General features: G+C 40.5%; 1 protein-coding gene across 1 annotated transcript; it reads right to left on the minus strand.

The window, feature by feature from the left end:
• Positions 1-164,358: 164,358 nt before the first annotated feature.
• LOC138794167 (protocadherin-9-like) lies at positions 164,359-708,412 on the minus strand. The gene is made up of 4 exons (XM_069972938.1): positions 708,380-708,412; positions 708,032-708,091; positions 530,551-530,752; positions 164,359-164,817 (listed from the first exon to the last, which is right to left on the minus strand). Exons 1-4 carry the CDS (start codon positions 708,410-708,412, stop codon positions 164,444-164,446), a joined length of 669 nt encoding a protein of 222 aa, XP_069829039.1. The 3' UTR covers positions 164,359-164,443.
• Between the last annotated feature and the right edge of the window lie 445,021 nt (positions 708,413-1,153,433).

The following is a 1,153,433-nucleotide window of genomic DNA, read 5'->3' on the forward strand; positions in this document are numbered from 1 at the left end:
TCTTCTGGCAGAGTAGGAGACAAAACCACTGCTTTCCTTGAGGTTACCTGATGTGAAACCACTGTTGTCACCCCCTGCTTCTCCCGTTTCCTCTCCCTAAGTCGCCTGTCAATGGAGATGGCTAATGTCATTAATTCACTCAGGGAGTCAGGAGAGGGGTGGCTGACCATAGCGTCCTTTATGTGGTCTGACAGTCCTTGTCGGTATAAGGTTTTAAGGGGTGCGTCTGTCCACCCTGTTACCGCGCTCCACTGCCCAAACTCAGCTGAATAATCCTCAGCGGTACGGCAACCTTGCTGGATGGATAACAGGTGAGATTCGGCCAGGGCAGCGCGGTTAGGGGCATCATAAATTTGGCCCAGGGACCCAAAGAACCTTTGCAGGGAACTCCATTCAGGGGCTTCAGGAGGTAGGGCCAGAGCCCAATCTTGGGGTGCCCCCTGAAGGAGAGACACTACCATAGCAACTCTTTCAGCATCTCCCGAGAAGGGGTTAAACTTAAAATATAAGTTACAGGACTCCCTGAATGTTCTGAACTTGTCCGGTTCCCCTCAAATCGGTCGGGCATAAGCATCTTAGGTCGGGGAGTCTGAGAGACCACAGGATCTGGCGTCATAGTCATCTGGAAAGTTAACGGGGTTAAGGCGTCTACTCGCTGCATCAGCTGTGCCTTATAACCCGCCATACCTTCCATACGTGTCGCAATGTCTTGTAAACTGTCAGCTATGGACGGATCAACAGACATGCTGAACCGTCGGAATCACAGACGTAGGTAGGGCCTGTGAAAATGTTAGAATCAGGACAGAGAGACACAAGGACAGGTGAACCCTGAAGCTAGCACCCGCCCCACTGCCCCTACCTGCTTGCCTCAGATGCTCTAATATAGCAAACGGACAACTGGACAGCAGTCCCTGATCTAACTACAGTAAATACACAAAACAAAACAAGACAATACACAACACAATAAAGGGAAGTCAGAAGTCCGAGTCAAAACCAGCCGAGCAACCAAGTACCAAATCGTGTCCAAAAGAATAGTCAAGTAGTCAAAGCTGAAGTCAGGTAACCAGGATATAATGCAGGGAATGCTAGATCAAGTAACACCAGGCAAGCCAGGGACTTTCACAGGCGAAGCATAGTAGACTGGGGAGGATACTTATAGGTTCCAGACTCAAGATTACTGACAGCTGATTGGTAGTGTCAGCTGTCAATCAACAATCAGCTAACACACACAACACCTATGCTGCTCAGCCAGGGAAGTGGAACCCTGGCCTCTGCTACAACACAGAATAGCAGAGCCGAGTAGGTAAAAAACACAAGAAGCAGTCCAGCTGCTATGAGCGCCGTAGTCGCGCCCCTAGCAACCGGCCTGAGCGGTCATGTATGCTTTGACTGCATGCATCGGCGGTGCCAGGAGCCGAATGAGTCCTAACAGTATATGTGTGGATTGCTTCTATGTTCTTTTGGCTACAATAAAGACTGAAGAGAAGCTACAGTGAGTGCCACAATTACTTTATCTGTATCGTTTGGACCTTACATACAAAAGTGCCTGGCATTTTCCAGTAACAGATACCTTTTAACCTCTTCCCTCCGCAGCCTGTTTTGGCCTTAATGACTAGGGCCTATTTTTCAAATCTGATAACTCTGCGATGCTTTTAACGATCGCGGTTATTCTGAGATTGTTTTTTCTTGACTAATTCCTCTTTTTTTAGTGATATACTTTGGTTGATACACTCAGTAGTTTTTTTTGTAAAAAAAAAACATTTGCGCAAAAAATAGAAAAATTTACAATCCTTTATATTCAAAATTCTCTTGTTCTAAGAAAAAAATATTCATGCCACATTAACTAATTATTACTGCAACATATCTACTTTATGGTGACGTCATTTTGTAAACGGTCTTTTACTTTTTAGGATGTTAGAGGGTTTCAAAATTTTGCAGCAATTTTTCAAAGTTTCACGAAAATTTCAAATTCAGAATTTTTTTAGGGACCAGTTTAGTTCTGAAGTGGATTTGTGGGCCCTGTATGTAAGCTACCCCAATAAATCCCTCCATTGTAAAAACTGCACCCCTCAAAGTATTCAAAGTAACATTTCATAAGTGTATTAACCCTTTAGGTGTTGCGCAGAAATTTAAGCACGTTGGCGGGCAAATTTATGATTTTCATTTGTTTGGAAGATATTCAATTTAAATCCATTTTTTTCCCTCTAACACAGCAAATACTAACTGAGAAATGGAACTCATTTTGATTCCCCTTATTCCAATTTTTCTAGAAATCCCCCATATGTGGCCTCAGTGCGTCATCTGACTCAACCACAGGCCACAGACATAACAGAGAACTGATGAATTTTGGGGCCTTATTATTTCAGTTTTTTTTAGCCATTATACCATGTCACAGAGGCCTTGCGGTGCCAAAATATTTGCGTAAGACAAGTTGACATTTCCATCGGTACCATTCTGGGGGACATGTGGCTCCCTGATCAATATTTATTTAATTTTTATGAGGTGGTACAAATAAAAAACACAATTTAGCAGCTGTTTTCACCATTTTTCTGTACGCCGTTCACCATATAATACATATGACATGTTATTATTATTCGTCAGGTCAGTATGATTACAGCTAAATCCATTTTATATAACTTTTTTTTTATAGTTTATGGCATTTATACTACAAAAACGGTTTGTGTCTTGCATATTGTAATGGCAGTAATATTTAAAATTTTTCAATAGAGTTATGTGAGGGATTTTTTTGCGGCATAAGCTGACTTTTTTAGTGGTACACCTTTTGGGTACATGTGATGTTTTGATAGCTTTTATCAATATTTTTAGGGTCCGGGATTAACTAAAAATTGTCTTTTTGGTTAGTTTTTTATTTATTTTTTAATGGCGTTAATCGGGTGATATAATTAATGTAACAGGTTAATAGACGGGTTCATTATGCAGGTGGTGATACCAAATATGTGTATCTCATTTATAGGGGATCATTTATAAAGGGGGGAAGGGGAATGTGTATATTTATTTTAATTATTTATTTTTATAATTAATTTGTTTTAATTAATTATTTATTTATGTATGTATGTATTTGTGTGTTTTTACTTTTGAAGGTAAATATATAATGCATTACTGCACATAATCTGTGCTGTAATGCATTATATAGTGAAAGAGTGTCATTGTTACACACTGATACTCTTTCAACGATCGGGGGGGGGAGGGAGAAGGATCGGAGGTAGCTGAATCTCGAGGGAGAGGGTGAGCAATGGGAGGAAGCCGGATAAGAGAAGGGAGGAGGGGGGATCTGTATCGGGGTGGGGGGAGCACTGGGGGGGGACTGGATTGGGGCGGGGGGAGCACGGCCGGACAGGGAGAAGGAAGGGGGGCTTGGGGGGAGCATAACGGCCTCTGCTGATCAGGCGGCGGGAGAAGGCTGTAGCACATTGCCTCCTACCACCGCCCGATCAGCAGATACAGAGTATCTCCCCATAGACGCTGTGGTCGCAATGACCAGGGCGACTATGGGGTTAACTCTGTGAAACAGCCTCCTCCCACTGCCAGATCTCAGCTAGGGACAGTAAGGGGATGCAAGAAAAGCATGACGTCCAGGGACGTCATGATGCAGAATGGCACTGCTTTTCATGACCTCCCTGAACACCATTTTGGGGGAAAGCGTTAACATTGCAACCTGGGGTATACTCTTCATCTTTGTTAAAAGAGATTTCTTCATGCTTAGCTTGTGTTTCTATTTAACATTTGCTATTATTAAAAAGGAAAAAAGATGGTAAAAAATAGATGCTGTTTTATACTGCAGAATCTGTTTCCCACTGGTATACATTATTAAAAAAAAAGAAACATATCTGTTTTTTTTGATGTACACAAAAATATGGTTGACCACTTTTTATAAATTAAAATTATACATTTTGGAACAGAAACAGAGAAAGGAACAGAAAAAGACAGTGTGGACCCAGCCTCCAGCATTCCCTATAGAAAAATCCACACCTCCTTGTCAGGGGCGTAGCTAATGTCTCTTGGGCCCTTGTGCAAGAGGTCAACTTGGGCCCCCCCTTCCTCGACCAAGCGATGCTATTGGTACCACCATCACCACCATATTGTTACTGACCAAATCCAGTATACTAAATCCAATGAAACACAGTACCAGTTAAAAGTAACAAATATTACCACCACAAACTAACACCGCCACATACTAACACCGCCACATACTGACTAACACCACTGCTGCTACTGACTAACACCACCACATACTGACTAACTCCACCACCGCTGCTACTAAATAACATCCACTGTCCACAGATCACCATCACCTCATCCAGTCATATAGAGGCTGACCCAGCCCTACACAGGTTCTGTACACCATATACATTACAGAGCAGTTATATCAGGTGACTCACAGGGGACGTCTTCTCTGATCAGAGTTCTACCCTTTTCAACTTCTTCTACATCTGTTCTGGGCAGTTATGAGAACTTCTGCCAGAGATTCTGCCAGACAAACATATTAGGCTCCTCCCTCCATTAGGCACCATCCTGATCATTATACACACTGCACATCTGTATTTTCCCCTTTGTGCCCATAGAGTGGGTAGGCTGACTCTATGTGACCCCCCTTATAGTATATGCCCCCGTCTGTGTGGTCCACTATAGTATATGCATCCCTCTGTGAATGCCCTATTGTATACACCCCCCAATGTATTACCCTTATAGATGGCTCCCAATGTTATCCCCCTTACACATGGCCCCCTTGTGCTATCCCCCTTATACAATGCCCCCTTGTAATATCCCCCTTATGGATGGCCCCCAAAGTTTCCCCTTTATAGATTGCCCCCTGTGTTGTCCCCCTTATAGATGGCCCCCATGTTACCCCCTTATAGATGGCCCCCATGTTACCCCCCTTATAGATGCCCCCCATGTATCCCCCTTATAGATGTCCCTCCTGTTATCCTTCTTATAGATGCCCCCATGTATCCCCCTTATAGATGACCCTCCTGTTATCCCCCTTATAGATACCCCCCTGTTATCCCCCTTATATATGCCCCCTGTTATCCTCCTTATAGTTGCCCCCCATGTATCCCTCTTATATATGCCCCTCCTGTTATCCCGCTTATCGATGCTCCCCATGTATCCCCCTTATAGATTCCCCTACTGTTATCCCCCTTATACACTCACTGGCCACTTTATTAGGTACACCATGCTAGTAACGGGTTGGACCCCCTTTTGCCTTCAGAACTGCTTCAATTCTTCGTGGCATAGATTCAACAAGGTACTGGAAGCATTCCTCAGAGATTTTGGTCCATATTGACATGATGGCATCACACAGTTGCCGCAGATTTGGCTGCACATCCATGATGCGAATCTCCCGTTCCACCACATCCCAAAGATGCTCTATTGGATTGAGATCTGGTGACTGTGGAGGCCATTTGAGTACAGTGAACTCATTGTCATGTTCAAGCAGAAATCGAGACTCATCATACCAGGCAACGTTTTTTCAATCTTCTACTGTCCAATTTCGATGAGCTTGTGCAAATTTTAGCCTCAGTTTCATGTTTTTAGCTGAAAGGAGTGGAACCCGGTGTGGTCTTCTGCTGCTGTAGCCCATCTGCCTCAAAGTTCGATGTACTGTGCGTTCAGAGATGCTCTTCTGCCTACCTTGGTTGTAACGGTTGGCTATTTGAGTCACTGTTGCCTTTCTTTCAGCTTGAACCAGTCTGCCCATTCTCCTCTGACCTCTGGCATCAACAAGGCATTTCCGCCCACAGAACTGCCACTCACTGGATGTTTTTTCTTTTTCGGACCATTCTCTGTTAGAGATGCTTGTGCGTGAAAATCCCAGTAGATCAGCAGTTTCTGAAATACTCAGACCAGCCCTTCTGGCACCAACAACCATGCCACGTTCAAAAGGCACTCAAGACTTCCAGTTCCAGCGCGCACAGGATGGCAGCACTGTGAAGGAATTCCCACAGTAACTCGCTATAGACTCGGCTCCCAGCTGTTACCCGCTACCACGGTAAATACCAGAACACCTGACATACTCCTCTACCGGTTAGGGACATGGAGAAACAACAGCAGCGCACTGGGAAGCAACACAGAGCCCCCTCTTCCTCTATACCTCTCTCACAGAGGGAGAAAACAAAATCCAAGATGGCTGTGTCTCCTCACACAGCAGCGCAGCACATCACCTCAGGAGACACAAATATAAATCATTCACCTCCTGCTTCTTCTGAAATGGCCACAAATGACCCCAACACTGAATCTTTTATTCCTGGACTGTCTATTTCCTGTAAATCACTAGCCATAGAAGTGGCCAAAATAATAATACCAGACATTACTGCTTCCTTGGAAGCCACTATAATGACCTCACTATCTGCTATACAGGGAGACATTTCTCATCATACCTCCCAAATACATGAATTAGAAGAGCGCCTAGGGTTAGTGGAGGATGAACTAGCCACGACTAAATCTAAGCTACAAACAACTATGAAACTTACAGCAACATTAAGGGACAAGACAGATGATCTAGAAAATAGATCAAGACGGAGTAACCTTCGCATAATAGGTCTGCCTGAAAGCATACCACTGTCACAATTATCCATCATCCGTACCTCAGAATTACCACAGACCCTAGGTTTACAAGGCTCTTGTCAAGTAGAAAGGGCACATCATATAGGCCCTCCAGCAAACACTTTAACCCCTTCCAAAAAGGCGACTACTAACAAACCGAGACAAGTGATAGTCAAATATCTTAATTATGCAGATAAAGCTGCTATTTTACAGGCGTTTAGGAAAATGAAAACTGAAGTTCTTATAAGAGGTCACAAAATTCTGATATTCAATGACTATTCTGCTACAGTAGTCCAAAAACGAAAAGCATTTGCTCCAATATGTACGGCTCTAGTACAGCAGCAAATAAGATTTGCACTCCTCTTCCCTGCTATTCTAAAAGTCTTTAAATCAGATGGATCTACCAGTGTATACCAGACCCCTGAAGAAGCTTCGTCTCTCCTAGAGAATTTGAGAGACCCAACTTCTGCTACTCCTCCTCTGCTACTCCTACGTCTTGATAGTCCTACATCTCCTTCAGCAGATATGGAGTGACGAACTATACTGACTAACATGTATAACAAGAGTCATCATCTTACTTCAGATATTTATTTATATCTCATATTCCTTTATATTCCATCATTTTCTCCCTTTACTTATGCTCCTCCTATTCTACTATGACTTCCTAAGGTTTCACCTTAAAGAAAGAGTTTTCCTTTACCAAATTAGTCATGGCATTTGTTTACTTGTACAAATCCTGCTTTAATAGGAAAATGTATAGGAAGAGATATTGCTATGTAGTATTATTGATATTAGCGAGTTACGTTTTCTCGCCATGTTTCTATTTGTTTTCTATTTCTTCTTTTTCTTGTATCTTTCTATTTTCTCACCAGGCTATATGCCCGCTCGGAGTCAGCGAATACTCCATATGTTTCTGTGTGAAAAAAGTGAAGTCTTACTTTCTTTCGCTTATTTAGTTGTAAGATTTAGATATATTGCAATATTATTGCTATACTGCTCTCTGTATATATTATGTAAGGTTTTTTTTCAGTTTTTATGCTCTTAGGTCTAATTGTAACATGAATCTCTCATCTATATTTTTCTTATCCCTACTACTGCTGTGTGCTCTTGGGGTGCCTGCCTCTTATCGCTTCATCCGCTCCTGGCTTTTATGAAAATCGTTTCTTGGAATGTAAAAGGTTTGCGCTCTCCTTCCAAAAGAGCGCTCATCCTTAAAAACCTTAGAAGACTGGGAGCGGATGTAGCGTTATTACAGAAATCTCATTTGTCTGAATCAGATTATGTTAGAATGAAAAGGTTTTGGGTAGGTGTAGTCTTTGGATCTCCTGCTCAAAATAGGAAGCGTGGTGTGGTAACTCTTATTCATAGAAATTTTGTCCACTCTATTGTTTCTCAAACCTCAGACTCAGAAGGGAGATTTCACCACATGGTTTTGGATACTCCATCTGGACATATAAGCTTATATAAGGTTTATGGCCCTAATAACAGACGAGCTCCATTTTTCCAACACTTAGAATCATCCCTTCTTCAAGATGGTGAATCCAAAATAATAGTAGGAGGTGACCTCAATACAGTTTTACACCCACATGAAGATAGGAAACGTTCCACTCCTCTGACAAGGAATTCTCCTCCTCCTGAATTATTTTTAACAAATTTGTTATCTAGTACTCATCTAGTGGATTCCTGGCGTCATCTTCATCCTGAAGAAAGAGAATTTTCTTTTTTCTCACATTCTCAGATGGCTTGGTCCAGACTTGACTATATGTTAGTCTCACAAGGAGCCTTGAGCCTACTAGATGACTCTGTCATAAATGATATGGTCATATCTGACCATTCTCCGATTACTTTTACCCTACGTGATTCGTACCCTAAAGGAACAGACATTATTTGGAGATTCCCAGCAGTTTTAGCTTCAGATGAAGTCTTCAAAAATCTTCTTAAAAAATGGTGGTCACAGTTTTGCGACACTAATTCGCAACATACCACAACTCCTATACTGTTCTGGGAAACTGCCAAAGCTGTACTAAGGGGCAATATAATCTCTTATCTCTCTGCACGTAAAAAAGAAGCGACCACCTCTTACAATACTCTTACTACTAAACTTCGTAATGCATACACTACCTTCTTATCTTTACCTTCTGAACAAAATAAATCCCTTTGGTGTATAGCAAAAAAGGAATTTGAATTAGCTCAAGAAAAACTTAATAATTTATATAAAGATCACTATTTTTCTCGTCTTTATAAATATGGTAATAAAACAGGAAAATTATTAGCTAACTTAGCAAAGAGTAAACGCCCTATTTCCCATATCAAAAATATGAAAGATCATAATGGTTTATTACATTCTGATCCAAAAACTATTTCTAATATTCTTCAAAAATTTTACCGATCCCTTTACTCTTCTGATCTTATAGATCCTTTAGCGGGTCAACAGTTTCTCCAGTCACTGAATCTTCCCAAATTGGATGAATCTTCTCTGGCATCATTAAATGTCCCCATCTCTCCTGAGGATATCTCTAAAACAATATCTTCCCTTCATAATAATAAAACACCAGGGCCAGATGGATTTAGTGAAGAATTTTATAAAGTTCTAAATACTTATCTGGTTCCAACTCTCCAAAAAGTATATCAACATATAATAGATAATAAATGCATGTTACATTCAGGGGAAATGGCCTATATTAGTTTACTCCATAAACAAGGGAAAGACCCACAACTTCCATCCTCATATCGGCCTATTTCTCTTATAAATCAAGATTTAAAATTCGTACGAAAATTATGACTGACCGGCTTGCTTTATTTCTCCCTAAGTTGATTAGTAGCCACCAAGTTGGCTTTATAAAGGACCGCTCAGCGATAACTCATATTAGGACAGTTCTAACCGTACAGGAAGTAATACAACAAAGGGAAAATCCAAACCATTCACCAGGACTGCTTGCATTAGACGCTGAAAAGGCATTTGATAATCTTAACTGGGAATGGATGGATATGACCCTCTTTCGTTATGGCATTACAGGACCCTTTAAAGATCTTATCTCTACCATATACAATAACCCAATAGCTCGCATTCATACACCTGGATTCTTATCTGACACTTTCCCAATCCTTAATGGAACCAGACAAGGTTGCCCAATGTCCCCCCTTCTTTTTGATTCAGCATTAGAGCCCTTATTTAGATTTCTTCTCCTCACACCTGAATTTAAAGGTATTCAAGTAGGCAATGAAGAAGTACGTATAGCTTGCTTCGCTGATGACACCTTATTATTCCTAGAAAATCCCACATCACACATCCCTGGTGTTTTAAAAATCTTGAAAAACTTTGGCTTATTTTCTGGTTTTAAAATTAATATTACTAAAAGCCAATTGTTACCCTTAATACCACACTTGGCTCCCCATATTTACCCTGAAGGTATAGGTATAGCAAAACAACACCTTTTATATTTAGGAATTAAAATTGGACATACCCCTTCTTCTCTCTACTCATTAAATTATATCCCAATGTTCCAAAAAATAGAACAAGAACTTGATAGGTGGAAAAATTTACCCCTTTCAATCTTAGGCCGTATTCATCTTATTAAGATGATGTCATTTGCTAAATTATTGTATCCCTTACAAATGATCCCCTTACTACTAAAACATAAGGATATTTCTCGACTCAGATCAGCCTTTACCAAATTTATTTGGAGGTCAGCATGATACTCTCAGCCTCCCCAAACATAAAGGTGGTATTCAATTACCTAATATCAGATTCTATAATTTGGCCTCCATTTTCAGACACATCAGAGACTGGATAAACGGTACTTCTTTCTTTTCTAATTATTCCTTGGAGTCTGCTCTTTCTTCTCCTTGGCCTTTGGCTTCGCTTCTTCACTTCTCTATTTCAGAACTACCCTCACATTTAAAACACAATGTTATTATCGCTGATACCGTTGCCACATGGAAAGCTTTAAGAAAATTGTATAAACTCCCATTTAGTCTTTCTAAGTTTTTCCCATTATGGGACAATCCCCTCTTTCTACATGGTAACATCAATCCTGACTATATGGTATGGAAACAAAAACAAATCACTCACTTAAGTAACTTACTGGACTCAGATAAGGGAGAGTTGTTATCTTGGGAAAAATTTAGAGACATGTATGATATCCCTCCCCATCACCAGGTTTTATTTGAACAACTTTTGCTATTAATAGAGTTAAATCTTGTGCGAAGGCAGAAAAAACTAATGATTTTGATTTTCTATGCTCCAATTCTTCTCCCACCTTATCTCTTTCACAAATATACCGTAGGATATGTGTTGATTCCTTACACAAATCTCCTCCCCCTTTTCTTAGGAAATGGGCTGCAGAAATACAAACAGATAATTTGGAACAAAAATTGCTAAATAGCATCCGATATGTTACTGCAGCCACTCCCAGTGTGAAATTGAGGGAAATCCACTTCCGGCTACTCCATAAGGCAATTCACGCTTTTAACTTTTCTTACTCCACCATGCCAGATGATTTCTTGACATATTGTCCAAAATGTAAAGAACCTAGCACAGATTTATTACACTGTGTTTGGTCTTGTTCTCAAATTCAGACATACTGGCAATTAGTACAAACCTTTATTCAGAATACATGGAATGAATTCATACCTCTAACTCTACTCAGTTATGTTTTTCATGTTGTGGTGGCCGGGGATGGAGATCCCTCTGAAAAACCTATAGCCTCAAAATGTATTCATCTTACTCTGTTATTAGCCTTAAAAGGCTTACTAAACCACTGGATCTCTGACACACTTCCCACTATTTCTGAGCTAACAACCTCGCTGCAACAAAGATGTTTCCACAAAAAATGTCATTAAAAAATGGAAGCTGTTATGAAACACTTTTGTAATACTGTTTGGTATCAAACTTACTATATTGTATCCTATTTATGTCTTCATTTGATATGTAACTGTATTGTTATAGATAAAATTTGAAAAATCTAATAAAAATATTTTGAAAAAAAAAAAAAAAAAGGCACTCAAATCACCTTTCTTCCCCATACTGATGTTCGGTTTGAACTGCAGGAGATTGTCTTGACCATGTCTACATGCCTAAATGCACTAAGTTGCCGCCATGAGATTGGCTGATTAGAAATTAAGTGGTAACGTGCAGTTGGACAGGTGTACCTAATAAAGTGGCCGGTGAGTGTATATGCCCCCCATGTATCCCCCTTATAGATGGCCCCCCATGTATCCCCCTCATAGATGCCCCCCCCATGTTATCCCCCTTATAGATACCCCTCCTGTTATCCCCCTTATAGATGCCTCCCTTGTATCCCCCTTATAGATGCGCCCCATGTTATCCCCCTTTTATATGCCTCCCATGTATCCCCTTATATATGCCCCTCCTGTTATCCCCCTTATAGATGTTCCCCATGCATCCCCCTTATAGATGCCCCTCCTGTTATCCCCTTTTATATGCCCCCATGTATCCCCCTTATAGATGCCCCCCCATTTATCCCCCTTATATATGCCCACCCATGTATCCCCCTTATAGATGGCCCCCCATGTATCCCCCTTATAGATGCCCCCATGTATCTCCCTTATGTATGCCCCCCATGTATCCCCCTTATAGATGCCCCCCACACACGTATACCCCTTATAGATGGTACCCCCCCCTCGTGCAAAGCAGATGAGAAAAACAAAAAAACTCACCTGCAACTCGCTCCACCGCCGTGTCTCTCTTCTGCAGGCTCGGTCCCCTCCCCATCTGACGCGCGGCTCCCGGCTCCCCAGGACGATTCCATCCCCGGCAGAACACACACCAGTGAGCTCTGTGTGCACTGGGGATGTTACTTCCAGCACAGAGGGTGCTTGTTATAGATGCTCCCTGCGCCAGAAGTACTTCACCGGCGCACACAGAGGTCACTAATGTATGCTGCCGGGACGGGGCTGAGCCAGGGAGCCGAGAGCTGCGCTTAAGCTGGGGAACATCCTCTTGTGACCTGAGGCAAAACACTGCTTGCGGTCACAAGCGGGAGGGGGGCAGTGTGGTGGCCTTGCACCCCCCCCCCCCCTTGGTAGCGGCTTGGTCACTACACCACTGCTCCTTGTGTTGGTTAAGGGTAAGGAACAGAAATCCTTTATACTATGTTCCTTGGTTTACTGTCAAATGTGTTATTGACCTGGCGGATCCACTTCTTATTGTTACAGTAATATAAAGCAGAGTGTCCCAATTTGTAGAGAGATAAGTAAAGTAAGTCCAATTAGGAAAACCTTGCTCTAGAAACTAGTAGTGATCTATGTGCTAGAGATATCCTGTCTCTAGTTGGGGCACAGTTTTCTTTAGGAAAAAATCTGGTCAAATGTATTCTTTTGCAAAATTTTGTAATGAATAAGTGTGAGTATAAGGAACAGGCTACACTGTACTTTTCTGTAGTTCTACAGATTCATTTTAAGTATTGAGGAGCAACTGTAGTCAATATGATTGCATACAACTCAATGGTCTACTTTGCTATGCAGCTATAGCTCAGTAGTTAAATATTTAACACTTTACAAAAAAACACAGTGTCACCCTAGCTTATAAGTCACATCAGGGTTTCCAATAAGTTGACATGACATGGGTTAGTCATATTAAAAAAATATGTGGTTTGAAACTTTGGAAGCAGTAGACAGCTGATCCCCTGCTGTAATTACATGGAGTGAAGAATCCTCTGCTCTGGGTAATATAACTTGTTACATGCCGAACTGACAATGTCAAATTTGACTGCAGCATGTAATGGGTCCTGGTGGTTTTAGGGTGTCATACCCAACAGTTTTGACACGACAAAAAAAGTGTCTAAAACAATAAATGTTGCACAAGCCATATAAGAGTATAACTTCATTTATGTAAATTATGTCATACTTCGGGTGCATTTGCAATCATACCATAACTCTGTCATTATTTTACTTTTATGAACCTTCCAAGTTCAGAGCCGATACATACACAAACATTCACCATTTTACATAACGTTTAGGAAGAATTGTACTTACACAAGTGGACTATACTTACCTTTCTTACTCCCGCACCATTAATGATATTAACCCCTTCAAGACAGAGCCCATTGATGCACAGATGTCTGGGTCAAATTAAATTTCCTCCCACCTTCTGAGAGCCATAGCGCTTTTATTTTTCCACCTACAGGGCTGGTTGAGTTGTCATTTTTTTGCACCATGATCTTTTATTAATATCATATTTTTGTAACAGATTTTAATAGCTTTTTATAAAAAAAATTCTGATATATAATTAAAAAAACCATCAATCTGTTCACCGTGCGGGAACAATATTTTAAAAGATCGGACAACTTTGCACGCTACTAAATACAATAAGCTTATTTATTTATTTTAATCATTTTTAGTTTTATAATGGGCAAGGGGGTATTTTAAATCTTTCTTGGGAGGGGGGTTTATAAGTTTTTTTTCTTTTAATACTTTTAAAAACTTTTTTTTTTAATTACACTTTTATGTTACAGTTAAACATACAATCATTAGATGTACTGATCATTGCATGTACTGATCTATGCTATGCCATAGCATAGCATAGATCAGTGTTATCGGCGATCTATGCATAGAGCCTGCCTGTGAGCAGACTCAATGCATGGATGTCAGATCAGAAAGGACAGAGGTAAGCATGGCTGCAGGGGTCCTGAACCTTCAGTGACAGTGTGCACTGTGCAGAACATCTAGGTATATATTTATTGAATTTGTCCCAATGTGAACTAAGATTATTTCAAATATCTACTTTATTTATAATGGAGCTATTTAATGAACACTTTATTCAAATTGTTTAACCCCTAGACGACCCTGGACGTAGGGTTACGTCATGGAAGTCTGTCCCCAGACGACCCATGACGTAACCTTACGTCCTGGGTGTTTTTCCCGCTATGAAGTGCGCTCCGGAGCGGAGCGCGCTTCATAACAGGTGGGGGCCGGCTGCAAACAGCAGCCGGGACCTCACCGGTAATGACACGCTGCAGCGATCGCGCTGCCGCGTGTCATTAACCCCTTAAACGCCGCGATTGCGGCGCGACCGCGGCGTTTAAGTGTAAGTGACAGGGGGAGTCCCCGGTCACTTACCGATCGGGACCCCCGCAGTGTGACTGTGGGGGTCCCGATCGGTAAAACGGACTGCCGGAGGTCTCTTACCTGCCTCCGTGCGGTCCGATCGGCGATCTGCTACACTAAGCCTGCACAGGCAGGCTCAATGAGCAGATCGCCGATAACACTGATCAATGCTGTGCCTATGGCATAGCATTCATCAGTGTAAAAATCAGAGTAGTGCATGTAAAAGTCCCCCAAAGGGACTTCAAAAGTGTAAAAAAAAAAAGTTCAAAACACACACACACTACCCCAAAACCCCTCCCCCAATAAAAGTCTAAATCACCCCCCTTTCCCATTATATAAATAAAACATATAAAAATAAATAAATAGATAAACATATAATATACCGTAGCGTGCATAATTGTCCGATCTATTAAAATATAACAAGCGTCATTGTGATCGGTAAACGGCGTACACGAAAAGAGGGGAAAAAGTGCGCAGATTACCGATTTTATGTTACATTATATATTACAAAAAATCTATAAAAAGTGATCAAAACGTCCGATCTTCACAAATATGGTATTAATAAAAACTAGAGATCATGGCGGAAAAAATGACACCCCATACAGCCCCGTAGGTGAAAAAATAAAACCGTTAAAAGCGTCACAATAGGCCCATTTTATTAATATTTAATTGCCAAAAAAAAGGATTTCATAAAAAAAATACATATATAACATTAGAGAATCTGTGTAACCTGCATATGGTTGTGTTCGGACTGACCTATAGAATAATAGTGTCATGTCGCTGTTACCATATAGTGCATTACGTAGACACAGGAACTCCCCAAACGTTACCATATTGCATTCTTATTTACGATTTCACCTATTTATATCTTCATAAATAATATATTTGGAATTCCATCATACATGTTATGGTAAAATGAATGACGCCATTACAAAGTACAACTATTCCTATAAAAAACAAGCACTTACATGGCTTGTAGATAGAAAACTGAGAGTGCTAGAGCTCTTAGAAGGGGAGGAGGGAAAAACGAAAGCACTAAGATCAAAATTTGCGCGGTCCACTGGGTCATTTTGGGCCTGGTCCTCAAAGGGTTAAGCCAACTTTCCACAATAATGCCACATCACATCTTTGATCCAGACATACAAATTAAACTCAGGGTAGGTGGGAATCAGCTATTTTCTCCTCTATTTAACAACCGACTTGGGTGGGCAGGGGGAATGCTTGACCACAATGGATGTAGTGACCACTCAGAAATGTACAATGCAAAAAAACAAGTTAGTCAGCACATGCTAACTGAAAAAAGTATTAGTCTTACTGGTAAGACTGTTTCTCCGATATCTTCACGACGGCACCAGAGGAGTTAACTCGTTCCCTAGGGACGGGAAAAGCACAAACACGGGAGGTTAAAAGCCCCTCCCCTTCCCACAAACACCAGTGTATTATAACCACTTCTGGCACCACGTGAGTACTATATATATATATATATATATATATATATATATATATATATATACACAGTATAGGGTGGGGTGTTGGTGCCGTCGTGAAGATATCGGAGAAACAGTCTTACCGGTAAGACTAATTTTATTTTCTCTCCTCATCTTCACGACGGCACCACAGGAGAATGCCAACCATTTACCTTAGGGTGGGACCACGGCCTGAAGAACCCTCCTTCCAAAGGTGAGGTCTTCATTCCTCTGAAGCTGTAGCCTGTAGTGCTTCGTGAAAGTATGCGGAGAGGACCAAGTGGCTGTCTGACATATTTGGTCTATTGAAGCGGAGGCTCTTTCTGCCCAAGTGGTAGAGATGGCTCTAGTAGAATGGACCTTAGTCTGGAGCAGTGAAGCCAGATTTAAAAAAAAAAGTATGATTGTTCGATTGCATTACGAATCCATCGTGCTAGGACGCTCTTGGACACCTTCTTGCCTTTATTTTTACCCTGGAACTGTATAAATAATGATTGATCCTTCCCCCAGGGACTGCAAACTGTTATGTATTGAAGAACAGCTCTTCTTACATCCAATGTATTAAACTTCCGTTCCACCTCGTTTTTTGGTGAGGAGCAGAATGATGGTAGAATTATCTCTTGCGATTGGTGAAATGGAAACACAACCTTAGGGAGGAAATTTGGGTCTGTTCTTAATATGATTCTATCTTCCTGTAAGATAAAGTATGGTTCCCGAATGGTGAGGGCCTGTAGTTCTCCTACTCTTCGAGCAGTGACTATGGCAACTAGAAATGCGGTTTTATAGGATAGTAATCTTATGTTCGTTTCCTCTAAAGGTTCAAAGGGTGAGGGTAAGATCCCAAGGTGGATGTAGATTTTTTATAGAGGGTGACTGACGTTGGGCACTTCTCATGAATTTCTTGATCCATCTATGATCTGCGATAGAACAGTCATAGATAGCTGAGAGGGCTGTCACCTGCACTTATAAAGTGGCCGGTTTTAGTCCTTTCGTAAGACCTGCTTGAAGAAAATCCAGTATCTGAGCAATATTTGGTTCTGCTGGAAGGATTGGTTTTGTTGTGCACCAGGTTGAAAATACCTTCCATACTTTCAGATAGATTTTATTTGTTACTGGTTTCCGACTTTTCTGTATGGTGGAAATCACTTCTTCAGATAGCCCTCTACTTCTGAGCATGCACCTCTCAGGATCCATGCTGACATTTTGAGAGTCCGTAGATCGGGATGGAAAAGAGGGCCCTGGAAAAGGAGATCTGGTTCCTCTGGAAGGAGGATTGGAGGTTCTGCTGCCAGGTTCTGTAGGAGGCCGAACCAAGATCTTCTTGGCCAGTAGGGGGCGATGAAGATCGTCAGAACTCCTTCCTTCTGAATTTTCTGAAGAGTTCTTGGTATTAGAGGAATTGGAGGAAAGGCATAAGCCAGACTGAAATTCACTGATGGGATAGGGCATCTATTCCCATCTCTCCATCCCTGGGATTCAGGGAGAAGAAGTTCAGAGCCTTCTTGTTCTGGGCGTTGGCAAATAAATCCACCAGTGGATGTCCCCATCGGTTGGTTAACTGCTGGTAGATCCTGCTGTTGAGGCACCATTCTCCCGGGTGAATTGCGTGTCTGCTTAGATAATCCGCACTTACATTCTCTGTGCCTTTGAGATGTGTCGCACTGAGGGATAAGATGTTTTCCTCTGCCCAAGCAAAAATCTTTGTTGAGATGTTTTGGAGCAAGTTCTTTTTTGCACTGCCCTGATGTCGCAGATGGGCCACTGTTGTAATGTTGTCCGATAACATCTGGACATGTACACCTCTTAGAGTATCTTCTGCTCGTTTCAAAGACATCCAGACCGCCATCAGTTCTCTGTAATTGGATGATCTTGTTTTTATGTTCTAAAACCATAGTCCCTGTAGAAGGAGTCCTTCCACCTGGGCTCCCCATCCTGTCTTGCTTGCATCCGTGGTCATTGTAATTCTGGGGGTTGGATTCCAATGAACACCCTTTGCAAGATTTTCCGGACACTGCCACCATCTGAGGGACTGTTGTACCTGTGGAGAGAGATAGACATTAGTTTGTCCAGACCTGTTTGTTGATGGTTCCAAACAGAGAGAATTTGTCCCTGCAGCATCCTGGAGTGGGCCTGTCTCCATTGAACGGCCGGAATACAGGCTGTTAAGGATCCCAGTAGAGACATAGCTTCTCGGATCCTGCAAGATCTCTTCCCCCTGAGGTTGTTTACTTTCCTGACTGATAATAACTTCTTGTCTAAGGGGAGAAAGGACATTTGCATGGAGGAATCCAAACGGATTCCCAAAAATACCTTCTGGGTACTTGGTAGAATATCTGATTTCTCTTTGTTTATCAGCCATCCCAGGTTCCTTAGTAGATCTGCTGTTACTTCCAGATCCTGTAGTAGTCTTTGTGGAGAATCTGCAATTAAGAAAAGATCATCCAGATAACATACAATGCTTACCCCTCTCAAGTGTAAGTAGGAGGCCACCTCTCCCATTACATTAGTAAATATTCTGGGAGCTGACGATATCCCGAATGGGAGAGCTTTAAATTGGAAGTGTTGAACTTTACCCTCCATCCGTAGTGCGAATCTTAGATATTGTTGCGACGTTGAATGGATAGGAATGTGGTAATACGCATCCGTCAGATCTATTGATGCCATCACCGCGTCTTTTGGTATAAGAGGAGTAGTGGATCTTATCGATTCCATCTTGAACCTTTTGTATTTCACTACTTTGTTCAAAGTTTTTAGATTTATAATTAGTCTGTATGACCCACTTGGTTTCCTCACCAAAGAACAGGTTGGAATAATGTCGCCTCCCTTGTTCTGTCACTGGGACGGGCGACACGACCTCTGACAGTATAAGTTTCTTTACACTGTTGACTAGTTCTTTTTGTAGAATTGGGGAAAATTGGCGGGAGATTAGGAATCTTTTGGGAGGAGACTCTATGTTGTAACCTTGTTGAATTATATCTAGGATCCAAGAGTTCTGTGTTATTTGATTCCAAGCTTCCCCATGCTTGGACAGTCTCCCCCCTACCGGGGTCTGGTCATTGTTTTTCCTGGGAGCCTTTGGGGGAGTAAAAAATATTCTTGCTTTTACCTCCCTTCTTGTAGCTCCAGCGACCTCCAGACTTCCCTTTGCCTCTGGTCAGTTTCTGGTATCTAGGTCTTTTATATGGCTCGGTCTTCCTTGGTGTTTTACCCTCTGGAAGGGCCTTCTTCTTATCGCGATAATTTTTCGCAGATCTTGTCTAAGCCTGTACCAAAGAACAAATTTCCCTCAAAGGGTATACCACATAATTTAGATTTTGAAATGTTATCTCCAGACCAATCTTTTAACCATAGAGCCCGTCGGGCTGCTGTAGTAAGAGCTCCATCTCTGCTCTAATTAATTCTGCCGAGGAGTCTGCCAGGAACGCTGCCGCATCTTTAAGTAATGCTATAGGTTCGGAAATATCCTCATCCGAGGATTTTTCCTTCAGACTATTTTCCAGCTTTTCCAACCAAATATGCATGGCCCTTGCTACACTAGTTGCAGTGATGTTATTATTAATTGAAAAGGAGTTAGAGTCCCACGATTTTTTTAATAAACTCTCCACTTTCATCACATGGGATCTTTTAATTGAGAGGAGTCTTCAAAGGAAAGAACCATTTTCTTGGAGACTTTAGCTAGCTAAGCGTCTATTTTAGGTGACTCATCCCATTTAGAAATATCCTCCTCCTTGAAGGGTAACCTTTTCCTAATCTCCCCCGGAATAATGAACCTTCTTTCGGGTTCTTTCCATTCATCCAGCACCAAACTCTGAAGTGCTTCATGAATGGGGAAGACAGTTTTCTCTTTAGATTTGAGACCGGCAAAAAGTCTATCCTTAGGAGCTATGTCCTCCTGGACTTCCTCCATACCCAGGGCCTGTCTTACAGCTTCGACAAAAGGTATCGTATGATCAGAGGGGAATAGATATCTCTTAACCCGCTCTATAGTCTCCACTTCCTCGTCACATATGATTACTGAATCTGATACATGACCCGACTCACAATCAGATTCTGGAGATGCTGATCTACGTCTTTTAGATCTAACTGATTCCCCTGATACGCTGGCTGCGGAGCGGTCAGGAGGAGCTATATTGAGAGGAGTAGGAGTAGGAGCCACCAGCGGAGGAACCGTAGGGACCACCTGGGGAATAGATGCTGGAGCTGTTACAGACTGAGAGGCCTTAATTTCATCTTTCATCATTTGTCTGATTTCGGCCAAAAATGAAGCTCTATCCTCCTTTACGATATCCCCAATACAAGATGAGCAGATATTTTTTTTATTTGAAGAAGAAAGGCGACTATTACAGGTCCCACACTTCCTTGTCAGAGGAGCCTTTGCTTTCTCCTTTTGAGCAGAATCCTTGTCCTTATCCTTATCCTAAAAAGGTATAAGGGAGATAGGATCAATAGGATACACCCAGTGCTCAAGGTAGGGAGAAGTGAATAGTTGAGAACCAGATCCCCCATAAGAGTAGTCATATCAGCAGAAATAAGTACTCACTGCGTGGGATGCATGGGGAGTCTTATCAGTCGCGGCAGCCACTGTCGAAGAAGAAGAGGAATCCATCCTGCCCAATTCAGACCTCATCAGACGGACGACCCGCTCTTCTTATATGCATCCCAGCATTTTTCTATCTGGCGCCCGGAAACTTTACTTCCGGCGTGTGACGTCAGTACATCCCCACGTAGCGTGAGGACATCACCGTGACCCCCGCCGCCTCACTTCTGGTGAACGCCGCGTGACCGGAAGAAGGTCAGACACCATGCGGCCGTACCGGAAGTAGGCCGCACCAATACCCGTGGATCCACGGCCTCTACTTACCTGGCGGCGGGTGACTTGGTCCGTGTGCGACCGGGGAGCCAACCGGATCAAGATTAGGACCCCGCGCGGACCGCTTTCACCGGGATGGAACGGACCAGACCATCCCGAACCCCCGGATCTCCTGATCCATAGCCGCTCCCAGGGAGGAAGGGGGACGAACCCCGATCGACCCGGCTAGGGGGGTAAGACTTGATCTTTTTCTTCGGGGATCTCTTCTCTTCACGGCGGATCCCCACCTCTCGTGCCTTCCCAAAGGGACAGGAAAAGCACTGGCGATTGTGGGAAGGGGAGGGGCTTTTACCCTCTCGTGTTTGTGCTTTTCCTGTCCCTAGGGAACGAGTTAACTCCTGTGGTGCCGTCGTGAAGATGAGGAGAGAAATTTATGTGCTGATGCACTGCTGTACTGCAGTTCAAATCAAACATACCAAAATGATAAAGGAACTCCCAACTAGCACTAAAATATATGCAAACACTGAATAGCTGGATTATGTCAAATTGCATTATGGTTATATTTACTATATTTAAAAGTGTGTGCAGTAATGCAACTTAAAATAATCTAGATATTCAATGTTTGCATATATCTTAGTGCTTGCTATAGCCAGTGTTTGCTTTTACCTTACAGGCAGTCCTTGCCGTAATCAAAATCTACAAGTAAATGTGTCCAAGCATACTTAATCAGTTTGCCCTTCTCAAGAACTGATTTTAAAATAGATGGGTGAATCTCATCATCATCATTTCTGATTCTTGGCAAATGGTTTATCACTGAATCAATTTTAAACTTTTACAATTTAACAACAAAAATGTATTTTAAATATTAGGGTTGCGGCAGTGCCCCATACTCCGGGCCAACATTCTACCAACTCTCTCGGCTCCTCTCCCCCCATAGACGCAAGAGACGATGTCTGGCGCTGCTTCCTTTTTAGCCCTTATCCCTCCATACTGCTGTACTGTTTCCTTCTGGCCGGCACACGTGTGCCTGCCTCCTAGGGGGGCGGGCACCAGCTTTCACAGATTTAAAGGGGCAGTACATCCCTAATTGATCATTGCACAGAAGCACTCCCCTATAAATTCCTGCGTCCACCCTGACCCCGCTTTTCTAGCGTGTGGTCTCAGCTTGCTCTTAATTCCTGCCTGTGATTCCTGCTGATGATTCCTACCTGTGGCTCCTGCCACCTGTCTACTCTCTGCGGTTCCAGCCCCAGCACTCCTACCCTGACTGGAAGACAAGGGAGATCTTACATTGAGGTCTGGATTGCTTTGACAGCTGTCTGGAGACCTCTCAGTTCCCGACTTCTGTGCCACCGCCACACTACTCCAAGCTGTTGCCTGGCCTTCCGGCTCCATACAAAGACATGGAAAACGTATTTTCAGAAAAGGAGGCTGACACACTACCACCTCAAGAGCAATACGATTGCCCCATAGATCTTCTTCCGGGTGCTATGCTCCCTAAGGCTATGTTCACACTACGTATATTTTAGTAAAACTATTGCCATTGTTGCTAATTGCTAATCCCTAGTTGCACCACAAGAAACTGACATGTCAGTTTTCTGCAACCGCTATTCATTAAATAACGGCCGCAGGAAACCCTGTCAGTGCACACTATGGAGCCAGCGTGTGCTGTGGGGAGTTCTGATGCAGGTGCGCATGGATGCGCCCGCATCAGAACTCTGCGGCGCTATAGATCATCTGGCTGCTACTACAGTACCAGCCAGGATGATCTTTTCAGAGACCGGCCAGGTCACGGAATGGCTGGTCTTATGCGTAATGTGAACATAGTCTTATGGTAGAGTGCACCAGCTCTCGGTCACGCAAACTGAAGCCATGTCTGCTTACAGTATATCAAGGAAAATCTGCAGAAGGGCTTCATCCGTAATCTAAATCTTCAGATGGCACCAGGTTTTTCTTCGCCCAGAAGAAAGACAGGTCATTGTCTGGAGATCTGGCACACTTGTTTTCAGAAAACGAGGCTGAAACACTACCACCTCATCAGCAATACGATTTCCCCATAGATCTTCTTCCGGGTGCTATGCCCCCTTATGGTACAGTGTACAAGCTCTCAGTCACGGAAAGTGAAGCCATGTCTGCTTACATCAAGGATAATCTGCAGAAGGGCTTCATCTGTAAGTCTACATCTCCAACCAGCGCAAGGTTTTTCTTCCCCCAGAACAGGTCTCTTCACCCCTGTATTGATTATCAAGGTCTCAACAAAGTGATGGGGAAGAACGGGTACCCCTTTCTTTTGATATTGGAGTTATTTGATTGTCTCTGTGGAGCCCAGATCTTCACAAAACCAGATTTCGGTGTGACTACAATTTGATCAGGATTTGCGAGGGCAATGAATGGAAGATCGCCTTGAACATCAGAGATGGGCATTTTGAATATCTGGCCATGCCCTTTGGCTAATGCAGCACCCCAGTGGTCTTCCAGGAGTTTATCAATGATATCTTTCAGGACCTCCTCTACACCTGTGTCATTGTCTATCTGGACAACATCCTAATCTACTCAAAATCTACCCAAAGGCTACCCAAATCAGGTGTTGCGATGGTTGGGAACCAATTGCCTGTATGCCAAGTACAGTGCAGATGGAAAGTGCATGTTCCATCAGTCCAGCTTTCTCTTTCTTGATTCATTTTTTCAGACCATGCTCTGAAGATGGATTCAGTGAAACTTTCAGTGGTTCTTCAGTGGCCACTCCCCGTTGAACTGCGAGCCATACAATGGCTCCTGGGGTTTGCAAAATATTATCGGCAACTCATTCCCCACTTTTCCACTCTAGTCACACTGATTATGGCCCTGACCAAGAAAGGCACTAACCCAAAGCAGTGGCTGGCCCAAAGCAGAGCAAGCTTTTGCCAAGTTGAAGTCCTGCTCATGATTCCTGCTCATGATTCCTGCCCAAGGTTCCTGCCACCTGTCTACTGTCCATGGTTCCAGCCCCAGCCCCAGCACTCCAACTCTGACTGGGATACAGGGAAGATCTTACATTGAGGTCTCAATTGCTTTGACCGCTGTCTGGAGACCTTTCAAGTCCCGACTTCTTTGCCACCGTCACATTCCTTCAAGCTGTTGCCTGGCATCCCGGCTCAATACCAAGATCTGGCAGACTTATTTTCAGAAAACGAGGCTGACACAATACCACATCATCAGCAATATGATTGCCCCATAGATCTTCTTCTGGGTGCCATGCTCCCTTATGGTAGAGTGTACCAGCTCTCGGTAACGGAAACTGAAGCCATGTCTGCTTACATCAAGGAAAATCTGCAGAAGGGCTTCCTCTGTAAGTCTACATCTCCAGCCAGTGCCAGGTTCTTCTTCACCCAGAACAGGTCTCCTCATCCCTGTATTGACTATCAGGGTCTCAACAAAGTGATGGTGAAGAACCGGTACCCTTTTTTTTATATATTGTAGTTATTTGATTGTCTCTCTGGAGCCCGGATCTTCACAAAACTAGATCTAGGTGTGACTACAATTTGATCAGGATTTGTGAGGGCAATGAATGGAAAACCGTCTTGAACACCAGAGATGGCCATGCCCTTCGGCCTATGCAGAACCCCAGCGATCTTTATGGTGCGTTCACACCTACAGGATCTGCAGCTGATTTTCTGCAGCAGATTTCATTTAAATAACTGAACACAGCATCAAATCTGCTGCAGATCTGCTGCAGATCCTGTAGGTGTGAACGAACCCTTAAGGAGTTTATCAATGATATCTTCCAGGACCTCCTCTACACCTGTGTCACCTGTACACCTCAGTTCTTCATAATCACCCTCCCAGCAAGATCTATTGTTGCCTAGCGTTTAGGAAAATAATTCTAAAATGAGGTCAATCCTCCTTGATCACTAGGCATACAGGAAACCATAAAACTGGACAAGTGATCTCTCGACACTACTGGTGGCCAAGTCTTTCCAAGGACGTTAAGGCCTTTATGGCCTCTTACTCCATTTGTGCCCAAAACAAGGCCTCCCATCTGAAGCCAGAGGGTCTTCTTCAGCCTTCCGTCAACATCCTCCCTCTTCATTGCACACACATTTATGCCACTGGTCGGATGAAGTCTTAGGCTAACAAGAAGAGGAGACCTGCCATAATCTTTCCAGCCAGTCTTGTTGTCTTGTTATTTATATTTGCAGTGTGTTTTTTGTTTCCCTATCGGTTTCTAACTAATTTTTGCCACCAAAACTTTTCAGGCAAAAAAAAAAATGCAGGTAAAAATTCCAGAAAAAAGTCATGCAGCATTTAAGGGTAAAATATAAATATAAAAATATAAAATGTCAGAAATACCCGTGACTTTTAAAAACATTGTTTTTATTATAGAACTGCAGACACTATATTGAATAAACTAAATTAATTTTGAGTAGCAACCGTTTTCAAAGATTCCTTTGAAGAATACTTAATAATACATAAAATAAAGATGACATGCATAGTCAAAATGAATACAATGCTAAATCTCTTTCTAGTAATACTTTTGACTTGTCTTGTTTGCCGGCTATTACAGGAGCACCTTTTCTTCATGCAGCAGAAAGCATAAGTGACATTTATATTCTAAACTTATCAGTGTTTTCATATTTACAATTCCATTTTTGAAAGTCACAAACCACATTATCAACTTCTATGATGCAACCAATAAACCAAACAACATAGAAAACTATGACATTTAAATTTTACAGTTTAAAATTAACATAATAGGATCAGTAAAAGTTTAATGTACTGTATTCATACTATATAATAATGAAAATTAAACCTAGGAATTGAGAATTGCAATTAAAGGAGTTTAGTCTGAATTTAGTTCCAGAGCAGAGCAAAACAAAGTAGAGTTAATTAGAGAGTTCTTTACAGGGCTGGGTCCTGAGGAACCAAAAGAGTGCAACCTGATTTTCTTTAAAAAGTTGCTGCTAGCCAGTCTATGGTCTGGTAGAGTAGAGAAGGGGTAAACTACTGCAGGCAAAATGTCCATCTGTAATATTACTTCCATAGCTTTACCTTATATTACATGACAAATGGCACTATACTCTTAATACTCCCACATCATGAGCGTCAAATAAATTGTATTACCATACTCTTACTGAATAAAAACCATTATGTGACAGACCAATATTACTCCTATAGCTTATGTTCACACTGTGTAAAACAAAAGAAAAGGTGTGTTTTGTGCATTGGGATATGTTTTGGTGGTTTATTTAAGTATTTAAGAATATTCGTATGTTCGTTCTTAAATCACCTGATGTAACTTCCATGTCACGGCTCAAGAGTGCAAAGTATTGGCACATTTGCCACAGAGCAAACAAATAAAGTAATGCGGCAAAAGAAATAAAAATGGCATCCCCCAATGCAAAAGATCAACTGAGCGCATTATAAGAGGAAATTTTATGTGATAAATTGAAAACACATTAAAAAATGGTGAATGTAATGAAGCTGTGTGTGTACAGTCTGCCACTAAGACACACAATAGTATCCTAAGGAATGTTTTGGATCAAGCGTTTAGCACTGATGAGGGTCCTGTTCCTCCACTGGCAGCACCAGGCCTAAAGTAGAAGGGTCGTAAGAAAAAAAAAAAAATCCCCACTCACCAGCAATTCTTCTCCTGGCAGTTTGCTTTCTCCTCTGTCATCTTCCGTGGCAGGCAGCATGGTAGAGAGACCCTGGCTGCACAGGATGTGCCTGCAGCCTCTATTATTCTTATTGAATGATAGAGGCTGTAGCCACATTCGGCGCAGGCAGTGTCTCTGTGTCACAGAAGTTGACAGAGGATAACGCAAGTTACGAGAGGAGTTGCTGGAGAGCGGAGGACAGGTTTTTTATTTTCCCGCCTACCATCAATGGTCACTGCGGGCCTGTTAATTTGTAATTATGCACAGCCCACAGAATGGTTATCTGCCCAGCCCAGCATGCATTTGCCAGGTTTGCAAGATTATCATTGGGGCCATTAGTAGAACCAGTCATTGATGCGACATTGATACTAAGCTAATTTAAGATTAAATCGGGATACAAATCATTTTTTTTTTTTCAGTTTACAGCAGGTATTTATGACTTGGCGTGAGGTTTCAGATGTCCACTATCCTTGGACTGGAGTGCAATTCTAAACACTTCTGCAAAAATAATATAATTCACAAATGGTAAATCACGGCACAGAAAACTCATAATAAAACTAGGCCCACTATATGCGAAAACAATAGTGCAAGCAGGCATATTCATATGCTGACCTACATTGTTTATTAAATTAGACGAATATCTGTGTGCAACAAACATACACCAAAAAGAGGTACGGCACACACAGTACGCTGCTTGAAACGTGTCCCCCATAGTGTATTAACAGGAGTTGTTTGTGCAGACATCAAATTAATGGTCAAGACAATTGTTCATGGACATTATTGCAAAGGAATAAGTTGTTGACACACAATTATTCTCCCACTGTCCTTCCACTGTCTTTACTTCTAAATTCAGTGGACCTTCAAAAAAGAACCACCCTCAAAAGGGCCGAAACTAGAATAATATACCAACAGCCGTCATTGTAATGATGGCTGCCCAAAATGTGAAATGACAGGCATCATTTGAGAAAACCTCAAGTGAAAATAACCATACAGTGACCACCTCACAATAAAAATACAAACCTAAGACAGGCATTAGAAATGAAAAAGAACCGGGAATCGGAATGTGAAAACTTAATTTTGGTCTCTTTCTTTTTTAGCCATATATGCCAAGATCAGATATAAACATTCATTTTTTCTAGGTATTACTGATCCCATTAATACTTTTGCTGTGTTTCCTCACATATGGGTGAACCAATGTAAGCAGACTTATGGTGTGTTTATACAGAAAGATTTATCTGAGAGATTTTTAAAGCCAAAGCCAGGAATGGATTTGAGAAAAGGAGAAATCTCAATCTTTCCTTTATGAGCTGTTCTCTGTTTCTGGCGTTGTAGTGTTTTTTACGTAGCGTGAACCTGGCCTTAGAGGGAATGTGTGATGATTTTTTTTCAGCAAAACTGGACAATGGGCATGAAAAAATAGTGCTCTTCTACAAGCAGGGTAGTTGTAAAAGAGACCATCCAATGTCCCACAGGTATGACATGTTCTAATTAGAGATGAGCGAACCGGGTTCGGGTTTTAATCGATCCGAACCCGAACGTTCGGCATTTGATTAGTGTCGGCTGCTTAACTTGGATAAAGCTCTAAGGTTGTCTGGAAAACATGGATACAGCCAATGACTATATCCATGTTTTCGACATAGCCTTAGGGCTTTATCCAACTTCAGCAGCCACCGCTAATCAAATGCCAAAAGTTCGGGTTCGGATCGACTCCAGCATGCACGAGGTTTGCTCATCTCTAGTTCTAATTGATTTATCCAGACATATGCTTGATGTCTGCCTGGAGGGCTTCAGAGGGTTTCCTCAGCAGTTGTGCTGCCAAGTGTGCAGGGGAAATATACCCCTGCTCAATGTCAGATCAGTGAGAGAGTCGCTATTAGAGATGAGCGAACCGGGTTCGGGTTCGAGTCGATTCGAACCCAAACGTTCGGCATTTGATTAGCTGGGGCTGCTGAACTTGGATAAAGCTCCAAGGTTGTCTGGAAAACATGGATACAGCCAATGACTATATCCATGTTTTACACATAGCCTTAGGGCTTTATCCAACTTCAGCAGCCACCGCTAATCAAATGCCGAATGTTCAGGTTCGGATCGACTCGAGCATGCTCCAGGTTCGCTCATCTCTAGTCGCTATATAACCACTATAACACCACATCACACATTTTTCAAAAGACGGATCAAAAGGCAAAATTCACCAATTTCTGTGCAATGAAGATTTGTTGCTTTTTCAGACAAAAACTTATAAAGCACCTGCAACCACACCTCTGCATACCACACCAGTTACCTGGTGGCAGGCAGGTAACTGGGAGCAACCACCCACTGATACACAGCTACGACTATATACTCTGTACACTATAGAGTAGTAGCGGCGGGACAGTGACTTTATTCCTTTATAAATATGAGAGAACTCACAGTAAGATTAGTACGACAATTGTTGTGCCAAAAAAAGATGGATATAGATAGATACACTGTGTTAGTGTATCTGTGTCAGTGGAATGTGTATCAGTGGAGTATGTGTCTGTGTCAGTGGAGTGTGTGTGTGTGTGTGTGTCTGTGTGTCTGTGTCAGTGGTATTTGTGTCTGTGGTGTCACTGGAGTATGTGTCTGTGTCAGTGGAGTGTGTTTGTGTGTGTGTGCCTGTGTCAGTGGAGTTTGTGCCTGTGCCAGTGGTATGTGTGTCCTGTCCCCTCTTTCTGTCCTTCTGCCACAAAAAGTCCACTTCCAAAGATGTTTTATTAATACTGCATTCATTGTTAATCAAAAGGGTCACCAACACATATTGAAGGCACTATAAATATTGTCCCTTCATTGGGTGATTGGCAGTTTTGCTTCTAAAGATGTTCTGCAACAGCTGCTATTAATAACAAGCTTTGAAGGGAACCTGTCAACCCTGGACAATCCCCTAAACCTACCCCACCCCTGGATATGCCCCCCCCCCCCCATACTTCCCATCCGGCTGGTCCTGCTCCCGATGTTGGTCCGGCCATGGAGAAATCTCCACCCTTTCATCTGTGCGTAAAATATGCAAATGAGAAGAGATAATGGACCCACGTCACAGAGGGGAGATCGTCTTACTGGGGGGGCAGCAGGCCCACCCTCAGTGCTTTATGCGGGGCCAGTCCCTGGAAATAGACTGATCCATTGATGTAAAAAAAAAAACTTAAAGCAATGTACCTGATGGTACGTTTGCTTTAAATAAGCACTCAAGATAAATCTATACACTATGTTACATCTGATGATAGGGTGCATGACAAAGGAATTAGAATAAGACATCTGCGACTGACAGAGGATTTTTGACATGTTGAAAGACAATGATCAGCCAATGAGTGAACACTTGCTCGTCCTGTCGGCTGAAAGCTGGCTCTATTACAGGGGGATACCTGCCTGGCAGATAATCTCTCCGTATAATAGGGCCTTAAGACTTCTTCAGGTTATAAGATCTGAGCTACAAAGAGTACAGGGGGATTCAAAAAGAAACAAGTGTCAGAGCATACTATGTGAAAACTGAATATAAATATAGGAGTTTTATACAGTATGTGGTATGTTCACACATGAATACGTAATCTTTATTTAGTCATTTCAGTCTTATGGTGTCATAAAATGTATACTTCTTCAATAAAAGTACACATATAATTTCAAAACCTTTTAAAGTAAGAGATGGAAATTTTACAGCAGCGGTAGCAGCATCAGCTTGTATCAAACATTGCTTCTGGGTAAAGTGGCATACAGTGGATACAAATTTTAAAAGACATCTTAAGCTCAGCTGCTCACATATTTCAGGACAATTCTCCTCTGACAAAAAATAACAGCCTTTACAAGTTATGCTATAATGAACAAATGTTGCAGAATACATTATGACATCCGCTAAGCCATCAGCAATAATAATTTAAATGTGTAAATAATTTAAATAAATACATAGGCATCTTTTTCTTATCTATCTAACTGTTTTGTGAGATTTTACTTGCAGAAGAAAGGATTGGCATTTCTTACTATTTTTTTTTGTTTGTTTTTGTTTCTATTGACATTGAATTACCAGAGCTGTGAACACTTTCTGATGACCTTACAAACATCAAGAGTTTCCTTTCAGAAATTGTTTTTGTAAGGATGTTCTGCCTAAAACTAAAAGGATGACCCTACTTTTAATAGTCACAAAGTGGCAAAGGACTATTCCAATTTCTGGGAAACACATTGTGCCATCAAAATGTTAAAGCGACTCTGTACCCACAATTAGGGATGGTCCGAACAGAGTAAGGTTTAGGCTTGTACAAACCCGAACCCTCGGTAATGATTCCCGCTGTCTGCCTGCTCCGTGGAGCGGGCGGATCCAGCAGGAGGACCGCATGGAAAACTGGGATACAGCCATAGGCTGTATCCCAGTTTTCCAGGTGTTACTCCCGCTGTATCCGCCCACTCCACAGAGGGGGCAGACAGCGGGAATCTGCTGCCGAGCATTCGGGTTCATACGAACCCGAACCTCGGCAGGTTCGGACCATCCCTACCCACAATCTGACCCCCCAAACCTCTTGTACCTTCTGATAGCTGTTTTTAATGCAAGATCTGTCCTGCGGTCCGTTTGGCAGGTGATGCAGTTATTGTCCTAAAAAAAAACAACTTTTAAACTTACAGCCCCGTGCCCTACGGGGGTGGCTTAGAATATCTGTGCCCTAACTTTGCTTCACCCCTCCATTCCTTCCTCCCCACCCTCTTCATCATTAGGAATACCACTGGAACATTTTCTCTATACTGAACATTTGCACAGGTGTCTTAACGATCCAGCCCATGTGCCAGGCTGACACAGCTGATGAATAGTAGGCAATCTGCATTCCTAATGAGGAATATGCCTCCCAAGAAGCTTAGAGAGTATTTTGAAAACTCCAAAGTGCACAATAGTGCTCCTCATAACATCAAAACTACGTCCCTACCACCACTATGCCACAAAACCCTCAAAAGTTCTGAACCATTAATTCCCTAAGACCTGTCTCCGGTAGTTTTTAGTACCCTATGGGCAACATATATTAAAAGTAAAATTAATATTGGACTCACTGACAAGAAAAAAAAAAAAAAAGAGTTCAAACTGAAATTTTCAAACCAAAAGATTAGTTCCGATCATTGAAAAAAAGTTGATTCAGAAATAAACCAAATTTTTCCTCCTAAAGTTTGTCCAAAATGTTGCCGCACCTTGTACATTACATTACAGCAAATGACTTATACTTAATCCCTTGCAGCCTTGCGATGGGCTGTAAGACACCCCCAACTGGTGATTTCACACTTTTTCCTTCACTATATATACTGTAGCATTTCAGCTAATGTGCAGTGAACTAAACACATACATTTACGCAAGATAGAGACAGGGTTAAGAAGGCAGTCGTAGTGCGGATTGCAGAAGGTTAATTAGGTATCAGGGACAGATGGTTTTATAGTGTGAGGGTACTAGTGCAAGCTTTCTAGCTGTGAAAAGTCTCCTGTTCCTTCAATTTGTGTGCCAATACGCCCTGTCCACAGTTTTCCCGTGTGAAGTTAATCCAGTGAGTCACCTGTCAGGTTATGCCAGGTGGCCGGACCTAAAACCGCGCTGGGCATCAGAATAACTGTTATTTACTATGCCACTTATTCTGTTCCCAGATGCCATTTTACAACAGGTCACCTGACCTAACTTGACAAGTGAACGACAGATTTAACTTCACAGAAGAGAGCTGTGGACATCGGTGGTTCTCTGACATACAATAAGTCATCATACACCTGTGATCCACCAATGTCCACAGCTCTCCTGGGTGTACTTAACCAAATGAGTCACTTGTCAGGTGGTCATGGTAGCAGCCCACCTGTGGCTCTTGAATAGGAGTATACCTCACCTCCTCAATGGGTCCAGGTTATGCATAAAGTACAGGGGGGTAGTACCCTTTGAAAGAGCCCATGACAACAACCAGGATACGGCCATGTACTAGGTCTTTCAAAAAGCCACAGCCTTTAAGTTTGTTGAACTGCATGGTGTCCTTTCTCCATCCAGCAAGATAAACGACCTCCTCTCCAAACCAGGGTAAGTACGGGCGCAGATCCAGATGGACATATGAAGTTAATTAAAATACATTTATTGTATAAAAACATTCATGGCGACACAATGTGTTTCCAAACCGAACTGGTTTCTTTCTCAAGTGTCATCAGTCTCCATCCAGGACACTCTTCACCTGGGTCCGGGTGCTCCAGACATTGCCTATCTCGCTCCTGCTCCTTCCTCTGTCCAACCCATCCACAAAGGTAAGGGGTAGAGTAGAAGGCAATAGTGCTGGTGCAGGAGAGAGTGATGGCCTAAATGGTATTGCTGCATGCGCACACTCACAGCTTGAAGGCCTCTCTGGGACTGCTTAGGCATGATAGGCAGCCTCTCTGGGACCTCTGTTTGCTGAGGCATGCTGGAAGTGCTGGACAGATTCTCTGACAGTGCTGCATGCTCAGGCGTCTCTCGAACTGCTGCACACTTACAGCTTGATTGGTTCTCTGGGTCGGCTTCACGCTCAGGCAACCATTTCTGGGATTTAAAAACTCCAGTTACTTCTTTGATTCTGTGCCCGATACAGCCTTCCAATAAGATAGTGGTGGACTGTGTCAAAGTGGCTCCTTGACAGCTAAATAATATCCCTGTGGCTGAGAAGTGGTGGGTAGGGACATGTTGGTATATCCTGCTCCTTTACAGGCCAACCCATAAAGACTTGTGAAAACCAGGGCTATTCATCCTCCTCAGGCCATCCCCAAAGCACTGGTGAAACAAAGCACAATACAACAACAGCTGTTATTTGAAATTAGTTTACATTGTGAAATATAGCCTCGGGGTAGATTCCCCCCCCCCTTCCCCCCGAGTAAGCACATCACTCATGACCACCTGCACCATGCTACCAACCTGGTACAAGTAAAATTACTTTATTTGCGGCCGTTATTATCAATAGACAAATGTTACTTTGTGCTAAAATACTGTGGGAAGATAGCCTAAAAAATCTGAAGTACTCAATTCTCTAAAAATTATAAACCCATTGTACCTATGCCACAGGGTACCTATTAAAGAATGAGTGAACCAGGTTCGGGTTCAAGTCCATCCGAACCCAAACGTTCGGCATTTGATTAGCTGGGGCTGCTGAACTTGGATAAAGCTCTAAGGTTGTCTGGAAAACATGGATACAGCCAATGACTATATCCATGTTTTCCACATAGCCTTAGGGCTTTATCCAACTTCAGCAGCCACCGCTAATCAAATGCAGAACGTTCGGGTTTGGATGTACTCGAGCATGCTCGAGGTTTGCTCGTCTCTAGTACCTATATATAAAACCTAAACTGAAAGTATCAACTAAAAACATATGCCACTCTGTCTGCAAATTCAAAAATCTGCAATTTAACCTATTAACTTTTAAGATGTATAATTTATTGAGATTTTGGGAAATGGATGACTATTAGAAGATTATAAGGCTAAGAATAGAAAATTATTATTTTATGTATAAATTCATCTGCAGTTAAAAGGATCATCAAATAAAAAGACTAAATCAAGACTTTTTGGTATAGTGACCTTTAGTTTCCTATTTGTAAGTGGAGGAAATTACTCTGCTATTATATACTTAAAATGTTAAAAGCCACTCTTGATTATTTGTAAAATGGAAACTAGCGACCTTAAGGTCAGAAAGATGAGGAGTATGAATGCACTTATAAAATTTTCGCTTCAATATGAACAAATGTTTATCAACTCAGTATTTATAATGAGTCCGGCTTTTAAATTATACAAGACAGAACAAAATAATGAATTCATGTTTGTATTTTGATGGTATTTCTGCACTGCTCTAAGCCAAGGCATAGATTTAATATTTCTATGTAATAAATAGCTGTGTCATTTCAGAGTCACACATTTTTGACATGTAAAAATTCCTTATTTTAACTTCTAGTTCTTCAACAATAGTTAATTATTAGAATTAAAGGGCTTACATGGGTTATTTGATTTAATAGATTTTTTCCAAATAAGTCATCTGGGGGGGGGGGGGCATTTCTAGCAGCATGAGGGGCACCAAAAGCTAGAGGACACTGACAGTGATACAACTCACCCTCTGCCCCCCCCCCATATGGATCTTTTTCGGCACCCCCCCCCCAGCATACCGCCCATACCGCTATCTCACTTAGCTCCCACCTGGCCTATATCACCCAGCTCACTGGCACCCCGAACCAACCACAACCTTAGCAGTGACTTTGATGCAGAGAATGGATCTCTCCAGCAAGTGTAGTAATTTTACATCATCCCACCTGCTGGAGGATCCTTCCTGGCGGCTCACAGCCAGAAGAGAGGAAGACCAGCTCCATGCTTGGATTAGGTGAGTATAAAGGTTTTTTTTGTGTGTTAGCGCAATGCAGAGGAACATTATTTCTATGTAGGCATATCAAGGCATTATTATTACGGGGACACAACACATGGGATATTATTACTATGGGGACACAGAACAGAGGAACATTATAACCATCGGGACATCGGGGGGGCATTTTTACTATATGAGGGCATTAGCGCTTACATTTTTCCACCAAGAAACGCATTTGAGCCCTTATTTTTTGCACCACTTATTATATTGTGCTATGACAGACGTAATTTTTGCCTAAAATATGCTGTGAAACAGAACAAAAAAAATATATGTCTGGTGAAACTGGAAAAAAAACCTTTTTTTTTTTTATTTGTGTGTGTTCGTTTTTTTACGCCGTTCGCCCTAGGGTAAAGCTGACTTGTTATACATGTTCCTCAAGTTGTTACGATTACAACAATATGTAACTTTTACAACTTTTATAAAAGGCTTTTAAAAAATTAAAACCTTTTTTAAAAAATATATATATGTTCCTTAAAAATGCTCTATTACCATGCTTATAACGGTTTTATCCTTTGGTCTATGGGGCTCTGTGAGGTGTTATTTTTTGCGCCTTGATGCATTCTTTCTATCGGTACCTTGATTGCGCATATACGACTTTTTGATTGCTTTTTATTACAATTTTTCGAGATTCAAAGCAACCAATTTTTTTACACTTACGCTGTTTACCGCGTGAGATCGGGAATGTGATAATTTAATAGCTCAGGCAGTTACACATGCGGGGATACCAAACATGTTTGTTTATTTATTTATTTATAAAATAGGAAAAGGGGGGGATTCTTACTTTAATTAGGGGAGGGGATTTTGTATAAAAAAATAAATAAACATTGTTTTTTTTAACTTTACACACATACTAGAAGTCCCCCTGGGGGACTTTTAGAATGACTGCTCTGATCTCTCATTGAGATCTGTGCAGTATAGATATACTGCATAGATCAATGAGATCTGTGCTCTATTGCTTTCGGCTGCTGCAGCTGGCAGATGTGGGGATCACAACTTCGACAGCTGCATCTAAATACCGTTCCAGCTAATAGCCGCGGTCCTGGGCTGCATATAGCACCCGGGATCACGGCAGTTCAGAGCAGGGTCGCCGCGCAATCTCCCTCTGAACTCCCCTAGCAGCACAAGGACGTTCAGTAACGTCCTGGTGCAGCTATGGGTTAATCTAAATGGTCCCCAATTATAAGTGATATATTCCAAAGTTCAGTACAACAACAGCTGTTATTTGCCATTATTTTAAAATTGTGGGAACATAGCCTCAGAGTAGATTCAATACTGCAATATTGATTTCTATTAAATTCTATGGATTTTTATTCCATAGAATTCCAAAGTTTAGGCAATCTTGGCTCTAAAACTATCCAGGCATGATGGGAGTTGTGGTTTTGCAACAGCTGGACAGCCAAGGTTCCTTACCCCTGCATTAGGTTAAAATTTTAAAATGCTAGGGCTTTTATTAGGCAAGAAGGAAAACAAATTGACCTGGTCATTAAGGCCAAAATAGGCTGCAAAGACAAGGGATTAAAGTGACACTGTCACCTCCTTTTTGCATTCTGACATCTCTACACAGGTGTAAAGGGTAGATTTAGCGGTTTTCATACCTTATTTTATCTCATACGTCATGGTGCTTGTTCAAGTAAAAAGTGATCTTTTATCAACTGCAGATTGTGTTAAGTGGGCGGGGACTCTCGGCATTAGCGCCACTTAGCACCGCCCACAATGCCACAGTTGGCCCCGCCCCCTCGCCGGCCATTGGAACAGGCTGGCCGAATGGTCTAGATCCCACCCCCTTTACTGCAGCCAACCAATGGGCGTCAAGGGGGCGGGACAAACGGTGCAGTTGTGGGTGGGGCTAAGTGGTGCTAATGCCGCGAGGTCACGCCCACTTAATACAATCTGCAGTTAATAAAAGGACACTTTTTACTTGAACAAACACCATGATGTAAGATATGAAATAAGGTATCAAAAACGCTAAATCTACTCTTTACACCTGTGTAGAGATGTCAGAATGCAAAAAGGAGGTGACAGTGTCACTTTAAACACACTCTGCAAAAAAGTCCACAGCACTTCAATGTTGCAAAGTAATTAAGCATTAATGGAACAACATTCATTTTAAATCCAAACAGTATAGACAAACATTCTCAAATATGATATGTGTCACTTCAGTTCACCTGGGACCCTTTTAAAGCCATAACTGTGTCAAAAGGAGTGAGGAGTACCCCTTACTTTTAGTCTGAAAGGAATATTTCAGAATGTGTGTTTTAACTCTTTACTAGAGATGAACAAACATACTTATCCGAGCCTGGTGCTCGTTCGAGTGTTAGGGTACTCGAAAGTGCTCGATACTCAGGCGAGCATCTTGTGATACTCGAGGAAATGGCACCTTCCTCTTCCTGCATGTTTGGCAGCTTTTGCTCAGCCAATCAACATGCAGGTGAGGCTTTGGGACCCATGCACGTCGATAGCAGTGGTTGGCTGGTCAGATCAGATGGCCTGGGCAGATAAGAATAAGTTTCCGCAATGCTCGCTTCAGACGATGGATGAGCTTAGGGACAGAGCTGTTGTCTGTTAAGGAGAGTGTTAGGGTGGGGAAAATAGTATCTGTGAGGCAGGAATCATCCACAAATAACCCAACAGTCCTTCTGAGGGCTACAACTACTTTTTTTTTTTGCCTCCTCTTGGCTGCTGGCTGGTACTTGTAGTGCTGCTACTGCCATCTTGGCTGCACCCTGTGCAGAGTGACTGGTGCCAGAAAGGGGACAGCATGTGGTCCACATAGACCCCAAAGAACTTGCCCAAAGTGCTCTCAGTACTCATTTTTGCTGCTGCTGTAACATGGCTTGCTGGGACCTGTAGATACATTTATTACAGTCTAGTGAACAAGTGTGTGCTCTGTGGTACACCATCCACAGTCTAGTGCAGTGATTTTCAACCTTTTTTGAGCCGCGGCACACTTTTTATACTTAAAAAATCCCAGGGCACACCACCAACCAAAATGGCACAAAATGACACTAAAACAGTACATATTATACATATAGTTCACGGAGTTCACTCTTGGGGGTTTTAAATCAGCTTCTTATCACCACAAGAGCTGCTTTTTAAGCCCTCAAGAGTGAAATATGCCTGGCAGAGGTCCTTTCAAAAAAATTATTTATTTTAAAAAAGTGAAATAAAAAAGGATAACCCCCTCATATATACAGTCCCATGTAAACTCATACATACAGTCCCACGTATATGAGCACATAATTATCAGCACCATATACTGTGGTGATGTGCACTGTATAGCGCCACAGTATATGGTGCTGATAATTATGTGGATCATATACTGCAATATAAAGGGGTACAATGAGAAGTACTATGGCCATAAGGCCAGAGAACAAGTGCTCCCTGCTTTGCCCTAATACAGTAATAATGCCACTTGCAGTATGCCCCCATATAATAATAATTCCCCCTGCAGTATGTCCCCATATAATAAAAATGCCCCCTGCAGTATGCCCATATATTAATAATGCCCCCTGCAGTATGCCCCCATATAATAATAATGCCCCCTGCAGTATGCCCTCATATATTAATAATGCCCCCTGCAGTATGCCCCCATATAATAATAATTCCCCCTGCAGTATGCCCTCATATATTAATAATGCCCCCTGCAGTATGCCCCCATATAATAATAATGCCCCCTGCAGTATGCCCTCATATATTAATAATGCCCCCTGCAGTATGCCCCCATATAATAATAATGCCCCCTGCAGTATGCCCCCATATAATAATAATGCCCCCTGCAGTATGCCCTCATATATTAATAATGCCCCCTGCAGTATGCCCCCATATAATAATAATGCCCCCTGCAGTATGCCCTCATATATTAATAATGCCCCCTGCAGTATGCCCCAAATAATAATAATGCCCCCTGCAGTATGCCCCCATATAATAATAATGCCCCCTGCAGTATGCCCCCATATATTAATAATGCCCCCTGTAGTATGCCCCCATATAATAATGCCCCCTGCAGTATGCCCCCATATAATAATAATGCCCCCCTGCAGTATGCCCCCATATAATAATAATGCCCCCATATATTAATAATGCCCCCTGCAGTATGCCCCCATATATTAATAATGCCCCCTGCAGTATGCCCCATATAATAATGATGCCCCCTGCGGTATGCCCCCATATAATAATAATGCCCCCTGCAGTATGCCCCCATATATTAATAATGCCCCCTGCAGTATACCAATATGCACCAATAGTTAAAAAAAAAAATAAATCATACTCACCTAATCCGCGCTGTGTGTCTGCAGGCAGCAGCTCTCCCTCCTCTTCAGGCTCCATCCTGTGAGCCGCGGGGACTGAACCTCCGGCAGACGTGATGACATCACTTCATCATGCCTGCCATAGAGGTCATGTCACGGCGTCCCATAGGCTGCTGGCATGAAGTGTTGCGGCCTATGGGAGTGAATGTCAGAGCAGGACGCTGACAGGTCCTGCTCTGACATTCTGCTCGATTGAATGTTTCGCCTGCTCACTGTGTGAGCGGGCGGAACATCAAACCGATCGGCATATCCCTAGAAGCTTTGCGGCCGCAGCTTCTAGGGATATTAAAGGGACAGTGTCGCATTTCCCACCGGGATTCCGCGGCACCCCTGGCGGGTTCTCACGGCACACCAGTGAGCCGCGGCACCCCGGTTGGGAAACGCTAGTCTAGTGAATACGTTTTTGCTATCTTTTTGGTTCACTGGACTGGAGTGAATGTGTTTGTCCTCTCAGTTACATTCACTACAGCCCAGTGGCCAAGTGTTTGCTCTGCGGCACACCAACTGCACTCTAGTGAATATGTTTTTGTTATCTGTTACATTCACTGCACTCCAGTGAACAAGTGTGTGATCTGTGGTACACTAACCACAGTCTATTGAAAACATTTTTTTCTATCTGTTTGATTCACAGGACTGGAGTTAATGTGTGTGTCCTCTCAGTTACATTCATTCCAGTCCAGTGAACAAGTGTGCTCTGCGGCACACCAACTGCAGTCTAGTGAGTATGTTTTTTCTATCTTTTTGATTTACTGGACTGGAGTGAATGTGTGTGTCCTTGAAAAAATGGTGAAGCCCAGGGGTAAGGGCATGGGCGTCCAAGTGATGTAGTGGGCAACGGCCGTGGTCCTGGGCAGGGTGACACAGTAACTGCTGATAAGGGAGCAGTGGAATGCTTTAGAGCCAGGGGGCCGCGGGATCCCGGTGAGAAATGTGTGCTGTCTCTTTAAGCATCCCGAGAAGCTGCGGCCGCAGCTTCTCGGGATGCACGGATCACTTTCATGTTCCGCCCGCACTATGAGCGGGCGGAACATTAAAGTAAGCAGAATATAGGAGCAGGAAGTGTCAGCGTCCTGCTCCTATATTCACTCCCATAGGCTGCCGGCACTTCAGGCCAGCAGCCTATGGGAGGCTGGGACGTGACCTCTCCAGCAGAAGTGATGATGTGACGTCAACACGCCTGCCGGAAGTCTTGTCCCCGCGGCTCGCAAGATGGAACCCGAAGAGGAGGAGAGCTGCTGCCTGCAGCTACACAGAGCGGATTAGGTGAGTAGGATTTTTTTTTTTTTAGGGGCAGAGCAGGGGGCATTATTAGCTCATGGGGGGCACCTTTGGGGGCATTATTAGTATATGGGGGCACCTCTGGGGGCATTATTAGTATATGGGGGCACATCTGGGGGCATTATTAGTTCATGGGGGCACATCTGGGGGCATTATTAGTTCATGGGGGCACCTCTGGGGGCATTATTAGTTCATAGGGGGCACCTCTGGGGGCATTATTAGTTCATAGGGGGCACCTCTGGGGGCATTATTAGTTCATGGGGGCACCTCTGGGGGCATTATTAGTTCATGGGGGCACCTCTGGGGGCATTATTAGTTCATGGGGGCACCTCTGGGGGCATTATTAGTTCATCACAGCAGGGGATCCTACATACAGGGGGCATCATGATCCCACATTCCTACTCGCTTTACTGCACATAACACCAAACAGCGCAGTTACTTTGGGAGCCTGCAGGAGGGGAAAGGGAAGGAAGTTGCTCGAAATGTGTGGAGCCTAAATTGTTTGTCTCGCAGGTTCTGAAAAGATGAAACGTATCTGGAAGGAATCATCATGGAGGACTGGGCTGGATGGAGAGGAAAAGGGAAAGTGACGCCTCAGATCAAAGAAGACGTCACCTGTGAGTCACTGTATGACGGTTTTCTTATTTTGTAGAACATTATTTAGTAGGGGTGCCCCGAGCTATTTTTTTTTTCCCAAGGGGTGCCCCGAGGTGGAAAAGGTTGGGAAGCACTGCTGTAGAGGTTCGCTCCCTAGCTTTATCACGCAACTTACAGGGTTACATAATACCACACCACTATTGAAACCACAAACAGGGGGGACAAGGAGTTTTGGTGCCCTAGGCAGAGAAGGCAAAAGGCAATGGTGTATGAATTGATCAAGCCACACTGCCCCATGTACCATTGTGCAGGTATCTGATACACATGAGTCCCTACACTAAGTCCACACCGTTCCAGTCAGTGGCCACCAACCCCGCAGGCGTGCACAGTCAGGGAACGGGGGCCATGGGACGGCCCTGCGACCCCCATGCCACAGGACCAGACCCAAAAACACCACACCAGAACCCGGCCAGCACCGCTGGCGGAGAAGGTCGCCCCCAAACAGCACAAGTCTGGATGAGGTATTGCGCTCACCATAGCTGCTGCAGACAGAATGGGAAAAGACAGGAGGGATTAAAACCATGTGCACTCAGGTGTCTCCTGCTAATTGCGGTCATGTGGGTTGCCAGGAGGAGTGCAAAAACACTGAGAAAAGAGAGAAACAAAATACGGTTCAGGGAAGAAAAAGAGCACTGCACCTCACACCTATGGCTGATACTAGTGCCCCTAGGGCACTAGTATCAGCCATAGGTGTGAGGTGCAGCGCTCTTTTTCTTCCCTGAACCGTATATTACCAATGATGCCATTACATAACACCGCCACAACATGACCACGATCACTACAAGCCTATAACAGAGCGCAGTTACATCCATTCTCTTCACTGCACTCTTGTGGCAGCTTTTTGCCTATGGTCACAAGAGGCCGATCTTCCCATCACACAACAGTGCGCTCACACACCCCTAACCCTGCAGAACATCACATAACAGCGCACACACACACCCTGACCCTGCAGAACATTGCATAACAGTGCACTCACACACCCCTGACCCCGCAGAACATTGCATAACAGTGCACCCACACACCCTGACCCTGCAGAACGTTGCATAACAGTGCACCCACACACCCTGACCCTGCAGAACATTGCATAACAGTGCACCCACACACCCTGACCCTGCAGAACATTGCATAACAGCGCACCTGCACACTTCTGACCTGCAGAACATCACACCCACACACCCTTGATCCTGCAGAACATTGCATAACATCACACCCACACACCCCTGACGTGCAGAACATCGCATACCAGTGCACTTACACACCCCTGACCTGCAGAACATCTCATTATCGCACCCATGCACCCCTGACTTGCAGAACATCACACCCACGCACCCCTGACCTGCAGAACATCGCACCCACGGACCCCTGACCTGCAGAACATCGCACCCACACACGCCTGACCTGCAGAACATCAAACCCACACACCCCTGACCTGCAGAACATCACACCCACGCACACCTGACCTGCAGAATATCGCACCCACACCTGACCTGCAGAACATCACACCCACACACCCCTGACCCTGCAGAACATTGCATAACATCACACCCACACACCCCTGACGTCCAGAACATCACATACCAGTGCACTTACACACCACTGACCTGCAGAACATCTCATAACAGTGCCCCCTCACACCCCTGACCTGCAGAACTTCTCATGACAGTGCACCCACACACTCTGACCTGCAGAACATCGCACCCACGCACACCTGACCTGTAAAACATCGCACCCCTGACCTGCAGAACATCACACCCACGGACCCCTGACCTGCAGAACATCGCACCAACGGACCCCTGACCTGCAGAACATCGCACCCACACACGCCTAACCTGCAGAACATCACACCCACGCACCCCTTACCTGCAGAACAGAGCTCTCAGTGTGGCATACCTCCTGCTGAACCTTGGAAACCAGCTGCCTCATAGAAAACATAGCAGAGAAAGATAGCTCCTCCCACACTGGTCACATGGCCATGACGTCATCAAAGGTCCTTTACACCTCCCTCCGGACACTCCATTCTAGTTTCTAGCATGATCCTGCTGTGGGTCAGGCGATTTCTACACTGTCTGTCCGGGAGGGGGAGAGAGTGGGAGGACATGACGGTGCTGAAGGTATGTGAGCAGGGAGGGACAGCGCTCTGAGGCCACCAGGATTACCGGAGCCTGTAGTAATATTTTTTTTTCTTTTGAAATTGTGCCCCCTGTAACTCACTACTAGATGGCGCCGTAGGCCTGACCACAACAGTGCAAACAGGTGATGACGTGGATAGCGGATTATACAGTACGTCCAGTAATTTATCCAGCACCCAGTCTTCCACACACCCCACGCTAGCGGAGGGAGTGGACCTCTGGCTCCTTCAGCTCAACCTTCCTTTCCCCTAGCTTGGCCCCTCCATGGAAATTAGGGATTCAGATCCAGCATACTCCCTGGAACTCTTTTCAGAACCCTTCCCAGAGTCACAAACCACTGCTCAGCAGTTACCTGAGCAGTTGCTCTGTCCTGATGCCCAAAATATCAAACTTCCACAGTCTGTGGGTGAGGAGAGTGGAGACTTGCAAGTAGTGTGTGAAGAGGTGTCGGATGATGATGATGAGACACGGTTGTCAGACAGTGACGTTGTTGTTGCAGTAAGACTGGGTTCACACTAGTTTTTTTCAATCCCTTTTTTCCATTGACTTCCATTGTAAAAAAAAAAAAAGACCCCCCCCCCCCCCCCCCAAAAAAAAAACAGATTTTTTTTTTTTTTTTTTATGGACACAAAAGTAAGGTCAGCTACGATTTTGTGGACGTTAAAAAAACGGATCCATTTTGATTTGTTCTTTTATGATGGAAGTCAATGGAAAAACTAATCAAAACGGATGCACACTGTTAGGGTGAGACCTAGGATTAAAGTCTCACTGAGCTATACCTGGGTGCTGCCCAATTGGTAAAGTAGTATGGCAGCTGCAGTCTGCCACGAGCATCAGTCAAACACATGAGACCGTGCCAGTGTTCAAGCTGATCTAATTTTATTTTGTGAAAATCCCTAAGTTATATCTTAACAAAGAAGCTTCAAAAGTAAGGAGAAGAGGGGAGGATAAGGGAGGAGAACTCAGATTCCAGGTGGTTAAATCTCCTGGTCTCCTGTTGGCCTTGCCCTTATGTATTGGCAAAGATTCTCAGACCTTGAATTAAAGCAAAGCTCATGAAATCACAAAATTTCCCACAAAAGAGAAGAACAATAACAGAGCGGGAGGGGCTTCTCCCTCGCAGCTGGCGGTATAGTGCAAACAAAGCAAATATATGTTTTAAGAATATAGCACATAGAATAGACTCTCAACTCCACATTTTCCCCCATTTGAACCCACATCCACCTCCCCTTCACCCTCATTGTCCATAGGTATCTCAGGGTAGAAAAGCCACTCCTGCCGGTCTTCTATCCGTTATATTTCTTCGCTGGATTCCCTAAGGCGCGAGGGCTAAGGGAGGTGCCAGGGTTCAAGCAGTCTTTTCTCTTGTTGAGAGAGTCCTTCCTCAGAGATTCCATAGTGTGCGATATTCTGGGTTTAGTTGAAATTTTCTTACATGCACATGAAATGAAACACATAATTAGTCTTATGATTACATATAATATCAGTATACATAAAGCAAATTGAAACACTGCCTGAAGCACACCTACGAGCCACCCTCCTATCCCCTCGAACCAGTTTACAGGATTCAAAAATGAGAAAGTGTCTCCCCACCAACTGTCCCTATTGACGTTATTATCAGCCTCGTATTTACTCCTCAATTTCTCAACTTCTTTGATTTTCAGCTTAGCCTGCAGAGTGCCTTGAGGGTCTATATAATGGCAACATGTAGGCCCTATAACCTGGCACATTCCCCCTGGGCTGCTGTCAGATAGTCAAGGACTAAGGTGTGTTGGTTTGTCACTACTATCAACTGATTCTGGACAGGGAAAGTGGTATTCAAAATCTCCAGAATCTCATATATTTGGTCATCCAAATAGTCTGTGGCTTCTACTAGTTTGTCCCATGTTTGCATAACCATGGGATAGAGGAATATAGTGCTAAATATTTTGTTAGTTGTCCCCATCTGCACCACGTGTGGTCTCCCATTCTTTCTGGGTACATTATCAGCTGATCTGCGGTACACCATGTGTTTGGGCACTTTTCTGGTGTCTAGATCCTTGTGAGGGACTATAAAAGTGGCCGTAGTTAGTCTTGCTAGTGTACATGTTCCTCCAACTCCTACTGGTAGCCACTTGTAAACATTGCCACCACACACCCAATACATGTTACCTGGGAGGTCCCATATAGCAGAGTGCTGTAACACTAAACGGTGTGCGAGATCTACAAAGCCGGAGACATTTCTCAGCATACACCAACTGGGGACCTGTCCTAGTGGGCTGCAATATCCTGCATCAGGATTACCACATGTAGGTGTCCCAGGGCTATAAAAAGAAGACTCATTACACCACAAATTCCCTGGAACAGTATAACAGGTCTTATTATTCCCTTTTACAAATAGACCAGCATAAGGCCATGTGGTGTTATGTATTCTCCTTTCTAGCATAGATGGTTTAAAGGCATCATTTGAAGATGAGGTAACATTGAAACTAATCTGCAACCCACCCGTTGGTATCTCTCCAAACTCAGTTAGCCCACTTTTGTTCCTAGGCACCCATATCCCTCCTTTCCACGCTAAATATTGCAGGGCCAAACTGAAGCTGGTCATGTTTCCCTGCCACCAGGGTAGATTTACCCACCCCACTATAGGAATTGGCACTGTAGTGTTCCACATCCTAATGTTCTTTGTTTCTACATTGGCTAATGTATCGGAGCAACTTTTCCAACCCAACAGCTCTTTAGGTGGTACAGGGACAGCCAGATATTGCATGCTAACAGCTGTTACAGGCAAGTGGGTACATATCCAACAATCAGTAAAGTTTGGGGTATTATCATCTAAGGCTGCTAACACTAAATGGTGGGTCAGAAACGTATTAGACACTGATTCCTTATTGTACAATCTGTCCCAAGGAGAACCCAAAGGCGAGAAAATCTGTATAAACAAAACCATACTCCCCATGAGTTTATGTAGGCGGGGCTGTTGCCCACTTGCAGTGGGAGGCATGTATCCAAGTGCTTTTTCCTTTGAGCTTTACTGAAGTTGGGGTGGTCAGCAGGACCTGGAAGGGACCCTCATATCTCTCTTCCAAGGATTTTCTGGAGTGCTTTCTCACCACGACCCAGTCTCCAGGCTTTAAAGGATGAGTTTCCTCAGTTTGGATAGGATCTGGAATGAAATCAAACACTTGTTTATGCACCTTATCTAGCCGTTTTTGTAGGGCCTGTACATAGCTGGTGAGGGTATCACACTGCAACTGGAGGGTCTGAGGGTAATATAACCCTAGCCTAGGGGGGGACCCGAACAGAATTTCATAAGGAGATAGGCCAGTCTTAGGGTTGGGCGTGTATCGGATAGAGAAAAGAGCCAAGGGTAGACAGTCTGGCCAAGGCTTCTTTATCTCCTCCATGGTTTTTTGGATTTTTAGCTTGAAGGTACCATTCAGTCTTTCCACTTTACCACTAGACTGAGGGTGGTAGGGGGTATGAAAGGCTTGACTTACCCACATCATCTGCATTACATTCTGCATTACTTCTCCAGTAAAATGGGTACCTCTGCCAGATTCTAAGACTTCACAGATCCCAAACCTGGAGAATAACTCAGTCACCATTTTTTTTTTGCGGAAGATCTAGCGGTGGCTCTGGCGAGGGGGTAGGCTTCTGGCCAACCTGAAAAGAGATCAACACAAACAAGCACATACTCAAAGTTCCCTGACTAAGGGAGCTGTATGTAGTCTATCTTCATTCTTTGGAACGGGTAGAGGGGTCTCGAGCTGTGTTTCTGGGGAGTTTTTACAACTTGCCCAGGATTATGTTTATTGCATGTCAAGCAGGCTTTACAGAACCCAGCAGCCGCCATACTAAAGCCAGGGGCAATCCATTGTTTCTCAACAAGTTGCACCATCCCATTTTTAGATAGGTGTGTAGGGAGGTGACTCAGGGTCATCATCATGGGGAACAGGGCTTGGGGAAGGCACAGCCGGTCACCTAGCCCCCATAGACCATCTGTCAGTATAGCACCCCTTCTTTCCCAAGAGTTCCTCTCCTCCTGTCCAGCCTGCTTTTGAAGGGTCTTTAGAATCCCAAGGTCCGGAAAGGGGGCCACAACACTGACCTGACTCTGGTCCATGTGCCCAAGATCCCTAGGTCTCCTGGCAGCTTTCTTGGCTGCCTTATCAGCTCTGTCATTTCCTTTGGCTTCAGGGGAATCTAATCTGGTGTGTGCGGCCACCTTGATTATGCCTACCCTCTTAGGGAGGAGTAGGGCCTCCATTAGTTCTTTAATTAGTGCAGCATGTTTTATGGGCTTTCCTGCTGCTGTTAGGAAGTCTCGGGCCTTCCAGATAGGGGCATAGTCGTGAGCTACACCCCAACCATACCTGGAGTCAGTATAGATGTTACCTGCTTTGCCCTCAGCCAGTCTAAGAGCTTCAATGCAGGGCCGTCTTATCCATTGGGCAGGGTAGGCGGCTGTCCGGGGGGCCCTTGCATCCTAGGGGGCCCCTGCCCTCTGTGACCTGTATTTTTAGCTTTATAAGACGCACTTATAAAACTAAGTGCGTCCTATAAAGCAAAGACGGCTCCCAAGCAGTGCTGAGCACCGCAAGGAAGCCGTCCCGCCCGCCTCCTCTATTGCCGCTCACTATGCATATGCATAGTGAGCGGCCCTGAGCCACCCCCTTCGCCCGCCCCTTCTATCGCTTCTCAGCTGACAGCCGATCAGAAGCCCAGGAAAGTGCAATGAGCAGCACTTTCCTGGGCTTCTGATCGACTCAGCTAAGCGGCGATAGAAGGGGCGGGCAGTCCAGGAACTCACCCGTCCGGCGGCCCCAGCAGCTCCTCTCCCGGCAGCGCACACTCCCGACATCCTCCGGCACAGGCAGCGGGGTACAGAGACGCTGCCTGTGTCCTGGATGTGTCATGCAGCAGGTCACTTCCGGCACAGGCAGTCTCTCTGTACCCCGCTGCCTGTGCCGGAGGATGTCGGGAGTGCGCGCTGACGGGAGACATCAGCTGCTGGGGCCGCCGGACGGGTGAGTAACTGGTTTGTTGTTTTGGGGGGCACTGGCTACTATGGGGGCACTGGCTACTATGGGGGGCACTGGCTACTATAAGGGGGCACTGGCTACTATGGGGGCACTGGCTACTACTGGCTACTATGGGGGGCACTGGCTACTATGGGGTGCACTGGCTACTATGGGGGGCACTGGCTACTATGGGGGCACTGGCTACTATGGGGGGCACTGGCTACTATGGGGGCACTGGCTACTATGGGGGGCACTGGCTACTATGGGGGCACTGGCTACTGTGGGGGTTACTGGCTACTATGGCGGCACTGGCTACTATGGGGGCACTGGCTACTATGGGGGGCACTGGCTACTATGAGGGGCACTGGCTACTATGGGGGGCATTGGCTACTATGGGGGGCACTGGCTACTATGTGGGCACTGGCTACTATGGGGGGCACTATATGGGGCGATTGGCTACTATGGGGGGCACTATATGGGGGGTATTGGCTACTATGGGGGGATTGGCTACTATGGGGGGCACTATATGCAAAGATGTGGGGGATTTGATGGTGGCGGTTGGGGGGGGGGGCAATTCGCACCTCTGCCCAGGGGCCCATAATACTGTTAAGACGGCCCTGCTTCAATGAGTGCCTTCAACTCTGCCTCCTGTGCGGACATGTGAGGCGGGAGTGGTTCAGCGACTACAGTTTCATGTTGTGTGACCACTGCATATCCAGTGTAGAACCGTCCATCCTCCCCAACGCTTCTGGAGCCATCTACAAAGTACTGGAATTCTGGGTTAGGTACAGGTTCATCTTGTACACTGCTAAAACCACAAGTTTCTTGAGACATTAGTTGGAAACAATCATGTGGACAATCAACATCAGGGGAGAATTTCAATCGAGGGTCATCCTGTGTTTGCATGTGACCCATATCACCCATATCTCCCCCATTTGAATCCATGTCATTGATGGGTAAGAGTGTGGCTGGATTCAAGGTGGTACACCTGACGAAGGTAATGTTGGGTGGCATGAGAAGAGCACACTGTAGTCTAGGTTGTCTGGCCATAGAAAGATGCTTGGGCCGTACCTGGGACAGAATGCCATGGAGATCATGGTTAGTGTAGACTGTCACAGGATAATCCAAGACAATTTCAGAAGCTTTGTCTACTAGCAGAGAGACTGAAGCGACCGCTCTGAGGCAGGAGGGGGCACCCTGGGCTACTGGGTCTAATTTAGCTAAGTAGTATGCCACTGGGCGCTGAGTAGGACCATGGATTTGAGTAAGTACTCCCGTGGCATGTCCCTGAAGTTCAGTGACATACAACCTGAAGGGTTTGTCATAGTCTGGGAGTCCCAGGGCAGGGGCAGAGGTGACAGCAGTTTTGAGGTTATAGAAACACTCTAGAGCCTCTGGAGTGAGAGAGAATGGCTGAGTCTTCAAACAGTCATAAAGTGGTTGGAGCTGCATAGACGCATGTTTCAACCATTGTCTGCAATAGGAAACAAGGCCCAAAAATGTACGCAGTTGTTTATGATTAGAGGGAGGGCTCATGCACTCAATGACCTGTTTCCTTTCACTGGTTAAGTGACGGGCTCCTTGTGCAGGCCCGCTCCTGCCATGAGGCAGACTGAGGCTTCAGCCTCAGGCGGCAGCTCCTGTGTTCCTGCAGGGGGCAGCACAATCTTCTCTGCCACTGTCATTTTAGTGAAGTTTAAAGGAGAAGTCCAGCCACATGACAAAAAAAAAAAAAATTGCTTTTGCATCTGGGATACTACTTCCCACACCCATGTGAAGCTATTCCACCAGAATTGGCCTTTTTGTCCACACAGATCAGTCATTTTCACAAGCCTGATGCTCCTCTTCACTTCCGGTTTAGTCAGAACACAGACTCAGCCCTTCTACTACAACTCCCAGAAGCCCCCTCGGCACGACTGCCTTCCCCCTGTAACGCCCCCTCTGTTTTCCCCTCCCCTCCAGCGTGCATACAGTCTACAAGCTGTATACAGGAGAGGAAGACAGCCTGGGGTGTAGAGCGGCTGGCTGAAACTTGTAGTGCGGGGCATACTTCGGCTGATTTCTGATTCCCAGCACTACAAGCTCCTGCCCGCCAGATACAGCAGCAGCCTGTGTCCCATCCTCCATCCAGCAGCCTGTGTACAGCCGTCCCCTGTGTCCAGCAAGAAGGGGTCACGGCTGGGTTATACAGCGCTGCGTTCTCTACTACTGCTACAGGGTGAGAGGAGGGAGGGGGAGAGAGCGGAGGGAGTGAGTGAGTTTCCGGAGATGAAGGAGATAGAGGCTACAGCCGAGTACTCGCTCCTGTCCACCCCCTCCCTTCTCCCTCCGCTCTCTCTGTAGCAGCAGCAATGAACGCATCGCTGTATAACCCAGCCGTGACCCCTTCTTGCTGGACGGGACAGGGGACGGCTGTACACAGGCTGCTGGAAGGAGGATGGGACACAGGCTGCTGCTGGGACCATAGCTGTATGTGGAGCAGAGCGGCTGGCTGAAACTTGTAGTGCGGTAGTTTCTGATTCCCAGCACTACAAGCTCCTGCCAGCCGCTCTGCTCCACATACAGCTATGGTCTGTGTCACATCCACTGTACAGTCCAGCGATCTCTGCTGCTACAGGGAGAGAGGAGGGAGGGGGTGGATACAGTGGCGGATTATAATATGGGCGGTTTGGGCGGCCGCCCGGGGCCCGAGGCTCCGGGGGGGCCCATACCGCCCGCCAGTGGCGTCGCTAGGCATGAATATTCAGGGCACAAGCCCCGAATATTCATGCCTAGCCCTGAAAGTTTCTTCCACCCGCCCCACGGCTCGCCAGCGCTAAAAAAACCGCATCCAATGAACAAGTGCGGGATGACATCATTGCAGGCGTACGCCGCGGCCGGCCGCAGCGGCGCCCAGCTCCCGCCCAGCCTCTCTCCTGCCTCTGGAGTCCGGGCGATTCTCTTCAGCTGAGGGGCCGGCGTGAGCTTCCAGCAGAGAGAGCCTGTATCCCAGGTCGGAAGCTCACAGCTGCAGCCCCGTGATGCCCGAACTCTAGTGATCGGCGATGACGTCACATGTGCGCGCCGCCGCCGAGAGAAGTTCGGGACCGCGGGGCTGCAGCTGTGAGCTTCCGACCTGGGATACAGGCTCTCTCTGCTGGAAGCTCACGCCGGCCCCGAAGCTGCGCCCCAGCGGGCCTGCCCAGCCTGCCTCTGCTCCCCCTGCCCTCCGGCTGCCCTCGTCCACTCCGTCTCCCCCACCGCCCCCCAGCCTCTCCCCCTGTTTCTCCCATGCCCCCCAGCTTCTCCCCTGCTGCTCCCCCTGCCCCCCAGTCTCTCCCCCTGCTTCTCCCATGCCCCCAAGCTTCTCCCCTGCTGCTCCCCCTGCCCCCCAGTCTCTCCCCCTGACCCCCAGCTTCTCCACCTGCCACCCTACTTCCCCTGCCCTCCAGCGTCTCCCCCTGCACCCCCAGCCTCTCCCCTTGCACCCCCTGCCCTCCAGCGTCTCCCCCTGCACCCCCAGCCTCTCCCCCTGCACCCCCAGCTTCTCCCCTACCCCCCTACTTCCCCTGCCCTCCAGCGTCTCCCCCTGCACCCCCAGCCTCTCCCCCTGCACCCCCAGCTTCTCCCCCTGCACCCCCAGCTTCTCCCCTACCCCCTACTTCCCCTGCCCTCCAGCGTCTCCCCCCTGCACCCCCAGCTTCTCCCCCTACCCCCCAGCCTCTCCCCCTGCACCCCCAGCTTCTCCCCCTGCACCCCCAGCTTCTCCCCTGCCCTCCAGCGTCTCCCCCTGCACCCCCAGCTTCTCCCCTGATGCTCCCCTGCCCCCCAACTTTTCCCCCTGCCCCCCTACTTCCTCTGCCCCCCAGCGTCTCCCCCTGCTATCCAGCCCCTCCCCCTGCACCCCCAGCTTCTCCCCCTGCCACCCTACTTCCCCTGCCCCCCAGCTTCGCCCCTGCTGCTCCCCCTGCCCCCCAGCTTCACCCCTGACCCCCTGCTGCTCCCCCTGCCCCCCAGCTTCACCCCTGACCCCCTGCTGCTCCCCTTGCTACCCTGCACCCCCCAGCCTCTCCCCCTGCACCCCCCATCCTCTCCCCCTGCACCCCCCAGCATCCCCCCCTGCACCCCCAGCTTCTCCCCCTGCACCCCCAGCTTCTCCCCCTGCCCCCCCAGCTTCTCCCCCTGCACCCCCAGCTTCTCCCCTGATGCTCCCCCTGCCCCCCAACTTCCCCTGCCCCCCAGCGTCTCCCCCTGCTGCTCCCCCTGCCATCCAGCCCCTCCCCCTGCACCCCTAGCTTCTCCCCCTGCCACCCTACTTCCCCTGCCCCCCAGCTTCTCCCCTGCTGCTCCCCCTGCCCCCCAGCTTCACCCCTGCCCCCCTGCTGCTCCCCCTGCCCCCCAGCTTCACCCCTGACCCCCTGCTGCTCCCCTTGCTACCCTGCACCCCCCAGCCTCTCCCCCTGCACCCCCCAGCCTCTCCCCCTGCACCCCCCATCCTCTCCCCCTGCACCCCCCAGCTTCTCCCCCTGCACGGAGAAGTCTTCATGATGCTGCGCCAGATGGAGATGAAAGCAAAAAGTGAGCAACGGCAATTTAAGAAGACAACACCTGTGAGTCATTAGTAACTGCACTGTAATCACTTGTATAGTGTGCAGAGCCTGTGTACCATTGGGGTCTCAATGGGTCAGTGTATTGTTTGCGGTAGTGTACTGACACAGCCCTGCGGTCACTACAGTACACTAGCACAAACTTTTAAACTAGAACCCAACTACAACAGCTGCAGGCACTACAACTCCCAGCATATCCTGAGGGCTGCAGTACATGCTGCAGTACATGCTGGGAGTTGTAGTGCCTGCAGCTGTTGTACTTGGGTCCTAGGTGCATCATACATACAATAAAAGTTAATAGTTTACTATAAAGAAATTAGTGTATTTTTTTTCTAGTTGGGGTCGGTTGTGTACGAAGCGGAAGGAGGGGGGCCCAGGTAGGGCGGACAGCCCGGGACCCAGGGTACATTTAATCCGCCACTGGGTGGATAGGAGCGGGTACTCGCCTGCAGCCGCTGTCTCCTTCATCTCCGGACACGGTGGATTATGCAGGGACGCCTCCAGAACGCCCCTGTCATGACAATATTGGCTGGGAGGCGTGCCAGAGAAGGAGGGGAGTTACTGGCCCACAGGGAGGAACGCCCTGGATCGTGACGTTGCCGGCTCCACGTCACGACCCAGGGAAGCACTCAGGGACCAGAGATCGTCGTGACATCAGTAATGAAGCAGGAACTACACAACTTCCGGCAGCGAAAGTGAAGGAGAAAAGTGGGGTAAGGCTGGGGAATCAGAAACCAGTGTACATTTAAAAGTTATATAACTTTACATGTGGGGAGGAACTATAGAAAAAAAAATTTCACCGGACTTCTCCTTTAACTTCACTAAAATGACAGCAGTCCCGACCCCTATCAGTGCTGAGTGCCTGGCCGCCCCCTGCCGCCCTCCTCAGGAACTGCCGGGCTACGTCTCTCTGATGTGTGACGTCACCTGGCAGTCTTCCTGAGGATTGGGTAGGAGCCTGCACAGCCGGCCACAGCGGCTCCACATGCTGATCCCTCCTCCTCCCCAGTACTAGTGAGTATAACAAAGAGGGAAAGGGGGGTTGCTGGTGGCTGAGGGTCATGATTGTTTGTAAGGGGGAAGGGGGAGGGTCTGGAGGGGGGGTCCCGACAATTGGGGGTGGGGGAGCAGGTCTCAGACCCAGGAGGGAGCCATGTGCCAGGTCTGTAGCTCTGGGATTACAACTGTGTGGTGCTCTGTGTGGATGTGTGAGCTACAGGCAGTGCAGTGTGCTTATAGGAGAGTGTGCACACTGAAGAAAGCACATAATCCGTCTTTGTGACAACAGACTGATAACAGCAGCAAACACAAGATTCGGCTCCTCCAGCAAGTTGTATCCTGTCAGTGTGTGCTCCCCCTCCTCCTGCCTGTGCTGGACTCCAGCCCCTTCATTACTATAGTGTACAGACTGGGGCATAGTGCTGGAGGTGGTGGTATATAGCAGCACATGTGATATATACTGTATATGTACACTGGGGCATAGTGCTGGAGGTGGTGGTATATAGCAGCACATGTGATATATACTGTATATGTACACTGGGGCATAGTGCTGGAGGTGGTGGTATATACTGTATATGTACACTGGGGCATAGTGCTGGAGGTGGTGGTATATAGCAGCACATGTGATATACTGTATATGTACAGACTGGGGCATAGTGCTGCTGGAGGTGGTATATAGCAGCACATGTGATATATTCTGTATATGTACACTGGGGCATAGTGCTGGAGGTGGTGGTATATAGCAGCACATGTGATATATACTGTATATGTACAGACTGGGGCATAGTGCTGGAGGTGGTGGTATATACTGTATATGTACACTGGGGCATAGTGCTGGAGGTGGTGGTATATAGCAGCATATGTGATATATACTATATATGTACAGACTGGGGCATAGTGCTGGAGGAGGTGGTATATAGCAGCACATGTGATATATACTGTATATGTACACTGGGGCATAGTGCTGGAGGTGGTGGTATATAGCAGCACATGTGATATATACTGTATATGTACTCTGGGGCATAGTGCTGGAGGTGGTGGTATATAGCAGCACATGTGATATATACTGTATATGTACAGACTGGGGCATAGTGTACATGTATATCCACTTGTGCTGCTATATATCACCTGAGAAGCTGAGGTGTGTATGATGAAGTCCTGCAGCAGCTGAGGTGTGTATGATGAGGTCCTGCAGCAGCTGAGGTGTGTATGATGAGGTCCTGCAGCAGCTGAGGTGTGTATGATGAGGTTCTGCAGCAGCTGAGGTGTAGTATGATGAGGTTCTGCAGCAGCTGAGGTGTAGTATGATGAGGTCCTGCAGAAGCTGAGGTGTATGATGAGGTTCTGCAGCAGCTGAGGTGTGTATGATGAGGTCCTGCAGCAGATTGGGTGTAGTATGAGGTCCTGCAGCAGATTGGGTGTAGTATGATGTTCTGTAGCAGCTGAGGTGTAGTATGAGGTCCTGCAGCAGATTGGGTGTAGTATGAGGTCCTGCAGCAGATTGGGTGTAGTATGAGGTCCTGCAGCAGATTGGGTGTAGTATGATGTTCTGCAGCAGCTGAGGTGTATTATGATGTTCTGCCGCAGATGGGGTGTATGATGAGGTTCTGCAGACCATCATAATACACAATGTGAAAATAATTAATTTACCAATTTGCGCCATTTATTTTTTTTGCCTCAGGCAGCAGAAAAGCTAGAAACGGCCCTGTCCTTGTGATATACAGTGACCAAGGAACACAATCTGTTGTTGACATAGCTGAAGCTTAGATTTGTTGGCCTTGCAGCCATTCTCTGCCAAAAATTGGAAGAGGCTAAGTGAGACTTGTTTACAGACATCCTCTGAAGGACAGCACAGGAGTAGGTCATCTACATACTGAAGCAAGACCACACCTTGGGGTGGCTGCCAATTCTGCAACACGCTCTGTAGCGCTGCAGAATACAGTGTGGGTGAGTGTGTCATACCCTGAGGCAACCTAGTCCAGGCATACTGTTTACTTTTGAAGAAAAAAGAAAACAAAAATTGGGAGGAGCTATGAATTTTTACAGAAAATCGATAACTGTAAAATGTGTAGCATCACTAGGTATTTGAGAAAGCAAGATATGAGGGTTGGGGACCACAGCTGTGAGAGGTTCTAGTATCTCATTAATTCTCCTGAGGTCATGGACCATTCTATAGGTTACAGGCTCACCAGGATTACTGGGTTTCTTTTTGACAGGGAACAGATGAGAATTCGCAGGGGACTTAGTCTCCACTAGGGCACCAGCATCAAGATATTGTTGGACTTGAGTAGCAATTGCTGCCTCCTGCTGGGCGCTAAGGGGATATTGTTTCTGCATAAGTATGGACTTTGAGAAGTATCGGGGGTACTGGGAGCATCCCTATATCTGTCTTCCCTGTGGCCCAAAAGGTAGGAGGCACATGCTGTAGCAAATGCTCCATAGTGACTGTACAAGTTACTAAAGGTTCCCTGTCCAATGCAGTCACAGCACGCAATACCTCTTCAGGTAGATAGTACCATCTGAGTGATATTTAATGGTGGCTTGTAATTTAGACAATACATCTGCCCCCAAAAGACAGGTGGGTGCAGTAGGGCTGACAATAAAACTAGAGAACAGCATTCGTTTTCCCACCTTGATAGGGATTTTTTTAGTAAGAGGGTATTGCTGTGGTAATCCCTCAAACCCTGAGGCTAGAATAGATTTGTGTGATATCTCTCTATCAGAGACTTGATCCTGGTTGATTACCGATCTGGCTGCCCCCGTGTCTACCAGAAAAGGGACTGTATGGCCGCTGGGTAAAGAGACCTGAACAAAACCAGACGGACCAGCCTGGGCAGGCACATTTACCAGAGCAGCCAGTACGGGGTTGCCGGACCTTCATTGGGGTTGCCCCTGTTCCACACTTTGTGGACCCTGGGGATTGGCGGCCATTAAATGGCGGCCATCCACTCAATTTCAACATTGTTTGAACAGATCCTTTCTGTGTTTTTAATCCACTCCTGGTTTTGGTTGCAATACTGACTGAAATATACTGACTGAAATATACATATACTGACTAAAATATACGTAGTGTGAACGCAGCCTCAAGCAGGGAGGCAGACTTGTTGCTCTGTCTCTCTTTGCACCACTTCTCCAGCCTTCTAGTATAGTATATGCCAGAGTCTAATGTACAATCCCAGTTGAGGTCTCTATGGAATGGTTTATCTTTATCCATTTGTGTCTTTAACATCTGAAAAGTACCATCAGATATTTTCATTCTACACAAATTCTCCATATCTATGTAAGTGGCATTGTAGGCTTGTTGCATTTGCATGGCCCATCGACAGAATGGTACTGGTCTTATTTCTGGGTTAGGGGCATTTTGGCACATAGTTACTAATTGAGCCGGTGTCCAAGGGCGATATTCTTCCACCGGATACTCTCTATGTGTCGTCTTTTGTTCTCCTTGGGGCTGGCCAGGATCTACGGGCTCTTTTATTTTAATTACTTGTGTCCTGGTGTATACGGGGGCCACAGACTCAGGGACTGTGGGAAAACCGGTAGGGGGTTACTATTCTGTCGGGGTTGGGGTCTCCCACAAGCACAACAGTAATGAGCCCAATCTGGATTCTGTTGACCACAAACACAGGTCCAACCAGCTGCACCTGGGGTCCTGGCGGCAGATAGTATATCAGCCGCTGGAGCCGAGGGTGCAGCAACTTTTGCTTGTTGCCCCTCTGGGCTGAAGCCTCTCACTGCCACCATCACTGCCTGTAAGAGATCAGTGGGGTACACAGATGAAGGGTTAGGCACAGGTGGGGTTTTCTTGTCATGATGTTCATCCTTCCTGACTGCATCTCCTTCTAAAAGTGATGCTGAAGTGGAGAAGGAGTGGACACCTGACAGACAGGCTCCACATAAGGTGGAGGTGATAAGTCACTGCAGGGACCTTCTCTCTGTATCCATCTACCAGTTTCAGGGTTGTATCCCCAATCATCTTCTTCTTCCATCTGTTTGGCTACAAGACCCCAAGCTGAAGCCATGGTATCCCATCCATTGTCCTCTATAACCCCACCTTGCTGGACTCTAACTTGATCCAAGATTTGGGGGTTGAGGGCATATTCTCCCGACATTCCCAGAGTTTCCAACATCTTTCTACATCCTTTGACATTATTCTTCCCCACACGCTGACATACCATCTGCTTGGAAGTCCATCCCAATGACTTCCTTTCTTCCCTCCCCAGTCTTCTCTGCACCTTACCCATCCTTCTCTGGTTCCTATATTTTTCCTCCCGTCCTAGTAGTCCTCTAGCTTCCTCTGCCTCTACGGGGGTCAGTGCTTTTGGGACTTTCTTCTAGGGATCAAGGATACTCAAGAAACCTTTACCCTCCTTATGGTTCTGATACACTTTATAACAGATCCAGAGGGCGAATACAAAAATGGCAGAAACTACAAGGGCGGTGCAGAGTTCTCCCGGTAGGGAGAAGGGGTCACTCTTTTGATCAGCTGGCCCAGGTATAACTATATTACAAGGTTCTTCCTAAACAAATGGCGTGGCATACACTTTTACTCAGTCTATAACATGCAGCCCATCAGACCTTGGCAAAAATCCAAGAGGAACGCACAAAGCAGAGTAAGAAGCTAAGGGTTCTTACCAGTGCCAGTGCTGATTTTGCACGAGGTCTGTGCGTTCCTTCTCGGGGTTGCCTTTGTGATCCAGATGTGCAGCATTCGGTTGAGGTGTAGAGGCCATGTCCCACGTTGAGGCGCCAGATAATGTTAGGGTGAGACCTAGGATTAAAGTCTTACTGAGCTATACCTGGGTGCTGCCCAATTGGTAAAGTAGTATGGCAGCTGCAGTCTGCCACGAGCTTCAGTCAAACACATGAGACCGTGCCAGTGTTCAAGCTGATCTAATTTTATTTTGTGAAAATCCCTAAGTTATATCTTAACAAAGAAGCTTCAAAAGTAAGGAGGAGAGGGGAGGATAAGGGAGGAGAACTCAGATTCCAGGTGGTTAAATCTCCTGGTCTCCTGTTGGCCTTGCCCTTATCTATTGGCAAAGATTCTCAGACCTTGAATTAAAGCAAAGCTCATGAAATCACACAATTTCCCACAAAAGAGAAGAACAATAACAGAGCGGGAGGGGCTTCTCCCTCGCAGCTGGCGGTATAGTGCAAACAAAGCAAATAGATGTTTTAAGAATATAGCACATATAGAATAGACTCTCAATTCCACAACACTAATGCATCCGTTTTTTCATCAGTTTTTTGCAAAAAACAAAAACAAACGGATTGCAAAAATGTGGTGTGAACTCGGTGGCTCTAGGCGCAGCAGCACTGGGGTAAGCGCCAACAGGTGGCACTGAAACTGCTGAGCTTAGGTGACATGCCCACACAATGTAATTTTGCGTAACACGTTAGCCAGATGACAACTTCCACAAGAACTAGTAGTCAGGTTAGTCATCTTTCTTAGGTCAACAATGAGGAGTGGACATGGATGTCGGATATAAGTCAGGTGTTAAGCCCCTTTGAGGAGTAAACACAGATGGTCAGTGGCGATGCCGCCATAATCAGCATCACCATCCCGCTGCTTTGTCTGCTAGAAAATTGACTGCTCAGCATGAAGTAAGAGGCTTTGCGCTTGTCCCAGGAGATGGGGGAAGAAGATATGTTGCTTGATAGCCAGACTACCCTCAGGTCTGTTTATCAGCGTGTATTGGAGGAGGGGGAGGATGAGGAGGAGACTGTTGGCAAGACTGAAGAGAGTACCTTTGCTCATTCCTTCTTATCTGTTGAGCGTTTATGGGATGAAGAGGAGGAGTTGGAGGAAATGGAGAGTCAGCCTTTTGAGGAGAGGGAATTCTTGTGTGTTGGGAATCTGGTGCACATAGCTGACTTCATGTTAGGCTGCCTTTCCCTTGATCCTCACGTTAGGAACATTTTTGCCAACGACAATTACTGGGTATTCACTCTCCTTGATGAGGGTCTCTTATTCTTAGATGAATGATTGGTATGTGTATGTCTATCTGTAAGATGGTATGACCTGTTGACTTTCTGCTATACTACGGGCCTTCGTAATGTGATGCATTTTATAACCCCTATTCAGTAATCTATGTTTAAGATTTAGTGCTGCCTGTGTATAAGACTGTTCGCATGTACAGTTTTGTCTCGTTTTTACAAATTCCCCAATGGGGAGGTTCCTAATGACATGTATATGGTGGCTACTAGCCGCATGTAATATTCCGTTACCTGCAGACTCCTTTCTGTAGAGAGTACTGGCAATTTTGCCACCATCAAAGGACAAAGTAACGTCCAAAAAAGAAATAGAGGATAGTTCATACTGGAAAGTAAATTTCAGAATGAGGGTGTTACCGTTAATGTACTGAAAGAAATCCTTTGCGTTCTCTCCGTCGCCAGCCCATATCAGTAGGAGGTCATTGATATACCTGCCATACCACAAGATGTACCCCCGGTAAGGGTTTTGGATGGTGTATAGGACGACCTCCTCCCAATATGACAATCTTACTAAAAGGGAAAGACAGGCCTTGCATGAACTAATGTCTAACCCCTATTTAATCATACGTCAATCAGACAAGGGGGGATCGGTGGTCATTCTGGACAGGGAATTATACATACGGGAGGTTCTAAAAATTCTGAATGATGCTTCCACTTACAGGTCTCTTGCATCTGACCCCACTTCCATAATCAGGAAAAAACTTTTGGACATTCTAGATACGGGTGTGGAAGAGGGTCACATTACACCTAAACAGAGGGAGCATATGGTACCGGAGTTTCTCAGGGTACCTATATTCCACGCACTACCCAAAATTCATAAGGGTTTTTTTCCCCCTCCCCTTTGCCTGATCGTCTCGGGCATTGGCTCCCTTTTAGAAACTTTGTGCACTTGGCTGCATAGACTCTTGCAGCCCCTAGCTAAGCATAGTATAGGATATATACGGGACAGCAAGAGCCTGCTTGCCAAATTGGATAAACTGCCACCCATACATGGCGCCTCTTGGTTGTCATGTGACGTTGTGGCACTTTACCCTTCTTTGCCCCATGATCTCTCAATAGCCACCCTATACATGTCATTAGGAACCTCCCCATCGGGGAATTCGTTAGAACGAGACGAAACTGTACATGTGAACAGTCTTATACACAGGCAGCACTAAACTACATTACTAGGGCCCGTAGTATAGCGGAAAGTCACGACAGGTCATACCATCTTACAGATAGACATACACATACCAATCATTCATCTACAAATAAGAAAACTCCTATCACATTTCCCACTCCATATAGTCCGCAGTTTGACGCTATCAAAACTATAATTAATAAGTATCTGCCTATGTTATTTCAGGATAAACAGTTCGAGCAGGTCCTCTCACAGGGAGTCAGGTGCGTAGCTAGGAGACTACAGACTTTGGGGAATATTCTTTCCCCCTCAGCACTTCGACAGTGTTCAGATATTGATAGTGGGTCTAAATGGTTAAAACTAAAAGGTTTCTTTAAATGTGCTGCCCCAAGATGTCCGATGTGCATTTATGTGGACAAAAAAAATCTCATTTTGTTTCGTATACTACAGGCCGTGAATTTAAAATACGGAGTTTCATTAACTGTGATACCCCATATTCTATATATCTGGCTCACTTTACCGCTTGTAAACTTCAATATGTAGGGTCATCAAAAAGAAAATTGAAAACTAGTTTTTCTGAACATCTCCTTGACATCCGTTCCACGGATCTATTTGAAAGCAATAGAGCCATGTCAGGTTTCTCTAGACATTTTCATCAATGCCACAATGGCAACACAGATACGCTTATGATATTGGCTATAGAAAAGGTAGAGAAACCTACAAGAGGTGGAGACTGGATCCAGTTGCTTCGTAAAAGAGAGGCATACTGGATCTTGCACCTGTCCACACGTTGCACCTGTCCACCTGTCGAAAGGCATGAATTTGAAAACAGATTTAATATATATATATATATATATATATATATATATATATATATATATATATATATATATATATAAAATTTTGACTACACTTGTGTTTATCTTATTTGTTGTATTGTTTTCTTTTAGATATACTACCATATGTAATGCATGTGGTTCCTACACCTGGTCTCCTGTCCACGCCTTAGGGGAGGACCCGTTGTGGGATGTACAACTAAGCAATATAAAAGTATGTAACGTTCAGACATACAGTATGTGTGCCATGATTAAGGAGGGTCACCTCCGCAACGCGTCGGCGTGGTTTTAGATTTTTTATTTTATGTTGTACCAATAAAGTTTTGAAACTCTATTCCTTTGTATGTTACCCATCACCAGTCTAGACAGAGTAGGGGGGAGCTGTTCAGAAAGATGGTGAGGGAGCACCTAGCTGACCTTACCAATGTCCTGTGTGATCACTCTGCACCATACAACTGCTGGGTTGCAAAGCTTGACACATGGCCCGAACTTGCGCTGTACGCCTTGGAGGTCCTGGCTAGAGATGAGCAAACTTTTTAAAAGTTCGGTCTGACCGGACTTATGGATTTTTTTTGGAAAGTTTGGTCCGACCGAATTTCGGATTTCTTCGGATTTTATAGTTTAAAGCATCTATATGTTACGGGGGGTAGTGTATTTGGTTGAGGTTAAGGCTCCACATGTCAATAACATCATTATCTTTTTGATATCTCAAAGTCAATTTTTTTTTTTTAGACTTCAATATTCACCATTACAGGGTCTCTGCAGGAAACTCACCATTACAGGGTATATGCAGGAAATTCACCATTACAGGGTCTATTCAGGAAACTCACCAATACAGGGTCTATGTAGGAAAAAGGTCACAAATGCAGTGAAGGAGCAGCAGTAGTCATTGGAGGCCAGTGGTGGTCCAGCAATAGTCATTTGAGGCCAGTACAGGAGCAGCAGTAGCCAACATGGAGGCCAGGCAGGAGCAACAGTAGCCAACATGGAGGACAGGCAGGAGCAACAGTAGCCAACAAGGAGGCAAGGGCAGGAACACCAGTAGTCAACCTAGATGCCAGTTAAAGCCCAGCAGTAGCCAACAAGGAGGCAAGGGCAGACACACCAGTAGTAAACCTAGATGCCAGTTAAGGCCCAGCAGTAGCCAACATTGAGGCAAGGGTAGGCACAGAAGTAGTCAATCTGGATGCCAATTAAGGCCCAGCGCCAGGAGGCAAGGGCAGGCACACCAGTAATCAACCTTTTTTTTAAAGATATAATGCTATACACCTGAACCAGGTATTTAAGTCTCTCAGGATAAGACGGATGTGATATACACACTTTCAATCAGTGGGGTCCAAGTATAGAAATTGGGTATATGTGTGTGTGTGTGTATATATATATATATATATATATATATATATATATATATATATATATATATATATAGCACTTTTTTTTAGATACAATGCTATACACCTTTCGCCCTCTCTATATTTCTCTCTCCATCACTAGATGTTTCTCCTCTCTGCTCTCCTAATCTTTCCTTTCCCACAATATCTTCTCAGTAGTCTGTAGTACACCACAACAACAGTAGCTTGCTTCCTCCCTCTCTCTCTCTCTCTCTCTCTCTCTCTCTCCCTTTACACACTGCATGGTGCGGTCATGTGACCGCTCCTTTTAAAGCAATACCAACGTCACACAGGGGGTGGGCTAGTGCAAGATTCCTGCTGATTGGATGTGTTCCGGGCATCATGGGAAAGCGCTTTTCCCACCCGGAACACTTCCTGCTTTCTAGAATGGCTGCTGCCATTTTAGAAAGCAAGAAAAAGAAAAAAAAAATCAGAGCGGATTTCCAAAAATCCGAATCTGGTGGGACTCGGATTTTGGGGAAAATCCGAACCGGATCCCATACCGGGCGAACCCGTTCGCTCATCTCTAGTGCTGGCCTGCCCTGCCGCTAACATGTTGTCAGGGCAGGTCTGCAGTGCAGCTGGTGGCATCATTACTGATAAGCGTACCCACCTGTCAATTGACATAGCTGACATCGCTGACAGGCTGACACTTAGAATGAATAAAGCCTGAATTACACAGTGATTCAACTCTTCACCTAGGGAAAGCAGCTCAACATGAAGATTCTTAATGTATCCTCTCCCCCTCCTCCTTCTCATCTTACACAAACTCTGAGCCAGCAAGCAATTTTTCAGAGGGCCAACTGGCTCTCTCCAATCAATGTTTACCGAGGGCCACCTACAGGCCCTCTAGCCAATCCATTTTTAGGAGGGTCAACTACAGCCTTTTGACTGCAATTTCATTGGTGACTCTGTTGTCACCCCCATGCTGTGTCAGGCTATATTCTTTGGTGGTTCAGTGTCTACCTCATGTAACTTGTCACTCTGTTGTCACCGCCATGCTGTGTCAAGCTGCATTTATGGGTTGTTCATCTTCTACCTCAGTCTAACTTTGTCACTCTTTTGTCCCCACCATGCTGTCAGGCTAAATTCTTTGGTGGTTCAATGTCTACCTCAGTCTAACTTGGTAACTTTGCTGTCATCGCCATGCTTTGTCAGGCAAAATTTTGGGGGGGTTCAGCTGCTGTCTCAGTCTAACCAAGCCACTGGGATTCACCCCTACGCTGTAAACTGCAATCTCAGGGGTTGCAGGGCCATTCCGTGGCCCCCCTTCTCTGCTTGCGCACGCTTTGCGGGGATTGTGGTCGCTGACCGGCACAGTAATGTTTTTTGGTTAGGGACTCGTGTATCAGAAGACCTGCTCGTGGTACATGAGGCAATATGGTTTGGCCAAATTATATACTAACTTCTGATGTTGGTTTTAAATGTAGCTGAATAAGCTTTCGTGTCAGCCATGGGTGCGATGTGCAGCCATTTCTGTCTTTTTGGCTTGTGTATATTTTATGTATTCTGTCCCTTTTTTCATTGTGGCTAGCACTCGTGCTTTGTAAGACCCATGTGATCCAAATTAGCAGGAAGCTCCTGTGTACATAAGGGGAGGATCTCCTAGTATTCTCCCATTGTACCTGCAGAGGAATGGAGAGAGGTAAGAGCTTTTTCACACTTGTGTTGCTTTACGTCCACTTTTTCCGCCGGTGGCGCCTGTGGGGTCTGGGGGGGCCTTTTAGGGTCTGGTCCTGTGACAATGGGGTTGCAGGGCCATTCCGTGGCCCCCCTTCTCTGCTTGCGCACGCTTTGCGGGCATTGTGGTCGCTGACCGGCACAGTGATGTTTTTTGGTTAGGGACTCATGTGTATCAGAAGACCTGCACGTGGTACATGAGGCAATATGGTTTGGCCAAATTATATACTAACTTCTGATGTTGGTTTTAAATGTAGCTGAATAAGCTTTCGTGTCAGCCATGGGTGCGATGTGCAGCCATTTCTGTCTTTTTAGCTTGTGCATCAGTCAAACTATATAATTTAGGGGTTTACCACAAAGGTTTACCAGGCTGCAATTTTAGGGGGTTCACCTGCAATCTCAGTCACAGACTGTCATTCAGGGTGCACCACCATGCCTTTTCTTACCAATTGTCTTTGAGGGACACCCCCAGGCTCTCACCACTACACAGTCGCCCAAAATTGTCTTGAGGGTCACCACCAGGCTGTTGCACTGTATTTGGTGTAATTGTGTGATTAGGCAGCCTTAGAGGCATCCATGCATGCTGCCCCTGCTGTTTCCTGTCCATTTCCATGGTGTTTCCATAATTTTTTAAGGTTTCCAGGTTTCCAGGCAACCTTCCATGTGCAGAACTTTGGTCCCCTGCAAAAATGCTCGAGTCTCCCATTGACTTTAATGGGGTTTGTTATTCAAAACTAACACCCGAGCATCGCGAAACATTTGACGAGCACCCGAGCATTTTAGTACTCGCTCATCTCTACTCTTTACACTAAATATGTATGCTAGTCAATAATTTTTAAATAAACTTGCAACATCGTAGTGCTGTGGATAACATTTTGTGTGGATTGGAAAATACTCCAAATACTGTCATGAGCTAACCCCCAGGAAGTAGTGTGGTACCACTGTCTTTGTTCAATGCGACATGAACACTTACAGAAGTCAGCATTAATATATTTTTGGATTTGGATTTTTGGATTTGTACAGCTCTTCTGTGTGCTCAGACACTGTCTATATACATCAAAGATCCTTGAATTCCCATGAAATTGTTTGCCCTTACTTGACCACTTTGGGTAGGAACTAGAGATGAGCGAATAGTGAAATATTCGAAAATTCGATTTGAATAGCCCCAAAAATTTAAATTGTTTGCTCAAGTTCGCATTTGTTCACTACTCGTTCAGTGTAATTGCACATTGCTCATTGTTTTGCTGGTATCAGATGGAGCAAACAATCATAGTAACATTCTCAATAACGATCGGAGCTATTCTGTTTAATATAGTGAACAATTTCAGGTTAGCGATAAACATTCTCGTTTGCAATTGTTTATCGGTAAATGTTAAAAATCGCTTTGTCTAATAGGATCCTGAATACACTGGGGGATAATTTAGTAACCAGTAACCCTAGTAACCAATCAGACTACACTTTTCATTTTCCAAAGAGTCTGTAAGGAATCAGGTGGAATCTGATTGGTTGCTAGGGGCAACTGAGCTAGTTTCACTTTACACCATGTTTGTTTGATAAATTTCCCCCACTGTCTCAAATCACTCTCTAAATCTCTGCTTTCTATAGTTTTAGCCCTAACAAGGGCTTTTGGGGGTTCATTCTTACCTAACCTCAGCTAAAAGCTTTCTCTCCCTGGTATACAGCCTGTCCCTCTCTAGCTTCAACCAGCAAGTGACACAAATCTGAAATTACCTATTCATATACTCAGAAGATGACATAGTTTAGCCAGCCAATCACAGTTAAAGTTTTTTAAGTCCTACCTATTCCTAGTGCCTGTCCCTTCCGCCTGCATGTTTATTGGCTTGAAAAAAAGCGCCAGAGGGGTGGGAGGGCGAATCGAATTTTTACTGCGTTTTTATTTGAATAATCGAACGAAAATGAATAGCTCGAATAGCGTAGTAGAGCCAGTGACCTAGCAGAGCAGATACCCGCATGACACAGCAGAGCTGAGTCAGTGATGTAGCAGAGCCAATACCGGCATGACACAGCAGAGCCAGTGATGTAGAAAAGCCGATAACTGCACAACCCAGCAGAGCTGTGGCAGAGCCAGTGATGTAGTAGAGCTGATACCCCCATGACACAGCAGAGCTGACCCAGTATTGTAGCAGGGCCGATACCTGCATGACACAGCATAGCTGAGCCAGTGATGTGGCAGAGCTGATACCCGTATGACAGAGAAAAACTGAACCAGTGACATGTCACTTCTTTCAGCGGATAGCAGAATAGCAGATAGGCCGCTCTTTTCAAGCACTATGGGGGAGATTTATCAAAGGGTGTAAAATTTAGACTGGTGCAAACTACCCACAGCAACCAATCACAGCTCAGCTTTAGGCAGTGCTGAAAGGAAAGCTGAGCTGTGATTAGTTGCTGTGGGAAGTTTGCACCAGTCTAAATTTTACACCCTTTGATAAATCTCCCCCTATGTATTTCCCTGGAAATGCAAATCTACTTACCAATGTTATTCAGTTATCTAAGTACAGTAAATGTCGGCAGCTTAAGACTATGCTCACACACAATTATGTAGTCAGTGTTTTGTCTGTGGTTTCTGTGGTTTAGCCAAATTTTGGATAAAACAATACTCACCAAAAAACTAGCTGAAATAGTATGTGTGAACATAGCCTTAATGTTATGGGTGATCAGTGAATAATAAGCTTTAAAAAAAATATTGCTTGCTTTAGAAAAAATATCATTCTGTCTAAAACTTCGAAAGAAAACTAGGTTTCCCTTGAGTTTTATCTAATAAAATATAGATTTTTCCCTATTCGCCCTATGACAGCACCCCTGGAGCGTGCCCTTCCCCTTCCCAAAAGACAGGAAACAGCCGCCAAGGATGAAAGCTTTAAAAGGGGCAGGACCGACCCCAAACTCCAGTTCTGTTTCCTGTCTTCTAGGAAGAGGGAGAGTGAGACAGCAGTCTCACTCTCCCAGGAAGGTACCGCCGAGGAATGAGAACTGAGGCGCCCGGTCCCTATGAATAGTCCTCAGGACAACGGGTTACCTGCGCCTGGCGTAACTCTTCTGGTGGAAGCCGCCGGCCAGTCTGGATTGTCCCGGTCCGTCGGGCCTCCTGTTCGCCCTCACCTCTCGCGCGGGAGTCAGCTAAGGAGGCGGGGTGAGTGCCAGTCTGTCCGGGCGTCCTTTCCTGTGTGTCCTCCCGGCAGCGGCAGCCTAGTGTCACGTGCGAGCGCTCCTATGGAAGCGCTTCCGGAGTCTGTCGGGCGTTCCAGCTGGCGTGTGACGTCACTTCCGCTGGACGTCTGACAGGTTCCGGTGCGGCCTGGCGCGGACGGCGGCCTTTCCTGTGGGGGAGGCAGGGAAGCGGCGGATTAGTCAGGTACGATTCTAAAACCTCCGGGCGGGCTCCGGTAGTGGGAGGGGTAGGCTAGGGGCCGTGCTCCGAACCACCACCGGAAATGGAGAGGGAGGGGGCAAAAAAGGCTCCCTTTAAAAAGAACAGGAGACTTAGACAGAGGTGTGTGCTCCTCGGACAGGACGCCAGCCAGTTCCAGGACCGGGCAGAGTGGAAGTTTTTCCCCGTGTATACTGCCCCTTCTGCTGATTCTGCAACATGGAAGAAGCAGAGCACACTGAATCCCAGGAGACCGGGTCGGAGGTGACTGTGATGGTCGGGTGAGAGGGGTTGTACCCCAACATGGTTTTTCCCCTCGATAATGGTTTCATGTATATATTTTAGGAAGGTTCCAAAAGGCCTAAGGCTAAAAAAGAATGCGCCATGTGTAGGAAGAAATTACAATCATCCTATTCCAAGAACCTCTGTAATACATGCATTACTAAAGTCATGCCGGAAGAAGCCCCATCTTTCATGGCTACTGTTAAGTAAGAATGTTTTTTCTAAGGGGTTCTCTTTCGGAGTTTTTTTCCCCGAATGGTGTTTCCTGACAAGTTCTTAATTCCTTGCAGAACCCTCATTAAGAATGAAATCAGATCCTCCATTTCATCTGACAAGCCTTCTACCTCTACCTCTCAGCTAGAGGTTTCTGCATTATCTCCCTCTGTTCCTATGTCTCCTCAAGAGCCTATCCAGATTGAGGATGAGGAGGAGGGGGAATACAGGGAGTCTTCTGATTCTGAGGAGGATTCTGCAGGAAAAGCGTTGTTCCCTATTGACAGTGTGGACGCTTTAGTCAAGGCTGTTAGAAATACTATGAAGGTGGAGGAATTCAAGGAGCAACTGTCTGTGCAGGACAAGATGTTTGAGGGCCTGGCTCCTAGGAAAAAGAAAGTGTTTCCATTACATAAAAATATTAAGGACTTAATCCAGAGGGAGTGGAAGAAACCAGACCGAAAGTTCTTTGTTCCCAGAACCCTCAAACGGAAGTATCCGTTCGATGAGATAGAAACGGAGTATTGGGACAGGCCCCCTATGGTGGATCCGGCAGTAGCGAAAATTTGTAAAGGGGCCTTTCTTCCATTTGAGGATACTGGAGTGTTAAGAGACCCGATGGATAAAAAGGCTGATGGGTTTCTTAGAAAGAGTTGGGAGGCGACAGCGGCTTTATTTAAGCCTGTTGCTGCTACTACTTCGGTTGCTAGGTCAGTAAAGATGTGGTTAACTGACCTTGAGTCTAGTATTAAAGATGGTACTCCCAGAGAAGAGTTAGTTAAGTCTCTCCCATCTCTTTCTAATGCCTTAGACTTTATGTCAGATGCATCTGATGACGCACACAGACTTATAGCTAAATCCACTGCTTTCTCTAATTCAGCCCGTAGGGCTTTATGGATTAAAGACTGGAAAGGGGACATGGCCTCCAAATCACGCCTCTGTGCTATGCCATGTCAGGGTCAATTTCTTTTTGGCCCCGCCCTGGACACTGTCTTAGAGAAAGCATCTGACAGGAAGAAGGGGTTCCCTTCAGTTGGTCCTCCTCCGGCTAAACGGCCCTTTCGTGGCAAGGGTAGGGGGGGAGCCCAATCCTCCTCATCTAGGGGAAAGAACTGGAAAGCGCAGGGCAAAAGCAAGAATTTTTTGTTTCCCAAAAGTGCGACCAGTAAAAAAGATGACAAGCAATGACGCCAGGCCACCTGTGGGGGGACGCTTGACCCTATTTCCCCCAGAATGGGAAAAGATAAGCAGAAGCAGATGGGTGTTAGATTCAATAAAAGTTGGTCTAAAACTAAAGATGTCGTCTCTCCCAGGTGGTCGTTTTGTCATTACAGATCTGAACAGGGATCCTCAAAAGCAGTCAGCTCTAGAATTAGAGATCCAGTCTCTTCTCCTAAAGAAGGTATTAATCCCAGTCCTTCAGTCAGAGATAGGGAAGGGTTTCTACTCAACCCTATTTCTAGTAAGAAAGCCCAATGGAACGTTCCGAACTATTATAAATCTGAGAGACCTAAATCAGCATTTATGCTACGAGAGGTTCAGGATGGAGACGATTCAATCGACCATCCTGAATCTCTCGAAGGACTGTTTTATGATGACACTGGACCTGAGAGATGCATATTATCATGTTCCAATTTTTCAGGGTCATCAGAAATACTTAAGGGCGGCAGTCCGAATCCAAAAGAAGATACATCACTATCAGTTCCAGGCTCTCCCATTCGGGCTTTGTCAGGCTCCCAGAGCCTTTACAAAGATTATTTCAGAGGTAATGGCACACATAAGGGAGAGAGATGTGCTGATAGTCCCGTATCTGGACGATTTTTTGATCATAGGCCCTTCAGTAGAGATACTTGCACAGCAGGGACTAGTGGTACAAGAGATTTTAGCCAAGCTAGGTCTAGAAGTAAATCTAGAGAAATCTTGTCTAGTGCCAAGTCAAATATGTTCCTTCCTAGGGATCAGCCTCAATTCAATAGTCCAGACGTCTTTTCTTCCCCCGCAGAAAGTCACAAACCTAATATCAAGGGTGATGGAATTAAAGAGAAGGGGGTCCTGCACCATCAGACAAGCAATGTCTATTCTAGGGTTAATGACCTCAGCCATTCCGGGGGTTTGTTGGGCCCAATACCACTCCAGGAGGCTTCAGGCTCAGATTCTGGAGGTTTGGGACAAACACAGGTCCTCCCTGGAGATGCAGTTCTCCCTATCTCCACAGGTTTTGAGGTCACTGGAGTGGTGGTTGGATCCCCAGAATCTATCCAGAGGTGTCCTCTGGGAAAAGGAGGAGATCTTCCAGATCACGACCGATGCCAGCCCAGGAGGGTGGGGAGCCCATGCAGAGGCCCTTCTGTTGCAGGGAAAATGGAATCCCGAGGAGGCAGAAGATCCACAAAATGTCAGAGAACTAAGAGCAGTGTTTTTTGCCCTGTTAGGCAGTTTAGAAAAGATAAAGGGAAAACATGTGAGAATACTGACGGACAACTCTACAGTAGTGGCTTACCTCAATCATCGGGGGGGGACGAGATCAGACAAACTCATGAAAGTGTCTCACTTCATTTTCAGGTTAGTAGAGCAGAAGATTCTTTCCCTATCAGCCCTCCAACTGAAGCGTTCAGAGAACGTGACCGCAGACTATCTGAGCAGAGTCTCTCTGAATCAGTCAGAATGGTGCCTCAGTCGGTCAGTGTTCAAACAGATCACGGAGTTATGGGGGAATCCAGTGATAGACTTGTTTGCCAACAGAGCCAATCGACAAGTTCAGAGGTTCTATTCACTGAATCCAGTAGAGATGCCGTCAGGAGTGGACGCATTTGCTCAGGATTGGAGCAGGGATCTACTATATGCCTTTCCCCCCATACGTATGCTCCCCAGAATGCTAAGAAAGGTGAGAACAGACAAGGCCCTTATAATAGTCATTGCTCCCTTTTGGCCCAGAAGGGTATGGTTTTCCTGGCTGAGGAAGCTCTCAATAGCCAGGCCATGGGTTCTTCCAGAGACCCAGGATCTCCTATTCCAGGGCCCAGTTCTGCATCCCACATCGCAGCATCTTCATCTGACGGCCTGGCTGTTGAGAGGCAACTGATGATGGATAGAGGTCTATCCCCATCAGTTATTGATACACTCTTAGCTAGTAGAAAGAGAGTTACTTCACAAATCTACCTAAGGACGTGGAAAGTATTTTGTAGGTTTATGGGATCTCCGGTTAATGTCCTCGATCCACCTGACATAACCAAGATTCTAGAGTTTCTACAAAAGGGTCTAGAGTTAGGGCTAAGCACCAGTACCCTCAAAGTCCAAATTTCAGCTTTAAGTGCTCTGTTTGATTTTCGTATTGCAGACCACCAATGGATAAAAAGATTTATAAAAGCATCAGACAGACTCAGACCCACAGTAAGATCAAACATCCCTCCATGGGATCTAAATATAGTGTTGTCTGCCCTGGCCCTCCCTCCTTTTGAACCTTTAGAGGAGCTTTCAGAGAAGACTCTATCCCTCAAACTTGCTTTTTTGTTAGCTATAACTACGGCTAGGAGGGTGGGGGAGATTTCAGCCCTGTCTATTATCCATCCTTATATGACTGTACTAGAGGATAGAATCATTTTATCTCCTGATCCACCTTTTTTGCCCAAAGTTGTTACAGATTTCCACCGATCCCAACAAGTAATTCTACCCTCCTTCTGTCCCGATCCAAAGAATGAGGGGGAACATAGGTTCCACAACCTGGATGTAAGACGTTGTCTCTTATTCTACCTGGAAAAGACTAAGGATTGGAGGAAATCTCAGAGGTTACTCCTTCTATTTCAGGGAAAGAATAGAGGTCAGGCTGCCTCCTCTAGATCGGTCGCTAGATGGATTAAGGAGGCCATTAGCTTAGCATACTCCTCATCAGGATTAGCCCCTCCAGGGAGTTTTGGGGCTCATTCAACCAGGGCAATCTCGACATCTTGGGCAGAAAGAGCAGCAGCATCAATATCTCAGATCTGTAGAGCAGCCACCTGGAGCTCACCACACACCTTCTTTAAGCATTATAGACTTCAGCTTCCAGGGTCAGAAGACCTTTCCTTTGGGAGGAAGGTGCTTCAGGCTGTAGTCCCTCCCTAATAAGAAAGCCTATTCTAGTCTCCAGGGGTGCTGTCATAGGGCGAATAGGGAAAACGTAAATTTCTCACCGGTAATTGTTTTTCTGTGAGCCCATGACAGCACCCCTCATAATACCCACCCAGAAAAAGAGATAGATAAATGTATTATAAATTGAAATTGTACAAATTGGAGAGAGGGAATAAGAGTTATAAGAAGTAAGGAGAAATGAAGATAAATTAAACCTTAGCTTCTTTTTTCTTTTTTTCAGCCCAAAGAAGGGCAGATAGAAAAAATTTTTTCTCCGTGGAGGGGAAAGTGTTTTCTCTGCTGGAGAGCAGAGCTCTGTTTTATTCTAGATTCCTGAAAACTTGTTGTGAACTGGAGTTTGGGGTCGGTCCTGCCCCTTTTAAAGCTTTCATCCTTGGCGGCTGTTTCCTGTCTTTTGGGAAGGGGAAGGACGCGCTCCAGGGGTGCTGTCATGGGCTCACAGAAAAACAATTACCGGTGAGTAATTTACGTTTTCTTACAGAAGATTTTTAACCCCTTTATGAACGAGATCATTGGTGCCCAGATGCCTGAATGTCCGGTTCAAATTTAATGCAACGTTCCTCCCTGCCTTCGTTAATTTTTCCACCTACAGGGTTGGTTGGGATGTCATTTTTTGCGTCATGATCTCTAGTTTTATTGGTATCATATTGGTGTAAGAAATACATTTTGATTGTTTATTTTTTTATTTTTTTGTAATATATTATTTTTAAACAGCAATTCAGTTTTTTTTTTCCACTTTTCATTTACTCTGTTCACTGTGTGGGAACAAAGTAAAATAGGTAATAAATCAGACAATTCTGCTTGCTACAATATGTAATATGTTTATTTTTAGGGGAGCTTCACATGTACCGGATCCGCAGTGGATTTCACGCTGCGGGTTTGCAGCGAAATCCACTGCAGATCGATGTAGAGTGAAGGTCTATGGGTTACATATCCGTAGCAGAATTTTCATTCCTCTGCGGATATGTAACCCAGCCCCGGCCCAGAGCATACATCACCTGGTCCAGGCTCCTGCTTGCTTCGGAGCCTCCCAGTGGTCAGCCAATCAGTGTGCTGCCCGCTGCAGCGCACTGATTGGCTAAACGCCGGGAGATGTCGGGAGGCTCAGAAGCAAGCAGGAGCCTGTACCATGTGATGTATGCTCCAGGGCTGTCCCCGGCCCGGAGCATACATTACCTGCTCGGCGCCATGGCTATGTAAAGCTCCCAGCTCCACTCACTCCTTATCAGCCAATCAGTGCACGATCACATTGAAATGTCACTGCACACATTAAAGCCCCTTCACTGTCGTTTATATATGTTACTGCTGCACAGAGTATGTGCAGCAGGAATGTATATAGCCATATGCCTGACATGAAGGGGCTAATAAATCTGAAAATATTCTATATTATTAATATCATGTCTAAAATTCAACTTTTTTGTTATTTTGTAATGGATATCAACTTGACAAATATATACTGTATATATATATATATATATATATATATATATATATATATATATATATTCAGTATACCAGTTAACTTAAAAAATAAAAAATCTTGACTTTGTTGTCCTTTTTTCAAGAAGTGTCATTCTTTCTATATAGACTTACATCTATGTTATTTTGTGTTGACAGCATCTAGTTATGAAACCATGCCCATGACCTTGTACTGAGGCACAAACCATTGATTTGTTTAGTGTATTAATGTCTACCCTTTAAATGACATGCAGACATGGCTTTGTGCTGTGTAGCAGTTGAATGAATGCCAGTGAACAATGCTGTTGTGTGATAGATAACAAACTAGGACCCAGAACACAACAGCAATGTCACTTTTCACCATAGAAAGCCAAATATGAGGAATTAGTTGATCCCAAATTATTTTTGCACTTGAAGTGCAGCTTTAAAATTTCCAGTTTCAATGACAGGATGACTTTTAAAGTTTTACCCTTTATGCAATTTTAAAGAAGCTGAATTATTTTACAGAAAAGTATTTGTATTTCAAATAAGTATGGTTGTTATCAAACAATGATTACATCTTGAGGCTGGGTTCACACTACGTATATTTCAGTCAGTATTGTGGTCCTCATATTGTAACCAAAACCAGGAGTGGATTTAAAACACAGAAAGGATCTGTTCACACAATGTAGAAATTGAGTGGATGGCCGCCATTTAATGGCAAATATTTGCTGTTATTTTAAAACAACGGCTGTTATATTGAAATAATGGCAGTTATTTACTCCTGGTTTTGGTTGCAATATGAGGACCACAATACTGACTGAAATATACGTAGTGTGAACCCAGCCTGAAACAGCCATTTTTTAAAAAAAAACTTTAAAAATATATATTTTTTATTTTTTTTAAATGGTTTCTTTTTCTTAGTTTTTTTTTTAAGATGCCATTTTTTTTTTTTTTTTTTTTTTTTTAAAGAATTAATGAATCTGTCGGACTTCTAACCAGAAAGGCATGCAGTGCTGTTGTGACCTTACTCTGTATAGAAAAGCATGAGAGGAGCTGTTCCCTTAATGGTGGCTGTCAACGTGTAAGCTGTCGTCCCAGGGGTCATAATCTCCTCCTGGGTAAAGTACCAGCTGAGTTATGTCCTATTCTCAGTTTCCATGGAATACAGCATCAAGGGGATTCTGACTGCTGTGCCCCCCAATGTGAAGAATTAGGACCCAGGAATCTGAACAGTGGGCAGCACATGTGCACTACAGCTCCGTTAAAACAAGATTAGAATGAAGCTTTAAACTTTTTGCATTTATTTGGTGGCTCCATAGAAAGTGAATAGAACAGCAGTAATTTCAGGGTCCCCATATTTGAGATTCCAGGGGGAAAGTAGTGGCAGCCCACTTGATTTCTTAGTTATGCCTAATACTGTGGATTTTGTGGATAGGGCATGAATTAGCCAGATGGGAATACCCCTTTGAAAGAGAACCCATCACCTAAACCTAACTTTCACTATTATTAATCTATCTAACTGCCTTTAGTCTAATTATAAAGATACAGACTGCTGTTGCAGGCCCCGGGCGACAATCTTGTTGGGGGCCCCTCATCCCCCCCCCCCAAAAAAAACGATACTGTGATCTATACAGATGCCCGCTTACTGTAGGCGAGTAGGTGACTTAGCACAGACCCCTCCTCGCTGCTGGCTGTGTGGCTCAGTATTCTCTGTTGTGCACATGATTGTCACAAGAGGCGGCAGTGCAGAGGAAGATGCCAAGCCCTAGAGACAGGGGAGGGCTCAGTGTTCTCACGTTGTGTTTGTGTGAATAACGCAATGTGAGAACCCCGCACTTTCACTGCGTTCTTACCTACTGTGTTAGAGCCATATTACATAGTGTGATATCCTGGGTAAGCAGCGCCGTTCTGCTAGATAGGCGCTCGCTTACAGAGCCTATTATAAGGCTTGATCAGCCATCGGTCGCACATCACTATTAAACGCAGCGATGCATGTCCGGTGACCAATGATTTTTAAACATGGGGGGATTTTGCTAGGGAGAAGCAGTGTGAATATTATGGCTAACCCTTTATTTTACCCTGGGGCACCCCTACTGATTAATGTTCTAAAAAATACAAAAGAAACATCATTCAGTAACTCACAGGTGACGTCTTCTTTGATTTGAGGAGTCACTTTCCCTTTTCCTCTCCATCCTGCCTGAACCACCATGATGATTTTGTTCAGCTACAATTCATCTCTTCAGAACCTGCCAGGCAAACATCTTAGACTCTGCACTTTTTCAGCAACTTCCTTCCCTTATTCCAACCCATAAAGTCCCAAACAGTAGAAATTCCAATTTTGTGTGTGATTTCCAGTAAAGTGAGTAGGAATGTGGGCTGCCCCCTGTAATTAGGATCCCCTGCTGTGCCACCACATAGTTATAAAGTCCCTATGTCCCCATATATAGTAATAATGTCCCCTACTGCTGTGCCCTACATATAGTTTATTGTCTCCCGATGTGCCCTCCGTATAGTAATAATGTCTTGTGCTTTGCCTCCATATAGTAATAATGCCTCTTGCTGTGCTCTCTATATAGTAATAATGTCCCCTACTGTGCCCCATATAGTTATAATGTCCCCTGCTATGCCCTCTATATAGTTATAAAGCCCCCATGCTGTGCCTCCATATAGAAATAATGCCCCCATGCTGTGCCTTCATATAGAAATAATGTCTCCTGCTGTGCCCTCCATATAGTAATAATGTCTCCTGCTGTGCCTCCATATAGTAATAATGCCCCCTGCTGGGCCCTCCATATAGTGAAAATGTCTCCTGCTAAGCCCTCCATATAGTAATAATGTCTCTTGCTGTGCCTCCATATAGTAATAATGTCTCCTGCTGTGCCCCCATATAGTAATAATGTCCCCTGCTGTGCCCCCATATAGTAATAATGTCTCCTGCTCTGCCCCATATAGTAATAATGTCAAGTGCTGTGCCCTCCATATAGTAATAATGTCCCCCTGCTGTGCCCACACTTAATGTTATACTGTGCGTAGAAGTGCTGTGTGTGGTTTACCAGAACCTGGGGCAAGAAAAAGTACTGTGCCCCTCAATGCCCCTAGCATTGTAGTCAACCCCCAGTGGTGTCCTGGTAGCTGTAGTTAAACCCCCTCCCCCAAATCCCTAGGGATGTCCTAGTAGCTGTAGTTAGCCCCCCTATTACCAGTGGTGTCCTGATAGCTGTAGCCCCCCACCCCCCATTCCCAGTGGTGTCCTGGTATGTGTAGTTCACCCCCCCCAGTTATGTCCTGTAGCTGTAGTTCTGTAGTAGTCCCCCTCCCCCATCCCCAGTGGTTTCCTGGTAGCTGTACTTCAACCCCACAGTTATGTCCTGGTAGCTGTAGTTCTGTAGTCCCCCCCAGTGGTGTCCTGATAGCTGTATTTCTCCTCCCCCCCAGCAGTGACCTGGCACCTGTAGTCCCCCCCAGTACTGTCCTGGTAGCTGTGGTTTTCCCCCCAGTTGTGTCCTGGTAGCTGTAGTTCTACCACCCCCCAGTGGTATCCTGGTAGCTGTAGTTCTTTAGTTCTCCCCCTCTCCCCAGTGGTGTCCTGGTAGCTGTAGTTCTCCCCCCCAGCGGTGACCTGGTACCTGTAGTCCCCCCATTCCCTTCCCCTAATGCTGTTCTGGTAGCTGTGGGTCCCCCCCAGTGGTGTCCTGGTGCCTGTAGTTCTTTCCCTCCTCCCCCCAGTGGTGTCCTGGTGCCTGTAGTTCTTCATCACCCCCCACCCCAGTGGTGTCCTGGTACCTGTAGTCCTCTTCCCCCCCCCCAGTGCTGTCCTAGTAGCTGTAGTCCCATCCCCAGTGGTGTCCTGTTGTCTATAGTTATTCCCCCCAGTGCTGTCATGGTACCTGTAGTTCTCCCCCCCCCCAGTGCTGTCCTGGTAGCTATAGTTCTCCCCCCCCCCCCCCAGTGCTGTCCTGGTAGCTGTTGTTCCCTCCCCCCTTCCTCCCGCAGGTCTTCTCTGGCAGGCAGCATGTGATGAAATGAAGTCATTGCGTGGCCTGCCAGAGAGGAGCTGACAGGCACAGCACTCTACTGTGTCTACTGGCGCTGGACACAGGAGAGTGCTGTGCACGCGGGCTGCATCAGGAGATTTTGGGGGCCTGATGCGGCTCGCGGAACAGAGTGCTGTACCATCGGGTGCCGCCATCTTTGTGATGTCAATGTGTGCCAGTGGTGCGTTCCAGTGCTAGTACGCAGTGACGTCACTAAGGTGGCAACACCTGATAGTACAGCCCCCAGAGAAACTGTTGCAGTTTCAAGAGAGATAAGCCGCAGTGAAAGCTGGAAGGGGCTTTCACTGCAGCTTATCTCTCCCAAAATGCTGGTGGGTTTGGACGGAAGACGCTCAGTGGAGATAACTGACAGACAGTTTTCATCAGAAAACAGGAATATTCTTATTCTTTTATATTTTATTCTCTTATATATTCTTATACTAAGGCTTACTCTAAACAGGAAAGGGTAAGGGTCAACCAACAGTTTTCCTAATAGGAAACATTAGCTTAAGAAGAGAACAGTGAAAGGTCCTAAGGAACTTGATGCCAAATGGCAAATCCAAAAAGAACTACTTTAACAACTTTTACAACCCCCCTCCTAATAACCTAGGATTGGAAGTACAAAAACCTACAGAACCGTTGGTTAAAGAATTTGCCGCAAGTACCAATAAGTTTTTCCAAAGGCAGACAATCTATACCAACTAGGAAACAATCAAAATAAAGAATGAAATACTCAATGATCAATCCTATCCACTCAATCCTAGAATTCTTCTTGAAAGAAAGGCAAAATGTACCCAGAATAGTGAATTACCCCTGCCCTGGGGTCTATTTAGCAGGGAATGCATTTATTGTCCTAAAAAACAGCTTTTAAACTTGCACCCCTGTGTCAAATTGGCTTGGCCCAGAGTGTCTGTGTATTATACTTTCACTGCCCCTCTGTCCCTCCTCCCCACCCTTCTCACCATTAGGAATGCCCCGGGCAGGATTTTTGGTATTCATCACCTGTCTGAACACTGCACAGGTGCTGTATCGTTAAAGCTCATGTGCAGTGTTCATACGGGAGATCGGTGCAGTGTTCATACGGGAGATCGGTGCAGTTCCCCAGGGGGACTAAAAGTTAAAGTAAAAAAAAAAGTGTTTTTATTAATACCCCCCCACACACACACAAAATAAAAGCTTGAATCATCCCCCTTTTCCCATTTTATAAATAAAAATAAATAGATAAACAAATAAATAAACATATTTGGTATCGCTGCGTGCGTAAATGCCCAAACTAATAAATTATTACATTCCTGATATTGCACGGTAAAGTGCACAAAAATGCCAAGGTGCACAATTTTTGTCACATGAAATCCAGACAAATTGTAATAAAAAGTGATCAAAAAGTTGCATATAAACAAACAAGTTACCGATAGAAAGAGCCAATCATGGTGCAAAAAATGACACCTCACACAGCCCAATAGAACATAAGATAAAAGCATTATAAGGCTGGGAAAAAAAGAAAATTTAAACACATAGGGGGACATTTATTAAGGAGTAGAGATGAGCGAATAGTGAAATATTCGATTGGATTCGATTCGAATAGCTCCCGATATTCGACTATTTGATCGAATATCGAATCCCATTATAGCCTATGAGAGAAAAATCCTTGGGACTTGGAAATCAAAATTCGACCACTAGGAGGTCACCAAGTGCCCAATAAAACCTCAGGAAATTATGCCAACTCCTCTGGAATGCATATGGGAAAGCAAGGGAAGCATGCCTGGGTACATGAACGTAAAGTACAAGTGTACCTTTTGGTCTAGCAGTACTTGCTTACATATTAGGTGGTTCGTATTATTAGCGTATGTCATTTTTTTTCCGGCGCAGCATGGGATCCCGGCTAGAGCGTATATGATATGGGTATGCTACGGCCGGGATCCCATTAAACATAAGGCTATGTTACACACCGCAAAACTACGGCCGTAGTTCTGCTGTGAGAATTATGGCCGTAGATTTACGTAGTGTGAACATTGCCTTATATATTGCCCAGCCAGTGATGTGAATTGCACACATGAATATATATATATATATATATACACTCACCGGCCCCTTTATTAGGTACACCATGCTAGTAATGGGTGGTCTTCTGCTGCTGTAGCCTATCTGCCTCAAAGTTCGACATACTGTGCGTTCAGAGATGCTCTTCTGCCTACCTTGGTTGTAACGGTTGGCTATTTGAGTCACTGTTGCCTTTCTATCAGCTCGAACCAGTCTGCCCATTCTCCTCTGACCTCTGGCATCAACAAGGCATTTCCACCCACAGAACTGCCGCTCACTGGATGTTTTTTCTTTTTTGGACCATTCTCTGTAAACCCTAGAGATGGTTGTGCGTGAAAATCCCAGTAGATCAGCAGTTTCTGAAATTCTCAGACCAGTCCTTCTGGCACCAACAACCATGCCACGTTCAAAGGCACTCAAATCACCTTTCTTCCCCATACTGATGCTCGGTTTGAACTGCAGGAGATTGTCTTGACCATTTCTACATGCCTAAATGCACTGAGTTGCTGCCATGTGATTGGCTGTTTAGAAATTAAGTGGTAACGTGCAGTTGGACAGGTGTACCTAATAAAGTGGCCGGTGAGTGTATATAGGTATATATATCCACTTTCAGTATTATGCCACTATCACAGATCAATTATAGACTCCGAACACAATGTAACCGCTTTGTATAATTGAAAAAATACTCAGACAACTATTTCCTCTAAATTAGCGTGGACAGAAAGCCAAATATTGAGCAAAAGAACATTTATCATGCAGCCAATTAAATCACAAAAAGCAAAGTTGGTATGGGGATTACTTTAAATGGCAATAGAGTCTCTCTCCCCATGCTGCTTAGCCAAACAGCAGTCCTTTTATTTTTTGAGGCAATGGAAAAGCCTTAATAACAAGAGTAGGATATGCTTAATTAGAGAGTATTTATTCAGGTGACACCTTCACCAATATATACAAATATTTACAGATAAGATCATTAATCAAAAATTACGCACATTGTCGTGCCGTTCTTTCCCTGTGTCGGGATATGTCTAGTACAGTCCAGTGCTTGTGATAGTCCATTAATTGTAACCAAAATTAGCAAGCAAATGGTTTTAAACAAACAAATCTACACCGTGATGATCACGCCAGGACAATAACTCTATCCCGTTTCGATATGAGTATGGCAGTCAATCACACCAATCACTGTCATGTAGTGTTAATCCAAATAGTCTATTAGTTGTGCCTCGCCCATGTCGGGATATGTCTAGTACAGTCCAGTGCTTGTGATAGTCCATTAATTGTAACCAAAATTAGCAAGCAAACGGTTTTAAATAAACAAATCTACACAGTGATGGTCATGCCAGGACAATAATTCTATCCCGTTTCTAGCCCGTCTATCTGCCACTGCAGGACCGCGGGAGGACAGTTCCCTACTGACACAGGACAGCTATAAATTCCAAGGAACATGGGGCACTCACTCAGAAACACAAGCATAGAGGGACAACCGGTCTATTGTAGCCACTGCTACCGAGGACCATCCCTCCCACTGCTTCTAAATACGGTATAGTGAGTAGCCACATCGCTGTGCCTGATATTACCTACAGTCCTCTAACTACATGTGTACTATGTATTATACCTAACTGTATTACATTGTCACAATCTAGTAATAGCCTCGGCGCCCCTGATGAGGTCACGTTTACTGGTGACTGAAACGCGTTGGACGAGGCACAACTAATTGACTATTTGGATTAACACTACATGACAGTGATTGGTGTGATTGACTGCTACACTCATATTGAAATGGGATAGAGTTAATGTCCTGGCGTGACCATCACGGTGTAGATTTGTTTATTTAAAACCGTTTGCTTGCTAATTTTGGTTACAATTAATGGACTATCACAAGCACTGGACTGTACTAGACATATCCCGACATGGGCGAGGCACAACTAATTGACTATTTGGATTAACAGTACATGACAGTTATTGGTGTGATTGACTGCCATACTCATATCGAAACGGGATAGAGTTATTGTCCTGGCGTGAACATCTTGGTGTAGATTTGTTTGTTTAAAACCGTTTGCTTGCTAATTTTGGTTACAATTAATGGACTATCACAAGCACTGGAGTGTACTAGACATATCCCGACATAGGAAAAGAACGGCACGACAGTGTGCGTAATTTTTGATTAATGAACTTATCTGTAAATATTTGTATATATTGGTGAAGGTGTCACCTGAATAAATACTCTCTAATTAAGCATATCCTACTCTTGTTATTATTGTTTATATTGCTAGGATTATTTGAACTATTTGGTACATGGTGTTACTTAACACACTTATTTATACAGGCAATGGAAAAGCCTGGAATACATGGGAACAGTCGTCGCACCCGTCACTTTGGCTGCTCCAGTAAAGCCGGACCCGGATCAGCTGTGGAAACAGCTGATGCATTTAATAAAAGTTACAATAACCTTCAGTTACTGTCTAAAGCTACCGGTTCACTTGACCAAGGCCAGGCACCTCGGTAACACGTATCTGTCCTCTAAAATGTACTTGTGGTTGCTGGTCCAGATTTTGTGCACTGCTACAGATAAAATCCTCAGGTAGTATTTCAATACTGTCTAATTTGGGAAAAGGACCCGAAAAGAGCTCCTTGGAGTGGGCAAGGGTTGGATGACTATGGGTTAATTTGCAGACTGTGCAAATCTCTAGAGTCGAGATAAAAGCTATACTATCACACACACTGCATACAGCTGTATACAGGATATAGAATTGTTTTTTAAAACAATAGAAATAAAGGGCTGGTCAGTGCCTTCCCTGGACGCAGACTGTGCAAATCTCTAGAGTCGAGATAACAGCTATATTTTCCCACACACTCTATACAGCCATATACTGGATATAGAATTGTTTTTACAACAATAGAAATAAAGGGCTGGTCAGCGCCCTCACTGGACGCACACTACACAAATCTCTAGAAGCGAGATAACAGCTATATTATCCCACACACTGTATACAGCCGTATATAGGATATAGAATTGTTTTTACAACAATAGAAATAAAGGACTGGTCAATGCCTTCCCTGGACACAGACTGCGCAAATCTCTAAAGTCGAGATAACAGCTATATTATCCCACACAATATATACAGCCGTATACTTGATATAGAATTGTTTTTACAACAATAGATATACACACTGCCTGTCTCACAACAGCTCATACAGTGTATACACACTGCCTGTCTCACAAATGCTTCTACAGTGTGTGTATACACTGCCTGTCTCACAACAGCTTATACAGTGTAGACACACTGCCTGTCTCACAACTGCTTATACAGTGTGTGTATACACTGCCTGTCTCACAACAGCTTGTACAGTGTATATACACTGCCTGTCTCACAACAGCTTATACAGTGTAGACTCACTGCCTGTGTCACAACAGCTTGTGAATGTCTGTTTTTATATAGTTTCAGCCCTTTTGGGGGTCCCTTTCTACCTAACTTCACCTAAAACCTTCCTCTCCCTGCTTTACAGACTGTCCCTCTCTAATTCCAACCAGCAAGTGACACAAATCTCAAATCACTATTATTTTATTCAGGAGGTCACATGGTTTAGCCAGCCAATCACAGTTAGAGTTTTTTTTTTTTAAGTCCTGCCTACTCCTAGTGCCTGTCCCTACCCCCTGCATGTTTATTGGCTGGAAAAAGTGCCAGGGGATGTGGGAGGGTGACTCCAATTTTTACTGCGTTTTACCACGAATATTCGACCACGGTCGAATATCTTGAATAGCTGTTCGATCGAATAGTATTTGCTCATCTTTATTAAGGAGTCTAATGTGTGCAACTATTCTAATGGGGATTGGTGTGTATTTTGTTCCAATATCTTGTGACTGATTCATTAAAATGTAGCACTGCCATAGTAAATGTATCTAATTAAAAAAAAGAAAAATTGTGCAGTTTTATTAACCTGGTACTGACCAGACGTAAGCCTGCGCCTGTCTATGTGACTTTTTAAAAAGTCGCAAATGATAAATTGGGTGTTAATCCGAAATTATGCGAACTTTTGGGTGAATACTTAAAACAGGCACATTTTTAAAAAAGTTGCATCTAAAAAATATTTACCTGTCGAAATAGAACTTAGACCAAAAATGGGTGAAAAGGGCAATTATTCACAGAAAAATAGGTGAAAAACCCTTGATAAATGTTCCCCATAGTTTTTTTTTAAAGGTTTTAAATTTTTTAAAAGCAGTCAGATAAAAGTTATATAAGTTACATATCGTTGTAATCATACAGACTTTAGAAAAATGTATAACCTGTCAGTTTTACCATAGGGTAAACACGAAACCCCCCAAAACAAAAACAAATTTCTATTTTTTTTTTTTCAATTTCACCACGCATATAATTTTTTTTTCTGGTTTTTCTGCATACTTTATGAAAATATTAAGTCTTTCATTGGAAAATTACAATTAGTGGCGCAAAAAATAAGGGCTAATGTGGGTCTGTAGGTGAAAAAATGCAAGTGCTATGGCCTTTTAAACATGAGGAGGAAAAAAACGAAATCGGAAAAATGAAAATTAGCCTGGTCCTGAAGGGCTGGAGAAAAGCGTGCTTCATAGCATGTGGAGGCTAGCTGCAATCAGAAGCCGGACTTTCACTGTTAATGACAGGCTGAACTAATCACACTGCAGCCTGTCATTAACCCCTTGATCGCAATGTTAAAAGTGTAAGTGACAAAAGCTGTGTCGGACTGCTTGAGATCTCTTACCTTCCTCCGTGATTGCATGTAAAAGTCCCCCAAGCGGACTTAAAATGTGTAAAAAAAATGTTTTTCAAAATACCCAATCCAATATTATAAGAAAAACATATTTAAAATAAACATATTATATACCGTGGTGTGCGGAATTTTCTGATCTATTGAAATATACAATTCTCATCCCTTAGCCCAGAGAAAAATCTATAGAGCCTAACTGATATCATGGGAAACAGAGTCCTCCCCTGCTTGTTCTCATGATCGGTACTGGACAGACTAGTACCAATCAAAATGTTTTTCAAAACGAAAGTGGCACTTAAATGTTAAAAAAATAATAATAATTATCTATATCATGGGAAAATTGAGATGTATAAGAAATATGATGTGCCTTTTATTTCAGGCTGCGCACATGTTGCAATTGTTGCTGCGGCACTACAGTTATATGTATGAGCAGCCATAGAATAGTGTCAAACTATTTACATAAATAATTCAAAAGGGAGTCCCTAATTAAAAGTACATGGAGAATTGTGGATGTTCTAATCAAAGTGAGCTTAATCCTATTGTAAGCTCACCAGCTTTGTTGGAAGAAATTCCGAACAACCTTGTTACTTTTGATAACTGTAAACCACTGACTCATGGCCCCTTGACAGCTTGCTGAGCATGTAATAACACTCCTCTGTATTTGGGGACTGGCTTAGCTGGCTTTACAATAGATTATTGTGGATGTTAAAGTGAAATGTTATTCTTTACTTAAAGCTCTTTGCTTCTCAGTAATTAAGATTGAATAAAAGGGCACTAAACACAATGCTGTCCCAAAAGAGGAATACATAATGCTTTCATTAATAAAGTGATTTTTTTTTGTGATATGCACATTTTTTTTTTTTCTGCTATTGTTATTTTTTTTTTATGAATTGAAATAAATACATCTGACATGCTGTAGAAGATGTTGTAATGTATTTTTTTTTATCTTTAATTTGCAGAATGTTGCCCATAGTATTTGGCACTTTTGATTACTTTAAGTATTTCTTTAGAAAATTTGAGGTCAGTTGCTATCTATATCATAAAAATCAAAGTCTGTCTTTCTGTCTGTCCTTCTGTCTGTCTGTCCTCTATAGACTTCCAAACGCCTGAACCGTTTGACCCCAAATTTGGCACACATTGGGTGCCCGGGAAGGTTATTGCGAAGGTCCCGTCCCCGCCAGATGTACAGGAGGGGAGGGGGAGGGGAAAGAGCTGCGCCCCATAGAGATGAATGGGAAAATCTCCACACTGCACACACAGGTGATATAATTAGCTGCAGCAGACACGGCAGTTGGAGCCTTAGCAACCAATAGAATTACTGCTTTCATTTTCACAGGGAGCAATGGTTGCTAGGGAAGCTGCCTCACAACATCCACAGTAATAACTGGTAGACCCCCTACTCATCTATACAGTACATGTATAGAGGGCCCCCTACTCCATCTATACAGTACATGTATATACAGGACCCCCTACTCCATCTATACAGTACATGTATATACAGGGCCCCCTACTCCATCTATACAGTACATGTATATACAGGACCTCCTACTCCATCTATACAGTACATGTATATACAGGACCCCCTACTCCATCTATACAGTACATGTATATACAGGACCCCCTACTCCATCTATACAGTACATGTATATACAGGAGCCCCTACTCCATCTATACAGTACATGTATATACAGGGCCCCCTACTCCATCTATACAGTACATGTATATACAGGACCCCCTACTCCATCTATACAGTACATGTATATACAGGGCCCCCTACTTCATCCATACAGTACATGTATATACAGGACCCCCTACTCCATCTATACAGTACATGTATATACAGGGCCCCCTACTCCATCTATACAGTACATGTATATACAGGGCCCCCTACTGCGTCTATACAGTACATGTATATACAGGACCCCCTACTCCATCTATACAGTACATATATATACAGGGCCCCCTACTTCATCCATACAGTACATGTATATACAGGACCCCCTACTCCATCTATACAGTACATGTATATACAGGACCCCCTACTCCATCTATACAGTATATGTATATACAGGACCCCCTACTCATCTATAAAGTACATGTATATACAGGACCCCCTACTCCATCTATACAGTACATGTATATACAGGGCACAACAGGTATACCAAACTGTGACTGGGTAACACTGCTACACCAGACCTGACCAATACCGCCATACTGTGCTGAATAACACTGTCATACCAGACCTGACCAATACTGCCATACTGTGACTGGATAACACTGCCACACCAGACCTGACCAATACCGCCATACTGTGACTGGATAACACTGTCATACCAGACCTGACCAATACCGCCATACTGTGACTAGATAACACTGCCACACCAGACCTGACCAATACCGCCATACTGTGACTGGATAACACTGCCACACCAGACCTGACCAATACCGCCATACTGTGACTGGATAACACTGCCACACCAGACCTGACCAATACCGCCATACTGTGACTGGAGAACACCTCCATACCAGACCTGACCAATACCGCCATACTGTGCTGGATAACACTGTCATACCAGACCTGACCAATACCGCCATACTGTGACTGGGTAACACCGCCACACCAGACCTGACCAATACCGCCATACTGTGACTGGGTAACACTGCCAAACCAGACTTGACCAATACCGCCATACTGTGACTGCATAACACTGTTATACCAGACCTGACCAATACCGCCATAGTGTGACTGGATAACACTGCCATATCAGACCTGACCAATACCGCCATACTGTGAATGGATAACACCGCCACACCAGACCTGACCAATACCGCTATACTGTGCAGGATAACACTGTCATACCAGACCTGACCAATACCGCCATACTGTGACTGGATAACACTGCCATACCAGACCTGACCAATACCAGCAAACTGTGACTGGGTAACACCGCCACACCAGTCCTGACCAATACCACCATACTGTGACTGGATAACACCATCATATCAGACCTGACCAATACTGCCATACGGTGACTGGATAACACCGCTATACCAGACCTGACCAATACCGCCATACTGTGACTGGATAACACCCCCATACCAGACATGACCAATACCGACACATTGTGACTGAATAACACTGCCATACAGGTAAATACAACCCTGCAGGTATACAGGACACTACAGGTATACAGGACCCCAAAACTATACACTACAAGTGCACGGGTTCTCCACAAAACTATATACTACAGGTATACAGGACCACAAAACTTTCTACTACAGGTATACAGGACCTCCACCAACTATATACTTCCGGTATACAGGACCTCCACCAACTATATACTACAGGTATACAGGACCCCAAACTATACACTACAGGTATACAGGACCTCCACCAACTATATACTTCAGGTATACAGGACCTCCACCAACTATATACTACAGGTATACAGGACCCCAAACTATACACTACAGGTATACAGGACCCCAAAACTATACACTACAGGTATACAGGAACTCCACCAACTAAATACTACAGGTATATAGGACCCCAAGCTATACACTACAGGTATACAGGACCTCAAAACCATACACTACAGGTATACAGGACCTACACCAACTCTATAATACAGGTATACAGCACCTTCACCAGCTCTATACTTCAAGTATACAGGACCCCAAATATACTACAGGTATACAGGAACTCCACCAGCTATATACTACAGGTATTTAGGACCCCAAACTATACACTACAGGTATACAGGACCTCCACCAACTCTATACTATAGTTACACAGTACCCTCAAACTATTTACTACAGGTATACAGGACCCCCGAACTATATACTACAGGTATACAAGACCTCCACCAATTATACACTACAGGTATCCAGGACCCTCAAACTATAAACTACAGGTATACAAGACCTCCACCAACTATACATTACAGGTATACAGCACCAACTATATACTACAGGTATACAGGACCCCCGAACTATACAGTACAGGTATACAGAACCTTCACCAACTGTACACTGCAGGTATACAGGACCTCCCTCAACTATACACTATAGGTATACAGCCCCCCCAACTATGCACTACAGATATGTGAGACCCATAAAAACTATACATTGTGGGTATACAGAACCCCTCCAACTATGCACTACAGGTATACACTAATTCCACTGATTAACTCAGATGAAACAATACCTTTAGCTTGGCCTCCTGGGCACCTTAGAACAAATCTAATTAACACACTGACACTTTATACCCGTGCAGCGCCGGGTACATTTTCTAGTGAAATATAAAAATGTAGCACTTAGTAATATCTCCATGTGATAGCTTGCCAATTACTGCATGAAAATATACAGAAATCTAAAGGATCATGAGCGTCAGTGACCCCTGTCATTAAATCTTAGCAAGGGCATGAAAATATACAGAGATCTAAAGGATCATAAGCTGACCCCCTGTCTGTAAAGCTAAGAGAGGTATAATCAATTAATGGTGCATGAATAGTGCAATTGTTCAGCTGTATACAACCAGTGTAAGATGTCCTGGAGCTGGATTCCCTGATACCGCGCGTGTTCCATCATCCCCAGTGTGACTTCATATAGTGTAATTGTATAAGTTTGTGTGGGTATAGACCTTTGTGTGTGTATTTGTGTGTATATACCTAGGTGTCTCTCTTTGTGTGTGTGTGTGTGTGTGTGTGTGTATGAATGTATAAATATGTGTGTAGGTATATATGCATGTGCACAAATGTGCATGCTGATATGGGTATATACCTGTTTGTGTCTGTGTATATGCAGGTATGTATGCGTGGGTAAATACCTGTGTGAATATATATCTTATGCATGAGTGTGTTTCTCTAGGGAGTGACATGTAGCTGATGCAGCTGTTACAGAGGTCTGCTCAGCCAGCATTAGGGACCAATAAAATCTGCAATTGATGCTGCAAAAATCAAGCAATTCACACATATCAGTATTGCCACGTTGTTACTGACTGAAAAATCAAGCTATTCATACATATCAGTATTGCCACGTTCTTAATGACTAACTAGAATTAAGGTAACATGCAGTTAAAAACCCAACCCGTCCTACAAAATAAAAAAGTCCTTAGATTTCCATGTACACAATTTTTGCACAGATTTTCTGGAGGGTGAAAAAAAAAATGTAGTTTTCTTGCTTTTTTTTTCCTATTAGTTTTTTTTGTAATTTTCTTAATTTAGGATGCTGTGGATTTAATTTAGTATTGCAGTGGATTTCCCACAGCGAGTTCTGTAGTGAAATCTTCTGCAATGCGCTTTAGTGTTACCCACCACCTACTTAACCTAGCGCTGCCATTACCTGTCTGCACTCCTGCCTGCTTCTCCGGCTCTTGACTCCCTGACATGCCGCTCAGCATATCAGTCAGGGAGCAATGCAGGTGGGAGCACAGGCAGGTAATGCAGCAGTGGGTAGGAGCTACATTCTCACAGTGAAATGAAAATCTTCTGCTAGAATGTAGAGCAGCAGGAAATGAGGATTGCTGTGGATTTAGTTGTGTAACTCGCAGCGTGAAAACTTCTGCAAAACTGTACGTGTGAAAGCACCCTTAGGGCCAGTTCACACGGAGTAAAAGAGGCGGAATTCCGCGACTGAACTCTCTGCCATGGAATCCACTGCAAAGAGTTCAGTTGTGGAATTCCGCCTTGTTTACTCATGTCAATTCTTTGAGTGGAGAGCAAATGTGTGCAAGCCCTCCCATAGATGGAGAGTTCCATTGTGGAATTCTGACAGCTTAAAGTGTCACTATCATTTAATTTTTTTTTCCAGAAATCAATAGTACAGGCGATTTTAAGAATCTGTGTAATTGGGTTTATTAGCCGAAAAATGCATTTTTATCATGAAAAAAAACAGTTTGAAGCTCTCAACCCTGTCTTTATGGCTTGCTTGTGGAGAGGGGAGGGGTGGAGAGAGATGAGGCACCAAAACAGGACAACAAAGAGTTAATCTACAGTTAATCACCCGGCTATCTTCTCTGACAGTCAGCACTGACCTCTCAGGCTTCTGAATAAAGCTGTCACCCACCTCCGTGTTGTGTAATCCTTTACTCTCTGCTGCTGACTAACTCCCTCCTCCCTCCTGCCCCTCCCCTCTCTATAGGGGATGTGGGTTGTGTCTGATGCAACAAGTCACAATTTCCTGATATTTTGCAGTGAATGGAAAAGAGGAGGAAGGGGGGGGGGCTGGGAAAAGGCTTTTTGAATGTAGATAATGGCATATTTGGATAATAAACACAATTACAAAGTTTCTTAAATTTGCCTGCACTATTGATTTCTGCAAGAAAAAGAAAACGACAGTGACTCTTTAACCTCTTAAGGACATAGGACGTATCCGTACGTCATATGTCCTCACTTGCACTTCAAAGCGGGGCCGCGCGGCGGCCCCGCTTTGAAGTGCCGCGATCCCGGGTGCCGCGAGTAGCCCGGGACCTCTGCTATTAGCGGGCACGGTCTGATCGCCGTGCCCGCTAATTAGCTAATCGGAGGCAGCTGTCAAAGTTGACAGCTGCCTCCGATTACCGGAGGCAACGTTTCCCTGGGGTCTAGTGGGGGAGATCGCTCCTCCGGGACCTTGTCCCGGAGGAGCGATCTCCGTTACTGATGCCGGCCGGGGACGCGTCCAAGATGGCGCCGTCCTCGGCTCGGCACTCGTTCGTTTTCGGCTGCAGCAGCCGAAAGCAAACGAGTGCCGATCTCATGGATCTCTGCAGCATATCTATGCTGCAGAGATCTCAATGAGAGATCCAAGTGTATATACTAGAAGTCCCCCAGGGGGGCTTCTAGTATATGTGTAAAAAAAAAAAAAAAAAAAAAAGTGTTGTTAATAGTAAAAAGCCCCCTCCCCTAATAAAAGTCTGAATCACCCCCCTTTTCCCAGGTTTTAAATAAAAGTAAACAAATAAATAAATAAATAAACATGTTTGCTATCGCCACGTGCGTAATCGCCCGAACTATTAATTAATCACATTCCTGATCTCGTACGGTAAACGGCGTCAGCGCAAAAAAATCCCAAAGTGCAAAATTGCGCATTTTTGGTCGCATCAAATCCAGAAAAAATGTAATATAAAGCGATCAAAAAGTCGTATATGCGCAATCAAGGTACCGATAGAAAGATCACATCATGGCGCAAAAAATTACACCTCGCACAGCCCCATAGACCAAAGGATAAAAGTGCTATAAGCCTGGGAATGGAGCGATTTTAAGGCATGTATATTGGTTAACAACGGTTTGAATTTTTTACAGGCCATCAGATACAATATAAGTTATACATGTTATATATCGTTTTAATCGTAACGACTTGAGGAACATGCATAAGTCAGTTTTACCACAGGGCGAATGGCGTAAAAACACATTTCCCCCAAATAAAAGAAATGCGTTTTTTTTTTCAATTTCACCACACTTTGAATTTTTTTCTGGTTTCGCAGTGTACTTTATGCAAAAATTCAGCCTGTAATTGCAAAGTACAATTAGTGAAGCAAAAAATAAGGGGTCATGTGGGTTTCTAGGTGGAAAAATGCAAGTGCTATGACCTTTTAAACACAAGGAGGAAAAACCGAAAACGTAAAAACGAAAATGGGCCATGTCCTTAAAGGGTTAAGGAGGTGGGCTGAGGCCTGAGGATATAGCAGCTGGGCAGGACTGTAGTAAGGCGTTAGAGTATGTTTACAGTACACAGGTAGATTTTCTGCAAGTGATCTGCAATTGCCTGTAAATACTCTAATTGATTTGATGCTGAATCTCTGCACATTTTCTGCAGCAGATCTGCAGCAAATCTCCACCTGTGTACATATCTTTATGAGGGAATCACACATAGCATATATTTTCATAGCACATATTTTCTTTCTTTCTCTCTCTCTCTCTCTTTTTTTTTTTTTTTTTTAGTGGATGCAAAAGGAATCACACATCTGTAATCTGTATAATTGCGGATCCGTGATATTGCAGATTTCACTTTGCACAGCCCCGTTAATTGAAAAGGCCCTAACTCAGGACTGCACATTTGCTCATTTAATTGTTTTTATTTATTTATTTTTTCCTGGCATGGATCATAGCCCAAGTACAGACCTGTAAGAGCTACACAAGTGTGTATGGGGCCATAATAATCAAAGGTTCTGTATTCTTGCCACATTTGCGGATCCATAATTGCATACAGAAAAAACTGATGAGTGAAAGGGGCCTTATACTTCTCTTTGCTCAATCTCTGGCTAGCCTGAGAAAACCCTAAGACATTTAGCAAAGCATTATGATATTATACATAAGCTTAGATAACTTAAATAAATGATACATTCTCACATATGGGATTAGATATGGTGATGTAGTGGCACGATAATAGTTACAGATAAGTTTGACATGTAACACTATCTGAATTATAATTGAGTTGTATGGGCAAAGCAGCAAAAAAAAAAAAAAAAAAAAAAAAAAAAGATAGTAAGCTCTGACCCTGCTCAGTGACTGCAGTGTGCACAAGCCTAAAACCTAGTGATGGCTGCTCTCATGAGCTTATTCCATGGTAACACAATCATACCAAATTGACTGAATTTACAACCAAAATACTTTCAAAGGTAACGTATATGGTAAACTATATTTACCTGCCCATTGCTGTATTATACCTTACAATGCTCAATTGGTGACACTTACAGTTTCCAGAATCACTTTTTGACCCCTTCTTAAAGTATCACAGTGGCTATGCACAACTCTTGTGGAATAATCTTTGTGTTTATACAATCTTTATTAGGAACTAGAAAATGTACCCGGCGCTGCCGGGGTATAAGGTGTCAGTGTGTTAATTAGATTTGTTCTAAGGTGCCCAAGAGGCCAAGCTAAAGGTATTATATCATCTGAGTTAATCAGTGGAATTAGTGTATACCTGTAGTGCATAGTTGGAGGGGTTCTGTATACCCACAATGTATAGTTTTTATGGGTCTCGCATATCTGTAGTGCATAGTAAGGGGGGCTGTATACCTATAGTGTATAGTTGGGTGGTTCCTGTATACCTGTAGTGTGTATTTGGGGGGGCTGTATACCTGTAGTGTATAGTTGAGGGAGGTCCTGTATACCTGCAGTGTACAGTTGGTGAAGGTCCTGTATACCTGTACTGTATAGTTCGGGGGTCCTGTATACCTGTAGTAAATAGTTGTTGCTGTATACCTCTAATGTATAGTTGGTGGAGGTCTTGTATAGCTGTAGTTTATAGTTTGAGGGTCCTGGATACCTGTAGTGTATAATTGGTGGAGGTCTTGTATACCTGTAGTATATAGTTCGGGGGTCCTGTATACCTGTAGTAAATAGTTTAAGGGTCCTGTATAACTATAGTACAGAGTTGGTGGAGGTCCTGTTTACCTGTAGTGTATAGTTCGGGGTCCTATATACCTGTAGTATATAGCTGGTGGAGTTCCTGTATACCTGTAGTATATTTGGGGTCCAGTATACTTGTAGTATAGAGTTGGTGAAGGTGCTGTATACCTATAATATAGAGTTGGTGTAGGTCCTGTATACCTGTAGTGTATAGTTTTGAGGTCCTGTATACCTGTAGTGTATAGTTTGGGGTCCTATATACCTGTAGTATATAGTTGGTGGAGTTCCTGTATACCTGAAGTATATAGTTGGTGGAGGTCTGGTATGACAGTGTTATCCAGTCACAGTATGGCGGTATTGGTCAGGTCTGGTGTGGCAGTGTTATCCAGTCACAGTATGGTGGTATTGGTCAGGTCTGGTGTGGCAGTGTTATACAGTCACAGTATGGTGGTATTGGTCAGGTCTGGTGTGGCGGTGTTACCCAGTCACAGTATGGTGGTATTGGTCAGGTCAGGTATGGAGGTGTTATCCAGTCACAGTATTGCGGTATTGGTCAGGTCTGGTATGGAGGTGTTATCCAGTGACAGTATTGCGGTATTGGTCAGGTCTGGTGTAGCAGTGTTACCCAGTCACAGTTTGGTATACCTGTTGTGCCCTGTATATACATGTACTGTATAGATGGAGTAGGGGGTCCTGTATATACATGTACTGTATAGATGGAGTAGGGGGTCCTGTATATACATATACTGTATAGATGGAGTAGGGGGCCCTGTATATACATGTAATGTATAGTTGGAGTAGGGGGTCTACCAGTTATTTCTGTGGATGTTGTGAGGCAGCTTCCCTAGCAACCATTGCTCCCTGTGAAAATGAAAGCAGTAATCCTATTGGTTGCTAAGGCCCCAACTGCCGTGTCTGCTGCAGCTAATTATATCACCTGTGTTTGCAGTGAGGAGATTTTCCCATTCATCTCTATGGGGCGCCTCTCTTCCCCCTCCCCCTCCCCTCCTGTTCATCTGGCGGGGACAGAACCTTCGCAATAACCTTCCCGGGCACCTAATGTATCTGTGGGCCAAATTTGGGGTCAAACGGTTCAGGCGTTTGGAAGTCTATAGAGGACAGACAGACAGAAGGACAGACAGACAGACTTTGGTTTTTATGATATAGATAAGGGTCTGTCTACCACAGTACTTAATTCCTGCAGAACTCTCCGGTGGATTGTTTTTAATAGTTATGCAGATGAGATTTAATAAAGAATTTACATTATCCCCACACATTATATCTCTCATATAATTTTCTTGTGTAAGTACAGTAGAGAAGAAGGTATTTAGTAGATTGACCCTTTTTTCATTCTCCTCCACCAATTATTATTATTATTTTTTTTTATTAGTATTATTATTTGACTTAAATTTTTTGGCGCACAACATTTTCAGTTTTAAGTTTCTTATTATGTAGGTAAACAACATTTTTTTGTGTGTTCATCTCTGAACAGACTATAACCCTGTATATTAAATGCACAGGTATTGTTATCATCCAGCCATGCCTCGCTTATCCCCACTTCATTATAACCTTTCTCCAATATAGTTAGTTGTAATAACTTAGGGTGCGTTTACACAGAAAGATTTATCTGACAGATTTTGGAAGCCAAAGTCAGGAATGGATTTGAAAAGAGGAGAAATCACAGTCTTTCCTTTATGACCTGATCGCTGTTTATAGTCTGTTCCTGGTTTTGGCTTCAAAGATCTGTCAGATAAATCTGTCTGTGTAAATGCACCATTAGGGTCCATTTACACAGAAAGATTATCTGAAAGATTATCTGCCAAAGATTTGAAGCCAAAGCCAGAAACATACTATAAACAGAGATCAGGTCCTAAAGGAAAGGCTGAGATTTCTTCTCTTTTCAAATCCATTCCTGGCTTTGGTTTCAAATCTTTGACAGATAATCTGTCAGATAATCTTTCTGTGTAAATGGACCCTAATGCTGGGTTTACACGGAATGATTATCGTGTGAATTTGCATGATAACAATCGAATTTGAACGATAATCGTACGTGTAAACGCAGCGAACGATCAAACGACGTGCGAGAAATTGTTCATTGTGATCTTTAAACTGGTTCTTAAATCATTGTTCGCAAAAAAATTGCTGATCGTTCCGTTAAAACAGTAGTCGCGCGATGTCCGCCAGATCCCCGCTCGCAGCCCTGCCCCCCGCTTATCCGCAGCCCCCTGCGCCGGCTCGATCGTCACCCCCGCCACCGCTCTGATACCACCCCCGCCGCCGCTCCGATCGCCACCCTCGCTCCTATTGCCCCCCCCCCGCCGCTCCGATCGCCCCCGCCGCGACCATACTTTACCTGCTCCGCGTAGCAGGTCTTCCACATCAGCGGTCTTCCACATCAGTGCACTGATTGGCTGAAGAGGGGAGCCGGGAATTTCAAACGGCTCCTCTTCAGCCAATCAGTGCTCCTCTTCAGCACTGATTGGCTGAAGAGAAGCCGTTTGGAATTCCCGGCTCCCCTCTTCAGCCAATCAATTCAAGGCAGCACTGACTGGCTGAAGAGGAGCCATTTGAAATTCCCGGCTCCCCTCTTTAGCCAATCAGTGCTGCCTTGCATTGATTGGCTGAAGAGGGGAGCTGGGAATTTCAAAGGGCTCCTCTTCAGCCAATCAGTGCTGCCTTGCATTGATTGGCTGAAGAGGGGAGCCGGAATTTCAAATGGCTTCTCTTCAGCCAATCAGTGCTGAAGAGGAGCACTGATTGGCTGAAGAGGAGCTGTTTGAAATTCCCGGCTCCCCTCTTCAGCCCATCAGTGCATTCAAGAGCGGAGTCGGGGATGTCAAAGACCTGCTACGCGGAGCAGGTAACGTACGCTCGCTGCCGGGCCGGCGGGGGTGGCAATCGGAGCTGCAGTGGGGGGGGGGGCGATCGGAGCGGTGGGAGTGGTGATCGGGGAGGCGCAGGGGGCTACAGTTGACCGTGGGGCCGGGCTGCGGATGAGCAGGAAGCCGGGCTGCGAGCGCGCGATCGCAAAACGATTTTTCAGTACTATATATCGTACCGTCTTAAACGCTGATCGTTATTAAAAAAAAATCTTTACTTAGAAATCGTTAATCGTACGATCAGGCCAATAATCGCCTCGTGTAAACTTAGCATTAGTCAGGCTTCTTGCAATATTATACAAGCATTTAACCCCTTAGTGACCGCCGCACGTATTTTAACGGCGGCCACTAATGGGCTTTATTCCGATGCGTACGCCTTTTAACGGCGGACGCATCGGAATCAATTACGGCCTGGCTGCGGCAGCAGTGCGGGGGATCAGCGGTCAGTGTGACCACTGTCCCCCCCCCCCCCCCTGTGACTGCCCGGAGCAGAGGATTCTCCGCTCCGGGCAGTTTAACCCATTAAATGCCGCTGTCAAAGTATGACAGCGGCATCTAACGGGTCCCGGTGGGTCCCGGACGGCGCCGCGGGTATACGATTGCGACGTCCCACGGTGAAGTCCGGTCCCCCGATGTTGTCATGGTGATCCCGGGGTCCTAGTGAAGGCCCCCGGGCTCACCATGCATATGCCATCCTGCTGACAGGGGTGGCTGTGGCTATTGTCTGTCAGCAGGATGGTCCCATTATACAATACACTGTACTGCAGAAGCAGTACAGTGTATTGTATAATGTAATCTAAGTGTTACACTAGTCTACAGTAATGTACACTATTGTAAAAGTAAAAAAAAGTGCACCAATCACAATCCCTGAGGGGTAGCTGAAGGGTTGGGGCAGAGTGTGGGCCGGTCCCCGCACCGACGATCGCCGTTATTACCAGTATAATGGCGGGCACCGGTAAGTGGTATTGCCAGCACAGCTTAACACTTTCATCTTCTCTCACCGTGAATCCACAGTGAGAGGAGATGAATACATGCTCCCCCCTGTGCCCCCCGGAATAACCTTTGTGTTCACAATGATTAATTCCTTAGGGTATAAAAACACTTGCCGTATCTGCAGCGAGTTTGTCCGCAGCCCGCCCCGTTACCCCCCCGGCCGCCGGAGACTATACGTCACCTGATCCCAACTCGGGCTTCCTTTGCTGATTCCCAGCACGTCCCGCTCGGCCAATCAGTATGCTGCCCCGCCGCAGCGCACTGATTGGCTGAGCGGGCCGTGAAGACATTGGGAGCCCTGAAGCAAGCCTGAGGAAGCCGGGATCAGGTGACGTATAGTCTCCGGTGGCCAGGGGGTTAACGGGGTGGGCAGCAGGCAAACTCGCAGCAGGGATGTACATCCCTGCTGAGAGTTTGTCTGCAATTGAGTACACAGGGCACGAGTCTCGCTGTGAATACAGCAAGTGTGTTTGTAGCCTTAAGAAAAGATCAAACTCTCATTCTTTCCACCACCAGAGGTGGCGGAGAGCATGGGGCAATGATCGGGGACTAGCCGATGTGGTCCTGGTACAAGTGATCAGTGGTATATACTATATACCACTGATCACTTGTTCCAAATGCTGCTGGCAATTTTTATCCCCGTCACCATAAATCATTGGTGACTGGATAAAAAGTCAACTTAAAAAAAGAACTGGTCCCTAAAAAAATCAGTTTTGGAAATTTCATAAAAACGTGATAATTTGCTGATAAATTTCTAAGCCCCGTAACACTCAAAAAAGTTAAATATGTTTACGAAATGAAGCCAGAATAAAGAGGACATATTGGTAATGTGACCTAGTAACTAATTTATGTCATATGACTTTCTTTTTTTAGAAGTAGAGAATTTCAAAGTTTGTAATGCGCAAATTTTTCAAATTTTTCATTATATTTTTATGTTTTTCACAAAAAACACACAAGATAGTGACCAAATTTTGCCACTTACTGTAACGCCTGGAGTAGTGGATCCACTGGACCGTCACCACGATGGCACTAACCTCACCAGGGAGCGGAGTCTAAGGGGCCGCTGGTTTTCACCAGAGCCCGCCGCAAGGCGCGATGGACTTGCTGCGGCAGGCGACCCCCAGGTCGCTACCCCTGGCTTGGTTGCTAGTGACGGCAGGCGAGGCGTGGCAGGAGCAGTAGGAAGAAGATAGTGCAGGCAGAGGACTGTAGACGTGATCGCAGGTGGCGGACAGGACTAAGGAAGAATGGGAAGGCAGCGGGCAAGGACTAGGGACAAGGACTGAAGACAGGAAACAGGGACAAGGACTAAGGTCAGGAACAAAAGGGAGCTGGGCCAAACGCTATTGGAAGCATGTAGAGGCTCCAATACCTGGGAGGGGGCAGGGCTGGAACTTATAGGGGAGTGATTGACATATGGACCAATTAGGAGTGCACTGCCCCTTTAAATCTGAGAAAGCTGGCGCGCGCGCGCCCTAGGAGGCGGGGACGCGCACGCCGGCCGGCACAGTGAGAGACAGGAGCAAGGAAGGTGAGGTGCCCCCAGGGGCCGAACTAGCAGCAGCGCCGGGTCCCTGCACAAGGACCCCGGCGGCTGCATGGGGCAGGAGGAGGTTGCGGCGGCGGCCCGGAACACGGGATGCCGCCGCGGCCGTGACACTTACACAAAGTGCCATATGTGTCGAAAAAACAATCTCAGAATCGCTAACATATGTTAAAGCATCACTGAGCTATAAGCGCATAAAGTGAGACAGGTCAGATTTTGAAAAATGAGCCTGGTCATTAAGGTCCAAATAGGATTGGTCCCTAAGGGGTTAATAGGTCTACCCATATGTCCTTTCCTTGTATGGCTATGTTCGCACATTTTTTTCCAGCTCCTTTTAAAATTACGTCTGTTATTTTGAGTCTAAAATAACTGACGTCATTTGGCTGCCTGGCCTTCCCTTAGTGCAATGATGGCTGTTGGCACATTAGTCTAGTTTGGGATTACTAATTGACATTTGGGTGTGGTTTAATTAAAAAGTCCAATAATTTAATAGTAAAAACGGAGAAAGAACGGTGAGAAAAGAAAAAAAAACTGTGTGTGAACAACTAATAAAAAAATGTCAGCTGTTTTCAAAAGACGTCTGAAAATAATGATCATGGTTATTATTTTGACTTCCGCAGTAAAAACATCTGTTATTCAATTTATTGTGTTTACGTTGTTGGAACATAGCCTATCACTAGTAACTGTTCTATTCCCATCTTTCGCTCCATCCCCATTATTTCAAGCTCTCTCTCTACCATCTTCATCTTCCATATTGTAGCTACATCCTCCATCCCTGATTAATCACGTCTCCAATGTTTTATCCATCTTCTTGTCCAGCACAGCTGCACCATTCTAAGGTGCATCCCATCCCTACCACTATAGAGTCTATAACCAACAGGAAAGTTGGCCTAGTTCTCCATAAACCCCAAACCCTACTTCCTAAATTAGCTCTTGAGCCTCTTATTTACCTCCAAAATCTTCTGGTGCCTCTCTGATGTGCAGTGTTGCATCTAAGAAGTGTATTTTCTTGATCACAAACTATATCATGACAGAGAGGAGAAGGACTTGTAAGTACTGCTGGCAAACAGCCCATCTCCGGTCTTACCCCCTGAAACTTCCAAAATGCCACCAAAGAACATAGTATTGCAGTGATAATCACAATGTCTTGTTACTGCTAGCATTAGGTGTGTGTGGTAGGTCTTGGAAATGAAGCTGAATCTGAGAGTGAGAAGGATATGTGTATGAATCTGCTATAAGATACAAAAACATTTTTTTTTCTGGTCTGAGGTCTAGACACTGTACATTATATTGTGTTTATGGTTTAATAGAAGAAAAAAAGGAAAGACAGAGATATGTGTTTTTTTTCTACAGTTGATACATAGAGTCATATAACATGAAGGTCAAATGTCCTAAAATATTGAAGCTTTGGGCAAAATCCCCTTTCACCCTCCCTACATTCTGCTTCTTTTTGTATGAGTGTAAGTGAACTTACTGGTTGCAGTGTTGCAGGACATTTTAAAAAGCTAGTCTGTAACTTCTTTTTCTGACCTCAAATGTGTTAAAGTCATTTGATTTATGATGCTGTGGTAAACCTAGGAACCTTGTTCTATATATTTGTCCTACAAATTGATATCTTATTCATATAAATGCATTGTATTACTTTATTAAGTGTAATTTAAAGTCAATTAACGTGCAATGAGTGATGTTAACTCAAAAGGAGACAACATAATCTAATAGCATACAATGCAATGTCTCCGGAATGAAAACATAATATGTTTTTAGTCTATTATCATCAGTCACTGTCAGAACACTGCTGGACAATAGACTTCTATTCTCTTTTTTCTTACTGTCATTTTGTTACAAAATATACAAAAATAGACAATGCAGATTTTTTATTTTATAAAGTTAATTAAGTTTACAATCAAATATAAAATTGATTTTCCATTGCTTCTGTGAAATGAAAGCGTATGCTGCACGATTATACTACTTTACATCAATAGAGTTAATAATTAGGACTTTTTTCTTTTTTTTTCTTTTTACCTGTACTTTGTCTTTTTTTTACATTCTTTAAACGTGATTTTACATGCTGTTTTCAAATGTGGATCATATATTTTATAAGATAATCACTTTTCCTTTCCCTATTTCCTTACCTCCATAATGTTTGCCTTTACTTATCTTTTGGTTCAAAATTATTTTATGTCTATGGACATTAACTTGTGATTCCCTCTCAGTGAGAAGTTTGCATAAAGATGTATACTGTACAGCACCTGACCAAGACGCACCCTGCAGCAGAAACAGAGCATTAGGCATCCCTAGCGTACTGTAAAAAGATTTCCTGGACTGGACATTGTGCACCATACCCAAGGAATCTATGCCTCCAGAGATGGTAAGCCAGTACTGGTTAGTCCAGTTTATTAAGCTATTATTTCTTAATGCCACTGGGTTTCTGAGGTAATAAATTGGGGACGTGGAAGGACATTTTTATTCATTTTAAATCCCCCCCCCCCCCTATGGGTACTGGGAAGATCCAGGTAATAGCAGGCACAATCAGTCAAAAATGATGGCCTGGCAGTAGGATGATAGCAGAATGGTATTATTAGGCTGAAAAGAAACAAAGTAAGTCTGAGCTACCCCTATTTTCTGTAACAAACCAAGCCAGGTACAAAATGAAACAAAAGCTAATCCTATTAGGAGGCATAGACAATTATTTTTGCCCTTTCCAGCTTAATAATACCAGCCTGCTACTTTACCAACCCTAAACGTACTGGTGTTAGTGGGTATTGGAATAATAATGGGGAACACGGGATAAATACTAATAATTTAATATGCTTATCAGTGTGGCTCCTACCCCTGGGACCCCCAATGGTGTGTAGAACAATATTTTCTCCAGTGTCAGAAAAGACAGTTTAATTTCTGCGGCGCTTCCGAATCTAGCCAAGTACAGCTATTTTATAGAAATGAATGGGGTACTAATCTCTATGGGACCTCTGCAACTTCTGGAAGCACATTGTGCTGCTATGACAATATTGTTGTCAATCTTGTTCATGTACAGCAGATCGATGGGTCATCAGCCCCTCCCCTACAGATCAGCAATGGATGAGTTGCTGAACTGTAAAGGTCTGATTGCCAGGTCCTTCACAGTGGAAAATATTGCCCCTGGTTTTCATGGAATGTCCTAAGAGCTCCTGTAGTGTAATATGTGTCCCAGTACTTCTCTCCCTCTCTATTATTATTATTATTATTATTATTATTATTATTATTATTATTATTCAAATCTCTCTTACAATGTTGTAATACACAAGTCACATCTGCGTACTTAGAGGATTTGACAGAAATTTATGTTGACTGTTTTATGTCTTCAACTTTTGTACCTTTCATGTACTGGTATAAGGGTAGGTCAAGTAAAATAAGAAGAAAGCCTGTTTTGTTTGACACTTATTAAGGCTGACTGTTTTTCTTCATAAACACATATTTATTTTCTTGCATGTATCTGTCAGGGTAGGTCAACTGAAAATATAGTGATGAAATACTTCTGCTCTTATAGATCATAAAATATATACCAAATAATCCTTTAAATAGGACTGTATAAGAACTTTATAAAAGGAAATAAATTGTATATGCTGATAAGTACAAATAAATGTCTCAATACAAATTGAAGTGTTAAGAGAAAATTAATAAAAATAGGTAAATGACAGGAAATTTATTTAAAGTATTTTGGCCGTTTCAGATTACTTCTCAGAATAAGCTTTCATGTTTTTTATGAGGACTTACAGTATTTTAGATCACTACTTTGCTTTATATGGCATTTTCCACCAGATTTCTGCTCTGCATGGTCAATCTCTGTGGTGTATACACAACACACACAGATGAGGAGATGATGATCCTGCCCTTCTATTTCTTGATAACACACTCTAAGAAGCAGCAGCATGGAGGATATTACAGGACAGTACTGATAAGGCTGTGAATCAAGCACTAGGGTGTAATCTAATACTTACAAAAAGCTATTTTAAAGTCTCTTTGCAGTCCCTGTTTGCTTCTGGTTCTCTCAATTCACTCTCTTTTCCACCTGACTTCTCATTTCCATAGGCTTGGTCGGGCAGATAGTAATCTGACCACTCAGTGAGCTGCTAATCAGACTTGTAAACACTAGACTGAAGTTTTTTCAGGAGCCATTTGAAAAGGAAAGACAAGTAGACTAAATATCCAACATCTAACACTGAGGAGGTAAATAAGAAAAAAGCTGTGTGACTCAATCAAACTGGTAACAAAAAAATTGTGTAAACTGCCCACAGCAACCAATCACAGTTCCACTTTTATTGAATCACAGCTGAAGTTGATTGGTTGCTGTGGGTAGTTTACATCAGTTTCTTTTTTAAACACTGAGAAATCTAGGTCTGGGACTTAGTTGGGAAGTTTCTCTTTCTAGTGAATCTATCAGTTGGACAAGTGCTGACAGTGTCATATAGGTCTTAGAGAAAAGAAACACATATAGGGAGAGATCTATCAAACTGGTGTTAAGTAGAATTTTCACAGTTGCCCCTAGCAACCAATCAGATTCCACCTTTCATTTTCCAAAGAATTTGTAAGGAAAGAAAAAGGGAATCTGATTGGTTGCCAGGGGCAACTGAGCCAGTTCTACTTTACACCAGTTTGATAAATCTCCCCTATTGTCAGACTCGGTAGGCAGAAACAGTAAGTATAAACATGAAACAAAGACAGACGAATGAACACAATAGAGCGAAGTCAACAACCCAAGTCAGCAACACACGGGCAGCGAGGTACAAAATCGGAAGGCAAGCGGGAAGTCGGTAACAGGCAGAAGGTCAGAAAACGCAGCAACAATAGAGGAAGGATAGGGCAGGGAAGGCAGAACAAGGATCAGGGGAGCTGGGACTAGAACAATCTAATAGCCAGCAAAGGAGTCTGATACTGGCTGTACTTTATACCGGATCAGGAGTCCAGAGCAGCCTCTCATTGGTCCGGCCTCCTGAATCCAAACCTTGTGCAGCTGAGATACTGCAGGCTGAATTGCAGAGCGATCTGCCCCTCAGCCTGAGTGTGACTGCACTCAGCTGTAAGAGCCGGGCGGAAGCCGGCTATGACACGGAGCCACGGCGTCCCTGGTTGTCAAGGACGCCATCGGGTCTCCGTGACATCACGCGGCTCCGGCGGCTGATGCGGCGCTGTGTCCTAGCGCCGTCAGACGGGGCTGAGGCCGGGGAGGACGCCGCTGGATCCACGGCAGGTGAGTTGCTTACATTACCCCCTCCCTTATGAGGGGCCTCAGGACCCTTACTAACAGGACCCGGTCTAGAAGGGTTGCGCAAATGATATTGCCGAATGAGGCGTGGTGCGTACATATCTCTACTTGCTACCCAAGTGCACTCCTCTGGACCAAATCCTCTCCAATGAACCAGATACTGTAAAGAATTCTGAACTCGGCGAGAATCCAGAATCCTCTCCACCTCATATTCAAGTTCACCCTGAATAATCAAAGGAGCAGGGGGAGCAGATGGTAACACGGGATTAACATATTTTTTCAACAGAGACTTATGGAAAACATCGTGAATTTTTAGGCTCTTAGGCAAAAGTAACTTAAACGAAACTGGATTAATGACCTTTACTATGGCATAAGGACCAATGTATTTAGGAGAAAGTTTACCAGATGGTGTTTTCAATCTCAAGTTTCTAGTAGAGAGCCATACCTTGTCACCTACCCCGTACTCAGGGCCAGATATGCGTCTTTTGTCTGATTGTTTCTTATAATTTTCTTGGGCTTTAACCAGGTTCTGAAGAGCCTGGGCCCAAACTGTGCACAGTTTTCTGTAGATTTTTTCAGCGGATGGATTAATGGACTCGGTCGCATGTACAGAAGAACATCGAGGATTAAACCCAAAATTGCAAAAATATGGTGACATTTTGAGAGACTGACTTTCACGATTATTTAGGGCAAACTCAGCCAAAGGTAAGTATTCCCTCCATTTCTCCTGTGACCCTGCAACAAAACATCTTGAGAACTGCTCCAGTGACTGGTTAACCTTCTCCGTCTGTCCATTGGACTGCGGATGAAAAGCTGAAGAAAAGGACAAGGATATGCCCAGGCGACCACAAAACTCTCTCCAGAATTTAGACACGAACTGTACTACCCTGTCAGAAACAATATTCTCTGGTACACCATGTAAACGTAAGATATGATTAATAAAAAGAGAAGCCAAGCTTGCTGAGGGGAATTAAATGGCACATCTTAGAGAACCTGTCGACCACCACCCAAATCACAGTTTTACCCTTAGAGGGTGGTAAATCAGTTATAAAATCCATTGAGATGTGGGTCCAAGGTCTAGCAGGTACCGGTAGGGGTTGGAGAAGTCCCTCGGGTAATCTGCGAGGAACCTTGGACCTGGCACAAATCTCACAAGCTTCTACAAACAGCTTAGTATCTCTGACCCAAGATGGCCACCAATAATGGCGAGATAACAAATACTTGGTACCAGCAATGCCTGGATGACCTGCCAATACTGAACAATGTGTTTCTTCCAGAACTCTCAGACGAAGATTTGGGGGAACAAACAGTTTATTCTCCGGGGTATTCCTAGGCGCCATAGATTGAGAGTGGACAACTTGAGCAGCCAGATTGGGCTGCAGTATAGCCACCACCACCCCTGGAGATAAGATGGTTTCAGACTCCTTTATGGGGACTTCGTTGACGTTGAAACTACGAGATAAAGCGTCTGCCCTTACATTTTTGGAACCCGGTCTGAAGGTGATTTCAAAGTTAAACCGTGTGAAAAAGAGTGCCCATCTGGCTTGCCGTGGAGTAAGATGCTTGGCTTTATCTAAATAAACAAGGTTTTTGTGGTCGGTTAGAACCTTAATTTTGTGTTTAGCCCCCTCTAGAAAGTGCCTCCATTCATCAAATGCCCACTTGATGGCAAGAAGTTCTCTATTGCCTATATCATAGTTGCATTCGGCTTTGGAGAACTTTCTGGAGAAATAGGCTATGGGTCGGAGATTGGTGAGTGTTTCAGGACCCTGTGAAAGAACAGCCCCCACCCCCACCTCTGAGGCATCCACCTCGACAATAAAAGGTTGTTCAAAGTCAGGTTGAATCAACCCCGGAGCTACAGAAAAACATCTTTTAAGTTTGTCAAATGCCAAAATGGCTTCAGGAGTCTAGTTATCCACATCAGCTCCCTTTCTGGTAAGATCTGTTAAAGGCTTTGCAATCACTGAGAACCCCTTAATACATTTTCTGTAATAGTTAGCGAATCCCAAAAATCTCTGTAAAGCTTTAAGATTCTTTGGGTGCTCCCACTTTTCAATGGCTGGCACCTTAAGGGGATCCATACCAAAAGAACTAGGGGTGATTTTATATCCCAAAAAAGAGACCTCCTGAACACCAAACTGGCACTTTGACAACTTAGCAAATAAATGGTTTTGTCTTAGGAGTTCCATAACCTTGCAGACATGACCAACATGTGAAGACCAATCTGGAGAGAAAATCAGAATATCGTCCAAGTATACCACTAAAAAACGTCCCAGGTAGTCGCGAAACACATCGTTAACAAAACGTTGGAAAACTGCAGGTGCATTACAGAACCCGAAGGGCATGACAAGGTATTCAAAGTGTCCCTCGGGGGTATTGAAGGCAGTTTTCCACTCATCACCCTCCTTTATTCCAATCAAATTATAGGCCTCTCAGAGGTCAATCTTGGAGAACCACAAATCAGGAATCAGAGGGAGAGGATGTTGATTTTTAATCGTGATTTTATTTAACTCCCGATAATCAATGCAAGGGCGTAGGCCACCATCCTTTTTACCCACAAAGAAAAACTCAGCCCCAAGGGGAGAACAGGAAGGACGGATGTGATCCTTATGTAAACTCTCTTTAACATAATCATGCATTGCCATCCCTCTCTGGTTTAGACAAATTAAAAATCCGTCCCTTTGGGTACTTAGATTCAGGAACTAAATCAATAGCACAATCGTATGGACGATGAAGGGGTAGCTCGTCCACAGATTTTTCATCAAAAACATCAAGAAAACCAGATAGAAACTCGGGGAGCTCCCCTTCTAACGAAGAACATTCTGTTAAATTCAAAGAAATACAATGGGCGGCACAACCTGGCCCCCATTGGACAAGTTCTCTGTTTACCCCATCAAACACAGGATTATGCCGGGTCAACCAGGGTAAACCTAAAATAACACAGAGGACAAATTGTCCATAACCAAAAAATCAAGACACTCGGAATGGATCGACCCCACTTTCACTTCAAGGGGAGGAGTGATATATTTAACTCTACCTTGGGCCAATGGAGTAAAGTCGGCCCCCGTGATACTCAGCGGGCATTTAAGCTGAAGTGGACATACCCCCAGATTGGACCAAAACCCGGAAATAATAAAATTAGCGGATGCCCCTGAATCAACATGGGCAAACCCCGAGATACATTTCTCGCCCAAACATAGCAAGATGGAAACCATCAACTTATTTTTATCGAGTGGTACCTGTGCCCCTCAGTGACCCCCTCGTCACTCAGGCGCTGGAGTTTTCCGGCGATGTTCCAGGCCTGGAGGTACATTCACGAACACGGTGTCCAGCTTTGCCGCAGTACAGACAAAGATTATGCTGCATACGATGGGCTCGTCTAGTTCTTGCATCGGTGGCACCAATTTGCATGGGTTCTTCTGGTGGTGGTAACAGGGAAGAAGGGGTTTTAGGGCAAGACAGAAGAGAGGAAGAGGTTTTACAGGGTTCAGGGGTACCTTTCTCCCTTCGTCTGTCTCGCATCCGGCGATCTACCCTAATGGCTAACGTCATGGTCTCGTCTAACGTTTCAGGGGGAGGATAAGCTATTAACAGGTCCTTCAACTGGTCAGAGAGACCCACCCGGAACTGGTAGCGCAGGGCAGAGTCGTTCCAACCAGATGGGATACACCACTGGCGAAACTCTGCGCAATAGTCCTCAACTGGCCTTTTCCCCTGTTTTAGGGACGTCAATTGTCGCTCGGCTACTGCAGTCCTGTCAGGGTCATCGTACAATAGTCCCAAGGCCGAAAAAAAAAAGTCAACGGAAGTTAATTCTATGGCATTGGGAGGGAGAGAGAATTCCCACTCCTGTGGTGGACCCTGCAGAAGGGACATGATAATTCCCACGTCTTTGGGACGTAGTCGAAAGAACAACCGTCACCCTTCTCTGAAGGTTCGGAAACTCTTTCTATCCCCCTTAAATTTTTCCGGGAGTTGTACAGGTGGTTCAGGAGGATAGGGGGTGGTCATAGTTACTTGTTGAGGAGCAGCCTCCTGCTCTTGAACCCGTTCGGCGAGATTCTGAACCAATGTGTTCAGATTCTGCATCTGTTCCACTAGCGCCTTCATAGGATCCATGATGAAAAATCCTTGGCACACGTCACTAAATATTTTTTAGGCTGGCTATTCTGTCAGACTCGGTACGAGACAGTGAGCCCTGAAGCTAGACCCACCTTCTGACCCTACCTGCTTGCTGCAACGACCCTAAACGGTCGCGGACATCCACGGTGCCGATCCCTATACTGATATAAGTGTAAACATGAAACAAAGACAGACATGAAACAAAGACAGACGGACGAACACAATAGAGCGAAGTCAACAAGCCAAGTCAGCAACACACAGGCAGCGAGGTTCAAAATCGGAAGGCAAGCGGGAAGTCGGTAACAGGCAGAAGGTCAGAAAACGCAGCAACAATAGAGGAAGGATAGGGCAGGGAAGGCAGAACAAGGATCAGGGGAGCTGGGACTAGAACAATCTAATAGCCAGCAAAGGAGTAATACTGGCTGTACTTTATACTGGATCAGGAGTCCAGACCAGCCTCTCATTGGTCCGGCCTCCTGAATCCAAACCTTGTGCAGCTGAGACACTGCAGGCTGAATGGCAGAGCGATCTGCCCCTCAGCTTGAGTGTGACTGCACTCAGCTGTGAGAGCTGGGCGGAAGCCGGCCGTGACACGGAGCCGCGGCGTCCCAAGTTGTCAAGGACGCCGTCGGGTCTCCGTGACATCACGCGGCTCCGGCGGCTGATGTGGCGCTGTGTCCTAGCGCCGTCAGACAGGGCTGAGGCCGAGGAGGTTGCCGCTGGATCCACGGCAGGTGAGTTGCTTACACCTATAATCTTTAATTTAGCTCTGTGGCTACAATCAATGTCAGAACATGGAAATAACACTGTGCTATGGGGAGTCAATCAGCACAGGCGAGTATACGAACAAGTGTAGCTTCATAAGGAAATTGGTAAGGTGATAGTTTTCATCCAGCAAACGTGTAGAAAGTATATAAGTTAAAACATAACTTTTAATAATTCATAAAACTTCTTAAAACCAACGCGTTTCACCCACCAGTGCTTAATCATGGTCACATAAGGAAAATGCTTACAGAGACCTCCTTAAAAGTTAATCATAGCCAATCCTAATCCTGCACGTAACCGTGCACGTATGTGGGCTGATTAATAAGGCTACACGTATGTAATGTAATGACGTACTGAATTCAAAGTCCATTGACTACAAAAAATAACTAAATATATATACATAGCTGAACAACAACACAAATAGAGATAAACAAAATTATTTGGAAAAAAGTTATTAATAGGAAAATTTCCACACATAATCATGTGTAATAGTATAGGAGATCGTTCTTATAGTTCATCCCCCATGGGGCTCGTGTATTTAATCGGAAGATATACTCAGCTTCCATCTGTAGGAGTTTTTTTCTCCAATCTCCACCCCAGTGTGGATATCTGACTTTTTTTTATGCCATAGCAGGAAAAACCTGTGATATCCCCAGCATGATGATCCAGAAAATGTTTGGAAGCTCCCGAGGTGTTCAGACTGCAGCCGCTTCTGATACTTTGTAAGTGTTCACTTATTCGTTTTTTCAGGGGTCGGATCGTACACCCCACATATTTCAGGTTACATATAGTGCACTCAATTATGTAGACAACATGATGGCTATTTCAATTAATGAATTCTTGGATATTATAGGTCTCCTTGTTGCGCAACATAGTGAGAAATAAAACAAGAGAAAATCTAAAAAAGAAAGACGCATCTTCTGAACAACAATCACAAAACAATAATGAACTGCTAACTTTTTCAACTCAATACAGTTTGGAATTTGGTGAAATAAAAAATATCCCAAGGAAAAACTTCCCTATCCTCAGACAGGATGATAAATTGGTGGAAATCCTGGAGGGAGGACATCGCTGTGTGGTGAGGAGGGGTCGATCACTCACGGACCTCCTGTCACCGAGTATGTTACCTGCCAAAAAAGAAAAAACAATTAACCAATATCTGTGTCTTCACCACAGACAAAAAATTCTCCACCCTTACGGTAGGTTAAATCAATATATTAGGGGTGCACACCTTTAAAACTCTAATTTTATTCGATTTCCTAAGAACACAAAAGAACCCCACAAAACAGATAACAAGTACAGTACAATCCGTATTTACACCAGTCCACAATTCAGCTTAAACTACACAGTCCCAGCCGGGATGTATGGAAAAAAAACCGGTTGTTTCTCACCAGTCTGTCGTCCCGTAGTCTCGCTGGTATCTCCTCAGTAGACAGTGCCAATAACAGGTTGTGACCAATCAGGAGTTAATTTTAACCCTAATACGCCCTTGTTGTGTGTGCGTGTTGGTCACTACCCCTTCTCGCACAGGGAACTGTCGGGGCACTCGCCCTAAAAAGGGCGACCCCTGCCCCGATCTAACCCTTTGTTCAGTCCCTGTTATACCCTGTATTCACTCCCAATGTGTCACGTTTCCTCTGGGTAACCAAATTCATCAGGGGAAAACACCAAATCGGGTATCAAACACTAATGTAAATTTAAATCAGAATACATGAAAAATAAAAAACTCTAAAGCAATTGAAAAATCTGGCAAGAGTACCTCTATACTTGCACAGTGGTGCTAAACTGTCTTATTGCCTACATTGCATGGCCTCACCTAAAGTGTTATAATACTCTGTGGCTATTTACATAAAGTGCAAATGCATCTACCAGCTATACAGATATACAACATCTATTAGTCTGACGCTGGTTCAATAAAGTGCAGTTGCAAACTAATGCCCCTCAGAGTCTCGGCCTCTCTGTGCAAATAGTCAGTTAAAGTGTCTGGTGCAGTGGCATCTACAGACCTCGGTACCTGCAATCTTGCTGTAGGGATCCTCCTATATACCTCCGTATCCCTGAACATGCTTGCCCCACTTCCGGACGCTAGCCCCACTTCCGGTCCCGCCGTGACGTCACTTCCGGCGGCCGTTCGCGTCATTACGGAGCGCTACAGGGTAACCATGGATACAGTCAACAACATTACAGACTATGTCCCTGGTTTGTTTAACCACTTGAAACGGCCGTTACCTGACTTATTTGGACGGACACAGCCTCTCTCAACACCTCCTGTTCCTTCCATGTGATGTGCCTCATTTTAACAGTATATACATGTTAACCCCTACATATCCAGGCAACTCTAACAGAAACGTACAGGCATATTCGTTTATATATTTCTTACTATTCTCTTTTAAAGCAATCTATAACCCTTTCTTTTCTCTCCTTCATTTCTTTCTTCTCTCCATCTTATTTTAAATCATGTGTGTCCACCAGACAATCAACAAGTCATTCACTATACAGATAGATACCTATATTGCAGCATAATATTATTACAATGGGAAAGCGGAGTTCACACTAAAATAAAGTCCAGTTAAAATATACAGAGAGAAAAGGTGGAGAAATGTAGTTCCTGCCTCAACCTTATTTTAAAGGAAGCAGGTATAGCTAAGTTTCTCATTTAACCCTTTCGGGGCAACAGTTTGTAGCCTAAAGATCCATTGGGTCTCTTTTTGCAGGACAGCTCTATCCCAGTCACCGCCCCTAGAATGGGGACGGACCAGCTGTATCCCTACAAACTTGAGACCTGTCACATCTCCTCCATGGGTGGCATTGATGTGTCTCGCCACTGGTTTTTCTGCTTTATTCGCTACATCTCTCAAATGTTCACCCACCCTCCGTCTGAACTCTCTTACTGTCTTTCCGACATACTCCATCCCGCAAATGCATGTGGCCTTATATACTACGCCCTTTGACCTGCAATTAATGAAGTCTCTGATCTCATAATTACGACCGGTAACATTGCTTTTAAAATTTTTACATTTCTCAATATGGGCGCACGCTACACAGCCACTGCATCGGAAGCATCCTGCTATTTGTCTATCAAGCCAAGTATTTGGTGGTCTTGGGGCTTCAAAGTGACTTTTCACTAGTCTATCTCGTAGGCTTCTCCCCTTTCTGTATGTGATCTGCGGGTAAGGGCCTAGGGTGTCCTGCAAATCGGGATCCATTAACAACACATCCCAATGTTTGGCTATGATTTGTTTAACCTGACTCGATGCACCATCAAAAGTTGCAATAATTATAGTTATTTTCGCATCTTCTTGCTTATCTTTTGGTATCAAGAGCTGTGTCCTATTGAGACCCTTCACATCCTGATAGGCTCTCCGTAAAATGTTATCCGGATAGCCTCTTCTGGTGAATCTCTCTCTGAGATCATCAGCTTGTTTTTTAAATTCCTCTGTCGTGGAGCAGTTCCGCTTCATCCTCAAATACTGGCCCTTCGGTATACCCGCCTTCAGGGCTCTAGGATGGTGACTGCTCCACGACAGCAGGGCATTGGTAGAGGTGGGTTTTCTGTACACAGTTGTGTCCAGACCACCCCTCCCGTTTTTTTCAATCAGGATGTCCAAAAATGGTAGCTTGGACTCATGTATCTCACATGTGAAATGTAGTCCAATCTCATTTACATTCAGGGCTTTCACAAAGTCCAGAAAAAGCCGTTTTGGCCCGCTCCATATGATGAATATATCATCAATGAAGCGGGCCCACAGCTGCACACTTGTGGTGTATTCCTGGAGATTGTCTCCGAACACCACCGACTCCTCCCACCAGCCCAGAAGGAGATTTGCATACGTGGGGGCACATGGGCTCCCCATAGCCGTCCCCCTGAGCTGGTGGAAGATTTTACGGTCGAATGTGAAATAATTACGGGTCAACGTAAAACTCAACAAGTCAAGTACTAGTTTGTTATGACCCCTGAACTGGCAACCTCTTGTCTGCAAAAAGAATTGCACTGCAGCCAGACCTGCCGAGTGGGGTATCGAGGAGTAGAGAGCCTCGACATCAATGCTGGCAAGATATGTACCCTCGTCCAGGCTCAATCCCTCGATCCTCCTCAGCAGGTCTGTGGTGTCCCGGGTATAGGACGGAAGACTCGCGACAAAAGGTTTCAATATTTTGTCTATGTAGATACCCACATTTTGTGACAGTGAGTCTACCCCCGACACAATAGGTCTCCCTTTCAAGGGATTAGTACCCTTGTGCACCTTAGGGAGTGAGTAGAAAGTGGCTAGGCGAGGGAACCTTGGCAGTAAAAATTCCATCTCTCCTTCATTAATAAGAAATTCATCTTTAGCTTTCGTCAATATACTCTTTAACTCCCCAAGGTACACACTAGTCGGGTCGGACTGCATGATTTCATAACAGTCCGGGGTCATCAATATCTTTAGGCACATCTCTCGATACCCTTCAGAGTCCATCAAAACGATGTTACCCCCTTTATCTGACGGTTTCACCGTAATGGACTTGTCCTGTTCTAAAGATGCCACGGCTTCCATCTCCACCTTTGAGAGATTGCTTGCACACCTCCCACGTGTTTTCTCCAAATCTCTCATCACCAAGTCAACAAACACATCTACGCAAGAGATTTCACCCACTGGCGGCACCTTTTTACTTTTATTCTTCAGGTCCGTAAAGGGACCCGACCCCTGAGGTCTCTCAGCCTCATCCAAGAGGTCCACCAGTATGTTTGCCCCCACTAGCACGTCCTGTGGAATACCCAGCTCCTGGCTTTTCTTACGTTCTTGTATACGAAAGAACTTATGCCAGTGTAGCTTACGAGCAAAATGATTTAAATCCTTTGCCCATTCAAATTTATTGAACGTGCTAGTGGGTACAAAACCAAGACCCTTACTCAATACACACATTTCTACGGTGTTAAGATTGCGTTTAGATAAATTTATTACCTGTAAGTCGTTTGTGTTGCTGGACTGTTGTAATCTATCCTGTTGCGTAGCGGGTACGGGAGAGGTTGACCACGCCCTAAAAAAGCTTGGTCACCTGAGTAGTTGGTGCCCTGATTCTGTGCACCACCTCTATTTCTTCCTCTATATCCTCTTCTTCCACTACCTCTCCCTCTACCCCTTCCCCTTCCTCTTGTGTCCCCTCTCCCAGCTCCCTCAGTCTCGTAATCTGAAGCTTCTGTTTCTGTTGAGGAGTAGTCAATATCAGATTCCCTCTGAGCGCTTTTTGAAAGAAAGGAATAGACACGATTCTCTTTGAAATCTAATGTGTCCCTTATAAATTGTTTATGTTGTCTTTCTTTCAAATGATATTGAAAGCGCTCAATGGTGGTTTTCAACTGACTCTCCTTTGCTAAATAATCTGATTCACTGGCAAATTGTTGTGTTATCTCAATCTGCTCCTTGAGGTTGGTTTCTATGGTCGTTAGATTGGCCTTCTCCTCATCTAGTAGCAATTGCATAAATCTTAACGCACTAGACGTCGCTTCTTTCTCCCATTTCTGCATTAAGTTGGAAGATCTCACTCGAGTAGCTGGGACCAGGGTGACTCTCAAACCTCTAGGGACTATTTGATTCTTTATATAATTTTCTAGACTCTTTACTTCCCACCACGAAGTGGTATGATCTTTATATAGCCTAGTTAGTTCCCTAAAGGCTGATTTATATGACGGGGTATATTTCTTTTGGATAAATTGCTTATCAGAAAACACATCTAACACTTCAGAAGTCCATTGGTCCGTATTGATACCAGCCGCCAAAAAGCCGGCCATGCCGTATATTTATTAGAAAAAACAATTAACCAATATCTGTGTCTTCACCACAGACAAAAAATTCTCCACCCTTACGGTAGGTTAAATCAATATATTAGGGGTGCACACCTTTAAAACTCTAATTTTATTCGATTTCCTAAGAACACAAAAGAACCCCACAAAACAGATAACAAGTACAGTACAATCCGTATTTACACCAGTCCACAATTCAGCTTAAACTACACAGTCCCAGCCGGGATGTATGGAAAAAAAACCGGTTGTTTCTCACCAGTCTGTCGTCCCGTAGTCTCGCTGGTATCTCCTCAGTAGACAGTGCCAATAACAGGTTGTGACCAATCAGGAGTTAATTTTAACCCTAATACGCCCTTGTTGTGTGTGCGTGTTGGTCACTACCCCTTCTCGCACAGGGAACTGTCGGGGCACTCGCCCTAAAAAGGGCGACCCCTGCCCCGATCTAACCCTTTGTTCAGTCCCTGTTATACCCTGTATTCACTCCCAACGTGTCACGTTTCCTCTGGGTAACCAAATTCATCAGGGGAAAACACCAAATCGGGTATCAAACACTAATGTAAATTTAAATCAGAATACATGAAAAATAAAAAACTCTAAAGCAATTGAAAAATCTGGCAAGAGTACCTCTATACTTGCACAGTGGTGCTAAACTGTCTTATTGCCTACATTGCATGGCCTCACCTAAAGTGTTATAATACTCTGTGGCTATTTACATAAAGTGCAAATGCATCTACCAGCTATACAGATATACAACATCTATTAGTCTGACGCTGGTTCAATAAAGTGCAGTTGCAAACTAATGCCCCTCAGAGTCTCGGCCTCTCTGTGCAAATAGTCAGTTAAAGTGTCTGGTGCAGTGGCATCTACAGACCTCGGTACCTGCAATCTTGCTGTAGGGATCCTCCTATATACCTCCGTATCCCTGAACATGCTTGCCCCACTTCCGGACGCTAGCCCCACTTCCGGTCCCGCCGTGACGTCACTTCCGGCGGCCGTTCGCGTCATTACGGAGCGCTACAGGGTAACCATGGATACAGTCAACAACATTACAGACTATGTCCCTGGTTTGTTTAACCACTTGAAACGGCCGTTACCTGACTTATTTGGACGGACACAGCCTCTCTCAACACCTCCTGTTCCTTCCATGTGATGTGCCTCATTTTAACAGTATATACATGTTAACCCCTACATATCCAGGCAACTCTAACAGAAACGTACAGGCATATTCGTTTATATATTTCTTACTATTCTCTTTTAAAGCAATCTATAACCCTTTCTTTTCTCTCCTTCATTTCTTTCTTCTCTCCATCTTATTTTAAATCATGTGTGTCCACCAGACAATCAACAAGTCATTCACTATACAGATAGATACCTATATTGCAGCATAATATTATTACAATGGGAAAGCGGAGTTCACACTAAAATAAAGTCCAGTTAAAATATACAGAGAGAAAAGGTGGAGAAATGTAGTTCCTGCCTCAACCTTATTTTAAAGGAAGCAGGTATAGCTAAGTTTCTCATTTAACCCTTTCGGGGCAACAGTTTGTAGCCTAAAGATCCATTGGGTCTCTTTTTGCAGGACAGCTCTATCCCAGTCACCGCCCCTAGAATGGGGACGGACCAGCTGTATCCCTACAAACTTGAGACCTGTCACATCTCCTCCATGGGTGGCATTGATGTGTCTCGCCACTGGTTTTTCTGCTTTATTCGCTACATCTCTCAAATGTTCACCCACCCTCCGTCTGAACTCTCTTACTGTCTTTCCGACATACTCCATCCCGCAAATGCATGTGGCCTTATATACTACGCCCTTTGACCTGCAATTAATGAAGTCTCTGATCTCATAATTACGACCGGTAACATTGCTTTTAAAATTTTTACATTTCTCAATATGGGCGCACGCTACACAGCCACTGCATCGGAAGCATCCTGCTATTTGTCTATCAAGCCAAGTATTTGGTGGTCTTGGGGCTTCAAAGTGACTTTTCACTAGTCTATCTCGTAGGCTTCTCCCCTTTCTGTATGTGATCTGCGGGTAAGGGCCTAGGGTGTCCTGCAAATCGGGATCCATTAACAACACATCCCAATGTTTGGCTATGATTTGTTTAACCTGACTCGATGCACCATCAAAAGTTGCAATAATTATAGTTATTTTCGCATCTTCTTGCTTATCTTTTGGTATCAAGAGCTGTGTCCTATTGAGACCCTTCACATCCTGATAGGCTCTCCGTAAAATGTTATCCGGATAGCCTCTTCTGGTGAATCTCTCTCTGAGATCATCAGCTTGTTTTTTAAATTCCTCTGTCGTGGAGCAGTTCCGCTTCATCCTCAAATACTGGCCCTTCGGTATACCCGCCTTCAGGGCTCTAGGATGGTGACTGCTCCACGACAGCAGGGCATTGGTAGAGGTGGGTTTTCTGTACACAGTTGTGTCCAGACCACCCCTCCCGTTTTTTTCAATCAGGATGTCCAAAAATGGTAGCTTGGACTCATGTATCTCACATGTGAAATGTAGTCCAATCTCATTTACATTCAGGGCTTTCACAAAGTCCAGAAAAAGCCGTTTTGGCCCGCTCCATATGATGAATATATCATCAATGAAGCGGGCCCACAGCTGCACACTTGTGGTGTATTCCTGGAGATTGTCTCCGAACACCACCGACTCCTCCCACCAGCCCAGAAGGAGATTTGCATACGTGGGGGCACATGGGCTCCCCATAGCCGTCCCCCTGAGCTGGTGGAAGATTTTACGGTCGAATGTGAAATAATTACGGGTCAACGTAAAACTCAACAAGTCAAGTACTAGTTTGTTATGACCCCTGAACTGGCAACCTCTTGTCTGCAAAAAGAATTGCACTGCAGCCAGACCTGCCGAGTGGGGTATCGAGGAGTAGAGAGCCTCGACATCAATGCTGGCAAGATATGTACCCTCGTCCAGGCTCAATCCCTCGATCCTCCTCAGCAGGTCTGTGGTGTCCCGGGTATAGGACGGAAGACTCGCGACAAAAGGTTTCAATATTTTGTCTATGTAGATACCCACATTTTGTGACAGTGAGTCTACCCCCGACACAATAGGTCTCCCTTTCAAGGGATTAGTACCCTTGTGCACCTTAGGGAGTGAGTAGAAAGTGGCTAGGCGAGGGAACCTTGGCAGTAAAAATTCCATCTCTCCTTCATTAATAAGAAATTCATCTTTAGCTTTCGTCAATATACTCTTTAACTCCCCAAGGTACACACTAGTCGGGTCGGACTGCATGATTTCATAACAGTCCGGGGTCATCAATATCTTTAGGCACATCTCTCGATACCCTTCAGAGTCCATCAAAACGATGTTACCCCCTTTATCTGACGGTTTCACCGTAATGGACTTGTCCTGTTCTAAAGATGCCACGGCTTCCATCTCCACCTTTGAGAGATTGCTTGCACACCTCCCACGTGTTTTCTCCAAATCTCTCATCACCAAGTCAACAAACACATCTACGCAAGAGATTTCACCCACTGGCGGCACCTTTTTACTTTTATTCTTCAGGTCCGTAAAGGGACCCGACCCCTGAGGTCTCTCAGCCTCATCCAAGAGGTCCACCAGTATGTTTGCCCCCACTAGCACGTCCTGTGGAATACCCAGCTCCTGGCTTTTCTTACGTTCTTGTATACGAAAGAACTTATGCCAGTGTAGCTTACGAGCAAAATGATTTAAATCCTTTGCCCATTCAAATTTATTGAACGTGCTAGTGGGTACAAAACCAAGACCCTTACTCAATACACACATTTCTACGGTGTTAAGATTGCGTTTAGATAAATTTATTACCTGTAAGTCGTTTGTGTTGCTGGACTGTTGTAATCTATCCTGTTGCATAGCGGGTACGGGAGAGGTTGACCACGCCCTAAAAAAGCTTGGTCACCTGAGTAGTTGGTGCCCTGATTCTGTGCACCACCTCTATTTCTTCCTCTATATCCTCTTCTTCCACTACCTCTCCCTCTACCCCTTCCCCTTCCTCTACCCCTTCCCCTTCCTCCAGGAATACACCACAAGTGTGCAGCTGTGGGCCCGCTTCATTGATGATATATTCATCATATGGAGCGGGCCAAAACGGCTTTTTCTGGACTTTGTGAAAGCCCTGAATGTAAATGAGATTGGACTACATTTCACATGTGAGATACATGAGTCCAAGCTACCATTTTTGGACATCCTGATTGAAAAAAACGGGAGGGGTGGTCTGGACACAACTGTGTACAGAAAACCCACCTCTACCAATGCCCTGCTGTCGTGGAGCAGTCACCATCCTAGAGCCCTGAAGGCGGGTATACCGAAGGGCCAGTATTTGAGGATGAAGCGGAACTGCTCCACGACAGAGGAATTTAAAAAACAAGCTGATGATCTCAGAGAGAGATTCACCAGAAGAGGCTATCCGGATAACATTTTACGGAGAGCCTATCAGGATGTGAAGGGTCTCAATAGGACACAGCTCTTGATACCAAAAGATAAGCAAGAAGATGCGAAAATAACTAGAATTATTGCAACTTTTGATGGTGCATCGAGTCAGGTTAAACAAATCATAGCCAAACATTGGGATGTGTTGTTAATGGATCCCGATTTGCAGGACACCCTAGGCCCTTACCCGCAGATCACATACAGAAAGGGGAGAAGCCTACGAGATAGACTAGTGAAAAGTCACTTTGAAGCCCCAAGACCACCAAATACTTGGCTTGATAGACAAATAGCAGGATGCTTCCGATGCAGTGGCTGTGTAGCGTGCGCCCATATTGAGAAATGTAAAAATTTTAAAAGCAATGTTACCGGTCGTAATTATGAGATCAGAGACTTCATTAATTGCAGGTCAAAGGGCGTAGTATATAAGGCCACATGCATTTGCGGGATGGAGTATGTCGGAAAGACAGTAAGAGAGTTCAGACGGAGGGTGGGTGAACATTTGAGAGATGTAGCGAATAAAGCAGAAAAACCAGTGGCGAGACACATCAATGCCACCCATGGAGGAGATGTGACAGGTCTCAAGTTTGTAGGGATACAGCTGGTCCGTCCCCATTCTAGGGGCGGTGACTGGGATAGAGCTGTCCTGCAAAAAGAGACCCAATGGATCTTTAGGCTACAAACTGTTGCCCCGAAAGGGTTAAATGAGAAACTTAGCTATACCTGCTTCCTTTAAAATAAGGTTGAGGCAGGAACTACATTTCTCCACCTTTTCTCTCTGTATATTTTAACTGGACTTTATTTTAGTGTGAACTCCGCTTTCCCATTGTAATAATATTATGCTGCAATATAGGTATCTATCTGTATAGTGAATGACTTGTTGATTGTCTGGTGGACACACATGATTTAAAATAAGATGGAGAGAAGAAAGAAATGAAGGAGAGAAAAGAAAGGGTTATAGATTGCTTTAAAAGAGAATAGTAAGAAATATATAAACGAATATGCCTGTACGTTTCTGTTAGAGTTGCCTGGATATGTAGGGGTTAACATGTATATACTGTTAAAATGAGGCACATCACATGGAAGGAACAGGAGGTGTTGAGAGAGGCTGTGTCCGTCCAAATAAGTCAGGTAACGGCCGTTTCAAGTGGTTAAACAAACCAGGGACATAGTCTGTAATGTTGTTGACTGTATCCATGGTTACCCTGTAGCGCTCCGTAATGACGCGAACGGCCGCCGGAAGTGACGTCACGGCGGGACCGGAAGTGGGGCTAGCGTCCGGAAGTGGGGCAAGCATGTTCAGGGATACGGAGGTATATAGGAGGATCCCTACAGCAAGATTGCAGGTACCGAGGTCTGTAGATGCCACTGCACCAGACACTTTAACTGACTATTTGCACAGAGAGGCCGAGACTCTGAGGGGCATTAGTTTGCAACTGCACTTTATTGAACCAGCGTCAGACTAATAGATGTTGTATATCTGTATAGCTGGTAGATGCATTTGCACTTTATGTAAATAGCCACAGAGTATTATAACACTTTAGGTGAGGCCATGCAATGTAGGCAATAAGACAGTTTAGCACCACTGTGCAAGTATAGAGGTACTCTTGCCAGATTTTTCAATTGCTTTAGAGTTTTTTATTTTTCATGTATTCTGATTTAAATTTACATTAGTGTTTGATACCCGATTTGGTGTTTTCCCCTGATGAATTTGGTTACCCAGAGGAAACGTGACACGTTGGGAGTGAATACAGGGTATAACAGGGACTGAACAAAGGGTTAGATCGGGGCAGGGGTCGCCCTTTTTAGGGCGAGTGCCCCGACAGTTCCCTGTGCGAGAAGGGGTAGTGACCAACACGCACACACAACAAGAGCGTATTAGGGTTAAAATTAACTCCTGATTGGTCACAACCTGTTATTGGCACTGTCTACTGAGGAGATACCAGCGAGACTACGGGACGACAGACTGGTGAGAAACAACCGGTTTTTTTTTCCATACATCCCGGCTGGGACTGTGTAGTTTAAGCTGAATTGTGGACTGGTGTAAATACGGATTGTACTGTACTTGTTTTCTGTTTTGTGGGGTTCTTTTGTGTTCTTAGGAAATCGAATAAAATTAGAGTTTTAAAGGTGTGCACCCCTAATATATTGATTTAACCTACCGTAAGGGTGGAGAATTTTTTGTCTGTGGTGAAGACACAGATATTGGTTAATTGTTTTTTCTAATAAATATACGGCATGGCCGGCTTTTTGGCGGCTGGTATCAATACGGACCAATGGACTTCTGAAGTGTTAGATGTGTTTTCTGATAAGCAATTTATCCAAAAGAAATATACCCCGTCATATAAATCAGCCTTTAGGGAACTAACTAGGCTATATAAAGATCATACCACTTCGTGGTGGGAAGTAAAGAGTCTAGAAAATTATATAAAGAATCAAATAGTCCCTAGAGGTTTGAGAGTCACCCTGGTCCCAGCTACTCGAGTGAGATCTTCCAACTTAATGCAGAAATGGGAGAAAGAAGCGACGTCTAGTGCGTTAAGATTTATGCAATTGCTACTAGATGAGGAGAAGGCCAATCTAACGACCATAGAAACCAACCTCAAGGAGCAGATTGAGATAACACAACAATTTGCCAGTGAATCAGATTATTTAGCAAAGGAGAGTCAGTTGAAAACCACCATTGAGCGCTTTCAATATCATTTGAAAGAAAGAAAACATAAACAATTTATAAGGGACACATTAGATTTCAAAGAGAATCGTGTCTATTCCTTTCTTTCAAAAAGCGCTCAGAGGGAATCTGATATTGACTACTCCTCAACAGAAACAGAAGCTTCAGATTACGAGACTGAGGGAGCTGGGAGAGGGGACACAAGAGGAAGGGGAAGGGGTAGAGGGAGAGGTAGTGGAAGAAGAGGATATAGAGGAAGAAATAGAGGTGGTGCACAGAATCAGGGCACCAACTACTCAGGTGACCAAGCTTTTTTAGGGCGTGGTCAACCTCTCCCGTACCCGCTACGCAACAGGATAGATTACAACAGTCCAGCAACACAAACGACTTACAGGTAATAAATTTATCTAAACGCAATCTTAACACCGTAGAAATGTGTGTATTGAGTAAGGGTCTTGGTTTTGTACCCACTAGCACGTTAAATAAATTTGAATGGGCAAAGGATTTAAATCATTTTGCTCGTAAGCTACACTGGCATAAGTTCTTTCGTATACAAGAACGTAAGAAAAGCCAGGAGCTGGGTATTCCACAGGACGTGCTAGTGGGGGCAAACATACTGGTGGACCTCTTGGATGAGGCTGAGAGACCTCAGGGGTCGGGTCCCTTTACGGACCTGAAGAATAAAAGTAAAAAGGTGCCGCCAGTGGGTGAAATCTCTTGCGTAGATGTGTTTGTTGACTTGGTGATGAGAGATTTGGAGAAAACACGTGGGAGGTGTGCAAGCAATCTCTCAAAGGTGGAGATGGAAGCCGTGGCATCTTTAGAACAGGACAAGTCCATTACGGTGAAACCGTCAGATAAAGGGGGTAACATCGTTTTGATGGACTCTGAAGGGTATCGAGAGATGTGCCTAAAGATATTGATGACCCCGGACTGTTATGAAATCATGCAGTCCGACCCGACTAGTGTGTACCTTGGGGAGTTAAAGAGTATATTGACGAAAGCTAAAGATGAATTTCTTATTAATGAAGGAGAGATGGAATTTTTACTGCCAAGGTTCCCTCGCCTAGCCACTTTCTACTCACTCCCTAAGGTGCACAAGGGTACTAATCCCTTGAAAGGGAGACCTATTGTGTCGGGGGTAGACTCACTGTCACAAAATGTGGGTATCTACATAGACAAAATATTGAAACCTTTTGTCGCGAGTCTTCCGTCCTATACCCGGGACACCACAGACCTGCTGAGGAGGATCGAGGGATTGAGCCTGGACGAGGGTACATATCTTGCCAGCATTGATGTCGAGGCTCTCTACTCCTCGATACCCCACTCGGCAGGTCTGGCTGCAGTGCAATTCTTTTTGCAGACAAGAGGTTGCCAGTTCAGGGGTCATAACAAACTAGTACTTGACTTGTTGAGTTTTACGTTGACCCGTAATTATTTCACATTCGACCGTAAAATCTTCCACCAGCTCAGGGGGACGGCTATGGGGAGCCCATGTGCCCCCACGTATGCAAATCTCCTTCTGGGCTGGTGGGAGGAGTCGGTGGTGTTCGGAGACAATCTCCAGGAATACACCACAAGTGTGCAGCTGTGGGCCCGCTTCATTGATGATATATTCATCATATGGAGCGGGCCAAAACGGCTTTTTCTGGACTTTGTGAAAGCCCTGAATGTAAATGAGATTGGACTACATTTCACATGTGAGATACATGAGTCCAAGCTACCATTTTTGGACATCCTGATTGAAAAAAACGGGAGGGGTGGTCTGGACACAACTGTGTACAGAAAACCCACCTCTACCAATGCCCTGCTGTCGTGGAGCAGTCACCATCCTAGAGCCCTGAAGGCGGGTATACCGAAGGGCCAGTATTTGAGGATGAAGCGGAACTGCTCCACGACAGAGGAATTTAAAAAACAAGCTGATGATCTCAGAGAGAGATTCACCAGAAGAGGCTATCCGGATAACATTTTACGGAGAGCCTATCAGGATGTGAAGGGTCTCAATAGGACACAGCTCTTGATACCAAAAGATAAGCAAGAAGATGCGAAAATAACTATAATTATTGCAACTTTTGATGGTGCATCGAGTCAGGTTAAACAAATCATAGCCAAACATTGGGATGTGTTGTTAATGGATCCCGATTTGCAGGACACCCTAGGCCCTTACCCGCAGATCACATACAGAAAGGGGAGAAGCCTACGAGATAGACTAGTGAAAAGTCACTTTGAAGCCCCAAGACCACCAAATACTTGGCTTGATAGACAAATAGCAGGATGCTTCCGATGCAGTGGCTGTGTAGCGTGCGCCCATATTGAGAAATGTAAAAATTTTAAAAGCAATGTTACCGGTCGTAATTATGAGATCAGAGACTTCATTAATTGCAGGTCAAAGGGCGTAGTATATAAGGCCACATGCATTTGCGGGATGGAGTATGTCGGAAAGACAGTAAGAGAGTTCAGACGGAGGGTGGGTGAACATTTGAGAGATGTAGCGAATAAAGCAGAAAAACCAGTGGCGAGACACATCAATGCCACCCATGGAGGAGATGTGACAGGTCTCAAGTTTGTAGGGATACAGCTGGTCCGTCCCCATTCTAGGGGCGGTGACTGGGATAGAGCTGTCCTGCAAAAAGAGACCCAATGGATCTTTAGGCTACAAACTGTTGCCCCGAAAGGGTTAAATGAGAAACTTAGCTATACCTGCTTCCTTTAAAATAAGGTTGAGGCAGGAACTACATTTCTCCACCTTTTCTCTCTGTATATTTTAACTGGACTTTATTTTAGTGTGAACTCCGCTTTCCCATTGTAATAATATTATGCTGCAATATAGGTATCTATCTGTATAGTGAATGACTTGTTGATTGTCTGGTGGACACACATGATTTAAAATAAGATGGAGAGAAGAAAGAAATGAAGGAGAGAAAAGAAAGGGTTATAGATTGCTTTAAAAGAGAATAGTAAGAAATATATAAACGAATATGCCTGTACGTTTCTGTTAGAGTTGCCTGGATATGTAGGGGTTAACATGTATATACTGTTAAAATGAGGCACATCACATGGAAGGAACAGGAGGTGTTGAGAGAGGCTGTGTCCGTCCAAATAAGTCAGGTAACGGCCGTTTCAAGTGGTTAAACAAACCAGGGACATAGTCTGTAATGTTGTTGACTGTATCCATGGTTACCCTGTAGCGCTCCGTAATGACGCGAACGGCCGCCGGAAGTGACGTCACGGCGGGACCGGAAGTGGGGCTAGCGTCCGGAAGTGGGGCAAGCATGTTCAGGGATACGGAGGTATATAGGAGGATCCCTACAGCAAGATTGCAGGTACCGAGGTCTGTAGATGCCACTGCACCAGACACTTTAACTGACTATTTGCACAGAGAGGCCGAGACTCTGAGGGGCATTAGTTTGCAACTGCACTTTATTGAACCAGCGTCAGACTAATAGATGTTGTATATCTGTATAGCTGGTAGATGCATTTGCACTTTATGTAAATAGCCACAGAGTATTATAACACTTTAGGTGAGGCCATGCAATGTAGGCAATAAGACAGTTTAGCACCACTGTGCAAGTATAGAGGTACTCTTGCCAGATTTTTCAATTGCTTTAGAGTTTTTTATTTTTCATGTATTCTGATTTAAATTTACATTAGTGTTTGATACCCGATTTGGTGTTTTCCCCTGATGAATTTGGTTACCCAGAGGAAACGTGACACGTTGGGAGTGAATACAGGGTATAACAGGGACTGAACAAAGGGTTAGATCGGGGCAGGGGTCGCCCTTTTTAGGGCGAGTGCCCCGACAGTTCCCTGTGCGAGAAGGGGTAGTGACCAACACGCACACACAACAAGGGCGTATTAGGGTTAAAATTAACTCCTGATTGGTCACAACCTGTTATTGGCACTGTCTACTGAGGAGATACCAGCGAGACTACGGGACGACAGACTGGTGAGAAACAACCGGTTTTTTTTCCATACATCCCGGCTGGGACTGTGTAGTTTAAGCTGAATTGTGGACTGGTGTAAATACGGATTGTACTGTACTTGTTATCTGTTTTGTGGGGTTCTTTTGTGTTCTTAGGAAATCGAATAAAATTAGAGTTTTAAAGGTGTGCACCCCTGCCAAAAAAGAAGAAGAAGAAGAGTTACAACATTATAAAGTAAAGGGTAACATTAAGTGCGGTCTGAATAGGTGCCAAATTTGTAAACACCAAAAAATACGTCAACGACAGTGTGAACCCATGTCCGGCTGCCGTTGGGAACCATGCACCCTCCGCAATCACTAAGAACGTTGCCAGGAACAAGGTGAGCTGATCCACCCTTTTATTTTCTCTTACATTTAGCTTCATAAGGCTTTGGATACCATATCATGATATTGCATTAAATTTGTATTTGGAGCAACTAGAATTTCAAGGAATGTCAAGGGTGGATACTTATGTAAATCCTGATGATGCTGTCATTTCATGTTGTTACAAAGTTTCACACAGTTTTGAGCCAACACCTGAAGTGTATGCATTGGGAAGGAGAAGTATAAGTATCTTCTTTAGTGATGAGCGAACATGCTCGTCCGCGCTTGGTGCTCGTTCGAGTATTAGGGTACTCGATTGTACGCGTTACTCAGACGAGTATCTTGCGATACTGGAGAAAGTCTCATCATCCGTTAACTGTAAATTTGGGCGCAATTTCTCAGCTAATAAAGATGCAGGAGACTCTTTGGTACATCCTGCGATCACGTAGGACCTATACATGTCAATAGCAGCGATTGGTTGGCCAGATCAGATGACCCTGCCATATAAAAATTGCGGCCGTTAGTGCTCACTTCCGACGTATGGTGGAAGAGTTTAGGGACAGAGCTGCTGCTGGTCAGGGAGAGCCTTAGGGAGGGAATTAGTGTCCCAGTAGGCAGGGAATACTAGCGAAACAACCAAATAGCCCTTGTTAGGGCTTCAAATAGTTTTTAAATAGTATTTCTACAGACTGCTGGCTGGGACTTGCGGTGCAGCTACCACGATTTCAGCAGCACACTGTGGTGATCGACTGCTGGCAGAAAGGGGACATTAGGTGTTCCATACAGACCCCTAAGAAGTGGGACCACTAGTATATTTCCAGATTTCTGTCTTTCTTACTCAAGCCATATTTAAGTTCACTACTTCTTGCAGAGTGTAAAGGGGGTGTCACAGAGTGTATTGGTGCAGCCACAACCAGATTTCATCTCACAGCCCCCTAAAAACTAGTGGGCCCTCTACTATATTTTCTGATTTATGTATTTCTTACACTACTTTTTTCTCACTACTGCTTTGCTTGCACAATGTAAAGGGGGTATCACAGAGTGTATTGGTGCAGCCACCACTAGATTGTATCCCAGAGCCTTCCAAAAACTAGTGGGACCACTAGTATATTTCCAGATTTCTGTCTTTCTTACTCAAGCCATATTAAAGTTCACTACTGCTTGCAGAGTGTAAAGGGGGTGTCACAGAGTTTGTATACTGTAGGTGCAGCCTCCAACAGATTGTATCCCACAGCCCCCCAAAAACTTGTGGGACCATTAGTATATTTTTTCATTTCTGTATTTCTTACTCAAGGCATATCTAAGCTCCATACTGTGCAGTGTCCATGGTGAGCCCCAGTGGTAAGCATCGAGAACGAAGACGAGGGCATGAGCATGGGGTTCCAAGCAATGCAGTTGGCAGAGTCCATGGTTCAGGGCAGCGTGACACAGCAGCACTCATTGAGGAGGGAGCAGTGGCACAATGCAGACGTTCACTCAGTAGCTTCTTCGGCCAACTTACGGGGTCTCATGGTAGACCGATATTGAAACTGCAGCAGTGTAAACAGGTAATCACGTGGATAGCAGATAATGTGTCCAGTAAGTTATTCACCACCCAGTCTTCCACGCAGTCCACCCACACTACCAAAGGGAGTGGAACCCTTGCTACAGCAGCTCAGCCTCCTTCCCCACAGCCTGGCCCCTCCAAGGAAAGAAGGGATTCAGATCCACCACCACCACCATGCTCCCAGGAACTCTTTTCTGGACCCTTCCCTGAGTCTGAGCAACTGGAGCAGTCAATCTGTCCCGATGCCCAAACTATGCAGCTCACACAGTCAGTGGGTGATGAGAGTGGGGACTTGCAAGCGGGGTTGGAAGAGATGTCTGATGATGACGATGAGACCCGGTTGTCAGACAGTGAGGTTGTTGTTATGAATGTAACTCAAAGTGGGGAGCAGAGTGAGGAATTGGAGGAAGAACTGGTGGATGAGGACGAGGGGACTGACCTGAGGTGGGTGGATAAGGCTAGTAAAGACAGTGCTTCTGAGGGGGAGGCAAGTTCACCCGCAGGACTGGTTGGAAGAGGAAGAGGGGTGGGCAGAGGGAGAAGCAGTGGCAGAGAGAGTAGATCAGCAACTGTTTCTAGGAGTCAAACTCTCGTGGCCAGGCCTAGAAGTCTGGAGGTTTTTTAAAGAAAGTGCTGATGACCGACAGACTGTAGTGTGCAATGTGTGCCACGCCAGGATCAGCAGGAGAGCCACCACTACCAGCCTAACCACTACCAGCATGTGCAAGCATGTGAGTGCTAAATACCTCACCAGGGAACCAAGGCTGTTCAGTGAGTGCAAGTCGCACCCCTGCTCCTTCCCATGTGTCATGTGCTAGCTCTGTCAGTCCCCCTGCCCAGGCCCTAGGCACGAGCGCCTCCCACCCTACATGCACACCTTCACCTCCACTATACTCCACACCCTCCAGCATTGTGTCCAAGTGCAGTGTTCAACTGTCGCTGCAGCAGACCTTTGAATGGAAGCACAAATACACTGCCACTCATCCGCATGCACAAGCCCTAAATGTGCACATAGGTAAACTGCTGAGTTTGGAGATGCTGCCCTATTGGCTGGTAGAGCCAGAGCCAGCTGCAACTACTTTTCACGGTGTGCCGCCCCAGCCCTACACCAGCACGTGTCGGATAACATCATCCGTGCTCTGACCAACGCAATCAGTGACAAGGTCCACCTAACCACGGACACGTGGACAAGTGGCAGGCAGGGACACTATATCTCACTGACGGCACATTGGGTCAACTTGATGGAGGCTGGGACAGAGTCTGACCCTGGTTCCGCTCATGTGCTGCCCACACCGAGGATTGCGGGGCCTACCTCGGTCGCGGTCTCTCATGATTTGTATACCCTTCTCCTCCTCTTCTTCCTCCTCCTCTCTATTACCCTCCACGAGCACGTCGCCTCCATTTTACAGCGCTAGCTGCATCAGCACTGCGGTAGGTAAGCACAAAAAGGTGGTGTTGAAACTGCTGAGCTTAGGCGACAAGAGGCACATGGCCCAGGAGCTGTTGCAGGGCATCACGGCGCAGACAGATCTTTGGCTCACACCACGGAGCCTTAAACCAGAAATGGTTGTGTGTGACAATGGGCAGAACCTGGTGGTGGCTCTGCAACTCGGCATCCTTACACATATACCATGGCTAGCCCACGTGTTCAACCTAGTGCAGCGGTTCCTTAAGACCTACCCCAATTTGGCGTACTTGCTCACCAAGGTGTGGCACATCTGTGCGCAATTCTGCAAGTGAACCACGGATGCTGCCACCCTTAGGGCAGTGCAAAGATGCTTGCAACTGCCGGCTCACAGACTGGAATTACACCTTTAAGATGGTAGCAGTATTCAGGTCAGTCAGCTACCTCAAATCTACAATGAGGAGTGGACGTGGATGTCTGATATCTGTCAGGTACTGGGCCCCTTTGAGGAGTCAACACAGATGGAAGTGGCAATGCTGCCATCATCAGCCTCACCATCCCGCTGCTGTGTCTGCTTCAAACCTCCCTGCTCAGCCTGAAGTCTGAGACTTTGCCTTTGTCTCAGAAAACAGGTGAAGAACATCATCCGCCTTTAGATAGCCAGACCACTCTGACATCAGTTTCTCCCCACGGAGTAGAGGATGATGAAGAAGAGGAGGAAGAGGAGCAGACTGCTGCCGTGACTGAAGGGGGTACCCATGCTCAATCCTTAGTTGTTGAGCGTGTATGGACTGAAGAGGAGGAATTGGTGGAGGAGGAGGAAATTGAGACTATTGAGGAGAGGGAGTTCTTGCGTTTCGGGACCCTGGCGCACATGACTGACTTTATGTCAGGCTGTCTTTCCCGTGACCCTCGGGTTAAAAATTTTTTTGACATCACCGATTACTAAGTGTTCACCCTCCTGGACCCTCGGTACAAACAGAACTTTGCCACTCTCATTTCTGCCGAGGAACACAGTATGAGAGTAAATCAATATCAACAGGCCATGGTGCAGAAGCTGAAAATGTACTTCCCATCTGACACCACTAGCGCCAGAGGACGTAGTTCTGTGGTCCAAAGAGCGGGGGAGAGGAGGGGTGGAGCAGGCAGCTTGTCAAGGAGCAGGGAAAAACTCTCCAAGGCCTTTGACAGTTTAATGGCACCCCAACAAGACAATGTCAACCGTCCCCAGTCTAGACAGAGTAGGGGGGAGGCCTTCAGAAAGATGACGAAGGAGTACCTTGCTGACCATACCAAGGTCCTTACCGATCACTCTGCTACATATAACTATATCTACTGGGTTGCAAAACTGGATACGTGGCCCGAACTGGAACTTTACGCCTTGGAGGTGCTGGGCTGCCCTGCCGCTAGCGTGTTGTCAGAGCGGGTCTTCAGGGCAGCTGGTGCCATCATCACTGATAAGCGCACCCACCTGTCAACTGACAGCACTGACAGGCTGATGTTTATAAAAATGAACAAAGCCTGGATTTCACCTGAATTCAACTGTCCACCCGAAGAAAGCAGCTCAACATGAAGATTTTTGGTATCTCCTCTCCTCCTCCTCCTTTAATTCTTAACCAACAGCCAAGTCTTCTTCCGCCATGCTGTAGCTGGCCTAATTTTTGGGAGGCTCACTTGCTACCTCACGCACTTTTAATGGTTCTCTGTGTCCTGACTGCCATGCTCTGACGTCACTATGTCTGTGGTGGAGCGGGACTGGTTGCTGGGGGCCCACCGATCACGTCCCTGGCAACCAGCCAGCTGTGTTATCTTTTTTTTGTGTAGCCGTGGCCAGGGCCTTACCACCCCCGGTCGATCGGCTTCAGGTGTATACTTGATGGTGACTGACAGCTAACCTAGCTTAACCTAGGTTCGTGTCTACTATATATCCCATACCCTGGCCTCACTCCAATTTTTTGGGAGGCTCACTTGCTTCCTCACTCACTTTAATGGTTCTGTGTGCTCACTGCCATGCTGTGTCTGGCCTAATTTTTGGGAGGCTCACTTGCTTCCTCACTCACTTTTAATGGTTCTCTGTTTGCTCACTGCCATGCTGTGTCTGGCCTAATCTTTGGCAAGCTCACTTGCTTCCTCACTCACTTTCAGTGATTCTCTGTGTGCTCAATGCCATGCTGTGTCTGGCCTAATTTTTGCGAGGCTCACTTGCTTCCTCACTCACTTTTAGTGGTTCTTTGTGTGCTCAATGCCATGCTGTGCCTGGCCTAATTTTTGCGAGGCTCACTGGCTACTGCTTCTACCTTGGTCACTCACTCTGTCCTTACCCCCATGCTGTGTCATGCTAAATTTTCGGTTTTTCATATGCTACCTCTGTTTTTAATGGTTCTCTGTGTCCTGACCACAATGCTGTGTCAGGAAAAGTTTTTGGGTGGTTCATGATATGCTACCTCTGTTGTAATGGTTCCCTGTGTTCTCATTGCCATGCTGTGTCAGGCTGAGTTTTTGGGTGGTTCATATGCCTACCTCTGTTTTAACCAGGCTGTTGCCCAGAATTTGGTATAATGTTGCGATTAGGCAGCCTCAGAGGCATCCATACATGCTGCCCCTGCTGTTTTTTGTGCATTTCCGTTGTGTTTCCATCATTTTCTGAGGTTCACAGGTTTTCACACGACCTTTCCTCTACCGAACTTGGGTCCCCTGTAAAAATGCTCGAGTTTCCCTTTTACTTCAATGGGGTTCGTTACCCGAAACGAGCACTTGAGTATCGGGAAATATTTGTCTCGAGTAACAAGCACCCGGGCATTTTAGCACTCGCTCATCACTAATTTTCTTCATATGTCTTATTCTTTCAATATATGTGACAATAGAAGAATCATAAATATACCCTGAGGTCCCATGCAAACTTAAAGGACAACTCCCGTCAAAAGCTTTTTCCCAGTAACTGAAGGCACTTCTCTCTCCCGAAGCTCAGGCAGTGAATGAGTCATTTGCTCTTTCCTCTGTCACTGCTGCCTGTCTCCCCCCTCCTCTCTCCCTCAGCCCTGCAGCCCCGAGCTAATAGCTGTCAGGTGTGTGTGTGTGTGTGTGTGTGTATTTGTTGGGAAAGGGGTGGTGTGGTTGGGCACAGACATTACAGTAGACAAAGTGCATCATGGGAAAGCCCAAACCAGGAAGTAAAGAAGAAATGAATACAGCAACTGGAGTTTCAGGGACCTGCAAGCAGTGGGAAATTTAAACGGAGACACACTGAGGAGGGATGGTATGTGTGAAAATTATGTTTATGATAGATTTTTTTTTTTTTTTTTAATTAGCGCGGGAGTTGTCCTTTTAGGAAAATGTATATAGATTTTTTCAGGAAATCCAGATAAATGTCTGGACCCTTAGGGTTCTATTAGTCACAAACACCGTTCAGGATTTTTGTTTGAATTTCAGCACAGAATTTCCTTTAAAAGTCTAGTGGAGCGTACTGATTTTTTTTTGTGATCATGATACTGAAAGCACTCTTGATGGTTTCCTGTCTGTAAATACTGATTAGTGTCAGGAAATACTGATGATTTCCTGAGCCCTCCTGAAAGCCTCTTGATCAGTATTTCATGACTGTAAAAACTGACACAGAAGTGTGCATAAGGCCTTTTTAAAATTGTAAACCTCAAAGTAAGTCCCTCTTCACACGCCCATGTCAGGTTTTTTTTTTTTTTTTTATGTTTACGTTTTTTATTTTTCAAATAGGACATACAATACAGGAGATACAGGACACGGACTTTGTGGAGTCCCGGGACACAACAATACAAACAGGGAACAAGACGTAAGGGGGATAAAACCATACATAATGGTCACAGAGCGTCCTCAACATGCTACAAACGCAGCGGAACCAAGCCGCCACAGGTAATGAAAAGGTGGCGAAGGCACAGCAGGGACCTCACAGGCCATAAAACAGGAATGAACTCTGCCTTAACCTAAGTAACAAAACACAACAATCACTGAACTCAGGGAGAACAGTGAAAAATTCCAATGGAGTACTCATTTACGAGTCTCCATTGATTGTCCAATACAAAATTTCAATATGCAAAAAAGGGGTCCGTGGAGCCTCAGTTACGAGTCTCAAAACACGGGAATAGCCAGATATCCCTCTCTCCAGAGAAGGAAGCCCATTGCCAAGGGGTGCCTCCTAGTGGGGAGAGCACCAAACCACCCTGATACGTAGTCCCTCAGGTCCTCACTCTGTTGCGAGCTTTGGGACCTAAATAGGGAAACACCAGGGTGGCCCCTGTGAGTCAAAGTCTAACTCTGTGGCAAGTATAACGACATAAGACAAGGGTTACCAAGGCTAGGCATCCATCCACAGACTGCAGTTTCGGGGTATTTGCCCCTCGTCAGTGCGGAGCAGGATTCTGGCTACTGGCGCAATGAAAAATAGACCAACAAAACACAACAATCACTGAACTCAGGGAGAACAGTGAAAAATTCCAATGGAGTACTCATTTAGGAGTCTCCATTGATTGTCCCATACAAAATTTGAATATGCAAAAAAGGGGTCCGTGGAGCCTCAGTTACGAGTCTCAAAACACGGGAATAGCCAGATATCCCTCTCTCCAGAGAAGGAAGCCTATTGCCAAGGGGCAATAATAAAAAAAAAAAAGGGAACTACTACTACAAGTAACCGGGAACCATCCCCGCGGGGGGGGGGGGGGGGGGGGGGGGGGTCGGACACACTGTAAAACATAAGAGCAAGGTAGAAGATACTGGGTTCCCCTGAGGGAGGGAAAAACCTACGAGAGGTTTGTGAGACATAGCAGAATATAAGTAACAAGTAGAGGAATTCAAACAAAGAAAAGCAATAGGGAGGACTAATGATGTAGCAGTGAAGAGGCGGAGGGTAGGCGGTGGCTAACAGTTCCTGCCATAAGGAACGATGGAGAACTCACATGGGAAATCACTGCAAAGCAAGGACAGGGAAGAAGGTATGGGGGGGAGGGGGAGGGGGAGGGGGGGGGGATCAAACAGACCTTAGCAGGTGGTGTTTTTGTAATCGTCAGTGGTCTGAAAAGACAACCAAGGACCCCAAGTCGCGGTGTATTTCTTGGTGGCCTGCGGAGTGAGAGCAATTAGGCTTTCCATGTGATGAGTTTGATTAACCTCGGCATACCACTCGTCTAACGAGGGGGGGGGGTCCGGGGACTTCCACCTTCTGGGTATTACTGTTTTTGCTGCTTGGAGAAGATGGCGAGCGAGCGATTTCTTGAAACGAGATTGTGTGGCTGGGAACATGAATAAAAGGGCAGCTTCAGGGGTGTGTGGGATAGAAACGCCCGTGAGTTTATGAATAATGCGGAGTATTGTAGTCCAAAAACTCTGCAATTTTGAACCAAATGTGCGTCATGGTTCCACCTGCGCACCCACAACGCCAGCACTCGTCCAGGACCGCCGGATACCACTTATGAAGTGCTGCCGGGACCCTGTACCAACGGAAGACAATTTTATAACTGGTTTCTTGAGCTTTACAGGCAAGCACAGCTTTATGGGAGAGGAAAAAGGCCTTCAGCCATTGTTTCTAAGAAAATTGATTCCCCAGCTCTGTTTCCCATGCAGAGCAAAAGGAAGGCAAATGTTGGGAGCGCAGAGAAAGGAGGATGTGGTAAACAAACGAGATGGCATGAGGGGGGCAGGTGGGAGCCACACATAATTGTTCAAAATCGGTCAGGGCATTATGTAGTCTATGAGTAGGGGAGAGAGAAGAATAAAAGTGTCGCAGCTGTATGTATTCGAATGAATGTTTGACAGTGGGAGGGGTGGAAGCGAGAATAGTGGACAGAGGCAGTAAGGCACCCTGTTGAGTCACTTGGTGGAAACGGAGGGGGGATTCTTTAGGCGTCCCTAAGAAGGGGGAGGAGAGGCCCGACGGGAAAGAATGGTGGTCCTTAACAGGGGTCATGGGTACCACTTTGTCCAGAAGGGCCAGGGGGGATCCTGACGCAGGTAGGGATGCGAGCGTATGGCGGATAGGGTAGGACAAAGGAGTGAGATCCCATAATACTGGGGACCATGTCCACGGGAGGGTCATCAGCAATCTGGGACAGAGATCCTGGGCAAGCCGTACCCAAAGTTTAGATGTAGAGTGGTGAAACAAGTCCAGGATTCTCGAATGGACACACGCGAGATAAAATAAACGCCCGTCAGGTAGACTGACTCCGCCCTCATCCTTAGTACGCGTTAGGGTCTCCCATTTGAGTCTCGGGTGGTGAGAGGACCATACGAAGGAAGTGAAAGTGCGTTGTAAGCGCTTCCAGAAGGAAGCTGGGATGTGGACAGGGATGGTTTGAAGCAAATAGAGCAATCTTGGGAGGAGAGTCATTTTAATAATGTTAACCCTGCCAAACCAAGAGAACTCTTTTTGAGTCCGGGTGTTTAAGTCTTTAGTGAATCGGGATAGCAGGGGGAGAAAGTTGACCTCAAAGATACATAACAGGTCAGGGGGGATTCGTATGCCTAAGTAAGTGATGCCTGCCGAGGGCCATAGAAACGGGAAATTGGACTTAAGGGAGGGTACAGAATGGGGGTCAAGGGACACATTTAGGGCTTCGGATTTGGAGAGGTTGATTTTGAAATTCGACCAAACGCCAAACTGCTCCAGTCTAAACATCAAGGAGGGAAGGGAGACATGTGGGTGGGTAAGATACACCAATAGATCGTCTGCGAAGGCAGAACATTTGTATTCATGATTCCCAATACAGATCCCCTTAATGTCAGGGTCGGAGCGGATGACAGTCATAAGATTTTCCATTATCAAAACATAAAGGAGGGGGGATAGGGTACACCCCTGTCTCGTGCCATTACGGATGGAAAACGGGGCTGATAGGGTACCATTGATTTTCAACTGCGCGGAAGGGGTCTGATAGAGGGCAAGAATTTTAGCAAAGAATAAGGGACCCAAACCAATACGTTGTAGGGTTTGTGCCAGGGAGGACCAAGAGATGCGGTCAAAAGCCTTCTCGGCATCAAGGGAGAGCACCATGAGAGGCTGTTTACAAGACTGTGCATGGTGTATAATGTCCAGAGTTTTGAGAGTATTAGCGCGGGCTTCTCTCCCTTGCACAAAGCCCACTTGATCGGGGTGGATGAGTGAAGGTAAGTGGGGGTTCAATCTATTAGCTAGAAGTTTGGCATAAATTTTGAGGTCCACATTTAAAAGGGAAATGGTCTGTAACTTCCACATATTTGGGGGTCCTTACCGGGTTTTGGTATGAGAGTAACGTGGGCGCCAGTGGCTTGGGGTCGAAAGGGGGCGTCTTGTGCAAAGGAGTTAAAAGCAGACAGCATGATGGGGGAAATAAAGGATTGGAGGGTTTTACAGAATGAAGCAGGCCGTCAGGACCGGGGCTCTTCCCCCCGGGAAGATGCGCGATCACGCACACCAATTCGTGTGGTGCAAAGGTTTCCTCTAGGTCCGCTACAGCTTCCCCAGAGACAAGTTGAAATAGGTGGCGGAGAGAAGGGCCCAGGTGTCGCAGCCGTGGACTGTGGAAGGTGGTAAAGAGAGGAATAATAAGAATGGAATGTAGAGGCGATTTGTGGGGTAACGTGAGTGAGTCTATCACCTGACATCCGAATACAGGGAATGTGGGATTGCTCGATTTTGCTCCGCAACGCTATGGCCAACATGCGTCCACATTTGTTGCCATACTCGTAGAATTTACTACGACCCCAGGAGACCTCCAAAAGACATCTGACCTCTGATCGAGCCGTCTGCAGTTCACGTAAAATGGGAAGAGACAGGGCACGCTTGTGGGCCAGTTCTAAGGCGAAAACCTTGGCAAGTGCCTTCGACAGGGAGGCGGCTTTCTCCTTCTTGAGCCTGGCGCCATGTTTAATAAGGACACCTCGTAGGACGCATTTAGGCAGCTCCCACTTCATGGCGGGGGAGGTAGAATCCGTCGCATGGTCAGATTGAAAATGTGAGATAGATTGCTGAAGGTCAGCCAGACACACAGTGTCCAGGAGCAAGGATTCGTTTAAGCCCCAGGTCCAAGAAGATTTGGATAAGAAAGGGAGAGTGAGGGAGCAAAATACTGGGGCGTGGTCCGACCATACTATGGTGCCAATGGAAACAGATGACAACCAGGGCAGGGCGTGATGTTGGACAAGGATGTGGTCAATGCGACTGTATGTTCCATGGGGATTCGAATAAAAACTATAGTCGCGATCGGCAGAATGAAGCAATCGCCAGGAATCATATAATTTTAACTGTAGAAATGCTCTCTTGACCCTTTTAATGGCAGCATAGGATAAAGAGGATCGTCCAGAGGAATTATGCAAGGACGGGTCCAGGGTCAAGTTAAGATCTCCACATAGGACCACAGTCCCCTTGACCACGGGAAGGGATTTGTCAATAAGGTCAACTAAATAAGGAACCTGGTCCTGATTGGGGGCATAAACATTGACTACGGTGAAGGCATGTCCACTGATAGACAAGGTTAGAATAATGTAACGCGCCTCCGCGTCTAACGTGCAATCAAGTATCTGACAGGGTAGGCTCTTGTGCAAAGCTATGGCTACCCCTTTAGTCCTATTGACGGGGTTATTGGCAAAGTGCCATCGAGTGTAGTATCTGTCGGAGATGTAAGGGGCATGGCCAGACTTGAAATGTGTCTCCTGTTAACACAAAACGTGTACCTTTTTACGGTGGAAATGGCGAAGGATTTGAGAGCGTTTATCGGGTGAGTTCATACCCTGTGTGTTGAACGAGGCTACGTGGAGATCCGCCATAGATATGCAGTGGCAGGCACCGCCGCACTATTGTCAGAGGACTCTGGAAGAGAAAACGCTAAAAACCCAAATGGATTAAGGCAGTCCAATAAGAGGAAGGATGGAAAAGAAAAGAGAGAGAAAGAAAAAAAAAAAAAAAGGAGAAAAAAAAGGGGGGGGAGGGGGGGAGAGACACTGATAGAGAAAAAGAGCAGGACAAAACCAAATAAGAAACCGGCAGTAAGAGTAAAACTGCAGCGTATACTAAACAGGAGAAAACACTAGAGTACTACCAGACCAGAGGCTTCCGGACTGGGTATCCCACCTATTGGGGGGCTAAGGCAACCAGGCATAGGAGAACCAGTTGCTCCTCACAGACCTAAAAATACCAAAAATAAACAGTTGTGCACAGCATCGGCATGTCACTAAACAAGAGTATGTGATTGGGGAGAGGGAGTGGGGGGGGAAATCAAGGGGGGTTATGAAACAACGTGGCAAGCACGACCGTCTAACAATGGAAGACTGCACCAGGGGAAGAAAAGAGCAGCGTAGGGCAGCAGTCAATGTCCACTATCACAGTGCACGGTCGTGGCTCTCAGAGGGCGCAGCCAGTGGGGCGGCTGCTTGGGAAGACCGACAGGGAATCCCTCGACGTGTAGATCTCTGAGGCAGTCCTTTTGAAGAGGAATGAGAAGATTCTGATGACAGCGGTCGTTTGGCATTCGTTGCAGACGAAAGAAGGGAGGGCCATTCCGGAAGGGAGACATCAGGAATGTTTAAATCTTTCAGGAAGCCCGGGACATCATCAGGACTATGGAGGGTGAGATTCCGACCATTCAGTCGCACATGTAGGGCGAAAGGGAAGCCCCACCGAAAGGGGATGTTTCGATCCTTGAGAGTGTCCAGCAGGGGTCGAAGGGCAGCCCGCTGAGCAAGTGTATGACGGGAGAGGTCTGGCAAGATGAGCAAATGGGCCCCCCTGAATGTAAGATTCTGGCATTTTCGGGCTTGCAGCAGAATTTCCTCCTTGGTAGGATAGAAATAAATGCGACAAATCACATCCCTAGGCCGCTGGTCGTCTCGGCTAGGAGGGCGCAGGGCCCTGTGCGCCCTGTCAATTTCAATATGTGTGTTTGGGGGCTGGTCTAGCAAGTCATTGAAGATATCGGACAAAATAACGAACAAATCAGAAGAGGCCACGGCTTCCGGAAGACCATGGATTCTCAGGTTGTTCCTCCTGTTATGGTTCTCGATATCATCCATACTGTATGTTGTTGGAGGACAAACAATTGATCAGAGTGTGATTGTACTGTAGCTTGCAAGGCCGACAAGGAGGAGGAGGTAGATTCATGAGAGTGTTCGAGAGTGTCCACTTTTGAGGAATCAGCAGCCAGTTCAGTGCGAAATTGAGCAAATTCCTGTTTGCACTCATCTACAAGTTGCTTCGCCAGAACTGAGATGTCACTTCTTGTAGACAATGACTGTGTGAGGACTCTGAGGTCAGCTAGAGACGCAGGCCTGTTCTCATCCATAGGTTGGGAATAAGCAGAGGGCAGGGGGAGGGTTAACCCTTGAGAGGGAAGAAGCACAGGCTGCGAATGTTGTTTAAAGATAGCTGGTGTATTGTCCAGTGAAGAAGAAATCGCTGCCAGACCTGCCGGGGTTAATGTCAGTCCTTTAGGAGAAGATGCAGGAGGCTGTGCATGAATGAGTGCAACTGTATGACCCACATTAGCTTGGGTATGCGGGGGGGAAGCACCCCAGGAGGATCCAGAGGACCATGAGGGACATGGGGGGTCCTGGTGGACCACTTGTGTAGCAGGGAGGAGGGGGTTTTCACAGGAATGCACCTGGGGGGTTGGGGGGCGAAACCAGGCACGATCAGGGGAGGAGGGAATCCAGGTGGCAGCCTGTGGGTTCAGTATGGAGGCCCCAAGACCGGACGTCGTTGTCCCCTGATGCTGTGGTGGCGGTGATGGTGTGCGGGCAGGAGCGGGGTCCGGGTTGTGGCCAGGGGGAGACAGTACCTGGAGAACATTGGTGGCAGTGGAGTTCATTTGCGCCTCCCCAGAGTCGCCGCGGGCCTCCAGCATGTCCATCCTGCAGTGTGCTCCCGATCCAAGATGGCCGCCGGGAGAAGTGACTGGCGGCGTGACCGTGAGCTGTGAGCCGGGCATCGGGGTCTCCTGTAGCAGGTGAGAGGGAGGACGGCGGGGCACGGTGGCGGCCGGCATGGTGGTGTGGTCCGGAGGTGCTGCAGTGCTGCCAGAACGTGTGTGGGAGGGGGGCTGCACCAGGCCCTCACGGCGGCGGCCATCTTTCTCCTCCTGCAGCCTAGTGGTGGGTCTGTCCATCGGCGCCTCCTGGCGCATGAAATATTGTTCAATTTCCCCCTGGGGGGATGAGTAGAGGGGCGCCCCTTGGTCCGATGCTGTGGATTGAGGTGCTGGGTCTGGAGGAGCTCAGGCAAACACGTTCTCACTCTTCCATGGCAGGACACGCCCCCCCCCCATGTCAGTTTTTACTGTCAGGAAATCCTAATCAGTAGGCTTCAGAAAACCGCAAGTATTTCCTGACAGTAATCAGTAATCAGTGGTTGACCACGTTTTTGTGTCCGTCACGTTTTTTTTTATTTTTTATAATGGAGGTCAATAGAAAAACGGATGCACACACTTGCATCCGTTTTTCCAATTTTTTTTTTTTTTTTTTTTTGCAAAAAAAAAAAACAGATTGCAAAAACGGATACAAATTGTGAACCCAGCCTTACTGCTGTTCAATTTTGTAGCAAAGCAGGTTACTGAGCAGCCCAGGAGTCTATCTATTGTTTCTTGGAGAAGTCTGACCGAAATGCAAGTCCCATTAAGAGTAGGTATGGGAATAAGCATAACATAGGTGGGGGGAATGTTGCCACCCATCCAACAAGAATGATAAGCAGAATGAAGAATAATCTGGACAGTTAAGGTAGTATAGACAACTCCAAGACAATGCAGAGTAGTCTAAGTTGGGCAAGAGCCTGTCTATTGTGAGCAGTTGTGTGACCTAGAGGGGGAGACAGTAGAATGAGCCCACTGAAAATAATGGAAGAGAGACTATGTTAAGTAAACTAAAGCAGATTAACGATGTAAACTGAATGCTGTACCCTGAACTAGAGCCTAAAATATACATAATCAACATCAGCCTTGTCTGCACGCCTAAAGATAACCATCTCTAAAAATGCTTGTACAGCTAAACCACCTTCTAGTCTCTTGACAATCACCTTTCAGTTTTGCCTCCAGCCCAAATACAGTATGTAGTTCTGGTGTAGCTGCACATAACACTTAAATAACCTTTTTATGACAACTGTAAAGATTATTGTGCCTTGTGACAAGTGCTGTAAACAGTAAGCTTGAGTGCCTTTTAGAAATAAAGTTTAGCTGATTCTGTACCTTTAGACTGCACCTTTAGGCTGGGTTCACACTATGTATATTTGAGGCTGTATTTGTGAGGCTGTATAGCAACCAAAACCAGGAGTGGATTGAAAACACAGAAAGGCTCTGTTCACATAATGTTGTAATTGAGTGGATGGCCATCATTTAATGGCAAATATTTGCTGTTATTTTAAAACAACGGCTGTGGTATTGAAATAATGGCCGTTATTTACTGTTATATGGCGGCCATCCACTCAATTTCAACATTGTGTGAACAGATCCTTTCTGTGTTTTCAATCCACTCCTGGTTTTGGTTGCTATGAGGACCTGACATGAGGACCAAATACAGCCTCAAATATACATAGTGTGAACCCAGCCTTAGACTGTTCAGCATAACTTATAACCATCTGAATTATTTGAAAAAGTAACTTGCCAGGTTACAGACCTTTATCCAATAAAAAGAGATATCAGCATTCACTGATTCACGGGTTGTGTAATGCTTTAGGTAGATAATCCATTTTACATCTGTTTATGTGTCAAAGGGCCATGTGCACTTGAACATAGTAATGGACTGCCAGCTCCAGAGGATGATCTCAAAAGGAAGTCTTAATCACAAAAGTTTTCTTATGATGGTATATTCTAGTTTTATAATGATTTTGCTAAAAAAAAAAAAAAACACAGCCCAATGAGAATTTCCTTTTCTGCATTTCTTATGACCTGTCTGTGGTTTAATATTCCACTTTATGTTAAGTTCAGTTTTGTCTTGTTACCTTTTTATTTAGTTTTTTTAATATGAACTACATACTGTGATATATTTTAAAAAAACTTGAGTCTTTTATGAATAGTAACAATGCACAAGGCATGATCAATTACTGTTTATCCATTCACGATCAAATATATAATGGTGCCAGGCAGGGGTATTTATGTCTCCACCTCAGTATATGCTATGAGATCAAATTAATTTATGTGATGTCTCAACCATTAAAGAACATACTTTTGATCTCTAAATTTATTATTATTATTATTATTATTATTATTATTATTATTATTATTAGAGTGTTTAAACATTTTGGGGTAGCTAAGGGGGACCTCCAGAACTGAATTGCATTACCTCTTCTTTTATGGTTTTAAAATGGATGTACTCCCTAAACAATTTTAGACAATACCTACCTACCAGGATGATTTAACTTAAGATTTAGGTTGAACATACCAGTATTTGTATTATCTTGTATTTTGGATCCATACTTTAATGGGAGGTCCTTATTATACATTACCCTAGTGTGAGAATTGGGAAGGTCCCTTCACACTTCAGAAAAGACAGGGAGGTTTTACTGATTCAGAACTATCCATCTCTGGTGTGCTCTAAGAGAATTGTTATACAAATTCATACTAATGGTATAAAACACAAATTTTGGTTAAAGTATATTTACAATACAGTCATATTGATGACAAGGGGACAATAGAGCAAAATTTGTAGAGCTTTTTTTTCTTTCTTCATAAAGGCTTCTATTTAGTTTTTATAACTTTAACTTTTTTTGTAGTACTTGTTTACTTTCCTTGGGTTTGTATGTTTTAATAATCTGGGGATTTGACTTGTTCACCCGGAATAGGGCTTATTAATGGGAACAACTACTTTTTTCTTGTCTTTATCTTTTTTGTTTCCATACTGTCTAAGGTAGAATCTTACTCCTGCCTCTGTCTTAATAGAAAACCAGTAAATAGACAACTTTTTGTACTGATAAATTAATTATAAATCGATGTGGTTATTTTACTACTATTTTACATTGTTTTAACATGTATAAGAAGCAGAGGAAATCATTTTGTGAAGTTACACATCACATTAACAATACAGAACTATTCCTCAAGGAGGAGATATAACACCACTAATGCATACATGCTAAATTTATTTTTGCAAAGTAGTTTGATTAATACAGTTAAAGGTTTTGGCTATAATGAAAATCTTTCTTAAAACATATAGAACTGCAATCACAAAGAATATTTTGCCATAATTATCCTTTATAAAATGTTGGCAGATTAGAAAGAAAACAATAACTGTATGGATTTTAAAGAACATGCAGACTGGTATATGAAAGATATTTCATATCATGTACAGATTTAAAGTAAAATTTTAAAAGGGAATGACATTTTCAAAGCAAATTTTTTACCACATCCATGCTGCATTTTATGAGGAAAACATTAGGTAACTGTGAATATAGCATAATAGGATAATATAATATATATGAGATATGCCGTGCGTTCATTGTGGATTTTTTCTCTGACTGCAATGGGGAAATAAAGGGCCACAGCCAAGCTTTACAACTGATATAGATATTGTGAGCAAAATTTGATTTTCTTTCTTCCTTTTTTTTTTTTACATTTAATGCTATTTAACATTATGCTTCCAAATCCACAGCAGCAATTTAGCAAATCCGCAGCAGATTTGATCTAAATAACTGAACAAAGCATCAAATAAGCACCATCAAATCTGCTGCAGATCCTGTACGTGTGAATGCACCCTATGAGTACATCAGACGCCTACAACACAGTGCTGGGATCATGCTGCACTTTTTATGGTATTGGTCAGGTCTGGTATGGCGGTGTTATTCAGTCACAGTGTGTCGGTATTGTTCAAGTACGGTGCGGTGGTGTTAAATGTGACGCCTGGAGCTATTACCCTTCAATCTACCAATCCTGTGGTGAGAATTCCTTCAGACAATATGCAGACAGCTCTAATCATTGATTCAATGTGGAAATTTGTTTATGTTTTAAGCAGTTAAAAACCATGAAAAATGTGATTCAGACAATTTTTCTACATATTGAGAAATACATGTGGCCGAAACCACTCTCCATTACTTCCCCAGTAGTCATGTCCTGTTACTAGGATTACCATAAATGAATAAAGAGTAATGTAACACTCAATGCACTTTCAACATCTTTGTCCTGGTTGAGGCCTCACCATCTTAATCTGCAGCCTTATATGATGTCCATAAAGGCTGCAATGCAGATAAAATGCTGGGGGCAATCATATACAAATTCTAATGTGTCTTGCAGAAATCTTTTACATTTTTTAATATTTTTTCGAACTTTGAGCAATGACGACTAGCCCGATGCTCGATTCAGCACTATAGTTTATAGTGTATGCTTGCTCAACACTCCTAACAATTCATTAGAATGAGCTTGGTTTTATAAATATAAAAAGTTTTTAATAACATATCAATGTTACATCCTATTTTCCTACACTAGCTCAGGGAGATCTGTGAAAAAATACAATGAAATACTGACTCAAAAGTAGAGATGAGCGAACCTCGAGCATGCATCCGAACCCGAACTTTCAGCATTTGATTAGCGGTGGCTGCTGAACTTGGATAAAGCCCTAAGGCTATGTGGAAATCATGGATTAATTCATTGGCTGTATCCATGTTTTCCAGACAACCTTAGAGCTTTATCCAAGTTCAGCAGCCCCAGCTAATCAAATACCGAACGTTCGGGTTCGGATCGACTCGAACCCGAACCCGGTTCGCTCGTCTCTACTCAAAAGTCTTCATTGCCCCCTATCAATTTAAATATGCAAAAAAGGGGTCCATGGAGCCTCAGTTGCGAGTCTCAAAACACAGGAATAGCCAGATATCCCTCTAGGGAAGGAAAACCTGTTGCCAAAGGGTGCCTCCCAGTGAGGAGATCACTAAACCACCCTGATATGTAGATTATTAAGTCCCACTCGTTGTGAGTATTGGAACATAAATAGGGAAATACCAGGTTGACTCCTTTTGCGTCAAAGTCTAACTCAGTTACTATTATTGCGACATGACAAGGGTTTACCAAAGTCAGACATCCATCCAAAGACAGCAGTTTGGGGTATTTTCCCCTTGTCAGTGTGGGGCAGGATTCTGGCTAATAGGGACAATGAAAAGTAGACCAATAAAACACAGCAATCACTGAGCTCAGGGAGATCAGTGAAAAAAATCCAATGGAGTACTCACTAAAGAGGCTCCATTGATACATTGCCTCCTATAAATTTAAATATGCAAAAAAAGGGGGTCCATGGAGCCTCAGTTGTGAGTCTCAAAACACGGTAATAGCTAGATATACTTCCAAGGAAGGGAAACCTGTTGCCAAGGGATGCCTTCCAGTGGCATATTTAAATTTATAGGGGGCAGTGTATCAATGGAGACTCTTGAGTGAGTACTTCATTGGATTTTGTTCACTGATCTCCCTGGCAGCAGGTTTTCCTTTCCTGGAGGGACATCTGGCTATTACCGTGTTTTGAGACTCACAACTGAGGCTCCACGGACCCCTTTTTCACAGTGATGTAATCATTAATTTGCTGCTTGAAGTAATAGTGACAATACCTCATATTGAAGCCATTGTATAATGCAACCTCAAGGTATTATGTTCCTAAGATCACAAGGTCTCTGAGCTTTCAGCTTTGTAAGACAATATGGCACAGCCTTTACTTCAAGAAAACAAAAAGTACCTGGTATCACAAATAAACACATGGGGGGAAATTTATCAAACATGGTGTAAAGTGAAACTGGCTCAGTTGCCTCTAGCAACCAATAAGATTCCACCTTTCATTCCTCATAGACTCTTTGAAAAATGAAAGGTGGAATGTGATTTGTTGCTAGGGGCAACTGAGCCAGTTTCACTTTACAACATGTTTGATAAATCTCCCCCATGGTTTTTGTGATTAATAATTGTACTACAGTGGTGCCTTGGATTACCTGCATAATTCGTTCCAGGACCATGCTTGTAATCCAAATCACTTTTTAAACTAAAGCAAATTTTCCTATAAAAAATCATTGAAATGCAGACAATTGGTTCCATACCCCAAAAATAATTATTTTTTAAATTCAGAATAACATGTAAAACAAATAAAACAAACATTTAGAAACAGCTAAATATGGGATATTATAAGATACTGCACAGTATAGCAATCAGCATGTGGTGTATAATGTATAGTAAGTTAATAAACCTTAAAAACAGCCGCAGTTTGTAGATACAGGATGGAACTTCAGATCCCCATAATGCAGTAGCATAGTACAACAGGCTAGAATAGAGAAGCAGGGCTGCTGTCCGAGGTCTGTGTGGTCACATGACAGTAATGGGAAAAGTGGTGTGTGTTCAGCAAGGACCAATCAGGAAGTGAGAATCACAGAGCTGTGCAAGAGGACAGTGACAGAAACTTTTCTATACAGCAATGTGAATGGCTGAGTGTGAGTGCAAGTACATTATTGCAGCAGTGTGTTTAGCTGAGTGTAAGTGCAGGTACATTATAGCAGCAGTGTGTATAGCTGAGTGTAAGTGCAAGCACATTATAGCAGGAATGGAGAGGATGGGAAACAAAAGGGATAACAGAGACTGCTGGGAGGAATGAGCTGGGCATATGTGGGCAAAGTATAGCAGCACTCTCTGTCCGGGGAGAAAGGGGTTACAGCTATGGCAATATTACCTCTACAGTCCTGTCCCCTGATGCAATCCCCAGCCTAAAGTGGATCTGCTATGATTTGGAAGGTGACAGAAACTTCCTGGGTAAGAGTACAGTGCTGTAGACCCTGCTATGCAGACAATATCATTCCCCCACTCCCCCTCCCACCCAGTACAGGAAGCTCCTAAACCAATGCAAAACACTCTCAATCCAAGTTACTCTTAAACCAAGGTACCACTGTATATTCATAGTACTAGATTGTACAAATAGACCCTAGTTAATGGAGGGTTAAAGAGGTAATCTTGGTCAACAAAGCAAAAAAAAAAAAAAAAACAGGAAGAGCAGGGGTGGTAGGAACATAATCAAATTATGGTTAATATCAACATTCTTTTTTGTGACAGGTCCAAGGAGAATTGCCAGATTGCAGAGGTCAGACTAATGGGATGCCCTGCAATCTTGAGAGTGGTTATTTTGACCTGAGCAGTGAGTAGCAAATGTACTTCACCGCTCTATTCATTGTCGGGCTGCCTAGAATAGCTATGGATTTTGAATTATTGTGAATGCACAGAAAACCAAAAAATACAATGTGTGTGGAAATGGGGAGTTAATTTAATCCCACAATAAAGAAAACACATACAATGCATCAAAAGGGAGATTCACTAAATTATCTAGTAATTTTAAATAATAGTAAAGAGCTAGGTGAATATTTTTCTTTCTGTTGGAGTATGTTTGATTATCATTTAAAAAACACAAACTGAAAAATATATAAAAACAAAATTCTAAAGAATTTCTAAGAATTTACAATGACATTGACCTTTGGGTTCATACAAATTGTAAGAGTTGATGGGAAAGGTTTCCAAGAGAGGACATTAAAGACAGCCTTTATTGATATTCATGCTGAAAAAAGCTTTGGACAAATGTTTGGATCTGTTCCATTCATTACAAATTTGGAAAAGTTTCCAGAAAATGGTATTTCATGCATGAATCAACAAAGTGAATTGATATGCTTGATCAGCTAGTGCTGCTAATTTTCCGACTGTTTAGCATAACAATAATCTTGTGGGCCCACACAATACTTTAATATGCAAGAAAAATAATGGAATAACACATAATAACTATAATATGTTATAACAATGATGTCAACAACTTGAGTTAATTATGGGAGTTTTGCATCATGCGTAAAACAAAAATACAATAGTAAGGTGGTAGAACATTTATGACCACACTGACATAGTTTTAAAAACTGTACATTACATTTTTTTTACACTATGACAAATTAAGTGCAAATGTTATTTCAAGTAATATTTCAAAAATAAATGACTTTTTTAATGTTTCAAAAGTAAAGTACTGGAACTGTAATTATACTGGTGGTGCACTGAAGGTTAACGCAAGGTTCTCCATTTTCATTTTTTGGGGGGGGGATACAGCATTGTTGACTACATAACTATATGCCAGAGACAATAACACTGTACTGCAATATACAATTCGGTGACACTGTCTTTTTTTTTTTTTTCAGAAACACTACACTTTTCCTGCGCTTGGCGCTGTTCTTTTGCTGTACACCGGCCTGGCTCTGTGCACTGGGGGTGGGCACTGGAGCGCGGCAAAATAACATCAATGAGCACGGGAATCGGGCAATATTCCAAAAAAAAGTATTGCTTAAGAAAGGGGAGGACCCCAAAACATATCAGTGTCTTGTGCCACTGTCCTGTTCTTCCTGGAGAGTGAGAGTCTCCCATGGACTGCGGGAACTGAGGAGCACTATGGTTGTGGCATGATGACCAGATCCTATTTGTCCAGGACACTATGGTGATGTGTTTGTTTGAATTTGTGATTCAGTTAAAATCTTTTCAACAAAGAGACATTTAGAAAAATTTCTTATTACAACCTAATAATGATGATCTATAATATAAGATCAACAGAATCCTGCAACCACAGTTTACCTCAGAGTAATGCAGCAAGTAGTGACAGGTCTCAGGTCTACCCTGTGCGCTGTTGCTGTACCTTATAGTCTACAATGTCCCTGTTGCTGTACTTGAAAGTCTCCCCCCCCCCCCCCCCCCACATTACTGTACCTATAGTCAACCCTGTTACTGGAAATGATTGTCGTCCCTGTCTCCTGTTGCTGTACCTGTTCTTCTCTCCTGTTAGCTTATCTAATTGTTACTCTTGTTAGTGTATTTGATTGTGGCCAATGTTAGTGTACATGATCTTTGCTCCTGTTACTATACCATTCTATAGGTCCCATACCATCAGTAAAAGCACCTTTAGTAAATAATGCTAAGAGTAGGTGTATTTCAAATGTGAATTGTTATGAGTACATTTTATAAGTAAATTATGAGGAAATTGCATTAGCTCTACTTATAGTCAGTACTTTTTCATTTGAATTTGTAGATTTTTTTTTTTTACAATTTATAAGATTTTCTGTCATATTGTTTCAAAATGATCGTTATTGCTGACAGACACTCTTTTCTCTGTATTCATGTTATTTATAACAGTTTGCCATACACAATTGGTAATAAATCCCTATTTATTTAATAGGGTTGCAGGTAAGTATAATATTTGTTCTGTATACACCTTTAGGCTATGTTCACACAACGTACAAGACCGGCCGGGTCACGGAACGCCCTGTCTCTGAATAGATCATCCTGGTCAGTACTGCAGTACTAGCTGGATAATCTTTAGGGCCACGGACTTCTGATGCGGGCGCATTCGTGCATGCCCTCATCAGAACTCTCTACTGCACACTATGGAGCTGTAGAGATGAAGCAGGATTCCTTAAAACACAAAGTATGTTTTTGTTTAATTTTTTAATGAAGAATAGCAAAATTAGCATAAAAATATGCTGTATTAAGTAAATATAAATTAAAAGGACTTTCTGATTTTAATATAAGGAGATAATGTGAGAGGATCCTGTTTACATTTGGTTGGCATTTGCATACCAGTGGCTGAAAAAGTTAGATGCAGCCCAAGAGAGTTCTATTTTCTAGACAGCCTTAAGGGTTCACCAAAAGTCAAGAGAGTTCAAGTTTGGACAAACCCTACCTTACTCGAAGTTTGCCCATCTCTACTGTTAACCATGCAGGAACAATATCAATAAGTTTGGACAATTTTTTTTAACATTATTTTATTGGTATAATAGAGGTGATTTCAACTTTTATTGGTGGAATAGCTTTGCAATGTTTTTTTAAAAAAAAAAACTTTTTATTGTATTTGTTTATTTTTTACATAGATAAGTATTGCTATGTCTCAGGCAGACTCTAGGAGCATATTGCCGATAGGACAGCCCGGAAGTAAATATGAGACCTCCAACTTTCAGGGAAACCAATAAGGACCCCCGAAAGTTAAAATTATTCAGTGACAGGGTACATATCCTCTCCCTGACATCCTATAGCGATTGCAGTGCTTAAGTAGGTAATGGTGAACACCTGCATGATTGCTGGTGTCTGTCATTTTATCACTGTTGGCACTTTTTTTTATGTGCACTGCTATTCAAACTGAAGCAGTGCTACACAAATTAAAGTCTACTCAAGGTCAGCAAAGTATGAATGCATTTCAATTGTATGGGCCAGTTGGAACATATCTACCCAAATGGCTGTCATGAAGAAGTTAGGTATTAGGCTATGCTCACACAACATCAAAAATAGAGAAAAGGCGTCTGTTATTGCTGCAATTAAACTGACTGCAACGACAATGCATTGCAGTCAATGGAAAAACAGACGTCCAATGCACACAATGTATTGGATAACAGACATTATCGCTGCGGACGTCAAAATAATGATCATGACAATTATTTTCGGACGTCTTTTTCAAATAACGTTTTTACTAGTTGTTCGCACAGTTTTTCTTTTGTCAACGTCCTTTCTTCGTTTTTACTATTAAATTTAATGGACTTTTCAATTAGGTCACTCCCAAAGGCCAATTAGTAAACCTAAACTAGAATAATGTCCCAACAACCTTCATTGCACCAAGGGAAGGCCAAACAGCTAAATGACGTTGTGTGAACATAGCCTTACCCAGTGCTTATTCAAGTCCTATGAAAAACAGGACAGGCACTCCAAAGTAAAAGAGACCATATTTTACCATTTTTCATTCTGGCCAGTAAATGAAGGTCTTGATTATATAGATCAATTGTTATACAACCCATTTCAAGTGTACCTGTCACAAGAGCCGCTGCTGGATTAGCTATAAAGTCCACTCTGCAGGCAGAAGTTCAGGTCTCCATAGCAATGAACACTAAGAGACTATATTGCACCCAACCCCCATTCTGACCCGATCCCTGCTGATCCAACAGTGCTCCTCATGACAGGTATAGGCAAAGTTTTTTTCATTATTCATTTTAATTAGTTAAATCGAGTTGCCTCATAAATAAACAATTGTTGCCTCATAAATAAACAAAATGTCCTTTTGAAATGATGGGAAGTTATAATGTACTTAGTAGTTGTGTTGATATTGCTTTGACTTTGACGCAAAAAAGTATTGGAAAACTTGTCACAATACATTGTCCTTAAATCAATTATATAAACAAGATTCTTCCTTTTGTGTTTTTTGTTACTTGTGTAGCATGCCAAGGTCTCAAAGAACAATGTCACTTTCAAAACCAAGCAGAGCAAAGCTTAAATAAATATGTGCATCCTGTTTTTGGATGTGTAAAATTTGACATGTAAAATTGTGTTATATGCAATGAAGCAAAAACATTCAAAGAAATAAAAATGTAAATTGTTGAAAATCTGCAACCATGAAATGTTATGAAATATATTTCATACCTAGTGACTTTTAAAATGTTAAATGGGTTAAATTCTGCTGACCTCATAAGGTGGAACACAAAGAAAATGGCCAAACAATTACCTCTGACTCAACTGTTATCACAAATATTTCAATGATAGCATTACAAGGCTTAGTATTAATTAGAGATGAGCGGACCGGGTTCAGGTTCGAGTCGATCCAAACCCGAACGTTCGTTATTTGATTAGCTGGGGCTGCTGAACTTGGATAAAGCTCTAAGGTTGTCTGGAAAACATGGATACAGCCAATGACTATATCCATGTTTTCCACATAGCCTTAGGGCTTTATCCAAGTTCAGCAGCCACCGCTAATCAAATGCCGAAAGTTCGGATTCGGATCGACTCGAGCATGCTCGAGGTTCGCTCATCTCTAGTATAAATCCTTTATTGCTGACTGTGTGAAAACAACATTTATCATAAATAGTGCAATGAAACACCACCACTTCCATAAGAGGGGAAGTTCCAAAATAAGTTCACTAGAGATGAGTGAACCTCGAGCATGCTCGAGTCGATCCGAACCTGAACTTTCAGCATTTGATTAGCGGTGGTTGCTAAATTTGGATAAAGCCCTAAGGCTATGTGGAAAACATGGATATAGTCATTGGCTGTATCCATGTTGTCCAGACAACCCTAGAGCTTTATCCAAGTTCAGCAGCCCCAGCTAATCAAATACTGAACTTTCGGGTTCAGATCGACTCGAACCTGAACCCTGTTCGCTCATCTCTAAAGTTCACAATTAAAGTTAGAAATACAGTGAACCAAAGAGAAATAACTACAGATTTTTTTTATTTTATTTTTAATGAATAGGTTGAGTGGGCAACCAAGCTTAAAATCTTACTAATTTTCTAAGAATTCACTTTGTAAATATTTCTCTTCAATACCATTAAGCCTCATTCACACATCAGTATATTTTTGAGGACCATATTAAGTCCACAATTTTATGCCCGCTATCTGCAAAAATTTGCCCATACTGCATCCATAGTATCATCCATATTGTCATATTTTTATTATTATTTTTTTTCCCAAATCTGTAAAGTGGAAAGTAAAAAAGAGGGAATGGTCAAAAATTACAGATCTTACCTTCCTGAGACAGTTAACATTCTGGGACAGTAACGTGAACATCCTAAGGCCAGATGCACATGTAACGGATCCGCAGCAGATTTCAGGCTGCCAATTTGCAGCAAAATCCATGGCGGATCCCTTGCCTGTCATTTGCAATCAGATTACATACTCGCAGCGTTATTAACATCCCGCTGAGAGCATGTAAGTGACAGCCAACTTAACTCCACTACAGGCTGGAGTATACTGTACCTGTTCCACGTTCCGGCTTGCTTCAGGAGCTCCCGGCGTCTGGACATTCCGCTCAGCCAAGCAGTGTGCTGCCCTGTCCCATCCACTGATTGGCTGAGTGGGACATCCAGACGCCAGGAGTCCCTGAAGCAAGCCGGAGTGCAGAGCAGGTAATGTATGCTCCAGCCGGCAGGGGGGGTTAAGGGGGCTATCACTAACATACTCACAGTGGGATATTAATCCCTTTGCGAGTATGTAATCTGATTGAAAATGACAGGCAAGGAATGTGCAGCGGATTTCGCTCTGAATTCACAGCATGAAATCCGATAAGGATCTGTTACGCGTGACTCTGGCCTAATGCATTCCTGTCACATGTCCTTGGTGTCTTCATCAGGTTTCACTATATCAAGTCTAATATAATCCATTTGAGAAAAGAAAATATGGGTGCCATAAATTTAAGAGGGAATAAAGCTGCTAATAGCAGCTAGCACCCACCAGGTATACAGTATATGGAACATTCTCCTTACTATTCTATGTCAATTATTGAGTAAGGGTTAAAGTAGAGTTGAGAAAAGAAATTAAGGTTCCACAGCAACATTTCTTCACATGAAGTTCAGTCAGATATATCTTTTATGGGATTAGTCTATTTTAGGTTTAAAAAATGATACATTTTTCATTAAAGGACTAATCCGCTCAAATCAAACTGTTTATAAGATGCTGCCTTTGGGGAGAACACAACAAACAGCCTATTATTACCTTTATGCGCTCCGCCTGTGGTGTACTACGTCATCTTCGAGTCCTCGGCTAAACAACCCCACCTACACTTGCAAAACAGACTGCTCTTAGCAATCAAAACCAATCAGCCAATCACGGAGGGGACACTGGGCCCCCCATTCTTAGGCTATGTTCACACACTGTACAAACAACGGCTGTTCCAAGTGAATGGCCATTGTTTAACGCTACCTATGGCCAGAATTAAAGGTCATTAGGTCTCGTTAAATAATGGCTGTTGAAGTGGAACAGCCATTGTTTGAACAACCAGAGAACAGCCACAACAACCAGAGAAGTAGCCTTATGACTACTTTTTTTTTTTAAGGAAAATGTACATTTAATGCAGGTCTAAACTCATTATTAATAATATTCATGCACAAAAATCTTATGAAAACTTAAAGTGTCACTGTCTCCTCTGACGTCAGCACTGACCTCTGAATAGGGGCTTTCAGTGGCTCCCTGCTGTGTAATCCTTTGTTCTCTGCTCTCTGCTGCCAACTAATCTCCCTCCTTCCTCCTCCCCTGTTCATAGAACAGACAGGGTCCGACTGATGTAAACCAGTCGAGATTTCCTGATAATGAACAGTGGATGAGAGAGAGGAGGAAAGGGGGGGAGGGGACCTGGGGGAAGGCTTATTGCATATTTGCCTAATAAACCAAATCACAAAGTTTCTTAAAATCGCCTGGACTATTGATTTCTGAAAAAAATTTAAAAAATTAACAACAGTGACATTTTAAGATTTATATTGTTATCACTTTTCTTTATTCTTCTTTCAGTTTCTCCCTATTTCCTTCAATTAATACAACACAAACCACTATGTTTCAAAGCTCTCAGCAGAGACAGATGTACTACATATTTTTTGTTTCGAACAGGCACATTTATTTTTTTTTTTTTAAGAAATTTACATTTAGGTTATGTTTACACAGTGTTATGTTATGCGTTATGTTATGTTATGTTTACACAGCCTTTGTTGCCATCGCTTCGGACGGGATGTTGCAGTACCGGCCGGGATGATCTTTGCAGGGACTGGTCAATCCGTGACCCGGCTGGGTCACGGAACTGCTGGTCTCTTACGTAATGTGAACATGGCCTAAAAGACCAAAAATTCCTTATAGAAATGAATAGCGGAATATACAGAAATTCAAATATCACACAGCACAGCACTAACCAGCCAATTACAGCACATATGCAAATAGCTAAAATGGAGCAGCCAATAGAAACTCCCAAGTCCTTCTTTTAATGTCTGACAACATTTGAAAATGTTCCCTATTGGCGAATAGAAAATGGCAGCTCCTTATGATTTTGCTTCACTGACATAAAAACAGATTTCCACAATTTGAGAAATTTTGTTTACCATTGTAAGCCCTCTGTGGATGTCATTGTTCTGGGGTCAGTACCATATTTGTTCCTTAAACAACTGTGCCAAATTCACTCTTGAAGGGACGGTACCAAAGTAGCTCTCAAAGGTATAGTAGCAAAGTTGCTCTTAAAGGGACAGTACCAAAGTTGCTCTCAAAGGGACGGTAGCAAATTAGCTCTTAAAGGGACGGTACCAAATATTTCCAATAGAAATGAATGGCTGAATGTTCCGAAAATTAAATCTCACACAGCACAGTGCTAACCAGCCAATCACAACACACATGCAAATAGATGTAACGGCCAACAGAAACTTGCAGGTTCTTCACTCCTGCCTGACAACATCCATGCAGTTACATATCCCCTATTGGACAATAGAGGATGGCAGGTCCTCACAGACACATACAGATCTTCACAAGATTGTCTTGGTAACAGCAATTTTCTTTACCATTATAAGGCCAATGTGGACATCACTGTTAAGGGGCTTGTATCAAAGTTGCGGCAGGTGGCGGGGTGGACAGGACCAGAGGCGGATGGGTAGCAGAGCGGCACACCTCCCCTCAGGCATACTACATTAGGGCGAACAGGGGAGCAGAGCAGACAGGCTGGGGGGAGAGGAGACATGTCGCAGGGCAGGTGGGGCGGACAGGGAGCAGAGCGGACGTCCAGGGGGAGCAAGGAGGCATGTAGCAGGGGAAATGAGTGGAACAGGGGGCAGAGAGGCGGCAGAGGCGGATAGGGAGCAGAGCAGACATGCTGAGGGGAGCAGAGAGGTGATATGGTAAGCAAATTTGCAGGGGGAAATTATAGAGTTCATTCTATCATTTCCCGGAAAGGGGTCAGTGAATTGATCAATTTCTTAGTGAAATGATGGAATGGCGTGGTAATTTCATCATTTCCCGTGATTTGCTCAAATCCCTTAGTGATTTGCTCAAATCCCTTAGTGATTTGCTCAAATCCCTGATTCTATCATTTCACTGCAATATATATATATATATATATATATATATATATATATATATATATATATATATTCAAAAAGATACTTCAGCAGCACTCAATAGATGAAGTGGTGCCCGCGGATCTTGCCTTGACCAAAGGTTGGAGTAAATTTATAGGAGATAATCCACAGCACTCAATGGTTAACGTAAAAAAAATTTGGATTTAATCCATGTGAAAAATATTCATTCCAAACAAAGCAATATCAAAGCAGGGTGCAGCATACAAAAATCCCGGAGCAGCGTTTCAGCGAAAAATCTTCGCCATTTTCAAGTACGGTAAGTGAACATGTGAATCAGCTTTATATACAAGTGCAACAAAAGGACAGCCATTCTATTGGTTTATAGCAGTGTCAATCAAGTGTCCAATAACTAGTGGATATTAACTCCATTATGTCCCTCTAAGTCCATATAAATCCATAATAAGGAGTAAATATACATTTCATAAAATCTACTCTTCTCCCTTTACGTGAGTGAAGCATGATATTGGAAGCTTTCAAATGATGAAGTCCATTCATGAAAACATTGTAATTAGAAACTTTACACAGTGGAATCTTTCACATTTGGGGAACTTCCTCATAGCGTGTAAGACTGGACCCGTAGCTCAGATCATCAGCTGAGTGAGATGATGTTAAACACGTAAAAAAAAAATAATTCCTTTACAGACCGCTGGTAACACACAATTGCATAATGTGTATGAGTGCAGACTTGTGGCCATGCTTCGCTGTACCTAGTCGGGCTCCAATGGAAAAGGCTCCATCACTGAAGTCACTGAAGTCCCTGAAGTCAAACCGCATGGGGAAAAACGCCTGCAGTGTGCACAGCGTCATCCCTCTTACCCAAACTCTGTAGCCCCTCCGGGCGTTACCGCAGCTTCGCTCTTGCCACTCTGTCTGAACGAGATCTAGGCTATAACATCCAGCGGTCGTTATTAAAGAAACTTGTTGCAAGGTCCGTCTTACATGTCGAGGAATATCCATCCGTGTTGAATTCCCTTCTGAAATAAAGGATACAAAAGGTAAGTACATAACATCATTTAAGTATATCGTACAAATCGCATGATTACACAAATAAATAATTAATAATCACCATGTTCACAAAAAACACATATGCCACATCAATACCGGATATCCAGTAAGAAAGGGGGCAAACTGCATACTGATTATTTAAACATATTCGGATGCACTTTATACTCAATATTGAGTCCAGCCGGACCCAATGCTTGAAGTTCATGTATCCATGACAATTCCCTTTTTTTTAATATAAGTTGTCTGTTACTCCCCTCTTAGGTTGAGCAACATGATCAATAAGGATGCACTTGAGGTCTCTCTCACTATGACCCGCTTGTACGAAGTGACATGAAACAGGTAAGTCCAACCTACCTTTCCGTATGGAATGTCTGTGCTGATTCATGCACGTTCTAAATTCTAATGTGGTTTCATCCGCATAGAATTTTTTGTAAGGGCATATCAATATGTAGATTACCCAGTCAGAAATGCATGATGGTGCCCGACTAGGTACAGCGAAGCATGGCCACAAGTCTGCACTCATATACATTATGCGATTGTGTGTTACCAGCGGTCTGTAAAGGAATGATTCTTTCTTACGTGTTTAACATCATCTCGCTCAGCTGATGATCTAAGTTACGGGTCCAGTCTTACACACTATGAGGAAGTTCCCTATCCGTGAAAGATTCCACTGTGTAAAGTTTCTAATTACAATGTTTTCATGAATGGACTTCATCATTTGAAAGCTTCCTATATCACGTTTCACTCATGTAAAGGGAGAAGAGTAGATTTCATGAAATGTATATCTTATCTACTCCTTACTATGGATTTATATATTGATTTATATGGACTTAGAGGGACACGGTGGAGTTAATATCCACTAGTTAATGGACACTTGATTGACACTGCTATAAACCAATAGAATGTCCTTTGTTGCACTTGTATATAAAGCTAATTAACATGTTCACTTACCGTGCTTGAAAATGGCGAAGGTTTTTCACTGAAACGTTACTTCGGTATTTTTGTATGCTGCACACTGCTTTGATATTGCTTTGTTTGGAATCAATATTTTTCACATGGAATAAATTCACATTTTTTTCACGTTAACCATCGAATGCTGTGGATTGTCATATATATATATATATATATATATATATATATATATATATATATATATATTATTATTATTATTATTATTATTACTGTAGGATAAGGGAGTATAGAGATCATTGACTAAACTTCCCCTATTGCCTAATATATTAGTAGCTCTTCTCTGAAAGCTCAGGATTGTTTTGTTTTCTCTTTTGTTTACTGTCAGCTGTTCTGGAATAATGTAAAAATGCTTAAAATGTTGAGTCATGATATGTATTTTTTTTATTTTTTTTATTTTGAAATAGTGGGGTGGAAGACTGTGGAAGGCTGTAATAGAACATTTTTCTACTGATTGCAACGATCCACTGTTAAAAGCAGCCAACAGCCAGCAGATGTGCAGAGGTACGAGCTCCCAAGCCCACTATATACATTGGTAATGCCACCATAGTAAACATATATATCACAGGACATTAACCCCTTAACAACACAGTGCTGTCAAAGCTGCATTTAACCCCATTAAAGACCGGCCAATTTAGTTTTTTGCGTTTTTCTTTTTTCTTCCTTGTGCTTAAAAGGCCATAGCACTTGCAATTTTTCACCTAGAATCCCACATGAGCCCTTATTTTTTGTGCCACTAATTGTACTTCGCAATGACTGGCTGAATTTTTTCATAAAGTACACTGTAAAACCAGAAAAAAAAAGTGTGGTGAAATTGAAGAAAAACAAAAACAAAAAAAAACCGCATTATGTTTATTTATTTATTTATTTTTTTAATGCCATTCCCCCTGGGGTAAAACTGACTTGTTATCTATGTCTGTTAAGTTGTTACGATTACAAAAATATGTAACATGTATAACTTTTATATTATCTGATTATCTTGTAAAAAATTCAAACCATTGTTAACAAAAATATGTTCCTTAAAATCGCTCCATTCCCAGGCTTATAACGCTTTTATCCTTTGGTCTATGGGGATGTGTGAGGTGTCATTTTTTGCGCCATGATGTTTACTTTCTATCAGTACCTTGATTGTGCATAAGCGACTTTTTGATAGCTGTTTATTACAATTTTTCTGGATTTGATGTGACCGAAAATGCACAATTTTGCACTTTGGGATTTTTTTGCGCTTACGCCGTTTACCGTGCAAGATCAGGAATGTGATAAATTAATAGTTTGGGCGATTACGCATGCGGCGATAACAAACATGTTTATTTATTTTTATTCATAAAATGGGAAAAGGGGGAGATTCACACTTTTATTAAGAACACTTTTTTTTTTTTTTACACTGTGGGACTTCTAGTATAAGTACACTGCTGTCTCATTGAGATCTATGCTGCATAGATTTACAGCATAGATCAATGAGATCTGCTGCAGCCGGAAGCAACCAAGTGGCGAGCCGGGATCAGCGCAATTACGGCCCGAGCGATCCACCCCACTAGACACCAGGGAACGGCTGCAGAAGGTAATCGGATGCAGCTGTCAACTTTCACAGCTGCATCTGATTAACTGATTAGCTCGCATGGCGATTGGTCCGTGCCCGCTAATAGCCACGGTCCCGGGCTACATGCGGCACTTGGGAGCGTGGCGGTTCATAGCGGGTTCGCCACGCGGCCCCACTCTGAACTCCCTTAATGACCGCAGGGCGTGAATTTACACCTGTGGTCCTTAAGGGGTTAAAGGGCTGCTTTTACCTGTAACTGGTTGTCTAGTGGGGGGGGATCGCCCCCTCCCCCCTTACGATGCGAACGCAGGCTCGGCGATCTATTGTTCCTGGCTGCAGCAGGCCAGAGCAATAGTTTGCTGATCTCATTGATCTATGCAGTATATATGTACTGCATAGATCTTGATAAGTGATCAATGTAGTAAAACAATGTAGTCAGTGTGTAAAAAAATATAATTTTTTTTTTTATAAAAAAAAAACCTCCCCTAATAAAAGCCTGAATCACCCCCCTTTTCCAATTTCATAAATATGAATAAATAATCCTGATCTCGCAGGGTAAACAGCGCAAATACAAAAAAATTCCAAAGTGCAAAATTGTGCATTTTGGTCACATCAAATGTAGAAAAAAAATGTATAAAAAGTGATCAAAAAGTCGCATACTGTATGTGCAAACAAGGTACCGATAGAAAGTACAAAACCTGGGGCAAAAAAAATGACACCTCACACAGCCCCATAGATCAAAGGATTAAAGTGTTAATAGAGTCATAGAGAAATTTTAGCAAACATTTTTTTTTAAAGGAACAATAATAACATGTCAGTTTTACCTTTGGGTGAACATGTTAGCACCCCCCCGCCCAATTAAAAAAAAAAAAAAAAAAATCTTTTATTTTCAATTTCACCACACATATAATTTTTTTTCTGGTTTCACAGCATACTTTATAGAAAAGGGGTCATGTAGGTCTTTTTATAAAGAAGGGGTCATGTGGGTCTCTATGTGAAATAATAAAAGCGCTATGGCCCTTTAAGTACGAGGAGGAAAAGAAAAACTAAAGTGCAAAAATGAAAATTGGCCCTGTCTTTCAAGGGTTAAAGGGAATGTCATCAGAAAATGACCTATTGTTAACATTAAAAAAAATATATATTTAAAAATTGTTGGTGATTTTTACCCCTAATGTCCATTTTATTGTTTGATCTGTACAGCATTAGGCTATGTTCACACATAGTAAGACACCAGCCGTTCCGTGAGCCAGCTGGGTCACAGAACAGCCGTTGTCAGAGAAGATCATCCTAGCCGGTACTGATCTTCACTGCTGTTGAATCTGAATTAGCCGCTGCTCACAATGGAGCGTGAAAACGAAGCTGCTCGCTCCATTGTGTGAACTGACAGGTTTTCTGCAGCCGCTATTCAATGAAAAGCGGCTGCAGAAAACTGACATGTCAGATACTTGTGGCGCCACTAGGAATCCCGGCCAGAGTGTATACTATGGGCTTAATTTATTAAAAGGCCAAAATGCCTTTTTTAGGCTCAGATGGGCCCGAGCGGCATAGAAATATTCCCAAATGCGAATATGCAAATATTTTATTTGCATCAGGCTGATCCGCGCCTCCTGCACCACTGTGGCACAGAGAAGGCGTTATGGGGGGTGCAGCAGGATGCTGAGGGGGCGTGGCCGCTGGGTGCGCCACATTTATCATTTTTCCGGGGGGAAAATGATAGTGAAACCTACACCAGCTCTGAGCTGGCCTAGGTTTCATTTTATTCGCAATGACGGGTTTCGTGTGCTTGGGATTTATGTAGAGGCAATGCACCTTTACATAAATCCTCTGAGCTCCGGAGCTGCAGGGACATCTTTAAGCCCGGCGTAATAAATGTCCCCCTATGTGTATACGTTTCAGCCGGGATTCCCTCAGATGCAGCACTACGTAATCACCATAGTAATCACGACCGTAGTTGCACATCGGCAACAATGGCCGTGATTACTTCGATACTTACATAGTGTGAACATAGCCTTACAGTGAAAGGTGACACCAGTAAATAATATATAGCATCAGTGTAAAACAATAGCAGCTCCCGGTGGTATGGCCTCTTCAAAGGTCACAAAGTAATGTTTCACATTTATCTTTTGTCGTAATTAGCACATTCTATTATACTCATAGTACTCATAGTACAATTTCTGAATTGTATGCAAGCTTTCACTCTTTTATTCTGCCATAATAACATATTACAATTTGTAGTATTCCTGGTTCACTGTGTGTTCAAGGTGTTTAGAGAATATAGTATCATTATTGAATAAGTCACGGAAAAACTGAGCACAGACTTTGGTTTTAAAACATTTATTGCAAGAGCTAAATAACTGTAAATAACGTTGAACTGGCAAAGCAGTAACAAGGATAACTGGTTAGATACGTATTCTGTCATAATCATCAAACACCCCTCACAAACTGACAAATTACTGCAAAAAAAGCAATGCACCCTTTCCCCTTTTCACGCCTAAATTGTGGATAAAATTGTGAGTTGCTATACACAAAATATATTTCTTAAAAAAAGAAAACAAAAAGAACCATCCAGTTAACAAACTTGTCATAGACGTTTAATTGTGGCATAAGATATTTTGTTCAGTAAGGAATTTTGCATGCTATTTATTGGTTTAAATTGTCTGTCATGCCTTAACTAAAACTTTGATAAAATGTTCCAATTTATGTCTACGTGCAACTGAGATTCTATGAACATCAGAATTCACTTTTGGCTAAACAGTGATATGATATTTTGTCCTGCCAGGCACTGGCCAATGATGTTAACAAACATTATTTAACAACATAAATTGATAGCTAACCTTTTGTGCCAATTGGCCTACTAGGAAAATGCCCTGTTATACTATGGAATCACAACACATTTAATATTTTGTGGCTAATGATCTAAGAAAAAACACTTGTGTTATTACAGCACACTAACAACAAAGGGTGCCATATTAGCAATAAAACTGTTTTCGCAACTAGATCAACAACATTAGGACTATAAGACCATTTTATTGCAGGGTATTTTGTCTTATTTCCAATTCTATATAATAAAACATATTTCCCTTTCTTTTAGATTTGACTTTATGTATAAATGTATAATGTTAAGGATAGAATAATATATTGCCAAGATATCACCTTTAGAGAACAATTTAATTGCTAAATGGCCTTCATATATCCCTACCACACTAAAACAGGATCATCTATATTGTAACACAAGTGTTTTAAGTTATTATATGTTAGACATAAAACACTGAAACACTCAACACTTGAATAAAAACTTAAAAAAAAGAAAAGAAAATACTGTAGAATGCAACCTTGACACAAAATTATGCTACAGTATATAAGTGAACTTTATAAGTACACAAAGTTGTTAGTAGTAACTTGCTTCTATTTACAGGTATTTGAACACTGAATGACATACAAGTGTCCACTAACATTATTAATAGCACAATAGGTTTCATCTTTAAAGATTTAGCTGGTTTGTTTTGAAGTATGATGTCAAGTATAACTGTTCCAGCACATATCGACAACAACAAGAGTACAATTCAATTAATCTAATTTGATATGCTTCTCAACTACAACAATCCACACTGAGTTCTGTCTTTTCCCTGTTCCTATATCTTTACAGCAAGATGTCTCCTGCGGTCTGTAGCAGCAGTCCAGGGTAAAAATAAATCTTGAAAAAAAAAAAGGAAAGGAAAAAAAAAGAAAGAAAGAAAGAAAATATATCAGAGTTTTGAACTCTATTCACCAAAATAATCACATATCTAGAAATATATTTATTCACATATAGTAGAACACCATGTTACCAATGGTGCTAACATAAAAGTATGCATATTTTTGTTATATGTCGCATAGTTCTAGAGGTCTACTCAGTACGTGAAGCTCGGAACACACAATTATAGCAAACCTAGTTTACCAAAGTCATTGGTCCAAAAAACACGCTTATAGTTGCTGCTCCTTTGGGCTATCCAGAGCACCTGAGACTTGCTTGTAGGACTTTAAATTAGCCAAAGGAATGTCACTCATATGATTTCCGCTCGTGAATTGTCCATCAGTACTGCCATATTGGTTTCGGTCATTGAACTGGTTTTTGTTGCTATCTTCTTTCCATGTTTTTGTCAATGTATGTCCATTAACCAATTTGTCCTTTTTAAGCCAATCCTTTGGAGGTGCAAACGTAGATAGAGGCGATTTTGGTTGCTGGTAAGGGCCCAGGCTTGGGGGCATCCAGCAATTATCAGAGTGACCCAAAACCAGACATTCTTGGGTACACATTTCAGTAGCTTCTCCTAATCCTCTAGGTCCAAGAGGCCCGTCTGTGTGAAAGACAAAAAAAAAAAAGTGTTAATGAGTTTGGAAAGCAAATAAAATACAAATTAAAAGAAAAAAATAAAATGTTATTTTTTATCACACTAAGCTAAATATTTCTGTACATTCTAAAGTGCATGAGTAAGAAATGTTTTTTGACTCATATTGAAAAAAAACAACAAACAAACAGCATTAAATAACACCGGATGTCTTTTATGTCGGTATGATAGTGTGTGCTGCGGAAATTCTTTCATGTTTTGTAAAATCCATACATCTCTTATATGAAAAGCCTATGCCTGTCTAAAGAAACATGATTTCTTTATTTTTTACAGATTGAAAAGGGAAGCAGGTTAAGTTTATAAAATTTCTCAATAAAAACGCATTGAATTCTTCTTTTACTCTTATAAAGCAAATAAAAAAGATAAACTCCTGTTGCAATACAGTTTTTAGAGCTTTCCCTTCTCACAAACTTAACAGAAAAAAAATCCCCCATACATATAACATCAAGAGCAAAACCGATTTTTATTAAACTTCATCAAGGGCACCAGTTAAAAGCAACTCTGTACCCACAATCTGTGCCCCCTAAACCGTTTGTATCTTCGGATATTGGCTTTTAATCCATGTTCTGTCCTGGGGTCCATTTGGCAGGTGATGCAGTTATTCTCCTAAAAAAAGAACTTTTAAACTTGCAGCCCTGTGTCAAACTGGCATGGCCTAGAGTGTCTGTGCATTTGGCTGGCACAACCTCTCTGTCCCTCCTTCCCATCCTCTTCATCATTAGGAATGCTCTAGCCAGGTTTTCTCCTATTCCTCACTTGTCTGAACACTGCACAGGTGCCTTAACAATCCAGCCCATGTGCCGTGCTCACACAGGTGATGAATAGTAGAAAATCTGCCTGGAGCATTACTAATGATTAAGAGGGTGGGGAGGAGGGACAGAGAGGTTGTGCCAGCCTAATGCACAGACACTCTAGGCCACGGCAGTTTGACACAGGGCTGCAAGTTTAAAAGTTGTTTTTCAGGACAATAACTGCATCACCTGCTGAATGTACCCCATGACAGATCTTAGATTAAAAGCAGCTATCCGAAGGTAAAGCGGTTTTGGGTGGGCATATTGTGGGTACAGAGTCACTTTAAGACTCTCATTAGTCAGAGAGAAGAGTAAAACTCTGTTAATAATTCCCCTGATTAAAAGTTCACTTGTGGTAAAGCTACAGGCAATTAAAAAACCTACTGCAAGAGTCCCTATATACATTCACAAGCACTGTTTTTGATGCAGACAACATGCAGAATTTCAGTGTTCAAAACAACATATCACTGAGTATCCAATGCCAAAAAACCTTCTCCCATAAACTCCAATGGTAAACAGTGAAAAGCACTGAAAAAACGTGACATGTTACTTCTTTTCAATAAACTTCAGCCCTGAAGAACACAGCACTGAGACCTCAACTGATCTAACTTATGACATGTGAAAAGTTTTTAAGACAATACAACTTATTGCACACATCTGTGTATGCAATACACAGTCCTTGATTGAGGGCGGCCCACAGATGACACTCCGCATGCTGCCAATAATCGCAAGCTGGACAAATCTATGGAGCCCAGACATAAATCTGGACCATATAATGGAAGTCCTCTGTTTGTTTGTTTTTTTTTTTTTGTGGTCTGTGCTCTAGGCGAATGCCATGGCATGCACGGTTGTGTGCATAGGCCAACAGACTTGAATAGGCTCCTATACTATCCACAATTGCAGTAATCACATATGTGTAAGGGGCCTAATGCTTTAAAGTGTACTTGTTATTGGAAATACATTTTGACATGTAACAGAAATTGTTGCACTATAAAATAAATATTGTTGTTGTTGTTGTTAGTTTTCTTAACCCTAATAAAGCTAAAATCTTTTTTCTGAATGCCAGCATGAACATTTCTAAATACATAAGCAAATCAAAACCCTTTCAGGCTCAAGACACTATTCAACTGAGAGTGCTCTTTTTTGTTGCATTTTTTTGTATTCACAAATTCTTTAAAGTACTATTTAGAGACACAAGTTTACTTTTGTACTGATTATTCCACTCTTGCTACTTAGTGTTCCTTTTGAAGTAATACTTTTGCTTGTGTAAAAAGCACATAAGCATTTTTCCATCCTTGTTATCAATTAGAATTGTGTAATCCTGATTTCTGCATCACATGTATAATTCATTTCATACATTTTTAGCAATTCCATTCTTCTAGTTATTTAATATTTTAAGTTTTTGATAATAAAAACAGTCAGTTACTAACATGGACTTAATTCAATTGTTAAACTTAAGTTAAAATCAAACTATTTATTTTTCCATGTGTACCTAAGCACAGTGACACAGTGATAAAAATAATATAGTGGAGAAGATCAAGCCAAAACACTGGTACCATCAACGCAAGGACAAGATGACTTTGGGTCTACATTACTTGCTGACAGGATAATAAGGATTACAGTGAGAAGCAGTAAATTTAAATATCAAGCACCACGAAAGGGAAAGATATGTGGAATTAATTGCTAGCTAAGCTGTAAAAGAAGGTTTAGCTAAGTCAAATGGAGTCTAATAATAAGAAAATTGAAATTACCTGTTGCATTATACATAATGAGTAAAGTCTTAAAGAGTCTTTTAAAAGAGTTATTTGAAAAAAAAAAAGTAAGAATCACCATAGAGACTATGCTAATAGAAGTGTCCACTATTGTGAGCTTATAAGGCTATATATCACTGTCAAGTGAATTCTTGAATATATGCTGTATGTTATTTTCTATGCTGATTTATGAATATACAGTATATATTGTCCACATTGTAAGTTCTCTTCCACATGTAATATTCAAGAATACATAGTAAAACCTGTCATAGCCATTCTCTAATTGATGTCTTATAGATTTTTTTTGTTAATACTAAGATGGTTAAAGCATCACATAACACGAATGTTAATTCTATGGTGGTGGAAGTATATGAAGGATTGTAATTTTTCTTTTGCACATATTATTTTAGTTTAAATGATAGAATCCTATAGGAACAATTCAATTAGAAGCATTCCTTCAGATGTCATCAACAAACAATATTTTTCCACAACCTCTTAGCATGATATTTAACAACCATGGGCACCTTGAAGCCAACATCATGCACTAGAAGTAGCTTACACCTGTGTTGGTTGTAGTTTTTTTTTTTTTTTTTTTTTAACTTTGAACTGTTGGCTTTTACCACAGACAAATTAATAATGACAAGTTCTTAAGAAAAACAAAATTGATGAAGACCTATGTACATTGATACACTGTGGCATCACTTATATCAGCTACACAAAAACAAAGGTGGGGAGTGATCAAGCTCAGCAGGTCTGTTTTCTGGCATGCAAAAGTTGCATATTTTTACGCTTGCTAAATAAAGGCTGGGCCCTTCAAGGTAATAAAGTAATACAATTTTTATGTTATCAGCATAAATCTAGTGCCATGAACAAGGACTAAAAGGAATGAAACATTGGCCTGCAACAATGTTTGTACATTGTTTTAAATGTTCTAATTCCTATTGGATTACTAACATATTTTAGTGGAATTCACATATGGATTTGATAACTAATAGAGATGAGCGAACATGCTTGTCCGAGCTTGGTACTCCTTCGAGTTTTAGGGTACTCGATGGTGCTTGCGATATTTGAGACAATGGCATCTTCCTGTTCCTGCATGTTTTGCGTCTTTTTTTTCAGCCAATCATCATGCAGGAGATTCTTTGGGAGCTCATAGCATCACGTGGGAATCCTACATGTCAATAGCAGCGATTGGCTGGCCAGATCAGATGACCTGGGCATATAAGAATCAGGTACCGTGATGCTCGCTTCAGACGCAGGGTGGATGAGCATAGGGAGAGAGCTGCTGTCTGTCAGGGAGAGTGTAAAGCAGTGAATTAGTGTGCGGTTAGGCAGGAATCCGACACGAAAAACCAAACAGTCCTTGTAAGGGCTTAAAATTTTCAAAACATATTTTTTTATACTCTTGGCTGCTGGCTTGGACTTGTAGTGCAGCTGTCAGCAGTCAATTTGTCCTGTTGCTGACATTACTTAAAAAAAACACCAGTTACACACATACTCTATACAAATACCCACAAATCTGCTGTCAGTAGTCAATTTGTCCTGTTGCTAACATTCTTTTTGCTGGCTGGGATCTGTAGTTCAGCTATACCTATCCTCACTGTGCTGATAGACATCGATCAACTCAGGAGATTACTGGCCCGACAATGAACAGTAGTTGGAGTGAGGGAGGAGGTACAGGAACATGGGGGAGAGATCCGGGAACCCATAATTTGGCGTAATGTTGTGATTAGCCACCCCCAGAGGAAACCATGCATGCTGCCCCTGCTGTTTCCTGTCCATTTACGTGTTGTTTTCATCATCTTCTGAGGTTTCCGGGTTTTCACGCAACCTTCCCTGTGCAGAGCTTTGGTCCCCTGCAAAAATGCTCGAGTTTCCCATTGACTTCAATGGGGTTCGTTACTCGAAACGAGCACCCGAGCATCGGGAAATATTCATCTCGAGTATCAAGCACCAGAGCATTTTAGTACTCTCTCATCTCTAATAACTAATTGATACTGTTTTGAGTATGTATGGAGTACTGACCCTATCATTGTGGCTTATGGTGTGGTTGAAGTTTATTGTTACTCACTAGAGATGAACGAACAGTACTCTATCGAAAAGCTATTTGATCAAAGATTGCACTGCTCAAAAGATTCGAGTTTGATCGAATATGAGATCGAATATTCAAATCTAAATTAACTTTACTAAAACAGCGAAACAATTGTTTAGCTGTTTTAATAAAGTTTACATAGTCCACTCACCGCATCCGCACTCCCGCAGCGTCATATTCAGCCTCTTCCGGCCTCCTCTGCAGTCCTGTCTTAGCACCTGGAAAAATGAGCCAGGTGCTGAAAACTTCAGACAGTGATTAGAAAGCTCTGCCCTTCTTCCCACCTTCACTGCACCCATCCCAGCAAGGAAGGTGGTCACTTAATACCTTCCTTGCTGGTATGGGTGCAGGATGATATCAGTCTGGCCCCCAAGGGGTTAAGCGGGGACCCTTACTTAACCCCTTCGGGGTAAGATTGTTCAGTATGGCACCCAAAGGGTTAAGGATGATGCAATGCATCCTCCTTTAACCCCGTGGGTGCGACACTGTAAGCAACAATCTGGAAAGATGCTGCCTTCTGTAAGGTGCAGAATACCAATCACAATGATAAGTGTTGTGCTCCTGTTTGTGTGTTTTTTGTGTGTTTCTCCCTGTTTGTTTTTCAGATATCGGCATCCTATGGATTACGCCGGATTCAGAGGACTTCGTCGATGACCAGCATTTTTTTTTTTTTTTTTTATAAAATGGTCAACAAGGGGATATGGGGGTGTGCCGCCTCCGGCTTCTTTTTGTCCACATAGCCAATCAATTGGGCGGACATATAAAATAGAAAATGTGTGTTCTAATGTTGCTATTGTAAATGAAAAATAGCTTTATTAGAAAGAATATTTGTAATACATGGAGCGGCATATTCCTGGGGACCTCTAATATCGCTCCCTGTAATAGTGGTTCAATACTGCTTCCCTGCTTTCCCAGTTGCATTCCAGAGGTATTTGCATCATTTTCTAAAGAAGTCTTTATTGAATTGGTGACCTCTAATTCGTCTAATTTAGATGTCCAATAAACAAGCATTTTTCTCCCATAGACTTTAATGGGGTTCAATATTCGATTGAATAGTCGAACATCCCGATCTATTCTAATCAAATTTTGAACCTTTAAATATTTAACTATTCGCTTATGTCTATTACTCACCTTTTGCATGTGAATGGGACCTTCCTTGTTGACTTGAAAGGGAGAGTGGATATTTTTTCTCACATAGTGTTTTTTTTTTTAAGCAAACATTCCATCCTTTTTCAGACCCTTTTTGCAGTTCAAATAATTATTCTGCTTTTAGGGAATTTATGCATTTAGGGAAAGGATTATAATAGAACTTTACTGGATATGATTACATAATGTGTTTTCAAAAAGACTCATGAAGGATGGGAAAGGATGTGATAGAGATCCTTTCCTTTTTCATACTGTACACATTAATTTTTATTTGCTTGAAAAATGTATCTAAGTCTGTTTTAAAGCCCTCCACAGTTTCTGTCGCTACCACCTTCTAAGGTACATTGGGGTAGATATATCAAAGGGTGTAAAATTTAGACTGGTGCAAACTGCCCACAGCAACCAATCACAGCTTAGCTTTCAGCTCTAGTGAAAGGAAAGAGGAGTTGTATTTGGTTATTGTGGGCAGTTTACACCACTCAAATTTTTACACCCTTTGATAAATCTCTCCCCATTGTTTCACAGATTGACTGTTCTCATGGTAAAGGAGGTTTGTCACTGGAGATTAAACTTTTTTTCTCCAGGCGGAGTTTTATCCAGGACAGTTTTCCACCATATTTTTTGTAGGAGCCATTTTTATACTCAAATAAATTGATCATATCTCCCCTCAAACACCTCTTTTCAAGACTGAACAAATTAGATGTTTTTACTCTTTTCTCATAATAAAGATGCTCCATACTCCTTATTAGTTTAGTAGTATCTTCATACCCTTTCTAATTTCAGGACATCATCTCTATGAACTGGTGCCTAATGTTCACGCTGTTCATGTTCATGCCGTTCACCCTATGGTAAAACTGGCATCTTTTCTATGTTTCTCAAATCTGTGCAATTATGGTGATAGGAAACTTACATTAATTTTTATTTCATTTGACTGCTTAAAAAAAATTAAACCTAAAAAAAAACTATGTTTAACATTGCTCCATTACTGTCCTTATAATGCTTTTATTTTTGGTGTATGGGGCTGTGTAAGGTGTCATTTTTTGCGCCATGATCTAAACTTTCTATCAGTACTTTGCCTGCATAAATTCAACATTTTTTATTCAAACACCTTTTATTTATAAAATGGGAAAAGGGGGTGATTTTAAATTTTATTATGGGATGGCATTTTATATTTTTTACACAGTAACTTGATGCTAACTACATATATACACATGTGTACACATATGTACTGCATTGATCCATAAGATCAGTGCTCGATTACCATGGGCTGCTGGAGTCCATAGTAATTGATTGCCGAGTCAGGATCTGCGTCATTGCAGTGCCGACCCGTCCAGAAGGATGGATTTCCGTGGGAGGGTGATCTGGCCACTAGACCACCACAGATGGTGCTTTAATAGGATTTAAATAGAGCTGTAGGTTTTGACAGCTACATTTAAACCGTTAAGTAACTGGACACAGTAGTCAGCCCACGCCCACTATTAGCCATGATGCCTTGATGTGACCCCTCTCTGAAACCCCCTAACAGTGCAAGGACATAAGCTTACATCCAGGGTTGTCAATGGTTTATTCAGCATTAGAAAAAAAGCATTACAAACAGCATTAGAAAAACATGCAGCACATACAGCAGCTGATAAGTACTGAAAGACTTGAGATTTTTTAATAGAAGTAAACTACAAATCTCTGGCACTTTCTGTCACCAGTTTATTTGAAAGATTTTTTTTTTTTTTTTTTTTGCTAAACTACACCTTTAATTTGCCATCACAATTGTAAAGGATCTGCAGTGTCAGCACTGCTGTTTATTTGATTTAACACAACATATAAAACTTGTTACATTGTTGATGGACAGAGATAGTAAATACTTACAAATTTTATCACTATGTGATGTCCTTATGCAAAGCAAGTGACTATAGGCTAATATGTCTACCTACTTATTGTTATATTCATATTAATTTGCAGTAAAGAGCAATTTTGTTAATGACAATTCAAACAAATGTGATATAGTTTATGAATAAGTACAACAATAAATCCACGGTAGTAGATGAGAAAAATCATTGCTAAGGAAAGCAATAAAAAAAAAAAAAATAGGATTATTGAAAATGGAACAGTTTAGGGCATGAAGTCTGATTCCAAAAAGTATTTATGGTATGTTGCCAACAGTGACTTCATCCAATAGGTAAAAATACTTTCTGCTTGTTGCGAGTCTTGAACATATTGGAGCACAATAAAATGAGATCATTCTGTTCTTTAGGACTATGATCACATACTTCACAAATGTTTGCACAATGTTTTACTGCAGAAGAATTAACTGAGTAAACTGTATATGATAATATTTGCTGCATTGTGCATATACAGTACCTTACAATAGACCGCAGTATGTATATATATATCTATATATCTATATATATATATATATATATATATATATATATATATATATATATATATATATAGATAGATATATATATATAGATATATATATATATATATATACTGTAGGGATCTTCCCGGGGGATGGTGTGTTAGGACACAGTTCAGGCAGCAAACTTGGACTTAAAAACAGCTTTGGTGTTTATTTGTAGCATAAACGGTCCAGCAACGTAAATACAGCAACACCGTGCAGTGAGAATAAACAAAACAAAAAGTCCTGCCCGTCTGGGCGCTTACTAATACAACAGGTTACCTCTCTGTCACTTCACTTGGCAGGTAATATTGCAGGGTGTGCATAAGCCCCAGCTCCCAGCGAACACACCATGCAGGCTGTTCACTCCTGTCTGAGAGACTCCCCTGCACACTGAGCTCACCTTTTGCCTTCTCAGGCTGATTGGGATCAGAGCTCACCTGATCCCAAAACCCATACTGGATCGAGGGGGAGGGAATGGCAGATCCCACTACCAACCTATCCACCATTCCAGTAAATCCAGGCCCGGTAAAAATAAATAATAACTCAGCAGCATAGCACTGCTGAGCAACAGATCCCTCCTGGACTTACCACCTCACACTACGCATCAGCCTAGGTGAGATGTACACCCCCTCAAACACATCTCCAGTGACATGTCCACATATCCCCCCCCTCTTCTTCAGACCGGAGGGCTGAGCGTTTTGTCCCCACAGGCAGTGTACCCTTGATAGGGCGTCAGCATTCGCCTGTAATTTCCCTGGCCGGTGTTCTACAGTGAAATTGAAGTTTTGTAGGGACAGAAACCATCTAGTCACCCTTGCGTTTTTTTCTTTGTTAAGCTTCATCCATGTTAGGGGGGCATGGTCTGTCACTAACTTGAATCTCCTGCCTAGCAAGTAGTACTTCAGGGATTCGAGGGCCCACTTCACTGCCAGACATTCTCGCTCAACTATGGCATAGTTTTTCTCGGCCGGGGATAGCTTCCTACTTAAGTACATCACCGGGTGCTCCTCGCCATTCACGACCTGTGAGAGGACGGCACCTAACCCTGTGTTGGAGGCATCTGTCTGTACTAGAAACTCTCGCCTAAAGTCAGGGGTAACTAGCACCGGTTGTCGGCACAAGGCAGACTTAAGGCTTTGAAAAGCCTCCTCGGCCTCTGGAGTCCATGTCACCATTGCGGACTTCGCACCCTTTGTCAGGTCAGTTAGTGAGGCTGCAACTGAAGCAAAATTCGGCACAAACCTACGGTAATAGCCCGTAATACCCAGGAAAGCTCTGACCTGTTTCTTTGTGAGGGGTTGAGGCCAATTCTGTATTGCCTCAATTTTATTTAGTTGTGGTTTCACTAACCCCCTCCCAATAATGTAGCCCAAGTATTTGGCCTCCTCTAAGGCTAGTGCACACTTCTCTGCATTGATGGTTAACCCCGCATCACTTATGGCATCTAACACCGCCTGGACCTTACAGAGGTGACTTTCCCAATCCGGGCTAAAAATGACCACATCATCGAGGTAGGCAGCGGAGTAATCACGATGTGGTCGCAGAATCAAGTCCATCAACCTCTGAAAAGTGGCAGGGGCTCCATGTAACCCGAATGGCATCACTACGTATTGGAAGAGCCCATCAGGGGTGGAGAATGCAGTCTTCTCTCTAGCCTTAGGAGTGAGTGGGATCTGCCAGTAGCCCTTAGTGAGATCGAGGGTAGTTATGTACCTGGCATTACCCATCCTTTCTATCAACTCATCTACCCTGGGCATGGGGTAGGCATCGAACTTGGAGATCTCATTTAACTTTCTAAAATCATTACAGAACCTCCAAGTTCCATTGGGCTTTGGGATTAACACAATCGGGCTGGACCACTCGCTCTGGGACACCTCAATGACTCCTAGGTCAAGCATACGTTTTACCTCGGATGATACCGCCTCCCTCCGTGCTTCTGGTATCCTATAGGGCTTAAGGTTTACTCTGCTTCTAGGCTCAGTTTCAATATGATGACTAATGAGATGCGTACGCCCTGGGAGGTCAGAAAACTTGTCTTTATTTCTCTGCAGGAACTCCTTAGCTTCCTGCTTCTGGGACACTGATAGAGTATCACCAATCCTGACCGGAGGGATTGGTGGTGACAGATGACCAACAGGATTTGTCGCCACCAAGGATTCCCTGTCTTTCCAGGGCTTGATCAAGTTTATGTGATAAACTTGAAAAGGCTTCCTTCTACCTGGTTGGTGTACCTTGTAGTTGACCTCACTGATCTTCTCTACAATTTCATAGGGACCCTGCCACTTTGCTAAGAATTTGCTTTCTACCGTGGGAACAAGTATGAGTACCCGGTCACCTGGGCTAAATGTCCTGATTCTTGCAGAACGATTGTAAATTCTGCTTTGGCCCTCTTGCGCCCTCTGGAGGTGTTCCCTTACTAGGGGCATTACAGTGGCTATACGGTCCTGCATTTGTGCTACATGCTCTATAACACTCTTGTATGGGGTGGACTCACTTTCCCATGTCTCTTTCGCTATATCCAACAAACCCCTAGGGTGACGACCATAGACTAATTCGAAGGGAGAGAACCCTGTGGACGCTTGGGGTACTTCCCTAATAGAAAACATCAGGTAAGGTAGTAAGTGATCCCAATCCCGACCATCTTTTTCCACTACTTTCTTTAACATATGTTTCAGGGTTTTATTAAACCTCTCCACTAACCCGTCTGTCTGTGGGTGATATACAGAGGTTCGTAGGTGTGAGATTTTAAACAGTTTGCATAGCTCTTTCATTACCTTTGACACAAATGGGGTACCTTGGTCGGTCAAGATTTCCTTGGGGATCCCCACCCTGGAAAACATATAAAACAATTCCCGTGCAATTGTTGTAGAGGCAGTGTTTCTTAGGGGTACAGCCTCAGGATAGCGGGTCGCGTAGTCCAACACAACTAGAATGTACTGGTGTCCCCTAGCCGACTTTACAATGGGGCCCACCAAGTCCATTGCGATCCGGTCAAAAGGTACCTCTATGATGGGGAGTGGGACCAAAGGACTGCGAAAATGCGACACTGGAGCGCTAAGCTGACATGTGGGGCACGACTCACAGTATTTTTTTATGTCAGCATAAATCGCAGGCCAATAAAACCTCTGGAGGACTCTCTCCTGTGTTTTATCTGTCCCCAAGTGGCCCCCAAGGACATGATTATGGGCCATGTCGAGTACCTGACGCCGGTACGACTTAGGCACCAGAAGCTGTTCCACCACCTCATCATTAATCCTAGTGACTCTATAGTAGAGATCATTAGTCATAGAAAAATGTGGAAATTTTTTCTCAGCTTCTGGCTCCTGAGGTACCCCATTCATAACAGTGACCTGCTCTCTCGCATTTTTGAGAGTGGGGTCCTGTAATTGTGCAGTACCAAAATTATCCCTAGACACCTCTAAGTCTGGAACATTCTGCGCAGTGGGAGGAGCCTCTTCCTCACCAGCCAGGACCTGCAAAGGAAAAGCATCATTTTCATCCTGTACATTTTTATCATTTACCGTGGGTAATGCAATAGACTTAGGGGTCTCCTCACTCCTTTCAGGGGATTGTTGTTTTCCCCATAGAGCCCAGAACAAAGGAAAATCACGCCCCAATATCACATTATGCATAAGGTTTTTAACCACACCCACTTCATATTGTACAGCGCCTAGTTCAGTCCCGACATTAGCCAGTACTATAGGGTAAACCTTTGTATCGCCATGTATGCACACCACACTCATATGTCTTTTTGGCACAAAGTCCCCGGCCACCAAGCTGGCATGCACCAAGGTGACAAGGCTTCCTGAGTCCAACAACGCCTTAACAGGGAAGTCATTTACAGTAATGTTGCAGACTTGTGGTTCAGTCTCTAGTCCAGTGACTGCAACAAAAGACGGCTCCGCAAATAGCGACTGACGCCGGCTAGCGTCACACTCCATGGGCTCAGTGGTAAGAGGGCAATGGGCAGACATATGTCCCGTCTCATGGCATCTCCAGCACTGGATAGGGCCTGGTCTCCTTGGCAGGGAGTCCTTTTTAGGGCCACTTAGCCACCGGGGACCACCACCAGTCTTTTGCCCCTGAGACACCTCCTGAGCGCTCTTCCCTCTATCAGCACCCCTCCACACTCCCCCAATAGATGGAAGTCTCTTACCAGCTGAAGGCACAGGTCTGGCACTCCGGGGAGGTGACGGTGCTGCAGGAACATCACAGAGGTAGTCCTCGGTCGCCTGGAACCTCTCCACAAGGCTGACGAGTTCGTCGGCACTCCTAGGGTCGCCTTGTCCCACCCAGCGTTGTAGATCAGCAGGAAGGGCACGGAGGTAGCGATCCATCACGACCCTCTCTAGGATCTGGGCAGGAGTAGAGGTGTCTGGCTCCAACCACTTTCTTGCCAAATGGATCAGGTCGTACATCTGGGACCTCGCTGACTTGTCCAGACTGTAGCTCCAGTTGCGGACCCTCCGGGCACGGACAGCAGCAGTAACTCCTAGTCGGGCGAGTACCTCTGCTTTTAGCCGAGGATAGTCCTTGACCTCTTGCTCACTGAGGTCATAATAGGCCTTTTGAGGTTCGCCTGTTAAATAAGGCGCAATCACTTCTGCCCACTCAGTGGAGGGTAGCTTTTCTCGCTCAGCCACACGCTCAAAGACAGTTAAATAGGCCTCAACATCGTCATCAGCAGTCATCTTTTGCAGCGCACGCTGCACGGCTCTTCTCACAGACAAAGTCTCTGGCGCGGCTGCTGCGACCAGCTGGGGATTAGCACCTGCAGACGCCTCTTGCTTTGCTATCAGGTGCTCAATAAGTCTCTGTTGTTGGGCCATCGCTTGTTCGTGGCGCTTATTAGCATCTGTCAGAGCCTGTTCGTGGCGCAGGTTAGCGTCTGTTAGAGCCTGTTGTTGCAGCCTATTAGCCTGCTGGTGTGCAGCCAATGCCTGTTCATGGCGCAGGTTAGCGGCCTCCTGATCCTGTTTAGCGGCTGCCTGAGCCTGTTGTTGTTGCAGACTCACTTGCATTAACTGCTTCATCATCTCCTCCATGTTGCTTGTCTGTTTTTGGAGTGAAGCCGCAGCCTTCACCCAGGACATAAGCAGCTGTAGCCAAGTCGATGCACACCGTTGCCCCTAGCAACCGTTTTGCCCGCTCCGCAGCACCAATTGTAGGGATCTTCCCGGGGGATGGTGTGTTAGGACACAGTTCAGGCAGCAAACTTGGACTTAAAAACAGCTTTGGTGTTTATTTGTAGCATAAACGGTCCAGCAACGTAAATACAGCAACACCGTGCAGTGAGAATAAACAAAACAAAAAGTCCTGCCCGTCTGGGCGCTTACTAATACAACAGGTTACCTCTCTGTCACTTCACTTGGCAGGTAATATTGCAGGGTGTGCATAAGCCCCAGCTCCCAGCGAACACACCATGCAGGCTGTTCACTCCTGTCTGAGAGACTCCCCTGCACACTGAGCTCACCTTTTGCCTTCTCAGGCTGATTGGGATCAGAGCTCACCTGATCCCAAAACCCATACTGGATCGAGGGGGAGGGAATGGCAGATCCCACTACCAACCTATCCACCATTCCAGTAAATCCAGGCCCGGTAAAAATAAATAATAACTCAGCAGCATAGCACTGCTGAGCAACAGATCCCTCCTGGACTTACCACCTCACACTACGCATCAGCCTAGGTGAGATGTACACCCCCTCAAACACATCTCCAGTGACATGTCCACAATACATACAATGTTGTTATACCTCTATACAATCAGACCAACATTCTGCTCCTGTTACAACAATGGAGATCAGCAAAGCATCTCCCCAGAGTTGCTAAATGAGACTCAGATATTGATATTGAGATAGCCACACCAGATCCTTAATTTTGTTCTGATATCCAAGGAATTGATAAAGCCAGTCAGTAATGTTCAAACTGTGATTAACAAATGGAAAATCAGGGGATCTGTAAAAACCAAACCACGCTCAGGTAGACCAACAAGAAATTCAGCCACAAATGTCAGGAAAATTGTTTGCGATGCAAAGAAAAACCCACAAATAACATCAGCTGAAATACAGGACTCTCTGAAAACTTGTGGTGTGGCTGTTTCAAGATGCACAGTAAGGCCACGTTCACACAGCGTATATAATCAATAAACAACGGTCATTGCTGCAGTTTTCGGCAACGGCCGTTATTTATTGACAGACCATCTGCATTGTTTTCTATTGAACCCCAGCAGCGCTGTATACACTCTGTGTACATTGCAGCCGTGGTTCTGCGTGGCCGCACAGAAAACTGGCATGTCTATTTTGTGTGTCCGTAATTCAGTAAATAGCGACCGCACAGAATAGACTGTGCACATGCTATGCTTGATTAGAGCGCGGGCACACTCGAATGTTCCTTCATTCTAATTACGATACAGTGATGTTTACCGAGCCTTGAACATCAGAGACAGTGGCCGGTGTTTGACACGGCCTAAGAAGGCTTTTAAAGAAAAATAGGCTGCATGGTAAAGTCACCAGAGTAAAGCCATTACTGAGCACATGCCACAAAGTATCTCACCTACAATATGTCAAACAGCACAGAGACAAGCCTTAAAACCTCTGAAACAAGCTCATTTGCAGTGCCAAGGCCAGACTCAAAATTTTTGGCCACAACGATAAACGTTACATTTGGAGAGGTGTCAACAAGGTCTATGATGAAAGAAACACCATTCCTACATAAAGCACAGGGGTGAATCACTGATGTTTTGGGGAACTTGGGCAAAGTTAAAGGAGAAATGAGTGAAGCAAGTTATCAGCAAATACTGGAGGCAAATTTGCACTTATCAGCCCAGAAGCTGCACATGGAATGTACTTAGACGGTTCAACATTACAACAATCCAAAACACAAGGCCAAGTCAGCCTCTCATTGGCTACAGCAGAACAAAGTGAAACCTCGGAAGTGGCCATTTCAGTCTCCTGGCCTCAATATCATTGAGCCACTCTGGGGAGATCTCAAGCATACAGTTCATGCAAAGCAGCCCCGGAATTTATAGAAACTGGAGGCTTTTTGGCAAAAAAGAATAGGCAGCCTTATCATCTGAGAAAATAAAAAACCTAATCCACAACTACCACAAAAGACTTCAAGCTGCCATTTATGTTAAAGGGGGTAATACATGGTATTACTGGGGTATGTAAACTTTTGATCTGGGTCATTTGAATGTTTTTGGTTGTCATTAGAGATGAGCGAACCGGGTTCGGGTTCGAGTCCATCCGAACCCAAACAATCGGCATTTAATTAGCTGGGGATGCTGAACTTGGATAAAGCTCTAAGGTTGTCTGGAAAACATGGATACAGCCAATGACTATATCCATATTTTCCACATAGCCTTAGGGCTTTATCCAACTTCAGCAGCCACCGCTAATCAAATGCCGAAAGTTCAGGTTCGGATGGGCTCGAGCATGCTCGAGGTTCGCTCATCTCTAGTTGTCATTATGATTTAAAAAAGAAAAAACACAGTAGTTTGACAATAAATGGCTTCACCCAACTACTAACCATGAGGGGGAGAAAAAAGTTTTTTGTGTTATCATTCATATTCTCTGAAAAAAAGAACAAGAAGGAAAAAATTCTGCCGGGGTATGTAAACTTATGAGCACAGCTGTATAATACAATAGAAACTGGTAAGACTTTTCATAACACATTGTTTAAAAAAAATGGAATAGCCTAGCAGCTAAGGACAAAGACAGCAAGGGTAATAGAGAAAGGGTGGTATTTGCCAGATAGGTATTTTCAGAGAATTGAATTGTTCCCATTATGCTACTTTACAATGAAGGGAGGACACAGGGTCTTCATAATTGTTCTTGTTTTATAAAGAATTCATTTTTCTTCATTTCTGTGTGTAAGCTTGGGAGCAATTTCCAAGATGGAAAAATGCTAACATTACACAACTGCAAATGACGATCAATACAAGTAAATTGGATATTGAAGTTTCACAATGAAAATGGCTTTAATAACACAGAATGGGCAAACTAACTAGTGATTAGTACAAAAAAAAGTGTTGTATAACAGAGTTGTTTCATTGATACATCAAGTGAATACCAGTCTGTTCCTACATGGATATTAGATGAATCTGGCTAAATACCATATGGTGTTTCCAAACAGGAAACATCTAAATTGTGTGTCAGTGTAGTTTAAGAATTTCTAAATGACTTAGCTGTAGATGTTGGACTAAGAAAATCACCTAAAGGCTTATGATAACATTTCCTGTTGAACTAACCACTTTATTTTGTTCGGTGTTTTGGACATTTCAACCTGTGAAACAGTTTTACAATTTATGACACACGTAAGAACTAATAAAAGCCATTGTTGTCTATGTAAATTCTCACCTAGACGATGTCTGGAGCCACTGCTGTCTCTGAATAAGGAAAAAAGGCTGATAGCACCTGATAGAACTGCTAATGCTAATGAAGAATCTGTACAGAGATTGTAGCAATAGTGTGGATAGATCCTAACTTTATAACTTGCTTTATAAATGTATTTGTAGAAATGTATACAATTTCAAAAGTGAATGACCGTTTAGAATACCCAGATTTCTGCAGATAATAAATATACAAGCTAAGGCTATGTTCACACTACGTAAAAGTACGGCCGTTGTCATTGGCAACAACGGCCGTACTTTGTACGCCTGTGAACACTGCCTACATTTCTATGGGATCCCGTCCGGAGTGTATACGCATGGTATAGGCTCTGGCCGGGATCCCATGCGGACCCGCAAATAACTGACATTCCAAACCCATGTCAGTTCACACAATGAAGTGAGCGTCTCCGTCTGCTTGCTTCATTGTGTGCTATGGGAAGTTCTGATGCGGGCTCGTGCTGATGCGCCCTCATCAGAACACTTCGGCCGGAAAGATCATCCGGCCAGTACTGCAGTACCGGCCGGGTCACGGAACGGTCGGTCGTTCACGTAGTGTGAACATAGCCTCATAGTCACAAGATAGATAAACAATCTAAAGTAATAATACAAATAAGTTGTGTCCATGTCTTTTAGTCAGTAGATTGAGTAAACATAATTAAAAAAAAAAAAAAATCACAGCCACTAAAACATTTTCTGCGGCCGCAAAGAAGATATGTACAAAAGTGAAGGTGTGTCTCAGTTGAATTCTTAGACACTTTGCATGCAAAGCCCTGAGTGGCAAATTAAAAGTCTCCTGGACCCCGGGCTGTCCACCCAACCTGGGACCCACCAGTGCACAAGTACACTAATGCAGGACCCTAGAGTTATGAGCTCTCTTACATCAGTGTGCCCTCTGTGCACTCTCTACATAGTAGATGATACCTATTAAGTTCCCCTATAGTAGATGGTGGGCTCTGTGCATCCTCCATATAGTAGATGGCCCCCTGTGTAGGTGATGCTATAGTAGATGGCTCCCTTTGTGTACCCCTCCTATAATAGATGGCTCCCTGTATAGTCCGCCTTTAGTCCATTGTCCCCTAGTGTAGTTCCCCCATCAGTACATGTGTACCAGTGTAGTCCTCCTTTAGCAAATGGCCCCTAGTAAGTATATGACCCCCAGTGTAGTTTCCCTTTATCAGACTGTCCCCAGCGTATGCCCCTTTAGTACATGGCCCCCAGCTCAAGGAGGACTATAAAGGGGGCCATCTACTAAAGGGGAAATACATAGGGGGCCATATACTATAGAGGAAACTATACAGGGGCAATCAACTATAGGGGAACTACACAGTGGGACCTACACAGCGGACCATCTATGATAGGGGGACCTACACAGGGTGACATCTATTATAGGGGAATGCACAGGACACACTGATGAAAGCCAGCTTGTCACTCTAGCGTCCAGGATCAGTGTCCCTGTACACTGGGTTTGGTAGACATCCCGGAGCCCAGAGTACATTTTGTCCACCCCTGCATTATATACATATATATATATATATATATTTTTTTTTTTCTCCTCTGACTGTACTCCTCTATGTGATAATAAGGAGGGCACTGCGGGTAAATAATCTATACAGAACAGGAAGTCTCAGCATAGTTTTAAGCCTAGTGGCCAGAATTAAACTACAAGATTTTTATATTATATAAAAAGTAAAATAGATAGATGTAACAATAGATTGTTTTCTGATTACAAATTCCCTTTAGGTTCAGAACCCTTACTGGCATGTAAAATAGAAATATTTGTCAACCATTATTTGGTTTATTTACTAGTAAGCTTTTGATATTGCTTCACCCATGGACATGGAGTCATGGGTTATGTTCCCACTCATTAAATAGATGGCCACTAATAATGATCATTGATCATTATTAGCAGTCATCTATGTTATAAGATGGACACCTTGCCCAATATTATTACACAGTGAGAACATAACCTTTGACTGTTGTGACTAAATTTCCCTGTAAAATGTTTAAATACATCTTTGACTTCACTGTTCCCTGAGTGATCACAGGGCTTCCACTGCAGAGATCGGTTGTCTAACCATGGTATCAATTAAGCAGCTATTTATGTGTTACAAATTTAGTTGGGTGAAGGAACTTGTAGGAGTCGGCACTTGCTTGTAAAAGAATACCAAGTCCGTAGTTTTATTAACTGCAACACCACCTGGATTGTATACTTTATTAAATGCCAGATATGTAACATTGGATATGTGGGCTGTACTAAACGAAAAATGAAAGACAGATTAAGAGAACACATTTATGGAGCAACCCACAATAATGTCTAATGTTTCAAAACATTTTTCTTCCATTCACGCAGGTGATGTGTCTGCACTAAGTATCACTGGCATAGAAAGAGTGTCCTGCCCCGACCGTGGAGGAGATAGAAGACAAAAATTACTCAATTGGGAGGGGTATTGGATACTTATGCTAGCTACATCTTTTCCAAATGGCTTAAATCATAGAATGGATCTTTTACTAAACTATTAGATACTTGTATTTATGTGTATTTTATACAAGTTTTGTATCAGTGTTTATCTATGTGAAGCATAAATTAGCCTGCAGGTGAGAGTGGGATTGGAGGTTCCCTTTCTCACATAAATTCCCTGCTTGGCCTCATACACACTATCCTCATACACACTGTGTCCTATATGCATTTCCATGGACTTTTATGGACTTTTGTGATGACTTTTTTCAAGATCAATAAACGAAAATATTTTTACCAGCAAGTGCCGACTCCTACTGTACAAGTTCCTTCATTTTCGTTTACTCTGGATCCAAAGGTCCATTGGTCGTGCACTACCCAGGTGAGCCAGTTACCACTATCTAATTTAGCTGGGTGTCTTGGTGGTAATTGTCTGTAATTTTGACTTACATAGGCATTGGATCACATATTATTAGAAAATCATTTTTAAAAAATGCGTAAATCCAGGCAATTTCAAAAGGGTTTACATATTTTTTTGTGCTGTAGAAGAACATGCAGAAGTGCTTTATTATAGGATACTTTTCTCATATACACTCACCGGCCACTTTATTAGGTACACCTGTCCAACTGCATGTTACCACTTAATTTCTAATCAGCCAATCACATGGCGGCAACTCAGTGCATTTAGGCATGTAGACATGGTCAAGACAATCTCCTGCGGTTCAGACCGAGCATCAGTATGGGGAAGAAAGGTGATTTGAGTGCCTTTGAATGTGGCATGGTTGTTGGTGCCAGAAGGGCTTGGTGCCAGAGTATTTCAGAAACTGCTGATCTACTGGGATTTTCAAGCACAACCATCTCTAGGGTTTACAGAGAATGGTCTGAAAAAGAAAAAACATCCAGTGAGCGGCAGTTCTGTGGGCGGAAATGCCTTGTTGATGCCAGAGGTCAGAGGAGAATGGGCAGACTGGTTCGAGCTGATAGAAAGGCAACAGTGACTCAAATAGCCAACCGTTACAACCAAAGTAGGGAGAAGAGCATCTCTGAACGCACGAACTTTGAGGCATATGGGCTACCACACCGGGTGCCACTCCTTTCAGCTAAGAACAGGAAACTGAGGCTACAATTTGCACAAGCTCATCGAAATTGGACAGTAGAAGATTGGAAAAACGTTACCTGGTCTGATGAGTCTCGATTTCTGCTGCGACATTCGGATGGTAGGGTCAGAATTTGGCGTCAACAACATGAAAGCATGGATCCATCCTGCCTTGTATCAACGGTTCAGGCTGGTGGTGGTGGTGTCATGGTGTGGGGAATATTTTCTTGGCACTCTTTGGGCCCCTTGGTACCAATTGAGCATCGTTGCAACGCCACAGCCTACCTGAGTATTGTTGCTGACCATGTCCATCCCTTTATGACCACAATGTACCCAACATCTGATAGCAACTACCAGCAGGATAATGCGCCATGTTATAAAGCTAGAATCATCTCAAACTGGTTTCTTGAACATGACAATGAGTTCACTGTACTCAAATGGCTTCCACAGTCACCAGATCTCAATCCAATAGAGCATCTTTGGGATGTGGTGGAACGGGAGATTCGCATCATGGATGTGCAGCCGACAAATCTGCGGCAACTGTGTGATGCCATCATGTCAATATGGACCAAAATCTCTGAGGAATGCTTCCAGCACCTTGTTGAATCTGTGCCACGAAGAATTGAGGCAGTTCTGAAAGCAAAAGGGGGTCCAACCCGTTACTAGCATGGTGTACCTAATAAAGTGGCCGGTGAGTGTATATTACCATGATAGAACTTATCACATACTGTAATTTTTTTTAAGTTGTATTAAACCTGTCATTATATTATTTTCCCGCTTTCTTTATATCTCAATTAAATATCCGTGTCTCTCTGAAAGGATTTCTGCTGAACATTTGCCTTTGTTCACCTTTAATAATAATGTTCTGGCATGTTTTACAATATTTAGCTTCTATAACACAATTTTCCTCATTTTGCATGCCCCTTATTTGTTACTCTAAAATTCTATTAATTGTGCTATCACAAGCAGTACATGTCACATTTGTATTCAAGTTCAGCAATTTTAATTGACTAGATGGCTGTGTTGATGTTTCGAATGCTAATAAAAACCCATTCAACAGTTTTCTTTGTAAGGATAACTGTATGAATGTTAACCATCAATACGTGAGTTAAAACTCGTCACAAAAAAATGTCTATTTAATACTTTATTATTATAATGAAAAAATATTTTTTGTTTGCTTTTTAAAATTCATAACATTTTGAGTAAATATCTTCGAATCAGTATATTCTCAAAAAAATTAAGTAAAGTTTCATCCGTAAAGAAGTTTTATTGAAGATGTTTTCCATGATTGTCAAGGTTGGTACAAAATCTGCTTCCTTTATTAATAAAATTGAATTGATGTATCATGACCCTCTGACTAAAATGTTATTTTATCTTCCCAACAATACATGATGACAGTAAATGCCTGCCATGCTCTCTCACTCTTTTACCAAGTGCTCCATTATTGATAAGATGCTGCCTTTGGTGCCCACTGCAGTGCCGATTTACTCAGTTTATGGAATGGGAGTAGGTTTCTTAATAAGACATTCAATGATTGTCATAGACTTACATTAAGAAAAGGACCTATGGTCCATTTACAAACCACAATGAGAATTAGCCGATCCCAATTAGGAGCAGTGGGGACAAGAATTGGCATGGTATCAGGGAAATGGCCCTACAGGAACTGAAGTAGAGCAACTGTTTAGCCTCACAATACTTATGCTGGAGGGTAAAATAATAAGAAGGCATAATTTTATACAGGGGATATGAATGTTAATAACATAGCTACTTGACAAGAAAGAATACTCCAAGAAAACTCTATATAAGAGAAGTATTTAAAAAAAAAAAGTAATAATAACCACTATGAGGCTATGTTCACACAATGTTTTTCATCCCCATTAAAAATGATGTCCGTCATTTTGAGTCTAAAATAACGGACGTTATTTAGCAGCCTGACCTCCCCTTAGTGCAATGACGGCTGTTGGTACATTATTCTAGTTTGGGGTTACTAATTGGCCTTTGGGTGCGGCTTGATTAAAAAGTCCATTAAATTTAATAGTAAAAACTGAGACAGAACTGTGACAAAAGGAAAACAGTGTGTGAACTACAAATAAAAAACGTCCGCTCTTTGCAAATAACGTCCGAAAATAAGGATCATGTTCATTATTTTGACGCCCGCGGCAAAAACGTCCGTTATTCAATACGCTGTGTGCATTGGACGTCTGTCTTCCCATTGACTTCAGTGCATTGCATTGCAGTCAGTTAAATCTCGGCAAAAACGGACGTTATTTTAAATATGAAAATCCAGCTGTCTGTGGATGGATACCTTGCTGAGGTGGTTTCCTTGACTGGAGAACACCTTTGGCTTGGTTATTCCTTCCCGGAGGGAAGGTCTGGCTAGTTCACTGATGTCGAGACATGTGATGGTGTCTATGCAGTGTTCTTTTGCATTTTTAATATTTTTGACGTTGTGTGAACATAGCCTGACTGTTACATTATGTGTGACTGTCCTTCAAGTTTACATTCAAGCTAACGGCTAATAAAAATCTGACTTTTGTTTGAAATGGCCTGCTTCTTTTATAGACTAGCATATATATCACAGTCTTCTCCTGCTGCCACTGCCCCGAGGGGAGCCGCGCTCCACCCGGGCAGTTAACCCCATAGACGCTGCAGTTGATGCGACCGCAGAGTTAATCCTTCCCCCTAAAAAATATAGAAAAAAGCTATCAATATGACACATTTACCCAAAAGGTGTACCACTAAAAATGTCAGCTTATGCCGCAATAAAAAAAAAATAAAAAAAAACCTCTCATAACTCCATTGCTATAAACTATAACAAAAGCTATATAAAATCCATATCACTGTAATCGTACCAACCTGACAAATAACGATAACATTACATATGTGATGTATAGTAAACGGGGTACAAAAAAAATATGGAAAAACGGCTGCTAAATTGTGGTTTTTTTTATTTGTACCACCTCATAAAAAATAAATAAAAATTGATCAGGGTGTCACATGTCCCCCAGAATGGTACCAATGGAAATGTCAACTTGTCTTACACTAATATTTTTGCCCCACAAGGCCTCTGTGACATGATATAATTGCTATAAAAAAACTGAAATAAGAAAAGACCTCAAAAATACACAGGGCTTCTGTCAGGTCTGAGGCCTGTGGTTGAGTCAGGGGAGGAACTGCTGCCATATATGGGGGATTTCTAGAAACATTGAAACATGTGAAATAAATATTGAGTTCCATTTCTCATTTGGTATTTGCTGTGTTAGAGGAATAAAATGGATTAAAATAGAACATCTGCCAAAAAATAAATTTTAAATTTCCCCTCAAACTTCCTTAAATTTCAGTTCAACAGCTAAAGGGTAAATACACTTATGAAATGCTACTTTGAATACTTTGAGGGGTGTAGTTTTTACAATGGAGGGATTTATGGGGGTAACTAACATACAGGCTCCACAAATCCACTTCAGAACTGGACTGGTCCCTAATAAAATCAGAATTTGAAATTTTCCTGAAAAATTTAAAAAAATTGCTGCAAAATTTTGAAGCCCTCTAACATCCTAAAAAGTAAAAGGACATTCACCAAATGACGTCAACATAAAGTAGACATGTTGTAGATGTTGCAGTAATAATTAATTCATGTAACATAGCTATTTTTCTCAGCTGAATGTTTTTGTGTTCCCTATAAAGGAAAAAGGGGTAGGCCACAGCTAGATCGACTTATTCCTCCCTTTCTCCTGTGCACAACATCAGCAAAGCCCAAGCATGAGTTCCTATATTCCCTTCTGACCGATTTATTTATTTTTTGTGCAAAGAATCTTTTTTTGGTAAATTAAGTAATATAAAATATTTTAGAAAACGTGCTATCAAATGGATAAAGTACAGTTTGAAACAATGGGGCCATATTATTAGACAGGCATAAAAAGGCAATCTGGTAACACAATTTTTTCTTTAGCAAAGCTTTCATGTGGGAATCATCACCTAAAATAGCAAGTAATAGCAAGAATAATTAGCTTCACAATTCCAACTAAGCAATATGTGTCAAAAATATCCTGGCAATAGATCCAAAATGTAACAATGTAACTCCAAATGTGAAGGAAATCGGCCCTGCCCTTCCCACATCTAGAGCAATTGCTATCCCTTCCATTGTTTAATGTTAAATACAAAATTTTGTAAATAAAGTCTGTGTATAATATAATACTGAATCAAAAGATGGTTAACATAAATGCCCCATTACATGAAGCGATTATCGACCATATTCGGCATTACAACACTTCATTTGTGATTACCATGACTCAGGACTGGGATTCAATGTCTCTATATCTATTGTTGAGACTATAGCATACCCGAATCGAAGATAATCAAATAATTCACAATTTTCTAGATTACATTTTTGTTTCAAATTGAACCCTGTTATAAAGGTATTATTATTCAACATATCAGGTATCATTATCCAACACATCAGAAATTAGATTATACTCAGCCTTTTGTAGCTCTTTTAGACAACCTAAGTTACAGTTTATATCACTGTCAAATTTTTTGTTGAACCATAATGGTGCCAATTTCAAAGGGGTCTCCTGGTAAAACTCTGGGACAACACAACCACACAAGTAAGTTTGAGGGGTTTTCCTTGGTGCTGTACTCCTCTATCTTGTGACGAACCTACCTGCGCCTCCATTAAAAGCAGCGGAGCAAGGGCGCCGCTCTATGGATTACAAGGGAGCCCAGAGGTTGGACCCACACAATCATGTACTTGTCTCCTAGACTTTGGATACCAAGTCAGCCTATTGATTAACAAACAAGTTATGATTCTCATGCACTCATTATAGATGCTTTTGGCAGTAAGCTGGGATTAAAATGGGCGCTTTGACTGGTCAATGGCTATGTAGCCCCATATGCAGCAATGTATCCTGCCAGTTGTCTATCATATTGTAACTAGCATTACATTTTCCTGTGAGATTTGACCAACCAGGAAGCTGGTATAACCACTGCATACTAGGAACACCAAACAAGACATGTTGTTGCCATGTTGTTGATTCTCTGACATCTACCATGAGAAAATGATGAGGGATGCACCATGAAATGGCAACACAACTCCTATATGATGAAAAAAGGCTATTGAATGACATACTAAAATGACAAATGCTGTTGTACAACATATGACATTAATTGTTAATTTAATTCACCTAAAAAAATGATTGTATTTCAGACTGAAACTTTGCATGGTACATTCTGCATTCTGAAAATTGCATTTTAAAAGAAATTATTTTCAATCCATTGTGTAATTGTGGTTGCTGCAGGCATGTTCTGTAGTTTGAAGTCTATTGGAGGATTTTATAAAGAACATCCCATAATGAGGAATGACAAATGCTATAGTGAATTATAAATATGAGATTCTGTCAAAATCTACTTACATCACTGATATTCCTGCAGTTTAGTGTTCTGCTTTGGGATAGAACTTATCAAAATAATAGAGTACTCAAGAACATCATACCCATTTAGTGTCAAACGTAACACTCTTTCCAACTGTTTTGTGCTAACAATCTGTCCAATGGGATGGCAAGTTGCCAACAAATTCAAGCTCGGGGAAAGAAACAACTATTAAAAAATGTAGTTCTAAGAAAATTAAAACCCATATTTAAGGAGATTATCACTGTTGGAATGAACATATTCATTTATTAAAAAGCAACTTCACAGACAGTGAGTCCCATACTATAGAAAGGAAAAGTGACATTTACACCTTACATGATGAATTCAGCATAATTAAGTGAAACTTCAAAATATATTTTGTAGCTTTTTGTATGAGAGAGACAACATAGCAGTGAGAGTTCTCTCTTCTTATCTCAGCTTGTTTTTGCTGCATCCAAATCGGAATATTAAAGTAAAAGCCGTTTGACTGCTAAACACATGTCCGTTGTTGGCTGCATAATTTAATGTGCAATTGCTTGTGGGGTCTCGTCTTTGAGTCTGAAAAATGAAGGTATTGAGATCTTGCTGTTTCACACTGATCAAGTGACATATTTGATTAAGTGAGCTAGGAAGCACTCATCTATACAAGTGTCTGCCTCAGCATGTCCTGCAGAGAAGCACAGCACCTAGGCAAAGTATATGCACATATTGCATATTTAACAGGTTACATCTGGGACTCATTTTTCCTCCTTTACAATTTCAAAACTACTTTTTGTATTATAATTGTTCCCCCCTGAGTATGAATTTACTTATGAATTCTTAAAAACTCATTGGTACTTAAGGGAAAAAAAATCTCTCAACCATGGTCTACTTCCCATATTGTGATTTTTCGGTCATAATAGTCATTAACATAATTCCGTTCTATATTGTTGTTGTTTTTTTGCTAAGAAATAGGAATTTTACACTTTTTTAGTAGATTTATTTCTGAATACATAATGTTCTACATTCATCATAACGAGACTGGTTGATATAATAAGGTCATGTCGACTGCATTTTTAAAATAACTTTACATATTGTACCATTCCCTTCTAAAGAGGGCAAACAAAAACTGTAGTGCATTGATTGTCTAATGGGTAAAAGTTTTATCCCACCAGACATGATGTAACCCTTCACTGTTTCTCCTATCTCTCCTCTGATCTCCTCCTATATAACATGGACAATACGTCCATTTTGTGTGTTGAGCTCATTAGTCGTGGATATTCATGTAGTCCCACCCCCCAGTGCACCAAAACTCTTAATTAGCATAAGGACTAAACTCCTAAAAGTATGGAAGCACAGCTGTCACAATCATGGATATCGGTAAGTGCTAAATCAGCAACGTGCACCCAGCTCAAATAGGAATTGGATCGATGAAACTAAATGGAACTGTAAAAAAAAACAAAAAAACCCTTCATCCTCAGCACCTTATGCGTAATAGAGACATATTAGCAGGTTAGAATCTTCTACCTTGCTCATAGTTTCCTTTTGAAGGAGGTATATGATTAAATTACCATATTTTCCGGCGTATACAACGACTTGGTGTATAAGACGACGAGTTTGGGATATATTCGACGTATAAGACTACCCCTCTTCCAATAAACACCAAATAAAAATGAATAAACAACATCTGACAAAAGTAAGATTTGAGAGGCAGAGAAGGAGGTACAGTAATACTGGTAGGATAAAAGGATGGGCCAGACAGGTGAAAGAGGTGAGTTTTTCTGGGCACAGCGCCACTCTACCAAATATCTATTTTCCATACCCCGGATACCTGCAGCTTGCTCTGCTCTTCATACAGTCCCCGCATCCGGTGTGGATGCGGCCTACTTGAGCTCCCCCCAACGTATGCACCGACCGCAGATTTTCCAGTCCGGTTCCAAAGTTTTTCAGCACCCATCCTATAAGATGACACTGGTGTATAAGATGACCCTGACTTTTGAGAACATTTTCCTTGGTTAAAAAGTAGTTTTATACGCAGGAAAATACTGTCCTATTATAGGGGAAAACTTACATAAATATGGCTTCTTTGGCAATAAAAAACAAATAAAATAGCTATGACTATGTAAGTTATCCCAATATTATATTTCTTTTACATTTTTTTTTTTTACTAGAAAACCCAATGTCAAAGTTGTTTTGGCAGAATGAGAGAGACTTTTAAGCTTTGGTTTCAATATTATGGCTGATCAGCATAAGTAAATTTTAACTGAAATATGGCAGCATTTCCTTTCTCTTACATACAAAAGGACAAAAACATTTTTCTCTGATATATCCATTCATTGCTATCTGGTTTAATTTTTGTTTCTTAAGTTAATTACAAGAATATAAGATTATTGAATTCTCCTTGACTATACACATTTGCATGCACCAGGACATTCTGTGTCTTCCTGAAAATAAAATCATCTTGCTATTTTTTTTTGCGAGGATGATATATGTTGGGATTTGGTCATGTTCCAGATTGTGAATTTTATCAAGAGGAGAACCAGAGAAAGGTTTTCTCTCATTTTACTCCAAAGGGCAACAGCATTCAGCTGTAATGAGGTAATTTTTTTTCCAGTCGTGCACATTTGCCGTTCTGTCAGACTTAGTTGTTTAAAGCTGGCACTATCCTTTTTCCAAAGCAAGATAGACTCAATCACAAAACTATCAAAGACATTTCCCAACAACATCCTTCTAACACAGGAACAATCTTCTAAACATTAAAAATGTCTAGGCAGTCGGGACTTTTTAAGATGAAAACTGCATGCTGATGAGTTTGCTATATATGCAGTCTTGGCAAATGTCCTCTGTTTGTACATTTAATTTATTTCTACAGCACCCATTAACAAAGGGCAATCATTCTGATTTTGGCCGCATCTGCAAGGTTATCCAGAGGGAATCCTACTGTATATCTTAATCAGGCTCACATTTTTGTAAGTCAGGCTGCTGCAGTTTGATCCATTATTTGGCAGTACAAAAAGCAAGTGTTCATTTGTCGACAAACCATCACTGTGGTGTTGCACAGAGTATCTACTATTCCAAGAACTGTCTGAACAGAATCCCTTCACTGAAAGATACAAAATTATATAGCAACATTGACAAAATTGAAGAAACTCTCTATTATAATACCAAGGTCAATTTATCATCACTAAACATTGTTCAGGAATTTTTTTTTAAATAACATATAATTCTAACAAAATCATAAAGAAATAATTAAGTAATTTGCTTAAAAATGTACATATCTTCAAAGAAAATTATATATTGTATTTTAAATCTCTACCTTATCCTTAAACCATTTTTCTTGGATGCTCTACAAATAGTAACTAGTCAGATCTTGTAATGGAGCACTATGCCCTGGGCTTTACAGCTTTTTCCAATACATTATGGCCCCATTTTGCAATTCACTCAATGTACCGTACCTGAGTTGCTTTGAAGGGAGTCCCTGCTTCTGGACACACTTTGGACAATCACAATATTACAGGGCTACAGTAGAACTTCTGAATGTAAACCGGGATCTAAATCCAAAACCAATGTGACTGGACCCAAAACTAATCTTGGGAGACTCCATCCCTGGGAGATTCATTCATCTCTACCAAGAACCCAGTTTCCCAATTAAGCCTTTATGAAGATCTTTGGAGGTTCTACAGTGATTTATGTTCAGTTTAGTAGGACTGTGTAGGTGGGCTGAGTCTTCAATCAATGAGTACTAAAATAAACTCATTTTAGGTATTAAGTTGCCCTGTTGCATTATTAAAATTCAGCTGTACTTCACTAAAACGTAGCCATGCAAGGATGAAGCAATAATAATAATAATAATAATAATAATAATAATAATAATAATAGGTTTAACCATAAGTAATATACATGCAGTTTTTTTTTTTTTTTTTTGCAATTCCATGCTTAACATTTACTGTTTTACCTACATTTGCCGGAATCATATTCACTTTTACATACAGTATGTGTTGCACTGTACTGTTGATAAAGTATACTTAGTAAAGGCATATGAAATATGTGTGGTCCTTTTTTCTTTATGTATTATTTTCATCACTTTTTTTCTTTTTTACTGTATCATTTACTTGTCCAGGAACAAACAAACATTGTTCATGTGATCTTTGCCTAGCTGTGAGAATACAGCATATTTGCAGTTCTGTATATTCTTCATCACTGTTCATTGTTTCATAAATCTTTTAGAGAGTTGATTGCAAATTTAGAGGAAATACCATTAAATGCTGTGTTATTACTTAAAATATTGTGAGTAGGTGCTAGGGATGGTCCGAACCCTCTGAGGTTTAGGTTCGTATGAACCCGAACGCTCGGCATCAGATTCTCGCTATCTGCCCGCTCCGTGGAGTGGGCGGATACAGCGGGAGGACCACCTGAAAAACTGGGATACAGCCTATGGCTATGGCTGTATCCCAGTTTTCCAGGCGGTCCTCCCTCAGCGGGGATCATCCAGGCGGTCCTTCCCTCAGCGGGAATCATTACCGATAGTTCGGGTTCGTACGAACCCGAATCGAACTCGGTTCGGACCATCCCTAGTAGGTGCAAACAGGGGTCAACAACATAGATGTTTCAATACCTTAGCACCATCTCTCTATAGCGGGTGAAACAGCAAAACAATTTGCAATGCTTCACCTACAAGATTGTATTTGTGACTTGTGTGCTGGCAGTGTCCTCTTTCAGCAGGATAATGCATCCTAAAACTTGTTCATAAATGGATTGGTGAATATGAGAAATAGTTCACAGTGTCAACCTGGCCTACAATATCTTTACTCTTCATCTGATTAAAATCTTGACAATTATTTCTGTGAAAAAAGACCGATGCTTAGGATAGTTCGTCAGTTACTAATTGACGGGTTGCTAACATTTAGCATCCTACCGATCAACTGTTGGTGAACTTTTACTGTATCTCAGCTCCTATTCACATGAACAGGAGCTGAGCTGCAGTAGCATATCATTACTGTTACATAGAAAAGGAGACAAACTCTTTTCATTGTGTGCAATGGGCTCAGAATACTTGATCGGCATGGGTGCCGGGTGTTGACACCCAGACGATCAGTGACTGATAAGCTATCCTGTGATTGATGATCTATCGTTTTACAAAAAAATAACGCTAATAATCAGAAGATCTACTACGCTGAAGGGTACCCAGCGATCATATGATCATTAGTTCCATACAAGACAGTGGAATTGCCACTTGCTCTATTCACTTAAAAACATTGATTGAGCGCTATGTAGACAGCATAGGAGAAGCCAGAAGTGCTTACAATCCCCTTTCATCTTCTCCTCTAGGTCGCAGACAACAAAAGACTCATTCTGCTTCTGATAGATTACAGAGGCTTTAAGTTCTCGTTGCACTTTTATAATGGTGTAGGTTTAACCCCTTAAAGATAGAGCCAATTTCGATTTTTGCGTTTTCGTTTTTTCCTCCTTGTGCTTAAAAGGCCATAGCACTTGCATTTTTCCACCTAGAGACCCACATGAGTCCTTATTTTTTGCGTCACTAATTGTACTTTGCAATGACAGGCTGAATTTTTGCATAAAGTACACTGCGAAACCAGAAAAAAATTCAAAGTGTGGTGAAATTGAAAAAAAAAACGCATTTTGTTTATTTGGGGGAAATGTGTTTTTACGCCATTCACCCTGGGGTAAAACTGACTTGTTATATATGTTCCTCAAGTCATTATGATTAAAACAATATATAACATGTATAACTTATATTGTATCTGATGGCTTGTAAAAAATTCAAACCATTGTCAACAAATATACGTCACTTAAAATCGCTCCATTCCCAGGCTTATAGCGCTTTTATCCTTTGGTCTATGGGGGCTGTGTGAGGTGTCATTTTTTTGCCCCATAATGTGTTCTTTCTATCAGCACCTTCATTGCGCATATACGACTTTTTGATCGCTTTTTATTACAATTTTTCTGGATTTGATGTGACCAAAAATGCGCAATTTTGCACTTTGGGATTTTTTTGCGCTTACGCCGTTTACTGTGCGAGATCAGGAATGTGATTATTTAATAGTTTGGCTGATTACGCACGCGGCGATAGCAAACATGTTTATTTATTTATTTATTTACTTTTATTTATAACCTGGGAAAAGGGGGGTGATTCAGACTTTTATTAGAGGAGGGGGATTTTTATTAATAATGACATTTTTTTTTTTACTTTTACACTTATACTAGAAGCCCCCCTGGGGGACTTCTAGTATAAGTGCTTTGATCTCTCATAGAGATCTCTGCAGCATGGATATGCTGCAGAGATCCATAAGATAGGCTGCAGCCGGAAGTAAACGAGTGCCGAGTTGGGGACGGCGCGATCTTGGAGCAGTCCCCGTCCGGCTTCAGAAACGGAGATCGCTCCTCCGGGATAACATCCCGGAGGAGCGATCTCCTCCACTAGACACCAGGGAACGTCTGAATCCGGTAATCGGATGCAGCTGTCATGTTTGACAGCTGCATCTGATTACTGTATTAGCGGGCACGGCGATTGGACCATGCCCGCTAATACCTGCGGTCCCGGGCTACAAGCGGCACCCGGGACCGCTGCGGTTCAGAGTGGGGTCGCCGCACGGCTCCGCTCTGAACTCCCTTACCGGCAATAGGGCGTAAATATGCGCCCTTTGTCATTAAGGGGTTAAAGAGTCGCTGTTGTTACAATAAAATTTGACATGTCAGAGAGACATGTCAAAAGTTTTGATTTCTCCTCGTGTGAGTGTTCAGACCCTGACTAATCATAAGAATGACAGAGGAGTGGACCGCCTTGCCAACCGGTCCACTCCCTGCTCTGTTGCAGTGAGAAAAGATGTGCCGCATAGACTTTTATTATGAGAGCATCTTATCAAGTAATACAGAGCTGGGAGAGGACAACATTGAGCACTGAACACTCAGACCCAGACCAATCGAAATCTGACATAAAAGTTTTTTGTAACAACAGTGAAACTTTAAAGCCTACAACCACGCATTGTACATGTATGCTATATTTTGTTATAAGGTTAAACATAGATATTCTTGCAAAATAAGTTAAATTCAAGGAGTTCCCTATCCCACCCCACATGTTACAGGATTTAAAGGGAAACTAAGATCATGTTCCCACTGACCTGCTGCTTTGTACCTGTCGGTGTTGAGCTACAGATTCAAATGCCGTCCTTTTATTTATATCCATTGCAGGGGTGTAGCTGGGATTCACGGGGGGGGGGGGGGGCATAGAAAAAAATTGTAAGGCGCCCCCCCTCCTTTCCTAGGCACAACACAAAGCACGATATATATATACTCTGTGATGTGGCCAAAAAAGAAAATCTCTTGTTGCCAGAGGCAGAATCCTGTTTGCAGCTATAAGAGTGAGTGGTAGAGCAGAAGTCCATTGGCTGCTTTCTCTGTCAGTCGACTGTTTTTAACTATAAGGGCCCATTGGGAGCCCTTATGGTTAAATACATAGAAGCCGGAGCAGACTACCTTCTGCTTAAAGGGGCACTTAGGGCTGGGGTTACTTTTATTGTATGGCCAGGGAAGGGATGGATATAGAGGCCGCCGGTCACTTAGCTCCCCTGATCGCGCCGACCCATTTTCCTGTCCCGCTGCCGCTTCCTGGTCTGAGCTGCGGTTTGAGACATGACGTCTCAAGGCAGCTCAGCCATTCAGCGGCCAAGACATGCAATAAAAATAAACTCAGCCTGGAGTACCACTTTAACCCCTTATGTACTGCAATGTGTGACTCAAAATTTGGAAGACAAAGAGATTTCTGTTTTACTGCTGGTGCACTCATAACCCTTGGCCTCTGCACAGAGCCCTGCACATTTTCCTATTTCATTTTGGCAGGCGAGAGCAGAGGTCAGGGGTTATCAGAGCAGTGAAGCAGAGATTTTCTTATGTTGTGATTGTTAACCCTTTTTTTGTGTTGCAACTAGGGATGGTCCGAACCCGCCTCGGATTCCCGCTGTCTGCCCGCTCCGTGCAGCAGGCGGATACAGCGGGAGGACCTCCTGGAAAACTGGCATACAGCCTATGGCTATGGCTGTATCCCAGTTTTTCAGGCGTTCCTCCCACTGGATCCGCCCGCTGCACGGAGCGGGCAGACAGCAGTAATCATTGCGGAGGGTTCGGGTTCGTACGAACCCCGTACGAACCAGGTTCGGACCATCCCTAGTTGCAACCTGTAAGTAAACACTTACACACTGTAGTATATAAGGGGTTAAGCAAAATGACTCAGGAAGGCTCTTATCTTTTCTTCTGGGCCCCCCTCCTGCACAGGCCCCATAGCAGCTGCTTACCCTTCCTCTATGGTAACTATGCCACTGATCCATTGCACAGTTATAATGGATGGTACAATGGTATAATGGGATGCGGCACACACAGATGTACCAAATTCCAATTCAGCACAAATGAAATTCATCCCGCCAGTACTGCAGTACCAGCCAGGATGATCTTCACTGACGCCGGCCGGGTCATGTAACAGACAGTGTTTGTAAGGCATGTGAACAAGGCCTAACGGAACAGAGACCATGGGCAGGGCAAGAAAATGTCACTACTTTATACATTTATACTTTATATGTACATTTTCTTAAATAACTGGCAAAGAAGACAGCAGGTGGCTGGTGCTGTAAGGAGCCGTAGAATACTCCAGGTGCACAATAGGATCTTATTTACATATTTGGTTTTCTAGAAAAAAAAGCATAAACAATATAAGGTACTGTAGGTAGTTTTAATGTTATGAGTAATCAATCCATTTATCCAGAAGGTTCAGGCACATTTCTCAAAGGTAAAGCTTAGAAAACAGTACTGAAGGCAAATAAGGCACTGTATTAGATATTCAATAATTTTGCACAGGCTGTTTTTTAGTACATATTGAAAATATATCAAAGAATATACTATGTGATATATTATAAAAAAGCACCAATGGTAGGCTTGGACCTCTGCCTTAAGGCTATGTTCACACTACCTAAGAGACCGTCCGTTCCGTGACCCCGGCCGGGTCACGGAACGGCTGGTCTCTGGCCGGATCATCTCAGCCGGTACTTAAGTACCGGCTGGATTATCTTTCCAGCCACAGAGCTGTTATGCGGGCGCATCAGCGCGCGCCCGCATCAGAGCTTCCCATAGCACACAGTGAAGCAAGCGGCTGGAGCCGCTCGCTTCACTGTGTGAACTGACAGGGCTTTCTGCGGCTGGAATTTACTGAATTCCGGCCGCAGAAAACTGACATGTCAGTTATTTGCAGCCCCGTATGGGATCCCAGCGGGAGCGTATACGATGTGTATACGCTCCGGCCAGGATCCCATTGAAAGTAAGTCGTTGTTCCACCGCGCCAAAAGTACAGCCGTTTTTGCCATCGGCAACAACGGCCGTACTTTTACGTAGTGTGAACATAGCCTTACACTGTATTTTACTACAATAGAATTAATAGATGCAAATTAGGCCCATTCAACGCATCTAATCAGTAGCCATGTGTTACTCTCAGAATAGGTGACATGTCTCTTATTTTGGTGCATTTAACCCCTTTACGTCAGTACCATGTATGTATACGTTCCTACTGCACATAGCCCATGCAGTTGGAATGTATATATATGTTCCTGACTGACAGGGTTCTTGATGAGAGCAGGAGCGCTGCAGGGAGAGTCCAGGGCCGCAGGTAATGAGAGTCAGCTGCAATGCCGCAGCCGACTCTCAACCCCTTAAACGCTGTGATCTACAGCGATCATGGCGTTTAAGGTGCTCAGTGACAGATCAAGCATCTGTCACTGAGTGATCAGGACCCCGGCGGTCCCGATCGCATGTGCCGACAGGCGAGGGTAAGCTCCTTACCTCCGTCCTGTTGAATCGTCGATCTATGTGTAACAAAAAAAAAAAAAAGGGCACCAGGATTGCTGATTTTATTAAATTATATATCACAAAAAAATTCATAAAAAGCGATCAAAATTTTTCTGTTACACCAATATGATATTAATAAAAACTAGAGATCATGGCACAAAAAAATTACACCCCAACTAGCCCTGTAGATGGAAAAATGTAGCGCTATGACTCTTGGAAAATTGTATTAATTTGACCCGGACTTTTGTGCATCAAAGGGCTCTGTCTTGAAGGGGTTAAATAGCAAATTTGAAATGTAAACTTCTAAAAAAAAAAGCACTGCAATTCAAAAGATGAACAGAGTCACATCTTCCCATTGAAAACAATGGAGCTTGTATTGTGGGATACATACCAAATAAAGTACCGAAATAGGTCCAGCCTTATTTTTAACCCGTTGCTTCACTGCAAAAATATATATTCCTATGTTTAACAGTGATACAATTTGACTACTATATATCATATTATTTCCAAGGAAAAACATGTAAAAGCACCATATGTAAAATTCCAGCGTGTACAGGTATGTAAATTGTGCCCTGTGCACAATTCTTTTCAACTTCACAATAGAGATGATTAATTCTTCCACAAAATATATATAGCTGTTTGCACCAATATAGTTAACAGCTACATATTTTTCACTGTTGATAAAACAGGCTTGTTTATTGGGAAACTCAGCAATTCTTTTCTACAATTGAGGGAACAATATAGTAGTGACAAGGGACTCCTGAAAAATATGTTAGATACTAAAATCTTAAACAACAAAAGCTGGATTTGCAGTAAAGGAGCAAAATCAAAATGTATTTGTTTTTTTTTTCTGCCTATATATGAATGAATACTTTAGGGCAAATAGGTTTGCAACCACTTTGTTTTCATCAATAAAAAGAAAATTTCCACAGTATATACAATCTATACATAGGCTAAGCTGTTCCTGTTCTTCATGTGAAAAGCTGCCTGGGAATTGATGTAAGTGATTTAAGGCTTTCAAGTGATTCTGTTACAGTAGCTACTGATTTGGACTCAAGACTAAGGACACATTCACACCATAACAAGGTCACATTCTAATATAAATGGGTCACTTGAGAGCAAGGAATATATTACCATCCCTTTCCCCCTAGCCGGTATGATCATTGCATGCAGGCAAAACCATGACAGCATGTGGTGACCAATGACAACCCAATGACACAAAATTATGCAGCCATTGGTCATTGGATGCTGGCATTTTTTCATCAGTATGTGAAAATAGAAATTCAGAATACCCTCATCAAGCTTTTGCCTCAGACTTTGCTACAGGTTTTCTATATTAAAAAAACAAAACATATAGACAAAATAATCAATACCAAATGTGTTCTATATAGAACAAACTTTTTATTTGAAAATGCCATCTTTCTGGATGGTTTTCATTTTAGTGTTATAAGATGGCCTTTTATTGGTAATGACGGCTATAAATAATGGTTATGAACATTATTCGCGTCCAGCTTTAACAATAGATGGCGGTCTATGGGCATGAAGATGGCTGCCATTTTTCTTTTGTAGGAATATAGCCTTAAAATCCTTTCCGATATTTAGATTTTATGGTGCTTTAAAGTCCCACCTGTGAACTATTTAATGGATTCACTCTAAAGAGTATTATTATTATTATTTCTTTGTTTTGCTTTGTTGCTGTGATAAAAAAAAAAGTTGACCACGTTTTAAGAAGATCTGTGTGCATTTTAGTACATTAAATAAGTAAATACTGTAAGGCATATTTTAATGCCACATGGCAGGCACTCTAAAATGTAATCCACAAATTGTGCAACCCCCCCACACAATGCAAACGAATGCAGATGCACAAAAAATGATAACAAGCCATACGTAAACAATCAATATATGAATCATTCTGAATTGCATGATGACTATAATGTATTGCTTTCTCCAATAACAATTGTTTTCTTCTTTATTCTTAATCTATAACACAAATTGTCATATTGAACAGAAAAAGTGCTGACGCGTTTTGGACCAACAAACAGCCCATGATGCCTCAGCGTTTTTTTCTGATCAATAGACTGTCTTTAGTTATGAATTACATAAAGATAAAAGCTTTTATTATAACAGATCGGAGTAATGAATCTTTCTTCCACTGCTGCAACAGTGTCCAACACTGTCCATGCACTTTGGTGGGGAACGTGTCATTAGATTGTGTGTATCTGGAAATGCTTACCATTTTTATGTAAGTACTGTATTGTGGACTAGCTCCCTGCATTTTGGTTGTGCAACCCACCCATCTTCCCTAGGATTGTTTATATTAGAGCAAAGTCCAGCTAAATCCTACATACCTTTTAGGCTGGGATCACACTATGTATATTTGAGGCTGTATTTGTGAGGCTGTATAGCAACCAAAACCAGGAGTGGATTGAAAACACAGAAAGGCTATGTTCACATAATGTTGTAATTGAGTGGATGGCCGTCATTTAATGGCAAATTTTTGCTGTTATTTTAAAACAACGGCTGTTATATTGAAATAATGGCAGTTATTTACCGTTATATGACGGCCATCCACTCAATTTCACCATTGTGTGAACAGATCCTTTCTGTGTTTTCAATCCACTCCTGGTTTTGGTTGCTATGAGGACCTGACTTGAGGACCAAATACTGCCTGAAGTATACAGTGTGTGAACCCAGCCTTAATGTTAGTCCAAGAAGAGGCAATTTAGTATGGGAACCTAGCTGGACACTACTTCTCTGGATTCATTTTGGAGCTATGGTCTCAGGAGAAATGAATGTGTTTAGTGGTAGGGTCACGGTTTGTTAGGTCATGTAAACATGGTGAAAGGATATACACAATTGGATCAAAATGTCCTTGAGATTTTATATGCATATTTCAATATGCCTTAGCATTGAAGTGTGGTCGCATATATTGGAGTTTATGAGGTTTCTGTTGTGGTGTTTTGGTGGCAAAAGAGACCTTTGCAGATGCAATAAGCATAAAGAAAACATTATATGCATATTTTCACGCTGCTTTTCTATTCGGTCAAAAATGACCGAATTTTAAATTTGATATTTTTTTAAAATATTCATTATGCGGTTCGGAAACTTGTGGTTCATTGACTTTTCCTCATTTGAGTAATTCTTTTTTTTTTTTAATTCTTTATTTCTTTTAATATTTTTCCCACAACAATTGAAAAAAATAAAAAAACAACAATAAATTTCATTCCAACAGTTAATACAAAAAGCTCCAGAATCATTACAAACGGTGATACCACGAGAATATACTTACATCAACAAGCTTGATTCCGAAAACTAACCTCCCTCCCACACTATCCCCACCAATCACCCGCCCACCCAACTGAACCCTGAAGGAGCAAGAGCAGGAAGATGAAAAAGAGGGGGGAAAAAGAAAGAAAATAAACTAATAAAAAAAATAAAAAGAAAATAAAAAGAAAATAAATCTAATTCATCAAAAATTTCTTTCCAGTACTCCGGGATTGTGGCACAGGACCAGAAAAGATGTAACAAGTCAGCTCTATTCATTCCACATCTAGGGCACATTGCCGTGTCTCATTTTATATAGAAGCTCCGGGGAGTAATAACATAAATGAACAATGCAAAACTGCATTAATTTATGCATTTCATTGAGTGAGACTTTGTCAGTATTTTTCAGAATGTTTTCCCATTGGTCAGTCTCGATCTGCCCCATTTGCTTCTCCCATCTGGCATTTGAGTGATTCTTACTAATAGTAGTTTTGTCAGGAACCGGACAGCAGGGACAAGACAAGACAGTGAGCCCTAACGCTGAACCCACCAACTGTCTCTAGCTACTTGCCTCAACCGGCCCTAGGCGGCCATGGACAACCACAATGACATTCCCTGCGCTGAATATGTGCACACAGAACAAGACAAACAAACACAATAAAGAATAGTAAACAGTCTGGGTCACGACAGTCGGGCAGCAAAAGTACAAAATCAGAATCCAATAGGCGTAGTCAAAGTAAGGCAATATGGTCAGGGGCAGGCGGAAAGCAAGGGTGGTCAAAGATACAAGGCAAAATCAGGAGATGCAAATAGACAGAAGACACAAGCAGGCAGAGACAAAGTCAATAACCAGCAATGGGAACACAGACTGGGGTTAGTTATATAGGAGGCCAGGGTTCTGGTCCAGGACATAATTGGACCACCCCCCTGATCTCCAAGCGCAGACACCTGAGAACAAAACAGATCCACTGGCAGGAAGACCTGTCAGTCACAGCAGAACCAAAACACCCTGACATGGACAGACAGAAATCAGCAGGTGAAGTCGGGTGTGTCCACCAAACAAAGTTAGCAGATAAACCAGTGTTCAGACACTGCAAAACAAAACACAGAAACAGAACAATACAAGAAATCAGCGCCTTCTCGGCTGCACAGCACAAGCCGAGGGGCGCATCACACTCTGCAGAGATACAGTCCTGACAAGTTTTTATTCATTTATTTTTGTTTACTTTTTGCTCCACTTCTTTTTTTTACACTTGTACTGTTCGGTCAAAAATGACCGATAGCCTTTTATACTAATCTCCAGCAATCTCATTTTGGTCTATATAGTTCATCTACTACTATTTATCAATTTATTTAGGTCATTTTGGTCCATGCAGATTTACACATACATACATTTTCAAATTATGATACTGTAGATGGATTCCTTTCCAATACAGTTATGTGCTGTTCTTATCGCAATGGTTCAATTCAGTTGTCAATCTTTCACATGGTAAGGCTGGGTTCACACTACGTATATTTCAGTCAGTATTGTGGTCCTCATATTGCAACCAAAACCGGGAGTGGATTGAAAACACAGAAAGGCTCTGTTCACACAATGTTGAAATTGAGTGGATGTCCGCCATTTAATGGCAAATATGTGCTGTTATTTTAGAACAACGGCTGTTATATTGAAATAATGGCCGTTATTTACTGTTATATGGCGGCCATCCACTCAATTTCAACATTGTGTGGACAGAGCCTTTCTGTGTTTTTAATCCACTCCTGGTTGCAATATGAGGACCGCAATACTGACTGAAATATACATAGTGTGAACCCAGCCTAAATGTGAATTATTTGTCTTTGCTGGTTCCTTGTATTAGCTGGTTTGTAGAATAAATGGGTGGACAGTCTACCAACATTATAAAATGTTGGTGAAAATGTTACTGTAGATGAACAACTGGTGTCATTCAGAGGTAGGTGCCCATTCATACAGTATATTCCAAGTAAGCCTGCAAAGTATGGCATCAAAATATAGACTTTGTGCGACAGCAAAAGTTCATATGCTGTAAACGCTTAGGTATACATAGGAAAAAACCCTGGAGAAAGAGCTGAAAAAATCAAGGTATGCAAGTAGTTTTGGATTTGACACATGGGCTCAAAGGATGAAACGTTACATGTGACAATTTTTCCACATCACACCAACTGGGGCAAATGTTGCTAAAAAGAAAAATGACCATGCTGGGTAAAATATGTCAAAGATTGCAAAAACAAAATAAGGCTATGTGCACACATTTTTTTCAGCTCCGTTTAAAATGACGTCCGTTATTCTGAGTCTAAAATAACGGACGTTATTTAGCAGTCTGGCCTCCCCTTAGTGAAATGACTAATTTTTGCACATTATTTTAGTTTGGGGTTACTAATTACCCTTTGGGTGTGTCTTAATTTAAAAGTCCAGTGAATTTAATAGTAAAAACGGAGAAAGAACGGTGACAAACAAAGAACTGTGTGTGAACAACTAATAAAAAACGTCCGTTGTTTGCAAAAGACGTCCGAAAATAATGTTCATGTTCATTATTTTCACGCCAGTTATTCAATATGTTGTGTGCATTGGAAGTTTGTCTTCCCAATGACTTCAATGCATTGCATTGCAGTCAGTTAAATGAGAAGTCCGGCCAAAATTATTATTTTATATGTTATTACTGATGGAAAGTTATACAATTTTCTAATGTACATTAAATATGGGAAATGCTCATATACTGCTCTTTTCCTTAATTTAGTGTATCAGGAAGTGTTAGAATTCTCTCAGAAGCAGTGAAGTCACGACGAATGGTGTAATTCCTATGGAGTGTCCAGCAGGGGGCGCACTATATATAGAAGTCAATGAGTACCATTGACTTCTATATATTGTGCGCCCCTGCTGGACACTCCATTGGAATTACAATGGATGTGTATGTAAATGTAATATACAGTGTTTTTGATTGAATACATTTATGGAATACTTTGGGGAGCAAGTGTCCTTGCTCCCCAAAGTATTCCATAAATGTAATCAATCAGTACATCACAGTAAGCCCGACGAACCACCGCTGCCACTCTGGACTACACTCAACTACTACTCTCATCACCTGCTCATGCTATGAGCAGGTGATGGGAGGTGTAGTAGCTAGGTTATATCGCAGAGATCGCCGCCGCTGATGCTGCTGATGCCGCACAGGGGGAGCCACTCATCACTGTGCTGCTATCATCCCCCTCCACCCCTCCAGCTTCTTCCTTACACTATTTGATGGCTGACTCCCCGCCCGGCTGCCGCTCTCCGATCACACGTGCCGGCCGGGGACACCAGGAAGCACCAGGAGCCGGCACGTGTTATTGGAGAGCGGCTGCCGGGTGGGGTGTCAGCCATCAGCTAGTGTAAGGAAGAAGCAGGAGGGGGAAGCGGAGGGGGATGATAGCTGCACGCTGATGAGTGGCTCCCCCTGCGCGGCATCAGCAGCATCACCGGCGGCGATCTCAGTGATATAAACAAGCTACTACACCTCCCATCACCTGCTCATGCTATGAGCAGGTCATGAGAGTAGTAGTTAAGTAGTCCAGAGCGGTGGGCGTTCGGTAGCCGCAGCAGCGGTGGGCAGGCAACGGCGGTTCGGCGGGATTACTGTGATGTACTGATTGATTACATTTATGGAATACTTTGGGGAGCAAGGACACTTGCTTCCCAAAGTATTCCATAAATGTTTTCAATCAAAAACACTGTATATTACATTTACATACACATCCATTGTAATTCCAATGGAGTGTCTAGCAGGGGCGCACTATATATAGAAGTCAATGGTACTCATTGACTTCTATATATAGTGCGCCCCCTGCTGGACCCTCCATAGGAATTACTCCATTGGTTGTGACGTCACTGCTTCTGAGAGAATTCTCACACTTCCTGATACACTAAATTAAGGGAAAGAGCAGTATATGAGCTTTTCCCATAATTAATGTACATTAGAAAATGGTATAACTTTCCATCAGTAATAACATATAAAAAAATAATTTTGGCCGGACTTCTCCTTTAAATCTCGGCAAAACCGGACGTTATTTTAAATATGAATATCTTTTTAATATGTTTGACATTGTGTGAACATAGCCTAATCCTGTTACATTAATGAATTGATGAAATTAATAATAATTTAAAAAGAAGAAGAAGAAGAAGAAGAAGTATGCAGATCCCACACTGGTAGGCTGGCAAAGCTAAAGTAGATCTGCCTATGATATAACTGAGGTTTTCAATCCTTTTCACAGACAGATTTGACATAGTTTACTTTTGCATTTATGATAGCATCCAAGTATTATTTTCTCACATAACCTTGTATATTAACTATATTATACTTCCTACACAAGTACTAAATGGAAAAGGACAAAGTAACACCTGGAGGTTATAATAGTGATGGTAGAATTCAGGAAAAAAACAAAGCAAGAACAGTCAACATGCTTTATATCTGAATGTAAGCTTAGCTATCAAAGACAACAAACAATGTACTGGCAAGATGTTCAAGGACTAGTTTCTTGAACATTTTGTACTACTTATGAAGAATCCTATCTCATGAGGAAACAATTATTGTAAACATTCTTAACATGATTGAAATAAGAATATGTTACAGGATGTAAAGTGAACTCTGAGGGTTTAAAAGACTCTGGGGGACATTTATCAAAGCATGTAATACATGAAACATAAGGAAAAAAGGCTATGTTCACATAACATCTTTTTTCCCCCACTTCATGGCTATTTTTGATGTCGAAACATAGCCATTTAATGCAAATCATGGCCTAAATTTGCATACTATTGTCAAATTTTGGTGCCAAAATAATGGGCGTTAAAAAAAAAAAGTGTGAACATAGCCAAAAGGTGGCTTTTTGAACAAGCCCCATTTGTGGTAGAGATTGACATAAATTTTGGATAAGATTTACCCCAACTGATAGCTGTTGTAGATTTTCATCTGAAAGCACACATACAGCCAAAGATGCACCAATGTATTAGTATACTAATATACAGTATCTGGAACACATGAAATAATAGGCTTAACTATGCACAAGCTATGTAACATGTTACTCTAGTGTACTTGTGCTTAAAAAAAGTAAATCCCCACCCCTCAGTGTTCTGACACATCATATAGAGTGCTAAGGATGTCATGATTATATTTTGTATATTTAGGGACGCCATTACAACTGACCTTTCTTAACCCTTAAGGCTATGTTCATACTACGTATATTTGAGGCTGTATATTTGAGGCTGTATAGCAACCAAAACCAGGAGTGGATTGAAAACACAGAAAGGCTCTGTTCACATAATGTTGTAATTGAGTGGATGGCCGTCATTTAATGGCAAATATGTGCTGTTATTTTAAAACAACGGCTGTTGTATTGAAATAATGGAAGTTATTTACTGTTATATGGCGGCCATCCACTCAATAACAACATTTTGTGAACAGATCCTTTCTGTGTTTTCAATCCACTCCTTGTTTTGGTTGCTATGAGGACCTGACATGAGGACCAAATACTGCCTGAAATATACATAGTGTGAACCCAGCCTTAAGATGTTTACATTCCTTAAAGCTTGTGTAAGTAAACACAAGCGCTACACAAGTAACTAATTTTGCACCTCAGCCAATGATACAATGACAAGAGCCTTGGTGTGTGTATGTGTATACACAGGAGAGTTGCTATTTCTTAGGGGAGGGGGGGCAGCAATGTTTTTAAGTCTGGATAACCCTGTTATATGCAGGCAATTTTCATTGACATCAATGTAGAAAAGTACCTGACACAATTATTATCCTGAAATTTTGAAATTTTGAGTCATAAAGATAAAGATTCGGAGATATACATGTATGCAATAATATAACATAGCACTGGCGCACACCTATTAGTAAAGCAAGCTGGCATAAATCTTGATAAAAAAAGTTGCAAGAATGGGCCATGCCTACTCCCTTGCCTTGCACAGTGCAAACCCTTCACCCTGCCCGACCATAAGGTGAGAGGGGGATATAGTTGGCAAATGGCATGGAAAAGTGGTGAATCTGCCCCTTATCCGTGATGTATGCTTGGAGCACATCTTAATAAATGTCCCCCAAAGTTTACAACGTCAAAGTATCAAATGTGCATAAACAAACTGCTAACTGTATTTCCATTTTTGGGAGGGGGTTCCTTTATCAAATATATTTAACCCTGATTTCTATGTGATTTTGACATCACTTATAATTAAGAAAGTTGAAGATACATGACATATTTCAAGGGAATTGTACCTGAATACATGAGATTGTTAAGACTGTGACCAAATTATTGCTGCTTATTATAGCTCTGACACCCATGTAACTGTAAAACTGGCATGATGGTTTTGAATAAAAACAGGATGAATAAAATATAGAGAGAACTGTGAGTGGTAGGTCATGATTCTACGAACAGAGTTATAATTATTCAACTAAAACAATGTTCAAATAGGAAAAAAAAACTGTAACCGCTGTCATATACGTACGAAGAACAAGTAACCTTTTCACTAACCTTTTATTCATATGAAGTAGTGAGATATGCTGAATTCACTGTAACTTCTTTTTAGATCCACAATACAGAATATGGTTGATCATTAGCACTACAGTTGCTAAATGTTTAAGCAAATGTAAAATATAAGCTTAATAAGTATAATTTCACTTTTTTTTTTTATAAAGAGAGTGCAACATTTAATCAAAGCATACCTATCATTACAGATAGCTTTTCAGTATAAGCTGCTGTGTATTTGTACACAAGGAACAGTACTCTTTCTGGCCATTAAATATCTTGTGTATGGCAATTTCAGCTCTACAGGCTTCATGTTGAATTTTCAGTTGTCTCTTCATGTGGAGCCTCATTTCTATGATGTCTCCTATAACTTGCATACACACAGAGGAGGATCCTGCTCTTGTCTCTGTTAATAGCACACCTCAAGAAGCAGCAGCATGAAGGGGGGGGGGAGGCTTAAGAGAGACAATGGACTATCTAAGCTGTAAATTAAGCCCTGTGGTGAGACTTTCTCTATAGACAGCATGTAACTTATCTTAGTGACCCGCTAGCCCATCTTGTAAAATTACAATGGAATAGAAAGAATTGAACAGATTTTTCACAGTGGATGAAAGCAGTGGATGACACTAACTTCATCTTCCTCAATCCTCCTCTCTCCATAGACTTGTATGGTCAACATGTGACTTATCTTTCATGGCCTTTCAGGATGGTTGCACTTGGCATACAGTATGTAAAACTAGATGTTTCCGGTAATTTATAACAGTCTTCTCATTCTTGATGGTATAATCCTACTACTATGGGCTCATAAACATTGCAGTGTTAATGATTTGGTACAGATCTTACATACATTGTTCATAGAATTCTATAAACCCAAGCCGTGCCTCTGTTATTTCAGAAAGGAGAATATATCTTTTCTTGTAAATGTGTAAATAAAATTGCACCATGTTTTATTGCATTCCTTTTTAAAGAGATATCCTCTCCTTCAAATACTAGTTTGTAGTGTACTTGAATTTAGTTTTATTTAACAAATTAGAATAGGAGTCATTTTCCACTGTGTAAATGATGTAATAAAAGTATACGCTTTTGTCACTAACCCACCATTTATAGATGTCACCTATGTCTATTTCCCACTAGGACAAGGTCAAATACTATTGATTTATCATTCAGTATGTCTTTACACAACATAGCTCACATTTTTTTTATGTGTCATGAATATGACTTTTTTTCTAACATGGAATAGGCTCTATGTCGTATTGGAATAACACACAGATTTATTGACAAACTGATAATCCCCCTTTCAAGGACTAAATATATTTTTATCAGTAATTATTGTCAGTGTAAGATTAAAATAGCACACAATGTAATAGCATCTGCCTTCCCTATTTGAGATATTTGCCAGGATGAGGAAATAGCAAGGTAACACATTCCATTCAACAGAAATATTTTATATATATATATATATATATATATATATATATATATATATATTTACTGTACACACTGTATATTATTTTTTTGTTTTGTACAGTTACCCAGCCTATGCTCCACTTTAGTCTGTAGCTCCACTTTGCAACATCTGTAAATACATGTCTATATTTTAGGTAAATACATGTATATGTTTTAGTCTTGTAAATTAAGCTACGTGCATGATATTTTGCAGTAGGTCTCAGCATGAGAGTAAGGTATGCATTACTAACCCTAGTGGTTCAAATATTTTTTACAATCTCCTCTATAGAGGAAAGAATGTATTCTTAATGCATAATTTGTGTTAGTTATGTCATTTCCTAGTGTCAATATGGAGTATGGTATCTTAATGCCAGCGTGAATTCGGCCTGAGGGGATGCAGTTTATGTGTTGCTATCTCATATCTTTCAGAGTGTTGTTTCGTAATGTAGTCTGTTTTATCTCAGTATAAATATATATCTCATACAAGTACAAATTTATGATAAGAAAACTGTTTTAATGTAGCCTTTGGCAGAATATAAAGCGAAAACTTTAATACTTTTGGACTACTATGAAGGATAGGATAAAACATTCCCAGTGAAAGTAACATACCACCAATGAATACAAAATTGGTTGGGACTCTGGAGGTACAGTATATGTTACTGTTTATCCACAAATTTCACATGAAATGTATATCTATTTAATCTTTGTGATATACATAAACTTGATAAAATGAATGGGATGTAAACAACTAAAACTTAGATAAAATATTTTGAATTAGGAAATACATATTTTAATAATAAAAAAATACATGTAAAAACAAGTACTTTTCAATTGATTTATAATTTAATATTGTTGATTGTCAAGCACACTTACTCATCACACTCCCAGCAGGTTTTCAAACATGAATGTCTCTTTTTCTGGACAACTTATTAAAAAATCATGGACAGATCATTTTTATTTTACAGACAAATGCAAAAACCATAATGAAACATTAAAACTATAAGGGTTACATGTTACATGTCAGGAGTTTAGTGTTTTTATCACCTTCCAATAGCTCTTTTATCCAACTCAAGTCCACACAAAATAGTAATTGTATCCTAGTAACATCATCATGACATAACAGTAGTGGAATCACCTGCATTGGGTATAACAATTTAGCATACCTCCACATTTGTATTAAATAAATAAATAAATATGTCTCGCCATCTGTCTAAATCTTTTTCCAACTTGGAAAATAAAGGTAGGTAGTTAGGTTTATATAATGACAGATGTGTACGGCCTATCTTGATCCCCAGATAAGAGATGGAGGAACTAGCTACTGAGACCTTTTGAAACACATTGGGGGTGATTTATCAAAGGGTGTAAAATTTAGACTGGTGGAAACTGCCCACAGCAACCAATCACAGCTCAGGTTTCAGCTCTGAAGAAAGGAAAGAGGAGCTGTGATTGGTTGCTGTGGCCAGTTTGCACCAGTCTAAATTCTACACCCTTTGATAAATCTCCCTCATTGTTTTTTTTTTTTTAACAAGTTGATTTTGTATACTGAAAAGGACCCAAAATGTGTCAAGGCCAATAATACATTGGGTAAATGTCATTGAGGGTGTTTCATAAATAAGAGAGTGTCGTCAACAAAGCATGCTATTTTTAGTTCTTGGGAATCTAAATACCTTGTTAAGTGTCAGAGGAAATAAGGTATCACACCAGTGGTTCTAAGACCAGATTAAATAACAGAGGTTACAACGGGCAGCCTTGTCTGGGGCCTTTCTGCAAGGGGAAAATATCCAACAAGAAACCCGGTAAGTGTATACTGGCTTTTGGGCTTGTGTTAATCGTATTTATATAGTCTAGAAAATTACTTACAATGCTAAATTTTTCTACAGAAGCTTTCAACCACTGCCAACTTACATTGTCAAAAGCCTTCTCAATGTCTAAAGTGAACAGGCCTGAGGAGTGAGACTTCTAAGTCCTGTGACTAACAAAATCTTGGACCGTTATGACAGAACTTATTTTAGTTAATGCTGATCTGCCTTTAATGAAACCCACTTGATGAATTCTATGACTGAAATGAGGAATATTGCTAACCGATTGGCAAGGATTTTGGATAGTATTTTTACATCTAAATTAATTAAGGTCCGGGGAAAAGCTGAATCCAATCCTTGGAAACTGGAAGTTTTCCAGGATTGGATCCAGCTTTTCCCAGCATCCTGGAAGGAGTAGCAGGGAGAGGAGCACCGCTGACAGCCAGCCGACTTGAAGATGGAACAATGATCAAACCAAATGCTTCATTTAGATGAGCCATTTGCTCATCTCTAGTGGCGATCATAAGCAAAATGTGCTTAAGTTAGACAGTAAAGCAAAGAAAATACAATAGAAATAAAACCTCATCCTAAGCAAAGTATACTACAAAAAGCAGAAAACAATAACACAAGAGATTCAGTATACTTTACTTTTTTCGTGCACAGACTATGGGGTCTTCGCAGACCTCAAAAGTTTTACATAGTGAAGAAACAAAAAGAGGAATTCACGTAACATTAGAACCCTAATGTGACCCATATGAAATATGAAAGGTGTCATGTAGGTTAAATTGTTAAATACCCAGGTAAAAGAAAACTATCAGGGTAAACAAAGTGATCTCCAGAGTCTAGTAACTGACAAATAACCTGACAATGTGTTATTTACCCACTACTGAACAAACCAAAAGAAACTACCACATCTCTGTAACCATAATAGTATAAGCAGAACAGAAAACCACTCCTTCAAAGGGCAATAGTTACTATGATGTCTCTTAAGGAGTCCATTTATTATTGTCATACGATCACAAGGAGGTGGTGGTCAGAATGGCCATAAAACCTGCCGCTGCATCTGGAATGTTGTAAGTATTCACAGAGCCATCTGCCTTAAAGATCAATAGAACAGCCGGGAACCGGAGTGCAAAGCGGCTTTGATGTGTTACCAAAGTGGAGCAAATATGCAAAAAGGCTTTACTTTGTTTAACAACCTCTGTAGAAAAGTTGTGAAATAGGAGTACTTTATATCTGTGGATGTTAATCTCAGTTTTGGCTTTCTTAAATTACTGTATGATCCGTAATATAAATATTTCATATTTGACCTGGCAGGGCCTTGGGTTTGTGTCATTTTCCCCTGCTTTAGCTGGCCGGATAATTCTATGTGGGCGTTCTACTGTGTATGGCTGTGTAGACCCACTGGTTGGGGAAGTTGAAAAGCTGGCATATTGTGAGGTAGTCCCACAATTCTGAGATTGCTCCTTCTGGAGCGATTCTCCAGATCTTCGTTCTGTTCTTTTAAAATCTTAAATATACACAAGAAATTTAGTAGTTTGTTTTAGTGTGGACAAGTTAATCTCTCCACCATACTGAGCCTTCCCTTCAGATCAGTCAGCTTGGAGCCATGTTCATTAAGCTCCTTTTTAATTTGTATAAAGAACTCTGCTTATGTGGCGTCCACTGTGGCTTTGATATCTGGAGCTGTAACTTTAGCCACTTCTGTGGCCATCAATTTGCATGTCAGTGGGAAACCTGGTATCAGGAGTTCCTCAGCTGCTACCTCTCCTGAGTGCAAGTCGATGCCGTCTGTAGCTGCGTGTCTCTGCCATCTCCTCACCCTACTTTCCTGTCATCGCCATTTTGCCTCTCCATCTCTCCTTCTGTGAGGAAGTATTACTGGGTCCTGGGTCCTATCTGAGATGTAAAAACTTCTCCATACACCTGCTATGGTTTTCAAGTGGTGATGGGAGCAAATCACATTTCCGCATTTCCTCATGACAGGATACTGTGGGATTCAGCACAGGGCTTCACCACTAAGCTGCTGCCATGCTCTCGGAACCAGAACTCTCCAGATAAAAAATTAATTAAATTTGGAGGCATATGGGTATGGGAAGCATGTACAAGCGACAGCAAAGAGCTTATGTAGTTATAATGTCTATAAAATGTACACACAGCTGGGATAGAAAAACCACCACATTTCCTCTATAGCAGAAATTTCATTTAAGCTACCCGTTGCCTGTACATTTTCTAAAGAAATTAGGAAAATATCCTGTTGACCTAAAAAAGTATGCAGCTGGGATATGGATGAGAGTGAAATGTGGTAAACGGAGGAATTGCAGGAAGATGTAGGTGTTTAGATAATTTTGCCCACCTAGACAAAAAAAAGGTGTGGGAATGGAGTTGCCAAATATGCATTAATATATATTGTAACTAGGGATGAGCGAACTTTTTTAAAGTTCGGTTCGGTTCGGTTCGATCCTGCTAACATTCGTGAATTTCGGATTGGTCCGAACCGAACCGAAAACGAACCTTGCTCTAACGGCTGAATAATTGCAGCTACAATAGTGGGAGTGTGATAGGGTATAGTTTTGTTTAGTTGCAGTTGCTATTACAATAAAAAAAGTGGGATTTTTTTTTTATATAATATAGTAAATAAAAGTAACAAAATAGTGAAAAAAAATATTGGAAAAAAAGTTTACAAGGAGGATGCGGCAGCACTTGATTGCACTCAGGCCAGTATTGTTGAGAAGAGACAAGTTAAGCAGCAGGAGGAGGCAGCAGTTGATTGATTCCAGTCCAGTATTATTGAGGAGAGGCTACTTGAGGAGGAGGCAGCAGTTGATCGATTACAGGCCAGTATAATTAAAAACAGACTACTAGTGATCAGGGGCGGATTAACTTTACCATAGGCCTAAATGGCCTAAATGATTGTGATTAGTGGTCACACAGCCTCTGCCCCCCACCACCACCACTATCCTGTGCTTTATACTATTTCGAGCATGTAATAAAGATATTTTGTGATAGATCTTTGTTTGACTATTTTCTGGATATCACAATTTTTTTACTTCCTATCTCTGCCTATCTCTCGCTCTCTCTACCTCCCTGTAAATATCTACTTGTTTGCCTATCTATCTATGTGCTTTCCCTCCCTAACTAGCATGGAGCTCCTCTCTCTCTGCAGTCTAGACACACAATGAGAAAGAGCATGGACGCTCAGGCACTTCCTGTTCCTGTAGTGACGTCACACACCTTGATATTCCCTACAATTGGAGAGCATACTAACAGAGCAGTGCAAAACTGAGGAATGGAACTTGATGTTGTTCTACAAATTCATCAGTGCAATATAGGTCATCATTGTTTCCAAAAGACTGTAAACTAAAAGTCCCTAGCTGTTGTCAAAAAACAACTCCTAACAGGCCCTTCGAGGCTGTAAGATATAGTTGTATAGTTTGTAGTGCCATGATTTAGATAGGACTGATTAACATAAAAGCGGGGTCTGACATACAGTAAGTAACTGAGAGTTTGATTTCACCGTAGCTTCTCTTTTCTATTATCAGATATCTCTCCCCTGAATGAAAGGATTTAGAAAATAATGTAATGTTATTCATCGCCTGAATATATTATTTGCCCTATGATTAAACAAAGCTAAACCTACACTTCAAAATGTTTTATACTCTAAATTTATACTAGTGCAGAATCATCACGTTTAGTTTTAGAGAACGCTTTGTTTGCAATTATTTGTGCGTTGGTCACTCACCAAGGAAATATAAATGTATCAAAAATGCTGTCTATATCCCAGGAAGATAAAATGTTACAATAATTTTGTAGCTAATGATGTGTACTAAATGTAAACTACAGACATCTGACAGCAGTTAAAGTTCAACTGGACCATCAGGCCTGGCAATTCAGAATCATAATGGTCTATTTTCTGACATATCTGTATTGATACCAAGAATAAATTGTACAAATTACTTTAGTTTTAAATCTGCACAGCTTTAACCCTTAATGCATGCTTGCCACTAACACTACAATGAATCTCATAAGCTGTTTCACCTTGTATTTTATAGCTATTACAGATCCTAACCATATTATTTCCGTGATTACCATCAGGCAACACAGTGTGGTATTAAGACCCTACTAGATATTTATTGATTAGTTCTTGCCTTTTATAGCTAATAATCTAAATTCTTTCCAGCATCTACATACAAACATTAAGCCACTTGCATAAAAAGCAATTGAGTTTAGTCTTTGAAGCCAATTAAATAAACAGAGAAAATTGGTAAAATGACAAAGGGGAGATTCATTAACCTATTCTCTGCTAATAGCATCAGGCTTCAAAGTAGCAGTCATATTGACATTGTATGATGATCTTGATCCATCTTGGAAGATTTGGACCACTTTATAAAAGTAGTCATTTCACAAAACTTTTAGTGTATGGTCAAAATCTTCTGCAGAGAGAATAGCAAGCCAGGATTGGTTGGGGCCTGAACACACAGACCTTAATCAAAACCTTTGACATGTCTCTATGTTTTGTTAAATGAGTGAGGGTCTGAACACCCATTATGAGTGGTTAATCCCTCCCATGGGTACAAAGGAAAGAACATTTGGAATTTAACATGCTTAAAGCGTAACTGTCATTTGAGGGTCTTTTTTTGAAAACATTAAATATCAATAGTACAAGCGATTTTAAGAAACTTTGTAATAGGTTTTATAAACCAAAAGAGTTTCCTTCTGGACTGAAAAAGCAATCTCCCAGCCTCCCCCCTCACTTCAGAAGAAGCAGGATTTCTGTCTCTATTATGTGGCTATGAAGAGGGGAGGGGCTGAGAGGAGTGACTGAGCATGGAGCAGTCCTGCACAGCACAACACCCTGCAATCTTCTCTCAGTAAGTTCATAGATAAGCACTGACCTTTCTGACCCCAGAATCCAGCGTTTTAGGTGTCCAGAGTCTCTACAAACAGCTGACCTTCATGTCACCTCTTCCTGCTCCCTCATCTCCCTCGGCCCCTCCCCCCTCCATAAGGATAGAATGGAGAGAGCAGAACCCGTCTTCACTGGCTTCTCTGTAATGAAGATGTGTTTGCCTGATAATGCACAGATAAGAAGTCAGGGGGGAGGCTGGGAGATTGCTTCTTGAGTACAGAAGGAGGCTTTTTTGGCTGATAAAACCTATTACAGAGTTTCTTAAGATCGCTTATACTATGACAGTTACGCTTTAATTCTTCTTTACCCCAACATCTCCCACTGAGCAGAGTCATCACACTTCCATAAACATAATATGGTTGCCAGTTCAAGTTGGCAAGTAGGTCACCAACTTTCCTCTTATCAGGGAGCGGATACATCTTACAAGACCTAAAGCAAAGAAACTAAGGGCCGTATTACACAGCAAAATCTATAGGAAAAAGTGAGTACTGACCTCAGAAGCTGCGGGAGGGGCTACCTAGACTATCTTTAGATGAAGAGAGCTGTGGTTATCATTATAGTATAACATGTTGAAAGACAACAATCAGCCAACATCGTGCATTTCGGATTTTCATTGCCTTTTAACATGACCTATTACACCAAAGATTATCGGACAGAATGTTCGGTGTAATAAGGCCCTAAGGGTTATAATGTGTAAAAATGAGAATATCTTGTGTTAAAATAGTGCAGGAGTTGGGTGACCCTGGAGCACATCGGCAGCTTGGCCTTACCTCTTGGTTATTTTAATCCAAAACTGAAAGCTGATTATATGGCTTATGAAAAGACTAATAGCATTACAAAAATTATGATTTGTTTTATTGCCCCATTATCTGTAAGCCCATGTTTGCAGATCATGTCATGAATAGTGATATGGTGAATTAAAAAAAAAAAAAATCTTATAGCCTAAACTTTTGTGTGTCACAGAACATTGTTATCTTGTTATCTGCATGAGGCATCATAAGATAGAAAGGTGTTGCTCCACATGTAAGTAAAATCAAGGCATCTATAATGATGTCCCTGAGCATAAAGTACCAGTATGATGTCTATTTCTTTTATCTGGATATAAAATAAATCTTCTTGTGAAGGTAAAATCCCATATGGTAAAAAAGCAATCACTGGGTGGCTAAATACTCTTGGTAGCCGTTATTGTGAACAATTGCCTTATTAAAATCCAGCAGTGAATCCAGTGTACCCTTCTAGGAGAAATCAAATATTTGTACAGGTTAATAGCTTTGATTGTTTTAACAAAGACAACATGTGCATTTCATTTTCTAGGTCTGGTCTGTATTATTTAGAAGACATTGTGCAGCAAATGTTTATTACATCTATAAAATACCATCTATTTTATAATATAATAAGAACTAGTTATATGGCATAAAAACATTGTATTTAAATTGAATGTTTGTGATTATCATATCACACATGATATTGTGTATAATGTTTCCCTATGTAACATCACATACAATAAACTGTATGTATAATTCAACAAAGAGAAGGGCTAAATCAATAGTGATAGATGAATGTGGTGAATGATCAGTTTCATATTCGGATTCAAATATGGCATTAAATATTTACATTTTAGTAAAACATTGACCATGGACTCCTTTCTAATAAAAGGAGATGCTGCTCCTGTAAACCTGGGAAGCTTTATCTATCTCTGACTTACTCTCAGTGGATACACTGAGCACCAGCAAATATTTGTGGCCTGTCTGAGGTATGTTTAAAGGGGTACTCCAGCACGGGGGCTATTTTTTTTTATCTAGCCGGGGAGGAGGTGGCTGAGAGAAAAGACGTCCACTCACCTCCCCGGTTCCAGTGGCGGGTCCCGTATCATGACGCTCCGGTCCCCAGCCACTTCTTGGTGTCTGACACGGGCCCGAAACATGACGTCTCAAGCTCGCTCAGCTAGTCAGTGACAGAGGCGGGATCTGAGCGGACTTGAAATGGATCCCGCCTCTGTTACTGACAGGCTGAACGAGCTTGAGACGTCACGTCTTGAGCCCGAGTCACACACCAGGAAGCGTCCGGGGACCGGAGTGCCATGATAGGGGACCCGCTGCTGTAACCGGGCAGGCGAGTGGACATCTTTTCTCTCAGCCACCTCCTCCCCAGCCAGATCAAAAAAATAGCCCCCCACGCTGGAGTACCCCTTTAAACATACCTCAGACAGGCCACAAATATATGCTGGTGCTCAGTGTATCCACTGAGAGTAAGTCAGAGATAGATAAAGCATCCCAGGCTTACAGGAGCAGCATCTCTTTTTATTAGAAAGGTCAATGTTTTACTAAAATGTAAATATTTATTGCCATATTTTGAATCCGAATATGAAACTGATCATTCACCACGTTCACCTATCACTATTGATTTAGCCCTTCTCTTTGTTGAATTATACACACGGGAGTACCCCTTTAACAGCTTACAATTTACTTAGTAGTGAATGTTATTTTCTGTTAAGTCATGTTCCTTCCAAGCAGGCAGGGACCAAAATGGGAAGTGTCAGGTCCAGAGGAACAAAGAGACAGAACAATTGGGCCCTAAGGCTAGCACCCCCCATGCTTTCCCTGCGTACTAGAAGAGCAGGTGCTAATTAAGCATCCACAACAGGGTGACAGTCCCTGCTCTGAAATAAGTACAAAAATGGGCCAAAAAATAGACAGAATGACAAGACATGGAATAGAATGGTCAGACAGAACGGGTCAGAAGCAGAAAGGGCGAGTGGGGTACAATGACAGCAGACAAAGGTGTAATAACAAAAACAGGCAGAGGTTACAGCCAAGAAAGCAAGTAAGAAAGAGAATGGGTAGTCAGAAACAGGCAAATGGAGGACAAAAGCCAGAGACGATAGCAAGAGAAATGGTGGACAAAACAAATGGAGGACAAAAGCTAGAGATGGTAACAAGGTAAACGGGATAAAAGCAATAGCTAATAACAAGGTAAATGGTGGGATGAAAGCCAGAGATGGTAACAAGGTAAATGGAGGACAAAATCCAGAGATGGTAACAAGGTAAATGAAGGGAAAAAGCCAGAGATGGTAGGAATATAAACAGTGGACAGGGTATTATACACACACCTACTGACGGCGGCAAAATTGTTGATTCCCTTAAATTGGAACTCTTTGGAAGCCTCACTGATCTGTGAATGGGTAACTAGATGTGAACAACTTGCCACGCTTGAAAAATTGTTACGCTGGACCAATGGCACTCATGAAAACTTTCTGAAAGTCTGGCAACCCTGGGTGGACTACCGAAAACTATGTTAACTTGCTGACTCCTTCTGAACTCCCCCCCCCCATCCCCCTCTCCCTGCCTCCAAGCACCTGAAGTAAAACATTCTGATTAGAAAGACATCTCACCACCACCACCCCTGCCATCATATGCCTTCCCCTATTCATATTTATGGAAATACATATTTATATACTTATACTGCAGTGTTGCTGTACATATGGAAAATGTATTACAGGCAGGGCCGTATTAACAGATGCTGCTGCCCTAGGCACTAAACCTGAAGATGCCCCATCATCACTCACCAATTAGCATCATGATTTTCTTGGGTGTATTGCCTATAGGCGTATTGCCAATAATCCTGGTAATCAATGATAAGAGCAGTCTGCATATTGTCTGAAGGAGTTAAATAATTCTTACCACATGATTGGTAGATTAGTAGGTAATAGCCTCAGACGTCACATTTACCAGCGCCACACCAGACCTGACCAATACCACCATACACCCCCACCCCCCTTTGAAAAGACACCACATTTACTGGCAAATCTGAAAGGGAGGTGAGAGACTAAATAATAATAAAATTAATAATAATAATAATAATAATAATAATAATAATAATAATAATAAAAGTTTTCTTCCCCCTGCTCCCTGATGCTGCCCTAGGCACCGGACCATGGGTGCCCAGTGGTAAATATGACCCTGATTACAGGCTCTTCTGATTACTTGGCCTACTCCACTGTTCTTTGTTCATTGTTTATTAACAAAATGTTGGTTGTTTACCTCTCCCCGTCCTTATCCCTCCTACCCCCTTCACCCCCCTATACACTTTCCCCTCCACTTTCCCCCCTCCCTCCCCCAACAACCACCAAGTAGCATTTGAACTATATGTGGTATTGCAGTAACCTTCTTTGGACTCTTATAATTGAATCTGATACTGTTGTATGCATGTATTTCCAACTTGTTTTACAGACTGACAATTTATGTGGCTGTTGGTTTTGTTTGTATTACAAAAAAAACTCAATAAAACATGTTTTTGGGGAAAAAAAAAGAAAAAACTGTGCACAAGGTAAAGTACAGAATCAGTAAGACAGAGAATGGAAATTTAAACAGGCAAAAGGTCAGGAAACCAGAAACACTGAATGCAGGACAAAATGCAAGGTGAACAGAGCTATGGTGGACAAAGCTATCAAAAGAAGAAAGGGAGTCCATACCCCCTTCCTGACATCATCAAGAACATATATGTCATTCATATTTAATAATGTTATTTAGCATTAAATTATTAAACATTTACCTATTACTTCATAAATAATATTTTAGAACTAAAAATAGGTTGTTTATGTAAACATTTTTACTGAAAAATAATTTGATTACTGTTTAGGAAATAGTTAATTTCAGTTGTATCATTTTTATAATTATTAAACACTACAGATATGTATAGCTGAAGGGACACAGACTCAGACTGTAAAAGGTCAATTGAAATTCAAATATATTCAATATGAGTGTTTATATAGATTTTTCTGTAGGCAATAGTGTGTGCCAGGTATTTCATCCAACTCAGGATCTTATGGAAGCTCTTACCAGGACTTCTTACTTCACTCCATCTGTCACACTAATATGTTTCCAAGATTAATAGACTACCACTACAACACTGATGCCTCTTATGTATATTTTAACTAAAGTACAGAACAACGACTTTTAAATTATGAAAGAAAATATTTCTGTTTGTCTGTTGCCTAAAGGAACAATCAAGTTATTATAACTAAAAATTGTTCAAGTAGATGCTATCTTGTGTGTTAAATAGCAAATGAGTAATACCACTCCCCTAAAAAATTACTTATTACTACTATGTTTTAGTCATCAAAAATCAAGCAGTTTGATTATATTAATATACAATACTAATATATATATATATATATATATATATATATATATATATATATATATACATACATATGAGCTTTTTCATTGAACAGCTGTCATTTATTGGCAAATAACAGTCTTTATTTTAAAACAACGGCCATTATACGAAGTCAGAGCCGGGGAGCGGTCCCGGTCTTCTTCCTCCTTAGCGTCTTCATAGAAAGTGAATAGGAGAGAAAAGGCTGCTGGTGCACATGCACTGGCACTGGCAGCCTTTTCTCTCCCATGATTCCGGAAGTGAGAGACATCGCTGGACTGCAGACGGAGGCGACGGAGAGGCGGACGGCAGGCGAATCGAGTGGCGATTGTCACCGTTCGCAGCAGATCTGCAGAAGATTTGATGGTCTAGATTTGCTTTGCTTTGAATCTGCAGCTTCAAATCTGTGCCATCAAATCTGCTGCAGATCCTGTACGTGTGAACGCACCCTAAGTCTATGTTCCCACAACAACTTTTTAAGGCCAAATAATGTCTGTTGTTTGACAATGAAAGTTGTAAATAATAATCATGATCATTATTGACGGCTGTCATGGGAAAAACAACGGACATTTTTATGAAAAAATTATGCTCGCTATTTTGCATAAAAATAAATTGTGGGAACATAGCTTAAGGCTATGTCTCTTCTACGGGAACAAGCAATCAGTTGATAGAGAGAGGTGGCTGTCTATTCATAATGACAGCTGCAAATAATGTTAAGGATCATTTTTTGCAGCCATCCTTCACATTAAGATCCTGTAGTGAGAACATAGGCTAAGGCTTTGTTTAAACAATGTTTTTGAGGTGACAATATGGCCAAATGTTGATAATTATAACTATAAATAGGCTATTTTCACGCATCTTCAAAATGATGGCCATTTTTATTGGATGGCCATCATTTAATATTGACATTAATTAACCCCTTCCCCCAATATGACGTCCAGGGATTTCATGAAAAGCAGTGCCATTCTGCATCATGACATCCCTGGATGTTTTGATTTCCCTGCCTCCCCCCACTGTCACTATATGAGATCTGGCAGCGGGAGGAGGCTGTGTCACACAGCCTCCTCCTGCTGCCACTGCCCGGAGGGGCGCCTGGACAGTTAATCCCATAGACGTCTATGGAGAGATCTGCCTCCCTCGCCGATCGGGACATTTCCTCCTTCTGCTGCCACTGCCAATGTCCTCCCATGGCCCCCCTTCCTGCTCCCTCTGCTCCCCCGTCATCCCCTTGCTTCCAGCACCCCCCCTCCCCCGACGCCCGGAGCTTAACCCACCAACCCCCTCCCACCCGCACGCGCCTGGAGCTTACAGCCCACCTTCTCCCCCGGAGCTGGCCCCCCACCCACCCGAATCTTCTAGCAACCCGCGCCCCCCCCGCCCGGAGCTTCCAGCATTCCAGCTCCATCCTTCAATGCCTCCAGCCGCCCCCACGCCCGGAGCTTACAGGCCCCCCCAGAGGCGCCCCCCCGTCCGGAGCTTCCAGCGCCTCCCGGGGGTTACCATAGTAACCCAGACACTACCCGATGCGTCTGGGTTATTATGGCTAGTAACGATCAGGACCCTGCACTGCAGGGACCTGATCGTTTGAATTAGTGGCCAGTGTATTACGCTGACCACTCATTCACTATATAATGCAGTACAGCAGAGATCAGGTGCTGTACTGCATTATATATATACCTGCAAAAGTAAAAGTAAAAAACACAAACACAAATACATACATAAATAATTAATTAAAATAAATAAATGAATTGATTAACTAATTAAATACATAAATAAATAAAAATAAATATACACATTCCCCATCCCCTTTTATAAATGATCCCCTATAAATAAGATACATATCTTTGGTATCATTGCGTCCGTAATGACCCTGTCTATTAACCGGTTACGTTAATTGACCTGCCTTATTAAATGCCATAAAAAAAAATGAAAAACGAAACAAAATTTAAAATTTATGTTAATCCCGCCCCCTTAAAAAAAAAAAGTCACATGTACCCAAACGGTGTACCACTAAAAGTGTCAGCTTGTGCCGCAAAAAAAGCCCTACATTGGCGAAAATATAAAAATATTACTGCCCTTACAATATGTTAGACACAGTTTTTATAGTATAAATGTCATAAACTATAGAGATGAGCGAATACGATTCGATCGAGTAGGTATTCGATCGAATATTGCGGTATTCAAAAGATTCGAATTCAATCGGGTAGTGAGGCGAATATGCGGGAAACATTCAAAAGCCCTCCCATCGCAGTTGGCGCTTTTTTAAATCCAATGACCATGCCGGGAGCCCGTGAGGGACCCTGGGAGTACGCACGCAGAGCGAAAATGGCGTCTACCCTTATTGGATAGCTGAACCACATGACCTCAAATCTTAAATACTTGGCTCCCACCTCTCGACTGCAGATGAGCTTTCAACCTAGCCAGGGAAAGATCTTGCAGCAGGGAGAGATAGGTTTTAGTAGCGTTTTGGTTAGGCAGGCTTACTACAGAACCCAAAAGTCCTTTACAGGGCTAAGATCAAGTGAAAAAGTCATCTCTGAATCAAAAGCACTTCTCAGTGCTAAGAAATAGATGATATAACAGCAGCATCAGCATCAGCAGGTGTATTCATTCCAGTACCCTGTGTGTACAAGGGACTTATAGTGTCCCTGTTTAACACCACTAAGGGCACATTATACATATTGTTCCAGTAGCCCACTAAGGGCACCTGATATATACTGTTTCAGTAGCCCAGTAAAAGGCACGTGATACATATTGTTCCAGTAGCCCAGAAAAAGGCACATCATACATACTGTTCCAGTAACGTTTGTACAGCGTTACGCATGATACGCGCAAATAACATGACGCTCTGCGGACGCATATTGGAATCATGTATGTAACACTGCGCAACAAATACAAACAAAATGTGTGAACATTGCCATAAATGTTCGCAAATATTTTTCCTTCGCAACTGCAGAGAGTGGTATTATACTGCGATTTTGGGGTGTAAGGAGCACCCAGGCATGCTCCCCCTAATGTCCCAGTGTCATTTTGGAGGTGTTTGCATCGTTTAGGGAGGTTTTATGAGGGACTTGGTGACCTCTAAGTGGTCGAGTTTTGATTTCCAAGTGCCGCAAATTTTTTTCCCATAGACTATAATGGGATCAAATACTCATTCGAATAGTCGATTATCAGTGCCTATTAGATTCGAATTCTCGAAAGTTGATTATTTCACTTCTCGCTCATCTCTAATAAACTATAACAAAAGCTATATAAAATGGATATCGCTGTAACCGTACCGATCTGACAAATAACGATAACATGTATGTATGTATATATATGTAACGTATAGTAAACGGCGTACAGAAAAATGTTGAAAAACAGCTGCTAAATTGTGTTTTTTATTCATACCACCTCATAAAAAAATTTATAAAAAATGATTAGGGTGTCAAATGTCCCCCCGAATGGTACAGATGGAAACGTCAACTTTTCTTACACAAATATTTTGGCACCGCAATGCCTCTGTGACATGGTATAATGGCTAAAAAGAAAAAAAAAATGAAATAAAAAAAAAAAAGGCCCCAAATTTCACCGGGCCTCTGTCATGTCTGGGGCCTGTGGTTAAAACATTGGAAAAAGGGGAATAAATATTGAGTTGCATTTCTCAGTTAGTATTTGCTTTGTTAGTGGAAAAAAATGGATTAAAATAGAATATCTGCGAAAACAATGAAAATTTAAAATTTTCCCTCCAACTTGCTTAAATTTATGCAAAACACCTAAAGGGTTAATACACTTATGAAATGTTACTTTGAATACTTTGAGGGGTGCAGTTTTTACAGTGGAGGGATTTATGGGGGTAACTAACATACAGGCCCCACAAATCCATTTCAGAACCGAACTGGTCCCCCAAAAAATGAGAATTTGAAATTTTCCTGAAAATTTGAAAAATCTCTGCAAAATTCCAAAGCCCGCTAACATCCTAAAAAGTAAAAGGATGATCATTAAATGACAGCACCATAAAGTAGACATGTTGTAGATGTTGCAGTAATAATTAGTTCATTTGGCATGACTATTTTTCTTAGAACAAGAGAATTTTAAATATAAAGAAATATACATTTTTCAATTTTTTCTTACAAAAAACTACTGAATGTATCAACAAAAGTATACCACAAACATAAAGAGAAATATGTCACGAAAAAACAATCTCGAAATACCCTCATAATTTAAAGCATAGCAGAGTTATCCCTACATAAAGAGAGAAATGTCAGATTTGAAAAATAGGCCCTGGTCATTAAGGCTAAAACAGGCTGCAGAGGCAAGGGGTTGAAATACAGCAATAACAGATGTTATTTTAAAAAGAAAAAGTGGACGCCTTTTCTCTTTTTCTTTACTTTGGTGGACGCCTTGGTGACACCCACTGCCGTTGGCCACTTGTTAGTTTAAGGCTATGTTTACACATTGTATGAGACTGGCCGGGTCACGGAATGGCCAGTCTCAGAAAAGATCATCCCGGATGATACTGCAGTACCGGTCGGATGATATTTAGTGCTACAGAGTTCTGACATGTCAGTTTCCTATGGTGTCGCCAGAGATCCCGGCCGGAGCATAAACTATGTGTATACGCTTGGGCGGGGATTCCATAGACGGCACGGTAACATATATTTCCGTAAAAGTATGTCCGTTGTTGCCATTTACAAAAATGGCTGTACTTTTACAAAAATACACGTTGTGTGAACATGGCCCAAATCATCTCTTTTTTTTTTCTTTTTTAAATAAATCAAAGCTGTCTTGCAGATTTTCCTAAGGTTTTAACGCTGTGTTACTTTTTTATTTTTAGGATTGCATTAAGGTGCAATGTCCAATGGTATATTTATTGCATTTCAGCTATAGATAAGAATTTAATGCTCTGATTTAAAAAAAAAAAGTCTAGACTTTGGGTCCAAGATACAATACACAATAGTGGATTATGAGGCAAGATGAAGTGAGTCATTGTTACTTTCTCTACTAACAAGATTCTTTCATGTGCATTGAAAACGCTCCAAATTCAGAATTTGAGTTGCAGTGATTGATTGTGGTTCTAGTAAGCAGAATTTAAGGTGAAATGAAATGTATGTGAATTGGAAGACCTGTTAACCTTTTCACTTTCTTACTTCTAGAGTACAGCTGGCATTGTATTAGCGCTGCTTGTTAAAACCTGACAATACAAGAAACAAAATCAATTATCCAGTCATTTAATTCTTTGTACATGGAGGTTATCAACTTGTATGTTAATTGTGTGATTTGCAGATTAAGTCACTGAAGCGTGTTTATTATGTTTTACTCTACATTTTTATAATCATTGTATATGCAGTAGGATCTGTGAAATACTATAGGCTAAAAGCTGTATCCTGTAGATGGTAAAAATCCCTTTTTAGGTGTTATATATGTTATAGTTCCAAACTGGTCTTTGTTAACATAGCTGAAGCGTCTAAAGGTGTCTAGAAGCCAAAGCCAGGAATGGATTTGAAAAGAGGAGAAATCTCAGTCTTTCCTTTATGACCCGTTCCCTGTTAATAGTCTGTTTCTGGCTTTGGCTTAAAAAATCTGTCAGAGAAATCTGTCTGTGTAAACGCACCATAAGGGGGATTTATCAAGACCAGGAGCTCATGAGAACCAGTTTTATACAAAAATGCAGACCTCTACATAATTCCGGATTTTTTAAACAGATTTTAACAAATATTGACACCTGTGTGAAGGCGTAAATTTGGATAAACACAGTACACACAGTCATGCTTGCTCTGCACATGGCCACACCCATTGTTTTTGTCCTCTTTCCGCTTTTCTGGCAGGGGCAGTGAACATGGCAAAAAGTTGCAATACTTTTGCAAAAAAAAACAAAAACAAATGAATTGCTTTTAGGTTAATGAAACTGGGGTATATAGAGCTATGTAATTTACATTAAACTTTTTTTTTTTTTTTTCCAAAATACTGTCTAACTACCAATCCTAGAGGACCATATTTAAATGCTTACTTAGAAATATAGAAATCCCAGGAGGGTAGGAGCTTTGTGGGAACCTCAGGTTTCCATTCTTTGTGATGTTATTGTAAAAAAAAGAAAAAAAAACTGCCTTAAAAGCCAAATATTTTAAAATGTATTCACTTCTTTCTAGGGGCAACAGCAACTCCTTGTGAAGCTAGGTTCACAAAGAGTAAAAAAAGAAAAAGCGAAATACTATATTTTGAGTGATAACAATTGGGCATATTTTGCAAAAGCAGGTTGTAAAAAATGAGCTTGTTTATTATTTAGACAATCACAATCAATTACGAGCCATTATTCTGTACAATGTGTGCACTGCCAGCCAATTTCCCATTAACGTCAAAAGAGCGCATCATTATACTCAAAATACAGCTATGTTTTTACCTCAAAATTATGCCCTTATTTATATGTATTTTATGGTGTGTGAACATAGGAAGTCATAAACTTCTATGTTGGTTTAGATCTAAACTATAAACCTTTTGTGAGAACATTTATACAAAATAAATAAATTAAAAAAAATAAAATGTTTGGATTTAATGTCTTAATTTTCTCTACTCATAATACTAGCAAAAATCTGCTTTAACGGTAGAATCACAAAGATTATACATTCTTTACTATAGGTTGTATTAAAACTTGGCACTAGAGCAATAATTAAATTTATAAGTCACATGTAAGTACTGTGAAAAGTAACAAGGGAGAATCCAGATTACTTCAGAAATGCTTCAGGAAGCTTAAACAAAAGGGCGATATAGGCATGGGAAGAGTGGAAAATCCCAGAAGTTTGGATGGATTGATGCTTTAATCTCCTACAGAGATACAAGTTGCACATTGATTTGCTATTCAGTGTACCCTCTAAGATTGAGCTGTAAACAAGAGAGGAAAAATGCACATTTACAAAGGTGCAGAGAGAACTTGGCTAACATGTCAATATCCCTTCTATATTTAAAATAATTAAATGATACATGTTTCTTTTATGTCCTCTTTAAAGACCAGATTGTCAATAAAAACAGGGCCTATGTTTATTTACTGATTCTTTCAATGTAACTCAACAATAAACTAGTAAATTGCCCTTTTTCTGGGCACATTCTACATGGTTAAGAATTGTAATTATGTAAGATATAAGGCTTAAAACACATCTTAAAGACTACAATAAATACTTTTTTGAAAATTTTGCTGTCCTGAAAATTTGAGCTGATTATGGTAAACATATTGATGCTAAGCAATGTCTGTATCACATAGAAATTTTGAGAAAGATGAGATTACGTTTTACTGATTATGAAACATTTAAATGTTACCCACAGCATTAATTTCACTAAAACAAAAGGGGTTTTGCTACTGACTTTTATTTGTATTCCTTTGTCCAGTGCATCCCATATAAGGGTACAGCAATAGTCATTTAGCATTGATAGATTTCAGTAACTTTGATAACAATTTCCCATTGTGGCAATATCTTCGAAAAACTAATCGCCATGTTCGTCACTGACTGTCTCAAGATTTGCAGGAAAGAATTCTGAATGTGAATCCAGAAAATGAATTTTCAATGACATATTGCACTTCATCACTTTGTAAGCTTAAATAAGGTAGTCAAGCACCATCAGTAGCTCTGATGTAGAGTAACAAAGATCCCTTCCTTATTTCTTTAAACTGTAATATTCATTAAAATTGTTTTTTTTTCCTTTTAAATAACACACACAGCACTTAAGAATGGGGCAATGTCTACAATGTGAGTATAACATTGCAGGAACTAAAACATATCCAAGCAATATATTGAACATTGTCAGAAAAAAAGCAAGTTGAAGGTGGATAACAACAAAATGGTATATGGGTCACAGGATCAACCTTAACTCATGGACTGATAAACAAAGAACAACATACAGACACACTCAAAGACTCTAGACAAACAAGAAGGAGGCAAAAACATCAGGAGGGGAAAGGTAGGTGAGGCCAAAAGAAAAAAAAAAATTCTTGCCACATCTACTATATGTTATTTCTGGCAACATAGGAGTCCCAAGGGCACCACACAGCATGAAAAAGATCTGTCCTATTATTTAGGGAGGCAGTGAGGTACAGTAGTCTAAGGATCTAAGTTTTAATTTGTGAAACGAGATTACAGAAAGAAGAAAAGAATCTCTGCTTCCACCAGCGGGCTATCAGAGATTTAGCTGCCATGACAATGAGCATAAACAACTTAATGACTTTTTTTTAACTAAGGTCTTAAGGGAGAGATTGAGAAGATAAAAGAGCAGCTCAAACGCAACACAGTTTTCTTCAGAACTAAGCTGGATAAGCTAGCGACCTCCAACCAAAATCCTTTGAGGAGGGGGACATTCCCAGAAAATATGAAAAAGAGACCCAATCACTCTGGATTATCTCCAGCAATATGGTGAAATTGCACTACTCAATTTATGAAGTAACTCTGAAGTGTGATACCAGAACATGAGTATTTTGTAGAGAGTCTCTTTATATGTGGTACATAATTTGGAAGTAGCCATTCTTTCCCACACTATCCACCAGCATTCAGGAGAAATACTCTGGCCCAGGATATTCTCCCACCTATCCATATATCTATGCCGAATAGGAATTTCCTCGAGGGGTGAGTTCAGAATACTATAGATTGCCGAAATTAGGCCTTTTATGGAAGTTCCAGCCCTGACAATTTGCTAAAAGTGGAAGGGTTTGGACACTGTAGTGGAAACCAAAACAGTAACCATGCAATGGCGTAAATGCAAGTAGATGAAGAATTCCACACTAGGTAGGTTAAACTTCTCAGATAACTTCTTGAAAGAGAAGAGATTGAAATAGCAGATCAACAATGTCCGCAAATTGAAAGTCCCTTTGTCAGACCAGTCACGTACCACAGTAGACTCACACCCGGAGGAAAAGCAGGTGAACATAGAAAATAAATCAACGGAGACACCTCAGAAAAAAGTCTAAACTTCATCGCACACACAGACCAAATGTGCTTAGTGAAGCCTATCGGGCCCAGTAGGGGAATGTGGTGAAGATGGGTGGCCCAATAATATTAAACAATATTGGGGTAGGCCAACCCTTCCTGATCTTATCATTGATCATCATTACACCATTCAGTGTCTCTTGGAAGAGTTTCAAAGTAATACAGCAGTTTTTGAAAAATCATCATTTTCACAGCAGCTACTCAACCCAGTAGGGAAATAAAGTGATTCTTCAATTTTGTTAGGAGAGAAAGAACTTTCCGAAACAGGTGAGGGTAATAAGCAGCACATAGGGTGTTGTTTGTAAGAGTCAAGCACATGCCCAGGTATTTAACCCGACGGAGTCCACTTACACTTGAATTTAGTTAACTGTGACAAAACTGTATATGATATGCGTAGCAGCATGGCTTCCGTCTTAACATTACTAACCTTATACCCAGACAGGACACCATATACTGACAGAAGGTTGTGTAAAATAGGTAGAGTAGTAATCAGGTCAGATAAGGTCAGGAGGATGTGCGAATAGCATGACTTTGAACTCCATATCCTGAACCTTCACTCCGTGGATGTCAGGGTAATCACGAATTGCAGCCACCAGAGGCTTGCTGCAGAGAAAAAAGTACTAAGGTGCTCTCAGACTGCTTATTGACTGCAATAAAATCAATCGCTTTCCTTTTATTATCAGCCCCTTTAGGGTCCCTGACAAATCCCACCTGGTCGTTATTAACAGTGAAGGGAAGCCAAAAGCCAGCCACATCACTGAAACTTTGGTGTATAATTTAAGGTCTGAATTTAACCCCTTAGGGACCAAGCCTGTTTGGGCCTTAATGACTAGGCTCATTTTTCAAAATCTGACCTGTCTCACTTTATGCGCTTATAGCTCAGTGATGCTTTAACGTATGCTAGCGATTCTGAGACTGTTTTTTCGTAACATATAGTACTTTATGTTAGTGGCAAAATTTGGTCACTGTCTTGTGTGTTTTTTGTGAAAAACATCCAAATATAATGAAAAAATTGAAAATTTTGCACTTTACGAACTTTGAAATTCTTTGCTTCTAAAAAAAAAGGCACATGACAAAAATTAGTTAGTAAGTCACATTATCAATATGTTCTCTTTATTCTGGCTTCATTTCGGAAACATATTTCACTTTTTTAGGGTGTTACGGGGCTTAGAAATGTATCAGCAAATTATCAAATTTTCATGAGATTTCCAAAACTGATTTTTTTAGGGACCAGTTCTTTTTTTAAGTTGATTTAGGAGGCTTGTATACTGGAAACCCCCATAAGTGACCCCATTTTGGAAACTAGAGACCTTAAAGAATAATCTGGCTGTATAATGAGCATTTTAACCCTACAGGGGCTGGAGGAAAGTATTCACAATTAGGCCGGAAAAAATGGAAAATAGAAATGTTCCAATAATATATTTGTTAAGATTAAAGTATCTCATTTTCATAATAAACATGAGAGAAAATGCACCCCAAATTGTGTAACGCAGGTTCTGCTGAGTACAATGGTACCCCATATGTGGGCGTAAACCCCTGTATGGGCACACAGCGGGGCTCAGAAGGGAAGGAGCGAAAATTTGCATTTCCAGTTCAGATTTTGCTGAAGAAGTTTCTGAGCACCAGGTGCGTTTGCAGAGCCCCTGTAGTGTCAGCAGAATAGAACCCCCCCAAAAGTCACCCCATTTTGGAAAGTACACCCCTCAAAGAATATATCTTGGGGTGTGTTGACCATTTTTACCCCACAAGTATTAGAGGAAAGTATTCACAAGAAGACAGTAAAAATGAAAAGAATAGAATTTTTTCAGTAATATGTTTGTTTAGTTTGAAATTTCTCAATTTGACGAGGAACAGGGGAGAAAACTCACCCCAACATATATAACGCAGGTTCTCCTGAGTAGAACCGTACCCCATATGTGGGAATAAACCACTGTTTGGGCACACAGCCGGGCTCAGAAGGAAAGGAGCGCCAATTAGCATTTTCAGTGCCTGATTTTTCTGAAGAAGTTTCTGAGAGCCAGGTAAGTTTGCAGTGCCTCTGTAATGTCTACAGAATAGAACCCCCCCCCCAAAAGTCACCCCATTTTGGAAAGTACACCCCTCAAGGAATTCATCTTGGGGTGTGGTGAGCATTTTGATCCCACAGGTATTGGAGAAAAGTATTGAAAACTAGGCCGTAAAAATGAAAAAAAATTGAATTTTTCCAATAACATGTTTGTTTGGTTTGAAATTTCTCAATTTCACTAGGAACAGGGGAGAAAAAGCACCCCAAAATTTGTAACAAAGGTTCTCCTGAGTACAATGGTACCCCATATGTGGGCATAAACCACTGTATGGGCACACAGCAGTGCTCAGAAGAGAAGGAGTGTCATTTTAGTTACAGGCAATATGGGGCGTTTACTGGTTATCTGGGGTGGTAATGGACAGTCTCGGGGTGTTAACTGGCTATCTGAGATGGCTACAGGCAATCTGGTGGGGTTATGGGCAATCTGGGGTGGTTACAAGCAATCTGTGCCAATCTGGGTGGTTACGAGCAGTCTGTGCCCATCTGGGGTGGTTACGGTCAATCTGGGGTGGTTACGGTCAATCTGGGGTGGTCACAGGCAATCTGGGGTGGTTACGGGTAATCTGGGGGTGTTTACTGGCTGTATGGGGTGGTTATGGGGTGTTTACTGGCTATATGGGGTGGTTATGGGCAAACTTGGGGTGTTTACTGGCTATCTAGGGGTGTTTACTGGTTATCTGGGGGTGTTTACTGGCTATCTGGGGGTGTTTACTGGCTATCTGGGGTGGTGATGGGCAATCTGGTTGTGTTCACTGACTATCTGGGGTTGCAACGGGCAATCTGGGGTGGTGACGGGAAATCTGGGGTGGTGACGGGCAATCTGGGGTGGTTGCGAGCAATCTGGGGTGGTTACAGGCAATTTCGGGTAGTTACAGGCAGTCTGTGGCAATCTGGGGTGGTTACAGGCAATTTGTGGTGGTTACGGGCTGTCTGGACTGGTTATGGGCTATCTGGGGGGATACGGGCAATCTGGGGAGATTACGGGCAATCTGGGGTAGTGACAGGCAATCTGGGGTAGTGTCGGGCAATCTGGGGTGGTGTCGGGCAATCTGGGGTGGTGACGGGCAATCTGGGGTGGTGACGGGCAATCTGGGGTGGTTATGGGCTGTCTGGGGTGGTTATGGGCTGTCTGGAGTGGTTATGGGCTGTCTGGGGTGGTTATGGGCTGTCTGGGATGGTTATGGACTGTCTGGGATGGTTATGGGCTGTCTGGGATGGTTATGGGCTATCTGGGGTGGATACGGGCAATCTGGGGTGGATACGGGCAATCTGGGGAGATTACGGGCAATCTGGGGTGGTGACGTGCAATCTGGGGTGGTTACAGGTAATCTGGGGTGGTTACAAGTAATCCAGGGTGGTTACGTGTAATCCAGGGCACTTGACTTTGGTGACAGGCGTAAAAAAGTGCCGGCACCATTTGGAACAAGCGATGAGTGGTATATAGTATATACCGCTGATCACTTATACTGGGACCACACCGGGTGGTCACCGATCATTGCCCCATGCTCTCCGCCACCTCCGGTGGTGGAGAGAATGAAGCTTTGATCATTTTTAGGAATCCATCACTGTGAACAGAGTCTGTTCACAGAGATGGCGGTGGCCATCTTGGATCAGATGGCCGCCCTGGGAGGGGAGGGGAGGGTCAGTGACCAGGTCACTAGGGTTAATTCTGGGGACAGGAGGGACATGTTCTCATCTCCTCTCAACGTGGATTCACGGTGAGAAGAGATGAAAGCGTTCAGCTGCGCTGGCAATGTCTGTTACCGGTGGCTGCCGTTATACTGGTAATAACGGCGATCGCCGGTGAGGGGACTGGCCGGGACTGACCCCACACTCTTCCCCAACCCCTCAGCTACCTCCAATAGCTGAGAGGAGGGGGCTGCGGGCATTACCGGCGCCGCTGCACTATTCTGCACCATCGCCATAAAGAGCTGATGGCAGCAGAATAGAGCCTATTAGTGATCGCCGTAAAAATCCGTATCGGCGGTCACTAATAACATAATACATGTATTCTCTGGGTCGCTACGGTTACAGCGATACCACATTTGTGTAGTTTTTTTTTAACTATTATCACTTTGGCGCAATAGAAACTATCTTCCTAGCAAAAACCCACAAAAACTGTCGCCGCATTGCAAGATCCATAGCGTTCTCATTTTTTGCGCCAGAGCTGGTTTTGGGCTTATTTTTTGCGGGAAGATCTGTAGTTTCTATTGATTTCAAGTTTTATATGTATATGACTTTTTGATCTCTTTTATGACGCATTTTCTAAAGTGGATTGATAAAATACAGCTATTCTGGTACTGTTTTTTTATTTTTTTTTACAGCGTGTGTCGTGCGATATACTTATTGATATAGTTTTATATATTGGGTCGTTACGGACGTGGCAATACCAAATATGTATATGATTTGTGTTTTTGATCACCTTTATGTCACGTTTTATTGTGTACGGGCGGTAATTTATTCCGATGCGCCCGCCGTTAAAAGGCGTACGCATTGGAATAAAGCCCATTAGTGGCCGCCGTGAAAAGGCAGCATGGCGGTCACTAAGGGGTTAAAAGCACAACAGGCCTAAAATTTGAGCAGTCCAAAGAGTCCTTACCAGGCTTGCGAATGAGTGTAATGTGGGAATGCATTTCCTTTAAACCATACAGGAATGTGTCCTTAAGGGGTTAAAGAGGTACTTTGAATAAATGAATTTATTTATGTATTTGTTTTAAATAAACATGTCAGAAAGTTAAAAAAAAAAACAAAAAAAAACCCTGTCCTTTAAATTCACTGTGAAAGGGGCAGAAAGGATTTTTTGGGGTATTAAAATCCAGAAAGGAGAAATCTAAGGCTGGTTCATTCAGTTTTATGTTACAGACAGTTAAATAACATCTACAAAACTCAGAAATCTATTACAGTAAATCCTTCAACAGGTCACGTGATTGTGAGGGGAAATAGTGGACATAGATTTTAGAGGTTTTTTTTCTAGTTCAACACATCAAAGTTCTCATTTTATTGCTATGCAAATAACATGTATTGTGTAGGATTGGAGATACGCATATAAAGTGTATTATCTACATTACATATATCTTTATTGGGAGGTATCATTATTGCTGACATATTTCACAGTGCTGAACACTTTTTGATACCTTCTTTTTGTTACATGACCGGCAGCAAAGCCAGTAAAATATAAATATGACACAAGTTTCAAATGTCAAACTGATATATTTGTACCATTTTTCTGTAGTTACAAGATTGATACCTGTGTACCATTCACTCTCCTGCCAGAGTTCCTTCCATCATTTTGTGATACCACATTATACATATACACTTTCCTTGTCAGCAAATAAATTATTATAGAATCAGTATTCATTAAGTACATAAAGGACAACATATTATAGCATTAAGCAATTCTAATCCATAGTTTTGCATGGCTTGATTTATCTCACAAAGTAGTGTTTCAATAATTATTAGTTACTTTAAATTAAAGTTATAATTCCAGAAAAATTGTTTTGCTTGTAGCCATAATCTATACATTTATAGCACATGAAAGATTGCTATACTGTGTAAAGTACTGATACATTATAAAAGCAGCCTATCTCAAGAATTTTTTGGGAACATCTAGAGGCATAGGATTCTTTGCTTGAGCCTCAGCTCTTCTGTATGCATGGAAAAAAAAAAAAAGATTAAGGGAGGGGTCACACGTAATAGCCGATTTTACGCTGCCAGTTTGACGTTAAATCAGCTGTGATTCCCCTCCTGTCAGTTTCAGTAGGCTTACATACTCACAGCAGAATTGTCAACCTTCTGTGAGTATATAAGCGGAAGCCCCCTTAACCCCCTGTGGCCTGCTGCATACATTACCTGGTCCATGCCTCCCCTTGTTCTGTGGCCCCCGGCGTCCTGACATCCTGCTTAGCCAATCAGTCCGCTTTCCCACCGCAGCACACTGATTGGCTAAGCGGGACAACCAGACGTCAGGAGCCACAGAACTAGCCAGTGCGCCACTGGGTAATGTATGCACCGGACCACTGAGAGGATGTAGTCCTATATATATATATATATATATATATATATATATATATATATATATATATGTATCCAGGGGATGGATGGATGGATAGATAGATAGATAGATAGATAGATAGATCTATTTAGTGAACAAATCTGACAAATTTTATAAACTGTAGATTTTGCAATCAATGGTCTAAAAGCTGTAACAAATAAATTAGGAGAAAGAAAATTACTGATATTAAGTAAAGATGGTCACTAATACAACAAGCTGTCAACAAGGTCGGTAGCCACTAAGGAATCAATATTCAAAGAATAGAATATAACCTTCAGCACATACTGGTTAATCAACATCAAAAACAGATAGGACATTGGATATCAGCGTTCAGCAGCCTTGCTGCCACTGCTAACAAATATCCAGTGTGTTCAAAGATTTTACAGCCATAAATTTTAAGATCAGATGGCTATTGATCAATGCCATAGGATATTTTACTCTGCAGGATATCACAAAAATGTATTTCTGCTAAGCCTGATTTATTCTTAAAGGTGAACAAACACTCGATTAACAATCCTCATTTCCAGTATGGAAACAGCATGATATTCTTTAAATCATATTACCTGATTTTATTTTGTTATTTTTCACTAGCAGTAATATTCACTTAATATGTATCCACACCTGCACCCACACCACAAATGTATTGTGATATTATTGAAAAAAAAAAAATAAACTAACATGTTAAACACTTGATACAAAGGGGTTGTTAAAGTGAAACAAAATAAAATACCATTTGAAAAATATTTTTATAATAAAATTCAGCACACTCAGGCTAGGGTTATTTAACATACAGTAAACACATATTAAAATATGATCATAATTTTGACTGAAAATGTAAAAAATGTGTGAAAAAAAGTCATAAATAAGGAGCATAATTATTTGGAGGGATATAATTATTTATGGTCATTATTCTTCTTACTCTATGTGCACTGCCAGTGAATAACCCATTGACTTCTGTGGAGTGCGTTATTATATTGAAATTTTGGTCCTATTTACCTTTATTTTAATGTGTGTGAACATACATTAACCCCTTAACGACACAGGTATATTTATGCCCTGTGGTGACCTCGGGGACCCAAAATAAACACAGCGACGTTTCTGACCACAGCTCTTTTAAGCTTGAGAAAAGACCACTGCTGTGGTCAGAAACGTTGCTGTGTTTATTTTGGGATGTAAATAAATCTTTTACACCTTTTCACTACTGGAGTGCCACTGCTTCTTTTTGGATTAGATAGATAGATAGATAGTTAGATATTCCAAGGATGAGAGCAGCAGTACTTCAAGTAGTAGGTGGTGCCAGCGGGTCGGACCATAGAATACCATCCAATCAGCTGCTGGACCTAAGCTCTGATCCTGGTTAAAAAGAAGCCAGTTGCTCACTTCCCTGCTGGCTATTTAGAGTAATCTAGTTCCAGCTCCCCTTATCTCTGTCCTGCGTACCCTGTCCTATCTACCCGCTGTTGTTACTCTGTTACCTGACCTCCTGCCTGTTACCGACTATGCGCTATCTTCCTGATTTTGTACTTCGCTGCCCGTGTATTGCAGACTTGGCTCATTTGACTCCGTTCTATTTTGTTTGTTCGTCTGTCTGCGTTTTGTGTTTCACTTACATCAGTATAGGGACCGGCACCGTGGTTGTCCGCGACCGCTTAGGGTCGTACTGTTTCTGCCTACCGAGTCTGACAGGTGGATTTTCTTTACTTTATACATTATTTTACTGTCCCACCACAGGACAGGCAGATTGCACTCATTGTAATCTGCCTGTACTAGGTATAGCGGATCAGATGCAGCCTAAGGGCTTAGCCGGATCAGCTTCTGTAGCTATGACACAGAAGACCTGAGGGAAGGCTGCTGTTGTCATAACAATCATTAGGGCTGTGTGATCACTTCGCACAGCCCCAATGTGAACAGAGGGAGAATTCTCCCTCTTTTCTCCACTATGGATGCTGCTATCGCACTGATTGCAGCATCTATAGGGTTAACTGCGGCAATCCAGGCTCGGCTCTGTTCTCGTTAGATGTAGTTAGTGCTCGGCTATCACTGACAGCCGGGACCCACCGCTGATGGCACGGGTGCAGTTCCTGTGCCATGTGTCATCCCAGGACGTAACGGTAGCGTCCCTGAGAGGCAATGCGCCACAAAAGGGGACATACAGTTAAGTCGTCAGTCCTGAACAGGTTAATATGTGATATCTGTACAGTTACATGGTAAACAAAACTACATATTTGTAATCTTAATATTGTTAAGGGTGTCTTCACATGTAACAGATTTAGTGCTGCAAGTTCCACAGTGAAATCTTCTGAAAATCCAGGTACTGTAATTTTCTATGGGTGTACATACTCTCACCAATTTTTTAATTCTGCTGCGAGTATTTAAAGCCCCTTTCCACTTAACCCAGAGCTGCCCGGCTAACACAACTCTGCCGCCGTCCTGCTTGTTTTACAGGCTCACGGCTCCCTGGTATACCGCTCAGTCAATCAGTGCAATACCCTGCTACAGCCAGCTTTAAATACTTAGGCTATGTTCACACGTCAAAAATGGAGAAAAAACGTCCGATTTAGCTATTTAAAAAAACTTCAGTTTTTGCCGCGGCTTAACTGATTGCAATGGCAATGCATTGGAGTCAATGGGAAGATGGACGTCCAATGCACACAATGCATTGAAAAACGGACGTTTTTGCCGCAGACGTCAAAATAATGAACATGAACATTATTTTCGGACGTCTTTTGCAAACAGCGGACGTTTTTTATTAGTTGTTCACACACAGTTCTTCTTTTGTCACCGTTCTTTCTCCATTTTTACTATTAAATTTAATGGACTTTTTAAATTAAGCCACACCCAAAGTCCAATTAGTAACCCAAAAAAGAATAATGTGCAAACATCAGCCATTGCACTAAGGGGAGGCCAGGCTGCTTAAAAACATCCAGGCTCCTTAAAAACGTTTTAGACTCAAAATAATGTACATAATTTTAAACGGAGCTGAAAAAACGTTGTGTGAACATAGCTTTACAGTGGAATGAAAAATCTGCTGCAAGTATGTAAACTCTTAGAAAATTAAAATCCACTGCGATCTGAAAATTTCAAAGGTACCTTAATACATAGAATCAATAATTAGTTTCTTACACATCAATTTGGACACCGTATTACTAGACAATTTATTTGAGCAATATGACAACTTTGGGAACAAATCAGAGATCAATGACAGAGCTGATCATGTCATAAGTCTATCATTTTAGATTAAATTGATTGTCCACCATGGCCAGTTGTCTTTTCTAGCCTTGTGTAAAAATTCACCAGATAAGATTCTACACTATTTTTTTCCCTCTTGTGGGAACAAGGCAGATGAAGGCTTTATTTGTCAGCAATTGTTATATTGTTTGCTAGGATATCAAGATGAATCTTGACATTTCCTGCTTCTAGCACCAGTAGGCAAATAGACCGAAGGATTCTGACAATAAAAATGATGGTATGTGAACATGCCTTTGTTCTTTACAATGTGAATTTTGGGAAAATACTGGACTTTATTGGACCAAAAGCGATAAAAGGTTAGGCTGCACAGTCACAAAAATCATGGAAATGTATATATTACATGTTTCATTTTGTAAGGCAAAAAATGAAATATAAAATGTTTGCAGACTTTGCTTACGCCACAAGTCTCAGCGATTTAAAAGATGTATATGCCGAATTTCAAGAAGATTGGATAATATTTAGAGGTTGCACGCTAATAATTTTTTATCAAGTGGTCCTGACATCCAGATTTTTCGGAAGTTCCAGAGTCTGTGAGTTTCACTTAAAGGGGTTGTCCAGTGCTACAAAAACATGGCCACTTTCTTTCAGAAGAACACAACTCTAGTCTCCAGTTCGGGTGCCGTTTGCAATTAAGCTCCATTCACTTTAATGGGCGGGGAAAGTGGCCATGTTTTTGTAGCTCTGGATAACCCCTTTAATAAGATGTCATAGACAACAATGCTGAATGAAGTCTGCTTCAAGGCTTTCTAGAAAAACAACAAGTGAAAATGATTACATCCAAAATGTCCAAAAAGACGGAAGTCATCCAAGAGAAGACTGTAACGCCTGGAGTAGTGAATCCACTGGACCGTCACTAGCGATGGCACTAACCTCACCAGGGAGCGTAGTCTAAGGGGCCGCTGGTTTTCACCAGAGCCCACCGCAAGGGGGGATGGACTTGCTCCGGCAGGCGACCCCCAGGTCGCTACCCCTGGCTTGGTTGCTAGTGACGGCAGGCGAGGCGAGGCAGGAGCAGTAGGCAGGATATGGTGCTGACAGAGGTCTGTAGGCGTAACCGCAGGTGACAGGCTAAACACAGGAGCGATAGTGTGACAGAGAAGCAGGAACCAGGAACAAGGACTGGGGACCAGGTAGCGGACAGGAATCAGGAACAGGGACTAGGGACCAGGTAGCGGACAGGAATCAGAAACAACAGGGAGCTGGGCCAAACGATATGGGAAGCATGTAGAGGCTCCAACACCTGTAGTGGGGCAGGGCTGGAATTTATAGGAAGTGATTAGTGCAACTTCCAATTAGAAGCGGACTGGCCCTTTAAATCTGAGACAGCCGGAGCGCACGTGCCCTAGGAGGCGGGGACGCGCGCACCGGCCGGCACAGCGGGTGACAGGAGCGCGGCAAGGTAAGGCGCCCCCCGGGGCCGAACTCGTAGCAGTGCCAGGTCCCTGCACATGGACCCCGGCAGCTGCATGGAGAGGTCGGGGCGGCGGCCCGGAGCACGGACGCCGCCGCGGCCGTGACAAAGACTACAAAGAGTTATTACAACTATCACTTCTGTACCTAGGAGATCGGTCTAAAAACAACTTTAGTTTCTGAATCCCATAAACTCTGCATCAAGCTAGGTGGACGGCAAAGGCAATATATGCAATCAAAATTGGCCTCTTCACTAAACTGTTGAACATTCCTAAACACGAATTGAAAGGAATGAAACAGTTGTACATTTTGTCAGCCGCATATATGTTCTCGTTTGGTAGAAGGCAATTGTAAGTTGATGGGTTTCAGAGAATGATTTGGATGTGCTACAGCTTTTGAACACATACTGTAGGTGAAGGAGTAGAAAGAAAGTGCCCTCACAGTTGCTCAGAGACACTTTTGCTATCTATCAGAAACAAACATAGGTTTGACTTTTTTGGACGAGTGTATTACTCAGAATAATTATTTAGAAATTAAATTTGCAAAGAAAAAAGAAATGAAATGATTAGAGGGTTAAAACCTAGTTTTTTAAGGAAAAGACCTGAGCCATTTTGTTACTAATGAAACAAAGTCATTCTTTAAATTGTCTGGAATCTACAACGTGACAGAATACTGCAGTGACTCTCTAAGAAGCCATGTGAACGCTGTTCAGGTGGTCAGTGATACTGCAGAAAAAGGAATTGCTCTGATAAAGTTCAATGAATCGTTCAGGGACAAACAACAAAAACAATTCTTGTTGAGGGTAGTCCAGCATCACAGAAAAGTCTCAGCCATGCGAACAAAAGAAAGGATTGTATTGTTTAAAGTTGATTAATATCACATTTTGCTTAATCAAAGTGTCTAGCTCTAATATTTTTTGAAGTTTGTGATTTCTAGTTTTCCCAATAAAGGTGGTTAACATTGAAAAATCATATTTTTTTTGGCTACTTTTACAAAACTTATCAAAGTGTGCAACCTGTAAATATTATCCAATCTTCTTGAAATTTAGCATATATATCTTTTTCATCACTGAAACTCGGGGAGTAAGCAAAGTCATATGAAATTTAGAAATTGACATATTTGGAAAAATTAAACACACACACACACATATATATATATAGTGAATTATGAAAAACAATTATGAATATATTGTGAATTATAACACCGTCCGTTCAGTGACCCTGCTGGATCACAGAACCGCCGGTGTTTGAGAAGATCATTCCGTCCGGTACCGCAGTACCGGCCAGTTTAATCTTCATTTCTACTGAATACAGATGTGGGTGCATCAGTCTGCGCCCACATCCGAATTCGCTGCTGCATACAATGGAGTGTGCGGCCAGAGCCACATGCTCCATTGTGTGAACTGACATCTCAGTTTTTTGCGGGGCTGATAGTGATCCCGGCCACAGTGAATACTATGTGTATACACTCCGGACGGGATTCCCTATAGCTGCAATACTCAAAGGTTGTTGTACTAATCATGACCGTTGTTGCACATCAGCAACAACGGCCATGATTAATACACAACTTACGTTGTGTGAACATGGCCTAAAGCTATATGTATACAGAGGTGCTTACAGAGCTATAGTGATGAAAGACAGCAGAAAGTCTGCAACAGTTGCTTTACAACATATAGTGGGAGATTTATCAAAGCATGTAAAATATACCCTGGTGTAAACTAGCTAAAACAACCAATCACAGCTCAGCTTTCAGCTCTGGTAAAATGAAAGAGTAGCTGTGATAGGTTGCTGTGGTAAGTTACCAGCAGTGTATATTTTATACCCTTTGCTAAATCTGTGCCATAATGTCCTTTTTGTCTTGTAAGGGCAGACCAAGATTTTACAGCCATACATGATGGTGTGGTCCAAGATCCCAATACAATCTGTGCCCACAAGCTCATAAATATAAAGTACTTATATTAAGTTTCAGTAACATTTTCAAAGTCTCATCATGGTATAACTATATGGAGTTAAAACAATACAATAATTAACTGTGAACATTCACCTATAATCGAGTACAGTAGAGTGAATAAATGTGTTGATAGAATATACTTCACAAAGAAATCATTAATCAATTGAGTCACTGACCAAGATATTATCAAATCAATTACAGCGTTAAGAATGACTTGCGAAAGACAAAGGAATTCTAGGTGGCCATGCCACCGATATTTAATTATGCTAAGAGCTCTTGTCATTTCACCTTCCCTTTAGAGCAAATACAAAGTATACAAATGAAGTGGGGAATGCACCAAACTGCTACGCTGCGATCTACCGCACACCCACAGTAAATCAAGAGATTTTGAATTGCCTGTAAATGCTGCTAATTAAATATACACTTTAGAGGACAAACTCTCCCTAATATACGCCTCTGAAGCAGATTCTTACAAGGTCAAAATCTTTGTACTTGGCAGAGATCCTTATGTAGTTGTCACATGTTTAAAGAACACCAATAACTTCTGAAGGAAAGGGCACTGGCATATGAAGGTCAGAATAAATCATAACATATTACATCAACCTTAATACTACCAATACTTGGTAAGATATATCTTACTCATTTACTGGCTCTTACAAGAAAAAAAATTGTTTTTCTTGGAGGAAAATTGGCAAACACATTTACAGCGTGGATATTGATGCTAAATTAGAGGTGGTATTAGCATTTTTGTGAGGTTTAAATAAGTGATATGAACATGAACAATTATTAAAAAAGCATGTAGAATGATAATGATGATAAGAGGGAAGCTTATAGATGAGGCTATGGGAAAAGTGTGTGGGAAATTTGGTTTCTTTGTTATATACAGACATGTCCATCCATAGGCTATGTTTACATTTAGCATACCAACGGATGGTGTTGTACTGATGGAAACCAGGCAGCGTTCGGCACATTCCTGCAGCAGATACCATTGGCTACAGGAACATTTTTTTCACAAATGAATTGCCGACACCGCTGGGTGTGCCCCCAATTCAATTAACCATTGACTACAATGTAAAGTACAGCCGCCAGCCATACTTTACCTTGTGTGAACAGCTATTGTTTTCAGATGCTGTTTGGCGAACAGCATTCGGAAATAATAGGCATGTTCTTTATTTTAATGTCTATTCTAAAAAAGGGACATTAGAATAATAAAGTGGGAAGAAAGAGGGTGGTATTGCATTGAATTCAATGCAATGCCGCTGCTGCAAAAAAGAACGGACGCTGATTTCATTGCAATCAGTGTCAGTTTTTTTCCAAAAAACAACCTGTGTTGGAACATACCTAAGGATTTAAAATTTTCATTAAACTAATTCAATACATAAACATGCTATCACAACACTAAAAGGCTTCATTCACATATCAATTGCTGGGTGACATCATAAGGTTTTGTTAACACTACTATCTTCTTATGTAAAGGACGGACGCTGATTGCAATGGAATCAGCATCCATTCTTTGCTGCCAGGGCGGCATTGCATTGAAGTCAATGCAGTGCTGTCCGCTGTATGCACACATTGTTATTTTAAGACATGTTCTTTAGAACGGGAGTTAGAATAATGTACATGCCTATTATTTCCGGACGCTGTCCACTGGACGCTTTTTGCATTGAAGTCAAGGGTAAATTGATTTGCGAGCACACCCGACGGTGCCCCCAAGTCAATGTTAAAAAAAGGATACAGCCGATACAGAGGTGGCTGGCAGTTTAACAGTGTTTGCGTCAGGAATCGAGCCGCACACTCGGCTCCTGATTGCGTCCATGGTTACGGGCAGGGCCGGTTGCTGAGGGCGCGCCGACGGCGTCCTTAGCAACCGGTCTGCTGTTGGTGCGCTGCGGTGCTTTTTACCTTAGTCCGTTCCTGGTTTTGTTATGTTCTTTGCCTTCTGTGATCCGCTCCATGTTTTTCAGTTCTCCCTGCATTTTCTTACTGTGACTCATTCACTGATTGTTTCTGCTGTGACACCTGACACCTAGCCAGTTAGCTCTCAGCACCTAGCTTCCTGGTCACTATAAATCCCAGCCCCTTCCCTCACTCCAATGCCTGTGATAGCACATTGTGCCTTGATCTCGCTATTCCCTGACCATACTTGTTTAGTAATTCTGACCTTGGATTTGTGACCTCGACTTCGCTTTAGGATTCCGATTTTGTACCTTCTGCTGCCCGTTTGTTGCTGACTCTGACCGTTGACCATTCCATTTTTATGTGAGTCTTGTGTTTTCACTTGTAACATCATAGGGAACGCCGCCCAGTTGTCCGCAGCTGTTTAGAGCTGTCGCGGCAAGCAGGTAGGGTCAGCTGGGGCGGGTGCCAGTTGCAGGGCTGCACTCGTCTGTGTCCTCCCAAATCCCTACCTGACAGTTTGTTGTTATGAAATGGATGCTCTTAAACACTGTGTGAACATAGCCTAAACAAGTGATACAATGTCTGAAGATGGTTTTCTTGTGAAAAGCTGATAATCTCATACTATACATCTCAGAATATATTGGATTTAGAGATAAGAAAGGGTATACATATCAATATTTGACTAAAGCAGGTCTGACGGATGGGATCCAGCTGACAAGCACGAATTAAATGATTTCTGCCCATCATCGTTTAGCCTGGCACAGTGGAGTCCAGAGCACATGGATTTGTACTGTACATAACTTGCAGTCAATTTGGGGTAATAATGTATTTCACAACCACATTAATGTTTTTTAATGAGAAACAGGAAATTCTGTGACCATCAAAAAATACATACCTATGGAAACAGATAATATTCTGCAGTATAAACGCAGTTGCTTGAGTGACAATTGAGAAGAGGACACAGACAACAGTGAGAAAGCAAAATGTTTGCCACAGATGATACTTGGTTAACAAGGTGGCAGTGAGCTACTAAGCACAGACAATGTAATCTCAAGAACAGTACAGCAAGAACTGGAGACATTATCCATATTATCCAGTCATATTTAATTATCCAGAAGTCTGGAGAGGGTCTGGACAGACTATTGATTGCACTGGTGGCCATAATCTCCTTGTGGAGGATTGGAAAAAAAAATAGTGTCATCTATGTGATATATACATATCAAACCTTAGTCCATTATCATGTGTCTAGTAAAGAAATCATTTTTATACTGTCTTTGCTTTGCTCCAAAATGCATTTAAAACAAGCAAATCATATTTGCAAATCTTCAATACAGTAAAATAAAACGAAACAGATTGTTCTCATGATTATAAATGTGTTTCTCTACTTTCAATAGCGAGATAATGAGTAATGGATACCAATGCTAATAAAGAAGACAGAGGTAATGCGCATATCTCAGTGCTAATGAGACTATTGACTGGTCAGATAAATGTAAACCCTCAAAGCAACAAGCTAACATGCATCTGCTTATCTAAATAAGAGCTTGATTGATTTTAGAGAAATAAATAATCAGGCTGATATTATCTGCAGTCACATCTGAACTTTCTTTTACAACTTTCTTGGAATTAAATGTACAGCCTTTGGCAACGGAGTTGGCATTTGTGCTACTACATGGAGGTCATATACCCCTATAATTAATATTTTAATGTGAGTAACAGTTCTTAATTTTCATCTGAATCATCAAATGCAGTTATAATATTTATGCATGTAAGAAATGTAGGATTGCACTTAATAGAGATGAGCGATCCTTGAGCATATTTTAATTTCTCCAAACCCCAACTTTCTGTATTTGATTACCGGTGGCTGAAGAAGTTGGATACAAAGCCAAGGACAGCCTATGTGGAATCAATGTTTTTCCAGGACTTCTTAAGGCGGCATCCAACTTCTTTAGCTTTGGTAATCAAATTTTGATTTCAGGTTCGGGTTAAGCCGAATGCAGACGTGCTCTAGCTTTACATCATGTCTACTGGGTAATAGTAGACACTACACACTTTGCTGTTTTATTCTTTTGTTGATTACTAGACACCACACACTTTGCTGATACAGTGGTACCTTGGTTTAAGAGTAACTTGGATTAAGAGCGTTTTGATTTAAAAGCTCACAGGTTTTCAAAATTGTGACTTGGTTTAAGAGCTGCCTGTACTGGGTGGGAAGGAAAGCGAGGAAGGGGCATGGTCTGCACAGGGTGGTCTACAGCACTGTACTGTGACCTAGGAAATCTCTCTCACCTTCCAAATCATAGTACATCCACTTCAGGCTGGGGTTTGGATCAGGGGATAGGACTGTGGAGGTAATCTCTTTATAGCTGTAACCTCTCTCTCCCTGGACAGAGAGTGCTGCATGTATGTGCCCACATCTACCCTGCTCATTCCTTCATGCTCCCTGCAGTATCTGTCAGCCCTTGTATTTCCCATTCTCGCCATTATGGGGATCTGCAGTTCCATCCCGTATCTACAAACTGCTGCTGTTTTTTTTCAGGTTTATGCACTTACTATACATTATACTCCACATGCTGATTGCTATACTGTACAGTAACTTATAATATCACATATCCAGCTGTTTCTAAATGTTTGTTTCATTTGTTTTACATGTTATTCAGAATTAAAAAAAATATATATATATATTATTTTTGGGGTGGGTAACCAATTATCTGCATTTCATTGATTTCTTATGGGAAAATTTGCTTTGGTTTAAGAGTGGATTTGGATTACAAGCACGGTCTCGGAACGAATTATGCTCGTAATCCAAGGCACCACTGTAGTTGTTGTTCTAAAACGTTCTGTATCTGGATTTTCTGGTTTAGAAAGAAAAAACATATATCTTACTAGGGTATTTTGAATAAATAAAGAGGTCAACTATTCAACACCCACATCATTTTCTATGTATCAGTATGTAAAGGATAATTACTAAATCTATCTTGTAAACACATGATTACAGTTATTAATTTATATCCCCTTTAATTTGTCATTGTTTCAACATATTACTTTAACCTTTAGATGACCGCAGATACCCTTTCTGTGTCTTACAGTTGAACCTTGCTTACAGTCTGTTCTTGGTATTATAACCCTCTGCATGCCACAATCAATTGCAGTTGTGGCATATAGACACTGAACTGAAAGTTTCTGAACTTAAGGGGTCCAATTGGCATCCCTACATTGCAATTGTTATGTCCTGATTGGTTACCATGGCAACCAGAGGATTCTGAAAGATTATGTGCCTGCCATGGTAAATCTTCTTATATAGTCTGCCTTAGACAGACTGTACATGCTTATAGGGGCCACCCTGGTGTTTCCCTATTTATGTCTGCAGAAGGGTGGGGAATTATGGGGCTATCTATCAGGGTGGTTTGGTGTTCTCCCCACTGGGATGCACCCCTTGGCAAGAGGCTTCTTTCTCTGGAGAAAGGAATATCTGGCTATTCCAATATATATATATATATATATATATATATATATATATATATATTTCAATACACAAGGCATTTGCTAAGTATAAACATATATAATGCTGTTAATTAAGTTAGGAGTCTTACTTACTTACTTACTTTTATTTATTAAATACTGTATTTTCAAACTGAATACTTTGTATGTATCATGTACTAAAAGTCAGAATTCTCAGTGCACATCACATGGAATGCTGTAATGCACAGCCAATCCCTGTTGGCTTTCAACAGCTTCTGAAATGTTTTATAAAGTATAACTATAATGTGATACAGCAAGAAGACGGTATTGACTTGTATAAAATATCATGTTTTGGGTATTAAGGGTATTACGGTTAAGCATAACATTTTATTGCCTTTACAGAGAAATGCATTGTTTTTGTAGGTTTTGACATTGAGCTTTTTTCTCGTAAAGGATAGCGATCTAGAAATATTACCTTAATCTGTATGAAGTATTTCTGTAAAACCTTGGTTGCTTTCCATAACACTCACATCTTGGGGATTGAGGATGGATAAGAATCATGGTTTCTGCTAGTTCATGTGTGCATACCAATATTATGTTCCTGAGTATCCTGATTGACATCTACCTGTATGCACCACTGTGACTGTGGCTTTAGACTCAGGTATGTGTAGCTTGTTTATTTACTATCTTACATCCCCAAAAACTGCCTAGCATTGACGGACACTTTGGGCAGTGGGAACATTATGCCTCTATACACTTTATTTGAAGGTTCTACTTTGGATTTTTTTTCCTGGCTCGACAAATCTTGAATTGGCAAATGCTAAATAAGCATTACAAATTTCATCTGCATAAAATAAAACCTCACATAACCACTTAAGTGAAAATATAAGAATGGCTGCTGAAATGGAGAGTAGCTATTAAATATACTTGAATGTCTATTTGCACGTAGGCATAGTTTAGTCTTCAGATTACATCACATTGTTTGAATAAGGAGATGTGCAAATTGCACTGAAACGCAGAGCTGGTTTGTAGAAAAAGTTGCAGGACTACCAAGTCAACATGTAAATGAGCTGTCAAAGGCTGATTAATCAGTCTGCACATTCATTATTTGCCTTGACACAACACAAATACAATTTGCTTACTTTTATCAGTGCGGCCCAGAGTCATTTGTTTATGTTGTAGGGATTTTTTTTTTTAATTCTACTCAGAGGAAATCTCTTCGACAATATTTTGTTACTCTAAATAAACATTTCACTGTTTTTAGTTGTATCTAATTAGGCACCTGTCACGGTATAGATTTAATATGCTAGCTTAGTACATAGAAGAATAAGAAATATTACAGCACTGTGAACAAAGCACAATAACCTTTACTGGATGTTTCTAAAGTTTTACATTATACATAAAACATTTTTACTTTCTGTGATCTTCATTGGAATGGAATTTATTGAAACTCAGCTTTAATTTGACTTTATATAGAATCTGAATGTAACAATACAGAACGCTTACAATTTTTATTTAAAATGTTTGTTTCTCATACAACTAATAGAGTATATTATTTACTCTTTTGTAAATAATGATTTGTTTCTGTACAGGGGTGAAAGTTAAGGCTCATGGGCCTGGTGCAAATGTTGATCTTCTGCCTCTCTCCGGGGGGCAACTTCTCCTAACATTACAGGAACTACAGCTCTCATAAGACACTGTAAGAAGCAGAATAAACTATTTTATCCTGGACTTAGAGGTGACATAATTTCGGATCAGCGTTGTTCTGTTTCCATTTCTTCTCCTTTGGCCCAGACCAAAAAGATTTCTTCTATGTCTTAACTACTGCCACATGCTAAACACACTAAATACAATCCTTCCACAAATGGTAACCCCTAAATAGAATACTGCCACATATTGTACCCTGCATATAATACTGCTATATGCTGTACCTAACAATAAAATCCTACAACACGATTTGCCTGTGAGTACAATTCTACAACAAACACTGCCTGGAAAACATGGATACAGGGCTGTATGTAATACTGCTACATGCTGTGCTTAAGAACAAAATAAAACCAGATGTTTTGCTTGTGAATACAATTCTGCAACATGCTGTGACCCTGCATTCAATCCTGCCACATTCTGTGCACTCAAATTAACCTCTTCACATCAGCAATACGTAGATATACGTTCCTGCTGCACATACTAAGTGCAGCAGGAACGTATATGCATATTCCTAACTGAAGGGGCTGTAGATGTGTGCAGGACTGCTGCAGTAAGAGCAGTCCCGCACACATCAGTGCCCGGGGAGCCGAGGATAATGAGAGGCAGTTGCGAACCCTCAGCTGCCTCTTAATAACCACTTAAACATTGCAATCTATGGTGATCCCGGCATTTAAGGTTCTCAGTGACGGGAAAAGCTCCTGTCACTAAGTGATCGGGACCCCCGCAGCCATGCATGTACCGACGGGCAAGGGTAAGCCTCTTACCTCCATCCTGTCAGTTCAGCGATCTGTGCATAGAGTTTGCTCTATGCATAGATTAAATAGGCAGTCTCTATGCATAGATTGCAGATAACACTGATCTATGCTATGCTATGGCATAGCATAAATCAGTATATGCAATCTATTGATTGCATGTTTTAAAGTGAAAAAAATTGTAATTAAAAAAGTGTAGTAAAAAAAAAGTTTTTAAAAGTATTAAAAAAAACCTTATAAACCCCCACAATAAAAGTTTAAAATACCTCCTTGCCCATAATAAAAATAAAAATAGTTAAAAACTAAAATAAATAAACATATTATATATCGTAACGTTCTATCTATTAAAATATAACAAAAAGTGATCAAAATTTTTCTGTTACACCAATATATTAATAAAAATTAGAGATCATAGTGCAAAAAAATGACACCCCAACCAGCTCTGTAGGTGGAAAAATAAAAGTGCTATGGCAACGATCAATTCACGCTAATTGCGCTTCCTTGCGGCCATTTCCTCCACCAGCCCTATTTTATCTAGGCTTTCTGAAAGGTATACATACCACATTATTATAAAAAAACATTTTCTTGGCACGATTACTATAATCAAAAATTTACATAAGCACTATAGTTGTTATTATATCTGGAAAAATATATTCAGAAATACATTTTTAAACCATAGACTGTACATCCGAGCGGTCATTTAGACCAAGAGGTTTAAATGCTTCCATGTTATAATGTATTTCATTTCTTTTTAGGGTGTTGATTCAAGCCCTGTGCTCTTTCTTAGGCCCTATGCACCCTATGGATATCCTCTGGCATACAATCGCCTAATTCCATATCCTGGTGCTCAAACAGATAGTCTGTGTATGTATGTATGTTTCACATGCAGGACGCATTCACAGGTTCTGTGTTTGCTATGTGAAACACGGATGATACAAACGGTGAATGACTGTTCTGCACTTTCCCTGTATAGTATGTATCTATCCGTGTTTCACAGTGCGAAGACAGAACGTGTGAATATGGCCTAAGGTTATAATGACACAAATGTTGTAGCTTTCCAATACAGGTATATGTTATCAGGGTCAAATTGATCCAACATTGTAGCAGGAGATTCTCAGATGCACCTTAGTTTTGACATTATAATGGGTCCCAGTGTTCTACAGAGAACAACTCTATTTGACCCCCTAGAGGGGGCCCAAGGATTAAACCTATATGTTTGACAAAAGACAAAAGGCTATTTTCCCACACAGCAGTTTTTGACCTAAAAGGGGCTGGAAAAAATGGATAACACACAGATAAAAAGCCTTTTTAATGGACTGCCAACATGTAACAAGAAATAACAGCTGTTATTTCATAACACCTGCAGTAATTATACAACTATAGGCCGTTGTTATAAAATAATGGCTATTATTTGTTGTTAAATGATGGGTGTCCAATAAAAACAGCTGTCATTTTGACAGTGTGTGAACATAGCCTGATTGTTGGATATAATGCAATATAAGGTTATGTTCACTAATTTCACATATTTCTGACAGTATTTTGGTTTTCAACCAAAACCAGGAGTGGGTTGAAAATGCAGAAGCTGTGCAGATTCCATTATAATTGTGCCTTGTCAGTTCTATTGCTGTTTTTGGTTTAAAAGAGAGAAAAAAAAAACTGAATAAAAGACTGACAGAAATACTATGTCTAAACATAGCCTAAGGCTCTGCTCCCACTTAGGGAACATAGCAGGAAAAGGTGGTCATCTCTTCTTGTAATATAGAAATATATTTTATTATTATATTATTTATGATCATTATTAGAGGCTGTCAATGTTACAAGATGGATGCCTTTCCCAACTATGTTCCTGAAGTAGGAACTAAACTGGATTACTAAAATAGAAATCAATATGCACTTACACACACGCACACACAAACACATATAATTTTACTTCACCAGATTAGGTTTGTTACAATATATAACAATTAATTGAACATTCTCCAACAATTTCAACTTTTGGATGACTTTGTATGTAGCAAGAGGGAATTACAATGTGACTTTTTTCCGGTAAAAATAGTTCAAAGTATATGTTAAACACAAAAGTATGTGCCAACTGTTGTCACTTGAAATCCCTCTGGATGCTATTTGTGGTATTATTAAAATTTAGTACATGTTGCATGTTTTTAGTATAAATTCTTTGTTAGTTAATGCATGCATGCACGCACATATATATGCATATATATGCATATATATATATATATATATATATATATATATATATATGTGTGTGTGTGTGTGTGTGTGTGTGTGTGTGTGTGTGTGTGTGTGTGCTTTAATTAGCATCTTTTACAAGAATGGATTGAGAACTAATTAATGAAAGTAATAAGATGTTGATTAATCAAGTTAATTATATGGCTAAATTTAGAAATTAAGGTATGATATTTTAAGGAAATGAGTCATTTCTACTGCTGCACATTTCAGTATAAATTCAGTAGTTTTGTCACTGTCAATTTGACAGCCTTCCTTATTACAAGAGGGAATTTTTATGTAGATGTTAATTATTCGAATATATACCAATCTCTGTGTCCATTTTCTGCCAACATGCTAAATAAACAGTTCCAATGATAATTTTGTTAAGCAATGCATAAAAATACAGGACAAACCAGATACAGAGTGATAAAATATAGATCGTATTCAGTGAGTAGCTAAAGGTCACAAAAAATGAAGTACAACTTTTTATACTTTAAATTATGCAAACTGTTACCAAATGAGAAATATTGCTGTCTAAAATAAGAGCATAACTTATGTGTTTCCTATAATTTAATTGCTGCCTGCTAGGGCTGAGTACAGTATAACTTGCCAAATTCCACATTCAAAAGAACATTTTGAACCCTATGAATACCACCTCTTCTGCTGAGTACATTTTCAAAATTGTGCCATACACTCCTTTAATCACTGATATATTAAGAGATGTTCTCTGACCACTTATAAGCTATGGAAAATTGAAAATAGCATATAGAGAGATAGAGAGGAGTGGAAAGGCTTCAGGTATTTTAAATAATTGCTAACTATTTTATTATTGTTAGCATAAGATCATGAGAGCATTTGTATGCCACTGGATAGTTATATATTCAGCTTATTGTAACATATCTGAAGGTTATTTTATATTATAGATACACATGTATTGGCCCTGGCCAAATCCATTCATATTGTATATTTAATAGGCAGGGATCCTGCTGCTAATATGTAACAAAGAAATAGAACATTTGTCATGGTTTACAAAATTGCTTTTGTTATTGCTTTTGAACATTGTAATAAGCCACTGAAGGGGTTAATACTTATAAACCTTGAAATGCGTTTGGAAGTTATTATTTTACGGCCTATCCCACACAGGATTAGTTACCGTTATCAAGACTGTTCTTATGACATAATTTTTTGAATTTTTTCATTTTTTTATTTCTATTTTAATTCATTTTGCTTACTTATATATTTTCTTTTTCCAGAGTATTTTGCTGTTTGTACTGCTCACCTGGGGGGCCCCCCATATGCGATATATTATATCTTGTGCCCACGACTTTTTTCTGCAAACATCATTATCATTATTATCATCTACCACCCTGCCCCGGATGAGACCGCTCAGGATGAGATCGAGGCTGTGACACATCGCGCGCAAAGGTATCCTCAGAACCACGAGGACGCGCTGAAAGACCTCTCCATTCCAGAGCTGTCACTACCGATCGGCTGTAGAAAGAGCGATACCATCAGCCATCTCGGGACGGGTGAGAGGGGTTGTATACGCCACAATTGAATAAGACTGTTTACATATCTCAAATTGTAAATATTTGGAGCATCAACTAGCTCTCGGTCTGAGTTCATACTTGCAGCAATATATACAAAGTTGTGAATTACATGCCAAGGATTCAGAAGGACCATAAGTCAGAACCCTAGAAGTCCAAGACGTGCTGCGGATTTAATAGGACCACGAGTCCAAAGATGAACTGTTGAGCTAGAAGGACTATAAGTCTAAGACTAACCTTGAATTACTAATTACACCTACCACACAAAAAGCTTTCATTATACAACCGTATTCCCTTTTATATCTATAAATAATGACTTTTTAAACTCAAGGGCACAAGTAATACGATCCTATATGCAACCAGCACTCAAGGTTATAGGCAATAGGATCCTGCATAAGGCCAGTACCCAGCGGCACCGTTTCCCATCGTGAGATGCTGTTTTATCTTAATTATCTATTCATCCATATCTTTATTTGTTTATTTATTTATCTGTTGATTTGTTTTTATACAGTGTCTTATGTGTGGATGATCATGTGAATACATTTTTAGCTATTTTAACTGGAGGAAACTGATCACCCCAGTCAATATCATTGTAATAAATTGTTATTATTTTTAGAAAGAGGGTTGTCTGGGCCTTGAGGACTAAAATATTCATTTTTTAAAATATTTAACCCTTTATCTGCCCATCTCTAGGTAGGACAGTTTTTTTAGGTTAGCCTCGGCCAAAGATTATTTGTTTGTGAGCTGCACCTAACCTCATTTCTGTTGCTTTTGTGATTGTGTTTTTTTTTTTTTTAAACTTCATTTTAAGGGAAAAAAAAGTTTGAAAATGCTCAAAAAATTGTGTGTGAACTATAGTATATGTTCACACAACCAAATATTTCAGTAAAGAACAGATGCTAATTGCAATAGAATCAGCATCCATTCTTTACTGCAGGGGCGGCATTGCATTGAAGTCAATGCAATGCTGTCTGCTGTGTTCACACAGCATTATGTTAACGCCCGTTCTTTAAAACAGGCATTAAAAAAATTTAACTGCCTATTATTTCCGGACACCATCCACCGAAAAGCGTCCAGAAATAATAGCAGTTCACATAAATAGCTAACTGATTTGTGGCCACTGTCGAGTGTGCACACAAGTCAATTGTAAAAACAGAACGCTCCTGCAGCTGTTACAGAGGTATCGGCTTCAGAAATGTCCTGAATGCAGCTCGGCAGCCGGCAGTTTAACAGCGTCCAATACTATGCAATGGGCGCTGTTAAACCAATTGTGAGCATAGCCTTAGGCTATTTTCCTATACAGCCCCATAGAAGAAAAAAATAAAACTGTTGTAAGAGTTACAATAAGGCCATTTTAATCATAATTATTTGCAAAAAATATTGTAAAAAATAGTAAAACATTAGGAAAGCTATAAAAACATGCATATTGTGTTTTTATTATTTCTTTTATTTCTTTTTATTATTTAATAACTGGCAAAACTATGTAAAGTGCTGTGGAATATTTGTGCGCTATGTGGGGAATCTGTGTGTGCTATACAAATTTAAAGCGTTATTAGTATTATTTTCAGCTTTTTTTTTTTTTTTTGGTCATTTATAGCTCAAACTAAGACCCAAAAGTGTGAACATAGCCTACTGGCTGCCACAACCCTTCCTTTTTATGCATCTTAATCTATGCATAAGTAAACATGTCTCTCCACAGTGTCACAGAGAAAAATAAGCAGAAGGTACAGAAATGAAAAGCTCTGTGGCAATTACAAAACAGCAACAGTTATGAATGTAGAAGCTAGTACTCTCTTCAACTGAAGAGAAGTATGTATCTACAAAAATAGGTTTTATGTCTCAGTGGGGGTCAATTAGGAATCAAAAAAACTAGACCAAGAACAAAGCAATACATTTTTTAATAGCACAAATTAACATAGTGATCATTTTTTTGCTAGCCTTTGGGAAAAAAATGTTGTAATCAGACTGGTTGCGACTGAAACTTTCTGTCAAGACAGGGAGACACGGACAAGACATGACAGTGAACCCTGACGCTCTCCCTAACCAATGTCCCTTCCTACTTGCAACGGACGGCCGTGGACAACCACAGAGTTGGTCCCTACTGAGCAGGAGTGACACACAGAATGTAGACAGACAAACACAATGAGGGAAGTCAGCTAGCTAAGTCAAAACCAATCGGACAACGCAGTTCAAAATTGGAAAGAGAGCGGATAGTCGGAGGTCAGGCAAAAGGTCAGAAAACAGGCAGAGCAAAAGCAAGGGTATTAGGACAGAGGACCGCTGGGAGAGGAGAAGGGGAGCTGGGACTAGTAACAACTAATAGCCAGCAGGGAAATGAGTATCTGGCTGCTTTTTATCCAGGATCAGAGACTAGATGCAGCAGCTGATTGGACCAGCCCTGATCCCAGCACCAAGTTCAGTTGAACAGACCTAGCAGTGCAATAACCCCTGCACTGCCAGAAGTCTGACAGGAAAGGCAGGTGTGGCTGGAAGGTAAGACACAATTGAGACAACTCATTCAGTGCAAAAAACAGACAAAGTCAGCACTTCCTCGGCTGCCCAGCACAGATTGAGGAGTGCAAAGTCACATTCCTGACACTTTAGTTGTACTGTTATTACTATATTTTATTATTGTTACTTAAAACATTTATTTTTCTTAATGACATGTTATGGTCAAATGCATGCTAGGGTAAGAGTAATGCTAATAAGTATTGGCAAAACAATTACCTTTACTAGTATTATTCAGGGTCACTTTTTCTAACCTGTTTTACCCAACATGGCAGTTCTTCTACATCCTAAAATTGTTGCTCTACATGTTTTACATTTAAAGGAGAAGTCCAGGCAAAATTATTTTTTTATATGTTATTACTTATGGAAAGTTATACAATTTTCTAATGTACATTAATTATGGGAAATGCTCATATACTGCTATTTCCCTTAATTTAGTGTATCAGGAAGTGTTAGATTTCTCTCAGATCCAGTGACGTCACGATGAATGGTGTAATTCCTATGGAGTGTCCAGCAGGGGGCGCTCTCTATATAGAAGTCAATGAGTACCATTGACTTCTATATATAGTGCGCCCCTGCGGAACACTTCATGGGAATTACAGTGTATGTGAATCTAATGTTATGTACTGTACTTTTGTGACTTCATGAATACATTTATGGAATACTTTGGGGAGCAAGTGTCCTTGCTCCCCAAAGTATTCCATAAATGTATTCAATGAATACATTTGCAGGGCACCGAGCAGGGAGGGAGAGAAGTGCCATCTAACTCCCCCCTCCCTCCCTGGTCGGTGCTGGGCACATATGCAAAGTACTACTCCCCCATTATCTGCAGATTGCATTGCCGCCGCTCACACAGGGGCTGCTCTTTATGCCTCCTGCTGCTCCCCCTACTCCTCCCGGAATCAAACTATCGCGCCGCTTACTCCCCGCCGCCCGCACCGCTCCTCACTATCCAGCCGGCCGCTGACTCCCTCCCGCTCGCACGCCCGCCCGCACGCACCCCGGCACCCCGGTCGCCACTCTCTGCTCTTGCATGCCGGCGGCGTCAGCCCGCCCCACCCCGGCTGGGGACACCAGGAAGCGCCATGCTCCTGGCCGGGGTGGGGGCGGGCTGATGCGGATGGCGTGCAAGAGCAAAGAGCGTCGGCCGGCCAGATAGTGTGAGGTGCGGGCGGGTGTGCGGGCGGGATGGAGAGAGTCAGCGTCCGGCCTGATAGCGAGGAGCGGCGCGGGCGGCGGGGAGTCAGCAGCGCGATAGTTAGTTTGAAGCCGGGAGGAGGAGGGGGAGCGGCGGGGGGCATGAAGAGCAGCCCCTGTGTGAGCGGCGGCGGCGATGTGATAGGCATAGCACAGGTACTACTCCCCCATTATCTGCAGATAATGGGGGAGTAGTACTTTGTATATGTGCCCAGCACCGAGCAGGGAGGGAGGGGGGAAGTAGATGGCACTTCTCTCCCTCCCTGCTCGGTGCCCTGCAAATGTATTCATTGAATACATTTATGGGATACTTTGGGGAGCAAGGACACTGTAATTCCTATGGAGTGTCCAGCAGGGGCACACTACATATAGAAGTCAATGGTACTCATTGACTTCTATATAGAGAGCGCCCCCTGCTGGACACTCCATAGGAATTACACCATTCGTCGTGACGTCACTGGATCTGAGAGAATTCTAACACTTCCTGATACACTAAATTAAGGGAAATAGCAGTATATGAGCATTTCACATAATTAATGTACATTAGAAAATTGTATAACTTCTCCTTTAAAGGGAACCTGTCAGCCCTGACAGCGGACCAGAATCCACCCTACCTCAGGATACAGCATGGGATATTTACCCTCTCCTCATAGTCCCACTCCGGTTGGTGGTCCCATTGCGTAGAAACCACCACTGTGCTCATTATGCAGATGAGCAGACATAAACCTGATGCCCATAGAAAATCACTGGAGCAATAGTGCATTTTTGTGAAGACACTGCAGTACTGTAATGAATCTCCAGCATGTATGAACATAGCCCTAATTTCACTGCAGACTTTTTCACAACCAGTAAAGTTGCTATACCTTCTTCTATCACTCCTTGCCTGCTCAGGTGTAGGCTAGAGGGGTTGACGCAAGGACTACCGGTAATAACATTACATTAGAGTTTTATATTTCTTGGGGTGATAGTTTCATTTAAATACAATTTTCTCATACTGGAGTACCCCTTTAAATTAGTTAGAATATTAGAGTTCTGATACAGGCTGACAAAGGTGGGGAATAGGAGACAATCTGCCTGGAGCATTCCCAACTGCCGGTCCAATGGAGATCCGGATAGGGCTCTTGGTCAGAGAGCTGAGGCAGTCTCCTGATCGCTGGCTGACCTTTGGCTTGACTTTTGACTATCCAATTGTTACTTAATTCTGTACTACGCTGCCCGTTTGGTTCTTACCTTGCCTGTTTGAGTATCCCATATTGTGTTTGTTTGTCTGTCTTGTTCTGTGTGCACGTATCGAGCACAGGGAATGTCTTTGTGGTTGTCCACGGTCACCTAGGGCTGGTTGAGGCAAGTAGGTAAGGACAGTTGGTGGGTTCAGCATTAGGGCTCACTGTCATGTCTTGTCCCTGCCTCCCCTGTCCTGACAATATATAATATTTTGGGGGTTCCATCACACATTTTATGGTAGATTAAAATAAGCCATTACAAAGGTCCACTTTTCCCCAAAAAAGAAACAAAAAACAAGCCCTTACTTTTCCCTGTACACAGAAAAATCAGAGCACTATAGCTCTTAGGCTATGTTCATACTTTGTTTAACAGCGTCCATTGCATGACACAAACGCTGTTAAACTGTCAACCACAGGGCTAAATTCTGCACGTTCCCGCAGCCAATACCTCAGTATCAGCTGCAAGAATGTTCTTTTTTTTACAATTGACTTGGAAGCACCGTCGGCTGTGCCTGCAAATCATTTAACTATTCACTTCTATGCTAAGTGCGCCCGCCGCCGCACTTTACATTGTGTGTACAGCTATTATATCCTGGTGCTGTTCATTGAAATAATAGGCATGTACACTATTTTATAGCCTGTTCTAAAGAACGGGTGTTAAAATATTGGTTTGTAAACACAGCGGGTGGCAATTTTAAAAAACTGTGAGCTGTTCTTCCAAAACGCTCTTAAACCAAGGTACCACTGTATAAATAAATTGTGTATAGTATTTTACAAGAATACCTTTTTAACTTTTCCCCTAGAATTCCGGTAATCTGTAGCTGATAGTTGCCCAGGGTTTGCTGACAAAGTGACATTTGAAGATCATTCATTAGCATTATAGGCACACTATCATCTCATTGTTTATTTTACAGTACATGAAGCATACAATAATAAAAAGTCTAATGTGATCGATTTCAGTATCTTTAGTAAAGACTTAACAAATTACCTATATTTGCAATTTACTATTGTTACAGTGTGTAAACAATGCAATTATTTTTTGTTTCTATGTAAAAATTATAAATTCATGGTTCAGAGGTTTGCTGAACCATCTGCCATAGTTACTGGATACAATTAATTATACTTACTTTAGGCTTACCAGAAGACATCTCAGAAATTACCTTTACAGCACAATGCTGATAAAATGTAGATTGCATCGTTTAAACAATATTTTTTTCCCTTTTAAAGGCATGCAGTTTCAGTCAGTAGTAGTTATATGGTTAATTGGCTGTAGTCTATAACATAATACTATAACTACCAGAATATACAAAATGTAATATGTTGAGTTGGTTCATAATGATAAAAAAATATCTTAAGGTTACAAACCCACTTGCCGGATCTGCAGCGAGTCTCCATGCTGCGTTTTTGCAGCGAGACTCGCTGCAGATCCCGGCCCTATACTTTTAATGGCAGACAAACACGCAGCAGGGATGTACATCCCTGCTGCGAGTTTGTCTGCAGCCTACCCCATTAACCCCCCAGCCGCCGGAGCTGATACTTCACCTGATCCGGCGGTTCCCGATGTCTTCAGCAAGCCGGAGCGGGGACCAGGTGAAGTATATGCCCCGGCCGCCCGATCGCCCCCCCCCCGCAGCCCCGGCCGCCCGATCGCCGGGATCAGGTGAAGTATCAGCTCCGGCGGCCGGGGGGATAATGGGGCGGGCTGCAGACAAACTCGCAGCAGGGATGTACATCCCTGCTGCGTGTTTGTCTGCCATTAAAAGTATAGGGCCGGGATCTGCAGCGAGTCTCACTGCAAAAACGCAGCATGGAGACTCGCTGCAGACCCGCCAAGTGGATTTGTACCCTAAAAAGGAGTTGTATGAGAATATATTTATTTATTTTTATTTTATTTATTTTTTTTTGGGGGGGGGGGCAGAAGCTTTCCTGTTCATTTGAATGCTACTGAACTACTATACCAAACAAAGGCTATAAACAGTGTAACTGAAAAATCAGGTGTAATCTTGTGTAACCCCTGTAAATACATTGAAAGAGAACCTTCAGTCTCACTAGAAGTTTAGAACAAAAAAAAAAAAAAAAGTACTCTATTTTGTCTAAAATTAAGCCTAAAAATATAATTGGATGCTGGTGGATCAGTTGCGTAAAATGACACTTTCTCCCAGGTCAGCAGTAGACACTTTAAAGCAGCAGCCCCACCAGGGGCAATGTCGTAGTCCTAGAAGGCTCTAGAACCTTCTAGAAGGCTCTAGGCATCCAATTGCAAAAAAAAAGGAAATGGAAATGAAAACGTAGTTAATTGGGTTACACTTAAACCGGAAAAGCCCACCTGCAAAAGCATGTACCATGTGATGGAGAATGGAATAGTGCAAGCCCAGTTTCAAAAAGGCTTTACACTGATTGAACTAAAGTAATTGAGAACCAAGCAAGTGTTTAAGTTTTGATGCAAACTTTCCTTGTAAATGTTGTTTGAAAGAATAACTGTTCGAGTTCAGAGCTGTTTGAGAACCAAGGTATTACTTGTTTGAAATGAAATCACTGTGCAGTGCACAAAATATTCTAAGTTGAGTAGAACTAATACTGACTAGATAGATAGAAAGATAGATAGATAGATAGATAGATAGATAGATAGATAGATAGCAAAAATATAACTGCAGCGCTTCATTTAGCGCTGCGGTTATATTTTTGCTGTCTAAACACTGGCGGATGTTGGTGATACTGCTGGCACCCACCTGCTACTATATATTTGAGTGCTCCGTTACGTTGTTCTTCTTTTAGATGGATAGATAGATAGTAGGGATGGTCCGAACCTGCCGAGGTTCGGGTTAGTACGACCCCGGACTCTCGGCAATGATTCCCTCTGTCTTAAACCTCCGTGCAGAGGGTGGATACAGCGGGAGTACCGCCTGGAAAACCAGGATACAGCCACAGCCATAGGTTCGTACGAACCACAGCTGTTATTTATGCTAAACATATGTTGTATGAACATAGCCTTACATGGTTTTCATCTACAAGGAATGCTGTTGGAGATTTTTTTCTCTACATACAGTATGTGAAGGACAAGGCTGGACCGACAATAACCCACGCTCTGGTTCATGTAGTGCTACTATACTTACATTGACCAGATAGACAGACAGATAGATAGATAGATAGATAGATAGATAGATAGATAGATAGATAGATAGATAGGATTGTACTGTATACTATGTTTATATCCTTTTTTTTATAGCAACATAGTCTTGGGTATACCTTAGAGAATTTTCAATGTTCACAGGTTGCAACAACACAGAATGTTTTTCTCATATGTTCTAAATTGTGAAAAATAGACAGGATGCATAAAATACAATTTGTAAAATAGTCTTGAGTGATGCATGCTGCTACAAGGTATTATTATTTTGCTAATTTAATTTGTAAGAGCTTTTTACAATACAATAGTTTGTAGCACTTAAAACAATTTCAACTTTTAGTAGACTCTGTAAAGAGCTAATGAATAGAATTACATTTATTCAGCTCTAGTAACAAAACAACCAAAGGCTACAAGTGCCTGAAAATTGGATAACAATGCAACTTATTGAAGATAATAATATACTTTTATAGCAACTGTCAGGGACGGCTGTCAATCAATGAAAGTAAATTGCATAAACTTTGGGAAGTGTAATTTCTACTAAAATAAATTTGATTGACATGTTCATTTTCCCCTTCCTTATACTTGTCTATATTGGATGCTAACATGAGAGTATGAGGTAGTTAAGAGTATACAATACAACAGTTCGTTTCAAAGTAATCAGGTAAATAGCTGGTAAATGTAACAAAAACATCTTAGTTAAAAAAATAAATAAATAAATAACAATAATAACAACAACAACATGTTTCTTACATACATACATACATACATACATACAAACTAAATTAATAATGCTTTTCAGGGCATTACACAATTGTTCCTTTTTTTATTATTTGGTTCCCTGCCATAAAACATAGACATTCACTTTATTTATGAATTTATTTTTTTTAAGTTTTCTATGTTTAAATCAATGTTATACATAAGCCAAACTGTGGTCCATGGTCCCATCGTGACGATATTTGTTGTTTTCTTCATTCACAAAAAGAGACCAAACACAGGAAGTGCCAGTCCTTTGCGCTCTCACGCAACAAAAGACACCTGTTCATTACGCAGGTTGTATATCAGCTGAGGGAGATAAAGTTAGACTAGTTATATTTTTTTTTTTTTACTTATTGATTATATTATTACTTACTTATTGATTATATTATCAACTATGCATGCTTACCAGAAGACAATGCTTTTTATTATGCAACCATTCATTCAGAATATTGATACTGTTTGGTTACACAGGTTTTGGGACTTTGTGACAGGAGAGCTGACGATACAATGCAATCACCCACAGGATTCTCTGCTACTGAATGTGGACATGCAACAGCTGTACATATGCACAGGGAAGGGATAAACCTAGTGGTCATATGCATAATGTTGATTTAAACATGAAAAACAAAACAAAAGTTTAATGAAGTATATTGCAAAACTGCTTGCGATCACGACCCATGTTGATTTCTAAAAAAAAAAACAACAAAAAAAAACATGGCAGTGACATTTTCAGTACACAAATATTGTTCTGTAGTTTTAGTTATTCATGTAAAGGCACCAAAAATAGTAGGTACCAAAGTAGAGACACAAATTAAACTCTTTTTTTGTTACCAAAATTAAAGGACATCTGCCAATTTTTATTGATTTTTTTTTAACCATTAAAATACAATTTTACAGCTTAAGGCCACATTCACACAATGTATGACACTGACCGTTCTGTGACTTTAGGGGGCCAGTTCTGCACATATTCTGCCTCCACCACCTTGCAGCCATCCACCCCTTTGACTGCAGTCCAACCTGCCCGGGTGTCTTACCAACGATGACAGGCCCAGCGATCTCAGGGTGTCCTCCATTTTGTCAGCCTGGGTAAACGGAGCCACAGTGGGCAGGAGCTCCTCAAGTCCATCAGGGAGGAAATATATGAAGGGATGACCCCATGTCAACTAACAGTGGGAAGTGTTGTAGCCGACAATGGGAGGAACATTGTCTCTGCAGTGCAGCAAGGAGGGCTGAGTCATACACCTTGTATGGCACATGTGATAAACCTTATAGTGCACAGTTTTCTTTGAACATTTCCTGCCGATTGTTGATCCATTTTGAGGACGCGACTCTGTTTGTGAGCAGGCATGACTATGAGATCAACAAAATCATCCCACATGGCCGTGTTGTTGAAAGTGCGCTGAACAACATCATCAGCGAGGAATCCCAGGCCACCACTCCAAGGCTGAACATCCTCCTCCTCCGTCAATTGTCTGTTCTCAACCATACTGGCCTGGGTGCAATCAAGTGGTGCCGCCTCCTCCAATAGTCTCTACTCAACCATACTGCCCTGGGTGCAATCAAGTGCTGCTGCTGCCTCTTCCTCTTCCATCAATTGTCTGTTCTCAACCATACTGGGTCCAATACAGTTCTATTACTGCTGCTGGTTCCACTGTCAAATGTCTGTTTTCCACCCTACTGGGTCCAAGGAACTTTGTGTCCTATGTCCCATGTAATCACTTACACCTTAGCAAATTTTTTTCATGATTTGTGCACTTTGATTTTTCCCACTTTTTTTGATTGTAATAGCAACTGTAACTCAACAAAACTATACCCTATCAGACTCCCACTATTGTAGCTGCAAAATTATTCAGCTGTTATAGCAAAGTTCGCTCATCCCTAATCATGTTTATTGATGCCTAGCTGCCACAACCAATAGTATGTGTCTCTGGTTTCTTTCTTGTGTCTGTGTAACGTACCAGTAAAGTGTATTATATGTATTTTACTGTGTTTTAATCAAGTTTGATTTGCAATAAAGATATATTCTTATATTTTCTTATATTTAATTGTAGTGTTGGTTATTATGTAGGTTATGCATTGAATATATATTTGACACATAGAACATTTTGTAATTTTTTGGGGAAGTCACTAGACCTTCCCTTTGCGGCCGCAGTTCTATCCATGGGCAGAACAGTGCTGCTGGTACATTTGCTTTAAAAGCAGTCAAGTAAAAGAAAAGTGATAAGTTGCATTTTGTTGTAATCATACTGACTTTTTCTTTTATTTCCCTGTGCAAATATTTTTTTCCCTTATAGATCAGATTATTCTTGTGCTATCTTAAAGGGGTATTGCGGCGCAAAGAAATTATTCACAAAATAACACACATTACAAAGTTATACAACTTTGTAATGTATGTTATGTATGTGAATGGCCCCCTTCCCCGTGTTCCCCAACCCTAGCCCGTATACCCGGAAGTGTAGTGCATTATACATACCTGATTCGTGATGACCCCGGTCCGCATTTCTTCTGATAGTAATGTATTCTTTGGGAGGCCGGCCGACCCGCTCCTGCCGTCCCTTTCTTAGTGCCGCACTACCCCTTTAATGAGTTGTCACTTCTGATGTCAAGTTCTCTTTTTTATGTAAGTACACATAATGAATTTGTATTATTTTTCTTCTTTGTCTTAAAGGTTTATTAGCTGGTATTCAAGCTGCCTCATCTAATCATAAGGTGTAGTGAGCAGCTAATATGGTGAGAGGAGAATAGAGAAGACCAAAGGACTGGACGCTTTAAAACAAGGAGGTGAAAAAGGGCAGCGGGGGACTGAGCTTAGGTAAGTATTAGTGATGAGCGAATACGGTTCGATCGAATAGATATTCGATCGAATAGTGAGATATTTGAATATTCGATATGCGTACGAATATCCCGCGAATATTCGATAAATATTCAATAAGCGTTCAAATCCCCCAGCTTCCGGTTTTACCCTCCAAATGGTCAAATAGATGTTTTTCACTAATCGAATACTTGTTCCCATAGACTTTATTGGGATGGAACGGAATATTCAATCGAATATTCGAACATTCGCGGGATATTCGTACGAATATCGAATATCTCACTATTCGCTCATCACTAGTAAATATATATAATATATAGTATAAGATAATTTGCAACTTTTCAACTGTTCCTCTCATAAATTACTGCTACTACATTTAATGAAACAATAAAAAAATAAATATTAGTTTAGAATACTTACAAAATAATGTAAGATCAAATGACAATTTAATTTATTTTAGAGCACACTTGCGGTATATGTTCTAATTTATTCAAATATGAATATGTTATCTTCTCTAACTTTTAAATACATTTGAATCTGTGGACAATTATGGTTTTTTTACTTTCCAAACATACCTTTTTCCTATAACTCAAGAAAAAAGCCACTAGAGTTACTATGTCCTTCAGCAAGATTATTTTTAAGCAACCATAGAAAAATGTGCTTCTGTTTCACAAACTGTATGAGCCTAAACTAGGAATTTCATATTGTTGAGGGTTTTATCACACATAACTGGCATATCCATTTGATTATGACAAAGATTTTTTTTCTTTTTAAATCATGTTTGCTCTACGGAAATAAACTTAGCTATCAATATATGGTGTTGATAGCTAAGTTTCTTCAGTAAAAGGTTTCTTCATCACTTTCAAAATTTTCAAAATGTCTAAGTTACTTAGGGAAGCTTTAAAAACATGAAGACAATTGATCAGAGAAAGAAAACAAGAGGTTTTTCTGTTGTGTAACCCCCCCCCCCTCACTTTACAAGCATAGTGGAAACTGTATGATAGATGTTGTCCAATACTAAGTTAGGGGGTACTGTGAAGAGTCAGGTAACAATAGTCCCAGAGTATGAAAAAAATGGCAATCCTGGTCTGGAGCAGTAACAGGCTAGAATTTTTAAGCTGGCAAGGGCAAAAAGAAATCACCCTTCCCACCCTGGAGGGGGGGGGGGAGAGGAGAAAGTAGAAGAGGAAGAGGAAGCGAAAGAGAAAGAGAAAGAGGAAGAGGAAGAGAAAGAATTTTACACATTTAATGCCCCCGCCCCAGTGTACTTATAAGCAATCTTTAGATTGCAATAGGGTTGCAAACATGCCAATTGGGCACCATACACACATAGGTCAGGTTAGTGATCGATTTTAATGATCTTATAGGTATTGATACTTACTGGATAAGACATGAGCATAGTTAATGAGCATACTTTATACCATTCTACCACTTGTTTGTACATGTATGGTGCAAAGTATTAATACTTAATACTTATTTCAAATTTATTTAAATTTTTATTTTTAGTACTTTTGCATACAAACGCCTTTTGTTTAAACCCCGTAAGGACACAGACAATTTTTGTATTTGCATTTTTGTGGGCGAGACTACTCACCGATTGACTGAGCAGGCCATCAGTGAGCTGGGATCCAGGGACTGAAGCAGGAGCATGTGGGGGATTGTGGATGGGTAAGTATTGGCGAAAATGCAGGGCCATAGACTATGATGGTACCAGGTATTGCAGCAAATTTGCTAAAAGACTTACAGCAAGAAATCTAAAGCGGACTTGATACATGTGAACGTACCCCTAAAATAGGACTTTATAGGCATGCCAAGGTCACAGACCTAGGGGCCTTCATTGAGTGGTATAAAAACTAAGAGGCACCTCAAAATTGCATGCTGGTAGGAGGAGAATAATTGAAGATAGAAGTAAATATAAAAAAAAGACATTAGTAGAATTGTTTGATAAGCTGTGTCCTTGTAAATGTTATAACTGAAAAAAAGTTCCTAACAATTTAAGATCTACTAAAGGTTTTAGTACTCTCAAGTTAGCTACTACTGATAATTCCACAGCCTAAAAAATTGAATAGACACAATTTAATCATATTTTAATGATCTTGCTAATGCATTAGACAATTTATTAGCTGTGTGTAGTACAGTACTGATCAATTTAACAGCATTTGAACAAAATGTGAGTTTGATTTAAAAAATAAAATCTCAATTTTCAGTGGTATAACAAAGCTGAATGTGAATCCAGCATGTTAACCTTTTATATTTAAGTAAGTCATTGTCATATTAGTGATAATACATATTTTAGTTTTAACTGCATAACTCAAAGTAACCAGAATGAATTGTAGAACCATGGAATGCATCACTAATTAATAATTATAGTGGCTCCCTCAAGTGTGGTGAAACCCCTAAATGACCATTATTAATGAAAGCATTTGCCAAACAGTTTATATTGTTTAATAATGACCATGAAATCTATAGCACCAGATGTTACTGTTCATAACTGATGAAGATGCTTGTTTTTCAGACAATAGCGAACCAAAAGCTTTTCAATGGCTCATAAGCAACTATTGCTTGATAAACATAAATGCATGTCAGCCATATTGCAAATTTCTTATTTAACATGTTATCACAACTTAAAGCAGATAATTCCTGAAACTGGACTTACGTTATCTGTATTGTTGCGGTCATAGAGAAAACAATAACCATTCTATGCTTACCTGTCCGCACTTCCCCAGAGTCTTGCTGGCAGTGTCTCCACTGTGTCCCCTGTTGACCTCAGACACTTCACTTCCGAGACGGACTGAGTGACAGCCCACTCGACCAATCAGTGACTGAGAAGGGACAGCCATGCGGCCTGTTATTGGGTAGTCCATCTCATAAGTGAAGCGTCTGCAGTAAGTGGGAGACACCACCAGCAAGACACCAGGGAAGTGCAGACAGGTGAGTATAGGATGTTTATTATTTTCAATATGATTGCAGCTATATAAGAAATATTTGCTAAAGACGGACAACCCCTTTAAATGATTCTATACCTGAGATTTGTTTTGTTGCTAACGGTTAGAGATAAGCGAAGCAGCTTTGTGAATTATCGGTAAAACGTGTTAAGATTCATGACTCGAATCTTAATGAATTTCATTAAAACAAGGAAGTGGTACAGCATGTCCATTTTCCTGCACATCAGGAGAACAGCTAAGCAGAATGATATAAGTAATATACACTGACAGGCATAGCAAATCAGACTTTGTCTCAGGCAAGGCCAGATTGGCGTCCATAGCCAAGACATTGGAGGCCTCAGTGAGTCCTCTGGTTTCTAAGGCTACCATTGGGAGTTTGCAATCAATTAGCAGAGCTAATCTGATATGAACGGATGGAAACTTCTCCCTATATAACCCAGCTAGATGCTGTGATCACAATGATCATAGCATCTATAGGGTAATAGTTGCCTGTGTATGATTGACAGTCAGGACCAGCTGCAGATAGAACAGGGGCTTCCTCTGTTTCATCCATGGATGCAACTTTACGTCCATGAGTGGGAATGTACCATAGAAATGAATGTACAGTTATTTCTGTGAACATGAAGGGGTTAAGGATTTATTTTTTCTTATTGATGTTGGTTGTTTAAAAAAAGTATGTAAAAATGCCATGTGGAAAATTCATCTGGTGCAGAACTGTTCAAAAGTTACACATTTTTGCACAAACAAACCATATATGCCAACTTTTTGCTGAGTCTCTGCCACACAGCAAGTAGTAACTTGCATTCTGACACCCACCTGTCATATAATGATGGCATATTCTAGCAGCCTGGCAGCACTTTATAAGATGTGAATAACCTTTCAATTACATTTTTTTGTAATCATATGTTTAAAGGTAAACTTACTAAACTATACAACTTACCTATCAACTATACAACTTAATTTATCCTTTATTTTTTAACAGGCAGAATATTAGAAAATTACCTGAATTATTTTAGGACTTAAAACCCCTTTAGAAAACACTTTACCTTTAGCAATTTGTCTAAAACCAAAAGAAAGAAAATACAGCACCAGTTTTCTACATTCAGCTGATCAATATGGCTTACTGGAAAGGGAGAAGCAAAGAAACTTGATTTATGGCAGTTGCCATAACAATAGAATTCTAAAATGCTTGCTACATTCCTCCCGCCAGATCTGATGTTAGTTTCTGTCAATCTATTGCAACATGTTTTAAACTAGAGCTATTTTCATTTGTTTCTGTTGTCATGCCAGTGATTTTTTTGTTGTGAAAATTGGGTTTTAAGGTTGCTTATAAGATTAATTGAATTTCACATTTTTACAAGCTTTTGTTTCCTCTGGGTTGACAATGTTATTTGTTTTGAAATTTCTCTAAAATATATTAGAAAAGAGTCATATTATTGCTTGACATCACCCTTTAAACACTTTAATATTGAGTAAAGTTTAGGAAGGAACAGAGGAATGACGTGAAGCAATTTAAAAAAATGGCACCGTTCTTTTTGAATGATGAGTAAAAACATAAGCTATTTCTTCGATGCCTAAATTCATAATAGATGTAGATAAACATCAAACAGAAAATGGCCCTCAAATCTTATATGGTACTTTTTGATAAAGGATCAAACATTATTCATCAGACAATGGGTTAAATATAAATATAATATATACATTTGAATAATAATCACATATACAAAATAACATGTACATGTAACATCAGCACTGCTTAATGGTGCGTTCACACCTACAGGATCTGCAGCTGATTTTCTGCAGCAGATTTCATTTAAATAACTGAACACAGCATCAAATCTGCTGCAAATCTGCTGCAGATCCTGTAGGTGTGAACGCACCCTAAAGAAGATTTTCAGCCCTTTTTGCAAATTATACACCAGCAATGGAGTGCAAGATGAAAAAAGAAAAGTGCTTAAGTTATAGCAGCTCCAATGAGAGATGGCACTGAAGCAGTGGTGAACAGAGGAGTAAGTAGAGTTTTTCTGTCTTTTAAAAACACACTTTGCCTTTTTAAACATTATGTTTAGAAAAAGCAACCTGCTTTAAAAATAAAGTTACTAGAAGCATTTTTACTGCCATATCTATCCACTCATTCATCTCGGTGTATGAGACATTAAAGTGAAAGTTAGTTAGTTTAGGATACAGTGCCAACGCTGAGCTAGATCGGCTAGATTATATATATATAAATAGTTGACAGCTCACTGTAACAAATGTAGTAGATTAGCACTCTTTTCTAAATATGCATTGCAACCATAACTCAGGGCTTTAAAATTGATAACATAATTGTACTCAATTCCTACTCTTTGCATGATATTATTATTGCTTTCATGGAGCATTTTGGTAGTAATGAAACACATACGGTGTAAGTATCATTTTAAGAAAGAATCTGTGTCCCAGTGTGTGTAGGTTAAATTCAGAAACAGGAAAGGGGACTAGGTTTACTAATAAACTAGGCTATGCAGCAAGCCCTCTGAAGAAAGGGGAGGAAGCTTTCTGCCTGCAGCAGAATGTCATGTTTGGAAGTTTCATTTATTTACATTTAGAAACCACTGAAGGATCATTGAACACCCAGTTTATGATTGGCATAACAAGGATGATAATAATTCTATACGTGTTCCACGCTCCGGCTTGCTTCGGGGATGTCCCGCTCAGCCAATCAGTGCACTCCGGCGGGGCAGCACTCTGATTGGGACCTCCAGCCAGGAATCCCCACAGCAAGCCGGAGCGTGCAGCAGGTACAGTATGCTCCGGCCGTAGGGGGCTAATGGGGGGGGCTACTTACATACAGCGGGATGTCAATACCGCTGCATGTATGTCTTCTCATACAAACTAACAGACAAGGGATCTGCAGCTGATTTTGCAATGAGAAATCCGCTGCAGATCAGATTTATTGTGATTAGTATAGGTTAAAACACAAAAAGCAAGTTTCTTGCTCCTGTCGCCATTGCTATTGTACGGTGCTCTGTGTATTTGGGGTTGCCTGCACTTAAGGTGGGATGCTACTGCAGCTGCTGATTGGCTGAGCAAAAGTGCGCACATTAACCCAAGCAAAGCAACTATTGTGCAATAGGATTGGCTCTGGATGCCATAGTGGCAGGATCAAAGAAGGTAAGTGTGTACACATTCATAAAAAAAAAAACATACCGAGTACCCCTTTCATTACAATAATAAGTTCTGAGAAGATAGTAATTGATAACTGACATAAAGACTTTTTTTTTTTTTTTTTTTTACATGATATTATTGGTGTGAGAAAACTTGGCTTACTATGACATAATAATCAGGTGTATTCCTAAATGGAACAAAACAGACTACAAATTATTACAAGAAGACAATGCGATAACAAAGAATATTACAGCTGCATCTATTGAAGTCATGTTGTGTTAGTATTAAAGAGAAGCTTATTTACAGACGCCATCTCAAGGGAGACTGAATCTAGCACCAGCAGATACTAACAATACAATATTGCAATTTAACAGGCCTTAGTGTGATGATACTGAAGAATGCTAGCAGCAAGCTTCTGGGACATTTTGAAAACATGATGGATGAGGTTACCGGTGTTTCTTTCAGGCAAGTGCAGCAACAATAGTTTTAAAGAAGTATTTCAAGCAAAAATAATGTCATTACAGTATTGGATCTGCTTTTGTGTTGATAATTCATTCCTGCGATGTATAAATTGCATCCAACCAATAAGATAATTATTTTTAGTCAACTTGAGGTTTTAACACACGGATGGTCAGATTTGAAACAATTATTTATCTGTTGTATAGAACATCAAAACAGAGACCAGTATAGTATATTGAACATGTAAATGACCACTGGCACTAAAAAAAACCCTTGATATGCCATAGAGACATATCAAAAGTTTGAGTCTCAATACATATCCATGTAAAATTTTAGTTTTTCATTTTTAGTCAATTTGCTTAAATTGTTAGAATTCTTATTATGGGGTATTAAATGCATATTGATGGGAAACACATTTTGATTTTTATCACAAAGCCTCATCATAAAATGTGAAAAATGTGGAAGAGTCTGAAGTCTTGCTAATGCATTTAAAAGTATGCTGAGCTCCATTGGCTTTAGGAACTCTGCTCATCTTGTTTTCTTCCTTCCTCTCTGACTTTTCCTTTTGCATATCGTCAGTGTGTCGCTGATGTCCAAACTGGTAAGAGGAAGCTATTCCTCATGGGGGAGATCCCCCCACTCTACACCAGGGATGGGGGACACAAGCTATAAATGCAGTTGTGTGCTTTGAAAGCTTGCAATTAGGTAGTTAGCCGGGAGAGGCGATTGGCCATGTCGGCTAATACATTTGGTCCCTGGCTGCTGACAGCACCCAAGAGCTGTGCACTGAAGAAAGGGCACACACAATGAGCCCTCTTTGATTCCCCTTAATGGCGTCATAATGAGCATACTCGTCCTGTGTCATTAAGATGTTAAAACATAATATGATAATACTACCTCAACCTAATGACTAATATCATCATACTACCACCATACTATACCACCACCTACCCACCTCTATACAAACTACCCATCCCTGTGTAGTCCTCCTATAATAGATGGCCCCTTGTATAGTCCTCCTATTGTAGAGAGCTCCCTCCTACGTAGACCCTCATTATAGACAGCCTCTCCTGTGTAGTCCCAGTATTGTAGATGGCCCCTTCCTGTGTTGTTCCTCTAATGTAGATGCCCCCTGCTGTGTGCTCCCCCATTCTATATGGCCCCCTCCTGTGTAGTTCCCCTATTATAGATGGTCCCCCTCCTTTGTAGTCCCACTATTTTATATGGCCCCCTCCTGTGTCCCTATGTATAGTTTGATTCTCAAAAGCAACTTCAAATATCCTGTCACCCGCTCCCTAGTAACTCCTCTCTCAGCAGTGTTTTCCTCATTCTCCTCTCTCATTCTCCGTCACAGGCAACGTGTTACAGAGTAACTTCCTGCACCAAATTTCCCTGCAGCTTCTCTCATCTGCGTGTGTGTGGAAATTGAATGATAGAGGCTGCAGGGACATCTGGTGGAGGATGTGTCTCTTTAACACACTGCCTGTGCCGGAGAATGAGAGAGGAGAATGAGGACAACACTACTGCTGCTGGTAGAGGAACTGCTGGGGAGCCGGCAACAGGGGAGTCTTGTGTCTCTCTGTCATCTGTAACATAATGTTTATTTAAAATGTAATCTTAATGAGCTACTTGTGTTTCTTCTACTAACTGATGTACACCTAATATCTCAATATATGTTTGTGGTACTACCATAACTCCTAGATACCAAGCTTGCTGTCTTGGGGTAATGTTTGACTTTGAACTTTCTGATTACATGCTATTGTCACATCAAGCACTTTTAGAATCGGTCTCTTCCTCGCTGCTGAATTAACTTAAACCCTTATTGTCACCTTAATTCCCTTCTCAAATCCCCCCTAGTTCATCTTAAATGTAGCAGCCAAGTTCATCTCCCTGTCCAACTGCTACACCAATGCCACGCCCTGTGCCAGTCACTACACTTTTTGCTCATTCAACTAAGTACAATATTAGATAGATAGATAGATAGATAGATAGATAGATGTTATATAATTATATTAATATTTTAAGGTGTTTTTTTCTTAGGTAATATAGATTTAATTTCATTACAAATTATAAAAAGTGTTAATACAGGTTTATGCTTTGTTCATGTAGTCCTGCTAGGGAAATAGTAAAAAAAAAAAAAAAGAGAGAGAGAAAATTGATGCTGCTTCATAGAAGCATATTTTGCTTATGTTTTATCATCACATGTACCAACTTGATCACTGGTGTAATGACCCAAGTTTATAGGATTATAGGGATCTATTGTTTTCTAAGCTCAGGTCGGTAAACTAACAGTTGTGCCATGACACTCAAACTAAGTTTAAAAACACATGTAGAGAGATACATATTTAAATGTATTAAATGTCATATCTGGAGTTATTGAATTAATAAAAGAAAAGCTGGATCTAATTAGATCATAACCTGACATTGTTTAAATCACATAAGAACTGGCAGTTTATTACAACATTGTAGAAATTAATGAAAAAAAAAAAAACATTTAAGATTTTAATGGGAAAAAAATAGGTTGTTTACTGAAACCAGGCAAAAAATACAAATGTAATTAAAAAAATGCTTCTTCTTTTAATGTTAAGTTGACTAAATGTGTTCATATTTGAGAACATAGATGGATATTAAGCTGCTTTTGGAGAGCACAACATCTCAGACATCCACACTTTTCTCACTGTTGACACAGGTAAAACTATTGTTTCCAGGCTGTTTTATTTAAAGTCTATTTTTTATTTGCACTAGTCTTAATACTGTCTGAACATGCTTGATTCCTTCTTCTCTGGTAATTGGTCTTTGCACCACATCCATCTCCTACCTTATCATTTAACAATTAACTTTTGTTTTGCTAGATGAATGACATCCTGCCTTTTAACTCACCCTTTGCTCTTTCCGTTGGTGTTACGTGTGCCTTGTCCAATTCCATGCTGTACTTGTTCCCTTGCCTCCTATAAAGCGCTTGTAAGTCCTGTAGTCAAAGCTGGCTATTAGTCTTTCTGTAAGAGTGCTAAGTGAACCCTTGATTTTGTAATCTGTATTTATGTTTATCTGGTCTGACCTCTTACCTCTCTATTTTGACCCTGTTTTTGTACCACATTGTCCGCTTGGTTTGACCCTGGTCTATACGACTACCCCTTTGGTGTTTGTACGTCATGTCTTATTTTATATTTTACACCTTACTTTTAGGCTAAGGACTGTTGCTCATTTTCTCGCAGCTGCCTAGTGCTGTCTGAGGCAAGCAGACAGGGACAGCTGGCGGAGACAATTCAGGGTTCACTGTCTGTGTCCTCCCTGCCCCTTCTCTGGCTAAACTCCCTCTCATATGCTGACAAAAGGCTCATCTTTCTGTCTAGTCCCTACACTGATGCCTCCTCCCTGTTACAGTCACTATGCTGGTTGCAAGTTTAGCTTAGAATACATATACAGTGAAAAAATATGTGGTTCTTATTAAAATCATTGGCTGCAGATGTGTCATTGATTAGCTGAAAAGGCTGTGACTGCTGAGACAAGTCCATCTCATAAGTAGGAATAATCACAAAGAAATCATACAATGCTTTACCACAGTCCCAAATTACATAGCTGCAACCTCTAGTTTTTAACACTATACCCCCACATATGGCACCAGACAGATTATATTGCCTCTCTTATATTGCAAACTCTGTTTGGACACTATAAGCCTTGTTATTTATTTTTTTATTAATATGTTTATTTTGACACTAATGAACATATGATGTGATGATGTAATAGTTATAGAGCAGTTAACCAAATCAAGTAGAGTAGTATAGTACAGTACAGTCAATAAACACTGTGGAGAAATTGTCTCTACTACCAAGCTACCAAGATATTTTGTTGACATGTGTAAAATGATGCTCTATACTATTAGTTTCTCTATATTGTCATACATAAAAAGTCTACAAAGCAGTTACTTTACTTCAACTACATAACCCAGAAAACAGAAAATCTTTTTGTTCTTTAAAACTTTTTCAGTTTCTTCACAGCGATGTGTACTTTCCTGTATTACCCAGGTAACCTATTGTATTGCCTAAAATAAATCAAGATATTAAAGTATACTTTTAAGTTCAGTGCCCTTAAATCTTTGTCTCCCATTATACTTGCTTTAAAAGTTTTTTTTTTTATTATTATTAACTAAAAGCCTTTTTTATCTGGACCTTTATACTTTGAGGTGTGCGGACTATGTCAAAGTAGAAGAGAATGATCAAGATTTTAAGGCTGCTCAAAATGGTTTCTATAAATTGAAAAATCTTAGTTCCATCAACCATATTCCAGGAATGTCCTGTGTTTTAGACTCTAATTCCCTGAAGAAAATGGGAATGAAATGTTGTCAAGCATAGATACTTCAGCAAACTCTAAGACAAAAAGAAAAAAATAATCATTTGAAAATGAGTAAAATCCAATGAGTACTGCAGTTTGAAAAAATTGCCTTTATTATATCAAGCTTAAAGCATTATTGTCACTTAACCCTTTCACAACTATGGATCATTGGTGCCTCAATGCCCAGGTCAGTTTTGGATTTCAGCTTATGGGATCATAATGATATGCCTGGGATCTTTTTTAACATCAGGACAGTCACCCCCTAAAAGAAAAGAAGAGGGACTGATCCCCAGTAGAACAAAGTTGCTGAGAGCCAAAGTATTCTACTGACTACGCTTGACTACCTCAGGGAATCTTAAGGAGCTAGCTACGCCCAGAGACAGAGACCTGGGACTCGTGCTACCTAACCTGGAGGTCTCTGAGCTGGTTAGGCAGAAGGTAGTTATATATATGTGAATTAGAGGATTTCTTCTTTCAAGTGTCTATACTATACAATCCTGTCAGAGTACTGTATTAATTAGACAAGGGCCCTTGCATGGCCCTCCAACACAAGTCTTCTTATTCAACTTCTTACTAAGCCTACCTCAAGTATTGTTTCTATTTGCACTAGCACCTGTGAGCGGTCCTGTTATTGTGTTCTTTGTATTGCACTGAAGTTTCTACAGGTAAAGATCCTTGTTTAAGTGCTGGACTCTGTCATCTTTCCTTCCATCACATCTGCACTCTCATACCTCACTAATGTGTTGGGCTGATCATTTACATATATGGCATATTAGATAGTATGTGGGGAGAAGGGGTTAATGATGCCTTTTCAAGGTACTATGTGAGTGGCACAGCAAGAAAGGGGTTATACAGTTACTGAGCTGATGTTGAAGTCAAACCTGCAGACTAATGGAAAGGGAGAGGAGAACATTACATACAGGAGGCAGCACTGTATACATACAGTAACAGCTCAGCAAGTAAAGGGTTACACCAAACAATGTAACTGTAGCTGCTGCTGCCTTAATTTACCTTTGAGGGAGTTCTTTTATTCTTCTTGAGGAGGCAGTCAGGCTCACATATTTCAGATACACAGCACAGGCTCTCTCCCCCCACCCCCATTGTTGGACTGAGGTGCTTAGGTTTCCCCAGTAAAATTGATTCTAGGGACCCGCTCTACAGTTAAACAGTGAAAATATTGTGCAATCACCTGTAGGTCTTGTGCACATAAACTTGTGTTATTACGAAAGTAGTAAATTATTTTGAGCTTACTATCTGATGCCCTTTTGTTACTATTATGTCAAGGTATGGTAAAGAATCTACCTACAAAACACAGTAATCACTGAACTCAAGGAGATCAGTGAAAAAATTCCAATGAAGTACTCAATCAAGAGTCTCCACTGATGCCCCCCCAAATTTAAATATGCAAAACAAGACTCCGTGGAGCCTCAGTTGTAAGTGTCAAAACACAGGATAACCAGATATCTCTAGGGTTGCCTCCATGATGGGGAGAGCACCACACCACCCGAAAGATAGCCCCTTAAGTCCCACTCGGTTGCGAGTACTGGAACATAAATAGGGAAACAACAGGGTGGCCCCTTTTTGTCAATGTATAACTCAAGGTGCGAGTATTGCAATCATGACAAGGGCTTGCCAAGGCAGGCATCCATCCACCCTCAGACAGCCGTTTCAGGGTATTTTCCCCTCGTCAGTGTGGAGCAGGATTCTGGCTAGTTGGGGCAATGACAAATCAACCAACAAAACACAGTAATCACTGAACTCAAGGAGATCAGTGAAAAAATTACAATGAAGTTCTCAATCAAAAGTCTTCACTGAAGCCCCCCGAAATTTCAATTTTGGGGGGCAACAGGCTAGAGATATCTGGTTGGTTATCCCTTGTTTTGAGACTCGCAACCGAGGCTCCACGGACTCTTGTTTGACTCTTGTTTTGCATATGGTAAAGAATCTGTTGCTTCATATTGGGGCTTGTTTTACCAGTTGTACTTTTGAATGTCATCTTTCATTTTACCATATAATATATATTGGTACCAATGTATTGTAGTACACTTGAGTAAAGATGCCTTCAACAAGAAGCAGCAGGCTGGTAAGATAGGGAGTGCATGCCTGGTGTGACTATGGGGTCAGGAGGGGAGCCTCAGGGGGGAAAGGGGGGTGGTGAAGATGAGCCTGATTCGTTCATATCTAGTGACATGTCATTTTAAGTTAGTTGTATATAAAAACAAATTCCTTAAGCTATTACGGATTGCCATCCATGAACTGAACAAAGCTGAACTAAATAGATTTCTATTAAGATTTTTATCACTAATTAGGCTATCTGGTTGTACTTTCAAATATGTATAGTAGAAAGAAACAAGACGTAAGGTCATAGCCTGATAGATAATAAAAGTTTAGAGTTGTGCAACGTAAGAAAGGGTCAAAGCAAATACAATAAAGTTGTTCTAGACCAGCCACTTCGTCATCATTTACTGCTCAATGTCAGGAACATCCAAGTGCCCTTGATAAGGCCTTTGTAAAATCTATTACATAATCAATCCAGTTTAGGCAGTTGACTATTTACCTTGAGCTATGATTTATTAGTGTTCTCTTTGCTGTAGCATAACCTCTTGATTAGTATTTGCAGCTAAATATACCTTGCTTAATTTTTATCACTTTTTTATCACATTTGATTTTACAATATATTTAATGTACTATACCTTGTTTGCTATATAGCTATTCTGTGACTACCAGTGCACATTAAAATCAATCTAGCCTTATAAAGAATTGATAAAAAAAAAAAATCAATCTAGCCTTTTATTAAACTTTGTATAGAAAATACATCTGATGTTAATTCATATTTCTATATGCAAATTTCATTTACGGGTGGCTTCATTTTACTTTGGGGTAATCACATGGACAATCCTTCATAACAACTTCATAAGCAGATAAGGCTATATAAATACCCAGGGCTAGGTTTAGACTTAGTGTAATTCTAGGCAAAATGAATAATGGGGCCCCAAGTGCTGAAAATTTCTACCAACCACACAGTTACATTAATAATAATAATAATAATAATAATAATAATAATAATATCATTATACAAGATGCCGATGATACTTCGAAACCATAATAATTTTAACATTTAAAGTTATCATGTTACTTTACAAAACTTTTGACATTACAGACAGTGTTCATACATTCAGGTTTTTAATTGCAATTAATAAAAATGAAGCCAAGAATGGAATTGGAAAAGGAAAAATCTCAGTCTTTCCTTTATGACCTGTCCTCCAGGTATAATGTGTTCCTGACTTTAGTTTCAATAATTGCAATTAAAAACTTGACTGTGTGAATACACCCTCAGGGTCTGGGTATTTACAACCCAATTGATTTTGAGATCTGGGATAAATATGCAGCTGAGTACTTTACTGGAATAGGCTATGAGCAGAGACGTGAAGCTCACAGCCATGTACTTCTCCCAGCTCTATCCAATGACCCTGGTGGATGAAAATGTTTGACTCTTTGAATACAAATCCTTATACAAAGACCAATGCCCAAAACTTCATTTGTAAATAAGTGACAGGAATATAGTGTGCAATACAGTTGTTCTTTCATGTGTATGATACATGTCTGAAAGAGATACTTTGGCCTAGAATAAAGGGGTTATCCAGTGCTACAAAAACATGGCCACTTTCCCCCTACTGTTGTCTCCAGATTGGGTGGGGTTTAGAAACTCAGTTCCATTGAAGTAAATGGAGCTTAATTGCAAACCACACCTGAACTGGAGACAACAGTAGGGGGAAAAGTGGCCATGTTTTTGTAGCGCTGGATAACCCCTTTAATCAAGCTGCCTGAAACCCTCATTGTCTGTTTTTCCCATAGCAACCACTCACAGCTTAGGTTTTATGTCTTAATGAGTTTGGGTAGAGTAAAACCTGAGTTGTGATTGGTTGCTGTGGGGAGAATGGGCAATGTGGGTTTCAGGCAACTTGAAAAATCTGGACCACTGTGCTTTATATTGACCAAGTTTTCTAAGCATGCGTTTGCATAGAAACTGCAGACAAAACAAAATATATTCAATCTGGTAAAATAGATACATTAGTTATATAACATGTCATCCAGTGTTACATTGATTTTAGCTCCAAATACATATATTTACTATTTTGAAAGTTCAATATTTATTTAAATTTTCCTTGACTTCCCAATGTTTGATTATAATCAGTCTAACTGAAGATATATTGCTGTACTGTAAAAAATGCATCCATTGATTGATAGAGTTGCAAATCACTAAGCTTCTCACCCCTGGAGTATACTGGGTCTTCACAAACAGAAAATACTGACATTTGTTTCAATTGGAGCTTGACTCTCCTTGAAATAGGTCATTTTGTAATGTCATCTATTAATATTGTATTTTTATCCATAAACTATATCCAGTGTATATCTTCTATTCCACAGAGGTTCAAGGGTGATCCTGTAATCTTCTAGTACCACAATTTGTCATATAGTTGTTTTCCATTGAGACAAAGCTATTTTCTCTTTTTCTAACTTTCACAATTGCCGTATGATTTCACTCTAAACATAGCTAATCCTTTAACATTCTATAGTAAGAAGATTGCTGTAAGAAAGTGGCCATTTGTATTACTATACTAGTAAAACTGACACAAAGACAATCAGATATTAAACAATTTGTGCCTTATTAATAATTTCTAGGATATTATAAAACATCCTATTCAAAGCGCATTTCAGAGGAGAACTTAATCCTCATCATTCAGTAAGAGTGATAATGAAGAGTGATAAAATAAACTCATATTACAGAAAATCTTTACTTATTTCCTTAAAGTTTACATTTTAACTTAATTCATTAGAAAAAAAAATATCTATCTATCTATCTATCTCTGTGTATATATATATATATATATATATATATATATATATATATATATATAATGTATATTACATTTAGCCTTTATCATTTGCTTTAGGAAACTTTAGCTTTGGACATTAACTGTGCTATTTCTGGTTCTAGTGTTTTATTGATGGGTTGGGCAATCAATTAGGCCTACTTTCTTTTAGCAAATATTCAGATTCAATAGTTTATTGCTGGTATTATTTGTGTTATAAGGAGCTCATGCTCATCTCCATATGTGGGACAAAAATGATCCAACAACCTCAGGTACAAATTAAAACACATTAGTTCCAACAATACCCATCAGGATATTCCCATTTCTCTGGGTATGGGAAGCACAATGGCTCAGTGTTAAGCACTGGTTATGTGGTTCAGTGGTTAATCATTTGCAAGTAGTTTGTATGTTCTCCCCATGATTATGTGGGTTACCTATAGGTAGACCATTTTTTTTTTTCACACTTCAGAAACATACAGATATGTACTGTAACTGGAATTTAGATTGTGAGGCCTAATGATGACAGGGACTGATTAAAGAGAGGACAAACTATGTAAAGTGGGTAAATGAAGGAATTTTTATAATACTAATAATACTACTACTACTACTAATATTATTATTATTATTAATCCCCTTATTAAAACAAATGTGGGGTGAATTAAAATTATATTCCCATCACCTAAAGATGATTATCAACCATTTGCCTAACTCCAAATTCCTTTAATGGTAGTTGCTCAAACATTGCTTCAGAAGCTACAACATTTGTGTAACTTCAGGAATTGTACCTAAACAGCATAGATTATAGGGCTATGCCATTTTCACAACTTCCATTAAGGTCAATGGGAGTTATGCAAATTAAATTACTTCTGCCCTTCAGCTGCAGTAGCTACAAGAAGGCTGGAGGGGTCATTAAGCCATTTTTAGGCAATGAAAATATACAGTACATTTAAGCCCAAGGTAAATCTTGATAAGCTTTTTCCTAAGAAGATGCCACAGTTATCATTTGTATTAAACATATTGATCCTGGGGTGTGGTTGGCTCAAATGGGTTCAAATGTTCCAAATTGTATTCCCCTAATCTGTGTAGTATATGAATACTCACCCACTCCCCACTATTGTGTGTGTGGAAAGCTGTCCAAGTCTGGCCCCACGCAAGCCAAGATAGCCACGGCTGTGTGCAAACTGCATAGTGTGAGCAAGTGTTAGTGTGAATGGACTTTAATTGCTTTGGTATGTTTCACATATGGGGGGTGGCTCCCTCCTTTATAGCCAAGCACTTCACCCAGCTCCTATAGGTGTGTTACATAGAGTTCAGTTGCTCCTAAATGTATATGCAAAATGTATATACGAAATGTATACTTATAGTCCAAAAGAGGCCATTGCTAGTGTAGGTCCCACTCTCTGAGGACCCCTTAACATGGTGAGTTGGTACATTCTGTTTAATCAAACGGTTTGCTAAGAACCTCATTAAAAAAAAAAAAAAAAAAAAATCTTAAAAAAACTAAAATGCTATATGACACTTGCAATTTGCTGCAGCCATTTTCTGTTTTTGATTTATTGTTAGCCACGGCTGTGTGCAAACTGCATGGTGTGAACAAGTGTTAGTGTGGATGTGCGGGATTTAATTGCTTTGTTATGGTTCAAGTCTGGCCCCATACAAGATTAAAGCGCTGGTAAGTTTTTCAGCATTGCTTACTGGTATTCCAGGGACTCTGCACTCAGCCTGGTAAGCATTTACTGAGCAAATGCTATTATGAGAGAATCAAAGTTATTAAGTTTGTACAGATATGTCTATCTATCTATCTATCTATCTATCTATCTATCTATCTATCTATCTGCAGTGAAGTTTTTCTTCCTGAATTGTAGGACTTATTCTACTTGCAGCTCTCCTATTGCATTTATACTTGTACGTATTGTAACAATCACTGCGTCCAGACCATTACAGCAAGCTCTCATTCAGCTCACACTCACTCACTTGTTATTCCTTTTACATTCATGAATTGATCTCTCTGCTACAAAACCTGTTCTTCAGTGTTGACTCTCCTTTGTCACCTCTATCTCTGTGCCTGACATCCATGTCAAATTCCCAGTCTAATTCTCAACCTATATGAATTGTAAATGTGTCCCTAAACACAGTGTCTTAAATGCTTTGTGTGCTTAGCTTCAAACCCAGTGATAGCTGTTATACAGTCCAAATGAAATGTGTAGGATATCTTTACCTTATGCTCACAGAATGTAATCTATGTGATCTGTCTACCCTTCACACTGCATGTGTACGTGTGTGTGGTCTACATGGTAGACTACCAAAGGTAATCAAATTCCCCATTACTGTGTGTTGTCATGTGTGTTTCTAAAACTATAAACATTTATTTGTGGGATTTCTGCTCAAATCCCCATTGCATTCACTTGGCTTCTTTAATAATCTGCAGGTATTTTTCCTCATTGTTTCACATCTGTCTTCATTATCACTAGCTGCCTGAACAACATTTTAACCTATATCATCCAGAGATCTTCTCCTAACCCAATGACCTACATTGGCAACGAGTCCATGTTGTTTGCATTCTGTGTTCATTTTGCAAGCAGTAACACACTCCTTTTAGATGATAAACTTTAACAATAATCCAAAATTCAATCATAACATTTTCTAAAGTCTAAAAGAAATCATAGAGGTTTGAAGGTACACCCCATTAAAAAATGTAATTGACATTTAGAGACATGTCAAAACTTTTTAGTAAGTTGAGGGTCAATGGATACTGAGATCTCCACCAATCACTAGAAAGAGCGGAAAAGCGTTCAGCTAAATGTGTTTTTTACCTATGTCTATCTGCTACTGCAGGAGACAAATTCCATTAAGGAGTTTATGAATCTTGTCTCTTACAGACAGAAGATTGGGTAGTATACAATTAGCTCAGCATTTCTCTCTTCTTGTTCTAGTAAACGATAGTGGTCTTAGCACTAAGCACTTATCGATCAAAACTAGTGACATTTCTCTATTACGTTAAAGTGAATGTACCATCAGGTACATTTGCTTTAAGTGTTGCCCATCAATAGAATGGCACCGGCATGTGGAAGCCGGTACTGCGGCCCTTTTCCTTAACTGTGGCCTGGTTCCCTTGCACAAGGCTGGTCTATTACCAGGCAACGGCATTTGCTGAAGTACTGGAGGCAGACCAGCGCGCTTCCAGTGGGAGGAAACCCCTGTCCATCTGTGACGCTGCTCCGTTAGAATCAATGGTGCCATGTCACACACAGAGGGGCAGGGTTTTCTCCCACTGTGGGCGGGTCGGACCGCCTCCAGTGCTTCAGCTCGATAATAGACTGGCACCATGCGTGGAAAACAGGCCACAGGTTAAAAAAAAAAAAAAAAGAACTTGGCACCAGCTTCCACCAGCCTGCACCATTCTATTGATATGCAACATTTAAAGCAAATTTACCTGATAGTACATTCACTTTAAACTTTTTTTTGCTGTTGTTAAAGTTAAAAATAGAAATCATTGTTTCCTAATAGTATACAAGTTTGGATTCCGTGTCAAAATCAACAATGAATCAATATCATTTTCCACATGTAAATACGTTTTCTGTAAATCACATGTATCGTAAATTCTCAGATGCATGGCAAATAAATGTGTCTGTCATCTACATAACCTTAATAAACTAATGGAATTCCCAATTCCTAGTATTTTTAAAAATAAAAATATTCATTTGTTTGATGTCTGTTTTAATTCTTCAACCCCTTGCCTCTTCAGCCTGTTTTGGCCTTAATGACCAGGGCCTAGTTTTCAAATCTGACCTGTCTCTCTTTATACTTTTATCATTGCAGTTATTCTGAGATTGTTTTTTCATGACATATTCCTCTTTATGTTAGAGGTATACTTTGGTTTATACATTCAGTAGTTTTTTGTAAAAAAAAAAAAAAAGCATTTACGCAAAAACTTGATAAGTTTATGTTTCTTTATATTCAAAATTCTCTTGTTCTAAGAAAAATAGTCACGGCACATGAACTAATTATAACTGCAACATCTACAACATGTCTACTTTAGGCTATGTTCACTCAACGTCCAAAAAAGTGTTCGCTTTTTGTGTTTAAAAATACGTCCGTTATTGCATAATTTTAATTGGCCTGACTAAAATGCATTGAAGCCTATGGAATAAAGGACGTCTTTTTCACACATTCTATAGAATGACGGACGTCTTTTCAATCGGACGCACGCATTCAGTACAATGTGTCGAAAAGACGTCCGGTATTCCATAGACTTCAATGCATTTTAGTCAAGCCAATTAAAATGATGCAATAACGGACGTATTTTTAAACACAAAGAGCTAACGCTTTTTTTCTTTTTTGGACGTTGTGTAAACATAGCCTTATGGTGACGTCATTTGGTGAACGTCCTTTTACTTGTTAGGATGTTAGAGGGCTTCAAAATATTGAAGCGATTTTTCAAATTTTCAGGAAAATTTCAATTTTTCTTAGGGACCAGTTCAGTTCTGAAGTGGATTTGTTAGACCTGCATGTTAGTTACCCCCATAAATCTCTTCACTGTAAAAACTTCAGCCCTCAAAGTTTATTAACCGTTAAGGTGTTTTGTAGAAATTTAAGCAGGTCGGAGGAGAAATTTAACATTTTCATGTTTTTTTGGTGGATATTCCATTTTAGTCAATTTTTCCCCCCTAACACAGCAAATACTAACTGAAATATGGAACTCAATATTTATTCCACTTATTACAATGTTTACAGAAATCCCTTATATGTGGCTGCAGTGCGTCACCTGACTCAACCACAGGCCTCAGACATGACAGAGGCCTGGTGAATTTTAGGGCCTTTTTCTATTTTATATTTTTAGCCATTATACCATGTCACAGAGGCCTTGTGGTGCCAAAATATTTGTGTAGGACAAGTTAACGTTTCCATCTGTACCATTGGGGGGGGGAGGGGCGACATGATCATTTTTATTTAATTTTTTATGAGGTGGTATGAATAAAAAACACAATATAGCATTTACGCCATTTACTATACGTCACATATGACATGTTATTGTTATTCGTCAGGTCGGTACGATAACAGCGATATCCATTTTATATAACTTTTGTTATAGTTTATGGCATTTATACTCTAAAAACGGTTTGTGTCTTGCATATTGTAGCGGTACACCTTTTGGGCACATGTGACGCTTTGATAGCGTTTTTCTATGTGTTTTAGGGGCCGGGATTAACAAAAAAAATTGGGATCTCCCTCCGGATTCCCTATAGACAATGCGGTCCCATGGACTGCAGCGCCTATGGAGTTAACTGCCCGGTGGAGAGCACGGCTTCCCTCTGGGCAGGGGTATCAGGAGAAGGCTGTGTGACACAGCCTCCTCCTGCTACCAGATCGCTGTTAGGGACAGTGGGGGAGGCAGGGACAGCATGACGTTCCTGGAACATCATGTTGCAGGAACTACTTGCTTTGCATGATGTTCCGGGAACATCATTTTGAGGCAAGGGGTTAATATTTCACTCAGGCGAGTGGATTCACAACAGTGCAAACTGCACATGCACAGCACAACTCCAAGGGTCAGATATGGATTTGTTCCATGGAAACACATACCCGAATATTATGTGATATGCTTCCAGAGCCATAGGTAAGTTGGCTCATATTAGGAAGCTGTATCCATGTTTTTCCTGGCAGCCCTCAGACTGCATCCGTATTCTCCAGGCAGCGAGATTCAAATGCTGATCGTCCGGGTTTGTGAACATTTAACAAATTCACTCATCTCTATTCATTTTCATACTTTCTTGAATAGAAAACAGGATCTTCTGACACATGTAATTACTTACATAATTAAAGTATATATTTAGTATTCAGTTATGTCTTGAGGTCACAGCTGTCTAGATACTGAATTTGCAAGTATAGACTTTTTACACCCCTCAAGTCAAAAGATATTTGCTGAAGTTTAAATTATTGTGGAAATAATTTGTGAAAAATAGTGGTTTAAGTTAGTAAGCAGTGTGTGCTCCCCAATCACAACCATGATTATTTTTTTTAACTCTCCATTAGAGATGAGCGAACCTCGAGCATGCTCGAGTCAATCCGAGCCCGAACTTTCGGCATTTGATTAGCGGAGGCTGCTGAAGTTGGATAAAGCCCTAAGGCTATGTGGAAAACATGGATATAGTCATTGGCTGTATCCATGTTTTCCAGACAACCTTAGAGCTTTATCCAAGTTCAGCAGCCCCAGCTAATCAAATGCTGAAAGTTCGGGTTCAGATGGACTCGAACCCGAACCCGGTTCGCTCATCTCTACTCTCCATCCATATAATCTTAAGAAAACAAACTATTCAATTTTGACCATAAAACACAAATAACTTACTGAGCTGAAGGACCTTCGGTGATGTCACAGTCATGTGACTAATCACATGACTAACATCCCGAAGTTCCTACACTGAATGTATCATAACTACAGAGCAGCAGAGGTATGTGTGTTACCCTGTGTGTGTGCCTGTGGATATGCTTGTACAGCTGAGTGTGTATGATGTAGCTGGGTGTATATGACATAGTAGAGCTGAGTGTGTATGGTGTAGCAGATCTGAGTGTGCATGATGTTGCTGGGTGTATATGACATAGTAGAGCTGAGTATGTATGGTGTAGCAGATCTGAGTGTGTATGATGTTGCTGGGTGTGTATATGACATAGTAAAGCTGAGTGTGTATGATACAAGAGCCAAGTGTGTATTATGTAGATGGGTGTATATGATGTAGCAGAGCTGAGTGTGTATGGTGTAGCAGTCTGAGTGTGTGTTGTGCATGCTTTAGCTGTGTATGTGTAAACTTTGACCTCTTCACTGCATTATCCCCTTCATTACCTTAGACCACCAGGGAACTTAGACCACCAGGGAAGTTTAATTAGCATGAAATATTTTTTCCCTGTTTTCAGTGGTCTAAATAAGGGGTGCGTCTTATAGTCGGGTGCGTCTTATAAAGCGAAAAATGTTATATAGACTGCAGTTCAATTATTAGCTTTACTTCTTTCCTTTTAATTAACTAAAGGGGAAACCCTCTCCTATCAGAAAGGGTGCTCTCTGTTGCCACCTCTGTCCATGACAGGAACTGTCCAAAGCACTAAAGATTTTATATTGGGATTTGCAACTGCTCTTGACAGTTCCTGTTGGGGACAGAGGTGGCAGCAAAGAGCACTGTGTCAGACTGGAAATGAAGCATTTCCTGTAGGACATACAACAGCTGATAAGTACTGGAATATTTGAGGTTTTTAAATCAAAGTAAATTTCAAAACTATAAAAATTTCTGAAACTAGTTGATTTGAAAGAAAAACAATTTCCTTGGAGTAGTCCTTTCACTAATATTACATACCATATGTTACATTTTGTAAAGCAGCGGTGCTTCATAACTATGATTAAAAAGTAGATTTTGTCTTATGCAGTCTCACTTATATCCTAAACCAAAAATGGTGCCTAAGGTAGGCAGCAATTTTGTGGAACACTAAACTTGATACTGTACATGTGAGCATCCATTCTATGAGCATATGCAAGATGGGGAGAAGGGAATTATCCATTTACTATCTACTGACACTGCTGTTAACAGAAAATCAATATGTCAGACTGAAGCGTGGGGTAGTCAGAATTCTCAGAGCTAGTTAGACAAGATGTTTCTCTTTCACCACATGTTGAAGGTGTACTGTACATTCAGCACCATCTTTTAAATCTACCACTATATGCAAAGTGATAAATGATGGGTTCCACCAGTTTGGTCTACAGTTTGTGAATTAGGCTATGTTCACACAACGTCAAAATTAAAGAAAAGGCGGCCGATTTTGATATTTAAAAAACGTCAGTTTTTGCCCAGATTTAACTGACTGCAATGGCAATGCATTGAAGTCAATGGGAAGACAGACTTCCAATGCACACAATGCAATGAATAACGTAAGTTTTTACAGCGGACGTCCAAATAATGATCATGATCATTATTTCCGGATGTTTTTTGCAAACAGCGGTCGTTTTTTATAAGTTGTGCACACACAGTTTTTCTTTTCTCACCGTTCTTTCTCTGTTTTTACTATTAAATTCAATAGACTTTTCAATTAAGCTGCACCCAAAGGACAATTAGTAATTCCAAACTAGAATAATGTGCAAATACCAGTCATTGCACTAAGGGAAGGTCAGGCTGCTTAATGTCATCCGTTACTTTAGACTCAAAATGACGGACGTCATTTTAAACGGAGATGAAAAAACGTTGTGTGAACATAGCCTTAGATACATAAGATTTATCCAGAAAGTATTAATATAGTGTTATTTAAGTTTTAATATAATTAAGTGTTAATATAACAAGAAAATTTTGTGTAATCTCTTTGTATTTTTACTTTACTTTACTGTACAAGTCAGTGCAGACATAACTGGCACAAAAACTACACACACAGTATTTTTCATATAACATGGCTGGATACTTTCCAGACAGACCTTGTATACTATAAGGGTGGGTTCAGACAACAAAATTTGCGCGGATAAATTCCGCCGAATTTCGTCGGTAGAACGCGCTCACGTCTGTGCGCCTTTCCTCCGGCTCCATAGACACCATTCTATGAGCCGGCTGATTCTGCTATCTGCCGAAAGAATTGATGTGTCAATTCTTTCTACAGCATGCGGAATCCCCCGTGCATAGAATGATGTCTATGGCACGGGCGGAGGATGCGCGGCAGTGTGCGCGTACAGGCAACGGAATTCGGCGGAATTTATCCGCGAGAATTCCATAGTCTGAACCCACCCTAACTTCCAAATACTACAGACTCCTAATAATTTGTTTGTATTTTGTTCCTGTGTGGCTCTAAAAAGATGGATATCATATGCATATACTGCTGCTAACTCCGACAAGAACACACTTTGTGAAGTTTGTAAATTCTTGCATTAATGAGCACTAAATAGGGTCTTTGTATACATTATGTCAATATGTTATTTTACCCCCAGAAGTCTGATGGAGAGGTATTATTGATCTATTTCTAAAGCAAGTTGTGCTTCTGTGCCATAGATGAGTGTCAGTGAAAACTTTAGACATATATTAGTAGTATAAAGACACTCTGTATCAACCATAAACACATCTTCTATGGGTGTTAAACTTCACTGTTATCAGCAATGCTAATTCCAAACATGAATATGCTTATCCATTTCAGATTTGCTTATAAAGAATGAAAAAATAAAAATACCCATATATGCTCCTGTCTATAAAAAATATTATTAACAATGCACCAAAGTGATTTTTTTTTAAATTTTTTCACACTTTTAAAGTCTTTTAGTCACTAATAGCTTTAAAACCTCAAAAGCTTTAAAACCTCAAAACCTGACAAATGTTTGCTACAATGGAGTGGGACCTATTCATTTTATTTTTCTCTTGCATTATAGCTGGTAAATCTGATGAGCAGTGCTGCATAGACTTACAGTATAGTTAGTCACGATTTTACATTAGAAAGACTGTACCCTGTGCATTATAGCTCACCTCACATCCTGTAGATGAATATTTTAAGCACATATTGGTAGCATAACACCCTAATCTATCGTACACAGTATCACCGATAAACAAACATTTCACATCTTCTATGAGTGCTAAACTTTACTGTTATCAGCAATGCTAATTCCAAACATGAATACGGTTATTCATTTGAAGCTTGCATATCAAGAGTATTAGAAATTATGCTGTTTCATAGAAATCCCATCTATGCTGTCCCCTTCTTTAAAAAATATCCATAACAATGCACCAGAGTCATTTTTTCTAATCTTTTCCACACTATTTGAAGTCTTTTAGTCGCTATTAGCTTTACAACCTCAAACAGATGTGACAAATGTTTGATACAAAGAACTCAGACTATTCAGACAGATACTATAATGGAAGTTTTACCAGCAGAGATATGAAAGAAAAAACACTTGTTCTCAAGAAATTCATTTTTAGAAATCAGACACAAAATAATAAATAACATTTTTAGTAATTCGACATTAAAAGTTACTTTACAAGTTGTCATCGCTTACAATAGATGAACTTTATAATAATTCAAGGTCTACAGTCGCTCATGTTTCTGGAAGTGAAGACATGTTTCAGCTCATCCCCTGAAATGGTGAAAGCCTCAGATATCTCCTGCTCTTTAAAGGACAACTCTGGTTAAAAGCTTTTTCCCAGTAATTGAAACACATTTTAAAGTTATATATCTTTGTAATTTGCTTCAATCACCTATCTGCCCCCCTTCCCTATCTTTTCGCCTCTCAATATCCCACCAGGAAGTGAAGTAAACTCATTCTTACCTAATGGCTGTTGAAACAAGGTTGTTCTTTGGGGGCCATTTTGTGACAATGACATAATCAAGATGGAGGCTGGTCTAAGCCCTGTTAGGCCAGCCTCTCTTTGTCACATGACTCAGGTTGCTCAACTCTGACTGGCTGAGCAAGATGTAAGCCGTCTAACAGTTCTACTGAGTCAGTAAGACATCACAGCAGACAAAGTGCATCATGGGAAAGCCCAAACCAGGAAGTGAAAAAAATGAAGACACCAACTGAAGTTTCAGGGACCTGCAAACAGCTGGAAATTCAAACAGAGACAGACTCAGGAAGGATGGTAAAAGTGAAAACTATGTTGTAATATACTATGTTTTTTTTTATATCAGCAACAGAGTTGTCCTTTAACATTTTAGCCACTATTCAGCAAATGATTGAGAAATGATTACCAGATAGGCTTCATGTTAGATGCATATCATTGATAAAGGTAGCAATCTGCAACAATGCGTACAGTGCAGCAATGCATACAGTACAGTGCAGCCACTCACAATAGTACATTAGACATGATGAGTGCAAGAGTACCAATACAATGAGCGGAGAAGCAAACTACTATATGCGTCACCACTCTCTATTGATCATTATCCAGGATAAGCAGGTTTTAACTACTGTAGATCCTACAGCTCACTGCTACACTTGCATGTTTTTACATACACATATATTGCTTTGGTACAGACTACAGACTGTTCCCTTAAACACTGAAGTCTAGGGTGCAGGTAACTGTTATCCAACTGAGGTTGTTTGTTTTGAGACACTGGGGTGGGGAGCTTGTGGACCAACAGGACACTATATATTTTACTATTATATATATTTTACTATATATTTTTTTTTACTATAAGCTTTTTGTGATTTTTCTTTTTTTTTAATGAACCAGTTCTAAGGTAAGGCTGAGTGAAAAATCAAAGTCTGAAATGTCTTAAAGGGTCACTGTCATTTTGAAAAAAAAAAAAAAAAAGACATGTCATAGAGCACAGATGTCAAACTCAGGCCCTCCAGTCTGAGAGCTGAAACAAAAGCTTTGTCTGTCCAGGCATGATGGGAATTGTAGTTTGGCAATAGCTGGTTTGACACCCCTATCATCAAGACATATCAAAAGTTTTGATCGGTCCAGGTCCCATACCAATTGTGAGAATAAACTGGGCCAGAGAACATCCCTGGAGATGCAAATTAAAGGGGTTTTCCCAGGATGCAAATATTTATTTACTAAAGTAATAGAGTGTTTTAAAGGCTGTAAATAAAGCATACTCATCTGCTTTATCCCCTGCTGCTGCTATTTCAATTGTGTCGGGCAGAAAAGTGATCAGGTCCTATCAGGCCTTGACATTGGCAAGGGATTTGATAAAATGAGTAAGCTAACATACTGTATATGTTCTCTAATATTTTGCACCCAAGGTTAATCAACATTTGTAAAACATTTGGCTCACTTAAAAGGATTGTTGCATGAAGACAATCCAGCAGGGCCAGCTTCTATCATCCTCTGTGATAACTTGTATCTAGAGATAGTTTGTATAAGAAATACACTTTTCATGCAGTGATGGCTGCAGAAAAAAATTTATTATGTGGATTGCAGCAATTAAAAGGGTCTGTCTATTCATATTGACAAGGACATATGGTATATATATATTGTCTTGAGATAACCCATACACTGCACATAATGCTAATTGGACTGAAGCATATCAGGTGATCTGTATTTGTGAAATGAGGGAGGGTATGGCCTTAGCAGATTATACTTCTGTCCTGATTCTGTCAACAGTACATGAAGCGATATGAGGAGTTGAGCCTGCTCCATGCACTGTGACTCCTGGCTGCGATCAGCAGCTGGGGGTCATCTCTAATAACCAGCATGGGGCAAATGGCAGTGCCAGCTATTTAATTATTTAGATGCCATTGTCAAACTTGGCACATTGTTCAAGCACATTCTTAGTGAAACCGATTTTTGTGCAGGACAATGATCTACGTTTTCTTTCAGTTAGCAAAGGCCCCACAACTAGGTGCATTTTTTTTGCACTTTACCAGTTTATTATGTTTTAGAAATACATGGTGACATCGTCATTTAGCTGTCTGGCCTCCCCTTAGTGCAATGACAGCTGCTGGTACATTATTCTAGTTTGGGCTTACTAATTGGCCTTTAGCTGTGTCGTATTAAAAAGTCCATTAAATTAAATAGTAAAAACAAAGAAAAATGGTGACAAAAGAAAAACTGTGTGTGAACAGCTAATACAAAATGTCTGCAAACGTTTGCAAAAGATGTCCGGAAATAATTGTTATGATCATTATTTTGACTTCTGTGGTGATTATGTTCATTTTTCAATACATTGTGTGCATTGGACACCCATCTTTCAATTGACTTCAATGCATTCCATTGCAGTCAGTTAAATCCTGGCAATAACGGACATTTGTTTAAATAGCAAAAGCAGACGCCTTTTCTCTATTTTTGACGTTGTGTGAACATAGCCATGGATTGACCCTTGTTTAAGGGGCCTATTGCAAGGCCTTAACTTCTATTGTCATTGGCCACACATCCCCCTTTTTACATGAGAAAACGTGTGGCCAACAAACATTGGCTTTTAAACCTGCTTAAATAATGAAGACAGGCAATGAACAAGCATATATTAGCCTGTATAGCCAACAATCGTACTATGAAATAGCACCTTTACCATGAAAATTACATAGGTTTTGCCAGGAAAATGTTTGGCCAAATAGAGCCACAATGTGAGTGAAAACTGCTCTGGTATAAGGTTTACAAGTCATAGTAGTACAATGTATTATTTTGAAAAATACATAGCATTTCATATTTATCAAGTCCTTTTTCATTGAACAACAATGAAAGACAATGATCAACAGTGAAACATGAATGTTAGCTTCAGATGTCAGATTGTCAATGACTTGAGTTGTATACTAACCTCTGCGGCTCATTCATTATATAGTGTTACCATCTTTACAGTTCTGCTTAAAACATCATAAAAACATCAGGACACAGAACAGTACAACATGCAATCGCTCACATTTTGTAAGTATGTGCTTTTTTGCACACTATCAGCTTGTAAACCCCCCATAGAATGAAATTCTGATCTCCTGTATCTTAGTCATTTGTGTTAAGCAGGTGATTTTTGTTTTAGCAGCAGCTGCAAATCCATGGGGTCTAAGATCGCTGACATAAAACTGATAAGTTCAAAATCCAAAACACAAGTGATATGTAGTTTATGATGTACTGTGACAATGCCTCAGTGATGATATTACAATGCTTGCCTGGGGTGTTCTCATTCCATTTTCAGCATGATGCTGCATTGATGTTCCAGCTTGTTATAACTCAAAATACACACAGATTTATCCCTTGCTGGTGGTTTATGGAAACAACCCAGCATTTTGACGGTAACAGATAAAATCTACATTTCTCTCCACACATGATAAAATAAAACCTTGGGATTTAAGAAAACCCATCTATTGTCACTGCACTTTTTATAATGTGGCATGCAATAAATGTTTACTACTGTGTCTCTTCTGTTACAAATATTACATTTGTTATTTTAAAGTAACTTAGAGAAATTTCATGTTTCCTATCTATATACCTATCTGTCTGTCCATCCATCCATCCATCCATATATAGTGGTGACTAAATTATTGCAAGTATCAACAAATTACGTATTGCAGCATACCTTTAGTGGTTCTCAGCTAGGCTGTTTTCAAATAAAATGTTACACATCCTGACTTTTTTCAGTATTTTATATGATCAGGTAATTTCTGCCAATAACTGCTTGAAAAATACAGTATATAGTCATAATTTCATGTATACCAGCAAAACCGCTGCTTTGAGAGCAGAGAAGTGGTCTGTAATCTAGAAAACAAGCTGTCAAAAATTGGAGGGAAAGAGAAGGAGAAGAAGTGTTTGCTAAATTAATGTATTAGCAAAAATATTTAACTTGATGAGTCCTAGAACATTGGCTATGTTAGCTGAGATGGTATACTGTCATTGGTATACTGTCACATAGAACAAGGCTTGTATACATATATGCATGAATAGTATTGTTTTGTTGTGTAGTGATTGTAATATATTGAGTTATTGTATATTGACACTAAAGGATGCTTTTTCTGGAGGTTTGTAAAGCATTGGGAATTATTTATACATTTCTTCCTCAGTATACTGTATATGTATACTTGTTGGTTTTATTGCCATTACTCTATTTTAATGCCCAGTAAAGGAAGTTGCACTGGTGTAGTGTCCACCAATATAACCATGGCAGAAGCACAGAATATGGTATTTGTAAGGTGAATAGCAATACATAAAGTACCGTATGAATGACACTCATCTTACTGTACAAAACATTTGTTGGACCAGGGACACAATGTAAAATGAGCAGCAATACATACTGTAATGAATGTACTGCACTGTGGGCTGCTGCAGCATATACAACTGAGTGGTAAATGTACTGTAATTTAAAGGGAGCACTAGAGATGAACAAATCTGCAGTAGTAATGATGTCAAGCATTTTATTGCGCTTGACTGATGGCTCTCAGGCTGCTGCTTTTAAATTCTGCTCATCTCCAGGTGCTTGGAAAAGCTGAATGCTGTCCTGGGAGAAGTTTCCCTGGACTGCATCCAGCTTTTCCTGATGCCCAGAGTGGAGCAGAGTTTAAAAGTAGCAGCCCAACAGCTGAGTGTAAAGAGACACTTCACTTTGTGAATACTGTAAATCATACTCACCAATCTCTTTTGAGCACCCATGTACTGCATGCATCACTGCTTAAATACTAAAAGAGCTGCAACCCTGCTGCCCTAGGTACCCCATTTTTATTCTCCAGTTATCATCATGATTCCCTTATTTATAACTAATCATAATGATAAGGGGTCAGTCTTAGGCCACGTTCCGACATGCAGTCGAAACCAAACCCCATGTGGTAACCAATAACCACATGACCAATAGTCCTAGTAACATCACACAACTATTAGGGGGAAATGGGCACGTTGTTTCAGCCACATATCCATTCCTCTATGTGGCCTGAATCATGTTTTTTACATGGTTTTTAACTGCTCGAAATATAAATTTGCACATTTTCAATGATTAAAATAGTCTGAATATTGCTGGAGGAGATTCTAGCCACAGAATTTATAGATAATAGTTTCAGACAATGTACATTTAACACCACAATACCAGACTTGAACCATATCACCATACTGTAATGGATAACATTGCCATAACAGACCTTAACAATACCACCATACTGTGACTGGATAACACCACCATTGCAGGACTGAAAATTACAATCATACTGTAACTTGATAACACCACCATACCAAACCTGAACAATGCAACTATACTGTGACTAGATAACACTGTCATTCCAGAACTCAATAATACAACCATACTGTGATGCAGTCATTTTCTGTGCAGTGAAGTGTGGGAGAGGTTGTGCAATTTTAGGCATGATGGGATTTACTGGCCACCTTTTACTCATTGTTTTATCGGATAAAATAAGATTTAAAAACATAATAATTTTGGCATTGGGTATTTTTTTTCAAGTACAGTGTTCACTATGCAGTATCAATACTGTTGTATTTAAATAAACTAGATGTTTCCACACTCGATGATGCCAAATATACAGTATTAATTTATTTTTTGCAATGTGTAATAAAAAAAAGTAGTAAGCAGTTAAAATCAAACATGCCCAACATTTCTACCCCAACATAAACCTGTTAATCCTAGCTCTTCCATAAAAATGAGTTTTTTAACATTTAGCCTTTAACCCCTTAGCGACCCATGACGTATCTGATTCGTCATGGTACCACGGGGGGTGTTCAGAGCGGGGTCCCGCTGACATGTGCAGCCGGGCAGTGCCTCTATTAGCCGGAGCGGGTCCCATTGCCGCTCCGGCTAATTAAGCCTCTAAGTGCAGCTGTCAAACCTGACAGCTGCACTTAGAGGCTTTGTACTGCACATCCCTGGTGTCTAGTGGGACAGATCTCCCCCCCTTCTGCCCGTGCCGGGCCTCAGCGTCGGAATGACACTGATCCCGGCTCGGCAATAGATTGCTATGGCCTGCAGCAGGCCATAGCAATCTATCACCGATCTGATCGATCTATGCTGTGTATATACACAGCATTGATCTCTATGAGAGATCAGTGCTGTCTATATACAAGTCCCCCAGGGGGACTTCTAGTTAAAGTAAAAATAAAAGTAAAAATGTTTTTTTATTAATAAAAAATCCCCTCCCCTATTAAAAGTCCAAATCACCCCCCTTTTTCCATTTTATAAATATAAATAAATAAACAAATAAATAAACATATTTAGTATCGCGTAATCACCCGAACTATTAAATTATCACATTCCTGATCTCGCACGGTAAACGGCGTAAGCGCAAAAAATTCCAAAATGCAAAATTGTGCATTTTTGGTTGCATCAAATCCAGAAAAAATGTAATAAAAAGTGATCAAAAAGTTTCATATGCGCAATAAAGGTACCGATAGAAAGTACATGTCATGGCTCAAAAAATGACACCTCACACAGCCCCATAGACCAAAGGATAAAAGCGCTACAAGCCTGGGAATGGAGCAATTTTAAGGAACATATATTTGTTAACAATGGTTTGAATTTTTTACAAGCCATCAGATAATATAAAAGTCATACATGTTACATATTGTTGTAATCGTAACGACTTGAGGAACATGCATAACAAGTCTGTTTTACCATAGGGCAAACGGCGTAAATGCAAAACTCCCCGAAATCAAAACTAATTCCTTTTTTTTTCAATTTGACAGCACAAATGATTTTTTTCCGGTTTCGCAGCATATGTTGTGGAAAAATTCAGCCTGTCATTGCAAAGTACAATTGGTTTTGAAAAAAAATACGGGCTCGTGTGGGTCTCTAGGTGAAAAAATGCAAGCGCTATGGCCATAAAGTGGAAAAAGCAAAAGTGCAAAAACTAAAATTGGCTTTGACCCTAAGGGGTTAATGGGGTGTTAGCCGCTGCATACCCAAGAGTCAAGGCCTTCTGCAAATGAGCAAGTGAGTTCCTACATACAGATGATTTTTGCAGAACCATCCAACAATTACTCCAGAATAAAGGTTTAAAGGTTTGTTTGTTTATTATGACTTATTTTTTCTGTAGTAACTCTGAAAAGATTTTAGATTTACCCACAAGTCTAAAGAAAGATCGGGACTAGGAAAAAAGAAAAATCATTTTCCCCCCTGATCCCTGGTGGGGCCCCTGCAAGATGCTGCCCTAGGCACTGGACCACCAGTCTCTAGTGATTATAGATTGTAAGCCCCTGCGGGCAGGGTCCTCTTCCCCATGTACCAGTCTGCCATTTGCCTTCATGTAATGTGTTTGATCTTGTGTTGTTTCTGCTCATTACCCCTATCTATTGTATAGCGCTCTGGAATTAAGGGCGCTCTATAAATAAATAATAATAATAAAAAATACGGGTCTGAGCATCCTGCCAATAGCTTAGTATGCCACATCAACAGCATAGCATGCAAATAAAGTGTGTTGAGAATGAGATAGTTTTGCTTTAATTAAATAATTTTTGGGGGCACTGATATGCTCTGTCATCTATCTATCTATCTATCTATCTATCTATCTAAGAATAGGAAAATGGAGCAGCACTTCAAGAGTTAAATAGCGGGTGCCAGCGGATCCTGGTCAGGACCAAGAAGACCATTTGTATATAGTAGAGGAAAATCCACAGCACTCCTTGGTAAACTTCAAAAAAAGTGTGGTTTATTCATAGACTTGTGCAGCATCTATCTCTCACAAACACCATAGATATAGATACATTGCTTTTTAAGATGTTTAATTAGAAATTGTATATTGTATTTAAACACATACTGAATTAATCTCTTTGTGTTTGTTTCCTTGTGTTTGCTCTGCAGGTATATAGGCTTTGTTGCATGCTTCGGTTAGATTGTGCAGCAGAGTGAACATATTTGTTTCAAGTCATTGATCAGTGGAATGGCAATGTCTTGCTTCAAAGACATTTCAGCAAAAACAAGTTATCTGAATAAAGTGGTTATTTAAGTTTCTACATTATGGTTAAGAGAAAAAACTTATGCAGATGACTGTCAAGGTCATTGAGGTCGATTACTATTCTAACAATTTTCTATTTTCAATGGCTTTTATGTATATTTTTTGTATATAATTGGTGTGTATAGCAGAGGGAAAGAGATTAATTTATAATTAAAGTATTCTTTGGCCGCTCGTTCCATAGCGTGCAGTGGAGAGTTCTGATGCAGGCGCGCATCAGAACACTGCGGCAGAAAAGATCATCCGGCCAGTACTGCAGTACTGTCCGGGATGATCTTTTCAGAGACCGGTCGTTCCGTGACCCAACCGTATCACCGAATGGCCGGTCTCTTACGATGTGTGAATATAGCCGCCTTCTGTGGAACACAAACTTGATAGCTCATTATACAAAATCTACTTTATGTCTGTCTAGCAATTCTTTACTGATTTTGAGCCATGATTGTGCTTTTCTTTGCCTGCTACATGCAATCTTAAATGGATTAGGAAGCTACCTGTAGGGGACAATGACCCCATTTTAAATGGATCTCTGTTCGTAACCAGATTTTACACAGATACAGATATTACAAAAATAGTTAATACGGTTAAAAAAATACAAGAGTCCACCCAGTTTAACATATATCCCTACTGTTTTAATCCAGGGTAAGGCAAAAACCCTCATTAAGTAGATACCAATTGCCCTATACCAGTCGGGAAAATTACTTCCTGACAACAAATATGGGAATCACAATAAATGACTGGATGAAATCTACTACCCATAACATGTAATATTATAAGTACCACTGTCTGTGCTAATCATGAAACCCTCTTTCCTCTAGATGTAGAGGATGCCCCCTTGTCATCATTACTGCCCTAGGTGTAATAAGATCGATAGAAAGACCATTTTACTGCCCATATATATAATTGTGCATTAAATATATATGTACATATTGCACATGATTTGTGTACACATGTGACAGACAGAAAGGACATTTCAAGTTCAAAACGCTTCTTGACTGATGAATAAAGAGAGTACCTGCCGTCGGCAATATGGTGGGGGAATGTACTGTAAGTAACTGAATTTCTGTTATTATTATTATTATTACTACTACTACTATTCACAACATACAGATGTAAAATCACATAATGCTACATGGTTGAAAGTGTATCATATCATCTCAGAAAGCAAAATATTAAGCTCAGAATAGTTATGTTTTTTTTTAAATAAGAATGTTGATGTTGGTGATAACATTTTGTGTATTTTCCTAGCTGCACCATTCCTCTAAATGACAGGATTATTACATTTCCAGCTGAAAGCACATTTACTCTGCAATCACTTGCCACAATTTGGAAAGTCAATGGAGATCAGAATGTTTGTTTTGTATGTTTACAGAAATCATTTCATGAATTAGGACTTTAAGATATATTTCATCCAGAAAAAGACAGACTTGGAATTATTGGATGATAGCTTCTATTTTTTTTAGGAACATCCATTTCAAATGTTTATATCATTTTCTGGTATTTCATGTATTCACAGAAACAAGTTTAACAAATAGCCAGGTGTAGTTCACATTTAAATGTCACCATCACTGTATTTAAAATTGAAAACAGTAGTGCTTTACAGATAGACAGACACTGTCTATACTGTAAAGAGGAGAATCATAGAAATCGTACTGAAAATTATAGCTTTACCTGGAATGTGTTAAGAAATACTCTGGGTGAGAAAATAAAATGGCCAATCTACCAAGGAAGTGTGTGTAATATGTATGAAATAGTGTACTGTACAGTACACTGTGCCATGGTATATTGAAGCAATGAAGGGGAAATATCTATCTATCTATAACAAATATATGATAAACTTCAGTGTGGCATATTAAAATTACTTGTTTTATGTTACTTAATAATAAATGTATAAAGTTACCTAACTACTTATTAGAAGATTATCATCATTTTTTTAAACTAAAAAGAATATTGACTAGGACTGGAAGTTAGGCCTCATCTCATGCCACATTGCAACCTGTGAAATCTTATTGTTTACTTAATCAACCAATTCAAAGTTACATGGGCTCTGTGTACTTCTATACAAGCTACTACACACAGCTCTGCCTTTATTATTTCACACAAAATTATTTCAAGTCTGATAAAGATTTAGAATGTGGAATACTTTGCATTAAATATATAACCCTTTAATGATATATGTAGTACCTGGTACGTTATGACGTCCCTAAAGGTGTACAGGGAGGGGTCATGGCGTGACCCCTTTTTGTACTGCGTCTCTCCTGGCTGTTAGCAGCTGGGGACTACAGCTTATAGCAGGCATTGACCGATTTTCCATGTCAGCTATTTAACCATTTAAATGCTGCTGTTAAAACTGGCTTCCCTGGTGGTCCTGTAGGGGCATCAGCTCCCCACATTGTTATCGCAGGAAGCTGATCCATTATACTTACAGAATAGGGACTTTGCAACACTTTGATGTTGTTCCAGATTGGTGATTGTTACAGGTTGCATCAAGAGGCCTGTAACAATTGAGTACTTATAACATCGATCAATTCAGTACACAGGTACTATATTGATCTCTATGAACAATTAAATTGACTGCCGCCTGGCAGCATTCAGGACGTTCCTTCAGCCAATACCTCTACATTGGCTGCCAGCAACATTCTTTTTTAACATTGACTTCTGGGCATAGTCGGGTGTGCCTGCAAATCAATTAGCCATTCAATGTAATGTGTGGCCTGCGCACATTACATTGCGGGAACAGCTATTATTTCTGAACGATGTTCATTGAACATTATTGTACATTATTTTAAAGCTCTTTTTAAAGAACGGCCGTTAACATAACACTGTGTGAAGACAGCAGGCAGCATTGCTTTTACTACAGTGCAATGCCGCCCCTTAAATAAAGAATGCTGATTCCTTTGCGATTAGTGTCCGTTCTTTACTGAAAAAAAAAAAAAAAACTTGTGTGAACATAACCTAACAGCCAAAGAAAGACCTTGTGGGAACATAGCCTCAAATTTAAAAATATATATTGGCTCAGAGCCAAATATTTTTAAGTTAAAATCCCTTTACAGTGCTGGCCCAGTAAAGATACTGGAAAGGATATGGGGGATTAATGCAGTTGTTCTTAATAGGAGCAGATAGCAATTATTTTAAATAGGTGTTCTATGGCTTTTTTTAATAAATGTTTTTCACAAACTGTTCAATATGTTTTCACAGGTTTCCTTTTTACGTGACTTTTTTGTGAAAGGATCAAAAACTATTTAGTGTGATAAATATGCAGTAAATAGGGACATCACGGCACTGTAAATAACATTAGCATTATGAATAACTTGTAATTATATCAATTAAATACACAGCATAAATGTAATTTTCTTCATTCATCGCAACTGATGAAAATTCCATTTAACATTAATTTTACTTGCATAGTCTTTTCTAAAGCATATAATTTATTAGAACATTTGCACCAATTTTCAAAAAAAGTGTTATTTGTATCTCTTGACAGTGTAAGAGACAGACCTCTCATTAGGTTTTTGCATCAATAACTACAAATGCTGGATATTACTTGTAAACATAAAAATTGCCTTTCCTTTCTGGCAGCTCATGTTACATGTTCTTTGACATCTTGGTCAGGGAGATACTATACAATGATAACTCACTGTGACATGTCATCAATCAATCTGGATCTGCAGTCCAGCCATTTCTTCATGGCTGCATTGAAACAACATTGGTTTTTTTTTCTTTACAATTTTAAGCTTTTGTTGGTAGATGGTTTTGTGATTTCCTAGAATTCCTTTCATCTGTTCTCCAATTTCAGGTCCAGGAGACAATGATTCTCCACTGAAGGGCACTCCGATTTAGTTTAACCTCTAACACTAGGGAGTAATTCCATTGCTCATATTATCAGACTGATTGATAGGAATCTTGGTGTTTTTCTGGGGCAGATCAGGTTAAACTGCTTGGTGGCATCTGGCAGTATAATGGATAATGTAGCCATCTTAACATCAATTAATCACTCCGATCTAACAATTATATAGGTACTGGAAATAAAACCTTACCAAATACACAAATGCATGTACACATTTGGGAAAGGTGCATTTTGTGTAATGAATTTGAAAATTATGCTGGCTTATAACATAAAATAACTAATAAGACGCTAATGCATGCAAAAAGGTAGAGCTGCTAAGTAAACCTTACATATATCTGTCTGTGCTTCCAGAACATAGAAACATTTGATAAATACCATGTCATAACACCATGTTACTGACCCCTTCCCCATATCTGACCTGCTAGGTTTTCAAGAAAAAAGGAACTTTGTAATGGTGCCTTTCAATCTACCATAACATGTATGAGGGAACCCCAAAAATATTATTTATGAAACTAAAAATAGGTTAATTGGGGGGAGGGGGGGAAAGCAATTTTGAAACTTTTAGGGTGTTTCCGTGTCTACATAATGCACTATACAGTAAAAGTGACATGACACTGTTATTCTATAGGTCAGTCTGAACACAACGATATGGAAGTTTACACAGATTCTCAATTCTTTTTATTTTTATTTTTTATGAAAGTTTTTTTTTCTTTTCTTTTAAATAGTTATTATTAAAATGGCCCTATTGTTACTCTATAGCTTTTATTTTTTCAACTATGGCTGTATTGCGTGAATATCACAATCTAACAAAAAAATCTGCAATCCTGACCCTTTTTTCCTCTTTTGATCTATGCTGTTCGCATATAGGAACACAATTGTTAGATTTTAATAGATTGGACAATTACGCATGCTACAGTATATAATATTTATTTCTTTAAATATTTTTGCATGTTTTATTTGTATAATGGCATAGGGAGTGACTAACTTTTATTGGGGGAAGGGCTTTTGGGGTATTTTTTAAAACATTTTTACTTTTTATTTTTTATATTTTTTAAGTACCCCTGGGGGAATTTTACATGCAGTCAATAGATTGCATGCACGGATCTTTGCTATGTCATGGCATAGCATTGATCAGTGTTATCGAAATTCTGGTAGCAGCTGACCCTGACTTATTATAAGGCAAGCTTAGCCCCAGAGCTTGCTCCACAGCAGTTAATGCAGTCTTGAAATAGGGTCATCTGATGACAATAATATATATATATATATATATATATATATATATATATATATATATATATGTGTGTGTGTGTGTGTGTTTGTGCGCGCGTGCCATGCTGTATGATAAAGCTTTGTAAGTCACAGCCTAATGACATGCTTGCTTTCCCATTTTAGTATAAAGGAATACTAGCAAGCTGATTACACAAAAGCAAAGTTTGAAAATCGTGAATTGTGAGTGCTGACATTTCTATGCAGTAGTTAGTGCTCATTTATATGTAAATAATTCAGAATGCACTTACAACAAACAGAGCATGAATACAATATATTGTATCACTTGTTTCTGCTATGTATTCTTAACCCACACAGCTCTAAGTGAAAAGTAAAAAAAAGAGACAGACATAAGTAAAATATGGCATAATAATGGCCAAAAAAATGCTACAGTTATGTTGTTTCCAAGTTGTATTAAATGTGCTAACATGATAGCCATGGGGCTGGAGGATCTCAATGTGGTGTTTGTACTCAAGGCATTTAGGTGCTATAACTTGGTTTGTGCTACTTACAGCACTATCATCTGGTGGTCACAAAATGTATGACAATTAACCCCACGTTCAGAACGGAGCCACGCGGCGTGGCAGCCACGCTCTGAACCGCTGCGATCCCAGGTGCCGCATGTAGCCCAGGATCGCGGCTATTAGCGGGCACAGTGTGATCGCAGCTGCCTCCAATTACCGGCTGCAGATGATCGGTGGTGGTATAGTGGGGAGATCGCTCCTCCGGGACAGCGATCTCTGTACCTGATGCCCGCCGGGGACCGCTCCAAGATGGCGCTGTCCCCGACTCGGCACTGGTTTGTTTTGGGCGAGTGCCGATCTCATTGATCTTTGCTGTATAACTTTACAGCAAAGATCTCAATGAGAGATCTGAGTGCATATACTAGAAGTCCCCGGGGGGGGGGGGGGGGGGGGGGGGGGGGGGGGGGGGGGTTCTAGTATATGTGTAAAAGTAAAAATAAAAGTGATGTTATAAGTAAAAAACCCCAATAAAAGTCAGAATCACCCCCCTTTTCCCATGTTATAAATAAAAATAAACAAATAAATAAATAATAATCAAATCCAGAAAAATTGAAATAAAAAGCGATCAAAAAGTCACATATGCGCAAACAAGGTACCGATAGAAAGAAAACATCATGGCGCAAAAAATGACACCTCACACAACCCCTATAGACCAAAGGATAAAAGCGCTATAAGCCTGGGAATAGAGTGATTTTAAGTAACATATATTTGTTAACAATGGTTTGAATTTTTTACAGGCCATCAGATACTATAAAAGTTATACATGTTATATATCATTTTAATTTTAACTACTTGAGGAACATATATAACAAGTCAGTTTTACCCCAGAGCGAACGGCGTAAAAACACAAACCTCCCAAATAAAAGAAATGCGTTTTTTTTTTTTTCAATTTCACCACACTTTTAATTTATTTCTGGTTTCGCAGTGTACTTTATGCAAATTTTCAGCCTGTCATTGCAAAGTAAAATTCGTAGCGAAAAAAATTAGGGCTCATATGGGTTTCTAGGTGAAAAAATGCAAGTGCTATGGTCTTTTAAACACAAGGAGGAAAAACGAAAATGCAAAAATTTAAATTGGCCGGGTCCTCTAAGGGTTAATAATACTGCACTGCATCACATATGCATGAAATAACCTTCAACAATGCAATAAGGAAATATGATGTAATATAGTAAAGCAGAGGGTGTATGCATGCCCTCAGAGACCGACCAGGTGGTTACTAAACTGCCACAAAAAAAAGGCCCTATATTAAAGAATCATGAATTCCTATGTGACCGTATATAAAGTACAGATAGACATCACAAACCAACACTGAAATCTTACCCACCATCCGACACAATAGCCTGACATACGTTTTGCTCACTTCATCAGGAGCTAATGGACTTAAGTGACTTAATGGAGCATTTATGTGTGTGTGTGTGTGTGTGTGTGTGTGTGTATACATATATGATGATCACATGGTCACATAGGAATGCATGATTATTTAATATAAGGCCTTATTTGTGTATTGGTTTAGTAACCACCCGGTCGGGCGCTGAGGGGATACATACACCCTCTGCCTTACTACATTACATAATATTTCCTTATTGCATTATTGTTGGTTATTGCATGCATATGTGATGCAGTGCAATATTATTAATTGCAATACATTTTGTGACCACCAGATGGTAGTGTTTGTAATTAGCACAACACAAGTTATAGCACCTTAAAGCGACTCTGTACCCACAATCTGACCCCCCCAAACCACTTGTACCTTCGGATAGCTACTTTTAATCTAAGATCTGTCCTGGTGTCCGTTTGGCAAGTGATGCAGTAATTGTCCTAAAAAACAACTTTTAAACGGGCAGCCCCGTGCCCAACGGGCATGGCCTAGATTGTGTATGCATTAGGTTGGCACAACCTTTCTGTCCCTCCTCCCCACCCTCTTCATCATAAGGAATGCTCCAGGCAGATTGTCTCCTATTTCTCAGCTGTGTCAGCACGGCACATGGGCTGGATCGTTAAGACACCTGTGCAATGTTCAGCATGGAGAAAATGTTCCAGTGGCATTCCGAATGATGAAGAGGGTGGGGAGGAGGGACGGTGGGATGGTGGGGTGGTGCACGGTTAGGGCACAGATATTCTAAGCCACGCCCATAGGGCATGGGGCTGCAAGTTTAAAAGTTGTTTTTTAGGACAATAACTGCATCACCTGCCAAACGGACCCCAGGACAGATCTTGGATAAAAAGTCAGCTATCCGAAGGTACAAGCGGTTTGGGGGGACAGATTGTGGGTACAGAGTCGCTTTAATGCCTTTTACAAGTACCACACTGAGATCCTTTGTGATTTCAGTTTTTCCACTATATTTTCTGTTTTTTACTAATTTTTACGTATTATGTATATTGAAATAAAGGATTTTGTTATATTTCTATATATTTGTGCAATTTCTTTGGTTCTTTACTGCAGGGGCAGCATTGCTTTGAAGTCAAGGCAATGCCACCTGCTGTGTTCACTTATTGTTATGTTAACACTTGTTCTTTAGAACTGGAGTTACAATAATGTACCTGCCTATTATTTGTGGACGCTGTTTAATGAACAGCGTCCGGAAATAATTGCTGTTCACACAATGTAATGTGCAGTGGCGGAACATGCTCACACCACTACTCTTTGTTCCTTGTGTTGCTGTTAGTTCTTCGGGAGTATATAAGACAGGGGTACAGTACTACAGTAGATTTGAATGCGAAGGTAGGTGTAGGGGTGTTCTGGAAAAGAGCCATGTGCTACATGAAATGCTAATTCTATCATTCCCACAGCCTATCCCATAGATATGCAATAACTACCTAAGCAGGATGCATTTATGGAAAAAAACATTCACACATAATGGAAGAAATTTTTCAATAAGCCCTCTTATATTAACATAATACATTGCTTTTAATTAATAACTATTTCAATCTCAGTACAGACGGTTCTGAAATAAGCATTGCAGAATTTCTATAGCTAAATATAAAGATGTGAGCTATAAGAGCATAATAAAGCAATTGGAATTATGTACTGATGAGCAAATACTGAAATATTCGAATATTAGATATTCGTACGGATATCGATCGAATATTCTATCCCATTAAAGTCAATGGGAACAAGTATTCGATTATTGAAAAATATCTATTCGACCACTTGGAGGTTAAAACCGGAAGCTGGGGGATTTGAACGCTTATCGAATATCTATCGAATATTCGGCGAACTTTTCGATAATATTCCATAGATCGAATACTTTACTATTGGATCGAATATCTATTCTATCGAACAGTATTCGCTCATAACTAGAATGGAAAAATAGTTCTGTTTATTTATCCAGCTAAACTACCTGTGTTCTCTTTAGCAGGAAGTCAAGATACCTGTCTAAACTAAGTTATACCATTAAGCATATGTCTGCTTTATTCTACACAGGCATAATTCTTCTTTAATCAAATACTGTAGGGCTTGCAGTCAAGGTTAAAAAGCCAAACATATGAACTTCAATTATTTCTATAAAAAGGCAGACAGGAAGCAGCTAAGCAGTGTCAAAACAATTGACCACTCTGCAGTATAACATGTGGAGCTCTCTTTGTTTATGTTACACCAGATAAATCCTGGATAAAACATAAACAGATGCAATAAAACATAAAAACTGTACAAGTGATTCTTATATACAGGAATTAAGAAGAACATTCTAACAATTGCTGTTCCCAGTTTCCAGATGCTGTATGTTCAAGAAGCAAAATACTCTTTAATTAGCTGAACAATAAGGGGTCTTATACCAAAGTAAAAAAAAAAAAAAAAAACACAACAGCAACAACATAATGATATAATCATAAAATCCAGTTAAAACATGATTTAGTATTTTTGATACTGGTATGCATTGTTTATTGTTAGTTTATCGTGGATTATGTCTGGTACTGCAACACAATGCCATCCATAGGGTGAGCAATGAAGTGGATGTGGTGCTAGCAGAGGTATTGTATAGTAAGCAGCAGAGGCACTAAAATTTAAACCCCCAATTGATCAGAAATTGATGGGCTATCACCACCGTTTTAAGAAACCTCTTTTTTTTGCCAAATCTAAGAAATAAAGGTCAGTTGCAGGTTATGGTAACAATCACAGAAAGTTTTGAAAAGCCAACCTTGTACATTATAATGCAACTTCAGAGTATTTTGCATACTAAGCAATGACAAGCCAAATAAACTAAACAAAAACATGAAGACTGAGGGAAGGAGGAAGGTAAGGTGTGTGTGTGGGGGGGAGTTGTCAGAGAGTATCACCAGCATACCTAATAAAATGGCAATATTATAGGAGGTAAGTATGTATATGAGCCAAAGAAATTATTGCATGTCTTGCACTAGCTTAACCCATGGGGACCACAAAGTCAAATGCTATGTGTAAATGTTTGTCAACGCAGGATCTTTTCTAGTCTCCTTTTTTTTCTCTTCCCTCTTTTCTTGCCACTGAGAGACCGTGGATGAGGTAATGGACCACCAGTGCTCAGAGGTGAACAACTTTACTGCAGCTAGTATGTGTGTATGAGCAGTGAGGTTTTGCTAGGGTAGTGGGAGAAGTAGGTTCTGCTGTTAAACTGGGAGGTGGCAGTCTCAGAGCTGATAAAGGAGAATAGCAAAGGTGCGAGATAATCTAGTTTCTAGGTTCTGCCCCCTTAAGAAACACCATCATGACCAAAGGTCATTGATGCACAGATGTCCATGTCACACTGAAGCAAAGTTCTTCTCCTCACCTTCTAAGAGCCATTTTTATTTTTTCCACCTATTGAGCTGTGTGGGAGGCTCATTTTTAGCATAATAATAATAATAATAATAATAATAATAATAATAATCAATTTTAATAGAACTTCCATAGAATTTAGCACACTACAATACTAAATACCCCCCACGTATTTTTTTTTTGTAATATAGGATAGGGGTGATTTCAACCTGTATTGGGAAAGGGACTTTGTAATACTTTTCTTTATACTGATCATTACTATGCCACTGCATAGCATTGATCAGCGAGATTGGTGCTCTGCATGTAGAGTCTACCTGAAGCATACTCTAGATGTTGATTGCCAATCTGACGGGACAGAGGTACTGTAAGTATTATTCCTCTGTCAGGAAGCTGATCAGGACCCCGCAGTCACAGTTCTGATCAACCAATAACAGGTACTGCTCTTGTCACTGACACACGATAACAACACAATAATGACAGATTGTAGCATTTAAGGGTTTAATGGCAGACAGCAGCATGATCATTGCTGCCTCTCATTATGCCAGCTGCTGGCACACATTAAACCCTCTACACACCAAGAAGGTTTATAGACCTTGCAACTGCAAAGGACATTGTCAACTGCAACAAATATAGATGTATTGCTGGTGGGAAGGGTTGAAATATCTAAATCCCAAACCCCACCTGTGCTATCAAAGGCTAAAGGCATCTAAAAAAGGAAAGAAAGTAAGAAATAAATCATATTTAACCTAATCACAACAGTTTGTTAATTTTCAGGAACCAGCTAAGTGGATAACTTGAATAATTCCCCTATGTTTTCAGGTTTTCCAATTTTCCTTTTTCTTGTTTAGCTCAAGAAAAATAAGTTAACATTTGAAAGTAGCAAACTGTATAAAACAACTAGTGACATTTCCATAGAGCAATTTTAAGAAGTAAGTTTCAGCAGCGTAGCTAGAAGATTATTTATCTGACAATGATGTCTGATTTCTATGGGAATGAGACCTATAAAGTAAATTTATGAATTCATATTGTAGGTGTTCTAAATCAGGAAAGGTAATTGTGCCAGTGTGAGACAATTTTAGGAGTGCTGAGTGTATTTCCTTGCTGAGAATATGACATTACCCTGCATATTTAACAAACATAAAGGACTAAAATGTTTGGTGTTTTTATCACATCCAGGTAAAGTTGAAGAGTTGCTGTGGAAGTTGGAGGTGAATGTGGTTTAAGGGCAAGGGAAGCCTTGAATGATTATTTCCACAGCTTATAACCTGACTATACATATTATTTGATAACCTTAGATTTGTTCTTACCACTTTGTGACAAGAATTGTTTTTCATGGTCATTACAATTCCAGAGAGTATCCATTTGTATTATCTAGCCAGTCTTATTTTTCTTGCATTATTTTCTGAGGACAGCTGTGACCTTTGTGGTGGCACATTCAAACTAAAGTTTTAAGGAATCCAGAGACAGATTTCTTCTTTTCAGAGGAGAACTATTTATCCTATAATTGTATGAACTACAGAAAATTGCTTGATCATATGATGTTCACTAGAACATATATGGGGAACCCACACTATAATTATCCCCATCAGCAGTGCATACATTTTATAAATTGGAGGTTATGAATATTATATTCATTACTTTGTCTTGTCTGTTAGTGTTTTTTCTTTCTCCCTTACAGGGAATCTGCTAGATGATTTAAGATATTGTAACTACTTACTTCATACTTCATATATGTAAAGGAGCAGCTCTTTTTTTTTTATTTCTCACATAATTATTTTTTTTTTATTTGCAGTATCAACCATACATTGTAATAACTCCTTATACTTTACACATGCTAAAAAAAATTAAGGTGGCAGGATTGTTTTTATGCAGTTCTATGTGCATTTTGTTTTAAATGCTTACAAAGCTTTTTTTTTTTTTTTTGGGGGGGGGGGGGGGGGGGGAGGGGGTCATTTTCCTGAGCCATTATCTGTAATTTTTGCATGGATTAATTAAATTGTGCTCTACTGGCTGAGTCAGACTAAATTATCAGAGTATGTAAAAATAAAGGAATCGAAAAGCACTCACCACTTTTGCAGTTTATAAATCTTCAGCCATGCAGGACATTTTCCATGTTAGCAGACAGTGCGAATGTCAAACCACCTCTTCAATGTGTGACAGCTGATATGCATGTGTTCACATGCTTCTCCACCAGTCTGGAGAAGCATGTGAACACATGCGAAACAGCTGTCACACATTGGAGAGGTGGTTTGGTGTCCGCAGTGTTTAATAACATGGAAATTATCCTGAATTCCTTTCAATTCCTATCTTGTTACATATGCTACTTGGACTATATATTCACAGAAAGCTAAGCTCCCTGTCAGGTAGGAATTTGGAAGGACACAGACGAGTGCGGCCCTGCACCCGCCCCAGCTGGCCCTACCTGCTTGCCGCGACAGCTCTAAACAGCTGCGGACAACTGGGCGGCGTTCCCTATGCTGTTACAAGTGAAAACATGAAACAAGACAAGACAAGACTCACATAAAAATGGAATGGTCAACGGTCAGAGTCAGCAACAATCGGGCAGCAGAAGGTACAAAATCGTAATCCTAAAGCGAAGTCGAGGTCACAAATCCAAAGGTCAGAATCACTAAACAAATATGGTCAGGGAATAGCGAGATCAAGGCAGAATGCTCTATCACAGGCATTGGAGTGAGGGAAGGGGCTGGGATTTATAGTGAATCAGGAAGCTAGGTGCTGACAGCTAACTGGCTAGGTGTCAGGTGTCACAACAGAAACAATCAGTGAATGAGTCACAGTAAGAAAATGCAGGGAGAACTGAAAAACATGGAGCGGATCACAGAAGACATAAACAAAGGGCATAACAAAACCAGAAATAGACTAAAGGTAAAAAGCGCCGCAGCGCACAAACAGCAGACCGGCCTTGCCCGTAACCACGGACGCCATCAGCATCCCTCTCAGCTGAGCCACGCGGCTCGGCAGAGGCAGGAGCCGAGCGCGCGGCTCGATTCCTGACGCTCCCACTAGGCTTAAAGTGGTAACTTGGAAGCAAGCATAGTGTGTTTTCTCATTAGGAGTAGTATCGGTTCTGTCTCTTTATTTGCTGGTCAATTAGCAGAATCACTTTGGCAAGCATGGAAGGTATATAAAGACCTCCAACTTCAGAAGCAACTGAAGATATATGCAGCTTCCTACGGTAATATAACTTTTGCTAAGCATATGTTTCAAATAAGCAGTATGCAACAAACTATCTTCCTAAACCATTTAGGATAAGATGCAGAACAGTAAACACACTTGTAGAAATACACATGAATGGAAACTGGACAGAAAGTATATATGACAATATCAGCAACAGAAGTAAAACCAACAGGCCGAGTGTGAACTATAAAAAATTTTTAAAGGGCAATCTGCACTAGGTTAGCCCATACTTACCTACATGCAGAGATAGTTCTTGTGACACTGATGGCAGTAATCCTCTCTCTCTCTCTCTCTTTTTTTTTTTAACTTGTTGCATTGTTTGTGGGGTATTAGGATCAAAACAAATATGGTAATAAACCTGCTTGGTGCACTGGGGTATTCCCCAGCCTCTCAGTATACTTCTAGGCTTGCCCAGCGGTTCCAGGAAACACAACTGGTTAAATATTTTATAGTACTCCTCAGTAGCGATGTAGCTGTAAGGGGCTCCGAGGTCCCTCGCTTGCATAGTAAGAAGTGCTCTCACTTCTAGCAATGTTATTATGCAAACAGTAACCTAAGTAAAATATTGCATGTACTTTCATATTGTACAGTAGGTATTTTATTGCAAAATCTTTTTAAGCTAATCAAACACTGTAGGTAATAGTTATGCAGACTACAAAAGAAAAGAAAAGAAAAAAATTTGAAAAAAAAGGATCTTAGCACCAGTAAGTAAGAGTGTCAAACTCCCCATAACCCAACAAACAAATCACAGAGTACAGCTTCCCCCATAGTTACTCTTTTTCCTTTACTAACTATACTCACAGGAATTTTCTATGACTAGAAGCCTTAACCAGCAACTATGTGGTCATTAAACACTTAATGATTAAGACTTTCAACATCTCCATCTAAAATTCCTCATCAACCTTTAAATGCCATTGAAATATTATTATGTGCCATATTGCCTGCACAATATTTCCTTTTGATTGTACGCTTCAGTGAAAACATGAAACTGCCACCTCTCTGTAACCAAAGTTATTTGACTTATCTTTTAAAAGAAATGAAATTAAATATTTATTCAAGGGCCGCTTTTCAGGTACAAAATGTAGTCATCTCCTTAAGGCAAAAATGTGTTTAAGTAGCACCACAGTTATTTCATCTTTACAGTGGAAAAATAAAGCCTATCCGCTAACATAGCAAAAGCTATAAATATTCCAAACAGGTTGTTATACTCTTCTAGCATTGACGAGGACAGTTTATTTAGACAAAGACAATTTGATGGGCCATTGTGTAGCGTGTAATATTAATCCTTTAGTATTTGTAAAGACTAGAGACATAATGCTTCATAGAATTGTTCATCACCTGCACACACAGTAGTCATAGAAATGATTATGACCTTGCAATCAGGTTTAATGGTCAAGTCACATTAAAACATCTGCAGGGTGTAAATCTGTGTCGGTGGGAGCAATTAGTCAAATGGAAAATAATTAAACATTGCACGATTCTTTCTTTTTCTATAGCAATTAACTTGGAAATAGCAGCATGGCTATTGTATTTTCATCTCACAGGTACTGCACTTGCATATGTAAAATAGTAACTGATGTCCATTCCATTGCTCTGTTTTCCTTATTAGCCCCAGAAGCTGCTATAACAATGATACTAAATAACACAAATGTAATGATTATGAAACCAAAGTTTCATGGTAAACTAATGATTTAGGCAAGCTTTATCTCAACCCTTTCAGGACTGCTCCAGATAGTGCCTTGAGGACCAGAGCCAATTTTTGAAATCTGAGCAGTCTCACTTTATGTGGTTATACCTCCATGATGCTATAACCTATCCTAGCACTTCTGAGATTGTTATCTCGTGACATATGGTACTTTAGGTTAGTGGTATAATTTGACCGATATCTGTACAATTTTTGTGTAAAAAATGCCCACATTTAATGAAAAAATGACAAAATTAGCGGTTTTCATTGTTTTTTTTTTCTTTGCTGTCACTGTGCGGGTTTAGGTATGTGATAATTTTATTGCCAGCGTCATTATGCATGCAGCAATACTGAATATGTGTACTTTTTTTTTCTACATTTATTACTGTATTGAGGGCTCTGGGGATTTTATGTGTTGTGTACTTTATTTATTATTTTTATTTCTGTGTGTGTTTTGTTTACTGTTGTACTTTATTTTACTGATTGCCTGACTACAGGCACATTACATTGCAATGCAGATCTGCATTGCATTGTAATGTGCCTGTAATAGGCAAAGCTTACCAGGCTGAGCCTGATCAGCCACCTAAGTTATGACACAAGTGGTTTCTAGGAAGACTCCTGGTGTCATAGCAACTATCGGGGCTATGTGACCGCTTCTGCACAGCCCCGATAGAAAAAGAGGGAAGATTCTCCCTGTATTCTACACTATAGGTTCTGCAATCGGCCTGATCTCAGCACCTATAGGGTTAACTGCTGTGATCCACTCTTGGAACAGGTCGCAGCAGATGCAGGGGTTGCTCAGCTAGGACTGACGGCTATCACCATGCCCATTTCATCCCAGGACTTAACTGTACGTCCTTGAGCGATAACTCACCGCAAAAAGTCCTGAAGTTTGGAAGCCCTTATGAATTGTTATTGAGCATACATTTTATGTGCCTTTAAATAACTTTACTTTTCAATTGCGATAAGCGAATTTTGCCAAACTTTGCAGCAAAGTTCGGGTTCGTCCACCAATATGATATTAATAAAAATGTGACACCTCAACCAGCCCTGTAGGTGGGAAAATAAAAGTGCTATGGCTCTTGGCGGGGAGGAACATCGTATTCATTAATTTTAGCGTGACCATACCCCTAAAAAGTAATGTCTGCCACACACAGTTTAAAGATAGACCTCTTGTCATATCCTGACAGGTGTTTCACAGGGTTAACTTAACTAAGGAGATGGATGTTCAGTGGTAGGCCATGTTCACATAACGTAAAATAAGTATTAATCACGGCCGTTGTTGCCGATTTGCAACACGTCAGTGATTAGTACTTAATCTACATTGGTAAAAAGACGACATTAGCTCCAGCTGCATGCTGTGCATTGTGTGCAGTGGGGAATTCGGATGCGAGCCCACACTGATGCTCTTGAATCCGAATTCAGCAGACATAAAAATCATCTGGACAGTACTGCAGTACCAGCCGGGATAATCTTCTCTGATTTTCTTTTACACCATGTGAACATGGTTGTAGGCAGCATGTACTGACACACAAAGAGACTGGACAGGAACAATTTCAAAGCTCCACACCTTACACTACTACTCTCAAACTATCCTCTATCTGTCCCTAATACCTAATTAATCTTCTATAACCCTCTGTAGCCCTACCTCTACTTATTTCTCTCTAGTGTACAAACGTGTTCAGTTCAACTATACAGGAGCTGTCTGGTCAGCCTCCAGCGTGCTCCAATATATATATTTAGAGAGAGAAAGAAAGTAAGTGTGACATTGCAGGAGGATGACTTGCAGCCAATTGTCCTGCTGCAAAGGATTATCATTATGGATAATCCCTTGCACCCAGGGTTTTACTGTACTGTAAAGTAAAATGTGCAGCCTCCATCTTGGACCAGGTACTTACAAGCTTTGCAAAAAGTGTGGTTCGGTATCAAACTGTACTTTTTGCAATGTTTGTAACAAATCTTAGTTTGGGAAGTTGAGTTTGCTCGTCTCCAGAGAAAAGTTCTAATTGTTCATTTTGTTGTGTATATATTTTTATTTAACCCAGATACCGTACAGTGTTAACTTGAATGGGCATTCTGATCTAAAACAATGAAGGCATATCCACATACTGTATATGTACGTACGTAAGTACGTGGGGGTCTTATCTCTGGGACCTTACTGACATGGAATACTGGGGTCTCATAATATGTGTATCTCTACCCATAGAAGCCTACTAGGTTAGGAATAAATTAGTAATAAGTTAAGCAAACACTAACCTTCACATGAACTCAACCTCTTAGTTATGGGGGTTCAAAGTAGCATATTCATTTTAGTGTACTGAGCGTGACTGAAAAGGTCTAATATAGATCCAACATCAAACCCTGTATTATAGTGCAAGGCTGCATTTAAAGTTCTCTTGGATTTCATTATTAGCTATTAAAAGCATAACTAAGCGCCCTCAAGGCAGCAGGACAACTTATCTGCTATCTATCTATCTCTATCATGTCAGTACAATACCTTGCTAACTGAAACTTGCCTAAATAAAAATAAAATTACAATTTATAGTGCAGATATAGGTGAAGTCTAGTCCTTACCACTTTAGAGGAGTAGCTAACATTGGTTTAATGTCACAATTGTATTCCAATGCCTGCTACTAGGATTTCACTATTAACTTTCCCAACATATGGCTATTCCATGATTAAGGGCAAATAATTTGAATAATTTGTTTCTACAAAATACATAGAATTTATTTTGTGCACAGACACCTGAAACTTGAAAGAGTGCAGGTCCTGCTTCATGTCTTGCTTGATTTACCTTGAACAGTTTGATGAATAACACCTAGTACTAAGTTTTTGTGCCTGAATGCAACAGTGAATTCCCATTTGGACTTTGATAAATAGAGCCTTCTTACAGAATCTAATACACAGACAAAGTGTTTTCTTTGTTAGGAAATATACAGTAATTTGCCAGATACTTGTAAAAATGTCTGAGAAAAATAATATATATTCTACTATGGATTCTAAACTTAAAGTTATAAGTGTTATATCTGTTATATAGTTATAACTGTTTTCATTTCCATCGTCCATATATGCGGGGGAAAAATGTCTTTATGTTGACTTAAGTATGAGAGAAATTGCACCATTGAGATACTTATACAGAAGAGTGAAACAATAGAAGGTAGTTCCAACCAGCAATTTACCTCTTGCTCACATTATGCTCCAAGCTTTTCTCTGTATCCCACTCATTAGTTCTGGTCACTACTGTGGTCACAATGCTCCTGTAGTGCCTGGTCTGGACTGTGGGGCATCCCTATTCCTTACCTTACCTATTCCTTTTCCCAGCTCAGCTATATCAATATAAGAAATACTGTAGATTTCCTGCTGCCTGGGAGTTGTTAAAGTTTCTAGTTAGAGATGAGCAAGCATGCTCGTCCGAGCTTGGTACTCATTTGAGTATTAGAGTACTCGATGTTACTCGTTACTCGGACGAGCATCTCGCGATACTCGAGACAATTACATCTTCCTCTTACTGCATATTTGGCAGCTTTTCTCAGCCAAACATCATGCAGGAGAGTCTTTGGGAGCTTGTAGCATCACGTGGGAACCCTACATGTCGATTGCAGCGTTTGGCTGGTCAGATCAGATGACGTGGGCATATAAGAATCAGGTCCCACGGTGCTCGCGTCAGACGCAGGCTGGATGAGCATGGGAAGAGAGCTGCTGTCTGTCAGGGAGAGTGTAAGGCAGGGAATTAGTGTGCGATTAGGCAGGAATCTGACACGAAGAACCCAACAGTCCTTCTAAGGGCCTACATTTTTCAAAACATATTATTTTGCTACTCTTGGCTACTGGCTTGGACTTGTAGTGCAGCTGTCAGTAGTGTCCTGTCACTGACATTCTCTTGGCTAGCTGGGATCTGTTTTTCAGCTATACCTATCCTCACTGTGCTGTCCTGTGCATGTGGTGCCTTAAAACCCAGCACCAGTTACACACATACTCTATATGACCACCTGGCTGTTGCCCATAATTTGTCATAATGTTGTGATTAGGCAGCCCCAGAGGTATCCATGCATGCTGCCCCTGCTGTTTCCTGTCCATTTCCGTGTTGTTTCCATCATTTTTTTAAGGTTTCCAGGAAACCCTCCCTGTGCAGAGCTTTGGTCCTCAGCAAAAATACTAGAATTTCCCATTGACTTCAATGGGGTTCGTTACTCGAAACGAGCTCCCAAGCATCGGGAAATATTTGTCTCGAGTATCGATCACCCGAGCATTTTAGTACTCGCTCATCTCTATTTCTAGTTTCCATTTCTCAAGGGGCGCTGTATCCAATTCTGTTTTCCTGTCAAATGACCAATGTTTATCTTCTGGTTTCTATGTGCCTGAACCCTTCTAGATTTTTGACAAAGCTTCTACTGTCTGCCTTGACCTTCTTGCCTTGTATCAACTCAATCTCTGATTGACACGTGTATACTGTGCCAACTCTGCAGTGCTTAATCCAGACTGCTGGCTATGCCTGCTTGCCTGACCAACAGATTCCACATCCTGGTAATATTTGGTCTACTGGGCCAGCCACTATCCATACAAGGTCCAACATTCCCCACCCTCCCCACATTCAGTTGTCTGTGTCTACAGCAGAAAGCACCTGGGAGAAGGAGACAGTAAAGGTAATGACACATATGGAATGAAATGCACTTTTCCAGGAGGGGGGATGACTTAATATCTATTTTATTTTAGTGAAATATCCCTTTAAGTAGACTATGTAACTGTTGCCAACAAAAAGCAACACAAACCTGTGAGGGCATCACAGTATGAGCACAGCCTCTTAAATTAAAACAAAATTAAGACATCTAAGGGCCCTTTTACACGGAAAGATTATCTGACAGATTATCTGCCAAAGATTTGAAGCCAAAGCCAGGAATGAACAGAGAGCAGGTAATAAAGGAAAGCCTGAGATTTCTCCTCTTTTCAAATCCATTCCTGGTTTTGGCTTCAAATCTTTGGCAGATAATCTGTCAGATAATCTTTCAGTGTAAAGGGGCCCTTATTTTCAGGCTTAAAAAAAAAAAAAAAGTGTGCTAAGCTTTACAAGTTTAAGTACCTATTCCATAGTTAACATGTCCAATTCATATTTATGAATATTAAAACATGTTGCATGATACATGCTAGACTATTGCATTATTGCCTGTAAACAGGCGTAAATCATGGAACAAATCTACACTCGCTTTATACCAAGTGTGGATTTGTGTGCCTGCCGTGCGGCAGACATAGGTCTTACTGGATTTACTGAGAGGCGTGCGCCTCTTAGTAAATCTGGTTGGGGAAGTGGGGACAGGGCTTCATACCAAATCCCACTGCGTGACCTGTGTTTGGACAGTCACATAGTATCTTCTACCAATAAAAAATAACCCAAAGCAAAGCAATTCTAGCAAAATAGCATACATATAATAATATTCAGAATAAAATAAAGTAAAAATAAATATAATTTTATAGTAAATAATGCACAAGAAATGTTGCCATTGACATTGGGTGTGTGTGCAATATGCTTTACCTGTGTGTGTACACAGTATGGTTTACTTAAGAAAATAAAATCTAAACCCTCTTAGGATTAAGAAACAAATTCCTTTTTTGGCCCCTACAGACTGCTTATACAGACACATCCTCCACTTGTATGTTGATGGGATCAGCATTCAGTGTCTCTGATTCCTTGATAACTTCATCATTATTTATAATATTCAGCTGTTTTCTCCCTTTCTTGCAGAGTTTCCTTTATGCTCCCATGCCTCATGTATATGCTTCACATGGATTTGTTTATAAAGGCTTTTATGCCCTTTCCATATCTACAGCAGGGATCTAACTTTGGAGAGCTAGGTCTCATGCCTGCTTTCTGCCTAATAATTCTTTAAAATTGACCCATAGGTGAGTAATACGAATATACTGTAGCCGCAGTTGTAGAGAGAACCCTCCTGTGTTGTGCATTATTGCAGATCATCACATACTTTACTCAATCATCGAACAAACTTATATCACCAGAGCAGTATCCAACACATTTATGTGGATATTATATTTAAATGGGCTGGCCACTTTATAGTAAAATTGCTCAGTGTACGGTATTAGTAACTTTACTCACTGCACCTACTGACAGTAACTTACTGTGTACCTCATACAGCCAAAATCATACTCCCCTCCTCCTGGATGTGCTGCCCTGCTCTGTGGTGAGGCTGTGCATAAGATGGCCGACATGGAGGAGCATGTGACCATGCCCCGCCCCCATCGTCCTCCAAAGACATATACGGGGTCAGTGGTGGACAATAGGGGGGGGCATGGTCACATGCTCCTCCATGTTGGCCATCTTATGGACAGAATCACCACAGAGAAGGGCGGCACAGCCTGGAGGAGAGGAGTCTGATTTTAGCTCTATAAGGTACACAGGGAGCTGCTGTTAGTAATGTGAATACACTTACTTATACTACACACAAAACTATTTTACTTCAAAGTGACCAACCCCTTTAATGCAGCACACAATATATTGGTGCTGCTTAGCATCTGAACTGCACCAGGTGCATGAACTAGTACGGGGTCATTGGCAGCAATATTTTCAATTTTAGCTGCAGAAAATGTTAAAAACTCTGGTGAAACAGTCCAGCCCCATCTAAGGGAAGGAGGATACAGCTAACAGCTAACCAACATTGGTACCTCATGTGTCCGTCTTTAAAGCAATTGATTGGACAAAGGGATCTAAGGGCCCCTGTATTAAAGGACCTGCTCACAAATACTGTACCACCAATCGGAAGTATTCTCGCATTTTCCTATTATTGCCAGATTTTCAATGTAACACCTTAAGTATTACCAATTGTTTTCTATAGTAATTCAGGTGTGATCCCACAGTCTTTCACAGTCTAAAAAACAAACAATGCAATGATAATTGTAGCTCTGCTTGTGTTTATGTAAGCGCAACTAAAATTTCTAGGCATAAATATATGCCTATCTTCTATGTAAAGATATATACCATGTTTTTATAAAATAAGTAATGGCACATGTCTGCTACTTTTCTGCAGTAATCCTCTACTAAGGCTATGTTCACGCTACGTATGTTTCCGGCCATAGTGCGAACCGCGAATATACGCACGTAGTTTTAAGGGTTGATGCATTCGCTTGAAAGTATACGATATATGCGCGCACAATGCACACCACGTATGAGCTTACGGCCGGATCGTATACAGCGCTGTGAAAAATGAACAAGACCATTGTTTGAGGATGGAAATGTTCCAACTCACGGCCGTGGATTTCAATGCGGTCCCATACAAAGTACTTATTTCAGCCAAATTGAACTTGATTTTTGGATCCAAAAGGTTCTGTGTGGTTTACGGGGCTGGGTAAATATTTCCAAGTAAATGACCTGCCTCAGATCGCTTCGAAACAAGCTAGGAAAGCATAACTGTACTACGGGCGTATGTTCGCGGTTCGTTTCAGCCGCACATGTACGGTGGCGTACAAAATGCGGCCGGACTCATACGCAGTGTGAACATAGCCTCAATGTCCAAATGGCAAGTTGTGCCCCTTCACTTAATTTCCCAGATGGCTCTGAGTTCTTTATTCCAGCGGCACTTTATAAAAAAGCTTGTCCAGGGCAGCTGGACAGAATCCGCAGTCTGGTGGGAGGTAAAGTGCACTAATGCTATGTTCTGGGATAACACTCACAATCAAAACTTTTGACATGTCTTTCTAAACTATCCAAAATCTTTCCCAAATGAAAGGGACCCTTTATATTCTACCAATGATAGTCTATCAGACCAGACTAATTGATCATGATCCCCAAAACTGAAAAATAACAAAATATTTTTATTACATCTAGATTTTAATCGAAACTAAGACTTCAAATTGTATATAAGCGGTAGGGTAGTCTAATTAGAATTCTTAGCGTTAGTGTCGAGTTATATACTAGTCTCTATGGTCCACTGCATTATTCTGAGATTTTCTGTGAAGAATATCAAACAGCTATTTTTCAGAACTAGTATTTCATGTTCTACTCCCATTGGGTTAATATGTGTAATCTGCATGTTATCTGTTTTATTATGCCATCCAACAACATCTCGTCTTTTCTTGGTGATCACAATGTTTTATGCTATTCACTAATGAGCTTTTCTAGAGACTTTAAATTGAACATGCACGGGTACTTGTTATGTATAAATTTATGAAAACAAAAGAAGCACAGTAGTCCTAATTGTGAAATTAACATTTTATGTATGTCATTTTCTTGCTGAACACAGCAAGCGAGCATAATTATTATTTAATTGTTTTGAAAATTCCAAGCTACTTTTCTAAACAAACAGAAATATCATTGGGGAGGGAGCTTATAAATAATTCTATGAAGATACATGCTTCTATATGTCTGCATAGTGATGCTGTATTTTCTTCCAAATATATGACTAATACATTAATAAAGTTACGAGGAACAAAGTTATAAACACACAAACAATGGGAAGTTTAAATTAAAGGGGATAACTTTAAATTAGTAGGAAGTTGTATTATTACAACTGCCATACAGTAGATCCAAACCTTCCGCAGACCATTAAGCTTATATACGTGAACACTGTTATTAGACATTAATAAATGATATATTAAAATGTTCTACTAAAGCTTTACTTTTCAAAATAGGGGCTGAGAAACAAGGGAAGTGTTTGTTATTCACATCAACATGGCAGATTTCATGAGCATGATGCATGTATAGGTCTCAATGGACATAATTTGGATGAGATGCTAGTCTCCATGAATGTAACCTATATGGAGTGATCTCAGGGATGTTAGCTGAAGGGCATAGACAGGGCAAACATAGGCACATTAACATAGCAGAGTACAAGGATATGAAGGATGTTTAAGCCTCTATAAATGTGACATAAATGAAATCCATAAATAATGTAAGGTTTTATAGGACAATCTCAGGGATTTGGCTTAAGGACAAAAGGTGTGTTTGCATGTAAGAAGATTATATGGACGTGATGAGCTTAAAGATTTTTATGATATATATATATATATATATATATATATATATATATATACAGCTGGGATATTTGGAGAACAAACTCCATGTAATACCATAGTGCATTAGGTTATGTTCACACTACGTAAGAGACCAGCCGTTCTGTAACCCGGCCGAAGTCACTCGCTCCATAGTGTACACTGACAGGGTTTCCTGCATCCACTATTCAATGAATAGCGGCTGCAGAAAACTGACAGTTAAATGTCAGTTTTCTATGGCGCCGCTAGGGATCCCGGCCGGAGTGTATGCTATGTGTATACCATAGCACCACGTAAGTTCCATGGGAATCACGTCCGTTGTAACAATGGCCGTGATTCCTGTGGAACTTACGTTGTGTGAACATAGCCTTAATGTGCATACCAGTATTGCGTATTGCATGGATGGATATTTTTAAAAAACAATAGACTTCTGCACAGCAATATACTTGTAAACAGTATTATAATCAGAGTTTATCAGCCATCAAAGCAAAGAAGTATGTTGAGTTTGCTTTTCTACAAGAATGTTTAAAGCGAGAATTCGTCAAGTGATTGGCAGAAATGCTAGCACTACCAAAATTAGCATCTGTATTTAACTTAACTCCTACCATCAAATATAATTTGAAATCTGATATTTGACAGTTTGCAATCAATTATATAGCTGTTATTGAAGTCAGCAGGAAAATGTTATGCAGTTTCACCCTCTGTAAATCAATCAGTGTTCTGATTTCTATTGACAGTGAGCCGTCTCAATTGATTTAAGCCATTGAGGTTTTACATGTCGCTGATGTATTGAAATTATAGAAAATGAAAAATGACAGGTGTTTTAACTATATTTGTGTTTGTTTCCCTGATTTGCCGCACTTTTTTTCCATTGCATATGCCGTCACCTGTTAAGTTACGTTGATTACCTGACCCACTGATTGCTTATATGTTCTAGATTCTAGAACAGTGTGTGCGGTTGTAGGTTTCATGTTTGTACATTGTGTATTATTTACCATTTACCTATTTTTTTTTTTTGTTTACATTTTTTTTATCATTACTATTGATCATCATAATTGGTCAAGATAATGTTATGATATCGGAAAACAGAAATTTTCGGTGGGCATTACCAGCTCTGTATTTGCCATTAGCCACTTGTGGTCCTGTGTCTAGGACAGCAGTGTTGACGGGGGCAGCACTTCAGTAAGTGAAATAAATAATTTTTTTTTGATGTAGCAGAACGTAAGATAATTTGCATTGTAGCATTCCCTTTATGTTGTGAATTTATCATGAATTTCACCACTTTTTGTATAGGGAAAAGATCCACAGAGAATCTGCAACAAAATCTACATACAGCTTATGGTGTGTATTTAGTACAAGTGCCTTGGGCTGCACAGACTGTAAAAATGGCCCTGGGCACCACAGAAATAACATATAAAATACTGTATAGTTCAGGGGCAAGCATGACATATTCTACTTTCTTGCCACTATAATATTGTAATAAATCTTAAGGTAAAATGCTTAAAAAGTTTATCTCATAAAGACACCACCTTTTGAGTAGAAGCCAACTACTCTAGCCACTATTCTGTCTGGCTGTACATTTCTCCTATACCCCACGCTCTGCATACTGTACATGCAATAAATAAAGGAACATTTGCCCAGCATTGTGAGTTTCTTTGTATGGATACAATTTTCCTGCAGGAGTAATGTATCATTATATGCTATCTAATTAAATGAATGGTAGACCCTGTAATACATGAAATACCATGTAATCAAATCTCCCTCTTTCCATGACATCCATATGCTCTAGTGGGAAAATAGGAAGTTGTTGTTGTAATGATAATAAAAACCCCTAACCCCCTTTTCAAACATACTACAATATTATGGTCACTGCGGATGTCAATCTTATTATATAAGTAGCCAACAGCTGTTCTAATGGCCAGGATTAGAGTGATCTTCAATCCTGGCTGATTAACCCCTTGTGGTCAGTGCAGTGCTGCTACAAAACTCATCAATACACACAAAACTGTGTACAGGAGCAAGGATAGGACTTCCTGCTTCTGTATGTACTTCAATCTTTGTAGGTTACCATACCACAGAAACAGAGTTGAGTGCCATCAATGTGTTTGGCAGCTGCAACTTGAAACAAGTTAAATTAAACCAGATTACAAGGTAGAGGATACAGACCCGGAATAAAGGCCCTTTTTCTACGGGTAGGTATTGACCAGGTGCATTGCTAGAAGCTCTATTTTAGCCAATATTTGGCCCATATAAAAGTGAAAGTGGTCAGTCAAGAAGAAGAAAAAATGCCTGATCCTCTCCTGATTGCATCTTTTTGGCTGAGGCAAAATATATCGCTACTAGCTGCACATCTCTCCGTGTGCACAGAAAATGAGTGGCCCATAACAATACAATTAAATAGCAGAACGAATGATACAGAGAAAAAATATGGTAATGTGTACAGCCAAACCTTCTTGGCCTTCTTTGCCCTCAACCAAGGGATAATTTGTTATAGACTTACTGACAATCTCATGTAAAAGGCTGCAGATGACGTGTGGGGTACCCCAGAGATTGTATATCCTGTATAATGCCCAATACTTTGTCCATAGGAGGGATATCTATTTTACAGTTATATGAATATGTTCCTTTGAACACATGCTAATATGATTCTGTAAATGGAACGTGTGCACTAACTGATTCACTGAATACTACAAAACTTCCCTGAAAGTGCTAATGCTTGTCTAAGCCTATCACACTTGATAACCATCTAAAGAAACACAGTATTAAATAAGACCCATAAAATCTCCTTCTCAAATTTCCTATTGATTTTCTGTCAAACTTGATTTAGCCACAGACATTGTCAGACAGCTCATGGATAGTGGGAGGGTGATGAAGGAAACTATTCTTTGACCTAACAAATAAAAAATAAAAAAATAAATAAAGAATACACTGCCAAATCCCAAAACTCAATTAATGCTGGTAGATTTAAAATAAATCAATATAAACCATGTGCAACTCTTCTGCTAACATTCAAGGGTGTTTTATGACCTTACACACAAAACTGAAAAAAGAAGAACACTGGAAGCTAACAGGAGCTTGCAGACAGCAAAGGTCTCATAACACATTAACTATGATGTTCTCATTTCTGAAGTCAAATGTTAAAGTAATGTTCTATCAAAAAAGGGATATTTTACTGTAAATAGGTTCTTAATTAGAATAGAAATATCTAATAAAGCTCATTTTACACTGTGCTCACAGGGCACAGTTGCACTATGTGCCAGAAAAGCTATCCATAGACTTCCAGAGGCCAAAAGAGAGTTATTGTGGCATTGGTTTAGGAAGTTTACATCAAGATTTTCTGGTAAGAATAGGAAAAACTAGTGAACTATTTTATTGAGCTGAATCCAGTGTAAGAAAAAAAAAACACACACACACAAAAAAAAACATCCATTATAGGTAAGCAATAGAGGTATACATCAGGTGGTCCAACAACAAATACTTCTGTATAGGGAAAGCTAGCATCTGGAAATTCTGAGTGCCAAAAAATCTAATACAAAAATGAACATAGCGTAGAAATCAGGCAGAAGGACATCAGGAAAGAGAAAATTGAAATTCTCACCTGATGGTGTGCAAATACAAGGCACAACACTCGACCACAGCAATTATATGAACCGCAGCCACTTCCAGGCAACCACAACGGCGTAATAACAGCAACAAAAAGTCCTCTACCCTACAACTGGGTCCAATGGGTGCAGGTTCATGTAAAATAAAGCAAGGCAAAATGAAGTACTAAAAATTTATTTAACCCCTTAGGGACCAAGCCTATTTGGACCTTAATGACCAGGCTCATTTTTCAAAATCTGACCTGTCTCACTCTATGCACTTATAGCTCAGTGATGCTTTAACATATGCTAGCCAATTAGCATTTTTAGTGCAGATTTTGCTGTACAAGCTTTCAGGCGCCAGGTGCGTTTGCAGTGCCCCTGTAGTGCCAGCAAACTGAACCCCCCTCAAAAGTCACCCCATTTTGGAAAGTAAACCCCTCAAAGAAGTCATCTTGGTGAGTGGTGAGCATTTTGACCCCACAGGTATTAGAGGAAAGTATTCAAAATTAGACAGTAAAAATGAAAAACTAGAATTTTTCCAATAATATTTTTGTGTAGTTTGTTTAGGAACAAGAGAGAAAAGGCACCCCAAAATCTGTATCGCAGGTTCTCCCGAGTAGAAAGATACCCCATATGTGAGCATAAACCACTGTATGGGCACACAGCAGGGCTCAGAAGGAAAGGAGTTTCATTTTGCTGGAGCAAAACCGCAGCTAGTATTGGTTATTAGAATAGCGCAGTTACTAAAAAAATTCTGGGGTGGTGACTGGCAACCTGGGAGTGTTTACTTGCTATCTGGGGTGTTTATGGGCAGTCTGGGGTGTTTATGGGCAATCTGGGGGTGTTTACTGGCTATCTGGGGGTGTTTACTGGCTATCTGGGGTGGTAATGGACAATCTGGTGGTGTTTACTGGCTATCTGGGGTGGTAACGGACAATCTGGGGGTGTTTACTAGCTGTCTGGGGAGGTAACGGACAATCCCAACGTCTTCACAGCCCACTCAGCCAATCGGCGGGGCAGCATTCTGATTGGCCGAGCGGGACGTGCCAGGAATCAGAGAAGGCAGCCCGAGTCGGGATCAGGTGACGTATAGTCTCCGGCGGCCGGGGGGTTAACGGGGCAGGCTTCGGTCAGACTCGCTGGGGATACGGCAAGTGTTTTTATACCCTAAGGAATTAATTACTGTGAACACAGAGATTATTCCGGGGGGACATGGGGGAGCATGTATTAATCTCCTCTCACTGTGGATTCACGGTGAGAGGAGATGAAAGCATTTAGCTGTCCTGGCAATGCCCGTTACCGGTGCCCGCCATTATACTGGTAATAACAGCGATCGTCGGTGCGGGGACCGGCCGGGACTTACCCCACACTCTGCCCCAACCCCTAAACTACCTCCGGTAGCTGAGAGGAGGGGGCTTCAGGGCATTACCGGCACCGCTGCACTATTCTGCGCCATCGCCATAAAGAGCTGATGGCAGCAGAATAGAGCCCATTAGTGATCGCCGTAAAAATCCGTATCGGCGGTCACTAATAGCATAATACATGTATTCTCTGGGTCACTACGGTTTCGGCGATACCACATTTGTGTAGGTTTTTTTAACTATTACCACTTTGGCGCAATAGAAACTATCCTCCTAGCAAAAACCCACAAAAACTGTCGTCACATTGCAAGATCCATAGCGTTCTTATCTTTTGCGTGACGGAGCTAATTCTGGGCTTATTTTTTGCCAGAAGATCTGTAGTTTTTATTGATACCAAGTTTTTTATGTATATGACTTTTTGATCTCTTTTATGACATATTTTCTAAAGTGGATTGATAAAATACAGCTATTCTGGTACTGTTTTTTTTATTTTATTAGTACAGCGTGTGTTGTGCGATATAATTATTGATATAGTTTTATAGATTGGATCGTTACGGATGTAACGATACCAAATATGTATAGGATTTGTGTTTTTGATCAGTTTTATGTAATGTTTGATAGTGAAGGGGAATGTAATGCATTTTTATTATGGGGGAAGGGGGGGCTGGGGGGGGATTGTGATTGGTGCACTTTTTTTTAACTTTTACACTAGTGCACATTACTGTACACTAGTGTAACTCATGGATCACTGATACAATACACTGTACTGCTTCTGCAGTACAGTGTATTGTATTATGGGACCATCCTGCTGACAGGCAGTAGCACAGCCACCCCTGTCAGCAGGATGGCATATGCATGGTGAGCCCAGGGGCCTTCAATAGGACCCCGGGATCACCATGACAACATCGGGGGACCGGACCTCGCCGCGGGACGTCGCGATCACGTGAGTATACCCACGGCGCCGTCCGGGACCCACCGGGACCCGTTAGATGCCGCTGTCATACTTTGACAGCGGCATTTAACGGGTTAAACTTCCCGGAGCGGAGAATCAGGGGTGGGGAGGGTCAGCGGTCTGCTGCCGCCGACGGGCGGTAATTTATTCTGATGCGTCCGCTGTTAAAAGGCGTACGCATCGGAATAAATTCCATTAGTGGCAGCCGTTAAAATACGTGCGGCGGTCACTAAGGGGTTAAAGAATTACACAACGCATTTCAGGATCGCACCGATCCCTTTCTCAAGTGTTTAGGAAAAACACTTGAGAAAGGGATCGGTGCAATCCTAAGATGTGTTGTGGCATTTTTTAATTAAATTTTTAGTATTTCATTTTGCCTTGCTTTTTACCTGGACCTGCGCCCGATAAATCCAGTTGCGGAGTAGAAGATTTTTTGTTGATGTTAAAAAATCAAATAGTAAGTGCCCTGTGTATTCTGTGCCCTCATAGTATACACTTGATGTAGGGTATTAAGGGGGCATGAGATTGTTACTCCTCTTCCATGTGTGATAGAAAAGAAAAAGAAAATCCATGACCTGTTACAGAAAAGGAACAGGTACATGGCAAATTAAAGCGACTCTGTACCCACAATCTGACCCCCCCCCCCCTCCAAACCGCTTGTACCTTCTGATAGCTGCTTTTAATCCAAGATCTGTCCTGCGGTCCGTTTGTCAGGTGATGCAGTTATTGTCTTAAAAACTTAGAATATCTGTACCCTAACTATGCACCACCCTTCTGTCCCTCCTCCCCACCCTTTTTATCATTAGGAATGCTACTGGAACATTTTCTCCATGCTCAACATTTGCACAGGTGTCTTAATGATCCAAACCATGTGTCGGGCTGACACAGCTGACGAATAGTTGGCAATCTGCCTGGAGCATTTCTAATAATGAGGAGGGTGGGGAGGAGGGACAGAGAGGTTGTGCCAGCCTAATGCATACACAATCTAGGCCACTCCCATAGGGCACGGGCTGCTCGTTTAAAAGTTGTTTTTTAGAAGAATAACTGCATCACCTGCCGAGCGGACCCCAGGGCAGATCTTGGATTAAAAGCAGCTATCTGAAGGTTCAAGTGGTTTTGGGGGCTCAGATTGTGGGTACAGAGTCACTTTAAAGTCTAGTACATTGTGTATGGAGATCGTATCCAGTGTTCTTCTCCACATTTGTTACTTTGGCAGATAACTTAAAGGGCTTCCTCAGCTTCAGTTGGTTTCTAACCTTATAGAAGAGTACATACGTCACAGTTCTTATTGCAATATTTTCCCCTAGTGAATATGCAATTTCTACATGCAATGCTGTAATAGTAGTTTTAGCTAAACTACTTGCACAATACAGCACATATTAAAAAGATTGTTTAAAGAGGATGAGGAATTGGTGCAGGGCTGTTGAACATTTAACAATTTTGCCTCACCAGACATAGGTTTGTCAGTGTTTGCATAGTGACAGTAATGTAAAATGTGACACATTTGTATATGATGAAAAAATAATTTTGTGAGCTAGCAGTGCATAACTTCTTTGTTTAAATGGGTAAGATGCAATGTAGTCACAAAACAATGGTACAATGGTCCCTTAACAGATTAGCTAAGCAACAGCTGTGGCTTTAACATTGTAACACATGTATTCTTTGCTGCTGCAGCAATGTTAATTGATGAATTACTATTGATGGAGATACCAAGGTGGATTGTAACAGACAGTGAGTATGGGCCCTCTGTGCTTCTTAACCGGTTTGGCTTTGGGCCCCACTGGGGAAGGGAGTCCAAATGTCCTTTAGGTCTTTACCATTTTTCATACTCAAGGATGCAGAAGCTGGACTTCTGTGGCTAGAAGACACCAGGTCGCTCCACATGTGAATTCCTGGTGTGAGCAGCAGTTGGCTTCTAAGAATCAGACAGACGAATATACATGGTCAGTAAGCCAGGTCGTCATTAAGAAAGTCAGTACCAGAAATGAGACGGCTATCGTAGTCAGACAGAAAAAGGGTTAGGGCAGGAGGTTTCAGAGGCAGGTCAGACAATCCAAGTCAGAAACGGGAGAGACAGGTGGTACAGACCAAGGTCAGGGCAGGAAGCTTAAGAGGCAGTTCAGTAGTATGTATTAGAAGGAACCCAGCCCTCAGCAGATGAATATGAGCTTATTTATTCAGTGCAATATGCATCAAGTTACATCAAATGCACATTTCGGACAGGCATGGCCTATATCAGTTTGCAAGCTGATGAAGGCCATGCCTGGCCGAAATGCGTACTTGATGTAACCTGTTCCATATTGCACTGAATAAATAAGCTCATATTTATCTGTTGAGTGCCGGGTTCCTTCAATCCAAGTCAGCAATGGGAGAGACAGGCAGCATAGAGGAGGGTCAGGGAGAAAGTGTAACCCAGAGGACAGGCACAAGTGAGGATACACGGGACCTCAGCAGGACAAGCAGACAGGGGTGGGACTCGGATGGCACAGCCAAGGGTATTTAACAACATGGCACCAAGCAGCGTTACATGAATAACATTGAAGGTTAGGGATACATAGCGACATTTGCTACAACAGGTGGATTTCATGCGTTTGTCGGGTTGCAGCCTTCTGGCCACCTGTTGGGGGAAACTCGACCCTATAAACTTACATTAGTTTCAATGCAGCATATCCCTGCAGTGTAACACGCTGATATTTGGTCACCTGACCTCTGTCGTGGCCATAATGTTGTGTAACAATAGCCTAATTTGTACTGAAGATGAAATATACAATAACTGCAAATATACTTTTAACAGAGCTTAAATTCCCAATGCATTGTGGTAACCAAGTATAAATACGTGGATTTAGATTATGTGAATGTAAAATGACAAACTCAGCTGTGCTGTACAAGTAAAAGCTCTTCACATTACCAGCTAGTGTAAATCAGTTCTTAGTATTACAGTAGGAGGAATGTACTTCAATCCCATGTCTGTGCTGCAATAAAAGTACATAGAAATGTAATCATTTTCGGACTTCTGCTGCCGTTTCATTTCCTCACTTCTTTATTGTGTGAATTAATCCACCAGATCATAAACATATTTCCTCATTTTTTAAGACAAGGATGCAAGCTTATCAGTCAAAAACAATGCAGTCAGCACCAGGTTAGATAATGAAAACCTTGATTTCATAAATCCTAGCACTCAAGTTGAGGTCAGCGTAAAGAAAAGTTCTTAGCAGGTTGAAAATTCCTTATAGTCCCTCATGCTGTTCTGTTTATTGAAAAGAAAAGAATGGATGCTGGCAGGGCAGACAGGATGAGACATTTTTTGGCAAAAAAGATATGATCACACACAGATTATATATAACAGTCCCATTGCAATCAATTTATTAAAGGCACACTAAACCTAAAAGGCAATTGTAACTGCACTGTTCAGGTGAATGTATTCTATTGTGTACATGCTGCTATTCGATGCTTAAGGGAGGTACTGTAGATTAAAGAGCTGTTTAAAAGTATTATTAAGGGAATGCTTACATACTGTAAGTATCTGGCTCTGTGATCAGTCACCATTCTGTTTCATGTTTATTTCTGTAAAAACATTTGTTTATATATAAATGGTATCTATTTTAAGTAACTGTATACTGTAATCTGCATTTATGAGCTGCTTGCTTTGATGTCAAGATCTACCTTTAAACACCACTTTTTAATTTACTGATTAATGTCTTAAGAAGGAGAAGTCCAGCGGAAATTTTTGCCCCCAAAAGTTATACAAATCCCCAATATACACTTATTATGGAAAATGCACATAAAGTGCTTTTTTCCCTGCACGTACCACTGCATCAAGGCTTCAATTCCTGGATAAAATGGTGATGTCATGACCTGACTCCCAGAGCTGTGCGGGCTGTGGCTGCTGGAGAGGATGATGGCAGGGGGACACTGAGGGACACAGGACACTGAGCATCCCCCTGCCATCATCCTCTCCAGCAACCACAGCCCACACAGCTCTGGGAGTCGGGTCGTGACATCACCATTTTATCCAGGAAGTGAAGCCCATAATAAGTGTATATTATAAATTTGTATGGCTTTTGGAGGGCAATACAATACTTTAGCAAAATTTTTCGCCTGACTTTTCCTTAAATATGCACAGTCTTAATATAAGCAATAAAGTTGCCTGAAGCTAATATATATATATATATATATATATATATATATATATATATATACACACTACCGTTCAAAAGTTTGGGGTCACATTGAAATGTTCTTATTTTTGAGGGAAAAACACTGTACTTTTCAATGAAGTCCTAACTTTAAACAAATACACTCTATACATTGCTAATGTGGTAAATGACTATTCTAGCTGCAAATGTCTGTTTTTTGGTGCAATATCTACATAGGTGTATAGAGGCCCATTTCCAGCAACTATCACTCCAGTGTTCTAATGGTACAATGTGTTTACTCATTGTCTCAAAAGGCTAATTGATGATTAGAAAACCCTTGTGCCATCATTTTAGCACATCTGAAAACAGTCTAGCTCGTTACAGAAGCTACAAAACTGACCTTCCTTTGAGCAGATTGTGTTTCTGGAGCATCACATTTGTGGGGTCAATTAAACGCTCAAAATGGCCAGAAAGAGAGAACTTTCATCTGAAACTCGACAATCTATTCTTGTTCTTAGAAATTAAGGCTATTCCATGCGAGAAATTGCTAAGAAATTGAAAATTTCCTACAACGGTGTGTACTACTCCCTTCAGAAGACAGAATAAACAGGCTCTAACCAGAGTAGAAAAAGAAGTGGGAGGCCGCGTTGCACAACTAAGCAAGAAGATAAGCACATTAGAGTCTCTAGTTTGAGAAACAGACGCCTCACAGGTCCCCAACTGGCATCTTCATTAAATAGTACCCGCAAAACACCAGTGTCAACATCTACAGTGAAGAGGCGGCTGCGGGATTTTGACCTTCAGGGCAGAGTGGCAAAGAAAAAGCCATATCTGAGACTGGCCAATAAAAGAAAAAGATTAAGATGGGCAAAAGAACACAGATATTGGACAGAGGAAGACTGGAAAAAAAGTGTTGCGGACGGATGAATCCAAGTTTGAGGTGTTTGGATCACAAAAAAGAACGTTTGTGAGATGCAGAACAAATGAAAAGATGCTGGAAGAATGCCTGATGCCATCTGTTAAGCATGGTGAAGGTAATGTGGTGGTCTGGGGTTGCTTTGGTGCTGGTAAGGTGGGAGATTTGTACTGGGTAAAAGGGATTCTGAATAAGGAAGGCTATCACTCAATTTTGCAATGCCATGCCATACCCAGTGGACAGCGCTTGACTGGAGCCAATTTCATCCTACAACAGGACAATGGCCCTAAACACACCTCCAAATTGTGCAAGAACTATTTACAGCAGAAGCAGGCAGCTGGTATTCTATCGGTAATGGAGTGGCCAGCGCAGTCACTAGATCTGAACCCCATTGAGCTGTTGTGGGAGCAGCTTGACCGTATGGTACGCCAGAAGTGCCCATCCAACCAATCCAACTTGTGGGAGCTGCTTCTAGAAGCGTGGGGTGCAATTTCTCCAGCTTACCTCAACAGATTAATAGCTAGAATACCAAAGGTGTGCAATGCTGTAATTGCTGCAAAAGGAGGATTCTTTGACGAAAGCAAAGTTTGATGTAAAAACAATGTTATTTCAAATACAAATCATTATTTCTAACCTTGTCAATGTCTTGACTCTATTTTCTATTCATTTCACAACGTATGGAGGTAAATAAGTGTGACTTTGCAGGGAAAATACAAAATTGTTTGGGTGACCCCAAACTTTTGAACGGTAGTGTATATATACATACACACTCAATAAAACTATAGACCTCCTGGATGTGGATTTATAGTCATATGTACTTTATTTGAAGGATGGAGTGCATAAACTTGAAAAAAGCAGCAGCAGTTTGCAGATACAGGAAGGTGCTGTAGATCCCTATATTGCAGTAGTGTAGTACAACAGGCTAAAATAGAAAAGCAGGGCTGCTGTCAAAGGTCTGTGTGGTAACATGACAGCAATGGGGAAGGGTGTGTGTTCAGCATGGACCAATCAGGAAGTGAGAATCACAGAGCTGTGCAAAAGGACAGTGACTGAAACTTTTCTATACAGCAGTGTGTATAGCTGAGTGTAAGTGCAGGCACATAATAGCAGCAGTGTGTATAGCTGAGTGTAAGTACAAGCACATTATAGTAGCAGTGTGTATAGCTGAGTGTAAGTACAGGCAAATTATAGCAGGAATGAAGAGGATGGGCAACACAGGGTCTGGCAGAGACTGCAGGGAGCATAAAGGAATGAGCAGGGTATGTGGCACATAAATACAGCACTCTCTGAGGAGAGAGGGGTTACAGCTGTGGCAAAATTACCTTCACAGTTCTGTCTCTTGATACAAGCCCCAGCCTGAAGTGGATTTGCTATAATTTGGAAAGTGAAGGAGACTTCCTGGGTCAGATTATAGTGCTATAGACTCCGCTATGCAGACCATGGCTCTCCCCAACTCCCACACAGTATGGGGAGCTCTTAAACCAAAGCAATGCTCTTAAACCAAGTTAAAGTTTTAAAAATTGTGATCTCTTATTTTATCTCTTATTTTTTTCAAAAATTTGCACAAAACCATTGCAGGCTTATGTCTGATCAATAACAAGTGAATTTGTTTGGTATTTTTTTTTTTGCTACTTTTTACTTAGACTTATTTACAAAGCCAAATCAACTATATAATAAATATTACACAAAATATTGGCGTAAATAAACACCAATTAACCCTTAGGCGACCTGCACGTCCAGGGCCACCCACAGGTGCTCAGAGCGGGGCCACGCAGCGGTCCTGGGTTCCGCATGTAGCCCGGGACCGCGGCTATTAGCGGGCACGATCCAATCGCCGTGCCTGCTAATTAGATAATCGGATGCAGCTGTCAAAGATGACAGCTGCATCCGATTACCTGATGCAGCCGTTCCCTGGTGTCTAGTGGCAGAGATCGCCCTCCCCCCGGGACGTTGTCACGAAGGAGTGATTCCCGTGTCTTCACCCAGCCGGGGTCTGCGCTGTAATGGTGCTGATCCCGGCTAAGCATTTGGGTGCTTCCGGCTGCAGCAGCCGGAAGCAATCGAGTGCCTATCTCATTGATCTATGCTGTATTACTATATACAGCATAGATCATTGAGAGATCAGTGTGCTTATACTAGAAGTCCCCCAGGGGGGCTTCTAGTATAAGTGTAAAAGTAAAAAAAAAAAAGTGTCATTAATAATAAAAAGCCCCCTTCCCTAATAAAAGTGTGAATCACCCCCCTTTTCCCATGTTAAATAAAAATAAATAAATAAACGTTTGGTATCGCCGCGTGCGTAATCGCCCGAACTATTAATTAATCACATTCCTGATCTTGGACAATAAACGTCGCAAGCGCAAACAAAATTCCAAAATCCAAATTTGCGCATTTTTGGTTGCCTCAAATCCAGAAAAATTGTAATAAAAAGCGATCAAAAGATTGCATATGCACAATCAAGGTACCGATAGAAAGAACACATCATGGCACACAAAAAGACACCTCACAGAGCCCCATAGACCAAAGGATAAAAGCGCTATAAGCCTGGGAATGGAGCAATTTGAATTTTTTACAAGCCATCAAATAATATAAAAGTTATAAATTATATCGTTACATATGTTACATATTGTAATCGGAATGACCTGAGGAACATATGTAACAAGTCAGTTTTACCCTAGGGCGAATGGCGTAAAAAAAAAAAACCTTTAAATAAAATAAATGTTTTTTTTTTTTCAATTTCACCACACATTGAATTTCGCATTGAGTTTCACAGTGTACTTTATGAAAAAAATTCAGCCTGTCATTGCAAAGTACAATTAGTGGTGCAAAAAATAACGGCTCATGTGAGTTTCTAGGTGGAAAAATGCAAGTGCTACGGCCTTTTAAGCACAAGGAGGAAAAAACGAAAATGCAAAAATTTAAATTGGCCCAGTCCTCTAAGGGTTAAACACTAATCCCCATTGTTTGGTTGAGCCATGCAAAATAATTAACATGTGAATTAATAAAATTCACTGTTCCACGAATAGTGGCCGTTATTATCTCCCATGGAAATCAATGATTAATTGATTTTCATGCACACCCCGAAAGGGCTGTATGTAAAACAATGTTTCTGCAGCCATCAGAGCCTTGAGGGCTGCAGAAACATTCCGAACACTGGTTGGCTACGGCTATTGTCACAATGCTTAGCAACGGCCATTGTTATACTTTGTGTGAACATAGCCTGAGTCTAAAATGGAATTAACTGATGTACATAATGCAATGTGCTGTTGTTTCTTTCTGTCCATGTACACTTTTTTAAAATTATTAATATTGGAATTAAAAAGATAAAAAAAAGAGATGTTCATGTGATGTATGCTTTTTAAAAGAGGTTTTTTCTAAACCAGAAACCCCATTTAGCTTATTTCCTGTAAAACAAGTCCAGTGTTTGAATAACCAATGGTAATATTTTTGAATTTCCTCCAGATGTTATGTTTAACTTTTCATTTATAAGATACAAACATAGACATTTAAAATAGGATGAAGATTAGTGATGAAAGAACTCAATGTATCATGGTATTTTTATAAATTTTATGAAATATGAGCATTGTAAGGTTACATAGAGCTGCTATCAAAATACGATCAAGCATTCCAGTCTTCAACACTGCCATAATTCATGTTTTTATCAGCTAGGTCACTTTTTTTCATTCCTTTCACATTTTCCATTTTAAATTTGTATTCAGAATGTTCATCAATCAAAGATTAATGGGCAATATCGCTTTACGTTTTGTGGATTTCATCCAACATTCCTTTACAGAATGACTAATATCTGACATATTTTTCAAGGACGATCTGATATTTACTGAAGTACACTGTATGTTACAAATGCACATTTTTAATTTTCTTGAAGAACATCTGTAAATGAGACTAGTGTGAATACCTCCAAATAAAACTTTTAAATATAAAATAGTTTTTTCCTTTCTCTAATTAATTTTTGTTACTTAAAAAATTGTGTTTTCTTGGGGCCTGTTCACACTAAGAATCCTGCCTTCTATCTGTTTGAATAGGAGGGCTTGCACACTTCTGCTTTCCGTGTCTCTCCGCTCATAGAATTAACAGTGAAGTGGAGTGGAGGCATAGCTATTCTTCTGGACCAAAGAATTTCCAGGTGCAAAAATCAGCCACTACGGTGATGGCGTCTGTGTTCTGGGATAATGAGGGTTTTCTGCTAGTGGACTACATTCAAAATGGTTCCACCATCAATGCAAGGTATTAGATAAAACTTTTGGACCAATGTAAGGCAGCTCTTACGTCCATAATATGCGGCAAGCTTTCCACTTCCGCTCACACTGCACAAGAGACCACAGCAAAACTGGTGGAGCTAGGCTTCCAGCTGGTTGACCACCTACCTTATTCACCAGATCTAGTTCCCTCTAACTATCGTCTGTTTCCAAACTTGAAGAAACACCTCAAGGGAACCAAATTTCACACCATTTCTGATGCCATAACTGCTACAGATGACTGGTTTTGGGCACAACTGAGATCCTTCTTTTTGCAAGGTTTAAAGAACTTGGAATACTGATGTAAGAAGTGTGTTGACATTAGTGGAGAGTATGTGGAATAAACGTAAAGTTACATTTTTCTATCTTCTTTCTTTCTTTCTTTCTTTCTTTCTTTCTTTCTTTCTTTCTTTCTTTCTTTCTTTCTTTCTTTCTTTCTTTCTTTCTTTCTTTCTTTCTTTCGCCAAAGACTTATCAGCAGCCTCTCACATAGCCATATGGCTGATAAAAAGGGATTAATTATTAAAGTGTACCCTAGGGACATGTCAACATTTTTGGTCAGTCAAGGTCTGAGTGTTCAGATTCCTATTGATCACTGCAAGGAGTAAGGAGAGAAGCATGAAGCTAACTGCTTCTCACCCTTCTTACCCTTTAGTGCTGGGAGAGAGAACACACAATCTCACACTATTCGCAGATAATTTTAGTAATTGGTCAGGGTCTGAATACTCATCCAATCCGATCTGATTAAAACCTTTGATATGTCTCTATTACATAATAAATATTTTTTGCTATGATATTGCCTGAAGAACGGGCGTTAAATGGGTTATCCAGTGCTACAAAAACATGGCCACTTTCTTCCAGGGACATCTCCACTCTTGTCTGCAGCTTGGGCAGGGTTTTGCTGCTCAGTTCCATTGAAGAGAATGGAGCTTAATTGCAAACCGCACCTAAACTGGAGACAAGAGTCGTGTTGTTTCTGAAAGAAAGTGGATTTTTTTTTTGTAGCACTGGATAACCCCTTTAACATAATGTTGTGTGAACACAGCGGGCAACATTACATTGACTTCAATGCAATGCTGTCCCTGCAGTAAAGAACTGATGTTGATTCCATTGCAATCAGCTTTTATTCTTTAATGAAAAACAACATAGTGTGAACATAGCCTAAGGTTGTAATAGGGCATATATCAACAACAGCGATAACACATTTTTTTTAATACTATATTACAATTGTCCCAACACTACTTCAAAATTGAAAACATATTATTTTATGAAGGGGTCCATAGGCCTTCAAGAAACCACCAAAGGTTAACAGGCTATATCCTGAATAAATCTGAAGAGAATGGATTGTTTATGGTAATTATGTTAATAAATGCTAATTTTATTGTACATCGTACCTTGTAAAACTTGCACTTTGTTTTAATAAAAACAAAGTCTACATTAGCAATAAACTTTATCAGATGTTTGGATTGGACTTTATGTTGCTAAAGAATAATGTGCGTAAGATTTTCACATTACCTCAAATTGAAGGTGACAATAATGTTTAGTAGTTTAAATGAATTCTTCAGTGTTTTTGTGACTGACTTTGTAAATTCCATTCACTATGCCATATATCTGGCTTAACATTTTACCTTTTAATCCTAGTGTGTAAGTAAAGGATTATTGTTTTTGTTTCTTCTATCCAACACACACTACTTTGAATACAAACTGAATTGTTGATCCTTTACTCTGATGTGAAATGGGATTTCTTTAATGAATATGCATGGCTTTGGTTTGCGTACAATGGATTAGTTTGATATGCATTAATATAAAAGAGCATTCAATGTCTGTTGGTGTTCTGGATCGAAGGTCAGACTGCATAAATCTTTAAACTATATTTCACCCAAACCTTAGCAATGAGCAAAAGCAGCTTTTGTATGTAGACTGAATATGAAATAAGCATCATCTTACACAATATAGATGCTAATTAGAAAAGTTAAGAAAACTTGTTAAATCTTAACATTTATAATCACATTTGTAGAATACCTTAAAGAAACATTCCCATATCCCAGAAAATAATGAGTTGATGGGAATTTAACTTAAAGCGTATCTGTCAGGATGTCTTGACCCTTCGCCACATATAGTCGATTTGAAATTTGGGTATCCATTGAGACAATCACACAGGGTTAGTACTACGTGTGGACCACATTCTAATCCAATAGGGGTTAGGCACATTACCGTCCTGGCGTGGTCATCTCCATGGTTACCGAACGTCCAATGATAAATGGATTGCCCGCCACACTGGGTACAGACCTCGTGACAGGTAGATTTTAAAAGGAATCTGTTAGCACCTGCACCGGAACCAAGGTGCTGACAGTGTAGTGTAGGTGTGTGTGTCCTTTTGTGTATGATACCTTTCTTGAAGCCATCCGTTCAATAGATTTGCCACATTCTTGTCCCACACCCGTGAACCAAATGTGAAAGAGAAATAGTGGCTTCGGCACACCTCACCACTGCTTCATCCCCCCTAATTCATCTGCATATTTAGTTCAGCCTCCCTCTCCACCTTGGCTCACCTTCTTCAACGCATGCGTAATTGCTTGCAAGGGCCTTGCGCTTGTGCTGCTCTTCCGGCATATGCGTTATTGCGGTTATCAGGGGAGCGCGACTGAGAGCTTGGCGTTACAGATATGAACTGGCAATTCAGCTCGCGGGACCCTAGCCAGCAACATTGCATGTGTGGAAGAAGGTGATGCCAGGGTGGAGTGGGAGGCTGGGCAACAATAAATATGCAGCAGAATTAGGGAGGAGGAAATAGTGATGATGCCTGTGAAAAAGCTGCACAAAGCCAAACCATTACTTCTCTTTGACACTTGGTTTGTGGGTGTGGAACAAGAATGTGACAAATCTACTAAACCGATCTCTTAGAGAAAGGTATCATACACAAAAGGACATAGACACCTACACTACACTGTCATAACCTCAGTTCCAGTCTAGGTTCTGACAGATTACCTTTAAGAAAACATTTTAAGAATCATTTTAACTTGGTCTTTTAATCTAGCTGGAAAAATATGATAACTAGATATGATGTCTACATGGGCCCAAAGGAAAAGACACCAGTAGTATGAATGGAAGATGGAGAGTGGGGTCCAGGACCTTTAAGCTTTCTTTTCAAACGTGTTTTAAAATTTTCTGTGGATGAATGTTTGTGATGGTCAAAAATCTGGTGTTGAATTTCTTTGGCGATGGTGCATTGAAAATCTAAGGATCATGTATCACTTTAAGTCCACTCACATTTGTCAAACAATGTCTCAGACATTGCATAGACAGCTTAGATAGAATAGTGTCACAAATAAATGATTGAAGTTTTCCTTTTTTGTGCTACATTGTCTTATAACTGACACACATACCGACTTTTAACATGTCTTTACTTAGTATTTACCTTGATAGAGTGCCTTTAAAATAAAGACTGGGGTGTAAAAATAGTGTAATTTAGTGTGCTAGTTGAAGATAACAAATGATGTGTTTAAGTCATTTAATATAGAAATGAATGCAAACATGAAAAGTTAGATGAGAATAAATGTTCCAAAATCAAATTTTGATGCTGCCTTTCAGATGCAATTATTATATACCATCATTATTATAAGCCAGACAATCATTCAGTGTTTCACAAATGTACTGCAAGCAATTACTAAGCAATCTGAACAAAAAAGTCATTCTTGATCAGTTGTTTAACTATAGGCAGCAGTGTGGGGGTCCAACATTTCCATGACTAAAATTAACAACTCACTGTACACTGTACACTGTACACTGTATATACATATCACATGACACTAGCCTTCAGCACTGAAGTGCATAGAGCTAAAAGCCTTTTGACATGTCTTAGGAAGTGCTTAGACACTGACCAAACAGTAGAACAAGCAGGGAGAGACACACACTATTATGTGTTTCTCCTCCAACTCTGTGCTTATGAGTCATGAACAGATCCATTGAGATGCATTAGGAGATTACTTAGATTTCTATGTCTTGATTCCAAGAGGACAGTGGTTTCACTGCACATCTTCACGGTCCACAGCTTCTGTGATTCACAGAATGTGTGCATGCGGCTTTACTGCTCTGGTCTTCTATCTTCACTATCATCGTTCAGCCAATCAGCTATTAAGGCAGAACACTACTGCAGCTACTGATTGGTTGTGCAGTGATAGTGAAGACAGAAAACCATAGCAGTTAGTATAATCCTCCTTCCCCATCTGAGAGCTCAGATGGCCTGGGATACACAGGACTTCCTGTTTTCTGACTGTTTCCTGTTTTTTGAGAAGAAAACTGTCAGAGAAAAGGAAGTTCCATGTTTTTCATGATAACTAAGATAATAATAATAATAATAATAATAATAATAATAATAATAATAATAATAATAAAAAAAATTGCAAACTTGCTTTATATCTACTGTTGATTTAGACTATGAAAATTATAATGACAGTGACACTTTTTTCAATGGGATTTGGTACTCAAGCATTGAAAAATCTTTGAACACTCTACTGCTTGCTTAACAGTAGTCTGAACACTCAGACGCTGACTGTTTAAAGCTTTTGATTTGTCTCTTAGACACATTAAAAGTTTTCAAAAACAGCAGATACACATAAAAGAGAGAATTAGAAAGTTTGTCTACATGAAACCAATATCTTTTTTCAAAGCTGTCTTAAATATTTAACTATTTTAATGACTTTAGCACTGCAATGTGTTTCTTTTTAATTACGAACTGGAGAGAGTGGAACGGCTGCACATCCCATCTATGGCTGACACTAATGCCGCTAGGCCTATATTAAAAATCAACACCAGAGTGTCTGTATGTGAATTGATCAAGCCATATTGCCCCGTGTACCACCGCGCAGGTCCTCTGGTCCACACGGGTCCCTACGCTAACTCCACACCGTGTCGGTCAGCGACCGCCAACCCCGCAAAGCGTGCACATGCAGGGGAGGGGAGGCCATGGAACGGCCCTGCAACCCCAATGTCACAGGACCAGACCCAAAAAGCCCCACCAAAACCCAGCCAGCACCACCGGCGGGGAAGGCTGCCCCCAAACGACACAAGTATGGATATGGTATTACACTTACCATTGCTGCTCTCACAGAATGGGGAAGACATAGGTTCCAGACATGTGAGCACAGACATATCCTGCTAATTTTGGTCATGTGGGTCTTATAAAGGAGTGCTAGCTGTTCAGAGAGGGAGAACTGTGAAACACGAACTGGAGAAAGTGGAACGGCTGCACATCCCATCTATGGCTGACACTAATGCCGCTAGGCCTATATTAAAAATCAACACCAGAGTGTCTGTATATGAATTGATCAAGCCATATTGCCCCGTGTTCCCTGGCTGTGCACGCCTGCGGGGTTGGTGGCCACTGACTGGCACGGTGTGGACTTAGTGTAGGGACCCATGTGTATCAGATACCGGCACGAGGTACATGGGGCAGTATGGCTTGATCAATTCATACACAAAATTCTGATGTGTTTTTTATTTAGCCAAGCGGCACTAGTATCAGCCATAGGTGTGAGGTGCAGCACTCTGTTTCTTCCCTGAACCGCATTTTGTTTCTCTCTTTTCTCCGTGTATTGCACTCCTCCTGGTGAGACCCACATGACCGCAATTAGCAGGAGACACCTGAGTGCACATGGTTTTAATCCCTCCTGTTTTTTCCCATTCTGTTTGCTGCAGCTATGGTGAGCGCAATACCTTATCCAGACTTGTGCTGCTTGGGGGCGACCTTCTCCGCCGGCGGTGCTGGCCGGGTTCTGGTGTGGTGTTTTTGGGTCTGGTCCTGTGGCATGGGGGTCGCAGGGCCGTCCCATGGCCCCCGTTCCCTGGCTGTGCACGCCTGCGGGGTTGGTGGCCACTGACTGGCACGGTGTGGACTTAGTGTAGGGACCCATGTGTATCAGATACCGGCACGAGGTACATGGGGCAGTATGGCTTGATCAACTCATACACAAAATTCTGATGTGTTTTTTATTTAGCCAAGCGGCACTAGTATCAGCCATAGGTGTGAGGTGCAGCACTCTGTTTCTTCCCTGAACCGCATTTTGTTTCTCTCTTTTCTCCGTGTATTGCACTCCTCCTGGTGAGACCCACATGACCGCAATTAGCAGGAGACACCTGAGTGCACATGGTTTTAATCCCTCCTGTTTTTTCCCATTCTGTTTGCTGCAGCTATGGTGAGCGCAATACCTTATCCAGACTTGTGCTGCTTGGGGGCGACCTTCTCCGCCGGCGGTGCTGGCCGGGTTCTGGTGTGGTGTTTTTGGGTCTGGTCCTGTGGCATGGGGGTCGCAGGGCCGTCCCATGGCCCCCGTTCCCTGGCTGTGCACGCCTGCGGGGTTGGTGGCCACTGACTGGCACGGTGTGGACTTAGTGTAGGGACCCATGTGTATCAGATACCGGCACGAGGTACATGGGGCAGTATGGCTTGATCAATTCATACACAAAATTCTGATGTGTTTTTTATTTAGCCAAGCGGCACTAGTATCAGCCATAGGTGTGAGGTGCAGCACTCTGTTTCTTCCCTGAACCGCATTTTCTTTTTAATTATCTTAACCAGGTGACCAGTTTTTAGTAATTCCAAAATACAGACTGTCCAACTTTATGGTCTTTTTTAACCTTATTTTTTTGCTTTATTTTATTTTCTTTTTTAACACCATCACTTACATTTTTAAAAAAATAACTGAGCTTTAGAAGCCCAATAAACAAGGTAAAAACAACTCTACCCTTCCTATTTGAGACCAAACATAAAATATGGCTCTACAGCACACAAAGCACAAAATTCAGATGCATTTTTAAACTGCATAGTTCAAACTGTGCGTTTCAAACTGTTTGAAAGTTTTCAGCATTTTCTGCTTCTTGTGCTTTAAAGCTGTATTTTATGTTTGCATTTACTAAAGGAAACTGCTTTTAGAGAATGTGGTGTTGGATCCATGGGTTCATTCTAAAATACTATCCTACCATTTTAAAGCCAGCTGAGATTTTATGTTTTGAGGTCTGATGCAGCTGTGTAGTCTAAACCCAATATCAAAAGCAAAAAGGAAAAAAGAGGAGAGTCGAAGTGTTTGATTTTACATACTCAATCTATACCCAACTGTATATCTAGTCTAATATCAACCTATTCAGGCATCCCAGTAATCACATAATGCATGTTACTGAATAAATGGATAAAACATTCTGTAGCCACTTTGTATTTGTTCTCCATGCAAACTAAATGGAAGCATGTATTCCTCCTGTATTACGCCAGTAGCTTGGAGTGTGTTTGCAATTCACTGGGTCTCTTAATTTAATTTTAGCATTGTTTGCATACATAGACTATTTCTGACTTAATGATATTTTATATAAATAAGAGGAAGGTAAGAGACCTCTGGCAGTCAGGCAATGCGATCGGGACCCTCACAGACATGCTGTGGGGGTACCAATCTTTAAGTGACAGGAACTGCTCCTGTCACACTTAACCTCTTAAGGACGTGTGACATACACGTCATGCACCCGTAAGAGGTGTTCAGAGCGGGGCCACGCGGCAACCCCGCTCTGAACCGCCGCGGTCCCGGAGGCCGCTTGTACCCTGGGACCGCAGGTATTAGCGGTCACGGTCCGATCGCCGTGCCCGCTAATACAGTAATCAGATGCAGCAGTCAAACATGACAGCTTCATCCGATTACCGGATGCAGCACTTCCCTGGTGTCTGGTGGAGGAGATCGCTCCTCCGGGATGTAGTCCCAGAGGAGCGATCTCCGTTACTGCTGCCGGCCGGGGACCGCTCCAAGATGGCGCTGTCCTCGGCTCGGCACTCGTTTGTTTTCGGCTGAAGCAGCCGAAAGCAAACGAGTGCCGATCTCATTGATCTTTGCTGTATAACTATACAGAAAAGATCTCAATGAGAGATCAAAGTGTATATACTAAAAGTCTTCCAGGGGGGCTTCTAGTATATGTGTGTAAAAAAAAAAAAAAAATTGTTATTAGTAAAAAGCCTCCTCCCCTAATTAAAGTTTGAATCACCCCCCTTTTCCCAGGTTTTAAATAAAAGTAAATAAATAAACATGTTTGCTATCGCCACGTCTGTAATTGCCAGAAACTATTAATCACATTCCTGACCTAGCACGGTAAACGGCGTAAGCACAAAAAAAGTGCAAAATTGCGCATTTTTTGTTGCATCAAATCCTGAAAAAATGTAATAAAAAGCGATCAAAAAGTCGTATATGCGAAATCAAGGTACCAATAGAAAGAACACATCATGGCGCAAAAAATGACACCTGACACAGCCCCATAGACCAAAGGATAAAAGTATTATAAGCATGGAAAGGGAGCGATTTTAAGGGACATATATTTGTTAACAATGGTTTGAATTTTTTACAGGCCATCAGACGCAATAAAAGTAATACATGTTATATATAGTTTTAATCGTAACGACTTGAGGAACGAGCACAACAAGTCAGTTTTACCCCAGGGCGAAAGGCGTGAATACACCATCCCCCCAAATAAAAGAAATGCTTTTTTTTTTTTTCAATTTCACCACACTGCAAAAATTCAGCCTGTCATTGCAAAGTACAATTAGTGACGCAAAAAATAAGGGCTCATGTGGTTTTCTAGGTGGAAAAATGCAAGTGCTATGGCCTTTTAAACACAAGGAGGAAAAAACGAAAACGCAAAAACGAAAATTGGCCCCGTCCTTTAAGGGTTAAAGAGAATCAATCATGGACGAAAATGATTTTTTTATTCCCTAATTAGATGTAAATTGTGATTTTAACAACATTTGTAAATATAATTAATTAATTTTACAGCTGCGTTTTCTAATTATTCACGTTTTACTTTCCTGCCTCGCGCCAGCTCTTTTTAAAAGAGTCGGCGCGAGACAGGAAACTCCCGTCATGCAGAGCGGTAGCAAGGCCGAGGGGGCCGCCATCTTGATGACGTCACTTGCGTTCCACCGCTGGAATGCAAGGTACGTCTTCAAGATGGCGGCCGCCCGACCTAGCTACACCAAACAAGTGGATTAGGTAAAGTATAAGACTGTAATGGCAGTCTGTATCTTAATGAAGTCTATTTATGAAGATACAGACTGCCTTTGCAGTCTGTATCTTATGCCTTACCTACTACTCTGTGCCAGTGCAGCAAGGCCGGCGCCGCCATCTTGATGACGTCCTTGCCCTCCACCACTGGAACGCAAGTTACGTCATCAAGATGGCGTCGCCGGCCTTGCTGCACAGAACAGAGGATTAGGTAAAGTAGAAGATACAGACTGTAAAGGCAGTCTGTATCTTCATGAAGACTATTTATGAAGATACAGACTGCAGTCTGTATCTTCTACTTTACTTACTCTGTTCTGTGCAGCAAGGCCGGCGACGCCATCTTGATGACGTAACTTGCGTTCTAGCGGTGCCTGCCATTAACCCCTTTATCACTGCTATAGCGCAGCAGCGTCCAAGTGTAAGTGACATGAGCAGAAGGCCGGTCCTCACCCAGTTTGAAGTGTGCTAAGCTCCTAAACTCGCTTCATTGCTTGGTACCCCGGCATGTACACCCGCGGTCGTTAAGGGGTTAAATATAATCTTGCCTATATTATTTGTGTGTATGTGCGATTTCTATTTATTTTCATAAGCTATACAAACTTTTTTTAATAGTATAGCTCTATTCCCTTTAGCAGATGCTGTATGGAGGCACATAGGATTCATGCTGCTTCATATAAAAGAGTTGCTGCTTTCCTACGGTGCCATATTATGAACATATTGTCCTATAGAGTTAATGTTTTTAGGAGAAGACACCTTAATAATATGGGATTCGATAGAATATGATATTTTAAGAGAATCTGTTAGAAAAGTGTCTCTGCGTGGAATTAAAGAAGCCTCCATATAATGGTTTGGAGGTTATCTGGAGCCATATTATACTCATATGCAGATTTTTTTTTTTTTTTTTTTTTTTTTTTTTTTTTTTTTTTATATTAATACAAGAAATGTGTTAGAAATTAGCAGAACAAATAAGAATAAATACATTCCATCATTACTCTGAAGGGGAAAAAAAGCCTTAGAAATATTCTTTTTTTTTTTTTTAAAGAAATGGCTTTAGCAACAAAATAACATATCTACAATAGTTCCATGGTGTAACAATTTTTTTAAACTAAATATCACATATTTTCCCATAACTCTTAGCTGAAAATCCCCCTTTGTGAAATCAATTTGTGCCACATATATCTTCTGCGCTTCTCAAAATGACATTTTCTATTTTCTATTTCCAAATATTTAAGCTGAGCAAGAGAACTGTGACCATCCATGATAAAATGTGATTGCATACTGTTTTTATTTTTTTCCTAATACGTTTTAAGGAACAGACACTATATTACAGTTAGGAAATATTGTTTATATTTTCATGCTTTCTACTTTTACAGAAGTTTTCTCCTGCTGGTTTATTTTGAATAGTATTGCTTAAATATAGCTATTTCTATAATCATTTTCAGCATTCATTGGCTGACTCCACAAACAATACAGCAATAAGTCAATAAAATGTAGAAGTCTAGCTTGGTTAAAATTACTACTCAATATGTTGGCATTAATGTTTTTTTTTTTTTTTTTTACATCTTTTACATTGCTTCCAAGAGTTTGGCCATTGAAGTCTTTAGATAATTTGAGCATTGCCTCTGACTTCAATTTGGCCACAATAGTAACACTTGTACTTGTCTTGATAATTAGTGGAATTATTTGTAATTATAAAAACAAATATTCAAAATATATGTTTTTTATGTATGCACTATTTTTCATGTAATTTTTTTTTTTTTTTTTTTTTTTTTTTGGGGGGGGGGGGAAGAGAATATCGGAAGATACCACAGTTTTTATTTCCTTTTTCTTTTCATATACTAGTTATGAGTTGGAATGAGTGAAGCAAATCTAGCAAAACTTGATACGCAGCGAAGTTTACAAAAAATAGCCTTGTTGACAAAGCAAATTTTTGCAAGCTTCACTTTAAAAATTCAGACAAGAGTGACAGCTTGTTCAGCCAATCACTGGCTCTGTCCCATCTCAGTCATTGAGAGGGCTGTCAATCTCATCCCAGTTATTGGCTGACTAGGCCGTCACTCTTGTCTGGAGAGTGACTTCCCCACTCAGCCTCACTGGTTGTGGCACTGTCCTGTCTCAGTCAGTAATTGTCTGAGCTGGCAGGATGCGGCTGAATACACTGGAGGCACAAAGAAGAACAATGGGGGAGTGCGGACAGGTAAGTACTAAACTTTAGGATATTGATGTATACTCAAATATAAAATAACAATAGGGCCTCTCATAGGTGCTATGTCTAAGGTTTTATTACTGAAACATGTTAGACGCTTGCATTTGTCTCTGTGCTGTCAAGCTGTTTTTACTTTTGGACAAATAAAGAATACCTAGATTTTATAAGATTTTACTGTGTTAGTCGTTTTCTTCCTATAATAACAATAATATACAGATGTGTCCTTTCTGCACTTTTCTTTAAATGGGTAGTGTGAAATTACCAGCCTTTCAGAGCAACCCGCGCACAGGGATAATTATGTAAATGAAGGCTTTTGAGTGTCCTGATGTTGTGCCAGTAGTATTCTTCCTTGCCCTGAATTATGTAGCCAATCAATGCACATCACATGCTCCTCTCTTCAGTGCACTAAACAGGCTTTCACTGGGCTGGTCTAGTAGTTAATACACTGCACCACTGTAGAAGGTATGTAATGGGAGGAGGGGTTACTGATATACTGGTGGTTTGCAATGTGATATATAAACATAAAAATATCCATCAAGAGGGCTAGTAAGTACACGTTCATTGTGCACAGTGGACCGCCATTTATTAGTCTCATATCTGAAAGCCTTCAGAGTTCTATAATTGAGCTATAGTAAAGCCATGAGCCAATGTACAGTCTTCGTACACTCTTGGGTCTCTTTTATATGGTAATATATGTCAATATTTCACATCAGTAACTGTTACCAAGAGGAACCTGCACAGAGAGATTATAAGTAGAGATCAGCGAACTTTTTAGAAGTTCGTTCCGACCGGACTTCCGGATTTTTTCGGAATGTTCGGTTTGACCCAATTTCGGATTTCTTTGGATTTCATAGTTTAAAGCATCTATATAATACGAGTAGTGTATTTGGTTGAATTTAGGACTCTAAATGTCAGTATCATCATTATCTTTTCGGTATCTCAAAGTCAATTTATTTTTTAGACTTCAATATTCACCATTAGAGGGTCTATGCAGGAAATTCACCATTACAGGGTCTATGCAGGAAAAAGGTCACAAATGCAGTGAAGGAGAAGCAGTAGTCATTGGAGGCCAGTGGAGGTCCAGCAATAGTCATTTGTGGCCAGTACAGGAGCAGCAGTAGTCAACATGGAGGCCAGGCATCAGCAACAGTAGTCAACATGGAGGCCAGGCAGGATCAGCAGTAGCCAACATGGAGGCCAGTACAGGAGCAGCAGTAGTCAACATGGAGTCCTGGCATCAGCAACAGTAGTCAACATGGAGGCCAGGCAGGAGCAGCAGTAGCCAACATGGAGGCCAGGCAGGAGCCAACTATTGTACTTGGAATATCTGTAGAGACCTTTTTTTTAGAGTTTACAGCAGAGTACAGGAGCAGCAGCAGCGTTTTGTCACTGACGAACTGTGTGCAGTAACAGACTCCTTCCTCTCTTTCTCACTCTCTCCGTGCAAACTGCGTCGTACGGTCATGTGACCGCTCCTCTTAAAGCAATACCACGTCACACAGTGGGTGGGCTAGTGCAAGATCCCTGCTGATTGGATGGGTTCCGGGCATCATGGGAAAGTGTTTTTCCTGCCCGGAACACTTCCTGATTTCTAAAATGGCGGCTGCCATTTTAGAAAGCAAGAAAAAAAAAACTTTGGAAAAATCCGAACCGGATCCCATACCGGCCGAATTGGTTGGCTCATCTATATTTATAAGATTAAAAGATTTGCTCCTCTATGCTTTAGACACACTACAAGTTTTAGCTAACAAACACTGCTGCTGCTAATAGGTGTATTTGTTCTGTGCTCTCTGAACTTGGCCTTTTATAAACCAGTAGTACTTTGACACTTTATGGTTGTACTATTGTTACATGTGGACATTATGTAGCAATTTTGTTTGGGTACTTTAAATTGCTGTTATTGAAACCACTATACATGCACATTGAGGTACTGATGTTTGGGCACTCAACATTAGAATAATTTGAGTAATGCTCATGAATAATAATACTTATTGAAGGGCATATTTAATATTGGTATATATGGTAGTGCAAGAGTACAGCTAATGTGTACATGGCCTATATCCATTTAGGAGATGAACTGGTACTTGTAAGTAGTTTAATTAATTTACCTCATTAACTTTATGATGTCAAGGTCATATAGTGACTTTTGGTTTCGGTGGCCAGCACTTAAAAAATAAGCACTGATGGCTCTATAAGGGTTTTATCATTTCTGGGCAGGATGCAGGTAAATTCAATAAATTCCTTTTTATTGCTTCTGCTGACCTGTCTTTTTGCATCATTTCAAATACACAAAATGTAAGAACATTTGATATGACAAATTAAGTAATTATTCAGTAAATCCAATGGCTAATTGCACACAGGAACCTCTGGGAAATGTGTGACAAATCTGCATCTGAGTCTAAAAGGCAGAAAAGCAGCTGAAGTTAATAACCTCTCAAACGCTGACAGGTTTGAGAGTACCTGAAATGCATCATTTCTCCAGACATTTTCCTTGCTTAAGCAAAATGAAAAATTCAAACTGTACCCGTCTGTCCTGCAATAACTTTAATGACTGCAGAGTCAATGAAGCCACACAGCATCACCCGCATCACCTTGATAACTGAATTCAAAAAAGACGCTGAGGTGACTAAGAAAACGCACATTTTTTTGCTGACTCTGGAATTTTCCGTCCCCATAATTAATGAGCTGATCATAATGTTAAAGCAAACTTAAATTTTGTGCGTATTTGATTAATGTATCCTCTTCTTAAAATTAAATTCTAATTGGTAATTATGACTGCATGATTTAGAAGGAACACAACTGTTAACTTGTGATTTAGAATTTGGTTAAACATTAAAGTATTTTATTTAAGAAGGATATAATTGCTTCTCCATAGTATTCCAGAATTGCTATTTAATACATGGTTAAACATTTAAAGATACATAGCATATGCTATATACACATCACTACTTGTTTCAAGAAACAGTTAACGACACAGAATGCAAAAAAAAAAAAAAAAACACAATGCTGGAGAAAAGCCAACAAGCAGCTAGAATTGTATATACATATCAGAGTCACTGTGAAGACCCCATCCACAATACACAGGTAAGTAAAGTCCAACAAGAACAATGCTGGATGTAGTGTCAAATGAGTAGCAAACTATGGATTAAGAACAGGGACTCCAAGTTTGATATACTTATAATGACAGAGAGACAATACAAGCACAAATATAACATACAATGTAGGAATTACATAGTGGTATGTGGTAATCATGCTGAGAGCTAAGGTTTAACAACAAAAATAAACAAAAAAGAGGTCAAACGTGGCCCAAATGTAAAGTCCTCTTTATAAAAACATAGGGGTACCACAAATATAGTGCTATGTAAAGCCGAAAAGCTCGAATATGCACAGCAGGGAAGCCACATGTCAAGGTCACGTCAATAGAAAGCATAGATGGCAGTACTCTAACAGAAAGGCTATGGCCATTTAACTATAGACGCACACAACAAAACAACAGAACAAAAGAACTGGTAACCAGAAGTTAGCCATTGGTAGGGTGAGGGCACGAAAGTTCACCTAATGCCAAGGTAGAAACTAGATACAATATGGCTGAAAAGATTCAGCTGAAAGGATATCCCATCTGCATCGGTACACTATCGCTATGAAAGTAAACAATGCGTATGTAAAGTCATATGCACAGCTTATCTTTCTACACTCAGGCGAGCACCAGAAGGTGCTGGTTGAGAGATTGACAGATTCCAACATTGGAGCAGTTTCTCACCTACCTCAATAGTGTGGATCACCCAAGAAGAGTCTCCTTTAAGAACAGTCAGCCATGTCGGATGCCTCCATGTGTAAGGAATGTTCCTCTCCCGGAGATTTGTGGTTACTAAGGCCAAGGATTTAAGCCAATGTTGGGTGGCAGCGGAAAAAGGTCTAAGTAAACAGAAAGCATTTTATACTTGAATGGTATGGTTGCTGTTTTCTTGATAGCTGTTTATAGCGCAATTTTGGTATGCATAAAATGGACGCAGATGATGGTGACCCTAGGGCAGCCAGACGGCTTTTTTTTTTAGGTCTGGGGACTCTACGCGCCCAGTCCTCAACAAGATCCCGCAGGGCACAATCGGGTAGCATGTCCTTTAATAAGCACTAAGCGTAACCAAGTTGTTCTGATGCAACAATATTCTCTGGAATGCCCTTCAATTTGAGATTATTTTGTCTGGAACAATCTTTCATCCCTGTCAGTGTGCTCTTAAGTTGCTTTGTTTCCTCAGTTAGGGCATGGTAGGAATTGGATAGAGAATTGTATGCTGAAACAAGCCCTGTGACTTTCCGTATCTTGAATTCTTAAGTACACTGCCTCCACAGAGACTCTCACATTGGAAATAATGCGGGCAAAGTCAGCTTGGATAGAGTCTCTCCATGCCACGATGATCGCTTTAAAGGAGGCATTGGTAAGCTGAGCGTCATTGATGTGAATAGGAGGTAAGAGGTCTGCCGGACGAAGAATAGTTGATCCCTTACAGGAGAGATGGGGTAGTAGGGGATCACTTATATCGGGGAGGGGGTGACCTGATGTCATAAGTGAGGCAGAGAGCGGAGTCCCCGACATCTTCCCCGAGGATTGCTGTGTGGAGCTAACTGGGGAGGGAGACACAACATGCTGTGCAGAATACAAGTCATCAGTGTTCAGGACAGGCTGTTGCCTGGGCATGCTGCTAACCCTCTCCTTCACTCAAGTCATTTTGGAATGAGGGAGAGGCAGAACAGGGTGCTTTGTAAGCCATGGGGGAAAATAGTTCACATATAGGATCTTCACAGTTGCTTTAGGCTGGAAGGGAGCCCGTTCCACTCTGGAGCTGTGCTGTATGCAGAGGCTGTTCTATTCAGTGCTGCGTAGCCGCCATCTTGTCCAGCAGCCACTGTGGATAAAGCTGATCTCGTCTTGTCTCGTCTCCTCGGCTGCTAGCCCCCCCCATCATTACTTGGGGTGTTGATAGGGTGCCAAAACAAGCATTCTCCCTCAGTCTAAACACTTAGATGCCATTATTGCCCATGGCATTTGAGTGATTCCTGTGCTACATAACATTTTTAAAATAGAGTCTTGGTGCTCAACTGCACTGATCTCCCACAGCTGCCATTCAAATAATGTCCAGTCCTGTAAAGCCTGGTTCTGCCAGGAGCTGCATGCTCAACAAGGTGCCTGTCCTTGCCAAACAATGGGTGAGCGGTCATTTCCTGCAGAAAGCAGCTAGGACTGGTTGCCAGAGCAGTCACAGCTGAAAGAGGTTGGTGTAGGTGAATATGATTTCTTTTTATTATTAATGCACCAAGTGTATTCAATGATGACCCAGGCCAACAGCGGTCATTTCAGCTCATGGTCCAGGACTTGCAGATGTAAAGCACACATGTGAAATTGGCCTTATCTGTAATTTTTGTGTTACTCCACTACCCATAAAATGAACAGCTTTCTACGGTGGTCATTAATGGGCCTTATTCTGACCCCATTGGCTCCATGCATTAATGTACACCAGCTTAAAAGTATAAAAAAAAATTGCAATAAAATAAAAAAATTGCCCCCCAACTCTCCCCCAATAATAAAGGAATTTCATCCCCCATATATAATAAACTGTTACATACAACTCCTAGAAAATACAAAAACTATACATGTATGGTATTGCCATATCCATAACGACCCAAGCTATAAAACTATCATTATTTATACAGCACAGTGCACAGTGGAAATTAGAAAGAAAAGGGGGGGGGGAGGAACAGCACCAGAATTGCTGTATTTTATCAATCCACTTCATAAGAACATAAGAACACTCCCCCCCCCCTAGAAGATAGTTCCTATTGTGCTACAGTGGTATACAGTGGTATTAAAATATAGTTTGATTTGGCCGCAACTCTAGTGACTCATAAAATACATTTATTATGATTTTTTTAAGCGCATACTGAATAGCATAATTTTAACTCCCTAACAACCAAGGGCATAAATGTACGCCCTGGTGTCGTCAAAGGTGTTCAGAGGGTGGCCGCGCCACGACCCCGCTCTGAACCACTGCAATCCCGGGTGCTATCTGTAGCCCAGGGCCACAGCAATTAGCGGGTGCGGTCCGATCATCATGCTTGCTAATTAGCCTTTTAACTGCAGCAGTCAAAGTTGACACATTTGGTCAGGGCCAAGGTCTGCGCTGTAATGGCGCTGATCCCAGCTCGGTAATCTATTGCTCTCGGCTGCAGCTGCCGAAAGCAATAGCATGGATCTCATTCATCTATGCAGTATATCTATACTGCATAGATCTTAATCAGCAGTAATACTAGAAGTCCCCCAGTATGTGTGCAAAAAAATAAAAATATTTTTTTTTATAAATAAAAAATCCCCTCCTCTAATAAAAGTTAAAATCATCCCCCGTTCCCCATTTTATAAATAAAAATAAATAAACATAGTTGGTATTGTTGCATGCGTAATCACCCTAACTATTAGTTTAATTCATTCCTGATCTCTCATGGTAAATGATGTAAGCGCAAAAAAACCGCAAAGTGTAAAATTGCACATTTTTGGTCCAGAAAAATTCAGAGAACTTGTAATAAAAAGTGATCAAAAAGTTGCACATGCGCAATAAAGGTACCAATCATGGCACAAAAAATTACATCTCACACAGCCCCATGGTAATAGAGCGATTTTAAGCTGGGTTCACACTACGTATATTTCAGGCTGTATTTGGTCCTCAAGTCAGGTCCTCATAGCAACCAAAACCAGGAGTGGATTGAAAACCCAGAAAGGCTCTGTTCACACAATGTTGAAATTGAGTGGATGGCCGCCATACAACGGTAAATAACTGCCATTATTTCAATATAACAGCCGTTGTTTTAAAATAACAGCAAATATTTGCCATTAAATGACGGCCATCCACTCAATTACAACATTATGTGAACAGAGCCTTTCTGTGTTTTCAATCCACTCCTGGTTTTGGTTGCTATACAGCCTCACAAATACAGCCTCAAATATACTGTGTGTGAACCCAGCCCTAAGGAACATTTATTTTTTTAAAAGCCATCAAATAAAATAAAAGTTACACAAGTTACATATTGTTGTAATTGTACTAACTTGATGAACATGTATAACAAGTCAGTTTTACCCTAGTGCAAACGGCGTAAAAACACAACACCACCCCAAATAAAAATGTGTTGTTGTTTTTTTTTTTAAACTTCACACATTTAACATATATATTATATATATAATTTTTTTTCTTCAATTCCTCATAATATTTTGATGTTTTGTTTTTACAAAAAACACATGACAGTGACAAAAAAAAAAATCCCAGGCTTATGTGTAAGCATAAAGTGAGATTTTAAAAAATTAGCTTGGGCATTAGGACCCAAACAAGGTTAAATCCAAAGGGGTTAAACTAGTTGCCTTTTGTTGTGCATTTTTTGGGCTTATTATGTGACTTGAAACCTGAAAGATTTGGAGAAGATCTGTATAGAGCAATGGGACAAAATCCCTGCAGCAGTATGTGAAAAGTTGGTCAAGAATTACAGAAAACGTTTAGCCTCTGTAATTGCAAACAAAGGTTTCTGTTTGCAGCGATTAGTAACTACCAAAAGTATTCTGAAGGCAGTAATCTCTAGAAATACAGTCATGGAGGAACACATGATTGATTGGCATATGTTAAAGGAAAAACAGTATTGTTGTTATGTTTCACTTGTATACTCTGCTATTTTGAATTAAACAGCTATTTCTATGCATTCAGCTGCAATAATTCACCCAGGAATGCTTAGATGAGGACATTCAACCTAAAATAATGGTTGTATTTAGTTCCTTTTATTTTATAAACAACACTGGGTCATTAACCATGGTACAGCCTGTACGCAGGAAATAATCCTTTAAGATAAAAAAAAACCCAACATATATTTGAAAAGCAATTAGAATAAAATAATAATTATAATAGCATTGCTTGCAAAATGGTTATTGCCAGACTTGTCTTGCAGCTGATGCTTTGCTCACAATGGTGGTTATATATGCGACATGTGGTTTTATTTTATAAGAAGATGCACTCATGTACTTACAGAGCAGAGCATCATTGTTATCTTAAGGTAAGGGGGGCAATAAGAAAGTCAATTCCTCTTCATTGTGAAAGAACAATAATTTACACTCAGTGTGGAACACAATACAGTACATTTTGCTTATGGAAATGGTAATGTAACAATTTTTTATGACCTAAAGAGATAACTTTGATTATTACACATTGGGGGAGATTTATCAAACTGGTGTAAAGTAGAATTGTCTTAGTTGCCCCTAGCAACCAATAAGATTCCACCTTTCATTTTCAAAGAATCTGTGAGGAATAAAAAGTGGAATGTGATTGGGGCAACTAAGACAATTCTACTTTACACCAGTTTGATAAATCTCCCCTATTGTTTATATATTGTAGTATTACATTTTGCAGTACTGTATAGAGATTGTCTATATTAAAATAATGTCCATGTGTTTTATTTCAGGACGGGCTGCAGGAACGTGCTGAATGCAGCCTGGCATCCAGCACCAGATGCTGTTAAACGCTGTGTGAACGTAGCCTTAAATCTGTATAAATCCTGTATACATAGCTTTCTTTCTCTCAGTAGCAACCTTGTGCTTAAAGTGTACCTTTCGTTTCAAAAAACTTTTGACACGTATGTGTTCAGACGGGTACCGATCGGGAGAACAAGCAGGGAGAAGACACGCTGCAGCACGCCCTCACCTTGCTATTTGTTAGAAAAAAAGTTAGGTTTATAATGGTGCACTATGAAGCCTGACTTATTTTTTTCTTACACAAAGTGGTGAGAGAACGTGCCGCAGCGCAGTTCTCTCCCTGCTTGTTCTTCCAATCGGTATGGGTCTGAACACTCAAATCCGACTAATCAAAACTTTTGACATGTCAAATATTTTTGAAACAACAGGTACCCTTTAAACAACAATGTGATATGTATTTATCAATTCTGTGAATAAATAGAAAGTTTATCTATATCAAATAAACTGCCAAAACGCATATTCCTGTACAAATCATGGGTCACTATAGCTTTGTATTTATCCATCTAATGTGGGGCATTTATTTGTGTATGAAAAAAAATGGCATTATAGTGACACTTTGAATGGCATCTGTTTGAGGCACTTTACAGGAAATACTAGGGAACTACATTATCAGCAGTTCCCTATCACTTAGAGGAAAATCCTTTTAGCACATGACAGAATACTGTATATGTCAACCTGTAATCTACGAAGAACATAGAATATTGCCTCTAACCTGCTGACTACATATCACCCAAGAAGCATCTTTATTATATGGGAGTGCTAAAGCCTAAATGGTTTTGTTCATTTCCTTTAAGGGTAATCATTCTTTTATGAAGGCTTCATTTATTATGGCTAATCATGTCATGTATAGCATTCATTTTTATAGAGTGAAATATGATAGATTTGATAGATTCATAAAAGACACAACAAGATTTCAAAATGATACTCTGCATGTGGCACTTGTAGACATGAAAGATATAGTTAATGTTTTAAAGTTTGATTTGAACATGACTTAGATAACCTGCATATGGAATTAAGAAATCATTTGCACTGCAAAGCAGTTATCACAAACTTGGGTCTGTAAAGCCAGTGGAGGGCACTATATCCTTGTGAAATATAGCATCCTGGGTGACAAATTATAGCAGAGTCAGGCAAAATTAAAAATGATGCAACTTGTCAATTTGCTCCACTTGATAAATAGGCCCCAAAGGTCCTCTAACTCACATCATTAGCTTCTTTCTCTTGAAACATTTCTAAAGATTATACTCTACAGCAGAAGAAAAAAAAAACTACAATTCTATTTTTTTCCTAGTTCAGGAAGATTTGACCTTAAACTGACTGTGAAATTTAAAATAGGATGCGTATACCTTTGTACTTATTAGTAAGTAAGAGATACTGTGTTTCTATCCTGGACTTGCAATTAAAATTATATGACATGTTTCTTCAGATCTAATGTATTCTGAACATTAAAGTGCAAGTTTATTTTTTACACCTAATCCTTAGGCTTATAATTAAGCAAAAATATTAAACTTGGCTGGTAACACATACAAAATAGCATAGATAGTTATGATATACAGTACAAAAAAACTAAAAGGATGGTTACACCATGGTTGCTAAGCTGAAAAAGATACCTTAACAACATTGACACAATTGTTGCATTTAGAGCCTTCCCCTGCCAGATATGTCAGAATGGTCAGACAGGCATCTTGGTGTAAGATAAAACAGGGATTTCATATAAACTAGCTGCTTATGGAATCAGGCTATAAGTTTTTTCAGCTCCGTTTAAAATTACGTCTGTCATTTTGAGTCTAAAATAATGGACGTCATTTAGCTGTCTGGCCTCCCCTTAGTGCAATGACGGCTGTTTGTACATTATTCTAGTTTAGGCGGACTGTTGGCCTTTGGATGTGGCTTAATTGAAAAGTCCTTTGAATTTAATAGTAAAAACGGAGAAAGAACAGTGACACAAGAAAAACTGTCAGTGAACAACTGATAAAAAAGTCCACTGTTTTCAAAAGACATCTGACCATTATTTTGACATCCGCAGCAAAAACATCCGTTATTCAATACATTGTGTGCATTGTTTGCAGGGCCTTTAAGACATGATTAATCGTGAGGCCAATAACCTCGTTGTTAGCAGCCACACATCCCCTGTTCTATTGATTTCTCGTTAAAAAGTTTCTTCTTTTGCATTTCAAGAAAAGGCTGATAAACACTATTAGAAAGCTACATCTCTACCCCCTGTGTTTCCACCCCTGAATGAAATTGAAACTAGAGTAGAGTATGATGACAGGTTGGCAGCATGGTGCAGTTGTTCGTGAGAAAGGTGCATACCCAGAGTCCGTTTGTCCAGGAGTGCTTCTGGGGTGGCCTGAGGGGAAATTGAGTCATGACAAGTGGCTCCAAGTTACTGGGAGGCTATCGTTTCTAGCCAGGATAGGGAGGCAGTTCCACACAATCCACTATCACCATCATTCTGGCAGTCAATGGGAAACACAGATGGTAATGAGTGTCACTAGTAAGCAGTAAGTGATGTTCCCCATTAACGGGGTGAAGCAGTCCCACTGAGGCTTTCCCAAGCATGCAGCAGCCCCACTGAGGTCATCTGGTTTTCTGAGCGTGCAACAGTCCCACAGAGGTTGTCCCGCTTTACCAAGCATGCAGCAGTCCCAATAAGGCCATCCAGCTTTCCTGGGTGCAGCAGTCTCACAGAATCCATCAGTCTGGTTTGTGCCCCCTGGTCCACAACTACTCCAACATCACCTACTGCCCTCCCTCCCCAAGCTCACCTTTGTCTTATGGGAGATGGTACATCAGAAGCCGTCTTAAGCATCCACTCCTGTTTGAAGTATGTACTTAGAGGAGGTAGGCAATGATAAAGGAGTTTGACGGGGTGAAAGGGAATGGCTTTCTGAGGGACATTCTACATGGCCATACCTTGTTTTTGAACATGAGCTCTGTAAAAAGGGATTACATCTCATTAGCTCGTGCATGTTCTCAAACATGGTGAGGAGGTAGAGCACATCCCTATTCAAGGGCCGCGTGAATGGTGGACTGTGGCAATCCCCCTGCCGGGCGTGTTGTCACCAGAGCCATCCTCTTTTCTCACAGAGTTGAAGGAGTGGGATGGGAGTTAGAGAGAGACTCTGTTTTTGCCCTTTGAGAAATCATTTGTTATGTAGGTCCAGTCAAGCAAAGTGTTTACGTTGTGCCATGTTGGCAACATGTTATGTTTAAGAAAAGTACCTGGTCATTATACTATGTATGTGGCAGGAAGCCTGCTCATTTTAATGGGTGGTGGGGGGTATTTTGGTTGAGTTTAGTATGTTAAAAACATGCTACAATTGTGAATGCTTCTGTCAACTTTTTATAAAGGATCAAGTTTGGTAGCTATTTTATGCAGAGACTCTAACGGAAGCTATTTGCTATGTACTAGAGGACTTCTATCTACAATAAGGGACTTATTCAAAGGACACTATACAGATTAAGGCTATGTTCACACAATGTATAAATTTAGTTAACAACGACTATTCCTTTCACTGAAAAGAACAGCAGTTGACAATGAAATCAATATGCTTAAACTGATTTCAATGCAACAGCGACATAGTGTATACAAACAGCATAAACTGGCCATTTTTGAATTGCAGCTGCATAAAAAAATGAACATGTCTATTTTCTACAGCCACAGTTCGGCAAACAGCGACCACAGAAAATAGCTGTGCACACAATGTAAAGTATGGCTGCCAGAAAGGTGCATGCAAGCCAACTAAAAATAAAATAATGTTCATCCAGCTAATACAGCAATATCGGCCAGGTGAACACTCAAGACAGCTGCCACGTAAAGTACGGCTGCCAGCCATACTTTACATTGTGTGCAATGCTTGATTGAATAAAAATAAAATAATGCTCATCCACGTGAACATGTAAGACACTGTTTTGACAACGTACTAAACAACGGCCTTTGTCAAGATAATGTGTGAATATAGCATAACAATGGCAGAAGTCTTATGTTATCTTGTCACCACTACGGCAGTCATCAGGCTCTTTCTTTTTTTTTTTCTTTTTGCAGGTATTTATAGGAAAACTTTAATTTGGACAATGAGGGAGATTTATCAAACTGGTGGTAAATAGAATTGTCTTAGTTGCCCCAGCAACCAATCAGATTCCACCTTTTGTTTTTCAAAGAGTCTGTGAGGGATGAAAAGTGGAATCTGATTGGTTGCTAGGGGCAACTGAGACAATTCTACTTTACACCAGTTTGATAAATCTCCCCCAATGTGTAAAGTTACTAGGAAAAGTTAAAGGTGTATGCTGTACCCTAATGGATGCTAATTACAAAGATTGTTTACAAGTGCTTCATGAATTATTTCAAGAGTGTTTCTAATTGGGCAGAAGCCTATCCTACTTTATAAGTTATGCTTCTATTTATTGTGACGTTTAGGCCTAGTACATTATATTTATGAACATTCCCCTATGCTGCTGTAATATTGCATATGAGGTATATGTGTTGTATTTAAGAGAAAAATTTGCACTTATTGACCCATCTTAAGTCACCCATCTCTGTCCGATACTTCACAGATAACAGACTGTAAACCTTTGTACCTGATGTTCGAGAAAAGTTGACAACATCTCGTCTCTCAGTTGGCTAATAACTACTGCAACTCACCAAAAGGTTATGCCTGTGATCAACTCAGAAAATAGTATTAGAGAGTTGGAACTGAGGAAAACTATAAGATCCATCAATATTACCATCACCTAGGTGCAGCCTCCATGCAGCCTCTGTGGATGATCTCCTTAGGAAAGAGTTATAGGAAACATCCTGTGACAACAGTCTATGGCTATGTTCACACAACGTAAAAAAAAAAAAAAATGGCGGACGATTTTGATATACAAAAAAAAAACAATTTAACTAACTGCAATGGCAGTGCTTTAATGTCCAATGCACACAATGCATTAAATAACGAATGTTTTTACCGCCAACGTCAAAATAGTGAAATTTAACTTTTATTGATCTGCAATTAATATATACAACGAAGTGGTGAAACTATGTACAGTGCTATTAGTAAAAATAGTCGCATCAATGGCACTCAGGTTGCCCACAATTTTTCTAAGTCCCATGTCATGCGCATTGAGGATTTCTCCTCCGTTGGAGACTAAGTCCGCAAACATGCGCAAATCACCAACAAATCGGCTCAAAAGTACAAGTCCGCTGACATGCGCATTTGACCTGTGGAAACGTCTCAGAAACTAAGTGCACATACATGCGCACTGACGACCTAAGTGCCGAACAACGGCCAGGGGGCGGTATTTTACTTTTTCGCGCTCCGCGCATCCCTTTGAATTTGACTCAATCACCAATCACAGGCACGCATTGTGTCCACATCCAAGCCTCGTTGCAACATCCTTCCTAGATAGGCTTATACTGTCCTGACCCGGGGGTCAATTAAGGGACCAAAAGCATATTAACCACCCGTAGCTCCACCCCCCGTCACTGCCTCCTTTGATAACGCCAGAGTATCTGGCGAAACTAGTCAGGCTCCTTTAGGCATGTCGTTTTAAGATAGTCAGCATCATGGCAAATCAGATCTATCATAGCTAAAATTACTGGCGAGTACACCAGTTATAATTACCACAATTAGTGTTGCTGTTACTTCGGAACAGTGTATCCTGAACTTACTCGTGTAAAGCACCTACACTGATTGTCTCCCCACGGAGAATCTCCTCTTGTAGTCTATATACCAGCACTGAGACTGCTGTAATACAGTACTGCTCACACGAGCCCCGTGAGTTCATATTGTACAGTATAGTACTCCAAATATACAAGCAATTGACTTGCTGTAATACAGTACTGCCTATATGAGTCCCGTTGATTCCATACTGTACGGTACTCCGGGCTGTCACTTATCAGGATACTTCTGAGCGCAAGATCCCAATTGTATATTGAACAATCGTGATTGCACGTTAATATCTTCTTACTTCATCGCATCGGTTGTTGCGAGTCCTTATTAATTTATAGTGGCAATACGTTACCCTGCAATAGTGGTAAACTTTTTGCTCTGGATAAGAGTGCAATCGCCGCACACCAGCGACAACACACTGCTCCGCTATAAGAGCACAAGCGACATGGGACTGGCCGGCGGTCCTAGTATATCGCATAAGTAGCTCTAGTTAGTAAGCAGTGCACACTAGCGCAGTTTCCGACCTAGCCACTCTCTGTTCACATAACACCCACATATTGCACCTGAATGTCTGTACCCGTGCGCAGTACACGGACTTATTCATGCATGGTGTACATGTGAACAGCGCTCTACAAATTCATGCACACTATTTTTGATTGTGGGCAACCTGAGTGCCATTGATGCGACTATTTTTACTAATAGCACTGTACATAGTTTCACCACTTCGTTGTATATATTAATTGCAGATCAATAAAAGTTAAATTTTAATTCCATAGGAAACCTGGTAATCGTTGCCTTGTGCAACCTTATTTAGACTGTCTTCCATTACTGCCTATTGGGATAGGGATCAGCTACCCTAACGTCAAAATAGTGAACATGATCATTTTTTCAGACGTCTTTTGCAAACAGTGGACGTTTTTTATTAGTTGTTCACACATAGTTTTTCCTTTGTCACCGTTCTTTCTCCGTCTTTACTATTAAATTCAATTGACTTTTCAATTAAACCACACCCAAAGGCTAATTAGTAACCCCAAAGTAGAGTAATGTACCAACAGCTGTCATTGCACTAAGGGGAGGCAAGGCTGCTAAATGACGTCCGTTATTTTAGACTCAAAATGACGGACGTCATTTTAAATGTAGCTGAAAAACGTTGTGTTAACATAGCCTATTACTGTTTCAGCATGCTCTCTCCCTATAAACAGAGTTATTTTTACCCAGCAAAGCAGTGGGCAGCACGTACTGACAAAGTGACACAGCAGGGGTAATTTCACAGCTGTACTGTCTACAGTACTACCCTCACACTATCCTCTATCTATCCCTGATACCTAATCAACCTTCCATAACCCTCTGTAACCCTGAATCTCTCTCTCTCTCTCTCTCTCTCTCTCTCTCTCAATCTAACTAGTGTAAATGCATGTGTTGAGTTCACTGTACAGGAGATTACTTGCTCCAATAAATATCTATATCATAAAAATGAAAGTCTGTCTGTCTGTCCCATATAGACTTCCAAACGCCGGAACAGTTTGACCCCAAATTTGGCCCACAGATACATTGGGTGCCCGGGAAGGTTAGAGCGAAGGTCCCGTCCCCGCCAGATGTACAGGAGGGGAGGGGGAAGAGCGCCCCATAGAGATGAATGGGAAAATCTCCACACTGCACACACAGGTAACAAAATTAGCTGCAGCTCTGCCCAGAGGAAACGGCAGTTGGGAGCCTTAGCAATAGGATTACTACTTTTATTTTCACAGGGAGCTGTGGTTGCTAGGGCAGCTGCCTCACAACATCCACAGAAATAACTGGTAGACCCCCTACTCCTTCCATACAGTGCATGTATATACAGGGCACTACAGGTATACAGGACCCCCTAATCCAACTATACAGTACATCTATACAGGGCAGTATTACCAGCTGGTGCTGCCCTAAGCACTAAACCTGAGGACACCCCATGTTCACTCACAAGCATCATGATAGATTGGTAGATTGGTAGATAATAGCTCCAGAGGTCACATTTAACACCACCATATCAGACCTGACCAATACCACCACACTGTGACTGGATAACACTGCCACACCAGACCTGACCAATACCAGACGTGACCAATACTGCCATATTGTGACTAGATAACACTGTCATACCAGACCTGACCAATACCGCCATACTGTGACTGGATAACACTGCCATAAAAAAACCTGACCAATACCGCCATACTGTGACTGGATGACACCACCACACTAGACCTGACCAATACCGGCATACTGTGACTGGATAACACTGCCATACCAGACCTGACCAATACCACCATAGTGTGACTGGATAACACTGCCATACCACACCTGACTAATACCGCCATACTGTGACTGGATAACACTGCCATACCAGACCTGACCAATACTACCATACCCCCCTTCAAAAAGACACTAGATTTTCTGGCAAGTCTGAACAGGAGGTGGAAGTAAAAAAAAAAAAAAAAAAAAAAGTTGTTTTCTTCCCTGGTGCTGCCCCCATGCAAGGTGCTGCCCTAGGCACCAGAGCACGAGTGCCTAATGATAAATATGACCCTGCAGGTATACAGGACACTACAGGTATACAGGACCCCAAAACTATACACTACAAGTGAACGGGACCTCCACCAGCTACATACTACAGGTATACAGGACCCCAAACTATTCACTACAGGTATACAGGACCTCCACCGACTATATACTACAGGTATACAGGACCCCAAACTATACACTACAGGTATACAGGAACTCCACCAACTATATACTACAGGTATACAGGACCCCAAAACTATACAATACAGGTATACATGACCCCAAAACTATACACTACAGGTATACAGGACCTCCACAAACTGAATACTATAGGTATACAGCACCTCCACCAACTCTATACTACAGGTATACAGGACCCTCAAACTATACAGTACAGGTATACAGGACCCCTGAACTATATACTACAGAACACTACAGGTATACAGGACCCCAAAACTATAAACTACAGGTATACAGGACCCCAAAAGTACACACTACAGGTATACAGGATCTCCATCAACTATATACTACAGGTATACAGGATCCCAACTATACACTACAGGTATACAGGACCCCCAAACTATATACTTCAGGTATACAAGATCTCCACCAACTCTATACTACAGGTATACAGCACCTCCACCAACTCTATACTACAGGTATACAGGACCCCAAACTATACAGTACAGGTATACAGGACCCTAAAACTATACACTACAGGTATACAGGACCTCCACCAACTATATACTACAGATAAACAAGACCCCAAACTCTACACTACAGGTATACGGGACCCTAAAACTATACACTACATGTAAACAGAACCTCCATCATCTATATACTACAGGTATACAGGACCCCCAAACTTTACACTACAGGTATACAAGACCTCTACCAACTATAAACTACAGGTATCCAGGACCCTTAAACTATAAACTACAGGTATAGAAGACCTCCATCAAATATACATTACAGGTATACAGCACCTTCACCAACTATATATTACAGGTATACAGGACCCCAAACTATACAGTACAGGTATACAGGACCTCTACCAGCTATACACTGCAGGTATACAGTGCTTCCCAAACTATACAGTACAGATATACAGCCCCCCCATTATACTCTTCTGGTATACAGGACCTCCCTTAACTATACACTATGGGTATACACCCCTACAACTACACACTACAGGTATACATGACCCCCCAACTATACACTATAGGTATACAGCCCCCCTCACCCCCCAACTATACACTATAGGTATACAGCCCCTACCCCAACTACACACAACAGGTATAAAGGACCCTCTCAACTATACACTACAGGTATACAGTCCCCCCCAGCTATACACTACAGGTATACAGGATGGATGTTTGACGTTTTTAGTTTATTTCTATGTGCATAAGCTACAATTTACATAAACAGTGCATAACTCTTGGGTATATAGAGACATATAGGGCTACTGGCGATTTCCCCATAAACAAAAAAAACGAGGACATGGATTGGCCTCCTGGGCACCTCAGAATAAATCTAATTAACACACTGACACTTTATACCCGGGCAGCACCGGGTACATTTTCTAGTACACTTTATAATCAAGGGAAAAAAGTGACATCTCATGAAAGGGGAGGGGTTTGAAATTGCCTGGCTGCAAGAGATTATGTTAACCCTTTGCAGCCAGGCTTTTTCTGTAATGTAATGTACATTGTGCAGTTGCCATTTTGCATAAGGTTTGTACAAACGTCAGTTTGCTCATGTCTAATGTTAATGTCTTACTTGTACGCCATACAGATTACATGTAAGTCCCCCTAGGCACAAAATCTGAATGACTTGAAGGATATGCTAGCACACATCTGGAAAGGACTTTACTACCACTTAGACATCTAATGTGTCACTAATAGAAATTACTTGGAACATTTTTAGTAAAAAGGTGGATAATGTGTCATTTCATGTTATAAAAAATTTGTGTTCTTTCAGTTATTAATGCCAAGGTTAGTATTTTGTACAATCTTTCTTGAATCACCCTGTACAATAACTGAACACATACTGGATACCTAGGAGTCTAGAAATAGGAAATACTCCAGTTGCTAGTACTTGTGACCCCCAAAAACAGACATAGAATATTTTTAATCAATTACTATACAACTAACAAAGCATTACTATTTCATCTGTACAGTTGTAAAGTATTAACATAAATATAAACTACATTGATAATTGTTTAGTACATGGTAAAAGCAGGCAAAATGACAAATAATAACACCTATAATTCTATAAAAGGTAATTCCAGCAGCTCAGGTAGTTTGCACATTTCTTCATTCAGCTTCACAGTGAATTAAAAACAGGCTTGTTACAACTAACGTGTTTCAATCATATATACTTCTTAGTATGGCGCATAGCCATGATCTACATTTCTGTAGTATCAATTGCACACCTGGGTCCACCCCATCCTCATCTCATACTAAATGAGGAGTAGTTATGGTATGGCTCAGGTGAGATAGGTACAAACCTTCATGAAAATAAGGAAGAAAAGTAATATGTATGCATATATTAGATAGAAATAGTTCACCCATTTACTAAAACTGATGCATTAGGTCATATCAGTATTTTTATTCATTTATTTTTGTTTCAACATTATTGTTCTTTTGATTAACGTTTGTACTTGTTTCACCTGAACCAGACCATAACCCTCCCCCCTTCCTACACACACACTCTGGTCAGAGGTCAGAATGAGGTGGACCCAGGTGTACAATAGATGGTATATAAATGTAGATCATTTAGCTTTGTGTGATGCTATGACTGAGATCAGATGTTAGATGTAACAAGCCTGTTTTTAATGTACTATGAAGCTAGATAAAGAAATGTGCAACGTACCTGAGCTGCTGGAATTACCTTTTTGGCATTTTCTGTGGTGAACTCACATTGTCCGAGCACCGGGTGGAGTGCATGTGGAAACAGGTGTGGTGAGCTGGGATTTCTTTTTTTTTTTACCTATAATTTCTATATACGGTAACAATAATAATAATAATAATATAACAGCAACATTTATGTATTTCCATCATTATACTGATAAATTAGCTCCCCCTTTTTCACACCATATGTCTTCCACAATTAACAAGGGTCAATGCAAAGTCAGCAAAGATCCTATATGTGCTGCATTCTATCATGCTGATTTGTGGCTTATAAGACATGTATAAGTAATGGCATTTCTACCTGTGTAAGCATTTATCTTTTCAATATGTGTAAAAATGACACAAGAAACTGAATCAGAATTAAAAAAAAAACAAAAAAACAATGGAATCAATTTGATCATGGTGGTGGCTTTTTTCTCTAAACATAAAAAATAAGTAAATTAAAAAGACAAGTAAGCTGGGTAACGCTATGTTTTTGCAACCTGTTTTTCATCCGTTTTTTTTTTTTTTTTTTTGGGGGGGGGGGGGCGTTAGAAAAACGGATACATTTGTGTATCCATTTGGATATTTTTTCATTGAAATCAATACTCACTTTTTTTTTTTTTTTACCTTTTGCCAGATTTACTATGGTACTGGTGTTTCTCGAATGTTTGTTTTGGAATGGTTTCTCATTAAAATATGACTATGGATAAACAAGAAATAATCCAACCACAAAAAAAAAACATTTTCTTTACCCTTTTGCTCTATGTACATTACCATATTATTTTGACTTAACTGGCTTCCCTAGTTCAATCATTTAGCCTCCTTTTTTAACCTAGGAATATCAGTAATCTTCTGTATTTGCTCCTGGTTTCATATCCTTAATATGCAAAAAAAGGTTCCGTGGAGCCTCAGTTGCGAGTCTCAAAACACGGGAATAGCCAAATATTTCTCCAAGGAAGGTAACCTGTTGCCAAGGGGTGCCTCCCAGTTGGGAGATCACCAAACCACCTTGATACATAGCCAGATATAAGCATTTTTTGCTGGTCTCCCTGAGCTCAGTGATTGCTGTGTTTTGTTGGTTTCATATTCTCCCTGATCTATTCATTTCCAGATTTCTATCTGAATTATTGTATTTGACCTGACAGTTAAAGCTTTTAGGGCTCAATATAATATGATGGACAGACTTCGTAAAATCTCTTGCTATTCATTTCAGAAAGCAACTCAAATAGGTAATGAATCATACTAAACACTTCTAAACAAGTCTACTCTATTGCATAGATCCTGATCAAGCGATGAGCAAGAAATCGTTCATCATGGTCTTTTCACATGTTCTCAAATTGCCGCTGGTCACTCGCTGATAATTCGCAGATCGCTTCATCTAAAGAGTCTTTTAAAGATTTACCCTAGTGTGTGAGATGGCCTCAAGCGATCTTACAGCAATCGTTAAAAACTTTTTTTTTTTTACAATTTTTTACAATTTATCTAAATGTCCCTTTGTCTAAATGCTAATCATATGAAAACTGAATCATTGCTTCAAAATTGTTAAACGATCGATTGAGCGATTTATTGCTCCATGTAAACAAACCATTAAAGCAACCTCCAATTAATGACAAGATGTTTCATGCTTTGGAGAGTTCAGCCCCACAGAGGGGCCTAATTAATGAAATCCTTTATTTGTTTAGCGCCAACTGATTCTGCAGTACTTTACATACAGTAGTTTTTAGTCCCTTTCCCTATTAGGGTTCCCAATCTAAATTCATCTATCTTTATGTTTTGGGGGAAACCAGAGTACCTGGAAAAAAAACAATGCGAACACAGAGAGCTCTAGAACATATATGGTAGATCCCTTCGCTGATCCATTAATCTACAACAATTACTAGTGACAGAGAGGAGAATTCAAAATGGACGATAATGTCAAGTATATGCTCATACTTTATATACAAAGTGTATAGAGTTAACCTCTAATGACATCATCTACTTAGTTCATGGAACATAACGTTCAGGCTCATGCTTTCTTTTAACATTTTTACTTAAATAGTACATTCTACTCTAGGTTGCCCCCCCCCCCCCCTTTTTTTTTTTTTTTTTTTTATATAGATTTCATATAATGACTAGAAGTTACCTTTAAAAAGAGTGGCATAAATTAAGCTGCATAGAAAGAAAATGCAAAAAAAAGAAAAAAAGAAGGCACTCCTTTGGGACATCTTTTTAAGCTGCATTAATTGACAGTAGTCTTCAGAGTAGTTATTACAATACACAAAAGATCAAAAGAGGAGATAATGGATTGTAGTACACCTAATTATTTTGTAATTTGAAAAGGTCAGATAATTGAAATTAAACACACATAATATTGAAAAGCATCAGAAGGCAAACAAAACATAATAAGAATCAATGTGTCATTGAGTTGATTTTATTGAAATTAATCAGCAGAAATATCCCACTGAAACTTGCCTATATGTGCTTTTCCTAATGAGTAGGACAAAACCGATCATGTATAACCAAGGATAGTTAATGATATTTTTTTTTTTCTTCCCTTAATTTATGAATGCAATGACAAATGAAAAGTCAGCCTGCTTGGATGAATGCCAAATCACTTTTTAAGGAAAAATAAAACACATAAATATGCAAAGTCAGATGAATAATCAAACTATGAATATACTTTCCTCATTTTATCTGTGTCATGTTTAAACATGATCCTTATTTTGACCATAGAAAAGCTTGTGCATGCCAATATATCATCCTCTGAAATTATTAAATATATCATATACAGCATAGGTGTCTAAACTGTGGCCCTCCAGCTGTTGCAATACTACATTTCCCATCATGCCTGGACAGCCAAATCCAAAGCTTTAGCTGTCCAGGCATGATGGTAATTGTGGTTTTGCAACAGCTGGAGGGTTGCAGTTTGGAGACCCATGATATACAGTATAAACAACAATCAGCTTTAGCCACTAAAACAGTAAAAATCGTTCATACAGTATGCTGATTTAAATCGTATGGTTGATTTAGATCTGAACCTAAAATTATCCTTAATCGTTGCTGGGATCAGCAGGAATAAACGATCATAGTAACGATCGCAATAACGATCGTAGTAACGATCGTAACTAACGACCATCGTTCTGTGTAATATGGTGAACGATTTCAGGTTTCCGATCATTTAGCGTTAGTCGTTTATCGTTAAAAACTGCTCAGTGTAATAGTACCCTAACTCTTAGGGTCCTATTCCACGGGCCGAGCAGTGCCCGATCAACTATGTAAACGAGCGCCGATCTGCTAGATCGGCGCCCGTTTACTGGGCCTTTTCCACGGCCCGATAACCGTTAGCGAGGGCTGCAGGGACATCGTTACCGATGTCCATGCAGCCCTTGCAGCATACATTTTCTTCCGCTCCGTCTTCCTCACTGGGTCTCGTGGCAACTACTCGCCTACTCTTCCCTGTGATGGTGAACATGTGAGACAGCTGGCATAGGGTGAGTAGGCGTGTGTGAGGGGGTGTTGGCTGCCTTTCTATTGAGATATCTGTGGCACAATCCTCCTATAGTTATTGCAGCGTGGATCGTGGTGGGGGTCGTGGCACAGATTGTGTTAATGAGGCCTACGCCATCAAATTACAGTCTGATGGCATTTACTATTTTAAGCCTTACTCCTTCTTGCTTCATTGCTTGTTTTCTTGGATTTAAAACAAAAGCAAAAGTGGATCCTAGACTCAAATCTTATTCAAACATTTACACTGAACAATCACTGCAATAAGAACAGCTTGTGCCCAACACCTATAGCTTGATATCTGTTTCATGATCAGCTCTCATAAAATTTGTTGATCTCTCTTCTGTGCAGCAGAAATTAACATTTGCCTGTAACAGGTGAATAAAATAATTGAGTATTTTGACTTTAGGGAGATCAGCGAGGTCCAGAGCTGTGGTCCCAGTTTTTCTGAAGTGGCTGTTCCTAAACCATGGCATCAAGAATGTAACAAGACTGGATGTAACATGGACAGAGATCCAATAAAAATGGCAGGCCTTGTGCCTTGTGCCTTGAGTGAAGCAGGAGTCAGATGGCACATTTGGTATCTCTGCAATGACTCACCACAGTGAACTAATTTACCCAGCAGTACAATACTGGCAAATGAAGACAAACTTTTACAATGACCATATGGTGTACCTTACATTGACTGATTCAATAGCCGAAGATTGACAAGGGTGCACCTGAGGACTCATTGCTAAGAGGGACATTCACTCAATCTGTCTGTCTGTAATTGATAAGTGTGCAAATATGCCAATGGAACTTGGATATATGTAAGAAGATTATTTGGAGTTAGATTCACATGGCTTTCATAAAACCACATTTTTATATCCATAGTGCAGGAGCAACACTGTGACCCACTACTGTTCCACTGAATTGAACCACCATGGTTCCATAGCAGAGGCATAACTACCACCGTAGCAGCCATAGCAGCTGCTACTGGGCCAATGGCATCAGGGGGCCCAGGGACTAACTCTTGCAATACACTGGGCCTCCTAAGTCATCATTTGCAGCACCCAGTGGCCAAGCATGCCTTCTGGGTTCTGCAAAAGTCTCTTTTAAGTGCAAGCACTCCTGACGAGCACATGCAGTTATGCAGTTATGACACTTTACAGCTTAGTGATCAGTAGGGGGGAGGGGTGCAATCAAAAGTTTGCTATGGGGCCCAGCCATTTCTAGTACGAATTCCATAGCACTATTCTTGCTAAAATGCCTAATCCCAGACACAAACCAGATAGAGCCCATTAAAAGTCAATCTATTTATTACAATCAATTAAAAAAGTCATCACTTTATCACAATGGTGCACCAGACCCTTATAGTCGGAATTATTTTATTATGCTGTATTATCTATTGATCTGTATGCCATGGCTCATTTTACAATGTGTACAAATTGTACTTTGAACATGACTGTAGTATGCTTTACTTTGGAAATTAATTTAAAACATAGACACCTGCCTGAATTTATAAAAAAAAAAAAAATCCTCTGGGTTTTAGTATTTTCTACAGAAAGTTCATCACAGAAGGCTAATGTATATTTCCTCTCTAGTGTTAGTTTGCTGGTTGACAAATGCTTTTTACAACGACAGGCATGGAAATGAATTTGTTACTCATACTCATTAGAGTCCCCTCTTTGGATCGTAAGGGAGAAAGGTACACTTAAAGTTTTCCATCATAATGACATGTGAACAGACAATGCCGATGTTCTTTTGCTGTTTTCATTAAATTAGCTTGCTCACTTTGCCCTTCTTCCTTCTTTTGTGTTCTTCAAAAGAATAAAGTAGATTGTGAATGCAGAGAGTGCAAAACAAAAAATGACATCCATTTTCCTGATCTGCCACTTAAAATAAATTTGCTGTGTTTTAAAATAACATATATTTAAACAGAAATATCAGATCAAAGGATAAAACACTTCTCATTTTCAATCTTGGGGCTTTGAAAAGTAAGTGCTCTGACAGTTTTTCCCAAATATAACAGTAGACATGTCAGCAGGATTCTCAACCATTTGCATTGTTAGTTTAAGCAGTCTGTGATAGCTGCGGAAAGGTGCATATAACATCTGATGGGTACTGTTGTTCTACAAATTGCTACAATAGTTTGGCTATACAGTAGCAGTAATGAGCAGAAGCTTTCAAGCTGCATGCAGATGTAAAAATGAGTGATATTTGGAGGAAATGCTCATGCATATGGTCTATGAATGTTAAAAACAGGAGTGAATCTTGCTATGATATTATATATTGACCTTGCATTATAATATATATTCCTAATAACATATGCAACTATTGTAGTCTTCAGTAAGCATCAGTTACAAGAGATGTACATAGGTCAAACCGAATGTGCCCTTCAGATCCAACAAAGAACTTAATATAGATGCACTTGGACCATTCATTTTGCTGCAACAAATTATGTTGCATATTAATATACATGGTTGGGGAATCTTGGTGTTTTACACCATTTAAACCCCAGTGTATGGCTTTTCCTTTCAATAATTACTATTGCTACTATATCTGCTACTTTTACTACTACTACTACAATCAAATAAAAATAATGAATACAACAGTATTTATAGAAATGCTTAAATAAAAAAAGATCAATATGGTACATTAGACATTACAATAGTGAAGCATCACATTAGCCCCCCAAAAAAGGGGGAAAAATATATATATTATATATATATATATATATATATATATATATATATATATTATTATTATTTTTTTTTTCCCCCAATAATTTTGCATAAAACGTATTTTCAGTCTTTAGAATTTAGAATATTTACAAATGAAGGACTGAAAACCGGATATACATTTAAGAGCTATGATATGGAGTGATGCATTATTAAAGTAAACCAAGGAAGGGCAAAAATGGCAATCGAGGATTGCAGAGAGCTGGGGTCAATCTGATCCAGGGATGTGATGAGTAAAATCCATAAATCCATGTGTTTGACCTTGAGTCAAAGACTGGAGGGTTTTTCATCAGTTAAAATTCAAAGATTTTTCTTTACTCCTCATTCTCTTCAATATTAAAGCATTACTGTCATTAAAAACAAAAAAACAAACAAACAAGCAAAAACAATAAAAAAACTTTTGGCATGTGAAACAGTTAGGCTATGTTCCCACAATGTAAACCTAAGTGTAAATAATAGCTGTTGTTAAAAAACAATGCCCGTTATTAATGATTATGTTCATTAATAACGGCCGTTATTTTCACTTATTTTTACACTGTGGGAAAATAGCCTAAAACCTTTGTCTTTTGTGACACAAAAGAATTTAAGATCACTCATAAGCTATGCACACACATTTTTGTTTTGTGGCTTTTTGACAGCAAGGTGATGACCATCCAAAAAGAAAGTCATAAAATGACATTGTGTGAACATGTGCATGCAGCCAAACCTTCTAAAATTACAATCATGAACTGGAGAAGATGTTCTTAGAACAATAAGATCTAGTGTAATAGGATCTAGTGTAAAACTAGGTTCACACTGCATTCTTGCAGTCCATTTAACATATCCATTTAATGGGGGAAAAAAACTGATGCAAAAATGGATGAAAAAAGTGTACATTAAAATTAAACACCAAATGAAGTGTGAACCTACCCTTACTCAGTCAATGACCTGATTAGATTATATGATGATTATATAAGGTGAATCATATATTCTACCTTGATGATGCACATCTATAAGGGGCTCTGTTCACAACTGAGCAAAGCTTCTCATATCTTACTAGAAAAATAAAAATGAATGCATACTTTTTTGACCATCAGAACTCATGTATTATGCCACAACATAATTAGTTAGTAATAGCCTTAAATACCTGTAGTGTCTAACGTAAATCAAATAGAGGGATTTGTGCTTAATAACAACAAAAGAAAAACACAGAATCTGAGAAAAACCTGTAGGCTGTTTTTCCACAATTGTGTTTTTTGTTGTGTCTTTTTGTCTGCATAATTAGAAGCTAAATTGTATTGTCTGGGCTTTGTGATGTGATCAGCAATATCAGGTTTGCTCGATTGTTTACAATAAAGAAAGACTGTTGCTAAATCATGTTTTCACAGCTGCTGCTTATAAAGATCAATCTGAAAAATGCATGTGTTTATGAAATTGTTGTAAAAAACATGCTTTTTTCTGCGGTTCTCAAGATTAAATGTGGAAACACAGCCTAATGGCTTTGTTCCGACTATGCAACTTGTCATAAGGGGCTAAGGGTCCTATTACAAGGCCCAATCATAAACTGTAAATGAGCACTGATCACATAGATCAGAAATCGTTTACTGAGCAATCACACGGACCGACTATCGGAGAGCAAGGGCTGCATGGACATTGTTAACGATGTCAGTGCAGCCCTTGTCTTTAGTGTAAACTAATAAAGTATTAACTTACCTTACTACATTCTTACTACATCCTTTCTCGGTGTCCTCTGGCCTTCTCTATTCTCTGCCTCCAGTCTCTACACTGACAGGCCATTGGCCGCAGCAGAAGACAGAGCTGCAAAGACCAGTGAAGGCCCCTGAGGACATCCAGGAACGTGGAAAGGTAAGTTAATACTTTATTATTTTATACTACAATCATCAGCAATCAGCCATGCAGCGCTATTACACATAGAGATGCACACCTAATGCATGATGATTTTAGGTCTGGACATAAAGGAACAATCAGTCGATTGTTTCATTGGCTGATCATTCTCTCTATTACACTGAGCGATAAATGGCCAAATTGGCCTTATTCGGCCCATTATAGCTCTGTGAAATAGGGTCCTTACTCACTAGCAATAAACCTAGTGCCATGTGCCTGGCTGCTAAAATTAGGAGAAACTGCAGATGGTTTTACACGGAAATGCATAATAAGTGTGAGGAATCCACCTCTGTGATGTTCTTATATTCTAAGGGTACAGTGTGTGGCCTATTTATTTCAGAAAATTTTGTCTAATAATGTTCTTTATGTTCCTGTATCTTCGTGGGATTTTACAAACGCAGTTCAGATGTATGGAACAGGCACAGAAATTTCTCCAACAACCCTGATGCATGAACACTACAACAAAGCTGCAACCAATAATTCATAAAGAAGTTTTTGATAAGTCAGCTGTACTGACAAATGGCAAGAACTACAGATGAGCGAGTACTACATTGTTTTGCGGAAAGTGACGATTTGCGAATATTTTATTCGCAAATGGCCGTTTTGTGAATAAAATATTTGCAACTCTGCACTTTCCGCCAGGTACGCCGGGGGGTGGGAAGGGGGTGTGGAGGGGGCGGAACAGAGGGCACGGACTCAGAGTCCGCGTGATTCACCATTCATTCCGGCAAAAGATACGCCAAAAACCTACTCCAGTCCTCAGCTGGTGTAGGTTTTCAGCCGTGCGCAGCGGCTCGCATAGGATTTATGTAGAGGTAGTCTGCCTCTACATAAATCTCCGTAGCGCCGGAGATGCGGGGACATTTTTAAGTCCGACGCAGAAAACGCCGAACTTAATAAATGTCCCCCCTAGTGTCCACTTTTGGATACAATACAGTGATTTTATTTGTATATATATATATATATATATATATATATATATATATATACACACACAGAATTAACTAATTTAAAGTAATATGGGTAATGAATTTCTACTAGACATGAAGGACAAAAAAGAATGCACACAGGAGAAATGTTTTCCCCAGACATCTATCAGGCACAGCTTTGTTTATTGCACATCTGGGAGAGTCAGAATAATTAAGGTATTATCTCAGGTTCTGCATGTGTGTCCCTTATTAATAATGTAACTTCCTCTCCTTAACATCTAAAATTTCTTCTTGACAATCAATTAAGACATTTCCCTAAGACATTTCTTTAGCCTAGCATAGTATCTTACTAATCTTTGCGCTGTTTTTGCTGGAGTGCTTAAATCTTATCTGGTAAAAAAAGAAACTAACATAAAATTAGTCAGTATATATAGTATTTTAACTCTACAAATATTGACTTAAGAATATTATGCAGTGATATAACTAATATTAAGAAATATATTTTTTTTCTAAAATGTTTAGTATATATTAATTTTAAGATACAATAGCATGTCATTTTCTTATGGTTTGTCTTTTAATATTAAACTATTACATTTATATATTAGCTTAGTTGAGCATATTATACTATTTTGCCCTCTTTTTTTACCATTTTTTAAAAATAAGTGAATCCCAGGTTATGCAGCCAGAGCCAACTGTTCAGTTGCTGAGGAAAATGTATAATTTTGAAAACATAATTTATTTCCTACATGACTTTTGATGTACATTTGTCTAATAATGCCAAAAAGATTGTGTGGAGCAGGTTTAAGAGCTGTGCTCATTCTATAAAGGGCGAGAGCTAGCTGTGAACTAAAGATAAAACCTGCCATTGCAACTGGAATTGGAAAAACTCTTACCCAGTCCAAGATTCCAAGGTCAATAGCATCTAAAGGACCCCCTTCGTCTTTTGACCCTTTCTCCAACCCTTATCATAGTGTGGCCAATGGTTAACACGGCAACCACAAGGGCATAGTAAAGGTCCCTTTCCCTACCATCCTTTAACTACTAGTAACCGTAATAGTATCACTGAATACAGATGCAATGGGAGGGGGTTAAACTATATGGGAACAGAACAGGATGCAAGAGTAAAACTGCCCAATCAGGCAGTAGCATTTCCAGTCATTTCCAGTTTTTCTGCCTTGTTACGATAGAACCAGTGGCCAACATAAGTCGAAGACAATCTAATTGTTCTTGCCTAATCATACATAAAACATCAAAACTTGCACTTTTTTTGTTTGTTTGTTCAGCCTGTAACCACAAAGACACATAGATCTATATATGAGACACACACTTGATCTTGTTCTTTTTTTTTTTTTTTTTTTTATAAATTGCCGAAATATAAAATGTGCTAAAACATGTTAAAGAGAATGTAAAAAATATATTCTAGTATAGGAATCATGATAAGAATTGACAATTCAGACCAGTTTGGCTGATATTAGTTTTAATTAGAAACGTCTCAGAACCTGTTCAATGAAACAGAATCTAAGTTATCATTAACGTAATCAAAGTTTTTCACTTATGCACGTCTTCATGCTTATTTTATGTTATGTGATTCCAAGGGCATGGTCAAAAGTAGATGAATGCTTACAATAATTGCACCACATAAAAGAAAGTTCAAAGTATTAAATAATATTACTTCCTTATAAGAAGTTACAACTATGCCTGAAAGTACAACAAAGGGAGGAATTCAGGACTCCCTTTGGGAAGAATAGTAACTAGAGCATGCATTAAATATGTAAGAGCACATTAGGAATGATTAAAGATTAATTCAGTGTCACCGACCTTGCTCAGGATCACTGCAGGTCATGAAAATGTCCTAACAATTTTGTTTATTGTTTTCATTTCATTAGCGCTTTTCTAATTAGCAAAATGTGGAAGACATCAGAGACCTGAAAGCAACTTGCAATATGGAAAGCTTACTATTCTACTTTTATAAAACTCAATGTACTATCTCTGCTGGGAATCCTTCTTAAAATCCTACATAATATTTGGAAAGTATCCAAATCATTCAATGAATTACTTCATTTTATAAGAAAATGAATTCAGTAAGTTGCATTCATTTACCCAGGGATTTCACACGGAAAATGAGTTAAAACTGCAATTTGGTAAACTCCCAGAGCACACAGGACTGGCATGCTCACGTATATCAGAGCTGTTATGAGTAATATGACATTTAAGAATAATGGATTGTGATTCTTTTTCGTCAGCTCCAGTAGTTACACAGGTCCTCAAAATCAGCCTAGGTTTCTGCTTTATATCCTTAAGTTGTAGAATTTTTTAAAATGAATATAAGTCCAGATTTATTCTATTTTTTTATGGAAAATTCTACTGGTTTTCCATTAATTCGGAGCAATTATTCACTAATGATTGTCTCTAAACTCTCCCGTGAGAACTAGCTGACACATTCCAATACTATTTACAGGAGTGACGACGCACAGAAAGTCAATAGTAGTGATTATTATATTACTAATAGAGTGATTGTTTATGCTAAATATCTAAAACAGTGAACAGTCATCATTATTTTAAATATAGTTATGACATACCTATAATTCCCCCAAAAAGATGAAGGGAAATAAATCTATTCCTTAACTGTCAACTCATTAAAGTAAGAAAAACAGAAGAGAGTGTGGTGTTTTATACAAAGGCTTTATGAAGATCTACTTTGAATGTCAGAGACTTTATTTGGGGACTGAAAAGCTATTTTGGGGGCTAATAAGGTACAACATAAAATATTGGATGGGGTGTGATGGACAAAGAAGTCTATAGTCAATATTCAACATCACTTCACACACTGTGGCCCCTGCTTACTTGTTTTTTCAACATATGACCTCAACAAATGCTGACCTGTACAAGTCTAAATGGATGTGTTTACAGGTTTGGCTTTTCTGGAGCCACTCCAGGGAAAACTGAATCACAATCATAATCACTAGGCGTGAGAAAGGGATTACCCATTATCCCTAGCGCCTAGCCAATCAGCTGCAGGCCCCTCGGTGATGTGAGCACCTCCCCCTCTATATAAGGTGGTTTGTTAACGGAGGTGGCCAGTCTGTGTGTGTAAAGGAGAGAGCAGGATCGCAGCAGGCAGTTAGAGTACAGCAGGGGGAGACAGAAGTGTATAGGAGGGCAACTTGTGGGTTGATTTGGGGTACTTTGTGGGCTGATTTTGTCTCTTTTGTGGTATGAGCTATAGGAAGGTTTCCTTATGGTGCATAGATCACAGAGGATAATGTCCTCTAAACGTGATATAAGAAACCTCTAAAGCTACTATCAGCAGGTTTCTGTTGCTGAATGGCAGGTTAACCTGCCTTATGTATAGTACATTCATACATGAATGATTGATTTTGGGTCTCTGTTGCGTAAAGCCCCCAGCGGATGCACAGCTGTATTTCAGCCACCTTTCAGTAGTGGGGCAAGTGGATAATGCACAGATCAGTGCGTATCTAAGTAGTTCAACACTGTAACAGAGTATTTCCCAAAGTCAAATTAGTACTGATGGGCATAAAGATTTGCTAATAGTTTTACACCGCTGCTCTGGAGCGACATGTGAATGCATCATTAGGGTAAAGTTTTTGGGGAGTGACCAAAGCAAAGGTGGGACGGTCACTCCCATACCCCATCAGGGGTATCCCCCTTTCCTATTCATTTAAGCTGAAGACAGCTTAAAAATCCCAAGAGATGCACACATGGGTTGTGTCTCACACTTTGTCAAATCAATAACCTGAAGTTGATATAAAGTACATGTGGCCCAAATTCCCGAGTTTTGTTCACTACTTAAACTTTGCTTGGTATCCTAACCAACCTGGAGGAGAAAACTGTCAGCTGAACTATTCAATAGACAGTTATTGAAGGTTTTTCGGTACCACTGTTTAGAAGTGATTCCCGACTCCTCTAAATGGGGTTTACCAGCCAGGAACAGAAAACTTTTGCTTTGGAGGCAGCCGCCCCTGCACTGCTGCTGCTTAGCTGTCTCAGTTTGCCAGACAAGTAGGGGTTAAGTTGTGATGCTGTGTGCAGAATTTTCTCTTAACCCCAAGGCGCAAAACACCTAAATGATGGGTGTTGTGCTTCTCCTTGGAAAGGTTTTATTTACCCCTTCTGGTTCCTGTATGTGTATTTATGTGCACAGCAGCCTCTAGTGATGGTCACATGATCGCACTAGAGGCTGCAGAGCACAGGAATAGGGAGCCAGTGGTAAGTGAAACCTTTCCAAAGTGGAGTGGAATACCCATCATTTTGGGGTTCTGCTTCTCCTAGGGGGTTAAGAGGTTTTGCTAGCAACATCAGGAACTAGGAGCATCACAATGTTACCCCTTCTTGGCTGACAAACTGAGCTGGCTCAGTGAAAGTACAGACAAGGCCCCCCTCAGGAGCAGAAGATTTGTGATCTGATTTCTTTCTGAAGTGGGGAACCCTGTTTGTAGCTGAAATTTTCCACTCCTGCACTGCTACTTACTGTATGTGCAGAGCAGGTAAGCAATGATACTGTTGAATCAAAACTTAGCTCTTTATACTCCATGGGCCTTGCTCTCTGCACTCCCTTTACTTAAAGCATTAATTTTTAGTTATTTAAAAGCTAATGTAAATTACAGTGTATCCCATTAAGGTGTTAAATAGAGTGTATGTTTTTAATAAGAGGAGTCTATATATTGACAATGACTGCCACAAATAGCAATCCTGATCATAATTTGTGACTGCCATTATCAATAGAAGGTTGCCTTTTCCCTGTAAAATCCCAAAGTGGGAACATAGCTACAGTATAGGGTCATAAAGCTAGAAGTCTATATATTAGCCAGTGGCACAGATTTTCCTGATTAATTCCTAGACACGGTAAACTAAGTAGTTAATGAAAACATCATATTTATCTTAGTGGCTATGGCTGTTTGATTAAATATGTTGCATTCTTAGATGGTCCACTCCACGTTTAGACCTATTACTAGTTGATCAAATCTATGCCACAATCATGCACCAGAGTTCTGGTAGTTTGTTCAGCACACTGGCCCACATTTAATAGAACTGTTTAATTCTTAATTCAAATAGGCTTCAAAAACGCCAGATTTATAATAGTGTATTATATTGATTGATAAATTAGGTTCATTTTAAGACTATTATGTTTAAATACACTGTTACTTGGCTTAAATATTTACCACAAATTATACTAGAATTCGTTGTGTACCTAAGCTACACCCTATAAAGAGAAGCCATACCCATTTCATACTGTAGAAAAAGTATCAAAGTAACAGCAAGTGTTAGGTAAAAAACTATATAAATTAACTTAAACATTAATGACAACGGTCATTATGTGTGCTTATTTTTACATTGTGTGAACATAGCCTGAATCATCCCCCTTCCTGGAGACCAATAATTCATTTCATACACGTCATAACCTTATCATTCTCATTCCCCCAGTTCTGAGCATTCTGCTTTTGCTGAAGACACAGAAAACTATATGTGAGCTGCACTCTTTGTCTTCCCCTCCTCTTCCTTCCGAGATGGCTCAGGTAAACAGACATTATTCCTGGCTAGCTCAAGGGGTTAATCTAAGATCAAGTTACCATTGCGGCCACACAGACAGCAGAAATAGTGCAGAAAGTCGGCCAGGGACACTGTTTTACGTGAGCCATCTCATAAGGAGGGGGGTGAGGGGTGGATGGAGCAGCTCACATGATTTAGATTGTAGTTCAGCTAACCAGAAAACCCTTATTTACGAAATGTAGCAGTCCTTATATAATGATTGTTTTTTGGGGTAATGTTGCCAAAATTGCTCCAAATTCTGACTAATTGGCAATAGCAAATATAGGCTGAAATGTTTCATCTTACTCATGTCCCCTTTTATTGAAATAAGTAAATCTGTCCCACAGCCCAATCAAATCTGTACTGTGCTATTCATAATTTACATTGGATACCTCTAAAACATAAAATGTTATAAAAATAAATTATGAAGATATAGCATAAACCTAAAATGTTTAGAAAATAAAATGTACTGTAATTTAACCATTGTAGTTATGCTATTTTTCTTTCTTCATGAATTATTTATAAAGTTATGTTTAAACTGTTATCTATTTAATTAAATATTAGTGTTTTCACTGTCTTTTTAATCTGTCTTTAAGAAATTCACATCTTCACCCCGGAGAGGGTCAAGATAAAAAATAAATTATTATGTTAGTTTTCATAGAACACAGTAACGCTACTCTTCAATTTTATTTAATTAGAGTTCTCTCTGTGATAAAAAAAAAAATAATAAAAAAGGTCACAGTTCAAAATGGCATTCAGTGCATACAATATGTATCTGCATCTGATATGCAATTTAGGTAATTAAAATGTAAGAAATACTAAAAAGCATATCTTATACATATAAAGACAAGTTACACACTTAGGCTATGTTCACACTGCGAATGAATCCGTCCGTAGTGCTAACCGCGAATATACGCACGTAGTTTTGAGGTTGATGCGTTCGCTTAAAAGTATACGATATACGCCTGCACAGTGCACACTACGTATGATCTTACGGCCGGATCGAATACGGCGCCATGAAAAATGAACAAGACCATTGTTTGAGGACGGAAATGTTGAAACTCATGGCCGTGGATTTCCATGCGGTCCCGTACGAAGTACTTATTTCAGCCAAATTGAACTTGATTTTTCGATCCAAAAGGTTCTGTGTGGTTTACGGGGCTGGGCAAAGATTTCCAAGTAAATGACCTGCCTCAGATCGCTTCGAAACAAGCTAGGGAAGCATAACTGTACTGCGGGCGTATGTTCGCGGTTTGTACGCATCCGGCCGCATGTCGATTTTTCCCACGCCCGTAGTTTCAACCGCACATGTACGGCGGCGTACGATCTATGGACGTATTTATACACAGTGTGAACATAGCCTTAGGCTATGTTCTTACTATTTTATGGGGAAAAGGCAACTGTCTATTAATAATGACAGCATCAAATCATGATCATTCTTTCCGGCCGTCATTATTAATAGAAAGAAAAAATATAGAAAGAAAAAAATGTAGAAATTACTAAGTAGCTTTACCTCCAGTTCTGTAAGGCTAGGTTCGCATAAAGTAAAATGAATGCTAAATAGGACTGTAAAAATAATGAGTAAAAATAAAGAGGAATAGACACATTTTGCCAAAGCAACGTTATGATTAATGAGTGTTAATTATGTGGACAGCCAATTTCCCATTGATTTCTATGATGCAAATTAATATACTGAAAATAAAGCCATATTTTGTTTACAAACAAAGCCTATACAATAAGTAAATAAAATGCTCCATAAGCCCATTGTAGGAAGTTTTTTTTTTTCTTTTAAATTTACTCAGAAATGAACAAAATGTAACTTTCTCTAGAAAAAAATCCATATTCTATAGAATGCATTTCCGGACAAAATGTGCAGAAGTTAATTTTGTACCATTTATTTATTTAACATTTTGTAAAAATATCACACTGGTGTTTTATGCTCATTAATGAAAGTGAAATATGAAAAGTATAATAAAATAAATCCAATTTAACATTCAAAATAATAGAACACTGTAACGAACCGCACTGATTTACTGATGCAAATTCTTTTTTTATTGCTACTTTTTTATTCTTGGTAAAAATGACACGTTAAAAAAAATCAGGAGTACAAAAATGTAGCTGCAATGGAATCATTTTTCATCATAAATGGTAATTTTCAAGTGCTAGAGTAAATTTATTAAGATAATTAATGTCAATGACTTGTGTAAGGACCAGAAAATGCATGAACAGTAAACAAGCTATCCATGAAATAGGCAGGTTGTTATGGCAGACTTTAACCCTTTGAGGACCAGGCGCAAAATGACCCAGTGGACCGCGCAAATTTTGATCTTAGTGTTTTCGTTTTTCCCTCCTCCCCTTCTAAGAGCTCTAGCACTTTCTATCTACGAGGCCATGTAAGTGCTTGTTTTTTACAGGAATAGTTGTACTCTGTAATGGCGTCTTTCATTTTACCATAACATGTATGACGGAACCCCAAATATATTATTTATGAAGATATAAATAGGTGAAATCGTAAAAAAGAATGCAATATGGTAAAGTTTTGGGGGTTCCTGTGTCTACGTAATGCACTATATAGAAAAAGTGACATGATACTATTACTCTATAGGTCAGTCCGAACACAACCATATGCAGGTTTACACAGATTTTCTAATGTTATATATTTTTTTTTAAATGAAATCCTTTTTATTGGCAATTAATTATAAATAAAATGGGCCTATTGTGACGCTTATAACAGTTTTATTTTTTAACCTACGGGGCTGTATGGGGCGTCATTTTTTCCGACATGATCTCTAGTTTTTATTAATACCATATTTGTGAAGATCGGACGTTTTGATCACTTTTAATAATTTTTTTTATATATAATGTAACATAAAATCGGTAATCCGCGCACTTTTTTCCCTCTTTTCGTGTACGCCGTTTACCGTTCGCAATGACGCTTGTTATGTTTTAATAGATCGGACAATTACACATGCTACGGTATATTATATGTTTATTTGTTTATTTATTTTTATATGTTTTATTTATATAATGGGAAAGGGGGGTGATTTCAACTTTTATTGGGGGAGGGGTTTTGGGGTAGTGTGTTAGTGTTTTTAACTTTTTTTTTTTTACACATTTGAAGTCCCTTTCAGGGACTTTTACATCCAGTACTTTGATTTTTACACTGATCATTGCTATGCCATAGGCATAGCATTGATCAGTGTTATCGGCGATCTGCTCATTGAGCCTGCCTGTGCAGGCTTAGTGCAGCAGATCGCCGATCGGACCGCACGGAGGCAGGTAAGAGACCTCCGGCGGTCCGTTTTACAGATCGGGACCCCACAGTCACACTGTGGGGGTCCCGATCGGTAAGTGACACGGGACTCCCCCTGTCACTTACACTTAAACGCCGCTGTCGCGGCGTTTAAGGGGTTGGTGACATGTGGCAACGCGATCGCTGCAGCGTGTCATTACCGGTGAGGTCCCGGCTGCTGATTGCAGCCGGCCCCCACCTGCTGTGAAGCGTGCTCCGCTCCGGAGCACACTTCATAGCCGGAGAAACACCCAGGGCGTACAGTTACGCCCTAGGTCATCTGGGGACAGACTTCCATGGCGTAACTATATGCCCTGGGTCGTCTAAGGGTTAACATGCTATTCTAAGGGCCCTTTTACACATAAAGATTATCTGACAGATTATCTGCCAAAGATTTGAAGCCAAAGCCAGGAATGGATTTGAAAAGAAAAGAAATCTCAGGCTTTCATGTATGACCTGATCTCTGTTTATAGTCTGTTCCTGGTTTTGGCTTCAAATCTTTGGCAGATAATCTGTCAGATAATCTTTCTATGTAAAAGGGCCCTAAGTCTGATGTGACTTAACTAGAGATGAGCGAACCGGGTTCATGTTCATGTTTTCCACATAGCCTTGGGCTTTATCCAACTTCAGCAGCCACCGCTAATCAAATGCCAAAAGTTCGGGTTTGGATGGATTCGAGCATGCTCGAGGTTCGCTCATCTCTAGACTTAAACCATGGGTACCCAACAATCACTTTACTAGGACAGTGATGGGATGTCACAGGAAGTCCGCCCCCCAATTCCAACTTAGATGCAATGGTCACTTTTATTTTATAAACATAATTAATTTTTAGTACATACGTTTGTATCATGGGTATTCTGTATCTGCTGGGGGACATCACATTTGATTTGACATCTCCTATTTAGTTTATTTTTTGGATATCGATTTTCATTTATATCTATATTTTGTATTGCCTATGTGAACCATTCCTTTTTCAGACAGCAACATGTCTAGAGATTCACTTCTTTTAATCAAGAATTATTTTAGATTTCTCTGGACATGAAAACATACCAGTGAACTTGACATCATAATTACTGTTTTTGTATTTTTGTTGAACTGCACCTTGTCTTTGGTGAGAGGGATTATATGTTATTGGCAGCCCTTATATAAAACACACATCTAATTCTTATACAGTGTCCTCCTGCATTGTTTATGTGTCTCCCACTGACCACTGCCAAAGCCACTTTCAAAACTAACACCTCTCATCAGTGACAGCCTACTCAACCAATCGTTGAGATGATACAGCATTGTCAGTGATTGGCTGAGTAGGCTATCACTCCAGAGATGAGTTTGGATATCCCTTTTAAGTTTGCTGCCTATGAATGAGCATTTGCTCATTCATTGGCTGATCACAGGCCTGTTTAAATGGGCTAATAATTTGAAATTAGCATTCCTAGGAATGATCATTTACTTGATAATTGATCCATGTTAAGGAGCCTTAAAGGGGTTATCCGGGTAATAAAAACAATATTCTAAATAATCCCCCTCTCTAATACCAACCTATGTCTAATATACATGCATACACTCTTCCCGTGTATTTTTCTCATTCTTATCAGCTCTTGTTGTCTAAAATCCTCTACTCTGGGTCCACTCTGACCATGCACAGCTCTCCTCCTCCCTCCCTTTGTAGTCACAGGACATGTGATCTCTCTGGGGGTCAGGATTGCGGTAAATTGACTTGGTAACCCATCTCCCAGAAGACATTATCTGCATCATCTCCATGAACCTGTGCTGCTTCCATAGATGTATATGTGTCCCTGAGCCTAGGTTTCTGTAATATGAAAATTTTAAGTTCTATCTCTGCTTACTGTCAGTGAATGCAGGCATATGTACCTGTCTTTGTGTCACAGCTCTGTATATTGTAAGTGTTATGGATGTTCCTGTTATGCAGCACATAGCTTCACCATGCATGCGTCAGCTCTGCTACGTCAAATGTGCATCGGTTCTGCTACTACATCAGCTAGTATGGAATACATATTGGGGTGATGTGATGGAAAATCAGTGAAAAAAAATTGTCCTGTGTTTACTGTGCAATAGTAATGAGAGCAGTGGGCAAGAAAGAAGGCTAAGGGGGCGAGTATACAAATGGCCCAATCAAGGAAATGTATGATGGGAAATGTAGTTTCCCATGTTGGTTATAGATCGGTTTTTACACCTAAAGGCTGGGTTCACACTATGTATATTTGAGGCTGTATTTGGTCCTCATGTCAGGTCCTCATAGCAACCAAAACCAGGAGTGGATTGAAAACACAGAAAGGATCTGTTCACATAATGGTGAAATTGAGTGGATCGCCGTTATATAACAGTAAATAACTTCCATTATTTCAATACAACAGCCGTTGTTTTAAAATAACAGCAAATATTTGCCATTATATGGCGGCCATCCACTCAATTTCAACATTATGTGAACAGAGCCTTTCTGTGTTTTCAATCCACTCCTGGTTTTGGTTGCTATACAGCCTCAAATATACAGCCTCAAATATACATATATACACAAAGGTTCACGGCAGAGGGACTTAATCACCCTAATTCAAAGTACAGCCTACTAATTAGTTACAGCTATGGGTGTCACTCTACTCGAATGCCAGAAAAACCCACCATAAAGATGAATACAAAAACAACCATGGGCATAGATTCTGAATCACTGCAAAATTTATTTATCACGATTATAATAATAACATGATAGAGATTTCATATAAAATATCACTAAAAAGTATTTAAAAAACAACCAGGTACCATACATATAAAATAGACAACAACATAGGATAGATGGGTGATCAGACGATAAAAGATAATAAACCACACTGGTGTGTCCTCCCTCAGAGTAAACCTGCTATTCCAGCAATCGTATGGCTCAAGACACACACAAGTAATCATAAACCGTAGTAACACTCACCCATCTGTCCTATGAGGGTCACAGCTGTCCCTACGTACGTTTCACCACAACCGGGCTTCTCCAGGGATCCTATGTTGTTGTCTATTTTATATGTATGGTACCTGGTTGTTTTTTAAAAACTTTTTAGTGATATTTTATATGAAATCTCTATCATGTTATTATTATAATCGTGATAAATAAATTTTGCAGTGATTCAGAATCTATGCCCATGGTTGTTTTTGTATTCAGCCTCAAATATACGTAGTGTGAACATAGCCAAAACGTGTAAATCAGGTATGGCAGCAGCTAGAAAGACAGGAGACAGCTCAAAATACTCAGGGGGACTGGTGAGTAAGACCAGCTAGCATTTAATTTTTTTAGGTCCTAGGTGAAAAAAACCTTTAAGGTTAACATTAAGCTTTAATCCCTTTGGGACCAGGCTAATTTTCGTTTTTGCGTTTTCGTTTTTTCCTCCTTGTGCTTAAAAGACCATAGCACTTGCATTTTTACACCTACAGACCCACATGAGCCCTTATTTTTTGCGTCACTAATTGTACTTTGCAATGACAGGCTGAATTTTTGCATAAAGTATACTAAGAAACCAGCAAAAAATTCAAAGTGTGGTGAAATTGAAAAAAAAAAACAACGCATTTCTTTTATTTGGGGGGATTATGTTTTTACACCATTCGCCCTGGGGTAAAACTGACTTGTTATATATGTTCCTCAAGTCGTTACGATTAAAACAATATATAACATGTATAACTTATATTGTATCTGATGGCCTGTAAAAAATTCAAACCATTGTTAACAATTATACGTTCCTTAAAATCGCTCCATTCCCATGCTTATAACGCTTTTATCCTTTGGTCTATGGGGCTGTATAAGGTGTCATTTTTTGCGCCATGATGTTTACTTTCTATCGATACCTTGATTGCGCAAATACGACTTTTTAATCGCTTTTTATTACATTTTTTCTGGATTTGATGCGCCCAAAAATGCGCAATTTTGCACTTTGGGATTTTTTTTGCGCTGACGCCGTTTACCGTGCGAGATCAGGAATGTGATTAATTAATAGTTCGGGCGATTACGCACGCGGCGATAGCAATTATGTTTATTTATTTATTTGTTTACTTTTATTTATAACCTGCGAAAAGGGGGGTGATTCAGACTTTTATTAGGGGAGGGGTCTTTTTACTAATAATACTTTTTTTTTTTTTTACACATATACTAGAAGCCCCCCTAGGGGACTTCTAGTATATATACTTTGATCTCTCATTGAGATCTTTGCTGTATAGATATACAGCAAAGATCAATGAGATCGGTACTCGTTTGCTTTCGGCTGCTGCAGCCGGAAACAAACGAGTGCCGAGCCGGGGACGGTGCCATCTTGGACGAGTCCCCGGCCGGCATCAGACAGGGCGATCTCGGCCACTAGACACCAGGGAAGTGCTGCAGCCGGTAATCGGATGCAGCTGTCATGTTTGACAGCTGCATCTGATTACTGTATTAGCAGGCACGGCGATCGGACCGTGCCCGCTAATACCGGCGGTCCCGGGCTACAAGCGGCATCGGGGACCGCCGCGGTTCAGAGCGGGGTGGCCACGCGGCCCCGTTCTGAACGCCCGCACCCGCGCGAGGACATGGACATACAGTTATGTCCTCGTGTGGGAAAGTGTTAATTACTGGCCTAATCCTTGGTGCTTTAAAATATCCCGGTACAACATATTGTTATATAGGGTTAACACAATCAAGATAACCAACATTTGTAACATTTGCAACATTTGTAGGGTATATTAAAAGCTAAGGAAACTTAAATTAATCACCACAGCTAATACATTTTTTTTTTACTTCTAAACATTATATTAGGAATAAGTCGAACAGGAACAGAACAAAGCATAATAGAAAAACATTCAGCATGTTTTTTTTTAATAATTTAAGCATAAATCCTTTAAGCGATGCTCGCCAGAAGCTAACAATCTTGCTGTTAAAAAAGAACAATATCTGAAAGTACTGTCAGATTTTAAAACTCAGAAAAAAGCTCAGCACGAGTGATGTTTGAAGGCCTTCAGAGCCAATATCTCAGTAGTCTATCCAAATTAAAACCCTTGAAGGAAAAACACAGAGCACAACAATATTGTTAGAAAATATTTTACCCAGTGGTCCTTTAACTTTCACTGTAATAAAGTACCAGTTTAAGAACATCAGAGCCTTTGTTTCCTCAAAGGAACTATGAAGAAGCCTCAAGCAAATGGAAAAAAGTCATATGGAAAAAAGACTTAAAGAGATTGCCTTTACAAAAAAAAAAAAAAAAAAAAAAAGCTTACTTGAGAGAACAATGGTAACCCCATTTTAGTCAGACTGTTTAAATCATTCAGAGTGACTTTTGTTAATGTGAGGTAGATTCATATAATGATACCAATTTATAATACAATCACAACCTGAGTGACTGCTTTATTATATAAAGTTTCTTTCAATTGTCTAAAACATTCAAAAATATATTTGTAAAAGTTCCCATACCTCATCCGAACACGTATATTTTTCTTTCTCATTTTCTGATGTATTTAAGCTATCTATTGCACATAAGTAAAGTTATCTTTTACCCTCGTTCCCTCATGAACTACATGCTCAGATGAATCTTTTCTAAAATAAGGAGAGGTGAATAGACTTATAGATAATCCTATGTAAGTAAAGAAACCACTGTGCCTGTTCCCTGTTTTACCAAGCAGCAGACATGGGCAAACACTACACGTAGATGAATGTGCTGATAAGGTTGACAAAATTGTAAGGATTCTGAGATATTTATCTGCTGTATACACAATCTTGATGCTGAATTTTTTGCCTAAAGACTGCAATGGCAGTCTTTTATAAAACTGCCATGTGTAAAACCAGCATAAAGGGATTTCTCAGGCAAATATAAAACTTCCCTGTCTCAAGTTGCATTAAAACAATAAAAGAGCTCTCTTTGCTCCCACTGTTACATGTTGTAGTCATAGCTGCATTTTCATTCTGGCAGCTTCCAAAGAAGTCACAATCCCCCACACAGTGCTGGCTTTTAAGCAAGGATAATTGTGTAATCCGAATCTGCAAGATCGAGACTGCAACTGGGATGATAGCTGTGACAGCCGGAGCAATGGTGAGTGAGGGTGCTAGGTATAGACTCCTATTGTTTTAAAGGGACTCTGTACCCACAATCTGCCCCCCCCCCCCAACCACATGTACCATTGCATAGATGCTTTTAATCAAAGATCTGTCCTGGGATCCGTTTAGCAGGTGATACAGTTTTTGTCCTAAGAAAGCTACCTTTAAACTTGCAGCCCTGTGTCAAATTGGTGTGGCCTAGAGTGTCTGTTCCCTAGGATTGTACTGCCTCTCCGTCCCTCCTCTCTGCCCTCTTCACCATTAGGAATGCCACTAAAGGATTTCTCCTATTCATCACTTGTCTGAACATTGCAAATGTGCTGAATTGTTAAGGCACATGTGCAGTGATCAGAAAAGTGGTGATTAGGAGAAATCCTTCCTGGGGCATTCCTAATGATGAAAAGGAAGGGGAGGAGGGACGGAGAGGCAGTGCAAGCCTAGGGCACACACACTCTGGGCCATGCCAAGTTGACACAGGGCTGCAAGTTTCAAAGTTGTTTTTTAGGACAATAACTGCATCACCTGCTTAACAGACCCCAAGACAGATCTTGAATTAAAAGCAGCTCTCGATGGTGCAAGTGGTTTGGGGGGAGGATTGTGGGTACTTTGATGCAAGGGAAGGCAGCTTTAAGTGAGTCACTTTAATGCAAAGGAAGACAGTAAGGGAAGTATTCTATGTACAAAAAAAGCCCCCTAAATTATTTTCTCTTGTCAGTTGCAGTTAGGAAATAAATGGAGGCATAAATAAAAACTGTCTAGTCCCCAAAACTGTTGCCCCCCCCCAGCTTTCATTTTTTAACAAGAGCTACGATTGGCTGTTAAGTCAGACAGTTTTACTGTTAGACAGTTTTATTTCCCCCAATGAAGCACTGGAACAAAAAAATCCCATATTTAATGTTATATATTGGATTGCCAGAATGTAAATGCTGTATAAGAGATAAGTAAAGATGAGTGGACCAAACTTCCCGAACCGAGGTTCATTATGAGCTTTGCAAAAAAGTTTATTACAATCTGGTCCAAGATGAAGGCCGCACATTTTATTTTTCTGTACAATAGAAGCCAGATATTGTTCATAAACAGAGGAATTTTTTTCATTTCAAGGAGTTTTGTGTGTCAGGATTGTGTCTGAAAAGACATCAGTGCCACACTCTCCGGTGAAGATTCGACTGCTGTTCCAAAGACTGCGCTTTTGGCCTTAAGTCCGTTCCTGGTTTTATGTTCTTTGCTTATGTCTTTCGTGATCTGGTGCATGTTTTCTCAAGTCTCCCTGCACTTTCCTTGCTGTGGCTTACTCACTAATAGTCTCTGCTGTGTTCTGATTGACATGTCTCCTCACTGCTGGCTTGCTGTGATTCTCTTGTGTGTTTTTTCTGCTCTACCAACCAGTGTTTATATTTTCTTTTGTGTAGCCACGGACGGGGCTTCACTACCACTGGTCGATCAGTATAAGGTGTACCCTTGATGATGACTGACAGCTGACCTAGCCAGTTAGCTGTCCGCACCTAAGTTTCTGTCCACTAGAAATCTCAGCCCCTGGTCTCAGTCCAGTGCCTGTGAAAGAGCCTTGTGACTGGATCAAGCGTTCTCCTGATTGTTTGCTGCTGTTATTCTGACCTTTTGTATTTTGTACCCTGACCTTGCTTCCTGGATTCTGATTTTGCACCTTTGCTGCCTGTCTGTTGCTGACCTTATAACCTGACCATTCCTTATTGTGTTTGTTTGTCTTGTTCTATGTTGCACTTTATTCAGTGGAACGTTTGTCGACCAGTAATTGTAGTTACTGTAGTTGTCCCCAGTAATTCTTAATACTGTCTGAGGCAAGTAGGTAGGAACAGCTGGGTGGGTGTCAGTCTAGGGCTGCATTTGTCCACGTGTTTTCCCAGTACCCTACCTGACATCATGTTTACGCCATAAGGTTATGTTCACATTGCGTAAGAGACGGTCCATTCCATGACCCGGCCAGGTAACGGAACGGCCGGTCTCTTCAAAGATGATCTTTCCAGCTGCAGTGTTCTGATGCGGGCGCATCAGCACAGCACGCACCCGCATCAAAACTGTCATAGCACACAATGAAGCATGCTTTCGGAGCCGCACTCTTCATTGTGTGAACTAACATGTCAGTTCTTTGCGGCGCCGCATGGGATCCCGGCTGGAGTGTGTACGATGTGTAGACGCTCCGGCCAGGATGCCATAGAAGATAAGGCAGTGTGTTCCAGCGTAAAAAGTACGTCCGTTGTTGCCGATGGCAACAACGGCTGTACTTTTACTCTGTGTGAACATAGCTTAAGGTAAAAATGACATGTCATCTATGTTCCTCACAATAGTACGATTATAACGATATGCAACTTTTATAACTTTTATTTCATTTGACGGCTTTTATTTATTTATTTATTTTTTTAACTAAATGTGTTTAAAATTGTGCTAGTCCCATCCTTATAATGTTTTTATCCTTTGGTCTATGGGGCTCTGTGAGGTGTCATTTTTTGCACCATGATCATTGCTTTCATTGGTACCTTGTTTGTGTGTATGCGACTTTATGATCACTTTTTTTTACACTTTTTCTGGATTTGATGTAACCAAAAATGCACAATTTTGTACTTTGATATTTTTTTTTTACACCATTTACCATGCGAGATCATAAAAGTGATAATTTAATACTTCAGGCGATTACGCTTGTGACAATACCAAATATGTTTGTTTATTTGTTTGTTTATTTATTTATTTATTTATATTTATAAAATGGGAAAAGGGGGTGATTTAGACTTTTATAAGGGGAAGGGATTTTTCATTAATAAAAAAACATTTTTACTTTACTTTTACTAGAAGTCCCCCCCATGAGATCAGTAATCCATTGCTCCAGGCCGCTGCATCAGCGTAATCAGGATCAGCGTCAATGTGATGCTGAGGCCCTGCCCAGCCAGAAGAACAGATCTCTTCCCCACGATCGCATCACGGAAGGAGATCCATCCCACTAGACACCAGGGACATGAGGTACAGAGCATTAAAAGCTTAATTAGCCGGCTCAGCAATGGGACCCACGTCAGCTAATAGAGGCTCTCCCAAGCTGCAGATAGGGAGCAGCACTGGGACACCTCTCTGAACTCCCTTCATGCTGCCATGAGGTATGAGGTACGTCATGGGACGCAAAGGGGTTAAAGAGGTTTATAGAAGTTTAATCATGTATCAGTAATGGAAAGAGGATTGTGTGAGTGTAGAAGTTTAAGCTGTGTAGCTATGATATTGCTCTTGTTTTGTCACCTTTTGTGTCAGTACATGCAGTGCACCTTACTCCTGGGTGAAGTTAATCCTGTTAAGCACCTATAAGGTTACGCTAAGGGGTGTGTCCTAAAAATGCATCTTTCAATGGAATAAATGTCATTGTACAACAGGGATCCTCCTCTGTCCACTACTCTCCTAGATTAACTCTATGGTGTAATAAATAACAAAATACACAAATGAACAAGATGTCACAGTGCAAATAGTAACAATAAAGTAGCTTAATATTTTATGATCATAGAACTATAAAACTACTGTATGTAATATCATGGCTACAACCTCACCAGACAATTACTAGATGTACAAGTAGGAGGATAAGTGGTCCTGGCACAACCCTGCTTCAAACATGCATTACTGATTTCATTAGGGGTGAAGCACCTGTCAGGTTATGTCAGGTGGCAAATACCTGTAAAATTGGGTGGTCATGTTCTGACCAGCCAGCCTACAGTCCTGGATTGGTTAACACAGTTCTGGCTCCATACTAGCCAAAAGCAAAACTCATAGCCATCAATTGCCGGGATCTGTCAACGGAGTGTTCTAAGCCCCAATTGGTCAAAAAGAGTGCTGCTGCTTGCACAGTTAACAGGCTAATATAGGTCCCATTGGGTCAAATAGAGTGCTGCTCCTGCTAATGCTTCCACCTTCAACTTTCTGTCCTACCCGGTGTAGGTTCCCTTACACTGTGGCCAATGCAGCCAAACTTGTGACGGGGCAAGTAAGGACTAAATAAATCTTACTAAGGGTCCGTTTACAAACACAGATTATTAGACAGATATCTGCCAGATTTTTGCAGCCAAAACCAGGAATGGATTTAAAAAAAAAGAGAAATCTCAGTCTTTCCTTTATGACCTGTTCCATGTTTATAGTCCATTACTGGCTTTGGCTGCAAAAATCTGTCAGATATCTGTCAGATAATCTGTGTGTGTAAACGGACCCTTAGGGCACTTAGGCTGCTGCTGACAGCTTCAACTCTTTGAGATTTGTTAGATGTTGTCAAAGTTGATGTCCTGGCTAAGGATTGAAATTTTTCTACACTCTTTTTCACAGTAAACCTGATGCTTCCCACTGCATGTTATAAAAACATGCTTTTTAGCACTGTTCTTGCTTTCAGTGCAGTTTTACAGCTTTTTTCATGCCTGGAACAAGCAGAGATGCTCCTAAGAAGTGACATGTCACAGTTTCAGCGTGGCTTTATATATATATATATATATATATATATATATATATATATATATAAATAATAATTATATATATATATATATATATATATATATATATATATATATATATAATTATTATTTTTTTATTATTAGTATATTTTTTTTTACAAATTTTAAAACCAAGCATGCAATAATTGGCTTGTCTGCACTGGATGGGCTTCACTCATTCCTAGTTTAGAGCTTATCCTTGGAACATAAGTTGGATGAAAGATGTCAAATCCCCTCACTCACTTATTAACATACTCAGCTTGACTGGTAACAGATTAAAATCTTCCCTTTATAACAATTGCTTCTAATCCGAACCCTAACATTATTGTGTGGGTGGCCCTGCATGCATTAGAATGTAAGTAGGTCCCATGAAAACTAGTAGGATTCCTTAACAGCGATCTAACCATCTAGGATGCAGTTTATCTTTGACTAATCAATAACAATGAGCTGTTCAATCCAACTTAATTCCATTAAATCTGAAAGTCCTAATTCTGGCTTAATGTAATCCGGAATCAGATAAGTACCAAGACTCCCCATAAACTAAACACCAGTCTTTCAAATTTAATCCACTTTAAAGAAACAAAGGCTTAATAGCAACTTTGACTGACAAACTCTGCCGCTTGTGGACTATATATAGTGATTTTGTGTAACCCTGAAACATTTCAGTGGAGTTTAGAGAATCACAATATATGAGGCATTAAGCTAAGGTTATGGGTAGCATTTTGGTAGCTTTGGACCTTTTGATTAATTCATAATTCATGTTTTGCTCTGGGTGCAGTCAAATTAAAATTAACCTTGCTCTCCCCACCGCACCTGCTATATCTGTGTATTTCTCTCAATTTACTGCATGGCCTGGGTTGCATATGAACCTTCGCACTTAGACAACCAGTGGCCAGATGCCCTATCTTCTTCCTAATTGGCTAAACAAGAATGTCTTTGTGTTATATAGGCACTGCCCATGGCTGATCAGGAGATACAGCAAGGGAGTGGATGGCACAGCACTCTGTCCCTGATTATATCTCCTGATCCCAGCTGGTCTCAGCAGTGAGACCCGCTGCAATCAATAACTTTTGACAGCCTGATGACAAGTCAAAAGGTATTTTTTAATGACAAGTACTCTTTATACTAAGGTGAAAAGGGAAAAAGAAATTGTAATTATGAAACTTTGCCTAAACCCATAGTGTGTCTTCAGCAAACTCTATTGTATCACACCCCATATATTATTAATCACGTAATACTGTGTCTTACACTGCACACTGAAATAATCCGAGCAGCATTTTCCATGTCACACAGTGTACAGTACAACTGCAGTTTAACTTTCTTCATTGCAGAACAATCTACTTTTCATCAATCACACCTTCTCTGCCTCCAACCATTTCATTATGTTATATGATGTCTCAACTCCCTTCTTTGCCCTAAGACAGAAACATACAACAGTACACCTACATCAGCTGCACTAAAGTCCTTTCAATTACATAACGTATTAAAACCGTCCAAAAGCTTCTTACACATTTCTATTTATTTAGTGCTGCCAACATATTGTACAGGACATGTTGATAATAAATAACATTAGAAAATGTTGTATAATTACACTATTAACAAGGCTGTTAATTGACATATTAATGCAGTCGACTTCAGTTACAGCTTTAGCTGTTTTAACCGCTTGTAAAGCTTTTCTTCAACCATCCCAAATAATAGTTACAGCTCGGCTTTCTCCCTTTCCAATTAACATGGATGCATTCACTCTATAACAATGTTGTCAAGTTTGACAATCTAGAATTTCTATTTTAACATCTTGACACAATGACAGTAGAATGAGTGAAGAAGTATCAACATTTGCCTACAGGATATGCTATAGATGAAAATATGCTTCATTAACTGCCATAGCATATATAAATAAGACATATGAATTGAAAAATGTATTGAAACATTGAATATAGTGAATAATAATAGGAATTATATAGTACAATAGTCAACATATGTATTGTAAAATCTAATATACATACACGAATGTTATAATAAAACCTGATCCCCTATTCTTCTTTAGAGTAATGTTTGACATCATAGAATATTTAGGGTGCATTCACACACAGCAAATTTTGATGCAGAGAATTTCTGGGAGAATTTTTGTTACAAAGCAAAGAAGGTAAAATCAGATGTGTACCACATAAATAAATATAAAGGAGAACAAATATACTGTAAAATAACTTACATCACTGTACTGTTTTTCTTCCTGATACATCTGATTTCCTCTCTAAAGTGGGACCCTGCTGTTGTCATGCAACAGTGAAGACACTTTCCCACAATCCTACTTTGCTGATTGTGGAGTGAAAACTAACTGCCAATACTAATCAGACAGATCATGTGACTGGGACTAAACTTAGCATGAGCGTCACAAGAAAGTAGATGCCTGGCGGGCCGTTACCAAGGGCTACTTGTTATTAAACTAAGCAGCACATGAGGGATTAGTGAGTCTATATCTCTTTAACAATATACAGTATTTTAAGAAGTGATTTTATATTTTGAATTTTTTTCATTTAAGATAGTATATGACCATTCCTTTAAGCTGGACATACACATTAAAGAGTTATTCCCATCTCCTAAATATGGCTTCCGGCCACCAGAGGTGGTTAGGAAGCCATGGGTAACCAAAGTAGGGAAGTAAGGCGGCATGCACACGTTTGTTATATATGGTCTGAATGCAAACTATATACCCCGGACTATATTATTGTCCCCTTAAGGAACTATTGGCATCTTAATTTAGTAGATTCTGGGAGCTCCAAAACAGTTAAAGCAAGGTGTTCCTGTATTGACACAGCTGTGTCAGTTCAGCAGCATAGAACTTTAGCTGTTTCGAATGTCCAAGCATTATAATAAATTATCATAGAGAAAGTTTCTTAAAAGATCAAGAGTGAATTTTGAGGTATAGAGTTGCCATGAGGACCGTATGTCATGAATGTGTACATGCCTCCCTAGCAAATTGACTTAACCCTGTTCTGTTCGGTTCTACTATACACAATAGAGATGAGCGAACCTCGAGCATGCTCGAGTCCATCCGAACCTGATTGTTCGGCATTTAAATAGCGGTGGCTGCTGAAGTTGGATAAAGCCCTAAGGCTATGTGGAAAACATGGATATAGTCATTGGCTGTATCCATGTTTTCCAGCCAACCTTACAGCTTTATCCAACTTCAGCAACCCCAGCTAATCAAATGCCGAATGATCAGGTTCGGAAGGACTCGAGCATGATTGAGGTTCGTTCATTTCTAATACACATATATCCTTCACAGCAACCTGACTATTTTACACTGAGTGTAATTATTATGTAAGTTTATGAGAAGAGATGTATATAGAGATCATATAGAGTATATCTGTAAATGAGGCCTTTTGACGCCTCTGATAACTTTTTCAGAATTTTCTGGGGCCATTATAAGAAATCCCATTCCATCACTTAACTAATAAAAAGGTTATGCTTGCTACCTCTGCATTCCTATATACTAACATGTATGACAAGCAATAAAATACTAACCTACCTAAAATCAGCGTGTCATGGTCAGAAGCAAAATGGAAAAGTAATTTTTTTTATAAAGCAATAAAAAATAAGGTCAGTGCCATTGGTTTATATTTTAAATATCCTTGAAAATCATTGACTATCTGCTATAAAATGTTCTCTAGCATCTTGTCAAATATTGCTTCATTTTTATTTTTATTTTTTTTAAGTTTTCTTGGAACTGAGAACCTAGTAATTTTTTACAGATGTGTTCACACTTACCATTCTACAAAGGTGGTTTGTGAATTCTAATGTCCCTTTATAAAAATTCAAAATACTATTCCAACATAATAGTCAAACCGTCAACAGGATGCAATTCCCATCACAACCACTAGCTGACAGAGTATAAAAAAATAACATTTATGTTTTTTTAAGGTGGTCATTTCATGCTATTTATTTCAGTATATGTCAGGCCAAAAGCAAAGATAAGGTAGGATAAACCTGTATATAGCTTGTAACTGTATCCAGTCTTTGAAATCCAATGTACCTCCAGGATTTCCTTAGCAGTCAATCACACAAAGAGAACTCTTACAAGAGGGAATCTTTTTAAGGCTATGTTCACACTATGTATGTGTGCGGCTGTATTTTTTATGCGGCTTGAAATGTGCGGCTGAAACTACGGCCGTGGGAAAAAATAGACATGCGGCTGAAAACATACGGTCATTTACTTGGAAATCTGGTTCAACTAAAAATAACAAATAAAATCTTTAGAAAGTGATGCAAACACCTCTGGATGCATCTGGGAAAGCAGGGAAACAGTTTACAGGAATTGCTATTACCGGGGTTTGCGATCCTCTGCAGTTGCCGATGCCGATGCCTCTCATGGTTAATATATTTAATTAATAAAACACATTTTCGTTGTAATAAAGTCCCTTTCATTGTTCAATAATTAAATTTAAACGAATCCATCATTTTGCAATTAAATATACTGTTAAAATAAATATATATATAAATAAATGTATAATATATATATATATATATATTTTTTTTTTTTTACAGTATATTTAATTGCACAATAATGGATTCGTTTAAATTAAATTATTGAACAACGAAACTGATTTTATTACAACGAAAATGTGTTTTATTAATTAAATATTAATTAGTACAGGAAGCTCCAGTAAGACGTTAATTCATATTGCCGGCAATAGAGCATTCTGTACTAATCATCACTTTACTTTAATTAAAACATCAAATGTTTCTTCTAATTATGTTATCACAATAGCATTATTAGAAGAAACATTTAGAATTATATGTGCGCTCAGCTGATTGGCTGATCGGCTCAGCGCACATATAATTAGCGGGTCCGCAGCACAGTGACTTCATTGTGCTGCGGACCAGCAAAGAGGACACATCGGGGTGAGTATAGAGCTCTCGCCACCTCCTCCCCAGCACTGCACCCCTCCCAGCAAGGAAAGGGGGTCACTTAACCCCTTCCTTGCTGGGATGGGTGCAGTCTGACATCAGTCTGGCCCCCAAGAGGGTTAAGGGGATGCAATACATCCTCCCTTAACCCCTTGGAGGCCAGACTGTAAGCAGCGATCTGTAAAGATGCTGCATACTGTAAGGAGCACAACACCGCTCACAATGATGGGTGTTGTGCTCCTGTTTGTGTGTTTTTTTGTGTGTTTCTCCCTTTTTGTTTTTCAGATATCGGTATCCAGTGGATTACGTCGGATTCCGTGGACTACGTTGATGACCAGTGGTTGTTTGGTGTTTTTTTAAAATAAAATGGTCAATGAGGGGTGTGGGGGTGTTTTTATTTGAATAAAAAAAAAATTTCACTTGTGTGTTGTCTTTATTTCTTTACTTTATAGACTTAGTACTGGAAGCCGTCTAATAGACAGAATCCATTACTAAGTCGGGGCCTAGTGTTAGCTGGTATAAAATGGCTAACACTAACCCCCCATTATTACCCCAGTACCCAATGCCACCAGGGGTACTGGGAAGAGCCGGGTGCCAGTGGTCCCAGAGCGTCAAAATTGGCGCTCCTGGGTCGGGCGGCAGCAGGCTGGTAAGATTTAGGCTGGGGAGGGCCTAAAACAATGGCTCTTCCCACCCTGGTGTTACCAGGCTGCTGTCGCTTGGTTTTTAACCCGGCTGGTTATAAAAATAGGGGGGACCCTATGGGTTTTTTTTTTAATTATTTATTTATTTTTAAAAAAAACGCATAGGGTCCCCCCTATTTTTATAACCAGCCGGGTTAAAAACCAAACGACAGCAGCCTTGTAACACCAGGGTGGGAAGAGCCATTGGTTTAGGCCCTCCCCAGCCTAAATCTTACCAGCCTGCTGCCGCCTGACCCAGGAGCGCCAATTTTGACGCTCCGGGACCACTGGCACCCGGCTCTTCCCAGTACCCCTGGTGGCATTGGGTACTGGGGTAATAATGGGGGTTATTGTTAGCCATTTTATACCGGCTAACACTAGGCCCCGACTTAGTAATGGATTCTGTCTATTAGATGGCTTCCACTACTAAGTCTATAAAGTAAAAAAATAAAGACAACACACAAGTGAAATTTTTTTTTTTTTATTCAAATAAAAACACCCCCACACCCCTCATTGACCATTTTATTAAAAAAAAAAAAAAAAACAACCGCTGGTCATCGACGTAGTCCACGGAATCCGACATAATCCACTGGATACCGATATCTGAGAAACACACAAAAAACACACAAAAACACAAACAGGAGCACAACACCCATCATTGTGAGCGGTGTTGTGCACCTTACAGTATGCAGCATCTTTACAGATTGCTGCTTACAGTCTGGCCCCCAAGGGGTTAAGGGAGGATGTATTGCATCCCCCTTAACCCCTTGGGAGCCAGACTGATGTCAGACTGCACCCATCCCAGCAAGGAAGGGGTTAAGTGACCCCCCCTTCCTTGCTGGGAAGGGTGCAGTGCTGGGGAGGGTGTGGGGAGAGCTCTCTACTCACCCCGATGTGTCCTCTTCGCTGGTCCACAGCAGAATGAAGTCACTGTGCTGCGGACCCGCTAATTATATGTGCACTCAGCCGATCAGCCAATCAGCTGAGCGCACATATAATTCTAAATGTTTCTTCTAATAATGCTATTCTGATAACATAATTAGAAGAAACATTTGATGTTTTAATTAAAGTAAAGTGATGATTAGTACAGAATGCTCTATTGCCGGCAATATGAATTAACAGCTTACTGGAGCTTCCTGTACTAATTAATATTTAATTAATAAAACACATTTTCGTTGTAATAAAAACAGTTTCGTTGTTCAATAATTTAATTTAAACAAATCCATCATTGTGCAATTAAATTTACTGTCAAAAAATAAATATATATATATAAACATACATTTATTTATATATATATATTTATTTTAACAGTATATTTAATTGCACAATGATGGATTCGTTAGAATTAAATTATTGAACAACGAAAGGGACTTTATTACAAAGAAAATGTGTTTTATTAATTTAATATATTAACTATTAGAGGCATTGGCATTCGGCATCATTGCCGGCTATTTTTGAAGTACTCCGTACGGACCGCCTGTCAATCCACGGCCGCATTTCCAGCTGCAAGCAATGGTCTTGTTCATTTTTTACGGGTCCGTTTACGATAGGGCCGTAGATTCATACATAGTGTGCACTGTGCAGCCGTATATCGTATACTTTTCAGTGTACGCATGAACCGGAAAAATCCGGCCGATGATTTACCGCCCGCAATACAGCCGCACAGATACAGAGTGTGAACGTAGCCTAAAGCTGTTTTTGTCCTTTTTATTTCACTTCCTTTTTATTGCAACTCATTAACTATTCCATTAATAGGGCTGTTGATTATCTTGATATCACAAGATTTTCTTTATTCTTTTCAAAATACCGTTTTCTTGAAACATATTTGACAATAATCAGCATGTTAGCCATTTTCTGTTTAAAGATGGTTGCCAGTTTGGATAATCATAATGAGTCTCCTCATGCACTGATGTACTTGGTTTTCCAGTGTGAGGAACACTACACCACTTTAGGGTGCATTTGTGAAAAGAAGAGAGAACTGTTGTGTAAATTTTGAACTCCTTATTAGGGTACTTGAAAATGGGTTTTACAAAGCAGACTGCCTATTTAATCCCAATCTGTACCATGACATACAGTTACAGTATATCATAGTGTAGTGAGAGCTGACCCGCTGCAGATCCCTGCCCTGTACAGTCAATGGGCAGACAAACTCGCACATCCCTCTGCAAGTTTGTTAACCCCCCAGCCGCCAAAACGCATACACCACCTGGTCCCCCCTCCGGCTTGCTTCGGGGCTCTCGGTGTCTTAACGTTCCACTCAGCCAATCAGTGCGCTGCCGCAGGGGCAGTGCACTGATTGGCTGAGCGAGGTGGGAAACCCGCGAAGCAAGCCGGAGCGGGGACCAAGTGAGGTATACGCTCCGGCGGCTGGGGGGTAAACGAGGTGGGCTGCTGACAAACTTTCAGCGAGATGTGCATCCTGATGCAAGTTTGTCTGCCCAGAGACTGTACGGGGCAGGGATCCGCAGCGGGTCTCGCTGTAAAATTTGCCGTTATATGGCTGCCATCCACTCAGTTTTGTGTGAACATGGCCTTTCTGTGTTTTCAATCCACTCCTGGTTGAGGTTGCAATATGAGGGCCACAATACTGCCTGAAATACACTGTGTGTGAACCCAGCCTTAGGCTGGGTTCAAACACACAGTATATTTCAGGCAGTAATAGAAGAGCATCCAGCGCTACTAAATAGAACTCATAAATGCTATGTTACTGAGAGAAATCTTGCGTAAGGTTTTGTAAGGTGGTGAGATATTTCTGTCCTCCAGATCTGGGTTCCAACGGGTGGTTGTAATCCACGCTGGGAGTGCGCCCCGGCCGGTGGCGCAACTTCAACCAGCTTAAGGTGTTCCGGTAAAGGTTCAATGTGATGTCACAAAGTGTGTTACGGAGTGTAGCAAGGACCAAAGTTCCTCCAATGCGTTTCAGCGTTCCGTACTCCTTCCTCCGTAACACAATTTGTGACGTCACATTGAACCTTTACCGGAACACCTTGAGCTGGTTGAAGTTGCGCCACCGGCCGGGGCGCACTCCCAGCGTGGATTACAACTACCCGTTGGAAGCCAGATCTGGAGGACAAAAATATCTCACCACTAAGAACAAAACCTTACGCAAGATTTCTCTTGAGTAACATATCATTTATGAGTTCTATTTAGTAGCGCTGGATGCTCTTCTATTATTGCATTTCTTAAACACGGGGAACTACGGGTATCCCCACTTCGCATCTATATAGCAGCATACTTATAGCCGAATTGATACAGTGCCGTGTATAATATACAACCTGTATATATCCAACCATATTTCAGGCAGTATTTGGTCCTCATTTCAGGTCCTCATAGCAACCAAAACCAGGAGTGGAATAAAAACACAGAAAGGCTCTGTTCACACAATGTTGAAATTAAGTGGATGGCCAGCATATAACGGTAAATAACTGCCATTATTTCAATACAACAGCCATTGTTTTAAGATAACAGCAAATGTTTGCCATTAAATGGCGGCCATCCACTCAATTACAACATTATGTGAACAGAGCCTTTCTATGTTTTCAATCCACTCTTGGTTTTTGTTGCTATGAGGATCTGACATGAGGACCAAATACTGCCTGAAATATACTGTGTGTGAATCCAGCCTTAGGCTGGGTTCACACTACGTATATTTCAGTCAGTATTGTGGTCCTCATATTGCAACCAAAACCAGGAGTGGATTAAAAACACAGAAAGGATTTGTCCACACAATGTTGAAATTGAGTGGATGGCCGCCTTCTGCCTTCTGATATGAAATTGATCTGCCCGACTATATCCCCTATGACAGTGCATTTACTGTGTTTAAATGCTATTGTCAGTTTTACCAGTGGCATTTATACAGTAAAGACTGCTCTGTGTATGCTATTAGCAGTGCTCCTCTGCAGCTAGATCCAGTCCTGGGGAACTCCTCTCAGTTTCCCAGGACTGGATCCAATTTTTCCCAGCACCCAGGGAGGAGCCACATGGAGCGGCAGTGAGATAAAAGACAGCAGACTGGTGAGTGGATTGCAGAGATAATGAAGATAATGAAGTGCTTTGCTTTAGTATTGTAAATCATCTCTAGTTGTAATCATACTGATTTGAAGATTATAGATAATACAACAAGTGTTTTACCACTTGGAAAATGACTATTACCCCTTGGAAAATTTCCAACCACTTGGAAAACACCCCCCCCCCCCCTAATTAAATAAATAAATAAATAAATGGTTTTGTCTGCACATAATGGTTTTGTCTGCACACAATGCCCCTAACATGCTATCTTCCCCTCCCTTCTGTGGGAGTTATCAGCAGAGAAGGTTAGAGGGAGGAAGTGGAGCACCAAAGACCAGAAGAAGTAGGACTTTTTCTGCCCTCCGGGTAATCCCTTTTAGCTGTGTTGTATGGAAAGACGAACGTGACAGAGCAAGCAAATTTATATTTACTACTATTAAGACAAACAACTAAGTAAATTGTGGTTTCAGACAATAAAGACCAGGAGCAGCAAGAGTTAACATAGGACTCTGTTGTACAAAATAATGTAGCATCTGACATTTCCAGGTATTCAGGGACATCTTAATTTCATGTGACTTTCAAACAATTTTATATAAAGGAAACATGATTGAGATGGCACATATCACCCATATCTTTTTTATTTTCTATTAAATCTTGAGAAAAGTTTAGAAGTAACATTTTGAGAGAACCGACACTTTAACCTTCACACCACTGATTTTATTTGCATATGATTGTATTGTACCATCTGTTTTGCAAAATGGCATTTCAGAAAAGTAATCCTGCCATTCTGTGTTTCTTCATACAGCTTTGTTTGTCTCATTGTTTTGGAGGAAGCAATATGTAATGATTATCTTTATATGACAGTTCTATTCTTGTTAGCAAGAGAAATATATAAAACCTACCATAAAAGAACCAAATAAGATTATTATTGTCACTGACATTATTTTTAAGAACATTTGAACTGTGCTAATTTATCACCATACAATTGAGGGGACGATCGGTACTGTGCATCTAAACAAGGCCTGATGTGAAAGAAATGATAATTACAGTGCAGAGGAATTTGGGTGATTTCTTTTTAATGAAGTTAATAAAAAGATTAACATCGGAAGAGAAAAAACAGTCAGTCAGTAGAGAAAACAGCTGCAACAAAATGATTGGGATTATAGTGTTTTTTTCTAGAATGCTGCATTCATAAGCATAACACAAAACAGCTATTCACCCAAAGAAATGTTCCTATCTCTTAATGTAATGAGAGTTACAAATACTCAGAGAGAAGGAAACCAGCAGGACCATATCATGATCAGAGATGCAGATTTAGGCATATAGATAGACAGGACAATTGATACCATTTTATTCATTATCACAATTTCAAGGAAGCTAACAGCAGGTTAAAAGACTATAGCCTGCTGTTTTGTTGCCATAGCACATAAAAAGTTGGTGCACCGAGGGCAGGACTACACAACCTTAGTGCACTTATCCACTCCGCTGGCCCACCCCTCATCATGAATATTCATCCTGGGCTCTGCAGTAACATCCCTTTATGGATAGGGGTGCGCTGGTGGGGGGAGTCAATGAACAGAGGGTGGCAACCCTACCCCCAATGCACAAAACTGCTTAATTTACATATTGATTTAGGATGCCTTCACACCTACCGTATCGCAGCAGAAAATCCGCTGCGGATCCGCAGAGGATCCGCAGCAGATTTACCTAAATGAATGAACACAGCATTAAATACGCACTGTCAAATCCGCTGCGGATCCGCAGCGGATTTGTAAGTGCGAATTTGATGCGGTGTTCATTCATTTAGGTAAATCTGCTTCGGATCCGCAGCGGATTTTCTGCTGCGATACGGTAGGTGTGAAGGCACCCTAAAGGGAAGATTTAGTAAAAACTGTGCTGATGTTGAAGGTAAGAAAATCAGCTATAGCATCAACGTCCTGTGTGCCGTGGAAAATTAACAGCATGTTAGAGTTTTCTACTGCTGTTAGTTTCCCTTTAAAGTACTGTATAATTAATGCTTTATGTATTCACTGCTTTGAGCCATAATTATACAGGTCAAAAAAAAAAAAAAAAAAAAAAAAAAATATATATATATATATATATATAGAGAGAGAGAGAGAGAGAGAGAGAGAGAGAGAGTTTAGTTTTAAAATAAAATAACGGCTGAAATATCAAACATCATTTTAGTAGAATTGTGCCTATAAGATTTTTACATTAAAAGCTGTAATCCAGAAAATGGCTGATTAAAGTTGTGACATTATGGGCCATTCCAAAATACATGCTAAAATTCATGCCAAAAAAAAGCCTTACAGTTTTACGACTGCAACAAATAAAGACATTAAGACTATGTTCACACTTCACACTACGTACAGTAAGTTCAGTAGTAATCACTAGAGATGAGCGAACCGGTTCGGCCGGTATGGGATCCGGTTCGGATTTTCCCAAAAATCCTAGCCCGGTCGGATTCCGATTTTTGGAAATCCGCTCCGATTCCCCCCCCCCCCCCTTGCTTTCTAAAATGGCAGCCGCCATTCTAGAAAGCAGGAAGTGTTCCGGGTGGGAAAAGCGCTTTCCCATGATGCCCGGAACACATCCAATCAGCAGGGATCTTGCACTAGCCCACCCCCTGTGTGACGTCGGGATTGCTTTAAAAGGAGAGGTCACATGACCGCACCACGCAGTGTGTAGAGGGGGAGAGAGAGAGAGAGAGAAGAAGCAAGCTGCTGTTGTTGTGGTGTACTATAGACTACTGAGAAGATATTGTGGGAAAGGAAAGGAAAGATTAGGAAAGCGGAGAGGAGAAACATCTAGTGATTGAGAGAGAAATATAGAGAGGGCGAAAGATAGATTAGGCATTGGAAAAGGGTGCACGGAACCAAAACGCGCAGTACAGATATACAAGTCCTATACTTCTGATAGTGTGTATATCACATCCGTCTTATCCTGAGAGACTAAAATACCTGGTGCAGGTGTAAACATTATATCTTTAAAAAAGTGCTATATATAAAAACACAATTTCTATACTTGGACCCTTCTGATTGAAAGTGTGTATATCACATCCGTCTTATCCTGAGAGACAAATAAACCTGGTCCAGGTTGACTACTGCTGTGCCTGCCTTTGCCTCCTTGTTGACTACTGCTGGGACTTAACTGGCATCCATGGTGACTACTGCTGCTCCTGTACTGGCCTCCTTGTTGGCTACTGCTGCTCCTGCCTGGCCTCCATGTTGGCTACTGCTTATCCTGCCTGCCCCCCATGTTGACTACTGCTGCTTCTACCTGGCCTCCATGTTGACTACTGCTGCTCCTGTACTGGCCTCCTTGTTGGCTACTGTTGCTCCTGCCTGTTCTCCATTTTGGCTACTGCTGCTTCTGCCTGGCCTCCATGTTGACTACTGCTGCTCCTGTACTGGCCTCATATGACTATTGCTGGACCTCCACTGGCCTCCAATGACTACTGCTGCTCCTTCACTGCATTTGTGACCTTTTTCCTGCATAGACCCTGTAATGGTGAATATTGAAGTCTAAAAAAAATGACTTTGAGATATCAAAAAGATAAAGAACTTACATAGTGCTGCAGACTAAGTGAATCCGGGCTGGAGTGTATACACATAGGGGGAGATTTATCAAAGGGTGTAAAATTTAGACTGGTGCAAACTACCCACAGTAAACCAATCACAGCTCAGCTTTAGGCAGTGCTGAAAGGAAAGCTGAGCTGTGATTGGTTGCTGTGGGCAGTTTGCACCAGTCTAAATTTTACACCCTTTGATAAATCTCCCCCATAGTATACACTTCGGCCAGGATCCCTAGCGGCGGCACAAAAAATGGACACTGAATAGCGGCTGCAGAAAACCTGTCAGTTCACACAACCCGCATCCCAATCCATCAAGAGTGAAGATAATCCGACCAGTACTGCAGTACCGGCAGGTATGATCTTCTCTGACACCGGCCATTCCGTGATCTTGTTGGCTCACAGAACAGCCAGTGTCTTACACCATGTGAACATGGCCTAAATGTGTATGAATGAACAGTTGTTTTAAAGCAGTTCTTCTGTTTGGAGTGGGTGCTTGCACTGGCTGCTAAGCCAGTTATGATGATGAAGTAATAGTTCATATGTTCTCAAAGACCCCCAAGCTGTTGCCTTTGCTGTAAGATGGGACACAAATGTATGTGGCGGGAAAAAACTGTTCTACTGTCCCTGTTCTGCAAGAATCTATGAATGACTGCACATATTGGTGCAAAAGGATGCTAATGGCTGACTCTTCTCCCAAAGGTTTATGTCTCTAGTTTCTCCAGAATCCTAGATGACAAAACTGTCCATTTATTAATAGATAGCAAAATGATTTATTTCTGTATAATAAGCCAGTTTACCATTTAGGAAATCCTGGTTCACAATCCATTTGGGATTTGTAAAGGCCACAATATTAATTTTCACTCAGCTTCTCAGAAACTGACAAAACACTGAATAAAAAATGTAAAGACTTCACACGGGATAAATGTTTGCAGCCTGTTTTTAACTTTAGTCTTAACCTTTCATGATCTTTTCCTCTAAAGAAATACATAGTATGGTTGAAAAGAGACACATGCCCATCAAATAAATCATTTCTATTCTATTTTTATTGAAATAATTGAAAATATATATTCATATGGAATTCTGAGTTATTAGAGAGTGGCTCCAATTCAAGACCCTCATAAACTGGCCACAGCACAAAGAGGGTCTCTCACTTTGGAGGGCCCACCATGACTCTGCATTACATAGAGAACCACGTCACTTTAGTGTGCACAATGCCATTTCTCTCATGGAGGCAGTGCAGGGGAATTAAACACCTGCTACTTGATTCCCCCTAAGATTTCAACTGATCAGTAGAAATTCTAGAAAGTGGCTAGATCTTGCAAAGGATAACCCCAGAAACAAATTTCTCACAGAGATTTTGAAGTTAAAAAAAAAAAAAAAACTCTGCATAAAATGATGATTTTGTCACTTCACTAGCAATTTTTGTGGCATTTTCCCGTTTTAGTAAAGATTATTATGGGCATTTTTATGGCCCCTTCATACCATTCCATGCCCCCCAAGACCATCCACCTCGAAACAGATCTTAAGCATGCTAAAAAGTCCCAAAATATTGTACATTAGCCTTATTTGTGAGGGAGTGAAAGGTGGTGAGACACATTCTTTAGCCTTCTCCAATGAAACTTGCTAGTTTGCTCTGTGTGGTGTATTTCAACGGTTAAGGTTGGTTTCGTCATGTTTCGTTACATGCCTCTTTATCTTTTCTCATCTTTTGGAAGAAAGCAGCATATGGTTGGGACAGGAAGTTAAACAATCACCACAATTGTGGCTACTAAAGTATAAATTTAGCCTAATAAGCCTCCTGCAATGTTTCTAAACATATATCTTATTGCCTTTACGTGCCCTGCTATTGCCCGAAAATGTACTTAATTCTGATGCTGTATGCGAGTTTCAGTAATCTAGTCATTGTGGCATTCTTCTACTGTGAAGTAGTCATAGGTGTTGGGAAGAATGACTCTCTGGGTGTGATCACAGCGTCGGGAGTCTTAAGTGTCACAGAGGGGCTGCCCTGACCTTTCTTTGAGCGCCAAAATCTTCACTGGGCCAGACATGCGCAACACATTGGTGTCCAATCCCTGCTTTCCATTTCTTGCATATGATACAGAAAGCCCCTCTGTGACACTGCAGGCTCCTACATTGTGATCATGTCCAGAGAAGCATCATTACAGATGATTCCAGCCATGACTTTTTTGGAAGAGAAGAAGGCCCTTTTGATTAGTTAACTAAAATTTGCACATGGCACTGGAATTGATCAAAGATTGGCCAATAACAGGGCACATGAAAGAGATTAGATATATGTTTAGAGATGTTGTAGGAAGCTTTATTAGGAAGAATTTTTACTTTAGGAGCTGCAGTTGTGCAGACTATTTTACTTTTACAAGGGCATGTGGCTTCAAGTATAGTGAACTTCTCATTAATCGCTATAAGGCTCTGGAGACTAGAGGAGCAGTACACTGAGAGCTCCTGTTCCTCTATTCTGTACTTTTTGATTTTCACCCCACTCACTCTGCACTACAGTTAGCGGGCTGAACATTACTGCAGCGGGCACATCACCCCCCCTCCGGCCCCCATGTAGCTGAGCAGGCTGCACATGCAGAATATCCACCACTGTGCTGCATGCATGGTATAAAAAGCTGTAATGAGCTAATGTTAAAGACATTAATGTCCAGATAGAGAACTCCTCATTGAACACAGAGAATTTACAGACACTATTATATGCGCACGTGTGGGACTGTAGCACCCCTAAAAGGCTCCAAGGATGGCAGCAGCCTTGAAATGTTGGGTTGGGGATCTCCACAAGACACAAGGCTCAGTAAAAAAAAAAGCTACATACAAGATCTATTCCCCTTTCTGTACTATCTCTTAGTACTTTAGACTTAAGTGTTAAATTTTGGGTGTACAGAGGTATCTTAATAAAATACAATTTATATGAGAGAGACCACTTACATAGCTTCTAATCATTAGCACTCGAGTTTTTAATTCCCCCCCAATTTTTTTTTTAGTTAGTTAAGGATTAGACACCTCTTAACACAAAGAGACCAAGGGGACTACAATTAGAATCAAGTCATAATTAACATATTTAAAAGCAATGCAAAAGGGATTCAAACCGCTGTACACTCTGTTAGGGAACTTTGGTGTGTTTACCCATTTGCCAATGGGAATTAGACCTTACTTTATTTCTTACCCCAAAATTGCCTGTTGGCATATAAATGGTCAATGACATTGCACATGAGCACCTCTTCCTACCTATGCTGGTCAACATTTATCTTACAGAAAAATATATCTCATATGGTCCTTTGCTCTAATGTGGTCGCCATGAATAAATAGTAGATTTCATAAGGATGATTAGGATGGCTACTGAATAGGTCCACCTGAAGTATGTGTTATGTTTAGCTTACACCCCCATACACTTCTCTATTTTGGTTAACTGTGTATACCTGCATGTTGTTATTTACCAATGTGCGACCTATCTTATGTTTTTGTCTTTAGGTTTCTTTTATACTGTCATATTTCCACTGACACTGTAATGTTGTTACTTGTTCTAAAACAATGAAAATTATTTCAATAAAAACTTTGAACCAGAAACCAAAAAGAAAAAGAAAAATTAAAAATGTCAGAAAGCACACACAGAATTATAAGAGCAATTCTAGAATTGTAAGTAAACCTTATCAAAGATTATTCAGCACTATTATACGTCTGAAGTGAACAGAAAACAAGCAACATCTACATTAGTCTGTTTAGTCCTTGCATGTCTCCGGTGCAGTGATCATGCTGTGATACTGATCTGTACAAAAAACATCCAAAATCTCTCTCAGTGTCAACCTGCCCTCCAGCGCCTACTTTATGCTGAAATCAGGGAATGGAGATTTCTCTAACGTGCATACAGCCTGACTAGCATTTACAAAGTACGTCATCCATTCCTTCATTAAAAACTGTCTATATCAGTTCCCATATAATATCAACCTTTTACTTTGTCCTTTTCCAGTCGAAGCCTTTGATGATAACACTTTAGGGATTAGTCAAGACAATTTTAGAAAATAAACTTCATTGATCAGCAGTTAGTACAACATTTAAGGAAGAACTATTAAGACCTTGTAATACCATATAAAGTACAACTAAAAACATCTTGTACTCCCATGTCTACACTAAGGTAACCATTCTTTTGCTGCAAAATATCCTTCTAACCCTCCTTATGATTCTCATGGGCATTGACACTGTAGATGAATTTGAAAGACTTTCTTTAGGTTATAAAAACAAGGCAAAACTTTTCATGGAGACACTGCACACACAGACCTAAGGAAAAATAAAACTTTTGACCTCACAATAATCAAACAATTTTTCTTTAAGACTTTTTTTTCTTTGCAGTGGATGTATGATGCAATAGATTTTTACTTACCTAATAGTATGGCCAAGGCAGCAAGTAAATAATGCAATGAGTTACAAAAGTAAAAAAATCTAAAACAAGCAAACTACTGGCTTAAGAAGAAGCTTTTGAATATATAAGTGTTAGGTATAGTTTTGTACTTCTGTTAATTGTTACGCTACTCCCTATTTACTATTTTGCAGTGGACGTTAAAAATATATTAAAGCAGTTAATAAAATTTATTTTCACCTCTTTATGCTCTCCCAGTGTCCTCCTGCTGTGTCTCTGTGTCACTCACTGTGGCAGTAGCTGCCACATCCGAGACAGTTCTTGCAGTGACAGCCTACCTTTGTGTCTTGCACAATAAGCATCAGTATTTGCACTTTATGGTTGTTCTTTTCGTGTACTGTTTGATATTAATATTATTATAATATGAATTGGAGATATTTATTGTTGGATTCGCACAATTATTTTTATGATAATTTGTAAGGCTGACACTTTATTTGTTGAGATCGGTCAGGTTTCACTGTGTGGGATTTGAACCAGTGATAGGATATATTTTGGTGTTTTTAAGTGATTTTAGCTCTTTGTTTTTTGCATTTAAGTTAATAAATATGGTGTGATATTTTTTCAGTTATTCTTTGTGAGGTGCAGTCTGAATTTTTCCAACCCATGTGTTGTTGTTTCTTGCCACTTCTGAGGCAAACTTGTCTCAGCAGTGACAGCCTGCTTTGACATTCTCTAACTGACTGCACTGACGTCAGTGATAGGCTGAGTGGGCTGTCACTGCCAAACTCCTCTCTGAAGTGGGGCCAGCTGCAGTAATAGGGAGACCCAAAGACACCTCAGGAGGGCACCTGGTAAGTGTGGAGAGGTAAAAATAACATTTTCAATATAACTTCAGCATTATTTTAAAAGTTTCAAAATGCAAAAGTACTCCTTTAAGTAGGGCGAGACATGTGGCATCTATGCTCTAAGAAAAGGCACTCCCATTTCAGACAATCATAACTGAGATTGGAAAATCAGGATGCAACAGCTGGAGGTGCTGCTAAAGTTATTAAAGCTGTCTCTGTGGTTTCCATATTTCCATTTGAAGCCAATAGCACTAAACACTGTACTATCTCTACAATTCCCATTTAAGTGAATAGGAGTTACAGGAACAATGTAGCATCACAAGTTATGCTGTTTCTGTAAATCCAGGGTAAGGGAAACATCATGGCTCATTTTAATACATTGCTTGTGTAAGTCCCATTCTCTTCCTGCTTATCTGTTTCTGTACTTCTGTTCTTCCCTTGGCTGCTATATTTTAATAAGATGGCAGAGGAATGGAATGGAGAGAGATCATTCTTGAACGAGGTATGATTCTCTTCTGAAGGAGACTTAGTATCCCTTTGATTGCAGAAATAGGTATCATTTAAAGGTGCGACCTGTTTTTATCTGAAATGTATCTTCTATCCTGTGGATATGCAATAAATCCCTGAGATTGAAGTACCCACTTTTATTGTTGAGGGTAACAAAACACAAATTTATACATTTGCTATTTAGTTAGACTATAATGTTATATTGAGTTTTATCTCTATGGCTATGTTCACACAACGTCAAAAATAGAAAAAAGGCATCCGATTTTGATATTTAAAAAAATGTCTGTTATTGCCGCAATTTGACTGACTGCAATGGCAATGCATTGAAGTCAATGGAAAGACGGACGTCCAATTCACAAATTGTATTGAATAACGTACGTCAAGATACGGCGGACATTTTTATTAGTTGTTCACACACGGTTTTTCTTTTGTCACCGTTATTTCTCTGTTTTTACTGTTAAATTCAATGGACTTTTCAATTAGGCCGCACCCAAAGGCCAATTAGTAGTCCCAAACTAGAATAATGTGCCAACAGCCGTCATTACACTAAGGGGAGACAAGGCTGCTAAATTATGTACTTTTTTTTAGATGCAAAATGATAGACGTCATTTTAAATGGAGCTGAAAAAACGTTGTGTGAACATAGCCTGTCTCTTTACTGCTCCCGAAAATGAATAAAATATATACACGTACTATAAGAAGGTAAGTTTTACATTAATATGAAGTTATTAGGTTACTTTTCTTCTCCACCCCAGAAATATACAATGATCATAATACCTATCCTATCACATTTTACATTTATTCATGTAGATAGACAGCTCATATTAGTCTGATGAATCCTGAGCCATTTCTCTGACACATCTATTATTTCTAGAATGCACATAAGCATTGTTGCGTGAGGATTTACACAAATCTTAGATTTTGTCAGCTTTGTGTATGTTCATTATCTCTGGTCAGTGCTCATGTTATAAACTTTACTGGAAAAAAATGTTATAGCGTGGAGACATTTCTGCTGTTCATGTCCGATTGAACAGCTCAATGTGTATTTAAACATCATGCAGGTAATGCTGTAAGAAAATTTACAGGCTACTACAGTCTACTGTTTGTTGAAAGTTAAAAGGAAACTCTGGCAAATGACATTTTTTAACATATGCCCAGGGATGGGATGTTTTAAAATAATAAAGCACACTACCTCCCTGGCTACAGCTCTACCTCCGCTATCCTGTTGCTCTGTCCCACTGTTTTCCAACATTTCCAGGTCCTGGAGTCGTAATGTTGCAGGTCCAAAGAGCTAATAATCAGCTGCAGCACCTGACCCATTTTAGCACCTTTGCAACACCACGGCCACACAGTAGGATAAACCGGGGAATCAAACCTAGGAAAAAAAAAATATATTTGATTTATCAAACTGATGTAAAGAAAAATTGTCTCAGTTGCTCCTAGTTGAACCATTTAGATCCCACCTTTCATTTTTCAAAGAATCTTTGAGGAATGAAAAGTGGAATCTGATTGGTTGCTAGGGGTAACTGAGGCAATTCTACTTTATACCAGTTTTATAAATCTCCCCCTTGGTCTCTAAACAGGTCATTTACCCCTAGACCATGTCTCCAACACAGGATTGAATATGTAACTATATCTGATTGCAGTCCAGTTCTCTGTAGGCAGTTCATGACTAAAATCAACACTTGGCTGACAGTGTGAGTGAGCAGGAGGCTGGGCAACAGAGATTATTTCTGAAGAAGAGGGTAAAAGAAGTGATAATGCATGCCAGAGTGCGGCTCAAACGCTGAGCCACAAAGTCTCTTTGACTTTTCATTACAGTAGGAGACCCATAATTGTGCATAATCCACTCTAAAGACAAATTATCAAAAGGTAACATGCTCACAAGAGGACCCCCACCTACAGCTCAGTACCTCAGGTAGGGCTCGGATACTGACAAATTCCCTTTAATAAATTAGATCACTGTTAGATAAAGGCTTCTTCTCTAGTTCTTTGTAGCTGGATACCCATTCACATAAACACAAATACATAATCGTTGTGTAATCCTTTTATGTTTCTATATCCAGGAACTGCTCTGATAATGCACAATGCATTATCAGTGCACGTTCTTCTTTGGAGAAGACTCTGCCTTTTACTAAAAAATTAGCCTTGCCTTATAAGGCACTGGAGTAGCTCATAGATTCTCAACATGTTCTTACCCTCTGACATAACTAAAAGTGAAACTCCCCTTTAAAAAATTTTCACATTGTTTTCTTTGTTGAATAGTGAGGGACACTTGGCTATAGTTTTTTCTTTGTTGTTTTTTTGTTTTATTTTTTTATTTCTAATAAGACATAGATGTGTGATTTATTATTTTATTCATGAATTTATGTTTCTAATAATTGTACCTAAATACACATTTGAACTAATGAACTAAAGTCACAAACGGATTATTTTTTATCCCCAATAATTTGTCAGACTGCTGCTGCTATTAAGTTTCAATTCAAATGTTTTATTTAATATTTGTACACAGCAGAAGCAAATTGCACTTAAATGACTGTGCAATCATTGTGTGGCTAAATTCAGGCTAATCCAATCTCCACTGAAAATGTAAGCTTCAAGAACAATATTTTTCATTACTAACACTAACAATACAATAGGAAGCACTATATATGACAGAAATTATAGCATCATGTGTACATCATTATAACAAATAATTAGCCTTGTAAAACACGTAAGTTCTAGGCATTTAATGGGCAAATTAGCAGGAAGCCTTAACATCAAGTTACTGTTTTGTTTAAAAAAAATCTGTGGACAAAATAGCGATTAAGTTATACTTTAAATGGGTCTACTGGACCCTGGAAAATATATGTTATCTTGCCGTCTATGGAATCCTGGCGAGAGCGTATACACATAGTATACGCTCCGGCCAGGATCTCTAACAGCGCTGCAAACAACTGACATGTCAGTTTTCTGCAGCCGCTATTCATTGAATAGCGGCTGCAGAAAACCCTGTCAGTGCACACTAAGGAGCATGTGACTCCGCACGCTCCATAGTTTGCAGTGGGAAGATCTGATGTGGGCACACACTGGTGCTGCAGTACCGACCGGGATGATTCTTTTTGAGACCATCCGTGTCACGGAACGGCTGGTCTCATACAACATGTGAACATAGCCCAAACCTTATCCAGAGTTCCTGGAGGAAACCCACACAAACACATAGAAAACATACAAACTCTTTGCAGATGTTGGAATTTCAACCCAGGACCTCAGAACTGTGAGGCTACAGTGTTAACTATTGAGCCACCTTGCCCCCTTAATGAATGCTGTCTACATGTATCTGTTATCTGCTTAAATCAGCAGCCAAGAAATATGCAGACCTTCGTCCAACCTCACATACAACAGTAACCAAGGAAAAAGGCCCATCTCCAGCTTATCAGGGCCATCAAATCCTGGGTCTAAGGATATCCTCTAGCCTTAAGGTTGTCACAATAATACCATGAGCCACCAAGGTATCTCAGCATTAACATAGTTGCTTATTTGGGTGGAAATAGGGGCATAAAGGGGGTATTCAGTGGTATACAGAACCATGTATTTCTTATAACTTAGATGTCCAGATCAGATAAGAATAAGAAACAAAAAACAAGGTGCAAGATACATGTATATTAGACATAGGATAGTATTAGGAAGGGGGATTGTTTAGCATATTGTTTACAAGACCTGAATAACCCCTAATTAAAGTGTCACTGCAGTCATAACTTTCAAAATCTAAATCAACAGTAGATGCAATATAAAGTAAATTTGCAATTTTACATTTATTTTTTATTTTTAGTTATAATGGAAAACACGGCACACCTGTTTTCTGACTCTTTTTTCCCTCAAAGAGTCAGACAACAGAAAGTCTATTGTATTCCTGGTCATCTGAGCACTCACAGAGAAGGCAGTCATTTGATGGACACACTGAGCCGCAACTCTCTGTACTGGGCAGAATTCCTCTATTAAGTCTGTTTTTTTTAACCAGCGCAATTCTAAAAATCTGCCTGGACATGGATTCCTGGTAAGTATAGCTTTGTTTTACAGCATGATAATAACAACAAAATGTGCATAATGTGCTAGGCGAGTGGCCAGTTTGAGGCAGTGCTTATAGTTAAACTATTAACTAACTATAGTTAGACTATTTAATTGCAACTTTTCATACCTTTCTAGCAGTTTTTAATACAATGGGTGTATTTTCATTTCTAAGTAATGCATTCATGGAATGAAAGAGAGTGACTAACTCTATAAAATTACCCTATCATTATACAAATTAAATAAAAAAGCTGAACAACTGGTTAAAGCACAGTATTTAGCATCTCTAATTGTATTATTTTTTTCCATCAAAACAGAAAAACCTATGAATATTCTTTTCATAAAAGAATATCAAGGTTACCAGAGAAAGCTATTACCAACATTTAAACCTTTGAATTCCTGTTGTTTTTTTGTTTTTTTTTTCATTCACAGAAGTGTTTTATAAGTGATGTGGTCAATTGTTTTATAAAAACTAAGTTTCCGATACAGACTAAAAAAAAAGTAATTAAAGCCAAATTATTACCGGGAACTAATACACGTACAAAAACTGTATGTTTCAAAATTTTTTTTTTATTTATGGCAAGCATTTAACAACAGAAGATGGCCATCTTTTGATAATGGTAGCCGTAAATAATGTTCACTTCTGTCTTTTGTCGTTAAATGAACACTGATCTGTCAATTTGACCTTGTGTGAACATAGCCTAAAACTGTTTTTCTACCTAATTCCAGCAGTTCTTAACTCCTTAATGTCCATGTCTGTTTTGCCTTAAGGCAGTGCCACCTGTGTTCTGCAGCCATGCTTCATAGTGTCTGGTCGCTTCTGGGGTTCTCAGATGTGGCAAGATTAGAAGAAAAAACTCTTACTTTCTTGCAAAAACAACAGCACCCCTGTCCCCAAGTTGTGTGTGATATTACAATTTAGCTCCTTTCATTTAAATGGAACAGAGATGCAATACCACACCCAAACTGAGGACAATAATGGAGCTATTTCTGGAGGAAAGCAACCATGTTTCGCTAAGACTGAATAACTGCTTTAACTGCTCACAGATGACCACTAATGTTGAATGAATTTTAGAAAATTGGCATTTAACTTGGGGCTTGTGGAGAAGTTGGATGCTGCCCTAAGGAGTCCCCGGATACAGCTTATTACTGTGGGTACACTGCCCTAGGGCAGTATCCAATTTCTCCAGATATTTGGAGTTAAATACAAGTGTTTGGGTTCTGGTTCAACCAGCTCCTGGTCAGCTCCTGGACAGGACCTAAGGTACTGACAGTGCAGTGTAGGTTTCTGTCCCCTTGTGGTATACCACCTGTCTTCAATGCGTCAGTGCTGTAGATGTGATATAGTGTTGCCTAACCCACTGTAACCCTGTGTCAGACAGGACTAGTGGCTTGGTGCGTGCGCCGCACTTTAGTACGACTCACTGCTACTTTATCCGCATGCGTGGAACAAGATCATGCCAGGATAGAGCTGGAGGCAGGCCACAGGTAAATAGTAAATATGCAGCAGAAATAGGGAGGAAGAAGTAGTGGGGAGGCATGCTGCACAAACACCAAGCCATTAATCCTCTTTTCCTCTCTGACACATGGTAACAGTGGGTTTGACTACTCTGTATCAAATCTACAGCACAGACACATTTAAAGCAAATGTACCATACATACATCAAGATTTTTACATGAATAGACTGGCGCTGGCGCAGGAATGCCGATGCTACAGTTTTTTTTTTTAACTGCAGCCCTGTTCCGGTGCACGATAACTGTCTGTTCTTAGGCACCAGTCCAGGCATGGAGCACTGGAGGCGGGCCCACCCGCCCCCACTGTGACGATCTGCCCTCCCCTCTGTTACGAGGTTCCATTAGAATTTGACACAGGCATAGTGAAGATCTAGAGGTAGGCTTGTCAAAACAGTAGTGAACAGATCTTAACAGTGCTGAACTGGAGCACATTATATTTACTGATTGTGCATTAAATGTGGGAAGAAAGCCTTAGGAGAAGTAGCCATAACACTGTCTCCGTTACCAAATCAATGCAAATAAGCTGTAAGTGTACCTGGAATGAGAATTAGGGTGTAGTTTTGAAAGTTGTGACAAAATAAACAGTAAGCACGAACAGAGATAGTGACCATTGCACATTGTGGCTGGGTTCACACTACGTATATTTCAGTCAGTATTGTGGTCCTCATATTGCAACCAAAACCAGGAGTGGATTGAAAACACAGAAAGGCTCTGTTCACACAATGTTGTAATTGAGTGGATGGCCGCCATATAACAGTAAATAACGGCCATTATTTCAATATAACAGATGTGTTTTCAATCTGTGTTTTCAATCCACTCCTGGTTTTGGTTGCAATATGAGGACCACAATACTTACTGAAATCTACGTAGTGTGAACCCAGCTTGTTACTGTAAGACAAAACTTAAAATTTTTCTTCTTGTATTATTTTTCAGCTATTCTCTTGTAATCTTCTCAGCATGTTCCATTTTTTCTTATTTTCTCCACCTGTCTAGTTGTAGGATTCCTACTGAATGTGAGAAATATGCATCTAAAAGTATGTCCAACTATGAACATGTTTTTGACTGGTGTTGATGTGTTCATCAACAGGAGTTACATGTTTAATTCTGTTTCTACTTTGAAAACCACTCTTTCTACTAAGATAAGTTTAAAACAGGATTCATATATATATTTTTGTCAGTTTTTAAAAAAAATTAAATGTAAGAGTTACTGCATATTTCACAGTTCTTGGTAATGTGATTATTATGTTACACTATTGGCTACTGTGATTTACTTAATGCAATGTCCTTGTATATTTCGACAAATGAAATGTAAAATATTGTTATTGTTATTTTAACTCTTGATATTTGTATCTCTTAAAGCAGTTGAACAGAAATGGCCCCAACTGTTACACTCTCCAGAGCACTATGTGTGGGTAAAAACCACACCCGTACCCATTATTCAACAGCTGCCTAAGTTTACAGATATTGAAAATTTGGCGTGGGCGTGGTTTCGCCTGGACACATTGCTCCTGACATGCACTAGCCCTCACTCACCTCAGAAGGTAGTCTCCTAAGATAAACAATGGAAGGAAGTGCTTCTTGGATAACCCTTTTAACCCCTTCACATCAGCAATACGTCTATATATGTTGCAATTACCGATGCCCTCTGCGGTTGCAACGTATATAAAAATTGTTGGCTTTGTTTTAATGTGTGCAATGCTACTTCAGTGTGAGCGGAACCACACACATTCATGTGCCAGGAACTGGTATACTGACAGACAGCAGAAAATGCTGCTGTCTATCATTAACCCCTTAAAAGCAGCAATCTTTGAAGGTTTCATTGGCAGGAGTGACACCTGTCAGATTGGAACCCCTGCTATATGTCTACAGGCATCACATCTCTTTTCCTGAAAAAGGCAGGAGTGATAATACACTGTCAGACTCTATGAGAACAGTTCTGGTCTTACTGATCGATTCTATACAATAGCATAGCATTATTCAGTATAAGCAGTCTAATGATTGCTTTTAAAAGTACTCTAGACAAACCTAAAAATTTTAATACAAAATATATTAATAAAATAATAAAATATTTAAAAAATATTACAAAGCCCTCCATCAATAACAGTTAAAATACCACTTTTCCCATTTTACAAATAAAAATATAATAAATGAACATTTTGTATTGTAGTGTGTAAAATTGTCTGTTGTATTAAAATATAACAACATTTTTATAACGTGGTCAACATTGTAAACAAAAGAGGGGGGAAAACACATTTTTACTTATTAAAATTTTTTAAATGTGGTCAAATTCCCATTAAAGGACAAGTGCCATGAAAAACTTTTTCCCAGTAATTGAAGCACATTACAAAGTTATATAACTCTGTAATGTGCTTCAATCACCTATCTGCCTCCCTTCCCTGTCTTTTCCCCCCTCCACCCCCCACCAGGAAGTGTCCTGACTCACACAGACCTGATTACTGTGGTCACCGTCACCAAGCTCTTCTCTCAGCTCCTTCTCCTGTTACACTAGCCTCCCCCCTCCCCTGCCTTGTCAGGTGACAGGCTTGCTCACCTCCGATTGGCTGAACAACTGCAAGCCATCACTTGTCACATCTCACTTGCTTATCTTCCCTCAGACTGACTCTGGCACATAGGCAGCTCCCCCCTCCCCTCATACCCTCTCTCCTGCTGCCATGGACTCAGTGAAGGAGTCATGTCACTAGAGAAGATAAGCTGAGCAAGCAGAGTCACCTGACAAGGAGGGGGAGGGGGAGGCTGGTGTAACAGGAGCTAGCCCAGCCCTCCTGCTGATGACTCATCCTCACAAGAAGGAGCTGCCTGGTGACGGTGACGACAGTAATCAGGTCTGTGTGAGTTTAGTGCACTTCCTGGTGGGGGGTGGAGGGGGGAAAAGACAGGGAAGGGAGGCAGATAGGTGATTGAAGCATATTACAGAGTTATATAACTTTGTAATGTGCTTCAATTACTGGGAAAAAGTTTATCATGGCACTTGTCCTTTAATACCAAAATGATACCAATAAAAACTATAGATCACTGCACAAAGAAAAGAGCCCCAATGGCTCTGTAGGTGAAAAAAATAAAAGCATTATGGCTGTTAGAAATTAAGGAGGAACACTACTTCACTGTGACTTGCACAGCTGTGCATTAATGACCTTTGGTTATGAAGGGGTTAAGAATGTTTGAGAAATGAATTAAAATGAATTACAAGAATTAGTAAATTACACTTTAAATAAAAGAGATGGAAAAGTGGTTGGAATATATTACTTGCAAATGGTCCAGCCTAACTCTACAAAACTAGTGTCTAAAAGTAATCTATTTTGGATAGGTCTCTATGGACAGGTTTGTGAAATGACCATTACAAACGTATGTGATAAATATAACTCAGGGGTTTTCATATTATATTTTACAACATGTGATAAACAGGTCTTATAATTGGAAGAGCTGTCAAGCATATAATAGAATTTTTTCTTCATTTTTTTAAAATCAGATAGTTACAGTAGCTGGCAGAGGATTTAAAGAAAGCAATCATTATAAACTGTAACAAAAGATATTATTCTCCATCTTTTCTATATTATTCACACTTTAAATGTATATGAACTGAACAAACCACTAAAAATAATATTCTGTACAAACTTTTGGACACTGAGATGTATTTAAAAACTTTTATGAAAAGGAATATTTCAAAGGTTTTGATCACAATAAAATCCTAAAATCACTCGAAAGATTATAATTAAGTAAGCTTAAAGAGGCTGTCAAACATTTTTTTTCTCATCGGAAAAGGGAATAATTTGTAATCTTTTCCTTCCTCTTAGTTATTTTCTCTAACCTCTTTTCCCGCCTTTTCCAAGCAGCTGCAGTTCCAAGTGAAGTCTTGGAATCACCCTTGTCCCTGAATATTTTCAACCTGCTGCAATTATGGTCAGAAAAGCTGGACATCTTGCCACAGATGGCAGAGTTCCTTCTTACCCTGCTGTCATGTCCAGCCAGCAGAATTGCATCGGAGAGGAATTGACCCCTAGGAGGACCAGGCTGTTTTGCCTTAGGCTACATTCACACATCTGTAGTGCAGCCTGCGTCTGCAGACCCACAGCTGCTGCCAACACTATAAATGTGCATCTGCAGTGCTCCATGCTTGGAGCATCAATTTATGGCCCAGGACCCCTCCTCTTCTTGTGCTTCTTTTGCATGTTGATGCAGCATAAATGAAAATAATTGGGGGCTTCTGCTCCACATGGGCATTGTAAAAAAAATAAAAAATAAAATAAAAATTGGCATTACTGGAGTGGAAATATTATATTTAATCCCCCACTTTACAGTATGACTATGCCGCGGGTATGATATAAAGCTATCCAAAAATTTTTGCATTATAAATTATTATATTATAAATGCTCTGCTCCCAGTGTCCCTGGTGTTTAGTAGGATGGATCTCTCAACCTTCCCCCCCCTCCCCCCCGCCCCCCGCACGCGGTATCGCACGGGGAGGGGGGGGATCCATTCTTCTGGCCGGGCCTCAGCGTTGCACTGACGCTGATCCCGGCTCGCCGATACATCGTTCTGGTCTGCACCAGCAGGCTGGAGCAATGTATCTGTTAGGATTGGGACAGGGAAACACAAGGACAGGTGAGCCCTGAAGCTGGCACCCACCCCGCTGTCCCTACCTTCTTGCCTCAGATGCTCTAAAATAGCAAACAGACAACTGGACGGCAGTCCCTAGGCTGGCTGAGGGAAACACAGAACAATACAAGACAGACAAAACACAATAAGGAGAAGTCAGAAGTCCAAGTCAAATACCAAACGGGCAGCACAGTACAAAATCGTGTCCAAATGGGTAGTCAAAGGGTTAATAGCAGAAGTCAGGTAACCAGGAATCAAATACAGACTTAAAGGGTAGGTCAAGTATCTCTAGGATGAACCAGGTACTATTGCAGGAGAGGAATGAGAGCTCAGGGCTGATACTTATGGAGCCTGTAGTCCCAGCCCCAGACTTGATTGGGGTTGAGGCTCCAGGTCCTGCACAGATACTGACAGCTTACTGGTGAGTCAGGTGTCAGTCAATAATTAGTGAACACACACAACACCTAAGCGGATCAGCCAGGGGAGTGAAACCCTGGCCTCTACTACAACACAGAACAGCAGAGCAGAGTGAGTGAAAAACATATGGCTGCTATGGACGCCGAGCCGAATGCCCGGCCCGAGTCCTAACAGTATCACTGATCTCACTGATCATTGCTGTGTATATACACAGCATTGATCTCTATGAGAGATCAATGCTGTGTATATAGAAGTCCCCCAAAGGGACTTCTAGTTAAAGTAATAAAAATAAATTTGTTTTTTTTATTAATAACCCCCCTAATAAAAGTCCAAATCACCCCTCTTTTCCCATTTTATAAATATAAATAAACAAATAAACAAACATATTTAGTATCGCATATTTGCCCCAACTATTAAATTATCACATTTCTCATCATGCACGGTAAGCGTAAGCGTAAAAAAAATATCCTAAGTGCAAAATTGTGCATTTTTGTGCAAATCTAGAAAAAAATTTACTAAAAAGTGATCAAAAAGTTGTATATAAGCAATCAAGGTACTATTTGAAAGTACAGATCATGGCGCAAAAAATTACACCTCACAAAGCCCCATCAACCAAAAAATAAAAGTGTTATATGGATTAAGTCCTCAAATACAACACCACAAGGAAAACCATTTGTGCTGTACCGATGTGCTGTCCACCTGGAGAAATGCCTTTATTTCCAGGAAGCAGTAATCAAAGCCCTAATATTGGGCAGCTATGGAACGGTTGCTAGGGGTCATGTGATTGGATAGGGATTTATTCTCATTGTCCTTTTCAATTCAGGAAGGATTTTTTTCCCTGTGATGGGGCTATTGGTGTTTGCCTCATAAGGGTTTTTTTGCGGACATATAGCACCATTCGGGCGCAAGGCAAGTCTACAAAGGGAAGAAGCACCATTTGGTTTTTGGAGGCTGGATTTGGCTTTAACCCCTACCCCCAATATGACGTCCAGGGACGTCATGAAAAGCAGTGCCAGAACGCACCATGACGCCCCTGCCTGCCCCCGCTGTCCCTATCTGAGATTGGGAAGCAGGAGGAGGCTGTGTCACACAGCCTCCTCCCGCTGCCACTGCCTGGAGGGGAGCCATGCTCCCCCTAGGACAGTTAACCCCATAAACGTAGCAGTCATTGCGACCGCAGCGTCTATGGGAAGAGGGGCTTTAACCCCTACCCCCAATATGACGTCCAGGGACGTCATGAAAAGCAGTGCCAACGTTAATTATCCTGCCCGATTAACACCATTAAAAAAATAAATAAAAAACTAACCAAAATGATAATTTTTTGTTAATCCTGCCCCCTAATAAATATAGAAAAAAGCTATCAACACGTCACAAAAGGTGTACCACTAAAAACGTCAGCTCATGCCGCAAAACAAAAACCCTCACATACCTCCATTGGCGAAAAAAAATAAATATTACTGCCCTTACAATATGCAAGACACAAACAGTTTTTATAGCATAAATGCCATAAACTATAACAAAAGCTATATAAACTGGATATCACTGTAATCGTACCAACAATAAAATGATGAAAAACAGCTGATAAATTGTGTTTTTTATTCTTTCCACCTTATAAAAAAATTAAATAAATAATGATCAGTGTCACATGTCCCCAGAATGGTACCGATGGAAACGTCAACCCATCTTACACAAATATTTTTGCATTGCAAGGCTTCTGTGACATGGTATAATGGCTGAAAAAAACTTAAATAAAAAAAAAGCCCCCAAATTCCCCAGGTCTCTGTCATGTCTGCGGCCTGTAGTTGAGTCAGGTGACACACTGCGGCCATATATGGGGGATTTCTAGAAACACTGGATAAGGAGACTCAATAGTGAGTTCCAGTTCTCAGCTAGTATTTGCTGTGTTAGAGGGGAAAAATGGATTAAATGGAATACCTTCCAAAAAAAATTTTTTAAATTTCCCTTTCAACTTGGTTAATTTTCTGCAAAACACCTAAAGGGTTAATACACTTATGAAATGTTACTTTTTATACTTTAAGGGGTGCAGTTTTTACAATGGAGAGATTTATGGGGGTAACTAACATACAGGCTCCACAAATCCACTTCAGAACTAAACTCGTCCCTAAATAAATCTAAATTTGAAATGTTCCTGAAAATTTGAAAAATCACTGCAAAATTTTTAAGCCATCTAACATCCTAACAAGTAAAAGGACGTTCACTAAATGACGTCACCATAAAGTAGACATGTTGTAGATGTTGCAGTAATAATTAGTTTATGTGGCATGACTATTTTTCTTAGTAAAAAAGAATTTTGAATATAAAGGATTATAAATGTTTCAAATTTTTGCGCAGTTGTGTTTTTTACAAACCAAAGTATACCACAAACATAAAGAGGAATATGTCACGAAAAAACAATCTCAGAATAACCGCGATAGTTAAAAGCATTGCAAAGTTATCACTACATAAAGAGAGACAGGTCAGATTTTCAAAATAAGCCCTTGACATTAAGGCCAAAACAGACTGCGGAGGCAAGGGGTTAAGGGATTTGCAGGGCCATGTCACGTTAACAGAGCCCCTGTGTTACCAAGACAGTGGGAACCTCCCACAAGGGACCCCATTATGGAAACTACATCCCACAAGGAACGTAACAAGGGGTATAGTGAGCATATGGACCCCACTGGTGACTGGAACATACTGTATGTGGAACAATGTGGTGGGGGGAAAAATTACACTAAAACTTTGTTCTAGCCTTGAATTTTTCATTTTCACAAGGGTTAAAAAAGAAAAAACACACAAAATGTGTACCAAGTACAGAAATACCCCACATGAGGACATAAAATGCCAAGGGGGCACCAAGCCCCCAAAGGGAAAGAGTGCCATTGGCATTTTGGAGGCTAGATTTGGCTGGAATGGATGGTGAATGTCAAGTCCCATTTACAAAGCCCCCATACTACCAAGACAGTGACACTGATCCTCCAGCATCCAATGCTGTCCCTAGAGAGAAGTAAGCATAAACCTCTGATCAGCCAAAGTCCACTGCTATCCAGGGTTAAAATTGAATGGTTAACTGACCGATTGAGATTTTTAAAAATTTTACATTTTCCATTTTTTTTACACTGTAAGGCTATGTTCACACAATGTTTTTAAGCTCCGTTTAAAATTACGTTCGTTATTTTGAGCCTAAAATAACGGACGTTTTTTAGCAGTCTTTCCTCCCCTTAGTGCAATGACTGGTGTTGGTACATTATTCTAGTTTGGGGTTACTATTTGCCCTTTGGGTGTGTCTTAATTTAAAAGTCCATTGAAGTCAGTAGTAAAAACGGAGAAAGAACGGTGACAAAAGAAGAACTGTGTGTGAACAGCTAATAAGAAACGTTCGGTGTTTGCAAAAGACGTCCGAAAATAATGTTCATGTTCATTATTTTGACGTCTGCAGTAAAGCGTCCGTTATTTAATGCATTGTGTGCATTGGACGTCCGTCTTCCCATTGACTTAAATGCATTGCCATTGCAGTCAATTAAATCGCGGCAAAAACTGACGTTCTTTTAAATAGCGAAATCGGACGTTTTTTCTCCATTTTTGACGTTGTGTGAACATAGTCTTTCAACATTAGTTGTTGAACAAAAGAATCCTCTGTAACAGTCCCAATATTGTAGATCCTATGGATTGGCTGTTTTATTGATAATAATTTGCATGTGCCTTGCAAATATTCATGAATGCGACCGAATATTTGCGAAACTTGCAAAAATAGTTTTTTTTTTTACTAAATCATCTCTAACCAATGGTGTCCACTTATACAGCCTAACCATCAGCAATCAGTTATAAAGCTTAATTTTCCAGGCTCACCAGCGGGGCAGCCGACTACTACCAGAAAAAGTAATCCAGGAGCATCCTGATTTTCCTTCATGGGTTAAGTCTTCTATGTCCCTTAAAGGACAACTCCGACAATTTTTTTTTTTAGCTTATTTAACACACAGTACAAAGTTATATAACTTTGTAATGTGGTTAAATACCCGGTCTGGCCCCCTTCCCCCACTTTCGGACCCCCGACCCCCCGCCCGGAAGTTAAAGAATGTATACATTACCTATTACGGTCGTCACGGTCCTCTTCTCCCGGGCGGCATCTGTTGATGACGACGTCAGTGCCGGGGGGCGGTCCGGGTCTTCTTCCTCCTCGGCGTCTTCATAAAGAGTGAATGGGACGGAAAAGGCTGCTGGTGCACATGCGCACCAGCAGCCTTTTCATTGGCTGGAGCGCATCACATGGCTTCCAGCTTGCTCAGCCCTGATTGGCTGAGGTTGCTGGAAGCCATGTGATGCGCTCCAGCCAATGAAAAGGCTGCCGTTGCGCAAGCGCACTGGCAGCCTTTTCCATCCCCAGGACCCGGAAGTTAGAGACATCGCTGGACGGCAGACAGCGGTGACGGTGAGGCGGACGGCGGGCGAATGGAGTGGCGATCGTCACCAGAGGGATGGTGAGTATGGTGTCTGTGTGTGTCTGTGTTTTTTTTTTTGGGGGGGGTTCCCGCCGGAGTTGTCCTTTAACCCCTTAAGGTCAAAGCCAATTTTCGTTTTTGCGCTTTTGCTTTTTCCACTTTATGTTTAAAAGGCCATAGCGCTTCTATTTTTTCACCAAGAAACCCACATGAGCCCTTATTTTTTGCAACACCAATTTTACTTTGCAATAACAGACTTTATTTTCCCATAAAATATGGTTCGAAACTGGGAAAAAAATCATTTGCGCTGTCAAATTGAAAAAAAAAAAAAAAATTTTTTCATTTCAGGGAGTTTTGTGTTTACGCAGTTCACCCTGGGGTAAAACTGACTTGTTATGCATGTTCCTCAAGTCATTACGATTACAACAATGTGTAACATGTAAAAAAGAAAAAATTATTTGATGGCTTTTAAAAAATTCAAACCATTGTCAACAAATATATGTTCCTTAAAATCGCTCTATTCCCATGTTTATAGCGCTTTTATCCTTTGGTCTATGGGGCTAATTGAGGTGTCATTTTTTGCGCCATGACATGTACTTTCTATTGGTATCTTGATTGCGCATTTTTGCCTTTTTGATCGCTTTTTATTAAATTTTTTTGGATTTGATGCGACCAAAAATGCGCCATTTTGCACTTTGTTTTTTTTTGTGCTGACATTGTTTACCGTGCGAGATCAGGAATGTGATAAATTAATAGTTCAGGTGATTACCCGCGCAACGATACCAAATATGTTTATGTATTTGTTTGTTTATATTTATAAAATGGGAAAAGGGGGGTGATTTGGACTTTTATTATGGGAGGGGATTTTTTATTAATATAAAAACATTTTTACTTTTTTTTTTACATTAACTAGAAGTCCCCCTGACAAATGGCTTTCTTTTTTTTTATAACTTCGAAGAGCCTTAAAATGGGCTGTGTTGTGTTGTTTTACTCCAGCATCTTATGGAATAAAATAACTCAGAGAAGGAAACTGTTGGTCTCTTAATATCACAGTACAAGTAACCACAAAGGAGTTAGTTGACCTTCGTATTGTCCTACATATGCAATTACCATTTAGTGTCATTTCCAGTAACATGACACTCTCCAAGGAGGATTAACAAAGAACAAGTGACATTGGTCTTTTACATTTCATAAAGAAAGAATGACTGAACAGACATAAGAAACATGACATTGTGACTTTAGGATACAACTTGATGACTTTCAGTAAAGTCACTATTAAACATATACATTCTGTTCACTGAAGATCCAGCTTCACATTGCTAGAATGGTGTAATTGGGTAATTATTTTAGTTCCCTGTTACATAACAGGATTAGACTGTGAGACAGGATTTTAACAGAGCACAGCCTGTTAATTTACATGGGGTAACTGTAGCTGGATATATAAAACGTTGACCTGTTATATACTGTTTCTTTTAGCTAACCACAGCCCAACTACTTAAGCATAGCTGATTACATTTTTGGCAGACACGTGTCTCTCATCAGCCATTAAAAGTTATTGTTGACAGACATATTTTCAGTATGAGGCCATAACAACCAAAATCTACTTTTTGCCTTTTGATTCCCATCATGTTGTGCCCAATTAACGCCCTTTATTTCCAAACAATGGCCGTTGTTGCACAAATAGCGTTGTTTTGAAATAATGCTTAATAATTGAGTGTGAAATGATGTCCATAAAAAAAAATCTGTCAAACGGCCAGTGCGCACACAGTATAGAATAGCATCCATAACTGATTATGACCATCAAAATAATGAACATGCTCATTATTTCTTACCTGCCGGAGTCGCTCCCTCCATAGTGTGCACTGACAGGGTTTTCTGCGGTGGCTATCTACTGAATAGCGGCCACAGAAAACTGACATGTCAGTTTTCTACTGCGCCGCAAGAGGCCAGGTAACATGGCCTTATCATAATCAAATTTAGATTTTTTATTTTATTTGTTATGTCTGTTAAAGCAAAAACTATTACTCCTAACCATAAGATTACTCCTCTCTGTGTTGCTTGCTGCCCCTTTGAATAAGGCCCCAGAATAATAAGAGAGATTTGCTTTATAAAAAAAAATAAAAATAATAACATATACATATATATACACACACACATATATATATATATATATATATATATATATATATATACATACACACACATATCATATTTTACGGCGTAGTATAAGACGACTGGACATATATATATATATATATATATATATTATTCACACTTTTGTCTAAATGCAGTATCCTGTGTTCTATTGTATATGCTATGGTCAGCTATTTGCATGCAGCCATTCTGCTGCTACTACAGCTTTACTTAACAATTTTCACCAAAAGAAGAGAAAAATGCTGAACTTACGTAGCAAGAAAATTTAATCTTTATTGAGTACATATATTTAAAACAATTCATAAAAAGAGAGAAAACCTAACATTAAAAAGAACGGTGGCTATCCCGGAGGTGGTTCTTAATTTATTTTACTCATACTATTTGCTGCAATCCCTGACCCACAACATAAATCGTGTTACAGATGGATAAAGTGCAATACACAATAAATAATGCTAAAATTTTTTATATTACAATGCCAAAGTGCTAGTGCATATAATTTATTAAGTTAGTATAAATCATAACATTAATCCTGTAGTCCACCTATTGGTTATTGTTATTACCCCACAAATTCTGGGGATCCAGCAAGTAAACTACCTTAGAGGTCCGTTTGTTATGTAACTCCTCTGGGACGTCAACGGACCCCCGGACGAAGGCAACAAAACATGCGTCGGGGTGGTGGCATCCCGGAGGAGTTACATAACAAACGGACCTCTAAGGTAGTTTACTTGCTGGATCCCCAGATTTTGTGGGGTAATAACAATAACCAATAGGTGGACTACAGGATTAATGTTGCGATATATGCTAACTTAATAAATTATATGCACTAGCACTTTGGCATTGCAATATAACATTTTTTAGCATTATTTATTGTGTATTGCACTTTATCCATCTGTAACACGATTTATGTTGTGGGTCAGGGATTGCAGCAAATAGTATGAGTAAAATAAATTAAGAACCACCTCCGGGATAGCATTCTTTTTAATGTTAGGTTTTCTCTCTTTTTATGAATTGTTTTAAATATACTGTATGTACTCAATAAAGATTAAATTTTCTTGCTACGTAAGTTCAGCATTTTTCTCTTCTTTTGGTGAAAAAAAAAAAAAAAAAAATATATATATATATATATATATATGTATATTCTTATTGTATATTGTATATTCTCATTGTTTTGAAAAGTCTACCTCCTTATACTTTTCTGTATAATAAAAGCAAAAAAAGTATCCAACGTGAGCCAGCAGTATGCCCAGGGACCCCACTCAGCATATGTTCCATTGAAGTCAATGTATACTGAACAGTATGTCTAGATGTTTTTCATACTAAATGATTGAATTCTATGTACTGTAACTAACTACTTGTGCAGTTTGAACTACACTTTGATCTATGCAAAATATGGTAAAAATTTTAATACAACATATATAGCAGACCTAGCCTATGTTTCCTTTACAGGAAAAAATTAATAATATAGATAATGGTTTGTTAATACATGAGGTCTACAACATTTTCTTTGAATTCATTACTTGTTTTTGCTTGTTTTTCTGAGATTTACGTTTTTTTTCCCTTTTCATCTTTTTCTTTGCATCCACAGAAGCTTTAGTTGGCATATCACATTACATACATCCCTTTTCAAGTAGGTATTGGTATACTGAAAGGAGTTTGGAGAACATTAAACACAATTTCCCTTGTTTTATAAAAGAGGACCTGCTGCAACAGTGATGAACAGAATTGCCATGCTTTCAAAATAACTGTGTCATTGTCAGTAGGATGTCATATTGTTACAAACAGAAGTACTGTCAAGCTCACAAGTCCCCCGAAAAAAATGTGTAAAATTCACCAAATTAGCCACATTATGATACATTCAGAAAATTATCAATTGTTATGATCAGTGCCAAATGGACATAAAAACAGCCATCTTATAATTTGGAAATACCTGTCTATTTACTGAAGATAACAAAATTGGGTTTTGACACATTAGAAAAAAAATCTAACCATAATCTATCCTATCTTACTGAGATCTTTTTGGCTAACATGAGCTTTTCTCATAAATAATCTGCTTGATAAAGGACATGACAGTATAGCACAGTGTTGTACTTTAAGGGTAATTGTATAAATAAAATAAATACCCTTAATGTAATCCTTTTGAAATTCTATCTATCTATATATCAGTACTATGAATGTGCCTTTTTTAACCCTTTAACATGTTCATTGTGTGGTAAAACTGACCGTGTTTTCTATGTCCTGCAAAGCCCATTTGATTACAATCCCCAATACATATAACGTTTATTATTTATAACTACTTAAAAATTATAATTTTTTTTCCCCGCATGTATATTAGACTTTTTGATCACTTATTACATTTTTTCTAGATGTTATATAAGAAAAAAATCAGCAATTTTGTCATCTATGATCAATACTATGATATACTTAAGGGTAGGTTCACACATAACGGAATCGCAGCTGATTTCATGCTGCCAGTTCACAGCTAAATCTGCTGTGATTCCTGTACTGCCAGCTTAAATAGGATTACATACTCTCAATGAACTTTCATCCTGATGTGAATATGTAAAAACTGACCCACTTTAACCCACGCTGGCCCGGTGCATACATTACTGGTCCATGCTCTGGCTTGCTTCTGGGGCTCCCTGCATCCTGACGTCCTGCAAAGCCAATCGCTTCCCTATCCTGCCGCAGCCACTGATTGGCTGAATGGGTTGTCAGTATACCGCGAGTGTAATTTAATGTGTAATTTCACGTTTTAGCTTTTTCTTCCCAGATTAAGGCACTGTCTTGGATAAAGTGCATAAAACACATATTGTGCATAACAAAGGGTGAAATCATACAGTCGTCAAAAGCTCAATTCCTTTACTATGCTACAGTTAGCTCCTTTAATTCCTTCATATATTAAATATCTATCCAATAAATATTAATGATAATAATAGAATCCCACCACAGTAAAGTGTATAATTATATTGTTTCCTTCCAAATACACAACGCACACAGCGTATTGAATAACGGACGTTTTTGCTGCGGGCGTCAAAATAATGAACATGATCATTATTTTCGGGCGTCTTTTGCAAATAGCGGACATTTTTTATTTGTAGTTCACACACAGTTTTCCTTTTGTCACTGTTCTGTCTCCGTTTTTACTAATAAATTCAATGGACTTTTTAATTAAGCCACACCCAAAGTCCAATTAGTAACCCCAAACTAAAATAATGTACAAACACCAGTCAGGCTGCTAAATAACGTCCGTTATTTTGGACTCAAAATGACGGACGTCATTTTAAACGGATATGAAAAGACGTTGTGTGAACATAGCGTAAACCTGCATATGGTGACCTATAGAGTAATAGTATCATGTCGCTTTTACCATATAGTGCATTACGTAGACACAGGAACCCCCCAAACGTTACCATATTGCATTCTTTTTTACTATTTCACCTATTTATATCTTCATAAATAATATATTTGGGATTCCGTCATACATGTTATAGTAAAATGAAAGACGCCATTACAAAGAACAACTATTCCTGTAACAAACAAGCCCTTACATGGCCTTGCAGATAGAAAACTGAAAGTGCTAGAAGGGGAGGAGGGAAAAACGAAAGCGCAAAGATCAAAATTTGCAAGGTCCACTGGGTCATTTTGGGCCTGGTCCTCAAAGGGTCAAACATGCTGTAGCTTTGTAAAATGTAAAAGTATAAATGAAATAATGATCTTTCATCTTTTTTTCCTTTATTCTATGATGATATGAAATGCCTTGGCTTCAATGTAACAGGAATACTGTATTTCACATCATAAGGAAAATAAGTTTTAGTAAAAGAAGCAGGATGCAATAAAGCATATGGCAGATATTGAAAAGAGAAGAAGCATTTTCAGAGCCATCAAATATAATGTTTTACCTCCTTCTGAGTTGAGATGTATAGAGTGCACAGCAGGCTTGTCTAGCTGTAAGACTTCAACATAAGAACCTTCTGCACTTAAAGAGTAGTTGCTCAACAAGTAGCTTTGTGAGGGCAGTACATGAGAACACTTTGTTCCTCTGCTCTTTGTACACAGACTTCTAGGTGAAATATATTATGAATTGTTCACTGCTAAAGGGAACTAGAAATCTACTTCAGAACAATACATGTATGGTCTGACCAATGCGTATCAGTCTTTTATTTTTTTCAAGAGGTAAAGTTGCATTGTTAGAAGACTAATCCATTAGAGGTCACAGCCTATGTCTCATCTTTGAGAATCAATGAAATTACCTTTCCCTTAAACATTATACATATTTCATTCCATATTGTCATATCCAACATCACCAAGAACCAAGTGCCTAATGGAACTACAGTGTTTTATCATGCCTTATAATAAGACAGAGGCATAGCTAAGATTAGATGATTGATTATCATAAATTTACAACCAGAGCAAAAATTATTATTATTATTATTATTATTATTATTATACTACTCTATAGTATATTCCAAACCCAATGTCAATGCAGGTCTGTGGGAAGCTCTTAGACACCAGGAGCCAAAAGTTACTACTTCCCCTATAGTCATATTTCTGCTATTTGTCAAAATTTGTGGATATGTTTTGGATTTTGTTGTAGGTAGCTAAGATACGCAAAACAGCTCCCACATCCCCTTGGAAAGGTGAGAATCCTTCAAGTCCATGTTTCACTCCATTTAGGGGTCTTAGAACATTGCCTAGGAATATATGCTAAGCCAAATGTATCTCCAAAAGAAAAGGCTACCCATTTGCAGAGAGCTGTTTCAAGGTTCGTCACCTTCATCAGTACAGAGCAGGGTGTTGGCTAGCTAGTGAGAGGTCTTATTAACATGGGATCAAAACGATTCTAATTATTCTTAAGGAGAGGATCATAAGACATATTGACACATCCCTTTTATCCCAAGTTGATAGAACTCTTACTAGCCAGCCAACATCCTGTTGTGTATTGATGAGGGCCTCTAAGACCTCTAAAAAGCTTTCTGCAGCTAGGAAGTCTTTTATTTTGGAGAGATATTTGGCTTAAAATATATTCCTAGTAAATGATTTAAGACTCCTGGATGGAGTAAAAATCTTACTTGAAAGATCACCACTTTTCCTAAGTGTTGGGGAAGCTATTTTGAATATCCTTTCTTCCTAGAATTCCCAGTGGAGCAGGAATAGTCTTTGAGTCTCCACTCGTCTGAATGAGAATTAGTTTCTACTGTATTTGATGCCACATCAAAGATAAACATTTAAATTATGAGTGTCCAATCTGCTGCACTTAATCTGTTGCAAAACTACAATTTTGATCATAATTGGACAGCAAAACTTTGGTTTTTGCTGTCCAAGCATAATGGGAATTTTAGTCTTAGCTGGAGTACAGCAGGTTGGGCATCAATGATTTCAATAATTTTCTCTGTTATTTCTTCATGTTATTTATTGATATAGGCATAAGAGGATTTTCATGTGCACTATACACAACACATTGGGGGAGATTTATCAAACATAGTGTAAAGTGAAACTGGCTCACTTGTCCCTAGCAACCAATCAGATTCCACCTTTCATTTTCCACCATGTTTGATAAATCTCCCCCATTATTTCTTTATTTGTTTTAGAAAAACAGGGCCTTTTTAGCAATGTACACCCTGCAAGTCTGAAGGGTTGGCAGAGGGTGTGGCTTTTTGTAAGATTAGTATAAAGGTACGCTGGTCTTGATAAATTATTTCCATATATCATATACATCACTTTATTTATAGGAAATTGGTCTTATTTTCTACTTGTGAGAGAGTAAAAGTTGCCAACTTAGGGAGCCTACAGAAATCAATAGGATGTCCATGTAATGCATTGTACAGATGGGTGCTCAAGAGCTAGAGCAGCTTATTACAGTAGCTCACTGTCCTGGCAAATAGATAGGGTCCTGAGTAGGTAACCTTTTTCTAGGAAATCCATATGTCTTAACAAGCATATGTAAAGGTACTGTCTAAAGCTGACAACCTCTTGAATGTCCTGTGAGATTTCTTCTGACAATCCCAATCCCAAAGACAAATTACACACAATCATCTCACTAGTCAGTCACACAGGATAAGCTGTCACTAGGGGCCAGCAGTGGAAAGGATTCACTAGTATACAGTATGAATGAATCAACAGATCCACTCATGGTAAATTCACAAAACTACTCACAATACCAACACAGATTAAAAATGAAAAACTGAGCAATTACTTCTTCCCTGCTGCAAAGAGGGATGTATCACAAATGACCCCAAGTGCTGCTAACTCATGATACAAAGTAATTTAGACCATGATTTGATTACTAGACTATTATGTTCTATATGGAACCAATAGAGTCTTTTTTTTACTTGCATTGTAACATGTAATTGAAAATCACCTTGGTAACATTATGTTATTCCTTTCTGTAGAAAAGGGAATGCAGGAGAAGACTATTTGTTTACTTTTAATTATGTTTTTAATCATATCTTGTGTTGCATATATTTTGTACTTTTCAGTTGGCAACGGAAGTGTAATTGGTATAATAAGACAATGTTTCTTTGCTAGCATAAATTGCTTTGTATTTTGTAAATGCACAGTACCACGAATGAACCTTCTGTTCAGTATTTTATTATTAGTTGCAAATTATTATAAATGATGATGGAGCCTGAAGTCAGTGGATTACCTGCTGCTTAACAAAATGTCTTTTCAATATGTATACAGAGTTTAATAAATAAGACAGAAAAACAAAGCCAAATCTACCATATTTTATAATGGATTTAATATATTTTAACCCCATCAATGCAAAATGATGTACTGTATGGAATAAGTGGTAGTTGCTGCAGGATACTGTAGAAGTATGTCATATCTGATAGAAGAAACCTATGCAAACAGGAGCAAGAGTGTACAAACAGAAGGGGTTGGAGAAAACAGTGATCCCAGAACCCCTGAAGCAATGCAATCATTACTTATAACAATCACTGTTGATTGCTAATTTCAATGCAAGAAAAGGAAGGGGCTCTTGTCCCTGTCTGTTCTGGCAACACAGTCTCCAGGGATGACAGAGAATACTGACAGCCCTAAGGCTAATAAAGGCCTCAATGCTGTCTAGTGATAATCTTTGAGAGGGCTTAATTCAGATTCTAAGAGATGCTTGTGCATTTTGCATGCAAATGGAGTAATGTGTACACTGTCATATAGACATATAACCGTCAATAAGATGACAAAGTATAGGGCTAAGCGAAATATGTGTACTTTTTTGTAAAAGAGCAACCCCTGTTAGTAAACAATCACTCACAGTAGGTCAAATAGAATCTCCAAACATTATATACATAAATACGAAGACAGTCAGTGTCGGCTGTGTATAAAGGGTCAGACCTCTCTTAAGCTGCATTAGCAGTCAAATAGGTCCATTCCTTGTCACAAAACATGTTCAATCAGAACAAGCAAGTCCCAGAGCCCTGTCAGTCCGTAAATGCAAAATAACTGTGTCGGTCCAACAATTCAGTTTAGTGAGTAAGTTAGCAATCTGTATCAGTCAAATTCTTCTGTAACAGAAATGTACAACTATGGGGATAAACCCCTCTGTGGTCACCGAGTCCGTTTTGCCAACACACCTACACCCTACGTGTTTCAGTTACACTGTAGCAATGACAGCATCAAGGGTAATGGTCATAAGTATCAAAGAAGCAGGGCCGTTTCTAGGCCTGGGTGAGCTGGGCAACTGCATGGGGTGCCCCCCCCCCGGACTTATCACATAAACTGCGCCTCCGGTACCGCATCAAGGGCATGCCACCCGCCATGCCCCATTCCCAATCTCCTCCCTCCCTGAGGTCCCTGGACTCCACAGACTTCTGAGGTGATGTGTGCACCAGCCTACACAATGTACCGAACGCTGGGGCACGCTTCCACAGTGACATCACCAGGCACTTCAGACATTAGACGGCCGCAGAGGCCACGCTCCTGCGGCGCCTCTCTCCTGCTTCTCCTGCCTCTTGTCACCTGGCAAGCTTAGATGGCGGGTGAGTATTGTAACCAGGGGGATGGAGGAGATGGCGGCCGAGTATTGTAACCGGGGGGATGTGTGTGGGGGAATCGCGGCCAGGGCAGGCATTGTTAGTGTGTGTGTCTGTTGAGATGACAGCCAGGTGGGGTATGATGTGTAGGGGGAGTAAGGTTCCCGTCATCCTGTATGTCAGTGTAGTGGAGGTCACCCAGCTTTCCCAGCATTCTGTATATCAGTGTAATGGAGGTCACACAGCTTTCCAAGCATCCTGTATGTCAGTGTAATGGAGGTCACAAAGCTTTCCCAGCATCCTGTATGTCAGTGTAATGGAGGTCACACAGCTTTCCCAGCATCCTGTATGTCAGTGTAATGGAGGTCACACAGCTTTCCAAGCATCCTGTATGTCAGTGTAATGGAGGTCACAAAGCTTTCCCAGCATCCTGTATGTCAGTGTAATGGAGGTCACACAGCTTTCCCAGCATCCTGTATGTCAGTGTAATGGAGGTCACACAGCTTTCCCAGCATCCTGTATGTCAGTGTAATGGAGGTCACTTTACTGCACAAAGCAGCAGAATTACTACAGTTTGGGAGCCTATGGGTGGGAAAAGGGAAGGAAGATGCTGGATAAGTGTGGATCCTAAGATGTTTGTCTGGCAGGTCCTAAAGAATTGTAGCTGCAAGAAACCGTCATGGAGGCCATGGCCGTATGGAGAGGAAAAGGAAAGTGATGCTTTAGATCAAAGAAGACGTCACCTGTGAGTCACTGAATAATGATTTTCTATTCAGCTGAACACTATTTGGTAGGGGTGCAACACTGCTCTATGCCTTAATACACACACTGCTTCTTCCTAGAAAACCAAATCTTGATAAAAGCCCCCCCTTCCTTCCTTTCACAACTAAACTGAGTGAGGTCCGGGGGGGGGGGGGGCACTTTTATCAACAAGTGGATTTTCGTTACATCACAAGTACTCACAATACCGTGGTGGGCGTACTGGGGTCATATAGAACAGGTATAGCAGTGGCTACCACCGATCTATGAGCCCATTTAGTCACTTTAATGTGAGTGTGATGCCGGTATGTATCCGATGGTGTGCCGGCAATTCTTGTTCCGTGTGGAGATGTGATACCTCCGCTCTCCTGCAGTGGCGATGCATCTGTACAGTACTTGAAAATAAGAGAAATAAACATCTGCCTGGCTGTTCTGTTCCTTGCTCTTCCTTTGAAATATATTTTATAAATGCCTCCAATTGAGAGCTCTAGTTTTATTTTGCTGAACAAAAACAAAAGTTTGAAATTTAGTTTGAAATTTGTGATAAAATCACCCTATAAATAAGATCTTTAATGGCAATCTAACCTGTTTTATACTTGATTTGATGAATATTTGTAACAGGAAGACACAATTAACAAAGAATTCCTGTTTCAAATCATTCAGCGTTAGGAAATAAAAATATCACACAACATCTGCAGTTCTTCAGGGTTTTGCCAGCTTCGCTCTGCTCCAGGTATTTCATTGCCAAATAACATTTTAAATGGAGATTTAGTGAAAAGTTCAAAGCACTTGAACATACTTCCAAATGATAATTACAGTAAGAGTAAGGTCTAAAGCTGGTCATTTTCGTACTGTGAAGTATATTTCTGACATTTTCTGTACATCAACAACAAGCTAAATGCAGCAAAATGCAAAAAAAAAAGTCCCTGGGCAAACAATTATCACAGAAAGATGCTGCATATTCCTTCAGTGGAGTTTTGAGGATATCTCTTCCAAAAACCCTCCATGTGTTTCATGCTTAAAAAAAAGTGCGTTGTATATGGTTTTTATAAAAAGCCGAATAAATGCTACCGTTTATTCACCTTTCCCAGTCTTATTTTGGTCTTTGAGAATATGCACTTTTTGACACACTACACACTGTTTAGGGATTATTTGAGGAACCAGATATTATTGACTGTGAGATCTGGTAGAAAAACAAGTCCAATCCTTGAACTAACAGGATCTGTTGTTAATGTCTTAGTGCCAGATACCATAAGACACCTTCAAAGGTCTTGCTGAATCCATGCCTCAATGAGTCACAGTTGTTTTGATGGTAAGACAAGGATCTACACAATATGAGGCTGGTGGTTTTAGCAGGCTAATAGTAGATAGATATTTTAACTGTCCAATTTAACTGTCCTAATTATCGTGGCGTGGCTCAAAATTATTTTGCAATATATTGCCGTTTTCCTGCATGTATTAGTAATGTATTATTCCTGTACTCAACTTGAACTGTAAAACCATTTACTGTATGTGTCACACTCAGCATTGACCACGACATCTAAGGAGTTAAATGTCTGGAAGTTATCTCTTATTTGCGCTAAGGGCTAATTTAGCTTTACTGTCCATGTGAGGCTGGAAACACACATAGCAGTCTTTTTGGAAAACTGATACTGCAGTTTTTGTGCCAAAACCAGAAGTGGATTCAATTGAGAAGTAAAATAGGAAGGGAGGACTTGTTGTACTTTTATTTTCTGTTGGATCCTCTTCTGGTTTTGGCACAAAAAGTTCAGTGGCAGTTTTCCATAAAACTACCGTGTTTGATTCCAGCCTAATGCAACTTCGACAAGTTGTTGTTGAAAAAAACTGTTTGGTGGATGTATTAGATACGGTTTAGCACCAACGAGGAATGTTAATGCTCCATATGCTGTGCCTGTTAGAGCTACTACAATAGTTCTATCTGTGGCATGCTCCATCTGGAAGGATTATGGTATTCAGGCTTAAAGCAACTCTATACCCACAATACCCCCCCCCCCACCCCCCTTTTTGTACCTTCGGATAGCTGCTTTCAATCCAAGATCTGTCTTGGGGTTCGTTCAGCAGGTGATGCAGGTATTGTCCTCAAAACAACTTTAAACTTGCAGCCCTGAGTCAAATTTGAGTGGCCTAGAGTGTATGCGATCTAGGATTGCAATGCCTCTGTGTCCCTCCTCCCCACCCTCTTCCTCATTAGTAATGCCCAAGGCAGGATTTCTCCTAATCATCACTTGTCTGAACACTGCACATGTGCCTTAACTATCCAGCACATGTCCAGTGTTCAGACAAGTGATGAATAGGAGAAATCCTGCCTTGGGCAGGAGGGACAGAGGCGTTGCAAGCCTAGGGCCGAGGCACTGTAGATCATGCTGATTTGACACAGCACTGCAAGTTTAAAAGTAGCTCTTTAAGACAATAACTGCATTACCTGCGGAACAGACCCCAGAACAGATCTTGGATTAAAAAAAGCTTTTATTTGGGGGGGGGGGGGGGGGGTCAGATTGTGAGTACAGATTCACTTTAAACATCAGGTCTGTCTTATGTTTAAGAAGTCTCTAAGAAAGGGAATTGTTACCCTGCCTAAAAGACCACGCCAATTTTTATTTTTGTTATTAATTTTTTCCTCCTTGGTTTGTAAGAGCTGTAGCGCTTTTATTTATCCATCTCCAGGGCCATCTAAGGAACAAATGTACTTTGTAATAGTGCTTTCAAGCTACCATAAAATGTATAGCCAAACCCCAAAATATTATTTATATGGTAAAATGAGGGGGCAATTTTGTAATGTTTAGGAAGTTCCCGTGTCTACATTATGCACTAGATGGTAAAACTGACATGTTATCTTTATTCAATACGTCAGTTTGAGTACATCCTTAGGCTATTTTCAAACATCGTTCTTTTTAGGTAAAGAACGGACACTGATTTTAATAGAATCAGCGTCCGTTCTTTCTTGCAGGGGTGGCACTGCATTGAAGTCAATGCAATGCCGCCCGCTGTGTTCACACATCGTCATGTTAATGCCCGTTCTTTAGAATGGGCATGGAAATAATGTACCTGTTCACTGTAATATGGCCGCACATTACATTGAAGTGAATGGCTAATTGATTTGCACCCGATGGTGCCGGCAAATCAATATTAAAACAGGAATGTTCCTGCAGCCGATACAGAGGTATGGGCTGCAGGAACATCCTAAATGCAGCTCGGCGGCCGGCTGTTTAACTGCATCTGTTGCTATGCAATCAGCGCTGTTAAACACAGTGTGAGCATAGCCTTATGCATATTTACACAGCTTATCTAATGTTTTACTTTTTTTTTTTTTTTAGTTCATACGAAGTAATTTTTGAGTGAAGAACGGATACTGATTACAATTGTATCAGCATTAGAAATGACCGAACTGGGTTCGGGTTCGAGTGCATCCGAACCCGAACTTTCGGCATTTGATGGACAAAACCAGTTATCAGGGACTGTTTTGCTGGAGTGGGAAGTGAGGGTGGGCCCCACTCCATCCAGACAGTCCAGGTCTTGGGCTGTCTGATTTAGTCAGTCCCCAGGTGTGCGTGCCTTATAAAAGGCCAGGAGTGCATACCCACCTTGGCTCTCAGCCTGGGAACAGGTCATCTGCTCAGAACCTGAGCCGTACAAGTGGTAAGTACAATTTCTGTTATGCTTGGTGCCCGGTATTAAGTGCTGGACAGGCATAGGATTTTGTTTTTTCTGTTTATTTTCTGTACCACATTCTCTAAATAAAACCGGCTGAGGTCAGTTGTACGAACTCCAGTCCGTGTGTGCCTGTTAAAGTGTGCCCGTCTACCCAGGAGACGACTAACCCGCTACCTGATCCCTTACTATATATATATATATATATATATTTATATCCCAAAAAATCCTGTTTTTGTTTTTTTTTTTTATGTACGCCATTTACTATACAGAGATGAGATTGTTACATTTTAATATTCTGGACATTTATGCATGCTATGATACAGTATATAATGTGTTTATTAATTGATTCTTACTTGAGATGAGCGAACCGGGTTCAGGTTCGAGTCGATCCGAACCCGAACGTTCGGCATTTGATTAGCTGGGGCTGCTGAAGTTGGATAAAGCTCTAAGGTTGTCTGGAAAACATGGATACAGCCAATGACTATATCCATGATTTCCACATAGCCTTAGGGCTTTATCCAAGTTCAAAGAAATCACAGATGCACCACCTCGTATGGGCGTGCAGTAACCACGGTCCAAATACGTGTAAATGATATTTAATTTCCCAGAATCACGTATAAAATCACGTATATATCCTTATATATCTGGGCTAATCTATCCCAAAGTATACCAGCCTATCAGAGGGTTGACACCCTAGATCTGTTGTGAAGTGCCGATTTCATATGTGTTGAACACTTGTTTTAATACATTTTTTACTTTTAATGCATATCTAATAAAAGTTAGATTTTATACTATATCCAAGTTCAGCAGCCAATGCCGAAAGTTCGGGTTCGGATCGACTCGGGCATAGTCGAGGTTCGCTCATCTCTTATTCTTACATGTTTTATTTGTATGATAGGAAAGGGGGGTGTTTTGAACTTTTATAGGGAGAGGGGAGTTTTGGCATATTTTTAATAACCATTTTTCAATTATTATTTTGTTAACACCTTTTAAGTCCCTTTAGGGGACTATTACATGCCATTATTAGATTGCATACACTGGTCAATGCTATGCCACTGGATAGAGTCAGACTCTGAGAAGTTCGGGAATCCCACTGCACGGAGGTAAGCAGTATACCTCTGACTGTCTTGGAAATCGATCAGGACTAGAGATGAGCGAACTTTTCAAAAGTTCGGTCGGACCAAATTTCGGATTTCTTCGGATTTCATAGTTTAAAACATCTATATGATACAGGGGTAGTGTATTTGGTTGAATTTAGGGCTCTACATGTAAGTAACATCATTATCTTTTTGATATCTCAAAGTCAATTTTTTTTTTTTTTAGACTTCAATATTCACCTTTACAGGGTCTATGCAGGAAAAAGGTCACAAATGCAGTGAAGGAGTAGCAGTAGTCATTGAAGGCCAGTGGAGGTCCAGCAATAGTCATTTGAGGCCAGTACAGGAGCAGCAGTAGCCAACATGGATGCCAGGCAGGAGCAGCATTAGCCAACATGGATGCCAGGCAGGAGCAGCAGTAGCCAACATGGAGACCAGGCAGGAGCAGCAGTAGCCAATATGGTGGCCAGGCAGGAGCACCTGCACCAGGTATTTTTGTCTCTCAGGATAAGATGGATGTGATATACACACTTTCAATCAGAAGGGTCCAAGTATAGAAATTGGGTATATAGCCCTTTTTTTAAGATACAATGCTATACACCTGAACCAGGTATTTTTGTCTCTCAGGAAAAGACAGATGTGATATACACACTATCAGAAGTATCGGACTTGTGTATCTGTACTGCACGTTTTGGTTCCATGCACCCTTTTCTGTCCAATGCCTAATCTATCTATCTTTCGCCCTCTCTATATTTCTCTCTCAATCACTGGATGTTTCTCCTCTCCGCTTTCCTAATCTTTCCTTTCTTTTCCCACAATATCTTTTCAGTAGTCTGTAGTACACAACAGCAGCTTGCTTCCTCATTCTCTCTCTCCCTCTACACACTGCGTGGTGCGGTGATGTGACCGCTCCTTTTAAAGCAATGTAAAGCGATGTCACACAGGGGGTGGGCTAGTAAAAGATCCCTGCGGATTGGATGTGTTCCGGGCATCATGGGAAAGCGCTTTTCCCGCCTGAAACACTTCCTGCTTTCTAGAATGGCGGCTGCCATTTTAGTTAGCAAGGGAAAAAAAATCGGAGCAGATTTTCAAAAATTCAAATCCAATCGTACTCGGATTTTGGGGAAAATCCGGACCAGATCCCATACCGGGCGAACCGGTTCGCTCATCTCTAATCAGGACCCCTACAGACACACTGAAGGGGTCCCAATTGGAGAGTGACAGGAGCAGCTCCTGTCACTCACACTTATACTGCATGACTGTGACGGTTAGGGGTTAATAACGGGTTACGGTGGCCTGTCATTTATGGTGATGACCCGGCTGCTGATAGAAACCGATTCTCACCATTTATGAATCAAGCTCTGATATGGCGTAACGGTACAGCATAGGTCAGTTGGGAACAGACGCCCGTACCGGTACGTCATGGGTTATCTAGGGTTTAATGGCTGCACAAACAATAAAGCAATCATCCGTGCGGTGATGCTGTGCAATTCATCATGTTTTGTAAAGGCACTTCAAATGACAGCTATTCTCGCTGATTAACAATCAGTTGCAACTTTTCATCCTCCTATATCTGGCCGTATAAAAGGACCATTAGCTATTTCTCATACTGCAAGATACAAAGATACAAGGAAAAGCAAGTTGCATTAAACATCATAGTGAATAGAGATTCTATTTGAAGGATTTCTAATTACACCTCTATTTTTAAACTTTTTAGTGTTTTTTTTTTTTACAATCACACTTTTTTAGTGTTCATTGAAGACAGGATTACTATAGCAAATAAGTCTCTGGATGAATAATTAAAATAGAAATGTAAACGGACGACATCTTCCCCGTGCTGAAGTAATTTATAAGCACTGGGCTGAACACATAGCAGCCAAACTGGTTGTTAAGACTAATATATATATATATATATATATATATATATATATATATATATATATACATACAGTGGTACCTTGGTTTAAGAGTAACTTGGTTTAAGAGCGTTTTGGTTTAAGAGCTCACATTTTTTTCAATAGTGACTTGGTTTAAGAGCATTGCTTTGGTTTAAGAGCTCCCTGTACTGGGTGGGAGCGCGAGTGGGAGAGGGGCAAGGCCTGCATAGCTGGGTCTACAGCACTGTTCTCTGACCCAGGAAGTCTCCTTCACCTTCCAAATCATAGCAGATTCACTTCAGGCTGGGGCTTGCATCAGGGGACAGGACTGTGAGGGTAATCACTCCATAGCTGTAACCCTTCTCTCACCGGACAGAGAGTGCTGCTATACTGTGCCCACATCTGTCCTGCTCATTCCTTCATGCTCCCTGCAGTCTCTGTCAGTCCTGATTGGTCCATGCTGAACACACACCCCTTCCCCATTGCTTTCATGTGACCACACAGACCTCTGACAGCAGCCCTGCTTCTCTGTTCTAGCCTATTGTACTACGCTACTGCATTATAGAGATCTGCAGTTTCATCCCGTATCTACAAACTGCTGCTGTTTTTTCAGGTTTGTGCCCTTATTATACATTATACACCACATGCTGATTGCTATACTGTACAGTAACTTATAATATCACATATTCAGCTGTTTCTCGTTGTTTGTTTCATTTGTTTTACTGTATATATATATATATATATATATATATATATATATATATATATATTTGCAGTCCTAAAAACATTAGACAGATACAAATATTACGTTCTCCCCATTGTACAGACTCAGTGACTGAGCTTATCTGATCTTGCATTACTACTTCTGTTTTGAGCTAGGCATCTCAAAGCTTTGGAACACATGTGGAACTATAATACACAGCATGCTCTTCTGTAATTAACAGAACTGGGAGTTGCATAAAAATATTTTCAGAGTTTTAGATCATTATGCTACATGTCATATTCAACAACCCATATTGTGTAAAAGATAAAAAAAACATATTTTCAGTCCATCTGGGGCAAGAATGTTATACCAATATGCAATTTAACCTTAATGTTAAAGATTAAAAACAAACAAACTGCTGTGTGCCTTGGAGAAGGTTGTGTAGTTCTTCCCAGTCTGATACAGTGCTCCCTGCTGCCTTCTCTCTCTGTCAGTGTCAGGACGCAAGTCCAGAAAGCAAACTTTGTTCTCCGGCTTTAGACATTTTCTGTCACCAACAGAGGTAGAAGCACTATATTGGACTAGAAAGAACTACACAACTTCCTCCAAGGCATACAGCAGCTGATAAGTACTGGAATGTATGATTTTCTGGCACTAGTTGAATACTCCTGTAACCCATGATGACCCATTACATTTATTTTCTTCATGAGGCCATTAAGAATATATGAAGAGGCCTTGTGACCTAATTCCGCTCAATATACGGTTAAAATTTAGGGTGCGTTCACACATACAGGATCCGCAGCAGATTCACAGCAGCTGTATAGCTGTGTTCAGTCATTTAGTTACATTGATATTTGCAGCATCAAATCTGTACCATCAAATCTTCTGCGGATCTGCTGCGGATCCTGTATGTGTGAACATACCCTTAAAAACCAATAAAAATATAATTTTTAAAAAATCAGTGTCGCAGGCAGCCAGTCGGACTCTCTGTACCACCATTGAGGCACATACACACAGTTTAAAGGGAACCAATCAGCCCAATTATGCTGATTTGGTTCCCTGGACCACAGTGTAAAGCTCTTGTGCAACTCGGGGCATGTACTGGTCGTGGCTGCAGCAGCAACTTTATACCCAAGGAAATGTATATTAATCCCCCCACAGGCGGCAGAGAGAGGAGCAGCAGGTAGTCATGTGGATGAGTGACAGACAGAAAGGCCCGTTACTGTAGCCTCTCCCTGTCAATCATCCCTGCCAAGCTCACTGACAGGGAGAGAGCAATGACTAGACACGGGCAGGGATCCCACTGCTGCAGCCACTTCAGGGAACCAAATCAGCCCAATTGAGCTGATTAGTTGCCTTTAAATGCTGCTGTCAGCTTTGACAGTGGAACTTGATCAGTTAAATTCAAGGCAATGGAGATTGCTTAATGATACTGTAGCTATTAGGTTTAATAGCTGCTGAGTATGATGCAGGCTCCACTCCACTCCACATATTTACCAGCACCAAGACATCTGTGTTAAAAATCTCTGCAGATGAGCCAGTGGTAAAAAGCCTCCATTCACTTTCCTCATTACCTGCAGCACATCTTCATTTACACGGGGAGATGTTCTGCTAATGAATGATTTTTAACCATGCAAATTCCTGATGGTCAACTGATAAACTAACTAATGTCTCTAGTTTGAATGCTGATTGCTAGGTATATTGTACTGGGCAATTATTGTCAATATCAGGCAATAAATGCCTTGTTTAACACAGATTTTCCCGCTAGGTAAAAATAAGGGCAAATAATGTCTGTCAATAATGATCATGATCATTATTTGGCCATTATTTATCCTTATTTTTACATTGTGGGAACATAGCCCTAAAATATAGATGTATATTCAGGGCACATGTATGTCAGTGCTATGGGGTATGTACAGTAGCTACCTTGCTATGGGGTCTGTAATTGAACTGGTATCTATCTATCTATCTATCTATCTATCTATCTATCTATCTATCTATCTGTCTTTATATATGTATATAAATGATCAAACTGTTAATGATCAAAATCTATGTATTTAACTTGTAATTGTAATTAGTAAGTTTAATAGTGAGAAGAAAGTGTTCTGTCAACCCAGTGTAACAAGTGCCTCTGAAATCATATTAATTTTTGGTAACCAGAAATTCTACTGATGTAAATTTAGATTTTTCTTAAGTCAAAGTGAATAAATATATCTTCAGTACATTTTAGTGATTTGATTTATTCTCAAACAATCCCCCTGTGAAGGTAATAGGGCTCTAGAATAAATTAGCAATGGAACACATGAAGCCATCAATGCTAAAAATAGCTAAAATGATGTGCTATGTAAGTGTAACAAATAAAAAAGCAACTTTAACTGCTAGAAAAATGTATAGAAGATATTACTACTTGCACAGAATCTTGAACTTTAATGTGAACTGCTGTACTGTGCAGTTTTTTGGAAAAGTATATCTATAAAGGTCACTTGTGTTATTTTGAAACAATAACTGGAAAAAAAATATCATTTTCTTTTTTGATAGAATCACCCTGTGGCATTCCGCCACCTTCACACAGCTATCCATAACTCTTCTACTGTTTGGTACAATCTCCCACTTGCCACTCTCATTAATGACTTAGATACCCCCTGATGGTACTTAACATTTAATAGTACTGGAGCTCCATGTTTGCCCAAACAACCTTTTCCATTTACCTTACCTCAATGGCCTTCTAATTTTTCTTCAGAGACAGAAATCCTTTAAGCCCATTGTATCCTAAGGCTACAAATTTACTGAGATTTAGGTTTCCAATAAGAGGGTTGAGAATGAATGCCACCTTCTCATTTATGAGTCAATTTTTGGCCATCGGCTTTTCACTGTTATTACTTTTTATTTTATTTCTCACTTCAAAAAAAAAAAAAAGAAAAGAAAAAGAAAGAGGACATAAAACAGGGTCATGTACACAAATTGTAGTATACTAACAAAATGTCTCATAATGTATGTGACACTGTAGTGTATATATTTGTAAACACTGTACTTTATTTTTCATCATTTGGGCTAACTTGATGTGTGTAATAAATATGTCTGTCGACTTATTGCTTCGGCTGCAATCAGAGCTATTCCCTCATAGATTTGTTGCTGGCTTGCCTTGAGCTGAAAAAGAATGTAATATTTTTAAAAGTAGCAATTAACAAAGTAAATGTTTTTAAAAGAAAATGTGACAGTGTTATGTTTAAAGGTTTATGAGTGGCGGAATTTAAAAGGAAGGTTTCCATGGTCCTACTGCTGATACTACTACTACTACTACTACTACTACTACTACTACTACTACTACTACTACTACTAATAATAATAATAATAATAATAATAATAATCCTACTACCACCACCGCCATTATTATTATTATTATTATTATTATTATTAGTAGTAGTAGTAGTAGTAGTAGTAGTAGTGGTGTTTTGGCCTTGGGCACATACCAGTACACAAGCGAAAAAGTTTCACTTATACAGTATGTCAAATGTCATTGAGAAACTTGTCCTTCATCAACAGAACAGTTGCAGAATGATAAGCAATTTACTTGTTAGGACAAAATTAACTTGACACCACATCACAAATCCTTTATTGGGTGACACGTAGAAGTGGTGCTTGCTGGTGTATGCTGGCGCGTAATCTGGGACAAACTTTTCCTTGCCCAAGCTAGAGCCATGCAGTACGATTCTGCACTGCAGCCAGAGGCTGTGGGAGGGGGAGGAGGTGACATTAAAGAGGAGCAGGTGATTTGAGGGGTGCAAGGGATTATGAATAAACCCTTGCTCCTGCCGACTGTATTAAAAACTAACATGTGCGGCCACCATCGTGTTCAGCAAATTTTCAAATAAATCATTGTAAATTTACTTCACCACAATTGTTTCATTCATATCTAGTTGTGGATATAACTATTACCAGTTGTAGACTAGTATACTATTCCATACAATATAGTGTATGGAATTAGCTGTCTATCAGTCACACTGACAGACGTCAGGTCCTTAAAAGGACTATTGGGTGTTTAGTGAACCTAATTGCCTTCCTTTCTGACCACACTAAGTCCACACTACCTCTCCCTGCTTCATCAACTTTTCCTGACGAGTAACAGAAAGCAACAGAGTCCAGCATCTGGAGACCTTGGTCTATATACATCCAGGTCACCTGATGCAGCTGGCCAATCATTGATATGCCAGCAGCCAACAAAGCTGCTGACTAGGAGGATTTTCAACCCTTTTTCTTCCATGTTTATTTGTAAAGATAAGCAAATAGCAGATGTAAACGAAGTGAAGCACTTCATTTTATCTGAGCTCCACTCACCAAGCCGTTGGCCTGTCAGCACTGTCTCCCAGTTTCCCAGGATTCGATCCAGCTTTCCCCTGACACCCAGGGTGGAATGGCAGGGAGCAGAGCAGCACTGACAGGCCGTCAGCTTGATAAGCGGAGAACAGATCAAACAAAGTGCTTCGCTTCGTTTATATCTCTGATTCACTCATCTCTATGTATTAGCTTATTCAAGCCACCAAACAAGCATGGAGGAGACTATCAATTTTATTTTAACACCACACAGTATTTGTTTAAGTATGGAGTACTTCCTAGTGCTGCACTACTGTGTCTCACAGTGCAAGGTGATCAATGTAAAAAGGAAAGGAGATAAGACTGTGGGCAAATTTTGGTGTGTCAATCTGCTGTGTCCAATTGAGTGTTGTGCATACATATAGAAACATGTTTTTATAAGTAAACACATATGAAAAAAATGGGATAGATTTTGTATCTATCCATAAAAGGCAATGTTCAGACAACGTAATTTTTTTTAGAAAAGAACGAACGCTGATTGCAATGAAATCAGCGTCTATTCCTTTCTTCAGTTGCTGCATTGCATTGCATTGAATTCAATGCAATGCCACCCGCTGTGTTCTAACATCGTTATTTTAACATCTGTTCTTTAGAAGGGGCGTTAAAATAATGAACATGCCTATTATTACAATAGCTGTTCACACAATGTAAAGCACAGCTGGTGGTCATACTTTACATTGTAGTCAACGGTTAATTGAATTGCGGGCACGCCCAACAGTGCCCGCAATTTAATTGTAAAAAGATAATGTCCTTGCAAGAACACACCTGGCTGCATCCGGCAGTGTAACACCATCCGTAGCATATACATAGTGTAAACATAGCCAAGCAATGCTTTTTTTTTTGTGGGGAAAAAGTGTGCAGCTCCTTTACTGCAGGATTTATTTATTTTAGTTTTTTATTCTTCTAAAGTCTATGCCAGTATTTACAAATGTTGTGTAGGTTGTTATGATAATACAAGTTCCAAATATGTATATATTATTTTATTTCTTTAAACTTCTATTTATAAAGTACATATGTGCGTGTGTGCGTGTCACACTTTTAATAGAAAATATGGGCAGGGGACCTGCTTTCTGTCCATAACAGCTATAGGTTTTCATCAAATCACAGGGATTTAATGAAGTGATCTCCTTTTGTATGTCACCATCCATACAAAAAGACTAAGCAGGGCAGATCAGTGGTATCTGGAGAGCTTGGCTACAGCTGTGTGTTACAGCTGTTATTGCACTGCTGATCACGTTAGATCAGCCTGACAAGTATGCTCATAATGATATAGCTAGTGCCTTCCACTCGTCATGAGAGTGCTAGTTCTGTGTCACCTAGTGATAAAGCTATTTTTTTTTTTATCTAGGTCTGTATGTATAGACACTCTTTCCATGTACAAAATGCAGCTAAAAGTGCAAAATAATATGGAAATTTATGGATTTTCTTGATTATTTATTTGCTGTCTATATAACAAATGCTAGACATATGTTAAGCTGTTTCCTGGGATATTGTAAGTTAAATCTTTCCATACTAAGGTTTTTTTTATTAAATAGCAGTTTTTGTTCTATCTTTCTGTGTCACATCAGTGAACATAGTTGACAAATATTTATTTTAGAATTGTTGATGTTCATAAATTAAGTTTGGATTGTTGCATATGAAATATGTTTACCTTCAGTCTGTCCGTAACTAAATAAATGGAAATATTGTCATACTTTGCGGAGCCTTCTTAAACAGAAACATATTTATAAGACAGAATATAGTATAATAAAATGTATGGTATTTGTGTCTTCCAGAGTTTAGTGTTTTGACACAAATTGCATACTATTGGTTTCAGTTAAGACTATGTTGCCACTACGGGATGTTATTGAGAAAAAACAGCCGTCTATTGATAATAAAAGCAGCAAATGATGATCATGATCATTACTTATGGCCGTCATTATCAATAGACAGACACTTTCCCTTCTAGATGATGGCATTTTCCTGTAGTGGGAACATAGCCTAATGTCATCTTAAAAACCATAGGTTAGTTGAACACTTACCAAAATCCTTAGACACTAGAAACAAGTTTATGGATTTAGGGTATCTCCATTATTTTTTCTGTAATGTATTGCACATGGGGATCTGTTCCCCTGTTAGTGGTCCAGGTTGTTTTATGTTCATTAATATGTGCTGACAATAGTTAGCGTATACTATTACAGTTAAACGTCACTTTCTCTTTATGTAGAGAAAGGTGCAAGAGAAAATCCTACATGGCAGGTGAACTTTTTCTCTTTTACAAATAAAAGGGGATTATGAGTAGGAACTCACAGAATCGTTGTACTTCTTTATTCTAGATAAAAGACAAAGTACATAGCAGCTAGGGGGACGATGTTTCCCGATTAGTTGCTATGTACTTTATCTAAAATAAAGTAACACAAAGATTTGGTGAGTGCCATCTCATATTCTTCTTTTATTTGCTATGCTGTGGATCTGATTTCCTGAGGCTGAGCACCGCTGTATGCTGCTGTACGCTGTATGCTGCTGCTGCCATGGTCGGATATCCTGGTGATGTCTCTGGGGGTTTGAATGCAGTACCAACAACTGTCTCTCCCTGCTTTATTTTAGATTTTTTTTTTTTTACATATTTTTGCCATTGGTCATCATCTCTCATGCTAATTTATGAAACAAAACACTTTTTAGACAGTCAAAATTTCTAGTGTAGTGTATGGGCAGCTCAATATTTAGCACCCTTCATGGAGTATGTAACCCTAGACTTTCAATTCACTCATCTGGTTTAAATTAACTAATGATTAATGGTGTATATTCCGAGCAGAGATTAGTTACAAGTGGTGTGCCACAAGGGTCTGTTCTTTTTAATATGTTTGTAAGTGACGTAGGAGAAGGTTTGGTAGGTAAAGCTTGTCTGTTTGCTGACTACACAAAAGTGTGCAGTAGGGTTGATATTCCTGGAGGTGTCAGTAATATGGAAAATGATTTAGCTTTGCTAGATAAGTGGTCCAAACATTGGAAATTGAAGTTCAATGTTTCCAAATATAAAATAATGCACTTGGGGAGGGGGAAACCTCTATCCGAGTATCACATCGGCAGTACTGTGTTGGAAAAGACTTCAGAAGAGAAGGATTTAGGGGCAGTGATTTCTGACAACCTGAAAATGAGTCACCAGCGCAACCAGGTGGTGGGAAAAGCAAATAGTATGCTGGACTGTATAGCTAAATGGTATAACCAGTAGGAAGAGGGAGATTGTGATCCCACTGTATAGAGCTCTTGTGAGACCACATCTGGAATACTGTGTCCAGTTCTGGAGACCTCAACTAAAAAAAGGACATTGATAAAATAGAACAGGTCCAAAGATGGGCTACAAAAATGGAGGGTGTGAGGCATAAACCATATCATGTCTAATCTTTACTGAACATAATAATATAATGGTTATTGTATTTTCCAGACTGAGCAAAATTGTGTTTGATTGATTTTACATTCAAAGTAAAAATATACAATTTAACATTTTCTATTTCATTATTTTCTGGAAAAACAACATGGAACATGTGGAAATAATTGTGGAAGGTGGGATAACTAATGAATTTCGTTTATTGATTCCAGTGGTAAGATTACAATGTGTGAGGACTATAGTAAGCTTAAGGAGACAGTAAGTAGATAATTTGTGATCAATTTCTAAACAATATGATTTATACATACATAGATTTGAAAGGAGATAACTTAAGTCCTTGAGACAGAAAGGTTAAAAATGGCTTTGGGTAAAAGCATATTAAGTAATGTATTAAGGCAGTGATTTATTCAAAATGTACATTTCAATAATGAGCCAAAGTGCTAATCAGTGCCCAAAGATACATGATAATACATGCAAAGAAAGTGTCATAAATATTTTCAGCACACTAACTGCAGGCCTAATGATTTCATTAATCTAATCACAAAGATTGTTGCTATCTTTATTTATGTACAGTATGTAGACTATTACTAATAAAAAGAATACTAATAATAATAACATGCACAGTATTTAGAGTATAACTAATAATAGGAATAATAATAAGAATGCTTCAGGAATCTGTCCTACACCAGCCCGGTTGGAACTGAAATTGATGAAGCAAATGACCAATTTTTAATCATTTTTCACCACCTTTTTTACCAACGGGGACAAAACCTTTATTAATTAGTCTTCTGGTAATTTATCCTTGGATAGTGAAGAAAAATGTTATCAAAGTGTCGTCAGTATGCCCTTCCAAGATTCCAAAGGTCAGCTCAACGGAAAGTTCTATTACATGGTTGGGAGTTCAGCATCTGTGTGCAAAATAATTATAAAATAATTGTCTCGTCAAATATAATTATTAAACTAAATGTCGCTTCCTAAGTTTCACATAAAGTTTAAACTTTATTGATTCATGCGTTAACCAATTTCAGTCTGCCTTTAATAATATGTTTAAATATGACCTGTCATGAGAAGGTCAACATGTTTTTTTTTTATATTTAACCATACTTTCATAATGAGGTACGTTTATGTTATAGGTAGACTCAATTAAGCACAAATTTCCAGATATCAATAGCACAGGAAGCTGAGGTTACATTCTTCATGACAATAAATTTATTTTAAAATTGGAAATCCAGCCACATAACCACTGTAATGGCTATTTTGACTCGGTGTAAAATGCAGCAACATAAGCTGCAGTCAGAAATAGGGAATTAGGGAATAGTCCAAGGCCTAGTTACAGTGCACATGTCTAATCAATGGCATATGAGGAACAGTTGGACTGCCTCCATCCTAATGAATAGAGAAGAGCAAAACTACACATAGATCAGATTTGTGGAATTCCAAATGCTGGCTATGGTATCATGTTACCTTTAGATTGCAAGGAACAATTGCAAAGGCACAATGACTAGAAGCAACAAATATAGGAACAAGCAAAGACAGCACTCCATGGTGTTGAAGTATCAAATAGAAGAATACAAACAGAAGTGAAGGTGGAGTTGTGCAGATCGTGGCACAACTTCCACTACAGCGTATACGGGACTATGGGACCACAGCCCTCCTGTGAAACCACAATGGGGAGAAAAGCAACCACACCTCCACTCCACCTGTTACAAAACACAGGCGCAGTTCATCCACTACAAGGGCCAGATAATTTAAAATATAAAATTTAATTAGCAAAACAATTAAATACATAAAAGGGTAAAACTACAAAATGGTTGTTGTTTGTTGAAGCAACAAGAGCCTGTTGAGTATACAAAAGTGTGAATTCTTGCTTAATGGTACAGCTAACAACATTACATTAAGGTTGTTGTTTAAGTTATTATACTGTTTTTCTTGCTATTAGCATGAAATGTTCTATACAAAATATATGATATATATAAATGTGTGTGTGTGTGTGTGTGTTTGTTTAAGAGTAACTTGGATTGAGAGCATTTTGCAAAAAGAGCTCAGTTTTTTAATACTGTAGCTAGGTTTAAGAGCATTGCTTTGGTTTAAGAGCTCCCTGTACTGGGTGGGAGGGAAAGTCAGGGAGGGTCACGGTCTGCATAGCGGGGTCTACAGCACTGTACTCTGACCCAGGAAATCTCCCTCACCCTCCAAATCATAGAAGATACACTGCAGGCTGGGGCTTGCATCAGGGGACGGGATTGTAGAGGAAATATCTCCATAGCTGTAACCACTCTCTCCCCAGACAGACAGTGCTGCATTTATGTTCCCCCATATGCCCTGCTCATTCCTTCATGCTCCCTGCAGTCTCTGTCAGCCTTTGTGTTTCCCATTCTCTCCATTCCTGCTCTAATGTGCCTGCACTTATACTCAGCTATAAACAGTGCTTCTATAATGTGCCTACACTTACACTCAGCTATACAGACTGCTGCTATAATGTGCCTGCACTCACACTCAGCCATTCACACTGCTGTATAAAGTTTCTGTCACTGTCCTGCTGCACAGCTCTGTGATTCTCACTTACTGATTGGTCCATGCTTAACACACACACACCTTCCACCATTGTAATCATGTGACCACACAGAGCTCTTATAGCAGCCCTGCTTCTCTATTCTAGCCTGTTGTACTCCATTCCTGCATTATGGGGATCTGCACCTCTATTCTGTATCTAATAACTGCTGCTGATTGGCCATAGTCTACAGTAACTTATAATATGACATACCCAGCTTTGTAAATGTTTGTTTTACCTGTTATGCAGAATTTTAAAAAAATCATTATTTTAGGGGTGTGGAACCCCTAATTTGCTTTGGTTTAAGAGTGATGGAGTGAGTACTGGAACAAATTACGCTTGTAATCCAAGGCACCACTATATATAGTTTGCGTCTCTCAAACCTAATCTCAAGGTCACACTAGATAATATACAGTTAACTGTGAACTGTCTTGCCTTCCAGCAAAGTCTTAAATCTATTGGTTCCTATTTTAGTTATTGCACGGTTTCGCTCGCTATCAGTTTGCACTGAATATAATTGGTCCCTGTCCTATTGCATTTGTAATTAATATTTTGTTGCTAATTATCACTCATTACCCAGGTTAAAAAAAACTTTGATTACTCTAACATTTTAGAGATATAATCTTTAAAAGCTATTCATTGTTAGTATATTGGAATTTAATAACCAATCAAAAAGCAATATACAGTTACTTAGAATAAATCATCTTGGTAATTATCTTCTAATTTGTTTGTGATAGACGCCTAATCCAAATGTGACAGCCAACAATGATTTAGCTCCATTGTATAAATTAAACAGGATAGAACAGCAATACATGACAAGCTTCCCAGAAGCAAAGGAATAATATGCTATCTTTCATTTATGTTTGGTATCTCTCCCTCAGATATTGCAAATTAATTCAAATGTATTTTTGTTATCAAATCAGTTACACTGGCTGATTTCCACTCCAATAAGTGTATGTAAAGTAACAACTCTACATGGAATAACACAATTTTAGTGTAAATAAATGAGATAAAATAAATGCTCAGAATAAGTGACAAATCTATTTTGGTACAAGTTGGAAGATAAAATTAGTGACTATAAAAAATATGACAAACAGGAAAGCACTATAAAATATTTAGATAAATATTTTAAATACATTTTTTTGACCTTTGGACTAATTTTCTGAATGACCTTCCTTAACCTTTTGTCAAGAGAAAAATGAGAAGGACTTCTCAAGAGTTCCTCCTACAGTGAATCTTTTCATTCTACAGCTGGGAACATTAAAAGGGATGGAGTGACTATCGACCAATTTAGTCTACATAGTAACTGGAGTGTCAGCATGTCTACTAAAAACTGTCTTCATTTCATGAAAATCATGTTTCATAAGAAAGCCTATACAAGGTTGCATTAGATATCTGAAAGGAGAAGTAGGTAAAAGTATCTTTAATTTTATTTAGTTCTCTTCATGACAAAAATGACTATTTCACACAACGTCAAAAATGGCGATTAAACTGACTGCAATGGCAAAGCATTGAAGTCAATGGGAAGACGGACCTCCAATGCACATAATGCATTCAATAGCAGACGTCAAAATAATGAACATGATCATTATTTTTTTATGTCTTTTGCAAACAGCGGACTTTTTTTTATTAGTAGTGCACACACAGTTTTTCTTTTGGCACCATTATTTCTCTGTTTCACTATTAAATTCAATGGACTTTTCAATGAAAACACACATTTGATTAGTAATCCCAGTCATTGCACTAAGGGGAGGCCAGACAGCTAAATGACATCTGTTATTTTAGACTCAAAATAACGGACATCATTTTAAAATGAGCTGAAAAAAACGTGGTGTGAACATAGCCTTTCTCCGTTTTTACAATTAAATCTTTTGGTGTGGCTTAATTGAAAAGTCCAATTACTCAATGGACTTTTCAATTAAGCCACACCAAAAGGCCAATTAGTAAACCCAAACTATAATAGTCATTACACTAAAGGGAGGCCAGACAGCTAAACGATGTCCGTTATTTTAGAATCAAAATGACGGACGGAGCTAAAGAAAACGTTGTGTGAACACAGCCTTTCAGAGCATAAACAGACTCAAATTGAAAATTTGGTTTAGGGTTCATCCCACCTAAGAATAGAGAAATTTTATTCCAACCTTAAGGCTGCGTTCCCACTATGTATATTTCAGTCAGTATTGCAACCAAAACCAGGAGTGGATTAAAAACACAGAAAGGATCTGTTCACACAATGTGGAAATTGAGTGGATGGCCGCCATTTAATGGCAAATATTTGCTGTTATTTTAGAACAACGTCTGTTATATTGAAATAATGGCCGTTATTTACTGTTATATGGCGGCCATCCACTCAATTTCAACATTGTGTGAACAGATCCATTCTGTGTTTTTAATCCACTCCTGGTTTTGGTTGCAATACTGACTGAAATATACGTAGTGTGAACGCAGCCTAAAGGGGTATTCTTATTTATTTTAAGGGAACCTGTCACCCCCCGTGCCGGGGTGACAGGCTCCCGACCCCCCGTTAGAGCCCCCTATACTCACCTAATCCTGCCGGGTCCCGCTTCTGGAGGTGGTCGGGTGTTGAAGATCTCAGCCGCTGCAGCCCGGCGCGCGCGCTGAGAGATGAGTCCAATGCTCATAGAGAATGACGGAGCGCTGGACTCTCCTTTGACAGGTTTGACAGGGGTGACAGGTTCCCTTTAAAGTATAACTATAAAGTTGTGTAATAGTACACAGAGCATCCCTCTTGGCCCCCTAGGTAACTGTAGCATGCTTGAAATGCATCACCATCATTCTGTTATTGCCCTGTTATACATGGCTGGGAGTGGGAGAAATGGTTGCTTCAATCAGATAGTTAAAGGCTAACTGATAATTTAGAAAAATAGACTGCGTCCAAAACACAAAATGACTGATGTGATTTCAAAAAATAATAAATGGACTGGAAGAAAGCCTATTAATTTTTTTAAAAATAATTTTATTACATTTGTGCAACAAAGATGAATTGTTTCTCTACTTGATTGTGGTGTTGATTTGTAGGAATATATAAGGTCTTAACACCCTAAACAGTGATGCATTTTGAGGCTATGTTCATACAACGTAAGTTCAGTGTTAATCACAGCTAATGCTGCCAATTTGCCAAGTTTCTGCCAACTAACACTGGACTCCAGCTAGAGGGAATACCGCAGGAGTGTATACAAATAGTATACACTCCGGCCGGGATCGCTAGCGGCGCTGCAAAAAAAATGACGGCCTATATTCAATGAGAACCTGTAAGGGCACACAATGAAGCGTGCAGCTCTGGCCACACACTGCATTGTGTGCGCCCACATCTGAATTCATTAGTAGTGAAGTTCATTTGGCCGTTACTGCAGTACCGGCTGGGATGATAATCAGTAACACCGGCCGCTCTGTGATCCGGCCAGGTCACAGAGCGACCAGTGTTTTACTCCGTGTGAACATGGCCTGAGGGTACAGCTATTTTTTTCGGTGTGCGGCTACCAGACTCACAAACTTAGAAATCTGCATGGGAGCTGTAGACAAGAATGGTGGGATATTTTTGCAATGAGGCTAAAAATGTTTGTTTAGAGTAAGGCTATGTTCGCACAACCACAACATTTTTTTCTTGCCCATATATAATTTTTAAAATGACATCCGTCATTTTAAGTCCAAACTTAAACGTCCGTTATATTGAGGATTGGCCACCCATCAGTGCAATAACAGCTGCTGGTACATTATTCTAGTTTAGATTGATTAATTGGCCTTTGGATGTTTCTTTAATTGAAACGCCCATTGAATTTAATAGAAAAACAGAGAAAGGATGGTAAAAAAAGAAAAACTGTGTGTGAGCAACTAAAAAATAACAGATAATGTCAGTCATTTTATACACTGTGTGTATTGGATGTCTGTCATTCCATTGACTTCAATGCATTTTATTGCAGTCAGTTAAATCGGCAATAATGGACATCTTTTAAAATAGAAAAAGCGGACGCTTTTTCTCTTTTGGTAAACATACCGACTGCCACTGTGGAAAAACGAATTCAGGCCACCACTATACCATTATATACAAAGAGCCCGGTGGTGTGATCCAATTAAAAAAAGTTAATCACCAAATTAGTAAAAATACCGAGCCACTAACCACTGCGCTGTGGAGAATTTGAGGGACCATCTAATGCATAGTAACTATACCCACCCCCCAAACCAACAACCAATTAGCTGGAAAGATGTATCACACCAGGGACATACAGGTGTGGATCATGTAAGGCATGTAAGTACATTTGGGTGTCAAAGGAATTTTTTATTCCCAAGTGGTAGTAAGACATTTTTGAATCGTGATTTTGTGCAAAACCAAAAATGTGGTCTATTTGGTCACTTGTCCATGTGGTCTGACTTATGTAGGGAAGATGAAAAGGGAGTTCCTCTGACGTATTATTGAACACATAGGGAATATAGGGAAAAGAAAACAAGTAGCAATACATAGGTGGAATGTCTATATCTCTACTCTATTTGCAATCAAGTTCCAAGCTATAGAGGCAGTTCATTCATCTCCTAGAGACTCCTACAGAAAGAAACACAGTGGATTTATCGCCTCAAGTCTGTAGCACCTTTTGACCTTAGCGAGTCTAGATCCTTCACCTGCTTCTTATGAAGTATTTCTCTAACCTACATTACTGTATTCCAAAAATGTCATTCACCTGTTTCTCATAGGGTGTATTCCTGACCTATATTATTATATCCAAAAATGAACCTCCTACACATATACCCCATAGAATCTCACATATACCATTATCTCTAGCTAATAGAACATGGTTACTCATCCTTAGAAGCCTGTATAGAAATATCATATTTATTATCTTACTGTAGATTTTTTTGTTCATACAATGTCAAAAATTGAGAAAAGGCAAACAATTTTGATATTTAAAAGAATGTTTGTTTTTGCAGCGATTTAACTGACTGCAATGGCAATGCAATGAAGTCAATGGGAAGATGGTCGTCCAATAAGCACAATGCATTGAATAACAGACGTTTTAAAAAGGACGTCAAAATAGCAGACATTTTTTATTAGTTGTTCACACACAGTTTTTCTTTTGTCACCGGTCTTTCTTCGTTTTTTATTATTAAACTCAATGGACTTTTCAATTAAGCAGCACCCGAAGTCCAATTAGTAACCCCAAACTAGGATAATGTACAAACACCAGTCATTGTACTAAGGAGAGGCCAGGCAGCTAAATGACATCCGTTATTTTATACTCAATGACAGATGTAATTTTTAACAGAGCTAAAAAAAGTTGTGTGAACATAGCCCTAAGTAGACAGTAGACATTAGCAACCTAACTCAAGGTATCGTTTGGGAGTATATTACTTCCAGGATGTAATCCAAAATCAATCTATTATGGTTGGCAAGATCTAAAAGGGAGCCTTTTTTGATCATTATTGCTGCACATGATCGTTGGTCTGGTGATCCGTGTAGAACACAGTTTGTATTCAACCAACTGGTAGGAGAGCATAGTATAGATCGATCCTTTTTGAATGCAGTATGCATCATATACACCGAAGACAAGTAAAATTAGCACCGGAGCATTACACATACTGGAAATTGAAGCATATACACAAGATGCCGAGAAGTCCATGTGCCCTGCATCACATAAGGTATTTAAGAAGACATCAGAATAGCTTTGGAGCTCTGGGTAACATCTTAGGCTAGGCTGAATCCCGGAATTCTAGGCGGTACCCGGCTGTCTCCTCCTTTCCCACGGACCAGGAAGGCATCGGGAATCAAATGCGGAAGGTTTGACAAGGTTCGAGTTCTATAGAACCTAAGATTTTCCGATTGAACATCTCTACTTATTATGCCAACATCCACACCAGACCATGATGACATCTGTAGGGGCAGCTAAGATGGGAATTGCTTCCACTATTGACAATAGAGCTAAGTATACATTTATCTAGTATACAGCTATCCTGTAATTTGATGTCCAATTAGGTTCAATGGTGGAAGCCGGTACCTTGAATGTATGAATGTATGATTTTGACCATCTTCTGCTTTACACAAATTGAGGCGCAATGTTTGTAGCCTTTGTCTTAAAAGGTATTGATGACCACTGGTCTGTTATTGTTAGTTGTTACTAAGGTATATGTGGTCTTGTGGTATATAAGACATTTGCTTAGCTCTATGGTACCTTTTCATTATCCAAGCAGATGGATGCGATGTCATTTGTAGTTTGTTTGTTACCTTATTATCAATAATCTTTTTCTATTTATCTGAAGCGCTATTTATGAGTACACTTGTTTCCCTGAAGAACCTGTGAAACTAGACAGGAGATACGAGTCAGAACTGTATATAGATCATTGTATATAGGGTATTTTGAAGTTTGTTTGTTTTTACACATACACTTTTCGGTCACCTTTTTGTTATTTTATCCTGGCCCTTAGTGGCAAGGGAGGAACCAGCACTGAGGTTGGGGCAACCCTATTAAGGAGATGGTAACCCCAAAAGGCTGGGTGAGTTGTTATATCTTATTTAGCTGTGAGAGAGCACATCCCTCCCCTTGGCCTTATATCCTGAGTTCTTCCATATCCAAACAGACCCACAGTGCAGTGGTTAGTAGCACAGCATTTTCACTTATTTGGTTGTTAACTTTTTTTAACTTTTGTTTACAAATCTTATGTTTTATTGCCTTAGGGTGTGAATATTTGTCCGTAAGTAACAGTTGTGTGACCATAGCCTAATAGTAAAGAATTTGAATTCCAAGCAGCCATGCACGCCTATTTATCAGAGTTCTTCATTTTGAGAAGAAACATATGATCAGACAGATGTTGGAGGGAAAGATGATTAAATATTTAGAATTGTTTTAATACAACCATTTTATTTGGGACGTCTTGGTGTACTAAAAAATTGTTCTGATCACTTATGAACGTTAACAAGTCATTGTAACATTAGTGAAAAATATGTAAACAAGTATTCGGCTAAATTAAATTTGAGCATTCACAACAAATATATATTTAGCTGAAATAAGAAAGTGACAGTATTATAACTTATAATTGGCATAGCTTTTTTTTTTTGCTTATAGTTACATTTAAATGTTATTATTGTTCCAGATGATACATTATCCATCTCTCCTCATGGTGGCTTGCACAGCAGTTTGTTTTGTTTGCCCATAAGCTATGGAAATGGCTTCTGCTATTTCTGCTGGGAACAGCAATTTCATATTGAGTCTATTAGAGTTAGTGTACAAGGTTATTTTATGCCAATTATCAGTGCTCGGGTAACTACTTGATCTATTGAATAATTATGAGCTGTTATAAGAGGTGCAGTTTTATGACAGGACACAACATCAGAATTTATACCTTTTGTAACAAGTATCCTTTGTTCCATTATTGTCAGGCGCTGACTTGACAGGAGCTGCAGGGCTATAGTCTGCTTAGAGAGAAACTGTTATTTTGTTTCCTACACAGGTATTTATAAGAGACAAATTTACACCGAGAAAACTATTTCAACTGCCCGAAGGGATGCGTCTGGAGACTGCAACAAAATGACTATTTTCATATATAAGCACTAAATACTACAAGACTCATTTTTACTCTCAGACATAAAACTATTAATAAGCCGTTTGTAAAGTTGTAATGATACAATCAATGTTTTCATAATTGATGAAGCTACTATTAAATAATGTCAAATGTAAGAGCTGTAAAAAAGTTTTCTTGAGATTAGAAAGTTTTGGAGGAGGTTTATGAAATGTAGTTTTAAAGAAACAGTCCTAAAGACAACTTTTTGGACTGGAAGCTGGTTTCTTTAACTTTGATAATCACTTGTCTTCACATGGGGAAGCCAGACGTTACAAATAAACTGCTATCCATATAATGCATGCAAATGCAAATCCATGCAAAAACTACATAGTATATCTACTTTTTACTTTGTGATTATGGGGTGCAATTACATTGTGTGCAATTCCCCAATGCACACAATGGAGCGTGCATCCAGAGACGTACGTTCCATTGTGTGCAATGACAGGTTTTCTGCGGTCGCAGAAAACTGAAATGTCAGTTTTTTTGCAGCTCCACTAGGGATTCCGGCCGGAGTGTATACAATGTGTATACACTCTGGCCGGGATTCCCTCAGCTGTATCACAATGTAAGTTCTGTAGTAATCACGTCCATTGTTGCCGATTTTCAACAACGGCCATGATTACTACGGAACTTACGTTGTGTGAACATAGCCTGAGAATGGAGTGTCACTGCGGATTTCATTGTAAAACTTGCAGTGTGAAATCTGCTGCAACGCAATGTAATATGAATGTACCCTAAACGGCAAATTAGGCTTTGAATGATTTTTATGCACTTCATACATACTGTATACTAGTAAGTTACACTAACATAAATGACGATTAAAAAAAACCTAAACTTTAACTTCTGTTTAGAATTAGCTAACAATACAATACTAGATTTTAACATCTTTTAAAATCTTAGCAACACATTTTCTTTGTTTAAAATTGATGGACAGCAGTAATGGGTACATTGTACATTGTACAGTGTACTTAGAAACTTACCATATGATTTTAATGGAAGTAAATACTGTATATTCCTTGCTAAAGGTTTTTTCAACAAATGATTCCAGGGTATGACTATGTTGATAATTTTCACTTGTTAATATGTTCCTTTGGGAATACTTTCAAGGTATATCACGATTTCCATTTGTGCAAACAACATAAACATACTGCAGGTTTGTATACATAAGTGTTGTCTAAATAAATTTCCATACATAGTGCAAATCTATGAATATAGATAAAAAGTAATTGATATTGTAATATATTTTGCCGCACCAAATTCTTTCATCCCTTGAAATCACAGAGTAGACCCTCTCCTGGATCCCTTCATGCCTCACCAACCAAATATAAAGGGGAGATGTGTCAAACCCTGTACAAAAGAACAGCACAGCAGTTGTCTATAGCAATCTGATTTAAGCTTTAATTTGTCAGAGGCCTTTTTAAAAATTTGAAACAATTTGATTGTTTGCTATTAACCCCTTAAGGACAGAGCCTGAAATGGCCTTAAGGACAGAGACAAATTTTATGAATATGACCTGTGTCACTTTAGTCATTAATAACTTTGGGATGCTTTTACCTATCCGGCTGATTCTGAGATTGTTTTCTCGTGACATATTGTACTTCACATTTCTGGTAAAATGGAGTCGATACTCCTAACGAATCTTTATGAAAAACACCAAAATAACGTGAAATAAAATGCATTTTTCCAACTTTGAAACCTTCCTGCTTATAAAGAAAATGGTTATGCCACATAAATTATATATTAAATAGTATTAGCAACATGTCTACTGTGGCAGCATTTATTAAACTATATTTAATTTTTTTTAGACAATAGAAAGCTTAAATCATTAGCAGCAATTTTCCAAATTTTCTGTAAAATTTCAAAATCAGATATTATCAGGGACCTGTTCAGGTTGAAAGTGTATTTGAAGGGCCTGTATGTTAGAAAGCCCCACAAAGCACCCCATTTCAGAAACTAAACCCCCCAAACTCTGCAAAAGCACATCCAGAAAGTGTTTAACCCTTTAGGGGAGTCACAGAAATAAAAGCCAAGTGTGTAAGAAATTTGAAAATTTTTATTTTCTGTGCAGAGATTTTATTGTAATCCAATATCTTTCATAATGATAAACCTATTACCAGAGAAATGCACCCCAATATTGATTGCCCCGTTTCTGCAGTTTATAGAAATACCCCATATGTGGCCGTATTGCGCTATTTGACGCAACCACAAGCCTTAGATATAAAGGAGCGCCCAGTGAATTTCAACACCTCCGTTATATTTGGTTATTTTTGACCGTACCACTTCAGGTTGGCAGAGGCTCTGGGGTGCCAAAACATTAAAAACACCCCTAAAGGGACACCATTTAGAAAACTACACCCCTCAAGGAATGTAACAAGGGGTGCGGTGAGCATTTGGACCCCAAAGGGGCTTCACAGATTTTCAGAACAATGTGGTGTAAAAAAGGAAAAATTTCTCCCGAGTACAGAAATACCCCACATGTGCACATAAAGTGCCAAGCGGGCGCAGGACGAGCCTCCAAAGGGAAGGAGCGCCAATTGTCCTTTGCAAGCTGGATTTTACTGGAATGGATTTCAAGGGTCATGTCGCATTTACAGACCCCTCGTGCTGCCAAGACACTGGAAACCCCCCACAAGTGACCCCATTTTGGAAACTACACCCCTCAAGGAATCTAACAAGGGGTGCAGTGAGCATATGGACCCCACTGGTGACGGCCACAAATGTGGAACAATGTGACGTGAAAGGGAAAATTTTCATTTTTTCACTTTCTTGGCACAAATGTGGCCATCATCAAGGGGTCCATATCCTCACTGTACCCCTTGATAGATTCCTTGAGGGGTGTAGTTTCCAGAATGGGGTCACTTGTGGGGGGTTTCTAGTGTTTTGGCAGCACGAGGGCTCTGTAAATGCGACATGGCGTTCATCATCCATTCTGGCCAAATCCAGCCTCCAAAATCCAAATGGCGCTCCTTCCCTTCGGAGGCTTGCCCTGCACCCACACGGCGCTTTATGTCCACATGTGGGGTATTTACGGACTCAGGGGGAATTGCTCTACACATTTTGTGTGTTTTTTTCTCTTTTAACCCCTTGTGAAAATGAAAAATTTAAGGCTAAACCAACATTATAGTGTAAAAAATGTAATATTTAATTTTCACGCCATATTGTTCCACATTTGTGCCCGTCACCAGTGGGGTCCATATGCTCACTACATCCCTTGTTACATTCCCTGAGGGGTGTAGTTTCCATAATGGAGTCAATTGTGGGGGGGTTCAACTGTCTTGGCAACACAGGGGCCTTTTAAATGCAACAAGGCCCTTGGAATCCATTCCAGCCAAATCCAGCCTTCAAAAACCAAATGGCGCTCCTTCCCTTTGGAGGCTTACCCTGCACCCACATGGCACTTTATGTCCACATGTCGGGTATTTCCATACTCAGGGGAAATTTCGCTACACATTTAGTGTTTTTTTTTTTTCTTTTAACCCCTTGTGAAAATGAAAAAATCAAGACAAGATCAATGATTTAGTTTAAAAATTAAACATTTTTTACACTAAATGTTGGTCTAGCCTTGATTTTTTTCCTTTTCCACAAGGGGTTAAAAAAGAAAGTGAACACAAAACGTGTAGGGTAGTTTCCCCTGAGTACGAAAATACCCCACATGTGGACATAATGTGCCATATTGGCACAGGGCAAGCCACCAAAGGGACAGAGCGCCATTTAGAGGCTGGAATGGAGGATGGAGGCCATGTCGCATTTACAAAGATCCTGTGCTGCCAGAACAGTAGAAACCCCCCACAAGTGACCCCATTATGGAAACTACACCCCATAAAGAATCCAAGAAGGGGTGCAGTGAGCATATGGACCCCACTGGTGATGGGCACTTACGTAGAACATGTGCCGAGAAAATAAATACCATTTTTTTCATTTTCACGTCCCAAATGTGGCCGTCACCAGGGGGCCATATCCCCGCTGCCCCCCTTGTTAGATTCCTTATGGGGTGTAGTTTCCAGAATGGGGTCACTTGTGGGGGGTTTCTACTGTCCTGGCCGCACAGAGGCTTTGTAATTGCATCATGGCATCCTCTAATGGGAATGGCAGCCATACCTACTTAGCTGGGGAAAAGGGACAATTCTAATTTATTTGCGGGTATTAGGCCAATTATTAGTTTATAAGGTTGGAAATGACAGGTGTCCATCAAATTCAACCTGTTTTGATCCAGAGGAAGGCAAAAATCCCTCGTGAGGCAGACGACAGTAGCCTCATCACTGGGGAAAAATTCCTTCCCGACTCCATAATGGCGATCAGAATAATCCCTGGACTAACGTGACCCCTGAAATAGGAATAAGGGACAGAATTTAGATAATGTAGAACCCCAGTGACGTGTGGTGCACCTTGAAGTGATCCAGTATGCAGAGGCCGGGGTGATCAGGACAGGTGTCACACTGGAAAATGGTGTCCTTCCTGATCCCCCTGTTACGCCACACTCTGTACTTCTTCTGGGGTCTCCTGTTTTCCAGTGTGGGGGACGTCACCTGGAAAATGTTGTCCTGGTGCGATCCGGGGTCCTTCATATCCAGAAGCGCTGGGGCCGCTCCATGGCTGCTAAATATTAGGGCTTTATTACGGCTTCTGATATTTTTGGATTGTGCCCCAAGCTACAGTAGCTCGGGCAGCGAGGGACCAGAAGAGGGGGGCGCTGGTATAAATGTTATCCCCGTACAGGTGGTGACCTTTATCCAGCAGTGGGAAGATCAGTTCCTGGACGATGTCCCCACTAACTCCGAGGATGGGGGGGGAGGGGGCAGGATTCGGGTGTCCCTTCCTTCATACACTGTAATGGTACATGTACACTGCGGAATGGCGAAGGATAACCCTTTGTGCATTCCGCAGCTGGCACCCGCCGGCGGACTGATGCAGGCGTGCGTCTCCGCTCGTGTCACACTCCATTCTATGCACGGGCGGATTCCGCCCTCTGTTCAAAGAATGAACGTGTTCATTCTTTGGACGGACAACGGAATCCACCCGTGCATAAAATAGAGTCTATGACACGGGCGGAGACGCGCGCCTGCATCAGTCCGCCGGCGGGTGCCAGCTGCGGAATGCACAAAGGGTTATCCTTCGCCATTCCGCAGTGTGCACGTACTCTAAATCTATAAGTGTACCCTGAGGTACGCTCACAGAGTTTGTAGAATTTCACGCCATACCGTGATCTCTTATTGGGACAGTACAGGCGGAAAAGACGTGTCTGGGGGGCAGCGTACGCTACGCTACCCCCAGACACGTCACTTGATGATGATGATGATGAGGATGAATGGAGGAAAGAAGGATCCCCCCCATTCATTCTCACTGGCTGTTTCGGTGTTGGAGGCAATAATAGCATATGCTTCCGACGCCGAAAACACCCTGGGGGCCATCTTTATACGGGGACTAGTATATGGGGTATGTAAATGTTTATTGTTAAACTTTATTTCATGTAGTGTAGTGTAATGTAGTGTTTTTTAAGTTTTTTTGACAGTAAGAAAATAATATCCCTACGCCAAGAAAGGAGCTGCTGATAAATGCCGCACTTACGTGCGGCACTTATCAGCAGACAGTGGTGGTAGGATATAGGGGGGAAAAAACGCTCCTACGCCAAAAAGGAGGAGTTGCTGATCAGTGGCGCACTTACGTGCGATGCTGATCAGTACTCAGCGGCGTTAGGGCGCAAAAAAAGTAAAAAAAAAAAATTGGGGGAAAAAAAAAAAAAAAAAATCTTTTTAACCCAAAGCAACTGATCAGTGAATGATATTCACTGATCAGCCGCTAGGGGGCAGTAGAGAGAAGATTGCCGGAGATTACCGAGGCCCGCCGAAAACGAAGACCTGAGTGTTTCCGAAGATTTCCGACGCTGGAAGAACGAACTCGGAAGCGACGCGAAGAAGACGCGAGGACGGCGCGGACCGCAGATCTTCGCTCCGGACGGCCAGATCAGGTGAGTATGGTACACCTGCACCACACACACCTGTTCTGCACCTCTCAGCTACCTAGCTGAGGGGTGCAGAACTCGGCAACACTGTTTTTTACAGTATGATCACCGTGATGGGCCGGCCGGTACTGGCCGGCCTATCACGGCGATCGTGGGGGTGGCATCGGCGCCATCTTTGGTGGGGACACTTATGGCGATTGGTGCTATCTCGGACAGCACCAATCGCCATTGCTTTCCGGCCCACCGGGTCACCGATGACCCGGAAAGCTGTTTTCAGCTGCTTTATATGCTGATCTGTATTGATCAGCATATAGCAGTGATCGTCGGCACGGGAGGGGTTAATCACCCCCCGTGCCGACGAGCAGAGATGGCCTGCTATACATTATAGCAGGCCATCTTCCCCGACCGCTGTGTGTGAACACACAGCGATCGGGGAAACATCGGGCGTACCTATACGCCCGTTTGCGTTAAAGCCCACCCTGCGGGGGCGTATAGGTACGCCCGATGTCGTTAAGGGGTTAAAGATGAGCGTACCTGGAGCATGCTCGAGTCGATCTGTACCCGAACTTTCAGCATTTGATTAGCGGAGGCTGCTGAAGTTGGATAAAGCCCTAAGGCACTGTGGAAAACATGGATATAGTCATTGGCTGTATCCATGTTTTCCAGACAACCTTAGAGCTTTATCAAAGTTCAGCAGCCCCAGCTAATGAAATACCGAATGTTCGGGTTCGGATCGACTCGAACCCAAACCCGGTTCGCTCATCTCTATTTGCTATGCTACTCAAATAATGATGGGTAAAGATGCACACTGCTGTGAAATTCCTTTGCTTCATCTTGGGATTGTAGTGGGGTTCAGGAGTGAGACCTACTGTTATCAGTAACATTTGACATATCTAATGAAATGTCAAAAGTTTCTACGGATGAAAGTAACACTTTAAGCTTAGACAAAAGAGTGGGCTGATGCAGGGTCATCTTAACAGCACTATAAGCCCCTGGGCAGAGCTGTGAACTGGGACCCTCTCTGTTGACCAAACCCTCCAACCTTGTGACCCCTCCCTCCTTCCCAGCCACGTCTGAAGCCACCCTACTCCTTCCTCTCAAACTCCCCTAGCCCCAGATTTTGAGGCCCCGCCCAGTGCATGCACACATGATGATTAGCACAGCTCCCTGAGGAGCGATCCCCTGCCCCATTCTTACAAGAGAGAATAACATTGACAGAGGAGCAAACTGCTCATTGCACTGACTCTGTCAGAGTCTGTGTTTTACAGTCAGTTCAGCGTGCATAGGGGCCCCCTTTGAGTCATGGGTCCCCAGGCAGCACTCTGGTTGAATTTAAACATGCAGCGAAGTTTAATTCATCAAGGTATAACGATATACAGCAAGTTCACACAAGTGGATCACGCGTTTCAGCAAAACATCATGGGATCCACTTAAGTTAACTTGCTGTGTATCGTTAACTTCACTGCATATTTAAATTCAACCGGAGTGCTGCGGAACATTTGTTTAATAGCTAACTTTTATCCTTGGTCATGGATCAGTCTGCTAGCACCCATTCATCTCTTGGGTTTCTGTTGTTTCCATTTTACTGCTATCTATCTATCTATCTATCTATCTATCTATCTATCTATCTATCTATCATCATCATCTTTCTGTTTTTATAGACAACATAGGTTATCTTAATTCACAATGTGTTCAAGAAGTCACCCTTCCTTGTCATACATTAGCTGTCTTTGGCAATTAGAGAATGACTAAGTCTGTCACTTGCTAATTAATGTCACGGCACCACGCTGCAATGACCCTAAGCAGGTTCACATAACCTTGTGCTGATTAGATGATGTATGCTTCATGGCTATATTAATCTTTATACTGTTACCATAATTATCAGCATTATTACTTTTGATAGCAGTAGAAATAATTGATTAAAATACAAAGAAACTCTTCATTGCTTTATTTTTGCCACCTTTCTGTGGTCCTCCTTACCCTATGCATTTATCCACAGCATGTCTATATATGGCTATGTTCACACAACATCAAAAATAGAGAGAAGGCGGACGATTTTCATATTTAAAATGACGGACGTTTTTGCCACGATTTAACTGACAAATTAACTGGCAATGCATTGAAGTCAATGGGAAGACGGACGTCCAAAGCACACAGTGTATTGAATAACGGACATTTGCTGCGGACAGCAAAATAATCAACATAATCATTATTTTCGGATGTCTTTTGCCAACAGCGAATGTTTTTTATTAGTAGTTCACACACATCTCACCTAGCTTTTTTTTGTATTTTTATTCTTCCTACTTTTTGGTAACCTGAGCCTTGTTGCAGTTATTTATGTGACCTTATGGGGGAGGTAGACTGATCTATATCTTTGTGATCTCCCTCATTTTGTTTAAAGTTCAGCTACTCCTACTTATTTTATACCAGCAGTCATGGGGCATTACTTTGTCCCATAATTTGACTAACCATAATTTTTCTATAGTAGAAATATCTGTCTGTTTTCTTTCTAGGCCAGATCCAAAGCTTGCTAATACTGTTAAGATTAAAGTTGAACAGTTTTTTATGAACTATTCTGGAATAATAATAATAATAATAATAATAATAATAATAATGTTGATAGCCAATCACAGGGGTTGACAGAGCATTTCTAATGCACACTCCTGCATGGTGCATGACAGGGCCTACTACAGTCATCAAAGGTTATAGTATTTGCCAAATACATTTGCCTTGCAGCTATGGCAACGTGAATCATTTAATTTAGCTTGAAGGTGATGATGACAAGTTTTGGCACGGACAATTGTATGTTGCCTGCTCCAGATTAGGATCAGGTAAAAAAAAAATTATGTCTATGCACCCTGAAAAAAAAACGCCAATGTTGTTTATGAACAGGCTCTGTCATAAACTCTTATGACATGACATCCCAGTTTGGCTATTAGGCATTTAAGATGATAAAGTTTTTAGTTTACTTCTTATGTTACAATTTACATACACAGTGCATAACTGTTGAGTTATATAGGGCTCTTGGCAAATTTCCCCTAAAAAATAAAATTAGAGGGCGTAGATTAAGCTCCTGGGAACCCTTGAAACAAGTATAATTAACACATTGACCCTTTATTCCCAGGCAGCGTTGAATACATTTTCTAGTATTAAATAAATAAATAAATATCTAATCTATGGCTAGCTTTAGTTTCCATCATCAATGGTAGTTAAATTTAACAATATAAAAATATGCAGTTTACATATTATTGTATTGGGTTAAATATTCAGAATGCAGTCAATCAATTAATCAATGGCTATACAGTAGGTCTGTGCTGCTATTAGGCACGCAGAATAAACATCTGCTGTGTCAGAAATCTTAAAGCACTGTTTCCCATATATAGCTAAAACCATTATATTGTTTGTCTCAGACCTAAAATTATTTTGCTATGGATTCCATCCAAGATATTTTCTGGTAAAAAAAAAAAATATATAACAAGTAAAATTGTGTTTGCTAAGCGACTCTTTTCACTAACATGGAATGACACAGACCTTCCTATGAGCAGCAGTGATCAATATATATTAACATAAAGATTTTTAAACCGGAGCCAAAGTTCCTAAAAGTGATACTGTCAGCCCAGTTTTTCTGTGTGCTATTATTGGCACCATCAGTTACAGATAGTGTCACTAAAGCAGGGCTTACATTCTATTGAGCCCCGTTTCTAAAAATCCTAATAACAGTTTGAACAGCAACATTTTTACTTAGTTGTGCTTATGTGGATGGAAAAGTAAAAACTCCAGAGCTTAGAGTTTAGCTAGTCTTAGGTCTATATTTGAGCTTCTATTGTGAACACTATGACCTCAGGGTTGTAAATTGATTAAATTGTATTCTGTTTAGAAAGTTCAGGTTTTACAGTTTCTAAATAAAGCTTATTCAGTGAATAATAAAAGCCATGAAACTTTCCAATAGACTTTGTGATTTACTGTGACTTATTTCTGTTCAATAGTTGCTTGATTGCTGTAAAAAGACAGATTTGTATGTACATCCAGAGGTGCAAAACAGACACTGACCCTTCTCAGTCCTGAGAATGTGTTCTAGTAATATTACTATTACCACAATATCTATTGGTGCTTCTTCTTCTTTTTTTTTTTTTTTTTTTTTTTTACCTATTTTATGGTCAATGTAAGCAGTAATTAGCCACACAACACTTCCCTCAAAGATTTAATTCACCCCTATAGAAAGAAAACCCCCAGTCTCCACTTCCAAGGAAACAATATAAAGCACAATATTAAGCTACTTAGGATAAGCGGTGCAGATATTTCCACCTTTACCTTTCACAGAAAACTCTGAACACCCATCGCTTTAGAGAAGCTCAAGTAAATAGCATTCCTTTCTTTATTTTAGCAATCAAACATTAGTTTCTCCGTTATGACAAGTTAATTTATATGTAAAAGTAAATATTTATTATAAATACCAGGGGGAAAAAACATCATACAAAGCTATATACCCTATAGAATACTATTTTCACATTATAAGCAATATGTAGTTTTTAAATCCTCCTTAATAAACTTCCCTTTTTGTCCCTGTGATTATATGTCTCCAGATAATAATGATTACACATATGTTATCCAATGATGAAATAAGTCAATGAAGTATTTAGCTCCTCTGTACATCTATGCAAGAACAGCAATTCTTCTGAATTTGCAGAATGCCCTTTGACCTATTTCATTCATGTGCAGCAGAGCAATTTTTGAAGTGCTCAGATTTCTTCACAGCAAGCTATTCATTTTATTATGGGTTTCTGAAAAACGGATAGTTAACACAACTGTTCAGTATAATACACCTTAATTGGAACAAGTAGCACACAATATGGGACCAACTGAGTGTGCTCTGAAAATGTTAGTTGTAATGCCACAACTAAAATGGAAAAGATTGCCCTTCTCACTTTCCATAGTATATTTCTTACTTAGTTATTCAGTGTTTTTCAGGGTCTCTCGTGCTCTGCAGAGTATTCCTGCACAATAGACTGTTGGAGAAATTAATGGCACAACATGCTTGCTTTTTTATTTTGATATTCTATCTTCATCTCCACTTAAGTTTTCCACTTACTGATACTAAACTAAGCTTAATAACGCAAGTAGTAAAAATTGTAATCACTGATTTTTAAACACTTTTTCTCCCCCCACCCAAAAAAATAAAAATAAAATAAGTAAATAATACCATAAAATAGGTTAAGTGTAAAAAATGATATCACACTTGGTTTTGATGGATCATATTCGTTGGAAAGAAGGGGACATTTAACAAGTTAAGGATTTTTATGGGCCATTATATAGAATTAAAAAGAGCACCATTCTTGTCTATCTCCCCTTGGCGATATTTTGGAGAAAAAGTCAATGTGGCATGGCCTAGAGCATGGAGCGCCTCTCTCCCTGCTTGTCATGCGCTACATGCCTATGGCACGGATGCTCTAGGCCACACCACATTAAGTCTGCATTCACACGTTCAGTGTTTTTTCTGGTCCATAAATGTAGTCCACTAGCTATCTCCATGATTCTTGCAAAACTGTCCATATTTACACCCATTTTGCACCCGTGTCTGTGTTTTTCACAGATCTGTTTAAAGCATTATAAATTACATTGATGACATCACATGTGTGTTTTTCACGAATTTAGGCTATCTTCACACAACGTTTTTTTCAGCTCCGTTTAAAATTACGTCAGTTATTTTGAGTCTAAAATAACGGATGTCATTTAGCAGCCTGGCCTCCCCTTAGTGCAATGATGGCTGCTGGTACATTATTCTAGCTTGGGGTTACTAATTAGCCTTTGGGTGTGGCTTATTTGAAAAGTCCATTGAATTTAGTAAAAACGGAGAAAGGACCGTGACAAAAGATAAACTGTGTGTGAACTAATAATAAAAAAAGTCCGCTGTTTGCAAAAGACGTCCGAAAATAATGATCATGTTCATTATTTTGACGCCCACTGCAAAAACGTCCATTCTTCAAAACACTGTGTGCATTGGATGTCTGTCTTTCCATTGACTTCAATGCATTGCCATTACAGTCAGTTAAATCTTGGCAAAAACTGACATTTTTTAAATATGAAAATCAACCACCTTTTCAATATTTTTGAAGTTGTGTGAACATAGCCAAAGATAGATGTCACATCCGTGTACACCCGTGAAAAACACGGATCTCATTGATTTCTATGACAAATCAGTGCCCAATATAAAGCAATGGGCTATAAATTTGTCTGTGAGCATGGATCCGTGGAACAGAACGTGTGAATGCAGCCTAACTTCCTGCCTCTCTGCAGAAATAAAACTACTTTTTCTCCAAAATACCAGCACAGCGTGAGGACCTGTACAATATGGTACTGGCAGTTTGGGGGTGACTACATGCTGGTACAGATTTGTTTAAAGGCTCCTAAAGGGAGCCTGAAACAATCGCTGAGTCTGGACAGCATTAGGGATGGTCCGAACCTGACGAGGCAGCAGAATCACACTGTCTGCCCGCTCCATGGAGTGGGCGGATCCAGCGAGAGTAACGCTCTGAAAACTGGGATACAGCCTATGGCTATGGCTGTATCCGAGTTTTCCAGACGGTCCTCCCGCTGCGGGAATCATTACCATCATTACCGCGGGAATCATTACCAAGGGTTCGGGTTCGTACGAACCCGAACCGAACTCGGTTCGGCCAACCCTAGACAGCATCAGAGTGTTGCTGAGGCCCCGGCCAGTAAGTATGACAGATCACCCCCTTGTGATCGCTTTGTAGGGGGGCAATTTAGACACTGTCAGTTTTGACAGTATTTAAATATTTAATTAGCAAGCATGAATTATCAGTTCAAACCGGGTAATAGCAGTAGTCCAGTACAGAGCAACAGTGCAGAGGGGGCTCACATCATGAGCCCTCTCTGTACCCCCTTAATGTTACTATGATGTAGCTGAACATCATAATATTATAAACACCAATACATACTGTCTTAAAATGTCTCATTACCATATATTTCAATATATTAGCATTGTTTTAATTTTCATAGTCAATTATTCATCAATATAACTGCCCTTGGTATACATTAAAAATATGAAAATTATTAACCAGTATTATATATTCTGACAGGATCCTAAGGAAAAAAAAGAAAAGGAAAGGCTTTTGTAATTGTTCCTCAATTATATATGTGATACAAATATAATTTTATTAGTCATGAGCAAATAGTGAGCTATTCGAATATTCGATATTCGTACAAATATCCCGCGAATATTCGAATATTCGATCGAATATTCTATCCCATTAAAGTCTATGGGAACAAGTATTCGATTAGTGAAAAACATCTATTTGACCATTTGGATGGTAAAACCGGAAGCTGGGGGATTTGAACTCTTATTGAATATTTGCCGGATATTCGCAGGATATTCGTACGAATATCGAATATTCGAATATCTCACTATTCGATCGAATATCTATTCGATCGAACGGTATTCGCTCATCACTAAATTTTATGTAATATTCTATAACATGAGGTGACATGGCTTGAAGTGATCAGCATGAGTTGATGCCATGTTTGTTTCTGTAAGCATATAATCACAAAGACTTTTAATACCCCCGAAACAAAAACACATACACAAATAGAAATAGTTACAAAATTATTCCAACTAGAACTTAGAAATAAGTTATGGTTTGTAATATCTATATTTCTGGCTCTTTTCCAGTTGAGTAAATAGATTCCCATATGTACAATGCAATATGTTACATATTTTAATAATTAACTATGCACTTTGTTAACAAATCCTATGCATTTTACAAAACTGTTGTGCAGATATGAAGCTTTAATATAGTGTTAAAATTGAAAAATACATTATATTAAGGTGTTATATTCAGTGCTGACAGTAATGAAAAAGTCAACAGACATCCACAATTAGTACATACTGTAACACATTCCCCTCCAGCTTCAAACATTTCACATAGACATCATTTCAAGAGGTATAAAAAAGGCTATTCTCAAACTACCTGGCAGCTAAGTGACATGCTGTGATATATAATGGAGAGTTACTGAATGGAGTACGATTAGAGTATATTCATTGTTCATGAGGTATTTTTTTTGCATAAGTATCTGCAACTCTCCCTTTCTCATATAAGGAACAGATTTTTTAGTCACACAAACTTGGTTGGTAACATTACAGATTAAGCAATGGTGTGTTACCCTGACACAGCTATGAGCTATGCTGGACATCCTAGTGTACCAGGTATCAATATAAGGTCAATATTTGATGAGTACTTTGAGGAGTACTTTAGATGAACTTTAGGTTTGTTTAACATATGATATTGTACTTAATTCCTTAATTAAGTCAAGATACAGTTAGTGTTGGGAAAGCCTGCTTGCTCTAACATAATGCTTGATTGAGCATTGGGGTCCTTAATGGTGCTCTATGCTCAGCCAAGCACCTTGTGGTGCTCTGGTAAAGGTGACCATACATCTTCAATAACTGATGGACAAACAGTTATATCTCCCACAGTAATCCATCCATCTATTTCTTCAAATTTCTGTATATTTTATCCCTTGAAGGGATGTTTAAATAAAATCTACAAGAATTAAAACCAATAAATGTAATACGTTTCTGCTAGACACACTAGAACTTCAGTGGGATGCTGGAAATTGCCGGCATATGGCCAGAGCACTAATTTGTCTGGCAGAAAAATATTAAATTTTTTTCTTTCATAATTTTGTATTTTGTATTTAAAGATGCCTTCAAGGGATGAAATATACAAAAATTTTAATGAAAAAAAGAAATGTAATATGTTAAAGCTAGGTTCACACTGCGTTTTCAGCATCCGTTTAACGCATCCGTTTTTTGCAAAAAACGCATGAAAAACGAATTGCAAAAAACGGATTCATTTGTTTGCATCCGTTTTTCCATTGACTTCCATTATAAAAAAAAACGGATCCGTTTTTTTTGGCGGACCAAAACGGACCAAAAAACGTTGCTGACCCTATTTTTCTGGACGTTAAAAAAAACGGATCCGTTAAACGGATGCTGAAAACGCAGTGTGAACCTAGCCTAACCAGCCAACCTCTGCTCTGTTATCAGGGGACACCTAGTTAAATGCTCAAGTTTCCCATTGATGGGGTTCATTACTCGATTTGAGTAGCAAGCACTCAATGCTTGCTAAACACTAGATACAGTAAGTCACTCTTATGTGCTAGTAATTAGAGATGAGCGAACACGCTCATCCGAGCTTGGTACTCCGAAGGTGCTCGCTACTCAGGCGACAATCTCGCGATTATCAAGGAAATGGCATCTTCCTCTTCCTGCATTTTTGGCGGCTTTTTCTCAGCCAATCAACATGCAGGAGAGGCTTTAGGACCTCCTAGCACCACGTGGGAACCCCTGCATGTCGATAGCAGTGATTGGCTGGCCAGATCAGATGACCTGGGCATATAAGAATCAGCTCCCGCGATACTCTCTTCAGACGCAGGCTGGAGGAGCTTAGGGAAAGAGCTGCTGAATGTCAGGGAGATAGGGTGGGGAAAATAGTGTCTGTTAGGCAGGAATCATCCACAAAGAACCCAACAGTCCTTCTAAGGGCCACAACTACATTTTTTTTTGGCCTCCTCTTGGCTGCTGACTGGGACTTGTAGTGTAGCTACCGCTATCTTGGCTGCACACAGTGCAGAGCGACTGGTGTCAGAAAGGGGACAGCACGTGGTCCACATAGACCCTAAAGAAATTGCCCAAAGTCCTCTCAGTACTTATTGTTGCTGCTGCTGTACTTTGGCTTGCTGGGACCTGTAGTGCAGCTACGCCTATCCTGGTTATGCAGTGTCCATTTCAACGGGTGCCCTAAAACAAACAGCACCTGCTACACACAGACTCCATAGACCAGACCAAAAGTCCTCTCAGTACTCATTTTGGCTGCTGCACCATCTTGGCTTGCTGGGATCTGTAGTGAAGCTACACCTATCCTGGCTGTGCAGTGTCCATTTCAACGGGTGGCCTAAAACAAACAGCACCTGGTACCTGGTACATACAGACTCCATAGACTACACCAAAAGTCCTCCCAGTACTCGTTTTTGCAGCAGCATCTTGGCTTGCTCGGACCTGTAGTGCAGCTACACCTATCCTGGCCTCATACTGCAACTTACGCTATTAAAAAAAAAAAAACACCTTGTGGTATTTTCTTGGCTGGCCTAATACTGATGAGTGCTGTCTGTTAGTTATCAAAGCTAGAGATGTTCGAGTAGTGAAATATTCGACTTTCGAGAATTCGAATCGAACAGGCACCGTTATTCAACTATTCGAACAAATATTCAATCACATTATAGTCTATGGGAAAAAAATTTGAGGCACTTGGAAATCCAAATTCGACCACTTGGAGGTCACCAAGTCTCCCATGAAACCTTTCTAAACAATGCCAACACCTCCGGAATAACACTGTGACATCAGGGGGAGCATGCCTGGGTGCACCCAACACCCCAAAATCACAGTATAATGCTACTCTCCGCAATTGCTTTACGAATATTTACGGCAATGTTCACACATTTCCTTGGTATTTTGTGCGCAGCATTACATACATGATTCCAATGTGCGTCCGTAGAGCGTCACGTTATATGTGCATATCACGCATTACACTGTACGAATGCTAGGCCGCAGAAGAGATTAGGCAACTGGCACTATAGGTATCACGTGCCTTTTACTGGGCAACTGGCACAATAGGTATCACTTGCCTTTTACTTGGCAACTGAAACCATAGATATCACGTGCATTTTACTGCGCAACTGGCACAATAGGTATCACTTGCCTTTTACTGGGCAACTGGCACAATAAGGTATCACGTGCCTTTTACTGCACAACTGGCACAATATGTATAACGCTTACGTGCCCTTAGTGGGTTAAACCAGGGACACTATAATTCACTTGTACACACAGGGTACTTGAATGAATACCGCTGCTGCTGATTCAAAGATGACCTTTTTTGCTGTATCTTAGCCCTGAAAAGGACTTTTGGGTTCAGTAGTAATCCTGCCTAACCAAAATGCTACTAAAACCTATCTCTCCCTGCTCAAAGATCACTCCCTGGCTAGGTTGAAAGCGCATCTGCGGTCGAGAGGCAGAAGTCAATTATTAAATATTCGAGGTCATGTGGTTCAGCCATCCAATGAGGGCCGTTTTCGCGCTGGGTGCATACTCCCAGGGTCCCTCACGGCCTCCCTGCATGGTGATTGGATTAAAAAAAGTTCCAAGTGCGATGGGAGGACTTTTGAATGTTTCTCATGTATTCGTCACACTACTTGATTGAATTTGAAACTTTCGTATACCGCAATATTCGATCGAATACCATCTCAATCGAATCCTATTCGCTCATCTCTAATCAAAGCATTTTAGCGGTACATTTTATGCTCACCAAATACTCAGTTACATTCACTCCAGTTTAGTGAATCAGTGTGTCCTCTCAGTTACATTCACTCCAATCCATTGAACAAGTGTGTGGTGACAACAGAGTGAACAAGTTAGATGAGATAGCAGCTGAACAACCCCAAAAATGTAGCCTGACACATCATGGGGTTAACAACAGAATGACCAAGTTAGATGGGGTAGCAGCTGTCATCGAGTCTGACCCTGGGTCGGGTCATGTACTGCCCACACCGAGGATGGAGGGGCCTATCTCAGTCACCCTTTTTCAGGCTTATTATGCCTATTCCTCCAACTCCTCCTCCTCTTAATAACCATCCGTGAGCACAGCACCTTCAGTCGGTAGTTCTAGGTGCAGCATCACTGCCTTGGGTAAGCAGCAACAGGCGGTGCTGAAACTGATGAGCTTAGGTGGCAAGCCTATGCGATGGATTTCCAAATTACACATGTTAGCCAGGGTTTACCTGGCGAGAAGTGGTAGTCAGGTTAGTCAGCTTCCTCAAGTCTACAATGAGGAGTGGACGTGGATGTCTGATATATGACAGGTGTTAGGCCCCCTAGAGGAGTCAACACAGATGGTCAGTGACAATGCTGCCATTATCAGCGCCACCATCCCACTGCTTTATCTGCTGGAAAACTCACTGCTCAGCATGAAGTCAGAAGCTTTGCGCTTGTCACACGAGATAGGGGAAAAGATAAGTTGCTTAATATCCAGACCACCCTCAGGTCTGTTTATCAGCGCGTATTGGAGGAGGAGCAAGATGAGGAGGAAGAGGAGGAGACTGTTTGCAAGACTGAAGTGAGTTCTTATGCTCATCCCTTATTATCTGATGACTGTGTATGGACTGAAGAGGAGGAGTTGGAGGAGGAGGGAATGGAGAGTTAGCTTATTTAGTAGAGGGAATTCTTGCAAGTTGGGACTTTGGCGCATATGAATGACTTCATGTTAGGCTACCTATCCTGTGACAGTATGAGAGCGAATCAATATCAACAGGATCCGGGGCACAACTGAAACTATCCTACCCATCTGACACCATTAGCGGAAGAGGACGTGGTTTTTTGGACCAAATAGAGGGGGAGAGGAGGGAAGCAGGCAGCTTGTCAAGCACTGGCAGAGAAACACTCTCCAAGGCCTTTGCCAGTTTTATGGCACCCCAGCAAGACTATGTCAGCCGTTTCCAGTCTAGAAAGATGGTGAGGGAGTACTAAGCCGACCATACAAACGTCCTGCCTGATCACTCTGCTCCATACAACTACTGTGTGTAACGCCTGGAGTAGTGAATCCACTGGACCATCACTAGCGATGGCACTAACCTCACCAGGGAGCGGAGTCTAAGGGGCCGCTGGTTTTCACCAGAGCCCGCCGTAAGGCGGGATGGACTTGCTGCAGCAGGCGACCCCTAGGTCGCTACCCCTGGCTTGGTTGCTAGTGACGGCAGGCGAGGCGTGGCAGGAGCAGTAGGCAGGAGATGGTGCTGGCAGAGGTCTGTAGGCATAACCGCAGGTGACAGGCTGAACACAGGAGCAATAGTGTAACAGAGGAGCAGGAACCAGGAACGAGGACTAGGGACCAGGTAGCAGACAGGAATCAGGAACAAGGACTAGGGACCAGGTAGCGGACAGGAATCAGGAACAAGGACTAGGGACCAGGTAGCGGACAGGAATCAGGAACAACAGGGAGCTGGGCCAAACGGTATGGGAAGCATGTAGAGGCTCCAACACCTGTAGTGGGGCAGGGCTGGAATTTATAGGAAGTGATTAGTGCACCTTCCAATAAGGGGCGGACTAGCCCTTTAAATCTGAGACAGCCGGCGCGCGCACGCCCTTGGAGGCGGGGTCGCGCGCCAACCGGCACAGCGGGTGACAGGAGCGGGGCAAGGTAAGTCGCCCCCCGGGGCCGAACTAGTAGCAGCGCCGGGTCCCTGCACATGGACCCCGGCAGCTGCATGGAGAGGTCGCGGCAGCGGTCCGGAGCACGGGACGCCGCCGCGGCCGTGACACTGTGTTGCAAAACTGAACGTGTGGCCTGAACTGGCGCTGTACGCCTTGGAGGTGCTGGCCTGCCCTGCCGCTAGCGTGTTGTCAAAACGGTTGTTCAGTGCAGCTGGTGGCATCATCACTGATAAGCGTACCCGCATGTCAACTGACAGCGCTGACAGGCTCCTCCACCGGAAGAAAGCAGCTCAAAATTAAGATTCTTCATGCATCCTCTCCTCCTCCTCCTCTATCTCTTCTTACAAAAACTCTGAGCCAACAGGCAATTTTTCAGAGGGCCAACTGGCTTTCTCCAATCGATTTTTTAGGAGGGTCAACTACAGCCTTTTGACTGAAATCTTATTGATGACTCCTCTACCTCAGTTAAACTTCATCAATCTGTTATAACTGCCATGCTGTGTCTGGCCACATATTTAGGTGGTTCACCTGCTACCTCATCTAACTTGGTCACTCTGCTGTCACTGCCATGCTGTGTCAGGATGGATTTTTGGGTGGTTCACCTGCTACCTCATCTAACTTGGTCACTCTGTTGTCACTGCCATGCTGTGTCAGGTAAATTTTTGGATGGTTTAGCTGCTCTCTCAGTCTAACCAAGCCACTATGGGGTTCACCGCCAAGCTGTAAACTGCAATCTTAGTCAAACTATGTAATTTAGTGTTCACCACCAAGGTGTGCCAGACTACAATTCTAGGGGGTTTTCCTGCAATCTCTGTCATGGACTGTCATTCAGGGGCGCACCACTGTGCTTTTTCAAACCAATTGTTTATGAGGGTCACCTCCAGGCTCTCACACACAATTTTTGGGAGGCTCACCACTACAATGTTGCCCAAAATTGTCTTGAGGGTCACCACCAGGCTGTTGCCCAGAATTTGAAGTAATGGTGCAATTAGGCAGCCTCATTTTCTGAGGTTTCCACGCATTCTCTCTCTCACACTCCATAGAAACTCATTATAATTCTGACTCTTTTTTTATATTCAGAGCAGAGAGTGGAGGTGCTTCGGCGCGTCTTCTCCCTGCTCTATCTCTCAATTGGTACGGGTCTGAGCACTCAGACCCGGAACGATCAAAACTTTTCACATGCCTCTATGGCATATACCTGTATACCAACAGGTACACTTTAAACTTAGGTTTGTGTAGTATGTTATAATATTGTTCCACTCTCCTGAAATTGGGATACGTTATACTATTGTACCAGGAACCAAGAAAATACTTTGCTACATATGGATCACTGGAACGGAGGGATCTGGGGAAAAAATTCAAAACAACATTATAACATTATCACTCTTTAACCAAACTTTACAGATGGCTCAATGCATTCAGACTTGCAACATTCCCTCATATTTGCCAAACCCATTCTTGTTAGACTACCAAATTTAAATTCTTACAAATAAAGCGACAGCACTATAAAAAAAAGTAATATACATTCCAATTGTAATGCAATATATACACAATAATCTTTATACATAGAGAGATACTGTCCTTGGTGAACTCCATGCTGGAGAATAACTCCCATTCCCTGCATGAGACTGTGATAGCACTGGGTATTACTGTCAGTGACTGACTGCTTCACCCAGAGTTTGAGAAGGAGAGCTATCAGAAGTCATTCCTACCCGCTTTAGTTAGCCTGTACAAGCAACGCCGACCTAAATGGAGATCATTTCATAGATAACTGAAATGTTTTTTTTACATTTTAGCTTTTTGTATGTGTATTATCTATGCTGCTGTTACACACTGAATTTCCCCATGGTGGGACTTAAAAAAGAATTATCTTATCATATCTAAGCCAACAAACATGGGTTAAAAACAAATAGATGTGGGCTAAGCATTCTCATGTGAATCCCCACTAAATCACTACATGTACCAGACAAGATAAATTATGTACTGTATGTGCAGATGCAGCTCCAAATAAATGTACAAACAGATGTAAACAATATGCTCAATATAAAAAAAGATTTAAACCATATATAACACAAGGAGCAAAGCCAGCCTGGCATAAGTGACTACAACCCCACATGTTCCGCTATGTGCCCAGAGCTTCCTCGGGAGTAAGCAAAGATAAATCTAGGTGTTGTCCTATATATACCTTAAATAAAAGAAATATAATTATCACATCCTCTGTGTAGAGTCCTTATGGCCGCTAACACGTGCTCCAGGCTGAAGTGCAAGAGGGTGTAAGTATGCAAAACATATTGAGAAAAATATATGATCCAAAGAGCTGTGGCAAGCCTTAAGGGTCTTAGTAGATATTTTTTTTACCCTTTTGGCTTATACCTCGCATATTCTGGAATGCATGATCTTGCATACTTCTAGCCAGCTTTTCCAGGCACTCAGGGAGGAGTGGCATGAGTTGAAAGGCAGCAGGCAGATGAGCGGATTGCAGAGATAACAAAGAGATTTGCTTTGTTATTACTGTAAATTTGCCCATCTCTAATATTAATAGTAATTATTATAATTATAATAATAATTATAACAACAACAACAACAGTATTTATGACTTTCAGAATGTGAAAATGAAACATAAGAAAAACAGACAAATACACCATAGAGATTATCATAATGCAGCACTTAAAGGGGTTGTCCGGCGAAAAAAAATTATTCACAGAATAACACACATTACAAAGTTATACAACTTTGTAATGTATGTTATGTCTGTGAATGGCCCCCTTCCCCGTGTCCCACCACCCCCACCCGTGTACCCGGAAGTGTGGTGCGCTATACATTACCTGTCGCGTGCCGACCACGGTCTCCGATCGTCAGCAGTGACGTCTTCTTCGGGAGCTTGGCGGATCTTCCCGAGTGCCGGCCGCCCTCTGCAGCGTCATCCGAAGCTCAGCCGCGATTGGCTGAGCATAACTGTGCTCAGCCAATCGCGGCTGAGCAGCTGATGACGTGGCCGCGTCATCAGCCGCTCAGCCGCGATTGGCTGAGCACAGTTATGCTCAGCCAATCGCGGCTGAGCTTCGGATGACGCTGCAGAGGGTGGCCGGCACTCGGGAAGATCCGACAAACTCCCGAAGAAGACGTCACTGCTGACGATCGGAGACCGTGGACGACACGACATGCGGTGAGTATAATGCACCACACTTCCGGGTCTAGCGTGGGTGGGGGGAAACACGGGGAAGGGGGCCATTCACAGACATAACATACCTTACAAAGTTGTATAACTTTGTAATGTGTGTTATTCTGTGAATAATTTTTTTTCGCCGGACAACCCCTTTAACAAGTCCACACCATTCTCTAAATGCAAATGCTTGAACAATGATGAAACTCAGAATATTCCTTAATTGCCCCTTTTTTTTTTATTCATTATTTTTTCTTAAAGCACAAGTCCACATATCATTGAACAGCACAAGTACAATTCAGAATCAGAAAACTGACACTTGACAGTTAGTAGTCAAATTCTCCACCTTAAATTTATAGCAAAAGCTAAGCAAATCTCAAAGCTGGGAAGTGAGCAGAATCAACAGTAATGGAAATTGAGAATATAGCATCCTCTTCCAGATTCCCTCTATGGTTTCAAACTCTGTTAAAAGGCCTGTTTCACAACTGCATAATAAGAATAATTTTCTCATTCATATTATGGCTACAAGTCCCAGATTGACCTAAGGTCTAATGACTCAAGCGGACAGCTGTCAGTTCGCTTTATCAAACCTGTGATCAGGCTGAGACTTATGGCCGTAATACATGTGAGAAAAAGTAATTGCCCCTTTTAGTTTCCAATTTTATAATTTTAAAGGGTTTAGCCCATGAGAAATTAATATATAGCCGGGGGGCTCCAGGTATAGGGATTGGTCACATTGTGACTTCTCTCTATACCCCTTTACCGGTGTAAGGAAACTGTATGCTGTGGTGTGGTAAGGGGTAAAACATAGTAATAGGTAATATGATTACATCAGGAAGTCTACTCCTGACTGTCTTTGAAGAAACAAACTTAAAATGGTACTTTTGATTGATTGGGGTTTCACCCCTACAGACTGCTTTGATTGTTCAATATAGTTGAGAGAAGTGCTCGGCTGTGCGCTTCACTTCTTGGCTCAGTACTCTGCAACCTCATTGCACGAAACAGGCTGCATTATACGTTTAAGGAGCCTTCCTCCTACTATGAGTAAGACTGATTGAAGTGACAATAACGTTTTACGGTTTTAGGCCATGTTTCACTTTGGGAACATATTAAGTAAAGGCACCTGTCTTATTATCTAGACAGACGCTAATAATGATCATGATCTTTATTAGTGTCTGTCTATTTAAGAAGACAGCAACTTCCCCCCATATGTTCCTGAAGTGGGAACATAGACATAGGGTGGCCTACATAAAGTCCTCACTGGAACCTAAATGATCTAATTTTACAGGACCTTAAATGGCACTTTATGTTCTAAGAAACTTCTGCAATAAGAATGATTCAGCATCAGTTGTTATTGCTGTCATAGTCCTCTTTCGAAGCACTGCTTCTAGGGAAAACAGTGTCTCACAGAAGTGCCATATAGTAGCATACAACGTGTCTTACAGAAGCAGCATACAGTAGCATACAAAGTGCTATGATATGGGACTTGGACATTCTCCATTCACACAACAGTGAAATAAGCACCAGCCCTGATGATGGTACAACATATCTCTACAAGGACACATTCTCCTACTCCAAAACAAAATGAAATAATAATAATAATAATAATAATAATAACAATAACAACAACAACAACAACAACAATAATAATAATTCTATAAAAAGTCATGAAGAATACTTAGTGTGGAGTAACAAGGACCAACAAGAAAATGACAATGGCTACAGAATGAAAGCTTTGTAATACCTGGAACCTAACCTAATAAACTTAATACTTAAGTTTATCCAAAATTACAAAATTATATTATATAGTAGGAAATGGTAGCAAGAGGTAAAGCCTTTAATTCAGAGGTTGTAGAAAACAGACCAACAGTAAAAGCAATAATACCTCACGTACACAACTATATTGAGGAATTGTACAAGTTTTAGGCATCTAAATATATCACATACAGAAAGAGCCAATATTGTATTTCCATATACCTTTGATTTCATATGCATGCATACATTCTTTATTGGCTGCTGTATTAAAGTGGAATCCTACCCTAGTATGCCTCCATAATATCATTCTGGACAAAGACAAGATATTGCAGCATGTCAAATAACTACAACACCATGGCACAAAACCAATGGTACTCCACCTGCTGTCAGCACCTAGCCAGGTAGGTAAGGCCTTAGTTGGATTTGCTGCTGTTCTAAACTCTTTGCTGATATTGCTAAAGATTAAGAGGAAAAGGGGGATTTTCTTATGGTGGTTCATTTTCTATCCTAAGAACATAGCTCCAGTAAAAATAAAGTAATGTTAAGTGATAAAACAACTGTACCATGGTGTACAAATGAAACCCCCAGAGGCAGGTATTTTTAACCAACCAGAAATAAGCATTTTTGTATAATCATTCAATATTAATGTGGAAATGGCATGCTCAATTGAAATGTCACATTAATAATGCCCTTTAAAGTTTATTTCTATTACACGTGCATATCTATGGCTTTATTACATACTGCAGCCCATAATACAAAAGAAGATGACTTCCCTTGGGTATTAAGTATACTACAATTAAATGTATTCTCGTCCTTTTAATCTGTGATGAAGAATGAATCCCATCCATTGCTTGCAGCTATAGTAATATAAACCAACGAAGCTTGTTTAAAAAACGAAGACTTGATGTAGTCATTAAATGTGCCACTAGGAGGAGCACTTTTCCCACTTTTGTTTTAGAAATAAACTTTTTCATTCATACGGGTATATTAGACGTGATGTACTTTAATGAATACGGTCTGTGATTAATAAGACATAGGTACTACAGATACTATATATGTGCATATCTGTGTGTGTAAAATATATATATATATATATATATATATATATATATATATATATATATATATATATTTGTGTTGAGTTTGCTCTAGTCTCAATTTTTTTCCTGTTTATTTAGTGAGAGGCATTGCAGCCTTTTACAATAGCTATCACATTATTTTTCAGATTAAGAGTAAATGTTCTACAGAGCTGATTTTGTGAAATAGGAAAGCTTTTTACTGATATCAACATAAAAAAGTGCCTGGAGTCTCCATTTTAAAATTAAGTTTCCCTTTTCTCTCGAAAACCTATACATTATAATAAATTAGTTTGTACAATCTGTTCTCTTAAAGGTTGTATTGCTTTCTTTCTTTGCTGCCAGCAATCTGTTAACACATTACAGGATTTCCCAAAGCAAAAATGACCACAGGAACAACAGACGCCAACATATTTATCAACAATACAACTCTGGGGTCCAGAGCTAATTATGTGTACGCTGATGAAATGTGTGCTTGTACGTTTTGTAGGGAAAAAAGGAAGAGAAGGGAAAAGGAGAAATGTCTGCGACTTACAGCAGGGACCTCTAAATTCATATCACACTTCATGCACTTTTCACGCTTCATACCCTCAGTGCCATTAATAATATAGGAATATCCCTGGGATGCCTAGAGAATTTTTGAAGCTTACATGAATTTTGTGAGCAAAAATAAATATGAAAGAAAGAAGATTGTGGTAATTTATAAAACCCTATATACACCCAATATCTGCTGGAGGATTTTAATGCAATAATTCACAAAGGACGTTACAATTCTTCCATAGACATTATTTTATTATTACAACTAATTATTATTAAATCATCATCATCATCATCATCATCATCATCATCATCATCATCATCACTATCCTTATTGTGTTTTTCTTGCATAGCAGTTTAAACAGGCTCATACATATACATTTCTGACTTAGAAAAGGCAATCTAGTATTTGTACTGTAGCTATGGCCGGCAATAAATACACAGGAATAGGAGCAAATTTGCTTGAGCAAATTTATTAACAAGCCGCCTGATTTGATCGGCAAGCGGCTTATCAACCGCCTGCCTATAAAAGCTGGATCCAGTCCTGGAAAACTGGATTTTATAATACAACTTTTTTTCCCCTTACATTTTTACATGCAATCGTTAGCTTGCATATACTGTTCAATGCCATTGCAAAGCATTGATCAGTGTTATCTGGGCTCTGAGGTAGGTTCCATGAAATCATCGCTGACTGGACTGCACAGAGGTAAGTATTTAACCTCGGGAAGCCAGGAAAAACAATTGGGACCCCTGCGGTCACTGTGGTGGTCCTGATTGGTAAATGACAGAAGACACTTCTAGAGTAAAAAAAAAAAACAAAAAAAAAAACACAGAACAAAAATGACGCTCCATGTGCAAGATCAGATGTAATAGGATAGATATATACCAGTTACAGAGTAAAACCGATTCCCCTCTCACCTGGCTGAGTTGTGCAAGATTGAGGCATAGCTCTCCATGTGTATACTCAAGAAGGAAACCGGTGTGCAGCCTTTCTGCAAACCCAGGCCAGGGCTGTAACAAGATGTGGTCCTCCTCTCCCAAATTCATCAGGATTAACAGGTGCAGCTACTACCAACAGGTGAGTTATAAAAAACTACTTTATTAAAATAAAAAAACATATAAAAGGCTCAGCATAACGCATTTACAGACTGGACCGGTCTCCCATCCGCTTTCTGACCTGTGATTCATTATGTTTGATATATTATGTTTAATGTATTATGTTTGATGTATCATAATTGTATTTTGTATATTTGGGTTATGAACGGTATCACATGGGCATAATATGGCAACATTTCTGTTGCCACAAACTCAAATGGACATAAATACGTGTGTATGTATAATGCCCATGTGAAAACAACCTTAAAGGGAATTTATCAGCCCCTGGGCCCTACCAGAGGTGCTTACAGTGTGCTGTAACTATCAGTTCCCTAGTGAGCATGTTACCTTTTCGTAATTTGTCTGTGGAGTATATTATGCACAATCTTGGGTTTCCTAATATAATAAAGAGTCAAAGAGGAGTTGTGGCTCAGCATTTGTGCGGCACTCTGACACGTATCACCACTACTTCCTTCTCCCTCTCCTGCATGAATAATCAATGCTGCCCGGCCTCCAGCCTTAAAGGACAACTCCGGCGGGACCCCCCCCCCAAAAAAAAAACACAGACACACACAGACACCATACTCACCATCCCTCCGGTGATGATCGCCACCCCATTCGCCCGCCGTCCGCCTCACCGTCACCTGCGTCCGCCATCCTGCGATGTCTCTTGCTTCCGGGTCCATGAGAGAGAAAAGGCTGCCAGTGCGCTTGCACACCGGCAGCCTTTTCATTGGCTGGAGCGCATCACATGGCTTGCAGCAAGCTCAGCCAATCAGGGCTGAGCAAGCTGGAAGCCATGTGATGCGCTCCAGCCAATGAAAAGGCTGCTGGTGCGCATGTGCCCCAGCAGCCTTTTCTCTCCCATTCACTCTCAATGAAGACGCCGAAGAGGAAGAAGATCCGGACCTCCCCCCAGCTCTGACGTCACCCGTCACCAGATGCCGCCCGGGAGAAGAGGACCGAGACGACCGTAATAGGTAATGTATACATTCTTTAACTTCCGGGGTGAGGGGTCGGGAGTCGGGAAGTGGGGGAATGGGGCCAGACCAGGTATTTAACCACATTACAAAGTTATATAACTTTGTAAAGTGTGTTAAATAAGCCAAAAAAAAATTTCGCCGGAGTTGTCCTTTAAGGGTTTCCAGAAGCTGACACCTCTATAGGAGAATAGCACAATGTACACTCAACGGCCACTTTATTAGGTACACCATGCTAGTAACGGGTTGGACCCCCTTTTGCCTTCAGAACTGCCTCAATTCTTTGTGGCATAGATTCAACAAGGTGCTGGAAGCATTCCTCAGAGATTTTGGTCCATATTGACATGATGGCATCACACAGTTGCCGCAGATTTGTCGGCTGCACATCCATGATGCGAATCTCCCGTTCCACCACATTCCAAAGATGCTCTATTGGATTGAGATCTGGTGACTGTGGAGGCCATTTGAGTACAGTGAACTCATTGTCATGTTCAAGAAACCAGTCTGAGATGATTCTAGCTTTATGACATGGCGCATTATCCTGCTGAAAGTGGCCATCAGATGTTGGGTACATTTTGGTCATAAAGGGATGGACATGGTCAGCAACAATACTCAGGTAGGCTGTGGCGTTGCAACAATGCTCAATTGGTACCAAGTGCAAATTGTAGCCTCAGTTTCCTGTTCTTAGCTGAAAGGAGTGGCACCCGGTGTGGTCTTCTGCTGCTGTAGCCCATCTGCCTCAAAGTTGGACGTACTGTGCCTTCAGAGATGCTCTTCTGCTTACCTTGGTTGTAACGGTTGGCTATTTGAGTCACTGTTGCCTTTCTATCAGCTCGAACCAGTCTGCCCATTCTCCTCTGACCTCTGGCATCAACAAGGCATTTCCGCCCACAGAACTGCCGCTCACTGGATGTTTTTTCTTTTTCGGACCATTCTCTGTAAACCCTAGAGATGGTTGTGCGTGAAAATCCCAGTAGATCAGCAGTTTCTGAAATACTCAGACCAGCCCTTCTGGCACCAACAACCATGCCACGTTCAAAGGCGCTCAAATCACCTTTCTTCCCCATACTGATGCTTGGTTTGAACTGCAGGAGATTGTCTTGACCATGTCTACATGCCTAAATGCACTAAGTTGCCGCCATGTGATTGGCTGATTAGAAATTAAGTGGTAACGTGCAGTTGGACAGGTGTACCTAATAAAGTGGCCGGTGAGTGTAAGTTACTAATAAGTCTTAGAGTCTTAGAAATGACCCCAAACAGTTATCCTGGCCACTATATCATGAACAAGTCAAGGACTTACTGTGCCCCTATCCACATCCCTGCTGCTGTCCTTACTTCCTGCTTTAGCATTTCTCTCATCATTTGATGGATTTGGTTATTCTGTGAATGAACAGGTATGTCATCCATCTATGCTTCTTCTAAATGACATGACACAAGATTTATTGCAGACAACTGGCAAAGTACAGTGCACGATAAATGTAGTTCTTTATTTTTTTTCTCTTTACTCATGTCACAGATATACAATAAGCCAGGCATATTGTTTCATAGCTGTCACAATTTTACACCAGGAAAACTGACTTAGATTAACTTAGACATTTTTTCTTACCACACATTTATCCCAAAAACCTACAGCAGTGCCTTAATAAATGGGAAGGAAGCCCAAAGTCAACCTGCAAAGGACAGAAAGATTTAAATGCATTTCTGGATTCATTTACCCTTTTAGTCATGGCACAGATGTACAGAAAAAAGTACCTGTGTAAACATACTGTATAGCACTATGGCAGGCGCTGTCAGATGCTTGCAGCTGATTCCTTGCTAGAGGCACAAGCAGGTGCCTCAATATTACAGAGCTGAAAAATGTCTAGACATACGCTGGTGAATAATGATAACAACAATGTTACTCAGTAACACTTTCTTTACAGTTATAAACTTAGTCCACACTAATGTCAATGTCTATCTATCTATCTATCTATCTTTTTCATGACTCTGTATAATCATACTGTCAGATAAAAGGAGACTACTATAGTATTAAGAAGAGGGAATCATGTGGATGCACTTACGTTTGCACATAGGTGTCATAGTTGACTGATACATATAGTTGATGCCACTTTTCTAGCAGCCATGTAAGTTTCATACTTGTGTGTAAAAAGTCTTAAAACTAAAATGAATAAAACCAGACGTATAACACGCCATGACTTATGCTGGGTTTACACGGAACGATAATTCGCCCAATCAAACGATTATCGATTTTGAAGCAACAATTTGGTTTTTATAATGATCAGCGTTTAGACAGAGAAAAATCGTAAGAAAAATCGTTATTGCGATCATTTAAGCCCATCTTTTACATAGGGTGAATCTTTGAAAGACTGTTTACATGAAGCAATCTGGGAATATTTAGCGGACGACGATTTGAGAACATATTCAAAGATCAAAATGAATGATTTTTCGCTCATCGCTTGATCGTTTGCTATGTTTACACTGAACGATTATCGCTCAAATGCGATCATTATAGCGAAAATTGGAACAATAATTGTTCCGTGTAAACCCAGCATAACTATCAGCAATTCTCTTTCAGTCATTTGGACATTCATACTGTAGGGAACTGCAGTGTACACCACCACATTACTTATAAAGATGACATTCTTGCCCTGACTATGCTATTATACCGGTCTTATAGAAGGTAGTCCTGACTATACCATTAGACTGCTATCATAGGGAATGGTTCTGACTACACAACCAAATTGCTTATATAGGGGCAATTCTGACCACACAATTAACTGTTGTTAACAGTCCTGACTACAGTAGCGAGGGCTTTTAACTGAACAGCCAGACTGTCACTATGGATGATCCAGACTGTTTTTCTAGACAGCGGTTACAGAAAGATCAGGGAAACTCAGCCATAGTACAGTTTTAGAAGGTTTTTTTGGTCTGTTCCTCTAAAACAGCATTTTAGCTCTGTAGCCTGGACCTACCTATGACAACATTCTTTCGGTATAGCCTAGATCAGTGTTTCTAAGCTACAATCCTCAAGTACCTTAGCAAACCATGTTTTAAATATTCCCTTATTATTTTACACGTTATTATAGCCATTGTATCACCACAAGTGACCTTTGTATGGGATATCCTAAAATCATGACCTCTTGAAGTACTTGAGGATTGAAGCTGAGAAACACTGGTCTAGACTGTACAGAAAGACAGTTGTTATAGGAGGCCTAGGCTACAGTGCTAAAAATGCTTATTTAAAGGAACAGACTTAACACATTTCAATTTAGTTTCTTGGCCATAGATTCAGCATCTGATGATCTAATCAGCAATGATAACCTGTGAAAGGCTGCAAACCAAGATAGTAATAACTAACAAACAACAATTACAAAAAATATTGCCCTGTGCATTCTTATCTTAGTTACATTGTACATTTTTTTCATGTGTATGCACATTCTAAAACATATTCCTAAAAAAACGGCTACTGATGTTTAATAAATATAATTCTCTTTATTGTCACAAAAATATATATCAATAAAATCACAACATGAAGTAAAAATCATGCACACAAGAGGTACCGTCTAAGCAAAATGATACAAATAGACACAACAATGTGTCACTAGGTGTAAAGGTATCCACTGCTGTGTGGATCCTGCCAACAACATAGTATAGGCTCTGATGCTCAATATTGCACTATTGCTATTGCACTAAACCCAGGTGAAAGAGAGTATGAACACAGTAATGAGAAAGTTCTCCCACAATAAACACACTAACTGGGACAAATAGACAGTACCTGATGTAATTGTGTGCTGCCACCTCCAACGCACGTTTCGCGTACCGCTTGTTCACAGAGGAGTACAGATCCCTACAGTCCTATTCCTTATATACCCCAGAGGGAAATGCCGCTCTTTTGACGCCACTCCCCTGTCTGTAAACATGCTCGGCACTATGGCAACGCGTCCGATGACGTCGGCGCGGCCCGCTCACGTGGGTGTACGTGTGACGTCAGGACGCCGCGCCGTAGCGTGCGGTCATGTGACCAGCAGGGGAGGCGTCAAAAGACCGGCATTTCCCTCTGGGGTATATAAGGAATAGGACTGTAGGGATCTGTACTCCTCTGTGAACAAGCGGTACGCGAAACGTGCGTTGGAGGTGGCAGCACACAATTACATCAGGTACTGTCTATTTGTCCCAGTTAGTGTGTTTATTGTGGGAGAACTTTCTCATTACTGTGTTCATACTCTCTTTCACCTGGGTTTAGTGCAATAGCAATAGTGCAATATTGAGCATCAGAGCCTATACTATGTTGTTGGCAGGATCCACACAGCAGTGGATACCTTTACACCTAGTGACACATTGTTGTGTCTATTTGTATCATTTTGCTTAGACGGTACCTCTTGTGTGCATGATTTTTACTTCATGTTGTGATTTTATTGATATATATTTTTGTGACAATAAAGAGAATTATATTTATTAAACATCAGTAGCCGTTTTTTTAGGAATTTGTTTATAGAGACCCAGGCAGGTCTGGTGGTCGTTGTAGGATATATATATATATACATTCTAAAACATGGTTGTTTCCATTACTACAAATATTTATTTAAAAAAAATAATAAAAATAAATATGATAAATTACTATTTTAATTTCAGGTCAAATACAGTGAATGCATTGTTCCCATAGGGTTAAAACGGCAAAGGCATAAAACTATTCTGAAAATAATGACAAGTCATCTCAAGAATCTACAAGCAAATTGTGGTATTGACCTTTTCAGCAGGGAAGGAAAAAGTGCACATTTGGATAGAAAAAAGGATCCATGTGGAAAAAAAGACAAGGTCTTTGCTTATGGGAAAAGTACAAACCTATTTTGTCTTTTTTTATACAGTATATGCTATTTTCTGTACTTACCAAAAAAAAATCTAAATATAAAATTGATTTGGTAAGTTTTACCTGCATTTTGATGACATCTCCAGTTCTGCTACATCTATTCATGCTAATATGCGAGTAATGAATATGAATCTCCCTCATCTGATATAAAAATTTATATTTATTCTGGTTAACAAGAACTGATAAAACTTTAGTAGGAAACACTTGTCATATCTTTGTAAATATGTTGTATACTTTTCTCTTCTGCACAACAATGCCGCACAGTCACATATTATGATGGGCTGATCGTTCTGGGAGGTTTCAAAGAAAACATTATAATGTTATTTTTAACGTGAACATCTCGCAAAATGACTCCTTTTCTTGGGTTACTAGAAAAGTAGCAAGTGTTTTCAAGCAACTGTTCTTTGAAGCTAACACCATGCTAAGTTTACAAGCGTCTGTGTATGTCTTTTATATTCACCTCTCCCTGAAGAGCTAAAGCAAAATCATTAATATGGGCATGAATATAAACTAGAATAGCTGAGAGGCATTTTCCACAAAACATTGGCGAATAAAAAAATAATGTCATATAACTTTACTAAATACATAAGATATTTTATTAAGTATGTGTCCATCTAATATTTATTATCCAGACAATAGAAAGAATAGCTAAACTGACAATTTTACTAATAATTCAAGATCTACAAAATTTGCAACCAAAAAATTCCTATATTGACCAATACCAGCCTGTCCCTGGCTGAAACACTACAAATCCTACAAAAACAGACAACACTATTAATGTATTAATCCATGTAAACAACTTTATTATTCCAAAATTCATAAAATACATACTAGATAAACTGGTAAAAAGAGCCAATGGCTGCACACGCAAAAAACAACCACCCACAGGATAAGTAAATGTATACGTGAGAAGGCAGTATAATATAAGATGTAAACAATGGGTCTAAGTTAAATGATACCCAGTGGACTATTATCCAAGAGAAACATTGCAACACCCCCAGGCCTATAAAGTGACAACAGTGATTGCATAATGCCCAACTCCTCAATAGTGGCCAAACTGGAGGTGAAATAAGATATTGCTGGTGTTACCTGTGGTATGGAAGTGTGCATGTCCCCCTCCAACGCAAGTTTAGCGCTGAGCTTTTTCCAGGAGGTTTACATGGATTAATACATAGTGTTGTCCGTTTTTGTAGGATTTGTAAAATTTGCAACCATCAAGTAAAAGAACAGAAATAATTTGGGTGGAATCCATAGTTTTTTGACAGATTTATTATGGTCCATAATTTCTATAAACATACCTTTAAGAGAACAAACCTCCATATCATATCCATAACATAACAGGAGAATGTTTTAAACCCCTAGGACCGCCGTGGTCCCGGGTGCGTCATGTAGCCTGGGACCGCGGCTATTAGCGGGCACGGTCCGATCGCTGTGCCTGCTAATTACAATTATATGCAGCCTTATCCCTGGTGTCTAGTGGGGGGATCGCCCCCCCCCGCGACGCGATTGCTCCGGGGCGATACCCGTGTCTGGTACCTGCAGGGGTCTGCGCCATAATGGCGCTGATCCTGGCTCGGCACTCGGTTGTTTTTTGACTGCAGCAGCTGAAAGCAATCGAGTGCCGATCTCATTGATCTATGCAGTATAACTATACTGCATAGATCTCAATGAGATAAAAAAAAGTGTATTAATAAAAAAAACTCCCCTACTAAAAGTTTGAATCACCCCCTCTTTTCCCATGGTATAAATAAAAATAAATAAACCAACATGTTTGGTATCGCCGCATGTGTAATCGCCGAAAATATTCAGTTATCACATTCCTGATCTCGCACGGTAAACGTAATTGCAAAAAAATCCCAAAGTGCAAAATTGCACATTTTTTGTCGCATCAAATCCAGAAAAATTGTAATGAAAAGCGATCAAAAAGGTGCATTTGCGCAATCAAGGTACTAATAGAAAGTACCTATAATGGCTCAAAAAATGACACCTCACACAGCCCTATAGACCAAAGGATAAAAGCGCTATAAGCCTGGGAATTTCTTAACAATGGTTTGAATTTTTTAAAAGCCATCAAATAAAATAAAAGTTATACATGGTACATATCATTGTAATCATAACGACTTGAGAAACATACATAAGACAATTTTACCCCAGGGCGAATGGCATAAAAATAAAAACCCTCCAAATAAAATAAATGTTGCTTTTTTCAATTTCACCACACATATAATTTTTTCCTGATTTTGCAATGTACTTTAGGAACAAATTCAGCACGTCATTACAAAGTACAAGTAGTGGTGCAAAAAATAAGGGCTCATGTGGGTTTCTAGGTGGAAAAAATGCAAGTGCTATGGCCTTTTAAGCAAAAGGAGGAAAAAACTAAAACGCAAACATTTTAATCGGCCCGGTCCTCTAAGGGTTAAATTGCTAAAAAAAAAAAAAAAAACAACTACTGCATTGCATTTTATACAAAGTTATTCAACATTTTATACCAGAAACAATGCCTTCATGTGAAACCCTATAAAGTTTTCAATTTCTGTCCAAAAAGGCAGTACTGTATATCAGCACAATATGTATAAGGACCTACTGGTCATGTGACCCCTCTGAAAGTTTAGCCCTATCCAGAACAATTCTGTTTCAAGGGATGATTGAACACTGCTGAACTGTCACATTGTATGCAATTTACATTAACAAAATGTGACTAAAGTACAATGTCAAATTATTCCTGAGCACAGATCTCCATCCAGGGATGCATATGACTGCAAGCTGCATTGTAACCATCTACAGTTCCAGGAGAGCACTGCTTGGGGAAAAAAAAAAAAAACCTCATGGAAGTTGTACCTATGGGTGGTTGTTTACAGGACTTACTGAATAACCTTATCACTTCAAACTAAAAGGTACAATGTTCCTTAGAGATTTTGATGGAGAATTCAGACACATACTTAAAACTGACCAGCATGCCAAGTTCCAAAGGTATATATACAATTTGTATAGGCCGTTAAGACCATTGTGGATCTAATTCTCAGAATAAGGGAGCTGAAGTGTTCCAGAAGAGCACCATGTTCTATTAAGTCTTTATGAGACACACCATACATTTTGTAGCAGCTATGCCTGGCGTTACAACTTAGTGCTATTCATCACTAATACCAGTCACAGTCAATACAAAGTGTACTGTGTCGTTGACTGGTAAGCAACGAAGGTAGCACAATGCCCGATCATCATCAACGTTAATAAGAGTTAACCTTCACTATTCTAATCCTTTAAAGGAGCTCTTTCAGATGCTTTAGCTACCATATGTGAAGTTACTACAGAATAGTAAGGGAAATGCTAAGTAATATGTAGATTTCTGTTATTTTAGCCTATAATTTTCATTTAATAAAACACCAAAAAACAAACAAGCACAGTTTAAATGGTACCTTGACACAGAAAGAGTTGTCAATTAATGTGTGTACGTATGGGAAACAGGTTTACAGTTATTTTTATGAGTCTTGGCAGCATTTCCCCATAAAAATAGAAAATAATATAGCAGAAAACCATACATGACAAACAGCTTCTTCCCCGCTATCCTAGGTTGCTTGCAGATAAGATAGCATAATAACCCCGACTGAGCTGCTTAAATATAAAACATATTTTTTTATGCTTACAAAACCCCAGACCCCGTATATATTTTTCATTTTTTATTAAAAAATTATCACTTCATTCATTCTGCATACCATATAAAAAAGTAAAGTATGAGCATAGTACCAAAAAAAATAAATAATAATAATGCCAACCCTGGTCTTGCCACCTTTAAGCATTTTAAGTTTCCCTGTGCCTCCAGTTACAGTGGGGTGCATAAGTAATACCTGTCTGATTTGCCCATAGTAACCAGACCAATCAGTAACCAATCAGACCTTGCAGTTATTAAGAAAACTCTGATTGGGTGTAATGAGTAAATCATACAGTTGCCTTGCAGAACTAGAGTCCTAGGTTCAAATCCCGACAGTGCACAATGTTTCAAAATAGTCAAGTCTCATTTGAGCATTGATGAAGTGCATATGTGTAACTATAAATATTCACATCCGAATATAAAATATTTACGACAACATAATTTTGTATGATATATGATTTATTGATACTAATTTGAAATGCACTAATTGAATTAAGACTAGGGATGGTCCGAAACTGCCGAGGTTCGGGTTCGGATGAACCCGAATGCTCGGCATCAGATTCCCGCTGTCTGCCCGCTCCGTGCAGCGGGTGGATACAGCGGGAGGACCGCCTGGAAAACTGGGATACAGCCTATGGTTATGGCTGTATCCCAGTTTTCCAGGCGGTCCTCCCGCTGTATCCACCTTCTCCACGGAGCGGGCAGACAGCGGGAATCATTTCAGGGAGTTCGGGTTTGTACGAACCCGAACCGAACTCGGTTCGGACCATCCCTAATTAAGACATTTGAATACAAGTAGATCTAGCAGCACTCGAGAATAAATAATCAATTATTGCACTAACATGAAAAAGAGAATGCTTTAACCTTACAACTAGGTCTTTTTCAGGCAGGATGATTTGTAAGGTTGAATTTTTGCTGTTTTCCAGCATTGGTTTAATAAACACTTGGGGGGAGATTTATCAAAGGGTGTAAAATATAGACTGGTGTAAACTGCCCACTGTAACCAATTATAGTTCAGTTTTTAGCTCTGGTAAAATGAAAGCTGAGCTGTGATTGGTTGCTGTGAGCACTTTACACCAGTGTATATTTTACAACTTTTGATGAATCTCCCCCTTGATTCTTTATTCTGGTGTACTGCAGAACCTACAGTACTAGTATTTGGATTTTTTGGGAAGTAATTCAATGCCTCTTGATCAGTTCAGCACAGCAGAGGCTGTTGCACAGCAGGTGAAAAATATCTATGCCAGCTCAAAGCCTACTTTTGGCCTACTCTGGGCAAAAATGTCAATACATTTTGCGCACAGGGAGGACACACCGCCCCATGTGAAATGCTGTGCCCCTCTCTAGGTGCACACTTTATGAGCATGGGGGGTCCTTGCATAAAAAAGTGTGCAAAAAAGTTTGCACTAGGCATAAAACTTGATAAATGTGGCCCTAAAATTTTCATTGAAGTGCTGACTCTATACTTTTTTGGATACTAGACAAAGGATCCAGTGTGGTCAGGTGTGCAATCTTTATTTACAGATGTGCCGTGTGCTGTTCTTCAGTTAAACATGTTATTTTGGTGCTTAAGGGTAGCTTCACACGGGCGGGCTCGCAGCGAGATTCTCGCTGCGAGCCCGGCAGGTCCTGTCAGTTTCCATAAACTACATACTTGCTGCGGACCGCAGCGAGTATGTAATTGTACCGCGCTTAACCCCTTCTACTCCCGCCGGCTCCCCCGCTGTAAGCACCATACATTACCTGTCCTTGCTGCACGGGTCCGGCGTCCTGCTCTCCCGCCCGGCCAATCAGTGGCTGCGGCTGGGCAACACACTAATTGGCCGGACGGGAGAGCAGGACGCCGGACCCGAGCAGCAAGGACAGGTAATGTATGCTGCTTACAGCGGGGGAGCCGGGCGGGAGTAGAAGGGGTTAAGCGCGGTACAATTACATACTCGCTGCGGTCCGCAGCAAGTATGTAGTTTATGGGAACTGCCAGGACCTGCCGGGCTCGCAGCGAGAATCTCGCTGCGAGCCCGCCCGTGTGAAGCTACCCTAAAGGAAACCTGATACAATCAAATGAATCAAATGTATCATATTACAAAGCAGGAACTGAGCAGATACATCTATAGTTGTATGGAAAAAGGTTCAGTATAAATTGTTTTTATTGATCAAAATCTCTGATCACCTGGGGCTTGGAAAAATCCAGTGGCTAGTGATTGACTTTTATTTCTATATACATGTTCAGTAAAGAATATCAATCAGTAGTAAAACCACCCACTGGACTCCATAACACAGAATGAAATAAAATTGATAGTGTGTCCCATGCTGTTTTAGGACATACCCCCTTCAGAATGGACTGCATTTTAAATAGAACAGGTTCCCTTTAAAATGTTAGGAGCGGCATACACAGCTAATCGAGGTGTTACTAATTACTTTCCTGGCTTAAAGGGGTTGTCCAGTGAAAATCTTTGCTTTCAAATCAACTGGTGTCAGAAAGTTATATAGATTTGTAATTTACTTATATTTAAAAATCTCAAGTCTTCCCATACTTATTAGCTACCAGATGTCATGCAGGAAATGTTTTATTTTCAGTCTGACACAGTGCTCTCTGCTGACATCTCTGGCCGAGACAGGAACTTTCCAGAGCAGGAGAGGCTTTCTATGGGCATTCATAGAAAACCAAGACAGAGTTCCTGTCTCAGCCAGAGATGTCAGCAAAGAGCCGTGTCCGACTGAAAATAAAACACAATTTCTTGCAGGACTTATAGCAGCTAATAACTATGGGAAGACTTGAGATTTTTAAATAGAAGTAAATTACAAATCTATAGAACTTTCTGTTAACAGTTGATTTGAAAGAAAAAGATTTTTGCTGTACAACCCCTTAAAATCCTTATTTACACATGTGATGACCCTAGTACATTTATATAAATACATAATGTATTTCCTAACCACCCACATTAAATTTATTTAAATAATTTTTGTCAACTTCTTCAACAAATATTAAAGTTTTGAAAAGTCCTTAACAAGGTATGTGTATTTGCTTGATCTCTTTTCATCTTTTTCTTCATTAGATAGTGAGAAAATATAATTGTGCCTCTTCAAGTGCAGTCTCTTTTAATAGGATGGTGACACACATCAGGATTTAACACTAAGAAAATATAACCATTGATTCTCAATACATTCATTCCTCATTAGACTTTCTACAAACCAGAGATTTTCTCCTCCAAGACAAAGTGAGCCTGGTGAGTAACTGATTGTATGCACAGTTGCTCTGGAAAATTGGGTTTTACTGTGATACATCCTTATTATAAGTGTTCTAATATTGTAAATGTCTCCTTTGAGATTATTTAAGGCTTAATTGAAGGTGTTACCATCCATCTTTCTCATTACAGGAATATATGCATTTTTTTATAATCATCATTCTCATCATCCTCATCATTATTTTTATTTATATAGAACCAAATAATTCTGTAACACTTAACAATTTGTATAGTATATAGGCAAACCAAATCAGACATTACATAGTACCAGGATAGGAGATAATAAGCAGATTGATGAGGTTTGATCCCCCCACCAGTCCTGAAAAGGGGCCAAAATTTTCCCATAATGAATGGTGCAAACTAGAGATGAGTTCGACTTAAGCATGCACGATTCGTACAGTTCGGCATGAGAATGCCAGTTACTGAAGAAGTTGGATGCAGCCCTGGAGAGTCTGGGAACACATGGATGCGGCCATAGGCCATATGCTGTATCATGTTTTCCTGCACTCCATAGGGATGCATCCAACTTCTTCATTTACTGGTGTTACCCTTTCATGGCCAGCCTTCCCTCCCTCCCTCCCCTTGCCGGCCCTTGTAGCCAGGAAACTGAAAGCCTGAGGCTTCCGGTTTCCATAGCTACCATCAGGGCTCTGCGATCACTTCGCAGAACCCCTGATGGACACCCGACAGAGAATTCTCCCTCTGTAGAGGAAGAATTCTCTGTCAGGAGCCCTATAGATGCTGCGGTCTGCTGACTGCAGTGTCTGTAGGGTTAACTCTCAGTGATAGCCAGGACCCGTCGCGGATGACACAGACGCAGCTTCTGCGCCCGTGTTATCCTCGATCGTAAATTAACATCGCTGCAGCGATGTTAATTTACAGTGCAGTGGCGGGAGGAGGTTAAAATGCTGAACAATCAGACTAAAGCTTGCATATTGTATACCATGCATGCACACCTAGTGCTCCACTCGTTCTCTCTGGGTCTGAAAGATATTGACGATCTATAAACTTGGTAATGTTAAATGTCCCATAGGGAGTGAATGGAGCTCTGGCCTCACATGTGAGGTGAACACAATTCATTTCAGGGACAATTCTCATTTTTCTATCCCTTGTGCATCTTGAAAGTACCTTTAAATAATACACATACATGCACATCAATTACTGCCAACAAAAAGCTTGAACTAAGCTAACAGCATCATCCCATACAAGTATAATACCATGCTTACCTTTCCACACACCCCCAGGTGTCTGGAATTAGACTCGGTATGATCAGTTACCTTTGACATGTCAAAGTTACTCCAAATTATAGTAATGCTTAAACTTTATTAGTGTTAAGTAATAAAACATTTATGTCTAAATATAAATAGGTGACATCTATGTCAGTGTGGACAAAAAGTCTCTTTACTGCATAGCTTTCAGAAATTCTGATTTTACTACTCTTCTGTCAATCATACTAGGAAATGTCTTACAGCAGAAATGTATCAGTCAAATGTGCACGTTTTTGCTATACTGATGGGAGCACTGGTTAGCTCCTGCACAGTCAAGAACATAAATCTATATCGTTATATTTCTTCACTCGAGAAACCTTGCCACAATGACAAGTTTGATAGGTGGATATTGTCTCAGTGTTGCTATTTCTTAGGGAATTGTGCAGCATTCCTGCTATCTAGGTAAGCATCTAGCATCTCTGGGGGAAGTAGCACAATAGCATACTGTATAAGTCCTTTCTCAAAAGCTCTAAAGATCTCATAAGAGTCAGGTAAAAGATTTAAGGCCATAAAAAACTATTTGTGAAAAATGAGTTTATTTTTTCCCCTTTCTGATTTTTAAGTTTTATATTAAGAAATATGAAACTAAAAGCATTGACTAATAAGAAATAAGGTATCAGACAACTGCAGAAGACATAATATAGCTTGGTTACATTAGGCTATCAATTTATCATTGTGTATCTCTATTATTCAAATTCTTAAAAAAAAAAAAAAAAACACAATACCACCAACATAGTTATGTGGCCTAATATGTGCAACTAAGTGAAAAGGAGAAGGGAAAAGGGGGGGGGGAGGCTAAAAAACTGAGATTGGAGAAGGAGGGGGAGAAGGGAGTAGGATAGCAAGAAATAGAAGATAGGTAGAAATGAGCGCAATACTAGCATGCTCAAGTCCGTCTGAACCCAAGCATAAGGTATTTGATTTGCGGTGGCTGCAGAAGGTGAATGCAGCCCTAAGGCTTCCTGGAAAACATGGATACAGCCATGGGCTACAGTATATCCATGTTTTCCAGGACGACCATAGGGCTGCAACTTCAGCCACTGGTAATCATAGGCCACATGCTCAGGTTCGGACTGACGCGAGTGTGCTTAAGTTGGGCTTGTTTCTAAAGATTAGCAGCACTTGTTTAATAAGATCTATAATAATAAGATATAGAACAAAATAACAATGCATAATAATAATCACTGTGTATTGGATTTTGCATAAAATCTTAAAGGGGTTGTCTGGATAAATATTTTTATATATAAAAGTGCTCATAATGGGAGAAAAAATAAAAATGAAAACTGTGGCACTTCTTTGACACTGATTCCCCACAAGTCTCTGTTGCCAACAGCTTTCTTCTTATGTTTCAACACAGGCCCACTAAGCCTGCAACAGTGATTTTCTGATCAAATGTAGAGACATACTAATCAACAGTATAATGGGCAACAGTACAATGCCTATAGAGTTCGGTGTGTGGGTTCTTGAAATTCATTTAGGGCCTTTACACAAAAATCCACCGGGAGTCACTAATTAACCCAACCACCCAGAGTGGACTAGTTCCTTTCCTTCTGGCGGTAAATTAACATCACAGGAACAGTTTAAATAGACATGGCTCTGGGGACATAGTGAGATAAAAAGAAAACAAAATGGTTGTGTCCTCATAGGGTAAAATGGACGGATACAGTTGGATAATAACTGAAGGTCCCAATCAGCTATAATGTTTCTTCCTCCAATTGAAAATATTCTCAATATTCAGATTTTCAGATACTTAAGGCCCTATTACACAAAATGATTATTGCTCGTACTTGGCTGATTACTGGCCATTTCAGCTGATAATTGTTTAGTGTACTAGCTCATGGTGAAAGCTCATGGTGCACAATGTTGGCTGATTGTTATCTTTCAGCATGTTGAATTAAACCAACAATAGCGGCGGTCTGCTGGGCATTCTTTCGTGTAACAGGAGCGATGGCAGCAGACTGTCACTACCTTCTATTGGCCACTCACATGATCTTGAGATCGTTCGGGCATTTCCTCTTGCAGCTTCCTGCAGCTCCCCGCTCCTCTCCGCTTACTTGTGTGTAATAGTACTGCCAGTGAGCAGGGAAAGTGGAGCAAGCGAGTGTTGACAGGTCGGCTCTTGTTTGCTCCTAATATCGGACAGTATCATAGAGCCCTTAGTTAGACATTTATAGGGAGTGACCTCTCCTCCTTTAACCCCTTAGCGACCCATGACGTATCTGATACGTCATGGTGCCGCAGGGGGTGTTCAGAGCGGGGTCCCGCCGGGACCCCGCTCTGAACGGCACCGATCCCAGCTGCAATCTGCAGCCGGGCAGTGCCTCTATTAGCCGGCGCGGGTCCCGTTGCCGCGCCGGCTAATTAAGCCCTTCAATGCAGCTGTCAAACCTGACAGCTGCATTGAAGTGCTTTCCTCCGTGCATCCCTGGTGTCTAGTGGCACGGATCTCCCCCCCGCGATGCGATCGCGGGGGGGAGATCCGTTCTTCTGCCCGTGCCGGGCCTCAGCGTCGGAATGACGCTGATCCCGGCTCGGCAATAGATTGCTGTGGCCTGCAGCAGGCCATAGCAATCTATGACCGATCTAATGGATCTTTGCTGTGTATATACACAGCATTGATCTCTATGAGAGATCAGTGCTATGTATATACAAGCCCCCCAGGGGGGCTTCTAGTGTATGGTAAAAAAAAAGTAAAAAAGTGTTTTTATTAATAAAAAATCCCCTCCCCTAATAAAAGTCCAAATCACCCCCCTTTTCCCATTTTATAAATATAAATTAATAAATAAATAAATAAATAAACATATTTAGTATCGCCGCGCGCGTAATCGCCCGAACTATTAATTAATCACATTCCTGATCTTGCACGGTAAACGGCGTAAGCGCAAAAAAATCCCAAAGTGCAAAATTGCGCATTTTTGGTCACATCAAATCCAGAAAAAATGTAATAAAAAGCGATCAAAAAGTCGTATATGCGCAATCAAGGTACCGGTAGAAAGAACGCATCATGGCGCAAAAACTGACACCTCACATAGCCCCATAGACCAAAGGATAAAAGCGCTATAAGCCTGGGAATGGAGCGATTTTAAGTGACGTATATTTGTTAACAATGGTTTGAATTTTTTACAGGCCATCAGATACAATATAAGTTATACATGTTACATATCGTTGTAAACGACTTGAGGAACATGCATAACAAGTCAGTTTTACCATAGGGCGAACGGCGTAAATGCAAAACTCCCTGAAATCAAAACAAATTCGTTTTTTTCTTTCAATTTGACAGCGCAAATGATTTTTTTCCGGTTTCACAACATATTTTATGGAAAAATTATGCCTGTAATTGCAAAGTAAAATTGGTTTCGCAAAAAATAAGCGCTCATATAAGTCTCTAGGTGAAAAAATGCAAGCGCTATGGACTTTTAAACATAAAATGGAAAAAGCAAAAGCGCAAAAACGAAAATTGGCTTTGACCTTAAGGGGTTAAAGACATATAGGATCTTAATGCAAGTGAATGTTTGTAGCTGGAATCTGGAATTTCATGTAAGAAGCTGTACATATATATAGTTGGAAGAGACTTGGTCCCCTTTCTATATTGTCATGTAGGTTAGTAGGTGATATTTTAATCCCTAAAGAGTTAAGAGCTGGTGGTAGTCTTATAACAAGTTAAGGTGAGTAATAAAATAGGTGTTAAAGCACATAGCATAATACAAAATGTTACAGTGATAGAAAAGCAGATAACGTACACAGAAAAGGAATAAATGTACCATTAATTGCATGTTTACAACCGGTAGTGGCTTTAAAGCAAAGCTCACAGCCTGTTTTATGTGGTTAAAAAGATTTACAGAGTCATAGTCCCTGATTGTCAAGATACATATTACCTTTAAAAAGAAAATGTGCTCCCCCCTGATCAATATGCCACATCAAGAACCTGATGTATTGTAGCACTAAAACAGTTTTAATGGTGTTCTAAGAGCCATCCATGAGTCCACAAAGCTCCTTGGACCTATGCTTTCTGTGATTTCATTGGATTCATCCTGTCATTTTAGCACATCACCTATGTTATGAGATTTCAGGGAGATTTATTGAGGCCTGGAAATAAAGACTAGCACAAGCCATGAAATAAAAGACTAGATATATAGTTATTAAAAATAATAAAAAAAAAAAAGAACTTTGTTAAAATCCAATACTTATGGTCATGATTGAAGGGCAATAGGATTACTAAAAAAAATTATAGTATTTTGGGTTTTACAATCATTTCAGGGTTTTTTTTATTTGAAAATCATTTTGTAATAATAATGAAGAATATATCTTGTTTATAATAATAATGGAAATGTAATTTTGATTCGGCTACAGACCAAAATAGTGGTTCATTTTTATTGTTGAGGCAGTAAAAAAATTCTGTCTAATCTAGCGCACAGTATGAAACAAGAGATTAAATTCTGCAGGCGAGTCTTACATAAAAAATAAGTAAATTACTTCATGACCATCTGTGGAAGAATCAACAAACACTGGAAGGGCATCAAGCTTAAATGCAAATGGAGCTATTGGCAAAAAGCTTACACTTCAGTTATTTTCATAGGAAGAAGAATATCTAAGCATGCATTGAAATGATGACTATAAAAATGTACAGCAGGAATCATTCAAATATAGGACATGTGCTATTATCATAGACAAACTAATGCCCATATTACAGGGAGCATTCGACAGGGGCACGATACCGAAAAAAGTGTTTGAGGGCTTGATACAGACCTACCCTCAAATCCCAACATTTTATCTTTTGCCCAAGATCCACAAAGATCCCCTCGATCCTCCAGGGCGTCCTATAGTGTCAGGAATAGATGGACTATGTGATCCTGTTTGTAAGTTTTTAGACTACTATTTGAAACCGATGGTGGAAAATTTGCCAACTTATATTAGAGACACTACGGACGCCCTGGCTAGGATCGATGGGATCTGCGTGGATTCTGATATGTTTTTAGTTGCAGCAGATGTGGAATCATTATACATGTGTATACAACATGAGGTAGGATTAAAAGCTGTAGGTTTTTTCTTGAGGATGAGTAACTGGGACTCCGACACCTGTGATTTAATTTTGGAATTGTTAAATTATGTTTTGACCCACAATTTTTTTGTTTTTCGGGAAGTTTTTTATTTACAGATACTAGGCACTGCGATGGGGGCGGCCTGTGCCCCTGCCTATGCCAATCTATTCTTGGGGTACTGGGAGAGGACTGTCTTCCAGGATGGGGGTGTTGGGGCCGTTACCCATGTGCAGTGCTGGCTTCGTTATATAGATGATGTTTTGTTTATTTGGCAGGGGTCGGAGTCCCAGCTTCATGAGTTTATGAGACAGCTTAACCTCAATGAAATCAATATCCACCTGACATATAAATACAGCAAAACAAGAATTGAATTTTCGGATATTCAATTGGAGGTGGATGCTCATGGGGTATTGCAAACCGATGTGTATCGGAAAAGCACCTCAGTTAATTCCCTCCTGCATGCGTCCTCGGCACATACACCGGCGGCAATTGGGGCAGTACCCATCGGACAATTCCTCAGGATGAGGCGTATTTGCTTGTCCGAGGAATTGTTCGAGAAACAAGCAATGGACCTTAAGAGCAGATTTATTGAAAGGGGGTATAGCAAGAGGAAGATAAAGAAAGGATACGAAAGAGCTAAGGGTACAAGGAGAGAGGTCCTACTGCTGAAAAAAACTAAAGAAAAAGTCAGTGAGAATACCATTCACTTTATTTCTACATATAATACAGATTGGGAAAAGATGAGGGAAATTATGAAAAAACACTGGTCTGTATTGTGCACTGACACAGTGCTAGCTAAAAAATTATTGGATTCTCCTATGATGACAGCCCGCAGGAGTAAGAACTTAAAGGACCTCTTGGTGCAAAGTCATTACGCACCTAAGAGGAAATGTCCTTTTGGCGGTGCCAGCACCCAAAGAGTGGGATGTTACCCATGCGGTGGATGCATGGCGTGCGCCAATATAGAAAGAGCAGCGAGCTTTAAGTCTGTAGATGGGATGAGAAAATTTCAAATCCGTGACTACATATCATGTAGTACAAAATGTGTAATCTATTACGCCACATGTGGCTGTGGAAAAGCCTATGTGGGATTAAACTCTAGGTAACGTATTTGGTACTGTAATATATTTTCTTTTATTATGAGAATTGCAGTGAATTATTTATTGCGTATTTTGCACTTTTTGTACATGCACTAGCACTTATCTCATGGGTTATATGCACATTTACACTATAACTAATGCACTTTAACTAGTTTACTTATTATAAACGTACTTACTTTTTGCACACTAATATAATACTTATTCACACTAGTATATTATATGGATTGGCAGCAATCCACGTGGTTTTTTATTGGTACACATCACTTTTATATACCTAGATTAGTGTCTGTAGTCCGTAGAAGAGTTTTTATATGTTTAGGTATATGAGAGGATAAATATGTATTATTTATTAGATTATTCCTTTGATTTATTTACTTGATTTATCATTTATTTATTTAGATTAGTGTCTGTAGTCCGTAGATGAGGTCCTATATGCAACATGGTTAGGTAGATGTGAGTATAAATATGCACGATCTATTATCTATTTGGTTCCAATGGTGGTGCGCCAAGAGCCGGGATCCAGGTACGGGCATCCTTCCAAAGCGGCCTCAAGATGCGCAGTGCGCATGTCCGTATGCGTTCCACGCGGCGGATGTGCGTTCCAGCGCTGAGTGCCAGAAGCGGAAGTGATGTGATACCCGTACGACCCGGCGCTTGGCGCCGATGTCATCAGCGGCACCATATAAATAATGGGGTTAGACGGGGGTTAAGCTACACCCTCCTGAGGAAGCAAACCAACGCAAAACGTCATTGAGGGGTATTCGTTGGCAGAGACATTGCAACAGACATAGGTGAGTGTTCAGGACTATATTATCTTAATTTGCTTTGGGGTTAGTTAGCCGGTACTACTAGTCCCAGCGTGGACGACGGCGATAGTATTTATACTAACCTATGTATAGGGAATTTGCAGAATATATAGCACCACCCTAGATGTTAAAAAAACAGAAATCTCTATAATTTTTCCTGTTTGCATGTACACTGCCATCTGCTGGTGTATTCTATTATTGCAAATCTTTTTTTTGTGTGTTGTTATTTTATAATAAAGTATTTGGTTTTAAAATGTAAACTAGCCTCAATATGGTTCTTTTTTGTATAAAATATATCATAGACAAAGTAGCTATGCCTAATAATCAGTGGGCACTATGTTCCATCCTGTGTCACACCATTGTTGAGATATGACTGAAGTATACATGCGTTATCTGCCCTCTACATCCAACGTATTGCTGAATGTTCTAGTAGTTTACTTATAGGCTATGTTCACACAACGTCAAAAATATTGAAAAGGTGGCTGATTTTCATATATTAAAAAAGTCAGTTTTTGCCGAGATTTAACTGACTGCAGTGGCAATGCATTGAAGTCAATCGGAAGACAGACCTCCAATGCACACAGTGCATTGAAAAACAGACGTTTTTGCCGCAGGCGTCAAAATAATGAACATGATCATTATTTTCGGATGTCTTTTGCAAACAGCGGATGTTTTATATTAGTAGTCCACACACAGTTTTTCTTTTGCCACCATTCTTTCTCCGTTTTTACTATTAAAATCAATGGAATTTTCAATAAAGACACACCCAGAGGCCAATTAGTAATCCCAAACTAGAATAATGTACAAACTACAGTCATTGCATTAAGGGGAGACAAGACTGCTAAATGATGTTCGTTATTTTAGACTCAAAATAACGGACTTAATTTTAAACAGAGCTGAAAAAACAGTGTGTTAACATAACCATATTAAGACTTCTGTACATACAAGAAAAGTTAACTAACGGAATGGCCGGAATCAGAAAGGATAATCCCAGCCGGAACAGAAGTACCTGCCTGATGATCTTTACTGAATTCAGATGCGGGCGCATCTGTGCACGCCCGCATTCGAATTCCCAGCTGCTCACAATGGAGCGCGCGGCCAGAGGGTTTTCTGTGGCCGCTATTCGATGTAAGGAACATATAACTACAACAATAATAATATTCAACGTAATCAAACTCTAAATAAAAATGTATGTATGTATATTATGTTATGACAGTATTTTTTAGAAACCTTCAACTAGTGGCTCTAGACAGAAAAGCAGCTCTGAAGTTCCTTATGTGGTCCCTCAAATTGGTTCTTCTTTTAAATTTGAGATGAAGGTGAGATGCGTAATAATGACATTCACTGAGCAAGTACTTCAAAGTGGAGCCGTGAGCAGCAGGAACAAGGCAAAATTGCAAAGGCAATGATGAGGGACCAAGCAGGTACATTTTCATTCCAGCCTGGACACATTTGAGACATGAATCAAGGGCGATCTCTTTAACCCCTTCACGTCAGTAATCTGCATATATACGTTCCTACTGCACATACCCTGTGCAGTAGGAATATATATATACGTTCATGACTTCAGGGGCTTACTGTGTGTCCGTGGCTGAGGATAACGATAGGCAGCTGCCTTTCATTAACCTCTGAAACACTGCGATCTATAGCGATTGTGGCTATTAAGGTGCTTGTACCAACAGGCGGGTGTAAGTCCTGTCGGATCGGCCATCCATGCCTAGAGGCAGGCTCTATGCATAGATCGCCGATAACACTGATCTATAGTATGCTATGGCATAGCATAGATCAGTACAGGCAATCTAATGATTGCATGTTTTACTGTTAAATAAAAGTGTAAAAAAAAAAGTTTTTAAAAGTATAAAAAAAAACCTTATAACCTCCCCAATAAAGATTTAAAGTACCCCTTTGCCTATTATAAAACTAAAAATTTATATATAAAAAAAATAAACAAATTGTATATCGTAGTGTGCGGAATTGTCTGATTAAAATATAACATTATTGTTCCCGCATGGTGAACCGCGTAAACGAAAAAAAAAAAAAACAAGATTGCTGATTATTATTATTTTTTAATTATATGGCTATGTTCACACAATGTTTTTTCTGCCCTGTTTACAATGACGTCCATCATTTTGAGTCTAAAACAATGGACGTCATTTAACTGTCTGGCTTCCCCTTCGTCCCCTTCTGGCCTCCACCATGTCTGCGGTAAAAACGTCCGTTATCCAACACATTGTGTGCATTGGGTGTCCATCTTTTCATTGACTTCAATGCATTGCAATAGCAGTCAGTTAAATCCCGGCAATAACGGACGTTATTTTAAATTACAAAATCGGACGCCTTTTCTCTTTTTTTTGATGTGGTGTGAACATAGCCTATGTCATAAAAAATTAATTAAAAGCTATCAAAATTTTTTTGTTACACCAATATGATATTAATAAAAACTAGAGATCATGGCGCAAAAAAATGACACCTCAACCAGCCCTGTAGGTGGAAAAATAAAAGCGCTATGGCTCTTAGAAGGCGGGGGAAGAACATTGTATTAATTTTATCCGGACATCCCTGCATCAATGGGCTCGGTCTTGAAGGGGTTAAAATTGACTTGTAAGCTATGAAATATTGTTGGGACCACAAAAGCATTATAGTAGTAGTGTAATATTTTAGGGAAGCCGAAAAAGGTCCAGTCACTTTGTGTTGGTTTTGGTCTTGGGAAGTATATATAATCCAGCATAAGGCGAAAACTTACATTTTATACTGACTATGGAACCTCCTCTATACAATTCCAAAGTCAAACTTTTGACTTTGGAATTGCATTTATTTCCTCCAACTTTGTGGCATGACCTCGTGGAGATGAGCAAACTTTTGAAAAGTTCGGTTCGTTTGGTTTGCTGAACTTTACTGCAAAGTTCAAAAGTGTGTTGAGGTTTGAACCCAACCTAAAAAAACTGCATTACAATAGCAGTACTATTGTAGCTATATTAGTGGTAGTATTATAGAGAATAGTTTTGTAAGGCAGCAGTAGCTATTACAGTGAAAAAAGTAAAAAAGCAGTGGAAGTTAGTGGATCAGAGGTGTATACTATATAGTTATCTCCTAGGACAGCAGTGGACTTTGGGGGATCAGCAGTATAAATTATGTTTTATCCATGGTCACCATGAACATTGGTGGATAAGCGGCATATACTTTTTTTTATGGACAGCAGTGGGCTTTGGTGGATCAGTGGTATAAAATTATGATTTCTCACAGGAAAGCAGTGGCCACTTCAAAGTGGCAGCAACATGAATATATTTTACCTAGAGTGGCCTAGAACAGACACCTGGAAGTGTCAACGCCATCATTCGCACTTTTTAGACCAAAAGAGGCCCAGCAGGTGGGTGCGACAGCAAGTGAAATGTGGAGCACTTCTTATGGAGCAGCTGGGAAGTTTAGCTCTGTACAGGCTCTAAGAATTTTGATCTGCTATGTTTGTATCTATCTGTGTTTGATTCCTGTGAAAATAAACATAGCTGATTTGGCTATTTGTCAGCAGTCTTAATATATCTCTTTAATTCTGCATTTCCTAATTATATTGCAAAAATATTAACCCTTCCATTATAAAGTAGATCTGTTTTGTCTACTTTTACTGTAAATTAAGTAACCAGATCCACAGGTAGGATTAAATTATTAATTTTTGATATACACAATAAGGTCTGAAGTAAAGTATTCAATGGGAGTAGAAGTACTCATCAATTTCTTAGGAGCTGAGCTTCTATACTTTTACAGGGATTCCACTTTAGCATCTCTTGTCAGGATTGCAGTGTTACTTCTAACAATATATTATTCCAGAGCCACACAGGCCTAGTTAACTTATGGGGTAGAGAGAAGAATTGTATAATTAAGACTGTTCAAATATCATAGAGTTCAAATATGGAATTTGATTTACTTATTTTAGACCCCAAAGTATTTTTCTTTCATTTTTATTTAAATAATAGATAATATGCGAACATTTTAAAAGCACATTACATTAGTGTGTGCTGTCTGTAAAGTAGGCTAATGGACACAATTGTATGAAATATAAATACACCCCAATTATGATGGCACACTGGGTAATTATATCATGTCACTCAAATGCCACACATAAGGTTTTACAGAGTTTCTAAACTATTACTTTTTGACCCTAAAAAAAACTATGGTAAATGACATTATGACAAATAAGCACTTTCATTATATCCTACAAAAATGTGTTTTCTGTTGTGAATTCAAATATTCAAACCAGGAAATGCAATTTGCAATTTAATATATAAAATATTATATGAATAAAGAAAAAAAAAGAAATCTGTGACTAACCGAAATGATAAACATATAAACAAAAACTTACTAGTAAACATAATAAGCTAAAAGAGAATAGTGTTCATTGTCTTGTGTCATTCTGCACAGTTAAGTATTGTCATATAGTGCATGTCATTAGTTAAAAAAAAAGGGTTGATTTATTTACAATAAATCCCACAGAATAAATCTGAAAAGTTGGCACTTAACAGAGTTGTCTAAGATTGAAGACATGTACATGTATAATTTCCCCTATTCCTTACAAAGTAATCCTTCTGTACAGAAATCTTTTTTATTGATTCTAAGTGTTGAGCAAGCATCTCTATATCTGCAATCGACCAATCAGCAGCTAAGGTGGGATTCTGCTGCAGCAATTGATTGGCTGAGTAAAAACTGCAGGAGTCTCTGCTCAGTCAGTCAGTGACTGTTTGGCTGATTGCAGGTTGTGGAGCTAAAGATAGAAGATGCGGGAACTGCCGGAAGCCTAGGAAGGTAAATATCCCCCCCCCTAACAGAGCACAGTTTGTTTCCAGGGGACTGGGAAAAGTTTTGTGCTAAATCACGAACATTGATCGTTTTTCCAGTATACAAAGAAAATAAATAAATAAACAAACCTATTTGGTATCGCCGCTTGCATAATCAACTGAACCACTTCATTATCACATTCCTGATCTCACGTGGTTAATGTTGTAAGTGCAAAAAATGCCAAAGCATGAAATTGCAGATTTTTAGTAACATCAAATCCAGAAAACTTGAAACCAAAATGATCAAAAAGATTCATATATGCAAGCAAGATATGCAACAAATCATGGTGCACAAAATGACACCTCACACCATAAACCATAGATAAAAGAATTATAAGGATGGTAATAGAGCAATTTTAAGAATATCCTGTTTTTTCTTCTTTCTGTAATCATATTAATTTGGAAATATAAAAGCGCAAAAACAAAAATTAACAAGGTCCTTAAGAGTTTATAGGGTAGCTCCACATAAGTAAAACTTGTTTTCTATTAAAAGTAAATTGAAAGTTATATAGATGTATCTTTATAATGTATTACCATATCTGTGCGGTTCTGCCACACTGGTAGCTGTTTGAAATCCAGGAAGTGAAGAAAAATGGCCTCTGTGCCAGTCCACATGATCTCCTGCTCCCACTGCTCTCCCCCCCCAATAGACAAATATTCCATGCTTCTGTCTCACATTGTGTGTGTTTGCTGAGCACAGGCTGATGATGCAGAAAGGGGGCAGGGCAGGATGTCACAGGGGCTTGGCTGGATATGACAATCCCCTGAGTTATTCAACATCTCTGACTGGCCAGAAGCAGCCGCTGCACTGATTGTACAAAAATCTTCAGTGAATTTAGGGCTGCGTTCACTCATGTTGGAGCTTCATTGCAGCACTGCAGCGTATTCACAAAAATGATGCAGTAACTAAAGTTAATTATGCTAAACGGCAGAAGGGATCAGAGTCGGCACTGCCAATCCCACCTGAAGAAAAAATGAGGCATAAACAGGATATCCCATGTAAGATAGTATTGGATAAACTCCTTATTGTGGGGCTTAACTTCAAAGATAAAAGATGCTTAATCATAATATGTGCGTGGAAATGAAAAGAAAAAAAAAATAATTCAAAAAGTTCTTTACTTTATTCCAATATCAGTCTTAGAGGTAGAGAATACAGCGTGCTGTTTGGTGTTACAGGTAGAGAATACAGTGTGCTGTGTGGGTGGGACCACAATGACATGATAAAATACTGCAAATAATTCAGTAACACAATGAAACTGCAATATGTGAACACAGCCTAGATGTTCTGCAACAGATTTGGGTGGGGAATAGGCAGGGTGGAGGACTGTGATGAACAGCTGAGGGAAAGCATTGCATTCTGGAACCAGTACTGCATTCTGGGAACTGCTCAACCAGGAAGTACAGAAACACAATACAGAACAACCACCACCACCGACCCCCACCACCCCAAAGCAAATAGATTTTTGGTAGTTTCAAAACTGGAATAGATAGGTAAGTAATGCTATATGCTTCAGCAGAAGTTAATTTTTTTTAACTTCTACCTGGAGTTCCCTTTTAACCTCTTAGGGACATATGCCGTACCCGTACGTCATATGTCCCCAATAGGTGTTCAGAGGGGGGCCGCGCCGCGACCCTGCTCTGAACTGCCGCAATCCAAACTGCTATCTGCAGCATGGGACCATGGCTATTAGCGGGAGCGGTCTAATCGCCGCTCCCGCTAATTAACACCATTGGATGCAGCTGTCAAACATGACAGCTGGATCTAACAGTGTTAAATGCAACCCATCCCTGATGTCTAGTGGCGGATCCCCCCCATGATGCAATCCCGGAGGGGGGATCCCTTCATCTTACCGGGCCGGGCCTCAGCGACGTAATGATGTTCATCCCGGCTCGGTATTCTATTGTTTTGGCCTGTATTGCGCATTTTTGGTCACATCAAATCCAGAAATATTGTAATGAAAAGCGATCAAAAAGTTGTATATATGCACTCAAGGTACCGATAGAAAGAAAACATCATGGCGCAAAAAAATGACACCTCAATCAGCCCCATAGATGAAAGGATAAAAGCGTTATAAGCCTGGGAATAGAGCAATTTTAGGGAACTTTTTTTTGCTGTAGAAGGTTTTATTTTTTTAAAAGCCATCAAATAACATAAAAGTTATGCAAGTTGCATATCTTTTTAATTGTACCGACTTGAGGAATATGTATAACATGTCAGTTTTTCCATAGGACAAACAGCGTAAAAACGAAAAAAAAAAAACTAAGAAAAGAATTGTGTTTATTTTTCAATTTCACATAATTTTTTTCTGGTTTTGCGTCATATTTTATGCAAAAATGAAGTCTGCCATTGCAAAGTACAATTAGTGACGCAAAAAATAAGGGCTCATGTGGGTTTCTAGGTGAAAAAATGCAACTGCTATGGCCTTTTAAACACAAGAAGGAAAAGCGAAAAGCAAAAATGAAAATTGGCTCCGTCCTTAAGAGGTTAATTAAATACCTTGGAATCAAGCTAGCATAAATCCTTTTCAATATGCTAAAGTCAAAGTAGCATTGCCTAAATTTTTATGACCACTTTTGTTGTAGAAATCATAAAACTTATAAGGGGACATTTATGAAGGCTGCCATCGAGACATATGCCCCTTCTTTGTGGCGTATCTGCATATCCCCCACTCGCCTGATGGGCGGGTAGGGTGGGGGCACGGCAAGGCGGGTAGTAGATGTGTCCCAGACTCAGGGCCAGCCAGGTTTACTAAGAGGCATGCGCCTCCTTGTAAATCTGCCTATGAAAAAGGCGACGAATATTTAAAACTGGAGTAGTTGTACACCGGTCTTCAAAAATGCCCCCTCCCAATGTCCTTTACATTGTAGAAGATGAAACATAAAATTGAATGTAAAACTTACATGCATGAGAGGAAGCAAGGAGGAATGGAAATTCCAGATTTTATAATTACAAAAACATAATTTCTCTTTCCCATGTTTTGGATTTAAACTATTATCTAAGCAAGTGGTGCATTTAACTTGTACATGTGACTTTTCTTTTAAGAATCGGTAAAAAAAATAATAATAATAAAAATATATATATTTGTAGATATTCTCCAGGACTAGAACTTAAATGTAGCAGCTCTCCTTTCCCTAGCACAGTAGTCTGCAGTAGGAACTGTAAAATAGTATCATATATTGTCAAATGTGATGTGGAGGCAAGAACAGATTAATCAGTCCATATATCATCATTGATTCTTCCTGCAGCCAGACCCCAAACAATAAACTTAGCTGTGGGGGAGATGAAGGATGGACAACCCTTTTTATGACAACTCAATATGGCATGTTTTACTTACCAACTAAATAAATTGTAACGTGTAACTTTATTTCCCTCGAATACAAACACCTTTGACAAAAAAATGTGTTATGTGTTGATATGTTGCCACTCGTACAAAGTATAGGTAATACAATTTAAACCATCTTTACCTAGTGATATGCTACTAAAGCTACATAACTCTTCTTGTTTCATGCACAAACTAAATAACTAAAACAACTTTCATAACTTTCAATGCAGCTTTGTAAAGTAGATAAAACATGTAAAAGACTATGATAAAGCTTTGACTTTGCTTTCTAATAGCACAAAATCTTTGGAGCATTACAGGTTAATCTATTCAACAGATTATATAAGTTATGTTGTCCCTCAATTGTTTCCATTATTGCTCATTACAAGGTCAGAAATTGCTACAAGAAGTCATTTCTCAGAAGAGAATTACAAGAAACCATCCTGAAACTTGGCTCAGCTTTATACTTGAACTTAATGGCTTTACAGAATAGGCAAATAAGATATACTAAATACATAACTAAGTACATCCTGGTATTATAAAAATGATTTTTTTACACAAGAAAGTTTCTTTTGAATTCAAGAATTCAAACAATAAAACCAAACAAACAATGCATTTTATGATTTCATCCATTATAGGTGAAATAACTCTCCTGCAAATGGCTCCAATCGTTACATTTAAAATAATTCATCAGGCTAATAAACACACTCTGAATAGTTTTAAAACATCCACCCATCAAATAGATATGTACTTTATAACCAACAGTCAGATCTCTTGGCATCATGAGATACTGAGCTCCTATTTACTTATGGAACAAAAATCATTCAGTATCAAAACCCCTTATTATTTTGATGTTTTTACAGTTAAAAAAAGTATCAATATTGCTTCAAGAGTTCAGGAGAAATAAAATAAAAGTGTGCAATTAATGCTGACAGAATCAATAATTTACTTTTGTGGTGCATCCATTTTTTTAGACACTTAAGAAATTAACAATGGTTAAAAAGGTTGGCACAACAGAATCTCAGTATCTTTCTAAATGAAGACTTTGATAATCAACTGATTTCTACAGGTCCAGCACATGTAGTACTAGGGAAGGAATCACACTTTAGTTGCACCTAAAGGCTATGTTCACACAACGTCAAAAATAAAGAAATGGCGGACGATTTTGATATTTAAAAAAATGTCCGTTATTGCCACCATTTAACTGACTGCAATGGCAATTCATTGAGGTCAATCGAAAGACGGATGTCCAATGCACACAATGTATTGAATAATGGACGTTTTTACCGCGGACGTCAAAATAATGAACATGATCACCATTTTTTCTCAGTTTTTACAATTAAATTCAATGGATTTTTCGAATAAAGCCACACCCAAAGGCCAATTAGTAACTAAAACTAGAATAATGTACCAACAGCCGTGCGGGCACTAAGGGAAGGCTAAACAGCTAAATGACGTCCGTTATTTTAGACTCAAAATGACGGATGTCATTTTAAACGGAGCTGAAAAAACGTCATGTGAACATAGCCAAATTCTGCTGTGACAACTTAGGGGGAAATAGTTGCAGATTTGTCCCAGATATTTCCACATTGACTTTTAAACATCAAAATCCACAATAAAACCAATGTGTTACAGATTTAGTTGTAGAGTACTTGCAAATCCACAGTGAATCCTGGCACAAACACAATCTTTGGAAATTTACCCTGAGTATTACTTACTCTAGAGAGTAGGCAACACCAGCTATAACTATTTTTATATGTTTAAATTATAATCTTAATATCTTTTAATTTATTGTCAAGAACAACAGACTCAGGCTGTGTTCACACGTTGCAACTTCCTCGCAGTACTGTCATGGTACTACAGCGTCTTCACAGAAAATGATTGCAGCACTACAAAGAGAAGATGCAATACAGCATTGAAACTGTAATGTGTGTAAGGCGATCTGAAGAAACAGCTAAATTGCTTCCTATGAGTCTTTCAGGTTGAAAATATACTATATTCTAATAATATATAATATCATATAACTACTTGGAAGTTGTAAGTAATGTATAATTCTATAGCAAATGGTAAGCAGAGAAAACACATATTAATGAATACAATTTTCTAAAGATTCACAGTCTGCCAATAAATCAAACGCACACAGTGAGTCAATACATTATATTTAGTGACTTGCCTCAAGATAAATGAAAATAAAAATCCTATAAATTGATTTACTTATTGTATTCTATTGGCTAATCAATAGGCAAAATAGTAAATAAAACAGATTCAACCATCAAACAGATAGTGTTATATACAGGTGTTTGGTCAAACTTTAAGGATACCCTGATTTTGCATTTGGTCTTATTATATAAAACTGTAATGATTGTAACATTTCAGTAGAACAACACTCAGATGACCAACATTGGATTTTAGACTTTGGAGTTTGGAATGTTTCATTAGATTACCTTTTGTTTACCTGGATTTAATCAGATGACACTTTCCCTTTAGAGATAAGTACACCTCGAGCATGCTCAAGTGCCATAGGCTGAATCCATGTTTTTCCAGACTCCCTAGGGCCACTGGTGGACTCAGGCATGCTCAAACTGCACTCATCTCTAATTCCTTTTTAATAGATTAAAACATTTCTTTAGATAATATAAAACATTTACATTAATTGTTCCAAAAGTTGCAAATAAGGTCTGTAAGGTGTTAATTTATTACTTTATTACTTTTAATGTCAGTTGACTATAGCATAAGCGATATTCAAGGTTAAATTAATTTGTCCCCTGCCCACGGGATAGGGAATAGGTGTCAGATCACATGAGTTTGACTACTGGAGCATCTCCAGAATATGAACTCAACTACTTTGTTTTAAATGAAGCAGCAACTTGGTATGCATGCCGCTCTCCATTCATTGTCTATGGAGCTGCTGAAGAGAGCTGAGTACATGACCTGTTCCACTGAGGCTGAGGACCTTGTGATATGACACCTGTCTTCTATCCTGTGAATAGGGGGTACATTAATTTACCTTCAAATACTCCTTTAAACTAGAAAACCAATATTTAGAAAAGGTATAGCTAAATAAACCTAAGGCTATGTTCACACTCGGTAAGAGACTGGCAGTTCTGTGACCGGTCTCAGAAAAGAACATCCTGGCCAGTACTGCAGTACCGGCTGGATGATCTTTAGCGCCGCTGAGTTCTAATGCGGGCACATTAGTGCACGCCTGCATCAGAACTCCCCACAGCTCACAATGGAGCATGCGGCCGAAGCCGCTCGCTCCATTGTGTAGACTGACAGGGTTTTGCTGCGGCCACTATTCACTGAATAGTGGGCGCAGAAAACTGACATGTTTTCTACAGCGCCGCTAGGGATCCCGGCTAGAGTGTATACTATGTTGTACACTCCGACCAGGATTCCCTCAGCTTGCAGCACTACGTAAGTACTGCAGAAATCATGGCCATTGTAACATTGTCCGTGATTTCTGTGGAACTTACGTAGTCTGAACATAGCCTAAAGATGTATTAGAAAAGTCAAACATCCTTTTGCATCCTTTTACTTTAGATAACATATACCAACAAATTACTTTCAGTGTAAAGAGAGAAGTAACTGACTTACCAGAGTTTGGGTCGGAGTTTCCATCAGCTTCAGTCCTCTTGTCTGGAGAAACTTGGTCATAAAATTCATCCTGTGCCTGGACCAGAGGAAGAGGGTGTGAGATCATAGTTCCACTTCCTACAGGGTCGTGGTCTCCAAGTCCACTGTCGCTGCAGCTTTCTTGGGAACCATCAGGTAGATGGAACGTAACACGGCGTTGGGACTACAATAAGAACATAACATATACTTTATTTATCTATCTTTCCCATGTGTATACATTAGTAGGTATAAATACACCCTCATCATAATTGTTACTTAGAAAACCAAAGTCTATGTCAGGTATAATATACAATGTAAGTAATGAGAATTACGGCTGTCATATCAAGGTGAAAAATCTAAATATGTAAACTATCTATTGGGTTACTATAACTAGCTGAACAGGCTGAGTAAATTAAATTAGTAAGCAATTCATATTCTGTGAATACTACCATATAATTGCTACTACATAATTTGTGGACATATGGACCTATGTACAGCACACAAAATTTGTACTTTTATAACTATATATTCAAAGACTGATATTCTAATGTATAATTACTATTTAGAATATAATAAACCTCTTACAGTATTTCCTATTAGGTCACTGGAATCTCTCCACCAAAACTACCATTATCCACATATATCAATGTAGACAGCATGAAATTAACACACTTGGAACAACACAGTGTATATTGTGTTACACATAGTCTTATATTGTGTTATATATAGTCTTATATAAATTTTTGCTGCAAAAGATGTGCTGTGTCTTATTATCTTATTATCTTATTTTTTCCATTAAGATTTCACAAAAAAAGAAGAAGAAGAAGAAAAAGAACTTTTATTCTACACTGTTCAATAGTTGTCATCACAAACCAGCATAATCAGACATAACCTTAGTGGTGGAGGGTGGCGCACGACGGGGGTCTTACATTCAGGGGATGTCTTATTTTCAGGGGGATGCCTTATTTTAGGCTACTCTGTAAATCCTCCACTATACCTTATTTTCGAGGGATGTCTTATTTTCTAGGGAAACAGGATACCAGCAAACATGATGCAACCATGCATACGAATGCATTTCCCTGCTAATTGTCAGAGGCCTGAGGGATATAATTTATATTCTAAAAAGTGTTGTCTTTATTGCATAATAAATCTAACTTTTGCACAACTAACTGAAAAACACCAATTGTATAAGTAATTTGTAATATAGAGGTATATTGTACAAACACAACTGTTAAAGTTTTATTTTATCATACCACTGAGAGAAATATTTGAAACCATATTTATGGATTATTTAGAAGTCATTCAAATAATCAATCAACATAGCGATATAAATAAATAAAATAGTCAGTATTCCTCTTTACACACATGCACAGTTTATAATTTTGTTATCTGAAAAACTGAGATGAAACAATAGTGGATACAACAAATGATTAGTGTTGGTCAAAGAAATATACTCTGAAATATTACATTCTAAATTAAAAATATAAAAATTCTCAGTTTTTAAAATATACTGTATTAAAATATCATTGGGATGATGGGACACTCAACTATAGACTATAGTCACTGGGGAAAAAAAAAAACTTCACATGACGCATGTATAACATCATTGGGCTCAGTTAAAGGAGACATTGAGCACCTAGATTTCACACCTACAGGGTTCAAATTATCTCAGCTAGACCATATGAACCTCTATACTTTCTAAACCTACTTTACTTTTGATGTTTTCCTACTTTTTAGATCCTTTTTAAATACTGTATTAAATCCTCTTCCTAGTCTAGTTACATCTCAAAGCCATTCTGGTGTTAGAGAGGATGGGACCTTTGTTACTATGATCTAAATGAATAACAAAAATGTATACTACTGATATCATGAATACAATATATGTTTCATGATATTATGTCCCCACTTTCCCTTTTTTTGCTGTCCAACTAACTGTAAGAAACATTTATTAGGGTTTTGCCATTCTTCATTTAGAAAAAAAAAATAGTTTCCCCCTTTTGCCAGCTATAACACAAGATAAACAATTTACTGTCTTGTTTATTTACCTTGTGAATCTATTGTCAATAAAGGTTGGATGAGCAGATTCTGTATAATGTAATACCACCCAGAAATTGGACTGACAATTTAATTTGCTATCCAAAGATATCACCTACACAGACCTTGCTTACATTGCTGAATAAATGTAAAAGCAGATAAGGAAATTGAAAAGCAAGGGATATGATTCCAGTGTCTGAAAGAGTATTCAAGGTGTACAGAGATGATTAAAAATGAAAGAAAAGAGAAGGCAAACACAAAACCTGCCAGCTGGTGCAAAATTAATTCCGCTTTAGTTCACTTTAATTACTGGCATTTGATACATTTCAGCAGGCAAAAAACATAACCTTAAAATTCTGGAGCAAATGTCAATTAACGCCACAAGAGTATTGAAACAAATATTGACCTGTGAATGTTTTGACAGTTATAGGGTCGTTCGAATGTTTGACAAGATTGACATTGAATATAAATTAGCTATTTTTTTCGGTGTGTGTTTTTTTTGTCCCTAGAGTTTATTTAGGGAGTTGTAAAGGAATAGTTGCCACAAGCATCCAATATCTTAAGTACAATGTTCTAATATATGCAGTACTTATGAGTCGAGGGGAGGCATTGGATCTCACCGTGATTTTTTTTTTTTACTTCAACCTAATCTTTTAATTACAGTCAATGACTGTAATCTTCTGTCTCACAAGTCCACTGTCTTGGCATAACCTTTCATTCTGCTCTGTCATTCTAACCACAGATGCAGACCCTTCTACTCTGCTGCCTATTTCCCCTCTCCTCCAACTCCTCCTCTGCATCTCCCCTCTGCTGATCTCTACACTGGCCACCTGTTTTCTATTTGTCACGCAACTATCTTCAAGATTTCAACCGAGTTTTTCCCATACTATGAAATTCACTACCATGACACATTCAGCTCCAACCCACCATGAGACATGTGTACGAGGCAATGAGGGCAATAGAGCCACATATGAAATAAAATAAAAACCACATGCAAATTAATTTATCCTCCACTTTGCTTTCATTTGAGATCAGTTAACAAAGGTCCTTAACCCTGTTGTTAATTCTTTGAGGAGTGAATTTTTTTAAATGGGGTCATTGCTGGTATTTCAGGTATACAGTCTTCTCAAATCCACTTCAAAAATGATTGAAGAAATTAGATTCGGAATTTTAACACCCTCTAACATCTTACAAAAGTAAAAGGACACCTACCAAATTACATATTAGTACATGGCCCTTTTTCCTCTGCTGTTTTTTTTTGTACTAAGAGGCATAGTTAACTTGGCCAGCCCTGCACCTAGGGCAGGGATTGCGGAACAGGTCTACTCCTGAGCAGGTGAATTTGCCCCTTTTCCATGACATACGTCTGGGGCGCATCTTGATAAATTTATTATTTATGTGACATGACTATCTCTTTTAAAAGCAGAGAATTTTGTATTTCCAAAAATGCTAGTTTTTCAACAAATAATCACTGAATAAATCAGTCACAATTCTCAGAATCACTTGGATGTGTAAATCATTAAAAAATTATTACCACATAAAGAAAGGCACGTAAGATTTAGAAAAAAATGGGCTCTGTCCTGTAAACTAAAATTCCCTGCATGCAAAAGGGGTAAAAACTTAATACAACATGCTGCATATGTAAAATAACAAAGTAGAGCATAGTCACCTCTTTCAGTCCAGGACAAACCTGGTCCGCTGGAGTCCCTGTGTCTCCTTGCCCTGATGATACACTTTCTCTGCAGCCTTAGTGATTGCCTGTAGGCTGTTCAGAATTACATCAGGAGGGCAGAAAGAGTGTGTAATCCAGGTGACACAGGCATCACAACAGACAGGAATACTAGCAATGGACTGGGCCAGGTAAAAATTCTCTAGCTGGTTATTTTACATTATGTAGTTAGATTTTAAGTTAAATAACAACATTCAAGTAATGGTAATGGTGGGCATAGAGAAAGAGTGAGAGAGATTAATAAATCAATATTGTTCTTTATATTACAATCATTTTGAGAATTGTATGTTTTGTTACTTATCTGCAATTTTTCATCAGCATCATTTTGACTGTTTTACTCCCTTTGCATTTTATGGCTCATCTTTGCCAGTGCAAAACATAAATACAAGTCATGCACTGCTTTATCTTTTCTAGGTTTCAACAGATGCCTTTCAGTAGTAGCACAATTTTCTTACAATTTGTGTCATATCTAATAAGTTTTCTTGTCATCTTGAGAGCAAACTATAACATATGATTCAGTGACTTTAGAAGAATAACCATTGCCACCATTCACTTGTAAAACCTGTTACATCCCATACATTACAAGCTGAATATATGAGAAAAAGATATAACTTTAACCAGTACCTTGCAGAATAGCTTTTTTGTCCATTGTAAGTACAGTATGTATCTCTACAACTGTATACTAAATAGTAGCTTTATGACTGTATATGTGGGTCTTTATTTGTATTCCACTGATTATTTAAAATAAATTATACCACTTAAGATAATTGAAGGAGCAAAACAAGTTGTATATCCAATTGTTTTAACTTGTAGACAAACACTTTCTGCTATAGTGCCTGATGAAATTGGAGGCACATTAGGTGCAGTGCTTGACTTCTGCTGCAAAATTAGCCAGAGTTATAGCCTATGTGTGTGCACTGATGGAATTACCTATGGACTTCAATACAACCCACCCCCGCAACCCGGTAACCCCAGGTGTCAGCACTGCTACATCATCAGCTAGTATGGAATACATACTGGGGTGATGTGATGCTAAATTAGTAAAAAAAAAAAACAAGAAAAAACAGTCCTGTGTTTATCGTGCAATAGTAATTATAGCAGTGGGCAGGAAAGAAAGCTAAGGGGGCGAGTTCACAAATGGACAATCAGGGAGATGCAGATTGGAAATGTAGTTTCCTGGCTGGTGCCATCTTGGATATAGATTGGCTGGTTAATGATTTGGCTGGTTAATTGATTTGGTTAATGCATGGCATGTATTTACTTACTGTACATACCATATCCAATGTATACCACTAAATATAATGTCATGTCATTTGTAATCATAGAACATCCTAAGAAGAGGTTCAAAATCAAAACAATTGAATGCCAAAACCAAAACAATTGAATGCTTAAAAAAATATACTACACACAATATGCAGGCATGGGAAATGAGCTGGGTGGATAAGGCATAAATATCAATAAGTTCGCATTTGATTTTTCTGCACTGCTTATAGTTATGTTCCACAATAACTTTAATTATATCTGTTCATTTCTCTCATACTATGAATCCTAACAATTTAGCCAGTTAAGCTTGCCTGTCACAATGTACTTAATTAATTTAAAAGTCCTCATATCCTGGATGCGTCACAGGTCTTAATGATTATCTTAGACTAAAGTATTAAAAAGTACACAAATCAATAGGTATTAGTAACAGTCACCAGTGACAATTTACCCAATTGTCAGTTCTGCAGGTAAAACATAGCAGCATATCAAACGACGTTCCTATTCCGATGTAACATGCATTGAAGGAAAAAATTATTTTCTGTCCTAATTGTCCTCTCTGTTCACAACAGATAATGTAATATCATTTTAATGTGCTGTGTTTTCTTAAAGGCTTATTTTGATTCTGTATTATATATGTCTCTCTATATAAAATTAAAAGCAAACAGTCTTATGGACCTACTTTAAAAAATAACAACAAAGAAAAGCATCAGTTGTAGAAAAACTCATTTAAATAAAGATAACCTTGCAATTCTATGCTTGGATAGTGACTCTTGAGCTACTTCATTGTGACAACTTGTCTGGTTCTATTGCAGATGGATGTTATGAATTAGTTTAGGATCTCTGAGTGAAATTAATAGAAAGAGAGAAACCACTTTAGATTGTGCCCCCTTGTTCTTGTGTAGGTCAGGTAGAATATTTTGCTAACTGTCGGATACCTTAGAGAGTTTTAAATAATAGAAGTTTGTAAAAAGTTTTACCCTAGATATATAACTAAACCTGGCTTTATTTTTGTCTGTTCATTCTGGTACAGATTGACCAGCAGTAAAGAACTAATGCTGTAATCAAAGTGAATGCAATTACCGTATTTTCAAGCGTATAAAACGACCCCTGTTTTTTGAGGCTTTGTCTTATACACTAGAAAATTTTAACCCCTGCCTGACCACAGCAGGGTTTACCAGCTGGAGCCCTTCTTTGATCAGGCAGGGGTAACTGAAGCGGGAGGCAGGAACCCCCCCCCTGCCCGAGTCCCCCTGGCTGCAGGGCCCCCATTGAGAAAAAAAATCAACTCACCTGCCACCCGTTCCCGGTAAGACATACGATAGTAATGGGCAAGAAAAACAGCTTTCCTTTTATAGCTAGAGATGAGTGAGCCGGTTCGTCCGGTATGGGATCCGGTTTGGATTTTTCCAAAAGTCCGAGTCCGGTCGGATTTGGGTTTTTGGAAGTACGCTTCGAAATTTTTTTTTTCTTGTTTTCTAAAATGGAAGCCGCCATTTTAGAAAGCAGGAAGTGTTATGGGTGGGAAAAACGCTTTCCCATTATGCCCGGAACACATTCAATCAGCAGGGATGTTGTGCTAGCCCATCCCCTGTAAGACGTCGGTATTGCTTTAAGAGGAGCGGTCACATGACCGCATGAGTCAGTCTGCACAGAGAGAGGAAGGAGACTGTTAGCAGTGCACAGAGCTCGTCAGTGACAAAACGCTGCTGCTGCACGCTGCTGTAGTAAGAAGATATTGTACAAAAGCAAAGACAAAAAGATTATTAGGAAAGCGGAGAGGAGAAACATATAGTGATTGAGGGAGAAAAAATTAGAGGGCGAAAGATAGATAGGTAGATATATTAGGCATAAGAGAGCAAAGGTTACACAGAACAAAAATGTGCTATACAGATACCCAAGTACTATACTGTCACCCTTGCGAGATTGTATATGACATAGGTGTTTTCCTGAGGCACAAATATATACCTTGTGCATGTGTGTAGAATATAACTCTAAAAAAGTGCTATACAGATGTACAAGTACTATAGTTGGACCCTTGCAAGATTGTAGTGGAGAGACTGCTCCTTCCCTGTATTTGTGACCTTTTTCCTGCATAGACCCTTTAATAGGGAATTTCCTGCATAGACCCTGTAATGGTGAATATTGAAGTCTAAAAAAAAAATGACTGAGGTTTTGGGATGTTGTCGGGTATTCATAATGTCACTCGGGAAGACACCGGAAGGCGGCACCGCAGCCTGGAAGATGAGAACGGCACTGGATCCCAGTCAGGTAAGTTCCTGACATTACCCCCCCCCCCTTCAGGAGTGGCCTCAGGACTCTTACTTAATGGACCAGGCTTAAATGAATTGCGTGGATGATATTGCCTCATCAGACGTGGGGCATGCATATCTCTGCCAGGAACCCACGTACGCTCCTCTGGACCAAAACCTTTACAGTAAACTAGGTACTGCAAAGACCCTTGTACCCAGCGAGAATTTAAAGTTTTTTCCACCTCATATTCCAGCTCCCCCTGGATGACCAGGGGAGCAGGAGGAGTACATGGCGAAACTAGAGGAACATACTTTTTCAAAAGTGCTTTATGAAACACGTTATGCATGCAAAATCTAATCTTTAATCTAAAAGTAACAGGATTAATCACTTCCACAATGGTGTATGGCTTACATATTTAGGTGCCAGTTTTCCAGACTGCACCCTTAACCTTAGGTTCCTAGTAGATAACCAGAACTTTTCCCCTACTACGTATTGATGGCCAGGTATGCGTCTTATTAGCATATTTTCGGTGTTGCTCTTGGGCTTTAACCAAGCTCTGATGAGCTTGGGCCCAAACTTTGCACAGTTTTATGAATATGGCTTCAGCTGGAGGGATGACTGATTCAGTGGCATGAGTAGAGAAATACCTAGGGTTAAAACCAAAATTACAAAAGAACAGTGACATCCCAAGTGAACGCCGTTCATGATTATTTAAGACGAATTCGGCTAGAGATATAAAGTCCCTCCATTTTTCCTAAGCATCAGCCACGAAACACCTCTGAAACTGCTCTAGAGACTGGTTAACTCTCTCAGTTTGCCCATTTATCTGTGGATGGAAGGCAGACAAGAAGGACAAAGAGATACCCAACTTTTCACAGAATTCTCTCCAAAATTTCACCACAAACTGAACACCTCTGACGGAGACAACATTTTCAGGAATGCCATGCAAGCGTAAAATGTGATTAATAAATAGTGTAGCCAGAGTATGAGCATTTGGTAGTTTAGACAGAGGGATAAGATGGCACATCTTGGAAAATCTATCCACAACTACCCAACTGACAGTTTCTCATGGGGCAAGTCAATAATAAGCTGTGAATCTCCTCCAAAAACCGGAGACGAAGATTCTGAGGTACAAACAACAGAGAATCCGTAGTATTCCGGGGTGACAGGGACTGAGACTCTGCGATCTGAGTCACCAGGTCCTGTTGTAGGACTGACACAACACGGGGGTTAAAAATTGTATCGGGCTGGTTCCTGGGAGAATTCTTGATTTCAAAACTGCGAGACAAGGCGTCAGCTCAGAAATTTTTGGAACCAGGCCGATACGTGATCTCAAAATTGAACCTAGAGAAAAACAAGGCCCACCTAGCCTGATGTGGGGTGAGATGTTTTGCACTGTCTAAGTACACAGGCTTTTTATGGTCAGTAAGCACAACCATCTTATGTTTGCCACCCTCTAGGAAGTGCCTCCATTCATCAAACACTATTTTAATAGCCAATAATCCTCTATTGCCAATATCATAATTACATTAGACTTGGGAGAACTTCCTAGAAAAGTAGGCAACAGGACAAAGATTATTAAATGTGTTAGATCCCAGAGACAATACCGCGCCTGCACCCACCTCGGATGCATCCACTTCCACAATGAAAGGACACTTAAAATCCTTCTGAGTCAGCACTGGAGCCTTTGAAAAACAATGCAGAAGATTATCAAATGCCATGATAGCTTCTGAGGTCCAGTTGACTAGGTCCGCCCCCTTCCTAGCCAAGGTCGTAAGGGGTTTGGCTACTCCTTAATCCCAAAAATCTTTGCAGCGCCTTCAGGTTATTGGGTTGCTCCAATAGCAGTAATCTTAAAGCAGAAATCTGGTGAAAATTTTTACTAAAGTATTTTATTACCCCGCAAAGTTATACAAATCCCCAATATATACTTATTACAGTAAATGCTTATAAAGTACTTTTTTTTCCTGCACTTACTACTGCATCAAGACTTCACTTCCTGGATAAAATGGTGATGTCACAACCTGACTCCCAGAGCTGTGCGGGCTGTGGCTGCTGGAGAGGATGATGGCAGAGGGATGCTCAGTGTCCCCCAGTGCCCTGTATCCCTCAGTGTCCCTGCCATCATCCTCTCCAGCAGCCACTGCCCACACAGCTCTGGGAGTCGGGTCGTGACATCACCAAGGAAGTGAGGCCTTGATACAGTAGTAAGTGCAGGGAAATAAGCACTTTATAAGCATTTCCTGTGTACATTGGGGATTTGTATAACTTTTGGGGGCAATACAATACTGGAATAAAAATTTTCGCCGGACTTCTCCTTTAAGGGGATCCATGCCAAACGAGTTTGGGGTAATATAGTAACCTAGAAACTATACCTCCTGGATACCGAACTGGCATTTTGACAACTTGGCATACAGACTATTTTGCCTCAGAAGCTCCATTACTATATGTACATGTAATATGTGAGAAGCCCAATCGGGGGAAAGAATCAAAATATCATCCAAATAAACAACAAGGATTTGACCCAAATGGTCACGAAAAATGTCATTCACAAAGTGTTGGAAGACCGCCGGAGCATTACATAACCCAAAGGGCATAACAAGATATTCGAAATGGCCCTCTGGGGTGTTAAAGACGGTCTTCCACTCATCCCCCTCCCTTATTTTGATTAAATTATATGCCTAGAATAGGTCCATTTGACACCAGGAATTAACTCAATAGCACAGTCTTATGGGTTGTGGGGCGGCAATCCGTCCAGAGCTCTTTCATCGAATACATCTGGATAATCAATCAAAAATTCTGGAATCTCCCCAGGGGAGCATTCCGTGAAAGACACAGCAATACAGTGGGATGCACAAGTTCCCTGCTGGACCAATCGAAGACAGGGTTATGTGCCTCCAACCAGGGTAACCCCAGGATGACATTAAACAACAAATTATGCATGAGAAGAAAATCCATTTTTTCAACATGGACGGACCCCACCTTCACTTCCAGGCAGGGAGTAATGTACCGTACATCCCCTTGAGCAAAGGTGGCAGAGTCTGCTCCAGTGACATTGACTGGACACTTGGGCTGCAAGGGACAAACTTCTAAACCTGAAAAGAACGTAGAATTACCAAAATTAGCCGAGGAGGACCCAGAATCGATCTGGGCATACCCTGAAACAGTTTTCTCCCCCATGAGAAATTGGCAACAGTAATTTATTCTTTTGGGTGAAGGTTACCTGTGTGCCTGAGAGACCCCCTCGATAGTCTCTTAGGCGCTGAAGTTTTTCGGCGGTGGTCCTCGCTTGGAAGGACATTGCTGAACTCGGTGTCCTGCTTTCCCGCAATACAAACACAGGTTGTTCTGCACACAGTGCGCTCGTCTGATCTTGGCCTCAGTGGAGTCTATCCGCATAGGCTCCTTTGGTGTGGGAATGGCAGGAGGGAAAGGTTTAGGGTAGGAGACAGGTGACAATGAGGTTTAGGGGATTGTCTGGGGTACCCCTCTCCCGCTATCTGTCCCTCAAACGTCGGACAACTGAGATGGCTAATGTCATACTCTCCTCAAGAGAGTCAGGGGTAGGATAAGCCACCAACATGTCCTTTAAATGGTCACTCAGCTCCGCCTGGAAATGAAAGCGGAGGGCAGAGTCATTCCAGGTGGAGAGGCCGCTCCACTGCCTAAACTTTGAACAGTACTCCTCTACCGAACATCTGCCCTGTCTAAACCCCGTCAGCTGACATTTAGCATTGGCTGCACTGTCAGGGTCGTCATACAGTAACCACAATGCCAAAAAGAACTGGTCCACTGTCAGTAACTCAGAAGAGTCAGGTGGTAAGGAGAAGGCCCATTCCTGGGACATAACCTAAAAAATAAACTACATCCCTCCCAAAAGTCACAAAATTTTCTCGTGTCCCCCGTGAATTTGTCTGGGAGCTGGACGAGCAGCTCAGGAGGTGCTGGGGAGGTCATGGTAAGTTGCCGGGAGGCCGTCTCTTGATCCTAGACCCTAACAGCTAGCTCCTGAACCATAGGCAGTTCTGTTGTCCATGAGGCAATACGACAGTTGGGCTGGCTATTCAGTCAGGGCAGGAAGGTACGGACACAAAAAGACAGTGGGCTCTAGGTCTAAACCCACCCACTGTCCGTACCTACTTGCCTATTTCGGCCCTAGGTGGCGGCCGACAACCACGAAGGCATTCCCTACGCTGTATATGTGGCACGCTAAACAGGACAGACAACACAATAGAGGAAGGTGGACAAGCCAAGTCAAAACCAAACAGGCAACGCGGTACACAATCAGCAAACAGTCGAAAAGTCAAAATAGTCAGGCAGAGGTTGGATAACAAGTCGAGCAAAACAGAGGGATTAGGAAAGGGGATCGCAGGAAATTGACAGGGAGCTGGGACCAGGGGATTAACCTGAAAGCCAGCGATCAGTAAATGACCGCTGGCTCTTTAAATACAAGACCAGGAGTCCGGACCAGAACATTTTTGGTCCGGACTCCTGAGTCCTGATCACAGTTATCTGTAGCACTGCAGAGCGAGTGGCAGCGGCGTCTGCCACTCACTCAGAGAGCTAAACACTGCTCAGCTGAGCGGCCGAGTGAACGGAGTCCGCGACGTCCCTGGTTACTAGGGACGCTGCCGGGTATCTGTGACGTCACTCGGGACCGCAGTGTCGCATTGAACTTTTTTGTTCTAATGTTTGTATGTTTTGGTCCTTGAAGGGATGTGGAAACGAAATATACAAACAGTTATAAGATGAAATAAAACTCAGTGAGAAGAAGAAGTACTGTACACCATCAGTATACCTAAAGAAATAAGAACCAGGTTGTACATTTCTTACTTGCCTATACAAGAAAACACAGACCTTGGTTAGACCCCCATTTCTTTTGTAAAATGCATGGTCAGTTTGGCTGATTGTGCATGGAAATTCAATAGGAAATAAGAGTTTTACAAAACCCTGTCTGAAAGTAGAACAGATTGAACAGGTTAAAATCCAATCTGTAGCATCTTTGTTTCCCCTAGTAGGAATTTCCCTAGAAATTACTTGTCCTTCAGGATCTGTTGATAGTTTATATATTTTAAAGCCAATTTGTAGCTTAAGAGTCCATAGCTGAATTATTTGCATATACATTTAATTATGAAAAACTTTTTCATCCACTGTCTTGGTGTATGTTTTCTCAGAGCTTACATTCATGCTTTTAGTTGAAAAGTTGACAAGAGAAAATTACTGTATATTACAGAAGCAGAATTTGCCTTGAGAATGTATCATCACAAGTGAATGCACACATACAACAGATTTATATATTTTTTTTCTATATAAATTTGCATTGCTTGGAGGCTCCTGCAGTTGCAACCCAATTACCGAACTGCAGATATATGTCTGCCGATAAGTTATGTTGGTTAAACATGTGTGTGCACATTTTAAATATCAGCATTATTTAATTAGCATCTGCTAAAGGCTCTTATAGGATTTTGTTTTCTTTTCATTAACCAGATGGAATAATTATGTGTTGTCATGGGTACATAATGCTTGTTTTTGTATATGTTTCATAATTAATTGCTTACAGTTAATGCTTACATGTAATCAAATGTCAAAAATGTTAACATGGTTACTTATTAACTTAATAATGTAAATTTTATAAAAAAAATAAAAAGATTAAAACTTCTGCCCAGACCTCCAACTGAACAATTATTCTGGGCACCCAAAATATATTATATATATTATAAAATTGAATGTCCTGTGTGTTTGTCTTCCGAACGCCTGTTTGACCCCAAATTTGGGACACACACACACACTTACAATAATGGTAGTTGGGAAGGTATATTAAAGCCTTAGCAACCAATATGATTACTACTTTCATTTTCAAAGGGAGCTAGAATCTGATTGGTTGCTGGGGGGGCTGCCTCAAAACAGGTCCATAGAAACAAATGGTAGACCCCCCCCTACCAACAGGAATACAGTACCCCCCCACACGCACACACTATAAACTACCGATATACAGAAACACCCAACTATAGAATACAGGTATACAGGACCCTATAACTCTACACTACAGGTATACAGGACCTCCCTAACTATACACTACAGGTATAACCCCCCCAACCCTACACTACAGGTATACAGGACTCCCCAACTATGCAATACAGGTATAAAGGATATACACTTTGAGTATGCATGACCACCAAACTATACACTACAGGTATACAGGAACCCCAACACCTTCCCCCCTACACACACACACAACTATACACTACAGGTATACAGGACCCCCAACTATACGGGGGCCATTTATTAAGTCCAGCGTTCTTTTGTGTCAGGCTTAAAAATGTCCAGCACTGAGGCTGTGAGGATTTATGTATGAACACGGCGCACATTTTCATTGAAATTGCTTATAATGAAGTCTGACCAACAACAATTCTAATACAATTTATAATTGTATAATGATTTAGAAAGAAGACATTATAAGTACACCAGATATGTTTTCTACCTGTTCTAGTATCTTCCTGCCTTCCTGCATTCCTAGATTATGAGACTGCAATACTAAACTAAAAAACTTTTAGTTTACATTTGGTCATATCGGACGCTCAGTGTTGTGCCAAGAGTGATGAGCCTGATAAATAGGCCAGCATGTGCATGTCAGTTATTATCTATAGTGCAAGGCATGAAGAAAACTTTAAGGTTGTGATTTATCATGGTTTGTTTTCTTATTATTTTTTTTCCAGTGAGGCAATGAGCACAGTTCCAGAACAATCCTTTGCCGATGATTTATCATTAGATAATATTATAAAATACAGATGTGGTCTTACTGCTATTGGCCTTAAAAAATACATCTCTTTTTCCAGCTGAATGATTATTTGTTACTACAATAAGTTTTATTCTGCTTCTAGAAAAGCTAAATACAGGTCTATACTGCTACTATGTGATAATTAACCACTTAGTGACTGGCCTATTTTGGCCTTACTGACAGAAATTCTCTTAGTTTTTTTTTTTTTATTGTGGCCTTCCAAGAGCCATACTTTTTTTTTTTAATTGCAGAATTTTGGGAATTCATATAAATTATTGATTATTTAATTAGACCCTATTGTAAGTGGGATTTAAAAAAAAAAAAAAGGATGAAGCTTTATCCTCAGTCATCCTCCTTATCTAACTTACAGTAGCATTGCTGTTCATATTATTAAATCTAGTCCACATCCAGTTCATTAGCTTCTGAGCAATGACCATCACTCTTGTCTATATATAAGATAAAGCGAGAAAAGGGACCCATTGTTGTCTCACTCCTGAGGAAAGGGTTGAGATAACCCAGAAACATGTCTAGTGGATCATACAATTATCGAACCTTGACCACAATCTTAACCAGGACTATTTTTACCCTTAATGCCATCTAAATTCTGCCATATCTGCAAGGCCATACACCAAACCATACTCTCACCCCTTCCCAGTATTACATAAAAGGAAGGAAAGCAACTACACCTGCATGATCCTGTACCATTCCTACAAGCACCTGCTGTGCCACCTCTGCATGCACCTGCTATCTGCCACAACTGTCAATGGAGGGGCATTCAGTGGCTACAGCACATAGGCATCAGAGGGGAGCATACAAATAAAGTGCAAGTGGTGCAATCATATCTAATATAATCTCCCTTAAACAGAGTACCACTCCTGAGCCTGTCACCATGTGGGGCCATCAGCTTCCAATATCTGAGCAAACAGAGCAAAGTGTAAATATATATATACCTTAATGTCCGACGGTCCGTGGGTGCCTCTCCTCCGTATTGAATATTACTACCTCAACTCTACTATTTCACTACCTCAACTTAACTCTGCTATGTCACTTCCTCAACTCTGCTATGTCACTACCTCAACTCTGCTATGTCACTACCTTAACTCTACTTTATCACTACCTACTCAACTTTGCTATGACATGACCTCACCCAAACTCTGCTATATTTTGTGGCTATCAGCTCTGCTACATCATGTACCAATCAGGCATAAGCATTGCATGATGGGCGATGTAGTTTTCTGGCTGGTGCCATGTTGTATATAAATTGTTGAAAAAAAACAACAACTTGTAACTATGGAATGGAAGCAGCGAGAAAGGGGGACTTGGGGGGTAAAAGCAGTTAGGTTTAGAAATATTAAATTTTTTTAGCTCTTGGGGGAAATACCCCTTAAAGGCCCTATTACTCCAAGTGATCATCAGCCGTATGGTCCAGGGAGCCCCTCCCACAGCTCCCTATGCCCCCTCCCACACCCCCTCCCTGACAGCAAGTGAGGAATGAGGAACAAGTTTGCTCCTCCAGATAAGCCCATGTAATAGGGCCTTTAGGCTTTCTGTGGCTTTGAGTTTTTTTTTTTTTCTTAAAGAAAAAATTATGCAGAGCCATTTACACGTGAATGCAGTCTTACAGGGCTGGAAGGGATTGCTTTTTTTGACATTCCTTCTGTCAGAAAAATTTCCTAGAAACTAATCTGGATGATCTGACTGTTACTATACTTTGGGACTTGTTCCAAATATTAACTATTTCTGGCAATGCTGAAACCCAAATCATTTTCATCCGCTTCAATAGACACACATGACCATAAATACTGAGCCGCTCTTCAGCTGTGATGTAACCTAGGGGTTATAGTAAAATCATAGTTCTGTTCTATATCTCCGTCAATATGGCAGCCGTTATTTTAAAAACGACCGTTGCTTTGCATAAAACGACATTGTGTGAGCTCTTGTCCACCACCAAAATCACCTACAGTGGACATGTAAGCATTTGAACTGGACTATGGAGCAATGGAAAATATGGTGCTTAATCTGAAGAATAACAGTTTCCCATTCATCATGTGGACAGCTGGGTGTGTATGCATTAGTCACCTGTGAAAGGAAAAGCCCCAGGATGCATTATGAGAAGAAAATAATCACATGTTCCCTCTACGGATAAATTCAACACACTGCTACGGTAACAATATTCTGTATTGGCAGTGTCATCTTTCAACAGGATAATGCCTCTTGCCTAGTTGGAAGAAGATCTAAAAGAGTTCAAGATGTTGACAGATCTGATCTTTAAAAGATTTTTTGTAAATTGTTGATTTCCGGAAAACATTACATGTAAATGTGTCAACTCACTATTCCAAATGCAAACACTTTATGTGTTTGACTGCATAAGCAAGTTTCACTGTTTTACAGAGTATAAGGCTATGTTAACACAATGTCAAAAAAAGGTATCCGCTCTTTCTATTTAAAAAGACTTCAGTTTTGGCTGCAATTTAACTGACTTTAATGCAATACATTGAAGTCAATGGGATTACTGACGTCCAAAGCACACAATGTATTAAATGACGGACGTTGTCTGCGTGGATGACAAAATAATCATCACATCAATTGTTTTTGGACGTCTATTGCAAACAGATGACATTTTTTTTGTTGTTCACAAACATTTTTTCCTTTTTTCACTGTCCTTTCATTTTTTTTTTCAAATAATTCTGTTTATTCTGAATCACATATGTGCGCCTCGCACAAGAATATATGCCTTGACGTGCCTTTTTTGCCCCCTTTCTTTCATCAGATTAAAGTACAAAACAATCTACTATTTAACCAAGTGCAATATCAGCCCTCACCCCCTCCCCTAAACCCCCTACCACCCACTCTGCAAAGCGATAAGTAATAGGCTAAGATCAAAAACTCTTGCATTACTTTATTTTAACGCTTCAATTTTTTCCAGATCTTATTATGCCGCGATAATGCTTTTTGAGATCTATTAGCTGCAATCTCTTCATACGCTTTCACTTTATTCTTAATACTCTTCCACTCATCCATAGATGGAGCCTTCTCATCCAGCCCCTTTTTAACAATCACACAGTTCAGAATTTTATTCAGCAGAGAGTTAGCTTCTCCATCGTCTCTTAAACCCCCCTAACAAAAGTTCAACTCCGTAGTAGATCCCCAAATCCATCCCCATATCCAGTCCCACATACTCAAGTACTTCTGCCCACAAACATCGTATCTTAGGGCAGTCCCAGATCAGATGCACTAAATCTGCACCTTTCTCTTGGTATTTCCGACATGCAGTCTTTTCCCCTTTATTGCAATGCATCACTCTCTTCGGGGTATAATACAGCCAGTAAAACACCTTCAGGTAGATTAGTCTGTGGGAAGGACTACAGGAAATGCGGCCAAGGTTGCACCACCACCTCCCATATTGAGTCATCTATACTCCCAAAGGCTGTTTCCCAGTGCTTCCATTCCATTGTTTTTACTATTAAATTCAATGGACTTTTCAATTTAAGGCACACCCAAAGGGCAATTAGTCCACCCAAACTAGAATAATGTCCCAACAGCCTTCATTGCACTGATGGGCGGCCAAACAGCGAAGTGACGTCAATCATTTTAGGCGAATGTCATTTAAAAAAAAGTTGTGTGAACATAGCCTCATGATGTTTTATTTTTGTTTTTCACACACACACGCGCGCACACACACACACACACACACACATTATTTATTATAAATAGATATAGATATAAATAGCACAATTCTCATTTGTCTAAAAGAACTTTTGAAGTTAGTTTTAAGTAAAAAGAATAAATAAAATTAACAAACATCATTATACTCATTATATTTGAGTCTGTAAAACAGAAAAACTTGCTTATGCAGTCAAACACAGAAAGTGTTTGCATTTAGAATAGCGAGTTGACACATTTACTTGTAATGTTTGCAGAAAATCAACAATTTACCAAAATTCTATTTAAGATACTTAATAAGCTCTGTCAACATCTTGAACTCTTTTAGAATTTCCTCTAACTAGGCAGAAAGCATTATCATGTTGAAAGATGCCACTGCCAGATAGATAGATAGATAGATAGATAGATAGATAGATAGATAGAATGACTGCACACTGTAAGGGTATGTTCACACTGAGGAAAAGGCAAGGAATTTAAAGTAGAATGCTCACACAACGTTTTTTCAGCTTTATTTAAAATAAGGTCCGTCATTTTGAGTCTAAAATAATGGACATAATTTAGCAGCCTGGCCTCCCATTAGTGCAATGACTGGTGTTTGTACATTATTCTAGTTTGGGATTACTAATTGGCCTTTGGCTGTGGCTTAATTGAAAAGTCGATTGATTTTAATAGTAAAAATGGAGAAATAACAGTGACAAAAGAAAACCTGTTTGCAAAAGACGTTCGAAAATAATGATCATGTTTACTATTTTGATGTCCACTGTAAAAACGTCCATTATTCAATGCATTGTGTGCATTGGATGTCCGTCTTCCCATTGATTTCAATGCATTGCTGTCAGCTAAATCGCGGCAAAACCTGATGTTATTTTAAACATCAAAATCGGGCACCTTTTCTCAATTTTTTACGTTGTGTGAACATAGCCTAAGGGTAAATACATACTAAAATAATTTGCTGCACATTTTACCTACAACTTTATTCTACCCTTTGACCTCGGAGTTGCAGATTTGCATACCACCTAAATAGACACAGAAATCTGCGGGGATTTTGTTATGGATTTGGTGCACAAATGTTGCAGAATCCACACCATAAGTTACTGCTACTGTAATCTGCAAGGGACTTGTCTTGAGAATTTCTGCACAGAAAATCCATAGCAAATCTCTCTAGTGTTTATCCCTATGCTAGGTTAAAACGCAGTAAAATAAAAGCTAAATACATTTTAAATTGTGAGTGAAAAGGTGGTATCTTGCAAAAGCAGGCTGTGGCTATGTTCCTACAATGTTTTCTCTCCATTTTTTAAAATAAAAAATAATGTCTGTCATTTTGCAGTTTGGCCACCTGTCAATGGTGCATTGACTTCTGTTGGTACCTTATTCTGATTAAGGTGGACTAATTGGCCTTGGGTGTGTCTTTAATTAAAAAAAAGTCCATTGAATTTATTAGTAAAAACAGTGAAAGGACAGTGAAAAAAAGGAAAAATGTGAAATAAAAAATATTGTCCGCTTTTTGCAAAATCTCTCCGAAAATCTGTTATGCTGTGTTTACACGGAACGATTATGGTTCGAATTTTCACAATAACGATAGCATTTGAGCGATAATTGTTGCGTTTAAACACAGCAAACGATCAAGCGACGAGTGAGAAATCTTTCATTTTGATCTTTCAACATGTTTTCAAATCGTCGTTCATCGTTCATTAAAAATTTGCAGAACGCTTTGTGTAAACAGTCTTTCAAAGATTCACCCTATGTGTAAGAGGGGCTTAAGCGATCTTAAAACCGTTTTTTCTTACAAATTTTCTAACAATTTATTCATCTAAACGCTGATCCTTATAAAAACCAAATTGTTGCTTCAAAATCGTTAAACGATCGATCGGGCGAATTATTGCTTTGTGTAAACGTAGCATTAGTTCATACATTATGTTCCTCATTCCATTGACTTCAATGCATTGCATTGAAATCAATTAAATCGTGGCAATAACTGTTGTCTTTTTAGATAGAAAAGACAGACGCCTTTTCTGTTTTGTGTAAACATAACCTTTTAATGATGACCATTTTAATTTTTTTGACAATTGTAATTAATTAATATACATTTTTGTATGCTGGGTGTGCACTGCTGTGTAACTTCCTATTGATTTCGATATTTTCTATTGAAAATACAGCCGTATTTTATCTCAACATCATGGGCATAATTTTCTTTTCTTTTACAGTGTGTGAACATAGCCTGAAAGTCCCACTATTTATGGGATGGGAGGAAGTTGTCGTCTAATTAATGCACAGACACAAGCATTTGTGAATAGAGCCTTTTTTCTTATCTGTAAGGCTACATGCACATATTCTGTAAGCTGTCCATAGCAACTTTTAGGAAATGATTTGATCTATTCATTGAAATATAGTGATCCATGCCACAAATGTGGGTCTGAACAATGACCCGTGCATTTTTTTGTGGCACGGATAATGGCCCTGTTACACACAGGGAAGTGTGAACTGGGCCATTCAAATGGGTCTATAGTGCTCTCAACAACTGTCAGAGTGAAGTTTAAAGTATGCTTTAGGCTATGTTCACACACTACATAAAAAAAGAAAAGGCGTCTGCTCTTTCTATTTTAAAGACGTTATTGCCGCTATTTAACTGACTGCCATGCAATGCATTGAAGTCAATGGATTGATGGACGTGTAGAGATGAGCGAGTAGTGAAATATTCAAAAGTTCAAAATTCGATTTAAGTAGACCACGTTGCTCGACTATTTGATCGAATATTGAAACGCATTAAAACCTATGGGAAAAAATGCTTGTTACTTGATGCTTGTTTCCATGCCCGCCCCCCCCCCCCCAAAAAAAAAAAAAAAAAAAAAGTGTTCTTAGGGGGTCCTAATCTATCAATGTAAGAAAATGCTGAGAATCTAAAAATTGTGTCCAAGAAACCCAGGTCTGATTAGTGTCACCAGGGATCCCTGCTCTTTCTCTGGTCAACTACTCCATTCTTTTAATCATGTTAACCTCATGGGCTCATTTAAGGACCGTAGGAGGATTAATATCCTTCCAGTGTCTTGGGATGACCGTTTTTGCAGCTACTAGAAAAAATGTCTTAGTATGCCCTTCTTGATAGAGGAGTTAGAGCCTGGCAGTATGGATAATAAGGCAATTTTAGGGGACAGTTCCAAAGAAGAGCCCAAAATGGCCGCATAAATTGAAAAAAAATTCCTCCAGAAAATCTGGAGAACTGGGCTACCTTCTAGGGATGAGCGAACCAAACCGTAACGAACCAGATTCGTTATGAACTTCGCAATAATTCGGTTCAGCACCACCCGAACTTTGAGAAAGTTCATAACGAATCTGGTTAAAATAACAATAACAAATAAAATCACAGAATAGACCAAGATACAAGGGATTATTACTCATATAATCCCTTTTATCCTTGTTTTCTGTGAATATCAAGATGTGTGAAGTCACCCCTGTTAGGGTGAGACCTTAAATTAGTCTCCTCAGATATACCTGGGTGCTGCCTAATAAAAAATGTAATGTGACATCTGTGAGTATCAATCAAGACACATGAAAGCAACTTCAAGCTGATCTACTTTATTAAGTGAAAATCTCAGTTCATATCTTTACAATAAAGGTTCATAAAATAGGAGAACCCCGTTTAGCCACAAAAAAACAACAACAAAAAATCCCATCACTGTCCCAGAAAAAAAAAAGTCCCATAAGCTGTCCCAGTTGTGAAGAAAAATATTGGCGACTCATTGGGATTCTTGGTGTGCAAGACCATGCACCCCTTTAACCCTTTAATTATGGGCAAGGGCAGTACGTCTGTTCTCTACCATACTGGGTCCAATAAAGTACTATTATTGGTGCTGGTTCCACTGTCAAATGTCTGCTGGGTCCAAAGAACTGTGTGTCTTATGTCCCGTGTAATCACTTACACCTTGGCTAATTTTTTTTCACTATTTTTGCACTTTGATTTTTTCCACTTTTACCATTGTAATAGCAACTGCAACTAAACAAAACTATACCCCATCAGACTCCCACTATTGTAGCTGCAATTATTCAGCCGTTATAGCAAGGTTCGTTTTAGGTTCGATTCGTACAAATCCGAATTCAAAAGTTCGCTCATCCCTAATTCCCACCATATATGGAGCATGTTACCTCACACTGTGTCACAACGCCAACAAGTTTTAGGGACTGTAGTGAATATCAGATGGAGATGGCTGCGGCACCTATCCCATCTTGCCAGTAGTTTATAATTCAAGGGTTAATCTTACACACAGAATGCAAAACAGCACTACCAATTTTTTTTTTGTACACTCTCAGTACACAGCTGTATACCCTATATCTCCAAGTAGATACACTGCAGCCTATTCCTCACAGTGCACTCCAGATGTCTGCCTATCTGAACAGACTGATGTGCTTCTAGCCGGTTTAATAGCTGTATACAATATATGTGTGATGAAGCTCTGCTATCTATAATATTAGCCCTAACAAGAACTTTTGGGGATTCTTCCTGCCTAAAATCAACTTACACCTAATTGTCCCTGCTATACACTGTCTCGCTCCAAGTAGCATCTGAACCCGAATCTGAAATGCACTATTCTTGTACTTTGAAGGTCACATGGTTTAGCCAGCCAATGAATGTAGGTGCATTTTTTCACTGTCTGTGTGCTCCTTGTGCCTGCCCCCCTACCCCCCCCCCCCCCCCCCCCGCATAGTAATTGGCTAAAAAAGCACCAGGAAAGGTGGGAGGAGAATCTAATTTTTACAGCATTTTTGGTTGAATACTGGAGTGAAAACGAGTATAGTATTTTTGAATAGTGTACTACTCAATCAAATATCTACGCGATCAAACAGTACTAGATCATCTCTACGGACGTCTAATGCCCACAGTGTATAAAACTATGTACGTTTTCTGAGCGGATGTCAAAATAATGATCATGTCAATTATTTTAGGGCAACTTTTGCAGTGGACTTTTTTTAGTTGTTTACACACAGTTTTTCTTTTTTCACTGTCCTTTCTCCATTTTTACTATTAAATTCCATGGACTTTTCAATTAAAGACACATCCAAAGGCCAATTAGTGAACTTATACTAGAATAATATACCAGCCGCTGTTATTGCACTGACGGGCGGCCAATCCTCAAAATAATGGACGTTATTTTAAAAAATTTTAATGGACAAGAAAAAACATTGTGGTAACAGTCTTATTTTGGCTTGATTTAAAGCATGAAGAAATGGATTCCTTTTACTCGACAGGGTGGCTTTTCCTACTTTCTTGATTGCTAATTATGGTCTTATGATACTTTATAGATCTCCATGTTGCCCATTCTCTCTGGGTTATGCCAAGATATCATTATTAGCTGTCAGGGAGTGTGTGAGACCAATACCAGCTAATAACACTGGTTAATGCTGCGTTTACATGGAACGATTATCGTTCGAATTTTCGCAATAACGATCGCATTTGAGCGATAATCGTACAGTGTAAACACAGCAAACGATCAAGCGATGAGCGAAAAATCGTTCATTTTGATCTTTCAACATGTTCTCAAATCGTCGTTCATTGTTCGCTAAAAATTCACAGATCGTTTCGTGTAAACTGTCTTTCAAAGATTTACCCTATGTAAAAGATGGGCTTAAGCGATCTTAAAAACGATCGCATTAACGATTTTTCTTACAAATTTTCTTATGATTTTTCTAACGATTTATTCGTCTAAACGCTGATCGTTATAAAAATCAAATCGTTGCTTCAAAATCGTTAAACGATCGATTGGGCGAATTATCGCTCTGTGTAAACGTAGTATAAGACTCACATTTCTTAAAGAGCTTATTTGCTCCTCTCCATTACCCTGTGTAATAGGGGCTTAGGGGTCTTCATAATCTGCATAACGTGGTCTACAGCACTGTACTCTGATCCAGGAAGTCTCCCTCACCTTTAAAATCATAGCAGATCCACCTTAGGCTGGGGCCTGCATCAGGGGACAGGACTGTGGAGATAATCTCTCCATAGCTGTAACCCCTCTCTCCCTGAACAGAGTGCTGCTATATTGTGCTCACCCTATACCCTGCTCATTGCTTCCTGCAGTCTGTCAGGCCTTGTGTTTCCCGTCCTCCCCAATCCTGATATAATCTGTCTGCACTCACATTTAGCTGTACACACTGCTGCTACAATGTGCATGTACTTACACTCAGCCATTCACACTGCTGTATAGAAATTTTTCTGTCACTGTCACTCCTGCACAGCTCAGTGATTCTCATTTCCTGATTGGTCCATGCTGAACACCCCCACCCCCCTTCCCCATTGATGTCATGTGACCACACAGACCTCTGACAGCAGCCCTGCTTCTCTATTATAGCCTGTTGTACTACGCTCCATCAAACGTTTGTTTATACAGGATAGAACTGCAGATCCCCATAATGCAGTAGCCTAGTACAACAGGCTAGAAAAGAGAAGCAGGGCTGCTGTCAGAGAACTGTGTCATCACATGGCAGCAATGGGAAGGGGTGTGTTTTCAGCATAGACCAATCAGGAAATGAGAACTTACAGAGCTGTGCAGAAGGACAGTAACAGAAACCACTCTATACAGCAGTGTGAATGGCTGAGTGTAAGTGCAGGCACGTAACAGCAGAAATGGAGAGGATAGGAAACACAAACACTGACGGAAACTGCAGGGAGCATGAAGAAATGAGCAGGAAATACAGTAATGTGGGCACATAAATGCATTACTCTCTGTCCGGGGAGAGGGGTTACAGCTATGGAGAGATTACCTCCCCAGTCCTGTCCCCTGATGCAAGCCCCAGCCTGAAGTGGATCTGCAATGATCTGGAAGGTGAGGGAGAGTTCCTGGGTTGGAGTACAGTGCCGTAGACCCCGCTATGCAGATCATGCCACAGCTCTTAAGCCAAAGCAATATTCTTAAACCAAGTCACAATTTTAAAAACTGTGAGCTTTTCTTTCAAAACGCTGTTAATGCAAGTTACTCTTGAACTGAGATACCACTGTATATATTATTATTATTATTATTATTATTATTATTATTATTATTATTTATTTATTACTGCTATATTTACTGTATTGGAGGAGATTTGGTCATTGGAGGTCCAGTGAAGCAGAAGCCTAGGACATCAAGGCGGTAAGCATTTTGAGTCTGCCCTATTCATCAGATTCTTCAGAGGGCAACGTAACTCATCATGCAGCAATAAAAAGTTTATTTTCTATAACCTACTGCCACCATTATCCTTGATGCAATATATTTCCTCTAGCCGTTCAGCATCTTGATGTCCCGGACTTCTGTTTCAATGGACCTCCAGCAGGGAAATCTCCTCCAGCTTCTCAGATCAGTGTCTCTCATGCACCTGAGGATTGGCGGCATACGGCTCTATTTGATCATTATGGGGATCGTTGTAGGTACCAATAGCCTCATTTTTATATGTGACATTTTGCACTTTTTTGTAAATAACAAAAACAAAACTTCAACCATCAATAATGATAAAAATTGATAAGTCAAATGAAGTGGAATCGATTTTGAATTAGATTTATGAATAAAATTTTACCATGTAATCTAAAGAAACCATCATCATACTGTCATATAATACAATGGTAATTTTTGGCTGCTTATTGCCCCTATAGCACACAGTGAGTCTGTTTATTCTGAACTGCCTTTAGTTTTATATTGTGTCAATTAATCAGAGTTAATGTCTATACTTTCTGCTGATTTAACGGCAAGAAATGATCTCTTCTGTTTATATCCTATTATAAGGATCATTACAAAATTGAAAAACAATTAACACTGGGTTTAATGCCTGAATGCCATATAGCTAAAGTAATTGTACTTAAGGTCTACTAACTTTTTAATCAGGCATTTGGTTGCAAGCTGCTCAAGATTGATTCTGTAAGAGGCTGGAGTAGAATATAAGAATGGAGCTGTGTGTGCTAGAAAAGAAATGAGTTAAATAATTGGAGATATACACATCTTACCAATACAGGGAAATGATCCCTTCATTAACAGCCCATGCACAAAGTAACTGTAGTACAAGGATTACACTAACAGATTAGCAGTTTAAGGCTCTGTTCACACCGTTTTTTAAAGTGAAAAATAAAAGTCTTTTTTTTTTATAATAAAGGCTATGTTCACGTAAAGTTTTTTAAGCTCTGTTTTAAATGACGTCCGTCATTTTGAGTCTAAAATAACGGACATCATTTAGCAGCCTGGCATCCCAGTACAATGACAGCTGTTAGTGCATTATTCTAGTTTGGGGTTACTCATTGGCCTTTGGGTGTGGCTTAATTGAAAAGTCCATTAAATTTAATAGTAAAAACAGTAAATGAACAGTGACAAAAGAAAAACGGTGTGAACAACTAATAAAAATTGTCTGCTGTTTGTAAAAGATGTCCAAAAAGAATTGTCATGATCATTATTTTGACGGCCATAGGGCTAACATCTGTTATTCAGTACATTGTGTGCATTGCATCTGTCTTTCCATTTACTGCAATGCAATGCATTGTAGTCAGTTAAATCGCGGCAATAACGGACGTTAATTTTAATTGCAAAAATGCATGTCTCTTCTCTATTTTTGACGTGTGAACATAGACAAACGCTGTAGAAAAAATCATGATCATTATTTATGACCATCCTTATCAAAGTATGGCTGTTAATATAAAAAAAAAGTGTGTGAACTGTAGGTAGCAATTATTGCAATGAAACAATCCCATCCATTGTTGTTCATTTTTCACTCAATATAGTAACTAATCAAGACTGTGTAAAGCTATGTTCATATGTCGTCCTTTTATATAAAGAACAGACACTGATTAGAGTCAGCGTTCGTTCTTTACTGCAGGGGCGGCATTGCATTGAAGTCAATGCAATACCGCCCGCTGTGTTTACACATCATTATTTTAACGCACTCTTTAGAACGGGCTAATAGCTGTTCACACAATGTTATATGCTGCGGCAACTACACTTTACATTGAAGTGAATGGTTAATTGATTTGCGTGCAAACCCGACGGTGCCTGCCAGTCAATGTTAAAAAAAGGACATTCTAGCAGCAGATACAGAGGTATCTTCTGTAGGAACCTCCTGACTGCAGCACGGCGTCCGTCAGTTTGCTATGCAGTGGATGCTGTTAAACGTCAAAAATAGAGGAAAGGCGGCCGATTTTGATATTTAAAAAAACTTTCATTATTGCCGCAATTTAACTGACTGCAATGGCAATGCATAGAAGTCAATGGAAAGACGGATGCCCAATGCACGCAATGTATTAAATAACGGACATTTGCATCGGACATCAAAATAATGAGCATGATCATTATTTACGGATGTCTTTTGCAAACAGAGGACATTTTTTATTAGATGTTCACACACAGGTTTTCTTTTGTCACCGTTCTTTCTCCATTTTTACTATTAAATTCAATGGACTTTTCAATTAAGACACACCCAAAGTCAAATTAGTAACCCCAAACTAGAATAATGTACCAACAGCCATCATTACACTAAGGGACGCCCCCCCACCACCACCATGACGTGGTCGCAGAGGAGCGATCCCCGCATCTGGTACCGGCAGGGGTCTGTGCTGTAATGGCGCTGATCCCGGCTCGGCATTCTATTGTTTTCAGCTGCAGCAGCTAAAAGCAATAGAATTCAGTATTACTATACTGCATAGATCTCTATGAGAGATCAGTGTGGCTATACTAGACGTCCCCCAGGGGGGTTTCTAGTATATGTGTCAAAAAAATTTTTTTTATTATTAATAAACAAACCCCTCCCCTAATAAAAGTTTGAATCACCCCCCTTTTCTCATTTTATAAATAAATATAAATAAATAAATATTTATTTCATTGATGATCTTATTCCAAAGTGCAAAATTGCGCATTTTTGGTCACATCAAATCCAGAAAAATTGTAATAAAAAGCGATCAAAAAGTTGCATATGCGCAATCAAGGAACCGATAGAAAGTACAGATCATGGCGCAAAAAATGACTGCCCCATAGACCAAAGGATAAAAGCGTTACAATAAACATGGTAATAGAGCGTTTCCTCAAAAATTGTTTGAATTTTTTAAAAGCCAACAAATAAAATAAAAGTTATGCGTTACATATCGTTGTAATTGTACCGACTTGAGGAACATATAGAACAAGACAGTTTTACTTCAGGGCGAATGGCGTAACACCCATGGCCTGTTTTTTTTATAGGGATTATACTTCTGAAAAATTCTCTAACATTGTTATAATATTAAATATAGTTTATTTTACCATATTAATGCCATATGGTAACATGTCAAGAAAATAATGTTGGTGTGAATGCTTATAAGGGCTGCCTATGGTACTAGATTAAACAAACTATATTGAGCAACAGCAAGACAGACCTTGTTCACAAGTCAAGTCAAGTCAAAGAGGAAAGTACAGTCAAGATATACAAAAGTTTTATAGCATAATTACAACTAGAACCGAGTGATCTAATAGCATGGTGACTATTTATGTATTAGAACACTTTCAATCAGTGAAAGGCTTTGTTCACACCTCATTCAAGAATTCTCACAGTACAGTATATGATTTGTAAGTAAAGTTCAGGTATATCTAGCTGTATACTGTAGAGTGACTAGAGATGAGCGAATTTAAAGTAATAACAAAGAGAAGCCCTTCGTTACCTCTGCAATCCGCTGATCAGCCTGCTGCCGTTTAATTCACTGCTGCTCCTCTAAGTTTGTTCTCAGTTTCCCAGGTATGGATCCATCTTTTCCTAGCACCAGGGGAGGAGTGGCACAGAGTGGCAGTGAGTTAAATGTAAGCAGGCTGATCAGCGGATTGCAAGATAATGAACTGCTTTGCTTCATTGTTACTGTAAATTCACTCATCTCTATTATTTTGGTGTCCCTAACACATTACCTCAATATCCTGTATCTACACTGATATATACTGTACATACCATATTATTAAATACTAAATAATTAAGACATTTGACTTCAGCCACTGATAAACCATGCAGAATGGAATTATGATGAAAAATCCCATATATGCATTATACATGGGCTTACTAGTGTCACAGCAATCTCCCTGCAATAAACCGGGGGGGGGGGGGGGGGCGAGTATGGGGGGTATAAGAAGTTGCACTGACTTTAATGCATTTTATCTACTTCAGTTTAAATTCGTTAATAGACATTTTTGTTTTTAAAAGAGCTTTGGCTTCAAAACTCTGTCAGATATATCTCTATGTAAAAACATACTATTAGAAACTAAGAAACTAATCGCACTAATCACCAGGAGCGGTTACACTAAATTATTACCATACAGCTAGTCACTACATTTAGTAATCCAAATCTGTTTGTGGAGAAGAAAGAAAAAACGTAAAACACCAGAAATATACATAAATGTATATACATAAAAGTAAGTTAATGTCACTTAAACAATCAAAACTACACAGTGTGGAAAAGCCATAATACAAGAAATTGTTGCATATGGTGCCTTTAGGCTATGTTCACACTACGTATATGTCCGGCCACATATTTTCGCGGCCGGACATATACGTGTTAAACTCCGGCCAGGGATTTACTCAAGTTGCGGCCGGCTACGTACGGACCGCTAACTTACGCCCGTAGTCTACTTACGCTTCCCGAGCGCTCTACGTAGCAATCTGACAGCGGTCTTTTACTTGGAAATCTTCGCCTAGCCCCGGACACCCCACAGAACCTTTTGGATCGGCAAAGAAAAGTGGAAAAATGAAGAAATCGCCACTACGTACGGGACCGCATGTTACGCTACGGGCGTAAGTTACGGCATTTTCGTCCTCAAACAATGGTCTGGTTAATTTTTTTACGGCACCGCGTACGATCCAGGCGTAAGTTCATACGTAGTGTGAACTGTGCAGCCATACATCGTATACTTTCCATTGTACGCAAACTACGTAAATCTCCGGCCGCTTATTCACGGAACGCGCTATGTCCGGAGACTTATGTATTGTGAACATAGCCTTAATGTGTATAATGAAAGACATCACAGCTTTTATTAAGTCTTTCAATTCACCTCACCATCATAAGAGGTGTATGTTGTAGCCATTGGATTTTATGCTTTATATTTTTTAAACAAATGACCATAAATTACGGTTATTCTTATAAAACTACCAATATAATGCCAAAATTAATGCACATAGAAATGGCACTACCTTGTGGTAGTTGTTACCTTGTCAAAATTTTCATACATTTTTTTTTCTCTCTTTTGGCGGAGATATTTCTTAAAACAAATTATTTTTAGAACCTTTTTTTCACATTGTCAGTTTTGTCCACACGTATTAATTCCTAACACATGTGGATATTCTAGCAGGGTTTCTATTCAGTTCCTGGCAGTCCACGTATTCTACAAGATAATTCTGTATTTGTATCTAGAATTCAGTAGATTTTTACAATTAATAATTTGATATAAATTTGTTGTGTAATGTAACTTTGTAAACAGGTTAAAGAAAAATATGAATCGTAGTTAATATTGAATGTCAGTCATCCAGTAACTGGTATTCCCTGCCTAGTGAATGTAGTTACCCTGGATGGCTCCAATGCATGTATTTGATGGATGGTCATTATGCACCCAGCCTAGTGAATATTGACTATCAAGGACTTTGACATGAATCCCCTACTCCACTGCACTATTCACCCCAAAGGAATAACCCCCCCCCTCAAAAAAAAAAATGTAAGCAAATTTTATAGGCTTAGAATAATTTTACTTATCATAGTGCTTGAAAAAGCACTATATTTTAAGCCCTTTTCTTTCTTCTTCCAGTTTATCCTGATTTCCTGAAATCAATACAGCCCAAACCACTTTGCGTTAAGATGTTTAAAAGAAATTTACGTTTAAAGACCAACACTTTCACATAGAAATGAGTGGCAGAATGTTTAGAAATTTTAATTTCACACATCATAGCACTAACCATCTAATACAGCACACATGCAAATAGATGAAATGTAGCAGCCAATAGAAACTTGCAGGTGCTTTACTCAATCCATGATAACATCCACACAGTCACATGTCCCCAATTATGGCATTTTTTCCATGGGTTGTTTAGCAAATGTAGTTTTTATGTTTGCCAAAAATCACATGTCTGGTAATCAATTTGCAAACAAAGACACACACACACAAAAAAAAGCTATGTGCAAAAACTTTACTAGCATGAAGAGAAGTTTTGCCAGCTCAGATGTGGTGAAGCACACAGATATTAAACTGCATGGAAAATACCGCACCGTCGAAAAATAACAGCACCTTCACATTTACCTGTTGAACAGTCAAAGCAAGTGGAAAAATTATTTGTCTGCTTAAAAACAATATTATACATTTTGCACATACCACAGCACAGCTACACAGTAATAAATTGTCCAGTTTATGCTTACAAAAATATGCAAACTGAGATTCCCCATAGAGCTTTGCAAAGTTTGTTTGCAAACTTTCTGGGATTTGCCTCAGTTGTGTTTTTTATTGGCCCTATAGCTTCTGTTTCTTTCTTCGTATTATGTAGGCTAGGCATAGTGGGTATCGTATTCTAGGGATCGCCAGCTTAGTTTTTTAGTAAGGTATTTTGTAAGATATTTAGAGTGTTGTATTTGTTAGTTATCTTCTGTTATCTCTGGCTGTAATGACTGCTATAAGAGAAGTCAAGTGAGGATACTTATGGAACTAGAAGTCCCAGCCCAACCCACATACTGACAGCTAACTGAGAGAGTCAGTTGTCAGTCAAATCCCTCTGATCACAAACACCTAGGGGGAGATTTATCAAAGGGTGAAAAATTTAGACTGGTGCAAACTGGCCATAACAACCAATCACAGCCCCTCTTTCCTTTCACCAGAGCTGGAAGCTGAGCTGTGATTGGTTGCTGCAGCCAGTCTGCACCAGTCTAAATTTTACACCCTTTAATAAATCTCCCCCCTAGTGCTTACCAGCAGGCGGAGTGCAACACTGGACTCTGCTACAACCAGGAATAGCAGAAGATTATTGCAGGAAAAAGACCACTGGGTCCATCTAGTCTACCCTTTTGGTATTTCCTTTCTTATTATCTTAGGATAGATATATGTTTATCCCAGGCATGTTTAAAGTCTGTTATTGTAGATTTACCAATCACATCTGCTGGAAGTTTGTTCCAAGTATCTACTGCTCTTTCAGTAAAATAATATTTTCTCACGTTGCTTCTGATCTTTCCCCAAGATAACCTCTTACTGGTCACTATTAGTTTTTTTTTTTCTCTAGGAGTTGCCTAGAGAGAGAGCTTTCACTCAGAAATAATATCCCCACGGATCAAAACTTTTTAAATGTCTCTGTGATATGTCAAGTTTTTATTTTTATTGTTTTCCAACGACAGTGCCCGTGACAGTGCACTTGTGGGTACAGTGTAAACATATCTGGAACATTCCTGGGGCTTTTTTTTTTTTATAAAAACAGTGATGTAAACAACACAGCTGTAAATTTAGTCAGGTTAATGTTGACTTTACAGATGTGTTGCCCTCTGGAACGTTATATATTTTGCTATTTTATATTTGTATAGCGCACACAGATTCCACAGCACTTAACCTATTTGTATGTTTTTGGGTGTGGGAGGAAACCAGAGTACCCGGAGGAAACCCACGCAAATACGGAGAGAACAAACAAACTCTTTGCAGATGTTGTCCTTAGTGGGATTTGAACTCAGGACAAAATTTTGTTTGTTATATCAAAAAGAGGAATTCTCCTTTACTCTGTTTCTAAGCTCTCTCCCTGAAATGACTCGTCTAACAATTTCTGTCCAGTTCAGTACAACACAGGACTGGACAATCCAGGCCATAATTCAGACAGTGAATTTGCCAATACATGATAAATCTAAATTCTTCCTTAGGGTAGCTTAACACATACCGTATTCGCAGCAGATTTGACTAAAATAATGAACACACCATTAAAACAATGTAGAATTTGCTGCAGATCCGCAGCAAATTTGATGGTGCAGTTTTGATGCTGTGTTCTTTTATTTAGTCAAATCTGCTGCAGATATTATATGTGTGAAGCTACCCTTAGACCAATATCTAACACAGCCCTTCCTAGTACTAGTTATATTCAGCCCCTAGGTTTGAGGCCCAGCAATCTAACAATTTAAAGTGAAATAACGATTAGAATTGTTTTACTTCTCCTTGCCAGTACACTCACTTCACAGGACTACTTTAGACTCATGCTTGGCCTACACACAGTCTTTCACTATAAATAGGTCAATATGCTTGTTTGTTTGAAGCATTTTCTAGAGCCTATTGAGCTAATTCTGCTCAGTGTACCAGTCCACTTGATACTTAAGGACTGGAACAAACAAACCAATTAACATGCTGGCAGGTAACCAATCCCCTCCTTCTGTGGGATGCTCACCAATTCCCTCTCAGAGCGGAAACCTTACACAACCACCATTTACCCTGCTATAGCATGGCAGAAGTCTCACAGAGCCCACACAGACTCAAGGGGCCGAAGCACACCACTCATCAACCTTGTGCCATCAATGCCTGGCCTAACCTTTGTAAGGCTCCTCCACTCACTCATTTGTGCCTGAAGGTATGTGTTCTCATCCTGCTATTATACATCTGACCTGCGGTCAGTGTTGCCTTTGGCTAAACCCTGTGTAGCTCGCTGACTCTGCTGTGCATGAGTCAGAATAAGGACTTTGTATTTATTCCGGCAACTGGCTAGCTGCTGCCTGAACATCTTCCCCTCTGCTAGATATCTACAGACCAGCAGCACCTGGTAGATCATCTTCCTATTTCTGCCCACAGACTGCTCTTTGTTTCCTCCTTTTACTACCAGGCTACTGGCCTACTGCACCAGCCTTACATTTGCTTGTGTCCAAGGTGCTTGGCACCAGGATTATGTGTCCTGCCTGGCCAGCTGTTACCTTAACGGACGACTCCTGGGATAGTGACCCAGTATCTTTTAACAGCTTCTGCATCTTGGAGCTGGATAAGGAGTGAAAACCTAGAATATACTTAGACTCCGTTCTTAAATTTGGCCCAAAGTCAAACCATTAAGATAGCACATCTGGTCCACACACTTAAAATATGTTAAAATTAATAAATACAGTACAAGATTACTTTAAGACATAGGTGATAAAAATAAAACTGTCAAAATATTACTTGACTCTCCAGTCACAGGCCAGGGGGTTGCAAACTACTATAAAGTTGCAATCCCACAGGCAGCCACCTGGGGGGACAAAAAGGCCCCTTTATTGGGACTTGGCTGAAATATAACTTTTAATGGTTCATTTCTCTTTAAAAAGTTTTTTGTGGTAGAGATAAATGTATTAAAAACACAACAGGAAATCAACTCCTATGTGATAACAAAATATAGCAAGTTGGTCTATGGAAAATTGCTATAGATGGTGCAGCAGAGTGCTGTCACTATCTAAAATAATGCCTATAGCCTCTTCAACATGTTTCACTGCAGCATCCTCGGAAAAAAAATGCTATCAACCCCCCATGTCCTCTTTTTATGTGTACTGGTGTATGTCTCACCCCAAACGACTAGTGACCTTAACCAATTTTCCTCGAAGAACAATCCCCTTGCCTATAAGCAGCTAGATGATTTATCATTACCTTATTGATGTGGCATGTAAACAGTCGATCCCACCAATAGCTACGCCTCTCAGGCACATGTCAGGCAACTTTAAACAGTAAGGAAAACAGCGCCTATGTAAGAGGTCGGCCGTAATCACTCTGTGCCGGTCCCTCCATCTTGATGACATGCCACCCTTGTGACATGCTGCCTAATGTCTCATGTGATCGCCGGAACTCCAATCATGTAATCCGCCCATGCTTGCATTTCACTTTAACTTATGAACACCATCTTTCTGCTGCAAATACACATTAACAATTCAATTGTAAGATAGGAGCCTTTAATTGCCATTAAGATAATGGGATCCCCTGCACCCCTGGAGGAGATATCCATAACCTCACTGCTCATGCGCTCAGTTTTGAGATGCCATCTGCGAGCATAGGCGTTGGCACCTAGATAGAGTGCAGCACATCATCAAGGAAAGGCGGATGTAGGACCAGCACAGAGTGATTACAGCTGACCTCTTACACAGGTGATGACGCTGCAGACGCAGTGAAACATGTTGAAGAGGCTATAGACCTTATTTTAGATAGTGGCGGCACTCTGCTTCACCATCTATATCGATTTTTCATAGACCAACATGGTCTTGCTATATTTGGTCATCACATGGGAGTTGCTTTCATGTCACATTTTTAATACATTTATCTCTACCACAAAAACTTTGTTAAGAGAAACGAAACACTAACAGTTATATTTTAGCCAGGTCCCAATTTAGGGGTCTTTTTTCCCCAGGCATCTGCCTGTGTGATTGGAGTTGAGAAATAAAACTGAAAACATTAATCACATCTGTTTTGATAATATTTAAGGTAATATTCATGATTAAGCGAAAGAAAATGTTTATTTCCTACATGAAGCTATTTATTATTTCTCTCTATGAAATAAAACATTTTTTTCTTGCTATCTAGAAGAGAAACAAAATTAAAATTCAAGCAGTACAATATTATCTCATAGAAGAAATAGGTTTTACATTCTAAGTGCAGATTGAGATTGTTGATAAATGAAAATCAAATGCCATTTCAAAACAGCAAATAAAACGCAATAGCTGATAAGAGTCTAAGTACTCAACATAGATTGCTGATTTAAATAGCATTTTTCATTCTCAATTTTAGCTTAATAGAGCTTATAGTTTCTTTCATTGAAATTATTAGCCAGCTTATATGGTTATTTACATCTGCCAAATCTCAAGATTGTGATTTGCTTCCAGTAATATTAATTCAAGGATAAACAGTATTAGACAGTTGATCATCAGTGTAATTTTGAAGATGGAACAGTACTTTTATAGCTGCACACTTGCCTGATTCCTACTTGTCTAGAAGGAATTGCATCACCTTATTTATAATAATTATGAATGGAAACATTTTTTAACCCCTTAAGGACCGGGCCTGAAATGGCCTTAAGGACCGGAGCAAATTTTATGAATATGACCAGTGTCACTTTATTCATTAATAACTTCGGGATGCTTTTACCTATCTGGCTGATTCTGAGATTGTTTTCTCGTGACATATTGTACTTCACATTTCTTGTACATTGAAGTCGATACTTTTAACGAATCTTTATGAAAAAAACCAAAATAACGTGAAAAATTTTGAAAAAATGCTTTTTTCCAACTTTAAAACTTTTCTGCTTATACAGAAAATGGTTATACCACATAAATTATATATTAAATAGCATAAGCAACATGTCTACTTTATGTTGGCGGCATTTATTAAACTATATTTCTTTTTTTTTAGACAATAGAAAGCGTAAAACATAAGCAGCAAATTTCCAAATTTTCAGTAAAATTTCAAAATCAGATATTTTTAGGGACCTGTTCAGGTTTAAAGTGTATTTGAGGGGCCTGTATGTTAGAAAGCCCCACAAAGCACCCCATTTCAGAAACTGCACCCCCCAAACTCTGCAAAAGCACATCCAGAAAGTTTTTTAACCCTTTAGGGGAGTCACAGAAATAAAAGCTAAGTGTGTAAGAAATTTGAAAATTTTAATTTTCTGTGCAGAGATTTTCTTGCGATCCAATATCTTTCATAATTGTAAACCTATTACCAGAGAAATGCACCCCAATATTGATTGCCCCGTTTCTGCAGTTTATAGAAATACCCCATATGTGGCCCTATTGCGCTATTTGACGCAACCACAAGCCTCAGATATAAGGGTGCGCCTAGTGAATTTGAACACCTCAGTTATATTTGGTCATTTATGACCGTACCACTTCAGGTTGGCAGAGGCTCTGGGGTGCCAAAACCTAAAAAACACCCCTAAAGGGACACCATTTAGAAAACTACACCCCTCAAGGAATGTAACAAGGGGTGCGGTGAGCATCTGGACCCCACAGGTGCTTCACAGATTTTCTGAACAATATGGCGTAAAAAAATAAAAATTATTTCTTTATACTGAAATGTTGTTCTAGCCTTCAATTTTTCATTTCCACAAAGGGATAAAAGGGAAAAAAAAGCATAAAACATGTAGCGCAGTTTCTCCCGAGTACAGAAATACCCCACATATTGACATAAAGTGCCAAGCGGGCGCAGGACGAGCCTCCCAAGGGAAGGAGCGCCATTTGGCCTTTGGAAGCTGAATTTCACTGGAATGGATTTCAAGGGTCATGTCGCATTTACAGAGCCCTCGTGCTGCCAAAACACTGGAAACCCCCCACAAGTGACCCCATTCTGGAAACTACACCCCTCAAGGAATCTAATAAGGGGTGCAGTGAGCATATGGACCCCACTGGTGATGGGCACAAATGTGGAATAATGTGACGTGAAAGTGAAAAATTTCATTTTTTCACTCTCAAGGCACAAATGTGGCCGTCATAAAGGGGTCCATATCCTCACTGCACCCCTTGTTAGATTCCTTGAGGGGTGTAGTTTCCAGAATGGGGTCACTTGTGGGGGGTTTCCACTGTTTTGGCAGCACGATGGCTCTGTAAATGCAACATGGTGTTCATCATCCATTCTGGCCAAATCCAACCTCCAAAATCCAAATGGCGCTCCTTCCCTTCGGAGGCTTGCCCTGCGCCCACATGGCGCTTTATGTCCACATGTGGGGTATTTACGGACTCGGGGGAAATTGCTCTACACATTTTGTGTGTTTTTTTCTCTTTTAACCCCTTGTAAAAATGAAAAATTCAAGGCTAGACCAACATTATAGTGTAAAAAAAAGTAATATTTCATTTTCACGCCACATTGTTCCACATTTGTGCCCGTCACCAGTGGGGTCCATATGCTCACTACACCCCTTGTTACATTCCTTGAGGGGTGTAGTTTCCAGAATGGGGTCACTTGTGGGGGGTTTTACTGCCTTGGCAGCACAGGGAGTTTTTAAATGCAACATGGCCCTCGAAATTCATTCTACCCAAATCCAGCCCCAAAAAGCTAAATGGCGCTCCTTCCCTTCGGAGGCTCGTCTTGCGGCTACATAGCGCCTTAAGTCCACATGTGGGCTTTTTCCATACTCGGGGGAAATTTCTCTACGTGTTTTGTTTTGTTTCTTCTCTTTTAACCCCTTGTGCAAATGAGAAACCTGAAAACTAGATCAATGATGTTGTGTAAAAATTTTATTTTTTACACTTAAACATTGGCCTAGCCGTGAATTTTTCATTTTCACAAGGGTTTAAAAGAGAAAAAAACACAAAACGTGTAGAGCAGTTTGTCCCGAGTACGGAAATACCCCACATTTGCACATAAAGCGCGATGCGGCCGCAAGACGGGCCTCCGAAGGGAAGGAACGCTATTTTGATTTTGGAGGCTGGATTTGGCTGGAATAGATTTCAAGGGCAATGTCGCATTTACAAAGACCCTATGCTGCCAAGACAGTGGTAAACCCCCACAAGTGACCCCATTCTTGAAACTACACCCCTCAAGGAATATAATAAGGGGTGCAAAGAGCATATGGACCCCACTGGTGACGGGCACAAATGTGGAACAATGTGACGTGAAAGTGAAAAATTTCGTTTTTTTCATTTTCACAGCACAAATGTGCCAGTCATTGAGGGGTCCATATTCTCACTGCACCCCTTATTAGATTCCTTGAGGGGTGTAGTTTCCATAATGGGGTCACTTCTGGGGGGTTTTCAATGTCTTGGCAACACAGGGCCTTTGTAAATGCGACATGGCATTCACCATCCATTCTAGCCAAATGGCGCTCCTTTCCTTCGGAGGCTTACCCTACACCCACATGGCGCTTTATGTCCACATGTGGGATATTTCCGTACTCAGGGAAAATTGTTCTACACATTTCATGTTTTTTTATCTTTTATCCCCTTGTGAAAATGAAAAAATAAAGACTAGATCAATGATTTAGTGTAAAAATTTAATTTTTTTTTACACTAAATGTTGGTCTAGCCTTGATTTTTTCATTTCCACAAGGGGTTAAAAGAGAAAATTAACACAAAACGTGTAGGGTAATTTCCCCTGAGTACGAAAATACCCCACATGTGGATATAATGTGCCATGTGGGCACAGGGCAAACCACCAAAGGGACAGAGCGGCATTTAGAGGCTGGAATGGAGGACGAAGGCCATGTCGGGTTCGCAGAGTGCCCGTGCTGCCAAAACATTGGAAACCCCCCACAAGTGACCCCATTATGGAAACTACACCCCTCAAGGAATGTAACAAGGGGTATAGTGAGCATATGGACCCCACTGGTGACAGGCACAAATGTGGAACAATGTGCTGTTAAAATGAAAAATTAAATTTTTTACACTAAAACGTTGGTGTAACTTTGAATTTTTCATGTTCACAAGGGGTTAAAAGAAAAAAATAAACGCCTAATCACATAGCGCAATTTCCCCTGATTACAAGAGTACCCCACATGGGGACACAAAGTGCAAAGTAACCGCACGGAAAGCCTCCAAAGGGAAGGAGCGCAATTTGGATTTTGGAAGCTGGATTTGGCCAGAATGGAGGACGAAGGGCTCTCAGAGCCCCCGTGCTGCCAAAACAGAGGAAACCCCCCACAAGTGACCCCAACGAACTCAGGAATCTGTGGTTCGTACGGGGTAGGGTCACTTGGGGGGGCTTGTGGGGCTTCCTGGGGCAGCGCCTTGGGGGCTTGTCATCACTAAATGGTGATGACGATGAGGAAGAAGAGGAAGGAAGAGGGAACGAGGGATCTTCCTCTTCTCCCTCACTGGTTGTCTCAGTATCGGAGGCAATCCAGGCAAATGCCTCCTCTGCCGAGAACAACCTGTGGCCATTTTGTTTTTTTTCTTTAGGATGCCTTCACACACACCGGATACGCACACTGCAGATCCAGCGTCAGTGCATCCCTATGATTGACATCCCTCTGCCTATATGTAAGTTAACGCCCGCTGGCCGGAGCATACTTTGCCTCCTCCCCGCTCCGGCTTGCTTCGGGGCTCCCGGCGTCTGCTCATCCCGCGCAGCCAATCAGTGAGCTCCGCCGCAGCCACTGATTGGCTGAGCGGGATGTCCTGCTGAGAACCCCCGAAGCAAACCAGAGCGGGGAGGAGGTGCTGTATGCTCCGGCCATCGGGGGGGTTAACTTACATACACGCAGCGGGATGTCATTCCTGCTGCGTGTATGTATTCTCAGTGATGCACTGGCGCTGGATCCGCAGCGGATTTTGCTGCGAATCTGCAGCGTGAAATCCCCTGCGGATCCAGTGTGTGTGAAGGCATCCTTAGAGGGGTGTGTAAGTGTTATGCTTTTTCACGTGTAAGTGTTAGTGTTTTATGTACTGTTTTTACATTTTATTCATGTGATTTTTAAGAGGGGAGGGTGGCAGCGAAAAGGGTAAGAGGAGAGGGTGGCAGGGGAGGGGAGAGGGGCGGCAGGACGGAGGGGAAAGCAGAGAGGGTAGGAGGAGAGGGTGGCAGGGGAGAGAGGGTAAGAGGGGAGGGTGGCAGCGGAGAGGGTAAGAGGAGAGAGTGGCAGGGGAGGGGAGAGGGTAGGAGGAGAGGGTGGCAGGGGAGGGGCGGCAGGACAGAGGGGAGAGGGTAAGAGTAGAGGGGCGGCAGGACAGAGGGGAGAGGGTAAGAGTAGAGGGGCGGCAGGACAGAGGGGAGAGGGTAAGAGGAGAGGGGCAGCAGGGGAGAGAGGGTAAGAGGGGAGGGTGGCAGCAGAGAGGGTAAGAGGACAGGGTGGCAGGGGAGGGGAGAGGGGCGGCAGGACGGAGGGGAGAGCAGAGAGGGTAGGAGGAGAGGGTGGCAGGGGAGAGAGGGTAAGACAGGAGGGTGGCAGCGGAGAGGGTAAAAGGGGCAGCAGGACGGAGGAGAGAGGGTAAGAGGAAAGGGTGGCAGGGGAGAGAGGGTAAGAGGGGAGGGTGGCAGGACGGAGGGGAGAGGGTAAGAGGAGAGGGTGGGAGGAGAGTGGGGGTGGCAGAACGGAGGGGGGGTGGGCTGGCAGGACAGAGGGGGGGCTGGCAGGACGGAGGGGGGTGGCAGGACGGAAGGGGGGCTAACAGTACGGATGGGGCTGGCAGGACTGAGGGGGGCTGGCAGGACTGAGGGGGGCTGGCAGGATGGAGGGGGGGCTGGCAGGATGGAGGGGGGGCTGGCAGGATGGAGGGGGGGCTGGAAGGATGGAGGGGGGTGGCAGGATGGAGGGGGGGCTGACAGTATGGAAGGGGGTGGCAGGACTGAGGGGGGCTGGAAGGATGGAGGGGGCTGGAAGGATGGAGGGGGCTGGAAGGATGGAGGGGGCTGGCAGGACTGAGGGGGGGCTGGCAGGACTGAGGGTGGTGTCAGGACGGAGGGGGGTGTCAGGACGGAGGGGGGGCTGGCAGTACGGCGGGGGTGGCAGGACTAAGGGGGGCTGGCAGGACAGAGGAGGGGGTGCTGGCAGGACAGGGGGGGCTTGCAGGACAGGGGGGGCTTGCAAGACAGGGGGGTGCTGGCAGGACAGGGGGGGCTTGCAGGACAGGGGGGTGCTGGCAGGACAGGGGGGGCTTGCAGGACAGGGGGGGTGCTGGCAGGACAGGGGGGGTGCTGGCAGGACAGGGGGGGTGCTGGCAGGACAGGGGGGGCTGGCAGCACAGGGGGGGCTGGCAGGACAGGGGGGCTGGCAGGACAGGGGGGGCTGGCTGGACAGGGGGGGGGCTGGCAGGACAGGGGTGGGCTGGCAGGACAGGGGAGGGGGGGGCAGGATAGGGGGGGGGGCTGGCAGGACAGGGGGGGGGGGAGTCTGGAGCTGGACAGGGGGAGGGGGGGGGAGTCTGGAGCTGGACAGGGGGAGGGGGGGGAGTCTGGAGCTGGACAGGGGGGAGCTGGCAGAGGACACCGGAGGAGGAGGTATCCGGGGGGGGGGGTTGCGGAGGGGGATTGGGGGAGGCATGCAGCACAGGGGAAGGAGGAAGCACCCGATGCGGTCCTGGAGTGTGCCGGGTGCCTCCTCCCCCCAAGCTGCTTCCTCCTCCGGTAACAGGGAGATAGATGATCATCTCCCTGTTACCGGAGGAGGAGGCAGCACGGGGGGAGGAGGCGCCCGGCACACTCCAGGACCGCATCGGGCGCCGGGCACAGGACTCACCACCCCCATCATCACCTTCTCTGCTGCACATTCTTAGCAAGCAGAGAAGGTGATGATGGGGGGTAGTAGTGTGGATCGCCCGTAATTGGCCGGCTGGCGGCAGCCGGCCAATCACGGGCGATCGGGGGGCCGGATCTAAGGGCAGGTGATGCCCAGGCACTGCTGTGGTTGGTGCTGTCTCGGACAGCACCAATCACAGCTCTGTGCCGGGGTCCGGTCCCGGAAATACAGCAAATCGCTGTGATTGGCAGATGACAAGTCATCTGCCAATCACAGCGATCGTCGTCACGGGGGGCAGGGAAATTGCCCCCTATGTGTCACATGAAGATGGCTGCTGATAGAATCAGCAGCCATCTTTACCGGAGCGCCGCGCGATTTCGCGCGGCGCCCGTTTAAAGGGCTGACGTACCGGTACGTCATGGGTCCTTAAGTGACAGTGATCCATGACGTGCCGGTACGTCATGGGTCCTTAAGAGGTTAATAGATTTTTTTTCTTATTGTGTATTGTTATTCTGTTCACACATGATGTTTGGGTAGCAGAGTCAGTGGTTTGCTGTACAGAGATACCTGAACCTATTAAAAAAAATGACACTCTCTGTAGGAGAATGTTGTGGTCCTGCTCCATGGCAGGGATAGGGAACCTTGGCTCTCCAGCTGTTGAAAAACTATAACTCCCATCATGCCTGGATAGCTAAAGCTTTGGCTGTCCAGGCACAATGGGAGTTGTAGTTTTGCAGCAGTTGGAGAGATAAGGTTCCCAACCCCTACTCTATGGTGTGCCAAGGTCATTTTGCAAGGAAAAGGAGCAGCAGGTAAACTGTATCACCTATTGTCCATGCTCAGATCCTACCTTTTAATACTACTACCGTATCAGGAGTCAAATGCAAATTCAGGCAAACTCAAAAGTTTGGTAAATTTGGGCACATCCAGGCTGCTGCCTTGTAAACCAAAACAGACAAGACTGTTGTTGCTGGTCAATGAAAGGATCACATGGGTGACTATAGGTTTCTCTACATATGGTTTTACATGATAATCACCAGTAAGTTTGGATGACCTCTTTACAGTTGTGAGAAGATTTGTTTGCAATATTAGCAAGAATATTTTCAATATTAGATGTCTCTTAAAAAATTAAAAGGCCGGTATTTAAATTTTCAATTTTTGAAAAAAAAATAAATAAATAAATAAAATTGCCAGAACCAATGGGGAAATGGGGGTACTAAGCACATTAACTCTTCACTTTGTCCTCGTCCGAATTTTTCCCCAAGGCCGCGGTCACATATAGCTGCCTGCCCGCCCTCCTGGAACCCATAACCAGGCTGCCGCAGATTGGCCTTAAATGTCTGCCAGGTAGTGCCAAATTCAAATGGTCAGCATTGAGTTAAAAAGCTGACACTCCTGTGTTCTGTCCCTGCCCTCTGCTCCCACCTCTTTTTCTCTGTACTTGTCCCCTGCCCTTTACTCCCAGCTCCTGTTTTCTGTCCATGTACCCTGCCCTTTCCTCCCAGCTTATGTTCGCTGTCGCTGTCCCCTGACATGTGCTCCCAGCTCCTCTTCACTGTCCCTGTAATCTGCCCCCAGCTCCTGTTTTCTGTCCCCTGCCCACAGCTCCTGGTTCCTGTCCTTGTCCCCTGCCCTCTGCTTCCAGCTACTGATTTCTGTCTCTACTGTTTAATGTCCTACAGCGGCTGCAATTATCTGTTAGTGGCTGCTGCTTCACCTGATATTTGTCTTTTTTCATTGTTTCTCCCAGCTTATCTCACCTGTAAGAGCAGCTCATCTCCTATTTACTTGAATGTGAGCTGAACTAAAATTAAATATCACCACCGCTACACATTGAATGGAGACAAACTTTCTTCCCTATTATTGTGGCACTGAACAGCTTTTTCTTAATTTCCCCCCCTGTAAAACCTTAGTGCGTCTTATAAAGCATAAAATACAGTACATTGCAGCTTCATGTTTCGCAGCTTTGGATATCAACACATTGATCTGCTCCCTTAAGATCTAAGGGTGTTACCTGTGCCAGCTGATCATCATTATAAAGAAAAAAAATAGGGAGTTCCTACTGGATCGTGACTAAACTGGAAGTAGGGAGGAATTGGAAGCCGGAGGGGGTCCATTAGCATTGAGGCAGTGCTGTGGGGGCACCTGGATAAGTAAGTATAGATTATTTATTATTTCCCTCTCTCCCCAGCACTGGGTTTTTAATTTCCACCCAAGTTCTCCTTTTCTCCTAAAGGGTGGGTTCACATTGAGGAATCTGCACTGAGAAGTTCCAGAGGATTCCATCGCTCGTCCTTTGCCCATCCCATGGACTCAATTCAATGGGCGGGCAAATTCTGCCATCCGTCAAAAGAATTGACCTGTCAATAGACTCACTATAGCAAAAGTGGAGACAAGCAACAAGCCAGCGGGGACAAGCGACGTAATCCGCCGGAACTTCTCTACGCAGATTATTCAATCTGAACCCACCCTTAATATGAAGAATAACATCCTCTGAATATCATCATCCAAAGCAGGTAAGCCATGAGAACCTTCCCATCACAGTTTTGCATGTCTATCATTTTGTTATTTATTCTCTTAATCAAAAAAACAAATGTTTGCTGAATAATGTTATACTATATATTGTTATAAGGGTCCAAACTCCTTAATTGTTGTTAATAATCTGAGAACTTTCAATCCTCTGTTTACCCTTACACCACCATAAGGCTATGTTTACACACTGTAAGAGACCGGACGTTCCGAGACCTGGCTGGGTCACGGAACGGCCGGTCTCCGAAAAGATCATCATACTGCAGTACCGGCTGGATGATCTTTAGTGCCGCAGAGTTCTGATGGAGCCACTCGCTCCATAGTGTGTATTAACAGGGTTTTATGCGGCTGCTATTCAATAAATAGCGGACGCAAAAACTGATATGTCAGTTTTCTACAACACAGCTAGAGATCCCGGCTGGAGCGTACAATATGTGTATACACTTTGGCTGGGATTCCCTCGGCCTTCAGCACTACGTAAGTTCTGTACCAATCACGGCAGTTGTTGCACCGGCAACATAATAGTAGGGAACTTGGGTTGTGGAATGTATGTGACAGCTCCTCAGAAATGTCTAGTTAAGTAAATTCTTCTATTCTCTTAAAAATAAAACTTCCTATGTTTTCCTCCTAGAAATGTACCATATAAATAACAAAGCGTGGAAATATCTGCCCTGATTGGACAGTGACAGGTAGCGTAGTGACCCCGCACCCAGCTGGTAACACCCTCTCATCAATATACGTTGTAGAAGGAATAACAGATAATGATCCAGAATTCTAAGAATGTGCTGTAAAATTATTTTTTTAATGAAGAATACAGGTGTATACTAAAACAAACATATCTGGAGTTCTGACAGGTCCTCTTTAAATGATAAAATTCTGGATGTATGAAGTTCCTAAAGGGTAGAATTAGTAATGGCAACAGATTTATCATTGGTCCTTCAGATCTGTCTTTATTTAGCTCCTCCTTGTGGAGGTAGAATACTTTGTATAATTAGTTATCTTTTACTTCAACACTATTTTCCTGTTTTACACTGTTTAAAAAAAAAAAAAAAAGGAGTATTATATGTTTATGTTCCCTTAATCTAAGAGTTAGAAACATGTATGTGGACAGACTAGACACGACTCTAATTTTCCAAATGCCATTAATTTAATGCATCTCTTTGTAATGTTAATCAGCTCCCATACTAAAAACCTTGGAACATATATTACTTGTGTACCACTGAGTGACAAGTATTGTGCAAGAGATTAAATTCAAAGGAGATGAATGTCGCCTGTGTTTAGGTTTTATTGATTAGCGATATATATGTTTGCTTTGAACATGCATCTTCTAGGTTACAAATTAAATTTGCCAAACCATAATTTTCTCCAGGTTTCCTAGGGTGCATTAGCGTGAAATTGAGGATGAATAGACTAGTGCAATACAATTTGCATCTGTCAGTTTAAATGAGGTTTTGTGAAATGAAATGGTTAATTTAGTTCACGACAATTTTCTCCACCAGTAAATGCAATTTTTTTCCCCCCAAAATAAATAAATGCTGTTGAGTCTAGAGAATAATTTAATAACTCGAGGTGTTACTGAAAAATGAGTCTGTGCAAATATATACAGATGTAATTGTCTTTTGAAATACCTGTTGAATGGATGAAAAACGTTTATTGAAAGGCAAATCGTTTTTCATGCCATTTGTCAGAATTTGCCTAATTAAAAGATGAGGTGGGGATTTTCTGTACAATCTCTGTGGTCTACAGAAAAAGGTCTATAACTAAGTAAAAGCTACTGTACACTACAAAATAAAAATAACTTTTTAAATTAGCTATATGTCCCTTCCTTTACTTCAACTAATTTGAGCCAGATGGTATGTTTTCTTCACTATTCACACCCAATATCAAATCATGGAATCTGTGTGCAGTGAATGTGCAGTCTACAGACATTCATGAAACTTCTTAGCTGTAACTGTGAACACAGAATTCTCCAAATACTCCCTGATACAAGAATAATTACCGGGTAGTCAGTTTTCTCTTAGATGTTACAATCTTTGTCCGTCCTCGGCCGCAAATGTACCCATGGGACCCATGCCCATAACTCCTCAGTGTCACTATTTTGCATCGGGAAGAGAATGAGCACATTTTGGACCCAAACAACCTCTAGTGCCTAATAAAAATAGGTAAATAGCTTTCTCTTTATGACTAAGTGATATCTAATGTTTAAAAAATGAACGTTTTACTGCAATTACATGATACGCAAATGAGTCATTTCCAGTCACAGAGGTGTAGGGCGGCTTCTGTTGTAGTTACGCTGGCCACAGCCAAATTTTGCCCACCACAGCTTAAGTGATGTCCCTAGAGATAGAACAGAACAGTGCAAGCATCAGGGATTTCACTCAAGCTGTGGTGGGCAAAACTTTGGTGACCAGCGTAACTACAAAGGAAAGAGTATGTACAGACATCATGAAAAAGCTATTTACCTGCTCTGTAAGGTAATGAGGAATGTACAGATCATAATTAAGTGCAAAGGGATCTTTTTTCAATATTAACAATCATGAAATTAAGAGGTGTAAAGTAGTAAAGTCAAAAAGGTAGCACCTAGAAAGATTAACATGAGCCATAATTGCAAGGAAAAGAAATAAGAAGATGCCATGTTAATTAACGCTCTGTTAGTAGCACGGACAGGGTTTACAGCATGTAATTCAGGTTATGCTATTTGAGCACCACTTTTCTATTAGGAATTCCTTACATTACGCCTGCAAGGCAGACACAAAAATGTAATTGCTATAGCTGCTGTTGGTGAACAGCTGCACTGTAATGTCATCAGTAATGTTTAAGATGTAATAAGGGAATAGATGGATCATCAAGGTGGAAGAGAGAAGTAAAATTTCTCTGTATTTATTTTAAAAATTAATTAGAATAGGAAAAATGATATTTGTCTGGATTCATTTTAAATATTAATTACTAGACTTGCTAATTCCCCATGTAAATGAGACAAAGGGCAGAGGTGTATACATCATTTTACACATATGCATAAAGTATCCTGACACTTCAGCTACAAAATTCCTAACAAGTTGTGTTATGTATACAAGCAAAAACTAGCACTACTTGACTTTCATTATTACAGCATTTTAATTAATGTTAATGGAATGCATTGAAGTCAATGGAGTGACGGACACCCAATGAACTCAGTGTATTAATGACCGATGCTGATTATTATACAGTAACGGACAGTAATGGACCTCATTCATCCTCTCCGAGCGCGCTGACAGGCAAAGCACTGTGACTAGACAGGACAGGTGAGCCACCCAGATGACTACTTCCCCGCCAGTGTCTGTCATGAGCCGGGGGAATAAAAGTAATTTTTCGGTATAAATCTCCTGCTGCAGCCATGGCCGGTATGTGCTGCGGATGCTACAGGAGCTTTATACATTGCTCCAAGGAACTATATCAGTCCAATTGGGCTGACTGGTTCCCTTTAATCCCTTTACCTCCTATGGAGTTTTCTTTCCTAGTAGTTGTCTACAGTTCCATGTACTCATCTCCCTGGTAGGTAGCTCCCCTTTTCTCCATGTGGCATCTTCTCTGGTAGTTAGCCCTCCAAGCCCCCAATGTAAGCATTTCCCCTGGTGATTAGATTCCCCATGTGAACATCCTCCTGTAAGCTACACCCCCCGCATACAAGCAACCCCCTGTAAATTAACTCTATCCCAATGCAGACAGACCACCATGTGCACATCATCTGTGAAATAACCCTTCTTCCACCATTACACTTTTTCCATTTCAATACGTCAATCACCATTGTGTGTATGTAAAAAGAAAAAGCAAACAAACATTTAAATGCATTTTTTTTTAAAATAATGTAAGTCAGTGTAAAAATTGATTCTGCCCCATGGTATACAGCAATGTTTTTTGAAAGAATGTTAAATGGGAACAAAAATGCAGCATGAAATTTTTATTTTTTTGTAAGCAACGTTCACTGTGATAGTTTATGGTTTGGCATTAATAAGTTGGGAAACTGTACTCCCCATTATTTGTTTATTATGCACACTATGCCACTCCCATTGGCTTGCATCTTAATTAGCTGGTATGCCAATCTATATACATCTATATGCTCACATTTTTAATGGACTTTGGGAGGTGAGTCTTTTGTCTATAGAAAATCTTGGGTAATTACACTTCAGGAATTTTATATTGCTGTACTTGTAGTATTTATTGAAGAAGAATGCAATACATGTAATGCAACTTTTAGGAAAAATTGTGTGAGCCACAAACAACAGTTAAGCCCCTATTACACAAAGCGATTACTGTCGGTATTCGGGCCAACATTGCCCATTGCGGCCAATAATCATCCTGTGTGATAGAAGACAGTGATCAGACGACATGCATGATGTCGGCTGTTCGTTGTCATTCAACATGTTGAAAAATTAACGATCCCGATAGCAGCGATCTGCTGCCGTTGCTCCGCTTAATAGGAGCGGCATCAGCAGACCACCACTATCTTCTCACTCGGTCGATCACTCGGGCAGCTACCCCGTGGCCCTCCCTGCTTACTGCCGACACGTGTTATAACACTGGCAGCGAGCGGGGAATGAGGAGCAAGCGAGCTTGCTTGCTTGTTTGCTCTCGTTGTCCCGTGTATTAGGGGCTTTATGGTATAAAATAAACATTCTAAAAATAGGTTGGGTGCTATTTCTTATAATAGTTGATTTGTTCAGGAGTTGCCAATGATTGGCCGTGGCTGTGATCTGCCCCAGATAATGATTGACTGAGCAGGAAGTTACTGAAAAGTAGTCTATACCCACACAAAGTTATTCTTGTCCGTTTACAATTTTTAAAAATTATGTCAATGATTTTGAGTCCAAAATAACATCCATTGTTTTGTGGTTTGGCCACCCATCAGTGCAATGATGGCTGTTGGTACATTATACTAGTTAAGGTAGACTGATTGGTCTTTGGGTTTATTTTATTGAAAAGTCCATTCAATGTAATAAAGGAAAAACTGTGTGTGAACAACTAAAAAATATAATTTGTTCGTTGTTTGCAAAAGATGCCCAAAAATAATTGTCATGAATGTTATTTGAGGTCCACCTTAAAAGACGTTTGTCAATTAATACACTGTGTGTAAATAACGTCCATTATTCCATATACCTCAATGCAATTCATTGAGGTAAATTAAAATGATGCATAAAAAGATTTTATTTTTTTTTTCAAAAAGTGTATGCCTTTTTCCTTCCCCCCCCCCCCCCTTAATGTGAACATAGCCATAAAGTGTCATAGGATGCAGGAAGAACACGGGGTCAGGACAGGTGAGTATTATTTATGTAAAATGTCCCCAGAAAATCCTTTTATTTTCACTATAGAAGATCATAAATCTCTTGACATTTTCAACTTAAATCTGAGGCTATTGCAGCTAATATTTGTGCTATTTACGACACAATGGGACAATAAGATCAGGTAGTCTACAGGTAAAATATAGATTTCTATTTTGTAAACAGGTCTTCGATTTCACATTTCTATTAACTTCTGTTAATTCACCAAAAAGGCAAACCATTTCAATTAGGAATGATGGCTATGAACATTGTGAATGTAATATGTAGAAAAAGGCTCAATGTTCTGCCTTTTTTATGCAAACCAGGAGTCCGTTTATCTCCTTTTGCCTCAGGTACCAAGGCCAATCATTTATTGTCAAAACAAAATAACAAAGTTCACCATGTTAATTAAGCAATTTAACTCAGTGCTATAACTCCAGGTGCACAGACTAATAGTGTCAATAGAAAATTGAACTCACTAGGGAAGTACTCATTTAGCAGAATCTAGAATTGGATCTGTTTCATTTAACCTGAGACATGCTGAAAACTAAAATAAGTTTGGTTGTTATTTACGTACTATAATAGGATATATAAAACAATATGTATTATGATTAGGTATGGTTTAAATCTAGATTTATTACGGTGAGCTCCAGAAATCTAATAAAAGTCATCTATTACACCAGGGCTTTTGAAAGGCTTGTTGACATGGGAGTAATTGCTCCGTATGTCATTAGATCTATTGCATTATATAAGCAAAGGCCATCAAGTAGACAAGCTGAAGAAAACTGGTTCGTATGTCTCTGCTGAAATGTGATTGTCCATTCAAGTGCATGTGAAAATCAATCATAGAACAGTTTAAGTGTGTGCTTTTCAGTGCAAAATCACACATGCCTTTACAAATGCCAAATTTACCAGCTAGTAAAGCCATACACCTTTTTTTTTTAATTAATAAATGCAATCTAAAGAAAAAAACGTCTTCCTATAACAAATAAAATGTATTGTTAAGTTATTTATGGGGTATTGCCATCTAAGTCTTCGTTTGAATTTCCTGCCACTCGCGGGTTCCCAGAACTTTGGTCAGCATCTTTGTTTTTTTCTCCACTTCCTGGTTCTTCTGCTGGAAAGTCAGATGACTGACAATTTGCTCAGTCAACTGAGCAAGCTGTGAGTGATCTGACAACATCTAGAGGGGGCTCGGGAGCATCAGATGATTAACAGCTTGCTCAGATAATGGGAACTTGGCAAGTTGTGAGTCAACTGACGACATAGTGGGAGGGGGGACCTAATTAAGGAACGCTAGTTAGGCCATTCTCCCTCTACTTGTAACAATATTGACACAAGATGGCGCCGGCAGAAGATCCCATGATGAACAGGAATCAGGTAGGTATGACTATATTACACTACCAGAGAAGAAGGGTTCTGTCAAGGGAGAGACATATAAGGAAGAGGGGCAGAATGGTAATTGAAGCACATTAAAAACGTCTATAACTTTGTAATGTGTTTCAATCACCGTAAAAAAAAGTTATCACTGGTGATGTCGTCTAAACTTGTAGAGCATATCAAGTAAAAAAAAAAATTACCTTGCTCTTTTACTCCCATTGTTGACAGTTCATGGTCTATGTTATGAACCACCACTCTTCTCTAAAAGCAGTGGTCTGGCTGGTTTATACAGTACATACAGTATAACTACAGTGTACATTTTTATAAACAGTATACTCTATGGCTATGTTCCCACAATGGTTTTTCAGCTCCATTTAAAATTTAGTCCGTCATTTTGAGTCAAAATGACTGACATCATTTAGCTGTCTGGCCACCTGTCTGTGCAATGACAACATTATTCTAGTTTGGGGTTACTAATTTTTTTTCTTTCTTGATCTTTTTTCTCTTATTATATTATCAAGATTAACAAATTAACAACTTATTTCAATCATCATTTCCATAACCGAACCGAGTTTGGGGTTACTAATTGCCCTTTGGTTATGTCTTTAATTGAAAAGTCCATTACATTTAAAAGTAAAAACAGTGAAAGGGCGCTGAAAAAAGGAAAACTGTATGAACTAAAAAATAATGTCCGCTGTCAAACATTATTTTGACGTCAGCGCAGACAACATCTGTTATTTTATATTACATTGTATTGAAGTCATTTAATTTGCGACAAAAACAGACGCCTTTTTAAAATAGCTTTCATTTCTCAGAATGGGCTGTGATTTGGTGCTCGGATCTGTATGAGACAAAAAATTTTACTCCCACACCAGATGTCCAATATCTGCACAGTCTCTCCCCAACAGTTTAACCCACACACCATGATTGTAACTTGTACGTGCCGCTCCATGTCTCTGAACAGTCTGTAACTTGTATCACAATCACAGGGAGGCCAGAAAAAGACATATACAGTATAAATGACAGTAAGAAATATAAGAAAGTAAACACTTATACTAGATACACATACATATATAACATACTAATACACTGTGGGGCCATGTTCAAATGGCGTAAGAGACTGGCCGCTCCATGACCCGGCTGGGTCACGGAGCGGCTGGTCTCTGAAAACATCATCCTGGCCGGTACAGCAGTACGGGCCAGATGATCTTTTGGCCTGCAGAGTTCCGTAGCCACTCACTTCAATGAATAGTGGCCACAAAAAAACTGACATGTCAGTTGTTTGCGGCGCCACTAGGGGTCCCGGCTGGAGCGTATACTATGTGTATACTCTCCTGCCGGGACCCCATAGACAGTGAGCCAGCGTATTTTTTCCTAATAACTACGGCTGTTGTTGCAATCGGCAACAACGGCCGTAGAAATACGAAAAAATATGTTGTGTGAACATAGCCTAAGAAAACCAAGTAAACATAATTGTAAATTATTATAATAAATGTCCTATTTGAAAGCAATATTATATTCATTAGGATTATTTTTGTTATATAAGCAGCAAAAGAAAATGGCATATTTATGAGTAGATATCCCAATTCATAGTTACCTCCTCTTGTTCATTAAAAAACATCAGATATTGCATCAGAAATATTCTTTCAGTTCTAAAATAAGATCAGCATTAATTACAAGCCTAGGTATACGATCTTCAAGTAATAATCCTAGGTTCACCTTGGGCAAGGATCATTTCAGTTTATTATGTGTTCTGTGAGGCAGGGATGGACATTCAAGCTTTTTGTAGGTTTGGCTGGTATCCCTATTCAATGATGATCAAAGGTTCCTTGCAGTGGAACTGTTCAAGGCACCCATATAATAATAGCAGGGATGTGGATTACAGCCATTCTCGCAGTTGTCATACATGACCCCCCATGTCAGTTTACCTTATTGCAGCCCATTATTCCACAGTAAGAGTAGCAGTGGATTTATGTGTTTAGTAATACACAGTTGATTGGTTTCCCTGCACACGTTAAATGTAATTTAGCTTTAGCCTACTAAACAAAGAAAACCAAGGTCATGCTCAAGGAAGGAAGCTGTTGTTCCTGTAACTTGGATTTGACATATGCTGCTACAACCATTGTAATTTGTAGCTGGGTTGCCACTTTACAGGAGATGTTAAACATGTAATTTCAAGGATGCCATCACATTTATTTATTTATTTATTTATTTTACATAGATAAACTAATTGTATCTTAATGTTACCCAAACTTTAACATAACTGTCTAAAATGTGAGGATTAAAAAAAAAAAAAAAAAAAAGTGAAAAAATGTTAATGTCCACCAAAAAGATGTTAACTCTCACACAAAATAACAGAAAAACTTGGGTGTCTACAGCCATACATCAATTTAAACACACCTATACATAGACCCAGCTTATTTTTTTCTCTCATACTGTGTGAAAATTATCCATATGTATGAATACGTTTTTGTTTATTTATTTAATAAATGGTGTTAAACATTAAAATAACTACACACCTTCCTAATTTCCCTGCCATTACCACTGTGACTGTGAGTTCTAATCCCAAAGCAAAGCACTTCTTGGTCTAGGGTGAGCACAAAGCCATGAGGCTGGTTAACTTTAATACATGTAGTTTGAATGTGAAGAGGAAGTGAGCACCAAACTCCTCAATCCCTACTCCTATTATACACACACAGCAGCGAGGAGAGTGGGGAACTGTGGGAGGGGCTGTCCAGACAATGCTTGGATTGTCCAGGCTGCTTATTGAAGAGAGTGTTGGTCTGCTGACAACACTCCTATTATTTAATTCAACATGTTGAAAGACAACAATCATCTAACATTGTGCATGCTGGCTGATCATTGCCTTTTAACATGAACAATTATAACAAACGATTATCAGTCAAAACGGATGGTAATTGACCAAGTATGGCCAACAATAATTTGGTGTAGTAGGGCCCTAACCATGGATACTTTATAGAGATGAGCGAACTTCGAGCATGCTGGAGTCTATCCGAACCCGAGCATTCAGCATACCGGGGGCTGCTGAACTTGGATAAAGCTCTTAAGCTGTCTGGAAAACATTAATACATGGATATGTTTTCCACATAGCCTTAGTGCTTTATCCAAGTTCAGCAGCCCCCACTATGCCGAATGCTCGGGTTCAGATAGACTCGAGCATGCTCGAAGTTTGCTCATCTCTAATACTTTATAATAGTCTGTGAAACATCTATATTACATTTTGTTTATATTTATGCTTTAAACATCCTATATGCATTTACATATTCCTTGTGACCTATTAAGCCCAGTTAAGGTAAGAACCAGGGTCCTCAGGAGGTGTGTGTGCAGGATGGCCTTTATTAGAGTGACAATCTTACCTTGACAGACAGGGCGAAATAAAAGCAGGGTAAAGCATGTGGTAAAGGTAGCCCAGCTCAACTACTGTGATACTTACCTGACTGTTCGGATTATCATATTCGTATTAATACAAGCACATGCTATACTAAATCATTATTTATACACTGGGTGTATTTCCTTACCAATAAGGATAAGAATAGAACATTGATAAAGAGTCTTGGTGTAAAAGGCCAAATTAGCCCCCTCCTAGACTAAATCAGGGTATAGTTTTGCCCAGGCCAGAGTATACCCCAGGATGCAAAATAACTTAGGCCAAACTATACTCCTCCAGGCCAGAATATACCTAATCTATATCTAATGTGGAACCCAGGAAGAGTCTGGCCCAGGTATACCTGGGGGGGGGGGGGGGGGATAAACTCTATACCTGGAGGGTGTAAAATAGCCTAGGCCCCACTATTTCACTACAGGCCATAATGTTATCACTTCACTGGTTTTCTTATCACCTCTCTAATTTATTGAAAACTGAGCAGATCTTTTTTTCATCATACTCAGACATACAGTTGCTTTCTTGTTTGGTCCTGGATAGTTGTCCACTGCATTGAGGTGATAAATGACTTATAGCTAACAATAACTTTCAGTGTCTCATATTTCCACAGGGCTTTCAGGTCACCTAATCAGTGTTTGAAACATCATGTGCTGATCAGGTGACCCATAAACATTCAGCCAATAATCACCCCAGGTTAAGCCACCTTTATAAGTTAAAGTTTTAGGAGGCTATGACTTTGACCAGTGTTTCTGGTTGAAGTAATAAAAGTCAACAGCCCAGATTTATTATGGTTTTTGAGCCTTTTATTGATGAATATACATAATTTGCACTCTTTTTCTGACTTAGTGATATTTATGAATGATTATTCCGTGAGCTGATATATTTTGTCTGCAATTTTTATTGTTCACATTACTGAATGTAAAACAGTTATATTAGACTCATTTATTGTTGCTCAAAAATGTAAATGTAAAAGTTGCATAGATTTTGCTTAACCATTCGCCACCTGCTGACCAGGCATAAATTTACTCAAGTTTGAGTTCTTGAGCAAGTGAGAATAATAGTTTTTTCCACACAATAGGTATATTTCACAAAAAAGAACCCTGTTAAAAAAGGTACACAGAAAACAAGTGTAGTTATCAGAATAATACCCCCCCCCCCCCCCAATGTGTTAAGAGTTTTAAGATTTCGGCTAGTTAACTTTCTCACTTTACTTACCAGACAAAGCCGAATCCCCAGTAAACTGTTGAAAAATTAATTATTGCGTACATCACTCAATGCTACTGATTTCATGAGGGTATAATCTGGCCTAATGGATATGAAATAGCCTAGGCTAATTTATTCTCCAGGGTATAAACTGGCGTACACCCAAAGTGTACTTTAGCCTAGGACAATTTAACACCAGGTATAGTCTGGACTGAGGGTATACTCTGGATTGATACACTGGGGAAAAAAAAACTCTTCAATATTAATAAACTGAAATATATGGACTCTAATTGATAATGCTACAGATAAGAAATAACAAGGTCAGATTTAATTGTTCTTCATTGTTTCCCTTAATAATCACCAAGTAGCATTTCATAAAGTAATTATTTAATTGAAGACAACTGCTTTTAAAATTATGATGACTGTGTATTAAGTATAATTATGCAATAAATAGAAATAAATATTTAATTACCATATGCTTCACATACCTTTGATAAAGAGACACCATATGGTTAGCTGAACAGCAGAATGGTGATTGCTGTATTAAAAGGAGTTTGTTCTCAATGCACTAAAGTGTTACCAAGGTCTTAGAAGTTTTTACAATACACACAACTATTGTTAAACTAAAAAAAGAAAAAAACTACTCCAAACTAATATCTTTGGTATAACACACTGCATACAGCATACATTTTACCCCTTTTTATCCATTGTATATTACTGGATATAGTAAGGTCAACCTAAAGGTCAATGGGGGAGATTTATCAAACATTGTGTAAAGTAAAACTAGCTCAGTTGCCCATTAGAAACCAATCAGATTCCACCTTTCATTCCTCATAGACTCTTTGAAAAATTAAAGGTGGAATTTGATTGGTTGCTTGGGGCAACTGAGCTAGTTTTACTTTACATCATGTTTGATAAATCTCCCCCAATATGTTTAGAAAAAAAAAAAAGTTTTCCACATTGTGGTATTAAGATTACTCTCATAACACCTTAAGGCCCCATGACGTACCTCGTACGTCATGGTGGTGCAGGGGTGGTTCAGAGAGGGGTTTTGCTGGGACCTAGCTCCAAAGAGCACTGCTCTGGGCTTCTATCAGTAGCCAGGGAGCTCCGCTAGTAGCCTACACAGTCTGCTTGCCACGCCGACTAATTAAGCATGCATTAAAATGTGCTGTAAGGCACATCCCTGGTGTCTATCGAGTCTGACTTCTTCCTGCCCCCCCCCCCTCCGCCCACGAGGCAATTGCTCAGGGGAGATTTATTTTCTACAATGACACTGATCACGGCTTGGCAACACATTGATCTGGGCTCCAGCAGCCCAAAGCAATGTATCACTGATCTCAATAATCAATGCTGTATATATTGTAGAAAGGTGACTGGTAAAGTACTGGAGAGGTGTACATCTCACCCTGGCTGCTAGCTGGGATGAGATGGTAAACTTCAGGAAAGTTGTGTAGATCAGCAGAGCTATGCCGCTGACCTGTTTTTTTAGCAGGTTTGGTAGTGGACCTGCCATTTCCTCCCCACTCCACTAGGCACCTTGCCCACAGTTGGAAGTAGGAGTAATTGCTCCAGCACTGAAAGGCAGCTCAAAAGGCTGGATGTTGCTGAGAGCCTGGAAGCCACTGACCTGTTCAGACACTGCTGTTATGTATTCCTGTTTTGTTAAGTAAGGTGAGACCTGTGTATAGACAGAACCCAGCCGGGCAGGTGTTTATTTTGTATCCTGTTTTGCATAATGTTTACATGTTTGGTGTCTGCCTAAACTTTTATAGGCCAAAGTAAAGCCAAGTTGGAGTTTTTCATTAAAAAGGACTGCTTCTTTTCAAGCTACCCCCTACTCAAAATCTCCACAATATATACAGCATGAGAGATCAATGCTGTGTATACAGAAGTTTCCCGGTTGATTTCAAGTTACTGTAAAAAAAAAAAAAAATTATAATAATAATTTTCTTTATCATTAAAAGATCCCCTCCACTAATAAAAGTTTGAACCCCCCCCCCCCCCCCTTTTCCCATTTAAGGCTATGTTCACACTGCGTATGAATCCGTCCGTAGTGCGAACCGCGAATATACGCTTGTAGTTTTGAGGTTGATGCGTTCGCTTGAAAGTATACGATATACGCCCGCACAGTGCACTCTACGTATGAGCTTACGCCCGGATCGTATACGGCGCTGTGAAAAATGAACAAGACCATTGTTTGAGGACGGAAATGTTGAAACTCACGGCCGTGGATTTCCATGCAGTCCCGTACGAAGTACTTATTTCAGCCAAATTGAACTTGATTTTTCGATCCAAAAGGTTCTGTGTGGTTTACGGGGCTGAGCAAAGATTTCCAAGTAAATGGCCTGCCTCAGATCGCTTCGAAACAAGCTAGTGAAGCATAACTGTACTACGGCGTATGTTCGCGGTTCGTACGCATCCGGCCACATGTCTATTTTTCCCACGCCCGTAGTTTCAGCCACACGTACAGTGGCGTACGATCTACGGACGGATTCATACGCAGTGTGAACATAGCCTTGTAATTAAAAATAAACATATTTTGTAGTGTCGAATGCGTAATCACACAAACAATCAAAGTATCACATTCCTGATCATGCATGGGAAATGGCATAAGTGACGATAGAAAGTACAGATCATGGCGCAAAAAAATGACATTTCACACAGAACCATAGACCAACAAATAAAAGTGTTATAAGAATGGTCATTGAGCAATTTAAACACGTGTTTTAAGCCACTAACAAAATATTACTTGTGAACCTAGCCTTTACTTGTGAATGCACATAGACTCTCTCTTTTAGCATTGAGTCCCTATTTCATGCACTCCATTCAAGGCTTTACTTACTCATAACACAGTGCTTCAAACAACACCAAGAAGAGAATCTGTCATACATGACCTGTTCTATAAGGGTGACACTTTATCATTTGATAAAAGAGTAATCCACATCAGTGTTATCAGTCAAATTTCTAGATGAAACAATTTTTAACTTTCTAATTGAATAAAATAAAATGAATAAAAATTATATATATATATATATATATATATATATATATATATATATATATATATATAAAATTTCTGATGATATGAACAAGCCAATAACAGATAAGCAACAAAACACTGGAAACTGTACACATTAGCAAGTAAAACGAAAGTGCTAACAAAAACTATAGGTTTAAAATAATTTCTCAATAACTTTAGCTCCATTGTGCCTAAGGACACCTATCATTGCTTGAAAGACAAAACCACATGGATAAACAAATCACCAGTCTGAGGCTGCTGTAACTTCAGTAGGTTGTATTTATTGGAAAAAGAAGAGACCAAGAAGGAATAGAATTGAGACACAGTTGTAATCAAGGACAGGCCAGGGTCAAGAGAAGGAGCACAATTTCACAGTCAACATACAAGGCAAGATCAGTGATTAGTAGCAGATAGCCATCACCGAGGAATGACAACTCTGTGATAAAAGCACTAAAAAACACAATAACAGCTTCTGCTCAGGAACAGTGACAAGCACTGTGAAATCTACAGAATCCACTGAGAATAATGCCCACAGGAGCGCACTGAGTAGAAGACCAGTAGCAGGAAAAATTTCTTGTTGTATGGTTAAGCAGGAATTTATTTTTATATGGTTAAGCAGCATCAACGAGACAAATACAGAGACTTGAAGGTAAAAAAAAAATTATATATATATATATATATATATATATATATATATATAATGGCTTGAATCAAAAGCACTGGACAATGACATCTCGTCACAGACATTACTTGTGAATTCAAAGATATGTGTTCTTTATAATCTATTCAGTTATCTGTGTTGGTTCTGTTACATAACCTTCAACACCCAACATCAAATTTTCACCAGGGTCAAAAGGATTCTACCATTACTAATATTGTTAAAATGAGCTAGATTGTGTAAAATTTCTTGTAGGTTACTGTGATGTCAAAGAAATGTTGTTGTTTTTTTAATGTTTGGCTTGTTTCTCTACCATGTGCTCAATTGGTCCATTATAAAGGGGTGCAAGTAGTTTGATTGTATAATAAGTAACATTAAAGGGCGAAAATCTGTTTTCTTTTAGATAAACTGGTGTCAGAAAGTTATATGGATTTGTAACTTCTATTAAAAAAAAATCTCAAGCCTTACTATACTTATTAACTGCTGTATGTCATGCAGGAAATGTTTAATTTTCAGTCTGAGGCAGTGCTCTCTGCTGACATCTCTGGCCGAGACAGGAACTGTCCAGAACAGTAGAGGTTTTCAATGGGGATTCATAAAAAACCAGAGACAGAGTTCCTGTCTCGGCCAGAAATCTCAGCAGAGAGCACTGTGTCAGACTGAAAATAAAACATTTCCTGCCTAACATACAGCAGCTAATAAGTATGGGAAGACTTGAAATTTTTTAATAGAAGTAAATTACAAATCTATATAACTTTCTGATACCAGTAGATCTAAAAGAAAGGGATAGATGCATCATTGTGCTTGCGCTAGAATTTTGGCTACTACTGAGTTCTTTTTCATGGTGTACAAAATTATACTAGGTTTATAAAGGTGTTTTCACTATTTTTGAGCAGTGTGCGCAGGCTGTGCCATTTTTATTTTTTCATGTGGTGGGGAGGTGTTATTAAGAAGGTTGCATTGGGATGTTTTTGTCTGAACTATGTATCTGATCCTGTAATATTTATACATTTTTATACAACTGGCACAGGGCAATATTATGGTGTTGTACGAAACACAGTCACTAGGTCTTCCCCAGGTATTTATGGATCCATTTTGCACTGACATCCATTATTGGGAAAATGTTTGAGGTGATCAAAAATGTAAACAGAAGTTTAAAAGGAATTTTAACAGAACGTTGTCATGCAGGTTCTCAATGATTAGATCCACACCTCCAGTTCTGGTTTCAGCACCATGGATACCACGTCACATAGCTATATACAGTATCTTAGGGAACGTTCCTGGCTGTTGTTGCAATTTTCTATGTTGATAACATTTAAACCGCAAGATATATTGCAAATCTGATTTCAGCAAACTATTTCTGGGACGATTCTGGTCTGAGTATGCTACATGACCACCTACCCATTGTAAAAAAAAGAAAAACTTTCCTCTGATCAAATATTGGATACAAAACAGCAACTATGGGCATAGAGTCTGAATAATACCAACATTTTTATTTACCATGATACATTACACAACATAATTTAAAATCGATATTCCATAAAAATATATATATATTTGTTTAAAAAATAACCACACACTAATAAAATTACAGATGTAAAAAGACACACATAAAAATGAATAGTATAGCAAATTAGAAGTGTTAAAGAGTGTCTACTTTAGTGCCAGAGATATGTAAACATAGCCAACATACTAGTAAAAGGACTATACAATTATCTACAGACACTGCTAATCTCCATAGTATTTATCACTCACCCATATTCACTATGTGGGTCACAACTGTCCCTACGATCGTTTCGCCAGCACAGGCTTTCTCAGGGAACATACCCCCTCTCTATCCCCTTCTCCCTTATATATGGTGGACCTAATAATTACTCCATTTTCCTTCCGGGTTTAGCGGAACAGTTGTGACCCACATAGTGAATATGGGTGAGTGATAAATACTATGGAGATTAGCAGTGTCTGTAGATAATTGTATAGTCCTTTTACTAGTATGTTGGCTATGTTTACTTATCTCTGGCACTAAAGTAGACACTCTTTAACACTTGTAATTTGCTATACTATTCATTCTATGTGTGTCTTTTTACATCTGTAATTCTATTAGTGTGTGGTTATTTTTTAAACATATATATATATATATATATATATATATATTTTTATTGAATATCGATTTTAAATCATGTTGTGTAATGTATCATGGTAAATTTTGGTATTATTCAGACTCTATGCCCATAGTTGCTGTTTTGTATCCATTCTGTTGGTGGGTTGTTCTGGTTGTATGGTGGAGTGACGCCCGGGGTTGCGGTATATTTCTGTGTCCTATATATTTATACAGGGTTATTGTGTTTTATCTACCAGTGAGCCTTTTTGTGTATATTCTGATCAAATATTGTAGCTTTTAAGATGATAGGCAGCCTCACCTATTGCTTGCTGGGGTATTAAGGTATGTCATTTTCCCATTTGACCCTGTTTATCAGTATACTACAAAAATAAAGTCAGAAGCTTTGTGGACTTTACCATACTAGTCTCCAATAATATATATCTGTTAAACAGATACAATATTAATCTATGAGCAGTTGATAACACCATATGGCATCTGTCACATTTTCTATTGCTCAGGTACCCCCAGTGATGTTGTCTATTTATGGATACTCCAGTTAAGTAGCTATATATCAAAATTGTAATGGAACTTTCTAATGCTGCATTTACACTGAACGATTATCGTGCAAATTCGCACGATAGCGATCAAATTCGAATGATAATCGAACGTGTAAACGCTGTGAACGATCAAACGACCAACGAGAAATCGTTCCTTTTGATCTTACAACATGTTCTAAAATCGTCCTTCGCAAAAAATTTGCAGATCATTACGTGTAAACAGTCGTTAGCCGATTTAACCAATGTGTGAGATAGGCTTAAGCGATCGCAAAACGAATTTCCGTACGATATATTGTACCGTCTAAACGCTGACCGTTATGAAAAAAAATCAACACTAGGTAGATAAATAGCCACCGGCACTGCTAAACCTAGGCTTCCAAGGTCTTGGATCCCACAGACAGACAGAGACAAGTCAGTAATCACTGGTTGGTGCTCACTACGAATGTAGATACATAGAAACTTAGCAGGTTCGTAAGGTAAAGATGAGGGCACTCTTTTTTCAATTCATCTCTTTGCGTGCATAAATGGTGCAGGGCATACCGGGCTTAGCGTGAACGCCCGACACCCACCGGATGAAAAAAAATCGTTAATCCGACAGCGTTAATCGTACGATTGGGCCAATTATCGTTTCGTGTAAACGCAGCATAAGGCAGATATGAAAGGTACTTCTGAAAATCACCTGACACAGTTTTGAATTAAAATGTGCGTCTTGTGGCTGTCAACAGTACCATGACTCTGCATGGAGGTCAGGAGAAGGTAAGGATGCCATACTACCCAACCTGGGAGAGCTCTGATAATGTACCTCTCTCTATATAGACAGTAACCATTTACAGACTGCCAGTATATAGTAAACTTTTCACATATGAACATCATTTAAGCTTCTCTGGGGTTTCCCTTCTAGGTGCTGGAAACATAGCCACCCATATGCCAATGTAGGCATGCGGTATCCTTATATCGTAGTGTTAGAATATAACAATAATGTAAAAATGAACCCAGCTTTAGTTATAAATTATATTCAACAGTTTACAAAGTTAATAAATATAGCATATGTAAAACAATGCAAAACTACAATCACAATTTTTGAATAGACTGTAATAATTTTTTTAGCTATTCCCATGATGTATTGAAAAATAAACCAAATCAAGGCACAAATATAATGATTATCTGTAATTTACGCTCCACATACTATCTATATTAATTGTGTGCTAAGCTTGAAATCTACTTTCAGGAAACTTGCTTAATTGCCTAAGTGGTTGATTGGAGACACAGAACGTTGCTGTGGCAACCACTCCTTTCATAAACCTTACAAGATTAGCACAGTAATCAGACATTCAATTGCCATAGCGAGAAGTGAAATGAACTTGTGGTTACTAACATGGAAAAATATAACTTTCAATACAGCCAGGTTTCTGAGTTGAGGTGAATAAACAAAAATAGTCAGGGTCCCTGATAGAACTGTTAGGTCAGAGAAATTAGATTTTCTGGACTATTGACAGGTCCCTCCATAGAAACATTGCTTTCACTAGAAAAGTCAGATTAAGCAACAACATACAGATTTTCAGAAGAAAAAGTTTTCAGAGATATCTCAAGTGTCAGGGAAATAGCAATACCAATTTTAAGTTCCATGCTATAGAATGATATTTTACCTAGCAGTTTCACTGAGAATATCTGCAAGATGGCAGTAAGCCCATCACAGGTCAGGACCCAACACCTAATTTTTTGAAACTACCAGTCACATAGATTTTTGGTTGATGGTTTTGAACAAGTTTGTTTTTGTAACAACAATCTTTAATCACATAGTTTATATTAATAAAAACTGCCTGAACTCCATTAAAATTTCTAGACGAGACAAGATAAACCTCTTCTTAAATGGACATGTTTAATTTTTCTGGGAAATCTAGATTTGAAAGCTATAAACATTCTTATTTGGTAATTCAAATAATACTTGTGGCATTTTTTCTGCAATATACTGGGCTTTGTTTTTATAGTAATACATTTGTATATTTAATTTATTTTTTTCTATCTTATCATTACTATTATTCTTTGTTTTATTTTTTGTTATATTCAAAATTGTTTAGCAACAACAGCTGTAGTTATACGAAAATATATGTAGTGTGAACATAGCCTTACACTGTAACGGCAGCAACAAGCTAACTGTATCTTTACCATCTTAAACTTTGTTACAGCTTCTCACCAACTCTTCTCACTGATGCTCATCTAGTGTGTGTACGATTAGTCTCAGGTAGATCTTCTGTGAGTATACTGCATGCATACCATCCTGGAGACCGGTAAGACTGTATTAAATATCAGCTACCTCCAAGCAATGTTTCCATTTGCTTATAAATGGTCAGATACAATCATGGAACAATAATGAGTATATATTACACATGAACTGGACTAGGAAAGGACATCATACAGACTTCGCGTTTTTTTTTTTTTTTTCACTTTTTCCATTTTTCTTTTAATTCATTTATTATTGTTATGTTATATATTGTTATATAAGATGTTATTATAGAATATATTTTACACACATTTCCACTACCCTTGAGAGTCCACCTTGTTCTTTCTCTTTTACTACATTTTTATTTTAAATAACACCGGGGAGAGAGGTGGGGGTTGAATGAATGAATGAATGAATTAATTAATTAAGTAATTAATTAATTAAAGTTTAACACAAGGGGTTTTTTGTGTTTTATATTTTTACATTAAAGTCACCGTTTGCCTATATTAACTTCATAACAGGGAGACCTAGTGTTGAAACTTCAGGCCATGAACTTTCAGCGTTGGGGAAACCTTTCATCAAGTGTTCTTTCTAGGTTTTCTGGTCATTATACATAAATACAATATCAGGTACCCTAGCAAGTATTCAGCCTTGAATCCTAGTATGAAAACTGCAGAACATGAAATTTCAGACAGTTAAACTCTGACAATGCTTTTCAAACTCCAGAAGTATAGAAAACTGGTACTCGAGATTAATCACCAGATCACCTCTTCTTATTCAGCAAGAAAATCTGATTTTATTTAGTCCTTGACTTACCACTGTCAAAACAGCAAGCTAAGTACAGTGTAAAAGCAGTTATCCTACATAATAGAAACAAACTACCTGCAGTCCCTCTGGCTTCTGCAGTGGATATGAAAGATACTTCTGAGGCCATAGCATTCACACTGGATGGAATAAAGTGTAAAGATCATATGTGGCAGACCTAAAGAAATCTGAAATATATATATTTTTTTTATTTTATTTTAGGTTAGCAAGATGAATGTGCCAAATTTTCTTGTTTTTTTATGCTTGTGGGATAGCAGGGACACAAAGAACCTATATTGTGTAAAGAAAAGTCCTAAAAGGAAGTTCTTTGATGCTGCTAATAGGGGGAATGTATATATATATATAATTTTCTGCTTTGCATATCTAACTTGATTTAACTAAGAACCTGATAAAAGCAGCTGAAAATGATCGCCAGCATGTCAGTCATTTAAAATGTTTCCATAATTCAAAGACAGAGACGTAAATTAAGAAATTTGTATAGGCCTGCCGATTTGAAAACTTGTTGCTCTGTTAAATGACTGGGAATTAGTTCCATAACTCTATTTTTGTTCTTCCAACAGTTCTGCAAATTTTGAAATTCATGATGAATAAATCCATAAAATATTGTTTAATAAGAGCAGTGTCGTCACTGGAGGAGGAACCTCTACTGCCAGCTATGTGTGCTATCCACTGTGGAACTGCCCATCTATCAGGTAGACACGGCATAAATCCACCCCTGTACTGGTCACCTAACTGCTGCAAGGGAGACCCAGATGCAAATTACTAAATAATAGGAAGAAGTTGCTCTTATTAGTTAAATGCAAATCATCTAGCACCTTCAAGCCTCGTTCACACACTTTATGTTTTCAATAAATTGCAACACAGGCCTCTATTTATTTAAAAGGCAAATTCACATTGTTTCCTATAGAATCCCGGCTGGAATGTATACAGAGTGTATACACTCCCGCCGGGATTCTATAGGAAACAATGTGAATATAGAAAACTGACATGTCTGCTTTGTGCGGCCACTATTCATTGAATAGCATCCACACAAAATTGACTGTGCAGACAATGTAAAGTGCGGGTCCATCCATACTTTACATTGTCTCCTATGGTTAATTGGAATGTGAGCACACCCCTATATTCCAATTCCAAAGAAGTGATGTTCATCTGGCCGATACTGCAGTACCAACCGGGTAGAACTTCACAGACAGCGGGTGTTCTGTGACACAGCCGTGTCACAGAATACCCACTGTCTTACACCATCTGAATGTGGCCTAAGGGGGTATTCTTACCTCAACTTACATAGTTATACTTGTTGGGCTAAGTTATGTTAAATATTTTTACACACACATACATATAAATATATATATATATATATATATATATATTCATTTAGCAAACTCCTCCTCATATGCTGCTCTTTCACTTCTATTGTTGACAGTCCTTTGTCTAGGTTATCGACTACCGCTCTGCTCGAAAAGCAGTGGCCTAACTAGTTGTGATATAGCTGCAGTGTAGATTTCTACATGGTGTACGCCTGTTTCCAGGTATAATCCATGATAACAGGTGGCGGCGGAGTTGCATAGAAGAGTTTAAATGCATGACATCTATTTTGTTGCTTAACTCTATGTTCACACACAGTAATAAAAAACAGTTTGAAAGGGTTAAGAAAAATTAAAATGTTTGCTAAAGCATGTGGAAAATAATCAGCATGTTCATTATTGTGACAGCTATAATCAACTATTGCAATTATTCTATACTGTATGAGCATTGCCGGCCAACTTCCCATTTTAACTTAAAATCACGGACGTATTTTATCCTTAATTTACCGTGTATAAACATAGCCTTAATCCGGCCATACATTTTAGCCAAAAACTCTCTCTCCCGATCCCCCCCATACATACATACATATAATCAACTTCATACCCATTCATATAGAATTTCTAGAGGGAGGAGAGACATGGCAATGGCTTAGCTCCCCAAGAACAAAAAATATCTCAAAATGCCTCACTAGACCTTCGACATGCCAGGAGGAGAGGGTCGTGAGTCCCACATATACATGGCTGCTAAAATAGTTTGGTTCGGATAATTTTAATCAGTCTGTATGGCCAGCCTTAGACAAGGAGCCCCACTTACCATCATCATCATTCCACAAAATAGTAACAAGTAATTCATTAGAGCATTTTTCATTGCCCATAAATCTATTCTCTGCATATAGTAATTTAGTAGAAGTAGAAGTCCTCAAACAGACAATGTGAGCAAACAGATGAATGAACACATATTTAAGCAATTAATCCTAGATGCTCAGAGGAGCTGTGATATTTAGCTTTAGTCTAATGTGTGATCCAATTGTGCCTCCAAGATATGAACATCTGGCTCCGTCCAATGTGTTCACCAAAGTATACTACCATTTAGGAAAATAGATCGTAACTGTCACTGTTTGTGTTAGACAATAGGTTATGCTTTACATTGGCCTTTATGAATTTTAATACTTCAACAGTGTCTGTATTGGAAAGAACATCATTATGGAAAAATAATTTAGGAGCAACTCACTCAGACTTATTTAAAACTATGAGTTAAACAAGGCTTTACTGTTTATAGCTGCACATATGGTATTCAGATAATGCTGAAAATATAACATGTTGAGGTTTAACTCACATAGATGATAGGAAGTGCGGTTTTAAAACAGAATTTACTATGTATGTTATTGTTATTATTGTAATATCCTTTTTTTCCATAAGAAGCAGTGTACACTTCACTATCTCTTCTGTTTGGATAATTTGCTGCATAAATGGGAAGATTATGGGATAATGAAAAGTCCCATGTTGATTCATTCCATTATCTAACATAGAAGTTGTCAAATCTTTGTATAACAAGCTCTCAAAATAATTAGATTTAAAACTAAATCTGATTCATAAACTGAGATGATAATATTCAACCGCAGCATTACCTATTACACACTATTCAGGATTACAAAAATAATACCAGCAATTAACCTTCTTTGAAATTGTGTCTCTATACAGTTTATTTGAACTGCAATGACAGAGTAAAATTAAAATATGATCAAATTGCAACAAAATTGAGTAATGATACAAAGTTAAACCGTTATTTCATTTTACTTTGTAAGTATAATTTTATTGTTAAAAATTGGTTTTGCCATTTTTATCTCACTGAATATCTTTTCTTACAGGGGTTCTCAGGCAAACTATAGCCTGCTGCTACACTTTGCTACATGTATTGTGCAAATGTTTTAGGCAGATGTGGAAAAAATGCTGTAAAGTTAGAAAGATAAAAGTGTTAATAGTTACATAGTTATCAATTGCCATAATGCAAAGTCAGATAGAACAGATAGAAATCTAAATAAAATCAATATTTGGTGTGACTGCCCATTACCATCAAAATAACATCAATACTTTTAAATCCTTTTCTTTCTTTATGCAATTCATGATTGACTTGATGATCAGGGATCTAGGGGGGGGGGGGGGCATACCATCACTCCCAGGACTCCTTTATGCTAAAGTTCTGAAAGGGGAATTATCAGTAGGCTAGACTAATCTAACCTGCTGATAGCCTCCTATTGTGCACAAGGCACAGAGGAGGAAGGCATGCCACTTACCTTCCTCCTCAGTGCCATTCCTATGCTGTTAGCAGTGTAATCCTTGCTCTGGAGCACTGTTAGGAGCACTGCCCCACCCTTATTGTGTGAGCCGGCCCACCCACTCCATTGATTATCATTAGAAGGAGCAGGCCACCTTGCGTGATGGGGGCAGGGCTTACAGCTTGAGAATGGCACAGAGGAGGAAGGTAAGAGACATACCTTCCTCCTCGGCACCCTGTGTGCAATGGGAGCTATCAGCAGGTTAGAGTCATTAAACCTGGTAATAGTTCCCCTTTAATAACATTGGCTCTATGTGGAGGATCATTGACCTGCTGCAGAATAATATGTTTAGCCTCCTTAGGGCTGCATCTAACTTCTCCAGCCACCGAAAGTAAAATTCAGAGCATTCAGGTTGGGCCAAGCCCAAAGATTCAGCAAAAAGCTCATCACTCCTGCAGAGGCTTCTTAATTTATAGCCGATTTTCCATACCTACCTAAAAGTTTTGACAGAGCACTGAAAATTTCCACAGTGCATTCTGGTTCTATTTTTTCCTTAGCTAAGTGATACACAGGTGATTTTTCAGAAAAACTGTTGGTAACTGCAAAAAGGTTGCATCTATATGAATGCCAGGAATCAAGATTTCTCTACACTTCTAAGGGCAGTTTAACCCCTTAAGGTCAAAGCCAATTTTCGTTTTTGCACTTTTGCTTTTTCCACTTTATGTTTAAAAGTCCATAGCGCTTGCATTTTTTTCACCTAGAGACGTATAGGAGCACTTATTTTTTGTGAAACCAATTGTACTTTGCAATGACAGGCATTATTTTTCAATAAATATGCTGCGAAACTGGAAAAAAATCATTTGCGCTGTCAAATTGAAAAAAAAAAGGAATTTTTTTTTATTTCGGGGAGTTTTGCATTTACGCCGTTCGCCCTATGGTAAAACTGACTGTTTATGCATGTTCCTCAAGTCGTTACGATTACAACGATATATAATATGTATAACTTTTATATTATCTGATGGCTTGTAAAAAATTCAAATCATTGTTAACAGATATATGTTCCTTAAAATCGCTCTATTCCCAGGATTATAACGCTTTTATCCTTTGGTCTATGGGGCTGTGTGAGGTGACAGTTTTTGCGCCATGATGCGTTCTTTCTATCGGTATCGGTATTGATTGCGCATATACGACTTTTTGATCACTTTTTATTACATTTTTTCTGGATTTGATGCGACCAAAAATGCGCAATTTTGCACTTTGGAATTTTTTTGCGCTTACGCAGTTTACCGTGCGAGATCAGGAATGTGATTAATTAATAGTTTGGGCGATTACGCGCGCGGGGATACTGAATATGTTTATTTATTTGTTTATTTATTTATTTATATTTATAAAATGGGAAAAGGGGGGTGATTTGGACTTTTAATAGGGGAGGGAATTTTTTATTAATAAAAAAACATTTTTACTTTTATTTTTACTTTAATTAGAAGTCCCCCTGGGGGACTTGTATATAGACAGCACTGATCTTACATAGAGATCGATGCTGTGTATATACACAGCAAAGATTGATTAGATCGGTCATAGATTGCTATGTCCTGCTGCAGGCCATAGCAATCTATTGCCGAGCCGGGATCAGCGTCATTCCGACGCTGAGGCCCGACACGGGCAGAAGAACGGATCTCCCCCTCGCAATCGCATCGTGGTGGGGAGATCCGTCCCACTAGACACCAGGGATGCATGGAGGAAAGCCTCTAAGTGCAGCTGTCAGGTTTAACAGCTGCACTTAGAGGCTTAATTAGCCGGCGTGGCAACGGGACCCGTGCCGGCTAATAGAGGCACTGCCCTGCTGCACATGTCAGCCAGGATCAGCGCCGTTCACTGCGGGGTCCCCGCGAGACCCCTCTCTGAACACCCCGCGCGGCACCATGACGTATAAGATACGTCATGGGTCACTAAGGGGTTAATGCCTCCCACACCATGCCTTTTTCTCAGAGTGCATTCTGGTGTCATGTTTTCCCTAAGTAAGTGATACAAATGTAAAAGAAAATGTGATTTTTTTTTTTTTAGAACAAGTCACCCTTTCCATTGCTCCACACTCTAGCTTTGATGCTTACATACAAATTTTTTCACTTGCTTACTATTACATCTCACCAACTGACCATGCTGTTTTTTTCATAAGACAAATTAATGTTAATCATTTCACTGGTCTGTGGTATTTCTATATAAAATATTTTTTTACACACCCAGGAGATGTTCATAAACAATTATTAGATTGCATTTTTGGGATGATTTTTTTTTTTTTTTTAATAAAATGGTCAACAAGGGGTGTTTTTATTTGAATAATAAAAAAACAGTTTCACTTGTGTCTTGTGTTTATTTCTTTACTATATAGACTTAGTAGTGGAAGCCGTATAATAGACGGAATCCATTACTAAGTCAGGGCTTAGTGTTATTCGTCATAAAATGGCAACCCCCCCCCCCCCCCCCCATTATTACCCCAGTACCCAATGTCACTGGGGAAACTGAGCTCAGACAGACTGAGCTCAGTGTGCCAACTCCGGCTCCTTATATGTCCGCCCAGCCAATCAGCTGGGCGGACATATAAAACAAAATGTTTATTCTAATACTGCTGTTGTGATAAACAAAAATAGCATATTTAGAAGAAACATTTGCTCTTTTATCTAAATATAAAGTATTAGATTGAGCTGTATTAGCGATCCCCAGCATTAATACAGCTTTATGTAATACTTAATATTTAATTAACAAATCAAATTTTCGTTCTAGTAAAGCTATTTTACAAAAAAACTAATGGTAGTCAGCTCACCTCCTGGTAAAGTCAGTTCGGATCTTCATGTGTCGAAGGAGGGTGCACGGGTCCGGCTTCGGCCAACTGCCAATCCGTGGAAAAGTACAAAAGGTGATGGTCCCAGCACTCCAAGTTAAAAATATGCAAAAATCTTTATTTCATACCAAAGGATAAAAACAGCTCATGTGCGGTATACAGGTAGAACCTACGCGTTTTGCGCGCATGCGCGCTTAATCATGGTCTAATGAGCATAGCACATAACATGTGTTAAAAACAAAAGTAAACCAATCATGAGTGTTGGTGTGCACACGTCACGAATGACATATAACAAGCGTCACCGGTAACGTGTAACAAACACCTGTGAAGTGAGTGATCTGGACAATGCTAAAGTTTGCATGCCGAATATAATTAAATATACACAAATAGTGATGTTGAGAATTATTATAGGCATGTTATAATTGCATGTAAAGCCGGATCTTACAGTATGTAATTATATAAATGATTATGTGTATTATGATCAAGAAAAATGATGACAATACTCAGTTACATGTCTAATATTGAACACGCATGTTGTGTGAATCATAGGTGTGAACCAGAGCTAAATAGAAATAAACAAATAAATAAATAAATAAATAATGCTCTAATGTCACACAACAAAACAAAAGGGTTAGGATAGATATCAAAATAGCTTAAGGGAAAATTTCACAAAATACCAGACCAACCAATGGGTTTGTCTAATGATGAAAAACGCAACACATATAGAAACACATATAGAAAAAACGCAAAATGTGAACTACACACATGAATTTTTTTAGGAAAAATGATAAGTATAGAAGATATGTGTGAAGAAAACATAATAAATGAGAAAATAATGGCAAATGAAAAAATAATAAGCGCACATAATACAGATATGGGCAATACACCACAATGTGGTGCAAGACTGGACGGATCCGAGCAAATATATGGACAAAAGATGACTAATATGTATAATGATAAAGTAAATCATTTTTAAAGTTGAGACCTTGGGGGAATCTTGTATCTATCTTAAAAATATTTTTTAAAAATATTTTTAAGATAGATACAAGATTCCCCCAAGGTCTCAACTTTAAAAATGATTTACTTTATCATTATACATATTAGTCATCTTTTGTCCATATATTTGCTCGGATCCGTCCAGTCTTGCACCACATTGTGGTGTATTGCCCATATCTGTATTATGTGCGCTTATTATTTTTTCATTTGCCATTATTTTCTCATTTATTATGTTTTCTTCACACATATCTTCTATACTTATCATTTTTCCTAAAAAAAATTCATGTGTGTAGTTCACATTTTGTGTTTTTTCTATATGTGTTTCTATATGTGTTGCGTTTTTCATCATTAGACAAACCCATTGGTTGGTCTGGTATTTTGTGAAATTTTCCCTTAAGCTATTTTGATATCTATCCTAACCCTTTTGTTTTGTTGTGTGACATTAGAGCATTATTTATTTATTTATTTATTTATTTGTTTATTTCTATTTAGCTCTGGTTCACACCTATGATTCACACAACATGCGTGTTCAATATTAGACATGTAACTGAGTATTGTCATCATTTTTCTTGATCATAATACACATAATCATTTATATAATTACATACTGTAAGATCCGGCTTTACATGCAATTATAACATGCCTATAATAATTCTCAACATCACTATTTGTGTATATTTAATTATATTCGGCATGCAAACTTTAGCATTGTCCAGATCACTCACTTCACAGGTGTTTGTTACACGTTACCGGTGACGCTTGTTATATGTCATTCGTGACGTGTGCACACCAACACTCATGATTGGTTTACTTTTGTTTTTAACACATGTTATGTGCTATGCTCATTAGACCATGATTAAGCGCGCATGCGCGCGAAACGCGTAGGTTCTACCTGTATACCGCACATGAGCTGTTTTTATCCTTTGGTATGAAATAAAGATTTTTGCATATTTTTAACTTGGAGTGCTGGGACCATCACCTTTTGTACTTTTCCAAAGCTATTTTACATTTACAATAGCATAATTAAAATGAATAAATGCTTTTTCTATTACATATACTGTAAATAAATAAATCCTTGGGACCTGGAAATCAAGATTTGACGAATTGGAGGTCACCAAGTCTTAGACATCTTTAGAAAAGGATGCAGACACCCAAGGCCGGATTAAGGTTGGTGGAGGCCCTGTGCAACAATTTTGTTGGGGGCCCCCCCATTTTCTTCCCCCACAAATAAACCATACAGTGATCTATACATGTGGCTGATTACTGTAGGGGACTTAGCACCTACCCCTCCTCACTCCTGGCTGTATGGCTCAGCATGCTCCTCTGTTCTGCATATGATGGTCCATAGAGGCTGCAGTCCAGAGGAAGATTCCAGGCCCTAGAGACATGATGGGGGAGGGGTAAGCATCGCGGTGTGTTGCCACTTAATTCAATGCGAGAACACAGCACTTTAGCACTTTTTGTGCTCTCTTGCCCCCTGTGTTAGCCACTACAGCTAGCATATGCAGGCTATATATCATACACTGCACACAGGCTATATACCATACACTGCACACAGGCTATGTGTCATATGCTGCACACAGGCTATATACCATACACTGCACACAAGCTATATATCATACACTGCACACAGGCTATATACCATACACTGCACACAAGCTATATATCATATGCTGCACACAGGCTATATATCATATGCTGCACACAGGCTATATATCATACACTGCACACAGGCTATATGTCATATGCTGCACACAGACTATATACCATACACTGCACACAGGCAATATATCATAGGCTGCATACAGGCTATATATCATACACTGCACACAGGTTACATGTCATATGCTGCACACAGGGTATATATCATAGGCTGCACACAGGCTATATACAATACACTGCACACAGGCTATATATTATAGGCTGCACACAGGCTATATACCATACACTGCACACAGGCAATATATCATAGGCTGCACACAGGCTATATACCATACACTGCACACAGGCTACATGTCATATGCTGCACACAGGCTATATACAGTATATATGCCCCTATAGTATATACCCCTGCTCTGATATATGCCCCCATAGTATATGCCCTCGGCTCTGATATATGCCCCCATAGTATATGCCCCCTGCTCTGATATATGCCCCTATAGTGTATACCCCTGCTCTGATATATGCCCCTATAGTATATACCCCTTCTCTGATATATGCCCCTATAGTATATATCCCTGCTCTGATATATGCCCCTATAGTACATACCCCTGCTCTGATGTGCCAATACAAAACAAAACCTCATACTCACCTGATCTGGGCAGATGACAGGTCTTCTCCTGGCTCTTCTCTGTTCCTTCAGCCTGTCAGCCACTGTGACAGATGCTCCAGCATGCTCCATGATGTCACATCCCTGCTGGAGAGATCAGGTTTCCTTGCTGAGGTCCCATGCTGTCCTCTCCTCAGTGAGGGGGAGGGGCAAGGGGAGTGAGAACCTCGGCAGGAACCTAGGCACCCGGAAGCTTGACAGGAAGAATCCATTCAAAGACCCACCAGGGGGAGTCTGAGCCTGCCGGGAGGGAGATGCTTACACAGGATTAACCCTACATCTCCCTCCCTGGACAGCATGCAGTGTGGCCAGTGCTGTGTCCAGGTAGGGTTTCCACATGCTTTTTGTGCGTGGGACTGGCTCCCAGACACCCCTTCTGGGTTTGGGCTGGTGGAGGCCCCCTAGTGGTGGAGGCCCCTAAGCACGTGCCCCTTGTGCCCTCCATTTACCTCTTAAGGACATATGACGTACCGGTACGTCATATGTCCTCATTAGCACTTCAAAGAGGGGCCGCGTGTAGCCCGGGACCGCCGCTATTAGCGGGCACGGTCTGATCTCCGTGCCCGCTAATTAGCTAATCGGAGGCAGCTGCCAAAGTTGACAGCTGCCTCCGATTACCGGAGGCAACCTTTCCCTGGTGTCTAGTGGGGGAGATCGCTCCTCCGGGACGTTGTCCCGGAGGAGAGATCTCCGTTACTGATGCCGGCCGGGGACTCGTCCAAGATGGCGCCGTCCCCAGCTCGGCACTCGTTTACTTCCGGCTGCAGCAGCCGGAAGTAAACGAGTGCCTATCTCATTGATCTCTGCAGCATATCTATGCTGCAGAGATCTCAATGAGAGATCAAAGTATATATACTAGAATTCCCCTAGGGGGGCTTCTAGTATAAGTGTAAAAAAAAAAAAAAGTGTTGTTCATAGTAAAAAGCCCCCTCCCCCAATAAAAGTCTGAATCACCCCCCTTTTCCCAGGTTTTAAATAAAAGTAAACAAATAAATAAATAAATAAACATGTTTGGTATCGCCACGTGTGTAATCGCCCGAACTATTAATTAATCACATTCCTGATCTCGCACGGTAAACGGCGTCAGCGCAAAAAAAATCCCAAAGTGCAAAATTGCGCATTTTTGGTCGCATCAAATCCAGAAAAAATGTAATAAAAAGCAATCAAAAAGTCGTATATGCGCAATCAAGGTACTGATAGAAAGAACACACCATGACGCAATAAATTACACCTCACACAGCCCCATAGACCAAAGGATAAAAGCGTTATAAGCCTGGGAATGGAGATACAATATAAGTTATACATGTTACATATCGTTTTAATCATAACGACTTGATGAACATGCATAACAAGTCAGTTTTACCCCAGGGCGAATGGAGTAAAAACACAGTTCCCCAAAATAAAAGAAATGCGTTTTTTTTTTTATTTCACCACACTTTGAATTTTTTTCCGGTTTCGTAGTGTACTTAATGCAAAAATTCAGCCTGTCATTGCAAAGTACAATTAGTGACGCAAAAAATAAGGGCTCATATGGGTTTCTAGGTGGAAAAATGCAAGTGCTATGGCCTTTTAAACACAAGGAGGAAAAACCGAAAACGCAAAAACGAAAATGGGCCCCGTCCTTAAGGGGTTAATCCGGCCCTGCAGACACCTCTCGAATGCATCTGGGAAAGCAGGGAATCAGTATTACAGAGCACTATATTACCGGGGTTAGCGATCCCCGGCAATAATGCCGAATACTGTAATAGCTAATATTTAATTAATGTAACAAGGTTTCGTTCTAAAAAGGTTATTTTCGTTGTTCAATAGCTTATTTAAAACGAATCCAAATACATATACTGTTAATAAAAAATAAACATATTTATACATATACATATTTATTTATTTACAGAATATTTATTTGCAAAAGTATGTATTCGTTTTAATTAAGCTATTGAACAAAGAAAATAACTTTATTAGAACGAAAATAAGTTTTATTAATCACACTTTGATCACATTAATGTTCCGATTCAGGAACCTTACTTTTACACTTGCTCACACGTATGTATCACCTAATTAATTGTTATTGGTTCTTGTTAAGCACGTGATATAAAAAGGATGTGAGACACTGGTTTATTGCTTGAGAAAGGTCTCCCGATGAGATTGAAATGTTGCACTGGCTGATATTGTTACTATGAAATAAAAATTACAAGTTTTGGATGTGCTGCAATTTCTTGGGATAGATAGATATAGATAGATAGATAGATAGATAGATAGATAGATAGATAGATAGATAGATAGATCTATATCGATCTATCTATCTATGTATCTATCTATAATTTTCCTTCCAAAAAAACAGGCTTTGTTCTATTTAAATAAATAAACAACCATCTTTTCTATCAGCGATAAACAAAACAATAGTAACCCCAAATAATAAGGCCTGAAAGAATACATAAATGATTCAAGGTGTTATTCTCTTGGGTGTGCTCATGCAAAGAATAAGTAATTAATACTGTTGTTAATTTGTCTTCAATGACTGTAAATCAATTTCAGACAACTGTTTTATCAAAAGGACTTTCCTTTGACCCACCTTTGCCACATTGATTTCCTGTTGCCTTTTACTTAAAGTGTAATTATCATTGCAAAATAAAAATCACAGTCTCTGGTTAAGCTGTTATACATGAATATTAGATGTAAGGCAAATATAATGTTTAAATAATATTTATATTTTAGACTACTTTATCTGCTTTTATTGGTTTATGTTCTACATTCTCTAGTAGATGGGTTGGGTGTGGTAATACAACTTTTTTTTTTTTTTTTTTTTAACACCAATTAAATTACTCCATATTGTCACATTCCTTCTGATGTCACAGAGTGAAGAAGAAAAACTGCAGCGTGTTCCCCTTCCTTCTCCCCTCTCAAAGCATAAAACTCATACTGTTGCAGCTTCTCCCTCTAGTATTCCCCATCCCAGTCTAGTATTACCTGTGTAGTAAGAACCTAAAGGGAGCCATAGATGAGGAAATTGCCACTTTCTCTCTCTCTTTCTCTCTCTCTCTCTCTCTCTCTCTCTCTCTTTTTGTAGTTACCTTTCCTGCTTTATTTGAAAAGAAATTACAACTATACCGTAGGTGCACCTTAGGTTTAGAGGAGACAGCTCATTAAATGGATCTTGTTATTGTCAAAGGAAAGTAAATAAATTACAAGTGCATCTTTAGCAGCTGTCTGTTTCATTGGTGAGAAAACAACACTAGATATGTTACACTTGGATGTTTCCAAACTGCAGTCAAATTCTTCATGGTCACATGTGGCTCGGGATAATTAATCACCATTAGTTCCATGTTGATTGCTGTGCCAGAAAGGAAACTGCACTGAAATGAGTCGACATTTGTCATTTCCACATCCTTTCAGTACATGTGCTTGCCCTCAAGTTAATATAGATCTCTAGGTTGTTGTTATTTATTACTGATGTCAATGAAGACAATGGGAATAATCAATATCTCGATCAGTGTGCCAATTACATTGAGTAACTGGGAAATTTGGTTTAAACAACTTCCTTTCAATCTCGTCCTTCTATAAAGAAAACATCATGCTGGTGATTTGCTGGGTGTTTTGCATAAACTGAGTAGAATTGGCTATATTTAAAGTAATGAAAATTTCAAGCAGCGCAACATAAATCTTGAAATAAACAAACAGGCAAATCTAAAGAACATACATTTGATGTAAAGGGCACACAGCTACTTAAGTTATCTAATCAAACTTTGTAAATGAAAGAAGGTCATGTTTGTTCTGGATTAAAGACATTCTTTGGATCACAAAGTACCTGGCACATCTGCCACAACAGGAGGAAATTGCTTCTTGTGTTTATGCACTCTTCTCCTGAAGACACGAGAAGAAAGTCCTCAAACCTTAAATTTGAATTTTAACGGTTATGCAAATGCTAATTGGATTCATGAAGTATTATTTCTAACAGATGCTGTGGGCTTCCCAGCCTTCATATAGAAAGCAAGGTAGAAGCTTATTTTACATTGAACAAAATATAGTATCAGCAGAAAAATGACATTAAAATCACACAGCAATGAACATGAAATATAGACTGATGAACAAGCAGAATCAGCTTAAACATTCAGAACAGACGCTTTGTATCCTGTGTTGAAAATATGGGATACAGAGCAAAAATAGCCATGAGAATATCATTTGCAGAAAATGTTTATGACTGTATTGCCATACATTGTTAACAGCTAGTGATGAGCGAATAGTGAGATATTTGAATATTCGATATTCGTACGAATATCCCGCGAATATTCGATCTCATTAACCGTAGAATGCGTGACATCAGAAATCTTCATATTAACGTGTTGGGGGCCTTTTAGGCCCCCATGCGAATCACATGTAAAAACACACTTATATAAAACTTCTACAAGTTTATTTTAAAACTGCTAAATAAAATATGACTAGTAAACAAAATTTTACTAATTTTTCACAAATAAAACCAAAAAAATTATTTTTTTCCAAATTTCTCACAAACATATGAAAAAACGCATAGAATTCTATACCAAACTAGCTGCAGCTACATTTCTATTATGTTTCTTTTCTATTCTATTAGTCTTCCAAACAATTTTGACAAGTTATTTTTTCGGAAGAATGTTCTTTGCAGACATTTTCCTTACAAATTGAACAAAATCTCTCAGTTTTCCTTTCTACGTTTCTTGGACACATGAAACAGCGCTTTCTTTTTCTTTCTCCTGGCCCTGGAATCATCTGAAACTGTACGCCACACCGTTTCATTGCTTCTTTAGTTTGCTTTATCAAGCCTTTCACGTCACTTCGCTGTATCATGTGAGGCATTACAAGCTCATGACAAAGGTCCTTCAAAAATAGGCGTCTCCTGTCCTTCCTCCGTGCATGGAATTCTGGATGATTTTCTGTATAAATGATGAATGAATTCAGGGCTGCTACATCAAGCATATTTGAAAAAAGTACTACAGGCCATCGTTTTGTTTGCCTCTTGCATGAATATTCTCCCACCATCTCATCCATTTTGTCTACACCTCCTTTAGTTTTATTGTAATACAGGATGATTTCTGGCTTTAATTTTCTGTCATTGCTGTCAATACTGCAATTGTGATGCATGGTACTGAGTAAAATCACTGATTTCTCCTTCTTTGCTTTGTAAGATACCAAAGTCGCTTTGTTATTGAATCCAAAGACACTCTCATAAAGTGCTCGCTGACGATTGTGTTTCAGTGCTTCTGGAATTTCTCGGCGGTTTGCCTTGATAGTACCAACAAGTGTAATATGTTTTTGAACCAGAAAATTGCCTAGTTCAACATTGGTGAAATAATTGTCCATGGTAATGTTTCTACCTGAACTGAATATTGGAACAGCAAGAGTTTTGACAATTTCAGACCCCAGATCCTTCTGTGCTGGTGCACCAACCTCTTTGCCACAGTAGATTACGCCATTTATGCCATAATAACATGCCGAATCACACATCCAGAAGATTTTGATTCCATATTTGGCTGGCTCGCTGGGCATGTATTGTATGAACTTGCAGCGTCCTCTGAACGGTACAAGTTGCTCATCTACTGTAACATTACCACTAGGATTGTAAAGTTTGGTACAATTTTTGATAAATATGTTCCAAATATAACTGATAGGGGCTAATTTGTCTGTTTCAAACCTCAATGCACGTGTTCGCTTATCATCAAATCGAATATGTCTTCTAATTTCCTCATATCTGTCCACTGACATTGTCGCCTTATAGTGTGGATCAGAAAGTGGGTCCAGAAATAATTCTCGTATAGGAACATCATACGATTTTTGACTTCCTGCCAGCAGTAAAAGTCCAATGTATGCATAAAGTTCCTCTTTTGAGATATTTTTCCAGGACTTATTTTTTGCAGAAGCAATACGTCTTCCTTCTAGGTTTGAACATAAAAGGACCTCTTCTGCCATATTGTCAGAAAAAAAAGTACAGAATACGTCTTTAGGGGAAAAGTACCTGGGACTTCCCACGGCTCCTTGAGCCTGTCTCACAATATTATGGATTGCAGTACGTCCGACTAATGTAGGTTTACTGTCCCAAAAAATATTCGTTTTGGATGTTCTACTTATCACTTCTTGAGGATCCACTGTATTCACTTCTTCATCATCTGAAGAAGAAGAATCACTTGAGGATGTTTGATTCTCTGGTGGCAGGTACTCGTCATCGGACAAAGATAGTTCACTTTCATCATCACTTTGAAACATAATTGCTTCAATCTCTTGGTCAGTCAGATGCTTGGTGGAAGACTGCGCCATTGCTGACTAGATGTTAGCAAACTATGAAAAAAACAATGAACACAATCAAGATTGTCCACTCTTTGCTTGTGTGTGACACACTGTAAGGGTAATGTGCCCCCTCCCTCCTCTCACCCTCAGCAGCTCTTACCTTTTATACTTTATTTTAGGTGGTGTGTGTACAATTCTCTGGATGTCTTTAGCTCAATAGCTTTACCATTTGCAGGCTTCTTAGAATCAGAGAAACTGAAACTGAATCAGTCTTCCTCTCAACATCTTATCTTATCTCAGGTCCTTCACAATTAGCTCACAGTGTATACTGTCGTCATTACTCTATACACAGCTCATTACTGTATTCCGAAGGACCTGAGATGATGTCATGGCCTTACCACTCCCTCACAAAATCACATGACATCCTCATATGGCATTATCCACACCCTGGCCCCCCCACCAGCATTACTGAGTACAAATAAAGTAACTTGAGACACAAACACTACTGAGAAAATGATAAAATATACATGGGGGCCTAAAAGGCCCCCAACACGTACAGATGTGGTTTTCACAAAAAAAGCATTGTTACACCGAAATGCCTATGAAAAAAAAATTATATGAACAACTGGATATTACCAAAAACGACATACTTGAGGATTACCTGGAGTTTCAAAATTCTAACTTAAGTAATTTTGCAGATAATAGCAAAAAAGTAAGCATGGGGGCCTAAAAGGCCCCCAATACGCATTCTAGGGTTAAAGTCTATGGGAACAAGTATTCGATTAGTGAAAAACATCAATTTGACCATTTGGAGGGTGAAACCGGAAGCTGGGGGATATGAACGCGTATCGAATATTTATCGAATATTCGCGGGATATACGTACGAATATCGAATATCTCACTATTCGATCGAATATCTATTCGATCGAACAGTATTCGCTCATCACTATTAACAGCCACTAACTGATATAGCTCATAACTTTTCTGATACAGCGTACATATCAAATATACAGATGTAGTCAGGTTTACCATGAGTTGAAGCCAGGGTAGCCTTGATCCCTGATGCAGCAATTGTGTCAGGGAGGTATGTTAAGTCAATTAGAAAGTCAAGTTAAATGCGATATTGTGATCAAGTTAACCCTGGCTACAACTCATGGTAAACCTGACTACATCTGACTACAACCTGACTACTCACGAAGACTGGGTGGCCACCATATTAAGCCAAAGGTACTGTTAATAATAATAATAATAATAATAATAATAATAATAATAATAATAATCATCATCATCAGTGGTGTAACCACAGGGGCTGCAGTAGATTCAGCAGCAACTGGTCCTATAATTCAGGAGGGCAAGAGACCTCCTTCTAAACGTTAAGGTTTATTGATCTGCTGTATACCTTAAGGGTATGTTCACACTGAGTAAAACAGGCTGAATCCCGCCTGTCTCTGTGTGTCATAGCCAGTCTATGGGAGAGCGCGCGCTCCTCCGCCCCCGTGGCTCTCCGCTCAAAGAAGTGAGATGTCACATCTTCAAGCGGAGGAGCGCGCACTCTCCCATAAAGAAGAAGCGTTACACTAAGGCAGGTGGGGAGGAGAGTTCCGCCATGGAATTCCGCCTGTTTTTCTCAGTGTGAACATACCCTAAACATCTGCTGAATTTCAGCATCAATATTCTACTAATAACTGGAAGTCTCAGCTTAGTTGTAGCTCCAGTGGTGAGAAAGAAAACTGCAAGATGTCAGGATTATTTTATAATATAGATAAAAAATGGAAAATGAGAAGAAACGTCACCAAATATTCTTTAAAAAAAAAACTTAACATAAAAACATTAAACAATAAGCCATTTTCTAAAGACACATTCCCTTTAAGTCATATTACAAGAGACTGCACTGACAGGATCAGGGAAAGTCTGAACTGACTTTTAATGCCTACAGCTCCCCAGGGCCGCAAACTTTAAAAAGTTGCACAATTTTAGTGAAGGGGGGGGGGGGGGTCCTTGCACAAATGAAATTAAACTTTTTGCTGGTTTGTGCTAGGTTTTGATAAATAAAAGAGTGATAGCTGCAGCAAATAGCTAAATAGATACAAAAGTCTGCAGGGGCACTGGGAGCTAGATAGCACCTCATTAGCTGAGTGCTAGATATACATGGTAACTTATTGCAATTAATTACTCACAAAAAAAAAAATCACACAGGTATGTAAATATCATAAAATATCAGGCACAATCTAAAATTTTGCAACATATGCAATGTTGCTTTAATATTAACATACTGCAGTTATGATTTTACTCAACTTTTTTTTTAAACAACTAACTTTTCAACAACTAATAATGACAATCAAAGGGAATTGCTAATAGCTAGTGATGAGCAAATACTGTTCGACTGAATAGATATTTGAATCGAATCGAATAGTTAGGTATTCAATAGTATCGAATATTATCAAATAGTACGCCAATTATTCGATAAATATTCGATAAGCGTTCAAATACCCCTTCCCTTTTCCTGAGGTGTCATTGTGGACTTGGTGAACCTCCAAGTGGTCGAATAGATGTTATTCAATAATCAAATACTTGTTCCCATAGACTTTAATGGGATCGAATATTTGATCGAACGTTCGAATATCTGGGAGATTTCACTATTCGCTCATCAGTTGTAATAGCATCAGGAGTCGGTAAACATGCAAATAAAAGCGCAAATATCTAAACATAGGGAAAGTAAAGTAGTAATGATACATTAATAAACCATCCTTCAGTGGGAGATGCAGTGTTAAACAGAGTGCTCTGGGGTGAGGCTTCTAGTTAATGAGGGCATCACATTATAATATGTATTACAAGATGGTCACATCTCCATGTATAAGATATATTTTTGCTTTCTCTTCAAGAAAGTCACTTGTTTATCTATATCAGAAGGTACCCCATTATTAATCAGGATCGTATCACCTGTGTTGGAAAAAAGCCAACTTGTAGTCCGCTCTCCCCCCCCCCGAGCAGTTAACCCCATAGGCGCTGCATTCCGTGGGACCACATCGTCTATGGGGAATCCGGAGGGATTCCATAGCAACCCAGACACTGCCAACTGTGACTGCTATGGTATAACGATCAGGGGTCTGATAGTTTGAATGAGCTGGCAGCTGTAATGCTGACAACTCATTCACTAGATCATGTGCTTTAATGCATTATATACATGAAAAAGTTACAGTAAAAAAAAAAACACCACACATAAAATAAATAAAAAAGTAAAAAAATAATAATAAATTTAAATAAAATAATTAAATAAAATGTAAATAAATAAATAAATATACACATTCTCCATTGCCCCTTTATAGATGATACCCTATAAATACTGTCTACCCGTCTGTTAACACCGCACCTGCATGGTGGCCCTACAACAGTAGTTAATCTTTGGGGAGTTATGCCACCCGGTGGAGGGGAACATCAACATCTTTTTATGCTCGTCTTGTATTTATTTATTTATTGTACAGTATGTTCTTCACTATTTTTGTGCTACCTCACTTGCTCCCTATTGGTTGTTGGTGTAACAGGTGAGTGCTCCAATTAAGTAGGGACAACAGTGTTGGGCCCTGGTGTCTAGTGATCCCTATCTTGGGATCCCTCAGCATTGCTTATGGCCGCTAGCTTCATCCTTCCGAGATATCACACATCTTTGTTGTTTTTGGTACATAGTGTAGTTATTGTCAAAGACAAGGGGGGACATTTATCAAAGGGTGTAAAATTTAGACTGGTGCAAACTGCCCACAGCAACCAATCACAGCTCAGCTTTCCTTTCAGCACTGCCTAAAGCTGAGCTGTGATTGGTTGCTGTGGATAGTTTGCACCAGTCTAAATTTTACACCCTTTGATAAATCTCCCCCAAGGTGTTTCCTTTATAAAAGCAAAGAAAGGCTAAGTTTCCTTTAAACTAAATGACTTGTGATTCATGCAGATTCTTCTGTTATTTATCCTGTTTAAATGAAGTAAGGACCCAGAATTAAGGTTACTCCATTCTGCACATGATACAATGGATTGGTACATATATCACCAAGAAGGATCATAACAGTATAGTAACATAATAGTAGGAGGTCCAGGGTGCAAACTTGCTGCTTGTTAATAAATTCCTCTATAAATTTACTCTATAAAGCTCAAGGGAATTGCTAATAGCTAGTGATGAGCAAATACTGTTCGACTGAATAGATATTTGAATCGAATCGAATAGTTAGGTATTCAATAGTATCGAATATTATCAAATAGTACGCCAATTATTCGATAAATATTCGATAAGCGTTCAAATACCCCTTCCCTTTTCCTGAGGTGTCATTGTGGACTTGGTGAACCTCCAAGTGGTCGAATAGATGTTATTCAATAATCAAATACTTGTTCCCATAGACTTTAATGGGATCGAATATTTGATCGAACGTTCGAATATTAAGGTATTAATAATAAGGTATTAAAGGTATTAATTAATAATAGGTATTAACTCAGGATTATTACTTTTTTTTGGGGGGGGGGTGCAAAAGGAGTTTGGACATACATGTCTATAGTTAGTCTTTTGGCAAAGCCTGCTTAATTTACAGTTTCTATTCAGTTCGTATTCTAAACACCTGAAGGTAGGTACAGTATGATTCTCTGCTGTCAATTATTAGACCTCTACAAAACACAATCTAGAAATCTTGTTGCACTTTAACAGAATCATTAGAAATAATATGCTTATCCTGCATTCTGTACAGAATGCCTCCATCCATTTCTGTTTTCAAAGAGCATAGAGTAGAACATCTTCATTTTATAAAACTCAGCATCATACAATGAAAGTATATGCGGTCTGCACAAAATGTTTCTAAAACACAAGTCAAACTATAAATTGCTAGTAGATTACATGTGTCTACGTAATATTTAGGAATAGGTTGTTAAGTGTTAGGTTTTCATAATGTTAAGGATGCAATACCCTCATCTAACAAAAACTTATTCTATTTTAACTTTTGATTTCTAAATCACAAAAAACTATTCAGTATGGCTAAGTTATACAGTATATGGGAGACGTATGAAAAGGCGTAAATGCCTTTTTTAGGCACAGATGGGGCAAATAGGCATAAAAATATTCGCAAACTGTATTTTTGCAAAAAAAAAAATTCGTATTTGCCCCATCTGTGCCACCTTCACCAGTGGGGTGGAGAGGGCGCGTTACGAGGGGTGCGGCTGCACGCAGAGGGGGCGCGGCCTCTGTGTGCGCAGCATTTATCATTTTTTCCGTAAAAAAATGATAATGAAACCTACGCCAATCCAAATCACTCTTGAACCAAAGCAAATTTTGCCACAAAGAATGACTGAAATGCAAAAAAATGGTTTCACAACCCAAAAATAATGATTTTTTTTTAAACTAACATGAAACCAGGTGGATATGTGCTATTATAAGTTACTGTACAGTATAACAATCAGCATGTGGTATGTATAGCAAGTAGTGATGAGCAAGTACTAAAATGCTTGGGTGCTCATTACTTGAGACGAATATCTCCCGATACTCGAGTGCTCGTTTCGAGCAACGAACCCCATTGAAGTCAATGGGAGACTATAGCATTTTTGCAGGGGACCCAAGTTCGGTAGGGGGAAGGTCGTGTGAAAACCTGTCAACCTCAGTTGCGCTATACAAATAATATACAAATACAACCTGTGTGCGCTATACAAATTAAAAAAAAAAAAGGGCAGGCACACCAGTAGTCAACATGGATGCCAGTGAAGGCCTAGCAGTAGTCAACATGGATGCCAGTTAAGGCCCAGCAGTAGCCAATATGGAGGCAAGGGCAGACACACTAGTAGTCAGCAGTAGTCAACATGGATGCCAGTTAAGGCGCAGCAGTAGCCAACATGGAAGCAAGGGCAGGCACACCTGTAGTCAACATGGATGCCAGTTAAGGCCCAGCAATAGCCAACAGTCTGTAGTAATACTATTAAAAAACGATTTGAAGCCCTAAAAAGGGCTGTTTGTTTGTATTGCTAGTATTCCCTGCCTACTGGAACGCTAAATCCTACACTGATGCTCTTCCTGAGAAGCAGCAGCTCTGTCCCCGATCTCTCACAGCATGCGTCTGAAGCGAGCACTGCCGGCTGCGAGTTTTATATGGCAGGGTCATCTGATCTGGCCAAGCAATCGCTGCTATCGACATGTATGGGCCCCACGTGATCGCAGGTTGTAACACAGAGTCTCCTGCATGTTTATTGGCTGAGAAATAGCGCCCAAACTTACAGGAAACGGATGATGAGATTTTCTCGAGTATCGTGAGATGCTCATCTGAGTAACAAGTACAATCGAGTACTCTAATACTCGATTAAGTACCAAGCTCGGACGAGCATGCTCGCTCATCATTAAGAGCAAGTGCATACGAATGAAAAAACAGCAACAGATTGCAGCATACCTCCCAACTTTTGCTGGGAGGAAAGATGGACATTCACGGCAATGCAGAGACGCAGGCTCTGCTTGAAATTCTGCCACTTCTGCTCAGTGTGAACGGGCCCTTAAGATGACACAGAAACCAGACGTGCCCAATTAACTTCAAAGGGGTCCATATAGTTTGGTTGCATATAGTTCTGTATGGGTGGGTACTGCTCTGTATGGGTGTGTACAATTCTCTATATGGGTGTGTATAGCTCTGTATAGGTGTGTATAATTCTCTGTATGGCTATGTTCACACAACATCAAAAATACTAAAAAGGCGGCCAAGATTTAACTGACTGCAATGCCAATGCATTGAAGTCAATAGAAAGATAGATGACCAACGCATGCAGTGTATTAAATAGAGGATGTTTTTGCCGCAGGAGTCAAAATAATGAACATGATCATTATTTTCGGACATCTTTTGCAAACAGCGGATGCTTTTTATTTGTAGTTCAGACACAGTTTTTCTTTTGGTCACTGTTCTTTCTCAGTTTTTTTCTATTAAATTCAATTGACTTTTTAATTAAGCCACACCCAGAGTCCAATTAATAACCCCAAACTAAAATATTGTGCAAACACCAGTCATTGCACTAAGGGGAGGCCAGGCAACTAAATGACGTCCGTTATTTTAGCCTCAAAATAACGGACGTCATTTTAAACAGAGCTGAAAAAACCTTGTGTGAACATAGCCTATAGTTGCGTATAGCTCTGTATGGTGTCATTTTGCAGCATCATCTTTTTTTTTTCAGACTTCTACTCCAGTGATCAGAAGTGGACAAACAAAAAACCCACTACAAATGTAAACTAAGCCTTATGCATAAAAACATTTCACATCTACACACACACACACACACACACATAACATGCATACATTTACTGAGACATATATTTCTTTTACACACACACATATGATTATTACACAGATACTGTACATTGCATACTCAGTCATATACACAGGTCACACTGACTTTTGCGCAGTATAAGGGTGGGTTCACACTGAGGAATTCTCGCGAATTTTCAGGCGGATTGCGTGGCAGAATCCGCCCGTAATTCCGCCTGTAAAGAATGAACATTGTAAATGTACATTGTCTTTAAAGGTCTTTTCACTTATTTGTTCACACAGCGGAATTCCACACTAAAATTTCCGCCGCGGATCCCCTTTCGTCCGAAGAATTGACAGGTCAATTCTTTGGGCAGATTCCACAAGAGGAATCCTATAGAAGTCAATGGAGCTTGAATTCTGCTTGAAATTCGACTTGAATTTTACTTGCACTCAAATTCAGCTTCTATTCTCCCAGAGCTGAATAGATGAGGAATTTCAAGCAAAAAGCTTTTCTCTACAATTCCTCGAGAATTCCCCAGTGTGATCCCACCCTTACTGGATTTCTTACAGTACAAAGTGGGATCCTAAAGCTTTGGGGAACACAGAAGACAGAAGTGTATTGGGATACAGCAGTGTGTGGGGATACAGCAGTGTGTGGAGGAGAATAGAGAAGTCTAGAGGTGCGGGGTGCACACTGCAGTTTTGGGGCACATATCAGTTATAGGTGGTGTGGGGGACACACCAGCCTTTACTGTGAGTGTGTGGGGTAGCAGCCTTTGAGGGTACATCAGGGGGGCAGCAAATACTTTGTATGCATAGCAAACTGAGGAGAACACAACAGCCATAACTGCGTGTGGGGGTGGGGTACAGAGCAGCAGCTACTGTGAGTTTACACTGCAGACTGAGGAAAACACAGCAGCCTTTTAGGAAGGGCTGGGGAAGGACTAGGAGCCTCCAGCGTGTGATTCTCTGCAGACACGCCTCCCCCACCTCTCTGTTTCGTCTCTCTCCCTACTCCTATATACAGCCTGCATCCCCGGGAACCCGACATTTACCAGCAGAGAGCAGGGCACTAGGGGGGTTGATCAGGAAGCAGAAGCTTTAGTCATAGGTGAGAGTCTGTCTTCTCCTCTTTACCACCCTATGTAATCCGGATCCTCAGATGGTTCTGTTTGCAGCCTCAAAATAGCAGCTGCCAGAGCAGGAGTTCAGTAGCCTGTACATTAGTTGTATTTGCAAAAAGCTGATCTCCTGCTCTGGCAGCTGCTGATCAGAGACCATAAACAGTATGATGAGCTGTGCTGCCAGCACTATTGGCACATGTCGCCCAGAAAGTCGCTGATTAAGGCTGGGTTCACACACAGTATATTTCAGGCAGTATTTGGTCCTCATGTCAGGTCCTCATAGCAACCAAAACCAGGAGTGGATTAAAAGCACAGAAAGGCTCTGTTCACATAATGTTGTAATTGAGTGGATGGCCGCCATTTAATGGCAAATATTTGCTGCTATCTTAAAACAACGGCTGTTGTATTGAAATAATGGCAGTGATTTACCGTTGTATGGCGGCCATCCACTCAATTTCAACATTGTGTGAACAGAGCCTTTCTGTGTTTTTAATCCACTCCTGGTTTTGGTTGCTATGAGGACCTGACATGAGGACCAAATATTGCCTGAAATATACTGTTCACTGAGTTTGCCCCTTTCCCCATACTCTGTACCTATGGCAGCATTAAAGCGGAGCTCAAAGTATGGGATAAGTAACATTATATTTAAAGTGAACCTTTCAAGTTTCGGGGGGGGGGGGGGGGGGGGGGACTGTTAAACCCAGTGTAATGGAACTCTACAGCCAGCAATGGAGACAGGTGCTATAGAGATGAAGCATGATGCTTCACTGAGGTATTTAGACTCTATTGTGCACATCGGTCTCTGCAACTTTAGACCTCAACCAGACCCCTAAATACAGACACCTCCTCAAACACACTGCTCCCATTGCCATCCTCTTACTATTTGATTGCTATTTTTTGTCAACAACCCCCTCCCATACCAGACTGATCTCCTTGAACCTATAGCCTTCCCCCACCCCGGCTGGCCATTGAAACATATTTTTTAACATTTGTCACACCAAGACATTTTTAAATTAGTTAATAGTTGCTTCATTAAACTTTAGAAAGATGGTGTAAGCTTACGGTATATTACAGTGTACTTAAATATTTTAATGTCAACATACAATTAAATTTGCATACACTCCCTAACATACCTACCCATTCAAATTTTTGAATTACATACTTTATCAACTGTTCTCAATTGAGCAACACCATGTAATTATATAGTTTTTCCCCCTAATTACAGATATTATCAGATTGCAGAAACATAATTATCAGCACATGCAAACAGTATTGGTTTTAGATACCACGCAGTACATGACAATTAGCAAGGCAGCAGAAAATCAGAAGTATAGATACTGTGCACTGCATCTGAAAAACCCTTGGAGGACAAACACAAGTTTTATTAGTTTTCCTAGGATCAGTATTTAATGCAATGTATCAAAATAAGCATAAAAATGACTGATGCTAATTAAAATTTTTGTAATTTTGGTTCACGTATTTATAAGGCCATGGGACTTTTTTTCCCCTACAAACTCATATGAGGTCTTATTTTTTGCTACACCTGCCGAAATCAGATTAATTTAGAACTTTGGAAAAAATTCAGAACCGAACTTTCTGCAAAGTTCAGAGGAGTTTGGCAACATATAGCTGCTCATGTAAAAAATACATAAGCCTATTCTCACCTGCCTGCGGTCCCCCTGTGTCACCTGGTGACTCTTTGGTCCCATCCTGGTGTCTTTTCTGGAGAAGGCGCGCTCAGCCAATCACAGGCTGAATGAGACAGAACAGAACCGCGGCCTGTGAATGGGCTGTCACTCTAGAGACAAGAGTGACAGCCCGTTCAGCCAATCACAGGCCATGGTGCTGCCCCGTCTTAGTCTACCTTGGAAGATGTAAGGATGGGACCGGAGAAGAAGGACCCCAAGCAAGTGCAGACATGTAAGTATAAGGAGCAGCCTTTAGAAACTGCATTAAAACTGCTAAAGATCTACAGTGGTTTAGCTGTTTTAACGTCATTGTAATGACCAGTCAGGTACGAGAGGAGAGACACAGACAAGTGAGCCCTGAACTAACCCAATCCAGTGTCCCTGCCTACTTACCACAATCTGCCCTAGTTGACAGTGGGTAACTTATAGACGTTCCCTACACTGAGTAGGTGAAACACAAGACAAACAAACACAATAAAGAAAAGTCAGCAATCTGGGTCATACACTGTCAGGTAGCAGAGGTACTGAGTCACAAAGCCAAAGTAAGGTCAGAAGACAAGCAGGAGATCAGGGCAAGCAGCAAACAAGGAAGGTCCAGGAACAAGCCAAATAGTCAAAAACAGGAGACAATCACAAAACAGGGAGCTGAGACAGAGAGCTGAGACACTGTGTGGATACACACCAAAATACCCAGCAACTCCTGCAGAGGGTGTTATATCAGGAACCAGGAATCTGGTTCAGGACAGGATTGGCCCAGCCCCTAATCTCCAACCACAGACACCTGAAACACACACACACACAGTTGGATAAAGCTATAAGGTTGTCTGGAAAACATGGATACAGCCAATGACTATATCCATGTTTTCCACATAGCCTTAGGGCTTTATCCAACTTCAGCAGCCACCGCTAATCAAATGCCAAACAATCGGGTTCGGATTAACTCGAGCATGCTCGAGGTTCGCTCATCTCTACCTAAAATGTCTTCTAATCCAACTGTTTCCTAGTACTATATTATATGAGTCTTTCTCAGAAAACTGAACGGAGAGAACCAGTTAAGATACTCATCTGATTAAAAACAAACTTATAAGAACATATTTTGTGTGCGTATTCTGGGCATTCTTCCAGAAAATTTTTGACCCTTAACAATGAGGGTTTTTTTTTTTAATTGCAGTTGTTTTTGTCCAGTAATCAAAATTATCTAGAATATTTTCTTCAACCTACAGTGTGGCTGATATAATATAGAGTATAGCAGATATGATGAATCAGTTGTAATTCATCATGACCTGTTATGATCTATTTGATGGTGGCATGATCAATTACAATAATTTTTTACCCTTATTTACAATTACTGTCATTTATACGTTTACTAATAAACTAGAATGTGGGTTTAGATCAATTATTAGTTGGCTTAAAGTGGGATTTAATTTTGTGCCTGAATTTTGCAAACTTTTTAACACACAATGTTCCATCTAAAGTAACACCCCTTTTAGTAAATCCATATCCATATTTATGAATCTGCACCCTTTCCGGATGTTACAGTGTGTCTGGCTGTGGACTCCTAACCAGAAACTAGTAGTCTGGAGAAGAAGGAAGGGGGCAGGTCAACATGGAGTCTTATCACCTTCTGCTGGGGAATATATAGAGGACACTAGGTGTGAAGCAAGGGGCTGTAGGTTATGCAGACCCCTACCCCCCAATATACTGACAGAAAACAAAGAACCCAGAACACAGGGGGCAGTTGGATGTGATGTGATGAAGGAGCCAGGAGCTGCAGCTGCTGCCAGATCCTAATGTCCCATGGTGGGAGAAGATCTATTAGAATCTGAGAGCAGGGGAGCTGGTGTGAGCACATCACCTCTGTGGGATCAAGAGGAAGAACTCCATTGGGACTTGAGGACTGATAGGCTGCGTGGACAATTGAAGTTGGATAACCTGCTTCATACAGATGGATTCAATAAATTGCCCTCCTTTTTTTAAGTTGCTTCATCTTCGTCTATTCTCTGATAATTGCCCTGTCACACCGGACACTGCAGAAAAGTGTTGAAAAGTGTCCAAAGCACTTGCTAAAAAAAATCTTGCAGTTACTCTGTCTATTCTGATGCAAGTGGTAGGCAGAAATCCCGGAAGTGCCGTAGACTGTATTGTAAGCTCTGGCGTCCCCCACTCATGTCCGAAAAGATAGAGTACCTGCAGAATTTTTTCAAATGATAGGAAAGCTTTAAATGTGACAGAAATCATGTTTTTGGTATGTGATTTATAAAATGTATAATGTATAAAAACTGGCACACTGCTTCATCTGCAGCTGAAGAATACTTTAAACACAGCCTTTTTTCATTGTAAGATTAGGCAAAATTTAGAAAACTCCCACTTAACAGGTGTGTGTTACGCTAATGACTATTAATTATAAAAAGTGCTAGTATAAAGAAGCTTTTAGTATTCAGTATTAAAGAGCCTCTCATAGCAGCAGGTTCTTCTTTTGGCTATAGATTGATACACATAATTTTCTCGTAAAGAATATCTAAAACATATACTTTGCATTGCAATAAAGTGTCCCTTTCTATTTAGGCAATAAAAGACATGACATTAAGACAGGAAAGAAAAACTGACTTTTCCCATATGTGTTGGAGGTACAGTGGTACCTTGGTTTAAGAGTAACTTGGTTTTGGTTTAAGAGCTCACAATTTTTCAAAATTTTGACTTGGTTTAAGAGCATTGCTTTGGTTTAAGAGCTCCATTTACTGGGTGGGAGGGCGAGTGGAGGAGGGGCATGGTCTGCATAGTGGGGTCTACAGCACTGTACTCTGACCCAGGAAGTCTCCCTCACCTTCCAAATCATAGCAGATCCACTTCAGTCTGTGGCTTGCATCAGGGGACAGGACTGTGGGGGTAATCTCTCCATAGCTGTAACCCCTCTCTCCCCAGACAGAGAGTGCTGCTATACTGTGCCCACATCTGTCCTGTTCATTCCTTCATGCTCCCTGCAGTCTCTGTCAGCTCTTGTGTTTCCCATCCTCTCCATTACTGTACAGTAACTTATAATATTACATATTCTGCTGTTTCTGAATGTTTGTTACATCTGTTTTACATGTTATTAAGAAAAATGAATCATTATTTTTGGGGTGTGGAACCAATTGTCTGCAAATCAGTGATTTCTTATGGAAAAATTTGCTTTGGTTTAAGAGAGGATTTGGAACAAATTATACTCGTAATCCAAGGCACCACTGTATTTTCTCTTTTACAGGTTTCTGTATCTGTCAGAAGTGACATTATTGGCTACACGCCCAAACAATCTGAGCCAGTTTTGCTACTGGCTAGGGATGGTCCGAGCCGAGTTCGGTTCGGGTTCGTACGAACCTGAACTCTCTGTAATGATTCCCGCTATCTGCCCGCTCCGTGCATCGGGCGGATCCAGCAGGAGGACCGCCTGGAAAACTGGGATACAGCCATAGCTATAGGCTGTATCCCAGTTTTCCAGGCGGTCCTCCCGCTGTATCCACCCGCTCCACGGAGCGGGCAGACAGCGGGAATCTGATGCCGAGCGTTCGGGTTCATACGAACCTGAACCTCGGAGGGTTCGGACCATCCTTACTACTGGCCGACAATGAAATAGTAAACTGCAGCTAACTAAAGGTCTAATCCATTGACTAAAACATATTCTGTATCTAAAGGTTAGGAGATATATCTGATCCACGGGGATGCCCTGTTATCCTCTGAACATTATCTGGCTGAAAGGAGAGGCAAATTGGCCTTATTTTCTATGGACTAATTGAAGATACCCAAGTACAACTTTTTGCACAACTGGGGGCTTCATAAAGAACTAGATTTGCATTTCCAGGGAAATACATAGTGCTTGAAAAGAGCGCCCCTTTACCAGTGACTTCCATTTAACTTTAATCCTGGGTGCCGTCCCTTTAAGAGCGACTTGGGTCCCATCCCTTTAAGAGCAACTTGGCTCCCGTCCCTTTAAGAGCGACATGGGTCCCTTTAGGAGCGACCTGAGTCACTTTAAGAGCAACATGGATCCCTTCGCTCTTGAAGGGACCCAGGTCACTCTTAACGGAACCCAGGTCGCTCTTAAAGGGACCCAGGTCGCTCTTAAAGGTACCTAGGTCACTCTTAAAGGGTCCCAGGTCGCTCTTAAAGGTACCCAGGTCGCTCTTAAAGGGACCCAGGTCTCTCTTAATGGAACCCATTTCGCTCTTAAAGGGACCCAGATCACTCTTAAAGGGACCAATTTCACTCTAAAAGGGCCCCAGGTCGCTCTTAAAGGGCCCCCGTTGTACTTAAAGGGACCCAAATGGCTTTTAAAGGGACCCAGGTCACTCTTAAAGGGACCCATTTTGCTCTTAAAGGGACCCATTTCGCTCTTAAAGGGACCCAGATCGCTCTTAAAGGGACTAATTTCATGCTTAAAGGGACCCATTTCACTCTTAAAGGGACCCAGTTCGCTCTTAAAAGGACCTATTTTGCTCTTAAAGGGACATATTTCGCTCTTAACCTCTTAAGGACATAGGACGTACCGGTACGTCCTATGTCCTCACTTGCACTTCAAAGCGGGGCCGCGCGGCGGCCCCACTTTGAAGTGCCGCGATCCCGGGTGCCGCGAGTAGCCCGGGACCGCCGCTATTAGCGGGCACGGTCTGATCGCCGTGCCCGCTAATTAGCTAATCGTAGGCAGCTGTCAAAGTTGACAGCTGCCTCCGATTACCGGAGGCAACGTTTCCCTGGTGTCTAGTGGGGGAGATCGCTCCTCCGGGACCTTGTCCCGGAGGAGCGATCTCCGTTACTGATGGCGGCCGGGGACGCGTCCAAGATGGCGCCGTCCTCGGCTCGGCACTCGTTCGTTTTCGGCTGCAGCAGCCGAAAGCAAACGAGTGCCGATCTCATGGATCTCTGCAGCATATCTATGCTGCAGAGATCTCAATGAGAGATCCAAGTGTATATACTAGAAGTCCCCTAGGGGGGCTTCTAGTATATGTGTAAAAAAAAAAAAAAAAAGTGTTGTTAATAGTAAAAAGCCCCCTCCCCTAATAAAAGTCTGAATCACCCCCCTTTTCCCAGGTTTTAAATAAAAGTAAACAAATAAATAAATAAATAAACATGTTTGCTATCGCCGCGTGCGTAATCGCCCGAACTATTAATTAATCACATTCCTGATCTCGTACGGTAAACGGCGTCAGCGCAAAAAAATCCCAAAGTGCAAAATTGCGCATTTTTGGTCGCATCAAATCCAGAAAAAATTTAATAAAAAGCGATCAAAAAGACGTATATGCGCAATCAAGGTACCGATAGAAAGATCACATCATGGCGCAAAAAATGACGCCTCGCACAGCCCCATAGACCAAAGGATAAAAGCGCTATAAGCCTGGGAATGGAGCGATTTTAAGGAACGTATATTGGTTAACAACGGTTTGAATTTTTTACAGGCCATCAGATACAATATAAGTTATACATGTTATATATCGTTTTAATCGTAACGACTTGAGGAACATGCATAACAAGTCAGTTTTACCCCAGGGCGAATGGCGTAAAAACACAGTTCCCCCAAATAAAAGAAATGCGTTTTTTTTTTTTCAATTTCACCACACTTTGAATTTTTTTCTGGTTTCGCAGTGTACTTTATGCAAAAATTCAGCCTGTAATTGCAAAGTACAATTAGTGACGCAAAAAATAAGGGGTCATGTGGGTTTCTAGGTGGAAAAATGCAAGTGCTATAACCTTTTAAACACAAGGAGGAAAAACCGAAAACGTAAAAACGAAAATGGGCCATGTCCTTAAAGGGTTAAAGGGACCCAGGTCGCTCTTAAAGGGACATATTTCGCTCTTGAAGGGACATATTTCGCTCTTAAAGGGACCCAGGTCGCTCTTAAATGGAACAATTTCATTCTTAAAGGGACCAATTTCGCTCTTAAAAGGGACCAATTTTGCTCTTAAAGGGACCCAGGTCGCTCTTAAAAGGACCCATTTTGCTCTTAAAGGGACATATTTCACTCTTAAAGGGACATATTTTGCTCTTAAAAGGACCCAGGTTGCTCTTAAAGGGACCCATTTTGCTCTTAAAGGGACCCATTTCGCTCTTAAAGGGACCCAGATCGCTCTTAAAGGGACCCATTTTGCTCTTAAAGGGACCCAGGTCGCTCTTAAAGGGACCCAGGTCGCTCTTAAAGGGACCCAGGTCGCTCTTAAAGGAACCAATTTTGCTCTTAAAGGGACATATTTTGCTCTTAAAGGGACATATTTCGCTCTTAAAGGGACATATTTTGCTCTTAAAGGGACCCAGGTCGCTCTTGAAGGGACCCATTTCGTTCTTAAAGGGACCCATTTCGCTCTTAAAGGGACCCATTTTGCTCTTAAAGGGACCCATTTCACTCTTAAAGGGACCCAGGTTGCTCTTAAAAGGACCCATTTTGCTCTTAAAGCGACATATTTCGCTCTTAAAGGGACCCAGGTCGCTCTTAAAGGGACATATTTTGCTCTTAAAGGGACATATTTCGCTCTTAAAGGGACCCAGGTCGCTCTTAAAGGAACATATTTTGCTCTTAAAGGGACCCAGGTTGCTCTTAAAGGGACATATTTTGCTCTAGAAGGGACCCAGGTTGCTCTTAAAGGGACCAATTTCGTTCTTAAAGGGACCTTGGTCGCTCTTGAAGGGACATATTTCGCTCTTAAAAGGACCCAGGTCACTCTTAAAAGGGACCCGGGCCGCTCTTAAAGGGACCTTGGTCGCTCTTGAAGGGACATATTTCGCTCTTAATAGCGACATGGGTCTCTTTAAGAGCGACATGGGTCCCATACTTTTTGGAGTGTCCCATCCGTTTAAGAGCAACTTGGGTCCCGTCCCTTTAAGAGCGACTTGGATCCCTTTAAGAGCGACTTGGGTCCCGTCCCTTTAAGAGCGACTTGGGTACCTTTAAGAACGACTTGGGTCCCTTTAAGAGCGACATGGCTCCCGTCCCTTTAAGAGCAACTTGGGTCCCTTTAAGAGTGACATGGCTCCCGTCCCTTTAAGAGAGACTTGGGTCCCTTTAAGAGCGACTTGCGTTCCTTTAAGGGTGACCTGGGTCCCTTTAAGAGCGATCTGAGTACTTATAATGGTAAAGATCATTGCTCGGTTACCATGACAATCTTACTCATGTCGGGGAGACAAAATCGTTAAGGACCTTCCATATATTACATCTTCTATTGGCCAATAGTGGACATGTGACTGTGGATGGTGTGATACATTGCATGACGAGACCTTAGAGTTCCTATTGGCTGCTATATTTCAGCTATTTGCATATGTGCTGTGATTGGCTGTCAGCGGTTAGAGTGTGGCCATTATTTTCTATGGGAAATTTGGGGTCGTTTAACGTAAATTTCTTAAAAACGACAAATCCGATCGAAACGAAAAATAGATAGCACACCACACACCGCCGAGGGCTTCGAAACGCAGTTTGAACGGAGTGTGTGCACAAAGCGGTTCGGGCTGTATTACGCGCAGAAAAGTGGCAAGAAGAAGAAGAAGAAGAAGAAGAAGAAGGAGAAGAAGGAGAAGAAGGAGAAGAAGGGAGAAGGAGAAGGAGAAGGAGAAGGAGAAGGAGAAGGAGAAGGAGAAGAAGAAGAAGAAGAAGAAGAAGAAGAATATAGTGCTTTTCAAGCACTATAATAAATGGTGCATGTGCTGACCCACTGCTCCGTTCAGCCAGAAGAGCCTATCCTTTTGATAGGAGATACCTCTTTTAGAACAACCCTGTTGTGTATCATGTTTGATTCATATTTTTAATAAACATACACTGATGTGTCTGGATAAACAAAGACAGAATTTTTGAAATCTAAAAAACCCCACAACTGTACAGGTGAATACTGGAGTAATGACCATTACATTTTGGCTGTTCATTGTAATAGTCTATTTTAAGTTAAAATGCATATTACATTTTATTTATTGGTTGGATTAAAGAAATACAAAACCTCATATAACATTAATATGCACAGGATGAGACTAACTATAGATGTAAGCCACATAACAGACTAAGTGCAAATGTTTGCTCTCCATAATTAATCAAAATGTGCACAGATAGATTTCTAATGATCTTTGGCACAAAAAATTCCAGGGGAAAAAAGAACAACAACTTATAACGTATTGGAATGAGACCGCAGTAAGGATCTATGTTCAGAAAGTAGCGTCTAGTCAGATTAAAGATTTATTTGCTCAGATTCCTGCCCCACTTCCAAATGTCAAAGTCACTCCATTCATTTTGTATCAGTAGAAAGTGAGTAGATTCTTCTATTATTTGCATCACAGCTTCAAATAAACATGTCACCAAGCAAATGAATATACTGTAACAGCACAAAGTAATAGATTTCAATAAAATAAATGTTTATTTTTATTTGCTCTCTACTGTAGATAATCTTTTTATCTGAAGAACACACACACACATTTTGAAGCCGTATGCAGGAAGCTAAGCCTTGTACAAGAAGTAATGTATGCACTGAGAGACACAAAGATTCCATCTAAAGTAAATACTTTGCATATTGTTATAGGATAACTCTGTAAAACATACAAAAATGTTTTCCTTCAAAGAACATATATTATTCTTGGAGAAAAACTCATTTTTTTTTGTGAAAAATTTCACAACATTGTTTGTTCATACACTGCTCAGTACAAAATTTGTGTATAGTATTTTTTTTACAAATTTTCAGTTGTCCTTGAGCTAGTGGGTGGATCCTAGCCTCTATAGTTGAACACTTGGTATGAACTGTCATAAACTTTACACTTAACTATCCACACTACCCAATTTCCTTCTAACTTAGTACATCAACCACCGCTGACACTTCAGAGCCGGTCTCTCAAGTAACAGGCCACTCTTCCAATCATTGGCCGGGGTTTGTCCCATCTTGGACACTGATTGGGGAGCAGGCAGAAGCTAGAGGGATACAGGGGACAGGTAAGCATAAAGTTTATTATTACATTTAACTCCAAATCTGCTCACCGTTCCAGCAGATGGACGTTCCGGCACGTCACAGGGATGACACTGGAGCACGAGCTGCGCCCGTGTCATACGAGGAGAGGCCCGGCTGTCAGTGATTTCCGGGCACCCGCCACAACTGCCGAGATCCGGGCCGAGCCTGTGTGATCGCAGCACCTATCGTGCTGCAAGTAGGGAGAAACCTCCCTTCCTCCTCCAGCGGGGCTGTGGGGTGAGATCGCACTGCCCCAATAGAGCTGCGACGTCAGGGGGCTTCCCCAAAGCCTCCTGGTGTCACAGTAATGGAAGCTGGTCTGGATAAGCCTAATGCTGAGTCTGATCAGCTTTGCCTATTATAGGCATATTGCACTACACTGCAGTTCTGGCAATGAACTCCTTAGTGACCGCCAATATGTATTTTCACAGCGGTCACTAATGGGCTTTATTCCGATATGAATACCTTTTAACGGCATACCTATCGAAATGCTCTGCTGCCCCCTTGCGGGGGATTAGCTGTTAGTGTGACAGCTGATCTCCCCCTGAAACCATCCGTAGCGGAGGATACCCCGCTCTGGGTAGTTTAACCCATTAAATGCCGCTGTCATATCAGGATTACAATGGATATGCTATCATGGTGACAGCCATGGCTATGCAGATTGCCTGTCAGCATGATGCATAATACAATACACTGCACTACAGTAGTAGTGCAGTGTATTGTATCAGTGATCAAAGATCACTTTACAGTATTACACTAGTAGTATACAGTAATGTACGCTAGTGTAAAAGTAAAAAAAAAGTGCACCAAAACACAAAACATATCCCCCAGTCGTAACGCCCCCTCCTATAATAAAAATGCATTATATTCCCTATACACTATAAACTTTTACATAAAACAGATCAGAAACACAAAACCTATACATTTTTGGTATTACCACGTCAGTAACAACCCAATCTATAAAACTAAATCATTTCATATATCGAAGACACACGCTGTAATTTAAAAGAAAACAAAATTGATATATCTTATCAATCCGCTTCAGAAAATACGTTGTAAAAGAGATCAAAAAGTCTATATAAAAACTATACATCTTCCTGCAAAAAATTAGCCCAAAACCAGCTCTGTCGCGCAAAAGATAAGTATGCTATGTTTGCTATGTTTGTTCACAGAGATGGATTCCTAAACATGATCAAAGCCCGATTGTCTCCACCACCAGAGGTGACGGAGAGCACGGGGCAATGATCGGGGACCACCCAGTGTGGTCCTGGTACAAGCAATCAGCGGGATATACTATATACCGCTGACCGCTTGTTCCAAATGCTGCCTACACTGTTTATCCCGTCACCATAAATCATTGGTAACGGGATAAAAAGTCAGATGCCCCAAATTACCTGTAACCCCCTCGGATTACCTGTAACCCCCCCAGATTACCTGTAACCATCTTAGATTACCTGTAACCACCCCGGGCTACATGTAAACACCCCGGTTTACCTGTAACCACTCCAGATTACTCATAAACACACCAGTTTACCTGTACTCATATCAGATTACCTGTAAACAACCCAGATTCCCACAGACTGCCCATAACCCCCTCGATTGTCCATCACCACCTCAGATTGCCTGTAACCACCCCAGATAGCCAGTAAACACACCAAGATTGCCAGTAAACACCACCAGATTGCCCATAACCACCCCCAGATTGCCAATAAACACCCCCATATTGCCACAGACTGGCTGTTACCACATCAGATTGCCACAGACTGCCCATCCTCACCCCAGATTGCCCATTACCACCTCAGATTGCGCGTCACCACCCCAGATTGCCAGTAACCAGCCCAGATAGCCAGTAACCAGCCCAGATAGCTAGTAAACACCCCCAGATTGCCCGTAAACACCCCAAGATTACCTGTAATGTCTATTTTTTTTTTTTAGCAACTTTGCTATTCTAAGAACTGATACTAGCTGCAGTTTTGCTCCAGCAAAATGACACTCCTTCCTTTCTGAGCCCTGCTGTGTGCCCATACAGTGGTTTATACCCACATAGGGAAAACCGTTGTACTCAGAAGAACCTGAGTTACAAATTTTGACATGCGTCTTCTCCCATTTTCCTAGTTCAGTTAAGAAATTTCAAACTAAACAAACATATTATTGGAAAAATGCAATTTTTCATTATTACTGTCTAATTTTGAAAGCTTTCCTCTAGTACTTGTGGGGTCAAAATGCTCCCCACACCTTAAGATGAATTCTTTGAGGGGTGTACATTCCAAAATGGGATGACTTTTTGGGGGGATCTATTCAGCTGATACTACAGGGGCACTGCAAACACACCTGGTGCTCAGAAACTTCTTAAGCAAAACCTGCACTTAAAATGCTAGTTTGCACTTTTTCCCTTCTGTGTGCCCATACAGTGGTTTATACCCACATATGGGGTACCGTTATATTCAGGAGAACCTATGTTATAAAGGTTGCAGTGTACAGTATATTCTCCTCTGCTCCTAGTAAAATTGAGAAATTTCAAACAAACAAACATATTTTTGGAAAAAAATAATTTTATTTATTCTTACTGTCTAATTTTGAACACTTTCCTCTAATACTTGTGGGGTCAAAATGCTCATCACACCCCAAGATGTTTTCTTTGAGGGGTGTACTTTCCAAAATGGGATGACTTTTGGAGGGCTTATATTCTTCTGACACTACAGTGGCACTGCAAACGCACCTGGTGCTCAGAAACCTCTTCAGAAAAATCTGCTCTGAAAATGCTAATTGGTGCTCCTTCCCTTCTGAGCTCCACTGTGTGCCCATACAGTTGTTTTTGCCCACATATGGGGTACCGTTGTACTCAAGAGAACCTGGGTTACAACTTTTGGGGTACGTTTTCTATCCTGTTTCTCATGAAATTGATAAATTTCAAACTAAACAAACATATTATTGGAAAAATTCATTTTTTTTTTCATTCTTACTTTCTAATTTTGAATACTTTCCTCTAATACCTGTGGGGTCAAAATGCTCACCACACCCCATTATGAATTCTTTGATGTGTGTACTTTCCAAAATGGGATGACTTTTGTGGGGGTCTATTCTGCTGACACTACAGGGGCAATGTAAATGCACCTGGTGCTGAGAAACTTCTTCAGAAAAATCTGCACTGCAAATGCTAATTGGCACTTCTTTCCTTCTGAGCCCCGCTGTGTGCCCATGCAGTGATTTATGCCCACATATGGGGTACCGTTGTACTCAGGAGAACCTGTGTTACCGATTTTGGGTTGCATTTTCTCTCATGTTGCTTGTGAAAATGACATAATTTAATGTGAACTAATTTATTATTGCAAAATTTCTATTTTCCATTTTTTATGGCCTAATTGTGAATACTTTCCTCATGGCCCTGTAGAGTCAAAATGCTTAGTATACCACTAGATAAAATTTTTAAGGTGTGTAGTTTCCTAAATGGGGCCACTTATGGGGGGTTTCCAGCATATAAGCCTCCTAAATCCACTTAAAAAAGAACTGGTCCCTAAAAAAAATCAGTTTTGGAAATATCATGAAAATTTGATAATTTGCTGACACATTTATAAGCCCTGTAACACCCTAAAAAAGTAAAATATGGTTACGAAATGAAGCCAGAATAAAGAAAGATATATTGAAAATAAGACTTAGTAACTAATTTATGTGATATGACTTTCTGTTTGTAGAAGCAAAGAATTTGAAAGTTTGTAAAGTTCAAAGTTTTCATGATATTTTCATGTTTTCCACAAAAAACACACAAGATAGTGACCAAATTTTGCCACTAACATAAAGTATCTTATGTTATGAAAGAACAGTCTATGAATCGCTAGCGTACGTTAAAGCATCACCAAGCAATAAATGCATAAAGTGAGACAGGACAGATTTTGAAAAATGAGCCTGGTCACTAAGGTTCAAATAGGCTGGGTCTTGAAGGGGTTAAAAGAAGGGCTGCATGGACATAGCTAACAGCTTCATAGCTAAGCTTCATATTGGCATATTAAATGCACATAACTTGCAAAAAAATGCATAAACGTGTACAAAAATGCACAAAAAGTCACTAAAAGCAGATATTAGTATCTTAATACTGTACATGTATCTGATTTCCTGCAAACAATTTTTCCCCCCATGAATATTAAAATAGATTATTTTTCTTAGGCTAAGTTTACTAATACTTTAATTAAAAATAGTCATATTATTATTTAGTATATTTGTATTACTTGTATTATATTAAAATCTAATTCTTTACTGTGCATAGAAAAGACAATAGGGAAAGCGCTATGTGCAGACACTTCAAGTTTAAATAATGGACACACCAGGTCAAAACGTGCTTATCTGATTGGGTTCTGTACAAGCACTACACTGAAACAAAGCACAAAGACCATAAGGGAGCTGCTGCTATCGGTCAGGATCTGATGTGGAAAACTCCTTTGGGAGTGATATGAAGATAAGAAAAATATTAGGAAAAAGAAGACAACATAAGGTGCTGCTCCATGTTGAAAAAACATTATGGATTTATTTAAAAAAAAAAGCACAATAAAAAGGTTTGTTTCAGAGCCGGAATAACTCCTTCAGGTAAAGGCAATGTTCACACAACGTCAATAATGGAGAAAAAACGTCCGATTTTGCTATTTTAAAAAAAATGTCCATTTTTGCCACAATTTAACTGACTGCAATGCCATTGCATTGGAGTCAATGGGAAGACGGACGTCCAATGCACACAATGCATTGAAAAACGGACGTTTTTGCCGCGGACGTCAAAATAATGAACATAAACATTATTCTCGGACGTTTTTGCAAATAGCGGACGTTTTTTATTAGTTTTTCACACACAGTTCTTCTTTTGTCACCGTTCTTTCTCCGTTTTTACTATTAAACTCAATGGATTTTTTCAATTAAGCCACAACCAAAGGGCAATTAGTAACCCCAAAGTAAAATAATGTGCAAACACCCGTCATTGCACTGAGGGGATGCCAGGCTTCTAAAAACGTCCGTTATTTTAGACTCAAAATAACAGACGTCATTTTAAACGGAGCTGAAAAAAAAACGTTGTGTGAACATAGCCAAAAAGAGTCATCCCGGCTTCAAAACGAATATTTGTATTTGTTGTATTGTGCTTTTTTAATAAATTCATATTTTTTTAATGTGGGGCAGCGCCTTATGCGGTCTTCTTTTTCCTCATATTATTCTTCTTTATTGTGTTTGTCACATATGTACTTTCATTGTATGTGACATAGGGCGCACTTACAAGGGGTTGATCTTTCTCTATTCACATTCTCCATTCCATTCCATCTTACTCTATCTTTACACTCAGATTGTAAACAAACCATACAGATACATGCTGCCTCCACTTATCGATTACAGACAATACGACCCGACAAATACACACAGTGCTCTCCAGAAATCAAAGAGTTAAACCCTAAAACGTCAAAGGCTGTGATTCTTTTATCACATATAAGAACCAAAGATTTAGCTTTAATATAAAAAGTACAGTGCTGACAAGGAAAAAGTTATTAGAAATAAACAAAATAAAATGACATATAGGCAAGCAGACATTTAAGAAAACTATTGACACATTTAAATGAGAGGACATCTAGTTAAGCCCAGAATTTATTTTACATAATCTGGACAACACTTATGGTTAGATAAAAAAAAAAAACAACAACAAAGAGTGATCTCTTATCAGGAAAATGCTTTTTTTAAAAAATGACCTGTACAGGTCCATGATCTGTGCCACACAAAAAATTGGACAGATATTAGTATAGGCCCACAATTGTGGCACAGATCACTATATAGCTATGTTCCCACAACGTCTTTTGTTGGTCATTTTAAAGTCAACACTTTTTTGTGGCAAAATAGAGGTGCATTATCACCGTAGTTTGCATAATACACCTGCGTCTTTGCATCAAAATGACGGCCATAAAAAAAAACGACCAAAAATGGATGCTGTTGGAACATAGCCTACCTTAATAAATTGGTCTTTGCATTGTGGACACCTTATGGATGCATTTCCATAGTCCTGTGTGTAGCTACTGGTCCGCATCTACGGACAGCCAACAGATCAGGTGAAAAAGGCTTAAAGTGACACTGTCACCCCCTTTTGTGCATTCTGACATCTGTACACAGGTGTAAAGGGTAAATTTAGCAGTTTTCACACCTTATTTTATATCATACGTCATGGTGCTTGTTCAAGTAAAAAGTGATCTTTTAAGAACTGCAGATTGTGTTAAGTGAGTGGGCCTCGCGCATAAGCGCCATTTAGCCCCACCCCCAATGCCACTGTTGGCCCCACCCCCTTGGCAGCCATTGGTGGGCCGACCTAGAGGGGGTGGGGTCTAGACCTTTAGGCCAGCCTGTTCCAATGGCTGGTGAGGGGGCAGGACCAGCAGTGGCATTGTGGGCGGGGCTAAGTGGCGCAAATTCTGCGAGGCCCCGCCCACTTAACATAATCTGCAGTTGATAAAAGATCACTTTTTACTTGAACAAGCACCATGACGTATGATATAAAATAAGGTAGGAAAATCGCTAAATTTACCCTTTACACCTGTGTAGAGATGTCAGAATGCACAAAGGGGGTGACAGTTTCACTTTAAGGCTCTAATAGTAAGGCATTTGAAATTAACCCACAACAAGTAGTTGTACAATAGACTCACATATGAACTGAATAAAAGCTATTGTGAATTATTTATATAATAATGACACAAGACTGAATGTTCTGACACTAAAAGATATATTTGAATGCATTACATTCTAAAGATTTTTGCACACCTAGTACCCATACCAAATGATGATGAACACCGCACCACTTAATAAACTATTCTTTTTTGTCCACCACACTGATCTCCTAAACTATAGCTTTTATTCCAGCAAGCATTTTGCAGAACTCGAAGCCAAAAATCTTTCACAACCAATTTTGTGACTTAATTTGGATGATAATATCTATAGTAATAAGCCTTATAGTTCATATTAACATTTAATCCATTTTCAGCCTTTGGGATATTCAGTGCATCTCTTTGCAATATGTTGCAAGACCCTTTGGCAACAAAAAGATTAACAGTTTCTATTTATCTGTGGCACTCTTACCGATAATGATTCAACTGAATAAACTATTAGAAATAACCAGCTCTGATAGAGAGCAAAGCCAAACAAACATTAAAAGATAAACCCCGAAGCAGTAAAATCCAAAAGTAGCGGTATTAGATAATTTGTTTGTAAATTATTCAGAAGACTTAACAAATAAAACACACACACATTTCCTTTTAATCCAATTCATTTCCATTTAATTTCTAAGGTAAAAGAAGATGTTCTAGATAAGTAGTTCTTTTCACAAGTGTGGGAATGTAAGTTTCACCCACAGCAGAAATTAACCTCTCTTCACTACATAAGTATCAACATAGTTTGCAGACTGACACCTGCGTAGATAAGTGATATTAAAAATAGATTGCTGTTCATTAATTCCAGGTATATGCCATTAAAAATAATAATAATCTATGAAAAGGTTATATATTATTCAGCAATGAAGTCAGTGGTAGACAAATCAAAATAGATTTATGGCATGTCTTTCCTGTCAAAATGGCAGGTGTTTTCTAACTGCCTCTCATGGAGTTGGAAAATAATTTTGAATAGTTTAGTACTTTTCTGTTTGTAAATAAGGTCATTAGTGAATATTTTCATACTGAACCTCAATTATTTGTGCTAATTTATTGTTTGTAGGATATAGGACTTTAAAATTAATCTTTCCTATTAGGTTTATGGCCATATAATAGATTCAGAATACAGTATTAAAATTGTATAGTATATATTTTTTTTATTACTGTCTTTTTATCCATTCTACTATAGTTGTATTGTTTTGGCCAGCATTTCCTTTCATTTTAATGGAAACCCGTGTGAGGAGCCATAATAAGACACCCATTATAGTCTTTAGGCTGTACCTGTGTTTCAGAATTTAAAGTGTAACTGTCATTTCAGGGTCATTTTTCTGAAAACAATAAATATCAATAGTACAAGCGATTTTAAGAAAGTCTGTAATAGGTTTAATTTATCAAAAGAGTTTCCTTCTTTACTCAAAAAAGCTGTTTTCCTAGGTCGCCCCTGACTGAGCAGCAGGATTTCTGTGTCCCTTATGTGGCTATGGAGAGGGGAGGGGCTGAAAGGAGTGAGTGAGCACAGAGTAGTCCTGCACAGCACAACACCCTACAATCTTCTCTCAGCAAGTTCCTAGATAAGCACTGACCTTTTTACCCCTGAATCCAGCATTTTAGGTGCCCAGACAGTCTACATACAGCTGACCTTTATGTCTCCTCTTCCTGCTCACTCATCTCCCTCGGCCCATCCTTCCCCCCTCCATAGGGATATAATGGAGACAACATCACCCGTCTTCACTGGCTTCTCTGTAATGAAGACGGCTTTGCCTGATAATGCACAGATAAGAAGTGAGGGGGGAGGCTGGGAGATTGCTTTTTGAATACAGAAAGAGGCTTTTTTGCCTGATAAAACCTATTAGAGTTTCTTAAAATCGCATATACTACTGTTTTCTGCAATAAAAAATAATATGACAGTTACGCTTTAACCCGTACGTCCAGAGCCGCCTCCATGTGTTCAGAGCGGGGTCGCGCGGCGGCCGCACTCTGAACCGCCGCGTCCCGGGTGCCGCTAGTAGCCCTGGACCGTGGCTATTAGCGGGCACGGTCCGATCGCCGTGCCCGCTAATAAAGTAATCGGATGCAGCTGTCAAAGTTTACAGCTGCATCCGATTACTTGATGCAGCCGTTCCCTGGTGTCTAGTGGGGTGGATCGCTCCTTGTCTGGGAGGAGCGATCCACACATCTTACCCTGTCTGGGATCTGCGCCGTAATGGCGCTGATCCCCGCTCGGCACTCGATTGCTTCCAGCTGCAGCAGCCGGAAGCAATCAATGTGCCTATCTCATCAATCTATGCTGCATATCTATGCAGCATAGATCTGTGTGAGAGATCAGAGTACTTATACTAGAAGTCCCCCATGGGGGCTTCTAGTATAAGTGTAAAACAAAAACAAAAAAGTGTTGTTATTAATAAAAAGCCCCCTCCCCTAATAAAAGTTTGAATCACCCTGCATTTCCCTTGTTATAAATAAAAATAAATAAATAGACAACAAATATTTGGTATCGCCACGTGCCTAATTGCCCGAACTATTAATTAATCACATTCCTGATCTCGCACAGTAAACGGCGTAAGCGCAAACAAATCCCAAAGTGCAAAATTGTGCATTTTTGGTTGCATCAAATCCAGAAAAATTGTAATAAAAAGTGATCAAAAAGTTGCATATGCGTAATCAAGGTACCGATAGAAAGGCGCAAAAAATGACACCTAACACAGCCCCATAGACCAAAAAATAAAAGCGAGAATGAAGCGATTTTAAGGAACATATATTTGTTAACAATGATTTGAATTTTTTACAGGCCATCTGATCCAATAAAAGTTATACATGTTACATATGGTTGTAATCGTAACAACTTGAGGAACATATACAACAAGTCAGTTTTATCCCAGAGCGAACGGCGTAAAAACGAAAAAAATAAAAATTTAAATTTTCACCACACATTTAATTTTTTTCTGGTTTCGCAGTGTACTTGTAACGCCCGGAGTAGTGGATCCACTGGACCGGCACCAGCGATGGCACAAACCTCACCAGGGAGCGGAGTCTAAGGGGCCGCTGGTTTTCACCAGAGCCCGCCGCAAGGCGGGATGGAATTGCTGCGGCAGGCGACCCCCAGGTCGCTACCCCTGGCTTGGTTGCTGGTGTCGGCAGGCGAGGCGTGGCAGGAGATGGCACAGGCAATAGTCTGCAGATGAGAGAGCACGTGACAGGCTGGACACGGGAACAGGTGGAGTGACAGGGGAACAGGAACCAGGAACGGGTACTTGGGACCAGGTAACGGACAGGACTCAGGAACAGGGACTTGGGACCAGGTAACGGACAGGACACAGGAACAACAGGGAGCTGGGCCAAACGCTATGGGAAGCATGTAGAGGCTCCAACACAGGGGACAGGGCATGCTGGGATTTATAGGGGAGTGATTGGGTGCAACTACCAATTAGGAGCGCACTGCCCCTTTAAATCTGAGACAGCCGGCGCGCGCGCGCCCTAGGAGGCGGGGACGCGCGCGCCGGCCGGCACAGCGAGAGACAGGAGCGTGGAGAGGTGAGGCGCCCCCCGGGGCCGAACGTGTAGCAGCGCCGGGTCCCTGCACAGGGACCCCGGCAGCTGCATGAGATGGAGGGAGGTCGCGGCGGCGGCCCGGAGCACGGGACGCCGCCGCGGCCGTGACAGTACCCCCCCCCCCTTTGGCCTCCCCCTCTTTCTAACCTGCAGGAACCTCTTGATGAGCTCTTGGTCCAGGATGTTAGCCTCGGGTTCCCAGGACCTCTCCTCAGGACCAAATCCTTTCCAATCCACCATGAAGAACCTTCTCCCTCTCACAGTCTTCATGGCCAGAATGTCTTTAACAGCGTAGACGTCGTCAGAGACGGCTTGAGGAGCAGAGAACGAAGACTTATCTGAGAACCGGTTCAGAACCACTGGTTTTAATAGGGAAACATGGAAGGAGTTCGGAATCCGCATAGTGGGGGGTAGGCGGAGCTTGTAGGTGACAGGGTTGATGCGTCTTAGCACCGAGAAAGGACCGAGGAATCGAGGACCCAACTTGTAGCTGGGAATCTTGAGTCGGACATATTTGGCCGAGAGCCAGACTTTGTCACCTGGGAGAAAATTTGTGGCAGGTCTCCTCCTCTTATCAGCCTGATCCTTCATGCGTTTAGAGGCTTTGAGTAATGACTGTCGAGTTTGTTCCCAGATCGATTGCAGGTCAGATAACAACTCCTCCACGGCTGGGACCTCGGAGGATGGAGAGAGAGGCAGAGGAGGACGAGGATGATGCCCGTAGACCACATAGAAAGGAGACTTGCCTGTGGAAGTCGAGTCCAGATGGTTATATGAGAACTCTGCCCATGGGAGCAGATCGGCCCAGTTGTCTTGGCGGCTGGAAACAAAATGGCGTAGGTAGTTACCCAGAATCTGATTGACTCTCTCCACTTGCCCGTTAGTCTGAGGATGATAGGCCGAAGAGAAGTCCAGCTTCACTTGGAGTTGCGAGCAGAGGGCACGCCAAAACTTAGAGACAAATTGAGAGCCTCGGTCGGACACAATGTGAAGAGGAAGTCCATGCAGGCGGAAGATGTGTCGGAAGAACAACTGAGCCAGACGAGGAGCAGAGGGCAGACCAGGAAGGGCCACGAAGTGAGCCATTTTGGAGAAGCGGTCCGTCACCACCCAAATGACTGTATTGCCCGCAGATGGAGGTAGGTCTGTGATAAAATCCATCCCAATGTGGTGCCAGGGATGGTCCGGGACTGGCAAGGGCAAAAGTAGGCCGGCAGGTCTTTGACGGGGAGACTTATTCCTGGCACAAACTGCACAGGAAGCCACAAAATCCTTGACATCCTGGAGGAGATTGGGCCACCAGTAGTGACGGGAGATCAATTGCCCGGTCTTTTGGGTTCCTGGATGCCCGGCTACCAAGGAGGAATGCCCCCACCTCAAGATGCGTTTACGGAGTGCGGGGCGCACATAAGTCTTCCCGGGAGGCAGTCTCTGCAGAGCAGAAGTGGCAACTGGTACTAGGCGGTCGGGAGGTATTATGTGACGAGGAGATTCCTCTTGCCCCATGACATCGGATGCTCGGGATAATGCATCGGCCTTTAGGTTCTTCTCGGCTGGACGGAAGTGGATGGTATAGTTGAACCGAGAAAAGAAGAGGGACCACCGAGCCTGCCTGGGATTGAGGCGTTGAGCCGATTGGAGGTAGAGGAGGTTCTTGTGGTCCGTGTAAATGTTAACAGGGTGTTTAGCCCCCTCTAGTAGATGACGCCACTCCTCCAGTGCCAACTTAATGGCCAGGAGTTCGCGGTCCCCAATGGTATAGTTCCTCTCGGCAGGGGAGAAAGTCTTGGAAAAGAACCCGCAGGTTCTGGTCTTGCCTGATGTGTCCCTTTGCGAGAGAATGGCTCCTGCGCCCACAGAAGAAGCATCGACCTCGAGAGAAAACGGCCTGGAGACATCCGGGCGGACTAGAGCAGGAGCAGAGGCAAAGGCAGACTTGAGGCTATTGAAGGCTTGTTCGGCCTCTGGAGGCCAACGTCTGGGGTCCGCCTTCTTTTTAGTGAGAGCCACAATGGGTGCGACCAGGGTAGAGAAGTGAGGGATGAATTGCCGGTAATAGTTGGCGAAGCCCAGGAAACGTTGGATAGCTCTAAGTCCCACAGGGCGTGGCCATTGAAGGACAGCTGCGAGCTTGGCTGGATCCATTTGTAGGCCCTGATCGGAGATGATATAGCCAAGAAATGGAAGGCTGCGCTGATGGAAAACACACTTCTCAAGCTTGGCGTATAGATGATTGGCCCGTAGTCTTCGTAGAACCTGACGCACTTGTGCCACATGAGTCTGCTGGTCCGGGGAGAAGACCAAAATGTCATCCAAATAGACAATGACGCAGACATAGAGGAGGTCTCGGAAGATATCGTTCACGAATTCCTGGAAGACCGCTGGGGCATTGCATAGGCCGAATGGCATGACCAGATATTCGTAGTGCCCATCCCTGGTGTTGAAAGCGGTCTTCCATTCGTCTCCTTTACGAATTCGGACCAAGTTATACGCTCCCCTGAGATCCAGCTTGGAGAAGATCTTAGCTCCACGAAGACGGTCGAATAATTCCGGAATAAGCGGAAGAGGATAGCGGTTCTTAACAGTCACCTTATTTAAGCCCCGATAGTCTATGCATGGGCGGAGGGAACCGTCCTTCTTCTGAACAAAGAAAAATCCGGCGCCAGCTGGAGACGTGGATTTACGGATGAAGCCCTTTTGTAAGTTCTCCTGGATGTAGGAGGACATGGCTTCAGTCTCGGGCACAGAGAGAGGGTATACTCGACCACGTGGAGGAGAAGCCCCTGGAAGGAGGTCTATAGGGCAATCATAGGCCCGATGGGGTGGTAGTGAGTCTGCCTCCTTGGCCGAGAAAACATCGACAAAGTCTTGGTAGTCCTCCGGTAGCCCGGATAGAGGCTTGACATAAGCAGGTGACCTTGTAGAGCACTTGGGTTGAGGAGATCTCAGACACCGGTTATGACAGTCCTGACCCCAGCTGAGAACCTCCCCAGTTCTCCAGTCCAGCTTAGGGGTATGGAATTGCAGCCAAGGAAGACCCAGCAGGAGGTTGGAAGAGGAGTGGCGCAAGACATAGAAGGAGATCTTCTCCTGATGTAAGGCGCCCACCTGGAGGACTAGGGGTGCCGTCTGGCTGTACACAGCTTCGGAAAGAATCTCCCCCGTAACCGAAGAGATAGACCGGGGTTGGGCAAGCTGGATAACGGGTAGCCGCCATCTTTGGACCAACGAAGCAGAGATGAAACTGCCAGCAGAGCCAGAGTCGATGAGGGCAGTAGACTGAAAAACTTGCCCTGAGGGTGTCTGGATAGAGACGGGCATAGTCAACCTTGGAGAGGTGGCATTCACACCTAGGGAGGCCTCTCCCACCGGACCTAGGTGCGAGCGTTTCCCGGACGCTGAGGGCGTTGGGGACATCTCTGCCGATAGTGATCCGCGCCACCGCAATAGAGGCAGAGATCTTGGGCCAGTCGACGGTTCCTCTCATCAGTCGTCAGGCGAGCACGTTCCTCCTGCATAGGAACCTCTGGAGGCGACTGAGACATGGGAGCCACGGGATTCTGGAACACCGGTGCCAGCCGGGGATGGCGACGGGGCAGACTCAGACGCCGTCCTTGCCGGACCTCCTCCTCTCTCTCGGCGAACCTGGTGTAGACTCTGGTAGCTAGTAGGATAAGTTCGTTCAGGGAGGTAGGCAGGTCCCGGGCAGCGAGCACATCCTTCACTTGACTGGACAGGCCCTTTTTAAAGGTGGCAATCAGAGCGGCCTCATTCCAGTCTAGCTCCGCAGCCAGGGTGCGGAACCGGATGGCGTAGTCACCAACGGAGGAAGTACCTTGGGATAGATTGAGAAGAGCAGTCTCAGCTGAAGACGCACGGACAGGTTCCTCAAAGACAGAGCGGAACTCGTCCAAGAAGATTCGGAAATTGGCAGCAACCGGATCATTACGGTCCCATAGTGGTGTGGCCCAGGCCAGAGCTCGACCTTCCAATAGGCTGATAATGAAAGCCACTTTAGAGCGCTCGGTGGCAAACTGACTGCTTAAAAGTTTGATATACATAGTGCACTGGGTCAGGAATCCTCTGCACAACTTGGGGTCACCTCCATATTTACTTGGGAGAGCCAGTCGTAGTTTTGAAGAGGTTGCCGGGGGTGATGACTGCTGAGCTGTGGTATGCTGCTGTACGGCTGCAGTCAGTTGTTGGATCAGCTGTGACTGTTGCTGGATCTGTTGAGCCTGTAGGGCGACCACTCGGGCTACCTCACGGATATCAGGCACCTCGCCGGGATCCATGGTTGGAGCCTACTGTAACGCCCGGAGTAGTGGATCCACTGGACCGGCACCAGCGATGGCACAAACCTCACCAGGGAGCGGAGTCTAAGGGGCCGCTGGTTTTCACCAGAGCCCGCCGCAAGGCGGGATGGACTTGCTGCGGCAGGCGACCCCCAGGTCGCTACCCCTGGCTTGGTTGCTGGTGTCGGCAGGCGAGGCGTGGCAGGAGATGGCACAGGCAATAGTCTGCAGATGAGAGAGCACGTGACAGGCTGGACACGGGAACAGGTGGAGTGACAGGGGAACAGGAACCAGGAACGGGTACTTGGGACCAGGTAACGGACAGGACTCAGGAACAGGGACTTGGGACCAGGTAACGGACAGAACACAGGAACAACAGGGAGCTGGGCCAAACGCTATGGGAAGCATGTAGAGGCTCCAACACAGGGGACAGGGCATGCTGGGATTTATAGGGGAGTGATTGGGTGCAACTACCAATTAGGAGCGCACTGCCCCTTTAAATCTGAGACAGCCGGCGCGCGCGCGCCCTAGGAGGCGGGGACGCGCGCGCCGGCCGGCACAGCGAGAGACAGGAGCGTGGAGAGGTGAGGCGCCCCCCGGGGCCGAACGTGTAGCAGCGCCGGGTCCCTGCACAGGGACCCCGGCAGCTGCATGAGATGGAGGGAGGTCGCGGCGGCGGCCCGGAGCACGGGACGCCGCCGCGGCCGTGACAGTACTTTATGAAACAATTCAGCCTGTCATTGCGAAGTACAATTAGTGGCGCAAAAAAAAGGGCTCATGTGGGTTTCTAGGTGAAAAAATTGCTATGGCCTTTTAAGCACAACGAGGGAAAAACGAAAACGCAAAAATTGAAATTGGCCTGGTCCTCTAAGGGTTAACCCTTAGGACCAGGCAAATTTAAATTTTTAACTTTAACTTTTATTGTATCTGATGGCTGCGCGGCCCCGCACTGAACACATGGAGGCGGCCCTGGACGTGAGGGTACGTCCAGGGTCGCCTAAGAGTTAAGGATATCATGATTATATTTTGTATATTTAGTGAAGCCATTACAATATGGCACTGACCTTTTAAAAAGAGAAGATGTTTACACCCCTAAAGCTTATTTAAGTATACGCAGTAGTGCTTCCTACTGTAAGTAAATCTTTTTGTACCTCAGCAAAGAAGTAGTGACAGGAGCCTTAGTAGAAGAACCCCCACCCCTGGAGAGATAGATAGATAGATTGCTTATTTTGCTCTGCTGCACTATTATAGAATAAACTCCACGTTGATTTGAACATTGAAAATGCAGTCAATATGATAGCACTCCATTTCACCATCCTTGACAATCCCCCCCCCCACACACACACACATACATACACACACTTACACACACACACAGTTTGCCACTGGGTTGATGCCCACAATTGATATTATACTAGAAATCAAGATACACATTTGCTGTTTATGTGGATATTCCAATTTCTGTATAGTCTGTATGGGAATCTGCTTGTCGATTTCCTTCCTATTTATAATGGCTTGCGGTGGTGGCAAGCATGTCATCATACATGTTATACTGTTTAAGTCTCTTGTATTCCCTCTGGAATCTTGAGAACCGGAGTCTCCCATTAGAATGGAGCAGAAGGTCATGCATTCATTATCCAGGAGAGCTGTCACAGTTGGGGACACTCCTATAAGTGTGCATATATTTTATATGCCAATATCGTATTATGGTTTTATAATAATGTATATATTAAAAATAATTCTGAAATCTTGCAGTTTTCACATTGACCACTACATCTCATAATACGTTGATGCTCCCTGTTTTGTAAAGATCACTTTTCAGCATTCCCATCTATAGTCACACCCCATCTAATCTCAGTGCACAATGAATTCTGCAAAGATCACAGAAAATGCCTAGAAAAGTGTCATCAGAAGTCAATATGTAATCTTCAGACCGCAATAAAGAAATCTCTTCTAAGACAGTGATGCAGCAAGATGGCTTTTCCTATGCTAATATACAGAATATAAAAACAAAAAAGGAAATTATGTTTAACGTGTCACTGCCATAACTTTCAAAATTAAAATCAACAGTAGATAAATAATTAAAGCAATATTAAATTTTTCCCCCTTAGTTGTCATGCGTTGAAACAAATCAATACTTACCTGAAATCCAGGTCCAGTCTCCTGAATGCAGATTTTTAGACTTGTGCTGGTTAAAAAAAAAAAAAAAAAGAGACTAAACACAGGGATTCCGGCCAATACAGAGAGTTGCGGCTCAATGTGTGCATCAATCAAATGATTGCCTTTTCTATGAGTGCTCAGATGACTGGGACTTCCTGCGTTTAGTATGTTTTCTTTTACCCAGCTCAACACGGAAAAGCTGCCTTCAGAAGAGTGGATTTCAGATAAGTATAGCTTAGTGTTACAGCATGATAAATAATAATAATAATAATAATAATAATAATAATAATAATATTAGAATGTAAATTGCTAATTTGCTTTATATCACAACCCCTGCTGATTTTGAAAGTTATAACACCACGACACTTTAAAAATCTGATTTTAATCTAGGTGACAAAAAACAGAAACTCTTTCCAATACTATATACTGTACTTAAACAATTGAAATACTGAGAAAACCAATCGGTAAAATAAATTTCAAAGGAAAGATTCTAAAAAAATCTGAAACCATATCATGATGACGTAATGTACAAATAGTCCTCTTGATATTCTTCATCTTTTTATATCAAGCTGTGGACTTGGATTTTTATTTCAAATTATATTTTATCATCCTTGTGTGAGCTATTTGACCTTTTTGTGTGTGCTATCTGCTATATCTTAACATTGTGGATGGAAAATGTCTGTGAAATAGTATAGGACAAGTTGTCAACTTTTATTCTGGACATATTGTATTTCTTATCTAGTACTAAGCATTGGATCCTAGTCCTGGTAAACAACATTACAGATTTTAAACTGAAAGAATTATGTGGCTTAGGCTGGGTTTACATTATGTTTTTCCCCTGTGTTTAGCATGTATGTGGGAACACTTGCTAACATACAGTACACGCTAAATATCTTTAGGACTTTAAATATCTTTAGGACGCTTAGATATACTTAGGACTCCTTTACTGAGAGAGGGATCACAAGCATGTCCTTTTTGCCTCTCTCTAGCATATATAAGCAGGCCACATTGATTTTGCTATTTCCACTCCATAGGTGGGATTATGCAAAAAGAAAGAAAAAAAACTAAGTATAGGTTAAACAGATGCCATATTATCCTATAGGTAATAGATGCTGCTGTATAGACTCCATACATGCATTTGTTAAACAGATTTGTCATGAGCTTTTCAAATCGATGCCATTATAGCTTATGAGTGACAGATGCATTTAACGGATGTCTGACGGTGGTATCCATCACCCATGGGCTATAATGGCATCCATTTAATGGATACTTCATGCGAAAGCTCACAAGGTATTTGTTACATCCTATACGAGTCTATGAATGACAGATACCACATTCAGGAAACTGTCACAACTTCAGTCATATACATCAGGAGCATTACAGCGTGTACATTAAATAGAGACAGAAAGGACAAGGTGATATATATATTTATATAAATATATATATGTGTGTGTAGTTTTCATCACTTGATGACTAATACCACCTTAGTCACCACTAAGCACTTCACATTATTTATAGAAAAAAATGATAAAATAAAGTTAAAGGTAAAGGTCAGTAAATGTGAAAGTATGTGGAGCCTGTGAATTACTAGAATAAAGTACTTAGGGGGAGATTTATTAAACCTGGTGTAAAGTGAAACTGGCTCAGTTGCCCCTAGCAACCAATCACTTTTCATTCCTCACAGACTCTTTGGAAAATGAAAGGTGGGATCTGATTGGTTGCTAGGGGCAACCGAACCAGCTTCACTTTACACCATGTTTGATAAATCTCCCCCTTAGGGTCCAAATTTTAGCTCAGTGGCTTTAAGAGATCTTCTGAATAACATGCTCAGAAGAGAGATATGCCCAGAGAAGAGGTACTGTATATGTCCCTTTATTTCAATAATCTGTGGGGTTCTTACATTTTGCATCAGCCTGTGATGCATCATATACTCCAGCCACCCCTCCATCACATTTCTCTATCCTCATTTCTATCTTTTCTCTCTTACCCACTCTTCTTCGGCTCTCTGCCCTTCTCGTTTCTCTGTCCCCTGTCACCCCTTCCTCAGTGGACGTGACTGTCTAGCCACAAGAACATCGGGGGCCCCATTTGACAGCAAGGCATTGTCGCTGAAGCAGTAACCAGAACGAGACATTCTATCACTTCACCAACATCGCACTGCCAGACTGAGATGCTGGAGATCCCTTACAGCCTGGGGAAAAGTTACCTTATCCAGCAGTACTAGAGTGGTAAGAGGTGCACAAACACTATACAGTATATATATTTTTTTTGTTGTTGTTGTTTCATTGTCTCCTTTTGCCAATAAGCATCTTCCATTACTCCAGAGAGAAATGTGTTGCATTGAAGTCAATGCAAACAACAGCCGTTGATCACACAGTGTATTTAACAACGGACGTTGTTAGCTACCGCTGTGGAGATAAGTGACAAGTCGATTTCTGGACGTTGTGCATTGATTTCCATGCAATTTTCAATGTAACAACAGCCTTGTGTTAATATAGCCTTAGAAAGAATACAAAAGTATACATTTAACAGATGCTAAAAATGGATGCTGATGTATGCCAAAGAGCAGAATCTATTTTACCTTAAATCCAGGAGAGAAAGAAGCGCTGCACCTCACACCTAGGGCTGACACTAATGCCTTTCAGCTGCATATAAAAAAAAAAATCTGAAGTTTGTGTGTAAATTAATCAAGCTACACTGTCCCATGTACCAACGTGCAGGTTTCTGATACACATGGGTCCCTACACTAAGTCCACACTGTGTCGGTCAGTGACCACCACCCCCACCAGGCGTGCACAGGCAGGGAAGGGAGGCCATGGAACAACCCTGCAACCCCCATGTTACAGGACCAGACCCAAAAAAGCCGCCCCAAAAACACCCAGCCGGCACCACCGGCGGAGGAGGCTGCACCCAAACAGCACAAGTCTGGATAAGGTATCACACTCACCATAGCTGCTGCAGACAGAATGGGAAAGACAGGAGGAATTTAAACATGTGCAATCAGGTGTCTCCTGCTGATTGCGGTCATGTGGGTCTTGCCAGGAGGAGTGCAAAAACACTTAGAAAAGAAAGAGATAAATACGATCCAGGAGAGAAAGAAGCGCTGCACCTCACACCTATGGCTGACATTAATGCCTCTCGGCTGCATATAAAAAAACATCAGAAGTTTGTGTGTAAATTAATCAAGCCACACTGTCCCATGTACCAACGTGTAGGTCTCTGATACACATGGGTCCCTACACTAAGTTCACACTGTGTCGGTCAGTGATCACCACCCCCGCCAGTTGTGCACCGAGAGGCATTAGTGTCAGCCATAGGTGTGAGGTGCAGCGCTTCTTTTTCTCCTGGATGTTATTGGTTTCTTTCTTTTCTAAGTGTTTTTGCACTGCTCCTGGTAAGACCCACATGACCGCAATCAGCAGGAGACACCTGAGTGCACATGTTTTAATCCCTCCTGTCTTTCCCATTCTGTCTGCAGCAGCTATGGTGAGTGTAATACCTTATCCAGACTTGTGCTGTTTGGGTGCAGCCTCCTCCGCCGGTGGTGCCGGCTGGGTGTTTTTGGGGAGGCTGTTTTGGGTCTGGTCCTGTGACATGTGGGTTGCGGGGCCGTTCCATGGCCACCCTTCCCTGCCTGTGCACGCCTGGTGGGGGTGGTGGTCACTGACCGACACAGTGTGGACTTAGTGTAGGGACCCATGTGTATCACAGACCTGCACGTTGGTACATGGGGCAGTGTGGCTTGATCAAATTACACACAAACTTCTGATGTGTTTTTTTTTATATGCAGCCGAGAGGCATTAGTGTCAGCCATAGGTGTGAGGTGCAGTGCTTTTTTTTCTCCTGATTCTATTTTACCTTGACTTAGGGCCAGTTCACACTGAGCAAAAATGGTGGAATTCTGCGGTGGAGCTCTCAGCTGCGGAATGCCACCGCGCTCAGTGTCCTGCAATGTCTGAATGGGAGACTGCACGCGACTTCGCTTCCTCCCTTTTCCGCTCAAACAATTGAAATGTCAATTCTTTGAGCGGAGAGCTGCGGGAGCAGAGGCACAAACGCCCTCCCATTCAGACATTGCAGGACATCCTGCCACAAAATTCCACCATTTTTGCTCAGTTTGATCTAGCCCTTATATTATAAAAAAGACATTACAACAAATACATTTTTTTGCTATATACAATTGAGTAGTTAACTACATTTATGTATACAGCGAAATTAAACACAATGACATGGAAACAAAGCCCCAGAAGGGAAATATAATGTCATAAGTTTGTGTACAGACATCAGCTAACAGACAGGTATCATTTATTTCAACTATCAGCTATCTGGGCATGATATTAGACTGACAGAATCTATTTATATTCTAAACCTAAGCTATTACACATGGCAGCAGTGAGACGGTACAAGCTGGGGGCAGGGGGCTGCTCGGGCAATCATTAGAAGATCCGGACAGCCCATAGAAGATAGCAGCGGTCTTCTTCCGCCTCTCCTATTACACATAGCGAGGGCAGCAGATTGGTGATATCATGGTTGTTTGTCTTTCATTGCCTTTTATTACACAAGGCGATTATATTTCGTAATTGCCAATAATCAGCCTAATATGGTTGATGATTGCATCGTGTAATAGGGCCTTTAGTGATGCACTAGCATTAGATAAAATGTAATGTATTTCTGTCCACTGGGACTTTTGTGTATACAGCGTTTTACTTATACTACAGCTTACATTTTTAGGCCAGGTTCAGACTATGTAAGTGTGCGGCTGTATTTGCGGCTGTAATTGTGCGGCGGTATTTTTGGTGGTTCATGCGTACGCTGGAAACTATACGATATACGGCTGCACAGTGCACACTATGTATGAATCTACGGACCTATCGTAAACGGACCCGTAAAAAATGAACAAGACCATTGTTTGCGGCTGGACATGCGGCCGAGGATTGACAGGCGGTCCGTACGGAGTACTTCAAAAATAGCCGGCAATGATGCAGAATGCCGATGCCTCTAATAGTTAATATATTAAATTAATAAAACACATTTTCTTTGTAATAAAGTCCCTTTCGTTGTTCAATAATTTAATTCTAACGAATCCATCATTTGCAATTAAATATACTGTTAAAATAAAAATATATATAAATAAATGTATATTTATATATATATTTATTTTTTGACAGTATATTTAATTGCACAATGATGGATTCGTTAGAATTAAATTATTGAACAACGAAACTGAATTTATTTCAACGAAAATGTGTTTTATTAATTAAATATTAATTAGTACAGGAAGCTCCATAAGCCGTTAATTCATATTGCCGGCAAAAGAGCTTTCTGTACTAATCATCACTTTACTTTAATGAAAACATCAAATGTTTCTTCTAATTATGTTATCACAATAGCATTATTAGAAGAAACATTTAGAATTATATGTGCGCTCAGCTGGTTGGCTGATCGGCTGAGCGCACATATAATTAGCGGGTCCGCAGCACAGTGACTTCATTGTGCTGCGGACCAGCGAAGAGACAACATCGGGGTGAGTATAGAGCTCTCCCCACCCCCTCCCCAGCACTGCACCCCTCCCAGCAAGGAAGGGGGGTCACTTAACCCCTTCCTTGCTGGGATGGGTGCAGTCTGACATCAGTCTGGCCCCCAAGGGGTTAAGGGGGATGCAATACATCCTCCCTTAACCCTTGGGGGCCAGACTGTAAGCAGCGATCTGTAAAGATGCTGCATACTGTAAGGAGCACAACACCGCTCACAATGATGGGTGTTGTGCTCCTGTTTGTGTGTTTTTGGTGTGCTTCTCCCTTTTTGTTTTTCAGATATCGGTATCCTGGGGATTACGTCGGATTCCATGGACTACGTCGATGACCAGCGTTTTTTAGGGTTTTTTTTTAAAATAAAATGGTCAATGAGGGGTGTGGGGGTGTTTTTATTTGAATAAAAAAATTTTTTAACTTGTGTCTTCTCTTTATTTCTTTACTTTATAGACTTAGTAGTGGAAGCCGTCTAATAGACGAAATCCATTACTAAGTCGGGGCCTAGTGTTAGCCGGTATAAAATGGCTAACACTAACCCCCCCCCCTTATTACCCCAGTACTTAATGCCACCAGGGGTACTGGGAAGAGCTGGGCTATTTTTAATAAATAAATAATAAAAAAACCCGCATAGGGTCCCCCCTATTTTTATAACCAGCCGGGTTAAAAACCAAACGACAGCAGCCTGGTAACACCAGGGTGGGAAGAGCCATTGTTTTAGGCCCTCCCCAGCCTAAATCTTACCAGCCTGCAGCCGCCCGGTCCAGGAGCGCCAATTTTGAAGCTTCGGGACCACTGGCACCCGGCTCTTCCCAGTACCCCTGGTGGCATTGGGTACTGGGGTAATAATGGGGTCTTAGTGTTAGCCATTTTATACCGGCTAACACTAGGCCCCGACTTAGTAATGGATTCCGTCTATTAGACGGCTTCCACTACTAAGTCTATAAAGTAAAGAAATAAAGAGAAGACACAAGTTAAAAATTTTTTTTATTCAAATAAAAACACCCCCACACCCCTCATCGACTATTTTATTAAAAAAAAACAAAAAAAAAAACGTTGGTCATCGACGTAGTCCACGGAATCCGACGTAATCCCCAGGATACTGATATCTGAAAAACAAAAAGGGAGAAACACACAAAAAACACACAAACAGGAGCACAACACCCATCCAACACAACACCCTTAACCTCTTGGGGGCCAGACTGATGTCAGACTGCACCCATCCCAGCAAGGAAGGGGTTAAGTGACCCCCCTTCCTTGTTGGGAGGGGTGCAGTGCTGGGGAGGGGGTGGGGAGAGCTCTATACTCACCCCGATGTTGTCTCTTCGCTGGTCCGCACATATAATTCTAAATGTTTCTTCTAATAATGCTATTGTGATAACATAATTAGAAGAAACATTTGATGTTTTCATTAAAGTAAAGTGATGATTAGTACAGAATGCTCTTTTGCCGGCAATATGAATTAACGGCTTATGGAGCTTCCTGTACTAATTAATATTTAATTAATAAAACACATTTTCGTTCAAATAAATTCAGTTTCGTTGTTCAATAATTTAATTCTAACGAATCCATCATTGTGCAATTAAATATACTGTCAAAAAATAATTATATATATAAATATACATTTATTTATATATATATTTATTTTAACAGTATATTTAATTGCACAATGATGGATTAGTTTAAATTTAATTATTGAACAACGAAAGGGACTTTATTACAACGAAAATGTGTTTTATTATTTTAATATATTAACCATGAGACACATCGGCATTACTGCAGAGGATCGCAAACCCCGGTAATAGCAATTCATGTAAACTGTTTCCCTGCTTTCCCAGATGCATCCAGAGGTGTTTGCATCACTTTCTTAAGATTTTATTTGTTATTTTTAGTTGAACCAGATTTCCAAGTAAATGACCGTATGTTTTGAGCTGCATGTCTATTTTTTCCCACGGCCGTAGTTTCATCCGCACATTTACAGCCGCATAAAAAATACAGCCGCACAGTTACATAGTGTGAACCTAGCCTTAGGGTGGTCTATTGCAATATTTCTGCAAGATCACTAGGTGTTTAGCAGTGTATTAGCTTTTAATACCTATAGTAGCATTTAATTTAGAGTGATTTTAGAGTGCTGACAGAGTAAACATTGATCTCTACTGTATATGGTTACCTACAGTTAGGGATTTAAAGGAGTTCCATCAGTGCATTATGCTTTATAATGCAGTGTGGTTTTCGTGTATTACCGTCATAGCATGTTTGTATTCATGGATACTTGAACCTCCATCCCCATAGTGTGAGTCGGTGTTGATCAGGTTAGCAGACTTCTTGACGGGTATGCTTTAAATATCCATGGATATGAGTGGTTTGCATTTAATACTGTGTAATGACAGTAATTATTCTTATTTGGGTACTGTAAACCCTCATCCCTCCCCTATATTATTTCATGATAAACATATTTTTTATAGGTAAAAAGGAAAACAAATTGTATTATTTTTACTCTTTTTTTCCCCTGCATTTTCTTACATGCCAAGTAAGATTTATCCCTCATACAAAATACAAGGCCCGTGCACATGATTCTGCTATGGAAATAATTAATAACCTCTAATTTTCTCAATATATTAACACAAATTATGTATAAATGATGCTATCAATCTAAATTAGGACAATAAATAGATAAAGGAAAGCAATTTTGGTAAGAGAGACAATATAGGAGTAAACCTCTGGTTACTGAGGTTATGGGACTCAAATTAGTACATCTGATTCACTATGGGGATTTTTTAATGCAATTTTTATTTTTTTATTTATATGTCTATATATTCTATCCATGTAGTATTTTTCTCACACGTTTCTACTCTGATTACAAGGGGGGGGGAATGCAATATCTTTTTTTTTTTTTTTAATTATAAAGTGTAAGGTCAAAAATCAAAACTTTCTCTGATTCTAGTTTCTGTCAATAATGGGACCCAAAGGCCCAGCAGCAGATTACCCATTTGTGAAGTGTACATCTAGGTTCTATTTCTTATGAACTGAATCACACATAAATTATTTAACCTTATTGATGATAACTCCTGAGTGTGCAACGATAACAACAAAGATTACAATGTAATTTAAAGCGGATATGCACATGTTAGTGTAGATGTAGGTTCAGATTTCAGAATCAATTCTTCTGATGAACCCAAGGGATCCCAGACCAACACTTAAATACAGATTGTCAGATTTTGTCTGGAAACATTTTTAAAGCTAGTTTTATACAAGTAGTACGTAGTTACATTCTTCTTGTACATTACAGCCACCAGTCATGGCCCTATCCACAGTGAAAATAAGGCTTTATTTCATTCATGTAAAAAACTGGACTTAGACTAGTAGGTTCATATGTACCTTCATATGTTATCTTTCTCTGCAGAGCCATGTTAAACCTTTTAGAACCATGGGTCATTGATGCCTCAATGCCCAGGTCATTTTGGGACTTAAGCTTAAGTTCATACCTCTGCCCCCCCTCCTCCGTCCCCTGCAACTGTTAGAAACCTGTAACAGTGGCAGGGGAGGGAGTGAAGGGAGCAAAGCTTATGGCCGTACACTGGCCTTCCCTCCCTTCACCACTGGCCACCATAGCCAGGATTACGGTAACTGAGGTAGAATTCTCTGTCTGAAACCCTATAGATGCTGCGGTCGTGCTGACTGCAGTATCTATAGAGTTAACTGTTTAAGTATTTAGATCAGATACAAATTTGGAAATTAATTCATTTGGTGCACTGGGGACATTCTCCATCCCATCAATTTACCACCCTGCCCACCTGATGGCTTGTATGTCCCATCCTACTTATGCCTTGAAGAGAGATGTGTCTACTTTTTAACAGATGAGTAGGATGTGATGTGCATGCCAGCGGACCGGTGGAATGGTGCATTGAGGGGCCAAGAAATGCCTCAAGTGAACCAAATGGACAAATTAGGATACTTGTTTCTGATATAAATATATAAAAAACAGCACCACATAGAAAAAAAAACTTTGGTGCAGTTTTAGGGCCAGGACAGCCTGCAATTCTGATTTTGTTTGAAGTCACTCCTAGCTGTACCTATAAAAAGTCCATTAAAACCCGCTACAGAAACGGGGGAACATCTCTTTTTTTAAAAAAAAAAGTGTGTTTTAATGCTGTTTTAAGCATTCCCCATAGAATCAATTTTTTACCCTAATTTTTACCCTCATTTTACCCTCATTGTTACTCTCATTTTTCCTTTTTATTTCGATAGTTTTTTTGTTTGTTTGTTTTTTATTCTGTGGAAAAATATAAAATGGACTTCAAACAATTCTCCATAATATTTATTTATTTATTTATTTATTTATTTATTTAAGCTATGTTCTGCCATTTATTCTTAACTGTAGCATGTTCCAAGTATGGCATTTGTTTCTATTTTTCCCATGTGTGAAAACACCAGGCAAATATGTATGTGACAATTGCCAAAATTTCAGACATAAAGACATAAAAGGGAACCATTTAGCACGATTGTGCCGATATGGTTCCCAGCAGCACAGTATAGATCTACTGTGCAGCTCACTGAGCATACCAGCCATGGCTGCCTCAGTAGCTTTACAAAGGGGAAAAAAAGAGGTTTTATTATGGAGGGAGAGGGGCGACAGCTAGTCATCTAGGCAGGGAGTTGCCCATTACTAGTCAAGGCTCTCTGACTGTTAGCGCGCTCTTCGCTCTGTCAATCGTCCCCGCAGAGCATGCTGACAGGCAGAAAGCAGTGACTATTCACTGGCGGCTCCTGCTTACATGACTACTTCCAATCTTGTAGAGCTACTGCTACAGCCATGGCTGGTATGCTCCGCGGACTGCACAGTAGATCTATACTGTGCTGATTGGTTCCTTATAACAGGAACATTAAAAGGAAAGACGTGCAGAAATATGTGTATGTTACAAAACATTGTAAGATTGTTAGCAATGTTATATCTGCAGGAAAATCCTTTGTGTACATGGCCTAAGCAATGTGATTGAGAAGACATACATCCCCGTAGTGTTAATAAACCAGAGGCTTCGGTTGTAAATTCTTACAGCCTGTCCCATCCAGATTCCTTGCTTCCGCAGACAATGCTGACAATACTAGTAGTGGAAACACATTATTATTCAAACAAGTATAATTGCAGCTTTGGCAGACAGTGCTGCAGTATTCTTCTTACTAAAACCACAGGGGAGATAGTACAAAGTACTTGACAGCTAAGAAGCTACCTTCATATAAATGTTTGTATAAATCAATTTTCTTCAGTAAAATAAAACAATATAAAAAAAAATAAGTAAAACTTGATTTGCTTTGCATTTATTGGAACAGCTGACTGTGTGTCATGCTTGATTGCAGGCCTTCACAATTGACAACCGCTAATTCATTTTTACTTATTTCTATAGAAAGTAGCTGCAGTTGGCATCACCCCTCTTATGTGAAAAAATGATCTATGCTAAAACTTTTGTAATTATATTTGTTAATTAAAACCTTTCCTTACTTCAGACAAATGGAACTTATTTGATAGGATTTCTTCCATGTAATGTGGCTGTCCAGAATATCGCTTAGAAATTTAGTAAATAACAAACATTTTGCTATGCAAATGTAAATGGTTTTAAATAAGTAATTTAGAATCCTTTCAGTCTTTTAATATATGCATGAGATAAGTTTTAGGGGATTTTGTCACACACCGTTAGTATATTGCAAATTGTACCACCGTGTAGTGGAAATTGCATTGAACTCAACACAAAGTTTTCAATGCAGAAAGTTTTATGCTTTTTATGTAAAGAAACGTAATGAGCTTGTAGTCTGCACTAATGTAATTAATCCTGATGTATGAGCTAAAAATCTTTTAGATTTCTTGAACGTATAACATATGAATGGAGCTGTGAAGGAAAACTGAGATGCTGTTACCATAGTCATCAGCATTGGCACGTAGATATAAGCTAAAGGCAACACAACGTGCTCCCTTCTCTAAATATATGAGTCTCATTCAAAGGTGCTTTCACACATTCTAATTCAGTGCAGCCTAAGAGGATAAAAAGAAAGGGAAATAGAATCTGTTTTCTATGTAATTCTCCTCTTTCTATGATCTCGTGATGACATTAGGGGAATTAACTAAAATACAAAAGCCTGGAGAAACAAAAATGGCTGCATATCACACCCATGGTTGATACTAAAGCCTGTTCAGCTGCATTAAAAACCAATATCAGAACTTGATCAAACCATATTGCCTCATGTACCATGTGCAGGTCTCTGATGCGCATTAGTCCCTAACTAAAAAACACTGTGCCGGTCAGTGAGCTTGTTCACACTTGTGTTGCTTGGTGGCTGCTTTTTCTCGACGGCGACGCCTGCGGGGTTTGGGGAGGCCCTTGGGGTTTGGTCCTGTGACAATGGGGTTGCAGGGCGATTCCGTGGCCCCCCTTCTTGGCTTGCGCACACTTTGTGGGGTTAGCGGACGCTGACCAGCACAGTGTTGTTTAGTTAGGGACTCATGTGTAAAATTATATACCAACTTCTGATATTTTTTAATGCAGCTGAATAGGCTTTCATATCAACCATGGGTGCGATGTGCAGCTATTTCTGTTTCTCCAGGCTTTTGGATTTACTAAAATAGACTTTCTTAGCTTAGCTTTAGACTGAGTCTATGCATGGTTTTACAATTCTAAAGCACATTAATTTATAAAATTAGCACATTCTACACATACACCTGATTTTTTTTATGGCATAGTAAATGTATGCCTCTGATTTAGGCACACATACAGGATTGCAGCGAATTAATCACTGCGAGTTCTGCAGCAAAATTCTTTTAGCTCCTGTGCCCTGTCATTTTCTATAGGCTTACATACAAACAGCATTTTTTTTTTCATTCTGCTGCAAGCATGCAAAGCCCCATCTCCCTTAACCTGGCCCTGTCCTTGGCCGCACTCCTGCTTTCTGCACGGGCTGTCGGCTCCCTGGCGTCCCGCTTAGCCAATCAGTGACTGCGGCGGATTAGAGGACACAGAATCACAGCGGTTTAACAAAGTGCAAACTTAGACCAGATAATTTTTAATGGTGCGTTCACACCTACAGGATCTGCAGCTGATTTTCTGCAGCAGATTTCAGTTAAATAACTGAACACAGCATCAGATTTGATGCTGTGTTGTTATTTAACTGAAATCTGCTGCAGAAAATCAGCTGCAGATCCTGTAGGTGTGAACGCACCCTAAATGTGCTACATTTATCAGACTGTTTGATAAATCTTTAGCACTTTATGCACAATACAGGATTTTGCAGCCATCATTGCCAACAGCTGTTAAAAAGACATCTGATATTTGCTAAGGACAGCTGTCTATACTGCTCATGATCATTAAAGATGGCTGTCATTGACTAATATCGTGTCTCAACAGCAGTGTATTCTAGAACATTACCCCCTGGGAAATCAAATATGCAAAGAACACTGCAGAGACACCATCACATGTCTCGACGTCAGGGAACTAGCCAGACCTCCCCTCCGGGAAGGAACAACCGAGCCAAAGGCGTTCTCCAGTCAAGGAAACCACCTCAGCAAGGTATCCATCCACAGACAGCTGTTTCGGGGTTTTTGCCTCTCATCAGTGTGGAGTAGGTTTCTGGCTAGTGGGAGCAATGACTAGTAAGTGCATGCAAAAGGACGCTGGTTGACCTCAGGGAGATCAACCAAAACACTGCAGAGACACCATCAAGTGTCTCAACGTCAGTGTATTCTAGAACATTGCCCCCTGGGAAATCAGATATGCAAAAGAACACTGCAGAGATACCATCACGTGTCTCGACGTCAGTGAACTAGCCAGACCTCCCCTCTGGGAAGGAACAACCAAGCCAAAGGCGTTCTCCAGTCAAGGAAACCACCTCAGCAAGGTATTCATCCACAGACAGCTGTTTCGGGTTTTTTGCCCCTCATCAGTGTGGAGTAGGTTTCTGGCTAGTGGGAGAAATGACTAGTAAGTTACTTGCAGGTGTCTCTGCAGTGTTCTTTTGCATAATTGACTAATATCGGACATCTCTACTGTGAACTTTGTCAAATACTATCCAGCTTTTTTTGTGCACAGTTTACACAACACATGTCCGCCAGAATTTTCAGCCAAATTCAGATGCATTTTTTTGTTCAAAATAGGTCATATCCCTTTTGCAGAAACCATACCCATTTTTTCCTTTTTAGTGTCTAAAAGTTTTCGAAAAGTGTCTAAAATGCATAATAAATGTGGAGTCCCCTGAATCAATTCTTTTTTGGCCAAGACACATTAGTAAATATCATGGCTGCAGGGGTCCCGATCACTAAGTGACAGAAACCTCTCATTACCTCTGGCCAGGACACACTGATGTGTGCGGGACCGCTCTCACTGCAGCAGTCCCGCACACATCAATAAGTCCCTGGAAGTCAGGAAGGTATATATACATTCCTACTGCACAGGGTATGTGCAGTAGGAACATATATATGTAGATATTACTGATGGGAAGGGGTTAATAATGATGACCGCAAATAATAGACCTCCGCCTTTTGGCTCAGAAATGAAAGCTATGTTCCCACAATTTAAAAATAAGAGCAAATAATGGCTGCTATTTCCTCTTACTTTATATTGTGGAAGCAAAGCCTTAAAGTGTCTAAAAGATGTGTGCCCATATTTATCAGGCTGCCTGAAACCACACTGTCTGGTTTTCCCCACAGTGACCAATCACATTTCAGGTTTAATTTTACCAAAACTCATTCAGATATTAAACTTGATGTGCTGTGGGAAAAATCTAATAAATCAATAATCAATAATTCCATACAAACCTCTATGGGTGATCAATATTTTATTAATAAAAAAAATCCCCTCCCCTAATAAAATTTTAAATCACCCCCCTTTTCCCATTTTATAAAAAAAAATAAACAAACATATTTGTTGTCGCCGCATGCATAATCCCCTGAACTATTAAATTATCACATTCCTGATCTCACACACTAAACGGCGTAAGAGCAAAAATACACCAACGTTAAAAATTTCACTTCTTTTGTCACATTAAATCCAGAAAAATTGTAATAAAAAGTGATCAAAAAGTAGCATATACACAATCAAGGTACCAATAGAAAGTACAGATCATGGCGCAAAATATGAAACCACACACAGCCCCATAGACCAAAACATACAAGCGTTATAAGGCTGGGAATAGAGCAATTTTAAACACATTTATATATTTTTTAAAGGTTTAAAGTTTTTTAAAAGCCATCAAATAAAATAAAAGTCATTAAAGTTACATATCGTTGTAACTGTACTGACTTAAGGAACATGTCATTTTTACCATAGGGCTAATGGCGTAAACACAAAATGAAAATAAATTCCTTTTTTTTTTATTTCACTGCACATTTTTTTTCTGCTTTTACAGCATACTTTATGGAAAAATTAAGTCATTCATTGTAAAGTACAATTAGTGGCGCAAAAAATAAGGGCTCATGTGGGTTTGTAGGTGAAAAAATGCAACTGCTATGGCCCTTTAAACACGAGAAGTAAAAACGTAAATGCAAAAACAAAAATTAGCCCGGTTAAAATGCAACAGAATTCTCATACATGAATTTTGTGCCATTTAGACCAACTTATAGCTGGTTTTAAATCAGATGAGTCTTAGTCACATTGATAAATCTGGGTCATTCTTAAACTGTCTAGTCTACATTTAACTGCCTAAGAATTAGAAAATATAAGTTCATCTAGGCCAAAACCTGATTATTGTAGACACTTAATAAATATTCCTTAGAGAAAACAGTAACAGTCATACTATGGATGGAACATGCAAAACATGATGTGTCATAGGCTGGCATAGTTTTTGCTTTTGCCTAGTTTGTTATAACTTTGTGGAAAGAAAATTGCAATTAAAGACAAAGCATCAATTAAAATGACTACATGTGTGCAGCTCCTATAATTATGAAAAAGTGTTGTGAAATGTTTCCATTTCAGAAAATAACTATGTCCTATGTGAATTACAATATAAATATTTTTGTTATGTTTGTCGGCAATCAATAGATATTTTCTAATACTAAATTCTCTGTGGCACAATCATTTCCTGATGTGCCCATTCCTGTTTAGTAAGCATACAGTACATTCAAGTACCTCACATCTCTAAATTATGCATGCCCTGGAGTAAAATACTTTCCCATTCAATTCCTTACAAACTTGTTGAACAGTTGTAAATTGTGTCCAGAAAATAATCAATTACTTGATTTTAATTATTCATTTTCCATTACAGACACCTTATGGTTGTAGAGCTGTTAACTGCATGGCAAAGAGCAGCATTATTCACAGCGGCCTTGTTACTTTATCAGTTCATGGTTCTGAGCAAAAAGGATCCCCATTTCCTATGTGTACGGGACTGTTTTCCGCAGTTTGAGTATGTCATGAAGGCAGCAGGTTGACATGCACTTATCAGGCTCGGCACCTGTATCGCAGGTTCTAATCAAAGCGCTCCTTTACAGGGGTGAAAGAATTGCCATTTCTAATACAATAATTAGGCCGGAGAGAAGGTTTGCAAGGTAAATCAATCCAACCTGTTCTTAAGATCTGACACCATTCTCTTGATGCTTTGTTAACATAATGAGACAGAAGCATACAAGAGGTTCCCAAAAAGACCTCTGCCATTCCTTTTTCTTGTAGCCAAATGCAATACTACTTGAAACATAATTGTTCAATATCTCAGCAGAAATCATTTCTTTAACACAATCTGTCCTGGTAGAATGTGTACTTTTCTGGGTCTTGAGGCACTAAGGGGTTTGAACAGTTAGTTTTTTAATGTGACAGAACAAACAGACTTTCTAAAACGCGAACATCAATGTTGTTTTAATCTATTCGTCTCTGAGCCATTCAAGATAAGATGTATCTTTTAAAAGCTACAAAATGAAAGCCATCTGCATTAGGTTATGTGAAACAATTAAAAGGCTCTGTGATGACTACAGTATCTGAAGATAAGAAAAAATGAAATAGATCACAGTGTCAAAATACAAGTTTTTTAATGCCATCTCTTTATGAAGAGACATAAATCAAAGCTGCACAATTTGGGTCAAGCCTTTCTACAAATCATTTTGTCCTAACTAAATCAAAAGAATAGCTTGAAAGCAATGTCGGTCATCTGAGGAGAATACCTCTGTTTAAAAAAAAAAGTTAATATGGTCATGTTCTAAGCATTTAATATACTAATTATTGCAATATTATACATTCAATATAGGTTAAACATCAATTCCCCTTACAACAATACTGTTGCATTGCCTAAACCCAAATATTATGAAATAATAATAATAATAATAATAATAATAATAATACTTCAGAAAACATTATACTGGATTCTTGGATAGAAAAAAAATGTTGGGGTGGGCAGCAATGACAGAAGAACTGCCATGGCTCCAAAAAATTAAAATACAGCTGACAGTAACACTTTATGGCCATGTCTAGAGATGAGCAAAGCAAGATTCAATGGGAATCGGGCTGTCAATTTGCTTTGTTCTCTGAAGCGAATTTCTTAACCATTCATTAAGGAAATTAGCAAAAAAAACTAAATGGTGGCAGCACATGTAAGCTGTCTGGAGTTTCACTAGGCAGGAGAAAGGGATAAACCATAATCCATTGCATCCACCCAATCAGCTGCAGGCCCCTCTGTGATGTCAGCACCTTCCCCTCTATATAAGGTCAATCGTTTTCGGAGGTGGCCAGTCGGCTGTGTGTGGAGGAGAGAGCAGGATCACAGCAGGAAGTTAGAGCAGAGCTGGGAGAGAATTACAGAGCGATATATGTACTAAGTGGAGAGCATAGGAGGGCTGATTGTGGGTGATTTTTTGTTGGAGCTGTCAACCAAGTGTTCAGTTTACCAAGTAACTGGGTGCCTATAATAATTCACTGGGACCAGGGAAGCCACAGTCCATAGTATTTAGTCACTGGGCACTGTAAACTCCTGTTAACTCCTATTGAGTTATTCCAATTTACTGGGATTAGTGAATTGAGCGTGTGCCTTATATAATCAGTGGTCGCACTTCACTCTTACTGTGTTCTAAAAATTCAGGGGCCTGCAGCTGATTGGGTGGGTACAACGGATTATGGTTCATCCCTTTCTCCTGCCTAGTGACGCTCCAGTGAACTGAGCGTGAACCTTACCTAATCAGTGTTTGCCCTCAACATCTACTGTGTTATACAAGTTTGGTTTCATTAGTGAACTGAACGTGTGCCTTACATAATCAGTGCTTGCACTCCATTCCTGTGTTCTAAAAATTCATTTACATTAGTGAATTGAATGTGCATCTTACATAATCAGTGGTCACACTCCACTCCTACTGTGTTATAAAAAATCATTTTCATTAGTGAAGTGAGCGTGTGCCTTAGAAAATCTGTGGTCGCACTTTACTCCTACTGTATTCTAAAAATCCATTTTCATTAGTAATAGGCTGACATTGACATTTTTAAAAAAATTGTGATTCTAATTCTAATTTTTGACAATTTTACAAGGACATGTGTTAACAAATTCAACATTCTGTAATAGTCCCAGTACTGTAGCTACTATAGTATGGCTGTTTTATTGAAATTTGTTAGAATTCGATTTGCAAATCTTGTTTGACCCAAAATTAGCGAACCTCTCAAAAAATTTTTCGCCTGCTTATTCTATATCTAACCCCAACCAGAAAAGTATTTTTGCCATTCTTTTGATTTAGGACAAAATGATTTGTAGGAAGCCTTGACCCAAACTCTGCATCTGTGATTTATGTGTCTAAAAAGTCTTTGCACAAAAGGATAAGATGAAGTGCGTCAGCTCACCAAAATCGGTTAAAAGATGCTTTATTTGGACATAGAAGGCATCAATAGCAGGTACTATCCCCAAATAAACAGAGCGACGGCCGTTTCACGTATAAAAAGCACCCTTTGTACCCTTAAGGCTATGTTCACACATTGTATTAACATTGGCCGTTTTTTAACACAGCCATTGTTTACCATGTCAAACAACAGCCACTGTTTGAAATGTTCCTGCCGCAGATGCTGCTATATTGCATCTTTAAGAAAAAAATATTTGAATTGTGAGCACATTTGGGTGTGCCTGCAATCCGATTAACAATTGCAGTCCATGCAATGTACGGCCATCAGAACAGCCATACATTGTGTGGATAGAGTGACAACAACGGCTCATGCGACATGTGCACAGAACGGGCAACATTGCATTGATTTCAATGCAGTGATGCCCAGACCGAAAAGAATGACCACTGTTTTAATTGCAAACAGTGTCTGTTCTTAAAAAAAAAATACAGTGTGTGAACATACTCTATAAGGGTTATCCAGTACTAGAAAAAGTACATCTAGGTAAAAGCAGACGGTCCACAGTAGAGATTATTTACCTTTGTGCAGAATTGGTATTTCACCCTGGTGGCATCTGGATATCATTTACTTCTCCTTGCTGCAAACTGTTTGTAAATAAAAAAGCTGTTTATGGGATGTAAATGTTCAGCCTTATCCCTTTTCCCTGAGGTTATTTGTATTGATATGCCAAAAAAACAGTTTGAGACCAGGAAAGGTCTTTATTGTTCTGCTTCCTGACATTCACACCCAGCAAGATGATTATGTCAAAGCCAAAATGAAACATGGCCACACATTAGGGCACAATCGGGTGTGAAAACCAGGAAGTAAAGAAAATTGGCCTCCGTGCCAATCCACATTGTCTTCTGCTCCCACTGCTCTCCCACCTTAGGAGACAAATCTTCCATGCCTCTGTCTCACATTGTCTGTGTTTGCTGAGCACAGGCTGATGATGCAGACAGGGGGCAGGGTGTGATGTCACAGGAGGATTGGCTGGATCCCCTGAGTGATTCACCATCTCTGACCAGCCCTTTTAGCCTCTAGTCTACACCTGAGCAGACAAGGAGTGACAGAAGCAGCTGCTGCAACTTCAACGATTTTTGTGCAAAACTCTGCAGTGAAATTATGACTATGTTCACACACGTTTCATTTCAGTACTGCAGCATCTTCACAAAAAATGATGCAGGAACACAATTAAATAATGCTAAATGGCAGAGAGGATCAGAGCCGGTACTGCCAATCCCACCTGGACAAAAAACAAGGCATAAACAGTATATCCCTTGTAATATAATATCAGATAAAGTCCTTATTGTGGGGCTGAACTTCAAACATAAATCATCATTGATCATATGTGCATGGAGATGAAAAAAAAATAAAAAGTTCTTTACTTTATTCCAATATTGGTGTTAAAGGTAGAGAATATAGTGCGAAGTGTCGACGGGACCACAATGAAATGATAAAGTACTGCAAATAATTCAGTAACACAATGAAACTGCAATGTGTGAACACAGCCTAGATGTTCTGATACTTTTTAAGGCAGGGAATGGGCAGGGTGGAGGACTGTGAACAGCTGAGGAAAAGCATTGCACTCTGGAACCTGCAGTACTGTGTACAACTGCTCAACCAGGAAGTACAGCCACACAATACATTACATCTATTCTTTCACATCTATTTTTTTATTTGATTTTATTGCATATCCTTTTATATTGCTGCCTTTATGTAAATACAGTTTAATTACTCTGTGAGAAACAGTCATCCCAATACCTAGCATGCTGTTTCAATTCCTTTTTAAATATATTGATTGTTTTACGTGAATTGAATCATTTGTGTTTCTTTCCAGAGACTAAATTGTACTGAGCTATGACTGTGGCCATAGAAGTACTGGTCTTTGTTTCATCAGGTTTCCTGCGTAGTCTGCATCATTAAACAGGAAATCCAATGTACCCATCATAAATCAAATCAGGATTTGTTGGCATCTATATCAGCATGGCTCAGTCAAAGCTGTCATGTCTCCATTAACAAACCATAATTCTAATGTGAAAAGAAGCTAATACCTTTTGCATTGACTTTATAGTACAACTGTCTTTTGTCCAGGTAATGTGATGAGCAGAACACATATCTTCCCTGTCCTGTGTATTGGGTTTATAGTACTGAGAAAATGTCTTTGTATGTGTGGAAAAAATGCTTTAACATAAGATGAATTAGGACAAAGACCCTAAAAATACAGCCAAGACCTATCTCCAGTGTGGAGAAGAGCAAAGTGATAAAGAAGTAATGATATGGTTCCAAAGAGCCCAGATCTCTACATTATCAATTCTGTCTGGGAATACATGAATAGTCTGGAAGATTGGAGTAGCAACATCAACAGAAGATCTGTAGTTAGTTCTCCAAGATTTGCAACAACCTCCATGCTGAGTTCCTTTAAAAGAAGAAGAATTGATGGTGCTTTGAAAGCAACACCAAATATTGATTTAGATTTTGACTCAGAATGCTCTTCTATTCATTTATTTAGCAAACAAACAAACAACAAAAAAACATAAATGCTTCTATTCTTGAAAGATCTTTTGCTAGGGATGAGCATACTAAATCTGTAGAACTCTCCAGGGACTGAACCCCATTTGGTGGTTCGTTTTAGCCAAGCCAAACCTCCTAAAATAATGGTGTAAATTGTGATAAGTAATGTGCTCATATAGGCTATCCTTCCTGTGTATATGACCGTGCCCCCACTGTTCCACCCTCTTCCTGTCATTTTGGCGTGAAAGGCAGAGACAGCAAAAATTGTTACATTTTTTGCACAAGGCAGGTGTTTGTGTAAAAAAAAATATATATATTTTTTTTTCTTTTTCATCTGCACCACTCACGTCGCTATTAAATTGCTGGTGAATTTAAATGGACATTTAAAAAAAATTACCTGAGGTGCTGGAACATTGCTTATTTCTTGGACAATATTTCATCAGCTGTCTTATTACTGAACCTATGACTATGTAGTGTGAAACTTAAGAACAGTCTCTGCACATAGCTCTTGCTTACTTCTATATAATCACATATTATGAAGTGATTTAACTCTCAAAACTTTTAGTCATCTAAAGCTCTAGGCACATGAGCAACTGTGACAAAAGAACATATTAATACATGTCAGATAAATGTAATCAACAGTTAGAATTATGATGCTGACAAATGCAAATAATAACAACATAATCTCAGTGCATGTTTAGATTCTAGACAGCATTGACAATTTGGGTATTTTGTTCCATAGAAATACCATTTATTTATTTAGACTTCTACCTTTCACAAAAAACAAAGTGACAAAGAAAACTTTCTGTTTTTACATCCATGAAGTTAGAAAAATAAATGAGCTCTAAATTAGTTTTATCGACCAAGTTGCTGAAGATTTCAAGAATGAGCCGAGGTGAGTCAGATGTGAGGAAGTGGGAAATTCAGACTTGTCAAGAAGCTGGGAGGTTAGTTCAGGAGGACAATAAATGAGTAAGGCACCGTGACAGGGTAAAAGAAAGGTATATCATATGGACTGTGATTGATATGATTTTCTGTGTGATGTAATAAGACACTTAATAAAGGATATGACAAAAGATTGTCAGAAGTGTCAATGTTTGAACTTTATATTGAGGCTTCAAAAATATATAAAAGATTAAGAAAGTATAACTTATACTTGCATGCCTAAAACAACAAATGTGTAGCTAGTTTGTAAAAAAAAAAAAAACTTTACATGGCTTTATACATTCTGCAATTATTAACCACGTAACAAAGTCTTGGCCTTTACAAATAATGTTGTCCAAATATTTGAGTTAAAATTGCAATATTTATCTGGTCTTTATCTACCATGTTAGAATCTCAAGACAGCATGGTATTATATACACATTAAAGTAATTACTGACTTCTTAGACCTTGATCTTGAATCTGAAATGTTTGGTCTGATGCTTCCATGGTGATAATTTGCATGCACAGTTGCATATACAGTATTGATGTACTAGTGAATAGGATCTTCCAACATAATAACTGTTCTAATTACTAAGAGGGTTTGGAAAAGGTATGAACAGACAAATTATTTTAATGCACCTAAAGATGGCAATGTAAGCACAGTGTGTTTCCTGCTTATCAACCATCACTTCACTTTGATTTACAATCAAGAACAAACATTATGACTTCTTACAATGCGGTAGCATGGTGGAGAATGCTGTGTAAGTAAGGCAGATTTCATACCCAAATTCTACTGTCTGATTCAGGATACGTACAAACTGGCACAGACCATTCTGCAAACCATCAATTTTTGGTTAAGAGTCAAAACTTATATAAGTGTGGGTAATGACCAAAATGTCATCGCTAGCTGACTATGTAAAGGTCATTAGTGTAAATTGCACCAGTCCATGTACAAATACATTGGCATCTGATTCTGACAGGGTGCCCACATATTTGTGCATTGGACAGACTAATCTTCATATGAACTCTGCCTAAGTGTGAGTGAAAACTGGTATACGTGCAGGAAATGAACCAAATATAATCACTAGCTGACTACATTTAGGCCATAGGAGTCTAATAGGGCACCCTAAGAGATTCACTTCGCTGACAAAAAGACACAATCAGCCAATGATTGATGTCACCGGCTGATCATTGCCTTTATTACACAGAGCAATATCCTGCTGAATCAGCCTGATACAGGAAATTATCTCTCCATATTATAGGGCCCTTACTTAAATGAGCTACTGAAAGAACCTAGGGATAAGATGTTCTGGATGCACACTTTCTGGTCAAGGCAATCAGCATTAAATGTTTGGCTTTACTTTCCCTATTTTGTAAATGTTCTCTTGATTAAGTAGAAAATCAAGGCATCTATAAGGGCTTCCTCTTATAGTAAGCAATAGATTTATGAAGTTTTCGCTGGTCACTTTTTATGTATCCCTCTGGAACTGCTGTACATTTTTATTGTCCCAGATTGAGCACAGATGCTATAATGAGGGCTCTAAATACGCAGGAGGGACAGTTGCCACCACATAACATAAAAACATACTGTAGAAAACTGTCAGCAGAAAAAGACCATCTGGTCCATTTACCATCTGGTTTACCCTTATGTTATTTTTCTTTTTTTTTTTATCTTAAAATAGATATATGTTTTTTCTAGGTACATTTATGTTAAATTATTGTGGATTTACCACCTATATCTACTGGACGGTTGTTCCAAGCATTTGGAACTCTTTACTCACTGACTTACAAGACTAATTTCTGAGATGATATATAAGGAGGTGTGAAAGTGGTGGGGAACCAGCTTTTTGGCCTTGTGTATCAGAGTTAAAATGGTGTGACTTTTCTATAAAAAATGCAAAGGCTGTGGTGGGAACTAGCAAAGCAATAGATAATAGAGATGAGTGAGTATTAAAATGCTTAAATGCTCATTATTCGAGTAAAGTATTTTCCAATACCCAAATGCACAATTCCAGTAACAAACCCGATTAACCGCTTAGCGTCCCATGATGTACCTGGTACGTCAGGGTGGCGCAGGGGGAGTTCACAGAAGGGTCCCAGGACCCCGCTCTGAACGGCACCGCTCCCGGCTGATATCTGCAGCTGGAAAGTGCCTCTATTAGCCGGCGCGGATCCTGTTGCCATGCCGGCTAATTAAGCATTTCAGTGCAGCTATCAAACCTGACAGCTGCACTGAAATGCTTTATATTTCATGTCCCTGGTGTCTAGTGGGTCGGATCTCCCCCCCGAGATGCGGTATCACGGGAGGGAGATTTGTGCTTCTGGCCGGGCCTCAGTGTTGCAATGACGCTGATCCCGGCTCGGCAATACATTGCTATGGCCTGCGGCAGGCCAAAGCAATGTATCACCGATTACAATGATCATTGCTGTGTATATACACAGCATTGATCTCTATGAGAGGGGGGGACTTCTTGTTAATGTTAAAAAAAGTTAAAAAAAAGTGTTTTTAATAATAAAAAATCCCCTCCCCTAATAAAAATCCAAATCAACCCCCTTTTCCCATTTTATAAATATAAATAAATAAAACAAATATACAAACATATTTGGTATCTCCGCGTGCGTAATCTTTAAAACTATTAAATTATTACATTTCTGATCTTGCACGGTAAATGGTAAAAGTGCCAAAAAAATTCCAAAGTGCAAAATTGCGCATTTTTAGTCGCTTTAAATCCAGAAAAAAAATGTAATAAAAAGTGGTCAGAAAGTCACATATGCGCAAACAAGGTATTGATAGAAAGAACACATCATGTCGCAAAAAATGACACCTCACACAGCCCCATAGACCAAAGGATAAAAGCGCTATAAGCATGGGAATGGAGCAATTTTAAACACATTTAGTTTATATAAAAAGGTTTTCATTTTTTAAAAGCCATCAAATAATATAAAAGTTATGCAAGTTACATATCGTTGCAATTGTAACAACTTGAGGAACATGCATAATATGTCAGTTTTACCATAAAACAAACAACGTAAATACGAAACTCCCTTAAATGAAAACAAATTCCTTTTTTTTTTCAATTTGACAGCGCAAATTATTTTTTTTTCGGTTTCACAGCATACTTTATGGGAAAATAAAGTCTGTCATTGTAAAGTTCAATTGGTATTGCCAAAAAAAAGGGATCATATGGGTCTCTAGGTGAAAAAATGCAAGCGCTATGGCCTTTTAAACATAAAGTGGATAAAGCGAAAACACAAAAACGTCAATTGAAGACTTAAGCTTTTTTCAGGGGCCTCCTATTTGGCAGACGGGAGGGTGTATGGTGCACCTGAAAACCTTCGAAAGTGATGAAAACACCACAGAAATGAAACAGGTACAGCAGAAAGAGCATGAATGGATGCATTTACGACTCCCAGCTCCCTGAATTACGTCACTTTTACCGACTGACAATATTGCAAATCCACCCCAAGATAAAGTCAAATTAAAGTGGGGGGGGGGGGGGGGGGAGTTAAGGAACAACCCTCTTTCCTGTACATTTAGATTGTGTCTTAGCTCTCCATGCTCCTGGTGTTCTTCTGCTCTCTGATCGTCTCTCTGAGCTGCCGCTGTAGCTTCAGAGTGGTCTCTGAACTGAAAGCCCGCTAAGCCAATCTCTGACTGCGGCTGCTCCGGGAAGTGAGCAAAGGGCAGAAGAACACTGGGTGTTGTACAGTTTAGTGCAAGGGCTGCATGATTATCGAGCTGTGTAATAGGCCCAGAATGTCGTTTACATTGTTGTTCGGGCCATCATCAGGCTGTGTAATAGGACCATTAAAAAGACCATCTCTCATTTTAGTTTCCATCATCTCAGACAACCAAACAGACCAACCATACCCACCTGTTACTGTCATTGTGTATGTGTGGGTCTTGGTACCTCACTAATCAGCTTATTATGGTCTATCCTTTAGATAAGCCATCAATGGGGTTTTCCTACTCTTTTCACTATACTTTGTCTGTGTTAGTGTGCTACAGTGTGTTTGTTATAACTTTTGTAATATGTAAGTATGTAATATTCAACAGCCGACACGCATATGATCAGACTTTCCTTTTATTCAGCCTAAAAGGATACAAAAGGACACTAAATATAAAAGAACTTTTTTTTTAAAGGATGAACACAATACTAATGAAAGTACTCTTAAATTGTAAAAAAAATTCTCCATGGAGAAGACAGAAAGACTTAAAAGATACATTTTGTATGTATACAAAAAAGTGATGGGATCAAAAAGCAAAAGGTTATTGAGTTAATAACTTCAAAAAGATCTTTGGCAAATTCAAATCTAATCAAATCCTATTCAGCATGATTGATCTTTTTGACATCAAAGAAAATGTGTTAACAGAAAGATTTATCCATAAAAGATCTCTACAGAAAAGCAGGGTACTAGAGAAGCTAAAAGTAAAATAGCTGAATTTATTAAAATCCACATGTGCGCTAGTTTTAAAAGTAGAGCCAGAACTTACCTTTATAATACCATGTGGTAAAATTCCATGTATTCTATAATACAGATCATTGGAGGGCAGTATCTACACAGCAAGACAGAAAGTAGGGAGCTTTCTCTGTCAGCCCAAGCCCCCTCCCCCATCCCCCACTGCCAGGTTATAATAGCAGCCAGGAACCTAAACAAAAAAAATGCATTAGGAGCATTGGGGGTGTTTCCAGACCCAACAGAGCAACCCCTCTGTCTCACCACCCCCTTCTTCAGTGACACTTTCCCTTCTAACATTTATGTATAAAGGCCGGCCAGGAATCGTGTCAAAGACCGGCTTGATTATGCATACATATATGTCACTGGTGTGCTCTGTGGTGCCAAAAAATATCGAATATTAATCATATAGAACAAAAATGGCAGACCAGGCAAAAACTGAAAGCATCAGGTACGGAGCTGCAGGTGGATATTAGCAGGTTTGTTTGCACAAACCTTCTGATAGTTTCCCTTTAATTATTTGGACGAGGGGGGGGGGGGGGGGCAAACAAACCCTTCCCCCAACTTTCTTTTTATTGTTTTTTTCATTAAAACATATAAAAATGCGGTTATCAAGTGGTATATAACATGTGATTCGGTGACATCTCAATGTTAGCTATTCAATACAGAATCAGTGGACATTGCTAGACATAGAGCTGTGCATATAATTGAGTCTGTCTAGTACAGAATACACATAACATAGCTTGCAGTCCATGCACCATAAGTGAATAAACAACAACAAGGACTGGCAGCACTACTGACCACACAGATGTCGTCAACCCAAATGTGGCACGGACAGTTAAGAAGCTAAATCATGAAATATAACAGAGGAAACCAAGAACTGTTGTTAAACCGATGTCTTCATGTATCAAAGAGATTAAGAAAAAGGCTAGAGAGACAGACTAAGATCAGAGAATAGAACGTAGATAGTGGGGTAGAGAGGAGGGGGTGGGGGGAAAGAAGAAGATAAGGGGAGGGGGAAGGGAGGAGTAAGAGGGGGAATGAAGAAGGGGTAGGGGAGGGGGGGCAAGGGGGGGTTACCGTGGAGTCAGTCAGTCATCTACTGTATATGTCAAAGACCCTTTACAGTGGTGAGTTAGATGGGTGAGAAGGGGTAGGGCTCCTTCCTTCCTAAACATTTCTTTAACAACAGAATTGCTATTTTATGTGTTCTGCCTCCCCTATTATTGTGATTGGTGGAATTTACGGCAGTTGTAATGCCAGCAATCATACAGTCATACATGTTTCACCTATCCCCTTGAATTCTAAGACTATGTGAATTGTAGCAGCTAAGCACTGCCCCACCTTTTTTCCCAGGACCCATAGTAGTCATCTGACTGGAATCACCACTAAATGTAACATTTTACTTTATTGCAAAAATTAGAACACCTCAGCCCAAATCTCACTATATCAGCGTATTTTACTTTCTTAGCTGTATTATTTTCCACTTTAGTTTGAGTAACTTCATAGCTATAAAATCAATATTAAGTCTGAAAACTTCTCTATCTTGTTTTCACAAACCTCTTACTTTTAGACTGCAGGTACTGACACTGTGACACTATATTTCTTTTCTGCTTGTTATTTTCTAACAGGCTGCTGATAATGTGTTGTTTGGTCAGAAAAAAAACAGATAACAAGGGAACTAACAACCTTTGTTAAGGTATGTATGAAGTAGTATCAGCACTATAATTCCATTGTGAGATGTTAAAGAGAATACAATTCTAGTGTGGTGGCTTTAACAGACAATAAAGAGTAATAATAAAATGCTATGCCTCTTGATATATTCTACAGACTCTACAGAAGGTGCAGTTGTCTCCTGCTATTGAACACTGCAAGGAGACATTTCAAGCAAGCTGTCTGAAAAGATTAGTTATGAAGGATGAAAAATATTCATGTGTCAACCCAATCTGCCATTGTAATAAGGAAACTACTTCCCAAGAGTTATCATGATCTCATAGACAGACAGTTAAATTCATAAAAATAATTAAACATGTTTTATAATGAGCCAATAAAAGTCATTTTATGCATGTTCTCAAATTCCAGGACTGGATTAATTTGCCATATGTCTAAATCCGTAGCCAATTTGCAGTGAACATGTAAATAAATTCTTAATTTTAATACAAACGTATGTTTTGTTAATACACAGAAAATGTGTCAGTTAAGGTCCTAAGAAGCCAATGTATATCTGCGGCCAACTTTCCGATTTTGTGTTTATCTCTTTGGTAGACATAATCTGTTAGAAAAGCTGTTATTAAATCTTCTCAAAATGAGGTTAAATCACTTTCTAGTTTGCTTTTTTATGTGGAAAAACATCTGTAAACACATATAGGACTATCAGTCTAATATATTTAGTGTACATTAATGGCTGGGGTTGATATAATATGGCTGTTTACTGTTTGTGTGTGGTCATTTCATTCCATTTGACATTTCGCTGTTTGACAAGCGCACCAGTAATGTCTTGCACTGTGAGGCATGTACAATATTAGGAATTCCCTTTAAAGCTTCTGCTGTGCCTGGAAGAGAACTGGGGATTGCTAAAGCTGAAGCTATTGCAAATGATGACTTTTCACCATTTTCTGAAAAGCAATGCAATGTATATGAAATACTTCGAAATATTGTCCCAATAATCATCAAGCAAAGAGTCATTGAAAAATATATGATTGTCATAGACAATGGTTATTTATAATTTATATTTTTTATATAGTTTGTTAACATAACTTCTGCTTCCACTTCAAAGAGTGAAGGTGCTAAATTCAATAGATCGTGTTTACCTGGTGATATATTATTTTTTCTTAGAAAAATAACTTTCTGTGCTCTTTAGATGTTTTTGGAAGATTGCAGTATTTCATCTTTTATTTTCAATACTTGTCTTCTCTGACTTGCCTGATTGTAGAATTGCAAGTTCAAAGCTCAGTGGGCATTCCCTGTGAAGCACGGACAATCTTTCCTCCTCCCTTCACTCATTCCAATAGCCTGCCGCCCCTCCTCTCTCTCTCTCTCTCTCTTACACTAACATGGCTATGCAAGCTTTGATTTCTGTGAACAAATTTAGCTTAGAAGTGTCCTTGGAGACATAAAACAGGCTGTGTGTTAATAACAATATCTACATTGCCAACATATATTTCTACAGCGTTCAGAAGTAGGTTAGCAAGAATCAGCAGAATAAGACTGCACACAGAGGTGCAGATTTAGTATTGCAAATGTGCCAGAATTCTCATGTAATTTGTATTTAAAAAAAAACATCACTTCTATCACATTTATCATTAATAAACAACTTTTTTAAAAGTTTAGTTCGGCAGGTTTGCAAATTTATGCAAATTTATTTGCGAACTTCCGAACCGAACCTTAACAAGCAGCAGTAAAATAGCTAAACAACTGCAGGTGTCACCAGCTTTGGTGTGCTTATCTCTACTTATCTGTTCACACTCCCCTGGTGTCCTCGGCCTGTGGTTTCTGAATTGCCCTGCAGGCTGTCACTCTTGAGAAACAAGAGTGAAAGCCCCCTCAGCCAATCACTGCCCGCGACACGGTCTTGCCTCAGTAAGTCAGTTATTGGCTGAGCAAGATGTCACTTCATAGATGAGAGCGGAGGTTACTCGATGGTTGTGCGGCGGTTACTCTGGTCTCTGCTACCTTAAATCCTGCAGCTGAGAGGTGTGGTGTTTCCCTTGATTGACAGAAGCGCCGGTCCTCACAAATAGTCAGCATGGCCAGCAGCATGTCGCCGGCTATTAGAGCAATCTAGGCTAAGCGTACTCTCTCTGATAAATGCTGTGTGTTTCTCTGATCCTTGCCTGTTCCCTCTCTATTCTGCCTGCCGCTTATTGCCCGTTCTTGTTTACCCGACTTGTCTGCCGATTTTGTATTTTTGCTGCCCGCCGTTACTGACCTGGATTGTTAACCTTGGATTTATTGTGTTTGTCGCGGTTCTGTGTTTCACCTTATTGAGTATAGGGACTGTCATTGTGGTTGTCTGCAGTTGCCTAGGACTCTTGTGACAAGTAGGCAGGGACAGTGGGCGTGGTCAGCTTAGGGCTCACTGTCTGTGTCATGTCAGACTGCCTTTTTCCATACCGGACGCTGACAGAATAATTTGTTTTCGTCTCTATCACCACTCTGCCTGTATCTAAAGCTCTGTACCTGGTACAGACCTGACAGTTTCCCTTTAAGTTATATCCCCTCCTGGCGTTTACTCTTGCTTATTGTATTCACTTTGTTCCTGGCACTAACCACATCCTTGTCCTGTTTCTTTTATACCTGGCTTCTCTGGCTCTGTTGCCTCAACTAGCTCTTGGTCTATTTCCTTACTAGTTCCTTCCAACCTTTCAGATTTCTGCATCTACACTGCTGTTCCATGGAAAATCTTTTTTTATGTTCCTGACATCTTTATTAGTCCCTGATTACAGCGTATTAAAGGAAATATGTGATTATTCTGGGAGGCATAGGAACCTAACTGAGAATTTTTATACCACCTTGCAAAGTTCAAGGATAAAAAAAACACAGGGAGATTACTCCACACCTTAGGGCCCTATTCCACCGGGCGATTATCGTTTGCATAATTGTTAACGATTAATGATCTCAAACGACCGCTATTGCGAAAGACCTGAAAACGTTCACTTATTTCGATAGAACAATAATCTTTACTTATGATCGTAATTGCGATCCTTTTTCCTTTGCTATTTCTTCGCTATTGCATTCGTATCTATTGCGAACGACCAAACGATGTCTTATTCAATGCGAACGATTTGTGAACAAGCAACGATAAAAATAGGTCCAGGTCTTATAAAGCGATCAATGATTTCTCGTTCGGTCGTTAATCGTTAACTGCATTTCAACCGAACGATTATCGTTTAGATTCGAACGATTTAACGATAATCTGAACGATAATCGTTTGGTGGAATAGGGCCCTTAGTCTTGCCTTATAAAGATTTCTAGCAATCTGCTTCCAGTAGGTCTGTCTGCATTGAAACATGATGCTGATAGATTAGATAGCATTTGCATGGGGACATGTTTCTTTTAACAGTGTAACATATCACATTGGCAACTGTCAATACAATTTTTCTAACAGATCAATACAATTGTTTGGCATTAGATGCATTATAATGTTCTTATCTTATTGTAGACATTAGTTTAGTATTAGATTCTGCCAACATTATTATATTCATCGACTTATACAACTATTATGCCACCTGCAGGAGTGACACATTAAGAAGTAAATTGTAGGATTTCAGCATACCTATTTGCTATGTGCAATACATATCTATTTTTTTCCTTGCTGGTGCTGGAATTGTAGTTTATAGTATTATAATAAATGTAAAGGCTTCTTATAATGTTGAGTTTCTGTGAACAAGCAGTACTGTGGTGTAAAACAGTATGTGGGAGTACAATGAAAGGGACTCTTTTGTCCAATACATATTATGTAAGATTATTCTGTAGCATACGGGAAGTTTTCTTTCATAGTTAATGAATTACAGCATTTCATTAAAGTTATTGTTAAACTAATTGCATTCAGTTACCCATATGCAATGTATTTCAAATCTACCAAAGCCTTATTTAAAGTGCAGATCATTGAAAGTAGAAAAGATGGCCCACAACCAATCATTATGAATAATTCCTTATAATTTATTATGAATAATTCAGTTTTTATATAAGGAGTAGACTCACATGTTTATTTAGTTTTGCACATGTTCATTTAGAATGTTTTCTTTCTTCCAAATGAAATTCTCAGGAAGTTTATAAGCAATAGTGATTTATACTTTTTTGGTGCTAGAATAATTTAGAATGCATCATTTGTCTTAACATGGTGAGATCTGATTATTACATTTCTTTGTTAGCCATTCATGGATTCGTAGCACGGTTGACTCAAAGATGTAGTAGTATCACTCCAGGCATATATTCAATTTTTCCCTGAAAGTACTGGAAATCACCTCTATTGTTGATTCATATGAAAAGAGATCTAGGTTATTTGCCTCTTAAATGGTTTTCTACTTCATATTATCGATGTCATACTGAGAGTTTTCTGCTTTTTAAACTTCACCTATTTTATATTTTTACATTGAGGATGATTGCCTTGACTGTTACTTCTAAAAAGAAAAAAAAAGTTATTTACAAGAGTTCTTACAATAAAGGAATGGTTAAGCTACTCGATGGAATTATGTTTCTTATGCAACCGTCATAAGACATTTTACTGTAAACCATACAATAACCATAACAAGAACCATGGACAATCTAAAGCAGTCACTGTGACACTTGCACCAGAACTATAGATTCATACAGAGGGTCCCAAACCACTTGACCATCGTAAACATCAATCACTAGGTAAAATGTATTTTATCCGTATATCACTGAGAGGTGCGGTACAATAGGTATATCAGTACTACTAAATCAGCCCAGCAATGTAAATGTAGTCTATCATTAGGTAACTTGGCTGTTCAAGCTGACTGGCTATTAGGTGTTTACTCAGCAGTGTCTAAAATTCACACAAACTTAGTAGAAATTTCAAATCCTCTGTGGGAACATGTAACCCCTCGTATATTTAACTGCTATTGCTTGCTGAATAGAGGTAAAAAAAAAAAAAAACTCTGTAGTTAAAAACAAAAAGTTAGGGACCCAGGGCTCTACCCCAGTGGAAAACATTGCATATCCTGGGAAGTTCTGAAGAAGTGCTGAGACCTATTCATTAAAAAAAAAAGAAAAAGTAACCAGTATTTGGAGAATAGGTTTCCTTATCACTTTTATGAGCTAAAAAACATGAATTTTGCGGACCTAGAGCCCCCCGCCCCCCCCCCTGGTCATTTTTTTTTTGCATGTGTGTATGTATGCTGGGTAGCAGGGGTTTATAGGTATTCTATACATAGGTGTTGGGTGGTATGTGAGTTCATGTATTTTTAACTGTATTCTTAGATGACTGTACTTGTTTGCTATTGGATTTGTATTTTACTGTGCTTTGAAGATGTGATTTGCAATTGAGATCTGTAGAATATTCTAGGTTTTGTTAAGTAAAATTCTGGTTTTACATAGCAAATGGTGTGGTTTCTTTTTATAAGGTAAAGGGGGGCGACCAATAAGGGCAGGATAAAGAAAAAAACAAGTGTGAACTAAGAAAGAGGGGATAAAAAGAGGGGCCAGGTACTCCACTTTGACATTTCTGAGCCTAGTGGGAGTTTATTATTCGCATTGGTGCCATTTGTCCACTCATGGTGCCATTTGTCCACTCATGGTGCCATTTGTCCACTCCACTCTTTTACAGCAACAGCACACGAATAGTTCACAAACTATGCAGTTTCATAAATACTTCTACTCTTTGCCGAAAAGCCAAAAATCATCCCTTTTTGCAATTCTGGTAAATTGCCCGATTTATCTATGACAGAAATAAGTGATAGTGCACAGACAGCACACACTTATTGCATACCTTATATATCCACCAAACTATCTCAACACATGACTTCTGTGCTGCCCACATACAATGTAGAAAAAAATAAATAAATATAAATATATATATATATATATATATATGTATATATGCACACACACACACACACACAACATATTCACTGATATGTGTACCATTTATGACTACTTCAGTTTTCTGTAAGAGCCATACAGTCTACAGCTCAAGATGATGGTGATGTTAGGTGTGCACATGTGGGTTTATCTAGTATCCAAACATAGCCTTGAGAATTGTGATAATGAAAGGCTCACTCCCAAGAGATACTTCACAATACCACAGGTTCAACAACATACGTTCCACCAGAATCAGAGAAAAAAAAGATTTATTGAGAAAAGTAAAATGATTTGTAATAGGAAAGAGCGAGAAAAAAAAAAACACTGTCTATTTTCTCCCCTTGCTCTAAGGTATTAAGGAAACTTCCCCAAAACGGTGTTCACTTATGAGGCTTACACAGAAAAAATACATCCAATCCAGCTATTAAATAGTACATGTATAAATATAATTGACTGCATATATTTACCAATAATTATAATCACTGGGAAAAAATACAACTTTAGTATATTTCACATGGTATGGTTACAGTGTACGTTATTTAAAAAAAAACACAGATCATACTGTACCAAAAGTATAGATATGTCTTTCTTTATATCTCCTCCTGTTTTAAATAGCTCAATATGCATGTCATGTGATTGCTAGCTTTTAAAAGGTATATGCTAGCATGTTGCAATTCTATATTAAAGGAGTTAACCAGTGGTACAAAAACATGGCCACTTTCTTTCACAGACAGCCCCACGCTTTTCTCCAGTTTGGGTGCAGGTTTTGCTGTTCAGTTTCATTGAAGTGAATGGAGCTTAATTGCAAACCACACCTGAACTGGAGACAAGAGTCATGTTGTCTCTGAAAGAAAGCGACCATGTTTTTGTAGCACTGGATAACTCCTTTAAATTTGTATAATGAAAAATAGCAACTCCTTAATGGGGTTATCCATTTTATAGAAAAAATGTTCAGTGTTAGTAAGTGTACTGACAGCAGCTCCCTGTGTACCTCATAGAGGTAAAATTAGATGCCACTCATGGAGGCTATGCCACCCTGCTCTGTATGCTGAACAGCCATCCTGTCCAAAAGTTGATTGAGAAACATATGGCCAGACCCTCCCTCTGTGTCCTTGCTAGGCATATACAGAGGCTCAGAGGAGGATGCTGAGAAAGTGGCATGTTCACATGCTCCTCCATGTACAAACTAGGATGGCACAGCTTTGGGGAGGGGTACAGTCAGTACACTTAGTAATGCTGTACACTAAACAATTTTAGGGAAAGGTTGAGGTGGAAAGATGTGTAACTTTAGATTTTTGGGGGATGGTTTCTATTGCCATCATTAAAAAATATATGTATTTGCACAGTGATTAGCAATGCCTTCTAGTATTTGTCTAGTGGAATGTATACAGACAGCTGTTCGAGGGTGCCTGTTTTGCATTTTAGGAGTCCAGACTCTGCATATAAAAAAGGTAGCTGGAACTGTGACATCCATTGATAACATGGCAGGCAAGAAGTTACTTGCTACTCTCTGAGCAAGCATGAATTTGGGCAGATGTAGGGAGGATGGCAGTGTGAAAGTGCAGGAAAATAAGGCAGCTAGCTGCATAACAATTAGAAGGTGGGGTAGAAGGAAAAGTGTCAGGGAGGCTTGTCCGAAAAACTTGCACACCCAACAAGTCTGACAAAATGGTGGATGATGGGGATGTATATTATTTCATTAGTAGCATTGCTGTGGTGAGATGCTTCCTCTGATAGCTAGAGGAATGTTTGCTCTAACTAGGCGGCGACAGGAGTGAAAGGCAGACCTGACAGGTGCTGGTGGGCGGGGATTTATATGTTAGGGGAGCAGATGAGGTAATCTGTCACAAATACTGGAATTAACTCTCAGTGTGTTGTCTCCCTGAGCTTGACACATTGTATATTAGGTTGACAGGCTACTATTAGATTGGCTGATTCATCAAACTTGATTAAGAAGCACCTGAATGCCTTTCCTGAAAAATATAATATTATAAGTTATTCGTAGTAGATTCTGGTGATGGGATGTTAATACAAGGATGTGATTGTTACGCTTGAAGTCAGAAAAGAATATTCCTCCATAAATGACATCAACCTCATGGGCATTTCTACGTCTTCTGGATGAACACAGTTGGGTTATAAATTCAACTTTATAGACCAATGTGCTTTTCAACCTTATCACCAATATAAATATAAAACAACTGTTTTTTTTTTAATTTATAAAAAGAAAAAAAATGAATACAGAAAACTCAGGGTGGAGATGTATGAAGCCTGTGACCAGGGTGTACCCCAGGGAGAAAGCACAGATTCAGCCCTACTCCCTGGTTTACATCTGTTGTTTCCCTCCCGCCCACCCATTAGGTGAGCGGGAAAGTCGCCAAGGTGAGGAGGAGGCGTGGCCTCCTCCCAAGCCTGATTTATCTTGATTTACTTCTGTTTGCGTAGATTTCTTGCACAAAGCTGGTTGGCTTTACTAAAAGGTGTGCTTTTACTTAAGACCGGGGTACATGTAAACCAGTCTTCATAAATGTCCCCCTAGATGTTAAAAGTGCATTAATGAACTCAACATTGGTCATCAGGTATTTATTCAATTTAGTAACACTTATACAATCTAATTATCTAAAATCATAGAATCAATTAACTAAGAATTAGAATGAATAGTAGAAAATAAGTAGTAGAAAATAAACACAAATTTCTTTTGTTCATCCATAGGTTGTGTTCCCACAATGTCATTTTTTATGTGAAAAACATCCGTCATGATCATTAAAAACATCCATCTTTATTAAAAGATGGACGTTTTTCACGTAAAGAAGATGTTGTAGAAACATAGCCTAATCTTGTAAAATGAAATGCTATATATACTTTATGCAATGCTCAGTTAAACAGAAATGACAGTATTATCATCTTAAATTAGTTGAATGAGACATAACTGTATACATCCCAGCAAAGTACTACATGAAGAGTTCAGAAAGAAATCAAACTGAACAACCCAGCAGTGTGGCAGCAGACAATATAGCGCACTGTGGCTGAAGGAAATAGCAGAAGTGCTGAACAGCTTGCCAATAAAGGTTTGCAAATTGCCTTTACAAAATAAATAATAGGACAACCACATTATAATGTGAAAAGGTCACAAAAACCAATTTGTCTCTCTAGAATTTAATATACCAAGGAATGTCAGTATTACATAGGTATTAACCCATTAAAAAGACCATTTAAGCAATGATATTTTAAAAAGGCAATATGTCTAAAATTAATAAAAAATTATGGGGTGCAGATCTTATGGTCTGTAATTTGGAATAGCGAGTCATAACTTTTTTCATTTATTTATTTTTTTTCCTTTTTTTGACATATTTTCATTGGTCAGGTTTACCAGCAACTTAGATTAACCCCTTCCCCCAATATGACGTCCAGGGACGTCATGAAAAGCAGTGGCAGAACGCATCATGACGTCCCTGGACGTCATGGCTTCTCTGCCTCCCCCCTCTATTCTTAGATGCGATCGGGCAGCAGGAGAAGGCTGTGTCACACACCCCGTGCTACCCCCCCCCCGTGCGGTCGCCCCCTCCTCGTGCAGCCGCCCCCTCCCCGTGCCATTAAAAAAATAAATAAAAAACTAACAAAAATGACAATTTTTTGTTAATCCTGCCCCCTAAAAAATAAAGGATAAACCTATCAAAAAGTCACATGTACCCAAAAGGTGTACCACTAAAAGCGTCAGCTTATGCCGCAAAAGAAAATCCCTCTCATAACTCCATTGGTGAAAAAATGTAAATATTACAGTTCTTACAATATGCAAGACACAAATAATATTTATAGTATAAATGCCATAAACTATAACAAGAGCTATATAACATGGATATCGCTGTAATCGTACCGACCTGATGAATAAAGATAACATGTCATATGCAACTTATAGTAAATGGCATACAAAAAAATATCGAAAAACTGCTGCAAAATTGTGTTTTTTATTCGTACCACCTCAGAACAAAATTAATTAAAAAATGATGAGGGTGTCACATGTCCCCCGGAATGGTACCGATGGAAACGTAAACTTGTCTCACACAAATATTTTGGCCCCTTAAAGCCTCTGTGACATGGTATAATGGCCAAAAAAAAACTGAAATAAGAAAAGACCCCAAAATTCCCCAGGTCTCTGTCATGTCTGCAGCCTGTGGTTGAGTCAGGTGATGCACTGCGGCCACATATGGGGGATTTCTAGAAACATTGGAATAAGGGGAATAAATAGTGAGTTCCATTTCTCAGTTAGCATTTGATGTGTAAGAGCAAAAAATGGATTAAAATGGAATATCTGCCCAAAAAATGAAAATGTTAAATTTCCCCTCCAACTTGCTTAAATTTCTGCAAAACACCTAAAGGGTTAATAAACTTGTGAAATGTTACTTTGAATACTTTGAGGGGTGCAGTTTTTACAGTGGAGAGATTTATGGGGATAACTAACATACAGGCCTCACAAATCCACTACAGAACTGAACTGGTCCCTAATGAAATCAGAATTTGTAATTTTCCTGAAAATTTGAAAAAAAGCTGCAAAATTTCGAAGCCCTCTAACATCCTAACAAGTAAAAGGACGTTCACCAAATGACGTCACTATAAAGCAGACATGTTGTAGATGTTGCAGTAATAATTAGTTCATGTGGCATGACTATCTTTCTTAGGAAAAAAGAGTTTTGAAGATAAAGAAACATACATTTTTCAATTTTTTTGCGCAAATGTTGTTTTTTACAAAAAACTACTGAGTGTATCAACCAAAGTATACCACAAACATAAAGAGGAATATGTCACAAAAAAACATTCTCAGAATAATCGCGCTAGTTAAAAGCATCGCAGAGTTATAACTACATAAAGAGAGACAGGTCAAATTTGAAAAATAAGCCCTGGTCATTAAGGCCAAAACAGGCTGCGGAGGCAAGGGGTTAAGATGGAACTTAAAAAGGCACATTTAGGCTATGTTCCCACAAAGTTTTTTTCTTGTCCGTTTATAATTTTTAACCCTTTGAGGACCAGGCCCGAAATGACCCAGTGGACCGTGCAAATTTTGATCTTTGCACTTTCGTTTTTTCCTCCCCCTCCTTCTAAGAGCTCTAGCACTTTCACTTTTCGATCTACAAGGCCATGTCATGGTTTGTTTGTTACAGGAATAGTTGTACTTTGTAATGGAGTCTTTCATTTTACCATAACATGTATGACGGAATCCCAAATATATTATTTATGAAGATATAAATAGGTGAAATCGTAAAAAAAGAATGCAATATGGTAACGTTTGGGGGTTCCTGTGTATGTAATGCACTATATGGTAAAAGCAACATGACTCCAATACTCTATAGGTCAGCCCGAATGCAACCATATGCAGGTTTACACAGATTCTCTAATGTTATATATATTTTTTTAATGAAATCAATTTTTTCCCTCTTTTCGTCTACGCCGTTCTCCATTCGCAATGACGCTTGTTATATTTTAATCGATCGGACAATTATGCACGCTACGGTATATTATATGTTTATTTATTTATTTTTATATGTTTTATTTATATAATGGGAAAGGGGGGTGATTTTAACTTTTATTGGGGGAGGGGTTTTGGGGTAGTGTGTTAGTGATTTTACCTTTTTTTTAAACATTTTAAGTCCCTTTGGGGGACTTGTACATACATTAGATTCATTTTATACACTGATCAATGCTATGCCATAGGCATAGCATTGATCAGAGTTATCGACAATCTGCTCATTGAGACTGCCTGTGCGGGGACTCTCCCTGTCACTTACACTTGAACACTGCGGCGGTGTTTAAGGAGTTAATGTCACGCTGCAGCGCAATCTCTGCAGCGTGTCATTAACGGTGAGGTGCCGGCTGCTGATTGCAGCCGGCCCCCACCTGCTGTGAAGCGCTCTCTGCTCAGGAGCACTTCATAGCTCAGGACGTATCGGTACGTCCAAAGTAGTCTGGGCACAGACTTCCAGGACGTACCGGTACGTCCTAGGTCGTCTAGGGGTTAAATTGACGTCCGTCATTTTGAGTTAAAAATTATGTCCATCATTTTGAGGATTGGCCACCCGTCAGAGCAAGAACAGCGAAAGCATTATTCTCGTTTTCGCTTACTAATTGGCCTTTGGGTGCATTTTTAATTGAAAAGTCCATTGAATTTATTAGTAAAAATGAGAAAGGATGTTGGAAAAAAGAAAAGCTGTGTGGGAAGAACAAAAAATAACGTCCGCTGTCTGCAAAAGACGTCCAAACATAATTGACATGATCATTATTTTGACGTCCACACAGATAACATCCTTTATTTTATACACTGTGTGCATTGGAGTCATTCCATTGACCTCAATGCATTGGATTACAGTCAGTTAAATCAAGGCAATAACGGATGTCTTTTTAAAGAGAAAAGGCGGACACCTTTTCTCTTTTTTTGAAGTTGTGTGAACATAACCTTAAAGGCATTAGGAAATATAGCTGTATTATCATTTGTCACTATTAGGCCTTATTCACACGTTATTCACACAATCCACAATTTCATACTTGAGTTATTACCCATTGATTTCTATAGGGCTATTCCCACCATTAATAGATTTTGAGTCTACTTTCTCATCATGTCCTCATGCAGATCTGGTTATTTTTACGGCTACACCAAAAGTAGTCAATGGGATTCGCTATTTTTTACAGATTGTAACCTTTTGGCATCCATATTGTGCGCAAAAAATGCGGATCTGCAATAGGCAATATACAGTAAGTTTTCAGTCACAGAGGACATAACTAGTTGGCACTGTAGCACATCTTCATAGTTCAACCACGGGTCATACACTGCAGGACAGATAAGTCTATTGTATGATGCTCGTATCATTACTCTAAAGCTGACCCTCTTTGCTATTACTGTGCTTTTTGAGCAAGTCATATATAATACAGAAAATATAGTTTGTATGTTACATTTTATTAATAGAAGATGGCTCAAACACATATAGAAATATTCTTGTGGAAATGTTCTTATTTTTTTATAATTCAATCATGGTTACATCCACAAATGTTTAACACAGAATCAAGTTGGTTTGTACTATTGACCTATATTAATATCAATTACTATATTTATAGAAAAATATGACTCATATTTCACAGCTTGGATTGGGAAATGATATGGCTTAAATGCTGCCAAGCTGCTTTCCTGTTCTATGCTGTCATCACAGTCACCTGACAGTTCAACAGTCTGATTTCTTGGAGTGCATTGTCTTAAACACATCATTAAAATATCATAAAAAAAGCATGATGAAGCACCCCTAAATAAGGGAATGTGCACACTAAGGAACCCGGGCGGATCATCTGCTGCGGATTCCAGAGCTCGCGGAAGTGCGCATTTCCGCCATTCCCATAGAGTCTATTCTATGGTCAGGAAAATTCTGCCATCCACCAAAACAATGAACAGGTTCATTCTTCAGGCGGACGGCGGAACCTGCCTGGCCACAGAATGGAGTCTATGGCAGAGATGCACGGCCGCAAACGGGGACAAGTTGTGGAATCCACAGCAGGTGATCCACCTGGATTCCTTAGTGTGCACATACCTCAAGGGTAAATGAAAGTTGATCACTAGAGATCAAAAGAAGGCAGATTTTTAGTTTTGAATACACAAAAGAAAAGGGAGTGATGTAGGGTGGGCCAATGCTGGTAACATGTCATAGAATTAACCTAATTGGTTGAATGTACATCTAGCCCAAGGTAAATTAAAGTGAGTTTGCGCAAGAGTTCTTAAAGAACTTAGTTCAGTAATTTCAGACTTTTATTAAGAGACTTTCTAGTAAATAATGTTGGCCATTTGAATTGTCTTAAGGCAAACAATGTACCTATCTTCAAGAAAGGGCTCTAGTTATTCTTAAGGTAATTTTAGATCAGTAGGCATAGCATTTATTGTAGTAAAAAAGTGTAAGGAGCTGCTAAATTGGCATGTAATATTACATGTGAGCACAATTTTTATCTCTAAATGAAGGTCTATAGTTAACAAGTTTATAACTGGATTGAAAACAGGCTCAAAAATGTACTTAGAGAGTGGTGGTAAATTGAGTTGCAAGCAGACCTGGATACAATATCCTAGACCAAATAAGGGCCCTTGCACACTGAGCAATAGGTGAGCAATTGAAGAGCAATCGGCTCTTAATTTCTGCTCGAAATTCCACCCATATAATATGGACAGGGCAATGTCTTCTTGTGTGCAATGGGATTTCTGCTCTGTTGTTCACACTGCAGAATTTCCAAGCAGAATTTTCTGCCGCAGATCCGCCTTCCACTAGAGGAATCCTACAGAAGTCAATGGGGCTTTAATTCTGCTTAAAATTCTTCTTGAATTCCGCTTGCATTCCGCTTGAATTCTGCTCGAATTCCGCACAGATGCTGCTTCAATTCTGCTCCTATTCTACTAGAGCAGAATAGAAGAGAAATTTCAAGCAGAAATCTTTCCTCTTCAATTACACTTGCAAAAGAGTGTTGATAAATTTAAATTCATAAATCTGGGTACTAATACATAAATCTGGATACTAATATCCAATAGCCTGCATGTATACTACAATGTATACAATGTGTAACTAGATTACTAGCTTGCAAAATCATACTATTTATGACGTGCCTGTTAAATGTATATAGTTGGGCGCACAGCCAGTTATATCTCTTTCTCTTCCTGTAGCTAATCTCTATAACTCTATATGTATCCCCTTATGTATTTTGTCAAACACTACTCTGTTCATATATGACTGATACCATGTGATTGTAATTTACTTACCACTGCAACCTGCCATATTCTTCAATAATTAAAAAAAAAAACAGATTTGAAGAAAAATAAAATAAGATAAAATAGTACATCCTACAATATGGTGCTCCAATCTGTGGTCTGATAGTAAATGCAGTTTTAATGTTGAATTCTGTGAACCCGAATTGCAATGTCTCACTGTATAATTTTTTACAATGTATTTTTTACAGATATCAGTACAAAACATGCCTTGATGTAAAAGGAATCAATATTAATATTTCAATATAGAAGATATTTCTCTGAAGCTTCATTCCCTAAAGCAACCTAGTTATAGTGCTGACAATTAGGATACTGACTTCCTATGGGAGCCTGGAGGATTTATTTCACAGAAAACAATGAAATTTACTTATGAAGTCTTCAGTTGTCTTTATAGCAAGATCCTCCTGCATAGTTGGGATATTTAATGAAAATAGACATTAATCAATTTAAGTCAGAGCATACGTTGCACAAAGCACTAAAGCATGTCGAAATGTAAAATATTAATCTAAACCGCTCAATATCCAAAGTCTTCAAAAATCCATAAAATACACTGAATAGTTTGCACAACCGAACATAAAAAAATTAAATCTTGTCAGTGTTTACTTTAATCAGTAATATTTTATATGTTCTGACAGTGCGGCTGACGTTACTTGGAAGTCCTGGTATATTTAGAAATTAAATTAAAGTAAAATATATTGTCATTAAAGAATAAACATGATATGAAAACTAGCTATCCAAAGGAATTACTGCTGAAATAATATATTCTAAGCATGGTGAAAAATTTGATTAAAATAGCACTGGTAGAATGGTGTTTAATCACCCAAATTCTGTCAAAAATGAGCCAACATTTTTTTTTTCCCTACCAATACACGCACAGCCAAATTTATCAGCATAAGGCTTACATAATAATTCATTTTTCACTAAATGGGTACAATTGATGGATGGGGGGCTTCTAGTTTAGCTCCGCATGGCTTAAACTCTATGAGAGTTTTTTTTATTAAATACTATATTTATCCACTTCATATATTGGCTATGTTAACACAATGTCTTTTTTAGGCAAAATAATGCTAAGGTTTTTAAAAATAACAACCATTATTTTACAATAAGAGAAACAGATTGCTGAACTCAGGGAGAACAGCCAAATGACAACACTGCCGGCTGCTAATGAAAGCGCTCAATGCAGTGAAGTCCTAGGTGCATTGCCCCCTGGGAAACATGAGTATGCAAAAGAGGAGTCCGTGGAGCCTCATTGAAGAGTCTCAAAACACAGGACTAGCCAGATATCCCTCCGGGAAGGACCCAGCCAAGTGGCAGCTCCTGTTAGGAAACCACCAAATCCACCATATTAAGTGGCCCTATAAGTCAGTGTAATGACAAGGGATAAACCAAGGCTAGGTAACCATCCACAGACAGCTGTTTCGGGGTATTGCCCCTCATCAGTGTGGAGCAGGATTCTGGCTAGGTGGGAGCAATGCCTAGTAGAGCCATAAGAGAAACAGATTGCTGAACTCAGGGAGAACAGCCAAATGACAACACTGCCGGCTGCTAATGAAAGCGCTCAATGCAGTGAAGTCCTAGGTGCATTGCCCCCTGGGAAACATGAGTATGCAAAAGAGGAGTCCGTGGAGCCTCATTGAAGAGTCTCAAAACACAGGACTAGCCAGATATCCCTCCGGGAAGGACCCAGCCAAGTGGCAGCTCCTGTTAGGAAACCACCAAATCCACCATATTAAGTGGGCCACTTAATATGGTGGATTTGGTGGTTTCCTAACAGGAGCTGCCACTTGGCTGGGTCCTTCCCGGAGGGATATCTGGCTAGTCCTGTGTTTTGAGACTCTTCAATGAGGCTCCACGGACTCCTCTTTTGCATACTCATGTTTCCCAGGGGGCAATGCACCTAGGACTTCACTGCATTGAGCGCTTTCATTAGCAGCCGGCAGTGTTGTCATTTGGCTGTTCTCCCTGAGTTCAGCAATCTGTTTCTCTTATGGCTCTACTAGGCATTGCTCCCACCTAGCCAGAATCCTGCTCCACACTGATGAGGGGCAATACCCCGAAACAGCTGTCTGTGGATGGTTACCTAGCCTTGGTTTATCCCTTGTCATTACACTGACTTATAGGGCCACTTAATATGGTGGATTTGGTGGTTTCCTAACAGGAGCTGCCACTTGGCTGGGTCCTTCCCGGAGGGATATCTGGCTAGTCCTGTGTTTTGAGACTCTTCAATGAGGCTCCACGGACTCCTCTTTTGCATACTCATTATTTTACAATGGCAGACGTCAATATTGATCATTTACATTATTTACGGCCGTCATGATCAAACATTATTTCAGGTCATTATTTTGCCTAAAAAAGTGTGAACATAGCCATAAGGTAGGATTTTTATTTAGTTAGGCCTTCATGCATTGCCTTACGAGCCACATACATGAACCCCAAATTTTCATTAGTAAGGAGGTCAACAACCAATGAAAAATAACTTTTGACATGTTATCAGACATGATTGCCATCCATGCTCCAGCAGTATTATCATAATGGCAAATTCCAGCAATGTAAGTCTATGAGGCTACATTGTCAGAATTATTAACATGCCGTGGATTTCAATGCTGCTGTGTTCTCTACAGATATATCTCCTGACCCCAGCTGGTCTCAGCAGTGATGACATGTCAAAAGTTATTTTTCATAACAGATACTCTTAAAGAAACAATTTTTAGAATTAGATATACTTTACAAACACTTTGATGCAACTATCTAAACTTCATGTACAGTAAGTGTGCACATAGCATTCTACACCACACATACCATTCTATGCTATAGAAAACACATGTGACTTGGGGTTTTCACGTGACTTGGGGTATGTGGTATTGAATATCATTTCTTTTTTAGCAATGTAAATTACTAAAATAAAATGATTAATTTTACCCTCCCCAAAAATGATCCCCAATGCTTTAAGTGGTTAACGTTGATGGTACAATTTGGCCTTCTAAAACTAAAGCCTGGGGGTGCTAAATCTGTTTAAAATGACGAGATGAACAGAAATTATGTGTTGTTAGGTAATCCAGCAGAATCAAGTGTGTGTGTGGGGGGGAAGTAAACCAGATTGCATGAAGACTTCATCGCATCTAAAGGATTAAGATAAGGCTAGGTTCACACTGCGTTTTCAGCATCCGTTTAACGGATCCGTTTTTTTTAACGTCCAGAAAAATAGGGTCAGCAACGTTTTTTTGTCCGTTTTGGTCCGTCAAAAAAAACGGATCCGTTTTTTTTTATAATGGAAGTCAATGGAAAAACGGATGCACACAAATGAATCCGTTTTTTGCAATCCGTTTTTTATGCGTTTTTTTCAAAAAACGGATGCGTTAAACGGATGCTGAAAACGCAGTGTGAACCTAGCCTAAGCAGGAAGGAGGATGGGGGATTTGAGGACTCTATATTTCTATATTCTATACATATATATTTATGTTACTTTGGTTCTTAATCCGTAGCCATGAATATAGAGTCAGTCCCCTTCCTTAGTTCCCTTCCTTATAGATATAACAGCTCCCACCCCTCTGGGGAGTCTGTCTGGGGGAATTTTAGACCATTTCTCCAAAAAGCACTTGTCAGACACAGATGTTGAATGAGAAGGCTTGTCTTACAATCTCTGTTCTATTTCATCTTAAATTAGTTTTATGGTATGGAGGCCATGACTGTGTGCACCAAACTCATCCAACCACGCCTTTATAAGCCTTGTGTCAAGGGATACAGTCATACTGGGACAGAAAAAGGCCTTTCCTAAATGGCTCCTATAAAGTTGGTCTGGGCATGCTGAAGCATTCATATTTTTCTTTGTTGAAAACAAAAGGTCTACATCAAGCCCTAAAAATTGTTGCCATAGCATTATCCCTGCTCCACCCAAATTTAGTAGGAACACAATGTAGTCTGGCAGGTAATGTTCCCCTGGCAATAATACCCAGACTCATCCATCAGTCTGTAAGATAGAGACACAGGATTTATCAGTCCATATAATACATTTCCACTGCTCCAGAGAGAGGCAGTGTGCTTTACACCAGTCCAGCTGACATTTGGCATTGTGCTTGGTGATCCATATCGTGGTAAATACTTGAAATCAGAGTATTTTAGGAGTGATTCCTTTATTGGCCAACAAAAAATTGTTAAAGCTGTGAGCTTTCGGGATTCACAAGATCCCTTCGTCAGACAAGTTCACAAATGAATGAATTACAGAAACAGCATTTTAGGGATGTTACAAGCAAGAAGGGAGATACATCTGTGAATGGGGGGGGGGGGGGGGATGGATATACATCACATAGATAAGCCAGGGCAATAAAAATGACTTGTTGTACATTAAAGCTTATTTGGAAGTCCAAGATTGTTGGTCAGTTAAGTCTTATCTGTGGAGTGTGTCCATGTAGTGGGTCATAAATCCAGGTGCCAGGTTTAATCCATGTGTTAATGACTGGAATGTTTTGGTAAAGTAACGCAGCTGCATGGCATAAAACGTCTGTCCCACAGTTGTTGTGATGATTTTAATGCCAGATCAGGCTTGGAGCTATGCTGATATGGAGTCAGCAGAGCATTGTTGACTTTTTTGCACCATGGGAGGAGTACACTATGACTGGTCTTTCAGTCTCTAATGTACTCTCAAGCTTTATTTATTTATGCACAGAGTTTTATTGTAGAAATGCATTGAAGGATGGCTGGAGGGCAACTAAATTATTAATTACTGCAACAGAATGATGTATTAACGCAATAAAATGCAAGTGTGAACACAGCCTAGGGCTGCCCCTTTTAGGGTTAAATTGGAGTGAATTCAATCCATGGAGGCCAGGTACAGGTTTTTAGTACATTTGCCCCTATGTTGTTCAGAACTCAGCAATCCTGCTCTGTAACATTATGTGGTCTGCACTTTGTGCCTGAGTTGCTGTTGTTCCTGAACAATCACACTTTTCAATAATTTACAATTGCTTCTGAAAGGTTTAAAAAGGAACAATTCATAAACTGCTTCAGTGTTGGCATCAACACACTGGAATTCACTCAGCTTATTCTTTTTAGAGGCAAACTCCGTTGGTAGGTGCTGGATTTTCTATCTGTGGCAATGATACTGAATAAAATACCTAAACTAAATGTTTCGGAAGTGTGTCCCAACACTTTTGTTCATGATATATACATACACAACACATAGCTATATAATCATCTATATAATCCAGTGTATTGTACAGAAGGCTCACCAAGGGTTCTCAGGGGGCTCAATGTCTTAGATGTTTTATTTTCTGGTCTCCTGAGCTAGAAAATTCTTCTGTTATTGATCAAAATGGTAGTGATGGCTCTGCAGTAGTTTGCCCCAGCTGGCTCCCTCTATATTATTCCTTCGGCTGTTTTGTTGACACTACATGTGCTCATCTGCAGCAAATGAACAGAGAAACTAAAGCTGAGAGAAGTTTCTTGTTCAATGGCAATCACTAGATGATAAATCTTATTTGAGCTCTGCAGAGCCTCACAGTATCAGGCTCGAGAGAACATTCTTACTTGTTATCTGCTAGCTCAAGCAAAAGTTAGCAACGGCTGGTATATACTATGAGGTGGAATCTATTGCTCATATTTCTGCATAAATTTGACCTAAAAGTTTCTTCAATTAATTTCTAAGATTAAGTCTTAACCAATATTAAAATTTACCATCTTGTAACAATGGCTTCTGGAAAGAGTGGGGTATTTTTGTTAGCACATAAACTGTGTTTATGTGTTGGAGCCAAGTTGGGATAGCTAGACCAATGGCACACAGCATGTCCAAAACTGCCAAACAAGTGAGTATTGATAATATAAAGTTGATATCCAGAGAAGTAGAACTGATAAACCAACATCAGGGTCATGACCATACAAGGTTCATTGATATGCATTGGAAGCAAAGGCTCGCAAGTCAGAAGAGTAAGTATACCAAAATATTGAAAAGTAAATGTTGGCTATGAAAAATATGTCAGAACACACAGAGCATTGCAGTGCCTAAGCTGATCCCTGTCCACTTGTAAAAGTGCATTCAGTAAAGAATGATTTTTAGTTCATGTGGATAGCTGGGTGCATGTGCCTCATTTGCAGTGTAAGAACTGAAGGCAAGTCAGTAGACACATAGGGAAAGATTTATCAAACTGGTGTAAAGTAGAATTGTCTTAGTTGCCCCTAGCTACCAATCAGATTCCACTTTTAATTTTTCAAAGCATCTGTGAGGAATAAAAAGTGGAATCTGATTGGTTGCTAGGGGCAACTAATTTTTTTTTACTTTACACCAGTTTGACAAATCTCCTCCAATGTTCTAAGGAATGTTATGCTAGAATACATTGGGATTTTTACATTTATGTGGATTTTACTTTGGGTCAAATTATCTGCCTACATAGTGTTGCAGAACAAATACATCCCCTTTGTCGTAAAGTCAGGTAAGTGGATGGCCCATAGAGCAACTTAAAGGACTTAAAGGCCTATCTGTCTATTCTGTTGACTTTTCAAAAAATCTGTCATGTGTGTACATGAGAAACAGTAGTAGTTATTATATTACTTGTTTCCTGAATGTGACACAAATGTCCTGTCAGCAGATTCCATCTAACTGTTGGTTACATGAACTCAACTCAACAAACTGAACTGTTGGTTACATGAACTCAATTCCAGATCGTGCAGTAGCCTTTTGATATGATCTCTCAATATATAATTTAGCAGTGAATTAAGAGTGAATAATAAGTAAAGGGATAGAAAGGAAAGTGGAGGGGTAACAACTATAATGAGATATATTATATATTTTTTTTTATATTTGCACTGCTGTGTGCAAAGTATGTTGAAAGGATGGATCCCAAATACCACAGGACATCTTTAGAGGTCTCATGGTGTCAGTGCTGCAATAAAAAATAAAGGATAGATAGATAGATAATCACTTTCTTGCAATTAGTCAAAATTGGATTTCCTTAGTTTGAATAGTGTACTGATGATAGAGGAAAACTTTAAAATATAACCTTTATTTATTTTTTCTTGTTAAAAATCTCAGTTAATTGAATCAGCAAATTTATTCCTTATTTTTCACTTCTTATTTTTTACTTATACAGTGGCCATCACCAAAACACCGTACATAAATTCATCAGGATAGTTCATATTGCACTTATAGAAATTGCACAATCCTTGTAATAGTCGTATTGCACTATTCACATTGTCTTTGCACTTTTCCCGCAATTGTGTGATGTGCATAGCAATTATAAAGTGCTTAGTCTCAAGTTCATATTGCACTTTGATATTAAATTGCTTAATCCCCTTCACGCTATTGCACTTTTCACCGGTGTTCTTTTGCAACCTTCCCGCAACAGTGTAATATGCACAGCAATTTTTTGGTGCTAATTTTATTTCATTAAGTTCATACCACAGTTTATATTACTTCCATATATAATGTCTTTCTGTGAGCTCAAAATTCATACTTTTTTAAAATTTTTCAAAGAAGGTTTTTGTACTTCCCTTAGTATATTTCTTTACTTTTATAGGGGTTCCTTCATACTTCATTCCGCTGGCCCAACGCGTTTCTTGAACCACTCATCAGGGGCCGGTTGGTAGCTTCACAGATATCCCGTTGGTATATCCATGTGCACAGCACTGGTGATGGCCGCACACTGACTCCCATTACTGAGCTCTCTTTTATATCTCTCGAGGGTCCTCCTCCCAATTTGATTGATTGCTAGTATGGCCTATTCCCTCCTCTGGGTCCGGCCCACCTATTACGCAACAGAGAGGTGATCACATGATCGCTTATTTCCTATCAGATGACCTGAACCGCATATTGCGTGTCAAGCCTCGCTACGGACTTTTTTAGCCTGAACGGTACATTTATCTTCCATCTTGGAGGTATTTTGTTTTAGTCATTGCTAGGAGACCTGAGACGCTATCTGCGTCTCAAGCCTCCTCCTGAATCTAGCAGCGCCGAGTCAACATACGAGTCAACATATAGGTAATTCTTTTTATTTATATTTCTATCGGAAACATACAAATGAAATGTAGTCATTTAAGCCGTGCGGCTTCACAGTATTCAGCCGGTATGTCCACCATGCCTCACATTGCAGGAGTTTTTTGTCATAGTTTCCCCGAATTCGTGATCTCTCCACCACTTCTATCACTTGACATCTGAGAGATTCATAGTCGCTCCGATGTTTTTCAGCAAAATGCAAAGCTACAGGGGTCTCTCTTTGGTTCCTTATATCACCCACATGTTCGCTCAGTCTCTTTTTTAATGGTCTGAACGTCTTTCCCACATAGTTTTTTGGGCATGGGCAAGTAAGCATATATACCACTCCGCTCGTAGAGCAGTTAGCAAAGCTTCTTGTTTCATATGATTCTCCTGTGCTACTGCTTGTAAATATTTTACCAGGAATTATATGCTTGCACATAGTGCAGTTGTTACACTTATAAGTTCCTGTCGGTTTTGTAGATTTCACCTTATCAGTGAGTGGTAGATAGCTGTGGACCAATCGGTCCCTTAAATTGCGTCCTCGTCTGAACGTGATCTGTGGGGTCTCAGATATCGTATTTGCAATCATAGAGTCCAGCTGTAACACCGGCCAGTATTGGGTTAGTATAGCTCTTACTTCATCCGATTTCACATCATAGGTCCCTATAATGCGAGACAAGTGGTCATCACTTATTTCTTTTTGTCCTTATAAGTGTAACAACTGCACTATGTGCAAGCATATAATTCCTGGTAAAATATTTACAAGCAGTAGCACAGGAGAATCATATGAAACAAGAAGCTTTGCTAACTGCTCTACGAGCGGAGTGGTATATATGCTTACTTGCCCATGCCCAAAAAACTATGTGGGAAAGATGTTCAGACCATTAAAAAAGAGACTGAGAGAACATGTGGGTGATATAAAGAACCAAAGAGAGACCCCTGTAGCTTTGCATTTTGCTGAAAAACATCGGAGCGACTATGAATCTCTCAGATGTCAAGTGATAGAAGTGGTGGAGAGATCACGACTTCGGGGAAACTATGACAAAAAAACTCCTGCAATGTGAGGCACGGTGGACATACCGGCTGAATACTGTGAAGCCGCACGGCTTAAATGACTACATTTCATTTGTATGTTTCCGATAGAAATATAAATAAAAAGAATTACCTATATGTTGACTCGGCGCTGCTAGATTCAGGAGGAGGCTTGAGACGCAGATAGCGTCTCAGGTCTCCTAGCAATGACTAAAACAAAATACCTCCAAGATGGAAGATAAATGTACCGTTCAGGCTAAAAAAGTCCGTAGCGAGGCTTGACACGCAATATGCGGTTCAGGTCATCTGATAGGAAATAAGCGATCATGTGATCACCTCTCTGTTGCGTAATAGGTGGGCCGGACCCAGAGGAGGGAATAGGCCATACTAGCAATCAATCAAATTGGGAGGAGGACCCTCGAGAGATATAAAAGAGAGCTCAGTAATGGGAGTCAGTGTGCGGCCATCACCAGTGCTGTGCACATGGATATACCAACGGGATATCTGTGAAGCTACCAACCGGCCCCTGATGAGTGGTTCAAGAAACGCGTTGGGCCAGCGGAATGAAGTATGAAGGAACCCCTATAAAAGTAAAGAAATATACTAAGGGAAGTACAAAAACCTTCTTTGAAAAATTTTAAAAAAGTATGAATTTTGAGCTCACAGAAAGACATTATATATGGAAGTAATATAAACTGTGGTATGAACTTAATGAAATAAAATTAGCACCAAAAAATTGCTGTGCATATTACACTGTTGCGGGAAGGTTGCAAAAGAACACCGGTGAAAAGTGCAATAGCGTGAAGGGGATTAAGCAATTTAATATCAAAGTGCAATATGAACTTGAGACTAAGCACTTTATAATTGCTATGCACATCACACAATTGCGGGAAAAGTGCAAAGACAATGTGAATAGTGCAATACGACTATTACAAGGATTGTGCAATTTCTATAAGTGCAATATGAACTATCCTGATGAATTTATGTACGGTGTTTTGGTGATGGCCACTGTATAAGTAAAAAATAAGAAGTGAAAAATAAGGAATAAATTTGCTGATTCAATTAACTGAGATTTTTAACAAGAAAAAATAAATAAAGGTTATATTTTAAAGTTTTCCTCTATCATCAGTACACTAGATAGATAGATAGATAGATAGATAGACAAATAAAAAAACACAGATGCAAAATGATTAATCCATAAGATTATATGGAAGATCAAGGTATAAAATAATAATAATAATAATAATAATAATAATAATAATAATAATAATAATAATAGGCATTTATACTGGTATCAATGGCAAGTGTTTCAAGTGTCAATCAACTGAATATCTGGGTGTGCAAGGGATTTTCAGACATTTGATATATACAGATGTACCATGTGTTGATGTATTGTTTATAGACAATGAAGACTGTCATTTCTAAAGCACTGAACCGCATTGACTCACTTCAGGGCATTGTACTATAGTGCTACAAAGAGAAATTGAAGGTGATATTACTCAGGCAAGAAGCATGAAACCAGTGTAAATCCACTGTGGCAGCAATATGTGCCCTATAGCAGATAACACATGCTCACAATATATTGCTCCACAATGGCACTTAACATGTTTTTTATTGATTGTAACCAGGATGACTGAGCAGCAGCTGGAAACTGCTCTTGGGTCAGAAAGGATATTCACTGTGTATCAGTTAGGGCCAGTGCTTGTTAGCAGATTATTTTTTTTTTACCATTTTGGGATCATATGACTATGTGGCTTGCAGGGGTGTTTTCATCAATCAAAGAAGTTGATACCTTAACACTAGTCTATTGTTTTGTTTAAGGGGGAAACAATATTTAAATACAAGCACTAGAGATGGTCGAATCTGACAAATTCCAATTCGGAGCTAATCAGGCAGGGCCGTATTTACCACTAGGCACCCAAGTTCAGGTGTCTAGGCAGCACCTTGCACGGGGGCAGCTGTTAATATGGCCCTGAAGTCAGGCATTAAACTTGCTTCATAGTGATTCTCAAATTCGCCAGATTCACTTTGCAAATTCACTAAATTTAGCTGCAAACCCCATTATGATGTCAGCACCCCCCCCACACACACACCCTCTATATAAGGCTTCCTGGAGGCGGCTAGTCGGCTGTGTATAATGGAGAGTAGATTGCAGCAGGCAGTTAGAGCAGGGAGAGAAATACAGAGAGGAGAGTGGATTGTGGGTGGTTTTCTGTGGGAGCAGTGAAGCCATTGTCCAGTATACCAGGTCACTGGGTGACTGTTGTTCATTATACCAAGTCACTGGGTGCTGGACGTGCATTATAAGAAGTCACAGTGAACACAGTGTCCATCTTAATACCTAACTGGGTGCTCATTTACCAATGTACACTGCTGTCCTGGGAGAACATTGAGTTCACGCCGTTGATCCACCACTGTCAACTACTGTCCATAGCAGAAATTGAAAGATTGACAGGTTGACAATTTTGACACTGTCACAGCAACATCTGTTGAAAAAAAATCGCTACTCTGTAACAGTCCCACCATTGTTGCTACTATAGTTTGCCTTTTTTAATAAAAAAAAAATGTATGTGATTCGCAAATTTATGTGAATATTCACAAACTTCTCTAAACGAATTAACGAGTGATTATCTCATCTCTAATAACCACCAAAATGAATGGTGTAAGTGCAGGCACATTATAGCTGCAGTGTGTATAGCTGAGTGTAAGTGCAGACATATTATAGCAGCAGAGTGTATAGCTAAGTGTAAGTGCAGGCACATTATAGAAGCAGTGTGTATAGCTGACAGTATGCAGTGTGTATGCTGAGGGTCCGCCCCGAGCATGAGGCTACCTTATCGTGGTGGGGTGGTTTACACTGTTTGCAAATGGTAACCAAAAGCCTCATTATTTTTGTGGGAATTTTTTTAGCAGTTGGAAGGGCTGCTTTTAACTATTTTAATGTCTGTAGTGGGTCTACATCTTGCCATTGCGGTGAGCTGTTGCATTTTTCTGTGTTTTTGTAGCTGAGAGTAAGTGCGGGCACATTATAGCAGGAATGGAGTGGATGGGAAACACAAGGACTGACAGAGACTGCAGGGAGCATGAAGGAATGAGCAGGGCAGATGTGGGCATAGTATAGCAGCACTCTCTGACCGGGACCACCCTGAAGTGAATCTGCTATGATTTGGAAGGTGAGGGAGACTTTCTGGGACAGAATACAGTGCTGTAGACCACCCAGTGCAGACCATGTCCCTGCCACACTCGCCCTACAACCCAGTTAAGGGAGCTCTTACACCAAAGCAATGCTCTTAGTCCAAGTTACAATTTTTAAAAAACTGAGCTCTTCTTGCAAAACGCTCTTAATCCAAGTTACACTTAAACCAAGGTACATATATAAATATAAACAGTTACACAGTGGTACCTTGGTTTAAGAGTAACTTGGATTAAGAGCATTTTACAAGAAGAGCTCACAGTTTTTCAAAAGAGAAACTTGGATTAAGAGCATTGCTTTGGTTCTAGAGCTTCAAGACACAGAAACACAAGAAAACTTAAAGACACAGAACCTGGAAAAAATGGGTTGCACCTTTAATGGCCACTTTTATTAACTAAAGAAGAAAGAAGTACCTTTTTACGCATACATTTCTTCTATTTATGTAAAATGATAAATCTGTAACTAAAGATAATAAAGTAAGTTTATCTGCAGTGCCCAGCAAAGCCATAGATAACTTACTGTGCTCTCACAATGGGCTTCATCACAATGCGGGCAATACATCACATTACAGAGTGCCAAATGACAGACTGAGCATTTCTATACCTGTGCCTTTTCATGAGTGTGGAACATAGCGTCAAAACAATGCTGTACCTGTCATGAATAACTACCAGTATCTATGATGCTTTACATGAGAGTTTTGTGCAAATTTCTGGCTCCTTCTAAATAGGCACTGCAATACTACAGAATATTGCAATTGTATCTGACCGAAGAGAGGAGTAAAACAAATCACACAACGTCCTCATATACATGTCACCCCAGAAAACTCCTGCTCACTGACAGCTGTGTAATTTAATCATCGCTTGACATGTGGCAATGGAAGACATGCAAAGGTGTAATTGCAATTCCAAGGTGTGTTTTTTTTTCCTCCCTAGGATTGCCTTAAAAATGTAAGAGAAAGCCAAAGACATATTTTCCATCAGAACACACATAAATAATATAAGCTGTTACAGCACAGTGAAACTATCAGGTGCAAACAAGAAAAATGTATTAAAGGCCCAGCATGCTCCTGTGATGGGACTTTAATACATTTTCTTTTATTGATCCTCTACATGCTCTGTCACCTTGCCTAGTATAGCCGCATATTTGGTGGAAGAGAAATGCTCTATAGTAAAGTAATGTGTTATACATGCACTTCTAGTATACTGTGCTTAAAATGTAGGAAGAATTTATTTAAACATTCTTAGAAAATGTTTAGAACGTAATGTGGGAAGCGAAAAAAAAATATATATATATAGTTTTGTCTATTCTCTTAATATATGTAATAATGTATCAAAGAAATCATAGGGTCACATCTACATTTTAAACAGTAGACAACAACACAATTTTGATCTAGTGGTGTCAGTGACAATTGTAGACCACAATTGTCATTGTAAAGACTGATAGTTTACATAGTGTTTTGTGTTTATATAAATTAACAACATTGAAAAAATGGCTTCTTAGAAAAAGAGTGCTGAAATAGCATATGCTAGTAAGTCTGGTATAGTCACGGGACTAGCACTGACCCTGCATCTCCTGGCTCTTGTCAGCAGTGATTGATGGGGTAAGTGTATACATGAAGATACACAGTAGCCCATTAACCACCGGTGACAGGGGTGTGAGGATACAGCATTATGTTCCAGTAAGTTTCTCCGGAGCGTTTTTCTGCTTGAACCATAAGCACCTCCGATGTCCCTATGGAAATGTTATGGGCTCAGCTGTGGATATGCTGACATATGTGACATTGATGTTCCAGCTGGGATGGGGAAATGCAGATACCTTAGGCATACAGTATAATGAATTTTCTACTGATATATAGAGTAAAGGTGCTGGTACAGTCACGTTATTCATGAAAGAAACAAACGCTTTGTCTTTATAAATAGAATGTGGGTGGTCTCTAGGTGGCTTTCAGATATTTACGCCAACTTCATAATATCAGAAATCAAATGTTGAAGAATGAATGGAATAAAATCCATAGTAAACAATCCACCAGGTTAATGTTAGTAAGGTCAAAATTAAAAAATTACTGTCATCAAACCTGGACAAAACAAAAAGGAAGTTGAATCTCCCTATGCTGGGAAACAATATGATCAATGTATAAAAAAAAAATAATGTTACAAATTGCAGAAGTGTAGTTGTTGGACAGGACAGCCTATCATTTTGACAGGTGAGCTGTAAAGATGAGCGTCAACATTATTTTTGAAAAAAGGAAAGATGAAGCCCCAATACGATCTTACAGAGTGCAGTTTTATTGGAGTTTAGTTGTGGAGTGTTTAAGGCCAAACCAGGTGTGGACCATAATAAATTAGAAAATATAAAAATTATACTTATTCTATTCTTCTTTTCTAAATCCAGTCCACGCCAGGAGGGAATTTACAAGGTTGAACTTGTTATTTTATCTAATTTATTATTATTTACACCTGGTGTTAGCTTCAACAATGCACAACAAAAAATCTGACAGGAAATTTTAGAACCTGTCCTATTTTTGTCTGGGATTCTGGCACAGAGCACAGATGACCCCATAGAAGTCTATGGAAGTGATTGAAGTTCTAGACAATTTCCAGATGCTCAACCACAAATTGTCTGGAATTTTTCTGATCAGGGAATCTTGATGGCATCCCTGATGTTTTTCTGACCATAAATACTGGTGTAACATGGTGTAAATTGAAATTGTCTCAGTTGCCCCTAGCAACCAATCAGATTCCACCTTTCATTTTCCAAAGAGTCTGTGAGGAATGAAAAGTGGAATCTGAATCTAGGGGCAACTGAGACAGTTACACTTTACACCATGTTTGATAAATCTCCCCCACTGACTATTGTCAGCAAATACTGATTATTTCTTGAAGCCTCCTTAAAGCCTCCTGATCAGTATGTCCTGAGAGTACAAGCTGACACAAACCTGTGCATAAGGCCTAAATGTGGGATAATGTCTTTTTTGCTGATCACAAGCAAATTTTAAGTTAGGTGAGAACCTCTTTCATGCAGTGTCTTGCTATCTGTTTTGGGTGCAGGAAGCACACATCACTCCCCCTATGTCACATCACTCCCCCTATGTATTTTGACTGCTATCTCCCCTGATGAACCCCATTTGTATCATGGGGGGGCATCAGGAGAGTGATGGATATTTTCTACCACTGTTTTTGTTTTTTAACTTTATACCATGCACATCTAAAGGTGGCCTTGTGTTGCTGGAAAGGGACAGCTTAGGGAAAGTATTAGTGCTTGGATAGGTAGGGGTTTAGGATTTTTCCAATAAGCCTTTTCTTTTATTAAATGTCCATTTTTTTTATTCTCTTATTTACAACAACCATGTGGGGAATTCAAGGATTCAACCTGATAAAAGAGATATTTCAAAACTGTTTCTTACATATATCTTAATTTACTGTGATATTACCTAACCAGACAACTATCAACAATAAAGCTCTGGAAGTCCCTTGTCGCCTACTGAGGTCACCTGGTTTGACTTAGTCACCTGATTTTCTGGATGTCGCCTCTAAGCGACAATTTCAGCTCTAGGTCACAATTGATTTCAATAGATTGAGTAAAAGTTATGTTTTAGTAAGTTTCATTAAATTGTTGTTAATAATCATATGAAAATATGTTGACTATCTAGTTAGCAATATTTTAGCAGTATACATTTTTATCAATAAAAAAAGGTGTAAACTGCTTTGTAAATATTGGCCATTGTGATTCAGTCAATAAATCAATATCACAATATGATTTCTACTGCTAAAGCATTTCTTCCTTTCTGTAAACATTTGACATATTGTCCAGACAAGTCAAAAGTTTAGATTGCACTGGATCTCAGTCCAATGCCACTCTTATAATTGTGAGTAATAGTTTGGTGAAGGAAGTGCCAGCTGAGGTGCTTAATAAACTATAATGGAGTCTGACTCCTGTAATCAGATGGATTGGGGGGCTGGCCAATCGGTGGGGTGCTCTGGCGCTCACTTACTCACTTATGGACGTATTAAACGGCACAATTAAGCACCCTATTACATCAACAGAAATCTGACAGATGATCTGACAGATATTTGCAGCAAAAGCCAGGAGCAGACTGTAAACAGAGAACAGGTCATAAAGGGAAGACTGAGACTTCTCAGACTGTAAATATCTGTCATTTAATCTGTCAGATATCTATTGGTGTAATAGGGCCCTAAGAAGAGGAAGCGAGCGCTGACCTGTCAGCTCATCATTCACTTTCTCCTCCTTCCCTGCTTCCCCACTTGTGCTATTACACAGACTTACAGTGAGAATGGAGTAGCGGAGTTGGGGGGAGGGGGGGTTGCTATAATATTATAGCATTTAAAAAAGAAAAGGGGGAGGGAATAGTTTTAATTGTTTTGTACGTTTCTGTGCAAAAAATGACTTATGCTAAACCATACCTGTTGGCTTATGCTAACTTATATCTGCCTTTTGACAACTGTACAAGCACTGCTAGAATGTGTACTCTACACGGTGGTTCACTACAACGAAGACATGTACGGGATCCATACCAGCACACACAGTTACATTGTGACAATGTTCTTTTCGATAGTGCTAAGAGTGCTGTTTGATGGCGTTATAATTTTATGAAGTCTTCAGAGTAATTCTCTGCAATGTGAGCAAGGAACTCATCCCGCCAAGCTCTGGCAACATCTATTTTTCAAAAGCTGGTTGAGGATGTAAAATAAAATATTAAAGGTCAAACTGAAATCTAAAATTCTAATATTTGCATCACATAAATGATAGATACTACAGCAATGTTCTCTGGCTTAAAACTTATTCTACTGCACATCTCCAAATAACATCTCTATTTGAAGGTGCCAAATATTCCTCATTGTTGTTCCAGGCTATTCTTTTTTTCCCCTTATGCCTCCTGGTTTTCACCACACAACTTCATATCAAGGAAAAAACTGCTGATCAACATGTTAAACTTTTATAATAAACCTGTCATCACTGGTTCAGTCTCTAAAATAGGAAGATATTCTAGAGACACAATGATATTAGAACAGTTTATAAAAAAAATACAGAAATATTGTGAACAAACATTTAGGATGGATCAAACAATGCAGGGTGAGAAAACCTATTTTCTCTTGCTTGCAGCTTTATCTGTAAAAATGAAATGATATAAGCCTTACGCTCTGTAAGAGAATAGGTAAAGCTGTAACTAGCTATTTACATACACATTGCGGCAGGAGCGGGATTATGTATAATCACTGAAAACACATACATGGAGCAATCAAATATTTCATCACATCTGAAAGGGAAGGTAGTGAACTGTAAGGCATTGTTGAAGTGACAGTGCTTGTTTAGAGAAGAAAGTGCAGTGGCTTCATGACTGTATCTGTTTTATGGGATAATCTCAATAGTAGTAATGAGCGAATAGTAAAATATTCGAATATTCAATATTCGTACGAATATCTCCCGAATATTCGATCGAATATTCAATCCCATTAAAGTCTATGGGAACAAGTATTCGATTATTGAAAGACATCTATTCGACCACTTGAAGGTAAAAACCAGAAGCTGGGGGTTTTTAACGCATATCGAATATTTATCGAATATTCGGCGAACTATTCGATAATATTCGATAGATCGAATACCTTACTATTCGATTGAATATCTATTTGATCGAACAGTATTCCCTCATCACTAGTCGATAGGTCTTGATTTTATACTAGAAAGGATAGAATCATATATAATAAAATCACAGTGAATAAGGTTGTCCATTGGTTAAAATAAAACATAATTAACCGTATCTAGCTACAGATATAAGCTTCATTAATCATCTAGTGTGTAATTTTTGTGTATTGGTGTGCTCTTATGTTTCAAAGGAACCCCTACAGTCATCTATCTATCTATCTTACCAAACAGAAGACTATTCCACTTTAAATTGACCAAGGAGTCACTTTCTACTAGGGTTTATTGATTGACAAATTATCTATATATAGTGGATAATGATAACAGAATAATGATAGGATTAATAGAATTACAATCATTACATCTCATGCACCTAAAGAAATTCCTTACATTGTCTTGCATTGCATACATACACTAGTTTTATGCACAAAATCATACCTGCAGGCCGCTGTTGTCACAAGTAGCATTCAGAATCTCGTGCAATGGTAAGTCCTGGCCCTATATTGAGAATAACAAACACTTAGAAAAGTCTATTCAGAAAAAAAAGGATACACTAGCATAATAATAATAATAATAATAATAATAATAATAATATAGTCATGATTATTAGCCGCCTCCTCCTAGTTTCCCTTTTTCAGACTCTTTGAGTGGAGTGTCAGGGAGCGGAACAGAGTTGAAAGGCAGGCATCTGATAAGCTGATTGCTGATCAAACGAAAAGTCTCGCTAGGCCCTATTCCACCAACAGATCTGACGACAGATTATCTGCCAAAGATTTGAAGCCAAACCCAGGAACAGACTATAATCTGAGAACCGGTCATAAAAGAAAGACTGGATTTCTTCTCTTTTCAAATCCACTCCTGGGTTTGGCTTCAAATCTTTGGCAGATAATCTGTCGTCAGATCTGTTGGTGGAATAGGGCCTATTTAAGTTTAGAAGGAGGATTCTAATTATAACATATATTATATTAATGAATATGCTCATTATTTACAACCTGCTTTTGCAAATAAATTACATTTGTTTTTTTTTATCTGTTCACACATTGTTTTATTTTCACTCCAAATTCAAGCCGTATTTTGCTTTTATTTTACACAGTCTATGCAATATATGTAACACAATGTATGGCTATGTTCACACAATGTCAAAAATAGAGCAAAGGCGGCCGATTTGATATTTTAAAAACTGTCAGTTTTTTCTGCGAGTTAATTGATTGCAATGGCAATGCATTGAAGTCAATGGGAAGACGGACGTAAATGCACACAATGCATTGCATAACAGACGTTTTTACAGTGGACGTCAAAATAATGAACATGATCATTATTTTCGGACATGTTTTGCAAACAGCAGACTTTTTTTATTAGTTGTTCACACACAATTTTTCTTTTGTCACCGTTCTCTCTCCGTTTTTACTCTTAAATTCAATGGACTTTACAATTAAGACTCAAAGTCCACTCAGTAACCCCAAACTGGAATAATGTGCAAACACTAGTCATTGCACTGAGAGAAGGCCAGGCTGCTAAATGACGTCCATTATTTTTGACTCAAAATGACAAACGTAATTTTAAACAGAGCTGAAAAAACGTTGTGTGAACATAGCCAAAATGTGTTAAACAATATATCAGCAGAATAATAAAAGGTTTAAAGAAGAAGTACCACCAGTTACATCCTCTTTAAGCTGAACCAACGGATCGAACGGCGCCGTCACGGGGAAACCGTTGCGGCAGTCTGTTTTTCGGACCGCGGACCGCTTTCCGTGCACGGCGTCGTTCTATGCACCGGAACCGGCCGGTGCTCAAGCACTGGAGGTAGGCCGGCTCACCCCCAGTGGGAGGGAATTTCCTCCCCTTAAAATGAATGGAGCCGTGTCATACAGGGGAGGGAATTCCCTCCCACTGGGGGTGGCCCGGCCCGCCTCCAGTGCTTGAGCACCGGCCGGTTCCGGTGCATAGAACAGCGCCGTGCACAGGAACTGTGCTTCACTGTGACGGCGCCGTTTGATCCATGGGTTCAGATTAAAGAGGATGTACCTGGTGGTACATCCTCTTTAACCTCTTAAGGGCGCATGACGCACCGGTACGTCATGTGTCCGCAAGAGGTGTTCAGAGCGGGGCCGCGCAGCGACCTCGCTCTTAACCGCCGCGGTCCCGGGTGCCGCGTGTATCCCGAGTCCCCGGCTATTAGCGGGCAAGGCCCGATCGCCGTGCCCGCTAATACAGTAATCAGATGCAGCTGTCAAAGATGACAGCTGCATCCAATTACTGGACGCAGCACTTCCCTGGAGTCTAGTGGGGTGGATCACCCAACAAATCTTTACCGGCCGGGTGTCTTCACCAAAATGGCACTGATCCCGACTCGGCACTCGGATGCTTTCGGCTGCAGCAGCCGAAAACATCCGAGTGCCGATCTCATCGATCTTTGCTGTAACTATACCGCAAAGATCTCAATGAGAGATCAGTATACTTATACTAGAAGTCTCCCAGGGGGGCTTCTAGTATAAGTGTTAAAAAAAAAAAAAGTGTTGTTATTAGTAAAAAGCCCCCTCCCCTAATAAAAGTTTGAATCACCCCCCTTTTCCCATGTTTTAAATAAAAGTAAATAAATAAATAAACATGTTTGCTATCGCCGCGTGCGTAATCGCCTGAACTATTAATTAATCACATTCCTGATCTTGCACGGTAAATGGCGTAAGCACAAAAAAGTGCAAAATTGCGCATTTTTGGTTGCATCAAATCCAGAAAAAATGTAATAAAAAGCGATTAAAAAGTGGCATATGCGCAATCAAGGTACCGATAGAAAGTAAACATCATGGCACAAAAAATGACACCTCACACAGCCCCATAGACCAAAAGATAAAAGCGATATAAGCCTGGGAATGGAGCAAATTTAAGGAACATATATTTGTTAACAATGGTTTGAATTTTTTACAGGCCATCAGATAAAAGAAAAGTTATACACGTTATATATCAATGTAATTGTAACAACTTGAGGAACATACTTAACAAGTCAGTTTTTCCCTAGGGCGAATAAAGTACAAACAAATACCCCCCAAATAAAAGAAATGCATTTTTTTGTTCAATTTTACCACACTTTGAATTTTTTCCTGGTTTCACAGTGTACTTTATGCAAAATTCAGCTTGTCATTGCAAAGTACAATTAGTGATGCAAAAAATAAGGGCTCATGTGGGTTTCTAGTTAAAAAAATGCAAGTGTTATGGGTTTTTAAACACAAGGAGGAAAAAATGAAAACGCAAAAACGAAAAGTGACTCAGAGGTGAAGTGACTTAAGAGGTTAAAGGTAAGAATGACTGAAAATATTGCAAATATAAAAAAAAGGACTAAAACACATCCTTTTTTGTTACATTTTGCAGAGGCCCACAACAATGATCCAAGTGGCGTCATTTCTTAAACATTACACAAGATTCATAAGGATTGGTGTGGACCACATAGCAAAGATGTCTTGAGCAGAGACACAAAAGATATGAGTTTGGTAGCCGATAAAAATAGGGCCAAATATTGAATTTGAGATTTTCAGTTTAATCCCATCCTTATTCATGATTGCCTTTGATGAGAGGCTGAGCACTATGCATGGCCGATTCTGAGCCAGTCTGTAAACCAGTGCCAGAACCGTCCCTGTGATTTAACTTGTCCCCTCCAATTTCACGAAATGTTATAAATTATTTTACTTGGTGTAAGAGCACACTATATTTTTAGTTATTTATAGTGGTTCAGCTTATGTTAAGGTTATATATTCTACTTATGATATATAAAGAAATCCATATAAAGGAATCCCGAAAAAGGATTTTGATAAAATAGAACAAGTCCAAAGATGGGCTCCAAAAAAGGTGGAGGGAGTCAGGCATAAAACATATTAGGAGGGAGTTAAAGATTGGAATCTGTATAGTCTGAAGGAGAGGCTTTAGCAATCAATACCACAAACCTATATATATATATATATATATATATATATATATATATATATATATATATATATATATAAGATGATCCACATCAAGCAGTATATAATGAAAAAAAAAAATAATAATAATAATTATATATATATATATATATATATATATATATATATATATATATTATACCAAAAAGTAAATGGAATTAAAAGAGACAGGCTAAATGACAATTTAGAATGAGGGGGAGGGGGGGGGGGGCAATGTACAGGTCATCCACAAGTGCTAATATGCTAAGGTGACATAGTACATGGGTAAAGTGCACATAATGAGAGCAAGTAGTACATAGAAAAGTATACTTATAAAAAAAAATGTTAAAATCACAATCCAGGTGTGGCCACCACTCATGGTGGCTTCAGCTCTCAGTCTAGCATGTATTGCATGGTCCTGAACCACCACAGACAGATGATGTCAGTGGTGATAGGGGTTGGCCATGATGGAAAATCACAGGGAAACACTTTGTTTAGAAACAGATAAGCAGCAGAGAGATTGATCTCACTGTGTCTTACCACTCTCCATAGATAACACATACAGCAATGCCAATTGCTCCTCTGTATGGTGAGGATGGGCTGCAGGCGGGAGATTTAACTGATGGATTGAAGGTGTATGGCCCCTTTAAGTTTTACTCTGTTGAGAGCTGAAAACATTTTTCCTTTCTGCATCACAGATTCGGTCTGGCTTTCTCCTCTGTACTTCCTTCTTTACTACACACAGGATAACATTTCAAGCTACAAGCTGGTGAGCTGATAACACCCCTCTATTTTTTCTTGTTACACATTCAAGTTGATGCATGGGAAACAAAACCAAAATTAACCCGAATTCCAGTCCTCATGGCCCATCAACAGGTCATGTTTTGACGATTTCCTTAGTATTTTACAGGTGATATAATTATGCTCAGTCCATCAGGTATTATCACAGATGTTCTTTGTATGGGATATCTTCAAAACATGGCCTGTTGGTGGGTAATGATAACTGGAGTAGAGAAACACTGGAAAATTCTGCACGGAATTGTCTGTTTTCTATAAATTCAGGAAAAAGTAACATGTTTTTTTCCTCCTATAGAAATGAATTGAACATGAAGGTACTGTAAATATACAATAAATTTGGATAGATAACACAGACAGGCAGCACTGTAGCCAAGTTGCCAATACTATATCCCTCTAATTAAAAAAAAAATGCATGGTTTAGAGCGGGTGAAAAGTTTAATATTTTAAATTTTAAAATATTATTTATTTGCGTAGATTCTTTATATTTTTAAATTTGAATAGTAAAAGTTTTTCGTTATTAGTTAGGCAATGACATCACTCAGTATATTTTTCTGGTGCATTGTAACAAATCCAGCTTGTCATGGGTTTTCACCTGCGCTCTTTAAGCAGATTGTTCAAACAACAAGTAACACAAAACTAGGACAAAACTCATTAGAAGCTAATTTCTTCTTAGTATAGGACAAAGTGCTGGAGATAATGAGAAAAAAGAAGAGAAATGATAGCACCAGAACTCCAGAGAATATTAACAAGGGGATTTGCATGCAATGACAGACTGAAAACAAGTTTTCACGTTATATATGAAGGTCATTCTGTCTGAAAAGTTATTTATGTGTGATACCTTTGGAGTGGGGAAGAAAAAAAATAAAGACAACTATCATGGTTATATTGGATAATACTAAAGGCTACAGAATTTAGGAATAGTGTTGTCATGAAAGTGTGGCCATGTATAGGCCAAGTTATTTCTGAGAAAGTGTATTATTAAAAACACTTTAATCAATTGATCTATGAAGTCAACTCTCTTTCAGCAACAACAATACTGGAAACATGGGCATGGGATCCATATTCTAGGCTACATGACCTAAACCACCATAGCAGCTTTGCTCATTACTTGAGGTCCACTTTTATAGGGTTTTTCATGTAAAATGACCTTATTAGCTATCATCAGGATAGCTCATCAATCAATCAATGATTGGCGGAGTGCAGGTTCATATACCAATAGAACTGGAATATGCACTACCAGTTGAACGGGTGCTCAAAGCTGACATACAAAAAAAAAACTACATAGAAACACAAAATAATAAAGTGTATGTCACAAAAAACAAAAAACAAAAAAATTTATAGAAATAGAAAAAACTGTATTGTTACATATCCAAAGTACAGATACACATCCCAAACCTGTTTTAAAACATTTAACAGGGTTATCCAGCGAAATTCTTTTTCTTTCAACTTAACTAGTTTCAGAAAGTTATACAGATTTGTAATGTACCTCTATTGAAAAATCTCAGGACTTCCAGTACTTATCAGCTGCTGTATGGCCTGTAGGAAATGTTTTCTTTTCAGTCTGACACAGTGCTCTCTGCTGACATCTTTAGCCGAGACGGGAACTTTCCAGAGAAAGTTTTCTATGGGGATTTGCTGCTGTTCTGGACAGTTCCTGTTTTGTACAGAGATGTCAGCAGAGAGCCCTGTGTCAGATTGGAAAGAAAACATTTCCTGCAGGACAAACAGCAGCTGATAAGTATGGGAAGACTTGAGGTGTCTAAATAGAAGTAAATTACACATCTATATAACTTTTTGAAGCCAGTTGATTTAAGAGAAACATATTTTTGCTGGATAATCCTTTTAAACACTACTCAACATAGGGCCATGAGGATATACATAAACCCAGGACCTGCAATAAGGATAAATATGCCAACAGACTTCCCCAGACAATGAATATACAACATATACTTTAATTCCTGTAAATGCAACACTTAACCCTTTGAGGACCAGGCCCAAAATGACCCAGTGAACCGCACAAACTTTCATTTTTGTGTTTTCGTTTTTTCCTCCTCCCCTTCTAAGAGCTCTAGCACTTTCAGTTTTCTATCTACAGGGCCATGAGTGGGCTTGTTTGTTTACAGGAATAGTTGTACTGTGTAATAGCGTCTTTCATTCTACCATAACATGTATGATGGAACCCCAAAATTATTATTTATAAAGATATAAATAGGTGAAATAGTAAAAAAGGATGCAATATGGTAATGTTTGTGGGGTTCCTGTGTCTACGTAATGCACTATATGGTAAAAGCAACATGATACCATTATTCTATAGGTCAGTCCGAACACAACCATATACAGGTTTACACAGATTCTCTAATGTTATAGGTCACGACGTACCAGTACGGCCAGGGTTGTCTGGGCACAGACTTCCAGGGCGTATTGGTACGTCCTTGGTTGTCTAGGGGTTAATATGTGTAACAATAATAAAGTGAAATGCTAATAATAAACATAGCCAAAGGATGGAACGGGTAGACAGTACCAGTAAGAAAATGCACAAGCACACATGAACAGGCAAGGGGTAATAAAGATCACTGTTGGGGAGAGGCAAAATAAGTTGTGGCCTGTACTTTCCTATGTGTTCCGTCCTGTGTTGAGACTTCCTCAGGGGTTCAACAGTACTGGGAACATGGGCATATGCTTCATATTCTAGGCTGTGTGCCCTAAATCACAATAGCAGCTAATGCTCTGCTTATTTCCCCATTAAAGGCTCATAGCCATTGCGTGAGGGCTACTTTAAAGGGGTTTTCCAGCCAAAATGGCCTGATTAGCTATTGACAGGATAACTCATCAATCAATGATTGGCAGAGTGACAACTCAGGGGGTGCTGAGTTTGGGGTATTTTTATGGTAAAAAAATATATATATAACACTAGGAAAATATTTATTCTGAAAACAGAACAAGTGTGGGTTTTTTGTTATACAAAACTGATAATCATTTAGAAAATTATTGAAACAACAAGTAATATAGGAAAATATGACATGAAAATACTGAAAAACAAAAGCTGCTGTAGAACTACTGCTGTTTTAGGCTAAGAATACAATTGCATAAAATACCTTTTTCAAACAAGTAACATAACAGATGGCATTTATCAATTTTTAAATGCTTTAACTTTGTCGCACGCACCATTCACTTTTCTATCTATTTTGCTTCTTGTTCATGTGTTTAGATAGTTTTGCCAATTTTATTATTAGAATTAGTAACACATTTTACATCAAAGTAATAATATTAACCCCTTCAAGACAGAGCCCTTTGATGCACAAAAGTCCGGGTCAAATTAATGTAATTTTCCTCCCCGCCTTCTAAGAGCCATAGCACTTTTATTTTTCCACATACAGGACTGGTTGGGATGTCATTTTTTTGTGCCATGATCTCTAGTTTTTATTTATATCACATTGGTGTAACAGAAAAATTTTGATCGCTTTTTAATATTTTTTTTTCTGATATATAACATAAAAAAGGAAAACAGCAATCCTGGTGTATGTTTCTTTTTTTTCCGTTTACGCTATTCACCATGCAGGAACAATAATGTAATATCTTAATAGATTAGACGATTCCGCACGCTACAATATGTAATGTTTATTTATTCATTTTTTATATATATATATATATATTTTTAAAATGGGCAAGGGGGTATATTAAACGTTTATTGGGAGGGGTTTATAAGGTTATTTTTTAAATACTTTAAAAAACTTTTTTAATACCTTTTTTTTGTCCACTAGTTTTCACTGTAAATTATGCAATCATTAGATTGCATGTACTGATCTATGCCATGCTATAGCATGGCATAGATCAGTGTTATTGGCAATCTGTGCATAGAGCCTGCCTGAAAGCCGACTCTATACACAGATCACCAAACCGACAGGACGGAATTAAGAGGCGTACCCCCGCCCGTCGGCACATGCGCTCGGGACCCGGTCACTCAGTGACCGGGTAAAGTGATGCTTTATCTGTCACTAAGTACCTTAAAAGCCACGATCGCTATAGATTGCAGCGTTTAAGGGGATAATGAGATGCAGCTGCGGGATGGCACCTGCCTCTCATTACCTCCGGCCCCAAACGCATTGATGTGTTCAGGGTCATTCTCATTGCAGAGGTCCCACACACATCAGGAAGCCACGTCAGTGCAGGAACGTATATATACATTCCTACTGCATGGGGTATGTGCAGTAGGAACGTATATATACAGATTGCTGATGGGAAGAGGTTAATGATAAAAGCAATATATCCATCGCAGTTATTTTATAACACATTTCAAGAGTTAACTTTAAAATCAAACCTTAAAACTGAAACAGCCACTTATGATACAGAAACCTAAATATACTGCTAAACTGTCATGTTGAAGTTACAGAATCCTTCTCAAATAAAGATCATAATGGGGATTTGTGACATTGAAAGGCCCCAGGCTGTGTCATGTACATTCAGCAGTTGTAGAGACTGCAGTAAAGAAATGTAGAGGGCAAATAAAAGTACATGAGATTGAGAGCCCAAAGACAAATTATTAGAAATATGATGCTATTAGATAGCTATAAGAGGAAAATTCATATATAGCTTTCCAAATTTCTGCAGCCAATGGATTGTTACACTAATCACATGAATACTGTAAGCTGAGATCAGCTAAGATTAGCAAAGCAGAGCACTAATATCACTGACTGGAATTGCATAGCATTGACCAGCATAAGCAATCCCATGGACACTTGTAATAGTCCCCTAGAGGGACTTAAGAAGTAAAAGAAAAAAATTAATTAAAAAAGCGATTGCTACCCTCCATCATAGACAGTGAATACCCAGCAACTATACTTATTGCTGTGCCTTATAGCGTAAGAGTATGTCATAATGCGTTAGGTCGTAGGTCATGATGTACTAGTGCGTCATATGTTGAGTAGGAGTTAAAGGAGTTGTCTGGTGAGCAAAAGATGGCTGAAGGCTTCAACTTCCTTGTGCTTTTTTTCTCTTGTTTCAACATCTCGGAAGTATGCCTTGTGAGACATGGAAGGAGTCGCAATCATCGCATGCAGGCAAAACTATGCTTGCACACAATGTCAGTTGCATAGTGGCTTTGAAGACACTGTGCCTCTATTGAACATCAATCATATCTTAGTCCCAACCCCCGCAGGTCAAAGGGGAGGGGTAAAGTTCCAGTGTCAGCTAAAGGCTTTAGCAATCTTCTGCTTGTTGGACCACCTCTTTAATGCATTCAACAAAATAACAGAACCTGTTATTTGTTTGTTCGTTTTTTTTTTTTTTTTTTTAAAGATGTCTTTTTCACACAATCTGTTGAATGACGGACATCTTTTGAGGTGGATGTCATTCAATACACTGTGTGAAACATAGCCTCAGGCAGAAATACAGGTACAAATCTCACGTTTGCTCTGTGTAAACCTGTGCTTACAATCTTGTGAGGTTTTACTCTTGCTGCCCTAATCTTAGTAACTAGAGTTGTACTATAGTATAATTTGAGAAGATTCACAATTGAAGCGCTGACAGTGTAGAAACCAATGACATGGTTAAGTACTTTTATGGAAGAGTGTCACAGAGGAGAACTTTCTTACAGACAACCTTCAGCTGCAGAAAATAAATAAGCAGCTTTTCCAATGAAAGAAAAAAAAAAGTTTTTCCATCTGTAAATGTTCCTGGCTATACACAAATAGGATACCTGATGACAGAATTAATTATACTAATTCCACACAGACATTGAAATATTGACATTTTGACAAGTTGTTTACAACATGTACTCTATAACTAGCATGATACTAAACTAAAACAGACCAGAACATAAAATGGAGGTATTACATCCCCACAAGCTAATCATTTTTAATCCAATTTTAAAATAAACATGCATAAATACAGAGTAATTCATATCAGAGTATATGACTTACTTAGCACTACACAAGCCAAAATATCATAGAAATTTCATAGTTCCGCTTATCAAATATTACAAACAGACGGATTATGACATCGTTTGGCTGATCTTTTATCATCATTCTTCTGACTAACCTTAGGCCCCAGTAGTTGAATCATTATTGTATTACAAAGTCATTGAAGGTTTTTCAACCAATAACTCTTATGTAACAGGATTGCAAACTCCTGAAGGCTTTATTTGTTTCAGCAGAGTTAATTAAACATCTGCTGTTAATTTTTGTGTAGGTAATAATTGTATACATAATCATCAGAGACTAGCAGATGAAATAATAATACACGGCAAAATTATGTTCAGCTCTATACCAATTATTCATTTATAAATTATTATTTTATAAAAAAGGTATGGAGAACTTCTATTTCCGTGTAATATATTTCCAATGTAATGGTTCTATCACACTCTTATGGAAGTAATACAACTGCAAAACCTTTAATGGAGTTTTATATCAAATTGGGAAAAAAAAAAAAAAGTTAACATAGTAAAAATGTTGCATCATGCCACATCATGCTACTTATTAAAAGCAAGTGTACTTTTCCATTGAATGTCAGAACTTTATACCAGCAACTTTTCATAACTTTCTATCTGTCTTATTCTATTACATAAAGGAACCATGAGCCATATGGCATTACTGCTCAAGCCTATTTAAGTGAATAAGGTAATACCAAAAATAATCCATGGACAACAGAGGCACTTGATAAGCAAATCAACTTGGATTCAGCTAAAAATCTACAAAAATAATTAATTTGTTAGATCTCAAATGTCTTCTGTGTTGCTTGTATTTGTTTCCTCCCAGCCCATGTACACTAAGTGGCCTGGAAGTATTTGGCAATTAGTGATGAGTGAACATCCCGATGTTCGGTTGTGATCCCGAAAACAAACATAAAAAAAAAAAAAAATGATTGTGATTGGTTTGTGTTTGCTGAATATTCACAAACAAATAACGAATGTACAGTAGAAGCGTACATTTCAGTCTGCGCACATGCGTACAGATTATCAGGTGCAAATCGTAAATTACGTCGCTGCGTACATTTAGGTGTAGAGTTACGCACATGTGTACAGATTATCAGGTGCAAAGGATAAATTACACAGTTGCGTACATTGCGAGATAAAAAGTTCAAAAGTTCAAATATGTTTTAAAACTATCATTATAACTAGAGATGAGCGAACCGGGTTCGGGTTTGAGTCCATCCGAACCCGATCATTTGGCATTTGATTAGCAGTGGCTGCTGAACTTGGATAAAGCTCTAAGGTTGTCTGGAAAACATGGATACAGCCAATGACTATATCCATGTTTTCCACATAGCATTAGGGCTTTATCCAAGTTTAGAAGCCATCGCTAATCAAATGGCGAACGTTCGGGTTCGCTCATATCTAATTATAACCATTCCGATCATCAAACAAATTGTTCGTGATCGGAGAACACGAACAATTAGTGTCATGTTCATATGAATATGTTCGTTTATGCCTTGAGGCAATGCTGTATGCATCTCAGCATCCACTCACTTCAGTCACTGGGACAGGCAATCTGCCCCTCACCCTAGCTGCTCAGGGTATTATCCAGGGGTGTATACATCTGTACATACTTTTTGTGAGCAATCAAAGGGCAATTGGGAGCCCCCCCCCAAAAAAAAAAAAAAAATGACATAAAAAACTAATATGTGGAGATACAGTAATTTTGAGTGACACTGTTTGTTAAAATGAAAAATGAAACCCTTTTTTGCTGGTCATGAGTATAGTATCCCAATACCAATACATTCATAGGTATGCTCCACCATTCCAGTTCTCTTTTGTGTGTAATATTTGACAAACAGATTTTCCGAAAAAGTCATCTTTAAAACTAAGATTTGGCCATTGGTACCTCCTTAATATTTTATCTTTACAGCTAACCTTTAATTATCTGTGCAGACAAAGCACGTCATGAATTTTGAGATTATTACATATTCTCCAAAGAACACTTTTCTCAGCCACTATGACTGCCCCTCCATATTTAATGTTGAGACTGAAGATGAAGTCACTCCACTCTGATCCTTTGATTCTATTACACCTAATCTCGCTCAGACTTTCTTTAATTCCTCATTTAACTAAAACATTTAACATCTCGTTTTATCTGTAATTTCTCCATCCTCTTCTAAGCATTCATTGATTGTTTCAATCCTCAAAAAGCCATAACTTGATCCCTTGTATCCTTCAAGCCTCACTCCTTTCCTCAGCTTCTAAGCTTCTTGAACATCACAAGTTTTCCTGTCCGTTCTAATAGCTTTATAGTAAGACTTTGATGAGCATCCATCTATCCAATTTTTGTCTATAAAAATAATTCTTTTAATTGCTTATTCTAGAGTGTAGCGCTAAGTATTGTACTACATCTTCTTGGTTTTGAAGTTTAGAGGGTGCAAGAATATGAATTCCATTCTTGCAATGCATCTGCAGAAAATGCCACCTAAAACGGATGACACATATAAGCATTTCATACTATTATGTACAGTATGTTACCTTAACAATAACCCTGTCTAGTCTTCTGGACTAAGGAACAATTTCTCTGCTGTTTAAAGTAAGAAGGGAAACACACTGTTATGACGTACTGAATTGTGAGATGTATGATGGCATTGAAGCACTAAAGCTTTTATTTGAAGGGCAACAGCTACATGAAGTTTGCTGAGGTCCAACAATCCACAAACATAAAAATACATGTATTTTCCCCTTTAAATGATAGATATAATTTATATATTAATTGTTTGTTTTTTAAGTAATTATTTTGTATTTTATTGCATGAAAGTATTTGATACAGTAGAAAAAAAGAACTAAATATTTGATACCAAAACTCTAGTTTGCATTTACAGAGACGTTTCTTACAGTTCTTGACTATTGTTGAGTGAACATGAAAGTGTCCGGGTTCAGCAACTTCTGTAAACCTGAATGCTCTGCATTTAACTCCCTGCATCTGGAAAAGGTAAATACCAGTCTAGGGAGTCCTGTAAAACCTTGATATAGCCTAAGGCTGGGTTCACACTATGTATATTTGAGGCTGTATTTGGTCCTCATGTCAGGTCTTCATAGCAACCAAAACCAGGAGTGGATTGAAAACACAGAAAGGCTCTGTTCACATAATGTTGAAATTGAGTGGATGGCCGCCATATAACGATAAATAACTGCCATTATTTCAATATAACAGCCGTTGTTTTAAAATAACAGTATATATTTGCCATTAAATGACGGCCATCCACTCAATTACAACATTATGTGAACAGATCCTTTCTGTGTTTTCAATCCACTCCTTGTTTTGGTTGCTATACAGCCTCAAATATACAGCCTCAAATATACGTAGTGTGAACATAGCCTATATAGGCTGCATCTGTGTTTTACAGATACTCCTCGGTATGCCTCCAACTTGTCCAGATGTGGGGAGTGATATGTGTCAGGGCCCCTGGGAACACAGAGACACAGGACAAGTGGGCCCTATGGCTAAGACCTCCAACGCTGTCCCTACCTACTCGCAGAGTAGGCCCTAAACGACCGTGAGCAAGTGGGCGGCGTTCCCTACGCTGCAGTAAGTGCGAAACACAAAACCAGACGAGACAAACTAACACAATAAAGAATAGGCGGCGGGCAAGGTTGGCAACAAACGGGCAGCAGAAGTACAGAGTCGGAATCCAAAAGAAAAGTCGAGGTCATAAAATCCAGGTCAGAAATACTAATAAACACGGAACGGAGATACAAGGAAAAAGTACAAGGAACTATACGCAATAACAGACAGTAAACAAGGTACACGGTGAAACAGAAACCAGAGACAATAACCAGGTAACTAGAGGACAAGGCAAGGTAAACTGAACCAAAAGACAATAGACAAGCGAAGGGATCAGGAAACCAGGAATAGAGACAATCTGAGAAAAGGCAGGATCTAGCAGACAGACAAGCTGAACAACGCTATCAAGAGCATTGAATGAAGGGAGAGGCACAGGTATAAGACATCAGAAGTCCTGGACTCCAAGCTGATAGGTGGAGCAGGAGAAACACAAGAAATCACAGAAAGCCAGAGGTGAGGAGACCTGTCCATCACAACAAAGCAGACAACAAAGAAAGTTTAGGGAGAACTAAGAAAACATGGACCGGAACACAGATGACATAAGCAGAGAACACAGTAAAACCAGGAACGGATTAATGCCAAAAGCGCAGTCTTTGGCGCAGAGGTCAGATCTTCACCGCAGAGGGTGGCACTGATGCCTTTTCAGGCACGATCATGACAATATGCCAAGCAAATTGCTGAACACAGACACTTTTATGAAGCTCACTCAACACTTTTCTTGACTAAGTTTGCACACACTGCGGCAGGGATTCATATAGAGCTTCTATAGATCTTTTAAGTTTCAGGGATGTGACTGGGCAACATTGAGTTTTTACTCCCTCCAAAGGTTTTCTATTGGATTCAGTTCTGAAGATTGGCTAGGCCACTTCAGAACATTAAAATGCTTCTTACAAAGCAACTCCTTAGTTGCCCTGGCTGTGTGTTTTAGGTCATTGTCATGCTGGAAGACCCAACCAAAACTAATCTTCAATAGTTTTACTTACATAAGGTGGTTATTGGCCCAAATCATGTGATACTGTATATGGCCCAATCCATCCTCCCTTAAAGAAGTGAGGTGTCAGGACTGCTAGGCATTTCAGCGGCAGAGGAGGACCCTGTTACGGCCGCTGACTGGCTGACCGGGCCTGACACATCACATCCCAGATCCCACACAGACCTAGTATTGGCCAGGGACCTTGAACTGGAGCAAAGAACAGTGGACCCCAGCGCTGGAGCCAGGAAAGTAACTACATGTTGTTTTGTTCACCCACTTCCTCTCCAGCAGTTAAAAAAAAAGTTCATCATTAGGACTTCTCCTTTCAATAAGGTCTAATTGTTCTGTCCCCTTTGCAGAAAAGACCACACACACACACACACACACACACACACACACACACCCTCATGCTTTATGGTTGGGACTGTGTTTTAGTCTACTCTACTGTGTTGGAACTAAGTTGTACTCATCCTTCTTCCTCCAAATATGGCGAGTGGAGTTGATGCTAAAAAGTTTTATTTTGGTCTCCTCTTACCATGATGTTCTCCTAGGCCTCCTCTGGAATATCCAGAAGGTCATTGGGGAACTTCAAATGGGCCTATACATGCTGCTGACATGAGCAAAGGGATCTTTTGTGTCCCGAAGGATGTTAATCCATGATGGCATAGTGTGTTAATGGTAATCTTTGAATGATTCCTGGCCTTTTTCAGAATAATCATTGTGTTATTTCCATTTTTTAATAATTGTGCCAACTGTTGTTGCCTTCAGGCTACTTGCCCATTGTCCTGTTGCCCATCCAAGCCTTGTGCAGGTCCTTTTTGTCCCTGGTATCCCTTGTGCAAGTCTACACTTTTGTCCCCGATGTCTTTGATCTTGGCTATGGTGGAGAAGTTGAAGTAGGGTTGATTCAATGTGTGGTCAGGTGTTTTTTTTTTCTTTTTCTTTTACAGGTAAAAGAAGTGGAACAGGTGCAATTAATACAGGTAATTAGGGTAGAATAAGAGTGTCAAAATAACAGGTCTGTGAGAGACAGAATTTTGGCTGTTTGATAGGTGATCAAATACTTATTTCATACAATAAAATGCAAATAAAATATTTAAAAATCAATCACTGTGTGCATACATCAAAATAATGATTACAATAACTTTTTTTAGATGTCTTTTACAAACAATGGACATTATAGTTGTTTTTTCACCATCCTGCCACTGTTAGAAGCTTGTAACAGTGGCAACAGAGAAAAGGGAGGGGGCAGAGCTCACAGCCATGTGCCGAGAGCGGCCATGCGCCGGCCTTACCTCCCTCCCTTCCCCACCAGCCTCTGTAGCCTGGACACCAGAAGGCTGAGGCTTCCAGTGTCCATGGCTACCATTGAGGCTCTGTGATCACTTTCCAGAGCCCTGAAAGTTACCAGAAAGATAATTCTCCCCCTGCAGGAGAAATCACTGTTTGAAGCCCTATAGATGCTGCAATTGTGACAACCGCAGTGTCTATAAAGTTAATTGTCAGCACTGGAACGCGGCTATCACTGACAGCCGAGACTTCTGTGCCTCTGTGCCTATGTCATCCTGCATCATAAATAAACGTTGCTGCAGCATCAGCTGTAGCAACGGTAATTTACTGTGCAGAGGCGGGAGGGCACAGGGTAGAGTTAGATTGGAAAGTTTTGCATGTTGTTATCAACAGGGCCGCCATCAGGAATTTCGGGGCCCCATACAACCAAAGTGTCTGGGCCCCCCACATTAATAAAAAAAAAAAAAATAGTGTGTTCGCCCCACGCCTTGCTGGGAGGTATAATTTGGTTCCGATCAATTCTAGAGAACTGGCTCATATACCCCATTTTCCCCAGTGGCTTAAAATGTAACCTCTGTTATACAGTTATAAAATTGTAGAAATTAAATGTGAACAAGGTGCAATTCAAATAGACACTTACTTGTATAGCTGCCTCTTGTGCTCTGTATGCAGTGCATTATATTCACCCTTGCAACGTACAATTTATAGCGTGTCTACAAGCCCAGCGGGGCTCATTATGATGGAGACTAAAACTTATACAAGAGTGGGGTAGGGGTTCCCCTGTATTCAGAATGCTGTTGAGTACTAGGCAATGTCCCGTTTGGGGTTATTGAATTTTGAGGGTCTGGGGGGGCTGTTTGATTTGTATATGTTCATTAATATCCCCCCCCCCCCCCCCCCCCGGTATGCTCACTAACATAGAATATGTTGATAAGGCTAATATAATGAGGCTGTTCCATGTTAGTGAGCATATACAAATCACCCCCCGCCCCCCCCCCAGGCAGACTAGTTTAGCTCACCCAAGCCAGTGATAGCGAATACATGGCGGTGAGAACGCTTTCTAGGAGATCCTGTTTGTGCAGCAGAGGTGTCTTTATCCTGCTCTGCATAGACCCTCGAAATTCAATAATCCCAGACGGGGCATTGCCTAGCACTCAACAGCATTCTGAATACAGGGGAATCCCTACCCCACTCTTGTGTAAGTTTTAGTCTCCATCATAATGAGCCCCGCTGGGCTTGTAGACACGCTATAAATTGTACGTTGCAGGGGTGAATATAATGCACTGCATACCGAGCACAAGAGACAGCTATACAAGTAAGTGTCCATTTGAATTGCACCTTGTTCACATTTAGGTTCTACAATTTTATAACTGTATAACAGAGGTTACATTTTAAGCCACTGGAGAAAATGGGCTATATGAGCCAGTTCTCTAGAATTGATCTCACACACAGACACCAGCACACATGTATACAGACACCAGCACACATGTATACAGACATACAGACACCAGCACACATGTATACAGACATACAGACACCAGCACAACAGGGCACGATGAAGTTTGAACTTCTGCAACCTGGAGAAATCACCTGATATCACCTGCAGTCCTATGTAACACCACATAGCACAGTGGTATCTCTGAGTACAGATAATGTAGTAGATTTCACCTGCAGTCCTTTGTAACAGCACAGATAACACAGTGATATCTCTGAGTATAGATCATGTAGTAGATGTCACCTGCAGTCCTATGTAACACCACAGATAACACAGTGATATCTCTGAGTACAGATAATGTAGTAGCTGTCACCTCGGGGCGCCCCTACTAAATGATGTTCTACAAAATAAGAAAAGTGTCATACAGGGACTCACAGGTGACGTCTTCTTTGATCTGAGGCGTCACTTTCCCTTTTCCTCTCCATCCGGCCCAGACCTCCATGATGAGTCCTTCCAGATACGTTTCATCCCCTTAGAACCTGCGAGACAAACAATTTAGGCTCCGCACATTTCTAGCAACTTCCTTTCCTTTCTCCCCCCTGTAGGCTCCCTTAGTAATTGCGCTGTGTGGGATGCCCCCTGTATGTAGGATCCCCTGCTGTGCCCCCTGTATGTAGGATTCCCAGCTGTGCCCCCATGAACTAATAATGCCCCCAGAGGTACCCCCATGCACTAATAATGCCCCCAGAGATGCCCCCATGAGTTAATAATGCCCCCAGAGGTGCCCCCATAAACTAATAATGCCCCCAGAGGTGCCCCCATATACTAATAATGCCCCCAGAGGTGCCCCCATATACTAATAATGCCCCCAGAGGTGCCCCGATGAGCTAATAATGCCCCCAGAGGTGCCCCCATATACTAATAATGGCCCCAGAGGTGCCCCTATATACTAAGAATGCCCCCAGAGGTGCCCCCATGAGCTAATAATGCCCCCAGAGGTTCCCCCATATACATAATGCCTCCAGAGGTGCCCCATACAATAATAATGCCCCCAGAGGTGCCCCCATATACTAACGCCCCCAGAGGTGCCCCCATAAACTAATAATGTCCCCAGAGGTGCCCCCATACACTAATAATGTCCCCAGAGGTGCCCCCATATACTAATAATGCCCCCAGAGGTGCCCCCATACACTAATAATGCCCCCAGAGGTGCCCCCATATACTAATAATGCCCCCAGAGGTGCCCCCATGAGCTAATAATGCCCCCAGAGGTGCCCCCATATACATAATGCCCCCAGAGGTGCCCCATACAATAATGATGCCCCCAGAGGTGCCCCCATACACTAATAATGCCCCCCGAGGTGCCCCCATATACTAACGCCCCCAGAGGTGCCCCCATACACTAATAATGTCCCCAGAGGTGCCCCCATATACTAATAATGCCCCCAGAGGTGCCCCCCATACACTAATAATGCCCCCAGAGGTGCCCCCATACACTAATAATGTCCCCAGAGGTGCCCCCATATACTAATAATGCCCCCAGAGGTGCCCCCCATACACTAATAATGCCCCCAGGGGTGCCCCTAAAAAAAACAAACATCCTACTCACCTAATCCGCGCTGTGCAGGCAGCAGCTCTTCCTCCTCCTCTTGGGGCTCCATCTTGTGAGCCGCAGGGACGGGACTTCCGGCAGACGTGATGACGTCACATCATCACGCCTGCCGGAGGGGCACATGATCACGTCCCGGCCTCCCATAGGCTGCTGGTATGAAGTGCCGGCAGCCTATGGGAGAGAATACAGGACGCTGACAGGTCCTTCTCCTGTATTCTGATCGCTTTAATGTTCCGCCCGCTGTGCGGGCGGAACATTAAAGCGATCAGTGCATCCCGAGAAGCTGCGTGGCCGCAGCATCTCGGGATGCTCAAAAACAGGTGGCAAGGGGGGCCGTGCGGACCCCCCTAGCGTAGCGGTCGGGGGGCGGCGGCCGGCGCCCCCGAAACCCCCCCCCCCCCCCCCCCCCCCCGTGTCTCTTAGGGTCCGGGCCCCATACGGCAGTACCACTTGTACTGCCCTATCGGCGGCCCTGGTTATCAACCATCCCTGATTTTGGTTGAAAAAAAATGACTAAATGACTGACAAAAATACTATGTGTGAACATAGCCTAATGATAGCATTTGCTGTGGAAAAAATATGGTAAAAAAGAGTAACACAAAGTGCAAAAAAGACTCAAAAATTGACCAAAAGGAAACATTGGCTGAATTTCCTTTTTTTTTTTTTTTTGCAGCATAGAAGAGGGACCAGTAAAGTGTCTGATCCATTCTGCACATTTAGAGCATTAACAGCAGAAACATTGCTATATGAATACTCACCACACATAAGCCATAAAACGAACTCTGCATATTAGTATATAAAGCATCAGATTTTACAGTAAATACAATTAGCCTGGGAAATGACTGGATGTGTTTGTCATATTTTCCATTAAAGACCTTACATGCACTCCTTCATCTATGTGAATGTTTCTGCATGAGAGGCCATAGACTGAAGCTTTCTGCTGAACATCTAGTGCTGCGGCTTTGTTATGCTGTCAGATTAGGTATATAGCTTGAGATTTTTTATAATTCCCACAATATTATTAATAGCTGTAACTAACTGCTGTGTGCACATAATTTGCCTTTGTGATAAGCACTGAATGGTAGCAGCTAATTTTTCAAGCAATACATGTTTTTGGATCCTGCCCTGCATGAGCTGCCTCTCAATAATCTAAATTCAGTTTTTCTGTAACAGATGAGAGACAATTCAATATTATTTAGGTTGCTGATGAAACACAATGGTCGTCACAAAACATCAGTATTGTTCTCTTACAAATTGAATAAGGTTTAACAAGCCTGTTCGAAGCTCTTGTGTCAGAACAGGTGATCCAAGGCCAATATAACCAATGTCATTGTAAAATGTATAATGCCCTATGTGTTCTTGTTTAAGAGCATAAAGCATATAACTAAATATCTATCTCTTTACCTTGCTGGTTATAAACTATTAAGACCACCACAAAACAACATGTTCTAGTAAGGCATACAGATACCCAGACAACAGTTTAGGTCCAAGAAATAATAATAATAATAATAATAATAATAATAATAATAATCATCATCATCATCAACATCATATTTATTTGCATAGCGCCAACAGATTCCGCACTGCTTTTTGTAAAATATATATTTGTACAATACAGGTTATATCAGCTTATTTAAGTATATAAATGGCTTGTATGAAAAATATGGTGCAAAAATGTTTCAGGTAAAACCCACTCAAGTAGAGATTCAATCTCCGAAGCCGACAAGACTTTTTTACCATGAGAACTGTGATGCTGTAGAATATTCTACCCCAGGGACTGATCACAGCAAAACAAAGACTTACGGGGGCATTTACTATTGTTGCGTCCCCAGCATATGCCAGGGAGAAGGCGTAGATTTGCCCCTTCTCCCTGGAATATACCTGCCATATCCCCTGCTCGCCAAAGGGGGGTAGGGGGGGTAGGGGGCGACACGGTGGGGAAGAGGCTTGGCACCGCAGGGGGCATGCATGGATGTTCATGTCAAATTGATGCAATGTTCCTCCTTGCCATAACACTTATTTTTCAACCTACAGAGCTGGTTGGGGCAGTCAATCAACCAGGTCATGACATTGGCTATGAAAAGGTCCCGGAGCGCCGATCTGGCGCTAGAGAGACATGAGGAGAGGTGAGTTAAGCTTGTTTTTTTATGTTCCCCCTGCCTTCTTATAAAAAGGCCCCTCCTTGCTGGACTTCTCCTTTAACACATCATGGTATGTTAAGGAGTTAAATAATTTATTAATATACAGGTTATGCTGCACAATTATTCAGTTATTTTGTATATATTTCACATGGATCATAAGATAGCATAAGATCCAAATAGTATATTATTCATTGGGGAAATAAAATTGGACATTTGTTCTTTATCTCCAAACAGCTTGTATAATTACCCATTACAGGCTGCAAGTTACACATCTGATGCAATGGTGAAGGACAATTTTAATTTGTTCTGTTACTTCAATATCAAGTGTGGGAAAGGTGGCTGCTGATCAGAAATTTAGCTCTGTGAATGTATGTTTATGTAAAGCAAAACTGAATAAAAAAGCATCTAGCAATAAAAGATGTCAAGGTTTTTAGGGATTTATTTTAATAAACTTTTGTGGCCTCTCCATTGAAAAAATCTTTTCTGCACAGGACCTACCCCCCCCCCATTCCTAAACATCCACTGCTATGTACACAGGGCATGCTCTTCCTGTTCTTTAAAACGGTGGATTGCAACACCCCCTTGCATACTCCAATGGTCATGCCAAGTTGCTCAAAGTCCTGGCAACACCATTGGCCATTGGAAAATGCAAGGGAGCATGGTTTCAGCTTGAGGCTGTTTCCACAACAGAAAAATTGTGGCCTTTTTCATTAATTTTAGCGCTAAAAGACAACCATCAATTGGTAATGACGGCCGCAAATAATGATCCTGATTAGCGATGAGCATGCTTGGGGTTATCCGAACCTGTATGTTCTGCATTTGATTACTGGTTGTTGTACAGTCCATTGGCACCCACATGTGAATAGCACCTCCCCAGAGATAGGTCATGATTACACATCACCTTTTTTGGCTGTTTCACAGCAGTTCTTTTGGATGGCCGTCATTTTGTGGTTAAAAAAAAAAAAAAAAGAACGTTATTTGGATGTTAACGGACGTTATTTGAGTGGCCAAAAAAAAGTGTGGTTGTGGCCCATAGTGGTCTTACTGACATGCACTTGTTTTTGTAAACTGTTTATGCCCATGTATTATGTTTTTGATTGCTACACATTTGGTTGTAATTAAGAGATAATAGTTAAGAGAATATAGTTTGTATAATGGTGCGTTTACACGTAACGATTATCGTGCGAATTCGCGCGATAAAGCTCGAATTCGAACGATAATTGTACGTGTAAACGCGGCGAACGATCAAACGACGAACGATACATCGCTCATTTTGATCTTTTAACATGTTATCAAATCGTTGTTCGTAAAAAATTTGCAAATCGTTCCGTGTGAACAGTCGTTCGCCGATTTAACCAATGTGTGAGATAGGCTTAAGCGTTCGCAAAACGATCGCAAAACGAATTTTCCGTACGATATATCGTACCGTTTAAACGCTGCTCGTTATGAAAAAAAATTGTTACTCCGTTACTACGTGTAAACGCACTATAAGTAGTAGCACTGTTGCTACATTACTTGCATTATTCCTATCCCTGCTTTTTTCTTTTTCAAAGTTAATATACATACGTGTACATAATAAAGATATCAACTAAAATGATTACAAATGGTTACAAAGATCCCAGAGCATATATATCCCTTTCTAACAATGTTGAAAAGTGTATTGCTTTCCATAATCCACAACATAATGTTTTTAAGCAAATTAAAGTTAAAAGAAGAGCTTACCAAGCTAGTGATTAGGATAGCCATAAGTATAGAAAAGATTGTAAAATTGTTTATTACCCTTGTAAACTTTTAAGTTACAAACATACAATAAGGTTTGCTCAAAGATTTCCTAAGATTTCCTGACATTACTGAATTTTATTGCAAACATTTGAATAGAACTTGGTCATCTGAATACTTTTCCACAGGGTATGCATAACCTTGCCATCAAATCATTGTTATAGATATGTGGATTATCCTGCTTTATTTATCTTTTTAACTATCTTTTATTGAAATTTACAATTTTAAGTATATTTGCTAAAATTACTTCAATTGTTAACTAAATGTTTTAAGAACATGTGTCTGACCTTCAAATCCCTTGGTAAATTGTTAAAAAAATGTCAAAAAGAAAGTCCAGCTGTTGTGCTTATTATGTCAGCTAGAATCAGATTTAAGATGGAAGCTAAAATATATGAAGGGAAAAGAGTCATTTAAAAAAAAAAAAAAAACACCATATATCATGAATAAATGTGTGTGTGTGTATTCACATTATGAATGAAACTTTACCTATCCAAGCTCTGAAAAGCGATAGGGATAGTCCCTGTATCCATCCCTATGTAATTATGTAACTATGTAAAGTAGTAGTTCAGCAAAGAAAAAACGTTTTCTTTTAACCAGTGCCAGAAATTGCCAGAGGTTTTTAATTACCTTCTATTAAAAAATCTCAAATCTTCCAGTTTTTATGAGCTGCTGCATGTCCTGCTGGAAATGGTGTATTCTTTTCAGTCTGGAGAGCAGGAGAGGTTTTCTTTGGGGATTTGCTTCTGAGCTGGACAGATCATGTCACAGACAGCAAGCAGCAAGCGTTGTGTCAGACTGGAAAAAATACACCACTTCCTGCACGACATACAGCAGCTGAAAAGGGCTGGAGGACTTGAAATTTCTTAATAGAAGTAAATTACTGGCATCAGTTGATTTGAATTTTTTATTATGAACCACCCTTTTAAGATTGGCATTTTGTGTGCTGGACTAAGCACAAATAAACAGAAGTAAGACGGAGTAAGGTGTAAGCATCCTGATAAATGTGTGGCTTTCCACCAGCTAGGAGGTGACATGGAGGTCCATTACAATTTATACCAATTTCTGGCATATGTGCCTACCACCAAACCCTGCCTTCTTTCATTCAAAGTGGTAAGAACCAAAAAAGAAGTTGAAAGCAAAATTATATTATAAGGGTGCTTTCACACACACCGGATCCGCAGCGGATTTTACAGTGCGGATTAAATGCTGTGTTCATTCATTTAGTCAAATCTGCTGTGGATCCGCTGCGGATCCGCAGCAGAAAATCCGCTGCGGATCCGGTAGTTGTGAAGGCACCCTAAAAGTGAATGTCTATTTGGTCATTCTCCACTGGCATCCAAACGGCTCAACCATATGACTCCTTACAGTAGGTACACTGGATGTCAATGAAGGTTTATGGAAAGATCCTGCCCTTGTCAGACATATACTATGTTCACATTACATAAAAAAAGAAACGGCTATGTTCATGTTATTGTGGAAATTTAACTGACTGCAGTGCAATGCATTGAAGTCAATGGAAAGACAAACGTCCAATGCGCACAATGGGGGAGATTTATCAAAGGGTGTGAAATTTAGACTGGTGCAAACTGCCCACAGCAACCAATCACAGCTCAGCTTTCCTTTCAGCACTGCCTAAAGCTGACCTGTGATTGGTTGCTGTGGGTAGTTTGCACCAGTCTAAATTTTACACCCTTTGATAAATCTCCCCCAATGTATTGAATAACGGACTTTATCGCCGCGGACGCCAAAATAATCATGACAATTATTTCCGGACGTCTTTTGCAAACAGTGGACGTTTTTTATTAGTAGTTTACACACAGTTTTTCTTTCACCGTTCTTTCTTTGTTTTTACTATTAAATTTAATGGACTTTTCAATTAAGCCGCACCCAAAGGCCAAGCTAGAATAATGTACAAACACCAGTCATTGCACTAAGGGGAGGCCAGGCTGCCAAATGACGTCTGTTATTTAGAACTTAAAATGACGGCCGGCATTTTAAAGTGAGCTGAAAAAACATTGTGTGAAAATAGCCAAAAGGTGTCTGCCTTTTCTTTTTAATAAGTTGTCAGTTACTTCCGCAATAAAGTCAATGGAATGACGGACGTCCAATGAACGCAATGTATAAAATGATGAATGTTGTCTGCACGGACTAATGATCATGTTATTTCTTTTTGGACATCTTTTGCAAACATTGGACGTTACTTTTTAGTTGTTCACACACAGTTTTTCTTTTTTCACCGTCCTATCACCATTTTTACTATTAAATTCAATGGACTTTTTAATTAAAGACACACCCAAAGGCAAATTACCAACAGATAATTTTGAACTAATGGGTGGTCAAACAGCGAAATGACATCCGTCATTTTGAACTCAAAATGACAGGCATCATTTTTCAAAAATTAAGAGGAAAAAAAACTTTGTGTGAACATAGCCATACACAGTTCTCAAAAATTGTGATGATTCACTGTTATCAGCCAAGATCACAGCCTGTGGTCTATAGACATTCAAATGTCTGAACAGTTTGGGGAGATTTATTGCACTGCTGACACAAGTCCAACATGGTCAACACTATGAAAACTTTCACTTCAAATTTGGGGCCAGAGGGTAAAACGTTTCAAGTTGCCATATCATAAGATTTTCTTTGTTCCCAAACACAGCTCAGCTCTCATTTTATCAAAGCAATGTAAAACATAAGAGCTCTGATTGATTGCTATGGGCAACAAAGAAACTGTTACTATAAAGTTAGCTAGATTAACTTCTTATTTGGCCCCACATTTGGCATGTAAATACATGGGTGCCTGGAAAGGTTGTTGAAATGTGTCAACCTTGCCAGACTTAAACTTCATTCATTCCTTGTTCTCTGTTATCAAACATTTTCAGAAATAATTGGCTTATTTTAAAGGGGTTGGCCAGTAAAATTATTTTTCTTTCAAATCAACTGGTGTCAGAAAGGTATACAGATTTGTAATTTACTTACTTTAAAAAATCTCAAGTCTTCCCGTACTTATTAGCTGCTGTATGTCGTGCAGAAAGTGTTGTTTTATTTTCATTCAGACACAGTACTCTCTGCTGACATCTCTGGACGACACAGGAACTCTCCAGCGCAGGAGAGGTTTTTTAAGGGAATCCCAATATAAAACCTCTACTGCTTCCTGTCTCGGCCAGAGATGTCAGCAGAGAGCACTGTGTCAGACTGAAAATAAAACAACTCTTCCTGCAGGGCATACAGCAGCTAATAAGTATGGGAAGACTTAAGATTTTTAATAGAAATAAATTACAAATCTATATAACTTTCTGACACCAGTTGATTTGAAAGAAAAAGATTTTCGCTTGACAATCCCTTTAAGTTTAAAGGAAGTGATGACATTTTGGAGTATGCATAAAGCTAGTGTGCACCACTGATAATCATGGAGTGCTAAACCAATGCATATAAGTAGTACATCAACCTCTCAAAGAAAAAAATCATATGCACAAAAAATGGTAGCACATCACGGAAATCTTTATTATAACACTGACATAGATACAAATATACCACATAAATATATGAATGTACAGGAGTAGTAAAATGAGGGAGACAACACCCCAAATACTGCTCTACATTAAAAACACTAAAATGTCACCATAAGTCCTGCTGGCGTTCCAGCCAGGACTAATCTACCACTCTGACTCTGGACTGTATGTACAATACCAGAAATCCAACATCTCTACCTAGACAGAGACCCGGTAAAACAAAATATAACCACTAATCATAGAATAGAAAAAAATAAGAAAAGATCACCATATGCAGTCCAACAGAATAAGAGCTTATCCCAGCCCCGAGACAGGAGGGGGGAGACTCCGGTCATCAGATTAGCTGCAGCCATGTCCTGCCCCGACTGACAGCCAAACCTGTTCGGCGCTCTGCACCTGACCTGGAGGGGTCAGAGGTTGGAAGTGAGGTAGAATGTGGTGAGCGCTCTGTCACACTAGTGTCCCTGCATGCTGCGCTGCACATACAAAAACATCCCCCGTGCTTCTCCCCTGCATCCCCCATGCTTCTCCCCTGCGTGCCCCATGCTTCTCCCCCATGCCTCCTCACCTCCATTTGCAGGGTAGTAACGGCAGCCTCACGTAGCACCTGGACGTGCTCCTCCAATTCAATCACCGCAGAGCGGGAGCATGGTGCCGCTGCGGCGGCCCGTGGCACACACATTGATTGGATGCGTGCACCACGGCCCGCCACAGTGGCCCCATGCTCCCGCTCTGCGCTGATTGAATTAAAGAAGCGTGTCCGGGTGCTATGTTAGTAGGTGAGGTGGATGGGCAGCAGTGGCAATCTGCGAGCCAGATGCGGCCATCAAAAGAGCCACATCTGGCTCACAAAACCTGGGCAAGCTGGTATTTTATCCGGGGCATGAGCCCCAAATAAAACTGACTAGCAGCGCCACTGCCGGTCTTAGTAAATTCTGCCCAATGTTTCCCTCCAGCTGGTATTAGAAACATGTGCGCAAAGCCTGTAGAAATGTTGTAAGGCATGTTTCTGTATACAGAGTGCTGTGCTGTGTTGTACCATTGTAAGTACAACTCAGAACTTACACAAGACAGCAATATGGCCATGTGCATGAGCACATTGTTTCATAGTTATAGCAAATATATTACAGCCCTTAAATACTGTACAGTATATTTCATACTTATTATGGCTATCTACTTTACTTTTTTCTTATTCATTATTTTTTTCAGTTGAGGCAGGCAACTCATTTAAGTTAAAATATATAACTGAAAAAAATACTCAAATTATGTTACAATCACAAGATCTGCTCATCTACTAGCTCTGTATTTTACTAAACATTAAACGATAACAATTATTCTAATGCATTTGGTACCGGTGTTCTATTTACCAATTTTATTTTCCTAAAAGTTTTCCTGTAACAGACAACATTATAAGAGTCAAATACACATTCCTACACAGAAATGAAACTGCTTCACTCTCAAGCCTTGTGCTTTACAAATTGCTATGTAACTACTTGGGGCCAGTATCTGTCTTTACCTATGATGTGTTTTAAGCTCTTTTCGGCCTTTATCATGACATTCAGTAGTAACTGACAGTTCTGCTTACTCAGATGTATTTGCTTTTTTGAAGCAGGTAGTTGCTCTTATTCGCTCATATTGGTAAAATGACTGAGCTGGCAACTCTCAGACTTGTTTTCCGTTTTTCTTGTGTGGGATTATATTCATTTTTGCTTCAAACTGTGCAATATAAGGCTTCAGTTTTGCGACAATGCCCATTATTTAATGAATTTGCCTATCGCTTTAATTGCAATGGAATCCTGGCCAGAGTGTATATAAATCAGTTCATTGAATAGCGGCCACACAAAACTGACAGCGCAGACAATGTATGGGTAATTGGAATGCAGGCACACCCGATTGAGCCCGTATTACAATTAAAAAGAAATAAAGTTCATAGCTACATAGCTTCTGTTTTCTAATGGCTATTCAAGAGACCATGTTCCCCATATTAATTCACCAATAAAAGGATATGGTCTTCCAAAATAGGTTTTGTGTACATGTAATTCAAAAGCCTACCTTCCCTTGCCTAAAGTGTCACCCTTTGTAAGGCTGTGTTCCCACCATTTTAAACTGAGAGGAGAAAAATTTGTGTTTGTTATTTTGAGTTTAAAATTACATCCATCATTTTGCTGTTTGGCCGCCCATCAGTGCAATGACGGCTGCTGGTACAATATTCTAGTTTTAGTGGACTAATTTGCCTTTGGATGTGTCTTTGATTGAAAAGCCATTGAATCTAGTCTGCCCCTTTAGCATTTCTTTTCTTATCATTATAGGCTTATTTAAATCCAATCATTGTGGATATACCAACCACATCTGCTGGAAGTTTGTTCAAAGCATCTACTACTCTTTCAGTAAAGTAATGTTTTCTCACTTGCTTCTGATCTTTTCCCCAACTAACCCCAGATAGTGACCCCTTGTTCTCATGTTCAGTTTCTTACTAAACACTAGGACTGTTCACAAACCCCCAATCCTTTCATGTGGAAAATATCTCTGTAAATAACTTACATAAATCCAGGGAGATGCTGAAGCCTGTGTAATGGCATTTAGTCAGAGAACATCTGACTGGACAGTGTCAGGAGCATCTCTTATGGGCAGGGCATTGTGACAGGTGATGTAATGATGACATTTGCCTTCTTAGTTTGCATGTCCATGTGATAAGCCTATTAGAGCCTGTGGGCAGGCGTGATATAATGTGTGAAGCCTTAATACTAATGAGAAAAGAATAATCACAATAAGTGGGTAGAGCCTAATAAGAATCCCTCTAAATGGATGACAGGAGTGTGTGTACAGCATGAATCCTCTGTTCTTGGTAGATTATCCCTTTACATGACACAGTCAGATCAACATAAGCAATTGCTGCTGGAAATTCCCTGTATCAGCAAGGTTCTCCGATCCACACATCTCCATGACAGCCATGGGCCTTGTGAATGTCCTGGGGGCTGCTATGGATGCCTGCGTACCCTGCCATGCTGTAGCATGGCCGGATATAGGGATGGTCCGAACCGAGTTCGGTCCAGGTTCGTACGAACCCGAACTCTCGGTAATGATTCCCGCTGTCTGCCCGCTCCGTGGAGAGGGTGGATACAGCGGGAGGACCGCCTGGAAAATTGGGATACAGCCATAGCCATAGGCTGTATCCCAGTTTTCCAAGTGGTCCTCCCGCTGTATCCACCCTCTCCACGGAGCGGGCAGACAGCGGGAATCTGATACAGAGCGTTCGGGTTCATATGAACCCGAACCTCGGCAGTTTCGGACCATCCCTAGCCGGATACATAGACAGTCAGCATATCGCTAACAGGCTCAATAAAGTCTGTAATGGTGAGTGCAATACCTCATCCAGACTTGTGCCATAGGTGTGAGGTGCAGTGCTCTTTTTTTTCCCTGAACCGCATTTTGTTTCTCTCTTTTCTCCGTGTTTTTGCACTCCTCCTGGTGAGACCCACATGACCGCAATTAGCAGGAGACACCTGAGTGCACATGGTTTTAATCCCTCCTGTTTTTTCCCATTCTGTCTATAGCAGCCATGGTGAGTGCAATACCTCATCCAGACTTGTGCTGTTTGGGGGCGACCTTCTCCGCCGGCGGTGCTGGCCGGGTTCTGGTGTGGTGTTTTTGGGTCTGGTCCTGTGGCATGGGGGTCGCAGGGCCGTCCCATGGCCCCCGTTCCATGACTGTGCGCGCCTGCAGGGTTGGTGGCCACTGACTGGCACGGTGTGGACTTAGTGTAGGGACCCTTGTGTATCAGATACCGGCACGAGGTACATGGGGCAGTATGGGTTGATCAATTCATACACAAAATTCTGATGTGTTTTTATTTAGCCTAGCGGCACTAGTATCAGCCATAGGTGTGAGGTGCAGCACTCTTTTTCTTCCCTGAACCGCAAAGTCTGTAATACACTGCCCTAGATGACGAGCGCAGTGTATTACAGCACGGATCTAATGATCACTAGAAAAGTCTCCTTGTGGGACAGTAATAATAATAATAATAATAATAATAATAATAATAATAATAATAATAATTAGTTGTAGTAGTAATAATGTAAGATAAATTAATTGTTAATTAATCGTGGAGATCATATCTTATAAATAGCTGCCTGGTTATAAGACTAGTCAGTGAATATTTATGTGGGTTTTGAATTTGTATCTGCGTGTGCTTTTGTCGGTGTATCTTGTTAGTCAGTGTAGTGTCATAATTAGTTTTGCTTCTCCTTTTTGTAAGAATCCAGATTGTGAAATGATTGCCAGACAATCAGACGTTCTTGGCTGTCAGACACTGGATTAAAGGAGCTTTACACTCTATGGAAATATTTGCATGCATATACAATGTATGTCCACAAATCTTTCAGTTTAGGATTAAGACCCAGCATGTTATTTACATTGAAGGACTTTTATTATTTTTATTTGCATCTTGGTGACTGTGAAGCATAATGTATACTTTTAAAGAGATTTAACTTACATTTGAGGGTTACTGTGAATACTTATATTGTGAGCAGTACTCTATCAAAATGGTAGGATTTCTAAATCAGAATTATACAATAGGCAAAATACAGAGCTATAAATAAATATTATTGAAAATCAAAGCGAAATGCTAGGCATAGATATAAGAAAAGTAGAGCTAAGACAGAGGATAATGCATAGAAAAGAATGTCAGCATGGTCTAAATTATGCATATATATTAGAAAAGAGAAGATTTAAAACATTTTTCAAGACTGATAGCAAAATTGGAATATACGCTTCTGGCAGAGGTCACCAAAAGAGCTTCCTGCAGAAAAGATATGCTAAAATAGTAACAGAGAGTATAGAAGGGTCCATTTTTGGATGTTTGTAATATGGTAGTTGAGCAATAGAATTCGACATGATAGCTTTCAGTCTGCCGTCTATTCAGTCTTCCTATATAAGAAATAGAGATAAGTACACACTTTCATTTTTGGGGGATATAATACATTTTGTAGCACTGGATTATATTGCATGAATAATAAGATAATATTTATAATATTATAAACTAATGTGACCAATTTCTCATCTTTAAACAAAGAATAAAGTATCCTGTCCTTAAGAGCTTCCAAACTAAAGGTCGCCATACACCTTTGATGGATGATAGGTAAATAATCGTTCTGTGATTTGATGAACCCCTTAACGCATTATGATACCAGACTACTTTATAGTGCCCTTATAGGGGTACAGAAAGGGCTCACATTGTGCAATGCTGGTGACTGCTTCAGGGAGGGTCAGTTTCAGGTTTTTGTGGGCCCTTGGGCAAGAGAGCCTTATGGTACGTTTTCACAGAGAGATTTATCTGACAGATCTTTGAAGCCAAAGCCAGGAACAGACAGTAAACAGAGAACTGGTCATAAAGGAAAGACTGGGATCTATTCTTTTTTCAGATCCATTCCTGGCTTTGGCTTCAGAAATCTGCCAGATAAATCTCTCTGTGTAAATGCACCATAAGTGGGCCTCTTTGTGGAGCAAATCATGTGGCTTCATTATTAGGGGGTCTCAGCAGCGGCGGTAGGGGGAAGAGATCAAGGGCCTCTGCTAAGCTCGGTAACCATCGCCATTAGGGGTATTTGGAAGAGCCAGATACTGTCAGGCCTGGAGTGTCAGAAAATGAATTTGCTCTTGCACCCTGATAGTGTCAGGTTGTTGATGCTTGGTTTTGTACCCGACGAGAAAAAAAAAAATGTATAGCGTTCTAATTCTTTTTTTTTTTTTTTTTTGTAGAAGACACATAAATATAAAACACTGCTGTTTACATATCTGGAATATATTAATCATATAGTGACATAAACTGAGCATTGTTCCCTATTACTACTAGAATATAATAGCACACAGGCCCTGATATAAAATACCAGAATACAATCAATTGTCAAGAAATGTGCTTTGTAGATAATAATATAAAAGGGTCACGCTGGTGTCAAATTATTTTTATTACATCTTTATGATATGTTAGGGGCCTGGTTAAGTTCTCTACTAACAATGGTCCTCACTGGGGAATCTATTAAAGGATCTGTTATGGGCTTAATGATATGGTGGGATGATCTCATTCTATCCTGACTTATAACATACACTTAGTCATGTTGCTTCTCCTTTTCTGTAATGATTGTTGTTTTTTTAGTGTGATTTTTTTCATCTACAAGGTCAGTAATATCACATAACATTTATAACAATGTAACAATAAAGCCCCTTTTATCATAGATACACAGTGTGCTCTGTGTTTGTACATCCAAAATACACAATACGTGTGATATTGTCTTGTTCAACGCAAAATAAAGCTGCAGTAAATCTTCCCCTAATATAAGGTGATTGTGTTCCCATTGATATTCCTCAGAATGTTTCTCTCCTTTGTGCAATTTTTAGGTAATATTTCTGAGATATGAATTTAAGTACAATAAATGACATCCTTGCAAATTTTCCAAGCAATTCACTTTGTGAGCATTTAATTCACTGCAAAGGCTCTCAAAGCCACAAATCACATTGCCATGGCAACCTCCAATGCAGCGTTTCATCATTAAAATGTCAATCAATTACATCTAAAGATCAGACTTTAGGAAAGGAAAATGCATTCAGAACAGGAGCTGAAATATTGCAAAATAACAATGACAATAAATAGGATTAGAATCAGGCTACATACATATAAAAGTAGGCATAAAAACCTATCTTCAATTAGTGCTGATCAAGGACGAGTCAATGAACATTTTGGGTTATTATATTAGCTCATGTAAGAGTATAAATGCTGGTATATGTGGTATAAGTACCTCATTCTTTTCTTTCTGAATATAATTTAATATAATTATATTCTAAAAAAAATCATATTATGATATTCCAAAGATTATTTAGTTAATTACAGGACAACACTTCTATTTTGTAATAATTCACTTTAGGGCGCAGTTAACTCATTTATACTGCTGTAACTAGTGATGAGCGAGTACTAAAATTCTCAGGTGCTCATTACTCGAGTGCTCGTTTCGAGTAACGAACCCTATTGAAGTCAATGGGAGACTCGAGCATTTTTGCAGGAGACTCAAGTTCGGTAGAGGGAAGGTCGTGTGAAAACCTGTCAACCTGTTGTGTGTTGATGGAAACACAATAGAACTGGACAGGAAACAGCAGGGGCAGCATGTATGCATGCCTCTGAGGCTGCCTAATGGCACCATTATGCCTAATTCTGTGCAACAGCCTGGTTAAAACAGAGGTAGGCATATGGACCACCCAAAAACTCAGCATGACACAGCATGGAAGTGAGAACACAGGGAACCATTAAAACAGAGGTAGCATATCATGAACCAGACAAAAATAAAGCCTGACACAGCATGGTGGTGAGGACAGAGTGAAAAAGGTAGAAGCGGTAGACAGTCAGCCTTCCAAAAATTATACCAAACCTAGCATGGCAGTGAGCACACACAGAACCATTAAAAGTGAGTGAGGAAGCAAGTAAGCCTCCCAAAAATTAGGCCAGACACAGCATGGCATTGAGCACACAAAGAACCAATAAAAGTGAGTGAGGAAGCAAGTGAGCCTCCCCAAAATTAGGCCAGACATTGCATGGCATTGAGCACACAGAGAACCACTAAAAGTGAGTGAGGAAGCAAGTGAGCCCACCCAAAAATTGGAGAGAGTCCAGGGGCTGGGATATTTAGTGGACAGGAACCCGGGTGCTGACAGGAACCCGACAACCAGTCCCGCTCCTCGGCAGACGTAATGTGACGTCAGAGCATGGCAGTGAGGACACAGAGAACCATAAGATGTGAGTGAGGAAGCAATTGAGCCTCCCAATAATTAGGCCAGACACTGCATGGCGGAAGAAGACTTGGCTGTTGGCTGAGAATTGAAGGAAGAAGAGGAAGAGGAGGTGGAGGAAGAGAGGATATAACAAGAATCTTCATGAGCTGCTTTCCCCGGGTGGACAGCCAACAATGAGGCAAGGGCAGGCACACCAGTAGTCAACATGGATGCCAGTTAAGGGCCACCAGTAACCAACATGGATGCCAGTTAAGGCCCAGCAGTAGCCAACATGGAGGCAAGGGCAGGCACACCAGTAGTCAACATGGATACCAGTTAAGGCCTAGAAACAAAGAGGCAAGGGAAGACACACCAGTAGTCAATATGGATGCCACTTAAGGCCCAGCAACAAGGAGGCAAGGGCAGGCACACCAGTAGTCAACATGGATGTCAGTTAAGGCCCAGCAACAAGGAGGCATGGGCAGGCACACCAGTAGTCAACATGGATGCCAGTTAAGGCCCAGCAGTAGCCAACGAGAAGGCAAGGGCAGGCACACCAGTAGTCAACATGGATGCCAGTAAAGGCCCACCAGTAGCCAACATGGAGGCAAGGGCAGGCACACCAGTAGTCATTATGGATGCCAGTTAAGGCCCAGTAACAAGGAGGCAAGGGCAGGCACACCAGTAGTCAACATGGATGCCAGTTAAGGCCCAGCAACAAGGAGGCAAGGGCAGGCACAGCAGTAGTCAACATGAATGCCAGTTAAGGCCCAGCAGTAGTCAACATGGATGCCAGTAAAGGCCCACCAGTAGCCAACATGGAGGCAAGGGCAGGCACACCAGTAGTCAACATGGATGCCAGTTAAGGCCTAGCAACAAGGAGGCAAGGGCAGGCACACCAGTAGACAACATGGATGCCAGTTAAAAAGGACCTGTCACCCCCCGCGCTGGGGTGACAGGCTCTCGACCCCCAGCTAGATCCCCTTATAGTTTCCTCATGTCGCCGAGTCCTGCTGCCGGAGCCGGTCCCGGGACAGAGATATCCCCGTGAGAAGCCGGCGTGCGCTGTGGAGATGGGTCCCATAGAGAATGAATGGAGCCGGACTCATCTCTGCTGCGCGCGCACGGTTCCATTCATTCTCCATGGACACCGGACCCATCTCCACAGCGCGCGGCCGGCTTCTGACCGGGATATCTGTCCCGGGACCGGCTCTGGCAGCAGGACTCAGCGACATGAGGTAACTATAAGGGGATCTATCTGGGGGTCAGGAGCCTGTCACCCCGGCGCGGGGGGTGACAGGTCTCCTTTAAGGCCCAGCAACAAGGAGACAAGGGCCGGCACAGCAGTAGTCAACATGGATGCCAGTAAAGGCCCAGCAGTAGTCAACATGGAGGCAAGGGCAGGCACACCAGTAGTCAACATGGATGCCAGTAAAGGCCCAGCAGTAGTCAACATGGACGTCAGTTAAGGCCCAGCAGTAGCCAACATGGAGGCAAGGGCAGGCACACCAGTAGTCAACATGGATGCCAGTAAAGGCCCAGTAGTAGTCAACATGGATGCCAGTGAAGGCCCAGCAATAGCCAACATGGAGGCAAGGGCAGGCACAGCAGTAGCCAACATGGATGTCCATTACTGCTCTGGTCAATCCTGCCTTAAAAACTGCTAAAACGTTGAAAAAAGGTAGAAGTTACTGGTGAAAGAATGGTATAGGACACCCATAAGATAAGATGACATCTACAGATAATATGGTTTGAAATGGACAAGACATGGAAGGTAAGGGCAGGCACAGCAGTAGTCAACATGGATGCCAGTAAAGGCCCAGCAGTAGTCAACATGGATGACAGTTAAGGCCCAGCAGTAGCCAACAAGTAGCCTTCTACCCCCAGCACCCTTTCGATTTTTAATTTGACTGTAGCAGTTGGGTTAACATTCTATTGAAGTTCTATGCAGGTGAACTACAAATCCCAGCAATACAGTGTAGTACACACTAGTTTTGGTGGGGGGGGGGCTGTACGGTACAATCTGGTAGTGGCTGGATCTAAACACACACTCTGTGATACCCCCTTACAATGAGCAGTAAAGTTCTATGCAGGTGTACTACAAATCCCAGCAATACAGTGTAGTACACACTAGTTTTGGGGAGGGCTGTATGGTACAATCTGGTAGTGGCTGGACCTATACACACACTCTGTGATACTCCCTTACAATGAGCAGTGAAGTTCTATGCAGGTGTACTACAAATCCCAGCAATACAGTATAGTACACCTGGACCACCAGCCCCAAAATCAAAAAGAGAGTACACTGAGCACTTCTTAGGGGTCTGTATGCAACACCTAATGTTCCCTTTCTGCCAATAGCCGATCACCACAGTGTGCTGCTGAAATCGTGGTAGCAGCACTGCAAGTCCCAGCCAGCAGTCTGTAGTAATACTATTAAAAACGCTTTGAAGCCCTGAAAAGGGCTGTTTGTTTGTATTGCTAGTATATACCCTGCCTACTGCATGCTAAATCCTACACAGACGCTCTCCCTGACCAGCAGCAGCTCTGTCCCTGATCTCTTCCAGCATGTGAGCCGGGTCTTTCCGGCCGCGCTTTTTATATGGCCAACCAATCGCTGCTATCAACATGTATGGGTCCCACTTGATCGCAGGATGTACCAAAGAGTCTCCTGCATGTTTATTGGCTGAGAAATAGCGCTCAAACTTACAGGAAACAGATGATGAGATTTTCTCGAGTATCGCGAGATAGCTCGTCCGAGTAATGAGTACCATCAAGTACCTTAATAATCAAACGAGTACCAAGCTCAGACAAGCATGCTCGCTCATCACTAGCTGTAACCCATGTGTCCACATATGCTTTGCTCACTCCTTCATGCTCCCTGCAGTCTCTGTCAGCCCTCTTGTTTCCCATTCTCTCCATTCCTCCTATATTTGCCTGCACTCACACTTAGCCATTCACCCTACTGTATAGAAAAGTATCTGTCACTGTTCTCCTGCACAGCTCTGTGATTCTCACTTCCTGACTGGTCTATGCTGAACACACACTCCTTCCGAATTGCTGTTATGTGACCACACAGACCTTTGTTGTACTACACTACTGCATTATGGGAATCTGCCCATCTGTCCCATCCTTTATCTATAAACTGCGGCTCTTTTTTCAGGTTTATGCCCATACTATACATTATACACCACAGGCTGGACGTCAAACGGAAAAGCAAAAAAAGTTGTTTTAACATAGCCTAACAATTCTTACAGAGGAAAAATATGGCATGGTTACATGGTAATTTGTTGAATAATTATGTAGAATGCAAGGTACCAAATATGTTATAACATAAAATTTATTTTATTTATTATTTTTTTTTCATAAACACCTAGTATCTTTTTTATGTAATATATTAGTTTGCACAGAACATATGTAATTCCAGTCATCTGGCATCTGAAACCCCATTGGCGATACAGATCTGCAAGATCATCTAAAATCTTGTAAGGCCAGAAGGCTGTGCTCAGCTAATTACAAGATTTGTCTTATTAGGGAAAAAAATAGATACAAGGGAACAAGAGATGCTTCGTTATTCACTTTGTATAGAAAAGTTTTGTACAAAAGTATTTTTTTACATTGTTTGTTGTGTGCTTAAAAAATGCTTATTATATTAGCATACAAAAATGGCAGTGATGGACACCTAGCTCTTAACCCCTTCAAGACCAAGCCTATTTGCACCTAAAAGACCAGGCTCATTTTTCAAAATCTGACCTGTCTCACTTTATGCGCTTATAGCTCAGTGATGCTTTAATGTATGCTAGCTATTCTGAGATTGTTTTTTCGTCACATATGGCACGTTATATAAGTGGCAAAATTTGGTCACTACTTAGTGTGTTTTTTTGTGAAAAACATCAAAATATCATGAAAAATTTTACCTTACACCTTAAAGAATTAATCTAGGGGTATAATGAGCTTTTTAACCCTACAGGGGCTGGAGGAAAGTATTCACCATTAGGCCATAAAAAAAAATGAAAAATTTAAATTTTCCAATAATATATACGTTTAGATTTAAGTTTCTCATTTTCAAAAGGAACATGAGAGAAAGGGCACCCCAAAATTTGTAACGCAGGTTCGCTTGAGAACTACAGTACCCCATATGTGGGCGTAAACCACTGTATGGGCACACAGCCGGGCTCAGAAGGAAAGGAGCGCCAATTAGCTTTTCCATTGCAGATTAGCTGAAGAAGTTTCCGAGCACCAGGTGCATTTGCAGAGCCCCTGTAGTGTCAGCAGAGAGAAAAAAAAACATAAGTCACCCCATTTTGGAAAGTGCACCCCTCAAAAAATTCATCTTGGCGTATGATGAGAATTTTTACCCCACAGGTGTTAGAGGAAAGTATTCAAAATTAGACAGTAAAAATAAAAAAACTCTAATTTTTCCAATAATATGTTCGTTTAGTTTGAAATTTCTCAATTTCATGAGGAACAAGAGAAAAAAAGTACCCCAAAATTTGTAACACAGGTTCTCCTGAGTAAAAAGGTACCTCATATGTGGGCATAAACCACTGCATGGGCACACAGCGGTGCTCAGAAGGAAAGGAGCGCCAATTAGCTTTTTCAATGCAGATTTTGCTGAAGAAGTTTCTTAACGCCAGGTGTGTTTGCAGTGCCCCTGTAGTGCCAGCAGAGTAAAAGCTCGCAATAAGTCACCCTATTTTGAAAGTGCACCCCTCAAAGAATTCATTTTGGGGTGTGGTGAGCATTTTGACCCCACAGGTATTAGAGGAAAGTATTAAAAATTGGCCAGTAAAAATGAAAAACTTGAATTTTTCTAATAATATGTTGGTTTAGTTTGAAATTTCTAAATTTCACAAGAAACAGGAGAAAAAATGTACCCCAAAATCTGCAAGGCTCTCCTGAGTACAACGGTACCCCATATGTGGGCATAAACCACTGTGTGGGCACACAGCAGGGCTCAGAAGGGAAGGAGCGCTAATTTGCTGGAGCAAAACCGCAGCTAGTAACAGTTATTAGAATAGCGCAGTTACTAAAATAAAATAAAAAAATGAGATTACAGGTAATGTGGCGTTGTTACGGACAGTCTGGGGTGGTTCCGGGTAATCTGGAGGTGGTGCCGGGTAATCTGGAGGTGGTTACGGCAACCTGGGGTGGTTACAAGCAACCTGGGGTGGTTACAGGCAACCTGGGGTGGTTACAGGCAACCTGCTGTGGTTACGGGCAACAAGGGGTGGTTACTGACAATCTGGGGTGGTTAAAAACAATCTGGGGTGGTTACAGACAATCTGGGGTGGTTACGGATAAACTGAAGTGCTTATAGGTATTTTGAGGTGGGTACCTGTAATCTGGCATGGTTATGGGCAATCTGGAGGGGGTCACTGGCAATTTGGGGTAGTTAGAGGCAAGGTGCAAGGGTCAGAGGCAAGGTTCGGTGGTCAGAGGCAAGGTGCGGTGGTCAGAGAGGACGTGCTGTGGTCAGAGGCGACGTGTGAGGTCAGAGGCAACCTGCGGTGGTTGCGTGCAATCTGGGGGGTTACATGTAATCTGGCATGATTACGGGCAACCTGGGGTGGTTATGCGCAACCTGCAGTGGTTACGGGCAACCTGGGGTGGTTATGCGCAACCTGAGGTGGTTACGGGCAACCTGGAGGGGTTACAGACAATCTAGAATTGTTACGGATAGACTGAAGTGCTTATAGGTAATCTGAGGTGGGAACATGTAATTTGGGGTGGTTACAGGCAATCTGGGGTGATTAGGGACAATCTGGAGGGGGTCACTGGCAACGTGCGGTGATTACGAGCAACGTGCGGTGGTTACGGGCAACGTGCAGTGGTTACGTGGTAGACTGAAGTGCTTATAGGTAATCTGAGGTGGGAACATGTAATTTGGGGTGGTTACGTGCAATCTGACGTGATTACGGACAACCTGGGGTGGTTACGGGCAACCTGCGGTGGTTACGGATAATCTGGGGGGGTTAGGGGTAATTTGGGAGTAAACTGCAATTATTATTATAATAAAAAGTGTGTGTTTTATTTTTTTGTATGTTTTTCACTTTTTGCACTTTTACACATTTATTTTCACTATACTACTATGATTACTGTGATATTTTCTATCACAGTAATCATAGTTCAGTGACAGAGACCATATTGGTCTCTGTCACTTTAAACTTTCAGAGTTGGCTGGCTCTGGAACGCATGCGCACTTCAGAAGCAGCCTGGACGTCGAGGAGGAAGGAGCTCCCGGGATCAGGGGGTGGGGGGCAACTTGGGGGGGGCACAGTATCACTTTTTATCCTTTGTCACCAATCATTCATGGTGACAGGGGATAAAAAGTGCTGGGGAGCACATGGCACAAGCGATCAGCGGTATATAGTATACCTCCGGTGGCGGAGAGCATGGGGCTTTCATTCATTTTTACTTTAAATCACTGTGAACAGACATTAGTCTGTTCACAGTGATGGCGCCGGCCATCTTGGATCTGATGGCCGCCACATGGAGGGGGGGGTTAGTGATCGGGGCTCTAGGGGGGCTGATCTGGGGTCTGATTTTACTTCAATATTGCAAAAAAGGGGGGGGGAATCAGCCCACCCTCAAGCAAGTAGTAATACGTATCTGGCACAGTTCTCAGGAAAAAATGGAGCGCGTGGGTCATGAAGCGGGCAGTCACCCGTGTAGGTAATTCCAAATGATACAAGGTTCCACAGCTCCTTAAGGTAGTATCAAAACTTTATTGGTACATGCAAAAATAATAAAAACTTTAAAACCGCGCTGACGTGTTGCGGTCATGATTAAGGAGGGTTTTCCTCCGCAACGCGTCGGCGCGGTTTTAAAGTTTTTATTATTTTTGCATGTACCAATAAAGTTTTGATACTACCTTAAGGAGCTGTGGAACCTTGTATCGTTCTCATTTTACTTATTTCATCTCCCCCCACCGTGGATTCACGGTGGGGGGAGATTAAATACAGTGGTGGCACCGACCCATTAGTGACCGCCGTATCGGCAGTCACTAAGGGGTTAATGGGGGTCAGCAGCTGATTCTCATTATCTCCGGTGCTGGACACAGATGAGAGCGGGATCGCTATCTCTGCAGCGATCCCGTTCTCATCAGAAAACCCCTGTCAGTCAGGAACTTATATATACCTTCCTACTGTACGGGGTATGTGCAATAGGAACGTATATATATACACATGTTACTAACGTGAAGGGGTTAATGAGAGTGCCAGCCAGTGGTAATCACCTATTTGATCCCACTGGGAAAGTATGCAAACACCTCCTATGTCCATGTTATTGGTAAAGTGTTCACCCCACGCAAGTACTATAGTGATCACGGCCGTGATTACTACAGTACTTATGTAGAGCTGCCGCTCACGGAATCCCGGCCGGAGTGTATACACATAGTATACACTCTAACCGGGATCCCTAGCGGTGCCGCAAGAAACTGACATGTCAGTTTTCTGCAGCCGCTATTCATTGAATAGTGGCCGCAAAAAACCCTGTCAGTTCACACAATAGAGCATGTGGCTCCGGCCGCATGCTTTATTGTGTGCAGAGGGGAATTCTGATGCGGGCAGGCAAATTCTGCGGCGGTAAAGATTATCAGTATTGGTCGGGATGATCTTTTCTGACACCAGCCGTTCTATGATAAGGCTGGGTCATGGAATGGCCTGTCTCTTACAACGTGTGAACATAGCCTTAAAGGGTTAGACACATCTAAGCTGCTGATATGTCCGTATTGCACAGGAGATGCAGATGAGGAAGTTATGTCTCTTAACTTCCTCCTCTGCGCCATTCAGTTGAATGGAGAGGGCCGGCTGGGGGCAGGCAGTGCTCACATTGGGTGCTCCAATTCCCCGGACCATGGAGCACATAACTTAATACACAGGAACAACACAAGGAGAGAGTTAACAGAAATACCTTCCTCTTAAGCATCTCTGGTGCAATAGGGACATATCAGTAGGTTAGATTCGTCTAACTTGCTGATAGTCCTCTTTAATGGGATCCCTTTCCAAGGCTATGTTCACACATTGTTTAACAGAGTCCGTTGCATAGCAATGGACGCTGTTAAACAGCCGTCCGCTGGGCTGCACTCAGCCCGTTCCTGCAGCCGATAGTTCTGTATTGGCTGCAGGAACATTCTTTTTTCACAATTGATTTGCCCTCACCGTTGGGTGTGCCCGCAAATCAATTAGCTATTCACTTCAATGCAATGTACGGCCACCGCTGAACATTGCATTGTAAGAACAGCTGATGTTTTGGGCGTTAGAATAACGATGTGTGAACACAGCGGGCGGCATTGCATTGGCTTTAATGCAATGCCGCCCCTGCAGTAAAGAACGGACGCTGAGGCCATTGCAATCAGCGTCCGTTCTTTACAAAAAAAAAGCACATGGAAGAGCACATTTATATTTAGGGATTTTGTCAACTGAACACCTCAATCTCTTTTTTGCAGTGTGGCTGGAAGCATTTTCCTGCTGAAAGAGATCACTGCCATTAGGGAGTATTGTTGCTACATAGAGGTATGCCAGGTCTGCACCTATTTTTATGTACAATAGATAAAATAACACATGACAGGATAAAAAGCTTCCCAAAACAATATTGTTTAGAGCATAGTGCTTCTTTCACTAGCTTGCTTTCTAGCTACAATGTATTCAAAGTGCATCTTGATACCATCATTCCCTCAGTAGACAATGTACACATGGTTAAGCAGTCTACTTGTTAAAGTAAATTTGATTTTTCATTCCAAGCCACCTTGCTTCTTGGTCCAGCTATAATACCCATCTTAGGAATGGGTATTTCATCTGCCTTCTAGACTTCCTTAGAGGTAATGTTGGTAAGGTGAAGTTAAACAGAAATAAATGCAATACACATGTATAAAGAAGAAATACCTTAGTGAGGGGGAGAGGAGTGCTCTAGCATTTACACCATGCTCAGGTCGCCATATTGGCAACACACTATGCTCGGACTTAATCTCTAAAGTCTGTGATTCTTTCACTGGTGATAGGTTACCACCAGTGATAGGTTATAACATCGGCATGATGGGAGCACTGGACAGGGTCTAAACCAGTTCTCTAGCAATCATTTGGCTCTGATTAGGTAACTCAGATCCCTTTTATAAGCCATGTTTTCCCAATACATTAACACATCAACAATGCACTGTTCACCTACTGCCTAATATAGTCAATTTGCAGAAGCTGAAGTGTGGATTAAAGTAATAAGAATATAAGAAGGCACTTCAGTGTTCCATGACATATTTATGCGTTTCTTTGGTGTTGAAACTTGGTGACGTCTAACATAATTATGGCTTACAGTAAGGCATGTATTCTCCCTCAAATTTTTATTATTAGCCTCATTATTATTATTATTATTAGTAGTAGTAGTAGTAGTAGTGCCAATAACAATTCTGAGAAGTAGTAGATCAGAGGAAGAAAGAGATTAATAATGCAGGTAAATTACTAATTCACTTGGCAAGAGTTATGTGGCAATAAGCTTTAGGTGGCAAACAGAAAAGATAGAGATTTTGTAGCTGCAGAATACATAGGCTTTGTAGCAGTAGCAGGTAATAAATGAATAAAATGTGTTAAAGTAGATAATTTGGCCTCTGACATTAGATAAGCCCTGTAGTAGATAGTGATGCCAGTCCAGTCATGGGATGACAGAGATAAGAAGGAAAAATGGAATGATTTTAAGCTGATGTTGATATTTTATTTGATATTTTTTTTTTTCTGGTTCATATGTTGGAGGGAACATTGATTGTGTTTTACTATAGAGTTATAGTTAAAAATAAGAATATTTTTGGTTATTCATTCTACAGTATAGAATACAGTGCCACTTTATAAAATAACAACCCTTTTTAGAAAAATTCTTAAGCTGGATGGTTTAGCTTTAAATTAAATGGGAAATTTTCAGATGGACATAGTATGGCTATGTATGTTATTTGGCCATTTGATGTGTCTTCTTTTAGGAAGGTCATCCTTTTTTAAATATTGGCCATTATTTCATAATGATGACCATTAAAGCGACTCTGTACTCACAATCTGACCTCCCCAAACCACTTGTACCTTCGGATAGCTGCTTTTATTCCAAAATCTGTCCTGGGGTCCGTTTGGCAGGTGATGCAGTTATTGTCCTATAAACAACTAATAAACTGGCAGCCCTGTGTCCATGGTCTGTGCCGTGGTCTAGAGTATCTTTGCCCTAACCTTACACCGCCTCTCCATCATTAGGAATGCCACTGGCAGGATTTTGCCTTTTCCTCTGAAGTGAACACGGCACAGCTGCCTTAACAATCCAGCCCATGTGCCGTGTTTTCAGAGGTGATGAATAGTAGAAAATCTGCCTGGAGCATTACTAATGATGAAGAGGGCGGGGAGTAGGGACAGAGAGGTTGTGCCAGCCTAATGCACAGACACTCTAGGCCACAGTAGTTTGACACAGGGCTGCCAGTTTAAAAATTGTTTTTTAGGACAATAACTGCATCATCTGCCGAATGGACCCCAGGACAGAACTTAGATTAAGGGTACAAACCCACACACCGTATACACAGCAGATACGCAGCAAAAACGCAGCAGATTTGAAGCAGATTTGGTGGTGCAGATTTGATGCTGTGTTCAGTTATTTAGATCTAATCTGCTGCGTATTTGTTGCGTATTTGTTGCGTATTTGCTGCGTATCGCAGCAGTAAATAGGCTGCGTATACGGTGTGTGGGTTTGTACCCTAAAGCAGCTATTTGAAGGTACAAGCAGTTTGGGGTGGGCATATTGTGGGTACAGAGTCACTTTAAACATGCAATCAAGGCTGTCATTATGAAAAAAGTTATTTAGAACCCAAATGTTCACAGTCTTGAAAGATGACCGACAAATGGGCAAAAACGATTATGTGTGAATATAGCCTATCAGTGTAATTTTGCATCCAAATAATAGCTAAAACTCCTGGAACACTGAAACTTCTACTGACTAAAACTTATCATACAAATAACTGAATTCTATGCCATATACAGATGAAGCAGCCCCAGTGTTTGATGTTCTAGTGCTTCAGTGTATGATGGGAGCTTCTATTTAGTACAGCTAAATGTTTAAAATTTTATTTTAGAATGTTTCTGAACAATCTGTGAAATATTAGTATTTCTGGTCAGTATATGACTTTTTTGCATTTGCATTTATTTGAATTTGCATTGATCTGTATAATTCTGTTTCCATCAGTAATAATGATCAGTTTCCTGAACTCAGCTCCAAATTGTGCATGGACTAGCTGCTATTTTGTTTCCCATACATAGCATACAAATTAAACAGGAGCTCCTAGTCATGTTATATCTACCTTAGAAGGAGCAGCAGCATTGAGAACATAATACAGTGGTGCCTTGGATTACGAGCATAATTCGTTCTGGGACTGTGCTTGTAATCCAAATCCACTCTTAAACCAAAGCAAGTTTTCCCATAAGAAATCATAGAAATGCAGACAATTGGTTCCACACCACCAAAAATAATGATTTATTATTCTGATTAACATGTAAAACAAATCAAACAAACATTCAGAAACAGCAGAATATGTGATATTATAAGTTACTGTACAGTAATGGAGAGGATGGGAAACACAAGGGCTGACAGAGACTGCAGGGAGCATGAAGGAATGAGCAGGACATATGTTGGAACAGTATAGCAGCACTCTCTGTCCAGAGAGAGAGAGAGGGGTTACGGCTATAAAGAGAACCTCCACAGTCCTGTCCCCTGATCTGAGCTCCAGCCTGAAGTGGATCTGCTATGATTTGGAAGGTGAGGGAGACTTCCTGGGTCAGAGTACCGTGCGGCAGACCCCGCTGTGCAGACCAAGCCCCTCCTCCACTCTCCCTCTCACCCAGTACAGGGAGCTCTTAAACCAAAGCAATGCTTTTAAACCAAGTCACAATTTTGAAAAACTGTGAGCTCTTAAACCAAAACGCTCTTAAACCAAGTTACTCTTAAACCAAGGTACCACTATACTTTTATAAAGGGTAGTTTAACTTTGAATTAAGCTGTGTGTCTGTTTTTCTGTAATAGGATATGTTAGACATATGCACCCCCAATATAAAAACTGTCATAAAACATTCCAAATGTTACGTACAACTGCTGCATGCATTTTTGCTGTTTTCTACTTTAGCTCTACTTCTGCAGCTGTGTTTCTAGAGATGTGCTATGCCTGTAGTAAGATGTAATTTCTGAAATGTTACCAACTTGAATGTTATTTTTTCTCATTGACCTTTCTAGTACATGTAGAACAAAAGATAGGAATAAAAGGTGCAGTTTATTAATGAGAGTATAATTATTCCATGTGCAGAAGAGGATAATAAAGCATGTTGATGAAAACAATGTGGTCCAAAAATAATTTTGTGAAGCGCAGGAATCAAATAAAATATTGGCTTACTGATCTGAAAACTGATTAATGTCACCCTCAATTATTTGATTGATTCCCACCTTTGTCTCTCATTGATTTCAAACACTAGGCAGAATCTAATATAGATCAATGAGCTCTCTTCTTATAAGTGAAGAGAATGTCAACACTTCAGTCTGCATATAAAATCTCTGCAAAGTTCCAGGAACAAAGAATAAAATAATACACCTCTATGTTTTTGTCACTAAAGAAACATTGTCTTTTTTGTGCACTGTATCTTTTGAAAAGTTGGATGATTGTTATGAAATAAATCTACTATAATTGGGACCAATCAAATTTAAACTTGAGTGAGCCTGTTTATAGACTTCTAAAAGCCATAAAACTCTTATCTCAATAACAAAGCCACACAAAGACACAGCCAATTCAAATTTTTGTGGTTTTATTGATTTCCTTCTCGTATTCTAAAAAAATATAATTATTTTATTGTTTTATGGACAGAGCAATATAGGGGCTTGTTTTTTGAGAGATTTATTGATCAAACGTGGTGTAAAGTTAAACTGGCTTAGTTGCCCCTAGCAACCAATCAGATTCCACCTTTCATTACTTACAGAATCGTTTGAAAATCAAAAGTAGAATCTGATTAAATAAAATGAAATAAAATAAATGAAATGAAATAAAATGCTTTGTATCTACATGTTTTGCCCACTATAACTTATTTTTCTGTTCATGGAGCTGTGCTAGGACTTATTTCATTTTTTGGACCTGACTTGCAGTTTTCGATGGTACTATTTTGGGGTAGATTTTGTTTGTTTGCTATTTAACAATTTAGATGCTGAAGTCAATACTGACCATGGCATCTATGAGTTTAAATGACCAGCATTGAGTAAAAGCAGATACTGGCCATCTGTGTAAGTTTCAGCTGCGTATAGCAGCTGTTCTGTGCCATTTATGAAGTGGACTAAACTCCTTAGCCTGCTCCATACTCCAAAAATGCATGTCTACTATAAATGCATGGCAGATGTTACCAAGGGATTAAATCATGGGTCTCCAAACTGTGGCCCTCCAGCTATTGCAAAACTACATTTCCCATCATGCCTGGACAGCTAGATCCAAAGCTTTAGCTGTCTAGGCATCATGGGAGTTGTGGTTTCACAACAGCTGGAGGGCCGCAGTTTGGAGACCCATGTATTAAATGAATATGGTGGGACAACTACTTTTCTAGAGCCCATACCTATGCAATAGTCAATCCCTAGATCAGACTTCTACTTTATTTTAAACACCAGATCAGGCCCTAATTTAATTTAGACCTCAGACCAGAATTAATAATTAGGTCAGACCAAAGACACATGTATGGTATCCTACACAGCTTTAAAAACCACAACAAGCTCATACGCAGGTCGGAAAACTTTAATAAACCTGCCTATCTGCATGCTTTGACAGGAAACCCACAGAATCAAGGAGAGAACATACAAAGTCTTTGCAGTTATTGCTCTTAGATGGATTTGATACCAGAACCCAAGGACTGCAAGGCTACAGAGCTAAGCACTGAGCCACCATGCTGCCCTACTGTATTGGAAGCAGTTGCGGCAGGCACATTACTCATTATAACAATGAGTGAAGCAGATTTGTGTTGCTTCATACAAAGCCATAGCTGTATTCATATTTTCCAGATATTTTTCAGGTCCCTGGGCGGTATCCTTCCTCTGCATGGAGTCTGAACCCTAAGGAATACGAGTGCAGATCAGTTTTGCTTTACATGAAGCAAAACGAATCTGCTTTGCTCATCTCTAGCGTCTATCATTCAGTAACATAAAACTATTTGGACGCTATTTGCCACTATGATGCACACAATAATGCTGCTGCTGCTGCATACATCTAGCCTAAGCTCCAATGCAATATCAGATACAACACAATACATTAAATACACAGTATTATTAATCTAAAAAAATGGGAATTTGGGATAAATAGTATTTGTCTCTTTAAGGTAAGCTAACCGAAGTCAAACAAAAAAAAGGATAATTATCATCATCAATACACCCAGAGATTCCTTAAACATATTTTTGCTAGCAATGCCGAAAGAGGTTTTTTTTTTTGCCAATGCCTGACATTTAAATATGCTGGAATACATTATGCTCAATTTCATGTGCTAATTAGACTTGATCCAGCATATTTAATATTAATGTTCAGGGATCCGTGATACATAATGCAATTCTAATATATTCCTAGGTACAGTATTTTTTTTAGTCTAAAACATGTCAGTACCTATGTCATATCGATGACTGATGACCACTTAACCTATTTTATGTACATATTCAATAAAACTACAGAACATCCCCAAAATTCCCAATCTACTTGTAGTTATCAAAGTGTTATGATAGTGGAATCATAGTAGTACAATATGAAGAACATGACACTGCACTGTAACACTTCATTCAGATTTCTTATGATTTCCATGGCAGCCCTTGAGATAAAGTGATGCCTTCCTTATTATGGATTTAAATTGAAAGTTTTAAAACCACTTTTAAGTCTTCATCAGTCTATTCAGGCACAGAAATATTAGGGGTCTTTAAAACCATCAATTTACAGAGATTCAGTTACTTAAAGGGGTTGGCCACTTTATAGTAAAATTGCTCATAAAGCTAATATCAGACTCACCTCCTCCATGCTGTGCTGCCCTGCTCTGTGGTGTTTTGGCCCATAAGATTGCTTACATAGAGGAGCATGTGACCATGCCCCGCCCCCCAGTGTCCACCACTGAGCCTGTATATGTCTATGGAGAACACAGTGGACAGGGCATGGTCACATGCTCCTCCATGTCAGCCATTTTGTGGACTGAAAAAAAACAGAGCAGGGCAGCCCAGCCTGGTGAAGGGGAGTCTGATTTTAGCTCTATGATGTACACAGGGAGCTGCTGTCCGTATATACAGTGAGCACACTTACTAATACTTTGTACTGACCTATTTTACTATAAAGTGGCCAACCCCTTTAATAACTTGAGTATAGCTTGAATCCACTTTTTTCACATTGGTCAAGTATCCAAAAATGTGTGTATTTTCAAGAAGCAGAAAGTCTATAGGCTGTGTCTGATATTCCATTCAAATAATTAAGAATGGGCTGTAATTCAATCAATTATGTTTTCCTCAGAATTGACTATTGCCAGGCTGGTAATTCACTGAGAAAAAAAACCTGTACTGGGATTTGGTTCTCAGGGGGTGCAACAATTGGGGTACTATAGGGCTTGGTGTTACAATGTCATGGTTATGTCAAGAGCCAGAAGGGTGTGCTAGCCAATATCCCTGCTATCCAACTACTTCTTTTTCAATGTAGGGCAAATGGCAATGGCTGAAGGAAGATGACTTCTGACACACAGATTCTGGGAAAAAAACTAGAACAAATTTTACTCAACTTGGGCAAACAATACAGGAAATGCCAGACACAAGGATGTTAAACAGTTTTACACTTGAGTATAGTTCTTCATGATCACTGCTGCAATGGCATACTAAAAAGCATAATGAATTAGAGATGGAGATGCTTAACTAGTTAAGTGTAAGGCATTTGCTTTAGTTCACCATAGCTATAGAGATATAGATAGTATAAGTGACATAGTCCAGGTAAATTAACTTCTACGTAGAATAGGGGCCTTCACAGCTCAGCTTACTGTGGAGACAGCTTGAAAAGATTACTAATGAGTAGACATGAGCAAATTGAAATTCCTGAACCAACATTTCTGAAGAATTTTGCAAGAAGCGCATGGATCAGTGACGTACAATGAGTCATTGTACGCCAATGATCCATTGCTTTCCTGGGGGAAGTTAACTCGGTGAATCACCTGTCAAGTTACGTCAGATGGCCTGTTCTAAAATTGTGTTTGGCAGCAGAATTCACAATGACACGCCAAACAGCTGTTTCACCCATTGAAAGCATTGTGACATTAAAAAGGACTTGTGTTTTGCCTTTTGTAAGTTTTTGCTGCCCCCAAAAACCCCCAATAGTCCAAAAATAGCACGGTAGGTGCAATCATTTAGTTGCTTTAGTGCAGTTCAATTAAAGAAGTCCAGGCAAATAAAAAAATAACCAGGGGGTTTTGAGGGGGGCATAATAAAGAATCTATACTTACCAGTTTCCCCGTTCCTTTGCAGCACCGTCTTACCTGATGCCAAAGTACTAGATGTTGCTATTTTTTCCCTCAAACTTACTAAGGTGACAACTATTCTTGGTAACGGAAGCTACCTGGCCTCCTGTTTGTGAACAATTTTTGACCTACAGTTTATTTGCTGGAATTACTTCTAGATATTTTTTATCCATCATGCTGCTCATCTGAGGTTGTTTAACCCAGTTATTTACTGTGATTTGCTCAATTCTATCAGGTCACTGGATTTCAAAAGTGATTGATCAGTAACTTAAGAAACAAGCTAATGGCAAGTGTAGAGATATTTATTGCACTAAAAGTACTTTATTTTTTGTTAAATCTTATTTTGTAAATTTAGACAACCTCCACAGGAGGGTCATGGTGCACTTGATCACTTGTGAATTGCTGTAAAATTGATGGTTTTCCTCACTGTAACATGACATTCTGAAAAATGCAAAACATAGGACTAGGTCATCTGCTGTCTTATTTCAGGAATAATTGAGGTTCCTCTGTGGTTACTTTATCACATTTTATATACAGTATAACCAGATGTCAGCATGTCCCTCCAGTCTGAGATTCCAGAGTGAGCAGAGACCCCCTACAAGTAAATTTTTTGTGTTGTAAACTACTTGACACAACATCCAACTTTCTGCAATTGTCTCTGGCTGTTCGTAGGTACTAATTCAAACCTGCAAACCTGTAACTAAGCTAAATATTCTTTTGGCTTAAGTACTATGCAACTCTACTGCAAATGTGTTATTATAAAGGAAATGGAATGATTAACAATCCATTATTATTATTAAAAGTTATATTCAAAAAATAATAATCAGCAAATAATCTGCACTTAATTTCTACTCATTTGACTGTAAGATTAATTGCAAATTGGTATCTGTCCTTTACGATGCATTTTATTAGGTGTGCATATGGATGTTTCCCTAGCACAATTTAAAATCCCATTTAATCATCTTATAGTTAATTGGTTGTACCAGCCTACCTTCACCTTAATCATTTCTGATAGAATCTGTATTGATCAGGTCACTGGAAAAAAAGACTGTGCAAGGCTAGAAGCCAAGAATTCACATGGCTGATTGACAGCTGTAGTACAGAAAGCTAATTCTGAAATTTGCAAGTATAGAGCTACTTCTAAATGCATTCTAAAACTATAGTACATTGTGATCCATTAAACTAGGGGTACTGGATAACCCTATCCCATAGTGTTATTATCATTACCATTTTATTTCATACATTTTAATATTGCCTACATTTGAGGACCGAAAAGTTGCTATTCTTGTCACCACATTAACTGACATGCTGGATAACCCTTTGAGAGAATGTTAGGACCCCTCAGTTACTAAGGGCTACCTTTTTTTTTAATACTAGTGTCTTCTTATAAGGCAAGAATAGTTAAGGGCACCAGGGCCAAGGTGTGATTGCTAACCCCTTTATGACCGAGCCCATTGATGCCCAGATGTCATGGTCAAATTAATGCAATGTTCCTCCCCGGCTTCTAAGAGCCATAGCGCTTACATTTTACCACCTACAGGGATAAATGAGGTGTCATTTTTTGTGCCACAATCTCTAGTTTTTAGTAATATCATATTGGTGTAAAAGAAAAATTTTGACTGCTTTTTAAAAAAAAATTCTGATATTTAATTTTAAAAATAATCAACAATCCTGTTTTTTTTTTTTTTGTTTGCTTGTTTTTCCCCCGCTTATGCCATTCTCTGTGCGGGAAGAACAATGTTATATTTTAAAAGGTCAGACAATTTCCCACGCTACGATATGTAATATGTTTGTTTGTTTATTTATTTTAAATATTCTTATTTTTATAATGGGCAAAGAGGTATTTTAAACTTTATTTGGGGGGGGGGGGTTATAAGTTTTTTTTTTTTAATACTTTTAAAACCTTTTTTATTACACTTTTTTATACACTTTTATTCACTTTAAAACATGGAATCGATAGCAGGATGGAGGTAAGTGGCTTACACCTGCCCATCAGTACAAGCGACAGTCAGTGACAGGTGCCTGTCCTGTCACTGACTACCTTAAACGTCACGATTGCTATAGATGGCGGCATTGAAGGGGTTAATGACAGGCATCTGCGGGATCACAGCTGCCTGTCATTATCTCCGGCCCTGGACACACTGATGTGTGCAGGAATGCTCTCACTGCAGCAGTCCCTCACATCTCAAAAGCCCCTCGCTGTCAGGAATGTATATATACGCCCCTGCTGCACAAGGCATGTGCAGCAGGAACATATATATATATATGTATGGCTGACGTGAAGGGGTTACCAATGTGCCAACTATTATTTCTTTTCCCATTAAGGCCTTATTACACAGAAGTATTATGTGCCAGGCTGATCACCCCCTGTGTAATAGAAACAGAAATCAGCTGAGCCAGGGAACACTTGCTCATTGACTGATGTCCATGTAATAAGAGATGTGTGGCTAACAGCTGTTAGAAGGAAAGAGCTGCATACATACATACATACATACATGGCAGGTAAAGGCAGGATGACCCTTTAGGGCCCATCTACATGTGCAAAATATATATCATATAGATCATGTATATGTGAATGGTCATATCTATTCTAAAATGCAACTTTAAGGAAAAACATATATGCTCTAAGCTTCTACTAAAGCAGCTTCAGCAATTAAAGCTGAGCTCAAATCGGTTGCTATGGACAACAAAGACAGTTTTCATAAGTGAAGCCCACTCCAGTCTCTTGTACACTTAAAACTGCTATTGCTGCAACTGAGCATGTGTGAACTGCAAGTTAAGGATAAACCACAGGTTGTAGCTCTGGAAGACAACACTTTTTGGGCCAATAAGTGGTAAATTAATATGTGAGAAACTGCAGAAAATAATTACTTTATATACTTTATACAGCATAGGAAAACAACCTTTGTTTACTGGACTACTCCATAAGGCTATGTTCCCACAGCAAAACACAGCAATCGCTGAGCTCAGGGAGACCAGCAACAAAAAAATCAGATGGAGTACTCAATGAAGAGTCTCCACAGATGCATTGCCCCCTATGGGGAGATCACCAAACCACCCTGATACGTAGCCCCTTAAGTCCCACTCGGTTGCTACATATCAGGGTGGTTTGGTGCTCTCCCCACTGGGAGGCACCCCCTTGGCAATAGGCTTCCCTCCCCTGGAGGGATATCTGGCTATCCCCGAGTTTTGAGACTCGTAACTGAGACTCCACGGACCCTTCTTTTGCATATTTAAATTTATATGGGGCGATGTATCAATGAAGACTCTTCAGTGAGTACTCCATCTGATTTTTTTGTCGCTGGTTTCCCTGAAATCAGCGATTGCTGTGTTTTGTTGGTCTATTTTTCATTGCTCCTGTTAGCCAGAGTCCTACTCCACACTGACGAGGGGCAACTACCCCAAAACGATTGTCTGTGGATGGATGCCTGCCTTGGTAAACCCTTGTCATGTCGCAATACTCGCCACAGAGTTAGACTTTGACGTATAAGGGGCCACCCTGGTATTTCCCTATTTATGTTCCAATACTCGCAACCGAGTGGGAATTAAGGGGCTACGTATCAGGGTGGTTTGGTGATCTCCCCACTGGGAGGCACCCCCTTGGCAATAGGCTTCCCTCCCCTGTAGGGATATCTGGCTATTCCTGTGTTTTGAGACTCGTAACTGAGACTCCACGGACCCTTCTTTTGCATATGTTCCCACAGCGTATCTTTTTGTAAAAGCACGGAAGTTGTTGCAATCGGCAACAACGGCCGTACTTTGTACGAAAGGACACGCTGCCTTATATTGTATGGGATCCCGGCCGGAGCGTATACACATAGGGATCTCTCGGGGTGCCATAGAAAACTGACATGTCAGTTTTCTGCGGCCGCAGAAAGCCCTGACAGTGTACACTATGAAGTGAGCGGCTTCATAGTAAGCTTCATAGGGTGCTGTGGGGAGTTCTGATGCGGGCGCGCTCAGATATGCCCGCATCAGAAATTTGCGGCGTAAAAGATCAACAGCCGGCCGGGATGATCTTTTCAGAGACCGGCCGTTCCGTGATAGCCTTAATTAACATATCACCCTTGCACCAATGATTGGGCATTAGAAGTGGCTCTGAAGGTTTAAACAGAGCATAAGGTCAAAACTGCTGTCAGCTCCAAAGGGTCTGCCTCACTTTCTAAAAAGAGACACAAACATTTTAACATTATTTGATCCATTGGACACTGGAACTGATGTGAATAATGACAATGCATAACTATATAAGCAACATGAATAAATAAATAAGTTACTTTAGAAAATATACAATTTATCTTATGATTTAGACCTAGGTATATTTAAAGCACAACCCAAAGACATCATATGAGCTGTCTGCAATAAAAGTTTTTCACTTAGTAAGAAGATTAAATACATCTTTGCATGAATAAATTATTTAACCTTTTTATTGTCATAAAAGAACTCAAGCCCCAGATATCGTATTACTTGGAAAAAAAAGAAAAATGTGAAGGACCAAAAAGGAAATTAGCAAGATTATTACTTAAAACACACAGGCATTGGAATAAAGCAAACACTACTGATCTCTTTTTCAAGGCTGAGCTCTTTTGATTTATTAGATTATTAACATGTCATTTACAAAAAAAAAGTTATTAAAACCTGAAGAATTGAGTGTAAATCTGCTGTGTTCCATATATCCCTGAAGTGCAGATTTTATTACAAATTTAAAGCAAACACAACTACATGTTGACAGCAAACGTCTTACTTCATGTGATTTAATTACTAGGATTTCTAATAATGCCTTTATAAGCCAAGGGTATTTAAGTATTGTACATGTGTTAAAGTGCAGAACAGATCCGCTATTGCTAGACCCGTATATTATTATCTGCTATCAGCAGGTTGCTGTCATATTCATTTAACAATACAAAATGAACATTTTCCATTAAAATGCAGGCTATGAGTAGTAGGCGATTAATCAAGATGTCTTTAAAATTGTGAAGTTACTGCTTTCTAAATACTCTGACTTGGTATGTGATTGTATATTTGTATTTGAGCTGATTATATGGTTTAGCTATGAAGCCCCTGATTTGATTAACTTTAACTTTCTAGAGCTTTTTTGTTTATTGGATGGCAAATAGGCTAGTTTCATGCTTACCACATCACATTGGATTTCATGCTGCATATTATGCAGGGAAATCCGCTGCAGTGCTTGGTACTGTTATGGCCTATGGCTCTGCATTTTCATTGTGGATTTTGAATCCGCTGTAAGACTGTAGCCACCGCCTTCTTAACCCATCAGCTGCTGAGCTTCAAACCAGCTAATGCATTACCTGCTTGCACTCCCGTCTGCTTTTCTTGCTCCCAGGTCAATCATTGTGCTGCCCCGTCACAGCCACTGATTGGCTGAGCAAGACATCAGTAACCCAGAGAAGCAGGTGGGAATGGGAGTAGGTAATGTATTAGCTTGTTTAAAGCCAATTGTGCTGATTAGGTTCCCAGCAGCACCTAATAGATGTGGTAAGGAGCCCACATGTCCTGGGTTATTCATTCAGTACCTTCAGCTGATGGGTCAACCACATTTTTGTGTACGCTAAAAAAAAGGGAAAAAGTATCCATTTAAATTCTTTTTTTATAATTGCAGTCAATGTTACAACGGATCTAAACGGATTGCACACAATTGCATCTGTTTTTGCCTCCGTTTTCTTTTCAGAAAACAAATATGTTGAATGGACTGCATAAATGCAGTGTGAATTTATATATATAAAATATATGCATAAGTGAATGAATTCCCCTAGTACGATTTCTTTATCGTAAAATGACTCCTTGTGCCAATGTTTTCTAATTCAGCTTTGTATACTGCACTGCTTAGGTTCTTGGTCTCAATTATCAATCCAATCATCATTTCCTATATCTATGGTTGTTTCTATGGATCTATACACCATAAAAAGTATAATTATGTGTTATTATTCTTCAGAACCTTAATGCATTTCACTGTAATCTGCTTTTACATAAAATGTTGCTATAGAGAGAAAATTAATTCTCAGAGAGCAAATGAATATTAAGTATTATAATTTATATATCACTATAGAGCACCTAGAATGTCATCATTATCTGATATAAAGTAGTGAAGAAACATCTACCCTGTGTCCACATCTCCTCCTATTAATGAACATGGATGCAATCAGTAGCCTTTCACTTTCTAGCTCTTGCATGCCGCATCTAGTAAACTGTTAAGATTTTTTGCTAAAGGGCATATCAGTGGTTCAAGCTTTTCTGTTTGATGTGCATGTTCTCTACTACTGACCCAAAAAAAATTCAGGTCTAATAAATTGACTTTAATGGTTTTCTTACTCACTCAAATGTTTTCAATTTAATTGGGTTTACTACCCTATTTCTGAACTACATTGAAAAGTTCAAAGCATGGATGCTAATAGTTTCCCTCTAATTACTGCATAATGAGCAAAGGTCTGATAGAGCAATTTAAGAGGTTGGACTTTAAACATATAAGACTCTTCAGAAATAATACATGCTAAAAGCTGCAGATAGCAAGTGTACTAATATAATAGAACTGTATAGATATGCTTCATGAGAAGCACATTTACAAATGATGACTATTTCATTTGCTTTACTGCTAATAACATGTTTAAGACAAAGAATAGTGAATGAAAACTTAACATAGGCTCACAGATAGGCTTATATGCCGTTGGTTTACAGCCTTAGGCTATGTCCACATTCTGTAAAAACAGCGGCCGTCATTTAACACACTGTCTTACATGCTCAATCGGCCAATACTACAGTATGATGATCGCTTTATATTAATTGGTATGCGGGCACATTTGGATGTGCCCGCAATCAAATTGCCCATTGACCACAGTGTAAACTACAGCCTGGAGCTGTGAGCACAGAAAATTCTCTACAGCTGCTACGAAACTATGACAGTAGAAAACAGACATGTCAATTATCTTCTGTGGCCGCAGTGAACAGCGGCCGTAATGAATACAGTGTGTTTACATTATGGTCGTTCTCCCATTCACTTCAATTCAACTTGACACGCTTCGTAAACAACAGCCGTTGTTGCAATTTCCAACAACGGCTGTTGTTTAACTAAATAATACAGCGCATCAACTTGGCCTTGTGGTGAATCTGCACAGCACTTTATTACAGGGAAAAAAATTCTCCTCGAGGCAATGCTACATAAAACATCATCTCATGGGGCATGTCATAAAAAACCTCCATATGTCTTTAAATGAAATTAAAGGTGTACAAAGGAACATTGGGGACCCATAAAAGAGTGTAAGTGAAACATTATAGCTTTGTACAGTCATCCATAATACCATGAGGCTTAAGGCTTAGGTCACGCTAATCTTTCCTTTGCTAGAATAGTTCCAATTTTGTCCCCTCCAAAAAAAAAAAAAAAAGTGCTATAGAGGGTGACCCTAATAAAAGGAAACTTGTACAACTGTAGGTAACATCGTTTAGGAAATGTCTGCTTGTAACACAAGTGATTCCATTATTTTATTGTATAGATAAGAGTGGTTGGTTGCTGGGATACCACAAGATTGCTTTGTTTTCAGGGAGTCTTGTAATTGCCTATTTAGCTAAATCTTCAAGTTCATGACTTGTAATAACTGTAATATTTCAGATTATCATTATAATTTTAGTTACAAAACAAATTCTCAAATTTCTGGAATATTGAGTGCTGAATATAAAGAATCTTACCATACGATGAAAATATTAGGCAGCATGTGAAAACTCAGTTCTTAATGTTGAAGGCAAAAAAGGCTAACTGTGAAGATATGAGTGGGGGTAAATTATAATGGCGGGTGTTCCTGAATGTGTTGTGTGAGTGAAATCTAACCTGAATGTGTTGTGTGAGTGATATCCTGTCTTGGTCCCTCAATAGAGCTACTGTAGCACCAGTTAATGAATATGTTGGCAGCTTGGTAAGTATTTCAGATAAGAGGAGGGTGTCAGGCTTGTTTTGTATCTTAGGACCTCATGTCACTGAACAGTGTATTGTGTCTCAACATCCAATTAAAACTTTTCCATAATAATAGAAAAATAACATTCTGGTTTCTCCATTAAATGGTAAAAAAAAACATTACTAAATGCTCCCAAGGGTGTTTGGTAAATGAGGGTTAATAAACAGCTACATTTCTAGACAGTATTTATTCTAGAATACAATATAGACACCAGTATCCAGGCAATATTGTTTCCACAAATATCATACAAAATACCACATTAGAATATTTAATTTGGGAAGGATGAAGCAATACTGTATAAATAAATCTTTTTGCCCTTATATGAAAGGAAAAAAAAGAAAAAAAATGACACAAATTTAAATATTGTATTGCTTTCACAATGTGTTATATGCTTCCATTTCAATGTACTCGCCGGTAAAAGCTCCCAACATATACATTTAATGTATATGTTGGATGCCAATAATAATGGGTGCCATGCAGCACCAACGTTCACCTATAGACTACTTAAAAATAATGGTCATTTTGATCCTCTAGTAAATGGTGGTCTACAAATGGCTACAAGAACTTGTCTCTGTTGCCCCTAGGAACCAATCAGATTCCACCTTTCATTCCTCACAGACTCTTTGGAAAATGAAAGGTGGAATCTGATTGGTTGCTAGGGGCAACTGAGACAGTTTCACTTTACACCATGTTTGATAAATCTCCCCCAATGTTTCCAAATTCACAAACTAAAGAACAGGGAGGGTAAGTTTACACTGCAGCACTGTTTACATACAGTAATAAGTACACTGCTATTTGCACAATGGTCGGCTTCCTTTAGCATTATGGTTAGTGAGAGAGGATAGGGGAAACTTTATTTACCAAAGAGAAAAATGGTGAATAATCTTCAGAAGGCAGACAGACAGCATCCCCAGGCTCTCTCTTTCCTACACATAGCACATGCTAAGCCCCATACCCCACTTTGTTATTTTACTGGCCCAGAAAAATTCTTTTTTTTAATACATTGGAATACACCTTCTAGCGCACTGATTTTGACATAAAAGTCAGCTGGGCATCAATTTCGGCACAATCATCTTTATATTTGTTAGTTGCTATCCAGCTTGCAGATTTGCCTATTTCCTTCAATTTCACACTGTGTATTCTCTACTAGTTGTATCTGTAAAGCACAGACCCATTTCACAATATTGATGCAGCACTAGCAATGAATATTTGGGGACTCATTATTCACTTTGTGCTGAGACACCATTGTGGAATATTAAGGCTTTTACAGCATCTTGCCATAAACATAAATCAATTTAGCAAGCATGTAGAGATGTTGGCTGGTTTATTAAAAACTGTACAATAGTCTATACACATCTTACTGTGACTATAAACCTGCCATTACTAAACAGACCACAGCCTTTCTGCTGACATATACTAGGTTAAATGCACTATGCTGTATCAGAGAAGAGAAAGTCATACTTATTCTTTCCATTGCCTTTAAGATGCGGTTGTCTTCCTTATAGAGATGGTCCGAACCTGCCGAGGTTCGGGTTCGTACGAACCCGGACTCTCGGCAATGATTTCCGCTGTCCTAAACCTCCGTGCAGAAGGTGGATACAGCGGCAGGACCGCCTGGAAAACCGGGATACAGCCACAGACATAGGCTGTATCCCAGTTTTCCAGGCGGTCCTCCCGCTTTATCCACCCTCTCCACGGAGGTGGAAGACAGCAGGAATCATTGCCGAGAGTCCGGGTTTGTATGAACCCTCCCTACTTTTTTTTTCTTTTTTCTCTCAGATCCCCTTTTCCTGGCATGCTGGACATTGCCCTATGACTGACATCAAGGTTCTTTAAGCCTGTTTCAATATGGACTACACATCCCATCGCCTGACTGTTGTTTAGCATCCCATCTCCTGACATGTTTTGTTATACGTTACATAGTGATGTTACAGAGAATGTACGTGATGCAAAGAAGGATTGAAAACTATTTAAAAAGAAGACACAGAAATTAACAAAAGCTAAAATTAACTTGTGGGAAAATGGAAAGGTCTAGGAAATAACACACTACCTAAAACTCCTGTCAGCGGGAAATCTCACTGTAATTATGATTAGACACATAGCAGGGGTTCACTAAGCACTTGTCATTATTTCATGGAGCTATGTGGTATACGTGTGTAAAATTGTTCACAGCACGAAAATGTGGCTCATCACCATTGTAGAGCTTCAAAGAAAATCTAATTCCAATTAAGGGCTGTGGTACTTCAGGCTTTTCAGATTCTGTAGAACTACAAGTAAAAGCTCACTCACCAGTAATAGAGAGAGCAAGTTTTGTAATTCTATTCATTGTAGCGGTTAGTATGCTGAAATAATTGTGTATCTCTAGGTCATAAATGCTATTTTTCAGATAATAGCAAAACTGATTATGATGTTTGAGAAATTAAGAACCCTCAGGTAATCCATGGTGGTAAAGGAAGTTACAGCCATATCCAGATGTAAAATGCAGCTTATTGTCATTGAAATTTAGCTTTATTTTATTTGCTGTTGAATAACATTTGAAGAAATAAAATCATGATGTGGCATTCAGTGCACAAATGTGAGCATTGCAATAAACACTTCTACCGCTAGATGGCGCTTAAGAGGACAATAATACAAAGGCATGAATACAAGTGATTTAGGGTACAGACACATGCACAGTTTCCAGCTGCGTGTTTTGATGCTGAATGTTTTCTCTTATGCTTTGAGATTAAAGAAAAAAAAACAACAACCAGGAATAAGGTCAAACACATGCAGCTAAAAACATGCTGCCAACACTACATATCTATCAGGAAAGACTTGAATCTGTATACAGTAGTCTGGAGGAAAGAAGTAAAAGGGGGGGCATAATGAAAACCTTTAAATATGTTTAGGGTGCATTCACACATACAGGATCTGCAGGAGATCTGCAGAAGATTTGAAGTTGCCGATTCAAAGCAAATCTTCAGCACCAAAACATAGCCATCAGATCCTGTACATGTGACCCCATACTTAACGACTAAATAGGGTTCTAGAGGGAAGTGTTTTCAATAAAAAACTGAACACAAGAACACAGTGAGTGGTTAGTTGGGGAAAGATCAGCAACAACACAAGAAAGTATTACTTTACTGACAAAATATCCGTCTATCTCTCTATATATCTATGTATAGGAAATGAGCAGCACTTCTTAGAATAACGCTGTGGGTGCCTGCAGATCAATCCCAGACGTTTCGGCGTCTCCTACGCCATTTTCAAGTGCACTTGAAAATGGCGTAGGAGACACCGAAATGTCGTGTATCACTTATGCTGTTGCCGTATATCGTTTTTTGGAATAAATCCACGTTTTACACGTTTTTTCACGATTTGAGTGCTGCAGAGTATCTTTTTCTATCCATCTATCTATCTTTATTTTCTTATTGTAGGACATTGGTCATATTTTTCAACAAAATGGTCTAAAATTCATATAAGCAAATATGTAGTCCCCGGATTCACTTTAGGCTTTAACATGCCACTCTAGCAAAACTATTTTCATTTTGTTTACTCCCCAGGTCTGACATTCAACAAACAGTTGCCATACCATTTCTGATCTCGCTGCCTATTGTGAGTCTTAAAGAGGTGCATAGATAAAGTAACTTCTGTCACAGTGACATCGACAAACACTTGGACCATATATGAGGTGGCATTATGAGACTAGAGCTTCTAGGGAACAGAAGACACAGGATGATTACTAGTATTAGGAAAAGGCACCAGGACTTGCAAAATGATTACTTTCCCTTTCAGCAAAGTGTTGGTGAGTTATACCCAACATTGAAACTGTAACAAGAAGGAAAATTCATTAAATTATAGAAATCACAGGATTGATAGACATGTTAATGATATGCAAATAATTACAAAGGAAAAAAATAATATTCAAAACATCCTAATTTATTCAGTATCAAGTATGAGAAATACACACCTTGGCATGTTATCAATGAGGTTATTAATAGTTGCCTGGGGAATCGTCTGCCATGCTGAATACACTTGAGCATGCAAATTATCAAGGCCCACTGCTGAAAGCTCCTTCTACAATTGCCATACAATGACATCTTAGATGTCATCATTGAGAGACAAGTCAGGAGATGCTGCAGGCTATGGTGGCAAGTTTGGACTATGTAGGCTGCTCACAGTAGCAGGAACAGTATGCATCCGGGCTTTGCAGTATACACTCTGGAGAAATGGTTCTACCACTGGTTCTATGGACAAATTAATATAACACTGAGCTGTTAGTGCACCTAGAATGAAGACTAGAGGGGTCCAGCTACTGTAACTAATATCACCCCACACCATAGTCCTTGAAGTAGGACTGTTTTGAAGTTCCCTCTTTAACATCACCTGAAGCACCAAGAAGCTCAAGCCATAAGGAAGCTTTTATGAAATAAACGGTCCTTCTCCTGGGATTATGATGTGGGGTGTCATAATGCACAGTAGCCGGACCCCTTTAGTCTTCATTCCAGGTGCAGATCAGAAATACAAAGATTAGGTTATGGAACCAGTACTACGGCCATTTCTCTGATGGGTCCCAAGAATGTCAAAATGACAACAGCAGGCCACACATTGCTCATGCTAGTGTGAGCAGCCTGCATGGCTAAATGTGCTACCATGGCCAGCAGCATCTCTGGACTTGTCTACCATCAAGCACATCTGAGACATCATTGGTGGGCAATTGCAAAGGGAGCTGCCAGCAATAGATCTTAATGATTTGCTTACATAAATGTAAAAATCACTTAAAACAGCCCCTAACTCTGCTGCTTCTGCCCATCTGAGTGCCTCACCTCACTGCGCTCCTGTTCCCTACTGTCGCGGTCAGCGTGTGCGTCCCTGACTCCTAGGGGGTTCACGCGCCAACTGCCATAGATTTAAAGGGGCAGTACGCTCCAAATTTGTTAGTGCACCAATGACCTGCCCCTATTAATAAAGCACCTGTCCAGACATTCCCTGTTGGTGCCTTTGCATGCTTCCCTCAGCATGTGGTCCCAGCTCTCTCTGTTGTTCCTGCCGTCTGTGGTTCCAGCTGCTAACCCTGCCATGTTCCCGCTGCCTGTGGTACCAGTCTTGAGACCTGCTGTGTTCCTGTTAGCCCACGTGTCTCCAGCTGCACCTTGCCTACAGCCATTAGCAAGCCTTGGCAGAGGAAGCGACCTGGGGGTCGCCTGCCGCAGCAAGCCAATCCCACCTTGTGGTGGGCACTGGTGAAGACGCTGCTCCCTGGTGCGGCTTATGCCATCGCTAGTGGTGGTCCAGTGGATCCATGACTCCAGTTGTTTAATAGCAATGTGTCGCTTATTGTGAATGATGTTGTAGGATAACTGCATTCAGCATGATAGACCATTCTTCCAACAACCATTAATTACTTAATTATTGCAATGCCAAAGTGTGTAAGTGTGTGTGATTCTGTGTGTCACTCATACTCAACACTAAATAAATTGATTTTTATTTTTTTATCATTTGCATATTAAAAACATTCATCAGTCCTGTGATTTCTAAAACTTCACGATTATTCCTTTTTGGTACTGCAATTTCAGTGTTTAAGAGTATATTTTAGGTACAATATAAGGCAGCTAAATAGCTAAACACTATTCCACAATAAAGTCAATAAATAAATGTTCTTTAAAATCACTTGTCATGTACTTCCAATGCTGTACCAGTAGCAGGAACATCACAATATATTAATTTTGCTTAAAATGTTTTTTTTTTTTTTTAATATTACACAGGTAAATTAATCAGTGTAGAATCATAGCTGTTTGTAGAAATTTTAATAATAACTGGTTAGAAGTGTAGAATAGAATATTTGAAAGACCCAGCATTAGAGCTAGGACATTTATATATTGACAGCAAATAGTGACAAATGTATGCAATTTCTAACATGATTTTTACCATCATGTAAGGTCTCTACAGTTTCCTTTTGTTACTATATAAATGGTTGAAATGAATTCAATATAAATGGATAGGTATAAAGTTTGATGACCAGAACTTCCCTGTAAGCATGAGTAAGAGAGACCCGCCCTCTTGAAACGTTGCGGCAACAGATCAAGTCATGTGGGCTTATCTCACAATGTGAAGGTAGTTTAATACTGTGCTTCATGATTGTTTAACCCTTTCTTGACTTGGGGTCAATGATGCCTCAATGCCCAGGTCGTTTTCAGACATCAGTTTATGGGATCATTATTATCCCATATGATGGGATAAAGCTCCCAGGTTCCCCCTGCTGGCTTCTGTAGCCAGGAAACCAGAAGCCTGAGGCTTCCAGTTTCCATGGCTACCATCGGGGCTCTGTGATCACTTTGCAGAGCTCCAATGGACACCGGACAGAGAATTCTCCCTCTGTAGAGGAAGAATTCTCTATCAGAAGCCCCATAGAGGCTGCGGTCGTGCTGACTGCAGTATCTATAGGGTTAACTCTCAGCACCGGAGTGTGGCTATTACTGATAGCCGGGACTCGCCGTGGATGACACAGGTGCAGCTCCTGCGCCTGTGTCATCCTGGATCGTAAATTAACGTCGCTGCAGCATCAGGCATAGGCTGCAGCGAGATTAATTTACTGTGGAGCGGTGGGAGGAGGTTAACATCTATTGATGGAATATTGCCACAATAAACAAATAAATACTATTGTAAGGTGAATGCCTTTGTTTTACTTTTCCCCAGTTCAAATGGGACTTTTTTTATGGTGTCATTCACATTTGAATATGCTTGACTGAAGTGGAGGTGTGATAGAGCCTCCCTGACCGCACATGTGGCATTGATTAGTGCTAAATTCATTAAACAGCGTTCAGACAGTTCACTATACAGATTTACAAATGACATGAAATCAATCCTTTTTCAATTGAAAATTGGCACAGGCATCAGATGATTGCTACAGATTTCAATGTTGCCGGATGAGACTCACTGGCTGCAGTGCCATCCTCTCCACTCCTCTGATGTACTCCATGCTCGCCCTGGGGCTCCAACCTCTTCTTCATCCTTCTAATGCAATGACACCTTTAGCCACTAGGGTGCACATGAGGCCAACTTCTCTGCATTTCTAGAGGCACCTTGTCTCCACTTGCTGCTGCCATCTGCCAATCCAGAGCCACCTGCAACAAGTTAAACTGGCTTCACTCCCTCCTCCTTCCCTGTGTGTTGTTGCATTTCTAACACCAAGGTGTTTTTCTGTGATTCTGCTGACTCTCCATGTACTCTTCGTATTAAGCTTTCTGCCTGACCCCTGTCTGTACTGTGTGTCTCTCCTGTTGCCAACTCAGATTGTTTTAACTGCCTCCGTAGCCACCTGCTCTGATCCTTAACCTGCCTGACTATGACAGGTGCTGCCAGGTACTGTGCTGCTCGACAGGGAGAAAAGCCTTATCAATCACCTAATGTTACTCAAGGAGGCCACAAATGGCAAGACACTATTTCTGTCTGCATTGCATTGGAAATGTAGTAATACATGATTAAACCAGATGAGAATCCTGAGTGAAGGACACCCTTCTCTGGTGTGCATATGCACTAACACGGCGTATGAGACTGGTTGCCTTTAAAAGACAACTCCGGTATATTTGGTCTGAGAAGATGCCAGCACACAGATAACAATTTAAAATGAAAGTAAAAAAATTATAATAATAATAATAATAATACTTTTTATAATAATCATAGTTCAATGTCACTGAATGAAATAGAGAGGAAACTAAAGGAAGAAAACTTTTGTGATTCTATTTAAATTGTCTACAGGAAATGGAATGATTTTTTTTTATTGTATAGTTAATCCTCCATTTCTGTCCTCTTTATTAGCAAGTGAAATATCCATTTGACAGGTATAATGCTGCGTGGTCGGTGCAGTTACTATTGTACTTCACAACCCAGGAATCACATCTTTTCTTTTCCCTGTGTTATAAAATAGAACAATGCAGAATGTATAAAGGATTATTGGTGTAGTTGCTTATGCACTGTCTTTCTTATACTGCACTGGGAAAGAGATGTTAAAGAGTTTTATTGTGAAGACATTCATTCAGCAAAGTCTTAATTTATACTTCCCTAATTCAATACACAAATACATCTATCTGCATCCCTTTCCTTCTGCCTCCATAAAACTGTTCTGCGGCGATCTTATATTTTATTTTTACAGCTTCTTCACATGAGCTAATCTTTCAACTTTTGTTGCTTAACAACCTGTGTCCCTATGAAACAAATAAAGTCCCCGAGCACCCCCAAAGCAAATATTCCTGACAATTTTACATGAAACATATTGCAGGAATTGATCCACTTTTCATTCATCATGAATTCTAATTTATTTCCTTATTATGTTACATTGGAACAACTTCCTCCTTTCTGACCTCCTGTTATCTGATCTATCTGCACCTTAATTAATTCAGAATGCTGCTGCCAGATTCACTTCCATCATCTAATTCATTCCTCCTGCCAGCCTTTTACGTAAATCCCTTTGACTAGCTCACCATATCCAATTCAAGGTCAATGTCCTCACGATGTCCATTCTTACATCTATTCTGTCTGTTCATCCATCACACTTTTCTACCTACGTAAATTTACTCATATAATCCATTTTATACTACAGATGGGGATCTCCTGCTCTGCAATTACAATTATGCACATAACAGTTCTTATTCAGTACAAGCAGTGTTTACAGTGACCTATCCTCGGAAGTTTTCCTTTCCCAGCTAAGACAGGAACCTGGTTTGTAGTCACAGTGCACTGTAATAAAAAAATATTATTTGCTATACTGTTCAATGTTCACAAATGAGATACATATTTATATGTAAATCCCTCTGTACATGTACATAGACATGGAGCACAGCTAACTTCTTTATTGTGCTAAATGATAGTTGACTATTACATTCTTACCTCTCAGCAATCCCCTGTTGTCTGATAGTCCTTCCAGATGCTGCCACAATGCCTAACGCTACATGGGGCAAATAATGAATTGGCCAATTGGAAACTAAAGGGGTATTCCCATTTAGTATGTTTCTAGCATATCTCCAGGATATCTATCTATGTCTTCTAGATGTGGGTTCTTCCTTTGGGACCCACACTTACAAGCCACCAGAGGGGGAGAGGCAGCAATCATTACTGCATTTCTTGTAACTCCTATTGACTCGCTTTGCTATGCTTTTTATGCATCTCCCAATAAAGTCAATGGAATTACATTGTTGTAAGAGTTGTATAAGGGTGGGTTCACACGTACTGGCTCCCTGATGTCCCGCTCAGCACTGTTTGGCTGAGCAGGATGTCAGAGAGACGGGAGCTACAGAAGCAGACTGGAGCTTGGACGAGTAAAGTATTCACTGGGCCGCTGCAGGTTAAGGGGGATGGTGCTTTACATACAGTATTCGCAGAAGAATGGAAATTCCTCTGCAAGTGCGTAAACCTATTTGAACTGACAAGCTGGGAATCGCAGTGGATGTCACTGCAGAACTTGCAGCGTGAAATCCACTGTGATTCCAAAATGTGTGAACCCACCCTTATACTACTTATGTAATTCCATTGACTTTATTAGGAGATGCATAAAAAGCATAGGTATGTGTAAAACCACCCTAAAACAGCTTCCCAGGTGGAAATGCCACTATTACTGTCCTTAACTAGGTTTATTCCTGCTGTAATACATATATAGTTATTTTGCTTCTGTTTTGACTTAAATGTGGCTTGTTTGACTCCTCATTGCTATACCTTGACTTGTCTGACTACAATCCTGAGAAACCAACTTAGGTACCCATTTTGCTACATTACTGTTATAAACGAAAACCTTTAATGCTACTCTCTACCTACCCCTGGTACAACATCTGTCTGATATCCATTGACTTTTCAGTACTAGCCAACCACACTGTGGTCAGGTAATCCAGAAACAGTCAATAAAAATAATCGTGCCCAGTCTTATATATTCAGTCTTGTAATATAAACTTTAGAAAAATGTCTAGACTTCTGGATGCCATAATAAATAAATTGTAATGTATAAATAAAAATATAATCAAAAGCAATAAAAAACAAGAAGAGTTTTTCTTTTAAATAAGTATTAAATATTCATAAAAATAATGATATGAAAGTAATCAATATCCTAGAAAATGCATAAATATAGAATTGCATAGAAAGTAAGACTGAAAAAAGACACCAGCCCATTACGTTCAGTCTATTGGATTTTTCCTGTCTCATTTTAAAAGAAAAACAAAACCAATGAAATGGTTGCTAAATAATGATCGCAGCACATAAAAAAATGTACTGTCTAAAAGTCAGTTCATACACATTAGATAAATACAATCCTGCAAAAAATGAATGTGTATGGGGGATGGGGTTGGAGGTATCACTTGGGGTTGGAGGTTGTCACTGTCAGGGACTTATCCCTTTGTGGTCTAGAGACATTCAGCAACCATCAATCCATCCTGTTCAACAATGCTGGGATGGATTGTGTAAAGGTCTAGATGGTCACCAGACAAACTGTGTCAAAAGTTACTCAGCTAATCAGTAGCTTTGGACATCAAGCCAATCAGGTTCCAGGCTATACATCTATTTAATCCTGACATTCAATAAGGTTCACCACCTGGCATTCTATCCTGGCTTCTGCATATGCTTTGCTATCTTCCTTTGTGCCTTGCTATTTGGTTTAACCATTTGTACTTTGACTCTCCTGATCTGTAGAGGTGTTTTTTTATTTATTTTTATAATGAGTAATTATTTTACCCGTTAAGGACAGAGCCTAAAATGACCTTAAAGGGGTTAAGCAAGGCCACTTCTCCCCCCCTTTCTTGTCTCCAGTTCAGGTGTGGTTTGCCATTAAGCTCCATTTACTTCAATGGAACTGAGTTTTAAACCCCACCCAATCTGGAGACAAGAGAGGGGGGAAAGTGGCCATGTTTTTGTAGCGCTTGATAACCCCTTTAATGATGTCACAATTTTAAATTTTGTGTTTTTGTTTTTTCCTCCTCGCCTTCTAATGGTCCATTTAGCCGTAATTATTATTGTTCAATTTTGTTGTGATAATGATCGCATTTGAGCGATAATCAGCTTGTGTAAACACAACTAACGATCAAGCAACCAGCAAAAAATCATTCACCGTGGCCTTTCAATATGTTCTCAAATAATTACTGGATGCTCACTGATAATTCACAGATCGCTTCATCTAAATAGTCTTTCGCTGATTCACCCTAGTGTGTGAGATGGCCTTAAAGGGGTTATCCAACATTAGCCAAAAAAAAAAAAAAGAAGATAAAGACCAAATCACATTAATTCTCACATGTCAGTCAGCCTATTGGTTTATTTTGACATAATTGCACATTTAGCACACTCCCCGCTGACCCACTCTCATTCTGTAAAACTGCTTCACTTTCTGGTTTGTGCAACACAGCCCAAAACTACAGATCCCATCATACACTGCTTGTGTTTCTAGCTATGCTACAACATAGCCAGCATCCCCGTGATCCTCCCTTCCTCCCTTGTAATACATCCACATCTTCCTGCATGTACATGTCCCCCAAAGATTCCCACCCACCCCTCCTGCCACAACATGCTTACCTTGTGAGCTATGTTTGTTTACATAGCCAGTGACAAGTGCAGGAGCAGATGCGTGCCTTGTCTTTACAGAACTGGACATAAACCCCTTGTGGCCGATAGGGAAAGCACATAGAAACCTGTGTTCTTTATTACCACCAGTGAGTGCTGAGAACACTGACATAGGCTACATGCATCACTCGGTGCTAAAATGGCTCTATTGTGACTCTTATTACGCTTTTATTTTTTCACCTATGATGCTATATGGGATGTAATTTTTTGTGTCATAATATCTAGCTTTTATTAGCAACATACATGTGTAGATCAGACTTATTTATCACTTTTTATATTTTTTTTTAGATAAAATATAATTAAAAAAAATCATGAAACCTGGGATTTTTTTTTTACAACTTTTTGTTTATACCATTCACCATGCAGGACCAGTATTGTTTTATTTTAGCAGATCTGAAAATTTTGCACGCTACAGAATATAATATGTTTATTTATTTTTTTATGTGTTTTATTTATAAAATAGTAAAGGTGAGTGATTTCAACTTTTATTGGGGAGGGCTATGTCATGTTAATGACCGCTGGGTGAGTGATTGCGGCACCCCATCATTAACCGGTCACCATGCACTATAAAGAGAGTTCATTTTTAAAACCATGTTGAAAAAATATCTAATATTTATTTGGTTTATCAATAATTTTGACAAACTGTAATAGAACCATGATTTAGGACTTTGTAATTTAGGGTTATATAGAAGTATACAAATAAGTATAGGTCTTTAACCTCCAAACTAGAATAAATGACCTACAGTACTTGTTACTCCAAAAACATAAAAATACAGTGGCTCATTATATTTAGGTACACGGGTATAATGGCAGAAAGAAAGCTGACTTTTACTTCATCAGTCATCACAGGACATTGCATATTGTACAGGAAAGATACAAAGAAGGTTAGATTCTCTGAAGTTAAGTCACATGAATGACCTCCAGGTACAAAGAATACAGTAATTCCAAAGTATCTTGCTCCAATAACAGTTCTATCCATCCATTAATGAGAAGCTGAGTTCTAATGCCATGTCCTTGAATTATCTCACTATTGACAATATCATCAGCTAAATTACCTTGAACTCACTTAGCCATGAGCACCCTCGTATGTCAGAAATAGCATTTTAATCCTATCTTTATTACAAATTTAATATTTCTTAAAACAGCTATTTTACTATACACTATATTTATCAAGTGAATTACTGCAACCAATGCTTTAAAACTGGGCTTGTATTAGATATAGAAAATCTAATAATGTTAATAATATGACCTATGACCTACTTGACCTTATACTCCTATACATAAAATGAGTCAATACTCTACACACACACACACACACACACACACACACACACACACACACACACACATCCCTATTGAAATGTACTATTTAATACTGTTCATTGGGGGTAAATTACTTTTATACTTCCATTTTTCCAGTAAGAGTAGGGGTGTGTTTTTTAGTTAGGCATTTTAAGTTGGTATTCACTTAAAAAAAAAAAAAAACTAAATAAATATAATGGGGGGTCATGATGTAGGTTTTTTTTTCTCTGAGGCTAATATATTGAAAAACTAAAAGGATTTCCAATGGCACTCATTAAAAAGATTTTTATTGTAGCACTCATAAACAGTGGATCACAACAGGACACAGGCAAATGCAACTCCCAGCATTAGGCCATTTCGCGTTCATTGACGCTTCCTGAGTGCCATCAATCTTTTAGGAAGTGCCAGTAGGCGTAAAATGGCTGTAGGCTGGAAGGTAGCAGTATCAGCAGTATCAGCTGCAGGAACATGCCAATCGCCTCATGTATAACACTGTTGCTATGCAATGGACGATTTTATACGTAGTGTGAACATAGCCTTAGTGTGTTTTAAATACATTTGGGTTTGTGCTACACTGACGAGGAGTTTGGCCTGCTGAGAAACAGTGTGTCTTTAGTAAAAGGGGGCATGATTTCAACATGTCAAAACACGCCAATTTATTGTGCAAATAAATTTCCAACTAATAAGTGGTTTAAAATGAAATCAAAGGTGTGGCAAAATGAAAAAATTCTGATCATTAATAGGTTATGTTTCTACTTCTTAACAATAAGAAGCAACCATGACTTCTTTGAAAATCTTTTGAGAGTTTACAGACAAATTTTACTTACTTGGGGATATTATGATATGGATAGGTAACACTGTATTGCAGCATTACATCAACTCTAAGTTGACATCGCAAAGAAAAAAAATGAAATTGTACATTTTTTTCCCCCCATAAGAAGATAATGAAGTTGCTGTAAAATTGTAATTTTATTAAAAACTGACTTGGTAGGGGTCTGTGGGGATACTAAGTTGAAGTGTGGAGTGATACATGTGGTCCTTGGCTACCAGTGAGGATTTCAATAGACTCCATAATGCAGTTGTCAGCAGCCCGGATGAGCACTCGGCTCCTGGCTCTGCCGGAGAGCATGACCGGACTGATAGAAATGCCAACGACGTCCCTAGTGATCAGCAGGACTATTTACTAGGGGCATGTCGACTGTGTCCCAAGCAGCTAACCTGCTGCTATAGCGCTGTGGGGCTTAAATATATAACTGTGGCCAGGGTTTCACCAGCCCTGGCCGATCGGCATAAGGTGTATGTAATTGTTTGATGTGTCTGACAGCTGACACACCAGTCAGTTGTCAGCAAGTAGGACGGACCTGGAGTCTCTGCCCGAAACGGTTCTGGGGCTGGGACTCGAGTCTCCATAAGTACCTTCCCTTGCCTGCGATAGTGCCTAATTTACTAGTGTATCCTCACGTAGCGTTTTCCTGCATTTGTATTCCGTTTACCTGACTTCTGCTATTGACCCTTTGACTACCCCCTTGGACACAATTTTGTACTTCGCTGCTCATTTTGTTTTTGACTTGGACTTCTGGCTCTTCTTTTATTGTGTTGTGTCTGTCTTGTTTTGTTCTGTGTTGCACCTTGGTAAGAACAAGGACTGCCGTCTAGTTGTCCATTTCTGCTTAGAGCATCTGAGGCAAGTAGGTAGGGACAGAGGGGCGGGTGCCAGCTTCAGGGCTCACCTGTCCTTGTTCCTGTCCCTATCCTAACAGCAGTATCCTGAAACTGCACATCTAAGATTAGCCATTTGGCACCAAGGTGTAAGAGAAATAATATAAGGCACCTTTTGACTCGTGTTGATACATGAACAAAGAAGAATTTAGCTTGTTATATGATTAAAAATTTTGATATTTGATCATGGTGAAAAGTTACTCTGCAAAACTAGAAAATGTTAACAATATTAAGCAGAAATAGCTAATTCTAATTCTCATTAAGGGTGCCTTCAGACAGGTTGTATTGCAGCGGAAGTCTCGCTGCGACTTTTGCAGCGAGATCTGCTACGATGTAAGGTCCTGGCAGATCCCTGTGAATACATACTTGCAGCGGTCTTATGTGAATCACCTGCCCCATAACCCCTTTATCAGCTCCCGCTGTATACGTTACCTGTCTTCAATCCTTGCTGTACGGGGTCCCGGCTTCCTGCTCTCCCACCCAGCCAATCAGTGTGTTGCCCATCCGCAGCCACTGATTGGCTGGGCGGGAGAGCAGGAAGCCGTGACCCCATGCAGCAAGGATTGAAGACAGGTAATATATACAGTGTGAGACGATTAAGGGGTTAAGAGGTGGGTGATTTACCGCTGCTAGTATGTATTCACAGGGACCTTACATCATAGCGGATCTTGCTGCAAAACTCGCAGTGAAATTTCTGCTGCGATATGTCCTATGTAAAGGCACCCTAAGGCTATGTTCACACAAAAATTTTTCAGTTCTGTTTAAAATTACGTCCATCATTGTGAGTCTAAAATGACGGACATAATTTACCTGTCTGGCCGTCAGTCTGTGCAATTACAGCTGTTGGCTCATTAATCTAGTTAGGTGGCCTTATTGGGCTGTGTGTTAACAACAAAAAAAAATGACTTCCGCTGATTGCAAAAGGCATCCAAAAATAATACCCAGATAATTATTTTGGGTAAAGTCAATTATTTTATGCACTGTATGCATTAGGTCTCTGTTAATCCTATTGACTTCAATGCATTGCATCAAAGTTAGTTAAATCACAGCAATAATGGACGTCTTTTTAAGTAGAAAAAGCAGACAACTTTGACTATGTTCACACAATGTAATTTTTCAGTAAAGAATAGACGCTGATTGCTATGGAATCAGTGTCTTTTGTTACTGCACTGGGGGCATTGCACTGAAGTTAATGCAATACTACCCACTGTGTTCACACAGCATTATATTAACACCCGTTCCATTCTTAAGAACAGTCGTTAAAATTATGTACCTGTCTTTTATTTATATGAGAGCACTGCAGATCACTGCAATTAATACTGAAAGTCCCCCAGCGGGACTAAAAGTTGAAGTATACAGTTAAAAAAAAAAGTGTTTTTAATAATATAAAATCCCCTCCCCTAATAAAAGTCTGACTCACCCCCCTTTCCCGTTTTATAAATGAAAATAAATAAATAAATAAAATAAACAAACATGTTTGGTATCGTCGCGTGCGTAATCGCCCAATCTATTTAATTATTAAATTCCTGATCTTGCACGGCAAATGGCTTAAGGGCAAAAACCCGCCAAAGTGCAAAATTGCACATTTTTTGTCACATCAAATCCAGAACAATTGTAATAAAAAGTGATCAAAAAGTCACATATTCGCAAGTAAGGTACCAATAGAAATAATGGATGTCTTTTTAAATAGAAAAAGCGGACACCTTTTCTATTTTTTTGACGTTGTGTGAACATAGTCTAATTATGGAGAATACTAGATTGGAATAAAAGTGACTGTTGTGTCTCATGGCACAGCTCACCTTTGTGAGTTGTTGGTTTTATAGAAATGCCACTAAGGAGAATAAATATGCTATGGAAGAAGGCAATATGGAGAAAGATGTCTTAGCATTTCTTTTTGTGGGCAACATTACATTTTGAATCCAATTATACCAGACCCCTTTTCTGACCTATATTTCAGTCCCTGCTTTTAAATGCACCAGACTCGGATCTACCTAAAAGTCTCCAGTGAGCCCTTTTGACACATTACTTTCAGTGAAAATAAATGGAGCAAAGCTTTTTAGTCAGCAAATCAGCTTTTCAAAATCGCTGTGTTAAAATTACTGTCTTCCCTGTAATATGATGAAAAAAAGTAGCTTTTAGCATCAAAGGCATGTGCCTTAACCTTCAGAGGGGTAATGCACAAGTCATTTTATTTTCTTCCTTATGAGGGATGTTGATTTTTGTTGCTGACAGATATTTCATTATTTACACTCTCTCAGAAAACTATGCACACACATTAATGAAGTGACATCACCTACATGGATTTGTCTGACCTCACAGATATTGCAGATCAGTAAATCAAGCTGTTCTTTCTACGCTCTCTGCTTCTCTTGCATAAACCTTTTCTTTCTTTTTTTTCCCTCTCTCCCTCTTCACAAACCTATGCAGGAAAAATCAATATCTGTAGTTGAAAAAGTACCTGTATTGTGAGGATTTCGTCCTACCTTCCCAATTAATTTCCACTGACAGCTTCTACAAAATGCCCTGAAATAGTGGGGAAGGATGAACAACAGCAAATCCTCTTTTTACTATTCTAGGAAACAGATTGAAGGCAGAGATGAAGGAGGATGGGTGTATTTATTGATTCATACATTAATAGTTGTACAGTCACTCCAGCTCACAGACGCTTTAAATGTATCCAGTTCTTTCCACAACATATATAGCTGCGACTGTTATGCTAGCATAGCCTACAGACCCTAAAACTCCAGCAAGCCCTGGGTTAATTTCATTACCATCAGCTAACAGAAGACATCTGGAGAGAAGCAATTATGGACAGTGCTGTTTCATTATGTTCATTTTAAATAATATATATTTTTAATTACCACCAGTTGCCATGTCAACGGAACATATTGTCCACCAATAAGGCTGATGAAGTCAGTGCTTGAATAAAAAGAACACATATATGCTGAGTGCTAAAGTGGAAGGCTTTAGCAGTCTATGATCCTTTGGAACTTTGCATATACTGCATTTTGTTCAGATATTTATCAAATAATGGTAATAGAAACCACTGCTGTAAAGCAAATTGCTATTTATTTCATTCTGTGTTCACTGGGGCATAGCTCTGATCAGTGATTCCAGCTTAGATAAGCTGTCTAATAGGCAACAAGGTCAGTCTAAAAACCACTTCTTGTCCAGTCAAAGGTGAAGGTTACTATTCTGCCTCTCCTCCATCCATTAAACGTCAGCATGTTGAGTAGAGTGAAAAATGTGCAAATGATAGCTGTTCATGCTTCAGTAAGCATAATGCAATCAGCAAATCAGTTTAGATATAGCCATACCAATGTAGCACAAAGGTCACTATAAAAAAGGCAACAGAAGAAGGCTAAAGGTTCCTATATGCCTTAAGATGGCCATACACCTTCAATAACTGACAGCCGAATGATTGTTCAGTCGTCCGTTATCTCTCTCAACCTCTCCATACACTGGAATGTTTAGTACTGTTGAGTTATCCTGTGTCCTCTATGGGGTGGGGAGGGGTAAAATCACAACAAGACAGCTGTGGCTTCTCTCTTCCAGAACAAAAAAAATTGTAGGGTAGCTTCACACGTACCGCATCCACAGCGGATTTCACGCTGCGAGTTTGCAGCAAAATCCGCTGTGGATCCTGTACTGTGAAGCTGAATGGGTTCCATACACACAGCGGATCTGCTACGTGTATGGGACCAGGCCCCTTCAACCCCCCCACGGGCGGCCGGCCACCCGCAGCCCCAGCCCTGAGCATACATTACCTGCTCGGCGCTGTTGCTGTGTGTGATGCTCCTGGCTCCCCTCGCTCCCCAAATAGCTGATGGGGAGTGAGGGGAGCCTGGAGCATCACACACAGCCACTGTGCAGAGCAGGTAATGTATGCTCGGGGCTGCAGGCGGGCGGGGGGGGGGGTTAAAGGGGCCGGATCTGCTGCGTGTATGGGACCCATTTAGCTTCACAGTACAAGTGTATTTCGCTGCAAACTCGCAGAGTGAAATCTGCTGCAGATCCGGTATGTGTGAAGCTACCAGTACAGTGATTTTCCATCATGACTGATCTCTATCTTCATCTGTCAGTGGTCAACCAGGAGAACCCCATACACCTAATACTAATGGCCAGACCCACTACTAGCAGCAAGTACAGCTGATAAAAATATAAAATCTACGGCTACTAGAGATGAGCAAACCGGGTTCGGGTTTGAGTCGATGCGAACCCGAACGTTCGGCATTTGATTAGCTGGGGCTGCTGAACTTGGATAAAGCTCTAAGGTTGTCTGGAAAACATGGATACAGCCAATGACTATATCCATGATTTCCACATAGCCTTAGGGCTTTTCCAACTTCAGCAGCCACCGCTAATCAAATGCCGAAAGTTCGGGTTCGGATCGAGGTTCGCTCATCTCTAATGGCTACCTTTAGTCGACAGTCTGGTTTTGTCAAAACTAATCAACGGTCTAAAGTGTATATGGGGCTGTTGACTCTCTCCTGGTAGATAATGCCAGGGGACAGACGGACTAAAAGATATAAGGAAACTCCACATATCTCTATTGAGAACACATGAATTTTCATCCGTGCTGAATGTCCGTGTGTATAGGTGGATCAGAAAAGAGGGCTATCAGCTGAACTAACATTTGGACAGCAGCTATTGAAGTGTGTGGTCACATTATGGCTCCTGACAAAGCTGTCCAGGTACAGAAATAGGTTCATCTCTTCCTTGTGATGCCAGGGTCATTCCCCCTTAGTTTGTTTCCACCCCTTTATATTTGTCATTCATTACACTCGTCAAAAAGGTTCCGGCATGAAAATAGTTGGGGTGCTGAGAACGAAAATGATGTTCAAGTTTTGAAATTGGCTCTAATTTTCAAGATATAGACTTACTTTCTATATTTGTGTGCATCCATTTTGATCTGCTTTTCCATTGACTTCCATTCTAAAAAAAAACCTGATCCGTTTTTTTTTAACGGACACAAAAGTAGTGTCAACACTACTTTTGTGTCCGTTAAAAAAAAAGGATCCATTTAAATCCGTTTGTTTTTTTTTATAATGGAAGTAAATGAAAAAATGGATCAAAACGGATGCACACAAATGCATCTCTTTTTCATCAGTTTTTTGCACAAAACGGATAAAAAAAAAGCGGATTGCAAAAACACAGCGTGAACCTAGCCTAAGGTATCGGGATAAATGGAGCCCATAAGTGCTTGCAGATTACTGTTGGACAGTTATCAGAGACAATCCCATGTATAAATTCAAAAGACGTGTAAATGCACCGAGTAGCCATTGAATAAGGACCTACATTCCAGAGTTCAATAAACATAATTAATTTGCAAAAATTCTTTGATATGCCTGTAAATTGTAGTTGATTTCACATAGAACTAAGTTTCCTATGAATATATTTCAAAGGTTTATGAACAGTAAACTTGCTTCCTTATGATTGCAGAAGTAATAAATATGTACTGTAGGCTATTATACTGTATTCTATACAATTCACAAAACAGTAACATGAGAACTCTTCCATATCATAGAAACTAGAGCCAATTAACATTTTTACTTGTGATTTTTGAACTCAGCACATAAAAATCATTAAGGAATTGATAATTTTATTTCTGAACCAAACAACTTTTGAAAATTTGTTGACCAGTGTTATCATTAACTATTTGTGTTTAACAATGATAATTTTTTTGGTTGTGATCTTGACTTGTATCAGGTAATTTCTTCATTAGTATTCATTGCTGGCATTGTTGATGACAATTACATTACATTGTGTTACTTTATTTATCTTCTTTTGCCTTCTGATCCTCCAATACATTTAGACATATCAGATGTGTGACTGATTTGAACCTGGTGGTGTATTACAGATTTTAACTACATAGAATAAAGGTTTCAGAATTTTATCCAGTGCTGGATTATCTATTTTCTTCTGGTGGATTGTGCATTACACTTGGACAGGTAGAGGTAGATGTGAGCTGGACTATTCCTGTATTATATCAGAGAATATCATCCCATTATTAGAAAGATCTACATTGACATTAATAGGCTATGTTCACATAATGCCCCCCAAAAAAGAAAAGGTGCCCCCTTTTTTTTATTTAAAAAATGTCCATTATTGCTGTGATTTAATTGACTGCAATGCAATGCACTGTAGTCAGTGAAATGAAGGACGCCCAATGCACTCAGTGTATAATATGATGGATGTTGTCTGTGTGGACATAAAAATAAAAATCATGTCCATTATTACCGGATTTCTGTTGCAAACAGCAGACATTATTTTTTAGTTGTTCACATGCAGTTTTTCTTTTGTCACCGTCCTTTCACCATATTTACTATTAAATTCAATGGCTTTTTAACTAAAGACTCATCCAAAGGCCAATTAGACCACCTAAGGGTCCATTTACACAGAAAGATTATGTGACAGATTATCTGCCAAAGATTTGAAGCCAAAGCCAGGAATGGATTTGAAAAGAGGAGAAATCCCAGTCTTTCCTTTATGACCGGATCTCTTTTTATGGTCTGTTTCTGACTTTGGCTTCAGATCTTTGGCAGATAATCTGTTAGATAATCTTTCTGTGTAAATGGACCCTAAACTAGAAAAATGTACCAACAGCAGTCATTGCAATGATGGGCAGCCACAAACAGCAAAATGATGGACACTATTTTAAACTCAAAATGAAGGATGTCATTATTTCTTTTCAAAAAGGGAGAGGCCATAACGTGATATAATAAAGTATGGTGGCTGCTATTCAACCAATTTCTATATTACCTTTATGGCTGTGAATTGTATCAAAAATGTTCATCTGTAAAGTATAATTAATGGTGTCCTATGGTAGAAATATTCAGAAATCACTTTCTTGTGTATAGCAAAGCTTGGTAGATTCACACATCTACCTACCATTATTTTTATGCAATCCTGAATTTTCCCCTTCTTTGTGTGTTACATGTTTTTAATTAAAAAATATTTTTTTTGTATTGGGATATTTGTGAAGTATACATGATAATGAGTTTCACAACTTATTTGAGATAGACTATCTTTGTTGAATGAAGCACCTGTGATGATACTGATGTTTTAATGTTAACTAGAGAATTAAATAACACTAATTGGGATGTTAATTATGTGCTAATTTATTAACCAGTCTGTAATTTTTTGTTTAAAAGGTGTTGTATCAGTTAGAGTAAAGAAAAATGTATGCTTTGTTTTTGACAAATAACACGTTTATACATATTAATATATATTGCAGCTTTTTTGTTTTTGAGGTACTGTAAATAAGTTTTGTCCCCATGTAAGGGTAAAAACTTTCTCAAAACCAGCTACTGTATAATTTCCAGTATGTTTTAGCTTAGAAACAAAAATAGGCACAAACTATACTATTGCCACATATAGAGGGTGGAAATTATAATCTCAATAGTCAATACTCATGTGCACCTAGAAATTACACCTTTCTTGTTCCATCCAAAGAAAATAGGTCATTTTTAAGGATGATAATGCACCTCTCCATAGGGAGGGGCCTGAAATGCATCTTGTACCTGTTTACTTAAAGATTTTTTTTCCCAATAAGAGCAGCCCTACAGAGTTTTGCTCTTCACAGCATGGAACCTGATGGAAAAAGCAGCACCAGTGTGGCTGGGGAGAAGTGTAATAGTGGTCACCATCTTTAAAGAGCTTTTGAAAAATTAGCATTAGCCAAATCATCACATTTTTAGGAGATTCACAATGCGTTCTATTAATTGTGAATCAATTTACTTATCTATAATGGTGATTAAAGCATTGTTATAATTTCAAAAAAACATTTTTGCATGTCATAGAGACATGTCAAAAGTTTTGACCTGGGTGTTCAGACCCCCACCAGTTGCTCGGATAAGCAAGAAGAAGCGCTCAGCTCCTTGCGCTAAGAGATAGTCTATAGAAGTCTAGGAAGCCTGACACCTGTACCTAATCTTCACTACAGTTCAGGGAATTGGGCAAAATAACAGATCCTACACATTTTTAGTTGACAGCTAAGGATGCTACAAACAAAAATTTACAGTAGTAACACTCCAGGTGCCTGGAAAAGCTGGACCCAGTCCTGGTACACTTTTTTCAGTTTCCCAGGACTGAATCCAGCTTTTCCAGGCACATGCTGCGGAGCGGCACAGAGTTTAACGTCAACTGCTAAACTAACAATGCACTTCTCTTAGTTCAAACTGTAAATTTGCTCATCTTTATTGAAAACCCATTAGAATGTGTCTTAAGGGTACATTTACACGTACAGGATCTGCAGCAGAATTGATGGCGCAGATTTGAAGTTGCAGATTCAAAGCAAATCAGATCTGCACAATCAATTCTGCTGCAGATCCTGTACGTGTGAACGCACCCTAACTAGGTTTGGGGTTATTTTGGTAGTACTAAAAAAATGTTCTCTTCTTGGAGGAAAAGGGCATACACTAATAAGCTCAGCCATTTAACACATACTATCCTTATAACAGAAGTTAACCTCCATATAATACCAGGCCTTATACAAATTCAAACACTGCAGTTCTGTTTCAGAATTTAAACCAATTGGAGCATTACCATTGATCATAAAAGTCCACCAGGCTCGGACCTGGCACAATTTGCCACATAAATTAAAACATATGCATGTGTTAATATTCAGGGATTACTCAGAGATTGGCATACCACTGGTTCACTTAACCTGATCATTTGATATATAATAACAATTTGCACCCAAGAGTTACCTATCACAGATGTTTAAAAAATATTTTCTATATGCAAGAGCAGGTAGAATTGTAAAGGGGGAAGTCCACTGACTGTGCAAGTGCAGAGATTTATTATGTTTTTATTGTTCTTATTTTTATTTGAATATTTTTTTCTCAATGTTCAAAAATGTATTTATTTATATGTTTAGTTTACCTCAACTTTTTCAACATTTTTAGAAAAGAAATTAAATGAAAATACAGATGGGTGCAATTTGCAATTGGCAAAGGAGAGTGCAAAGCTGGCAAGTAGAAACAACAGGTAAAATTGGAATAAATGAAGCATTGCAGTAATTTCCTTTGGTTTATTGAAAATGTGCAAGAAAATATTTCCCCAAATATACTTGTAATAATGTTTGCATATCATTACTTATTTATGAAGCTTTTCAGAGAATAGGCTAAGAAGAGAACATAAACATTCTTTCATAGAAGAGTAATCAAGGAAAGAAACATACTTTTCCTGCAAAGCATGTGGAAAGAACATGTCTGATACCACTTCCATATTACTGATGTATAAAGGACTGGAAAACACAAGGCAGACATGATTATGCCTTAATGTTTAAAACATGGAGCAACTTTCCAAAAATGCAGCAGGGATTTACAGATTTCCACGGTACAGTCCAAAATTTTTTATTTTTTATTTTTTTAATGTTGGTGAAACACTTACAGTACTTATCTCTTAATTCTCAATTCCTGTAATACCCACAAGGATTATAAGTGTTACGCTTTGGGTTAACTGGTAGTAGTAGTGTTGTGTCACATGACAAGTGTGACCTGATGGTCCCTTGTGAGCCTAAAAATGCCCTTTTGCATTCCAGCCACTAGATCTTTAACTAATAGGGCTGTTAAACTGAGCGCTGAATCAGCTCTGCATTGCTGTGTCTCCCACTGGGATTACACAGGCATCCAATGACAATCCAATATCCTTCAAGGTGTATGACCTCAGAGGGAGACATAGAATTGTGGAAAACTGTATACTTAGCAATTCCGAGATCCCAATCAGGTAAGTGATGTCACAGTCACCGCTCACAGAGCAGAAAACGATGGTCAGGAACCCAGGCAATGAACTGTCAACTAGAGGCTATGTTCCCAAAACATTCTTTTTTTCTGGAAAAACTTCCATCTTTTGATGGAAGATGAACATCATTAATGGCTAATGGTCCTGAGCATTTATGATGTTGGTCTTTATCGAAAGGCGGACGTTTTTCATGTAAAAAAATAAAGTTGTATGAACATAGCCATAGTGAAAGAGTAAGGGGCCAAATTCATACTTTCACATTTTCTATCACCTAATAAAAGTTTAGATAGTTTAGGTTGAACAAAAGTCTCTAAATAAACTTTGGAGCCCTTTAGTGTTGTTAACAGCAATGTGTGCATTTTTGGTATTGATAGTAGATATTTACAGAGATGATCGAACATCGAAAAATCTTAGGTTCTATAGAACTCAAACCTTGTTCAACCTTCTGCATTTGATTCTCGATGCCTTCCCGGTCCGTGGGGAAGGAGGAGACAGCCTGGGTACCGCCTGGAATTCCGGGATTCAGCCTATTACCTAGGCTGAATCCCGCAATTCCAGGCGGTACCCGGGCTGTCTCCTCCTTCCCCATGGACCGGGAACGCATTGGGAATCAAATGCGGAAGGTTCGACAAGGTTCGAGTTCTATAGAACCTAAGATTTTCCGATGTTCGATCATCTCTAGATATTAATTGATAGTAGATATACAGTCAAAGTAAACTAAACTCTGCTATAGAGGACCCCCACAGATTTGGTAAAATGTAGTTTACTTTACTTTTGTGCTTTTTTCTCTTTTCCTTTTTTGCCATTTTTCCCTTTCTGAGTTAGGAATTGGTGCTTGAAAACAGAATTAGCATCCTCTTATGGATTAAAAGTAGTCTAGAAGCGTTATTAACTCCACAGGATGCTGTGATCACATGCTTCATATAGATGTTATTAAGAAGTAACTAGGCCTTAGGCTTTGTACAAGGTCTAGCACAAAAATCTACAAACCAGAAAAGCTGGTGGACACCTCCTTGTACTTCTCTGGAAAGGGTCAGACTCTGTCTGGAAACTTCCAGCTCTCTGGGATTAGAGAGTTTCAACTTGCTTTCCATGGATTTGTTCTAACCAAAAAAGGGGTTGGCCTTAAGAGACTCCTTCCTCCGACCACACTTAAGATTGAACCGTTGGAAAGAAGGCCATGTGACGAAACTGCTTACATCCTTCATTTGTGACCATTTGGTCTGACAAATACAAAGTAGTTTTAATACTCTCATTTTTTTTATGTAAAAGTATATACAGTACTAGCATTGTTTAACAGTGTGACAAACAAAATAACAGTTGATGCACCTGACTTACAATATCCAGACACTGTTTCCACGAGATTTCTCAACCACATGACAACTTTATATTTTTTTTAGTTGGTATACAGGTACCAGGACACTGCAGCACAACTGTTTATTTCAGATACAAATAATTCCTGATTCTTTGACAATTCAGGAATCATCTGATTGCCCTAAAATCACTCATGCACATTATTTAAAGCAGTAGAGACTCCTGTCAAAGGTAACATTCAAGGCTCCTGTAGAGTACACTGAAGAGCTGGGTGTGCAGTGTCCAGCCCAGGGAAAGTAGTGAGTGGAAGCTATTATAACTTTACTCTGGGCATCTCAATCTACAGGAACAGAGATAATATCCATGTGAAATCACAAGAAGTTTGGATTCTTATAAATGTTTTTTTTCTTCCATATAAATATCTATATATTCGCTCATCTCCCATAGTAAAGTACACTGTAGTTCCTATGTTAATTACATCATTTTCCCCTTCTGGTGTGTCCATGCTGCCACAGGCAGACACCAGTTTTGTAAGCACATGGTGTTTGAGAGTAACTTGTTACAAATTTTGTGTTGGAACCAGGGAGCTTAATGTTATTTCTTGTACATAGTTCCCTATCAAGGGGTTAACTGTAGTGACATCTGTATTCTCAGGTTATGAGGCTTTTAATACATCAGAACATATGCTTCTGTAGCTTGTATCTTTCTTCCACCTATGAAAGATTTTTTATTATTTAAATATTCATACCATTTTACATCCTCCCTGAATAGTATGATTATATATTTTATGCTTCTTAGTGAAAATCTGAAACAGACTATTAAGTTACTTTAATGATAGAACCATGCTGATGATTTCAGCTTTTTGTGAACAATGTGAAATTCAGCTGCCTTTAACAATTGAACAATGGTAAATTCTTTGCAGGCACGTCAGGTTCTTTATTAAAATTCCGTGACTTATCTCATGCCTTTATAACTGTGCTGGAATTGAAGTTGGAGGATAGTTTTAGATGAAAATGAGTTAAAGGTTTTATTTCTTTTACAGAGAGTATGTTACAGTTTATATACTATGAGGACAAGAAAGCCCACAGTGACACATAAACTATTACAGTTTAGTACCATCTGGTGGCAAAAGGGGAAGGATAAACAGTGCCAGCTTAAGTTAAATTGAACGATTCCTTTGTGGTTCTGAAACTATTATTTGACTTTACAATTTAATGATGTCTCTGAGGTTAAACTTTTAGGAAAATTAAAAGAAACAATTCAAATAATTAAAAAAAAAGGTAAATAAAAAAAAGTTTATATTGGCAAACTCTGTAAAATATTCGTTAGATTCATTTATTTTACCTAAAGAGCAGGGAGTATGGAATAAGCTTACATTTGTTTTCTAATTAGCACGTCGTACAGTATAGGTTTTATTATTATTATTATTATTATTATTATTTTTTTTTTTTTTTTTTTTTGTTAACAATCATTTGTGCTAATGATTCAGCATAAGTCAGTCACAATGTTTTTCACAAGGGCATACACTGCACATATATGTCCCTCCCTTAAAACCAAATTGCTTAATTATGCCCCATGCAATTTTTTAGCTCATTTAATGCATTAATTGGTTTCCATAGAACACACTGCATGACTCTGTCTTTGTTTTATATTAAAAAAAGAAAGAGAAGTTCATGACAAATCTATAGATTTTTTTGAAAAATACAGACAAAGGTGCATCCTTAACACAATATGACAAAGGCATACTATCCAGGAAATATAAATGTATATGAATACTGGGCTAAAATGTAAATTTTAACAATTAACATTATATGACATATACTCATTTGTTAGCAACAGCTTTCTGGCTTCTTATAATCTCCTCTGAGAGGTAGTATGAACTTTGCTGGACTTTTGCTTATTTATTGCTTACCCTTAGGCCTCCTTCACAAGATCCGTGCTGGGACCCACGCCGCAATGACCGGAGGAGGATCGCGGCACGGGTCCCCCAATAGGTCCCCCCTCCCCCCACTTCCTAGTAGCAGAGACGACAGGAGCTCAGTAGACGAGTAGTTGACTTCTTCGCTTCTGTCTTCTGCACTCCTGTTATTTTTGCTGGGGGGGGGGGGGAGGGTATCCGTACTGCTATCCCCACTAGGACATAACTTATTTTTTCGTGGTGCGGATTGCAGTGGTGGTCGCTGCATTGATCCTCAACCATGGACAATTTTACAGTGCGTGTGAATGCAACCTTACTACTCTAGATTGCCACATACAAAAGCTTCCTGAGTCTAATTTCAGCTCTATGTGGTACACAGGGAGCTGATGTCAGGAAGTGCAGTGAGTACAATTACTAATAGTGTTCACTGAGCAATTTTACTGTGAAGTGGCCTTAGGCTATGTTCACACAAAGGGACAGCTGCCAAAAAGATGTCCGTCTTTTAGTAAATAACGTCCGCAAATAATTTTCTTGGGCATTATTTGTGTCCAATTTAAAAACATCTGCTGTTATTGCGTCTAAAAAGAGGTTGTGGGAACATAACCCAAAAGTGTGTCACTAAGATACAAATAGAAAATAAGAAACGTTTATTCTCATTGTAGTTTCTAGAATACTATGTTTGTAGCACTAAAATCTGAAGCCTTGGCTATCCTCTAATATTATAGACTACTTCTCCAAAACAAAACATATATAAAAAGACGTATGATTTAAATGCTTTAATGTTATTTGTACGTGTCTAAACATTCTTTATCTTCTGTATTTCAAAGTTAAGACAGCTCTATTGTAGTTAGAAAACTAAGTAAAATACTTGATAATGATAGTATCTGTCTCTCTGAATGAAATTCAAAGCAATCTAAAAGACATGCAAAGAAGGATCGTGAAGACTAACTCCTAACATGGGAGCCAATGATGCTATGCAAACATAATGGATATGTGAGTAACCAGGATCCAATATCTCAATCGAGACAAAGTATTGTAATGAGCTGACAAGCACATCAATTCAATGTGATATAAAAGAGATTCTTCCTAGTTAGAGGACCAATCCAGAGCTGAATCATGTCTCTATATATTTAGCTTTTATGGCCATTTGTTGCATAGTCCCCGTTTTCACAGGCTCAAAAGTGAGTGTTCAGTTGAAGCTTCATGGTCTGTTGGGGCCTGTTACTTTTGTATGTATTACACTTCATTTTACTGGAGATTCTTCACCTTCTTGTTCTTAGAAATATAACTAAACTGACTGTATGGACAAAAGTACCGGGGCACGTTAAATTCAGGTGTTTCAGTCCCATGATAAAATCAAGCACCTACCAATGCAGTCGGCCTTTACAAACATATGTGAAAATGTGGTTAGTTTTAAAGAGCTGAATTCCATTGTGACACTGTCATTGCATACTGCTTCTACAATGTGATGATAAACTTTTCTATTGAAATACTTAACACTAAACTTTGAATGGTATTATTGTGTTAACATTTAGTAACCACGGCCATGAATTGACAGATAATGTAAAGTTATACAACAGGGTTGTTAAAGGAGATGGACACTTTATAGTTGTTCAGTGTACAGTATTAGTAAGTGTACTCACAGCACTTCCTGAAAGCAGCTCCCTGTGTACCTCAGAGATAAAATCAGAGACCCCTCCTCAAGGCTGGGCTTTCTTGCTCTGTAGTGAGGCTGTACATAAGATGGCCGACAAGGAGGAGCATGTGACCATGTCCCATCCCCAAGTGTCTACCACACAGAGAGCTGCTGTTAGTAAGTGCAGTGAGTACAGTACAGTGTGACACTGTACACTGAAGAATTTTACTATAAAGTGGACATTCCCTTTAACCCCTTAAGGACCGGGCCTGAAATGGCCTTAAGGACCGGAGCAAATTTTATGAATTTGACCAGTGTCACTTTATTCATTAATAACTTTGGGATGCTTTTACCTATCCGGCTGATTCTGAGATTGTTTTCTCGTGACATATTGTACTTCACATTTCTTGTAAATTGGAGTCGATACTTATAACGAATCTTTATGAAAAAACCCAAAATAGCGTGAAAATTTGTGAAAAAATGCATTTTTCCAACTTTAAAACTTTTCTGCTTATACAGAAAATGGTTATACCACATAAATTATATATTAAATAGCATTAGCAACATGTCTACTTTATGTTGGCGGCATTTATTAAACTATATTTCATTATTTTTAGACAATAGGAAGCCTAAAACATTAGCAGCAAATGTCCAAATTTTCAGTAAAATTTCAAAATCAGATATTTTTAGGGAACTGTTCAGGTTTAAAGTGTATTTGAGGGGACTGTGTGTTAGAAAGCCTCACGAAGCACCCCATTTCAGAAACTGCACCCCCTAAACTCTGCAAAAGCACATCCAGAAAGTTTTTTAACCCTTTAGGGGAGTCACAGAAATAAAAGCTAAGTGTGTAAGAAATTTGAAAATTTTAATTTTCTGTGCAGAGATTTTATTGTAATCCAATATTTTTCATAATTATAAACCTATTACCAGAGAAATGCACCCCAATATTGATTGCCCTGTTTCTGCAGTTTATAGAAATACCCCATATGTGGCCCTATTGCGCTATTTGACGCAACCACAAGCCTCAGATATAAGGGAGCGCCTAGTGAATTTCAATGGCTCCGTTATTTTTGGTCATTTTTGACTGTACCACTTCAGGTTGGCAGAGGCTCTGGGGTGCCAAAACCTAAAAAACACCCCTAAAGGGACACCATTTAGAAAACTACACCCCTCAAGGAATGTAACAAGGGGTGCGGTGAGCATCTGGACCCCACAGGTGCTTCACAGATTTTCCAAACAATATGGCTTGAAAAAAGACTAAAGTATTTTTTACACTAAAATGTTGTTCTAGCCTTCAATTTTTCATTTTCACAAAGGGATAAAAGGAAAAAAAAAACACAAAACATGTAGCGCAGTTTCTCCCGAGTACAGAAATACCCCACATGTGGACATAAAGTGCCAAGCGGGCGCAGGACGAGCCTCCAAAGGGAAGGAGCGCCAATTGGCTTTTGGAAGCTGGATTTCACTGGAATGGATTTCAAGGGCCATGTCGCATTTACAGAGCCCTCGTGCTGCCAAGACAGTGGAAACCCCCCACAAATGACCCCATTCTGGAAACTACACCCCTCAAGGAATCTAACAAGGGGTGCAGTGAGCATATGGACTCCACTGGTGACGGGCACAAATGTGGAAAAATGTGACGTGAAAGTGAAAATTTTCATTTTTTCACTTTCATGGCACAAATGTGCCCGTCATCCAGGGGTCCATATCCTCATTGCATCCCTTGTTAGATTCCTTGAGGGGTGCAGTTTCCAGAATGGGGTCACTTGTGGGGGGTTTACAGTGTTTTGGCAGCACAAGGGCTCTGTAAATGCGACATGGCGTTCATCATCCATTCTAGCCAAATCCAACCTCTAAAATCCAAATGGCGCTCCTTCCCTTCGGAGGCTTGCCCTGCACCCACATGGCGCTTTATGTCCAGATGTGGGGTATTTACGGACTCGGGGGAAATTGCTCTACACATTTTGTGTTTTTTTTTCTCTTTTAACCCCTTGTGAAAATGATAAATTCAAGGCTAGACCAACGTTATAGTGTAAAAAATTTAATATGTAATTTTCACGCCACATTGTTCCACATTTGTGCCCGTCACCAGTGGGGTCCATATGCTGACTACACCCCTTGTTACATTCCTTGAGGGGTGTAGTTTCCATAATAGGGTCACTTGTGGGGGGTTTAACTGTCTTGGCAACACAGGGGCCTTTTGAATGCAACATGGCCCCTCGAAATCCATTCCATCCAAATCCAGCCTTCAAAAACCAAATGGCGCACCTTCCCTTCGGAGGCTTACCCTGCACCCGCATGGCGCTTTATGTCCACATGTGGGGTATTTCCGTACTCAGGGGAAATTGCTCTACACATTGTGTTTTTTTTTATCTTTTAACCCCTTGTGAAAATGAAAAAATCAAGACAAGATCAATGATTTAGAGTAAAAATTAAAAAAAATTTACACTAAATGTTGGTCTAGCCTTGATTTTTTTTCATTTCCACAAGGGGTTAAAAAAGAAAATGAACACAAAACGTGTAGGGTAGTTTCCCCTGAGTACGAAAATACCCCACATGTGGACATAATTTGCCATATGGGCACAGGGCAAGTCACCAAAAGGACAGAGCGCCATTTAGAGGCTGGAATGGGGGATGGAGGCCATGTCGCAATTACAAAGCTCCTGTGCTGCCAGAACAGTAGAAACCCCCGACAAGTGACCAAATTCTGGAAACTACACCCCATAAGGAATCTAACAAGGGGTGCAGTGAGCATATGGACCCCACTAGTGATGGGCACATGTGTAGAACATGTGCCGTGAAAATAAAAAATACCATTTTTTTCATTTTCACGTCCCAAATGTGGCCGTCACCAGGGGGCCATATACCCGCTGCCCCCCTTGTTAGATTCCTTATGGGGTGTAGTTTCCAGAATGGGGTCACTTGTGGGCGGTTTCTACTGTCCTGGCTGCACAGAGGCTTTGTAATTGCATCATGGCATCCTCTAATGGGAATGTTGGCCATATCTATTTAGCTGGGGAAAAGGGACAATTCTAATTTATTTGGGGGTATTAGGGCAATTATTAGTTTATAAGGTTGGAAATGACAGGTGTCCATCAAATTCAACCTGTGTTGATCCAGAGGAAGGCAAAAACCCTTCGTGAGGCAGACGACAGTAGCCTCATCACAGGGGAAAAATTCCTTCCCGACTCCATAATGGCGATCAGAACAATCCCTGGATCAACGTGACCCCTGAAATAGGAATAAGGGACAGAATTTAGATAATGTAGAACCCCAGTGACGTGTGGTGCGCCTTGGAGCAATCCAGTATACAGAGGCCGGGGTGATCAGGACAGGTGTCACACGGGAAAATGGTGTCCTTCCTGATCCCCCTGTTACACCACACTCTGCACTTCTTCTGGGGTCTCCCTTTCTCCAGTGTGGGGGACGTCGCCTGGAAAATGTTGTCCTGGTGCGATACGGGGTCCTTCATATCCAGAAGCGCTGGGTCCGCTCCATGGCTGCTAAATATTAGGGCTCTATTACTACTTCTGATATGTTCAGATCGTGCCGCAAGCTACAGTAGCTCGGGCAGCGAGGGACCAGAAGAGGGGGTGCTGGTATAAGAGTTATCCCCGTACAGGTGGTGACCTTTATCCAGCAGTGGGAAGATCAGTTCCCGGACGATGTCCCCACTAACTCCGAGGATGGGGGGGGGAGTGGGCATCTGGGGGCTGGATTCGAGTGTCCCTTCCTTCATACACTCTAAGGGTACGTGCACACTGCGGAATCGCGAAGGATAACCCTTTGTGCATTCCGCAGTTGGCACCCGCCGGCGGACTGATGCAGGCGCACGTCTCCGTCCGTGTCGTAGACTCCATTCTATGCACGGGCGGATTCCGCTCTGCGTCCAACGTGTTGATGGAATGACGGATGATGGAATCCGCCCATGCATAGGATAGAGTCTATGACACGGGCGGAGACGCGCCCCTGCATCAGTCCGCCGGCGGGTGCCAGCTGCGGAATGCACGAAGGGTTATCCTTCGCCATTCCGCAGTGTGCAGGTACCCTAAATCTGTAAGTGTACCCTGAGGTACTCTCACAGAGTTTGTAGAATTTCACGCCATACCGTCATCTCTTATTGGGACGGTACTGGCGGAAAAGACGTGTCTGGGGGGCAGCATACGCTACGCTACTCCCAGACACGTCACTGGATGATTAGGAGGATGAGGATGAATGGAGGAACGAAGGACCCCCCATTCATCCTCACTGGCTGTTTCGGTGTCGGAGACAATAATAACGTATGCGTCCGATACCGAAAACACCCTGGGGGCCATCTTTATATGGGGATTGGTATATGGGGTATGTAGTGGTGTAGTGTAAAACTTTATTCAATGTAGTGTGGTGTAATGTAGTGTTTTTTTACGTGTTTTTTACAGTAAGTATACAAAAAAAACCTACGCCAAAAATGGTGTTGCTGATGAATGCCGCACTTATGTTCGGCACTTATCAGCAGACCGTGGCAGTAGGATATAAAAAAAACCCACCCTACGCCAAAAAGGAGGAGTTGCTGATTAGCAGCGCACTTTCGTGCGATGCTGATCAACACTCAGCGGCGATAGGGTGCGGAAAATAGGAAAAAAAAAATTGGGAAAAAAATTTTTTTTTTTACTACATTCTGAACATCCCTGTAGTGGCTGATACGTGTATTACACTTATCAGCCGCTAGGGGGCAGCAGAGCGCAAGATCCGAAAATAGACGACGCTGGAGCCGGAAAAAATACGAAAAAAGACGACGCTGGAGCCGGAAACAGACGATCGGGACTCACGGAAGAAGCCGAAGTCCCGACAAGATGAAGTGGACGCCGGGAACCCGGAAGACGCCGATCAGGACCCCGGGACAGGTGAGTAATGTACAAATACCTGCTCTGGACCCCTCAGCTACCTAGCTGAGGGGTCCGGAGCAGGTATTTATTACTTGTGGGGACTTTGATCGCCGTGAACGGCCGGCCGGCTGGCCGGCCGTTCACGGCGATCGGGACGGTGGTACCGTGACCACCATTACTTTTTACAGTAATGGCGGTCGGTGCCGTCCTCGGACAGCACCGACCGCAATTTTTTTCCGGGTCATCGGGCCACCGATGGCCCGGAAAGGTTCCGATCGCCGCTATGGGCTTATCAGCCAATAGCGGCGATCGTCGGCATGGGGGGGGTTAACAACCCTCCATGCCGACAGGGAGAGATGGCCTGCTATGTATTATAGCAGGCTATCTCCCCGATCGGGACCCGGCCGGCCGGTACGTCATGGGTCCTTAAGTGACAGTGATCCATGACGTGCCGGTACGTCATGGGTCCTTAAGAGGTTAAATAATGAGGGAGAGAGAAGTGTAAAGCACACTGCCACAGGACTCTGAAGTAGACATTCTATGGAATGATAACTGCAAACTGTAAAGTATGGTGGAGGAGCGATAATGCTATGGGATTATTTTCAGGAAGTGGCCTTGTATGTGTCAGCATATCAAGGCAATTTGTCTGGTTGTATGCTTCCAACTTTATGTGACCAGTTCAGGGAAAGGACCATTCTGACTGTGCTCCAGTGCACAACATAATGTCTATAAAGGCATGGTTGGGTGAGTTTCCTGTGGAAGAACTTGACTGGACTGCACCAAGCCTTGACCTCAATCCCACTGAACATCTATCATCTAATGTCAATATCTGATCTCATCATAATTGCTCTTTTGAATGGCAAAAATTCCCACAAAACCTCTCAAAAATCTTGCAAAAATCCTTCCTATAAAAAGATTTAGAATGAGAAAACTCCTGTAGATGTAACAGGTGTTCACATACATATATATATATATATATATATATATATATATATATATATATATATATATAGTGTGTGTTTAAATATTATGTTTCTATATTATAATTGGTCTTCAAGAGGAAGAGTTTTAATTAAAGGAAGAACGTACCAACTAACATGCATTAATTGGAAACCTGCGGAGATAATTAGACCAGTGGGAGTACGATTACACCTATCATAAACTGATTTTTTCCGACTTTTTTTTTTTCACAACTAGAGGTTAAGTGCTTAATGCTTTAATTGGTTGTAGAACTACAAGGAAGAATAAACTTGTACATTTAAAAAGTGAATATTTGGTTAGACAATAGTATGCAGCATGTGGAGTTGCTAACAAAAACGTCTGCTAATACTTGGTATAAGAGTTAAAGAAAAATAAAATATAACTGCAATTAAACTTGACATTCTTTGTGCCTAAGTAAGAGCGTGTAATGTTACAAAAACACCAGTGCTGAAAGATGAGATTACCACCAGGCATTGCAATCTCATGACTTAAATTGGAAAGCAAGTTTTTGAAGATTGGGAGTAGACAGTGGAAGTTCCATTGGGACACAAAAAGGCCCCATCCACTACAAATCACAAAGATGTTTCACACATTTGATTATCTGCTTAGCCTCCTTCTGCCCAACCTAATACACATCCCTATTAGATGTGTGAAAGTTCAAGCAGAGGAGAAAATAGCCTAGTCACTATACAACACAGACAAAGCCATTACTCTACATGAGAGGACAAAAAGGACAAAAGCGGACATGTCTCAAATAATAAATGGATAGGAGAATACAGGTGTTGTTTAGTGTCATAACTCTAGTGAAGTTTAATTAAAAAAAATATGTCACCTATACCATAGATACATCTTAATCATGTTTATTTTTGACAGGCAAAAGGCGCATATTCAAATTGTTCTCTTCAAATCTTTAACTACATAAAGCAGTTTTAAGGCTCAAAATTTGGCCATTACAATCACTGAGACAGTGTGATACTTTACATCAAATGCTCACCCTGGATGTATGCAACAGTGTTCCTTTACAGTTGCAGGTACCTATCTTTTTTTTTTTTTTTTTTTTGCACAATTGTATTGAAGTCAACCTCAAGGCACTAGTTACTTTGGGAAGCATACATATACAGTATAAACATAACAAGGCTGCTTCAGGTATCAATTAACAATGCGTCAGAACTATGCCAGCAGACAATCTGAGTGCTAAACGTACCAGCATATTGGAAAATATGTATCCTTAAAACTGGTAAAAAGGAAAAATTGATGTTGGAAACCAAAAAAAGTTGCTGCTATGAAAAATGAGAACTAGATTTGGGTTATGATATGTGACCTCTCCATGTTTGTTTGCATCAGGATTTATACATTACCCCTACTGTTCCATTTATTACCTTACGTACTTACAGTTCCAGAAGTTTCAGCAAATGAATGAAATGCTTAAAATACTGGATGTTCAGATTGTAAATCAGTTTCAAGGGCATGATAATGGAGACAGAAAAGCTGTATGAATTACCTTTATCCTTTTATGAAGGGAGAAAAGCTAAACTATATAGAAATATCTACTTCTACAGCTTTTTCATTTGTTGCATAACTAAAATAATACATTAATGATTCATTCAAGGACTAATTGTCTGTCTCTATTTAACACAACATGACCCCAAGGAGAAGAAAATATTTATTAGGAACATTGGGATCTTTCTACTAATGAAACTCAGACACTTGTTAACTTGCTATCATCTGTAGGCTTATTTGTGTATGTTCACAGGTAGTATAGCCAAAACATAAAGAAGGGAGCACATACAGACCTAGTAAGAAGACACTTAGAAAATATTTTGTGCATTTTTGCATCATAGTTACCAAGAGAGTGGGCAGGTGAATGGGGCATGACGCAAAGTGGATGTTGCCCTCCCTTTCATGAAATCTACTACAATTTATACCTGCACACTTGTATAATTTGTATCATAAATGTACACAATCGAGAGGCATCCGCGACAGGGTCGGGTGGGGGGTGGTACTTTAGTTGAGATCAGAGTATGGATACATTAGCCTTGATAAATTCCCCCCACACTGTATATTACCTTTTACAGATGATGAAAACACATGCCATTATATTTCCAAGTGATATTGTCACCCTCCCCCCCTGTACTGTATATGGGGTTCTCTCACCATCCAAAAGCTTAGATGCTGCAGATTCAATATATACACCTAAAGGCAACTTTAAGGGTGCCTTCACACATACCGGATCCAAAGCGGATTTCACACTGCAAATTTGTAGCGAAATTCGCTGCGGGTCCATTGCCTTGTGTTTTCTTTGAGAACAAATACTCGCAGCAACAGTTAACTCCCCGTTGGCCGAAGAATACTGTACATTACCTGTTACACACTCCGGCTTGCTTTGGGGCATCCTGGCGTCTGCATGTCCCGCTCAGCCAATCAGTGGCTGCGGCGGGGCAGCGCACTGATTGGCTGACCGGAAAGTCCAGGCGGGAACACCTGAAACAAGCCAAAGCAAGCGGGATGTCAATCCTGCTGTGAGTTTGTATTCTCAAAGAAAATACAAAGCAATGGATCTGCAGCGGATTTCGCTGCAAATTTGTAGCGTGAAAGCAGCTGTGGATCCGGTATGTGTGAGGGCACCCTAAATGCTGTTTTCATAACTATTGAAACTGTTTATTAAATATGAGATGGATAAGATTGGGAGGCCAGGAAGTGGTGATTGATGATTTTATAACATGTAGGACAACTCATATAGTTTATGCTATAATTTGTGAATGTGGTTCATTCTACGTGGGTAAGATTATAAGACCGATGTATGTAAGTTTTGCAGAACATCAACGCTCTATAAGAACAGGAAAAGGTTCCCCAAGTCTTATGCAACATATTTGTAAGAAACACAGGTTACAAATGGAAGTTCCAAGGACTGGAGGAGACCGCCACCGTTTGTTACAAAAAAAAAAAAGAGAGATGGAATACTGTATGTTCTTCGTACTAACGCATTAGGACCGCTAGGTCTCAACGACCGCTCAGACCTGGATGCCATAGTGTAACATTGTGGTATGGAATTGTAATAATTGTTTATATCTGTTAGAAATTATGTACTGTGTTGTACTTGTTCTTGTGTATATGTTTTTATGGTATATATATGTATTTTTGATAACTTGGTGAAATGAAGGTGTGTATATCTTTAAGGAGGCTCACATATTTAAGGGTGAGTGTAGAGGTACATGTAATGGCCGAGAGGAAGCGCTGAGAGCATGAAACGATCGTAGCTTTACCTGTTTGTATCCTCAACCATGTGATGGAATAAACACGGTCTGTGGGTGCCGCAGCATTTCATTTCTTTAACAATCATATGTGAACACTATCCCTGGGAGCTGCAGAACACCATATATACTGAGAAGACCAGGTGAGAGGTGGTGTGGATTGATACCAAATGTTGCCGTGATTGATAGTGCCAGGGCACAATTCTTTTGCATACACATTCAATATATGGCTATGTTCACACAACGTAAGAGACCGGCCATTCCGTGACCCGGCCGGGTCACGGAACGGCCGTTCTCTGAAATGATCATCCTGGCCAGTACTGCAGTACCGACCGGATGATGTTTCCTCCCGCAGAGTTCCGTGCGCGCCCGCATCAGAACTGTCCACTGCACACTATTGAGCATGCAGCCGCTCGCTCAATCATGTACACTAACATGTTTTTTTACGGCCGCTACTTACTGAATAGCGGCCACAGAAAACTGACATGTCAGTATACCATGTGTATATGCTCCAGCCGGGATCCCATAGATGGCTATGTAATGTATATTTCCGTAATAATCGTGGCCGTTGTACAACGGCCGTGGTTTTATGAAAATATACGCTGTGTGAACATAGCCTATACCTGTATAACACTTGTCCCTGTCTTCTTTTTTTCTTTCTGCTCTAAAAACGCTTCATTTTATTAGTTGACAGTGTCAGCTAGGCGGGCTTTATGGCAATTGGGCACTCTACCCACCTGGGAGATGGGGCCCAACTTCCATGAACCTTGCCTAAATAACACTGTCCATATGGGAGATGAGGCCTAACTGCCGTGAAGCCGCACCTAGGTGCCACTGTCCACTAATAAAATGAAGCGATTTTAGAGCAGAAAGAAGACACAGACAGTGTAATATAGGTATATATTGAATGTGTGCCATCTAACCTTGTGGATAGTGCAGGGAACTGCACTTAGAGTAAAGTGGTGACAATATCACTTTAATGCAAATCTTTTACAAATTGATACTTTTCCTCCTTTAGGGTACAAACGCAAAGGACGTATACGTGAAACTCGCTGCGTATCCTGTCCTGGATTAGTCAATGGCAGACAAAATCGCAGCAGGGATGAATATCCCTGCTGCAATTTTGTCTGCAGTCCGCCCCATTAACCCCCCGGCCGCCGGAGCATATACTTTACCTGATCCCGGCTCCGGCTTGCTCCGGGGGTCCCGGTGTCTTCAGCAAGCCAGAGCGGGGACCAGGTAAAGTATAAGATCCAGCCAGCCGGAGCCAACCCTCCGCAGCCCCGATCAGCCCCCCCCCCCCCCCGCAGCCCCGATAAGCCGCTAGCGGGCGGCCGGCTGATCGGGAACTGCGGGCGGCCAGCTGATCAGGGCTGCGGGGGGGCATCGGGGCGGCCGGCTGATCGGGGCTGCGGGGGGCCATCTGGGCGGCCTGGGGCTGCGGGCAATGTGCGGGCGGGGCTGCAGGGGGCCGGGCATACATTACCTGATCCCGACTCCTGCTTGATTCGGCGAAGCAAGCAGGAACGGGGACCAGGTAATGTATAATGTCCGGCGGCCGGGGGGTTAATGGGGCGGGCTGCAGACAAACTCGCAGCAGGGATGTACATCCCTGCTGCGATTTTGTCTTCCATTGAATACACAGGCACAGGATTCGCAGCGAGTTTCACTGCGTATATGCAGCGAGAAACTCGCTGCGAATACGCCGTGTGTGTTTGTACCCTTAGGAAAACATTGAGGTCATGTGAAGTCAAGTGTGATCTTACCACTTCTTACAGCTCATAATACTATTGCCAGCTAAATATTACTGTTGTTTAATTCCGATCATATATAGCTCATGATAAGTCACTTTACAATTTCAAAAGATAAGCAGTTGATCCAACATGTATGGGAGGCAGCCTTATAGTACACCAATAACAGACATTGAGGAAAAATGGCTTAGACACATGCTTAATCCAGAGCTCCTGGGTCCTATTGCAAAATAGGTATCAAGGCCCTTATTTATATTATTTCATTCTTAACATTAGTGTCTTATTATATGGTCTTGGTGAGACTGCTCACTCTGCATCCAAGCCATCTATGTTCATAGGGGTCAATAGATATAGGGGGAGATTTATCAAGCTGGTGTAAAGTAGAATTGTCTTAGTTCCCCCTAGAAATCAATCACATTCCACAAATTCTTTGAAAAATGAAAGGTGGAATCTGATTGGCTGCTAGGGTGCCAATTTTTACTTTACACCATGTTTGTGTATGTGTATACACATATGCAAACATGTGTGTATGGCCAACCACTACCCCATCGCATAGTTCTATTGTTTATATTTCTATATTTCTTAATTCCCCTTTGTTTTACTGTTCTGTTCTTTACATTACTAATCTATTTTAGCCAGTAACCAGGAACTGTGTACATAGTTATCTAACAAAACACATTTTTTTTTATTTCAGAACCAGTTGATCATACACATATTAGTTATATACAGAGGCAGTGCTTTTCGACATCTAAACCACCATCGCGTTTAAAATGGGTGCAGCTACCATTTATATTGTACAATACTGTGCTTCAGCTGCTACAGAACATCATATTACATACCTCAGAAGTTGTAGCCTTTGTGTATAAAAAAGATAAAGGCATATAAAATCAGTTCATAAATGGTGGACACCAATTTTATCTTCATACTTAAAAAATATATGTATATGGGATAATTTACACTCTGCTATGAATTAAGAATAGAAGTCAAATAGGAGATCCATGACCTGTGTAAATAGACTTGTCCTCTTTCCTCTCCTTAGTGATGAATGATTTTGTTAGTATTATATTTCTAATATTTACTTGGAAAACTGTACCCCCAAGTCAAAATTCTATTTTCTTTATACTATTTAATTTGTGTTGCTAAAAGTTACATATATTTTAAAACATATGGATTTTCTACTTGTACATATAGCCAGAGAATGCTTTTTTTGTTCTTGAATACACTGCTAGAAACCTGAGACCATGATATGAGTATAGATAAGCAAAGAATTATGTTAAAATATAATCTCTGTCTTCACAAATAATCATTTTTGCCTTTTCTGTGGTGTTTGCCAGATGTAAGCCCTGCTTGCCTGATGGACCGGGAAGCGGGAGTTCTGCTCACGTGGTCGACCACATTTTTGTGTTTGTTAAAATGAACGGATGCAGTTTGATCTTTTTTTATAATTGAAGTCAATAGAAAAATGAATCAAAATGGATACACACAAATGCATCGTTTTTTTCAATCCGTTTTTTTGTAAAAGCGAATGACAAAAAATGTAATGTGAACCCAGCCTAACCTGCAACAGAGTAGCCGGTGTTACATTAAGGGTGTGTTCACACGTACAGCAGATTTGATTATGCAGATTTGATGCCGTGTTCACTTATTTAGATCAAATCTGCTGCGGATCTGCTGAAAATCCACTGCGATATGGTATGTGTGAAGCTACCCTAACACTAATTTTTGCAGGCTTGAGAGGCAAGATTTCAAAACAACTGGGGGCTGAATTATTGGAAATATACACTATGGGGGACATTTATGAAGTCCAGGGTTTTTTTTACACCAGGATTACAAAGGTCCCCGGAGCTCCGGAGGTCAGGGGATTTATGTAGAGGCACATTGCCTCTACATAAATCCCGAGCGCACAGAGCTAGTCCGTGCAAAAAATTTAAAACCTATGCCAGTTCAGAGCTATTGTACGTTTTAGTATAATTTTTCCACCGGAAAAATGATAAATGCGGCGCACGCAGAGGCCGCCAACCCTCTGCGTGCTAGCGCACCCCCCGTGACGCCCCCTCTCCGCCCCACTGGCGAAGGTGGCGCAGAGGGCCCATGCACAAAAAAAATTCACAAAATTATCCTTTGTGAATATTTTTACGCCAAACAGCCCCATCTGCGCCTAAAAAAGGCATTTTCGCCTTTTCATACATGTCCCACTATATACATAAATATAATATCTGCAGGAACGTAACTACCAATGTAGCAGCCATAGTAGCTGCTATGGGACCCACCACATCAGGGGGGCCCTGTGGACTGCAACTGCAATACACTGAGCCCCCGGAGCTGTAATATTTGCAGCAGAAGGTGGCCAGAAGTTTTTATATGGCGCCCAGCCATATGTAGTTACGCCCCTGAATATCTAGTATGTGTTTGGACAAGGCAGATAGATAATAGTTGGATTCCACTGACAGACACAGTATCATTATCACATTTCTAATATGCTAAGAGGCATTAGTCACAGGAAGACATATCATGACTTAAACCACTTCCCAATGCTAATATACAGCAACAATTCAAGCTGAGAAGGCAATTGCATGTTTCTCTGTGCACTGAAGGAGTGTAAATATAGCAATTCATTAGCTTTATGATTAAGATCTGTGTAACAATTTCTATCCAGAGTGCTATAAATAGCCCACATGAAATGGTTGTAGAATATTAGTGTTAGTCCAACATGTAACATATCCTTTCAAGTTTAGGTTGGGTATAGATTTACTATTTGCATAAATAAATGCTTTTTCCAGCTGTCAGATGATTCTAAGCAACAGACTACAAACTTTCCTCTGGAATGTTTGTGGTCTGTTGCTAAGGAACAACTAACTTTTTTTTAAAGCCATGCAATATATTTGTAACACATGTAGACAAACACAGACTTGTAGTTCATATAACCAGGCATAAAAATGTAAACATAGATTATGAATTAAATTAAGTTATGTGCTTGTAGATTATATTCTCCTATGTTTTGCTCTCTGCTTTGAAACTTTGTGGAGGACTAGAAAAAGTTAACACACAACACAACTTAAAACAACCTTCACTTGCACAAAACTAATGGTGTTTTAACATCTTTTGAATTGTGGAGACATATACATAACCCCTTTAAATTTTCTCCATAATGAAACTTTAATGGCACCTTTTATTGTCAAGTTTCTAAGAAACTGCATGGAAAGAGGGAATAGGGAGCAATGTAATTATATGCAACCCATTGTTAGAGGAGTGGAGATCTGCACTGTCAACCACACTGAGAAACACCTTAGGTTGCTTATATACTATTCAAACACTATTCACTGTGTGTGACAAGATAAAGATGTCCCAAAGAGATGATTTATGAAATTACACAGGAAAAAGAGCAATGCGGCTTTGTTCTGTTCCTATACAAACATTAGATTTCCCCTTGAGGAATGTTATCAGCAAAATTTCAAATATGCTTAATAGAATGTACTAAGGAGATATAGATTGATAGACTAAAGCTGACACTCCAAAAACAGGCAAAGCAATTTTGTTTAATGTTTCCAAGCTATTTGTTTTATAGGTAATACAAGCATGTGCATTTATCAAGTTAAAGCCAGGTGCCAACATCTGGTCTGCGCTCAGCCCTGGAGCGATAAACTATGTCCCTTGAGGTAATTTACAATATACTGAATGATGTCTTGTTATTAGTATTAGGAACACTACAAAGTGAAGCATGCACAATGTCACCCAAGTGCAGTAGGCAGTGTGCAGTGTATAGTGTTTGGACAAGTGATATCAGGCCCAGATTTCTGGATGCCTATTTTATTCTCCGGGTAGCCAAAAGCCTGATTCAGCCACTTCCAGCATACTAGTCCATAAAATGCTTTAGGCTTTGTTCACACTGCGTATGAATCCGTCCGTAGTGCGAACCGCGAATATACGCACATAGTTTTGAAGTTGATGCTTTCGCTTGAAAGTACACGATATACGCCCGCACAGTGCACACTACGTATGAGCTTACGGCCGGATCGTATACGGCGCCATAAAAAATGAACAAGACCATTGTTTGAGGACGGAAATGTTGAAACTCACGGCCGTGGATTTCCATGCGGTCCCGTACGAAGTACTTATTTCAGCCAAATTGAACTTGATTTTTCTATCCAAAAGGTTCTGTGTGGTTTACGGGGCTGGGCGAAGATTTCCAAGTAAATGACCTGCCTAGTTTCGAAACAAGCTAGGGAAGCATAACTGAACTATGGGCGTATGTTTGCGATTCGTACGCATCCGGCCGCATGTCTATTTTTCCCACGCCCGTAGTTTCAGCCGCACATGTACGGCGGTGTACGATCTACGGACGGATTCATACGCAGTGTGAACATAGCCTTATACTGTAACAATGTGCAGCCATTAATTTAGTATATAATTTCCCATGATATTGTTCTATGACTCCGCACGGATGGTGGCTTATTAGTGGTAAATAAATGGGGTGACACTGCAAAACACAAGTGGACACAACCTTGACCTGACAGTTGCAAAATAATTATTTATGATGGAGCTCTTTTGAATGTCAGGTCGCAGCCACTTGGGTCGCAATGTTGCCTCATTTACCTACCTTGCAACACTGGTCAATGAGACAAATATTATGAGTATGCATTGCATCCAGCAAAGTAATTGTCTAAAAATACTACAGGCAGCAAGTGATCAGATTAGAAAATTTTGTTATCAGTGCAAGTTTATTTCGGAAGCCTCAGTGCTGAAAGGTGGCATATGCACAGCTAAGTCCTTTGCCTCTAGAGATGAGTGAACCTCAAATGTACTCCGGTTCATTTGACCGGAACCCTCTGCATTTCATTACTGGTGGCTAAAGATGTTGGACGCAACTCTAAGGCTATGTTTACACAATGTCAAAATTAATGAAAAGGCGTCCGATTTTCATATTTAAAAAAAACTACAGTTTTTGCCGCGATTTAACTGACTGCAATGGCAATGCATTGAAGTCAATGAGAAGCCAGATGTCCAATGCACACAGTGTATTGAATAACAGACGTTTTTGCCGCTGTTGTCAAAATAGTGAACATGATCATTATTTCCGGGCGTCTTTTGCAGACAGCGGCCGTTTTTTATTAGTTGTTCACACACAGTTTTTCTTTTGTCACCATTCTTTCTCTGTTTTTACTATTAAATTCAATGGACTTTTCAATTAAGGCCAGGCTGCTAAATAATGTCCGTTATTTTAGCTTCAAAATAACGGACATCATTTTAAATTGAGCTTAAAAAACATTGTGTGAATATAGCCTAAATCTGACTGAAAAAACATGGATACAGCAGTTTGTTAATACGATGTGTTTTACAATGAACAATATCTTGGTATAATATAATGTAAGTCATATATACTACTGACCTCACCATAATAGCACAACACTATTCACTGTATAAAGAAATTGTAATACTGACATTATAATATCATATTCACTGTATTCTAGGGAGATGTGTACATAAGCAACACAGCAATATCTATATTGAGAAACGTTACATAGAGAAGATGAGCTATATTTGTTATGGTCATATATGTGCAGACACACACACTCAATTATAATAAAGACACCCACACATGACATTGACAGTGAGTCATGAACCCTATATAAATGGTAGTCACCAAGATGGAGGGGGGGGGTTAATCAGGGCTGAGCCCTATGAAGGATCCAGGGCCTTCAAGGAGAAGGCTATGTCGCATGAGGAATCCATGATGGAAGCATGAAGGAAGGAATGTCATCCAGGATGCTTAAAGGAGAAGTCCGGCGAAAATTATTTTTTTATATGTTATTACTTATGGAAAGTTAAACAATTTTCTAATGTACATTAATTATGGGAAATGCTCATATACTGCTATTTCCCTTAATTTAGTGTATCAGGAAGTGTTAGAATTATCTCTGAAGCAGTGACGTCACGACGAAAGGTGTAATTCCTATGGAGTGTCCAGCAGGGGGGCGCTCTATATATAGAAGTCAATGAGTACCATTGACTTCTATATATAGTGCGCCCCTGCTGGACACTCCATAGGAATTACAGTGTATGTAATGTAATGTAATGCACTGTACTGTTGTGACTTTATGAATACATTTATGGAATACTTTTGGGGAGCAAGTGTCCTTGCTCCCCAAAGTATCCCATAAATGTATTCAATGAATACATTTGCAGGGCACCGAGCAGGGAGGGAGAGAGGTGCCATCTACCTCCCCCCTCCCTGCTCGGTGCTGGGAACATATACAAAGTACTACTCCCCCATTATCTGCAGATAATGGGGGAGTAGTACCTTTTGCTATCCCTATCACCGCCGCTCACACAGGGGCTGCTATTCATGCCCCCCGCCGCTGGACACTCCATAGGAATTACACCTTTCGTCGTGACGTCACTGCTTCAGAGATAATTCTAACACTTCCTAATGCACTAAATTAAGGGAAATAGCAGTATATGAGCATTTCCCATAATTAATGTATATTAGAAAATTGTATAACTTTCCATAAGTAATAACATATAAAAAAAAAATTTTCGCCGGACTTCTTCTTTAAGTGAAGCAACAGCTGCTTAAAGCTCATGAGGATTTGCAAATAGACCCTTCACTTCATATGAACTATGGACACTATACACTAAGGACTGTAAGACATTTTTCTTATATTCATTTCTATACAATTCTGTAACTTTCACTACTTTTAAAGAAGAAGCAATAAATCTCCATTTTTATAAAGAAACCTCTCTGATGTCATCCTACTGCGGCGAGCCATAAACAACAGGTGCTATTGCCATTTTCTACACAGTTTTTCAGGACTCCCTTGGGCTGCCTCCAACTTCATCAGCCCCTAGTAATCAAATGCAGAGCAGCAGTGCATTTGGGGTTGAACTAACCTAAATGTGCTGTACATTTGTTCATCTCTATTTGTCTCCATTTGACTATACCAATTCTATTATAGTAGGTTTTGTTATTTTTGAAAGGGTGTAAGAAATGTATTTGCAGCAGTATATTTGACATTACCATTCTCAGTAATTGCCTATTCATTCTAAAGGCTCTAATTAAAGATCTAGTTCTTTTGTTTTTATTGCTGTTCCTAGGTACTGTACAAGTAACTGCACATTCTTATGATCCAGAAGTACTCCAAGCTGTAAACTAGTAAAATAAGGCTTTGCTTAAAGGGGTACTCTGGAGGGAAAATGTTTTTTTTTTTTTTTTTTTTTTTTTGTTAAATGGTGTCAGAGAGTTATTCAGATTGTAACTTAATAAAAAAAAAAAAAACTCAAGTCTTCCCGTCCAGCTTCTGTATGCTCTGCAGTAAGATATTTCTTTCCACTCTGACATGGTGCTCATAGACACAGGTGGCAGCAGAGATCACCATGCCAGACTGAAAATAATACACCACTTTCTGCTGGGCATACAGCAGCTGATAAGCACTGGAACACTTCAGTTTTGTTTAAAGAAAATTCACTTCCTGGTTTGGTGGGGGCAGAGCTCCTGAGTGACATCATGACCCGGCAACCGCGCACAAAGTGGAGATCAGTGATGATGAACGTTATTCATCTGTACCAAAGATTTTTGATGATTATGGGTCATCATAGTCATATGATAGCTCTGTTTAAAATGTCTTTTAATGTACTAAAATCAAATTTTGTGTGTGTGTGTGTGTGGGGGGGGGGGGGGGGTGGCGGGGGGTATGGCATTCACAGTGCAGATTACATTTCATCTCTTATGAGTGGACCACAACAATTAGGCTGATGCCATAGTTTGGTTTTTGTTGTACCATTAAAAAAGAAAATTACAGAGAGGTCCTTTTGAACAGACCCAACCTTTCTGCTAGAGAGACATCTCAGAAGCATGAAGGGGTGAATAATGTGACACCAGGTATGCAACACTAACAGAGACACAGACATTAAACCCTTCAGGACCGGGCTAATTTTCATTTTTGCATTTTTGTTTTTTTCTCCTCGTGTTTAAAATTACATTGCACTTGCATCTTTTTCACCTACAGACCCACATGAACCCTTATGCACCACTATTTGTATTTAACAATGAAAGAGATAATTTTTCCATAAAATATGCTGTGAAACAAGAAAAAAAATTATTTGTGCAGTGAAATTATATAAAAAGAAACAGGATTTTGTTTTTATTTGTGTGTGTGTGTGTGTGTGTGTGTGTGTGTGTGTGTGTGTGTGTGTGTGTGGTCCGTGTTTACGCCATTCGCCCTATGGTAAAACTGACATATAAATGTTCCTCAAGTCAGTATGATTACAACAATATGTAATTTACATGGCTTTTATTTTATCTGACAGCTTTAAAAAATTAAAACCCTTAAAATAAACTAAATCTGTTTAAAATTGCTCTATTCTTAGCCTTATAACTCTTTTATCCTTTGGTCTATGGGACTGTCTGAGGTGTCATTTTTTTGCGCCATGATCTGTAATTTCTATTGGTACCTTGCTTGCATATATGCAACTTTTTGATCACTTTTTATTGCAATTTTTCTGGATTTGATGTGACAAAAATTTACAATTTTGCACTTTGGCGGGTTTTTGTGATTAGCCGTTTACCCTGCAAAATTAGGAATGTAATAATTTAATAGTTTAGGCGATTACGCACGCGGCCATACCAAATATGTTTGTTTATTTATTTGCTGTTAAAAACTGAATACTGTAACTTTTAGTCCCCCTGAGGGACTTTCAGCATTACTGCAGTGATTTTCCATAGAGATCAGTGCAGTATACTTAATACAGCAATGATCGATCAGATCATTGCTGTATAAGTCTGGTCTGCAGCAGACCAGACACATTGATTGCCGAGCTGGGATCAGTGTCAGTGCGATGCTGAGCCCCGGCCGGCTTAGTTGAAGGGGCCTACCCTGTGTAATTGCATCGCGTGGGGCGGGGAACTGGGGGGGGGGGGGAATAGTACATTTAAATGCAAATTTCAGTTTTGACAGCTGCATTTAACTGTATAACTAGCATGAGCAGTGATCTGCTAATAGCGGCAGTCCTGGGCTAATAGCCACAGTCCCAGTTATCGCCTAATAGCTGTGGTTCCGGACTACACATAGCACCCGGAATCGAGGCGGTTCAGAGCGGGGTCGCCACGCAACCCCTCTCTGAACCAACCTCCCACATCAGGATGTAAATGTACTGACTGATGCGGGAAGGGGTTAAACCCTGCACTCCTCTAGGCCACCTATATTACCTCTTTATCCAGCTTAATCCACAGCAGAATTTGCAAATCAGGATTTGTCTCACAGATTTCCTTGCAGATTGTGTATTTATGTCTGATATTCAATGCAGGTGTAACAACTGCCAGCTATATAGTGGCATTCTACTCACGCACTATAGGTGTAGCATACCATGAGAAGTATGTAGAGACTCCCGTTAAAAGCCAGTCTCTATTCCTTTACAGTGAGCAGTGCTTCACACAGTGCTGTATGTAATGATGCAGGCATGTGTTGCTGCTCATGTACAATAGTGAACAGTAATGTATATATGAATCCTGGCTCACCTCCAGACCACCATACATATTTACTGGGCGAGGTGCTGTGTGTCTGTTCCAATAGATGTGAAGACAGTGGCAGTGAATACAGCATGGTTGCTCACTTCCAGGCCCCCATACAAATTCACTGGATTAGGTACAGAGTAGTCAGCACAGTGAATACACAGTAGTGAGCGATAATGCATGTGCCAATCACTGGTATTGTACACTTTGTATAGATTGCAGCACTGTCATGCCATAGTGCTCTGGTTGGTTGTTGCTTCATATATACATTATATCACTCCATTTCAATACAACCTGGACGTTTGCAGTCAGTGCAGTAAAATCAAATAGAGAAAGCAACGAACATAAAATGTTAATACCGTGTCCTCAAACATGACTTGCATGGGATTAGGAGGGACGAACTTGTCGTTTACCACCTGGTTATAAGTTAAGTACCACACAGGCAAAGCATACCATAAGTTTAGAAGCTGTGAAATAAAATGTTAATGGCCAGAGAATCTAAAGAGTCGTTTGGTATCTGGCACTTGTGCGTGAATTGAGACAGCCTGAGGTGAAACCTTTTTTTTTTTTTTTTTTTTCAAATTTCAAAGTGTATTTGCAGCAATATGCAATGGATTGGATCCAAAGTAAAGCCTGAGGCTCTGACAGTGAGCTGTGTTTTTATTGTGGACAGCAATGAATGAACTATTTAATTCTATGGATTTTTAAAATAAGACTATATCAGAAACCTTAGGAATTGTTAAACAATAAGACCAGTACAATAAAAATAAGTGCATATTGTGGTGAATTTTATATATACCTGGAGTTTCTGTCTCCAAATGTACTGCATTTGCATTAAATGCATTAATATCATTAACCTGTTATCACTCCAATGGGACATGCAACTATTTGCTATGAAAGTCATGAGTTATTTTAGAGCCATTGCATAAATCATTAGAACCAGCGGGGAGCAGCATGAGATAGAGCACTGTTTCCCACCACAGTTTCCTGATCATTGAAGACTCTCTATGACCATCTTCAGTGACCACAGGACCCCAACTTTTCTAGTTAAAATAGATTTTGGGATATAATCGTCGTAAAAATCTACCCCTCTTCTAGTGCACACCAAATAAAAATTAGTAAAAAAAAAAAAAAAACATCAGACAGCAGCGAGATCTAAAAGGCAGAGAGGAGGTACCATCATATCAGTAGAATAAAAAGGTCGGCCACAAGGGCAATCCCAGGGCTTTTCCCCCCTTTTTAAATTACGCCATTCCCCATATGGAAACACTGCTGGTATATATTTTTAGATTGGACAATTACACATGCTGCAATGTATAATGTGTTTATTTTTTATTCTATGTGTTTTATATATAAAATGGGAAAGTTGGCAATTTAAACTTTTATTGAGGGAGGGGTGGTGTCATATTTTTAAAAACTTTTTTATTCTTTTTTTCGCACTTTTTAAGTCCCCCTAGGGAACTATTACATGCAATCATTAGATTGCATACACTGGTCAATGCTTTGCCATAGGAGAGTATTAATCATTGTTATCTGCAATATTCACATAAAAAGTGCCTGTGGCAGAGATGGTATAAAGGTCACAGAGCTGACTTAACTGAGGTAATAAAGAGACCTCCAGAAATCAGGTAAAATGATCAGGACCACACTGTGGGGGTCCCGATTGGACAGTGATAGGAGCTCAACTACTGTTTAATGCAGAGATCAGTGTCATTGAAGCTGTTAATGATGGGCAGCAGCTGTCAGCGCAATTACAAGCGCCTGCAGTGAGCGGTTGAGAGCCAAGGGGGCCGCAGAGAGGTGCGGGGGGGGGGGGGGGCTGCTAGATTGTCCAGGCAGCTCATAGAAGATAGCAGCGGTCTGCTGCCGCTGCTCCTGTTCCATTGAGTGACGGCAGCCGATCATTGCTATTCTGGTTGTTTGTCTTTCAACATGTTGAAAGACAACGACAGCAACGATCAGCCGACATTGTTCATGGGAGCTGATTATTGTCTCCTATTACACCAGATGATTATAACAGCCGATATCGGCCAAATACGGCCAATAATCATTTAGTGTAATAGGGCCTTAAGTCATAGGCTACCATTATGTACTGGTAAGGGGTTAAATGTTCATTGTAGTGGTAATAAACTTATCACCCTTTATTCTTCTGTCCCCTCTCCTGCTAAAATTTCACAGCAGCTCACTGAAGTATCAGATTACTTGCTGCCAAAACAGGAGTGAAGGTACAAGAGGGAAAGTTGAGAGGGGAAGCAAAAAAGCAGGAGAAGAAGGATATGCCAAATCCTATATGATTTGTGTACAGTGTATCCCTATTTCTTATCCTTTTGGATAATTTTTTTTCTTTTTTTATCGGTGCCATAATGGCTAAAATGTACTGTTTCAATTGATCAAACCCACTAGCCCTTTTAATTGACACAAACCTACAGTACTGACAGAAAAAATAACCAGTGCAAATCTTTATATGTAAAGAAATTGTAGGAGCTGAATTATCAAATCAAATAACAGGTGAAAATAAATGAAAAAGATGACTGCTATCGGTTGGAAATAATTATGCCTATATAAACAAATGGGTCTATTAATGGCCATTTAAAAGAAAATTATACTTACTGTGCAAAAGCTTTATTTATTTCTTGAAATAGTAGGGCATATGCTAATATATGCACAATGAAAAAGTAATTATACAGGTAGGCAGAGGTAAATGAATGATTACGATAGCTAAATGAGCATCTAAAGAGATGTAAATTTAAGGGAAAAATCAGAAAAAGACTAATTAAAAGGGCTGGAAAATGTGTTTTTCTTTGAACATGAAGAAGTTTACAAGTTTTACCATTTAAAACAGCAACCGAGAAAGTGCATGCCAAACATACTGTATCTATTTGCCCATAGCTAAACATAACCCTACAGTATGCAGTCTTTTGTGTATATAGTAAGCATTCATTGGCTAATTTTCATGTTTTTTTTCTTGTCAGCATAATGGTATTGTGGAGTGCCAGCTCTTGAAATATGCAGATATGCTGATCAGTGAACAAAGAAAATATAGCATCACATAGTATCACTATAGGTACAGTATATAGGTTTTAGGCAAAAGAGTTTAGCCCACTTGAAACTGTGCATGTATGAACTCTTGGTTCTCTGTGTTGGTAAAACAACAGTGGGAGTGGACTCCCCAGAATACATAATGAGCTTATCATGTGCTCTTTTGTAAGCTAGACAAGTTCTGGGAAAAGTTTCTAATATATTGGCCCAGATTTAGATCAAATTGTGTAAAATAGAAACTGTGTAAACTGGCGACAGCAACCAATCACAGCTCAGCTTTTATTTTATAAGCAAAGCTGTGATTGGTTGCTGTGGGCAGTTTACACCAGCTTCTATTTTACATTTGATAACTCTGGTTCATTACGTAACAAGAAAAGGTAATAAAGGATACATGTGTACATTTTGAAAAAAAAGTATGTGTGGCCTACACCACTGTTTATGCCAGAATACCTTTTCTGGGGTCCTGATGTATACCAGTGACATTCCCCACATATGAATGGTGCCTTAGAAATGCTTCAACAATATGAATTTCCACTCTTTAAGTATGGCGTACAAACAAATGGATATGAGACCACAATGGAAAACAACTGATGGATAGTTGTCCTCTTTCAGTTATTTTGCATTGATACAGGAAGGACAAAACCACAAATAAATGCAATATTAAGGAAGAATACAACACTATGTAAAAAAAAAAAAAAAAAAAGCATGATTTACAAGTAACAGATTTAAAGAATTGGAATATTATTTACTGCTGTTTCACTAGGTGAATAGCACAAAGTTATTCTCATTTACTTGGGAATAGGATTTTTCAAAAGAGCACAAAAGGTTATGTTATCATATCAATTTCTCTATTTCCTCTCCCCAACAGTCACCTTTAATACATTAGACACTGTTGCCATGGTCTGTAATGAGAGAGTCTCATTGAAGACATGGAACCATAGAAAGTACATCTGAAGTGATTTCGGACTAATTTTACAGTTCAGTCTTCAATTCCTAGATTTGTCTACAACTGTCCAGTAAGCAAGTGAATATTTCTAGTTCAGTGTGTGGAAATATTCCAGTCTCAATGGGAGTCTTAAGTTACTGTATCTAGTGGTAAATATCCGTGAGAGTCAATGTAAGTTTCAATTGGTATGTATAAAGGTTAGGATCTATGGAATTGATTTTTCGTTTTAGGGTTCTTCTCTTTCTACAGGTATCAATGTCTATGTGGTTATCCTTACCACTTTAGCTAAAAGGTTACAGCTATTATAGTACAGGTCACTTTAAAAGTCAAGGGCAATTAAAGACCAATAACAAAGCTTAAATAAATTCTGTCTATTTACCAGGAAAATGCAGTCATTTGTGTTATAAATTAATCTTGCTTCCTGTGAAAAGGGAATCTTGTAAAAAATTCTGCTTACAGTATCGCTGTCCTTTGGAAAATGTTTTGAGGTGTCATAGAGACCCGGATATAGGTCCGGGTCTGAGTGTTTAGACCCATACCGTTGGGGAGAACGAGCCGGGAGAAGACACACTGTCCAGCACTGTTTAAGAAAAAAATGTCAGTCTATAGAGGCCGACTGTTTTTTTTCTTACACAAAGCGGATAGAGGACGTGCTGCAGCGGGGTCCTCTCTGTGCTTGTTCTCCTGATCGGTACTGAACACTTAGACCCATATCGATCAAAACTTTTAAAATCTCTCTATGACATGTCAAAAATTTTCCCAAATGACAGTGACACTTTACAGATCATATAGTGCAGACAGCAAAAGGAATAACGGGAAGAATACCAACAACTAAGCACAAAACACATTTACGTTATGTTCACACAGTGTAATTAATTCGAGAAACTACGATCATAGTGGTTATTGAATTAACTGATTTCAAAAGAACAACCAATGTTGTGCACAGCGGGTATTAACTATGGATGTTGTGCGCACCCCAGCACTCCCCCACACACGGCTCATCCCCGGCCCCCCCTGCTTACCTGCGCCTCCACCCGCCTCAACTGACTACCTCAACTCTGCTGTCACAACCCCTCAACTCTGCTGTCACTATCTCAACTCTGCTATGTCACTACCTCAACTCTCCTGTCACTATCTCAACTCTGCTAGGTCACTACCTCAACTCTGCTATGTCACTGCCCCTTCAACTCTGCTATGTCATTACCTCAACTCTGTTATGTCACTGCCCCTCAACTCTGCTATGTCACTATAACAACTCTGCTATGTCACTATCTCAACTCTGCTATGTCACCACCTCAAATCTGCTGTGCAATCCCCCCATGCTCACTTTTGGCCCTATCGGCTCACCCGCGGCCCCCCTGCTCAACTCTGCTATGTCACCACCTCAACTCTGCTATTATACTATCTCAACTCTGATATTTCACTACCTCAACTCTGCTGTCACTATCTCGACTCTGCTATATCTTATGGATATCAGCTCTGCTAGATCATGGACCAATCAGCCATAAGCATTGCATGATAGGAGATAAAGCTTTCTGACCAGCATCATGTTGGATATAGATCGGCTTTAAAAAAAACAAAAAAAAACTTGTAACTATGGAACGGAAGCAGCTAGAAAGACAGGATATGACTCAAAATACTCAGGGAGACTTGGTGAGTAAAACAAGCTAGGTTTGGGAGCATTTTATTTTTTTTTTTTTCGGCTCTTGAGGGGAATACTCCTTTAAGACTTAAGAAAACCATAACTACATCTGTACACACCAGACACCACAGAAGACCATTGTTCTAGTTGTCAACCACAACAATGTAATATGGCAGCATTGCTAGTTGCTAAAGCCCAATATCTAATAGCCAAGTTATAAAACAAAGCCAGCATGCATCAACATGTGCAAAGACCAAACACATAAAAGTGTCACTGGCTATGTTCACTTATTAGGAAAAAAAGGTCTGTCTTTCCGGACGGCCGTCATTTTAAAGCTTAAACACTCAAAGACTGCCTTAAAATCCTGTTATGGGAACATAGCCTCTGAATTGTAGAATGAAAGAGTCCCCTTTATATGCCTATCGCAAGTGGTAGAAACAACAAGCCTTGTTTTCACCAAAAGCACATATTGGGGTCAACTAGAATGCTTCTATACATATTAGATTGAGTATTATTGTAGGGATATGGCAAAAATTAACTAGTACTGGATGTATGGTCTTTTTAACCTAATACCACCTGTCTCTTGCCCAGGGGCCTCCACCAACCCTGATCCACTCTTGCTCAGAAGATTTTAAATCAGAGCACTAAATTGTGCCCCTGCCGTCACTATTTACATATGTGACCTTGCATTGTTCCTACTATTTTAAAAATAGGTAACAAACCAACATATGAGTACTTTAAGTCAGCCCATAGACTAGGACAGAGACAGCTGTTTGCTTCAGCAGCAGCTGGTTCTTTTTTAAAAGCCTGGGATGAAAAAATACTTTTAGTTAAAATCTTACTTGACATCGATAAAAAGAATATCCTAAATTCTTAGTAATTATGAATATTTTATACATGACATTTGAGTTTAATATGGGATTTGACTTTGACATTTCTCTTCATGTATACATGATACGCTTGATGTATACTAAAACGTGTGTATGTGTATATATCTCAGTTTATTGTACCATATAATTTCAATTTTTTCCCCATACATTCCATAGCATTTAAGATGCCCAAACCACAACATCTCACTCTTTATTGTATAAATAATGCACTATATAACAATTGTAACACTGCTGTGTGCTGGGGCCTTCAGTGGAGAATAGTCAGTGGTCCTTGGCAACAACAACATATGAGCCACAAATTAGAGCCAAAAGAGACATACGATAAGCCAAGGGTCAAAACTGCAAGAGCAGAACCAGGACCAAATCAAAACTAAGGAGAAATTTTTAAACAAGCTGTGGTCAAAACACAGACAGTAGCACAGTACCAAAATCAAAAACAAGCAGTGTTCCTGCAGTGTTTAACCCCATTGATGCTGGGGCCAGCCAAACTGACCCGCCTTGGGGTGCTGATCTGCTGCACGACCGCACAAAGGGCTTTTGTTAGATTTGTTGTAAGTGGTAAATTTTCAAGAGTACTTTTTAATTTTTTCTTGGACTGCAAGAACCTTTATATTCCTATTCTGGACAATACTGTGCATTTTGTATACATGTATTTGTATGTTATTAGTGTTTTTTGTATTAGTTATACATCTTGTACAATTATATACAAGCCAGAAAGTGATCTATATGACGAGACATACTGGGCAAGTATTCCTTGGCATCATTGCATGTGGATTATACGATATCTTTTCTGGTTTTTGATGTTTATTTTTTCAATTAGCAATTGGCAAAAGCAAAGATGTAGCAGTTATTCTACAAGTAGTCTAGTCTATTCACCCTCCTGTTTCAATTCATCGGAAATGGCACTGCTACAAGACTCACACGCATGAAATACTTGCAAACATGAACTTACAGTTTTCCTAATTGTGTACAATAGTCACACTTAATTTCTCTTGATTTTTATTTTGAACTATTATTAAATCCAAATGAATACACTAAAAGCTACTTACTCCATTAACCTTGTACATTCTCGTCTATTTCCAGGCCTTCCAACAACAACCAGTGCAGGCATTCTGTTGCTTTTACAGCAAATACAAAACATGGCCTCTATCCAATTTTTAATCAGCTGTACAGATGGGTTTGTTTCACAAATGCACTTGGCTGCACAGATGGAAGTTCCTGAATGCCTGACAAGGTGTTAAAACTGTTACTGAGATTACAAAGGAATGAGAAAAGAAACACAGGAAATTATAAAATAATCAGACTGGACTTCGTCTCTAAAGGGTTTATTAGTTCAGAAGTTGAATTTTGTCCTTGGCAAGTATGAACCAGTCTTTAAAATAGTTTGAGTAAACATATATCAAGTTAAGCATGAAAGCTATTTTGTGTATCCCACAAGAACAGATGTGATCTCAGAAGAACCTGGTGCTCTACTGATAAAAAGTCAGTGTTACCAGCTGAGAGCTTCGTAGATGTAATCGTCTAAGGGCAGAGCAGACGGTAGTAGCAGCAGATTTAGCACAGACGATCTGCTCACATTATTTTACAGTTAGAAGCAATCTATGTGACAAAAAAGAGCATGAGGATTTAAAAGATAATGGAATATTTGTCATAAATGAAACCGCCCACTATTTGATGTTATTTATATCTGGATGGCCGAGAATCCATAGACTTTATTTTGGGTTTAAAAAAAAAATGCATAAAAACACTTTCTTATTTAGCTGAATATTTTTTCTTAACTCCTAAAGGGGATATATCACCAACAACTCATCCCCTATCAACATACTGCTCCATTCAATGCCTATAAGACTAAAAGTTCTATTGACAATCAATAAAGTGGCAGTATGCTTATTGGGGGTCCCAGCAATGGGTTCCTCACAATAATAAATTTATCCACTATGCTGTGGGTAAAAAAAATGTTGTTGGTGGGACAACTTAGTTACCAGCATCACCTGGTGAGGCCTTAAAGCCAATGTATCAACATCAGGTACATGACTTTTTATTTTTTCCACAGCAACTTGTCAGCACCCATGTGGGGATCCCGGTGGCACAGTCTATTTTCTTTTTTTTTTTTTTAAATGTCACCAGGTTCCCACCCTCGGTGCCATTCTCTTCTCATTCTCCGACTAGGCTCTATGCACTGGAGGTGGGCCCAGCGCCCCCCAGTGTGACGATATCCCCTCCCCACTTTGATCCACCCTCATTAGAATCAAAAGAGTTGTGTCACAGAGGAGAGGGGATATCTTCACACTAGGGGTGGGGGGGGGGGGCATTAGGCCCATCTTAAGTGCATAAAGCCAGGCCAGTGTAAGAGGAGACCATGGCACAGGAACCAGGCAACATTTGGAAAAAAGGAAATGTAAAGAAGTTATTTACCTATAGTACATTCGCTTTAAGAACACTTTTGTTGTTGTTGAATACAATAATCCATGACTCAATTTTTCCATCAACATGTCATTTAAGGGTTTGCTTTTAGAAAGATAAATTGTATGTTTGAATGGAAGTATGTTAATATGTAGCTGTTTTCTTTTCTTTTTTTTGCAAGCTGAAGTTTACATGGAACCACAAATTTACATGGTGACTTTATTGAGCACATCAGTATGATCATGGCAGTCTCAAAAAACTATAAATATTTAATAAATATTATAAATATTTAGTATGCCCCCCCCACTTTTTTTTTCTTTGTGGCAATTTTTATGGCCTAAAAATAACGTTAAAAAAAATGCCAATATGACGCGTGGTGTTATTTTCATGCGTGTGCGGTTTTTTTTGCCTTTTTTTTTTTTCTGGCGTTTTCGACTTTATGTATGAATAATCTTTTTTGTGTGTGTTTTTGTATGCACCGAGATGTCTGTGCTTCCTTTTCCTCTGCCAAACTTCCTTTGACTTTCTGCTAACATCTGGTCGCTGGAGTTTTTCCAAAAAGAAGCAAAAAACTCCATGGCATTTTTATTGGCATTCTTCCCAGATTTGAAGGCAGTGTGAAGCCAGCCTTCTACATTTTTTACCATCTTATTATTTAAAATTGTTTTTGTGTTTATTTTGAGAACTATATTTTTTTGTTTCTCTGTTGACGATTTTAGGGTGTTTGAACACTTTTTAATGTTTTAAGTATGTCGCAGGATGGAATAAAACTTAAATTCTTGATGATGTCCTGAGATGCGATGTCCTCTCAGGACACCACCTAAGAGGGCACAGGTAAAAGTCATATTTTGTGATTGATTTTAAAGTCAGCCCCAAATGAGGGTATTTGCTGCTAGTCCTTTGAACGCTATTAGGAGCACATTATAGTGTCAAAGCTTGGACCCACCAGAGGACCCTCTGGTACTTTGGTGGGCCAGCCTACTTAATTAAAGGGAAACTATCAGCAGGTTTTTATGTAAGTACTATGTACCTGTAGCAACAGCTGCAGATTTCTGCACCAGTTTTCTTCTTTCCTATTGACTCTGTTTCTCAGTAGTTAGATCCAAAGGCAATATGTAAATTAATCTTTTTGGTGCACTGAGGGCGTTTCTCGGCCACTCAGTACACTGACCCACCCACTAGCTCATACGTCCACTCCTATTTACGTATATTTATCTATGCATAACAGGCCATGTCTCTCCTCAGATAAGAGTAGGAGGGGATGTATTAGTTGGGGGGTGTCAAGAACATTTCAGCAGGTTTGTATGTATGAGTTTTGAAAGAGCCCCCCTTTAACTCTTTCCCTTAGCAACTTTTTTCTGCATCCTTTACTCCTTTACTTATTGATCTATAACCTTTGTTATCCTTTAAAATCTATATATTTATATATCCACTGAGCTGTATCGACGGCTTATTTTTTGTGGCACAAATTGTACATTTAAAGAAGCATCTTTTTCTTTCAAATGAACTGGTGTCAGAAAGTTATATCGATTTGTTATTTACTTCTATGAAAAAAATATTGTCTTCCCATACTTATTAGCTGCTGTATGTCATGCAGGAAATGCTGTTTTACTTTCAGTTTGACACAGTGCTCTTTGCTGACAACTCTGGCCGAGCCGGGAACTGTCCAGAGCAGGAGGTGTTCTCTATGGGGAATCCCAATAGAAAACCTCTCCTGCTCTGGAGAGTTCCTGTCTCGGCCAGAGATGTCAGCAGGGAGAACTGTGTCAGACTGAAAATAAAACAGCATTTCCTGCACGACATACATCAACTAATAAGTATGGAAAGACTTGAGATTTTATTTTGTAGTTTTAGATACTAATTTCAAAAATATTTTTTTAAGCATATATATATATTTTTTTCAGTTTAGTTATCCTATGGGACTTGAACAAGCAATTATGTTCAAGCAGTCACTTTTACAACGTCTCACAACGTCTTTTTTTTTTTTATATAAACGTCCGTCGCTTGATAATGAGAAACATTATTAATGATTATGATCATTAATAACATCCATCATTATCAAAAGATGGACATTTTCATGTAAAAAAGGTGATGTGGGAACATAGCCTTACACTGCACTGCAATACTATTGTGTCACAATGTACTGTCATTTCTGCTTATGGCAGGGTGTAATTAGAAATTGGTTATGGAAACCATAGAGGCTATGTCAAATGATTGGCAGCATTGATTGCTGTAACAATCACAGATGTACAGCAAAGAAAGATAAATTGTAAGAAAAAAAAAATGACTGCATTATTGGAAAAGAAAACTTCCAGTAGAAAGCACCCTCTAATTACTCTGCATAATAATTCAACATATTACAAACAACACATAAAGGATTTAAGTCTTATTCTATGTAATGCAGCAATAAAAAAAATTATGACTAGTTTATTGTAAGGGCTTTATCATGTAATACCATGCACTTTTTTTTTTTTTTTGAGTGCACATAAGTAGGTTGTAGGTCACAATATTCAGCAAATATCCAACAAGACATTTTTAAAAGCAAATGGAGCTCTAAAGATATTTTTAGGTGAATTTTAACATAAGACACTTTAAGGCTATGTTCATATGAAATTTTTTCCTGTCCATTTTTCAAAATGATGTCAGTCATTTTGAGTACCAAATGACGTCCTACATTTTGTGTTTTTGGCCCCCCTCATTACAAAGATGGCCATTGGTACATTATTCTAGTTCAGGCCTTTTTCGGTGTGGTTCTATATTGAAGGTCCAATATATTTAGTATTGAAGAAAGTGAAAGGATGGTGGAAAAAAATAATGCATATGGACAACTAAAAAATTGTGTCCGTTGTTTGGAAAATATAGTCTGTGAATATTTGTAATGAACATTAATTTGACATCTGCACAAACAACGTCCGTTATTTAATACACATGTGCATTGGGCGTCCATCATCTATTGACATCAATGCACTTCATTAATGTCAATCAAAATGCGGCCTTTACTCAGTGTGAATATAGTCTTCTAGAATAAAAATGAATTCAAGATTATTATTTTTTTTAAGCAAACGCAGGTGTAATTAATGTAAAAAGCAAAAGCAAAATAATAGCAGCAGTAGACTTTATGTCCAATGCCATTAAATGGGTTATCCAGCGCTATAAAACATGGCCATGGCACTACTCTAGTCTCCAGTTCAGGTGTGGTTTACAAATAAGCTCCATCCACCTCAATGGAACTGAGTTACAAAACCTACCCAAACTGGAAACAACAGTGGTGCTGTCTCTAGAAGACATTGACCATGTTTTTGTAGCATTGGATAACCACTTTAAAGGGAAGTGAGTGAGTTGGTCCCAGTACCTTATAGCTGCCGAGCATAGATCTCTTAACTGTGCCAAATTAAAAATCTTAACCTTTAATTATCAACAAGTCATGAGGGTGGAGTCGCAATGGCATATAATCCTTTCCTAACCACTCACTGAGTGCTAGTAAGTTAATGCATAGCCCACCACTTAAGCGTAACTGGATAAGAAGAGGGTGGAGGCAGCATGACTACATGCCGCTGCAGCTCTGCCCTCATGCCTAGTTACTGAGCGCTGGGATGGATGATTAAAGATAAAGATTTTGAAGTTGCTGCCCCACAGGAGACACGGTGTCGGAGAGCTCTGCCTTTCAGTTGTAAAGTACCGGGGCCAACTTACTCTCCCTCAAGGAGATGATTGGTTCCCTTTAGCAGATAAATTATAAGATAACCTGTCAATCATATAATAGTTAATATGTTCATGAAATATATTATTGCGCAATGTTTAGTTATTTTCTTTCCCAGCACAATGGCATATTATTTGTGCGTATAATTTATCTCAGGGATAAAGACTATTTCAATTATAAGAGCATGCCCAAATGAATATATGCTTTGCACATATTCCTGATTTTTAACGCTTAAATAAATAAGCAAGTAATTAGGCTTGTCATATAAGCAATTTGCCTTAACCTTCACCACAATAGATGTCAGAGGAAGAGAACTAATTATTTTGCTTGAGATCACCAAAATCATGATACATCAAGCTTTTCAGGCAAAACTGTTTACAATCTGCTAGAAACAAAGCTTTAAAGGAAACACTGTACATAATGACATTCACTATGAACAAAATGCGAGGAAGCTATAATTTTATTGTCATCTACCTTTAAATGCTCATAGCATCTTCTCAGTATCCCATGGAAAGTCAGAAGTGTCAATGTACAAGGCTTCATTAAGCAAATATTGGGACTAATTCAGAGAAACACATGCAAAACATATAGCAGCTCCAAAATAGATCAAATGCTTGTTTTTTACATGTATTATTGATATGTTCAACCAGCTAACAGCAGTTATTACAGTACACTCTACATTAAAATCTACTCTCACTAATACAAAAATATTTTATATATTTATTGTTTCTTTGTAAGCATTCATGTCACATCCCAGTATTGCACACCTGTAAAGAGCAGGGCAAGCCTTTTTAAGTATGCCTGTATTTATTATGAACGGTGGTTACATTAGACAATTGTTATTGCTTTAAAGCGACTCTGTACCCACAATCTGCCCCCCAAAACCGCTTGTACCTTTGGATAGCTGCTTTTAATCCAAGATTTATCCTAGGGTCCATTCAGCAGGTGATGCAGTTATTGTCCTAAAGTTGTTTTAAGCTTGTAGCCCTGTGTCAAATTGGCATGGCCTAGAGTGTCTATGCCCTAGGCTTGCACCACCTCTCCGTCCCTCCTCCCCGCCCTCTTCACCATAAGGAATGTCCCATGCAGGATTTCTCCTATCCACGAGTGTGAACACTGCACTTGTGTTAGATTGTTAAGGAACCTGCAGTTTTCAGACAGGTGATGAATAGGAGAAATGCTGCCCAGGTGTGTTGCTAATGGTGAAGAGGGAGGGGAGGAGGAACAAAGAGGAGGTGCAGGCCTAGGACATAGACACTCTAGGCCACGCCATATTGACATAGGGCTGCAAGTTTAAAAGTTGTTTTTTGAGACAATAATTGCATCACCTGACATACCACAGGACAGATCTTGGATTAAAAGCAGCTATCCGAACATACAAGGGGTTTGGGGAGGTCTTCTATCAAAAGGATCTCACTGTGACTGATGACTGATTGCCCTTTAACCCCTTAGCGACCCATGACGTATCTGATACGTCATGGTGCCGCTCGGGGTGTTCAGCGTGCAGCCGGGCAGTGCCTCTATTAGCCGGCGCGGGTCCCGTTGCCACGCCGGCTAATTAAGCCTCTAAGTGCAGCTGTCAAACCTAACAGCTGCACTTAAGAGGCTTCAGACCTCACGTCCCTGGTGTCTAGTGGGACGGATCTCCCCCCCGCGATGCGATCGCAGGGGGGAGATCCGTTCTTCTGCCCGTGTCGGGCCTCAGCGTCGGAATGACGCTGATCCCGGCTCGGCAATAGATTGCTATGGCCTGCAGCAGGCCATAGTAATCTATGACGTATCTAATCGATCTTTGCTGTGTATATACACAGCATTGATCTCTATGAGAGATCAGTGCTGTCTATATACAAGTCCCCCAGGGGGGCTTCTAGTTACAGTAAAAAAAAAAAAGTAAAAAAGTGTTTTTATTAATAAAAAATCCCCTCCCCTAATAAAAGTCCAAATCACCCCCCTTTTCCCATTTTATAAATATAAATTAATAAATAAATAAACATATTTAGTATCGCCGCGCGCGTAATCGCCCGAACTATTAATTAATCACATTCCTGATCTCGCACGGTAAACGGCGTCAGCGCAAAAAAATTCCAAAGTGCAAAATTGCGCATTTTTGGTCGCATCAAATCCAGAAAAAATGTAATAAAAAAACGATCAAAAAGTCGTATATGCGCAATCAAGGTACCGATAGAAAGAACACATCATGGCGCAAAAACTGACACCTCACACAGCCCCATAGACCAAAGGATAAAAGCGCTATAAGCCTGGGAATGGAGCGATTTTAAGGAACGTATATTTGTTAACAATGGTTTGAATTTTTTACAGGCCATCCGATACAATATAAGTTATACATGTTATATATCATAGTAATCTTAACGACTTGAGGAACATGCATAACAAGTCAGTTTTACCATAGGACGGACGGCGTAAATGCAAAACTCCCCGAAATCAAAACAAATTCTTTTTTTTTTCAATTTGACAGCGCAAATGATTTTTTTCCGGTTTCGCAGCATATGTTATGGAAAAATAATGCCTGTCATTGCAAAGTACAATTGGTTTAGCAAAAAATAAGCGCTCATATACGTCTCTAGGTGAAAAAACGCAAGCGCTATGGACTTTAAAACTTAAAATGGAATAAGCAAAAGCGCAAAAACGAAAATAGGCTTTGACCTTAAGGGGTTAAGCAGAAGGAGAAATACCATTTTTATAATATGCCTATATTATGCCTATATTATGACATCAAGAAGAAGTAAGGAATGGAAAAAGCTGTGGGTTCTTTTCTTACTTACTTGGGCAATAGACACAAATGATACCAACGACTCAAATGAATGCTATCATGCTTTAGTTTAGGGAAGATGAGTGTATATAAGAGTTCTTAAGTCATTGAGTTCCATAATATGTAGGGGGATCTGTAACCTTTTAAAATATAGCTGTCATTGAGACATGTCAAAAGTTTTTAACAGTGATGGTATAAGTACTGAGAACTACCCACTGATGCATGGGGAAAACACTCAGCCGAGCTCTGTTTCTACTCACAGTCTTTTTGCAGGCTGAAGACTGCTGCATAGACTTTCGATACAGCCCACCTTAAAAGGCAAGGACATGTCAAAAGTTCTGAAATGACAATAACATTCTAACCCTTTTCTGATACTTGACTTCAAGGGGTGGTATCTCAGAAGTATAAGGAATGTGAAAATTGTCCAGGCTTCTGCAAGTGCAAAATATCCAAAAGCTCCAGGTAGTAGAAGGGTTAAGGTAGACATAGTGAGCTTACAATCAAAACTCTATCTGTACAGTATAACCACCTTAATAAAATAAATAAATAAATAGCAATATAATTGTGTTCATTAATTTTACCTAATTAGCATCAACAGTTTATAAACAATAGCATTCATAGCTTTTAAAATTGATAGTCTATAGTATCTGTATTACACCTGCAAAAGTGTGCATTCCAAGCACAATCCAATTATAATGTAAACAGACCATATATAACTGAAGAGAAAGACAGCTTAAGGGGAGAGTTATCTGTGTATGTCTATTAATAACAGGAAATCACATTTCTAACAAGAGATTGCAGGTGTGGCGCATTGAGAACGTTAATCATAAACACACTTGAGACAAAGGTGTTGATGACAGGTAAAAGTAGCTTCTTGTTTTTCTTCCTATTTCAAACTTGTCTAATATTATAAGAGTAATTGTACATTTCTTCCCAGCAGCTCTCTTTAGAGTAATATTTTAATATCTCCAAAATGTAAAGGATATCAGCAGGGTGCCATCAAGAAGTTCTTTTAGATATTTAGGAAACAAAACATTTACATGTTCTGTAGAGGGAAGTTGGAAAATAAAATGGGGGACCTTTTGAACTTAAAATACTTAGTAATTTTCTTCTTGATAGAAATAGAATTCTCTTGTTCTCTAAGCAAATATTCACATACTGTGTGATTTATTTAAAAAGTTACCAAATCCATCACTTGAAATATCTTCTAATATGAGTTTCAGGAACAGATAAACAGCGTTCAAAGCAGTTCTTTAGAGTCAATAGAGGTTAAATATCAGAGCCCAACACTGCACAACTGTATTAATAAACAGAACACTAAGGCAAAGGGAGGGTTGGGGTTCAAACTATGGATTTAAAGATGTCTTGACTAGGAATGAGCAAATTTACAGTACTAGCAAAGGGCTTTGCTAGGCTTGGCCATTGGATTATTAGCCAGCTGTCTTTGAATTCTGCGCCGCTCTACTCTGGAAAATCTGAATCCAGCCCTGATGAACCTCTCCCAGTTTCCCAGGACTAGATCCAGCTTTTTTTGGCACCTGGAATGGAGCGTCACAGAGTTCAAAGGCAGCTGGTTGTCAAGCTGATGACTGAGCCTAGTGAAGCACTTTGCTAATACCAGTGGCATAGCTACCATAGAGACAGACCACACAACGGCTATAGAGCCAATGTTGCTGGGTTACCCAGGCCCCCCTTGGCAAAACCTAGCCTGCCTTAATAGTACTAGATACCGCCCCCGACAGAGACAGTGTCTCAGCGCTGATTCCTGCACTGCAATGCACCATGAGCGCCTAGGGAAGCACAGGGAAGCTAACAGTCACAAAGTTTCCTTTCTGCTTCAGGGACACAGCTTGTGTTACAATATAGTATAATTGACCCTTCCTCCGGGATAGCCACTGTTCTTTAGGGTTTGATGTTTTTCTCTCTTTTTAATGAATTGTTTTTAATATGTGTATTTAATAAAGATAAATATTTTTGCCTGCGTAAGTTCAGCAATATTCTTTCTTTTTAGGTAATTGCTTGTATAGCTATAGTAGCAATATGACTACATGCATAGAAGTTAGATAGGCATTTGCCAAGAGACAACTGTTACCGATTAATGCATGTGGAAAAAAAGTGTAGATACATGGCTCTGTAGCATCACTGCTGGCATGATCACTCCCCCCCCCCCCCCCCCCCCCCACACACAGACAGCACTGATTCCTGCACTACAATGCATCATGAGCGCCTAGGGAAGCACAGGGAAGCTAACAGCCACAAAGTTTCCTTCTTGCGTCTTGTGAGGGGGTACCCTGCCAAACACAGCTGAGCGCCAGTTTACAGAGGGCTAGTCATACCTATGTCTTGTGTCCTTCTGCTTAACCCCTCATGTACTGCAGTGTACGGCCGGGTTCACACAATATATGACAGAGGCTGATCTGTGACACAGCCGCTATCCATTTCTGTCTGGATAGAAAACTCACTGTGCTGCCTTAATTACTGCTCATATATCACAAAGCCCATATAATCTGCAGTTCTCCATATGTAAATATACATCAGGTGGTAAAACAAATCATAGCCTAACCCTTAAATGAAAAGAATCGCACTGAACTTGCAAAATGTCATAGAGTATTATAGCAATTATATTTTTGTAGTTCAGACCATAGTGACTTTGCCCATAAATAGCATCAAGATTTAAATAGTCTTAAGTATTTATATGATTTAAATTATGATGTTTTTTTTTTTTTTTTTCAAGTGTAACTTTCCACTATAGAGATGCAGGTACTATCATATTATGAGGGTGTTTTTCCCCTGAAACAATCAATGCATTACTGCATGCAATGGCATTTGTTCATATTTACTTTTTTATTAATGCAGAATCCTACAGAAAGAAACCTCTTTATGCTTTGGTGTACATTTAAAGGTATATATATAGATTGTAGTTCAAATTATTTTTGTGCTTGACAACTTACAAATTTTGAATATTGTAAGACAATTACAATTAATGAGGAAATAAATTAAAATTGTCGGAAAATACCAAACCAATAATTTATAGCTAATATGAATAACCCATAATAGTACAGTCATGCCATACAACTGTGCAAAACAAGAGCATGGGTGTGACTAACATAGAAATAATAGAGAACTATGGGTAGATTTGCAATCTACTTGTCAAGGCTTTGATGCAGTACCATGTGGTATATATTAGAAATGTCCTATCAAAGTCCTCCTGTAAGCACTCGGGCCGTGTGCTAGGCTCAGCCATAACAGCCAGACTGCTTCTCATGTTTTGCTCTGCTATTCCATGCTGTATCAGTGGCCAGTGTTTCACTCTCTGGCCGATTAGCATAGGTGTAGTGTGTTCACTGATTTTAGACAGACAGTTGACTTATCAGTCAGCTATCGGTACCTGGGCAGGACCTGGAGCCTCAGCCCCAATCACGCCTGGGGCTCCAGGCTACATAAGTATCCTCACTTGTCTCATGTTCCTTGCCTGCAATAGTGGCTAGTTTGACTAGTGTTACTTGACCTAGCATTTCCCTGCATTTGTATTCTTGTTACCTGAATTCTGCTTTTGACCCTTTGACTACCCTTTTGAAGACAGTTTTGTACTTCGCTGCTCAGTTGGTTTCTGAATCGGACTTCTGACTTCCCCTTCATTGTGTTGTGTATTGTCTCGTTCTGTTCAGTGTTGCACTAAGTGATGTCAGGGACTGCCATCCAGTTGTGCATTGCTATTTAGAGAATCTTCTTTGAGACCCCCTTTCCAAACCAATTTTTTTTTGTGACTACCCCCTCATCTGATCAATGACCATTTTTTGTGCAGATTTTGTAGCTAAAGAACCACATAAAAAGACCAGAAACGTTAAAATTGCTACCCAGCAGCACTGACAGGGCCATGATGAAAGAGGAGGGGTAGGGAGTGCTTGAGCAGGATAAGAGAGAGTGGAAAGCAGAAGGAGGAGTGGCTTAGCTGGGAGGAGGAAGAAGGAGTGCCATAGCATCCAGGTACAGCACTAACAGTGGAACCATGCGGGGAGCAGCTCCAGCAGCCACTGGGACCCCCCAGACTGACCCTCCCTCCTTCCCTGGCAATTAGCGTCCTATGTGCCTATGTTATCCGTGGTAGGTCCTGGCTTCCAATAAAAGCCAGGGCCTGCCAAAACTGTCAGCACTGGAGTCACACTCCGGTGCTGACAGTCAACTCTGTCTAGTTGACAGTCAACTAAATACATGACTGCAGCATCTATAGGGCTGCAGAGAGAGAACTCTCCTTCTGTTGACCAGTGGGGATCTGTGATGTGAATGTAGAGTCACAATGTTGATTGCGCATATACGACTTTTTGATCGTTTATTACATTTTTTCTGGATTTGATGCGACCAAAAATGCGCAATTTTGCACTTTGGAATTTTTTTGCGCTGACGCCGTTTACCGTGCGAGATCATGAATGTGATTAATTAATAGTTCGGGCGATTACGCGCGCGGCGATACTAAATATGGTTTATTTATTTATTTATTTATTAATTTATATTTATAAAATGGGAAAAGGGGGGTGATTTGGACTTTTATTAGGGGAGGGGATTTTTTATTAATAAAAACACTTTTTTACTTTTTTTTTTACTGTAACTAGAAGCCCCCCTGGGGGACTTGTATATAGACAGCACTGATCTCTCATAGAGATCAATGCTGTGTATATACACAGCAAAGATCGATTAGATCGGTCATAGATTACTATGGCCTGCTGCAGGCCATAGCAATCTATCATTCCGACGCTGAGGCCCGGCACGGGCAGAAGAACGGATCTCCCCCCCGCGATCGCAACGCGGGGGGGGGGGGAGATCCGTCCCACTAGACACCAGGGACGTGCGGCGCAGTGCCTCTAAATGCAGCTGTCAGGTTTGACAGCTGCACTTAGAGGCTTAATTAGCCGGCGCGGCAACGGAACCCGCGCCGGCTAATAGAGGCACTGCCCGGCTGCACGTGTCAGCCGGGATCAGCGCCGTTCAGAGCGGGGTCCCGGCGGGACCCCGCTCTGAACACCCCGAGCGGCACCATGACGTATCAGATACGTCATGGGTCGCTAAGGGGTTAATATTGTGGCATGGTGGAGTTTATTTATGTTCCTACATAGTATAACATCTTAACTTACAGTAGTGGTGGTTATTTAAACATCATGTGACTAATGAATACTTAGGAATTGCACAGAAAGACTTTTTTTATTTGCTATTTTATGTAAATGTAAAAAAAAACACTTCTGTATGATCTGTTTGTTTATTTTTGAATATCATGGATAATGAGAAACGTTATACATGGCATTATTTTCTAGCAAGGTCAGTCTCTAATGTGAAGGGATCAATATGTTTAATGAGAAAGCACATGGTATTTTATAATTTGTCTACCTTAAACATCTGGTTGTGTTTGATAAGAAAAAGCTTTCATGTTCCACCCAAAACAGCACCATATTTAGGTAAGTAGATTAAATGCCATTAGCTCTAATACCTTTTTAAACAAAGTAATCTGTTGAAGTGATAATGGATTTTAAAATAAGTATAGTCATTAAATTGGTTTTACAAGACTGCTCTTTCTCTCTGACCACATGAATGTCTGAAACTGATGCTTAATTATAATAGTATACTGTATGCACTATGTTAACAGATGATTCATTTTATCCTATATTTAATGTAGAAATAATATTATCACAAGTATGCATCATCAATTAAAATTGTGTTAGACTTGTTTGGACTACATTTAACCCCATAAGGACCGATGACGTACCCGTACTTCATTGTGCCCTTAAGGCAGTTCAGGGAGGGGTCACCTTGTGACCCTGCTCTGAAAATCGTGGCTCCTGGCTGCTATCTGCCGATTGCTGTGCCTGACTAATTAGCCATTAAAATGCAGCTGTCAAAACTGACAACTGAATTTAAATGCTATGAAAAGACCCATCTCTAGTGGATGGACCCTGTCTAGTGGTCCCTGCAAGTAAGCGCCTATCTCTCTGAGATTTACCAAAATGTAAATAAAACATATAATAATACAGGGGGGGATTATTTAATTTCCTAATGATATGTATTTAATAAAAGTCATGTATTAATCTACTGTTATTAAATGCATTTTTTATTGATCCCCTTTAGGTATTCTTAGCAATTGATTAGGTTTTAGTTGGGCTGCCACTGGGTTGACTGCATCTAGACATGTATGTAGACACGATTACATTTATTATTGACCAATAATGGTGTTTTAGTGTATCAGATTTTAAGGAAGGCTTTTGTTTATATAAACACAGGGGGTATCAAGATAGATAGATAGATAGATAGATAGATAGATAGATAGATAGATAGATACATTTTCTGACATATAAGCAGGAATGTGAAATGCCATATACGCTACATAAATTCAGGAAACAGTAGCTTCGGGATTAGGCCGAAGGAGTATCTTGGTGATAATGTCACTGCTTTTGAAGCAGACGAGGTGAACCATGTTCAAATTCTAGTGTCAGCCCTCCTTGTGACCTTAGGCAACTTACTTTATCAACTCATGCCCAAGGCAGCAGAATTAAATTGTAAAGTTGTGCAGTGTAGAGATATTGTGCCCTCAGTATTATATGTGAGATGTTGAAAGACTGTCAGTGCTGCATAAAAAGAGCAAGTATATGAATGGAATTCAAGCAGAATAGTTTGATAACAATGGAAGAACATTATGATTGTACACTTTCCTCACATATTGCATTATTTTCATAATTAGCTTTCTTTTTTCTTAGCTGGTATAGACAGATGACATTTTCCTATGCAGTTACAATTTGTTTCTGCAATGCTTTTATTATTCTCAATACCTGCTTCTTTTACTCATCTTCCTTCTGCAAAATTAACATATCATTATTATCCCCATGCAGCCAGCTTACCACTCTCAAAATTACCTTAAGTGTGGCTTCACATGTACTGAGTTTGCAGTGAATTTCACGCTGCAGGTTTCGCATCGAAGTTCGCTGCTGTACTCAGCACCATTATTGTTTATGGTTCTGCATTCTCACATCAGATTTTCATTACACTGCGAGAATGTAGTGACAGCCATGTTTAACTTATTGGCTGCCATGCTGGTAAAAATAATAAACAGCTCATGTTTACCTGCCCGCGCTCCCTTGTTACGCTCCTTCATGACTCCCTGCTCATTGATGGCCTGCAAAAGAGCGGTCTGTGGAGCCTCAGTTACAAGTCTCAAAACACAGAAATAGCCAGATATGCCTCCAGGGGAGGAAAGCCTATTGCCAAGGGGCTGACTCCCAGTGGGGAGACCACCAAACCGCTCTGATACATAGGCCCTAAACGACACAGGGCGTATATTTACACCCTGAGGCTGCCTCGGCGAGTTCAGAGGGGGGCCACGCGGCGACCCTGCTCTGAACCGCTGTGGTCCCGAGTGCCGCATGTAGCCCTGGACCGCGACTATTAAAAAGTTGACAGCTGCATCTGATTACTTATGCAGCCTGATACCTGGTGGTCTAGTGGCGGAGATCACCCCCTGGGACGTTGTCTCGGAGGGGCGATCTTCATGTCTGCTGCCGGCCGGGGTCTGCGCCGTAATGGCGCTGATCCCAGCTCGGCACTCAGTTGCTTCCGGCTGCAGCAGCCGAAAGCAATCGAGTGCCTATCTCATCGATCTATGCTGTATTACTATATACAGCATAGATCAATGAGAGATCAGAGAGCATATACTAGAAGTCCCCCAGGGGAACTATAGTATATGTGTAAAAGTAAGAAAAAAAGCGTTAATATTTATTAAAACCTCCACTAATAAAAGTTTGAAGCACCCCCCCTTTTCCCATGTTATAAATAAAAATAAATAAATAAATATGTTTGGTATCGCTGCTTGGGGACTTCTAGTATAAGTACATTGATCTCTCATTGAGATCTACGAAGTATAGTTATACTGCATAGACCAATGAGATAGGCACTTGATTGCTTTCGGCTGCTGAGTGCCGAGCCAAGATCAGCACCATTGCGGCGCAGACCCCGGACACGGGGATCGCCACTTGGCGACGTCGCATGGGGGGGGGCGCGATCTCCCCACTAGACACCAGGGATGAGGCTGCATGAAGTATTCAGATGCAGCTGTCATCTTTGACAGCTGCATCTGAATATTTAATAAGGTGGCATGGTGATCCTGCCAGTGGCATACCTAATGATGAAGAGGGTGGGGAGGAGGGACGGAGGGGTGGGGCAAGGTTAGGGCACAGATACTCTAGGCCACAACAGTTTGACACAGGGCTGCAAGTTTAAAAGTAGTTGTTTAGGACAATAATTGCATCACCTGCCAAACGGACCTCAGGACAGATCTTGGATTAAAAGCAGCTATCCAAAGGTACAAGTGGTTTGGGGGGGGGGGGCAGATTGTGGGTACAGATTAGCTTTAAAACCCAAACTAGCTGCAGCACTAAGGGGTTAATAACCATAGGACATTAAAATTCACTTTCAAGCTTGCTTTAGTAAGGATTTTAAAGGTTTTCATCATCAATCATCATCATCTCTTAATGGGTATATTGAATAATCTATGTTTTCAGCCACACTTCTTTATAGAGTTGCATTTTTTTTTTATCTGTGATTGTGTTGTAATGGCATCTTCTAGACTCTAGATCATATCTTCTGTCATATAGTTTGCTAAGAGTTTATGCTTCTGTTGTATAAAAGTTGTGTTACATATAATTATGCATCTTATTTTTCTTTAAGTAACTCTGATCTCAGATGCACTGCAAATATTTTTTCCATCTTCTCTGTACGAAAGGCTTAACATCATCCTGGTAAAAGCTACACAGCATGAACATTTATAGGTGTCATTCAATCTCCCATCTGTTTGTAAGGATAAGGAGCACCACTGACTTGTATTCTTCACTGTAGGTTTAATAAATCTTAATGGATTAAGGTCTGCACTATCTAAAAAATGACTGTTAAAATCATACTAGCTATATCTCATCTTTATGTACAACATCTCTTCTTGACATTATGCAGTGCGGCATGCTTAGTGACTATGTTTTGTTATCGTCTCTAGCTGTAGACAAGCTTTTCTTCTTTTTTTAGGACTTAAATCAATTAAAGTCCAATCTCTGTGATCATCTATTTACAAAAATGTTATCAAATTCTACTGTTATCGCATATATATATATTGGCCATTCCAATAGCTTTTTCCTTAGTCCCTTCAGAAGATAAGAAGGAAAACTGATTGATTCTGTCCAACATTTTGATGCTAGGCTTGTTATTAGGATATCTTTAAGTGCATTGTAACTTTTAGAAAGCAATATGTTTTTTTTTTTTTTCTCCTTTCGGGAACAAAATGTTGACATTTCAGCTCAGCTTTTAAAATATCCATCCAGCTGAGAACAACTATTTCTAGCTTTTTATGACTTGTTTGTACTTGTCAGGAGTCAGGACTAATGGAGTTCACCTAACCCGAATTAACAAGGATGTATCACTGAAAATTATTCCACTTATTACCACAATCTACTTTGACAGCATATGGCTGTCCTTTGGCATAATATACAGGTATATATATAGTAAAATATAGATGTTAAAAGGCTACAAACGCTAATGTTCATATATTGCTATGTAATATTTATATTGTGGTATATTTCAAATGGAAGCTTCTATTTGTCATTATTTAAAATAATAATTATTAGATGGATTTTGAGTGGTAAGAACATAAGTTAAAATATGAAAAATTTCTCTACTGCCTATTGTGTAGCCAATTTATAATGTGTTTTAGACACTTTGGCTATGTTTGCATGACGTTTTTTCTGTCCGTTTTATTTGTTTCAAAAGTATGCGAAAGAGCATGGATTCTTTTCAGAGACAGGTGTCCCTTCTCGTACTGTGCCTACTATGCTGATAGAATTGCCTGCATTGCAAAAGGTGTAGCACTCCAAATATACATTTTTCACTTGCTGGTTCTGTAGCTATGAGCTTAAGTTATCCCTCTTGAACCCTCTTCATACATATATAAGTGCTCAGCTCAGTCAAGCACTCATTTATCTGAAATGTGGAGAAGAACTGCAACATGAGCTAAGTTCTAACAACTTGCAGCGCTGGATGAAGGGGTATCCTGCTGCAAGCCTCTTGGGGAACAAAAGGATGGAACAGTCTGAGTCAACATGCCTGGTCCGTTTTTCTTCTGTTAAAGAAGAGTCCTAAGAATAGCTACAACAATTAGTTATACCCAGGTGAAACATATGGCAGCACGCTCTACTCCCCAGCTAGCCCGGATATCATTTTGAATTTTGGATGTCTGTCATTACCATGATGACTGTTGTTACATTATTCTAGTTCAAAAACTTTTGAATGTGGCTTTTTCTCTCTCTTTTTTATTTTATTTTTTTACAGTGTGAACATAGCCTTTGATAGTAGTGTAAAGAAAAGAAGATATGGCTTTGGTAAAAAAGGTGTTGTTTCAGAGTTAAAAACTTGGCACAAGATTTATGTGCAGTTTAAGCCAACTAATAGTTTTTCTAAACCTACATTACACAGTCTAACAGTGCACCAGATTTATTATAATTATCATATAGCCAATTATAATATTATCATATATCTTATATTCTAAGTTCTAAAGAACTGAAAATTATCATGTGTGAACACAGCTGGCGGCATTGCATTGACTTCAATGCAATGCTGCCCCTGCAGTAAAGAACACACACCGATTGCATTGCAATCAGGGTCCATTCTTTACTGAAAAAGAATGTAGTGTTAACATAGCCTTAGAATGGCTACAGTCATTTCTGGACTTTATTTGACAATAACCTATATAGGAAAGCCAAACCACAACCATTGATATATACGATATCATTTTATTATGTTAAAATATTTATAGAAATGAAAAAAAAATGAACATAACTCTGGAGCGTAGTAATGGATGATGACCATGGTGCATGTAAATACAGATAGACAGTATAAGTAGATAATCTACAAGTGCCTATTTGCTGAAAATCAGCATAAGGGCATAGAAAGTATACGTAGAGCAAATACTAAAACCAAGATTCAGATGTGGCCCCCATCCCAAGATATTTTTTGACTACTGCCTTATACTTCATATACTTCAGATGAATGAAGTTTTAAAAAAACTTAATTAGAATAGCTCCAGTAATTTCTGGACTTCATTTCCAACCCATTTATAGATTTCTCTATAGCTATAGTAGATCCTGGGTAGAGATGCAGTTTTCATTTGTTTACTGTACATACTATGTATAAATGTGAAGTTGTTACCTTTATGTAATGTGTTTTGATCTTGTAATGTTTCTGTTAGTTAATGCCTATTGCTTGTATAGAGCTCTCGAATCGAGGACGCTCTTTAAATAAATAAATACTACTACTACTAATAATAATAATAATAATAATAAGAAGAAGAAGAAGAAGAAGAAGAAGAAGAAGAAGAAGAAGAAGAAGAAGAAGAAGGACATTCATCAAACAGCAGAAGAACGTCTTTCTTTTTGGAGAACCTAACACTTCACATGTCACTTCTTTGAGAGGAGAGCGGTAGCAGTGGAGGAGCATGCACTCTCCCATAGATGGGCTACGACACACTGAGACAGGAAGGATTCCGCCATGGAATTCCACCTAATTTACTCAGTGTGAACATACCCTTAGTACGGATTGAAATACTTGCTGCTGGATTGCCCTGCAGATTACAAGCAGTGGGGAATACCTGTAATGCCATGCAATATATCTTCTATATAAGGTGATTGCAAAAAGTGGTCAAGTATTCAATATTCAAAAAAGTTATGTGTTTGTCACTGTTCTATGTGTTTATATTTTTTTCCTTTGTCAAAACAGATATGTGATCCTGGTGTTGAGGTTTCAAAAGCAATATTTACTCCCATCTCTTGTTGGATCTGATACCACATGACACCACGACTAGAATCTGTGAGCCTTTGCTTATCCAGCAATTGTTACCTAGGCTGCCACATACATTACATAAAAATGTGTTCCAAAATTCTAATAGAAAGAAAAACTACAATAATTGACAAATAACACTTTGCTTTATCTCCTATCATTTTGGTATACACCAAGGGAGAGTTTAGCAGGGAAAGAATTTATGAAGGCTTTCCTCTGTTGTAAAATCTGTATGAATCACACATAATTCATTTAAATTGAAATAGAATAAAGCAATATTCTAGTATTAATCCTCATTGTTTTCTTGCTATTCCTAGCTCATAATAAAAAATAAGACTGTAACTCATATGTCACATGGGGTGTTTTCCATGTTCATTGTCTACTGAGAAATATATTTACTGTGATCTGCCAAGCCAAGAGTAGAAGAAGAGTGACATCTGCCAGGAGCCCTTCTGTAACTCAGAAAAAGGGTTTTGTTCTTTGCACTTATTGTAAGTCCTTTAACCCTAATTCTTCCATTGGCTGAACTCAATGCTTTTTGGTGGGATTCAATTACAGTTTGGAGTCTGTTAACTCAGTTTGACAGTCTTCTATCATCTCCTACCAGAACATTTTTAAATAAATAAATCGACCAACCCTTGGATTCTTAGCTATGCACTCATTAGCATTTTGCAATATAGAAGTGTCTGGCATCCGTAGGGATACTTCTACACACTGGTAGGGGCTGTAGCAGTGGAACCCACAGTGGTCATAAAATGATCACATATCTGGAGGATAGGTGTAAATTGTTGATTTTGGAAAATGTATCTATATAATGTGAATTAAAAAAATTCTGGTAATTCACCATTTTTTAAAAAAATTGTCCCATTATAAGTTTCTTAAAGGGAACATTCCATAGTGTCTGTTATTTTACACACCATCAAAGTGAAGTCCGTCTTTACTTGACATCAGCCATTCAAGGGCAAATAACGGATGGTGTTTGCCGTTAAATGATGGTCGTCCAATAAATAGGCTGCCATCAAATGTTGTCAGCATAAAAATGTAGTTCAATCTGTGCTCATCATGTCATAGAACACAAGGAGCTAAACAGATTAATATATAGTTTTGTAGTATCACCACCACAGGTTGCCACCACTATAGATGTAACTGCATAATTACCATAAAAGAGCACTGTCGTGAAAAACAACTTTGCATATTCTGACAGAGGGATCCATTTTTAATATCGTCAACATTGTATGCTGAACTAGATACCATCACTAACACTTTTTACTTTACTTATTATTTCTACCATTCATCACTATTTTGGAGTTTAATTGGTAGGAAATATTATCATTATATTCCAGCTTATGGATTAGGATCATACAACAGGCATTTTTTTCTGAAAACTGAATTCAACTTGTTAATGCTTATATATATATATATATATATATATATATATATATATATATATATATATATATATATATGTATATATTATATATATAAAAAAAAAAAAATAACATTGATTGTTTTTATATGTAATTCACTCCTGTTCCCCTTCTGTGTTCTTTTCTTGTAATATCTGTAGACATATAGCCTAAATCAGTACTAATTTCTTGGCTATGCCACTCAGTACTTCTCCTTTCTTTTCTTTTTTTTAAAACTGTAATTTTTATTGATTTTTTCAGTTTGTTTTTTTCACAACAAGAGACAGACAGTGTATAATTGCATATACAGCATACATAGAGTGGAAACATACCAAATAAACAAAGCCACGTTAGAAAGAAGCCTCACTATCTAAAGTCCTGTAAAGTCCAAGTCATCATCCGTAGACGGACAGAAAGAGAATATCCGCTATACCAGTGGCGTATAAACAGTATCAGCAAAAGCATTCAGAGTGGTATACTTCCACATAAACCATCAAAGCAAGTAAGACACACAGAACAAAACATGACGTAGACAATAGACACAATAGGGAAAGACAGGGAGGGGAGGGTGATCCTAGGCTTAGATACTCATAGATGCGGCATGGGTGTCCCATAAGGCCCAAGAGTACTTCTCCTTTCATACTTTAAATATACATTTTAGCCATGCTCTTTACATTTAATATAGAACAGTTGTTCCTACCATGTTTTTGCATTTAGAGACATGAATTTCATAGTATTTTGGCTAGTGTTTCTGTCAGTATTGTGGTCAGTATTTTTTCAATCAAAACCATTAGTGGGTTGAAAACACAGAAACTGTTCACGTCTTTCTGGTATAGTTTTAATCTGTCAGCTCCACTCCCGATTTTGATTACAAATACTGACCAAAATACTGACAGGAATACAGGCCAAAATACTATGTGTGAACATAGCCATACATATATTTTTACTAACTAAGGCTATGTTCAAACGTAGTATAAGACCGACCGTTCCGTGATCCGGCCGGGTCACGGAACGGCCAGTCTCAGAAAAGATCATCCTGGCCGGTACTGCAGTACCGTCCGGATTATATTTAGTGCCGCAGAGTTCTGATGCGGGCGCATCTGTGCACGCTCGCATTAGAACTCCCCACTGCATACTATGGAGCATGCATCCGGAGCCACTCGCTCTATAGTGTGCACTGACAGTTTTTTTTGCTGCTGCTATTCAATGAATATGGTAGTTTTCTACAGCGCCGCTAGGTATACACTCCGGCCAGGATTCCCTCAGTCTGCAGCACAACATAGGTTCTGTACCAATCAACAACGGCCGTGATTAGTACTGAACTTAAGTTGTGTGAACATGACCTAGTTCTGCAACAGGTTCCCCCACCTACAGTGCCATGTGCCTAATATCTTCTTATGTGGCAGAGGTTCAGTCTCAGACACCAGGGTCCCAATGCAATTGCTACCTCTGTACCCCTTAGCTATGCTCCTGTTCTTACAGTTATATAATAAAACCTGTTACAAGACTCAAGTGCAGATTTTAGGCAAAGAACATTGAGAAAAGGAACTCGCTTTCACTACTGATTTGGCAAACTGACCTTATCTTATAGTACTTTACCTAGAAGATATTTCTGTAAAATAAAATATGCATCTTCCCTTCTGTATGAAAGACATCTCAGCTGTGGCGGTAATTATTCACAGTGTGGATCAGTTCAGAAATGGAACACATGTGTTGAGTAATAAAAGTGGCTGGCATAGCGAATGTAGCTGAAGATCAAAATTGTATTGCTAATAACAGATTTCTCATATTCTAAAAGTAGTAAATTATTTAAACCACCTTAATGTCTTTGTGAGAGGCAATGTACAGTAGTAAATATGCAAGAAGTACTCAACATTATATTTTTTACAGGAATTCATTCTGTCTTTCCACAGAGTACATTTCAGGAGAGTTGGAAACAGTTTCACAAGAGGCATTTTATTACACTGATAATGTACATACATAAAGTGATTCATGAATATATTTATACATGAACACTGATGCGTGCATATATTTCCATGTAGCCTAAAATATATAGCCAGTGGCAGCTGGTGTTCCGTGAAACTGGTGGGGGTCTACATATGGCTATTACAGCCTCAGATATTATCATCATGTCTCGTTCATTCAAGAATGTCATCTTCTGGATCAATGAACAGTTTACCTAGCCAGCTTATATCTCAAATATTCAAGTGCATGATGGCCATTTTTTATTATAGCAAAATAGAATACGATAATGCTATCGTTATTTGTACAAGCCATTATTATAAAGTGCTCCTTCTGCATAATACATGTCTGGAACACATTCTACCATGTCCTTAGTGGGAAAGGATTTACATGCACAAGAATACATGAGAAAAGTACTCTCTATGATAATGTGGATTTTGTAGCTAGTATGTGGCATGTCAACCATTTCCAGTCTTTATTGTAATTATATCATTTTCTAGCATACCATGACTGAGACAGGTGTGTCAATAAGGTGGTAAGATTATTAAAGGAAATATCTGTTTCTAGTGCCTTGTCCTTTTATGCTGTGCATACTAATTGTGGGCAGGTTTGAGGTTTGGTCAGTGTTCAGTTGACTGTTAATCAAGCGAGGAAAGGAATGGGAGGGGAAGTAAGGAAGCATTATACTCTCAATAGCCCAGGAGTTTGGGGAATGCTTATTGGACACTTTGTAAAAGAGAATTTAATCATTTTTCCATGTTATGGAAGCACAGTTGGAAATATGAAAGGTATCATGTGCTTTTTTGTGTGTAGATAGTAATCAGAAAGTGTCAGAATGTTATACAGATTTGTAAATAACCAATTTAATTATCTCTTACAAGCTGCTGTTTGCCCTGCAGTAAGTGTTACATGCTGACACAGTGCTCTCAGTTTCCCCATCTGTCCAGGAACTGTTCAAAGCAGTAAAGATTTTCTGTGGAGATTTGATACTGCTCTGGATAGTTCCTGTCTTCTAAAGAAGTGGCAGCAGAGAGCACCCTGTCAGACTGGAAATAATACTCTACTTTCTGTATGGTATACAGCAGCTGGTAAGCACTAGAAGACTAGCTTAAAAAAATAGATGTCATTTACATATTGGTATACGTTTCTGACACCAGTTGATTTAAAAAACATTTTTTCCAGAATACCCTTTAAAAGTGGTTATCTGGCGTTAGAAAAATATGGCCAATTGTCTCCAGTTCAGATGGGGTTTACAATTAAGCTTCATTCAATTGAATGGAACTGAGTTGCAAAACTGCAGACAAGAGTGGTCATGTTTTTCTGACACCACATAACCCCTTTAAGGGGAATCAATCAGTCCGATTGGGCTGATTTGGTTCCCTGGAGCACAGTATAAAGCTCCTATGCAGCTGGTATGTACCAGCCGCTGCTGGCTGTAGCAGCAGCATTATGCTGAAGATATTTATGTTCAATCCCCTGGCATGCGGCTACCTGCCCATGTCTAGTCACCGCTCTCTCCCTGTCATTGCGCTAGGCGGGGATGAGTGACAGGCAAAGACGCCTGTTACTAGTGCCCCTCCTTTTTGCCCCCCCCCCCCCCCCCAAGGCTGAGTGTGCTGCGAGGGAGTGACTAGAAATGGGCTGGAAGCCGCCCTGATGACTACCTCCCATCCCTCTCCCTGCGAGTGCCCGGGGATTTAACATAATTTTCTGCATGCCATCAGCTGCACAGCGGCTTTATACTGTGCTCTAGGGAACCAAATCAGCCATATTGGGCTCTTTGATTTCCCTTAACTGTCAGCCTGGTAAATGTTCAGCTAACAACTATATAAAATATATGGACACCTTAAATATATTTTATAATGAATCATAACAAGGAAAAACTACAGCTACAGTATAGTAAGATATGCCGTAGGGAACTAATTTATTGATAGTTAGCAGAACAGGTAGCAGCATATATTTTTTTCTGCATTAAATAAATAATGAAAAAATATTATGTGCGGACTGTACAGGCAGTGAGAACATGATTACAGGGAGATTACATATCTTTTGTTGTAATTTATTTACATCACTGTTTTAATTGGCTCCATAGCCTTAATTTTAAAAGGCAATAAAAACGGGGGAAAATGGTGTAATTTGCCCCTACTAACCAACTGCAGCACACCTTTCAGATCACAAAAAGTAATATGAAATTCTCAGTATATTCTCAGTTCCCTTTCCTCAGTCATCTTCCAGCAAAGGTTCCCCCCGCCCCCCCAAGGTTGACCTGTGAATGTAAAAGTTTTCCACTAGCTGCATGCATAAGTTTTAGGGTATAAACCCACACACCGTATATGCAGCGTATTTACTGCTGCGATACGCAGCAAACTCGCAGCAAAATCGCAGCAGATTAGATCTAAATAACTGAACACAGCATCAAATCTGTACCAACAAATCTGCTGCGTATTTGTTGCATATCTGCTGCATATACGGTGTGTGGGTTTATACCCTTAAGGTTGAAAAAAAAAACATATACACTGCTTTACTCTAATTCCCACTGTTGTTACGCTGCTATACTGTAAATTCCCCTAGAGTCATTCCTCTTTACTGTATACCTCCCCTCAGTGGCGAAATTTGGGGGTTGCAGTGGGGGCCGTCGCTCCCGGGCCCACACAGGTAGGGGCCCACTGAGGTCTCAGACAGTTAATGCTGTCTGCAAAAGCTATTGCTTTTGCAGACAGCTTTAACACATGTCTGTAATGGCCGGGGCCCCCAAGACGGCAACAGCACCTGGCAACAGCGGGGCCCCTGCTCCCGAGGGGCCCGCTTAGCTGTCGGATGCCATGCCCGGTCAGGGCTGGTTCTTCTCCTTGCTTACTTCCTCCTCCCTGCACACTTCCTCCTCCACGCTGCTGCTGGCCCCTCCTCTCCCCCACTGGCTGCAGAGCATTGTATGAGGGGGAGGGGAGACAGCAGCTGGAGGGATCCTACCGTCCAGGCTCGGACTGGGCCACCCAGAGGCAGGAGATAAGAGCAGCACAGAGAGAGGTGAGAGAATGTAATGGCTGCTTCCTGTCGTGTAATGCCCTCGAGTCATTCTGATGGCATACAGTTACACCCCAACACTGTGCAGGTGCTCCTTCCCTATAGCACATTAGGGACCCCCTCCTCCCCATTATACTGTATGTATGATGCCCCTCCCCCACCCAACAATGCCCTGAACTCTGTATAGGACCCTCAGCACCCCCCCCCCCCCAAATGCCACCTCCCTCAGCACAGTATATACACCCTCTAAAGTCACTTTGGAGTCCCCCCAGCAGTGTATATACTCCCTCCTTCCCGCCCTGTATATATATCCTCTCTCCCAGCCCTGTATATATATATATATCCTCCCCCCAAGCCCTGTATATATATATATATATATATATATATATATATATATATCTTCTCCCCTCAGCCCTGTATATATATATATCCTCTCCCCCCCAGCCCTGTATATATATATCCTCTACCCCCAAGCCCTGTATATATATCCTCCCCCCCCCAGCCCTGTATATATATCCTCCCCCCCAGCCCTGTATAATATATATATATATATCTCCTCTCCCCCCAGCCCTGTATATATATCCTCTCCCCCCCAGCAGGGCCGGGACAAAGGGTAGGCAATGGCCTAGGGCGCCATCTAGTGGTAAATTACAGGGGCGCATTTTCAGTCTCTCTTAAAAAAAATGTTATTACAGGCTGAGGCTCCTGTACTCCTGGTGGCTGCTGAGCACTGCCCCTCCCTGCTCACATACTACCAGCGCCCTCATGTCCTCATATTCTCTCACCCTCCTGGGTAGAAATCCCCTCACCTGCAGCAGCATCACTCCTCAGCCCTGTCAGGCTGAAGCTGCTGCAAGCTCTGAGCGCCGACAGCACCTCAGCACCTCCCCCCCTCCCGTGGGACTCCTAAAAAACCTCCTGGGCTATGAATACCTGTGGTACCAATCCCCACTGCATCCCTTTCCCTCTCAGGCTAAGGCTCTAGTCCCGCAGTGGCAGACTTCTGTGCTGCTCCTCCTCCTCCTCTGCTTGGCTCCAGACCTGTCACATGATGTCTGGAGCTAAGTGGGAGAGGAGGTCAGCAGAGTAGTAATGTGGTAAGTTCCAGCTGCCTCATGATCAGGTACTGGGGGCTGCCTGCCACTACACTGTGGGGGCTATACTATGTTGGGGGCTGTGTGACTGCCCCCACATAATGTATGTACACTGTGGGGGCATTAGTGATGGATGGAGACTGTACATTATGGGGGGGTGGGGGAGCCAGGAGTACTGTATTAGGGTGTGTGGCTGCCCCCACATAATATATGTACACTGTGGGGGCATTAGGGATGGATGGAGACTGTACATTATGGGGGGGAGGGTAAACCAGGAGTACTGTATTAGGGTGTGTGGCTGCCCCATATAATGTATGTACACTGTGGGGGCATTAGGGATGGATGGAGACTGTACATTATGGGGGGGGGAGCCAGGAGTACTGTATTAGGGTGTGTGTGGCTGCCTCCACATAATGTATGTACACTGTGGGGGCATTAGGGATGGATGGAGACTGTACATTATGGGGGGGGGGGGGAGCCAGGAGTACTGTATTAGGGTGTGTGTGACTGCCTCCACATAATGTATGTACACTGTGGGGGCATTAGGGATGGATGGAAACAGTACATTATGGGGGGGGGGGGGGAGCCAGGAGTACTGTATTAGGGTGTGTGTGACTGCCTCCACATAATGTATGTACACTGTGGGGGCATTAGGGATGGATGGAAACAGTACATTATGGGGGGGGGGGGGAGCCAGGAGTACTGTATTAGGGTGTGTGTGGCTGCCTCCACATAATGTATGTACACTGTGGGGGCATTAGGGATGGATGGAGACTGTACATTATGGGGGGGAGGGGGAGCCAGGAGTACTGTATTAGGGTGTGTGTGGCTGCCTCCACATAATGTATGTACACTGTGGGGGCATTAGGGATGGATGGAGACTGTACATTATGGGGGGGGGGGGGGAGCCAGGAGTACTGTATTAGGGTGTGTGTGGCTGCCTCCACATAATGTATGTACACTGTGGGGGCATTAGTGATGGATGGAGACTGTACATTATGGGGGGGGGGGAGCCAGGAGTACTGTATTAGGGTGTGTGGCTGCCCCCACATAATGTATGTACACTGTGGGGGCATTAGGGATGGATAGAAACAGTACATTATGGGGGGGGGGGAGCCAGGAGTACTGTATTAGGGTGTGTGTGACTGCCTCCACATAATGTATGTACACTGTGGGGGCATTAGTGATGGATGGAGACTGTACATTATGGGGGGGGGGAGCCAGGAGTACTGTATTAGGGTGTGTGGCTGCCCCCACATAATGTATCTACACTGTGGGGGCATTAGGGATGGATGGAGACTGTACATTATGGGGGGGGGGTGGAGCCAGGAGTACTGTATTAGGGTGTGTGTGACTGCCTCCACATAATGTATGTACACTGTGGGGGCATTAGGGATGGATGGAGACTGTACATTATGGTGGGGGAGGGGGAGCCAGGAGTACTGTATTCGGGTGTGTGTGGCTGCCCCCACATAATGTACTGAAGGTAAAGGAGAGTGAGATTCTCTGCAGAAAGTAGAGTGAGACATTCTGTAGCAGAGAATCTCACTCTCCTTTACCTTCAGTACAACATCTCGCCCCCTCTGTCTTCTGCAGAACATCTCACTCCACCTTGCCCGCTGCAGAGCGTCTCACCCCCTCTATCTTCTACAGAATGTCTCAATCTATTTTCTGCAGAGAATCTCACCTTTACCTTCCATACAGCATCTCGCCCCTCTGTCTTCTGCAGAACATCTCACCCTTCTCCACCTGCTACCGAAAACCTCCTCTACCTTCTGCAGAGCATCTCATCATCCTCTTCTTTTACATTGGTGGTCTCTGCTGAAGATACTGGGGAGATGTCATTAATACATTTTGTATTTTGGTCCCAATTTAAAATGCATTGGAGTAAAACTATAAGTAACTGTGACGTATCTTGATCCGCCAGGCGCCGCACACTGAAAACCGAGATAGACTCAATATACAACACAACACAATATACAACTTGGCATCAGGAGGCAACGCTGTGGGGACTATACTGTGTGTGTGTGGGAGGGTGAAGACTACACACTATGGGCCTTATTACACCAACAGATTATCTGACAGATTTGTTTGAGCCAAAGCCAGTAACAGACTATAAGCAGAGAACAAGTAATAAAGGAAAGACTGAGATTTCTCCTCTTTTCAAATCCACTCCTGGATTGGCTTAAAAGAATCTGTCAAATAATCTGTTGGTGTAATAGGGCCCTATGTGGGGACAGTCAGGAGGCTACACTGTGGAGGCTGTAGTGATGCATGATGCATCAAAATATCAATACTACCATCAATATCAATGGCAGCTAGGTGAGCACCAGCCATGTTCTCTGTCATGCCCCAGCCCCCTAGTGTCACATTCTCGGCCCTGCGCACTGTCCGCTCCCGGCGGCGCCAAATTGAAATAGCCAGCACACAGCAATGGCTTGTGTCGGCTATTTTACAGTGTAGATGCCGCTGTCACACCTGACAGAGGCATTTAACCCCTCCCGAGCCGCTCCATATGCTGCAGGAGTCTGTTACATATGGAGCTGTCCCCACTGCTAAAGACTGCAGCCCATAATATTACGGATGGCAGTCATCTAACCATCCCCCCACCAGTGCAGCCGTTCCCCCGGGAGCTGCCGCTGCACCCTGCCAGTCCTTCCCCCCATCCTTTCACCCCCGGGAGTTGCCACTGCACCTTGCGGTCCCTCGCACCGGCCAGTTCCCTCCCAGCATAACTTCTTGTGCCTAAGGCTGCATTCTCACGTTCCATGTTCCTCATGGAACACGGACATGGAATGCCTGTAACGGACTTCTCCCCCACCCGGGCAGCACCTGTAATTAGATGCTGAGAGTGGGGGAACTGTACAGATATGCGCTGTGCTGTAATGAATGAGCTGCACAGCGCTGTCATTACAGCAGGGTGCATATCTGTACAGTATATTATAAAGGAAATATCATTTACTGACAGTATACTGGTATTATCAAGTTGCTGTATGGTGATGATGGTAGTGGTCATGGTTTGACAAGAATATTTGTCCTGTGTATACTGATATTATTGGTAATATTTTTGTTTTACCTAGTGGATTCAGTGACAGCATTAGTCATTATGTGGTGACAATGGGAGCTAGATGGGAGATAGATAGAGAGATAGACAGATAGATAGACAGACAGACAGACAGACATATAGAGAAGGTAAATCACCGCAGAACTCCAAATGAAATCAAACAGGTGGATTTATTGCTCCCGCAAGTGCGGCGTTTCGCTCATATAAGAGCTTTCTTAAGCTATTTATATTAATAACATTAATTTATGATCGTTCTATATTAAATGTGTTTAAAAGTGTGTATACATGTCTTTTTTATGAAGGCTTACTTTTTTTTTGGGGGGGGGGGGCGCCATTTGCCTTTTCTGCCTAGGGCACCAAAACTCCTTGTCTCGGCCCTGCCCCCCAGCTCTGTATATATATATCCCCTCCCCCCCAGCCCTGTATATGTATATGTATATATATATATATATATATATATATATATATATCCTCTCCCCCCCAGCCCTGTATATATATATCCCCTCTCCCCCCAGCCCTGTATATATATCCCCTCTCCCGCTACCCCTGCCCTTAGGTTGTGTGTGGTATTATAACTTGGCTCCATTCACTTCATTGGAACTGAGTTGCAATACCACACCCAAACTGAGGACAAAAGTGGTGCTCTTTCTGAAAGAAGGCAGCTATATTTTTCTAATCTTAGATAAGCCTTTTATTTTTTTTTTGTGGTTCTATATATGAAATGTAGTAGCCTCCTTATTCACCAAGTAATGTAGAAGAACATACCCTTTATTCAGAAAGCCTTGAGGCTTTCTGTGGGTAACATTGGTTGGGGGCCCACTCAGACTCACTTGCCCCCCCCCCCTAGGCTGAACCCCTAGCTACGCCCCTGCCTCCTCCCCTCTCTAGTTCTTTCCCCATACTTTATGCATCCCCCTCTGCAAGTTGTCCCTGTACTTTATACCTTCCTGCCTCCTCTGTACTTAACCCATGTACCCTCTATCTCCCTCACATTTAATGTTCCCTACTGTGCATCTTCTTACCCCTACTGCCTCCCTGCAGCTTGTGTTGAGCAGGTGGAGGTGGAGCATAACAAGGCTGCCCCTGATTGGCTGCTCAGCCCCCAGTGTCAGGGAAAACATCCTGAAAAATGGATATTATTAAAATCCAAATGGCTTTTTATTGATCCGAAACCAGCCCAGGACAGCAGAAGAAACACATACTGTATCTGACAAGTTTTGGTAATTAAATCTTATAGCACCTGTGTGATTGTTCTAACTATGTAAAAGAGGACACAGGTGCTATGAGTAAGATATAATAAACAAAGTGTGTCAGATGCCATTGTGTGTGCTTCTTCTATTCTGAGCTGTATTAACCATGGCTCAACACCCCCCCCCCCCCCACACACACACACACACACCAAATTGTGTAGATACAAAATAATTTTCACATAAGATACCAGACATAAAAAAAAAACACCTCATATAATTTGCAAGTTTTTTTTTTAGGTGATATCATAAAACACATCTATGATTAATAGGAAAAGTCAGACAAAGAAGCCTAAAGTAACAAACCTTTCTGAAAAATAGTTCCTTTTGTTTCTAAAATAACAGCCTCATCTGTAAAGCTAAACGTGAAATGTGTACCTTTCCTTTAGTGTATGATCACATGACAGTAATGTTTCTATGCTTCTACTATGTTTAACCCCCTCCCATCAGTAACATGTATATATACGTTCCTACTGCACATACCCCATGCAGTAGGAATGTATATAAACGTTCCTGCACTGGCAGGACTTCTGATGTGTGCGGGACCACTGCAGTGAGAGTGGTCCCTCACACATCAGTGTGTCGGGGGCCGGAGGTAATAAGAGGCAGATGCGATCCTGCAAAACAAGCGATCATAATCTTTCTGTTACACCAATATGATATTAATAAAAACTAGAGATCGTGACGCAAAAAATTACACCCCAACCAGCCCTGTAGGTGGAAAAATAAAAGCGCTATGGCTCTTAGAAGGTGGGGAGGAACATTGCATTAATTTGACCCGGACTTTTGTGCATCAAGGGGCTTGGTCTTAAAGGGGTTAAAAAGCATGAATCTAAATGAAATAGTTGTATTAAATTGCAAGCTTTCACAACTACTTGGCTTTTTGATCAGTTGTGCTACAAAAGAGACTTAGAAGACCTGTAAAATACAATTTAATACAGCTCAGTCAATAAATATATAAATTACATTTAATTTGCCTTTATTGCACTGGTGAAAAGCTAACATATTTTATAAGAATGGGATTACATCAGAATAGTTTATACACTGAAAGTGCAAACTCTAAGATTATGTTAAACCAAAGAGATGTAAAAAAATGTTTAACATATTTTTTCAAAACTAAACAATATTTACAGAAATCTGACAAAATCTGTTTGGTGTGCACAGTATACAGTACCCTGTCCACTACATTTGTTGTTAGTTGTCTTAAGGGAATTTTACACGACACGGTTATCGGTCAGAAGCGTTGCTAGAAACGCTTCTATGGCCAATAATCAGCCCATGTAAAATGACAGTGACAAGACCAGACAAACACCTGATTATTGTCTGATTGTCTGCTTAAAACCTGCTTTAGGATGCCTTCACACACATCGGATCCGCAGCGGATTTCATGCTGCGGATTCACACTGAAATCCGCTGCGGATCCAGTGTCAGTGCATCCCTATAAGAATACATACTTGCAGCGGGATTGACATCCCGCTGCGAGTATGTAAGTTAACCCCCTGGTGGCAGGAGCATTCATCACCTCCTCCCCGGTCCCGCTCAACCAAACAGTGTGATGCCCCTTCGCAGCCACTGATTGGCTGAGCGGGACATCCTGGCGAGAACGCCCTGTAGCAAGCCGGAGCAGGGAGGAGGTGATGTATACTCATAGGGATGCACTGACACTGGATCCGCAGCGGATTCCGTGTGTGTAAAGGCACCCTTAAAGTGTATATCTTTATTGGCCACATATCATCCGGTGTAAACAAGGGTTTGTGTGGCAGAGAATAATAAAGGAAAACTGACAGTACAGATATGTACATAGCTGTCAGTTTTCGGATCACAAGCAGTGCATACTTACCAGTCACGCTTCTTGTGGTCCGGCATCTGGTTCTCTGGTCACTGCTTCAACTTCAGGCTGCCAATTCCTCATGAATGGTTGACAGGGCCTGAAGAAACAGCTAGCAGCCTAAGGACCACAGAGTCTGATGACGGATTACAAGTGGTTTGGCTGGTAAGTATACACTGCTTGTGATCTGAAAATTGACAGCAATATACATATGTGTGCTGTCAGCTTCCAGGGCTGAACAAAAGATATAGTGATCATTCATATACACAAAAAGGCTCATGGTAGAGAGAAAAGTAACCCTGTATTAGTGTGTAGGGCACAATGACAAATTGCCACCCTGGGTATCACTCAACCAAACAACCAGAACAACCCATCAATAAGATAGATAGAAGACAAAAACTATGGGCATAAAGTCTGAATAATAACATTTTATTTACCATGATACATTACACAACATGATAAAAAAAATTACTTTCTCTAAAAATAATTAAAAACAACCACTCACAAGTAAAATTACATATATATTTAAAATGGACCACATAGAAAAATGATTTAGCACGCTACAAGTGCTAGGAAATGTCTGATAAATTGGTAACTAATAACTAAACAGTATTAATGTTACAGAGATTTTTTTGTCTATATATACTGCTTTATCAGACATTTCCTAGCACTTGTAGCGTGCTAAATCATTTTTCTTTGTGTGTCTATTTTAAATGTATATGTACTTTTACTTGTGAGTGGTTGTTTTTAATTATTTTTTGAGAAACAGTGATTTTTTTTATCATGTTGTGTAATGTATCATGGTAAATAACATTATTATCCAGACTTTATGCCCATAGATTTTGTCTTGTATCTATCATAGTGATCATTCATGCAGCATGGGTGCTCGATTTCTTGTAGCATGTAAAGGCATTAGAAATTAGCACCAATCCTGCTGATAAGTACTCATTTGCTGTCCCTGTGGCAAATAAATTGGGTAGTTCAAAAGGGCGCTTACATTTTATGCAGCATGTCTCTTACAATGGCAAAGGCAAAAACTAATAAAAATTTATCTAATTGACAGACACAGAAAAAAAATCATTGAGGCAGAAATACTTTGGGATGATCAGGTAAAAAAAAAAAAGAGACTATCCCATAAAGCTTATATGACTGCCTTGCTGTCGAAGAAACTGCCGTCTGCAGATGTCAAGAGTCAAGTTTAAAGGTCATAGGAAGGCTAGGCATGGGAAGGGTTGTATGAAACGTGCTCAGGAGCTCACTACACAGAGGTTATCTGCTGCTATGTGCAGCAGACACCTGTTGCTGATGACTGACATCAACAATCCAACTGATGACAGTCATATAACCATTTAAATGTATTGATCAACAGCGATTACGGCATTTAAATGTCCAACTAATAGAAGGCACTCCCACAATGTGATCAGGGTTCCAATCTGTTACTTTTGCAGCCAATGGCCAACACTTACTGTAGCCGGTAAAGTGACTCTGCTAATAGTCTGGCTCAGTCATAGTCATGGAGCAGTGTTAGCAAGTTTATGAAAGTCCTTTAGGGGGACTTAAAAAGTATGTATATTTTTTATATAAAAAAAAAAAATATATAAACATATAAAAATATATATTTGGTATTACTGGATACTGAACCATTAAACGTTAATGTTATTGATCCCTCACAGTAAAACTTTTCAGGTGAAATTAAATAAAATGTAGTCAAAAATGATGTAGTCAAAATGATGAAGATGAAATAAAAAAAAAAAAAAAAGATCATGGTGCAAAAATTATCAGTTTATTGCACCATGATCTGTTTATTATAATTATTATTATTATTATTATTATTATTATTATTATTATGTAAGATAGCACCAGATCTCTAGGCAGAACAACCAATGTACCTAGTCATGGCTCAGAGAGATACTGTTATGCATGAAAGTTTCTTAAATTGCTGTATTATATCTTAGGTGAAAATTTACATTCTGTTATGTAGTTGAAGTCTATGTCCCTAAATACATATGACAAACACATCAAATAATTAAAGTGATAAAATACTCTCCTCAAAAGGGTCAAACATATTCTATTATTCAATTTCAATCTAATTTTCTATCTCACAGCTAAGGATCTCCTGGGGAAAGAAATGAGGAGAATTGAATAATAATTTGTAGAATGAGTATGTATTACAATAAAAAAAAGTCTATGCCAACCATTATGCAGATGCAGCAGAAATGAGTCCTAACACATTAGAATATTTATATAAACATGGTGTATATATAGTTTCCTAATCAGTCAGTTTGCCGTATTCGTTACAACCTCTATACATTTTAGAACTGAGAGTTCTATACAAATTACACAAAGTACTTATTAAAGTAATATTAGTTGGGGAAAAATAAAATCAATATGTAAAGTTAAAATATTTTATATTAAGCTAGAAATCGTCGAAGATAATGAAATTAAATTATATGGGCATAAAGGAAAAATATTTTTAAAATAAATTATATTACTATCATTTTGTATTAACCACTGGTATTATGAACCATTTTATTCTTATCATTAAGGTATCTTTACAAAACCATTGTAACCAACTGTAGCACTACCTATGTTTCCTCCTTAGGAAAATGACAGGGGTAAAATGACGGGGGTTATTCTACAAACAAATGTTGTCCTCTATCCATAGATTATGGGACTAGCTGATCAGTGGGATTGTCAAACTCAGCGCTCAGAAAAGTTAAGAAGCCCCAGAGAGAAAAAATGGAGCACAGTGCACTTCATTTATTGTAAGACATCTTACTGTACTGTTTGTCTGTTTATGTGATTGCTGGGGTCTCAACACTTGGACCCCCAAAGATCAGTTACTTATCACCAATTTATGGCGAGGAAGAGCATTTTACTGTGCATTAGCCCCTTAACCTCTTAACGACAACGGGCGTACATTTACGCCCTCACTGCCTGGGACTTTACGCCCTGCTGCTATCTGCAGCCAGGCCCTCACCCTCAATGGCGGGCAGCCGCGATCGTGCGGCCACCCGCCATTAACCCCTTAGACACTGCTATCACGCGTTTAAGTATGAGTGACCGGGGCATCTCCAGACACTAAACAATCGGGACCCCCGCAGCGTGTCTGCGGGGGTCCCGATTGCTTTTCCTGACTGCCGGAGGTCTCTTACCTTCCTCCGTGCAGTCCTCGGATCGGTCCTCTGATTCAGCCTGACACAGGCAGGCTTAATCAGAAGATCACAGATAACACTGATCCCTGCAATGCTATGGCATAGCAGGGATCAGTGTTACTGATCTAATATATGTAAGTGATAGTTCCCTAAGGGAACTATAAAAGTGTAAAAAAGCCCCAAAGCCCCTCCCCCAATAAGAGTAAATCACCCCCCTTCCCATTGCATACATAAAACACATAAAAAGTAATAAAGTTAATTAACATATTATACACTGTAGCGTGTACTTTTCCCACATGGTGAACGGCGTGAAAAAAAGCGGTAAAAATACGCAAAGATTGCTTGTATGTATAAAAAATTTAATAAAAAGCGATCAATACATTTGATCTAGAAAAAAATGTTACTAATAAAAACGAGATCATGACGCAAAAAATGAAACCCCATACGACCCTTAGGTGAAAAAATAAATGCGCTATAGGAGTTACAATAGGACCATTTTAAATATGCCTATTTGCAAAAAAAAAAAAAAGTTTTACTGCTAATAAAATAGTAAAACATAAGAAAACCTAGTAAACCTGCATATCACCATGTTCAGATTGACCTATAGAATAAAGGAAAAATCACAGTTTTACCGCAAAGTGGATTACGTAAACATGGAAGCCCCCCAAAATATGACGAATCAAATTTTTTGACCCAAGTTCACCCCATAAATGATATTTTGGGGGTTCCATCATTCATTTAATGGCAGATTGAAAGATGCCATTACAAAGTACAGCTACTCCTGAAAAAAACAAGCCCTCACATGGCCCGGTAGGTGGAAAAATGAATGCGTTATAGGTCTTAGAAAGAGAGAAGGAAAAAACGAAAACGCAAAAGTGACAATTGTCCCTGTCCTTAAAGGAAACCTATCACCCCCTGTGCCGGGGTGGCAGGCTCCCGACCCCCCGTTAGAGCCCCCTATACTTACCTCATCGCAATCACAGGAGAGTCTGATGCCCATAGAGAATGACGGAGCATCGGACTCCCCATTCATTCTCTATAAGCATCTGACTCTCCTGTGAGCGCACGCGCCGAGCTTCGGGCGTTGAAATCTCAGTCACCCGATTGGCTCAGGAAGCGGGACCTGGCACGATGAGGTAAGTATAGGGGGCTCTAACGGGGGGTCGGGAGCCTGTCACCCCGGCACGGGGGGTGACAGGTCCTCTTTAAGGCTATTTCAGGCTCTGTCCTTAAGGGGTTAAAGTGTACCTGTCATTAGAGGTACACATACCTTTTTTCTCACATTTTACTCTAATCTCAGATGTCCCAGACCAGGATTACAAGTGCGGAGAACTCTGCTGTGCTTTTATCTCCTCGCTCTGTATCTGTCCAATCTGGATGGCCTCATGGAGTTATATTATGTGGCGTCCAAGTCACATAACACATAAACCGATGAAGAAACAACAACTGAACCTCAAAATTATCTAAATATAGCAAAATCTTTATTAAGTTAAAAGAACACATATGACCGAACAAAAACAGGAAAGAAGCAATGAATCGCAACTGGAAGGATATTAAAAACAAAACAACAACAACGAACATACAAGCAGTGGGTACCGCAGGTGGGCCACATAGGGTGTGATATAGATAAAAGTAGAAGTGATACTTAGTCCAGAAGATATATGCAAACACACACCTAGATGTTTATACACACAGCAGCAATGGGTATAAAGTGCCAACAAAGTCACAGAGGTATATTACCAAAATAGGGTATAGTAAAGTGTCCACCGGCAGCCCCCACCCTGACGTACGTTTCGGTTATCCGCCTTCTTCAAAGGGGTGAAAGGGGTTGTTTCTTCATCGGTTTGTTAGTTCTTGACTAGAACCCAATAAATATGCTTTAATTTTTACTTAGCCCCTCATTCATTATATGGGATAATCAAGGTGACAGATTGAGGGTATTCTGTTTAACTTAAATTCTGTGTCACATAACACATAGCATGACATGTCATTTCTTTTTAGCGTGATTCAACATTTCCTATATATATATAACATGACGTTAATGTCCATGTGAGCATGTTCTTGGGCTTTTTAGTACTCCTACTGAATATGCTCTGATCTCCCAGGTAAAAGTTTGTTGTCTTTCTAGTTATTGACCCTATGATGGCATCTTTTTGCATATGTCATACAACACAATGTAGTATTTGAAAATAACTAAAGGAGGAAGAAAGAGCTAAGGAGACAGCCTATAATGGTAAATAGAAGAAGGAAGTACCTCAGTAGGAGGGAAGTGTTTTTTATTGTATTGCAAAAATTTTATATTGCTAACTTTTTTTTATGCCAGTGATCCTTTTAAGTAAATATATACTGACAAACTGTATTGTGTTTTTTGTTTTATAGTCAGAGAAACCTACAGTATTTATAGATAGTCTGCAATAAATGAGGCCACTTTTTAGCATTTAGCATAAATAGATGATGTAAACCTAACCTTTTGAGTTCTTGAAAAAAAAAAGTAGCTGAAAAGTAAAAATAGAGCATGAAGAATAGATCCCTAAATGTTAAATTACATTTATATTCTTTTAACATGGCAATTAAAATAATTATAAATGTGGCATTTAAAAATTTCAGATTTATTGAATTACATTACATTTAAAAGTAATTATAGTTAATATATAACATGGATGACTTTTATTCTCATCTATAAATATAACCATACCATTTTCATTAATCCGTAAAAAATTAAAAAAGTTTAAAAGGACATTAATTCCTATGATTATATGTATGATGCCATTTGCTAAGTGAGACAGATAAAGAAAATAGATAGATAACAACAACAACTCCTCTTACTGGAAAACAATACTTTTGCTGCTTCCTTCACAGCTCTAACCATAGGGGGTCTAGGGATATCAGATATTCCCAGGTCTTAAAGCCAGCAAGGGCCCGAATGATCTTTCTGCCCAAAATTTAGAAATCATAAATCTATAAATTGCAAATTATAGTTGTGGAGTGTGGTAGCGTTACAAATTTGGGTTTTATGGCTTTTGATCATTTTGTAAAAGAAAAATCCTGCATTATTAATGATAAACACACAGCTTTCTTGCCCTGTGCTTGAGTGCTTAAGACATACACTACCGTTCAAAAGTTTGGGGTCAATTTTGTGTTTTCCATGAAAAGTCACACTTCTTCACCACCATACGTTGTGAAATAAATAGAAAATAGAGTCAAGACATTGACAAGGTTAGAAATATTAATTTGTATTTGAAATAACATTGTTTTTACATCAAACTTTGCTTTCGTCAAAGAATCCTCCTTTTGCAGCAATTACAGCATTGCACACCTTTGGCATTCTAGCTATTAATCTGTTGAGGTAAGCTGGAGAAATTGCACCCCACTTTTCTAGAAGCAGCTCCCACAAGTTGGATTGGTTGGATGGGCATTTCTGGCGTACCATACGGTCAAGCTGCTCCCACAACAGCTCAATGGGGTTCAGATCTGGTGACTGTGCTGGCCACTCCATTACCGATAGAATACCAGCTGCCTGCTTCTGCTGTAAATAGTTCTTGCACAATTTGGAGGTGTGTTTAGAGTCATTGTCCTGTTGTAGGATGAAATTGGCTCCAATCAAGCGCTGTCCACTGGGTATGGCATGGCGTTGCAAAATTGAGTGATAGCCTTCCTTATTCAGAATCCCTTTTACCCTGTACAAATCTCCCACTTTACCAACACCAAAGCAACCCCAGACCATCACATTACCTCCACCATGCTTAACAGATGGTGTCAGGCATTCTTCCAGCATCTTTTCATTCATTCTGCATCTCACAAACGTTCTTCTTTGTGATCAAAACCCCTCAAACTTGGATTCATCCGTCCACAACACTTTTTCCCAGTCTTCCTCTGTCCAATGTCTGTGTTCTTTTGCCCATCTTAATCTTTTTCTTTTATTGGCCAGTCTCAGATATGGCTTTTTCTTTGCCACTCTGCCCTGAAGGGCAAAATCCTGCAGCCGCCTCTTCACTGTAGATGTTGACACTGGTGTTTTGCGGGTACTATTTAATGAAGATGCCAGTTGGGGACCTGTGTGGCGTCTGTTTCTCAAACTAGAGACTCTAATGTGCTTATCTTCTTGCTTAGTTGTGCAACGTGGCCTCCCACTTCTTTTTCTACTCTGGTTAGAGCCTGTTTGTGCTGTCCTCTGAAGGGAGTAGTACACACCGTTGTAGGAAATCTTCAATTTCTTAGCAATTTCTTGCATGGAATAGCCTTTATTTCTAAGAACAAGAATAGACTGTCGAGTTTCAGATGAAAGTTGTCTTTTTCTGGCCATTTTGAGCGTTTAATTGACCCCACAAATGTGATGCTCCAGAAACACAATCTGCTCAAAGGAAGGTCAGTTTTGTAGCTTCTGTAACGAGCTAGACTATTTTCAGATGTGTGAACATGATTGCACAAGGGTTTTCTAATCATCAATTAGCCTTCTGAGCCAATGAGCAAACACATTGTACCATTAGAACACTGGAGTGATAGTTGCTGGAAATGGGCCACTATACACCTATGTAGATATTGCACCAAAAACCAGACATTTGCAGCTAGAATAGTCATTTACCACATTAGCAATGTATAGAGTGTATTTGTTTAAAGTTAGGACTAGTTTAAAGTTATCTTCATTGAAAAGAACAGTGCTTTTCCTTCAAAAATAAGGACATTTCAATGTGACCCCAAACTTTTGAATGGTAGTGTATATCAATAGGTACAATAAGCCTTTCAGCTTTATGGGCATTGAATGGGATCATGCAGTTAGACACTTCTAGATCCCTCCAAGACTGTAAAGGGGAATTTATCTAATATAAATTTCCCCTCCTCCTGCCCCACATTTACTAAAAGGAGCATGCGTGGATGCTTACAAGTGCAATTGTTACCAGAATTGGCCACTAATCCCGGATTATGGAAATTTTTGGGTGAATACTCAAAACAGACAGATTTTTTTTTAAAAAAGCTGTATCTAAAAGATATTCACCCAACAAATACTGGTTCATAAATAGAACTTGGAACAAAAATGGGTAAAAAATCTAATTATTCATCCCAAAACAGGCACAAAGCCCTTAATAAAGTTCCCGCTTAGTGATTATATGTTTATCACCTATTCTGTTAATGTAAACTGGTGGAGATCCTATTCAATATGCAATCACACTAGTTTTAGGAATTAATTGCATTGGGAAAAAAATTGTTTTGTAATTTACACCTGCTAGAAGGGATGGTCCGAACATGCCGAGGTTCGGGTTCGTATGAATCCGATCGCTCGGCAGCAGATTCCCGCTGCGCATACAGCGGGAGGAACACCTGGAAAACTGGGATACAGCCTTTGGCTATGGCTGTATCCCAGTTTTCCAGGCGGTCCTCCCGCTGGATCCGCCCGCTGCACAGAGCGGGCAGACAGCGGGAATCATTACCGAGGGTTCGGGTTTGTATGAACCCGAACCGAACTCGGTTCGGACCATCCCTACCTGCTAGAATTTACTTTTTTAAACCATCACCACTCATACCAGTAAAAGGGGGTATAGTCATTCTTGTCAATGTTTTCTAGGGATGTTAATGTTGCTAAAATGGAATGCCTAGGGTGCTAGATAGCAGAACAATGCAAGTGGGATAAGGTATTGAAAATGTTTTTAAAGGCATTACATTTTTTTAGATTCGTCCTTCATCATTATTTATGAAACAGTACAAGGATATTTAATTTTGCTACTAAAATCTATTTCAGTACATGTATATGGTAATTGAACATTTTAAACCCAGTTTTTAACATCACCCAACAAGTCTAGCCACTTTTTTATTTTAACTTAAATGTAAATAATAATTAACATGGCACGTGTAAGGACCTTAAAGTGCATCTGTCAGTAGGTTAATGCTGCCTTAACACTTAGTGGACACAGCCAGTTTAAATTTTTGTGCTTTAGTTTTATCCTCCCTGTGTATATAAGGCCATAGCGCCTGCATTTTTCCACAGAGACCCAGATGAGCCCTTATTTTTTGCGCCACTAATTGTACTTTGAAATGGCAGATGTAATTTTTGCCTAAAATATGCTGTGAAACCAGAAAAAAATGATATGTGTGGTGAATTTTTTTTGGTTGGGGGGGTATTGTTCATAATTCTAGTATGACTGTTATGATTTCTCATTGAGATCTATGCAGTATAGATATACTGCATAGATCCATGAGATCTGTGTTCTATTGCTTTCGGCTGCTGATAGCAATAGAGTGCCGAGCCGGAATCAGTGCCATTATGGTGCAGATCCCGGCCAATAACAGATGCGGGGATCGCTCCTCCATGATCGTGTTGCGGGGGGAGGGGGCATTCCTCCCACTAGCCCACCAGGGAAGGGGGACAGTAAGTATGTAGATGCATGCTGTCAACTTTGACAGCTGCATCTAAATACTTAATTAGCGGGTACGGTGATCAGACCGCGCCCGCTAATAGCCGCGGTCTCGGGCTGCATATGACACCCAGGATGCCGGCAGTTCAGAGCAGGGTCGCCCCGCGACCTCCCTGTAAACTCCCCTAGTGGCACCAGGACGTTCAGTAACATCCTGGTGCAGCTAGGGGTTAAATGAGGGCAGCATAAACTAGTGAAAAAAAACTGCACAGAATGATATATTATTTATATCCACCCACTAGCTTCTTGCCAACCCCTCAGTCTACTTTTATCAGTTGCCTATTAGACCTTCATTATTCGAATAATTGACAATATTTTTTTAAATATTATAATATATAATATGTTATATTATTTAATATCAGGCAGATATTTACAAGCGAGTGTGTATGTGGTAGGTTAACTCCCATTCTATCAAAAGACTGTTCATTTGTTTAACCAAAAGATGGAGTATCCTTTTATTTAGAGACCAACACTGTTTATTTGTCATAGGCAAGTCAGCTGTCTAATGAAGAAACTACCATGCAAGCTATATTCTCACTTCATGAGTTTCATGTGATGGAAATTTCATTAGATTAATTATTTCATTATTTCATTATTATTTCAATTATTGCATGCACGTTTGCTATAAAGGTGCATCTAGGAAAAGCAAATGCTATGTTTTGATTGAATCCTATGCAAATTACAGTAATTACCTTTAGTTTACATAGACAATAATTAAAACACTAAACCAGAAAAATCATCACATTTGTATGATAACATAATTAATTTATATCAAACCACTAGATAGCCAATCATATAAGCCAGCACATATAAACAGATTATACAAAACTAGGATTACTGGTCTACTTATGTTGTTTCTTGCCTGACCAGCGGAGGTCAAAACAGTATATGTATTATTTCGACCAAGGTGGGTATATAGCCATATTTCCGTAGATAGATATGATTGTCTGTAAGAAGGGTCAATAACCCCTGGTGAAGCTGCTTTTTCAGATGACTCTAAAGTACTTTACTATAGTGATTGCACAGTGGCTAAACTGCATGCAGTCCATCTACTTGAGTTTAAAAGACCCTTTATGGGAGGCAATAGGATTTCCAGTGAGAGATGTTAGAAATTCCTTTTCACATAATACAAGCCATTTTTATTATTGAATGCAAAAGCTGTCGATCCTTTCACTGCATGTGTGCTAGCTAGATAGTGCAGGTACAAACATCTAAAAACTTTCCAATTTTTGTTAAAAAAATAGTATGTAAGTTTTGTATATTCAGATAAGTATTGTAGTTGCTTAAGGAATAAAGATAACATTAATCCAAATATACAATTTTCAACAAAAGTAATAACTCACAGTTGGAGGCTGAAAATAATATAACTGAACATAGCGGCATAGTCTGTCGCAGCCCATAGACAGAGAAGATATGCTTTAAGAAATCATAAAAGAAAACCTAATTGGGTGCAAAAGGGGTGGACTATGTGTTGCTACAGGTACAAATATTTAAAAGGCGCCATGCAGGAGAGGGCTGATGAAAGAATGGCCCAAAGGAAAAAAAGATAAGAAAACAAAAAAAAATAAAGTCATTCGGGTGCTGGATAAGATGGAAATATGCAAACTAGCAAGAACTTGTTTAAATGATATTTTTACAGGTATAATGAGCTGAACACCTTTATTGAGCATTCAAAATGGATTTATATTTTTAAAGCGACTCTGTACCCACAATATGACCCCCCCAAAACTCTTGTACCTTTGGATAGCTGCTTTTAATCCAAGATCTGCCCTTGGTTCCGTTTGGCAGTTATTGTCCTAAAAAACAACTTTTGATTGCCCTAAAAAACAAATTTTTAAACTTGCAGCCCCGTGCCCAACGGATGGGGCTTAGATTGTGTATGAATTAGACTGGCACAACCTCTCCGTCCCTCCTTACCGCCCTCCTCATCATTAGAAATGCTCCAGGCAGATTGTCTCCTATTCATCAGCTCTGTGAATACTGAACATGGGCTGGATCGTTAAGGCACCTGTGCAATGTTCAGACAGAAGAAAATGTTCCAGTGGCATTCCTAATGATGAAGAGGGTGGAGAGAAAGGACAGAGGGGTGTTGCAAAGTTAGGGCACAGATACTCTAAGCCCCATAAGTTGGGCACGGGGCTGCAAGTTTAAAAGTAGTTTTTTAAGTCAATAACTGCATCACCTGCCGAACGGACCCCAGGACAGATCTTGGCAGCTAAAAGCATCTATCCGAAGGTACAAGTGGTTTGGGGGGTGAGAATGTGGGTACAGAGTCGCTTTAATGGTTAATCCAGAATTCTCACACTCTAAAGTGGATTCTAGAACTTTTGAAAATTGTAGTGAGATGCTGAATCTTTATCTCCCCCTATATTTTTAGTGTTATGGGATATCAGTTACATAATCTTATGAATGCCCTCCTTAGGTTATGAGATGGCACACCAACAATTTGAGCTTATGTTCAGTACCTTATCTGGTTAACAATGTGATCTGAGGCACCTTAAATTTTTCCAAAATTTAAGTGATGCTCATTAAAAGGTATTCCCAATTGAAGTTATCCCTAGAGATGAGAAAGCAATATAATGCATGAGTGCTCATTAGTTCTCCACTCAAGTGAGTAACGAGTTCCAATGAAAGCAATTAGAAACTCAAGCGTTACCAGGTTCCCCCCACTTAGCCAGGAGGAGGGTACTTGGATAACCTGAAACCTAACTAAGTGAAAGTCTGTTCTCCAGGGGGTAAAGCTAACCCCACCAGAGACCCGACTGTACTCGGTTGGGGGGGTAATGGGAATGTTCTATCACAATGTACTAGCATACTTAACTGTCATTTGCGATCAGAGACCCAGGACAGCATCTCAACATTTACATGTAAATGAATTAATCATTTGGAAAGAGAATGCTGAGGTCCAAGTGGAGGAGGAGGAGAAGGAGAAGGTAAGGTGGAGGTGGTGTTGAAATAGGCAGAGGAGGAGGTAGCCAATACTGTAGATTAGAGATTTGAATGTTATCTCCTCAATCAGGCCTGGTTCATTTTTTTGAACGTCAGCTTGTCCAGGTTGACTGTAGATAGGCAGATCAGCTTGTGAGTTATTAGAAACCCTGATGTGTTAAACACTCGTTCAGAGGGTACACTTGCTTCAGGGTAGGCCAGCATATCCAGGACATAGATGGCAAGCTTTTGCCAGGTGTCCAATTTAGAAACCCAGATATTGAACGAAGACCCATCACTCAGTACCAGGAGACATGTGGACACATACTCATCACCTTGTAGCTTAAGTTCTGCCTCCTGCTAATACATGCTGTATCAGACCCATGCTGTTTCAACCAATAGTATTGGGGATAGGGTCTCAATTTGAACTTGATGTGGTGGGCAGTACAAGCTGAGGTACTGGCCATGGGCCTCTACTGTGCTTTTGCGCCCTGCTCCCTCTATTTGCTCTGTTGCTGGGGCTGGGTGACCACTACCTCCTCCTATGGACTGTTATGGCCTTCAGTCAATGTGGGGTCTAGGATCTTGTCATCACCCCTCCCATCGTCTTCCACCTCCTCCTCTCTTCTGTCCTCAGAAACTCAGTCTCCCCACTGCTAAAAGTCTCATCATTGTCATAAGTGTCCTAGGATGGCCCCCTGCTCATTTGCATTAACCTTCCCACATCCTCATCCTCCAGTCTTCAACTGGGGAAGGTGGATTGCCCACTAAATCATTAAAGTCATTAAAAAGCAATAGTAATTTCTCCATGTCTTGGGGCTCATACTTTTTTGCTGATTTGCAATAAAGTGAGGTGGATGAGTCTATGTTTTCAGTAGCAGAGGAGCAGGTGGAAGGCAACCCCATTGCAATGGAGGCACTGTGTGCAAATAAATCTACCAATATTGTAAACAGTTCACTAATGTCAAGAAGGCTTGCCAAAGAAAAAACTGTTGGCTGCTTTATGAACCACTCAATCAAGGGAATTCTTGGTGAGTTTCCCCTGGGAAATATGTAAACAATATGTAAAAAGAGTCTGTGAAGCTGTTTACTGTATGGCATTATTACGCATTGGTACCACCTAGCCAGAATTCTACTCCACACTGATGAGGGGGAACACTCCGAAACAGCTGTCTTTGGATGGATACTTGGCTTTGATATTCCCCTGTCATGTCCTTAGGCTTGTAAATTAGGCTAGATATTGACAGAAAGTGCCTCTTAATATAGTGGTTTTCATGGTCTTCTTCCAGGAGCTAGCCTTTGGCTAAGTCCTTTCCCAGAGGGATACCTGGCTAGTCCTGTGTTTTGAGACTCTTAATATGCCACTTAATATGGTGGTTTTGGTGGTCTCCTTCCAGGTTACCCTTTGGCAAAGTCTATCCCGGAGGGATAACTGGCTAGTCCTCACCCTCACCCATAAAGCTCTCCACAACTCTGCCCCCCATACATCTCTTCCCTCATCTCCACCTACCATCCTACCCGTGCTCTGTGTTCTGCTAATGACCTTACACTAACCTCTTCCATAATAAGAACCTCTCACTCCCGCCTCTAAGACTTCTCTCGTGCTGCACCAGTTCTCTGGAACTCCCTACCCAAAGACCACAGACTTATTTCTAACACCTCCAGTTTCAAGCATGCCCTGAAGACTCATCTCTTCAGGTGTGCTTATAACATTTCCTAATTTCATCTCCCTTTTCTGCTATCCCTTCTGCATCCTCTCTATAACCTCTTTGGTGCCATCTACTTTGTACTTGCTACCTGAACTAAGAAAATGGCTTGTGACTAGCTTGCCCAGTCACCTATAGGCACTTTCAGACTCTATGTACAATGACTGGAACATCGACAAATAAAGCTCTTGTTGCCTCTCGTGTCACCGCCAGTCATCCTAGTCTGTACGTTATCGAGAGCAGGTCTCTAATTGTGTTTTTAATTTTATCTTAATTTATTCATTGTATAATTTATGTATAACCTGTATTGTTGTCATGAATTTGCCTGTGCGGAACTCCGTGCGCTCCTTGGCTCGTACTGCACGCCTGAGATGTCGCTGATATTCAGTGTTTCTGTATGTTTGTGCAGTAACCTGAACCCTGTCTGAACACTGGCCTATTTCTAGTATTGTGTTCAGCCCCACCCGTTTGCTGTGTGCTCTGGCTATGAAGGAGTTACACTGCTGCCAGTTATGATCTGCAGGTGATTCTGTTTGGAACTAGGAGCCTTGTCCAATAGAGGGCTGTAACGGTCTCCTGGTTCCCTATAAGTGTTTTGCTGAGGCTCATTTTAGTGCCGGATATTGAGCTTGTCTCTGCCTGCTTGTGTTTCTGCTATAGTCTGTCCTTACTCTGCCCCTTCTGCCTTGTGTTCTGACCATCCTTGCTAGTCGCCTGCCCCTGACCATATTGCTTGTTTTTTTTACTCTGCTTACAGGATTGTGATTTTGTACTTTTGCTGCCCGATTGTTGTTACCCGGACTGTCGACTATTCTTTATTGTATTTTGTCTGTCTGTCTTGTCCTTGTGTCCCACCTAGCCAGTACAGGGACTGCCTCCAAGTTGCCCGCCACCATTTTAGGAAAGATTGCGGCAAGTAGGTAGGGACAGTGGGCAGGGCTGAGCTTAGGGTGCACTGTCTGTGACCACCATCTTGTCTGTCTTAGCGACCAGTCCTGACAATTGTATTTATAAATTTAAACAAGCGCTGCGGAATCTGTTGGCACTATGCAAATAATAATAATAATAAATATTATTATTATTATTATTTTGAGACTCCATGAGGGGGAGTGGGGAAGGGGAGGGGGGAAGAGGGAGGAGGGAGATTGGTCGCCAGCAGAGAACAAAGGATTACACAGTGGGAGCTGCATGAAAGCCGGGATTCAGAGGTCAGTGCTTACTCGCAGAGGAGACAGCCGGTAATGTAGCTGTAAATTAACTCTTTGTTTACCTGTTTTAGTGCCTCATCTCCCTCCACCCCTCCCCTCTCAATAGAAAATCATGAAAACAGGGGGGAGAGCTTCAAACTGCTTTTTCATTATAAAAATGCATTTTTCGGCTAATAAACCCAAATACAAAGTTACTTAAAATCGCCTGTACTATTGATTTCTGCAAAAAAAAATAAAAAATAAACAACAGTGACACTTTAAAACTAGAGCATCTCTTGAAATGAAAAGATAGCATAAAAGGTTTAAGACCAATGTAAACCTAAGTAAAATGCATTTTATGAAATTTAAATCATTTTTAAAGGTGTGTTTCATCCCTTCTCTACTCTCACTTTTGCAGATTTAAAGGTCTTAAGAAATTCCCCCAGCACAGACAATAGCTTACAATTCTTTGGGGTTGATTAGCAAAATGTATCCTGTGATATTTGCACTGTAACAAAATTCAATCTAAAAGCAAATTAAAGTTTACAACTGCTTTAGGCACTCTGTAAATTAGTACTTCATTGCATATTAATGAAGTGCTAATTACTCTTTGTGACCACGTTTATGCAAATTATGGCATACACAGAATCTGCAGTTGTATTTAATTGCGGCTCTGAACATGTGAACATCCTAAATGTAAAGCAATCAAGTCATGGTGCATAATTACAATAGTAACAGTGATACAAATTAATACATGAATGTCTGGATGCAGGATCTCTGAACACTTTCACTTCACTGAATTCTAAACAACAATAGTGATTGATCTTTAGTTCTAGTGATAACCTAAAGGTAAATTTCAATGTGAATAGCATTTAATTGCTAAGCAATAAGAGGTAATGTAACTTTTGAAAATATTCTGTGCTGTGTATACTGTTTTCTATTTGCTTAACATCTTAATGCCTTCATGGTAGGTAAGCCACAGACAGCCGAAGACGACACTACCCCTCCCCCTGGGGCCTAGAGAGGAAGTGGACCCACCACTGTACTCTTTAGCCCCCTTACTGTAGTGCAGAGTGAGTGGACTGCACATCAGAAGGAGAAGAACAGAGGAGAAGGACATGCCAGGCCAGACAGAAGGAGAGGGATAAAGGAGCTTATCACATGACCCAAAGGTCCTTAATACTTCTTTGTACAGATCAGCCCAACTACAGGAGGAGGAGGGGGAAGCCTGGGAGCTGTAAGTGCTGAGTCTGTGTATGTGTGTCAGTGAGTTTGTGTCTGTGGATATATATGTAAATGTCAATGAATGTATATATGAATCTGTGGCTGTATATGTCAGTGTGTGTATCTACTGTATTTATGTATTTTTGTGTGTGTGTATATGTCAGTAGTGTCTGTGACAGTGGTGTCTATGTGTATATGTCAGTAGTGTCTGTAACACTGGTGTATGTGTGTGTGTGCGTGTCAGAAGTGTCTCTAGTGATTGACAGGTTTGGTCACAAAGATGTTCTGCAGCAGTTTCTATTAGTGCTGGGCTCTAATAAAAGAACCCACAACTAAAAGAAAATGCAGCAGATATTATTTCTGGTTCATAGTTCTTATTACACTTGGGAGAGGATTTCCCTATGTACAGTCTATTCATGGTGCCTGCACTAGTGTAATCACATTTCAGTGTAAAAGTTTGTATGTTAGCATACAGGATTCATGGGGTCCCATAAAGTTTTTTGCTATGGGGCCCTATGAATCCTAGCTATGCCACTGGGGTTGCCAATAATTAACTATTTAGATGAAACTGCAAAAACTGATAGCAGCATTTAAATGGCTTAGCCTACCTTTACTGGTGGTTCAGTGGCCCCGCAGTGAGATCACGTGTCCCATCCCATATTAAAATGTAAATCATCCCACCCAAGGATATGCAGGCCCCTGTGGCAGGGAATGGGCAGACAAAACCAATAATCCACTCTTAGGGCCAGTTCACACTGAGTAAACACAGCATAAATTCCGCCGCGCTCGGTGTGCTGCTTTGAGTAAATGAGACGGCACACGCTTGTCCACTGCCACCGCTCTCTGCTCACAGAACTAACATGTTAGTTCTTTGAGCGGAGAGGAAGCGGCCGAGTGCGCGCTCTCCCATTCGCTCAAAGTAGCACACTGAGCGGGCCGGGATTTACGCCGTGTTTACTCAGTGTGAACTGGCCCTTAAAGAGAAAGATATTGCCGAAACCGCTGGACAATTTCCAGTGTTGTGTATCACTGAGCTTCATCTTTCCAGAATGAGCAAAACACTGTGCAGTCTTTGTTACGATTTTGTAATAAATTTGTAATAAATGTGCTTAGACTCAGGGAGGGGTCCAGAAGGGTGGTGGTGGTGGATCTAAATCCCTTCTTTCCCTCGAGGGGCCAGGCTGTGAGGAAGGAGGCTGAGCTGATGGAGCAAGGGTTCCACTCCCTTGGGTAGTGTGGAAGACTGGGTGGTGGATAAGTTACTGGACACATTATCCGCTGTCCACGTGATCACCTGTTCACACTGCTGTGGTTTCAATATCGGTCTACCATGAGACCCCGTAAGTTGGGCGAAGAAGCTAGGGAGTGAACGTCTGCAGTGTGCCACTGCTCCCTCCTCAACGGGTGCTGCTGTGTCACCCTGCCCTGAACCACGGCCTCTGCCAACTCTTACCCCTGGGGTTCACCATTTTATGGACACTGCACAGTATGGAGCTTAGATATGCCTTGAGTAAGAAATACAGAAATCAGGAAATATACTAGTTGTCCCACTAGTTTTTGAGGGGCTATAAGATACAATCTATTGGTGGCTGCACCTATACCCTCTGCAACACCCCCTTTACACTGTGCAAGCAGTAGTAAACTTAGATATGGCTTGAGTACGAAAGACAGAAATTTGGAAATATACTACTGGTCCCACTAGTTTTTGGGGGGCTGTGGGATACAATCTGTTGGTGGCTGCACCTATACACTCTGTGACACCCACTTTACACTGTGCAAGCAGTAGTGAACTTAAATATGGCTTGAGTAAGAGACAAAAATCTGGTAATATACTAGTGGTCCCACTAGGTTTTGGGGGGCTGTGGGATACAATCTGTTGTTGGCTGCACCTATACACTCTGTGACACCCCCTTTACACTCTGCAAGCAGTAGTGAACTTAAATATGGCTTGAGTAAGAAAGACAGAAATCTGGAAATATATTAGTGGTCCCACTAGTTTTTGTTGGGCTGTGGGATACAATCTGGTGGTGGCTGCACCAATACACTCTGTGACACCCCCTTACAATGAGCAGTGAAGTTCTATGCAGGTGTACTACAAATCACAGCAATACAATGTACTACAGCAGCACCACCAGCCACAAAATCATAAAAGAGTACTGAGCACTTCTTAGGGTTCTGTATGCAACACCTAATGTCCCCTTTCTGCTAGCAGCCCTTACAAGGGCTGTTTGGTTGTTTCGCTAGTATTCCCTGCCTAGTGGAACGCTAATTCCCTCCCTAACGCTCTCCCTGACCAGCAACAGCTCTGTCTGTAATCTCTTCCAGCATAGGTCTGAAGTGAGCACTACCGGATGCGATTTTTATATGGCATGGTCATCTGATCTGGCCAACCAATCGCTGCTATCGACATATATGGGTCCCACGTGATCGCATGTACCAAAGAGTCTACTGCATGTTTATTGGGTAAGAAATAGCGCCCAAACTTACAGGAAACGGATGAGGAGATTTTCTCGAGTATTGCAAGATGCTCGTCCAAGTAACGAGTACCATTGAGTACCCTAATACTCGAACGAGTACCAAGCTCGGACAAGCATGTTTGCTCATCACTAGAGCAGTGCTATACTACTCTGCTTTCTGTAACCCCCAGGCAGGTTAAGTACAGAGGCAAAACTACTTAACCTCCCTTGGAAGGCTCCAAAATCATAAACAACTATAAGTGGACAGTTACCTTATTGGAAGCTCCTGGGATTTAGTTTTGGAAGTAGCACAAGGGAGTACCCTTCACAGCATGGTCCAGCAGAAGAAAGATGACTTTGGGCTACATCAGGGAGTAAAAGTATAAGGGCCCTTTCGGTTTTCACCCTTTATTTTGCTCCAGAATGAGGAAGCTGGACTTCTGCTGTTAGAGGACACCAGGTTGCTCCACAAACATGGTCCTGGTGTTGGTAATGGCTAGTCCAGGGAACCAGACAGAGATGGTGCAAAGTATCCAAGAATCAGGCAGTAAAGACATTTTTAGCAGGCCAGGTCATCAATAGGAGAAATCAAAATGGGACTAAGGATGAAATAGAGGCATTGTCTAATGTTAGGGCAGGCAGCTCAGATTGTGAGCAAACACTCTGGGTCAGCAACAGGAGAGGCAAATGGTATTGAAGGGGAAAGGCAGGTAAGCATAGTCTGAGAAACAGGTATGAGTTAGGAAACACAGGAAAGTAAATACAACAAAACCCCTTCACTAGGAACTCAGGGAACCAACAATGCTTAGGCAAGAAGAAATGGATGGAGCAGCTTCAAATAGGAAAGTCAGGATAAGTGCGAGAAAAATAATGAAGAAGAACTGCATTGAGAGCCAAAATCACAGAGCACAGGCCTGGAAGAGAGAGAATGCCAGTGGGCACCCTCCATCACCGATCACACACAGAGCACAGCTGAAAAGCAGGCAGGACTAAGCTTTAAGCAGTGGGCAGAAGAATGCCACTTGCAAAAACAATATCTATAGGAGAAAAGGAGGTAAACCCCACAGTGAAATAAGAAGACCTTAGTAATACACATACATTGTTGTGGGGCTTTCAGAGGAGTATTCGGCCCCACCCAAAAAAAAAAAAAAAAAACGGACACAAACAGCCCCAATCAGGGTTGACCAAAGTGTAAGTCATGTGATGCGCTCCAGCCAATGAAAAGGCTGCTGGTGCACAAGTGCAGGGGGGCGGGGGCAGATAGCTTATTAACATACAATACAAAGTTACACAGCTTTGTAATGTGTGTTAATTAAGCTTAAAAAACAAATTGCCTGAGTACACCTTCAATTCAATCAGGTATTTCCCTCCCATATGTTTTTTTTTTCTTGATTTGAAAGGAAAGCTAACAGATGGCATGGGAAGAAGAAGCAAGTAGTGACTGCAGATAGACAAAGGCTTTGCACTGTGCTAGCATGGTTAATAAAGATGGTAAAATGGTATTCACATCGTTTTTACACATCCACAAGATATTTTATAAATGTATGATATGTATTGGTTGCACCTGTGGAGCATAAGCTTCAAGTGACAGACTGAAGGGAGGATATGCCAGTATATAGTGTCTGATATGGGAATACTTTCATATGAGGTTATATAATGGATGCATTGCCTAATTTAAACTACAAACAAAATAATTCAGGAGCACAAATGACTGAACATATGAAAAGATAAAATTACATTACTGTACGTAAGAATTTAAAGGCATTAGGAAATTTTCATATTTGTCGACAGGTAAACGATACAAAACCTAAGCTGAATGCTGTGTATATGCAAAGTACAATATACTTCTTAAAGAGAAACTGACAGCAAGAATATGCATATATCAGAGCTACTAGTTTCCAGTTACCTGCTAAGTGAGGATTGAGTAGGTACTGTTAGCATTGCTCTGTGATCTGGTATCTTTGTAAAACTATGACACTGTTTGCATCCGCCCCATTCTCTAACCACCGCTTCATCTAAGAATGAATGACAGACGTTTCATCGCCACCTCATCTATGGCTACATTAAAATCATCTACAGCCAAAAATGAGCCAGCTGTCAATCATTGTCAGAAGAGGTAGAGGCAGCCTGGATACAGAACCTCCTTTGAGAGCAAACTCACTATTTCTTTGGGGCATTATAATAACTTTCTCAGTTAAAGGGGTATTCTATAGAACAGGTCATCTATTGGATTTTCATAAGATATGTCATATGTCTGAAAGCAGGGCCTGCTGGCAAGTGGTGCCAAATTGCTATGTGCACCCCGGAGATGAGGAAACACACATTCGTTTCTGTTCTCCACAAAGTTCCATATTGTGCATTACATAATGTTAGATAAGACATTTACTGTATGTAATGTCCTATGGATGTGTCAAAAATGTCTACTGAAATATTATATATATATATATCCTTAGTCCTATGGGAAGCTCTGCATTGTGAGATCATGGCATACTGCGCCATGTCACAACTTTACCAAGTTTAGTCCTCATACATCCTTACATTGGTATACAATTATTTACTTTCAGTATTTCACCATAAAAGGTAGTAGTAAATAAAAAGTAGAAGTATTTCAGGGTTGCTTAATGTCTTGTATGAAGCTGCTTTATATTGCGCCAAAGTTGAGAATACAAAATGTTATGCTCTGTTTACAGTGGCTCAAACTCATTTTCATAACCAAAACCAACATCAACCTAATGAATTATATATTTCTGTCAACTTCTCTGTTTGAAAGTAGCAAAGCATGTAGCGTTCTGGTGTCCGCAGAACCGTTTCTGCCTCCTTATGTTTCTTTCCACTTCATGTCTGTTGCATTCTGTATTTTCTCCTGGATTGTAATTTACATCTATGCATCCAAACTAGTGAAATGTCAATGATTCAATTGTTCAAAGTTTATTTCTGTTCCAAACCAGAAACTTGGTTGAGGTAGCTGTTTCTATGCGAGGGAAGGAGAATAGGTAAGAGTGTAATTTCACACAGCTATAATTTCATAATAACAAGGGACTGGAAAACTTTGCCTAGAAGCTTGACACAGTTAATGCTTAAGCTATTAGCCATGCATTAGAGGAGGGACTGTACAAGTCCCTCTAGCGTCTTAGGCATCTACTGTAGCCAAAGCCCCGTATTCACTGAAGCAATGTTTCCCTTCCTCTGTGACTCCTTAGTATCATAGCAGCAAGCTTTTATTTTATCTTCCTATTTCCCTATTTCACTTGGGTATTAAAAATTTGATCTCAACAATGGTTCAGTTCATATGCATATTACAAACAGCTTTAGGGACTGTTCAGTGCAAAATGGGCGGATAATGTTCCAGATTAACTTGACTCATGAGTGTGAGCTGTCAACTATATCCTTTAGCTGGGGAGAAGATTTTAAACAGTACCTGGAAAATTGTGAGGCCTAATCTTTCTGCTGTGCTGGCTTGCTGTATAATCCGTATAATGCAAATTTGCTTTCCATCTGACTGAAACACTCATGCTGTTAAGTGATTTGAACATTTTGCCTGGTGCTAGTCTTGTTAATACCAAAAACTTTTTGGAAATTGTTACCTATTTTTTTCTTTGCATATTTTATCTACACCATGCGGCTGTTCCAAATTTTTGCAGGATTTTTTTTTCTTACAGGATGCTGTGTTTGCACTGATATTGTATTTAGTTTTCTCCTTTAGATCTTATCCATCTACAATCCAGCAGGACTTGTTCCAGATGGGTTAATAACAGTTTATTTTCAAATTAGATTTATGTACTGGAAAAAAACAGATATTTAACTTGACAGCAGGTAGTGGAGATATATGCTGGCTCTTTTCTCACAAGCCCTTGAAATGGCCATTTTTAATTATAGGAAGAAGTTTACAATCAGATTGTAGCTGCAACAACCAGGATGACAAGTTGATATTTAAGAACATCAGATAATTGCTTGCAATGTTATTTGGGCCTTAAATTATTCAAATCTACCTATTTTGCAATCTTGATATTACATGTTTCTTGTTGGCTTGTATGAATGCATTTTGGAAGCTATGAAAAGAAAATTTAGCTCTGGATTTTAAAATGAAATTTAACATAAAATGTTTGTTGTTACCTTAGAGATCCAGGCGCTGGCAGAGGAGTGCGTCAAGATCAAAAGCGGAGCCTTAATGATGATGTCATGGACTATGTACACATGTGAGATGTGCCAACTGTCATGGTTCTGTCTCAATTTTGTTTCTTCTTGTTTCCCCATATGACACCTACTTGCTATTTTATGTCTCTTATACTTTTGTTCCCTAAATTATATGGCATTTTCGTTTACTTTCCTTTATGGTCCATAATTGTGGATGGTTATGTTATATTGTGCAGACATCCTTACCCCTCCAGAAAATGTTAAGCTATGTTACCACAATGTCCACTTTTAGCCATTTTACGGCTGCCTTTTTGGACACGTCTTATGCAAATGACAACCATAATTTGCATAATATGCCTATATTTTGGCATCAAATAACGACCATCCAAAAAGGCTGCCATCAAACAGCGAAAAAAAGACATTGTGAGAATATATTCTTAGGGTCTGTTCACACTGAGTAAAAGTGGCAGAATTCCATGCAAAGCCCCCGCAGCAAACTCCACTCAAAATCCCGCCTGCCTCAGTGTGTCAATGCGATGCCTCACGCGCACCTCTGCTCTCTGCTCAAAGAATTGACATGTCCGCATTAGGGGCTAAGACTCATTGCAATCTGTACTGTATATAGGTTTTGCTTGTTGCTTATTTTTTGTTGCCTCTTTTCTTCCCCTTCTTTCCTTTGTGTCAGAATAGTCCTCTCTGCTACCTGATTCTAGTTTCAGCATTGAGACCATATGGCTCACCACTCCTGTTCTCTTTTGTGCTGATGGCTTTCCTTAAAATCATGAATTTTCCTTAATTGAGATCCCAGATCCTTTATTTAATGCAACAATCCCATCATTTGCATCCATGCAACTCATCTTACATATCACGTTTCGCTATAAAAAAAAAAAAAAAAAAAAAAAAACTACTACACTGTCTGTTACCATAGCAATAATCCATATGCAAAAACTTCAGGTGTCACCGTTTTTTTTTTTTTTTTTTTTCTCCAAAAAGTATGTGTCAAAACCCTGGGTATATTTTCATTTGTTGTTTTATTCTGGGCCATTTTTACACTACTGCAAATGTCTACATGCCTACTTCTGGTCAGCAGAGCTTCTTTGCCATGACCCTTAAAGCGACTCTGTACCCACAATCTGACCCCCCAAACCACTTGTACCTTTAGATAGCTGCTTTTAATCCAAGATCTGTCCTGGGGTCCATTCGGCAGGGGATGCAGTTAATGTCATAAAAACAACTTTTAATCCTGCAGCGCTGTGTCTAACGGCCGGGGCTTACATTTGTATATGCATTAGGCTGGCACACCCTCTCTGTCCTTCCCCCCTACCCTCCTCATCATTAGGAATGCTCCAGGCAGATTGCTTCCTATTCCCCACCTGTGTGTATAATAAACATGGGCTGGATCGTTAATACACCTGTGCAAAGCTCAAACAGCAGTAAATGTTCCCGGATCATTCCTAATGATGAGGAGGGTGGGGAGGAAGGACGGAGAGGTGGTGGCAGCCTAATGCATATACAAATGTAAGCCACGGCCGTTAGACACAGGGCTGCAGGATTACAAGTTGTTTTTATGACAATAACTGCATCCCCTGCCGAATGGACCCCAGGACAGATCTTGGATTAAAAGCAGCTATCCGAAGGTACAAGTGGTTTGGGGGGGACAGATTGTGGGTGCAGAGTCGCTTTAAAGCCTTGATGGTTTTTGTTCAAGGAAATGTGATGTTTTGTGGTGATGTTAATGTGGTTTTGCACTTGACTTTTGACATACCCTTAGGTTGCTCTACCCTTCTTACAGCAAGTTGAATAAGATTCACAAATTCCTCCATAACCGCCATCTTTGGGATATTTGGAGGCTTGCTCATCCTGAAGCCTGTGATATTTTTTTTTTTTATTGTCATCCCTATAAAGGGTATAGTAGGAGTGTTATTTTGTCATACATCATGACCTTCTCCCTAAAGTGTCTACCTTATTCATTGTTAAAACTGTTTACATGGGATCTATGTCTGTTCACAGTGATCTAAAAGTAAAAAAATCAAAGCCCTATGCTCTCCACCACCGGAGGTAGCCGAGAGCATTGGGCAGTGATCGGGGACCCCCCTGTGGAGTCCCGGTACAAGCGATCAGCAGTATATAGTGACAGGGGATAAAAAGTGATACTGTGCCCCCCCCCTCCCCCAAGTAGCCCCCCCCCTACCCATTATACTCACCTGATCCAGGGAGGTCATTCCTCCTCAACGTCCAGGCTGCTTCTGCGCTCCAGAACCAGTCATCTCTGAAAATTTAAAGCGACAGGGACCAATTTGGTCTCTGTCACTGAGCTATGATTACTGTGATAGAAAATATCACAGTAATCATAGTAATATAGTGAAAATGAATGTGTACAAAAAGTGAAAAACGTACAAAAAAATAAAACACACACTTTTTATGATAGTAATAATTGCAGTTTACTCCCAAATTACCCTTAACACACCCCTCCCCCCCCCCAGATTACCTGTAACCACCGCAGGTTGCCTGTAATCACCCCAGGTTGCCCATAACCACCCCAGCTTGCCTGTAATCACGCCAGATTACACGTAACCACCGCACGTTGACCGTAACCCCCCCAAATTGCCAGTGACCCGCTCAGGTTGCCTGTAATCACGCCACATTACATGTAACCCCCCAGATTGCACGCAACCGCCGTACGTTGCCTCTGACCACCGCACGTCGCCTCTGACCCACCGCACGTCACCTCTGACCACCTCACCTTGCCACTGACCCCCGCACGTTTACTCTGACCACCGCATGTTGCCTCTGACCCACCGAACGTCGCCTCTGACCACCGCACCACCGCACGTTGCCTCTGATCCACCACACATTGCCTCTGATCCACCGCACGTTGCCTCTGACCCACCGCACGTTGCCTCTGACAACCGAACGTCGCCTCTGACAACCGAACGTCGCCTCTGACCACCGCACGTTGCCTCTAACCACCACACGTCGCCTCTGACCACCGCACATCGCCTCTGACCACCTCACCTTGCCACTGACCCCCGCACATTTACTGTGACCACCGCACGTTGCCTCTGACCCACCGCATGTTACCTCTGACCACCGCACGTCGCCTCTGACCACCGCACCTTGCCTCTGATCCACCACACGTTGCCTCTGACAACCGAACGTCGCCTCTGACCACCGCACGTTGCCTCTAACCACCGCATGTTGCCTCTGAACACTGCACGTTGCCTCTAACCACCCCAAATTGCCAATGACCCCTTCCAGGTTGCCTGTAACCATGCCAGATTGCTGTAACCACGTCAGATTACAGGAACCCACCCCAGATTACCTATAAGCACTTCAGTTTATCCGTAACCACCCCAGATTGTTCGTAACCACCCCAGATTGTCCGTAACCAACCCAGATTGTCTATAACCACCCCAGATTGCCCGTAACCACCCCACGTTGCCTGTAACCACCCCACGTTGCCCATAACCACCCCACCTTTCCCGTAACCACAGCAAGTTGCCTGTAACCACCCTAGATTGTCTGTAACCACAGCAGGTTGTCCGTATCCACCCCACGTTGCCCGTAACCACCCCAGGTTGCCGTAACCACAGCAGGTTTCCCTGTGACCACCACATGTTGACCGTATCCACCCCAGATTACCCGTAACCACCCCAGGTTGCCCGTAACCACCTCCAGATTACCCGTAACCACCTCCAGATTACCGGTAACCACCCCAGGTTGCCCGTAACCACCTCACATTACCTGTAATCTCCTTTTTTTTTATTTTAGTAACTGCGCTATTCTAATAACTATTACTAGCTGCAGTTTTGCTCCAGCAAATTTGGCTCCTTCCCTTCTGAACCCCGCTGTGTGCCCATACAGTGGTTTATGCTCACATATGGGGTACCGTTGTACTCAGGAGAACCTGCTTCACAGATTTTGGGGTACATTTTTTCTGCTGTTCCTTGTGAAATTTAGAAATTTCAAACTAAACCAACATATTATTGGAAAAATTAAAGTTTTTCATTTATACTGGCCAATTTTGAATACTTTCCTCTAATACCTGTGGAGTCAAAATGCTCACTGCACCCCAAGATGAATTCTTTGAGGGGTGCACTTTCCACAATGGGGTGACTTTTGGGGGGATTCTATTCTGCAGACATTACAGGGGCACTGCAAATGCACCTGGTGCTCAGCAACTTCTTCAGAAAAATCTGCACTAAAAATGCTAATTGGCGCTCCTTCCCTTCTGAGCCCGGCTGTGTACCCATACAGTGGATAATGCCCACATGTGGGGTACCATTGTACTCAGGAGAACCTGTGTTACAGATTTTTGGATGAATTTCCTCTCCTGTTCCTCGTGAAATTGAGAAATTTTAAACTAAAGAAACATATTATTGGAAAAATTCAAGTTTTTCATTTTTACTGTCTACTTTTGAATACTTTCCTCTAATACCTGTGGGGTCAAATGCTTACTACACCCCAAAATGAATTCTCTGAGGGGTGAACTTTCCAAAATGGAGTGACTTATGGGAAGATTTTACTCCGCTGGCACTACAGGGGCACTGCAAAAGCACCTGGCGCTCAGAAACTTCTTCAGCAAAATCTGCATTGAAAAAGCTAATTGGCGCTCCTTTCCTTCTGAGCCCTCCTGTGTGCCGATGCAGTGGTTTATGCCCACATATGAGGTACCTTTTTACTCAGAAGAACCTGTGTTACAAATTTTGGGGTACATTTTTTCTCTTGTTCCTCGTGAAATTGAGAAATTTCAAACTAAACGAACATATTATTGGAAATTTTTAATTTTTTGTTTTCTTTTTTACGGCCTAATGTTGAATACTTTCCTCAAGCCCCTGTAGGGTCAAAATGCTCATTATACCCCTAGATTAATTCTTTAGGGTGTGTAGTTTCCAAAATGGGGTCACTTATGGGGGTTTTCCGGATACAAGCCTTCTAAATCCATTTAAAAAAAGAACTGGTCCCTAAAAAAATCAGTTTTGGAAACTTTCTCAGAATCGCTAGCATACGTTAAAGCATCACTGAGCTATAAACGCTTAAAGTGAGACAGGTCAGATTTTGAAAAATGAGCCTGGTCATTAAGGCCCAAACTAGCTGCAGCACAAAGGGGTTAAATTATGAGTTGTTTACTGTATTTTCTGTTTGTATCTGGATTCATGTGCTTTGTACCTTTTACTTTTTTTTCCTTTGTATATTCTACATCCCTTGGCATACTTTAATAAAAGCTTGGATAAGGGGGGGAAATGTTTTTTATTCAGCTACTTCAGTGGAATATATGTCATAAATATCTGTTTATATAATGTTAAACCTTTTTGAAGTTTATGATAACAAAGAAGTTACTGTACATTATTTGTATATGTTCTATATTTATGGGTGTAAAAAAAAAAAAGCGTAAAAAAAGGTAAAATAAAATTTGCTACTTGCAATAGTTGTTTATATCGGGCTATAATGGCATAGAAAACTATACAGTTATAACTATACACTAAAGAAAGCTTGTCATGTCCCAACACTAGGACACATATTCTTTTATCTTTGACCTGCGGGGTGGTTGACGTACATACCATAATTCTACAGAGCCATAATAAATGATTAAATGCAATAGTACAGTATCTCTGACGGTTGTGTTCTGAGCACAGTACTGCCAGCAATGTGTGAATTAGATGCTGTCTGCTGCCTGTTCCTTTATCCCAGCTAACCAGTGCCACAATAAGATCCAAGGTACTCAGAAAGACCCACAAGTCTTGCAAAATTGAGGAACTTGGGCGCGGAGTTCCTCTGGAAGATTTAATAGTACAACGTCACAGATGATGGAAGGTGTAGTATCATATATACACTTTATTCAATGAACAATGCATTTCAAGGGCAATTCCTGTGGACCTAATGTAGAGGAAGAGTTCTCAAAACATGTTGTCGATTGAGTAAAGTGTATACATGGTACTACGCCTCCCATCATCTGTGAGGCTGAACCATTGAATTTTCCCTGATGGTGTTTGGCCATCCACCTATCAGACAATTGTGGAATATTCTGTGGAGATATGTCTGTCTATATATATATACTGTATATATATGAACAACCTTTACAAACTGTACTAGAAAAAGCCTATTGTAATATCTCAATATGTGAAACAATCCATAAATAAAAGTTTCTTTTAAAGTACTCGCATTGCTCCCCTTCTTGTTCTCCACTACATACAGTATGATTGAAAATTTTCTATTAACAATGATCAAATGGTAGACTGTTACATATATTGCAGCTGTTTATACCATTAGTTATACAAAACAATAAGTTTCTATCTTAAGGCTGGGTTCACACTATGTATATTTGAGGCTGTATTTGTGAGGCTGTATAGCAACCAAAACCAGGAGTGGATTGAAAACACAGAAAGGCTCTGTTCACATAATGTTGTAATTGAGTGGATGGCCATCATTTAATGGCAAATATTTGCTGTTATTTTAAAACAACGGCTGTGGTATTGAAATAATGGCCGTTATTTACTGTTATATGGCGGCCATCCACTCAATTTCAACATTGTGTGAACAGATCCTTTCTGTGTTTTCAATCCACTCCTGGTTTTGGTTGCTATGAGGACCTGACATGAGGACCAAATACTGCCTGAAATATACATAGTGTGAACCCAGCCTTAATATATGTTTAATAATATAAATATAAGGGGTCTGTCTAGCATCCTACGGCAGGCATATACTAAAATCCTACTGGCAGGCATATAAGTGGTCCCATAGCTGTGAGTCCTTAGCAGATGACATTTCCCAGGAGTCTACTGTCTGAAGAGCATGCTTCCAGTTCAGCCTTTACCCTAATATATCCTGTGTGTTAGTTCCCCCAGCAAAAATGATATATACTGTACTTTTAAGTTTTAGTAAAATTTATATATAATAGCAGAACACAGTTATATTCTTGCCAAGCCTGTTACTACTTCTCAGAAAGTGAACAGCCCTCTTTCACTACTTTCACAGACAATATAGATCTTGTCAGCAACCTACCTGACCGAGCTCCAGCGTCGTCTGTCCCGGCTGGAGCGCAGCGCCGCCCTCCTCGGCAGGGCCGGGTGACGTCACGGAGACCCGACGGCGTCCCTAGTAACCAAGGGAGCCGCGGGTCTCGCATCAGTAAGCGTCGCCCGGCCGAGCAGCTGAGTGCTGTTGTACTCAGGCTGAGTGACGGATCTCTCTGCCACTCAGCCTGCAGTGCACCAGCAGCAATGTGGCTGGATTCAGGAGGCCGGACCAATCAGTCTTTGGTCCGGGCTCCTGATCCAGTATAAAGTGTAGTCAGTGCCAGTTGCAAACTGCTGGCTATTAGGTTAACCCTAGTCTCAGCTTCCCCGTGTCTACTCCTGTGAACCCCGTCCTAATTCCTTCCTGCCCAACCTACTGTTATTCTGATCTCCGCCTGACCTGTGACTATTTTTTGTATTGCAGATTCTATACTGCGTTGCTCGTGTGGTTTGACCCGTCTTGTTTACTACTCTTTAATGTGTCGTGTTTGTCCGTCTTTTTCAGTGTTTCACGGACGTAGCGTAGGCATTGTCTTCGTGGTTGTCCGCGACCGCCTAGGGTCGATTGAGGCAAGCTGGCAGGGTCAATGGGTGGATTTAGTTTAGGGCCCACTGTCTCTTGTCCTGTCTGTATTGCTGTCCTGACAGATCTCTACAACATTATTTTTTTTTTTTATTTACTAGCTATTATGCAAGACCTCTATTGTGTACAACATGAAGATCCCAGTACTGTAACAAATCCATTTTACCCACGAAAAATTGCTACACTTGGCTCAAAATTGTAAACATAAAAAGACAGCAAAAACACTTTAAATACCTTAAACAAAAGAACCATCTATATTTAGATATACGTAAAAATCTTATTACATTTTGTGAACTCTGATTACTGAGGCTATTACACAGGAAAATATTGTCCTGTTTGACAGATAATAAATGCATGTAATTAAGACCAGTCATAGTCATAATGTGTTTGCATAGGGACAGGAACTTGCGGCAATCCTAGATGTCATTCCTACTCATGCCTTTCTTCCAGCTTTTAAAGAAAGGATTCTATTGGCCAGATAACTCATGTAACGTTACAAGTTACATCCGTTATGTGTTTCAATGGATGTGAGCACCCGACAACTATTTGAATTTTCATGTCCATGTGATATTGGTGTGGGTCTGCTCCTCAGTTCTCTTTGGATTGGCTGCCTCATAAGCACAAGGAATTAAGTGAGCACATATTTCTGTAGTATTGCTGAATATACCCGGGTTATCATTTTAGGTAGTCAAAAAAAACTGTCAAACTGTTGTTGCTTCAACCATTTACTCTCAATTTTACTTTCACAATGTCGTACTTACTGCGACACAAGGTGCATTACTTAGGGTAATATATTGCCTAATATATTGTTTGCATAGAAGGATGCTTATCAGTCACACACAATTAATCTCATCAGATGAGCACAGGGAGGAGGAATAGGAAAGACATTTCGGATGGAGATTATTTAATGAGCCCTGGGCACACAACGAAAAGTTGTGGTAAATGAGAAAACATGATCATAGATAAGCTAGAATATATTATTTTATATAACAGTATTCTGGTGAGTCGCCTTGAACATTAGCATTGAATGTCAGGCAATATAAAATAAATGTAATCCACGAAAAGCTTAAGAAAATGACACTACTAATAATACCATGGAGTTGTTTAAAATCAAGATCTAATTCCTTGGAGCTGTATATTCTGTTTACCTTTCATTCCTCTGAAATGTTACGGACAGAAGGCTTTGACAGCAGATTTATCTATATGGTCTGTTGCTGTTGCCTGTAGTGGTTACTGTGGTGAAAAAATGAAATACTCCAATGATCCACTCATTATTCCTGTGAATCGACCTTGCAGCCACCAAATGTGATATTTAAAAAGAAAAAAAAAATCAACTGTATTCAGAAACATAAAATCAAAGAGCACTAACACAAAGACTTTTGTGTATGTTGCATAAAAAAAATCCAATGGCAAGATGATATAAGAATGTAGTGTAGTTCCCCCCCCCCCCCCATTTATGTAATTTGAAATGGCCAATGAGGGAAACTTAAAAAGAAATGTATAGAAGAATGTATATTCTTTTAGCACCTTGTCACCCAAACCTGCAGTTCACTGCACAGAACCCCTTTAGACTATAGTCACGTAGTAAAAAAAAAAGCAAAAACATTTAGGCCACAGCAAGGCTGAGCTTGGGACAAGCTGTGGAGGCTATATTATATTTAGGCTATGTTCACACAACATAAAAGTATGGTCGTTGTTGCAATCGGCAACAATGGCCGCACTTTGTACGAATAGCTATGCTGCATGTTTTTCTATTGGATCCCGGCCGGAGCGTAGACACATAGTTTACGCTCCGGCCGGGATCCCAAGCGGCGCCGCAAAGAGCTGACATGTCAGTTTTCTGTGACCACTATTCATCAAATAGAGGCCATAAAAAAACATGTCAGTGCACAATATGGAGTGCCTGCATCAGAACTCTACGGCCATAAAGATCATCTGGCCGGTACTGCAGTACCGGCCGGGATGATCTTTGCAGAGACCAGCCGTTGCGTGACCCAGCCGTGTCACGGAACGGCAGGTCCAATATGCCATGTGAACATGGCCTTAATCTGGTATTCTGTTTAGAAATGAACATTCTGTTGTGGGTTTGTTTTATATTTATGCTTTATATCTTATGTTTTGTAGGTGTAGTGAAATCTAGTAATCAGGGTTCCCTTCCCCATATATCTGATTGTTTCTTTAAAGTGAATGTGTTCCCTAGACTTTTTTACTGATTAAAGCCAGAAACTGAAACATGTATATTTTTTCTAACCCATTTCTGTTTTCTTTGTTATTTTTGGGACATTATAATGGGGCAGTTATTTTGCCTGAGCTATTCTTGTAGCATTTAATTATATGCCTTACAGCAAGCCACATGTGTAATATACTGTATATGTTCACTCCCAATTCTTTGTGTGGGGCAGGTTTGTAAGCATGCTATATGACCTGTGCATAAAGCATGGTCACTTTTCGCTGTAATTCTGGACATATTTTCAAGTTCACAGTGGATTTCCCATTGCGAGTTTTGCAGCAAATGTTCAGTGCCATTATAGTCTATGTCTATTTTTATTCTGCAGCGAGAATGAAGTGACGGCTTGGGTTATTTAATTTCTTTGGCGTTAAATATAATAAACAGACAATGCTTACTTGCCCGTGGTCCTCTGGCATGCTCCTGCTTCAGTCTCGAGGTCCCTGCATACTGACAGAGCACTTAACCAATCACTGGCTGTCCCCGGGCAGTGTGCAGGTACCCAGAGACTAAGGTAGGAGCGCGGGCAGGTAAGCATTGTCACAAAAATTCTTTAAAAATAATTTAAATTTTTTTTTTTTTACTTGATTTAAACAATAAGTCACTTTCTGATTACATTTTCCTTTTAAGGTTCTGTCTCTATCAAGGGGTTTTGTCTAAGTTTATTTTCAAATTATTAGAGATTAGAGAGGTATAAGTTTTAAAAAAAACTGTGCACCTAATCTTCCTCCTGTTTCCAGGAGTTCCTGTCTGAAGACAATGTCACAGGCCCGCTCAACCAATCAGAGGCTTCTAGGTCTGTAGACAATAAGTTACAGGGCTTGAACAGTTGTTCTGCAGAGACCAAAGCTCTGGGATTCTATGGACTGTGGGGAAGCAAAGAAGGTGCTTAAAACACATAATATGTAAAATAGAGTCAGCCCAGAAGAATTCAGCTGTCATGTCTACTGTGAATGAGTAGTAGACTGAGGAGAATTAGCATGAACGTTTTCCAGCGTCATACAAACAAGCTGAGTTTATATTTTTTCCTAAACTAGAAAAAAACACTTTCTCTGCTGGATACAAGATAAACTTAAGCCCTGTTTTTAGACTTTATATGTTGTGCCACTGTCTCTATCTATTCTGATCCTACTGTGCCTACCTCTTTTGATACTAATCTACCACTAACATATATATGTTTCCATTTTGTCAGCTGGCACCTGCTATCACTTCTGGCAACACAGCTGCATTGTTATCAGGCAGCACCACATTGTAGTAATCAAAGTCCAGATACCTGGTAGTGATAGTAAATGTTCTTTCCCCAATATATCACCGGCATTGCAAACTTCCTTCCACCACTGTTATTGTGCTCAGTGTTTGTTATAGTATAAAGGTATCTCTTATGTTTTATCCTGATACATATTGCATTCAACCATTGTGACCACTATCACCTATTTGCATGAATTACTTGTCTGATAGGCTATGTTCAGACAATGTATAACAACGTCCACTGCATAGCAATGCTGCCAACCACTGGGCGGCGTTCAGCACATTCCTGCAGCGGTTACTGCTGTATCGACTGCAGGAACATTATCTTTTTACAATATTATTGGCACTGTTGGGTATGCCCGTAAGTCAATTAACCATTCACCACAATGTAAAGTACAGCTGCTGGCCGTACTTTACATTGTGTGAACAGCTATTGTTTGCAGATGCAGTTCAGCGAATAGCGTCCTAAAATAATAGGCATTCATTCATTCTAAAGAATAGGCTTTAAAATAACGATGGCAGAACACAGCATTGCATTAAATTTAATGCGATGCAACCCGTGCAGAAAAGAACGGACGTTATTTTCATTACAATCAGCGTTCGTTCTTTTCTTTTTAAAAAGTGACTTATACATAGAGTGATTCTACTATTTTGAAATACTTTAATAAACCTTTAGGACAAAAGCAATCTAGAACATAATCCCTTCTCAACATACACATAGACATGACACTGTTGGTAAGTATATCCTTAATAGAATGTACGGCTGGGTTCACACTACGTATATTTCAGTCAGTATTGTGTTCCTCATATTGCAACCAAAACCAGGAGTGGATTAAAAACACAGAAAGGATCTGCTCACACAATGTTGAAATTGAGTGGATGGCCGCCATTTAATGGCAAATATTTGCTGTTATTTTAAAACAACGGCTGTTATATTGAAATAATGGCCGTTATTTACTGTTATATGGCGGCCATCCACTCAATTTCATCATTGTGTGGACAGAGCCTTTCTGTGTTTTTATCCACTCCTGGTTTTGGTTGCAATATGAGGACCACAATACTGATTGAAATATACGTAGTGTGAACCCAGCCTACTACTGTAAAGTGATGGCTCAGGCACTGGAGCTGCAGGATGTTAGCTGTATGACATACTCTGCAGCAATAAACGACATACCTTGCAGAAATGAAACGAACTGGAGGTAACTCAAATTTCAACAATTTTATCCCTTAAAGCCCTATTCCACGGGCCGACAGAGAGATCGCTCATTTGCTCCTTGTTCCCCGCTCGCTGCCACTGATATCCCATGTGGCAGCAGCGAGCAGTTGAGTCCTGGGGGGAGGGCGTGCAAGGAGGTGCGGGGGGGCTGCCCAGGTGATCGCTAGACAAACGACTGCAATGATCAGCCGACATGAACCATGTCGGCTGATCATTGCCCTCTATTTCACGGGAAGTTTATCGGCCGAATACGCCGATAATTGTTCAATGGAATAGGGCCTTTAGATGCCATGATCTATACAAATGTGTTCAACATTACCTTTCCTAGTCTACTGTAGTTAAGAAAAGATAACTTGTCAAACAGGAAGTCGATATATAAGCTAATAGAGTATAGAATACAACAGTTTGGAAATTGGTCGACTATACCCTTGGGGTGTAATATAACAGGTAATATTATTTTTTCTATTTTTGCCTCACATCTGTTGATAATCTATTGGGGAACGCAGTTCTAAATCTTTTACATAATGTACCTCAACAGCATGAGTACTTCTTAACTATGGTCTATGTCATGACATGCACATACGGTTCCACTGAAATAAATGGACTGCCTCTCTGTATTGTCCTATTTAGGGGCCCATGTCATGCTTATTCCATGAGAACCATGTGTTTTCTATGCTTGCCACTGTTTAAGCAGGAAAGTAGTCAAATGTCTATTTAAAGGGAGAGGAGGTTTTGAAGAGCACATAAATTCATACTTGTAAGATAACTAATGTATTTGTATTTGTAATGTATTTCATTTTAAAATCCTGTTTGGGTCTTTTAAGGCTTGGTTTTATTAACAGTGTCTTTCTGAGAAATCTTTTGGCTGAAATTTCCATTCTATAGTCAGCAAGAAGCAACAATGCCCTTGTCAATGCGAATCTGAATAATTGCATAGCCAATGTCTTAATCTATTCAAGCAATAAAACATTTATTAAAGTGTGAAGTATAAGTTACTTACACATTACTATAGATAAATTATTAATAACTACACATTAAAAAAAATTGAAAAACAGCTGCCACCAGAAAACCACCACCTGCTACTAGAGACATTAATCGTATAACAATCCCAAAAGTTGCCCACTGCTGCAAGTTCCATATACATTTTCCCTTTAAATAATCACTACGCATTATATTTCTCATAAAATCAAACCTTCGAAAAGGAAAATTAAATTTGCACAAGTAATCCAGAAATAATATGGTATGTGTAAGCACACAGGGGTTTATGTCAGCATTAATACAATATTTCAAAGCTCTCATATTGATTTTGGGCACTGAAGAAATAGTGCTATGAGGGTTGAGGTATAAGTCAAATAATAATAAAAAAAAGAGAAACATATGAACTTGTTATCAGTATCGACTAGCTTTCCATTAACAGCCATGCTGAAAACATGGAGATGTAGGCATTTTATGCAAGTTTTCTTTTTATATTTTCCCCTCTGCTGCGGAACTACATGTGCAGCTTATTGTATAGTGTTGGCCTACTCCCTCTAGCCATCTTAGTGTAACCTCTTCAATATTAGGTTCTTCAGCATCTTTCCAATCCCAGTGGTTTATATTAAATTAAATTAAATGTAAGCAATTGCATCATCAACCGTATATTACTGTTCTCTCCTTCCCTAAGCCTAAACGTTATTAAATAAGTCTAAATCAACAAATGCTCGATGACTGCATCCTGACAATGACTCGTCTTCATGTCCAGTTTCAGCTTAGCAGAGCTGCATATGTATCACATATTATGATGCTATTATTGACAGTTGTTATGTACAATAATATATATTGAAAATGACAGCACTTTGAAAAAACAGACCTTCTCATCTTATTTCATTGCCTAAGGCTGCCTGTAACATTTGGTCACTTTCCCCATAGTGGGTGGTATAATACAAATATCACAAATGATAAACTCACAGTTATCTAACCGTTCTTCATAATGAGCTCCCTCGCTGTTTTTTGCTTTTGATCCTCCCACTCGTAGAATTGTGATATAAGGGGATGAGCATTTATTTGACTGTCGCTGTTAAGTTCCACACAGCAAAGCAAGTGTTACAATAACACTATAAAGACTCTGGACCCCAACTGATCGATCACTATGTGTCCTGGTATAATATTGATCTTTCTACATGTCTATACACATAGGTTTCATTTTTTATTGAAATGACATTTTTTATTGAAATGACAAAGACACCATAGTAAAATGGTCATCACAGCTACAGTCTCAGTGTATAATAATAATAATAATAATAATAATAATAATAATAATAATAATAGCAAGAAGAAAATATAATTATACGTGTTCCATAACACAAAATAAAATATAATATTTTTACACTGATCACAATGAAATGTCAAAGAAAGGACTGCTTCATGTAGACTTTATTTACTGTGCACTCTTTTTGTGACCATTTGTCACTTACGCTTTTTTAAGCAATATAATAACATTTTATACTGTGCAATTGCAGAAATTAAATAAAAAAAAGCTATCTAATATACATTGTGATCTAAATTGGTTCTTTTTCTTCACTCTTGAGTATTCAAGGAAAATATCCATACATGTACAAGGACAAGAAGGAAAGATGCGTTGTCTGGTGCATAGAATGGGACTCAGAAAGGTGAAGAAGTATATAAAAGAGGTTATCCATGGAAAAGGACAAAATCTAAAAAGATACCTAACTGTACACATTAACCTAATAGAGAAAAAATGACTAAGCCCCTGAGTGGGACCTGAGTGGTACAGGATATGTTATTTTGAGAGTGAGAATCATACTCAACTGGGAAATTTGCACTAGAAGCACAATGTCCCTAAATGATCAGGGTATGAACATGGATCACCTAGAGGGGATCAGAATACTTCCATTGTTGAAATGCAGAAACCAGAAACCAAAGTATAAATTAGGCAGCTTGCTTCACCGGAGTTACAACATACCAGGAAAAATTAGTTTTATAAAAGATAATTTTTATTAAACAGATGCATCATGTTTCAGGACCAGAATGGCTCCTTCCTCAGACAGTGCACAGTAGGATGCCTGGATACAAGATGAGATATGGTTGGATATGGTGGCATGCAATGTCTTGTGGCATCCTGCAGCACTTTTAACCACAAATGTTGCAGGACCTGTTGATTATGCAAACTCATTGGTTGACCAAGCTGGTGTCACAGTCGGTCACATAAAAAGCTTGATTAATTTGGTGACCGAATGTGCCAAGGTAATGTTGCAATCTGATGGATTCAATTGTAAGAAACTCTTGCTATGTGTGGGGAACAAAATCCTGCTTAAAATGTCAGTTGTTAGCCATACCATGACAGTGGGAGGACAGTGGCGGACCCCTGAGCCGCCTTTGCTGCACAGGGATCTGGAAGAGAAGAGGGGCCTGCAACCTGCTCTGTTGTCCCCTTTAAGTATCCCTAGAAGCTGTGGCCACACAGTTTCTATGGATGCCCTCCACTGTAATGTTCAGCCCGCTCATTGTAGTGCAGGGTGAGTGGGCTGAAAATAAGGAACAGAGTAGAGAAGCAGGACCTGTCAGCGTCCCACTGTTTTATTTATTATGTCCCTGCCAGCAGATAAAGTGACAGGTGCCTGATAAGCGGTGCCCATCCCTGTGTCCTCTGCTGGAGGAAAGGGCAGGCTCTGGGAGATGCTGGCTCTGGGACTGGTCAGGTGACAGCAGGGTAACATCAGTGCCTGCCCGAAACCCACGTCCTCTACTACCTTTACCAAACTCCGCCTGTTCTGCCTGGGCGCCCACCATTCTTCCCAGGCAGTTCCAACTATGATGAGGCCACCTCTTTTCTGTGGAAATGGGTACACTTCCAGCTGACCATCTTCTTCATGCTCAGCACCAGTATCATACCCTATGATTCCATAGGCCTCTACACCATCTTTCTAGTGGCCATTCCCGAACACCGCTGCCTGGTGCCCAAGAGTGCCAACCCGAGCCAAGCATGGAGGAATGGAGAGCAGGTACCGGCTGGACATCCTAAGCAACTACTCTGCCCCAGGGTGCACTCCTCATGCTGGAGGAAGCATTTCCATGGCTCACAGGCTGTAGGCCAGAAGATGATAAAACCTGCTGCATTCCTGCATCATGTGTTTTTTTTTTTTTTAAATGTTGAAGCACAATTTGTGTGTGTGTGTGTGGGGGGGGAGGACTGCAAACGGCATGGAGATATTATTACTGCGGGTGCGGTTGGGGCTAAACTCTGCACGTGTGTAACGCCTGGAGTAGTGGATTCACTGGACCGTCACTAGCGATGGCACTAACCTCACCAGGGAGTGGCGTCTAAGGGGCCGCTGGTTTTCACCAGGCGGGATGGACTTGCTGCGGCAGGCGACCCCCAGGTCGCTACCCCTGGCTTGGTTGCTAGTGACGGCAGGCGAGGCGTGGCAGGAGCAGTAGGCAGGAGATGGTGCTGGCAGAGGTCTGTAGGCGTAACCGCAGGTGACAGGCTGAACACAGGAGCAATAGTGTAACAGAGGAGCAGGAACCAGGAACGAGGACTAGGGACCAGGTAGCGGACAGGAATCAGGAACAAGGACTAGGGACCAGGTAGCGGACAGGAATCAGGAACAAAAGGAAGCTGGGCCAAACGCTATGGGAAGCATGTAGAGGCTCCCACACCTGGGAGGGGGCAGGGCTGGAACTTATAGCAGAGTGTGATGTGCAGCAACCAATTAGGGGCGGACTGCCCCTTTAAATCTGAGACAGCCGGCGCGCGCGCGCCCTAGGAGGCGGGGGCGCGCGCGCCGGCCGGCACGGCGGGTGACAGGAGCAGGGCGAGGTAAGGCGCCCCCCGGGGCTGAACTAGTAGCAGCGCCGGGTCCCTGCACATGGACCCCGGCAGCTGCATGGAGAGGTCGCGGCGGCGGCCGGGAGCACGGGACGCCGCCGCGGCCGTGACAACGTGGCTTTATTACAATGGGGACTGTACACAGCAGGGGGCATTATTACTCTATGGGGCCATTATATCAACTGCATTATTATAGTGTAAACATCAGTGATGACTGCTAAAGCTTGATTTCGTTTGCATGCATTGCTGCTTTTAGAGAAATACACCTCCTGCTATGGATGTATGAAGCATCTGTATGAAGTTCAATCTGTGCACCTTTGGGACAATACTCTCATGAGCCACAGAGATTTGTGAAGAATTCTGTTGATTTAATTTGCAAAGCAAATCTGTAAATTTGCCTACACATACGAATCAGTGATCAATGATGTAGAGTAGCTTTATTTATACAGTTTGATGTCTACTAAAATGGCTGATTTTAAAACCACCATTTACATCCTCTCATTACATTTGTCATCTTTGCTTGTATTACTTTTTTTTTTTTTTAAGTATGAATACAAATGCTGTAAAGCAGGTCAAATCTTGAGTAATTTTTGCCCTGTAGGAGTGAGCCCTTGCTTTATTTTAAGCATGAATGTACTTTGAAAAAGTTAAATGTTGAAAAGAAAAGGATTCAACTTCAGAGGGAAAGCTTTAAAATAAAGTCTCTGCAGAAACCATTATTGTATGAAAATTCAGACCGTCTCTGGATAAACAAAAAGGTGTCATTGAAATATAAAAGGCTCTATAAAATGCTTCTATTTAAAATGTTTTTTTAAATGGAAAATTTGTAGTCAATTCTGAATTGGTAATCAATACCATACTGCTCACCTTTATCAGCACCAATATGTGGTGTCGCCCCGCTGCGGCCCTGCGACCGGTCACTTGCCAGATGGTGCTGTGTGACTCCACTAGTGTAGCGGGTGGTCGAGATATAGCCAGTTGTTATGCTGTCGTGATGCCAGTGCTGGTGGGGCACACAGGTATGGTGGCACACCTGTTTTTATTTTAGTGAGCCTGGCTATATCCTTTCCCCTGTGGTAAGTAACCTGCCGGGCTGTTTGGGAGTCCCTTGGATACTTATCATAATGGTTCGGAGTGGAGTTGTGACCCACCCAGACTATTGGTACCACCACTTACAAAAGGGGGAGATGACCCAAGGAAGATACAATGGCTGTGTAGGTGCTGGGATTAAAATCACAGAGCCCAAGTCAAATAAATAAAGTCTTCTTTAATGCCAGAATACTTGATACAGGGATACACAGTAAGCTCCAGCTTGATAAGTTACTTTAGACCTTAGTGACCAGATCAGTGCTGAGAGCTTAGAAGGAGTACAGTTGTGCTGACTAGGTTGCATGCTGAGAGGTAGAAGAGGTTCAGAGAAGTAGAGAGGAGGATGTCGAGAGAGTCCCAATCCAAAGTAGTACCGTGCTCTGCCGGAACGTGAGAAGTAGAATGAGTAGAATACTAGAGAGTAGAGAGAATACATGTGCCCGTGTTTTGATTGTTCTTTGCATTACCTATTGTCCACTAGTGTCGGGGGACCCATCCTAGAGGGTGACACAAGCCCCAGACCTTGTTACCTGGGATGAGCAGAGTGGTCAGAACTTCTGGTTACACCCACGCTGTGAGATAGAGTAAGTAGGTTTCTAGCAACTTTGCTTTATCTGGATCAGTTCCTATTTCTTTAGGATACTGTCCTGCACTATTAGGGATTATCCCGGCCCACACCGAGAACAAGTCTGTCTTCTCTAGGTGTGCGTTCAGCACTGCATAGTGTGTAGAAGTAGTGTTGCTTTCAAGAAAGAAGTGCTCTCTGGTCCCATGTGCGAGTGTCCACTACCACACCTCAGACTACACTACACTGGACTAATTGTAAGTCCTGTAACAGGGAACCTGGCATAGGCCAGGACCCAGCTTGACCACTGTAGGGAGTGTTCTTGTTTGCGTCCATCCTATACAGAATCCAAAGTAAGACTCCTTAAGGTGTAGCTACTCTTCCTCTCCCCATGTGACAACTTCCTATAGCATCTGTAGCATGTGCTGTGAGTAAGTGAGAAGAGAGTGCAAAGAAAAGAGAGGGATAGAGAGAGGTAGAAAAGAGAAAAAGCTCTCATTGGTGCACAGATCACAGAACCAATAGTCCTTTAGACACCACAGCTGTGCAATACTTAGGCATACAGTAAATATACCAGCGATATCTAGTGGCGAAACTTAAAAGGGTTCTGCCATGAAGTGAAGTGAATGTACTTTTCTCCAGAACAGGAATTTAAACATATTTGTAAAGTACACTTCATGAAAATAATGCCCCCTTATAAAGATAAATACCTGTCATTAGAGTAATGACACCCCCTGCTGGTGCTAGTGAAGGCTCCTCTGTCCGTCCATCTGAGAGATTTTCTGGTCAAGCATGCGTATATCTACCTTCCCCCTGTGTCTGTGCTGTAGTGAAATCCCTCCGCCTGCCGAATCTACATGAAGCCTGCTTCCTTTATCTCTGTCTGCAGGCAGCACTCACACACAGAGAGCAGGAGGAGGGGGCGGGGCGGGGCTGGGCTTTGTTACACAGTCGGCTCCAGCCCAGTCACAGTGACGTCTGCTGCACCATGAGGAGGAGGTTGTGCTGCTGCAGTTGCACAAGGTATATGCTGCAACTGAGAAAACGTTTTTAAACCCCTTTCCTTACTGTATATATATTCTCCCAGCTGCTGATACTCTGTGCAGCCAGGGCATATACTGTATACAGCACTAATAGGAGGCAGCTGTGCGCTGTGTTCTGCTATCAGAGGCTGGGCTGGCAGTATGTCAGCCCGACCCTGCTAAAGTGCAGGGAGCTGAGAGCCCTGACATAAACCACTAAACACAAAGCCCATGTCAGCTGTGTGCTTAGGGCTGGCTGTATACATCAACCTTCCCTCCTGTAGTCAGCTAGTCTGCCAGATGTAGGGGAGCAGTGATCACATGTCTGCACAGGTATATTCCAGGGGAGCAGTGATCACATGTCTGCACAGGTATATTCCAGGGGAGCAGTGATCACATGTCTGCATAGGTATATTCCAGGGGAGCAGTGATCACATGTCTGCATAGGTATATTCCAGGGGAGCAGTGATCACATGTCTGCACAGGTATATTCCAGGGGAGCACTGATCACATGTCTGCACAGGTATATTCCAGGGGAGCACTGATCACATGTCTGCACAGGTATATTCCAGGGGAGCACTGATCACATGTCTGCACAGGTATATTCCAGGGGAGCACTGATCACATGTCTGCACAGGTATATTCCAGGGGAGCAGTGATCACATGTCTGCACAGGTATATTCCAGGGGAGCACTGATCACATGTCTGCACAGGTATATTCCAGGGGAGCAGTGATCACATGTCTGCACAGGTATATTCCAGGGGAGCAGTGATCACATGTCTGCACAGGTATATTCCAGGGGAGCAGTGATCACATGTCTGCACAGGTATATTCCAGGGGAGCAGTGATCACATGTCTGCACAGGTATATTCCAGGGCAGCAGTGATCACATGTCTGCACAGGTATATTCCAGGGGAGCAGTGACCTGGAGGGAGGACATGACACGTGCCCCCAGCAATCTTCTGTAAAACTATAATATAATGTCATATAATGTAATATAGTGTCATGTAGGCATCAGGGGCCGTTCACGCTGAGTAAAAATGGCATAATTTCAAGCAGAGTCCGCCATTGTTGCTTAGTGTGAACGGACCCTTAGTGATCTGTATACCAAGGGTCCCTGGGTCAGGCCCCCTTCACATGTCCAAAAAAACCATCCGGACCCATACACTTTCATTAGTCACGGACACCCTTCCGGAAAATAGGACCGGATTTTTTAGAACCGGTCCTATTTTTGTCCGGATATCCGGCCCAGACGCCCCCATAGAAGTCTTTGGGAGCGGGGGAATCATGGGCACTTTCCTGATGTACATCAGGAAAGTGGCCGGGATTCCGCATTGAGCCTGCTGGCACCCCCACAACCGCAGAACACTCTTACCCACAGACCAGGACCTCAACACAGCGTTGTCTGCCAGACCCCCCCCCCCCCCCCCCCCCCCCCCAGGAGAAGGACCTCACCACAGCGCTGTTCGATGCAGCTCACCCTCCGTACCGACCCGACCGCTGCCCGATCCCCCCATTCTGCCCCCCCAGACTCCCATGGATATCAGCTCGCTGCTCATCATTCCCCCCAGGACCTCAGATTGTCCGTCGCCCGAATTCCCCCTCCCCCCCACATACACTTACACACACATGCAAACCTAAACGCCTGTCCGTCCACCCTGGACCTCACATGACAGAGGAGGACAAACAGCCAGAGCAGGATTGAGGACAGGTGAGATTACACACTACAACCCTTACCATGCCCTGCTGACAGTCCATGATGGGAGTTGTAGTTTTGCAACCTGTGTCCATCCTGGTTGCAGAATTACAACTCCCATCATGCACTGCTGACAGGTCATGATGGGAGTTTTACTTCTGCTGCCTGTGGCCATCCAGGTTGCAGAATTACAACTCCCATCATGCCCTGCAACCTGGGTGGCCATAGGCTACAGAAGTACAACTCCCATTATGACCTGTCAGCCAGGCATGATGGGAGTTGTAATTCTGCAAGCTGTGACCATCCAGTTTGCAGAACTACATCTCCCATCATGTCCTATATAAAAGAGACGTTAATCATTGTTTGCTGCACTGAATATTTATTATTGAGACTGTATAGAAGTATGGGATCTCTATCTACATTTAGCAGCTGGCAATATACTGTAGTATAGCGCTGTGCCCTTGGGTTTGTCTGTGAGGAACCACACTGTATTACATTTTGTATGTTATATGGATGATTGGACCCCTTACCAAGACCTCTACTTCTGCTAGCATACTCTATCTATCTATCTATCTATCTATCTATCTATCTATCTATCTATCTATCTATGTCACAAAACTATCTCATATCCATGTATCTAGCTGTCTATCAATACATTGTAATTATATTTATTGCAGCTGTGTGTAAGGGACTATTTTTTTATGCAGTTTAGGACAGTGGAAGAAAACAGGACAACTGTAATCTGGTATCTATAGTAACAAGGCCCACACTGCAAAGCACTACTGGGAAAGGGAGAAACTTCCTGGTCACATGGTTCACACTGGCCCCTCCCACATACAGTGAGGATACCAGAGCAGAACAGAGACAAGAAATAGGTAAAAAAGCGCCCAAATAACACTGGGGAGCAGCTGTTTTCACATAGATGGTGTTAGAATTGTGTATCTCTACAAGCATTATGGGGTTTTTTACCACTTCGTGGCAGAACCCCTTTAAGTAATACCTCAACACCACTGATACTTTAGAGTATAGACTTTTGTGAGAGGTGTAAAGACAGGTAACATCTGTGGTAAGACACCACAAGTATATTTATAGCATTGTACACAGACTATACTTTACTGATATGAGACCCTCTTCCCACAATTTCCCATTCTTTGGCCTAAAAACTGTACACCAGCATGACCTTGGTAATCTATACTGAAACACATTTACCTACTTTTACTTGCAGACATAAATAATGTGTAGGACCCAACCAACCCCTCCTGTGATATTTATCTTTATAAATGTTTCTTGTCCCAATTAATAATGCAGCACAGGCTGCCTACTGTTCAATGAATGCACAAGAGAAAATAAAGAATGTACCATGTACTGCTATGTATCATCAACATATATATGATAGATAGATAGATAGATAGATAGATAGATAGATAGATAGATAGATAGATAGATAGATCGATATTACCCCACTCTCCATGCTGGGAGATGTAGTCCTGTATATTACCACACACCATGCTGGAAGATTTAGTCCTGTATATTACCCCACACACTATGCTGGAAGATGTAGTCCAGTATATTACCACACACACCATGCTGGAAGATGTAGTACTGCATATTACCACACACACTATGCTGGGAGATGTAGTCCTGCATATTACCCCACACACTATGCTGGGAGATGTAGTCCTGCATAATATTACACACCATGCTGGGAGATGTAGTACTGCATATTACCACACACACTATGCTGGGAGATGTAGTCCTGCATATTACCCCACACACTATGCTGGGAGATGTAGTCCTGCATAATATTACACACCATGCTGGGAGATGTAGTCCTGCATATTATTACACACCATGCTGGGAGATGTAGTACTGCATATTACCCCACACACCATGCTGGGAGATGTAGTACTGCATATTACCCCACACTATGCTGGGAGATGTAGTCCTGCATATTACCATACACATCATGCTGGGAGATGTAGTCCTGTATATTACGCCACACACTATGCTGGGAGATGTAGTCATGTATATTACCACATACACCATGCTGGGAGATGTAGTCCTGCATATTACCACAAGAACCATGCTGGGAGATGTAGTCCTGTATATTACCCCACACACTATGCTGGGAGATATAGTCGTGTTGCCTGCTGTAGGGCATTCTTATTATACATCAGAGAGGGTATAAGGCTGTATACTCCTTGTGTGCCATGAGATCCACACTATCTTATGTGTAATAAGGACATATGGAAGTGGCAGATGACTTTGAAAATTTAAAGAGGACGTGTCTGACTGCATCACATACACACAGACAGTTAGCGGTGAATGCTGTGTGATTTTCCCCTTACCTATGCCATCTGTGGTTGCCATAGGCAACGTGATTTAAAGGGGTGCATGAAAATATTTATTTGACTTCTGGTTCCGGCGCAGGGATGTGAAGACGTGCGGGACATAGCTCCTCCAGACCACCTTACAATACCCGCATTCAAAGCAACGCCACTGGCCGAATTTGGGGGCAATTAGCGCTGGAAGACCTCGGACCTGCTCGTGGTACATTTCATATGGACCGGTTTGTGCTCAGAGTTCCTGCGGGCCCGTGCTCCAACACAGCGGTGACCTCCGCGCCTTCACACAAGATGGCGGGGGCCGCCAGCACAGACACGCTCGCGCCTGGACAAACCAGCACAGGAGGAACAGCTCGTGACCATCCGGAGATCTCACAAGGACAGCTAAGTATGTCTGACCCGGACTATGTGCTGTTATCACAGGATTCCCAAGTCTCCCTGCAGGCTGAATTAGATACTGCGCCACAAGCCTCCATGATTCCCATTAACTATAAGCACTTGGCCATAGAGGTGGCTGGCTGATTGGCGCCTGACCTGAGGGAAACCTTAGCCTCCACTATAACCGCCTCAATGCAGGCTTTACAACTGGAAGTGCAAAGGAACACAGCTCGCCTAGATGAGGTCGAACAGAGAATGCACCAGGTAGAGACCAGAGACTATCTCCTCATCTACAGTTGCCCAAGTTCACAAGGGAAACCACGGCGCTAAAAGACCGAGTTGAGGATCAGGAAAACCGGGCACGTCGCAATAACCTACGACTGATCGGACTCCCGGAGTCTATCAAACCACAACAACTCAAACAGTTATGTGAGTGTACCTTACCGGAAGCCTTGGGGTTACCTTTCCCCAAGAGGGTAGAGCGTGCACATCGAGTGGGCCCTGGCGTAAGCAACTTGGAGGACAACGCAGGTTCCCTGAGAACCCGTCCGCGACAAGTTATTGTGCGATATTTGGATTTCAACGATAAGGAGGACATATTAAGGGCCTTCCGGACCAGAAACACCCCCCTGCTGCTCAATGAGGCCAAGGTGATCTTATTCGCAGACTACTCGGCAGAAACCACGCGTAAACGCAGAGCTTTTAGTAAAGTATGCTCTGCGCTATACCAAAAAGGGATAAAATTCTGCCTGCAATACCCTGCCACATTGAAAGTCATGTACAGCGATGGCAGTTTGCAATCATACACCTCTGCAGAGGAGGCAGCCAGTTGCCCGTTGTTACAACCAGCCTCCGCCTCATCTCATTCCCAGGAAGACATGATTCAAGAACTACCAGAAGATACTTTCCTTGGGAGCCCTGATAAGAAACGCCGCAAACAGAGGCGCCTGTTTGCACCAGAGGACGGTGCTGCCCCCCCTTGACAGCCTCGTCCGTTGGAGATTTTGAGATCTGGAGATTATCAAGAAGAATGACATGCTGTATTGCTTTAATTTGACTGTTAGACCTAGTCAGACTTTAGAGACAAAAGTGTTTGGTTCCTGTCCATCACATTGCTGACAGTTACTTTGGTCTTTCACTTATCTTTCCCCTTTTTTTTTTTTTTTTTTGTGGGGGGGGGGGGGGGGGGGGGGCTGGGAGTGGCCTATAGTTTTCCCATGTTCACCCTCCTGAATTCTGATACATTTAGTGAGGAGCTACCCTGCCGCCCCCTTTATATCCCCCCTTCCCTCTTCCCATAACCCCCTTCCTCCCTTCTCTCCCCTCCCTTCCCTCCCCTCCCTCCTCCATATCCCCCCTCATTCTCCCGGGCCAATCCTATGTTATTTTGAAGTTATGTGGTTTGGGGAAGCGTTCTTCCCCCTGAAAAAAGGAAGTCGAGAGCGCCTATTTTCTTTTGGCCAGAAGTCCTGCGTTGGCCACTCCGCCATCTGTTGGCGCTGTTAAATTTTTGGTTATGACAATGATGTTGTTTTGTTATGTTTGTTTTTTGCTTTGCTTTTTCATGTATGTGTTAGTGCAGAAATCTCCCATGTGCGAGCCCAGGAACGGTTGCAACAGTCTGACTGACCCAATATGTACAGTAAGTCGGGTTTGGCAATGCCGCAATATATCTCTCTTGTATCTTTATGCGTATTATATCATGGAATATTAAAGGGTTGCGCTCCCCGAACAAGCGCCTGATGATAATACGCCACCTTAAAAAGCTAAAAGGGGACATCATCCTGCTCCAGGAATCTCACCTGACTCAGGATGACTTCCATAGAATGAAAAGGTTGTGGGTAGGAGACGTATACGTTTCCCCTTAAATGACAGGAAAGCAGGAGTGATTACTGTTACTGGTACACAAAAATCTCTCCTACAAGGTTCTGAGCTCGTCAAAGACACACTAGGGCGGATTCACAACCTTGTGCTAGAGACACCATGCGGGACTCTCAGTGTATACAATATATATGCTCCAAATGATGACAACGCAATTTTTTTCTCCTCTTTAGAATCACAGCTATTGTCGGACTCCTCCCCCTTTAAAATAGTAGGCGGAGATTTCAACTCAGTGGTCCAGCCCTCAGCAGACAGATCATCCCGACCTAACCCACCAGGTACCGCAGTTGCAGGGCTCCAGATGGCGACCAAAATGGTCGCCAATGCGACTGATATCTTGCAAATGCCATTTGCGACTGGCCCCGGCGGTGGCTGTCTCTTTAAGGACTTCCGCACGCTGCACCGAAGCACGTGGCTCCTCTGCTGCCGTCCGTCCAATGAATGACGGACGTGCTGGATGACGTGTGCGGGGACACGCTTCTCCAGTGACGTCATCCCGCACGTCCTTCATTCATTGGACGGACGGCCGCAGAGGCGCCACACTCCTCCAGCGCCTCTCTCCCGCCTCTCCTCACCCGGCGGTTCTTCAAGGGCACCCCAGCGGCACCAAGATTGTGGATAGTGTGTGGGAGTACAACCGGAGGGACGACAGGGGTGGCGGCCGGCCAGTAATGTGTGTGGGGGGACCGCGGCCTGGGCGGCTGATTGGTAGTGTCTGTTGTGATGGCGGCCAGGTGCGGTAGTCAGTGCGTGTGGGGTGCGGGGGGGGGGGGGGTATGTATAGACTGCACAGTACCACTTCCCTCAGTGTCTGTATATATAGACTGCACAGTACCACTTCCCTCAGTGTCTGTATGTATAGACTGCACAGTACCACTTCCCTCAGTGTCTGTATGTATAGACTGCACAGTACCACTTCCCTCAGTGTCTGTATGTATAGACTGCACAGTACCACTTCCCTCAGTGTCTGTATGTATAGACTGCACAGTACCACTTCCCTCAGTGTCTGTATGTATAGACTGCACAGTACCACTTCCCTCAGTGTCTGTATGTATAGACTGCACAGTACCACTTCCCTCAGTGTCTGTATGTATAGACTGCACAGTACCACTTCCCTCAGTGTCTGTATGTATAGACTGCACAGTACCACTTCCCTCAGTGTCTGTATGTATAGACTGCACAGTACCACTTCCCTCAGTGTCTGTATGTATAGACTGCACAGTACCACTTCCCTCAGTGTCTGTATGTATAGACTGCACAGTACCACTTCCCTCAGTGTCTGTATGTATAGACTGCACAGTACCACTTCCCTCAGTGTCTGTATGTATAGACTGCACAGTACCACTTCCCTCAGTGTCTGTATGTATAGACTGCACAGTACCACTTCCCTCAGTGTCTGTATGTATAGACTGCACAGTACCACTTCCCTCAGTGTCTGTATGTATAGACTGCACAGTACCACTTCCCTCAGTGTCTGTATGTATAGACTGCACAGTACCACTTCCCTCAGTGTCTGTATGTATAGACTGCACAGTACCACTTCCCTCAGTGTCTGTATGTATAGACTGCACAGTACCACTTCCCTCAGTGTCTGTATGTATAGACTGCACAGTACCACTTCCCTCAGTGTCTGTATGTATAGACTGCACAGTACCACTTCCCTCAGTGTCTGTATGTATAGACTGCACAGTACCACTTCCCTCAGTGTCTGTATGTATAGACTGCACAGTACCACTTCCCTCAGTGTCTGTATGTATAGACTGCACAGTACCACTTCCCTCAGTGTCTGTATGTATAGACTGCACAGTACCACTTCCCTCAGTGTCTGTATGTATAGACTGCCACAGTACCACTTCCCTCAGTGTCTGTATGTATAGACTGCACAGTACCACTTCCCTCAGTGTCTGTATGTATAGACTGCACAGTACCACTTCCCTCAGTGTCTGTATGTATAGACTGCACAGTACCACTTCCCTCAGTGTCTGTATGTATAGACTGCACAGTACCACTTCCCTCAGTGTCTGTATGTATAGACTGCACAGTACCACTTCCCTCAGTGTCTGTATGTATAGACTGCACAGTACCACTTCCCTCAGTGTCTGTATGTATAGACTGCACAGTACCACTTCCCTCAGTGTCTGTATGTATAGACTGCACAGTACCACTTCCCTCAGTGTCTGTATGTATAGACTGCACAGTACCACTTCCCTCAGTGTCTGTATGTATAGACTGCACAGTACCACTTCCCTCAGTGTCTGTATGTATAGACTGCACAGTACCACTTCCCTCAGTGTCTGTATGTATAGACTGCACAGTACCACTTCCCTCAGTGTCTGTATGTATAGACTGCACAGTACCACTTCCCTCAGTGTCTGTATGTATAGACTGCACAGTACCACTTCCCTCAGTGTCTGTATGTATAGACTGCACAGTACCACTTCCCTCAGTGTCTGTATGTATAGACTGCACAGTACCACTTCCCTCAGTGTCTGTATGTATAGACTGCACAGTACCACTTCCCTCAGTGTCTGTATGTATAGACTGCACAGTACCACTTCCCTCAGTGTCTGTATGTATAGACTGCACAGTACCACTTCCCTCAGTGTCTGTATGTATAGACTGCACAGTACCACTTCCCTCAGTGTCTGTATGTATAGACTGCACAGTACCACTTCCCTCAGTGTCTGTATGTATAGACTGCACAGTACCACTTCCCTCAGTGTCTGTATGTATAGACTGCACAGTACCACTTCCCTCAGTGTCTGTATGTATAGACTGCACAGTACCACTTCCCTCAGTGTCTGTATGTATAGACTGCACAGTACCACTTCCCTCAGTGTCTGTATGTATAGACTGCACAGTACCACTTCCCTCAGTGTCTGTATGTATAGACTGCACAGTACCACTTCCCTCAGTGTCTGTATGTATAGACTGCACAGTACCACTTCCCTCAGTGTCTGTATGTATAGACTGCACAGTACCACTTCCCTCAGTGTCTGTATGTATAGACTGCACAGTACCACTTCCCTCAGTGTCTGTATGTATAGACTGCACAGTACCACTTCCCTCAGTGTCTGTATGTATAGACTGCACAGTACCACTTCCCTCAGTGTCTGTATGTATAGACTGCACAGTACCACTTCCCTCAGTGTCTGTATGTATTTACACTGCACAGTACCACTTCCCTCAGTGTCTGTATGTATTTACACTGCACAGTACCACTTCCCTCAGTGTCTGTGTGTATATACACTGCACAGTACCACTTCCCTCAGTGTCTGTGTGTATATACACTGCACAGTACCACTTCCCTCAGTGTCTGTGTGTATTTACACTGCACAGTACCACTTCCCTCAGTGTCTGTGTGTATATACACTGCACAGTACCACTTCCCTCAGTGTCTGTGTGTATATACACTGCACAGTACCACTTCCCTCAGAGTCTGTGTGTATATACACTGCACAGTACCACTTCCCTCAGTGTCTGTGTGTATATACACTGCACAGTACCACTTCCCTCAGTGTCTGTGTGTATATACACTGCACAGTACCACTTCCCTCAGTGTCTGTGTGTATATACACTGCACAGTACCACTTCCCTCAGTGTCTGTGTGTATATACACTGACTCAGAACCTGACTTGTAGACCACCTCACACATTCTAGTGGACTGTATATTGTTGTCAAGTTGCAAGCTTTTAAGTTCAAGTTCACAAGAGTAAGCCTCATTAAAAGGCTAGCCAAGTGAAGCTGAAGTACTGAGTCAGACTGTATATGGTTGTCAAGTTGCAAGTTTCCATGTTGAACGTTTTCAAACTAAGAAAAGAGAGAATCTAAAGGAGGAGGAGGATGCTGTGGCCTCTGCACACAGTAAGTCCCATTTAACATAACATTAATTTTACATGTTTTAAAATGTTGGCGACCAAATATTCTATTTGGCGCCTAAATTTTTCAGGTTAGGAGCCAATGGCTCCTAGGTAAATTTTTTAGTCTGGAGCCCTGAGTTGTATCCTCGAGAGATAAAGTTCTGCCCCCACTATTGTCCCACACTGACTTAATAGACTCATGGAGATCACATCACCCAGTAGAACGTGAATACACCTTCTACTCTGCCCCGAGATCTACATGGTCACGTATAGACTACCTTTTTACCTCACAGGCCCTATTCCCTAAAATTACGCACACATCTATAGAACAAATGGTCATTTCAGATCATTCACCAATATCGATCTCCTTGGCTGAGAGTTTTCCTAAGGGGACCGACATTTTGTGGCGTTTTCCTGCATCCTTTAGCAAGGACGATAATTTTGCCTCCCTTCTCAAGGGATGGTGGCTTCAATATAACGCAGATAACGCGCTGCACAGGGAAAATAGGACTCTCTTTTGGGATACGGCAAAAACCGTACTGCGAGGACATATTATAGCATATACCACTGCAAAAAAGAAAGAGGCGTTGGCAAAATTTAAGATGGCTAGCGAGCAATTACGTAAATGCTATGATCATTTTTTACAGACCCCTAACCAGACGACCAAAGAAGCCTGGACTCAGGCCAAACGCCAATTTGATGATGGGGCAGCGCAGAGAGAGGACCTATATCGCTGAGAGATGGAAGCTACATTACATAAGTTTGGCAACAAAACGGGTAAGCTACTTGCCAATCTAGCTAGGGGGCATAGGTCTATACATCATATCACTACCCTCCGTGATTCATACAATCGACTTCTTGCCAGCCCAAAGGCCATAAGCGACTACCTAGCCCAATACTATTCGCAACTATATTCTGACCCCTCTAACCCCCCAAATATCAGACACCCTCCTCCACAAAGTTCCCTTGCCCCATGTAACACCTGACCAACTAGACCTACTTAATGCCCCTATTTCCCCCCAGCTGGTTTTAGAAACCATCAAATCCCTTAAGCCCTCTAAAGCCCCGGGGCCTGACGGTTTCTCCGGGGAGTTCTATAAAATTCTAGGCGAACAAATAGCCACTCCCCTGTCAGAATTATACAATGGAGCTCTGTCTGGTAATGGCCTACCTTCCTCGGCTGACTTGTCCTACAGAAAGCTCTTACCTAAACCAGGAAAGGATCCCCTGCTCCCGGGCTCGTACCGCCCTATATCTTTAATAAATGTGGACGCCAAGATCCTGACAAAGATCATGGCTGACCGCCTCTCTACTATTATGCCGTCCCTAATATCAGCAGAACAGGTAGGATTCATTAAAAACAGGTCCCCTGTCACTAATATTCGGACAGTACTTACGGTGCTGGACAGAGTGCACCTCCTTCCTCAGCCAGGGGATCATCCTACTCTTGTCACGCTTGATGCCGAAAAGGCTTTCGACAACGTCAGATGGCCCTGGCTGGGGAAGGTACTGGACGCGTTTGGGATCTCGGGGGCATTTAGAACCTTGCTGTCCAATATTTATTCGGCACCAAAAGCACGAATATACACTCCAGGATTTCTCTCTCCAATAATCCATCTACAGAAGGGAACACGTCAAGGCTGCCCGCTGTCACCCCTCCTTTTTGACTTGGCCCTTGAACCGCTAGCCAGATATCTTACTTCTGGGGCAGTGTTTTCTGGTATCCCAGTAGGAGAGGGCGTGATACGGGCAGCCCTCTTCGCGGATGACATTATCCTTTTCTCCAACGATCCTGTGGGCGACATCCCCAAAATTATACGGGTATTAAATGATTTTGGTAGTTACTCGGGTTACAGGGTTAACGCAGGAAAGTCAGAAATGCTCCCTCTTTTTCACCCCACCAGAACACAGTCCGTTGGTCTGTCATATTTAGGCCTCACCATAGCTAAGTCCACTTTAACATATCTGGGCATAAAAATAGGTAGGACCCCTCACTCCCTCTACTCCCTCAATTATCCCCCCCTTTTTGCTAAGATACGGTCAGATCTCTATAGGTGGCATTCACTCCCTCTTTCCCTGTTGGGCAGGTGTCATTTAGTCAAGATGTCAGGGTTTTCAAAACTCCTATACCCACTTCAAACTATACCCATGCTCCTCAAACATACTGACATAACTTCTCTCCACTCTACTTTCACCAAATTCATTTGGGCTGGCAGGAAGCCGAGAATCGCTCTCTCCAAATTTATGCTCTCCAAAGGAGATGGAGGGGTTAACTTCCCCAACATCCGTGGTTATAACCTATCCTGCCTATTTAGGCATATACTTGATTGGCAACATAACACCTCCTTCCACTCCAATACCCCTCTAGAACGGCAGCTGTCTAGGCCTTGGGATCTCATGGCAGTCCTTCATGGTCCTCTCTCTGCGCTCCCTCGGGCGGTGAAACACTCGGTTGTCCTACGTGATACCATAGTGGCGTGGAAACAAATCCGACAGGTATACAACAGACCATTTCAATGCTCCAAGCACTTTCTCTTATGGAACGTTCCGGATTTTCCTCCGGGTAATACTAGTAGTCTCCTGTCTCAGTGGAGAAATGGGGGGGTAAGGGTCCTGGGAGATTTACTACATCCTTCTGAACGTCGTTGGTTGTCTCTGCCTGAAATAGCGGAATCTTTTCGCACACCATTCATCATCCATTGACTTTCTCTCTTATAACCAAATTAAATCATATTTTACCTCTAGATTGCGGAACATGGCATCGGAAGCTCCATTGAATGATTTTGATGCCCTGTTACTGCATCCTCCCAGCAATTCCATTTCTGTTCTGTACAAGGTACTTCTCCCAAGGCTCTTGCCATCCTCCTGCGTACTCCCAGGTAGATATTGGAGCAAGGTACTTAATATTCCTGACATGGCCAAACATATACGGGTGGGTCTGGCTGCCTTCCGTAAACGTATTGTCAACGAGAAGTGGAGAGAAACACAACTGAAGCTTATACACAATGCAATATATGCGTTTTAGTTCCCTACCTCTACACGGATTCCGGAACGCAGACCAGCCGGCCCGAAATGTGATGCCCCTAAAACTGACCTGTTTCATGGTATTTGGGTTTGTCCCCGTCTAGAGGTGTACTGGAGAGAGATATCTAACCTTATCAATAGGGTCACTTGATTTGATGCACTACTAACCCCGATAGTAGCCCTGTTTCATGTAGGGGTAAATCCTGATGATTCTGATTCTGAAGGGCCTTATTCTTATTCTTATCTTCCCTCCCTGGCGCACTATATAATAATGGTTGCCAAACAATGCATACTTAAAGAATGGATAAAACCTACCCTTCCAACCCTAGTCACTGTGATTGAGCGGTTGCAACATCTCTTTTATGTGGAGCGAAGGTTAGCCTTAAGGGAAAAGGAAAAATTGACTGAACCGCTCTTCTGCAGGTGGAAGCGCTTCATTATAACATACTTTTCCCAGTCGGAGATAAAACACATTATGAAACCCTTTACGCAATCTACGTGGTATCTCACGGAAAATTTGAAGGGATCCCTAGGTTCACTTCAATTCCAGCGTCCTACAAGTGCACCCTGATTACTATTTAGACCTCATCTATACCTCTTCCCTCTCTCCGGTGCGCCCTGACGATTATCTGGCACTTACCAGTTATGACCCATTCGCTTGCCAATACCCTCGGATGTTCTCCAGTAGTGCTGCATACTGTGAGGTAGCTCTCTCTCTCACCTGGGTTGTCTGTAATCATCGCGATTATTATTATTATTACTTATTTATTTTTTCCTGGGCATTCACACATGGGATGATCGTTGTTATAGTTATTATAGTTAGTGTTAGTCTGGTTATTATGGCTAATGTGATGTTTTATTTACTGGGTTTCAAGCTATTACTCGTTTATAATTCCTACGGTTATATGCTCCTACCTGGAACGGATCTATGTAAACTGCTGTGCATTTGAGTGCCTTTATGATATACTACCTGGGATTTCCTGCACAATTGCATATATCACGCCACCCATTAGCCCCTGTTTCGGGATGCTATTACAATATTGCTTGTTTGTGTACTTAGCCTGTATTCTGTACCTATCTCTGTAAACCCTGAATAAATTATTATTTAAAAAAAAAAAAAAAAAAAAAAAGCAAATATTTATTTGACTTAAAATGTGGCTTTCTGTCCATACTACTGTAAAGAAAAGAAGGTTTCCATGTATTTTTTTCAACTTTACCTAGAGGTTATATTGTGTTTGGAGTGTATAGTTGAAAGGCTGTGATAGTGGTGTAATACTGCAACTTTGGCATGTTAGATACACCCAGGCTTGCTTCCCCTGCTGTCCCAGTTGCATTCCAGTGGTGTTGGCATCATTTCTGAGCTGTCATTGTGGACTTGGTGACCTCCAAGTGGTCAAATTTTGATTTCCAAGTGTCGAGCATTTTTTTTCTTATAGACTTTAATGGGATTCGATATTCGATCAAATAGTCAAGTATTGGGGTCTAATCAACTCGATATTCAAAAATTCGAATATTTTACTACTCGCTCATCTCTAATAATTGTTTATGTCAATGAAAGATTAACTAACTAATACAAATCAAGAAATACATAAACTGCCATGAACCATTATTTATCATGAAAGCAAAATTAGCACTAATGTGGGTAGGATAGTTAGAAGAAAAGATTTTTTTGCACAGGCTAATTTAAGTCCTGTTCCAGAGAGCTTTTCTTCTACCCAATGTGCATCCTGGTGCCAATTTACAGTGTCTTACAGCAGGTGTGCCACTGTTCTTTTCAAGCCCACTTGTAGCGTGGTACCAGTGTTGGGTTTGCACTGGAATAAAGGCCTGCAATTTGCTCTCCCACCACTTGGTGTCTCACTAACTCTTTTGCACTTAGCACAGCTGAAGGGGAAGTATTGTAAGGGGTTAACTATGCACTTGGTATTTCTTATGTTTGTGTTACCAACCCTTGAAATTAGTACCTTACACTTCACCCTCCCTATCGCTCCTAGCCTTTTAAACGCTATAGTTTAGGACCTTCTATAGTGTTCCTGCCCAATCCTAGAGGGAGTATAAAAGATGAGGTAGGCCAGTCTAGGGGGGTTGCAGTGTGTTCCTGAGAGGGGCCATTGTCATGAGATAATCAATGTTTCTCACTTCTCTTGTCAGTGGTTTTAATGTTATGGCTGATTAGTGTGCATATGTACAGTATATACTGCTAGGTTTAGACTTTTATGTAAAGCAGTACATATAAAATACATTTTCACATAAACCTAATGACAATCAGTCATAATAAGTTTGCAGTACGTCTCAGTAGAAAGAGAGATGGTCCTGTAGCAGTGGATAAATATGCCAGTAATGGAGAGCAGCCCAGCTTTAACTTGCTGCTGCATTGTAGCTATAAGTACTGATTTGCATAGGCTTTAACATCTTTAATATGACTCATGATATAGATAACCACGATGAATATGTAAGACAGTCATTACTAGCTCTGATTAGCATAATCTCTTGTCTGAGTGTTGATATCTTTATTATTTCATTAAACCCTTCTAATATTACGACATTACAGCACCCGTGAACCAGTTTCTCATGGAATATGTTCAAAGCAATGGTTTAAAGAGCTACTTACCCCAGAATACTGTACATTAATGTTTTATTGGCTTAGTTAGTTGAGGCAACAATACACAGTCACATAGAACAGTTTGAAATATACAATAAAAAGAAATAGGCAGGATAGGTATAAAAGAGTGGATCTTATGAGGAATCAGTTTTATGCTTGTGGTATATCCTCACTAGCATGATAAAATATGTGTCCGTTTATTTACATACATGTTCTCTAATGCCAATAACAAAAAATGGAGAAGAGCAGAACCCCATAAATTGCTGTTATAGATACCACTGACTGAACCCTGGTAGCGATGTTCAGAATAAAGCTTATACAGTGGTACCTCGGTTCTCAAACTTAATTGGTTCCGGAAGGCAGTATACATGTATGTTTACAATGTATATATTACATTGAAAATGCCTAGTTTAATCACTACAGTACATTATAGAACAGCAATATACTGTACAGTACATTACACATAAGAAACATTCAACAAAAGCAGCAATTATAGTACAATAGTCACTAACTCCTCACTCATCCTTTACTATATAGAGTCTCCCCATCCCAGCACTGTAAAGTATGGGAGATGGTGGTGCACTGACTGTACTACTACTGTACTGTATATGCACTCCAGCAGTCTTATACAGTAAACAATGGGAGATGGCAGAGCACTGACTGTACTACTGCTGTACTGTGTATGCACTCCAGAAATCTTATACAGTACAGGATGAGAGATGGTGGTGCCCTGACTGTACTACTACTGTACTGTATGTGCACTCCAGCAGTCTTATACAGTACTGTACTGTATGTGAAGCCTCACCAGTGCTAAAGTCACCACAAACAATCCACCATCCACGTTAGCAAAAACTTTCAGATACTGAATATTTCAAGACTGGGGGCCCGAAAAATGTTTGAGAACCAAGCAAAAGTCTGAGAGCCAAAGCAAACTTTTTTTGAAAATACAGTGCCTTCATGTAGTAGTTAGGCATCCCTTGTGCCCCTTATATTGTATTAAGCCTTCTCGAAGGCTCTCTGTATCTGCTCCCATATAGTATTGGACCTCTCTGAGCATCCCCATATAGTATTAGGCCACATCTATGTCCACATATAGTTTTAGGCCCCTCTTTTAAGCCACCACATTGTATTAGGCTCTTTTCTGTAGCCTTATATAGTATTAGCCCCCACATGGTAAAAGGCCACATGAAGTAAATTACCCCCATCTGTGCCCTTATATAATATTAAGCCCCCCTCTTTGTTCTCATATAATATTAGGTTCCAATATGGGTTAAGGTTCCTCTGTGCAGCTCCCATATAGTATTAGGCCCTTTTTATAAAGCTCCATATAGTATAAGCCCCCCTTCTCTGCCTCTATATAATATTAGGCCCCTCTGTGAAGTCCCTATATAGTATATTCACCTCTGGGTCCCCATGAAAATAAAAAAGTTACCTTTTACATTCCTTCCCCCACCCCCCATTTATCTGCATCTCTTCTCTTCTGTCTTCCAGCACAGGCATTACAGAAATGCTGCCTATTCTAGAGGTCACTGGGAGCCTGGCAGTGTCACTTGTTCAATGGTCCGCATCTTAAGGACACAAACACAGCTGCACACACGGGTCTGATGCTTATAGTAAGGTAGCTGACTACAGATGGTTAACACTTCCCTTTGGGGGATATTCTGGCTTGGCTATTTATTCTCAGTCATGTTTCAAGACTTGATGTGTAGGAATAGCAATAGGCGCAAGCTTTCTTTCTTCTGGAGGAGAGCTACTTTGTATATTTTATACCAGTGGTGCACTGTATGAATTTTAAGACTTCACACTAGTTTTGCACTTTTCTTAAGGAAAAGAACTACCCTCTCAGTACCGTTACCTTTAAAAAACATTGATGGATCAACCCTGTTGAACATATATGTTTATGACATCATATAATATACATGTTTGTATATTACATCTTCAGACAATGGCTATAGATTTTTTTTTCTTTGAATAACACTTTTAGTGCTAAATTAGCCTTAGGCTCGCCCTTGTGCCCCAATAAAACACTTTGATAAATTGACCCTATTAAAGATGTACATTACGACATCTTCCTACTGCTACAGATATTTTCTTCTGTAGGTAACACTATTAGTGCTGAATTTACCTTGTGTCCCAGTATCTCTTTAATTTGCAAATGTATTTCATGCCACAGGCCTTACATGTATTAGCTCTGAATATTTACTCTGTTGTTATTATGAGAGGTAGAGTAGAAAATATTCTATTATGTCAATTATACACCAGTAAGTTCCAATGAAAAGAAAACACAATCTTTAGCTTGTTTCTGCAAGCAGTTTCAAAGAAATGAATGCTTTTCCTAGGCCATTAAAACAAAAGGCCATTTCTATGACAAATGTAATTTGTGTATAGTGCTTGAACAAAAATAAAGTACAGTGGAGGAAACCATTTATATTTCTTTCTTACTGTGATACATAAATGTTTTAATACAATGAACTTTTTTCCAGAATCCCTTCCCCCCTTTGTCTTCATTTCTTCAGTACCTCTGACAGGGCTTCACAGAAAGCAACATAATTGCAATAAAGTATGACATGTACAATATAGACACTACACTGTTCTCCACTACTAGACATTGTCTCTGGCCCCATGGTTTCTTGGTATAAGTTAAGTTACTTTGTAAATATGGAACTGTGCAATTTGAAAAGTAAGACTATAGTCAAAGAAAAGAACAATGCATTATGTAATACAATGGTTATACAGCATTCTTACAATAAATTTATAAGCTAAATTAATATAGTAATAATATTTGTTCACTTAACAATAATAATGTAGTCATTTAATATTACACAATATAAATTGTAATTAAAGTAATACTTTGCCTTATAAAGTAGTATTTGGAAAACTTTGATGTATTTTTGGGGGCAAAGTAAGGACAAAACTACAGAAATATAGACGTCTGTCCTTGACTGACAGTGAGTTTTTTTATGTGACATAAAATTCTGGAACTACTCGGAGACTTTCTTAATAGCGCACTAGAAATATATTGCTGTTATGGAAAGTCACTGAAGAGGATTTCCCCCTACAGTAGAACACAAATACCTAAAAAAATTAGTTCCTCAATATCCCTTCATTTTTATTTTTTTATTTTGATTCTATCTAACATTTTTGTTATTTCATCTTTCACATAATGCCAGGAGGGCATGGACAGTGGCTGTATGCATGGACAGTGGCTGGCAGGTTTTGAGAGAGTTCTGATCTCATCCATTTAACCCCTTAGGGCTTAGTTACACGACTCAATGTGCAATTTATCTCAGGGCGATTCTGCTATGTGCTCACTATTAAGCCTATTACATGCCTTGATGATCGAGTGGCCATAGCTGCACAGACATCTTTAGCAATATCCATGCAGACCTTGCTTTAACCCTTTAAGGAAACAGCTAGTTTTGGTGTTTATGACACGGCCAAATTTTTCAAATATGACATGTCACTTTATATATTAATAACTCTGGAATGCTTTTACCGATCCTTGTGGTTCCAAGATTGTTTTTTTGTGACATGTTCTACTTTATGTTAGTGATACATTTGGGCCGATACCTTTTAACTTTTTTTTGTGAAAAACTCCAAAATGTTGTAAAAAATTGCATTTCTCTAAATTTGAAAGTCTCTGCCAATAAGGAAGATAGTTATGCCACAAAGGTTATTGATTAATTCACATCTATAAAATGTCAACTTTATGTTGGCAGCATTTGGTGGGCATGCTTTAACTTTTTTAGTATTTTAGAGGCTGTAATTGTTTATTAGCAATTTTCAAAATTTTTCTGAAAATTTTAACTCAGAATTTTTTAGGGACCAGTTCAGTTTTGAAGCATATTCCAGAGGCCTGTATACTAGAAACCCCCATAATCCCCCCCATTTTGAACTCTTCACCCTTTGAAGTATTCAAATTGAAATTTAAAACAGTTTTTAACCCTTTAGGCATTTCACAGGAATAACTGCAAAGTAGGTGTGAAAAGTAAAAATTTCCATTTTCTTTGCAGACATTGCAATTCAATCCTATATTTTTCATACCAAACCTGCTATAAAAAGTAAAATGCAATAAAAAATGTATTCCTCTGAATCTGCAGTTTTTACAAATACCCCATTTGTGGACATAGTGTTGCACAAGCGCACAACATGGCTCAGAAGAGAAGGAGCACCCTTTAAATTTTGGAGTGTGGATTTGGCTGAAATAAATGTAGGAGAAAATGTTACAGTTACAGAGCCCCCCTAGTGCCGAGACAGTGGGAACCCCCCACAGGTAACCCCATTTTGAAAACTACACCCCTTAAGGAATGTAACAAGGGGTACAGTGGGCATTTGGACCCTACAGGTTTTTCACAGTTTTTTGCAAAAGTGGACCGTGAAAATGAAAAATCACATTTTTCACACTTATGCATTGGTGAAACCCCAAATTTTTCAAATTTCCAAAAGCATGGAGGAGAAAAAGCCCCCCAATATTTGTAAAGCAATTTTTCCTGAGTACGGAAATACCCAATTTGTGAACGTAAATTATTGTACGGGTGCACAACAGGGTTCAGAAGAGAAGGAGCACCTATGTCTGTGTGCACTACTGCTGCATTTACTGACACTTACTAACGGACACTGACTGACACTTACTCACACTTACTAATGGATGCTGACTGACGATAACTAACTAACACTGATTGATGCTCAGTAACGGACACTGACGGACTCTTACTAATGGACGCTGGCTGACACTTACAGAAGGTGACTAACGCTTGCTGACACCTGCTAATGGACGCTGACTGACTCTTACTAACTGACATTGACTGATACTGACGCTTACTAACGGACACTTACTGACACCGACACTTACTAACGGACGTTGACTGACGCTGCCTGGCGCTTACTACCGGACGCCGCCTGGCGCTTACTACCGGACGCCGCCTGGCGCTTACTACCGGACGCCGCCTGGCGCTTACTACCGGACGCCGCCTGGCGCTTACTACCGGACGCCGCCTGGCGCTTACTACCGGACGCCGCCTGGCGCTTACTACCGGACGCCGCCTGGCGCTTACTACCGGACGCCGCCTGGCGCTTACTACCGGACGCCGCCTGGCGCTTACTACCGGACGCCGCCTGGCGCTTACTACCGGACGCCGCCTGGCGCTTACTACCGGACGCCGCCTGGCGCTTACTACCGGACGCCGCCTGACGCTTACTAACGGACGCCGCCTGACGCTTACTAACGGACGCCGCCTGACTGACACTGACTAACTGATCTCCCTTATTACTGGGAGATCACAGGGGAGGGGGTACTTTTTATTATATGTGTGTGTGTGTGTCGGTTTTTTACAATATATGGATGCAGGCTCTGATTTCCTCACAAAGTGAAGGATCAGAGCCTGCATCCATGATCAGATACTGTGATTGGCAGCTCTGATCACAGAGCTGCCAATCACAGTATATAGCAGCATGTACCAGCGTCATTACACAGACGCTGGTACATGCTGCTGCAGCAGGAGGGGGTCACGGCAGAGATCGCTCCTTCCCCCTCCTTGCAGCACTGGCTCTCCAGTCCCGGAACCCACTCTGAGCTCCGGGATCCGGTGAGCTAGTGCTGCTGCAAGGAGGAGGGGGATGGAGCGACCTCGGCTGTGACCCTCCGGTGAGCAGCAGTGGTGGGTGGGTGGTATGGATAGGGGGCGGGATGGCACAGCAGCAGGGGAAGGATCGGGGGAGGATACAACATCAAGGGAGGGGGAGAAACGGAGGACACTGATCAGGGGAGGACGGAGGACACAACATCGCGGGAGGTGGTGGGGTACGGAGGACACAGGACACGGGAGGGGGGGTACGGAGGACACAGGACACGGCACTGGGGGGGGGGGGGGGTCAGAAACAAACGGCAACGGGGTGCGGGGACGGCGCGGCAGCAGCTTCCCCCGGATCCTGGAACTCTGCAGAGACCGGGACCGGGGGTTTACTGCTCATTTCACCGTCATCCGTGAATCGTTACCGATCCTCTGATGCCGGTGATTGGCTGTACTGGAGCCCTTCAGGGGGTCCAGCAGCAGCTACACTGAACTGTCAGCTATCAGCTGACAGTTTACTTTCGGCTCCCGGTCACTGTTTATGTAAACAGTGAGCACCGGAAGCCGGGAAGTTATAGTACGTCCTGGTGCGGAAAGTAACCTCCTGCCAGGACGTACTATAACGTCCTAGTGCGTCTATGGGTTAATGGAGTATTTTAGTGTATATAAAAATCACAACGCTATGTTTACCTGTCCATGCGCCCTCAAGCGGGCCCCTGGCTGAGTGACTGTTACTGCTGAGTCAGAAGTGTCAGCAGTGACTGTGGTCAGCAGGGAACATGGGGAAAAGGCAGGAGGACACCTGAAAATAGTTGAGAGGTAAGCAACATGTTTTTTATTTTCTATACCCTATCACCAGCCATCAGGCCTGCATCATCTATTATACAGAGCAATGTGCAGCCAATGATTTTGAAACACGTTGAAAGACAACGATCAGCCGATGATTGGTTCCTCGGTTTATCACTGTCTTTATTACACAGGATGATATCTGCTGGATTCTGCAGAGAATCATCCCATTTAAAAGGGCCCATAGCTTACATAGTCAATAGCTACTTTGGCACTCACTGGAGGAAGTAAGAAACTACATGATAGCCCCTCTGTCCTAGGATGATCTGCTATGCTACATGTTCACAGGGTACCAGACAGTTAGGATGGCAGCTAAGGTCCTAGAGAAATGTCCCCAGGCCTGCCTTCTTAGTAAAAGTACCACAGAACCACAAGCACACAAGCAGTGTATACATGCAGTCAGTGCTGCTTGTGAACCAGCATCTTCACCAACTTTATCCCAGGCTGACTGTGGCACAGTTGTGGGTCTGTTACACTGTGAGCTCCCATCCTGTTCTTAGTCTGCCACTATATCTTCAGGCCACCCTGCCTCCTCCGGAATTATTGACAGCCTTTAGATACGTTGGCAGCTGGAAAGCCAGACAGGAGCTCACAGTGTCTGGGCTAAAGAAGGTGAAGATGTCAGATCACAAGCAGGGCTGCTTGTGTGTTAGGCACGTGGACACAAGGCTGCACAATTGATACAATGATTGTTCATTGCTCAGTTACTGTAATTGTACCAAGTAATGGCACTTTTACACGGTGCGATAATTCGCCCGATCGCACGATTAACAATTTTGAATGAACAATGTTTTTTTTTATAACAATCAGCGTTTAGACTGAACGATACATTGTACGGAAAATTCGCTATGCGATCGTTTAAGCCTATCTCACACATAGGGGAAATCGTTGAATGCTTACACTGAACGATCTGCAAATTTTTTGCGAACGATCAACGATGATTTAAGAACATGTTAAAAGATCAAAATGAACGATTTCTCACTCGTCGTTTGATCGTTTGCAGCGTTTACACGTACGATTATCGCTCGAATTCAACCGTTATCGTGCAAAAACGAACGATAATCATCCCGTGTAAAAGGACCATTAAGGTACTACAGTTGAGAGCTGATCTGACTGATCAGCACTCGTTTACTCCCTTGCACAGCCCTATACTGGCCATGTAAAAGGTCCCTTACTTTATGCTGTAATAACCTTGGGATGTTTTGATATATGCCAGTAATCCTAAAAAAATAGCATTTTCAGAAATTTTGGCATACTCATGCCACATAAATCAGATACTAATTCACATTTATGTTGGAGTGTTATGTTAGAATCAATGGGGCCGTGACACAGAGGGGAGGGCAGAAAGTCACACTAGGGTCAGGCAGGCCCGCCTCCAGTGCTTTAGGGGGGCCAGTGCCCAGGAATACACTGGCACTGTGCATGGAAACAGGGCCGCAGTTCAAAAAAAGGACCACGGCATTGGCATCCCCACTCTGGCTCCAGTCTATTCATATAAAAAAATCAATGTACTTCATGGTACACTCACTTTAAGCTCTTAAATTTTCACTGTTTTGGGGATTCCCCTGATGAGGATAATATTCCACCTAGAACAATAATAAATAATAATAAACCTAGAACTGTCAGTGTAATGTCATTCTATCAGATCTCAGCCCACATTTCCAATAGATCGGAGCAACAACTCAAAGCACCTAGCAGCATGAAGCATACATGTGTATATGCATCATTGGTTGTTAAGGGGTTAAGTTTATAATCAACTGTGTTATTTATCTTAATGTAAAGCCATGACCTTTTCTTGGACATGATGTCAAGCGGGCTCTTTTAATTTGTCATTTGAACTGTTCATGCATAGATTTTATGCATATATGGATGATCTGCTTCCATAGAAGTATTCTTTCAAAGGAAGCATATGATACGTCAGCGGAGTGTGATAAAATTACTAACTCTTCCCAGCTGCTTCATTAGGTACAAAAATATTACATTTTCTCATACCTTTTAGATATAGCCTAGAACCTACAAACCAATGAGATTATTTGAACTTATTTACAAGCTACTATTTAGTATGTTCTTGACACATTGGCCCATTTTCATACAAGGGCTCTTTTTTTTTTTTTTTTTTTTTTAAACCTCTGGTCATCCTAAATGTAACTTAATTGAAGGCAGTGAAAAGAAAAATTGTGGCCTTTGTATGAGAAGATTAAAGTAGTGTGCTCTGATTACTGTTAATAGCATTAGTGAAGGTGCTATAAATAGCCAGCTCTGCTGCAGCAGTTACAGAATGGTTATAACAGTCTAGCACTCAGAAAAACATTCATTTCAATGATTTAATAACAGATTGCAGAGAAGCAGCCATCTGCCTGAGTGCTCGTCCTCTGACACTTTCTTGTGCCACTAGCGAGATCTCAGAGGTCTCTCAAGCAGCATGTGGGTGGTGAACATAGAACCTTGTCTTTGCTATGGGAAATCCTTGATGTTATCTCACTTTTGATTTGAACCAGTCATCCTAAGTACTGTAACTGTTTGGGGATATGCAAAACTGATTCTCTTTTTAGCACATAGATGTTTCCTAGTGCAAAGCCAGCCTTACCATCAATTGGACATCTGTTCTGCTTGAAAATATCTACTGTCCTATATGTCTGCCCCTTATAAAAAGGTCTTCATAAATATTTAAAGCTATTTAATGGATAAAAATAGGCGTTTGTTTGTTTCTGCCTGCTACATAGGGGCTCTATTACACAGAGCGATAAGCTGCAGAATCAGGCCAATTACACTGGTCAACAGCCAAAAAGGTTCCGGTAATTTTGGGGTGCTGAGATCGAAAATGATGTTTAATTTTTGAAATTTGCTCTAATTTTCAAGATATAGACATACTTTATTTACTTCTTACAGCCTGTGATACAATACTAGGAAAAGATTGCATCATCAACTGGTATATTGCATCATCTTAGAATGACCAATAGTTATGGTATAAGGCTCGGTTCACACTGCGTTTTTGCTATTCGTGTTTTTCATCAGATTTTTGCGAAAAACGGATGACAAAAACTGATGCATTTTGTGTGCATCTTTTGTGTCCGTTAAAAAAAAAACTGATCCGTTTTTGTTTTTTTTTTGTTTTTTTTAAATGCAAGTCAATGGAAAAACGGATCAAAACGTATGCACACAAATGCATCCGTTTTTTATCCGTTTTTTTGCAAAAAAAACGGATGAAAAAAAACGGATTGCAAAAAGCAGTGTGAACCTAGCCTAAGGTATCAGGATAAATGGAGCCCATCAGTGCTTGCAGATTACTGTTGGACAGTTGTCAGAGACAATCCCATGTATGAATACAAAATACATGTTGTAACCGGATGGGTTTATTTCAGATAGTTAAAGTGTCTTATTCATGTGATAGGAAGGAATGTAGTGTTTTCATGTCTTATTTGTATCTATCTATCTATCTATCTATCTATCTATCTATCTATCTATCTTAGCTGGCTGTGTAAGTGGGATTGGTTTGTATTTAGCTATGTGCATGGGAATAGGTAGATGTATTGTTATGTCAACTGTTCGGCCATAAACCTCCCCAGTAGTGTCAACATTGGAGGACACAGTTGTTGTCATGGTCTCAAGTTTAGTGTATTACACAAAGGTTTAGAAACAGGAGGTGAAGTATAAAATGAAGAGAATAGTAAGTGAATAATTACATGTTCAAATGAGGATGATACCAAATCTATGACATCACAAATAATGTTTTGTAACTTCCTTAAATCACATCAATAAGACAAGGGGTGGAGTGTAACCGGATGGGTTTATTTCAGATAGTTAAAGTGTCTTATTCATGTGATAGGAAGGAATGTAGTGTTTTCATGTCTTATTTGTATCTATCTATCTATCTATCTTAGCTGGCTGTGTAAGTGGGATTGGTTTGTATTTAGCTATGTGCATGGGAATAGGTAGATGTATTGTTATGTCAACTGTTCGGCCATAAACCTCCCCAGTAGTGTCAACATTGGAGGACACAGTTGTTGTTATTGCCCAAATGCATGTAGCTGAAATTGAACAACCACATTTTGCTTGATAAACATGTACAAAGCCTGGGAAACTTCCATTCATGGTCATCAGTGGTCTACATAGACATTTCTGGAAGCACATCACCCCCCACCCAAACTTACTATAAAGATCGGGGGTATGTAGCTTCTAGTCAGCCTCAGCTGGGACCATGGATGGAAGGTGCCCAGCACCCTGTCATCGAGCAAAATGGGTGTATATTAGTCCATAATATACAATGGGGCTCCCCATTTCATTGTGGAAGGAACAACCATGCATCTGTACCATCTGTAACTGCAGCTAAGTATTGTTTTCTGTAATAAATCTCTTATTTTTCTATAAATCTGTGTGGTTATAGCCTTCTCAGACTATTATCAAAAGCAACCGGTTACATAACTTCGCGACCCTGGGCACCCAGCACTCGAGATGGTGACACCATTTCAGCTGACAGACCCCAGTCGGCTGGTGGTGCCTTGTTATGTCTCTTGAATGGCAGAAGACCGCAGCAGATGTGGGATGGATCTGTCTGCTGGCGCGAATTGAGAGAGACATACAAGAAAAAGAAGTGAAGCAAGTGGGCTTCATGGATGTGGAGATTGTAGGGTGGGAGCAGGCTCCTCACCAGGTTTTGGCCAATGAGCGGTCACAGTGTGTTGTTTTATAGGTTTGAAGTAACTCATGTTAAGAGTTAGAGAGATGTGAAACCTGTAGTAATGTGTGTGCTAAGAGGATGAGTAGAAGTTGAGTGTTATTGGCAGGTAAGAATGGATGTTATTGTTTACCGGTATTGGAACGACGAATGTTTAAAAGGTAAAGTGTGATAGTGAAAAGTGTAACTTCCAGCCATAAATGACGGCTTGTATATGTGTGTTGTAATGGTCCGTATATGACGTTGCATGTGTATTTGCACTGCAGAAAAGTTTTTCTATCTCTGTATCTAGGAGAGCAGAGTGAGCAGCAGCTTGTCAGGTAACAGTCTGTGTTCAGTCTCTGAAGCTGATCTATGGCTTATAGTAGTAGCATGGAGTTGGTGGAGTTTTGACAACAAGTCTAATATTACTAGATATTCACATTTGAAACTAATGAAGATCATGAATATATTGGCTAGAATGATATCAGTTGGGGACTCTGTTTGTCATTTGAAGGAAAGTTGATGGCTATCTGGTGGTGAGATTTATAGACTTAATCTCTGTACAAAGTGTTGTCCTCTGTCCATTGTTTTAGTGTTTGTATTTTCTGTATGTGGACCAGTCAGATAAAGGTTAATCTGATGGAACATGATGACTTCATGGGATTATTTAATCAATGATATAACTAATATGTCTGTGTTTTATCTGCAGGTTCTTGGAGTATTGCTATATATAGTATGTGTATAACCTGGGATGTAATGGATATCCTTTAACATTAATTTAAATCCACGTGGTAACAAATTGGCCAAATGTCAGTACTTTTGTATTGTGTACATGTTGTGTTTTCCTTATTGTTTTGTATTCTGCAGCTGTTGAGAGAAGAACAGAAGTGAAGAGACACCCCCTGCTAATGTATTTTTTTTCCCCCTAATTACAACTAATGATTTGTTTGTTTGCAGGAGTAAGTGGCCATCCTAGCAGAGAAGCCATGTTTGGTATCACCTGTTGAGTCCTGGCCAGAGTAAAACTTAATGTTCTTTTTTGTAGTACTACCCACATGTGTTTTTTGGGTATACTGGGGATTGTAGTTCAGTGAGACACCAGACTGAATAAAAATGCGCATTTAGGTTTTTGGTTTTTGTTTGGAGCTCCAGTTTGAGTTGATAAGAACTCTTTTGGTTTTGGTTTTGTTTTGGAAGTGACTTTGCGCTTCCTGTGAGACTGTTGTGAATGGGCCCATGTATGTCTATTGTTTGTCTGTACTGCCGTATGTTATATGTTTCTAAACGTTTGCGCAGCGATTTTGAACTCAGCTGAAAGCAATAGAGTGATCTATTTAGATCATTCTATGAGCTGTATGTATAGTTGTATTACCTGTATGTATGGATGGCTCAGACTGATGTATAGTTCTGTGAGCTGTATGTTGGGGTTATATGACAGATAAAATGTAAAAGTAACCTGCCTGCATTGTGAAAATTTATACATGATATGATCTAAAATGTGATGTACTAAATTGAATCAAATTTTACAGATGGTAAAGGAAAGTTGACATGTTTTATACTCCCTCTTGCTAGAATAGAAATATGTACATGATATTGATGAGATACCTGAAATATGAGCCTTAGAGTATTTAGCAATAAGAGTAGAATGACTAGAGACATATAGGAGGACAATATGTGTTTGTCTTGTTTGTTCTATAACAGAAATCCTCAGGTGCTGACTGGGCAATGTTACTACAAGAAGGTGTTGGATTGATAAAATTAGAGTGTGACATTTGTTACTTTTGTTTCATTCATGTAATGAAGGGGTGGTGAAGAACAAACACTATAAAGAGATACAAGAGCCATCAAGGACATAGCAAGTCATGCTATTCTGCTTTTGTGTGACTGAGACTGAGTTGCTGAGCCCACCCCTTACAGCTTGAATGTTTGTTATCTGCTATGGTCTGTCTCTAACTCCATCTTCAGAGGAGGTGCAGAGGAGCCTGAAGAGGCGACAACCTGAGATGACTGTCTGCCAAGGTGCCAAGATGATGGAGAAAGAGGACCCTCACCCGGCACAGCACTGCCACAGAAATGGGCTCTAGAGTCTGCACCTCCAGCCATATCTGCAACCCCCCTGACCTGAGAGAGAGGAGGGGGAAGGACTGAGACAGACCAATCAACTTGCAAAGACTGTAACAAAAGAGACTTTTAACAACTAAAGAGACATTTTTTCATTGCTATGACTGATAATCCAGCACACCAGTCTTTTCCAGTTTTGGTTTTTAGCCCAGTCAGGGACGGAGGTAATTTCTGTGATAGACAAATAAGAAATAGTGAAATATTGTCCTACAGAAACCTCATGTCCATTATGGACCAAGGGGTGGGAAGTGTCATTACTGATATGTACTTGTCATGGTCTCAAGTTTAGTGTATTACACAAAGGTTTAGAAACAGGAGGTGAAGTATAAAATGAAGAGAATAGTAAGTGAATAATTACATATTCAAATGAGGATGATACCAAATCTATGACATCACAAATAATGTTTTGTAACTTCCTTAAATCACATCAATAAGACAAGGGGTGGAGTGTAACCGGATGGGTTTATTTCAGATAGTTAAAGTGTCTTATTCATGTGATAGGAAGGAATGTAGTGTTTTCATGTCTTATTTGTATCTATCTATCTATCTATCTTAGCTGGCTGTGTAAGTGGAATTGGTTTGTATTTAGCTATGTGCATGGGAATAGGTAGATGTATTGTTATGTCAACTGTTCGGCCATAAACCTCCCCAGTAGTGTCAACATTGGAGGACACAGTTGTTGTTATTGCCCAAATGCATGTAGCTGAAATTGAACAACCACATTTTGCTTGATAAACATGTACAAAGCCTGGGAAACTTCCATTCATGGTCATCAGTGGTCTACATAGACATTTCTGGAAGCACATCACCCCCCACCCAAACTTACTATAAAGATCGGGGGTATGTAGCTTCTAGTCAGCCTCAGCTGGGACCATGGATGGAAGGTGCCCAGCACCCTGTCATCGAGCAAAATGGGTGTATATTAGTCCATAATATACAATGGGGCTCCCCATTTCATTGTGGAAGGAACAACCATGCATCTGTACCATCTGTAACTGCAGCTAAGTATTGTTTTCTGTAATAAATCTCTTATTTTTCTATAAATCTGTGTGGTTATAGCCTTCTCAGACTATTATCAAAAGCAACCGGTTACATAACTTCCTATCACATGAATAAGACACTTTAACTATCTGAAATAAACCCATCCGGTTACACATGTGTAAATGCACCGAGTAGCCATTGAATAAGGATGGATATTCCAGAGTTCAATAAACATAATTAATTTGTACAAATTCTTGGATATGCCTGTAAATTGTAGTTGATTTCAGATAGAACTAAGTTTCCTATGAATATATTTCAAAAGTTTATGAACAGTAAACTTGCTTCCTTGTGATTGCAGAAGTAATAAATATGTCGGCTATTATACTGTATTCTATACAATTCACAAAACAGTAACATGAGAACTCTTCCATATCATAGAAACTAGAGCCAGTTAACATCTTTCCTTGTGAATTCAGCACATAAAAATCATTAAGAAATCGATAATTTTATTTCTGAACCAAACAACTTTTGAAAATTTGTTGACCATTTTTATCAAGCAGATTATCACTCTATGTAATATAGACACGTACAGAATTGATCATTGGTTGTTCGTTGTTGTTTATACCAGTGAATCGCTATGTGTAGTGGTGCACCGCTGATGAAAGTGTAAAAAAATAAAGGTTATACTTACCTTTTGTTCCTCGGGGTCCTGCTGCAATCTCTGTCTGTGTTTCCTGCTCGACCTGATGCTTCAGACTCTGTCTCTTCAATGACAGTCCGCTCAGCCAATCACTGGTGCTGCGCATTTCCATCTTGACCAGTGATTGGCTGAGCAGCCTTTCACTGAAGAAACAGGGCCAGAAGCATCAGTGGTGAGCAGGGAACATGGGCAAAGGCTGCAGGACAATGGGGGAGAATAGGTAAATAAAAAGTTTATTAGTTTTTATGTAAAAAGCAAGGGCTGCACAAACATTACTAACAATGTCCGTGCAGCCCTTGCTGCATGATAATTGACCCAGGTATTGGCTGGGTAAGTGAGCTTACTGTGGGGGGTCGGCCTTAAGAATAGTCTTATGGTCCATTTACACAGACTGATTGATTTATCTGACAGATTTTTGAGGCCAAAGCCAGGAACAGACTATAAACAGAGAACAGGTCATAAAGGAAAGACTGAGATTTCTCCTCTTTTCAAATCCATTCCTGGCTTTGGCTTCCAAAATCTCTCAGATAAATCTGTCTGTGTAAACGCACCATAAGACAGTGCTGGCCAAGTAGCTAAAAAACTTCAAAACCTTGACCAGTAGCTCTCCTTGTTAGGTCATTAGGCTGGTTAGGTTTTGGTTTTTATGCCAAAAGTGGGAAATCTACCTCTTAATAGGTTCTTGGTTCGATGTTACTGCCAATAGCTTTTTCTAGGGAAATTCTTATTGGCTAATTTCATAGTGCTCTTACACCTGACTGAGAATAAATTAAGTTAAGTACAGTGGATATAAAAAGTCTATACAGCCATGTTTAAATGCCAGGTTTTTGTCATCTTATTTTACCTCCACCATGCTTCACTGTAAATACGGTGCCATTTTGGTTATGCACAGTGTTAGATTTCCACCAAACATTCCTTTTAGAATTATAGCCAAAATGTTCAATATTGGTCTCCTCAGACCATAAAAAATTCACTCTTTTTTTCTTTGTAAGAAAAGTCTTCCATCTTGCCACCCTACCCCACAGCCCCAACATATAAGAATATAGGTATTCAGTACACAACTAATACTTTCCAGATATTGCTACGGGTCTCTTATATGTTTTTGTAGGTCTCTTGGCAGCCTATTAGATACATTTTCATCAATGTTTTAAGGGATGCTCAGTTCTTGGTGATGTCACTGTTGTGCCATATTTTATCAACTTCTTGATGACCATCTTCAGAGTGTTCCATGATAGTACTATACTGTCTATGATGAGTGACCATTTCCTGTCACAGCGGCATTTCAGTGGAAGTTGTAAAGAAGATGACTGCGGTGGACAGCGAGCTACTCGGGAAACGACATTTGTGGCAGAGTGTGACAGGTAAATATATAGCACTGCTATGTCCCCTGCAGTACCTTAGATTAAAAGTTTATGCCGGACAACCCTTTTAACAGGCAGAAGTGCAAGAAAAAAGCTAGAAGGTAATATCAGTACAGATTTAGAAAACTAGAAAGCTTTGGTACACAGTCAAGTTAGATCAAAAGCCAGAAGGTCCACTAATAAAACAAACCTAGAAACCGAAAAGAATGATATAATAATCAAAGGGACCTGACAAAGGGACCAGACAAAGGCTATGTTCACACCACTTTTTTTTTCCAGAAAAGAAAGGACTCTGCTTGCGACTGTTGGTAAGGCTGTTGGCTGTGGGGAAGACAAAGGTGACATGGGTCACATTACGGGAGGCCCACAAGGCAAGTATAGTACACTCTGTGAGTTGGCATTAACAAGAAAAAAATAGCAAATATAAGTGTTCAGTGTCCACCCCCCAAACATCATGTAGGATAAATTAAAAATTAAAATGGGTTGCTACAGGTGTAACAATATATATTATATAACAATAATTTTTTTAAAAAAAATCATAATTAAAGAAGAATAATAGGGAAATAAAAGTTATTTTTCTCTAGTGAAACTTTTCTTGAATTTGTTCCTTTAGGGTGGGTTCACATGAAATGGAATTGCAGCAGATTTCATTGTCATTCTACTGTGAGTATGTAAAAGGCAGCCCCCTTAATGCCCCTGAGGACCGGTGCATATGCAGTGTCCCAGTACAGATATATATATATATATATATATATATATATATATATATATATATACTGTTGCCTCTAGGTACTGGAAAGGGTTAATGGCCACTGCAAAGAGCTCGGCTTATATTGTGCCCTCCAGTGTTTAAGTCTGGTATTATTCTCTGTATTTTTCATATTCTCTTATGTACCTTGATTTGCATATGTTTCCATGTCATATGGTGTGATGATGCAACCGGCCTAGTGTCACGTGACTTCCCCGGCTGCCATAGTAACCCCAATAGCCGTCGAGCTTTTGGCTGGGGTCAGTTAGTCACTTCCCTTCCACCTCAGAGTTTCCTCCCGGCTCTCAAGGGAGAAGGTTGTGTTGTTCTCCCTCTACCTTCAAGAGGGAAGGACGTGTTCTCTGCTGCTCTTCAAGAAAGGCCGCAACCTAGTGTGATCCTCTCCACTTCCTCAGAGACAGATTCCGGTCCAGTCCTGACCAGTCTCATTCTAAAGATTCTCCCTTCTATTCAAGATCTGGGTGCCGTTCTCCAGTTGCTATCTTCTTCTCATCCTCAACAGCAAGTATTCTCTTCAGTATCATTTCACCCAGCATCATTCTCAGGGAACTACTACCCTCATCCTCCGTTAAGACTCCTCTCACCCAAAGTAACGCTATCACACTACGGCCTATTGCAACATCACCCATTTGCTCAGTTATATCCAAGTTTGCCTATCACTGGTTGCATCCAGAGAACAACCACAGTGTTAATAAATGCACAACTCCTGTTGTTTCTGAACCCTGGCAATGGTCTAGTTATTGGTGCGTTGACTAAGGGCAATGAAGAATTGTCCTGGGGTCCCACTTGCTCAAGTTCCCGTGGTCTAGCCCTGCACCCTTGTGCCAATACCGTGACCATAACATCTGACAGTGGCAGCCCGGGTACCGCTAACACCTACCTCCCCAGCGGGTTACTCCACATACATTAACAGGTCCGCGTTCCAGCTTACTTTGGGGGCTACCAGCGTCTGGATGTCTTGTTTAGCCGATCAGTGCTCTGCCCCGCCGGGAAGTCCAATGGGACGACCAGATGCCAGAAGCCCCGAAGCAATCTGGAAAGCAGACCTGGTAATGTATGCTTGCAGCAGGATGACAATTCCTATTGAAAGTGACAGTAAGGGAATCACAGTGCATTTCGCTGCAAACTCACAGCATGAAATCTGCTGCGACTCCATTATGTGTGAATCCACCCTTAGTCTCCGTAGGGAACTTGAAGATGCAATATTCTCTTTGCTTCCATAATTCATTTCAACACTTCGGTACGGAAATGCATTACGTCTGTTAGTGTTACACTACTACCTTTCTGTACTTCATCTTCATACCCTCTATCCCTTGGGTTATGATATTTAGAATAAAGAGTTCCCTTTACGCAGGGTAATTAATACAGTGATCACAAACAAATATTATTTTTAGTGCTGGTAAATCGTGGTAGCAATCAGAAATCTTGAAAGGTATGGAATGGAGTATAGAAAGGTTGTACTTATCCTAATGCTATAAACTCTCTACCCAGTACTTGAAGTTTTGTGCAAGAAGCATGAAGGTCCAAAAGTAATATAGTTACCAACAGTCTAAGGCAAAGCTTGACATGGCACATATCATCAAATCACTTTTTAGTCATATACACAAACACAAGTACAAAGAACACAGTATAACAAATATAACACATGTGGGTACCAATATACCATCCAGATGAGGGAAAGAGCAGAAATCATGTTCTATTAAATGGCTTTACTCCTACAATGGTCAAATGGTCAAGTAGGAAGGGGGGGCGGCGTAGGTTGGGAGGATGCTGCGCTAAAAATTTTTTCTCAAATTAGCAGGCAAGCTTAGAGATCTGGAGATAGCAGGTAAATGTTATGGAATTAAGTCAATGACTTCCAGTTCACTACCTGGCTAATATGCGTGTGTGTGTGTGTGTGTGTGATTATATATATATATATATATAATATATATTGTTATTGTTATTATTATTATTATTCCTCACCACTATCATGAGTGACTTTCACATGCCCAGATAAAGCTGAGTTAGATGCAGCTTACTGGGCCTCTTAGCTGTCTAACCCCTTGCTTAGGCCAAACTAAACAGACAGAAATTCAGTTCTTCAGACATCTCTCACAGCAATCATATCCCTGGATACTATTTTACAACCTCCACAATAATTATACTAAATGTTGATTAGTAACTCTATTAATATCCTGCTATTGATTTATTCTTATGTTCATAGGTACAATAATTGAAGTCATATTTATATAGCCTAAGAGACATCTGATCAAACAGATTATGAAGAAATTAGAGACTGATTCATGATTTTAATAATGCATGTCATCTATTCTTTTAGATTTCTCATATTGACTTTTATCGTTCTGTAGAATAATAGCTGTTCAGTAGTCAGGAAAAGAGCATTTTTAGCAGAATACATTTCCTTATTTGCAGCATGTTACATTCTTAAAACAAAATCTGTTTCAAATCAGCTCTGGTTGTAATCAAGTCTTGTGAAAATATTAATATACGTGCTTTTTCTGCTAAACTGTCAAATGGCTAATTATCCTGAGCTATGATGGGGGAAAGTAAATCAATACAACAGTCATTATTAGTGTGGAGTCTGGCTTTTGAATTTCAAAGAATAGGTTGTTGATTAGGAAAGACTTTACGGGTATAACTACTCTGTAAAATATAAAGGGAAAAAAAAGAAACCCAATACAATCCTGACATCGCCTTTGTACTTTATTAAATTAAATAAAGTAGATTTAAATAGGTTTTAGAAAATGTTTCTTTCCTTGTAGAATGCAATGAATCAGAAACTCAATTTTTGAAGTAGAAATATACATTCATTTAAATATGTCAAATCAAACGGAAAATACTTATTTTGCAAAAGGTTAAATATGATGGTCAAAGTCTTAAACTATATGAGAAGTTCTTAAAAGGAACCAGTCATCTCCCTGCTGGAGTTAGAACTGGCCCCAGTACCTTAAAGGAGAATTCCGGCGAACATTTTTATTAAAGTATTGTATTGCCCCCCCAAAAGTTATACAAATCACCAATAAACACTTATTACGAGAAATGCTTATAAAGTGCTTTTTTTCCCTGCACTTACTACTGCATCAAGGCTTCACCTCCTGGATAAAATGGTGATGTCACGACCAGACTCCCAGAGCTGTGCAGGCTGTGGCTCCTGGAGAGGATGATGGCAGAGGGATGCTCAGTGTTCCTCAGTGTCCCCCTGCCATCATCCTCTCCAGCACCCACAGCCTGCACAGCTCTAGGAGTCGGGTTGTGACATCACCATTTTATCCAGAAAGTAAAACCTTGCAGCAGTAGGAGGTGCAGGAAAAAAGCACTTTATTAGAATTTCCCGTAATAAGTGTATATTGCTGATATATAACTTTTGGGGGGCAATACAATACTCTAATAAAAAGTTTTAACAGATTTGCGGACAGCTCTCCAACGCGGTGCCCCCCCCCCCCCCCCAGTCTCTGGTGAGGTGGAAAAACACTCTTTAATTGTAATGTAGTCTCCACCCTTTTCCCAGCCACCCACACAATTGACAGCCTCAGTATAGCCTTTGCATTAAGTTTCCAATGCTTAGGCTACCAATCAAATGTGAGTGGCTGGGAAGAGGTCATAGGTATTGTGACTACCTGCCACTGCAATGCCTAATTAAAGGGTGTCGGGAGCAATGATTTAAAAGTGTTTTTTATTTTTTTTAAATTGCCACACTGCCGGACACTGTCAGACATATTGTCAAAGAACTGTAGCTATAAGATACTGGGGCAAGTTCACTCTAATACTAATTCTTGCACAATGTAAACTTAGGGTAGACATCTAAGAACGAGTAAGATTTATTAAAGTTCATTAATAAATTTGGCACATATTTAGACTGTTTAGTGTGAGTTAAGGCCACCTATTAACTGGCTTATTTTACGCTTTCATTTTTGCCACACAAAGTGGCACACAAGTCAAGCCATATTTCCTGATGGGTCATGCTTTGTTTCCACAAGACCATAATCTCTCCAGCCCTAAAGTGTCTAAAAAGTATCTGCAACACAAAATAAATGTGGTGCAAAGCATGTCTGTTAGTTTATAAAACAAATTGTGCCAAATATTTGGCACATTTGCAACAGGAACCTGGGCCCAGTTTATGAATATGCTCACTGCTCCTGTCAGTCCTGGAGCAGCTTTCTCTGTGTATCCTCTAGTGACCATTTAGTGATTAGTAAATGCTGCAAAGGAAACCTGCAGCACACTAGTGATCATTAAGCAGTCACTAAAGGGAGCATAGGAACACTGAATATATTCTTAACAGGCCTCTGGGGCTTACAGCCAGGCATTCAGCATATGCCTGACTGCTAGGTAGAACCCAATGTGAATGACAAAAAGTTAACATTCCAATAATTTGGAATGAATCCAATTTGATTCAAATCAAGTCGCTCATCTCTAGAGTTCAGAACATAACTGGCACCCAATAGGATACTTTCACATCATACTGATTTATTTATTTATTTTTTAGTTATTTTATTTCTTTCTAAATATCCGATACCAAAATATTTACATCCATTGTAATACATAACATTACGTAGCCAAAACAAGCATGCTCTAAACCATAACATATTGGTCATTACAGCTTAATTATAAATACAATTTATCATTTTAGTTTTTCCCTGTATTATATTTCTGACTCCAATTTTATATAAAAAAAAACACTTGGGTATAATGTATTCTGTGAAGAAATTGAGTAAAATAAAGTTTTTTGGACGGACGGCAGAATCCACCCGTCTATGGCACGGGCGGAAATGCACGTGGCCGCCAGAGTCCGCAAGCGAGTATGAGCTGCAGGATCCGCAACAGTTTTTCCGTTGGGATTCGGTACTATGTCAAGATACTTGAAGCTTTTCTCTTTAGTACAGACTTCAAATTAAAGGGGTTATCCACCTAAGAGCAAAAAAAAAAAAAATGAAATGCTCCAAAACCTAGCTGGTCTAACTCACTCCCTCTGAGTATGTACAGGTTTTTCTAAAAGCAGATCAATATCCAAGATGGTGCCAGCAAGGAAACTTCACTATTCATTATGCATTTTCCTGATTGCTCAGTTTGTGTACTCGGCCCCTTAGCTTTCTTTCCTGCCCACTGCTGTTATTACTATTGCACAGTAAACACAGGACTGCCCCCCCCCCCCCCCCCCCCCCCGCCACAGATTTTGCTTCACATCACCCAATTATGTATTCCATACTAACTGATTATGTGGAAAAGCATAAAGGGCATGTGTTTTTTTTGTTTGTTTTGTTGGGGGAGTAGTGTAAGTTTAGATCTCTGCTTGTGAATGAAAACATTCTAGTTTAATCCAGACTCTAAGAACACCTACAATATACAGAGCTGGGACACAAAGACAGGTATATATGCCTGCATTCACTGACAGCAAGCAGAGATAGAACACTTTTTATATTACAGAAACCTAGGCACAGGGACACATGTAAGTCTATGGAAGTATCACTTCTACTAGCAGTAAACAGGTGCAAGTCAATAGACAGCTATAATATTATTATTATTATTATTATTAAATAATAATATTTTTAGTGCTGCTGGTAAAGTTCATGGTCAGAAAACTAGTCAGGTCTGAATGTTTTGCTAAAGTTTGGAGAGTCTGCCGGACCAAACTTTTGGGAAGTTCGCTTCATTTACAAGCAGTGTCTGACTGGGCCATCGGAGGAACGGAGGATCCTCCAGTGGGCCCCCAGCACCTGCAGACGCACTTACACTGGACCTGAGTGTCTAGGGACTCTCACCCAGTCAGATGTCAGTATGTGCCAGGCCCCCCTGCACAAACGCGCTGCTTCAATCCACTGCTTCTTTCCCTTGTACAGTAAGCCGACACTTGCAGGACTGAAGTCCCTCCCCCAGTCCAGATCAAACCCCTTGAGCTCTGATCTTTATCTGTCTGCAAGTCACAATGGCCTTGGAGAGGGGCCTCAACCCTATGAGTGCCGGCATATAGTACAGGAGAAAAGGAGCAGTGGATTGAAGCGTCGGGTTGTGTGAGTAGGGGGAGGGGAGGGGGAGCTTGCGCTTTCTTCTCCTGCCACTGTCCTCCCTGTGTCCCAGTATAGGAGCAGGAAAAGGGAGACAAGATAAGGAGGCAGCTACAGTATTATCTGATAGGCCCTGCTTCCTGCCATGTAGTGACCTGTCACCTCTTCACGGCCTGTGTGCGACCTCCCTCCTCCTCCTCCTCCTGCAGAGTCCAGGATCATCTGTCTTCCTCCAAATCTTCCTGTGCCCCTGCTGGTTTAGGAAGTAAGATTACATGTGCTCTCTCTCATCTTCCTCTGTATTAGAATCTATATCTCTTCTTTTGTTCTATCTATCTATCTAGTCACAGTACTTGTACTACTCTTTAGTGTCCCATAATACCTTCAAGCAAAAAATAATGTTAGACTATGTATTCCTAATCCTTAGAAAGCTGAGTTGGGGTACATTCGCACTGAGCGGGCTCTGCTCGGAATCCCGCCAGCCTTAGTGTCTCGATGTGATGTCTCATGTGCCTCCCCTTAAAAATTGACATGTCAAATCTTTGAGCTGAGAGAAGAGACATGCAAGACATCACATTGAGACATTAAGGCTGGCGGGATTCCGAGCGGAGTGGAGATCAGCCTGTTGTGTCTTACTGGTTGTTCATTGGTGGGCCCCAAGGATCATTTTCTCTGATGGGCCCCAAGTACCCCAGTCCAACACTGTTAACTAGTGAGCTTATCCTGTGTGGATGGACATTTTATTGTGTCAGATTGCATTTACTTGAGGCTAGTTTGGTTCTTCGGAAGTCCAGTCTGTCTTTTGTAGACTATCCAGAATATTATGCAAGGCACTAAAAACTGGCTGTATTATCTAGACTGCAGGCCTATATCTCATCTGCCTGAAATGACCCTCACAATGAAATGTTTATTACTTCAGCTTTACAGCAGAATTACATCTTCATACATAAATGTCATTGTTTGAAATGATGTCTAATATATTCTCACATTTTAAATTATACTATTTCGCTCTGCATCTATTACCATTAATTACGGGTGCATATCAGGAACTATGGTAGAACTGTGTGGATTGGAGCCAAGTCTCATTTGGTATAATAAATATTTTAAACGATTACATACAAATAATTAAAGCACAACAACAGGCACCAAATAAGCAATCCTTCACTGTAAAAACAGCTGCAAATATTCATCATCGACATTCATCTGTGACAATGTAAATTTTTGATGCCTGTTAGGACATACTCTCTAGTGTCTGATTTTTCTGCCGCTACAAAACAGGATATGCTTCTCGGTAATTATCTTCAACAGCCACCTTTTTTAAGAAATAATGTAAAGTGACATTCGCAAGGGGAAAATGATGTACAAAAATGTCTTCTAATGAGGCCCCTGTAGTATGGCACCAGCAAGGACCATTAAAACTACATTTGTCAGCTTCCTTGTCTATCATCAAGGAATGGATACCTAGAGATTTAGAGTCATTATTCTCGATTAAAGACTACAATAATAGAATTCTATTCTTCCCAAAACATGTTTTGTTGCTAGCGTTCTTTTAGATAGGGAATCTATTTATGCAAATGTTGTTAAGTTTCTTTAAAAATTAAGATAGATAATAAAAGATTAAAAAGTCATATGCTTGCAATAAATAGATTGTGCATAGATAAAAGATGTGGGATGAGTTGCATCAGCCTTTCTTTTTTATGCAATGATTCTATATTTGCAATCTGCAGGAAAAGAGATAGACCTAATCAGCACTGTAACCCATTAGTAACCAGCTGTACATGTTTTTACAGTGAAAATATAGGCAACTACAGCTATACTATACACTTTCTATGGTGGCACCATAGCAGGTCATCACAGATCTCTCATACTGGGATGACTGGGATTTCATAACTGCCAGGACTAGAGAAACCTCTGATCCTTCCAGTTTATCCCCTTACATGCCGCAGTCAAGTCATGAATATCAAGGAAACTGTGAGGTTTTGTCAACCGATCGGCAGCCTGTTAACAGAATTCCTTTCCATAGTAATCAGAGGCCTTATAAAGACCCCAAGGCCTGTAATGTGGTTGTGAAGTCTCCTGGACAATGATTTTTAGGAATTAATTTGTTGCCAAAGGTGTCGGGCAGCAACAGCTTTCTACCCCCGGCAGACCCGGACGCTTAGGGCCCTATTCCACCGGACTATTATCATTTGCATAATCATTAACGATTAACAATCTCAAACTACCGCTATTGCAAAAGACCTGAAAACGTTCACTCATTTCCATTGAACGATTATCGTTACTTATGATTGTAATTGCGATCGTTTTTCTTCGCTATTTATTGCGAACGACCGAACGATGTCTTATTCAATGCGAACGATTTGCGAACGTTTTGCGAACGAGCAACGATAAAAATAGGTCCAGGTCTTATAAAGCGATCAACGATTTCTCGTTCGGTCGTTAATCGTTAACTGCATTTCAACCGAACGATTATCGTTTAGATTCGAATGATTTGAACGATAATCGTCCGGTGGAATAGGGCCCTTAGTTGAGTTAGGTGATACCTTGTGTAAGGAATATGGACAGCCCTGTCCTTATTCATGAATATGTAAAGTGGTTTTAGGTGTGGTGTGGTTTATATGTATTCATGCAGTGGATATTTTATAGATTGTGATTGATATTTTATAGATTTAGTCTAATAGCAATAGCCCATAGCTGATGCAAGTTAATCATATGGACTTATTGATTAGCTTGGAGTCAGGCCGTCTGTTTACCCTGTTTACTCTGCCAAAAGGGGCTGAGTTACAGATGTCAGGTGACGCCCTCAGCCCAACCCTTTCAGGTCTTACATAAAAGTGAGACCTAGGGAACATGTAATCGTCACAAAGTTGGGGATCCAATCGAATTGGTTTGTGCACCACTTTCTAAGCCCAAATCCCCTGGGAAGGAAGAACCCATACGACGCACCCTGTGCTAAGTATTAGAACTTTCTTATTTTATCCCTTTTGTTTTCTTTGTTTGCAGTGTCTGTATGTCTTTTTGTAACCAAGTACTGTCCATTTTAATGCATTAAACCTAAAAGTTTGATGGTTTGTCTTGTAGCCTAAACGAACCTAGTTAGCTCCAGGAAGAGTGCATGTGCGGTGTGTGACCTTATAGTGTATGACCGGGTGGCTTACTCTACCGTGTGGGTGTGTCTGCTTGCGGGTGGAACACTCTTGGGGTTCCCTGTCTCCCCAGTAACGTAATAGATAGGGTGGTGGCAGCAAAGTTGTGTATGTATGTTGTGTTTGGGGGTCTGGCAGCGGCTGGAAGGTTACGTGTATGACGACCCAACATAGCAAAGTTCTGTGTGCGTGCTTCGTAGATGTGTGTCTGGCTGCGGTCAGTGGGTCACGTGTATGACAGCGACTGGTGGGTCCAGATACAGCGAAGTGTCGTGTTTGTGTTGGCCAACGAGCAGGCAGTGTTCGTGGCCAAGTGGGTGTCTGGTGTCGGGGTGTGCGGAAGTCAGCAGGTGGCGATTTACGCTCGAGTTACGGCCCAGGAGCAGGGCGTAAAGCGTAAGTGCGTGAGGTGAATCGACCTGTAGGGCTAGAGCAACCCAGGGGAGTCCAGAGCCCCAAGTTCCTTTGATTCCCTTGTCTTGTCCTTCTCCCCCCCTTTTGGTCCTTGTTTTAGATCCTTTCCGCCTGGTGTGGTTAGGATTCCCCTCCACCTTGTCAGGGCCGGCGTAGGTTGGCGCGCGTGTTCGTGACACCTTGTCTTCCCCCTCTAGGTGGCGTAAGCAGAATCAGTGTTGAGCTAAGTATGGGCCACTGGAGACTTATGTACCTGTGCTGGCCCCTATTACATTGCTCCTCTCAGTATTTGAAATACATATAATATGTAGCAAAAAAAAAAAAGGTAATTCAGTATGCAATAAAATGGTGCCAAGCAGTGTGTCTCTGTGATCAAAGGGGCCTCCAGCTACTTAGTAAATAGAATCATTGCAGCACTCCAACAATGCTGGGTGAAATACAAAATAATATTGAAAAAGTCATAGTCATAAGAAAAAGTCATATTAAAGTCATAATAATAACAAAAGCTGATCAATATGTTATAAAAACCACAAAATGGTGCCAGAAAAAGTTTGATCAAAGAGGCCCAACTTTAGTCATTAAGGTGTTAAAGGGGTAACCTGTCCTTTAAAAAATGGACGCCTATCCTGAATATAGGTCATATTGATTGGAGGGGAACTCTTGGCACATTTGTCATTCAGCTGAGAAGATTTTATGCATATTGGGGGACATTTATCAAACATGATGTAAAGTGAAACTTGCTCAGTTGCCCCGAGCAACCAGTCAGATTCCACCTTTCATTTTCCGAAGAGTCTGTGAGGAATGAAAGGTGGAATCTGATTAGTTTCTAGGGGCAACTGAGACAGTTTCACGTTACACCATGTTTGATAAATTTCCCCCATTGTGTGCGCTGCAACCTTTCCAATGTTTGCATTTTCTGCTAGCTGGTTTGCAAACTATTTGATTCGGTGGTACAATGTAAAGAAGCATGGTCTTATTCAAAGAATGGAATAGTGCTACAAAAAACAGGATCCATCTTGATGTACTGTTGTATCCTGTTTTAATGGTAACATCCCTCAGAAAAGGAAACAGCATGGTAAATGTAGTGACATCTCATATAGAAACAATGATATGTGGAGCCCTTTTTATTGAAACATTCTCAATAAGAAGCTTCATATTAACCTGTAAAATGTTCAGAGTTCAAATGAAATTTTCCTTGCAGTGTTCTGGTACTAACTCAGTGCTTTATCATATGACTCAGTTTTATATTTTTCATTTATGGTCTACTAACCTGATGAAATTACATGTGTTGCCTCAGTGCATTCGTCTTTACCATCTTATAACTTATCTGATCAGTTACCTTATTTTAAATTCAAAATGCATGATATAAACTGAGAGTGTAAGCATGCAAAGCATCATGGAAAATGCATTGTGAAGTCAGACACAAAGAATAAGCATTGTGAAAAAAACAGAGTAAGTAAATACATGCAGCAGTTTAGGTAAAGTAGTGAGAGACATGTTTAAGGCTAGGTTCACTCACAGTAAAATAAAGGCAAAATACAACTAAAAAGGGACAATTTGGAGATTTTCATATTTAGGCAGTGTTCACACGCTGTAAGACACTGGCTGTTCTGTAACCTGGCCTTGTCACAGATTGGCCAGTGTCAGTGAAGGTCTTACCGGGCGGTACTGCAGTACTGGCCGGATGAACTTCATCTGTGCTGAATTGAGATGCGGGTGCATCCGTGTGTTCCTGTGCAGTGTCCCAGTACAGAAGATTTCTCTTTATGTCTCATCCGTATCCTTGAATATCTCTGTGTATATTAGTATTTCACTGGTACCTGTACTGGAAAGGGTTAATCGCCACTGCAAACTGGTTGTATTATATTGCCCCCCAGTGTTCAAGTCTGGTATTTTTCATGCTTTCCTATGTACATTCATTTTGCCTGTATTCTAATGGTGTGATGATGCAACTGGACAGTAACATGTGACTTCCCTGGCTGTCATAGTAACTCCAATAGCTGTCGAGCTTTTGGCTGGGGTCAGTTAGTCACTTCCTCTCTACCTCAGTGTTCTTCTCTCTACCATCAATAGAGGAGGTTGTGTTGTTCTCTCCTCTACCTTCAGGAGGTACAGCGTGCTCTGCTGCTTCCAAACAAGTCCGCAACTCAGGGTGATCCGCTCCCCTGTTCTAAAGACAGATTCCGGTCCAGTCCTGACCAGTCTCAAGTTCAAGATTCTTCAGTCTTTCAAGATCTGGTTGTCGTTCTTCAGTCACTACTTCTCTCATCATCATCATCAACAGCAAGTATTCTATTCAGTCTATTCCGCCCAGCATCACTCAGAGAACTACTACTCTCATTCTCCGCTAAGATTCCGTTCACTCCAAGTAACTCTGTCACACCACGGCCTATTGCAGCATCACCCATCTGCTTAGTTATATACAAGTCTACCTATTCCTGGTTGCATCCAGAGAGACTGTTGCTATTGACTACCACCATTATAATAAACGCACATCTACCGTTGTTTCTGAACCCTGGCATTGGTCTAGTTATTGGTGCCTTTACTAAGGGCAACGAAGAATTGCTCGGGCCCCGCATGATCAGGGCCCCGTGGGTTAGTCAGCTCCCCTCGTGCCAATACCGTGACCTAACAACTTACAACTGGCTACCCGGGTGTTCCGACCTCTACTATCCTCAGCGGGTTCACCCCAGCGCACCTGCATCCCAATTCATCATAGCACACAGCCAGAGCCGCACTTTCCATTGTGTGAACTGAAAGTTCTGTGAGGCGGCTATTCAATGAATAGCAGCCTCACAAAAATGACTTATTAGTTTTTCCTGCAGTCGCTAGGAATCCCAGCCGGAGTGTTTACTATGTGTATACACTTCGGCCGAGATTTCATCAAAAATGGCCCAGTGGACCGCGCAAATTTTGATCTTAGTGTTTTCGTTTTTCCCTCCTCCCCTTCTAAGAGCTCTAGCACTTTCAGTTTTCTATCTACAGGCTGTGTAATGGCTTGTTTTTTACAGGAATAGTTGTACTTTGTAATGGCGTCTTTCATTCTACCATAACATGTATGATGGAATCCCAAATATATTATTTATGAAGATATAAATAGGTGAAAATGTAAAAAAGAATGCAATATGGTAAGATTTGAGGGGTTCCTGTGTCTACGTAATGCACTATATGGTAAAAGCGACATGATATATTATTCTATAGGTCAGTCCGAACACAACCATATGCAGGTTACACAGATTCTCTAATGTTACATATATTTTTTTTTTTAATTAAATCTTTTTTTTTTTTTGGCAATTAATTAATAATAAAATGGGCCTATTGTGACGCTTATAACGGTTTTATTTTTTTACCTACAGGGCTGTATGGGGTGTCATTTTTTCCGCCATGATCTCTAGTTTTTATTAATACCATATTTGTGAAGATCGGACGTTTTGATCACTTTATTAATTTTTGTATATATAATGTAACATAAAATCGGTAATCCGTGCACTTTTTTTTTCTCTTTTCATCTACGCCGTTCACAATGAAGAAATTACGCATGTTACGGTATATTATATGTTTATTTATTTGTATATGTTTTATTTATATAATGGGATGGGGGGGTAGATTTCAACTTTTATTGGGGGAGGGGCTTTGGGCTAGTGTAATAGTGTTTTTAACTTTTTCTTTTTTTTTTACACATTTGAAGTCCCTTTGGGGGACTTTTACATACATTTGTTTGCTTTTTACACTGACCATTGCTATGCTATAGGCATAGCATTGATCAGTGTTATCGGCGCTCTGCTCATTGAGCCTGCCTGTGCAGGCTCAGTGAAGCAGATCGCCGATCGGACCGCACGGAGGCAGGTGAGAGACCTCCGGCGGTCCGTTTCAGCAATCGGGACCCCCATAGTCACACTTTGGGGGTCCCGATCTGTAAGTGACAGGGGACTCCCCCTGTCACTTACACTTAAACGCTGCATTTAAGGTATTAATGACGCGCTGCGGCGCGATCACTGCAGCGTGTCATTAACGGTGAGGTGTCGGTGTGATTAATAGAAAATTTACGTTGTGTGAACATAGCCTTAATTTAGTAATATAAAGTCTATAAAAAAAATGTCTGTGCACACACTGTGATGACAAACTTTTTCCCCTATTTTATGGCCACACAATTTGGAATCTGCTTTACTGTCTTTTTGGAATGGTTTTATTTTGATTCTCTGTTGGATTTAAGTTTTTAAGTCCAGAAAAGAGTCAATTAGATGCCATATTATGGAGGAGGAACACAAGCCTTTTAATGGAAAAGAGCTTCAAAGACTCTATATAGGCTCTCTAGGATTATCCTTCAAATCATCACTTTCTGATTACCTTTAAGCACTATAAAAAGCTTTTATACTATGCCACTGGGTATGTTCATATATTATTTCTACCTTCTTTATAGTACTGAATAATAACAATTTAAATTAGATATGTTCAACCTTTTGTGTATATGAATATGTAAACCTCCAAAATAAAGAAAGAAACCCCCATGGACCTCATTAATGATCACAAGACTCAAGTTTACTAGTTATTGTGCATGTTTTACTTCTAATCTAAGGCTATAAACTATGACCACATATTAACCATTTCAGCCTTGTTCTATATGCCCCACATATGCTATTGGCAAAGTATCAGTACTCATATTACCAGTATTATAAATGTGATCACAACTTTAACAAATAATTTGTACTAAAACATAGGGGAAATTCAGGAAGAAGGTGCTTAAATAGATAAACTTAAGATTTTAAAATATTCAAATAATAGTTACGTGAAACATGATGGGTCCAACTTTCTAACAAAAATCTAAGCTTGTTGTATACTGCAAACATTTAAAGGTCAGATTTATTTATTTGTATAACACCAACAGATTCCGCAGCACTTTTTTTTTTTTAATACACAATAGAGAGGTTACATTTACACATTCTAAAATAACATTATTAAAAAGACTAGGAGGACTGAGGGTGACAAGAGTGACAACAAGTGCTTTTTTTACCGAAAGTGGCCATTGTACGTAGAATTAGAAAATGCCTATAGTTGTTGGGTGAGCCAGTCACATGCCAATGTACAGCTAATAAGTACATGGAACCAAAGGAGATATAGAGCAGAAGGTGAAGGGACGGCAGATGGGGAGGCAAGTTTAGGGAATGTTATAAGTCGGCCTGAAGACAAGAGTCTTTAGGGCACGCTTGAGTTTTGGGAATGAGTCTAAAGTATTTGGGTAGGGCATTCCAGATTGCAGTGAGAGGTTCTGATTATGAAAGATGTTAGCGTAAGATCATTAGCACAGCATAGAGATTGGGTAGGGTGGTAGGTGGAGATGAGGGAGGAGATGTATGGAGGGGTGGAATTCTGGGGAGCTTTATGGTTAAGGAGGTTGAACTGAATTCTGGATTTAATGGGCAACCAGTGCAGTCACTGGCACATGGAGGAGACGACTGGAGTGTAAAGGTTGAAGAGGGATCTAATGTATTCCTATGTTGTATTTAGGGGACAAGCTTAACTTTAAAAAGGTTCATAGGCAAACTGTCCTATATATTTCATATGTTTAATAAGATATACAGACACAGTCAACACCACAGTTCTTTAATTGAAAGGATTTTATTTCCATTGAATAGAAGTAAAAATTTGTAACAAATATTGTTCCCCTAAATTCAAGCTTTCGAATTGTTCTCTGAATTCAAAATTTGACAAATTTCCCCTCGAACGTTGTTACTTGTCATCTGTATTTTATGCTATTACACTATCTCTAATCTGATTTTCACAATCTGGACTAGGCTGACAAACCCGAACAGAAAAATATAAACTAAGGACAAGAAAAATAATGTATTTTAGCCAACATACTTTCCATCTATTTGTCTCATCAATCCTGCCTGTAATCTCATTCTCATTTTTTACTTATCGTTCCTCTTTTTGTCTTTTTCACCTTCACATCTCCCTTATCTCTATTTCGTACCTGCTCAGCTTATTCATGTTATCATTTTTCATAGAAGAGAAGGGGAGAAAACTTCCCCTTGCCTTATAATGCTCTCGATTAGCTAAAGGCTTAATGTAAATTCTTTAGTTAGACATATGGAAGGAATAATACCAGATTTTCATTGAAAGCCGTGGCTAAGGTACTAATGAGCTAAAAACTTGCTTTAAAGTTGCTAACAGCTTGAACAGAGATATTAGTTGCAGAATTCATCAATTTTCACAGGTCATGATTGTGTGATCTCAATGCTAACATGCCATGTATCACAGTCTGGTTCTTTAACTGTAGGAACAGACAAAGTGTCATGTATTAGGTTAAACAGGGTGATTTTATGCATTTTTTCTTTCTTTTTTTATCTTTCTTTTTTAAAGAATTTAAATTGAGCTTTTGCACATTTATATGTATTTGCTTCAAATTAAACAGTAGAACTATAAAAGTACAAATAATTGAATTGGTAGGCCTATAATTATTTGTTCTGACTAAAGTAGGTAAACAATAGCTACAGCACAGTACTTCTATTAATAATCCTTTCAAGACCAAAGGTCATTGACATGCGTGTCCAGGTCACACAGAAGCAGTCCTCTACTCCTTGCCTTCAAGGAGCCATAACCCTCCCCCCTACCTACAGGGCAGTTTGGGGGCTCATTTTTGGCCCCATTTTCTACTTTTTTTTGTGTAGACGGAAATTTTTGATTGTTGTTTATTAAGTAATTCATTAATTTCTTATATATAATGTGCCAAAAAGGTCCTGGTATTTTTCTCTCTTTTCATTTACATTGTTTACTGTGTGGGAACAATATTATTATATCTTAATAGTTTGTACAATTCCACTTTATACCGAATGTGTTTATTATGTATATGTTTACACTAGGGGAGTTTTATAAGCTATCATTAGATTGTTTATACTGGTCAATGCTTTGCTATATGCATACATTGATCAGTGAGATCGGCACTCTGCCGGTAGAGTTTGCATGAGGCAAACTCTAGAAGCACATTGCCTATACAACAGCAGAGAGATAGGTAAGAGAACATCATCTGTCAGGAAAACCAATTGGTACTATATACATTCCAACTGCATGGGACATCAGCAGTTGCGTATATGCATAAGTAAGGTTGAAGAAAAGGGGTTAAGCAAGATGGGATATGCCACCAGTTGTGTATGTTACATAAGGTTGAGGGTATAATGTTCCTATAGTATAAGGTTGTCCTTATGTAGCTGGAAACATTCTTTTTTGTTAATGAAAGTTGCTGAACTGAACCAAAATATGTAAATATATGACTTACTTTTAATTTTTTTGTGAGGAGCCAAGAAGACTTAAAGCTATGCATGCACAATAGGATGATTTGTGATTCCTCTATCCTCAAAAACAACTCAGTATTTCAGCATAGGAAGCAAGAAATGATTGCATAAGAGAGGAATATTTGAGTCCTTGCATACTCTGCTATGGGATATTGAAGGATTTTATTGCCATCTAGCTGCAACCTTGATCAGAGCTTCATTAATAAAGTTTTCCCAAACATTTGCATTTGAATATTTTGGGCTTTGGGGAATTGTTCACAGTAAAACAGGCTCCTTGACAGGAGTCCCTAATCCAGTATACTGATCAGTGAAGAAGTGAATGTTAGACATGAATGTGAAGCTTGGCCCAGGAAAGATGTTAGGTTGCATGTTTTTTCTAAAAGCTGGTCTATATCCAAGATGGGGCCGGTCATCATGCAGCGCTTCTTCCTAATTGGTCCTTTTTGTACCCACCCCTATAGCTTTTTTTCCCTACCCACTGCTCATCATTACTACCTTGCACAGTAGAGCAGTCTGACAGAGAAGACCAATCCCTCACAATAGTAATTAGTGAAATCATTATAAAATATAGTATTATATACATTGAAAGCCTTCAAACACCTTCTTGCAATACTCCTGCAACACCTCCTGGCATTACTCCTTCAACACCTCCTGGCATTACTCATGCAACACCTTGCAATACTTCTTCAACACCCAAGAAACTTGTAAAATTACTGTAAATTACTTTATTATTATTGTTATTTTTTTTTTTTTTACAGTTTACACAAAGGGGGCTTGTAATTACTATTGACCAAGGCCACTTTAATAAACATTGGTAGTGAAGTGATTGGTGCTTTGCATGCACTTAAGCACTACCAATGTGTATTACATTACTCACAGGGGCTATGCTTTAAGGCCACACAGGGTGCTCATGGGTGGCGAGGGGGGGAAATGACGGAGGTGGAAGGAGAGTGGCAGAGGTAGAAGGAGAGGAGATGGAGGGGGCCACTCAGAGTAATCATTTGTGGCATGGGGGTGAGATACAGGGGTGGAAGAAGAGAAGGAGATAGAGGGGGCCCACACAGAGTGCTAATGGGAGGCGAGGGGGGAAGGAGAGAAGGAGATAGAGAGGGCCACTCAGAGTGATCATTTGTGGCATGGGGGGGATACAGGGATGAAAGAAGAGAAAGAGATGGAGGGGGCCACACAAAGTGCCAATGGGAGGCAAGAGGGGAAGGAGAGAAGGAGACAGAGGGGGCCACACAGAGTGCTCATGGGTGCCGATGGGGAGAGATGAGGGTAAAGGGTAAAGAGGTAGAAGGTAAGGTAGGGGGTAGGAGAAAGAGGGGGAAGAGGACAGAAAGGGAAGGAGACAGAGAGATAAGGGGCACAGATAAAAGCCCAGAGAAATGATCCACATTGATCATGTTTCTCACGTCTCTGCAGTGGGCCATGTTACTTACAACCTGAAGCACTGCAGAGACAGAAAACATGTGGTCACAAAAACACTGATCAGCTTACTGCTTACAGGAGACATGGTACACTGAAAATGATGTCAGTGTGGGTCACGTGGTATAATTGTTAACCCAGTCCATGCTTTGCCATTGATGTCACAGGAGCAGGGACTCTTCCCTTTTGGTTAGAATTGGAAGTTATCGGTTAGAATAATAATTTGACTTAGGGTGCTAGCTATGCTTTTAATAGTCTTGATATCTTTCTAAAATTATTAGATAAAGAAAAGTAAATCATTGTAAGACCAGGCTGCATGACTACAATAGGAATTACAGATGATTGAAGCAGGCTTTGTTAAAGTTTATACAAAGCAGAACGGTCAGTTTTTGAATCCTACTGTCTGCCCACTCTATGGAGAAAGTGGATACATCCCGGGGACCGGGTTTTTTTATGATGATTTGCTACTGCTCTGGACAGTCCCAGAATGTCAGGAGAGAGCACCATGTCAAACTGGAGAGAAAACACAATTTTCTGCAGGACATACAGCAGCTGATAAGTGTGGGAAGACTTAAGATAGAAATAGAAATTAAAATAGAACTAAATTACAAATCTATATAGCAATCTGAAACCAGTTGATTTGAAAGAAAAAGATTTTTGCCGGAGTACCCATTTAATTCTTCTGTATAAATCTGGATTAGATGTCTAATCTCAATCAAGTCCAACGGCCAATTCAAACAAATGCTCTTAATTGAGAAGTCATTGTTCAGAATAATAAGGCTTATTGTGTTAGTTTTGCTTTTAGTAATCCTGATATCTTCGACAGGCTATAAATATTATTAGGGTAGGTTCACACTGAGTAAAACAGGCGGAATTCCGCGACGTGGAATTCCCCTGTCTCAGTGTGTCATATTATCTCTATGGGAGAGCGTCTGCTTCTCTGCTGCCGCCACTCAAAGGAGTGACAAGAAGTCCCTTTTTTTGAGCGGAGAGCGGTCGCCTATTTTGCTGAGTGTGAACATACCCTTAGAGAGAACAAAAATGAATAACTATAAGGCTAGGCTGCATTAATACTTTCAAAGTTTGCAACTATTGCAACCATAGGATTCCAATAACAATTCAAAAGAACTACATGTCTTGTTACAACTCTTATTACTGTATGGTTTCACTCCACCCATAATTTTGTGCCCATGTTGTGTGGCATGATACAAACCATTGTGCATTATAATAAAGCAGTCATTTGATAAAATGTTATTCTTTTCTCCATTTTGAGTTGTGGATAATACACCTTTCTTATTCTAAGAGCATAGAGTACAGTTACAAATAACAATGCTTTTTTTGTACAGCATAATGATCTTCAGAAGTTTCCTGCTATGGCATAGTAATGGTATGCAGAATGCATCCATGTCCTAAATTTGCATATTATATCAATTAAATATAATGTATCCTCTCAACATACATCGAAAAAAGGTTTTTGTTTGGTATGAAACTGTTAAACTTACCATTTAAATTAAACAATTGGGTGAAAAACTAGGAAACCAAGAGAAAAGCCTGAAGAAAAACTGACAAATAATAAGCTGTACTGGGAATGGTTCTCGCGTTAAGAGCAATGACTGAAAGATCGCTGCTGTAGGGAGAGTAAAATATCCATGACAGGAAAAAGCAGCCAGCATCATCAGAGAAGGCATGTAGCTGTGCTGGTCATGGAGAAATAAAAGCTTGACGCCAAGGGTGGTAAGTGATTAAAGTAAAATGCACAAACCTATCTTCATATGGTCATTTCAAGTGCACATGGCCCTTACAATATGTTAACACAGCTACGTGATATAGATTTGTTTTAATTGGTGAAAATGCAGAATGATTTGTTAAACAATGGTCAAATAGAATACATTTTTTTATGTGACTTGCTGCTATATTCTCCCATACACTATGGTGCACATGGAAGGGGTCACACTGAATGTAAACAAAGTTACGCTATGTTCATACAATGTGAGTTCCATAGAAATCATGGGGGTTGTTGAAAATCGGCAACAACGGCCATGATTACTACAGAACTTACATTGTGCTGCAGCTGAGGGAATCTCGGCCGGAGTGTTTACACATTGTATATACTCCGTCCAGGATCCCTAGCGGCGCCATAAAAAAACTGACATGTCAGTTTTCTGTGGCCGCTATTTATTGAATAGTGACCGCAGGAGACATTTCAGTGCACACTATGAAGAGTGCGGCTGGGAATTCAGCGGCAGTGAAGATCATCCGGCCGGTACTGCAGTAATGATCTTCTCTGACACCGGCCACAGAACGGCCTGTGTCTCATGCTGTGGTATCATGGCCTTAAAATAATAATTCAGAAAAAAATAAACAGGGACCTACTAAGTACTTGAAATGAACCAAATTTCTAATATAATTTTGTAGTGGCTGTAGAATGCTGTTCCTGAGCACTATTCTCGAGAACTGCAGATATAGAAAGGTAAAAAAGCTATTTCTTATTTACATAGTTATGTCTTCTATGTGGACACTTAGCATGCACAGTAATCTTTGCCCATGGTTAAGATTGGAGTAAAAAATATATATATATATATATATATATATATATACCCTTGGCAATGACACTAGTTCTAATGGCTGTCGCAATATGAGGGCAATAATGGCTTACTGGAATATTTCAGGTTGGGTTTTTAGGGCTAAGAAGGTGCCTATAAGCTTAACATCACCTTGCACAATACTTTATACCTTCTGGCAATCAGATGCACCTGGGTATCTCTGGTGTTAACAGTCCATTAAAGAACAGAGCCAGCTATAAAGTTGGGAGAAGAAGGAATATAAAGCTCTGCAAGTTTGCTTATAGTTTAGGTGGGCATAAGGCTCCATGCTATCTACTATTAAGCCAATTTTGTACTTCCAATTTTATGGGAACATGGGAAGTAAAATCCTGTGTTTTACCATTAGGAGCACTGCTGCATCCTCTGGGCACACCCTCCATTGATCATCATTAGAAGGGGCAGGCCAGATAATGTGGCAGTGCTCCAAATTGTGCTCTGGAGAGCAGTTTACCCCAGCTTACAGTGCAAGACCAGCTCTGAGGAGGAGAGTAAGACACATATCTTCCTCCTCAGTGTCCCAGGCGCTATAGGGGCATATAGGCAGGTTAAATTTGTATAACCTGCTGATAGTTCCCCATTAAAGCAAATGTACCACTTCCTGTATGAATTTCTTTTTATATGACCTGGTCAACATCGGCGCATAGATGCCGCATTTTTCAAACTGCTGCCTGGTTCCTGTCACCTTTGCCAGTTTCTCCTTATGTAATTAGGGTCGCTCGGTGGACTGGAGGCAGGCGCTGTGCTCCCAGTGCACTGATATCCCCACCCCTCAGTAACGCAGCCAGACTTGATTCTGAAGGAGAGGATATCGGTTCACTGTGAGTGCTGGGCCCCACTTCAGTATAAACCAAACACTTTTAGGACAGGAAGTGTAACATTTGCTTTAAACTGTATAATAATGCCTAATAAGAGGTTTGATCCACAAAAACTGTTTATCCCTATAGCAGCTTGTTCATAGATAATGTAATCAAATTTTATTACTGCAAAACCCCAAAAATGTATACAATTGACAAGCAAAATTGTGACATGATTAAATGGATACTGGAGGTAAAAGAAGGTATTCCTTCTTGTGTTTACATCTTATATGCTTGGCACTTGACCGACTTGACTTTTTTGCACAGGCACTTTATCAATTTAATTGAGTCCTTAGTGTTTTGCATATTTTTGGACTTTGATATTTTTTTATTTCATTAGATTATTAGGGCAGTAACAAGATATACTCTACACATGTCTTGCTGCTGATTTGTTATACAGTTGCACAAGGCACAAAGCACTTTTCTATACAAGGATCAGTATGCAATATGTGTGACTAAACAATAATTTATCATTTACTGTACGGTAACCTCCCCTGCTGTCATTGTTGTTCTTTTACCTCCAGTATCCATTTCATCATGTTGTAATTTTTATTTTCAATTGTATGATTTTTTTTTTGGATTTTGCATTAATAAAAATTGATACTATTCTGATTTAAGCTGGTTTTGACTTGCTTATGTTATCTTAGTTTAGTGGGTTGCTGGTGCATGTAGCATAAGAATCTATATTTGGTAACTTTAATGCTGATACATTTTTCGGTGGCTTCACCTTAAAGGAGTACTCCAGAGACTCAAGTTTTTTTTGTTAGTTTTTTGTTAATACATTGCTTTAAAAAAAAGTTGCATTACTTTGTATTATAATTTTATTAAAATAAGTGAATACTTTTTTCTTTATATACAATCATACCTCTGTTAAATTGTGTTTATCATGTCACTGTGACTAGAGGCTGCAATACACATGAATACACAGCCAGGAGCCAGGGGTGGTAAGAGATGAGGAACAGCACATTCATGATTTATTTTGGTGTTCTGCTCCTCCTTGGGTGGTGGTGCTATGCATAGCATCACCACTTAACCCCGGTCTGGCTGGCAAACTGAGACAGCTAAGCACCAATATAGGAAGGACCCCGCAGGAGCAGAATATTTCTGCTCTTGAGTAGGAAACCTTGTTTAGAGTGGTAATTCCTTTTATTATGTGGGGAATTCCCCGCTTTTACTGCTGTGGGGGGATGTATATGCTATGTGCGTGCCTCCTCCTCAGTTTTCCAACCAGGCAGGGGTTAAGTGATGATGCTGTGCATCCCCCAGGTTCGTTTGGGTACCGATCAAAGTACTGAAAAAAAAAAAAAACTTTTAGGGAAATTGTGGTTAGAATATCGAATTGTTTGAACACAGAGGTGTTCGATAACCAAGGTACCACTTTATTGGTTAAAGAGAGACAGACCCCTCTGAAGCCACCAATGTTTGTGGCAGAAACTGCAGGGCTATCTAAGCCCTGCAGCTCCCTGTTCCCTGCTCTGATCAAGTAGTGGTCTCGTCTCCCTAACCCTGTGGACTGTATATTGTTATTAGACTATACAGTACACAGGAGAAGAAGCTGCCGTCACTATAGTGGAACCTGGAAGCCTTTGCGCTTTTAAAATGGCATATACAGGACCCTGTTCTGTAATGATAACGCTGTGTGGCAGCAAAGCATGGGATTAGGAACTGCAGGGCTTAGAGAGACCTGCAGTTCCTGACAGAAATGTTGGTGCCAGCAGAGGGCAAAGTGTCACCCCTTATTCCTGCAACTCATACATACATAAATAAAAAAGGCTACATTTATTGTAATGAGGCAATCTGAAACAATGTATTAACAAAAAACTAAAATTGAGTTCCTGGACTGCCCCTTTAATAAACACTGGGAGGATTTATCATAAGTAGTGCAAAGGAGGCCAGCTTTTACTTTTTAGAAGCCCTTTTTAAATGCTAACTACTACGATATTGGATGCTATGGTAACTGCTACACTTTTTCTTTGATAAATCTCCTTAGATATTTTATACAGTTAAATCACATAGATTAAATTTCAGTTTATCTTGATGAAAGCATTTAAAGGGAACCTGTCAACCCCCGTGCCGGGGTGACAGGCTCCCGACCCCCTGTTAGAGCCCCCTATACTCACCTAATCCCGCCGGGTCCCGCTTCTGGATGTGGTCGGGTGATGAAGATCTCAGCCGCTGCAGCCCGGCGCGCGTGCTGAGAGATGAGTCCAACACCCATAGAGAATGACAGGAGAGTCCAGCGCTCCGTCATTCTCTATGAGCGTTGGACTCATCTTTAAGCGTGCGCGCCGGGCTGCAGCGGCTGAGATCTTCATCACCCGACCACCTCCAGAAGCAGGACCCGGCGGGATTAGGTGAGTATAGGGGGCTCTAACGGGGGGTCAGCAGCCTGTCACCCCGGCATGGGGGGTGACAGGTTCCCTTTAATGTTTCATGTCCTTTTCCCCAAACTTTTAGATGTTGTGTTTACACACCTTTACAGTACTGAACATTGAAAGCACAATGGTACAGGATACAAAGACATTAGGTTTAAAAAGCATATACAGAACAAATCATAGCACCTTACATTACATATAATATTTAGCAGCCTTAATGCTAAATAGTGGGGTGTCTTATACTCTAGAGCAATTATTTCCTTTTACATTACTGTTTGCTAACTTAAAGTACCCCACTCCCTGATTTCATACTGACTGGCTGCCATATGCAGAGGAATAACTGTTAAATACTGCACCATATTAAAAGGCAATTATGTATTGCCTAAACTAAGTTACAATGTTTTATGAAAAGTGTTATCTGTAATGGCTTACATTTTATCCTTAGAACATTTATTGTAGCTTTACTTTATGTGATAAAAAACTAATGTAATACTGAGAAATTATTTTCTTATATCAGAAGACATTGTGCAGGGAAGGAGATTTTGTATATTTTATGCAATGATAATGTAAGCTGTAAAATGGCTCTTAAAAAAGTAGATATTCCCATGAATCAGCTATTAGAATAGTTTTGAAGATGGAGAAAGGTAATATATTCACTATACAGTCTGAACTGCATATCTCTTCTCATATTAAAGGAACAGTGTCACATTTTTGATAATTTTTTAATGAAAAGTAATAAGTATAAATAAGTCTGTTGGATGTTTTTTTTTTTTTAATGTAGTGTTTCATTATTTTTTTTCTAAAATGTATTGCTGCACAGGGGGCTGCCATGTTTATAGTGTCTGTGTGTGACGTCATTTCACGACACACACACAGACACTATACGGCACCTCCACATCATTGAAGTAAACCGACAGAGTCCGTCTGGTTCACTTCACTGGAGGCTCCGTCACTGTGTACTGCGCATGTGCATAGACATGCGCAGTACATGGGGCGGCTGGCGGCGCCATTTTCTTGAGGTCCCAGCACGAGAATCGGGGAGGAGAGAGAGACCGCACAGTGAGTGTACAGGAGAACTGTGTGCAGCTCTCTCTCTCCCCCCCGCCCCCCTGCCCCCTGCCGGAGGGAAAGAAATTAAATAAACTTTTGCTTTGGGTGCTGGGACATTGCTATCACCCAGCAATGTCCCGGCACCAGTCACCACAGCTCTCTCCTTCTTTCCCCCAGCAGCAGCTCAGAAGCGTTCTGTGGGGGAACGGGCTTGGAGATGCTGCGGGGGAAGATGGAGAGAGTAAGGCTGATCGCAGGGGGAGCAGGGCACAGCAGTGTCTGCTGCATGCTGTCCCCCCTGCGGCTGCCGGACCAGGGAGCGGCGAAATCCCGATGGTGATGGAAGCAGAGGAGGTGAGGGGATGATGGGGGCAGAGGAGCTGAGGGGATGATGGGGCATCGGGGGGTCTATCGGGCAGAATAATCCTTTGCAGACCTAAGGGGGATCCGGGCAGCTGTCAGTGAACCGTGCCGGTGAGGACTGGTTGTGCACGGGGCTCCCCCGCTCCGGGCTGTGACAGGAGTGGAATGCGGCCTGGGAAATGGGGCAGCCCCGGCGTCCACCGGCCGCCGCTGTTTCCACCTGGTGGGCTGCCCCATCTCCCAGGCCGCATTCCACTCCTGTCACAGCCCGGAGCGGGGGAGCCCCGCGCACCACCAGTCCTCGCTGGCCCGATTCACTGACAGCTGCCCGGATCCCTCTCAGGTCTGCAAAGGATCATCTGCCCCGATTAGACCCCCCAATGCCCCATTATCCCCTCAGCTCCTCTGCCCCCATCATCCCCTCACCTCCTCTGCTTCCATCATCCCCTCCTCTATCACCACCATCATCCCCTCACCTCCTCTCTGCCCCCATCATCCCCTCCTCTATCACCCCCATCATCCCCTCACCTCCTCTGCCCCCATCATCCCCTCCTATCACCCCCATCATCCCCTCACCTCCTCTGCCCCCATCATCCCCTCCTCTATCACCCCCATCATCCCCTCACCTCCTCTGCCCCCATCATCCACTCACCTCCTCTGCTTCCATCATCCCCTCACCTCCTCTGCCCCCATCATCCCCTCCTCTATCACCCCCATCATCCCCTCACCTCCTCTGTCACCCCCATCATCCCCTCACCTCCTCTGTCACCCCCATCATCCCCTCACCTCCTCTGTCACCCCCATCACCCCCCTCCTCTGTCACCCCATCATCCCCTCACCTCCTCTATCACCCCCATCATCCCCATCCTCTGTCACCCCCATCATCCCCTCACCTCCTCTGTCACCCCCATTATCTTCTCCTCTCACCCCCATCTCCTTCTATCACCCTCCTCCTCCTCTCTCCCCTTCACCTCCTCTCACCCCCACCACCTCCTGTAACTGTTCTGGGGGGGGGGGACCAGTCTGCCTCTACCATGCCTTCTCCCTGTGCCCCCGCTGTTCCCCGCCAACCCCCACAGTTGCTCCTTCTGCCACATCAGTCCCCCCGTCACCCCAGCCTTTCTGCCCCCTGTCACCCCAGCCTCCCCCCCAGTCACCCCAGCCTCCCTCCTCCCTGCCACATAAGCCTCTCCCTCCTGTCACCCCAGCCTCCTCCAGCCTCTCCCCCTTGTCACCCCAGCCTCTCCCCCCTGTCACCCCAGCCTCCTCCAGCCTCTCCCCCCTGTCACCCCAGCCTCCTCCAGCCTCTCCCCCCTGTCACCCCAGCCTCCTCCAGCTTCTTTCCCCTGTCACCCCAGCCTCCTCCAGCCTCTCCCCACTGTCACCCCAGCCTCCTCAAGCCTCTCCCCCCTGTCACCCCAGCCTCCTCCAGCTTCTTCCCCCTGTCACCCCAGCCTCTCCCCCGTCACCCCAGCCTCCTCCAGCCTCTCCCTCCTGTCACCCAGCCTTTCCCCCGTTACCCTAGCCTCTTCCCCTTTACCCCAGCTTCTTCCCTCCTGTCACCCCAGCCTCTTCCCTCCTGTCACCCCAGCTTCTCCCTTTTGCACAGCTGCCTGTATGAGAGTGCATGTACGAGCTGCCTGTATGAGAGTGCCTGTATGAGATGCCTGGATGATAGTGCATGTACGAGCTGCCTGTATGAGAGTGCATGAATGAGCTGCCTGTATGAGAGTGCATGTGCGAGCTGCCTATATGAGAGTGCATGTATGTGCTGCCTGTATGAGAGTGCATGTAAGAGTATGTGCTGCCTGTATGAGAGTGCGTGTACGAGCTGCCTGTATGAGAGTGCATGTACGTGCTGCCTGTATGAGAGTGCTTGAATGAGATGCCTTTATGAGAGTGCATGTACGTGCTGCCTGTATGAGAGTGCTTGAATGAGATGCCTGTATGAGAGTGCTTGAATGAGATGCCTGTATGAGAGTGCATGTACGTGCTGCCTGTATGAGAGTGCTTGAATGAGATGCCTGTATGAGAGTGCATGAATGAGATGCCTGTATGAGAGTGCATGTACGTGCTGCCTGTATGAGAGTGCATGTACGTGCTGCCTGTATGAGAGTGCCTGTATGAGATGCCTGGATGATAGTGCATGTACGAGCTGCCTGTATGAGAGTGCATGAATGAGCTGCCTGTATGAGAGTGCATGTGCGAGCTGCCTATATGAGAGTGCATGTATGTGCTGCCTGTATGAGAGTGCATGTAAGAGTATGTGCTGCCTGTATGAGAATGCATGTACGTGCTGCCTGTATGAGAGTGCATGTATGTGCTGCCTGTATGAGAGTGCATGTACGTGCTGCCTGTATGAGAGTGCATGTACGTGCTGCCTGTATGAGAGTGCATGAATGAGATGCCTTTATGAGAGTGCATGTACGTGCTGCCTGTATGAGAGTGCATGAATGAGCTGCCTGTATGAGAGTGCATGAATGAGCTGCCTGTATGAGAGTGCATGAATGAGCTGCCTGTATGAGAGTGCATGTACGTGCTGCCTGGATGAGAGTGCATGTACGAGCTGCCTGTATAAGTGTGCATGTACCAGCTGCCTGTATGAGAGTGCATGTACGAGCCACCTCTATGAGTGTACATTAATTATTAGCAAATGTGCAGCAGTAGCGAAACCCTTCGCTATGCTCGGCCGTCAGCCGGCTGCATTAGAGCTCCGCTCCAGGTGTTAGGAAAAGCTGGATACAGTCCTGGGAGAAGCTCCCCAGAGCTGTAACCAGAATTGCTAGACACCTGGAGCGGAGCTCTAATGCAACCGGCTGACGGCTGAGCATAGCGAAGGGTTTCGCTACTGCTGCACATTTGCTGATCCCAAGTGTACAGGCATGAGCTGTGAGTGTAACAACAATACTATGTGCATTGGGGGGATGGGCGATGAGAAGTGTGGGAGGTGAGTGTGGGCAGGCGAACTGTATGTGGTTCTGGAGCAGGTTGAGGTGTATTAGAAGGTTCTGCAGCAGTAGAGGTTTATTTAGAAAGGCTAGGGACACGCTTGTATCTGTACTGCTGTGCAGACAACAACAAAATGGCGCTGCCCAACAGTACACATAATAGCACCTTTCCCCTCTTTGTTTCCCTGTGAAAAGAGGAGGGAGGTGCTGATGTCACAGCAGTTGAGCAGGGACTGCCTCTTTTTTTCAGCATCCGTCTTTCAGGCTGCTTTTACCAGCAGTTTCCTAGTGGAGCTCCCCCTGGTGGCCATCACTGGGAAATATGGAAAATTAGATTGTTAATTTTTCATATTTCCTTACATGAAAAAAAATGAAAAACACATATAAATTAACAAAAAAAAAAATAACAAATTCAGTTTTAACACTTTCATTTTTTTTTTTTTTCTTTGCGACACATTCCCTTTAAGGAAAGTGAGCAGAGATGAGCATGCTCAAGTCTGATCACTCAGGCGGCTGGAGGAGTTGGATGTAGCCCTAAGACTGCATGGAAAACATGGATACAGCCATAGACTATGTTCACACAGTATAACCCCATCCGGAGTTATACTGCCGGACGCCGGGTGGCTTTCGGCACGTTCCTGCAGCCAATACTGCATCCGCAGGAACATTATATTTTTACAATTTAATTGTGGGCAGCGTTGGGCCGCCGGACGTACTTTACATTGTGTGAACAGCTATTTTTTCCAGACACTGTTCAGCAAACAGCACCTGGAAATAAAAGGCATGTTCATTATTTTAACGTCTATTCTAAAGAACGGATGTTAAAATGACGAAGTCTGAACACCGTAGGCGGCATTGCATTAAATTCAATGCAATGCCCCTGCTGCAGAATAGAACGGACGCTGATTTCATAGCAATCAGAGTCTGTTCTTTTCTGAAGAACAACATAATGGAAAAATAGCCACAGGCTGTATTCATGTTTACCAGGACTTTCTAGGGCTGCATCTAGCTTCTTTAGCCACAGGTATTCAAATGCCAAATGTTCAGACTACAACATGTTCGAGTTGTGCTCTCTAAAAATGAGCATTAGTACTTTATGTAACATTTGGTACTTTACACCAACAAGTGAGCAAATCAACCAGTGTCATGATTTTTCATTAACAAATCTGTATTTTGTTATACAAAAATGTGTAAATCAATTAAAAAAATCAGATTGAACTTTTATTTTGCCCATGCAGCTGAAATGGTATTACTTTTCCTCATTTGAAGGTGGAAGGATATACTGTAGAACCAGGGCAGCTGCCTTGTTTTTACAGCCAGATCATGTGGTGTCCAATGGCTGCACAATTATCAACAATGTACAGCCATTGGACACTGCATGCAAGTGTGTTTTTAGCCCCATATCTCAACTAAGTACCTACCCCAGCAACACATCTTGCCCCTTTAAGCCAATGAAAATGATTTGGCCTTGTTTGTGGTCCACTTTCTTCCCTACACCAACAGTGAGGTAATATAGTTTTGATTTCCCTCTTGAAATTTCAATCTACACTTGTGTAATGGAAACTCTTTTGATGCTTTTAGTCCTGTCTGCTATTCAATTAACATATAGGGGGATTTATTAAACTGGTATAAAGTAGAATTGTCTTAGTTGCCCCTAGCAACCAATCAGATTCCACCTTTCATTCCTCCCAGAATCTTTAAAAAATGAAAGGTGAAATCTGAATGGTTACTAGGGGCAACTAAGACAATTCTACTTTACACCAGTTTGACAAATCTCTCCCATAGTTTATATAAAATTATAATAAGAAAATATACTTTTGATCCAAAATATAGTAATATAGTTTTATCCCAGTGATAATTTCACTGGGGTTTAATTTATGGTGGTCTAACCCTTTACAGTGTCTACTGGACACGGGAGAAACATTACCTCTCAATCCCACTAGAATACTTAAGATTAATATACTACATAAAGGAATAATGCAATAAACTTACCCTAACAGAAAAAACGAGGGTCGGTGAAAAGGTGTCATTGGCTAGTGATGGAGTCGCATCAGTTCTATAAATGACTTTTCCATAGTCGTTGGGAGCGTGCAAGAAAGTCGCAGTACAAGCGAGGCAGTTGCATTGTACAGTGGTGCCACCCTGCAAGTTAAAGATGATGAGTAAAATATACTACTTACTTTTTAAGTGCTGCCAATTGGCTGCCATTCAATTGTAATGCAAACTGTAAGCTTATTGAACATCCTTCAATATGAGATAATTCTCACCTAAGCATATGTCATTCACACAATACAATCTGTACAGTGTTGTGATAATAAAATCATAGAAATAAAAATAAGAATATAATCAGAATCTGGTTTTAAGAAAATGATTGTATTTTTGTTTTAGTTTAAGATGACTGCAGTGATGTGTAAGATTATAGAGATGCATGTATTGCTTATTGTTAAGCAGCAACATGTAAGGAAATCACAGGAAAACCAAAATGACAGACAGCTGAGTAGACCAAATGTAGATGTGATGTTTATTCTTATCTCATGTTACAATATACTAGCGCTAAAGAAGTGAGGAAAAAAAGGTGGTACAAGGCAAGTGGAGACACAGACAGACATAATGGATTAAATTACTATGCTAGAGTTGTATCATGCAAGTGTTGGGTAACAGATTTTTTTTTCTTCAACACTTTTGATGTTTAGACATTCTGGCTAATACTTCTTTCCCCATCCCTTCACTTGATAAGAGGATATCAACACACAGTGTACATGACTAGAAGCATCTTTGAAGGCAAACTGTATGCTAGTTGTATATGGCATTAATAATAATAATAATAATAATAATAATAATAATAATAATAATACATTTACTAGCATAACATTATTTATGGTGGTATGGTGGTAGCTAGTTGTGGCATTTGCTCTGTCCCTGCTCCAGCACCTCTCCCTGTCAGCGCACAGAAAGAAAGTGAATTGAGCATCAGGTCACCTGATGCAGTTGTCCAGTCAGTACTATGACAGCAGCTAAGGTAGCTGCTACCCAGACCTCCCAGACCCTTCCTGCATGTTACAATGATTACAACCGCTAAACATGCAGAAAGGAGAGAATGAATGTTATGCAAGCACCATGATGCTTGAGCGAATAGTGAGCTTGAGGAGCATGTTTACTTATTTATAATAGATAGATAGACCAAGCTACATGTGTAACCATTTAAATATACAGTAGTACATTGGTTCTTACTAAAGGATGAGTGAGGAGTTGGTTACTACTGTACTATAATTGCTGGTTTTGTTGAATGTTTCTTGTGTATAATGTCCTGTACAGTATATAGTGCTGTTCTATATGTCCTGTACAATATATAGTGCTGCTCTGTAATGTACTGTACAGTATATAGTGCTGCTCTATATTGTACTGTACAGTATAGTGTTGTTCTGTAATGTACTGTAGAGATTAAATGTAATATATGGGTACTGTAGGTAATTATTGGTGGCTGCTGGAACCAATTAAACACATTTACATTATTTCTTATGGGAAGACACTACTCGGTTCTTAAACTGCCTTCCAGAACCAATTAAGTTTGAGAACAGAGGTACCACTGTATTGTAATTTGCAGCGCATATTCGGTTTATACAGAAAGATCTGTGGCTAATAGCTACTGTATGATATTACTGACAGCACCAAAGATCAAATTAGCCGACTACCAGACTACCGATGACTGGCACTTTTACACAGGTCCATTATCGACATGTCAATTCTTTGATAGGAAGGGCGCGGAGAGCGGAGGTGTGCAAGCCCTCCCATAGACAGCCTGTATGACACGAAGGGATTCCGTGGCAGAGAGTTTCATTGCGGAATTTCACCTCTTTTACTCCGCGTGAACTGGCCCTAAATGAGGAACGTTTATGGATGATAATTGCTCAGCACAAAAGGGCCTTAAAGTGTCACTGTCATTATAACTTTTAAAATCTAAATCAACAGTAGTTATAAAGCCGGTTTGTAATTTACTGTACATGCATTAATATTATTATTATTATTATTTTTGTTTTAGTTAATATGAAAAACACGGCACTTTCCTTTTTTCCTCAGAAAACAGGAAACAGTCAGAAAACAGGGAAGTCCTGTGTATCCCAGGCCATCTGAGCGCTCACAGAGAGAAGGCAGTCATGTGATTGACAGGCATATTGAGCCGTGACTCTCTATACTAGCTGGAATTCCTGTGTTTAGTTTTTTTTTTTTTTTTTTTTTTCCAAGTCTACAACTCTGGACCTGGATTTCTGGTAAGTTCAGCTTTGTTTTACAGCATGATAAAAACAAAAAATAATGAATGTATATTGCAAACTTGCTTTATATCACATCTACTGTTGGATTATGAGAATTAAAATGACAGTTATAGGTACATGTATAAATACATATTTATTTATAGATTTTTTTTTTTTTTATAGATTACAATATATAGACAAATACAGATCAGGCACAAAGTATTTTGGCTTTTAGTATATAAAATGAACCAGAAATCTTTAGAAAACATTTAACTTAGCGTCTGTCAGAAATATAACATTTTCATTTTTATATAGTATCTGAAAAGCTTTGGATTGACAAATATACTGCCTGGACATCCCTAATAGCATAAATGTAAGAGTAGGCACTGAAGACCCTAAAGCTTTGCTTGAGGCTCAGTAACCCTGTAAGAGAGGTGAATTCTTGGCTTTGTTGCATGTTAACATAGGAAAGTGAATCCGATGTCTCAATAATGCCCTTTATATGACACTGCTGAATCAGAAATAGAAAAAGAGAGGACAGGGTATTATTCCGTACAAATTGTATTGAGAAGGGAATCATAGATTTGGTTAAGGGATGCACACCCCACATACTGTAGTGTCTACAGATCCTTACTACGGGTTTTTTTTTGTTTAGTTTTGTAGCCGTTTTAATGGAAGCACTCTGGATAGCAAATCTGTCACTATGGGAGAAACACTGCTGGCACTGTACTTTGCCTTCACTTTAAAGGGACTATTGAAAGAAGGACACTATGCTGACACTATTCAGGGATAGAATTCTGCACACTCTTTTAAACCTTCCACATTTCCCACTCCCTATCTGCCAGCTATAGAACCTTAAAAAACATCTCCTTTTGATTTTAATTTAGAATGTTCAGAAACTATGTAGTTAAACCAAAAACATTTTTTATTCCCTTTCTTTTTTTGTTTTTTTGCTGCACAAAAAATGAAGTGACACATTACTTTTTAGTGCAGTGCTTGAAAGCACCCATTGAAATCAAATTGAAAGTACATGAAAAGTCACATAAATCCCAAGAGCACACGGAAACCACCTTGAAATCAGAAACAAATACTCCTAGCAGATTCTGTGCTGATTTTGAGATGCGTTTTATTTTAAGCATTTTTTTATGTAAACTTGGAATGCCAGACCCTAATGTGTGAGTTGTGCTCGATAAACAGTGCTTATTGGTTAGGGCATTTGTCTTGTAAGAGGAGTAAACATTTTGGGGTACATTTATCCCTGGCCCTGGCATATGCTTTTTTCATGGCATGCACCCCGTTTATCTGATGGGGAGGGGGGGGGGTGTCCTCCTGTGCCTAATTTATCATGATTTATGACTGAAAACAAGAGTAAATCATGTCAGGAATCTACCCAATGGTAGATTTCTATGCCCACCATGCAACAGGCACAGGTCTCCCTGGATTTACTAAGAGGCATGTGCCTTTCAGTAAATCTGACAAGGTTAGCGAGGTTAAACCAGTACACTGGTCTTGATGAATATCCCATATTGTCTTTTGCTCTTTACCCCTGCAGGGTAAATACTGATTGATAAGAAGCATCATTTTAGACTAGATAATCTAAGAGCTTTAGTACATGGGGCCATTATCGGATAAATAGGCCGGTATCGCCTTGTGTAGAAGGGCTAATGATCAGTCGACAATTGAACAATCAGTATTTTCTTAGCTGATTGGGCTATTTTGACCTAATAAAAAAATTATGAAAAGGACATCAATCTTATGTATCCCCTTGTAATAGGAGATTTGTGGTCAACAGCTGATTGATGGAAAGGGCAGCTTGACTCATTGTGAAGCTCTGTAAGCAAGTGATCAGCACTCGTTGATAGACAGGATCTTCCTATCTAATAAGAAATACACCGGATTAATCACAGGAGTTTATCCTATTTGTAAGTCTGCATCTTTAGACTGGCCATGATTAATACTTAACTTACGTTGTGTAAACATGGCCTTGTTTTTGATAATTACGGACGTAGATAAAGAGCATAATCATTATTTATGGCCAAATTATCAAAATATGGCCTTTTTTTAAGAATTATTATTTTGTTTTTATTAAATGACATTATGTTTGTCACATAGCTCTATAGGACTGCAAGTAGGCCCAGCAATCATTTTTCATTGAGTTAAAGATAAATAAAGTAGTCCAAAAAATGCAGATCTGTTACATTTAAAAAGTCTTGTACTTAACTTACTTTTGAGTAATCCCTGTTCTAATTTAGCTAAGATGTGTACAGGTTTTATGACTGCAAGGCACCAAAATGGATCCACAGCAGAATAAGTCACAAAGCATTTATCCAAATGGCTTCATTCAGTTGCATACAAATGGGTTATATGCAAATACGTAAGATTACTCTCCAAGATCCCTGCCCTTGCTGATGAATACATAATTGATTTCAAATGAATTCATCTCACATGAATGTCCTGGGTCTTATAAGGTCTAAGATTAAAATAAAACAACCATTTTCTTGCTGATTGTTGCAACTAGTCAGTGACATCACTGACCTATTCATCTCTTGAATTAACATTATATGATGACTTTAGAAACCTCTGAGAGAATAAGAATGGGTATTCTGGTATTGTGTTTTATTCTGAGCTCGATTATTCAAAATGTACTGTATTGTTTTCTAAGCATGTTAATAACCTGGTGCTATTATGACCATATAACTATAATAATCGTTGACCTTAATTGAAGTAGTCTTCCTGATCCATTCAGATCCTGGCCTGTACTTAATACTTTGCAACTGTTACTTTAGTAAGATAGATGAGGAGCAAAAATAAATCACAGATGGTGTTTTTAACTGGTATTATTATTTTTATTATAATATATATAATATATAATATTTTATATAATAAAATAACAACTTATTATTATTATTATTATTATTATTATTATTATTACCTTAATTTATTGAACACTGATCCTATAGGTAAATATTTTAGTAATAATTTTAGTTTAATTTATTAAAAGCAATTATTTAGGTTCTATACATTTTATTTTATTTTAATGTAAAACTCTTATAAGACCAGAAGCAGAGGAGGAGCAAAGAGAGTCATCTAGAAGTTGTCTCATCTCAGAAAACCTAATAAATACAAGATTGGTTGTAGTAATTTTCTAATTGCCAAATATTACGGTCCCCAAGACTCAAGGCTAACAGTTAATTATGCCAAGACACATTCTCATCTTCCTCCAGTCACCGAAAAAGAGAAAACATACTGTTACACAGGGTAATTCAAATGAATTAAATCAACCACTTGTTATCAGCTCTTCACTTTGACTTAAAGAGGGAGGTCTGAATATATCCTAATAGGGTAGATGATTATTAAGATGAGACATCACTTTAAGGCTATGTTTACACTATGTAAAACTACAGCCGTAGTTCTCGCCGCAGAACTACGGCCGTAGTTTTGAGGGGTGGAACATAGCCTTATTTTCAATGTGATCCCGGCTGGAGCGTACACACATCGTATGCGCTCCAGCCGGGATTCCATGCGTCACCGGAAAAAACTGACATGTCAGTTTTCTGCGTCCGGAATTCAGTGAATTCCAGCCGCAGAAAGACTTGTCAGTTCACACAGTGAAGCAAGCGGCTCCGGACGCTTGCTTCACTGTGGGCTATGGGAAGCTCTGATGCGGGCACGCGCTGATGTGCCCGCATCAGAGCTCCGCGGCCAGAAAGATCACCCGGCCAGTACTTAAGTACCAGCCGGATGATCCGGGCTGAGACCGGCCGTTCTGTGACCCGGCTGGGGTCACGGAACGGCCGGGTGTTCACGTTGTGTGAACATAGCCTAAAGGGGTATTCCCATCCCAACCAGCATAGCTAAACCTGTAAGGCATGTGATATGCTGCTCTTTCCCCCCTATTGTTAACAACTTTTGGTCTAGGTTACTGATCCTACTACTCTGCTCTAAAAGCAGTGGTCAAGTGGCTAGTATTTACATAGTTATAGCATACATATTTCTATACATCTACATATATATTTGGCAAATAAACACATTTCCAGTGGGATTTCAATAGTCAAGTGCTGCAGTCTTCTTATTGACTCTGTGCTAGTTGCACTTTGGTTACTTGACTGCAGACCGCCTGGCACCAAAGCTCACATGACCTCCCTTCACTAAGTCCGGTTGCTTGTGTAACGTGTGCACAAGAGTGGCATAAACAACAGAATGGGACCGGAGAAGCAGAGCAAGACAAGTAGGACATGACTAGGATCCATGAGGAAAAGAAGTATTTTTTACTTTTTAAACTTTCTTCTTTTTTTTACACAGCTGGTTGGAATATCGCTTTAAGGCTTGGACTATGCTCTCTTTTGACATTGCCATTAGAAATCAACAAAGTTGTTTCTTAGCTGCCACTGACAAGTTAGGATTGTCACTGTTTTCAACGGATTTGTGGCCCATTAAAGTTGAAGTCACCTATGTAATGGTTAGAGACTATATTAGGTCACCAACATAAAAAATCGGCACCTGTTAGGGGACTTGATACACAGTGACAACACTGAATTCCCTATGCATCCTTCCAGTACAATAAAAACACACTGAAATGTACTTTGTGCCTTGTATTATACATAATGTGCTAACCCTTCCTCCTCCCCATTGAAAAAATAATAAAATAATCCATGTTACAACCCTTTGCTTAACATAATGTAATAGCTTCTCCTCATAGGCTTCCCGTTTTATCATACGCAAACTACACTAATAACGTTTACTGCTTAACTCCCACCTCATTGTTTTTATTCTCATCGGTATTTAATAAGATTACCAATAAAAGTTCATTTACCTATTGCTCCCATATATATAGCCTATTTATGCAGTTTTATAGGGCTCTTCTGCACTGCAAGAGGGGGTTTTATGCCATTATTAATGAGCATTTACATCAGATTCTCTTTATGGGCTGGTTTTGTACAGCCCATAACCAATTCGCTGGCTTTCTTTTTTCTTGCTTACTTTGCAACAAAAAGTTGGTAAAATTTTGTTTATGTTGTTACAGTCTATGGCTAAGTTCCCACTTTGGAAACATAACAGGGAAAGATGGCCATCACTTAATATTGACGGACGATTATAATGCACCGTTATTTGCACCTGTCAATGTTACAAGACTGCCACCTTACCACGCTATATTCCTGAAGTGGAAACTAAGGTTGAATGTCATATACATTTTCTATATAAGTTGTGTAAAGAAAGTTAAGGGTTATGGACTGTTTCCATGGAAAATTTCTTAGAAATTGCTACAACTGTTCTAAACATATGAAAGGAGTGGTGAATATCCATCCACATGCAGCATGAAAAACCCTATTCAGATGTATGGAGTAGATTGCAGAAAATAATAAGTGACATTTAATTATTTATTCAAAATATATTTGTGGTGACATTTTTCTTTGTGATGTATTCATACGCCACTTGAAGGTTTATTTTATACTTAATTACTATTCACAATAAATTGTAATTGAAGCAAAGCCTTGTAGGTATGTACACTTGTACTTGTACACTGTTATTTTGCTTAAGAAAGGCCTCATGGTGGGCTGAAAATGATTGCGAAATTGAAGTGCTGCCTCTTTCTTTTCTTTTAATCTTAAAGATAGAGATGGAGCACAAGAAATTCGCTCACACTGCTCCTAAAGGTGTCAGAGTAGGACCCAGCTTTCCTGGTATCCTGAGAAGCTATAATAGTTCTAGCACTTAAGAGTTAAAGGGGTTATCCAGCGCTACAAAAACATGGCCCCTTTTCCCCCTACTGTTGTCTCCAGTTCAGGTGCGGTTTGCAATTAAACTCTATTTACTTTAATGGAACTGAATTTCAAAACCCTACCCAAACTGGAGACAACAGTAGGGGGGAAGTGGATAACCCCTTCAAAATCATACAGGCATGTAAAATTGGTAAAAGACACACTCATAAGATCAACAGATGTATGTGGGACATTAGAAAATCCATTGTTCTTGAGATATAAGGCTGAAGCTAGTATCTGTTCATAGGCACACTCATGTGCACACAACATCTGTTCTTTAGAACGGACGTTAAAATAATGAACATGCCTGTTATTTTCGCCCGCAGTGCCTGCAATCTATTCGTAAAAAAATAATCTCCCTGCAGCTGATACAGCCGTTCTTACAGCTGCCTGGCTTCCGACAATATAACACTGTCTATTGCTATGCAGCTGACGTTGTTATTAGAGATGAGCGAACCTGGAGCATGCTCGAGTCCATCCGAACCCGAACGTTCTGCATTTGATTAGAGGTGGCTGCTGAACTTGGATAAAGCCCTAAGGCTATGTGGAAAACAAGGATATAGTCAGTGGCTGTATCCATGTTTTCCAGACAACCTTAAAGCTTTATCCATGTTCAGCAGCCCCAGCTAATCAAATACCGAACGTTCGGGTTCGGATCGACTCGAACCCGAACCTGGTTTGCTCATCTCTAGTTGTTATACTAAGTGTGAACGTAGCCTTACAATTTCTGTGTTCAGAGGGTCCATTGTGCTCAGTATACTGACTCTTTGCGATTCATTTCTATGCATGCCAGTGCTGGTCATTTGATAAGACTTTCTATAACCATATTGTTTTTGTAATAAACATTAGTATAGCATCACAAAACTTAAAAGTGCATTGTGTGTTCCTATCGGTCGACCGAAGACTTCTCCCAGAAGGAAATCATTTAGTAAAGGGGTAACTTTACTACTCTAACAAAGAATAGGTAATAGGTGTCAAAATGATAGGGGTCCAACTGCTGACCCCCCCCCCCCCCCCCCCCCCGCCCCGAACAAGCACAAGAACAGGGCACCTTTGTCTAACCATGTGAATGAAGCACGTGCATTGCTGTTCCATTGACTTTCTATTGGACTGATTAAGATAGCCTTTTTATTCATAAAAGGGGACAAGGAACTGCTGCTCTCATGATGGGGATGCCAGTGTTTCTATCCCCACCAGATACTTCTTATTAATCTTGTGGATAGCTTTAATCCTGGGATTACCTATTTTAAGTGTACCTGTCACTTCGCCGGTCAGTTTTCTGTGACACCCCCATTCTGATTAAATCGGGTTTGTGCACAGTTCTGACCCGGCGACTGATTGGGTCAGTCTACTTCATGACAGGTATGTTTTAAAGTATACCTGTCATTTCAGGTGGCTTTTCAGGAAAAGCTTTCTTGTGTGTGCATGAGGAACAGCACTATATCTGGCCATTATTAATCTTTTATATGGCATGGTTCAGCAAATTTCTGCTCTACATGTTTTTTTTATCTCCCTTTTTGCTGCCCTAATAGAGAACATAATAAATGCGTTATGCTTACCTCTCTGCATTCCCCTGGTGTCCTGCTGTGTTGTTTCCGATGTCCCGCGGTGACTGCAGCCCCACTCAGCCAATCACTATCCTTGTCACTGTCCCATCTTAAGACCCTATTACATGGGCTGATATTGAAGGAGAAAACGCTTGTTTGCTCCACTGTTCACTGCTCACTGTTGGTGCTCTTACTAAACCAACAGCAAGGGGGAGGCTCTGCAGGGAGCTGCGGGGGGGCTGCCTGCACCTGGACCTATTGCACAGTGCGATAACCAGTAGACTATCGCCATTAGCATAGTTTCTTTCAACATGTTGAAAGACAATGATCAGCCAACATTGTGTATGTCGGCTAATTGTTGCATTTTCAACTACCTATAACACCAAAGAATTCTCGGCCATAACGGACAATAACCGCTTGGTGTAATAGGGCCTTTAGTCAGTGATAAGCTAAGCGGGCTGTCACTTCCGAGATGAATTTGTCCCGTCCGTGCAGTCAGCAGGAGACACCAAAAACACTGCAGTAGTTTTCTAGTGAGGATATATATAAAGGGATATAAATTCTCTCCATCAAGGGATCTCAGGTAGAATTACAGTTTTATCCTAAATTAGTCAAATCCAAATGTTATTTTAATGGTTATTATTAGAGATGAACAAATTTACAGTAATAACGAAGCAAAGCACTTCATTATCTCTGAAATGTGCTCACCAGCCTTCTATTTAAGTGACTGCCCGAGTGCTGAGAAAAGCTGGATCCAGTGCGGAGAAACTGGGAGAAGTTTCCCAGGAATGGATCAGGCTTTTCCCAGCACTCGGGGAGGAGTGGCACAGAGCGTCAGTTAAAGAGAACCAAAGTATAGTTTCAAAAGCTTTATTAGCACATCAGGTACAGGCAGCGACGTTTCGACCTTGCTTGATAAAGACCGCAAGGTCGAAACGTCGCTCCCTGTACCTGATGTGCTAATAAAGCTTTTGAAACTATACTTTGGATGCTGTCGGATCCTATACATGCTTGATGTCTCTATGGTCGGCTAATAGGATTGCTGTTCCTCTGGCGTGCATCCCTGTGGTAATCTAACCACCACTCTGAACATTGATCTACCGGTGCTGTTGGACCCCTGCTGAAGTTAAAGAGAACCTGTCACCCCCCCCCCCCGTGTCGGGGCACAGCCTGGGGGACCCCCCCACTAGAGACCCTTATTCTTACCCCGTGCACAAAGTCCCGCTCATGGAGCCGCTCCTGTTGCCGATATATCACCGTCGGAAGGCCGCACACGCGTCAGAGATGAGTCCGACGCTCAGAAAGAATGACGGCTCCATTCATTCTCTATGAGCGCCGGACTCATCTCTGATGCGTGCACTCCGGGCTTCCGACGGTGATATCTTGGCAACGGGAGCAGCTCCAGGAGTGGGACTTTGTGCATGGGGTAAGTATAAGGGTTTCTAGCGGGGGGTGACAGGTTCCCTTTAAATGAAAACAGGTTGATGAGCAGATTTCATAGATAACGAAGCACTGTGCTTCATTATTACTGTAAACTCTCCTATGTCTAGTAATTATTTTTTTATTTTTCCTTTAAAGGGAGAGCTATCAAATAAGCAACAGAAACCAATAACGAACCATGGGTGCACAATAAGAGAACTACAAGAAGATTAATAATAGTGAACAGGATTTCATAAAATACAGGAATGATTTTTGCAGCATGATTAAATGATGTTAAGAATGTTTTTCTTATTATTTGTCTGTTGAGGGGAATTAGTTCAAAGTTATGTGCATAAACATCTCATGTGGTTTGAATGCATTTCTACTAAAGACATTGTTCTCTTTTCTTAGTTTTAGCATAAGCTAGAGGAAAATAATTGATTTTGATTATACGACTTGAAAAGCTCTGAGCTTAGGATGCCAAATCAATACAAAGGATAATGAACCATTGTTATATTTTGAGAAAAAAAAGATAATAAAAGAAAAACTTGAAACTTTTTTTTACATAAATATTAAAAGATAAACCTTCTAAAGTAGTTGGGGTCATCAATAAAAAAAAAGCCCACAAAACCTACAAAGATGCTTAGTATGTTGTTCAAGTTTACCACAATAAGGCTAAACAGACTAAAAACTGGTAGCACTGAAGAATACTACTTAATAAACACTTGTCATACCTGTAAAATGTTTGTCTGAGGCTTTATTTCATAAAAAAAAAAAAAGCTACTATGGAGGTGTGGCCTAGGGTGCCATGTGCCCTACACCTGTACTGAAAGAATGACAAGCACTTTACTACCTTGGCACCTGTACTAACTGTAATATAGGAAGAGCCTGCTGTGTATGCAGATCTTTATGCAGGGGTGGAGCACAAAACAACACACACTAGCCTCCCTGACTCCAGCGATGAGGTCCATTGTCCTCCGCTCCAGTCCTTGCTCCCTGAACGCTTCCTGGTCTAGAGAGGAGAGAGGACTTGGGACGTGATGTTCCAAGCCTGCTCAGTCAGTCCGCTGCCGTAGTGGGGTCCCACTTCTGTTGTTACATCCCAGATCCCACTCAGACACAGAAGCAGCCGAGGACTGTGGCCGGGAGGGAGGACAGTGGACCCCAGTGCTAGAGATGGGGAGGTCAATGCCTGTTTTGTTCTCCCACTGTAATGACTGGAGTCTTGGATCCGCTGTACCACCACTAGTGATGGCATAAGCCACACCAGGTAGCAGAGTATAAGGGGCTGCTGGTCTTTACCAGTTCCCAGCGCAAGGTCGGATGGGTTTGCTTCGGCAGGCGACCCTCAGGTCACTTCCCCTAACAGAGCCAGTGTACATGCACCTTAGGAGGCAGGTGCGTGCATGCTGGCAAGATGGAAAGAAAGCAGGAGCGCATCAACAAGGTAAGGTGTGGCAAAAGAGATGGCGATGCCTAGCCCCTGCACGTGGGCTTCAGCATCCTCCACAGAAGAACGGGACGGGGAGGGGGAACGGACGTTGCAGCGGTCCGGAGCACAGGACGCTGCGACAGCTGTAACATCCAGTGCCAGGACTTCTCCTTTAAATAAAACCTAACTAATTTCCAAACCATTTAAAGGATAATCACATGCCATGCTTTGGTGTATTAAGGGACTCTGAAGCAAACATTACATGTCATCACCAGCACAAAACAGGAAGTTACTGGATGAGCCTATTCCATTCTGTATAAGGAATCAAGTAGGCAGAAGTCCCAAAAAAAGTAATAAATCCCTCATGCAGCTACTAAGTCTGTGACTGTGCTGAAGAATTATAACTGGACCCCTCCTCAAGCTAAATCTGGCCCGCAGTCTGGGACTAGTTAATATTGATATACATTTAAAATGTCATTTTGTGGTTGTTTGTGAAATATATACTATGATCCTTTATAGTCCTAGGGGAGTAAATGTGAAGATCTGTACAGTTATAAATCAAATGCCTGCACAGTCAAAGCTGCTTTAAGTATTTTCATTAAACAAGATGACATAAAAATATAAGTTGAGAATTATTGAGTGAGAGTAATATTATGAAGGCATGAAAATAGCATTAAATCCCATGTTATCTGGTAAAGCCTAGTTAAGATGATAGATTTTCAGAGACACTTTGATGATTAGGTTTTATGGAAACATTTTTGATGTAGAAAAGTTTTACTTTCAGATGTTTACGTATTAAAACTAAATACTCTTTTGCAATGATATGTTTTATATAATAAGCAATGTTTTTGTTGCAAAGTTTTAAGTTTTCTTCCACGCCCTATATAAATAATTTAGGCTTTTCAGCGCTTTATTACTATAGCCTCGGATGGAACATGGTGAGGCCTGGTCCTTACCATTATCGCTGCAATTAAAAGTTTATTGACATATATCTTTCATCTTTTTCTTGAACACAGTATAAAATAATGAGAAAAGTTATGCTGCTAGACCAGAGATTGGCTCAGCTAAAGAAATGCTTGTCCAGCTGATAGAGATGTTGGTGTATAAATACACTATGGAGCTTGATACTCCTTGTTCATGCCCCACAGGAGTATTATACAACCATATCTACAGATCTATCTATCTATCTATCTATCTATCTATCTATCTATCTATCTATCTATCTATCGAGAACTTACAACTAGAGATGAGCGAACCTCGAGCATGCTCGAGTCGATCCGAACCCAAACTTTCGGCATTTGATTAGCGGCGGCTGCTGAAGTTGGATAAAGCCCTCAGGCTATGTGGAAAACATGGATATAGTCATTGGCTGTATCCATGTTTTCCAGACAACCTTAGAGCTTCATCCAAGTTCAACAGCCGCCACTAATCGATCGTTCGTTCGGGTTCAGATGGACTCGAACCTGAACCCGGTTCGCTCATCTCTACTTACAACTCCTAGTGGGCTGAACTCTCAGCTGCAATCCAAACTGGACTATGTAGGCTGGCAGTGCCATGACTTAGTGCACTGTAGGTAAATTACCGTAATTCTGCCTATTGTCAGTGTGACGGTACTGCCTGCGCAATCTCTTTCGTGTATGTGACTGTGGAATAAAAAATAAAAAAACTGCATGACAGTCAAGTGTAGTGCAGTCATGCCTTGCTGCAAGGAAAAAAGGAAATAGTATATTTTTTTATTGCTTTATTCAAATTATTGTTGTTAAAAAAAATTATGGGGGAGATTTATCAAGCATGGTGTAAAGTGAAACTGGCTCAGTCACCGCTAGCAACCAATAAGATTCCACCTTTCATTACTCACAGACTCTCTGGAAAATGAAAGGTCAAATTTGATTGGTTGCTAGGGGCAACTGATACCGTTTCACTTTACACCATGTTTGATAAATCCCCCCTTTATATTTTGTGCATATCACACAATGGTTCATGGAAACCTGTCTGTTTCAGTTTCTTACCCAATTTCTTACCCAGTTTTCACTTGAAAACATACTCAAAAACAGCTCTAAATTGCATGAGTTGTCATCCATTACAGTGGAGTGATGGATAAGATGTGGTTAGAGGAATGGCTTAATAAAAACATAATTGCTGCAGGGTGCTCTGTTACTGCCGATGTGTACCTCTTCCCATTCAATAATAGTTAGGAATAAGCACTATGATGGAATTTTGAGTGTACCGTTTGGCTGATTTATCATACAGGGGTAAGTTTAGAAACACCATTACATGTAATAGGCCGTGATGGCGGTTTGATGGGGAGAAAGAGCAAACAGGCTCCCCTTTAGAGTCTGTAAACAGGTTCTCTTATTTCCATATAATTCTACTGAACCAATTTTAGATCACTATAAGAATCTATAACAGTAACTTTTTGTGTCAGTATTAACCTATTAGACCCTATTTTATCTTAATCCTCATGTTTAATACAAAACATGCCCACTAGAGATGAGCGAAGCTCGACCACACTTTGGTTTGTCCAAAGTAGAATGTTCTGCATTTGATAACTGGTAGCTAAAGAAGTTGGATGCATGTCTAAAGATGCTTGGAAAACATGGATATAGGCATAGGCCATGTTCGCACTGGCATGAACATCAGCAATTGTTTGACACGGCCGGTGTTTGACATGTCAAACAACGGCCAAGGTCTCAGATGCTCACTGGGCTCATACTGCAGTATTGGCCTGGTGAACATAACTTCATTTTAATTGGAATGTGGGCACATTCGGGTATGCCTGCACTACAATTAGCCATAAAGCACAACGTATAGTACAGCCGGGAGCCATACTTTACATTGTGTGCACAGGCTTTATTGTATGACCGCTGTTCACTGAATAGCAGCCACACAAAATAGACCTGTCAATTATTTGGTGTGGCCGCATTGAACACTGACCATAGTGTATACAGCATATATACACTACGGCTGTGGTTCCATACACACTAGTGTGATTTCACACTGTTAAACAACCTGCAACAACGGCCATTGTTTATTGCAAATGCAGAGTGTTCGGGTTTGGATGAACTCAAGCATGCTCAAGGTCTGCTCATCTCTAATGGCTACCCCTAGCCTCTATATGCAATATATGTGTTGACAATTTTTAAGAGTTCTCTCCTATCCACTGTCAAATATGACAGTGCATACACTATAAGCTTCTCTATACAGTATGTGCTAACCCTTTCTTAACCCATGATGTACACTTATTGCGTTAGTGCTCTAAAGCTGGGGCTGTTTCATCTTCAGACGACCACCTCCAAAGACAGTCACTTAACTGATTAGATGCCATGATCAATAGCGAACACAGCCTCTAAACAGTTTTTGTATTGGTGGTCCATTTAGCACTCCTATAATGTACAAGGCGGGAGACAACAGCCAATTGTCATGACAGAAGCAGCATTTATTGTGCTTGCTGTGACTGATCTGCTGGTACATAATATGCACTAAAGGGGTACTCCGGCCTGGGGGTATTTCTGAGCTATGGCCAGGGAAGGGGGGTTATAGATGGCGGCAATCACTTACCTCCCCGGTTCCAGCGCCGGGTACCAGATCTCGCCGCCCCGTACACCCGTCCCACGGCCTCTTCCTGGTGTGAGCTGGGCTGGAATCGGGGAGGTAAGTGACCGCCGCCATCTGTAACCACCCCCTCCCCGGCCATAGCTCCCCCGGGCCGGAGTACCCCTTTAAACTAATCTTTTTAAGTAATCAAATGATTGCTTATAATTCCCTCCTATTATAAATTAAAATCATCCCCCTTTTTATATTCCAAATAAAACAAGGCAGGCAAAAGTGAATATAGAAAATACACACATGTGTCACAGTGAAAGAAATGACCCTTTACTCAGCTCCATATGTGGAAAAATAAAAAAGTCGTGGGGGTCAAAACATGGTCAACACATTTATTTGAGGGGGAGGGGGAGATTTGAACAACCAAAACATAAAGGTGTTTGATACCGCCTCTTAGTAAATCCGGCCAGGGGACAGGCTTTATTTAAGACTGGTATACGAGTACACCAGTTTTGATGAATATCCCCCTATGAGTCTAAGGCTATGTTCACACCCAGTATATTTCAGTCAGTATTGTGGTCCTCATATTGCAACCAAAACCAGGAGTGGATTGAAAACACAGAAAGGCTCTGTCCACACAATGTTGAAATTGAGTGGATGGCCGCCATTTAATGGCAAATATTTGCTGTTATTTTAAAACAATGGCTGTTATATTGAAATAATGGCAGTTATTTACTGTTATATGGAGGCCATCCACTCAATTTCAACATTGTGTGGACACAGCCTTTCTGTGTTTTTATTCCACTCCTGGTTTTGGTTGCAATATGAGGACCACAATACTGACTGAAATATACGTAGTGTGAACCCAGCCTTAGAAGGTAAGAGGAAACAAAATGTAAGGTTGGACAAGAAAGGATTAAACTAGATTTGCATTTCCAGGAAAATACATAGTGCTTGAAAAGAGCGCCCCTTTACCAGTGACTTCCCTTTAAGAGAAACTTGGATCCCATTCTTTTAAGAGCGACATGGCTCCCGTCCCTATAAGAGTGACTTGGGTCCCATACCTTTAAGAGCGACTTGGGTCCCTTTAAGAGTGACTTGGGTCCTGTCCCTTTAAGAGCTACATGGATCCCTTTAAGAGCGACTTGGATCTCTTTAAGAGCGACCTGGGTGCCTTGAAGGGACCCAGGTCGCTCTTAAAGGGACCCAGGTCGCTCTTTAAAGGGAATCATTTCGCTCATAAAGGGACCCAAGTTGCTCTTAAAGGGACCCAGGTCGCTCTTAATGGGACCCAGGTCGCTCTTAAAGGGACATATTTCTCTCTTAAAGGAACCCAGTTCGAGCTAAACGGGTCTCTTTAAGAGCGAAATATTTCCTTTAACCCCTTAAGGACAGAGCCTGAAATGGCCTTAATGACAGAGACAAATTTTATGAATATGACCAGTGTCACTTTATTCATTAATAGCTTCGGGATGCTTTTACCTATCCGGCTGATTCTGAGATTGTTTTCTCGTGACATATTGTACTTTACATTTCTGGTAAATTGGAGTCGACACTCATAACAAATCTTTATGAAAAAAACCCAAAAAATGTGAAAAAATGCATTTTTCCAACTTTGAAACTTTTTTGCGTATACAGAAAGTGGTTATACCACATAAATTATATATTAAATAGTATTAGCAACATGTCTACTTTATGTTGGCGGCATTTATTAAACTATCTTTCATTTTTTTTAGACGATAGGAAGCTTAAAACATTAGCAGCAAATTTCCAAATTTTCAGTAAAATTTCAAAATCAGATATTTTTAGGGACCTGTTCAGGTTTAAAGTCTATTTGAGAGGCCTGTATGTTAGAAAGCCCCACAAAGCACCCCATTTCAGAAACTGCACCCCCCAAACTCTGCAAAAGCACATCCAGAAAGTGTTTTAACCCTTTAGGGGAGTCACAGAAATAAAAGCTAAGTGTGTAAGGAATTTGAAAATTTTAATTTTCTCTGCAGAGATTTTATTGTAATCCAATATTTTTCATAATTATAAACCTATTACCAGAGAAATGCACCCCAATAATTATTGCCCCGTTTCTGCAGTTTATAGAAATACCCCATATGTGGCCCTATTGCGCTACTTGACGCAACCACAAGCCTCAGATATAAGGGAGCGCCTAGTGAATTTCAACGCCTCCGTTATATTTGGTCATTTTTGACTGTACCACTTCAGGTTGGCAGAGGCTCTGGGGTGTCAAAACCTAAAAAACACCCCTAAAGGGACACCATTTAGAAAACTACACCCCTCAAGGAATGTAACAAGGGGTGCGGTGAGCATCTGGACCCCACAGGTGCTTCACAGATTTTCCGAACAATATGGCGTGAAAAAAGAAAAATTTATTTTTTACACTAAAACGTTGTTCTAGCCTTCAATTTTTCATTTTCTTAAAGGGATAAGAGGCAAAAAAAGACAAAAAACATGTAGCGCAGTTTCTCCTGAGTACAGAAATACCCCACATGTGGCGATAGAGTGCCAAGGGGGCGCAGGACGAGCCTCCAAAGGGAAGGAGCGCCAATTGGCTTTTGGAAGCTGGATTTAACTGAAAAGGATTTCAAGGGCCATGTCGCATTTACAGAGCCCTCGTGCTGCCAAGACACTAGAAACCCCCCACAAGTGATTCCATTCTGGAAACTACACCCCTCAAGGAATCTAACAAGGGGTGCAGTGAGCATATGGACCCCACTGGTGACGGGCACAAATGTGGAACAATGTGACGTGAAAGGGAAAAATTTAATTTTTTCACTTTTACGGCACAAATGTGCCCGTCATCAAGGGGTTCATATCCTCACTGCACCCCTTGTTAGATTCCCTGAGGGCTGCAGTTTCCAGAATGGGGTCACCTGTGGGGGGTTTCCAGTGTTTTGGCAGCACGAGGGCTCTGTAAATGCGACATGGCGTTCATCATCCATTCTAGCCAAATCCAACCTCCAAAATCCAAATGGCGCTCCTTCCCTTCGGAGGCTTGCCCTGCGCCCACATGGCGCTTTATGTCCACATGTGGGGTATTTACGGACTCGGGGAGAATTGCTCTACACATATTGTGTGTTTTTTTCTCTTTTAACCCCTTGTGAAAATGATAAATTCAAGGCTAAACCAACATTATAGTGTAAAAAATGTAATATTTCATTTTCACGCCACATTGTTCCACATTTGTGCCCGTCACCAGTGGGGTCCATATGCTCACTACACCCCTTGTTACATTCCTTGAGGGGTGTAGTTTCCATAATGGGGTCACTTGTGGGGGGTTTCAACTGTCTTGGCAACACAGGGGCCTTTTGAATGCAACATGGCCCCTCGAAATCCATTCCATCCAAATCCAGCCTTCAAAAACCAAATGGCGCTTCTTCCCTTCGGAGGCTAACCCTGCACCCGCATGGCGCTTTATGTCCACATGTGGGGTATTTCCGTACTCAGGGGAAATTGCTCTACACATTAAATGTTTTTTTTATCTTTTAGCCCCTTGTGAAAATGAAAAAACATGACAAGATTAATGATTTAGAGTAAAAATTTTACAAAAATTACACTAAATGTTGGTCTAGCCTTGATTTTTTTTCCATTTCCACAAGGGGTTAAAAAAGAAAATGAACACAAAACGTGTAGGGTAGTTTCCCCTGAGTACGAAAATACCCCACATGTGGGCATAATGTGCCATATGGGCACAGGGCAAGTCACCAAAGGGACAGAGCGCCATTTAGAGGCTGGAATGGAGGATGGAGGCCATGTCGCAATTACAAAGCTCCTGTGCTGCCAGGACAGTAGAAACCCCCGACAAGTGACCCCATTCTGGAAACTACACCCCATAAGGAATCTAACAAGGGGTGCAGTGAGCATATGGACCCCACTGGTGACGGGCACTTACGTAGAACATGTGCCAAGAAAATAAAAAATACAATTTTTTTTCATTTTCACGTCCCAAATGTGGCCGTCACCAGGGGGCCATATCCCCGCTGCCCCCCTTGTTAGATTCCTTATGGGGTGTAGTTTCCAGAATGGGGTCACTTGTGGGGGGTTTCTACTGTCCTGGCCGCACAGAGGCTTTGTAATTGCATCATGGCATCCTCTAATGGGAATGGCGGCCATACCTATTTAGCTGGGGAAAAGGGACAATTCTAATTTATTTTGGGGGTATTAGGCCAATTATTAGTTTATAAGGTTGGAAATGACAGGTGTCCATCAAATTCAACCTGTGTTGATCCAGAGGAAGGCAAAAAAAAACCCTCATAAGGCAGACGACAGTAGCCTCATCACTGGGGAAAAATTCCTTCCCGACTCCATAATGGCGATCAGAATAATCCCCGAAATAGGAATAAGGGACAGAATTTAGATAATGTAGAACCCCAGTGACGTGTGGTGCGCCTTGGAGCGATCCAGTATGCAGAGGCCGGGGGGATCAGGACAGGTGTCACACAGGAAAATGGTGTCCTACCTGATCCCCCTGTTACGACACACTGCACTTCTTCTGGGGTCTCCCTTTCTCCAGTGTGGGGGACGTCACCTGGAAAATGTTGTCCTGGTGCGATACGGGGTCCTTCATATCCAGAAGCGCTGGGTCCGCTCCATGGCTGCTAAATATTAGGGCTGTATTACTGCTTCTGATATGTTCGGATCGTGCCGCAAGCTACAGTAGCTCGGGCAGCGAGGGACCAGAAGAGGGGGTGCTGGTATAAGAGTTATCCCCGTACAGGTGGTGACCTTTATCCAGCAGTGGGAAGATCAGTTCCCGGACGATCTTCCCACTAACTCCGAGGATGGGGGGGGGGGGCATCTGGGGGCTGCATTCGGGAGTCCCTTCCTACATACACTCTAAGGGTACATGCACACTGCGGAATCGCGACAGATAACCCTTCGTGCATTCCACAGCTGGCACCCACCGGCGGACTGATGCAGGCGCACATCTCCACACGTGTCATAGACTCCATTCTATGCACGGGCGGATTCCGCTCTCCGTCCAATGTGTTCATTCTTTGGATGGACGACGGATTCCGCCCGTGCATAGAATGGAGTCTATGACACGGGTAGAGACACGCGCCTCCATCAGTCCGCCGGTGGGTGCCAGCTGCGGAATGCACAAAGGGTTATCCTTCGCCATTCCGCAGTGTGCACGTACCCCAAATCTGTAAGTGTACCCAGAGGTATTCTCACAGAGTTTGTAGAATTTCACGCCATACCGTGATCTCTTATTGGGACGGTACTGGCGGAAAAGACGTGTCTGGGGGGCAGCGTACGCTACGCTACCCCCAGACACGTCACAGGATGATGAGGATGATGAGGATGATGAGGATGAATGGAGGAAAGAAGGATCCCCCCATTCATCCTCACTGGCTGTTTCGGTGTCGGAGGCAATAATAACGTATCCCTCTGACGCTGAAAACACCCTGGGGGCCATCTTTATACGGGGACTAGTATATGGGGTATGTAGTGGTGTAGTGTCAAACTTTATTCAATGTAGTGTGGTGTAATGTAGTGTTTTTTACGTGTTTTTTTACAGTAAGTATAAAAAAAAAACCTACGCCAACAAAGGAGTTGCTAATAAATGCCGCACTTATGTCCGGCACTTATAAGCAGACTGTGGCAGTAGAATATAGAAAAAAAACACCCTACGCCAAAAAGGAGGAGTTGCTGATTAGCAGCACACTTTCGTGCGATGCTGATCAACACTCAGCGGCGATAGGGTGCGGAAAATAGAAGAAAAAAAAATTTGGAAAAAAAACAAAAACCTTTTTCTATATTCTGAATATCCCTGTAGCTGCTGATAAGTGTATTACACATATCAGCCGCTAGGGGGCAGCAGAGCGCAAAATCCGGAAAATGACGAGGCTGGAGCCGAAAATAGCCGAAAGAAGACGACGGGGACCGCCGGAAAGACCCGAAGACCGAACGGAATGACGGAGGACGCCGCGAACCCGGAAGACGCCGATCAGGAGCCCGGGACAGGTGAGTAATGTACAAATACCTGCTCTGGACCCCTCCGCTACCTAGCTGAGGGGTCCAGGGCAGGTATTTATTATTTTGCTGGACTCTGATCGCCGTGCCACCGGCCCGATCGCCGTGAACGGCCGGCCGGCCGTTCACGGCGATCGGGCCGGTGGCACGGCGATCACCATTACTTTTTACAGTAATGGCGGTCGGTGCCGTCCTCGGACAGCACCGACCGCCATTTTTTTCCGGGTCATCGGGTCACCGATGACCCGGAAAGGTTCCGATCGCCGCTATTGGCTGATCTGAATTGATCAGCCTATAGCGGCGATCGTAAGCACGGGGGGTGTTAACCACCCCCCGTGCCGTGAAGCTAAGATGGCCTGCTATGATTTATAGCAGGCCATCTTCCCCGACCGCTGTGTGTGAACACGCAGCGATCGGGGAAACATCGGGCGTAAATTTACGCCCTGATGCGCCAAGTACCAGGGCGCGAGGGCGTAAGTTTACGCCCGATGTCGTTAAGGAGTTAAAGGGACCCAGATCACTCTTAAAGTGACCCATTTTGCTCTTAAAGGGACATATTTCGCTCTTAAAGGGACCCATTTACCCCCTCAAGGGACCCAGGTCGCTCTTAAAGGGACCCGGGTCGGTCTTACAGGTACTTAGTTCGCTTTTAAAGGGACCCATTTAGAGCGGCTTGGGTCCCTTTAAGAGCGGCTTGGGTACCGTTCCTTTAAGAGCAGCTTGGATCCCGTACCTGCTACATGGCTGCCTCAGCTCTGCTATTTTACTGACTGACCTCTGCTACTTATAATGGTAAAGACCATTGCTCGGTTACCATGACAATCTTACTCATGTCAGGGAGACAAAATGGTTAAGGACCTTCCATATATTACATCTTCTATTGTCCAATAGTGGACATGTGACTGTGGATGGTGTGATACAATGCATGACGAGACCTTAGAGTTCCTATTGGCTGCTATATTTCAGCTATTTGCATATGTGCTGTGATTGGCTGTCAGCAGTTAGAGTGCTGCCATTATTTGCAATGGGCCATTATTTTCTATGGGAAATTTGGCGTCTTTAAACGTAAATTTCTTAAAAACGACAAATCCGATCGAAACGAAAAATAGATGGCACACCACACACCGCCGAGGGCTTCGAAACGCAGTTTGAACGGAGTCTGTGCGCAAAGCGGTTCGGGCTGTATTACGCGCAGAAAAATGGCTGGAAGAAGAAACGGAAGAAGAAGAAGAATACGGATTACAATATAGTGCTTTTCAAGCACTATAATTATAGAAGACATGAGAGTGTTAGTACCTTTTTTCTATGGGAGCTTCTTGAAACTTGTCAGCCAACCATGTATAGTGTGTTGCAATTAGCCATTGTGTAAAAGTGAATAACTGGTATTATATTGCTATTATTACTGTGCTGTTCAGAGATTTCCAAAACACCATTTCAGCATACTGTAGATATTTGCCATCAGAAATCCTGTATTACTAAAATGACACAAATCTTTTTTCTTTTCCTGGAATGCCTTATTTTCCCATAAAATAATAAAGTAGCCTTTTAAAGATTCAATTTCCCTTTGAGATTTACTTTAAAAATAAGTTTTTTGTACTGAGCACACTTTGCTAATGGCTTATGAATCAGACATAGAACAAAACGTCTTTTCATCTGCTGACATTTGGTAAGTACAGATAGTACAAGCAATGCACTATTTTCAAGTCTGCTTAAACTCCAGGTACCAACTCTAAGTGCAAAAAATCCTACCACAAGACGCCACATCTGTCCTATGCTGAGGTATAGACCAAGAAGTACATTATAGAAGGATTTTTCTAAATGGCTACACATGCCACATGACAATTATTTCCTGACATACCGTATATAAAAAGAGCATTATAGACAATGTCACACAGGATTTGAAGAACGTCTGGCAACAATTGTCTCAGTGATGACAAAGTGGTACTTTACGTCAATGTGCTGATTATATTTAGTGGTGTTTCATAATTTTAAAAAGAAATATTCTTACAACCCTTGGGATAACGCCAGTTCCCTGTCCAGGAACTGATACATTGTTCATTTAGTTTATTCTTAAAATGCCAATACTACAAAATAAGTGAATTTTACACAGGCAGTGTAGCCCATTCTATGATGGAAACAAATAAGGGGTTTACTATATGGCTATAATGCATAATGTATAATGTACTTAAAAATAATTACCTCTTATACCCTAAAACTTTTCTGACGGTTCCCAGATCCTCCTCATCATTGCTTGTTCTCAGTTTCTAGATGATTTGTCTAAGCAGAATATGCCCACTCATCCACCCCCTGGCTGCAGTGGGATCCTTAGGACCCTTTGCCATAGGCCAATTATTGATAACAACCATTGCTAGAAACACTTATTTGGCTGATAATTGGCCCTTGTGTCAAAAAAAGTGTCAATGATCAGCTAAGCAGTGTGAAAACACCCACTCATCAGCTGATGACATCTTTTGTGTAGCCCTGTAAATCATGGTTTATTGGCCACACATCTGCCTGCAACAGGGGTTGCACCGCCTTTAGCAATGCATTTAAATAATGGCACAACCAATACAGGGATTGTTTGTGCAGCCCAGCTGCTTGATTAAAGAGGTTGTCCAAGGGGTTCTTTCAAATCAGCTGGTGTCAGAAAGTTATATAGATTTGTAATTTACTTCTATTAAAAAAAATCTCAAGTCTTCCCATTAGCTACTATATGTCTTGCAGGAAATGTTTTATTTCCAGACTGGCACAGTGCTCTCTGCTGACATCTCTGGCCGAGACAGGAACTGTCCAGAGCAGGAGAGGTTTTCTATAAGGATTCATAGAAAACCGAGACAGAGTGTAGTTTGCAATTAAGCTCCATTTACTTCAATGGAACTGAGTTTCAAAACCCCACCCAAACTGGAGACAACAGTAGGGGGAAAGTGGCCATGTTTTTGTAGCACTGGATAACCCCTTTAAGCCCATTTGCCGCTTATAAGTATTCGTAATCACAAAGCGCACTATGACTTACTGTTACGTGACAAGCACATTTATGTATTCTACTGTTCAGAGAACGTAGCACTATGTCTGCATATGGGTAAAAACCTTTTAATAGGTAAAAAGGGGATTGTAATATCAGGGAATTAATGACATTGGCACAGAATAGGGTTTTCTGTATAATAATCCAAATTAAACAATAAAAAATAAGATTAATGGCTTATCCTTATCCAACAAGGTGTAAACAACAGAGGCCCTTCCCTCAGTACCTCAGAAATCAGCAGAAGAATGGAAAGAGCAATGTCTTACTGTCACTTCACCGCAGTATTCAACACAGAAACTATAGGTCAGTTCTTTGGAAACTATAATGTGTTGTTCTACAGCTAAAATATGTCATTCTTCAAAAGCCCCATAGTACATTTAGCCTATGTTCCCACTATAGAAACTTACGGTCATCATTGCTGTCATTATTTGTAATAGTCATTATTAATAGATGGCCATATTTCCCTGTTTAATGACAGTACAATCCCATAGTGGGAGAGCTGCACTAATTATATATATATATATATATATATATATATATATATATATATATATATATATACTGTATGTGTGTATATATATATATATATATATATATATATATATATATATATATATATAATTTTAGTGTCACAGTAACACAGTGTTATTTGTTAAAATGCAACTATTGATTTTCATCAAAACATCACTTAACTGTAAAGGAAAGTTATTGTGATATATGAGTGACCTATGATTTGTGATCATGACAGTAAATGAGACAGCTATGGCTTTTAACTATCATTTAAAGGACCATCCTCTAATGGACCATTTATACCATTTACAATCTTGATGAATTTTTTTAGTAATCAATGAATGTGGACTGTGGGTGATATTAAGTATATTGAGATAAATGGGGAATTAGTTTCTTCATAGGGATCATTAACTGATCGCTAACAGAGTTAATAATTTTTAAAGGAATTCTAAAGAAATGTTGGCTTTCTGGATGATCAGATTATCATGTTTTTAATGGCTTTTTTTTCGGTCATCTGGACTGCTGGGACAAAGTGTAGCATGTCTTCTGATGTAGATTTATGAGACTAGTGGTGTAAATGAGCTATTGAAACAGAGTATAAGCACCAAATCAGTTTTCACTGTAATTACAACAGGAGACCTTTATTACATTCCTTCATACTATTCTGACTACAGTATATGATATTGATTTTAGTAAAAAAAAAAATACATTCACAAAAAGACTGAAAAACAAACCTACAGTCACTTTATTCTGAAGTCTTATCTTTGCTTTCAATTACTTTTTTTTTTTTTTTTACATGCACAATGCACACAACTGTTTAATAGCACAGGGGAAAGCGGTCTACAAATAAAAAAAGAAAATCTACACTAAAAAAATTCCGTTTTACAATCATGTGATCATATGAAGCTATATGCACAGCTAAAATCCCACCCACTGTTTTTCTCTTTTCTTTTACTGTTTGCCTTCAATCCCCCATGGTGGGCATTTATGGCATGGGTTGGATGAGGGAGTATAATGTGGACTCAGGAGCCAGGCCCGCGTCATATCAGACGGGTGCTAGCTGCAATCTGCAGACAACATCAGTCGGTAATAACTGACATTGGAGATCAATCCAACGCTGATCATTTAACTGTTTAGATGCTGCAATCAATGACCTGCATCATTGGTTGTTCTGCAGACCAGCCAGCACACCTGTGACCACTGTTTCCTCTAAGGTGTGCACTGTGGAACGAATGGAGTTAAAAAACTACAATCAGCTTGACTCTACTTCCAAGAGTTCACAGCTAAGCGCAGCTCTGTCACTACAGTGCTGCAGAGATTTAAAGAGTGATGACATTGATCATGCCAGGTGGAAAAACATTCTATTACAAGGCTCCCCCATCCGTAGGGCCCATAATTTACGGGACGTGTGAATAAGCCCTTATGCTGTGTTCACACATTCAGTAAGTGCATCACTTTATTGCTGTAATAAAAGAAGTCCAGCCAAAATTTTTATTAAAGTATTGTATTGCCCCCCAAACGTTATACAAATTACCAATATACACTTATGACGGGAAATGCACATAAACAGTTTTTTCCCTGCACTTACTACTGCATCAAGGCTTCACATCCTGGATAAAATGGTGATATCACGTCATGACCCTCTGGAACTCCCAGAGCTGTGCTGGAGAGAGGATAATGGCAGACCTGGACCCTGGACCATGGAGTGTGCGACCAGGGAAACTGTGTGCCCAGCAGCTGCTGCTGACCCGGGCACAGTTGTAGTGCCGGTATCCCCGTCTCTAAGATAATACTATTGTCCGACTCATGGTGGCGCAGTGTTCTCCTCTGCCCCTGGGGATGCTCAGTGTCCCGGGCTATTGCCTCTCCAGGGGGCACTACCACCGCCTCTCTTCCCCAGATCAGGGACACCTCCCCACCCCACCTGGCAGGGCGGCGGCTTGTTTGAATTTGCCACCACCCGAGGGACATACGAGAAGGTCCCACTGGGTGGGGTGGGGAGCAGGCATGCCGGGGAAGGTGTACACGAGCTGGGGGAGAGTGACAGAGCCCCCTACCGTGTAGAGGTAGAGGAAGTAGCAGGGAGATAGAGGCCCGAGAAACTGAGGGACACTAAGCCTCCACCCTGGGCAGAGGGGAACACTGCCCCGCTGTGAGACGGGCAATAGTATTATCCCTGGGACGGGTATACTGGCACCACAACTGTGCCAGGAGCAGCAGCAGCTGCTGGGCACACAGTTGCCCTGGTCACACACTCTAGGGTCCAGGGTTGGGTGCCCAGTCCTGCAATTATCCTCTCCAGCAGTCACCACACAGCTTTGGGTGTTCCAGCAGATTGTGACATCACCATGTTATCCAGGAATAGAAGACTTGATGCTGTAGTAAGTGCAGGGAAAAACACACTTGTGCATTTCCCATAAGTGTATATGGGTAATTTCACTCAAAATTACGGTCATATTTAGATTTTATCTTTCTGTGTGTGAACATAGCCCATAGGCCAAATATTTAGTTACTACAGTAAGCTTGCCTGCAGTTCTGTGGCACTGAAAACACCCTATGAGTCTGAATTATGAAAAATGCTAAACTCTGCTGTTACATTTGTACATCCTGTAGCAAGATTAATCACTTTAAAGCAGGTCTTCACAGCAATGTATGTACAATATGACCTTGGATAATGTACACAGCTATGCTTGGTTCATAATAAATGGAATACATAAAGTAAACCATGTTAATTCATCTGTTCCGTTTCAGGTTTTTAGATCACAGATGTATATAAAACTGTCATATTCTTTACTGTTCAGCCATGCACTACAGATCAGAACATCTGAATTACACAGGATGCATGCCTGCAACATTTACAGCAGAGTCAATTAACTCCAGTGCATCTATGCAGACTGTATAATTGGACATAACTCCAGTTACATGGCTGACTTGGCAAATCTTCTACAAGACTGTTTGCTTAATGTACACTGACATATATCTATTTATTTACTGAAAGGTCACATAGTGATTTTTTTTTTCTTTTCATGTTTTCCATTCAAGGCTAAAAAAAAATCATATGGAGAAAAGATGGTGGCAGCCATATCAGAAACAATAGCAATTCTCACTCTTTGCACAAACAATGACAGATATGAATTTCTTAAAGTGGTTGTCCAGGCAACATATATATCTTTTTTTACAATCATACTCAAGGAGGTAGTAAATAATAAAGGAACCACATATAAATCTTCCTTGCTTCCCTGCTGCCACTGATATCCTAAAGCTCGGGTCCCTGTTGCACAATGCTTCTGGGCTGTGGACGTGATTTCACATCTGTTGTGCCAGTTAGCTGTGGTACCTCTGTGGCCACATATTGGCAGCGAGGAGATGTGACACCATGTGCCCAAACCAGGGTGCACTGCACAGCAGGGAGTGGAGCTTTAGGATATGGACTGTGATAGAAAGGGAGGGAGGTAAGTATATTTTTTAAATAATTTATCACATCTTTGATTATGGTTAAAAAAAATGCAGCTTGAGCCAAACCTTTAACATAGATCTGCTCTCATAGTGTTTGGACTAAATTGCTAGGGAATTGTACTATGAGCAATTCACTTACATATGTCATTATCTAAGTCATAAAACAACAGAAGGAAGGATAACTTTGATGTGAAATACATAAATAACTCATTACTTGTTATACAAATTCAATACAGTATCAGGCTATGTTCACACTACGTATGAGACCGGCCATAGTTCGTACGCGGCCGGACATGTGCGGCTGAAACTACGGCCGTGTAAAAAAATAGACATGCGGGCAAATTGCGAACATACGGGCGAACCGCGAACATATGCCCGTAGTATAGTTATGCTTCCTAGCTTGTTTCGAAGCGGTCTGAAGCAGGTCATTTACTTGGAAATCTTCGCCCAGCCCAGTAAACCACACAGAACCTTTTAATATAAAAATCAAGTTTGATTTGGCTGAAAAAAGTATTCCGTACGGGGCCGCATTGAAATCCACGGCCGTGAGTTGGAACAGTTCCGGCCTCAAACAATGGTCTTGTTCATTTTTCACGGCGCCGTATACGATCCGGCCGTAGGCTCATATGTAGTGTGCATTGTGCGGCCGTATATCGTATACTTTCCAGCGTACGCATCAACCTCATAACTACGGACGTATATTCGCGGTTCAAACTACGGCCGGAAATATACGTAGTGTGAACATGGCCTTAGGCCATGTACACACTCTGTAAAACACCGGCCATGCTGTGACTTGGCTGGGCCACAGAACGTCCGGTGATTGAGAAGATCATCCCTATCGGTACTGCAGTACCGGTCAGATGATCTTCATTTCTGATGAATTGGGATGCGGGCGCATTCGTGTGCGCCCGCATCCCAATTAACTGCTCCATTGTGTGCACTGACATGTTTTCTGTGGCGGCCTTTAAAGGGGTTGGCTACTTTATAGTAAAATAGATCAGTACAAAGTATTAGTAAGTGTACTCACTGTATATACTGACAGCAGCTCCCTGTGTACCTCATAGAGCTAATATCAGTCTCTCCTCCTTCAGGCTGGGCTGCCCTGCCCTGTTTTGTTTCAGTCCATAAAATGGCCGACATGGAGGAGCATGTGACCAGGCCCTGTCTCCTGTTTCCTCCATAAGCATATACAGGCTCAGTGGTGGACACGGGGGGGTGGGGCATGATCACATGCTCCTCCATGTAAGCAATCTTATGAACCAAAACACCACAGAGCAGGACAGCACAGTCTGGAGGAGAAGAGACTGATATTAGCTCTATGAGGTACACAGGGAGCTGCTGTCAGTATATACAGTGACTACAGTTACTTATACTGTACACTGAGCAATTTTACTATAAAGTGGCCAACCCCTTTAAATGAATAGTGGCTGCAGAAAACTGACATGTCAATTTTTTGTGCATCCGCTAGCGATTCCGGACGAGTGTATACTATGTGTATACACTCTGGCCGGGATTCCCTCTAGCTGCAGCACAATGTAAGTTCAGAATTAATCATGGCCGTTGTTGCAAATCAGCAATAATGGCCATGATTGATACTTAACTTATGTTGTGTGAACATGGCCTTAGGGTTCACTCACAGTATTTTTGCTTAGTATTTTGGTCCTCATATTGCAACCAAAACTAGGAGTAGATTTAAAACACCGATAGGCTATGTTCACATAGAATTGGAATTTAGTGGATGGCCGTCATTTAATGGCAAATAATTGGCGTTATTTTAAAACATCAGCTGTTGTTATGAAATAATGGCCATTATTTGTCATAAAATGACGGCCATCCACTAAATTTCAACAGTGTGTGAACATAGACTTTCTGTGTTTTCAGTACACTCCTGGTTTTGGTGGCAATATTGGGACCAAAATACTGAGCAAAAATACTGTGTGTGAACCCAGCCTTACAACATGCTAGAAAAACCCTCTAGGCTGGACCTCACTTGAGAACCACCAGGTGGCCACACATAGGTACATATAGAACACATATCTCCTGACAGTATTGTGAAATCAGGACTTTTTTTAAACTATTCATTTTGTGACCCACATGTTGCTATGTACTAGCTATGAGAATGTAAGGAAGGTCACATCTGTATATTACAAGGATCATGGATTTTTTTAAGTGCACTCTACATATTACAGTTCAACGGAACTAACCACGTCTAAAATCGCAAATATTTCTAATACAAGCAAGCACACACTAAACAAACATGTATTTGTTGCACGTATCCCTGCCCACTATGCCCCGCTTCCTTCAATCGCCGCTCAAAGAATTTACATGTTGTTCTTTGCACGGACAGCTGCGGAGAGCCGAAGCACAAGCCCTCTTATAGAGAAAGTGTCACACTGAGGCTGACGGGATTCCGCCACGGAGAGTTTCGCTGCGGAATTCCACCAATTTTACTCCGGGTAAACTGACCCTTATATTGCAGTACCCTGGTCCTATTTTTTTAGGCAAGAGAGCTTCTAACAGTAAATGTCTTATTCTGTTAAACCTGCAATCTGTGACACTACTGATGAGTGGCTAGGTTACAGAACCAGGCTGCACCTTAACAATCACTCTCATTACTCAGATACCCTCAAGATTTATGGTAGGGCAGAATAGGGACCAATAAAACAATCTCTTCAAAAATGCATACAAACACATATCAACTGACAAAGTCAAAAAAGTAAATAGTCACCAAAAGACAGAAAGTAAATAGTCACCAAGATGACTGAAGCTGATGGGAGTAGAGGCAGTTTTAATGTACTAATACAAATAAGAGCAGATGATCACATAAAATAAGGCAACACAGTTTATCAGAAGGGAGCAGGGCCAGAAAACACAAGAGACAAACCTCATCAATTAAAAAGAGAAAAATTCCAATGCTAGATATCAACTGCACCACGTAAAGAATCTGGACAAGACACAAAAAACCACACATGGCAGCAGAACAGTATTATCAGCACATGAACAGAGGTAAATGAGTCATTAATCCTTTCATGACCAAATGTCATTGATGCATGGATGTCCAGGACACAATGAAGCAGTGTTCTCCTCCTCGCCTTCTAAGAGCCATAACACATTTCAACCCTACAGGGCTGGTGGGGGCTCAATTTTGGCACAGTGATCTACAGTTTTTATTGGTATCACATTTGTGCAAATGGAGGGTTTTAATTGTTTTTTTTTCTAATATACAACTAAACATATCAACAATGTTGGTGTTTTTTTGCCATTTGTCATTTACACTGCAGAAACAATATTGTTATATTTTAATAGATTAGACATTTACATATTTTACATTTTTTATTTAAAATTGGAAAGGGGATCATTTAAACCTTTATTGGGGAGGGTTTTTTAAGCATGTTTTTAAAACATTTAAAAAAACTTTTCTTTCACCTAAGTCCCCCCAGAGGACTTCTACATGCAATCAAGAGTTTGCATATACTGATCAATGCTATGCTATGCATTGACCAGTATTATGAGTGATCTTCCCATCTTAGTTAGACCTAATGGGAAGGTCGCTGATCTCATAGGCCAGAGTTAAGTATTATTTCCCTGTCTGTCAGGGAAAGTGATCAGGGCCCCTGCAGTGTGTGTGCCATCTTTTCAATATATTGACCAGCAATAAATGAAATTTGGTGAGTGCTGCCTGTACTTCTTCCACCGTGGTTTGTGCTTTATGATTTTTGTATTTTATTTATGGTGGGGTACCTCAAAATTGAGATGCCCAGTCATGTACTAGACTTGTACCATATTGAGACAAGCCTCTGTGTACAGTAAACACTCAGCAATACAACAGTCCAGCAACTGTTATATTAACTCACTGATGTAAGGACTGACTCCTACTTCTTCCTATATATATATATTCCTACTGCAAGCGGCATTAGCAAAAGGAACATAGATATAGAGAATGTGGACAGGAAGGGGTGAATAATCTTGAGGAGGCAGGAACAACACCTCAAGCCAGACACTGCAAAAATTCATCATACACAGCAAAAGAAAAAGGTGCTGCCAGAAAAAAAAACAAAAAAAAAACATATGGCAGGGGTTGACCTGGCCTGTCTAGCACTAGTAGCACCCAGCTTACAAGTTTAGTTGTAAAATGGGGTGTCTTCATGAAAAAGTCCCCTTCTCCCATAGTTTATAATAACTTACTAATAACTATATTTGCAACAGTCCCTACATTTAACTATATCCTGCTAAAAAAAATATCCAGATGTTAAAGGGAGTGCACAGATGACTGTTATATTCTAATTACCCAGCTTTCTTTGTTAGCTGAATATTTTTCTTTATATTTGCATAATTAGAATTTATGTGTGTTTTACTATTCAATTCTCCAAGAAAATATCCATTTGAAACAGATATAGATAAAGCTTTGCATAGATTACACATACCGAATAGACAAATGTAGGGGCTGCTTGACACCAATTCTTTAGAGTACGTATAAATAAACATCAAGTTTCCATTAGCCTTAAGGATGTGAGCAGTAATTGTATTAACATGTAGGAAAGCTGTAAATCTGGAATAATTACATGGGAGTGTAGGCAAGTTCTTAGCATCATATGATTAGGAATGCAGGTGGTGATTCTTGAGTTTGCATTGATTACAGCGCTGCCTGCATACATTTAACGAAGGGAGGGAAACATTTCAACAAGGTCATAGAATTTTTCAAAGTGAAAATTGAAAAGGTGTCGCGGTTGCAAGCTATACTTGGGTAGAATATCTATATATACATATATTAAAGAACTAACCATGCAGATATAATTTTTATGGTAAAAAAAACCATATATTCATTTTTATAAAAAAGCATATTTCTGAAGTGTTATACTCCTTTAAGCCACCTGAGGGAGCTCATTATATTTGACAATTGTATAAATGATTGACATCTACAGCTTCTGCAAAGTTTGACAGCTATGAGATTGCACTACATTAATATACCCTATAAGGGAATATTGCATTAAACACAATAGATTTTCACACAGTTCATTAAATGGCTGAAGAATGAAGGGAATCAAAGAATGTTCTTGGCACTAGGTGATTGACAGTTCAAGATCATTTCTTAGCATAGATTGAGATCTTTTTTGTTGTTGTTTTTTTTCTGATATTTTTGAGAAAATTAAACATTATGCAATAAATAAAAATTCTACAACCATGTCAATCCTTTAACTTGTCATTTGGCATGAAAACATTTCCTTTAGGGTGCCTTCACACGTATCGTATCGCTGGTATTTATCGCACAAAACTCGCATGAAAGTAGCTGGTGTTAAACTCGCCTGTGAAAATCATGTGCAAATCAAAACTCACATGTAAAAATTGCACCAAACTCGCATGTAGTAATAAACATACATTGACTTGATAGCAATCAGTATCACTGTGGATTTATGTGCGAGAAACTCGCAGCAATAAATACGCAGCAATACGGTACGTGTGAAGGCACCCTAAGGGTACGTTCACACTTACCGGATCCGCAGCCTATTTTCTGCTGCGGATCCGCAGCAGATTAAATAACTGAACACAGCATCAAATCTGCTGCAGATCTGTTGTGGATCCTGTAGGTGTGAACGCACCCTAAGGCTGGGTTCACACGCTGTAACTGTGCGGCTGTTTTTTTTATGCGGCTGTAAATGTGCGGGTGAAACTCCGGCAGTGGGAAAAAATAGACATGCGGCTCAAAACATACGGTCATTTACTTGGAAATCTGGTTCAACTAAAAATAAGAAATAAAATGTTAAGAAAGTGATGGAAACACCTCTGGATGCATCTGGGAAAGCAGGGAACACAGTTTACATGAATTGCTATTACCGGGGTTTGCGATCCTCTGCAGTAATGCCGATGTCTCTCATGGTTAATATATTGAATTAATAAAACACATTTTCTGTCTAATAAAGTCCCTTTTATTGTTCAATAATTAAATGTAAACGATTCCATCATTTTGCAATTAAATATACTGTTAAAATAAATAAATATATATATAAATAAATGTATATTTATATATATATTTATTTTTTGACAGTATATTTAATTGCACAATGATGGATTCGTTAGAATTAAATTATTGAACAAAGAAACTGTATTTATTTCAACGAAAATGTGTTTTATTAATTAAATATTAATTAGTACAGGAAGCTCCATAAGCCGTTAATTCATATTGCCGGCAATAGAGCATTCTGTACTAATCATCACTTTACTTTAATGAAAACATCAAATGTTTCTTCTAATTATGTTATGACAATAGCATTATTAGAAGAAACATTTAGAATTATATGTGCGCTCAGCTGATTGGCTGATCGGCTGAGCGCACGTATAAAGAGCCGGTCCGCAGTACAGTGACTTCATTGTGCTGCGGACCAGCGAAGAGGACACATCGGGACATCGGATGGTGAGTATAGAGCTCTCCCCACCCCCTCCCCGGCACTGCACCCCTCCCAGCAAGGAAGGTGGGTCAGTTAACCCCTTCCTTGCTGGGATGGGTGCAGTCTGACATCAGTCTGGCCCCCAGGGGGTTAAGGGGGATGCAATACATCCTCCCTTAACCCCTTGGGGGCCAGACTGTAAGCAGCGATCTGTAAAGATGCTGCATACTGTAAGGAGCACAACACCGCTCACAATGATAGGTGTTGTGCTCCTGTTTGTGTGTTTTTTGTGTGTTTCTCCCTTTTTGTTTTTCAGATATCGGTATCCTGGGGATTACGTCGGATTCCATGGACTACGTCGATGACCAGCGGTTGTTCTTTGAATTTTTTAATAAAATGGTCAATGAGGGGTGTGGGGGTGTTTTTATTTGAATAAAAAAATATTTTAAACTTGTGTCTTGTCTTTATTTCTTTACTTTATAGACTTAGTAGTGGAAGCCGTCTAATAGACGGAATCCATTACTAAGTCGGGGCCTAGTGTTAGCCGGTATAAAATGGCTAACACTAACCCCCCATTATTACCCCAGTACCCAATGCCACCAGGGGTACTGGGAAGAGCCGGGTGCCAGTGGTCCCGGAGCGTCAATATTGGCGCTCCTGGACCGGGCGGCAGCAGGCTGGTAAGATTTAGGCTGGGGAGGGCCTAAACCAATGGCTCTTCCCACCCTGGTGTTACCAGGCTGCTGTCGTTTGGTTTTTAACCCGGCTGGTTATAAAAATAGGGGGGACCCTATGCGTTTTTTTTTAATTATTTATTTATTTAAAAAAAAAAACGCATAGGGTCCCCCCTATTTTTATAACCAGCCGGGTTAAAAACCAAACGACAGCAGCCTGGTAACACCAGGGTGGGAAGAGCCATTGGTTTAGGCCCTCCCCAGCCTAAATCTTACCAGCCTGCTGCCGCCCGGTCCAGGAGCGCCAATATTGACGCTCCGGGACCACTAGCACCCGGCTCTTCCCAGTACCCCTGGTGGCATTGGGTACTGGGGTAATAATGGGGGGTTAGTGTTAGCCATTTTATACCGGCTAACACTAGGCCCCAACTTAGTAATGGATTCCGTCTATTAGACGGCTTCCACTACTAAGTCTATAAAGTAAAGAAATAAAGACAAGACACAAGTTTAAAATATTTTTTTATTCAAATAAAAACACCCCTCATTGACCATTTTATTAAAAAATTCAAAGAACAACCGCTGGTCATCGACGTAGTCCATGGAATCCGACGTAATCCCCAGGATACCGATATCTGAAAAACAAAAAGGGAGAAACACACAAAAAACACACAAACAGGAGCACAACACCCATCATTGTGAGCGGTGTTGTGCACCTTACAGTATGCAGCATCTTTACAGATCGCTGCTTACAGTCTGACCCCCAAGGGGTTAAGGGAGGATGTATTGCATCCCCCTTTACCCCCCTGGGGGCCAGACTGATGTCAGACTGCACCCATCCCAGCAAGGAAGGGGTCAAGTGACCCCCCCTTGCTTGCTGGGAGGGGTGCAGTGCCGGGGAGGGGGTGGGGAGAGCTCTATACTCACCATCCGATGTCCCGATGTGTCCTCTTCGCTGGTCCGCAGCACAATGAAGTCACTGTGCTGCGGACCGGCTCTTTATATGTGCTCTGAGCCGATCAGCCAATCAGCTGAGCGCACATATAATTCTAAATGTTTCTTCTAATAATGCTATTGTCATAACATAATTAGAAGAAACATTTGATGTTTTAATTACAGTAAAGTGATGATTAGTACAGAATGCTCTATTGCCGGGAATATGAATTACCGGCTTATAGAGCTTCCTGTACTAATTAATATTTAATTAATAAAACACATTTTCGTGGAAATAAATTCTGTTTCGTTGGTCAATAATTTAATTCTAACGAATCCATCATTGTGCAATTCAATATACTGTCAATAAATAAATATATAGATAAATATACATTTATTTATATATCTATTTTTTTTAACGGTATATTTAATTGCAAAATGATGGATTCGTTAGAAATAAATTATTGACCAACGAAAGTGTCTTGATTACAAAGAAAATGTGTTTTAGTAATTTAATATATTAACTATTAGAGGCATCGGCATTCAGCATCATTGCCGGCTATTTTTGAAGTACTCCGTACGGACCGCCTGTCAATCCACGGCCGCATGTCCAGCCGCAAACAATGGTCTTGTTCATTTTTTACGGGTCCGTTTACGATAGGGCCGTAGATTCAGACATAGTGTGCACTGTGCAGCCGCATATCCTATACTTCCAAGCATACACACGAACCACCAAAAATACCGCCGCACAATTACAGCCGCAAATACAGCCGCACTGTTACAACGTGTGAATAAAAGGTTAATGTGAAAAATTGTAGAAAAAGAACTAGCACTCAGCGCTAATGGCCGAGCATCATCTTTATTGTAGTCGTGATACACTCACCTTCCCCCTTCCATGCTGAGTGTATCTCGACTACAATAAAGATGTTGCTCTATGAAGCGCGCCCACTGCATAGAGTATGAGAACCAGCTGCTGGGTCCTGAACTTTAATTACTAGCTGCGGCGATCATGTTGCCACCCCCTGCATTCCTCTTACTGTCTGATTGGGAACCCCGCAGTCACACTAATCATTTGATCATTCTGATCATCTCCCCCATTTTACATAATGACAATTTTAAAGGGGTAAGAGGACTTATGATGTACCAGTACGTCATTGTGCCCTTAGGGGAGTTTATAGAGGGGGTCACACTGTGACCTTGCTGCTATCAGCGGGTGGGGGTGGGGGCAGATCGTCCTACCTGCCTAATTTGCTATTTAATTGCAGCTATTAAAACTTAAATTTAAAAAGTGTCCATGAAGGTCTACAGGCCGGATTGCATCCCCCCACAATGTGATTGCGGAGGGGAGATTGATGCTTCAGCCAGACTGGAGATCAGTGCCACAATGATGATGATCCTGGCTCGGCGTTTGATTACTATGGGCTCCAGTAGCCCATTGTAGCTGGGGCACTGATCTTATGGATCAATGCAGTGCATACTGTATGTACTACATTAATCTCTATGAGAGATCAGAGTAGTTAACATAGAAGTCCCCCAAGGAGTGTCTAAAAAAATAAATAGATGGGCCCTGATGCAAGGGGTCAACTTGGGCCCCCCTGCCACACACACACACACACACACACACACACACACACCCAATGCCACATCGCCCTAAACCTATCCCCTGTGCAGGAATGTGATAATTTAGTATTTTAGAGAACTCTGTACACGAATTCACCACATTTTTTTTTATTGGGAAACCAACAAGGGGGAAGGGGGAAGGGGGTGCTGGGTTGTGATTTCAGTTATTACTATAAATAAGAGTTATTAATATTTTGGGAATATTTTCAATGATTTTATACACTTTTTTTTAGTGCATACTGACTAATGCAGTACTCACGTTATCCAGGAGATGTTGGGAGCAGTAGTGTATTCTATATGTTGTATACAGCAGGTTAATTAGGAGATGTTGGGTGCAGTAGTGTATATTACATGTTACATAAAGCAGGTTGGCCAGGAGATGTTGGGGGTAATAGTATATATTATGTTACATACAGCAGGTTATCCAGCAGATGTTGGGTGCAGTAGTGTATATTACATGTTACATACAGCAGGTCATCCAGGAGATGTTGGGTGCAGTAGTGTATATTAAGGTTACATACAGCGGGTTATCCAGCAGATGTTGGGTGCAGTAGTGTATATTACATGTTACATACAGCAGGTTGGCCAGGAGGTGCTGAGAGCAGTAGTGTATATTATTACATGTTACATACAGCAGGTTATCCAGGAGATGTCGGGTGCAGTAGTGTATACTATATGATATATACAGCAGGTTATCCAGGAGGTGTTTGGTGCAGTAGTGTATATTACATGTTACATGCTGCAGGTTAGCCAGGAAATGATGAGTGCAGTAGTGTATATTATTACATGTTACATTCAGCAGGTTGGCCAGGAGATGGTGGGTGCAGTAGTGTATAATATATGTTACATACAGCAGGTTATCCAGGAGATGTTGGGTGCAGTAGTGTATATTACAGGTTACATAAAGCAGGTTGGCCAGGAGATGCTGGGTGCAGTAGTGTATATTACATGTTACATACAGCAGGTTGGCCAGGAGATGTTGGGTGCAGTAGTGTATATTATTATATGTTATATACAGCAGGTTATCCAGGAGATGTTGGGTGCATTAGTGTATAAATTTATATGGTATATACAGCAGGTTATCCAGGAGATGTTGGGTGCAGTAGTGTATATTACATGTTATATACAGCAGGTTATCCAGGAGATGTTGGGTGCAGTAGTGTATATTACATTTTACATACAGCAGGTTATCCAGAAGATGTTGGGTGCACTAGTGTATATCACATGTTACATACAGCAGGTTATCCAGAAGATGTTGGGTGCACTAGTGTATATCACATGTTACATACAGCAGGTTATCCAGCAGATGTTGGGTGCAGTAGTGTACAGTATATTATTACATGTTACATACAGCAGGTTGGCCAGGAGATGCTGAGTGCAGTAGTGTATATTATTACATGTTACATACAGCAGGTTGACCAAAAGATGTTGGCTGCAGTAGTGTAAATTATTATATGTTATATACAGCATGTTATCCAGGAGATGTTGGGTGCAGTAGTGTATAATATATGTTATATACAGCAGGTCATCCAGGAAATGTAGGGTGCAGTAGTGTATATTACATGTTACTTACAGCAGGTTATCTAGGAGATGTTGGGTGCAGTAGTGTATATTACATGTTACAGTACATACAGCAGGTTGGTCAGGAGTTGCCGGGTGCAGTAGGGACAAGACATGACAGTGAGTCATGAAACTGAATCCACCAACTGTCTCTACCTACTTGCCTCACACTGCCCAAGGCAGCCACGGACAACCACAATGACGTTCCCTACACTGGGTACGTGCACACAGAACGAGACAGACAGATAAACACAATATCGGATAGTAAACTAGCAAGGGTCAAAACCAGACGGGCCACGCAGTACAAAAAACAATTATCAGTCGTATAGTCTAAAGTCAAGGCCAGAGGTCAGGTAACAGACAAGCAAGCAAAGGGAGTCAGGACGGAAAACGCAGGAATAGCTTTGTTTTATGCTGACCAAGAGCCCGGTCTGGATCCCCATTGGACCGGCGCTCTGATCTTCCAGGTTACAGACAGGGAGAAAAATCACAGAGACAACACAGGTGCAAAATCAAGTCCAGAAGCTTCTCAGCTTAACTCCTACATTGCCGGAAGCTGAGAAGCAATCGGGTGTGGCACACAAAAGCAAACACCAGGCCCAGTTCACACCAGGTTACTGCACATTCCTGACATTACATTCAGCAGGTTATCCAGGAGATATTGGGTGCAGTAGTGTATATTACATGTTACATACAGCAGGTTGGCCAGGAGATGCTGGGTGTAGTAGTGTATATTACATGTTACATACAGCAGGTTGGCCAGGAGATGCTGGGTGCAGTAATGTATATTACATGTTACATACTACAGGTTAACCTGGAGATGCTGGGTGCAGTAGTGTATATTACATGTTACATACAGCAGGTTGGCCAGGAGATATCGGGTGCAGTAATGTATATTACATGTTACATACAGCAGGTTAACCAGGAGATGCTGGGTGCAGTAGTGTATATTACATGTTACATACAGCAGGTTACCTAAGAGATGTTGGGTGCAGTAGTCCTCAGGTACTCAGTCTTTGTGGTGCAGGTGCTGGTCACTGCAGAAGAGGTTGCTGGTCGCTTCCCCCTGCTGGAGCCCTCTCTGTACTGGATGCTCTGGATGCTGCCCTCCCCTGAAACCCACCAGCCTCACGAGCCTCTCTCCCTGCAGCCTTTCCTTTCTCCCTGCTCACCAGGCTGGAGATGCATCCATGGACACATTGCATTTTCTCCTGTCAGGTGTCCGCCGAGCCCCCTAACACTGAAGGCTGGGCAGAACTGGTTAGCTGGCTGGTCCTCTACACACCATGTTCTGCTCCCTGCAGGCTGAGAGGATAGAGAGCTGCCTGAAGAAAAGCTCTAACCCTCCTCAGGGATGGTGCCGTCCAGGGCACAAAAAACATAACTATACGGCTGATGTGGGCGAGGGGCCCCCAGCGTGCAATTTAGCAGCAGCTTGCTGCATCCATGGATGGGCTGCTGAAGCAAAGTTAGGGACAAAGAGAGATGGTGGGCCCGGTCGCCATGGCGAACGTGGCGACCGCTGTAGCTACGCCACTGGCTGCAGATTATCATGTGTAGGAGGGGACACAGCACACACAGCTCTGCATTGATAACAAGCTGTCTCATCTCTGCAGGCTGCCATGCTGGTTTTCCTCCTTCTCCTCTCTGACCACAATGCAGCTGTAGGAAGCTCAGGAAGAAGACTGTTTTGTTGTGTTTGGGCTTCACTGACACAGCAGACCAGCAAAATGTATCTCCCTTGGTGTCTTTCTCTCATTTTCCTGCAGCAGGCTGGTCCAAGTAAGCAGAGGTAGGGCCTAGAGAAGAAGGATGGCGGGGCCTGTAGAGGAAGGATTGCGAGGCCTAGAGAAGAAGGATGGCGGGGCCTATAGAGGAAAGATGACGTGGCCTATAGAGGAACGATGGTGGGGCCTATAGAGGAATGATGGTGGGGCCTAGAAAAGAAGGATGGCAGAGCCTAAAGAGGGAGAAGACCGGCCTGGCTGCTGCACTGTTTAAACATAAATAGGTGAGCTACAGGGACAGCTGAGGGTATAGACATAGTAGGCTTCCCTTAGCAGTTGAATCAGCAGTCACAGACAGACTGCATAAACTCGTGGCTGCAGGGATGATGTAGAATGTCACTCAGTCCGTCATCCCTGCTATTTATCCACCCTGACGTTGCTTTCCAAATGTTTGCTGCCTGCTTCTATATGCCAACAGGGGGGCCCCCTTGCTCCTCGGGCCCCTGTGAAGCAGTCAGGGTGGTCTTACAGTGTTGGCTGCCCCATCTTCAGAATATAAGGCGGCATAGACCCTTTTTAGCAAGATATTTTCATAATCAAAACCTAATATGTCTGTCTGAGCTTTGCAACATGATCAAGCCAGGCTTGTCAGATTGTTTATAAAGACTGCTGCTATATCATGTTTTGCTGGCTGTTGCTTATCAAGCTCAATGTAATTAAAAAAAAAAAGAAATGCATGTATTTTTGACCATTTTTTTAATGCAATTTCTTTGCGAACATACCCTTTAAATGTTTTTCAGTGGTAAGCAGCATATTTACATATTTTTCTCCAAGTTTACATTGCTTTATTGCTTTCTGCAGATCAATAAATCTGCAGTGTAAAGAAGTAACACAGCCTAAAATAAAGTTAAGTAATGAATAGACATTTCCTGGCTTACTCAGCTAAATTACATCTTAGAACAATGTCAATCCGTCCGGCCTCCAGGCAGCCCACATACCAAGCAGCAACAGACGACTATAAAGTACATTTGTAGACTCTGTATGCTATTAATAGAAGTGAGACAGAATAGTTAGGTCAAAACACTTTGTATGAGTGGTACATTAAAGTAAATGAGCAAAGTATGCACAGCTGTATCATAATGAATCTGTCCTTCTCATAAGCCATTAGCAAGAGAAATCAGCACAAGCTTATGCATATGACATACAAAAAATATATGTCTGGAAGAACAAAGTCTTCATGAAACTTAGAAAGAAGAACATATTAAGTAGGCAGCAGATTTGGGCTGGTTAAGCTCTAATTTTAGAAGCAAATCTTATTTTTGAATGTTCTTTTATTTGTTGTATTCTATTTAGTAGGTTACTATTCATTATTAGTGATGAGCAAATAGTGAGATATTCGAATATTCCATATTCGTACGAATATCCTGCAAATATTCGAATATTCAATCCCATTAAAGTCTATGGGAACAAGTATTCGATTAGTGAAAAACATCTATTTGACCATTTGGATGGTAAAACCGGAAGCTGGGGGATTTGAAAGCTTATCGAATATTTGTCGAATATTCGCGGGATATTCGTTTGAATATCGAATATTCGAATATCTCACTATTCGATCGAATATCTATTCAATCAAACAAACAGTATTTGCTCATCACTGTTCATTATATTGTGGAAATCATGGCTGCAGAATGTTCATACTGCTTGAAATTAACTTTTATTTTTTTTTAACTCTTACAGCAAGTAAATGTTAGGTGGTCAAGAACAGATTATAACAGATTCATACATTGAAAAATACATTGAAAGTGATAACATTTGGGCTTATTGCCATATTTATGACTCCCAGAATCCCAGATGCACAGAATTTGCATCCTGCAATGTGATCGTGGTGGTCAATAACTGCTGCATGGTGGAAATTTGCATGGATGGAGCCTTGACTGACAGACGTTGCATGGATATGACCTCATTAGCTCAGATTTGCTAAAGCGGAGACCTGTGGAACTGGAACTGCAGCTCCCACTTTGCACTGCTACACCGTGAGCCGAGTCAAACTCCATTCACTGATTAGTGCGAGTTGCTGACAATGGAGTGCCGAGGCTGTTGGGTGTCGGAACCCTGTTGATCAGTGACTGATGAGCTATGGTGCAGCATCAATTTTGGAAATCTAGTGGAATAAGTAAATATATTTCTGTATCCTTATCGGTCTATCCCAGGGAAAGGGTTACCATCAGAAATGGTTATTATTAGAGATGAGCGAACCTGCTGAGGTTCGGGGTCGTATGAACCCTCCGTGAAGAGGGTGGATACAGCCGGAGAACAGCCTGGAAAACTGGGATACAGCCATAGCCATAGGCTGTATCCCAGTTTTCCAGGCGGTCCTCTGGCTGTATCCACCCTCTTCACAGAGCCTGCAGACAGCGGGAATCAGACGCTGAGAGTTCAGGTTCATACGATCTCGAACCTCGGCAGGTTCGCTCATCTCTTAGTTATTATCCAAATCCATGGTCAAGGTTAATAAGAGGATTTATCCTAATATTGTCCAGATCATATTCAACAGGCATGAGATGGAAAAGACTGTGTAGATGTGACATTACAGCCACACCATTCTATTCACCATCTATGATTACTGCCAATGAATAGAGGTGAGATTCCAGCTACATTCACAGTGTACAATTGGGCATTGCAGCTCTGCTGAACAGCTAATTGGTTGGGGTTGCCTGATGTCAGTTTCCCTCCAATCAAATATTAATGGGGATATACATGCCTATAAAAACATTGCTGCTTTCTTTTTAAAACAGCACCATTCTTGTTCTCAGTTTGTGTTTGGTTTTGCAGCTCTGTTCCATTATAGTGAGCAAAACTTAATTGTAATACCACACACAACATGGGTACAGGGGTGGTGCTGTTTTGCAAGAAAGTAACTGTATTTTTCCTAATCCTGGATAGCCCCTTAAAGGTCTTGGCTACTTTATTGCAAAATTGTGCCGTCTACAGTATTATTAAGTGCACTCACTTCATATCCTGACAGCAGCTTCCTGTGTACCTCATAGACCTAAAATCAGACTCCCCTCCTCCAGACTGTGCTGCCCTGCTATGTGGTGAGTCAGTTCATAAGATGGCTGACATGAAGGAGCATGTGACCATGCCCCGCCCCAAGTGTCCACCACTGAACCTGTATATGCCTATGGATGATACTTGGGGGCAGGGCATGGTCACATGCTCCTCCATGTTGGCCATCTTATGGACACCAAGCAGGACAGCACAGGCTGGAAGAGAGGAGTCTGATTTTAGCTGATTTTAGGTACACAGGGAGCTGCGGTCAGTGCAGTGAGTGCACCTACTAATACTGTACACTGCACAATTTTACTTTAAAGTGGCCAACCACTTTACGTTGTTGCATAAGCGAAATTTGGGGGGTGCAGGGGGGGCAGTGGCTCCTGGGCCCACACTGGCAGGGGCCAACTGAGGTCTCAGAGGCTTAATGCTGTCTGCAAAAGCTATTTCTTTTGCAGACAGCCTGCAGAGCGATGAGGAAGGACCTGTGGTGACGTCATAAGGGGGCGGGCTGAGAACTGGAGAGGATTCTTGTGGATGAAGGACCTGTGGTGATGTCATGAGGGGGTGGGGCTGAGAAGATGCTGGTGCATAAAGGACATGTGATCATTGTCCTCTTATATCTCCTCCTGTAATGTGATAGATAGATAGATAGATAGATAGATAGATAGATAGATAGATAGATAGATAGATAGATTAGGAGATAGATAGATAGATAGATAGATAGATAGATAGATAGGAGATAGATAGATAGATAGGAGATAGATAGATAGGAGATAGATAGATAGGAGATAGATAGATAGAAGATAGATAGATAGATAGATAGATAGATAGATAGATAGATAGATAGATAAATAATAGATAGATAGATAGATAGGAGATAGACAGATAGATAGATAGCAGTTCATCACATATCTTGGATTGTACATGTATGATCACAACCAGCTCACCCCTTTGAGGCTATGTTCACACTGCGTATGTTTCTGCACGTAGTTTTGAGGTTGATGCGTTCGCTTGAAAGTATACGATATACGCCCGCACAATGCACACTACGTATGAGCTTACGGCTGGATCGTATGGAGAAATCGGCTGGATCGCCGTGAAAAATGAACAAGACCATTGTTTGAGGACGGAAATGTTCCAACTCACGGCTGTGGATTTCCATGCGGTCCCGTACGAAGTACTTATTTCAGCCAAATTGAACTTGATTTTTCGATCCAAAAGGTTCTGAGAGTTTTATTGGGCTGGGCAAAGATTTCCAAGTAAATGACCTGTTTCAGTTCGCTTCGAATCAAGCTAGGGAAGCATAACTGTACTATGGGCGTATGTTCGCGGTTCGTACGCATCCGGCCGCATGCCAATTTTTCCCACGCCCTTAGTTTCAGCCGCACATGTACGCCGTCGTACGAAATGCGGCCGGACTCATACACAGTGTGAACATAGCCTTAATGTCTAAAAACTTATTACCTATACCACTATTATTTTTAGGCAAAGATAATCTGGTTAAAAGGGTTCTCCAGAATTAAGAAAAAAAAACATAGTTGCTTTCTTCCAAAACAGCGCCACCCCTGCTCTTAGGTTGTGTGTGGTATCACAGCTTGGCACTATTCACTTCAGTCGAATACCACACACAAACTGAGGACAAGAGCTATATTTTTCTAATCTTAAGCACTTTAAATTCTTTTGTGGTTCTATATATGAAATGTACAGAAGCCTCTTACACTGCTCTTTATCCTTATCCACTATGAGTAATGTAGAAGAATATTCCCTTTATTATTCAGAAAGCCTTGTCACCTGCTGAGGTTCCCTATGGGTAAGGTTGGTTGGGGGCCCACTCAGACTCACTCGCCCCCCCTAGGCTGAACCCCTAGTTACGCCCCTGCGTTGTTGTATTGGATTAATATAAAATGTCTGCTTTTTACAAAAAACTCACACTTGTTCACATATTGTGAATGTTTTATTATCTAAACCCTGTTCAGTTGACAACAAAGAAGCTACAATACATGGCACAATCCATGAACATGGCGTTCTTGTTCCTGTATATAGTTTGAGATTATGACACTGACTCCAGCACAACATCAAATTAGCCGTTAAATCTGCATTGAATTTGATGTTCGAATCTAGTGAACATCTTCAAAGCGAATTTCAGAAACACAGGAGTTTCTACAAAGAAGCACAAAGTTATAAACAGGTAAATAGTGTAGTGGAGTACTCCAGAGGCAGTGTCATGAAGCATCCAATGTGGTCACTTGAGTTGCATGAAATAGAAAGCCTTTCATCTGGCCCTCATTCAATTAACATAATTTGTAATACGTTGATGATATTCCTTCAACCCGTTCTATCAAGGATTGCTAAATGACTTGAACTCAGGGTCCAGAAATAAGTGCTCTTTTACATTGTCTTGATCAAGATCATTCAATGAATAAGTAATCAAACATTCATTTTACAATGGGTTGTCATACTCCAGTCTTCTCTCAGGACTGGTGATATGTAAGATTTGTGCAAAGTTCAAATAATGTCTTGTGACTAACGTACTAATAAGTCATTTAAGGATTAAAACTCAAGACAGAAATATTCCATTGAATCTATTTAAAGAGTGACTGGCTAATGTTAAAAAGGGTGGCCAGGACTATGAGAGCTGAGCACAGTACTTTCCGGCTTACTCTGCTCTTTCCATGTGTTATTTCTGTGAATTCTCTGAAATTCTTATCAAATCTTCCACTTTTTATGCATACTATATATCTATCTTTAGCTTTTTTTTTATCTTTATTTTTTTTTACCTTAATTTTGTATGATTTTTCAAACTACTATAACAGTGAGAGAGAATTTGTTTTGAAGAATTACTTTAATAGGTTGCAAAACCTTGGATACATTGACAATTTGTCATCATAGCTGGTTACTTTGAGCAGCAGGGCATATAAGACATTACCAGTCACCACAGGCATGGATGTGATCAAATGATATCAAGTTCATATTTAATCACCTGAATGGACCAGCTTGTTTCCAGTATCCAGTGCACTGACTTTAATATAAGCATTCTACGACACAGCAAGGGGCTCACTTTCTTTTTAAATCTAAGGAAAGAGTAGATATCCAGGAATTTTACATGTATCTATAATTGACCTCATATTTCCCACATTTAATGATATCTGAAAGCACACATCTTCTCCTTTATTCTTTTATGTATTCAATACCTCTCTGCAAGTTGGAAAACAACACTATAACCCACTTTACTCTGTTGCCAAGTACAGAAGCCCAAATCTATTCTTTAAGCAGATCGAAAATAAATTACAAGACAATTATTTTCCTATGAATTACAATGAATTTGTTCTGAAATATTACATTCATGACTCACTATACTGCAGTCTAGTTTGCAAGTTATTTTATTGGCTCTCCTCCTCATGCATACATAATGAAAGAAATGTTTTTGTTCTTTCAGGACTTAATAAAGAAATTTAGAGACATATTCTTCAGAATTATTTGAATAACTGTATGCAAACAAATCATAAACAAATACTAGAATTGACCATGAATACCAATTTACTGGAGAAAACAACGACAGATGCTTAACAAGCCAATAAGGAATATGAAGCAAAATGATTTTCTCTACCTGCTCAGCACAGTCAACAATAAAATATCATTTTACAATTCTTGGAATGTAAATGTATTGTAATTTCAAGGTTGTTGTTTTGTTCCACCTGAAACCTCTTTTATTTTCTACAATGTGTATACTATAGTGTAATAACCATATTAAATTCCCATTTGCTACACCAGCTCTTCTTTTCTAGCTTTAAATCCTCATTCTCATTGAATATTTTCCGCAATCCTCCTCTATATTTTATTAAATTGTCTAAACAGCATCACATGATTTAATTTTCCAAATTGTAAAACAGAAACAAAGCTTGTGTTACAGTGCGAGTCACTTAACGTAAATGATGCTGATAGGATTTTCTATAGCAGGGAACACTACTTGCATTGCACACAGCACTAAATCCATTACAGAGTTTTTTTTATTTTTTATAAAATGATGTGTGGGGTTATAACCTGTTTAATACCTGGAATTTTCTATTTAAGTACAATAGATTTAAGAGAACACAGCATAAGCCATTTTAAGATCTAAGCTATAATTTCTCTGGTCTCTCTACTGCCCCCTGGTGTGGTAAATCATTAAGCAGTATCTCTTATCTGATTGTTTAGGACTAAGCACATCACAGTACTGAACGATGAATGGAAGATAAAAGATGGATGGATCAGTAAGTGAATTTCACTTTATACAAAAGGACAGTATTTTAATGTAGGAAATCTCCAGAATGACCCCTTGTTTTATATAAAACATTCACATTCATGATAAAGGTGACTAGCTATACAGAAAATACTTGATTATAGATGGTGCCAAATGTTACATGGGTAAAGTTACATCTCTATGAGCTCTATAAAAGGTATTATACCCTCTCCTGTCAGGGGTCCCAATCACTCACTGACCGGTTCTTATCTGGTCACTGACTCTTAAACTCTGTGATTGCTGTAGATCGCAGCATTTAGGGAGTTATTCCCAGATCCAGTTACACTAATGTGTGTGGGGCTAATCACATTTAATCAGTCCTACACACCTTAAAACCCCGTCCCAGCAGAAATGTATATACACATTTCTACTGCATGGGACATCAGCAGTAGAAATATATATAGGCACATTGCTGACATATAGGGGTTATAGGAGAAATCTGTCAAGGAGGCAGGGATGAACATATTAAATAAGCTCTACTTACCTCTCCCTGTGCCTCCACAGCGCAGGGACTCCCGCCGGGCTGCTGGATCTTCTATTACACTGACGTCACGACTAAATAAATTATTTTTGCCGGACTTTTCCTTTAACCTCCTCCCGCCACTGCACTGATGTTGCAGGCATAGCCTGCCTGCATAGCCTGCCTGATAGCTGGGGACCCATCACAACTCTCATTACAGTGAGGGAGATAAGGCAGGGCGAGCGCTGGGGGGAAGGAAGCCCTCTCCTCTCTCCCCAGCCGCTGTCACAAGATTGTTATGATCCCATAAGCTAATGTCCAAAAACAACCTGGGCATTGAGGAATCAACAACCCATGGTCGTGAAAGGGTTAAACTTTTGGCCTTTAGGCTTAAAATTAAGCTGAGATTCCCTTTCCTTTACAGATCATTTCCCAGTGGTCCCCTTGTTATCAAAACAGTCAGCAGTGCAGTGACAGGTGACACCAGTATATAGATAACAGAGGTGCACACAATAGCTGATGCTTACAATTCTGCATCCCCCTTCCCCCTTGGAATGAGCCCATAGAGCATACTCACAAATATGTCCCTTACAAAGAATAGAGTCTGGAAATGTTCATAATGTCAATATCCATGAGGCTTTCCATAGAACATTTCAATAAATTATGTTAAAAACATAATAATAATAATAATAATAATAATAATAATAATAATAATAATAATAATAATATAACCTGCAATATCCACATTTTAATAAAGCTTAACATGTCAATCAACAAAACAACAAATCTGTAATAAGTGATGGGGGAGTGAAAAAATGGAAAGGAGAGGGGCCCAAAGCTTTATTGAAAGACACACAGAGGTGAGACGGAGAAGGTGAGAAGTATTAAGCTGAGCAGACGGTGGACCAGTCCTGGACAGACATGCTCTCCAATTTTATAAGTACGCCATAATGCTTATTTATAACAGTTTGTAAGTTTCCAAGCCTCCTGTATAGTTCCAACCATGTAGTCCCCAGAAAATAGTCCATGAAGCACTGAGTCATGTAACAGGAGATAATTTTCCAGGGCATTCAACATGGACTGGGCAAAAGGTGTATAGTGATCATAACACAGCTGAGAACTGTTACAATATATTAAACACAATGGCCTAAATTCAGTATATATATATATATATATATATATATATATATATATATATATATATATATATATATAATGAACTTTGTGGGTTACTGGTTCTCCTTGAGGAGTCCCAGCTGGTATAAGAAATAAGTAAATTGTCCCTGGGGTGGTAGTATGCAAACTAGCTCTCCTCCAGAAGGAAAAAACAAGTCAGTTACCAACAGGTGTCACTAGAGAGACAGTTTTTTTTTTCTATTGGTGGACAATATGCCTATCACTATAGGAAGGCAACCATAGTACAAAAATCAGTAGTCAACAATTCTGCAGTGTGCTCTAACTGAGTTAAAAAATATAAATCAAATGCATTTTTTTTTTAATTAAATGAGCGCAACTGTTGGAAGTATAGCTGTATACTATAAGGAAATAACAGGGAAAAAAAAACTCAGGCTGCTAAAATTTGTCTTCAATACCCTGGGAGCTCATTCTCAGAAGTGGCTTTTCTCATGTTATGCGAGAATATTGCTGGTGAAATTCAGCAGCATAAAGATTAATCTCTTTGCCATGCTGTATGTGCTATCTGACAGTAATGAAATACGTGGCGTGGTCAGGGACATAATAAAATGTTGTCTGCCATTTCCTCTATTCCACTGTATTCCTTGTTTTTCATTGCTTTCTATATGGCCGGCCAGACGTGATAAGGACAAAGATTAGTTGACAGGTATTCACCAATATATTGTTAGTGGTTTACAACCCTATACTGTAATAACAGCTTCTGCACTAAATAATAATAATAATAATAATAATAATAATAATAATAATCATTATTATTATTATTATTAATAACACATTTTTTGCCTTTATTATTCATTGATACCTGTATTCTAGGTATTTTTTGCATTTCACAGTATAGAAGGAAACTGTTAATTTAGTAGCTACCTGTAATATATGTACGAGAAAAAAATGTGTTCTTCTGATAACTGACATTTACTAGCTGCAGAAAAGCTGGTTATACATATTAGATAAAAGCCATTGAAACCAGCCTGATCATCCTGCATGACAGATGTTAAGAGAAAGTCGGGTCATTTCAATCTTTTTTCCTGTGGTTTCTACGGGAGATAAGCTGCTGTCAGACACCTCTGGCTGCAGCTTATCTCCAGGGCTAGACTGAGACTTTAAAGCAGCCCACATACCAACTCCACCAGCCCACATACTTTACCATGAAGAGGTAATGGTTTCAAAAATCGACAAATGCAGTAACTTTCAGATGATGTCTTATTTGATCACAGTGGTCCTCCCAGGAGATATACTGCCATACACTGTTCTCCCAGGACATGATACCACCCGATACTCACAAGCAGTGGCGGAAATACCGCAGTAGCAACCGTAGCGGTTGCTACAGGGCCGTCACACCAAGGGGCCCGGCTGGCTAGTCATTCATGAGGTCACTTCTCGGTTAGCCTTGCAGGACTTAAGTTCTACCACTAGCTAACCGGGGAGAAACTGTCTGCCTGTGACTTCAGCCCGGCCCCTCACAGTCGTGGGCTCCTGCTGGTGCTTCCTGCTTCTTCCAGGAAGCACTGTTACACAGGCTGGCCGCTGCCGCCGCTGGCCTCTGGTGTGTGTGTGTGGGGGGGCTACATCATAATATGCAGGCCACAGGGGAATAGTAAATTTTGCTATGGGGCCCTGCCTTTTCTAGTTACGCCCCTGCTCCCAGGACAAAATACTGCTACACGCTGTGCCTCCAGGACATATTACTGCTACACGCTGTGCCTCCAGGACATATTACTGCTACACGCTGTGCCTCCAGGACATATTACTGCTGTACGCTGTGCCTTCAGGACATATTACTGCTATACGCTGTGCCTTCAGGACATATTACTGCTACACGCTGTGCCTCCAGGACATATTACTGCTACACGCTGTGCCTCCAGGACATATTACTGCTGTACGCTGTGCCTTCAGGACATATTACTGCTATACGCTGTGCCTTCAGGACATATTACTGCTACACGCTGTGCCTCCTGGACATATTACTGCTACACGCTGTGCCTCCAGGACATATTACTGCTACACGCTATGCCTCCAGAACATATTACTGCTGGGCCCCCAGCTTTAAAACCAACACTGACTGACATGTTGTCTCTTACTGGTTCTTCATTGGTGGGCCCCCAGGATCATTTCCTCTGGTGAGCCCAAGAAACCCCAGTCCGACACTGAGATGAATCATCTGACCCCCATCATCTTCCTCCTCCTCTGTGGCTGCCGCTGCCCCATTAACCTGGCCCTGGGGTCCTCCTGTGGACAATGGCCTAGGTAGGTCAGACCCACTCAGACCTCCGGTCATCAAGTCAGTCAGAGGTGTTTTGAAAGTAAAGAAGGCCACAGGTGAGGCGTGTGAGCAGTAGTGGATTACAATAGGGGCGTTTCGGGCGGCAGCCCAGGGCCCTGAGCTCCTGGGGGGCCCATGACCACCCAAAAAGACTTATACTTTCAGTGGTGTATTGTCTCCTGGCTACACTTCCGCCATGATTTGCAAAAATCACAGTTTTTTTATGGCAATTTTGCACAAATCAGGACATCATGACATTATCTATCCTGTACTATGAACGCCAGGCTAGTGCTGCCATAGTTACAGTGGGGTGGGGGGGGCCCAGGCCTGGTGAACAGCCCAGGGCCTATAATAAACTTAATCTGCCCCTGCGTGTGAGGCAGAAAGAAGAGGTTCAGCATTAGCAAACCTCCCTGTCCTTTACTGAGTGAGTTTTTAACCCCTTATGTATTCTCTGTTCAAACCACAATGGAGCTTTCATATTAGTTTTACATGTGTGAGTGAACTTTGTGTGGGGCACTGAGGTGGTTGCCTGACAGTGACACTGTTGCTTTAAAAAGATTGGCAGCTGCTGCAGTGCCACACACAAATGGGGGAGATTCATCAAACATGGTGTAAAGTAGATTTGTCGCAGTTGTCCCTAGCAACCAATCAGATTCAACTTTTTATTCCTCACAGACTCTTTGGAAAATAAAAGGTGGAATCTGATTGGTTGCTAGGGGCAACTGAGGCAGTTTCACTTTACACCATGTTTGATGAATCTCCCCCAATGAGAGCCATTGCCAGGACTGTATAAAGGGCACCTCAGCACAGCATGTAGCACTATTATTTCCTGGAGGCACAGGGTTTAGCAGTAATATGTCCTGGAGGCAAAGTATGTAGCAGTAATATACCCTGTAGACACAGCGTGTGGCAGTTATTTATTCTGGAGGCACAGGGTGTAGCACTATCATGTCCTGGAGGCACAGCGTGTAGCAAATACATGTCCTGGAGGCACAGGGTGTAGCACTATCATGTCCTGGAGGCACAGCGTGTAGCAGGTACATGTCCTGGAGGCACAGCGTGTAGCAGTAATATGTCCTGGAGGCACAGGGTGTAGCACTATTATGTCCTGGAGGCACAGCGTGTAGCAGGTACATGTCCTGGAGGCACAGGGTGTAGCACTATCATGTCCTGGAGGCACAGCGTGTAGCAGGTACATGTCCTGGAGTCACAGCGTGAAGCAGTTACATGTCCTGGAGGCACAGCGTGTAGCAGTTACATGTCCTGGAGGCACAGTGTGTAGCAGTTACATGTCCAGGAGGCACAGCGTGTAGCAATTACATGTCCTGGAGGCACAGCGTGTAGCAGTTACATGTCCTGGAGGCACAGGGTGTAGCAGTTGCATGTCATGGAGGCACAGCATGTAGCAGTAATATGTCCTGGAGGCACAGCGTGTAGCAGTTACATGTCCAGGAGGCACAGCGTGTAGCAGTTACATGTCCTGGAGGCACAGGGTGTAGCAGTTACATGTCCTGGAGGCACAGGGTGTAGCAGTTACATGTCCTGGAGGCACAGCATGTAGCAGTAATATGTCCTGGAGGCACAGGGTGTAGCAGTTGCATGTCCTGGAGGCACAGCGTGTAGCAGTTACATGTCCAGGAGGCACAGCGTGTAGCAGTTACATGTCCTGGAGGCACAGCGTGTAGCAGTTACATGTCCTGAAGGCACAGCGTGTAGTAGTTACATGTCCTGGAGGCACAGCATGTAGCAGTAATATGTCCTGGAGGCACAGCATGTAGCAGTTATTTATTCTGGAGGCACAAGGTGTAGCACTATCATGTCCTGGAGGCACAGCGTGCAGTTACATGTCCAGGAGGCACAGCGTGTAGCAGTTACATGTCCTGGAGGCACAGCGTGTAGCAGTTACATGTCCTGGAGGCACAGGGTGTAGCAGTTACATGTCCTGGAGGCACAGCATGTAGCAGTAATATGTCCTGGAGGCACAGGGTGTAGCAGTTGCATGTCCTGGAGGCACAGCGTGTAGCAGTTACATGTCCAGGAGGCACAGCGTGTAGCAGTTACATGTCCTGGAGGCACAGAGTGTAGCAGTTACATGTCCTGAAGGCACAGCATGTAGCAGTTACATGTCCTGGAGGCACAGCGTGTAGCAGTTACATGTCCTGGAGGCACAGCATGTAGCAGTAATTTGTCCTGGAGGCACAGCGTGTAGCAGTTATTTATTCTGGAGGCACAAGGTATAGCACTATCATGTCCTGGAGGCACAGGGTGTAGCAGTTACATGTCCTGGAGGCACAGCGTGTAGCAGTTAGATGTCCTGGAGGCACAGCGTGTAGCAGTTACATGTCCTGGAGGCACAGCATGTAGCAGTAATTTGTCCTGGAGGCACAGCGTGTAGCAGTTATTTATTCTGGAGGCACAAGGTATAGCACTATCATGTCCTGGAGGCACAGGGTGTAGCAGTTACATGTCCTGGAGGCAGAGCGTGTAGCAGTTACATGTCCTGGAGGCACAGCGTGTAGCAGTTACATGTCCTGGAGGCACAGGGTGTAGCAGTTACATGTCCTGGAGGCACAGGGTGTAGCAGTTACATGTCCTGGAGGCAAAGCGTGTAGCAGTTACATGTCCTGGAGGCATAGCGTGTAGCAGTTACATGTCCTGGAGGCACAGCGTGTAGCAGTTACATGTCCCGGAGGCACAGCGTGTAGCAGTTACATGTCCTGTAGGCACAGGGTGTAGCAGTTACATGTCCTGGAGGCAAAGCGTGTAGCAGTTACATGTCCTGGAGGCACAGGGTGTAGCAGTTACATGTCCTGGAGGCACAGGGTGTAGCAGTTACATGTCCTGGAGGCACAGCGTGTAGCAGTTACATGTCCTGGAGGCACAGCGTGTAGCAGTTACATGTCATGGAGGCACAGGGTGTAGCAGTTACATGTCCTAGAGGCACAGGGTTTAGCAGCAATATGTCCTGTAGACACAGTGTGTGGCAGTTATTTATTCTGGAGGCACAGGGTGTAGCACTATCATGTCCTGGAGGCACAGGGTGTAACAGTAATATGCCCTGGAGGCACAGCGTTTAGCAGTATTATGCCCTGTCAGTAACGGACTGGGGTATCTGGGGCCCACCAGAGGAAATGATCCTGGGGGCCCACCAATGAAGAACCAGTAAGAAACAATATGTCAGTCAGTGTTGATTTTAAAGCTGGGGGCCCACCGGAGGATCCTCTGGTACTCTGGTGGGCCAGTCCGACACTGATTCATCATCAGATCAGAGAGCAGCAGGTAAACCACGACCTCTCACACACAACAGCACATAGACACACACCACACATAGACACACACCTCACAGACACACAGGCAGCACACAGCCGGGGCGGCGTCATACAAACAATGATTTTCTCCTCCTTCTCTGGGCTTTCAGTGACTGCGCTGCTCTGCAGCATTACTGGTGTGGATAGTATTAATCAGTGAAGAGGCACAGCTAATTGCTAAAACCCTTTTGGTTATTACATCATACATTTCTAGTAAGAATAAGAGCACAGTACAGCGCTATATGGAAAAAAACAAATAAAATAGATTATGAAAAATTGTTATTTTACTAGTTTTGCTACAGGAAAAATGCCAGGAGTTGTGACAAGTCCTCTATAATAGAAACCAGTATTCGACAGGCAAATATTTTTTAGATGTGACTTTGTTTTCAATCTGCCTGTTTTGAGTATTCACCCAAAAATTTGCATAATCCAGGATTAGCACCCAATTTATCATTTGCAACTTTTTAAAAAGTCGCACAAAACAAAGGTGCAGGCTTAAACGTGGTCAGTACCAGGTGACTATGCTCGCGCAATTTTTGCATTTTTGAGACTTTTTGTGCGACTTTTTACTTTTATATACATTTATTATGGCAGAGCTATATGTTAATAAATCAGTCTTAAGATATTGGAACAAAATACACACCAATCCCCATTAGAACAGTTGCACACATTAAACTCCTTAGTAAATGTGTTTTTTACTTGAGCATAAATAGGTACAAAAATAAAACATAAAAATGTCAACACTTTAATATATTGACTGGAGATTGGCATCTATTAGTCACTTACCAATGTGGCAGAGTTGAGTTTACTTTATTTTGTTTAAATTTGTCATTTGTCACAACTCATCATTATACAACTCTGTTGTATCTGTTGCTATTGTATCATAGCTTGCGGATTAAGGCTATGTTCACACGCTGTGAGAGACCGGCTGTTCCGTGACCCGGCCGGGTCACAGAATGGCCGGTCTCTGCAAAGATCATCCTGGCCGCTACTGTAGTACTGGCCGGATGATCTTTCCGTCCGCAGTGTTCTGATGGGGGCGCATCAGAGTGTGCCTGCATTACAACTCTCATAGCACACAATGAAGCAAGTGGCCAGAGCCGCTCGCTTCATTGTGTGAACTGACAGGTCTTTCTGCGGCCGCAATTCAGTGAATTGTGGCCGCTAAAAACTGACACATCAGTTCTTTGCGGCCCCGCATGGGATCCTGGCCGGAGCGTATACTATGTGTATATACTCTGGCCGGGATCCCATAGAAGGAGAGGCAATGTGCATACATGTGCAAAGTACGGCCAATGTTGTGAACATAGCCTAAGAATGCACAAACAAAGCAGTCCCAATCAGCTAAATGTGAATTTCACCTCTGCTATGTCTGTATACAGGCATTTTACGGCTTCCTATTTTGTGCCATCGAACATATGGGTTTTCTTAATAACTGACATTACATGATTTTTTGTTTTGATTCATTCCATATTTTGTTCCTATTATTCAAAAGAACATTGAGGATGGCAAATTCACAATGAAAATATGTTCTGGTGTATTGTTCATATCAGCTACAGCATTTTCCTACTTAATTAACTTAATTATTTCTTTGTTAATTAAACAACAAGATTAGAATATCAATACCATTGAGATTATATTAACACAGTTTGTCAACTATTTATTCAGTATAATATACAAGCAAACTCTCCCTCTCATAAGTGTTACATTGCTTTACAGTTGCTGTACTTTTCCCAATGGACTGAAAACCTCCTGTATAAACGGACTTAAGAAATGATGCTTAGATTCACAAAACCCTGTTCATACAGTGTAGCAGTGATGCATTTTATTAGCCGGTACTGTAATGTCTCAGAATGGAAGTGTAGGGTTAGAATTCAAAACTCACAGGCTACACGTCGCAGTTGCCTATGTACAGATGCCTCTTTAGTTAGCTAGCTGGGGTTCATTGACTTCTGTTAGCAACATTGATTCCGCAGAGAAAGAGAGGTCCATGCCAGCCCAGCAGCTACACAAAATGAAAGTGGTTGGTAGCGGTTAAAGCAATGGTCAGTGATTGGGGCCTAGTCTTCTATAGAAGCTTGGTGTTTATATGTGTAGGGTGGCACTGTTAGTATGTTTATTTCAGGGTCTCAACTGTGATAAGGTTTAGAAACAGCATTTATCTGTGTTTTCCACTGTAAACTGTTCAGCGGCATGCTGCAGGAAGTGTAAAGGTTAATATGCTAGGCCTTATTCACACATCCTGGAAAGTTGTTCGTGATCGCGGATTCGCATTTACAGACAATTTTAAGGCCCATTGAAATCTATTCAGATGATTTGTGCCACGATCCATGCCAGGGAAAAATAGGATGCTTCCTAGTGCGGAGCAGGTTTGCAGCATGCATTTCCCAATACAAGTCTATGGATTCTGTGTTTTTCCACAAAATTCATGGTTGCAATATCTGTAGAATCGATGAAAAAACACTTATGTGATGGCACCAGTAGGGAAATTAGGTGGGTACACACAGACTGTGACTCCCCAGTTTCTCGTCCTCCCCTCGCATGCCTCACCTCACAGGGTTCCTGGCTGCATTTTTTAGCCTGCTGAGGCCATACCAACCATTCTTGTGGCTGGAGGCAGAAATGTTATGTCCTGCAAATCCGCAGAGATATTACTTCAGTTAAGAGAGCGGTTGGAGAAGTGCTTCTAACCTATATGCCCCTCTATAGCTCGCTCAACCGATTTGGCATAAGTCCAAAAGTTAGATATGCCCAGTTGTTCAACCCTGGCGCCTGTGCTTTTGAAATGTGCTGTTCCACATTCTCTTCCAGCATTTGTTGGACTCTCTGCTATACCATGAGTAGAGGTGTTTCCTCGCTAAGTTATGGCAACATGAACCAAGGTTGCTAGAACCCCCTACAGCAGAGTGCCTAGCTATTTGGACAAGTCCTCTTAAGGTAGTCCACCTTGTCAAAGTAAAAATTTATTTAAAGTACTCTCTAAGAAACTTCCTAAAGACTAAACGCATTAAAGAAACCTGACAAACCATATTTTCAAGCTGAGCAAATCACATCAAGCTGAGCAAATCACACCTACTGTAGCTCCTGCTAATGACACCTGCAGCCCCTGGGTTACTTAACTTCAAAGTGTTCATCATTGCACCAGCTTCCTTGCTCCCAATGTTTGTTTTTCTGTACCCATACTCACCATCATGGCTTCACCCCAAACTCCACTAGGAGGACACTGTAAGGGGTGTATTTCAACAACTTTTACTGTGTTGACTTTTAGAGAAGTGTCCCATGCCAGTGACCCCACTGTAAAGTTATATAATTTTCCATTATGCATTATTCTTTCTGTTTGATACCTCATGATTTTCAGAGTCTCTGTTTGCAATAATTCTATTAAAATGTTTTATGCTTTTGTTTATCTAGAGTACATAAGATGACAATTTTTTTCCATATATTGAGTTCAGTGAAACACAATCTAAAAATAGCTGTTAATACACACATTGTATTATTTAAAGTGTCACTGTCATTTATTTATTTATTTTTTGCAGAAACCAATATTACAGGCGATTTTAAGAAATTGTGTAATTGGGTTTATTAGCCGATAAATGCATTTTTATCATGAAAAAGCAGTTTTAAGCTCTCCCCCCTGTCTTCATCATTGTGTATGGAGAGAAGAGGGGATGAAGGGAGATGAGGCACCAAAACAGGACAACAAAGAGTTAATTTACAGCTATCTCCTCTGGCAGTCAGCACTGACCTCTCTGACCTCTGAATACAGCTTTAATGGAGCTCCCTGCTTTGTAATCCTTTGTTCTCTGCTCTCTGCTGATGACTCATCTCCCCCCTCCCCTCTCTATAGAACAGACAGGGTTCTGTCTGATGCAACAAGTCACAATTTCCTGATATTTTGCAGTGAATGGAAAAGAGGAGGGAGGGGGGACCTGGGAAAAGGTTTTTGAATGCAGATAATGGCATATTTGCCCAATAAACCCAATTACAACATTTCTTAAAATCGCGTGGACTATTGATTTCTGAGAAAAAAAAAATATGACAGTGACTCTTTAACCCTTTGAGGACCAGGCCCAAAATGACCCAGTGGACCGCGCAAATTTTGATCTTAGTGTTGTCATTTTTCCCTCCTCCCCTTCTAAGAGCTCTAGCGCTCTCAGTTTTCTATCTACAAGCCATGTAAGTGCTTGTTTTTTACAGGAATAGTTGTACTGTGTAATGGCGTCATTCATTTTACCATAACATATATGATGGAATTCCAAATATATTATTTATGAAGATATAAATAGGTGAAATCGTAAAAAAGAATGCAATATGGTAACGTTTGGGGGGTTCCTGTGTCTACGTAATACACTATATGGTAACAGCGACATGATACCATTACTCTATAGGTCAGTCCGAACACAACCATATGCAGGTTACACAGATTCTCTAATGTTATATATATATATTTTTATGAAATCCTTTTTTTTGGCAATTAAATATTAATAAAATGGGTCTATTGTGACACTTATACCAGTTTTTTTTTTTCACCTACGGGGCTGTATGGGGTGTAATTTTTTCCGCCATGATCTCTAGTTTTTATTAATACCATATTTGTGAAGATCGGACGTTTTGATCACTTTTTATAGATTTTTTTTAATATATAATGTAACATAAAATCGGTAATCCGCGCATTTTTTCCCTCTTTTCGTCTACGCCGTTCACCGATCACTATGACGCTTGGTACATTTTAATAGATCGGACAATTACGCACGCTACGGTATATTATATGTTTATCTATTTATTTATTTTTATATGTTTTATTTATATAATGGGATAGGGGGGTTATTTCAACTTTTATTGGGGGAGGGGTTTTGGGGTAGTGTAATAGTGTTTTGAACTTTTTTTTTTACACATTTGAAGTCCCTTTGGGGGACTTTTACATACAGTATTTGGATTTTTACATTGATCAGTGTTATCGGCGATCTGCTCATTGAGCCTGCCTGTGCAGGCTTAGTGTAGCAGATCGCCGATCGGACCGCACGGAGGCAGGTGAGAGACCTCCGGCGGTCCGTTTCGGTCCCGATCGGTAAGTGACAGGGGACTCCCCCTGTCACTTACACTTAAACGCCGCGGTCGCGATCAAGGCGTTTAAGGGGTTAGTGACACGCGGCAGCGCGATTGCTGCTGCGTGTCATTACCGGTGAGGTCCCGGCTGCTCACTGCAGCCGGCCCCCACCTCCTATGAAGCGCGCTCCGCTCCGGGAGAAACACCTAGCGGGAGAAACACCCAGGACGTACAGTTACGTCCAGGGTCGTCTGGTGACAGACTTCCATGACGTAACTCTACGTCCTGAGTCGTCTAGAGGTTAAAGGGAATCTGTCAGCTCCTGGGCCCTACATGAGGTGCTGACAGTGTGCTGTAGTTGGCAGCCCCCAGTGAGCATGGTGCCTTTTTGGTAATTTTCCGTGCAGCGGATTATGTACCAACTTATTTCTCCTACTGTACTAAAGAGTCACAGAGCAGTTGTTCGTGCCACACTCTGGCATGCATCCTCCTCCCTCTTCATGAATAATCAATGCTGCCCGGCCTCCTGCTCGCCCAGCTGTCAGATTGCAGATCAGGTATAATTGAATCTCTTCTTCCTAATGTGTTGGAGCTGTGGTCTAGGGGTAACTCACCTGTCTAGAGACCTGCCAGTAGTTCATTCTCTGGTTTGAAACCCGTGATGGAAATGAAATAGATGTCTTTTTTTTCTTTATTTCCTCATTATTGTATCATTTTTAAGGCTAGGTTCACACACAGTAATTTTGCTCAGTATTTTGCAACCAAAACCAGGAGTGGATTGTGAACACAGAAAGGCTATGTTCTCACACTGTTGAAATTAAGCGAATGGCCAACATTTAATAGCAAATATTGGACGTTGTTTTAGAATACCAGTAATTATTTGCTATTAAATGATGGCCATCCACTCAATTTCAACAGTGTGTGAACATAGCCTTTCTGTGTTTTCCACTTCTGGTTTTGGTTGCAAAAAAACTGTCCACAAATACTGAGCAAAAATACTGTGTGTGAACATAGCCTTAAAAATGATACAATAATGAGGGGGAAAAAGACATCTATTTTATTTGGAGATTTGAACCAGAGAATGAACTGCTGGCAGGTATCTAGACAGGGGAGTTACCCCTAGACCACAGCTCCAACACATTAGATAGAAGAGATTCTTTCAGACATAAACTACCTACAGAGGACTAATCTGCAATCTGATAGCTGAGCGAGCAGGAGGCCGGGCAGCATTGATTATTCATGAAGAGGGAGGAGGATGCATGACAGAGTGTGGCACAAACAACTGCTCTGTGACTCTAGTACAGTAGGAGACATAAGATTGTACATAATCCGCTGCACGGAAAATTACCAAAAAGGCACCATGCTCACTGGGGGCTGCCAGCTACAGTACACTGTCAGCACCTCAGGTAGGGCCACGGAGCTGACAGATTCCCTTTAAGATTGCTGGAAAAAACACTGGGAACAAAAATTGTGTGTCAACATACCCTTATGCAATTCTGCTATACAGTGTTAGATCCTAGACACGAGCTACATAGCTAATGAAAAATTCTTACGGCTCAAGACTATTCCTGGAAGCCATAGAATATTGAGTGAAACAGCAATATCATGCGGAGTATATATATGTATATATCATGATGTATATCTCATAATACATCATAATTTCTCCAGCGTGCAGCACAGCATAGTGGAGAGCTGTGGACCCGTTAAAGCTTGAGTTTTGTAACTTTTTTTTTTTCATAAGCAAAATATTGCTTGCCTGGAAATAAATGGGTATTTATGGATGGCAGGTGGTCTTACGATATAGCACTTATGTGCACCATTTGCTACAATAACTCAGCTTCATCCGTATTTTTAAGCCTGTAGTTCATCAAGAAAATGACATGAGACCCACACAAACCAAGACAAGCATTATATTCTAGAGAAGTACAGAGCTGTCAGCATAAGCAGCATGAAGTTTTCATTTTAACCTTTGTTTGAAGTTACTGTCCTGGAAACCTAACTTCTCTTGATTTCTTTAAAATATATTTACCTTCTGTGAAATATTACCATTTTAATGTTGCTCATTCAAAGCAGCTCATGTATGTTCACTGATTCAATGCCAATCCAAATCTTATTGCTGGCATGTAAAAATAATTTACCCTAAAGTCATTAAATCAATTTAGCATTACAGTGACTGCATTTTATTATCTTCATGCTTCAATGCACTAAAAACTCAGCCGATACAAGAGCACAAGAACATCTGCAGAATAGCAAACACAGATGATACATCATTGCCAAGTTTGGAATTCTTCTTTATTTAATGTTTAGGAGGATGCTAAAACGTAAATCATATTATTATCAAGGTCCTAGGAATGTGCAGCGCACTGTACACAAATGAACACCTAAATACATAAATAACTACACAGTGGCCATTGAGTTTAGAAAACAGATGAAGATTATGCATAAGGAAATCCCTTTATCTGAAATTTGCTAAATAAATGCTATTAATGCATTTGCTGATAATAACGCATAAGCCTTAACAGCAGAATTTAGGCTCTAACTAACACACATCCTATCTTATGTTCACCAGTAACACCCTTAAAGTAAATGTACCATTGCGTACAGCATTCCCCTGTCAGTGCCGGCGTAATGATCCCAGGGATGGGTCCTTTTCTTTTTAAATATCACCCAGTTCTTATGCTCGGTGCCATTTTTGTCTTGTGCATTGGCCCTGTTCTGTGCACTGGAGACAGACCTGCACCCCCGGTTTATAAGAATATATTACAATCAAAAGGGCATCACCAAGGCGAGGGGACATTGGCACACTGGGGGGAGGAGGTACCAGGCCTCACTGACATGTCCCTCGCAGCCCCGGCAAGATCCCTAAGGCCCAGTTCACACTGAGCAAAAACGGCTCTCTGCCACTGAATCCCGTAGTGCTATAATATCCTATAGTATCTCTATGGGAGTGTGTGCATGCCTCCGCTTCTTTCCCTCTCTCCCCTTCCCTATCAATTTATATAAATGTTTCAGTTTAAATAAATGTATCAATTAGGGATGGTCCAAACCGAGTTCTGTTCGGGTTCGTACGAACCCAAACTCTCGGTAATGATTCCCGCTGTCTGCCCGCTCCGTGCAGCGGACGGATCCAGCAGGAGGGCCGCCTGTAAAACTGGGATACAGCCATAGTCACAGGCTGTTTCCCAGTTTTCCAGGCGGTCCTCCCGCTGTATCCACCCGCTCCAGAGGGCAGACAGCGGGAATCTGATGCCAAGCTTTGGGGTTCATACGAACCCGAACCTCGGAGGGTTCGGACCATCCCTAGTATCAATTTATTTTCTGTGTGTGTGGGAAGTGCTGCAGTTTTGTGGCTTTTTAAGTTTTTTGTTTAAAAAATGAGGTCAGGAGTTTGCTGAAATAGAATAAATAAATATGAAATGCACTATATATATATATATATATATATATATATATATATATATGTGTTTTGTTTTGTTTTCCTATGGTGTTTTGTGTCAGTTGGCCTTGGAGTTATTTTAAACACAGCATGTAGAAGACATTTCTATAGGACATATTTAGATAATAGATATAGGACAAAGTATTTTGAGAAATGTATTAGTATGGTAGTTGTCTGAACTCCTACCCAAATATAAAAACTTTTAAAAATGTATGAAATAAATAAAAAAGCCAAAAACGCAATGTGTAAAAGGAGCACTAAGTTGAATTTTGCTTTCTAAATGATTCCGCTTTATTTCCAGTAGCAGACATCCTGTGGCCCCTTTACAATAATAAGGTTTTCATGTTATAACACATGGCACGCCGATCACACTGTGTAATGGAATAATTACAAGTGTTAGTGAAGATAAATATAAACATTTTATTTTTAATTTGTTAGAACAAACTCACTTCTGATCTGCTAGCACAGCATGGTGGAGTTTGTAATCTGGTAGTGTGAAAACAGTTCTGCAGGAGTTATACCGGACTTCTGTTGTGTTGTGTGGAAAAAGAAGCTGGCACCTTCAGTAATGGTAAAGAAAGGGTTATGTAACCTATGTTGTTATATGTTATTACCTACAGTATTTAACAGTCTTAACCTGTTACATGTATTTTTCTTCAGGTCTGCAGGGGATGTACTGTTACCAGGTATCTCGAGTTAGTAAGTTGATGCACTAATGAAGCAGTTAAATATCTTGATATATATTAGTGTTAGGGCAGAGCCTTGTGTACAGATCTGTTATGGCACTAGAGGTTTTTTTTTTTGCATGTAGCCACAGAGCCTCAGTGCACTGATGTTCCCGCTTTAGCTTTAACTTTCATCTAAACCAAAATTAGACCAAAAACTTGAGATCTCAGTGCAAAAAAGATCCACCACACAGCCTCCTTGTGCATATTTATTTTGTGCAGAATTTTAAAAGATCATGTTTGCACGTTTTCTGTCACAAGTATCTGTCACTATGGATCTCCCACAGTCTGAAGTGGAGATGTAGCTGATGCAGGAAGATTGGGTTGGTGAGGTAACTGTCCACATTGGCTGTGGAACATTTCTGAGGGAACCCGATCAGTCTGTGAAGATGAGCATCGTGCCCGTGTTTAAACAGTAAGGTCCAAAAAATGCACAAACTTTTAGCTAGATTCATAGGTGTATTTAAAAACATTCCAGTGTGAATGCACTGAGAAGTAAGATGCGTGGCTTCCATAGGTTAACGGATGACAGGTAAATAAATTGGGGCATTGCCAAGTTTTAATTCATTGAGATGAGTAATCATTTTCTAAGGAACAAGTTAAGCTTCTTACCCATGTGTTATATAACATTGGGTGGACTGTGATGTGTTGAGCAGTACAGCACTGAAGGACAGCAGGTTTTAGGGACCTGATTTTTTAGTTTACATTCACATATAACTATATGATATAAACTTTTATTATAAGTGTACTGCAGTATTAGATCTGCAGAAAAGGTTATTATAGTATATGTCTAACATGTAGACATTCATAGAGGTGTAAGACACACAAACAATTGAACCACACCATTGTCACTGACGACTCGGAAATCACACATTCTATACGAGAGTACATATGTTTAATTATAGTAATAAAATGGGAGTGTAAACAGTTAGGTGTAGAAATAAGATCAGCTCTCACCCCAGTAGGGCACTTTTACATATGCTGCGATATCTGCACATCTGTCTCATGACAAACACTAAATGATTGGATTCACTGTCAATTACAGGCAAGAACAAGTTTATTTTCAATTACAGCAGGAGATCAAAAACAGCTGGAAAATCCCCATGGGGAGGTACAGGAAGCAAAAGGGTGAATGAAGCTTCAGAATGGTAGACTGCACAGTACTAATTAGGGAGAAGGGAGTAATGACGGAAAACACCTCTGCATCTATAGCTCAGAAATCCATCTCACAGAGCACAGCAACAGGTATGGACAAAGTAGTGCTCTTATCACTGTTCCCAAGATGTCTTTTGCAAGTCTGTACATGCAGTTCAATCCAGGCAGAGATTCATACCAATAAATAATAAGAGTGATAGTAATGGAAGTGGTATTTAAAGTCCTACTATACCATTTTTCATTCCTCACAGACTCTTTGAAAAATAAAAGCTGCAATCTGATTGGTTGATAGGGGTGACTAAGACAATTCTACTTTACACCAGTTTGATAAATCTCCCCCTATGTTTTTTTTCTTTTGTCTCCCCTCTTCTGCAGGGGTGGGGCATTTAAAAAAGTCTACTGTCTACCTCCGCTATTTGTGAAAAACCATCCGTGATTGCTTCCATTTTGCAGCTTCAGGTCGTGATTTGAATAATTTGAGTGGCGTTTATCTCAAGCTGGGATGGGACTGAACAAGAATTATCAGTATATACTCAACATCCATGCTTTACACAGCTGCCACATGTACTTCCTTCTTCCTGGTTAGGACCTGTCTTTTCACCGCACAGATTGCGAATGCACGAAAAAAATGAAACGTGTGAATAGCCCAATAGAAAGCAATGGACTATAAAATTGTCAGGGAGCATGGATCTGTGCTCACTGAGAACTCACGGAATGTGTAAATAAGGCCTAAGGCTAGGTTCTCACAACACCAAAGGTCCTCATACAATGTGTATACCAAAAAAATATACTGTCAACAATATTAACTAGTACACGTCTCAAATGTTTTGAAAAGTTGAGTTAACTATGCATTTTAATGTCATGTCATGTCAACATCTCAGTGATTGTGTAAATTTCCCAATCAGAGGTCTAATTTTTGCATCTGCACATAGAGTTGCAGTTTCCCAGTACAGAAGGTTTTTCTCTATATCCCTGTGTATATCTGTATTTCATTTGTCCCTGTACTGGAAAGGGTTAATGGCCACTGCAAACTGGTTGTGTTATATTGCCCCCCAGTGTTCAAGTCTGGTATTTCTCATATTTCTCTATGTATATTCATTTGCCTGTTATTTAGTGGTGTGATGATGCAACCGGCCTAGTGTCATGTGACTTCCCCAGCTGCCATAGTAACCTCAATAGCTGTCCAGCTTTTGGCTGGGGTCAGTTAGTCACTTCCCTTTTACCTCAGTAGTCTTCTCTCTACCCTCGAGAGAGAAGGTTGTGTTGTTCTCTCCTCCACCTTTAGGAGGGAGAACGTGCTCTGCTGCTTTCAAGCAAGGCCACAACTCAAGACAGATTCCGGTCCAGTCCTGACCAGTCTCATCTTCAAGATTCTCCATTCTATTCAAAGATCTGGGTGTCATTCTTCAGTCACTACTTCTCTCATCATCATCAACAGCAAGTATTCTATTCAGTCTATTCCGCCCAGCATCATTCTCAGGGAACTACTACCCTCATTCTCCGTTAAGATTCCTTTCATCCAAAGTAACTCTGTCACACCACGGCCTATTGCAGCATCACCCATCTGCCTAGTTATATTCAAGTTTACCTATTCTTGGCTGCATCCAGAGAGACTGTTGCTATTGATAATCACTGTGTTAATAAACGCACAACCACCGTTGTTTCTAAACCCTGGCATTGATCTAGTTATTGGTGCCTTGACTAAGGGCCACAAAGAATTGTTGGGGCCCCACATGGTCAGGTTCCCGTGGGTTAGTCAGCTGCCCTTGTGCCATAACCATGACCTAACATCTGGCAACTGGCTACCCGGGTCTGACCTACCACCACTGACAACTACTACTCCCAGCAGGTCACCCCATCACAGAGTTACTAGTCAGTTACTAGTATACTTTTGTATAATTTTGAAATATTAAAAACATCAGATGAAAAGGCCTAACCAGATTGTTAAGCATCTTGATATTATTATGCTTTTTACCTGTGTGTTGCTTCACATACAGAAATCAGATGGGACAGTGTGATAAAATAACTACTATTATTTTTATTATTCTTAGTCTTGCATTTTGCCATGTTCCCAGCACAATCATTATTTCTAGCTGTGCAACAACTTGTTTATTCCTAAAACAAATTTACCCTGTTATTTAGGCTAAATTACAATTATAGGCAGGATTAGAGGGAATACTCACCTCAGTGCAAATACCTATGAAATTGTGCAGCAGACAGCAGTGTGAATGTAATTAATGATCCAGCGGGGGGTCTAAGGAGTTATCAGGAAGTGATAATTCTGTGCATTGATACTAAAAATGTCCTTCTGCTCCTGTAGTTTTAGGAGCACAGCGCAAATAAGCCATGTGATTAAATTGAAGCATCCCTCTTATCTGCTAAAGATAATCTAGAATGTAGAACATATAGATAAAAAAGCACATATTATCCAGTAACTGTTTGTCTGACAACATTTTTTTTATTAAACTCAATAGGCATTATGGAGTCAGTCAGGCAGCCATACAGTTTCCATACAAATACCCATACTTGTTAGACAATACCAAATATTTTCAGTTGGATTGTCTGACATTTGTTTTTGTTTATGTTTATGTTTTACTTCCACTTCCTGCCTGACCCCTTGCTTCTATGTGAAATATGCCAATGTCAAAAGGGTCTGGTAAGGCCTAGTGCACACTCGGGCAGGATTTAAGTTCATTTTGACACAAATTCCACCTCAAGATCGTTGTGAATTCTGCCTTGAATAATCCATCCTATCGAGTTTAGTGGAACTTCTAATCTGGATCTGAATATTACCTGAAGGATTGCATGTCATTTGTTGAGATGGAAACAGCTAGCAGACATCGTAAGAAGTTTATGGGAGTTTGTAATTTCACTATAAAATATACTTATAAATTCCGCTTGAACTCTGCTTTATTTTTAGTGTGGAACGGTAAGAGTGTTTCAAGGAGAATTTCAATAAAGATATGACCAGGTTTTTTTTTGGACTGTAATAGTGGTTGCCCAGGATTTTTCAATAAACTGCGATTGCATTTACTTCTGTGGCTAATGCAGATTCTACATACCCTTCTTCTTTTTATTTAGATCACTTATTGTGTTCTCAGGCTCAGTCACATGAGCACTAATGAGTCAATAATGAGCCATCAGGTGGGCGGGGTTATGCATCCACATTTCTTTAGGCCCACCCCTGTAGGAGGAGCTAACATCTGAGCCCAGTAGAAACTGCAGCAGTAAGGGCAGCATGACATGTAGAAGACCAGGAGCTGATATCTATATTGTACGCCGCACAGAGGTTAGCTATGTTGTGGTTAGATCTACAGTGTTAGGGCAGTGCTGCTGCTGTCTGTAATATGGAGAGGAGAGGTGCTACTTCACCTCATGTCAGTGACCATTATATCTATTTCTTGCTCTGGGAAATTTGTATCATAAAAAAACATGCACCTGTAGGATAGCTACTGTAGGGTATATGTAATCCAGGGCTAAAACTCTTAACATGTACATGTGTGCTGGGGTTTGTAGTCCTAAAACAGCTAAAAGATTAAAGAACTAGTTTATTTGATAATATACAGTAAGTAATTGGCAGACACTGAGTTACCATGCTGCTCAAAGGACACTTGTAGGAAGACAGACATTTCCCCGCCTATGGATAGAGTGGGTGAAGTTAGATTCAGAGAGGAGGGGTGGAGCTATAGGCTTACAAAGCTGTGATGTCACTGCCGACCCCTGTGACCTGGACATTCTTTATGTAAACAAACACAAATCCAAAAAGCAGCAACAGAGGAGAATGTCCGGGGGACGCCGAGGCTCCAAATACAGCCATATTTCCTCTTCAAATTTTATTCAATGAAATAAAAAAATAGCTTCCTATTCACATACATATAAAGGCCATGTTCCCACAATGTATGTTGTGTATAAATCACGGTTGTTGTTGCAAATTACAACAACAGCCGTGATTTACACACAAAGTATGTGGTATTTCAATGAATGGAATCCCAGCCAGAGCGTATCCACATAGTATACGCTCCGGCCAGGAGTCCATCCGGCCACAGCAAAAACTGACATGTCAGTTTTTTGCGTCCGCTATTCATTGAATAGTGGCAGCAAAGTACCTGTCAGTTCACACACGCTCCATTGTGTGCAGCGGGAAATTCGAATGAGGACGAAACACTGATGCGCTGGCATGTAAATTCATTAATACTGCAGTACTGGCCGTGATGATCATCAGTAACACTGGCCATTCTGTGATCCGGTCGAGTCACAGAATGGCCGGTGTTATACGCCATGTGAACATGGCCTAATTGCATGGCTACAATTGTTACAGCCTTGGAAAAAATTGTTTGACCTTAAGGGTAGCTTCACACACAACGAATCCACAGCTAAATCCGCTGAGGATCCCTTGTCATTACTTTTAAATGAAAAGAAAGAAAGAGATGAAAGAGGTACATATGTAAGTTAACAACTGTCTGAGGTATGTCCCAGACTGTCTAAACAGTCTGACGTATGTCCCAAATTAAAAAGGACATTTTGGACTATAGCTTTTGCTGAAGCTTAAAAAAGAGCTACAAATACAGATAATAAACAAAATAAAGTAAAAAGAAAGAGCCAAAAAACATCTGACAAGTTGAAAGAAGGCTCAAAGAAATGTCTAAAATGTACATTTTAAATTAAAGAAAGGCATCTTTCTGGCTCAAGATGAGCTTCAAAAAAACATAGTGCGAACATAGGCCTTATTTTGCACACATACATACTATGTACTCTACGCTACTGTCCCTAATCTGCATTTGCATATCTGTCCCTACTTACTAGGAGTATCTGCTCTAGGTAAATGCCCACAACTGGGCAATGGTCCCTTCCTAGGTAGGTGCATAGAGAACAGAAGGATAGGCAGCAAACTGGGTCAGAATCAAGTATGAATCAAAATTAGAACAAAGACCACAGTCAATAGTCAGAGCCAGGAAGTAACGTCAAGTACAAAGTTAGAACTATACCAAAATCAGAAGCCAAAACCAAAGTCAGAAGACGAACCAAAAATCCAGGGCAACAAGCCAGGGGTCAGAACACTGAAGATCAAAATAGCAGGAGGTAAACATTAGTGAAGCACTATAGTAACAAGCACAGGCAACTGTGGCCACCAGCAACCTGTTTAAATCTGGCAATGAGCGCAACAAGGGACACTGCCACTGCCAATCATAATACAAAATATAACAATTTTACATAGTATGAAAAATAGAACAAAAGATAAACAGTAAGATTAATAGTAAAGCCCTCTTTTCCAGTACTTTGTATCACACACACACACACACACACACACACACACATTTTCACTCATTTGCTCTGCAAAGTGTTTACCTTTAGGGTGCCTTCACACCTACCGACTTGCAGGGCTAATAACGCTAATAAGGTCCTGGCAGACCGCTGTCATTACATACACGCAGCGGTCTGAACGACCGCTGCGTGTATGTAAATCTGCCGGCCGCTTAACCCCTTCTGATGCCGGCCGCCTCCCACTCCGCTTTGTATACATTACCTCTGTCCTCGCTCCACTGGGTTCCAGCGTCCTGCTCTCGCGCCTGGCCAATCAATGTGTTGCCCAACCGCAGCCACTGATTGGCCGGGCAGGAGAGCAGGACGCCGGGCCCCCGTGGAGCGAGGACAGGTAATGTATACAGAGCTGGAGCGGGAGGCGGGCGGCATCAGAAGGGGTTAAGCGGTCGGCAGATTTACATACACGCAGCGGTCGTTCAGACCGCTGCGTGTATGTAATGACAGTGATCTGCCAGGACCTAGCCGACTTGCAGCGTTATTAACGCTGCGAGTCGGTAGGTGTGAAGGCCCCCTTATCCATTTTTCTAACATCAAAGAAAACGAATGGGTCAGAAATAGTCCATCTTAATTTGTGCTCTGATACTAAAGAAAGTATATATATATATATATATATATATATATATATATATATATATATATATACACTAGAACTGGACCCTAATACCTGTTAAAACATTAAAGGAAGAAAAACAGGATAACAGAATAATCTACAGTACATTACACTGTCAAACTGTTGCCTGAAACATAACAACAACAACAACGCTATTGATTTCTGGCAGCATAAAATAGGAACTTGTTATTATTGTAGCATAGGAAGAACTGACTGCTGCCAAGCTCTGTCTATCGAAGACTTCCTTTCTGAAATGTTTACCATTGTTAAATAATTCAGTTCAAAAGTAAATATGTACGTATGGAAGAGATAATTGTTTTTATTGATTAGTATTATTTTCCTAGAATAACATTATGTCCAAATGAAATAGGATATATATATATATATATATATATATATATATATATATATATATATATATTAGTTTATTTGCTTTTTAGATAACCAAGCTAGATAGCATCACCCATTCATGCAATCTATGTCTAACATATCTCTGTTCAGCCACTTGTTTAAGTGTCAGGCTGAGGAATAAAATCCCTGCTATGGTGATATGAATCACCAATGACAATAGTATCACAAGGAAACAACTAAATCAAAAGCAAACCATCCCTACCCATGTATGTAGTTGCCAACAACAAATTGTCATTTTGAACTTGGATCCACTAAATCTGCATTACTCTCTGGAGGGTAAAGAAATGCCTATATCTTGCTGCCAATAATGCTCCTTCCTAAAGCTTGAACATGGAATGATTCATTCATCTTTATGCTTACTCAACCATCACTAAATACACACCATATGTGCACAGGTTGCATTGTTTTAATAACCAGGACCCTATACAGCTACCTGCTCACAGTGAATTTCAATTGGTTCAGTGCTTTTCATCCATAAAAAAATGAATTACAGTTTGTGCCTTGCTGGCACAGCATGGTGGCTATTGCAAAAGTTCTTGTATCAACTTATAGCCAGATGTTTCTTCCATCTACTGAAGTCGATAGTTTATCTCACTTATGTTTTGTAAAACATTCATTGGAAAAAAATTGATATATATTTATATATAAGGAACTAAATCAGTCAATAGTAAAAATAATGTAAAAAAAAATTAAAAAATGGATAAGTTCATAAAATATGCATTGTAGCATCATCTAGATGAGACTGTTGTTAAGACACATTGATGTGCAGTATGCACGTTTAATACCTGACTATATGAGCCAGTGAGTCCAAGTTATTAAAAAAAATGGCCACCTTTACGGAAGCTATACTCACTACGCTAATTTCCCGACCACTTTCAGCACCACTTTTTCAGTCCTCCCAGCTGAGCCTTGTCTATGTGAACAGTGCAGTGATGACATGCCTGCCTTCCGACATGACCAGTGCAGCCCATCTCTGGCCTCAGAGGTATCAGTGAGAACTAGAACAGCAGCACTGGAAAAGTCCAGGGCCAGAAGTAGCTTTGTTTATAAATTAATATGGGTAGCAACACCACATAAATTAGATAAAGAATTACTCATGTGACAAGTGCACATGTAGATTTTATACCTAGTAACCTTTCAATAGTTTTTCCGATACAAATGCCTCTCCATTCATTAAATTGTGACCTTTATGTACAAAATGATCATATGTCATGACTAGAGATAAGCAAATTTACAGTAGGAACAAAGCGAAGCGCTTCGTTCCTATCCGCATTCTTCTCATTAAGCTGCTGGTTTTGAATAATAATACTTTTATTTGTATAGCGCACACATATTCCTCAGCATTTTACAAAGTTTTTGCCAATTATTGTTCCCTGTCCCATTAGGATACACAATCTAAATTGAAGTGTGTTCTGCTCCGTACCACTCTGCTCTGGGTGCTTGAAAAAGATGTATCCATTCCTGGTTAACTGGGAGAAGTTTCCCAGGACTGGATCCATCCTTTCCCAGCACCAGGAGAGAGCAGCAATGAGCGGGGAAGACTTCAAATCCAGGAGCCTGATCAGCAAAATGCAGATAGGAAGGAAGCGCTTTGCTTTGTTCCTACCATAAATCTGTTCATCTCTACTTTCTAGTCCTGTAGTTAGCTGTCTATATACTGTAGACCTAATCAATGCAGGTTGCCATCACATGGGCTGTGGAAGCCGTAGAACTCCAAGGCATGCATCTGTGGTACTGAAAGGCTGAATAATGTTGATGACCAGATTAGAGACCAAGTGAGAGAGCCAGATGCAGCTGGGGAAGGATGAAGACTGCATGTGCATTCAGTACTCTGCGGTCAACTTCATCCTAAAGCAATTGATTCAATGACTACACAGACCACATATGCACTGACAAGTGTATTTCTGATGTATGTGCTTCATTTGCACAAATAAACACTATGGGCGACATGTATCATCCGGCGTACGGATCATTTTAGGCGGAAAGTGACGATTTTTTTTATTCGCAAATGGCCGATTTGCGAATAAAATATTCGCATATCGGCACTTCACGGCGAGTACGCCGGGGGGGGGGGGGGGGGGGCGGGGAGGGTGTGTGGAGGGGGCGTTACGGGGGGCGTGGACTCAGAGTCCGCGCAATTTATCATTTTCTCAGCGCAATGATACGCCGAAAACCTACTCCACCTTTCAGGTGGCGTAGGTTTTCGGCTGTGCGCACCGACGTGCGCGGGATTTATGCAGAGGCAGTCCGTCTCTACATAAATCTCTGTAGCGCCGGAGATGCGGGGACATTTATAAGTCCGGCGTAAAAAACGCCGGACTTCATAAATGTCCCCCTTTATGTCACAACTGCAGCTAGTGTTCAGCCAGGGATGGAATGGGGTGAACACAAACAGTGAACCCTAGTTCTCGCTCACTGTCCCTACCTACTTGCCTCAAACAGTCCTAAGCGACTGCAGACAACCACAAAGATGGTCTCTTACCTGTGCCAGTAAAACAAAGACAAGAAAAACAAACAGAGAAGAAATAGTCACACATACCAAGGTTAAAAGGAAATAAGCATCACAAAAAGATCCAAAAAGTGGTCAAAGGTACAATACGCCAAAGTCAGGAAATCAGGAATAGCAGACAGAAAATAGAGATGCAAAGGGAAATGCTGAGTAGGTGTACAAGTAAGACTATAGTGAACAGAGTTAACAGACCAATGAAGTACAATATATATATATAGAGGATCAGGGGTCCAGTTCAGCATGTGATTGCACCAAAGACCAAGAACCCAGGCTGACAAAGTGAAGAAAAAGTGGAAAAGGAAGAGTGTCAATCAAAAGTAAAACAAAGGTTAACTGTAAAGTGGCCAGAGGGAACTTAGCAGGGAAGAGATGGGTGGGGTAGATAAATCAATCACCAAAGCAGAAGGAGTAGAGCTGTGTTCAGAGTTCAGATAAGTGCAAGTAAAGCATTCAAATACAAAACCGAGGCACAGTCTTGGCCATATACCATTAGTCGAAGACCATGCAGAGTTCCGAACAGACATGGGCATGACACTTCCACAGATAATCTGAGAAAGAATGGATATTTTTTGTTATAATATTTTTTAATACTTTTAATACATTTTTTAATATTCAAAAAGAAAAAGAGCCATTTTAAAGCGAATGTACCAGCAGGTTCTTTTGCTTTAAGTGTTGCGTATAAAAAGGACTACATCAGTGGGGGAAGCTGATGCCCAGTCCTTTTTTTAACCACGGCCCTTTTCCCGCACTCGGTGCCGGTCTAATACCGAGCACCAGACCAGCTTCATTTAAATCAATGGAGCTGCGTCATAGAGGGGCAGAGGATTCCTCCCACTGGGGGCGGGCCACGGTTCAAAAAAAGGACCATGGCACTGGCTTCCCTACGCAAGCAATGTTCTATTCATATGCAACACTTGACGCGAATGTAGCTGATGGTACATTTGCTTTGAGCAGATGACCTTTGCAAATATATAACCAGTAAAAAATAATTTGCATTGAAATTAAAAACCGAAAGTATTTCCCCATAATTAAATAATCTTTAATTATTCTAGTAATATAAAAAAAAGGAAAAGACAAAGAGCAAATCTGGTAATATCAATGAGCAGCCTAACAAGGATTTATATAATTTGTAAGCTAGGTATAATAAGATATGCAAATCAGTCATCAGCCATAGAACACTGGTTTACCGATTTCAACATAAACATATGTGTGAAGTAAATCTCCCAGGAGTCGCACTTACAGTACATTTCACTTTATCTTTGTTATCCAGACACGTGCTCCATGGCAGTTATAGCTACACTACTGCACATCAATTCACCTTCACTAAACCCACTTTACAATAAGGCAACAGATTCTTAAAACAGCCCAGCAGGTTTTTATTATTCTGCTCATCAAACTAGCAAGTTACACTGCAGCTTTATAACAAGGAGAAACTTTTTTCTTAATTTAATGCACTATTAAGCTTTTTATTAAGATATTATTAATCAAGTCTGAGCCACTGAAAAGCAACAACAGCAGATCTTTACAAGTGCAATTAAAGCTGTGTTTAATGTGGGCACATTAATGTATGGTAATGCTCTGTCACTAACTGCCGAATACAAATGGTGCCACACTCTTGAAATATCCTTCAGGTGCAATCTGTAGATGGATACCCCAAGAAAATTCACATTCTATATTTAACTCAGAGATGAAAAGGATTCCAGTGTTTTTCATCAAGGAAAAAGCCAACATATCTGCAAGTGCTGACATGCTTCCTGTGCCAGGCAAAAAGGCAATTCATCACTTGAGGTGACTATGAGGCTTTCAAATATGTGAAAGGACAAATAAGCAACATTGGATGAGGTCATCTTCATAGCTAGTCACATCAGCCTTCACCAAGGATTTTTTCCCCCCCAACAATAAAATGAACCTATCTTTTGTATGGTTATGAAGCTGTGTATTCTTTCAGGTTACTGCTTGTGGCCATTTAATTTAATAAAAAAATTATGAGCGCTCCAGAGTCTCCACTATGAGCCAAAACAAAGCCTCTTCTTTTTAGGCAGCTTCAATCAATCCAAATGTTAAATGAGCAGCCAGGGGTGTAACTAGAAAAAGCTGGGCCCTATAGAAAAGTTTTTGTTGCCCCCCTCACCCCCCAACTTTTCACAAACCCATCAGGTGTAGTCATAACATTTAACTACAAGTACTCGTCAGGAGTGATTTCAGTTAAAAGGACATTTGCAGCACGCAGGGGGTTGCTTGGCCACCAGGTGCTGCAAATGATGACGTCTCAGGGAACCCAGTGTATTGAAGGAGTGGGTCACCGGGTCCCTTTTTGTGATGGGCCCCAAAGCCGATATGGCTACTACAGTGGTAGTTACACCTCTGTGAACAGCCACTCCTATAAATAGCCACCATGTAAAACAGTAGCCTCCCCCTATCTGCTGCTTGACATGGGATCCTATGAACCAGGATTAATGGAGCCACATCATAGAAGGCAGGGGTTTTCGTCACACTGGGGGCTGCCAGGCCCACCCCCAATGCTTTGTGCTGGGCTGGTGCTCGGAAATAGACCGACGCTGTGCAGAGGAAGCGGGCGGTAGTTAAAAAAAACAAGGACCGCCTCCCCAGCATCCCTGCATCAGGGCCGGTCAATTGATGGAGAAAACCCATAGCGATGTACCTGGTGGTACATTCACTTTAAAGGCTGGTGTACCATTATGCCTATACAAAGCTCCATTGCCATGTTCACCTTCACACACTATGCTCATACCATATACTGTACACTGCAGATTGAAGGCTCTTATAGACAGGGGACCCTCTCCTTTTGCTTAGCATTATTTGTCTTTTCACTTGTGCATTACTCCTCAGTTGTAAAACACAGCAGAGTAACTTTCATTTGGTAGCACACACTACATTGCATTGTGCATGTACATCCAAGGATGGCGCACCATAACATAAGCAGCTACACTATTGTCAGAACATACAGCACTATTTAAGATAGAACTTTTTATATCTATATGTTTGAAAATTCTTTTTAAATTGACCACTACTTGGTGCTTTTTCACTGTCAAGATTTTCTGTTGCAATTTTACACTTGACAACTTGTTATTTTGCCTTTTAAGGGGCCAACCAAACAGCAGTTACCAAAGTGTAGCCGTCTCTTCCTCTGCCAATGGCTTAGGCAATAAGGTCTAAACCAGAGTAATGTACTTAAAGGAAAACTTACAGCACATTGGAAGAATCTAACCTGCTGTTTGGTTTCCATAGAGCTGGGGACACTGAGAAGGAAGGTAATTTTAGTACCTTCACTCGCTGTAGATTCTTGTAGCCCACTGTAAGCTTTCCTTTAATCTGAACCTGAATTAAGATAATGACAGACAAACAGACAAAATCCTTAAGAGATTTCTAAAAAAAAAAATCCCCATTATTTACCCGTATAACCCTACTGGAGAGAACATGGCAGGTTCTGGTCTTTAGAACAATTTTTTGAAGGATGCATCAAAATTAACAGGTTGAAACTAAATGTGGTGGGTACAAAGTAGGAACACGTGCAGAAATTAGGTCCCACAGCCAAATCAACAGGCACAAGAACTAGTGCAATATAAACAGATGACTTCCAAGGGCAGGGTTTTTTTTTTTTTTTGCATCATATTTTTGCATTAAAAGGATACACATGAATAGCTCAGGTTCCTTTGTTATCTGCTGATGAACAATATCCATATGAATCCTTTTTTGTACAACTTAAGTCAATAGCAACTCTTACTTTAATCTTAAAAAAAAAACAACTACCAACAGGATGCAAAAAACAGGTTGATATCTCACTTCTGTTCTAAGTTGGTTGATTGATTTACAGACCCTAGAGCTTGCTACTGTATGTTAAACTGTCACTTTCTGATGACATTTACTGTTGTGATATCTGTCATGTAGATTATATGTACAGATCCTAATTACTAAATACTTAAATGTTGTTAACACCGTCACACATTTTCCCTGTGAGTGCCAGGAACTCATTGTTATATTCCTTAAAGGTTATTTACCTTGTTGTGTGCGCCATCACAACAAGAGCTATACCCACCTACTAGCAATATTTACAAGCCTATTCCTCAATCTTGCATTAACAAGATCCCATTAAGAAGATCCCATTAGAATTTTCTTTAACTGCTGTTAGCTAAGAGAAGCTTTGCTGTGCTGTTTGGAAATGGAAGTCTGAACAAAGTTTTAAACACATAAATGGTGCTGAACAGAGATGCAGTGGTGCAGTGTCATAGTCTCTGGAGCAGATGCAAGTATGTGATGACAGTGCAAGACTGGGTAGATGAGCATACCTAACCTAAAAATGGAACTATGAGGCCACAGAGTAAAATCCGCAGTAGGACTCTAGTATAAATGTAAGAAGCACTTGCCACAAGAGCCATCGACTGTACAATAAAAGTCCTGGTTACGAGGGTGTAAAAAGAAATTTTTATTTTGCTCTAAGAATGAGCTACTTTGCATACTCTTTTCTTTTGGATCATTACATGGCTTGTAAGGCTTTATGGGGGAAGCATTATCAAAGGGTGTAAAATATACACAGGTATAAACTACCCACAGCAACCATTTACAGCTCAACTATTAGCTCTGGTAACATGAAGGAGGAGTTGTGATTTTTTTTTTGTGGACAGTTTACACCAGTGTATATTTTATATCCTTTTATATATCTTGGCCCATAGGTCAATTTGGCAGTCTCCTCAAAGATATACACTACAGTGGTTTTCAATAAATTAGAATATCAACAAAAAGTTATTTATTTATTTTTTTCAGTAATTCAATTTAAAAAGTGAACTTTTTCAAGCGTTTATTTCTGTTAAAGTTGATGATTATGGATTACAGCCAAGAAAAACTCAAAAGTCAGTAGTTCCGAAAATTTTAATAATTTACCCAAAACACCTGCAGTGGCTTCCTAAGTGTTATAAAAGGTCCCTTAGTCTGGTTCAGTATGCAACACAATCATGGCGAAGACTGCTGACTTGACAGATGTCCAGAAGGCAGTCATTCATACACTCCACAAGGAGGGTAAGCCACAAAAGTTCATTGCTAAAGATGCTGGCTGTTCTCAGAGTGCTGAATCACAGCATATTAATGGAGAGTTGAGTGGAAGGAAAAAGTATGGTAGAAAAAGGTGCACAAGCAACTGGGAGAACTGCAGTCTTAACAGGATTGTAAAGAAAATGCCAAAAAAAATCAAACATTTGGGAGAGATTCACAAAGAGTGGACTGCTGCTGGAGTAAGTGCTTCAAAAGCCACCACATACAGATGTCTGCAAGACATAGGCTACAAGTGTTGCATTCCATGTGTCAAGCCACTCCTGACCAATAAACAATGCCAGAAGCGTCTTATCTGGGCCAAGGAAAGGAAGAGCTGGACTGTTTATCAGTGGTCCAAGGTGCTGATTTCAGATGAAAATAAATTTTGCATTTCATTTGGAAATCAAGGTCCCAGAGTCTGGAGGAAGAGCGGAGAGGCACACAATCCAAGGTGCTTGAGGTCTAGTGTGAAGTTTCCTCAATCAGTGATGGTTTGGGGAGCCATGTCATCTGCTGGTGTAGGTTCACTGTGTTTCATCAACACCAAAGTTAATGCTGCTGTCTACTAGGAAAGTTTAGAGCACTTTGTGCTTTCCTGTGCTGAAACAGATTTTTGGAGATGGAATTTTCCTCTTCCAGCAGGATTTTACCTGGTTTACTAACCACAGCATCACTGTGCTTGATTGGCCAGCAAACTCGCCAGACCTTAACCCCATAGAGAATTTATTGGGGTATTGTCAGGAGGAAGATGAAAGACACCAGACCCAACAATGCAGACGAGCTGAAGGCCGCTATTAAAGCAACCTGGGCTTGAATAACACCTCTGCAGTGCCATCAGCTGATCGTCTCCATGCCACACCGCATTGATGCCACCATTCATGCCAAAGGTGACCAAGTATTGAGGGCATTTACTGTACAGACTTCTCATTTGGTTGACATTTCTGTGTTAAAAACATTTTTTTTTCAGTTGGTTTTATATAATATTCTAATTTTCTGAAATACTGACTTTTGGGTTTTTCTTGGCTGTAATCCATGATCATTAACTTTAACAGAAATAAATGCTTGAAAAAGTTCACTCTGTATGTAATGACTCTATAGAATATATGAGGTGAAGTGAATTACTAAAAAAAAGTAACTTTTTGTTGATATTCTAATTTATTGCAAATCACTGTAGCTCTAGCCCCACATCACTGCTTGAGAAAGGCAGCATAGATAGCTGAAATTGTGAAATTGTGATTAAAAAGTGAAGATTTTCTTGGATGTGCGGTCTCCATCTTGTTCTTTGAATCACCATACGTACCTGGGTCCGGTTTGTTGAGACTAGCACTCGCACATTTGTCTTGTCTTGTGCTGCTGAGATTTTCTTATTGTAGTTTTGCAATGCTGATTGGAGCCTATGTATCAGAGATCAGCTCTGATTGTGTGATGGGACAAAAAGATTATTTTTCTGTATGATATTTTTGAAATTATGAATCATAAAAAACATCAACTAGACATAGCACTATGGATTTACAAGAATTATGATCTCTTTTCTCCATATGGCCATATACTGTAACAGCAAGACAAGCTAAAAATTACTTCTGTACTTAAACCAGGTAAATAGGGAGTGTTTGTGTTGTATAAAAAGTATGCAGTTCTGAGTAAAAGTCATATTTTTTTGCAGTTTTTATATTAGTGATTATACAAAAAGTAAAACTCCACTCCATTTGCCTGCTCAACAGGATTATCACACCTTACGACGTACAAGCTTTACTTTTGATATTATAACTGGAAGAATAGTGAGAACTGCAATACGATAAAGAGGAGCGCATATTTTATATTTGAAATGTTTAACATTATCACTGCAGAAGATGGAATATATTATCTTATGATCTGTAATCAAATGGTAACTCATATATTTACACATTTCTGCTGAGCTGAAATGACTATGTTCTCTACATTTTATCTTGGGGAACTGCTAAGGTGTATACGATATAAAAACATGAATGCACATTTTGATCACATTTTACATTTTTGCCGCTTTACTACCCTCTTCTATGTAGTAACTAATAATTCTGTCACTTTCCATGGAAAATTAAGAGGAACATAGCCATAACATTTTCTCCTAAAAAAGTCAGGTACATTAATAACTTGTCTGCATCCACAAAGATATTAATGCTGGTTCCTCTACATTAACTCTTTGTAAAATCAAGAATTTTCATAAAATATAATTATGCGGGCTCTTTTGCAAGTAGCTAGCTCAGTTGTATGTCTGACAAGTAGAAAAATCTATGCCTGCTCTAAAATAAAGTTATGTAGAACTATTTAGTAAATGGATCTCTTTAGCGATGTGTTTCCTTTTAGAAGTTGCCTTAAAGAGTTGTTTATGCCCAACACCCTTATCCCTATTAACTGAAAGTATAGTCACAGTATGGGCAAAAGTTGTCCAAAAAAGTGCCAAAAATTGTGATACCAGATACCACATAAGAACTGCGTGGTCTCACCGTACATTTTTACCTATCTCCTGTTGATTTCAATGGGAACAGTTCAAAAACTTACTTTTATGCTCAAAATGGCCAAAAACTACTCAGAATCATTGTGAAATATGTTGTGTGTTTTTTCAAGCACCTACTGATTTAAAGAGTAATATGTGACTGGACGGCTGCATAATGTATGTCTATAGGGCTGACCAGCTCAGAAAAAGACCCAGAGCCATGAGTGAATGCGCTGCATATAGACTTTCGCTGGCTCATTCTCCTCAGAGGCCAAGGTCTGAGAAATACAGTATTTGTTTGCAGAATTATTGCCAGTAGCTGTGGTCAACAGTGGATACAGGGACATGGTATGAGGACACCAGGGGAACATAAAGAGGTAAGGTAATCTTTATTACCCCTTTCATCAGCCAGGCATCAGCTATAACACAGAGCAATGTGCAGCCAGTGGCAGATGATTTCTGTAGTTGTTGAAAGGCTGATCATTGTCTTTATTACACGTGGCGATATCTGCATGATTTGGCCTAATTCGACAAATCATTTCTTCATGTAATAGGGCATTTAGTGGCTGTTGATTAGGAACAAGAAGGGCTGCTTCTCATGAATAGACTAACTATACCAGTGATTACCTCACAATGAAAGAAATATTTTAAAAAGAATATTTACTTTAGGTGGGAAAAGCTGCACTCATTTGTTTTATATCTTTATTGCAGCCATAGCTCCTCATTGCTGATACAGAGTCATAATTTCCTTTATATTTATAGAGTTCATTGATAAAACTGTTGTCGAACAACATATTACCATATAACAGATCCTTCACTGATGACTTGATTGCTAATTTGTACATTAGCAACGCTGCAGGAGAAATGAAGCTCTGGATCCATTGAAACATATAATATGATAACCATATAAATAAGTGTGATCATCTTAGCTCATACATTCAAATTCTTTAAAGTTCCATTTATGTCTTTGAGATTTGTCTTAAACCTATACAAAGGTCAATGTAAAAGGCATTAAAATTGTCTCCCACTTCCTTTATCCCTTCCCCTCCTCTGATTTGCCATAATTCACATGCTGTGCAGAGCTACTGTGATAACCTTTGTACAGCTACAAAAATATTCCATAGACTAGTATATTTGATGTGTAAATCAATATTGTTGTGAATTGTGAAAATATATAAATTGATTCTCTATAATATTGTAAAGCATTATATTATTGTATGCAATTTCTTGGAGAGTTCTTTTGTGTAATTATTTTAATGTCTCAAGAGAATTTCATCATTATTCCGTGGTATTGACCTGGATGAGTAGGGGTCAATATCAGAGACCCTCTGTACTGTATCATCAGCAAATCCTGACCCCCAGACGTAATTTCAAGTAATTCAGGAACATATCATTAGAGATGTGTTTGCGTGCCAGCATGTGTAATATTATGCATGTGAATCCTGTGTATATTTCCATGTGAATATAATGTAAAATTTACTCTATGGAGAGAAAAATGGACATGGCAAAACTTATGACTGACTACCTGCTTCTCAGCAAAATATACTACTAACATCAGGAGTTAGTTACATTTTGACCAAAGTGCATAATTCCACACAGCAATTCAAGGTTCCTGATAAAGTGTTGGTCCCTAAACCAAAAAATTTGCAGCCCCACATGGCGACCACTGCCACCACAGCAACATCAGTGCCACAGGAGAAAGCAGCACAGTTGTCCGGCCACCCCAATGTTGCCAGACATAAACGCTCTGAGCTATGCATCACACTACCAACAGACACAGTGCTGCCACAGCAATGTCTGACGCAATGGAACTACACCATACATGAAGACAAGCTGATGGGATAAGAAAAAATGGAAAAACTTTTACCCTGTAAGACTGAGTAAAGCAAAGCTCTGAAACTATATGTTCAGCAGGGTGCGGAAGGAGTGCTGAACCCAGGCAAAAAAAGAGACAAAATGTACAATGTACTCTATGGAGAGTAAAATAGACATGGTAGTACATCCACAAAACTTGTGAATATAATGTAAAATTTGTTGTTGTCATGTATTATACCTTACAATATTGTTGCTGTGCTGTCTTATAACTTACTTATTTCATATGCAGGTCATCATCACATCATGACCCCTGCCATTACCATTACATAGTGACTTAATAACAGTATCATAATGTTACAGTCAATCAACGGCTGCAGCGGTGTCATACCTCGACCCGACCTTTCTCAAGCCATATCTGGTGGAAAACAAGTGTGCTGGCAGAAACGCTGTAAAGCAGTTGGCCCTTTATCTAGTGTACTAATTGAGTGCCCAGCTGCCATTATAACTAGAGATGAGTGAATCGCTCATCTAAAATAAGTGAAGCTCTGACCCCTGTTGCTCCACCCCGGGTGATGGGGACAAGATGGATCCAATGCTGGGAATTTGGGAGAAGTTACTCAGGATTGGATCTAGCTTTCCCCGGCATCCTGGGAGAAGTGGCAGGGAGCGGAGCAGCACAGAAATGCCAACGGCTTGAAAAGCGGATCGCTGACCAAACAAAGCGTTTTCCATCAGTTAGATGAGCCCATCTCTAAATATAATTATTATAACCTATTGATACCACAGAAGGAAGGGTATCAATAGGTATCAATAGGGGGCTTCTTATTCTGTCCACTTAGACACTGCAGTCAGTATATAAAAGGTGCATCTATAGGATTACCTAAGATAATTGATGTTTTCTGATGCGCATTATTAGAGCAGGATGATGACTGTATAATACCAGCCCTCATAGGCAGGGGATGGTGCGGGCATAGCTCCTGTGTTTGAATTTACGTCAGTTTGCATAGTTTCCATGGTGTAGATATACATCATAGAGTGGAAAGGTTAATGCAAACATATTTATAGATCTCTTTATTACTCATACATTGCCTATAATCGGCCAAAGACCACTTCAATGACAAAGCCAATGACACTTTACATTGTGAAATTACTACTGTATTTGCCACACTATTCATGGCTTCTAACAAATAGCTTTGTAAACTATGCATGCAAGTTATACTTGCATAGTTATAATTGGAATGAACCCTGGGAAGAAAAGTGCTAAGGTGAGCCTTTTGTTCATTTATATCCCAAGGAAAACATGCAAACATAAAATCAAGAGAATTCAATATTTAGTTTAAATTAAAATGTGTGCATTGGTAAACCAACAGTATTTGCTTAAGGGCAATGTGCTCCTCATGCTTTAAATCAAGCATAGTTATTAATCTTCATTAGAAAAAAAAAAGTATTCATTTTAAATTATGTATACTTTGAAATTGCTTTTCCCTGTATTCAGAAAATTATGCAAATGACATACGAATATCTTTATTTAAAGCAGTGGCTTAGCTTATAACTTGCAAAATAAAGATTTAAGCAAAAAAGTAAACACGATCACAACAAAAATGATGATGATAGCATATAGTGTTGTCATCTGAACAATGAAATATAAGAAATATTGATGTTACAGTGACATTGCAGTGATGGGACAGAATGATGACACACAGAACCGTTCTGTGAAGTCAAAGCTGAAGGACAATTAAAAAAAAGAGGAGTTTAACACTGTGACACAACGAGTGCATTAACTTGTGTTGTCCAAGTCTAATAATGTTGCTGTATTTTGTAAGCTGGCGTGTTAGCAGAGGGCAGATGTGTTCTCAAAGACATTCTGTACACTAAATCATTACTGGAGCCTTGTAAATGATTAACAGAGTGAATGTTTTGGATGAAAAATTGCCGGCATTCTTTTTTTTCCCCTTATTTTAAGACAATGACATACTTGCTATGACCCAGAAATAAAGTAAAGTAGAGAACACTGTGCTAGCTGAAGTTCTCAAGGCACAAATATTAGAGGCAAAGTAATAACACAAGGGAATCATTTGCTAAGTTACAAATAAATCAAGTCTCGCACAAAACTCAGAGAACATATCTGGATTAAAATGTCTTAGGACCATCTCACTGAGGAGTAGTGCAGCATATACTTCATTCATGACATCTGAAATATAAAAATATTATAAACAAAAGATGTTGATATACTGCAGTAGGTGAGAGTACGTGTCCTACCGTATGTTTGGAGGTAACGTGTATATATCTTATGAGCTACCAATGAAATTACTTTTACACTGGAGTCATGGTAAGGGTCCTATTTCACGGGCTGAGCAGGGCCTGATCAACAATGTAAAAAAGCGCCAATCTGCTAGATCGGTGCTCGTTTACTGGGCCTATTCCATGGCCCCGATGATTGTTAGAGAGGGCTGCAGGGACATAGTTACCGATGTCCTTGCAGCCCTTGTTTCATACATTACCTGTCCGGACTGCAGGTCTTCTCCTTCTTCCTTCCGGTCCCGCGCTGCAGCAGCTTCGGAGCGGGCTGTCTGAACTGACAGATCACTCAGCCAATCACTGGTTCCAGCCAATCGCGGTTCCAGACAGTGATTGGCTAAATGGTCTGTCAGTTCACACAGGCCGCTCTGAAGCTGCTGCGGCACGAGACCGGGAGGAAGAAGAAGGAGAAGACCTGCGCCTGGACAGGTAATGTATGATGCTGAAATTCACCGTATCCATGCGCTGGTGGCGAACAATGATTTTAGGTCTGAACCTAAATGAACGATCAGCCGATGACACGATCATCAGCTGATCGTTCTCTCTATTCTACGGAGCGATAATCGGCCGAATCGGGCTGATTATCGCTCCGTGGATTGGGCCCCTAAGACATGGTAAGTCTCTGTCCATGTTACTTCATGTGGTATACTGCCTCAACAATAGGCAGTATGAAACAGACCAGGTGTCCCAAGTAAATGATTACTAGCACCCTAAATGAGAGACCAATTATATATATATATATATATATATATATATATATATATATATTTTTTTTTTTTTTATTTTTTTTTTTTAAACCAAAATTACCATTTTGTGTCTATTGCACAAAACTCCCAGAACAATATGTCTCCATGGTTACAGACTACAATTAGACTTATGTAGTCTGATCTGGAGTCATACTGCTATTCAACTATTTAAAACTTTGTGCTGACTCATAACATTCAAAAATTCTAGCACCATAATGTTCTGAAAAGTCTGTCAATGACACAAATTTCTTTAATATAACAATAGTCCTTTATAAATTAAATGCAAAGTTATGTCTTATTGTAACCAAATTATAAACTGTTAAATCTGGATGGATGGATGGATGGATGGATGGATGGATGGATAGATAGATAGTCATAACATCCCACAATGTAAAACAAAAACATAATTTAGCCACTGCAAGTTACAAAATAAAGTGAATTCACCTACATGGTAAGAAGTGATGTACTGTACAAAACAGCAACTGTTTGAGAATAACAGTTGGATATCATTGGAAAAGAAACCTAGTAAAGAGAAATGCAGTACTTAAACCTCTATAACTCACATCACCCAATTTGTGTAATCTCATTCCTGAAGAGCAAGACTTACAGCCCCTGTGGCTGTTCTAATCCAAAAAAGATTGTGAACAGTGAGCTTAAACTAAGAGGTTATAAACTCCTGCTAGATTCAGCAGGGAAATCCTATTACTTCATATACTTGACAGTCAAACCCACATATTCTTGCCAAAAAAAATACCTTGTAGTTAATATGAAACTCAAAAGTCTTCATTACTTTATCTTTTCAATAAAAGCTGAAATTGCTATAAACACATACTGTGGGATTACTCATATGTCCTACTGAATATACAGAGAACAAAGACATGGGACTATTATGCCTTGGGCTATGTTCACACACTGTAAGAGACCGGCCATTCCGTGACCCGGCCATGTCACGGAGCGGCCGGTCTCTGGAAAGATCATCCCTGCCGGATGATCTTTAGCGACGCAGAGTTCTGATGCAGGTGCATCCCTGCCGGGATTCCATAGAGGCCAGGTAACGTATATTTTCACATTAATCATGCCCGTTGTCGCAATCGGCAATAACCACCATACTTTTACGAAAATACACGTTATGTGAACATGGCTTTAAAATGTATTAGGCTATGTTCACACTACGTATGAGACCGGCCGTTCCGTGACCCATCCAGGTCACGGAACGGACGGTCTCTGAAAATATCATCCCGCTGAAGCTGCTGGCTCCACTGTGTGCATTGACAGGGTTTGACATGTCTCTCAGAAGGCAGCATTACATAAGTTCCGTGGGAATCACGGCCATTGAAACAACTCCTGTGATTCCCACGGAACTTATGTTGTGTGAACATTGCCTTAATATGCATCAGTGTTGTTACTGGACCACTGTAAAACACAAAACACTTCTTCTGCTGGTGTATGTTGAAGTATGGGGAGTAAAAGACCACCTTTTCATGAAGAGAGTTGGAGTTCATGTTTGCTGGGTCTATATAATACTGTAGGTCCTAAAATACCCCCAAAATCCCAGACTTTTATGTACTTTCCTGTATCCAAAATACTCAACCCCATGGTGTACTTAAGCTTGTCACACGAGTTTCCTTTCTGTCTGTCTTTTCTGGTCTACTTGTCTGTATGCACAGTTGCAATGGAACTGTATCACAGCTTTTCCATTGCTCGAGATCAGCTAATCCTGATTGATCTGGATAGTTTAGAATTTCTTATTGGTAGGCCACCTTTCTTTAACCCCTTAAGGACAGAGCCTGAAATGGCCTTAATGACAGAGACAAATTTTATGAATATGACCAGTGTCACTTTATTTATTAATAACTTTAGGATGCTTTTACCTATCCGGCTGATTCTGAGATTGTTTTCTCGTGACATATTGTTCTTTACATTTCTGGAAAATTGGAGGCGAGACTCATAATGAATCTTTATGAAAAAAAAAACAAATAACGTGAAAAAATGCATTTTTCCAACTTTGAAACTTTTTTGCTTATACAGAAAGTGGTTATACCACATAAATTATATATTAAATAGCATTAGCAACATGTCTACTTTATGTTGGCAGCATTTATTAAACGATCTTTAATTTTTTTTAGACAATAGAAAGCTTAAAACATTAGCAGCAAATTTCCAAATTTTCAGTAAAATTTCAAAATCAGATATTTTTAGGGACCTGTTCAGGTTTAAAGTGTATTTGAGGGGCCTGTATGTTAGAAAGCCCCACAAAGCACCCCATTTCAGAAACTGCACCCCCCACACTCTGCAAAAGCATATCCAGAAAGTTTTTTTACCCTTTAGGGGAGTCACAGAAATAAAAGCTAAGTGTGTAAGAAATTAGAAAATTTTAATTTTCTGTGCAGAGATTTTATTTTAATCCAATATTTTTCATAATTATAAACCTATTACCAGAGAAATGCACCCCAAAATTGATTGCTCCGTTTCTGCAGTTTATAGAAATACCCCATATGTGGCCCTATTGCGCTATTTGACGCAACCACAAGCCTCAGATATAAAGGAGTGCCTAGCGAATTTCAACGCCTCCGTTATATTTGGTAATTTTTGACCGTACCACTTCAGGTTGGCAGAGGCTCTGGGGTGCCAAAACCTAAAAAACACCCCTAAAGGGACACCATTTAGAAAACTACACCCCTCAAGGAATGTAACAAGGGGTGCAGTAAGCATCTGGACCCCACAGGTGCTTCACAGATTTTCCGAACAATATGGCGTGAAAAAAGAAAAATTTATTTTTTTACACTAAAACGTTGTTCTAGCCTTCAATTTTTCATTTTCTTAAAGGGGTAAGAGGAAAAAAAAGACACAAAATGTGTAGCGCAGTTTCTCCCGAGTACGGAAATACCCCACATATGGCGATAAATTGCCAAGGGGGCGCAGGACGAGCCTCCAAAGTGAAGAAGCGCCAATTGGCTTTTGGAAGCTGAATTTCACCGGAAAGGTTTTCAAGGGCCATGTCGCATTTACAGAGCCCTCGTGCTGCCAAGACACTGGAAACCCCCCACAAGTGACCCCATTCTGGAAACTACACCCCTCAAGGAATCTAACAAGGGGTTCAGTGAGCATATGGACCCCACTGGTGACGGGCACAAATGTGGAACAATGTGACGTGAAAGGGAATATTTCCATTTTTTCACTTTCATGGCACAAATGTGCCCGTCATCAAGGGATCAATATCCTCACTGCACCCCTTGTTAGATTCCTTGAGGGGTGTAGTTTCCAGAATGGGGTCACTTGTGGGGGGTTTCCAGTGTTTTGGCAGCACGAGGGCTCTGTAAATGCGACATGGCGTTCATCATCTATTCTAGCCAAATCCAACCTCCAAAATCCAAATGGCGCTCCTTCCCTTCGGAGGCTTGCCCTGCGCCCACATGGCGTTTTATGTCCACATGTGGGGTATTTACGGACTCAGGGGAAATTGCTCTACACATTTTGGTTTTTTTCCCTCTTTTAACCCCTTGTGAAAATGATAAATTCAAGGCTAAACCAACATTATAGTGTAAAAAATTTAATATTTCATTTTCACGCCACATTGTTCCACATTTGTGCCCGTCACCAGTGGGGTCCATATGCTCACTACACCCCTTGTTACATTCCTTGAATAGAACTTACGTAGAACATGTGCCGAGAAAATAAAAAATACCATTTTTTTCATTTTCACGTCCCAAATGTGGCCGTCACCAGGGGGCCATATCCCCACTGCCCCCCTTGTTAGATTCCTTATGAGGTGTAGTTTCCAGAATGGGGTCACTTGTGGGGGGTTTCAACTGTCTTGGCAACACAGGGGCCTTTTGAATGCAACATGGCCCCTCGAAATCCATTCCATCCAAATCCAGCCTTCAAAAACCAAATGGCGCTCCTTCCCTTCGGAGGCTTACCCTGCACCCGCATGGTGCTTTATGTCCACATGTGGGGTATTTCCGTACTCAGGGGAAATTGCGCTACACATTTAGTGTTTTTTTTATCTTTTAGCCCCTTGTGAAAATGAAAAAATCATGACAAGATTAATGATTTAGAATGTTGGTCTAGCCTTGATTTTTTCCATTTCCACAAGGGGTTAAAAAAGAAAATGAACACAAAACGTGTAGGGTAGTTTCCCCTGAGTACGAAAATACCCCACATGTGGGCATAATGTGCCATATGGGCACAGGGCAAGCCACCAAAGGGACAGAGCGCCATTTAGAGGCTGAAATGGAGGATGGAGGCCATGTCGCAATTACAAAGCTCCTGTGCTGCCAGGACAGTAGAAACCCCCGACAAGTGACCCCATTCTGGAAACTAAACCCCATAAGGAATCTAACAAGGGGTGCAGTGAGCATATGGACCCCACTGGTGACGGGCACTTACGTAGAACATGTGCCGAGAAAATAAAAAATACAATTTTTTTCATTTTCACGTCCCAAATGTGGCCGTCACCAGGGGGCCATATCCCCGCTGACCCCCTTGTTAGATTCCTTATGAGGTGTAGTTTCCAGAATGGGGTCACTTGTGGGGGGTTTCTACTGTCCTGGCCGCACAGAGGCTTTGTAATTGCATCATGGCATCCTCTAATGGGATTGGCGGCCATATCTATTTAGCTGGGGAAAAGGGACAATTCTAATTTATTTGGGGGTATTAGGCCAATTATTAGTTTATAAGGTTGAAAATTACAGGTGTCCATCAAATTCAACCTGTGTTGATCCAGAGGAAGGCAAAAAACCCTCTTAAGGCAGACAACCGTAGCCTCATCACAGGGGAAAAAATTCCTTCCCGACTCCATAATGGCGATCAGAATAATCCCCGGATCAACGTGACCCCTGAAATAGGAATTAGGGAAGGAATTTAGATAATGTAGAACTCCAGTGACGTGTGGTGCGCCTTGAAGCGATTCAGTATGCAGAGGCCGGGGTGATCAGGACAGGCGTCACACTGGAAAATGGTGTCCTTCCTGATCCCTCTGTTACGCCACACTCTGCACTTCTTCTGGGGTCTCCCTTTCTCCAGTGTGGGGGACGTCACCTGGAAAATGTTGCCCTGGTGCGATACGGGGTCCTTCATATCCAGAAGCGCTGGGTTCGCTCAATGGCTGCTAAATATTAGGGCTCTATTACTGCTTCTGATATTTTCGGATTGTGCCGCAAGCTACAGTAGCTCGGGCAGTGAGGGACCGGAAGAGGGGGTGCTGGTACGCTACGCTACCCCCAGACACGTCACTGGATGATGAGGATGATGAGGATGAATGGAGGAAAGAAGGATCGCCCCATTCATCCTCACTGGCTGTTTCGGTGTCGGAGGCAATAATAACCTATGCGTCTGACGCCGAAAACACCCTGGGGGCCATCTTTATACGGGGACTAGTATATGGGGTATGTAGTGGTGTAGTGTCAAACTTTATTCAATGTAGTGTGGTGTAATGTAGTGTTTTTTACGTGTTTTTTTACAGTAAGTTTAAAAAAAAAAACTACGCCAACATAGGAGTTGCTGATAAATGCCGCACTCAGCGGCGATAGGGTGCGGAAAATAGAAAAAAAACCAAACTTTTTCTACATTCTGAACATCCCTGTAGCTGCTGATAAGTGTATTACACATATCAGCTGCTAGAGGGCAGCAGAGCGCAAAATCCGGAAAAAGACGAGGGTGGAGCCGAAAATAGCCGAAAAAAGACGATGAGGACCACCGGAAATAGCCAAAGACCCGACGGAATGACGGAGGACGCCGTGAATCCGGAAGACGCCGATCAGGACCCCGGGACAGGTGAGTTATGTACAAATACCTGCTCTGGACCCCTCAGCTACCTAGCTGAGGGGTCCAGAGCAGGTATTTACTATTTTTGTGGACTCTGATCGCCGTGCCATCGGCCTGATCGCCGTGAATGGCGATCGGGCCGGTGGCACCGTGACCACCATTACTTTTTACAGTAATGGCGGTCGGTGCCGTCCTCGGGCAGCACCGACTACCATTTTTTCCGGGTTATCGGGTCACCGATGACCCGGAAAGGTTCCGATCGCCGCTATTGGCTGATCTGAATTGAGAAGCTAAGATGGCCTGCTATGATTTATAGCAGGCCATCTTCCCCGATCGCTGTGTGTGAACACACAGCGATCGGAAAAACATCGGGCGTAAAAACATCGGGCGTAAATTTACGCCCTGATGCGTTAAGAACCAGGGCACGAGGGCGTAAATTTACGCCCGATGTCGTTAAGGGGTTAAACATCCGTAGCCTATTCAGTTCTGTACATATAATAGTGTACATTTAGTGCTTCTAAGATCCCTTGTATTTATCTATTACATTTACTAGGCTTGATTTGTAGTTAATCCAGTTGGTTCTAGTTAGAGGCTTCGTGTAATTCTTGTGTCTGTAACGGATGTTGGTGTGATTTTGCCAGTTTTGTTTTTGTTGAATTTCTCCTCAATTTAAGGGGTATTTAAGTATCAGAAAATTGTTTTGTAAGTTCTAAGATGTATCGTGTGCAGTGACATCACATCATCCACTAATGCCTGAGGCAGGAGGCCTGGCTGGATCTTGTCTCTGAGCCGTACCTCACCTCTCCAAGTAATGTCACTATCTCTGACCAGCGCTTCTAGCATACATCTGAGCAGTAAAAGAATGCAATAATCGACAGTGAAACTAGATGTTCTACAACAATTTTCGGCAGGGAACTGGCAGGGGTGTTAGAAGAAGGGAATTAGGTAGGATGGGAGTGCTATGATGAGGAACTAAGGGAATGCTCTATGTTTCTGCAGCAGATTTATTTTTTTACCTTATGTCAGAGTACCCATTTCAGTACTTCACATGCTTTTGTTTTTGTTTTGTTTTTTGGATCCTATTTCCTGCTTACTTTTTCTGCTAGGTTATTTAAGGCTTGTTTACAAGCAGGTATCAATCTCTCTGATTTGCAGAGCCTTTACAAGGCTTAATCAATTGTGCAGCCAGGCAACACTAACAATTGCTAGATTGTTCATGTGGCCAATCACCTTAATGATAAATCACCCACACCTTTCTATTTACACAGATGATGTGCAGGTTATTACCAATAATTTAATTGCCTGCACAAAAGATATAATCAGCCAATGAACAAAAGATTTCTTGTTCATTGGCAGATGGCAATGGCTCTTTAATAGGGATGAGCGAACTTTTAAAAAGTTCGGTTAGATCCGGTGAACTTTCCTGAAGTTCGAATTCGTACAAACCGAACCTAAAATGAACCTTGCTATAATGGCTTAATAATTGCAGCTACAATAGTGGGAGTGTGATAGGGTATAGTTTCATTTACTTGCAGTTGCTATTACAATGAAAAAAGTGGAAAAAATCAAAGTGCAAAAATAGTGATAAAAAAATTAGCCAAGGTGTAAGTGATTACACGGGACATAGGACACAAAGTTCCTTGGACCCAGTAGGGTGGAAAACAGACATTTGACAGTGGAACCAGCAGCAGTAATAGTACTGTATTGGAACCAGTGTGGAGGAGGGGGAGGAGGAGGCAGTAGCACTTGATTGCAAACAGCCCAGTATGGTTGATAAGAGACTATTGGAGGAGGAGGCATCAATTGATTGCACCAAGCCCAGTATGATTGGGAACAGACTATTTGAGGAGGAGGAAGAGGAAGCAGTACCTGATTGCACCCAGGCCAGTGTGATTGCGAACAGACTATTCATGGAGGAGGATGGTCAGCCTTGGAGTGGTAGCCTGGGATTCCTCGATGTTGATGTTGGTTACGGCACTTTCCAGAATACGGACGAGTGGGATGATGTCCTTGATCCTCAAAAGGGATCAACAATTGGCACGACATGTTCGAAGAAACCTGTGCACTATGAGGTTCATCACATGTGCCATACAAGGTGTATGACTCAGCCCTCACTGCTGCACTGCAGAGACAATGTTCCTCCCTTTGTGGGCTATAACACTTCCCACCGTTAGTTGACCTTGGGTCAGCCATTCGTATACCTCCTTCATCTCCCTGATGGTCCGGAGGAGCTCCTGCCCACTGTGGCTTCGTTCATCCAGGCTCACAAAATGGAGGACAGCCTGGGAGCGCCGGGCCTGACATCGTTGGTAAAACACCGGGGCAGGTTGGACTGCAGTCAAAGTGGTGGATGGTTGCAAGCTGGTGGAGGCAGAACTTGTGCAGAACTGGCTCCCTAAATCACTGGGGAGGTGACAGTGGCAAGAATGGGATACCTTTCTGGTGGTCTTCTGGGGGAATGTTGACCCAATGGGCAGTAACATACATGTACTGCCCTTGCCCATAATTAAAGGACCAGACATCAGCACTGGGGTGCACAGTCTTGGACACCAAGATACCCAATGTGTCGCCAACATTTTTCTACACAACTGTGCAGTGATGGGACAGCCGATGGGACAGCTGATAGGACTTTTTTTTGGACTTTTTTTGTTTCTCAGACAGTAATTGGACTTTTTTTTTTAACTTTTTTTTGTTTCTCAGACAGTGATGGGACTTTTTTTGGACTTTTTTTTTAAACTTTTTGTTGTTGCGCCTAAACAGGGTTCTTTTTGAACCCGATTGTAAAGATATGAACTGATTTTCCCTTCATAAATTCGATAAGCTTGAACACTGAAGTTGCTTTCATGTGTCTTGGTTAACACTCACAGACAGCTGTCCCATTACATTTTTGATTAGGCAGCACCCAGGTATATCTGAGGAGACTAATTTAAGGTCTCACCCTAACAGGGGTGACGTCGCACATCTTGATATTCAAAGAAAACCAGGATACAAGTGATTATAGAAGTAATAATCCCTTGTATCCTGGTCTATTCTGTGACAAAAGTCCAATTTTGCGTTGCCGATGTTATTTTTACCAGATTCTTAACAAACTTTCTCAAAGTCCGGTTCGGTCCCGAACCGAACTTTTCCTAAAGTTCGTAACGAAACTGGTTTGTAACGGTTCGGTTCGCTCATCCCTACTCTTTAACATAAGCCGATTATCGTAAAGGAGGGTTCCTGCCTACTGATAACTGGCCAATGTAAATGAACCCTTAGTCTAGGGGTTCCATAGAGAAAGTTGCAGTGTACAATCAGGCTTAATAGTTATAATAGTTCTGGTGTTAGATTCAGGGAAAAGTCTAGTGAAAGCTTAGGGACAGCTAGCTAGGGTCAGTCTTTTTAATGTATTCCGGTTTATCGTCTGCTTAAATTTCTGATTTCCATTGATATCCTTATTGGTGCCCTCATCCATTCCTGTTGCTATTCTTGTTCTTGTTACAGTCCTGAAGGAGTATTGAGAGTCCCGGTTAGCACCCTGGAAAGGCAACTGTTATAGTTAAAGCCCAGTTCTTAAAGGGGTAGTGCGGCGGTAAAAAATTATTCACAGAATAACACACATTACAAAGTTATACAACTTTGTAATGTATGTTATGTCTGTGAATGGCCCGCTTCCCCGTGTCCCACCACCCCCACCCGTGTACCCAGAAGTGTAGTGCATTATACATACCTGATCGGTGCCGACACGCGTCCACCATCTTGTGCCAAACTTCATCTTCGGCCGGCCGGCCCGAACACCTTCGCGGCTGAGCTGCTGATGACGCGGCCAGCACTCGGATCAGGTATGTATAATGCACTACACTTCCGGGTACACGGGTGGGGGTGGTGGGACACGGGGAAGGGGGCCATTCACAGACATAACATACATTACAAAGTTGTATAACTTTGTAATGTGTGTTATTCTGTGAATAATTTTTTACCGCCGCACTACCCCTTTAATTCATTACCTAATGTGTCAAATCTGTTACTAACATTCTCATGGGGTCAGCAGTAAAGTTTTAATCAAATGCACAAATTAGTGATATAATGGACCAATGACATACATGGCAAGAAAAGAGTGGGTTTGTAACTAATCATTGCAGACCATCAATTAGTATCTGCCACAATGGAAAGAGACATTAGTGTTAAAGCTATTAGTGTAATTGTTTAATTATCCAGCAAAAGGCTATGATATGCATAGAGTGAGCTGGGGATTTATAGTGGTATGCGTGTTATTTTTACTCTATCTATCTATCTATCTATCTATCTCTATCTGCGTATAATACTACATTATTTTGAAAAAAAAAGTTGCGCCACCATTTGGTATACTATGACTGAAAATAACCATTGACCATTTTATGAATAATCTTATAAAGATTTGCTTTACTTCAACTTCATCTGGACATGTGATGGTGTCCAAGTCTAACAAGCAAAGTGTATTTCTGTATCAAAAGTGGTTTCATGCACATCTGGTATAATATATGGAAAAGTATGTTATTCTGTGGCAAAGAAAACCTACAAAGTACAGTTTATTTTATATAGCCACATACATAAAATTTAGATGTGAGATATTTAGTGCTGCATCTCTTAAAAGCCTAAAAGCAGAGAAAGTGCATCCACCCATAAAATCGAAAGTCTGCACATGACATGAACAATGTGGTTTACAATGTGCACACTGTTTAAGAATTAAGATGCATTAATATTATGCACTTGGGAAGAAGAAAAGTAACACAATGCATTGACGATTGTAAATGTTAAGTGACCATTATAGAGTAGCTATAAATATGGTTACAAATTCATTGCACTTTCATTAGCCATCACAAAGCTTGGAACATTTAACCCCCAAAGAGATCAGAAACTGTTGGGGGGATTCTTACTGTGAGTTCAACCCCAACAAATTCCCCAAGAAAATGAATTGGGGTGCTCTACAGAGTTCCATACCTCCTTTCATTGGGGCCTTCTACTTCCTCTCCACTCTTAGATGCTACCTTCTAGCATGGTTTTAACGAAGTGTCAGTAATAAATATGAATGAATTGTTCTGCCCCTGTCATCAGTGGGTGATTTTGCCCAATACTTCTGTCTAAAGGAAGATTGATGAACCTATTATACTCTAGAATTTGCAAAATGTCACACATTTAAAATTATGTAATTTGTATAATACACTCCAATATGTGGGAACTGGCATATCTTAAAATGGGCAGATCTTTACTCAAAATAGCAGTGACTGTTATTTCCCATAAATTATTAGTGCTACAATGACAATCAACCCATTTATAATCCTACACATGATTGCTATCACCATGGCTGTTATTAGAAAATCCTATATTCTTCTAATTTATGGAATGTGAAATAGTGTACATTGCACTTATTTCAGAATATGTTGTTGCCAGAACTGAGCCCCATACCACAATTTGTAACTTCTACCAGGTGCCATTTACAGTATAAGACCATGTTCACACTTTGTAAAACACTGGACATTCTGTGACCCGCCTAGGTCACAGAATGGCCGGTGTTTGAGAAGATCCTCCCGGCCAATTCTGCAGTACCGGCTGAATGATCTTCATTTCTGATGAATCAGAATGCGGGCATATTAGTGTGCAGTACCGGCCAGGATGATCTTCTCAAACACTGGGCGTTCCAATTCACCGTTGCACACAATGTAGCATGCGGCCGGAGCTGTACGCCCCATTGTGGGCACTGACATGTCTTCTGTGGCCGCTATTCAATAAATAGCAGCTGCAGAAAACTGACATGTCAGGTTTTTGTGCAGCTGCTAGCAATTCTGGAAGGAGTGGATACTACGTATATACACTCCGACCGGGATTTACTCTAGTTGCAGCATAATGCAAATCGGCAACAACAGTCGTGATTAATACTTAACCTACGTTGTGTGAACATGGCCTAAAACTGTTTGCCTGTCTGTCCCCTCAAGTACCAAAGCAAACTGTCACTTTTAAGCCCCTATAGCTATGCCACTGGTGGCAACATTTCTTGTATTTATTTATTTATTCATTCCTGTTGCACCATCTTTTTGTCCTCTTATGCACACAAGTTTGGCCAATAGCAGGTAGATATCATTTACCATAATTGCACATTGCTTGGGCAACACTTTTAAAACATGTTCATGTTTGAAGGTTTTGATCCTGAAAAGGAGCATGGTTAGAGAAATTCATGTTTGCCAGATAAATTTTCCAATGAAAAAGATGTATTTCTGGCAAACTTTATTGTGCAGGCTACAAATAAATAAAGTAATTTAGAGTGCATTTTGCATCTAGACATGGTAATACATGAGGGGAGGCCCACATTTATTAACAAATATCCAGTAAAGTGGTAAAAAACACAAAAAATACACCTCAGACAATGCATTTAGCATATGGGACACTTATCAAACAATTTCCCTCTTTGAACTATTTATTTACTATTTATGATCTGCACCAAAACTTACCACGCACAATAAATCCATAACAAAATCTGAACAACGTGGGGTTGTTTTTTCATGGCAAATATTGAGGTAAAACTCCAAATTCCACTATGTGTGGTCATAACCTACCACAGGGAGTGAAAATTAGCTTCAATTTTCTAAAGGTAAAACAATAAGCTTAATGTACATTTTTTGTGAAGTAAATATCTCTATAGTTTCAATTTCCTTTCCAAGAAGCATATATTAGCAGTATTCCCATGATGTGTTTCAAGATGTGCCATCTATAGCTTGTAATACAGCCAGAAATGATGTGTGCCAAAAAGTCATTCACAGAGCAAGAAAAGGCTTAGTAACACAGTATTTATGTATGTAAATATTGAATGTATGGTTTTTCATTGACTCACAATACATAATTGCACTTTTTATTTTGTCAAATTAGGCACATCTATGCTTGAGTAAAGTCATTGAAAATCCTTCCACTACAGATACTACAGTGTACAGGGTGAAGTGTATAACCTTAGCAATTTACTTAATTTCATCATAGGTACTGTAAGGTGAGCTGGCACAATAAAGGGACTCTGTCACCTCCAATCTTTTCTTCTAAAGACCCTAAACTAAAGTAATCTGGAAATAGTATAAAGGATGCTGATTTCAAATCTGTAAGGTTGGGTTCACACCTTGTTTTTGCAATTCGTTCAACCTATCCTTTTTTATTTGGTTACCTTTAACAGACAGAAAAAAACGTAGTCAACTCTACTTTTGCGTCCATAAAAAAACACATCCGTTTTGATCAGTCTTTTTTTTATTTTTTATAATGGAAATCAATGGAAAACTGATTCAAACGGATTACGCAAAATTGCATCCTTTTTTGCACCCTGTTTTCCATAAAACACATACGTTAAACGGATTGCAAAAACGCAGTGTGAACCAGCCTAATTTGTAGCTTTCTGCTTCTTCCTATTTCCCCGATGTAAGCCTACAAACTGGGCATGTTGATGCATAGAAAGGACTACTTAGCTCCAGAATATAATGGAGAGGACTACTTAAACTCCTTTATTTGTGGCTTATAACAAATAAATGCAAGAACATAGAAACATAAAAATAAATTGCAGATATAGCAGATTTACCGTTGTATACTGATGTATAATCTACTGATAACTTAAGCTTAGCGGATGTTTTAGAGAATATTAAAGGTGACAGAGTCCCATTTAATATTTACTTTTTGTAAGAAAGCCAAAGTTGCTTTTCCAAAATTTACACATATTGTATAATAAAAAAAATATATATTTTTCATGTGCAACCACTATGTGAGATAATGACGGATAATTTTCATGCACACAAATAAGTGGGTGTTTATGTGAGTCTAAAAATTGTTTTAAAGAGGCATTCCGCTCAAATTAAAGTTTTAATATGGTCCTGCCCTTGGGGGGAACATAACAGACAGCCTACCCCAACTGACTGAGATGGGACAGTGCCACCGTCAGTGATTGCTAAGCCAGTGACCTAAAGCTGATGTAGGAGAACACCGGGGAAGCATGGAAAGGTAATGTTAGCAACACAGTCAAACTTTATTTTATTTAGAAAAATTGGGAGTGTTTTTTATGGTATGGTATTTCTCCACCTGCTGCCTTCTGTTTATCAAATTCCACCTGCAGTTATTTAAAGTCGTTCCGCCCACACCACCTTGCCTAAGCTTTGTTGAATTCTTGCATTCCAAGCAAAGGTGTGTTTCTGCAATTTTGACGATATGCTGTGTATCCTGACCTTTGCTTGTTCTTCAAAATAAGATTTCTGCCTAACCCCTCTCTATACTGTGTGCCTTTCCAGTTGCTGACTCGGATTGTCTCACCTGCCTCTGAAGTCACCTGCCCTGACTCTTTGCCTGTATGACTTTAAAACCCATCTCATTCCTATTTACTGCTCTAAATCTCCTGCTGATGACCCAGCCTGCTTACTATAATTTCTAGGCCTGTTCATCGATGTTTCGCACTCTGTTTACTGTAGCTCACACTGGTACCATTCTTGTGGAGCGACCTAGTGTCCTTGAATTGTAGAAGTCCAGCTTCTGCATCCTGGAGTGGGATAAAGGGTGAAGACTCAGAGGTAAAGACTCTGCTGCCTGGTGTGGCCCAAAGCCAAATTGGTTTAGTATGACAGCGGGTGCACCCTCACTGTCTGTTACTCAGAAATGTGCAACTTTCCCTAATTTGCTTTGCTTCCAGGGCCCACTATATTTTTTTTTACTATAATTCAAGGCAGAAAAATTGGCTTGTAATATAGCAGAAATCTATGCCAACTCATACCTGTCAGCTGTACTTGCCTCTTTTAGGTGTATGTGTGCACTTCCATTGATCACTATGTGATCACTTCCTGCTCTCCCTACATAAACATGGCACTTCATAGCTAATGGTTTAAATAGAGTATGGGTTTATTTCTCTCGAACTTATGCTTACTGATACTGGAACATAGAAACTGTCAGTCTGTTTTATGCTGCCTGAACCATGGGCTCCATGATTTACATGCAGTGTTTTGGAGTAAATCATAGTGCTCGATAGTGAGGGGGGCCATGGTGTCTCCAGCATGAAACAATCAAAAGGTATTGAGTTCCTCTTCTCTTTCTTCTGAATTTGTATTCCAATGTTAATCTTCAAACTTATTCATTTTGCTGTCCCATTTGTCATTTTTACTACCAAAAGCCTAAAGCTTATCAGGTGGTGTCAGAGTACATAGCTGAGATCAGAGCTGATTTTACTTTTTTGGATATTGTGGCAGTTCATGTCAGCTAAGATAATGCAGCAAATTTTACCTGTAGTCATATGTACGACCACAGATAAAATATTGTGATATCGTGTGTTAAATGACAGCAGGAAATAAAGTACCAGCTGTTCTCTACATATCGATATGTTTTTAAGCTAGCGTCATGTTGTGAAGTTTCATATCTGTAGCTTACAACACAATGTAAACAGATGAAGGGAGCTAAGTGTAAACTTCATTGAAAAGACGTCTTCAATTTAAATACACTTAAAAAACCCTTCTGTGCTCAGTCTGTGGCAATGAATTTATTATACTTATGGCTTTAACCCACTGTATCTGAATACATTAACCCACTTGTATACAAAAATGTATGCTTATTGTTTTATTATTTCTACATTTAAGAAAGATATTCCTTTTTTTCTCCAAGGCATCCCATAGGCTTAGCCCACTTTAATGTTTTTTTTTCCTGCCCAGTATTTTTTCCCGCAGTATATTTTTTCAAATAAAACAAAATTAGAACAATCCTCAGTCTGTAACTCACTCAATGAAAGAAAAAAACCCAAAACATAAATAAATACAAATAAATTCTTTAAAGGGGTTATGTTAAAATCGTGATAGGGGTTTGAGTAGCAGTGCTGCCACCGATCATAAGACTAGGGAACGTTAATAAGGATCTTTAACAGTTTCTTTTAGTGCAGAATACAAATAATGATGCCCATGGCCGAGTGTGTAACTAGAAATGGCTGGGCCCCATAGCAAACTTTTGACTGGGCGCCCTCTTTCTGACTTACCACTAGGCCGTCAAGTGTAGTCATAACTGCATTACTGCAAGTGCTCATCAGGAGTGCTTTCAGTTAAAGGGCCATTTGCAGAGGCCTGCTTAGTCACCTGGTGCTGCAAATAATGACAGCTCAGGGGGCCCAGTGTATTGCAGGAGCAGGTAATGGGTCCCTCTGAAAACTACAAGTTATTTAAGGGTGAAGGATGCTTCTTTTCTCAATAAGTTATATTACAAAGATGCATACTTTTGCATGTACTTTTAAATTTATGCTACAAAATTATACTGCTTGGTAGACTTTTATCTCTGAAAAAAATGTGCATTCCCAGATACAGTATCAATGATATGAAATGAAATGATATCAAGTTGTTTTTATATTATTATCTTACAATTAAAAGCACATTTCCAGGCACGCTTTCATTAATGCAATAAAAAGCAGAAAAGAACACTCCAGTCGACGATGAAAAATCAATTCTCACATACATACTGCCTGTATGTCTTCTCTAAATATACACTAACAACAACAACAAAAAGTTGTTTTTACTGCCAAAGTCTAGTTTGCACATTGTAGCGCTTTGTAGGGATTATCTCCATTATATTATCTTTCCACCAGGACTTTGTCCAAACAGATCATGACCATAGAGCTCCTCTCCTTTGGTTTAGTAATAAATTAGTATGGCATGTGGTATGCCAGGTCTGCCAATATGTCTGGTATAACACAAACCAATGATTAACACATTTCCTTACATGCAGAAGGAAACTACAATTGGTAGCCATTTTGAATCCCGTGTAGAAATGCGGTATGGGCCTTTGCCATACTGAATGTCAGAATATGAAAGCTCCAAACGCATGAGGGCATAAACAATTCTGCTAAGATGGAGGGAAATTATCCAATGGAAAAATAAAGGCCCTAAAGAATCTCTTTGTGACAGCTCTCAATGGCCCACAGCAATTGACATCTGCTCCCAATATAAGCATCAACTGTTGTTCTACAATGGCCTAGGCCGGGCTCCGCCATCTTAGCCAGGCTGACAGGTTCCCTTTAAATCAAAGGATGAACTGCTGGTAGATATATAGACAGGTAAGTTACCCCTAGACCACAGCTCCAATACATTTGGGGTCAGAGATTCAACTATATTTCAGTGTTTCTTTCAGACATAAATTGCCTACAGAGGACTTATCTGCAATCAGAGACACTGGCTGACAGCTGAGCGAGCAGGGGGCCGGGCAGCATTGATTATTAATAAAGAGGAGGGATCAGGAAACAGTGGTGAGGCATACCAGAGTGTGGCACAAACAACTCCTTTTTGACACTTCATTACAGTAGGAGACGTGAAATTGTGCATAATTCACTGCACGGACTAATTACCAAAAGGTACCATGCTCACTAGGGGACTGCCAGCTACAGCACACTGTCAACACCTTAGGCAGGGCCCTGGAGGTGACATATTGCCTTTAAGAAGTGGCATCATGATTGCGTGTAAGGTATTATTAAGAAACTCTTGTTTTCTCTATGTCTTTTCTTTAAGACCTATAAAATACTACAAAACTCCTGTATACTGTGTATAATACATACACTCAAATGCAAGTGGGGAAAAAAAATTGTCAGTTGTAAAAAACAAACTCTAAAGTCAAAAATTTCAAGAACTGTAACTGCTATATATTATCAGACTAACAAAGGCTTTCTTGGTTAATGTCACAAAGAAGGTAAGAAGATAAGCAAAGTGTGTCCCATGGGACAGAGCGAATAAGCTATACATCTCTGCCGCTTACTCTCTTTCTCTGGGAACAAATCCTCATCTTACACATTAATATAAATTTCACTTAAAAGTGTCTTTATTTTTAAGAAACTAAGGAATTATTCATGATTTTCCAAAGTATGCAAACAGAATAACATTTACTATATGTTTTCCTTGCGAAGACGAGACACAAACATTCTGTGCAACAGAGAAAGCTGTAGAGATACACATATACTTACTGTTCTTGCTAATCTGCTATAGTAATATGTTATTTTATCAGTCCATAATGTGAAAGATTTGGCTGAATCCTTAGGAAGAGTTTTGACATTTGTGTCAGTACATTTTCTTCCTTGTGATTTATTGGAGAGAAAATGAGACATAGTAGGTCAGTATTAATGTGCAGTAAATGGTTAGTTAAAGGAGGACATCTGTCCACCTAAAATGATTGGAGACCACCAACAGATTTCCTATAAGCTGCCTCATATGTTCCAGGGCTAATGATCACAGAATGCCTATTCACGCCAAATGTCTCATTTTATAGTGCTAAAGCTTTAAAGAATGATTTCTTTGCAAGAGTAATAATGAATATAGTTGACTGTTTGGCAACAATATATGTGTGCTTATGTAACACAATGTCCCAGTGGTGGTTAGCAGCTACCAAAGCTTCATCTAACTGGAGTTAGCAAGTTCTAAAAAGATTTTGCCACCTGCATGCTAATTCGTAGTTGAAACTCTTGAGCCTTCATACAGTCCACTTTACACACATGTCCAATCTTACCTTTACTTTAGTTGATTGGGCACTGTCAACTTCAAAAAATTTTGAGGTGTTTTAATTGGTCAGAGTCTGTGTGTTCAGAACCCCATCAATTGTTAGATGGTCAGGAGAAGGGCCCAATTAAGTGTTTCTTGCTGCCATTTCTATTTTATTGCTATAGAAGGTCTTTTAAAGTAAGTCAGGGATCACAGAAACTTGGGAAGATATATATATATATATATATATATAGAAACATAGAAACATAGAAGATTGTCGGCAGAAAAAGACCACTGGGTCCATCTAGTCCGCCCTTTTAGTATTTTCTTCCTTATTATCTTAGGATAGATATATGTCTATCCCAGGCGTGTTTAAATTCTGTTATTGTAGATTTACCAACCACCTCTGCTGGAAGTTTGTTCCAGGTATCTATTATTCTTTCAGTAAAATAATATTTTCTTACATTGCTTCTGATCTTTCCCCCAACTAACCTCTCACTGTGTCCTCTTGTTCTTGAGCTCAGTTTTTTACTAAAAACACTCCCCTCTTGAACCTTATTTAGTCCCTTAACATACTTAAAGGTTTCAATCATGTCCCCCCTTTCCCGTCTTTCCTCCAGACTATACAGATTCAAATCCTTAAGTCTTTCCTGATATGGTTTATGCCTCACACCCTCCACCATTTTTGTAGCTCGTCTTTGGACCCGTTCTATTTTATCAATGTCCTTTTTTAGGTGAGGTCTCCAGAACTGGACACAGTATTCCAGATGTGGCCTCACCAGAGCTCTATACAGCGGGATCACAATCTCCCTCTTCCTACTGGTTATACCTCTAGCTATACACCCCAGCATACGATTTGCTTTCCCCACCGCCTGGTTGCACTGGTGACTCATTTTAAGGCTTTCAGAAATCATTACCCCTAAATCCTTCTCTTCTGAAGTCTTTTCCAACACAGTACTGCCGATGTGATACTCGGATAGAGGATTCCTCCTCCCCAAGTGCATTATTTTACATTTGGAAACGTTGAACTTCAATTTCCACTGTTTGGACCACGTATCTAGCAAAGCTAAATCATTTTCCATATTACTGACACCTCCAGGAATATCCACCCTATTGCACACTTTTGTGTCGTCAGCAAACAGACAAACTTTACCTATCAACCCTTCTCCTATGTCACTTACAAACATATTAAAAAGAATAGGACCCAGAACAGACCCTTGTGGCACACCACTTGTAACCAGTCTCTGCTCAGAATATACACCATTAACAACAACCCTCTGATATCTCTCCTTCAGCCAACCACAAATCCACTGAACTATCCAGGGATTTAGTCCAATTTTCTCCAACTTCTCTATCAGCTCTTTATGGGGAACTGTATCAAAAGCTTTGCTGAAGTCCAGATAGGCGATATCCACAGCACCACCTTCATCCAGCACTTTTGTGGCATAATCAAAGAAATCAATGAGATTAGTCTGACATGATCGGCCCTCAGTAAAGCCATGCTGGTTTGGATCCATCAAATTGTTGATTCTTAGGTGATCCATTATCTTCTTTTTTAGAAGAGTTTCCATCATTTTCACTACTACAGATGTCAGGCTCACTGGCCTGTAGTTACTGGGCTCTTCTCTATTCCCCTTCTTGTGGATTGGTATAACATTGGCTGTTCTCCAATCATCGGGGACATCTCCTGTTAGCAGGGATTGGTTATACAGATCTGTCAGGGGGGCAGCAATCACAGATCTGAGTTCTTTAAGAACCCTGGGATGGATCCCATCTGGACCCATCGCCTTATTCAGCTTTAAATGGGCAAGTTCCTCTGCAACTTCAGCCTCTGAAAATACTGGAGCCGAACCCATATATATATATTTTTTTTTTTTTTTTTCGTTTTTTTAAAGTGTTTAGGGCACTTTAAGTTAAGGACTGTGATTTCTCATCTAACCAGTTTAACAAACTATCACAATATGCTATCCGAAGTCTTGAAAGGCCACCATAAATCACTGAATTCACAGAATTTAGAAAGAAGATAAAGCAAATCCAAAATGTAGTATGATCACATTGATGGCCCAAGTTCTTCTTTTTCTTTGCCCACTCATGACAGCACCTAACAAATATGCAAAGGGCGGAACTACATCTCAGATTTTCAAAAGCGGAACATTGCTTGATTCAGCATGGCAGCAACAATTTGCATAAAACTTTATATGTTACAATCACTATAAGAAAGGACACATCTTAAAGGGAGTCTATCAGTACCTAGGCCCTACCTGAGGTGATGACAGTGTGCTGAAGGTGGCAGTTAGATTATGCATAATCCTGGATCTCCTACTGTAATGAAACGTCAATGAGGAGTTGTGGCTCAGAGCTTGTATCTGCCAACAAAGGACTGATATGCAATCAGATATAGTTAAAACTCGTAGCCTGCCTTAACTCCTCATTTACTCTTTATTACAGTAGGAGACCTCAGAGTGTGCATAATCCACTCCACGGACAAATTATCTAGTGCAACATGCACTCCTATGATTCCTCCATACGTGTTGTATTACAATTTCAACTCGCAAAATTACACCAAATTGAACACAATGCAATTTTTCTGTTGGACCTATAGAGTTTCTGAAAGAAAAAATCTCAGTTTGAAAAAAGTTATGGAATTGACCCATATTAATTAGAAGTTGTTTGGAGCTGTAAAACTTCAATCATATCAATCATATCTAGTTTTATATATACATCTGTATAGTAAATGATAAGACATTGCATTCTGTAATCCCCTCAAGACAGAGCCCTTTGATGCCCAGATGTCCGAGTCAAATTAATGCAATGTGCCTCCTCGCCTTCTAACAGCCATAGCGCTTTTATTTTCCCACCTACAGGGATGGTTGGGGTGTCATTTTTTGCACCATGATCTCTACTTTTAATTAATATCATATTGGTGTAACAGAAAAATTTTGATAGCTTTTTATAAAAAAAATTCTGATATATAATTTAATAAAATCCTGTTTTTTTTTTTTTTTTTTTCATTTTTCATTTACGCTGCTCACCGTGCCGGAATAATAATGTTATATTTTAATAGATTGGACAATTCCACACGCAATGAGAGCAGACTCTATACCTGAGAGCAGACTCTATGCACAGATCGCCGAACTGACAGGACGCAGGTAAGAGGCTTACCCCCCGCTTGTCAGTACATGCTATCCCAATCACTCAGTGACAGAAGCTTGTTCTGTCACTGAGTACCTTAAACGCTGCAGTCCCTATGGATCGCAGCGTTTAAAGGGGTTAATGAGAGGCAGCTGCGTGATCATATTTGTCTCTTATTACCTCTGGCCCCGGACACACTGGTGTGTGTGGGACGGCTCTCACGGCAGCGGTTCCTCACACATCAGTAAGCCACTGAAGTCAGGAATGTATATATACATTTTTACTGCACGGGGTCTGTGCAGTAGGAACATATATACACGTATTACTGACGGAAAGGGGTTAAAAAGGGTGACTGATTAATATGGGCCCATCCTATGCCAACATGGACCTTTTGCCATACATCTAGTAGATAGTGACCTATGGATAAGTTTGTTATATGCATAGGAAGCTTTCCAAGAATATACATTAAATGCAATGTTAAAAAAAAAAAAAATGTGAACAGACTGGTAGCGTGCATATAGTCTTACTGATTTGTCTTTGTGTTCTCCCTATGGGTTTCCTCCAGGCACTTTAGTTTCCTACTAGTAAGAATAATTATCATTATAAGAATTGAAATAGTAGTTTTGATAATAATAATAATAATAATAATAATAATAATAATAATAATAATAATAATTATTATTATTATTATTATTATTATTATTATTATTATTATTATTATTATTATTTTCCACTTCTTACTATTCTGCCTACACTTCACCATCACACATGTAAAAATTTAGGGGAGAAAAAAAAATGTTCCCTTGTTGAACTACCACAGATTTGTTTTGCATAATTTAGTTTCAGTGTCAATTATTTCTGGATTTTCCTTTAAGCTTATATAGCTGACTCTAATCTCCAGGGCTCTCTATTTTGTCACACAATAGAAATAGTATTCATACATGACACTACATTGACATGAAGTTGAGAGAAAATAGTTGTGATTTGAGATTCAAAGTCAAACATATTGTCATGCTGTGGTGCCCATGGGAGATTCTAATGCAAGAGAGTTCTAGTCTACTGTTCATTATGATTGCACTGATGATTTGGTACAAAGAGAGATCAGGATCGGTGGCAGAGGTAGTCAGTTAGCTATTCAAGCTTCACAAAGTGCTGAACTTCAGTGTATAGAATATATTGGTTACATACAGTGCTTGCAGCTCAAAGATTTAGATATACTTCTTGCAAATGGGTACACATGCAGATATCAACAACTTCCATAGATCTATATTACAAATCTATACAAACCTCTAATGAACACTAGAATGATGCTGAACACTGATAGCTTGGGACATACTGAATAATGGTGGCGACAATATCTTTTATATTTCATTTTGTTCCCCACCAGACTATATTACCTACTAATACAAAACACATATGATAAATAAGTCTTGCATGATTACATAGACATTACATGAGACAGAGTCGGGGGCTGCTAGATTTCTGCATTTAGTGCTTGAACGAGACAAGTCAGCTTGGTAACAATAGTCTGGTGTTACCAGAATAAGCTATGTGGCTGTCCTGTCAAGTCTGTGGAGAGGATAAGGGCATTTGTACAACATGCTACTCTTGTAATACGGAGCTGGCACAGGCCTCAGGTGCTGAAAATATGACAAATTTAATGATGAATTTGGCCTATTAGTCAATTACCCCCATTTGATTTAGGGTCCATTTACACAGAAAGATTATCTGACAGATTATCTGGCAAAGATTTGAAACCAAAGCCAGAAACAGACTATAAACAGAGATCAGGTCATAAAAGAAAGCCAGAGATTTCTCCTATTTTTAAGTCCATTCCTGGCTTTGGCTTCAAATCTTTGGCAGATAATCTGGATAATCTTTCTGTGTAAATGGACCCTTTTAGATTTTTAATGCGATTATTTGATTGATTGATTGATTGATTGATGGATTAAATGGAATGAGAGGTTGCACATAATTTTTTTGACATTTTAAAGTCACACATTGATACCTATACAAACAAATAACACTTACATCAGACCTCTTTTATAAAATCCATGCCCCATTTTAACAAAGCCAATTCCTTTATTTGCCAGGTTGGGTGGAAAATGTGTCTAAAACACATTGTAAATATGGTGTGCAGCATGTGTACCAATTTTTCAGCACACACTGTGGCAGAATTCTGGTCATTTTTCCTAGAAAATCTATCCCTATGTGCTGCGAGTGGATTGTGAAAATAGGAGTTTTTCGTGCAAAACATGGTATTATACACCATTTTACACATGGCTGACAATAACATCTACTTGCACTTGCACTGACAATCCAAAAAGCACTTTAATGGCCACAATCGATGTGTTACCTCTCAGTCAATCATCCAGTATAGTGCTGGGATAAGACACAGTCCGGGGGTGCCAGATAGCCAGAGTGGCATGGTTCCGCACCTACAGTATCTCTGTTATTCAAGGAGAGTCCTCCCACTTGCACGTCCATCATGTAAGCAGAAAAAGTGTGTTCCGTCTATTGTAGCGCTAAAGTGTTCCACGCACAATGATGATGAATCATTAGTCTAGCCCACACAGGCACTGATGCCCGCGCTGTGATGCCGTGACGCTAGAGCATACACATAATGCTTCTTGTTGGCTGAAACACAAATGCGTTCAATAGCCTCCGCATGATGGCGGTATTTCCGGTAAGTACCGGAAGTCTAGTTGTTCATACACTGAATGGACACATATGCATTCTATCATCCAAGCAGCGCTGCAGAGCGTGCACATAGACACCACCCTCCAGACCAAATATAGACAAGGGTAAAATAGATGATTTTGTTACTACCAATATAATAGTGGACGGCATGCAAGTATATATATATATATATTTATATATAGACATCACTAATTGGGTGTCTTCCCTATTAAATATGTTTGTTATTTTAAGATATATATATATATATATATATATATATATATATATATATATATATATGTAAATAGATAGATAACTTAAAATAACAAACATATTTAGGCTATGTTCACACTGCGTATTAATCCGTCCTTAGTGCAAAACGCTAATATACGCACGTAGTTTTGAGGTTGATGCGTTCGCTTGAAAGTATACGATGTACGCCCACACAGTGCACACTACGTATGAGCTTACGGCCGGATCGTATACGGCGCCGTGAAAAAGGAACAAGACCATTGTTTGAGGATGGAAATGTTGAAACTCACGGCCGTGGATTTCCATGCGGTCCCGTACGAAGTAGTGTACTTATTTCAGCCAAATTGAACTTGATTTTTTGATCCAAAAGGTTCTGTGTGGTTTACGGGGCTGGACGAAGATTTCCAAGTAAATAACCTGCCTCAGATCGCTTTAAATCAAGCTAGGGAAGCATAACTGTACTGCTGGAGTATGTTCGCGGTTCGTACGCATCCGGCCACATGTCTATTTTTCCCACGCCCGTAGTTTCAGCTGCACATGTACGGCGGCGTACCATCTATGGACAGATTCATACGCAGTGTGAACATAGCCTCAATAGGGAAGATACCCAAATAGTGATGTCTTTTTTTTTTTGCTGATGTAAATTGCGGCTGCAAGCCAAAAATGTTATGGGAACATAGCCTGGTTGTGTTATCTTTTTCTGTACAACCTGTGACAACCAAAAATGTTTAGTGGCCTGTCTGCTATATGCTATAGTAGAATCTGTAAGGAACACATAGGAAAGTGTGATGACTTAGGGTCCTATTACACAGAGCGATTTTTAACAATTAACGGCTAATGATAAATTAGATTGTTTATCGTTAACATTAAATTGTTCACCATATTACACAGAACAATTGTTATCGCGATCGTTACTATGATCGTTTACTCCTTCTGATACCAGCAAAATAATGATCAATGTGCAATTACACTTAACGATTAGTTGAAATATGCAGATTAACAATAATTTTAGGTTCAAATCTAAATCAATGATCAACGACTGCCTGCAATTACACAGAATGATTATTGTTTAAATTCAAACTATATAACCATTTTTCACACGATAATCGGCCCGTGTAATAGGGCCCTTAGCATCCATATAGAAGGTGACTTTGAAAAGTCATCTTATCTATAGGGAGAATCTCAATTATACCAAGAGGTAATGACCTACTGAAACTGTTTTCTGCAGCTGGCTATTTAAGGTTAAATTAAACCAGCAAAATAGCAGAGAAGAGAAGACAGGCCCTGTTTTCTCTGTCTTTGCCCTTTAGGAAAGATGTCTGACAACTTTGATCTTTTTAGCTGTCTACGCTGTAAAAGGCATGAGTCTGTGTGTTCTGTGCTCGCAGACAATATGGGCTCATGCATTTTTAATGAGCTTTCGCTCCTATTATCTTTACGTTAACAAAGTATCAGGACTCCGGCTGCCACTTAAGTCTGTACAGTTTGAAAACTTTAGAGAGAAACAGGAAGGAGTTGTGAGCTCCAAGATAATGTTCTGCAAGATGCTTTATAGACTGTTTCTAAAAAAAGACCAGATTTTTGGAATACATAACTGTATTTTACTATATGTTGAATGTGTTAAATGTACCTCAGCAAGTCACTTATTTAGCATAGTCTACATACTGTAGAGAATTATAAAAGATGAACATTGCTCATTAATCCTTATCTGTACCAGTGATATGTCTTTGCCATTCAACATTTTCTTGAGCCCTCAATAACTTTAATTGTAGTCACAGCTTGTGGTGCAAAGTAAAGCCACCATTAGTGCCAGATCAAGGGATTAATAAAGGGGCCTGATACCCCCACCTGCCATCTCCATAAGCAGTCATCCACACCAAGCCACCATGGTTTCTGCTCTCCACAGGCAGCAGCTTCAGTTGAATGTGTTTGTTTTTTTCTGGTCTTTAATTATGTGCCCCTGCCCATCACCCCATATACCGGCTGTATCCCCACAAAGCCCCTGAGACCTTCTGTTAATCATACCCTTTGCCTAGTGACCTCTTGGCACAATCTGTCTCCCTGCCCCATAGGCCTACTTAGCCCCTGACACTTTGTGCCCCCCAACCCCCCCTTGCATTTGTGGACTTATCCCCCACAACCCAGTAACAAAAGGAATCAGATGACAGCTTTGCTTCACTTTTTTGCACATGGGGGACATTTATTATATTCAGTGTACGCGGCCTCTGCATGTGCCGTATTTAATATTTTTTATGCTGGAAAAACGTCAGTGAAACCTACACTAGCTCTGAGAAGGCATCGGTTTCCTTGTGTGCGAATGTAGAGGCTCTGGTGTGCACAAGATTTATGTAGCGGAATCTACTTAAATCCTGCGAGGCTCTGCGCCACTGGGACATTTTCAAGCCTGGTGCTAAAAATGCCTGACTTGTGAACTCAAAAAAATGTGCCTTACTGCCTGACTTGTGTGCACAACGGGGTAGATTTACTTATAAATATACTTGAATTCTGGCATGAGTACATGTTTTACATGCTTTTTAGACACTCCTGCTCTTTAGGAAGCATGGCTTAAAAATAAAGGACCATGACCTAACAGAAAAAGGGCATGGCTTCATATGTGACATGCTTCAAAATTTGGAGCTAATGTAGCCAACCAATCGATAATGTAAAGTTAGGGCCCTTTTACATGGGCCTAAAGGAAGCATATTAATGAAGTCATACTTAACCGTCCTGGGGCCACTGCATCATAGCAGCCTGCATTTCTAAGCAGGGTTGTGATGTCACAGGAGACCAGCAGGTGACAGTGGGCAGTTGCACTGTGCTAGCACTGGGACAGGTAAGTATTACTCCATTACTCTGTTCTCACATCCCAGTTTTTTTTGTTTGTTTGTTTTTTATTTTACCTTTTTGCCCAGATTTCTCCTGTAACTCTCAATCAGTCTTTCATCTTGGTGCCCTTCATTGAATTCCAATACCAATTGTATAATGTAGAATTCTGCCGTTTTTGTCGTCTTAACATTTTCTTGTTATAATCAAACAGAAGCATGGCATCAGCTCCACTCCACTTAATGGGTGACGTAAAATCCCCTCAACCAAAAATGTATTTAATAAAGGGCAAAATCATGTTTTGCAAAATATGATACATGTTGAGGAATTTAAACTGGCATAAGGGAGAGGTTTGTTCTCAAACTACATTTTAGTGACTAATTGGTCTGCATTTTGGTCAGTATTTTTAGCCAAACTAGGAGTTCAACCAACACAGAGAAGTTAAGGATCGCATCTGTTACCACTCTATTTTAACTACTACTACTACTAGTACTACTACTACTGCTAACCAGAATGAGACCAAAGATATGATTAAAAATACCATGCAGATACATAGCCAGAAAGTTCAGGCTCAAAAAGTGGGATAAAAAAAGTTGCAAATAATACATTCTAGAAGATGAAAAGTAAACATGTACAAAGGATTTCTGGTACACATGTCAGCAGAGAAAAGATGTCATCTATGATAGATTGCAAAATCTCTGTATATCTGCCAATGGCCTCATGTGACTGTCAGAAAAACTAAAAAAGATAAACAAAGAAATGCCCCAAATGGGTTACAGGAAATTATAGGTCATAGTATACCACGCACTGTAAATCTGATGTGAATGGACTAAGAAAATAAAAAGATATGTATATTAAGGATAGGTCCCCAACGCAGTATATTTCAGTCAGTATTTGGTCAGTATTTTGCAACCTCAACCAGGAGTGGATTGAAAACACAGAAAGGCTCTGTTCACACAATGTTGAAATTGAGTGGATGGCCACCATATAATGGTAAAGAACTGCCATTATTTCAATACAACGGACGTTGTTTTAAAATAACAGCACATATTTGCCATTAAATGGCGGCCATCCACTCAATTTCACCATTGTGTGAACAGAGCCTTTCTGTGTTTTCAATCCACTTCTGGTTGAGGTTGCAAAATACTGACCAAATACTGACTGAAATATACTGTGTGTGAACCCAGCCTAAGAAAGGAAATATTAAGACCAAATATTACAATTTTTGTATTTGGTCATCCAGCATTCTATGATAAACAACATGTACAGCTGCACGCGGATGAGGATTTGTTCAGAATACTTTCTCCTGAGGGGACAGCCTTTACTACTCATGTAAACATTAATACTTGTGAGTTATGGACACTTTTCTCACATGTGAGCAGTAAAGATAAAAACACATTCTAGTGTGGATTGGGGGGATGAGAAATGTCCCCAGTGTTATCTTTAAGTGTTTGTTGTTATTTCACTTCTTCTGTGTATTTTCTTTTCTAGAAAGTTCGGTTTTCTGACATAAGAAATAAAATGTTGAACTTATTTCTCTGCCTTTCCTTCACCTTATATGACCCTTTGAGGTTTGGATTTATATGCTGCAAATAAAGATTTATACCAAGAATACCATAATTTGAAGATGCTTGTACACTGTTATTAATCACATTGCTCAGACTGTGTCCTGATTATTCCTCGAAGGTTATGAAGCTCTGGATACTTGTTACAGCAGCCGTAAATATTTTACTTATTCCACTATAAAACACAACCTGAAAAAGAATCACAGCTGCTGTTCACAGGTCTAATTGTTAAAGGGGACCTGTCAAGAGGTTTATGCTGTTCAAAACAAGGTCAGCATGAAACAGCAACAGGTCCCTTTATTACATCTACTTATTATTCACTCTGAAACACTGTAACATTTCTGAGAAATCATTGTATAAAACTGTTAGGTAACAAGATATAGAGTCACCAGAGCAGTTCCCTGCAGCTTCTAATTAACTCATTTTGCTTGATTGATACACCCCCTCTATGTGGTCTATATGATATAGGGAAAAATCTGCAATAAGTCCTGGTGGGATGGGCAGAAGAGGACCACCCTCCTAGGGTGCCTGCTTATTTCTCGCACAAAACTCGCATCAAACTCGCATGAAAGTAGCTGCGTTTTTTGTGGTGTTGAACTCTCCTGTGAAAATCATATGAGAATCAAAACTCACATGTAAAAATCGCACCAAACTTGCAGTGAGAATACACATACATTGGCTTGATAGAAATCAGTATCACTGTGGATTTATGTGCGAGAAACTCGCAGCGATAAATACGATATGGCGATACGGTACATGTGAGGGCACCCTAAAAGAAAACATAACAAAACTTAACATATTGAAAGGAAACCACATTTTTAGGCTATTAGCCCATCTATTGGCAATGATAGCTGCAAATAATCATGAATGTTATTTACAGCCGTCATTACCAATAGACATCCGTCTTTATTGACGGATCCGTCTATTTTCCCGAATTGGGAACATAGCCTTAATCTATTCATTATGACTTATTCTGATAATAATATTTGTATGTGGAATTGCACATCTGTTAGCTTGATTTCCTAAAGCTTTTAGAAATGTGTGGTTATGTACTTTTGGCAGTGCAATGTATGTACATACGCACCAGATGAAATACAGACAGTCCTGATGTCCCTTGACATCTCCAGCCTCCAATCACTTACAATAATAGAGGAGGAAATGAAACTCCCATAGGTAAATATCTGATTAGATAAAGGGGCTAAATGTAATAACGGGCAGTGTGTCAAGCCTACAATTTTACATTTGTCAAAATACATATTCCCATGATGGATGAGAATCAGTATTCCCTGTATGTGCAGCTTCCAAGAAAGAAAAGAGTTTAATGGTCAATAATTGTGCACTATCTAAAGGGAAGAATCCACAATCTGGATCATTTTTCCAAGAAACACAATATTAGACAGTATAGAGGAAATATAAACTAAACTGATAGACATATAAAAGATTAAAAATGCCCATTATTTCCCCATCTGTGAGCAAAAAAGAATGATATTCAATGTAAATTGCTACAGGTGTTATAGCAAACATCTTATCAGTTCATGCAGAGAGACAACATAGGTCTTTTGTGTCATTCAACCCTTAAGAGACAGCTAAATCAATCTGTAAATGATATTAATCTCATCTGCATTACATTTCTAACTTATTTACAGAAAATTGATGCTTCTTGCAACAACCCAGTGGGTGAGTGGGAAAATTCTGGTGGGTGTCTAAATTCTGGAACCTTTACCAACCACTAGTAAATAGGCCTATGTTATATGTGTATTCACAGCCACTTACCTGGAAATTAATGTGCAGGTGAGAAGTGGAAGGAAGCAAAAACCTTTACAGAGAACTTAGTTACTACATTTTGAGATACAAAACCATCAGCATATCTTCAAGGTTTATTGTCCCAAAACTGCCTGTATGAAGCCCATTTGGTCCTGCAGTTGGATATAATATAACCTTACTCTCATCACAACAGAGTCATTGAATCATATTCCACAGCATGTGCAGAGCATCAATAAAGTAAGGGGAATACACCTTGCTTCATTGTACATGCTTACCAAAAACACCCGGATCAAAGCCATTAAATAAACTATTAGTCATTTTATTAAATAAAAATAACAATTTATAAAAAAACACAAATAAAAAAGATAAGTACAACAACAATGTACAATGTAACCTGTGCTATGGGAGTGGTCTTTCAATCAGCAGCTGAGCAGGGACACTGCTTTAGCCACTGGTTGGCTTAGATGAGACTTGTGCAGTGTCATTTCAGCCAATCAGTGGCTAAAGTGATGTCCCGCCTGCAGCCGCTGATTTGCTGATGAGTTTTAAAGAGCCAGAGGTCGGCACACTTCTGGCTCAGTGTGCCGAGCTCTGGTGAAGAATGAAGATGTCGGTGGTGAGTATAAAGACTCCCCCCTTCCAACCCCCCTTCCTTGCTGGATGTGTACAGTTTGTGATCAATCTGACCTCCAGAGGGTTAAATGTGGATGCCATGCACCCTGGGAAACAAAAAAGTGAAGGGCAATTCCTAGTGCAATATAACCAATGCCATTGGGGGTAAGTGAATCATATGTACAGGTTCACTCACCTTCTGGGGTTATGCAAGTGTAGGCACAACTCCATTGACAGCATCCAAAATTTCTTCAGCTCCACAGAAGACCACAACAGCATTGGGGATAAGACAACAGAGTTCTACCAGGACCATGGAGAACAAATACATTTCTGTACAATGGACGCAGGTAGAGGAGCCACAAGTCTCAAACGGATATGCCAATCGCACCGTGGAAGATGCGACAAACAACTGGATTACCAGGCCAAGAACTGTAGTACTACTTAAAAAAAGGCCCTGTTGCATTCAGGGGCTAAAATGTGTTGCTGCCAATAAAGTTATCTGTTTTAGCCTATATGGCCTGGTAATCCGGTTGTTTGTTGCATCTAACACGTTGCATGTGCATCTGAGACATTGTACAGAAGTTTGTTTGTTCTCCCTGGTCCTGGAAGAACACTTTGGTTGCTGATGCACCCTGGGAGCCACATTGTTTGGTTTGGAACACAAAAAGTTATTCCCATGTAATAAATTTCTAATTTAAAAAATCTATTAAAAAAGCATAAATGGTATTGCCATGTGTGAAAGTGTCTGAACTATTAAAATTGTTAATGTGATACATTATTTATTGCTTACAGTAAAGGCCATAAATGGAAAAATAAATTCTGAACACAGAAAAAAATAAAAGCCCTACATAATTACACAATTTTGGGGGTTTCCCATTTCTTACACATTTTTATATCATTTTATTAAAAAAAAAGTCTATACTAAAACTGAGGCTGAAGTTTTTACAGAAAAAATGAGCCCTCATATGAAAAAAAGAAAAAAGGGGCCGATCATCAGGAGTTCCAACTCTAAATTATCTTTGAACTGTCATAGTTGGATGATTCAGAGCAATGGATCCAACAGACAGGCCAAGACAGGATAGCAGGATGATTCCAGCTATTGGTAACTGTGCCTATAGCTTGATAGTATGCAGCCATTAAGATGCAACATGCCTCAATATTGCCTGCTAAGAGGTTTCCTGGTGCGATTTCTATTTTATTAGTGTGCAATAATTTTATTTACACATCCTTGCCAAGCTTTGTTCTTCTATTTTGTACAATATTTTATTGTACTTTCTTTATAAATGAAAAGCCTTTAAACAATATTGTTGTAAAGTGTCTGCTTCTCATGACACATTCTTGTAATGCTTGAAAAACTCCACAACAAATGAGAATTTAGAAAGGAAGATTGGTCAAGAAACAGCCTGTTTATGGGGAAAATAAGCAGCCCTTCAAAAGTAAGGTTAGAAGTGTTCATTATAATGCTCAGTGTGTTGAATAAATCTCCATAAATTAAAAATGATGCTTTCTGCAAACAAATGTCAGTTTTTTTTTTGTTTGTTTTTATCACATACACTTGAATCAGTTTAGGAACAGGACAATGTAGAAGAGGCCCACAATGGGTAGTAATATACACTTATACATATACAGTACAGTATGATAGAATATATACATGCTATATGCTTAAATACATTTACATATAAACAAAAATCACTCTTTGAACAAAAAAAGTAGTCCTTTGGAAGACATATCACAATGAAATGTTTGAAATGACATACTCATCCCTGTGACGACTGTATGTAATTTTTGTGGTTTTATAGGATCATGCCTGCAATACTAGGGCATTACTGACATAACAGGTAATAGTAAACCATGCTGTGATTTCCACTAGTTCCTTTGGCTATAAAAGTCACAAATGACCTTGGATTTTGCAGCACTTTCACTGTAACTCATGGGCAATGAGGTGTTGCCTTGAGCCCTAATCCAAAATGGATTTTGAGCTTTTTAGCTACATTTGTAATTTAACATTGCAATGAGGCCCCAGGATATGATATATTTGTTGCTATCTGCATCTCCCGTTTTCAGCAGTTTAGAAGCATCTAACCTGCTCATAAGTCCCTATAGTGCATGAGGCTTTGAGGATAAAGGTAGTTTTCTTACCTTCATCATCTGTACCATTTTCTGGAAATTTGTAGTTATTGCAGTTTAGTGCACTAGAGGTGGGACTACCACCCTCAGTGCACCAATCTGTCTGGCCCTTCTAATGAATATTGGGGTGTTGTTCTTCAGTGACAACACTCCAGCCCTCATCACTGCAAAGCACCACCCCAACATTCACTAGAAGGGAAGGGACAGCCGGGGCGGATAGGTGAACTGAGGGTGGTAGTCCGTCCCATAGTGAACCAAACTGCCTCATCCACTGTAGGGACTTTACCTTTCCTGCGGATAGTTTCTCTTTAAGCTTTTATTGCATATCTAGGTAGAGACAAGACAATGATGTTTCATCCACAAGTGTCTTTATCAAGCAAACAACAGGGTTAGAGATAGAGTGCATCATATCAGAAGTGACGCTGCCCTATCAACACAGTGAAGACTGAGAGACGACGCTGCTGTGTTGCTGTAGTGATGTACCACAACAACATCGCTATGGCTACCAGTAGTTCCCATACTTTGATTACACTTACTTTAAGGCTGGGTTCACACTACATATATTTCAGTCAGTATTGTGGTCCTCATATTGCAACCAAAACCAGGAGTGGGTTAAAAACACAGAAAGGATCTGTTCACACAATGATGAAATTGAGTGGATGGCCGCCATATAACAGTAAATAACTGCCATTATTTCAATGCAACAGCCGTTGTTTTAAAATAACAGCAAATATTTGCCATTAAATGGCGGCCATATACTCAATTTCAACATTGTGTGAACAGAGCCTTTCTGTGGTTTTAATCTACTCCTGGTTTTGGTTGCAATATGAGGACCACAATACTGACTGAAATATATGTAGTGTGAACCCAACCTTATTCTGTATCTGCTAATTTGTACCTTTCAACAATGTATTTTCAAGACAGATTCAGTTCCTAGCAGTTTAAATTGGTATTTTGGGCAAAGCACGAAAAAAAAGAAAAGAAATATACATACCAAGTGCAATATGGCACATTACACCAGAAATTGGTTCACAGCACATCACCCCAGCTCTGCTCTTGTCCACTCCATTCATGGCTGACATCCAGTCCCAACTTTTTCATGCCTTCCGCCTGCTCATTCTTACATCTTCCAAGATTGTTTGGGCAGATTCAGTGTGACATCTCCTAACGCTTCTTGTTGGGATGATCTTTCCCCCACCTCTCCTCACCCGCCTGATTGGACTGTGGACAGTGGTGCCATGATGTCACGGTACATGCCTCTGACTCCGCTCGCTACAGTCTTTTGTGGGGCAATGCAATACTAAAAGATCACTTTTGCCTGGAGTACCCCTTTATTATACTGTACTAATCATGACTTTACTTTTAAAACTTCTATGGAAATCTGATTTATTTTAAGGTAACATGCAGAAATATAGAAAATTTTCATGGGTTAAAAAAACTTTCAAGCACCACTGTATAGTAAACTCTCAAAACGTCTAAATGTGACTATTATACAAACTTTAAACAACATCTGCATCACTTAAAGTAATACTTTATTTGCACCATTTCAGATGTTTTTCTGACTTAACCTATATTATTGCATAAGTAATTCTTAAATTCAATTCCTCACTTGTCAGATGTCACAGAACTTTCTTTATGCATCCAATTAAAATGGTTTTTGCCTTGTGATTGACAGAGTAAAACCACAGTGTAATCATAAAGCACACTGCCATATATATCACTATATATAAGATCATTTAAAGAACATCATTAATTCCAAACTAGAACACATCATTCACTGCTGTCAGTTATAGCAATGTGAGATGTATTTAAAATCACAAGAAACCATATTTACTGCACTCTAAAACCAAAGTCACAGGTATTTCTATATACTGTATGAGCAAGGCAGAAGTAAAACTCTAAAGTAAGACTCTGACAAGTGAAAAGTAGAGTCCTTTTCATGTAACAAGTATCAGGTTGTAGATTGAGGAGATGAGACTCCATAAGTTAGAGCTTTCGTAACATTTATGGACACATTGACGTATATGTGCCAGAATTCTCACACACCATCTTTTCTTGGCCATTTGACAGTCGTCTTTTAGGATGGCCATCATTTTGAGGCCAAATAACATTCATTATTTTATAATGGCGGCCTTGATTACATAATAAATCTTTGTTCTCACCGATGATGAGCAAAGCGAATATAACAAGCAGGCTGTCACTCTCATCTCTGGAATGACAGCTCACTCATCCAATCAGTGACTGACTGAGACGGGATAGCACCGCACTCAGTGATTGGCTGAGAGGGCTGTCACTCTTGTCTGGAGAGTGACAGCTTGCTCAGCCAGTCACTGGCCACCACTGTCCTGTCTCAGTCAGTAATCAGCTGAGAAGAGGACTTAGGAGATGCAGAAGACACCAAAGACACAGAATAGGACACCAGGGGGTACAAACAATTGTTAAGCAGTTTTAGTGCAGTTTGGTTCGATTTGCAAGTTCGTGAATTTTATGTTGAAAAAAATTTGCAAACCTGGCAAATTCTCTCATCTCTAGTTAAGAAAGCCCACTGGTATTATTAGAATGAGGTCTAATAGGGTTTGGTCGAGTTGTCTGTAATTTCTATGGTAAGAATAATGTCTCTCAATGTCCTGTTTTGCAATGTTTATGGGTTAACAAGGACAAAACATGAAGAGTATCACAGAACCACATCTCACATATCAATGAACTGTGTACGTCTTCTTTCACTCATTAAAATTATAAAGACAATCGAATTTCACTTCAGTAATCATGTGACCTTGTGCCATGTTTTGTTTAAAATAAATTGCATCTAGACTGTCATACACAGGACAGGCATGAGAGAGTGCTGCTCATGAAAGCTGTGTATTTAAAGAGCCTCAAGTCTTAGAAATAGGACTGGAAAGTGTTAATAATAACATATCTCTTCTCACTTTTTGCTAATGCAATGTGGAAAGGCTCCTTTCCTTAAAGTCCTGTGAGGATTATTTAATTTTAACTTTAACATTAGTTGGTATTTTAGCTGTGAATGTTCCTGACACTGCTAACAAGCTCTTCCATGCTTTGACAAGCCTAATTTACCTCCTATTTTGCGCTATGAAACATCCCCAGTGTGCATCACCCAGGATTGTCACAATATTTTGGAGGGATTAACACTGCCTATAATTCCTTATAAAAATATTACAACCCTAGGGCAGAAAGAAAAAAAATATATAATAACATGTATGATGAGGAATGACAGAAGATTAAAATAAAATATATTTATACATTTATTATACAATTTATAAACTTTCCCTTAAGTGGTATCACTTAGCTTCTTCAAACTTTTCTCAAGGTTTTATATGATGGATTGGCGCGTTGTCTTCTATTTTTTTGTTATTAGAACAATAAAACAATGCACATGCTTACAGGAAATGTTGCTTCTTTAAGAGTGCTAGGATTTGAGGATATACATCCTGCTTCTGGGACCTTTACCCTGTGCCTTTGATTTGTGTACACAATTTTTATATGACTGGTAAACTGCAGAGTGGCTTTCTCCATAATCCATGCCTGACATCCTGTATCACTTGTCTCTTAATAAAATACACATTGTCTTCAGCAGAGCGAAATAAATCTCTGTGGCCTTGATGAAAAAGCCATGAGAGGAGTAAATAAACATAGGTAAGGAAACGGGGTGACTTCCTATCCATCTTCTCATTCATTTCAATATGTCAGTTTTGTTTCTTTAAGCCATTCCACTAATATTAAAAGTTTTATTAAATGTCAGACAGTTGTCAATGGCGGCATAAATCCAAGAGAACAAAGCAAATGCATTTACATTAAAGGGTGACTTTCAAAACGATATCAACTTGTTGCTTACCACAACACCAAATTCTAAGGCCTCAGTAAACATGACGTAAAGTGCGATGATCCATATGTGACTGCAATAACTGTTGACCTTTTCTATAATGGTGATCTCCGATGGAATGAATAGCACTTGCTCCATAAGTGACTGCAACATTGACAGTTAACCTTTCCTATAATGGTGGTCTCTGATGGAGTAAATAGAGATGGGGTCTACTATATGTGCTACTTAACCATATACATATTAAAATATTACTTTAGGGTAGATGAATAGGCCTCAATTATAATAAGATCTATCTATGAATATATTGGAGGAGATTTATCAAACTGGTGTAAAGTAGAATTGTCTTAGTTGCCCCTACAGTTTGCATTACAATTGAATGGCAGCCAATTGGCAGCATTTAAAAAGTAAGTAGTATATTTTACTCATCATCTTTAACTTGCAGGGTGGCACCACTGTACAATGCAACTGCCTCGCTTGTACTGCGACTTTCTTGCACGCTCCCAACGACTATGGAAAAGTCATTTATAGAACTGATGCGACTCCATCACTAGCCAATGACACCTTTTCACCGACCCTCGTTTTTTCTGTTAGGGTAAGTTTATTGCATTATTCCTTTATGTAGTATATTAATCTTAAGTATTCTAGTGGGATTGAGAGGTAATGTTTCTCCCGTGTCCAGTAGACACTGTAAAGGGTTAGACCACCATAAATTAAACCCCAGTGAAATTGTCACTGGGATAAAACTATATTACTATATTTTGGATCAAAAGTATATTTTCTTATTATGATTTTATATAAACTATGGGGGAAATTTGTCAAACTGGTGTAAAGTAAAATTGTCTTAGTTGCCCCTAGTAACCAATCAGATTCACCTTTTTTTAAAGAGTCTGTGAGGAATGAAAAGTGGAATCTGATTGGTTACTAGGGGCAACTAAGACAATTCTACTTTACACCAGCTTGATAAATCTCCCCCATTGTGTTTGATAGTTCTCTTTTCCATCAGATGTATTCCATATTTATGAAAAGTAGGGTACAATGATCTTTGAATCATGATGAGCTCCCAGTTAAAGTGTGTGTTTTATTGAGCTAAGGGTCTATTAAGCAGGATGATCTGGCTGTAGGAATGATTATATTACCTTGGGTGATTCTATAACATTTCGTAGAATTATCAGATGGGTAGGCTGTTGGGAATATTCATAGGACACAGATCTCCACACATTGCTTCTAAATCACTTATATGGAACAAAAGGGCTAATGCTTTTAATAAATCCTTCTACATGTTGTAGACAGCTACTGGCTATTGTTCTCCAGTGTTGGAATTAGTGTAGAATTTTTTCCCCTAAAGAAATTGGTTGGTTTATTAGAGAAATGTAGTTTTGCAGTGCCCCTTCTTCAAGACTAGCCAGAGCAGAGAATGTCTTTTGTTTACCCAGCACATATATGCATTACATTACATTACCAGCTCATTTATTCAATGAAAACTGTAGTGCATCATTTCCCTTGTGGTGGCGCTGATGAGTAATTAAACACTGCCTTGTTCCTTCAGCTGATCGTGGAGGACCCAGCGGCCAGGTAACCTCTGATAAGCTCATATGATTGGATTTTTTTTTACTAAAACAGGACTGTCTACAGAGCACAATTTTATTTGTTTAGGGTACAAACACACTGGTCTTATCTACAGAAGATTTCTTGCTGTGAATTCGCAGCGAGAACCGCTGTGGATCCCTGCCCTGTACACTCTATATGGGAGACAAACTCGCAGCAGGATGGATATCCCGCTGTAAGTATGTTAGCAGCCCGCTCAGTTAACCCCCGGCCGCAGGAGCATATACATCGCCTGGTCCCTGCTACGGCTTGCATCGGGGCTCCAAGCAGTGATTGGATGAGTGGGACGTGAAGATGCCGGGAGCCCCGAAGCAAGCCGAAGCGTATAGAAGGTGATGTATAGGCTCCGGCGGCCAAGGGTTAACTGGGCGGGCTGCTGACATACAGCGGGATATCCATAGAGTGTACTGGGCAGGGATCCGCAGCGGGTCTCGCTGTGAATTTGCAGCCAGAAATTTACTGAGAATAAGCCCAGTGTGTTTTTACCCTTAAAGTGGATCTGCCAGCAGGTTTTAAGGGTATAAAATAAGGGCATGGCTCTATGGGGCTTTTGACCCTAAATCCATGCTCAACAGTTGAAGTTGAAGAAAGATAAGCTAAAAAAGAATTTGCAGTGCACTAGGCATTCCCCTCAGCATTTGCTTAGTTATGCCCCCTTGACCAGTTAGAGACTCCTTTCTGTGAACTGGTCACCTCCCCTACCCCCTGATTGACAGTTACTAGGTTGTTCCCCATATTATCCCTGTTATCAAGTAACCAGGGGAACTCCCAATCCAAATTTGCATATCCTTTTATACTTTGGTATTTCAGCCCTAAGGGGTCAATGAACTAAGAGGTATGTATGGATCTAGAGTAAGAATCCCTATACAGCCATGTCCTTATGTCTAAAAACTTCCTGACAAGTCTGATTTAAGGGGAAGAAAAATAATCTGTGTTTTTTTTTTAATGTAAAACCATTTAAAGATAATCCATTGTTACATTACAGCTAATTGTTTTTATTTTAGCGTTATTGAAAAATAATAATACGCTGGGCACTTTTTCTACAAACGTCTTATAAAAATCAGTCTAGTTGTCTTTCATCCAATATGTCAGTATGTAATCTGTTTGTGTGTTTATGTATGTATATATGTACATGATTTTCTGCAGATGGCTATTACAATGTTAACAGACGGACAAACCAAGGGGTGGCATTTCAAGTAATAACTTACTAGTGAAAAAAAGACCTGCACACTGAGAAACAGAGAGAAGGATTAAACTCCATAGCAGATGTTGCTTCAATCATACAAAACAGTATGATGAAGACCTGCCAGCTTTTTCTTCCTCCTGTCATTACAAAAGATTATCTGCAACCATTCATCAAGAATAACCCAGTTCTCAGAAGAAGTTGTCGAGCATAGTTCAATTTAAAATTATATTAACTGTGAAAATGAGAGGCTTGAGAAAGAAAATTCCGGAATACAATTAATATTTGTGCCTTTGAAAAAATAGGAGAGTGGGAAAACGAAGGGGTTAAGGAATACTTCTTGACATCTTGTACAAGTGTGTTCTATGCAAATTAGTGTCAGTCTGTGAAACAGCAAGCATTTATTTACACAGTTCCCTTAAGAGCTACAGATTGTCATGAAGTAAGCTACACATTCAGCTTATTACTGTTTTCTAAAGACTTTAATTCTATAAAGTAGATAATTATTTTAAAGATACCCTTTGTAATGCGGGAAAAATGAGAGGGTTTCTAACATTTATTCTGAGGGAAATCTGATTAAAAAAAAATAAAAAATAGGTAATTGCTTTCATGGTCACTATGCAGGTATCCATGAACTGTTATAAAGGTTTTGCAATTTTCATATCAGCCACTAGGTGTCAGCACAACAATTATATACTCTGTATAAAATGCCACTTTTTCCAGCAGTGCTGTGAAGATGAATGTCATCAAAGTCTTATCGTGATTATATTAAAAAGTCAAATGTTACAATTGCATGTTATATGTTATGTTTTAAATGCATTTCTCAGTGGCTGATTGTGCTCCATACTATTTATTGAAAAATAATGTGGTTTCCAGATCTAGCTCAAGAAGGTGAATGTACCCACAGTACTGGTGACCCAATTATCCTCTCTGTAACTCCTGTACTGGTTATCCTCTAAAATCTGGCATGCCTCCCAGTTCCCATTATTTTTCTCAGTAGCAGTGGTCAAATATAAATATATATATATATATATATATATATATATATATATATATATATATATACACACACTCATGTTTTGACCACTTCTGCTGTGAAAAATTATATATCAGTATTTCTCACAAAATGTTCCCATTTATTACCGTGGATTTAGATTTCTCCATTCTATAATTGCAGTGGGTGTATAAATCTACACCTATTTTGGTGAAGTACTTCTATATACAGTAAAATACCAAGAACTCATAACAAAAAAAAAAGTGTTCTTAGTAGCAAGGAAATGTTGCTGATACAATTTATAGCAAGAAATGTAATGTGTTTAGCACCATGATGAAATGCTTATCATCTTTTAGCATTGCCTGAAGTACTTGCAGATCTTAGGCTGCTCAGTTTCTACTGGTAATGAAATGAAATAGCATGGGCTCTCTGCCTACAAAATAAAAGTCATTTCGGCACACTTCAACGTTTTTATTTCTCCACTACTATGAAGATTAAGAGATCAAGTTAAAAAAAAATCTCCTCCCCTTATGCTGCACATTGTGGAGGTTTTGCCTTTGATTCAAATTGATATTTTCTGTGCATTATCAACATTTATTTTACTGTATTACAAAATAACACACCCAACCTTGATAAGCATTGCCATAAAATAGTATAAATACAAGTATGCAAGAGAGGAACAGGCATTAAAATAATAATGTCTGAACACAGCGGGAGGCATTGCATTGAATTTCATTTCAGTGTCCGTTCTTTAAAAAACAACAACAAAAAAACAACACATAGTGGGAGCATAGTCTTACAGATATCTTGTTGTTAAACATTGTTCTTAAATATTTTAAACAAAAGACCTTTACCCTTCATCTCATGACAAATGGGGTGTTATGATGGTGGTACTACTAGGTCAGGGAAATCACAGGGAAGACAGGGACAGTGTACCCTGCACTTTTCCTCGCCCACTACCCCTGCCTATTTGCCACTATCAGGCCTAGGTGGCTGCGGACAACCACGGTGACAGTGCCAACAAAGTACAAAGACGGAGCAAACAAGTAGGGATGGTCAAACAGGTACAAAAATGAGATCCAGAGAATAGCCAGTATTAAAGCCAAAGTCACAACCAGACGATGTCATATAGCAAATGGTTCGTGCAGGCCCAAGGCAATAATAGTCAGGAAGCAAATATAAGGGGTTCAGTAAGCCAAATGTAACACACAGGAAAATGTCAGGGAGAACTGAGTTTGCTGGGGGGTCAACAAGACTCAATAACCAGCAAAGGGTAAAGACAATCGATATGCTTTATAGGAGGTCAGGGATCAGGTCCAGAACGTGATTGGAGAAACCAAATGTCAGTCACTACTCAGTCAATCACTACTGGCAAAAACTAGCATAAGAAAACACACGAGAGTGGTGGTACATGTCAATCACCAAGTGATTGAAGAGGGGAACACTTTGGAGGACCCAATACCTTGAACCTCCCTCTGAATACAACCGAAAAGTGGCAACCATATAAACATATATAAACAAAAAACTTGAAATGAGTGAATCAGATGTGGAATTGCCCTGATTGCCTGATGTTTATCCATGCCAGTTGTTTCTGAACAGGAGTCCCTGTTCTAATATAGAACATCGGGTGGCTGGGCCAGGTAGAGAGGGCCCAGCCTAGAGAATGTACTAGTGAGTAGAGGCTGCAGTGCATATACTTTCCCTTTTCAAGATTAGGCATGTTCTGTTTAAATTAATGACACTTAGGCATCTATATTTGGAGGCTAGAAGTAAGTGGCATAGTCATTAGTGCATTCTATCCTCTCTGATGAGATTTACAATAATCAAGAGTTCCTTACAAGTTAAATATTGTTAATATGAAAGAATTCATTAATATAATACTTGAAATAATATAATGGCAATAAATGAGGATAAAATCAGCGACAAAACTAAAATAAAAAATAAAATGTTAAAATTAAAATGAAGATTGGTCCAAAATGTGAATGTCGGCGAACAAGAAAATACAACAAGAAACTATGTAAATAAAGCATAAAAGCATAAAACATGACAATCATAGTTGTATCCCCCACTTAGCACTATGCATAGTTTCCTTACACACATACTTTAGTGCCATCAAATATATTATTAATAACTAGAGTTGAATCTTTACAAAATCTATTAAGAGGATTTGCTTTAACAGGACATACTGTATACTGTATACACAACCACAATTCCCACTAAAAGTTTCAAAACTGTTCATTGTGGGTTTTTACATGCAAGAGCTGCAAAAAGTACCTGTAGTAAAAGGGTTAAAAGGCCATTTTACTTACTGTTATTTATTTATTTTATTTATCTATCTATCTATCTTGTAGTAAGTTTAACGGGACTCCAGAAGCAAGGTGCAAAAAAGTAAGTGTTTTTATTCCAGTGTCCAAAAAAGGTTGACAGCACAGCAATCAAAAAGAGGCAACGTTTCTGTGGACTCACGCCACCATTTTTAACCCAATACTAGTGAGCACATCACACATTTAAATACAAGTGGGTTGCATCCCATTGGTGCAACCTTGTGTCAATCACAGTGATTTAAAAACAATAAGATCAGGTGTCATAAGTGAATCAAATGCTAGAAATGCAATGATATCTTTGTATAAGTAAAAACAAATGAATAGATAACTGTGTTGTACAAATACGATAAAATACAGGAGTGCATAAATATAAATGAATTAGTAAGTAGAGGTGAGAGCGTGCTACCCGTGAATGTCCGTGTACATTTTTTGTCCATAACTTTCTCAAAGTCTGGTTCCTGTATGGAATATAGTCCATAAAAGTCCGCCTGAAAAAAGAGCAATATGTTACAAAATTTCAAAGGACCCACTTCGGAACTGCACCGGCCGCTAGAGCTTCTGTGGTTACAAGAGAGAGCGTTCAAGTCTCCAGGTAACAGCTGACGTCAGGGGTTCACCCCTTCCATTCAGACGTCAGTGGCGTAGCTACCATAGAGGCAGGGAAGGCGATTGCTATGGCGCCCGTGCAGAGAGGGGGCTCAGGGAAGATAAGAGCCTCCTGTGTCCTTTTGCTTAACACCTTATGTACTGCAGTGTGTAAGTGACCCAGTGTTCTCTTACATGCTGCAACACAAAAAAGGGTTAACAATTAGCTCTCTGCCTCACTACTCTAATAACCTCTGACCTCTGTTTTCTTAGCTCCTGCAGAGGTCAGGGGTTATGAGTGCAGGAGTAGTGAAGGAGAGAACTAATTGTATTCTGTATTAACCCTTTGTGTTGCAGCATGTAAAAGAACACTCGGTCACTTACACACTGCAGTACATAAAAGGTTAAGCAAAAGGTATTCTGCTCCTGCACCTATGTATATGACCATGAGGCTCTTAATACGCTGTTAGGCTATGTTCACACTACGTAAAACTACGGCCGTAGTTCTCGCCGCAGAACTACGTCCGTAGTTTTGCAGTGTGTGACATAGCCTTATGATCAATAGGATCCCGGCCGGAGCGTACACACATCATATGTGCTCTGGCCGGGATCCCATGCGGCGCCGGAAAAAAATGACATGTCAGTTTTCTGCAGCCGGAATTCAGTGAATTCCAGCCGCAGAAAGACCTGTCAGTTCACACAGTGAACAGCTCCGGACGCTTGCTTCACTGTGGGCTATGGGAAGCTCTGATGCGGGCGCACGCTGATGCGCCCGCATCAGAGCTCCGTGGCCAGAAAGATCACCCGGCCAGTACTTAAGTAGCGATGATCCGGGCACAGACCGGCCGTTCCGTGAGCCGGCCGGGGTCACGGAACGGCCGGTCTGTTACGACGTGTGAACATAGCCTTATAGTTAAATACAGTGGATAGACAGAACAAGCAGACATTGGCTTTCTCCTCTGCCACTCACTGTTGTGGCTGCACGCAGGATTCTTCCTCAGGCCACAAGAGATTTTTTTTTCTGCCACATCACCGAATATATATATATATATATATATATATATATATATATATACATACATACACATACACATTGTATTGTGTGTAGGGTAGGGGGGCCCCATACAGTTTTTTGCGTTCACCGGATCATGTAAATTAGCTACCATAGCAGGTAGCAAAGATTAAAATGTTTAGTCGCCTCGCAACCGCTCAACAGCGGACTGGATCACACCCCACCAGAGCTTGCTGGTCAGCGACAAGGGCCCGGCAGGCCGCTACACTTAAAAGAAGAGTGGAAAACGCAATCACCGTTATCTCTCCGTCTGGGCTGTGTCTATCCGGGAGACAGGTAAGTAACAAACTTCAGCTCACATAATGCGGTCCAGGCAGGGAGTTCCATCCGTGTTCCAATTATGATCTATAGTAATACAAAGTGAATATTAGTAATGGTACATAAAATAAAGGTGAAATTGCTCACAATTCACAGGGTGCGCTCCTCATACCTGGGGTAGGGAAGTTTATTTAGACATATGTTTAGCAGTCTTATACTCTACGTTTAAGCCATATTTTCTTAGGGCATTAGTTTTGAAAATCCATTCAAGCTCCTTACGTTTTAAAAGGAGCTGTCTATCTCCACCTCTACGTGGCATCTCAACCCTGTCCACAACCATGAACCTGATGTCCTGTTCCGTGTGTCCCTTCTCAGTAAAGTGTTTAGCTGGGAGATCCTGTCTATTTCTCCTGATGGTGTAACATTGATGGTTAAGTCTCGTTTTTAGGTCCCAGGATGTGTCCCCCACATAAATCAAGCCACATGGGGGGGAGACATGCTGGGACCTAAAAATGAGACTTGAATGGAGCTTGAAAGGATTTTTAAAACTAATGTCCGAGGAAAATATGGCTTAAACAAGGAGTATAAGACTGCTAAACATATGTCTAAATAAACTTCCCTACCCCAGGTATGAGGAGTGCACCCTGTGAATTGTGAGCAATTTCACCTTTGTTTTATGTACCATTACTAATATTCACTTTGTATTCCTATAGATCATAATTGGAACACGGATGGAACTCCCTGCCTGGACCGCATAATGTGAGCTGAAGTGTGTGACTTACCTGTCTCCCGGACGGCCCACAGCCCAGACGGAGAGATAACGGTGATTGCGTTTTCCACTCTTCTTTTAAGTGTAGCGGCCTGCCGGGCCCTTGTCGCTGACCAGCAAGCTCCGGTGGGGTGTGATCCAGTCCGCTGTTGAGCGATTGCGAGGCGACTAAACATTTTAATCTTTGCTACCTGCTATGGTAGCTAATTTTCATGATCCGGTGAATGCAACTTACATACACGTCTGGATGGAAGGGGTGAACCCCTGACGTCAGCTGTTACCTGGAAACCGGGACACTCTCTCTTGTAACTACAGAAGCTCTAGCAGCCGGTGCAGTTCCGAAGTGGGTCCTTTGAACGTTGCAACATATTTTACAGACTTTAAGAAAGTTATGGATAAAAAAATTACACGGACATTCACGGGTAGCACACTCTCACCTCTACTTACTAATTCATTTGTATTTATGCACTCCTGTATTTTATAGTATTTGTACAACAAAGTTATCTATTCATTTGTTTTTACTTATACAAAAATATCATTGCATTTCTAGCATTTGATTCACTTATGACACCTGATCTAATTGTTTTTAAATCACTGTGATTGACACAAGGTTGCACCAATGGGATGCAACCCACCTGTATTTAAATGTGTGATGTGCTCACTAGTATTGGGTTAAAAATGGTGGCGTGAGTCCACAGAAACGTTGCCTCTTTTTGATTGCTGTGCTGTCAACCTTTTTTGGACACTGGAATAAAAACACTTACTTTTTTGTACCTTACTTCTGGAGTCCCTTACTTCTGAAGTCCGTGGTTGGAACTACAACAGGCACCTGTCTACATTGCCTTTTTTGTGCTGCTGAAATACTTGCATATCTCTCTATCTATCTATCTATCTATCTATCTATCTATCTATCTATCTATCTATCTAGTGTGTTTACACATGTGTGTTATGCGTATTATGAGATTACTAGCTTTTCAAGGGAACTTCAAATTACGACCTCTCACAAAGTGTAAACACTGTATAAAGGTCCTTTTACACGGCCAGACATGGGGCTGTGCAAGCACGCAAATGAGCACCATTAGCACTTGTTTGCAGTGCCTTTACATATTACAACGAATCGGGCGGCCAGGCTACATGACCCTTGTATCGTCGTGCAGCCATGAAAACTGACAGCACACATACGCATTATATTGGTGCTGTCGGTTTCCAGATCATCAGTAGTGGATATTTACCTTCTGTGCTGCTGTGTGAAACGGCATACTGTTCTCTGGCTCGCCCTTCCTTCTCTCTGGCCCTGCCTCCTCTGGCTGTCAATCATTCCGGAGGAGGCAGCTGCTTGAAGAGAGAGCAGAACAAGAGAGTTGGAGAGCAGAATGTTGGATCACACAGCAGCAAAGTAGGTATGTATGCACTGCTGGTGCTGACAGCAAGGATACATGCATATCTAGGCTATGGTCACACTTTGTAAGACACCGGCTATCAGAAAAGATCATTCCAGAAAAGATTATCTTTATAGCCGCTGAATTTAGATGCGGGCGCACCTGTGAGCCACACACTTCATTGTATTAACTGACAGGGTTTTCTGTAGCCGCTATTCATTGAATAGCGGCCACAGAAAATGGACAAGTCAGTTTCTTGCGGCGCTGCTATGGATCCCGGCCAGAGTGTATACCATGTGTATACACTCTTTCCGGGATTCCTTAGAAGGCAGCACTACGTAAGTACCGTAGAAATCACGGCTGTTGTTAGAACGGCCATGATTACTACAGTACTTACGTAGTGTGAACATGGCCTATGCTGTAAGTTTCCCTTCACTATCAGCCGCAGGTCCACTGTTCACATGGAAAAATTTTCAGCCAATTTTAACACTATTCAAAAGATGAGATCAGTTTTCCCTGTTCTCCAATGATTGCTGTCACTTTTACATGGCCCAACTATTGGCCAAAGGAGCAATTCTAGCAATGCTTATAGCTTAAAATTGGCCATTTTTTAAGCTTATCTAAATGAAAAATGAGGCTGGGGACATTTATAAAATTTTGTCATGGCAGGTGCTACTGTATATAGAAAAATCATGTGTACTTCCTTTCCCCCACCGTTATTATAGAGCTCTGGTCCCACTGCACTTGTGGGTCTGCAGCTGGCACATAGAATGTCCGCTAAGCCAATCAGTGACCATTGCAGTCTTCTGCCTCAGCCACTAAAGGATGAGAGGGCTTACTCAGTGCCAACCCAAGAGCTCTGTGAAAACAACTACAGTGGAGTAGTGAGTACAAGTTATTTTTCTTTTTAAAGTGTTTCTGTCATTATAATTTTCAAAATCAAAATCAACAGTAGATGTGATATAAAGCAAGATTGCAATTTACATCAATTTTTTTTGTTTTTTTGTTATAATGCTGTAAAACAAAACTTTACTTACCAGAAATCTAGGTCTAGTCTCCTAAAGACAGCTTTGTAGTCTTGTGCTGGTTGAAAAAAAAGACACTTAGCACATGAGGTCCTGGCCAGTACAAAGAGTCACGGCTTAAAAGGGAACTCCAGGTAGGAGGGGGGGGGGTCTTCTGCAGAAGTGAAAAGCATTTTTTACCTATCTATCCCAGTTTTGAAACTACCAAAAATTGATTTGTTTTGGGAGGGTTTGTTCTTTATTGTGTGGTTGTAATCCCTGGTTGAGCAGTTGTACATAGTACTACAGGCTCAAGAGTGCAATGCTGTTCAGCACAGTCCTCCACCCTGCCCATTCCCTGCCCGAAGCTGTTGCAGAACATCTAGGCTGTGTTCACACATTGCAGTTTCATTGTGTTACTGAATTATTTGCAGTACTTTATCATTTCATTGTGTTCCCACCCACACAGCACATTGTATCCTCTACCTGTAATACCGATATTGGAATAAAGAACTTTTTTAATTAAATTTTTTTTTTTCTTTTCATCTCCACGCACGTATTATGATCAAGCATCTTTTATTTTTGAAATTGAGACCCACGATAAGGACTTTATCCGCTATTATATTACATGGCATGTACTGTTTATGCCTTGTTTTTTTGTTCAGGTGGGATTGGCAGTGCCGGCTCTGATCCTCTACCATCATTTAATTACTGCATCATTTTTATGAATATGCTGCAGCACTAAAATAACACTCCAACATGTGTGAACACAGCTCTAATTTCACTGCAGAGCTTTGCACAATCAGTGAAGTTGCAGCACCTGCTTCTGGTTGGTCAGAGATGGTGAATCACTCAGCAGATTGGGCAATCCACCCAAGCCTCCTGTGACATCACACCCTGCCCCCTGTCTGCATCATCAGCCTATGCTCAGCAAACACAGACAATGTGAGACATAGGCATGGAATATTTGTCTCCTAAGGTGGGAGAGCAGTGGGAGCAGGAGACAATGTGGATTGGCACAGAGGTAAGTTTTCTTCCCTTCCTGGATTTCAATCAGCTACCAGTGTGGAAGAACCGCACATATATGGTAATACATTATATAGACACATCTATATAACTTTTTAATGTACTTTCAATAGAAAACAAGTTTTCCTTATGTGGAGTTTCCCTTTAAGGTGTCCATCAATCAAATGACTGCCTTCTATGTGAGGTCTCAGATGACCTCTTTGAAAGAAAAATAAAAAAGTCTTAACACAAGAAGAGCTGTGTTTTCTATCATTAAAAAAATGTATATAAATTGCTGTCAGGACTGGCAGGCGTAGACAAGACACTAGACAGTGGACCCTGAATCTGACCCCACCCACTGTCACCTGCCTACTTGCCTTGGTCGACCCTAGGCGGTCGCGGACAACCACAAAGACAATCCCTATGCTGAATACGTGCAAAACATAAAACGCAGACAGACAGACAAACACAATGCAGAAAGGTCAACTAGCCGAGTCAGAAACCGAACGAGCAACGCAGTACCAAATCAGGAAGAATCGGGTAGTCAGAGGGCAGGCAAAAGGTCAGAATCCAGGTAAGACAAAATAGAAGAATAGAGCAGAATACAGGGAACTGGGGAGCTGGGATCAGAACAACTAATAACCAGCAGGGAAATGAGGAGCTGACTGCTTTTTATCCAGGATCAGAGACTGGGTCCAGCAGCTGATTGGAGCAGCCCTCATCCCAGCACCAAGCTCAGCTGAACAGACCTAGCAGTGCAGTAACCCCTGCAGTGCCAGAAGTCTAACAGGCAAGGCAGGTGTGGCTGAAAAGTAAAACACAGTTCAGACACAATTCATATGCAAACACAGACAGAAATTCGGTGCTTCCTCGGCCGCCCGGCACAGACCGAGGAGCGCAAAGTCACATTCCTAACAGTACCTCCCCTCTTATGAGGGGCCTCCGGACCCTCTTTCAAAGGACTCGGCTTAGAGGGATTGCGAGCATGGAACTGGCGTATGAGCTGAGGAGCATGAATATCTTTGCTCGCCACCCAAGTTCGCTCTTCTGGGCTGAACCCCTTCCAATGGATGAGGTATTGGACAGAGTTCTGCACCCGACGAGAGTCCAGAATCTTTTCCACTTCAAACTCAAGATCCCCCTGAACGACCAGAGGGGCAGGGGGAGTAGATGGCAACACCGGAGTAACATACATCTTTAATAAAGATTTGTGAAACACATTATGAATGCGCATGGTTCTTGGCAGTTGTATCCTGAAAGAAACAGGGTTAATGATTTCAGTAATGGCATATGGACCAATATATTTAGGTGCTAGCTTTCCGGACGGAACCCTAAGCTTCAAGTTTTTGGTGGAAAGCCACACTTTGTCACCCACACAATACTCTGGGCCAGATATGCGTCTTTTGTTGGCTTGTCTTTTAGAAGATTCTTGGGCTTTAACCAAGCTCTCAAGAGCTCGAGCCCAGACTGTGCACAGTCTACTATAGGTCTTTTCAGCTGACGGGTTAACAGATTCAGAAGCATGCGCAGATGAATACCTTGGATGAAAACCATAATTACAGAAAACGGCGACATTTTGATAGATTGATTTTCCCTATTATTGAGGGCAAATTCCGCCAAGGACAAATACTCCTTCCATTTGTCCTGGGCACCAGAAACAAAGCATCTGAGAAATTGTTCCAATGACTGGTTCACTCTTTCAGTCTGCCCATTGCTCTGAGGGTGAAAGGCAGATGAAAATGATAATAAAGTGCCCAATCGACCACAGAACTCCCTCCAGAACTTAGACACAAACTGCACCCCTCTATCAGACACAATGTTCTCTGGCACCCCATGTAGCCGTAGAATATGATTGATAAACAAAGATGCTAAAGTACGTGCATTAGGGAGTTTCTTAAGGGGAATGAGATGGCACATTTTGGAGAATCTATCAACAACAACCCAGATGACAGTCTTTCCTTTTGATGGCGGCAAGTCAGTGATGAAGTCCATTGAAAGGTGGGTCCAAGGTCTCTCAGGTAAAGGTAGAGGATGTAGAAGACCTTCGGGTAATCTGCGAGGGACCTTGGACCTGGCACAGACCTCAACAAACAGTTTAACATCTCTGGCCCAAGTAGGCCACCAATAACAACGTGAGAGCAAATACTTTGTGCCAGCAATGCCCGGGTCACCTGCTAATACAGAACAATGGGTCTCTTCAAGAACCCTGAGTCTAAGATTAGGAGGTACAAAGAGTTTCCCATCTGGAGTATTCCTGGGTGCTAGGGACTGTGAGTTTACCACCTGAGCTGCAAGTTCAGGTTGGAGAGTGGCAATGACCACTCCTGGTGTTAAAATAGTCTCAGGTTCTTCCCTGGGGGCACTGCTGACATCAAAGCTGCGAGACAGGGCATCTGCTCGGACATTTTTAGAACCAGGACGAAAGGTAATCTCAAAATTAAACCGCATAAAGAATAATGCCCACCTGGCTTGCCGGGGGGTAAGGCGTTTAGCCTTGTCCAGGTATAATAGGTTCTTATGGTCAGTTAAAACCTTAATCTTATGCTTAGCCCCTTCAAGAAAATGTCTCCATTCATCAAAGGCCCACTTAATGGCCAGTAGTTCTCTGTTGCCGATGTCATAATTACACTCTGTTTTAGAGAATTTTCTTGAAAAGTAGGCTACAGGGCTTAAGTTAGTCAGTGTCACAGGACCCTGTGAGAGAACTGCTCCAACCCCTACCTCCGAAGCATCCACCTCAATGATAAATGGTTGCTCAGGATCAGGCTGAATAAGGATTGGAGTTTCAGAGAAACACCTCTTCAACTGTCCAAATGCCTGTACGGCTTCGGGGCTCCAGTTCACCAGATCTGCCCCTTTTCTGGTCAAATCAGTTAATGGTTTAGCAATGACAGAGAACCCCTTAATAAATTTTCTATAGTAATTGGCAAACCCCAAAAACCGTTGCAGGGCCTTGAGGTTAGTTGGGCGTTCCCATTTCTCAATAGCGGTCACTTTAAGGGGGTCCATACAAAAAGAGTTAGGGGTGATAATATAACCAAGAAAAGAGACTTTCTGGATCCCGAACTGGCACTTGGACAATTTAGCGTAGAGGTGATTCTGTCGGAGTAACTACAATACCTTACGGACATGACAAACATGAGAGGACCAATCTGGTGAAAAAATTAAGATGTCGTCCAGGTATACTACCAGGAACTGACCAAGATATTTACGAAAGACATCATTTACAAAGTGCTGAAAAACTGCTGGCATGTTACTTAACCCAAAGGGCATGACTAGGTATTCAAAATGCCCTTCAGGGGTATTGAAGGCAGTTTTCCATTCATCCCCTTCTCTTATTCGAATCAGATTGTATGCCCCACGAAGATCAATCTTGGAGAACCACTGAGCACCCACAATCTGATTAAACAGATCCGGAATAAGAGGAAGGGGGTGCTGGTTCTTAATGGTGATCTTATTAAGTTTACGGTAATCTATGCAGGGTCTAAGTCCACCATCTTTCTTCCCCACAAAAAAGAAACCAGCACCTAATGGAGAGCAAGAGGGACGAATATGACCTTTGCGAAGACTATCCTGGATGTATTCTCGCATGGCCTCCCTCTCAGGTCTGGACAAATTAAAAATTCTCCCCTTAGGATACTTGGACCCTGGAATCAAATCAATAGCACAATCGTACGGACGGTGCGGTGGCAGAACTTCCACAGATTTCTCATCAAACACATCGGCAAAGTCAGCTACAAACTCAGGAATCTCTCCCTCCATAGCAGAGCAGTCTGTGACATTTAATGCAATACAGTGAGAAGAACACTTAGAACCCCATTTAATCAACTCCTTAGTGGACCAATCAAATACAGGATTATGTTGTTCCAACCAGGGCAAACCCAAAATTATGTCAGAAGACAAGTTATCCATGACCAGAAAATCAAGAATCTCCTTGTGTACTGACCCAACCTGCACCTCCATAGAAGGAGTAATGTACCTGACTTTACCCTGGGCCAGGGGTGTAAAATCAGCACCAGTAATAGTCAACGGACATCTAAGCTGAAACGGGCATATTCCCAGAGCTGACCAGAATGCAGAGTTAATGAAGTTGGCCGAGGCCCCCAAATCCACATGAGCGTAACCAGAAACAGATTTGTCTCCCAAAAACAAAGAAATAGGCAACATTAATTTGTTTTTCTTTTCAAGAGGTACCTGGGCACCTAAGTGACCCCCTCGATCGTCACTCAGGCGCTGGAGTTTTTCCGGAGGTGGTTCTGGTCTGGAGGTACATTCCCTCACCCGGTGTCCGGCCTGTCCACAGTAAAAGCAGAGATTATGTTGTAGGCGGTAAGCCCGTCTAATCTTGGCATCTGCAACCCCGAGTTGCATGGGTTCATCTTGCAATCGGGGAACAGAAGGACTTAACTTAGGAGTAGAAACAGCAGAGGACAGGGTTTTAGAAGATTCAGGGGTGTCTTTCTCTCTGCGTCTGTCTCTGAGTCGTCTGTCCACCCGTATGGCTAATGTCATGGTCCCCTCTAAAGTATCAGGGGTAGGGTACACTACCAATAGATCTTTAAGCTGATCCGACAACCCCATCCGGAACTGGCAACGCAGAGCTGGATCGTTCCAGCCGGATGGTACACACCACTGCCGGAACTCAGCACAATATTCTTCTACAGGTCTCTTACCCTGTCTCAGAGAAGTAAGCTGATGCTCTGCTACTGCAGCCTGGTCTGGGTCATCATATAATAGCCCTAGGGCAGCAAAAAATTGATTCACGGAGGTCAACTCCATGGATCCAGAGGACAATGAAAAAGCCCACTCTTGAGGAGGACCCTGCAAGAGGGACATAATAATGCCCACCCTTTGGTCCTCGCCTCCAGAGGAGCAGGGGCGCAAACGAAAAAACAACTTGCACCCCTCTCTAAATGTTCGGAAACTCCTCCTGTCTCCCTTAAACTTTTCAGGGAGCTGCACAGGAGGTTCTAGAGGTAGAGGGGTGGTCATGGTCACCTGTCGCGGTGCAGTATCTTGCTCCTGGACGCGCTCAGCAAGGTTCTGAACCAGCGTGTTCAGACCTTGCATCTGGTTAAGCAGAGCCTTCATGGCGTCCATCATGCAAGGTGACTTTTTTTTTTTTTTATGGCTGGTTATTCTGTCAGGACTGGCAGGACGTAGACAAGACAAGAGACAGTGACCCTAGATCTGACCCCACCCACTGTCACCTGCCTACTTGCCTCGGTCGACCCTAGGCGGTCGCGGACAACCACAAAGACAATCCCTATGCTGAATACATGCAAAACATAAAACGCAGACAGACAGACAAACACAATGCAGAAAGGTCAACTAGCCGAGTCAGAAACCGAACGAGCAACGCAGTACCAAATCAGGAAAAAGCAGGTAGTCAGAGGGCAGGCAAAAGGTCAGAATCCAGGTAAGACAAAATAGAAGAATAGAGCAGAATACAGGGAACTGGGGAGCTGGGATCAGAACAACTAATAACCAGCAGGGAAATGAGGAGCTGACTGCTTTTTATCCAGGATCAGAGACTGGGTCCAGCAGCTGATTGGAGCAGCCCTCATCCCAGCACCAAGCTCAGCTGAACAGACCTAGCAGTGCAGTAACCCCTGCAGTGCCAGAAGTCTGACAGGCAAGGCAGGTGTGGCTGAAAAGTAAAACACAGTTCAGACACAATTCATATGCAAACACAGACAGAAATTCAGCGCTTCCTCGGCCGCCCGGCACAGACCGAGGAGCGCAAAGTCACATTCCTAACAATTGCAAACTTGCTTTATTTCTACTGTTGATTTAGATTTTGAAAGTAATAATGACAGGTACACTTTAAGACCTGCTTGGCCATGGTTATAGAAAACAGTTCTATCAGTCTATTTAGGTGAGCAATGATGCTGGAAGTAAGCAATGTATGAGAGCTGGAAACCTCTGTTTCATTCAGTTCACTGGGGCCTGAGCTTTAGTAACACTACTTGGCCACAACACAATGTACAGATACAAAGCTTACAGCTCCTCTATGTTGTGCACATCATATAGGCTATGTTCACACAACGTTATTTCAGCTCCGTTTAAAATTACGTCCGTAATTTTGTGTCTAAAATAACGGATGTTATTTAGCAGCCTGGCCTTTCCTTAGTACAATGACTGGTGTTTGTACATTATTTTAGTTTGGGATTACTAATTGGACTTTGGGTGCGGCTTAATTGAAAAGTCCATTGATTTTAATAGTACAGATGGAAAAAGAATGGTGAAAAAAACAAAACATCTGTTATTCAATACACTGTGTGCATTGAACGTCTGTCTTCTCATTGACTTCAATGCATTGCCATTGTAGTCAGTTACATTGCGACAAAAAATGATGTTTTTTAATGAAAATCGTCCACCTTTTCAATATTTTTGACGTTGTCAGAACATAGCCATATAGTGCACATTAAGGTGCTATAGCTTGCATGAACAGCTGATAGTTTGGCAGCCTGCTGATCAGCTTTTGGTGGCCTTTCCAATAGACAAATCAATTATAGTTTCCCCCATTAAACCTCTTTAAAGTTTTTAAACAGAAGTGCACAATTGGTGGGTGGAGTATAAATCCAAAAGGCAAATAAATAAATAGTCTGAAAAATATGCAAAATTAAGTAAATTAAGTATACACTGCACTGCAACAGTATGATATAGTATGATATATGGTGCATTTGAAAAACTTCAAGACAGAGAAGTAAAGTGAAAATGTCACAAATAATAAATTCTATCCATGGAGTGTAAATATTCTGTATACCTGCAAAGCTCCTTAAACAACTTCCCTAAAACAAAATGATGCATTCCTTTAAATTCTCATTCAGACAAAGTTCAGTAATACCCAGTTTGGCCAGTCTTTTCAGTTCCCACAGGACTTATTACTTGACTTTCCCTCTGCAACACTTGTGCGTGAATCTGGGAGTAGGGACACATTGTTCCCTCATTAAGCGGAATTGGGCTTCTCTTTATATAATTGAGCCATGACAGCTATGCAATCTATTTACAATCACTTATTGACAAATTCTGTTGACTTCAATGACGTCTGTCAGGCTGCTGGTGTTTTGATGGCAAGAAAAGGGCTGCAGGCTATGTTATTCTTACCATCAAAAATACAGAAAATCCTGATGGGAACCCTGATAGAAACCAATAACACCAGTGTAAAAAGAAGGAAAATTTATAGAAGAGAATAACTCAGGGTCCTATATTCAAAAAATGTCTTGTTATCTAAACAAATATGCAGTATAACTGCAGATACACATTCATATTTCTCCAGTGACAACCACTATTTCTCTACTGCTATACATTTATTTCCTCTCTCTTTTCACTGGCCTCCAAGCATATACAAGACAGGAGAAACATACATTTTTATCTGCAGGTGTTTCGTGGGCCTCGGTACACAATCCTGCATTCCCATTTGGCTGTCATTTCCACAGGGAAAAAACACAGAATGGCCTCATTAGTGCAAAACAGGGATAAATGGGCATGCCGTCCAGCATTGTGACAATTTGTCCTTACATGAATATGAAGAACTGGGAAATCAGAGGGGAGAAGGGAACATTCATCTCTGCTGAAACGCATGCAGCAAGGTGCTGTAGAAATTAATTGTTTTACAGGACTAGGTGACTGACCTCATTAAAAACTCCAGTAGCAAACTACTTTGTTGGATTTTACTGATCTGCGTCTGCTGCCCTGTGATAGCACATCCCTTGTTGGTAAATTTAACAGAGACCTTTTGAAATTGAAGAATGCGATTTCACTTGTCATTTTTCAAGAGTCTGCAAGGATTCACTGTCATTATTTTTTAACATTGAGAATTAAAAGAACTATACATTGTAGAAGACCCGGTGATGTTAGTGCTTTTATTTTATCATTTTGTAACCTTTTGAATTCCTAGAATGTAACTCTGGGCACTTTACCAATAATACAGAAAAAGATTGGAATTATTGTGGAACAATAGAAATGCCTCATTATTGTCCCCAAGAATAAACAACACTGAACTCAAGCAAGGACCTTTCAGAGCAGCGAAAGAAGGGAGGCTCTGCAGGTGCTGCATGGAATTTAAAAAGCAATATGTTATTATAGCGACACAATTGAAGGCAAATCCTTTCCAACTTTCTAGACATTGAAATACAGAGGACAAGGCAATTTTTTCTTAAGTGAACTGAGTTATACCATAGAATAGCATTCTGTTGTAATGACTAATTTCTCAAGGCTATGTAGCCTCTCTAGTAGCTATCTGTAATATAGTTTTTATATTTTTATGTGGCGGGCCCTTAGAACAGTCAAAACCAGACCCGAACTGTAATAATAGAATTTTAGTCTCATTGGAGGAGATTTATCAAAGGGTGTAAAAAAATGCACTGGTGTAAACTGCCCACAGCAACCAATCACAGTTCAGCTCTCAGCTCTGGTAAAATGAAAGCTGAGCTGTGGTTGGTTGCTGTGGGCAGTTTACACCAGTGCATATTTTAATATGTAATATAATATTTAATAAATATGGGCCATTGTGTTAAAGTGTACCTGTCAACAGCTAAACAGAGGTGAAAATAAGCCCATGGCAAGATAGGGCCTCTTACCAGGATGTCAGGTAGGTACATTTTTATCCTCATAGTTCTTTTCAGCAAAACATATATGTTTTTTGTTAATATGTAAACAAGGCCTTTCCCCAGCTAGGTTAGCCTTTTTATTTATTGCCTCTGTGTCTGCTGGGAATAAAAGTGGAGCAGACATAATTAAGTGGCCACTAACCCAATAAATAAGAAGTGGACTCTTTTCACAATAGGGAATGGCCCCTTGACACTTGAGTCTAATTTGAATATTAACAAAAAGACTTAAATCTCTGCTGAAATGGACTATGGGGTTAAAAAAAAAGGTATCCCTGAAATTAGTATGTGGAGCTTCAAAGTAGTCTTGGGCTTATTTTTAATAGTAGAGTTGGGCAGCCACGGGATACTAAGAAGAGGCCTTAGGCTGTCCTAACAATAGACTGGCTGCCTGCTTTGTGTTGCTGGGGATGATCTGAACCACTGCATCACCAATTACACTTAGTAAGTCTATTTAAATGCTGCTGCCAATCTTGACATCTAAATCTAAATGGCATCTAAATGGTTTAATAGCCAGAATGATGATTGTTTCTTTCTAGCTACTAGCAGCGCCCCCAGCTACTGGAGTTGACAGAAATGAAGCAGACAGGAGTACTGAGCATGCTCCTAACACCCTTAACAACAAAATCATTTTCATGTACATGATATCGCGTGAAGGGGTTAATGAGCTTCACAATAGAAACAAATGTCTGTTTAAATGGCCACAATAAACTGCAAAGGAGGATTAATGCACTTGGAGCTCAACTAAGCTGAATCTATATAACCACAAGGCCGAAGGCTGTTAACATTAACAACCAGCAGTATTGTGATTGCAGATCTAGACTAGAATGCAGACTGTTAAATAGAATCAGAACAGGAGAAGTTATACAGTCCATTGTGCTGCCTCCATTACTTATATTTAGAGATGAGCGAACCGGGTTCGGGTTCGAGTCCATCCGAACCCGAGCGATCGGCATTTGATTAGTGTCGGCTGCTGAATTTCTAGAAAGCTCTAAGGTTGTCTGGAAAACATGGATACAGCCAATGACTATATCCATGTTTTCCACATAGCCTTAGGGCTTTATCCAACTTCAGCAGCCACCGCTAATCAAATGCTGAAAGTTCGGGTTCGGATGGACTCGAGCATGCTCAAGGTTTGCTCATGTCTACTTATATTGTATTTCCTGAAAGAAGCCACCCCATCTCTCACATAATTCATGGTTTATCCTCAAGAGAGAACATTGTATGGTATAGTCTAAACCTACAGTCCCCTCTAATATGGGAGTGCTATATTGTGTTCACAGGCTAAACAGCTTAGGTATATGGATGAGCTTCTGTACATGTGTAAACAATGAAGGAGATTTAAACCTTACAGGAGCAACATGGCGCTTTAACTGTGCCACCTGACCTGAACTCCACAAACAATCCATGCATAGTCTTAGGAATCCCTTCAAAGTATAACAAAACTTTATGGAGGTGCGTGGTTAAGCCAAGTTCCTACGTGTGCAGTATATTATCCAGCATAATTGTTGTTTAGTTCCCATCTTTCTTGCCATATAATGATGGAGGTTTATTTTCTATATCAACAACACTTAAATATTTATTGTTAGCATTATTTCATTTCCATGTTAATTAACCATGGGCTTATGTAATGGCTAGGAATAAACAGTGATGATATAATTTGCTTAGCCTACTCACTCATCATACGAGCGGCTATAGTAAATATCAAGTCCTAAGGTACAAATACAATTCTAACAATTTATATTAATAACTTGACAGACGAGAGGTCTAATTGCCCATGACACTGTAGAAAACGATTCTATTCCCTAAACGATTTCCGTAAAAACATGATTATAGGAATAGAAAAACATTTGTTAATCTACCGTTATTTTCTGTTTAAATAGCTATATTTCGAAATGCAAAGCTTTTATGCTTTTCTTAGATATGGAAGATAAGTTGTGAAGAGGATTTTTCCACTCAGTAGGCAATCAACAGATGTTGAATATATGCAGAGAGGGCTAGTGAAGGACAGATGAGATAAATCCTTAACAGGGATGGGAGCATGGTGTGTACAGGGCATCTGCTGGAGGGAAACTTTAACTACTGCCATAGCATAATAATATCACAGCATTCCACAAGCAGTTTGACATTATGGGAAAAATACTTTTACAAACATTGCAAGTTTTGGGATTTTACTTTTAATATTCTTTAACTTTCGGTTGAAAAAAAAATTATTAAAACTGAATATAGGTCATTTTATTTAGATCAATGCTATGTAGAATCCTTGAGAGTTGCTCTCAGGCTAGAGGTGAGGGATTTCTTCATTACTAATTAACATCGTCCTCTATCTCATTAACTAAAATGTTTAATTTTTATATTTCCCAGTAGAGCTGAAATGTTAGGGGCCTTAGAGCACATGAGTCATATGACCCTGGGTATTATCTTCCACTGGAGCTTTGCATAATATCTGTTTTAGAGGAATGTATCAAATTTTAAATATTCTTAAAGGGGTATTCTGATTTTAGGGGAAAAAAAAGTTATCCATTGTAGTAAGAATGGACAGAAATGTTTTATTATACCGTCAGTTTCTCAATTAGCAAGATCTGCTTGCAGTCATTTCATAGAAACCTTTAGGCTACAAACCCACTTGGCGGGTCTGCAGCGAGTCTCCTTGCTGCGTTTTTGCAGCGAGACTCGCTGCAGATCCCAGCCCTATACTTTCATTAGCAGAGAAACTCTGATTTTGTCTGCAGCCCGCCCCATTAACCCCCTAGCCGCCGGATATTATACATTACCGGGTCCCCATTCCTGCTTGCTTCGGGGCTCCCGGTGTCTTCATGGCCAGCCCGGCCAATCAGTGTGCTGCGGCGGGGCAGCGCACTGATTGGCGGGGCGGAACGTGCCGGGAGCCGCCGAAGCAAGCAGGAGCGGGGACCTGGTAATGTATATCCTGCCCACCCCCCCCTGCAGCCCCGATCGCCCCCAGCCCCCGGCCGCATGATCGCCCCCCGCACCCTCCGGCCGCATGATCGCCCCCCGCACCCCCCGGCCGTACGATCGCCCCCCAGCCGCACGATCGCCCCCTGCAGCCCGTGCCGGGGGGTACGGGGGGGGCGATCGTGCGGCTGGGGGCTGCGAGGGGCGATCGGGGATGCAGGGGGCTGCGAGGGGGCGATTGTGCAGCCGGGGGCTGCGGGGGGCGATCGTGCGGCCGGGGGCTGCGGGGGGCGATCGTACGGCCGGGGGGCGATCGTGCGGCCGGGGGGTGCGGGGGGCGATCATGCGGCCGGGGGGTGCGGGGGGCCATCATGCGGCCGGGGGGGTGCGGGGGGCGATCATGCGGCCGGGGGCGATCGGGGCTGCAGGGTGGGCGGGCAGGATATACATTACCAGGTCCACGCTCCTGCTTGCTTCGGCGGCTCCAGGAACGTTCTGCCCGGCCAATCAGTGCGCTGCCCTGCCGCAGCGCACTGATTGGCCGGGCGGGCCGTGAAGACACCGGGAGCCCTGAAGCAAGCAGGAACGGGGACCCGGTAATGTATAATGTCCGGCGGCTAGGGGGTTAATGGGGAGGGCTGCAGACAAAATCGCAGCAGGGATGTACATCCCTGCTGCGAGTTTCTCTGCTAATGAAAGTATAGGGCTGGGATCTGCAGCGAGTCTTGCTGCAAAAACACAGCAAGGAGACTCGCTGCAGATCCGGCAAGTGGGTTTGTACCCTTACTGTGTTATTTGCAGATAAAACAGATAAAAATGTATCCTGGTAATGTCATAGAAACACAGGTATGTGAGCACATTATGTGTATAAGAGGTAAGTGTTCTATACACTTGTGGATCCATTAGATGACTTTTTTGTAACTAGAAATCCTAAGGCCACCTAATAAGGGTGTGTTCACATTGGACAGATATACTGTACCAGTAAAGCAGATGGGATTTCTACAAATCGCATACAAATGTAAACACTAGGAAACAATTCAACACAAAAACACAACATGCTGTCAGGACAGTCAAAAATACTTCATTTATATAACTCTTATATAACATGATTGCCCAGATTATCAATCTGGGATGATAGAAATGAGACAAATAGCAACTAATAACAGCTTTGCTTTCATTTGTCAAAATGGCTGGGATTGGTTGCTGTCTGTCAAAATTTGTGTATATGTTATGGTCAGTATGGCAAAGGCAGTCTGACAAGACACGGACAGTGAGCCCTGAGCTGACCCCACCCACTGACCCTGCCTAATTGCCACGGACGGCCCTAAACGGCCCGGACAACCACGGAGTCGGTCCCTACACTGAATAGGTGCGACACACAGAGCACGGACAGACAAACAAAACACAATAAGAGGTGTCAGACAAACCAGGTCAGCAACAGTCGAGCGGCGAAGTACAAAAACAGCAAACAGGAGAATAGTCGAGGTCAAATGCAGAAGGTCCAGAATACAGAGATCAGTGTAACTAAACAGGGAGCTGAGCAGGCGAGTGAACTCTAATAGTCAGCAGGGAAGGGAGAAACTTGCTGCTTTTTATCTGAGATCAGAGACTAAGTCCAGCAGATGATTGGACCAGCCCTGATCCCAGCAGCAAGTTCAGCTGAGAAGATCAAGCAGAGCAGTAACCCCTGCACTGCCAGGAGTCTGCCAGGAAAAGCGGGTGTGGCTGGCAAATACAACACAATTCAGACAGAGTAAAAAGAAAAACACAGACAAACTCAGCGCTTCCTCGACCGCCCGGCACGGACCGAGGAGCGCAAAGTCATATTCCTAACAGTACCCCCCCTCTTATGAGGGGCCACTGGACCCTCACTCAAAGGACCAGGCTTAGAGGGGTTACGGGCATGAAACTGCCGGATAAGGCGTGAGGCATGTATGTCCTTACTGGCAACCCAAGTATTTTCCTCGGGACCAAATCCTTTCCACTGGACAAGATATTGGATGGAATTTTGAACTTGGCGAGAGTCCAAAATCTTGTCCACCTCAAACTCCAGCTCACCTTGGATGACCAGAGGAGCAGGGAGGACTGCTGGAAGCACAGGAACTACATATTTTTTTTAACAATGATTTATGAAAGACATTGTGAATCCTCATATTATTGGGTAACTGTAGGCGGAAGGACACAGGATTAATGATTTCTGTAATTAGATAAGGACCAATGTATTTAGGTGCTAATTTCCCAGAAGGGACTCTGAGCTTAAGATTTCTCGTGGAGAGCCACACCTTGTCCCCTACCTGATATTCATGGCCAGATATACGTCTTTTATTAGCTTGTATGCTAGACAACCTCTGGGCCTTAGTCAGGCTCACAAGAGCCTGGGCCCAGACTGTGCACAGTCTTTGATAGATAACTTCAGCTGAAGGATTTACAGACTCTGGAGAGTGAGCCGACGAATACCTGGGATTATACCCATAATTGCAAAAGAAAGGCGACATTTTGGTAGACTGACTCTCTCTATTATTAAGCGCGAACTCTGCTAGAGGCAAATAGTTTTTCCATTTATCCTGAGAACATGATACAAAACATCTAAGAAATTGTTCTAAGGATTGGTTTACCCTCTCCGTTTGCCCATTAGACTGGGGGTGAAAGGCAGACGAAAAAGACAACGAAATCCCCAAACGACCACATAGTTCTCTCCAGAATTTGGAGACAAATTGCACTCCCCTATCAGAGACAATGTTTTCAGGAACCCCATGTAACCTTAGGATATGGTTTATGAACAGAGTGGCCAAAGTACAAGCATTGGGGAGTTTTTTCAACGGAATAAGGTGGCACATTTTGGAGAATCTGTCCACCACCACCCAGATCACTGTTTTCCCTTTGGACAATGGCAAATCTGTGATGAAGTCCATAGCGAGGTGGGTCCATGGTCTCCTAGGTATAGGAAGAGGGTGGAGGAGGCCCTCTGGTAACCTACGAGGGACCTTGGACCTAGCACAGACTTCACAAGCTTCAACAAAAAATTTTACATCTTGGGACCAAGAAGGCCACCAATATTGCCTTGAGAGGAGATACTTGGTACCAGCAATTCCCGGGTGACCAGCCAGAACAGAACAATGGGTTTCTTCCAAGACTCTAAGCCGGAGATTGGGGGGTACAAAGAGTTTTCCCTCCGGAGTATTTTCAGGGGCAAGGGACTGAGACTCTACCACCTGAGCGACAAGATCAGGTTGGAGGATGGCAAGGACCACCCCGGGCGCAAGTATATTTTCTGGTTCACCTTTGGGGACATTACTGGCATCAAAACTCCGCGATAGGGCATCAGCTTTGACATTTTTAGAACCTGGACGATAGGTTATCTCAAAATCAAAACAAGTAAAGAACAACGCCCACCTCGCCTGTCGAGGGGTTAGGCGTTTGGCCTTGTCTAGGTACAATAAGTTTTTGTGGTCAGTTAGTACCCTGACCTTGTGTTTAGCTCCTTCAAGGAAATGCCTCCATTCATCGAATGCCCACTTGATGGCAAGCAGTTCCCTGTTACCAATATCGTAATTTCCTTCTGCTGGGGAAAATTTCCTGGAGAAGTAAGCTATAGGTCGGAGGTTGGTGAGACTCTCAGGGCCCTGAGAAAGAACCGCACCAACCCCCTCCTCTGAAGCATCAACTTCAATAACAAAAGGTTGCTCCAGATCAGGCTGGATGAGCACGGGTGCCTTGGAGAAACATCTTTTTAACTGTCCAAATGCCTCTATAGCCTTGGGAGTCCAGTTATCCAGGTCAGCCCCTTTTCTGGTCAGGTCAGTAAGGGGTTTAGCAATTATGGAAAATCCCTTAATAAATTTTCTGTAATAGTTGGCAAATCCCAAGAATCTTTGCAATGCCTTAAGGTTAGTGGGACGTTCCCATTTCTCAATGGCTGCGACTTTGACAGGATCCATACTAAAAGAGTTGGGAGAAATTATGTACCCCAGAAAAGAGACCTTCTGGATTCCGAATTGGCATTTGGACAGTTTGGCAAACAAGTTATTATTTCTAAGCAAATGCATAACAGTGCGAACATGGTTTACGTGGGAAGACCAATCCGGCGAAAAGATTAGGATATCATCCAAATACACCACCAAGAATTTCCCCAGATGTTCCCTGAATATGTCATTCACAAAATGCTGGAATACTGCAGGGGCATTACTCAGACCAAATGGCATCACCCGATACTCAAAATGTCCCTCAGGGGTATTGAAGGCGGTCTTCCACTCATCCCCCTCCCTTATTCTGATCAGATTGTAGGCCCCACGAAGATCTATCTTGGAGAACCACTGAGCACCCACAATCTGATTAAAGAGATCTGGAATAAGAGGAAGGGGGTGCTGGTTTTTGATAGTGATCTTATTTAGTTCTCGGTAATCAATACACGGTCTAAGACCACCATCCTTTTTACCAACAAAAAAGAACCCTGCACCCATGGGAGAGCTGGAGGGACAAATGTGACCCTTGCGAAGGCTTTCCTGAATGTACTCTCGCATAGCCTCCCTCTCAGGCCTAGACAAATTAAAAATTCTACCTTTAGGGTATTTAGTACCAGGGATCAAATCAATGGGGCAATCATATGGCCTATGAGGTGGCAACACATCAACAGCCTTCTCGTCAAACACATCTGAGAAACCGGAAATAAACTCCGGGATCTCCCCCTCCTTGGGGAAGACATCTGCGGCATTCAGCGAAATACAATGAGGAGAGCACTCAGATCCCCATTTTACCAATTCACGAGTGGACCAATCAAAAACAGGATTATGTTTACTCAACCAAGGTAAACCCAGAATAACATCAGTAGATAAATTGCCCATGATTAAAAAGTCAAGCATTTCTTGGTGAATTGACCCAACCTGCACCTTCATAGTCGGAGTGATATAGCAGATTCTACCCCTGGCCAAAGGGGTAGAATCCGCACCAGTGATGGTCAGCGGATTATTGAGCAAAAGCGGACATGCCTCTAAACGTGACCAAAAACCGGAGCTAATGAAATTGGCGGAGGCCCCAGAATCCACATGAGCAAAACCCGAGACCAATTTGTGCCCCAAACAAAGTGAGATAGGTACCAATAATTTATTTTTATGTTCAAGGGATACCTGTGCACCTGAATGACCCCCTCGATGGTCACTCAGGCGCTGGAGTGTTTCAGACAGCTGGTCAGGTCTAGCAGGACAGGACCTCACACGATGACCGAGTTTACCACAGTATAGGCAGAGGTTGTGTTGCAGGCGGAAGGCTCGTCGGGTCTTGGTATCTGAGGCTCCAAGCTGCATGGGCTCTTCTTGTGACAGAGGAACAGAAGGAGGAGGCTGAGAAACACAGTCAATAACAGGAAGAGAACTAGAAGACTCAGAAGTTCCTTTCTCCCTATGTCTGTCTCTGAGTCGCCTGTCAACCCTAATCGCCAAAGTCATTGTTTCTTCTAAGGTGTCGGGGGTAGGGTATACCACTAATAGGTCTTTAAGCTGGTCCGACAACCCCATCCGGAACTGGCACCGCAGTGCGGGGTCATTCCAGCCAGATGACACACACCACTGTCTGAATTCCGCACAGTACTCCTCCAAAGGTCTCTTTCCCTGTTTCATGGAAGTCAGTTGGCGTTCTGCTTCCGCTGCTAGGTCTGGATCGTCATACAGGAGTCGTAGGGCAGAAAAAAATTGATCCACGGAGGTCAACTCCATGGATCCAGGGGGTAATGAAAAAGCCCACTCCTGAGGAGGACCCTGCAAGAGGGACATAATAATGCCCACCCTTTGGTCCTCATCTCCAGAGGAGTGGGGGCACAAACGAAAAAACAACTTGCACCCCTCTCTAAATGTTCGGAAATGCTTCCTGTCTCCCTTAAACTTTTCAAGGAGCTGCACCGGAGGTTCCGGAGGTAGAGGGGTGGTCATGGTCACCTGTCGGGGTGCAGTCTCTTGTTCCAGGACGCGCTCAGCAAGGTTCTGAACCAGCGTGTTCAGACCTTGCATCTGGTTCACCAGAGTCTTCATGGCGTCCATAATGCTAGGTTACCCCAACAAATTATTAGGCTGACTATTCTGTTATGGTCAGTATGGCAAAGGCAGTCTGACAAGACACGGACAGTGAGCCCTGAGCTGACCCCACCCACTGACTCTGCCTAATTGCCACGGACGGCCCTAAACGGCCCGGACAACCACGGAGTCGGTCCCTACACTGAATAGGTGCGACACACAGAGCACGGACAGACAAACAAAACACAATAAGAGGTGTCAGACAAACCAGGTCAGCAACAGTCGAGCGGCGAAGTACAAAAACAGCAAACAGGAGAATAGTCGAGGTCAAATGCAGAAGGTCCAGAATACAGAGATCAGTGTAACTAAACAGGGAGCTGAGCAGGCGAGTGAACTCTAATAGTCAGCAGGGAAGGGAGAAACTTGCTGCTTTTTATCTGAGATCAGAGACTAAGTCCAGCAGATGATTGGACCAGCCCTGATCCCAGCAGCAAGTTCAGCTGAGAAGATCAAGCAGAGCAGTAACCCCTGCACTGCCAGGAGGCTGCCAGGAAAAGCGGGTGTGGCTGGCAAATACAACACAATTCAGACAGAGTAAAAAGAAAAACACAGACAAACTCAGCGCTTCCTCGACCGCCCGGCACGGACCGAGGAGCGCAAAGTCATATTCCTAACAGTATAGTTGTGTTTCAGACAGATTGATAAATCTGGGCCAATATTTATATATAAGGACCTTTAACCCTTTAGCGTCCCATGACATACATGGTACGTCATGGCGCCACTGTGGGGGGGTTCAGAGAGGAGTCGTATCGTGACCATGCACTAAACGGTGCTTCTCTCGGCTGCTATCATCAGCTGGCAGTGCCATGAGCTGATTCAGGCTGTTAGCTGTGCTGGCTAATTAAGCCTTTAAATGCAGCTGTCAAAAATGACAGCTGCATTCAAATGCTGTACTAGCACCATCCCTTGTGATCTAGTACACAGACCCTACTCCCCCTCCCTGTGATGCAATTGTTATGGGTCAATCCGTGCTTTTGCTTGGGCCCAGTGCCCAATTGCTCTGGCCTCCAGCAGCCAATAGCAATGGAGCACTGATCTCGTGGATCTATTCCAGTATATATGTATTGCATAAATCTCAATGAGAGATCAGTATAGTTATACCAGAAGTCTCACAGAGAGGGACCCTAATTTAAGTTCAAATCACCCCCCTTTTCCCATTTTATAAAAATAAAAATAAAAAAAAATATTTGCTATCACCGCATGCTGAATCACCTGAACCATTAAATAATGGCATTCCTGATCTTGCATGGTAAACAGTGTAAGTACAAAGAGTGCAAAATGAAAATTTTTTGGTCACATCAAATCCAGAAAAATTGTGAAAAATATGATGAAAAAGTCACATATACACAAGCAAACTACAGTTAGATCATAACACAAAAAATGACACCTCATATAGCCCTTTAGACCAAAAAATAAGAGCATTATAAGGATAGGTATAGAGTAATTTTAGACACATTTAGTAATGATCCACTGATCATCTGTGGGGTCCCTTCACACACACACACACACCGGATCCCTTGGCTGAGTGGGAGTGAAGGGAATTGGGAGCCTCACATGCAGCCACGGCGCAGAGCAGGTAATGTATGCTGCGGGTGGCAGGGAGTTAAAGGGGCCAAGTTATACATTTGCTGCGGAATGAAAATTATGCTCCGGGTATGTAACCCCATTGTACTTCACACCAAAAAAAAACATTGTCCGTCTGTGACTTACCCCTCCCTTTCCCATACAGAACACAGGAATGTTTGGCTGTGCCGAATGATTATTTTTATTGGGAGGAAGAAAGTGATTACGGTTAGCCAAGTGGTCATTTGGCCCACTTATATTGAAGGTCTATGGCCACCTTTAGTGACAGTGTCAGGAACACCCGTTCTTGACCTTTGTGGGGCCATCTTGCTCGGATTCATAGGAAAATCAATGCTCCTCTTTTCAAGTAGGATTTTGGTGTCTATTCCGTGTGCACCTTTTTCCTTATGTAGTTCTTAATAAACATTGGATAACAGAAAGTTTTTTCTGCGAATTTGAGCAAGATAAAAAGTGATATTTTGTGAATATTTGTCTACAATATACAGTACACAAAAGTTTTTGGAACTAAAACTTTTACCAATTATTGAGAAAGTGTTTTAGTAACTTTATAACAAACTAACTACAGGAAGTCCTCGATTGCAGAAATGTAGTGATCTGACAAAAAATGATTCATGTTCTTCTCTGTTATGTCCTCTGCTGTATTGACCCAAGACCAAGCTTCATTTTGTTGTTTGTTATAAATTTGTCCCTTTGCCTGTTCAATTAGACTGAATTGCTGTAAAATTGGAACTAGATAAGTTCATTATCTCATTGTTGATTTATCAAGTATCTGAAGATGCATTCATTAATGCAATATAAACAGCACAACTTGGAGTAGGTTCTTATTTCTCGAAGCTCGTGTAATGTTTTGTGCTGCTAGATAAGTTTATCACTCTTGTCAAGTACAGTACTGTCAATGCTGTATGCACCCTCGAAAGTGTGGGGGCCCTGTCACCAACACGTTTGATAAAGTGAGCCAGAGAAAGAAAGTTCATCTACCAGAATGTATTGCCTTGTAAAACTGATATGTGCAGCCATTAACAGGTATAATGACCCATATTAATACTGAAACAAGAGAAGACAATTAACAAAGAAAACAGGTCATTAATAAAGAGAGCCAAGATAATTTAGAGATGTCTATCGAGACAAGTCCCAAGAAAATACAAAGTATCCACAAACACAACTCTAGCCTCAAGTGATTCAAGCCATAAAACTCAAAATAAAAGCAAATTAATTGAAGAAGGGGCAATAGTTTTGCTCACATAATACATAACATAAAAAGGTTAATGTTATTGTAAGGATTTTTTTTTTTTTTTTTAACTAAGGAAAAATTCTGTCTTAGGCTTTGAGTTGTAAAATATATCTAATATTCATTCACCTATCCTTTATGGATAATGAGATGATTCTCCTTATCCTCTGTCAGTATATACAGCAAAGCTAACATGAGCAAAGATAGCAGAAAATATCAACTGATCTTGTTCTTGTGGTGATACCAAATCTATCTATCTATCTATCTATCTATCTTTCTTTCTTTTGGCTCCGTTCCCACTGAGCAAAGGTAGCGGAATTCCGCGACGGAATTGTCCGCCGCGGAATGCCGTTAGCCTCCCGCTCATAATGGGACTCTATGGGAGGCGCGCGCTCCTGCCCTGTCCGCGCTGAAGAATGAACATGTTCATTCTTCAGCGCGTACAGAGCAGCAGCGCGCGCCTCCCATAGACTCCCATTATGAGCGGGAGGCTAACGGCATTCCGCGGCGGACAATTCCGTCGCGGAATTCCGCTACCTTTGCTCAGTGGGAACGGGGCCTTTCTCTTTTTCTTTCTTTCTTTTTATAAAATAGGAAAAGGGAGGTGATTTAAGCTGTTATTATTAGATGGGAGCAGTGATTTCCTATGGGCATCAGGCAACAGGACCGGCATTGGGGGAGGCATGAGGGGGTAAGTATTGGGGGCTCTATCCAGGGGTGGGGTAGGCTCGGTACGCTCTCCCAGGGTGACAGGTTCCCTTTAACATCATTACATTTATTCACTTCACCTATTAGGTGAAGAGATTTTTATCGATTACAGATTAATGATAAACAATCACAAAGACAGCTTTTGGGAATGACATAAAATCTTTTACCATAACACAGATGGATAGTTGTTAGTAAGTTATGATCATTACTACGATTATTTTCTCCTTTTGATCCTAGCAAAAGAACAAACGAACAATGTGTACATTCAGCGAATATTTAGCAAACAATTGATCAGCTTAAAAGATATGAACAACAACATGCAGACATTTGTTGATTGTTGCCTGCATACATACAAGACGATTATCGTTTATATTATCATTATCGATTAATATAATATTAATTAAAATTAATATAATATTTTTTTTGCACTATAATCATCTAGTATAATAGGGCCCTTAGTCTGTTATTAAAAATTCCAACCAAAGTGCTGCACTCCCCAGAAAATGTCTTTCTAAAATTACCTAACATTTTTACTCCTTTTTTATGCTCATATATTAGCAGAAAAGAGGTGTGTAAATTATTTTTTTTTAAACATTTGATTATTTCTAAGATAGCTACCTGAAAATAAGAGCTGTAAGAACTGTATGACTGACAGGATCCCTTCATTGCATGATCTGAATCGGAGTCAGTGAGGGACAAATGCTATATTTACCTATTGTAAATGAGAAGCCTCACAGCTAATGCACTGTTCCATCACTTCTTTGTACTCTCTAAATTATTAGGACTGCAGCAGCAAATGATCTTAAACGTGACAAGGAAAAAAATGAGTTTTAATAAGAAAGAGAGAGAAGCCTCTTTGATTCAATAATGTATGTTGACATCTAATAGTGTGCTCTAACCCTGTACACGTCTATACATTTTTTTTCCCTTTACAATATACAACTCCAATCAAACAATATTCGAAGCCTGGAACTTCTTCTAAATGATTTTTTCTCTTTCTGATCTTTCTTGAAGTCTGTCTCTGAAGTCATCACATCTTTTCGGCTTGTTCTGAATAATTCATGACCACACCACTCCACAGCTTGCTCACATGTGGGACTTCTTGGCATGCTTTCCCATTAACATCCACGGACATGGAGAAAATCTAGGCAAAATCACGAACATTTGTACATTAAATCCATAAGCAAATCCCTGGTTCTGCATTAATCACCAACGCACACATCGCCAGTTGTCTAACTAAATTACTTACTAGACTTGGAGGTTCCTTTTCTATGTGCATGCCTCTGTCTTTTTTACTGAGATTAATTTTGATTATGAGTTTCCGCCTAGTTTTAGGTAGGGTCATTTTAATGTTTTTCCTCCTAACATTTTCTTCTTCTTCTTCGGCTGTGTAGTGATTTCTGTGTGTTTACGCTGTATAGACCAAGGAACATCTGTAGCACAGCTGTCAAGCGGAAAGGTAAAGGCTGATACTCTTGCTGATAACTTTGTTCATCTGGTGCATAAGGTCGTTCTGAACAACTAATTAATGAAAGAAAGGAGACAGCAAGGTTTGGCGCTGTCCGTTATATTTGCTGTTACCAATGACAATGTCAGCGCTGACTGTCAAGCTGGCATGTGCTTGTATAGAAAAGAAAGCCAATGTTCTTTTTTTGGATGTTGAATAATGTGGAGGAATGCCTGGCTTTTATATATTGCTGGAATGATGTGTCCCTTACCTCCTCTAATTACTGCAAGCGTAAGCAAGGGGAAGCAACTTTACGTTTTCAAGTAGATTGGAGATTGGAGAGAAAAAGGTGACTTCTTTCTAGTTTTTAAAAATTAGACTAAAGAAAACAGATTTGTGGAGGCAAGGCTGTTCTGTGATGGGTAATTACTGTCAGTCCTTCACTAAAAGCTTCTCTTTTGAACCATATCTAAAATAAGTAATAATTCTATCCATAGTGTTGGTCGTCTATACTTTTTTTTCTCCCTTTTGATCAAAGCTCAGTTATAACTATTAGGAATTCACAGTTGTGATTACTAGCAAATGTCTTGCATACACTGTAATAGAATTTTGAAGGTCAAACTGCTGCAGATGCTATAGAATGAGGTTTTAATGTGAAGAAATGGGGAAAATTACAGGACGAGTCAAGGAAACCAGACTATGACAACTGAATTGATGCTTAATGGGTCTTTTGGTCGGGAATTGTGAGATTAACTCTACCATTAACAACTAAAATGACAACTTTTATACAAATGCAGCAAGTGGAAAACAAATAGAGGCCTAGAGAAGCACTCAGAAAGGAACTATACCACCATGAATTATTTAATTATCCTTTGTATTGTCTCATATATCACCCTAGTCTGAATGGCGATTCTGCTTCACTGCAAACCTTAGATGAGTACAATGTTACTTGTTTTATTCAACGTTATGTTATTGCTATTGTTTTATTCAACAAATGTTAAAGCAATGTCATTATTAAGTAGAGCTCAAAGAAAGCTATTATAAGGAAGGATTATAATAAGCATTATCCACACTCAGTGCTGCCCTGACAGACAATTCATTTAAACATGAAGGAGTATTCCAGGAAAATAAATAAATATATATATATATATATATATATATATATATATATATATACACACACACACACACACACACACACACACACACACACACACAGTGGTACCTTGGTCTAAGAGTAACTTGGATTAAGAAAGTTTTGCAAGAAGAGCTTACAGTTTTTCAAAATTGTAACTTGGTTTAAGAGCATTGCTTTGGTTTAAGAGCTCCCCGTACTGGGTGGGAGTGGGAGTGTGGGAGGGGCAGAGTCTGCATAGCCAGGTCCACAAACTGCTCTCCCTTACCTTCCAAATCATAGCAAATCCACTTCAGACTGGGGCTTGCATTAGGGCACAGGACTATGGAATAATCTTTTCATAGCTGTAGCCCCTATCTCCCCAGACAAAGAGTGCTGCATTATGTGCTCACACATGTCCTGCTCATCCCTTCATGCTCCCTGCAGTCTCTGTCAGTCCTTGTGTTTCTCATCCTCTCTATTCCTGCTATAATGTGCCTGCACTTATACTCAGCTTTACACACTGCTGCTATAATGTGCCTGCACTCACACTCAGCCATTTACACTGCCACTACCACTGTACTGCACAGTGGCAGAAATGATTCTCACTTCCTGATCGGTCCATGCTGAACACACACCCCTTCCCCATTGCTGTTATGTGACCACACAGACCCCTGACACAGCAGCCCTGCTTCTCTATTCTATCCTTCTGTACTACACTACTGCATTATGGGGATCTGCAGTTCCATTCTGCATCTACAAACTGCTGCTGTTTCTTCAGGTTTATGAACTTACTATACATTATACACCACATGCTGATTGCTATACTGTACAGTAACTTATAATATCACATATTCAGCTGTTTCTCATTGTTTGTTTCATCTGTTCTACATGTTATTCAGAATTTAAAAAAAAAATCATTATTTTTGGGGTGTGGAACCAATTGTCTGCATTTCAGTGATTTTTTATGGGAAAATTTGCTTTGGGTTAAGAGTGGATTTGGATTACAAGCACGGTCCCGGAACAAATTACACTTGTAAAAAAATATATATATATTATATATATTGATATGATATAAAAAAATATCAAACTATCGACAGTATACTGGTTACAAGCTGCTCCTGTTCAATAGACTGTCATTCCCCTGCTGCTTACTGCTTCTGGTACAATATACAAAATTCCAGCCTACCTCTCCCTCTGTTAGAGTGCATGGATCCACATGTGGCTTACTGTAATACCAAATTAGAAAGCCAAAAAGAATTTATGGCGGAAAAACTAAAACACACATGCTCGAAACGCATAACTATACAAGTGTTATTTTCTGATGGTGTGTTGCATGTCTCAACTGTTTTAGAATAAAGAAATTATGATTTTATACAGTTTTGGATTTTCTACTCGTTGCTTATGGATCTGGAATCACAGTAAGCCACATGTAGATTTGTGCACTTTATTGGATTATCTGAAACATCTACTTTTTTGCTTGCTGTTTCTGCGTCAAGGAGTATGAGCAAGACTTGACCTCTCAAAAGCTGAAAGAAGCAGTAAGCAATGGAGAATAGAAAGACAATGAAAAAGAAGCTGAAGAGGACCAGTATAGCTTGTTTGTTATGCGACAATTAAGAAGGTTTGACTCCTGCACAGATGGTGAGTGCCTAATGGCTTTTTTTTCCTGCATCATTTTTTTACTGCTTGCTATATTTGGAGCACCACCATGCCAACCTGCAAGCTATACTTCATCCAATCGCAGCTATTCCATTGTTTCAGTTGTGGTGCTGACTAAATTCTCCTGTCACATTACACATATGTGTATATTTGTTGCTGTAGGTTGAATAGTCTGTGGCCTTCTCTGAGGTATTCATTTGTATTTAATTAGGTTTTTGTCTGAGGCAGGTACTTACTTTGGGTTCTATACAATATTTATTCAGGGGTCAGTACACTCAGGTATTGTACAAGTTTCATATTCATTCAGGGGTCTGGGAAATGTTATAAAAAAAATCTTAAAATCTGATTTTTATACAGCAGCTTATTTGTTAATTGTGTTTTCTGTCACATGGCGTTCTATCCACAGTTAATATAGCAGAAGCAGTAGTGTTTGGACTGGCAGGCTGGGGCTCAGCAAGTAAGTGATAGTCTCAGCCCTGTCATTTCGTAGAATGGTGTGATCGCCTTCGAAATTCTCCAGGGATAAATAACTCTGAATATACATTACAAATTATGATGATTGTGAGATCTTGAAGCAAACAGATACCAAATAAATTGTCCATTATCATATTCCAGACCCAAAATACTTTAGGAAGACTAGCAAGATCAAACAAGTCTATGGAACTCTGCAATGTACCCTCATTTAAATAGGATAGGAAATGGTAATGATTTCTAAATATAAAAAAATGAGGTCACTGTCATCATCTTAGAAGTAAGTTGGCTATAAATTGAGGATATGAGTGTACTTAAATAGAAAATTATTCCAGTAATGGTAAAATTAATCTGAATTCTCTGCAATCACATAGTGTTAGGGAGTAGAATTGTCACAATGTAATGAGGATGATATAAAGGAAAAGAGATAAATTATGCAATGGAGAAATTGAATGTACTAATGTGTGGTATATTTTGTCACATAAAGGACACAATATAGCACAGCACTCAAGTACAGTATCACTTTCCCGGTAACCTTTCTCCGTACATGTGGCATTTTATAACTGACTGAAGTACTTCACTGTTAGACAGGAAAGGTACAAAACTGCCTTAAAACTCTGTCTCCTTTTTTATTCAAGTTCACAATTCCTTTGATAACAATAATGGGATGAATGAAATTGCCTGAAAAGGAAACATTGCATCCCGCTAATGTTATGGAAAACAGGTGAGCCATAATGCTGACATTTGCTTTTATTGTCTCTTTTGCTCTTCCTCTTACTTTGCTGTTTCTCGTCACCCTCCCATTACACTAATGACTACCTGTCTGTATCTGATGGGGTAAAAAAAATGGCAAAGGGATATTTTATAGCCACATTGTCAGGAGAAAAGAAAACAACAGCTTATTATGAGGAGCCAAACATGTTTTCTAGCGTAGCCTGTTGTCAGAGTTTGTACACAGTTACACATTAATGCAAATGACGGGTGACTTTAGTTTGCATATTTGCATCTGCTTTTATTGTCTGCTTGCTACTAGTTTCACTTACAAGGTAACTGAATTGATTTTCTTAAAACAACACCAACTAAAAACATACTGCATCTTTAAGAGAATGTCATGTATTATTTTACAGAGTTTATCGCATAAATGCATAATTGAACAACACCACATTTGGCACATATGCTGGGAAAAGGTTCTGATGTATGAAATGAAGCATACGCCCGGAAAAGTGTAACGTGCCGTACGAATACAAACTTCATGGTAAAAAAAAAAAAAAAAGTGTATTGTTGGACCCTTTTGCTACTCCTACTCCCCTTTGCATATTTGTCAGACATATACAAAACAGACACCACTTTGGTTATTAAAATGGGGTGCAATATGGCATTAATTAAAAAAATAGGATCCATTTGACTTTGGGTCCATTTAACAGAAAGATTATCTGACAGATTATCTGCCAAAGATTTGAAGCCAAAGCCAGGAATGGATTTAAAAAGAGGAAAAATCTCAGGCTTTTCTTTATGACCTGATCTCTGCTTATAGATCTCATGTTCCTGGCTTTGGCTTCAAATCTTTGGCAGATAATCTGTCAAATAATCTTTCTGTGTAAATGGACCCTTATGGTGCGTTTACACAGACAGATTTGTCTGACAGATTTTTGAAGCCAAAGCCAGGAACAGACTATAAACTGGGAAAAGGTCATAAAGGAAAGACTGAGATTTCTCCTCTTTTCAAATCCATTCCTGGCTTTGGCATCCAGAATCTGTCAGATAAATCTGCCTGTGTAAACGCACCATTAGTCCTAGTAAAAGGCGAGTTCACCTGGAGTGTTGATTGTGGGTGGAAATGAATTTGTGAATCTTGCAGACTGAAAAAAAGTAAACTAATATGAAATTACACCTCTTTTTAAACATGTCCAGTGGAGAGTGCTTTTATATGTACCGCTTCAGCAGCGGATTTTACGCTGCAAATCTGCAGCAAAATCCGCTGCAGGTCTTACAATGCGAATTTGCAGCAAAATCTGCTGTGGTTCTTTTGCCTTGTATTTTCCATGAGAATACATACTCGCAGGGGGATTGACATCACACTGAGAGTATGTGAGTTAACCCCCTGCCATATACTGTATCTGCTCCGCGTTCCGGCTTGCTTTGGGGGTTCCCAAATGCTCTTTAATATAGTGTTAGTTCATGTTAATACTTATCCAATTAGGCAAACTGACATAACCAAAATAAAATAAATATGAAAAAAAATAGAAAATAGAAAGTACAATAATGGTATACATAAGTACATAAATTAAAGGGGTATTTGTTTTGGTAGTGACAGTCCATGTAGCCAATCATTGAAATGGGACAGCACCGAAGCCAGTGACTAAGTCAGCAAGGTATAAAGTTTTCATTTCAGCAGAATATCCCTTAAATGAATGATGTTTAATTGCTATATTTTAATACACATATAAAATATATGGAGGGTCAGAGTTTAAACAGGTTGTGCATACAGTATGTAGGTATATCCATGCATTGAATCTTGTTAATAGTCAATGTAAACCAACCTGTCTGTCACGCAAAAGGGGCCACCTTGGTATTTCACTATTTATGTTCCAATATTCACAACCAAGTGGGACTTATGGGCTACGTATCATGGTGGTTTGGTGATCTCTCCACTGGGAGGCGCCCCTTGGCAACAGGTGTCCCTTTCCTGGAGGGATATCCAGCTATTCCTGTGTTTTGAGAATCACAACTGAGGCTCCACAGACTTTTTTTGCATAGTAATCAATGTAGACATGAATCATATTGTAACTAATGTGTCAATGGCAATATAAGTTACAATCTGATGCTCTAATAATAATCTCTCAAGTATAGTCCTTATTAGAGATGAGCGAACCTTGAGCATGCTCGAGTCGATCCGAACCCGAACTTTCGGCATTTGATTAGCGGTGGCTGCTGAACTTGGATAAAGCCCTAAGGCTATGTGGAAAACATGGATATAGTCATTGGCTGTATCCATTTTTTCCAGACAACCTTAGAGCTTTATCCAAGTTCAGCAGCCCCAGCTAATCAAATGCCGATCGTTCGGGTTCGGATCGACTCAAACCCGAACCCGGTTCGCTCATCTCTAGTCCTTATATCACGCTTGTAGATATTTGTATAGATTTCAGCAGCCCTGCAGATGCCACCATTGACTACCATGCAGGATCTGAAATGTGAATTTTAATAGTTGGGATAAGTCCACAAGCGGCGATACATTTTTTTGTATGTGCAAAATTGGAAAAAGGGTGGGGGGAATTGAATCTTTATTTTGGGAGGGATTTTTTTTATATTTCACATAACAGATCAGTGTAAGAAGATAATGATCTATTATATCCCAACACTTCATTTCATGCAAGTCCAGAATCACATCATCTCATCACACCTGGTGCACTTAACCCCTTGCCTCCGCAGCCTGTTTTGGCCTTAATGACCAGGGCTTATTTTTCAAATTTGACCTGTCTCTCTTTATGTAGTTATAACTCTGCGATGCTTTTAACTATCGCGATTATTCTGAAACTGTTTTTTTGTGACATATTCCTCTTTATGTTTGTGGTATACTTTGGTTGATACACTCAGTAGTTTTTTGTAAAAAACACAACATTTGCGCAAAAAAATTGAAAAATGTATGTTTCTTTATCTTCAAGACTCTTTTTTCCTAAGAAAGATAGTCATGCCACATGAACTAATTATTACTGCAACATCTACAACATGTCTGCTTTATAGTGACGTCATTTGGTGAACATCGTTTTACTTGTTAGGATGTTAGAGGGCTTCGAAATTTTGCAGCTTTTTTTCAAATTTTCAGGAAAATTACAAATTCTGATTTCATTAGGGACCAGTTCAGTTCTGTAGTGGATTTGTGGGGCCTGTATGTTAGTTACCCCCATAAATCCCTAGACTGTAAAAACTGCACCCCTCAAAGTATTCAAAGTAACATTTCACAAGTGTATTAACCCTTTAGGTGTTTTGCAGAAATTTAAGCAAGTTGGAGGGGAAATTTAACATTTTCATTTTTTTGTCAGATATTCCATTTTAATCCATTTTTTTGCTCTTACACATCAAATGCTAACTGAGAAATGGAACTCACTATTTATTCCCCTTATTCCAATGTTTCTAGAAATCCACCATATGTGGCCGCAGTGCGTCACCTGACTCAACCACAGGCTGCAGACATGACAGAGACCTGGGGAATTTTGGGGTCTTTTCTTATTTCAGTTTTTTTTGGGCCATTATATCATGTCACAGAGGCTTTGGCGTGCCAAAATATTTGTGTAAGACAAGTTGACGTTTCCATCGGTACCATTCCGGGGGACATGTGACACCCTCATCATTTTTTTATTAATTTTGTTCTGAGGTGGTACGAATAAAAAACACAATTTTGCAACAGTTTTTCATTATTTTTTTGTATGCCATTTACTATAAGTTGCATATGACATGTTATCTTTATTCGTCAGGTCGGTACGGTTACAGTGATATCTATTTTATATAGCTCTTGTTATAGTTTATGGCATTTATACTATAAATATTATTTGTGTCTTGCATATTGTAAGATCTGTAATATTTAAATTTTTTCACCAATGGAGTTATGAGAGGGCTTTTCTTTTGCGGCATAAGCTGACGCTTTTAGTGGTACACCTTTTGGGTACATGTGACTTTTTGATAGGTTTATTCTTTATTTTTTAGGGGGCGGGATTAACTAAAAATTGACATTTTTGTTAGTTTTTTATTTATTTTTTTAATGGCGTTAATCTGGTGGAATAATTAATGTAACAGGTTAATAGACGGGGTCATTACGGATGCGTCGATACCAAATATGTGTGTCTTATTTATAGGGGATCATTTATAAAGGGGGGATGTGGAATGTGTATATTTATTTAATTTATATATATATTTATTTATTTTAATTATTTATTATGTATTTAATTTATTTATTGTAATTAATTATTTCTTTAATTATGTATGTATGTATGTGTTTAGTGTTTTTTTTTTACTTTCACTTTTTCACATGGGAATGCATTACAGCACATGATCTGTGCTGTAATGCATTATTGAATGATCTGTCAGTATTACACTGACAGATCATTCAAATGATCAGGTCCCTGCCAAAGTGCAGGGGCCTGATCATTAGAAATCATAGCAACCCAGACGCACTGGGAAGCGTCTAGGTTGCTCTGGATACCCTCCCGGAGCCGCGCGATTGCTCGCGCGGCTCCGGGTGGGAGAGAATGCAGAGGGAGCCACGGGAGATGGGTGAGCACGGGGAGGGGGCGGCCGCACGGGGAGGGGGAGGCCGCACGGGGGGGAGCACGGGGAGGGGGCGGCCGCACGGGGGGGGGGAGCACGGGGAGGGGGCGGCTGCATGGGGGGAAACTTAGCAGAAGAGAAGGGAAGCCTGGGGGAGAGCAGCAGCATGTGCCGCAGCCTCCTCCCAGGCACCCGATCTGAAGGGGGGAGGCTCATGATGGGGGAGCACAGGGATCGGGCGGCCACACGGGTGGGGGGGGGGGCTCGGCAGCAGAGATCTATCTATCTATCTATCTATCTATTGTGTGTGTTATATAAATTTGTCAATTGCTTCTGTTTCAAATTCCTAAGTCTTCCATTGTTGTATTTGTCAGCTACTGTATTCTCTACATAGAGTGGTATATTCTTTCCAGTCTGACACAGTGATCAATTTGTAAACATTTTTCTCTGGAGTGCCCCTTTAATTTAATTAAAATGGGAAATATTTTTATTTTATTTAATTGATTAATTTCATGATCTAAATTGTAGGAATTTAAAAAACATATCTCTTATGGCCAAAATCCACAAGTGCTGTTATCCATACTGCTGTATCTCTCTGTATGAGAGTCTGAATTTATCTATGAGCTGTGCTGACATTTCCCTTCATCTTGTAGTAAAACTGCCATGGCTCTTTAATAAACAGAAGCCATAAGGCTAGTGTGAATGGAATGTAAAGATTCTATTTTTTGTAATGTTTGGGAAAAGTGTGTTACTTTTAAATTAATTTGTAAAAAAAAAAAAAAAAAAAACAACAACAATATCCTGATCTGCTGCGAATTTCAAAACCTAATTATTCTAAGCCTCTTTTTATACATAAGCAGGTTTAGGGCCTTTGGGCATAATAATGTGCACATACTGGTGTTGATAAGAGAGTGACTGCAATTCACAACATTATAGCTGAAACCCCAGAAATCACAGATGTCACATACAACTTGTGATAAGTATAAACACCGGGTAATAGACTTATTACTATAATTATTGTAAACCTATCTAGCTGAACAGTTATATGAAAGCAAATTCCGGTATTGAAGAAAGATTAGGCAAACTGGCAACCTGTGACAGGATGGCTATGATAACCTAAGGCTTTAATAAAATGTGTCCTATGTGAGATGTATTTAATAGTCTGGCACTAGTAATTTGCTTTAATGGGTTGTCAATTTTCTTAAGCAGGTCACCAGGTGTGCAAATTCCTTGTTCCACAGTTCTACACTAAGGTTTTTAGATTCCGTAGGGGTCAGGGTGGGTTAAAGCCGTGGTGATATGGTAAAATGTGCAATGCAATGTATCAAGCTGGTTTGGTGGACAAACAAAAGCAATGGCAGATATTTGCTTATTGCATTATATTTTATTTCTGCATCAAACCACCATAAAATATATCAGGCTATATTTTCACAGTGATTTCGACCAGAGACATACTTGCCAATTTAGAAGAGAAAGGCTTTAATGGGAGTAATGAAAAGGAGAGGAAAAAAAACTTATAAATAGCCATAGAATTTGTTTCTAAGCATTTTAATTACAAATAGATATGAACCTACTTATTGCCAATTCCCAAACATTTTATTGAGGCTGGGCACAATACATGTCAATTGAGATAATAAATTATAAATGGACTGGGCCCGAAGAGTCAGGGGAGCAAAAAAAAGAAAACAACCTACATTTGCATTGCCAGGGAAATACATAGTGCTTGAAAAGAGTGCCCCTTTAACAGTGACTTCCCTTTAAGAGAAACTTTATCCTTTGATACCCTATCTTTAAGAGAGACTTGGGTACCATCCCTTTAAGAGTGACTTGGGTACCGTCCCTTTAAGAGCGACTTGGGTACCATCCCTTTAAGAGTGAATTGAGTACCGTCCCTTTTAAAGAAACTTGGGTACTGCCCTTTTAAGAGAGACTTGGGTACCCTCCCTTTAAGAGAGACTTGGGTAGCATCCCTTTAAGAGAGACTTGGGTACCTCTTTTACTTTACTGACTCACCTCTACTTACTGACAAAGCTCTGCTATGTAGTGCAGGTATCGGCTCTGCTACAGGGCTGGCTCAGCTTTGCTACGTAGTGCGGGTATTGGCTCTGCGACACGGCTGGCTCAGCTTTGCTATTTAGTGTAGGTATTGGCTCTGGTACACAGCTGGCTCAGCTCTGCTGCGTATTGCGGGTGTCGCTCTGCTACACAGCTGCCTCAGCTCTGCTACTTTACTGACTGAACTCGGCTACTTATAATGCTAAAGATCATTGCTCGGTTATCATGACAATCTTACTAATTTCAGTGAGAAAAAAATCGTTAAGGACCTTCTATCTTCTACATCTTCTATTGACCATTAGTGGACATGATAAGACCTGAGAATTTCTATTGGCTGCTATATTTCAGCTATTTGCATATGTGCTGTGATTGGCTGTTAGCGTTTACAGTGTGGTCATTATTTCCAATGGGCCATTATTTCCTACGGGAAATTAGGTTTTTTTTTTAACGTTAATTTCTTAAAAATAAAAAATCCGGTTGGTACGAAAAATAGATAGCACACCTGTCACCGCCGAAGGCTATGAAATGCAATTTAAACAGAGTGCGCAAAGCGGATCAGGCTGTAATAATCGCAGAAGAATGGCTAAAAGAAGAAGAAGCGAAAGAAGAAGAATACAGATTACAATGTAGTGCTTTTTTAAGCACTATAAGTTGCTGCTTAAAAAACAAATGATGTGGGTTAGAAGATTCGATATGTTTAGTCCAAGGGGACAAAATTTGTATTATGACCTGTTGTAGTTTATATTAATTATGATGTTATATTATTTTAAGAATTGACCTTCTGTTTTGACGATATTTGTGGGAAACAAAGGAGTTCTGTCTTTTTTATATGTTAGTATGATTGAAGCAGGGCCTCTGAACATGAACACCACATCTCCATTCATTCTCTATGGATCAGCCAAAGAAAAATGCAGCTTTTAGCTCTCGTACCCTAGATAGGGCATAACTATTACAAGTGGGAATACCCTTTAAATAGGTTTTCCGGATGATTTCTTCTGCTTACTTTTTCTTATTCAACATCTTGAAGGTATCCGGATCTAGATCCTGATGTTGCAACAAGACAGTGGGCAGCTATTGGCAGCATATTTGTTCATATGAAATGATAAAGACCCACCCCTTCAGGTCTTGGAAAAGGCGGCAGGGGTGGGTAAGTGGGGTTGGGGAGGTGGTGTGTGACAAACTTTCAGTGCCACGGAGCAGAAAGCTTTAGCCATCATCTGATCTCAGGACAACTCCTTTGATTTGACTTGGGCTTCACAACTAAACAAATGCAAATGACATTTAGTAGCATCGATCACCCACTAACTTCTGTGTTGAAAACATATACTATGTAGTATACTTTTTGTTTTTTTATTGGATGCATTTATATTGAATAACACAAAAAGCTTTTCCATTCTGTAGAAAAAAAGGTATTCGGTCTGTGGCGAATAGAGGCTTATAGATATGTTTGGACATTTGCAAAATGCCATCTAAAAATACATTCTAGTGCTTCCTTCCACTTCTGGGTACTACCACACTAAACTTTCCTACTAATGTACCTATATAAATAGGTGTAAGAATTATATACACTGCAGTCCACTATTACATGCTAAATGTACTGTACATCAATAATGGAGGACACTTTACACAATAATAACAAAAGGCAATGAACCTTGTGTGTAAGTAATGTGTTTGCTCCATGTGACTAATGGGTAAGTAGCATTTGTGCAGCATGTGTCTAAACTGTGATTGACGTATGTGTGACATGATTAAATGTGTGGATGGCATGTGTAGAACAGGTGTAGGCTATGTGAGGAGATACTGAGTGAATAGGTATGTGTGATGTCTAATGTGTGCACAATGTTTGTCCTGTGTGTCTGATAAGTGTCTAATGTGTGATTGGGATATATCATATGAATTTTTTATCCTTTGTTGGAGCACAGACAAATCTTTATACATAGCTATTAAAATATAATACATAATTGCATGTAATTCTCATAATGCCAATAAATCTTCAATAGCACACATAGTATACTGTATAAATGTAAAGAGTAATAGAACAGCTATTATTTACAGGACATACTCACATTATACACAAATACAATAGTGTGTCTCTAAAGGGGCTTAAACGGAACTAATCAGCCTAATTGGGCTGATTTGGTTACCTGGTGCACAGTATAAAGCACCTGTGCAGCTTGCGGTACATATCGGCCGCCACTGCAGCAGAACCTTTATACCGGAGAAAAAAAAGTATTGGGCTGCACAGGAGCTTTATACAGTGCACCAGGGAACCAAATCAGCCAGTCTCTGGGTATTCAGGCCCCCACAAACCCCTAGAATGAGCTGGAAGAAGCATTTGTCTCAGCACTTCTTTTCCAGGACCACTACCTTCCCTGCTTTAGGCCTTTTTCACGCGGCAGTATTTTTCTTCCGTTTTTAGGGACCTGGAAATACTGAATTCATTAAAACCTGCTATCTTTAATGGTGCTATTCATACATACAGTTAATATGCGTATCTGCAATCCACGACAGAAAAAAATAGGACATGTTGTAATATGGTCCATAATTACGGAACAGACACCCCAATGGAAGTCTATGGAGAGTGCAAAATTTGCAGAGAGTACATTACAATCTGCAAAACAGACTGCAAAACCATCCGTATCACGGATCCGTTTTTTGACATCACCAAGCTCCTCTTGCCAACTAGATAGAAATGGCTGTAAAATGGCCCCCAGACAACCATGCAACCTCGTTGGGGGGTTGCAACAGCTAATGACATCATTTTTGCCATCCCCCTTTTTTTCTTCACTACACCTTTTTTGCAAATCCACAAAAAACGGATTGCAATTTGGAAGACACTTCGGCTACAATACGGCCAATTTCTTGTGGATTACGGATAAAAGAGGATCCAGATTTTCATCTTTGAAAGCAAACGGACGTGTGAATGTAGCCTTACTGTAGGAATGTATCTTTGAATAGCAGCTTAATAGTAGAAAACTTTTTGTAAAGACTATTTAGAAAGTTGCTTCATTTTGTATGCAGTAAAAAACTTAAATAAAACTAAATATTAAAAAAGGAATTCAACCTGTTGACATTCTTTCTTCGAGTCTAGTTTCACTTTTCATGTAGGGCTGAAACACAGGAACAGAGGCACAGCTCCCTAGAGGCGGAAACACAGGGATTGAGACGCAGCTTTTTATTGTTGTTTAGCTCCTGAGCTTGCGTCATAGCGCCATAGTACATAATGGTGTATGGATATGGTATGGGTCACCTGGTCACAGGCACCCATGCTGTACCCTTAGTTTATAGGTTGTCTTGTGGTTAAAGCCTAAAACTAGGCCAATTTTTACACAGATAACCCTACTGCAGTGTCCTCCTTATCATCACAAAGAGTACTGTAAAAGGTGAAACCAGTATATAGATAACACACAATAGGGTGACCCTCGGGAGTCAAGCTCCCCTTACCTGTGCTATGATTAGAATTGGAAATTTTAATATTGTTAGTAACAGGGGTAACATGGCAACATTGAGTCCAAAGCCTGGCCTGGAGATCAGGTCCCCTGTCATAGACTCTATAATAGATTTAGCTTTTCTTCTAAAGTAACTTTGCTGTACTATGCAGTGCTAAAGCCTAAAGGTGGTGTAACTACCATATAGGTAGACATTGCCTACGTCTGGGATGCTGGGGTCCTTTTTTTAAACCTCATTTTTTTATTCCCGCATACTATTCCTGGGCACCGGAAGGGGTGAAGCCCTGGAGGCGGGCCAGCTTTAAGGTGATGTAATGTGCTGGTAAAAAACAATATATAGAATTGACTGTAACTAAAATGTATGTGTTCACTTTCTCAATTCTGACTTGCTTATTATTCAGAGAACTTCAACAGACCTCCAATCTTTATTTTTTTGGGGGAGGAGACCACAAAAATAAATTGTGAATATACAGACTCCCAGCAGTTGTCCCTGGTCACATTCAAGCCCAAGACTTTAGTGCTATAAAGCAGGGCTTACCATTAAGTTACCTACTATGCCACCTCTAAGGCTGATCTTGAGTTTAGCACAATTACCACTCAATTTTTTTTTTTACTGTAGTGTCTGTAGGGACTCGTCATGTTTCAGTTGATCACATTACTGCTGATGTCATATTAAGGCGTTATGATGCCTTTTGTTTGCAGGCAAGTATTTGTAGCTGTTGATTTGTACAGCCCATGATATCTATTACTTTAGATCTATGTCAAGACATGCATTCTCTTTATGCCATTCTCAAATGTAGATACTTCAGGCAGTAATCTAAGGCTGTATAGAATTTACTGTCCCCATATTCTACTTTATAAGATGTGATTTTGTGTTATTCTGTCCTCAAGTTAGTCTTTTACTCTCTTAACATAATTTTTTTTTTTTACTCTGTATTTGTTATGGCAGAAGCCCCTGAGCGACCAAGGCTATATTCACACATACCTTTTGGTTGCATTTTTGAAAACATTTACAACAAAAACACAATATAACACAATGTATGGAGCTTATAAAATTCATCCTCACATTTACTTTTCATTTGCTGACAACATATACTTCCAACATACCGGTACTGCTATAGGAAAGCTGGGTTAACACTGCATTTTTGCAGTCCATTTAACGTATACATTTTTAAATGGTTACTTTTAACATACACAAATATATGGTCAACTACAATTATGCGTACGCTAAACAAAGGAAAAAAAAAACAGATCTGTTTTGATCCTTTTTTTAAAAGGACTGCAAAAACGGAGTGTGAACCCAGCCTAAGCAAAATTGCAAGTGAACAGTTACTTTTATAGTCATTTGTTACAATATGGAAAAACAATGGTAGCAGTATTCTCATCAATGCTTTATTATTGTTATTTTTTATATTAATTGTTGGATGACGTGTGGCTGGGGAAACACACCTAGTTTCCATTCCTTTACAGGTTAGTTATTGCAGTGATTTGACATCAAGTCACTTGCATAAAAGTGATAAGTTGATTGCAGTTTGCTAAAGCTACTAAAATAAATTAGAAATATATTTTGTGAGTATTAGCAGGGATTTAATCATATTTTAGGAATTATTGATATAATCAAACTTTCTGTTTTTAAAGAATATGATAAGCAAGGAAGGTCTTAGAGTTCTGAGTTAAATAGCATACATATCCAATAAAGTTATTTGCCCTCCAGATTCTCATATTTATTCATCTGCTACCTTCATGTAATGGGCTCGTGCAATTTATCACATAATTAAAGCTGGGTAGATATTTAGAAAACCTTTAAACATACTGTAGATGTTTATCTGACATTGGTTTGTTATTGTACTTTTTTAGAATACATATTAGCAGGTGCGATATTTATAAATGTGTGATGTACAGAGTGGTAATGCCATTTATGGCACTCTGTATTATAGTAATTTGCCTTGTCAAAGCGAAACCATAGACCTGAACACACTAGTAAGAGAATCTGCAGCATTTTTAATGGAAAAAGTAGTCCATATTTGCTACTTAAACCTCCTTGGAGTAAATTTTATTACCATGTTTCTACAAAATAAGACCTACCCTGCAAATAAGACCTTTTGGGTTTTTTGGAATAGGCTTGAAATATAAGCCTACTCCAAAAATAAGAACTAGTTAAAGACAGCTGACCAGATCTATAACACTGGGTGGCTGAGAATCAGCCAATTTGAGCCAGACTTGTTATGCTCAGCCCCCACCTACTCAACACAAGCTGCAGGGGAGGCAGGAGTGGTAAGAAGATGCAAAGTAAGGTACATTAACCCCTTAGCGACCCATGACGTATCTGAACACTCTGAACGGCACCGATCCCGGCTGCAATCTGCAGCGGGGCAGTGCCTCTATTAGCCGGCGCGGGTCCCGTTGCTGCTCCGGCTAATTAAGCACTTCAATGCAGCTGTCAAACCTGACAGCTGCATTGAAGTGTTAAAGTGCTTTATGCACAACATCCCTGGTGTCTAGTGGCACGGATCTCATCGCGGGGCGGAGATCCGTTCTTCTGGCCGGCCCGGGCCTCAGCGTCGCACTGACGCTGATCCCGACTCGGCAATAGATTGCTATGGCCGGCAGCAGGCCATAGCAATCTATCACCGATATGATGGATCATTGCTGTGTATATACACAGCATTGATCTCTATGAGAGATCAGTGCTTTGTATATACAAGTCCCCCAGGGGGGCTTCTAGTTTATGTAAAAAAAAAAAGTAAAAAAGTGTTTTTATAAAAAAAAATCCCCTCCCCTAATAAAAGTCCAAATCACCCCCCTTTTCCCATTTTATAAATATAAATTATTAAATAAACAAATAAATAAATAAAACATATTTGGTATAAGCGTTATAAGCCTGGAAATGGAGCGATTTTAAGAAACATACATTTGTTACCAATGGTTTGAATTTTTTAAAAGCCATCAGATAAAAGAAAAGTTATACATGTTATATATCATTGTAATCGTAACAACTTGAGGAACATGCATAACAAGTTAGTTTTACCATAGGGCGAACGGCGTAAATGCAAAACTCCCCGAAATCAAAACAAATTCGTTTTTTTTTTCAATTTGACCACGCAAATGATTTTTTTCCGGTTTCACAGCATATTTTATGGAAAAATAATGCATATCATTGCAAAGTACAATTTGTTTCGCAAAAAATAAGGGCTCATATGGGTCTCTAGGTGAAAAAATGAAAGCGCTATGGACTTTTAAACATAAAATGGAAAAAGCAAAAGCGCAAAAACGAAAATTGGCTTTGACCTCAAGGGGTTAAATATGGGGTTACAGAGAATAAGTGGTTCAACTACAGAGGGGGGAGGGAGCTATAAAGTATGCGAACTACCTGCAAGAGGGGGGGGGGGGTTGTATACAGTATGGGGTAATAACTACAGAGGGAGAGGGAGGTATTATACATGGGGACTACCTGCAGAGGAGGGATTTATACAGTATTGGGAAAAAGTATAGATGTAGAAGGAAGATATACAGCATAGAGGCCTAACTACAGGTGAACTTCCAGCATTAAAGCCTAACAACAGTGGAACATGTTATACCAGGCATGTTTAAATTCCAGAATTGAACATAGCATTTTAGTCTCACTAGAGCTCTATACAGTGGGATCACAATTGCCCTCTTCCTAGCTATACAGCTCAGCATACAATTTGCTTTCCACACTGCCTGGTTGCACTGGTAACTGATTTTAAGGCTTTCAGAAATCACTACCCCTAAATCCTTCTCTTCTGAAGTCTTTTCCAACACAGAATTGCCAATTTGAAAATGCTTTTTTTTTTTACATTTCGAAATGTTTGGACCACTGAGCTAGTAAAGCTAAATTACTATTACTGACACCTCCAGGAATATTAACCTTGTTGCACACTTTAGTGTCATGAGCGAACAGACAAGCCTTACCTACCAAACCTTACCTATCAAACCTTCTCCTATGTCACTTACAAACATATTAAAAAGAACAGTTACCAGAACAGATCCTTGTGGCACACCACTTACAGAAAACAGTTTTTGCACTGAATATACACTATTATCAACCCTCTAATATGTATCCCTCAGCAAACAACAAATCCACTGAAATATCCAGGGATTAACCTCTTAAGGACATAGGACGTACCGGTACGTCCTATGTCCTCACTTGCACTTCAAACAGGGGGCCATAGTCAGAGAGATCAAGGTTAGCCTAAATCTCACTTAAACCGTTAGGTTTCCATATAACCAAGCATGGGCCTCATTGCGAGAACATAGATAGATAGATAGATAGATAGATAGATAGATAGATAGATAGATAGACAGATAGATAGATATTCCTGTAAATGCCAACATTACTTTGTGCACATAAAATGACTATGGGTTTTGCATTCAGAGGACAATGTCTGTGTATTTTCTGATGCACCACTCACCATCTGGATGCTTGCCATACTCTCACAAGCACATACTATCACAATCTCACCTGCATGCACAATATAACCTTATAGTATATCAAATGTAAGGAAAGGTTTATTTAAAAAGGATCTGCCTGCAAAGATCTCCTGCAAACGTTAGGAATCTGTTCGAAAACCTGGTAGTAAGTATTCAATACTCCTGCAGCTCTACCACATGGGAAGGTAAGTATTACACAGTGCTCATTGAAAGCAATGGAGTTATCTGTATGATGCAGGACAAAACAGGTCCTCCAGGGTGAGATATGCTCTGGTATCTCCCTATATTAATGCAGAATTCTCTAAAAGAGTATATTTTATTAAAAGAGCAACATATGTATGTGACAATAACAGTTCATGCAAAAATACATAGAATATTTCAAGGTTAAAAAACATCAATGTTCACATTGTGCTGCCTTGCCTATGATTATATTCCATCTCCAAATAAAGTGAGAAACTATTTTCTTTAATTTAACAATGTCTTAATGCACTGTGAAGTCAAAGAAAGCATTTGAAGGGCACAAGTAAATTAAGGATATGAGATCATTTTAATTAAGCTAATTGTGCCCTAAATGTACAAGGGGAAATCTTTCCAGCTGTATAAGTGGAACACTACTCTGTCAATAACAGGAAGAAAATGAATTTTCTATATATTAGATTAAAATTTAGAAAAATAAAACTAGTAAAAGGTTTTCTTCCCACATTTTTGTTTGTAACTTGCTTAAAATTGGAACCAATTTCTAAACTCTACATATAAAAAATATGTTAGGATCCGGACAGCAGGACAAGACAAGATAGTGAGCCCTAAGCTCAGCCCCGCCCACTGTCCTCTACCTACTTGCCACAATCCGCCCTAAGATGGCGGCGAGCAACTTGGCGGCGGTCCCTGCACTGGCTAGGTGGGACACAAAGACAAGACAAACAGACAGACAGACAAACACAATGAACAATAGTAAACAGTCCGGATCACAACAATCGGGCAGCAAAAGTACAAAATCACAATCCAATAAACGTAGTCAAAGTCCAGGCAATATGGTCAAGGGCAGGCGGCAAGCAAGGGAAGTCAAGGAATAAGGCAAAGATCAGGAATAGCAAATACACAGAAGATACAAGCAGGCAGAGACTAAGTCAATAACCAGCCATGATATCCCAGACTGAGGAAGTTATATAGGAGGCCAGGGTTCTGATCCAGAACATCATTGGACCATCCCCCTGATCTCCAAGCACAGACAGCTGAGAACAAAACAGATCCACTGGCAGGAAGACCTGTCAGTCACAGCAGAACCAAAACACAGATTAACCCTGACATGGCCAGACAGAACTCAGCAGGTGAAGTCGGGTGTGTCTCCCAACCCAAGTGAGCAATAAACCAGAGTTCACACACAGCAAAACAAAACACAGAAACAGGATACAAGAAAATCAGTGCCTTCTCGGCCGAACAGCGCGAGCTGAGGGGCGCATAATGCTCTGCAGAGATACCATCCTGACAAAATATATATATATATATATTTATTTATTTAGAACCTTTTCTACTCTCAATTTATGTGTCATGGTGTAATATAGATGATTATAACATTAAAACCATCAAGACAACTCCTTTCTATGAATGCATGAAGCAGACAAGATATTATAAGGTATACTGTAGTATGTTGCAAAGTTGGTCCTCCATGCATTAAACTTGTTTTCCTGCACATCCCTCAGTTTTGGAATTTGGAGGAAACACAACACCTTGACTAGACACTCTGATCAGTCTGCGTTTTGCAACCCTATGCATAGCAAACTGTGATGCACTGCATGTTCCGATACATTTTAAGTTTAAGATCAACTATTTTAGCAAATTATGCTACAGTAGCAGGTAAGCTAGCCTTCCCTTCCCACATGTATTAATAAACCTTCAGTGCTGGGAAAGGGAGTGGGTGGGATTGTGGAGAGATTATGGTGATTGTAATGTTATGTATACTTCTTCTTAATTGTTTTATATTTTGGAATTGAAATTAAAAAAATAAATAATTATAAAAAAAAATATAAATAAACCTTCAGTGCTCACGCAATTGACAATGGTTGATCTTTTTTTCTCATATGGATCTGTATTAACCACAAAATACTGAAACACCCTACAAGACCTGTTGTTTTAGAGATGCTCTGATCCAGTTGTATTACATCACAGTTTGTACCTGGTTAAAGTTGCTTTTTACTTACTGCCTAGCATACCCCAACCATTGAGAGCTGATGTTACTAGATCAATGTTTTTCAATTTATTTCAGTTGCTTTAATGTTATGATTAGAGATGAGCAAACCTCGAGCATGCTCGAGTCTATCTGATCCGGATTGTTCAGCATTAGATTAGCGGTGGCTGCTGAAGTTGGATAAAGCCCTAAGGCTATGTGGAAAACATGGATATAGTCATTGGCTGTATCCATGTTTTCCAGACAACCTTAGAGCTTTATCGAACTTCAGCAGCCACCGCTTGTCAAATGCAAAATGATCGGGTTCGGATGGACTCGAGCATGCTCGAGGTTCGCTCATCTCTAGTTATGATTCATTGGTGTACAGTATAATATGTATGTTTATATAGATTTATATGGATTTGCATGGTACCATATTACTTACTAGAGTTCTACAACTGTCCAGCCTGAGGTTTTTTTTTTTTTTTTTATTTACAAAATTTGCCCTTATAAAGGGGATATTTATTATTGTATTATTATTGTATTCCCATCTCATTCCCTCCAGGAATGACATAAACAGCATGGGTCACAGGGCTGCGCTATTTGTGTAACTACCATCAACTACCATCAGTTATGCAAATTGGGTAGCTCCCATGCCTTGGCTGTTTTCAGCTTCTTAAACATCTCTGATGGCTGTAGACTAGGCAGAAGAGACCAGGAAGCCATTGTTACGAGATTATCTGTTTAAACACACCAGTAACACTTCTAGGGATCACCTAAATAAAGATATATGAGACTAAGAAAGGCACAGATTTAATGAATTTAGAAAGTAAAATTATTGCTTTTCATAGCAATGTTGAAAACAAAATGTAGCAGCTGTTCCTTCAATTAATTCTCAAAGCTAAACTTTCCCCCCCCCCAAATACAGTATGGTCCTTAACATTAACAGCAGATGACTGTTTTGTTAATTGAAGAACGTGCTTTACTACCCAGAGAGCAGTCAGCATTGACCATGATGCGGAGAAATGACTTACAAATCTGTATGTAAGCTGTTTCTATCGTGTGAAAGAAATCATAAAGGCACCGTTTAACCGAGTGATGATGAACTTTACATTCAAGAAGGGTTATTGTTACTTCTGCATTATAGTATAATGTCCCTCATTCTTTTATCTGTAGAAACAGACAGACTGCTAAACTAAAATTTCCACGCAGAACTCTTCATGAAATAATAACTGCTTTTAAGGATAGCATTTTCTCAGTTACATACATTATATATCACATCAGGTTCAGGTAGTATATAATTCAGCAATCTGGTGTCAGGAAATGTATAATTCATCTATAATTAGCATAGCTAACACATTCACAAGTTAGCTTCAAGGTGTTTATTATTTTATTTCACTAATGTATTCAACTGAGGAGTTCACATGTGCAAAAAAATGAATTCCAAATTGACTTAACCAGATCACCCTCAACCAAATTATGAAAGCACTTGTAGGATGAAGGACAAATTTGGTAAAATCTATCAGTGGTACTTTTTATCTTTCACATGACCTATTACTTATTTCTTGTTGAAAAAAGATGTTCCACAGCTGTGTGCATGCTGTCGTGACCAGTCTCTGTCTGTAGTGTAAATATACACATACACACTAGAGTAAATTTCATAGCAAGCCAATTAACCTTTCAGCACATTTTGTTGTTGTGTGAGAGGAAACCCACACAAACATGAAAAGCATGTTAAAAGGAATCTGTTAATGTGTTTTATAACCATAAATTGCTGTTATAGTTGGACAGGTAAAACAACAATGATTGTGAATTTGTCATTTTTACCTCAGTGCCCACTGGCATTCCTCTACAGTCAGCCCTCAAAGACTCAATGCACTGATGCACTTTATAGTCTTCTCCATTATACCGTATCTCAAGCTTAGTAGTCATCAGGGTGCATTAGCATACGGTATAAAGGACCTTTGCACAATGACTCCATGGAAATGCCAGTGAATACCAAGATAAAAAGGAATCTAAAGCTAAATCTGCTAATATGTATGTGTGTGTGTGTGTGTGTGTGTGTGTGTGTGTGTGTGCGTGTGTGTGTGTGTGTGTGTGTGTGTGAAAAATGGAAAAATTGGCAGCACCTCTATACCTCTGTTCACATTGCAGGTGGCATGCTGCATGTGGCTTAAGTACAGACAAAATAAAAAGTGCAACAGCAACCTACAGGTGCAAGTGCTTACCGTATATGCTCCCCCAAGTGTACACACCATAAAAACCTGCTCTGTAGATATTGAAATATGAGCATCTTAGCAAACCATTTGATCAGAGTGTACCATGTCTCCACGTTAAAGTGTCCTCAGAGACATGGTCCTACTCTTGCATTCTCACAATAGCAATGGCTTAATAAACAGAGGCCAATGTTTCCTTTTTTCCTGTTGTATGTGGGGGGTGTCACTACCTCCTGTTGGCTTGCACTCCACCCATGTCTTGTGAGTGCTATGAATAGAGATTTGGTTCCTATCTGCCCAGATGTAGGCTTATTAAGCCCATTAGAGGCCATTGTTAGTGTTAGAATGCTAGTAGGATTATGTCTCTGAGAACACCTTAATGGTACACTCCATTTGATCAAATAGTTTGCTAGGATCTCTCTAGTAATATCTCTAGAGCAGGTTTTTACTGTGTGTATGCCAGGGGGAATATATACGTTAAGCACCTGTAGGTTGCTGTTGCACTTACTCATAGATAGATAGATAGATAGATAGATAGAGCTTGAAAAAAGACCGCTGCTGCGGTCAGAAATGTCGCTTACTCTGTATTTTGTTGGGATGTGAATACATTTTTGCACATTTTTTTCACTACTTATCGGAGTGCCGCAGCCTTTGTGCGAGTAGATAGATAGATAGATATTCTTTGTAACAAGCCTGTTGTGTACGTTTTTGGGCAGCTACTGTAAATGTTAGTGTTTAGTACAGATGTATATGTAATGTCCTACTGGGGTCTCTGTGTAGGTGAAACAGGGTAAAGACTGAGGACAAAAATGAACTCTCATTGGAAAACAATAAAAGCTAAAATGACAGAGCTACTTATTGTCCCACATTTCTCTAGCCCTGACCATAATATCACAGATATGAAAGTATTGACATTTCAGAGACATTTTAAGTGCCCGATGGAAAGGAGAGTCTGGGAATACAAACTCATGACAAACTTTGACACACTAAGATCAGGAGAGACTATGTTGTATTGATTTATATCATTCTACATCACTTAAGGAATATGCCTGCAGAGCTTGTAATGCCATTAAAACTATGGACCAGCCCTCTATCAGGTCAATAAAACTTGCACTCTCCAAGTTATGCCCCAACAATTTATGGCCCCACTAGCTAACCTCCCTTCCAACATTTTAATGTTTCTGCTTTCCATAACGTCTATCACTGATTTACCTCTTTATTGCTTCATTAAATGTGTCACTTTATTGCTTCATTAAATGTGTCACTCTTCTGTTATTGTGTTACACCATGTCTGATGAAGAGAAGAGAGTAGCAAACTTTTCAAACCTTTGGTTTAGTAGGTTTACAAATATTTGGAGTAAAACTTGCAAACTTCCAAACTGAACCTTATTGAACTGCACTAAAACAGCTAAACAATTGCAGGTATTGGCTCATTAATAATTACCTGTCTGAGCTCCCACAGTGTCCATGGTCTCTGGTGTCCGGTGTCCCCCACAGCCATAACCCCACAGCCAGTGATTGGCTGAGAGGGCTGTCATTCTTGAGACACAAGGGTGAAAGCCTGCTCAGCCAATCACTGGCCTCTGCCAGTGATTGGCTGAGTGGGCTGTTACTATCCAGGCAAGAGTCGCAGCCTGTTTAGCCAATCACTGGCCATGGTGCTGTCCTGTCTCAGTTGGCACTGATTGGCTGAGCAGGAAATCACTCTAGTGATGAGAGTGACAGCCCATTCAGCTAATCAGTTACTGACTGAGACGGGACAGTGCCTAGGCCAGTGATTGGCTAAACAGGCTGGCAATCTTATCTGGATATTTAAAGTGTGTAGAGCTGTGTAAGGGTCCATTTACACAGAAAGATTATCTGACAGATTATCTGCCAAAGATTTGAAGCCAAAGCCAGAAATGGATTTGAAAAGAGGAGAAATCTTAGGCTTTCCTTTATAGTATGTTCCTGTCTTTGGCTTTAAATCTTTGGCAGATAATCTTTCTGCGTAAATGGACCATTAGGGACGTATTAACAAAATCCTGAAATTAATTATTATTATTTTTTTTTTTTTACATGGCCAGGTACTCAAACAAGGTAGATAGTAGAAAGAGATCCAACAAATATGAAGCACTAATATAATATATAGTGGTGGGCATTTGTGTAAAAGAGCATCAATACTTCAGGGTATAATAAAGTACATAAGTAAACATCATGTGCATTTTACATTAAAGTGACTTATGCAGATTAAAAACACGTCCAAGCCCCTGTCCTCTTATGGACTTTATATATGTATACAGTTTCATTTATTTGATAGTAATATGTTTTAATCATGTTTTTAATCTGCACAAGTCACTTTAATGTAATATGCACATGATGTTTACTTATGCACTTCATTATAACCTGATGTATTGATGCACTTTATGGCCAGGTTCAGACTATTTAACTGTGCGGCTGTATTTGCGGCTGTAATTGTGCGGCGGTATTTTTGGTGGTTCATGCGTACGCTGGAAAGTATAGGATATACGGCTGCACAGTGCACACTATGTATGAATCTACGGCCTGATCGTAAACGGACCCGTAAAAAATGAACAAGACCATTGTTTGCGGCTTGACATGCGGCCGTGGATTGACAGGCGGTCCGTACGGAGTACTTCAAAAATAGCCGGCAATGATGCGGAATGCCGATGCCTCTAATAGTTAATATATTAAATTAATAAAACACATTTTCTTTGTAATAATGTCCCTTTCATTGGTCAATAATTTAATTCTAACGAATCCATCATTTTGCAATTAAATATACTGTTAAAATGAATAGATATATAAATAAATGTATATTTATATATATATTTATTTTTTGACAGTATATTTAATTGCACAATGATGGATTCGTTAGAATTAAATTATTGAAAAACGAAACTGAATTTATTTAATCGAAAATGTGTTTATTAATTAAATATTAATTAGTACAGGAAGCTCCATAAGCCGTTAATTCATATTGCCGGCAATAGAGCATTCTGTACTAATCATCACTTTACTTTAATGAAAACATAAAATGTTTCTTCTAATTATGTTATCACAATGGCATTATTAGAAGAAACATTTAGAATTATATGTGCGCTCAGCTGATTGGCTGATCGGCTCAGCGCACATATAATTAGCGGGTCCGCAGCACAGTGACTTCATTGTGCAGCGGACCAGCGAAGAGACAACATCGGGGTGAGTATAGAGCTCTCCCCACCCCCTCCCCAGCACTGCACCCCTCCCAGCAAGGAAGGGGGGTCACTTAACCCCTTCCTTGCTGGGATGGGTGCAGTCTGACATCAGTCTGGCCCCCAAGGGGTTAAGGGGGATGCAATACATCCTCCCTTAACCCCTTGGGGGGCCAGACTGTAAGCAGCGATCTGTAAAGATGCTGCATACTATAAGGAGCACAACACCGCTCACAATGATGGGTGTTGTGCTCCTGTTTTTGTGTTTTTTGTGTGTTTCTCCCTTTTTGTTTTTCAGATATCGGTATCCTGGGGATTACGTCGGATTCCGTGGACTATGTCGATGACCAGCGTTTTTTTATTTTATTTTTTTAATAAAATGGTCAATGAGGGGTGTGGGGGTGTTTTTATTTGAATAAAAAAAATTTTTAACTTGTGTCTTGTCTTTATTTCTTTACTTTATAGACTTAGTAGTGGAAGCCGTCTAATAGACGGAATCCATTACTAAGTTGGGGCCTAGTGTTAGCCGGTATAAATTGGCTAACACTAACCCCCTATTATTACCCCAGTACCCAATGCCACCAGGGGTACTGGGAAGAGCCGGGTGCCAGTGGTCCCGGAGCGTCAAAATTGGCGCTCCTGGACCGGGCGGCAGCAGGCTGGTAAGATTTAGGCTGGGGAGGGCCTAAACCAATGGCTCTTCCCACCCTGGTGTTACCAGGCTGCTGTCGTTTGGTTTTTAACCCGGCTGGTTATAAAAATAGGGGGGACCCTATGCGTTTTTTTAAATAAATAAATAATTAAAAAAAAAACACATAGGGTCCCCCCTATTTTTATAACCAGCCGGGTTAAAAACCAAACGACAGCAGCCTGGTAACACCAGGGTGGGAAGAGCCATTGGTTTAGGCCCTCCCCAGCCTAAATCTTACCAGCCTGCTGCCGCCCGGTCCAGGAGCGACAATTTTGACGCTCCGGCACCACTGGCACCCGGCTCTTCTCAGTACCCCTGGTGGCATTGGGTACTGGGGTAATAATAGGGGGTTAGTGTTAGCCATTTTATACCGGCTAACACTAGGCCCCAACTTAGTAATGGATTCTGTCTATTAGACGGCTTCCACTACTAAGTCTATAAAGTAAAGAAATAAAGACAAGACACAAGTGAAAAAAATTTTTTATTCAAATAAAAACACCCCCACTCCCCTCATTGACCATTTTATTAAAAAAAAAACAACAAACAAACAACCGCTGGTCATCGACGTAGTCCACGGAATCCGACGTAATCCCCAGGATACCGATATCTGAAAAACAAAAAGGGAGAAACACACAAAAAACACACAAACAGGAGCACAACACCCATCATTGTGAGCGGTGTTGTGCTCCTTACAGTATGCAGCATCTTTACAGATCGCTGCTTACAGTCTGGCCCCCAAGGGGTTAAGGGAGGATGTACTGCATCCCCCTTAACCCCTTGGGGGCCAGACTGATGTCAGACTGCACCCATCCCAGCAAGGAAGGGGTTAAGTGACCCCCCTTCCTTGCTGGGAGGGGTGCAGTGCTGGGGAGGGGGTGGGGAGAGCTCTATACTCACCCCGATGTTGTCTTCTCGCTGGTCCACAGCACAATGAAGTCACTGTGCTGCGGACCCGCTAATTATATGTGCGCTCAGCCGATCAGCCAATCAGCTGAGCGCACATATAATTCTAAATGTTTCTTCTAATAATGCTATTGTGATAACATAATTAGAAGAAACATTTGATGTTTTCATTAAAGTAAAGTGATGATTAGTACAGAATGCTCTTTTGCCGGCAATATGAATTAACGGCTTATGGAGCTTCCTGTACTAATTAATATTTAATTAATAAAACACATTTTCGATTAAATAACTTCAGTTTCGTTGTTCAATAATTTAATTATAACGAATCCATAATTTTGCAATTAAATATACTGTCAAAAAATAAATATATATATAAATATACATTTATTTATATATCTATTTATTTTAACAGTATATTTAATTGCAAAATGATGGATTCGTTTAAATTTAATTATTGAACAACGAAAGGCACTTTATTACAACGAAAATGTGTTTTATTATTTTAATATATTAACTATTAGAGACATAGGCATTAGTGCAGAGGATCGCAAACCCCGGTAATAGCAATTCATGTAAACTGTTTCCCTGCTTTCCCAGATGCATCCAGAGGTGTTTGCATCACTTTCTTAAGATTTTATTTGTTATTTTTAGTTGAACCAGATTTCCAAGTAAATGACCATATGTTTTGAGCCGCATGTCTATTTTTTCTAACGGCCGTAGTTTCATCCGCACATTTACAGCCGCATAAAAAATACAGCCGCACAATTACATAGTGTGAACCTAGCCTATACACGTTTGCCCACCACTATATATTATATTACTATTGGTATTATGCAAAACACTTGAGGGGTTGGATATGCCAATAAGTTAGCTATTTATTGATGTCCCTTTATGACCCTCCCACTATGCTTGAGAATTATTTTGTGAGAGAATCGAAACATCACATCCTGTTTGTTCTTTTAACTTTTTGGAATAAACTGCACCTTTTTTTCACTGATGCTGGTGTGCTACGGATTTTTGCTTTGCAGGTACTGAAACATCCATGGCAGGCAATGGGGCCTTCACAAGGCCCCAATGTGCCAAGAAGATCCTTCAGCAAAAGCAGTTTGCAAGGATAGGAGGTTTCTTTGTTCCTGGTAGATACAGTGGGGTCCTCGCTGTCATATTGACAACTGAGCTCCAGCGATCACAGGAGACCTGGGGCCGCCTTATTCTAGCCTGGCTGTAAATAGGACACTTAAAGGGACTCTGTACCCACAATCTGACCCCCCAAACCACTTGTACCTTCGGATAGCTGCTTTTAATCCAAGATCTGTCCTGCGGTCCGTTTGGCAGGTGATGCAGTTATTATGCTAAAAAAATACTTTTAAACTTGAAGCCCCATGCCAACAGGACTATCTGTGCCCTAACTTTGCACAACCTCTCTGTCCCTCCTCCCCACCCTCTTCATCATTAGGAATGCTCCAGGCAGATTGCCTCCTATTCTGTGGCAGCCCGACACATGGGCTGGATCGTTAAGCACCTGTGCAGTGTTCAGCATGTTCAGAATGTTTCAGTGGCATTCCTAATGATGAAGAGGGTGGGGAGGAGGGACGAAGGGGTGGTGCAAAGTTAGTGCACAGATACTTCCGTTTGGCACAGGCTTCAAATTTAAAAGTATTTTTTTAGGACAATAACTGCATCACCTGCTGAATGGACCGCAGGACAGATCTTGGATTAAAAGCAGCTATCCGAAGGTACAAGTGGTTTGGGGGGGTCAGATTGTGGGTACAGAGTTGTCAGGTTGAATCACCCTCCCCTTCTGGAGACTAAAATTTGTTTCATACTTGTAATTACCTTTTCCGTCTCCTTCCCCTGGCTGTGTGCCTGCTGCTTTGTGATGAAAACACGGAAAACTGTGTGTGAGCTGCTAAGTGTAGGCAGTGCCCTTGGCCAGTTATCTCTGCACTCTGTAACACCAGGAGGGTTAATCACAGTGAGGTCACCAGCAACTTGACCTCATATTAACTCTCCCGGTATTACAGAGTGCAGAGACAGACAGCCAGGGACACTGTTTACATGAGCTTTCTAGGAAAGGGATGGAGATCAAAGCGGGAATGGAGTGAACAGCTCACACTTTTCTGTGTCTTCAGCAAAAAGCAGCTGGCTCAGAACTGGGGGAAGGAGCCTGAAAAGATAATATACAAGTATAGAACATATTGTTAGTCTTCAAGAGGGTTGATGGTCAAATATGTATTTTACTTGACAGGAATACACCTTCTGTCTTACCTTCTGTAACTATAAAAAGGTATATTAGCAGTCATTAAGAGGCTAATATTACTGATATACAACACAACACAATAATAAAACACAGCAATACTTCTTTTTATAGCTGGATAGTGGGTCTTTAACCTGTTAGTGACTGCCAATATGCCTTTTCACAGCGGTCACTAATGGGCTTTATTCTGATACATATGCCTTTTTACGGCATATGTATTGGAAGGCTCTAACGTGCCCCTGCGCTGGCATCGCGGGGGGTCAGCTGTCAGGGGGGTCAGCGAAAATAAAACTAGGCTCTTGGAAGGAAGCAATGAAAAAATTTATGT

The sequence above is a fragment of the Dendropsophus ebraccatus genome, chromosome 5 (assembly GCF_027789765.1).
Source record: "Dendropsophus ebraccatus isolate aDenEbr1 chromosome 5, aDenEbr1.pat, whole genome shotgun sequence".
Classification (NCBI taxonomy): domain Eukaryota; kingdom Metazoa; phylum Chordata; class Amphibia; order Anura; family Hylidae; genus Dendropsophus; species Dendropsophus ebraccatus.

Excerpts from the sequence above, each read along its gene's own strand:
- LOC138794167 (XM_069972938.1), bottom strand. The coding sequence starts at position 708,412 with ATGACCGGTTCTCAGATTATAGTCTGTTCCTGG. Across the intron at positions 708,092-708,379 it reads AGATTATAGTCTGTTCCTGG|GGCCAGGACTTACCATTGCA; the intron begins GTTTGGCTTCAA and ends TTCTCAATATAG. Across the intron at positions 530,753-708,031 it reads GTGACAACAGCGGCCTGCAG|TCCCAACGCCGTGTTACGTT; the intron begins GTATGATTTTGT and ends TTCTTATTGTAG.